General features: G+C 45.3%; 1 protein-coding gene across 1 annotated transcript; it reads right to left on the bottom strand.

Moving 5' to 3' along the window:
• Nucleotides 1-193,788: 193,788 nt before the first annotated feature.
• On the bottom strand, nt 193,789-1,002,747 carry PKD1L1 (polycystin 1 like 1, transient receptor potential channel interacting). The gene is made up of 65 exons (XM_073676922.1): nt 1,002,675-1,002,747; nt 1,001,788-1,001,908; nt 904,486-904,638; nt 904,002-904,183; nt 880,536-880,694; nt 879,951-880,237; nt 869,057-869,110; nt 865,972-866,317; nt 855,518-855,771; nt 849,237-849,340; nt 842,896-843,045; nt 841,785-841,902; nt 827,504-828,042; nt 825,090-825,421; nt 824,455-824,679; nt 824,245-824,364; nt 817,399-817,567; nt 778,077-778,316; nt 731,331-731,463; nt 719,904-720,110; nt 719,554-719,735; nt 707,464-707,685; nt 702,438-702,598; nt 701,696-702,046; nt 685,688-685,780; nt 682,830-682,895; nt 681,177-681,332; nt 678,519-678,596; nt 666,344-666,486; nt 664,824-664,944; nt 662,374-662,497; nt 662,103-662,298; nt 661,137-661,193; nt 656,545-656,760; nt 615,411-615,650; nt 606,830-606,940; nt 604,674-604,831; nt 600,930-601,030; nt 559,429-559,621; nt 557,130-557,213; nt 555,449-555,656; nt 552,563-552,669; nt 552,167-552,383; nt 541,315-541,488; nt 533,689-533,808; nt 533,415-533,487; nt 527,245-527,348; nt 526,099-526,282; nt 523,903-524,035; nt 502,648-502,732; nt 496,175-496,345; nt 493,011-493,129; nt 492,051-492,161; nt 471,160-471,283; nt 440,586-440,669; nt 398,061-398,230; nt 397,714-397,948; nt 389,888-389,992; nt 381,339-381,479; nt 378,089-378,223; nt 288,717-288,956; nt 286,996-287,160; nt 195,245-195,424; nt 194,953-195,020; nt 193,789-194,497 (listed from the first exon to the last, which is right to left on the bottom strand). The coding sequence occupies exons 1-65, from the start codon at nt 1,002,745-1,002,747 to the stop codon at nt 193,789-193,791; spliced, it is 11,181 nt and encodes a 3,726-aa protein (XP_073533023.1).
• Nucleotides 1,002,748-1,153,433: the final 150,686 nt, after the last annotated feature.

Here is a 1,153,433-nt window from a genome sequence, read left to right as displayed (position 1 = left end):
GATCAAAGGTCTAAGGATGTCATTAATAAGATTCTGAAAAAATGCTGGTGCATTGGTAAGACCAAAAGGCATAACCAAATTCTCAAAATGACCCACAGGAGTGTTAAAAGCAGTCTTCCATTCATCACCCTCCTTCATGCGCAACAAATTGTATGCCCCCCGGAGATCAATTTTAGAGAACCAATTGGCCCCCACTAACTGGTTAAACAAATCAGGAATCAATGGCAGTGAGTAGGGATTGCGTACAGTAATTTTATTAATCTCGCGAAAGTCCAAACAAGGACGTAAACTGCCGTCCTTTTTTTTAACAAAAAAAAATCCAACAGCCACAGGTGACTTAGAGGGTCTGATATGACCGGCGGCCAAGCTCGTCTGTATGTATTCCTCCAAAGCCTTTCTCTCGGGAATAGTAAGATTAAATAAACGACTTTTAGGAAGAGTCGCTCCAGGGACAAATTCAATGGTACAATCGTAGTCTCTATGGGGAGGCAAAATTTGCGACTCCTCCTCAGAAAAAACTTTCCAAAAATCCTGAATAGGTACAGGTAATTCCCCTTTATCCACAGCAGCAATGCGCCCGTTGCAACACTTGTCATAACACTTAGGGCTCCAGGACTTAATTTCATTGGTAGACCAATCCAGTACAGGATTGTGCAATTTTAACCAGGGCAACCCCAAAACTACTGGAGAAGGCAAATTATTTAATACCACCAAATCCAAATTTTCTTGGTGAATACCACTAATAGTGAGGGGAAATTCATAAACCTTGTGAGTAACACATTTCAAGGGAGAGCCATCGACAGAAACCACGGCAATAGGGGATGACAAAGGTTTGGGTTTTAAATTAAGTTTTTCCAAGAATCCCCCATCAATTACATTCAGAGTGGAACCACAATCCACAAATACCCGAAATTCAATTAATTCTTCCTGAGCTGCGGTAGTAGCAGAAAGAAATACACCCTTAGTGTTTAAACAGGCTATGCGGGCGTAACTGACCTTTTTTTTTCTTTGTTCATACGAAGCACACAGTTCTTAATGAAATGGTCAGATTTGCCGCAATAAAAGCACAAACCTTCAGAAAACCTGCAGTCTTTTTCCTCAGAGCGGGGTGACATCGCCCCAATCTCCATCGGCTCTCCAGTGTCAGTACAGACCCTCTCAAGACTCGGAGCTGACATGGAAGAGGATTTACTCTCATTAACCCTTGCACGCAGTCTCCTCTCCACCCGTATAGCTAATTGCATTGCCTCCTGCAAGTTTCCAGGTGTAGGATAAGCAATCAGCAGATCTTTAACCCTTTCACCTAGCCCAGCAAGAAACAAACTTTTCAGAGCTGAATCGTTCCACCCCACCTGAGTAGACCACCGACGGAAGTGAGTACAATAATTTTCCACATTACCTGATCCCTGCCTCAAATGTCTCAATTCCGTCTCAGCTGATGAGACACAATCAGGATCATCATACAACAACCCCAAAGCAGAAAAAAAACTATCCAATGATCTAAAGCACGGATCACTAGGTTGGAGAGAAAAGCCCCATCCCTGAGGTTCTTTGCGCAAAAGTGACATTATGAACCTTATGCGCTGCGATTCATCACCAGAGTATCTGGGTCTCAAACGAAAATACAATAAACAAGCATTTTTAAAGGAAAAAAAATCTTGTTGTTCACCAAAAAATAAATCAGGCAATCGTACCTTTGGCTCCACAAAATGCGCTCCAGAACAGCTGCTCACGTGTTGTTGGAGCTCGGCCACCTCCAGAGAGAGTCCCTGCAGGCGTTGAGCCAAATCCTGAACCAACACCATGATGGAAACTGAAGGTCTTTCCTTAGAGAAATTTTTTAGGCTGGACTTACTGTTATGATCTGCTACAAGCACTAAGGAAAGACAGGAGATCTGTCCCTACAATAGAACTAAGCTAGATCCCTACGATGTAACGGGGAACCTGATCCTGCGATCAGACCCGCTAAAGTCCTCAGCTAGTCTGAACGAAGACCTATAGATGTGAGGGAGGGATCCCTACAAGAACTAGGGACTGGGAGAAAGATGGACACCTCCTAGCAGAAATTGTAGCAGTAAAAAGACAAACAACATAGAACAAAGAGGTCAAAAGACCTAGCTAAACTGACTGAGTAAGGTAACAAAGCACCTGGCTAGCTTAAGAGTAGAAATTACAATGAAGTCCAGCAAGGCCAGAAGGGTGGAGCAGGATTAAATAGGCAAAAAAGGTAATGTGACCAGCAAATAGAAAAAACCTAACAGGAGAGTTCTAACACCAGCAATTTTTCATGTTGGAATTTTTAATTATGGATCAAATAAAATGTAACTTTTTAACTTGCAAATTCTCTATGTGCATTTTTCCACGTTTCTATATCCCCCTTTGGGCTGCGCCTTTTTTAGTTATATGTCCAACACATAGGTACATAATCAATTCATATCTAATACATTTAGGTATACGTACCTTAGCCAAAAGCTTCATTTAGGATTTTTTAATACCTGAATAAGATATGTTTCTCTCCCCTCTCTTCCTTAATAGACATCAATGGCTCCTGTAAAGAGTACATGTATAATAAGAAGGTCTGAGAGGGAACATTTCTCCCCGTGGAGAGTGACATACTGATGTGAGGAGTCTTATAGGCCATGCAATGTTTTTCTGAGAAAATAAATCTGCAAATAGCCTCTTCAGAAAGAAAGAGAACTTGAACTGTAATGCCATCTAATGGATGTAGCAATCCTAAAAGTCAATATCGACAATTTAACGAACCTTGAAACATGTCTCCTTATGCTGGCTTTATACTGATGAGGGGCAAACCCCTATTATAAATTTGGATTAAAGAGTAAAAGTTATGACTTTTCTGTCTCATGAAAAATGCAAATACATAAAATTAATGTGGACATGAGCTCATGTGTAATGAATAGACATATTCTTGTACATTCCTTAAAAGAATATGATCTGTAAACATGTTTTCAATGGTACACGCATCTGCTGACACAAGGGGTCATGTAGTCAATCAGAATACATCAGCTGGCTTAACTGTTTTACTTTTCATGAAGTTATTTGGCTCTGCTCCTGCCCTGTCACCCCATTTGGGGAAGTTGAATGATGATGATACTGTGTTTACTTTGTGTACCTTCCCCCAAAGAAAACATCCTCCTTTGTCACTTCCACTTGACAGTGCACTTTGTAAAGCCTACATGAAGAGACAAAGTAAACAGTTGTAAGAGGGCTTGGTATTAACCAAATGTTCATTCATAAAAGCAGAGATTATCTTATTGCAGAGACATAGGGATTGCAAGCAACAAAACAAATTCAATGAAAGGAAAATCACTCTTGCAGCAATGTTAGTCATATAGGAGTTTGCAATACCTGAATGGAGAGACTATGAACTATAATTTATTAGCATTTTTACCAGCACAAACAATACAAGGTCACGACCAATGAGAAACTGTCATATGTCAGAAAAGTAGAAGAGATTCACCATGAGAATGTTACATGTTGATTTTCTGTCCAACATTCATTGTGCTTATGTGCAATCTTTCCAAGACATTTATGGATGAGTACAAGCTCTGCGTGCCGGCAATAGACTGCCCATTCTCTGGGTGATGGGATTTTAGCAATTCAGGCATAGTCTTGACAGTCTGGTAAATAATTCATATATCTGCTATCAAGAAGTGGAAAAAAAAACATTTGTGAATTAACCAACAAGACTATCTGAAGAACTGGAGCATTCGTACTATAAATATCATTGCCTTTTTCTTTATAGTGCAGTAATTATAAGGAATAGCTTTGTTTCTGGTCTAAGAATAATCACTCCCAGAGAGAGTCCAATAGTATATCTTTGTATTAGCATTAATATAAAAACCATTAACAGGTTAAGGGAATTGTCTCGTGACAATAGCAACTCTCTGGGCAGTGGCATATATTAGGAAGCAAGTGAACAGTCAGTTCTTGAAGCTGATGTGTTAAAAGCAGAAACAATAAGAAAGGACAAAATTGTGATGACTAGAGAACTACGTCAGTGCATTACCAAAATGGCTGGTCTTTTCTTACAGCCGGGATATTGTTCATCAACACTTGGGGGAAGAAAGGTTATTGTTATATGGCTCACCTTGTGAGGTGGATCCTCTAAGCTCAGGATCCCGGGCATTGATACAGCAGCATGAATGCATTTGTGGAGCGAGGACTTGAAGCACTAGAAACCGCAAGCAGGCAGGACACAGGCAGGTAAGGAGCAGGTAGTGTCGCACAGTCAAACAAACAGAACTAAGAGACTAATATAGGCCTAGGAAGATACAAAGGGCTGGTTGCTGTGGGCGGGAACTGAGTTCTCTTTGCCCTGGAAGCCTTCTTCCAAACAAGAATCTGACTGTGTGTGATGTGCTGTAGGGTTCATTCTGTACTCACTTGTCATTCGGGAGTCCTTGTTACCTCCCTGTCTATGGGACCAGATACATCTACAGACATAACAGGAGACCTTAGGTCCAGTTCAACAGGTTCAGCTTTACACTGCAATTCAGATACATGCTGTTGCAGCTCACAGAGTGAGACAGAATCTTCTCTGGATGATGTTCCCTTTGTCCAGTGTAGTTTCAGTCCTTGACTCCATTCTGCCCGCCCTGCCCCCACCTCAACATCTTCTGTTGGTCCCAGGAGCTTCCTATTAATCATAACAGCTTCTCTGAGGCCCACCATCTTTACTTCTAAGACCCAACCGGCATCTTCCTCACAGGGGAGATAGAGCCATGGCACTCAATGCCTCTTCTGGGCCATAGGCCCAAGACTGGATCTACACGAAAATTCTGATATGTCCTCATAGTGTTTGAAGACTTGGCGCTGACATGATCACTTCGCTGCTGCTGCATCACTGTCTTGGTACCTGTCAAACACTGTCACTGTCTAGCACTTCCTCTGACTGAACTCCACTAGCACTTGGCTCTGAACTTGACTGAACTCTCCTCGACTGACTAAAGCAGGAAGTGATTCCCTTCTTATTTGATCTAACCCCTCCCAGTGTATAGGGTAATCCCAAGTTGTTAACTATATATTACCCTGAGTGCTGTGCTAACTATATTCCTATGCCTTGTAATTGTAAGTAGTGTTGAGCCACCCCCGTAGTGTTCGGGTTCGGTTCGGTTCGTCGAACACCGGGATGTTCGAGGAACTGTTCGTCGAACTGTTCGTCGAACACCTTAGAACACCGTCGAACACCGTTAAAACCAATGGCAGGCAAACAAAAACACATAGAAACACATAGAAAACACCTTCAAAGGTGTCCAAAAGCTGACAAACTGCTCAGAAGACACTCTCTTTAAAAAAGCCGGCCGGCAAATTCAGCAGCGGCATACACCGGTACCCGACAATTTAGACAAGAAGGAATAGAGCATCACACATAGATTAGATAGATAGAAACATGTCAGTCACACATATAAGAAGCACAGTGACAGTGTTGGTTACTGCACTTGTCATTTAGTGTAAAGGATTTATTAAAAAAAATATTAGTGTTTTCGTGCACCGTCTCTTTAAAAAAGCCGGCCGGCAATTCAGCATCTGTACCCGACAATTTAGAACAGAAAGAATAGAGCTTCACACATAGATTAGATAGATAGAAACATGTAAGTCACATATATAATAAGTACAGTGACAGTGTTGCTTACTGTACTTGTCATTTAGTGTAAAGGATTTATTTAAAAAAATAATAGTGTTTTCATGCACCGTCTCTTTAAAAAAGCCGGCCGGCAATTCAGCAGCGGTACCCGACAATTTAGAACAGAAAGATAGAGCATCACACATAGATTAGATAGATAGAAACATGTCAGTCACATTTATAATAAGTACAGTGACAGTGTTGGTTACTGTACTTGTCATTTAGTGTTAAAATAAAGGATTTATTAAAATAAAAATTGGCGTGGGATCCCCCATAATTTTAGGCTCTAGCGGAGGTTAAGCAGACGGCTGGGGCAGATGTTTGAAGCCTCGGAAAGGGGTAATACCCACGGAGCTTACCAGGCTACTAATATCAGCCCCCAGCTGAATACTTAGCCTTTACTTGCTATTAAAATGGGGGACCCCCCCAAAAAAATGATGTGGGGTCCCCCCTATTTTAATAGCTAGCAAAGGCTAGGCAGACAGCTGGGGGCTGATATTAATAGCTCAGGAAGGGTGCCATGAATATTGGCCCCCTCCCAGGCTAGAAACACCAGCCGTCAGCCGCCCCAGAAATGGCGCATCCATAGGATGCGCCAATTCTGGCACTTAGCCTCGCTCTTCCCACTGCCCTGTAGCGGTGGCAGTGGGGTAATAGGGCTGGGGTTGATGTCAGCTTATAATGCCAGCTGACATCAAGCCCAGGTTAGAAATGGAGAGGCGTCTATAAGACACCTCCATTACTAACCCCATAGTCAAAGTTAAAAAAAACACAAACACCCAGAATAAAGTCCTTTAATTGAAATAAACACACAATTCTTTATTGTTCTAAATTAAACCATACTTACCGTCACGCCCATTCCAGCTGAAGCCAACGATCTCCTGTAATAAAAATAAAATAATAAACCAACATCATCCTTACCTTTCCATGGTTCCCAGGACAGCTCCAGCTCTGCTACATCGAGATGACTGGCTGGACCGCAGCAGAACGCTGCCATCCAGCCTGTCATCCCGCGGACACTGAGAAGCGCAGGCATGCTTGCGCTCCTCACTGTCTCGCTGTGACGGCATCCAGATGAGCCGAGGTCATGTCCAATGAACTCGGCTCACCTCATGCACGTCACTGACAGCGTGGGAAAATTCTCACGCTGAAGCGCTGAGTGCAGGAGAATTTTCCCACGCTGTCAGTGAGGTGCATGAGGTGAGCTGAGTTCATTGGACATGAGCTCACCTCATGCACGTCACTGACAGCGTGGGAGAATTCTCCTGCACTCAGCACTTCAGCGTGAGAATTTTCCCACGCTGTCAGTGACGTGCATGAGGTGAGCCGAGTTCATTGGACATGACCTCGGCTCATCTGGATGCCGTCACAGCGAGACAGTGAGCAGCGCAAGCATGCCTGCGCTTCTCAGTGTCCGCGGGATGACAGGCTGGATGGCAGCGTTCTGCTGCGGTCCAGCCAGTCATCTCGATGTAGCAGAGCTGAAGCTGTCGTGGGAACCATGGAAAGGTAAGGATGAGGTTGGTTTATTATTTTTCTTTTATTGCAGGAGATCGTTGGCTTCAGCTGGAATGGGTGTGATGGTAAGTATGGTTTAATTTAGAACAATAAAGAATTGTGTGTTTATTTCAATTAAAGGACTTTATTCTGGGTGTTGTGTTTTTTTTAAATACTTTACTAGAAATTCATGGCGGTCATGTCTAATACTGGCGTGACCCCATGAATTTTGGGCTTGGGGCCAGCTGATAATACCAAGCTGGCCCTAACCCCTTTATTACCCAGTGAGCCACCGCACCAGGGCCCTGGATGAGTTGGGTACAGCGCCAGAAGATGGCGCTTCTATGAACGCGCCATTTTCCGGGGTGGCTGCGGACTGCAATTTGCAGCGGGGGGGGGCCCAGAAAGCTTGGGCCTCCCTGCGCTGCAGATTCCAGCCCCCAGCTGCCTAGTTGTACCTGGCTGGACACAAAAATAGGGCGAAGCCCCACGTATTTTTTTTTTAATTATTTCATGAAATTCATGAAATAATTAAGAAAAAAAGGCCTTCCCTATATTGTTGTGTCCGGCCAGGTACAAATAGTCAGCTGGTGGTTGGGGGCAGCCCGTTCCTGCCTGCTGTACCTGGCCGGACACAAATATAGTGCGAAGCCCCACTTCAATTTTTTTTAATTATTTCATGAAATTCATGAAATAATTAAGAAAAAAAGGCCTTCCCTATATTGTTGTGTCCGGCCAGGTACAAATAGGCAGCTGGTGGTTGGGGGCAGCCCGTTCCTGCCTGCTGTACCTGGCTGGACACAAATATAGTGCGAAGCCCCACTTCAATTTTTTTTAATTATTTCATGAAATTCATGAAATAATTAAGAAAAAAAGGCCTTCCCTATATTGTTGTGTCCGGCCAGGTACAAATAGGCAGCTGGTGGTTGGGGGCAGCCCGTTCCTGCCTGCTGTACCTGGCTGGACACAAATATAGTGCGAAGCCCCACTTCAATTTTTTTTAATTATTTCATGAAATTCATGAAATAATTAAGAAAAAAAGGCCTTCCCTATATTGTTGTGTCCGGCCAGGTACAAATAGGCAGCTGGTGGTTGGGGGCAGCCCGTTCCTGCCTGCTGTACCTGGCTGGACACAAATATAGTGCGAAGCCCCACTTCAATTTTTTTTAATTATTTCATGAAATTCATGAAATAATTAAGAAAAAAAGGCCTTCCCTATATTGTTGTGTCCGGCCAGGTACAAATAGGCAGCTGGTGGTTGGGGGCAGCCCGTTCCTGCCTGCTGTACCTGGCTGGACACAAATATAGTGCGAAGCGCCACTTCAATTTTTTTTAATTATTTAATGAAATTCATGAAATAATTAAGAAAAAAAGGCCTTCCCTATATTGTTGTGTCCGGCCAGGTACAAATAGGCAGCTGGTGGTTGGGGGCAGCCCGTTCCTGCCTGCTGTACCTGGCTGGACACAAATATAGTGCGAAGCCCCACTTCAATTTTTTTTAATTATTTCATGAAATTCATTTACTATTTTCTCTACAAATTTGCCTATTGTCATGCCTGTCTAAACTGACCCTCTATTAATGGCTTACACCCTGGGAATTGGATTAATTCTATGAGTGCGACATAGAGAGTAGCCTGCGGTACAGCATCGGAGTTTACAAACTTAACAATGTTTTCCTATATTTTCCCAACTAAATCTCCCTCTCCCTTCCCGTAATTTCTTCAGTGAACTCAGAGAAATAGTCTCAACTGCATAGAAAATACCCCAAAAATTACTGTGACGGCTGTTTATCCATGAGTGAAGTCTATCACAGTTAAATAACTGTCCAATGATGTAATGCTCCGCAGAACTTTCTCCTGTAACAGCATGAAGTTCAAGTTTTGATCCGGAGTCCGTTTTGTGCCGTGTCGGCACCTTAGAGTGGATTTGGATTTTTAGTTATTAAACAAACAGAAAACGTGGCAGCAGATCCATAAGTCCTGGATGCTGAGGATACCAATAAACGTATTTTACATCAGTCAATTTGCCTAACTATCTAACTACAGGCTATATCTCAGCCTTAGATATTTTGGCACCAAAATGTTATGTGATGCATGCACAGTTACTCACTGTGGGGCCCCTCCAACCGGTGAGCAGTACCAATGATGCTTGTGGCTTGAGTCCTCAGCGGCGTCCTTCACCTCTCACTGTGGGTCCTGGCCTTTATCATCTTTTAACAGCGTTCCTCCTCAAATCTGGACAGGTTCTGGTCACGAGAAAGTTCAGCTCCAATCTGCCGCTTCTCTGCTGTCTGTGGGATGCTCCCAAATGCAGATGCTGCTGGATCCTTTCCCAGCAGGTCCTTTCACTGTTTAAGACATTTCTAGACTGCACTCAAGATGGCAACACTTCCTCTTCCTGTGTCTCATGAGTCAGACTGTAACCCCTCCTTTGACACTTCTATATGCATTACACAGTCTTTCAACAATACTTAGGCAACAGCGACATCTTGTAGCCTGATAATAACATCACTGTAAAGAAGCAAGATCTATTTACAAGTGCAGTGTTACACTGGTATGAATAAAGGTATACACAACTATATCAACCGGATGGATTAACCCACATCTCACATGATGGTTCCCCTAATATACTGCCCTACCCATTCCCCAGAGATGGCCTTGAGGTAGAACCAGGAAAACTGTGACACAAACTGGCCATAAGGATAAAATGCAAAACTCTAAATCAAAACATGTAACCATAAAACATTCACATTCACTGCTGTTCATATTAACTTTTCTTGACCTGACGTCGTCTTCTTCCCCCCACAGCCCTAGAGTGCCCCTTCCAGATGAGATGTATTAGATGAAACAGAATGCTTTGCACAATATTAGAGGCAGTGAATGTACAGCAGAGTTTCTGTGAAGGTGGTTGAGGTGGAATTCTGAAGCAGTTATGAAAACAAGATCATCCCCACTACTAGCTGTAGCCATGGAAGTCCCAAAGTAGCAAAACCAAAAAATAAATATTCTAAATATGTAGAGTACCAATCCAGAGAGATTTTCATTACCATCAGGTAATGTGGCTTGCAGCATGGACCTGATGGAAATGAAAATCTGGAAATGGTGGATGATAAATCAAAGGTACAAGTCTCATTCATTCAATAAGAATTCAAGTTTATATATCTTGGAGTTGGAAAATATGCATAACAATGATAATATGGTAAAAATACTCAGTTGCCTAATAATTGGTCACACAGTGTTCTTTTGGTAGCGCCGACGTCTCTGCCTCCTGCCCCCTCTTTCCCGGCAAAGACGCCGACCCACTTACTGCCGTGGCCCCTGGCCGGTGTCTTCTGCGCCGCCGGCTGTCACCCACGCTGGTTCTGCCTGGGATGCACGCACCGTTCGTAGATCCTCAGGCACTGTGCTTAGGGTGCGCACGCAAACTCCCTGTCTCTTAAAGGGACCGCACGCAGTCCTAAGATGTCCCAGGCCAATGGTCGGAGGATAGTTACTACTTAAGGGACCTCCCCCAACATGAAGGTGCCTGTGTAATGTTGTAAGTTTGTGTGTAACATGCTTTTCAGCCCTCAGGTCCCAGTGCTGCTTGCCTGCCTGTCTATCAGCCGTGCCCACCAGCCTGCCTACCAGCCGTGCCCGCCTGCCTACCAGCTGTGCCTGTCTATCAGCCGTGCCTGTCTGCCTACCAGCCATGCTCATCTGCCTGCCTATCTGCCGTGCACCTGCCATCAGTCCTGTGGGAGTCGCCTGCTCTCACACGAGGTTGGTCCCGGAGTAGCACCTGGTCCACCTTTCCGGTCCTTCCTTGGTTCACGGAGTGGACTAAGCCATCGTATAGCCAAGTAGAATAGATAGTTAGCGTGCACTCTCGTCAGAAAGAGGGAGGTGCTGATGAATGGACACGTTGTGCCCAATACGTACAGTAAATTATATCATCGCACACTCAGAGGTTCAAATGCAGTGTTCGTTTATTAATGAGGCATAACATCAAACCAAATAGTTGTAGTTGCGACAGTGATTGGCGACTGAAGACGTTTCGGCCTCATCCAGGCCTTATTCAATAAGTCGCGCTACTAAAAAAGGAAATACAGTGTTAAGGATACAGACATATGAAATTAAAACATGATGTAAGTAGGAGTTCCATTGTGAAAAATGTTGATAGACGAAAAAAAGAGGAAAGGGAAAGGTAGAGGGGAGGGTGGGGGTTGTGGGGGTTGTTGGGTGTGGGAAAGGGGGGGAGATGGAGGGTGGGAGGGAGGGAAGGGTATCAGGAGAGAGGAAGAGGGATAGAGGCAGGTGACAGGGATAAGACTTAATAAAATCACAATTATTACATATATACATTATATACAAAAAAAGGGGGGGGGTGCCGAGTATCGTACAGTATTTAGTAGGGTTACCTTATATAGGTTTAGATGCAGGTATGTGCCGACAGAGGTAAAGATATAAATCTTTTTAATGGTGCTGTAATAGCAAGAAATGCATGTTAAGGGAATGCACACAACATGGTCAAATAGTAGATTTTTATAAAAGGATCTATACCCCTTGTATCACGTGTTCCACAATCTATAAGAGATTCATTTGCTGGTGTGGTATGACACATCTGTGTCTTGGTACAGTGCTGGTGTCCCAGATATGGCAGGGAGAGGAGAGGAGGGGCGGTATAGCCATTTCTCTGTATTGTGCACCATGAGAGGCTGGAGTGGAAAGAGCGTCCCAGTTAGTAACCAGTGTACAAGGGGGAAGGGGGAAAAAAGGGGAGACGCGCTCCTAGGAGCTGCATAACTTGTTCCTGTTTGTTGTCTGTGGTGGTGTGGGGCTCCCAGGTATGGCTTGTGGAGGAAGGGCAGCGTGACCGTCTCCCAGCGCTGTGGGTTATGTACTGGGAGCTCTCACTTAAGTATGTGCGCGCCAGGCGTTGGGGCGGAAGTGCGTCACACACGTGGGCGGGAACCCGGAAGTGACGTCGCGCTACTAAGAGACTCATGTGTGGGTGTTTCGGTTGCTATGGTGCATTAGCTAACGCATGCGCAGAGCATAGTGAAGCATGTAGAGCAGAATATAGGGTAATGTGCCACAGGGGAAATGTTCCAAGGCAGCCAGAAGTAAGATTTGGTATTGTGCTTGTGGTGGCATATGTTATTGAGCAGTACATTGTCTATAGGGAGTACATCCAGAGAGATACAGGTATTAAGCACCCCATATGTATATCATATAATACCCGGGGGCAGAGCGTCATGTGCATAACTTGTCATATTGACACCGTGGTGGTAGACTTGTGTATTAGGGGGGAGGTGCTAAAAGGGTACTGTTACATATACATGTAGTGTATCATTAGGTTGGATGGTAACTCACCTATGCATGTATTCAATGGGTCTGTAGGAAAGAAAAGAGCAGTTTAAGGATGAGAATTAATAAATCCAATCAATCTCGTGGTTCAAACCTTTTGGGGACAATGTCTGGAGTGTGTAAATCCAGTAGGATTCCCGTTGTTTCAGTAGCTTAATATGGTTGCCCCCCCTCCTAGGTCTCGTCACCTGTTCGATCACTTGAAATCGGAGTTGGGCCACTGTATGTCTGGCTCTGGTGAAATGATCAGGGAGTGGGAGCCAATTTTTTCCGCAGCGGATAGTGGACTTATGGCTAGAGATGAGCGTTGTTCTACTCGAACTGTTCGCCAATCTCAAATTCGAGCTGTTTTGGGCGGTGTTCGAGCCGGTCGGCGAACACGAACAATTTGAGAAAAATTCGGCTGTTCGAGGTTATGTTCGATAACTGTTCGTGCACCAAAATCATAACTGGATTTTTTCTCAGTAATGATGAAAATTAATGTTAATACGCAGTTTGAGTGTACAGCGGGGCGGGGGGAGGGGCAGGGGATGGATCTCTGCAGGAACAATGAAGATCTCCATTTTTTTTTTCTCTTTCCCGCATTTGCAGTGGGGAGGTGCAATCTGTCAGCCTATCAGCAGCGCACACACGGAGCGAAGTGCTTTTTTTCACACAAGCAAGGGCATGTGTGATTGGCAGTGTATGTCACATGTCCTTGCCCTATAAGACCAAGCCATTTTCCCCGTCGCCACCATTTTCTCACTGCTGCAGCTGCGTGTTAGACGGCACCGCTGTTGCTGTGTGCGCTATACCTTGTTAATTTCAAGCCAATTTTCGCACAAATATACAGATAGCTTGGGAGTAGGGAATAGTTGTGATTGCAGTCCTTTTAAGGACTAGGTTACAGCATTTCCTACGACTTTTATCAAGCAGGTCTGTGCTCTTAAATAGATAGATTGTGGGAGTAAAGACTAATTGTAATTGGAGTCCTTTTCAGGACTAGGTTACATCAGTTCCTATCAGTTTTTGCCAGGCAGGTCTGTGCCAGTGCTGTGCAAGTTTTTTTCACAGCATTTGGCTGAATCTAGCAAAGCTAATCCTTTTTGGCCTATTGCAGAGTGTGTTAGTCAGTGGAGTAGCCTATCTGTGTTGCAAGATATACCACCTGTGTATAGAATACCAATTTTTTTACTGCACCTAGTGAAGTAAAATCTTTTGGGCATAGCATCATTCTATTAGTCCATCTATACTGACCTCCATCAGGTTGCAAACTGAATATAATTTTTTTCTGCATCTAGCTCTGAAAAAATATTTGGGCTTCTAGCAGTGTGTGGGACTTGGTCTATTAGTCCATCTATACTGACCTCCATCAGGTTGCAAATTAAAAATAATTTTTTTCTTCATTTAGCTCTGAAAAAATATTTGGGCTTCTAGCAGTGTGTGGGACTTGTTCTATTAGTCCTTCTATACTGACCTCCAGCAGGTTGCAAATTGAATATAATTTTTTTCTGCATCTAGCTCTGAAAAAATATTTGGGCTTCTAGCGGTGTGTGGGACTTGGTCTATTAGTCCATCTATACTGACCTCCATCAGGTTGCAAATTAAAAATATTTTTTTTCTGCATCTAGCTCTGAAAAAATATTTGGGCTTCTAGCAGTGTGTGGGACTTGGTCTATTAGTCCATCTATACTGACCTCCATCAGGTCGCAAATTAAAAATAATTTTTTTCTTCATTTATCTCTGAAAAAATATTTGGGCTTCTAGCAGCGTGTGGGACTTGTTCTATTAGTCCATCTATACTGACCTCCATCAGGTTGCAAATTAAAAATAATTTTTTTCTGCATCTAGCTCTGAAAAAATATTTGGGCTTCTAGCAGTGTGTGGGACTTGGTCTATTAGTCCATCTATACTGACCTCCATCAGGTTGCAAATTAAAAATAATTTTTTTCTTCATTTAGCTCTGAAAAAATATTTGGGCTTCTAGCAGTGTGTGGGACTTGTTCTATTAGTCCTTCTATACTGACCTCCAGCAGGTTGCAAATTGAATATAATTTTTTTCTGCATCTAGCTCTGAAAAAATATTTGGGCTTCTAGCGGTGTGTGGGACTTGGTCTATTAGTCCATCTATACTGACCTCCATCAGGTTGCAAATTAAAAATATTTTTTTTCTGCATCTAGCTCTGAAAAAATATTTGGGCTTCTAGCAGTGTGTGGGACTTGGTCTATTAGTCCATCTATACTGACCTCCATCAGGTTGCAAATTAAAAATAATTTTTTTCTGCATCTAGCTCTGAAAAAATATTTGGGCTTCTAGCAGTGTGTGGGACTTGGTCTATTAGTCCATCTATACTGACCTCCATCAGGTTGCAAATTGAATAAAAAAATTTTCTGCATCTAGCTCTGAAAAAATATTTGGGCTTCTAGCAGTGTGTGGGACTTGGTCTATTAGTCCATCTATACTGACCTCCATCAGGTTGCAAATTAAAAATAATTTTTTTCTGCATCTAGCTCTGAAAAAATATTTGGGCTTCTAGCAGTGTGTGGGACTTGGTCTATTAGTCCATCTATACTGACCTCCATCAGGTTGCAAATTGAATAAAAAAAATTTCTGCATCTAGCTCTGAAAAAATATTTGGGCTTCTAGCGGTGTGTGGGACTTGGTCTATTAGTCCATCTATACTGACCTCCATCAGGTTGCAAATTAAAAATATTTTTTTTCTGCATCTAACCCAGCCAATAGTTTTGGCCTAATACCACAGTTTGGCCACTCAGCTCTGCTCGGTTACCATCCATTGTTTTTTTGTGCAAACAACTCCAGAGTTGTGAATTAGTTAACCACCAAAATGAGTGGAAAAAGGCCTGCTGCTGGTGGAAAGGGGAATAGGCGTGTTGGGAAGGGGAAAAAAGGTTGTGTCCGTGGGGTAGGTGCAGAAGAAAGACCATCTTCCAGCAAAACTAAAATGTCTACTTCTTTTAGCGGACAATGTGATAAGATCCCTTTCTTACGGCCACGCCAATCGCTACAAATTCCAGATGAGGCACAAAAACAGCAGGTGCTTCAACGGATATCAAGTGCTCCTTTAAGTGGGCTCTCCTCCACATCAACTTCAACATCACAAATACTCCAGTCCTCAAAGGTGTCACCCAAATCGCACTTGCTTCCTCACAGCTCCCAAATCTCCAGCTGCCCGTCTGAGTATGAGGTAGAACAGATGGTTGAGTCTGCAGAGCTGTTTACTCATACTATAGCCTGGGAATCAGAGGTCGACTCCAGCGCTTCTGTGAATCCAGACGAGGAAATGATCTGCACTGATGCCCAGAATCTTTATGAGTCGGATCCAGGACCAGACGCAGAAGGTTCTGACCATAATGTAGACCCTCATTCCCAAACTGTAACTCCTGTTGGTGGAGACAATGAGGAAGACGATGATAAGACTCAAATACCTGATTGGAGCGACAACTTTAGTTTTTTGTCAGGGCAGGAACAGGTTGGCTCTGAGGACGACGGGTGTGATAACGCACAGGGTGATGATGATGAGGTCGGAGATCCCACTTACTGTCAACCCACAGTCAGCCAAGAGATGAGGTCAGCAGAGGAGGTGGAGGAAGATGCTAGTGACGACGAGGTCAGGTTGCGCCTTCCTGGACAGAGACGTAGTACTGGAAGCACGTCAACAACTGCATCCTCAAACACAACTCTGCCTCTCACCACAAGTCGTGGTGGCTCTTCAGGTCGCATGGGTGCTAAGCCTTGCATAGCCTGGGCATTTTTTCAGATCGATAAAGATGACCCAACTCGTGTTATCTGTAACATTTGTCAGCAAAAGCTAAGTAGAGGCCAAAAAATACATAGTTTGAGTACTTCATGCATGAACCGGCACATGGACATGAAGCATAAGTTGCAGTGGGAAGCTCAGTGTGCTACAATGCGGCCTAGCCGGCCGGGCCAACCACCGTCTGCCATATCTTGTGCATCCGCGGCCTCTTCATCCTCTGTGACTGGGGGGACAGCAGTCACACCTGTTTTGGGGCGCAGACCTGCCACCTCTTTACCCGCAACAGCCAGCGTGATTGGCAGGTCATCATTTTCTTTGGAGGTGGTAACACCAGCTGGTCTTGAGCGCTGTCCGACATCGATAGCACCACCTTTGGATCAAGGCAACCTAACATGTCCGCCTGCATCTTCCTCACAGACCGGCAGTTTGCCGGGGACACCCTTATCAACCCCGTCTAAGCACAATAGCCAGCCCTCGGTCCCTCAGATGTGGACAAGTAAAAGACCATTTCCTCCTAGCCATGAGAAAGCTAAGAGGTTGAATTTCACCATCTGCAAGCTCTTGGCTACAGAAATGCTGCCTTTCCGCCTGGTGGACACAGAGGATTTTCGAGACCTTATGTCTGTCGCAGTGCCCCAGTACCAGATGCCCAGTCGGCACTACTTCTCAAAGAAAGGTGTGCCTGCGCTCCACCAGCATGTCGCACACAACATCACTGCTTCTTTGAGAAACTCTATGTGTGACAGGGTGCATTTCACCACAGACACTTGGACGAGTAGGCATGGACAGGGGCGTTACATGTCGCTGACTGGGCACTGGGTAACTATGGTGACAGCAGGACAAGGGGCTGCTGTCCAAGTCTTGCCGTCCCCACGAGTTGTGCGTCAATCCTCTTTATGTCAAAGTTCCTCCACTGCTTCTGCCTCCTCAACCTCCTCTCGGTCTTCCACCTGCACCCAAAGCCTGTCTGGTCATGCCACAAGCTTTCTAACTGCGCAGAAGGGATCCTGCACACCTCCTTACTATGCTGGCAGTAGGGCTCAACGTCATCAGGCGGTTTTTACATTGAAATGTCTGGGAAATGTGAGTCACACAGCTGAGGAGTTGTGGTCAGCTCTGGAGAACCAATTTCATGAATGGTTGTCTCCACTGGACCAGAAACCAGGGAAGGCCGTGTGCGACAATGCTGCAAACCTGGGTGCGGCCCTTCGCCGGGGCAATGTCACACACGTGCCTTGTATGGCTCACGTGTTGAACCTGGTTGTCCAGCAATTTTTAGCCCACTATCCCAGACTAGATGGCCTTCTGCAGAGGGCACGGTCGCTGTGTGCTCACTTCCGCCGTTCGCATCCCGCAGCTCAGCGACTTACATCTCTACAGAAGTCGTTGGGCCTGCCACTTCACCGGCTAAAATGCGATGTGCCTACCTGGTGGAATTCAACTCTGCACATGTTGCAGCGACTGTGGCAGCACCGACAAGCCCTGGTGCAATACGTTCTGACGTATAGCCTGGGCCAACGAGATTCAGAGGTGGGGCAAATCACGCTGGAGGAGTGGTCTCAGATCAGGGACCTATGCACCCTTCTGCACAGTTTTGAAATGGCGACGAAGATGTTTAGTGCTGACGATGCCATTATCAGCATGACTATTCCGGTGATTTACATGCTGGAGCACATGTTAAACAGAATTCAGAGTCAGGTGGTGGCACAAGAGGAGGTGGAGGAAGTAGAGGAGGAGGAGTTGTATGCGGAAGGGCTAACATCTGCAAGGTCCAGACGGTCGGCAGCACCAAGGCGGCAGGCATGTGAGGGTGGGGGAGATGATTTTACCAGGGTGCATGGTAGCAGCCAAACTAGTGAGGAAGGTGCAGGAGCCCAGGAAGAAGTGGAGGACGAACTGATGGAAGACTCATCAGATGAGGGAGACCTTGATCACATTTCTGTTGTGCGAGGTTGGGGGGAGAGGACAGAGGAAGGAAGCATGATTGTTACCTCGCCACCAACACAACAGGGACTTGGTGCTCCTGGATGCGCAACACACATGAGTGCCTTCTTGCTGCACTACCTGCAACATGACCCTCGAATTGTGAGAATTAGAAATAATCCTGACTACTGGGTTGCCACACTGTTAGATCCCCGGTACAAAAGTAAATTTGCAGAAATTATTCCTGCCATAGAAAGGGATGCACGCATGCAGGAGTATCAGCAGAGACTGTTGCAGAATCTTACATGTGCTTTTCCACAAAATACCAGTGGTGCACGTAGTGAATCTCACAGTTCCAACTTGCCAACCGTGGGACCGTCAAGTGTTCAGCACTCAAACCGTAACAGAACCACAGTATCTGCTGGTAACATCAATTTTGCGGAATCATTTCACCACTTTTTTAGCCCATCCTTTGCAAGGCCACAGGAGACAAGAAGTCTGACACATAGTCAACGCCTAGAGACGATGGTACAGGAGTATCTCCAAGTAAACATTGAAGCCACGACTGTGTCACTGGACCCTTGCTCTTTTTGGGCTTCCAATCTGGATAAATGGCCGGAGCTAGCCACTTACGCCTTGGAGATCTTGTCATGCCCCGCAGCCAGCGTTCTGTCTGAACGTGTGTTCAGCGCTGCTGGTGGTGTGCTGACAGATAAGCGCACGCGGCTCTCCACTGATAATGTAGACAGACTCACGTTCATAAAGATGAACAAATCATGTATCCGAAACGACTTTTCTACCCCTGTGTCATCCTGGGGAGAGTAAAAGCTTGATGATTGGTTAAAATCACCCTACCAACCGTTTTAAGCTTTCAAATTACTAATCATGTTTATCTGTATCTTGACTGGAAAATAATTTGGGCTTTGTAGCAGTGTGCAGCACTGATCCTATTAGGCCATCTATAATAAGCTTCACCAGATTTAAAATTAAAAATAATTTTTAGCTGCATCTAGCCCGGAAAATAATTTTGGGGCTCCGAGATGCGCAAGACACATAAGTGCCTTCTTGCTGCACTACCTGCAGCATGACCCTCATATTGTCAGAATTCGAAGTAATCATGACTACTGGGTTGCCACACTCTTAGATCCCCCAAACTTTTCGATCAACCTTTTCATTTTAATAAAGACCAAAAAAATGGTCATTTTTGAAATTATAAGCATTAGCAGGTTGTTAGAAACTGAAATCAAACAGTTTTCAACTCAAAACTTTATTCTAGGTGATGTTACATTTTCACATAGGACCCCTTGTTCGAAAGGAGCTTCTGAACTCTCTCGTCCATTGAATTTGTCAGGTTTTGGATGGTTTCTGCTTCAATTGTTTTGCATGAGGACAGAATACCCTCCCAGAGCTGTTGCTTAGATGTGAACTGCCTCCCGCCATCATAGACACTCCTTTTAATGATGCTCCAAAGGTTCTGAATGGGGTAGAGGTCAGGGGAGCATGGGGGTCACACCATAAGTTTGTCCCCTTTTATGCCCATATCAGCCAGAGATGCAGATGTTTTATGTGCAGCATGAGATGGTGCATTATCATGCAGAAAAATGATCTTGCTGTGAAATACACGGTTCTTCTTCTTGAACCATGGCAGGAAGTGCTGTTTGAGAAAATCCACATACATTATGGAGTTCATCTTTAGCGCCTTCAGGGATCCTAAAGGGGCCGACAATCTCTCTCCCCATGATTCCAGCCCAAAACATTATTCCACCTCCTCCTTGTTGGCGCTGTAGCCGTGTTTGCGTGGGGTGTCCATCAACCAGCCATCCTCCACTCCATTCATCTGGACCATCGAGCGCTGCACGGCACTCATCCGTGAACAAAACAGTTTTGAAATCAGTCTTCATGTAATGTTTGGCCCACTGGAGCCGTTTCTGCTTGTGTGAAGTGGATAGAGGAGGTCAACAGGATGGCGTATGCACAGCTGCAAACCTCTGAAGGACCCTGCATCTTGTTGTTCGGGGGACGTTGGAGGCACAAGCAGCTTCAAAAACTTGTCTGCTGCTATGACAAGGCTTTTTTTGCCGCTGCTCTTTCAACCTGACGTAATTGCCTGTAGGAAAGAGTCCTCAATTTGCCCTTATCAGCACGCACACGTGTGTACTGTGAATCAGCTACATACTTCTTGATTGCCAAGACACTTCATCCTGATCATCGCACAATGTTGATTGTAGTCATGCCTTGACCTAAACACTCCACAATTTGTTGCTTCTCAGCAGCCGACACATCCTTTTTCTTTCCCATTTTGGCAGAAAATGTAGGCTGCTTAATAATGTGAGAGAGCCTTCTTAAGTAGTCTTGCCTTTCATTGGACACACCTGCCAAACTAATTAGCACAGGTGTCTGCAATTGCTTACAGTGATATAAAGAGCCCTGACACACATCACCATCAATGAGTTTAACTGACAAACAAACAAATTCTTCCCTTATCACTCCTAAACACTTTTTGCATAATAATTTGGAACGCGGTGTACATGTGCTTTTCCACAAAACACCAGTGGTTCACGTAGTGAATTTTACAGTTCTAACTTGCCAACCGTGGTCTGTATGGAATTGTTCAATAAAGGGCCCAAAATTAAGATAACATAGATGGGAGAGGTCTCTATGAATAGGAATTCCTAAGTATTTGATACCCTGTGAGGGCCAGGCAAAGGGAAAGTTGGACTGGATGGAATCCTATATGGATTTAGGGAGGGAGACATCGAGGGCCTCAGACTTCGCTGCATTGATTTTAAAATTTGACCATGTAACAAAGTAATCTATTTCAGCCATAACAGCAGGGATGGATATATGTGATTGAGTGATATATACTAGGACATCATCAGCAAATAGAGAGCACTTGTACTCGGTGCCTCCCACCTCAATCCACCTAATATTGGGGTTATGGCGAATTGATGAGAGCAGGTGCTCCGTCACTAGGATGTATAAGAGAGGGGACAGAGGACATCCCTGCCTTGTCCCATTGGTGATTGTGAAAGGTGATGAAAATGTTCTGACGCACCCCCTGGGCCTTGGGACACCCGGAGCCGGACCCTTTTTGGTGGATGCTGGTGGTTGTAGTCTTCGTGGCGGCGATCCGGTTCCGTGGCTCAGGGCGGTCAAACCAGTGGCGGAACTATTTATGTGGTTTTGATGTTTAAATGTCCGACTACGCCACCCGTGGATGGCGGTCAGAGTGAACCGCCGCTACAGGGCAGACCGCTAAGGCTGGTGTTGTGGGTGCAGCAGAGCGTAGCATAACTCCCCACGGGAGGAGTATAGCCTCAGGGCAGTGTATGCGGAGGATGGGGGTGATGGTGCAGGGCAGCAGCAGTAACGACACGGAGTCAGTGATGCAGTTCAGGGCCTTTACTCACAGTTCTTATTATCCAGACCACGTCTGCAGGTAACGGCTGCCCACGTCGTACTGTGCTCACCAGGTGAGGGGCTCAGACAACTCCCAGATAACTTTGGAGCGCTTCACAGGACCCCCTTTGTGTGTCCTTTGTCTGGCCTTTCTTACCAACACTTCTGTCCGGCTGCCTCGGGCCTCCTCTTGGTAAACTTGGCGCCAGTTTCCCTGACCCTATGTGGTGCCTTCCTAGTGGGTGGAGCAAGGGGCTGCGCCACATAAAATGTCAGAGCCTCCGGTTTCTAGCTGAGGGTCGTTTCCTGCCTCCACTAGTTCGGGGACCGGTCTCCCCCTTTGGCCTGACCCCTCCACGCAGGTGGATTCGGGCGTGCGGTGGCGACTCGCCCGTCCGCACCCCTGGGATCCCTTCATTCCTCGTTCCTGGAGCCTTCTCCGCTCCTCTTCCTTCCTTCTCCCTCTTGCAGGCCTGGGCCTCTGTTACTAGGACCGCCTCCGGAGCAGAGCTCATGCAGAGCCCCTGCTCCCTGCCACTTCTGCTCAGACTTCTCTGCACTGAACTAAGATGGTGCCCACCTTTTATACTCCCTTCTCAATGCACCCAGGAACTGCTTCCTCCCTGCTCCTGCACTACAGGGTTCCCCTTCCTCAGTGTTCCCTCCCCCCACTCCAGCCAGGGACAGGGACTGTCGTGCCCATCTCAGGGGCATATTGGTCGCCCTGCCCCACGGCAATGTGGTGTAATGCATGCAGGTGTCGGGTCCTGATCCACACTCCATCCTTACCTGAGAGTGAGATATCACACCTCTGGGTGAGGTGCAATACGTCTGTAGCAACCGAGCCCTCAGGGTGCTACAGTTCCATTTATCTTCAGCCTAGGTGACGTATTGCGATACAGGGCCGTGATTTTGGCTATAAAAGGGTCCCCTAGACCCCTACCCCAAGCTCTTTAAGAGAATCATATATGGCGTGCCAGGAGACTCTATGAAATGCTTTCTCAGCATCCAACGAGAGTATCTAATTACAAATTTTTAACTGCATCTAGCCCAGGAAATACTTTGTGCCTAGTAGCAGTGTCTGCTAGTCAGCGGATTATCCCGGCTGTTAAGCAAGCTACACCACCTGTAGTTTAGACACTTAATTTTTTCAAAGGAAATGCTTCGGGACCATGGGATACTTAGTGAAGAGCATCAGGAGGCACCCCAAGGCATAGGGGCTGGGACTGGCAGTAGGATGCCTTGCGGTGGACAGCCGAGCTCGATCCTTATAAAAGCTTTTTAACTGCAGCAGCTTTAGTGGACGCTACTGGAGCTGGAACTCTTTTTTTTATTTTATATAAAAGTACAAAAACACAAAAACAAAACACAAATATAAACCACAAATACAAACATTATACGAGAAAAACAAAAAACCCCAGCAAGACATAGCCCAAATCCAAAAATTATATAGAGTCCAACAAACTAACACATGACACTTGACACGAAACACAAAACGTCTTCGTTCTTTCCAAAAGACCCCCCAGCAAGGGAAGACCTTCCGTACCTACCAGCCAGGCCACGCCCTTAAGCGCACAAGACCCCTAACATCTGCAACATTCATACCTGCACATTCAAAAAGGAAAACTAAATAACCGGCCCACCGCAAAAAATAAGAGATGGGCCACCTGGCCAAAAACTAACACTCTACACAGAATTTTTTTTTTTTTTCCCCACCACCATTTTTAAACACCCAAGGTCCCACGAAAGTCTGTGGCCTCTTAACACCAACAAGGTCCCACGAAAGTTTGTGGCCATTTACGCGCAAAAAGGGTCCCTTTCCCGCATCCCGCAGGATGTCCATTTTTCTTCTTTTTTTTTTTATAAAAACACCCCTCCCCCCGAAACCCCCCACCCAACCTAAAACTACATCCCCCCACGCACAATACACATATATATACATATAATACACATATACATACAATACACAACATAAAAAGTCTGTTTTAACACTTAGCAGTAACATGATAATTTCAAGCCACAAAGAACCAACCATAAATCAAAAATCAGACCCAAGTTCAGTGCTTGCAAGCCCTATATTCCGATTCCAATACCGCAAAACAAAAAACTACAATGTGAGGGGAGCAGCCCACCACCAGGAAACTGGAGACTACAGAGGCTCTCACCCTAATCTAACACACAACACCCTGTCCCTCCCTATTAAAAAGAAAAAAAAAAAAAAAAAAAAAAAAAAAACAACCTGTCCCTAGCGCCCTACCAATCTTTCCCTACCTGTCCCTACCTGTCCCTCACTGACCCTCACTACCAACCTAATACTAAACTACCTATCCCTGATGACTGTCCCTGTCTGTCCCTCCCTGACCCTACACAACGACCTGACCCTACAAAAAAAAAAAAATAAAGTATAGAAGGAGATTAACTCACCCTATCACAGACATGCATAACCTAACTCTCCCTAGGGCACATTGAATGAGAACCCCCTCCATAGAAGGGAAGCCCTCCCTGCACCCAGCCTCTCATACTCCAGCGAGCGCACTTTTGCCAGGTCACCCAGGATGTTCCTAATCACCTCTTCCCGGGGGAGGGCTTTCTGCTGGGTGGACACTAAGCACCGCGCGTTCCACGTGTAAAACCTAGTCACTAAGCTAACTAAGAAAACAGTGCCCCGATCTCGGCCACCCAGGGACCTGAATGCCCCATAGGCCCACTCCGCATAGGAAAGGCCTGCCAGCCTGGGCCAGCCAATGGAAGCACCCACCCTACTGTAGACCTCTGTATTAAAGGGACACCGAAGCAGGAAGTGCTCCATGCTCTCAAGCATGCCGCCACACTCCTCGCGGGGACAATCCCGGTCATCAGAGTTCCTGTACTTCAGGTTGTCCCTCACATACAGTCTCCCATGGAAGCAGCGCCAAGCCAAGTCCCAAAACTTCAAGGGGATCCGTTTAGAGTTCAATAACCCAAGCCCTACCTCCAGATCCCGGCTTGGGCAATCCTTGAGCGCCAGGGGCTTCTGAAAGTGGGTCAACAGGACCCTATTGTCAAGTAACCTCCTTGACAAGGTCCTGATCTCCCACACTCCCAGACCCCACCGACGGATCACCTTCAGAACCGGGGTAGCATAAGCCGGAAGATGCCCATGAGGCGTTCGAAGGTCCTTCACCTGCCCTCCTGTCTCCCATTCCTGGAAGAAAGGCCGAAACCACCCCCTACAGGAGAATACCCACGGAGGAGCCCTCTCTAACCAGAGGTTGGCGATGTTTGCCTTAATAAAGGTGTTTACTAGGAACACCACTGGGTTGACCATACCCAACCCTCCAAGTCTCCTCGTGCGGTACGTGACCTCCCTCCTGATTAGGTTCAGCCTATTCCCCCATAATAGTTGAAAGAACAGGCTGTAGACCCGTGTCCAAAGAGGCTCTGGCAAGATGCAGACACTGCCCAGGTATATTAGTAAAGGAAGCAAATACCCTTTGGCCAGGCTAACCCTTTCCCTCAGGGTCAAGGACCAGCCCTTCCACTGATCCACCTTCTGGGCGGCAATCTTAAGTCTGCCCTCCCAGTTTTGCTGGGGGTAGTCCCCCGGGCCGAAACTGATGCCTAGTATTTTTGCTGTGGCCTGAGGCCCTGGAAGAGTGTCCGGGAGATCAAAACTAGGATCTCCCCCTCCCAGCCAGAGACTTTCACACTTATCCCGGTTGATCATGGACCCGGATGCCACCGAGTAGCGCTCAACCTCAGACATGACCCAATCTGCCTCCCCTCTCGAGGTTACAAAAAGGGAAACGTCATCGGCGTACGCCACTACCCTCAAGGTGGCATCTGGCTCCACCTGGTCCATCCCGACTCCCACCAACGGTCCACGCTCCACCCTCCTTAGAAGGGGGTCAATCGCAAATACGTATAACAGTGGGCTCAGTGGACAGCCCTGGCGGACACCAGACTTCACCTCAAAAGGGGGTCCGACCCAACCGTTCACAAGTGGAAAAGTCTCTGCCCCATTGTATAAAACTCTCAACCAATCAACAAACCTCCCGGGCAGACCGTACCTCAGAAGGACGGACCAGAGGTACTCGTGGTTAACCCGGTCAAAGGCTTTCGCCTGGTCTAAGGACAGCAAGTACCCCTTCCAGTGACCTGACCTGCTCTGCTCCACTGCCTCTCGGACACCGAGCACAGCACTAAATGTGCTGCGGCCTGGAACAGAGCAGTGCTGGGCCCCCGAAAGGAGCCGGGGCGCAAATTTCACCAACCGATTAAAAAGCACCTTTGCCAGAACCTTTCGGTCCGTATTGAGAAGCGCTATGGGACGCCAATTCTCAATACGTGACGAGTCTTTACCCTTTGACAGAATAATCAGGGCTGACTTCCTCATTGAACTGGGCAGAGCGTCCGAGGAGAGACATTCATTAAACACCTCAGTCAAGAGGGGGACCAAGGAGTCCCTAAAAGTCTTGTAAAACTCGGATGTTAAGCCATCCGGACCAGGCGACTTTTTGGGCCGGAGCCCATCAACCGCCCGTCTCACTTCCTCTTCCCTGATTGCTTCCACCAAAACATGAAGAGAGGGGTCATCCCCTGGCTCAGGGATGGTTTCAGCCAGGAAAGCCGACATCTCATCCCGATCAGGTTCCCTCCCCCCCAAGAGGTGCGAGTAGAAGGATCTGACCACCTCCAGGATCCCTGATTTGGATCTGTTCAGGGACCCCGTACTGTCGATCAGTCCTGTTACCACCTTACAACTCACTGACATCCTGCAGTTCCTGTAAGGGTCGGGCGAGCGGTACCTCCCGAAATCCCTCTCAAAAACCAAGGATGTGTGCCTATCATACTGGCACCCCTTGAGCAAGGCCTTCACCCTAGAGACTTCCTCACGGTCCCCTCCAGTCGAGACGAGCTGCTCGAGTTTCCTCCCCAGATCCCGATACAGGCGGTGCCTGTCCAGGCACCTGAGGCTCGAGAGCTGACGGAAGAACCTTGCAACCCTTCTTTTGAAGATCTCCCACCACTCAGACTTAGTACTACAGAGACCCAAGAGAGGTACCTGGCTCTGAAGAAATTCCTCAAAGGATTGTCTTACATCAGCTTCTTCCAACAGGGACGAATTCAGCTTCCACAGGCCTCTCCCCATCCGGGGGGTCTCTGTAACATTCAAGGAAAAGAAAATGAAACAGTGATCGGAGAATTCCACCTCCACAGCAGACACTGCAGAAGAGACGGCCTCCTCCTTTAAATAAAACCTATCTATCCTAGACCTACTGCTACCCCTATGAAAGGTGAAACCCCCGTGACCTGGGGTGTGCCGGATGTGGACATCCACCAGGCGAGCTTCACTTGCTATGCTATTCAGGGCTATGCTATCATAAGCCAGCCGGTCTCCGGGGCCTCCCCTATCACGGGATCTAGTTACAGTGTTAAAATCCCCACCGAAGACCACCTGCCGGCTTGTAAAAAGATAGGGCTTGACCTTCAGGAAGAGACATTTACGGTCCCACTTAGATTGCGGGCCGTAGATATTAATGAGCCGGAGCTCCTGTCCCCTCATGAAGACGTCAAGAACCAAGCACCTCCCCATTTCTACCTCAATCACCCGTCTGCATTCCACCGAAGCGGCCTTAAAAAGGACCGCTACCCCGCTATACGGCTCGGCCGCAAGAGACCAGTATGAGGGCCCACACCTCCACTCCCTCTTTGCTTTATAAATGGCCCCCATGTCCGTTAGTCTGGTCTCCTGCAAAAATAAAATGTCAGCCTCAACTCGGGTGAAAAAATCAAAGGCCGTAAATCTGGCCGCATCTGACTTTATACTGGCGACATTAATCGACGCCAGAGTCAACGGGGTAGGTTCTGCCATCATGGGTGATTGAGTTAGATGGCCTTCTTTTTCCCCGTACCCCCCTTTTTCCTCTCGCCTTCTGAGGAGGAGCCCGAGTCACCCCTCCTCTTTAGGGATACCGAGGTGTCCATGCCCGCCCCTCCAGCATCGGACACTTCCTTCCTAGCACAGGTTTCCTCGCCTCCAGACCCCGGGGCAGTCCCCCCCCCAGGGGCAGCCGAGTCCCCCGGGGGACAGACCCCGCCGCCCCCTGAAGGCACCCCAGATGTTGTCTCCGGCTCCTTACCCCCAACCTCCGACACAGCAGAGTCATCGAGGGCTTGGAACCGATTGGAGAGGGGGATCAGAGGGGAGCCGGTGAGCCCTTCCGTAGGCACCGTAGTGGTCAAGGGGGGGGGGGGCTTTAGTTTTTTTTACCCTTTTCCTGTTCTTTTTCCTCCGACTACTGGTACTTTTGTCACCTGATTTTTTTGGCTGCTCCACCACCTCCTCATCCAGACTTTCATACTGGGAGGAGTTATCGGAAGCAGCCGCCTCCTCCCTCTCCATCCTCCTGATCTCCTCGCTCACCGCCTTTTCCCCCAGGGCCTCAGAGGCTCCGGCTGCAACCTCCGGGGAGGGGACAGTCATCACCCCAGTCGCCTGGGGCTTATCCTGCCCCCTGTCCCTTCGGCGCCTCACCTGTTGCCACTGGTGGGCAGGTGTATTTGCCTCGCCTTTCCTCCCTGACCCCTCAACTCCCCTCCCGCCCCCACCTCCAGTTCCAGCAGAAGATGAACCACTGGGAACCCCCCCGCGGCCCTCCTCCGCCTGACCAGAGATGGTGTTGGAAAAGGAATGTGGGCAGCGGCTATACGGGTGACCTAGATCACCACACAGGTGACATCTAATGTCACCACAGGCCGCGGCCAGATGACCTACCCCGCCACACAAGGCACATTTCTGCACCTTGCAGCCCGCGCTGAAGTGGCGGGGGTCACCGCACCTGTGGCAGACCTTCGGCTGCCCCTGGTAGAAGATCAGGATCCTGTCCCTCCCCAGGAATGCCGAGGAGGGGATGTGAGTGACAGTACCACCTGAAACCTTCAATTTCATCATGAAGGTCCAGCCCCCTGACCAAATGCCGAACTCGTCCCTGTTCTTCTTTGGGACCTCTGTGACTTCCCCATAACGAGAAAGCCACGTCATAATATCGATCCCTGAGAGTGACTCGTTATTTGTTAGAACGGTCACCCTCTTTACGCCATTTTGGCGAGACACCGCCTGTACGGCAAAGTCTCGCCAGCCGGGCTCCCCCTTCACCAGTTCAAAATTCGACCAGAAAAGCTCTAAGCCCTCCGGCCGAACAAAACTGATGTCAAAGATGGAGGTACCAAAAGGATGGATCAGGGCAAAGATGTCAATTGCCCTGAAGTCCATCTTCAGGAGGAGCTCCACGACCCTCGCTCTAGGCGGGCACGCTTCACTACCCCTCCACCGAAGACGGACTACATTCCTCCTGGCCACCCCCTGCCCGGCTGTCGGGAGGGACCACACTGTTTCCCCCTCCCTTTTATCTTGGAAGGCAGCCTGGCCATGCCTGTCCAGCCAAAAGGCCAGATCCACCTCTCTTTCCTCTACTGTGATCGTCCGTTCTCCCTTCTTGAGGGCCTCCAGAAAACGGTGTCGCAAGTCACCGTCCCTGAGGTCCAGAGGCGAGGAAACCCCCTGAGAGGACCCCGAGGCCCCAGCCACTACCCCCGCAAAACTCCGGGGGCTCGCGGCCGGGGGAGCAGATGGACCAGTCCCCCCCCCCGTGCTCCCCGCTACCAACAGACACTCCATTTACGCACCCTACCGCAGACACCCCACCATTTGCATCCCCAGCCACAGACACATTCGTACCCACACCATCCCCATTTGTGTCTACAATCACCCCACTCGCCCCGCTCCCACTCCCATGTGCACCGGGGTCAATGTTTTTCTTTTTTTGTGTACACTTTCTGGGCACAGTTTCACTACCACCGTCCATATTACTTGTGTTGCCAGTACTGCCGCCTGCTGGTGGCATCTTCCCTGCCAGGGGGTTCACTTTTAATGCTGCTGGCCTATCAAGCACCACACTGCAGGACTTAAGCAGTGCAGCACCACTGCTCCCAGCATACCTGGAGCTTCCTGATTTACTGGCAGGAAGAGAGCCAGGTGTAGCTCCTCCCACTGCACCATCCAGCCCTGCTGCAGCTTTCCTGGATACCCGCAGTGCCGGATCCCCTGCCCCAGGTAAGCCCCCAGACACAGCGGACCCCGGCACACAGGCACCCGCATCAGCTACAGCGGCAGCCCCCACACTGGCACTGGCCGCAGCTGTGGTGTCTGTTGCTCCAGGAGCAGCCACCGGCGCCGGCGCTAAGCCCCGCCCCCGGGCGTGGCCACACCCACATGGGCAGACCCGGCTCGGGAAGCCACGCCCCCAGCGCCCGGCAGCACAGTACTGCTCACTGTGGCCACTCCTACATGGGCGGCCCCCACCTGTGAAGCCACACCCCCTGCACCCGGCAGCACAGTGCGGCCCTCCGTGGCCACTCCCACATGGGTGGGGGACGCCAGGGAGGCCACGCCCCCCAAAAATGGCCGCGACGGGACCCCTAAAACCGGCCCGGAGCCGGGTCTACTCTCGGGGGTCCCTGATCCAGCGGCATCAATTCCCGGAGGCACAGCTCCCCCCACCGTCACTCCCTTAGCCACAAAGAGCTTGGCCACAGCAACTCCGGCGGCCGGCCCCAGGCTAGGCCACTCCCCCTCGGCATCCACCGGCGGCAGAGCCCTCAGCGCCGACCCTTTACTGGGCCCCTGCGCCGGGGGCCCCGACTTCGCCACGGACCCCGCCGGGGGAGCAGGCCCCACCACCTTCCTTTTACGAACCGGCTCTGCCGGAGCTGCAGGCCCCGCACTTTTTGCCCCGCCAGATGCCTTACCGGATGCCTGGGTCCCCAAAAGTGATCCAGATTTAACGGATCCGTGAGTGAGGGACCCAGACACTTTCCCAGCACACGCCGCCGGAGATGCGGCCCCGGCTGCCGGTGTGCCGCCAGCAGAGCAGGTGGCAGCGGCAGTTACGCTCGCCGCCCCCCGCATGCCAGCAGGCACACCAGGTGCCAGGCCAGCCCCCTCTCTCACAGGGGACCCAGCCTGAGCACCACCATGGTTTTTGCCCGCCGCCGGGCCGCCCTCCGTGCCATGCTCCATGTCAGACACATCCGACACACCACCTTCATTACTACAAACAGAGGCGGCGCTCTGCGTACCATGGCCTATAGTCTCCCCGCCCCCTCGCTGCAGACCCACATCAGGGCCCGAGCCGGGGTGGGTGGCGGGTGCCGTACAACGGGACCGGGGGGCCCCAGAGAGGGGGACATACACAAATTTATGTGTTACCGATGTTTTCTTTTTCATAGCTCTCTTCGCTTTCCTCTTCATCCCCCTCCCGGTTGCCTCGTCCTCGCAGATCTCATCCCCGAACGTCAGCTGGTTAAAACGTACCGGGGACTCAATCTGCCTGATCTGTTTCATGACGAGGCAGCCCCCCTCACTAGTACTACCACCATCCTCATCCTCCCCTTCGCTCCCGCTGCCCTCTGAAGGGCTAGAGTCAGACGGGAGAGCCATCTGCTGAGGGGCTATCCCGCTATGCGATGCCTGGAGATCACTTACCAGGCCACCAGATGGCGGGTAGGGTGCAACCTCCTCCTCACAGTCCTCTTCCTCCTCATCCTCCACCGCCACCACCTGGCTGGAGCTCCGTGACCCCTCCAGAGATCCACCGGCCATGGCTCTGAACCGGTCGTCGTTCTCCAACTTTTCTCTGAATGGCCCGCTGCCGGCCAGGATGGTACACCGCCGGTTCTCCACCTCCTGGATGGCCTTCTTAATCCTCCTGACCGCAGCAGATAGCTCAGGCTTCTTGCTGCTAGAGGCCCTGTCGGACCTCTCCTGAGCTACCCTCAACTCCCCCCAGAGGGATTTTAGCTTCCTAGAGGCGTCCTCATACTCGCAGAGGTGCGCATGGATGCGGGAGCCATAGATGACAGTGGACTCCTTCGCCACCTTGGTGCCCCAATCAGGGGGCACCGCTGCAGCACCCCTGCACGTACTCGGCCTACCTCCGGGGGGAGGAGCTGCCGCGGCCGTGGCCTCGGGGGTCCCTCTGGTCTTCATGCCGGACGCCTTGCCTTTTCCGGACCTGGTCATCCCAGCCACGATGGTATTCCTCCTGCCCCCCGCCGGCTTGGACCGGGGGGCAGGAGCTGGGGGCCCAGCCCCGGATGCCAATCCCACAGCAAGCCTCCTTTCCTGGGAAGGGGGCAGACAAAAAGTCCCAGATGGTAAAGGCAAAACCTCCCTTCCCAGGAGCTCTCTCCACACACCAAACACAGCAGCACACGGCAGGCTCCACCTCTTCCTCCTCCTGCAACCGTGGCTGCTGGCATGAGACTTGCCCTCCAATAGATCCTTGTAAATGGATTTAAAGTGTATTCATTCAAATTAGAGAGACAATTTAAATTAAAAAGCTTAGAGCTGCCTCCACCACAGGGGGGCTCGCTCGACCCACCAGCGGACAGGCACCAGTATTGGGAGAGGGGGGCTGGCCGTCAGGGTTCACCGCGGCTCTGGCACAAACCCGGCGACACGGAGGTGGCACGGGCAGGAGCGGACTGGCCGTGTCGGCTTCTCACTTTTTGGATTTTAGAAGGGCATGACATGCCTATATCTGTGTCTCCCCCTCCTTTTACTCCTCCACCTCTTTTATTTTCGCATGACTATATGTACTTGTCACTTTTCCATGTGTTAGTTATGTCTTCTGAGCAGTTTGTCAGCTTTTGGACACCTTTGAAGGTGTTTTCTATGTGTTTCTATGTGTTTTTGTTTGCCTGCCATTGGTTTTAACGGTGTTCGAAGGTGTTCGACGAACAGTTCGACGAACAGTTCGGCGAACACACGGGTGTTCGACGAACCGAACCGAACTCGAACACTACGGGGGTGGCTCAACACTACTTATGGCTTGCTATGTGGTCTCTAATGTGCTGCGTAGTTTCCCCTACATATAGGAGACCACAGGGGCATTTGATGATGTAGATCACAAAGTTTGAGTTGCATGTGAAAAAACCTTTAATGGGATAACTCTTTCCTGTCCTCGGGTGCGTAATAGTGTCGGATTTGATAATGTTGGAACATGCTGCACAGTTGAGACAGGGGAAGGTGCCGTGACGGCGAGTACTGAGTAGGCGTTGGGAGGCAGTTGTGCGGGAAGGTCCTATGTCGGCTCTAATGATCTTATCTTTAATATTAGGGGCTCGCTTGACGTACATGAGTGCAGAGTTGGAAAATGCGGGGATTTTTGGATAGGCTCTGGATAGAAGAGGCCAGTGTTTCCTAATGATTGATTGGACTTTGGGTATTAGTGGATGATAGGTATGTACAAATGGTATCCTCTCTGGACTTGTGGTGGTCAGGTGGGGGGATCTGGGTTCTAGTGCCCGACCTGCCTCCTGTCGTAGGAGTTGGGTAGGGTATTCGCGTTCTTTGAATTTGGTCGTCATATCTTGTAGGCGTTGGAGAAGTGTGTTAGGGTTGGACATGATCCTGGTCACTCTGTGGAATTGGGAACGTGGGAGGCTGTTTTTTATCGATTTGGTATGGCAGCTTGAGAAATGTAAGAGGCTGTTACAGTCGGTGGGTTTTGAGAAGATGTCGGTTATTAGTCTATTGTTGTCATCTCGGATGACCAAGGTATCAAGGAAAGAAATTTGGTTATAGTCATGGGTGATTGTGAACTGTAATTCAAGTCTGATTGAATTAATGTATGTGAAGAAGGAGTTAAGTGTTTCTGGCGGAACCCTTCCATATCATGAAGATGTCATCTATGTATCGATGGTAGGCGGTACAGTGCTGTTTAAATGACTCGTCGGGGTATATGAAGGTCTCCTCAAACTTGTTCATGTAGGCGTTAGCATAAGCTGGAGCTACGTTCGAACCCATCGCGGTGCCCCGTTTTTGCATATAAAAGTCATCACCGAACAGGAAATAGTTCTGGTGTAGGACTAGGGACAGTATTTCCAAGCAGAATTGGATAGAGAGAGGGGAAAGATCGGATATTGAGAGAAGATGTGCTGTAGCTTCTAGACCTAGGTCGTGGGTTATGGAGGTGTATAGACTGTTAACATCTAGTGTAACTAATTGACTGGTCGGTGGAAGATATGGGGTATTTTTGATGATTTCTAAAAAGGCGTTAGTATCAAGTAGGAAGGCCCTGGTTTTCTTTACAAGTGGTGTTAGGATCTTCTCAAGGTAAATTGCTAGGGGGGAGAGAATGGAGTCAGTGGAGGCTACGATAGGTCGTCCTGGAGGATTGGTCAGGGATTTGTGTATCTTGGGGAGTATGTAGAAGACAGGGGTTATTGGGTGGGAGTTAGTTAGGAATGTGACGGTTTTGCTGTCGATTATTTTGGAGTCAAGATATCTTGTGAGGATGGCTTGGATTTGGGAATGGATGTTATGAATGGGGTCATGAGTGATGCGGCCATAGGTTGTGGTATCCGCCAGTTGGCGGTTAACCTCGTTTGTGTAGCTTGTCCGATCCATAATGACCGTTGCGCCCCCTTTGTCTGCTGGTTTAATTATAATATTTTTATTATCACTCAGGCTCTGAAGGGCCCTTTTTTCCTCATTGGATACATTTTGATGTGTGGGGAAAAAGCCCAATCGTTGTTCATGTAGTAAACTATGGATGTCCCTTGTGATCAGGGCAATCGTTGTATCGACTGCATGGTTAGAGTGTGGGGGATTGAATGTGCTCCGTGTTCGTAACCCCAGGTTAGCTATTGATAGCTCCGTAGCAGTGTCACCCCCCAGTGGAGGTGCTCTGCAAATGGAGCTCTCTTTCGACAGTCCGAAGTGAGTTTTTAATCGTAAAGATCGGTAGAAGCGCTGTAGGTCCTTCTCCAACTGGAATGAGTCCCAGTTTGGTGTTGGACAAAAGGATAGACCTTTCTGTAGGACTGCCAGTTCTGTGGGGGAAAGGGTATAGCTGGAGATGTTCTTCACCAGGTTTGGTGTCTTACCTGGTAGCGGGTTGTCATCTTTTCGTTTCCGTGATCTCCTCGTGGGTCTGGATGTTGGCGTCCTCCTTTCTTGTTTTTCCATAAAAAACTCGACTCTTGTTGACCTGTAGATGAATCGCTTCCTGAGCTGAAGGAGTTGTAGTTGCGTTGGCCTGGTTGATGGCGGTGGGTGGAGGGACCAGAGGAGGCGTTCCATCTGTAGACCCGATTATTGCTATAGTCCTCTTGGTCTCTCTGGAATTTCTGGCGCTTACGTTCCTGTAGAGTTTTCTGGAAGTCCGACAGGATTTTGTCAGTCTTGTTTTTTAGTGTGGTCCACTCGGCTGAAGATAAGTTAGCGGTAAGTTGAGTCTCGATGGCGGAGATGGTTTTCTGGCTGTCGTGGATGGCTCTCTGTAAGAAATCTACTGTCAGAGTAATAATGTCAAGAAAACATTTATTAAGTATTTTCTTAAATTTTTCACAATATTGTTCGTTATCCGAGAAAAGAGTGTGACGGAGGTTACTCCTGAGGCCCCTAGGGATTTTTCCTTGTCTATGATACTCGGCTAGAGTTACAGCATGTAAGTCGTAGGAGACAAAATGTCGTCTCTCTTTCTCATAATCTTTACGAGAGACGACGTTTTGTCTCCTACGACTTACATGCTGTAACTCTAGCCGAGTATCATAGACAAGGAAAAATCCCTAGGGGCCTCAGGAGTAACCTCCGTCCCACTCTTTTCTCGGATAACGAACAATATTGTGAAAAATTTAAGAAGATACTTAATAAATGTTCTCTTGACATTATTATTCTGACAGTAGATTTCTTACAGAGAGCCATCCACGACAGCCAGAAAACCATCTCCGCCATCGAGACTCAACTTACCGCTAACTTATCTTCAGCCGAGTGGACCACACTAAAAAGCAAGACTGACAAAATCCTGTCGGACTTCCAGAAAACTCTACAGGAACGTAAGCGCCAGAAATTCCAGAGAGACCAAGGGGACTATAGCAATAATCGGGTCTACAGATGGAACACCTCCTCCGGTCCCTCCACCCACCGCCATCAACCAGGCCAACGCAACTACAACTCCTTCAGCTCAGGAAGCGATTCATCTACAGGTCGACAAGAGTCGAGTTTTTTATGGAAAAACAAGAAAGGAGGACGCCAACATCCAGACCCACGAGGAGATCACGGAAACGAAAGGATGACAACCCGCTCCCAGGTAAGACACCGAACCTGGTGAAGAACATCTCCAGTTATACCCTTTCCCCCACAGAACTGGCAGTCCTACAGAAAGGTCTATCCTTTTGTCCAACACCAACTGGGACTCATTCCAGTTGGAGAAGGACCTACAGCGCTTCTACCGATCTTTACGATTAAAAACTCACTTCGGACTGTCGAAAGAGACCTCCATTTGCAGAGCACCTCCACTGGGGGGTGACACTGCTACGGAGCTTTCAATAGCTAACCTGGGGTTACGAACACGGAGCACATTCAATCCCCCACACTCTAACCATGCAGTCGAGACAACGATTGCCCTGATCACAAGGGACAACCATAGTTTACTACATGAACAACGATTGGGTTTTTTCCCCACACATCAAAATTTATCCAATGAGGAAAAAAGGGCCCTTCAGAGCCTGAGTGATAATAAAATATTATAATTAAACCAGCAGACAAAGGGGGCGCAACGGTCATTATGGACCGGACAAACTACACAAACGAGGTTAACCGCCAACTGGCGGATACCACAACCTATGGCCGCATCACTCATGACCCCATTCATAACATCCATTCCCAAATCCAAGCCATCCTCACAAGATATCTTGACTCCAAAATAATCGACAGCAAAACCGTCACATTCCTAACTAACTCCCACCCAATAACCCCTGTCTTCTACATACTCCCCAAGATACACAAATCCCTGACCAATCCTCCAGGACGACCTATCGTAGCCTCCACTGACTCCATTCTCTCCCCCCTAGCAATTTACCTTGAGAAGATCCTAACACCACTTGTAAAGAAAACCAGGGCCTTCCTACTTGATACTAACGCCTTTTTAGAAATCATCAAAAATACCCCATATCTTACACCGACCAGTCAATTAGCTACACTAGATGTTAACAGTCTATACACCTCCATAACCCACGACCTAGGCCTAGAAGCTACAGCACATCTTCTCTCAATATCCGATCTTTCCCCTCTCTCTATCCAATTCTGCTTGGAAATACTGTCCCTAGTCCTACACCAGAACTATTTCCTGTTCGGTGATGACTTTTATATGCAAAAATGGGGCACCGCGATGGGTTCGAACGTAGCTCCAGCTTATGCTAACGCCTACATGAACAAGTTTGAGGAGACCTTCATATACCCCGACGAGTCATTTAAACAGCACTGTACCGCCTACCATCGATACATAGATGACATCTTCATGATATGGAAGGGTCCGCCAGAAACACTTAACTCCTTCTTCACATACATTAATTCAATCAGACCTGAATTACAGTTCACAATCACCCATGACTATAACCAAATTTCTTTCCTTGATACCTTGGTCATCCGAGATGACAACAATAGACTAATAACCGACATCTTCTCAAAACCCACCGACTGTAACAGCCTCTTACATTTCTCAAGCTGCCATACCAAATCGATAAAAAACAGCCTCCCACGTTCCCAATTCCACAGAGTGATCAGGATCGTGTCCAACCCTAACACACTTCCCCAATGCCTACAAGATATGACGACCAAATTCAAAGAACGCGACTACCCTACCCAACTCCTACGACAGGAGGCAGGTCGGGCACTAGAACCCAGATCCCCCCACCTGACCACCACAAGTCCAGAGAGAATACCATTTGTACATACCTATCATCCACTAATACCCAAAGTCCAATCAATCATTAGGAAACACTGGCCTCTTCTATCCAGAGCCTATCCAGAAATCCCCGCATTTTCCAACTCTGCACTCATGTGCGTCAAGCGAGCCCCTAATATTAAAGATAAGATCATTAGAGCCGACATAGGACCTTCCCGCACAACTGCCTCCCAACGCCTACTCAGTACTCGCCGTCACGGCACCTTCCCCTGTCTCAACTGTGCAGCATGTTCCAACATTATCAAATCCGATGTTATATGATATACATATGGGGTGCTTAATACCTGTATCTCTCTGGATGTACTCCCTATAGACAATGTACTGCTCTATAACATATGCCACCACAAGCACAATACCAAATCTTACTTCTGGCTGCCTTGGAACATTTCCCCTGTGGCACATTACCCTATATTCTGCTCTACATGCTTCACTATGCTCTGCGCATGCGTTAGCTAACGCACCATAGCAACCGAAACACCTACACATGAGTCTCTTAGTAGCGCGACGTCACTTCCGGGTTCCCGCCCACGTGTGTGACGCACTTCCGCCCCAACGCCTGGCGCGCACATACTTAAGTGAGAGCTCCCAGTACATAACCCACAGCGCTGGGAGACAGTCACGCTGCCCTTCCTCCACAAGCCATACCTGGGAGCCCCACACCACCACAGACAACAAACAGGAACAAGGTATGCAGCTCCTAGGAGCGCGCCCCCCCCCTTTTTCCCCCCTTCCCCCTTGTACACTGGTTACTAACTGGGACGCTCTTTCCACTCCAGCCTCCCATGGTGCACAAATAACAATACAGAGAAACGGCTATACCGCCCCTCCTCTCCTCTCCCTGCCATATCTGGGACACCAGCACTGTACCAAGACACAGATGTGTCATACCACACCAGCAAATGAATCTCTTATAGATTGTGGAACACGTTATACAAGAGGTATAGATCCTTTTATAAAAATCTACTATTTGACCATGTTGTGTGCATTCCCTTAACATGCATTTCTTGCTATTACAGCACCATTAAAAAGATTTCTATCTTTACCTCTGTCGGCACATACCTGCATCTAAACCTATATAAGGTAACCCTACTAAATACTGTACGATACTCGGCAACCCCCCCCCCCTTTTTTGTATATAATGTATATATGTAATAATTGTGATTTTATTAAGTCTTATCTCTGTCACCTGCCTCTATCCCTCTTCCTCTCTCCTGATACCCATCCCCCCCCTCCTTTCCCACCCCCATTACCCCCACCCTCCCCTCTACCTTTCCCTTTCCTCTTTTCTTCATCTATCAACATCTTTCACAATGGAACTCCTACTTACATCATGTTTTAATTTCATATGTCTGTATCCTTAACACTGTATTTCCTTTTTTAGCAACGCGACTTAATGAATAAGGCCTGGATGAGGCCGAAACGTCTTCAGTCGCCAATCACTGTCGCAACTACAACTATTTGGTTTGATGTTATGCCTCATTAATAAACGAACACTGCATTTGAACCTCTGAGTGTGCGATGATATAATTTACTGATCGTATAGCCATGGTCGGTTCGGGTTAGGCCCCTAGTTATGCCCCTCCTTGTACCACGGCACAGTGGTTCTACCAAACGACACTGTAACAGTTTGCACAGGTCATGGAATCCTGTGGCATCCAGACTCCCTTGGGCGCTGACCTTTACCAAGAGGTCTCCCGCCAGAAATCTCAACAGGACACCATCCTATCCTTTCTGTGGAATGTGAACTCCCGCCTGGATGCACTGTCTACCCCGTCCATATTGGCCTCTAACCAAGCGGTAACCGCTCCGGTGGCATCTCAATCCAGTGGCGGTTTTGTACCCGGTTTTGGACCCCAACTGTCTGCTCCTCTACGCTTTGGCGGTGATCCTGCTCTATGTCGGGGCTTTGTAAACCAGTGCACGCTGCACTTCTAGCTCTTGGCTCATCAGTTTGCTTCTGATAGGGCAAAAGTGGCCTTCATCATGTCTCATCTCACAGGAGAGGAGTTGACGTGGCTCAATCCCCTATGGGAAAGGGGGGACCCTCTGGTGTCTAATCTCGAGGCTTCCTTGAGACCTTAAGGACGGTTTTCGATGAGCCCGGCCTTGCGTCCTCAACAACCTCATCTCTCCTCCGTCTTCGCCAGGGAAACCTCACAGTGGGCCAGTGTGATGTACATTTCCGCACCCTCTCGTCTGAACTCACCTGGAATAACAAGGCTCTGGTGGCTATCTTATGGAAAGGCCTTTCTGGGCGGATCAAAGACGAAATGGCCGGTCGTGACATACCCTCCTCTTTGGATGACCTAGTGTCTTAGGCCACACAGATTGACATCAGGTTCCAGGAGCGTTCTAAAGAGGTGGTCCATGGGAGAAGACCTTTACGCATTGCACCTACCTTTCAAAAACTGGTCTCACAACAAGCCTCTGCCTCAGCATCCACCCCAGAATCTATGCAAGTAGACCAGGTGACAATGGTCGAAACTTGCCAGGAGGCCCCCCATGCTGAAGGAAGATGCTTTCATTGTGACAATTTGGAGCATATAATCCGCTCCTGTCAAGAAAAAACGGGAAACTCCAGAGCCTAGGATGGCTTGAAGAGGTCATTCTGGGCAAGAATCTTTCCTCTCTGTCCCTGACTCTCTCAGTAGGGATATCCTGTGGCAACATCCATTTTGCTGAGACTGCTTATCTGGTTTGCAGTGCTGCTGGGAATCTCATCTAACAAGCCTTTGTGGAGCCGAATCAGATCCCTATCCAACGAATCCCAGATTTGTTGTTGATACTTTGGCTGATAACTCCGTATTTTGTGTAGAACTTGTCTCCCGGATCCGTTGGCGGTTTCTTTGGTGGATGGGAGGCCCCTTTCCGAGTCCATCTTGTTTGTCACCGAGCCTGTGGTTCTCCAGGTAGGAATGCTACACTCCTGAAAATCTCCTTCTATATGCTGTCCGGCCTCTCTTATCCCTTGTTACTAGGTCTGCCATGGTTACAGTGACACGAGCCGGTCCTGAACTGGAGTTTGGGAGAGGTGCTCCACTGGGGTCAGGAGTAGTGTTGAGCCACCCCCGTAGTGTTCGAGTTCGGTTCGGTTCGTCGAACACCCGTGTGTTCGCCGAACTGTTCGTCGAACTGTTCGTCGAACACCTTCGAACACCGTTAAAACCAATGGCAGGCAAACAAAAACACATAGAAACACATAGAAAACACCTTCAAAGGTGTCCAAAAGCTGACAAACTGCTCAGAAGACACAACTAACACATGGAAAAGTGACAAGTACATATAGTCATGCGAAAATAAAAGAGGTGGAGGAGTAAAAGGAGGGGGAGACACAGATATAGGCATGTCATGCCCTTCTAAAATCCAAAAAGTGAGAAGCCGACACGGCCAGTCCGCTCCTGCCCGTGCCACCTCCGTGTCGCCGGGTTTGTGCCAGAGCCGCGGTGAACCCTGATGGCCAGCCCCCCTCTCCCAATACTGGTGCCTGTCTGCTGGTGGGTCGAGCGAGCCCCCCTGTGGTGGAGGCAGCTCTAAGCTTTTTAATTTAAATTGTCTCTCTAATTTGAATGAATACACTTTAAATCCATTTACAAGGATCTATTGGAGGGCAAGTCTCATGCCAGCAGCCGCGTAATTCCAGCTCCAGTAGCGTCCACTAAAGCTGCTGCAGTTAAAAAGCTTTTATAAGGATCGAGCTCGGCTGTCCACCGCAAGGCATCCTACTGCCAGTCCCAGCCCCTATGCCTTGGGGTGCCTCCTGATGCTCTTCACTGAGTATCCCATGGTCCCGAAGCATTTCCTTTGAAAAAATTAAGTATCTAAACTACAGGTGGTGTAGCTTGCTTAACAGCCGGGATAATCCGCTGACTAGCAGACACTGCTACTAGGCACAAAGTATTTCCTGGGCTAGATGCAGTTAAAAATTTGTAATTAGATACTCTCGTTGGATGCTGAGAAAGCATTCCATAGAGTCTCCTGGCACGCCATATATGATTCTCTTAAAAAGCTTGGGGTAGGGGTCTAGGGGACCCTTTTATAGCCAAAATCACGGCCCTGTATCGCAATACGTCACCTAGGCTGAAGATAAATGGAACTGTAGCACCCTGAGGGCTCGGTTGCTACAGACGTATTGCACCTCACCCAGAGGTGTGATATCTCACTCTCAGGTAAGGATGGAGTGTGGATCAGGACCCGACACCTGCATGCATTACACCACATTGCCGTGGGGCAGGGCGACCAATATGCCCCTGAGATGGGCACGACAGTCCCTGTCCCTGGCTGGAGTGGGGGGAGGGAACACTGAGGAAGGGGAACCCTGTAGTGCAGGAGCATGGAGGAAGCAGTTCCTGGGTGCATTGAGAAGGGAGTATAAAAGGTGGGCACCATCTTAGTTCAGTGCAGAGAAGTCTGAGCAGAAGTGGCAGGGAGCAGGGGCTCTGCATGAGCTCTGCTCCGGAGGCGGGCCTAGTAACAGAGGCCCAGGCCTGGAAGAGGGAGAAGGAAGGAAGAGGAGCGGAGAAGGCTCCAGGAACGAGGAATGAAGGGATCCCAGGGGTGCGGACGGGCGAGTCGCCACCGCACGCCCGAATCCACCTGCGTGGAGGGGTCAGGCCAAAGGGGGAGACCGGTCCCCGAACTAGTGGAGGCAGGAAACGACCCTCAGCTAGAAACCGGAGGCTCTGACATTTTATGTGGCGCAGCCCCTCGCTACACCCGCTAGGAAGGCACCACATAGTGTGAGGGAAACTGGCGCCAAGTTTACCAAGAGGAGGCCCGAGGCAGCCGGACAGAAGTGTTGGTAAGAAAGGCCAGACAAAGGACACACAACTTTGGAGCACTTCACAGGACCCCCTTTATCTGGGAGTTGTCTGAGCCCCTCACCTGGTGAGCACAGTACGACGTGGGCAGCCGTTACCTGCAGACGTGGTCTGGATAATAAGAACTGTGAGTAAAGGCCCTGGACTGCATCACTGACTCCGTGTCGTTACTGCTGCTGCCCTGCACCATCACCCCCATCCTCCGCATACACTGCCCTGAGGCTATACTCCTCCCGTGGGGAGTTATGCTACGCTCTGCTGCACCCACAACACCAGCCTCAGCGGTCTGCCCTGTAGCGGCGGTTCACTCTGACCGCAATCCACGGGTGGCGTAGTCGGACATTTAAACATCAAAACCACATAAATAGTTCCGCCACTGGTTTGACCGCCCTGAGCCACGGAACCGGGTCGCCGCCACGAAGACTACAACCACCAGCATCCACCAAAAAGGGTCCGGCTCCGGGTGTCCCAAGGCCCAGGGGGTGCGTCAGAACATTTTCATCACCTTTCACAATCACCAATGGGACAAGGCAGGGATGTCCTCTGTCCCCTCTCTTATACATCCTAGTGACGGAGCACCTGCTCTCATCAATTCGCCATAACCCCAATATTAGGTGGATTGAGGTGGGAGGCACCGAGTACAAGTGCTCTCTATTTGCTGATGATGTCCTAGTATATATCACTCAATCACATATATCCATCCATGCTGTTATGGCTGAAATAGATCACTTTGTTACATGGTAAAATTTTAAAATCAATGCAGCGAAGTCTGAGGCCCTCGATGTCTCCCTCCCCAAATCCATATAGGATTCCATCCACTCCAACTTTCCCTTTGCCTGGCCCTCACAGGGTATCAAGTACTTAGGAATTCCTATTCATAGAGACCTCTCCCATCTATGTTATCTTAATTTTGGGCCCTTTATTGAACAATTCCATACAGACCACGGTTGGCAAGTTAGAACTGTAAGATTCACTACGTGAACCGCTGGTGTTTTGTGGAAAAGCACATGTACACCGCGTTCCAAATTATTATGCAAAAAGTGTTTAGGAGTGATAAGGGAAGAATTTGTTTGTTTGTCAGTTAAACTCATTGATGGTGATGTGTGTCAGGGCTCTTTATATCACTGTAAGCAATTGCAGACACCTGTGCTAATTAGTTTGGCAGGTGTGTCCAATGAAAGGCAAGACTACTTAAGAAGGCTCTCTCACATTATTAAGCAGCCTACATTTTCTGCCAAAATGGGAAAGAAAAAGGATGTGTCGGCTGCTGAGAAGCAACAAATTGTGGAGTGTTTAGGTCAAGGCATGACTGCAATCAACATTGTGCGATGATCAGGATGAAGTGTCTTGGCAATCAAGAAGTATGTAGCTGATTCACAGTACACACGTGTGCGTGCTGATAAGGGCAAATTGAGGACTCTTTCCTACAGGCAATTACGTCAGGTTGAAAGAGCAGCGGCAAAAAAGCCTTGTCATAGCAGCAGACAAGTTTTTGAAGCTGCTTGTGCCTCCAACGTCCCCCGAACAACAAGATGCAGGGTCCTTCAGAGGTTTGCAGCTGTGCATACGCCATCCTGTCGACCTCCTCTATCCACTTCACACAAGCAGAAACGGCTCCAGTGGGCCAAACATTACATGAAGACTGATTTCAAAACTGTTTTGTTCACGGATGAGTGCCGTGCAGCGCTCGATGGTCCAGATGGATGGAGTGGAGGATGGCTGGTTGATGGACACCCCACGCAAACACGGCTACAGCACCAACAAGGAGGAGGTGGAGTAATGTTTTGGGCTGGAATCATGGGGAGAGAGATTGTCGGCCCCTTTAGGATCCCTGAAGGCGCTAAAGATGAACTCCATAATGTATGTGGATTTTCTCAAACAGCACTTCCTGCCATGGTTCAAGAAGAAGAACCGTGTATTTCACAGCAAGATCATTTTTCTGCATGATAATGCACCATCTCATGCTGCACATAAAACATCTGCATCTCTGGCTGATATGGGCATAAAAGGGGACAAACTTATGGTGTGACCCCCATGCTCCCCTGACCTCTACCCCATTCAGAACCTTTGGAGCATCATTAAAAGGAGTGTCTATGATGGCGGGAGGCAGTTCACATCTAAGCAACAGCTCTGGGAGGGTATTCTGTCCTCATGCAAAACAATTGAAGCAGAAACCATCCAAAACCTGACAAATTCAATGGACGAGAGAGTTCAGAAGCTCCTTTCGAACAAGGGGTCCTATGTGAAAATGTAACATCACCTAGAATAAAGTTTTGAGTTGAAAACTGTTTGATTTCAGTTTCTAACAACCTGCTAATGCTTATAATTTCAAAAATGACCATTTTTTTGGTCTTTATTAAAATGAAAAGGTTGATCGAAAAGTTTGGGGGATCTAAGAGTGTGGCAACCCAGTAGTCATGATTACTTCGAATTCTGACAATATGAGGGTCATGCTGCAGGTAGTGCAGCAAGAAGGCACTTATGTGTCTTGCGCATCTCGGAGCCCCAAAATTATTTTCCGGGCTAGATGCAGCTAAAAATTATTTTTAATTTTAAATCTGGTGGAGCTTATTATAGATGGCCTAATAGGATCAGTGCTGCACACTGCTACAAAGCCCAAATTATTTTCCAGTCAAGATACAGATAAACATGATTAGTAATTTGAAAGCTTAAAACGTTTGGTAGGGTGATTTTAACCAATCATCAAGCTTTTACTCTCCCCAGGATGACACAGGGGTAGAAAAGTCGTTTCGGATCCATGATTTGTTCATCTTTATGAACGTGAGTCTGTCTACATTATCAGTGGAGAGCCGCGTGCGCTTATCTGTCAGCACACCACCAGCAGCGCTGAACACACGTTCAGACAGAACGCTGGCTGCGGGGCATGACAAGATCTCCAAGGCGTTAGTGGCTAGCTCCGGCCATTTATCCAGATTGGAAGCCCAAAAAGAGCAAGGGTCCAGTGACACAGTCGTGGCTTCAATGTTTACTTGGAGATACTCCTGTACCATTGTCTCTAGGCGTTGACTATGTGTCAGACTTCTTGTCTCCTGTGGCCTTACAAAGGATGGGCTAAAAAAGTGGTGAAATGATTCCGCAAAATTGATGTTACCAGCAGATACTGTGGTTCTGTTACGGTTTGAGTGCTGAACACTTGACGGTCCCACGGTTGGCAAGTTGGAACTGTGAGATTCACTACGTGCACCACTGGTATTTTGTGGAAAAGCACATGTAAGATTCTGCAACAGTCTCTGCTGATACTCCTGCATGCGTGCATCCCTTTCTATGGCAGGAATAATTTCTGCAAATTTACTTTTGTACCGGGGATCTAACAGTGTGGCAACCCAGTAGTCAGGATTATTTCTAATTCTCACAATTCGAGGGTCATGTTGCAGGTAGTGCAGCAAGAAGGCACTCATGTGTGTTGCGCATCCAGGAGCACCAAGTCCCTGTTGTGTTGGTGGCGAGGTAACAATCATGCTTCCTTCCTCTGTCCTCTCCCCCCAACCTCGCACAACAGAAATGTGATCAAGGTCTCCCTCATCTGATGAGTCTTCCATCAGTTCGTCCTCCACTTCTTCCTGGGCTCCTGCACCTTCCTCACTAGTTTGGCTGCTACCATGCGCCCTGGTAAAACCATCTCCCCCACCCTCACATGCCTGCCGCCTTGGTGCTGCCGACCTTCTGGACCTTGCAGATGTTAGCCCTTCCGCATACAACTCCTCCTCCTCTACTTCCTCCACCTCCTCTTGTGCCACCACCTGACTCCGAATTCTGTTTAACATGTGCTCCAGCATGTAAATCACCGGAATAGTCATGCTGATAATGGCATCGTCAGCACTAAACATCTTCGTCGCCATTTCAAAACTGTGCAGAAGGGTGCATAGGTCCCTGATCTGAGACCACTCCTCCAGCGTGATTTGCCCCACCTCTGAATCTCGTTGGCCCAGGCTATACGTCAGAACGTATTGCACCAGGGCTTGTCGGTGCTGCCACAGTCGCTGCAACATGTGCAGAGTTGAATTCCACCGGGTAGGCACATCGCATTTTAGCCGGTGAAGTGGCAGGCCCAACGACTTCTGTAGAGATGTAAGTCGCTGAGCTGCGGGATGCGAACGGCGGAAGTGAGCACACAGCGACCGTGCCCTCTGCAGAAGGCCATCTAGTCTGGGATAGTGGGCTAAAAATTGCTGGACAACCAGGTTCAACACGTGAGCCATACAAGGCACGTGTGTGACATTGCCCCGGCGAAGGGCCGCACCCAGGTTTGCAGCATTGTCGCACACGGCCTTCCCTGGTTTCAGGTCCAGTGGAGACAACGATTCATGAAATTGGTTCTCCAGAGCTGACCACAACTCCTCAGCTGTGTGACTCACATTTCCCAGACATTTCAATGTAAAAACCGCCTGATGACGTTGAGCCCTACTGCCAGCATAGTAAGGAGGTGTGCAGGATCCCTTCTGCGCAGTTAGAAAGCTTGTGGCATGACCAGACAGGTTTTGGGTGCAGGTGGAAGACCGAGAGGAGGTTGAGGAGGCAGAAGCAGTGGAGGAACTTTGACATAAAGAGGATTGACGCACAACTCGTGGGGACGGCAAGACTTGGACAGCAGCCCCTTGTCCTGCTGTCACCATAGTTACCCAGTGCCCAGTCAGCGACATGTAACGCCCCTGTCCATGCCTACTCGTCCAAGTGTCTGTGGTGAAATGCACCCTGTCACACACAGAGTTTCTCAAAGAAGCGGTGATGTGTGCGACATGCTGGTGGAGCGCAGGCACACCTTTCTTTGAGAAGTAGTGCCGACTGGGCATCTGGTACTGGGGCACTGCGACGGACATAAGGTCTCGAAAATCCTCTGTGTCCACCAGGCGGAAAGGCAGCATTTCTGTAGCCAAGAGCTTGCAGATGGTGAAATTCAACCTCTTAGCTTTCTCATGGCTAGGAGGAAATGGTCTTTTACTTGTCCACATCTGAGGGACCGAGGGCTGGCTATTGTGCTTAGACGGGGTTGATAAGGGTGTCCCCGGCAAACTGCCGGTCTGTGAGGAAGATGCAGGCGGACATGTTAGGTTGCCTTGATCCAAAGGTGGTGCTATCGATGTCGGACAGCGCTCAACACCAGCTGGTGTTACCACCTCCAAAGAAAATGATGACCTGCCAATCACGCTGGCTGTTGCGGGTAAAGAGGTGGCAGGTCTGCGCCCCAAAACAGGTGTGACTGCTGTCCCCCCAGTCACAGAGGATGAAGAGGCCGCGGATGCACAAGATATGGCAGACGGTGGTTGGCCCGGCCGGCTAGGCCGCATTGTAGCACACTGAGCTTCCCACTGCAACTTATGCTTCATGTCCATGTGCCGGTTCATGCATGAAGTACTCAAACTATGTATTTTTTGGCCTCTACTTAGCTTTTGCTGACAAATGTTACAGATAACACGAGTTGGGTCATCTTTATCTATCTGAAAAAATGCCCAGGCTATGCAAGGCTTAGCACCCATGCGACCTGAAGAGCCACCACGACTTGTGGTGAGAGGCAGAGTTGTGTTTGAGGATGCAGTTGTTGACGTGCTTCCAGTACTACGTCTCTGTCCAGGAAGGCGCAACCTGACCTCGTCGTCACTAGCATCTTCCTCCACCTCCTCTGCTGACCTCATCTCTTGGCTGACTGTGGGTTGACAGTAAGTGGGATCTCCGACCTCATCATCATCACCCTGTGCGTTATCACACCCGTCGTCCTCAGAGCCAACCTGTTCCTGCCCTGACAAAAAACTAAAGTTGTCGCTCCAATCAGGTATTTGAGTCTTATCATCGTCTTCCTCATTGTCTCCACCAACAGGAGTTACAGTTTGGGAATGAGGGTCTACATTATGGTCAGAACCTTCTGCGTCTGGTCCTGGATCCGACTCATAAAGATTCTGGGCATCAGTGCAGATCATTTCCTCGTCTGGATTCACAGAAGCGCTGGAGTCGACCTCTGATTCCCAGGCTATAGTATGAGTAAACAGCTCTGCAGACTCAACCATCTGTTCTACCTCATACTCAGACGGGCAGCTGGAGATTTGGGAGCTGTGAGGAAGCAAGTGCGATTTGGGTGACACCTTTGAGGACTGGAGTATTTGTGATGTTGAAGTTGATGTGGAGGAGAGCCCACTTAAAGGAGCACTTGATATCCGTTGAAGCACCTGCTGTTTTTGTGCCTCATCTGGAATTTGTAGCGATTGGCGTGGCCGTAAGAAAGGGATCTTATCACATTGTCCGCTAAAAGAAGTAGACATTTTAGTTTGGCTGGAAGATGGTCTTTCTTCTGCAGATGTTACTGTTGCTTTAACACCTACCCCACGGACACAACCTTTTTTCCCCTTCCCAACACGCCTATTCCCCTTTCCACCAGCAGCAGGCCTTTTTCCACTCATTTTGGTGGTTAACTAATTCACAACTCTGGAGTTGTTTGCACAAAAAAACAATGGATGGTAACCGAGCAGAGCTGAGTGGCCAAACTGTGGTATTAGGCCAAAACTATTGGCTGGGTTAGATGCAGAAAAAAATTATTTTGAATTTGCAACCTGATGGAGGTCAGTATAGATGGACTAATAGAGAAAGTCCGACACACTACTAGAAGGCCAAATATTTTTTCAGAGGTAGATGCAGAAAAAAATATATTCAGTTTGCAACCTGATGGAGGTCAGTATAGATGGACTAATACAACAAGTCCCGCACACAGCTAGAAGCCCAAATATTTTTTCAGAGGTACTGTAGATGCAGATAAAAATTATTTTTAATTTGCAACCTGATGGAGGTCAGTATAGATGGACTAATAGAGAAAGTACGACACACTACTAGAAGGCCAAATATTTTTTCAGAGGTAGATGCAGAAAAAAATATATTCAGTTTGCAACCTGATGGAGGTCAGTATAAATGGATTAATAGAACAAGACCCACACACAGCTAGAAGCCCAATATTTTTTCAGAGGTAGATGCAGAAAAAAATATATTCAGTTTGCAACCTGATGGAGGTCAGTATAGATGGACTAATAGAACAAGTCCCACACACTGCTAGAAGCCCAAATATTTTTTCAGAGGTACTGTAGATGCAGATAAAAATTAGTTTTAATTTGCAACCTGATGGAGGTCAGTATAGATGGACTAATAGAGAAAGTCCGACACACTACTAGAAGGCCAAATATTTTTTCAGAGGTAGATGCAGAAAAAAATATATTCAGTTTGCAACCTGATGGAGGTCAGTATAGATGGATTAATAGAACAAGACCCACACACAGCTAGAAGCCCAATATTTTTTCAGAGGTAGATGCAGAAAAAAATATATTCAGTTTGCAACCTGATGGAGGTCAGTATAGATGGACTAATAGAACAAGTCCCACACACTGCTAGAAGCCCAAATATTTTTTCAGAGGTACTGTAGATGCAGATAAAAATTAGTTTTAATTTGCAACCTGATGGAGGTCAGTATAGATGGACTAATAGAGAAAGTCCGACACACTACTAGAAGGCCAAATATTTTTTCAGAGCTAGATGCAGAAAAAAATTATATTCAGTTTGCAACCTGATGGAGGTCAGTATAGATGGACTAATAGAGAAAGTCCGACACACTACTAGAAGCCCAAATATTTTTTCAGAGGTACTGTAGATGCAGATAAAAATTAGTTTTAATTTGCAACCTGATGGAGGTCAGTATAGATGGACTAATAGAGAAAGTCCGACACATTACTAGAAGGCCAAATATTTTTTCAGAGGTAGATGCAGAAAAAAATATATTCAGTTTGCAACCTGATGGAGGTCAGTATAGATGGACTAATAGAACAAGTCCCACACACTGCTAGAAGCCCAAATATTTTTTCAGAGGTACTGTAGATGCAGATAAAAATTAGTTTTAATTTGCAACCTGATGGAGGTCAGTATAGATGGACTAATAGAGAAAGTCCGACACACTACTAGAAGGCCAAATATTTTTTCAGAGGTAGATGCAGAAAAAAATATATTCAGTTTGCAACCTGATGGAGGTCAGTATAGATGGACTAATACAACAAGTCCCGCACACAGCTAGAAGCCCAAATATTTTTTCAGAGGTACTGTAGATGCAGATAAAAATTATTTTTAATTTGCAACCTGATGGAGGTCAGTATAGATGGACTAATAGAGAAAGTCCGACACACTACTAGAAGGCCAAATATTTTTTCAGAGGTAGATGCAGAAAAAAATATATTCAGTTTGCAACCTGATGGAGGTCAGTATAGATGGACTAATACAAAAGTCCCACACACAGCTAGAAGCCCAAATATTTTTTCAGAGGTACTGTAGATGCAGATAAAAATTAGTTTTAATTTGCAACCTGATGGAGGTCAGTATAGATGGACTAATAGAGAAAGTCCAACACACTACTAGAAGGCCAAATATTTTTTCAGAGCTAGATGCAGAAAAAAATTATATTCAGTTTGCAACCTGATGGAGGTCAGTATAGATGGATTAATAGAACAAGACCCACACACAGCTAGAAGCCCAATATTTTTTCAGAGGTAGATGCAGAAAAAAATATATTCAGTTTGCAACCTGATGGAGGTCAGTATAGATGGACTAATAGAACAAGTCCCACACACTGCTAGAAGCCCAAATATTTTTTCAGAGGTACTGTAGATGCAGATAAAAATTAGTTTTAATTTGCAACCTGATGGAGGTCAGTATAGATGGACTAATAGAATGATGCTATGCCCAAAAGATTTTACTTCACTAGGTGCAGTAAAAAAATTGGTATTCTATACACAGGTGGTATATCTTGCAACACAGATAGGCTACTCCACTGACTAACACACTCTGCAATAGGCCAAAAAGGATTAGCTTTGCTAGATTCAGCCAAATGCTGTGAAAAAAACTTGCACAGCACTGGCACAGACCTGCCTGGCAAAAACTGATAGGAACTCATGTAACCTAGTCCTGAAAAGGACTCCAATTACAATTAGTCTTTACTCCCACAACCTATCTATTTAAGAGCACAGACCTCCCTGATAAAAGTCGTAGGAAATGCTGTAACCTAGTCCTTAAAAGGACTGCAATCACAACTATTCCCTACTCCCAAGCTATCTGTATATTTGTGCGAAAATTGTCTTGAAATTAACAAGGTATAGCGCACACAGCAACAGCGGTGCCGTCTAACACGCAGCTGCAGCAGTGAGAAAATGGTGGCAACGGGGAAAATGGCTTGGTCTTATAGGGCAAGGACATGTGACATACACTGCCAATGACACATGCCCTTGCTTGTGTGAAAAAAAGCACTTCGCTCCGTGTGTGCGCTGCTGATAGGCTGACAGATTGCACCTCCCCACTGTAAATGCGGGAAAGAGAAGAAAAAATGGAGATCTTCATTGTTCCTGCAGAGATCCATCCCCTGCCCCTCCCCCCACCCCGCTGTACACTCAAACTGCGTATTAACATTAATTTTCATCATTACTGAGAAAAAATCCAGTTATGATTTTGGTGCACGAACAGTTATCGAACATAACCTCGAACAGCCGAATTTTTCTCAAATTGTTCGTGTTCGCCGAACGGCTCGAACACCGCCCAAAACAGATCGAATTTGAGATTGGCGAACAGTTCGAGTAGAACAACGCTCATCTCTAGTCAGGAGTAGAGATGAGCGTTGTTCTACTCGAACTGTTCGCCAATCTCAAATTCGAGCTGTTTTGGGCGGTATTCGAGCCGTTCGGCGAACACGAACAATTTGAGAAAAATTCGGCTGTTCGAGGTTATGTTCGATAACTGTTCGTGCACCAAAATCATAACTGGATTTTTTCTCAGTAATGATGAAAATTAATGTTAATACGCAGTTTGAGTGTACAGCGGGGTGGGGAGAGGGGCAGGGGATGGATCTCTGCAGGAACAATGAAGATCTCCATTTTTTTTTCTCTTTCCCGCATTTACAGTGGGGAGGTGCAATCTGTCAGCCTATCAGCAGTGCACACACGGAGCGAAGTGCTTTTTTTCACACAAGCAAGGGCATGTGTCATTGGCAGTGTATGTCACATGTCCTTGCCCTATAAGACCAAGCCATTTTCCCCGTCGCCACCATTTTCTCACTGCTGCAGCTGCGTGTTAGACGGCACCGCTGTTGCTGTGTGCGCTATACCTTGTTAATTTCAAGCCAATTTTCGCACAAATATACAGATAGCTTGGGAGTAGGGAATAGTTGTGATTGCAGTCCTTTTAAGGACTAGGTTACAGCATTTCCTACGACTTTTATCAGGGAGGTCTGTGCTCTTAAATAGATTGATTGTGGGAGTAAAGACTAATTGTAATTGCAGTCCTTTTCAGGACTAGGTTACATGAGTTCCTATCAGTTTTTGCCAGGCAGGTCTGTGCCAGTGCTGTGCAAGTTTTTTTCACAGCATTTGGCTGAATCTAGCAAAGCTAATCCTTTTTGGCCTATTGCAGAGTGTGTTAGTCAGTGGAGTAGCCTATCTGTGTTGCAAGATATACCACCTGTGTATAGAATACCAATTTTTTTACTGCACCTAGTGAAGTAAAATCTTTTGGGCATAGCATCATTCTATTAGTCCATCTATACTGACCTCCATCAGGTTGCAAATTAAAACTAATTTTTATCTGCATCTACAGTACCTCTGAAAAAATATTTGGGCTTCTAGCAGTGTGTGGGACTTGTTCTATTAGTCCATCTATACTGACCTCCATCAGGTTGCAAACTGAATATATTTTTTTCTGCATCTACCTCTGAAAAAATATTGGGCTTCTAGCTGTGTGTGGGTCTTGTTCTATTAATCCATCTATACTGACCTCCATCAGGTTGCAAACTGAATATATTTTTTTCTGCATCTACCTCTGAAAAAATATTTGGCCCTTTAGTAGTGTGTCGGACTTTCTCTATTAGTCCATCTATACTGACCTCCATCAGGTTGCAAATTAAAACTAATTTTTATCTGCATCAACAGTACCTCTGAAAAAATATTTGGGCTTCTAGCAGTGTGTGGGACTTGTTCTATTAGTCCATCTATACTGACCTCCATCAGGTTGCAAACTGAATATAGTTTTTTCTGCATCTACCTCTGAAAAAATATTGGGCTTCTAGCTGTGTGTGGGTCTTGTTCTATTAATCCATCTATACTGACCTCCATCAGGTTGCAAACTGAATATATTTTTTTCTGCATCTACCTCTGAAAAAATATTTGGCCTTCTAGTAGTGTGTCGGACTTTCTCTATTAGTCCATCTATACTGACCTCCATCAGGTTGCAAATTAAAACTAATTTTTATCTGCATCTACAGTACCTCTGAAAAAATATTTGGGCTTCTAGCAGTGTGTGGGACTTGTTCTATTAGTCCATCTATACTGACCTCCATCAGGTTGCAAACTGAATATATTTTTTTCTGCATCTACCTCTGAAAAAATATTGGGCTTCTAGCTGTGTGTGGGTCTTGTTCTATTAATCCATCTATACTGACCTCCATCAGGTTGCAAACTGAATATATTTTTTTCTGCATCTACCTCTGAAAAAATATTTGGCCTTCTAGTAGTGTGTCGGACTTTCTCTATTAGTCCATCTATACTGACCTCCATCAGGTTGCAAATTAAAACTAATTTTTATCTGCATCTACAGTACCTCTGAAAAAATATTTGGGCTTCTAGCAGTGTGTGGGACTTGTTCTATTAGTCCATCTATACTGACCTCCATCAGGTTGCAAACTGAATATATTTTTTTCTGCATCTACCTCTGAAAAAATATTGGGCTTCTAGCTGTGTGTGGGTCTTGTTCTATTAATCCATCTATACTGACCTCCATCAGGTTGCAAACTGAATATATTTTTTTCTGCATCTACCTCTGAAAAAATATTTGGCCTTCTAGTAGTGTGTCGGACTTTCTCTATTAGTCCATCTATACTGACCTCCATCAGGTTGCAAATTAAAACTAATTTTTATCTGCATCTACAGTACCTCTGAAAAAATATTTGGGCTTCTAGCAGTGTGTGGGACTTGTTCTATTAGTCCATCTATACTGACCTTCATCAGGTTGCAAACTGAATATATTTTTTTCTGCATCTACCTCTGAAAAAATATGGGGCTTCTAGCTGTGTGTGGGTCTTGTTCTATTAATCCATCTATACTGACCTCCATCAGGTTGCAAACTGAATATATTTTTTTCTGCATCTACCTCTGAAAAAATATTTGGCCTTCTAATAGTGTGTCGGACTTTCTCTATTAGTCCATCTATACTGACCTCCATCAGGTTGCAAATTAAAACTAATTTTTATCTGCATCTACAGTACCTCTGAAAAAATATTTGGGCTTCTAGCAGTGTGTGGGACTTGTTCTATTAGTCCATCTATACTGACCTCCATCAGGTTGCAAACTGAATATAGTTTTTTCTGCATCTACCTCTGAAAAAATATTGGGCTTCTAGCTGTGTGTGGGTCTTGTTCTATTAATCCATCTATACTGACCTCCATCAGGTTGCAAACTGAATATATTTTTTTCTGCATCTACCTCTGAAAAAATATTTGGCCTTCTAGTAGTGTGTCGGACTTTCTCTATTAGTCCATCTATACTGACCTCCATCAGGTTGCAAATTAAAACTAATTTTTATCTGCATCTACAGTACCTCTGAAAAAATATTTGGGCTTCTAGCAGTGTGTGGGACTTTTTCTATTAGTCCATCTATACTGACCTCCATCAGGTTGCAAACTGAATATAGTTTTTTCTGCATCTACCTCTGAAAAAATATTGGGCTTCTAGCTGTGTGTGGGTCTTGTTCTATTAATCCATCTATACTGACCTCCATCAGGTTGCAAACTGAATATATTTTTTTCTGCATCTACCTCTGAAAAAATATTTGGCCTTCTAGTAGTGTGTCGGACTTTCTCTATTAGTCCATCTATACTGACCTCCATCAGGTTGCAAATTAAAACTAATTTTTATCTGCATCTACAGTACCTCTGAAAAAATATTTGGGCTTCTAGCAGTGTGTGGGACTTGTTCTATTAGTCCATCTATACTGACCTCCATCAGGTTGCAAACTGAATATATTTTTTTCTGCATCTACCTCTGAAAAAATATTAGGCTTCTAGCTGTGTGTGGGTCTTGTTCTATTAATCCATCTATACTGACCTCCATCAGGTTGCAAACTGAATATATTTTTTTCTGCATCTACCTCTGAAAAAATATTTGGCCTTCTAGTAGTGTGTCGGACTTTCTCTATTAGTCCATCTATACTGACCTCCATCAGGTTGCAAATTAAAACTAATTTTTATCTGCATCTACAGTACCTCTGAAAAAATATTTGGGCTTCTAGCAGTGTGTGGGACTTGTTCTATTAGTCCATCTATACTGACCTCCATCAGGTTGCAAACTGAATATAGTTTTTTCTGCATCTACCTCTGAAAAAATATTGGGCTTCTAGCTGTGTGTGGGTCTTGTTCTATTAATCCATCTATACTGACCTCCATCAGGTTGCAAACTGAATATATTTTTTTCTGCATCTACCTCTGAAAAAATATTTGGCCTTCTAGTAGTGTGTCGGACTTTCTCTATTAGTCCATCTATACTGACCTCCATCAGGTTGCAAATTCAAAATAATTTTTTTCTGCATCTAACCCAGCCAATAGTTTTGGCCTAATACCACAGTTTGGCCACTCAGCTCTGCTCGGTTACCATCCATTGTTTTTTTGTGCAAACAACTCCAGAGTTGTGAATTAGTTAACCACCAAAATGAGTGGAAAAAGGCCTGCTGCTGGTGGAAAGGGGAATAGGCGTGTTGGGAAGGGGAAAAAAGGTTGTGTCCGTGGGGTAGGTGTTAAAGCAACAGTAACATCTGCAGAAGAAAGACCATCTTCCAGCCAAACTAAAATGTTTACTTCTTTTAGCGGACAATGTGATAAGATCCCTTTCTTACGGCCACGCCAATCGCTACAAATTCCAGATGAGGCACAAAAACAGCAGGTGCTTCAACGGATATCAAGTGCTCCTTTAAGTGGGCTCTCCTCCACATCAACTTCAACATCACAAATACTCCAGTCCTCAAAGGTGTCACCCAAATCGCACTTGCTTCCTCACAGCTCCCAAATCTCCAGCTGCCCGTCTGAGTATGAGGTAGAACAGATGGTTGAGTCTGCAGAGCTGTTTACTCATACTATAGCCTGGGAATCAGAGGTCGACTCCAGCGCTTCTGTGAATCCAGACGAGGAAATGATCTGCACTGATGCCCAGAATCTTTATGAGTCGGATCCAGGACCAGACGCAGAAGGTTCTGACCATAATGTAGACCCTCATTCCCAAACTGTAACTCCTGTTGGTGGAGACAATGAGGAAGACGATGATAAGACTCAAATACCTGATTGGAGCGACAACTTTAGTTTTTTGTCAGGGCAGGAACAGGTTGGCTCTGAGGACGACGGGTGTGATAACGCACAGGGTGATGATGATGAGGTCGGAGATCCCACTTACTGTCAACCCACAGTCAGCCAAGAGATGAGGTCAGCAGAGGAGGTGGAGGAAGATGCTAGTGACGACGAGGTCAGGTTGCGCCTTCCTGGACAGAGACGTAGTACTGGAAGCACGTCAACAACTGCATCCTCAAACACAACTCTGCCTCTCACCACAAGTCGTGGTGGCTCTTCAGGTCGCATGGGTGCTAAGCCTTGCATAGCCTGGGCATTTTTTTAGATCGATAAAGATGACCCAACTCGTGTTATCTGTAACATTTGTCAGCAAAAGCTAAGTAGAGGCCAAAAAATACATAGTTTGAGTACTTCATGCATGAACCGGCACATGGACATGAAGCATAAGTTGCAGTGGGAAGCTCAGTGTGCTACAATGCGGCCTAGCCGGCCGGGCCAACCACCGTCTGCCATATCTTGTGCATCCGCGGCCTCTTCATCCTCTGTGACTGGGGGGACAGCAGTCACACCTGTTTTGGGGCGCAGACCTGCCACCTCTTTACCCGCAACAGCCAGCGTGATTGGCAGGTCATCATTTTCTTTGGAGGTGGTAACACCAGCTGGTGTTGAGCGCTGTCCGACATCGATAGCACCACCTTTGGATCAAGGCAACCTAACATGTCCGCCTGCATCTTCCTCACAGACCGGCAGTTTGCCGGGGACACCCTTATCAACCCCGTCTAAGCACAATAGCCAGCCCTCGGTCCCTCAGATGTGGACAAGTAAAAGACCATTTCCTCCTAGCCATGAGAAAGCTAAGAGGTTGAATTTCACCATCTGCAAGCTCTTGGCTACAGAAATGCTGCCTTTCCGCCTGGTGGACACAGAGGATTTTCGAGACCTTATGTCCGTCGCAGTGCCCCAGTACCAGATGCCCAGTCGGCACTACTTCTCAAAGAAAGGTGTGCCTGCGCTCCACCAGCATGTCGCACACAACATCACCGCTTCTTTGAGAAACTCTGTGTGTGACAGGGTGCATTTCACCACAGACACTTGGACGAGTAGGCATGGACAGGGGCGTTACATGTCGCTGACTGGGCACTGGGTAACTATGGTGACAGCAGGACAAGGGGCTGCTGTCCAAGTCTTGCCGTCCCCACGAGTTGTGCGTCAATCCTCTTTATGTCAAAGTTCCTCCACTGCTTCTGCCTCCTCAACCTCCTCTCGGTCTTCCACCTGCACCCAAAGCCTGTCTGGTCATGCCACAAGCTTTCTAACTGCGCAGAAGGGATCCTGCACACCTCCTTACTATGCTGGCAGTAGGGCTCAACGTCATCAGGCGGTTTTTACATTGAAATGTCTGGGAAATGTGAGTCACACAGCTGAGGAGTTGTGGTCAGCTCTGGAGAACCAATTTCATGAATGGTTGTCTCCACTGGACCAGAAACCAGGGAAGGCCGTGTGCGACAATGCTGCAAACCTGGGTGCGGCCCTTCGCCGGGGCAATGTCACACACGTTCCTTGTATGGCTCACGTGTTGAACCTGGTTGTCCAGCAATTTTTAGCCCACTATCCCAGACTAGATGGCCTTCTGCAGAGGGCACGGTCGCTGTGTGCTCACTTCCGCCGTTCGCATCCCGCAGCTCAGCGACTTGCATCTCTACAGAAGTCGTTGGGCCTGCCACTTCACCGGCTAAAATGCGATGTGCCTACCCGGTGGAATTCAACTCTGCACATGTTGCAGCGACTGTGGCAGCACCGACAAGCCCTGGTGCAATACGTTCTGACGTATAGCCTGGGCCAACGAGATTCAGAGGTGGGGCAAATCACGCTGGAGGAGTGGTCTCAGATCAGGGACCTATGCACCCTTCTGCACAGTTTTGAAATGGCGACGAAGATGTTTAGTGCTGACGATGCCATTATCAGCATGACTATTCCGGTGATTTACATGCTGGAGCACATGTTAAACAGAATTCGGAGTCAGGTGGTGGCACAAGAGGAGGTGGAGGAAGTAGAGGAGGAGGAGTTGTATGCGGAAGGGCTAACATCTGCAAGGTCCAGAAGGTCGGCAGCCCCAAGGCAGCAGGCATGTGAGGGTGGGGGAGATGGTTTTACCAGGGCGCATGGTAGCAGCCAAACTAGTGAGGAAGGTGCAGGAGCCCAGGAAGAAGTGGAGGACGAACTGATGGAAGACTCATCAGATGAGGGAGACCTTGATCACATTTCTGTTGTGCGAGGTTGGGGGGAGAGGACAGAGGAAGGAAGCATGATTGTTACCTCGCCACCAACACAACAGGGACTTGGTGCTCCTGGATGCGCAACACACATGAGTGCCTTCTTGCTGCACTACCTGCAACATGACCCTCGAATTGTGAGAATTAGAAATAATCCTGACTACTGGGTTGCCACACTGTTAGATCCCCGGTACAAAAGTAAATTTGCAGAAATTATTCCTGCCATAGAAAGGGATGCACGCATGCAGGATTATCAGCAGAGACTGTTGCAGAATCTTACATGTGCTTTTCCACAAAATACCAGTGGTGCACGTAGTGAATCTCACAGTTCCAACTTGCCAACCGTGGGACCGTCAAGTGTTCAGCACTCAAACCGTAACAGAACCACAGTATCTGCTGGTAACATCAATTTTGCGGAATCATTTCACCACTTTTTTAGCCCATCCTTTGCAAGGCCACAGGAGACAAGAAGTCTGACACATAGTCAACGCCTAGAGACGATGGTACAGGAGTATCTCCAAGTAAACATTGAAGCCACGACTGTGTCACTGGACCCTTGCTCTTTTTGGGCTTCCAATCTGGATAAATGGCCGGAGCTAGCCACTTACGCCTTGGAGATCTTGTCATGCCCCGCAGCCAGCGTTCTGTCTGAACGTGTGTTCAGCGCTGCTGGTGGTGTGCTGACAGATAAGCGCACGCGGCTCTCCACTGATAATGTAGACAGACTCACGTTCATAAAGATGAACAAATCATGTATCCGAAACGACTTTTCTACCCCTGTGTCATCCTGGGGAGAGTAAAAGCTTGATGATTGGTTAAAATCACCCTACCAAACGTTTTAAGCTTTCAAATTACTAATCATGTTTATCTGTATCTTGACTGGAAAATAATTTGGGCTTTGTAGCAGTGTGCAGCACTGATCCTATTAGGCCATCTATAATAAGCTCCACCAGATTTAAAATTAAAAATAATTTTTAGCTGCATCTAGCCCGGAAAATAATTTTGGGGCTCCAAGATGCGCAAGACACATAAGTGCCTTCTTGCTGCACTACCTGCAGCATGACCCTCATATTGTCAGAATTCGAAGTAATCATGACTACTGGGTTGCCACACTCTTAGATCCCCCAAACTTTTCGATCAACCTTTTCATTTTAATAAAGACCAAAAAAATGGTCATTTTTGAAATTATAAGCATTAGCAGGTTGTTAGAAACTGAAATCAAACAGTTTTCAACTCAAAACTTTATTCTAGGTGATGTTACATTTTCACATAGGACCCCTTGTTCGAAAGGAGCTTCTGAACTCTCTCGTCCATTGAATTTGTCAGGTTTTGGATGGTTTCTGCTTCAATTGTTTTGCATGAGGACAGAATACCCTCCCAGAGCTGTTGCTTAGATGTGAACTGCCTCCCGCCATCATAGACACTCCTTTTAATGATGCTCCAAAGGTTCTGAATGGGGTAGAGGTCAGGGGAGCATGGGGGTCACACCATAAGTTTGTCCCCTTTTATGCCCATATCAGCCAGAGATGCAGATGTTTTATGTGCAGCATGAGATGGTGCATTATCATGCAGAAAAATGATCTTGCTGTGAAATACACGGTTCTTCTTCTTGAACCATGGCAGGAAGTGCTGTTTGAGAAAATCCACATACATTATGGAGTTCATCTTTAGCGCCTTCAGGGATCCTAAAGGGGCCGACAATCTCTCTCCCCATGATTCCAGCCCAAAACATTACTCCACCTCCTCCTTGTTGGCGCTGTAGCCGTGTTTGCGTGGGGTGTCCATCAACCAGCCATCCTCCACTCCATCCATCTGGACCATCGAGCGCTGCACGGCACTCATCCGTGAACAAAACAGTTTTGAAATCAGTCTTCATGTAATGTTTGGCCCACTGGAGCCGTTTCTGCTTGTGTGAAGTGGATAGAGGAGGTCGACAGGATGGCGTATGCACAGCTGCAAACCTCTGAACGACCCTGCATCTTGTTGTTCGGGGGACGTTGGAGGCACAAGCAGCTTCAAAAACTTGTCTGCTGCTATGACAAGGCTTTTTTGCCGCTGCTCTTTCAACCTGACGTAATTGCCTGTAGGAAAGAGTCCTCAATTTGCCCTTATCAGCACGCACACGTGTGTACTGTGAATCAGCTACATACTTCTTGATTGCCAAGACACTTCATCCTGATCATCGCACAATGTTGATTGTAGTCATGCCTTGACCTAAACACTCCACAATTTGTTGCTTCTCAGCAGCCGACACATCCTTTTTCTTTCCCATTTTGGCAGAAAATGTAGGCTGCTTAATAATGTGAGAGAGCCTTCTTAAGTAGTCTTGCCTTTCATTGGACACACCTGCCAAACTAATTAGCACAGGTGTCTGCAATTGCTTACAGTGATATAAAGAGCCCTGACACACATCACCATCAATGAGTTTAACTGACAAACAAACAAATTCTTCCCTTATCACTCCTAAACACTTTTTGCATAATAATTTGGAACGCGGTGTACATGTGCTTTTCCACAAAACACCAGCGGTTCACGTAGTGAATCTTACAGTTCTAACTTGCCAACCGTGGTCTGTATGGAATTGTTCAATAAAGGGCCCAAAATTAAGATAACATAGATGGGAGAGGTCTCTATGAATAGGAATTCCTAAGTATTTGATACCCTGTGAGGGCCAGGCAAAGGGAAAGTTGGACTGGATGGAATCCTATATGGATTTGGGGAGGGAGACATCGAGGGCCTCAGACTTCGCTGCATTGATTTTAAAATTTTACCATGTAACAAAGTGATCTATTTCAGCCATAACAGCATGGATGGATATATGTGATTGAGTGATATATACTAGGACATCATCAGCAAATAGAGAGCACTTGTACTCGGTGCCTCCCACCTCAATCCACCTAATATTGGGGTTATGGCGAATTGATGAGAGCAGGTGCTCCGTCACTAGGATGTATAAGAGAGGGGACAGAGGACATCCCTGCCTTGTCCCATTGGTGATTGTGAAAGGTGATGAAAATGTTCTGACGCACCCCCTGGGCCTTGGGACACCCGGAGCCGGACCCTTTTTGGTGGATGCTGGTGGTTGTAGTCTTCGTGGCGGCGACCCGGTTCCGTGGCTCAGGGCGGTCAAACCAGTGGCGGAACTATTTATGTGGTTTTGATGTTTAAATGTCCGACTACGCCACCCGTGGATTGCGGTCAGAGTGAACCGCCGCTACAGGGCAGACCGCTGAGGCTGGTGTTGTGGGTGCAGCAGAGTGTAGCATAACTCCCCACGGGAGGAGTATAGCCTCAGGGCAGTGTATGCGGAGGATGGGGGTGATGGTGCAGGGCAGCAGCAGTAACGACACGGAGTCAGTGATGCAGTCCAGGGCCTTTACTCACAGTTCTTATTATCCAGACCACGTCTGCAGGTAACGGCTGCCCACGTCGTACTGTGCTCACCAGGTGAGGGGCTCAGACAACTCCCAGATAACTTTGGAGCACTTCACAGGACCCCCTTTGTGTGTCCTTTGTCTGGCCTTTCTTACCAACACTTCTGTCCGGCTGCCTCGGGCCTCCTCTTGGTAAACTTGGCGCCAGTTTCCCTCACCCTTTGTGGTGCCTTCCTAGCGGGTGTAGCGAGGGGCTGCGCCACATAAAATGTCAGAGCCTCCGGTTTCTAGCTGAGGGTCGTTTCCTGCCTCCACTAGTTCGGGGACCGGTCTCCCCCTTTGGCCTGACCCCTCCACGCAGGTGGATTCGGGCGTGCGGTGGCGACTCGCCCGTCCGCACCCCTGGGATCCCTTCATTCCTCGTTCCTGGAGCCTTCTCCGCTCCTCTTCTTTCCTTCTCCCTCTTCCAGGCCTGGGCCTCTGTTACTAGGCCCGCCTCCGGAGCAGAGCTCATGCAGAGCCCCTGCTCCCTGCCACTTCTGCTCAGACTTCTCTGCACTGAACTAAGATGGTGCCCACCTTTTATACTCCCTTCTCAATGCACCCAGGAACTGCTTCCTCCCTGCTCCTGCACTACAGGGTTCCCCTTCCTCAGTGTTCCCTCCCCCCACTCCAGCCAGGGACAGGGACTGTCGTGCCCATCTCAGGGGCATATTGGTCGCCCTGCCCCACGGCAATGTGGTGTAATGCATGCAGGTGTCGGGTCCTGATCCACACTCCATCCTTACCTGAGAGTGAGATATCACACCTCTGGGTGAGGTGCAATACGTCTGTAGCAACCGAGCCCTCAGGGTGCTACAGTTCCATTTATCTTCAGCCTAGGTGACGTATTGCGATACAGGGCCGTGATTTTGGCTATAAAAGGGTCCCCTAGACCCCTACCCCAAGCTTTTTAAGAGAATCATATATGGCGTGCCAGGAGACTCTATGGAATGCTTTCTCAGCATCCAACAAGAGTATCTAATTACAAATTTTTAACTGCATCTAGCCCAGGAAATACTTTGTGCCTAGTAGCAGTGTCTGCTAGTCAGCGGATTATCCCGGCTGTTAAGCAAGCTACACCACCTGTAGTTTAGACACTTAATTTTTTCAAAGGAAATGCTTCGGGACCATGGGATACTTAGTGAAGAGCATCAGGAGGCACCCCAAGGCATAGGGGCTGGGACTGGCAGTAGGATGCCTTGCGGTGGACAGCCGAGCTGAATCCTTATAAAAGCTTTTTAACTGCAGCAGCTTTAGTGGACGCTACTGGAGCTGGAATTACGCGGCTGCTGGCATGAGACTTGCCCTCCAATAGATCCTTGTAAATGGATTTAAAGTGTATTCATTCAAATTAGAGAGACAATTTAAATTAAAAAGCTTAGAGCTGCCTCCACCACAGGGGGGCTCGCTCGACCCACCAGCGGACAGGCACCAGTATTGGGAGAGGGGGGCTGGCCATCAGGGTTCACCGCGGCTCTGGCACAAACCCGGCGACACGGAGGTGGCACGGGCAGGAGCGGACTGGCCGTGTCGGCTTCTCACTTTTTGGATTTTAGAAGGGCATGACTAGTGTTGAGCCACCCCCATAGTGTTCGGGTTCGGTTCGGTTCGTCGAACACCGGGATGTTCGAGGAACTGTTCGTCGAACTGTTCGTCGAACACCTTAGAACACCGTCGAACACCGTTAAAACCAATGGCAAGCAAACAAAAACACATAGAAACACATAGAAAACACCTGCAAAGGTGTCCAAAAGCTGACAAACTGCTCAGAAGACACTCTCTTTAAAAAAGCCGGCCGGCAAATTCAGCAGCGGCATACACCGGTACCCGACAATTTAGACAAGAAGGAATAGAGCATCACACATAGATTAGATAGATAGAAACATGTCAGTCACACATATAAGAAGCACAGTGACAGTGTTGGTTACTGCACTTGTCATTTAGTGTAAAGGATTTATTAAAAAAAATATTAGTGTTTTCATGCACCGTCTCTTTAAAAAAGCCGGCCGGCAATTCAGCATCTGTACCCGACAATTTAGAACAGAAAGAATAGAGCTTCACACATAGATTAGATAGATAGAAACATGTCAGTCACATATATAATAAGTACAGTGATAGTGTTGCTTACTGTACTTGTCATTTAGTGTAAAGGATTTATTTAAAAAAATAATAGTGTTTTCATGCACTGTCTCTTTAAAAAAGCCGGCCGGCAATTCAGCAGCGGTACCCGACAATTTAGAACAGAAAGATAGAGCATCACACATAGATTAGATAGATAGAAACATGTCAGTCACATATATATGAAGTACAGTGATAGTGTTGGTTACTGTACTTGTCATTTAGTATTAAAATAAAGGATTTATTATTAAAAAAATTGGCGTGGGGTTCCCCTTAATTTTAGGCTCTAGCGGCGGTTAAGCAGACGGCTGGGGCAGATGTTTGAAGCCTGGGAAGGGGGTAATACCCACGGAGCTTCCCAGGCTACTAATATCAGCCTCCAGCTGAATACATAGCCTTTACTAGCTATTAAAATGGGGGACCCCCCAAAAAAAATGACGTGGGGTCCCCCCTAATTTAATAGCTAGCAAAGGCTAGGCAGACAGCTGGGGGCTGATATTAATAGCCCAGGAAGGGAGCCATGAATATTGGCCCCCTCCCAGGCTAGAAACACCAGCCGTCAGCCGCCCCAGAAATGGCGCATTCATAGGATGCGCCAATTCTGGCACTTAGCCTCGCTCTTCCACGCTGCCCTGGTGCGGTGGCAGGGGGTAATAGGGTTGGGGTTGATGTCAGCTTATAATGCCAGCTGACATCAAGCCCAGGTTAGTAATGGAGAGGCGTCTATAAGACACCCCCATTACTAACCCCATAGTCAAAGTTAAAAAAAACACAAACACCCAGAATAAAGTCCTTTAATTGAAATAAACACACAATTCTTTATTGTTCTAAATTAAACCATACTTACCATCACGCCCATTCCAGCTGAAGCCAACGATCTCCTGCAATAAAAGAAAAATAATAAAGCAACCTCATCCTTACCTTTCCATGGTTCCCACGACAGCTTCAGCTCTGCTACATCGAGATGACAGGCTGGACCGCAGCAGAACGCTGCCATCCAGCCTGTCATCCCGCAGACACTGAGAAGCGCAGGCTTGCTTGCGCTGCTCAGCGTCTCTCTGTGACGACATCCACATGAGCCGAGTTCATGTCCAATGAACTCGGCTCACCTCATGCACGTCACTGACAGCGTGGGAAAATTCTCACGCTGAAGCGCTGATTGCAGGAGAATTTTCCCACGCTGTCAGTGACGTGCAGGAGGTGAGCTGAGTTCATTGGACATGAGCTCACCTCATGCACATCACTGACAGCGTGGGAGTATTCTCCTGCACTCAGCACTTCAGCGTGAGAATTTTCCCACGCTGTCAGTGACGTGCATGAGGTGAGCCGAGTTCATTGGACATGACCTCGGCTCATCTGGATGCCGTCACAGCGAGACAGTGAGGAGCGCAAGCATGCCTGCGCTTCTCAGTGTCTGCGGGATGACAGACTGGATGGTAGCGTTCTGCTGCGGTCCAGCCAGTCATCTCGATGTAGCAGAGCTGAAGCTGTCGTGGGAACCATGGAAAGGTAAGGATGAGGTTGGTTTATTATTTTTCTTTTATTGCAGGAGATCGTTGGCTTCAGCTGGAATGGGTGTGATGGTAAGTATGGTTTAATTTAGAACAATAAAGAATTGTGTCTTTATTTCAATTAAAGGACTTTTTCTGGGTGTTGTGTTTTTTTTAAATACTTTACTAGAAATTCATGGCGGTCATGTCTAATACTGGCGTGACCCCATGAATTTTGGGCTTGGGGCCAGCTGATAATACCAAGCTGGCCCTAACCCCTTTATTACCCAGTGAGCCACCGCACCAGGGCCCTGGATGAGTTGGGTACAGCGCCAGAAGATGGCGCTTCTATGAACGCGCCATTTTCCGGGGTGGCTGCGGACTGCAATTTGTAGCGGGGGGGGGGCCCAGAAAGCTTGGGCCTCCCTGCGCTGCAGATTCCAGCCCCCAGCTGCCTAGTTGTACCTGGCTGGACACAAAAATAGGGCGAAGCCCCACGTACTTTTTTTTTAATTATTTCATGAAATTCATGAAATAATTAAGAAAAAAAGGGCTTCCCTATATTGTTGTGTCCGGCCAGGTACAAATAGGCAGCTGGTGGATGGGGGCAGCCCGTTCCTGCCTGCTGTACCTGGCTGGACACAAATATAGTGCGAAGCCCCACTTCAATTTTTTTTAATTATTTCATGAAATTCATGAAATAATTAAGAAAAAAAGGGCTTCCCTATATTGTTGTGTCCGGCCAGGTACAAATAGGCAGCTGGTGGATGGGGGCAGCCCGTTCCTGCCTGCTGTACCTGGCTGGACACAAATATAGTGCGAAGCCCCACTTCAATTTTTTTAAATTATTTCAGGAAATTCATGAAATAATTTAAAAAAAATTGACGTGGGGCTTCGCACTATATTTGTGTCCAGCCAGGTACAGCAGGCAGGAACGGGCTGCCCCCAACCACCAGCTGCCTATTTGTACCTGGCCGGACACAACAATATAGGGAAGCCCTTTTTTTCTTAATTATTTCATGAAATAATTTAAAGAAAATTGACGTGGGGCTTCGCCCTGTTTTTGTGTCCAGCCAGGTACAACTAGGCAGCTGGGGGCTGGAATCCGCAGCGCAGGGAGGCCCAAGCTTTCTGGGCCACCCCCGCTGCAAATTGCAGTCCGCAGCCACCCCGGAAAATGGCGCGTTCATAGAAGCGCCATCTTCTGGCGCTGTACCCAACTCATCCAGGGCCCTGATGCGGTGGCTCACTGGGTAATAAAGGGGTTAGGGCCAGCTTGGCATTATCAGCTGGCCCTAAGCCCGAAATTCATGGGGTCACGCCAATATTAGACATGACCACCATGAATTTCTAGTAAAGTATTTAAAAAAAACACAACACCCAGAAAAAAGTCCTTTAATTGAAATAAACACACAATTCTTTATTGTTCTAAATTAAACCATACTTACCATCACGCCCATTCCAGCTGAAGCCAACGATCTCCTGAAATAAAAGAAAAATAATAAAGCAACATCATCCTTACCTTTCCATGGTTCCCATGACAGCTTCAGCTCTGCTACATCGAGATGACAGGCTGGACCGCAGCAGAACGCTGCCATCCAGCCTGTCATCCCGCAGACACTGAGAAGCGCAGGCTTGCTTGCGCTCCACAGTGTCTCTCTGTGAGGGCATCCAGATGAGCCGAGTTAATGTCCAATGAACTCGGCTCACCTCATGCACGTCACTGACAGCGTGGGAAAATTCTCCTGCACTCAGCGCTTCAGCGTGGGAGAATTCTCACACTGAAGCGCTGAGTGCAGGAGAATTCTCCCACGCTGTCAGTGACGTGCAGGAGGTGAGCTGAGTTCATTGGACATGAGCTCACCTTATGCACGTCACTGACAGCGTGGGAAAATTCTCCTGCACTCAGCGCTTCAGCGGGAGAATTCTCACGCTGAAGCGCTGAGTGCAGGAGAATTTTCCCACGCTGTCAGTGACGTGCATGAGGTGAGCCGAGTTCATTGGACATGAACTCGGCTCATCTGGATGTCGTCACAGAGAGACGCTGAGCAGCGCAAGTAAGCCTGCGCTTCTCAGTGTCTGCGGGATGAGAGGCTGGATGGCAGCGTTCTGCTGCGGTCCAGCCTGTCATCTCGATGTAGCAGAGCTGAAGCTGTCGTGGGAACCATGGAAAGGTAAGGATGAGGTTGCTTTATTATTTTTCTTTTATTGCAGGAGATCGTTGGCTTCAGCTGGAATGGGCGTGACGGTAAGTATGGTTTAATTTAGAACAATAAAGGATTGTGTCTTTATTTCAATTAAAGGACTTTATTCTGGGTGTTTGTGTTTTTTTTAACTTTGACTATGGGGTTAGTAATGGGGGTGTCTTATAGACGCCTCTCCATTACTAACCTGGGCTTGATGTCAGCTGGCATTATAAGCTGACATCAACCCCAACCCTATTACCCCCTGCCACCGCACCAGGGCAGCGTGGAAGAGCGAGGCTAAGTGCCAGAATTGGCGCATCCTATGAATGCGCCATTTCTGGGGCGGCTGACGGCTGGTGTTTCTAGCCTGGGAGGGGGCCAATATTCATGGCTCCCTTCCTGGGCTATTAATATCAGCCCCCAGCTGTCTGCCTAGCCTTTGCTAGCTATTAAATTAGGGGGGACCCCACGTCATTTTTTTGGGGGGGTCCCCCATTTTAATAGCTAGTAAAGGCTATGTATTCAGCTGGGGGCTGATATTAGTAGCCTGGGAAGCTCCGTGGGTATTACCCCCTTCCCAGGCTTCAAACATCTGCCCCAGCCGTCTGCTTAACCTCCGCTAGAGCCTAAAATTAAGGGGAACCCCACGCCAATTTTTTTAATAATAAATCCTTTATTTTAATACTAAATGACAAGTACAGTAACCAACACTATCACTGTACTTCATATATATGTGACTGACATGTTTCTATCTATCTAATCTATGTGTGAAGCTCTATTCTGTCTGTTATAAATTGTCGGGTACAGATGCTGAATTGCCGGCCGGCTTTTTTAAAGAGACGGTGCATGAAAACACTATTATTTTTTTTGATAAATCCTTTACGCTAAATGACAAGTACAGTAAGCAACACTGTCACTGTACTTCGTATATATGTGGCTGACATGTTTCTATCTATCTAATCTATGTATGATGCTCTATTCTGTCTGTTATAAATTGTCGGGTACCGCTGCTGAATTGCCGGCCGGCTTTTTTAAAGAGACGGTGCATGAAAACACTGTTATTTTTTTTGATAAATCCTTTACGCTAAATGACAAGTACAGTAAGCAGCACTTTCACTGTACTTCGTATATATGTGGCTGACATGTTTATATCTATCTAATCTATGTGTGAAGCTCTATTCTTTCGGTTCTAAATTGTCGGGTACCGGTGTATGCCGCTGCTGAATTGCCGGCTTTTCATGTTTCACTGTTGGCACTGTTCCCATCGATTTGGGCAATCACTGTAATGCCACAACCACCATGGCTGTGGCATTACAGTGAGTGGCAGACAATCCCTGCATGATTGGTGCTCTAAATAGCGCCAGACATGCAGGACACGCTTTTGGTGCACGAACAGTTATCGAACATAACCTCGAACAGCCGAATTTTTTGCAAATCGTTCGGGTTCGTCGAACAACTCGAACACCGCCCAAAACAGCTCAAATTTGAGATTGGCCAACAGTTCTAGTCGAACACCGCTCATCTCTAGGCATGACATGCCTATATCTGTGTCTCCCCCTCCTTTTACTCCTCCACCTCTTTTATTTTCGCATGACTATATGTACTTGTCACTTTTCCATGTGTTAGTTGTGTCTTCTGAGCAGTTTGTCAGCTTTTGGACACCGAACCGAACTCGAACACTACGGGGGTGGCTCAACACTAGTCAGGAGTGTCACAAAACCTGCCTGGTTTCCATTCATCCTGCTTGACCTCCATCCACTCAATCTAATCTACCAGGCTTGCCGACACCTTATTGGTCATACGCCGACGTCTTTGACAAGAAGGAGGCCGAGACACTACCTCCTCATAGGCCGTATGATTGTCCCATCGACCTCATCCCCGGTGCTTCACCTTCCCGTGGTCGAATCTACTTCCTTCGCTGGCCGAAACCCGTGCCATGTCTGAATACATTGAGGAGAATCTTGCTAGGGGATTTATCCAGAAATCCATCTCTACGGCTGGAGCAGGATTCTTCTTTGTCAAGAAGAAGGATGGCTCTCTTTGGCCTTGTATCGACTATAGGGGACTAAATCAAATCACTATTAAGAATAAGTACCCTCCGCCTCTCATCTCCAAGTTGTTTGATCACCTCGAAGGCTCTAAGATCTTCACTAAACTTGATCTTCGTGGAGTATACAACTTGATCTGAATTCGCCAGGGAGACGAATGGAAGACAGGATTCAATACTCGGAATGGCCACTACGAGTACAGTGTGATGCCCTTCAGACTTTGTAACACACCAGCAGTCTTCCAAGAGCTGGTGAATGACATCTTCCAGGATTTCTCTACACATGTGTAGTGGTGTACATGGACAATATCCTGGAGTTCTCTCCAGATCTGCCCTCACATCGGAGAGACGTTCGACAGGTATTACAGAGGCTCAGGAGGGATCATATGTATGCCAAATTCGAAAAATGTGTCTTTGAGCAGACTTCTCTTCCATACCTGGGATACATAATCTCAGAGACCGACCTAAAAATGGATCCCGAAAAGGTGTTTTCCGTTCTAAAGTGGCCCCGAGCGGGGAAGGCTTTGTATCCGGTGGTCATCTACACGGACCATAAGAATCTTGCCTACTTGCAGTGTGCTCAACATCTTAATCCTCCACAGGCCAGGTGGTCTCTGTTCTTTGCCCGCTTCAATTTCACTCTCCACTTCCGGCCGGTGAATAAAAATATCAAGGCAGACGCACTCTCCAGATAATTTCTATCGACCGACCAGGAGGGGGAATCTCAACACATCATTGAGCCCCCCAGAATAATTACGGTCGCCCCGTTTGATCTGTCTCATCTTCCCCTGGTAAGACTTTCGTTGCTGCTCCTGATAGGAGGAGGGTCCAACTCTGGGGTCATTCGTCTAAACTGGCAGGTCATGCCAGACAGAAGAAAACACTTCTGCTCATTTCCTGACATTATTGGGGCTGACCCTGCACAAGGATGTTGCGGATTTTGTCTCTGCCTGCTCTTCCTGTGCCCGAAACAAGACTCCTAGGCAACTTCCGACTGGTCGACTACTTCCTCTACCTGTTCCTTGAGCTCCATGACAGCATATTGCGATGGATTTCATCACGGATCTTCCTGCATCGGCCAGTTGTACCGTCATTTGGGTGTTAGCGGACCGCATCTCTAAGATGGTTCACTTCATTCCCCCGCCTGGTCTTCCCTCTGTGCCAGTGCTGGCTGAAAAATTCATTCTTCCATCTCCATGGCCTGCCTCTTTATATTGTCTCGGATAGAGGGGTCCAGATTACTTCTCGCTTCTGGAGGGCCACGTGCAAGCTTCTGAATGTCGCATTGGATTTCTCATCTGTTTATAGAATACTAGAATACCCAGAGAGGTTGTCAAAATTAGGCCTATTTATGTTGGAAAAGAGAAGGCTTAGGGGAGACCTCATAAACATGTATAAATACATCAGGGGGCAGTACAGAGATCTCTCCCATGACCTGTTTATACCAAGGATGGTGACAAAGACGAGGGGGCACACTATGCGTCTGGAGGAAAGGAGGTTCCTGCACCAGCATAGAAGGGGATTCTTTACGGTCAGAGCCGTGAGACTCTGGAACTCTCTGGGAGAGGAAGTGGTGATGTCCAACTCACTTAATGAGTTCAAGAGAGGCCTGGACGCCTTTCTTAAGAACAATAAAATTACATCTTATGCTTAGTGATAGTTAATTAATCCAGGGATTTAATCTGACTGCCAGATTGGAGTCGGGAAGTGAACTTTTCCTCAATGATGTAAATTGGCCTATACCGCATGGTTTTTTTTTGCCTTCCCCTGGATCAACGCTGCGGAATAGCTGCAGTGCACAAGAAATAGGCTGAACTCGATGGACGCTTGTCTTTTTTCGGCCTTATAAACTATGTAACTATGTAACTATGTAACTTATCATCCACAGTCCAATGGCCAGGTTGAGTGTATCAATCAGATCCTCAAGACCTTCCTCCGGCACTTCGTCAATGCCCACCATAGCAGCTGGGTGGAACTCCTGCCTTGGGCCGAATTTTCCTACAATAACCATGTGAGCAAATCCTCAGCCAAATCTGTGGTATACGGTCAGCATCCCAATATTCCGTTCCCTGTCTCTACTTCTGTCAACAATCCTGCTACGGAGTCTCTCATTAAGAACTTTTCTGAGATCTGGGAGGACACAAAGTCTGCTTTGCTACAGTCCTCCGAGCGAATGAAGAAACATGCAGACAAGAGATGTCTGGATCCGCCTCTATTTCGTCAAGGGGACAAGGTCTGGTTGTCATCCAAGTATGTCCGTCTCAAAATACATTCTTATAAATTGGGCCCGCGTTTCATTGGTCCCTTCGAGGTTCTGAAACAAATGAATTTGGTGTCTTACAAACTGAAACTCCCTGCCTCGTTACGGATCCCCAACTCCTTTCATGTGTTTTTCCTCAAGCCTGTCGTCCTCAACCCTTTTTCTGAAGATCCGGGTACCACTCCTGCTCCAGTCAGCAAGTCAGCACCGGGGACATTTTTGAGGTAGAGAATATTCTGGCTACCAAGAGGGTAAGAGGAAAGACCTTTTTTCTGGTAGATTGGAAGAGGTTTGGTCCTGAGGAGAGGTACTGGGAGCCCAGGGAGAATATCCACGCTCCTCTTCTCCTGGAGAAATTCCTTGCAGGCTTGAAAAAGAGGGGGCTTAAAGGGGGTGGGTACTGTAGCGCCGTCGTTTCTGCCTCCTGCCCCTCTTTCCCGGCAGAGACACCGACCCCCTTACCGCCGCGACCCCCTGCCAGTGTATCCCACGACGCCGGCTGTCACCCACGCTGGTTCTGCCCGGGGTGCGCGCACCATGCGCCGATCGCTGGGCACTGTGCTTAGGGCGTGTACTCCCTGTCTTTTAAATGGGCTGCACGCCATCCTAAGATGTCCCCGGCCAATGGCCGGAGGACAGATACTACTTAAGGTATCTCCCTCAACATGGAGGTGCCTGTGCAATGTTGTAAGTTTGTGTGTAACACACTTGTCAGACCTCAGGTCCCAGTGCTGCCCGCCTGCCTGTCTACCAGCCGTGCCCGCCAGCCTTTCTACCAGCCGTGACCGCCTGCCTGTCTACCAGCCATGCCTGCCAGCCTGTCTATCAGCTGTGCCTGCCTGCCTACCAGCCATGCTCGTCTGCCTGCCATCAGTCCCGTGGGAGTTGCCTGCTCTCACACGAGGTCGGTCCCGGAGTAGCACCTGGTCCACCTTCCCGGTCCTTCCTTGGTTCACAGAGTCGACTAAGCTGCCGTATAGCCGAGGTCGGTCCGGTTTAGGCCCCTAGTTACTCCCCTGCTTTCCTTCCTTGTACCACAGCACAGTGGTTTCAGCACCCGGCACCATAACACTTTTCATGATGGGGCACAGAGTGCATTAGTACTATGACACACAGTGGAGGGCATTATTACTATATAGAGGCACAGTGGAGGGCTGTATTATTATATGAATTCAGAATTGCAATATGGCATTCAAAACTTATTCCAAACAAAATTACGCTTCAAAAATGCCCTTTCCCTTCGGAGCCTTGCCAAGATCCCAAATAGTATTTTCTGACCACATATTGGGCATGGGTATACTCAGAAACTGCTTTACAAATTTAGGGGTCCATATTCTTCTTCTACTCTTGTGAAAAGGAAATATATGGAATATTTGTGAAAATCTGTGTTCTTTCATAAACCAGTATTATAAACTTTCATGAAGAACCTCTGGGTCCAAAAAGGTCACTACATCCCTATAATAATTCCTTGAGCTGTGTAATTTCCAAAATAGGGTTCCTTGTGGGAGTTTTTTTCTGTTTTGGTAACATTATTAAAGTGTGACATGCTGTCCACAATATATTCCAGCCAAAATTGTGCCCCAAAAGTCAAAAGCACTCTGCCCATCTCAGTTTTGCAGCGTGCCTGAACAAAGTTTCAAAACACATATGGGATATTGGCATATGCATGAGAATGCAGCGTCTCCCACTCACGCACCACCTCCTCATCTCGCCCCCTATCTGTCGGTGTCCCCCAAGGTTCAGTTCTAGGACCCCTGCTCTTCTCCATCTACACCTTTGGCCTGGGACAGCTCATAGAGTCTCACGGCTTTCAGTATCACCTCTATGCTGACGACACACAGATCTACCTCTCTGGACCCGATATCTCCTCCCTACTAACCAGAATCCCACAATGTCTGACCGCCATCTCATCCTTCTTCTCCGACAGGTTTCTAAAACTCAACATGGATAAAACAGAGTTCATCATCTTTCCACCCTCTCATTCACATCCCCCATCCGACCTATCCATCAACGTCAATGGCTGTTCACTCTCCCCAGTCCCACAAGCTCGCTGCCTTGGGGTAACCCTGGACTCTGATCTCTCCTTCAAGCCACATATTCAAGCCCTTTCCACCTCCTGCCGACTCCAACTCAAAAACATCTCCCGGATCCGTGCATTCCTCAGCAAAGACTCTGCAAAAACACTAGTGCATGCCCTCATCATATCCCGCCTCGACTACTGCAACCTCCTGCTCCGTGGCATCCCTTCCAACACTCTTGCACCTCTCCAATCTATCCTAAACTCTGCTGCTCGACTAATCCACCTGTCCCCCCGCTATTCCCCGGCCTCTCCTCTCTGTCAATCCCTTCACTGGCTCCCTATTGCCCAGAGAATTCAGTTCAAAACTCTAACCATGGCATACAAAGCCATCCACAACCTGTCTCCCCCATACATCTGTGACCTAGTCTCCCGGTACTTACCTGCACGCAACCTCCGATCCTCACAAGATCTCCTGCTCTACTCCCCTCTTATCTCCTCCTCCCACAATCGTATACAAGATTTCTCCCGTGCTTCCCCCCTACTCTGGAACTCTCTACCCCAACATATCAGACTCTCGCCGACCGTGGAAACCTTCAAAAGGAACCTGAAGACCCACCTCTTCCGACAAGCCTACAACCTGCAGTAAACACCACTGCACGACCAGCTCTACCCTCACCTACTGTATCCTCACCCATCCCTTGTAGACTGTGAGCCCTCGCGGGCAGGGTCCTCGCTCCTCCTGTACCAGTCGCTGACTCGTTTTGTTAAGATTATGTAAATGCTTTTGTTATGTATATCCCTATCACATGTAAAGCGCCATGGAATAAATGGCGCTATAATAATAAATAATAATAATAATAAATAGCTTTACGAATAGTCAGATCCATTTTCCTCTGCTACTCTTGTGAAAAGGAAATATTGGAACTAAAAACAATATTTTGTGAAAATAAGTTAACGTAATTTTTCATTTTCTTGTCCCAAAAGCTATAAAATTTAACTAAATACTGTGGTTTCAAAAAATTTACTACACCCCTAGATAAATTATATGATGGGGCAGTTTCCAAAATGGGGTCACTTGTGGGGGTTTTCTGATGTTTCAGCACCTTAAAGGGAACCTGTCAAGTCATACCTACCCTCTACACTGCCCCATAGCGTTGTTAGTGATGTAGTGTGCATCACTAACAAGCTTTCTTCATTAAAATTGGTGCAGCTATAATGATTTTGTAACCTTTAATATACTTAGATCCTACCTGCTCGTTCAGTCATAGGGGTGTGATTGTCATACTCAGTCATGGGAGGGCGCAGCATTCAGTCACTGCTGGTGCCGCCCATGTATTTGAATATTGCTTCCGGCTAGTGCTATTATTGTGGGGCGCATGTGTAGCGCCCCGAGGGCTCGGTCACTACAGAGGTATTGCACCTCTGCCAGAGGTGTGATATTCCACTCCCGGGTAAGGATGGAGTATGGACCAGGGCTCAGGTAGCAGCATGCAGCACACACACCCCATTTCCGAGGGACAGCTCAACGGTGCTCCCATTAGACAGTAATGCAGGCACGACAGACTATGTCCCTGGCTGGAGTGGGGAGTGGAGAGGAAAACCCGGTGATGTAGGAGCAGGAGGGGACGGTTCCTGAGCGTAGGTAGGAGCTCATTGGTCACTGATTGCGCTGAAGTGACCCGGAGCATATGAACTGTGAGTTAAAGCCATTGGACTGCAGTACGTTGTCTGTGTACTCCTTGCTCCTCCAGCACTAACGGCACTGGGACTCTCTGCACCATCACCCCCACCATCCTCTACACTGCCCTGGGGCTGCACTCTTCCCGTGGGGAGTAACACTACCTCAGCGGCAAACACCATCAGCCTCAGCGGTCTGCCTTGCAGCGGCGGTTCATAATAGCCGCAATCCACGGGTGGCGTAGTCGGACATTACCTACAGCACATCATAGACTACCACTGGCCTGACCACCCTGAGCCACGGGACCGGGTCGCCACTACTACTCCCAGCATTGCCCAGAAGTCCGGTCCCGAGTGCCCCTCGGCCCAGGGGGCGAGTCAGCTTTGTCTAAGTCGGCAGGATCGTTACCAGCCCGCCACAAACGGGTATTGCGCGCCTGAAAAGAGACTGTTTTATTGAATTGACAGTGTTGAAAAATGGCGCCCGCCCCAGCAGAACGGACACCATAATGTGCCCGCCAAAAGACAACCGGAGGCCACCTCCCATCGTGGGCCAGGTCCCAGAATGGCGCCAAAGAAGGAGCCCGCCCTTACCAGCCATGAGTGCGGGTGCGGAGATGTCCATCAACATGGAGGGGCTGCCCCTGAAAGTGATTGTCACCAAGTTGCCCCGGGACCACCCCCAATGGTGGCGGGAAGAGAAGAAAACTGTGGGGCAGGGCGCGGTCTGGATCTGTCTAGACAGACCGCACCCGGGAATGGAGGAAGCATTCAGCAGCACCAATATCTTGACCCGGAGCCTGCTGCAGGCTGAACCGCCATGCAGCCTGGCGGATATCCTGGCGCAGCTCCCCAGAGATCCGGAGCGTGCGCAAGCTGCATTAGAAGACCTGGATCGGAGGATGGTCTGGGCGCAGCGGAATGCGCTTGCCGGGTGGAGAGAAGAACTGGCCCGGCAGGCTGGAACCCGCCAGCGGCAGGCATCACCCGCACCCTGGAGTATGCCTGCCTCTGAGGACGGTGAAGGAGGAGTGAAGGCCGGAGACGACGCCACGGAGGGAGCCACGAGGACTGAGGCAGGTAAAGGGTACGTTACCACCCCAGGCCCAGCAGCTGCAAGCCTGCCCCAGCCTCCCATCGCAGAGCCCGAAGCCCCACTCACCGTACCTGTTGCCGCGCCGTCATTACTCCCGGCTAGGCCTCCAGCGCCAGGAGCCGCAGCCACGCCCTGCCCTGCGCCACGCCCCCCTACCTTGGGCGCGGTGAAGAAGGAGGCATCACCGGCCGAGTCGCAAGGCCTAATGAACCCGGACGCCGTTACCCCACCTCCTGGACTGGGCCGCCACCGGGCACAACCGGAAGACCCCCGGCCTGGTCGCAAGGCCGAGTGCCCCCGAGTGCTGCTCCCAAACCGGGGCCCTCCGCTATACCACCGCTGGGCGCGGACCTGTTTGCCCAGCACACCGGTCCGGATGGACTGCTGTTGGTGTGGCCGGCCGAGTTGGCCAGTGGTCGACCATGGAAGACCCCGCCCCCGCGCGAGCCCCTGATACCTGCTCCGGAGCCCGTAGAAGTCACCCTGCCCACACTAGAGGATGCCCAATTTGAGTTGGACCCCACTGGCGAAAACCTAATGGGGTTCACTCAGGAGACCCGGGCAGACGCAGCCCGTCGTCTGGAGTCCTGTCATCAGCAGCTGATGACCTTTGAGCGGGAACGGCGAGAGAGGCGCGTTAGGGAGGAGCGGCTTCAGGCCCAGAGAGCCGAGCAGAAACGCAAGGCCCGTCAAGACCCCCGAGCCGCCCGCGGTCCCCGAGCCACCGGGACCGTGATAAAGCCATCTGCCAGAGGGACACCGTGGACGTGACCTATACCCTGGTGATGTGATTATCTATACCCGGCACAAGGGCGCCAAAGGACCGTACGCCCTCCATGTCCACTGGCTTACCGAGGAGGAACTGCGGTACTACGGCTACGAGGAAAGTCAAGAGGACCCGGACGGGTCTGAAGACTATCCTGAGGAAGGTGCGCAAGGAGGACACCGCTACTGAAAAGTGGCAGCGCACAAATGTAAATAGTTACCCGTCAGGGTAAAGGAACTGTTATGAGACTGTTACCTGTTTGAAAGTTGCCCCTTATCCCTTATCTGGCTGGGGACTGAGAACAGCCATCCCCCTACCTGGCTGAGGACTGAGAGCAGCCATTCCTCCCCTTCCAACCGGCCAAGGACTGGGAACGGCCAATCCCTTGTAAATAGTTGCGCTTCCTAAAGCGCCCCCTACTGGTTTTATAACAAGACTGCAACGTCTACCTCGGGACGGAGAGTCCCTCACGTTTAAAAGTTTACTGAAGTTTTGCACTTAAAAGAAGATTGAACACCTGGTCACAAGTTGCCCAGCGGCCAGAGTTCAAGAATGTGTTTTGAAAATGTTTTTCTTGCAAATGTTTTATGTAGAAAAAGTTTTATATGCTGCTAAATAATAATATGAAAGTTTTCTATAATGTTTATATGACAAAAGAGTTCCGGAGGCATTAGCAAAATGTTTTAGGCTATATGCCCACGATGCAGAAATGAAGCAGAAAATTTCTGCAACATTTCTGCATCTCCCTGGCAGAGAAAACGCATGCAGATTGTGCATGCGTTTTTCCTGCAGAATACATGCGGATCCACATGCGGATTCACATGCGTTTCCGCATGCAGGTTGACAAGCGCTTTCCAGGCGATAGCATCACTTGGAAAGTGCTTGACAACTAGGTCACACTGTATAAATCCATGCAAACGGCATGGATTTATACAGTGTGAACCGTAAAAGTTAAAACAAATAAAGCTGTACTCACCCCCGAGGCCCCGGTGTGTGCAGCAGCGCTCGTTCCTGTCTGGTTCCCGGCTGCCGGCATATCGCGAGACAGAGCGGTGAAGGGCCTGCGGTCACATGACTGTGACGTCACTGCAGGTCCTCAAGCGATGCCGGCATTCAGAGAAAAGCCTTCGGAAAGGTGAGTATAAACTTTATTTGTTATTTTATTCTTTTTTTACAGGTACAATGGTACCCAGGTCTGGATGAGAGTCTTCTCTCCTCCAGAACTGGGTACCATCCGCACATAGAGACGCATAGAAGCCGCTTGTACAAATGTACAGTCGCGGTTTCTATGCGTTTCAATTCAAGTCAATGGCGGGAGTTCCGCTGCGCTTCCGCAAAATTAAATGACATGCTGCGGATTTTTGTACGCAGCATAAACGCTGCGGAAAAATCCGCAGCATGTGCATAGAACACGCGGAATCCCCTTGGGGACCATGGGGTGCGGATTACCTAGCATTTCACAAGCGTTTCCGCTGCGGAAATTCCGCAGCATAAACGCTTGAAAAACGCTACGTGGGCACTCAGCCTCACAAGAGTGTAACAAGCGAGGAAAGTGTTTCCCATGAAGGGAATTGAACTGTGTCGTCCGTTTTCTAACGTGAAAAGTTTGAAAAAGTGTTGCATGTCCTGTACTTAATTGTTTTTGCTCTGTTCCAGCCCGAGGACGTGCTGTGTTTTACCGGGGGGGAATGTAGCGCCCCGAGGGCTCGGTTGCTACAGAGGTATTGCACCTCTGCCAGAGGTGTGATATTCCACTCTCGGGTAAGGATGGAGTATGGGCCAGGGATCAGGTAGCTGCATGCAGCACACACACCCCATTTCCGAGGGACAGCTCAACGGTGCTCCCATTAGACAGTAATGCAGGCACGACAAACTATGTCCCTGGCTGGAGTGGGGAGTGGGGAGGAAAACCCGGTGATGTAGGAGCAGGAGGGGACGGTTCCTGAGCGTAGGTAGGAGCTCATTGGTTGCTGGTCACCTGGGCTCATGTTCTAGAGGGAGGTATATAAGGTGGGCACCATCTTAGCTCTGGGCGAAGTACAGAGAGAAGAGAAGACAGGGAGCAGAGGCTCTGTAGGAGTTCTGCTCAGAGGCAGGCCTAGAGAAAAGGCCAGGGCCTGAGAGGAGAAGGAACGGAGGAGAAGAGAAGGAACAGGAAAGGGAAAGAAGTCGCCGAGAAACAGAAGGGCTCAGGAACAAGAAGGTGGAAGGGACTCTAAGGACCCACGTGAATCGGGTGACGGGTCAGGCAAGAAGAGGGTACCGGATCCCAATTTGGTGGAAGCTAATAATCTTCAGCCAAGTACCGGAGGTTGCGACCATCACTTGGTGCGACCCCTTGCTAAACCTTGCTAGGAAGGCATACCATATAGGGTAGCGGGAAACGGGGCCCACGTTTGCCCGCATAGACCCGCGGGAGCTGGACAAAAGCTTGGTCACTGGCGGGGCATGAGCCGAAGGAAGGATAGGAAAGAGCTCTGAACCATACTCCTGAAGTGCCTGGGGGTTGACCGAGTCCCTCACCTGGTGGACACCGCACGGCCTGGGTGGTCACTGATTGCGCTGAAGTGACCCGGAGCATATGAACTGTGAGTTAAAGCCATTGGACTGCAGTACGTTGTCTGTGTACTCCTTGCTCCTCCAGCACTAACGGAACTGGGACTCTCTGCACCATCACCCCCACCATCCTCTACACTGCCCTGGGGCTGCACTCTTCCCATGGGGAGTAACACTACCTCAGCTGCAAACACCATCAGCCTCAGCGATCTGCCTTGCAGCGGCGGTTCATAATAGCCGCAATCCACGGGTGGCGTAGTTGGACATTACCTACAGCACATCATAGACTACCACTGGTCTGACCACCCTGAGCCACGGGACCGGGTCACCACTACTACTCCCAGCATTGCCCAGAAGTCCGGTCCCGAGTGCCCCACGGCCCAGGGGGCGAGTCACATGCGCATTTGTCCATGTCAGGCCGCTGGTCCCGTGCTTGCACAGTGAGGCTGTGTGATTACCAGCTTCACTGTGCAGGCGCTATGTTCCCTGTGTGTGCGCAGTTAAGCTGCAAACTACACAGCTTCACTGCGCACACGCGGGAATATAGCGCCTGCACAGTGAAGATGTTAATCACACAGCCTCACTGCGCAGGCATGGGGAACAGGGTGTCATAGCGCATGCGCAGTGAAGCTGCGAACTACACATCTTCATTGAGCACGCGCGGGGAACATAGCGTGTGTGCAGTGAAGCTGGTAATCACACAGCCTCACTGTGCAGGCGCGGGTACGACATGTTCCCATTAGAAAGGAGAGAGTCTGCAGTATAGGGTATGCATTGAGTACAACGGCTGACAAATTTTAGGAAAAACCCCACTAAGAATTTAAAGACACATAGAGCAGGGCCACAGTAACAAGGTACGACATGTTCCCATTAGAAAGGAGAGATAATAAAAAAAATAATAATTTAACCATAGATGAGAAAAAAGCAATCACCAGCTTATCAAAGAGAGATGACCTGGTGATTAAAAAATCAGACAAAGCAGGCTGTATTGTTGTTATGGATAAGAAACTCTATGAAAAATGTGTTTATGATATCCTGGATGATAATGAGACGTATAAAAGGATACAATTTAATCCTACAGAATCATGCGGAAAAATCTTGAGTAAATTGGTTGAAGATGGAGATAAAATGGAGGTGTTTACTGAAAAAATAAGTTATAATATAATACCTGATAATCCGATGACACCAATTTTTCATGGGCTCCCTAAAACCCACAAAGTAGAATTTCCTACACCTTTACGCCCCATCATATCGAGTATTTCTTCTTTGAACGAAAATTTAAGTCGGTGGGTAGAATTTTATCTACAGCCATTAATTCCCAGAACACCGGGTTATTTAAAAGACACGTCATCAGTGATTGATTATATGAAAAATGTAAAATGGTCTGAAAAATCTAAATTTCTGTCTTGTGATGTGGTAAATCTGTTTTCATCTATTCCACATAATCTAGCATTAACTGCTGTGTTCCACCATCTACAAAAATATAGTGGCTATACGGATGAAACAAAAGAAATGATTATCCTGAGTATTGAATATCTTCTGGAGCATAATTTTTTTTATGTTCAATGAAGAATATTATTTCCAAATCAAAGGTTGCCCAATGGGCTCAAGTTTCTCCCCATCCTTAGCCATACTTTTTGTATCATGGTGGGAAGAAAGTACTATTTTTACAGATACAAATCCTTTCAAAAATGACATTGGACTATATGTTAGATATTTGGACGATGTTTTGTTAATATGGGCAGGAGAAGTGGAAAAAATTCCATACTTTTTATCTTATATCAATGCTAATGATGTAAATCTAAAATTTACCTATACTGAACCGCAGGATAAAATTAGCTTTTTGGATTTGTATCTCATGGGGGATGTAAAACAACAAAGGGTTAAATATCGCAACTATAGAAAACCTGTCAGTGGGAACACTACACTTAGAGCAGACAGCTGTCACCCCGCCCATACTGTGAATTCAATCCCCTATGGGGAATTAAATAGAATTTATAGAAATAGCGCTGATGTCACACTATTTAATGAACAAGCAAAGGTAGCAACATCTAGATTAATGGAAAGGGGGTATAAGAAAAAACATATTGATTCAGCATTAAAAAAAGTTCTTGCAAGAAGCACTCATTTAAATAACAGAGATGATGGTATTAATAACAGCCAGAAACTAATAAAAAAAACAAACAAACAATATTGGCAAAAAAAACATCTTCAGTACCCCATATAGCTGCCAATTTCAGGAAATAAAAAATATTGTAAACAGATATGTCCCTATATTATTTCAGGATCGAGAGTTAAACAAAATCCTGGAAAATGGATTAGTACAGTTATATGAAAAAGTTTGGGCACCCCTATTAATCTTAAGCTTAATGTTTTCTTAAAATTGGTGTTTTTGCAACAGCTATTTCAGTTTGATATATGTAATAACTGTTGGACACAGTAATGTTTCTGCCTTGAAATTAGGTTTATTGTACTAACAGAAAATGTGCAATCTGCATTCAAACAAAATTTGACAGGTGCATAAGTATGGGCACCTCACCAGAAAAGTGACATTAATATTTAGTAGATCCTCCTTTTGCAAAAATAACAGCCTCTAGTCACTTCCTGTAGCTTTTAATGAGTTCCTGGATCCTGGATGAAGGTATTTTTGACCATTCCTCTTTACAAAACAATTCCAGTTCAGTTAAGTTTGATGGTCGCCGAGCATGGACAGCCCTCTTCAAATGATCCCACAGATGTTCAAGGATATTCAGGTCTGGGGACTGGGATGGCCATTCCAGAACATTGTAATTGTTCCTCTGCATGAATGCCTGAGTAGATTTGGAGCAGTGTTTTGGATCATTGTCTTGCTGAAAGATCCATCCCTTGTGTAACTTCAACTTTATCACTGATTCTTGAACATTATTGTCAAGAATCTGCTGATACTGAGTGGAATCCATGCGTCCCTCAATTTTAACAAGATTCCCGGTGACGGCATTGGCCATACAGCCCCAAAGCATGATGGAACCACCACCAAATTTTACTGTGGGTAGCAAGTGTTTTTCTTGGAATGCTGTGTTTTTTTGCTGCCATGCATAACGCCTTTTTGTATGACCAAACAACTCAATCTCGGTTTCATCAGTCCACAGGACCTTCTTCCAAAAAGAAATTGGCTTCTCCAAATGTGCTTTTGCATACCTCAGCTGACTCTGTTTGTGGCGTGCTTGCAGAAACGGCTTCTTTCGCATCACTCTCCCACACAGCTTCTCCTTGTGCAAAGTGCGTTGTATAGTTGACCGATGCACAGTGACACCATCTGCAGCAAGTTGATGCTGCAGCTCTCTGGAGGTGGTCTGAGGATTGTCCTTGACTGATCTCACCATTCTTCTTCTCTGCCTTTCTGATGTTTTTCTTGGCCTGCCACTTCTGTCCTTAACAAGAACTGTCCCTGTGTTCTTCCATTTCCTTACTATGTTCCTCACAGTGGAAACTGACAGGTTAAATCTCTGAGACAGCTTTTTGTATCCTTCCCCTGAACAACTATGTTGAATAATCTTTGTTTTCAGATCATTTGACAGTTGTTTTGAGGAGCCCATGATGCCACTCTTCAGAGGAGATTCAAACAGGAGAACAACTTGCAAGTGGCCACTTTAAGTAGCTTTTCTCATGATTGAATACACCTGGCTATGAAGTTCAAAGCTCAATGAGGTTACAAAACCAAAAAAAGTGCTTTAGTAAGTCAGTAAAAAGTAGATAGGAGTATTTAAAACAAGAAAATGATAAGGGTGCCCATACTTATGCACCTGTCAAATTTTGTTTGAATGCAGATTGCACATTTTCTGTTAGTACAATAAACCTCATTTCAATGCAGAAACATTACTGTGTCCAACAGTTATTACATATATCAAACTGAAATAGCTGTTGCAAAAACACCAATTTTAAGAAAACATTAAGCTTAAGATTAATAGGGGTGCCCAAACTTTTTCATATAACTGTATGTGTGCCGAGAAAAGGGAGATCAATAGGTGCTACTCTTTCCCCAAGTCTATACATGACACAAAAAAGTGATAAAAAAATCTGGCTTAGTTGTAAGGGTTTTTTTAAATGTGCATGTTCCAAATGTACGATGTGCCAATATACATTGCAAACTCAAAAAAATGATGCAGCCAATGATATAAAAAGATTTATTAATTGCAATACTAACTATGTTGTGTATTGCATATTTTGCAAAGAATGTAAAATTAAATATATTGGCTGCACAATACACAAATTAAAGAAAAGGATGGCAGAACCTGTCACCAACATCAAAAATAAAAATGCATCCTATTCAGGAGCTTGCAAGCATTTTGTAGAGAGACATAAAGGGGAATTAAATAATTTTTCTTTCTATGGGTTAGAAAAAGTGGATATTCCTATTAGAGGAGGGGATTGGAGGAAAAAACTCCTCCTAAGAGAATTATTTTGGATTATCAAACTGGATACAAAATACCTCAATGGCATGAACTATAGGAATGATACCCTTTATCTATATTAGATCTCAGAGAATTTAATGTCGGGTTTTTTTTTTTTTTTTTTTTTTCCTCTCTCTTTTTCTCTGGCTTTCTTGGATTTAGCCTTGTGATTATGCTGATTATTCTCAAGTGTGATTGATTGCTAACATATGTGTTTATTGATCAACGGTTGGTCACTATTTGTTTTTATACCATGTATCATAAGGAATCTGTATCTCAGTGAATAAGGGCTTTTGCCAGAAACGCGTTGAGATGTATCCCCAACCTGTATGATCTTTTAATTATTTTCTAATAAATTGAGGATTTTAATTATTCTTGGGACTCACCAAATTTATTTTTCTTATAGAAAGGAGAGAGTCTGCTATACAGTTATATGGTATGCAGTGAGTCCAACGGCTGACCAATTTTAGGAAAAACCCCACTAAGAATTTAAAGACACACAGAACAGGGCCACAGTAACGAGTACGACATGTTCCCATTAGAAAGGAGAGTGTCTGCTATACAGTTATAGGGTATGCAGTGAGTCCAACGGCTGACCAATTTTAGGAAAAACCCCACTAAGAATTTAAAGACACATAGAGCAGGGCCACAGTAACGAAAAATTCCTATAAGAGAGGAGAGAGTCTGCTATACAGTTATAGGGTATGCAGTGAGTCCAACGGCTAACCAATTTTAGGAAAAACCCTACTAAGAATTTAAAGACACACAGAGCTGGGCCACAGTAACAAGGTACGACATGTTCCCATTAGAAAGGAGAGAGTCTGCTATACAGTTATAGGGTATGCAGTGAGTCCAACGGTTGACCAATTTTAGGAAAAACCCAACTAAGAATTTAAAGACACATAGAGCAGGGCCACAGTAACAAGTACGACATGTTCCCATTAGAAAGGAGAGAGTCTGCTATACAGTTATAGGGTATGCAGTGAGTCCAACGGCTGACCAATTTTAGGAAAAACCCCACTAAGAATTTAAAGACACATAGAGCAGGGCCACAGTAACGACAAATTCCCATTAGAAAGGAGAGAGTCTCTCATAGTGTTGGCCTATGCAGTGAATACAAGGGCTGCTAAAAATTTGGAGACACTTCAATGCCCCTTGGAAGAAACGTGGAGGAGGGCCTCATAAAAAAATGTTCCCATTAGAAAGGAGCGGGCCTCCTATACTTGTAATGCCCATGCAGTAAGTGTATGGGCTGACAAATATTTACCCCTGGGGGGTATACACGAACATACTGTCTAAAAAATTTTTTTTACGGGCATCATAAGCACCCTTTAAAAAAATTATGTGGGTGTTGCATCACGGACCACGGTCACCCTGGTGATGTGGTGGTGGAGGATGAGGAGAAGGAGGAGGACAAGAGCAAATAGCCAAAATCAGGAAGCATATACCCATGTGTTGGTGTGAAAAGGTGCATGGGAATACACCTCCCAAGAAAAGACACTGGATTTGAGTTTGTTACGCTGCTATCATTCGGTGGTGTTGAAAAGTCTGGCCCAATCCAGCCATTGTTCATTTTTATAAGAGTCAGCCTGTCAGCATTTTCAGTTGACAGGCGGATGCACTTATCAGTTATAATTCCACCAGCAGCACTAAAAACCCACTCTGATAAAATGCTGGTGGCAGGACCTCCAAGGCATAGAGAGCCAGTTCATTCCACGTATCCAGCTTGGATACCCAATAATTATAAGGCACAGCGGAATCACGGAGGATGTTGGTACGGTCAGCAAGGTACTCCCTCAGCATCTTCCCAAACTTTGCACTCCTTGTGAGAGTACCCCGCGCCTCAGGGCCTCTGCGATGGGAGGGTCTGAGAAAACTCTCCCAGAACTTTGACAGTGTTCCCCTGCCTTTGCTGGATTGAAGTTGTGTGTCTCTCTCGCCTGTACTCCTTGGTTGTCCAACGAAGTGTGCCCTCTGCCGCCAGCGTTTTCAGATGGGAATTTTTTTAATTGTTCCGCAACAAGGGCCTTCTGATACAGCCCCATTTTTGTAGACCTGTCCGCCTCAGGAATAAGAGATATAAATTTCTCCTTGTAGCGTGGGTCTAGAAGTGTCACCAACCAGTAATGACTGTCACCCAAAATTTTGACAACGCGAGGATCATGAGAAAGGTAGCGTAACTTAAACTCAGCCATGCGTGTCAGACTACTAACAGGCAAGACTTCCATGTCCTCACCAAGAGGATGACTGACCATGCTCTCCTCCTCCTCCTCTCTGTCCTCTGGCCATCCACGCTGAACAGACGGTATGACAGCTGTGCAAGTAGTACCATCTATAGTGCATGAAACTAGCTCCTGTCCTTCCTCCTCCTCCTCTTCTTCCTCATTGTCACCCAATCCACGTTGGGATGAGATGAGGCTTGGCTGTGTGTAATCACCCTGTATGGTTCCTTGCTCCATCTCATCGTGCTTCGCCTGCAATGCATCCTCTTTGATTGTGAGCAGAGAGCGTTTCAGAAGACAGAGAAGTGGGATGGTGACGCTAATTATGGCATCATCGCCGCTCACCATCTTGGTGGAGTCCTCAAAGTTTTGGAGGATGGTACATATGTCTGATGACGCGCCCCCTGGGACATATTCCTTTTTGAGGGGAATACCCGGCACCGGATCAGATGGGGGGTTGTAGTCTCCGAGCGACTGTGACCCGGCCCGTGCCCAGGGCGTCAAGCTCAGTGTTATGTGGCAGTCCTACAGATGTTATTAAGAGTTCTTTTGTGTCGACTACGCCACCCGTTGTGATGCGGTCACTGTGGCCGCCGCTGCAGCAGGGTCCGCTGAGGCTGATGGTGCAGGTGCAGCTTGTGATGATATAACCCCCAACGGGTGGGGTATAGCCTCAGGGGGGACAGGTGCAGAGGATGGGGGTTGTGGTGGTGCAGTGCAGACGGCAGTGAAGACAGAGTCGGGTTGTGCAGTTAAGGGTGTTTACTTACTGCAGATGTTGTACTGGTCACTCCAGCTTCGAGTGACCACCCGAGCCGTGCTGCGTCCACCAGGTCCTGGATCCAGCCAACCCCCAAACAAGTCCGGAGCGTGGCCCTGAGCTCTCCTTCTGTCCCGTTCTCTGGCCGTCCCCACCAGTGATCCACCTAGGTCCAGCTCCCTCGGGCCTTCTGTTGGGACACCCTTGGCCTTGGGTTCCCTGACCCTTCATGTGGTGTGCCTTCGGGGTGGATATGGTGGGTGACCGTGGCAAACGCTGCCCACGGTCTCCGGTCTCTGGCTGGGGAATGTTTTTACCCCCACCAGCTTGGGTTCCGGTACCCTGTGCCGACTCTTCACCCGGGGATTTAGTTTGGGATCTTAGAGTCCTTTCCTTCTGTGCCTCTGGGTCTCTCTCTCTCCTCTCTCACTCTGGGTCTTTCCTTCTCCTCTGCTCGCTGACTTGTTCTCTGCATCTGACCCTGTTCTTAGTTGGTGCCCACCTTATATACACCCCCTATGTGTGAGCTCAGGTGACCAGCACCCAATGAGCTCCTATCTTTACCCAGGCTGCTCCCCCTATCTGCCCCTACACTACTTGGGATGTACCACCCCCCTCCCACTCCAGCCAGGAACAGACTCGGTCGTACCTGCACATTTCTAAGTGGGAGTACCGTCGGTCTGCTCCTCGGAAATGGGATGTATGTAGTGCATGCAGCCTACCGAGCTCAGATCCACACTCCATCCTTACCCGGGAGTGGAATATCACACCTCTGGGTTGAGGTGCAATACCCCTGTAGCAGCCGAATCCTCAGGGTGCTACATTCCCCCCTGGTAAATCACAGCACGTCCTCGGGCTGTAAGACATAAAACATCACCAAAACATACAAATTTTTCATATGAACATATAAAACATATAAAACATTATATATATATAAAACTTTTCATATAACATTCTCGTCGTCTCTTGTTTCTGGTTCCTCCTCCGGACACTGTGCAACGTGTGTCCGGGAAAAGTGCGACAGTCTCTTAGAAAAACTGGTTTTCCTATAAAACCGGTAGGGGGCGCTTTAGGACGCGCAACTATATACAGGGGAAGTTGGCCGCTCTCAGTCCTCGGCCAGGTAAAGGGAAGGGAATGGCTGCTCACAGTCCTCAGCCTGTGGGATTAAGGGGTTAACGGGTGAACAGTTCACTCAGCTGGTCCCAACGGGGACTATATATATGTAGCAACAGTTTCAGTTTCTTTATACCCCGATCGGGTAACTATTTACATCTACTGCTCTGCCGCACTCAACGGCGTCTTCCTCCTGCTCTTTGCTTGTAGCTGGTGGTAACTTCAGACCCGTCCGGGTCCTCTTGCTCCTCCTCCTCGCACCGCAACTCCTCCTCCGTCAGGCGGTGTACGTGGAGGGCGTAAGGTCCTTTGGCACACTTGTGCCGGGTGAAGGTGACCTCGTCTCCGATGTAGAGGTCACGACCTCTGTGCCCCTCCGGCAGATGGGACTCAACGTCTCTGCGCGTTACAAAAACGTCGCCGGGGGTGTTGTGGTCTCTGATGAAGCCCCACCCATGCTGCTGGTTGAACTTGATCACTGTCCCGATGGTGCGGGGACAATGCGCTGCACGGGGGTCCCTCCTGGCTCGGCTCTTCTGCTCGGCGCTCCGTACTTGGGCCTGTTGCTCCCGGACCCGCCTCTCTCTCCGCTCCCTCGCAAACTCTTCGAGCTGCTGTCGGCAACACTCAGCACGCTCTGCTGCAGCTGCCCTGGTTTCCTGAGTGAACCCCATTAGGTCTTCTCCGGTGGGGTCCCACTCAAATTGGGCTTCTTCCAGAGGAGGCGAGATCCTTATCACGGGCTTCGGAGCCGGGAATCAGGGGTGCACACATGGCCCCAACTCTCCTCTGGTGCTCCAGTTCATAATATTTCTGGGGCCAGATGAAAGGCTGCCCGTCCGGCCACGTGTGCTGGGCAAACAAGTCCTCTCCCAGACGCGGCACCCTTGGTTTTACGGGTGCGGGCGCGGTGGTGGTGGCGCCCGGGTTGCCCAGGCCTTGCGGCCAGGCCTGGGGCACCTGGAAGGTGAAGGGCACCGTTAGGACGGCGGCACCCTGGGCTACCTGGCCTTGCGGCCAGGCCGGAGGCTCCGCGGAGGTAGGGGGCGCTGTTGGTATTGCGGCGCCCGGGGGTACTAGGCCTTGCGACCAGGCTGGTGGTACTTCCTGCTTGGTCACGCTCGGGGTCGAGGCGTGTGACGTCACAGGGGTCGCGGCGGCGGCTTCCGGTTGGGGCCTAGTCTGCGTCGGTGACATGGCGTTTTCGGGCACAGCAGGGGGACTTTCGGGCTCTGCGACGGGGAGCTGGGGCAGGTGGGCGGTGTCCCGGCTTGGGGTGTAGACGTCCCCTTTACCTGCCTCCATGCGTTCGGCTCCCTTCTCGGCGCCGTCTCCGGCCTTTGGTCCTCCCGCGCCATCCTCAGAGGCGGTCTGTCTCCTCATCTTGGCTGGCGTGCTCCGGGTCTTGGTTTCAGCTTGCTGGGCCATCTCCCGGCTCCATTCCGCCAATATCTCGCGCTGTACCCGGGCCATCCTCCGTGCGAGGCCCTCCAAGGCAGTCTGTGCACACTCCCGGTCTCGGGGGAGCTGTGCAAGGACCTCCACTAGGCCTAGTGGGGTCGTGGTGTCTAGCAGGCTCCTGACCAACGGGTCGGTGCTGCTCTGCTCTTCTTCCAGCAGGCTCCTGGCCAGCGGGCCGGTGCTGCTCCGCTCTCTGGACATCTCCGGGTGAGCTTCTCTGCTACTCCTCTCCAGGCTTCTTGCCTCCGGGTGCGCTCGCTCCAGACTGCTCCAGGCGGCACCCATCTTCGTTCTTTTCTTTCGTCTCCTCCCACTTCGAGGGCGGTCCCGGGGCAACTCGGTGACTGTCAGCTCCAGGGGTAGTTCTTTCACGCTGACAGACACCTCCAGCATCACAGTCTCTGTTGGTGGGGGCGGTTTCCACTTTTGGCGCCATTTTCTGTCCCGGCCCACGATGGGAGGCGGCCTCTTGCCCTCCTTTGGCACGCCCATAATGGCGTCCGCTGCTCTTCCAAGGCGGGAAATCTTCGGATTTGGCGGGAAGCGTCGCCCAGTGGCGGGAAACTCTGCAGATGGCGGGAACAAGCTGGAAATGGCGGACAATCGGCGGGAAACGACCTGTGATGGGGTCCGATGGCGTGGACCCTCCGGAACCGGCGGGAGACTTCTTTCTGAGGTAAACTTGCACTTTTCTTCAGGCACGCAGTACCCGGGTGTTGTGGGCACGTAATCCTGCCGACTACGCCAAAGTTGACGCGCCCCCTGGGACATATTCCTTTTTGAGGGGAATACCCGGCACCGGATCAGATGGGGGGTTGTAGTCTCCGAGCGACTGTGACCCGGCCCGTGCCCAGGGCGTCAAGCTCAGTGTTATGTGGCAGTCCTACAGATGTTATTAAGAGTTCTTTTGTGTCGACTACGCCACCCGTTGTGATGCGGTCACTGTGGCCGCCGCTGCAGCAGGGTCCGCTGAGGCTGATGGTGCAGGTGCAGCTTGTGATGATATAACCCCCAACGGGTGGGGTATAGCCTCAGGGGGGACAGGTGCAGAGGATGGGGGTTGTGGTGGTGCAGTGCAGACGGCAGTGAAGACAGAGTCGGGTTGTGCAGTTAAGGGTGTTTACTTACTGCAGATGTTGTACTGGTCACTCCAGCTTCGAGTGACCACCCGAGCCGTGCTGCGTCCACCAGGTCCTGGATCCAGCCAACCCCCAAACAAGTCCGGAGCGTGGCCCTGAGCTCTCCTTCTGTCCCGTTCTCTGGCCGTCCCCACCAGTGATCCACCTAGGTCCAGCTCCCTCGGGCCTTCTGTTGGGACACCCTTGGCCTTGGGTTCCCTGACCCTTCATGTGGTGTGCCTTCGGGGTGGATATGGTGGGTGACCGTGGCAAACGCTGCCCACGGTCTCCGGTCTCTGGCTGGGGAATGTTTTTACCCCCACCAGCTTGGGTTCCGGTACCCTGTGCCGACTCTTCACCCGGGGATTTAGTTTGGGATCTTAGAGTCCTTTCCTTCTGTGCCTCTGGGTCTCTCTCTCTCCTCTCTCACTCTGGGTCTTTCCTTCTCCTCTGCTCGCTGACTTGTTCTCTGCATCTGACCCTGTTCTTAGTTGGTGCCCACCTTATATACACCCCCTATGTGTGAGCTCAGGTGACCAGCACCCAATGAGCTCCTATCTTTACCCAGGCTGCTCCCCCTATCTGCCCCTACACTACTTAGGATGTACCACCCCCCTCCCACTCCAGCCAGGAACAGACTCGGTCGTACCTGCACATTTTTAAGTGGGAGTACCGTCGGTCTGCTCCTCGGAAATGGGATGTATGTAGTGCATGCAGCCTACCGAGCTCAGATCCACACTCCATCCTTACCCGGGAGTGGAATATCACACCTCTGGGTTGAGGTGCAATACCCCTGTAGCAGCCGAATCCTCAGGGTGCTACACTGACATCCATGTCCACTCCTGAGGTCTTATGTGTGGAGTCTGAACTGAATACCGATGGCCTTGTTGGTGCTGGTACTCAACAACTGCCCTCTTCTGCTCACAAATCCTTCCCAACATCTGCAGTGTAGCGTTCCAATGCGTCTGGACATTACACAACAGTCTGTGAGCCGGAAGCTGCAAACACTGCTGAAACACTGCAAGGGCGGCGGAAGCTGTAGCTGACTTTCTAAAATGGGCACACAGGTGGCATACTTTAACAAGCAGATCCGGCAGCTCCAGGTAGGATTTGAGAAACCGCTGAACCACGAGGTTAAGCACATGAGCCAGGCATAGTTCGTGTGTGAGCTCACCTCGCCTCAGAGCAGCCACCAGGTTCCGGCCATTGTCACACACCATGCCTGGCTGTAGTTTCAGCGACTTGAGCCACAGATCTGCCTGCTCTTTCAGTGCTGTCCACAACTCTTCAGCATTGTGCGGTTTTTCACCTAAGCATATTAGCTTCAGCACAGCCTGTTGCCGCTTGGCCGAGGCAGTGCTGCAGTGCTTCCAGCTTGTGACTGATGTGGTCATTTCGGAGATGGAGGCTGAAGAGGAAGAGGACGCTTAGGAGGATGAGGTGCAGGAGCTGTAGACCGTGGGGGCAACTCTGATTGACCTAGGGCCCACAATCCTTGGCATTGGGAGGACGTGTTCCGTCTCAAGGTCCGACTGGGTCCCAGCTTCCACTATGTTAACCCAGTGTTCCGTCAGCGAGATGTACCGTCCCTGCCCACAAGCACTTGTCCACGTGTCCGTGGTTAAGTGGACTTTCCCAGTAACTGCGTTGTTAAGTGCACGGCTAATGTTTTGGGACACGTGCTTGTGTAATGCGGGGAAGGCACACCGGGAGAAATAGTGGCGGCTGGGGACCGAGTACCGAGGGATGGCCGCCACCATCAGGTTGCGGAATGCTTCTGTCTCCACGAGCCTAAAAGGCAACATTTCGAGCGCAAGCAGTCGTGAAATGTGAGAATTTAGTAATGTGGCCTGTGGGGCGTTGGCTGCATTTTTGCGCTTGCGTTCCAAGGACTGGGGTATGGACAACTGAACGCTGCGCTGGGACAAGGACATGGATGTGCTTCCTGATGCTGCTACTTGAGAGTGTGCAACGACAGGTGCAGGGAAGGAGGCATCTTCGCATGCACCATGGACAGGGGATTGGCTTGCATGCACAACAGCGGAAAAAGCAATGGTGCCACCCACAGACACTGTTCCTGGACCCTGGGGTTCGGCCCACAAAGTCGGGTGCTTTGCTGCCATGCGCCTGATCATGCGGGTGGTGGTCAGGCTGGTTGTTTTGCCACCCCTGCTGATGCTGGCCTGGCAGGTGGTGCAAATGGCCTTTTTGGGGTTATCGGCAGTCTTTAAAAAACAACCAGACTCGGGAAGACCTAACAGTTGTACTGGCAACTTCCTTTGTGTTGGTGTTATGGGGAACAAGTTGCCTGCCTTCTGTCTGCGGCCACCACACTGCTTCTTCCTGCCTGTTGGGGTGCCCTGTCTCCCTCCCCCTGTGTGCTGCTGTCCTCGCTCTGCATGTCCTCCGGCCAGGTTGGGTCAGTTACTATATCATCCACCACCTCGTCTTCCACTTCCGCACCCTGATCCTCCTCCTGACTTTCTGGCAATTGTGTCTCATCATCGTCCACCTCTTGTGACACTTTCCCACCGTCGCCTTCGTGTGACGGTGGCTGCTCAAATATTTGGGCATTGCTACACATGATCTCCTCTTGCCCCGCTTCAAGTGGACCGGGCGAGAGGCCCGAATCTATAAATGGAAAAGTGAACAGCTCTTCAGAGTGTCCAAGTGTGGGATCAGTTGTCTCTGGGTCTCGGCATGTTGGGAGGAAGGAGGATCAGGGTGAGGAAAATGCGGTCCAGACTCACTGCTACTGAGACTTGACCGTGTGGAAGACAGGGTGGTGGTGGTGGCTAAGAGACTGGAAGCATTATCCGCTATCCAACCAACAACCTTTTGACACTGATCTGGGTTCAATAGTGGTGTGCTGCGGTCCCCTAGAAATTGGGACAGGAAGGTCAGGTGAGAAGATGTGGGTGTTTGTTGTTGCACAATTTCGGCTTGCCCAAGGCCTTGTCCTCTGCCTCTGTATGCATCATTACCATCACGTCAAGTTCTCCGTCCCTTGCCACGTGCCTTGCCCATTTTAAATGGAGGATAGTATCTTCCACGCTCACTGCAAATGACTGAGTTTGGAGCGAACTTATATGTGATCCGTGTGACGGAGAAAACAGAGTTTTAAATACCTGGCCTGTAGGTAAGTCGTTTCAACAGCAAACTGCTGTGAATTGCTTCACTGACACACTAAAGGAAATTTTTAATTGAGGCCAGAAATGGCAGTATTTTCTGACAACGTATATGTGATCTGTTGGATGGAGAAAACATAGTTTTAAATAGCTGGATTTCTAGCGCTGTAATATGGAAAGGACCTGGCTGTATTCTGCAGTGCCAACAAGCAAATGACACAGAAAAAAGGTGTTCTCTGGATTGCTTTTTAAGCAAATAATGAGGATTAAGATCCAAAGAAAGTATTCCTGGCCCCTGAGACCTGGGCCTTTGTATAGAAATATCTAACAGCAGCAGAAGGCAGAATTGGAATGGTGCCTCTTGTGCTATATGAACTGCAGTCTGCTATATACACTGCCTGCCTATGCACCCTGCCTGCCTGATATCTCTGCAGATGGATTAGTCCTCAGAAGGACTGTTTGTTAAGATGGATATGTGTAATGTGCGGTTTTCTCCTTACACTACCTAATACACAAGCAAATCTCTACCTGACGCAGCAGCAGCTCTCCCTACACTGTCTGATCCGGAGTGACTGTGACGAGCATGGCGGCGCCAGGTCTGATATAGACCTGATGACGCTGTGCGGCCAGCCAATTACTGTAATGCCAACAACCAACATGGCTACGGCATTACAGTGCATGGCAGTCAATCCCTGCATGTTCATTGGCTCTCTAAAGAGCGCCAAACATGCAGGGAGTGGACCCGAGTTCCAGCCTGAGCAACCCGGAAATACTCGGCGAACGACGAGCATCTCGAGCAGTGAGATGCTCGGGCGAGCACCGAGCAGTAGCGAGCATGCTCGCTCATCACTATTTATCACCTCTTTTTTGTGGTATGAGTGATAGCATAAAATATAAAGTTTTGAAAATTATTTTAAGTATAATGCGATAAGAATAATGAGTCATGAAAAAACAATCTCAGAACCATTGGGATATGTATAAACATTTCAAAATTATTACTATATAAAGTGAATCCTGTCAGTTTTGAAAAATGGAGCCTTGTCAACAAGGCTAAAACTGGCAGCATCCTTATCCCGTTAAGAATCGAGCCACTTTGTACGTTAATGATCGGGCCTCATTTTTAAATCTGACCAGTGTCAATTTTTGAGACAATAACTCAGGAACGGTTCAACGGATCCAAGTGATTCTGAAACTATTTTTTCATGACATATTGTATATCTTGATAGTGGTAAAATTTGTTCGATATGACTTGCATTTATTTGTGAAAATATTGGAAATTTGGTAAAAATCTTGAAAATTTCACAATTTTCAAACTTTAAATTCTAATGCTTTTAAACCAGAGAGTTATGCCATAGAAAATAGTTAATAAATAACATTTCCCACATTTCTACTTTACATCAGCACAATTTTTGAAACATAATTTTATTTTATTAGGAAGTTAGAAAGGTTAAAAGTTGATCAGTAATTTCTCATTTAGCCAACAAAATTTACAAAACCATTTTTTTAAGGACCATATCACATTTGAAGTGACTTTTGAAGGCCTATATGACAGAAAATACCCAAATGTGATGCTATTCTAAAAACTGAACACCTCAAAGTTCTAAAAACCACATTCAAGAAGTTTATTAACCCTTCAAATCCTTCACAGGAATTAATGCAATGTGGAAGGAAAAAATGAACATTTTACTTTTTTTCACACAAATTTTACTTTAGTTCCAAATTTTTTATTTTCACAAGGTTAGCAGGAGAAAATGGACACCAAAATGTATTGTGCAATTTCTTCTGAGTACGCTGATACCTCACATGTGGATTAAAAGTACTGTTTGGGCATTTGACACGGCTCGTGTTATGCGCTTCACAGAGGGACCCAGCAAGACCGTCACCAAACCAGCAAAGGTGCAGCCACAGACGCACTTGACACAAGCTGCTCAGCTAGGCGAGCCCTTGAGGGATGGGAATACTCTTCACCCCGTTCCCAGAAAATGGAAGGTGGACTTTGACAGAGCTCTTCCCAGGCCCACTGTTGCCAGACACCTGGCGTCTGGTGACGCGGCTGGTGCCTAGTCGAGGACCAGCTGAGTACCTCTGCAAGAACCCAAGGAAGTGAAACCAGAAGAAAAAAAAATGTCAAAACCCCTGAAAATATAGCAAAACCTAATGCTAGCACCACTCACCACCAAGCAGATATGGAAATGCAATAAACAGCAAAGGACTGAACAGGGAGCAGGGTTAAATAGCTCGTCTAATGATCAGGTGTTGATTACCTCCCTATCATCCCCAGACAGCCTCTCCCTGCTAGCTTCAGCAGCAGACTGAACATAATCCGACCAATGCTTAGTACCAGACACAACAGCGTCCTGTGTTGCCTGGCAACCGGGGAACACAGCGTTCCACCTTCCCCAGGCAGAGAAATCAGTGAGCAACATCCCCCGTCCTCACACATCCCACAACACCAGAACATGATACTTTACAAGATTCGGACCATTTCCCTGCACACGTAGTAAATCTGCCTCCAGGGTCAGGACAAAGGCGGCGCTTGCGACCAGAGTAACTTAGCACCAAACCTGCTCCATTCCCAGGTTGGAGCACAGAACCATGATTCCTAACTGCTCCTAGGTGAAGAAGCACTGTTTGACTTTTTGAACGCAAAAATGGCTGGAATTCAGAGTGGTCGCCATGTCGGTTGGAGAGCCCCTAATGTGCCTAAACAGTGGAAACCCCCATACAAGTGACCCCATTTTGTAAACTAGACCCCTTAAGGAAAGTATCTAGATGTGTGATGGGTACTTTGAACCCCCAGGTGCTTCACAGAAGTTTATAATGTAGGACGGTTAAAATAAAAAATCCCATTATTCCCACAACAATATTCTTTTAGCCCCCAATTTTTTATTTTCACAAGGGTAATAGAACAAAACTGCACCATACAATTTATTGTTTAATTTCTCCTGAATACAAAGATATCCTATGTGTTTGTGAAAACTACTTTTGAGGCACAGTACAAAGTTCAGAATGTAAGAAGCGCCATATTGGAGTTCAAATTTTGCTGGAATGGTTTGTGGGTGCCATGTCACATTGGCAGAGCCCCCGAGGTGCCAGAACAGCAGAAACCCCCAATGAGTAATATCATTTTACAAACTACATTTCTCAATGAATTCTCTAGGGGTGCAGTGAACATGTTGACACAACATGTGCCTCATAGATATTTATACCATTGAGCGGTGAAGAAAAAATAATTACATTTTTACCACAAAAATGTTGTTTTAGCCTCAAATTTTTATTTTTTACAAGGGCTAATAGGAAAAAAATGGACCTCTCAGTTTGTCGTGCAATTTCTCCTGATTGTGCCAATACCATACATGTAGGAGGAAACTACTTTTGAGGCACAGTGCAAAGCTCAGAATGGAAGGAGCAACATATTATAGTGCAGATTTTACTGTTATGGTTTGCGGGTGCCAATGCCCACTGGGAGAGACCCTGAGGTGCCAGAACAGCAGAACCCTCCATAAGTGACTCTATTTTACAAACTGCACCTCTCAATGAATTCATTGAGTCACAGAATTTTATACCATTAGGTAGTGAAAAAAAAATAATTCAATTTTTGCCACAAAAATGTTGTTTTAGCCCCATATTTTACATTTTCACATGGGGAAATAGGAACAAATGGCACCAATTTCAGCAGAATGTGGAAATACCCCATATGTGGCTGAACAGTACTGCTTAGTCACACGGCGAGACTCTGAATGGAAGGAGCGCTATTTGCCTCTCAGAGTGCAGATTTTCCTAGAATAGTTTTCAGACTCCATATACAGAGCCCCTAAGTGCTAGAAGAGCAGAATCCCCCCTTTTGGAAATTATACCCCTGCCAAACATGTGGACGCTAAATGTGGTTTAGGCACACTATGGGGCTCAGAAGGGAGAGGGGCATTTGGATTTGGAAGCGCAGAATTTTCTGGATTTCTTTTGGGGGGTGAGGAGCCATAGTGCTTTTCCAGAGCCTTTGTACTACCAGTAATTTGTGGAAGCCCCCTTTTATTTCCATTGACAGATGACGGACCTGAGTGGAACTTGCTTCCTTTGTGGATTGAGTTAATTTAAAGCTTTTATTGGGAACATTATACATAACATTTGGGGTCACATTTATCCAGCACTCTAAGCTGAGCACTTACATCAGTGTTTCCATCTAAATCTCCAAATGACGTGATTCAGATGAAACCCCCGAGGGATCCATTCACTATAATGAGGCAGCAGAATTACTTTGGACTCCATCTGGCCTCTGTTCAGTGGTATCCTTCTTTTCAGAAGTTCACAAAACTGTGGTAGGCCGCGCTTTTATGCACGCCTAAAAAGAGGGACACTGCTGGATCATAGCCCAAATGGCATCCACAGTGTCTCCATCTGCTTCAATACAAGGAATCTTCCATTGGGGGTTCTGTCTGAATCACGTATTTCAGAGATTTACACGGAAACCCCGATGTAAGCACTCGGCACAGAGTGCAAGATAAATGTGAGCCATACGGCAATGTTTGTGAGGCAGAATGAACAAATCAACAGCAGGTGAAGAATTGGTTTTATTTATTTTTTACGCAGTTCCTTGTGCGGTATAAGTGATTAGATGCCTTTATTCTTCGGGTCTGTGCAATTACAGTGATAACAGATTTATATAGTTTTTTATGTTTGGCAGCTGTTGCACACTAAAAGATGCTTTTTTTTTTTTTGCAAAAACTCATTTTTACATTGCCATATTTTGTTGAGAGCTATAATTTTTCCATATTTCTGCCAACAGAGTCATGTGAGGGCTTGTGTTTGAGGGACGAGAGGACATTTTTATTGATATCATTGTCGGGCACATGACATTTTTTGATCGCTTTCTATTCTGATTTTTGGAAGGAGAATGAAAAAAAACAAGCAATTCAGAAATTGTTTTTTTTTAATTTTTTATGCTGTTTCGCATGTGGTAAAATTGATAAGACAGCTTTATTCCTCTGGTCAGTACGATTACAGAGATACCACATTTATATAATTTTTTTATGTTTTGGCACTTTTACACAATAAAAACTATGTTATAGAGAAAAATATACATTCGTCTTTTTGATCGCATTTTATTCCACTTTTTTTCCAGCAGTTTGATGACAAACCATAGTTTACCATGTTGTTTTTTTTTACGGTGTTCACTGACGGGGTTAACTAGTGTGACAGTTTCTATAGATTGGTACGTTTCCGACATGGCAATACCAAATATGTGTACTTTTTTTTTTAATATATATATAAAAATGTGTATTTATTGGTATAATACTTTTTATTTTTCTATATTATTTTGTCTTTTTTTTTAATATTTTTACAATTTTTTTTAAACTTTTTTATGTAGTTTATGGGACTTTCACTTTTTTTTTACTTTGATCACTGGTATAAAGCATTGCAATGCAGAAGCATTGCAATGCTTTATACCTGTCAGTTCTTCACTGCCCTGAGCATGGTCTAAGATGCTTTCCGTAGCTCGGTGACAGGGGGGTCAACATCACGACCCCGGGTCACCATGGCAATGATCGGTCCTCTGCGATGACGTCGATCTCAAGGAAGAGGGAGCCCCCTCCCTCTCCTTGCTTTCAAAATGCTCTGATAGCTCTCGATCACAGCATTTAGGGGATTAAACAACTAGAGGGCACTTCCCCTGGCTTTTCCTGCAGAAATTTGGCCATTAGCAGCGCCGAGCTCCTGATGTGATCGTTCGGGAGGTGATAATATTTCAACACCTCCTGTGCGATTATGCTGTGATCGGTAAGTCAGATTGACTGCCCGATCACAGTGCCCTGAGGACGTGCCGCTCAGCTGTCAGTGACAACTGGCATCATGGAACTGTCACTGCGGATAGGGCATCAATGTATAAGTAATGGACAACTTCTTTAAATGTCACTTTATGTATAACTACCTCTGGAATGCTTTCACATACACCAGTGATTCTGCGATAATTTTTTTTATGAACATTGTACATTATGATAATGGTACCTTTAGGGAAATACAATTCATGTACACTCCCTGACAGAAGTTATGTCGCTTATCCATGTTATGTAAATAAAAGCTTATAACCTGATGTTAAATTCATCCATTGGTTTTATAAATTACTCTTTTGAAAGCTGAAACCCTCCCAAATTTGGTTAAGGTTAAGAAAATAAATTGGCATCAATGCTGAAATATTGATCATTTAATGAACACAGAATGGTCAGATTTTGGCAAGACAAAAGTTTTGTCGCCCACAGAATGTAATGTGATATTCAAACAAATAATTATCTTAAAATACAAATATATGTTGCATAACATTGGTGAATGAAGTTGTGGTGCTATTAGAGTCATATTTAATATTTTGTGTGACTTCCATGAGCTTGAAGGACTGCATCCATGCGGTTCAACAATGATTCATACAATTTATTAATGAAGTCATCAGGAATAGCAAAGAATGCCGTCTTACATGCCTCCCAGAGTTCATCTAGATTCTTTGGGTTTGTCTTCCAAGCTTCCTCTTTCATCCTACCCCAAACATGCTCAATGATGTTCATGTCTGGCCAGTCCTTGAGCACCTTGATCTTTTTTGCCTGGAGGAACTTTGTTGTAGAGATGCATGTATGAGATGGAGCACCATCCTGCTGCAGAATTTGACCCCTTTTATGATTTGGAATGTAAGAGGTAGCTAATACCTCTTGATATTTTAGACTATTGATATTGCCTCCCACCTTGCAAATGTTTCGCACACCCCCATACTGAATATAACCCCAGACCATGATCTTTCCACCACCAAATTTAACTGTTTCCTGGTTGTATTTTGGATCCATACGGGCTCCAGTAGGTCTCCTGCAGTATTTGCGGCGGCTGTGGTGTAATTCTACTGAAGATTCATCAGAGAAATCCACCTTCTGCCACTTTTCCAGTGTCCATCTGTTTAGCAGGCTGTGGGACTTTGCAAATGCCACACGGTTTTTTATTTGCCTTTTGTTTAGTGCTGGCTTCTGGCACTGATTCGACCATGGAGGCCATTTCGAGACAGAATCCTACAAACTGTTCTAGTTGACACAGGGACTTGAGGTGACCAGGCCTGTTGGAGCTCTGCTGCACTGGAAGAGGGGCTTGCTTTGGATTTTCTAACCAACAAACGTTCCTTCTGAGCAGTTGTCTTGGGGGGTCTGCCAGACCTGGGCTTGTCAAACACATCTCCAGTCTCTTCAAATCTTTTTTTAATTCTTTGTACTTGACGCTGAGACACATTAAAGGTGCCAGCCACCTCTGCAGTGGATCTGGTCTTCAGCCTCTTGATAATCAAGGCTTTAGTCGCAGGGTTGATTTTTGGCATGTTGTCAGAGCTCAAGTTGCAGTTCAAGTGAAGGTCTGGGGTGCTGGGTTTCTTTTTATAAACACCCACTAATTAACGGATCATTTACTGAGCACTGGTGAGGATGTAAACTAGGATTGGGTGCATTATATGACCAGGCGACAAAACTTTTGTCTTGCCAAAATCTGACCATTCTGTGTTCATTAAATGATCAATATTTCAGCATTGATGCCAATCTATTTTCTTTACCTAAACCAAATTTGGGAGGGTTTCAGCTTTCAAAAGAGTAATTTATAAAACCAATGGATGAATTTAACGTCAGGTTATAAGCTTTTATTTACATAACATGGATAAGCGACATAACTTCTGTCAGGGAGTGTATATTTAAAAGGATATCTAAAATTTGCCATTTTTTGTGACACCTTGAATTTTATGCTCAGGGTAAATATAGGTCATTAAAATTTGCATCAATTTATAAAAATATACTGTAAGTATTTTGAAAAAGTTTAGAATAATTTGAAATTTTCAAACGTTAAATTTTTTATGCCCCTAAAACATGTCTTTTTTTCCGTTAGGATATTGGAAGGCAAAAAAATTTAGCTGTAAACTGTTTTTATGAAATATGCAAAAACTTTATTTTTACTTCTTGACAACTCGCATTTAACATTTTTTTGTCAAGGTTGCAAGAATTTTAAACCAGAATTTGGTTAAAGCAGTTTTCTGATGTTCATTTTATTTCACCCCCAGCACGGTATCACTAATGTCTGTTCCTTGCTGTTAACAAAATTTCAACACTGTCTTCTGTCTTCACGGCCCTGCTCGGTCATCTTGTGACTGCAGCTGCTGATTGACCGGATGTCATAGTTAACGGTCAGTAGCTATCATTGTAAGTCTCGGAAACCCTTGATCTGACTCTCATAGACTTATATTTAGAAGTGACTTCCAGTCTGCCTCGGAATCTGGCTAGTCACAACTAGCAGAAGAGGACCAGAGCAGTGCTGATAACGTCAGGAGATGGGGAAGTCCGGTTGCATGGATTCTAAAATCACTTGGAAAAGCGCTTTAGAACCCGCATGCGGAAATGCGCTTCAAAAACGCTTCTACCTGACAGGAAAAACGCATGTAAAATCCGTATGCGTTTTTCCTGCCAGGGAGATGCAGAAAAAATCCGGAGCATTTCTGCTTGGTGGGCACTTAACCTTAAGTTATGGGATTTTCCCTGCTAGGCAAGCACCCTTTGTATTCCTGCTGAGTGTTTGTTTGTCTATCTTCCCAACACCTTTTCCTTTGTCCACAGTTAGGGTTCTGGGAGGTTATTCTTGTTTCATTCATTATTGGTTCTCCTTATCTTGCTCTCCCCCCTTTGTGAACCCGCTTTAAGTTTTCTCACCCTGGGTCTTTTGTCCACCTGCACTCTTTCCTCTCCCATTGTTAGCAGTGTATACTGGCCTCCCTTCTGGTTCTTCGGAAACCCCTCGACAGCCTTTTAGGTCCGAGGTGATGTTTTTAGTTGTGCAGTTAGGGATTGTCTAGTCTGTAAAGGGGCCAGTAACGTGTGGGTGTGGTTTCTCTCTGTAATAGGTCTTCGTTATTCCTGTTACCCATGTGTGAGTGTGTAACATTCACAACAGATATATGATGAGTCCCCCCCAACTGTGAGCTACATCGGTTTCAATGGCCAGACGGCGGTTCTCTGTCTCCTGCTATGTCTACCCTGGATCCTGTTCAATTGACACAACCCCATTCCCAAGAGACTGAGGGCACATAGTTGATTCCACATATCTGACTGTTGTCTTTTTGCTCTTGTAAGCCAAAGCACTGCCAAGCAGTTTTATAGCTTGAATGTCTGAAGCTTGGGGGAGAAAAGCCACATGGCAGAAGGGTTGCTTCTGTGCATCAAGAGGCAATTAGCCTGTTGGCTGTCTCCTCGTAAACTGCAACATGGACTTGTCATGAGCGACAATGCCTGGAACATTTTGGCTGCCTTTTGGTGAGAAAAAATAATTCATGCCCCATGCATGGCCCATGTCCTGAGCCGAAAAGTACAAGATTTTTTCACAAATATATATGCTGGAGGTGGTGGTTATTGCCAGAAATGTTTCAGCATATTTCAGTAGGTTTCATGTGGGAAAGCACATCCTCCTGACTTTAGAAAAAAAAAGGCCTCCGAAGCACCACCTTTTTTTTCAGAGATTCTATGACCAGTGTAAAGAGGTGATGGATTAAATCATGTGTGACACCCCAGGGGTCTGGTTGCCACAGTAATAGAGATATTATGTCTGGGAGCAAGTGGGAGGTTTCTCTGGTCAGGAGCCCTAAGCATGCAACACTGCCCGCCCAGACCTGGGAGGGGAGGAATCTGCCCTTATAAACTGGGTCTGGGGCGGGATTAGGTTAGACAGAGCCTGCAGAACAAGCAGAGGAATCAGAGCCTGGAGAGGGAAAGTGAGAACAGGAGCTCTGTAGGAGCAGCAGCTGAAGGCCAGGGGCTGTGAGCAGAGATATAGCTCGCCCTGGCTGAAGTTACTAAAACCGGACACAGGAGTCCGAGGCTGTGGGGACTGATATATACCCAGCAGCATAAACCAACCGGCAGGGGATTCCAGGTCCTCTGGCCATAGAAGCCCGGAGGCTCAGTCACAAAGAAGGGACCAGCGCCGCCATCCAGGAGCGGAGGCTAACAGAAGGCCCCAAGTCACCAGCCATACGGGTGAGCACCACACGGTATACTCAGGGACGTGGGCTACTTGTAACCGCTTACAGCAAGGTAGCCAGGAAGAGTGCAGATAAACAGGGAGGCCTACAACTCCACCTGGCCAGGGGAACTCCTGCTTGCTCGCAGACTGACCAGGCCCCTTATACTAGCCAGTACTCCCGGGAGGGTCTGCCTTGTACCATCAGTAAAGACCCTGAACTGCACCTCACGTCTCTGTGATTCCTTGCCGCACCAGCACCATTAGCACTGGGACCCTCACACCATTACTCCCATCATCTCTCACATTAGCTGCCTTGAGGCAATACTTCTCCCGTGGGGAGTTATCCCATACTCGGCTGCGCAAACAACATCAGCCTCAGCGGTCGGCAGCGCAGCGGCGGTCCCCACTGACCGCAATCCACGGGTGGCGTAGTCGGACATTTGCTATACATTAAGACTGCCACTGGTTTGACCACCCTGGGCACGGACCGGGTCACCGCCACAGGGAGACTACAACCCCCAGCATTCTACAACAGGCCCGGTTCCGGGTTCCCCTGCACAACACAGGCCCAGGGGGCGCGTCAACTTTTCGTAGTCAGCAGGATTTCGTGCCCGCAACCACCGGGTACTGCGTACCTGAAAAAGACTTTTGAACTTACCTGTGGTGAAGTTTCCCACCATCCGGAGCCGATTCCCGCCATCAGATGCAATCTTGGACCGTTTCCCGCCGTCTTCTGTCTTCTTCCCGCCATCCGCAGCTGCTTCCCGCCTTCGGAAGCCATCTTCAGGACGCCGCACGGTAAGAAGATGGGCGTGGACGCCGAAAGCTCGCAAGATCCGAAGCTCCGCCCCACGCTCCGCCCCACGCTCTGACGCTGCGCAAGGTCCTGGAAGGGAGGAAGAGCGACGCTGACGTCATCGGAGCGTGACGCCAGGTCCTCAACCCCGACAATCGACTGCGGAGCCGCGGCCTACGGAAGAAGAGCATCGCAAGGTAGGCCACGGTCCACTAGGGGGGAGGAGGATGCCGGATACCGAGGGGAGCTCCACTGCCCCAGCCACCGCCAGCGCAACCGCTGCAGCAGTCATGCCATTCACCATGCCCTATATCCCGGGGGCAACCTGGCTACCCCAGTACTCAGGGGAGTCACATACTCTAAATGACTTTAGAGAAAGACTGGATAGCCTCTTCCAGGTGTACCCCCTCACAGAAGAGCAAAAAGTGAGCATCCTGGTGGCCCAATTAATCGGGGCAGCCCAAAGGGAGGTAAAGTCCTGGCCACCTGGGAGGAAGAGGACTGTCAGAGAAATACTAGCCCGGCTGAAAGACACATTTGATACCCGCACCTCAGCCGAAATAAAGCTCAGATTTTACGGGTGTAAACAGCGGGCACATGAGAGTATAAGAGTCTATGCTCTAAACCTACAAGAGGCCCTGAGAGCCATTAAGCAGGCAGACCCTGACAGCGTGGGAAATGAAGATAAGCTGTTGACTGAACAATTTATTGAGGGTCTACTGTGCAATGCCCACCGAACCCAGTTGCAGGCAATGGCCTTACAGGACCCTGACCTGGACTTTGCACAGCTCAAGGACAGAGCCATCCGGGTGCTCCGAGAACTGGCACCAGGTGGCGCTGTGACCCACAGGCGCCCTGCTATCACTTACCACCAGGAGATGGCGCCCTTGTCTGCAGGGCCTGTGGGAGCTGATGCGCAGGCTTTAAACAGTGACCCGGCTACAGACCTGCACCATCAGGTCCAAGAGCTGACTAAGAGCGTTGCCGCGCTAACCAGAACTGTGCAGTCTTTACAGGTCTCTTCTCCAGGAAAGATCCAGCTGGCATCCGGACCGGAGGTCGTCCCGTGGCGCCGACTGAGGAGGACCCCACCGGCCAGAGGAAGACCCAACGACAGATACAACGAGGACGGACGACCCATCTGCCGCCGCTGCAATCAACCCGGACATGTGGCAAGGTACTGTCATTTAAACGGGCACAACCTGGGGTAGAGGTCCAACCCCCAGGCATAAGACCATCAGGCCCATCAAACTGGCGTGATAAATACGTAGGGGGACGTCCAATCTTGCCTGTGGTACTGGATGGCATTCCTATGAGTGCCCTACTAGACACTGGGTCACAGGTGACCACCATCCCGTACGTGCTCTTTAAACAGTACTGGAATGACTCGGACATAACCCGCTACCCAGATGACGACCTGAGTATCATCGCCAGCAATGGTCAGCCCGTGCCGCAGGTGGGATTCAAAGAGGTGACCATTAAGACCGGTAAAGTCGAACTGGCGGCACAAGGACTGATTATAGTGGACATAGACCGTCATGAGAGTCACCCTAGAATAACCTTGGGAACTAATGTGATTGAAAATTGTCTTGCAGAGGTGATTCTCATTTTACAGCAGGTTGCCAAGAACGCCAGTTCCGGCCAGCAGAGTGTGCTCCAAAAAGAGATCCGGGCACTGATGAAGCGGCAACAGGTGGAACTATCTGGTGGTGAGATAGGTAGCGTGAGAATGTGTGACCTGTTCCCTATTGCCATGCCCCCAAAAAGTGAGATGATGATTTGGTGCCGGGCAGCTATTGGTCTAAGAGGTAGAGACTACCAAGCAATGGTAGAACCCGTCTACTCAGACAGTAGGCCCACCATTTTGACGGCACGGGGGGTGGTCGATATACGCCATGGGAGGGTGCCCGTTCGCATCATAAATATCGGGGAGAGAGAAGTATACCTGCCCCGGTATGCCACGCTAGCCAAATTGTTCACCATAAACCAGAATTCTGTACAGGCCGTGGAACCCTTGCCTCCATCTCAACCAGAGGAAGGTAACGGCTCTAAGAAACCAATGGAGGACTGGTGTCAGCAACTGCATTTGGGTACTGACTCCACTCCCTTCCACCAGAAACAGGGAGTCTATCGGGTGGTTCGAGAGTACGAGAGAGTGTTTAGTAAACACCCGCTAGACTTCGGGCGAGTAAAGGGGGTAGAACACCACATCCCCACGGGAGACCATCCTCCCATAAAGGAGAGATACCGACCCGTACCCCCGGCACACTACCAACACGCCAAGGGGATGCTTAGAGACATGAAGGAGGCTGGGGTAATCAGGGATAGCTGTAGCCCCTGGGCAGCTCTACTAGTCTTAGTGAAAAAGAAAGACAACACCATGAGAATGTGTGTAGATTACAGGAAGGTCAACCGTATCACACACAAAGATGCGTACCCGTTACCAAGGATAGAAGAGTCCTTAGCTGCATTAAAATCTGCTAAGTTCTTCTCTACTTTGGATCTCACTAGCGGGTACTGGCAGGTTCCTGTAGCAGAGGCGGACCGGGAGAAGACCGCATTCACCACCCCGATGGGTCTCAGCGAATTTAACTGTATGCCGTTCGGGCTCTGCAACGCACCAGGAACCTTCCAACGGTTGATGGAATGCTGTCTGGGACACCGGAACTTCGAGACGGTCCTGTTATACCTGGACGATGTCATCGTCTATTCCAAGACCTACGAGGACCACCTGAAACACCTGGCAGAAGTGTTCGAAGCTCTGGAAAACTACGGCCTAAAGGTGAAACCCTCCAAGTGTCACCTCCTGAAACCAAAGGTGCAATACCTGGGACACGTGGTGAGTGCTGACGGAGTGGCTCTTGACCCTGATAAGATCACCGTGATTAAGGACTGGCCAAGACCCTCCAGCATAAAGGAAGTGCGGCAGTTCCTCGGGTTGGTAGGCTACTACCGAAGATTCATTCCCGGTTTCACCAAAATGGCAGCCCCTATGCAGGACATCCTGATAGGTTAATCTCGGAAAGCCAAAAACCAGAAGCCGCCCTTTAGGTGGGAAAAGCTGGAAGAGGAGTCCTTCTGCCAGCTGAAGATGGCCCTCACGGGGGATGAAATCCTGGCATATCCAGACTACAGCCAGCCCTTTATCCTCCACACGGACGCAAGCAACATCGGGCTAGGAGCCGTACTGTCCCAGATCCAGCAAGGGAAAGAACGGGTAATCTCTTACGCCAGCCGAAAGCTACGGCCCACGGAGAGGAACCCTGAGAATTATAGCTCATTCAAGCTGGAGTTCCTGGCAGTAGTGTGGGCAGTGACCGAACGTTTGAAGCATTACCTTGCCTCCTCCAAATTCACCGTGTACACGGATAACAACCCGTTGACACACCTGGACACTGCAAGGCATGGTGCCCTGGAACAGAGATGGATGGCCCGCCTGTCCAACTTTGAATTCACCATCAAATACCGGGCAGGACGCTCAAATGCCAACGCGGATGCCCTGTCTAGAATGCCGAACTTACCGGACGTAGGGGAAGATTCAGAAGATCTGGAAGAAGTTGAGCTCCCTGCGTTCCACCGTCATGGGATTACCCTGTATTCCCACCGTGTGAAGGACAGGCGCTCCGTGCCGTTCAATCCCTTGCCCCACTACAACTGGGCGGAGACGCAAGACAGTGATCCAGCAGTCCATTTGGTGAAGGAAATGCTGACCCAGGCTGATGCCCGTCTTGACCCAGATGCTCCGGAGGAGACCAAGCAACTGTGGAAGGAGAAAAGTAAGCTGTTCCTCTACAGGGAGAAGCTGTGCCGGAGAATGGTTAACTCTCGAACACATGAGTTGACCTGGCAGGTAGTGGTCCCAAGACGAGACGCGGCTATGGTTCTGGAGGCATACCACAACGGAGCAGGGCATTTCGGATGGAAGAAGCTGGAGTTCTTGTTGCGTGAACGGTTCTACTGGGTAGGCATGAGAGGAGCCATCGAGAGGTGGTGCAGAGACTGTGGCCCGTGCCACCTGAGAAGAAAAGACCAAGCCAGCCAGAAGACTCCCCTGCAGCCCATCATCACCAGACAGCCACTGGAACTGGTAGCCCTGGACCATGTGAAACTGGCTCCAAGCAGATCTGGGTATGTCTACGCCCTCACAATCGTAGATCATTACTCCCGGTTCCTGGTGGTGGTCCCGGTCAAGGACTTAACGGCTCAAACAACAGCTAGAGCCTTCCAGCAGCACTTCTGCCGTCCACACGGGTACCCGGACCAAGTGTTGACAGACCAAGGACCAGCCTTCGAAGCGGAGGTCTTCCAGGAGTTCTGCAACCTGTATGGCTGCAAGAAGATAAGAGCAACGCCCTATCACCCTCAAACCAATGGACTCTGCGAGAAGATGAACCAGGTGGTGATAGATCTGCTAAAAACGTTGCCCCTGGAAGAACGCAGTCTGTGGCCTGAGAAACTGCCCGATCTGGTGGACCTGTATAACCACATCCCTGTAGGTTCCACCAACTGTACCCTGGCTTACCTAATGAGAGCAAGACCTGGTAAGCTGCCTATTGACCTGGATATGGGAGTCCTAACGCCTGAGGACACCTCGCCAGAGGCAGACTGGGATACAGAACGGCAGCAGCAGTATCGGAAAGTACAGGAGAGCGTCGAGCGAAGTCTGTCTCAAGCTAGAGAAAGGCAAGAGAAGGCTTATAACCAGTATGCTCCCGCTGTTCCCCTGGTACCTGGAGAGCAGGTCTTGAAGAGGAAGAGGCGGCTCCACAAGTTGGATGACCAGTGGGAGAAGGACCCGTACACCGTACTGCCATCAAGCCATGAGAACCTAAAAATCTGCGTAATCAGTAAGGATGGAGGAGAAACCACAGCCATTGTCTCCAGAGACCACCTGAAGAAGTGTCCCGAGCAGCTGCAAAGCCCTGAAGAAGATCAAGGAAACCCTCAACCCGCAGAGGAAAGGGAAGAAATGATCAGTACCGTACTCGGAGACTTCCCCCGGTCTTGGACACAAGTAAACGGCGCTGTCGTGGTACCCGTCCTCACCTTTCTCCAGCCAGCCCCGCAAGTGCCTACAGAGGAACCGGTAGAGCTGGAAGAGCAGCCGGCCCAAGAGGCAGAAGAGTCCACACCAGCAGTACAGGAGGATCAACCCTCTGCTAGTAGTGAGCCTGCCGTGCCCCTAGTGAGCCAAAGAGTGCGCAGACAGCTGCCCAGCTTACCCATAACACCTCCTACACCCTGTAGTGCAGAACCAGTTAGTGAGCTCCGTAGGACCACTAGAGTCACTAGAGGTCAGATGCCCGCTCGCTGGAGAATCTAAACTAATGCACTGTGAATTTAACTGTTAACTGTTTATGGTTTATGTTTGTTGCCTGTATTAATTATGTTTCTCAGTTACCCTGCAGATTTTTATGGACTAACAGGTTATGGACGCTGGATAACCGGAACAGTTTTGTAGATAGTTACACCTTGGTGCCTCTTGCGAAGACGGCCGCGGAAGAGAAAACCTGTCTGGCGTGGCCTCCTTGCGGCCCAAAGTAGTTAGTCTACCCTTGCAGCCACGCCCAAGGCCAACGCAAGGGGTTTGCTTTGGACAGGTCCCCTACTTCGCTTAAAGTTTCACCTTGGGTGACATGGACACCCTCTTGTTTCAAAAACTTCACCTTGGGTGATATGGACACCCGGTTGCGGACACGCCGTGACCTTTAAAGAACTAAAGCTTCTTGTAAATATGTTATCGTATTATTGTTTATACCCTGTTATTATGTTTTAAAAATGTGTTTAGTCCCGGAGTACTAAAATTTACTAGGAGGGAATGTGACACCCCAGGGGTCTGGTTGCCACAGTAATAGAGATATTATGTCTGGGAGCAAGTGGGAGGTTTCTCTGGTCAGGAGCCCTAAGCATGCAACACTGCCCGCCCAGACCTGGGAGGGGAGGAATCTGCCCTTAAAAACTGGGTCTGGGGCGGGATTAGGTTAGACAGTGCCTGCAGAACAAGCAGAGGAGTCAGAGCCTGGAGAGGGAAAGTGAGAACAGGAGCTCTGTAGGAGCAGCAGCTGAAGGCCAGGGGCTGTGAGCAGAGATATAGCTCGCCCTGGCTGAAGTTACTAAAACCGGACACAGGAGTCCGAGGCTGTGGGGACTGATATATACCCAGCAGCAGAAACCAACCGGCAGGGGATTCCAGGTCCTCTGGCCATAGAAGCCCGGAGGCTCAATCACAAAGAAGGGACCAGCGCCGCCATCCAGGAGCGGAGGCTAACAGAAGGCCCCAAGTCACCAGCCATACGGGTGAGCACCACACGGTATACTCAGGGATGTGGGCTACTTGTAACCGCTTACAGCAAGGTAGCCAGGAAGAGTGCAGATAAACGGGGAGGCCTACAACTTCACCTGGCCAGGGGAACTCCTGCTTGCTCGCAGACTGACCAGGCCCCTTATACTAGCCAGTACTCCCGGGAGGGTCTGCCTTGTACCATCAGTAAAGACCCTGAACTGCACCTCACGTCTCTGTGATTCCTTGCCGCACCAGCACCATTAGCACTGGGACCCTCACACCATTACTCCCATCATCTCTCACATTAGCTGCCCTGAGGCAATACTTCTCCCGTGGGGAGTTATCCCATACTCGGCTGCGCAAACAACATCAGCCTCAGTGGTCGGCAGCGCAGCGGCGGTCCCCACTGACCGCAATCCACGGGTGGCGTAGTCGGACATTTGCTATACATTAAGACTGCCACTGGTTTGACCACCCTGGGCACGGACCGGGTCACCGTCACACGGATACTACAACCCCCAGCATTCTACAACAGGCCCGGTTCCGGGTTCCCCTGCACAACACAGGCCCAGGGGGCGCGTCACATGCACCAGTCCCATTGGAGTGTGGGATAGTATTGAAGGATGCTAATGAAGGATGGGTAACTTACTGAAGCCATTTGAACAAGTGACAAAATTTGTCAGTAGAGACAAGTGTGAAATCAGCAATGTAATCCTGCTATTTATCTAGGAAAAACACTCACCAGTATACAAGAAGTGATGGAGGAAAAACACCAATTTGTACTTGTTCAGCTCCATCATGTGTTTGTTGGGGACCATAAAGGTCCATGTCATATGCTGTAGGATTTTGAGGAGGAAGAGGAGAAGGAATAGGAGGAGAAGCAGCAGTAGGTGGAAGTGCAGGAGGAAATAGACTTGGCACAGGCAGGGGATGAGGCACACAGTCAGAGCAAAAATGATGTTGACTGTGATGTTGGCCATGACAATCAACCATCACAGTGTTGTTACGAGAATGAAACAACCCTCAATTGTGCTGGTAAACATGGTAAGCTGTATGCTGCAATGTTTGCGGCAGGACAATTGTATTGCTAACATGAAGCAAAGTGATGAATATATATATTGGCCTCAATTTTAGACCTCTGCTATAAAATCAAAATGGGGATTTTTTTCCAGCCTCCCAAAGGGAGTTTAATTTGGCTTACTTCCAGAATAAGTTCTGTTACTAGTCTGCAAAGCTTGCATTGAGCATACGCCTGCACTTGAACGGCTGACCTGCAGGCATTAGGGATCTAAAAGACAAGGCATCAGCAGAATCACCTACAGTATACTTTTCATGATGGACCAGATGTCTGATTTTCTGCCATTGCAACATCCTGGTGCACTTCAGCAAACATAGCCGCCCCAGTGAACAGCCAGGTTCAGTCGTACATAGACTTTGTTCTTTCTCAGGCAGATGAGCTCAGATCCCATGAATTTCAGTGTCAACAAATTGAATCAGCGACAAGAACGGCCCTATGGGAGTACAGTCGTATCCAGCCTCCTGTGGTTTTGTCACACTAAAGTGGACAAGGTTGTCAGCAACAAGTATGGAAAACATGACATTTGTCAAAATGATCAGTGCGCCGACGTCTGATACCAATTATTAAATCAACCGCACTATCTGACTGGCTGCCGACCATCTATTAACTGTCATCTACACCATTCTGCAGCCGCTATTGCCATTGGACCACATGCTGCACAGCTGTAGTTCTGCTGTTCCCAGCAATTATTTTGCTGGTACTAAATTGCCAAGCATCTCTTTGCCTGCCCTGTCCTAACTCTCTATCATGCTGCTCCTATCACAGCCAATTCACATCCATTCCAGCCCCAAACCTCCTGACTATCCACTGTGTTTTAGAGTGCTAGATTGTACTGCTGCTGCCAGGGCTGCTACTGTTAGCCATAAACTGACATGCATTTTCTTGCCTGCCCCATCTTAACTCTCTACCGTGCTACTCCTGCCCTGCCGCAGCCAATGCACAGACACACCAGTCACACATCTCCTGATAATAATGATGATGGGAAACATACCCTTATGTTTGTGTAGCCCTAAGAAACAGCTCTCACAATAGGGCAAATTTTTGAAAAGGCTTGGTGACAACAAACCATATCTTCTTCACATTTAAAATAATGTAACTGTTTTGTCTCCACCCAGTCTTTCCAGAGAATCGCGGGTGATAGAAGTATATTCCTCTGTTCAGGCCTGGAGTTCTAGCAGTTGGCTAGTTTCTTCTTGGAGTTCCTTTGTGATCGCTATCGTGATCGTTCTGGTGTCTTCTCAAAGCTAAATGTATTGCCTTGTCTGTTTACCTTGTTTGTCTTTAGTTGCAGTGGGGATGACTAGTGCTCACCCCTCCCCCTCCCTACCTAGGGCCTAGCTCCAGGGTCAACCAGGGCTAATGCATCCTGCTTGGTGATAGGTGAGGAACCTATTTAGGGACGATAGGGGAGCCTGGGTGTTGTAAGATCTACCTAGGGGTTTCCATTCTCCCTTTCCCTAGTTGCTGGGCTTCCCCTCCTTTTCCCCTCATTGTGTGCTGGGTCCTTCCCATACCTAGCATGACATTATCACCAGCCGTATAAAAAAATAAATAAATAAACTTGACGCTTTTCTTTTTTGTGTTTTTTTTGTATGTTTTTTTTTTGTTTTGTTGTTTCAGGATTTATGGATCCCGTTTCGGTGCTGACAGAGCAGCTTCAGAGGCTGTCTCTGGAGGTGACTGACCTTTGATTAGAGGTTCAGCTGCAACGGCAGTGGCCACAGACTCCTAATGTTGCGGACTCTGTTGGTAGGCCGGTCTATCTTGAACCCAAAAGTGCCCTCCTAGACAGATTTTCAGGAGGTAGAGAAGCAAGTTTTTTGTCTTTAAAGAAGTTTGTAAGTTATATTTTAAGATTCGACCTTACACCTCTCGAGATGAAGAGCAGTGAGTAGGGATTGTGATCTCACTGTTAAAGGAGATCCTCAATCCTGGATGTTCTCTTTGCCACAAGGTTCTGTTGTCTCCAGTCGGTTGAGTTATTTTTCGGGGCTCTGGCCCTCAGCTATGATGATCCTGACTGAATCTCCTCGGCTGAATCCAGGCTGCGTCGCCTTCAGCAGGGGAATCGGTCAGTGGAGACTTCCGAATTCCGTAGATGGGCAACCGATACTAAATGGAATGACCCGATACTTGTAAGCCAATTTTGTCAGGGCCTTTCAGAAAGGTTGAAGGATGCCTTGGCTGTTTACAAAACTCCGGGGTCCTTGGAGACTGCCACATCATTAGCTATATACGTGGATAAACACCTTCGGGATAGGTGGGTGGGACCATCTTCTCCTGAGCCCTCTTTTCGGGGCAACGCCCCTTTGCCGGGAGGGCGGTCTGGGGGTGAACCTGTGTCCAGAGAGTTGGAAGAACCCATGCTGTTAGGGGGAGCTACTGCGGTGCTTATTTCCCTGAAATTCTCAAGAGAAGAGGGTGGGATTTTTTGTGGTAACAAAGGACATTTTATTGGGGTCTGTCCCTCGATTCCCCAGCTAAAAGAAATTCGATTAACCCTTGGTAGTCTGGAGTTGGATAATCAGTGGGCGTGTTTGTCTTCAACATGCAGTTCTCAGTTTGTCCTGATGGCAGAGGCGGTGATAGAGAGCAGAACTGTAGACAGTGGAGCTGGAGTCAGCATGGTTGATGCTGAGTTTGTGAGAACTCATGGGCTTGCTTGTTGTACATTAACTAAGCCCATTCCTATTTATGCCATCAACTCAGCGCCACTTGCACAGAGAGCTCTGACTCAGATTGTACATAATATAAGACTGAGGGTGGGGTCTTTTCATTATGAGGTAATTCCTTGTTATGTCCTGGAGGGCCTTCCACTCCGATTGTACTGGGTCTACCCTGGTTGGTGAAACATAATCCAAGAGTGGATTGGCAAACCAGGGAAATTGTTGAATGGGGAGATTGCGGTCATGAGAACTGCTTAAACATTTCCCTTTCTGAGGTTTCTATGGAGACCTTGCCTGCATTTCTGTCTGATTTTGAGGACATATTTTCTGAGAAGGAGTGTCAGGACTTGCCTCCTCTTCGTGCATATGACTGTCCTATTAACCTGACTCCCGGAGGTAAGCTACCCAAGTCCACACTATTTAATCTTTCTGGCCCTGAGAGACAAGCCATGAAGGATTTCATTGCTGAGAGTCTGGAGAAGGGACATATCAGACCCTCATCTTCGCCTGTGGCAGCAGAGTTCTTCTTCGTTAAGAAGGAAGATGGGGGTCTCCGTCCCTGTTTAGATTTCTGGGAATTTAATCAAATTACCATCCGAGAGCCGTACCCTCTTCCTCTGATTCCAGATTTATTCAACCAGATTATGGGAGCTAAGGTGTTCTACAAGTTGGATTTAAGGGGAGTCTACATTCTGGTTAGAATCAGCGAGGGGGATGAATGGAAAACGGCATTCAATACCCCTGCAGGGCATTTCGAGAGTCTGGTTATGCCATTTGGTCTGATCAATGCACCTGCGGTGTTCCAGCATTTCATAAACTATATTTTCCATCATTTGGTGGGCAGGTTTGTGGTGGTCTATCTGGAGATATTTTGGTTTACTCACCTGATTTTAAGATGCATCAGGGTCATGTTAAACAGGTACTACAGATATTAAGAGATAACAAACTATATGCCAAACTAGAGAAATGTTTTTGCCGTTCAGGAGGTGCAGTTTTTGGGGTACCTGTTGCCATCATCGTGTTTTCGGATGGATCCAGAGAAGATCCGTACTGTACTTGATTGGGACCATCCCGAGAACCTGAAGGCTTTACAGTGCTTTCTAGCTTTTACTAATTTTTACTGGATATTTATCCAAAATTATTTAGTAATTGTGAAACCACTCACTGACATGACAAGAAAGGGGTCCAATCTTTCTAACTGGTCGAATGCCACCCAGCAGGCTTTTTCCTCCTTAAAGAGATGTTTTGCCACAGCACCTATACTCAGTCAACCCGATGTTTCTCAATCTTTCATTGTAGAAGTTGATATGTCGGAGGTGGGGGTTGGGGCTGTGTTGTCTCAGGGTCCGTCCCCTGGTAAATGGCGTCCATGCGCTTTCTTTTCCAAAAGATTATCTTCGGCTGAGAGAAATTATAACGTGGGTAATATGGAGCTTTTGGCGATTAAATTGGCTTTCGAAAAATTGCGATATTGGTTGGAGGGGGCAGTCCATCCTATTACTGTTATCACAGACCATAAGAACCTGTCATATCTTGAGTCTGCTAAATGCCTCAACAATAGGCAGGAGATGGTCTCTGTATTTTACTAGGTTCAATTTTATTGTCACGTTCCATCCAGGGATTAAAAACATCAAGGCTGATGCTTTATCCCAGAGATTCCCTGGTGGTGGTGACCATGAGAACCCTAGCCCTATTTTGCAGATGGGGGTAGTCATTTCGGCTTTGTACCCTGACCTGGAGGGAGAGGTGTTGGAGGCTCAGGGGGACTTCTCCCGCCTCCTGTCCTTCGGGGAGGTTATTTGTACTATCTAATCTGCACTGTAAAGTAATTAGGGAACATCACAACTCTCTGCTTGCTGGTCATCCAGGTGGTAAGGCAACTGCGGACCTCTTTTTTCTATGTTTTTGGTGGCTGGGGTTGTATCAGGATGTTGTTGAACATATGTCTGCTTGCAGTATTTGCGCGCGTTCCAAAGTATCGCATACCCGTCTGTCTGGTCCTCTTCTGCCGCTGCCTATTCCTAGCAGGCCATGGACAAACTTGTCCATGGATTTTATTACTGATCTACCCGTATCTGCAGGCAAGACTGTGGTCTTGGTGGTTGTAGATAGGTTAAGTAAGATGGTTCATTTTATTGCATTACCGGCACTTCCGAATGCCAAAACTCTTTGTCAGGTATTCATTAATGAGATTATGAAGCTTCATGGGGTTCCTTCCAATGTGGTGTCAGATCAGGGAACCCAATTTGTTTCTAAATTCTGGAAAGCTTTCTGCACTCGACTGGGGGTGCAGTTGTCTTTTTCTTCTGCCTTACATCCTCAGTCGAATGGTCAGACCGAGCGCATTAATCAGAATTTGGAGACTTACCTCAGGTGTTTTGTCTCCGAAAACCAGGAGGATTGGGCATCTTACTTACTGTCGGCCAAGTTTGCTATTAATAATCATGGTCAAGAGTCTACTGGCAGGTCACCTTTATTTGGTGCATACAGTTTTCATCCACAGTTTTGTACCTTTAGTGGGGGAGGGGCTTCGGCAGTTCCTGAAGAAGAAATTTTGCTTTGTCGCTCTCTTCTCTGTGGCGGGGGATTCAGAGTAATTTGAAGATAATGTGAGACAGATACAAACGCATGGCTGACAGAAAACGCTCACCAAGTCGGGACCTAAGTGTAAATGACTTTGTGTGGTTGTCTATCAGGAATATCAAGTTGAAGATTCCTTCCTGGAATTTGGGACCTAGATTTACTGGTCCCTATAAAATAACCGCCATCATTCACCCAGCAGCGTTTTGTCTTGAGTTACCTCCGGCTCTTAAGATATACAATGTAACTATGTAACTGTTTCACAGGTCTCTGCTCAAGAAGTATGTGGTACTTCTTGAGTCCCCCCCCCTGCCACCACCCCTAATCATGGTTGTTGGCAATTTGGAGTTCCAAATTTTGAAGATTATGGATTCTTGTCTTCAACGTTGTTCCCTTTAGTACTTGAGGGGGTTATGGTTCAGAGGAAAGGATGTGGGTTTCAGCATCTGAGGTGAATGCCCCTAGGATGGGCCATTCTTTCCATGCCTCTCATCCAGAGAAACCTGGTCATGAGTGTCCGGAGGCCACTCATAGAAGGGGGGTACTGTCACGGGTGTGTTGGGTGTGACCAACAGTCATTCTGGATCTGTAGAAGGTCGCTGCGCTTGGCCTTGGAGACACTTTCTTGATCCATTCACCATCCTTCTCTCTCTAGGACCCAGCGGTGAGCTCCACTTTCTGTTGCTAATTAACACACCCTTGTTGGACCTTTAAATAACACCCAGTCTCTCCAGAGAATCGTGGGTTATAGAAGTATATTCCTCTGTTCAGGTCTGGAGCTCTAGCAGTCGGCTAGTTTCTTCTTGGAGTTCTTTTGTGATTGTTGTCGTGATCGCTCTGGTGTCTCCTCAAAGTTAAGTGTATTGCCTTGTCTGTTTAACTTGTTTGTCTTTAGTTGCAGTGGGGGTGACTAGTGCTCACTCCTCCCCCTCCCTACCTAGGGCCTAGCTCCAGGATTAGCCAGGGCTAAGGTATCATGCTTGGCGATAGGTGAGGAGCCTATTTAGGGACGATAGGGGAACCAGGGTATTGTAAGATCTACCTAGGGGTCTCCACTCTCCCTTTCCCTAGTTGCTGGGCTTCCCCTCCTTTTCCCCTCGTCATACGCTGGGTCCTTCCCATACCTAGCATGACAATTTGTCCATCCTTCCTTCAATTTTATGAAGTTTGCCAGTACCATATGCTGAAAAACAGCCTCACACCATGATGTTCCCACCTCTAAACTTCACTGTTGGTATGGTGTTTTTGGGGTGATATGCAGTGCATTTTGATGTCCAAGCATGGTGTGTATTATGGCATACAAAGAGTTAAATTTTCGTCTCATTTGACCAGACTATATTTTCCCAATATTTCAAAGGCTTGTCTGAATGTTCTTGAGAAAACTTTAAATGCGCTTGAACATGCTTTTTGTTCAGCAATGGAGTGTTGCGTGGTGAACGTGTATACAGGCCATGGAGATTGAGTGCATTCCTTATTGTTTTCTTTGAAACAATTGGACCTGGTGATTCCAGGTCTTTCTGTAACTCTCCACAGGTGGTCCTTGGCTCTTGGACAACTCTTCTGATAATTCTTTTTAATCCTGTGGCTGAAATCTTGCGGGGAACAACTGGTTGTGGCTGGTTTATTATGAAATTATGTTCATTCCACTTCTGAATTATTGTTCCAATAATGCTCACTGAAACCTTCAGTAATTTAGGAATTCTTCTGTAACCTATGCCATCAATATGTTTTGCAACAATAAGGTTGTGGAGGCCTTGAGACAGCTCACTGGTTTTACCCACCATGAGGTGTTTCTTGTGTGGTACCTTGGTAATGAGACACCATTTTATAGGTCATCAGTTGAACCAGCTGATATTATTTTTCACTAAGTAGCACGATTGCTTTCTAATTACTGATAGATTTCAACTGGTGTCATGACTTTTCATTGCATTTTGCACCTCTAATTTTCCCTGCGTCACTTCTCATTAATACACATAACTTAATTTATGGACATCTATGGTTTGACTTCTTTGCCTGTGTAGATTTGATGGGTTGCTACTGCCTTCTGGTGAGAATTTCATGTCAATAGCACCTTTAGAAATATATTTACTTAGAAAATTGGTGACTTGTACAATACTTATATCACATGTGTATTTCCCAGGCAATTAAAGGATTTTTAATAATGTGATTTGCGCAAATGTATTTTCTCAAATTAAATTGTGTAACGTACTGCTGTAACACTGTGCCACAGGCCAGACTTACCCTGGAGGGGTGTGAATAAGCGACTACCTGGTTTTTGCTGGAGCCTCTGGTGGTGAGGATAGTCTTTGTCCTAGGTAGTTGTAAGGTACCACTCCATGCTAGTCCCCGAGACTGCAGCAGCTGAAAGCCACGTCAGAGACATGGCTACGTAATACAGGAAAGTGACGTGCCCCCAGGGCCGTGGGGTACTCGGCAGCTGGGCCTCCGGTAGCCGGGGGATATCACGGTGGCTGGCCCAGTCCGTGGCCCAGGGCGGTCACTCAAAAGGGGGAATATGGATATATGGGGATTTGGGAAAGTTCTTGACACCACCTGTGGTACCTGGTGATGATCACCAGCACTGCTACAGTCCTCTGAGGCAGATGTTAGGGCAGCTTGTGATGGGACGGCTCCCCACAGGTAGAGCAGGCCTCAGGGCAGTGTGATAGTGGAGAGTGGGTCACGCTGGGCGTTGTAGTGCAGGGGGAACAATAGTGCCGATGAAGAATGGACGGAGGCAGTGCAGTGCAGTCATCCAAGATTTTACTCACAGTTCTTTAGACACTTCACAGGTGCACTTTACAGGTAAAGGCCTCCCTTGTCGCACTGCGTTCACTGGGCAGGGGTTCAATCCTTCCTCAGGCAACTTGGGAATACCTGGCAGAACCCCACTTTCTCGTGTTCCTATTTGGACCATCTTTACTCTGGTCCTTCTCCCTCCTGCTCTGCGCTGCCCACTCTCAATCCCGCTCGGGTGCTCTGAAGTCCTTCCAGTACGTCGGATCCGGGACCCACTTGACCCTCCTGGGGGATTAGAATGCCGCAGCGATCCCTCTGTCTTCTGACAGATGCGGGGCATACGGGTGCCGTCCTGCACGCGCCGTACCCCCTGGGATCCTTGCTTAGAATGGAGCCTACTCCCTGCTCCCCTCCGGGGCCTTCTGACCTGGCCCTAACTGTGGAGCAGATCTCCTAATGAGACTCTGCTCCCGGACTGTTCCTCCGAACAGTCCCGAGCTGTTCTTCTGAACAGCTCCCTAGAACTGAACTAACTCCGATCTACCACCCTAAGATGGCTTCCCTATTTATACTCCTATCAAAGTGCTTCCTCTAACTACTTCCTCAACCCACACCCACTACTGGTTCCCCCTATCTTTGGGTTCCCCCCACTCCAGCCAGGGTCAGGGCTCAGCAGAAACATACATTGCGTCTTGCCCCTCCAGCCGGCCTGGAGTAGTGTAGTGTTGGATGCAGGTGTGTTGGGGTTCCGTGCAGTATTCCCGCCTTACCTGAGAGAAGGGAGACACCACACCTCTGGGTGAGGTGCAGTACCTCTGTAGCGACTGAACCCTCAGGGGCGCCACAAAAGCAAAGACAAAAACGTGGTCAGACAGTCTGAGGTCGAGGCAGGCAGCACAGATTCAGGATACCTAGCTGAGGTCAGGAGCGGAGAGGTCAGACAGGACGGGTAGGCAAGCCAGGTCAGTAACAGAAGAAACAGAAACACACAAGCACAAACAGATCTCTAGCAGGACAAACAGGCTAGGAACCAATGTTCGGGCCAAGAGTGGTGGGAGGAGCTGCCAGATATAGAGCCTGCTGACACAGGATTAGCCGGGGAACCTAATCTCTGAGGGACACAGCAGAGTCCACTAAGGCACAATGGAGACCACCCTAAAATGCAACGGTGCAGCAAGAGGCAAAACTCAGCGAGCCACGTGATGATCACTGTGAGTAGGGCGGCGCTGAGGAGGCATACAGGTTATGGGGGTGACAATTTGTTTGTGAAAATACTGTGAAGCTGGCCAGTTTGAATTTCTAAAGATCCGCTCTTCTCTAGTCACATAGTATTTTTGGATCGCAGTTAAAAAATAGTTGTTGTTTTTCTGCGATGTTCATGCTGCTGTAAAAGTGATAACATTTCTTTATTCTTTGGATAACTAAGATTTTCCTCATATTAGGACAATAATAGGTGACAAAAAAAGCAAACTTGCTTTTTTCATGCTAACTATACCAATTTCATAACTTTAAGAAAATTAGAAAATCAAGGAGACATGTGGTTAAGGCTATGTTCACATATGTGTTTTTTTCTGCAGCTAAATCTGCTGCAAATCTGCTGACAACTATTCTTTGGCAGGAAAACAGCTGCGTCAAAAATGCAGGTTTTCCTGCATTTTTTGATGTATTTTTGCAGCGTTTTTTTCACAGTCCTCCTGTCTCTATTTAAGCATGAACATGAAGTTCTGTGTAAATAAAGAATCCCATTCTATTTTGCCATCAAAAACACTGAAAAAATGCAGGTGCGTTCTTTGGTGTGTTTTTGCAGAGTTTTTTTCACCACCCATTACTTCCTATGTGTGAAAAAAATGCTGAAAAACCGCTGAAAGAAGTGACATGCTCTATTTTCCAAAAACATAACCAAGGCAGAAAATACGCAGCAAACAAAAAGCAACATGTGTGAACAGAGAATTCTGTTTTTTCATAGACTTTGCTGGTACTGGTAGACGTAGCTGAAAATTTGCATAGAAATCTGCTGCAAAATACGCAGCAAAACACAACGTGTGTACAACATAGCCTAAGAGAAGAAATATAACCTTTTTTTTGGAACTTCTAGAGGAATTTAGAGTTTTTTCAATTCACAGAATTCTCAATACTTGTACAGTCATGGCCGAAAGTGTTAGCACCCTTGAAATTATTCCAGAAAATTAAGTATTTCTCTCTGAAAATTATTACAATTACACATGTTTTATTATGCACATTTATTTCCTTTGTGTGTGTTGGAACAGCACACAAAAAATGAGAAAAAAAAGGCAAATTGGATATAATTTCACATATAAGAAAAAAACATGAACTGTATATCCTTTTTTGGGGTGGGAAGGGGCGCATGGGAATACACCTGGAAAAAAGGAACATTTGAATTGGCTTTATATTTCACTGCTGTCATCTGGTGGGAATGAGAAATCTGTGCCAATTCAGGCCTTGGTCATTTTGATGAGTCAGCCTGTCAGCAATTTCAGTTGACAGGCGGATGTGCCTATCAGTTATTATACCCCGCGCATCAGGGTCTGGGTGCTGGGAGGGTCTAATGAAACTGTCCCAGACCTTTCATACTGTTCCCCTGCCTCAGTTAGACCTGGTGTGTCTCCCTTGTCTCTCCTCCTTGGTTGCCCAAGGATCTATGACCTCTGCTTCCAGTGTTGTCAGATGGGATTTTTTTTAATAATTGTCTAGGTCCTTCTGGTAAAGTTCACTTTGTAGCGTGGGTCAAGAAGGGTGAACAAGCAGTAATCCGTGTTGGCTAAAATTGTTATAACGCAAGGGTCACATGAAATGCAGAAGTACATAAAGTCAGCCATATGTGCCAGACTCCCAACAGGCAAGACTTCCCTGTCCCCACCAAGAGGACGACTCTACATTTACTCCTCCTTCTCTTCCTCTTCGGCCCATCTATGCTGAACAGACGGGATGAAGCTGGCATGGGTAGTACCCTCTGTAGCGCAGGCAACCATCTCCTTTTCCTCCTCCTCAGCCTTATCCTCATTATCACCCAATCCATGCTGAGAAGATGACATGAGGCTGGGCTGAGTAGTGTCACTCTATGTACTCTCTTCCTCCATCTCCATGTGATCCACATGCAAAGCTTCCTCTTTAATTGTGAGCAGCAAGCGTTTGGGTATACACAGAAGCAGGATGGTTATGCTGATTATGGCGTCAATCCGGCTCACTATCTTGGTTGATTCCTAAAAGTTTTGTAGAAGCTAACAGATGTCAGACATCCATGCCCATTCGTCAGTTGTTATGTGCTGGAGCTGACCAGAATACCAACAGGCATATTGTAGCTGGTTGTCACGCACAGTGTAGGAAAGACAAAGTACAACATGAAGAGATGAGGGGAAGGGAGCCCTGACACTAAGGACAGAGGGGGTGGAGACCTCCTAAGCTGATCTGATATCACCCTGTCCTTCCCTACCGTCCCTATATTGGTTGCTCACCAATCATCGAGCAGGAACATAAAACCCTATCTCTCCCTAGAGCTATGGTCTGGCTAGGGAACGGGGGGAGATGAGCGCTAGTCAGTCCCCACTAACACTAAAGACAGCAAGAGGAGACAGACACAGGGGAAGTAGCTTAGCTTGAGTCGACTTCAGAGAGATTGCACACACGTCCTCTTAGCACCAGAGAGGAAGTAAGAACTGCACTTGCTCCAAGCCTTCACAAGGGATCATGTGAATATCACCGGCACCTTCCTATTGCAAAGTGAAGGTATTTATACACCCAGGCCAGGGTGTTAATTAGCAAGAAGAAGGTAGCCACTGGGTCCTAGAATGAGACAGATTTAAGAAGGTGCCTGTAATGCCAAACAAAGAGATCTCCTGCAACCAACTGCAGGGCGAATGTCTGTCACATCTGACACACCCGTGATAGTACCCCCTCCTCTACGAGTGGCCTCCGGACACTCAGGACAAGGTTTCTCAGGATAAGAGGTGAGAAATGAACCAACCATCCTGGGAGTGTTTACCTCTGATGCTGAAACCCACATCCTCTCTTCTGGACCATAACCCTTCCAGTGCACCAAGTATTGTAGGGAATGACGTGGGAGACAAGAATCTAAAATACTCAAAATCTGAATATCAAGATTACCATCAACCATTACTGGGGGGCGGCGGTAGATGTGAGGACTCAAGAGGTTCCACATATTTCTTGAGTAAGGACCTATGGAAAACATTGTGCACCTTAAGGACCTGAGGAAGCTCAAGTTGAAATGCTGCTGGGTTAATGATGGCGGTTATTTTATAGGGATCCTAGCTTCCAAGAAGGGACCGTCAACTTGATATTCCTGGTAGACAACCACACAAAGTCATTCACATTCAGGTCCGGACCTGGCAAGCGTTTTCTGTCAGCCATACGTTTATACCTGTCTCCCATGATCTTTAAATTACTCAGGACCCCCCTCCACACCAAGGAGAGCGACAAAGCAAAACCTTCCTCCTCAGGAACTCCCAAAGCTCCTCCCCCACTAAAGGTACCAAATTGTGGGTGGTAACCGTATGTACCAAAGAAAGGTGACCTGCCAGTAGATTCTTAACGATGATTATTAATGGCAAATTCTGCCAGCGGTAAGTAGGATGCCCAATCCTCCTGATTTTTGGAGACGAAACACCTGAGGTAGGTCTCCAAATTCTGATTGACACGCTTGGTCTGTCCATTCAACTGAGGGTGGAAGGCAGGAAAAGGACAGCTGCACCTCCAGTCGAGAACAGAATGCCTTCCAGAACTTGGGAACAAATAGGGTCCCCCGATCTGACACCACATCTGAGCAAGTGTTTTGGCATTTGGAAGTGCAGGTAATGCAACGAAGTGAACCATTTTAATGAACCTATCTACTACCACCAAAACCACCATTTAGCCTGCAGAAACTGTTAGGTCAGTAATAAAATCCATGGACAAGTGTGTCCATGGTCTACTAGGGATAGGTAGCAGAAGAAGAGTACCAGGCGGAAGGATATGTGAAACCTTAGAACGCGATCAAATTGGCGTTCGAAGAATGGCGACATTGGTTGGAGGGGGCTGTCCATTCTATCACTGTTATTACTGACCGTAAGAACCTGTCATATCTCCAGTCAGCAAAATGTCTCAACCTTAGGCAAGCCCAAATACTACAAGCAAATAGGTGTTCAATCACATCCCAATGCAACCCCAGCCACCAAAAATGATGAGAGAGGAGGTCTGCGGTTGCCTTGCCACCTGGATGCCCAGCAAGCACAGAGGTATGATGCTCCTTGATTACTTTGTGGCGCAGATTAGACGGTACAAATAACCTTCCTGAAGGGCAGGAGGCAGGTGCGTCCCCCTGAGCCTTCAACACCTCACCCTCCAGTTCAGGATACAGTGCCGAAATGACTACCCCTTTCTGTAATATCGGGGCAGGGTTCTAATGGTCACAACCACCAGGGAAGCTCTGGGACAAAGCATCAGTCTTGAAATTTTTGACCCCTGGACAAAAAGTGACAACAAAATTGAACCTAGTAAAAAACAGGGACCATCTGGCTTGCCTAAGGTTGAGACGTTTAGCTGACTGGAGATATCACAGGTTCTTACGGTCAGTAATAACAGTAATAGAATGGACAGTCCCTGTAGCATCGGCGTCTCTGCCCTCTGCCAGGCAGAGACGCCGTCCCACTCATCGCCGTGCTCCCTGCCCGGCGTCCTCCAGCGTTCCTCTTCCTGCTTCTGCTGCCGGCGCGCGCAGCTTCCCGGGCACTGTGCTTAGGGCGCGCGCGCGCTCCCTCCTTCTTAAAGGGGCTGCGCGTGCCGCTCTAAGGAGTCCCCGGCCAATTGCCGGAGGTCCTCCCATATTTAAGGCACCTCCTCCAAAATGGAGGTGCCCAAGCATTAGTTGTTGCACAGTGTACTTACCTCTGCTTCAGCCCTCAGGTCCCGCTGCTAGCCTGACTACTAGTCCTGCCCGCCAGCCTGACTATCAGTCCAGTCCGCCAGCCTGACTACTCTCCAGCCCAACAGTCTGTCTTCCGTTCAGTCCGCCAGTCTGTCTATGGGCTTTGCCACCTGCTTACCTGGAAGCACATGCCTGTTACCTGTCAGCCTACCTGGAGGCTCCCGCCTGTCACTTGCCGTGACCACCTGTCTGCCTACCTGGAGGCTCCTGCCTGTCACTTGCCGTGACCACCTGACAGCCTACCTAGAGGCTCCTGCCTGTCACTTGCCATGACCACCTGTCAGCCTACCTGGAGGCTCCTACCTGTCACTTGCCGTGACCACCTGACAGCCTACCTGGAGGCTCCTACCTGTCACTTGCTGTGACCACCTGACAGCCTACCTAGAGGCTCCTGCCTGTCACTTGCCGTGACCACCTGACAGCCTACCTACAGGCTCCCGCCTGTCTCCTGCAGTCTCTGCCTGTTCATCTACTTGGATCTTTTATCAGCCTGCCTGCTGTGCCCATCTGCAGTATCGATCAGTCTCAGCCATCTGACCCCTGGGAGTCACCTGCTCTCTTACAAGGTCATCCCCAGAGTAGCACCTGGTCCCTTTGCTCGGTCCCTCCCTGGTCACGGAGTCGTTAGCCGCCGTACGACCTAGGTCGGTCCGAGTTGATACTTAGTTACGCCCCTCTGGGTCCCTCCTTGCACCGCAGCACAGAGGTTCCACCACCCAGATCCGTAACAGTTTGTTCGGGCCATGGAACCCGGTGGCCCCCAAGCTCCTTCGCTCTCTGACCTGTACCAGGAGGTTTCTCGTCAGAGATCCCAACAGGAAACCATCCTGAACTTCCTGCGGAGTATTAACTCCCGCCTGGACACACTGACTGTTCCACCTGTGTCCGCCTCAAGTCGTGCGACTTCCGCTCCGGCAGCGCCGCTGCCATCAATACTACGGCATCCAACCCAGGTCCCCGGCTTTCTGCACCTCCTCGTTTTGGAGGCGACTCCGCTCTAGCTTGGAGTTTCATAAACCAGTGCACCCTGCACTTTGAACTTTTGGCACATCAGTTTCCCTCCGACCGGGCCAAGGTGGCGTTCATCATGTCTCACCTCACTGGGGAAGCACTGGCATGGCTAAATCCCCTCTGGGAGAGAGGGGATCCCCTGGTGTCCGATCTATCACCTTTCCTCGTTGCTTTCCGGAAAGTCTTCGATGAACCAGGGCGAAAATCCTCTACTGCCTCCTCTCTGCTTCGTATCCGCCAAGGGAGTCTCACTGTGGGCCAATATGCCATACGGTTCCGTACCCTCGCTTCTGAGCTTGCTTGGGACAACAAGGCTCCAAGGCTCTGGTGTCCGTCTTCTGGGAGAGTCTTTCCGGTCGGATTAAGGACGAGTTAGCAGGTCGGGACATTCCTACCACCCTGGATGACTTGGTGTCACTAGCATCCTGGATTGACATTCGTTTCCAAGAATGTACCAAGGAGGTTGCCCGGGAGAGATGTCTTCCTCGTCTTGCTCCTGTTTTTCAGAAACCGGTTTCACAACCAGCAATTCCCCGGGCACGCTCGCCCGAACCTATGCAGATTGACCAGACCAATATGGTCAAGTCTTGCCTAGAAACTCGCCGAACCGAGCGGAGCTGTTTCTACTGTGGTAGTAAGGAGCACCAGATCCGTTCCTGCCCGGTGAAGCTGGGAAACTCCAGAGTCTAGGACTGCTCTGAGAGGTCGTCCTAGGCAAAAGTAAAATCCTCTCCGTCCTTGACTTTATACGTCTCTATCTCCTGGGGAGAGAACCGCTACTTTGAAATTGCTCACCTGGATTCCGGAGCTGCTGGGAACCTCATTTCCCAGTCCCTGGTAGAGAAATATCACATTCCCACCAAACCTCTGGCTGAACCATTGGCAGTCACCTCCATGGATGGAAGACTCCTTCCAGTGACCATCCTGCTCGTCACAGAACCTATAACCCTGCAGGTGGGAATGCTGCACTCTGAGAGGATCTCCTTCCATGTGCTTTCCGGTCTCTCTCACTCCCTATTGCTAGGTCTACCCTGGCTTCAGAGACAAGAACCCGTGCTGAACTGGCAATCCGGTGAAGTTCTCCATTGGGGGCAGGATTGCCATAAGACCTGCCTGGTCCCGGTTCGCCCGGTTCATCCGCCCCTCACCCCGGCTAATCTACCCGGTTTACCAGCATCTTACTGGTCCCATGCAGATGTCTTCGATAAAAAGGAAGCAGAGACACTGCCACCTCATAGGCCTTATGATTGCCCGATCAACCTGGTACCCGTTGCCACTCCACCCCGTGGGCGTATTTACCCGTTGTCGTCGGCCAAAACCCGGGCCATGTCGGAATACATTAAGGAGAATCTGGCTAGGGGATTCATCCGGAAATCTACCTCCCCAGCTGGAGCCGGATTCTTCTTCGTCAAGAAGAAGGATGGTTCACTAAGTCCCTGTATTGACTATCGAGGACTCAACCAAATCACGGTCAAAAACAAATACCCCCTGCCACTCATCTCTGAGTTGTTTGACCGCCTTAAGGGCGCTAGGATCTTTTCCAAGCAGGATCTACGTGGGGCGTATAACCTGGTCCGGATTTGTCAAGGAGAAGAAGTGGAAGACGGCATTCAATACCCGGGACGGTCACTATGAATACCGTGTAATGCCCTTCGGTCTCTGCAATGCTCCCGCCGTCTTCCAAGAATTAGTCAATGACATCTTCCGTGATCTTCTATATTCCTGCGTGGTGGTGTACCTGGACGACATCTTGGTCTTCTCTCCGGACCTTCCCACACACCGGAGGGATGTTCGTCAGGTCCTGCTTAGGCTTAGGCAGAATCACCTCTATGCCAAATTTGAGAAGTGCCTCTTCGAACAGACCTCCCTTCCGTTCCTGGGCTCTATTATCTCCCAGACAGGTCTACGAATGGACCCCGAGAAGCTCTCTGCCGTCTTAAAATGGCCCCGTCCGGAGGGATTGAAGGCGATTCAGCAATTCCTGGGCTTCGCCAACTACTACCGTCTCTTCATTCCGCACTTCTCTTCCTGGACTGCTCCCATCTCTGCGCTCACCCGTAAGGGAACAAATACCAAGGTATGGCTGCCCGAAGCAGAGGAGGCATTCCTTTCCTTAAAGCAAGCCTTCTCCTCTGCCCCAGTGCTGCACCGTCCGGACTGCAACAAACAGTTCTTGATGGAAGTTGATGCTTCCTCCTCCGGAGCCTGAGCGGTGCTCACCCAAAAATCTTCATCTGGGAGAATGGCAACCTGCGGCTTCTTCTCCAAACTCTTCTCCTCGTCGGAGCGCAACTACTCCATAGGAGACCGAGAACTGTTAGCCATCAAATTGGCGCTGGAGGAGTGGCGTTACCTGCTTGAAGGGGCTCTATACCCAGTGATCATCTATACTGATCACAAAAACCTTGCATATCTCCAGAATGCCCAAAGACTCAATCCGCGTCAGGCCCGGTGGTCTTTGTTCTTAGCTCGCTTCGACATTATCCTACATTTCCGTCCGGCGGACAAGAATGTTAAAGCTGACGCCTTGTCCCGATCCTTCCTGTCCTCCGATCTAGAGGAGGAGCCTATGCACATCATCGACCCCTCCAAAGTGATGAGTATGGCCCCCTTAGATCTGACTCGTCTCCCAACCGGTAAGACGTTTGTAGCAGTTCCAGATCGGTAGAAGATTCTTCATTGGGGTCATTCATCTAAACTAGCCGGCCATGCCGGTCAGAAGAAGACCTTCCTGCTCATTACCCGGCATTACTGGTGGCCGACCCTGCGCAAGGATGTGGTAGACTTCGTCTCGGCCTGTTCGTCCTGTGCCCGCAACAAAGTTCCCAGACATCTTCCAGCCGGTCACCTCTTGCCCCTTCCTGTACTTGCTGCCCCGTGGCAGCACATTGCCATGGACTTTATTACAGATCTCCCTGTTTCTGCCGGTTGTACAGTCATTTGGGTGGTCGCCGACCGCTTTTCTAAAATGGCCCACTTCATTCCCCTGCCTGGTCTCCCGTCTGCATCAGAGCTGGCTAAGGACTTCATCCTTCACATCTTCCGTCTCCATGGCCTACCCCTCCACATTGTGTTGGATCGAGGAGTTCAGTTCACCTCACGCTTCTGGAGAGCTACGTGTAAGCTGCTGGATGTCACCCTGGATTTCTCCTCTGCTTACTATCCACAGTCCAATGGCCAAGTGGAGTGTATCAACCAGATCCTTACCAGCTACCTCCGGCACTTTGTTAATGCTCACCATACCGATTGGGTGGACCTCCTACCATGGGCCGAATTCTCCTACAACAACCATGAGAGCGAATCAACTTCCAAGTCCCCGTTCTTTGTAGTCTATGGTCAACATCCCCAGATTCCATTTCCCGTCTCCGCTTCTGTGAACAACCCTGCCGCGGAGTCTCTGGTCAGCGAATTTTCCACCATTTGGGAGAATACTAGGTCCTCACTTCTTCTGTCCTCCGAGCGGATGAAGAGATATGCTGACAAGAGAGGTCTGGATTCACCTCAATTCCGTCCCGGAGACAAGGTTTGGCTCTCCTCCAAACATGTTCGGCTCAAAATACCCTCCTACAAGTTGGGTCCTCGGTTCATCGGTCCATTTGAAGTCCTCAAACAAATCAACCCAGTGGCCTACAAGTTAAAACTCCCGGCCACCTTACGGATTCCCAACTCCTTCCACGTATCTCTCCTCAAACCAGTTGTGTTTAATTCTTTTTCCAACAATCCAGGTACTCCCCCTGCTCCGGTTTCCGCTGAGGACGTTTTTGAGGTAGAGAACATTCTGGCCACCAAGAGGGTAAGAGGAAAAACCTTTTTTCTAGTGGATTGGAAGGGGTTTGGCCCAGAGGAGAGAACTTGGGAACCCAGGGAGAACATTCATGCCCCGCTTCATCTTGAAAAATTTCTTTCTGGCCTAAAAAAGAGGGGGCGTAAAGGGGGGGGGGTGTACTGTAGCATCGGCGGCTCTGCCCTCTGCCAGGCAGAGATGCCGTCCCTCTCACCGCCGCGCTCCCTGCCCAGCGTCCTCCAGCGTTCCTCTTCCTGCTTCTGCTGCTGGCGCGCGCAGCTTCCCGGGCACTGTGCTTAGGGCGCGCGCGCGCTCGCGCTCCCTCCCTCTTAAAGGGGCCGCGCGCGCCACCCTAAGGAGTCCCTGGCCAATTGCCGGAGGTCCTCCCATATATAAGGCACCTCCTCCAAAATGGAGGTGCCCGAGCATTAGTTGTTGCACAGTGTACTTACCTCTGCTTCAGCCCTCAGGTCCCACTGCTAGCCTGACTACTAGTCCTGCCCGCCAGCCTGACTATCAGTCCAGTCCGCCAGCCTGACTACTCTCCAGCCCGACAGTCTGTCTTCCTTTCAGTCCGCCAGTCTGTCTATGGGCTTTGCCGCCAGCTTACCTGGAAGCACCTGTCTGTTACCTGTCAGCCTACCTGGAGGCTCCTGCCTGTCACTTGCCGTGACCACCTGACAGCCTACCTAGAGGCTCCTGCCTGTCACTTGCCGTGACCACCTGTCAGCCTACCTGGAGGCTCCTACCTGTCACTTGCCGTGACCACCTGACAGCCTACCTAGAGGCTCCTGCCTGTCACTTGCTGTGACCACCTGACAGCCTACCTAGAGGCTCCTGCCTGTCACTTGCCATGACCACCTGTCAGCCTACCTGGAGGCTCCAACCTGTCACTTGCCGTGACCACCTGACAGCCTACCTAGAGGCTCCTGCCTGTCACTTGCCATGACCAACTGACAGCCTACCTAGAGGCTCCTGCCTGTCACTTGCCGTGACCACCTGTCAGCCTACCTGGAGGCTCCTACCTGTCACTTGCCGTGACCACCTGACAGCCTACCTAGAGGCTTCTGCCTGTCACTTACCGTGACCACCTGACAGCCTACCTAGAGGCTCCCGCCTGTCTCCTGCTGTCTCTGCCAGTTCATCTACCCGGATCTCTCGTCAGCCTGACTGCTGTGCCCATCTGCAGTATCGGTCAGTCTCAGCCATCTGACCCGTGAGAGTCACCTGCTCTCTTACAAGGTCGTCCCCAGTATAGCACCTGGTCCCTCTGTTCGGTCCCTCCCTGGTCACGGAGTCTTTAGCCGCCGTACGACCTAGGTCGGTCCAAGTTGATACTTAGTTACGCCCCTCTGGGTCCCTCCTTGCACCGCAGCACAGAGGTTCCACCACCCGGATCCGTAACAGTCCCCTCCAACCAATGTCGCCATTCTTCAAACATCAATTTGATCGCCAAAGGTTCCCTATTACCCACGTCATAATATCTCTCAGCCGAAGACAATTTTTTAGAAAAGAAGGCGCATGGACGCCATTTACCAGGGGATGGACCCTGAGACAACACAGCTCCATCATCCACATCCGAAGCATCAGCTTCCACAATAAAGGGTTGGGAAACATTAGGTTGACTGAGTATAGGTGCAGTGGTAAACTTATTCTTTAAGGAAGAAAAAGCCTGGAGTGAGGTACCCGACCATTTGGAAAAATCAGACCCCTTCTTAGTCATGTCAGTAAGGGGCTTCACAATTACTGAGTAATTTTGGATGAATGTCCAGTAAAAATTATTAGTAAAGCCCAGAAAACATTGCAGAGCCTTCAGGTTCTCGGGATGGTCCCAATCAAGGACTGCACAGATCTTCTCCGGATACATCCGAAAACCCGAAGATGACAACATTGTACCTAAAAAACTGCACTTCCTGAACAGCGAAAACACATTTCCCCAGTTTGGCATAAAGTTTGTTATCCTTTAATATCTGGAGCACCTGTTTAACATGCCCCCGATTTGTGTCTCAAAATCACGTGAGTAAACCAAAATATCGTCCAGAGAGACCACCACAAACTTTCCCACCAAATGATGGAAAATATAATTTATGAAATGCTGGAATACAGCAGGTGCATTGGTCAAACCGAAACACTGTTTTCCATTTGTCCTCTTCTCTGATTGTAACCAGATTGTAGGCTCCCCTTAAATACAACTTTGAGAATACATTAACCCCTACAACCTGCTGAACAAATCAGAAATCAGAGGAAGAGGGTATGGATCACGGATGGTAATTTGATTTAATTACCGGAAATCTAAACAGGGAAGTAGACCGCCATCTTTTTTCTTCACAAAGAAGAACCCTGCCACCACAGGCGAAGATGAGCGTCTGATATGTCCCTTCTCCAGACTTTTCGCAATGAAATCTTTCATTGCTTGTTTCTCAGGGCCAGAAAGATTATACAGTCTTGACCTCAGTAGTTTAGCTCCGAGGGTCTGGTTAATAGGACAGTCATATGCAATATGAGGAGGCAAATCCTGACACCCCCTCTCAGAAAAAATGTCTTCAAAATCAGACAGAAAAGCAGGTAATATTTCCGTAGAGACAGTAGCAAGGGAAATATCTAAACAGTTCTAATGGCAGTAATCTCCCCATTCAATAATCCTCCCGGCTTGCCAATCCACCAATGGATTGTAACGCTCACGCCTGGACTGACTGGCGTGAACGTGGTTAGAGATCCCACTGGACCATGAACCGAGGAGTGCATGGAGGGGCGTGACTATCAACTCGGTCCGACCAAGGTCGCACGGCGGCTCAGTCGACTCCGTGAACCAGGGAGGAACCGAGCAGAGGGACCAGGTGCTACTCCAGGTCAGACCCCAGTCACAACTGTTGACCCACACCAGGGAATGCAAGAACAGGCAGGTTAGGCTGGCATACTAACAGGTGGGTACTAGCAGGCACGGCTGGTATGCAGACAGGTGGATACTGGCAGGCATGGCTGGTATGCAGACAGGTGGATACTGGCAGGTAGGAACACAGGCAGGATAGGTACCGGTACAGACTTGGATACAGGAACATTGCCGCAAGTGCGGAAGACAAGCAGAGCGGAGCAAAACCCGCAGATGCGGTAGACGAGCAGAGCAAAACCTGCAGGTGTGGTAAACGAGCAGAGCAAAACGTGCAGGTGCGGTAGACAAGCAGAGCAAAACCCGCAGGTGCGGTAGACGAGCAGAGCAAAACCCGCAGGTGCGGTAGACGAGCAGAGCAAAACCCGCAGGTGCGGTAGACAAGCGGAGCAGAGCAAAACCGCAGGTGTGGTAGACAAGCAGAGCAGAAGAAAACCCACAGGTGCGGTAGACAAGCAGAGCAGAGCAAAACCCACAGGTGCGGTAGACAAGCAGAGCAGAGCAAAACCCACAGGTGCGGTAGACAAGCAGAGCAGAGCAAAACCCGCAGGTCCGGTAGACAAGCAGAGCAGAGCAAAACACGCAGGTGCGGTAGACAAGCAGAGCAGAGCAAAACCCGCAAGTGTGGTAGACAAGCAGAGCAGAGCAAAACCCGCAAGAGCAGTAGACAAGCAGAGCAGAGCAAAACCTGCAAGTGCGGTAGACAAGCAAAGCAGAAAAAAACCCGCAGGTGCAGTAGACAAGCAGAACAGAGCAAAACTCGCAGGTGCGGTAGACAAGCAGAGCAGATACACACAAGGTACTTACAATGAAGTAGCAAGTGGACACCAAACTCACAAACAGAAGTACAGAGACGAGTTTGAGTTAGGTGCAGGTTCAGACCCTGCAAGAAAAGGAAAGATACGAACATAGAGACAAACAAGTAACGGGCTAGGACACTGTTCAGACAGGAACTGAACCAGGAAAAAGATACAGGAACGAGCCTGGGAACTCAGCCCCCAGGGTGGCGAAAACAGACTAGAAGTCACAGATACAGGCAACGGGCCTGGGTATACAGCTCCCAGGGTGGCAGAACAGACTAGAAGTCACAGATACAAGTAACAAGCCTGGGTAGTCAGCCCCCAGGGTGGCGGAAACAGACAAGATACAGAACAGGACCTGGCAACACAGCTGCACAGAACACACTGAAAGAAAGTGTTGCTCGGGCACCTCCTACTGGGTGGAGGGGGTTTAAGTATCCAGTGACTCACAACAATAGGCTGGGGACACATTAGGAGTGCGCACACAGTAACTATAAGAATCAGGCAGTAACCGCGCCGCCGCCCTAAGCAATCAAGCAAGAGACATGCACACAGCAGGTACTGGAGCAAAGTGTGCAGCCTGGACTGATAGGTAAGATGGCGGTCTTGCATGGTGGGAGGTGGTAAACAATTCCAGCACACCGCCAGGGATGTTACATGGATTATGTTTCACCAGCAATGGAAGACCCATCACAATAGATGTGGGAAGACTGTCCAGGACATAGCAAGGGATTATTTCACAATGAACCGACCCCACCCTCACGTTTATAATATGTACAATCTTAGTAAATGCTTTCAGTGTTAGAGGCACCGAGTTGATGGCGAAGATGGAAATAGGTTTAGCTAAAGTACAGCAAGCAAGACCATGAGTTTTCACAAACTCAGCATCAACCATGCTGACTCCGGCTCCACTGTCAACAAACATAGAAATGTTCTCGGTTTTGCTCTCTAGCACCACCTCTGCTGTCAGGACAAAGCGGGAACTGCAGGTTGGCAACAAATGCACCCCTTATTTATCCAGCTCCAGACTACCAAGAGTTAATCGAGTCTCCTTTTGTTAGGAATTAAAGGACAGGTCCCAATAAAATGTCCCTTTTTCCCACAAAAAAATATACACACTTTTTCTTGCGAATCTCCGTGGAAATGTATGATGTCAAGGCACCCCCTAGCTGCATGGTTTCCTTCACCTCCCCCAGTACTGGTTCACCGCCAGACCGCTCCCTTGGCAGAGGCACATAACCCCGACAAGAAGGCCCCGGAGAAGGTTGTCTCACCCGCCTATCCTGAAGATGTCTATCAAGATGCATGGCCAATGACATTGCAGCCTCCAAGGACTGAGGGGTTTCCTATACTGCCAAGGCATCTTTCAACTTTTCAGTAAGACCCTCACAAAATTGATTTCTAAGGGCTGAGTCATTCCATTTAGAATCTGTTGCCAATCTACGAAATTCAGAACTGTCTCCACTGTCCGATTCCCCTGCTGAAGGCGACATAACTTAGACTCAGCAAAGGCAACTCGGTCAGGGTCATCATAGATGAGGGCCAGAGCGCCGAAAAACCCCTCTACAGACTGAAGACAAAATGAATCCTGTGGTAAAGAATATGCCCACGATTGAGGATCTCCCTGCAGTAGAGAGATCACAATTCCAACCCGTTGCTCCTTTCCGGAGGAGTAAGGACGAAGCTTAAAATACAGTTTGCAGGCCTCCTTGAATACAAAAAACTTGTCCCTACATCCTGAAAACCTGTCCGGGAGGGCAATCTTGGATTCAGGCTGGACAGGCCTACCTGCTGAGACCCCCCCCCCACACAGTTATACTTACCTAACACCTAATCCCCGATGCCCTTGTCTCCTGTAAGAAAACAAAAATAAAAAGGAACAATATCCCTCACCTGATACAAAAAAGGAGGACAAAAGAGTAATATGGCAAAAACAGACATCATTTTATTTAATGCAAAACTCCAAAGTGGTAAAAGTGTGCAAAATCACAAAAACAGGGGATAAGGTGCTAAGTGCCAGAAACTGGAGAATCCCTGGGGGGGACAGGGTATAGAGAAATGTAAATTCTTGGGTATATAAATATCGAGGGGCAGATATGAGTATATAAATAGATAAAAAGAAGAATCTTAATATGGGGCAGCTGGGGGGATTTTTATGTTCCCTTGATGTAACATGCAGCTCACCTTCAATAATTAAGTAACTATCATATATAAAACACAAGTCAGATGTGATGGTAGGAGCTGAAAGCAATATTCAATTGGGAGCAATCATAATGCTCCGTATAGACACAAGGGAAGTGTCCACACAGTGTCCCAGAAGAGCTGCCCTACAAATAAACCAAGTAACTCACCCAAGAGTCAAGAATGGAGAAGAGCCCACGAGTCCCAGGGAGACCCCAGAGAGTGCTGATGGTGAAGAACGCGCCCTGACGCGCGTTTCGCCGGGCTTTGTCAAGAGGCGCTACCTTGAGCACCACCAGGACCTGAAGATATACGCCCCCATTGAGTCATGTGATCAAGGCGGCAAAGAAGCTGATTGGGTTGACCTGACGCGTGTGACCGGAGCCACGCCCCCCCGCCGCACGCATCACAGCCGTCAAGTCCCTGACACGCACCCGGGAGCGCGCCGAAGCAACGCCCCCGGAGGCGTGCCAGGGACATCAAGACAGCCGGGCACGAGCGCGGGAGGGCATGGGACCGGAGCACACACGCACCACCCAAGCAGCAGAGAGAACACCATATACCGAAGGAGGAGGGAAAGCAGGCACACATCAGCCCCAACAGTGGGAGGTAATTATAAGTAATCTCTGCCAGATCCTGCAGCCAGATAGGGGAACCTGGGACACTATCCACGGTGGCATAGCATACACCCCCAAAATCATAGATTAACCCCTTAAATCCCCTATGAGATATCCATTACATTATGATTGTACAAACAGCAATCAAACAATAATAAATAAACACCATAAATCAGATCAGTTCCAAAGGGGAGGGGGAGATGGCAGGGGTGTTTTTTCTCTCCAAGAATTCTCCTTCCTGCTGATTAAAAGGTATCTCAAACATGGAGAAGGTCCATTTGGATGGTGCTCAGTGCTTGTTACAGTGGCAACACTATATCTGTAGGATGAGAGGGAGAGTCAAATATTTAAAATCCAAATAAAAACAAGCTAAAACCCAAAAGCACAGACTGGGGAAAATAATTATGGGAGAGCATCAGAAGACAAAAAAGATATGTCATAAGAAGGATGAGAAACCCAGATTTTCATTCAGGCCACGCGGGGCCAGGGTGTCCAGGACAGTTATCCATCTGGCCTCTTTTTGCGCAGGATGAAGTTTGGAATTGGGTTTGAAGTTTGGAAAGTTTGGAATTCCCTCCCCGAGAGCCCAAATGCACCACATCGATACCACGCATGCCACGCAATGGCCACATGGAAACGATCCGACCCTGGGCCCGCGTGACCCGAAAGGGTTAGATGCTGGTGGGACATAGTGACTAGAAGTGATCAGGTCACCCAGATTCTTAGCCCATCTGGCTGTCATAAGGGGATGTTGTCCCACCACATCCCTCAGGGAGGGCTAAGCACGAAGAATCTTCCAGTGTCGAGAGAGAACCCGCCTCATAGTCCCCCACTCATGGTTGTAGGTGGAGATGAAGCGGGTTCTTTCGGGAATCCCGGGAGGGGGTCGCCGAGCAGGGTACAAGAGAAGACTGCGGGGAGTACTGCGTGCCCTGCCATAGCCATGGCCGATGCATCGGTTACTATAACCTCTCTGTCTGAACCGTTCAGTCAGATCTGCAGCCTGCTTCTCAAATTTGGTGTCAGTGGAACAGATACGTCTCACCCTCAGGAACTGTCCAACCGGGACCGCCCTTATTGTTGATGGAGTATGTGCTGAAGCGGCATGTACCAGCGAATTAACCGCTGTGGACTTCCTGTAGACGTCAGTCTGGATGAAGGAGTGTGAGTCCACCTCCAGAGTGACGTCCAGGAAGTCCATGCGTTTGGAATGGTGCATATATGTGAGTTTTATACCCCACGTATTGACATTGAGTTGTCTCCTGAAGTCATCGATCTCCTCCACAGACCCCCGCCAGAATAACAGGATGTCATCGATGTACCTAAGCCATGTCACGATCTGGCTGACGCCCCGCACGCCATCGTCCCCAAATATTTCCTTCTCCCATGTGCCAAGGAAGAGGTTTGCATATGAAGGCGTGCAGGCCGCGCCCATAGCCATGCCACGTCGCTGTAGGTACACCGAATCCTTAAATAGAAAGTAATTATGGCAGAGGATGAAATGGAGGAGCTCGAGGATAAATTCGCGTGAGGGGCCGTCAAGGTCGGAGGTCCCAAGGAAAAGACGGCTTCAACGCGCCCCCGGTTGCGTGTCAGGGACTTGACGGCTGTGATGCGTGCGGCGGGGGGGGCGTGTCTCCGGGCACACGCGCTAGGTCAACCCAATCAGCTTCTTCGCCGCCTTGATCACATGACTCAATGGGGGCATATATCTTTAGGTCCTGGTTGTGCTCAAGGTAGCGCCTATGGAGAAAGACCGGCGAAACGCGAGTCGGTGCGCGTTCTTCACCATCAGCACTTTGTGGGGTCTCCCTGGGACTCATGGGCTCTTCTCCATTCTTGACTCTTGGGTGAGTTACTTGGTTTATTTGTAGGGCAGCTCTTCTGGGACACTGTGTGGACACTTCCCTTGTGTCTATACGGAGCATTATGATTGCTCCCAATTGAATATTGCTTTCAGCTCTCACCATCACATCTGACTTGTGTTTTATATATGATAGTTACTTAATTATTGATGGTCAGCTGCATGTTACATCAAGGGAACATAAAAATCCCCCCAGCTGCCCCATATTAAGATTCTTCTTTTTATCTATTTATATACTCCTATCTGCCCCTCGATATTTATATACCCAAGAATTTACATTTCTCTATGCCCTGTCCCCCCCAGGGATTCTCTGGTTTCTGGCACTTGGCACCTTATCCCCTGTTTTTGTGATTTTGTATACTTTTACCACTTTGGAGCTTTGTATTAAATAAAATGATGTCTGTTTTTGCCATATTACTCTTTTGTCCTCCTTTTTTGTATCAAATTGTGTGAGTAGGCAATACGGACCTGGAGCCTGACACTCTTGTCTTGGCACTATGGTCCATTTGTTATTGTGTAGCTGGCCATTATTTTGAATATCCCTCACCTGTCTGAAGTTCTGTCCAATGCCATGATCCGAGTCTGGGATAAATTGTTTTCACCCTGGACGGTGCCAAGATGCAACCGTCCTGGCTGAAAGCTACTGAGGAATGAGCTGCTTCGAGCTCAGCCTCAGAAACTAGTGGTGACGTCATAGAGTTCACCGCTGGTCATTGAGGCTGCGTTCCCAGCCGCGGCAATGAACTGCGGTGACGTCAGTGAGATCACCTCTAGCGACCCGGCTTTTTTAAATATTTTTAAATGTTAAAGCGTGTGTGTTTTATATCAAGCAAAAGACTTTATTCTGGGTGTTTGTGTTTTATTTAACAATTTTACTATAGGATTAGTAATGGAGAGGCATCTTATAGATGTCTCTACATCACTAACCCATGGGGTTGATGCTACTGGACAATACAAAGGTGACATAAGCCCCACAAATATTACCCCACTTGCCACCACCAGAGGGCAGTGGGTAGAGCAGGGAAAGCACCAGAATTGGCCCATATAATAGATGCACCTTTTCTGTGGCGGCTGCAGGCTGCTATTTTTAGGCTGGGGGTGGCCAATATCCATGGCCCCTTACCAGCCTAAGAGTACCCCCACAGCTGTCTGCTTTAGCTTGGCTGCCTGTCAAAGATAGGGGGGACCCCACGCCGTTTTTAAAAATTATTTCTTTAAATAATTAACAATAAATGGCGTAGGTTCCCCTGTATTCTTGATAACCAGCCTTGCTAAAGCTGACAGCTGAGGGTTGCAGCCCGCAGCTGTCAGTTTTGCCTGGCTGGTTATCAAAAATACAGGGGAACCTAAGCCATTTATTTATTTATTTTATTATTTATAGTGCAGGCTCCGGCAGTTGAAAAATCCCAGCAGTTGTGCCTGCTCTCGCTGTTATCTGTGACAGCAGGCGTAGGCTGATTTGTGTAGTAGTTTCATCTGGTGACGCCTGTGACCGGAGGTAAACTTTTCACTTCCGTTCACATCTGCGGGCTCACACTGTCACCTGACAGCATGGAAACTGCAGCGCTCTGACCAGTGGAATTAATCTTACCGCCGATCAGAGGCAGTGTTTGCCACGCTGTCATGCAGATAACAGCATGGCAAACACCCGATGTTTGGGCCCCCGATTGCAAGGCAGCTTTCTGATCAGCGGTAAGATCATGAACATGACAGCGTGGCAAACACTGGATGTTGGGGCCCCCCATTCATGTGAATGGGGTTCGTGTTCGGGTTTGGGTACTGTTCTGGTACCCAATCCCAAACTTTTAATAAACTGCTCAGCTGAAACTGCCGGACACGAACAGTCAGGAGTAGAGATGAGAGCTGTTTTGGGTGGTGTTCGAGTTGTTCGACGAACCCGAACGATTTGCAAAAAATTCGGCTGTTCGAGGTTATGTTCGATAACTGTTCGTGCACCAAAAGCGTGTCCTGCATGTCTGGCGCTATTTAGAGCACCAATCATGCAGGGATTGTCTGCCACTCACTGTAATGCCACAGCCATGGTGGTTGTGGCATTAGAGTGATTGCCCAAATCGATGGGAACTGTGCTCACAGTGAAACATGAAAAGCCGGCAATTCAGCAGCGGTACACCGGTACCCGACAATTTAGAACCGAAAGAATAGAGCATCACACATAGATTAGATAGATAGAAACATGTCAGTCATATATAAGAAGTACAGTGACAGTGTTGATTACTGTACTTGTCATTTAGTGTAAAGGATTTATAAAAAAAAATATTAGTGTTTTCATGCACCATCTCTTTAAAAAAGCCGGCCGGCAATTCAGCAGCGGTACCCGACAATTTAGAATAGAAGGAATAGAGAATCACACATAGATTAGATAGATAGAAACATGTCAGTCACATATATAAGAAGTACAGTGACAGTGTTGATTACTGTACTTGCCATTTAGTGTAAAGGATTTATTAAAAATAATAATAGTGAAATAATTAAAAAAAAAATACGTGGGGCTTCGCCCTATTTTTGTGTCCAGCCAGGTACAACTTGGCAGCTGGGGGCTGACGGCATCCTATGGATGCGCCATTTCTGGGGCGGCTGACGGCTGGTGTTTCTAGCCTGGGAGGGGGCCAATATTCATGGCACCCTTCCTGAGCTATTAATATCAGCCCCCAGCTGTCTGCCTAGCCTTTGCTAGCTATTAAAATAGGGGGGACCCCACGTCATTTTTATGGGGGGGTCCCCCATTTTAATAGCTAGTAAAGGCTAGGTATTCAGCAGGGGGCTGATATTAGTAGTCTGGGAAGCTCCGTGGGTATTACCCCCTTCCCAGGCTTCAAACATCTGCCCCAGCCGTCTGCTTAACCTCCGCTAGAGCCTAAAATTATGGGGGATCCCAAGCCAATTTTTATTTTAATAAATCCTTTATTTTAACACTAAATGACAAGTACAGTAACCAACACTGTCACTGTACTTATTATAAATGTGACTGACATGTTTCTATCTATCTAATCTATGTGTGATGCTCTATCTTTCTGTTCTAAATTGTCGGGTACCGCTGCTGAATTGCCGGCCGGCTTTTTTAAAGAGACGGTGCATGAAAACACTATTATTTTTTTAAATAAATCCTTTACACTAAATGACAAGTACAGTAAGCAACACTGTCACTGTACTTATTATATATGTGACTGACATGTTTCTATCTATCTAATCTATGTGTGAAGCTCTATTCTTTCTGTTCTAAATTGTCGGGTACAGATGCTGAATTGCCGGCCGGCTTTTTTAAAGAGACGGTGCATGAAAACACTAATATTTTTTTTAATAAATCCTTTACACTAAATGACAAGTGCAGTAACCAACACTGTCACTGTGCTTCTTATATGTGTGACTGACATGTTTCTATCTATCTAATCTATGTGTGATGCTCTATTCCTTCTTGTCTAAATTGTCGGGTACCGGTGTATGCCGCTGCTGAATTTGCCGGCCGGCTTTTTTAAAGAGAGTGTCTTCTGAGCAGTTTGTCAGCTTTTGGACACCTTTGCAGGTGTTTTCTATGTGTTTCTATGTGTTTTTGTTTGCCTGCCATTGGTTTTAACGGTGTTCGACGGTGTTCTAAGGTGTTCGACGAACAGTTCGACGAACAGTTCCTCGAACATCCCGGTGTTCGACGAACTGAACCGAACCCGAACACTACGGGGGTGGCTCAACACTAGTCAGGAGTTCGCCCATCACTAGTCAAGAACTACACGAAACGTCTGACCTCTGTAAGGGTAAAAAAATGTTTCAATACCAAATATTAAGTTCTGTTTTTCTATTGCATCAAATACTTACAGTTGAAACCAGAAGTTTACATACACTATATAAAAAGATACATGTGCATGTTTTTCTCAATATCTGACATAAAATCAGAATAAACCTTTCCCATTTTAGGTCAATTAGGATTACTATAATCTGTATTACTTACTCTAAAGTATTAGTATTTTGTACCATTTAACCTTAAACTGAATGGCTTGGGTCAAATGTTTGGGATATCCTTCCACAAGCTTCTCACAATAGTTGGTCGGAATTTGGGCCCATTCCTCCTGACAAAACTGGTGTAACTGATCCAGGTTTGTAGGTCGCCTTGCTCGCACCTGCCTTTTCAGCTTTGCCCCTAAATTTTCAATAGGATTGATATTTGGGCTTTGTGATGGCCACTCCAAAACATTGACTTTGTTATCCTTAAGCCACTTTGTTACCATTTTGGAAGTATGCCTCGGGTTATTGTCCATTTGGAAGACCCATTTCCGCCCAAGCTTTAACTTCCTGGCTGATGTCTTGAGATGTTGCTTCAGTATTGTCACATAATCTTCTTTTCTCATGATGCCATCTATTTTGTGAAGTGCACCAGTCCCTACTGTGGCAAAACAACCCCACAATATTAATCTGCCTTCTTTATGTTTCTTTTGGAGTAATGGCTTCTTCCTGGCAGAGTGGCCTTTCAGCCCATGTTGATACAGTACTCGTTTTACTGTGGATATTGACACCATCTTACCAGCTTCCGCCATCATCTTCACATGGTCTTTTGCTTTTGTCCTTGGGTTGATATGCACATGTCGAACCAAAGCACGTTCATCTCTTGGACACAAAACCTGTCTCCTTTCTGAGCGGTATGATGGCTGGACATTCCCATCTTGTTTGTACTTGTGAATAATTATTTGTATGGATGAACGAGGCACCTTCAGGTATCTTGAAATTGTACCCAAGGATGAGCCAGACTTGTGCAAGTCCACAATTCTCTTCCTAATATCTTGGCTGATTTCTTTAGACTGTCCCATGATGCTACACAAAGGAGCAGTGTGTTTCAGGTGTGCATCAAAGTACATCCACAGGTGTGTGGATTAACTCAGATGTTGCTAAAAAAGAGAAGCTTCCAAACACATGACATCATCATATGGATAGTCCAGAATTGTTTAAAGGCATAGTATCTTAGTGTATGTAAACTTTTGACTTTGCAGTAAGTAATAGAAATGCCTTAAACATTCTCTCTCTCATTATTCTGGCATTTGGAAATATTAAAATTTATGGTAATCCTAATTGACCTAAAACAGGAAAGGTTTATTCTCATTTCATGTCAGATATTGAGAAAAACATGCATATGTGTCCTTTTATATAGTGTATGTAAACTTCTGGTTTCAACTGTATTTCATGCAATAAAATGCAAATTAATTATGTAAAAATCATACAATGTAATTTTCTGGATTTTTTTTAACATTCTGTCTCTCACAGTCAAAGTGTACCTATGATAAAAATTGCAGACCTTTCCATTCATTGTGTCAGCTGTGTGTGACAGTTGACACCCTGCAGTATAGGCCCCGGCCGATCATGGCCGATTAACCCCTTAAATACAGCTGTCAATCATGACAGCGGTATTGAAATGCTAACCAGGGGGTCGTAAGGCCCCCTTAGTTACCATTGGACCCCCGCAATGAGAATCGTGGGTCCCGAGGGTTACCATGGTATCCTGAGATCATGGGATGATCCCAGGGTACGGTGGCCTGTGAGATCCAGCAAAAAGCTGTATAGTATAGAGGTAATGCAGTGTATGAGATCAGTAATCAAAGTGACAATCACACATGTCCCACAGTGGGACTTGGTGAAAAAGTAAAAAAAGTTAAATAAAATGTGTAAAAAAGTTAAAAAAACACACAAAAGTGCACACAAATCACTAAAATCCGTTTCGCCGCTCAAACCGCAACTTTTGTGATAAAACAAATATAAACGAAAAAACGTACACACAATTGGTATCGCTGCGTTCATAACGACCTGCTTTATAAAACTGTCACGTTATTTAGTAAATTTTTTTCTACATTTTTGCGAATGCCGTAAAAAAAATAAAAAAAGAACACGCCAAAAATTACGCTTTTTCATCATACTGACTCACAAAAAAGTGAATAAAAAGCGATCAAAAAGTCGTATGTAAAAAAAAAAATTAAATAAAAACGCCAAACCGTCTTGCAAAAAACAAGCCATAATATGGCTCATTCGGCAAAAAAATAAAAAAGTTACAGCTCTCAGAATGTGACAATAAAAAATCAAATTCTTTTTTGGAAAATACTGTTTTTAGTCTGTAAAAATAGCAAAGCATAAAAAAATATAAATCTGGTATTGCTGTAATCGTACCGACCCCACGGACAAATCGTTCTTATCACTTTTACCACATGGCGAATGGCGCAAAAAATAAAAAATAAAAACAATAACTGAATTGCTGTTTTTTGTTCATTCTGTGTATGAAAAATGTGAATAAAAAGCGATCAAAAATTACTATGTGCCTCAAAATGGTACCAAAAATATCTGCAACTCGTCCCTCAAAACATAAGCCATCATACAGCTATATTCGCCAAAAATTAAAAAAATTACAGCTCTCAGAATATGTCAACGAAAATAACTACTTTTTATATATATATAGATATACATATATATATATATATATATATATATATATATATATATATATATATATATAAAGCATTTTTACTGTGTGATAGCAGCAAAACCTAAAAAAAACAAACATATAAATCTGGTATTGCTGTAATCTCACCGACCTCACTTTTATCTTGCGCTCTCCGCTGAGTGCTTACGTTGGGGTTTCCGTGAAATTTCACCAAAACAGCAATTCAGAAAAAACCCCAGATGGAGCCACTCACTCATGAAGCTGATGGAGTTCCTTTGGACTTGTCTCTGCTCCAGCGGCGTACCATCATTTTAGGCTTTTTTTTAGCGCAGAAGTGTGGACGACCGCAAATCTGTGTGTGCCTAAAAAGATGGAGACCACCGGAGCAGACGTCAAACGGGCTCCAAAGTTTCTCCATCTGCCTCTTTGTGGTGGGTGGTTTTGTCGGGGGTTTCGTCTGAATCACATTTTTGTGGGATTTACACGGAAACCCCATCGTAAGTGCTCAGCTTAGACTGGCGATCCAGTCTTATTTCGGAAGCAATCAAAAATTATGTACACCAAAATGTTACCAACAAAACCTCTAATTTATTCCACACAAAAACAGCCCCCTCTCACGTCTGTCATCTGTCACTACCACGTTACTGGTAGAACAAAGACTCTCGAAAAGCGACATGGCTCCCGCCCCCTCAAATAAAATCCAGCGAATTCTGTGCTCCCAAATCCAAATGCCCCCTCCTTCTGAGCCCCACCATGCCTAAACCGCAGTAAGTAGCCACATGTTTGGCATTATTGTAGTGGGGAGAGCACTTAATTTACGGGGTGTGTGTCACCAGGAGAAATGTATGGGGGCACACAATGTACAGGCACTAAACTGGCATATTTTGAATTCTCCAGAATAAAGCCTGGCGTGTATGTTACATAATAGTCACTGCAGCAGTAAATGAATTCACTGAGTTGTGTACTTTATACAATGGGGTAATTTAGTTTTTTTTTCTGCTGTTCTTGCACCTTAGGGGCTCCGCAAATGTCGCCCACAAACTATTCTACCAAAATCTATGCTCCAAATGCCAAATAGTGCTCCTTCTTTCTCAGTCCTAACATGTGGCCCCGAAGAAATTTCTGATGACATATGGGGCATCATCGCGTCCGGGAGAAATAGCATAACAAACTATGGGGTCCGTTTTCTTCTATTATCCATTTAAAAAAATTACAAATTTGGGGCTAAAACTACATTTTCGTGAAAAAAATGAAAATTTTCAGTATGACGACCTAATGTTATCAAATTCTGTGTAGTACCTGTGGTTTCAAAATGCTCACTGTACCCCTGGATAAAATACTTGAGGGGTGTAGTTTCCAAAATTGGGTAACTCTTCTGGGTTTTCCACTGTTTAGGCACATCAGGGGCTCTCCAAATGCGACATGACACCCGCAGACCATTTCATCAAAGTCTGCGTTCCAAACGTCACTCCTTCCTTTCCAAGCCCTGCCGTGCGCCCAAACGCATATAAGGTACAGTACAGACCAAAAGTTTGGACACACCTTCTCATTTAAAGATTTTTCTGTATTTTCATGACTTTGAAAATTGTACATTCACACTGAAGGCATCAAAACTATGAATTGACACATGTGGAATTATATACTTAACAAAAAAGTGTGAAACAACTGAAAATATGTCTTATATTCTAGGTTCTTCAAAGTAGCCACCTTTTGCTTTGATGACTGCTTTGCACACTCTTGGCATTCTCTTGATGAGCTTCAAGAGGTAGTCACCGGAAATGGTTTTCACTTCACAGGTGTGCCCTGTCAGGTTTAATAAGTGGGATTTCTTGCCTTATAAATGGGGTTGGGACCATCAGTTGTGTTGTGCAGAAGTCAGGTGGATACACAGCTGATAGTCCTACTGAATAGACTGTTAGAATTTGTATTATGGCAAGAAAAAAGCAGCTAAGTAAAGAAAAACGAGTGGCCATCATTACTTTAAGAAATGAAGGTCAGTCAGTCTGAAAAATTGGGCAAACTTTGAAAGTGTCCCCAAGTGCAGTTGCAAAAAACATCAAGCGCTACAAAGAAACTGGCTCACATGAGGACCGCCCCTGGAAAGGAAGACCAAGAGTCACCTCTGCTTCTGACGATAAGTTTATCCAAGTCACCAGCCTCAGAAATTGCAGGTTAACAGCAGCTCAGATTAGAGACCAGGTCAATGCCACTCAGAGTTCTAGCAGCAGACACATCTCTTCAACAACTGTTAAGAGGAGACTTTGTGCAGCAGGCCTTCAGGGTAAAATAGCTGCTAGGAAACCACTGCTAAGGACAGGCAACAAGCAGAAGAGACTTGTTTGGGTTAAAGAACACAAGGAATGGACATTAGACTAGTGGAAATCTGTGCTTTGGTCTGATGAGTCCAAATTTGAGATCTTTGGTTTGTGTGATGCAGAAAAGGTGAACGGATGGACTCTACATGCCTGGTTCCCACCGTGAAGCATGGAGGAGGAGGTGTGATGGTGTGGGGGTGCTTTGCTGGTGATACTGTTGGGGATTTATTCAAAATTAAAGGCATACTGAACCAGCATGGCTACCACAGCATCTTGCAGCGGCATGCTATTCCATCCGGTTTGCGTTTAGTTGGACCATCATTTATTTTTCAACAGGACAATGACCCCAAACACACCTCCAGGCTGTGTAAGGGCTATTTGACCAAGGAGGAGACTGATGGGGTGCTATGCCAGATGACCTGGTCTCCACAGTCACCAGACCTGAACCCAATCGAGATGGTTTGGGGTGAGCTGGACCGCAAAGTGAAGGCAAAAGGGCCAACAAGTGATAAGCATCTCTGGGAACTCCTTCAAGATTGTTGGAAGACCATTTCCGGTGACTACCTCTTGAAGCTCATCAAGAGAATGCCAAGAGTGTGCAAAGCAGTCATCAAAGCAAAAGGTGACTACTTTGAAGAACCTAGAATATAAGACATATTTTCAGTTGTTTCACACTTTTTTGTTAAGTATATAATTCCACATGTGTTAATTCATAGTTTTGATGACTTTAGTGTAAATGTACAATTTTCATAGTCATGAAAATACAGAAAAATCTTTAAATGAGGTGTGTCCAAACTTTTGGTCTGTACTGTATGTCCATACTCAGGAGCAATTGCATAACAAATTTTGGAGTCCATTTTCTCCTGTTACCCTTGTGAAAATAAAAAGATTGGGGCTAAAAGTACATTTTTGTGGAAAAAAATGTGATTTCTTAATTTCACGGCTCTACGTTATAAACTTCTGTGAAGCACAAGGTGGTTCAAGGTACTCACCACACATCTAGATAAGTTCCCTGAGGGATCTAGTTTCCAAAATGGGGTCACTTGTGGGGGGTTTCCACTGTTTAGGCACATCAGGGGCTCCCTAAACACAACATGGCATCCGCTAATTATTCAAGCAAATTTTACATTCAAAAAATCAAATGGGACTCCTTCCTTTCTGAACCCTGCCGTGTGCCCAAACAGTGGTTTCAACTTTCCATATATTATTGCTATTTATTTATTTACTTACTGCAGAGTATTTGCTCATTTGTTTTTATCCTATGTTCTGTCTATAAATTTGCCACAGTGTGAATTTGCACCTACACATTGCACTTATACCAACATACAGTTGAAACCAGAAGTTTACATACACTATATAAAAAGACACATCTGCATGTTTTTCTCAATATCTGACATAAAATCAGAATAAACATTTCCTGTTTTAGGTCAATTAGGATTACCATAATTTTTAATATTTGCCAAATGCCAGAATAATGAGAGAGAGAGGATGTTTTAAGGCATTTTTATTACTTACTGCAAAGTCAAAAGTTTACATACACTATGATTACTATGCCTTTAAACAATTCTGGACTGCCCATATGATGTTGTCATGTGTTTGGAAGCTTCTGATAACTTTTTTGGCAACATCTGAGTTAATTAGAGACACACCTGTGGATGTATTTTGATGCACACCTGAAACACACTGCTTCTTTCTTTAGCATCATGGGAAAATCTAAAGAAATCAACCAAGATATCAGGAAGAAAATTATGGACTTGCACAAGTCTGGCTCATCCTTGGGTACAATTTCAAGATACCTAAAGGTGCCTCGTTCATCCATACAAATAATTATACGCAAGTACAAACAAGATGGGAATGTCCAGCCATCATACCGCTCAGGAAGGAGACAGGTTCTGCGTACCAGAGATGAACATGCTTTGGTCGGACATGTACATATCAACCCGAGGACAAAAGTAAAAGACCTTGTGAAGCTGGTAAGATTGTGTCAATATCTAGAGTGAAACGAGTACTGTATCAACATGGGCTGAAAGACCACTCTGCCAGGAAGAAGCCATTACTCCAAAAGAAAAATAAAAAAGACAGATTCATGTTTGCAAAGGCACACAGGAACAAAGACCTTAATTTTTGGAGACATGTCCTGTGGTCTGATGAAACTAAAATGGAGCTTTTTGGGAATAATGACCCTTGTTACATTTGGAGGAAAAAGGGAGAAGCTTGGAAGCCTAAGAACACCATCCCAAGTGTGAAACATGGGAGCGGCAGCATCATGTTGTGGGGTTGTTTTGCTGCATGAGGGACTGGTGCACTTCACAAAATAGATGGCGTCATTAGAAAAGAAGATTATGTGGCAATACTAAAGCAACATCTCAAGACATCTGCCAGGAGGTTAAAGCTTGGGCGAAAATGGGTCTTTCAAATGGACAATGACCTGAGGCGTACTGCCAAAATGGTAAGAAATTGGCTTAAGGATAACAAATGTTTTGGAGTGGCCATCACAAAGCCCTGATCTCAATCCTATTGAAAATTTATTGGCAACGCTGAAAAGGCAGGTGCGAGTAAGGCGACCTACAAACCTGGATCAGTTACACCAGTTTGTCATGGAATGGGCCCAAATCCCGACCAACTATTGTGAGAAGCTTGTTGAAGGATATCCCAAATGTTTGACCCAAGTCAGGGAAAATATAAATTTTTGTACCGTGTTAGCCAGTAGATAGAAAAATATTTAGATTTGAGAGTCCTCAGTGGTTGATACCTTTTAATGGCTAACTGAAAAGATGGTAACAAGTTGCAAGCTTTCGAGACTACTCAGGCCTCTTCATCAGGCTAGTATAATGCAAAATCTGAAGAGTCACATATTTATACACAATAGGACACAGAAATAATGCAATGGATGAGACAGGTGAACAGTTCTGGCTATAAATATGTTAGCACTTAATAGTTAAGGAGTGTGAAAGTTTTATTGTCCTGTGACTTGGTCCATGGTTGTGATGACCCCACAAGTCTGATGAGCACATTCCTTAGTTGATGTAGAATGACATAAATCCATGTGACACATTCATTCCTGCTCTGAAGGTGTCAAAGGTAACCATGAGTTTATATTCCGAGACTCTTCTTTCTCCCTGAGATTTGAAGTTACCTTTTAATACCAGTAATTTCATGTCCATGATGCTGTGATCAGGGGAACAAAAATGCTTGGCCACAGGTAGATCTATTTTTTCTTCTTTAAAAAATCATCCTTTGTCCTAAGTTTTTGCCCTGTCTCCCCTACATACAGACCCCCAGATGGACATTTGGTGCATATAATTAAGTACACTACATTAGATGTGATGCAGCTGAAAGTACCTGGGATCTTAGTCTGGGCGTGGGGAGCAGTGAATATCTTGGCAGCTGACCTCAGCATGTGGGGGCACATGGCAGTGATGTAATGTGCTGCTCACATGCTGAGATCAGCAGCTGGCATTAGAACAGGACGCAGCGCTGGAGCAGAGGGAAGGTGAGTAGAATATTTTTTTTTAAGTGTGCAGCATGATGGGGATGGGGTGCCATGCATACCAGGATGGGGATGGGGAAGCCATGCATACCAGGATGGGGATGGGAGTGTCATGCATACCAGGATGGAGATGAGAGTGTCATGCATACCAGGATGGGGATGGGGGTGCCATGCATATCAGGATGGGGGTGCCATGCATACCAGAATGGGGGTGCCATGTATACCAGGATGGTGGTGCCATGCATACCAGGATGAATGTGTGAGTGCCATGCATACCAGGATGAGGGTGCCATGCATACCAGGATGGGGTGGGAGTGCCATGCATACCAGAATGGGAGTGGGAGTGCCATTCATGCCAGGATGGGGGTGCCATGTATACCAGGATGGGGGTGCCATGTATACGAGGATGGGGTTGCCATGCATACCAGGATGGAGATGGGGGTGCCATGCATACCAGGATGGGAATGGGGGAGCCATGCATACCAGGATGGGGATGGCAGTGTCATGCATACCAGGATGGAGATGAGAGTGTCATGCATACCAGGATGGGGATGGAGGTGCCATGCATACCAGGATGGTGGTGCCATGCATACCAGGATGGGGGTGCCATGCATACCAAGATGGGGGTGGGAGTGCCATGCATACCAGAATGGGGGTGGGAGTGCCATGCATGCCAGGATGGGGGTGCCATGTATACCAGGTGACACAAGTGAGTGAGTGATTGGATATAGGGAATAAAGGAAAGTTTTGTATCAAATATGACCCCAAGACAGCAAGTTTGCTGCTTGGGAGTTATGGTTGAACCACTCAAGGAAATTGAAAAGTTGGGTATAAGTAGGTTAGTAAAGGGAAGAAACACAAAAACTTTAATTTTGGAGAGATTCAGTTTCAGATAGAAGGAGGATATGATGTTATAGACAGCAGATAGACAATCCCTGGTATTTTGTATTAAAGTGGGGGTGATGTGAGGTGAAGAGGTGTATAATTGAGTGTCATCAGCATAGAGATGATACTGCAAACCAAAACTACTGATGGTTTGTCCAATAGGGGCAGTATTAAAAGAGAAGAGGAGAAGGCCTAGGACTGACCCTTGAGGAACCCCGATAGTAAGAGGAAAAGTAAAGGAAGATGAGCCAGCAAAAGATACTGTGAAGGATCGGTTAGAGAGATAGGAGGAGAACCAGGAGAGAAAGATGTCCTTGAGGCCGATAGAGCAGAGCATAGTGAGGAGGAGCTGGTGATCCACAGTGTCAAATGCTGCAGAGAGATCCAGGAAAAACAGCAGGGAGTAGCAACCATTGGATTTTGCTGTCAATAGGTCATTAAGGACTTTAGTAAGGGCAGTTCTAGTAGAGTGTGAAGGGCGGAAACCAGATTGTAAAGGGTCAAGAAGAGAGATATCTGAGAAATAGCAGATGAGATGGGAGTGACCAAGCCTTGCAGGAGTTTGGAGGTAAACGAAAGACTAGAGAACGGTCTGTAGTTAGCAGCGCAGTTCTGATCCAGGGATGGCTTTTTAAGTAAAGGGGTTATGATGGTATGTTTGAATGAAGAGAGAAAGATACCCAAAGAAAGAGAGAGGTTAAATGTTTTAGTTAGGTGGGTAGTGACAGCTGGGGAGAGGGACTGAAGGAGATGTGAGGAAATAGGGTCACTGGTGCAACTTGTAGGCCGAGCAGAAGCCGGGTCATTTCTTCTTCTGTGACAGGCTCAAAGATGGAAAGTGAACTTGAATTGAGGGCAAGAAGAAGATCCAGGCTCTGAGGGAATTTTGCAAAAATGTCCTGACGGATATGACTGTTTTTTTTGTAGGAAAAAAAGTGGCCAGATTGTCAGCACTGAGGTTGGCGATAGGGGCCTGTGCTTTAGGGCTCAGGAGGGAGTGAAAGGTTACTAAAAGTCGTTTTGGATTGTTGGCTAGTGATGTGATGAGGGTGGTGAAGTAGACTTGTTTAGCCAGATGGAGTTATACGTTTTGAGCATGGACTTATAGTGGATTAAGTCTTCTGCTGAAAGCTATTTTTAGTTATATTGCATTATATTACAACATAAGCATTTCACGGCATTACACCGAAAGTAAGCCACAATGTTTAGAAATATAAAGTGATTGGGCACATTTTAATTCTTAAGGCAACTAGTTGCACGGATATTCTTAAGGGTGGGTGCTCCAATGTTTGTAAATAACATTTCTAATCAGACCATGTTCTCTTGTATAGAATGTGATTAAATACCATGTGAGAATTATTCTGTAAATTTTCTTTTTGGTCTGTAGTTGCTGGTCCTGCGACTGTCCTCTGTTTTTTGATAGATGTCCCTCACTATATGTTTGGGATAGCCCTTTTCTATAAGCCATTCAAATAAGGTTTTAGATTGGACCTTAAAGGTTCTGATCACTAGCACAATTCCTCCTGATGCTTTTTTACTGACTATATGGCATATTTGCCAGCCACTTCTTAAAATGTTCACTGGAGATGTTGAGGAAGCTATTAACATCTACACTCCTGAAGTATGTAGTATGTAGAAACATAGAAATATAGAACATAATAACATCTGACTAAAAGATCTGAAAATACTGAAGCAGAAAACTTTGTTAGAACCTAAGTTTGTGTCAGTATTAAAAGTTTTGGTCATGACTATATGTTTTCTCTGAAACACCGCAGTTTTTCAGAGAAAAACATACCTGACTGAAATGGTGAAGCTAGTGTCATGCTGCCTTTGGTTCGGGCATCATGAATCAGCTTTCAGATTGTGTTTAAATGTAAAATTATATGTTATACCAATAATATGTTATTTTGGATTTATTATTGGTTTGAGTCTGTGTTGCTTGACTTTTCAGCTCATTTTTCTGGCAGACAGATATTCCTGCTAGACTGAATCAGAAAATGTGAAAATCTGCTTAAGTTGCATTTAATAAAACATTTCATGCTAGCTTTGAGAAACCTTTCAACTTAATGCAGTATAAACAGGAGGGTAATCCATACAGAACATATTTAGCTAATGACAGCTGTGAGCTGATTGATTAGCCAAACTCTAAAAAGGTTTTATTTACTTTACAGCTCCACTTCTCTCCAACCTCAACTTTTTTAACATTCCAAAGACAACTTGAGGTTTGCATTGTCTCACTTCCAAAACTATAAGTCAGTAGCAAAATAAACTCCAGACCAAAAAAAGAACGGCAGTGTTATATAATGTGTCACTTGAATTGACCCTCGAGTAAAAATACCGCAAAGTGAATTGCGATGCAATCTGGCTTTCATTTCTCTGTTTATCAAAATACATATAGAGAAGAGTGTTACGACGAGACAAAGAGAATCAATCATATAAAGAAAATGTCTCAAAATCAAGCGAGTACCACTACAAAATGTGGCTCAGTTTTCAGCACTCTTTACCCCATGTTGTGCAATCTGTAACAAACAAAATGCATATCTTGAAGAAGTTTTCCAGGGCCAGAGAAGCCATCAGAAATTTTTCGGCCCCATACACTTAAAAAAATCAGAGCCCCTGTGGCCATTTCAACATTATCTACCACAAGGAAGCATAAAATGCACTAGTAGCGCTAGAAAATAGCATAATGCAGCGTAAAATAGCCTACTTCCCACAGCAGCATCAATACCACAAAACACCTCATTAATGCTACCAATCAAATACCACAGCACCGTGATGCACAAAATACTCTCCCAATGGAGCCAAACAAATTACACAAAGCTCCATTAAATATTTCCACCCATGAGAGTGAAGCCATGCAGCGTAAAATACACAACAATTTGATTTATAGCAAATAAATGTGCTTGGCTCGCAATACTAGGGGGGGTGGAGGTTAGGTGTAGAGATCCTACTCTGTTGTACATAATACCAGTACAGCAATAATAAAACATATGACTGGAATAAAAAAACGCAGTCTATTTTGAAAAAAAACAAAAATGTTATAGACGGGCACACAGGAGAGGCAAAATTAGCTTCAGAGATAATGACTATATCTCTGAAACATCGTTTCATACTTTCACACCACTTCGGATGAACTTTCCGATTCCTCCCTAAGCTCCATGGTGGATATCCACCAAGGACATTCTAAGAGAAATAACGCTAACAATTTGTCTGGAGCCATTCTAAAAAACGGAGGAGGCGGGAGGACAGAAAGCACAAATCCAAACAGGTATGCTACCTGCAGCAAGAATTGCCACTATTAGACTCTCCAATTTGGAACTTGTCTAGTTCAATTCTTTCAGAACAGCAGATCTCGCTATTAGTTAAAGGTCTCGAGTTTTCACCTACATATGATTTTGATATTTTTAAGACAATCTTGGACATTAATAAATTAGTCTGAAATCTTAACGTAAAATGTCATTTTTCCAAAGAAGAGGAAAGCTCCCAAATAACTAGGGAAGTATCCCTCACTGTAGAACGAGATCCAGTCAGATCATTTATTGAACAGCGCACATTATTACAACTAGAGGCAGAATCTATGGAAACCACAACATCATTGAATCAGGATTTCATAACTGGAATCCCTTTTTCTATCCTTTACAATCAAGACTTGCTATTCTTGACCAGTTTCAAGATTTGGTGGAAAAAGAGTTAATAGAACTGAATAAACGAACCACTGATAATCCCCATACCACTAATTTGACTTCTCCAGAAAGGAAAGCTATAAAGGAATTGCAACACAATAAGGATCTACTTATCCCTGCAGGAGACAAAGGAGGAACAATAGTGATCATGAATGCTGGACTTTATCGAAAGCTAAATCTACAGGACTTGGAAACTGAAGAGAACTACTGTGAATTGCAGAGAAAGACTTTAATTCAATATTGTTTGACCTTGTTCAACAGGGTCTCCATATTGGAGCGCTGGATAAAAAACTAGTTGAATATCTTCACCCTGATCACCCTATAATGCCTATTTATCATTCCCTGCCTAAAGTTCACAAAAATGTGTTTCCACCTCTATTGAGGTGGAAATATTAGGGGCATGGGTGGATCATTATTTACAACCCCTGGTCCAGAATACCCCTAGCTATATCAAAGATACCAAATCTGTCTGTTCAGTATTTGATAAATTCTTCTGGTCTGATAACTACAAATGGTTAACATGTGATCTGGTGGCTCTATATCCATCTATTCCACACCATGTAACCCTATCATGCTTATCTCATCATTTACATCACTACAGTCCTTAGAGTCCAGAAATCAAGGATTTCATGATGTTAGCTGTAGAATTTCTCCTTAAACACAATTATTTTTGCTTTGATAACAGATTTTTTCTACAGAGGAAAGGAGTGAGTATGGGAGCAAAATTCTCCCCTTCCTTGACTAACCTGGTCATGTCCCGACGGGAAGAAATTTATATCTACAACAACAATAATAATTTTAGTGACAAAAAATATGACACGGCCACTATATTGATCTTGTATTGGGGGTAGGGGGTCAGAAATGGGTTCCCTAGAATTTGTTCAGTATATAAACAATAATGATTTCAACTTACAGGTCACTAACTTTTTTCAGGACACGAAAATTAATTTTTTGGATTTACAACTATAGGCTGACATTAGCAAACATAGAGTGAACATAGCACCTTATAGAAATCCGACCACTAGTAACTCCATTTTGATGGCAAAATCTTGTCACCTGGCCCACACTATTAATAATATACTTTTGAGGGTGCTTGTTCATATTAGACGTATTTGTTCAGAGGAGAAAACATTCCAATATGAATCTGCTCAAACTTGTAACAGACTCCACTGCAGAGGATATCCCATTTGGTCTCTAGATAGAGCACAACATACAGTATCCAGAATGGACCATAATAATATACAATATGTATCTGTAGCACCCTGAGGATTCGGCTGCTACAGGGGTATTGCACCTCAACCCAGAGGTGTGATATTCCACTCCCGGGTAAGGATGGAGTGTGGAACTGAGCTAGTAGGCTGCATGCACTACACACATCCCATTTCCGAGGAACAGACCGATGGTACTCCCACTAGAGAAATGTGCAGGTACGACAGTGTCTGTTCCTGGCTGGAGTGGGAGGGGGGTGGAACATCCCAGTAGTGTAGGGGCAGATAGGGGGAGCAGCCTGGGTAAAGCTAGGAGCTCATTGGGTGCTGGTCACCTGAGCTCACACATAGAGGGAGTATATAAGGTGGGCACCATCTTAGAACAGGGTCAGTCAGTGAGAGTCTTTAGCCTGAGGAGCAGAGCAGAGGAGCTCAGCCAGGAGGGCTGACAGGGAGCTGTGGCTCCGGCTGGGCCCAGCTCCAGAGCAAGGCCTGCTGAGAGAGAGAGAGAGAGGAGTCAGAAGGACCCAGAGAGGAAAGAAGAAAGAACCCCAAGACCCCAGAATACAGACAGAAGGGTGAAGGGTTGGCGGACCAGGGTACCGGAACCCAAGCTGGCAGAGGCCAAAGCACACCTTAGCCAGGAACCGGAGGTTGTGGTCAGGATCTGCCACGACCCTCACCAAATCCACTAGAAAGGCACACCGAGTATAGGGTCAGGGAGCCCAGAGGAGGCTTGACCACCAAGAGACCCGAGGGAGCCGGCCAAAAGTGGATCCCTGGTGGGAACGGCCAGAGGAAGGGAGAGTCAGAAAGGAGCTCAGTACCACGCTCCAGAATTGCCTGGGGGTTGGCCGAGTCCAGGACCTGGTGGACGCAGCACGGCTCGGGTGGTCACTCAAGGCCAGAGTGACCAAAAGAACATCCGTAAGTAAAAGCCCTGAACTGCATCTCCTGACTCTGAGGCTCCTTGCTGCACCTTCACAACCACCATCCTCCACGTCTGACCCCCTGAGGCTATACCCCTCCCGTTGGGGGTTATACTACCACAGCTGCACACACACCACCAGCCTCAGCGGACCATCCTGCAGCGGCGGCCTTTTGACCGCAAATCAACGGGTGGCGTAGTCGACACAAAGAACTAATAACATCTGTAGGACTGCCACACACTGAGCTTGACACCCTGGGCACGGACCGGGTCACAGCCACTCGGAGACTACAACCCCCATCTGATCCGGCTCTGGGTATCCCCCAAACAACACTGGCCCAGGGGGCGCGTCAACTTTGGCGTAGTCGGCAGGATCACGTGCCCGCAACAACCGGGTACTGCGTGCCTGAAGAAAAGTTCACCGTTACCTCAAAAAGAAGTCTCCCGCCGGTTCCGGAGGGTCCCCGCCAACGGACCCCATCACAGGTCGTTTCCCGCCGGTTGTCCGCCATTTGCAGCTTTTTCCCGCCATCCATGGAGTTTCCCGCCACTGGGAGACGATTCCCGCCATTTCCAAAGATTTCCCGCCTTGGAAGAGCGGACGCCATTATGGGCGTGCCAGAGGGTGGCAAAAGGCCACCTCCCATCGTGGGCCAGGTCGAAGAATGGCGCCAAAAGCGGAAACCGCGCCCACCAACAGAGACTGTGATGCTGGAAGTGTCCATCAGCGTGAGAGAACTGCCCCTGGAACTGACAATCACAAAGTTGCCCCGGGACCACCCTCGATGTGGGCGGAGACAGAACAAGAGAGCAAAGATGGGTGTCGCCTGGAGCAGTCTGGAGAGAGCGCACCCGGAGACAAGACGTCTGGAGGAGAGTCCAGAGAGAGCGTACCCGGAGATGGAGGGAGAGTCAGGCAGCACCGACCCAGTGGTCAGGAGCCTGTTGCAGGTCGCCACTCCAGAAGGCCTGCTGGAGATCCTAGCACAGCTCCCCCGAGACCGGGAGTGTGCACAGACCGCGTTGGAGGGCCTCGCACGGAGGATGGCCCGGGTGCAGCGAGAGACGTTGGCGGAGTGGAGCCGAGAGATGGCCCAGCAGACCGGCACCCGTCAGCGGAGCACGCCACCTGAGACGAGGAGACAGACCGCCTCTGAGGATGGCGCAGGAGGAATGAAGGCAGGAGACGGCGCCGAGAAGGGAGCTGAATGGACGGAGGCAGGTAAAGGGGACGTCTCTACCCCGAGCCGGGAAACCGCGTGCCTGCCCCAGCTCCCCGTCGCAGAGCCCGAAATTCCCCCTGCCGTGCCCATCGCTGCATCGTCACCGCCGCCGACTAGGCCTCAACCGGAAACCGCGGCCGCGACCCCTGTGACGTCACACGCCTCGACCTCGAGCGTGGCCAAGCAGGAAATACCACCGGCCCGGTCGCAAGGCCTAGTACCCCCGGGCGCCGCTATTCCAACAGCGCCCCCACCGGCCTGGCCGCAGGGCCGAGTAACCACGGAAGCCGCCGTTCTTACGGTGCCCTTTTCCTTTAGCGTGCCCCAAGCCTGGTCACAAGGCCTGGTCAACCCGGGCGCCGCTACCACCACAGCGCCCATAGCACCTAAAGTACCGCACCTGGGTGAGGACCTGTTCGCCCAGCATACGTGCCCGGATGGGCAGCCCTTCATATGGCCACCGGAGTTTCACCATCCCCGACTCCGGAAAGAGAGACCCCTAGATGAACCCCTGATTCCGGTTCCGAAGCCCGCAAGGAGGACCTCGCCCCCGCTGGAGGAGGCACAGTTCGAGTGGGACCCCACTGGAGAAGACCTCATGGGGTTCACTCAGGAGACTCGGGCGGCCGCAGCGGAGCATGCAGAGTGCTGCCGGCAGCAGCTCGAGGTCTTCGAGAGGGAGCGGAGAGAGAGGCGGGTCCGGGAACAGCAAGCGCAGATAAGGAGCGCGGAGCAGAAGAGCCGGACCAGGAGGAATCCCCGTGCAGCTCATGGTCCCCCTTCCACCGGGACTGTGATAAAATTCAACATGCAGCATGGGTGGGGCTTCATTAGAGACCATCAGAACCCCGGCGACGTCTTTGTAACCCGCAGAGACGTAGAAAGCCATCTGCCGGAGGGACACAGAGGTCGTGACCTGTACGTAGGGGACGAGGTCACCTTCACCCGGCACAAGTGTGCCAAAGGACCCTACGCCCTCCATGTGCATCGCCTGACGGAGGAGGAGCTGCGGTGTGAGGAGGAGCAAGAGGACCCGGACGGGTCTGAAGAATCTAAAGAAGGAGCAGGAGGACGCCGTCATTGAAGTACGGTAGAGAGAGACTGTACATAGTTACCCGTCAGGGTATAAGAACTGTTCTAGTTAAAATATAGTCCCCGTTGGGACCAGCAGATTGAACTGAAACCCGTGTGTCCCTATTCCCACTGACCGAGGACTGAGAGCGGTCAATCCTCCCTAATACCTGGCCGAGGACTGAGAGCGGCCATATTTCCCTTGTATATAGTTGCGCTTCCTAAAGCGCCCCCTACCGGTTTTATAGGAAACTGTTTTATTCCAAGAGAGACTGTCGCACTTTACCCGGTCACAAGTTGCACCGTGACCGGAGGAACCAGAAACAAGAATGTTATTTATATGAAAAGTTTATTGCTGATATATATATATGATGTTTTCTATGTTTATGTTTATGAAAAAAAAAAAAAATTGTATGTTTTGGATGTTTATATTTTACAGCCCGAGGACGTGCTGTGATTTACCAGGGGGGAATGTAGCACCCTGAGGATTCGGCTGCTACAGGGGTATTGCACCTCAACCCAGAGGTGTGATATTCCACTCCCGGGTAAGGATGGAGTGTGGAACTGAGCTAGTAGGCTGCATGCACTACACACATCCCATTTCCGAGGAACAGACCGATGGTACTCCCACTAGAGAAATGTGCAGGTACGACAGTGTCTGTTCCTGGCTGGAGTGGGAGGGGGGTGGAACATCCCAGTAGTGTAGGGGCAGATAGGGGGAGCAGCCTGGGTAAAGCTAGGAGCTCATTGGGTGCTGGTCACCTGAGCTCACACATAGAGGGAGTATATAAGGTGGGCACCATCTTAGAACAGGGTCAGTCAGTGAGAGTCTTTAGCCTGAGGAGCAGAGCAGAGGAGCTCAGCCAGGAGGGCTGACAGGGAGCTGTGGCTCTGGCTGGGCCCAGCTCCAGAGCAAGGCCTGCTGAGAGAGAGAGAGAGAGGAGTCAGAAGGACCCAGAGAGGAAAGAAGAAAGAACCCCAAGACCCCAGAATACAGACAGAAGGGTGAAGGGTTGGCGGACCAGGGTACCGGAACCCAAGCTGGCAGAGGCCAAAGCACACCTTAGCCAGGAACCGGAGGTCGTGGTCAGGATCTGCCACGACCCTCACCAAATCCACTAGAAAGGCACACCGAGTATAGGGTCAGGGAGCCCAGAGGAGGCTTGACCACCAAGAGACCCGAGGGAGCCGGCCAAAAGTGGATCCCTGGTGGGAACGGCCAGAGGAAGGGAGAGTCAGAAAGGAGCTCAGGACCACGCTCCAGAATTGCCTGGGGGTTGGCCGAGTCCAGGACCTGGTGGACGCAGCACGGCTCGGGTGGTCACTCAAGGCCAGAGTGACCAAAAGAACATCAGTAAGTAAAAGCCCTGAACTGCATCTCCTGACTCTGAGTCTCCTTGCTGCACCTTCACAACCACCATCCTCCACGTCTGACCCCCTGAGGCTATACCCCTCCCGTTGGGGGTTATACTACCACAGCTGCACACACACCACCAGCCTCAGCGGACCATCCTGCAGCGGCGGCCTTTTGACCACAAATCAACGGGTGGCGTAGTCGACACAAAGAACTAATAACATCTGTAGGACTGCCACACACTGAGCTTGACACCCTGGGCACGGACCGGGTCACAGCCACTCGGAGACTACAACCCCCATCTGATCCGGCTCCGGGTATCCCCCAAACAACACTGGCCCAGGGGGCGCGTCATATCCAAACATTTTGCTCGAACACACAAGGGAGATGTAACAGGCTTCAGGTTTTCAGGCATAGTAAAAGTATATAAGTCACACCATGGAGGGGATCTCAGACGTAAACTGCTGAACAGAGAAACATTCTGGATGTTCATGCTTGAAACTCGTACACCTTTAGGGTTAAATCTAAGACAGGATTTAATTCTGGCAATATTGAATGTGTTTTTGTTTTTTCCCCTTGCTGTTTATGTCACATTATCATTTGATTTGATTGATATGCTCTTTTATCTGTCTATTGGATTTATTTAAATTTACTGCTGACACATGTCTGCTGGCATATCACATGATATTTCAACACACCATTCTAATTTACATCTTTGATGTATATATTTCCTGACAACCAGCAGACAAGACAGACCATGAGTAACACAGAATGTCGAAACGAGTAAGTCCTGTTAACAGTATTTTATACTACATCACCTGTATACTTGCAGTTTTTTATACTTGAATAAATGTTAAGTTTTATTTTTTAAAGAAAGCCTCTATTTCCTCTGGGTCATTTCTCCCTTCATTTTTGCACATGTGCAGCTGCTCTGACTGGATCCGTGAGTGGCTTCTGACAACTCCACTTTTACTACACCCAACTATTTGATGAGCTGATCTACCACTGTTTTTTTCTAATACCAGTCCTGTGCCAAACTGTGTGCCACTTGGATCCGCTGATCTCCAATAAACCAGGGGTGTACTCACCTTAATTGTACAAAGTATCAGTCACAAATAAGTATAAACAAGTGTCCAGCAGACAATTGGCTATATAAGGATATTTCTTAACAAAGAAAAAACCTTCCTATTTCATGCAATCATACCACATGGAAGAGAAGTGTTACAAGACATGAGAAAGAACATAATTTCTTCATACATTAAAGGTGAAGGCAACAAAGGCTATAAGATCAGCATTGCTTATATCAATCAGAATACTGTGGCAAAAGTGATGCAAATATGTAACAAAGAAAGAACTGCAACCACTTCAAAGAGAAGTCCAGGCCGACCACGGAAGGAGCGTCTTCTGATAAGAAAGGTTGAAGAAAATCAAAATGCAAGTTCACTGCAATTTGCTAAAGAAGTTGAAAGCCAAACATGAGTAAGTGTTTCCTGTGACACAATACGGCATACACTGCAGGGGAATGGCCTTCACGGGTGTCATCCACTAAGGAAGCCTCTCCTGAAGGCCATGCACAAAAAATCCCACCTATAATTTGCCGGGTCCCATGCTGAAAAATATGAAGACTAATGGAAGTCTATACTCTAGGAATTATTGTGACAAAGATACAAGTTTTTGGAATTAATGGGTTCAAAACTGGCAAAAATGTAAGAGAGAGTAATACAAAGAAAAATACATGGTGCCTACAGTGAAACATGGTGGCAGCAGTGTCCTTCTGTGGGGCTGCATGAGTGCCACTCGTGTCGGGGAGCTACAGTTCATTGATGGTATCATGAATTCACAGATGCACTGCTCTATATTGAAACAGAAGATGCTACCATCACCCCGTGCCGTTGGTAGACAAGCACTTTTCTAATATGACAATAATTCAAAACAAAAATTTAAGGACTATTGCATTTTCGAAGAAGAACATGATGAAAGTGATTCAGTATGTCTCCTGGTCTGAATCCAATCGAATACCTATGAGGAGTTCTGAAGAGACAGGTTGAGCATCACTCTCCATCCAGCATCCAGGCTCTAAAAGAGGTCGTTCTTGAAGAATGGAAAAAGATAGATGATGAAATATGTCGCCAACTTGTTCATTTCATGCCTAGAAGTCTTGGTGCTGTCCTTAAAAATCATGGAGGTCATACAAAATACTAGATGTAGTTGTTTTTTTTATGTGGAGTGTATTAATTTTCACATTATCTAATTTGAGTAAAACTGAAGTTCTTGTAATGAAAGTTATATTATTAACCTTATGTTCATGGTGTGGGCTAAAATAATCGTATATGAAACTCAGTCCTGTCAAAGTTTTGGAGATTGTTCTTGTGTTCAGAGAGATATTGCTTAAAATATTACTTTTCAAAGGGGGTGTACTCATTTATGCTGAGCACAAACACACACATATTATATGCACACATGCTTATATTATACTAGTAGATAGCCCGTCCCATAGAAAATGCATCCACTTAAAGGGAGTCTGCCAGCACAGTACAGGCAGTGGGTGCACCCTTAGCGTGGCCATACATTTACAATGCCTTGAAAAAGTATTCATATCCAGTGAACTTTTCCATATTTTTTCACATTACCCCCACAAACTTAAATGTATTTTATTGGGATTTTATATGGCATATCAACACAAAGTAGCAAGTATTTGTGACTAGTAAAGGAAATGATAAATATTTTAAAAAATATAAAGCTTAAAATTGTGACATGTATTTGTGTTCAGACCCCCTGAGTCAGTACTTTTTAGGACCACCTTTCACTACAATTACTGCTGTAAGTCTTTTGGAGAATGTCTCTACCAGCTTGGCACATGCAGTGGCTGAAATATTTGCCCATTCTTCTTTGCAGACTAGCTCTAGCTCAGTGAGATTGGATGGTGAACGTCTGTGAGCAACAATTTTCAAGTCTTGTCACAGATTCTCAATGTGATATAGATCTGGACTTTGACTGGGACATTCAAACACATGGATATGCTTTGTTCTAAACCATTACGTTGTAGCTCTGGTAGTACGTTTAGGGTCAGTGTCATGCTGGAACATTAACCTACCCCTCCAGTCTCAAGCATATTGCAGCCTCTAGAAGATTGCCCTATATTTAGCTCCATCTATCTTCCCATCAATTATGACCAGCTTCCCTGTCCATGCTGAGGAAATGCATCCACACATCATGATGCTTCCACTACTATGTTTGATGATGAAGAATGTATTTTCAGGGTGATGTGCAGTGGTAGTTTTCTGCCATACATGGCCAAAAAGTTCTACTTTAGTCTAATCTGACCAGAAAACTTTCTTTCACATGCTATGTCCCCTACATGACTTTTTGCAAACTGCAAATGTGACTTTTTATGGCTTGTTTTCAAAAATGGCTTTCATATTGCCACTCTTCTATAAAAGCCAGATTGGTGGAATACATGAAAAATAATTGTCCTGTGGACAGATTATACCACCTGAGCTCCTCCAGAGTGACCATGGGCATCTTGGTTGCTTCTCTAATTAGTGCTCTCCTTGCTTGGGATGTCAATTTAGGTGAATGGCCATGTCTTGGAAGGTTTGCAATTGTGTCAAACTCCTTCCATTTATAATGATGGATTGAACAATGCTATGTGAGATGTTCAGGGATTGGGCTATTTTTTTTTATAACCTAACCCCGCTTTACTCTTCTCCACATATTTATCCCTGACCTGTCCATTGTGTTCTTGGTTTTCATGATGCTCTTGGATCCCTAACAGTCTCAAACAAACCTCTGAGGCCTTCACAGAAGAGCTGTAGTTGTACTGAGAATAAATTACATGCAAGTGGATTCAATTTAGACTAGAGGGAGCTGAATACAAATGCACGTTACAATTTTCAGATTTATATTTTTAAAATACTTAGAAAACCATGTATCATTTCCTTTACACTTCACAAATACTTGCTACTTTCTGTTGGTATGCCACATAAAATCCCAATAAAATAAGTTTGTGGGTGTAATGTGAAAAATGTGGAAACGTTCACGGGGTATGAATACTTTTACAAGGCACTGTATGTGCAATGCATGTGTGTATCTAAGTACTGTAATTTTCGGACTATAAGACGCACCGGACCATAAGACGCACCTAGGTTTTAGAGGAGGAAAATAGAAAAAAAATTTAAGCAAAAAATGTGGTTACGATACACTGTTATGGGGGATCGGATCTGCTGCTGACACAGGAATAGGGGTAATGTCCCCCAATTCTGATAATATCCCCAATTCTGGTAGATATGCCTCCCCCTTCCTATTATACGTGGCTACCATCCCCATTCTGATATGCATGGCACCCTTCCATCCTGATATGCATGGCACCCCGCATCCTTATCCTGGTATGCATGGCACCCCTCATCCTTATCCTAGTATGCATGGCACCCCTCATCCCTATCCTAGTATGCATGGCACCCGTCATCCCTATCCTGGTATGCATGGCACCCCTCATGCCAATCCTACTATGCATGGCACCCCTCATCCTTATCCTGGTATGCATGGCACTCTTCATCCTTATCCTGGTATGCGTGGCACCCCTCATCCTTATACTGGTATGCACGGCCCCCTCATCCTTATCCTGGTATGCATGGCACCTCTCAGCCTTATTCTGGTATGCATGGCACCTCTCATCCCTATCCTGGTATGCATGGCACCCCTCATCCCTATCCTGGTATGCATGGCACCCCTCATCCCTATCCTGGTATGCATGACACCCCTCATCCCTAACCTGGTATGCATGGCACCCCTCATCCCTATCCTGGTATGCATGGCACCCCTCATCCCTATCCTGGTATGCATAGCACCCCTCATCCCTAACCTGGCATGCATGGCACCCCTCATCCCTATCCTGGTATGCATGGCACCCCTCATCCCTATCCTGGTATGCATAGCACCCCTCATCCTTATCCTGGTATGCATGGCCCCCTCATCCTTATCCTGGTATGCATGGCACCCCTCATCCTCATCCTAGTATGCATGGTCCCTCTAATCCCCATCAGGCTGCACATAAAAAAATAAACACTCCTACTCACCTTTCTTCTCTCCTCCAGCGCTGCATAATGTCTGCCCGCACTGATCTCTATGTGTGAGCCACGCATGATGTCACTGCCATGTGCGGCTCACAAGGAGAGATCAGCTGCCGGAAGTCACTGCTCCCCACACCGGGACTGTGTGCGCGGGGAGCAGTGACTTAATGCTCCTTAATAGCCGGCACACATCATAGCCGCAACGCGGCTCCTGCTGTTGCCGGGCGATCGCGTGTGCCCGCTGTTAAAGGGCATGAATATTCACCCCCTCCCCACACCATGGGCATGGAGAGGGGGTTAATATTCATGCCCTTTAATAGCGGGCACACACGATCGCCCAGCAGCAGCAGGAGCCACGCAGCTGATACACTGTGTGCTGCTATTAAGGAGCATGAATATTCACTGCTCCCCACGCCTCTGGGTGTGGGGAGCAGTGAATATTCATTTTCTTTAGCAGTGGGGACAGTGTAGGCTGCAGCAGTCGGCTGCTGCCTCCTGTGCCCTGATCTTCTGCCGCAACCGCTCCCCCCAGCACAGTATATATATATATATATATATATATATATATATATACACCCCCCCAGCAACATTAGGACTATAGGACGCACCCCCTATTTTCCTCCAAAATTTTGGAGGAAAAAAGTGCGTCTTATAGTCCGAAAAATACGGTCACATGTTTAAAGCATGCATATACACTGTGTGCAGAATTGTTAGGCAAGTTGTATTTTAGAGGATTATTTTTATCATTGATCAACAACTATGTTCTCAATCAACCCAAAAGACTCATAAATATCCAAGCTTAGTATTTTTGGAAGTTGAAGTGGGTTTTTTTTAGATTTGGCTATCTTAGGAGGATATCTGTTTGTGCAGGTAACTATTACTGTGCAGAATTATTAAGCAACTTAATAAAAAACAAATATAATCCCATTTCACTTGTTTATTTTCACCAGGTAAACCAATATCAGTGCAAAATTTAGAAATAAACATTTCTGACATGCAAAAACAAAAACCAAAAAAATTAGTGACCAATATAGCCACCTTTCTTTATTATGACACTCAACAGCCTTCCATCCATAGATTCTGTCAGTTGCTTGATCTGTTTTTGATCAACATTGCATGCAGCAGCCACCACAGCCTCCCAGACACTGTTCCGAGAGGTGTGCTGTTTTCCCTCCCTGTAGATCTCACATTTTATGATGGACCACAGTTTCTCTATGGGCTTCAGATCAGGTGAACAAGTGGGCCATGTCATTATTTTTTCTTCTTTTAGACTTTTACTGGCCAGCCACGCTGTGGAGTAGTTGGATGCATGTGATGGAGCATTGTCCTGCATGAAAATCATGTTTTTCTTGAACGATACCGACTTCTTCCTGTACCACTGCTTGAAGAAGTTGTCTTCCAGAAACTGGCAGCAGGTTTGGGAGTTGAGCTTCACTCCATCCTCAACCCGAAAAGGTCCCACAAGTTTACCTGATGATACCAGCCCATACCAGTACCCCACCTCCACCTTGCTGGCGTCTGAGTCGGAGTGGAGCTCTCTGCCCTTAACAGATCCAGCCTCTGGCCCATCCATCTGGCCCATCAAGAGTCACTCTCATTTTATCAGTCTATAAAACCTTTGAAAAATTAGTCTTAAAATATTTTTTGGCCCATTCTTGACGTTTTATCTTATGTTTTTTGTCCAAAGGTGGTCATTTTTCAGCCTTCCTTACCTTGGCCATGTCCCTGAGTATCGCACACCTTGTGCTTTTTGATACTCCAGTAACGTTGCAGCTCTGAAATATGGCAAAACTGGTGGCGAATGGCATCTTGGCAGCTTCACGCTTGATTTTCCTCAATTCATGGGCAGTTATTTTGCGCCTTTTTTGGCCAACACGCTTTTTGCGACCCTGTTGGCCATTTGCCATGAAATGCTTGATTGTTCGGTGATCACGCTTCAAAAGTTTGGAAATTTCAAGACTGCTGCATCCCTCTGCAAGACATCTCACAATTTTGGACTTTTCAGAGCCCGTCAAATCTCTCTTCTGACCCATTTTGCCAAAGGAAAGGAAGTTGCCTAATAATTAAGCACACCTTATATAGGGTGTTGATGTCATTAGTCAACACCCCTCCAGATTACAGAGATGCACATCACCAGATTTACTTAATTGGTACTTGGCTCTCAAGCCTATGCAGCTTTGAATAGGACAACATGTATAAAAAGTATCATGTGATCAAAATACTAATTTGCCTAATAATTCTGCACATAGTGTATATGTACGAATGTGTGCGCTATGTCCATTTACAGTCATGGCCAAAAGTGTTGGCCCTCTTGAAATTGTTCCAGACAATGAAGTCTATCTCCCAGAAAATTATTGCATTTACACATTTATTTCCTTTGTGTGTATTGGAACAACACAAAAAAACGAGAAAAAAAAGCAATTTGGACATGATTTCACACAAAACCCCAAAAATGGGCCAGACAAAATTGTTGACACCCTCAACTTAATATTTGTTTGCTCACCATTTGAAATAAATAACTGCAATCAGTCGCTTCCTATAACCATCAACAAGCTTCTTACATATTTCAACTGAAATTTTGGACCACTCTTTTATTGCAAACTGCTCCAGGTCTCTCATATTTGGAGGGTGCCTTTTCCAAACAGCAATTTTAAAATCTCTCCACGGGTGTTGAATGGTATGTAGAACTGGACTCATTGCTGGCCATTTCAGAACTCTCCAGTGATTTGTTTCCATCCATCTCTGTGTGCTTCCTGAAGCATGTTTGAGGGTCATTGTCCTGCTGGAAGACCCATGAACTAGGACGCAAACCCAGCTTTCTGACACTGGGCACTACATTGTTATCCAAAAGCCTTTGGTAATCTTCAGATTTCATGATGCTTTGCACACAGTCGAGGCATCCAGTTCTAGAGACAGCAAAACAACTTGAAAAAATCTTTGAACCTCCACCATATTTGACTGTAGGTACTGTGTTCTTATTTTGTGGGCCTCATTCAATTTTTGGCAAAAAGTAGAATGATATACTTTACCAAAAAGCTATATCTTGGTCTCATCTGTCCACAAGATGATTTTCCAGAAGGATTTTGGCTTACTTACATACATTTTGGCAAACTGCAGTCTAGCTTGTTTATATCTATGTGTCAGCAGTGGGGTTCTCCTGCCATAGCGTTTCAATTCACTCAAATATCAACGGATAGTTCATGCTGAAAACTGATGCACCCTGAGCCTGCAGGACAGCTTGAATTTCTTTGAAACTTGATTCCGGCTGGTTGAGTGGGGCTGCTTGTCCACCATCCAGACTATCCAGCATTGCAACCTTTCATCATCATTATTATTATTATTATTTATTATTATAACACCATTTATTTCATGGCGCTTTACATGTGAAAAAGGGGGTATACATAACAAAAACACAATAATCTTAACAAAACAAGTCGGCGACTGGTACAGGAGGAGAGAGGACCCTGCCCGTGAGGGCTCAAAATCTACAAGGGATGGGTGAGGATACAGTAGGTGAGGGTAGAGCTGGTTGCGCAGCGATATAGTAGAGTGGTGGTTACTGCAGGTTGTAGGCTTGTCAGAAGAGGTAGGTCTTCAGGTTTCTTTTGAAGGTTTGATATGTTGGGGTAGAGAGTTCCAGAGTAGGGGGGATGTACAGAAGAAATCTTGTATACGATTGTGGGAAAAGGAGATAAGAGGGGAGTAGAGAAGGAGATCTTGAGAGGATCGGAGGTTGTGTGCAGGTAAGTACCAGGAGACTAGGACACAGATGTATGTGGGAGACAGGTTGTGGATGGCTTTGTATGCCAGGGTTAGGGTTTTGAACTTGAGTCTCTGGGTAATGGGGAGTCAATGAAGGGATTGGCAGAGGGGAGAGGCCGGGGAATAGCGGGGGGGACAGATGGATTAGTCGGGCAGAAGAGTTTAGGATAGATTGGAGGGGCGCAAGAGTGTTAGAAGGGACGTCACAGAGCAGGAGGTTGCAGTAGTCGTGGCGGGAGATGATGAGGGCATGCACTAGTGTTTTTGCAGAGTCTTTGCTGAGGAATGTGCGGATGCGGGAGATATTTTTGAGTTTTTTTCTCTGCCATCCACGTCCAGGGAGATTATCTACAATGCAATGGGTTGTAAACTTCTTGTTTATGTTGCGCACCGTGGACAAAGGAACATCAAGATCTCTGGAGATAGACTTATAACCTTGAGTTTGCTGATATTTTAAACAATTTTGGTTCTCAAGTCCTCAGTCAGTTCACTTCTCCTTTGTGTTCTCCATGCTTAGTGTGGCACACACAGATACATAATGCAAGACTGAGTCAACGTTTCCCCTTTTTATCTGGTTTCTGGTCTGATTTTGATATTGCCCACACCTATTACTTGCAACAGGTGAGTTTGAACGAGCAACACATGCTTGAAACAAAGTTTGTTTTTTGGGATCAAATTTTGGAACAGTGCCAACAATTTTGTCCGACCCATTTTTGGGGTTTTGTGTACAATTATGTCCAATTTGCCTTTTTTTCTGTTTTTTTTTGTGTTGTTCCAATACACACAAAGGAAATAAACACGTGTATAACAAAAATGTGTGATTGTAATAATTTTCTGAGAGAAATACTTCATTTTCTGAAACAATTACAAGGGTGCCAACACTTTCAGCCATGACTGTATCTGCAGACCTTTTAAATTGCCCTCACAGCTGGTCATTAATAAGGCCAAACCAAGGCTGTCTGGAGGAAAGAGTGGGACCTTCTTTTCATTATTAACTTAAGAAAACAATTGTAATACCAAGTGGAAGAAACAATATTATAAAAATAAGTGTTGAAACAATTGTTGATTTTACTCTTCTTGTTATCTCTTTTCACACAGTTATTATATAGTATTATTAAGTAGGTAAAGAAAAAAAGCATAACACATATAGTTTCAAGTTTACACAATAAACGTAATAGTTTGTACACAGTACCCTCTAGTGGCCTCAAAATCAACTGCAAACTGCATATTTTGAAAATCAACTGGGGAGGGAGGCAGGGAAAGAAGGAAGGGAAGAAGGGAAAGAAGGAAAGGAGGGAAAGAAGGGAAGGAGGGATACTATTAGATCTAGCCTCTAGGTCTAATAAGAGGACTAGGAAGGTAGTCTGGGAACCATTGATAGTGCCCTCGCTGCCATGACAACTCATTGGTACCACCACGATTAGATGGACAGAGGGAGCCCTCCCCATCTGTCTAAAGACTTAATTTCTGCTGTCTCTATTGACAATGGCATTTGAGGAGTTAAACTGCAGGAACTGGTGTTCTCACTGCTCCAAGCAATTTTAGAACGTGCTAAGAAGTATATGTTGGCTGAAGCTGATAACATGTGTACATAGGCAGCACCCACCTGATTAGCATGAGATTCAGTACTGTGCAAAGATTTAGGGTATGGGCCCACGATCAGAAGCCACTGCGGGCCCGACACTGCAGAATAGCCGCACCACTTCCGCCCTCATTATACAAATGAGCGGCACAATTTTTTTTTTTCATATGCAGACTTTCCTCATTGATGTTAGTTTATGGGGAAAGTTCACATGCGGACCCGCAAGAGAAACTGACATACTATGGTCCTGAAAGACGCGCCGCATGTCAGTGTCCGCAGGTGATCCGCAGCCTCAGATGCACATATAGTGAACATGGGATTTCTAGAAATATAGATTACGCTATGCTGTAACATATGGATGCTGCGGGTGATGCTGCATAAACATGCAGTGTCAAACCTGGAACATTTCCCGTCCGTGGGCACATAGCCTTAGGCAGATGTAGAAAGGAAAAATGCTTTCAAAATAGAATAGATGCTAATAACCATTTTCATATGAAGGTTGCCAGACAGTCATTAACTGAAAACTTTAACTTTATTGGTATATGGTCTCCCATGCTGGTATGTGCTGCCCCCATCCTGGTATTTGTGCTGCCCCCATCCTGTCCCCACCATCTTATCCTGGTATGTATGGACCCCTCATCCCTATCCTGGTATACATGGCACCCCTCATTCCTATCTTGGTATGCATGGCACCCCTCATCCCCATCCTGATATGCATGGCACCCTTCACCCCCAATCCTGGTATGCATGGCACCTCTCACCACTAATCCTGGTATGCATGGCACCCCATCACCCCCAATCCTGGTATGCATGGCACCCCTCATCCCCAATCCTGGTATGCATGGCACCCCTCATCCTGGTATGCATGGCTCCCTCATACCCAATCCTGGTATGCATGGTACCCCCTCAGCCTTATCCTGGTATGCATGGGCCCCTCACCCCCATCCTGGTATGCATGGCACTCCTCATCCCTGTCCTGGTATGCATGGTACCCCATCCCTCATCCCTATCCTGTTATGTATGGTACCCCTCAACCTGGTATGGATGGTACCCCTCATCCTGGTATGGATGGTACCCCTCATCCCTATCCTGGTATGCATAGTACCCCTCATCCCTATCCTCATCACTATCCTGGTATGCATAGTACCCCTCATCCCTATCCTGGTATACATGGCCGCTCATCCGAATCCTGGTATGCATGCCCCCCCTACATCCCTATCCTGGTATGCATGGCCCCTCATCCGAAACCTGGTATGCATGGCCACCCCACATCCCTATCCTGGTATACATGGTACCCCTCATCCCTATTCTGGTATGCATGGCACCCCTCATCCGCATTGCTGGTATGCATGGTCCCCTCACCCCCCAATCCTGGTATACATGGTCCCCTCACCCTCCAATCGTGGTCAGGTAAGTATGTAATTATGGCGCCGGAGATCGTGGTATGCGTTCAGTGTCTACGCATACCGTGATCTCCGGTGCCATACACACTTCTCTTACCAGTAATGGCTCGATGCATTCTCCTGTCTGGAGCCAGACTGCGCAGGCGTGTCGCGCTTGCGCAGTCTATAAAGGTTTCAGACGGAGACATGCATCTCCGGTTATATTATAGATATATATATATATCCATCTGAACTAACAGTCCTTCTGAGGACTAATCCAGCTGCATATAATCAGGTGTTAGGCAGGCAGGCAGTGTATGTGGCAGACTGCAGTGCATATAGTGCACAAGGGTCCATTGAACGTCCTGTCTGCTGCTGCTGTAATAATTACAGATATTTGTAGCAATAGCTCCAGATATCAGGGGCCAGGGCAAATGTTTTTTTGATCTTAATACTGGTTATTTGATTAAAAATCAATCCAGAGTACACAATTTTTCTGCTTCATTTGCATGTTCTTACTGCAGAATAAAGCCAGATCTGTTCCATATTTCAGCGATAAAAATCCAGAAATTTGAACTGAACGTGGAAAATATTGGCCTCCTTTTCCATTCTGTTGCAGTGTGTCGGTCCAGCTATTCACACTAGGTGTCTGTGAAGAACAGTATTAGTAAATTATAGGCCTGCTATTTAAAACCATGGTTCTCTGTCAGACACATCACCTATAACAGTGTTCCAAAATCAGCGATTTCGGCTTTCCATTTCATTGTAGTATGTTAGTCAAGCAATTCACACTAGGTCTCTGTGTAGAATAATATTAGTAAATTTCAGGCCTCCTATTTAAAACCGTTGTTCTCTGTCAGACATATCACCTATAACAGTGTTCCAAAATCAGCCATTTCTACCTTACATATCATTGCAGTGTGTTGGTCAAGTTATTCACACTAGGTCTCTGTGTAGAATAATACTAGTAAATTACAGACCTGCTATTTAAAAACGTGGTTCTCTGTCAGACATATCACATATAACTGTGTTCCAAAATCAGCCATTTCTCATGAACGTGGAAAATATTGTCCTCCATTTAAAATGGGCAAGGTGTGTGGCAAAGGACGGGGAAGTGGATGTGATGGTGCATGCAGAGGCCGAGGACATGGCTGTGAGCAAGCAGAAAAAGGGCCACAACAAACACCCACATCTTGTTGCTCGACCTTCCTGTCCCAAATAACTAGGGGACCGCAGTACACCACTATTGAACCCAGATCAGTGTCAAAAGGTTGTTGGTTGGACAGCAGATAATGCTTCCAGTCACTTTACCACCACCACCACCCTGTCTTCCACACATTCAAGTCTCTGTAGCTGTGAGTCTGGACCGCATATTCCTCACCCTGATCCTCCTTCGTCCGACCATGCCGAGTGCCCGGAGACAACTGATCCCATACTTGGACACTCAGAAGAGCTGTTCACTTTTCCATTTGTAGATTTGGGCCTTTTGCCCGGCCAGCTTCAAGCGAGTCAAGAGGAGAAAGCGTGTAGCAATGCCCAGATATTGGAGCAGCCACGGTCAAACAAAGGCAACGGTGGGAAAGTACAATTACTGTCACAATAAATGGATGATGATGATGAGACACAATTGCCAGAAAGTCAGGAGGAGGACCTGGGTGCAGAAGTGGAAGACGAGATGATGGATGATATAGTAACTGACCCAACCTGGCAGGGGGACATACAGAGTGACGACAGCAGCACACAGGGGGAGGGAGGCGTAGAACCACAACAGGCAGGAAGAATCAGTGTGGTGGCTGATGACACAAGGCGAGAAAGCATTCCTCGTAACGCCAACACAACAGAAGTTGCCAGTACAACAGTTAGGTCTTCCCGAGTCTGGTTGTTTTTTAAAGACTCTGCACATAACCCAAAAAGGCCATTTGCACCACCTGCCAGGCCAGCATCAGCAGGGGTAGCAAAACTTGCAGCCTGACCACCACCAGCATGATCAGGCACATGGCAGCAAAGCACCCGACTAAGTGGGCCGAATCTCAGGGTTCAGAAACAGTGTCTGCGGGTGACACCACTGCTTCTTCTGCTGTTGTGCGTGCACGCCAATCCCCTGTCCATGGCGCATGTGAAGATGCCTCCCGCTCTGCACGTGTCGTTGCACACTCTCAACTAGCACCATCAGGAATCATGTCCACGTCTTTGTCCCAGCGCAGCGTTCAATTGTCCCTACCCCAGTACATGGAACTCAAGAATAAATAAGCAGCCAACATCCCACAGGCCACACCACTAACTTCACACATTTATCAAATGCTTGTGCTCGAAATGTTACCTTTTAGGCTCGTGGAGACGGAAGCTTTCTGCAACCTGATGGCAGCGGCTGTCCCTCGGTACTCGGTCCCCAGCCATCACTATTTCTCCCGGTGTGCCATCCCCGCATTACACGAGCACGTGTCCCACAACATTAGCTTTGCCCTCAACAACGCAGTTACTGGGAAAGTCCACCTAACCACAGACACGTGAACAAGTGCTTGTGGGCAGAGACGGTACATTTCGCTGACAGCACACTGGGTTAATATAGTGGAAGTCGAGACCCAGTCGGACCTAGGGATGGAACACGTCCTCCCGATGACGAGGATTGTGGGCCTTGGGTCAATCAGGGTTGCCCACACATTCTACAACTCCTGCACATCCTCCTCCTACTCCTCTTCAGCCTCCATCTCAAAAATGACCACATCAGTCAGAAGCTGGAAGCACTGCAGCACTGCCTCGGCCAAGCGGCAACAGACTGTGCTGATGCTGATATGCTTAGGTGACAAACCGCACAATGATGAAGAGTTGCGGACAGCTCTGAAAGAGCAGGCAGATCTGTGGCTGACACCGCTGACCCTACAGTCAGGCATGGCCATGTGTGACAATGGCCGGAACCTGGTGGCGGCTCTGAAGCAAGCTCACACGCGTACCATGCCTGGCCCATGTGCTTAACCTCGTGGTTCAGCGGTTTCTCAAAACCTATCCGGATCTGATGGATCTGCTTGTCAAAGTACGCCGCCTGAGCGCCCATTTTAGAAAGTCAGTTATAGCTTCTGCCACCCTTGCCGTGCTTCAGCAGCGTTTGCAGCTTCCAGCTCATTGACTGATTTGCGATGTCCCCACGTATTGGAACTCTACATTGCAGATGTTGGGAAGGATTTGTGAGCAGAACAGGGCAGTTGTTGACAACCAGCATCAACAAGGCCGTCGATATTCAGTTCAGACTCTACACATAAGACCTCAGGAGTTGACATGGATGTCAAACATATGTACCATCCTCCAACACTTTGAAGACTCCACCAAGATGGTGAGCGGCGATGACGCCATAATTAGCGTCACCATCCCGCTTCTCTGAAATGGAGCAAAGAACCATACAAGGTGATTCCACACAGCCCAGCTTCATGTCATCCCAATGTGGCTTGGGTGACAATGAGGAAGAGGAGGAAGAGGAAGAACAGGAGCTAGTTTCCTGTGCTATAGACGGTACTACCTGCACAATTGTCATACCGTGTGTTTAGCGTGGATGGCCTGAAGACAGGGAGGATGAGGAGGAGAGCATGATCAGTCGTCCTCTTGGTGAGGACACGGAAGTCTTGCGTTCCTCCACATTTTTGGCAGCCGTTGCATTCACTCCATAGGCAAACAGTATGGGAGACCCATTCCTTTTTAATGGGAACATATTATACTTATTACTGTAGCCCAGCTCCATGTGTCTGTAAATTGTTAGTAGGGTTTTTCCCAAATTTTGGCAGCCCTTACAGTCACAGCATGGGCATTACCACTATAGGAGACACACTCCTTTACAATGGGAATATTTTTTTTACTGAGACCCTCCTCTTCAAAGGAGTATTGGGGTGCGTCCAAATTTTTGGCAACCGTTGCATTCACTGCATAAGCAAACAGTGTGGGAGACCCACTTCCTAATAATGGGAACATTGTTTTCAGGAGGCCCTCCGACCTCTACGTCTCTTGCAAGGGACACTTGAGTTCCTCCAAATTTTTGGCAGTCATTGCATTCACTCCATAGGCAAACAGTATGGGAGACCCATTCCTTTTTAATGGGAACTTGTCGTACTTATTACTGTAGCCCAGCTCCATGTGTCTGTAAATTGTTAGTAGGGTTTTTCCTAAATATTGGCAGCAATTGGACTCACTGCAATTCCTATAACTGTATGGCAGACTCTCTCTTTTCTTATGGGAATTTGTCGTTACTGTGGCCCTGCCTGCTCTATGTGTCTTTAAATTCTTAGTGGGGTTTTTCCCAAATTTTGTCAGCCCTTGCAGTCACAGCATGGGCATTACTACTATAGGAGACCCACTGCTTTATAATGGGAACATTTTTTTTATTGAGACCCTCCTCTATGTCTCTTCAAATGGGTATTGGGGTGCGTCCAAATTTTTGGCAACCCTTGCAGCCACTGCATAAGCAATACCAGTATAGGAGACCCACTCTTTAATAATGGGAACAACAAAGCATAGCCGACTGCTGGCCCTTTAAGAATAGTAAAGCTGTAAAAATAATGTTTGTGAATTTCACAATCCCTCCTTCATAAATAAAATAGGATGTGTCTGAAGATGTTTCACACACCACATGGCCAGATAAGTTTGTAAAATGTTAAAATGACATTTCCCGGTGAATGTATATGTCACGGTTGAAAGAAATGCAAAAGTGCAAAAACGCATCAAAAACACTACGTGTGAACATAGCCCAAGGTGTGGAGGCGCATTTTTGTTTTTGGTAATTTATTTTGCCTTATATACAAGTCATTACCCTGGAAAGAATGTTTATTAACATATTTCCCAGGAAAATCCATTTTGGTTTCATTTTTGAATGTTTTATTGTGAGTCCGTAAAAGTGGCGTAATGCCTCTGACAATGTTGTTGACAGCATTGACCTGGGAGTCAGAAATGCTTCCAGGGGTCTTCCCCATGCTGTTCCCATGTCATTTGAGCACTGTTCCCATCAATTTGGGCAATTTTTAGGCCCTGTGCAGACTGCCGGGGGGGCGCCTGAAAAATGATCGAGATTCCCATAGACTTACATTGAGCTCGTTACTCGAACCAAGCACTCGAGCATTCCAATTTGCTTGACTCAAACAACCAGTACCCGAGCATTTTAGTGCTCACTCATCACTAGTGCCAAGTCCTGCTGGAGAATGAAATTTTCATCTCCAAAAAGCTTGTCGGCAAAGGGAAGCATGAAGTGCTCTAAAATTTCCTGGTAGACGGGCTGCGCTGACTTTGGTCTTGATAAAACACAGTGGACCTACACCAGCAGATGACATGGCTCCCCAAACCATCACTGATTATGGAAATTTCACACTAGACCTCAAACAGCTTGGATTGTGTGCCTCTTCATTCTTCCTCCAGACTCTGGGATCTTGATTTCCAAATGAAATGCAAAATTTACTTTCATCTGAAAACAACACATTGGACAACTGAGCAACTGTCACGGGTGTGTCGCCACGAAGATCGTCACGAGTACACAGCCTGACTTCTCGCAGCTGACTTGTTGGTGCTTTGTGTTTTTCGGCAGTGAGGGAGTTAATTCTCTCTCTCTCTGTGCTAGACGAGGTCCAGCCTCGCCCAGCTGCAATCAATACTTCTGTAGTGAGACTCCTTCAAATGCCTGCTGGTCTGTTTGGGAAGTGTCGGTGAAAGCATTTCATTCAGACTTACAGAGCGGATCGTGGTGTTTGGAGTTTCTGAGATAAGTGTACTTGGAGTGTTTTTTCCCTTCCTCGCTTTATCATTTATCTCCTTTCCCGTTGGTGTTCCCTCTGTTGTAGTTGTGTAGTTGTTGTATGCAAGGTGGTTTTGGTTTTTCCCTTGTACTGTCTCGTTCGTCTAAGTACTGTGTGTGGGCATATTATTTCTTGTCCCCTTTTGTTGTGATCGGGGTCCTTCTCAGGACTAGATTACTTAGGTGCAGGGATCCTCAGGAGGTAGGGGTTACGCTGGCGGCCTGGACCTCTGTACCTTTAACAGTACCTCCAGGTTGAGGGATTAGTCAGGGCCCCAGCTTAGGGTCAGCTTAGGCCCCCTACCTCCAGTATACTGAGACAGCGTGACATTTTCACCGACCCACTTAGTTTTTCTCCAGCTACCATGGATCCAGTAGCCGGTCTAGCTCGGCAGTTGCAGAGTTTGTCCATGGAGCTGGCGGACGTTAGGTCCAAGGTTTTGCATCCTCAGGAGCAAGCTGGACCAGAACCTAAAGTAGCTCTCCCTGACAGGTTCACTGGGGGGCGGGACAAGTTTTTTGTTTTCCGGGAGGCATGCAAGTTGTACTTTCGGCTGCGGCCTCGGTCATCGGGGAGTGAAGAACAAAGGGTGGGAATTGTCATCTCGCTCCTACTAGGGGACCCACAATCTTGGGCGTTCTCTCTTCCCCCGGGCTCCCCGGCTCTCCAGTCAGTGGATAGGTTTTTCGCTGCTCTGGGACTCGTATATGATGACCCAGATCGGATCTCCCTTGCTGAGTCTAAGTTACGTAGGATCCAGCAGGGAGATCGTCCGGCGGAGGAATTCTGTTCGGAGTTCCGTAGGTGGGCCACGGACACCCAGTGGAATGACCCGGCTCTTAGGAGCCAGTTTTGTCATGGTTTATCCGACAAATTACAGGATGTGTTGGCACAGTATGACTCTCCCGCGTCACTGGAAGCCGCTATGGCCCTTGCTATTCGCGTTGACAGACGGCTTCGGGAGAGGTGCGGGATAACTCTACCCCCTGTGATGACTCCACCTCCTACAAGGTCCCCTCATATGGTGGTTCCCCTGGTCAGTCCAGAGGAGCCTATGCAATTAGGAGGGACATCATTTCGGGGGAGGGGACCGGTGGTGCGCCATAAGACAGGAAGGTGTTTCTTCTGCGGGAGAAATGGACATTTTATTGGGGGGTGTCCATCCCGTCCCTTGCAGAGTGAAGAGTCGTCGGAAAACTGTTGATCCCAGGTTGTGTGGTGGATGGCAATCTGGGAGTAGGTATTTCGTCCCTAGGTTCGTCTCAGTTTCTCGTACCGGCGGAGGTGGTGGTGGGTACGAGAACTGAGAGGATATCTGTTCTTCTGGATAGTGGGGCCGGGGCTAATCTGGTTGATGCTCGGTTTGCCCGGGTTCAAGGTATGCGATTGAGTGAGTTGGCTAAACCCATCCCCATATTCTCGATCGATGCCAGGCCTCTCGGTCAGGGAAGTTTTTTGCAAGCTGTGCATGACGTAAAACTTCAAGTGGGGGCGATACATAAAGAACTGTTGTCTTGCTACGTGTTGGAGGGTCTTCCCACTCCTATAGTGTTGGGCCTTCCCTGGTTAGCTAAGCATAACCCGGTTATTAATTGGCAAACCAGAGAGATAAGCCAATGGAGTAAATTCTGTAATAAAAACTGCATGAACACGGTCATCGGTGCGATTACTCCTTGGGTCTTACCTCCATTTCTGGCGGACTTTGAGGATGTATTCTCGGAGAAAGGGTGTCAGGAACTACCTCCTCATCGCGAGTATGACTGTTCTGTAAAACTGCTCCCTGAGGCCAAGTTACCTAAAGCTAGGTTGTATAACCTTTCTGGTCCTGAGAGGCAGGCCATGAAGGATTATATTTCAGAAAGTCTGGCTAAGGGGCATATTAGACCTTCATCTTCACCGGTGGCTGCGGGGTTCTTCTTTGTTAAGAAGAAAGATGGAGGCCTACGCCCTTGCCTGGATTTCCGTGAACTTAATCAGATTACGGTCCGAGATCCGTATCCGCTCCCACTTATTCCCGATCTCTTTAATCAGATCGTGGGCGCCAAATGGTTCTCTAAGTTGGATCTCAGGGGGGCGTACAATCTGATTAGGATGAAGGAGGGGGATGAGTGGAAGACGGCGTTTAACACTCCGGAGGGGCATTATGAGAACCTTGTCATGCCATTCGGTCTGACTAATGCCCCGGCGGTGTTCCAACACTTTGTTAATGACATTTTTCGCCGCCTGGTGGGACAGTTTGTTGTCATATATCTGGATGATATCTTAATTTACTCGCCGGATCTGGTGTCTCATCAGGAGCACGTTAGGCAGGTGTTACAGATCTTGCGGGATAATAAACTGTATGCCAAATGGGAAAAGTGTGTGTTCGCCGTACAGGAACTCCAGTTTTTAGGCTTCCTGGTTTCAGCGTCCGGTTTTCGTATGGACCCTGGGAAAGTGCGGGCAGTTCTTGAGTGGGATCGGCCAGAGAATCTTAAGGCACTACAACGTTTCCTTGGGTTTGCTAATTATTACCGGAAGTTCATTCGTAATTTCTCGTCCATGGTTAAGCCTCTCACAGACATGACTAAAAAGGGGACGGATTTTTCTAGGTGGTCTGACAAGGCTTGTCAAGCATTCTCCTCCTTGAAAAAATGTTTTGCCTCGGCACCCATACTCATTCAACCTGATGCGTCACAGCCATTCATTGTAGAGGTAGACGCTTCCGAGGTAGGGATGGGAGCAGTATTGTCACAGGGTTCGTCCCCTGGTAAGTGGCATCCGTGCGCCTTTTTCTCTAAAAAATTGTCGTCCGCTGAGAGGAATTACGATGTCGGCAATAGGGAACTCTTGGCCATTAAGTTAGCTTTTGAGGAGTGGCGCCATTTTTTGGAGGGGGCAGTCCATCCGGTCACCGTCATCACTGATCACAAGAACCTGCTATATCTGGAGTCCGCGAAACGTCTGAATCCCAGACAAGCTAGGTGGTCATTGTTTTTTACCAGGTTTAATTTTGTCGTTACATATCGTCCTGGGTCAAAAAATGTAAAGGCGGATGCCTTATCTCGTAGTTTCCCTGGGGCCGGGAATACGGACGACCCGATTCCTATCCTTCAGGAGGGGGTGGTGGTTTCGGCAGTATGCTCTGAGCTGGAGGAGGAGGTATTGGAGGCTCAGGGGGACGCCCCTGTTGGACCTCCGGGGAGACTGTTTGTTCCAGATCAGTTGCGACAAAAGGTGATCGACGCACACCATAACTCAGTTTTTGCAGGACACCCGGGGAGTAAAGCAACTGTGGATCTCCTCTCGCGTCGGTTTTGGTGGCCTAACTTACATAAGGAGGTGGTAACTTTTGTCGCGTCCTGTGGGGTTTGTGCGCGCTCTAAGACCTCACATACCCGTCCGTCTGGGGCCCTCTTACCTTTGAAGATCCCGGAGCGTCCTTGGACTCATCTGTCTATGGACTTTAATACGGACCTCCCTCCGTCTTCGGGTAAAACGGTCATACTCGTTGTAGTGGACAGGTTCAGCAAGATGGCACATTTTATCGCTCTTCCGGCTTTCGCTAATGCTAAAACTCTTGCGCAGGTGTTCATTGGGGAGATTGTGAGGCTTCACGGGGTACCCTCCGAGGTGGTGTCTGATCGGGGGTCTCAGTTTGTGTCCAAGTTCTGGAAGGCGTTTTGTGCACGGCGGGGGATGCATTTGTCATTCTCATCGGCTTTTCATCCTCAGACCAATGGTCAGACGGAACGTATGAACCAGAGCTTGGAGACATATCTCCGGTGTTTTGTGTCAGAGAACCAGGAGGACTGGGCTTCTTTCTTACCTCTGGCAGAGTTTGCTCTTAATAATAGGCGGAGCGAGTCCACTGGTAAGTCCCCGTTTTTTGGGGCATATGGTTTTCACCCCCAGTTTTGTACTTTCAGTAGGGGGGGCTCTTCGGGGGTTCCTGAGGAGGAACGATTTTCCTCATCACTCGCTTCAGTATGGAGAGGGGTGCTGAAGAATCTGAATACTATGGGGAACCGATACAAACGTATGGCTGATAGGAGGAGAGTGTCTGGTCCGGACCTAAGTGTGAACGATCGGGTATGGTTGTCTACCAGGAATATTAAACTTAAGGTTCCCTCCTGGAAACTGGGTCCCAGGTTCATCGGGCCGTACAGAATCAGTTCTATTATTAATCCGGTGGCAGTCCGTCTTGACCTCCCCCCTACGTTTAAAATTCACAACGTGTTCCACAGATCATTGCTTAAGAGGTATGTGGCGCCGGTGGTACCGTCACCTTTACCTCCCCCTCCAGTGTTGGTCAATGGTAACTTGGAGTTCCAGGTATCGAGGGTCATCGATTCACGCTTTAATCGCCGGTCCCTTCAGTACTTGGTTCATTGGAAAGGGTATGGTCCTGAGGAGAGGATGTGGGTTCCTGCGTCGGATATTAACGCAGACCGATTAGTTCGGGCCTTCCACACGACTCACCCGGATAAACCTGGCCCTGAGGGTCCGGAGGCCCCTCGTAGAAGGGGGGGTACTGTCACGGGTGTGTCGCCACGAAGATCGTCACGAGTACACAGCCTGACTTCTCGCAGCTGACTTGTTGGTGCTTTGTGTTTTTCGGCAGTGAGGGAGTTAATTCTCTCTCTCTCTGTGCTAGACGAGCCAGCTGCAATCAATACTTCTGTAGTGAGACTCCTTCAAATGCCTGCTGGTCTGTTTGGGAAGTGTCGGTGAAAGCATTTCATTCAGACTTACAGAGCGGATCGTGGTGTTTGGAGTTTCTGAGATAAGTGTACTTGGAGTGTTTTTTCCCTTCCTCGCTTTATCATTTATCTCCTTTCCCGTTGGTGTTCCCTCTGTTGTAGTTGTGTAGTTGTTGTATGCAAGGTGGTTTTGGTTTTTCCCTTGTACTGTCTCGTTCGTCTAAGTACTGTGTGTGGGCATATTATTTCTTGTCCCCTTTTGTTGTGATCGGGGTCCTTCTCAGGACTAGATTACTTAGGTGCAGGGATCCTCAGGAGGTAGGGGTTACGCTGGCGGCCTGGACCTCTGTACCTTTAACAGTACCTCCAGGTTGAGGGATTAGTCAGGGCCCCAGCTTAGGGTCAGCTTAGGCCCCCTACCTCCAGTATACTGAGACAGCGTGACAGCAACAGTCCAGGTCTTTTTCTCCTTGGCCCAGGTAAGATGCTTCTGGCATTGTCTATTGGTCATGAGTGGCTTGACACAAGGAATGCGACACTTGTAGCCGATGTCCTGGATACGTCTGTGTGTGGTGGCTCTTGAAGCAATGACTCCAGCAGCAGTCCACTACTTGTGAATCTCCCCCAATTTTTTGAATGGGCTTTTCTTAACAATCCTTTCAAGTCTGTGGTTATCCCAGTTGCTTGTGCATCTTTTTCTACCGCACTTTTTTTCTTCCACTCAACTTTAAATTAATATGCTTGGATACAGCACTCTGTGAACAGCCAGCTTCTTAAGCAATAACCTTTTGTGGCTTACCCTCTTTGTGGAGTGTGTCCATGACTGCCTTCTGGACATCTGTCAAGTCAGTCTTCCCCATGATTGTGGAGCCTACTGAAACAGACTAAGGAACCTTTTGAAACACTTAGGAAACCTTTTGCAGGAGTTTTTTGTTAATTATTCTAATATAATGACTTTTGTGTTTTCATTGGCTGTAAGCCATAATCATCAACATTAACAGAAATAAACACTTGAAATAGATCACTCTGTTTGTAATGACTCTATTTAATATAGGAGTTTCACTTTTTGTATTGAAGAACTGAAATAAATTAACTTTTTGATGATATTCTAATTTTATATATATATATATATATATACAGTACAGACCAAAAGTTTGGACACACCTTCTCATTTAAAGATTTTTCTGTATTTTCATGACTTTGAAAATTGTACATTCACACTGAAGGCATCAAAACTATGAATTAACACATGTGGAATTATATACTTAACAAAAAAGTGTGAAACAACTGAAAATATGTCTTATATTCTAGGTTCTTCAAAGTAGCCACCTTTTGCTTTGATGAGACTGCTTTGCACACTCTTGGCATTCTCTTGATGAGCTTCAAGAGGTAGTCGCAGGCAATGTTCTTCCAACATTCTTGAATGAGTTCCCAGAGATGCTTAGCACTTGTTGGCCCTTTTGTTTTCACTCTGCGGTCCAGCTCACCCCAAACCATCTCGATTGGGTTCAGGTCTGGTGACTGTGGAGGCCAGGTTATCTGGCGTAGCACCCCATCACTCTCCTTCTTGGTCAAATAGCCCTTACACAGCCTGGAGGTGTGTTTGGGTAGCCATGCTGTGGTAGCCATGCTGGATCAGTATGCCTTCAATTTTGAATAAATCCCCAACAGTGTCACCAGCAAAGCACCCCCACACCATCACACCTCCTCCTCCATGCTTCACGGTGGGAACCAGGCATGTAGAGTCCATCCGTTCACCTTTTCTGCGTCGCACAAAGACACGGTGGTTGGAACCAAAGATCTCAAATTTGGACTCCTCAGACCAAAGCACAGATTTCCACTGGTCTAATGTCCATTCCTTGTGTTCTTTAGCCCAAACAAGTCTCTTCTGCTTGTAGCCTGTCCTTAGCAGTGGTTTCCTAGCAGCTATTTTACCATGAAGGCCTGCTGCACAAAGTCTCCTCTTAACAGTTGTTGTAGAGATGTGTCTGCTGCTAGAACTCTGTGTGGCATTGACGTGGTCTCTAATCTGAGCTGCTGTTAACCTGCGATTTCTGAGGCTGGTGACTCGGATAAACTTATCCTCAGAAGCAGAGGTGATTCTTGGTCTTCCTTTCCTGGGGCGGTCCTCATGTGAGCCAGTTTCTTTGTAGCGCTTGATGGTTGTTGCAGCTGCACTTGGGGACACTTTCAAAGTTTTCCCAATTTTTCGGACTGACTGACCTTCATTTCTTAAAGTAATGATGGCCACTCTTTTTTTCTTTACTTAGCTGCTTTTTTCTTGCCATAATACAAATTCTAACAGTCTATTCAGTAGGACTATCAGCTGTATATCCATCTGACTTCTGCACAACACAGCTGATGGTCCAAACCCTATTTATAAGGCAAGAAATCACACTTATTAAACCTGACGGGGCACACCTGTGAAGTGAAAACCATTTCCGGTGACTACCTCTTGAAGCTCATCAAGAGAATGCCAAGAGTGTGCAAAGCAGTCTCATCAAAACAAAAGGTGGCTACTTTGAAGAACCTAGAATATAAGACATATTTTCAGAATTATATACTTTTTTGTTAAGTATATAATTCCACATGTGTTAATTCATAGTTTTGATGCCTTCAGTGTGAATGTACAATTTTCATAGTCAAGAAAATACTGAAAAATCTTTAAATGAGAAGGTGTGTCCAAACTTTTGGTCTGTACTGTACACTGCTCAAAAAAAAAGGGAACACTAAAATACCACATCCTAGATTTCACTGAATGAAATATTCCAGTTGCAAATCTTTATTCGTTACATAGTGGAATGTGTGGAGAACAATAAAACACATAAATGATTATTGTAAATTGAAAGTAATATCCCATGAGCGTTTGGATATGGAATGATACTCAAAATCAACTTCACTGGAAATACCTCAAGACAAGGAAATGATACTTAGTAGTGTGTGTGACCTCAATGTGCTTGTATGACTTCCCTACAACGCATGGGCATGCTCCTAATGAGGTGGAGGATGTTTTCCTGTTGGATATCCTCCCAGACCTGGATTAATGGATCAGTCAACTCCTGCACAGTCTGTAGTGCAACGTGGCATTGGAGGATGGAACGAGACATGATGTCCCAGATGTTCTCAATTGGACTCAGGTCTGGGGAACGGACAGGCCAGTCCAAAGCATCAATGCCTTCATCATGCAAGAACTACTGACACACATCAGCCACATGAAGCCTAGCATTATCATGCATCAGAAGGAACCCAGGGCCCACTGAACCTGCATATGGTCTCACAATGGGTCTGAGGATCTCATCCCAGTACCTAATGGCAGTCAGGGTACCCCTGGCTAGTACATAGAGGGCTGTGCGGCCTTCCAAAGAAATGCCTCCCCACACAATTACTGACCCACTGCCAAACCAGTCATGCTGGAGGATGTTGCAGGCAGCAGAACGTTCTCTGTGGCGTCTCCGGACTCACATGTGCTGAGTCTGAACCTGTTCTTATCTGTGAAGAGCACATGGCACCAATGTTGAATCTGCCAATCTTGGTGTTCTCTGGCAAATGCCAATCGCCCTGCAAGGTGTTGGGCTAGAAACTCAACACCCAATTGTGGACGTCAGGCCAACATACCACACTCATGGAGTCTGTTTCTGACAGTTTGAGCAGACACATGGATGTTAGTGGCCTGCTGGACGTTATTTAGCAGGGCTCTGGCACTGCTCCCCCTGTTCCTCCTTGCATAAAGAAGGATGTAGCGGTCCTGCTGCTGAGTTGTTGCCCTCATACGGCCCCTTCCACATCTCCTGGTGTACTGGCCTGTCTGCTGGTATCAGCTCTATGCTCTGGACACTGTGCTGACAGACACAGCTACCCTTCTTGCCACAGCTCGCATAGATGTGCCATCCTGGATGTGCTGCACTACCTGAGCAACTTATGTGGGTTGTACTGTAGACACTGCCTCATGCTACTTTACCTCTAGGGGTGAGAGCAATGACAAAATGCAAAAGTGACCAAAACAACAGCCAAAAAGGATGAAAACAGTCTGTGGTCACCACCTGCAGAACCACTCCTTTATAGGGGGTGTCTTGCTATCGTGACAGAGTCACTGGTGTTATAAACGAGGAGAGGTATGTGTCACTTCAGCTGCAAGCCTGTGTGAACTGAAACCTACAAACTTTCTGCCAGCCTGTTATAAGCTGGGGGTTAACTCACTTAAAGGGTGTGTTTTTTTGTGAATGGCAAAGAGGGTGGGAAGCCATTCACACTACCTCCGCTCAGGGTGTGGCTGAGAAAGTTTAAATGCTCAGTCCTGGTTTTTTTTCTGTTGTTGGTGTGACTGGAGAGTGAAGTCTCCAGGCTGTGGAGTCTCAGCTCAGGTGGAGCTGAAGTTTTCTGCAAAGTGGTGCAGGCGAACCTGTACACACATGGACTGTGTTATCCTTTGTCTTTCTGTTTTACCTTTATGCCAGCAAGGCTAAGTTTTATTTGGCTGAAGTCTGCAGTGCTTTATGCTGTTAAAATAAACCTGCAGCCGAAAAAGTTCCTGTGTCTACTTCCGACTGCAGTCGAGTGAGTCGTCTTGCCACAGTTGGTGTGAGAGTGCGAGCAAGATTCCAGGAACACGTGTACCTCCCACAGAGAACGGTGGATGTCCTGGGTAAAGGCCGCCAGCCAGCCAGAGATGTCCGGCAGCATGGAGGAGCTCCTCAAGCACTTGCTTCAGAGTCAACAACAGCAACATCAACAGCACTTGCAGAGCCAACAGAACATGCAGCAGCAGCACCAGGAGCCTCCACACCAGCAACGAGAGCAGCAGTTGCAGAGCCGGCAAGCACAGCAAGAGACCAATACACTCCTCATGCAGCAGATCCAACAGAGGCAACGGCAGATGGACCTCCTAGCAGGGGTGATCTGCAGCAGGGAATCCGCCCCTCTCCCAAGTCCAGGTGATGTGTAATTCGTCCGGAAGGCGGTAAGGCATGCGTTGCAAAAGATGACCCCAGGGGATGATGTTGAGGCATTTCTGACTGTGTTTGAAGGGGTAGCAGAGTGGGAAAAACTGCCGCCGGAGCAGTGGGCGGAGGTGCTGGCCCCCTATTTAATGGGTGAACCCCAAAAGGCATACTATAACCTAGCCCTACAGGATGCACAGGAATATGCCAAATTAAAGACAGAGATACTGGCACACTCAGGAGTGACTATATCTGTCAGATCACAAAGGGTCCACCACTGGGTGTATGCTGGTGACAAACACCCTTGCTTGCAGATTTTTGACTTGCTACATCTAGTCCAGAAATGGCTGCAGCCAGAGTCTTCCTCTCCTGCCCAGATGCTTGAACGTGTGGTGATGGACAGGTTCATCCATTCCCTACCCAGGCCGGTGCATACCTGGGTTGCCCAGGGCGACCCAAGGAACACGGACGACCTCGTAGGCGAAAAATCCATTGGGAAACCGGACATAGTCTATTCCCTGTACTTGAGTACCCAAAGAGAGGCAGGCTCACCACGTAAGGGGTCTAAAGTCACAAACAGGGGTCGTCCCAATCCCACTGGGGGCCCTGCAAAGACTGCTGTGAGAGATGCGGTATTTTGGCAGTGTCATAATCCTGGACACATAGCCGCCCAGTACCATATGTCCCCTGAACCAATGGACTGCAACCTATGTCAGTGTTGTTCCTATCATGGCTATGCGGCTTATAGCGTGGATGGTCAACCTGGTGAGGGCCCGCAGGCATGTGCCGTGTCAATCAATGGGGTGATGGTACTTGGACTATTGGACTCAGGGAGTCTGGTGACCCTGATCAGCGCCACCCTTCCCCACCAGCTAATCCCTGCCAAAACTGTGGGTGTTCGCTGCATACATGGGGACGCAAAAAGACTACCCTGCGGCCAGAGTGTCAGCGGGAACAGACTATGGTGCCCAATCCCACGAGGTCGGGGTGGTCAAGGACCTGACACATCCCCTCATATTGGGGCGTGATTTTCCTTTGTTCTGGGACTTGTGGGTGAAGCAACTGGACTGAGTCGTGTGGACAAAATCCAGGTCCCTAGGGAAATACCCCAGTCGACATCTGAAGGGGATGAGTTCCCATTGTGTGCCCATGCCAGACACGACGGAGAGACTGTGACCGATGAGGCCGACCTCCCTGAGTTAGAAGTGCCAGGAGAGAAGTTTGGGTCTGCTCAAGTTCGGACTTGACCTTGAAGGTGGCATGGGACAATTTTACTGTCTGTAATGGGGTTGCTCAAGTGTCGGGGGCAGACACCTGATACAATAACTCCCCCTGAACTGCGAAGTGTGGGCATCGGGTGACCAAACCAAGTGGTGATGAGATAGTGGAGCAGCTGTTAGTTCCAGGGCCATACCGACAGAGGGTATTAGATATAACCCATTCACATGTTCTGGGGAACACATGGGGGTCGAGAAGACTCAGGAGAAGATATTGATGAGGTTTTATTGGCCAGGGTGTTACCGGGAGCTCCTAAACTATTGTAGGTCCTGCCCCACCTGCCAGATAACCGCCCCCTCTTTCCACTTCTGTAGTCATTTATTCCCCCTACCTGAGATAGAAATCCCCTTTGAGAGGATTGCCATGGACCTTGTGGGGCCCTTAGTTAAATCGGCACGGGGCCACCAATTCATCCTGGTGGTCATGGACTATGCGACCCGGTACCCGGAAAAGGTACCACTGAGGAACTCGTCGAGTAGCAGCTTAGCCCGGGAACTTGTCCATATATTTGCCAGGACCGGACTGCCGAAGGAGATACTAATGGACCAAGGAACCTCGTTCATGAGCGAGGTAATGAAGGAGATATGTAAAGTCCTTCAGATTATCCAGCTGCGAACCTCCGTTTACAGACGGCCTGCTGGAGCGCTTTAATAAAACCTTAAAAGCAATGCTCAAAAAGGTCGTAGAGAAGGATGGTTGTGACTAGGACTACCTGCTACTGTTTCTGCTCTTCTCGGTAAGAAAGGTCCCACAAGCCTCTACGGGTTTCTCCCCATTTGAGCTACTGTGGGGACGACATCCAGGAGGGCCCCTGGATATTGTCAAGGAAACCTGGAACGGGAGGTTACGCCCTACAAGAGTATCATAGAACATGTCGCCCAGATGCAGGAGAGAATGGCGAAAGTGATGCCTATCATGAAGGCGCATCTCCTCTAGGCACAAGAGGCCCAGGCAAGGGTCTATAACCGATCAGCGAGGCTGACGCAGTTCTAGCCTGGGGATCGCGTTCTTGTGCTTATTCCCACTCTCGAATTCTTGGCCAAGTGGCAAGGCCCGTATGAGGTGGTGGAGAAACTCAGCGAAGTGAACTACAAAGTTCACCACCCTGGCCGAAGAAAACCGCACCAAGTGTACCATGTGAACTTGTTCAAGCCATGGCGAGATCGGGAAATGTTGGTGGCTCCTTGTCCCAGCCAGTCCCAAAGCCAAAGTCGAGGACGTCACGATAGCAGAGATTCTATCGCCAGCACAGAAGCAACAATGTAGAGAGCTGCTGCAACGGAACCGTGACCTGTTCTCGGCATTGCCAGGGCATAAGCAGGTGGTCGAGCATGACGTGCTGACGGGAGCGCATGTTAGGGTAAACCTTAAACTCTATAGGATTCTTGAAGCCCGCCGTGAGGTAATCTCAACCAAGGTGAAGAGGATGCTGGATCTTGGGGTGATAGAGAAATCAAAGAGCGGATGGTAGAGTCCCATCGTTCTCGTGCCGAAGCACGATGGGTGGTGGAGATTTTGTAACGATGACTGTGAGCTGAATGAGGTATCCAAGTGTGAAGCATACCCGATGCCACGCGTCGATGAACTCATCGAGAGGCTTGGACCTGCGAGATATATTACCACCCTCGACTTGACGAAGGGCTACTGGCAGATCCCCATGTCCCAGAGGGCGAAGGAGAAAACAGCTTTCTCAACACCTGATGGGTGTTTCCAGTACACCTGAATGCCTTTCGGACTGCAGGGCGCCCCAGCCACCTTCCAGAGGGCCATGGATCGAATCCTCGGCCCACATAAGAAGTATGCCGCAGCCTACCTTGATAACATTGTCGTCTTTAGCCCAGACTGGGCTACTCATCTGCCAAAGGTACAGGCGATTCTGGATGCTCTGAGGATGGCGTGGTTTACTATAAGTCGGAAAAAATGTGCTATTGGAAAGGAGGAGGCCAAGTACTTAGGCTATGTCGTAGAGAGAGGTGAAATTAAGCCACAGGTCAATAAAATCGAAGCAATTCAGAACTGGCTGAAACTGCACACCAAGAAGCAGGTGAGAGCGTTTCTTGGAATCGTGGGATATTACCGGTGGTTTATCCCAAATTTTGCCATGATTGCCGCACCACTGACGGACCTTCTGAAAGAAACCAAATCAACGATGGTGAAATAGTCAGTTGAAACTGAGATGGCGTTCCAGCAGCTGAAGCTGGCGCTGTGTAAGCAGCCAGTCCTGGTCGCACCAGACTTTACTAAAGAATTTGTGCTCCAGACAGACGCCTCGGAAGTTGGCATAGAAGCTGTGCTGTCGCAGGAGATAAATGGGGAAGAGCATCCCATCCTGTATATGAGCTGGAAGCTCTCGTACTGCGAGAAAAATTATGCCATTGTGGAGAAAGAATGCTTAGCCATAAAATGGACCATAGACACGCCAATATATTACCTACTTGCCTGAAAGTTTAAATTGGTGTCAGACCATGCCCCTTTGAGATGATTCCAACCATCTTTGAATCCTGAGGAAGCTCAAAAATGATGTTTAGCGTCAAGAGTGTAAAAATGGATATCTGTAAAAAATGTTCTAAACATTTTAAAAACATTTTATATAGTGCACAATACTTTATGAACAATCTATGTGTGAGTATTATATTTTTATATAATTTTCTAAAGACAGATAAATAGATCACCATAATACAAAGAATGAGATTAAAAAATACCAGGAAATCCAAAAGAAGCTTGTTGATACAGTATGTATAGCTCACTTTATGAATTGTATACAGGGTTACATTTCACCTGCATCACAAACAAGATTGAAATACACAAGAAAAAATTCATATTGAAAGTCCTCACACTACCAACATTGTTTTACAGAACAAGGAATCACACTGGCATTTGTTTTAAGAGAAGTTTTAACATCGCTCTGGATCACTGCATTTTTAATCAGATTCTGCAGAGGTGTATGTGAGATTGTTTCCACATGTGTCTGGGTACTTTCCTTCACATTTATGATATCATTAAAACTTTGCTGGAAAATATCGCTCTGTGATTTTTGAGAGTCTTCTTCATTGCGAAGGTCATCTGACGCTTTGTTTTCATGTTCATTTGTTCTCCAGAAAGCCGTAGTGGTGCTTTGCAAAGGTTTAATCACTGTGGTGTGTGAGCGCCTAAGAGGTCTGCGGTTTTTGTTTAGTGTGTTGGCTGAAGTGCAGCGGGTTCTACTGTCTGTTTTACTATATTCAGGGTCAATAGCATTTTCACCTGGGAGCATATACAAAACAGGGGCCAAAATAGCTTTCTCATCACTTGGCAGATACTTTGAAGCATACCCATGTTGACCAACAGCTAAGCAATGTTTGTTGTTTCCAACTGAGAGGCCATATTCATTTTCAGCTTTAAGAATGCATTGTTTATTATCTAATGCATGATTAAAGGTATCTTCGGAATTGCTGGACTTTGACAGAACATTGCCTGGAATACTGTAACCATTCCTGTAGGTGCTCTCCAAGCCTTGTGGATTTTGCAGACAGTTTTGATTTTTAAAAGGTACATCTGAACAAGCACTAAAAGAACAAATATAATACTATTAGCAATGTATCAATCTTCAATGATCCAATATTAACTATACTTGATGTATTTCTAATACAACCAGCCAAGAGATACAAGAAATGCTAATTTGTGTTTGAATGTATTACAACCCACTACATAGCTACATGCGATGCACACAAGATCACAACCTTTCCAGCGATCATGCAACATAGCTGCTCTACAGTAATTTCTGTATGCACAAATTATATAAAAATAAACTAAATAAAATCTATAAACTGATGTATATATCTTCGTCAACTCCATCACAAACAGTGCGATAGGATAGTATATCAGCATTATCCTGTTACATCATTATCTGTGTTTATTATAATCTTATATGACAAGTTAGTATATAATTAGGAATAGCAATGTACATTTTTTATTTTGCAGATAAAGCACTATTATATAAAATAGTAGAGAAATCTTTTACCGATCTAATTCCCTTTGCATTGTAACAGAGTCCACTTTAAGTTTTTCTTCCAGGGTATAATCTTCTGCCTTGAAAAATATAAATGAAAACATTCAATAATAGCTACCTTCATCTTTTAGCTTATTCACTTTTTATGCTACACAAGTCTAAAACTCTCAGAATAATCACTGAGGAACCTTGAACTGGGAACCCCGTATGTTCATTTAAAATTGTTTTTTACAAATGGGGTTTCTAAACCAAACAACCCATTTAAATGGTCAATTGGTAGACTATCTACTTAATTATATTTTACCTCTGTCATTGTTTGCTTAAACGAAAAATCAGAGCTGGAGCTAAGATGATTCATATCTCCCTCTTCTTCTGTGTAACATTGAGACTTTGCTGGAAGGGAGTGATGGAGGCTATTTGATATAGCATTAAGCCGAAACATAAGCTCATCTATCAAGTCCTCAAATTCATCAAGGTAGTAATTCTGTCAGTAGCAGAAAAAAAATAAAGTAAGAGCAATATCATTCTGATTATTATTGTATGAAAACTGTGGAAGCCAATTGAAACACAGGTATAAAAAAGAAATATTTAGTATTGTAAATTATAAAAAAGTAAAGTTAAATGGTAAATCTGTCATATATTTTAGTTTAAATATTATGCTTTGCATGTCTTTACCCAAGGCTACAAGCACAGAATTTATACAATGACGAAGCTAAGCACAAAGATCACAGTAATTGTATGGCACGGGTGAGGGTGCAGGCTCAGAAGCTGTGTATTACTACTCTGTGCTATTACTCTGTGGCTAATTAACAGCTCCCCATAAAGCTACTGAGTAAAAAAGAATAAAAACGGTTTTAGAAATATTATACAATAAAAAGTTCATGAAAAAAAAATTGCCCTTGTTTCCATTATATAGTAAAAATAAACAAAAGCACACTCATACATATGCAAGTGCTTCTCACTAAATTAGAATATCATCAATAAGTTAATTTATTTCAGTTCTTCAATACAAAAAGTGAAACTCACATATTATATAGAGTCATTACAAACAGAGTGATCTATTTCAAGTGTTTATTTCTGTTAATGTTGATTATGGCTTACAGCCAATGAAAACACAAAAGTCATTATATTAGAATAATTAACAAAAAACACCTGCAAAAGGCTTCCTAAGTGTTTCAAAAGGTTCCTTAGTCTGTTTCAGTAGGCTCCACAATCATGGGGAAGACTGACTTGACAGGTGTCCAGAAGGCAGTCATGGACACACTCCACAAAGAAGGTAAGCCACAAAAGGTTATTGCTTAAGAAGCTGGATGTTCACAGAGTGCTGTATCCAAGCATATTAATTTAAAGTTGAGTGGAAGAAAAAAGTGCGGTAGAAAAAGATGCACAAGCAACTGGGATAACCACAGACTTGAAAGGATTGTTAAGAAAAGGCCATTCAAAAAATTGGGGGAGATTCACAAGGAGTGGACTGCTGCTGGAGTCATTGCTTCAAGAGCCACCACACACAGACGTATCCAGGACATCGGCTACAAGTGTCGCATTCCTTGTGTCAAGCCACTCATGACCAACAGACAACGCCAGAAGCGTCTTACCTAGGGCAAGGAGAAAAAGACCTGGACTGTTGCTCAGTGGTCCAAGGTGTTGTTTTCAGATGAAAGTAAATTTTGCATTTCATTTGGAAATCAAGGTCCCAGAGTCTGGAGGAAGAGTGGAGGACACACAATTCAAGCTGCTTGAGGTGTAGTGTGAAAGTTTCACAATCAGTGTAGTTTGGGGAGCCATGTCATCTGCTGGTGTAGGTCCACTGTGTTTTATCAAGACCAAAGTTAGCGCAGCCGTGTACCAGGAAATTTTAGAGCACTTCATGCTTCCCTCTGCCGATAAGCTTTCTGGAGATAGAAATTTTATTCTCCAGCAGGACTTGGCACCTGTCCACACTGCCAAAAGTACCAATACCTGGTTTAAAAACAACAGTATCACTGTGCTTGATTGGCCAGCAAACTTGCCTGACCTTAATCCCATAGAGAATCTATGGGGTATTGTCAAGAGGAAGATGAGAAACACCAGACTGAACAATGAAGATGTGCCGAAGGCTGCTATCAAAGCAACCTGGGCTTCCATAACACCTCAGCAGTGCCACAGGCTGATCGCCTTCATGCCACGTCGCATTGATGCAGTAATTGATACAAGAGGAGCCCCGACCAAGTATTGAGTGCATTTACTGAACATCCATTTCAATAGGCCAACATTTCGGATTTCAAAAACATTTTTCAAGCTGTTGTTATAAAGTATTCTAATTTACTGAGATAATGACTTTTGTGTTTTCATTGGCTGTAAGCCATAATCATCAACATTAACAGAAATAAACACTTGAAATAGATCACTCTGTTGGTTATGACTCTATATAATATGAGTTTCACTTTTTGTATTGAAGAACTGAAATAAATTAGCTTTTTGATGATATTCTAATTTAGTGAGAAGAACTTGTATATAAACAAACACATAATGTCACGCAAGGTGTGGGAAAGACTTAGTGCAACACAAAGGGAAGAGTGAAAGGGAGCCCAGATTCTAGGAAACGAAGGGAAGTGGAGACCTCCTAGGTTGATCTAGTGACGCGCCCCCTGGGCCATATTCTTTAGGGGAATATCCGGAGCCGGATCAGATGGGAGTTGTAGTCTTCCGAGTGGCTATGACCCGGTCCGTGCCCAGGGTGTCAAACTCAGTTGTATGTGGCAGTCCTACAGATGTTATTAAGTTCTTAATGTCGACTACGCCACCCGTTGTATTGCGGTCACTATGGCCGCCGCTGCAGCAGGGTCCGCTGAGGCTGATGGTATTGGTGCAGCTTTTGATAGTATAACCCCCAACGGGTGGGGTATAGCCTCAGGGGGTCAGGTGCAGAGGATGGGGGTTGTGGTGGTGCAGCATAGATGTTAAATGAAGACAGAGTCGGGTTGTGCAGTTTAGGGTATTTACTCACTGCTGATGTTCCGGTCACTCCAGCTTCAAGTGACCACCCGAGCCGTGCTGCGTCCACCAGGTCCTGGATTCAGCCAACCCCCAAACAAGTCCGGAGCGTGACCCTGAGCTCTCCTTCTGTCCTTTCCTCTGGCCGTCCCCACTAGTGATCCACCTAGGTCCAGCTCCCTCGGGCCTTCTGTTGGGACACCCTTGGCCTTGGGTTCCCTGACCCTCCACGTGGTATGCCTTCGGGGTGGATGTAGTGGGTGGCCGTGGCAGACGCTGCCCACGGCCTCCGGTCTCTGGCTAGGGTGTGCTTTTGCCCCCACCAGTTTGGGATCCGGTACCCTATTGCCGACTCTTCACCCGGGGATTGAATTTGGGTTCTCAGAGTCCTCTCTTTGTCTCCTCTGGGTCTTTCCTTCTCTGCTCCACTCTCTCTCTCTCTGGGGCTTGGAGCTGCTCTTCTGCTCTGCTCTGCTCTTCAGGTTACCCTCTGACAGACTGACCCTGTTCTTTGATGGTGCCCACCTTATATACACCCTCTATGTGTGAGCTCAGGCGACCAGCACCCAATGAGCTCCTATCTTTACCCAGGCTGCTCCCCCTATCTGCCCCTACACTACTTGGGATGTACCACCCCCCTCCCACTCCAGCCAGGAACAGACTCGGTCGTACCTGCACATTTCTAAGTGGGAGTACCGTCGGCCTGCTCCTCGGAAATGGGATGTGTGTAGTGCATGCAGCCTACCGAGCTCAGGTCCACACTCCATCCTTACCCGGGAGTGGAATATCACACCTCTGGGTTGAGGTGCAATACCCCTGTAGCAGCCGAATCCTCAGGGTGCTACATTCCCCCCTGGTAAATCACAGCACGTCCTCGGGCTGTAAGAACAAAACACCATAAAACATACAAATTTTTTTCATAAACAACATAATAAAACATATTAAAATATCATATAAAACATTATATATATATATATCAAATAAACTTTTCGTATAAATAACATTCTCGTCGCCTCTGGCTCCTCCTCCGGTCACTGTGCAACGCGTGACCGGGTAAAGTGCGACAGTCTTTTCTTGAAAAAATGGTTTTCCTTCAAAAACCGGTAGGGGGCACTTTAGGACGCGCAACTATTTACAAGGGGTAGTGGCCGCTCTCAGTCCTCGGCCAGGTATTAGGGAGGAATGACCGCTCTCAGTCCTCGGTCAGTGGGATTTAAGGGAAATACGGGTAAACAGTTCACACTTGCTGGTCCCAACGGGGACTATATTAGCAACAGTTACAGTTCACTGTGCCCCGACGGGCAACTATATACAGCTTGTACTCTGCTGTACTTAACGACGGCGTCCTCCTGCTCTTTCTTTATGTTTTCCTTTAGCTTCAGACCCGTCCGGGTCCTCTTGCTCTTCCTCCTCACACCGCAGCTCTTCCTCCATCAGACGATGCACATGGAGGGCGTAGGGTCCTTTGGCACACTTGTGCCGGGTGAAGGTGACCTCGTCTCCGATGTAAAGGTCACGACCTCTGTGTCCCTCCGGTAGGTGGGACTCAACGTCTCTCCTGGTCACGAAGACGTCGCCTAGGGTGCGGTGGTCTCGGATGAAGCCCCACCCATGCTGCATGTTAAACTTTATCACAGTCCCGATGGTGCGGGGACTATGCGCTGCACGAGGGTCTCTCCTGGCCCGGCTCTTCTGCTCCGCGCTCCTTATCTGAGCTTGCTGTTCCCGGACCCGCCTCTCTCTCCGCTCCCTCTCGAAGACCTCGAGTTGTTGGCGGCAGCACTCAGCACGCTCCGCTGCAGCTGCCCGAGTCTCCTGAGTGAACCCCATGAGGTCTTCTCCGGTGGGGTCCCACTCAAACTGGGTCTCTTCTAGCGGGGGCGAGATCCTCTTTACGGGCTTTGGAGCCGGGATCAGGGGTTCATCAAGGGGTCTCTCTTTCCGGAGTCGGGGATGGTGAAACTCCGGTGGCCATATGAAGGGCTGCTCATCCGGGCACGTATGTTGGGCAAACAAGTCCTCTCCCAGATGCGGCACTTTTGGTCTTATGGGCGCGGTGGTGTTAGCGCCCGGGTTGCCCGGGCCTTGCGGCCAGGCCTGGGGTATCTGGAAGGTGAAGGGCACCGTAAGGACGGCGGCGCCCTGGGCTACTTGGCCCTGCGACCAGGCCGGGGGCTCCGCGGAGGTAGGGGGCGCTGTTGGTATTGCGGCGCCCGGGGGTACTAGGCCTTGCGACCAGGCTGGTGGTACTTCCTGCTTGGTCACGCTCGGGGTCGAGGCGTGTGACGTCACAGGGGTCGCGGCTCCCGTTTGAGGCCTAGTCTGCGGTGGTGACGTTGCAGCGACGGGCACGGCAGGATAGACTTCGGGCTCTGCGACGGGGAGCTGGGGCAGGTACGCGGTTTCCCGGTTTGGGGTATAGACGTCCCCTTTACCTGCCTCCACTCGTTCGGCTCCCTTCTCGGCGCCGTCTCCGGCCTTCAGTCCTCCTGCGCCATCCTCAGAGGCGGTCTGTCTCCTCATCTCGGGTGGCGTGCTCCGCTGACGAGTCTCGGTCTTCTGGGCCATCTCTCGGCTCCACTCCGCCAACGTCTCTCGCTGCACCCGGGCCATCCTCCTTGCGAGGCCCTCCAGAGCGGTCTGCGCACACTCCCGGTCTCGGGGAAGCTGTGCTAGGACCTCCACTAGGCCTAGTGGGGTCGTTGTTTCCAGCAGGCTCCTGACCAACGGGTCGGTGCTGCTCTGCTCTCCTTCTGTTGTCTCCAGCAGGCTCCTGGCCAGCGGGCCGGTGCTGCTCTGCTCTCCCTCCTCTGTTACTAGCAGGCTCCTGACCAACGGGCCGGTGCTGCTCTGCTTTCTCGCCATCTCCGGGTAAGCTCCTCCGATACTCTTCTCCAGGCTTCTTGCCTCCGGGTGCGCTCTCTCCAGACTGCTCCAGGCGACACCCATCTTTTCTCTCTTCTTCTCAGTCCTCCCACTTCGAGGGCGGTCCCAGGGCCACTTGGTGATTGTCAGCTCCAGGGGCAGTTCTTTCACGCTGACAGACACCTCTAGCATCACAGTCTCTGTTGGTGGGGGCGGTTTCCACTTTTGGCGCCATTTTCGGTCCTGGCCCACGATGGGAGGTGGCCTCTTGCCATCCTCTGGCACGCCCATAATGGCGTCCGCTCTTCCAAGGCGGGAAACCTTTGGAAATGGCGGGAATCGTCTCCCAGTGGCGGGAAACTCTGCAGATGGCGGGAAAACGCTGTTAATGGCGGACAACCGGCTGGAATCGACCTGTGATGGAGTCCGATGGCGGGGACCCTCCGGAACCGGCAGGAGACTTCTTTTTGAGGTAAACTCGTTCTTTTCTTCAGGCACGCAGTACCCGGTTGTTGTGGGCACGTAATCCTGCCGACTACGCCAAAGTTGACGCGCCCCCTGGGCCATATTCTTTAGGGGAATATCCGGAGCCGGATCAGATGGGAGTTGTAGTCTTCCGAGTGGCTATGACCCGGTCCGTGCCCAGGGTGTCAAACTCAGTTGTATGTGGCAGTCCTACAGATGTTATTAAGTTCTTAATGTCGACTACGCCACCCGTTGTATTGCGGTCATTATGGCCGCCGCTGCAGCAGGGTCCGCTGAGGCTGATGGTATTGGTGCAGCTTTTGATAGTATAACCCCCAACGGGTGGGGTATAGCCTCAGGGGGTCAGGTGCAGAGGATGGGGGTTGTGGTGGTGCAGCATAGATGTTAAATGAAGACAGAGTCGGGTTGTGCAGTTTAGGGTATTTACTCACTGCTGATGTTCCGGTCACTCCAGCTTCAAATGACCACCCGAGCCGTGCTGCGTCCACCAGGTCCTGGATTCAGCCAACCCCCAAACAAGTCCGGAGCGTGACCCTGAGCTCTCCTTCTGTCCTTTCCTCTGGCCGTCCCCACTAGTGATCCACCTAGGTCCAGCTCCCTCGGGCCTTCTGTTGGGACACCCTTGGCCTTGGGTTCCCTGACCCTCAACGTGGTATGCCTTCGGGGTGGATGTAGTGGGTGGCCGTGGCAGACGCTGCCCACGGCCTCCGGTCTCTGGCTAGGGTGTGCTTTTGCCCCCACCAGTTTGGGATCCGGTACCCTATTGCCGACTCTTCACCCGGGGATTGAATTTGGGTTCTCAGAGTCCTCTCTTTGTCTCCTCTGGGTCTTTCCTTCTCTGCTCCACTCTCTCTCTCTCTGGGGCTTGGAGCTGCTCTTCTGCTCTGCTCTGCTCTTCACGTTACCCTCTGACAGACTGACCCTGTTCTTTGATGGTGCCCACCTTATATACACCCTCTATGTGTGAGCTCAGGCGACCAGCACCCAATGAGCTCCTATCTTTACCCAGGCTGCTCCCCCTATCTGCCCCTACACTACTTGGGATGTACCACCCCCCTCCCACTCCAGCCAGGAACAGACTCGGTCGTACCTGCACATTTCTAAGTGGGAGTACCGTCGGCCTGCTCCTCGGAAATGGGATGTGTGTAGTGCATGCAGCCTACCGAGCTCAGATCCACACTCCATCCTTACCCGGGAGTGGAATATCACACCTCTGGGTTGAGGTGCAATACCCCTGTAGCAGCCGAATCCTCAGGGTGCTACACTAGCATCACCCTGTCTCCCCTAACGTCCCTGTATTGACTCTTCATCAATCGCCGCACGTGTGCCTCGCGCTGTCTTTCCCTGGCATATGACTAAGGCCAGGGAAGGGAGGAGATGAGCATTAGTCGATCACCACTAAACACTATAGACAACAGGGGTGGACAAACAGGGGGAAATTGCTTAGCTTTAGACGAACTCCAGACAAACGTGCACACGTCCTCAAGCTCCAGAGAGGACGATTTACTGCTCTTACTAAAGTTTTCACAGGAAGTAATGAATATCGCACCTCCCTCTGAAACACAGCAGGTATTTATACACCCAGGCAGGGTGTTAATTAACCAGAGGTACAGTAGGTAGCCGCTGGGTCCTAGAGACAGCTTCTAAGAAGATGTCTGTAATGCCAAATGTAGAGATCTCCTGCAACCAATTGCAGGCCGACTGTCTGTTACCTCTGACACACCAGTGACACACACATACAACCCCTGGCAAAAATTATGGAATCACCGGGCTTGGAGGATGTTAATCTAAAGTAATTTCAAATGGCAACTTTAGGGCTTTAAGAAACACTACCAGAAATCAAGATTAAAAATGTGTTACTCAGGAAGGGTAATTTTTTTCAGACCAAGCAGAGGGAAAAAATTATGGAATCACTCAATTCTAAGGAAAAAATTATGGAATCACCCTGTAAATTTTCATTTCCAAAACTAACACCTGCATCAAATTAGATCTGCTCTTTAGTCTGCATCTAAAAAGGAGTGATCACACCTTGGAGAACTGTTGCACCAAGTGGACTGACATGAATCATGGCTCCAACAGGAGAGATGTCAATTGAAACAAAGGAGAGGATTATCAAACTATTAAAAGAAGGTAAATCATCACGCAATGTTGCAAAAGATGTTGGTTGTTCACAGTCAGCTGTGTGTAAAATCTGGACCAAATACAAACAACATGGGAAGGTTGTTAAAGGCAAACATACTGGTAGACTAAGGAAGACATCAAAGCGTCAAGACCGGAAACTTAAAGCAATATGTCTCCAAAACAGGAAATGCACAACAAAACAAATGAGGAATGAATGGGAGAAAACTGGAGTCAATGTCTGTGACTGAACTGTAAGAAACCACCTAAAAGGAATGGGATTTACATACAGAAAAGCTAAACATAAGCCATCATTAACACTTAAGCAGAAAAAAACAAGGTTACAATGGGCTAAGGAAAAGCAATCGTGGACTGTGGATGACTGGATGAAAGTCATATTCAGTGATGAATCGCGAATCTACCTTGGGCAAGGTGATGATGCTGGAACTTTTGTTTGGTGCCTTTCCAATGAGATTTATAAAGATGACTGCATGAAGAGAACATGAAAATTTCCACAGTCATTGATGATATGGGGTGGCATGTCAGGTAAAGGCACTGGGGAGATGGCTGTCATTACATCTTCAATAAATGCCCAAGTTTACATTGATATTTTGGACAGTTTTCTTATCCCATCAATTGAAAAGATGTTTGGGGATGATGACATAATTTTTCAAGATGATAATGCATCCTGCCATAGAGCAAAAACTGTGAAAACATTCCTTGGAAGAAGACACATAAGGTCAATGTCATGGCCTGCAAATAGTCCGGATCTCAATCCAATTGAAAATCTTTGGTGGAAGTTGAAGAAAATGGTCCCTGACAAGGCTCCAACCTGCAAAGCTGTTCAGGCAATAGCAATCAGAGAAAGTTGGAGCCAGATTGATGAAGAGTACTGTTTGTCACTCATTAAGTCCATGCCTCAGAGACTGCAAGCAATTATTAAAGCCAGAGGTGGTGCAACAAAATACTAGTGATGTATTGGCGTGTTCTTTTGTGTGTTTGTTTTTCATGATTCCATAATTTTTTCCTCAGAATTGAGTGATTCCATAATTTTTTCCCTCTGCTTGGTCTGAAAAAATTACCCTTACTGAGTACCACATTTTTAATCTTGATTTCTTTTAGTGTTTCTTAAAGCCCTAAAGTTGCCATTTGAAATGACTTTAGTTTTGTGCCATGTCTGTGATCTGCTTTTTTTCAACAACATTAAATAACTGAATTAACATCCTCCGAGCCCGGTGATGCCATCATTTTTGCCAGGGGTTGTACATACATGAGTGGCATTGCAACATCCGTAACAACATGAACTATACAGTTATAACTTTATTTACAGTGAACCACATCAAAAGAGAAACATTGATGCCTAAATTTCTCATCCCAGCCAAAAAAATTAAATATAAATAAAATAAAGCCACACATAACACAAAAGGGTACCACTAGAATACACAGCTCACTCTTCAAAAAAACAAGCCGTCAAACAGTTCCACTGATGCAAAAAAAAACAGCAGACATCCTGTATAAATTTAGGATTGCCATAATTGTAGTAACTCATAAAAAGAGTTGACATAGTGTCATTTACACTGAATGATGAACGCCATAAAACAAAATTCAAAAATATATTGATGAAATTGCTGATTCTTTTCAATACCCCCTCCTCTCCCCCTACTAAAGTAAAGGGAACCTGTCACTTGATTAATCCTGCCCAAAGAGCGTGTGGCATGCCACAAAGATGACATTGTGTCAGCCCAGCTAATCAAAAGCAGCATCGGAGATCCCAGAAAGTAAGAGATACAGTATGTGAGTCTTCCAGAATTTCCTCCCACAAATCCAAATACATTTTTCTCTGAAACACTCATCATTTCAGAGAAAATACACTTTAACCCCCTCACCCCCGAGCCATTTTCCGTTCTTTCTTTTTTCTTCCCCTTTTTCCAAGAGCCATAGCTTTTTTATATGTCTGTCAATATAGCTATATGAAGGTTTGTTTTTTATGCGGGACGAGTTAGCGTTTTCAATGGCACCACTAATTTTACCATATACCGTATTTTACGGATTATAAGATGCACTCCAAATTTTGAGATGGAAAATAGGAGAACATTTTTTAATAATATGGTGTTGCATCTTAAAATTTGCTTTTACAGTAGCTTACCTGGCGGGGAGGCAGCGGTGGAGTGGGGTCCCAGATAGCAGGGTCACTGCTGCAGGAAGCTGGCAGCAGCAGAGGCAGGAGATGCTGCGGGCCCCAGGCTGGTAGGAGGTGGTGATCTGCGGTGCGGGGGCTCAGTCAACATTTTGTGAAAGCCTGGAGCCCCCGCACTTTCCATGCTTTTCAATGCGGTGGACCCCGGGAAAATGACTGCCGGAGGCGGCGCATGCGTAATTAAGATCTTGGGAGACAAGATCTCGGTGACGAGATAGCAATCTGCACATGCCGAACCCCCCCTCCTACCAGCCTGGGACCCGCAGCATCGCCCCACTCCTGCCGCCACCAGAAGCTTCCTTAAGCTACATTCGGATTATAAGACGCACCCCCATTTTCCTCCCAATTTTTTTTTGGTGGGGGAGTAAGGTGCGTCTTATGATCCAAAAAATAAGGTAGTGTACTGGAAAACATGAAAAAAATTCCAAGTGTGGTTAAATTGCAAAGAAAGTGCAATTCCACAATGATTTTTGTTTATTTTTATTTACCATGTTCACTAAATGGTAAAACTGACCTGACTTTTCATTTTTTGGGATCTGGAGCTGGGTGAAAGCTTATTTTTTGCATCCTGAGATGATGTTTGTATTGATAATATTTTGGGTAGATATGATGTCTTGATCGCCTGATATTGCATTTTATTGCAATGTTGTGGCGACCTCTCTTCTTTAAATTCGCCAGTCCTGGGGCGATAAGATTCTTTGTGCCCTTTAATGTTCTTCTGTGGCTGGGTGGATGTCCACAGTTTTCGCGCCCATTCCAGCGTCTCTTGCACTACGCGCTGCCAGAGGAAATCCTGTGTGTATCTCATGGGCAGGACGCCTGTGCTGAATTCTTTAAGGCCTCTCTTGTCAGGAGTACTTAGAACTTCTGGTATCTCATGCGAAAGTTCAACCTCTAGGTCTTATCCATGGGACTCAGTGACCTTCTCACCTGACCACAGTTCACCCTCAAGCCGCAGGCCTCGAGTCTCTCCAGCTTCTCAGCAGTCCAGGAGATGGAGTGGCACCCTCATACATTTCAGCTGCATTAGCGTACCGTCTCCAACACCTGACTGTGCATTAGGTGTGAATCCTACCTCTGTTTCCTCTCTGGGGTTACAATCATCTTTGACTTCTGTGGTGCACACCAGCTCCACCTGAGTCGCTTCCCGGCAGACATCTTCCTGCAGGCAAATGATGCCATCTCCCTCGCCCCTTGGCTTCCTGCACCATGGATCCACCTTACATTGTGTGAGGTTCTCTTCAGCACAGCATCCAGTTTCTTCCAGTCCTCTGCCCATCCTCTGTGGTCACTCTGTGATGGGCGCCCGTCCCTCGCCATTTCGCATTACTCACCATGGACTGACTCTTTCAGGCACAGCACTCCCTCCAGTGGGCGCAACCTTCGGAGGACTGTGTGAATCTTTATGCCCTTTCTCTTTTCTGATGCCCATGATGGGGAGAGCCTTCTCTTTGTGCTGCGCCATTATCATCAGGAATTGTCCTACTTCCTTTAGGACACTCATTCCCAATATCACAATGGGTCCACTTCTGATAGGGCCTTTCACCAGTATGATCCCCTTCTTTCCTAAATTCTTCCTACAAACACGCATCTCCATCCTTACTACCCCAGCTACTGGGATAGGTAACTGGTTGGCAGCCGTCAGTCGGATAATTGGGCCCCCTCTGGTTCGGGCAACGTAGGATTTTGGTCACCTGGGACCCGGTGTCCATTAAGCAATAAATCCTCTGTCCCTTTAACTCAGCCCACGTTGTGGGACTCTCAAAAATAGCGTAATTGAAGCCTTCAGTCCTCTGTCTGGTAGGACCTAGCCCCGTGGTGTGATCTCTGACTGCAGGGCACATTAGTCTAACAGACACCTCCACAGTTGGCTGCCTCGAGTGGGGCAGTCACTTGACATACAGTATGTCCCATACCTCCACAAGTAAAAAATTCAAATCTGCGCTCGTGCTGGGTGCCTAGGCCAATAATGCTGTTCTTTGGGTGGAGGATACCCCCTGCTCTGGTTGCTCTTTATTCTGGGGTGCAGAGTACGGTTCTGGGGTAGCTGTAGGAGTTTTTCTTATGCTCCAAACCTCTCTTCTAATTTCTCACATGTCCTGTCGTAAATCATGGGCCCAGTCCAGTTCGGTATCATGCACCTCCGAGGTAGCCACTTCATGGCTCTGGACCAGACCCGCTATAGTCGAAGCCTCTTGCACCTCACTCCCTAGCTTCTGCTCCGACTTCGAGGAAGCTCAAGTTAGGATTGTAGTGTAAATGTTCTTTCAGGGCCTGCCTCAGAGAAGCGTCTCTCAGGCCTGCAACCAACTGAACTGTCAATACTTCGTCAAGGGAGCCTGGCACTCTATATTTACTGTTGGTTTTCTTAGTAATATGAGCTGTTACTTTCTGATGATCATTCACATATTGGTTTACCGTCAATCCCTTTCTCTGGACCCGACAAAAGAGGTGAATGCGCAAATTACCTAAATCGGTCGTGTCACCGTGCATGTCTTCTAGAATCTTGATCATCTGATCTACAGTATCACGGTCCCGTGGTTGTCTGAACATGACAGTCTGTCGAGCCTCTCTGTCCAAAGTCAGCAGGGCTATCTCCACCTGTAATGGCTCATAGGGTGCATATATGAAACATGCTTTTTAAATGTTCAACCCAGTCCTACATCATTAAATTGTCACCCTAACATTTTAGTATTTTGCTAAGCATAGCTCTGAGGGGAAGGCTGCCCCCTGTGGAATCAGATACGGACTGATCGAGTATTTGTGTGCTTGAGTACTGCATCCTGCCGACTGCGCCAAATTTGAGCAGGTTACTTGGATGCAACAGGGCAGACAATGAGGAGACAGTGGTACTTAACAAACACTTTTCATTTGACTAACAAAGAAAGAAAATCTGTCTATCAGTATATACACAAGTAAGCACTATATTATATTTAACAGTAGCAAGGTCAATACAGTATGTTATGACACTATCAGAACACAACGATGCGACTAGATACAATATCTATGCAATGTTTTACTATATACACTGTTCTTGATGTTCTTATTATCTAGCAGTTAAACGACTATTAATGCATTTATGTCTCAGCTTAACGGGCATCACTCTCAGTACTAGGCTCGTCACCCTAATAATATCTGCAAGCTCCTCTAATCGTTACACTGGCCCTAGCAGGGGTCATCGGTATTTACCATTAGACTGCAAGTCCTAGATATGCTAGTCACTGGGTATACAGTGTGCTTGTCGCACTGGCCATCTACGTTCCCTAAAACACAGCCCCTGCCCATTCACTGTACATCTACGTTGGAAGTAACGGCCCACAGGAACGGTCCTCTAGTACAGCCATTTCGTCTCCCAAGCCTGGTTTGGATCTGGTCATGCTCCTCTACTGATGCTGCTTACGATCTTCTACTGGAGCTGCTTGGATTCTTCTATTGGCGCTGCTTATGGTCTTCTACTGGCGCTGTGTAGCGCCGGCGTCCCCTTGCTCTCGCCGTGCACCCGAGCTCAGTCCCGGTGTAGCACCTGGTCTTGCCCCTCCCAGGCTCTCCTCGGATCGTGGTACCGTGCGTCCGAGGTCAGACTTGGTATGCCACTTAGTTATGCCCCTTCAGGCTCTCCTCGGGTCATGCCACAGTGGTTCCACCACCCAGTCCGTTACAGTTGGCTCAGGCCATGGGATCCCCTAGCTCCCAGTCCTCCTTTATCTCAGACCTGTACTAGAAGGTCTCCCGCCAGAAAAACCAGCAGGATAAATGCTTAGATACGCTGACAATCTCAAGCAAAGTCGCACCTCCCCAAGCTGCGGCAACCACAGCCGCGACCCATCAGCCTGCGAGCTATGTTCCCAGACCTCGTCTGTCTATTCCTCCATGCTATCACAGAGACCCTACCCTATGTCGGGGATTCATCAATCAGTGCACGCTGCACTTCGAACTCTTGGCTCATCAGTTCGACTCGGACCAGGTCAAAATGGCCTTCGTCATGTCCCATCTCACTGAAGAAGCTCTGGTGTGGCTCAATCCCCCATGGGAGAGAGGGGTTCCTCTTATTTTGATCCTTCAGTATTTTCTTGAAGCCTTCAGTACGGCTTTTAATGAGCCTGACCCACGTTGCCTCAGCAGCATGTTCTCTACTCAGACTACGCCAGGGAAACCTGACTGTGGGCCAGTACACTGTCCAATTCTGTACTCTGTTGGTGGAAGCCATCTGGGAGGCCCTTTCCACGAGAATCAAGGACAAGCCGCGATATTCCCACCTCACTAGATGACCTGGTGTCTCTTGCAACTCAGATCAACATCAGGTTTCAGAAGCATTCCAAACAGGTGATCCGCAAGAGAAGACCTACGGACCTGGCTCCTACCTTTCAAAGGCCGATTCTACAGCAACCCTCAGCCTCTGCATCCTCCCGAAAGTCCATGCAAATTGACCAGATGACGATGGCCAAGCATCACCAGGAGGCCCGTTGTGCCGAGGGAATGTGCTTCTATTGTGGCAGTACTACACTAGTATTCAAAATAATAGCAGTGTGTTCAAAAATATGAGTTAAGCACAACATCTTTATACTAGTTTTTATTCCCATGCATTGGGAACATTGCACACTGTTTTCTAATTCAAAACATGAAGAGAAATGCATATAACTTTTAACTACTTTACAGAAAAAAAAATAAAAAATAACATTGGGCAGTTCTAAAAAATAGCAGTGTTTGCATTTGTCTTTACAAACTCACAATATGTACCATATTTTTCGGACTATTAGACGCACTGGACCATAAGACGCACCCCAAATTTTGGGGTGGAAAATGGGAAAAAAAAATTTTTTATAAGATGGGGGTCCGTCTTATAGTCCGAATAGGTCTCTTACCTTGGAGGCGGTGGAGCGGGGGTCACAGGAGACATGGTCCCTCAGGAAGCTGGCGCAAGTGTAGCATTGCAGAGGGCCCTGCGTGAAAGAAGGTGATGCCCAAACAGCAGGGGGTTGCAGTGGTGGTGGAGCGGCATAGCAGAAAGCAGGGTCCCTCCCTGAGGAATCCGGCGGCGGCAGAAGCGGTGACATGCTGTAGGCCCGGTGTCAGCTGTGAAGCAGAGCGCATTGACCTGCTTTTCCGGCGACCATCTTCCAGAAGCCGTGGTCTACAGGTAAATGGCCGTCCAAGCCAGCGCATGTGCAATATGGAATCTCAGTGGCCATTTCCCTGAGGCCCACGGCTTCAGGAAGATGGCCACCAGAGGCAACGCAAGTGCAGTTGAGATCTAGGCTGGGTCGAGTTCCAGGCTGCGCATGCGGCCGCCAGGAAAGCTCTGCCTGACAGCAAATACTGGGCCCACAGCATCGCACAGCTTCGGCTGATTCCGGCTTCCAGATCGAGTGACCCTGCTTTCTTGTGATCCCGCGACACCACCGCAACTCCCCGGTAAGCGTTTATTCGAACCATAAGACGCACCCCCATTTTCCTCCCAAATGTGGGGGAAAAAAGTGCGTCTTATTGTCACGCCAGGTGTAAGGAAGACTAAGTGGAACACAGAGGGAAATGGGAAAGGAAGCCCAGACACTATGGAAAAGGTGGAAGTGGAGACCTCCTAGTCTGGTCTAGCGTCACCCTGTCTCAACTATCGTCCCTATATAGCCTCCTCAGCAATCGCTGCACATGTGCCTAGCCTACTCTCCCTGGCATAAGGCTACGGCTAGGGATGGAAGGAGATGAGCACTAGTCAAGCTCCACTAAGCTCTATAGACAACAAGGGTGGATAAAACAGGGGAAATGGCTTAGCTTTAGATGAACTCCAAATAAGCACACAGCCTCAAGCTCCAGATAGGACGAAGTACTGCTCCTGCTAAGATTCACAAGTAGAAATGGATATAGCAGGCAACTCCCTCTCAGACACACCAGGTATATATATACCCAGGCCAGAGAGCTAATTAGCAAGAGACAGGTAGCCGCTCGGTCCTAAAGACAGCCTCTTATCTAAGAAACTGTCTGCAATGCCAAATGTAGAGCTCTCCTCCAACCCGCTGCAAGGCAACTGTCTGTCACCTCTGACACAACCGTGACACTTATGGTCCCAAAAATACGGTACTCTTTTTTTGAGGATTTAGCATTCCTGTGAATTATTAACACAATATTTAGTTGTATTCCCACAGTTTTTTAGAAGTGCTTCACATCTATGTTGCATAGAGTCAACCAACTTTTGGCACCAGTCAACTATTATTCCAGCCCAGGATGCTTTGACTACATCCCACAATTTTTTGGCATTTGCTGACTTTGCCTCAGAAACGGCATTTTTGATGTCACCCCACTAGTGTTCTATCAGATTAAGGTTGGACAAGAACCAAGATTTTGCTTGTTTACTGATTTGTTTAGGGTCGTTGTCTTGTTGAAACTTCCATTTGAAGGGCATATCCTCTTCAGCGTAAGGCAAAATTACCTCTTCAAGGATTTTAATATATGCAAACTGGTCCATGATCCCTGGTAAGCGGTAAATAGGTCCGGCACCATACTAAGAGAAACATGCCCATATCACGATGCTTGCACCACCATGCTTCACTGTCTTCAGAGTGTACTGTGGCTTGAATGCAGAGTTTGGGGGTCGTCTGACGAACTGTTTCCGGCCCAAAAAGAACAATTTTACTTTCATCAGTCCACAAAATGTTTCTCCATTTCTCTTTAGGCCAGTTGATGTGTTCTTTGGCAAATTGTATCCGCTTCAGTACATGTCTTTTTTTTTAACAGTGGGAATTTGCAGTGACTTCTTGCTAAGAGATTAGCTTCACACAGGCGTCTTCTAACTGTCACAGTACTCACAGGTAACTTGAGACTGTCTCTGATCATCTTGGAGATGATCATTGGCTGAGCCTTTGCCATTCTGGCTATTCTTTGATCCAATAGTAGTCTTCCATTTTCTTCCATGTCTCTCCGGTTTTGCTTTCCATTTTAAAGCATAGGAGAACAGCCTATCATTGTCTGCACTTCTTTATAAGTTTTACCCTCTCTAATCAACTTTTTAATCGAAGTACGCTGTTCTTCTGAACAATGTCTCGAACGGCCTATATTTCTCAGGCTTTCAAGGAGAAATGCATGTACAACATGTTCTGGCTTCACCTTTAAATAAGGGCGACCTGATTCACACCTGTTCCTTCACAGAATGATTGACCTCACTAATTTAACTCCACACAGCTATTATTTTGAACACACCCCCTTTCAATTAATTATTCAAATACACAGACTCAAAAACATGCAGATCATGAATGCTGAGTCTATTGGCATTCTTAGAATCTACTGCACCAACTGGTAAATTGTTTGACACGTTGTAATATACTTTATACCAAAAACCGTTATTAATCTGGTTAGTCATATTGGACTGCTATTATCTTGAACACTACTGTAAGCATGAAATCCGCTCCTGCCCAGAGAAACCATGAAATTCCTGAGCCTAGGGTCTGTTGGAGAGGCCACTCTGGGCGAGAATCACCCCTCTTCATCGCTGACTCTGTCAGTATCCATTTCCTGTGGCAACATCCGTTTTGCTGAGTCAGCCTATCTGGACACTGGTTCCGCAGGTAATTTCATCCAACAGGCCATTGTGGATATAAAATCCCGATACAATGTCTACAGGATCTGTTGATGGTTTCATGGGTGGATGGAAAACATCTTTCCGAGACCATCTTTTTTGTTACCGAGCCTGTGGAACTTCAGGTAGGAATGCTATACTTGGAGAAGATTCCTCTTTATGTGCTGTCAGGTCTGTCTCACCCTCTGTTTCTAGGTCTGACATGGCTGCAAAGGCATGAGCCTGTCTTGGATTGGAAATCCGGAAAAGTACTCCGTTGAGGACAAGAGTGACACGAGAGTTGTCTAGTTCCCATTCATCCTGCTCGACCTCCGGCTTCTTTATCCAATTTATCTGGCTTGCCTCCTGCATATTGGACGTATGCTGTCGTCTTCGACAAAAAGAAGGATGAGACGCTACCACCTCATAGGCCTTATGACTGTCCCATCATTCTTCTTCCAGGCAATTTCCTCCACCTGGTCAAATCTACCCGTCGCAGGCTGAGACCCGAGCCATGTCCGATTATATTAAAGAGAATCTATCCAGGGGTTTTATCTGGAAGTTAGCCTTGCTGGTCAGAATTGGATTCTTCTTTGTGAATAAAAAGGATGGCTCACGTCGACCCTTTACCGATTATAGGGGACTCAAACAAATAATGCTCAAGAATAAATATCCTCTGCCTCTCATCTCTGAGCTGTTTGATGGTCTTAAAGGTTCCAGAGTCTTTTCAAAACTGGACTTGCAGGGGGTGTATAACCTGATTCGAATTCGCCAGGGAGATGAATGGAAGATGGCCTTTAACACCCGCGATGGCCATTAAGAGTATTGTGTCATGCCGTTTGGACTCTGTAATGCCCCAGCAGTCTTCCAATCACTGATGAACGACATCTTCCGGGACCTTCTCTACATGTGTGTGGTAGTTTACCTGGATGACATCTTGGTATTTTCTCCAGATCTCCTACACACAGGAGGGATGTTCACCAGGTTCTACAGAGATTAAGGATGTATGCCAAGTATGAGAAATGCGTCTTCGAGCAGACCTCTCTTCCATTTCTTGGGTATATCATCTCCGAAACCAGCCTGAAAATGGATCCCGAGAAGGTGTCCACTGTCTTGAAGTTGCCTCGCTCTGATGGTTTGAAGGCGATCCATCGCTTCCTCCGGTTTGCTAATTACTAATGCCAGTTCATACCACACTTCTCTTCTCGGACTGCTCCAATTTATACCTTGACCCGCAAAGGGGCCTATCCTAGGCTGTGGACTCCTGAGGCTGATAGCGCCTTTCTCTCCTTAAAGCAGGCCTTCTCCTCTGCCCCGGTGTTGCACTGTCCAGACAACAATAAGAAATTCTTTCTGGAGAAGGATGCTTCTTCCTCCGGTGCCAGAGCTGTCCTCACCCAGAAGTCTCCCTCTGGCTGTATTTTGACCTGTGCTTTTTTTCTCCGACCTTCTCAGCTCCAGAACGTAATTACTCGATAGGCAATAGAGAACTTTTGGCGATAAAACTGGCTTTGGAGAAGTGCCGCTATATATGAGAAGGAGCAGTCCATCCTGTGATTATCTACACAGATCACAATAACTTGGCCTACCTGCAGTCTGCACACACCTAAATCCGAGCCAAGCCAGGTGGTGTTTGTTCTTCACCCAATTTGATTTCATCTTCCACTTTCGGCCCACTGAGAAGAATATCAAAGCAGACGCACTCTCCAGGTCTTTTCTATCTTCTGACCAGGAAGAGGAACCTCAGAGCATCATTGAACCCTCCAAGATGCTTACGGTAACTTCACTAGGACTGTCTTGGGTTCCACGTGGAAAGACTTTCGTCACTGAACCATAGAGGAAGCAGGTTCTTCATTGGGGTCACTCGTCTAAGAAAATGGTTGTCCTCTTTTCATGGTATTATTGGTGATCTGCGCAAGAATATAGAGGTTTTCATTTCTGCCTGCCCCTCTTGTGCACAGAACAAGACTCCAAAGCAGCTCCTGGCTGGTCAACTGCTTTCGTTGCCTGTGCCTTCTGCTCCCTGGCAGAATATCATGATGGATTTCATTACTAATCTTCCAGCATCGTCCGGCAGTTCCATCATCTGGGTGGTTGTGGAATGCTTTTCCAAGATCGCCCATTCCACTCCACTGTCCAGTCTCCCGTGTGCTCCAGTGCTTGCTGAAAAGTTCATTTTACATATTTTGGTTTACCTGTCCATATAGTCTCTGATAGAGGCGTCCAGTTTACATCTCGCTTCTGGAGGGCTACCTGTAAACTGCTGGATGTCACTTTGGATTTCACTTCGACCTACTATCCACAGTCCAATGGCCAGGTAGAACGGGTCAACAAGATCCTAACCATTTCCTGTAGCACTTTGTTAGTGCCCACCATAATGATTGGGCCGAACTCCTACCTTGGACTGAATTTTCATACAATAACATGTAAATGAATCCTCTGCTAAATCTCTTTTTGTGGTCTATGGTCAACATCCCAATATTCCGTTCCGTCTCTACCACTACTGACATTCCTGCTGCTGAGTTCCGCTTTTCTAAAATCTAAAATCAAGACCATATTATTGAAATACTCTGTACGGATGAAAAGGCATGCAGACAATAGACGTCTGGATCTGCCTCTGTTTTATCCAGGGGGTAAGGTTTGGCTTTCATCAAAGTATGTACATCTCAAGCTACCCTCGTATAAATTGGGCCCTTGCTTCATCGGTCCGTTCGAGGTTCTCAAGCAGATTAATCTGGTAGCCTTCAAGCTCAAACTCCTGTCCTCTTTACAGATCCCCAAATCATTTCACGTGTATTCCCAAGCCCCATTGGGGCTCACAATCTAATTTCCCTATCAGTATGTCTTTGGAATGTGGGAGGAAACCGGAGAACCTGGAGGTAACCCACGCAAACACGGGGAGAACATACAAACTCCTTGCAGATGTTGTCCTTGGTGGGATTTGAACCCAGGACCCCAGCGCTGTAAGGCTGCAGTGCTATGCACTGAGCCACCGTGCTGCCCATACAGGTTCCGCCACCCAGTCCATTACAGTTTGCTCAGGCCATGGAATCCGCTGGCTCCTAGGCCTCTTCTATCTCAGACCTGTACCAAGAGGTCTCCCACCAGAAAGACCATCATTGTTACCTTTAACCAGCAGATGGTGGTGTTCGCTTGCAGTTACACAGTTAGGAATTAACTGTACTTGTCTTCTCTCTTGCCCCCCCCCCCTTATATTTGCATCACCACATCTGGGACAAGTTGTGAGGCCTCCTGGACTGTAATCTAGGTCTGTATCCAGCGCCAGGCATCTGTCTTCTCCTACACCTCCTCTGGATTCTGCTCCACTAACATGACCTAATCACCAACAAGCACAGGTCACATCATTGATTCCAAACACTGCCATCATTCTTTTTGCTCATGCAAGGCAAAGTGCTGCCAAGGTGTTTTACAGCTTGAAAGCCTGAGGTGGGGGGGGGGATCACACAGCAGAAGAGTTACTTCTGTGTATCAAGAGCCTGGTTGGCTCCGTGTGAATGCAGCATGGGATTGTCATGAACGACAATGCCTGGAACATTCTGGCTGTCTGTAGGTTCCTGGCGCATGTGCACTGGGGTCCGGATTCTGCGGAACTGAGCACCTAGCTGTGCCTGCGTGTAACACACCAGGACCCGGATGTGTGCATATCTGTAGAGGAGTGCCTGCGCATCACATCTAAAAGACCTTTAGGGTCTGAGAAATCCCTGACATGCGCAGTATGGTACTAGAGGAAATGGAGCCTGTGGAATGAATCCCTGGCCACTGCATCCCTAACATAGGAAGTGATCCACTTTGAGCATTGCGCGAAAGGATATAAGGGGAATAGGATAGACTGAAAGATTATCAGCAGGATATCTAATACTTATGAGTGCAACTTTCTCCTGATGAACCTAGACCACACGGGGAAACACGTCGAGAAAATACTGGGGGGCGATATATCTCCATCATGAGATAAGTAACCAGATTTATTATGACCAATATCATGCTAAGAGTTTATTAATGTTTGTCTTATTGTTAGTGCATTATGGTTACTAGCTTGCATACCCCAGATAGGGATTTACTTGCAAATATTATCTACTATCTTTAATGGACTTGGTCTTTATATTTTCTAACTGATGATGCAGGTTTGTACACTACCCCTGAGTATCTGTGGTTTATTATGTATAGGGATATTGACAATTTAGGGGGTCTATTTTAATATGGTCATTTGAGCAATCTAAGACAATACCCCCATCTATGGTTTACATACGGCCTAATTATGGAGGAGTCTTATTTGATTAGACTGATGGTCCACACTCCTGCTTTATATCCTGTTTGTTGAAATTTTATCTTAGTGGTGACGTATGGCTGTGTTTCTATTGAATATTTAAGATTTATTATGAACATATAACCAGGAAAACAGATTAACATAGATGGTGTTCATTCAGCCTATATATCTCCTGTAATGGCTGCATGATTTATACAGAGTGATTTTTGCTGATCTTGCACTATGTCACTTTAAGTATTTTTGTCTATTTTGTGGTGTATAGCACTATATGTGTTCTAGAGGTCAATATAATAATACCAATTAAAGGTTAATTTTTTGAGGGGTTTTTCTTTGTAAAACGTACTCACATCCCCATGATAGTGATATATTCTTGTCATCTCTCTTACGATCAGGCTAAATAACTCCAAGCATTGCCTATGTCCTTAATTTAATAATGAAAAACTAATTTTGCAAATATACACGTTTGAGAAAAGTGAAGCCTATGGTCAGAAAAATTTCAGCCCATCTTGTCTTTGCAAAAAACCCGCCCAAAAAACAGGCTGCCGGAGCACCACCCTGGTTACAACATTGCAAGCCGTTGGAATTTGACACTGTATATGACGCGCCCCTGGGCCTGCTGTGTCGTGAGGCATCGCGCACACGGGGGCTTACCCGGAGCCGGATCAGATGGGGGTAGTAGTCTCGTGGCGGTGACCCGGTCCGTGCCCAGGGAGTCAAACTGGACGGCAGTCTATTAGCAGTAGATGTTGGATGACTACGCCACCCGTTGAATGCAGCTTTGGAGCTGCCGCTGCACGGCAGACCGCTGAGGCCGGTGGAAGGACGGTGCAGCGGGGATGGTATAACCCCCAATGGGAGGGGTATGGCCTCAGGGCAGCAGGTGTAGATGATGGAGGTTGTGATGGTGCGGTAAGGAGGCACAGAGACGTGGGATGCAGTTTCAGGGTTTTTACTCACTGGTGTTGCTTCGGTCACTTCGGCCGGGAGTGACCACCCGAGCCGTGCTGCGTCCACCAGGTGCGGAACTCGGCCAACCCCCAGGCAATTCCGGAACGTGGTCCTGAGCTCCCCTCTCTCTCTCTCTCTCTGGCCATCCCCACCAGGGATCCACCTTTGTCCGGTTCCCTTGGGCCTCTATATGGTAAAACCTTTTAAGGCTTTCCTGACCCTACTCGTGGTGTACCTTCCTGGTGAATGTGGTGAGGGTCGTGGCAAAACTTGACCACGACCTCCGGTTCCTGATTAAGGATGTTTTGCCTCCGTCAGTTTGGGATCCGGTGCCCTCTTCTGCCAACCCTTCACCCTTTTTAGCTCACTCGTGGGATCTCAGGGTTCCCTCTTGGTCTTATGGCTCTGGGCCTTTCTTCCTCTTCCTCTTTGCTTCAGGCCTGGCCCTGGAGCTGGGCCCAGCCGGAGCCACAGCTCCCTGTCAGCCCTCCTGGCTGAACTCCTCCTCAGAACTCTCCTGACTGACTGACCCTATCTCTAGATTGTGCCCACCATATATACTCCCTCTATGTGTGAGCCCAGGTGACTAGCACCCAATGGGCTCCTACCTCTATGCCCAGAGCCCCTCCCCTATCTGCCCCTACACTACTGGGATGTTCCACCCCCCCTCCCACTCCAGCCAGGGACAGACACTGTCGTACCTGCACATTCACCTAGTGGGAGTACCATTGATCTGTCCCCCGGAAATGGGATGAGTGTAGTGCATGCAGCTAGCTGAGCTCAGTCTCACACTCCATCGTTGCCCGGGAGTGGAATACCACACCTCTGGTTTGAGGTGCAATACCCCTGTAGCAGCCGAGTCCTTAGGGTGCTACATTCCCCCCTGGTAAACCACAGCACGTCCTCGGGCTGTAAAAGAGTAAAACAATATAAAACATACAAAAATTTTAAAGTGCACTTACATATAAAACACATTAACTTTCAATATAAAACTCTTGCATATAAAACATTCTCATATAAAACACGCTCTTGATCTTCTGGCCACAGTGCAATTTATGACCAGGTAAAAGTGCAACAGTCACAAAAACAGTTCCTTATAAAACCGGTAGGGGGCGCCTTAGGAAGCGCAACTATGTACAGGGTATGGCCGCTCTCAGTCCTCGGCCAGGTAGAGGGAAAGAACGACCGCTCTCAGTCCTCGGTCAGTGGGGATAAGGGAATGGCTGCTCACAGTCCTCAGCCTGGTAGGGGGTAGGGACACACAGACAAACAGTTCACACTAGTCCCAACGGGGACCATATTTTAATTAGCAGCAGTCCTTGTACCCTAACGGGTAACTTTATGCAGTACTCTTTACCGTACTTCAGTAACGGCGTCCTCCTGCTCCTTTCTGAGGGTAATCTTCAAACCCGTCCGGGTCCTCTTGATCCTCCTCATACCGCAGCTCTTCCTCCGTCAACCGGGGTACATGAAGGGCATACGGTCCTTTGGCACACTGATGCCGGGTGAAAGTGACCTCGTCACCCAGGTAAAGGTCACGACCACGGTGTCCCTCCGGCAGATGAGACTCGACATCCCTGCGGGTGACAAAGACGTCGCCGGGGGTTTTGTGATCCCTGATAAAGCCCCAACCGTGCTCCAGTTGGAACTTGATTACAGTCCCGGTGGCGCGGGGACCCTGGGCCGCACGGCGGTCTCGTCTGGTCCGGCTTTTCTGCTCCGCACTCTGGACCTGCAGCCGCTCCTCGCGGACCCGCCTCTCTCGCCGTTCTCTGTCGAAGACCTCTAGCTGTTGTCGGCAGCACTCCGCACGCTGGGCTGCGGCCGCCCGGGTCTCCTGGGTGAACCCCATTAGGTTTTCACCGGTGGGGTCCCATTCGAACTGCGCCTCCTCCAACGGGAGAGGGGTGATCTTGGCGGGCGCCGGAGCCGGGATCAGGGGCTCACACAGGGGCCTTTCCTTCCGGAGTCGGGGATTGAGGTACTCCTGTGGCCACTCAAAGGGCTGCCCATCCGGGCAAGTGTGCTGGGCGAACAGGTCTTCACCCAAGGGTAGCACGGTGGAGTTTGAGGGCGCGATGGGGGCAACGGCGCCCGGATTCACCGGGCCTTGCGACCAGGCCGGTGGCAATCTAAAGGTGAAGGGCACTGTGGAGACGGCGGCGCCCGGGGTCACTCGGCCTTGCGACCAGGCCAGCGGCTTGGTAGAGGGCGCTGTTGGAACTGCGGCGCCCGGGGGTACTCGGCCCTGCGACCAGGCCGGTCGCGTTTCCTGCTTGGCCGCGCTCTGAATTGAGGCGCGTGACGTCACAGGGGGCGTTGTCGCGGCTCCTGCCGCTTGAGGCCTAGTTTGGAGCGGTGGCGGTGCAGCAACGGGATCGATCAGTGGGACTTCGGGCTCTGTGACGGGGAACTGGGGCAGGCTTTCGGCTTCTGGGCTTGGGGTAGTGATGTCCCCTTTACCTGCTTCCTCCTCGGCTCCTTCCACTGCGTCGTCTCCGGCCTCCGTCCCTTCTGCATCCTTTTCAGGGGCAGGCGTGCTCCTCGTTGCGGGTGGTGTCCTTTGCTGGCGGGTTCCAGCCTGCAGGGCCATTTCTCTGCTCCACTCGGCCAGTACCTCCCGCTGCACTCGGGCCATCCTCCGAGCCAAGCCCTCCAGCGCAGTCTGTGCATGCTCCCGATCTTTAGGGAGCTGTGCCAGAATCTCCACCAGGCCTTCTGGGGTGGCGGCCTGCAACAGGCTCCTGACCATCGGGTCGGTGCTGCCTGACTCTCCCTCCATCTCCGGGTGCGTTCTCTCCAGACTCCTCCAGGCTGCACCCATCCTCTCTCTTTTGTTCTTGATCCGCCCATACTGAGGGCGGTCCTGGGGCAACTCGGTGATTGTCAGTTTCAGGGGCAGACCCCCCACTCTGATGGACATCTCTATCATTGCAGTCTCTGCTGGTGGGGGCGGTCTTTGCTTTTGGCGCTCTTCTGGGACCAGGCCCACGATGGGAGGTGGCCTCTTGCCACCCTCTGGCACGCCCATAATGGCGTCCGCTCTGCCAGGGCGGGAAATCATCTCAGATGGCGGGAATCGTCTCCTAATGGCGGAAAACTCCATGGATGGCGGGAAAAGGCTGCAGATGGCGGGCAAACGGCGGGAAACGATCCGAGATGGCGTCCGATGGCGGGGACCCTCTGGAATTGGCGGGAGACTTCTTCTTACGGTAACTGTGAACTTTTCTTCAGGCACGCAGTACCCGGTGGTGGCGGGCACGTGATCCTGCCGACTACGCCAAAGTTGACGCACCCCTGGGCCTGCTGTGTCGTGCGGCATCGCGCACACGGGGGCTTACCCGGAGCCGGATCAGATGGGGGTAGTAGTCTCGTGGCGGTGACCCGGTCCGTGCCCAGGGAGTCAAACTGGACGGCAGTCTATTAGCAGTAGATGTTGGATGACTACGCCACCCGTTGAATGCAGCTTTGGAGCTGCCGCTGCACGGCAGACCGCTGAGGCCGGTGGAAGGACGGTGCAGCCGGGATGGTATAACCCCCAACGGGAGGGGTATGGCCTCAGGGCAGCAGGTGTAGATGATGGAGGTTGTGATGGTGCGGTAAGGAGGCACAGAGACGTGGGATGCAGTTTCAGGGTTTTTACTCACTGGTGTTGCTTCGGTCACTTCGGCCGGGAGTGACCACCCGAGCCGTGCTGCGTCCACCAGGTGCGGAACTCGGCCAACCCCCAGGCAATTCCGGAACGTGGTCCTGAGCTCCCCTCTCTCTCTGGCCATCCCCACCAGGGATCCACCTTTGTCCGGTTCCCTTGGGCCTCTATATGGTAAAACCTTTTAAGGCTTTCCTGACCCTACTCGTGGTGTACCTTCCTGGTGAATGTGGTGAGGGTCGTGACAAAACTTGACCACGACCTCCGGTTCCTGATTAAGGATGTTTTGCCTCCGTCAGTTTGGGATCCGGTGCCCTCTTCTGCCAACCCTTCACCCTTTTTAGCTCACTCGTGGGATCTCAGGGTTCCCTCTTGGTCTTATGGCTCTGGGCCTTTCTTCCTCTTCCTCTCTGCTTCAGGCCTGGCCCTGGAGCTGGGCCCAGCCGGAGCCACAGCTCCCTGTCAGCCCTCCTGGCTGAACTCCTCCTCAGAACTCTCCTGACTGACTGACCCTATCTCTAGATGGTGCCCACCATATATACTCCCTCTATGTGTGAGCCCAGGTGACTAGCACCCAATGGGCTCCTACCTCTATGCCCAGAGCCCCTCCCCTATCTGCCCCTACACTACTGGGATGTTCCACCCCCCCTCCCACTCCAGCCAGGGACAGACACTGTCGTACCTGCACATTCACCTAGTGGGAGTACCATTGATCTGTCCCCCGGAAATGGGATGAGTGTAGTGCATGCAGCTAGCTGAGCTCAGTCCCACACTCCATCCTTGCCCGGGAGTGGAATACCACACCTCTGGTTTGAGGTGCAATACCCCTGTAGCAGCCGAGTCCTCAGGGTGCTACATATATATTGCAGTGTTCGTACGAATAGAGTAACAGACCACATTATACAGGTGGAAGATAAGGAGGAGCAGCAGCAGCAGGTGAAAATGGAAGAGGACATAGACTTGGTGCATGCAGGCAGACATTCAGAGCAAAAATGATGACAACTATGATGCTGGCTATGACAATCAACAACTACGACGCTGACTATGACAACCAACCATTGCAATGGAATTATGACAATGAAACAGCAGGTCCCTTGGTCGTGGTGACAGGCATGGCAAGCAGTATGCTGCCATGTTTGTGGGAGTACCAGTGTATTATTAACATGAAGCAATGTGAAAAAGGATTCTCTACAAAGTATTTAAAATTAACATTTTATTTATGGTAAAGTTAATTTGTCCAATTACTTTTGAGCCCCTGAAATGAGGAGCCTTTGTAGAAAAATGGTTGCAATTCCTAAATGTTTCACAGGATATTTTTGTTCACCCTCCTTAATTAAACCTAAAAGCCTATATTTCAATTACATCTCAGTTGTTTTATTTTAAATAAAAAATAGTGGCAAGCAGAGCCCAAATCACAAAGATTCAGTCACTGTCTAAATATTTCTGGATCTAACTGTAAATAATATTTTGTAAAAAGGCCTATATTTATTAAAAAAAAACTCCATATGGGCAAGAGAACCAATAGAAGCCAGAACTACATCACCTAAGAATATATGGAAGTAAAGCATTTGTGTGGGAAGTCTATGCAAAGGAAGAAGGCATGAGAGGTAACAGTGAAATCCAAAGAAGGATATGGAATCCTAAACTCAAAGACCAACAGAGTAACAATCAGCAGAGATGTAGTAATTGATGACAACTTTCATATTTCTTAAATTTTATGAAATTACACCAATAGTTCAACCTGAGGAACAATGTCAGTATCAACCATAAACTCAAGGAAACAGAAAGCTAATGTTTAGTTAGGATTAGTGTTGAGCCACCCCCGTAGTGTTCGAGTTCGGTTCGGTTCGTCGAACACCCGTGTGTTCGCCGAACTGTTCGTCGAACTGTTCGTCGAACACCTTCGAACACCGTTAAAACCAATGGCAGGCAAACAAAAACACATAGAAACACATAGAAAACACCTTCAAAGGTGTCCAAAAGCTGACAAACTGCTCAGAAGACACAACTAACACATGGAAAAGTGACAAGTACATATAGTCATGCGAAAAGAAAAGAGGTGGAGGAGTAAAAGGAGGGGGAGACACAGATATAGGCATGTCATGCCCTTCTAAAATCCAAAAAGTGAGAAGCCGAGACGGCCAGTCCGCTCCTGCCCGTGCCACCTCCGTGTCGCCGGGTTTGTGCCAGAGCCGCGGTGAACCCTGACGGCCAGCCCCCCTCTCCCAATACTGGTGCCTGTCCGCTGGTGGGTCGAGAGAGCCCCCCTGTGGTGGAGGCAGCTCTAAGCTTTTTAATTTAAATTGTCCCTCTAATTTGAATGAATACACTTTAAATCCATTTACAAGGATCTATTGGAGGGCAAGTCTCATGCCAGCAGCCGCGTAATTCCAGCTCCAGTAGCGTCCACTAAAGCTGCTGCAGTTAAAAAGCTTTTATAAGGATCGAGCTCGGCTGTCCACCGCAAGGCATCCTAGTGCCAGTCCCAGCCCCTATGCCTTGGGGTGCCTCCTGATGCTCTTCACTAAGTATCCCGTGGTCCCGAAGCATTTCCTTTGAAAAAATTAAGTGTCCAAACTACAGGTGGTGTAGCTTGCTTAACAGCCGGGATAATCCGCTGACTAGCAGACACTGCTACTAGGCACAAAGTATTTCCTGGGCTAGATGCAGTTAAAAATTTGTAAGTAGATACTCTCGTTGGATGCTGAGAAAGCATTCCATAGAGTCTCCTGGCACGCCATATATGATTCTCTTAAAAAGCTTGGGGTAGGGGTCTAGGGGACCCTTTTATAGCCAAAATCACGGCCCTGTATCACAATACGTCACCTAGGCTGAAGATAAATGGAACTGTAGCACCGAGGGCTCGGTTGCTACAGACGTATTGCACCTCACCCAGAGGTGTGATATCTCACTCTCAGATAAGGATGGAGTGTGGATCAGGACCCGACACCTGCATGCATTACACCACATTGCCGTGGGGCAGGGCGACCAATATGCCCCTGAGATGGGCACGACAGTCCCTGTCCCTGGCTGGAGTGGGGGGAGGGAACACTGAGGAAGGGGAACCCTGCAGTGCAGGAGCAGGGAGGAAGCAGTTCCTGGGTGCATTGAGAAGGGAGTATAAAAGGTGGGCACCATCTTAGTTCAGTGCAGAGAAGTCTGAGCAGAAGTGGCAGGGAGCAGGGGCTCTGCATGAGCTCTGCTCCGGAGGCGGGCCTAGTAACAGAGGCCCAGGCCTGCAAGAGGGAGAAGGAAGGAAGAGGAGCGGAGAAGGCTCCAGGAACGAGGAATGAAGGGATCCCAGGGGTGCGGACGGGCGAGTCGCCACCGCACGCCCGAATCCACCTGCGTGGAGGGGTCAGGCCAAAGGGGGAGACCTGTCCCCGAACTAGTGGAGGCAGGAAACGACCCTCAGCTAGAAACCGGAGGCTCTGACATTTTATGTGGCGCAGCCCCTTGCTCCACCCGCTAGGAAGGCACCACATAGGGTCAGGGAAACTGGCGCCAAGTTTACCAAGAGGAGGCCCGAGGCAGCCGGACAGAAGTGTTGGTAAGAAAGGCCAGACAAAGGACACACAAAGGGGGTCCTGTGAAGCGCTCCAAAGTTATCTGGGAGTTGTCTGAGCCCCTCACCTGGTGAGCACAGTACGACGTGGGCAGCCGTTACCTGGAGACGTGGTCTGGATAATAAGAACTGTGAGTAAAGGCCCTGAACTGCATCACTGACTCCGTGTCGTTACTGCTGCTGCCCTGCACCATCACCCCCATCCTCCGCATACACTGCCCTGAGGCTATACTCCTCCCGTGGGGAGTTATGCTACGCTCTGCTGCACCCACAACACCAGCCTTAGCGGTCTGCCCTGTAGCGGCGGTTCACTCTGACCGCAATCCACGGGTGGCGTAGTCGGACATTTAAACATCAAAACCACATAAATAGTTCCGCCACTGGTTTGACCGCCCTGAGCCACGGAACCGGATCGCCGCCACGAAGACTACAACCACCAGCATCCACCAAAAAGGGTCCGGCTCCGGGTGTCCCAAGGCCCAGGGGGTGCGTCAGAACATTTTCATCACCTTTCACAATCACCAATGGGACAAGGCAGGGATGTCCTCTGTCCCCTCTCTTATACATCCTAGTGACGGAGCACCTGCTCTCATCAATTCGCCATAACCCCAATATTAGGTGGATTGAGGTGGGAGGCACCGAGTACAAGTGCTCTCTATTTGCTGATGATGTCCTAGTATATATCACTCAATCACATATATCCATCCCTGCTGTTATGGCTGAAATAGATCACTTTGTTACATGGTAAAATTTTAAAATCAATGCAGCGAAGTCTGAGGCCCTCGATGTCTCCCTCCCTAAATCCATATAGGATTCCATCCAGTCCAACTTTCCCTTTGCCTGGCCCTCACAGGGTATCAAATACTTAGGAATTAATATTCATAGAGACCTCTCCCATCTATGTTATCTTAATTTTGGGCCCTTTATTGAACAATTCCATACAGACCACGGTTGGCAAGTTAGAACTGTAAGATTCACTACGTGAACCACTGGTGTTTTGTGGAAAAGCACATGTACACCGCGTTCCAAATTATTATGCAAAAAGTGTTTAGGAGTGATAAGGGAAGAATTTGTTTGTTTGTCAGTTAAACTCATTGATGGTGATGTGTGTCAGGGCTCTTTATATCACTGTAAGCAATTGCAGACACCTGTGCTAATTAGTTTGGCAGGTGTGTCCAATGAAAGGCAAGACTACTTAAGAAGGTTCTCTCACATTATTAAGCAGCCTACATTTTCTGCCAAAATGGGAAAGAAAAAGGATGTGTCGGCTGCTGAGAAGCAACAAATTGTGGAGTGTTTAGGTCAAGGCATGACTACAATCAACATTGTGCGATGATCAGGATGAAGTGTCTTGGCAATCAAGAAGTATGTAGCTGATTCACAGTACACACGTGTGCGTGCTGATAAGGGCAAATTGAGGACTCTTTCCTACAGGCAATTACGTCAGGTTGAAAGAGCAGCGGCAAAAAAGCCTTGTCATAGCAGCAGACAAGTTTTTGAAGCTGCTTGTGCCTCCAACGTCCCCCGAACAACAAGATGCAGGGTCCTTCAGAGGTTTGCAGCTGTGCATACGCCATCCTGTCGACCTCCTCTATCCACTTCACACAAGCAGAAACGGCTCCAGTGGGCCAAACATTACATGAAGACTGATTTCAAAACTGTTTTGTTCACGGATGAGTGCCGTGCAGCGCTCGATGGTCCAGATGAATGGAGTGGAGGATGGCTGGTTGATGGACACCCCACGCAAACACGGCTACAGCGCCAACAAGGAGGAGGTGGAGTAATGTTTTGGGCTGGAATCATGGGGAGAGAGATTGTCGGCCCCTTTAGGATCCCTGAAGGCGCTAAAGATGAACTCCATAATGTATGTGGATTTTCTCAAACAGCACTTCCTGCCATGGTTCAAGAAGAAGAACCGTGTATTTCACAGCAAGATCATTTTTCTGCATGATAATGCACCATCTCATGCTGCACATAAAACATCTGCATCTCTGGCTGATATGGGCATAAAAGGGGACAAACTTATGGTGTGACCCCCATGCTCCCCTGACCTCTACCCCATTCAGAACCTTTGGAGCATCATTAAAAGGAGTGTCTATGATGGCGGGAGGCAGTTCACATCTAAGCAACAGCTCTGGGAGGGTATTCTGTCCTCATGCAAAACAATTGAAGCAGAAACCATCCAAAACCTGACAAATTCAATGGACGAGAGAGTTCAGAAGCTCCTTTCGAACAAGGGGTCCTATGTGAAAATGTAACATCACCTAGAATAAAGTTTTGAGTTGAAAACTGTTTGATTTCAGTTTCTAACAACCTGCTAATGCTTATAATTTCAAAAATGACAATTTTTTTGGTCTTTATTAAAATGAAAAGGTTGATCGAAAAGTTTGGGGGATCTAAGAGTGTGGCAACCCAGTAGTCATGATTACTTCGAATTCTGACAATATGAGGGTCATGCTGCAGGTAGTGCAGCAAGAAGGCACTTATGTGTCTTGCGCATCTCGGAGCCCCAAAATTATTTTCCGGGCTAGATGCAGCTAAAAATTATTTTTAATTTTAAATCTGGTGAAGCTTATTATAGATGGCCTAATAGGATCAGTGCTGCACACTGCTACAAAGCCCAAATTATTTTCCAGTCAAGATACAGATAAACATGATTAGTGATTTGAAAGCTTAAAACGGTTGGTAGGGTGATTTTAACCAATCATCAAGCTTTTACTCTCCCCAGGATGACACAGGGGTAGAAAAGTCATTTCGGATCCATGATTTGTTCATCTTTATGAACGTGAGTCTGTCTACATTATCAGTGGAGAGCCGCGTGCGCTTATCTGTCAGCACACCACCAGCAGCGCTGAACACACGTTCAGACAGAACGCTGGCTGTGGGGCATGACAAGATCTCCAAGGCGTAAGTGGCTAGCTCCGGCCATTTATCCAGATTGGAAGCCCAAAAAGAGCAAGGGTCCAGTGACACAGTCGTGGCTTCAATGTTTACTTGGAGATACTCCTGTACCATCGTCTCTAGGCGTTGACTATGTGTCAGACTTCTTGTCTCCTGTGGCCTTGCAAAGGATGGGCTAAAAAAGTGGTGAAATGATTCCGCAAAATTGATGTTACCAGCAGATACTGTGGTTCTGTTACGGTTTGAGTGCTGAACACTTGACGGTCCCACGGTTGGCAAGTTGGAACTGTGAGATTCACTACGTGCACCACTGGTATTTTGTGGAAAAGCACATGTAAGATTCTGCAACAGTCTCTGCTGATACTCCTGCATGCGTGCATCCCTTTCTATGGCAGGAATAATTTCTGCAAATTTACTTTTGTACCGGGGATCTAACAGTGTGGCAACCCAGTAGTCAGGATTATTTCTAATTCTCACAATTCGTGGGTCATGTTGCAGGTAGTGCAGCAAGAAGGCACTCATGTGTGTTGCGCATCCAGGAGCACCAAGTCCCTGTTGTGTTGGTGGCGAGGTAACAATCATGCTTCCTTCCTCTGTCCTCTCCCCCCAACCTCGCACAACAGAAATGTGATCAAGGTCTCCCTCATCTGATGAGTCTTCCATCAGTTCGTCCTCCACTTCTTCCTGGGCTCCTGCACCTTCCTCACTAGTTTGGCTGCTACCATGCGCCCTGGTAAAACCATCTCCCCCACCCTCACATGCCTGCCGCCTTGGTGCTGCCGACCGTCTGGACCTTGCAGATGTTAGCCCTTCCGCATACAACTCCTCCTCCTCTACTTCCTCCACCTCCTCTTGTGCCACCACCTGACTCCGAATTCTGTTTAACATGTGCTCCAGCATGTAAATCACCGGAATAGTCATGCTGATAATGGCATCGTCAGCACTAAACATCTTCGTCGCCATTTCAAAACTGTGCAGAAGGGTGCATAGGTCCCTGATCTGAGACCACTCCTCCAGCGTGATTTGCCCCACCTCTGAATCTCGTTGGCCCAGGCTATAAGTCAGAACGTATTGCACCAGGGCTTGTCGGTGCTGCCACAGTCGCTGCAACATGTGCAGAGTTGAATTCCACCGGGTAGGCACATCGCATTTTAGCCGGTGAAGTGGCAGGCCCAACGACTTCTGTAGAGATGTAAGTCGCTGAGCTGCGGGATGCGAACGGCGGAAGTGAGCACACAGCGACCGTGCCCTCTGCAGAAGGGCATCTAGTCTGGGATAGTGGGCTAAAAATTGCTGGACAACCAGGTTCAACACGTGAGCCATACAAGGCACGTGTGTGACATTGCCCCGGCGAAGGGCCGCACCCAGGTTTGCAGCATTGTCGCACACGGCCTTCCCTGGTTTCAGGTCCAGTGGAGACAACCATTCATGAAATTGGTTCTCCAGAGCTGACCACAACTCCTCAGCTGTGTGACTCACATTTCCCAGACATTTCAATGTAAAAACCGCCTGATGACGTTGAGCCCTACTGCCAGCATAGTAAGGAGGTGTGCAGGATCCCTTCTGCGCAGTTAGAAAGCTTGTGGCATGACCAGACAGGCTTTGGGTGCAGGTGGAAGACCGAGAGGAGGTTGAGGAGGCAGAAGCAGTGGAGGAAAAATGACATAAAGAGGATTGACGCACAACTCGTGGGGACGGCAAGACTTGGACAGCAGCCCCTTGTCCTGCTGTCACCATAGTTACCCAGTGCCCAGTCAGCGACATGTAACGCCCCTGTCCATGCCTACTCGTCCAAGTGTCTGTGGTGAAATGCACCCTGTCACACACAGAGTTTCTCAAAGAAGCGGTGATGTTGTGTGCGACATGCTGGTGGAGCGCAGGCACACCTTTCTTTGAGAAGTAGTGCCGACTGGGCATCTGGTACTGGGGCACTGCGACGGACATAAGGTCTCGAAAATCCTCTGTGTCCACCAGGCGGAAAGGCAGCATTTCTGTAGCCAAGAGCTTGCAGATGGTGAAATTCAACCTCTTAGCTTTCTCATGGCTAGGAGGAAATGGTCTTTTACTTGTCCACATCTGAGGGACCGAGGGCTGGCTATTGTGCTTAGACGGGGTTGATAAGGGTGTCCCCGGCAAACTGCCGGTCTGTGAGAAGATGCAGGCGGACATGTTAGGTTGCCTTGATCCAAAGGTGGTGCTATCGATGTCGGACAGCGCTCAAGACCAGCTGGTGTTACCACCTCCAAAGAAAATGATGACCTGCCAATCACGCTGGCTGTTGCGGGTAAAGAGGTAGCAGGTCTGCGCCCCAAAACAGGTGTGACTGCTGTCCCCCCAGTCACAGAGGATGAAGAGGCCGCGGATGCACAAGATATGGCAGACGGTGGTTGGCCCGGCCGGCTAGACCGCATTGTAGCACACTGAGCTTCCCACTGCAACTTATGCTTCATGTCCATGTGTCGGTTCATGCATGAAGTACTCAAACTATGTATTTTTTGGCCTCTACTTAGCTTTTGCTGACAAATGTTACAGATAACACGAGTTGGGTCATCTTTATCGATCTGAAAAAATGCCCAGGCTATGCAAGGCTTAGCACCCATGTGACCTGAAGAGCCACCACGACTTGTGGTGAGAGGCAGAGTTGTGTTTGAGGATGCAGTTGTTGACGTGCTTCCAGTACTACGTCTCTGTCCAGGAAGGCGCAACCTGACCTCGTCGTCACTAGCATCTTCCTCCACCTCCTCTGCTGACCTCATCTCTTGGCTGACTGTGGGTTGACAGTAAGTGGGATCTCCGACCTCATCATCATCACCCTGTGCGTTATCACACCCGTCGTCCTCAGAGCCAACCTGTTCCTGCCCTGACAAAAAACTAAAGTTGTCGCTCCAATCAGGTATTTGAGTCTTATCATCGTCTTCCTCATTGTCTCCACCAACAGGAGTTACAGTTTGGGAATGAGGGTCTACATTATGGTCAGAACCTTCTGCGTCTGGTCCTGGATCCGACTCATAAAGATTCTGGGCATCAGTGCAGATCATTTGCTCGTCTGGATTCACAGAAGCGCTGGAGTCGACCTCTGATTCCCAGGCTATAGTATGAGTAAACAGCTCTGCAGACTCAACCATCTGTTCTACCTCATACTCAGACGGGCAGCTGGAGATTTGGGAGCTGTGAGGAAGCAAGTGCGATTTGGGTGACACCTTTGAGGACTGGAGTATTTGTGATGTTGAAGTTGATGTGGAGGAGAGCCCACTTAAAGGAGCACTTGATATCCGTTGAAGCACCTGCTGTTTTTGTGCCTCATCTGGAATTTGTAGCGATTGGCGTGGCCGCTAAAAGAAGTAGACATTTTAGTTTGGCTGGAAGATGGTCTTTCTTCTGCACCTACCCCACGGACACAACCTTTTTTCCCCTTCCCAACACGCCTATTCCCCTTTCCACCAGCAGCAGGCCTTTTTCCACTCATTTTGGTGGTTAACTAATTCACAACTCTGGAGTTGTTTGCACAAAAAAACAATGGATGGTAACCGAGCAGAGCTGAGTGGCCAAACTGTGGTATTAGGCCAAAACTATTGGCTGGGTTAGATGCAGAAAAAAATTATTTTTAATTTGCAACCTGATGGAGGTCAGTATAGATGGACTAATAGACCAAGTCCCACACACCGCTAGAAGCCCAAATATTTTTTCAGAGCTAGATGCAGAAAATTTTTTTATTCAATTTGCAACCTGATGGAGGTCAGTATAGATGGACTAATAGACCAAGTCCCACACACTGCTAGAAGCCCAAATATTTTTTCAGAGCTAGATGCAGAAAAAAATTATTTTTAATTTGCAACCTGATGGAGGTCAGTACAGATGGACTAATAGACCAAGTCCCACACACCGCTAGAAGCCCAAATATTTTTTCAGAGCTAGATGCAGAAAAAAATTATTTTTAATTTGCAACCTGATGAAGGTCAGAATAGATGGACTAATAGACCAAGTCCCACACACCGCTAGAAGCCCAAATATTTTTTCAGAGCTAGATGCAGAAAAAAATTATATTCAATTTGCAACCTGCTGGAGGTCAGTATAGAAGGACTAATAGAACAAGTCCCACACACTGCTAGAAGCCCAAATATTTTTTCAGAGCTAAATGAAGAAAAAAATTATTTTTAATTTGCAACCTGATGGAGGTCAGTATAGATAGACTAATAGACCAAGTCCCACACACTGCTAGAAGCCCAAATATTTTTTCAGAGCTAGATGCAGAAAAAAATTATTTTTAATTTGCAACCTGATGGAGGTCAGTATAGATGGACTAATAGACCAAGTCCCACACACTGCTAGAAGCCCAAATATTTTTTCAGAGCTAGATGCAGAAAAAAATTATTTTTAATTTGCAACCTGATGGAGGTCAGTATAGATGGACTAATAGACCAAGTCCCACACACCGCTAGAAGCCCAAATATTTTTTCAGAGCTAGATGCAGAAAAAAATTATATTCAATTTGCAACCTGCTGGACGTCAGTATAGAAGGACTAATAGAACAAGTCCCACACACTGCTAGAAGCCCAAATATTTTTTCAGAGCTAAATGAAGAAAAAAATTATTTTTAATTTGCAACCTGATGGAGGTCAGTATAGATGGACTAATAGACCAAGTCCCACACACTGCTAGAAGCCCAAATATTTTTTCAGAGCTAGATGCAGAAAAAAATTATTTTTAATTTGCAACCTGATGGAGGTCAGTATAGATGGACTAATAGACCAAGTCCCACACACCGCTAGAAGCCCAAATATTTTTTCAGAGCTAGATGCAGAAAATTTTTTTATTCAATTTGCAACCTGATGGAGGTCAGTATAGATGGACTAATAGACCAAGTCCCACACACTGCTAGAAGCCCAAATATTTTTTCAGAGCTAGATGCAGAAAAAAATTATTTTTAATTTGCAACCTGATGGAGGTCAGTATAGATGGACTAATAGACCAAGTCCCACACACTGCTAGAAGCCCAAATATTTTTTCAGAGCTAGATGCAGAAAAAAAATATTTTTAATTTGCAACCTGATGGAGGTCAGTATAGATGGACTAATAGAACAAGTCCCACACGCTGCTAGAAGCCCAAATATTTTTTCAGAGATAAATGAAGAAAAAAATTATTTTTAATTTGCAACCTGATGGAGGTCAGTATAGATGGACTAATAGACCAAGTCCCACACACTGCTAGAAGCCCAAATATTTTTTCAGAGCTAGATGCAGAAAAAAATTATTTTTAATTTGCAACCTGATGGAGGTCAGTATAGATGGACTAATAGACCAAGTCCCACACACCGCTAGAAGCCCAAATATTTTTTCAGAGCTAGATGCAGAAAAAAATTATATTCAATTTGCAACCTGCTGGAGGTCAGTATAGAAGGACTAATAGAACAAGTCCCACACACTGCTAGAAGCCCAAATATTTTTTCAGAGCTAAATGAAGAAAAAAATTATTTTTAATTTGCAACCTGATGGAGGTCAGTATAGATGGACTAATAGACCAAGTCCCACACACTGCTAGAAGCCCAAATATTTTTTCAGAGCTAGATGCAGAAAAAAATTATATTCAGTTTGCAACCTGATGGAGGTCAGTATAGATGGACTAATAGAATGATGCTATGCCCAAAAGATTTTACTTCACTAGGTGCAGTAAAAAAATTGGTATTCTATACACAGGTGGTATATCTTGCAACACAGATAGGCTACTCCACTGACTAACACACTCTGCAATAGGCCAAAAAGGATTAGCTTTGCTAGATTCAGCCAAATGCTGTGAAAAAAACTTGCACAGCACTGGCACAGACCTGCCTGGCAAAAACTGATAGGAACTGATGTAACCTAGTCCTGAAAAGGACTCCAATTACAATTAGTCTTTACTCCCACAATCTATCTATTTAAGAGCACAGACCTGCCTGATAAAAGTCGTAGGAAATGCTGTAACCTAGTCCTTAAAAGGACTGCAATCACAACTATTCCCTACTCCCAAGCTATCTGTATATTTGTGCGAAAATTGGCTTGAAATTAACAAGGTATAGCGCACACAGCAACAGCGGTGCCGTCTAACACGCAGCTGCAGCAGTGAGAAAATGGTGGCGACGGGGAAAATGGCTTGGGCTTATAGGGCAAGGACATGTGACATACACTGCCAATCACACATGCCCTTGCTTGTGTGAAAAAAAGCACTTCGCTCCGTGTGTGCACTGCTGATAGGCTGACAGATTGCACCTCCCCACTGCAAATGCGGGAAAGAGAAAAAAAAATGGAGATCTTCATTGTTCCTGCAGAGATCCATCCCCTGCCCCTCCCCCCGCCCCGCTGTACACTCAAACTGCGTATTAACATTAATTTTCATCATTACTGAGAAAAAATCCAGTTATGATTTTGGTGCACGAACAGTTATCGAACATAACCTCGAAAAGCCGAATTTTTCTCAAATTGTTCGTGTTCGCCGACCGGCTCGAACACCGCCCAAAACAGCTCGAATTTGAGATTGGCGAACAGTTCGAGTAGAACAACGCTCATCTCTAGTTAGGATACAACTTTTGAATCAGAGATACTGTAATAGAACTAGGTAAACCAATAGTCAAGAGATTCACAAGATCTCAAAGATATTCCGGCTAAATTGGTTAGAACGCTTATTGAGTCAGAGCCTCAGTTATGAGAGAAGATTCAACAACGGTCTAACTAATACAAAAAGAACAGCGGGGAATACGGGGAAAGGAATAGTCAGCTCACCAAACGTTGATTAGTAGTCTTCATCTGTTAGGCAGTGCATGGAGCCGTCCCAGTCTCGGACATGGAGACAAATATCAGAAAAACAAGAAAATCCTCTAGCCAAAAATATAAAAAGCGAAGTTTATTGACAACATTAAAAACTGTAATAGCAGGTCACCAAATGAGTATGATTAAGGCGTTAAGCTGGAACTAGTTACTCTGTTTCTCTATTGGATCTCATTTGGTGAAATGCTACTACCATTTTTAATGTGATCAATAAACTTCGCTTTTTATATTTTTGGCTACCGCTGGAGGATTTTCTTGTTTTTCTGCTAACTGTCTAAACAGGGGTGTAATGATCGCGATTGCAGGGGTCGCATCTGCGACCGGGCCCGGCTGGTCAAGGGCCCTCTGACACCAGCAGTAACTTTAACTGGATGTGCGTCCTCGGAGCGAAGAGAAGGTGAGTATTTTTTATTTATTTTTTTTAATCATTGGCCATACTAGTACATGGATAACTATGGGGTGCATCATACTTTATGGATGACTATGCGGGTGCATTATATTTTATGAATGACTATGGGGGCGCATTATACTTTATAGGATGAGCATGGAGGTGCGTTATACTTTATAGTATGACTATGTATGGCTATGGGGTGCATTATACTTTATGGATAACTATGGTGTGCATTATACTTTATGGATGACTATGAGGTGCATTATACTTTATGGATAACTATGGTGTCCATTATACTTTATGGATGACTATGGGGTGCATTATACTTTATGGATGACTATGGGCTTTGCATTATACTTTATGGATGACTATGGGGGTGCATTATACTTTATGGATGACTATGGGGTGCATTATACGCTATGGATGACTATGGGGTGCATTATACTTTATGGATGACTATGGGGGTGCATTATAGTACATTGATGTCTATGGGCTGTGCATGATACTTTATGGATGACTATGGGATGTATTATCTTTTATGGATGACTATGGGGGTGCATTATACTTTATGGATGACTATGGGCTGTGCATTACACTACATGGATGACTATGAGCTGTGCAGTATATTATATGAAGGACTATGGGATGCATTATACTATATAGAGGATTATGGGGGTGCATTACACTTCTGTATGGTGCCCTATGACGCTCCTGATGAGTATAATGGTTTATTTTTTTCTTTATATTAAAGAACAGTGGTAGAATGGGGGATGTATACAAGGATGGGGCCCAGGATAAGGGACATATACCAGAATGGGTGATATATATACCAGGATGGGGCCAGGATGAGGGACCATATACCAGGATGAGAGGATGAGGGGCAAAAATATATCTATCTATATAATTGTCTTATCCCGTCTGTCTGTCTGTCTGTCTGTCTGTCCAGGAAATCCCGCGTCGCTGATTGGTCCGGCCGCGGCCAATCAGCGACGCGGCATTTCACAAAAAGATGGCTGCCGTTAGCGGCTGATCTGCCGCACGGACGTGAGCGGCGATGCAGCCGGGAGATGAAGCCGTCTGCTCGCAGCATACGTCCCCCGACCGGAGGTGCCGCTGACCCCCATGCGGCTACTGTCGGGAGATCAGCGGCTACGGCCGCTTATCTCCGGACGGTAAAAGTGACGCGCCTCCCCTCTCCTCCCCTCCTCTACTCTCTCCTCCCCTCCTCTCCTCCCCTCTCCTCCTGTCCCTCCCCCCGCTCGCTCAGGACCCCGGCACCCGGAGCCATACTTACCCCTCCCCTCTCCTCCTCTCCCCTCCCCTCTCATCCTCTCCCCACCCCTCCCCCCCCCCGCTCGCTCAGGACCCCGGCATCCGGCGCCATACTTACCCCTCCCCGTGCCTGCGCAGCAGCTCCTGTGTCTTCCGCTGCTGCTGTGTGACGTGTCAGGTCAGACAGCGCGGTGACGTCTTTACACCGCGCTCTCTCCTGACCGGTCACAGCGCACAGCGGGAACATGCGGGCTAAGCTGGAGTCCAGAGGAGCAGCTGACAAGTGAGGTGAGTATTGGATTTTTTTTTTTTTATTGTATGGGGCCATAGGGCATTAAATGGTGGGGTGGGGAAGTGTGACATCGTGGAGGGGCCATTATAAGGGAAGGGGGATGTGACATCCTCCATGGGGCACTATGGGGGGGATGTGACATCCTGCATGGGGTATTATATAGGGGGGGATGTGACATCCTGCATGGGGCATTATAAGGGAGGGGGGGGTGTCACATCCTGCATGGGGCACTATGGGGGGGATGTGACATCCTGCATGGGGTATTTTAAGGGAGGGGGGGATGTCACATCCAGCATGGGGCATTATAACGGACGGGGGATGTGACATCCTGCATGGCGCATTATATGGGGGGGGGGAGTCACATCCTGCATGGGGCATATTCTAGAATACCCGATGCGTTAGAATCGGGCAACCATCTAGTATATATATATATATATATATATATATATATATATACAGTACAGACCAAAAGTTTGGACACACCTTCTCATTTAAAGATTTTTCTGTATTTTCATGACTATGAAAATTGTACATTCACACTGAAGGCATCAAAACTATGAATTAACACATGTGGAACTATATACTTAACAAAAAAGTGTGAAACAACTGAAAATATGTCTTATATTCTAGGTTCTTCAAAGTAGCCACCTTTTGCTTTGATGACTGCTTTGCACACTCTTGGCATTCTCCTGATGAGCTTCAAGAGGTAGTCACCGGAAATGGTCTTCCAACAATCTTGAAGGAGTTCCCAGAGATGCTTAGCACTTGTTGGCCCTTTTGCCTTCACTCTGCGGTCCAGCTCACCCCAAACCATCTTGATTGGGTTCAGGTCTGGTGACTGTGGAGGCTAGGTCATCTGGCGTAGTACCCCATCACTCTCCTTCTTGGTCAAATAGCCCTTACACAGTCTGGAGGTGTGTTTGGGGTCATTGTCCTGTTGAAAAATAAATGATGGTGCAACTAAACGCAAACCGGATGGAATAGCATGCCGCTGCAAGATACTGTGGTAGCCATGCTGGTTCAGTATGCCTTCAATTTTGAGTAAATCCACAACAGTGTCACCAGCAAAGCACCCCCACCCCATCACACCTCCTCCTCCATGCTTCACGGTGGGAACCAGGCATGTAGAGTCCATCCGTTCACCTTTTCTGCGTCGCACAAAGACACGGCGGTTGGAACCAAAGATCTCAAATTTGGACTCATCAGATCAAAACACAGATTTCCACTGGTCTATTGTCCATTCCTTGTGTTCTTTAGCCCAAACAAGTCTCTTCTGCTTGTTGCCTGTCCTTAGCAGTGGTTTCCTAGCAGCTATTTTACCATGAAGGCCTACTGCACAAAGTCTCCTCTTAACAGTTGTTGAAGAGATGTGTCTGCTGCTAGAACTCTGTGTGGCATTGACCTGGTCTCTAATCTGAGCTGCTGTTAACCTGCGATTTCTGAGGCTGGTGACTCGGATAAACTTATCCTCAGAAGTAGAGGTGACTCTTGGTCTTCCTTTCCTGGGGCGGTCCTCATGTGAGCCAGTTTCTTTGTAGCACTTGATGGTTTTTGCAACTGCACTTGGGGACACTTTCAAAGTTTTCCCAATTTTTCGCACTGACTGACCTTCATTTCTTAAAGTAATGATGGCCACTCGTTTTTCTTTACTTAGCTGCTTTTTTCTTGCCATAATACAAATTTTAACAGTCTATTCAGTAGGACTATCAGCTGTGTATCCACCAGACTTCTGCACAACACAACTGATGGTCCCAACCCCATTTATAAGGCATGAAATCCCACTTATTAAACCTGACAGTGCACACCTGTGAAGTGAAAACCATTTCCAGTGACTACCTCTTGAAGCTCATCAAGAGAATGCCAAGAGTGTGCAAAGCAGTCATCAAAGCAAAAGGTGGCTACTTTGAAGAACCTAGAATATAAGACATATTTTCAGTTGTTTCACACTTTTTTGTTAAGTATATAATTCCACATGTGTTAATTCATAGTTTTGATGCCTTCAGTGTGAATGTACAATTTTCATAGTCATGAAAATACAGAAAAATCTTTAAATGAGAAGGTGTGTCCAAACTTTTGGTCTGTACTGTATATGCACATATATATATGTCATAACAGTCTAGGGGCGTTGTAGTGCAGACCGTCACATAAACGGAAGCAGTCCATATAAAGGAAAAGTGGGGCTTTTATTTTCAGCCAAAATGCAGCAACCGAAAAACAACAAAGACTGGCCCAGCTAGGCGCTAACTAATACACCATACCTCTGACTCACGGGACCAGGGATGTGAGCAGGGTTTGGCTCTCCAGCAACTCAGCGTTTAGCACATTTAACTGCCGTGCATATCCTTCTCAGAAATACAGCATATCAGTCCAAAAGCTGTCTCTTTCAGAAGCTTTTGCTTCAGCCTTTTCTGTGTCTGTAATGAGGCGACCTCTCTCAGCTGAGCTGATTGAGCCTCCAATACTACCCGTACTGGAACGGAAGTGGGAGTGATGAGTCCCACTGACAAATTCTACTCATCACCCTAATAAAAACTGGCCCGGAACTACCATGAATAAAACGGCTCAGCACCTAAGCTGCTGCACCAACCAGTACTACCCGGCTTTTAACCCTTTTCCGACATGTGCATTATATGTATGGCACATGTCGGGTATCTCCCTTTAGTGCGGGCTCCGGCGATGAGCCCACACCTTTACGGGGACATAACAGTTGATCCGATCAGCTGTCATGTGCCCCTAACAGCCACAGGTGAAATTGCGATCCACTCGCAGCTGTTAACATGTTAAATGCCGCTGTCAATCTCTGACAGCGGCATTTAACATGATTGTGGCAGAAGGACGTCATTAGTCCTGCCCATCGGCACCCGTGTCACATGACCGCGGGTCGCCTATGGGTTGTCATGTAGGAGACCTCTGTGGTTGTCATTGCTGGGAGGCTAAGAGCGCTGTCCAGCGGTCAGCACTCATAGCCAGTGAGCATTTCTGCTACACATAGGCGATCTGATCATCACCTGTGTGTTGCAGGGGAGATCAGACAATCACAACTTCTAGCCTCCCATTGAGACTATTAAAGCATGTGTAAAGTAAAAAAAAATGTTTTTAAAAATATTAAAAAAATAAAAAAAAGTTTAAATCACCCCCTTTCGCCCCATTCAAAATAAAAAAATCACATATACAGTACAGACCAAAAGTTTTGAAACACCTTATTTAAAGATTTTTCTGTATTTTCATGACTATGAAAATTGTAAATTCACACTGAAGGCATCAAAACTATGAATTAACACATGTGGAATTATATACTTAACAAAAAAGTGGGAAACAACTGAAAATATGTTTTATATTCTAGGTTCTTCAAAGTAGCCACCTTTTGCTTTGATGACTGCTTTGCACACTCTTGGCATTCTCTTGATGAGCTTCAAGAGGTAGTCACCGGGAATGGTTTTCACTTCACAGGTGTTCCCTGTCAGGTTTAAGAAGTGGGATTTCTTGCCTTATAAATAGGGTTGGGACCATCAGTTCTATTGTGCAGAAGTCAGGTGGATACACAGCTGATAGTCCTACTGAATAGACTGTTAGAATTTGTATTATGGGAAGAAAAAAGCAACTAAGTAAAGAAAAACGAGTGGCCATGATTACTTTAAGAAATGAAGGTCAGTCCGTCTGAAAAATTTGGAAAACTTTGAAAGTGTCCCCAAGTGCAGTTGCAAAAACCATCAAGCGCTACAAAGAAACTGGCTCACATGAGGACCGCCCCGGGAAAGGAAGACCAAGAGTCACCTCTGCTTCTGAGGATAAGTTTATCCAAGTCACCAGCCTCAGAAATCGCAGGTTAACAGCAGCTCAGATTAGAGACCAGGTCAATGCTGTTACGCTCACGCCCGGACTGACTGGCGTGAGCGTGATTAGTGATCCCACTGTACCATGAACCGAGGAGTGCCTGGAGGGGCGTAACTAAGTATCAACCCAATCCGACCAAGGTCGCACGGTGGCTTAGTCGACTCCGTGGACCAAGAAGGAACCGAGCAGAGGGACCAGGTGCGACTCCAGGTCAGACCCCGGTCACAGTTGTTGACCCACACCGGGGAATGCAGGAACAGGCAGCTTAGACTGGCATACAGGCAGGTGGGTATTGGCAAGTACGGCTGGTATGCAGACAGGTGGGTACTGGCGAGTACGGCTGGTATGCAGACAGGTGGGCACTGGCAAGCATGGCTGGTATGCAGACAGGTGGGCACTGGCAAGCACGGCTGGTATGCAGACAGGTGGGCACTGGCAAGCACGGCTGGAGAGCAGACTGGGAGGTACTAGCAGGTTGGAGCACAGGCTGGATAGGGTCCAGTACAGACTGGGAGACAGGTACAGAGCAGCAGATGCGGTAGACAAGCAGAGTAAAGCGAAACCGCCGGAGCGGAGGACAAGGCAGAGCAGAGCGGAACCGCCGGAGCGGTGGGCAAGGCAGAGCAGAGAGAAGCCGCCGGAGCGGTGGGCAAGTCAGAGCAGAGAGAAACCGCTGGTGCGGTGAGCAAGGCAGAGCAGAGAGAAGCCGCCGGACCGGTGGGCAAGTCAGAGCAGAGGGAAGCCGCCGGAACGGTGGGTAAGGCAGAGCAAAGGGAAGCCGCCGGAGCGGTGGGCAAGTCAGAGCAGAGAGAAACCACCGGAGCGGTGGGTAAGGCAGAGCAGAGGGGAACATCCGGAGTGGTGGGCAAGTCAGAGCAGAGGGAAGCCGCCAGAGCGGTGGGTAAGGCAGAGCAGAGGGAAGCCGCCGGAGCGGTGGGCAAGTCAGAGCAGAGAGAAACCGCCGGAGCGGTGGGTAAGGCAGAGCAGAGGGGAACCGCCGGAGCAATGGGCAAGTCAGAGCAGAGAGAAACCGCCGGAGCAGTGGGCAAGACAGAGCGGAGCGAAACCGCAGGTGCGGTGGACAAGGCAGAGAGGACAGGGCTCTGTTCACATGGAACAGACTGAAAAATACAAGAAGATACGGAGGAAGGAAAAAGGGACAAGCAGAACCAGATACACACAAGGTACTTACTATGAAGTAGCGAGTAGACACAAAACTCACAAACAGAAGTACAGAGACAACGAGTAGGAGTTAGGTGCAGGTTCACATACTGCAGGAAAAGGGAAGGTACGCACATAGAGAAAAACAGGTAACAGGCTAAGATACAGTTCAGACAGGAACTGACACTGAAGCAAGATACAGGAGCATGTCTGGGTATACGGCCCCCAGAGAGGCGGACAAACAGGCTAAGAGATAGTGTTCAGACAGGAACTGACACTGCAACAAGAAACAGGAGCGTGTCTGGGTATACGGCCCCCAGAGAGGCGGACAAACAGGCTAAGAGATAGTTCAGACAGGCCTGGGAATACAGCCCCCAGGTTGGCGGACAGGCAAGAACAGAACGGGACCTGGCACATCAGAGGCAAGGAGCCCTCTGAAGGTAAGAGTTGCTCAGGCACCAGCTTCAGGGTGGAGCTGGTTTAAATATCCAGTGACAGACAGCAATAGGCTGGAGACGCATTAGGGGTGTGCCCACAGCAGCTACAAGAAACAGGAAGTAACCGGGCTGCCGCCCTAAGCAGTCAGGACAGGGACAAGCAGACAGCAAGAACAGAAGCCAGTCTGGCAGACTGGACTGAAAATTAAGTTTGCGATTTTGCATAGTGGGAGATGGTGCACTATGCAAGTACGCCGCCAGGTATGTTACAGTACCCCCCCTTTACGCCCCCTCTTCTTCTAGCCTGCAAGAGTCATCTGAAGGGAATTTGGAGGCCAATCCTTCTCTTCAAGAGGATTACCTCTTCTGTCCATTAGAGGAAACGAAACTGGTCTCATCATCTTGGTAACTAGGATGCTTCCTCCCATCGAGCCATCCTCAGCAACAGATGAAGTGGGTGAAGTACCGGGAACAGCACACAGAAAAGTCTCTCTCCATTTGTTATCAGGTAGCATCCTGGTGGATTCAGGAGACAACTGGAGGTCCTCTGCCTGGTTGGAGGGGTGCAGAGATTCAGGGGTAACCGCCGCTTTGACGTTCACTTTGCCAAGCTTACTGGATGCAGTGGGCGGCGTACCAGGTACCGGGTGTAGGAAAGTCTCTCTCCGTTTAACAGGTAGCACCCCGGGAAATTCAGGAGACAACTGGAGGTCCTCCGCCTGGTTGGAGGGATGCAGAGACTCGGGGGTAATCACTGCTTCAAAGTACATTTTGCCAAGCTTACTGGATGAAGTGGGCGGCATACCAGGTGCCGGGTGTAGGAAAGTCTCTCTCCGTTTAACAGGTAGCACCCCGGGGAATTCAGGAGACAACTGGAGGTCCACCGCCTGGTTGGAGGGGTGCAGAGACTCGGGGGTAATTACTGCCTTGATGGACGTAGGACCAGATTTATTAGAGACGGGGGGTCCTTGCTTTGGGACCATCTTAAGTCTGGTTTTAGAGATGACATGCCTGTGAGGCGGGACGGTACCTGAAGCCAGATCATTGGTACAATCGTCGAGACTGTGTGAGTACATTGCCTCCGCTTCTCTTCCTTCGGAGACTTCAGCGCACAGCGAGTCAGCGACTAGCAGATCTGGTGAAGAAGAAGAAGAAACTGCTGACTGTCCTGAAGATATGGGGACTGGACACCCCTTGTACCTTAGCAGTCCCCCAGGATACACCACAGGGTCTCCAGACCTGAGCGGGCACTAGATCTCTCGGCTCTGGACGACTTGTGGGTAAACCAGTCAGCACCTGGAATGTAAGCTTCTTCATGTGTAATGCTCCAATCTGGAGCTTAATTTGTACAGACATATTTTGACTGTTTCTGAGTAGGGCTCGTCCTTCCGCTGACAATGCCCAAACCGGCTTCTGGAGTTTTCGGACGGGAATCAAACACTGACTCTTCAAGGCTTTAAGCCCGAAACTTCCGGTTAATCCGAGGCTTTTACTTGCCACGGAGACAGTCATGGTCATCTGTGGAGAGGAAACACTAAGGCCAAGGGCAGCCTCTCCTACAGGCCTAATGTCTTGGGATTCTCCAACCCTCTTTGGACCAAGACCGTTAGGGGGTCCCAAACAACCGCAGCGGGACCGCAATCCGATTTTGTGACAGAGTTCCGGCCTCTGCTTCACCTGACGAACATGGTCAACCTTCATGGATTCAGTGCGGGTAGCTGCTTCTGCAGGCTGGGGAACAAGAGGTCTTTGGGAGGACAGAACCTGGCGTGATGGTTTGCCTCTACGCCTTGCACGTCTGGACTGCCTCTTGAGGTTGGGAAGAGAAGTATTCTGCGGAACGTAGTCATCCTGTGTGGATTCGGGGTGGGCAGCAGTCTCTTCGAGCGGGAGAACTGGTGAGCTACCCACACACATTACCCATCGGGGCTGCTCCGGGATACTGGGAAGTGAAGCTTTAGCAGAGGCTTCAGGATTGGGCTCATCGAAGACCATTAGAAAGGCCACCAGGAAAGCCTGCAGGTCAAAGACGATAGGATCCCATGCTTCCCAATGGGGGGGTGATCCATTTCAAGGCATCACCCGCTAGGTAGGACATCATAAATTCCACTTTAAGCCGATCGGTAGGAAAATAGTGAGGATAGAACTTGAAATGCAGCATGCATTGCTCCACAAACGCATGACTTCGTTTTGGATCCCCATAGTACTGTGGTGGATCCGCAGGAACGAGTGCTGATAGCTCCATTTGGACTTGTGCGTACATCGCCTGGACATCAGCTTGCGAAAAAAAATTTTCTTAGTGCACGTATTCGCCAGACAAGGATTCAAATGTCTCTGAGAGCGAAGAGCCGTGGGGCTCAACGGGAACCATGGCCTGAGCAAACTGTTATGCACATGCCCGGGCTGACTGGCGTGTGCGTGATTTAGTGATTCCACTGTGCAATGAACCGGAGAGTGCCAGGAGGGGCATAACTAAGTATCAACCCAATCCGACCAAGGTCGCACGACGGCTAACGACGCCATGCACCAGGGAGGAACCGAGCAGAGGGACCAGGAGCTACTCCAGGCCAGACCCCGGACACGGCTGTTGACCCACACCGGGTAATACAGGAACAGGCAGGTTAGACTGGCACACAGACAGGTGGGTATTGGCAGGCACGGCTGGCATGCAGACAGGTGGGCACTGGCAGGCACGGCTGGAGTGCAGACAGGAGGATACTGGCAGGCACGGCTGGTATGTAGACAGGAGGGTACTGACAAGTATGGCTGGCGTGCAGATGGGGAGGTACTAGCAGGTTGAAGCACAGGCTGGATAGGGTCCAGTACAGACTGGGATTCAGGAACAGAACCGCAGATGCGGTAGACAAGCAGAGCAGAGAGGAACCGCTGGAGCGGTGGGCAAGGCAGAGCAGAGAGGTACCGCCGGAGCGGTGAGCAAGTAGAGCAGGGAGAAACCACCAGAGCGGTGAGCAAGGCAGAGCAGGCAGGAACCGCCGGAGCGGTGAGCAAGGCAGGGCAGGCAGTAACCGCCGGAGCGGTGAGCAAGGCAGAGCAGGCAGGGACCGCCGGAGTGGTGAGCAAGGCAGAGCAGGCAGCAACCGCCGGAGCGGTGCGCAAGGCAGAGCAGGCAGGAACCTCCGGAGCGGTGTGCAAGGCAGAGCAGGCAGGAACCGCCGGAGCGGCGAGCAAGGCAGAGCAGAGAGGAACCGCCGGAGCGGTGAGCAAGGCAGAGCAGAGAGGAACCGCCGGAGCGGTGAGCAAGGCAGAGCAGGAAGGAACCTCCGGAGCGGTGAGCAAGGCATAGCAGGCAGGAACCGCCGGAGCGGTGCGCAAGGCAGAGCAGGCAGGAACCGCCAAAGCGGTGAGCAAGGCAGAGCGGGCAGGAACCGCCAGAACGGTGAGCAAGGCAGAGAGGACAGGGCTCTGTTCACACTGAACAGACTGGAAGGGAAAAGCAGGTAACAGGCTAGGATACAGTTCAGACAGGAACTGACACTGAAACAAGATACAGGAGCGTGTCTGGGTATATGGCCCCCAGAGAGGCGGACAAACAGGCTAAGAGATAGTGTTCAGACAGGAACTGACACTGCAACAAGATACAGGAGAGTGTCTGGGTATACGGCCCCCAGAGAGGCGGACAAACAGGCTAAGAGATAGTTCAGACAGGCCTGGGAATACAGCCCCCAGGTTGGCGGACAGGCAAGAACAGAACCGGACCTGGCACATCAGAGGCAAGGAGCCCTCTGAAGGTAAGAGTAGCTCAGGCACCAGCTTCAGGGTGGAGCAGGTTTAAATATCCAGTGACAGACAGGAATAGGCTGGAGACGCATTAGGGGTGTGCCTACAGCAGCTACAAGAAACAGAAAGTAACCGGGCCGCCGCCCTAAGCAGTCAGGACAGGGACAAGCAGACAGCAAGAGCAGAAGCCAGGCTGGCAGACTGGACTGAAGATTAAGTTTGTGATCTTGCATAGTGGGAGATGGTGCACTATGCAAGTACGCTGCCAGGTATGTTACAAACGCCACACAGAGTTCTAGCAGCAGACACTTATCTTCAACAACTGTTAAGAGGAGACTTTATGCAGCAGGCCTTCATGGTAAAATAGCTGCTAGGAAACCACTGCTAAGGACAGGCAACAAGCAGAAGAGACTTGTTTGGGCTAAAGAACACAAGGAATGGACATTAGACCAGTGGAAATCTGTGCTTTGGTCTGATGAGTCCAAATTTGAGATCTTTGGTTCCAACCACCGTGTCTTTGTACGACGCAGAAAAGGTGAATGGACTTTACATGCCTGATTCCCACCGTGAAGCATGGAGGAGGAGGTGTGATTTTGTGGGGGTGCTTTGCTGGTGACACTGTTGGGGATTTATTCAAAATTGAAGGCATACTGAACCAGCATGGCTACCACAGCATCTTGCAGCGGCATGCTATTCCATCCGGTTTGCGTTTAGTTGGACCATCATTCATTTTTCAATAGGACAATGACCCCAAACACACCTCCAGGCTGTGTAAAGGCTATTTGACCAAGAAGGAGAGTGATGGGGTGCTACGCCAGATAACCTGGCCTCCACAGTCACCAGACCTGAACCCAATCGAGATGGTTTGGGGTAAGCTGGACCACAGAGTGAAGGCAAAAGGGCCAACAAGTGCTAAGCATCTCTGGGAACTCCTTCAAGATTGTTGGGAGACCATTTCCGGTGACTACCTCTTGAAGCTCATTAAGAGAATGCCAAGAGTGTGCACAGCAGTCATCAAAGCAAAAGGTGGCTACTTTGAAGAACCTAGAATATAAGACATATTTTCAGTTGTTTCACACTTTTTCGTTAAGTATATAATTCCACGTGTTAATTCATAGTTTTGATGCCTTCAGTGTGAATGTACAATTTTCATAGTCAAGAAAATACAGAAAAATCTTTAAATGAGAAGGTGTGTCCAAACTTTTGGTCTGTACTGTATATACTGTATATATATATATATATATATATAAATACATATATATGTATATATATATATACATATATATATATATTTCATTCAGGATGGGGGGCCGGTCCAAATCCTGCACGGGGGCCCATCAGGCTCCAGTTACGCCACTGTGTCTAACCATGAAAAATAAAAGCAGATTAAAGCTGCTAACAAAGAGACACAGTCCCACGCTAGCTCTTAACGTGGATTCTTACCAAGTTATCTCAAGGAAAGAAAGCAATTGGATATTAATGCATTTTTAAAACTATGAATGAAGGGAAGGTTCATAGATTTAAGGCAAGATTATTTGCAAATAGATACTTGAAAAAGCTTGGAGAAGATTATAATGCCACATTTTCTACAGTAGATAAACAAGCACATTCTGGACAACCTTTTTAAATGGTGACAAGTCCCAACCTGAAGGTTAAAGCAAAAAGGGAGTAAAGCACTTAGTTTGTAATATGAATAAATCTCCTTATGGCCTAAAGCAATCATTGACGTATGGAACTCTAAGATAAACAAAGTTTTGATGGAAGAAAGATTTAAAAAAAGTTAAGCTGATCAACCTTTATACACAAAATGCGCAGCTGAGAAGAGGATGTACCCTTTTCTCTATAATCTATACTGATTATGTAATTTAGTTTACCAAGAAGAAACAGAAATTACAAGCTTGATAGCGTTCTAAACCAACATTTTATAACAAATCTTGGAAATGTGACATATCTTCTAGGAACTCAGATTTAGAGAGGAAAAGATGAGAGCTTTCTTCTCAGATTGCAAACATCACCACAGTCCTTAACCAGTTTGGAATGTCAGAAGCCAATGGTGCATAAACACCAATGGATTCATATTATTTGGAGTTGGAAAGAGAATCTACTGATCATTTAAGTAAGATGAGAGCTACGAACAAGCAGTGGGGCACTTTTATGAACTGTATAACAGCCACTAGTCGCCCAGACCTCACTGCTCATCTTACATGAATTTCATCATAAACTTGATGTAATGCTGACAATAGTTTGCCTTAAGAAAATAAATCCCGCATAAGCATACACACGAGATTTACAAACGTGAGATTACACTTATAGTGACCAACCCCTCTATCCCTTAGCCCCAATTATTTAAGTAGTATAGAGATATAACAAGCTTATAATGAGAGAACTCAACTATCCCTCAGTGCATGTATCTCAGAAAAATTTACTGCTGGTGTTTCAATCCAAGCAGACAGGACCTTTTCTAATTTGTGGGGACATCTTCTGGACACACAGTTAGGTCCAGAAATATTTGGACAGTGACACAGGTTTTGTCATTTTAGATGATCACCAAAATATATTTAATATTTAACCCCTTTAACCCCAAGGGTGGTTTGCACGTTAATGACCAGGTCAATTTTTACAATTCTGACCACTGTCACTTTATGAGGTAACAACTCTGGAACGCTTCAACGGATCCCACTGATTCTGAGACTGTTTTTTCGTGACATATTGTACTTCATGAAAGTTGTAAAATTTTTTCGATATGACTTGTGTTTATTTGTGAAAAAATCAGAAATTTGGCGAAAATTTTGAACATTTTGCAATGTTCAAAATTTTAATTTTCATGCCCTTAAATCAGAGAGATAGGTCACACAAAATAGTTAATAAATCACATTTCCCAAATATCTACTTTACATCAGCACAATTTTGTAACCAAAATTTATTTTTGTTAGGGAGTTATAAAGATTAAAATTTGACCAGCAATTTCTCATTTTTCCAACAAAATTTACAAAATCATTTTTTTAGGGACCATATCACATTTGAAGTGACTTTGAGGGGCCTTTATGACACAAAATACTCAAGAACTTTATTAACCCTTCAGGTGCTTCACATGAATTTTTGGAATGTGGAAGAAAAATAATTAACATTTAACTTTTTTCACAAAAATTTTAATTTAGACCCCAATATTTTTATTTTTGCAGGGTATCAGGAAAAAATGGGCCCTAAAATTTATTGTGCAATTCCTCCTGAGCATGCAGATACCCCATATGTGGGGGAAAACCACTGATTGGGCGCATGGCAGGGTTCAAAAGGGAAGGAGAGCCATTTGACTTTTTGAATGTAAAATTTGCTTGAATAATTAGCGGATGCCATGTTGCGTTTGGGGAGCCCTGATGTGCCTAAACAGTGGAAACCCCCCACAAGTGACACCATTTTGGAAACTAGACCCCTCAGGCAACTTATCTAGGTATGTGGTGTGCACCTTGAACCTACAGGTGCTTCACAGAAGTTTATAACAGTGAGCAGTAAAAATAAAATTTTCAAATTTTTCACACAAAAATGTTTTTCAGCCCCCAATTTTGCATTTTCATAAGGGTAACAGGAAAAATTGTACCACGCAATTTGTTGTGCAATTTCTCCTGAGTAAATAGATACCCCATATGTGGGGGGAAAACCACTGTTTAGGCGCACAGCGGGGTTCGGAAGGGAAGGAGCGGCATTTGACTTTTTGAATACAAAATTTGCTTGAATAATTAGCAGACACCATGTCGCGTTTGGGGAGCCCCTGAGTGCCTAAACAGTGGAAACTTCCCACAAGTGACCCTATTTTGGAAAATACACCCCTCAATGATTTTATCAAGGGGTATAGTGAACATTCTGAACCCAGAGGTACGACACAGAAATTGATAACATTAGGTCATCTTATTGAATAAGTTGTGATAAGTCATAAGTACTCACGATACTCGGTGCATACCCGAGCACCCGATGCAAACTCAAGTAGCAAGCACTTGTGCTCAACACTAGTCACCATATTGTCATCATGTTTTTTCTTTACTTTTGAAAAAATCCCAACACAACCCCAACCCTAACCCTAGCCCAACCCTAACTCTAACCCTAGCACAACCCTAGCTCAACCCTAACCCTAGCCCAACCCTAACCCTAGCCCAACCCTAACCCATCCTCAACCCTAAGCCTAGCCCAACCCTAACCGTAACACAAATCTAACCCTAGCACAACCCTAGTACAACCCTAACCCTAGCACAACCCTAACAAAACCCTAACCCTAGCACAACCCTAACCCTAGCACAACCCTAACCCAACCCTAACCCTAGCCCAACCCTAACCCTAGCTCAACCCTAACCCTAACCCAATCTCAATGCTAACCCTAGCACAACCCTAACCATAACACAACCCTAGCACAACCCTAACCCTAGCACAATCATAACCCTATCACAACTCTAGAGTTTATTTTTTACAACATTCTTCGTGCGGTAAGAGTGATTAGACAACTTTATTCTTCGGGTCGGTGCGATTACAGCGATACCAGATTCATATCGGGTTTTTATGATTGACAGATGTCACACACTAAAAAACATTTTTTTTTCTATATTTCGGCTGACAGAGTCATATGATGGTTTGCTTTTTGCGGAACAAGTTGTAGTTTTTATTGGTACCATTTTCGGGTACGTGACATTTTTTGATCGCTTTCTATTCCGATTTTTGGGAAGAAGAATAAACAAAAAACAACAATTCCGGAATTGTTTTTTTTTTTTATGCCCTTCCACATGTGGTAAAATTGATAAGGCAGCGTTATTCTTCAGGTCAGAATGTTTACAGCGGTACCACATTTATATCTTTTTTTTTATGTTTTGGTGCTTTTACAGAATGAAAACTATATTATTGAAAAAATATTTTTTTTGTATCGCTTTATTTTGAGAACTATAACTTTTTTATTTTTCGGCTGATGGAGAAGTATGGCGGCTTATCTTTTGCGGGACAAGATGACATTTTCAGCGGCATCAGTTTTATATCCATTCATCTTTTTGATCGCGTTTTACTTAATTTTTTGTTTGGCGGTATGATGATTAAAGCTTTTGCTTCGTTTTATTTATTTTTTTACCATGTTCGCTAAAGGGGTTAACTATTGGGACGGTTTTATAGGTCAGGTCTTTCCGGACGAGGCGATACCAAATATGTGTACTTTTATTGTTTGTTTTTTTTTCATAATAATTTATTTATGGGTACAGTATATTTTTATTTTTTTTTATTATTTTTTTCATATTTTTACAACATTTTTTTTCACTTTCTGGGTCTTTTTTCTAACTTTTACACATTGTCCAACTATGGGACTTTTACTTTTTTAACACTGATCGCTTGCATAGCATAGAAATGCTGCAGCAGCATCTCTATGCTATGCAGGCTGCAGCCCATGAGCGAGATCTACATAATTTCCTGCTGTCTGGTGACCAGGATGTCGTCATGACGACATCAGGTCACCATGACAACCACGGGGACCCGGCACAGACAGCACGGGACGCCGGAGAAGAGGTGAGTAGGCAGTGCTTACCTCCCCTTGCCACCGGGAATGCTGCAATCGACTTCGATGGCAGCATTTCGGGGGTTAATGTGTCAGGAGCGGTGTGGGACCACTCCCAGCACATGGCACCGGGTGTCAGCTGTGACAATCAGCTGACACTCGGCGGCTATCGCCCCACACCGCTTGTGTGCAGGCGCGATCCCATGATGCGTAATAGTACGTAGCTGGTCCATAAGGCCCAGGGCGCAGCTATGTACTATTACTGACGTAGTCGTAAAGGGGTTAAAATACAGTTATATAATCAATGTTAAAGAGCAGACTCTCAGCTTTAATTTGAGGGTATTCTCATCACAATTGGAATAAGGGTTTGGGAATTACAGCTTTTTAATACGTAGCTGCCTCTTTTTAAAGGGACCAAAACAGGGGCGTACATAGAAATCATGGGGGCCCATAGCAGAAGCTCTAATTGCCCCCCCACCAAAATAAATAAATAAATATTTGACACAGAAGAGCAGATCGCACAACTTTCCAGCCTTTACATAGTAATTTTCCTCCTGTTAAAGTCCTAGATCCCTCTTTCATTTCCTCATAAAGTATGATGCCAACAAAAGTGCCCCCCAAACACAGTATGATACCCCCATGGTGCATTCCTCCACATGCACAGTATAATGACCCTACAGTACCCGACTTCAACTCCCAAGGCAAAGTATGGTGACACCAACACAGAATGATCCCCCAACTGTGACCCCCACAGAGCCCTCCATACACTATAATGGGCTTACATACAGTATAATGGCCTGCACTAGCCCTCCAAACAGTATAATGGCCCCCCACATAGCCCTCAAAATATTATAATGGCCCCACATAGACTTCCATATAGTATAATACGCCACTGATAATCCTCCATATAGTATAATGCGCCCCCATAATCCTCCATATAGTGTAATGCGCCCCCCATAATCCTCCATATAGTATAATGAACTTCCCATGGTCCTCCATAGAATATAATTCACTCCCCACAGTCCTCCATATAGTATATTACACACCCCATAAGATAAAATGCAGCCCCCATATAGTATAATGCACCCCACAGTCCAACAGTATTATGGGCACCACATACTCACTGATTTTTTTAAATACCTTATATTTTAAATAAGCCAACCCGAGTATAAGCCGAGGCCCCTAATTTTACTACAAAAAAACTGGAAAAACGTATTGACTCGAGTGTAAGCCTAGGGTGGGAAATGCAGCAGTTAATAGTAAATTTCCCAATCCTGGTACGTATGGCACCCCTCATCCCCCAATCCTGGTACGTATGGCACCCCTCATCCCCCAATCCTGGTATGTGTGGCCTCCTCAATCCTCCAATCCTGGTATGTGTGGCCTCTTCAATCCCCCAATCCTGGTATGTGTGGCCTCCTCAATCCCCCAATCCTGGTATGTGTGGCCTCATCAATCCCCCAATCCTGGAATTTGTGGCCTCCTCAATCCCTCAATCCTAGTATGTGTGGCCTCCTCAATCCCCCAATCCTGGTATGTGTGGCCTCCTCAATCCCCCAATCCTGGTATGTGTAGCCTCCTCAATCCCCCAATCCTGGTATGTGTGGTCTCCTCAATCCCCCAATCCTGGTATGTGTGGCCTCCTCAATCCCCCAATCCTGGTATGTGTGGCCTCCTCAATCCCCCAATCCTGGTATGTGTGGCCACCTCAATCCCCCAATCCTGGTATGTGTGGCCTCCTCAATCCCTCAATCCTGGTATGTGTGGCTTCCTTAATCCCCCAATCCTGGTAAGTGTGGCCTCCTCAATCCCCCAATACCGGTATGTGTGGCCTCCTCAATCACCTAATCCTGGTATGTGTGGTCTCCCCAATCCCCCAATCCTGGTATGTGTGGCCTCCTCAATCCCCCAATCCTGGTATGTGTGACCTCCTCAATCCCCCAATCCTGGTATGTGTGTCTTCCTCAATCCCCCAATCCTGGTATGTGTGGCCTCTCCAATCCCCCAATCCTGGTATGCGTGGCCTCCTCAATCCCCAAATCCTGGTATGCGTGGCTCCCTCAATCCCCCAATCCTGGTATATGTGGTCCCTTCAATTCCCCAATCTTGGTATGTGTGGCCCCCCCAAGCCCCCAATCCTGGTATATATGGCCCCCTCATCCCCCAATCACTACACACACAAAAAAATAAACACTAATACTCACCTTCCTTCCTCACCTCTCCTCCAGCGCTGCGTCCTGTCTGCTGCAGCTCATGTCAGCATCTGAGCAACGAGCATTCTCAGATCCCGAGGTGAGCGGCTGCTGCTGGCATATTCACTCCTCTCCACGCCAGCACTTTGGGCGTGGAGAAGCGTGAATATGCATTCTCTTTAGTAGCAGGCACTGTCAGCAGGAGCTGCGACTCAGCGCTCCTCCGTGACCACTACTAAAGAGAATGAATATTCCCTCTTCTCCACGCCCATGGGAGTGGAGAAGAGGGAATATACATGTCCCTTTAGCAGCGGGCACACGTGACGTGCTCCGCTCCGCCGCAACCTCCCTCCCCCCACCACTATCCACCAATACTCACCTATACAACTCGTCCACACGCTGCTTGTGTCCCCCCACTGCTTGGGGCCCCTCGGCTCACGGGCCCCCCGCGCTCACGGGCCCCATAGCAGTGGCATGGTCTGCCGCCATTGGCGCTACGCCACTGGACCAAAAGTAATTAGACAATTAACTTACCGTCACAAAATCCACCCAAGTGAAGAACACTCTCCAGGGAGTATGTGTCTCAGTATCTAAGTCTACCATAAAGAGAAGACTTCATGAGAGCAACTACAGAGGGTTCACCACAAGGTGCAAACCATTAATCAGCCTTAAAACTGTAAAGGCCAGATTAGACTTTGCCAAAAACAATCTAAAGAATCTAGCCCAGTTCTGGAAAAGCATTATTTGGACAGATGAAACTAAGATCAACCTGTACCAGCATGATAGGAAGGTATGGAGAAGACTTGGAATGGCTCATGATCCAAAGCACACCACATCTTCTGTGAAACATGATGGAGGTAGTGTGATGGCATGGGCATGCATGGTTTCCAATGGCACTGGTCACTAGTGTTTATTGATGATGTGACTGAAGACAGATGCAGCCAGATGAATTCTGAAGTGTATAGGGCTTTCTGCTCAGATTCAACCAAATGCAGCAAAGTTGATTCAATGGTGTACCAAAACATACTGCAAAAGAAACCTAGGAGTTTTTAAGGCAAAGAAGTAGAATATTCTGCAATGATCAAGTTATTTACTAGATCTCAAACCTGTTGAACAGGCTTTTCACATGCCTGTTCACAACCCCTTTACACAACCCCTTTACAACCCAAGGTGGTTTGCACGTTAATGACCAGGCCAATTTTTACAATTCTGACCACTGTCACTTTATGAGGTAATTACTTTGGAACGCTTCAACGGATCCCCCTGATTCTGAGACTGTTTTTTCGTGACATATTGTACTTCATGATTGCGGTAAAATTTCTTCGATATCACTTGCGTTTATTTGTGAAAAAAATGGAAATTTGGCAAAAATTTTGAAAATTTAGCAATTTTCAAAATTGAATTTTTGAATTTTTGAATTTGAATTTTTATGCCCTTAAATCAGAGAGATATGTCACACAAAAGAGTTAATAAATAACATTTCCCACATGTCTATTTTACATCAGCAAAATTTTGGAACCAGGGAGCTATAAGGGTTAAAAGTTGACCAGCGATTTCTCATTTTTCCAACAAAATTTACAAAACCATTTTTTTAGGGACCCCATCATATTTGAAGTCACTTTGAGGGGTCTTTATGACAGAAAATACCAAAAAGTGACACCATTCTAAAAAGTGCACACCTCAAGGTGCTCAAAACCACATTCAAGAACTTTATTAACCCTTCAGGTGCTTCACAGGAATTTTTGGAATGTGGAAGAAAAAAATTAACAATGAACTTTTTTCACAAAAATGTTATTTTAAACCCAATTTTTTTTTATATTTGCAGGGGTAACAGGAAAAAATGGACCCCAAAATTGGTTGTGCAATTTCCCCTAAGCACGTAGATACCCCATATGTGGGGAAAAAACATTGTTTGGGCGCACGGCAGGGTTCGGAAGGGAAGGAGCACCATTTAACTTTTTGATTGTAAAATTTGCTTGAATAATTAGCGGACGCCATGTTGCGTTTGGAGAGCCCCTGAAGTGCCTAAACAGTGAAAAAAACCCACAAGTGACACCATTTTGGAAACTATACCCCTCAGGGAACTTATCTAGATGTGTGTTGAGCACCTTTAACCCCCAGGTGCTTCACAGAAGTTTATAACTAGAGATGAGCGTTGTTCTACTCGAACTGTTCGCCAATCTCAAATTCGAGCTGTTTTGGGCGGTGTTCGAGCCGTTCGGCGAACACGAACAATTTGAGAAAAATTCGGCTGTTCGAGGTTATGTTCGATAACTGTTCGTGCACCAAAATCATAACTGGATTTTTTCTCAGTAATGATGAAAATTAATGTTGATACGCAGTTTGAGTGTACAGCGGGGTGGGGGGAGGGGCAGGGGATGGATCTCTGCAGGAACAATGAAGATCTCCATTTTTTTTTCTCTTTCCCGTATTTGCAGTGGGGAGGTGCAATCTGTCAGCCTATCAGCAGCGCACACACGGAGCGAAGTGCTTTTTTTCACACAAGCAAGGGCATGTGTCATTGGCAGTGTATGTCACATGTCCTTGCCCTATAAGACCAAGCCATTTTCCCCATCGCCACCATTTTCTCACTGCTGCAGCTGCGTGTTAGACGGCACCGCTGTTGCTGTGTGCGCTATACCTTGTTAATTTCAAGCCAATTTTCGCACAAATCTACAGATAGCTTGGGAGTAGGGAATAGTTGTGATTGAAGTCCTTTTAAGGACTAGGTTACAGCATTTCCTACGACTTTTATCAGGCAGGTCTGTGCTCTTAAATAGATAGATTGTGGGAGTAAAGACTAATTGTAATTGGAGTCCTTTTCAGGACTAGGTTACATCAGTTCCTATCAGTTTTGCCAGGCAGGTCTGTGCCAGTGCTGTGCAAGTTTTTTTCACAGCATTTGGCTGAATCTAGCAAAGCTAATCCTTTTTGGCCTATTGCAGAGTGTGTTAGTCAGTGGAGTAGCCTATCTGTGTTGCAAGATATACCACCTGTGTATAGAATACCAATTTTTTTACTGCACCTAGTGAAGTAAAATCTTTTGGGCATAGCATCATTCTATTAGTCCATCTATACTGACCTCCATCAGGTTGCAAATTGAATATAATTTTTTTCTGCATCTAGCTCTGAAAAAATATTGGGCTTCTAGCTGGGTGTGGGACTTGTTCTATTAATCCATCTATACAGACCTCCACCAGGTTGCAAACTGAATATATTTTTTTCTGCATCTACCTCTGAAAAAATATTGGGCTTCTAGCTGTGTGTGGGACTTGTTCTATTAATCCATCTATACAGACCTCCATCAGGTTGCAAACTGAATATATTTTTTTCTGCATCTACCTCTGAAAAAATATTGGGCTTCTAGCTGTGTGTGGGACTTGTTCTATTAATCCATCTATACTGACCTCCATCAGGTTGCAAACTGAATATATTTTTTTCTGCATCTACCTCTGAAAAAATATTGGGCTTCTAGCTGTGTGTGGGACTTGTTCTATTAATCCATCTATACAGACCTCCATCAGGTTGCAAACTGAATATATTTTTTTCTGCATCTACCTCTGAAAAAATATTGGGCTTCTAGCTGTGAGTGGGACTTGTTGTATTAGTCCATCTATACTGACCTCCATCAGGTTGCAAACTGAATATATTTTTTTCTGCATCTACCTCTGAAAAAATATTGGGCTTCTAGCTGTGTGTGGGACTTGTTGTATTAGTCCATCTATACTGACCTCCATCAGGTTGCAAACTGAATATATTTTTTTCTGCATCTACCTCTGAAAAAATATTGGGCTTCTAGCTGTGTGTGGGACTTGTTCTATTAATCCATCTATACAGACCTCCATCAGGTTGCAAACTGAATATATTTTTTTCTGAATCTACCTCTGAAAAAATATTGGGCTTCTAGCTGTGTGTGGGACTTGTTCTATTAATCCATCTATACAGACCTCCATCAGGTTGCAAACTGAATATATTTTTTTCTGCATCTACCTCTGAAAAAATATTGGGCTTCTAGCTGTGTGTGGGACTTGTTGTATTAGTCCATCTATACTGACCTCCATCAGGTTGCAAACTGAATATATTTTTTTCTGCATCTACCTCTGAAAAAATATTGGGCTTCTAGCTGTGTGTGGGACTTGTTCTATTAATCCATCTATACAGACCTCCATCAGGTTGCAAACTGAATATATTTTTTTCTGCATCTACCTCTGAAAAAATATTGGGCTTCTAGCTGTGTGTGGGACTTGTTCTATTAATCCATCTATACAGACCTCCATCAGGTTGCAAACTGAATATATTTTTTTCTGCATCTACCTCTGAAAAAATATTGGGCTTCTAGCTGTGTGTGGGACTTGTTCTATTAATCCATCTATACAGACCTCCATCAGGTTGCAAACTGAATATATTTTTTTCTGCAACTACCTCTGAAAAAATATTGGGCTTCTAGCTGTGTGTGGGACTTGTTCTATTATTCCATCTATACAGACCTCCATCAGGTTGCAAACTGAATATATTTTTTTCTGCATCTACCTCTGAAAAAATATTGGGCTTCTAGCTGTGTGTGGGACTTGTTCTATTAATCCATCTATACAGACCTCCATCAGGTTGCAAACTGAATATATTTTTTTCTGCATCTACCTCTGAAAAAAATATTGGGCTTCTAGCTGTGTGTGGGACTTGTTCTATTAATCCATCTATACAGACCTCCATCAGGTTGCAAACTGAATATATTTTTTTCTGCATCTACCTCTGAAAAAATATTGGGCTTCTAGCTGTGTGTGGGACTTGTTGTATTAGTCCATCTATACTGACCTCCATCAGGTTGCAAACTGAATATATTTTTTTCTGCATCTACCTCTGAAAAAATATTGGGCTTCTAGCTGTGTGTGGGACTTGTTCTATTAATCCATCTATACAGACCTCCATCAGGTTGCAAACTGAATATATTTTTTTCTGAATCTACCTCTGAAAAAATATTGGGCTTCTAGCTGTGTGTGGGACTTGTTCTATTAATCCATCTATACAGACCTCCATCAGGTTGCAAACTGAATATATTTTTTTCTGCATCTACCTCTGAAAAAATATTGGGCTTCTAGCTGTGTGTGGGACTTGTTGTATTAGTCCATCTATACTGACCTCCATCAGGTTGCAAACTGAATATATTTTTTTCTGCATCTACCTCTGAAAAAATATTGGGCTTCTAGCTGTGTGTGGGACTTGTTCTATTAATCCATCTATACAGACCTCCATCAGGTTGCAAACTGAATATATTTTTTTCTGCATCTACCTCTGAAAAAATATTGGGCTTCTAGCTGTGTGTGGGACTTGTTCTATTAATCCATCTATACAGACCTCCATCAGGTTGCAAACTGAATATATTTTTTTCTGCATCTACCTCTGAAAAAATATTGGGCTTCTAGCTGTGTGTGGGACTTGTTCTATTAATCCATCTATACAGACCTCCATCAGGTTGCAAACTGAATATATTTTTTTCTGCAACTACCTCTGAAAAAATATTGGGCTTCTAGCTGTGTGTGGGACTTGTTCTATTATTCCATCTATACAGACCTCCATCAGGTTGCAAACTGAATATATTTTTTTCTGCATCTACCTCTGAAAAAATATTGGGCTTCTAGCTGTGTGTGGGACTTGTTCTATTAATCCATCTATACAGACCTCCATCAGGTTGCAAACTGAATAAATTTTTTTCTGCATCTACCTCTGAAAAAAATATTGGGCTTCTAGCTGTGTGTGGGACTTGTTCTATTAATCCATCTATACAGACCTCCATCAGGTTGCAAACTGAATATATTTTTTTCTGCATCTACCTCTGAAAAAATATTGGGCTTCTAGCTGTGTGTGGGACTTGTTGTATTAGTCCATCTATACTGACCTCCATCAGGTTGCAACCTGAATATATTTTTTTCTGCATCTACCTCTGAAAAAATATTGGGCTTCTAGCTGTGTGTGGGACTTGTTCTATTAATCCATCTATACAGACCTCCATCAGGTTGCAAACTGAATATATTTTTTTCTGCATCTACCTCTGAAAAAATATTGGGCTTCTAGCTGTGTGTGGGACTTGTTGTATTAGTCCATCTATACTGACCTCCATCAGGTTGCAAACTGAATATATTTTTTTCTGCATCTACCTCTGAAAAAATATTGGGCTTCTAGCTGTGTGTGGGACTTGTTGTATTAGTCCATCTATACTGACCTCCATCAGGTTGCAAACTGAATATATTTTTTTCTGCATCTACCTCTGAAAAAATATTGGGCTTCTAGCTGTGTGTGGGACTTGTTCTATTAATCCATCTATACAGACCTCCATCAGGTTGCAAACTGAATATATTTTTTTCTGCATCTACCTCTGAAAAAATATTGGGCTTCTAGCTGTGTGTGGGACTTGTTCTATTAATCCATCTATACAGACCTCCATCAGGTTGCAAACTGAATATATTTTTTTCTGCATCTACCTCTGAAAAAAATATTGGGCTTCTAGCTGTGTGTGGGACTTGTTCTATTAATCCATCTATACAGACCTCCATCAGGTTGCAAACTGAATATATTTTTTTCTGCATCTACCTCTGAAAAAATATTGGGCTTCTAGCTGTGTGTGGGACTTGTTGTATTAGTCCATCTATACTGACCTCCATCAGGTTGCAAACTGAATATATTTTTTTCTGCATCTACATCTGAAAAAATATTGGGCTTCTAGCTGTGTGTGGGACTTGTTCTATTAATCCATCTATACAGACCTCCATCAGGTTGCAAATTGAATATAATTTTTTTCTGCATCTAACCCAGCCAATAGTTTTGGCCTAATACCACAGTTTGGCCACTCAGCTCTGCTCGGTTCCCATCCATTGTTTTTTTGTGCAAACAACTCCAGAGTTGTGAATTAGTTAACCACCAAAATGAGTGGAAAAAGGCCTGCTGCTGGTGGAAAGGGGAATAGGCGTGTTGGGAAGGGGAAAAAAGGTTGTGTCCGTGGGGTAGGTGTTAAAGCAACAGTAACATCTGCAGAAGAAAGACCATCTTCCAGCCAAACTAAAATGTCTACTTTTTTTAGCGGACAATGTGATAAGATCCCTTTCTTACGGCCACGCCAATCGCTACAAATTCCAGATGAGGCACAAAAACAGCAGGTGCTTCAACGGATATCAAGTGCTCCTTTAAGTGGGCTCTCCTCCACATCAACTTCAACATCACAAATACTCCAGTCCTCAAAGGTGTCACCCCAATCGCACTTGCTTCCTCACAGCTCCCAAATCTCCAGCTGCCCGTCTGAGTATGAGGTAGAACAGATGGTTGAGTCTGCAGAGCTGTTTACTCATACTATAGCCTGGGAATCAGAGGTCGACTCCAGCGCTTCTGTGAATCCAGACGAGGAAATGATCTGCACTGATGCCCAGAATCTTTATGAGTCGGATCCAGGACCAGACGCAGAAGGTTCTGACCATAATGTAGACCCTCATTCCCAAACTGTAACTCCTGTTGGTGGAGACAATGAGGAAGACGATGATAAGACTCAAATACCTGATTGGAGCGACAACTTTAGTTTTTTGTCAGGGCAGGAACAGGTTGGCTCTGAGGACGACGGGTGTGATAGCGCACAGGGTGATGATGATGAGGTTGGAGATCCCACTTACTGTCAACCCACAGTCAGCCAAGAGATGAGGTCAGCAGAGGAGGTGGAGGAAGATGCTAGTGACGACGAGGTCAGGTTGCGCCTTCCTGGACAGAGACGTAGTACTGGAAGCACGTCAACAACTGCATCCTCAAACACAACTCTGCCTCTCACCACAAGTCGTGGTGGCTCTTCAGGTCGCATGGGTGCTAAGCCTTGCATAGCCTGGGCATTTTTTCAGATCGATAAAGATGACCCAACTCGTGTTATCTGTAACATTTGTCAGCAAAAGCTAAGTAGAGGCCAAAAAATACATAGTTTGAGTACTTCATGCATGAACCGGCACATGGACATGAAGCATAAGTTGCAGTGGGAAGCTCAGTGTGCTACAATGCGGCCTAACCGGCCGGGCCAACCACCGTCTGCCATATCTTGTGCATCCGCGGCCTCTTCATCCTCTGTGACTGGGGGGACAGCAGTCACACCTGTTTTGGGGCGCAGACCTGCCACCTCTTTACCCGCAACAGCCAGCGTGATTGGCAGGTCATCATTTTCTTTGGAGGTGGTAACACCAGCTGGTGTTGAGCGCTGTCCGACATCGATAGCACCACCTTTGGATCAAGGCAACCTAACATGTCCGCCTGCATCTTCCTCACAGACCGGCAGTTTGCCGGGGACACCCTTATCAACCCCGTCTAAGCACAATAGCCAGCCCTCGGTCCCTCAGATGTGGGCAAGTAAAAGACCATTTCCTCCTAGCCATGAGAAAGCTAAGAGGTTGAATTTCACCATCTGCAAGCTCTTGGCTACAGAAATGCTGCCTTTCCGCCTGGTGGACACAGAGGATTTTCGAGACCTTATGTCCGTCGCAGTGCCCCAGTACCAGATGCCCAGTCGGCACTACTTCTCAAAGAAAGGTGTGCCTGCGCTCCACCAGCATGTCGCACACAACATCACCGCTTCTTTGAGAAACTCTGTGTGTGACAGGGTGCATTTCACCACAGACACTTGGACGAGTAGGCATGGACAGGGGCATTACATGTCGCTGACTGGGCACTGGGTAACTATGGTGACAGCAGGACAAGGGGCTGCTGTCCAAGTCTTGCCGTCCCCACGAGTTGTGCGTCAATCCTCTTTATGTCAAAGTTCCTCCACTGCTTCTGCCTCCTCAACCTCCTCTTGGTCTTCCACCTGCACCCAAAGCCTGTCTGGTCATGCCACAAGCTTTCAAACTGCGCAGAAGGGATCCTGCACACCTCCTTACTATGCTGGCAGTAGGGCTCAACGTCATCAGGCGGTTTTTACATTGAAATGCCTGGGAAATGTGAGTCACACAGCTGAGGAGTTGTGGTCAGCTCTGGAGAACCAATTTCATGAATGGTTGTCTCCACTGGACCTGAAACCAGGGAAGGCCGTGTGCGACAATGCTGCAAACCTGGGTGCGGCCCTTCGCCGGGGCAATGTCACACACGTGCCTTGTATGGCTCACGTGTTGAACCTGGTTGTCCAGCAATTTTTAGCCCACTATCCCAGACTAGATGGCCTTCTGCAGAGGGCACGTTCGCTCTGTGCTCACTTCCGCTGTTCGCATCCCGCAGCTCAGCGACTTACATCTCTACAGAAGTCGTTGGGCCTGCCACTTCACCGGCTAAAATGCGATGTGCCTACCCGGTGGAATTCAACTCTGCACATGTTGCAGCGACTGTGGCAGCACCGACAAGCCCTGGTGCAATACGTTCTGACGTATAGCCTGGGCCAACGAGATTCAGAGGTGGGGCAAATCACGCTGGAGGAGTGGTCTCAGATCAGGGACCTATGCACCCTTCTGCACAGTTTTGAAATGGCGACGAAGATGTTTAGTGCTGACGATGCCATTATCAGCATGACTATTCCGGTGATTTACATGCTGGAGCACATGTTAAACAGAATTCGGAGTCAGGTGGTGGCACAAGAGGAGGTGGAGGAAGTAGAGGAGGAGGAGTTGTATGCGGAAGGGCTAACATCTGCAAGGTCCAGACGGTCGGCAGCACCAAGGCGGCAGGCATGTGAGGGTGGGGGAGATGGTTTTACCAGGGCGCATGGTAGCAGCCAAACTAGTGAGGAAGGTGCAGGAGCCCAGGAAGAAGTGGAGGACGAACTGATGGAAGACTCATCAGATGAGGGAGACCTTGATCACATTTCTGTTGTGCGAGGTTGGGGGGAGAGGACAGAGGAAGGAAGCATAATTGTTACCTCGCCACCAACACAACAGGGACTTGGTGCTCCTGGATGCGCAACACACATGAGTGCCTTCTTGCTGCACTACCTGCAACATGACCCTCGAATTGTGAGAATTAGAAATAATCCTGACTACTGGGTTGCCACACTGTTAGATCCCCGGTACAAAAGTAAATTTGCAGAAATTATTCCTGCCATAGAAAGGGATGCACGCATGCAGGAGTATCAGCAGAGACTGTTGCAGAATCTTACATGTGCTTTTCCACAAAATACCAGTGGTGCACGTAGTGAATCTCACAGTTCCAACTTGCCAACCGTGGGACCGTCAAGTGTTCAGCACTCAAACCGTAACAGAACCACAGTATCTGCTGGTAACATCAATTTTGCGGAATCATTTCACCACTTTTTTAGCCCATCCTTTGCAAGGCCACAGGAGACAAGAAGTCTGACACATAGTCAACGCCTAGAGACGATGGTACAGGAGTATCTCCAAGTAAACATTGAAGCCACGACTGTGTCACTGGACCCTTGCTCTTTTTGGGCTTCCAATCTGGATAAATGGCCGGAGCTAGCCACTTACGCCTTGGAGATCTTGTCATGCCCCGCAGCCAGCGTTCTGTCTGAACGTGTGTTCAGCGCTGCTGGTGGTGTGCTGACAGATAAGCGCACGCGGCTCTCCACTGATAATGTAGACAGACTCACGTTCATAAAGATGAACAAATCATGGATCCGAAACGACTTTTCTACCCCTGTGTCATCCTGGGGAGAGTAAAAGCTTGATGATTGGTTAAAATCACCCTACCAACCGTTTTAAGTTTTCAAATTACTAATCATGTTTATCTGTATCTTGGCTGGAAAATAATTTGGGCTTTGTAGCAGTGTGCAGCACTGATTCTATTAGGCCATCTATAATAAGCTCCACCAGATTTAAAATTACTAATCATGTTTATCTGTATCTTGACTGGAAAATAATTTGGGCTTTGTAGCAGTGTGCAGCACTGATCCTATTAGGCCATCTATACTAAAGCTTCACCAGATTTAAAATTAATAATAATTTTTAGCTGCATCTAGCCCGGAAAATAATTTTGGGGCTCCGAGATGCGCAAGACACATAAGTGCCTTCTTGCTGCACTACCTGCAGCATGACCCTCATATTGTCAGAATTCGAAGTAATCATGACTACTGGGTTGCCACACTCTTAGATCCCCCAAACTTTTCGATCAACCTTTTCATTTTAATAAAGACCAAAAAAATGGTCATTTTTGAAATTATAAGCATTAGCAGGTTGTTAGAAACTGAAATCAAACAGTTTTCAACTCAAAACTTTATTCTAGGCGATGTTACATTTTCACATAGGACCCCTTGTTCGAAAGGAGCTTCTGAACTCTCTCGTCCATTGAATTTGTCAGGTTTTGGATGGTTTCTGCTTCAATTGTTTTGCATGAGGACAGAATACCCTCCCAGAGCTGTTGCTTAGATGTGAACTGCCTCCCGCCATCATAGACACTCCTTTTAATGATGCTCCAAAGTTTCTGAATGGGGTAGAGGTCAGGGGAGCATGGGGGTCACACCATAAGTTTGTCCCCTTTTATGCCCATATCAGCCAGAGATGCAGATGTTTTATGTGCAGCATGAGATGGTGCATTATCATGCAGAAAAATGATCTTGCTGTGAAATACACGGTTCTTCTTCTTGAACCATGGCAGGAAGTGCTGTTTGAGAAAATCCACATACATTATGGAGTTCATCTTTAGCGCCTTCAGGGATCCTAAAGGGGCCGACAATCTCTCTCCCCATGATTCCAGCCCAAAACATTACTCCACCTCCTCCTTGTTGGCGCTGTAGCCGTGTTTGCGTGGGGTGTCCATCAACCAGCCATCCTCCACTCCATCCATCTGGACCATCGAGCGCTGCACGGCACTCATCCGTGAACAAAACAGTTTTGAAATCAGTCTTCATGTAATGTTTGGCCCACTGGAGCCGTTTCTGCTTGTGTGAAGTGGATAGAGGAGGTCGACAGGATGGCGTATGCACAGCTGCAAACCTCTGAAGGACCCTGCATCTTGTTGTTCGGGGGACGTTGGAGGCACAAGCAGCTTCAAAAACTTGTCTGCTGCTATGACAAGGCTTTTTTGCCACTGCTCTTTCAACCTGACGTAATTGCCTGTACGAAAGAGTCCTCAATTTGCCCTTATCAGCACGCACACGTGTGTACTGTGAATCAGCTACATACTTCTTGATTGCCAAGACACTTCATGCTGATCATCGCACAATGTTGATTGTAGTCATGCCTTGACCTAAACACTCCACAATTTGTTGCTTCTCAGCAGCCGACACATCCTTTTTCTTTCCCATTTTGGCAGAAAATGTAGGCTGCTTAATAATGTGAGACAGCCTTCTTAAGTAGTCTTGCCTTTCATTGGACACACCTGCCAAACTAATTTGCACAGGTGTCTGCAATTGCTTACAGTGATATAAAGAGCCCTGACACACATCACCATCAATGAGTTTAACTGACAAACAAACAAATTCTTCCCTTATCACTCCTAAACACTTTTTGCATAATAATTTGGAACGCAGTGTACATGTGCTTTTCCACAAAACACCAGTGGTTCACGTAGTGAATCTTACAGTTCTAACTTGCCAACCGTGGTCTGTATGGAGTTGTTCAATAAAGGGCCCAAAATTAAGATAACATAGATGGGAGAGGTCTCTATGAATAGGAATTCCTAAGTATTTGATACCCTGTGAGGGCCAGGCAAAGGGAAAGTTGGACTGGATGGAATCCTATATGGATTTGGGGAGGGAGCCATCGAGGGCCTCAGACTTCGCTGCATTGATTTTAAAATTTGACCATGTAACAAAGTGATCTATTTCAGCCATAACAGCATGGATGGATATATGTGATTGAGTGATATATACTAGGACATCATCAGCAAATAGAGAGCACTTGTACTCGGTGCCTCCCACCTCAATCCACCTAATATTGGGGTTATGGCGAATTGATGAGAGCAGGTGCTCCGTCACTAGGATGTATAAGAGAGGGGACAGAGGACATCCCTGCCTTGTCCCATTGGTGATTGTGAAAGGTGATGAAAATGGTCTGATGCACCCCCTGGGCCTTGGGACACCCGGAGCCGGACCCTTTTTGGTGGATGCTGGTGGTTGTAGTCTTCGTGGCGGTGACCCGGTTCCGTGGCTCAGGGTGGTCAAACTATTTATGTGGTTTTGATGTTTAAATGTCCGACTACGCCACCCGTGGATTGCGGTCAGAGTGAACCGCCGCTGCAAGGCAGACCGCTGAGGCTGGTGTTGTGGGTGCAGCAGAGCGTAGCATAACTCCCCAGGAGTATAGCCTCAGGGCAGTGTATGCGGAGGATGGGGGTGATGGTGCAGGGCAGCAGCAGTAACGACACAGAGTCAGTGATGCAGTCCAGGGCCTTTACTCACAGTTCTTATTATCCAGACCACGTCTGCAGGTAACGGCTGCCCACGTCGTACTGTGCTCACCAGGTGAGGGGCTCAGACAACTCCCAGATAACTTTGGAGCGCTTCACAGGACCCCCTTTGTGTGTCCTTTGTCTGGCCTTTCTTACCAACCCTTCTGTCCGGCTGCCTCGGGCCTCCTCTTGGTAAACTTGGCGCCAGTTTCCCTGACCCTATGTGGTGCCTTCCTAGCGGGTGTAGCGAGGGGCTGCGCCACATAAAATGTCACAGCCTCCGGTTTCTAGCTGAGGGTCATTTCCTGCCTCCACTAGTTTCGGGGACCGGTCTCCCCCTTTGGCCTGACCCCTCCACGCAGGTGGATTCGGGCGTGCGGTGGCGACTCGCCCGTCCGCACCCCTGGGATCCCTTCATTCCTCGTTCCTGGAGCCTTCTCCGCTCCTCTTCCTTCCTTCTCCCTCTTCCAGGCCTGGGCCTCTGTTACTAGGCCCGCCTCCGGAGCAGAGCTCATGCAGAGCCCCTGCTCCCTGCCACTTCTGCTCAGACTTCTCTGCACTGAACTAAGATGGTGCCCACCTTTTATACTCCCTTCTCAATGCACCCAGGAACTGCTTCCTCCCTGCTCCTGCACTACAGGGTTCCCCTTCCTCAGTGTTCCCTCCCCCCACTCCAGCCAGGGACAGGGACTGTCGTGCCCATCTCAGAGGCATATTGGTCGCCGTGCCCCACGGCAATGTGGTGTAATGCATGCAGGTGTCGGGTCCTGATCCACACTCCATCCTTACCTGAGAGTGAGATATCACACCTCTGGGTGAGGTGCAATACCTCTGTAGCAATCGAGCCCTCAGGGTGCTACAGTTCCATTTATCTTCAGCCTAGGTGACGTATTGTGATACAGGGCCGTGATTTTGGCTATAAAAGGGTCCCCTAGACCCCTACCCCAAGCTTTTTAAGAGAATCATATATGGCGTGCCAGGAGACTCTATGGAATGCTTTCTCAGCATCCAACGAGAGTATCTAATTACAAATTTTTAACTGCATCTAGCCCAGGAAATACTTTGTGCCTAGTAGCAGTGTCTGCTAGTCAGCGGATTATCCCGGCTGTTAAGCAAGCTACACCACCTGTAGTTTAGACACTTAATTTTTTCAAAGGAAATGCTTCGGGACCATGGGATACTCAGTGAAGAGCATCAGGAGGCACCCCAAGGCATAGGGGCTGGGACTGGCAGTAGGATGCCTTGCGGTGGACAGCCGAGCTCGATCCTTATAAAAGCTTTTTAACTGCAGCAGCTTTAGTGGACGCTACTGGAGCTGGAATTACGCGGCTGCTGGCATGAGACTTGCCCTCCAATAGATCCTTGTAAATGGATTTAAAGTGTAATCATGCAAATTAGAGAGACAATTTAAATTAAAAAGCTTAGAGCTGCCTCCACCACAGGGGGGCTCGCTCGACCCACCAGCGGACAGGCACCAGTATTGGGAGAGGGGGGCTGGCCATCAGGGTTCACCGCGGCTCTGGCAAAAACCCGGCGACACGGAGGTGGCACGGGCAGGAGCGGACTGGCCGTGTCGGCTTCTCACTTTTTGGATTTTAGAAGGGCATGACATGCCTATATCTGTGTCTCCCCCTCCTTTTACTCCTCCACCTCTTTTATTTTCGCATGACTATATGTACTTGTCACTTTTCCATGTGTTAGTTATGTCTTCTGAGCAGTTTGTCAGCTTTTGGACACCTTTGAAGGTGTTTTCTATGTGTTTCTATGTGTTTTTGTTTGTCTGCCATTGGTTTTAACGGTGTTCGAAGGTGTTCGACGAACAGTTCGACGAACAGTTCGGCGAACACACGGGTGTTCGACGAACCGAACCGAACTCGAACACTACGGGGGTGGCTCAACACTATTTATAACTAGAGATGAGCGTTGTTCTACTCGAACTGTTCGCAAATCTCAAATTCGAGCTGTTTTGGGCGGTGTTCGAGCCGTTCGGCGAACACGAACAATTTGAGAAAAATTCGGCTGTTCGAGGTTATGTTCGATAACTGTTCGTGCACCAAAATCATAACTGGATTTTTTCTCTGTAATGATGAAAATTAATGTTAATACGCAGTTTGAGTGTACAGCGGGGTGGGGGGAGGGGCAGGGGATGGATCTCTGCAGGAACAATGAAGATCTCTATTTTTTTTTCTCTTTCCCGCATTTGCAGTGGGGAGGTGCAATCTGTCAGCCTATCAGCAGTGCACACACGGAGCGAAGTGCTTTTTTTCACACAAGCAAGGGCATGTGTCATTGGCAGTGTATGTCACATGTCCTTGCCCTATAAGACCAAGCCATTTTCCCCGTCGCCACCATTTTCTCACTGCTGCAGCTGCGTGTTAGACGGCACCGCTGTTGCTGTGTGCGCTATACCTTGTTAATTTCAAGCCAATTTTCGCACAAATCTACAGATAGCTTGGGAGTAGGGAATAGTTGTGATTGCAGTCCTTTTAAGGACTAGGTTACAGCATTTCCTACGACTTTTATCAGGCAGGTCTGTGCTCTTAAATAGATAGATTGTGGGAGTAAAGACTAATTGTAATTGGAGTCCTTTTCAGGACTAGGTTATATCAGTTCCTATCAGTTTTTGCCAGGCAGGTCTGTGCCAGTGCTGTGCAAGTTTTTTTCACAGCATTTGGCTGAATCTAGCAAAGCTAATACTTTTTGGCCTATTGCAGAGTGTGTTAGTCAGTGGAGTAGCCTATCTGTGTTGCAAGATATACCACCTGTGTATAGAATACCAATTTTTTTACTGCACCTAATGAAGTAAAATCTTTTGGGCATAGCATCATTCTATTAGTCCATCTATACTGACCTCCATCAGGTTGCAAATTGAATATAATTTTTTTCTGCATCTAGCTCTGAAAAAATATTGGGCTTCTAGCTGTGTGTGGGACTTCTTCTATTAATCCATCTATACAGACCTCCATCAGGTTGCAAACTGAATATATTTTTTTCTGCATCTACCTCTGAAAAAATATTGGGCTTCTAGCTGTGTGTGGGACTTGTTCTATTAATCCATCTATACAGACCTCCATCAGGTTGCAAACTGAATATATTTTTTTCTGCATCTAGCTCTGAAAAAATATTGGGCTTCTAGCTGAGTGTGGGACTTGTTCTATTAATCCATCTATACAGACCTCCATCAGGTTGCAAACTGAATATATTTTTTTCTGCATCTACCTCTGAAAAAATATTGGGCTTCTAGCTGTGTGTGGGACATGTTCTATTAATCCATCTATACAGACCTCCATCAGGTTGCAAACTGAATATATTTTTTTCTGCATCTACCTCTGAAAAAATATTGGGCTTCTAGCTGTGTGTGGGACTTGTTCCATTAATCTATCTATACAGACCTCCATCAGGTTGCAAACTGAATATATTTTTTTCTGCATCTACCTCTGAAAAAATATTGGGCTCCTAGCTGTGTGTGGGACTTGTTCTATTAATCCATCTATACAGACCTCCATGAGGTTGCAAACTGAATATATTTTTTTCTGCATCTACCTCTGAAAAAATATTGGGCTTCTAGCTGTGTGTGGGACTTGTTCTATTAATCCATCTATACAGACCTCCATCAGGTTGCAAACTGAATATATTTTTTTCTGCATCTACCTCTGAAAAAATATTGGGCTTCTAGCTGTGTGTGGGACTTGTTGTATTAGTCCATCTATACTGACCTCCATCAGGTTGCAAACTGAATATATTTTTTTCTGCATCTACCTCTGAAAAAATATTGGGCTTCTAGCTGTGTGTGGGACTTGTTCTATTAATCCATCTATACAGACCTCCATCAGGTTGCAAATTGAATATAATTTTTTTCTGCATCTAACCCAGCCAATAGTTTTGGCCTAATACCACAGTTTGGCCACTCAGCTCTGCTCGGTTCCCATCCATTGTTTTTTTGTGCAAACAACTCCAGAGTTGTGAATTAGTTAACCACCAAAATGAGTGGAAAAAGGCCTGCTGCTGGTGGAAAGGGGAATAGGCGTGTTGGGAAGGGGAAAAAAGGTTGTGTCCGTGGGGTAGGTGTTAAAGCAACAGTAACATCTGCAGAAGAAAGACCATCTTCCAGCCAAACTAAATTGTCTACTTCTTTTAGCGGACAATGTGATAAGATCCCTTTCTTACGGCCACGCCAATCGCTACAAATTCCAGATGAGGCACAAAAACAGCAGGTGCTTCAACGGATATCAAGTGCTCCTTTAAGTGGGCTCTCCTCCACATCAACTTCAACATCACAAATACTCCAGTCCTCAAAGGTGTCACCCCAATCGCACTTGCTTCCTCACAGCTCCCAAATCTCCAGCTGCCCGTCTGAGTATGAAGTAGAACAGATGGTTGAGTCTGCAGAGCTGTTTACTCATACTATAGCCTGGGAATCAGAGGTCGACTCCAGCGATTCTGTGAATCCAGACGAGGAAATGATCTGCACTGATGCCCAGAATCTTTATGAGTCGGATCCAGGACCAGACGCAGAAGGTTCTGACCATAATGTAGACCCTCATTCCCAAACTGTAACTCCTGTTGGTGGAGACAATGAGGAAGACGATGATAAGACTCAAATACCTGATTGGAGCGACAACTTTAGTTTTTTGTCAGGGCAGGAACAGGTTGGCTCTGAGGACGACGGGTGTGATAACGCACAGGGTGATGATGATGAGGTTGGAGATCCCACTTACTGTCAACCCACAGTCAGCCAAGAGATGAGGTCAGCAGAGGAGGTGGAGGAAGATGCTAGTGACGACGAGGTCAGGTTGCGCCTTCCTGGACAGAGACGTAGTACTGGAAGCACGTCAACAACTGCATCCTCAAACACAACTCTGCCTCTCACCACAAGTCGTGGTGGCTCTTCAGGTCGCATGGGTGCTAAGCCTTGCATAGCCTGGGCATTTTTTAAGATCGATAAAGATGACCCAACTCGTGTTATCTGTAACATTTGTCAGCAAAAGCTAAGTAGAGGCCAAAAAATACATAGTTTGAGTACTTCATGCATGAACCGGCACATGGACATGAAGCATAAGTTGCAGTGGGAAGCTCAGTGTGCTACAATGCGGCCTAGCCGGCCGGGCCAACCACCGTCTGCCATATCTTGTGCATCCGCGGCCTCTTCATCCTCTGTGACTGGGGGGACAGCAGTCACACCTGTTTTGGGGCGCAGACCTGCCACCTCTTTACCCGCAACAGCCAGCGTGATTGGCAGGTCATCATTTTCTTTGGAGGTGGTAACACCAGCTGGTGTTGAGCGCTGTCCGACATCGATAGCACCACCTTTGGATCAAGGCAACCTAACATGTCCGCCTGCATCTTCCTCACAGACCGGCAGTTTGCCGAGGACACCCTTATCAACCCCGTCTAAGCACAATAGCCAGCCCTCGGTCCCTCAGATGTGGACAAGTAAAAGACCATTTCCTCCTAGCCATGAGAAAGCTAAGAGGTTGAATTTCACCATCTGCAAGCTCTTGGCTACAGAAATGCTGCCTTTCCGCCTGGTGGACACAGAGGATTTTCGAGACCTTATGTCCGTCGCAGTGCCCCAGTACCAGATGCCCAGTCGGCACTACTTCTCAAAGAAAGGTGTGCCTGCGCTCCACCACATGTCGCACACAACATCACCGCTTCTTTGAGAAACTCTGTGTGTGACAGGGTGCATTTCACCACAGACACTTGGACGAGTAGGCAAGGACAGGGGCGTTACATGTCGCTGACTGGGCACTGGGTAACTATGGTGACAGCAGGACAAGGGGCTGCTGTCCAAGTCTTGCCGTCCCCACGAGTTGTGCGTCAATCCTCTTTATGTCAAAGTTCCTCCACTGCTTCTGCCTCCTCAACCTCCTCTCGGTCTTCCACCTGCACCCAAAGCCTGTCTGGTCATGCCACAAGCTTTCTAACTGCGCAGAAGGGATCCTGCACACCTCCTTACTATGCTGGCAGTAGGGCTCAACGTCATCAGGCGGTTTTTACATTGAAATGTCTGGGAATTGTGAGTCACACAGCTGAGGAGTTGTGGTCAGCTCTGGAGAACCAATTTCATGAATGGTTGTCTCCACTGGACCTGAAACCAGGGAAGGCCGTGTGCGACAATGCTGCAAACCTGGGTGCGGCCCTTCGCCGGGGCAATGTCACACACGTGCCTTGTATGGCTCACGTGTTGAACCTGGTTGTCCAGCAATTTTTAGCCCACTATCCCAGACTAGATGGCCTTCTGCAGATGGCACGGTCGCTGTGTGCTCACTTCCGCCGTTCGCATCCCGCAGCTCAGTGACTTACATCTCTACAGAAGTCGTTGGGCCTGCCACTTCACCGGCTAAAATGCGATGTGCCTACCCGGTGGAATTCAACTCTGCACATGTTGCAGCGACTGTGGCAGCACCGACAAGCCCTGGTGCAATACGTTCTGACGTATAGCCTGGGCCAACGAGATTCAGAGGTGGAGCAAATCACGCTGGAGGAGTGGTCTCAGATCAGGGACCTATGCACCCTTCTGCACAGTTTTGAAATGGCGACGAAGATGTTTAGTGCTGACGATACCATTATCAGCATGACTATTCCGGTGATTTACATGCTGGAGCACATGTTAAACAGAATTCGGAGTCAGGTGGTGGCACAAGAGGAGGTGGAGGAAGTAGAGGACGAGGAGTTGTATGCGGTAGGGCTAACATCTGCAAGGTCCAGATGGTCGGCAGCACCAAGGCGGCAGGCATGTGAGGGTGGGGGAGATGGTTTTACCAGGGCGCATGGTAGCAGCCAAACTAGTGAGGAAGGTGCAGGAGCCCAGGAAGAAGTGGAGGACGAACTGATGGAAGACTCATCAGATGAGGGAGACCTTGATCACATTTCTGTTGTGCGAGGTTGGGGGGAGAGGACAGAGGAAGGAAGCATGATTGTTACCTCGCCACCAACACAACAGGGACTTGGTGCTCCTGGATGCGCAACACACATGAGTGCCTTCTTGCTGCACTACCTGCAACATGACCCTCGAATTGTGAGAATTAGAAATAATCCTGACTACTGGGTTGCCACACTGTTAGATCCCCGGTACAAAAGTAAATTTGCAGAAATTATTCCTGCCATAGAAAGGGATGCACGCATGCAGGAGTATCAGCAGAGACTGTTGCAGAATCTTACATGTGCTTTTCCACAAAATACCAGTGGTGCACGTAGTGAATCTCACAGTTCCAACTTGCCAACCGTGGGACCGTCAAGTGTTCAGCACTCAAACCGTAACAGAACCACAGTATCTGCTGGTAACATCAATTTTGCGGAATCATTTCACCACTTTTTTAGCCCATCCTTTGCAAGGCCACAGGAGACAAGAAGTCTGACACATAGTCAACGCCTAGAGACGATGGTACAGGAGTATCTCCAAGTAAACATTGAAGCCACGACTGTGTCACTGGACCCTTGCTCTTTTTGGGCTTCCAATCTGGATAAATGGCCGGAGCTAGCCACTTACGCCTTGGAGATCTTGTCATGCCCCGCAGCCAGCGTTCTGTCTGAACGTGTGTTCAGCGCTGCTGGTGGTGTGCTGACAGATAAGCGCACGCGGCTCTCCACTGATAATGTAGACAGACTCACGTGTCATCCTGGGGAGAGTAAAAGCTTGATGATTGGTTAAAATCACCCTACCAACCGTTTTAAGCTTTCAAATTACTAATCATGTTTATCTGTATCTTGGCTGGAAAATAATTTGGGCTTTGTAGCAGTGTGCAGCACTGATCCTATTAGGCCATCTATACTAAAGCTTCACCAGATTTAAAATTAATAATAATTTTTAGCTGCATCTAGCCCGGAAAATAATTTTGGGGCTCCGAGATGCGCAAGACACATAAGTGCCTTCTTGCTGCACTACCTGCAGCATGACCCTCATATTGTCAGAATTCGAAGTAATCATGACTACTGGGTTGCCACACTCTTAGATCCCCCAAACTTTTCGATCAACCTTTTCATTTTAATAAAGACCAAAAAAATGGTCATTTTTGAAATTATAAGCATTAGCAGGTTGTTAGAAACTGAAATCAAACAGTTTTCAACTCAAAACTTTATTCTAGGCGATGTTACATTTTCACATAGGACCCCTTGTTCGAAAGGAGCTTCTGAACTCTCTCGTCCATTGAATTTGTCAGGTTTTGGATGGTTTCTGCTTCAATTGTTTTGCATGAGGACAGAATACCCTCCCAGAGCTGTTGCTTAGATGTGAACTGCCTCCCGCCATCATAGACACTCCTTTTAATGATGCTCCAAAGGTTCTGAATGGGGTAGAGGTCAGGGGAGCATGGGGGTCACACCATAAGTTTGTCCCCTTTTATGCCCATATCAGCCAGAGATGCAGATGTTTTATGTGCAGCATGAGATGGCGCATTATCATGCAGAAAAATGATCTTGCTGTGAAATACACGGTTCTTCTTCTTGAACCATGGCAGGAAGTGCTGTTTGAGAAAATCCACATACATTATGGAGTTCATCTTTAGCGCCTTCAGGGATCCTAAAGGGGCCGACAATCTCTCTCCCCATGATTCCAGCCCAAAACATTACTCCACCTCCTCCTTGTTGGCGCTGTAGCCGTGTTTGCGTGGGGTGTCCATCAACCAGCCATCCTCCACTCCATCCATCTGGACCATCGAGCGCTGCACGGCACTCATCCGTGAACAAAACAGTTTTGAAATCAGTCTTCATGTAATATTTGGCCCACTGGAGCCGTTTCTGCTTGTGTGAAGTGGATAGAGGAGGTCGACAGGATGGCGTATGCACAGCTGCAAACCTCTGAAGGACCCTGCATCTTGTTGTTCGGGGGACGTTGGAGGCACAAGCAGCTTCAAAAACTTGTCTGCTGCTATGACAAGGCTTTTTTGCCGCTGCTCTTTCAACCTGACGTAATTGCCTGTAGGAAAGAGTCCTCAATTTGCCCTTATCAGCACGCACACGTGTGTACTGTGAATCAGCTACATACTTCTTGATTGCCAAGACACTTCATCCTGATCATCGCACAATGTTGATTGTAGTCATGCCTTGACCTAAACACTCCACAATTTGTTGCTTCTCAGCAGCCGACACATCCTTTTTCTTTCCCATTTTGGCAGAAAATGTAGGCTGCTTAATAATGTGAGACAGCCTTCTTAAGTAGTCTTGCCTTTCATTGGACACACCTGCCAAACTTATTAGCACAGGTGTCTGCAATTGCTTACAGTGATATAAAGAGCCCTGACACACATCACCATCAATGACTTTAACTGACAAACAAACAAATTCTTCCCTTATCACTCCTAAACACTTTTTGCATAATAATTTGGAACGCAGTGTACATGTGCTTTTCCACAAAACACCAGTGGTTCACGTAGTGAATCTTACAGTTCTAACTTGCCAACCGTGGTCTGTATGGAGTTGTTCAATAAAGGGCCCAAAATTAAGATAACATAGATGGGAGAGGTCTCTATGAATAGGAATTCCTAAGTATTTGATACCCTGTGAGGGCCAGGCAAAGGGAAAGTTGGACTGGATGGAATCCTATATGGATTTGGGGAGGGAGACATCGAGGGCCTCAGACTTCGCTGCATTGATTTTAAAATTTGACCATGTAACAAAGTGATCTATTTCAGCCATAACAGCATGGATGGATATATGTGATTGAGTGATATATACTAGGACATCATCAGCAAATAGAGAGCACTTGTACTCGGTGCCTCCCACCTCAATCCACCTAATATTGGGGTTATGGCGAATTGATGAGAGCAGGTGCTCCGTCACTAGGATGTATAAGAGAGGGGACAGAGGACATCCCTGCCTTGTCCCATTGGTGATTGTGAAAGGTGATGAAAATGTTCTGATGCACCCCCTGGGCCTTGGGACACCCGGAACCGGACCCTTTTTGGTGGATGCTGGTGGTTGTAGTCTTCGTGGCGGCGACCCAGTTCCGTGGCTCAGGGTGGTCAAACCAGTGGCGGAACTATTTATGTGGTTTTGATGTTTAAATGTCCGACTACGCCACCCGTGGATTGCGGTCAGAGTGAACCGCCGCTGCAGGGCAGACCACTGAGCCTGGTGTTGTGGGTGCAGCAGAGCGTAGCATAACTCCCCACGGGAGGAGTATAGCCTCAGGGCAGTGTATGCGGAGGATGGGGGTGATGGTGCAGTGCAGCAGCAGTAACGACACGGAGTCAGTGATGCAGTCCAGGGCCTTTACTCACAGTTCTTATTATCCAGACCACGTCTGCAGGTAACGGCTGCCCACGTCGTACTGTGCTCACCAGGTGAGGGGCTCAGACAACTCCCAGATAACTTTGGAGCGCTTCACAGGACCCCCTTTGTGTGTCCTTTGTCTGGCCTTTCTTACCAACCCTTCTGTCCGGCTGCCTCGGGCCTCCTCTTGGTAAACTTGGCGCCAGTTTCCCTGACCCTATGTGGTGCCTTCCTAGCGGGTGTAGCGAGGGGCTGCGCCACATAAAATGTCACAGCCTCCGGTTTCTAGCTGAGGGTCGTTTCCTGCCTCCACTAGTTTCGGGGACCGGTCTCCCCCTTTGGCCTGACCCCTCCACGCAGGTGGATTCGGGCGTGCGGTGGCGACTCGCCCGTCCGCACCCCTGGGATCCCTTCATTCCTCGTTCCTGGAGCCTTCTCCGCTCCTCTTCCTTCCTTCTCCCTCTTCCAGGCCTGGGCCTCTGTTACTAGGCCCGCCTCCGGAGCAGAGCTCATGCAGAGCCCCTGCTCCCTGCCACTTCTGCTCAGACTTCTCTGCACTGAACTAAGATGGTGCCCACCTTTTATACTCCCTTCTCAATGCACCCAGGAACTGCTTCCTCCCTGCTCCTGCACTACAGGGTTCCCCTTCCTCAGTGTTCCCTCCCCCCACTCCAGCCAGGGACAGGGACTGTCGTGCCCATCTCAGAGGCATATTGGTCGCCCTGCCCCACGGCAATGTGGTGTAATGCATGCAGGTGTCGCGTCCTGATCCACACTCCATCCTTACCTGAGAGTGAGATATCACACCTCTGGGTGAGGTGCAATACCTCTGTAGCAACCGAGCCCTCAGGGTGCTACAGTTCCATTCATCTTCAGCCTAGGTGACGTATTGTGATACAGGGCCGTGATTTTGGCTATAAAAGGGTCCCCTAGACCCCTACCCCAAGCTTTTTAAGAGAATCATATATGGCGTGCCAGGAGACTCTATGGAATGCTTTCTCAGCATCCAACGAGAGTATCTAATTACAAATTTTTAACTGCATCTAGCCCAGGAAATACTTTGTGCCTAGTAGCAGTGTCTGCTAGTCAGCGGATTATCCCGGCTGTTAAGCAAGCTACACCACCTGTAGTTTAGACACTTAATTTTTTCAAAGGAAATGCTTCGGGACCATGGGATACTCAGTGAAGAGCATCAGGAGGCACCCCAAGGCATAGGGGCTGGGACTGGCAGTAGGATGCCTTGCGGTGGACAGCCGAGCTCGATCCTTATAAAAGCTTTTTAACTGCAGCAGCTTTAGTGGACGCTACTGGAGCTGGAATTACGCGGCTGCTGGCATGAGACTTGCCCTCCAATAGATCCTTGTAAATGGATTTAAAGTGTATTCATTCAAATTAGAGAGACAATTTAAATTAAAAAGCTTAGAGCTGCCTCCACCACAGGGGGGCTCGCTCGACCCACCAGTGGACAGGCACCAGTATTGGGAGAGGGGGGCTGGCCATCAGGGTTCACCGCGGCTCTGACACAAACCCGGCGACACGGAGGTGGCACGGGCAAGAGCGGACTGGCCGTGTCGGCTTCTCACTTTTTGGATATTAGAAGGGCATGACATGCCTATATCTGTGTCTCCCCCTCCTTTTACTCCTCCACCTCTTTTATTTTCGCATGACTATATGTACTTGTCACTTTTCCATGTGTTAGTTATGTCTTCTGAGCAGTTTGTCAGCTTTTGGACACCTTTGAAGGTGTTTTCTATGTGTTTCTATGTGTTTTTGTTTGCCTGCCATTGGTTTTAACGTTGTTCGAAGGTGTTCGACGAACAGTTCGACGAACAGTTCGGCGAACACACGGGTGTTCGACGAACCGAACCGAACTCGAACACTACGGGGGTGGCTCAACACTATTTATAACATTGAGCCAAATAAATAAAATTTTCACATTTTTCCCACAAAAATGTTTTTCAGCCCCCAATTTTGCATTTTCATAACGGTAACAGGAGAAATTGCACCATGCAGTTTGTTGTGCAATTTCTCCTGAGTAAGAAGATACCTCATACGTGGGGGAAAACCACTGTTTGGGCGCACGGCGGGGTTCAGAAGGGAAGGAGCGCCATTTGACTTTTTGATTGTGAAACTTGCTTGAATAATTAGCGGACGCCATGTTGCGTTTGGAGAGCACCTGATGTGCCTAAACAGTAGAAAACCCCCACAAGTGATACCATTTTTGAAACTAGACCCCTCAGGGAACTTATCTAGATGTGTTGTGAGCACCATCAACCCCCAACTCCTTTACAGAAGTTTATAACATGGAGCCGTGAAAATAAAAAAATCTAACTTTTTCCACAAAAATTATGTTTTAGCCCCAATTTTTTTATTTTCACAAGGGTAAAAGGAGAAAATGGACCCCAAAAACGTTTGTGCAATGTCTCCTGTGTACGCCAATACCACATATGTGGGGAAAATACAGTGTTTCGGCGCACGGCAGGGTTCAGGAGTGAAGGAGCACTGTGTGACTTTTTGAACGCAAAATTGTCTGGAATCGAGAGCGGATGCCATGTCGCGTTTGGAGAGCCCCTGATGTGCCTAAATATTGGAAATCCCCCACAAGTGACCCCATTTTGGAAACTACACCCCTAAAAGATTTTATCAAGGGGTATAGTGAACATTTTGAACTCAGAGGTATGACACAGAATTTGATAACATTAGGTCATCATATTGAATAAGTTGTCATTAGCCTTGAGCGCAAGTGCTCGCTACTTGAGTTTGCATCGGGTACTCAGGTATGCACCATGTATCGCGGGTGCTCGAGTGACAAGCTCGAGTCCCCACCCACATGTTTCACGGTTATTAGACACCCAAAAAAAAACATGCGGGGATCGCTCGTGCATGGCAGGCAATCCCCGTGAGGATTTTTTGGCCGCGAAGCATATGGGGCGGAGACTCGAGCACCCACGATACTCAGTGCATACCCAAGTACCCGATGCAAACTCAAGTAGCGAGCACTTGCGCTCAACACTAGTCGCCATATCGTCATCTTTTTTTTTTCTTCTGAAAAAAATTGCAACCCTAACCTAACCCTAACCCCAACCCTAGCACAACCCTAACCCGAGAGTTTATTTTTTACGCCATTCCTCGTGCGGTATAAGTGATTAGACGTCTTTATTCTTCGGGTCGGTGCGATTACAGCGATACCAGAATCACATCGGGTTTTTATGATTGACAGCAGTCAGACACTAAAAGACGCATTTTTTGTAAGCTATAATTTTTCCATATTTTGGCCGACAGAGTCATGTGATGACTTGTTTTTTGCAGGTTGACGTTTTTATTGGTGCCATTTTCAGGCACGTGACATTTTTTGATCGCTTTCTATTCCGATTTTTGGGAGGCAGAATAAACAAAAAACAACAATTCAGGAATTGTTTTTTTTTTTATTTTTTATGCTGTTCCGCGTGTGGTAAAATTTATAAGGTAGCTTTATTCTTCGGATCAGTACGTTTACAGCGGTACCACATTTATATAATTTTTCTGTGTTTTGGCCCTTTTACACAATAAAAGCTATTTTATAGAAAAAAATATTTTTTTGCATCGCTTTATTCTGAGAGCTGTAACTTTTTTATTTTATGGCTGATGGAGCAGTTTGGCGGTTTGTTTTTTGCTGGACAACATGACGTTTTCAGCGGTACCATTTTTATTTATATTCGTCTTTTTGATCGTGTTATTCCATTTTTTGTTTGGTGGTATGGTGATAAAGCATTGTTTTTTGCTTCGTTTTTTATTTATTTTTTTTACCATGTTCACTGAAGGGGCTAACTAGTGGGACAGTTTTATAGGTCAGGTCGTTCCGGATGCGGCGATACCAAATATGTGTACTTTTATTGTTTTGTTTTGTTTTTTTTCATAATAATATTTATTGATGGGTACATTATGTTTTTATTTTTGATGGATTATTTTTTTATATTTTTACAATTTTATTTATTTATTTTTTTTCACTTTCTGATAGTTTTTTTTACTTTTATACTTTGTCCCACTAAGGAAATTTCACTTTTTTTTATTCTGACCGCCTGCATAGCACAGGAATGGAGCACCATCCCTGTGCTATGCAGGCTGTCAGCGCTGCACAGGGAGAAGATCGTTTGGTCATGCACTGCGCATGACCAAACTATCTTACTGCTGTCTGGTGACCCGGATGTTGTCATGACGACATCGGGTCGTCATGGCAACATCCGGGAAGCCGCGGCAGACAGCGCTGGAGGCCGGAAGAGGAGGTGAGCATTGCGATCACCTCCCCTTGCCACCGCAATGCTGCGATTGACTTTGATCACAGCATTGCGGGGGTTAATGTGCCGGGAGCGGTGCGGAACCGCTCCCTGCACATAGTACCGGGTGTCAACTGTGACAGCCTGTGTACGGGCGCGATCGCCATGACGTACTATTCCGTACCTGGCTCTTAAAGCCCAGGGCGCAGGTACGCAATAGTACGTCATGGGCTTTAAAGGGGTTAAAACAAAACTTAAGGCAGACCTACAAACAAGCAACAACTGAAGTCAGCTGCAGTAAAGACCTGGCAAAGCATCAAAAAGGAGGACACCCAGCATTTGGAGTAGGAAACCCAGTGGTAACGTTAATACATTCCAGACTTCAGGCAGTCATTGTCAAACAAATGATTCTCTACAAAGTATTAAAAATAAACATTTTATTTATGGTAAAGTTAATTTCTCCATTTACTTTTGAGCCCCTGACATGAGAGGCTTTTGTAGAAAAATGGTTGCAATTTTTAAATGTTTCACAGGATATTTTTGTTCAACCCCTTTAATTAAACCTGAAAGTTTATATTTCAATTGCTTCTCAGTTGTTTTATTTTAAATACAAAATAGTTGCATGCAGAGCCCAAACTACGAAGATTTGGCCACTGTCCAAATATTTCTGGATCTAACTGTACATAAGATTTTGTAAAAAGGCCTATATTTATTTATAAGGTTAATTCAGTGTAAAAGTGATGGGGTCACAATTTAGATTGTTTTTAAGAACTTTGTACCACTTCATCTATAATGGCCAGCAGGCTTATCTGATGGGTGAAAATCCAGTAAAGTCAAAGTGTGTATGAAAAGCACAACCTCCAATCTAAATGGAACAAGTTTAGAACAAGACTAGACAATGTCCATATGAGACAATGCCACACCTATTGCACTCCTCAAAGATTGAAAACTCAATTTTTTTTAGTCTAACTAGAGTATAATATATTCTATGGTTGAAAGCAATATTGGATTAAAATATCTCTCTAACTGACCACAGTAGGTAGGAATGAGTCTATAACCTCCCCACAATCATCATCCTTGCTATCTGGTAGGTCCTCTATCCATTTATTTAGAATTCCCTCTAAAGTCTTACCAGTAGACGAGTGCAACACTTCATAAATTCAAGTCAAGGGCTTTTGCGATCTTCAATCTTCAACAAGTTTTCAAATTTGGCAAGACAAATGTTAACTTGGATGGAGCCAAACTGCACTGAGGCTACATGGCAAATCCAGAGATTCTTATAAAAGTCAGCATTAGATAACTGAAACTTGTTTCTCAGGGCAACAAATGTTGGAAAGGCTGAAGAATTAGCATGAAAACGGTCTTCGATATTTCAGACCTTTACTTGCCCAGAATGTAGCTGCAGGATGTACACTGTTTCTGCATGTTGGCCTAGTTTTTGTTAAATAAATGATATAGTGTAATTTGTCATGTGTTGTTCATCTGAGGGTTGTAAAACCTTTTAATTATGGCATGTTCTGAAATGTGAAACAATACATTTCAAATAGGAAGTACTTCGTTTTTCTCATGACTATACATACTGTACAATGCAGTACATACACACTCAGACATATGGTTGTACACATACATTCACACTCAAGCATGGCTTTACACGTATATACATTTTCAGACACATGGATATATGCATACATGTACATTCAGACACATGGTTTTACGCATACATGCACATACAGACACATGTTTTTATACATATATAAATATATACACTGATACACACAGATACGTATACTGTACACACACATATATACATGCCTACATCATACATGGACCCTCAGGCTGGTGAATTCTAGAGTTCTGAAGCCACTGTTAGAATTAATTATCTTTCATTATGTAGGAAGGATCAGTTTTTCTTCAAGCTGTTTGAAGCATTGCAGACTCCAAGCTACAAAAAGACTATTTGTTTCCACCACCCTTCCTGCTTCATGATTGAATTAATGAAGGTAGTGGCCAGCTGCTGTTCTCATCACATGGCGCAAACATACTACATGCCAGCAACATCATGCCCCCTCCCTCATGCCATCCTCAAACATAATATAGTATTCCACCAAATGTCAACCCCCTTCTCCAGACCTCCCTCTATAGAAGCTATTACTTAGCAGTGCTTCCTCTGCTGTGACTGTCAAGGTTTCTCACTATGGATGGTGTAGTGCTACACACCTGTTGCTTCTCCATCAATTAGAGCAGTTATATCCACTGTTTCCCTAGCCCTCTCTTTGTCACCTATATGCCTTCCCAGAGGCGTATCTAGGGGAAGGGCAGCCGTGGCATGTGCCCCGGGCGCAGCAGGCAAAGGGGGCGCCGTCGGACCACCTAGTGCTGCGGTCCAAAATGTCTTCCCCGGCGACTGAATTCTGCTGCCCCCCTGGACTTGGATTCGGCACTTTTCTGAGCTGGGTGTCAAGCTGACAACCAGCTCACAGAAGCTGCAGCGTGCCGGCTCCCAGCTCTGACCACTCCACTCTGGGTCAGAGCGACGCAGAGGTTGTATATACTGTGGGGCATATATACTCTCCGTGTATAGGTGGGGTATTTACTGTGGGGGCTATATACTCTGTGGAGGGTATATACTGTTTGTGTGGGGGGTATATACTGTGGCGGTGTATAAACTCTGTGTGAGGGGGTATTTACTGTGTGAGGCTGGGGGAGATTTAGTGTAACGGGGCTGGGGGGAATTTACTGTGTGTGGGGTGGATTTACTGCGTGGAGGAGATTTAGTGTAATGGTGTTGGGGGCATTTAGTGTAACGGGGCTGGGGGAGATTTAGTGTAATGGGGCTCGGGGAGATTTATTGTGGGGGGAATTACTGTGTGGGGGAGATTTAGTGTAAGGGGGGGAAATTTGAGAACACAAGTTTGGGGAGCAAAGAGACACAGTAGGTGCAGACACAGTATGGGGAGAGAGGGTGATAGGATGGGTGAGGACACAGTATGGGGATTTGGGGGGATGTGTGAGGAGGCAGTATGGAAAGTGAGAGGGTAAATGTATTAGGAGGGAGAAGGAAATGTGTTAGGAGACTATTGAGGGTAATAGTGCAAGAAGGCAGTATGGGGAGAAAAGTATGAGTGGGCACAAAATAGAGACTGAGTAGTGGGTGTGGGGTAGTATGGGGGGACAGTGTAAGAGCACAGCCAGGAAGGGATAGTAAGCCAAGGAGGGGGAGTGTGATGAAGGGGCATAGTATAGAAACTGGGCAGTATAGGGGGGACCCAGTGTGAGGGGACAGTGGGAAGAGGGGGCCCAGTATGGAGTGGAGAGCGTAGTGTGTAGAGCATGTACCATAAGAGGGACTGTGTGTGGGTCATATTTTGTGCAGAGAATATAATGAGGGGCAATTATTTATTCAGGGGCTTAGTGTAGGGCAGATATTTTTATTCAGGAGCATTATAATGACACTTCTATCTTTAAGGGCATTGTGCTGCAGAAGACCGGAGAAGATGGAAGTCTGCAGAGACGAGCTGTGGATGAGAAAATATCATAGTGTCTGGAGAAGAAGAAGAAAAGAAAGAACGACTCCAGAGACATCATCATCTATCAGGTACCTGGATGTAAATGTTTTTATGATACTGACTAATTTTCATGTTTTTATTTGTTAGGAGCATTAAAGGGGTTGTCCACGTTTGTGATGAGTCTGCAGTCATTCTATGTGACTGCAGACTACTGAATTCTCACAGTGTGCACTGCAAGCTGTCAAGATTCTCTCGTGCAATTTGCATACATGAGCTCACGTGCCTACTAGACATGCGTGGACTCACTCAATGAACATTAATTGAGCGAGGCCGGACATGTCTAGTCAGAATGTGGCCAGAAGTATGCAAATCTCATACTTCTGCAAGGGAGAATCCTAAAAGTGTGCAATGCATGCACTTTGAGAATTCAGAAGCCTGCAGTCACCTAGAGTGACTACAGGCTTTCATCTCAAACTTGGATAAGCCCTTTAGTTGTAAAATGAAGCCTTGTAGCCAATCCTAACAGCGTGTAATATACTCACTGACAGGATTTAGCTCTGCTTGCTGTTTCCATCATTCACATGCGATTTTCATACTGATAGTCATGTGACAACGAACTTCTCTTCCTGCTTCTCGGTTTTCCACTGAATATTGAGAGAATTAGGGAGAGCAGCTCATCGGCACGTGACTAAGTGTGCAAATTGCATCTGTGCTTGGGGGTGGGTGGGGCACCAAACTGAATTCTTGCCCCGGGTGCCAGAAGACATAGATACACCTCTGTGCCTTCGTCCCATGTAGGAGCCAGTCCAGGGTAAAGCACAGAGAAACTAGTGAAAAAAAAACTTGTCTCTGATGACCTAGGTACACAGCCTCCAGTGCTTAGCATCAAATATGGAGCTGACCAACAGAGACTCTGCATAAATGTAGTTAGGTAGTGTGTATGGAGCAGGCTTTGTTACACAGCCAGTATCTGCCTATATCAGCAGCAGTCAGAGTTTACTCCATCCGCTGATCTTAATCTCTTAAATTCCACAGTCAAACACTGACTGTGACAATTCAGTTGCATGATCCCTGCCTAAATGTGTCTTCCCAGGCGCCACCACCCCCATGATGCTCTAGCAGGGTGTCAATCGGTTGTCATGGCAGCCAGGGTCCTGCTGAAGGCACGTTGTTGCCAATCCTCACAGAAGGACCAAAATGACAGCAATGGGGGTCTTCAGCAGATCTTGGTCTGTCATAGTAACCCACTGGTCCCTCATGATCATGTCGCAGGGGCGAATGGAGCCAGTGCAAGCAAACACCAGTGCTGGTTCCATTTAGTGCCTCTGACAGAATGACAATAGCATTAACAGCCACGGCCGGGAGATTGACTCTAGCTGCGGCTGTTAGAGACTGATTCTGACTATGTAAAAATAGCTTGTATATGCCGCATTAGAAATGGAGTTCTGCTCCTTAGCCCCCTCTACACCTAAGGATCCCTTCACAGCCTTAATACAATGTCCCTTTGAGGGAAGGGGTTAATGAACTTGACACTGTGATGACCCTATCTGGACATGGTTATTCTAGTGACAGATCAGCTTTAAGGGGTAAAAATACACCTTTTTGTGTGGAAGCTACATTCAGTTACTTACACTGCCAGTGACACAAATGCTATCTGTATTCTTTTGTCTTTGTCGACCGACTATTGAAAGCACCAGTCGTCTTGCATGAGATACCAGTTCTGTAAATGTCACAAGATGCTTGCTTCGTTGTGACTTCTTTGAGTATTTGGCAACAGAAGTGAGGATTCCTTTGAGCTATTAAGAAATAACACATTAATCAAAACCATCTCAGTATTTAACCTGTGAGAAATGAAAGCAGAAAACAACATTTCTAATGTTGACACCTATCAGACTGGAAATAGTTTTATTAATAGGATTGGCTGTATTAATCTGACACATGAAAAACCCACAATGGTCACAGAAATAACTTGAATCTGGCAAAAGTAATAATAAATTAAAAACCTATGAAAATGAACATATGAAAGTCAGACATTGCTTTTCAACCCTGCTTCCAAAGAATTTTAAAAAAAAATAAACTCATGAAATAGGCCTGGACAGAAATGATGGTCCCCCTGAAAATAATGTGACAAAAGGGACATGTTAAATCAAGTTGTGTCCACTAATTAGCATCACAGGTTTCTACAATCTTGTAATCAGTCAGTGGGCCTGTATACAGGGCTACAGATACTCCATCAGATAACCATCAAATGTTTTGTTGCAAATAATTAACAGGGTCACAAAAACATATTGAAAAAAATTAAAAAAGATTAAATGTGAAGTGACCAGGAACCCATTATCCTCCAGCGCTGTCAAATTCCAGAATTGCAACCTTCCTGGAGTGTCCAGAAGTACAAGGTGTTCAGTGCTCAGAGACATGGCCAAGGTAAGGACGGCTGAAACCCGACCACCACTGTGCAAGATACCACTCAAGAAATATCTGATTTTTCAAAGTTTTTATGGATTGATGAGATGAGAGCGTCTCTTGACAGACCAAATGGATGGGCCTGTGCCTGGATCAGTAACAAGCTCAGACTTCAATTTAGACTCAGATGCCAGCCAGGTGGAGATGGGGTACTGGTATGGGCTGGTATTATTAAAAAAGAGTTAGTTGGACCTTTTTGGGGTGAAGATGGATTCAAAATCAACTCCCAAACCTACTACCAGTTTTTAGAAGACACTTCCTTCAAGCAGTGATACAGGAAAAGTCTACTTCTTTCAAGAAAACCATGATTTTTATGCAGGACAATGCTCCATCGCAATCATCAAAGTCTCCACTGCTTGGCTAGCCAGTAAATGCCTAAAGATTAAATCCGAAGCCCTATTAAGAACTTGTGGGCACTTCTTAAACCGGAGATTTACAGTAAAGGAAAACATTCACCTCTCTAAACAATGTCTGGGAGGCTGTGGTTGGTGCTGCACAAAAAGTTGATTGTCAACAGTTTATGAAACAGGCAGATTCAATGGATGGAAGGCTGATGATGACTGTTATTGAAAAGAAGGGTGGCTATATTGGTCACTGATATTTTTTTTAAATGTTAGAAATGTATTTTTGAACATTTTTAGTTGTTTGCTTCTTATTCTTACTTTAACAGATAAAAATGAAAAATTGCGATAAGAAAATTTTCATTTTTTATTTAGTTGTATAATATTTCTGCACAGATAAACCAGTATATATGTAATAGTTTGACCACTCTTTTTAACAATTATTCCTCACAATACCATACCTCATAATCAAGATCTCAACATACAGAGACAAGAAATAAAAACCTAACCACTTTCATATAGTTCTGGAGTATAGATATGATGCTTACCATTCCAGTCCATAGAATAGTAAATGCGATGAAGAGTGCTCCATAAAAACATGTTGTTGAAATGTGGATTGATTTCATGTGATTTTGCAAAAATTGGATATGCTTAATACCACGAACCCCTAGTAAATGTATAAAAATAGTTTGGATTGAATTTAGAACGCTGCAAAAAAAGTAGCTTTCCGATGAGAATATGAGGTGTCCTAATGAAGAATAGGCCATGGTGAAGACAAATCCTATGAGCTGCAAGAACAAACATGTAATAGGTCAATAACATGCAAATGCCATTATTTTTAGATGTTACTAAACATACATTTTGTCAAAATCACACATTTACACTTACTGTAAAAGGGTTCTCCAACCACTAGAATGTATTGTTAAAAGGGCTCAGACCAGTTAAAAATAATGACAGAAGTGATACTGATCCTCACAAGTCTCCCAGTGGTTCCCAGTCCTGGCTGGTCAATGCTTCCTAATCACAGCTTTGACATAACAGGAATGGTTGAAAATACCAATTAGTCAATTAATGACTGAGGTTGTTCAACTCGCCATGCGGTGATTGTCTAAGCAAGCATGTCTTTTCACTTCAAGGGTATCAAGGATGGGACCAGGAAGCAAAAAGTAGTAGGGATTTTGAATGATTCATACCTGGACCTGGACTGTGAGAGAGAAACTCCCTATCGCTAATTAATTAAAGGCAGTAACATACTTAAGTCATAATAACATATTAATAACATATTAGTTATTAGTGTCTAAGTACCAACTTAATAGATCACAACAATTGTCAAATATTAAAAAGTTTGTATACATTTGAACTATCGTTTATTCTGCATGAATTTCTTTCTGCCGAAGCCCGTTTTCATCTTCCGACCAGGCCACATTTTTCAAATCTGACCTCTGTCACTTTATGTGGTAATAAAGGTGCTTCTCACACAATTAGAATATCATCAAAACGTTCATTTATTTCAGTTCTTCTATACAAAAAGTGTAACTCATATACAGGATTGGCCATTTATATGGATACACCTAAATTAAATGGGAATGGTTGGTGATATCAACTTCCTGTTTGTGGCACATTAGTATATGGGAGGGGGAAAACGTTTCCAGATGGGTGGTGACCATGGTGGCCATTTTGAAGGCGACCATTTTGGATCCAACTTTATTTTTTTCAATGGGAAGAAGGTCATGTGACACATCAAACTTATTGAGAATTTCATAAGAAAATCAATGGTGTGCTTGGTTTTAACGTACCTTTATTCTTTCATGAGTTTTTTACAAGTTTATGACCACTTATAAAATGTGTTCAAAGTGCTGCCCATTGTGTTAGATTGTCAATGCAACCCTCTTCTCCCACTCTTGACACACTGATAGCAACACCGCAGAAGAAATGCTAGCACAGGCTTCCAGTATCCGTTGTTTCAGATGCTGCACATCTCGTATCTTGACAGCATATACAATTGCCTTCAGATGACCCCAAAGATAAAAGTCTAAGGGAGACAGATCGGGAGACCTTGGTGGCCATTCAGCTGGCCCACGACGACCAATCCACTTTCCAGGAAACTGTTCATGTAGGAATGCTCGGACCTGACACCCGTAATGTGGTGATGAACCATCTTGTTGGAAAAACTCAGGGAACGTGCCATCTTCAGTGCATAAAGAGGGCAACACATCATCATGTAGCAATTTCACATATCCAGTGGCATTGGTGTTTTCATTGAGGAAGAATGGCCCCACTATCTTTGTACCCCATATACCAAACCATATCATCAAGATACGAGATGTGCAGCATCTGAAACAACGGATACTGGAAACCTGTGCTAGCATTTCTTCTGCGGTGTTGCTATTAGGTTTTTCCAGGACAAACCTCTATATCTAAAACTTCCTCCACTGTTTCTGCCTCTGCCCCCTCCTCTAGGGCCTCCACCTGCACTCTCAATCTGTGCCTTAATGAGACATGTGTTCCAACAGTGCAGAGAGAATCCCCCCCACCTTCGTACTGCGCAGCTAGGGTTCACCACAATCAGGCAGTATTAAAATTAATATGCCTTAGAGATCACAGTTACACAGTTCAAGAGTTGTGGACAGTAATCGAGGCCGAGTTTGAGCAATGGCTGTCTCCACTGAACCTGGAGCCAGGGAAGGCCGTGTGCGATAACGGTGTAAACCTGGTGGCGGCCCTACGCCGGGGCAAGCTCAAACACGTGCCTTGCATGGCTCATGTCCTCAACCTGGTGGTACAGCTATTTCTCTGCCACTATCCTGGCCTGAATGCGTTGCTGCAGAAAGCACAGTCGCTGTGTGCTCACTTCCGCCATTCGCACCCCGCGGGTCATCGACTTGCATGGATAAAGAGGTCTTTGACCATAGTGGTTAACTGTTTGATACGCAATGTGCTGACATGGTGGAATTCCACTTTGCACATGTTGCAGAGGCTATGGCAGCAGTGACGAGCCCTGATACAGTATCCCATGTCATATAGCCTGGGACAATGCAGTACGGACGTGGTGCAAATCACGTTTGCGGAGTGGGCACAGATAAAGGACTTCTGCACACTTCTGTACAGTTTCGAAATGGCTACTAAGATGGTCAGCACTGACGATGCCGTCATCAGCATCACTATTCCTGTCATCTACATGCTGGAGAACACTTTAAACAGTCTGCCAGAGGAGTTAGAGGTCCCAGAGGAAGAGGAGGAAGCAGAGGAGAATGCGGAAGGGATAACAAGGTCTATAAGTTCCATACTGTTGTAAAACAGGCGGGTGTCATGGGATTACAGTGATCGAGGTGGGCTCATAGTACCAGATAAACTGTTAGTGAAGGTGCAGGAGCCGAGGAACAAATGGAGGAGGACGAGAAGGAAGAGGTGACGGACGAGCAACAGTCAAAAGATGAAGAGGATAATCATCCCCTCTCTGTTGTCCGTGGTTGGCGGGAGGGGACGGAGGAAGCAAGCATCAGTGTTACCCAGCCACCAACACCTCATGGAAGAGCGCGACACATGAGCGCCTATCTGCAACATGATCCCGTATTGTTAGAATTCGAAATAGTGCTGACTACTGGGTTGGCACTCTGTTAGATCCACATTATAAGAGTAAATTTTGTCAGATGCTTCCCGCCCTGGAAAGGGACCCACGAACGCTGGAGTATCAAAACGCGCTTTTACACAACCTTAAGTTTTCCTCAAGGCAGCAGTGAGGCACACAGTGTGCATCACAGTTCTAGACTTCCAACCCCAGGAACATTAATTCATCAACGTAAAAACATTAGCAGCAGCGTAAGTGTAAAAAGCAATGTCACACATGTAGACCAGCTCGAGCACCAGAAGAACAGAGTACAAGTCTGACAAGTAGTGAAAGACTGGAGAGGATGGTGCAGTAGTATCTCGAGCTCAATATCAATGCCATCAGGAGGGTTTGGACCCTTTTGCATTATGGTCTTCAAAAATGGAAGAGTGGCCTGAGCTCGCCTGTCACGCCTTGGAGCTTTTGTCATGCCAGGCAGCTAGCGTTCTCTCAAAACATGTCTTCAGCGCTGCTCATGGTGTCCTGACGGATAAGTGCATCTGGCTGTCTCTTAAAAGTGTAGTCCGTACAACCTTCATCAAGATGAACAAGTCATGGATCTCCAAGGACTTTTGCACCCCAATTGCAGACTGTGCAGACTAGGCGATGGTGCAGTTTTTAGAGTGCTGCATTGATCTTGCGTTACTGCAGTCTGTGACATCTTTGTCATGGCTTCTGTGACTGCTGTTGCTGATGTTATCAATAATTTTTTGAAATGTGGAGACACCTAGTTGGGTCTCCATTTGGTGGGTTGCCTGTAGTGGAAGGGGTGTCAGTGCCCGATTATACTATTTCTACTCTGGTGAAATTGATGCCACTTTAGTGGTGTGTAGCCAGGGCTGGCGTCAGAACCCGGAAATATATGTGGCCCATTCTCTATGGAGCATAATTTGGTCCCATTCTCTATGGAGCATTATATGGGGTCCATTCTATATGGTGCAATATATGGGGCCCATACTGAATGGAGCTATATATGGGGCCCATTATTCTGTATGGAGAATTATATGGGGTCCATTATTCTATATGGAGCATTATATGGGGTCCATTATTCTGTATGCAGCATTATATGGGGTCCATTATTCTATATGGAGCATTATATAGGGTCCATTATTCTGTATTGAGTATTATATGGAGTCCATTTTTCTGTATGGAGCATTATATGCGATCCATTATTCTGTATGGTGTATTATATGGGGACGATTATTCTGTATGGAGCAATATATGGGGTCCATTAGACTGAATGGAGCACTATGTGGTGCCCATTATACTGTATGGAGGACTATGTGGTGCCCATAATGCTGTATGGAGTACTATGTTGTGCCCATAATAGGACTATACTGTCCGGTCTAAAATGAAAATGTTTAAACGTTTAAATCCCTCCAGGACACGCACTGTGTGATGAGAGGATTCGCCGGTTTCTGAGCTATTGAAGAATTTACAATAGCTATCACTCATGTATTGTAAGAAGTAAGTGAAATCTTTGCCTTATACAATACCTAAATTTCTCTGCAATATCTGTGCATCATGAATCGTGGTATGTGTTAAAGGGGTCCACTGAGGCTCTTTCGCCCGGGGACCACGAAAACCTGGAGCCGGCCCTGTGTGTGGCAATAATTTTTTGAAATGTGTAGACTCCTAGTTGGGTCTCCATCTGGTGGGTTGCCTGTAGTGGAAGGGGTGTGAGAGCGCCATTATACTATTTCTACTCTGGTGAAATGGATGCTACTTTAGTGGTGTGTGTCAATAATTTTTTGAAATGTGGAAACTCCTAGTTGGGTCTCCGTCCTGTGGGTTGACTGTAGTGGAAGGGGTGTCAGTGCCCCATTATACTATTTCTACTCTGGTAAAATTTATGCCACTTTAGTGTTTTATGGCAATACATTTTTGAAATGTAGAGACTCCAAGTTGGGTCTCCTTCATGTGTGTTGCCTGTAGCAGTAGAGCTCCCAGACCGGCAGGCCTGCATTTCCTTTCAGTCAACTACCTGTGTTAGTATCCTTAAATTTTTCTAACAATAGTAGTCTACAAAACTGATATTTGTGCCACCTGAGTGTGGCTGAGCAGAAAAGCAGCTTGAGCTGTTGCTCAGCTACAGACATAGCACACATAGCTCACTCAAAGGCATAAAACACACAGCTCATGTACAAGCATAACACACACAGCTCAGCTGCAGGCATAACACACACACCGTTTAGCTATAGGCATAAAACACAGCTCAGCTGCAGGCATAACATACACACCGTTTAGCTACAGGCATAACACCCGACTCAGCTACTGACAAAACACACACACAGCTCAGCTACAGACATAACATACGGAGCTCAGCAAGAGGCATAAGACACACAGCTCAAGTATAGTAATGAGCGAACGTGCTCGCCACTGCTCGGTGCTCGACAAGCTTGGCGAGTATTTCTGGGTTGCTCGGGCGGGAGATCGGGTCCCCTCCCTGCATGTTTGGCGCTCTTTAGATAGCCAATGAACATGCAGGGATTTCTTGCCACGCATTGTAATGCCGTAGCCATGTTGGCTGTGGGCATTACAGTGATTGGCTGATCGCACAGCGTCATCAGGTCTGTATAAGACAGGGCGCTGCCATGCTCATCACAGTCACTCCGGAATCAGACAGTATAGGGAGAGCTGCTGCTGCGTCAGGGAGAGAATTGCTTGTTTAGAGTTAGTATAGGTATTCCACAACATATATATATATATATATACATATATATATATATATATATATATCCATCTGAACTAACAGTCCTTCTGAGGACTAATCCAGGTGCATATTTTCAGTGGTGAAGGTGATAGCAGGAGCTAGGCAGGGAGGCAGTGTATGTGGCAGACTGTAGTGCATATAGTGCAAGGGGGTCCACTGAACGTTCCTGCTGCAGCTGTTCTTACAGATATTTGTAGACATAGCACCAGATATCAGGGGCCAGGGCCATTTTTTTTTTTTTTATCTTAATCCTAATTATTTGCTTAAAAAGCAATCCAGAGTACACATTTATTCTGCTCTATTTGATTGTCAGCACTGCAGAATACAGCCAGATCTTATCCATATTACAGTGATAAATATCCAGAAATTTGAACGTGGAAAATATTGGCGTACATTTTCATTTTGTTGCAGTGTGTCGGTCAAGCTATTCACACTAAGTCTCTGAGAAGAATAGTATCACTAAACTGCAAGCTTGCTATTTAAAACTGTGGTTCTCTGTCAGATGTATCTCACATATAACTGTGTTCCAAAATCAGCCATTTCTGCCTTCCATTTCGTTATAGTGTGTCGGTCAAGCTATTCACACTAAGTCTCTGTGAAGAATAGTATTAGTAAATTACAGGCCTGCTATTTAAAACCATGGTTCTCTGTCAGACGTATCTTACATATAAGTGTGCTCCAAAATCAGCCATTTCTAGTGAATGTGGAAAATATTGTCTTCCATTTAAAATGGGCAAGGTGCGTGGCAAGGGATGGGGAAGTGGACGTGATGGTGATGGTGCATGCAGAGGCCGATGCCGTGGACAAGCTGAAATTGTGCCACAACAAACACCCACACCTTGTCGCCCGACCTTCCTGTCCTAATTGCTAAAAGATCGTAGCACACCCTTATTGAACCCAGAGCAATGTCAAAAGGTTGTTGGTTGGACAGCAGATAATGCTTCCAGTCACTTTGCCACCACCACTACCACCCTGTCTTCCACATGGTCAAGTCTCAGTAGCCGTGAGTCTAGACCGCATATTCCTCATCCTGATTCCCCTTCCTCCCACCATGCCGAGTGCCCGGAGACAACTGATCCCACACTTGGACACTCAGAAGAGCTGTTCACTTTTCCATTTGTAGATTTGGGACTCTCGCCCGGCCAGCTTCAAGCGAGTCAAGAGGAGAATGCGTGTAGCGATGCTCAAATATTTGAGCAGCCAAGGTCACATGAAGGCAACGGTGGGAAAGTGCAATTACTGTCGCAAGGGGTGGATGATGATGAGACAAAATTGCCAGAAAGTCAGGAGGAGGACCAGGGAGTGGAAGTGGAAGACGAGGTGGTGGATGATATAGTAACTGACCCAACCTGGCGGGGGGACATGCAGAGAAAGGACAGCAGCACACAGGGGGAGGAAGGCATAGCACCACAACAGGCAGTAAGAAGCAGTGTAGTGGCCGCAGACACAAGGCAGGAAAGCGCTCCCCGTAACACCAACACGACGGAAGTTGCCAGTACCACTGTTAGGTCTTCCGAGCCTGGTTATTTTTTAAAGACTCTGCACATAACCCCAAAAAGGCCATTTGCACCACCTACCAGGCCAGCATCAGCAGAGGTAGCAAAACTAGCAGCCTGACCACCACCAGCATGATCAGGCACATGGCAGCAAAGCACCCTACTAAGTGGGCCGAACTCCAGGGTCCGGCAACAGTGTCTGTGGGTGACACCACTTCTTCTTCCGCTGTTGTGCGTGCACACCAATCCCCTGTCCACGGCGCATACAAAGATGTCTCCCGCCCTGCATGTGTCTTTGCACACACTCAACTAGCACCATTAGCAAGCACGTCCACTTCCTTGTCACAGCACAGAGTTCAGTTGTCCTTGGAACGCAAGCGCAAATACGCCGCCAACGTCCCACAGGCCACACTACTAAATTCACACATTTCATGACTGCTTGCGCTTGAAATGTTGCCTTTTAGGCTCGTGGAGATGGAAACTTTCCGCAACCTGATGGCGGCGTCTGTCCCTCGGTACTCGGTCCCCAGCCATCACTATTTCTCCTGGTGTGCCATCCCCGCATTACATGAGCACGTGTACCACAACATTAGCCATGCCCTCAACAACGCAGTTACTGGAAACGTCCACCTAACTACGGACACGTGAACAAGTGGTTGTGGGCAGGGATGATACATCTCGCTGATGGCACACTGGGTTAATATAGTGGAAGCCGAGACCCAGTCGGACCTTGGTACGGAACACGTCCTCCCGACGCAGAGGATTGCGGGCCCTGGGTCAACCAGGGTTGCCCCCAAATTCTACAGCTCCTGCACCTCCTCCTCCTACTCTTCAATCTCCATCTGCGAAATGACCACATCAGTCAGAAGCTGGAAGCACTGCAGCCCTGTCTCGGCCAAGCGACAACAGGCTGTGCTGAAGCTAATATGCTTAGGAGACAAATGGCACACAGCAGAAGATTTGTGGACAGCTCTGAAAAAGCAGGCAGATCTGTGGCTGACACCGCTGAACCTACAGCCAGGCATGGTCGTGTGTGACAATGGCTGGAACCTGATGGCGGCTCTCACACACGTACCATGCCTGGCCATGTGCTTAACCTCGTGGTTTAGTAGTTTCTCAAAACCTACCCAGATCTGTCGCATCTGCTTGTCAAAGTATGCCGCGTGTGTGCCCATTTTAGAATGTCAGCTACAGCTTCCGCCGCCCTTGCTATGCTTCAACAGCGTTTGCAGCTTCCATCTGTACCATCCTCCAAAACTTTGAGGACTCCACCAAGATGGTGAGCGGCGATGACACCATAATTAGCGTCACCATCCCACTTCTTCTGAAACGCTCTCAGCTCACAATTAAAGAGGATGCATTGCAGGCGGAATAATGATGTGATCTCTGCTGATGGGCTCATATTACAATTATAATCTATGCAAGTCTACATATGGGTGGATTCTGGGCATGTGATGAGGTCATTCAGTACCAATCTCTAACCCATTCCCCCTAACTCATGGGCGCCATGGAGGTCGTATGGTCTGCCACTGTCTCTAGGGATAATTTTTAATAAGAAAAGGAAGGCATTAAGCAAATCTAATTCCTAAATTTATGCCTTCTTAATTCTTCCTTGGACTGTTCCAAAAAAATCAAAGAAAGTTATCAAGCAAGTTTGTATCACCAGGCCCATACTTAGCATGCATGCTGCCCTAGGCACTTTAAATGGTTATGACGTACCCCCTGGGCCGTGGGGTACCCGGTGCCGGGCCGGTAGATGCTGGGGGTTGTAGTCACAGTGGCGGTGACCCGGCCCGTGACCCAGGGCGGTCAATACAAGGGGAATTGTATATGGGTTTTATTAAAGAGTCCGACTACACCACCTGTGGAATGCGGCTAAAGGGGGAAGCCGCCGCTGCGGAACAGTCCTCTGAAGCTGGTGGTATTGCAGCAAGGATGTTATGACTCCCCACAGGAAGAGTTAGCTTCAGGGCAGGGTGTGGATGTTGGTGGTTGTGCTGGGCATTGTAGTGCAGGGAGTGTTGGTGCAGCAAGAAACACAGAGACAAGGTGGTGCAGTCCCAGGGTCTTTACTCACGCTTATTGCAGTCCAAGTTACAGAGCTCAATATAACTATACACGTCGTGCCGCGTTTACTCAGTGAGGGGTTCAGTCCACCCCCAGATATCTCTGGAGTACTTAGCAGGACCCCCTTCTGTGTCTTCTCTCTGGCTGTCTCACTGAACCTCATACCAAGTGTCCCAGTCCAGTACCTGCGGGCCATGGCGGTCTGTTCTGTCCCCTGGGTCCTATATAGCTACCTTCCTGGTATGGAATGTTGGCTACAAGACATGAAATACTGCAGTCTCTGGTTTCTAGTTAAGATATGCAATCTTCTGCTAGTTGAGGGATCCGTTACCCTGTATACAGCCTGACCCCTCCACCTCCCGGTAGATGCGGGCGTACGGGTGGCCTTCTGCTCGGTCCGTACCCCTAGGGTCCCTTCTTCCGTTCCTGGAGCCTTTATGCTCCCTCTCCTCTCTTCTCTCCTTCTCCTCTGACTGAACTCAACTCCCTGACCTAACATGGTGTCTGTACTTATATCTTTTTTCTATGTGCTCCCCTTAACTACGTCCTCCACCCACACCCATTACATGGTTCCCCTTCCAGCTAGGTTCCCCCCACTCCAGACAGGAAAGGGGCTCAACAAGTATGAGGGAGGCATCTTGCCCCTCCTGCTGGCCTGGAGTGGTGTGTGTTGGATGCAGGTGTTAGGGTCCTGAGCTGTACTCCTTCTTTACCTGAGAGTGAGATATTACACCTCTGGGTGAGATGCAGTACCTCTGTGGCGACCGAACCATCAGGGGCGCCACAGTTACATCACCTACTGATAAGTCAAACTAAAAGCGACCACACCCTTTAAATAGCAATTGAAACGCCCATATACATTAGACTAACGTAAGCTGAAACTGGCGATATTTTGTGTTCTACCGGCAGTCTAATGTGTATGGGGGCCCCTGACAAATTATGTTGGGGGAGAAAGGATCTGGCATTTCCAATTTCAACCGAAACAGCACTAGAAACACTAACATTACATGGATACATTCTCAGAACCATCATAAGAACATGAATTCAACACCACAACCATCACCAGTACATGAATACAACACTAAATCAACTATCAGTACATGAAATACATCACCAGAACCACCATCAGTATATGAACACAGCACTAAGCTTTGTTCAGCAATCAATTGCAATGTCAGCAAAATTGCAAGAAAAGTGTAATTCTACAATTGTTTGTCTTTTTCATTTACCATGTTCACTATACAATAAAAATGACCTAACAATATGATTCTCTATTTCAGTACAATTACGGAGATACCATAAAGATACCTTTATTTAAGAGGTGAAGAAAAAATTGGAAATTTGTAAAAAGAAAAAATGTGCTTGTGTCGCCATTTTCTAAGACCCGTAACATTTTATATTTTTGGTTAATGGAGCTATGTTAGGGCTTATTTTTCGTGCCCTAAGCTGACGTTTTCATCAACACCACTTAGATGTTTTGGTAGCCTCATAATTAGTGTTGAGCATTCCGATACTGAAATATCGGGTATCGACCGATATTCGCGGTATCGGAGTTCCGATACTGAGTTCCTATACTTTTAGAATATCGAATACCGGAATCGGAAGTTCCCATACTGCCTGCGCTCTGCAGTGTCTCTGAAGGATGACAAGCTGGATGGCTGTGCTCAGCTTACTGTACTTGTCATTTAGTGTTAAAGGATTTATTAAAAAAAATAATAGTGTTTTCATGCACCGTCTCTTTAAAAAAGCCGGCCGGCAATTCAGCATCGGTACTCGACAATTTAGAATAGAAAGAATAGAGCATCACACATAGATTAGATACATAGAAACATGTCAGTCACATACAGTACAGACCTAAAGTTTGGACACACCTTCTCATTTAAAGATTTTTCTGTATTTTCATGACTATAAAAATTGTACATTCACACTGAAGGCATCAAAACTATGAATTAACACATGTGAAATTATATAGTTAACAAAAAAGAAAAGTGTGAAACAACTGAAAATATGTCTTATATTCTAAGTTTTTCAAGGTAGCCACCTTTTGTTTTGATGACTGCTTCGCGCACACTTGGCATTCTCTTGATGAGCTTCAAGAGATAGTCAACGGAAATGGTCTTCCAACAATCTTGAAGGAGTTCCCAGAGATGCTTAGCACTTGTTGGCCCCTTTGCCTTCACTCTGCGATCCAGCTCACCCCAAACCATCTCGATTGGGTTCAGGTCTGCTGACTGTGGAGGCCAGGTCATCTGGCGTAGCACCCCATCACTCTCCTTCTTGGTCAAATAGCCCTTACACAGCCTGGAGGTGTGTTTGGGGTCATTGTCCTGTTGAAAAATAAAAGATGGTCCAACTAAACGCAAACCGGATGGAATAGCATGCCGCTGCAAGATGCTGTGGTACCCATGCTGGTTCAGTATGCCTTCAATTTTGAATAAATCCCCAACAGTGTCACCAGTAAAGCACCCCCACACCATCACACCTCCTCCTCTATGCTTCACAGTGGGAACCAGGCATGTAGAGTCCATCCGTTCACCTTTTCTGCATCGCACAAAGACATGGTGGTTGGAACCAAAGATCTCAAATTTGGACTCATCAGACCAAAGCAGATTTCCACTGGTCTAATGTCCATTCCTTGTGTTCTTTAGCCCAAACAAGTCTCTTCTGCTTGTTGCCTGTCCTTAGCAGTGGTTTCCTAGAAGCTATTTTACCATGAAGGCCTGCTGCACAAAGTCTCCTTTTAACAGTTGTTGAAGAGATGTGTCTGCTGCTAGAACTCTGTGTGGCATTGACCTGGTCTCTAATCTGAGCTGCTGTTAACCTGCGATTTCTGAGGCTGGTGACTCGGATAAACTTATCCTCTGAAGCAGAGGTGACTCTTGGTCTTCCTTTCCTGGGGCGGTCCTCACGTGAGCCAGTTTCTTTGTAGCGCTTGATGGTTTTTGCAACTTCACTTGGGGACACTTTCAAAGATTTCCCAATTTTTCGCACTGGCTGACCTTCATTTCTTAAAGTAATGATGATCACTCGTTTTTCTATACTTAGAATTTGTATTATGGTAAGAAAAAAGCAGCTAACAGTCTATTCAGTAGGACTATCAGCTGTGTTTCCACCAGACTTATGCACAACACAACTGATGGTCCCAACCCTATTTATAAGGCAAGAAATCCCACTTATTAAACCTTACAGGGCACACCTGTGAAGTGAAAACCATTTCCGGTGACTACCTCTTGAAGCTCATCAAGAGAATGCCAAGAGTATGCAAAGCAGTCATCAAAGCAAAAGGTGACTACTTTGAAGAACCTAGAATATAAGACATATTTTCAGTTGTTTCACACTTTTTTGTTAAGTATATAATTCCACATGTGTTAATTCATAGTTTTGATGCCTTCAGTGTGAATGTACAATTTTCATAGTCATGAAAATGCAGAAAAATCTTTAAATGAGAAGGTGTGTCCAAACTTTTGGTCTGTACTGTATATAATAAGTACAGTGACAGTGTTGGTTACTGTACTTTTCATTTAGTGTTAAAATAAAGGATTTAGTGAAAAAAAAATTGGCGTGGGGTTCCCCGTAATTTTAGTCTCTAGCGGAGGTTAAGCAGACGGCTTTGGCAGATGTTTGAAGCCTGGGAAGGGGGTAATACCCACGGAGCTTCCCAGGCTACTAATATCAGCCCCCAGCTGAATACCTCACCTTTACTAGCTATTAAAATGGGGGACCCTGCAAAAAATGACGTTGGTCCCCCCTATTTTAATAGCTAACAAAGGCTAGGCAGACAGCTGGGGGCTGATATTAATAGCCCAGGAAGGGTGCCATGAATATTGGCCCCCTCCCAGGCTAGAAACACCAGTCGTCAGCCGCCCCAGAAATGGCGCATCCGCAGGATGCGCCAATTCTGGCACTTAGCCTCGCTCTTCCCACTGCCCTGTAGCGGTGGCAGTGGGGTAATAGGGCTGGGGTTGATGTCAGCTTATAATGCCAGCTGACATCAAGCCCAGGTTAGTAATGGAGAGGCGTCTATAAGACACCCCCATTACTAACCCCATAGTCAAAGTTAAAAAAAACACAAACACCCAGAATAAAGTCCTTTAATTGAAATAAACACACAATTCTTTATTGTTCTAAATTAAACCATACTTACCATCACGCCCATTCCAGCTGAAGCCAATGTCTTCAGTAATAAAAGTAAAATAATAAAGCAACCTCATCCTTACCTTTCCATGGTTCCCAGGACAGCTTCAGCTCTGCTACATTCACATGACATGCTGGATCGCAGCCGAAAGCTGCCATCCAGCTTGCCATGCCGCAGACACTGAGAAGCGCAGGCATGCTTGCGCTCCTCAGTGTCTGGCTGTGACGGCATAAAGATGAGCCGAGGTCATGTCCAATGAACTCAGCTCACCTCATGCACGTCACTGACAGCGTGGGAAATTCTCCTGCACTCAGCGCTTCAGCATGAGAATTCTCCCACGCTGGGATGGCATTGAGATGACAGGCTGGATCACAGCTGAGCGCTGCCATCCAGCTTTTCATCCCTCAGAGACACTGCAGAGCGCAAGCATGCCTGCACTCTGCAGTGTCTATGAAGGATGGCATGCTGGATGGCAGCGCTCAGCTGCGATCCAGCCTGTCATCTCAATGCCATCCCAGCGTGGGAGAATTTTCCTGCTGAAGCGCTGAGCGCAGGAGAATTCTCCCACGCTGTCAATGACGTGCATGAGGTGAGCTGAATTCATTGGACATGAGCTCACCTCATGCACGTCACTGACAGCGTGGGAGAATTCTCCAGCGCTCACCGCATGCGCAGGAGAATTCTCTCATGCTCACCGCATGCGCAGTAGAATTCTCCCACGCTGTCAGTGACGTGCATGAGGTGAGCCGAGTTCATTGGACAGGAACTCGGCTCATCTGGATGCCGTCACAGCCAGACACTGAGGAGCGCAAGCATGCCTGCGCTTCTCAGTGTCTGCGGCATGGCAAGCTGGATGGCAGCTTTCGGCTGCGATCCAGCCTGTCATGTGAATGTAGCAGAGCTGGAGCTGTCCTTGGAACCATGGAAAGGTAAGGATGATGTTGCTTTATTATTTTACTTTTATTGCAGAAGACATTGGCTTCAGCTGGAATGGGCGTGATTGTAAGTATGGTTTAATTTAGAATATTAAAAAATTGTGTGTTTATTTCAATTAAAGGACTTTATTCTGGGTGTTGTGTTTTTTTAAATGCTTTACTAGAAATTCATGGCGGTCATGTCTAATATTGGCGTGACCCCATGAATTTCGGGCTTAGAGCCAGCTGATAATGCCAAGCTGGCCCTAACCCCTTTATTACCCAGTGAGCCACCGTACCAGGGCCCTGGATGAGTTGGGTACAGCGCCAGAAGATGGAGCTTCTATGAACGCGACATTTTCTAAGGTGGCTGCGGACTGCAATTTGCAGCGGGAGGGGCCCAGAAAGCTTGGGCCTCCCTGCGCTGCGGATTCCAGCCCCCAGCTGCCTAGTTGTACCTGGCTGGACACAAAAATAGGGCCAAGCCCCACGTATTTTTTTTTTAATTATTTCATGAAATTCATGAAATAATTAAAAAAAAAAGGGCTTCCTTATATTGTTGTGTCCGGCCAGGTACAAATAGGCAGCTGGTGGTTGGGGGCAGCCCGTTCCTGCCTGCTGTACCTGGGCTATTAATATCAGCCCCCAGCTGTCTGCCTAGCCTTTGCTAGCTATTAAAATAGGGGGGACCCCACGTCATTTTTTTTGGGGTCCCCCATTTTAATAACTAGTAAAGGCTAGGTATTCAGCTGGGGGCTGATATTAGTAGCCTGGGAAGCTCCATGGGTATTACCCCCTTCCCAGGCTTCAAACATCTGCCCCAGCCATCTGCTTAACCTCCGCTAGAAACTAAAATTACGGGGAACCCCACGCCAATTTTTTTTTTAATAAATCCTTTTTTTTAACACTAAATGACAAGTACAGTAACCAACACTGTCACTGTACTTATTATATATGTGACTGACATGTTTCTATGTATCTAATCTATGTGTGATGCTCTATTCTTTCTATTCTAAATTGTCGGGTACCGATGCTGAATTGCCAGCCGGCTTTTTTAAAGAGACGGTGCATGAAAACACTATTATTTTTTTTAAGAAATCCTTTAACACTAAATGACAAGTACAGTAAGCAACACTGTCACTGTACTTCTTATATATATGACTGACATGTTTCTATCTGTCTAATCTATGTGTGATGCTCTATTCTTTCTATTCTAAATTGTTGGGTACCGGTGTATGCCGCTGCTGAATTTCCGGCTTTTCATGTAATACATTCTACATTATTCTTAGTTGTTTTCCTTCATGTAGAATTAACCTACAAGGAAAGAAGGGGTTTATTTTCATTCTGATATTTGTGTCCCATTGACTAGCATTGGTTTCCGGTATTGGAATCAGTGATATCCGATATTTTTTGGGTATCGGTCCGATCCAATCTGATCCGATATTTCCCGATATCGGAAGGTATCGCTCAACACTGCTCATAACGCATTTTTTTGCAGTGTTGTGATGTCCAAAAAAAAGTTATTCTGGCATTGATTTTATTTTATATTTTGATTGGACTTTTACAAACGTAACGATACCACACGTGTATTTTATTTTAATTTCTTTATTTTTAATGGAGTGAAAAGGGGGTGATTTTTTTAAATATTTTTAGATTTTTTAAATCTTTTTTTACTTTTCATTGTACTTTTGTACTTGCTAGTCTATTTGGGAGACTTGAATCTGCGATCATCTGATGACTTGTGCTATGTACAGTAATACCACAGTACTGCTGTATATGGCAAAAATCATGGTCTCCTATGAACACTAGCCAGAAGCTAGCATTCACAGGAGTACCGTCAGTAAGATGGCCGCCGGACAAATCCTTGAGGGGAGATATGTGTCATCGAGATTCGGTGATGTAAACCCGGGAAGTATGCTCCAGCACACATAGTGCTGAGAGGTTTAACAGGGCGAATCAGGGCCGGTTTTTACAAGCAGTCATAAGAGTTGGGAGGGATTGGCTGCTCACATATCCCCACCCCAGGGCCTGTGTATAAAATGGAGACCAAATGTCTCATTCAGTGTCTGGGACTGGAGGTGTGGAGACCTGCAGCGTGTCTGTGCTACAGGACACTGACTGTGAGCGGGCGAACATGCAGCACCGTATGGACTGTTTTCTTGTTTTGTTACTTTGTGCCAGACAAGGCTGTGTTTTGTTACTTTGTGCTGGACAAGGCTATGTTTCATTTACTTGGAGAGTGCAGTTTATGAAGTCCGAATAAACCCACCTTGGACATTTTAAAGAAACTGACTCCTGTGACTACCTCAAAAGCAGTTGAGTGAGTACCAACCCCTTTACAATTGGTGGAGAATGCGGGCAAGATTTCAGGAAAACGTACCAGCCCCCGAGATCGGTGGATGCCCTAGGTATAGGCAACCAGCCAGCCAGAGATGTCCGGCACCATGGAGGAGCTCCTCAAACACCTGCTCCAAAGCTAACAACAGCAGCACTTGCAGAGCCAGCAGAGCCTGCAACAGCTGGACCGGGAGCAGCAGCAGATGCAGCAAGAGACTAATAAACTCCTGATGCAGCAGATTCAGCAGTAACAATGGAAGATGGAACTTCTAGAGGGGGAAGTTCGCAGCAGAGAGGCCGCCTCACCCCCAACTCCAGGTGATGTTTCGCACATCAGGAAGATGGTAAGAAGAGCATTGCAAAAGATGACTCTGGGTGATGACGTCGAGGCATTCCTGATGGTGGCGGATTGGGAGAGATTGCCTCTGGAGCAGTGGGCGGAGGTGCTGGCGCCATATTTAACAGGCGATCCACAGAAAGCCTATTATGACTAGTGTTGAGCCACCCCCGTAGTGTTCGAGTTCGGTTCGGTTCGTCGAACACCCGTGTGTTCGCCGAACTGTTCGTCGAACTGTTCGTCGAACACCTTCGAACACCGTTAAAACCAATGGCAGGCAAACAAAAACACATAGAAACACATAGAAAACACCTTCAAAGGTGTCCAAAAGCTGACAAACTGCTCAGAAGACACAACTAACACATGGAAAAGTGACAAGTACATATAGTCATGCGAAAAGAAAAGAGGTGGAGGAGTAAAAGGAGGGGGAGACACAGATATAGGCATGTCATGCCCTTCTAAAATCCCAAAAGTGAGAAGCCGACACGTTCAGTCCACTCCTGCCCATGCCACCTCCGTGTCGCCGGGTTTGTGCCAGAGCCGCGGTGAACCCTGACGGCCAGCCCCCCTCTCCCAATACTGGTGCCTGTCCGCTGGTGGGTCGAGCGAGCCCCCCTGTGGTGGAGGCAGCTTTAAGCTTTTTAATTTAAATTGTCCCTCTAATTTGAATGAATACACTTTAAATCCATTTACAAGGATCTATTGGAAGGCAAGTCTCATGCCAGCAGCCGCGTAATTCCAGCTCCAGTAGCGTCCACTAAAGCTGCTGCAGTTAAAAAGCTTTTATAAGGATCGAGCTCGGCTGTCCACCGCAAGGCATCCTACTGCCAGTCCCAGCCCCTATGCCTTGGGGTGCCTCCTGATGCTCTTCACTGAGTATCCCGTGGTCCCGAAGCATTTCCTTTGAAAAAATTAAGTGTCCAAACTACAGGTGGTGTAGCTTGCTTAACAGCCGGGATAATCCGCTGACTAGCAGACACTGCTACTAGGCACAAAGTATTTCCTGGGCTAGATGCAGTTAAAAATTTGTAATTAGATACTCTCGTTGGATGCTGAGAAAGCATTCCATAGAGTCTCCTGGCACGCCATATATGATTCTCTTAAAAAGCTTGGGGTAGGGGTCTAGGGGACCCTTTTATAGCCAAAATCACGGCCCTGTATCACAATACTTCACCTAGGCTGAAGATAAATGGAACTGTAGCACCCTGAGGGCTCAGTTGCTACAGAGGTATTGCACCTCACCCAGAGGTGTGATATCTCACTCTCAGGTAAGGATGGAGTGTGGATCAGGACCCGACACCTGCATGCATTACACCACATTGCCGTGGGGCAGGGCGACCAATATGCCTCTGAGATGGGCACGACAGTCCCTGTCCCTGGCTGGAGTGGGGGGAGGGAACACTGAGGAAGGGGAACCCTGTAGTGCAGGAGCAGGGAGGAAGCAGTTCCTGGGTGCATTGAGAAGGGAGTATAAAAGGTGGGCACCATCTTAGTTCAGTGCAGAGAAGTCTGAGCAGAAGTGGCAGGGAGCAGGGGCTCTGCATGAGCTCTGCTCCAGAGGCGGGCCTAGTAACAGAGGCCCAGGCCTGGAAGAGGGAGAAGGAAGGAAGAGGAGTGGAGAAGGCTCCAGGAACGAGGAATGAAGGGATCCCAGGGGTGCGGACGGGCGAGTCGCCACCGCACGCCCGAATCCACCTGCGTGGAGGGGTCAGGCCAAAGGGGGAGACCGGTCCCCGAAACTAGTGGAGGCAGGAAACGACCCACAGCTAGAAACCGGAGGCTGTGACATTTTATGTGGCGCAGCCCCTCGCTACACCCGCCAGGAAGGCACCACATAGGGTCAGGGAAACTGGCGCCAAGTTTACCAAGAGGAGGCCCGAGGCAGCCGGACAGAAGGGTTGGTAAGAAAGGCCAGACAAAGGACACACAAAGGGGGTCCTGTGAAGCGCTCCAAAGTTATCTGGGAGTTGTCTGAGCCCCTCACCTGGTGAGCACAGTACGACGTGGGCAGCCGTTACCTGCAGACGTGGTCTGGATAATAAGAACTGTGAGTAAAGGCCCTAGACTGCATCACTGACTCCGTGTCGTTACTGCTGCTGCCCTGCACCATCACCCCCATCCTCCGCATACACTGCCCTGAGGCTATACTCCTCCCGTGGGGAGTTATGCTACGCTCTGCTGCACCCACAACACCAGCCTCAGCGGTCTGCCATGCAGCGGCGGTTCACTCTGACCGCAATCCACGGGTGGCGTAGTCGGACATTTAAACATCAAAACCACATAAATAGTTCCGCCACTGGTTTGACCACCTTGAGCCACGGAACCGGGTTGCCGCCACGAAGACTACAACCACCAGCATCCACCAAAAAGGGTCCAGCTCCGGGTGTCCCAAGGCCCAGGGGGTGCATCAGAACATTTTCATCACCTTTCACAATCATCAATGGGACAAGGCAGGGATGTCCTCTGTCCCCTCTCTTATACATCCTAGTGACGGAGCACCTGCTCTCATCAATTCGCCATAACCCCAATATTAGGTGGATTGAGGTGGGAGGCACCGAGTACAAGTGCTCTCTATTTGCTGATGATGTCCTAGTATATATCACTCAATCACATATATCCATCCATGCTGTTATGGCTGAAATAGATCACTTTATTACATGGTCAAATTTTAAAATCAATGCAGCGAAGTCTGAGGCCCTCGATGTCTCCCTCCCCAAATCCATATAGGATTCCATCCAGTCCAACTTTCCCTTTGCCTGGCCCTCACAGGGTATCAAATACTTAGGAATTCCTATTCATAGAGACCTCTCCCATCTATGTTATCTTAATTTTGGGCCCTTTATTGAACAACTCCATACAGACCACGGTTGGCAAGTTAGAACTGTAAGATTCACTACGTGAACCACTGGTGTTTTGTGGAAAAGCACATGTACACTGTGTTCCAAATTATTATGCAAAAAGTGTTTAGGAGTGATAAGGGAAGAATTTGTTTGTTTGTCAGTTAAACTCATTGATGGTGATGTGTGTCAGGGCTCTTTATATCACTGTAAGCAATTGCAGACACCTGTGCTAATTAGTTTGGCAGGTGTGTCCAATGAAAGGCAAGACTACTTAAGAAGGCTGTCTCACATTATTAAGCAGCCTACATTTTCTGCCAAAATGGGAAAGAAAAAGGATGTGTCGGCTGCTGAGAAGCAACAAATTGTGGAGTGTTTAGGTCAAGGCATGACTACAATCAACATTGTGCGATGATCAGGATGAAGTGTCTTGGCAATCAAGAAGTATGTAGCTGATTCACAGTACACACGTGTGCGTGCTGATAAGGGCAAATTGCGGACTCTTTCCTACAGGCAATTACGTCAGGTTAAAAGAGCAGCGGCAAAAAAGCCTTGTCATAGCAGCAGACAAGTTTTTGAAGCTGCTGGTGCCTCCAACGTCCCCCGAACAACAAGATGCAGGGTCCTTCAGAGGTTTGCAGCTGTGCATACGCCATCCTATCGACCTCCTCTATCCACTTCACACAAGCAGAAACGGCTCCAGTGGGCCAAACATTACATGAAGACTGATTTCAAAACTGTTTTGTTCACGGATGAGTGCCGTGCAGCGCTCGATGGTCCAGATGGATGGAGTGGAGGATGGCTGGTTGATGGACACCCCACGCAAACACGGCTACAGCGCCAACAAGGAGGAGGTGGAGTAATGTTTTGGGCTGGAATCATGGGGAGAGATATTGTCGGCCACTTTAGGATCCCTGAAGGCGCTAAAGATGAACTCCATAATGTATGTGGATTTTCTCAAACAGCACTTCCTGCCATGGTTCAAGAAGAAGAACCGTGTATTTCACAGCAAGATCATTTTTTTGCATGATAATGCACCATCTCATGCTGCACATAAAACATCTGCATCTCTGGCTGATATGGGCATAAAAGGGGACAAACTTATGGTGTGACCCCCATGCTCCCCTGACCTCTACCCCATTCAGAACCTCTGGAGCATCATCAAAATGAGTGTCTATGATGGCGGGAGGCAGTTCACATCTAAGCAACAGCTCTGGGAGGGTATTCTGTCCTCATGCAAAACAATTGAAGCAGAAACCATCCAAAACCTGACAAATTCAATGGACGAGAGAGTTCAGAAGCTCCTTTCGAACAAGGGGTCCTATGTGAAAATGTAACATCACCTAGAATAAAGTTTTGAGTTGAAAACTGTTTGATTTCAGTTTCTAATAACCTGCTAATGCTTATAATTTCAAAAATGACCATTTTTTTGGTCTTTATTAAAATGAAAAGGTTGATCGAAAAGTTTGGGGGATCTAAGAGTGTGGCAACCCAGTAGTCATGATTACTTCGAATTCTGACAATATGAGGGTCATGTTGCAGGTAGTGCAGCAAGAAGGCACTTATGTGTCTTGCGCATCTCGGAGCCCCAAAATTATTTTCCGGGCTAGATGCAGCTAAAAATTATTATTAATTTTAAATCTGGTGGAGCTTAGTATAGATGGCCTAATAGGATCAGTGCTGCACACTGCTACAAAGCCCAAATTATTTTCCAGTCAAGATACAGATAAACATGATTAGTAATTTTAAATCTGGTGGAGCTTATTATAGATGGCCTAATAGAATCAGTGCTGCACACTGCTACAAAGCCCAAATTATTTTCCAGCCAAGATACAGATAAACATTATTAGTAATTTGAAAGCTTAAAACGGTTGGTAGGGTGATTTTAACCAATCATCAAGCTTTTACTCTCCCCAGGATGACACAGGGTTAGAAAAGTCGTTTCGGATCCATGATTTGTTCATCTTTATGAACGTGAGTCTGTCTACATTATCAGTGGAGAGCCGCGTGCGCTTATCTGTCAGCACACCACCAGCAGCGCTGAACACACGTTCAGACAGAACGCTGGCTGCGGGGCATGACAAGATCTCCAAGGCGTAAGTGGCTAGCTCCGGCCATTTATCCAGATTGGAAGCCCAAAAAGAGCAAGGGTCCAGTGACACAGTCATGGCTTCAATGTTTACTTGGAGATACTCCTGTACCATCGTCTCTAGGCGTTGACTATGTGTCAGACTTCTTGTCTCCTGTGGCCTTGCAAAGGATGGGCTAAAAAAGTGGTGAAATGATTCCGCAAAATTGATGTTACCAGCAGATACTGTGGTTCTGTTACGGTTTGAGTGCTGAACACTTGACGGTCCCACGGTTGGCAAGTTGGAACTGTGAGATTCACTACGTGCACCACTGGTGTTTTGTGGAAAAGCACATGTAAGATTCTGCAACAGTCTCTGCTGATACTCCTGCATGCGTGCATCCCTTTCTATGGCAGGAATAATTTCTGCAAATTTACTTTTGTACCGGGGATCTAACAGTGTGGCAACCCAGTAGTCAGGATTATTTGTAATACTCACAATTCGAGGGTCATGTTGCAGGTAGTGCAGCAAGAAGGCACTCATGTGTGTTGCGCATCCAGGAGCACCAAGTCCCTGTTGTGTTGGTGGCGAGGTAACAATCATGCTTCCTTCCTCTGTCCTCTCCCCCCAACCTCGCACAACAGAAATGTGATCAAGGTCTCCCTCATCTGATGAGTCTTCCATCAGTTCGTCCTCCACTTCTTCCTGGGCTCCTGCACCTTCCTCACTAGTTTGGCTGCTACCATGCGCCCTGGTAAAACCATCTCCCCCACCCTCACATGCCTGCCGCCTTGGTGCTGCCGACCGTCTGGACCTTGCAGATGTTAGCCCTTCCGCATACAACTCCTCCTCCTCTACTTCCTCCACCTCCTCTTGTGCCACCACCTGACTCCGAATTCTGTTTAACATGTGCTCCAGCATGTAAATCACCGGAATAGTCATGCTGATAATGGCATCGTCAGCACTAAACATCTTCGTCGCCATTTCAAAACTGTGCAGAAGGGTGCATAGGTCCCTGATCTGAGACCACTCCTCCAGCGTGATTTGCCCCACCTCTGGATCTCGTTGGCCCAGGCTATACGTCAGAACGTATTGCACCAGGGCTTGTCGGTGCTGCCACAGTCGCTGCAACATGTGCAGAGTTGAATTCCACCGGGTAGGCACATCGCATTTTAGCCGGTGAAGTGGCAGGCCCAACGACTTCTGTAGAGATGTAAGTCGCTGAGCTGCGGGATGCGAACGGCGGAAGTGAGCACACAGCGACCGTGCCCTTTGCAGAAGACCATCTAGTCTGGGATAGTGGGCTAAAAATTGCTGGACAACCAGGTTCAACACGTGAGCCATACAAGGCACGTGTGTGACATTGCCCGGGCGAAGGGCCGCACCCAGGTTTGCAGCATTGTCGCACACGGCCTTCCCTGGTTTCAGGTCCAGTGGAGACAACCATTCATGAAATTGGTTCTCCAGAGCTGACCACAACTCCTCAGCTGTGTGACTCACATTTCCCAGACATTTCAAAGTAAAAACCGCCTGATGACGTTGAGCCCTACTGCCAGCATAGTAAGGAGGTGTGCAGGATCCCTTCTGCGCAGTTAGAAAGCTTGTGGCATGACCAGACAGGCTTTGGGTGCAGGTGGAAGACCGAGAGGAGGTTGAGGAGGCAGAAGCAGTGGAGGAACTTTGACATAAAGAGGATTGACGCACAACTCGTGGGGACGGCAAGACTTGGACAGCAGCCCCTTGTCCTGCTGTCACCATAGTTACCCAGTGCCCAGTCAGCGACATGTAACGCCCCTGTCCATGCCTACTCGTCCAAGTGTCTGTGGTGAAAAGTACCCTGTCACACACAGAGTTTCTCAAAGAAGCGGTGATGTTGTGTGCGACATGCTGGTGGAGCGCAGGCACACCTTTCTTTGAGAAGTAGTGCCGACTGGGCATCTGGTACTGGGGCACTGCGACGGACATAAGGTCTCGAAAATCCTCTGTGTCCACCAGGCGGAAAGGCAGCATTTCTGTAGCCAAGAGCTTGCAGATGGTGAAATTCAACCTCTTAGCTTTCTCATGGCTAGGAGGAAATGGTCTTTTACTTGTCCACATCTGAGGGACCGAGGGCTGGCTATTGTGCTTAGACGGGGTTGATAAGGGTGTCCCCGGCAAACTGCCGGTCTGTGAGGAAGATGCAGGCGGACATGTTAGGTTGCCTTGATCCAAAGGTGGTGCTATCGATGTTGGACAGCGCTCAACACCAGCTGCTGTTACCACCTCCAAAGAAAATGATGACCTGCCAATCACGCTGGCTGTTGCGGGTAAAGAGGTGGCAGGTCTGCGCCCCAAAACAGGTGTGACTGCTGTCCCCCCAGTCACAGAGGATGAAGAGGCCGCGGATGCACAAGATATGGCAGACGGTGGTTGGCCCGGCCGGCTAGGCCGCATTGTAGCACACTGAGCTTCCCACTGCAACTTATGCTTCATGTCCATGTGCCGGTTCATTCATGAAGTACTCAAACTATGTATTTTTTGGCCTCTACTTAGCTTTTGCTGACAAATGTTACAGATAACACGAGTTGGGTCATCTTTATCGATCTGAAAAAATGCCCAGGCAATGCAAGGCTTAGCACCCATGCGACCTGAAGAGCCACCACGACTTGTGGTGAGAGGCAGAGTTGTGTTTGAGGATGCAGTTGTTGACGTGCTTCCAGTACTACGTCTCTGTCCAGGAAGGCGCAACCTGACCTCGTCGTCACTAGCATCTTCCTCCTCCTCCTCTGCTGACCTCATCTCTTGGCTGACTGTGGGTTGACAGTAAGTGGGATCTCCAACCTCATCATCATCACCCTGTGCGTTATCACACCCGTCGTCCTCAGAGCCAACCTGTTCCTGCCCTGACAAAAAACTAAAGTTGTCGCTCCAATTAGGTATTTGAGTCTCATCATCGTCTTCCTCATTGTCTCCACCAACAGGAGTTACAGTTTGGGAATGAAGGTCTACATTATGGTCAGAACCTTCTGCGTCTGGTCCTGGATCCGACTCATAAAGATTCTGGGCATCAGTGCAGATCATTTCCTCGTCTGGATTCACAGAAGCGCTGGAGTCGACCTCTGATTCCCAGGCTATAGTATGAGTAAACAGCTCTGCAGACTCAACCATCTGTTCTACCTCATACTCAGACAGGCAGCTGGAGATTTGGGAGCTGTGAGGAAGCAAGTGCGATTGGGGTGACACCTTTGAGGACTGGAGTATTTGTGATGTTGAAGTTGATGTGGAGGAGAGCCCACTTAAAGGAGCACTTGATATCCGTTGAAGCACCTGCTGTTTTTGTGCCTCATCTGGAATTTGTAGCGATTGGCGTGGCCGTAAGAAAGGGATCTTATCACATTGTCCGCTAAAAGAAGTAGACATTTTAGTTTGGCTGGAAGATGGTCTTTCTTCTGCAGATGTTACTGTTGCTTTAACACCTACCCCACGGACACAACCTTTTTCCCCTTCCCAACACGCCTATTCCCCTTTCCACCAGCAGCAGGCCTTTTTCCACTCATTTTGGTGGTTAACTAATTCACAACTCTGGAGTTGTTTGCACAAGAAAACAATGGATGGGAACCGAGCAGAGCTGAGTGGCCAAACTGTGGTATTAGGCCAAAACTATTATTGGCTGGGTTAGATGCAGAAAAAAATTATATTCAATTTGCAACCTGATGGAGGTCAGTATAGATGGACTAATAGAACAAGTCCCACACACAGCTAGAAGCCCAAATATTTTTTCAGAGGTAGATGCAGAAAAAAATTGTATTCAGGTTGCAACCTGATGGAGGTCAGTATAGATGGACTAATAGAACAAGTCCTACACACAGCTAGAAGCCCAAATATTTTTTCAGAGGTAGATGAAGAGAAAAATTATATTCAGCTTGCAACCTGATGGAGGTCAGTATAGATGGACTAATAGAACAAGTCCCACACACAGCTAGAAGCCCAAATATTTTTTCAGAGGTAGATGCAGAAAAAAAATATATTCAGTTTGCAACCTGATGGAGGTCAGTAAAGATGGACTAATAGAGAAAGTCCCACACACTGCTAGAAGGCCAAATATTTTTTCAGAGCTAGATGCAGACAAAAAATTATTTTGAATTTGCAACCTGATGGAGGTCAGTATAGGTGGACTAATAGAACAATCTCACACACTGCTAGAAGGCCAAATATTTTTTCAGAGCTAGATGCAGAAAAAAATTATATTCAGTTTGCAACATGATGGAGGTCAGTATAGATGGACTAATAGAACAAGTCCCACACACAGCTAGAAGCCCAAATATTTTTTCAGAGGTAGATGCAGAAAAAAATTATATTCAGTTTGCAACCTGATGGAGGTCTGTATAGATGGATTAATAGAACAAGTTCCACACACAGCTAGAAGCCCAATATTTTTTCAGAGGTAGATGCAGAAAAAAAATATATTCAGTTTGCAACCTGATGGAGGTCAGTATAGATGGACTAATAGAGAAAGTCCCACACACTGCTAGAAGGCCAAATATTTTTTCAGAGCTAGATGCAGACAAAAAATTATTTTTAATTTGCAACCTGATGGAGGTCAGTATAGATGGACTAATAGAGAAAGTCCCACACACTGCTAGAAGGCCAAATATTTTTTCAGAGCTAGATGCAGATATAAATTATTTTTAATTTGCAACCTGATGGAGGTCAGTATAGATGGACTAATAGAGAAAGTCTCACACACTGCTAGAAGGCCAAATATTTTTTCAGAGCTAGATGCAGAAAAAAATTATATTCAGTTTGCAACCTGATGGAGGTCAGTATTAGTGTTGAGCCACCCCCGTAGTGTTCGAGTTCGGTTCGGTTCGTCGAACACCCGTGTGTTCGCCGAACTGTTCGTCGAACTGTTCGTCGAACACCTTCGAACACCGTTAAAACCAATGGCAGGCAAACAAAAACACATAGAAACACATAGAAAACACCTTCAAAGGTGTCCAAAAGCTGACAAACTGCTCAGAAGACACAACTAACACATGGAAAAGTGACAAGTACATATAGTCATGCGAAAAGAAAAGAGGTGGAGGAGTAAAAGGAGGGGGAGACACAGATATAGGCATGTCATGCCCTTCTAAAATCCAAAAAGTGAGAAGCCGAGACGGCCAGTCCGCTCCTGCCCGTGCCACCTCCGTGTCGCCGGGTTTGTGCCAGAGCCGCGGTGAACCCTGACGGCCAGCCCCCCTCTCCCAATACTGGTGCCTGTCCGCTGGTGGGTCGAGAGAGCCCCCCTGTGGTGGAGGCAGCTCTAAGCTTTTTAATTTAAATTGTCCCTCTAATTTGAATGAATACACTTTAAATCCATTTACAAGGATCTATTGGAGGGCAAGTCTCATGCCAGCAGCCGCGTAATTCCAGCTCCAGTAGCGTCCACTAAAGCTGCTGCAGTTAAAAAGCTTTTATAAGGATCGAGCTCGGCTGTCCACCGCAAGGCATCCTAGTGCCAGTCCCAGCCCCTATGCCTTGGGGTGCCTCCTGATGCTCTTCACTAAGTATCCCGTGGTCCAGAAGCATTTCCTTTGAAAAAATTAAGTGTCCAAACTACAGGTGGTGTAGCTTGCTTAACAGCCGGGATAATCCGCTGACTAGCAGACACTGCTACTAGGCACAAAGTATTTCCTGGGCTAGATGCAGTTAAAAATTTGTAAGTAGATACTCTCGTTGGATGCTGAGAAAGCATTCCATAGAGTCTCCTGGCACGCCATATATGATTCTCTTAAAAAGCTTGGGGTAGGGGTCTAGGGGACCCTTTTATAGCCAAAATCACGGCCCTGTATCACAATACGTCACCTAGGCTGAAGATAAATGGAACTGTAGCACCGAGGGCTCGGTTGCTACAGACGTATTGCACCTCACCCAGAGGTGTGATATCTCACTCTCAGATAAGGATGGAGTGTGGATCAGGACCCGACACCTGCATGCATTACACCACATTGCCGTGGGGCAGGGCGACCAATATGCCCCTGAGATGGGCACGACAGTCCCTGTTCCTGGCTGGAGTGGGGGGAGGGAACTTTGAGGAAGGGGAACCCTGCAGTGCAGGAGCAGGGAGGAAGCAGTTCCTGGGTGCATTGAGAAGGGAGTATAAAAGGTGGGCACCATCTTAGTTCAGTGCAGAGAAGTCTGAGCAGAAGTGGCAGGGAGCAGGGGCTCTGCATGAGCTCTGCTGCAGAGGCAGGCCTAGTAACAGAGGCCCAGGCCTGCAAGAGGGAGAAGGAAGGAAGAGGAGCGGAGAAGGCTCCAGGAACGAGGAATGAAGGGATCCCAGGGGTGCGGACGGGCGAGTCGCCACCGCACGCCCGAATCCACCTGCGTGGAGGGGTCAGGCCAAAGGGGGAGACCGGTCCCCGAACTAGTGGAGGCAGGAAACGACCCTCAGCTAGAAACCGGAGGCTCTGACATTTTATGTGGCGCAGCCCCTTGCTCCACCCGCTAGGAAGGCACCACATAGGGTCAGGGAAACTGGCGCCAAGTTTACCAAGAGGAGGCCCGAGGCAGCCGGACAGAAGTGTTGGTAAGAAAGGCCAGACAAAGGACACACAAAGGGGGTCCTGTGAAGCGCTCCAAAGTTATCTGGGAGTTGTCTGAGCCCCTCACCTGGTGAGCACAGTACGACGTGGGCAGCCGTTACCTGCAGACGTGGTCTGGATAATAAGAACTGTGAGTAAAGGCCCTGAACTGCATCACTGACTCCGTGTCATTACTGCTGCTGCCCTGCACCATCACCCCCATCCTCCGCATACACTGCCCTGAGGCTATACTCCTCCCGTGGGGAGTTATGCTACGCTCTGCTGCACCCACAACACCAGCCTCAGCGGTCTGCCCTGTAGCGGCGGTTCACTCTGACCGCAATCCACGGGTGGCGTAGTCGGACATTTAAACATCAAAACCACATAAATAGTTCCGCCACTGGTTTGACCGCCCTGAGCCACGGAACCGGATCGCCGCCACGAAGACTACAACCACCAGCATCCACCAAAAAGGGTCCGGCTCCGGGTGTCCCAAGGCCCAGGGGGTGCGTCAGAACATTTTCATCACCTTTCACAATCACCAATGGGACAAGGCAGGGATGTCCTCTGTCCCCTCTCTTATACATCCTAGTGACGGAGCACCTGCTCTCATCAATTCGCCATAACCCCAATATTAGGTGGATTGAGGTGGGAGGCACCGAGTACAAGTGCTCTCTATTTGCTGATGATGTCCTAGTATATATCACTCAATCACATATATCCATCCCTGCTGTTATGGCTGAAATAGATCACTTTGTTACATGGTAAAATTTTAAAATCAATGCAGCGAAGTCTGAGGCCCTCGATGTCTCCCTCCCTAAATCCATATAGGATTCCATCCAGTCCAACTTTCCCTTTGCCTGGCCCTCACAGGGTATCAAATACTTAGGAATTCCTATTCATAGAGACCTCTCCCATCTATGTTATCTTAATTTTGGGCCCTTTATTGAACAATTCCATACAGACCACGGTTGGCAAGTTAGAACTGTAAGATTCACTACGTGAACCACTGGTGTTTTGTGGAAAAGCACATGTACACCGCGTTCCAAATTATTATGCAAAAAGTGTTTAGGAGTGATAAGGGAAGAATTTGTTTGTTTGTCAGTTAAACTCATTGATGGTGATGTGTGTCAGGGCTCTTTATATCACTGTAAGCAATTGCAGACACCTGTGCTAATTAGTTTGGCAGGTGTGTCCAATGAAAGGCAAGACTACTTAAGAAGGCTCTCTCACATTATTAAGCAGCCTACATTTTCTGCCAAAATGGGAAAGAAAAAGGATGTGTCGGCTGCTGAGAAGCAACAAATTGTGGAGTGTTTAGGTCAAGGCATGACTACAATCAACATTGTGCGATGATCAGGATGAAGTGTCTTGGCAATCAAGAAGTATGTAGCTGATTCACAGTACACACGTGTGCGTGCTGATAAGGGCAAATTGAGGCCTCTTTCCTACAGGCAATTACGTCAGGTTGAAACAGCAGCGGCAAAAAAGCCTTGTCATAGCAGCAGACAAGTTTTTGAAGCTGCTTGTGCCTCCAACGTCCCCCGAACAACAAGATGCAGGGTCCTTCAGAGGTTTGCAGCTGTGCATATGCCATCCTGTCGACCTCCTCTATCCACTTCACACAAGCAGAAACGGCTCCAGTGGGCCAAACATTACATGAAGACTGATTTCAAAACTGTTTTGTTCACGGATGAGTGCCGTGCAGCGCTCGATGGTCCAGATGAATGGAGTGGAGGATGGCTGGTTGATGGACACCCCACGCAAACACGGCTACAGCGCCAACAAGGAGGAGGTGGAGTAATGTTTTGGGCTGGAATCATGGGGAGAGAGATTGTCGGCCCCTTTAGGATCCCTGAAGGCGCTAAAGATGAACTCCATAATGTATGTGGATTTTCTCAAACAGCACTTCCTGCCATGGTTCAAGAAGAAGAACCGTGTATTTCACAGCAAGATCATTTTTCTGCATGATAATGCACCATCTCATGCTGCACATAAAACATCTGCATCTCTGGCTGATATGGGCATAAAAGGGGACAAACTTATGGTGTGACCCCCATGCTCCCCTGACCTCTACCCCATTCAGAACCTTTGGAGCATCATTAAAAGGAGTGTCTATGATGGCGGGAGGCAGTTCACATCTAAGCAACAGCTCTGGGAGGGTATTCTGTCCTCATGCAAAACAATTGAAGCAGAAACCATCCAAAACCTGACAAATTCAATGGACGAGAGAGTTCAGAAGCTCCTTTCGAACAAGGGGTCCTATGTGAAAATGTAACATCACCTAGAATAAAGTTTTGAGTTGAAAACTGTTTGATTTCAGTTTCTAACAACCTGCTAATGCTTATAATTTCAAAAATGACCATTTTTTTGGTCTTTATTAAAATGAAAAGGTTGATCGAAAAGTTTGGGGGATCTAAGAGTGTGGCAACCCAGTAGTCATGATTACTTCGAATTCTGACAATATGAGGGTCATGCTGCAGGTAGTGCAGCAAGAAGGCACTTATGTGTCTTGCGCATCTCGGAGCCCCAAAATTATTTTCCGGGCTAGATGCAGCTAAAAATTATTTTTAATTTTAAATCTGGTGAAGCTTATTATAGATGGCCTAATAGGATCAGTGCTGCACACTGCTACAAAGCCCAAATTATTTTCCAGTCAAGATACAGATAAACATGATTAGTAATTTGAAAGCTTAAAACGGTTGGTAGGGTGATTTTAACCAATCATCAAGCTTTTACTCTCCCCAGGATGACACAGGGGTAGAAAAGTCGTTTCGGATCCATGATTTGTTCATCTTTATGAACGTGAGTCTGTCTACATTATCAGTGGAGAGCCGCGTGCGCTTATCTGTCAGCACACCACCAGCAGCGCTGAACACACGTTCAGACAGAACGCTGGCTGCGGGGCATGACAAGATCTCCAAGGCGTAAGTGGCTAGCTCCGGCCATTTATCCAGATTGGAAGCCCAAAAAGAGCAAGGGTCCAGTGACACAGTCGTGGCTTCAATGTTTACTTGGAGATACTCCTGTACCATCGTCTCTAGGCGTTGACTATGTGTCAGACTTCTTGTCTCCTGTGGCCTTGCAAAGGATGGGCTAAAAAAGTGGTGAAATGATTCCGCAAAATTGATGTTACCAGCAGATACTGTGGTTCTGTTACGGTTTGAGTGCTGAACACTTGACGGTCCCACGGTTGGCAAGTTGGAACTGTGAGATTCACTACGTGCACCACTGGTATTTTGTGGAAAAGCACATGTAAGATTCTGCAACAGTCTCTGCTGATACTCCTGCATGCGTGCATCCCTTTCTATGGCAGGAATAATTTCTGCAAATTTATTTTTGTACCGGGGATCTAACAGTGTGGCAACCCAGTAGTCAGGATTATTTCTAATTCTCACAATTCGAGGGTCATGTTGCAGGTAGTGCAGCAAGAAGGCACTCATGTGTGTTGCGCATCCAGGAGCACCAAGTCCCTGTTGTGTTGGTGGCGAGGTAACAATCATGCTTCCTTCCTCTGTCCTCTCCCCCCAACCTCGCACAACAGAAATGTGATCAAGGTCTCCCTCATCTGATGAGTCTTCCATCAGTTCGTCCTCCACTTCTTCCTGGGCTCCTGCACCTTCCTCACTAGTTTGGCTGCTACCATGCGCCCTGGTAAAACCATCTCCCCCACCCTCACATGCCTGCCGCCTTGGTGCTGCCGACCGTCTGGACCTTGCAGATGTTAGCCCTTCCGCATACAACTCCTCCTCCTCTACTTCCTCCACCTCCTCTTGTGCCACCACCTGACTCTGAATTCTGTTTAACATGTGCTCCAGCATGTAAATCACCGGAATAGTCATGCTGATAATGGCATCGTCAGCACTAAACATCTTCGTCGCCATTTCAAAACTGTGCAGAAGGGTGCATAGGTCCCTGATCTGAGACCACTCCTCCAGCGTGATTTGCCCCACCTCTGAATCTCGTTGGCCCAGGCTATACGTCAGAACGTATTGCACCAGGGCTTGTCGGTGCTGCCACAGTCGCTGCAACATGTGCAGAGTTGAATTCCACCGGGTAGGCACATCGCATTTTAGCCGGTGAAGTGGCAGGCCCAACGACTTCTGTAGAGATGTAAGTCGCTGAGCTGCGGGATGCGAACGGCGGAAGTGAGCACACAGCGACCGTGCCCTCTGCAGAAGGCCATCTAGTCTGGGATAGTGGGCTAAAAATTGCTGGACAACCAGGTTCAACACGTGAGCCATACAAGGCACGTGTGTGACATTGCCCCGGCGAAGGGCCGCACCCAGGTTTGCAGCATTGTCGCACACGGCCTTCCCTGGTTTCAGGTCCAGTGGAGACAACCATTCATGAAATTGGTTCTCCAGAGCTGACCACAACTCCTCAGCTGTGTGACTCACATTTCCCAGACATTTCAATGTAAAAACCGCCTGATGACGTTGAGCCCTACTGCCAGCATAGTAAGGAGGTGTGCAGGATCCCTTCTGCGCAGTTAGAAAGCTTGTGGCATGACCAGACAGGCTTTGGGTGCAGGTGGAAGACCGAGAGGAGGTTGAGGAGGCAGAAGCAGTGGAGGAACTTTGACATAAAGAGGATTGACGCACAACTCGTGGGGACGGCAAGACTTGGACAGCAGCCCCTTGTCCTGCTGTCACCATAGTTACCCAGTGCCCAGTCAGCGACATGTAACGCCCCTGTCCATGCCTACTCGTCCAAGTGTCTGTGGTGAAATGCACCCTGTCACACACAGAGTTTCTCAAAGAAGCGGTGATGTTGTGTGCGACATGCTGGTGGAGCGCAGGCACACCTTTCTTTGAGAAGTAGTGCCGACTGGGCATCTGGTACTGGGGCACTGCGACGGACATAAGGTCTCGAAAATCCTCTGTGTCCACCAGGCGGAAAGGCAGCATTTCTGTAGCCAAGAGCTTGCAGATGGTGAAATTCAACCTCTTAGCTTTCTCATGGCTAGGAGGAAATGGTCTTTTACTTGTCCACATCTGAGGGACCGAGGGCTGGCTATTGTGCTTAGACGGGGTTGATAAGGGTGTCCCCGGCAAACTGCCGGTCTGTGAGGAAGATGCAGGCGGACATGTTAGGTTGCCTTGATCCAAAGGTGGTGCTATCGATGTCGGACAGCGCTCAACACCAGCTGGTGTTACCACCTCCAAAGAAAATGATGACCTGCCAATCACGCTGGCTGTTGCGGGTAAAGAGGTGGCAGGTCTGCGCCCCAAAACAGGTGTGACTGCTGTCCCCCCAGTCACAGAGGATGAAGAGGCCGCGGATGCACAAGATATGGCAGACGGTGATTGGCCCGGCCGGCTAGGCCGCATTGTAGCACACTGAGCTTCCCACTTATGCTTCATGTCCATGTGCCGGTTCATGCATGAAGTACTCAAACTATGTATTTTTTGGCCTCTACTTAGCTTTTGCTGACAAATGTTACAGATAACACGAGTTGGGTCATCTTTATCGATCTGAAAAAATGCCCAGGCTATGCAAGGCTTAGCACCCATGCGACCTGAAGAGCCACCACGACTTGTGGTGAGAGGCAGAGTTGTGTTTGAGGATGCAGTTGTTGACGTGCTTCCAGTACTACGTCTCTGTCCAGGAAGGCGCAACCTGACCTCGTCGTCACTAGCATCTTCCTCCACCTCCTCTGCTGACCTCATCTCTTGGCTGACTGTGGGTTGACAGTAAGTGGGATCTCCGACCTCATCATCATCACCCTGTGCGTTATCACACCCGTCGTCCTCAGAGCCAACCTGTTCCTGCCCTGACAAAAAACTAAAGTAGTCGCTCCAATCAGGTATTTGAGTCTTATCATCGTCTTCCTCATTGTCTCCACCAACAGGAGTTACAGTTTGGGAATGAGGGTCTACATTATGGTCAGAACCTTCTGCGTCTGGTCCTGGATCCGACTCATAAAGATTCTGGGCATCAGTGCAGATCATTTCCTCGTCTGGATTCACACAAGCGCTGGAGTCGACCTCTGATTCACAGGCTATAGTATGAGTAAACAGCTCTGCAGACTCAACCATCTGTTCTACCTCATACTCAGACGGGCAGCTGGAGATTTGGGAGCTGTGAGGAAGCAAGTGCGATTTGGGTGACACCTTTGAGGGCTGGAGTATTTGTGATGTTGAAGTTGATGTGGAGGAGAGCCCACTTAAAGGAGCACTTGATATCCGTTGAAGCACCTGCTGTTTTTGTGCCTCATCTGGAATTTGTAGCGATTGGCGTGGCCGTAAGAAAGGGATCTTATCACATTGTCCGCTAAAAGAAGTAGACATTTTAGTTTGGCTGGAAGATGGTCTTTCTTCTGCCGATGTTACTGTTGCTTTAACACCTACCCCACGGACACAACCTTTTTTCCCCTTCCCAACACGCCTATTCCCCTTTCCACCAGCAGCAGGCCTTTTTCCACTCATTTTGGTGGTTAACTAATTCACAACTCTGGAGTTGTTTGCACAAAAAAACAATGGATGGTAACCGAGCAGAGCTGAGTGGCCAAACTGTGGTATTAGGCCAAAACTATTGGCTGGGTTAGATGCAGAAAAAAATTATTTTGAATTTGCAACCTGATGGAGGTCAGTATAGATGGACTAATACAAATAGTCCCACACACTGCTAGAAGCCCAAATATTTTTTCAGAGGTACTGTAGATGCAGATAAAAATTATTTTTAATTTGCAACCTGATGGAGGTCAGTATAGATGGACTAATAGACCAAGTCCCACACACTGCTAGAAGCCCAAATATTTTTTCAGAGCTAGATGCAGAAAAAAAATATTTTTAATTTGCAACCTGATGGAGGTCAGTATAGATGGACTAATAGACCAAGTCCCACACACCGCTAGAAGCCCAACTATTTTTTCAGAGCTAGATGCAGAAAAAAATTATATTCAATTTGCAACCTGATGGAGGTCAGTATAGATGGACTAATAGACCAAGTCCCACACACTGCTAGAAGCCCAAATATTTTTTCAGAGCTAGATGCAGAAAAAAATTATTTTTAATTTGCAACCTGATGGAGGTCAGTATAGATGGACTAATAGACCAAGTCCCACACACTGCTAGAAGCCCAAATATTTTTTCAGAGCTAGATGCAGAAAAAAATTATTTTTAATTTGCAACCTGATGGAGGTCAGTATAGATGGACTAATAGACCAAGTCCCACACACTGCTAGAAGCCCAAATATTTTTTCAGAGCTAGATGCAGAAAAAAATTATTTTTAATTTGCAACCTGATGGAGGTCAGTATAGATGGACTAATAGACCAAGTCCCACACACCGCTAGAAGCCCAAATATTTTTTCAGAGCTAGATGCAGAAAAAAAATATTTTTAATTTGCAACCTGATGGAGGTCAGTATATATGGACTAATAGACCAAGTCCCACACACTGCTAGAAGCCCAAATATTTTTTCAGAGCTAGATGCAGAAAAAAAATATTTTTAATTTGCAACCTGATGGAGGTCAGTATAGATGGACTAATAGACCAAGTCCCACACACCGCTAGAAGCCCAACTATTTTTTCAGAGCTAGATGCAGAAAAAAATTATATTCAATTTGCAACCTGCTGGAGGTCAGTATAGAAGGACTAATAGAACAAGTCCCACACACTGCTAGAAGCCCAAATATTTTTTCAGAGCTAAATGAAGAAAAAAATTATTTTTAATTTGCAACCTGATGGAGGTCAGTATAGATGGACTAATAGACCAAGTCCCACACACTGCTAGAAGCCCAAATATTTTTTCAGAGCTAGATGCAGAAAAAAATTATATTCAGTTTGCAACCTGATGGAGGTCAGTATAGATGGACTAATAGAATGATGCTATGCCCAAAAGATTTTACTTCACTAGGTGCAGTAAAAAAATTGGTATTCTATACACAGGTGTTATATCTTGCAACACAGATAGGCTACTCCACTGACTAACACACTCTGCAATAGGCCAAAAAGGATTAGCTTTGCTAGATTCAGCCAAATGCTGTGAAAAAAACTTGCACAGCACTGGCACAGACCTGCCTGGCAAAAATTGATAGGAACTCATGTAACCTAGTCCTGAAAAGGACTCCAATTACAATTAGTCTTTACTCCCACAACCTATCTATTTAAGAGCACAGACCTCCCTGATAAAAGTCGTAGGAAATGCTGTAACCTAGTCCTTAAAAGGACTGCAATCACAACTATTCCCTACTCCCAAGCTATCTGTATATTTGTGCGAAAATTGGCTTGAAATTAACAAGGTATAGCGCACACAGCAACAGCGGTGCCGTCTAACACGCAGCTGCAGCAGTGAGAAAATGGTGGCGACGGGGAAAATGGCTTGGTCTTATAGGGCAAGGACATGTGACATACACTGCCAATGACACATGCCCTTGCTTGTGTGAAAAAAAGCACTTCGCTCCGTGTGTGCGCTGCTGATAGGCTGACAGATTGCACCTCCCCACTGCAAATGCGGGAAAGAGAAAAAAAAATGGAGATCTTCATTGTTCCTGCAGAGATCCATCCCCTGCCCATCCCCCCACCCCGCTGTACAATCAAACTGCGTATTAACATTAATTTTCATCATTACTGAGAAAAAATCCAGTTATGATTTTGGTGCACGAACAGTTATCGAACATAACCTCGAACAGCCGAATTTTTCTCAAATTGTTCGTGTTCGCCGTCCGGCTCGAACACCGCCCAAAACAGCTCGAATTTGAGATTGGCGAACAGTTCGAGTAGAACAACGCTCATCTCTAGTCAGTATAGATGGACTAATAGAACAAGTCCCACACACAGCTAGAAGGCCAAATATTTTTTCAGAGGTAGATGCAGATAAAAATTATTTTTAATTTGCAGCCTGATGGAGGTCGGTATAGATGGACTAATAGAGAAAGTCCCACACACTGCTAGAAGGCCAAATATTTTTTCAGAGCTACATGAACAAAAAATTATTTTGAATTTGCAACCTGATGGAGGTCAGTATAGATGGACTAATATAGAAAGTCCCACACACTGCTAGAAGGCCAAATATTTTTTCAGGGCTAGATGCAGACAAAAATTATTTTTAATTTGCAACCTGATGGAGGTCAGTATAGATGGACTAATAGAGAAAGTCCCACACACTGCTAGAAGGCCAAATATTTTTTCAGAGCTAGATGCAGATATATATTATTTTTAATTTGCAACCTGATGGAGGTCAGTATAGATGGACTAATAGAGAAAGTCCCACACACTGCTAGAAGGCCAAATATTTTTTCAGAGCTAGATGCAGAAAAAAATTATATTCAGTTTGCAACCTGATGGAGGTCAGTATAGATGGACTAATAGAACAAGTCCCACACACAGCTAGAATGCCAAATATTTTTTCAGAGGTAGATGCAGATAAAAATTATTTTTAATTTGCAGCCTGATGGAGGTCAGTATAGATGGACTAATAGAGAAAGTCCCACACACTGCTAGAAGGCCAAATATTTTTTCAGAGCTAGATGGAGACAAAAAATTATTTTGAATTTGCAACCTGATGGAGGTCAGTATAGATGGACTAATAGAGAAAGTCCCACACACTGCTAGAAGGCCAAATATTTTTTCAGAGCTAGATGCAGACAAAAAATTATTTTTAATTTGCAACCTGATGGAGGTCAGTATAGATGGACTAATAGAGAAAGTCCCACACACTGCTAGAAGGCCAAATATTTTTTCAGAGCTTGATGCAGAAAAAAATTATATTCAGTTTGCAACCTGATGGAGGTCAGTATAGATGGACTAATAGAACAAGTCCCACACACAGCTAGAAGGCCAAATATTTTTTCAGAGGTAGATGCAGATAAAAATTATTTTTAATTTGCAGCCTGATGGAGGTCAGTATAGATGGACTAATAGAGAAAGTCCCACACACTGCTAGAAGGCCAAATATTTTTTCAGAGCTAGATGCAGACAAAAAATTATTTTGAATTTGCAACCTGATGGAGGTCAGTATAGATGGACTAATAGAGAAAGTCCCACACTCTGCTAGAAGGCCAAATATTTTTTCAGAGCTAGATGCAGACAAAAAATTATTTTTAATTTGCAACCTGATGGAGGTCAGTATAGATGGACTAATAGAGAAAGTCCCACACACTGCTAGAAGGCCAAATATTTTTTCAGAGCTAGATGCAGATAAAAATTATTTTTAATTTGCAACCTGATGGAGGTCAGTATAGATGGACTAATAGAGAAAGTCCCACACACTGCAAGAAGGCCAAATATTTTTTCAGAGCTAGATGCAGAAAAAAATTATATTCAGTTTGCAACCTGATGGAGGTCAGTATAGATGGACTAATAGAACAAGTCCCACACACAGCTAGAAGCCCAAATATTTTTTCAGAGGTAGATGCAGATAAAAATTATTTTTAATTTGCAACCTGATGGAGGTCAGTATAGATGGACTAATAGAGAAAGTCCCACACACTGCTAGAAGGCCAAATATTTTTTCAGAGGTAGATTCAGACAAAAAATTATTTTGAATTTGCAGCGTGATGGAGGTCAGTATAGATGGACTAATAGAACAAGTCCCACACACTGCTAGAAGCCCAAATATTTTTTCAGAGCTAGATGGAGAAAAAAATTATATTCAATTTGCAACCTGATGGAGGTCAGTATAGATGGACTAATAGAGAAAGTCCCACACACTGCTAGAAGGCCAAATATTTTTTCAGAGCTAGATGCAGAAAAAAATTATATTCAGTTTGCAACCTGATGGAGGTCAGTATAGATGGACTAATAGAACAAGTCCCACACACAGCTAGAAGCCCAAATATTTTTTCAGAGGTAGATGCAGATAAAAATTATTTTTAATTTGCAACCTGATGGAGGTCAGTATAGATGGACTAATAGAGAAAGTCCCACACACTGCTAGAAGGCCAAATATTTCTTCAGAGCTAGATTCAGACAAAAAATTATTTTGAATTTGCAGCGTGATGGAGGTCAGTATAGATGGACTAATAGAACAAGTCCCACACACTGCTAGAAGGCCAAATATTTTTTCAGAGCTAGATGCAGAAAAAAATTATATTCAGTTTGCAACCTGATGGAGGTCAGTAAAGATGGACTAATAGAACAAGTCCCACACACTGCTAGAAGCCCAAATATTTTTTCAGAGCTAGATGCAGAAAAAAATTATATTCAATTTGCAACCTGATGGAGGTCAGTATAGATGGACTAATAGAATGATGCTATGCCCAAAAGATTTTACTTCACTAGGTGCAGTAAAAAAATTGATATTCTATACACAGGTGGTATATTTTGCATCACAGATAGGCTACTCCACTGACTAACACACTCTGCAATAGGCCAAAAAGGATTAGCTTTGCTAGATTCAGCCAAATGCTGTGAAAAAAGCTTGCACAGCACTGGCACAGACCTGCCTGGCAAAAACTGATAGGAACTGATGTAACCTATTCCTGAAAAGGACTGCAATTACAATTAGTCTTTACTCCCACAATCTATCTATTTAAGAGCACAGACCTGCCTGATAAAAGTCGCAGGAAATGCTGTAACCTAGTCCTTAAAAGGACTGCAATCACAACTATTCCCTACTCCCAAGCTATCTGTATATTTGTGCGAAAATTGGCTTGAAATTAAAAAGGTATAGCGCACACAGCAACAGCGGTGCCGTCTAACACGCAGCTGCAGCAGTGAGAAAATGGTGGCGACGGGGAAAATGGCTTGGTCTTATAGGGCAAGGACATGTGACATACACTGCCAATGACACATGCCCTTGCTTGTGTGAAAAAAAGCACTTCGCTCCGTGTGTGCGCTGCTGATAGGCTGACAGATTGCACCTCCCCACTGTAAATGCGGGCAAGAGAAAAAAAAATGGAGATCTTCATTATTCCTGCAGAGATCCATCCCCTGCCCCTCCCCCCACCCCGCTGTACACTCAAACTGCATATTAACATTAATTTTCATCATTACTGAGAAAAAATCCAGTTATGATTTTGGTGCACGAACAGTTATCGAACATAACCTCGAACAGCCGAATTTTTCTCAAATCGTTCGTGTTCGCCGAACGGCTCGAACACCGCCCAAAACAGCTCGAATTTGAGATTGGCGAACAGTTCGAGTCGAACAACGCTCATCTCTAATTATGACTTGGCCTTGCAGGATGCAAAAGAGTACGCCAAATTAAAAACAGAGATTTTGGCGTGCTTAGGAATGACCCTGACTGTCAGAGTGCAATGGGTGCACCACTGTGCCTATTGTAGTGACAAACCTCCCTGGTCTCAAATGTTCGACCTCCTACACCTGGTCCAAAAGTGGTTGCAACCTGAATCTACCTCCCCAGCCCAGAAGGTGGAGAAGGTCATCAAGGACAGGTTCATCCACTCCCTTCCGAGGTCGGTACAATCCTGGGTTGCCCAGAAAGATCCCCATAATGCCGATGACCTGGTGGGGTTGGTGGAAAGGTACCAGGCGGTGGAAAGGTCCTTGGGAAAGTCCGGGGTTATAGCGTCTCCATACTGGGGTACCCAAAAGAGGGGAAGTAGAGCCACACCTGGGGGGGACCCTAGAGCCCAGGAGGGGTCTGAGTTGATGCCCAAGGTCCTTTCCCATAATATAGTTTGTTGGAGATGTCACACCCCAGGTCACATAGCCGCCCATTGCCCCATGATGAATGAGCCAATGGACTGCAGCGTGGTACTGCATTGATCATATTTTGCATATCCTGCCTGCAGTGCTGTCCCTCAATCAGGTGAGGGACCGCAGGCATGCCTCGTGTCAGTGAATGGTATGCAAGTGACTGCTTTGTTAGACTCGGGGAGTTTAGTAACCCTAGTGAGGGCCACAGTTCCTCATCGGCTGGTTTTGGGGAAAAAGGTCAGCATCTGTTGTATCCAGGGCCGGCGTCAGCACCAGGCGCACCCGGGCAAATGCCGGGGCCCTGAGCAGGCGGGGGGGCCCTCACCATCGGGCACCCCGCGCACTATGGGATCCGTGAGTGGAGGAGAGCGGTGTCAGCGCCCGCTCCCCCCCGCTTTCTCAGGGCCCCGGCACCCGGCACAATACTTACCTCTCCCCGTGCCTCCGCAGCAGCTCCTGCATCCTCCGCGGCTGCTGCACTGTGACGTCTCAGGTCAGAGGGCGCAGTGACGTCTTTATATCGCGCTCTCTCCTGAGCAGTCACAGCGCAGAGCGGGATGAGGCCGGCGACGCTGGAGTCCGGAGCAGCGGCAGCAGGTGAGACGTGAGGTGAGTATTTGATTTTTTTTTTAATTGGATGGAGGCATGGGGCATTATAAGGTGGGGTGGGGGTGTGTGACATCCTGCATGGGGCATTGTAAGGTGGGGGGGTGACATCCTGCATGGGGCATTATAAGGGAGGGGGAATGTGTGACATCCTGCATGGGGCATTATAAGGGAGGGGGGTGACATCCTGCATGGGGCACTATAAGGGAGGGGGGGTGTGACATCCTGCATGGGGCATTATAAGGGAGGGGGGGTGTGACATCCTGCATGGGGCATAATATGGTGGGGTGGGGGTGTGTGACATCCTGCATGGGGCATTATATGGTGGGGTGTGACATCCTGCATGGGGCATTATAAGGGGGAGGTGACATCCTGCATGGGCATTATAAGGGGGGGGGGGTGACATCCTGAATGGGGCATTATAAGGGAGGGGGGTGTGTGACATCCTGCATAGGGCATTATAAGGGAGGGTGTGTGTGTGACATCCTGCATGGGGCATTATAAGGGAGGGGGGGTGACAACCTGCATGGGGCATTATAAGGGAGGGGGTGTGTGTGATATCCTGTATGGGGCATTATAAGGGAGGGGGTGTGTGACATCCTGCATGGGGCATTATAAGGGAGGGGGGTGTGTGACATCCTTCATGGGGCATTATAAGGAAGTGGGGGGTGTATGTCATCCTGCAAGGGGCATTATAAGGGGGGTGACATCCTATATGGGGGGGAACAGCCTGCATGGGGCATTATGTGGGGGGAACAGTCTGCATGGGGCATTATGTGGGGGGAACAGCCTGCATGGGGCATTATGTGGTGGGAACATACTGCATGGGGCATTATGTGTGGGGAACAGCCTGCATGGAGCGTTATATGGGGGCCAGTATTCTGAATGGAGCATTATATGGGGGCCAGTATCCTGCATGGAGCATTATATGGGGGCCAGTATCCTGCATGGAGCGTTATATGGGGGCCAGTATTCTGTATGGAGCATTATATGGGGGCCAGTATCCTGCATGGAGCGTTATTTGGGGGCCAGTATTCCGAATGGAGCGTTATATGGGGGGCAAGTATCCTGTATGGAGTGTTATATGGGGGCCAGTATTCCGTATGGAGCGTTATATGGGGGCCAATATTGTGTATGGAGCATTTTATGGGGGCCAGTATTCTGTATGGAGCCTTATATGGGGGTCAGTATCCTGTATGGAGCATTATATGTGGGCCAGTATTTTGTATAGAGAGTTATATGGGGGCCAGTATTCTGTATGGAGCATTATATGGGGGCCAGTATCCTGTATGGAGCGTTATATGGGAGCCAGTATTCTGTATGGAGCATTATATGGGGGCCAGTATCCTGTATGGAGCGTTATATGGGAGCCAGTCTCCTGTATGGAGCATTTTATGGGGGCCGGTATACTGTGTGGAGCGATTCGCTGGTTTCTGAGCTATTGTGGAATTTACAATAGATATCACTCATGTAATGTAAGAAGTGAAATCTTTGCATTGCACTATATATATATTTCTCTTCGGTAGCTGTGCAGCATGAATCGTGGTATGTGTTAAAGGGGCCCACTGAGACTCTTTCGCCCGGGGCCCACAAAAACATGGAGTCGGCCCTGGTTGTATCCATGGGGACGCTAAGGACTACCCTGTGGCCCGAGTGGTTATAGACACAAACTGTGGCGCTGAGTCCCATGAGGTTGTAGTCAAGGACCTGTTGCACCCCGATATAACAGGGCGGGACTTTGCCTTGTTTTGGGACTTGTGGGAGAATGGGAGGAAGCCGGGTTGTCCAGGGAACAACCAAGTCGCCCCTGAAGAAACCTCATCGCACGCTGCAGCCGACAAGTTTCCCTTTTATGTGCTGGTTGGGGATGACGATGAGGCAGCATCCCCAGAGGCCCACATTCCTGAACTGGAGGTGTCCGGGGGTCTCTTTGGAATTGCCCAGCTCAGGGACTTAACTCTAAAAGGGGCATTTAATAATATAACTGTTCCTAATGGTGTTGCTCAAGAGCCGGGGGCTAACACCCGATATCCGCACTTTGCCATTTGCCGTAAATGGGGAGTTATTACATCGGGTCACCATGCTCATAGAGGAGGTAATTGAGCAGTGCCAGGGCCGTACAGACGCAGGGTGTTAGATATGGCCCATGCACAAGTCTTGGGTGGTCATCTGGGGGTAGAAAAACCCAGGAAAGGATCCTCCAGAGGTTCTACTGGCCCTGGTGTCACTGAGAGATTGTGAATAATTGTAGGATGTGTCCCACCTCTCAGCTGACCTCCCCGGTGGCTCACTTCCACAGCCCTTTAGCTCATCTGCCTGTCATTGAGATCCCGCTCGAGCGCATCGCCATGGATCTAGTGGGACCCCTGGTCAAGTCCACCAGAGGACAGCAGTACATCTTGGTGGTACTGGACTATGCTACGCGTTATCCGGAGGCCGTGCCACTACGAAAATCCTCTTCCAAGTGTATTGGTCCACATCTTTTCCAGGACGAGGTTGCCTAAAGAGATTCTAACGGACCAAGGGGCTCTGTTTATGTCAAAGGTGATGAGGGAGTTGTGCAGGATCCTGCAAATCACACAACTCAGGACCTCAGTCTACCACCCACAGAGATATGGCTTGGTAGAGCGGTTTAATAAAACCTTGAAAGTCATGTTGAAGAAGGTCGTAGAGAAAGACGTCCGGGACTGGGACTGCCGTACCTTCTGTTCTCCATCAGAGAAGTCCCTCAGGCCTCTACTGGATTCTCCCCTTTTGAGCTGTTGTATGGCCGACACCCCCGTGGACTTCTGGACGTAGCAAAGGAGACCTGGGAGGCTGAGTCTACACCCTACAGGAGTGTGATCGAACATGTGGCACAGATGCAAGAGAGGATTGCCGAAGTAATGCCCATAGTGAAAGAATACCTCCTCAAAAGCACAAGAGGCACAGTTGAGGGTGTACAATAGGTTGGTGAGGGTGAGACACTTCAACCCCGGAGATTGGGCACTGGTGCTGGTACCTACAGTGGAGAGCAAGTTGCTGGTTAAGTGGCAGGGCCCCTATGAAGTAGTTTAAAAGGTTGGCAAAGTCAACTATAAAGTCCACCAACCAGGGAGGAGGAAGTCCTACCAGGTGTACCACATCAACCTGATCAAGCCAAGGCAAGATAGGGAGACCGTGGAAGCTCCGTGTTTGGTGGAAAAGTCTGAAGCCGACGTGGAAGAGGTCAAGGTGGTTGAGTCGCTGTCATGTGCCCAAAAGCAACAGTGCCGAGAGTTGCTGCAACGGAACAGGGACCTGTTCTCCAAACTACCAGGTTGTACCCAGGTCATAGAGCATGAGGTCCTTACAGAGCCTCATGTCAAGGTAAACCTGAAGCCGTATCAGATTCCCAAAGCCCGCTGAGATGTAATCTCAAAAGAAGTGAAGTGGATGCTAAGTCTGGGAGTCATTGAAGAATCCAAGAGTGGCTTGTCCAGTCCCATAGTCTTGCTGCTAAAACTAGATGGAGGATGGTTGTTTTGCAACGACTATAGGAAACAGAATGAGGTCTCCAAGTTCGATTCGTACCCAATGCCCAGGGTAGATGAACTAATTGAAAGGCTAGGGCCGGCCAGGTACATTACCACCCTTGACCTCACAAAAGGGTATTGGAAAATTCCTATGGCCCAAGATGCCAAGGAGAAGACGGCCTTTTTCAACTCCAGATGAGTGTTTCCAGTACACCAAAATGCCATTTGGGTTGCTGGGAGCTCCAGCTACCTTCCAGAGAGCCATCGACCAGATCCTAGCTCCCCACAAGAAGTATGCTGGGGCCTACCTGGATGATATTGTGATCTACAGCCAGGATTGAGGAAGCAATCTGAGCAAAGTCCAGGCAATATTCGATGCTCTGCGGAAGGCGGGGTTTTCCAACAACCCGAAGAAATGTGCCATGGGCATGGAGGAAACGAAATATTTGGGCTATGTCATAGGCAGAGGCGTGATCAAGCCCCAAATAAATAAAATTGACGCGATCCAGGGTTGGCCACAACCTCTCTCAAAAAAACAGGTCAGAGCATTCCTGGGCATCGTGGCCTACTACCGCCGGTTCATCCCCAACTTTGCCATGGTAGCCACCCCTTTGAGAGACCTCCTGAAAAGGGCAAAGTTGGCTATGGCTAAGTGGTCTCCAGAAGCGGAGACGGCTTTCTAGGAACTGAGGCAGGCTCTGTGTAAACAGCCAGTGCTGGTGGCACCGGATTTCTCAATGGAGTTTGTGGTCCACACGGACGCGTCAGATTTCGGACTGGGTGCTGTCCTATCACAAGAGGTGAACGGGGAAGAGCACCCCATAATGTATTTAAGCCGGAAGCTGACATCCTGTGAGAAAAATTACTCCATAGTGGAGAAGGAATGTTTGGCCATCAAGTGGGCATTGGACACTCTAAGGTACTACCTCTTAGGCTGGAAACTCAGGCTGGCATCAGACCATGCCCCACTAAGGTGGATGAGCGAGAAGAAGGGGAACAATGTCCGAGTGACCAGGTGGTTCCTAGCCCTTCAGGATTTTAGCTTCCATATGGAGCATAGGCCCGGGAAATGGCATGGCAATGCTGACGCATTGTCGAGGGTCCACCGTTAAGTAGCGGAAGATGCCAAGCCCCCTGGCTTTGGGAAGAGGGGGGTATGTAGGATGGCCGCCAGGACAGGTCCTTGAGGGGAATATATGTGTCACCAAGGTTGTTAGCTTCGTTGATGTAAACCCGGGAAGTATGCTCCACCACGCATAGTGCTGAGAGGGTTAACAAGGAGTATCAGGGCCATTTTTTACGAGCAGTCATAAGAGTTTGGAGGGATTGGCTGCTCACATATCCCCACTCCAGGGCCTGTGTATAAAATGGAGACCGAGAGCTACAGGACACTGACTGTGAGTGGGCGTACCCGCAGCACTGTATGGACTGTTTTCTTGTTTTGTTACTTTGTGCCAGACAAGGCTGTGTTTTGTTACTTTGTGCTGGACAAGGCTATGTTTCATTTACTTGGAGAGTGCGGTTTATGTAGTCCGAATAAACCCACCTTGGACATTTTAAAGAAACTGACTCATGTGACTACCTCAAAAGCAGTTGAGTGAGTACCAACCCCCTTACAATTGGTGGAGAATGCGGGCAAGATTCCAGGAAAATGTACCTGCCCCCGAGATCGGTGGATGCTCTAGGTATAGGCAACCAGCTAGCCAGAGATGTCTGGCACCATGGAGGAGCTCCTCAAACACCTGCTCCAAAGCCAACAGCAGCACTTGCAGAGCCAGCAGAGCCTGCAACAGCAGGACTGGGAGCAGAAGCAGATGCAGCAAGAGACTAATAAACTCCTGATGCAGCAGATTCATCAGTAACAATGGAAGATGGAACTTCTAGCGGGGGAAGTTCGCAGCAGAGAGGCCGCTCCACCCCCAACTCCAGGTGATGTTTCGCACATCAGGAATATGGTAAGAAGAGAATTGCAAAAGATGACTCCAGGTGATGACGTCGAGGCATTCCTGATGGTCTTTGAGAGGGTGGCGGAGCGGGAGAGATTGCCTCTGGAGCAGTGGGCGGAGGTGCTGGCGCCATATTTAACAGGCGATCCGCAGAAAGCCTATTATGACTTGGCCCTGCAGGATGCAAAAGAGTACGCCAATTAAAAACAGAGATTTTGGCGTGCTTAGGAGTGACCCTGACTGTCAGGGTACAATGGGTGCACCACTGGACCTATTGTAGTGACAAACCTCCCTGGTCTCAAATGTTCGACTTCCTACACCTGGTCCAAAAGTGGTTGCAACCTGAATCTACCTCCCCAGCCCAGATGGTGAAGAAGGTCATCAAGGACAGGTTCATCCACTCCCTTCCGAGGTCGTTACAATCCTGGGTTGCCCAGAAAGATCCCCATAATGCCGATGACCTGGTGGGGTTGGTGGAAAGGTGCCACACGGTGGAAAGGTCCTTGGGAAAGTCTGGAGTTATAGCGTCTCCATACTGGGGTACCCAAAAGAGGGGAACTAGAGCCACACCCACACATATGGCCGCCAGGACAGGTCCTTGAAGGGAATATATGTGTCACCAAGGTTGGTAGCTTCGTTGATGTAAACCCGGGAAGTATGCTCCACCACGCATAATGCTGAGAAGGTTAACAAGGCATATCAGGGCCGTTTTTATGAGCAGTCATAAGAGTTTGGAGGGATTGGCTGCTCACATATCCCCACCCCAGGGCCTGTGTATAGAATGGAGACCGAGTGCTACAGGACACTGACTGAAAGCGGGAGTACCCGCAGCACTGTATGGATTGTTTTCTTGTTTTGTTACTTTGTGCCAGACAAGGCTGTGTTTTGTTACTTTGTGCTGGACAAGGCTATGTTTCATTTACTTGGAGAGTACGGTTTATGAAGTCCGAATAAACCCACCTTGGACATTTTAAAGAAACTGACTCCTGTGACTACCTTAAAAGCAGCTGAGTGAGTACCAACCCCCTTACACGTCATATAGGTGAAGTACTCCAAGCACTCACATATAACATGAATATTGATTCTTTTATTCAGAACCTGTATGAATGTTTCAGCTCCTCACAAGAGTTAAAATCAATTACATGAGTATCGTCATGACAGACACGAGGGTCTTAAATAGAGATGAGCGTTGTTCTACTCGAACTGTTCGCCAATCTCAAATTCGAGCTGTTTTGGGCGGTGTTCGAGCCGTTCGGCGAACACGAACAATTTGAGAAAAATTCGGCTGTTCGAGATTATGTTCGATAACTGTTCGTGCACCAAAATCATAACTGGATTTTTTCTCAGTAATGATGAAAATTAATGTTAATACGCAGTTTGAGTGTACAGCGGGGTGGGGGGAGGGGCAGGGGATGGATCTCTGCAGGAACAATGAAGATCTCCATTTTTTTTTCTCTTTCCCGCATTTGCAGTGGGGAGGTGCAATCTGTCAGCCTATCAGCAGCGCACACACGGAGCGAAGTGCTTTTTTTCACACAAGCAAGGGCATGTGTCATTGGCAGTGTATGTCACATGTCCTTGCCCTATAAGACCAAGCCATTTTCCCCGTCGCCACCATTTTCTCACTGCTGCAGCTGCGTGTTAGACGGCACCGCTGTTGCTGTGTGCGCTATACCTTGTTAATTTCAAGCCAATTTTCGCACAAATCTACAGATAGCTTGGCAGTAGGGAATAGTTGTGATTGAAGTCCTTTTAAGGACTAGGTTACAGCATTTCCTACGACTTTTATCAGGCAGGTCTGTGCTCTTAAATAGATAGATTGTGGGAGTAAAGACTAATTGTAATTGGAGTCCTTTTCAGGACTAGGTTACATCAGTTCCTATCAGTTTTTGCCAGGCAGGTCTGTGCCAGTGCTGTGCAAGTTTTTTTCACAGCATTTGGCTGAATCTAGCAAAGCTAATCCTTTTTGGCCTATTGCAGAGTGTGTTAGTCAGTGGAGTAGCCTATCTGTGTTGCAAGATATACCACCTGTGTATAGAATACCAATTTTTTTACTGCACCTAGTGAAGTAAAATCTTTTGGGCATAGCATCATTCTATTAGTCCATCTATACTGACCTCCATCAGGTTGCAAATTGAATATAATTTTTTTCTGCATCTAGCTCTGAAAAAATATTGGGCTTCTAGCTGTGTGTGGGACTTGTTGTATTAGTCCATCTATACTGACCTCCATCAGGTTGCAAACTGAATATATTTTTTTCTGCATCTACCTCTGAAAAAATATTGGGCTTCTAGCTGTGTGTGGGACTTGTTCTATTAATCCATCTATACAGACCTCCATCAGGTTGCAAACTGAATATATTTTTTTCTGCATCTACCTCTGAAAAAATATTGGGCTTCTAGCTGTGTGTGGGACTTGTTGTATTAGTCCATCTATACTGACCTCCATCAGGTTGCAAATTAAAAATAATTTTTATCTGCATCTACAGTACCTCTGAAAAAATATTTGGGCTTCTAGCTGTGTGTGGGACTTGTTCTATTAGTCCATCTATACTGACCTCCATCAGGTTGCAAATTGAATATAATTTTTATCTGCATCTAGCTCTGAAAAAATATTTGGCCTTCTAGCAGTGTGTGGGACTTTCTCTATTAGTCCATCTATACTGACCTCCATCAGGTTGCAAATTAAAAATAATTTTTATCTGCATCTACCTCTGAAAAAATATTTGGGCTTCTAGCAGTGTGTGGGACTCATTGTATTAGGCCATCTATACCAAGCTCCACCAGCTTTGAAATTAATAATAATTTTAGCTGCATCTAGCCCTGAAAATAATTTTTCCCAATAGTGGTAGCAATAGAAATATGGGGCGCGCGCCTGGCTAACAAAAATATACGCTTCATAACACAAAACACCAGCCTAGCGCACTGCATTAATAAGATGGCATCATCGTCTCTCCCAGTGCTAGGCCTACTACGCAGGCTAGTATTCCTGTGCCTAAAACACAATGTATGGGTCCGCGCTAGCCACTATGCTGAGGGGTATAAAGCTGCTGCTAACGCTTTATAACAATTCAATTGGCAGATTTTCACAGAGCTCTTCCACAACGCCCACCCATCGAGCAACAGTTGCCCACCCTCCCTATGGGTTCTAGTGGCGAATAGTTGATGCCATTAATCAGAGCGTCAGTTGCCCCGTCAACGTGGCAAGCATACGGTAAGGCATGGGAAGAGTGGACACGACTAGTAGCAGGCAGACCGGTTGACCAATGTGAACAAGCCAGATCACAAGTCACCATAGAATTTCTCCACCAGCTAATGATGAGGGGCATATCAGGGGCGTCTGACCGGAGTAGCATTTCACTTCCAACTACTGAATTGGGGAGATGTGACAAAGATTCATCATCAGACAATCCATAAAAGGGTGGAAAAGGGGTCAGCAAAGTCAGGAATGTAGACGTCCCATCCCGTGTCACTAAAACTGATTTCTCACATCTTATCCCTAACACCATTAACATGACACTCACAATTTGAAGCAACACTAATGTCTACTGCATTTGTGATCGCCTTCTTCGGGGCGCTATGTATAAGCGAATTAGTCCCTCAATCCAAAATTACCACCAGTGGACGCTTATTACACCAGGAAGTAGTCATAGCCAATAATGCAATACGTGTACGCATACACCAATCGAAAACGGTTCCAGCGGGCAGGGGTACTTGGGTACTTCTACAACCCACAAACGGTACACTGAGTCGGGTAACAATAGTAAAAACATATCTAACCATCAGATCACAAAGTAATTTCTTCGTATCACACATTGATGGAACGCCATTATCAAGATACCTGTTCCAAGCTATATTTAATAAATGCATAACATCGGCAGGGAACCACCCCAAAGATTACGGGACACACTCATTCCGCATAGGTGCGGCCACGGAAGCAGCAAGAGCAGGACTGTCAGAAACGGAAGTTCAGAGGATAGGGAGATGGCGATCCACGTGTTTGGCGAGATACATAAGACCGGACTTGTTATCCTAACGTGGTTTGTTTCTTTTACAGGTGACGCTAAGCCAACAGTGTGAGTGATAGGCCACTCGTATATATATTGGGCACAAAAAAGGGCGAAAGTCCGCCCAGGCGGGAGGAAATTAGAGTTTCATAACACATATTTCAACTGGAGAGGTATTAGAGGCCTGCTATGGCCACAGGTACTAATGGAGGTAATCAAGGTAGGGAGAGAGGCAAGAGGTCCGGTCATCTTAGTTATACAGGCCGGGGGAAACAACCTAGGTCATCACAAGAGCACATAACTAATGGCAATAATGAAACTAGACACTGAGCGCTTCAGAGAATTTTTCACAAAATTAGCTATAGTATGGTCAGAGATTGTGCCGATAGCGGTATGGCAAGGTGCGCGAGACATCACGGCCATCGAATGGACAAGGCGGGTAATAAATATTCGGATGGCAAAATTTAGAAGAGACAGAGGCGGTGTAGTGATACGACACCGACAACTGGAAGGAGATAAAGCAGGCCTCATATGGCCCGACGGTGTTCACTTAATAGATATTGGACTGGACATATCCCTGTCAGGACTCCAGGACGGAGTGGAACAAGCGTTAAGAGTGATGGGTAGGGGTCAGAGTCCTGCATACGAGTACGCTGGATCCTCCGTGGCCTGGAAATAGAAAGGACATGTTGGAGAGTTACACTTGTTGGCCAACTTGCCGGAGTGGGGACCCAGGGCATGCTGCAACAAGCTGAATTATTTTAGAAATAAAATGCCTTTCTAATGGAATGAGTATAAAGAGTTAATAAAGCTGTGACCGATCCTCACCCATCCAGTTGTAAGAGTTACATTATTGGGTTGTCCATGAAAGGGGGGCGGTAGGGGGGCTGAGCATCTGGGTTTGGTTGGGGGTCCCCACAGTCTGCCTAGGCTAGATTAATTTAAAAATTCTTATTAGATACACAGGCGGTGCAGCTTGCTTCGCAGCTGGGCTACTACGCCCAAAGTATTGCCTAGGCTAGATGCAGTTAAAAATTCTACGCTGACTAGCAGACACTGAAGATTTGGAGCAGACCTCTGAGTAAACAGCTCTTCAGACTCAACCATCTGTGTTACCCCAAGCCATAGTGTATGTAGTTTCTTACAGTTAAAAAGGGGGGGTGCGACCCAACCCACCTGGAATTGACGATGCCAACGTCACGTAAGACACAGCAAGGGGACTCCCAAAATTGTGGCACAGACACCACTTAACCCTAGAACGCATACCTGTGGCCTTGCAGGCCCACCCAGTTAATTGTTTTCTATTTTCTGCAAGATTGCTTTAGTTAGAATTTTGAAACTCTAGGTATTCTTCATGTATATAGTTGTTTGTCATTTGAGTTTGAGTTATTCCATGTTATTTGCACACGGGCCTAAAGGGCCCCAGGTATGTGAAAGTGTAGATTTTTATGGTCATGCGTTCTAGGGTTAAGTGGCATCAATTGCCCCACTGTTGCTTAAAACGGTTGGTGAGGTGATTTTACCAAATCCCCAAGCTTTTAGTCTCCCAAGGATGACACAGGGGTAGAAATGTCCTTGCGAATCCATGATTTGATCATCTTTATGAACGTGAGTCTGTCTACATTCTCAGTGGACAGCCGCGTGCGCTTATCTGTCAGCACACCACCAGCAGCGCTGAACACACGTTCAGAGAGAACGCTGGCTGCATGGCATGACAAGATCTCCAAGGCGTGAGTGGCGAGCTCCGGCGATTTTTCAAGATTGGAATACCAAAATGAGCAAGGGTCCAGTGACACAGTCATGGCTTCGATGTTCATTTGGAGATTCTCCTGTACCATCCTCTCTAGGCATTGACTATGTGTCAGACTTCTTGTCTCCTGTGGCCTTGCAAAGGATGGTCTAAAAAAGTGGTGAAACGATTCCACAAAATTGCTGTTACCAGCAGATACTGTGTTACTGTTACTGTTTGAGTGATGAAGACTCGATAGTCCCACCGTTGGCAAGTTAGAACTGTGAGATTCACTACGTGCACCACTGGTGTTTTGTGGAAAAGCACATGTAAGATTCTGCAACAGATACTCCTGCATTCGTCAATACCTTTTTATGGCAGGAATTATTTCGGCAAATATACTTTTGTACCGGGGATCTAAGAGTGTGGCAACCCAGTAGTCGGGATTACTTCGAATTCTGACAATCCGGGGGTCATGTTGCAGGTAGTGCAGCAAGAAGGCACTCATGTGTCTTGCGCATCCAGAAGGACCAAGTCCTTGTTGTGTTGGTAGCGAGGTAAGAATCATGCTTCCTTCCTCTGCCCTCTCCCTCCAACCTCGCACAACAGAAATGTGATCAAGGTCTCCCTCATCTGATGAGTCTTCCATGCCCATTGCCAGTTCGTCCTCCACTTCTTCCTCGGCTCCTGCACCTTCCTCAACAGTTTGGCTGCTACCATGCGCCCTGGTTAATCCCTCTCCCCCACCCTCCCATGCCTGCCGCCTTGGTGCTGCCAACCGTCTGGACCTTGGAGATGTTATCCCTTCCGCATACGACTCCTCCTCTACTTCCTCCACCTCCTCTTGTCCCACCACCTGACTCCGAATTCTGTTTAACATGTGCTCCAGCATGCAAATCACCGTAATAGTCATGCTGATAATGGCATCGTCAGCATTAAACATCTTCGTCGCCATTTCAAGACTGTGCAGAAGGGTGCATAGGTCCCTGATCTGAGACCACTCCTCCAGCGTGATTTGCCCCACCTCTGGATCTCGTTGGCCCAGGCTATACGTCAGAACGTATTGCACCAGGGCTTGTCGGTGCTGCCACAGTCGCTGCAACATGTGCAGAGTTGAATTCCACCGTGTCGGCACATCGCATTTCAGCCGGTGAACTGGCAGGCCCAACGACTTCTGTAGAGATGTAAGTCGTTGAACTGCGGGATGCGAACGGCGGAAGTGAGCACACAGCGACCGTGCACTCTGCAGAAGGCCATCTAGTCCGGGATAGTGGGCTAAAAATTGCTGGACAACCAGGTTCAACACGTGAGCCATACAAGGCACGTGTGTGACATTGCCCCGGCGAAGTGCCGCACCCAGGTTTGCAGCATTGTCGCACATGGCCTTCCCTGGTTGCAGGTCCAGTGGAGGCAACCTTTCATGAAACTGGGTCTCCAGAGCTGACCAAAACTCCTCAGCTGTGTGACTCACATTTCCCAGACATTTCAAAGTAAACACTGATGCGTTGAGCCCTGCTGCCAGCATAGTAAGGAGGTGTGCAGGATTCCTTCTGCGCAGTTAGAAAGCAGGTGGCATTACCAGACAGGCTTTGGGTGCAGGTGGAGGACCGAGAGGAGGTTGAGGAGGCAGAAGCAGTGGAGGAAGTTCGAGATAAAGAGGATTAACACACAACTCGTGGGGACGGTAAGACTTGGACAGCAGCCCCTTGTCCTGCTGTCACCATAGTTACCCAGTGCCCAGTCAGCGACATGTAACGCCCCTGTCCATGCCTTCTCGTTCAAGTGTCTGTGGTGAAGTGCACCCTGTCACACACAGAGTTTCTCAAAGAAGCGGTGATGTTGTGTGCGACATGCTAGTGGAGCACAGGCACACCTTTCTTTGAGAAGTAGTGCCGACTGGGCATCTGGTACTGGGGCACTGTGATGGACATAAGGTCTTGAAAATCCTCTGTGTCCTCCAGGTGGAAAGGCAGCATTTCTGTAGCCAAAAGCTTGCAGATGGTGAAATTCAACCTCTTAGCTTTCTCATGGCTAGGAGGAAATGGTCTTTTACTTTTCCACATCTGAGGGACCGAGGGCTGGCTGTTGTGCTTAGACGGTGTTGAGTAGGGTGTCCCCGGCAACTGCCGGTCTGTGAGGAAGATGCAGGCGGACATGTTAGGTTGCCTTGATCCAAAGGTGGTGCTCTCGATGTCGGAGAGCGCTCAACACTAGCAGGTGTTTCCACTTCCCAATGAACTGACGACCTGCCAATCACACTGGCTGTTGCGGGTAAAGAGGTGGCAGGTCTGCGTCCAAAAACATGTGTGACTGCTGTCCCCCCAGTCACAGAGGATGAAGAGGCTGCGGATGCACAAGATGGGGCAGACGGTGGTTGGCCCAGCCGGCTAGGCCGCATTGTAGCACAGTGAGCTTCCCACTGTAACTTATGCTTCATATCCATATGACGGTACATGCATGAAGTACTCAAACTATGTATTTTTTGGCCTCTACTTAGCTTTTGCTGACAAATATTACAGATAACACGAGTTGGGTCATCCTTATCGATCTGAATAAATGCCCAGGCTATGCAAGGCTTAGAGCCCATGTGACCTGAAGAGCCACTACGACTTGTGGTCAGAGGCAGAGTTGTGGTTGAGGATGCAGTTGTTGACGTGCTTCCAGTACTCCGTCTCTGTTCAGGAAGGCGCAACCTAACCTCGTCGTCAATAGCATCTGTGATGCCCCGCTGCGCTTGGTATCACAGATCCTACAAGAGTGCATTGATGGAATCCTCCACAAGAGGCCCCCATAAACATTCACACATCTCCACCTTCCACCTCAGACCAGCAGAGGGAGCCCGTTAGGGATATAAATAGGGAAGGTGGAGCTAGGCAGTTCAGTTCCTCTGAAGAGTTCCTGCAGTAGAGAAGCCTAAGAGAGGTCAGTCTGCAGTGGAGCTCAGTCTAGTCTAGAGAACGCAGTTAATAGTTCAGCAGTGGAGCACGAGGCTCCTGCTTGCTAGATTCAGGGAGCCCAGATAGAGCTTAAGGTGTGCCGGTGCCGTAAGATCAGTGAAGCGCGGCAAGCTGCCGTTAGTGTGTATAGCCTAGTGAGGGCCCGAGTAGACCGAAGGCGAGTGGCGAGTTAGTACATAAGGGGCAGAGGAGCTTAACCAGCTCACCCCGAAGCATTTACCGGACACAGGATCCGAGCTTACCGGTATCTCTATGACCCAGTAAGGCATAACCGGAATCCCTGGAGAACTACAAGTCCCAGGATCGCTAAGGTGCTGATATGTAACAGAGCCAGGAGACGCTTAGGCCCCGTATACTGGGAACGTGAACTCCAAGAGAAGGCCCTACCACAAGGTCAGCCAGCGCAGGACAGAGACAAAGTTAGGCCTAGCTCCAGGCAGGTCAGAAACTTACTACGCAGAGGCAAGAAACAGGAGGCCCTACACCCGCTCATTGGGGAGGATCTTGATATGCACCCTTCACCCTACAGTGCTCCGGGATGTGCCTGAATTTCCACCAGTAAAAGGTACTGAAGTGACTACCGTGTCCGTTCCCGTTCTTGCTCTGACCCAGCTCGGTCTCACCTGTCCTGCATTCCCCCCTGCATACGCTGCCCTGAGACCTAGCTCCACCTGTGGGGAGCTATACCATCGAGCTGCCTTATCACCGGCCTCAGTGGACTGCTGCAGCGCTGGTGCTTGTCACCAGATACCACAGGTGGCGTCATGAACTCTTATAAAATTAACAATTATCCACCCTTTTAAAGAGAGACCCCAGGGTACGGGCCAGGGAGCCGACCACCGCGACATCCCCAAGGCCAGGCAAATGCCCGGGTACCGAGTCATCCCCATCCCCAGGGCTAGTCACATCCTCCTCCACCTCCTCTGCTGACCTCATCGACTGTCTGACTGTGGGTTGACAGTAAGTAGGATCTCCAACCTCGTCATCATCACCCTGTGTGTTATCACACCCGTCGCCCTCAGAGCCAACCTCTTCCTGCCCTGACCGAAAAGTCAAGTTGTCGCTCCAATCAGGTATTTGAGTCTCATCATCGTCTTCATCATTGTCTCCACCAACAGGAGTTACAGTTTGGGAACAGGGTCTACATTATGCTCAGAACCTTCTTCATCTGGTCCTGGATCCAACTTATAAAGATTCTGGGCATCGGATCAGATCATTTCCTCATCTGGATTAACAGAAGCTCTGGAGCAGACCTCCGTTTCCCAGGCTATAGTATGAGTAAACAGCTGGGCAGACTCAGCCATCTGTGTTACCCCATACTCAGACGGGCAGCTGGAGACTTGGGAGCTGTGAGGAAGCAAGTGCGATTGGGGTGACACCTCTGAGGACTGGAGTATTTGTGATGTTGAAATTGAGGTGATGGAGAGCCCACTTGAAGGAGCACTTGATATCCGTTGAAGCACCTGCTGTTTTTGTGCCTCATCTAGAATTTGTAGCGATGGGCGTGTCCGTAAGAATGGGATCGTATCACATTGTCCACGAAAAGAAGTCGACATCTTAGTTTGGCTGGAAGATGGTCTTTCTTCTGCAGATGTTACTCCCCCCCCCACCGTGGGGGGCCTCGACCCACCGGCGGACAGGCACCAGTATTGGGATAGGGGGACTGGCCGTCAGGGTCCACCGCGGCTCTGGCACAAACCCGGCGACACAGAGGTGGCACAGGCAGGAACGGACTGGCCGTGTCGGCTTCTCACTTTTTAGATTTTAGAAGGGCATGACATGCCTATATCTGTGTCTCCCCCTCCTTTTACTCCTCCACCTCTTTTCTTTTCGCATGACTATATGTACTTGGCACTTTTCCATGTGTTAGTTGTGTCTTCTGAGCAGTTTGTCAGCTTTTGGACACCTTTGAAGGTGTTTTCTATGTGTTTCTATGTGTTTTTGTTTGCCTGCCATTGGTTTTAACGGTGTTTGAAGGTGTTCGACGAACAGTTCGACGAACAGTTCGGCGAACACACGGGTGTTCGACGAACCGAACCGAACTCGAACACTACGGGGGTGGCTCAACACTAAACAGTAAGTCCAGCCATAAAAAAATAAATAAATAAATAAAAAATAAAGGGAAAGGATTTTCTCTGGGGAATGACCTCCAGTTTTCCATCATGATCTCGGTGCAAGATTTGGCTCAACGCTTGCAGGGACTCTCTCTGGAGGTGACCAAGCTCCAACAACACGTGAGTAGGTGTTCTGGAGCGCATTTTGTGGAACCAAAGGTACGTCTGCCTGATTTATTTTTTGGCGAACAACAAGATTTTTTTTCTTTTAAAAATGCTTGTCTATTATATTTTCGTTTGAGACCCGGATCCTCTGGTGATGAATCACAGCGCATAGGGTTCATAATGTCACTTTTGCGCAAAGATCCTCAGGGATGGGCCTTCTCTCTCCATCCTAGTGATCCGTGCTTTAGTTCAGTGGATAGTTTTTTTTCTGCTTTGGGTTTGTTGTACGATGATCCTGATCGTGTCTCATCTGCTGAGTCTGAATTAAGACGTTTGAGGCAGGGATCAGGTAATGTGGAAAAATATTGTTCTCACTTCCGTCGGTGGTCTGCCCAGGTAGGGTGGAACGATTCAGCTTTGAAAAGCTTGTTTCTTGCAGGCCTAGGTGAAAGGGTTAAAGATTTACTGATTGCTTATCCCACACCTGGAAACTTGCAGGAGGCAATGCAATTAGCTATACGGGTGGACAGGAGACTGCGTGCAAGGGTTAATGAGAGCAAATCCTCTGCTATGTCAGCTTCGAGTCCTGAGAGGTTCTGTGCTGACAATGGAGAGCCGATGGAAATTGGGGCGATGGCACCCCGCTCTCAGGAAAAAGACTGCCGACTTTCTGAAGGCTTGTGCTTCTATTGCGGAAGTTCTGGTCATTTTATTAAGAGCTGTGTGCTTCGTAAGAAGAAAGAAAAAAAATGGTCAGTCATGCTCGTATTGCCTGTTTAAATTCTAAGGGGGTATTCCTATCTGCCACTACTGCTGCTCAGGATGAATTCATTGAATTTCGGGTATTTGTGGATTGTGGATCTACTCTGAATGTGATTGATGGGGGATTCTTGGAAAAACTTAGATTAGAACCTAAAACTTTGTCATCCCCTATTGCAGTGGTTTCTGTCGATGGCTCTCCCTTGAAGAGTGTTACTCACAAGGTCTGTGAATTTCTCCTCACTATTAATGGTATTCATCAAGAGAATTTGGATTTGGTGGTATTGGATAATTTGCCTTCTCCAGTAATATTGGGGTTACCCTGGTTAAAATTGCACAATCCTGTACTGGATTGGTCTACCAATGAAATTAAGTCCTGGAGCCCTAAGTGTTATGACAAGTGTTGTAACGGGCGCATTGCTGCTGTGGATAGAGGGGAATTGCCTGTACCTATTCAGGATTTTTGGAGAGTTTTTTCTGAGGAGGAGTCGCAGGTTTTGCCTCCCCATAGAGACTATGATTGTACCATTGAATTTGTCCCTGGAGCGACTCTTCCTAAGAGTCGTTTATTTAATCTTACTATTCCTGAGAGAAAGGCTTTGGAGGAATACATACAGACAAGCTTGGCCGCTGGTCACATTAGGCCTTCCAAGTCTCCTGTGGCTGTTGGTTTTTTTTTTGTGAAAAAAAAAAGATGGCGGTTTACGTCCTTGTCTGGACTTTCGTGAGATTAATAAAATTGCTGTACGCAATCCTTGCCCACTGCCATTGATTCCCCATTTATTTAACCAGTTAGTGGGGGCCAAGTGGTTCTCTAAAATTGATCTCCGGGGGGCATACAATTTGTTGCGCATGGAGGAGGCTAACAAAAAATCTAAGAGGTACTTTGATAGGAAACGGCAAGAGGTTTTGTTTGCTGTTGGTGACATGGTTTGGTTGTCCTCTAAGAATCTGCGATTGAGGATTCCTTCTAAAAAATTTGGTCCCAAGTTCGTAGGGCCCTTTAAGGTACTTCAGATAGTTAACCAATCTGCTGTTAGGCTGGAGGTTCCTACGTCCTGGAGGATTAATCCGGTGTTTCATGTTTCTCTGTTGAAAAAAGCTGATGTGTCGGATGGTGACGCCTCTGCCACTGTTCCTCCGGTGGTGGAGGACGGGGAATATGAAATTTCCCGCATCCTTAATTCTAGACGGTATAGAGGGAGTTTGCAGTATCTCGTCGCTTGGAAGGGTTTTGGACCTGAGGATAACTCATGGGTGAGGGCGGATGATGTTTCTGTCCCCAGACTTGTCCGAGCGTTTCACAGGAGGTTTCCTGGTAAGCCTGGGCCTAGGGGATCCGGAGGATCCTGTTAGAAGAGGGGGTACTGTTACAACTCTCCTGTTAGGTTTTTTTTAGTTTGCTGGTCACATGACCATTTTGCCTATTTAATCCGGCTCCGCCCTCCTGGCTTTGCTGGACTTCATTTGTATTTACTTCTGTTGAGCTAGCTTGTTACTCTATTGCCGTTCTCTGTTAGTTTTGCTAGGTCTTCTGACCTCTACGCTTTTTGTTGTATGTTTGTCTTTGACTGCTACTATTTCTGCTAGGAGGTGTCCAACTAATCACAGTCCCTAGATCTTGTAGGGATCCCTCCCCCACATCTATAGGTTTGCGTTCAGACTAGCCGAGGACTTTAGCGGGTCTGATCGCAGGATCAGGTTCCCCGTTACATCGTAGGGATCTAGTTTAGTTCTATTGTAGGGACAGATCTCCTGCCTTTCCTTAGTCTCTGTAGCAGATCATAACAGGCGCTTTGTTGTTTGACAGACGCTTTATTGCAGCAACGACTTCGTATTTCAAGATTTTTAGCACTCCAGTCTCAGCTTCTTCCCATATCACGAGTCATGCTTGTAGAGGTGCTCCATCTTCCCTTGATTTGCTCTAGCTCAGTTAGTTTGTTCCTGTTGGCGTCTTTCAACATGCCCACTCTTGGTTGAAACTTTCATCGTATCTCTTTGATCTTTAGGTATGCTTTCCTGGTCTTGCCCCTCAGATGTTCACTTTCTATCTCTATACATATCTTTTGGCAATAAAAGTTCTTTGCCTACTTGAATGACAGTTTTTAGTATTTTACTGATGTTGTCTGCGTCCTGGATTTCCATGTGTAGAGTCTCCGCTTGTGATTTTGAAAGAAGTTGCTCATAATGGATAGTTGATATGTCGTACAAAACTCAATCCAGTCTTGTTTCATTCGTCAAGTCCAAAGTTTCCAATAATGGCTCCATGTTTGCCATAACCCACTTTGGCATTCAAGTCTCTCATGATAATTGTTATGTTCTGCTACCAAAGCTAAGGAAAGAGAGGAGATCTGTCCCTACTATAAGACTCAGCTGAATCCCTACGATGTAACAGGGAACCTGATCCTGCGATCAGACCTGCTAAAGTCCTAATCTAGTCTGTACGGAGACCTATAGATGTGAGGAGGGAATCCCTACAAGTACTAAGGACTGGGAGGAATATGGGACACCTCCTAACAGAAATAGTAGCAGACAGACGAACAAACAAAATAGATAGAACATAGAGGTCCGTAGACCAAGCAAACTAACAGAGTTAGATACAGAGCACAGGCTAGCTAGAAAGTAGATATACAATGAAGTCCAGCAAAGCCAGAAGGGCGGAGCAGGATTAAATAGGCCAACAAGGTCATGTGACCAGCAAAGGAAAAAAAACCTAACAGCAAGGTTCTAACAGTACCCCCCCTTCTAAGAGGATCCTCCGGATCCCCTAGGACCAGGCTTATCAGGAAATCTCCTGTGAAACGCTCTGATAAGTCTGGACGCGGAAACATCATCTGACCTCACCCAAGAGTTATCCTCGGGTCCGAAACCTTTCCAGGCCACAAGATACTGCAAACTACCTCTATACCGTCTAGAGTCAAGGATGCGAGAAATTTCATATTCCCCGTCCTCCACCACCGGAGGAACAGAGGCAGAGGCGTCACCATCCGACACAACAGCTTTTTTTAACAGAGAGACATGAAAGACCGGATTAATTCTCCAGGAGGTAGGAACCTCCAACCTAACAGCAGATTGGTTGACAACCTGAAGCACCTTAAAGGGCCCTACAAACTTGGGACCCAATTTCTTAGAAGGAATCCTCAACCGCAGATTCCTAGAGGACAACCAAACCATGTCACCAACAGCGAACAAAACCTCCTGTCGTTTCCTATCAAAGTAGTCTTTAGATTTTCTGTTGGCCTCCTGAAGATTACCACGCACATCCGTCCAAACTCTTTCCAAATCACCGGAAAAATTCTCCTCCTCAGGCACGGCAGATCCCAACTTGGAGAACGACCCAAACGACGGATGTCTCCCAGAACAACAAAAAAAAGGCGAACAACCAGCAGAAGAAGATGTATGATTGTTCAGAGCAAATTCGGCAAGTGGCAGAAACTCAGACCACCCCTCTTGATTGTCTGCCACAAAACAACGCAAGAACTGCTCAACATCCTGGTTTTTCCTTTCTGTCTGGCCATTAGATTCAGGATGATATCCGGACGAAAACGACAAATGAATTCCCAACCTGTCACAAAAGGCACGCCAAAAACGAGCCACGAACTGAGGACCCCTATCAGAAACAATATCAGTAGGAACGCCATGAAGTCTGACAATTTCCTTGACAAAGGCCTTAGCGAGAGTTTTAGCGCAGGGCAGTTTGACGAAGGGAACCAAGTGACACATCTTGCTAAAACGGTCCACGACCACCCAGATGACAGTAAAACCCTCAGAGGAGGGAAGGTCAGTTATAAAGTCCATAGCCAAATGTGTCCAAGGAGCACTGGGGACCTCCAAAGGACAAAGCAACCCCGCAGCAGGAGTATGTGAGGACTTAGATCTAGCACATATAGTACATTGGCGCACCCACTTAATGACTTCCTTCTGCCATCCAGGCCACCAAAAACTGCGACCCACCAGTCTCTTGGTCTCAGAGATTCCGGGATGACCTGCCAACCGAGATTCGTGACACTCAACAAACAAATCTCTCCTAAAGGTCCCAGGCACAAACAACCTCCCATGAGGAGTGTTAGATGGGGCATTCTCCTGAGCTTTAAGAATCTCATCTTCCAAAACGGAGTCTAAAGCAGCTATCACAACACCTTCTTGTAAAATGTTTTCCTCTTTCTCAGCACCGACTATGGGAGAAAAACTGCGAGACAAGGCATCCGCCTTAACATTCTTAGTACCAGGGATGTAAGTAACGGAGAAATTAAACCGCGAGAAAAACAGTGCCCACCTAGCCTGACGGGCATTCAGGCGCTTGGCAGCATCAAGATATATCAGATTTTTATGATCCGTAAGAACCTGAACGGGAAATTCCGCACCTTCCAAGAAGTGGCGCCAGTGTTCAAATGCGAGTTTAATAGCCAATAATTCCCGATTACCAATATCGTAATTCAGTTCAGTCTCCGAAAATTTTTTTGAAAAAAAGGCACAGGGATGTAATCCATCCCCGTTATCCTGAGACAATACTGCGCCAACCCCCACAGAGGAAGCATCAACCTCAACCAAAAACGGCCTAGTAACATCAGGCTGCATAAGGATGGGAGCAGAGGTGAACCTCTCCTTGAGATACACAAAAGCTTCAATGGCCTCAGAAGACCACTGAACCGCATCAGCACCTTTCCTGGTGAGATCAGTCAGAGGTTTGACAATACTAGAAAAATTTTTTATGAATTTTCTGTAGTAATTGGCGAAACCCAAAAACCTCTGTATCGATTTCAAACCAATAGGCCTAGGCCATTCCTGCACAGCCTGAACCTTAACCGGATCCATCTCAAAACCTTTGCTGGAGATAATGTAGCCCAAAAAACTAATTCTCTGTACAGCGAACTCATATTTCTCCAGCTTAGCAAAAAGCGAATTGTCCATTAATAACTGTAATACCTCACGCACGCTCCGCCAATGAGACTCCAGATCTGGCGAATAAATCAAAATGTCATCCAAATACACAACCACATTTTTACCGATCAAAGGTCTAAGGATGTCATTAATCAGATTCTGAAAAAATGCAGGAGCATTAGTAAGACCAAAAGGCATAACCAGATTCTCAAAATGACCCACAGGAGTGTTAAAAGCAGTCTTCCATTCATCACCCTCCTTCATGCGCAACAGATTGTATGCCCCCTTAAGGTCAATTTTAGAGAACCACTTGGCCCCCAATAACTGGTTAAACAGATCAGGAATCAATGGCAGTGGGTAAGGATTGCGTACCGTAATTTTGTTAATCTCACGAAAATCCAGACAAGGACGTAAACCGCCGTCCTTTTTTTTTACAAAAAAAAATCCAACCGCCACAGGAGACTTAGAGGGCCTAATGTGACCGGCGGCCAAACTTGTCTGTATGTATTCCTCCAAAGCCTTCCTCTCAGGAATGGTAAGGTTAAATAAACGACTTTTAGGAAGAGTCGCTGCAGGGACAAATTCAATAGAACAATCATAGTCTCTATGGGGAGGCAAAACCTGCGATTCCTTCTCAGAAAAAACTCTCCAAAAATCCTGAATAGGAACAGGCAATTCTCCCCTATCCAAAGCTGCAATACGCCCGTTACAACACTTGTCATAACATTTATGGCTCCAGGATTTAATTTCACTGGTAGACCAATCCAGTACAGGATTGTGAAATTTTAACCAGGGCAAACCCAATATTACTGGAGAAGGCAAGTTATTCAACACTACCAAATCCAATTTCTCATGGTGAACACCATTAATAGTGAGAGGAAATTCACTGACCTTGAGAGTAATATTCTTCAAAGGGGAGCCATCCACAGAAACCACAGCAATGGGGGATGATAAAGGTTCAGGTTTTAAATTGAGTTTTTCCACGAATCCCCCATCAATTACATTCAGTGTAGACCCGCAATCAACAAACACCCGAAATTCCATTAATTTTTCCTGAGCAATCGTGGAAGCAGTTAAAAATATACCCTTGGAATTTAAACAGGCAATACGGGCGTGACTGACCATTTTTTTTTCTTTCTTCATACGAAGCTCACAGCCTTTAATCAAATGACCAGATTTTCCGCAATAGAAACACAAGCCTTCTGAAAAACGACGGTCTTTTTCTTGAGAGCGAGGTGCCACCGATCCAATCTCCATCGGTTCACCACTGTTAGTACACACATTATCATAACCAGAAACTGACATAGCAGAGGATTTGCTCTCATTAACCCTAGCACGCAGTCTTCTATCCACCCGTATAGCTAATTGCATAGCCTGTTGCAAATCCTCAGGTGTAGGATAAGCAATTAGCAGGTCTTTAACCCTTTCACTGAGCCCAGCAAGAAATAGACTTTTCAGAGCAGAATCGTTCCACCCTGTTTGAGTGGACCAACGACGAAAATGAGTACAATATTTTTCGACTTTACCTGATCCTTGTTTTAAACGTCTCAACTCAGTCTCAGCTGATGCCACACGGTCAGGATCATCATATAATAGTCCTAAAGCAGAAAAAAAACTATCCACTGATCTGAAGCATGTATCACTAGGTTGCAAAGAAAAGGCCCACTCCTGAGGCTCTTTGCGCAAAAGTGACATTATGAACCCTACGCGCTGGGATTCATCCCCAGAGGACTTGGGTCTCAAACGAAAATACAATAAGCAAGCATATTTAAATGAAAAAAATTCTCGATGTTCACCAAAAAATAAATCCGGTAAACATACCTTAGGCTCCAAGAAATATGCTCCAGGACAGTTACTCACGTGCTGACGGAGCTCGGCCACTTCCAGAGAGAGTCCCTGCAGGTGTTTAGCCAAATCCTGAACCGACACCATGATGGAACAAAAAAAAAAAAAAAAATCTTTCCTTAGAGAATTTGCAGGCTGGACTTACTGTTATGTTCTGCTACCAAAGCTAAGGAAAGAGAGGAGATCTGTCCCTACTATAAGACACAGCTGAATCCCTACGATGTAACAGGGAACCTGATCCTGCGATCAGACCTGCTAAAGTCCTAATCTAGTCTGTACGGAGACCTATAGTTGTGAGGAGGGAATCCCTACAAGTACTAAGGACTGGGAGGAATATGGGACACCTCCTAACAGAAATAGTAGCAGACAGACGAACAAACAAAATAGATAGAACATAGAGGTCCGTAGACCAAGCAAACTAACAGAGTTAGATACAGAGCACAGGCTAGCTAGAAAGTAGATATACAATGAAGTCCAGCAAAGCCAGAAGGGCGGAGCAGGATTAAATAGGCCAACAAGGTCATGTGACCAGCAAAGGAAAAAAAACCTAACAGCAAGGTTCTAACAATAATAAGTAAGTCTTGTTTTGGCATGGTGTCGATTTCTTCTTGAACGTGATTGTAGAATATTTCAAAGTCCTCATTCTCGATATCTGTTGTTGGTGAGTAGAATTGTATAACTGTGACATGGATTGGCACTCCGTGAAGTCGTATCAAGATGACTATCACTTACTGCATTGTACTTCAGGACAGTGCCAGAAAGTCTTCTGTTGACAATAAAAGCGCCACTGTTTCTTCTTTCGTTATTATTGCAAGAATAGTAGACCTAATGTTTGTTTGACTTGAAATGTCTGGATTGAGTCCATCTCAGTTCACTAATTCTGAATAAGTCTGTGAGGAGCTGGCCTTTGACTAAAGACTATTTGACTAATGCACATAGGGTGGATTCCACGGCTCTAAGGGATACAGACCTTTTCTAGCATGAAGCATCGATTATTTCAAACTTATTCTTATGTTTTATTATCGATTTGCTTGCTCGTCAGTCTAAGTGCACTAATTTCACCTGGAAAGTGTCCAATCTCTGGAATCAATGTTTCCATTCAGTGACAGTATCAGAGGAAGACTGCTGGATCTTATGTATACATAAGGCCAGGCAAGAGATTGGTTAAGGTAAAAGCAATCATTTCATCACTCTCCTCAGTGTCTCAGGGGCCTTAATTAAGCCATTGTTCTTGAAACCAGTGGTCCCATTGTGTGGATGAGAATAGTAGACCCAGTGGAGCCGTCACCACAGGGGGTCTCACATGTAGTCCCAAGTCATGGGCTTCACATCAGGAAAATACCTTCCTCCACCTTCCCCCAATGTTGTGGAAGAATGTTATGAATGGGAGCTGTGGGTATACAATCTCTGGCTCCCACTTTAGAAACACTCTGCAGGAACAGCCGAAGGAGCCATGGCTCCATCAGGTGTAATATAGGTCTGCTCCTTTGCCCATCACTGAATCCACAAAGCCGTTTTGGAGATCAGTTGCTGGCTGGAACTTGACAAATGTGCCACGGTCATATCTATCGTCTGGATGTGAGGAACTATCTTAAGGACTGTTGTTGCCAGCTGGAGTGGGAGGCATGTGCAATGATCATGGTATGGAGCATGGACTGTAACTACAGACTAAACTGGAGGGAGAAACAAAAGCTGTGGGCCAACCAAAAGTGGGAGACAGTGGGTATCACCTGGAATGGGGGTAGTGGAACTATCGGCCCTAGGATTGGATCTTGTAGACTGGGGACATTGCATTATGACCCAATTCAACAGGGAGGTAGAAGTGTACTAGCAACAATCTCACAAGATTATTAGTTTTCAGTTCAAAATATCAGCAGTTGTTTCAGATCTTAAATGGTGGTGCATGTGTTAAAGTTTAAACCATGTATATCATTGAGCTGTGAAAAAGCAGGACTCACCAGATTTTGGCTTAAAAGTTGTTGTAACATACCTGGCGGCGTCCTTGCATAGTGGTCCATCTCCCACTGTGCAAGAGCGCGCACTTGATCTCCAGTCCAGTTTGCTAGCCTGGCTTCCCTCCATGCTGTCTGTTTGCCTCTGTGTCTGCTGCTTAAGGGCGGCGCCCGATCACTTCCTGCTTTTTGTACCTGCTGCAGACACACCCCTTGTGCGTCCCCAGCCTATTGCTGTCTGCCATCTGGTATTTAACCCAGCTGCTCCAATGAATCCCTGCCTGAGCATTGTGTTCTGTCAGTTGGCCTTTGGTCACTGATATGCCAGGTCCCGTTTATGTTTCCTGCCTTCGGTATCAGTTCCCGTGTCTGAACTGTGTCCTGTCTGTATTCTCTCCTAGCCTGTTTTGTTTTTCTCTATGTCCGTACTTTCCCTTTTTCTGCAGAGTCTGAACTCGTACCTAACTCCTGCTCGTTGTCACTGTACTTCCATTTGTGAGTTTGTGGTCCACTCACTACTTCTCTGCAAGTACCCTGTGGGTATCTGGTTCTGCCTTTCCCTTCTAGTCTGTTCCGTGTGAACAGAGCTCTGTCCACCGCGTCTGCGGTTTTCGCTTTGCTCAGCTCTGTCCACCGCGTCTGCGGTTTTCGCTTTGCTCAGCTCTGTCCACCGCGTCTGCGGTTTTCGCTTTGCTCAGCTCTGTCCACCGCGTCTGTGGTTTTCGCTTTGCTCAGCTCTGTCCACCGCGTCTGCGGTTTTCGCTTTGCTCAGCCCTGTCCACCGCGTCTGCGGTTTTCGCTTTGCTCAGCTCTGTCCACCGCGTCTGCGGTTTTCGCTTTGCTCAGCTCTGTCCACCGCGTCTGCGGTTTTCGCTATGCTCAGCTCTGTCCACCGCGTCTGCGGTTTTCGCTTTGCTCAGCTCTGTCCACCGCGTCTGCGGTTTTCGCTTTGCTCAGCTCTGTCCACCGCGTCTGCGGTTTTCGCTTTGCTCAGCTCTGTCCACCGCGTCTGCGGTTTTCGCTTTGCTCAGCTCTGTCCACCGCGTCTGCGGTTTTCGCTTTGCTCAGCCCTGTCCACCGCGACTGCGGTTTCGAATTTGTCTCCCAGTCTGTACTGGACCCTACTCAGCCTGTGCTCTAGTCTGCCTGTTCCTGTATTCCCCGGTGTGGGTCAACAGCCGTGTCCGGAGTCTGACCTGGAGTAGACCCTGGTTCCTCTGCTCGGTTCCTCCCTGGTGCACTGGCGTCGTATGCCGTCGTGCGACCTTGGTCGGATCGGGCAGATACTTAGTTATGCCCCTCCAGGCACTCTCCGGTTCATGGCACAGTGGAATCACTACATAAACACGCACACGCCAGTCAGTCCGGGCGTGTGCATTACAGCCGTTTATTCCATCATGTGTGGACAATCTTAGGAGAACATGGGGCATGCAGATAAAAAATGGGAGAATTGGCAGGTGAGAGGGAGACTACTTTGTGACCATCTACCCAGAATTTCTGTAAGACTATGGATATAAGAAATAAAAAATAGCTGCATTGTTAACCTGCCTAGGTGATTATTATAACTCACAACCTCAGATCTTCACAATATCCTGTTCTCTCCATTTTAGCTTTGACAATGTCGAGATTGCCTTGGTTCATGGTTCGTACATCCCAAGTTCCGAACTTTATGATATCTCTGCAACTTTTGATCTTCCCCTTCGACCAAGCGATATCAGCACCAAGATGTGCATGTGGCTTTGATCCTTGAGCATTGGTCATACTCATCGAGCATCGGCTCTTCCTAACTACCTCGTTGAGTGCCTTCCGATGTAGGGGTGCATCTTTTAGTTGTATGCTCCATAAAGTTTTCTTGGCAATATACAGAAGTAGATTGCCAGGCCTTTCTTCCGCACAGTAATGTAGCACCCATATAGGAGCCACACTGAATGAGTGTTGTATGTTGACAAACCGCCTCATCGCACAACGTCGCATGGGCAGCATGCTAAGTTCACCTCAGTTGAAACCTGTCCGCCTGGGGTGTCATAACAGAAAAAACTATTATATTATTAAAATAAATAGAGAGACATTCAAGATTAGTTCTGGGAGAGGAAACAAAGACTCAATGAAAATGGTGCATTCTCTAGATGGACTAAAATCAGCAGTAAGTTACCATAAAGATCTGTGTTAGCACCAATTCTTTTTAATCTCATTATTAATGACCTTGTGGATGGGATCGAGAGTAAAGAGTCAGTCTTTACAGATGACACAAAACTTTGCAAGATAATAAAAACTTAGCTAGACTGTTTAAAATTACAGAATGATCTAGATAAGATGTCTGTGTGGGCAATCACATGCTAGATGAAGTTTAATGTTAATAAATGTGGAGCAATGCACCTAGGCCGCTGTAATGGTATTGCTGCATATACAACCCCCGGCAAAAATTATGGAACCACCGGGCTCGGAGGATGTTCATTCAGTTGTTTAATGTTGTTCAAAAAAAGCAGATCACAGACATGGCACAAATCTAAAGTCATTTCAAATGGCAACTTTAGGGCTTTAAGAAACACTACAAGAAATCAAGATTAAAAATGTGTTACTCAATAAGGGTAATTTTTTTCAGACCAAGCACAGGGAAAAAAATATGGAATCACTCAATTCTGAGGAAAAAATTATGGAATCACCCTGTAAATTTTCATTTCCAAAACTAACACCTGCATCAAATTAGATCTGCTCTTTAGTCTGCATCTAAAAAGGAGTGATGACACCTTTGAGAGCTGTTGCGCAAGTGGACTGACATGAATAATGGCTCCAACAGGAGAGATGTCAATTGAAACAAAGGAGAGGATTATTAAACTCTTAAAAGAAGGTAAATCATCAAGCAATGTTGCAAAAGATGTTGGTTGTTCACAGTCAGCTGTGTGTAAAATCTGGACCAAATACAAACAACATGGGAAGGTTGTTAAAGGCAAACATACTGGTATACCAAGGAAGACATCAAAGTGTCAAAAGACTAGAAACTTAAAGCAATATGTGTCCAAAACAGGAAATGTACAACAAAACAAATGAGGAACGAATCGGAGGAAACTGGAGTCAATGTCTATGACCGAACTGTAAGAAACAGCCTAAAGGAAATGGGATTTACATGCAAAAAAGCTAAACATAAGCCATCATTAACACCTAAACAGAAAAAAACAAGGTTACAATGGGCTAAGGAAAATAAATCGTGAACTGTGGATGACTGGAAGAAAGTCATATTCAGTGATGAATTGCGAATCTGCATTGGGCAAGGTGATGATGCTGGAACTTTTGTTTGGTGCCTTTCCAATGAGATTTATAAAAATGACTGCATGAAGAGAACATGCAAATTTCCACAGTCATTAATGATATGGGGCTGCATGTCAGGTAAAGGCACTGGGGAGATGGCTGTCATTACATCTTCAATAAATGCCCAAGTTTACATTGATATTTTGGACAGTTTTTTTATCCCATCAATTGAAAGGATGTTTGGGGAGAATGACATCATTTTTCAAGATGATAATGCATCCTGCCATAAAGCAAAAACTGTGAAAACATTTCTTGAAAGAAGACACATACGGTCAATGTCATGGCCTGCAAATAGTCCGGATATCAATCCAATTGAAAATCTTTGGTGGAAGTTGAAGAAAATGATCCATGATAAGGCTCCAACCTGCAAAGCTGTTCTGGCAACAGCAATCAGAGAAAGTTGGAGCCAGATTGATGAAGAGTACTGTTTGTCACTCAATAAGTCCATGCCTCAGAGACTGCAAGCTGTTATTAAAGCCAGAGGTGGTGCAACAAAATACTAATGATGTATTGGAGTGTTCTTTTGTGTGTTTGTTTTTCATGATTCCATAATTTTTTTCACAGAATTGAGGGATTCCATATTTTTTTCCCTCTGCTTGGTCTGAAAAAAATTACCCTTACGGAGCACCACATCTTTTATTTTGTTTTCTTTTAGTGTTTCTTAAAGCCCTAAAGTTGCCATTTGAAATGACTTTAGTTTTGTGCCATGTCTGTGATCTGCTCCGAGCCCGGTGATTCCATAATTTTTGGCAGGGGTTGTACATTAAGCAGAAATATACTAGGGACTACAGAATCGGAGGACTTGGGTATTCTGGCTACAAGTAAATTAAGTAGCAGCACTCAATGTAAGACAGCAGCTGCAAAAGCTAACAAGATTTTAGAGTGTATAAAAAAAGATAAGATCCTGTAATTCCAATGTATTATTATTTGTGTTGAGCCATACCTTCCGATATCGGGAAATATCGGATCGGATTAGATCGGACTGATACCCAAAAAATATCGGATATCGCTGATTCCGATACCGGAAATCAATGCAAGTCAATGGGACACAAATATTGGATTGAAAATAAACTCTTTCTTTCCTTGTAGGTTAATTCTACATGAAGGAAAACAACTAATAATAATGTAGAATGTTTACATGAAAAGCCGGCAATTCAGCAGCGGCATACACCGGTACCCGACAATTTAGAACAGAAAGAATAGAGCATCTCACATAGATTAGATAGACATTATACATGTCAGTCACATATATAAGAAGTACAGTGACAGTGTTGCTTACTGTACTTGTCATTTAGTGTTAAAGGATTTAACCCTATTTTTGTGTCCAGCCAGGTACAGCAGGCAGGAATGGGCTGCCCCCAACCACCAGCGGCCTATTTGTACCTGGCCGGACACAACACTATAGGGAAGCCCTTTTTTTTTAATTATTTCATGAATTTCATGAAATAATTAAAAAAAAATACATGGGGCTTCGCCCTATTTTTGTGTCCAGCCAGGTACATCTAGGCAGCTGGGGGCTGGAATCCGCAGCGCAGGGAAGCCCAAGCTTTCTGGGCCCCCAACCCGCTGCAAATTGCAGTCCGCAGCCACCCCAGAAAATGGCACGTTCATAGAAGCGCCATCTTCTGGCGCTGTACCCAACTCATCCAGGGCCCTGGTGCAGTGGCTTACTGGGTAATAAAGGGGTTAGGGCCAGCTTGGCATTATCAGCTGGCCCTAAGCCCGAAATTCATGGGGTCACGCCAATATTAGACATGACCGCCATGAATTTCTAGTAAAGTATTTAAAAAAACACAACACCCAGAATAAAGTCCTTTAAATGAAATAAACACACAATTTTTTAATGCTCTAAATTAAACCATACTTACCATCACGCCCATTCCAGCTGAAGCCAATGTCTTCTGCAATAAAAGTAAAATAATAAAGCAACCTCATCCTTACCTTTCCATGGTTCCCACGACGGCTCCAGCTCTGCTACATTCACATGACAGGCTGGATCGCAGCCGAAAGCTGCCATCCAGCTTGCCATGCCGCAGACACTGAGAAGCGCAGGCATGCTTGCGCTCCTCAGTGTCTGGCTGTGACAGCATCCAGATGAGCCGAGGTCATGTCCAATGAACTCAGCTCACCTCATGCACGTCACTGACAGCGTGGGAAAATTCTCCTGTGCTCAGCGCATGTTCATTGCAGGTATATAGTGTCTCCACATCAGCAGTAACAAAGAGGGTATTGTCATCCACACAGATGCTGTCAAACCTAGTAAGGACGTCCGTCGTGTCCTTGGTGAATGAGGGCAGGGTCTCAACTAAGGGTTTAAGATAAATGCGCCCCTCAGTGTCTGGCTGTGACGGCATAAAGATGAGCTGGGGTCATGTCCAATGAACTCAGCTCACGTCATGCACGTCACTGACAGCGTGGGAGAATTCTCCTGCGCTCAGCGCTTGAGCAGGAGAATTCTCCCACGCTGGGATGGCATTGCGATGACAGGCTGGATCGCAGCTGAGCGCTGCCATCCAGCATGCCATCCTTCATAGACACTGCAGTGCGCAGGCATGCTTGCACTCTGCAGTGTCTCTGAAGGATGACAAGCTGGATGGCAGCGCTCAGCTGCGATCCAGCCTGTCATCGCAATGCCATCCCAGCGTGGGAGAATTCTCCTGCTTAAGCGCTGAGCGCAGGAGAATTCTCCCACGCTGTCAGTGACGTGCATGAGGTAAGCTGAGTTCATTGGACATGACCCCGGCTCATCTTTATGCCGTCACAGCCAGTCACTGAGGAGCGCATTTATCTTAAACCCTTAGTTGAGACCCTGCCCTCATTCACCAAGGACACGACGGACGTCCTTACTAGGTTTGACGGCATCTGTGTGGATGACAATACCCTCTTTGTTACTGCTGATGTGGAGACATTATATACCTGCAATGAACATGAAGATGGTTTGGAGGCTGTCCGCCTCTTCCTGGGTGCCTCCGACCTGGACGGCCCTCTCTGCGGGTTTATTCTCAGGCTGCTGCGCTTCGTGCTCACCCACAATTTTTTTACCTTCAAAGACATGTTTTATCTACAGAAGTGCGGCACGGCCATGGGTGCGGCCTGTGCCCCCTCATAAGCCAATCTCTTCCGTGGCTCCTGGGAGAGACATATTTTTGGCGGCGAGGGCCGCTGACCATGTGCTGTGCTGGTATAGATATATTGATGACATCCTATTCTTGTGGAGAGGTACGGCGCAGCAGCTCGGGAATTTCATGGACAGACTTAATACAAATAATCTAAACATTCGTCTGACCTACAAATATAATCCAACTAATATTGATTTACTGGACGTCAGTCTTGAGGTCGACCCTTGGTCGTCCGTCCAGACTGACGTCTTCAGAAAGACGACAGTAGTCAATGCTCTCATTCACGCTTCTTCTGCCCATGACCCCGCCACTTTGAGAGCCATCCCGGTCGGACAGTTTCTCCGGGTGAGACGGATCTGCTCCTCCAGCTATCTATTTGAGGCACAGGCAAAGGACCTTCAATCTAGGTTTTTACAACGCGGCTATAGCCAACGTTCCATCAAAAGAGGATACATCAGGGCCAAAACTACTCCAAGATCGAAATTGCTATACCAACCAAAAAGAGAGGATACGGGAAATAATAAGATCCGGTTTATTTCCACATATAACAGCGAATGGAGAAATATGCGAGCAGTTCTAGCCAAACACTGGCCCATTCTCAGTGCACAACCTTCACTGGCCATTAGTCTGGGTGAACAACCATCTATGACATCCAGGAGGGCCCGTAATTTAAGTGACCTTATTATCAAAAGTCACTATGTTCCCCCTAACAGTACATTTCTGTCATCATTTAAACCAACATTGGGATGTTATCCTTGTGGCCACTGCCTTGCATGTACTAATGCTCTCCGCTGTAAAACCTTTGACTCTGCTGGAGGTGTCCGGAACTTAAAAATTTAACACCGGATCTCGTGTGGCAGCAGTAATGTCATTTATTATGCCACATGTGGATGTCCCCTTATTTATGTGGGACTCATCTCCAGAGAGTTCAGAGTTAGGATCCGGGAACATGTCAGGGACATCATTGCAGCTAGTAATGTGACCGAGACTTTGGATCTTAAAACGATCCCTCGCCATTTTAAGGACCACCATAATTGTGATCCCCGATCCCTTATGTTTAGAGGCATAGATCTTGTACACTTGGGGTCCAGAGGGGGCAACATCAAAAAGCTTCTTGCACAATGGGAAGCACGTTGGATTGTTACACTTGGCACCATGGCCCCCTCTGGCCTCAATGAGTCACTCAGCTTCGCCTCATTTTTGTAGTGGTTCCCCCATGTGCCTATTGCATTAATCATATTCTGTTATTATAGCCCCTTTTTTAGCGCCTTCTGTGGCTCTTTTTCTCAGTGCTGCCCCTTCCCCCTTCATATATTTTTAAATTCTTCTTTTGTTTTGGTTTCCCACCCGTATTTCCCTTCACTCTCTTCCTTTTTTGTGTACCTTCTATCCCCTTAGGGGGTTTTAAATTTCACTCTTTTATTTTTTTGTTTTCATTTTCGTATGACTGGTGCCAGGTTTCGCTATGGTCGCCCTGTTCTACATATTGCTTTTCTAGTGTTACTAATCTAATTACATTCTATCTAGGATCCTTTTTTGTGTTTACCCTGTGGTTCGTACTAACAACTCAGCAGTCAACATATAATCTTCTCCACCTATGGAAGATTGGTTTTGAGGCTATTATGAATTTTTCCTCTCAAGGGGATCGCATTTGAATTGAATCAAAAGAATACTACTTGAGATGCTATATTTGCTGTATTTTATGCCTCCCCTTGTATATGTGTGTATTTATCCTTTTAAAGGGGTTTGTAACTTGCCCTCCTTTCAAACATAGAAACTTTATATATTTGTATTCATCATCGGTGGTGCTGTGGAGCGCATGCGCCTCCTTGGGTCGTGACACCCTGCCGCTCCCCGGCGTCTCCATGCCCGTGCGCGCGCTCCGTCAGCCGGCTCAGCTGACTGACGGTGGTGCGCGCATTTCCAGGACTTGACTGCCGGGTGTGCGGCGGGGGAGCGTGGCCGGCCGGAAGCGCATGCGCCAGTATACGCAGCGCTATTGGTTGATTTCCGGTCACGTGACATTACACATGACCGGTTGTCAGGGTTACTTAAAGGTCCTTGCAGGGCTTCATTACACCATCCCTTGAGAAAGCAACACATTGTCCACGCGAAACGCGCGTTGGGTAGGTGTCCTTGCACTCTTACATCCCCACTGGGGGGGTTCTCAGCCTTTGGGTGAGTGTTGTACTATTTATGTTCACATTGCACTTCTCAGCATACTTCATTTTTCATGTTCTTTCACCTGTGACCTTCTATCTCTCTGGCTCTGATGTAATGAGGATGTACTATAGCAGTATTGTCTACTTCCCCTTCCTGCTCTATAAGCCTTTATGTGGCCAGGTGTTAAATGTGTTCACTGCTGGTCGTGCCATAAACATTTTTTGCTCTATTCTACAACATTTACCCAGGGCTGACTAATCTCTTTTTGGGTGGTCTGCTCTTTGCTTAACACATCGTCTGTTACTCTTTTTTATGGACTCCCTATGAATTTTATGGTGTATCATGATATTTAATAAATATTTTTCTACTTTCATCAAAAAGCTCCCTCTGTCTCTTGTTTTCAGGAGCGCAAGCATGCCTGCGCTTCTCAGTGTCTGCTGCATGGCAAGCTGGATGGCAGCTTTCGGCTGCGATCCAGCCTGTCATGTGAATGTAGCAGAGCTGGAGCCGTCCTGGGAACCATGGAAAGGTAAGGATGATGTTGGCTTCAGCTGGAATGGGCGTGATGGTAAGTATGGTTTAATTTAGAACCATAAAGAATTGTGTGTTTATTTCAATTAAAGGACTTTATTCTGGGTGTTTGTGTTTTTTTTGAACATTCACTATGGGGTTAGTAATGGGGGTGTCTTATAGACGCCTCTTCATTACTAACCTGGGCTTGATGTCAGCTGGCATTATAAGCTGACATCAACCCCAGCCCTATTACCCCACTGCCACTGCTACAGGGCAGTGGGAAGAGCAAGGCTAAGTGGCAGAATTGGAGCATCCTATGGATGCGCCATTTCTGGGGCGGCTGACGGCTGGTGTTTGTAGCCTGGGAGGGGGCCAATATTCATGGCACCCTTCCTGGGCTATTAATATCAGCCCCCAGCTGTCTGCCTAGCCTTTGCTAGCTATTAAAATAGGGGGGACCCCATGTCATTTTTTTGGGGGTCCCCCATTTTAATAGCTAATAAAGGCTAGGTATTCAGCTGGGGGCTGATATTAGTAGCCTGGGAAGCTCCGTGGGTATTACCCCCTTCCCAGGCTTCAAACATCTGCCCCAGCCGTCTTCTTAACCTCCGCTAGAGACTAAAATTACGGGGATCCCCAAGCCAATTTTTTTTTTAATGAATCCTTTATTTTAACACTAAATGAGAAGTACAGTAATCAACACTATCACTGTACTTCTTATATATGTGACTGACATGTTTCTATGTATCTAATCTATGTGTGATGCTCTATTCTTTCTATTCTAAATTGTCGGGTACCGATGCTGAATTGCCGGCCGGCTTTTTTAAAGAGACGGTGCATGAAAACACTATTATTTTTTTTAATAAATCCTTTAACACTAAATGACAAGTACAGTAACCAACACTATCACTGTACTTCTTATACATGTGACTGACATGTTTCTATGTATCTAATCTATGTGTGATGCTCTATTCTTTCTATTCTAAATTGTCGGGTACCGATGCTGAATTGCCGGCCGGCTTTTTTAAAGAGACGGTGCATGAAAACACTATTATTTTTTTTAATAAATCCTTTAACGCTAAATGACAAGTACAGTAAGCTGAGCGCTGCCATCCAGATTGTCATTCTTCAGAGACACTGCAGAGCGCAGGCATTATGGGAACTTCCGATTCCGGCATTCGATATTCTAAAAGTATCGGAACTCAGTATCGGAACTCCGATACCGCAAATATCGGTCGATACCCGATATTTCAGTATCGGAATGCTCAACACTAATTATTATCCTTAAATCACTTATAAGTAGTGATGAGCGAGCATGCTCGACACTGCTCGGTACTCGCTCGAGCATCTCATAGCTCGACATGCTCAGCGAGTATTTCCGGGTTGCTCGGAGGGGAGCTCGGGTCCCCACCCTGCATGTTTGGAGATCTTTAGTGAGCCAATGAACATGCAGGGATAGCTCGCCACACACTGTAATGCCGTAGCCATGTTGGTTGTGGCATTACAGTAATTAGCAGGCCGCATAGCGTCATCGGATCTATATAAGACCTGGTGACCCTATGCTCGTCACAGTCTAACCCGGAAACAGGCAGAGAACGGAGAGATGCTGCTGAGCTAGGGAAATAATTGGTGGTGTAATAGTTAGATATAGGTACTCCAGGAGTATATAATATATATATATATCCATCTGAATTAACAGTCCTTGTGAGGACTAATCCAGCTGCATATATTCAGTGGTGATAGCAGGAGTTAGGCAGTCAGGGTTTGAGGCAATGTATACAGCACAAGAGGGTCCATTGCACGTTCTGTCTGCTCCTGCTGTTACAGATATTCGTAGACAAAGCCCCAAATATCAGGGGCGAAGGCAAATTTTTTTTTTATCTTACACCTGATTATTTGCTTAAAAAGCAATCCAGAGTACACAATTTTACTGCTACATTTGCATGTTAGCAGAAAACAGCCAGATTTTTTTTACTTTATTCACATTACAGTATTGTGGAAGCTGTTATAATACAGAAATTTTGTGGAGCGTGTCAAATATTACACTCCATTTAAAGTCAGCGAGCTGTGTTTTGTTGAACCAACTGACACTTGGTCGCTGACAAATACCATACTATTAGGCGACTGCGTGAAACCATGGCCATCAAACGTGATCCCATATGACTGTCATAATAGTACAGAAATTTTGTAGAGTGTGCCAAATATTCCACTGAACTTCAAGCTCAAGGAACATCAGTGTCAGATCGCACCATCCGTCGTTGTTTGATCCAAAGTGGACTTCATGGGAGACGACCAAGGAGAACACCATTGATGAAAAAAAATCATAAAAAAGCCAGACTGGAATTTGCCAAACTACATGTTGACAAGCCACAAAGCTTCTGGGAGAATGTCCAATGGAGAGATGAGACAAAAATGGCAGTTGTTGGCAAGGCACATCAGCTCTATGTTCACAAACGGAAAAATGAAGCATATCAAGAAAAGAACACTGTCCCTACTGTGAAACATGGCGGAGGCTCTTTTATGCTTTGCTGCATCTGGCACAGGGTGTCTTGAATCTGTGCAGGGTACAATGAAATCTCAAGACTATCAAGGGTTCTAGATAGAAATGTGCTGCCCAGTGTCAGAAAGCTTGGTCTCAGTCGCAGGTCATGGGTCTTGCAACAGGATAATGACCCAAAACACACAGCTAAAAACACCCAAGAATGGTTAACAGGAAAACATTGGACTATTCTGAAGTGGCTTTCTATAAGCCCTGACCTAAATCCCATTGAGCATCTTTGGAAAGAGCTGAAACATGCCATCTGGAAAAGGCAACCTTCAAACACGAGACAACTGGAGCAGTTTGCTCATGAGGAGTGGGCCAAAATACCTGTCGAGAGGTGCAGAAGGCTCATTGACAGTTACAGGAATCATTTGATTGCAGTGATTGCCTCAAAAGGTTGTTCAACAAAATATTAAGTTAAGAGTACCCTCATTTCTGTCCAGGCCTATTTCATGAGTTTAATTTTTTTTTAAATTCTGTGGAAGCAGGGTTGGTTAAAAAGCAATGTCTGGCTTTCATTTGTTCATTTTCATAGATTTTTAACTTATTATTACTTCTGTCAGATTCAAGTTATTTCTGAGACCATTGGGGGTTTTTCTTTCATTAAACGAGGGGTACCAACAATTTTGACCATGTGTGTACATACGCCACTTTAACGGACTGATAATAAAAAAATACAAAAAACAAGCTAAAATGGAAAAAATGTTAAGAAACATTCTTTCCAGGGTAATGACTTGTATATAAGGCCAAAGAAATAATAATAAAAAAGTTATGGATTGTGGAAGACATTTATGCGACCAGAATGAACCACCTAGCACCTGTCCCAATTGTAAATGCATCTAACAGCGTTATTGATAGGGAATAGCATAGATTTAAAAAAAAATTTGGCAGCACCAGCAGCACGCAGTGTAAGGCAATAATATGTGTCTGGATCGGTGTAATAAGCTATCCATACTGCGATACCTCACCCGTAAACGAATTTTAGATAAGACAGTTAATATTCTAGAATATAGAATCTATTTGAATTGTCCTTCTCATTATTAAGGAGTGGGTCTCCTATACTGTTATTGCATATGCAGCAATTTCAAGGGCTGACAAAAATTAGGACGCACTCCAATACACATTTGAAGAGACGTAAAAAAAAAAATTAAAAACACAGTATTAGTATAAAAACCAGACTCGCCAATGTAACCTCAATGTAATCACATTGTAAAGCTCCTGCACTTCCTCCTCCTCCTGTTCGGCCTCCATCTCCGAAATGACCACATCAGTCACAAGCTGGAAGCACTCCAGCACTGCCTCGGCCAAGCGGCAACAGGCTGTGCTGAAGATAATGTGCTTATGCTTAGGTGACAAACTGCACACCGCTGCAGAGTTGTTGAAAGCTGTAACACAGCAGGCAGATCTGTGGCTCTCACCGCTGAACATATAGCCAGGCATGGTCATGTGTGACAATGTCCAGAACCAGGTGGTGGAGAAATGACAGCTGGAGTAGATAGGGTTTCCCTGTATGCCAGTCCTTTCATCTGACCTAAAGAATATGGCTGTGGTGAAATACAACTCTCTCCGAGAAGCAGCCCTGGCTATGAAAAGTGTGCGTGAAGGTTGCCGGACACTCTATGGCTGCTTTTTTACTGTGGACTCCCTCCAGCAATCTATAATATTGCAATCTATAAGATCCCTTCATTGGCTCCCAATTACCCAGTGCATCCAGTTCAAATTACTAACACTGACATACAAAGTCATCCATAACCTTTCTCCTCCATACATCTCTGAACTAATCTCTCCCGATATATTCCCTTACGTAACCTCCAGTCTAATATGCTGGAGAAACTTGCACCTACTGCCACTCAGTATCTTCAGCTCCTTTGTGAGAAACTAATGTATTTGGCCAGCCACTCAGTCTACCAAATAAAATTCCTGAGAAGGAAATTGTGGATGGCTTCGCTACTGGTACTGAAGGCACTGCTAATACCATGGCGTTGTGCCATAATTCACTGGAAATATTCTAGGCTAGTTGGAGCCAAGCTGATTCCCACACAAAAGTACCAGCTGCAAGCTAAGGAGATGGTGGCCTCTATCATCAGAAATAATTTGCGCGTTGACTAGGAGACTGACTACTGTAAGTGTCTATCTTGTGGATATTGTGTTGAAGCTTGATTGAACCAGGGCCCACAATCCCATGCATCGGGAAGACCTGTTCCATCCCAGAGTCCCACTAGTTCCCAGCTTCCACAATATTAACCCAGTGATGCGTCAGTGAGATGTACCGTCCCTGGCCACATTCACTTGTCCATGTGTCTGTGGTTAGGCGGTCTTTCCCATTAACTGCGCTGGTGAGGGTATGGGTAATGCTCTCGGACCTGTGCTTGTATAAGGTGGGGGCGACACTGGAAGAAATAGTGGCAGCTGGGGACCAAGGGCCAGCCGCAGTCATGAGGTTGCGGAAAGCTTCCGCCTCCATGAACCTAAAACATTTCTAGTGCAAGCAGTTGAGAAATGTGGCAGTTTAATAGTGTGGCCTGTGGGTGGTTATCTGCGTATTTGTGCTTGTGTTCAAAGAACTGCGGTAGGGAGAACTGAATGCTGCTCTGGGACAAGGACGTGGACGTGGTTGCTGATGGTGATGGTTGCAAGTGTGCATCGATAGGTGCAGGGTGGGAGGCATTTTCGCCTGCATCATGGATGGAGGCTTGGCATGCATGTACAACAGGGGAAGAGGCAGTGGTGTCACCCCCAGACACTGTTTCTGGACCCTGGCGTTCGGCCCATCGACGTCATCATCCACCACCTTGTTTTACACTTCCGCACCCTAGTCCTCCTCCTGACTTTCTATCCAGAGTGTCTCATCATCATCCACCTCTTGCGACAGTAATTGCACTTTCCCACTGTCAGCTTCGGGTGACCAAAGCTGTTGAAATATTTGGGCATCGCTACATGCGATCTTCTGTTGCCTTGCTTGAAGCGGGCCAGGCGAGAGGCCCGAATCTATAAATGGAAAAGTGAACAGCTCTTGGGGTAACCCTGGACTCTAATCTCTCCTTCAAACCACATATCCAAGCTCTTTCCACTTCCGAGCGGACCGAGCGAGAGACCTGAATCTATAAATGGAAATATGAACAAAACAGCTCTTCGTAGTATCCAAGTGTGGGATCAGTTGTCTCAGGGCGCTAGGAGTGGTGGGAGGAAGAAAGATCAGGGTGAGGAATATGCCGACTTCAATTAAAAAATATCTTCCGGATCCGCACATTCCTCTATCACTAATCTGCAAAAACACTGGTGCACGCCCTCATCATCTCCCGCCTCGACGTCTGCAACCTCCTGCTCTGTGGCCTCCCTTCCAACACTCTCGCACCCCTCCAATCTATCCTAAACACTGCTGCCTGACTAATCTACCTGCCCTCTCGCTATTCCCCGGCCTCTCCTCTCTGTCAATCCCTTCACTAGCTCCCCATTGCCCAGAGACTCCAGTTCAAAGCCCTAACCATGGCATACAAAGCCATCCACAACCTGTCCCCTCCATATAACCTAGTCTCCCATTACATACCTGCACACAACCTCCGATCCTCACAAGATCTCCTTCTCTATGCCTCTCTTATCTCCTCTTCCCACAATCACATACATTTCTGCCCCCTACTCTGGAACTCTCAACCCCAACATATCAGACTCTCGCCTACTGTTGAAACCTTCAAAAGGCACCTGAAGACCCACATCTTCCGACAAGCATACAACCTGCATTAACCCTCGCACCACCATACTGCGGCATGAGCAGCTCTACCCTCACCTACTGGATCCTCACCCATCCGTTGTAGACTGTGAGCCCTCACGGGCAGGGTCCTCTCCTCTCCAGTACCAGTCACTGTCACATTATGGTTCAAGATTATTGTAATAGTTTTTGCGATCTATTTTTCACATGTAAAGCGCCATGGAATAAATGGCGCTAAAGTAATAATTTGGTCCAGACTCACAGCTACTGAGACTGGACCTTGTGGAAGACAGGGAGGTGGTGGTGGCAAACTGACTGGAAGCATTATCTGCTATCCAACCAACAACCTTTTCACACTGCTCTGGCTTCAATAGCGGTGTTCCGCGGCCCCCTAGAACTAGAACAGGAAGGTAGTTCGACATGATGTGGGTGTTTGTTGTGCTCCCGCAGCAGGCACAGTTTCATCTTGTCCACGGCCTCGGCCTCTGCGTGCACCATCACCATTATGTCCACTTCCCCGTCCATTGCCACACACCTTGCCCATTTTAAATTAAGTTTAATATTTGTCACGTTGCCAAAAATGTCTGTATTATTACAGCAGTAATATAGGATCACATCTGATGACTACAGTTTTAGGCAGTGACCTGGGAGTCATAAACGCTTCCAGGGGTCTTCCCCATGCTATTTACATGTCTTTTCAGCACTGCATGGATATGTCTGATCATGTCTCACACATCACATGGCCAGATAAGGTAGTAAAATGTTAAAATGACATTTACCGGTGAATGTATTTTTCACCGTTGAAAGCAATGCTAAAGTGCAAAAACGCATAAAAAACGCTACGTGTAAACATAGCCAAAGGTGTGGAGGAGCATTTTTACTTTTGGTTATTTATTTTACCTTATATACTAGTCATTACCCTGGAAAGGATGTTTCTTAACATTTTTCCCAGGAAAATCCATTTTGGTTTTGTTTTTTTATGTTTTATTATGAGTCCGTAAAAGTGGCGTAATACTCTGACAACATTGTTCACAGCAGTGACCTGGGAGTCAGAGATGCTTCCAGGGGTCTTCCCCATGCTATTCCCATGTCATTTCAGCACTGTCCCCATCAATTTGGGCAGTTTTTAGGCCCCCTGCAGACCTCCGGGGGAGGTCACCGGAAAAATGCTCGCGTTTCCCGTAGACTTACATTGGGCTCCTTGCTCGGGTCAAGTACTCGAGCATTTCAATTTGTTCAACTCGAGCAACGAGTACCCAAGCATTTTAGTGCTCGCTCATCACTACTTGTAAGGCTACATCTAAAATATGGATCTAGTTTTGGGCTCCACATTTTAAAAAGGATATTGGAAAGCTAGCGTTAGTTCAAAGGAGAGCAACTAGATTATTACATTTTATTATAAGTTATGGAAGGTCTTTCCAGTAATGAGAGAGAAAACTTACGCTTGTTTAGCTTAGAAAAAAGGAGGCAATTTCATGATTTACACTTATTGCTGAAAGTGTTGGCACCCTTGAAATTGTTCCAGAAAATGAAGCATTTCTCCCAGATAATTATTGCAGTTACATATTTTATGTTATACACATGTTTATTTCTTTTGTATGTATTATAACACTAAAAAAACAGATAAAAAAAGGCAAATTGGACATAATTTCACACAAAACTCCATAAATGGGCTGGAGAAAATTGTTGGCACACTCAACTTAATATTTGGTTGCACACCCTTTGGAATAAATAACTGCAATCGATCACTTTCTATAACCATCAACAAGCTTCTTACACCTCATATTTGAAGTGTGAGTTCTCCCAACAGCAATTTTAAGATTTCTCCACAGGTGTTCAATGGGATTTTAATCCGGAATTATTGCTGGCCACATCAGAACTCTCCAGCGATTTGTTTCCATCCATACCTGGGTGCTTTTTGAAGTATGTTTGGGGTCATTGTCCTGCTGGAAGACCCATGACCTAGGACGCAAACCCAGCTTTCTGATAATGGGCAATACATTGCAACTCAAAATCCTTTTGTAATCTTCAGAATTCATGATGCCTAGCACATAGTCAAGGCATCCAGTGCCAGAGCCAGCAAAACAAACCCAAAACATCTTTAAACCTCCACCATATTTCACTGTAGGTACGGTGTTCTTTTCTTTGTATGGCTCATTCCGTTTTCAGTAAACAGTAGAATTATGTGCTTTTAACAAAAAGTTCTATCTTGGTCTCATCTGTTCACAAGATGCTTTCCCAGAAAGATTTTGGCTTACGTACATTTTGGCAAACTGCAGTCTAGCTTTTTAATGTCTCTGTGTCTGCAGTAGGGTCCTCCTGGGTCTCCTGCCATAGTGTTTCATTTCATTCAAATGTTGACGGATAGTTCGCACTGACACTGGTGCACCCTGAGCCTGCAGGACAGCTTGAATTTCTTTGGAACTTGATTGGGGCCGTTTATCCACCATCCGGACTATCCTGCGTTGCAACTTTTCATCAATTTTTCTCTGGTGTCACATCCAGGGAGATTAGGTACAGTGCCATGGATTGTAAACTTCTTGATTATGTTGGGCGTCGTGGACAAAGGAACATCAAGATCTCTGGAGATGGTCCTGTAAACTTGAGATTCTTGAGATTTTTCAACAATTTTGGTTCTCAGGTCCTCAAACAGTTCTCTTCTCCTCTTTCTGTTCTCCATGCTTAGTGTGGCACATACAGACACACAATGCAAAGATTGAGTCAACTTCTCCCCTTTTTACCTGGTTTCATGTGTGATTTTTATATTGCTCACACCTGTTACTTACCACAGGTGAGTTTGAAAGAGCATCACATGCTTGAAACAAATTTGCTCACCCACCATTTTGGAAAGGTGCCAACAATTTTGTCTGGCCCATTTTGGGGGTTTTGTGTGAAATTATGTCCAATTTGCCTTATTTTCTCAGTTTTTTTTGTGTTGCTCCAATACACACAAAGGAAATGAAGATGTATATAACAAAACATGTGTAATTGCAATAATTTTCTAAGAGAAATACTTCATGTTCTGGAACGATTTCAAGGGTGCCAACACTTTCAGCAAAGATTGTATTCCTTCCAAGGACTTTACAATGGACTAAGGTACCATTTATTATGTGTGGATCAAAAGTGATTCCGACAGCTAACTAGGAAAGGGGTCTTGACAGTAAGAGCAGTCAGACTGTTGAATGCCCTACTTCCCAGTTTTCTTACTGTCTGGTTGCTGGCGGGTTGGCCATTCCTGATTAGGTTACAGCTCAGGCCAGCAGCATTGTCACACAGCTGGTCTAAACTGTTTGCGCTCTTGATACAGTTTTTCCTCTGCAGCATTGTAAGTGTAGTGTGGATAAAACTGGCTGGGATTACGAGTTAACAATATACTCCAGCAAATCAGCACAGCTTCATAACACTGCTTACAAGCTGAACTGGAGAGAGCTTGTAAGTATTGCTCATGTTTGGTCTAGCATTGCCAAAAATAACTTTTTGTGTCTTTAATAAAAAATGTATACATACATAACTCGCTTGAAGCTTGAGAAACTTTTACAGATTGTTATGACTGTAATTATCATCATTTTGCATTTCATAGTGAACGCAGCTAATTTTCTCATATCAAAATTATGGGCTGTGGACCTTGTATACATCGTTTTAGAATGTTTAAAAAAAAATACTGAATGTCCATAGTTTTTTGATAAACAGTCCAGAAATGGTGGCAGCACAATGTAGCATTGCAGAGCAGGAGTCCTGGTTTCAAATGCTACCAAAAACAACATCTGCAAGGAGTTTGTTAGTTCTCCCCATGTTTGTGACAGTTTCCTCCTGGTACTCCAGTTTCCTTCCAGACTCCAAGACATACTGATAGGAAATTAAGATTATGAGCCCCAATAAGGACAGTAATGATGTCTATAAAGTGCTGTGGAAATTAATGGCCCCATATAAACAAGCAAAATAAATAAATAGTAAAAAATCGAGTTGGCAACCCTGGTTGCAGATAGAAATAGAAAGTAAATTCAGTAGCAAAACATGCCTAACTTCACTCTGTCTATCGCTTTCTTCCTGTAACACCTATTGCCGGAGCCCCCTCATGGATCCCTTTCTCTGTCCATGCAGGGACGCAGACATACTCCCCACCCCAGCTGCAGCAGCGTCCTCATGCTCCTCTGCCTCCTTCTCATGTGCACGCAACACAGGTTTCCAGTGGCACACCTAGTGTGCACATGTATGCTTTCCTGCTCTTAAAGGGGCAGCGCACGCACCTGCAAAGATGCCCCCAGCGAATAGCTGGGAGGTATCTTGTATAAAAGGCACCCTTCCCAATAGGGAGGTGCCTGAGCAACCCCTATAGTTTTTTTTAGTGGTAGTGTGTGTGCAACTTTATGTTGCCAGGTCCCTCGCCCTCAGTCTATTAAAATTATTTCCTTATCTTGTATCATCCCTGTAGTTTTGTGTAGTGCATACTTGACCCTGAAGCTGCTTCGGTGGTACCTGAACCATTTTCTGAGACCCGTGTGTCTGAACGAGAACCTATTCCGGAATCGCACATTGTCCAGACTGTCGATCAGTCTCCAAATCCTGCCTGTCAGTGACTCTGTTCCCGAGTCCCCGTCCAGTGAACCGACCCCTGGAGTCAGCAGCTGCGGTACCAGGGACTGCCTAGGAGTGGTACCTGGCGGCTACCTGCAGCTCAAGCCTGACTGAACTATCAGGAGTTTTACTGAGAACCAGGTAGCCACTTAGCTACATCCCCCTAGGTATGTCCACTCCATGACACAGTGGGTCCATGAACCATGTGTGCCACCAGCGAGCGTGACAGTTTGCTCAGGCAATGGACCCCGCTGATCCCAAGACTCCTCAGGCATCGGAGCTGTACCAAGAGTTGATCCATCCGCAGGATCAGCAAGAAAAAGTTTTTTCATATCTATACACTGTGAATACCCGGTTGGATGCCCTGACCATGGCTGTTTCTTGCACTCCAGCACAAGTTGCAGCAGTTGCGGCTGAGTCTACTCTGTCGGCAACCTACGCTTCCGGAGTTAATGTTCGTTTATCAGCCCCACCATGCTTCAACAGAGACCCTAAGCAGTGCCGTGGATTCCTGAACCAGTGCACCTTGCACTATGAACTATTGGCCCATCAGTTTCCCTCTGATCTGGCTAAAGTGTGATTCCTGATGTCCCACCTTGCAGGAGAGGCCCTAGCATGGCTCAACCCCTTGTGGGAGAGAGGGGACCCTGTGACCACGAATATATAGGTCTTCCTGGTGGCCTTCTGAAAGATCTTCGATGAGCCTGGTCGTGTAGCCTCTACTGTGTCTTCCCTTCTCAGACTGTGCCAGGGAGATCTGTCAGTAAACCAATATGCCGTCTGGTACCGCACACTGTCTTCCGAACTAGGTTGGAATGAAGAAACATTGGTAGCCACCTTCAGGGAGGGATTATCTGGAAGGATCAAGGACGAATTGGCTGATCGTGACATCCCTGCTACTCTTGATGAATTGATTTCCCTGGAAATCCGGATCGACCTGAGGTTCCAGGAGCGGACCAGAGAAATGATGCACGAGAGGAAACCATTGTGTTTTTTGTTCCGTCTTTCCAGAGACCACTTGTTCCCCAGTTTCCAGAGACTGCTATCTACTCTGAACCTATGTAGATCAATCGTATTAGGCTGGAGGTGCAGCAGCCGGAACGTGGTTGTGCCAAGGGAACGTGCTCAGGCTGCGGTAGCGCGGAACATTTCATTCATTGCTGTCCAGAGAGGTCTGAAAAACTCTGACATTGAAAGTGTACGTGTCCTGTGGAGGTATCCGGTTCATCGACGGCTTATCATTACTCCGATTCAACGGAAAATTTCCTGCAGCAGGCCGTCGTGGATCAATATCAGATTCACGTCCGACGCTTCCACTGAGAGTGTCATCCGTTGAAGGAAAGGGCCTATCCGAAGTCGTTCAAGTTGTCACGGAACAAGCAGAGCTCCAGATTGGAGCATTGCATTCGGTGAAAGTTGCCTTCTATGTGCTATCAGATATATTTTATCCACTTCACTTAGGTCTTCCATGGCTGAGAACTCATGAGCCCATTCTAGAGGTTGGCAGCGGTGGTACCGGGGAATGCCTACGAGTGGTACCTTGCAGCTACATGGAGCTCATGCCTGACTCCACCATCAGGAGCTCCAGTGAACACCAGGTAGCCACTTAGCTACGTGCCCATTAAGCAAGCCCAGGCCCGTGGCAAGTAGATACACGAACTACGTGTGCCACCTGCGAGCATGACACTTCCTAGTATTAGCATGAGACTAAACCTTTAAGGCAACAAATGTTTACCACCATTCATGCCATTTAGAATGAAGATATTCATGTGCAGTAGATAGAGATTTAAATCAGTGAAAAGAATCAGTGACAGCATTGCGCTTTTAAAAAAAATACTATTGTATGTGCATTACACCACCCGCTTACACACAAACCAGTTTGATGCTCCACAAGTTATTATAAAAATGAACTCTTTATTATGAAATAAAAATACTCACCACTGTGAATGCTGAGCTGGAGAAAGAATACTGAAATACCGCCACACAAGGAGCCATTATTTTGTAAAACCGGAGCAGTTTTATAAACTTAATTATTATTAAAAATAAAGTGATCCCATGCAAACAACGAATCCACTAGAAAAGAATAAGAAATAAATGGGACAGTTTTGGTTTAATGGTTCCAAATTTTGTAAAAGTAAATGTTATTAAATTCAGAATGAAAAGTATGTTTTAATAGTAGATGATTAGGTATGAAATAAAACTAAATTAAGTACAATTGCTTGTTTCCTACAGCCAAATGCTGTGGTCAGCTAGATCCATTTAAACTGAGAGAGTTGAGTATTCAGCTTGGAATTGCTGTTTTCTTTTCTTTTGTTTGTTTGTTTTCCTTTAAATTAACCGCTGAAGGATATATTCCTGGACCACGATATTGATGGCCTTTCCTTGGGACAGGTCATCAATATTAGATTCTGAAGGACTGAAACCCAGCAAGCACAGCAATCAGCTGATTGTAAAAAGCAGGGCGCCCTGGGGAGCACGGCATACCCTTCTTTATTTAACAGGCACAGCACTGCAGATTTCGTGTAGACTGTCTAGTATTGCAGCTCAGTCTCATTCACTTTAATGGGGCCAAAATGAAAGGAACTCCAGTAGCAAGATCAAAAACTACAAAATAAGGAGTATTGAGCTGTGCTTGATATACAATGAAAGTGATGCAGCACTACAGAGCACGCTGCCCCTTGAATACACTGATTGCAATCAGCTGATCATGAATATCAATATCCTTCTTTTCAGGGGTTTTTTTCTTTTTAAATTAAGTCAGATGCTTTCTAAAATTCGCTGAAACTTGACCCATAAAAAACATAAATCACCTATTTACAGGATGACAAAAGTAAGATTGTTGGTGGTCTGATAGTTGAGTACCATACTGATACCAAGAACAGGGAACCTAAAGTCTTCCATGTGAAATCTGTGGTAATGAGTATGTGTGAACATTATACCTAAAACACTGATCACACATGCTCACTAATGATACATTCACATGTGTGACTTTGGGTGCCGCAGTTTTGTGATCAGTAGGGCTGTCAGCAGACAAAGCTTCAGAGATCATACATTTATTACCTTTCCTGTGAAGAGATGATATATCTTGTTAATAGGACAACCCTTTTAGCTCAAAGTCTATAGGTGGAAAACACATTGCAACACTGAAATCATGCTGCATTTTGGGAACAAATTGTCACCATAGCCAAAAAACAATCAATCATTCAAACTGTCTAACAGATAAACTAACCTAGTCATCAACCGATTAGAGCTCAACTTCGCTTTTTCTAGTTCAGCATATGACAGTAAAATTAAACTTTGATCAGTTATATGGGAAACAAAGCTAGTTCTCTTATTGACTACCAGGTAACATCCGTACACTGCATTTTAGTAATCAAAAAAACAAGAGAAAAAAACTCTAGTTCTGATTCATCAAACAGTTTACACCACTATTCTGGAAGAAATATCACAAACTGTTAAAGGGAATCTGTCTCCCCCTGAGACTTATCTGACCTCTAATATAGGCATACAGGTGATAGAAATGTACATCTATACCTACCTGTATGCCCCATATTAGAGGTATGTATCATTGTAGAGCAGGAATCTTGTGCCCAGGCATTGGGAAGTCAGAGTGACTTGCTGGCGCCTGTGCACAAGGTCCCTGCTCTACATTGAACATAGATGGCAGGAAGAAGTGCGCCTTCCGTAAAAGGTGAAGTGCACAGACGCAGGATCTGGCCGCGGCAACTGCACGTCACAGGGCACTGTGACGTGCAGGGGAGGGGGGAAACATTATAATTAAAAAAGTAGGCGGGATTACTTGCGGGCCCCGGGACGGGAACAGATCAGAAACCAGAATGAATAAAAAGACATTTCACACCAACAAGACCTCTAAAATGAGGCATTCAGGTAGGTATAGATTTACATTTCTATCACCTGTATGCCCATATTAGAGGTTAGATAAGTCCCAGAGGGTGACAGATTGCCTTTAATGCAACACACAGCTACACAAAAATGTTGCAGTAGGCAGATTTTAGCAGGGCCAGCAATTACATCATAATGTATGCCTCAAAAGTGTGAGAGTATATTTTTTATGCTGACACATGACAGCTAGAAGATGCGCCAAATTCATTTAGGCTATGTGCCCACGATACAGAAATGCTCCGGATTTTTCCTGAGCGTTTCTGCATCTCCCTGGCAGAAAAAACACATGCGGATTGTACATGTGGATTGTACATGCGTTTTTCCTGCCAGGGACAAGCGGAAGTGAAGTCTTTTGATCATGCGATTTCGCATGCGAGTTGTCAAGTGCTTTCGAGGAGATTTTAGCATCACTTGGAAAGTGCTTGACAACTTGGTCACACTATATAAATCCATGCAAACGGCATGGATTTATATAGTATGACCGTAAAGAATGGTAAAAAATAAAAAATAAATATTATACTTACCTTCTGACGGCCCCCGGTGTCCTTATCCGATGCGTCCGGTCTTCCCGGTGTCTCGCGGTTGTGTAAAAGGACCTGCTATGACGTCATCTAGTCATGTGACTGGTCACGCGACCGTCGACGTCAGCGGTCGCGTGACCCGTTACATGACTAAATGACGTCATGGCAGGTCCTTTTAGACCATCGCGAGCTGCCAAGGAGCCAGGACGGATCGCTATGGAGACCGGGGGCCATCAGAAGGTGAGTATAATGTATATTTTTTATTTTAATTCTTTTTTTTTTACAGGTAAAGCTGTGTTCAAGCAAAGTGGATGTGATATACTGAAAAATCCTGTTCAAAGTACAAAAATACTCTGAAACTGTTCTTGGAGTTTTCTCCCTAAATGCTTCTAAAGGGAGCCTGAAAAAAAAGCAGATGTAAAAACACAGTTGTGTTTTAAAGAGCAAAATACTAGCATTTCTGCACTAAAAAAATGACAAAAAAATCGCTGCTTCAAATCTACACCAAAACAAAAAAGAGGTGAAAACTCACTGAAAAAAAATTAAGAAAATACTGCAAAAATGCAATGATAACACCATATTTTTTTGCAGATTTTTGTTAAACACGCCGGCAGACAAAACACAGCGGGTAAAAAAGCGTCTTTTTTGCACATGAATCACGCTATTGGGTGCATTCAATCAGATTTTACACAGTAGTTTTACCACAATGTAGTTTCTCATAAAAGCAATCATATGAACAGTGTTGAAATAATACAAAAAGGTACCTTATCGACAGCTGAAACAATGGAAAAATTTATAAATTCTTTAAAAAATCCTCTTTGAAGATGATCTGTTATATCTACAGTGAGCATGAAAAGGTAGATTTGGCAGCTGTAGTAACACAGACTGAGCACAATTACAGAAGCCTGTAGAACAGAAAATATGAAAATATTACATAACTGACAATTTAAAGAGGATCCGTCATCAGGTCAGAAGTGGCCAGCTGTTGCTCTTATTTTATTCCTCACTGCTTACCTGAGTACTCGGTTTTTTGTTAGTAATAATTTTTATGGCTTTTACCATTTTACATTGAATTTAATGTGTCTGCACTTTAAACAGATACATTTCACAAAGTAGCATTATAGTTACCAAATATCTACTTTATGTGGGTATCATTTTTCAGTCCATTTAATTTTTGGGGGACATTAAAAATAGGGGGGACCCCGCGTCATTTTTTTTTGGGTCCCCCCATTTTTAATAATTAGCAAAGCAAATCAGACAGCTGGGGGCTGGTATTATTCGTCTGGGAAGGTGTATGGATATTGGCCCTTTCCCAGCCTTATAACAGCCTTCAGTCGCCCCAGAAATGGCACATCCATTAGATGCACCAATTATGGCGCTTAGCCAAGGCTCTTCCCAGCTCAAGACCAGCTCACAGCTGTTTGCTTTCCTTTGGCTGGTTATTAAAAATAGGGGGGACCCTACGTCATTTTTTATTATTTCTTTCTTTCTTTTACACTGTCCCTCACTCGAGCAGCGTCCCTACGCTAGTCAGAGCACAATGGCAGCGCCACCTGTGATCTGCCACCTGTGATACAGGCCAGGTCATGTGTTGTGCCAGATAATCATAGCTATGCCAATACTTGGCATTGCTGTGATTGCTCCGGTGTGCCCACAGCCTAAAAGCTTGTTAATTGGCTGTGCTGCAGCCTTTCAACAAACTTTAATTGGCACCGAACCCAAATTGTAAAACGGACTTGCGGGAAAAAGTCCATATTCGGAGTTTGGCACTGGATACTAGGTGCCCTGTAAGAACCCCAAACTTTACAGTTCCGGCTCACTCATCCCTAATTGTAAGTATAGCAGCAACATACACTTTCAGAACCTATTTTATTGTTTTAAAGACCATTTCATTCTCAAGTGGCTTTGAGAGGCCTAAATATTAGAAACCAGCCACAAATCACTTTATTTTATAGAGTATTTAGGAAGTTTTGACTCATTAGCTATTTCACATGCAGTATAGCCATGTGGACGTGAAATGTAAATTTACTATTTTCGTTGCAGATATTCTGTTTTAATCGATTTTTTGTTTACCGTAAGACAGCAGGCCGAGGTAGGAAATTGCAACTGACTATTTATTACTGCGTTTCTACAGTTTCCTGAAATATCCTGTAGATTATGAGTCCTCGCGGGCAGGGTCCTCGTTCCTTCTGTACCAGTCGCCGACTTGTATTGTTCAAATTTATTGCAACTGTTTGTGCTATGTATATCCCTTTCACATGTAAAGCGCCATGGAATGAATGGCGCTATAATAATAATAAATAATAATAATATCCCATAATTGGCCTTAGTGTTCTAATCAAAGGCCTTTGAGAAGAAAGAGCACATTTTGCTGTCTTGAGTTTGCAAAGGCCTTGAGGTGCCAAAGCACAGGAAATATGTCCAAAAAGAACCCATCTGGGAAACTGTGCGCCACTAGAAATTTATCTTGGGAGGCGGTAAGCATTTCAGGGCCAAAATCTAGTGCTCTGGTGCCATTGTGTACAGACAACTCTTTAAATATTATGTTTTTCCTAGTATTAAAAAATATTGTATGTCCATAATCTTTTCACTGGACATTCAAAAGAGTTCCAAAGTGAAAAAAAACTATGAGGAATAGATGCCTAATTTGGGGATTTACAAAGCATTTTCTAACAAATGCTGACGTTTAAAGTAAAAAATAAATAAAAAGAAAACCCTGAGAGGTAACCCTATTTTGGAAGTGATAGCCCTCAAGTAATTTATGAATTTTATCAAGGGGTCAATTTGCAGTAGATGTCTAAAAGTAAAAATGTTATTTCTCCCAAGTTAGTGTTGGGGGTCATAATCTAAATTCCCTATAAATATGTCTTTGGAGTGTGGGAGGAAACCGGAGAACCAGAAGGAAACCCACACAATACAGGGAGAACATATAAACTACTTGCAGATGTTGTCCTTGGTGGGATTTGAACCCAGGACCCCAGTGCTAACTAGAGATGAGCGGTGTTCGACTAGAACTGTTCGCCAATCTCAAATTCGAGCTGTTTTGGGCGGTGTTCGAGTTGTTCGACGAACCCGAACGATTTGCAAAAAATTCGGCTGTTCGAGGTTATGTTCGATAACTGTTCGTGCACCAAAAGCGTGTCCTGCATGTCTGGCGCTATTTAGAGCACCAATCATGCAGGGATTGTCTGCCACTCACTGTAATGCCACAGCCATGGTGGTTGTGGCATTACAGTGATTGCCCAAATCGATGGGAACAGTGCCAACAGTGAAACATGAAAAGCCGGCAATTCAGCAGCGGCATACACCGGTACCCGACAATTTAGAACCGAAAGAATAGAGCTTCACACATAGATTAGATAGATATAAACATGTCAGCCACATATATACGAAGTACAGTGAAAGTGCTGCTTACTGTACTTGTCATTTAGCGTAAAGGATTTATCAAAAAAAATAATAGTGTTTTCATGCACCGTCTCTTTAAAAAAGCCGGCCGGCAATTCAGCAGCGGTACCCGACAATTTAGAATAGAAAGAATAGAGAATCACACATAGATTAGATAGATAGAAACATGTCAGTCACATATATATGAAGTACAGTGACAGTGCTGCTTACTGTACTTGTCATTTAGCGTAAAGGATTTATCAAAAAAAATAATAGTGTTTTCATGCACCGTCTCTTTAAAAAAGCCGGCCGGCAATTCAGCATCTGTACCCGACAATTTATAACAGACAGAATAGAGCTTCACACATAGATTAGATAGATAGAAACATGTCAGTCACATATATATGAAGTACAGTGATAGTGTTGGTTACTGTACTTGTCATTTAGTATTAAAATAAAGGATTTATTATTAAAAAAATTGGCGTGGGGTTCCCCTTAATTTTAGGCTCTAGCGGAGGTTAAGCAGACGGCTGGGGCAGATGTTTGAAGCCTGGGAAGGGGGTAATACCCACGGAGCTTCCCAGGCTACTAATATCAGCCCCCAGCTGAATACATAGCCTTTACTAGCTATTAAAATGGGGGACCCCCCAAAAAAAATGACGTGGGGTCCCCCCTAATTTAATAGCTAGCAAAGGCTAGGCAGACAGCTGGGGGCTGATATTAATAATCCAGGAAGGGAGCCATGAATATTGGCCCCCTCCCAGGCTAGAAACACCAGCCGTCAGCCGCCCCAGAAATGGCGCATTCATAGGATGCGCCAATTCTGGCACTTAGCCTCGCTCTTCCACGCTGCCCTGGTACGGTGGCAGGGGGTAATAGGGTTGGGGTTGATGTCAGCTTATAATGCCAGCTGACATCAAGCCCAGGTTAGTAATGGAGAGGCGTCTATAAGACACCCCCATTACTAACCCCATAGTCAAAGTTAAAAAAAACACAAACACCCAGAATAAAGTCCTTTAATTGAAATAAAGACACAATCCTTTATTGTTCTAAATTAAACCATACTTACCGTCACGCCCATTCCAGCTGAAGCCAACGATCTCCTGCAATAAAAGAAAAATAATAAAGCAACCTCATCCTTACCTTTCCATGGTTCCCACGACAGCTTCAGCTCTGCTACATCGAGATGACAGGCTGGACCGCAGCAGAACGCTGCCATCCAGCCTCTCATCCCGCAGACACTGAGAAGCGCAGGCTTGCTTGCGCTGCTCAGCGTCTCTCTGTGACGACATCCAGATGAGCCGAGTTCATGTCCAATGAACTCGGCTCACCTCATGCACGTCACTGACAGCGTGGGAAAATTCTCACGCTGAAGCGGTGAGTGCAGGAGAATTCTCCCACGCTGTCAGTGACGTGCATAAGGTGAGCTCATGTCCAATGAACTCAGCTCACCTCCTGCACGTCACTGACAGCGTGGGAGAATTCTCCTGCACTCAGCGCTTCAGCGTGAGAATTCTCCCACGCTGAAGCGCTGAGTGCAGGAGAATTTTCCCACGCTGACAGTGACGTGCATAAGGTGAGCTCATGTCCAATGAACTCAGCTCACCTCCTGCACGTCACTGACAGCGTGGGAGAAATCTCCTGCACTCAGCGCTTCAGTGTGAGAATTCTCCCACGCTGAAGCGCTGAGTGCAGGAGAATTTTCCCACGCTGTCAGTGACGTGCATGAGGTGAGCCGAGTTCATTGGACATTAACTCGGCTCATCTGGATGCCCTCACAGAGAGACACTGTGGAGCGCAAGCAAGCCTGCACTTCTCAGTGTCTGCGGGATGACAGGCTGGATGGCAGCGTTCTGCTGCGGTCCAGCCTGTCATCTCGATGTAGCAGAGCTGAAGCTGTCATGGGAACCATGGAAAGGTAAGGATGATGTTGCTTTATTATTTTTCTTTTATTTCAGGAGATCGTTGGCTTCAGCTGGAATGGGCGTGATGGTAAGTATGGTTTAATTTAGAACAATAAAGAATTGTGTGTTTATTTCAATTAAAGGACTTTTTTCTGGGTGTTGTGTTTTTTTTAAATACTTTACTAGAAATTCATGGTGGTCATGTCTAATATTGGCGTGACCCCATGAATTTCGGGCTTAGGGCCAGCTGATAATGCCAAGCTGGCCCTAACCCCTTTATTACCCAGTGAGCCACCGCATCAGGGCCCTGGATGAGTTGGGTACAGCGCCAGAAGATGGCGCTTCTATGAACGCGCCATTTTCCGGGGTGGCTGCGGACTGCAATTTGCAGCGGGGGTGGCCCAGAAAGCTTGGGCCTCCCTGCGCTGCGGATTCCAGCCCCCAGCTGCCTAGTTGTACCTGGCTGGACACAAAAACAGGGCGAAGCCCCACGTCAATTTTCTTTAAATTATTTCATGAAATAATTAAGAAAAAAAGGGCTTCCCTATATTGTTGTGTCCAGCCAGGTACAAATAGGCAGCTGGTGGTTGGGGGCAGCCCGTTCCTGCCTGCTGTACCTGGCTGGACACAAATATAGTGCGAAGCCCCACGTCAATTTTTTTTAAATTATTTCATGAATTTCCTGAAATAATTTAAAAAAATTGAAGTGGGGCTTCGCACTATATTTGTGTCCAGCCAGGTACAGCAGGCAGGAACGGGCTGCCCCCATCCACCAGCTGCCTATTTGTACCTGGCCGGACACAACAATATAGGGAAGCCCTTTTTTTCTTAATTATTTCATGAATTTCATGAAATAATTAAAAAAAATTGAAGTGGGGCTTCGCACAATATTTGTGTCCAGCCAGGTACAGCAGGCAGGAACGGGCTGCCCCCAACCACCAGCTGCCTATTTGTACCTGGCCGGACACAACAATATAGGGAAGGCCTTTTTTTCTTAATTATTTCATGAATTTCATGAAATAATTAAAAAAAAAGTACGCGGGGCTTCGCCCTGTTTTTGTGTCCAGCCAGGTACAACTAGGCAGCTGAGGGCTGGAATCTGCAGCGCAGGGAGGCCCAAGCTTTCTGGGCCCCCCCCCGCTACAAATTGCAGTCCGCAGCCACCCCGGAAAATGGCGCGTTCATAGAAGCGCCATCTTCTGGCGCTGTACCCAACTCATCCAGGGCCCTGGTGCGGTGGCTCACTGGGTAATAAAGGGGTTAGGGCCAGCTTGGTATTATCAGCTGGCCACAAGCCCAAAATTCATGGGGTCACGCCAGTATTAGACATGACCGCCATGAATTTCTAGTAAAGTATTTAAAAAAAACACAACACCCAGAATAAAGTCCTTTAATTGAAATAAAGACACAATTCTTTATTGTTCTAAATTAAACCATACTTACCATCACACCCATTCCAGCTGAAGCCAACGATCTCCTGCAATAAAAGAAAAATAATAAACCAACCTCATCCTTACCTTTCCATGGTTCCCACGACAGCTTCAGCTCTGCTACATCGAGATGACTGGCTGGACCGCAGCAGAACGCTGCCATCCAGTCTGTCATCCCGCAGACACTGAGAAGCGCAGGCATGCTTGCGCTCCTCACTGTCTCGCTGTGACGGCATCCAGATGAGCCGAGGTCATGTCCAATGAACTCGGCTCACCTCATGCACGTCACTGACAGCGTGGGAAAATTCTCACGCTGAAGTGCTGAGTGCAGGAGAATTCTCCCACGCTGTCAGTGATGTGCATGAGGTGAGCTCATGTCCAATGAACTCAGCTCACCTCCTGCACGTCACTGACAGCGTGGGAAAATTCTCCTGCAATCAGCGCTTCAGCGTGAGAATTTTCCCACGCTGTCAGTGACGTGCATGAGGTGAGCCGAGTTCATTGGACATGAACTCGGCTCATCTGGATGTCGTCACAGAGAGACGCTGAGCAGCGCAAGCAAGCCTGCGCTTCTCAGTGTCTGCGGGATGACAGGCTGGATGGCAGCGTTCTGCTGCGGTCCAGCCTGTCATCTCGATGTAGCAGAGCTGAAGCTGTCGTGGGAACCATGGAAAGGTAAGGATGAGGTTGGTTTATTATTTTTCTTTTATTGCAGGAGATCGTTGGCTTCAGCTGGAATGGGTGTGATGGTAAGTATGGTTTAATTTAGAACAATAAAGAATTGTGTCTTTATTTCAATTAAAGGACTTTATTCTGGGTGTTTGTGTTTTTTTTAACTTTGACTATGGGGTTAGTAATGGGGGTGTCTTATAGACGCCTCTCCATTACTAACCTGGGCTTGATGTCAGCTGGCATTATAAGCTGACATCAACCCCAACCCTATTACCCCCTGCCACCGCACCAGGGCAGCGTGGAAGAGCGAGGCTAAGTGCCAGAATTGACGCATCCTATGAATGCGCCATTTCTGGGGCGGCTGACGGCTGGTGTTTCTAGCCTAGGAGGGGGCCAATATTCATGGCTCCCTTCCTGGGCTATTAATATCAGCCCCCAGCTGTCTGCCTAGCCTTTGCTAGCTATTAAATTAGGGGGGACCCCACGTCATTTTTTTTGGGGGGTCCCCCATTTTAATAGCTAGTAAAGGCTATGTATTCAGCTGGGGGCTGATATTAGTAGCCTGGGAAGCTCCGTGGGTATTACCCCCTTCCCAGGCTTCAAACATCTGCCCCAGTCGTCTGCTTAACCTCCGCTAGAGCCTAAAATTAAGGGGAACCCCACGCCAATTTTTTTAATAATAAATCCTTTATTTTAATACTAAATGACAAGTACAGTAACCAACACTATCACTGTACTTCATATATATGTGACTGACATGTTTCTATCTATCTAATCTATGTGTGATGCTCTATCTTTCTGTTCTAAATTGTCGGGTACCGCTGCTGAATTGCCGGCCGGCTTTTTTAAAGAGACAGTGCATGAAAACACTATTATTTTTTTAAATAAATCCTTTACACTAAATGACAAGTACAGTAAGCAACACTATCACTGTACTTATTATATATGTGACTGACATGTTTCTATCTATCTAATCTATGTGTGAAGCTCTATTCTTTCTGTTCTAAATTGTCGGGTACAGATGCTGAATTGCCGGCCGGCTTTTTTAAAGAGAGGGTGCATGAAAACACTAATATTTTTTTTAATAAATCCTTTACACTAAATGACAAGTGCAGTAACCAACACTGTCACTGTGCTTCTTATATGTGTGACTGACATGTTTCTATCTATCTAATCTATGTGTGATGCTCTATTCCTTCTTGTCTAAATTGTCGGGTACCGGTGTATGCCGCTGCTGAATTTGCCGGCCGGCTTTTTTAAAGAGAGTGTCTTCTGAGCAGTTTGTCAGCTTTTGGACACCTTTGCAGGTGTTTTCTATGTGTTTCTATGTGTTTTTGTTTGCCTGCCATTGGTTTTAACGGTGTTCGACGGTGTTCTAAGGTGTTCGACGAACAGTTCGACGAACAGTTCCTCGAACATCCCGGTGTTCGACGAACCGAACCGAACCCGAACACTACGGGGGTGGCTCAACACTAGTGCTAACCACTGAGCCACCGTGCTGCCCCCTATCTTGACTAGACATGGAAGAATTTATTTGAATTGAAGTGAATTCTATTACAATTTTTTCAAAAATGTGTATTCTACAGAATTTGGATGTTTTGTTATTCGCTCTGATCGAATTCAGTAAAATGGCGGCCATTTGATTGGACCCTAAGTAACAAACAGTATTTTTCTATTTCAATACTGCTCATGTTTACAGGAACAGAATCTTGATTTATATTACCTTTTGATTGTTCAGTTTCCTTCATTCTAGTCTAATCTAGTAGTATACATTATCCTGAATTTGAACCAAAGAAATAGATTTTGCTTAATTGACATAGGCTCACCTGATAGAAGTCAAAAACTATTGAACACAGATAACATCTCAAAGTTAGAGATGAAAAAGTAGAATTATTCTCTCAAAAATACTTAAGTTGCCATTACCTCCACCCAATTCCAAGGTTCCTGCCAGTAGTTTCTGACTCCCCTCTGAGTCATAATATTCAGTTGTAAATAAAAATAGATAAGTGCCATTCCGAGGTACATCAGCTGTAAAATAAAAAACAGAATTATTTGCGATTCTTTCATATTAATATAACTCATTTAATCATGCAAAAAATATCCATGTAAAGCAGAAGCTCCAGACCTTTTGGACCTAGATTTATATACAGCAAATGAGGGATTAGCCCCTTCATGACTGGGCAATTTTCTATTTTCTGCTTTTGCTTTTCCCCATCTTATTCCAATAGCCATAACATTATTATTTTTTCATCAACATAGCCATATGACAGGCTCTATTTTGTGGGACAAGTTGTAATTTTAAATGACACCATTCGCTTTACCATGTAACATACTGAAAAAAAATTTCAAGTGGGGTGAAATGGTGAAGAAAAAACACCATCATTCCATCATTGTGCTTTGGGTTATGTTTTTACAGCTTTCATCGTGCGGTTAAAATGACCTCATTATTTACCAGTGGTGTCCATGCAGCGCCCCGAGGGTTCGGTCGCTACAGAGGTATTGCATCTCAACCAGATGTGCGATACCTCACTTCCAGGTAAGGATGGAGTGTGGATCAGGACCCTAACACCTGCATGCATTACACAACATTTCCGGGGGGCAGGGCGACCGATATGCTCCAAGTAGTCCCTGTCCCTTGCTGGAGTGGGGGGAGGGAACACCGAGGAAGGGGGGAACCTGTAGTGCATAGGAGGGAGAGGGCAGTTCCTGGGTGCACTTAGAGGGAGGTATAAAAGGTGGGCACCATCTTAGTTCTGTGTTCAGTCAGAGAGAAGAAGTGACAGAGTAAGGGCCTCTGCATGGGGCTCTGCTCTGGAGGCGGGCCTAGCCGGTGAGGCCCAGCCAGCACTGAAAGAGCAAGGAGAGCGGGTTGAGAGTAAGAGGAGAAGACAGGGAGCAGAGGCTCAGACCGAGCTCTGCTCCGCAGGCAGGCCTGAGAGAGCGGCTGGAGCCTGGAAGGAGAAGGAAGGAAGAGGAGCGGAGGAGGCTCCAGGAACAAGGAACGAAGGGACCCCAGGGGTGTGGACCGGCGAGTTGCCACCACACGCCCGAATCTACCTGCGTATGGGGGTCAGGCCAAAGGGGGAGACCGGTCCCCGAAACTAGTGGAGGCGGGGAACTACCCTCAGCTAGAAACCGGAGGCTGTGACATTTTATGTGGCGCAGCCCCTCGCTACACCCACTAGGAAGGCACCACATAGGGTCAGGGAAACGGCACCAAGGATTACCAGAGAAGGCCCGAGGCAGCCGGACAGAAGCGAGGTCACTGGCGGGGTATGACAGACCAGAGAAAGGACACACAAAGGGGGTCCTGTGAAACGCTCCAAAGTTATCTGGGAGTAGGCTGAGCCCCTCACCTGGTGAACACAGTGCGACGTGGGACGTTATGACCAGCTGTAGTAACGTGGATAAAGAACTGTGAGTAAATACCCGGGACTGCATTTCAGGACTCTGTGTCGTTACTGCTGCTCCCACGCACCATCACCCCCAACATCCACACTTGCTGCCCTGAGGCTATACTCCTCCCGTGGGGAGTTATACTATCCTCTGCTGCACCCACAACACCAGCCTCAGCGGTCTGCCCTGCAGCGGCGGTTCACTCTGACCGCAATCCACGGGTAGCGTAGTCGGACATTCAGCATATAGACTGCCATTTGGTTTGACCGCCCTGAGCCACGGGACCGGGTCACCGCCACGGTGACTACAACCCCCAGCATCCACAAAAGGGCCCGGTTCCGGGTTTCCCACGCAGCCCAGGGGGGCGCGTCATACACTATATGTGAATATATTTATTTATATGTGGAGACATCTTCTGTAAATGTTAAAAGGACCTCATAACTGAATCTCCATATCTGAGTGATTAACTCCTCACCAACATAGGACGTACTGGTACATTATATGCCGGCTCCCTGACTTTGATACAGGCTCGCATGCCAAGCCCGAATCTTTCCCGACACATTGTGCCGCTAACAACTTCAGGTGGAGTAGAGCTACGCCTGCGGCTGTTAATCTGTTAAATCCCACTGTCAATCTCTGACAGTGACATTTAACAGATACCCCGTAATATGAGACTATTACATACAGTAAAAAGTTTAAAAACGTTTTTAAAAATATGAAAAAAATAAAAACACAAAAGTTCAAATCACCCCCCTTTTTGCCCCATTAAAAATAAAACAATTAAAAAAATACACAGATTTTGTATCGCTGAGTTTGTAAAATTCTGATCTATCAAAATATAAAATAAATTAATCCAATCAGTAAACAGCGTAATGAGAAAAAATCAAAATTCCAGAATTGCATTTTTTTTGTCAGTCACAACATTGCAATAAATGGAATAAAAGGCTATCAAAAGGAGGCTCACAAGGAGAGATCAGCTGCCGGAAGTCACCGGATTGTGTGCGCGGGGAGCAGTGACTTCATGCTCCCTCATAGCCGGCACACAGCGTAGCCGCAGCGCGGCTCCTGCCGGGCTATCGCGTGTGCGCGCTTATTAAAGGGCATGAATATTCACCCCCTCCTCACATCCATGGGCGTGGAGAGAGGTTGAATATTCATGTCCTTTAACAGAGGGCACAGGCGATTCCGGCAACAGCAGGAGCAGAGCTGCGGCTACACTGTGTGCCACTATTAAGGAGCATGAATATTCAGTGCTCCCCACGACCCATGGGCGTGGGGAACAGTGAATATTCATTTTCTTTAGCAGCGGGGACAGTGTAGGCTGCAGCGGGCGGCTGCTGCCTCCTGTGCCCCTACCCTCCACCGCTACAGCTCCTCCCACAACCCACATATATATACACACCCCCAACATTCGGACTATAAGACGCATCCCCCATTTTCCTCCAAAATTTTGGAGGAAAAAAGTGCGTCTTAAAGTCAAAAAAATACGGTATGAGGTTTTGATCACTTTTTATAGCACTTTATGAGAGATGTGCAGCACCTGAAAAACTGCAGTTCTGGTGTTTTGATTTTTTTTCAGCGTTTACCAAGCAATATAAATAAGTTAATATTTTTACACATGATATTAGCGCCGATTTTAATGAAAAAAGTGTGTTAGTGTTGCACTGGAATTCACTTTGAACCAGGATGTCAATCAGAGCCACACTTCCACTTTAGACCTAGCAGATATGTCAGTCAAATGGTATATGATACACCATAGCCATAGCATTTTTAAAATCCAATTCACTGCAGTTTAATGTCTCATTTAAACAATATTAGTGATATTAAATAATATTTTTTTTTTATTTCATGTTTTCTAATATTTGGAAAAGTTTTTATGGGACTAAAAAAATATTAAGATTTGAGAGACCTCAGTGGTTGATACATTTTAATGGCTAACTGAAAAGATGGTAACAAATTGCAAGCTTTTGAGACTACTCAGGTCTCTTCATCAGGCATATTATAACATGCAATCTGAAGAGTCACATATTTGTACACAATAGGACACAGAAATAATGCAATAGATGAGACAAGTGAAGTGAAGCAGAACTTTGAGTATGGGAGGGGGATAAACGAATGTGGCCGTAAATATTGGAGCAGTTCATAGATAAGGAGTGTGAAATGTTTATTGTCCTATGATTGAGGTCTGGTCCATGGCATGGCAGTGACCCACAGGTCCCGAGGAGCACATTCCTTAGTTGATGTAGAATGACATAAATCCATGTGACACATTCATTCCTGCATTGAGTGTGTCAAAGGTTGTAATAAGTTCATATTCCAAGACTCTTCTGTCTCTCTGAGATTTGAAATTACCTTTTAATACCAATAATTTCCCATCCATGATGTGATCAGGGAAACAAAAATGTTTTGCCACAGGTAGATCTATTCTTTCTTCTTTTATTGTGTGGCGATGAGAATTCATCCTTGTTCTAAGTTTTTTCCCTGTCTCCCCAACGTACAGACCCCCAGCTGGACATTTGGTACATATAATTAAGTACACCACATTAGATGTGATGCAGCTGAAAGTACCTGGGATCTTGTATTCCTGATGTGAGTTGGGAATCTTTATCTTGTCTGTGGTCATTATAAATGGACAGGTTTTACATTTTTTCTGGTTGCATGGAAAGGTTCCTGTAGCTGATGGAGATGACAGGGAGCTTCTGACAATGATGCTTCTTAAATTTGGGGCTGCCTAAAACACAGAAGTGGGGGGTCTGGAAATATGGATTGTAATCGGGCATCTTTTTGTAGTAAAGGTTGTAGTTTCCGTGCAGCTCTCCTTAGCGCCTCCAGATTTGGATTGTAGGTGACTACTAGAGGCACTCGATTGCTTTCTTGTTTAGTTTTGTAATGTAGGAGGTGATTCCTTGGTATTTTGGTGGCTCTTGTAATCTGGTTCTCAATTGTTCTTGGATGGTAGCCCTGATTTAAAAAGGTATTTCTGAGGCCACCTAATGTGTTTCTCTCTGTATCTATGAACTGCTCCAATATTTACGGACACATTTGTTTATCCCTCTCCCATACTCAAAGTTCTGCTTCACGTCACTTGTCTCATCTATTGCATTATTTCTGTGTCCTATTGTGTATAAATATTAGACTCTTCAGATTTCATGTTATACTATGCCTGATGAAGAGGCCTGAGTAGTCTCGAAAGCTTGCAATTTGTTACCATTTTTTCAGTTAGCCATTAAAAGGTATCAACCACTGAGGATTCTCAAATCTTAATATTTTTCTATCTATTGACTAACACGGTACAAAAATATATATTTTTCCTTTATGGAACTAGAACATTTTCCCAGTAATTACCATTATGACTTATCAATATCATTCTCTATTAAAGAGGACCTTTCAACAAATGTTTCATGTTGAGCTGGACACTCAATGTAATAGTGGCTGCAGAGAGGTATAAAACGTTTTTGTTTGTTTTATTTTATTTCGCCTCTCCATTGCAGAGATATTAGCAATCATATTTGGCATCTAGTGAGTTAACTTCCAAGTGATGTTATTAGATACAATTTACTGGAGTGCATGTACTTCTAGCTCTGTGAATTGCTATCTGATAACACCCACTTTGAAAAAGTTAACACTTTAGGTTTCAAATACTTTGATTGCTTATATAGGTGCTTCTCACAAAATTAGAATATCATCAAAAAGTTAATTTATTTCAGTTCTTCAATACAAAAAGTGAAGCTCATATATTATATAGCGTCATTACAAACAGAGTGATCTATTTCATGTGTTTATTTCTGTTAATGTTGATGATTATGGCTTACAGCCAATGAAAAAACAAAATTCATTATCTCAGTAAATTAGAATACTTTATAACAACAGCTTGAAAAATGTTTTTAAAATCCAAAATGTTGGCCTACTGAAATGTATGTTCAGTAAATGCACTCAATACTTGGTTGGGGCTCCTTTTGCATCAATTACTACATCAATTTGGCGTGGCATGGAGGCGATCAGCCTGTGGCACTGCTGAGGTGTTATGGAAGCCCAGGCTGCTTTGATAGCAGCCTTCAGCTCGTCTGCATTGTTGGGTCTGGTGTCTCTCATCTTACTCTTGACAACACCCCATAGATTCTCTATGGGGTTAAGGTCAGGCGAGTTTGCTGGCCAATCAAGCACAGTGATACTGTTGTTTTTAAACCAGGTATTGGTACTTTTGGCAGTGTGGACAGGTGTCAAGTTCTGCTGGAGAATGAAATTTCCATCTCCAAAAAGCTTGTCGGCAGAGAGAAGCATGAAGTGCTCTAAAATGTCCTGGTAGACGGCTGTTTTGACTTTGCTCTTGATAAAACACAGTGGACCTACACCAGCAGATGACATGGCTCCCCAAACAATCACTGATTGTGGAAACTTCACACTAGACCTCAATCAGCTTGGATTGTGTGCCTCTCCACTCTTCCTCCAGACTCTGGGACCTTGATTTCCAAATGAAATGCAAAATTTCCTTTCATCTGAATACAACACCTTGGACCACTGAGCATAAGTCCAGGTCTTTTTCTCCTTGGCCCAGGTAAGACGCTTCTGGCGTTGTCTATTGGTCATGAGTGGCTTGACACAAGGAATGTGACACTTGTAGCCCATGTCCTGGATACGTCTGTGCGTGGTGGCTCTTGAAGCAATGACTCCAGCAGCAGTCCACTCCTTGTGAATCTCCCCCAAATTTTTTAATGGCCTTTTCTTAACAATCCTTTCAAGTCTTCAGTTATCCCGGTAGCTTGTGCACCTTTTTCTACCACACTTTTTCCTTCCACTCAACTTTACATTAATATGCTTGGATACAGCACTCTGTGAACAGCCAGCTTCTTTAGCAATGACCTTCTGTGGCTTACCCTCCTTGTGGAGTGTGTCAATGACAGCCTTCTGGACATCTGTCAAGTCAGCAGTCTTTCCCATGATTGTGGAGCCTACTGAAACAGACTAAGGGGCCTTTTTAAATGCGTAGGAAGCCTTTGCAGGTGTTTTTTGTTAATTATTCTAATTTACTGAGATAATGACTTTTGTGTTTTCATTAGCTGTAAGCCATAATCATCAACATTAACAGAAATAAACACTTGAAATAATTCACTCTGTTTGTAATAACTCTATATAGTATATGAGTTTCACTTTTTGTATTGAAGAACTGAAGTTAACTAACTTTTTGATGATATTCTAATTTTGTGAGAAGCACCTGTATCTCCACAATGTAGAGGTGAAATTAAAAAAAACACATTTTATTCCATTTTGTAGCCATTATTACATCCTGTGACCAGTTCAAAATGTGGTGAATGGTCCTGTATACTTCCCATTGAGGGTAAAGAGGACCTATCACCAAATTTTTCATTTAGTCTGGACACAGGATGTAATAGTGGCTGCAGAGCGGAATAAAACTTTTTTTTCTAAATTTCGCCTCTCCATTGCAGAGATTTTAAGAAAAATATTTGCCACCTAATAAGTTCACTTTTTTTTAAATTCAAGTGTGTGTTATCAGACATTTTTCACCGGGGGTGTGTACTTCATCTCCCTGTATGATGCTGACCAATCATAAGCAGGCACGAACAATCAAAGGCAAAAAGAACTCACCCCACTATAGCTTAGCTCAGACCTGGGCAAAGTGTGGACCAACCGAGGCAGCTGAGGGGCTGAAAACAGTGGCCCACGGGCCACAATGTGCCCGCCCCTGCGCTGTCACCGCTGTCTCCATCCACGCTGACTGCATTGGTGGATGAGCGGCCTTCGGCCCCTTCCTCCACTGATCAGCGTGTGAAACAGCTGACGCAATGATGTAATTTCACCGCGTCAGCTGTGTACTGCAGAGAGTCAGAGCACCGAAGACAATAGCAGAGGCAGAGCGCCAGGGGAAGCATGGTATGACGTGTTCTTTTTTTTCATGTGTATGGGATGTTTGGCTGGGCATAGTGAGACTATGGGGCTCTCATGCTGGACATGGGGAGGCTATGTGGCTCTCATGCTGGACATGGGGAGGCTATGGGGGTCTCATCCTGGACATGGGGAGGCTATGGGGGTCTCATCCTGGACATGGGGAAGCTATGGGGCTCTAATGCTGGACAAGGGGAGGCCATGGGGCTCTCATCCTGGAAATGGGGAGGCTATGGGAGAAGGAGAGCTCAAGTTCTGAGGAAACGTAGCTCTAACATCTCTGTTCCTGTGGAAACAGATGGAGTTAGAGTGGCTATACTTTCAGTGCGGATGAGATTTTGAAATAAAATACCTGACTGATAACTGTCGTGGCACCCTTTTTATAGTCAATATAATATAATATATAATAAACATACATATATATTGGTAACATGGTGAATTAAATAAATTACCTCAAATGTCATAAGAAAATAATCCATAAGTGTGGTGATTCGGTAAACTCTAACAGAATCTATATGTGGTGAAGTGATAATACCCCCTGAAACAGGTAGCTCTGTGAGCAGTGATACCATAGTAAATAGATTTGTAGGAGGGTTAAAAAGGAGAAATTGTACAGCAAATGCTCTTGTTCTTCTATCTATCCACTGTTGGTTCCTTATGTTCGACAGTGCTAAATGGGCCTCATTCCTATAAGTGCAAAGATAAAAGTAAAAGTGTTAAAAGCAGACATTATTTATTTACATACTAAAGCAAAATAAATATTTTAGTCAGAACTGACCTGAATCGGAATGACATTTACCTTGATTTTCCTAGGTTTATAATTGAGCCTCTTTCTTCATAGCACTGAATTTTACTACACTGGTAAAAATTTTGATCTTGGATCTTCATTGAATTATATTTATCTTTTGCATTATTTGATAGATGTGAAAGAGTACAGTCGGAAAAGTTTGATGTTGAAAATGAAGAAATCTAAAAAATATAAGAACAAAATTTCATTGTAATCATCATCTATTTTTAGCACACAAAGTATATATCCACTCCTGTAATATTTGTATTGCGCCTTAAAATTTGTATTAAAGGGGTTTTTCAACCTTAAAAATATATTTTAATAGGTGTAGTATGGCAAAACGCAAATTAGCCAGTATACATGGATTAGCAAAAATATCCCGAACCCTGCTCTGCAGTACAACAACTTTATCCATGGCCAATGTTTACATCTGGGTGTTTACCTCCTTTCTTTGTCTCTAAAAATATCAAATGTCACTGCGCTTGTCACCCTATGTGCCTTCCCACTTAGATTATGTGACTATCTGTAGCCAATGCAACACTGTCTGAAGCCTAACATACAAACATCTATGGTATTGTCAATGCGCTGTGTGTGGCATAAAGCTATAAGGTTGTGGAAGGCAGCAGAAACTTCATGAACAGATCAAAAAATACAGTGGCCATGGCTCTCGTTTCCAGGGTTGGACTGGAGCAAACAATTTTCCAGTGGGCCTGGGTCCTCGGTGTGCCCCCAAGCAGGACATAGAGTGGGCCCACTGGTTTCAACTGAATATGTGTCCTCGAAAGTCTGTACCGCAATAATGAACAAGGCCGCCGACCTGTCAAACAAGGATATAGGGGCTAGCACAAGGGACATGGGGCCAGCTCAAAGAACATAGGAGCCAGCACAAGGGACACAGGAGCCACCACAAGGGACACAGGAGCCACCACAAGAGACACAGGAGCCACCACAAGGTACACAGGAGCCACCACAAGGGACATAGGGGCCAGAACCAGGGGCATAGAGGCCAGGACATGGGGCCAGGACCAGGAACATGGGGCCAGCACCAGGGACATGGGGGCCAGCACAAGGTACATGGGGGCCAGCACAAGGGACATGGGGGCCAGCACAAGGGACATGGGGGCCAGCACCAGGGAGATACAGGCCAGCACAAGGGAGATAGAGGCCAGCACCAGGGAGATAGAGGCCAGCATCAGGGAGATAGAGGCCAGCATCAGGGAGATAGAGGCCAACATCAGGGAGATAGGTGCCAGCACCAGGGACATAAGGCCAGCACAAGGGACATGGGGCCAGAATAAGGGACATGGGAGCCAGGTTCAGGGACATAGGAGCAAGCACAAGGGACATGGGGCCAGCACACGTGACATGGGGCCAGCACAAGGGACATAGGGGCAAGCACAAGGGACATAGGAGCCAGCACAAGGGACATAGGATACCCGGACCAGGGACAGAGGAGCCAGCACAAGGGACATAGGAGCCAGCACAAGGGACATGGGGCGAGCACAAGGGACATGGGAGCCAGCATAAGGGACATGTGAGCCAGCACAAGGGACATGGGAGCCAGGACCAGGTACATAGGAGCCAGTACCAGGGACATAGGGGCCAGGACCAGGGACATAGTGGCCAGGACCAGGGACATGGGGCCAGGAAATTGGGGCCAGCACCAGGGACATGGGAGCCAGCACAAGGGACATGGGAGTCAGCACAAGGGACATAGAAGCTAGGACCAGGGACATAGGGGCCAGTAGCAGGGACATAGGGGCCAGGACCAGGGACACAGGGGCCAGCAGAAAGGACCAGGGACCATCACCGGGGACATGGGGCCAGCACAAGGGACCTGGGGCAAGCACAAAAGACCAGGGGCCAGCACCAGGGACAAAGGGGCCAGCACAAGGGACATGGGAGCCAGCACAAGGGACATCGGAGCCAGGACCAGGGACATAAGGGCCAGTAGAAGGGACATAGGGTTTAGGACCAGGGACATAGGAGCCAGGAGCAGGGACATGGGGCAAGCACAAAGGACCAGGGGCAAGCACCAGTGACATAGGGGCCAGCACAAGGAACATGGGAGCCAGCACAAGGGACATAGGGGCCATGGACATGGGGCCAGCACCAGGGACATGGGACCTGGAACATTGAGCCAGAACAAGGAATATGGCGCCAGGACCAGGGACATGGGGGTCAGCACCAAAAACATGGGAGGCCAGCACCAAGAGCACAGGGGCCCAAGATGGGGGAACATAGGGGTCCAAGATGAGGGACATTAATTAAAGGGGCCAGGTTGAGAAATTTAGTTACTGTGTGGAGACCAAAATGAGGAACCTACATTATTAGTTTATGGTGGCAAGTGGATGGACATAATAACTGTAAGGACCAATTAGGGGACATTATTACTGCAGTAATATAATTTACTTTTTAGAACACTGTTTTCTATGAGGGGAGCAAAAGGAAGGTCCTGTTTCTGTGCAGGGGGGCACTATGTCACCTTTTTTCTTCATCTGGCATAGTGTATAAGTTGGGGAATAAGTGGTGAATGTGCCCTAAAAGCGATCAGCTATTGATAACTTTGTGTTATTTTCTGCAGAGACGAGTCCTGGCTGGAAGAAGTGATGACGATCTGTGCCAGATGAAGAAGAAAAGATGAAGGACTTCAAATAGAGATGTCATTGGTAAGTCAGTGTGTTACCTGTACACTTACACTATATAAAGAGCTCCTGTGTATAATGTAACTGGTGATCTCTGTATTACCTGTATATTATATACAGACCTCCTGCGTATAATGTCACTGGTGATCTCTGTATTACCTGTATATTATATACAGACCTCCTGCGTATAATGTCACTGGTGATCACTGTATTACCTTTACACTTACACTATACACTGTATACTATATACAGAGCTCCTGTGTATAACGTAACCGGTGGTAATAACAATGTTATTAGTATTGTGGTTTTTATTAATGATCAGTATTGTAATATTTGGTCATTAGGTCGTAATATGTGGTCTGCTCACGGTGTGGCGGTAATTCTCCCTTGTATAGTATGTGGTACTATGTGGTGTTAATATGTGGTCTGGTGTGGTGGTATTTCTCCCTTGAATGTGGTATTATTGGTCTTGGTATAGTGGATTGTGTTGTGTATGGCGGTCAATTGTTCTCTCTGATATTAATTAGGAGAATATTCTTTATTTCCATTAGTGATTAAATACTTGGAACAATATGCACTTACAGGGGTTCTCTGGTGAAAACAAGTAATCACCTCTCCACTGGATAAGTCATAAGTTATTGATTGGTGGGGGTCTGACTGCTGGGGCCAGCACCGATCGACAGAATGTGGAGCTTTTATCCCCATTAGACTGGAGCGGCATGTGTGACTTGACCACTAATCCATTCATTTCCTCACAGGCTGTGAGCACTTTGCTTGTTTTTTTCCGGAAGCCTCAAAGAGAATAAATGAGGCTGCGGTCAGACACCCCATCCGCCGCTGCATTTTAAAATGGGGGTAAAAGTGTCCTGTCACGGATAAAACTTCCCAATTCTTCTGATTGGTGCAGTTTCCAATAGTCGGACGACCAATAAGTTATCACCTATCCTGTGGAGCCCATGGATTGGTGTTTTTTAACCAAAGAACCCCTTTAATGCAAACTACTGAAATTGTACATCCCAGTTATGGTGGCACACAGTAGATGTGCAGGAGCAGCCTGTGTTTTACTGTCAATGTTCCACTATAAAGGGGATCACAGCTAACAGGTTTTTGCATATAGTTGTAGGGGAAGCCCCTAGAGTCAATTCCTCCTGCGGGCCCCAGGCACCCCAGTCCAACGCTGCTTGTCTCTGCTGCTTTCTGTTATTCACTTTACAAGCTGCTGCTGGGTTTGGAGAACCACAATACATTATTTCAACTCATCCTGACTGCAAATATTAGCTTTTACTTATGATTAGTGTTGAGCATTCCGATACTGAAATATCGGGTATCGGCCGATATTCACTGTATCGGAATTCCGATACTTAATTCCGATACTTTTATAATATCGAATACCGGAATCGGAAGTTCCCATAATGCCTGTGACGCGCCCCCTGGGACATATTCCTTTTTGAGGGGAATACCCGGCACCGGATCAGATGGGGGGTTGTAGTCTCCGAGCGGCTGTGACCCGGCCCCGTGCCCAGGGCGTCAAGCTCAGTGTTATGTGGCAGTCCTACAGATGTTATTAAGAGTTCTTTTGTGTCGACTACGCCACCCGTTGTGATGCGGTCACTGTGGCCGCCGCTGCAGCAGGGTCCGCTGAGGCTGATGGTGGGTGCGCAGCTTGGTGGGATAACCCCCAACGGGAGGGGTATAGCCTCAGAGGGGACAGGCGCAGAGGATGGGGGTTGTGGTGGTGTAGTGCAGACGGCAGTGAAGACAGAGTCGGGTTGTGCAGTTAAGGGTGTTTACTTACTGCAGATGTTGTACTGGTCACTCCAGCTGCTAGTGACCACCCGAGCCGTGCTGCGTCCACCAGGTCCTGGATCCAGCCAACCCCCAAACAAGTCCGGAGCGTGGCCCTGAGCTCTCTTTCTGTCCCGTTCTCTGGCCGTCCCCACCAGTAATCCACCTAGGTCCAGCTCCCTCGGGCCTTCTGTTGGGACACCCTTGGCCCTGGGTTCCCTGACCCTTCATGTGGTGTGCCTTCGGGGTGGATGTGATGGGTGACCGTGGCAGACGCTGCCCACGGTCTCCGGTCTCTGGCTGGGGAATGTTTTTACCCCCACCAGCTTGGGTTCCGGTACCCTGATGCCGACTCTTCACCCGGTGCTTTGAGTTGGGATCTCAGAGTCCTTCTCTTCTGTGCTCTGGGTCTCTCTCTTTTCTCCTCTCTCACTCTGGGTCTTTGTCTTTCTTCTCTCCTCTGCTCCTGACTTGTTCTCTGCAGCTGACTGACTCTCTGCATCTGATCCTCTGCATCTGACCCTGATCTTAGTTGGTGCCCACCTTATATACACCCTCTATGTGTGAGCTCAGGTGACCAGCACCCAATGAGCTCCTATCTTTACCCAGGCTGCTCCCCCTATCTGCCCCTACACTACATGGGATGTACCACCCCCCTCCCACTCCAGCCAGGAACAGACTCGGTCGTACCTGCACATTTCTAAGTGGGAGTACCGTCGGCCTGTTCCCCGGAAATGGGATGTGTGTAGTGCATGCAGCCTACCGAGCTCAGTTCCATACTCCATCCTTACCCGGGAGTGGAATATCACACCTCTGGGTTGAGGTGCAATACTCCTGTAGCAGCCGAATCCTCAGGGTGCTACATTCCCCCCTGGTAAATCACAGCACGTCCTCGGGCTGTAAGACATAAATAACACCAAAACATACAATTTTTTTTTTTTTTCATAAAAACATAATAAAACATATAAAACATTATATATATAAAACTTTTCATATAAACATTCTCGTCGTCTCTTGTTTCAGGTTCCTCCTCCGGACACTGTGCAACGTGTGTCCGGGAAAAGTGCGACAGTCTCTTAGAAAAACTGGTTTTCCTATAAAACCGGTAGGGGGCGCTTTAGGAAGCGCAACTATATACAGGGGAAGTTGGCCGCTCTCAGTCCTCGGCCAGGTAGAGGGAAGGGAATGGCTGCTCACAGTCCTCAGCCTGTGGGATTAAGGGGTTAACGGGTAAACAGTTCACTCAGCTGGTCCCAACGGGGACTATATATATATATATCAACAGTTTCTTTGGTACCCGGTCGGGTAACTATTTACATCACTTGCTCTGCCGCACTCAACGGCGTCTTCCTCCTGCTCTTTGCTTACAGCTGGTTGTTACTTCAGACCCGTCCGGGTCCTCTTGCTCCTCCTCCTCGCACCGCAACTCCTCCTCCGTCAGGCGGTGTACGTGGAGGGCATAAGGTCCCTTGGCACACTTGTGCCGGGTAAAGGTGACCTCGTCTCCGATGTAGAGGTCACGACCTCTGTGCCCCTCCGGCAGATGAGACTCCACGTCTCTGCGCGTGACAAAGACGTCGCCGGGGGTGTTGTTGTCTCTAATGAAGCCCCACCCATGCTGCTGGTTGAACTTGATTACAGTCCCGGTGGTACGGGGACTGTGCGCTGCACGGGGGTCCCTCCTGGTCCGGCTCTTTTGCTCGGCGCTCCTTATTTGGGCCTGTTGTTCCGGGACCCGCCTCTCTCTCCGCTCCCTCGCAAACTCCTCGAGCTGTTGGCGGCAGCACTCCGCACGCTCTGCTGCAGCTGCCCTAGTTTCCTGAGTGAACCCCATTAGATCTTCTCCGGTGGGGTCCCACTCAAACTGTGCTTCCGCTAGCGGGGGCGAGATCCTTATTACGGGCTTCGGAGCCGGAATCAGGGGTGCACACATGGCCCCAACCCTCCTCTGGTGCTCCAGTTCGTAATACTTCTGGGGCCAGATGAAAGGCTGCCCGTCCGGCCACGTGTGCTGGGCAAACAAGTCCTCTCCCAGACGCGGCACCCTTGGTTTTACGGGTGCGGGCGCGGTGGTGGTGGCGCCCGGGTTGCCCAGGCCTTGCGGCCAGGCCTGGGGCACCTGGAAGGTGAAGGGCACCGTTAATACGGCGGCGCCCTGGGCTACCTGGCCTTGCGACCAGGCCGGAGGCTCCGCAGAGGTAGGGGGCGCTGTTGGTGTTGCGGCGCCCGGGAATTCTAGGCCCTGCGACCAGGCTGGTGGTACTTCCTGCTTGGTCACGCTCGGGGTCGAGGCGTGTGACGTCACAGGGGTCGCGGCGGCGGCTTCCGGTTGGGGCCTAGTCTGCGTCGGTGACATGGCGTTTTCGGGCACAGCAGGGGGACTTTCGGGCTCTGCGACGGGGAGCTGGGGCAGGTAAGCGGTGTCACGGCTTGGGGTATAGGCGTCCCCTTTACCTGCCTCCATGCGTTCGGCTCCCTCCTCGGCGCCGTCTCCGGCCTTGGGTCCTCCCGCGCCATCCTCAGAGGCGGTCTCCTTCCTCATCTCGGCTGGCGTGCTCCGGGTCTTGGTTTCAGCTTGCGTCTTGGTTTCAGCTTGCTGGGCCATCTCCCGGCTCCATTCCGCCAATATCTCGCGCTGTACCCGGGCCATCCTCCATGCGAGGCCCTCCAGGGCAGTCTGCGCACACTCCCGGTCTCGGGGGAGCTGTGCAAGGACCTCCACTAGGCCTAGTGGGGTCGTGGTGTCCAGCAGGCTCCTGACCAACGGGTCGGTGCTGCTCTGCTCTTCTTCCAGCAGGCTCCTGGCCAGCGGGCCGGTGCTGCTCTGCTCTCTGGACATCTCCGGGTGAGCTTCTCTGCTACTCCTCTCCAGACTTCTTGTCTCCGGGTGCGCTCGCTCCAGACTGCTCCAGGCGGCACCCATCTTTGTTCTCTCCTTTCGTCTCCTCCCACTTCGAGGGCGGTCCCGGGGCAACTCGGTGACTGTCAGCTCCAGGGGTAGTTCTTTCACGCTGACAGACACCTCCAGCATCACAGTCTCTGTTGGTGGGGGCGGTTTCCACTTTTGGCGCCATTTTCTGTCCTGGCCCACGATGGGAGGTGGCCTCTTGCCCTCCTTTGGCACGCCCATAATGGCGTCCGCTGCTCTTCCAAGGCGGGAAATCTGCGGTTTTGGCGGGAAGCGTCGCCCAGTGGCGGGAAACTCTGCAGATGGCGGGAACAAGTTGGAAATGGCGGACAATCGGCGGGAAACGACTGGTGATGGAGTCCGATGGCGTGGACCCTCCGGAACCGGCGGGAGACTTCTTTTTGAGGTAAACTCGTTCTTTTCTTCAGGCACGCAGTACCCGGGTGTTGCGGGCACGTAATCCTGCCGACTACGCCAAAGTTGACGCGCCCCCTGGGACATATTCCTTTTTGAGGGGAATACCCGGCACCGGATCAGATGGGGGGTTGTAGTCTCCGAGCGGCTGTGACCCGGCCCCGTGCCCAGGGCGTCAAGCTCAGTGTTATGTGGCAGTCCTACAGATGTTATTAAGAGTTCTTTTGTGTCGACTACGCCACCCGTTGTGATGCGGTCACTGTGGCCGCCGCTGCAGCAGGGTCCGCTGAGGCTGATGGTGGGTGCGCAGCTTGGTGGGATAACCCCCAACGGGAGGGGTATAGCCTCAGAGGGGACAGGCGCAGAGGATGGGGGTTGTGGTGGTGTAGTGCAGACGGCAGTGAAGACAGAGTCGGGTTGTGCAGTTAAGGGTGTTTACTTACTGCAGATGTTGTACTGGTCACTCCAGCTGCTAGTGACCACCCGAGCCGTGCTGCGTCCACCAGGTCCTGGATCCAGCCAACCCCCAAACAAGTCCGGAGCGTGGCCCTGAGCTCTCTTTCTGTCCCGTTCTCTGGCCGTCCCCACCAGTAATCCACCTAGGTCCAGCTCCCTCGGGCCTTCTGTTGGGACACCCTTGGCCCTGGGTTCCCTGACCCTTCATGTGGTGTGCCTTCGGGGTGGATGTGATGGGTGACCGTGGCAGACGCTGCCCACGGTCTCCGGTCTCTGGCTGGGGAATGTTTTTACCCCCACCAGCTTGGGTTCCGGTACCCTGATGCCGACTCTTCACCCGGTGCTTTGAGTTGGGATCTCAGAGTCCTTCTCTTCTGTGCTCTGGGTCTCTCTCTTTTCTCCTCTCTCACTCTGGGTCTTTGTCTTTCTTCTCTCCTCTGCTCCTGACTTGTTCTCTGCAGCTGACTGACTCTCTGCATCTGATCCTCTGCATCTGACCCTGATCTTAGTTGGTGCCCACCTTATATACACCCTCTATGTGTGAGCTCAGGTGACCAGCACCCAATGAGCTCCTATCTTTACCCAGGCTGCTCCCCCTATCTGCCCCTACACTACATGGGATGTACCACCCCCCTCCCACTCCAGCCAGGAACAGACTCGGTCGTACCTGCACATTTCTAAGTGGGAGTACCGTCGGCCTGTTCCCCGGAAATGGGATGTGTGTAGTGCATGCAGCCTACCGAGCTCAGTTCCACACTCCATCCTTACCCGGGAGTGGAATATCACACCTCTGGGTTGAGGTGCAATACTCCTGTAGCAGCCGAATCCTCAGGGTGCTACACCTGCGCTCTGCAGTGTCTGTGAAGGATGACAAGCTGGATGGCAGCGCTCAGCTGCGATCCAGCTTGTCATCAGAATGCCATCCCAGCGTGGGAGAATTCTCCTGATTGTTTAAAAGCCGGCGGGCGGTAAAAAGCCGCCGGCTTTTAAACAATCACACAGCCCCATACTGCTTCCCCGCAGCCTCCCACCCCGATCCTCCGCTCCCCTCGCCACCTCCAATCCCAATCGTAAATTAGGACCGGACGGGGAGCGCAGCACCAAGGAGCGAAGGACCCGGGCGGGGAAGCCGGCAGTGAAAAGACTTCACCGCCGGCTTTCCCGTTCTGTGCTGCGCTTTCCCGCCGGTTATTTCAAATGAACAGCTGAGGTATCAGGTGATGCCGATCAGCTGTTCATTTGAAGTAGCCGCGGTGCCCTCAGAGGGTTCATGTGAGTTCATGCTTGACTGCATGAACTCACATCAACTTTCCCACGGCCGCACAGGTCAGCCTCACCTCCCAGACCCGTCATGATTAGTGTGTGCGGGGTGTGTGTGCGCGGGGTGTGTGTGTGTGCGGGGTGTGTGTGTGTGTGGGGTGTGTGTGTGTGCGGGGTGTCTGTGCGTGCAGGCAGACATAGGCCGATGTGACACTACTACTCCCATCGGCCTATGTCTGTCCCCCGTCCACTCGTGCCAGCAGGATCAGCTTGATGGGAGCAGTAGTTCCCATCAGACTGATCCTGCTATATAAATTGCCCTACTGTGTCCCCAATAAATGTTAGATACATGTCATTGGTGGCCAGTGGTTACCTAAAAGAAATTAGTTCATACATTACCTGTCCCCGCCGATCGCCACCTAAAATAAAGTAAAAAATAAAAAACTACACCTATACTCACCTAGACACCTAATTCCCCGAAGCCATCGATCTCCTGTAATAAAATATAAAATAATAAACCACAACCTTATCCTTACCCCTCCGTAGCAGTCCACGAGTGTCCCACGAAGATCTCCAGTTCAGAGCAGCCACATAAAATGTGACCGCTCTGAACCGCTGCGGCCGCTAGAATGACGGGGCCGTAAGGGTTCACCGGAGTTCAGGCAGCGCTGCTCCGGTTAGCTCCTTTACGGCACTGCTGTATCGTGAGAAATTCCCACGGTACAGCACTGCCGTAAAGGAGGTCTCCGGAGCTGCGCTGCCTGAATGCACTCCGGTAACCTCAGTCAGTGGCGCCCGCTGCCGGGAGCGGACGTGTTCCCGGCAGCGTGAGCTTACAGCAGCCATGCACAGCTGTCACCATCTCCAGATGTGACAGCTGTGCATGGGAGATCAGCGCAGGAACGTGGACAGGTAACTATTTTTTTTTAGTAAACTAAGAATTAAATAAAATGGTGTTTTATTTCAAATAAATTATTTTTTTCTGGGTGTAGTGTGTTTTTTCTTTTTAACACTTTGTAGGTTAGTAATGGGGGTGTCTTATAGACGCCCATCATTACTAACCTGGGCTTCATGGCAGCTGGCGCTGACATGAACCCCACCACTATTACCCCCTGCCACCGCACCAGGGCAGCGTGAAAGAGCGAGGCTAAGTGCCAGAATTGGCGCATCCTATGGATGCGCCATTTCTGGGGCGGCTGACGGCTGGTGTTTCTAGCCTGGGAGGGGGCCAATATTCATGGCACCCTTCCTGAGCTATTAATATCAGCCCCCAGCTGTCTGCCTAGCCTTTGCTAGCTATTAAAATAGGGGGGACACCACGTCATTTTTTTGGGGGGGGTCCCCCATTTTAATAGCTAGTAAAGGCTAGGTATTCAGCTGGGGGCTGATATTAGTAGCCTGGGAAGCTCCGTGGGTTTTACCCCCTTCCCAGGCTTCAAACATCTGCCCCACCCGTCTGCTTAACCTCCGCTAGAGACTAAAATTATGGGGGATCCCACGCCATTTTTTTTTTAAATAAATCCTTTATTTTAACACTAAATGACATTTGAGGACTTAATAAAGATGCAGTCCCTAAATTATTATTTATTTTTTAATAAATTTTTCCCAAAACTTTTGACGTGGGCTTCGCCATATTTTTGTATGCCAGCCAGGTACAGCATCCAGCTTCTATGAACGCGCCATTTTCCGGGGCGGCCGCGGACTGCAATTTTCAGCGGGGGGGGGGGGCAGAAAGCTTGGGCCTCCCTGCGCTGCAGATTCCATCCCCCAGCTGCCTAGTTGTACCTGGCTGGACACAAAAATAGGGAGAAGCTCCACGTTTTTTTTTTTTTAATTATTTCATGAAATTCATGGAATAATTAAGAAAAAAAGGGCTTCCCTATATTGTTGTGTCTGGCCAGGTACAAATAGGCAGCTGGTGGTTGGGGGCAGCCCGTTCCTGCCTGCTGTACCTGGCTGGACACAAATATAGTGTGAAGCCCCACGTCAATTTTTTTTTAATTATTTCAGGAAATTCATGAAATAATTAAAAAAAAATTATGTGGGGCTTCGCCCTATATTTGTGTCCAGTCAGGTACAGCAGGCAGGAACGGGCTGCCCCCAACCACCAGCTGCCTATTTGTACCTGGCCGGACACAACAATATAGGGAAGCCCTTTTTTTTTTAATTATTTCATGAAATAATTAAAAAAAAATTGACGTGGGGCTTCGCACTATATTTGTGTCCAGCCAGGTACAGCAGGCAGGAACGGGCTGCCCCCAACCACCAGCTGCCTATTTGTACCTAGCCGGACACAACAATATAGGGAAGCCCTTTTTTTCTTAATTATTCCATGAATTTCATGAAATAATTAAAAAAAAAAATGTGTGCCGCTTCGCCCTATTTTTGTGTCCAGCCAGGTACAACTAGGCAGCTGGGGGCTGGAATCTGCAGCGCAGGGAGACCCAAGCTTTCTGGGCCCCACCCGCTGCAAATTGCAGTCCGCAGCCGCCCCGGAAAATGGCGCGTTCATAGAAGCGCCATCTTCTGGCGCTGTACCCAACTCATCCAGGGCCCTGGTGCGGTGGCTCACTGGGTAATAAAGGGGTTAAGGCCAGCTTGGCATTATCAGCTGGCCCTAAGCCCGAAATTCATGGGGTCACGCCAATATTAGACATGACCGCCATGAATTTCTAGTAAAGTATTTAAAAAAAACACAAACACCCAGAAAAAAGTCCTTTAATTGAAATAAAGACACAATTCTTTATTGTTCTAAATTAAACCATACTTACAGTCACGACCATTCCAGCTGAAGCCAACGATCTCCTGCAATAAAAGTAAAATAATAAAGCAACCTCATCCTTACCTTTCCATGGTTCCCAGGACAGCTTCAGCTCTGCTACATCGAGATGACAGGCTGGACCGCAGCAGAACGCTGCCATCCAGCCTGTCATCCCGCAGACACTGAGAAGCGCAGGCATGCTTGCGCTCCTCAGTGTCTCGCTGTGACGGCATCCAGATGAGCCGAGGTCATGTCCAATGAACTCAGCTCACCTCATGCACGTCACTGACAGCGTGGGAAAATTCTCCTGCACTCAGCGCTTCAGCGTGAGAATTCTCCCACGCTGTCAGTGACGTGCATGAGGTGCGCCGAGTTCATTGGACATGACCTCACCTCATGCACGTCACTGACAGCGTGGGAAAATTCTCACGCTGAAGCGCTGAGTGCAGGAGAATTCTCCCACGCTGTCAGTGACGTACATGAGGTGAGCCGAGTTCATTGTCGGCTCATCTGGATGCCGTCACAGCCAGACACTGAGGAGTGGAAGTATGCCTGCGCTTCTCAGTGTCTGCGGGATGACAGGCTGGATGGCAGCGTTCTGCTGCGGTCCAGCCTGTCATCTCGATGTAGCAGAGCTGGAGCCGTCGTGGGAGCCATGGAAAGGTAAGGATGAGGTTGCTTTATTATTTTTCTTTTATTGCAGGAGATCGTTGGCTTCAGCTGGAATGGGCGTGATGGTAAGTATGGTTTAATTTAGAACAATAAAGAATTGTGTGTTTATTTCAATTAAAGGACTTTTTTCTGGGTGTTTGTGTTTTTTTTAAATACTTTACTAGAAATTCATGGTGGTCATGTCTAATATTGGCGTGACCCCATGAATTTCGGGCTTAGGGCCAGCTGATAATGCCAAGCTGGCCTTAACCCCTTTATTACCCAGTGAGCCACCGCACCAGGGCCCTGGATGAGTTGGGTACAGCGCCAGAAGATGGCGCTTCTATGAACGCGCCATTTTCCGGGGCGGCTGCGGACTGCAATTTGCAGCGGGTGGGGCCCAGAAAGCTTGGGCCTCCCTGCGCTGCAGATTCCAGCCCCCAGCTGCCTAGTTGTACCTGGCTGGACACAAAAATAGGGCGAAGCTCCACGTTTTTTTTTTTTAAATTCATGAAATTCATGGAATAATTAAGAAAAAAAGGGCTTCCCTATATTGTTGTGTCCGGCTAGGTACAAATAGGCAGCTGGTGGTTGGGGGCAGCCCGTTCCTGCCTGCTGTACCTGACTGGACACAAATATAGGGCGAAGCCCCACATCAATTTTTTTTAATTATTTCATGAATTTCCTGAAATGATTTAAAAAAAATTGACGTGGGGCTTCGCACTATATTTGTGTCCAGCCAGGTACAGCAGGCAGGAACGGGCTGCCCCCAACCACCAGCTGCCTATTTGTACCTGGTTGGACACAACAATATAGGGAAGCCCTTTTTTTCTTAATTATTTCATGAATTTCATGAAATAATTAAAAAAAAAAAATACGTGAAGCTTCTCCCTATTTTTGTGTCCAGCCAGGTACAACTAGGCAGCTGGGGGATGGAATCTGCAGCGCAGGGAGGCCCAAGCTTTCTGCCCCCCCCCCCCCCGGCTGAAAATTGCAGTCCGCAGCCACCCCGGAAAATGGCGCGTTCATAGAAGCTGGATGCTGTACCTGGCTGGCATACAAAAATATGGCGAAGCCCACGTCAAAAGTTTTGGGAAAAATTAATTAAAAAATAAATAATAATTTAGGGACTGCATCTTTATTAACTCCTCAAATGTCATTTAGTGTTAAAATAAAGGATTTATTTTAAAAAAAATTGACGTGGGGCTTCGCCCTATATTTGTGTCCAACCAGGTACAGCAGGCAGGAACAGGCTGCCCCCAACCACCAGCTGCCTATTTGTACCTGGCCGGACACAACAATATAGGGAAGCCCTTTTTTAAAAAAATTATTTCATGAAATAATTAAAAAAAAATTGACGTGGGGCTTCGCACTATATTTGTGTCCAGCCAGGTACAGCAGGCAGGAATGGGCTGCCCCCAACCACCAGCTGCCTATTTGTACCTGGTTGGACACAACAATATAGGGAAGCCCTTTTTTTCTTAATTATTCCATGAATTTCATGAAATAATTTAAAAAAAAAATGCGTGGGGCTTCGCCCTATTTTTGTGCCCAGCCAGATACAACTAGGCAGCTGGGGGCTGGAATCCGCAGCGCAGGGAGACCCAAGCTTTCTGGGCCACCCCCGCTGCAAATTGCAGTCCGCAGCCGCCCCAGAAAATGGCGCGTTCATTGAAGCGCCATCTTCTGGCGCTGTACCCAACTCATCCAGGGCCCTGGTGCGGTGGCTCACTGGGTAATAAAGGGGTTAAGGCCAGCTTGGCATTATCAGCTGGCCCTAAGCCCAAAATTCATGGGGTCACGCCAATATTAGACATGACCACCATGAATTTCTAGTAAAGTATTTAAAAAAACACAACACCCAGAAAAAAGTCCTTTAATTGAAATAAACACACAATTCTTTATTGTTCTAAATTAAACCATACTTACCGTCACGCCCATTCCAGCTGAAGCCAACGATCTCCTGCAATAAAAGTAAAATAATAAAGCAACATCATCCTTACCTTTCCATGGCTCCCACGACAGCTTCAGCTCTGCTACATCGAGATGACAGGCTGGACCGGAGCAGAACGCTGCCATCCATCCTGTCATCCCGCAGACACTGAGAAGCGCAGGCATACTTCCACTCCTCAGTGTCTGGCTGTGACGGCATCCAGATGAGCCGAGGTCATGTCCAATGAACTCAGCTCACCTCATGTACGTCACTGACAGCGTGGGAAAATTCTCCTGCACTCAGCACTTCAGCGTGAGAATTTTCCCACACTGTCAGTGACGTGCATGAGGTGAGCTGAGTTCATTGGACATGACCTCACCTCATGTATGTCACTGACAGCGTGGGAGAATTCTCACGCTGAAGCGCTGAGTGCAGGAGAATTTTCCCACGCTGTCAGTGACGTGCATGAGGTGAGCTGAGTTCATTGGACATGAACTCGGCTCATCTGGATGACGTCACAGAGAGACACTGAGGAGCGCAAGCATGCCTGCGCTTCTCAGTGTCTGCGGGATGACAGGCTGGATGGCAGCTTTCTGCTGCGGTCCAGCCTGTCATCTCGATGTAGCAGAGCTGGAGCTGTCCTGGGAACCATCGAAAGGTAAAGATGAGGTTGCTTTATTATTTTTCTTTTATTGCAGGAGATCGTTGGCTTCAGCTGGAATGGGCGTGATGGTAAGTATGGTTTAATTTAGAACAATAAAGAATTGTGTCTTTATTTCAATTAAAGGACTTTACTCTGGGTGTTTGTGTTTTCTTTTTACTTTGACTATGGGGTTAGTAATGGGGGTGTCTTATAGACGCCTCTCCATTACTAACCTGGGCTTGATGTCAGCTGGCATTATAAGCTGACATCAACCCCAACCCTATTACCCCCTGCCACCGCACCAGGGCAGTGTGGAAGAGCGAGGCTAAGTGCCAGAATTGGCGCATCCTATGGATGCGCCATTTCTGGGGCGGCTGACGGCTGGTGTTTCTAGCCTGGGAGGGGGCCAATATTCATGGCACCCTTCCTGGGCTATTAATATCAGCCCCCAGCTGTCTGCCTAGCCTGTGCTAGCTATTAAATTAGGGGGGACCCCACGTTATTTTTTTGGGGGGGTTCCCCCATTTTAATAGCTAGTAAAGGCTAGGTATTCAGCTGGGGGCTGATATTAGTAGCCTGGGAAGCTCCGTGGGTATTACCCCCTTCCCAGGCTTCAAACATTTGCCCCAGCTGTCTGCTTAACCTCCGCTAGAGCCTAAAATTAAGGGGAACCCCACGCCAATTTTTTTTAAATAAATCCTTTATTTTAACACTAAATGACAAGTACAGTAATCAACACTGTCACTGTACTTCATATATATGTGACTGACATGTTTCTATCTATCTAATCTATGTGTGATTCTCTATTCTTTCTGTTCTAAATTGTCGGGTACAGATGCTGAATTGCCGGCCGGCTTTCTTAAAGAGACGGTGCATGAAAACACTATTATTTTTTTAAATAAATCCTTTACACTAAATGACAAGTACAGTAAGCAACACTGTCACTGTACTTCATATATATGTGACTGACATGTTTCTATCTATCTAATCTATGTGTGAAGCTCTATTCTTTCTGTTATAAATTGTCGGGTACCGCTGCTGAATTGCCGGCCGGCTTTTTTAAAGAGACGGTGCACGAAAACACTAATATTTTTTTTAATAAATCCTTTACACTAAATGACAAGTACAGTAAGCAACACTGTCACTGTACTTCATATATATGTGACTGACATGTTTCTATCTATCTAATCTATGTGTGAAGCTCTATTCTTTCTGTTGTAAATTGTCGGGTACCGGTGTATGCCGCTGATGAATTGCCGGCTTTTCATGTCATTCTACATTATTCTTAGTTGTTTTACTTCCTGTAGAATTAACCTACAAGGAAAGAAAGGGTTTATTTTCATTCCGATATTTGTGTCCCATTGACTTGCATTGGTTTCCGGTATCGGAATCGGCGATATCCGATACTTTTTGGGTATCGGCCCGATCCAATCCGATACGATATTTCCTGATATCGGAAGGTATCGCTCAACACTACTTATGATTAATTTTTGGTTTAATAAATTATGGGCAAAAATGAAGAACTACCGTACTTCCTTTTGCTTCTGAGCTACATATTGTGTTAGGGTGTCAGTGGGAGATAACCAAGAAAGGTAGAAAGAGAGTATTCCAATTACATGGAGTGAAGAAGGTATTTAGTAGCGGGGAATCTCGGGAGACGTAGTTTCCCCACTTCCATTCAAGTAAATCGCTAATCTTCAGCAGTGATCACTGTAACATGTAAACAAAGGTATTGTTGCCATGATTGTGATCACAGAAAAACAGAAAAAAAGGACAAAGATGGCTTTAGTAACTCATACATGCACTTTCTGATAGCATCACCACAGAAGAAATGCTAGCACAGGCTTTCAGAATCCGTTGTTTCAGATGCTGCACATCTCATATCTTGATGGTATGGTGTGGTATATGGGGTACAAAGATAGTGAGGCCATTCTTCATCAATAGAAACCTCAATGCCACTGGATATCTGAAATTGCTACATGATGATGTGTTTCTCTCTTTATGCACTGAAGATGGCACGTTCCCTGAGTTACGAGATGTGCAGCATATGAAACAACGGATTCTGGAAGCCTGTGCTAGCATTTATTCTGCGGTGTTGCTATCAGTGTGTCAAGAGTGGGAGAAGAGGGTTGCATTGACAATCCAACACAATGGGCAGCACTTTGAACACATTTTATAAGTGGTCATAAACTTGTAAAAAACTCATGAAAGAATAAAGTTACGTTAAAAACAAGCACACCATTGTTTTTCTTTTGAAATTCTCAATAAGTTTGATGTGTCACATGACCCTCTTCCCATTGAAAAAAATAAAGTTGGATCCAAAATGGCAGACTTCAAAATGGCCACCATGGTCACCACCCATCTAGAAAAGTTTTCCCCCTCCCATATACTAATGTGCCACAAACAGGAAGTTGATATCACCAACCATTCCCATTTAATTTAAGTGTATCCATATAAATGGCCCACCATGTATATACAGTAGTGTGAAAAAGTATGTGCCCCCTTCCTGATTTCTTTTTCATGTTTGTCACACTTAAATGTTTCAGATCACAAAACAAATGTAAATATTAGCAAAGATAACACAAGTAAACACAAAATGCAGTTTTTAAATGAAGGGCTTTATTATTAGGGGATAAAGAAATCCAAACCTACAGGGCACTGTGTGAAAAAGTGATTGCCACCTAAACCTAATAACTGGTTGGGCCACCCTTAGCAGCAACAAGGGTTTGTGATAACTGGCAATGAGTCTTTTACAATGCTCTGAGGAATTTTGGCCACTCATCTTTTCAAAATTGTTGTAATTCAGCCACATTGGAGGGTTTCCGAGCATGAACCACCTTTTTAAGGTCATGTCACAGCATCTCAATCAGATTAAAGTCAGGACTTTGACTAGGCCACTCCAAAGTCTTAATTTTGATCTTTTTAAGCCATTCAGAGGTGGACTTGCTGGTGTGTTTTGGATCATTGTCCTGCTGCATAACCCAAGTGCGCTTCAGCTTGAGGTCACAAACAGATGACAGGACATTCTCCTTAATGATATTTTGGTAGACCGCAGAATACATGGTTCCATTTACCACAGCAAGTCTTCCAGGTCTTGAAGCACTGAAACAGCTCCAGACCATCACACTACCACCACCATGTTTTACTGTTGGTACGATGTTCCTTTTCTGAATTGCTGTGTTACTTCTACACCAGATGTAATGGGACGTACAAAAAGTTTCAAAAAGTTCAACTTTTGTTTGATAAGTCCACAGAGTATTCTCCCAAAAGTCTTGGCGATCATCAAGATGTTTTCTGGCAAAACTGAGACGAGCCCTTATGTTCTTTTGGCTCAGCAGTGGTTTTCATCTTGGAACTCTGCCATGAATGCCATTTTTTCCCAGTTTCTTTCTTATGATGGAGTCATGAACACTGACCTTAACTGAGGCAAGTGAGGCCTGCAGTTCTTTGTATGTTGTTGTGGGGTCTTTTGTGACCTTTTGGATGAGTCGTCGCTGCGCTCTTGGGGTAATTTTGGTCGGCCGGCTATTTCTGGGAAGGTTCACCACTTTTCCATGTTTTCGCCATTTGTGGATAATGGCTTTCACTGTTTCTCGCTGGAGTGCCAAAGCTTTAGAAATGACTTTTTAACCTTTTCCAGACTGATAGATCTCAATTACTTTGTTTCTCATTTGTTCTTGAATTTCTTTGGATTGCAGCATGATGTCTAATTTTTGAGGATCTTTTGGTCTACTTCATGTTGTCAGGCATGTCCTATTTAAGTGATTTCTTGATTGAGAACATGTGTGGCAGTAATCAGGCCTGTTTGTGGCTAGAGAAATTTAACTTAGCTTCACAAAGATGTGATAAACCACAGTTAAGTTATGTTTTAAGGAGGGGGCAATCACTTTTTCACATTGGGCCCTGTAGGTTTGGATTTCTTTTTCCCTTAATATTAACCACTTCGCGCCAGAGCCTGTTTTTGCCTTCGTGACCGGGCCAATTTTTTCAATTCTGACAACTGTCACTTTATGAGGTAATTACTCTGGAACGCTTCAACGGATCCCCCTGATTCTGAGACAGTTTTTTGTGACATATTGTACTTTATGATAGTGGTAAAATTTCTTCGATATCACTTGCATTTATTTGTGAAAAAATCGGAAATTTGGCGAAAATTGTGAAAATTTTGCAATTTTCAAACTTTGAATTTTCATGCCCTTTAATCAGAGAGATATGTCACACAAAATAGTTAATAAATAACATTTCCCACATGTCTACTTCACATCAGCACAATTTTGGAACCAAATTTTTTTTTTGTTAGGAAGCTATAAGGGTTAAAAGTTGACCAGCGATTTCTCATTTTTACAACAAAATTTACAAAAACATTTTTTTAGGGACCACATCTTATTTGAAGTGACTTTGAGGAGCCTTTATGACAGAAAATACCCAAAAGTGATACCATTCTAAAAAGTGCACCCCTCAAAGTGCTCAAAACCACATTCAAGAAGTTTATTAACCCTTCAGGTGCTTCACAGGAATTTTTGGAATGTGGAAGAAAACAATGAACATTTAACTTTTTTTCACAAAACTTCTACTTTAACCTCAAATTTTTAATTTTCACAAGGGCAGCCAGAAAAAATGGACCCCAAAATGTGTTGTGCAATTTCTCCTGAGCATGCTGATACCCCATATGTGGTGCAAAGCCACTGTTTGGGAGCACGGCATGGCTTGGAAGGTAAGGAGCGCCATTTGACTTTTGGAATGGAAATTTGACTGGAATTGATAGCAGATGCCATGTTGCATTTGGAGAGCCCCTGAGGTGCCTAAACAGAGGAAACCCCCAACAAGTGACCCCATTTTGGAAACTAGACCCCTTAAGGAACTTATCTAGATGTGTGGTGAGCACCTTGAACCCCCAGGGGCTTCACAGAATTTTATAATGTTGACGTGTGAAAATAAAAAAACAAATTTTTAACACAAAACTGCTACTTTAGCCTCAAATTTGTAATTTTCACAAGGGTAGCCAGAAAAAATGGACCCCAAAATGTGTTGTGCAATTTCTCCTGAGCACGCTGATACCCCATATGTGGTGCAAAGCCACTGTTTGGGCGCACGGCATGGCTTGGAAGGTAAGGAGCGCCATTTGACTTTTGGAATGGAAATTTGACTGGAATCGATAGCGGACGCCATGTTGCATTTGGAGAGCCCCTGAGGTGCCTAAACAGAGGAAACCCCCAACAAGTGACCACATTTTGGAAACTAGACCCCTCAAGGAACTTATCTAGATGTGTGGTGAGCACCTTGAACCCCCAGGGGCTTCACAGAATTTTATAATGTTGAAGTGTGAAAATAAAAAAACACATTTTTAACACAAAACTGCTACTTTAGCCTCAAATTTGTAATTTTCACAAGGGCAGCCAGAAAAAATGGACCCCAAAATGTGTTGTGCAATTTCTCCTGAGCACGCTGATACCCCATATGTGGTGCAAAAACTGTTTGGGCGCACGGCATGGCTCGGAAGGTAAGGAGCGCCATTTGACTTTTGGAATGGAAATTTGACTGGAATCGATAGCGGACGCCATGTTGCATTTGGAGAGCCCCTGAGGTGCCTAAACAGAGGAAACCCCCAACAAGTCACCCCATTTTGGAAACTAGACCCCTCAAGGAACTTATCTAGATGTGTGGTGAGCACCTTGAACCCCCAGGGGCTTCACAGAATTTTATAATGTTGAAGTGTGAAAATAAAAAAACACATTTTTAACACAAAACTGCTACTTTAGCCTCAAATTTTTAATTTTCACAAAGGCAGCCAGAAAAAATGGACCACAAAATGTGTTGTGCAATTTCTCCTGAGCACGCTGATACCCCATATGTGGTGCAAAACCACTGTTTGGGCGCACGGCATGGCTCGGAAGGTAAGGAGCGCCATTTGACTTTTGGAATGGAAATTTGACTGGAATGGATAGCAGACGCCATGTTGCATTTGGAGAGCCCCTGAGGTGCCTAAACAGAGGAAACCCCCAACAAGTCACCCCATTTTGGAAACTAGACCCCTCAAGGAACTTATATAGATGTGTGGTGAGCACATTAAACCCCCAGGGGCTTCACAGAATTTTATAATGTTGAAGTGTGAAAATAAAAAAACACATTTTTAACGCAAAACTGCTACTTTAGCCTCAAATTTTAAATTTTCACAAGGGCAGCCAGAAAAAATGGACCCCAAAATGTGTTGTTCAATTTCTCCTGAGCACGCTGATACCCCATATGTGGTGCAAAGCCACTGTTTGGGCGAACGGCATGGCTCGGAAGGTAAGGAGCGCCATTTGACTTTTGGGATGGAAATTTGACTGGAATGGATAGCGGACGCCATGTTGCATTTGGAGAGCCCCTGAGGTGCCTAAACAGAGGAAACCCGCAACAAGTGACCGAATTTTACAATCTACTCCTCTGTATAAATTAATCTAGTGGTGGGAAAATAAGTAGATAGGTAAATGGTCACTAAACCCATAGATGAATTCCCACAGAGGTGTCATTTCCATAATGGGGTCACTTCAGGGGGGATTATGCTGTTCTGGCACTTTTCAGAGTACCAGAGCTAAAGAATCCCCCCTGAAGTGACCCCATTTTGGAAATGACACTCCTCTGGGAATTCATCTATGGGTTTAGTGACCATTTTAACTCAATGGATGATTTCCAGAAACAAGCACACAATGGAAGGTTTAGATTCTGGAGAACCCCCCCCCTGGGAATTAAGTGAGCTCTACTCGAATGTGTCATTCACTAAATTAAGAAAATGTTTGAATGACAAATTGGGATACATTTTTACAGTTTAAAAACGTGGTTCTGTGTGGAAGATTTTAAAGCAGTCAGTGACGCATAAGGCTGGCAATGATGGGCATTGTGGGCAATAGTAGCGGGTATCACGCCTCATTCCTCTCTTAGTACATACACGACATCTTTTCTGGGGGTTCCTTCTTGTTTCCGTTGCTGGAATAAGTGCAATAAAATGTCGCTCAGTGAGTCTTTTCACATCCTCAGATTCTAATGGATGAGTGGGGCTAACACTTTGAAAGACAAGATTTTCAATTACCTTTTCTTGATAATCAAGAAAAGGATCTGAATTTCCTGTTTTTTTGTACAACACAAAAGAATTGTATGTGGCCACCTGAAACAAATAAATAACCAACTTTTTATACCAGGTATAGGACTTTCTTGATACCTGGTATGGCTGTAGAACCTGGTCTGCAAGGTCCACACCCCCCATGTGTTTGTTGTAGTCAATGACTGACACAGGTTTTTGCTTCGGAGTGGTGGATCCTAGTTCTACAGTGGCCCTCGTGGCATCTGTGTGGATCGAGCTGAGGACAAAAATATCCCTCTTATCCCTATATTTCAGGGCAAGCAGCTCTCCGTTGCGTACAGCCCCTGACTGCCCCTTTTGAAACTTTTGGTTGACCAATGGTTGTGGAAACCCCTGACGGTTTTTACGGATGGTCCCACAAGCCCCGATGTTGTGTTCAACCAGACTTTTAAATAGGGGTATGCTGGTGTAATAATTGTCCACATATAGATTGTAGCCTTTTTGAAAAAATGGACTTATCAGCTCTCAAACAATTTTTCCAGATGTCCCCAGATAAGTAGAGCATCCTGGTGGGTTTAGTTGGCTATCTTTCCCCTCATATATGCGAAAAGCGGATGTGTATCCGGTTGAACTTTCGCACATTTTATAGAGCTTTATTCCAAACCTTGCCCTTTTAGATGGGATAAATTGCTTGAGGTGCAGTCTTCCTTTGAATTTTACAAGGGACTCATCTATAGAAATATTTTGTGTTGGGGTGTAGAGGCTTAAGAATTTTTCTGACAAATTTTCAATGATGGGTCTAATTTTATATGACCTGTCATGTTCAGGGGCATTTCTGGGCAGGCATTGACTATTGTCGTTAAAATGCCAAATCGCATGAGCATTTCATAACGGGTCCTAGGCAGAACGACTGAAAACATAGGGGTGGCTTGAACAGGGTGGTTGGACCAGTAGGATCGAATGCTCAGTTTTTTAACAAGCCCCATGGCAAATGTAAGTCCTAAAAATTTTTTTATTTCCGGGACATTAGTTGGTGTCCATAAATTTGCCCTAGCATAGTAAGATCGGGAATTCTGGTTTATGAATTGGGATGCATATAAATTTGTTTGCACGACAATATGCTCTAGCAAGCTGTCTGTAAAAAACAAATTAAAAAAATTAATTGGTCCAAAATCTTCCACCTCCACATTTATACCAGGAATGGCGTTGAAATCAGGGCTGAATGGAGCAGCCGAATCCGAAGCCTCCCATCTGGGAAATGCTAGATCATGTGGCAAAGCCCCTTGTACACTGGCGTGCGCCAATTCACTAGTAGCAGGGACAGCACTTGTACTGGGCAGTGTTCCCTGATTTGGAGACGTTTCTCCAGTAGCGCTATTTGCCCCTTTTGCTGTACTGGTCCTTGGGCTTGAGGATGGAACAGAATCACTGCTCATTTCTGAGCTCTCAGTGTCGCCGCTATTAAAGCCCTCAAAATCCATATCTCCATCTGAGATTGCACTGTCATCAGTGTCAGAACATAGCAGGGCATACACCTCTTCTGCGGTATAAGTCTGACGGGCCATTTTATTTTTATATTTTTTGACTGGACTGAACGGACCGGACTGAACGGACCGGACTGAAAGGACGGGACCGGACTGGCTGGACTGGACTGATCTGACTGGACTGACCGGACTGATCTGACAGGACTGACTGACCTGACAGGACTGACTGATCTGACTGGACTGACTGACTGATCTGACAGGACTGACTGGACTGATCTGACAGGACTGACTGACTGACAGGACTGACTGATCTGACAGGACTGACTGACTGACAGATCGGACAGGACTGACTGACTGGACTGATCTGACAGGACTGACTGACTGACAGGACTGACTGATCTGACAGGACTGACTGACTGACTAATCTGACAGGACTGACTAACTGACAGATCTGACAGGACTGACTGACTGACAGATCTGACAGGACTGACTGATCTGACAGGACTGACTGATCTGATAGGACTGACTGACAGATCTGACAGGACTGACTGATCTGACAGGACTGACTGACTGACTGATCTGACAGGACTGACTGACTGACAGATCTGACAGGACTGACTAACCCTAACTCTTACTTTCTTTTTTATTTTTTATTTTTTTCACTTTTACTGTGGCAAGGCTGACAGCTCTTGTCATAGTGTTTCTCCTCTGCTCTCTCACTGAGATCGGAGGAGAAACAATGTATTTATCAGGCAGATCGCCCAGGAAAGTTTGTTGCTAAAATAAACTTCCCTGGTGATCTCTCTGATTGGCTGGTGTGACGCTGACATCATCGAGACCTGAGCCAATCAGGTCTCGATGATGTCAGAGGTCACAGCACCGGGATCCCCGCCGCTGGCAGGTATGTGGGGGGTCCCGATCGCCGACCACCGGCTGTCACTATCTTTTAAATGCCGCGATCGCTATGGATCGCGGCATCTAGAAGATAGGAATAGGTTAACATCATGGTGACCTGATCCAATCAGGTCCCCATGATGCCACATGTCAGAGCTATCGCTCTGAACCGGTACCGCAGCGCTAGCAGGACCCTGGGGGTCCGGAGCGCTGCGGGACCACCCACCGTTTTTAAACGTCAGCGCTGCACAGAGCCCAGGCAGCGCCGACGTTTATGTACAGTGGGCGGTCGGGAACCGGTTAAAGACCTTCATTTAAAAACTGCATTTTGTGTTTACCTTTGTTATCTTTGTCTAATATTTTAATTTGTTTTGTGATCTGAAACATTTAAGTGTGACAAACGTGCAAAGAATAAGAAATCCGGAAGGGGGCAAACACTTTTTCACCCCAATGAATATATATACATATATATATTATATATACAGTACAGACCAAAAGTTTGGACACACATTCTCATTTAAAGATTTTTCTGTATTTTCATGACTATGAAAATTGTACATTCACACTGAAGGCATCAAAACTATGAATTACCACATGTGGAATTATATACTTAACAAAAAAGTGTGAAACAACTGAAAATATGTCTTATATTCTAGGTTCTTCAAAGTAGCCACCTTTTGCTTTGATGACTGCTTTGCACACTCTTGGCATTCTCTTGATGAGCTTCAAGAGGTAGTCACCGGAAATGGTTTTCACTTCACAGGTGTGCCCAGTCAGGCTTAATAAGTGGGATTTATTGCCTTATAAATGGGGTTGGGACCATTTATGCGGTGCTCAGCATAAATGAGTACATCCCCTTTGAATCGTACCATTATCAATATCTCACTGAATACAAGAACAGTTACCAAAATTTTGACAAGACTGAGTTTCAAAGGACATTGTTTTTGTCCCATAACATGAAAGTACGGTTAATAATAAAACTTTTATTACAAAAGCTTTAAAAAAGAGTTGAACTCAAATTAACTGATACAAAAAAGAATACATCCCATGTGAAGACATGGGGTCTTCCATGGGCATAATTCTACTCCCGCAACAAAGGGTGAGGGTAAAACATAGCAATACTTTATTGAACCACCAAACAGACAATAAATATATGGAACAGTCCCAGCAAATACCCAAGATGGTGCGAAATTACACAGCATCACTCTTCCGCTGGCCCGCCCGGAATAGAGCAGCTGTGACTTTGGGACTTCCAGGGCCAGCTAACTCAACTAGTGACACCCCGCTTTGGGTGGACACCCACAGAGAGGAGGTAGCGGCAAGCTTAGGAAGCTGATAGTCCATTGAGCTACGTGACCCGAGGGTCCCACCGTGGTTTCTCCGGACATATCCATGGAACCTGGTGACCAGAAGGTCCCAACCTGGCTTTCTCTGAACATATCCAAGGAACCAGTTGACCGGATGGTCCCAACCTGACTTTCTGAGAGAGTATTCATGGGTTCCAGGCAAGCAGTGAGTCCCAAACTGGCTACCCCAAACATCTCTATGGAACCAGGTTTACCGGTGGGTCCTAACCTGGCTTTTTTCCGAATGTATCCATGGGTTCTATGATAGCCAATGGAGCAGATCTGTATCCCTCTGGATGGAGCCATGCTGTCCTGTAGAGCTGTCACTTAGAGTGTTCCTGTCTGTGGTTTTGTAAAATACTCCTGATGCAGAGGCATATCCCCCTTATATAGTTCACAACTGTCCTTCAATACATTATCTACAGGTCAGGGAAGGTGAGATGAGTTTAACTCTTCCTTGTTTGAGCATTTAATTGATCTGCATAGCTTATACTCCTCTGATCTGTGAGTCAACAAGCTACAGGGCCCACATAATGGTTAATCAACATATTTAGCAAACTTTCATTGTTCAAAGACCGGGCGTCCCTGTCCTTTAGAGATAACAGTCAATAAACTGTAGGAGCTGATATAAGATGTAAATAACAGCCATTCATCAATTAACAAATATCAACTTAAGTCATCAACATTCAGGTTTATACAAATAACAGTCTGAAAAGAAAAACACAAATTCAAATGTTAACATAAAGGTGTATGGCTCGGCCTACTGAATGTATGTTTGGATAATTAAGATTAATAGCTGTGCTGTCACACCCCACATCAAAAACTACTGTATCTAGTTTTTCGTATGACCTCCATGATTTTTAAGGACAGCACCAAGTATTCTAGGCATGGAATGAACAAGTTGGTGACTTATTGCAACATCTACCTTTTACCATTCATACAGAACAACCTCTTTTAGAAACTGGATGCTGGACGGAGAAAGATACTTATCTTGTCTCTTCACAATTCTATTGAGTTCATATCAGAAGACATACATGGCCACTGAATCACTTTCACTCAGTTCTTCAGAAATGCAACAGTGTGCTTTGGATCACTGTCATGTTGAAAAAGTGCACATCTACCAAGGGCACAATGAGATGGTAGCATTTTGTGTTTAATGTGAGTTCATGATATGATCAATGAAATGTAGCTCCCAAACACTAGCAGGACTCATGCAGCCCAATATAAGGACACTAACACCTCCATGTTTTATGGTATGCACCATTCTTTATTTTGTATTCTTCACCTTTGCAACAACATACAGTTTTGAAGCCATCAGTTCCAAAAACATTTATCTTGATCTCATCACTCCAGAATATAGAGTCCCGGTATCCTTCATATTTTTCAGCATGAGCCCTGGTAAACTGTAGAAGTGCTTTTTTTTGCATGGGCTTTAGGAGAGGCTTTCTTCATGGACGACACCAATGCATACCATTCCTCCACAGTCTGTGCTGTATTTCTACTTGTTTAGCTAACTGGAGTGAACTTGCATGTCGATTTTCTTCAACCCTCCTCATCAGAGAATGCTCCTGTTCAGGTGTTAACTTTCGTGTACGGCTTGGACATCTCTGTGAGATGATTGCAGTATATATACGCAGTTGTGGCACCCCAGGGGTCTGGTTACCACAGTAATAGAAATATTACATCTGAGAGCAAGTGGGAGGTTTCTCTGGTCAGGAGCCCTAAGCATGCAACACTGCCTGCCCAGACCTGGGAGGGGAGGAATCTGCCCTTATAAACTGGGTCTGGGGCGGGATTGGTGGAGTCAGAGCATGGAGACAGAGTGAAGTCCCAGACAGAGACGCAGTCCAGTCTGGAGGACAGCAGACACAGGGAAAGCAAGAACTAGGAGCTCTGTAGGAGCAGGAGTGAGTGCCAGGGGCTGGAAGCCAGATAGCTCGCCCTGGCTGAAGACACTAAGACCGGACACGGAGTCCGAGGCTGTGGGGACTAGAGATGAGCGTTGTTCTACTCGAACTGTTCGCCAATCTCAAATTCGAGCTGTTTTGGGCGGTGTTCGAGCCGGTCGGCGAACACGAACAATTTGAGAAAAATTCGGCTGTTCGAGGTTATGCTCGATAACTGTTCGTGCACCAAAATCATAACTGGATTTTTTCTCAGTAATGATGAAAATTAATATTAATACGCAGTTTGAGTGTACAGCGGGGCGGGGGGAGGGGCAGGGGATGGATCTCTGCAGGAACAATGAAGATCTCCATTTTTTTTTCTCTTTCCCGCATTTGCAGTGGGGAGGTGCAATCTGTCAGCCTATCAGCAGCGCACACACGGAGCGAAGTGCTTTTTTTCACACAAGCAAGGGCATGTGTGATTGGCAGTGTATGTCACATGTCCTTGCCCTATAAGACCAAGCCATTTTCCCCGTCGCCACCATTTTCTCACTGCTGCAGCTGCGTGTTAGACGGCACCGCTGGTGCTGTGTGCGCTATACCTTGTTAATTTCAAGCCAATTTTCGCACAAATATACAGATAGCTTGGGAGTAGGGAATAGTTGTGATTGCAGTCCTTTTAAGGACTAGGTTACAGCATTTCCTACGACTTTTATCAAGCAGGTCTGTGCTCTTAAATAGATAGATTGTGGGAGTAAAGACTAATTGTAATTGGAGTCCTTTTCAGGACTAGGTTACATCAGTTCCTATCAGTTTTTGCCAGGTAGGTCTGTGCCAGTGCTGTGCAAGTTTTTTTCACAGCATTTGGCTGAATCTAGCAAAGCTAATCCTTTTTGGCCTATTGCAGAGTGTGTTAGTCAGTGGAGTAGCCTATCTGTGTTGCAAGATATACCACCTGTGTATAGAATACCAATTTTTTTACTGCACCTAGTGAAGTAAAATCTTTTGGGCATAGCATCATTCTATTAGTCCATCTATACTGACCTCCATCAGGTTGCAAACTGAATATAATTTTTTTCTGCATCTAGCTCTGAAAAAATATTTGGGCTTCTAGCAGTGTGTGGGACTTGGTCTATTAGTCCATCTATACTGACCTCCATCAGGTTGCAAATTAAAAATAATTTTTTTCTTCATTTAGCTCTGAAAAAATATTTGGGCTTCTAGCAGTGTGTGGGACTTGTTCTATTAGTCCTTCTATACTGACCTCCAGCAGGTTGCAAATTGAATATAATTTTTTTCTGCATCTAGCTCTGAAAAAATATTTGGGCTTCTAGCGGTGTGTGGGACTTGGTCTATTAGTCCATCTATACTGACCTCCATCAGGTTGCAAATTAAAAATAATTTTTTTCTGCATCTAGCTCTGAAAAAATATTTGGGCTTCTAGCAGTGTGTGGGACTTGGTCTATTAGTCCATCTATACTGACCTCCATCAGGTTGCAAATTAAAAATAATTTTTTTCTTCATTTATCTCTGAAAAAATATTTGGGCTTCTAGCAGCGTGTGGGACTTGTTCTATTAGTCCATCTATACTGACCTCCATCAGGTTGCAAATTAAAAATAATTTTTTTCTGCATCTAGCTCTGAAAAAATATTTGGGCTTCTAGCAGTGTGTGGGACTTGGTCTATTAGTCCATCTATACTGACCTCCATCAGGTTGCAAATTAAAAATAATTTTTTTCTGCATCTAGCTCTGAAAAAATATTTGGGCTTCTAGCAGTGTGTGGGACTTGGTCTATTAGTCCATCTATACTGACCTCCATCAGGTTGCAAATTGAATAAAAAAATTTTCTGCATCTAGCTCTGAAAAAATATTTGGGCTTCTAGCGGTGTGTGGGACTTGGTCTATTAGTCCATCTATACTGACCTCCATCAGGTTGCAAATTAAAAATAATTTTTTTCTGCATCTAGCTCTGAAAAAATATTTGGGCTTCTAGCAGTGTGTGGGACTTGGTCTATTAGTCCATCTATACTGACCTCCATCAGGTTGCAAATTAAAAATAATTTTTTTCTTCATTTAGCTCTGAAAAAATATTTGGGCTTCTAGCAGTGTGTGGGACTTGTTCTATTAGTCCTTCTATACTGACCTCCAGCAGGTTGCAAATTGAATATAATTTTTTTCTGCATCTAGCTCTGAAAAAATATTTGGGCTTCTAGCGGTGTGTGGGACTTGGTCTATTAGTCCATCTATACTGACCTCTATCAGGTTGCAAATTAAAAATAATTTTTTTCTGCATCTAGCTCTGAAAAAATATTTGGGCTTCTAGCAGTGTGTGGGACTTGGTCTATTAGTCCATCTATACTGACCTCCATCAGGTTGCAAATTAAAAATAATTTTTTTCTGCATCTAGCTCTGAAAAAATATTTGGGCTTCTAGCAGTGTGTGGGACTTGGTCTATTAGTCCATCTATACTGACCTCCATCAGGTTGCAAATTGAATAAAAAAAATTTCTGCATCTAGCTCTGAAAAAATATTTGGGCTTCTAGCGGTGTGTGGGACTTGGTCTATTAGTCCATCTATACTGACCTCCATCAGGTTGCAAATTAAAAATAATTTTTTTCTGCATCTAACCCAGCCAATAGTTTTGGCCTAATACCACAGTTTGGCCACTCAGCTCTGCTTGGTTACCATCCATTGTTTTTTTGTGCAAACAACTCCAGAGTTGTGAATTAGTTAACCACCAAAATGAGTGGAAAAAGGCCTGCTGCTGGTGGAAAGGGGAATAGGCGTGTTGGGAAGGGGAAAAAAGGTTGTGTCCGTGGGGTAGGTGCAGAAGAAAGACCATCTTCCAGCCAAACTAAAATGTCTACTTCTTTTAGCGGACAATGTGATAAGATCCCTTTCTTACGGCCACGCCAATCGCTACAAATTCCAGATGAGGCACAAAAACAGCAGGTGCTTCAACGGATATCAAGTGCTCCTTTAAGTGGGCTCTCCTCCACATCAACTTCAACATCAAAAATACTCCAGTCCTCAAAGGTGTCACCCAAATCGCACTTGCTTCCTCACAGCTCCCAAATCTCCAGCTGCCCGTCTGAGTATGAGGTAGAACAGATGGTTGAGTCTGCAGAGCTGTTTACTCATACTATAGCCTGGGAATCAGAGGTCGACTCCAGCGCTTCTGTGAATCCAGACGAGGAAATGATCTGCACTGATGCCCAGAATCTTTATGAGTCGGATCCAGGACCAGACGCAGAAGGTTCTGACCATAATGTAGACCCTCATTCCCAAACTGTAACTCCTGTTGGTGGAGACAATGAGGAAGACGATGATAAGACTCAAATACCTGATTGGAGCGACAACTTTAGTTTTTTGTCAGGGCAGGAACAGGTTGGCTCTGAGGACGACGGGTGTGATAACGCACAGGGTGATGATGATGAGGTCGGAGATCCCACTTACTGTCAACCCACAGTCAGCCAAGAGATGAGGTCAGCAGAGGAGGTGGAGGAAGATGCTAGTGACGACGAGGTCAGGTTGCGCCTTCCTGGACAGAGACGTAGTACTGGAAGCACGTCAACAACTGCATCCTCAAACACAACTCTGCCTCTCACCACAAGTCGTGGTGGCTCTTCAGGTCGCATGGGTGCTAAGCCTTGCATAGCCTGGGCATTTTTTCAGATCGATAAAGATGACCCAACTCGTGTTATCTGTAACATTTGTCAGCAAAAGCTAAGTAGAGGCCAAAAAATACATAGTTTGAGTACTTCATGCATGAACCGGCACATGGACATGAAGCATAAGTTGCAGTGGGAAGCTCAGTGTGCTACAATGCGGCCTAGCCGGCCGGGCCAACCACCGTCTGCCATATCTTGTGCATCCGCGGCCTCTTCATCCTCTGTGACTGGGGGGACAGCAGTCACACCTGTTTTGGGGCGCAGACCTGCCACCTCTTTACCCGCAACAGCCAGCGTGATTGGCAGGTCATCATTTTCTTTGGAGGTGGTAACACCAGCTGGTCTTGAGCGCTGTCCGACATCGATAGCACCACCTTTGGATCAAGGCAACCTAACATGTCCGCCTGCATCTTCCTCACAGACCGGCAGTTTGCCGGGGACACCCTTATCAACCCCGTCTAAGCACAATAGCCAGCCCTCGGTCCCTCAGATGTGGACAAGTAAAAGACCATTTCCTCCTAGCCATGAGAAAGCTAAGAGGTTGAATTTCACCATCTGCAAGCTCTTGGCTACAGAAATGCTGCCTTTCCGCCTGGTGGACACAGAGGATTTTCGAGACCTTATGTCCGTCGCAGTGCCCCAGTACCAGATGCCCAGTCGGCACTACTTCTCAAAGAAAGGTGTGCCTGCGCTCCACCAGCATGTCGCACACAACATCACCGCTTCTTTGAGAAACTCTGTGTGTGACAGGGTGCATTTCACCACAGACACTTGGACGAGTAGGCATGGACAGGGGCGTTACATGTCGCTGACTGGGCACTGGGTAACTATGGTGACAGCAGGACAAGGGGCTGCTGTCCAAGTCTTGCCGTCCCCACGAGTTGTGCGTCAATCCTCTTTATGTCAAAGTTCCTCCACTGCTTCTGCCTCCTCAACCTCCTCTCGGTCTTCCACCTGCACCCAAAGCCTGTCTGGTCATGCCACAAGCTTTCTAACTGCGCAGAAGGGATCCTGCACACCTCCTTACTATGCTGGCAGTAGGGCTCAACGTCATCAGGCGGTTTTTACATTGAAATGTCTGGGAAATGTGAGTCACACAGCTGAGGAGTTGTGGTCAGCTCTGGAGAACCAATTTCATGAATGGTTGTCTCCACTGGACCTGAAACCAGGGAAGGCCGTGTGCGACAATGCTGCAAACCTGGGTGCGGCCCTTCGCCGGGGCAATGTCACACACGTGCCTTGTATGGCTCACGTGTTGAACCTGGTTGTCCAGCAATTTTTAGCCCACTATCCCAGACTAGATGGCCTTCTGCAGAGGGCACGGTCGCTGTGTGCTCACTTCCGCCGTTCGCATCCCGCAGCTCAGCGACTTACATCTCTACAGAAGTCGTTGGGCCTGCCACTTCACCGGCTAAAATGCGATGTGCCTACCCGGTGGAATTCAACTCTGCACATGTTGCAGCGACTGTGGCAGCACCGACAAGCCCTGGTGCAATACGTTCTGACGTATAGCCTGGGCCAACGAGATTCAGAGGTGGGGCAAATCACGCTGGAGGAGTGGTCTCAGATCAGGGACCTATGCACCCTTCTGCACAGTTTTGAAATGGCGACGAAGATGTTTAGTGCTGACGATGCCATTATCAGCATGACTATTCAGGTGATTTACATGCTGGAGCACATGTTAAACAGAATTCGGAGTCAGGTGGTGGCACAAGAGGAGGTGGAGGAAGTAGAGGAGGAGGAGTTGTATGCGGAAGGGCTAACATCTGCAAGGTCCAGACGGTCGGCAGCACCAAGGCGGCAGGCATGTGAGGGTGGGGGAGATGATTTTACCAGGGCGCATGGTAGCAGCCAAACTAGTGAGGAAGGTGCAGGAGCCCAGGAAGAAGTGGAGGACGAACTGATGGAAGACTCATCAGATGAGGGAGACCTTGATCACATTTCTGTTGTGCGAGGTTGGGGGGAGAGGACAGAGGAAGGAAGCATGATTGTTACCTCGCCACCAACACAACAGGGACTTGGTGCTCCTGGATGCGCAACACACATGAGTGCCTTCTTGCTGCACTACCTGCAACATGACCCTCGAATTGTGAGAATTAGAAATAATCCTGACTACTGGGTTGCCACACTGTTAGATCCCCGGTACAAAAGTAAATTTGCAGAAATTATTCCTGCCATAGAAAGGGATGCACGCATGCAGGAGTATCAGCAGAGACTGTTGCAGAATCTTACATGTGCTTTTCCACAAAATACCAGTGGTGCACGTAGTGAATCTCACAGTTCCAACTTGCCAACCGTGGGACCGTCAAGTGTTCAGCACTCAAACCGTAACAGAACCACAGTATCTGCTGGTAACATCAATTTTGCGGAATCATTTCACCACTTTTTTAGCCCATCCTTTGCAAGGCCACAGGAGACAAGAAGTCTGACACATAGTCAACGCCTAGAGACGATGGTACAGGAGTATCTCCAAGTAAACATTGAAGCCACGACTGTGTCACTGGACCCTTGCTCTTTTTGGGCTTCCAATCTGGATAAATGGCCGGAGCTAGCCACTTACGCCTTGGAGATCTTGTCATGCCCCGCAGCCAGCGTTCTGTCTGAATGTGTGTTCAGCGCTGCTGGTGGTGTGTTGACAGATAAGCGCACGCGGCTCTCCACTGATAATGTAGACAGACTCACGTTCATAAAGATGAACAAATCATGGATCCGAAACGACTTTTCTACCCCTGTGTCATCCTGGGGAGAGTAAAAGCTTGATGATTGGTTAAAATCACCCTACCAACCGTTTTAAGCTTTCAAATTACTAATCATGTTTATCTGTATCTTGACTGGAAAATAATTTGGGCTTTGTAGCAGTGTGCAGCACTGATCCTATTAGGCCATCTATAATAAGCTTCACCAGATTTAAAATTAAAAATAATTTTTAGCTGCATCTAGCCCGGAAAATAATTTTGGGGCTCCGAGATGCGCAAGACACATAAGTGCCTTCTTGCTGCACTACCTGCAGCATGACCCTCATATTGTCAGAATTCGAAGTAATCATGACTACTGGGTTGCCACACTCTTAGATCCCCCAAACTTTTCGATCAACCTTTTCATTTTAATAAAGACCAAAAAAATGGTCATTTTTGAAATTATAAGCATTAGCAGGTTGTTAGAAACTGAAATCAAACAGTTTTCAACTCAAAACTTTATTCTAGGTGATGTTACATTTTCACATAGGACCCCTTGTTCGAAAGGAGCTTCTGAACTCTCTCGTCCATTGAATTTGTCAGGTTTTGGATGGTTTCTGCTTCAATTGTTTTGCATGAGGACAGAATACCCTCCCAGAGCTGTTGCTTAGATGTGAACTGCCTCCCGCCATCATAGACACTCCTTTTAATGATGCTCCAAAGGTTCTGAATGGGGTAGAGGTCAGGGGAGCATGGGGGTCACACCATAAGTTTGTCCCCTTTTATGCCCATATCAGCCAGAGATGCAGATGTTTTATGTGCAGCATGAGATGGTGCATTATCATGCAGAAAAATGATCTTGCTGTGAAATACACGGTTCTTCTTCTTGAACCATGGCAGGAAGTGCTGTTTGAGAAAATCCACATATCTTTATGGAGTTCATCTTTAGCGCCTTCAGGGATCCTAAAGGGGCCGACAATCTCTCTCCCCATGATTCCAGCCCAAAACATTACTCCACCTCCTCCTTGTTGGCGCTGTAGCCGTGTTTGCGTGGGGTGTCCATCAACCAGCCATCCTCCACTCCATTCATCTGGACCATCGAGCGCTGCACGGCACTCATCCGTGAACAAAACAGTTTTGAAATCAGTCTTCATGTAATGTTTGGCCCACTGGAGCCGTTTCTGCTTGTGTGAAGTGGATAGAGGAGGTCGACAGGATGGCGTATGCACAGCTGCAAACCTCTGAAGGACCCTGCATCTTGTTGTTCGGGGGACGTTGGAGGCACAAGCAGCTTCAAAAACTTGTCTGCTGCTATGACAAGGCTTTTTTGCCGCTGCTCTTTCAACCTGACGTAATTGCCTGTAGGAAAGAGTCCTCAATTTGCCCTTATCAGCACGCACACGTGTGTACTGTGAATCAGCTACATACTTCTTGATTGCCAAGACACTTCATCCTGATCATCGCACAATGTTGATTGTAGTCATGCCTTGACCTAAACACTCCACAATTTGTTGCTTCTCAGCAGCCGACACATCCTTTTTCTTTCCCATTTTGGCAGAAAATGTAGGCTGCTTAATAATGTGAGAGAGCCTTCTTAAGTAGTCTTGCCTTTCATTGGACACACCTGCCAAACTAATTAGCACAGGTGTCTGCAATTGCTTACAGTGATATAAAGAGCCCTGACACACATCACCATCAATGAGTTTAACTGACAAACAAACAAATTCTTCCCTTATCACTCCTAAACACTTTTTGCATAATAATTTGGAACGCGGTGTACATGTGCTTTTCCACAAAACACCAGTGGTTCACGTAGTGAATCTTACAGTTCTAACTTGCCAACCGTGGTCTGTATGGAATTGTTCAATAAAGGGCCCAAAATTAAGATAACATAGATGGGAGAGGTCTCTATGAATAGGAATTCCTAAGTATTTGATACCCTGTGAGGGCCAGGCAAAGGGAAAGTTGGACTGGATGGAATCCTATATGGATTTAGGGAGGGAGACATCGAGGGCCTCAGACTTCTCTGCATTGATTTTAAAATTTTACCATGTAACAAAGTGATCTATTTCAGCCATAACAGCAGGGATGGATATATGTGATTGAGTGATATATACTAGGACATCATCAGCAAATAGAGAGCACTTGTACTCGGTGCCTCCCACCTCAATCCACCTAATATTGGGGTTATGGCGAATTGATGAGAGCAGGTGCTCCGTCACTAGGATGTATAAGAGAGGGGACAGAGGACATCCCTGCCTTGTCCCATTGGTGATTGTGAAAGGTGATGAAAATGTTCTGACGCACCCCCTGGGCCTTGGGACACCCGGAGCCGGACCCTTTTTGGTGGATGCTGGTGATTGTAGTCTTCGTGGCGGCGATCCGGTTCCGTGGCTCAGGGCGGTCAAACCAGTGGCGGAACTATTTATGTGGTTTTGATGTTTAAATGTCCGACTACGCCACCCGTGGATTGCGGTCAGAGTGAACCGCCGCTACAGGGCAGACCGCTAAGGCTGGTGTTGTGGGTGCAGCAGAGCGTAGCATAACTCCCCACGGGAGGAGTATAGCCTCAGGGCAGTGTATGCGGAGGATGGGGGTGATGGTGCAGGGCAGCAGCAGTAACGACACGGAGTCAGTGATGCAGTTCAGGGCCTTTACTCACAGTTCTTATTATCCAGACCACGTCTGCAGGTAACGGCTGCCCACGTCGTACTGTGCTCACCAGGTGAGGGGCTCAGACAACTCCCAGATAACTTTGGAGCGCTTCACAGGACCCCCTTTGTGTGTCCTTTGTCTGGCCTTTCTTACCAACACTTCTGTCCGGCTGCCTCGGGCCTCCTCTTGGTAAACTTGGCGCCAGTTTCCCTGACCCTATGTGGTGCCTTCCTAGCGGGTGGAGCAAGGGGCTGCGCCACATAAAATGTCAGAGCCTCCGGCTTCTAGCTGAGGGTCGTTTCCTGCCTCCACTAGTTCGGGGACCGGTCTCCCCCTTTGGCCTGACCCCTCCACGCAGGTGGATTCAGGCGTGCGGTGGCGACTCGCCCGTCCGCACCCCTGGGATCCCTTCATTCCTCGTTCCTGGAGCCTTCTCCGCTCCTCTTCCTTCCTTCTCCCTCTTGCAGGCCTGGGCCTCTGTTACTAGGCCCGCCTCCGGAGCAGAGCTCATGCAGAGCCCCTGCTCCCTGCCACTTCTGCTCAGACTTCTCTGCACTGAACTAAGATGGTGCCCACCTTTTATACTCCCTTCTCAATGCACCCAGGAACTGCTTCCTCCCTGCTCCTGCACTGCAGGGTTCCCCTTCCTCAGTGTTCCCTCCCCCCACTCCAGCCAGGGACAGGGACTGTCGTGCCCATCTCAGGGGCATATTGGTCGCCCTGCCCCACGGCAATGTGGTGTAATGCATGCAGGTGTCGGGTCCTGATCCACACTCCATCCTTATCTGAGAGTGAGATATCACACCTCTGGGTGAGGTGCAATATGTCTGTAGCAACCGAGCCCTCGATGCTACAGTTCCATTTATCTTCAGCCTAGGTGACGTATTGTGATACAGGGCCGTGATTTTGGCTATAAAAGGGTCCCCTAGACTCCTACCCCAAGCTTTTTAAGAGAATCATATATGGCGTGCCAGGAGACTCTATGGAATGCTTTCTCAGCATCCAACGAGAGTATCTACTTACAAATTTTTAACTGCATCTAGCCCAGGAAATACTTTGTGCCTAGTAGCAGTGTCTGCTAGTCAGCGGATTATCCCGGCTGTTAAGCAAGCTACACCACCTGTAGTTTGGACACTTAATTTTTTCAAAGGAAATGCTTCGGGACCACGGGATACTCAGTGAAGAGCATCAGGAGGCACCCCAAGGCATAGGGGCTGGGACTGGCACTAGGATGCCTTGCGGTGGACAGCCGAGCTCGATCCTTATAAAAGCTTTTTAACTGCAGCAGCTTTAGTGGACGCTACTGGAGCTGGAATTACGCGGCTGCTGGCATGAGACTTGCCCTCCAATAGATCCTTGTAAATGGATTTAAAGTGTATTCATTCAAATTAGAGGGACAATTTAAATTAAAAAGCTTAGAGCTGCCTCCACCACAGGGGGGCTCTCTCGACCCACCAGCGGACAGGCACCAGTATTGGGAGAGGGGGGCTGGCCGTCAGGGTTCACCGCGGCTCTGGCACAAACCCGGCGACACGGAGGTGGCACGGGCAGGAGCGGACTGGCCGTCTCGGCTTCTCACTTTTTGGATTTTAGAAGGGCATGACATGCCTATATCTGTGTCTCCCCCTCCTTTTACTCCTCCACCTCTTTTCTTTTCGCATGACTATATGTACTTGTCACTTTTCCATGTGTTAGTTGTGTCTTCTGAGCAGTTTGTCAGCTTTTGGACACCTTTGAAGGTGTTTTCTATGTGTTTCTATGTGTTTTTGTTTGCCTGCCATTGGTTTTAACGGTGTTCGAAGGTGTTCGACGAACAGTTCGAAGAACAGTTCGGCGAACACACGGGTGTTCGACGAACCGAACCGAACTCGAACACTACGGGGGTGGCTCAACACTAGTGGGGACATCCAGGTCCAGCAGCAGAATCCAACCGGCAGGGGATTCCAGGTCCTCTGGCCATAGAAGCCCGGAGGCACGGTCACAAGCAAGGGACCAGCACCGCCATCGTGGAGCGGAGGCTAACAGAAGGCCCCAAGTCACCGGCCATACGGGTGAGCACCACACGGTACACTCAGGGACGTGGGCTACTTCTACCCGCATACAGCAAGGTAGCCAGGAAGAGTGCAGATAGACGGGGAGGCCTACAACTCCACCTGGCCAGGGGAGATCCTGCTTGCTCACAGACTGACCAGGCCTCTACTGCTAACCAGTACTCCCGGGAGGGTCTGCTTTATAACACCAGTAAAGACCCTAAACTGCACTGCACAGATTCTGAGTTGTTCCTGCTGCGCTCGTGCACCATCACAGCCATCATCCACACCAACTGCCCTGAGGCTATACTTCTCCCGTGGGGAGTCATCCCATTCTTAGCTGCACACACACCGGCCTCAGCGGTCTGCCTTGTAGCGGCGGTCCCCACTGACCGCAATCCACGGGTGGCGTAGTCGGACCATTATCATACTAATAAGACTGCTACTGATTTGACCACCCTGGGCACGGACCGGGTCATCGCCACGGAGACTACAACTCCCAGCGATCCGGCTCCGGGTATTCCCCGCACACACGTGCACGCACAACACAGGCCCAGGGGGCGAGTCACAGTACATATATAAAGTTTACAAAACTCTGTAGAAATGCATTTTTTTTCCCCAAAAAAATACCAAGAAGAAACATTTCAGAACTTTTTCTACGTTTATTGTGACCTATAATTCAATTGAAAAACAAACTAATTTGTTCGGGTGGAAAAAAATGAACAGGTGAATGTGATTGCATAAATTAATATTTTCTTGAAGTACTCTTTGAATTTATATAGCATTCAGTCTTTTGGGTAGGAGTCTATCAGCATGTCGCAAATCTAGAATTGCCAATTTTTCCCTGCTCTTCCTTGCAATAGCACTCCAAATCTGTCAGATTGCGAGGGCATCTCCTGGGTACAGCTTTCTTCAGGTCAATACACAGATTTTCAATTCGATTCAGGTCTGGGCTTTTGTTGGGCCATTCCAAAACTCTGATCTTCTTTTTGCAAAGTCATTACTTTTTCATTTGGACGTATACTTAGGGGTTTTGTCATGCTGGAAGATGAAATTCCTCTTTATTTTCAGCTTTTTAGCAGAGGTCTGAAGGCTTTGTTGAAAAATTGACTGCTATTTGGACCTGATCATAATTTCCTTCAGGTTGACTAAAGCCTCATTTACACCTATTGAAAAACTGTCTCAAAGCTTAATGCTACCTCCACCATGCTTCACTGTGGGTATAGTTTTCTTTTGGTGATGACCAGCGTTGACTTTGCATGAAACATACCTTTTGGAATTATGACCAAGAAGATCACATTTAGTCTGACTGGACCATGACATGTTTTCCCACATGCTTTTGGCAGATTTGATGTAGGTTTTGGCAGAGTTTGGATGTTCTTCTGTTTAAGAAAAGGATAAATTGTTGCTACATTTGGTATTCAACCAGTAGTTGACAGAAAATCCTGCAGCTACTTTTCTGTTGCTGTACGCCTCTTGGCAACCTCCAAGACCAATTTTCTTGTCTTTTCAACAGTTTTGAGGGATGTCCATTTCTAGGTAATGTCACTGTTGTGCCAAATTTAAGCCACTTCTTGATGTCCATCTTCACAATGTTCCATGTATAAAGTATCTAATGCAAGGACTTTTTTTTGTACCCTTCTCATCACTGATAACTTTCAAAAATGAGATCCCTTTGGTGTGTTATAAGCTATATATGAACCATGGCGTTTACTGTGAAATGCAGCTAAAAAAAGGTCAGGAAAATCCTAATTAAAGCAGCTAAACCTTATATGGGGTTAATTAGAAACACTATAAATGATGGCAGCTGTGTAATAACTACTATTTAACATGAGCTTAAATGTGATTGGCTAATTCTGAACACAACCGAATTCCCAATTATAAGAGGGTATCCACTGTCCACACTTACGTAACCATATTATTTTAGCTTTTTAATTTTATATTATGCCTCAAAATTATTTTGGTTCGTTTCTCAATGGATTTGTACAAATTATGGGTTTTAAATGTATGTATGATATATTATATATATTTTAAAACACAACTCACCATTCAGCATAAGTAACATGCCAATTTTTGACACAAGAATACCTGTATTTTTTTCTTTTACATTATTTTAAACACGTAATAAATTTGCAAAAATAAATGTAAATGTTTTTAAGCCTACAAGTAAACTTGATTGCATGGGTAATACAATATACCATATAGAACTTATATAGTACAGAGCATTACCTAGTCTATCCATGTTATAGTGACAAGCACCCTAATAGACCAAGCTTCCTGCATGGTTTATTAGGCTTTGATCTATGGCAGACCTATAGGCCATTGCTATGTCTTTAGTTGCCAAAGCAACTATTGGCACCTCATGATTGTGCTGCAGGGAGCTGATGAAGTGACAGAAGGAGCAATCTTTCTCTGTCACACTCCTTACATACACCGGTCACTATTGATCGCGGAATATAAACTGTTGCAAACGCTGTCAGCGCTCAGTTCACTCTGCTATATCTTTGCTAGCTGAAGAAATTAAAGGAGTATTCCCATCTCCAAGATCCTATCCCAATATGTAGTAGGTGTAATAATAATAATATTAGCAAATACCTCCAATTAGAAATGTAGTATACTTTTTCTGATTAGCTATGTCTCTTTCCTCACGCGCAGAGAATTGCAGGACCTTAGGTATCCATGGTTACGACCACTACCAACTAGCTGTCACTTTATCAGTGGTCGCAACCATGGATACCTAAGATGCTGCAATGCCCTGAAATTAGAAAAGAGACATAGAGAATCAAAAAAACAACTATACTAGATTTCTAATTGGAGGTATTTGCTAATATTATTATTATTACACCTCCTACATATTAGGATAGGATTTTGGAGATGGGAATACCCCTTTAAATGCTGTTAAGCAGCAATAGCTCACTGGATGGATGACATCCGTATGCCGTATGAGCTTAACATTGCAATGGATAGCAGGAGCTTAGCAATTTTTTTTTTATGTACATGAAAATCACTGATGGTTAAAACTGACACTGACCAAACAGTGATGATGCTTGGATCCAAAACACAAATGAAGATAGGACTGTTATTTGCATACACGAAAAATTAGGGACAACTGAATGAGGTCTTAGGTTGGGTATATTTAAATGGGGAGATGCTTACCATTACTACACTGCAAAAAATGTGGAACAGAATGCCATATGAATAAATTGTTATAGACAAGAAAGAGTAATAGAAATGTTGTCAATATTCTAATTAATTAATAAGAGCCAGCAGATACTTCCTAAAGGATCAATAGACAGTTACATAAACATTAGGCCAATGATAAGGTCACATCCTTATTACAAACTAAACTCCAATTATTCAATCCCAAATACATTCTTACCATGCATGCAGAATAATTTGAAGGTTCTAATTTTCTCATTATTGGAGCTCCAATTATATAGAATTTTCCTTGCACTGGTCCAGCCTGCAGATTTACCACACAAATAATTACTATACAGTTAATAAAAAGTGCCTATTTTATTTAATCTAAACAGATCCAATAATTCTGTAGTAACCTACACACACATATCTTCATATATGGTGAGGCTTCTTTTAATGACAAAAAGTTCCAGTTTCTCTGATTGCATTCACAAAGCCATTGTGCTTTGTCCATCATTTTTTTTCTTTTATAAGTGAACAGCACAAAAATATATATTACAGGACCATTCAAATGTCTGTTTTCTTTTTGTGGGCAAAATGGTCCAAGTAATAAGAATCAAGGCAAGTCCTTTTCTGGTCTGTTTTGTAAGTAAGTCGACCATTTAAGTGAATGAGTCTAAAAAAATGTCTAGGGCACAATGTACAATTGGCAGACACAAAACAGATTTACAGTATATATGTGTGAATAAAACCCTAACCCTTTCACTGGTAGGGGTTTTCATGACAAATGTTAGCCAGGACAATTTTCTTCTGACGTATACAAATAAACAAGTAAAACCTAGATTACTAATTAATAAGTTGATATTAATCTCCAATAACTAGATATTTTCTATTGTCAAAATGCCACTCAGCACTTTATGCATGCAGGCACCTTCATACAATATTAGCAAAACATGTGATACAAACAGAAAATTAGACATAGCACAACCTTTAAAATAAAAGTTTAACATGTGCAAAGTCCATACCTACCACTAAGGCCAGGGCCTCTTTTGCCACAAATGAGACAAGAAGAGCCTCTCGCCTCAGGCGGCGGTCCGAACAGCCTTTCAAAGGGTGTTTTTTTTGCTGATACCCACCCAGGAGTGGGATTTGTCTGGTTCTCAGAAGCGGTTGTTAAACCGACAAAAGGCTTGGAGAAGAGGTATATCGCCAGCTATCTGCACTCAGCTGTACTTCAAGGGTCAAGGCAACATGCAGCAAGGTATCATGAAGTCACATTGTCAGGCTGCTGAGGTCACTGCTGCTCTATAGTGGCAGCGAGTCAGAGGGAAGGTATTCACTCCATAGTGGAGCCGAAGATACAAAGGAATTTTATTTTAAATGGAGGGGATTTGCATTAGGGCAAAGCATTTGAGAGGGCACAGTATAATGAGGGGCAGCGAGTGGGGGGGGCAGTGTGAAGGGGACATTGTGAAAAGAGAACACAGTGTAGAGAGTGGCAATGTGTAGGAGGACAGAGTGGAATTAGATGCAGCATGAGGTGTACAGTGTGGGGGACATCATGAACAGGAGGTACAGCAAACATGGGTTGAGTAAAGTATGGGGCTATAGCAAGGAGAGGTGGCAGCGTGAAGGAATACAGTGTGGGGGCAAATTGTGAAGAGGGGACAGCATGAGGGGAAATGTGAAGAGACAGTATAGAAAGGAGGCCTTATGGTGGGGACTCTGAAAATGGGGACAGTGTTGGGGGAAACAGTGGACAGAGGACAAGATGATGTTGGGATGGTGTAGAAGCCATGGTTTATTAGGGAAGACAGTGTAGTGGTTTTAGTTCATAATAGCGAACTGGGTGGAGCCAATGTACCATAAGTGTGGAAGTCATATTTTGTTGAGACAGTAAGAGGCAATTATTTATTCAGATACAGAGCATAGGCAGATAGTTTTATACAGTTAATTTTGAAAGGCACCATGTTAGGATTGGCTGCTGAAAGCTGAAGAAGAGTGAAGTCTGCAGAGATGAGCTATGGATATGAAACATTATCGTGGCATCTGGACCATATGAAAAAGAAAGGGAACAGAATTACTGCAATCAGAAAAAAATCACCTGTAAGGTACCTAGATGTAGTGATTTTTGAGACTGCCTGCATGTAATCAGTACTATGGTCACTGTATTGTCAGCAGTCTGATGGTGGCTGGTAACAACATCTTCAAGCATCTCCTGACCACTGTTACGAACATATTGGGAGTTGTAGATTCATGCAAAACAAGTTAATATGGTGGGAGTTGACCTGACATTGCAGTTGATCACAGTATTAAGCATTGTGCTCTTTTCATGCACTGATGGTGGTTCTAGTGATGTAGTCATGTACTTTTGGTGACTCTAGTGATGTATTGTCAAGCCAGGTGTGGGAAAGACTCAGTGCAACACAAGGGGAAGGGGGAAAGGGGGCTCAGACTCTAGGGAACAGGGGAAGTTGAGACCTCCTAGGCTGAACTGATATCACCCTGTCTACTCTAAATGTCCCTATATTGGTTCCTCACCAATCGCGCACAGGAACCTAAACCCTGTATTACCCTAGCACTGAGCCCTGGATAAGGGATGGGGGGGGGGGTGAGCACTATTTGATACCCACTGACCACTACAGACAACAAAGGGGGGGGGGACAAACAAGTGAAAGTAGCTTAGCTTTAGTCGACTTCAGAGAGATTGCACACACGTCCTCTCAGTATCAGTGAGGAAGTAAGAACTGCACTTGCTCCAAGTCTTCACAAGGGGTCATGTGAATATCACCGGCACCTCCTTCTAGCAACAGCCAGTATTTAAACACCCAGCCTGGGTATCAATTAGCCGGAGGGTGGTAGATGCTGGTTCCTAGAGTGAGACAGCTAAGAAGGTGTCTGTAATGCCAAATGAAGAAATCTTCTGCAGGGCGCCTGTCTGTCACTTCTAACACACCCGTGTTAGTACCCCCCTCTATGAGTGGCCTCTGGACACTCAGGACCAGGTTTGTCAGGATAAGAGGTGTGTAATGAGCGAACCAACCTGGAAGCATTCACCTCTGATGCAGAAACCCACATCCTCTCCTCTGGAACATAACCCTTCCAGTGCACCAAGTATTGTAGAGAATCTACAATCCTCAAAATCTGAAACTCAGGATTACCATCAACCATTACTGGGGGCGGTAGTAGGGGTGAGGGCTCAAGAGGTTTCACATATTTCTTGAGTAAGGACCTGTGGAAAACATTGTGGACCTTAAGGGCTTGAGGAAGCTTAAGACGAAACGCTGTTGGGTTGATGATGGCGGTTATTTTATAGGGACCAATAAACCTAGGTCCCAGCTTCCAAGAAGGGACCTTCAACTTGATATTCCTAATAGACAACCACACAAAGTCATTCAAATTCAGGTCCGGACCTGGCAAGCGTTTTCTGTCAGCCATACATTTATATCTGTCTCCCATGATCTTTAAAATACTCAGGACCCCCCGCCACACCGAGGAGAGCGACAAAGCAAAACTTTCCTCCTCAGGAAATCCCGAAGCTCCTCTCCAGAGGAAAAGGACAGCTGCACCCCCAGTCGAGAACAGAATGCCTTCCAGGACTTGGAAACAAACAGGGTCCCCCGATCGGACACCACATTGGAGGGAACCCCGTGAAGCTTCACAATCTCATTTATGAACACCTGAGCAAGTGTCTTGGCATTTGGATGTGCAGGTAGTGCGATGAAGTGAACCATTTTACTGAATTTATCTATAACCACCAAAACCACCGTTTTGCCTGCAGAAACCGGTAGGTCAGTAATAAAATCCATGGACAAGTGTGTCCATGGCCTACTAGGGATAGGTAGCGGAAGAATAGTACCAGAGAGACGGGTATGCGAAACCTTAGAATGCGCACAAATACTACAGCGGATATGTGTTCAATCGCATCCCGATGAAACCCCGGCCACCAAAAACAAAAACGACGAGAGAGGAGGTCCGCGGTTGCCTTACCACCTGGATGACCAGCAAACACAGAGTTAAGATGTTCCTTAATAACTTTGAGGAGCAGATTAGATGGTACCTTCCTGAAGGGCAGGAGGCAGAGGTGTCTCCCTGAGCCTCCAACACCTCACCCTTCAGTTCAGGATATAATGTCGAAATGACTGCCCCCTTCTGTAGTATCGGGGCAGGGTTTTCATGGTCACCGCCACCAGGGAAGCTCCGGGACAAAGCATCAGCCTTGACATTTTTGACCTTTGGACGAAAAGTGACAACAAAATTGAACCTAGTAAAAAACAGGGACCATCTGGCCTGCCTAGGGTTGAGACGTTTAGCTGATTGGAAATATGCAGGTTCTTATGGTCAGTAAAAACAGTATTAGGATGGACAGCCCCCTCCAACTAATGTCACCATTCTTCGAATGCCAATTTGATCGCCAAAAGTGCCCTATTACCGACATCATAATTTCTCTCAGTCGAAGACAATTTTTTAGAAAAGGAGGCGCATGGACGCCATTTACCAGGGGATGAACCCCTTTAGACAACACAGCCCCAACCCCCACATCCGACGCATCAACTTCCACAATAAAGGGCGGGAAACATCGGGTTAACTGAGTATACGTACAGTGGCAAAATAAGTTTTTAAGGAAGAAAAAGCCTGGAGGGAGGCATCCGATAATTTGGGAAAATCAGACCCCTTTTTAGTAATGTCAGTAAGGGGTTTCACAATCACTGAGTAATTTTGGATGAATTTCCGGTAAAAATTAGTAAAGCCCAGAAAATGTTGTAGAGCCTTCAGGTTCTTGGGATGTCCCCATCAAGGACTGCACTAATCTTCTCCGGATCCATCCGAAAACCCGAAGATGACAACAAGTACCCCAAAAACTGCACCTCCTGAACGGCGAAAACACATTTTTCCAGTTTGGCATAGATTTTGCTATCCCTTATTATCTGGAGCACCTGTTTAACATGCCCCTGATGTGTCTCAAAATCAGGCGAGTAAACCAAAATATCGTCCAGATAGACCACCACAAACCTTCCCACCAAATGATGGAAAATATCACTTATGAAATGCTGGAATACCACAGGTGCATTAGTCAAACCGAAAGGCATAACCAGACTTTTGAAATGCCCTTCAGGGGTATTGAACGCTGTTTTCCATTCGTCCCCTTCTCTGATTCTAACCAGATTGTAGGCTCCCCTTAAATCCAACTTGGAGAATACCTTAGCTCCTACAACCTGGCTGAACAAATCAGGAATCAGAGGGCATAGATCATGGATGGTAATTTGATTTAATTCCAGGAAATCTAAACAGGGACGTAGGCCGCCATCTTTTTTTTTCATAAAGAAGAACCCTGCCACCACAGGCGAAGATAAGGGCCTAATGTGTCCCTTCTCCAGACTTTCCACAATTAAATCCTTCATGGCTTGTCTCTCAGGGCCAGAAAGATTATACAGTCTGGACTTCGGTAGTTTAGCTCCGGGGGTCAGATTAATAGGACAGTCATATGCACGATGAGGAGGCAATTCCTGACACCCCCTCTCAGAAAAAACGTTTTCAAAACCAGACAGAAAAGCAGGTAATATTTCCGTAGAGACAGTAGCAAGGGAAATATATAAACAATTCTCATGGCAGTAATCTCAACATTCAATGATCTTCATGGCTTGCCAATCCACCAATGGATTGTTTCACCAGCCAGGGAAGACCCAAAACAATTGGGGTGCGAAGACTGTCCAGAACATAGCAAGGGATTATTTTACAATGAACTGACCCCACCCTCAGTTTTACATTATGTACAATCTGAGTAAATGCTTTCTGTGCAAGTGGCGCCGAGTCGATGGCAAAGATGGAAATAGGTTTAGCTAAAGTACAGCAAGCAATACCATGAGTTTTCCCAAACTCAGCATCAACCATGCTGACTCTGGCTCCACTGTCAACAAACACAGAAATGTTCTCGGTTTTGCTGTCTAGCACCACCTCTGCTGTCAGGAAAAAACGGGAACTGCAGGTCGGCAACAAATGCACCGCTTGCTTAACCAACTCCAGACCACCAAGAGTTAATCAAGTCTCCTTTTGTTTAGGAATTGAAGGACAGGTCCCAATAAAATGTCCCTTTTTCCCACAAGAAAAACATAAGCCTTTTTTCTTGCAAATCTCCGGGTAAATGTATGATGTAAAGGCACCCCCTAACTGCATGGGTTCCTCCACCTCCCCGAGTACTGGTTCACCGTCACACCGCTTACCCGGCAGAGATACATAACACCGACAAGAAGGACCGGGAAAGGTGGTCTCACCTGTCTATCCCGAAGGTGTCTATCCCGAAGGTGTCTATCAAGACATATGGCCAAAGACATGGCAGCCTCCAAGGACTGAGGGGTTTCATATACTGCCAAGGCATATTTCAACCTTTCAGTAAGACGCTCACAAAATTCACTTCTAAGGGCTGAGTCATTCCATTTAGAATTCGTTGCCCATCTACGGAATTCAGAATTGCATGTCTCCACTGACCGATTCCCCTGCTGAAGGAGACGTAGTCTAGACTCAGCCAAGGCGACTCGGTCAAGGTCGTCTTAGATGAAGGCCAGAGCTCCGAAAAATCCCTCTACAGCCTGGAAACAAACCTAATCCTGTGGTAAAGAAAATGCCCATGATTGAGGATTTCCATGCAGTAGAGAGATAACAAATTCCAACCCGTTGCACCTAATTTCCGGAGGAGTAAAGGCGAAGTTTAAAATACAGTTTGCAGGCCTCCTTGAATCCAAAAAACTTGTCCCTACCTCCTGAAAACCTGTCCGGGAGGGCAACCTTGGGTTCAAGCTGGATAGGCCTACCTGCAGAGACCTCCCCCCCACACACACATTAGTGACCTGCAGCCACTGATGCTGTTGCTGAACCTCACAGCAGAGGTCATTCACCTCCAGAGACAGACTGCGCAGCCGCTCTGCGAGCTCTGCAACTGAAACCATACCAAGGGGGAAAAAAAAACACGCCCGAAAAAAAAACACACAATTAAACCCAAGTATCAGTTTTTGTTTTTTTCTAAATGTGCACAGCTGGTGATAATGTCACGCCAAGTGTGGGAAAGACACAGTGCAACACAAAGGGAAGGGGGAAAGGGGGCCCAGACTCTAGGGAACAGGGAAAGTGGAGACCTCCTAGGCTGAACTGATATCACCCTGTCTCCCCTAAATGTCCCTATATTGGTTCCTCACCAATCACACACAGGAACCTAAACCCTGTATTACCCTAGCACTAAGCCCTGGATAGGGACAGGAAGGGGGTGAGCACTAGTCGATACCCACTGACCACTAAAGACAACAAGGGGGGACAAACAAGGAAAAGTAGCTTAGACTCCAGAGAGATTGCACACACGTCCTCTCAGTATCAGAGAGAAAGTAAAAACTGCACTTGCTTCAAGCCTTCACAAGGGGCCATGTGAATATCACCGGCACCTCCTTCTAGCAACAGCCAGTATTTAAACACCCAGCCTGGGTGTCAATTAGCCAGAAGGAGGTAGCAGCTGGGTCCTAGAGTGAGACAGCTAAGAAGGTGTCCGTAATGACAAACGAACAGATCTTCTGCAACCAACTGCAGGGCAACTGTCTGTCACTTCTAACATACCCTTGACATGTATTCATTCACCAATGGCGGTTCTGGTGATTAATGCATGAGCTGACTGTTGTTCTAATGATATATTCTTGTACTGTTATTGCTTCAGACTGTGTACAAATGTAAACATCCATCTCAAGAACAATTGTCTGTAATCCAGCTCCAAAGGGGATGTGTACAGATGGATCTTCCAAGAAGCCAGAGGAACAGAAGGACTCAGGGCTAATCAGGGCCAGATGCATGAGAACCGCTGAGGAAGAGCCAGACCACAACCAATGTATGTCCCAACGTGCAATACTCTGCATATTCATTGAACCCCATTCAAAACTGTGTGTCTGTTTTATGCTGTTATGTCCTCTTCCTATTCAATTCCCAGCTGTGTTGGTAGCAAACTTCTTATCTCCTGTCTGTTAATTTATCCCATTTGTTAAATTCTTACCTGTCTCCGTGTCTCCTCCCTTCTATTCACACCTGGCTTCTTTCCTGTCTAATTAGTTAAGAGGTATAAATCTAGAGGGCCTGGTCTCTGACCATGGTCTCTGAGCAGTTATCCTAAGTGCAGTTTCCGAAGTGGTTAACGGAAATATTGTGGAAATGTCTCAGAAGTGACCACAAGGGATTATTTACTAAGGTGCTTGCTTTGCTTGTTTTCAGTTTTATTTCACTTGATTTGTGGTTTGTCTGTCCAGTGTGGATGCTTGTATGTCTTGCATAGTAATGCCTGCTGCCGCGTTGCGGTCTCTTACTACTTGCTTGTTCAAGAAGGCAAACTGGTCCTACATCCCAGCACACATTTCCAATATATCCAGATCTGACTTAAAGAAAGCACGTGTGTTGGGGCACTTGTGAAATTGATTCTATGTCCAAAATATTCAAAGTGTCTCGCCAGATAAACATGGAAAGTGGACAGAGCAGGAGACTGGTCAGCTACACCAGATATTCAAACAAACATGCTCCTTGTTCAGTTGCACTACAACATCTAATTTCCATATATCTTTGCATCATATATTTTCTAACTACTATTTCCTTTCATCTCTACCACCCTTTGACATATTCTACAAAGTCTCTCTACATCAGTCTTTCTCTCCTCCCCTCTCCCATGTTCAACACTGAGGCCTTACTGACTTTTCTCAAACACTTCAAACCATCCACAACCACCATACAACGCACAAAACGCTCACACAAATCATTGAACCACCTGCTCTTTCTCTTCTGCCTCCTCCTCCTAGTTGCTAGTGACATCTCTCCCAACCTTGGGCCTTCACACACTAGTATACATAACGCTCATCCAGCTGTACATAGAAGCCCTGCCAATCTTCTAAACATTTGTTCACCTTTTCCTGTCTATTTTAATTGTGCCCATTGGAACTCATGCTCAGCATGCAATCAACTCCTCTAGATCCAAGATTTATCCTTTCAAATTCCCTTAACCTTCTGGCTACCACTGAAACATGGATCCAGCAGTCTGACACAACCGCCGCAGCTCTTGTATGACGGGCTACAATTTTCACATATCCCCAGACCAGAGAGCAGACAAGGTGGAGGTGTTGGTTTGCTCCTTTCACCACAATGTGCTTTCTAGGTCATCCACCTGGTTCCCTCACTTATGTTTCCTTCCTCCGAAGTCCACACCATTAGACTCTTCTCCCTGCGAGTGGCGATGGTGTATCGCCCTCCAGGCTTCTCCCGTCAGTTTCTGGAACACTTTGCCACCAGGCTTCCACACTTCCTATCCTGTGATATTCCCACTCTCATCATGGGGGATTTTAACATACCCATTGATAAGCCGCTCTCCCCATCTGTCTCTCATCTTCTTTCTCTAACCGCCTCATTTGCCCTCTCACAGCTTACTAACTCTCCTACACATGAAGATGGAAATACTCTGGACCTTGTCTTTTCACAACTCTGCTCACTACGACTTTATTAACTCCCCTCTACCACTCTCTGACCACAACCTTCTTTCCTACTCTGCCAAGAACTGTCTCCTCACCAGGGACACCCCCACTTACCATACACACAGAAATCTACATGCCATCAATATCCAGCACTTCATGAACAATCTACAGTCATCTTTAGCTCCCGTCCTCTCCCTCTCCTGTCCAGACTCAGCATTGTCACACTATAACAACACATTGCAGAGTGTCCTGGATGATGCAGCACCTGTTACACGCAGAATGACCCGGCATAAACGGCAGCCCTGGCACACGCTGCAAACACATTTTCTCCAGGGCTGCTCAAGGTGCGCTGAGCGTCTGCGGAGAAAATCACTTTCAGCAGAAGACTTCATCCACTATAAGTTCATGCTCAAAACATATAACTCTGTTCTCCATCTGGCTAAACAAGTCTACTTTATCACCCTCATCACATCTCTAGCCAACAATCCTAAACGACTCTTTGAAACCTTCCACTCCCTCCTGAGCCCTAAAGTACAGACCCCCATCACCAAACTAAGTGCTGACGATTTGGCCACTTATTTCCTACAAAAAAAATCAATCATATCCGTCAAGATATTTTTGCACAATCCCCTCAGAGTCTGGATCCCCTTCCCTCCTGCACCTCAAGTTCACTTTCCATCTTCGAGACTGTCACAGAAGAAGAAGTGACCAGACTCCTTGCTTCTTCTCGACCTACAACCTGACACATTGATTCTATTCCCCCAAATCTCCTTCAGTCCCTTTTCCCAGCTGACAGTACCAACCTAACTAAAATATTTAACCTCTCTCTTTCCCTCTTCATTCAAACATGCCATCATAACCCCTTTACTTAAAAAGCCATCCTTGGACCAGAACTGCGCTGCTAACTATAGACCGGTCTCTAATCTTCCTTTCATCTCTAAACTCCTGGAATGCTTGGTCCACTCCCGTCTCATCCGTTATTTCTCAGATAACACTCTTCTCAAACCTTTACAGTGCGGCTTCCGCTCTTCACACGCTACTGAAACTGCCCTCACTAAAGTCTCTAATTATCTACTAACAGCTAAATCTAATGGTCACTACTCCCTGCTGTTTCTCCTGGATCTCTCTGCCGCATTTGACACTGTGCATCACCAGCTCCTCCTCACTATACTCTGCTCTATAGGCCTCATGGACATCGTTCTCTCCCGGCTCTCCTCCTATCTCGCTGACTGCTCCTTCATAGTATCTTTTTCCGGCTCTTCTTCTTCTAACCTTCCTCTTACTATCGGGGTTCCTCAAGGCTCGGTCCTAGACCCCCTCCTCTTCTCTTTGTATACTGCCCCTATTGGACAAACCATCAGCAGATTTGGTTTCCAGTATCATCTCTATGCTGATGACACCCAACTATACATCTCTTCTCTTGGCATCATACCTACTGTAATACAAAATACCTGTGCTGGTCTTTCTGCTGTCTCTAACATCATGTCCTCCCTCTATCTGAAACTGAATCTCTCCAAAACTGAACTCCTTGTGTTTCCTCCCTCTACTAACCTACCTATACCTGACTTTGCAATTTCCTTGGGTGGTGCACCATAACTCCCAAGCCTGCTGTCTTGGAGTAATATTTGACACACAACTTTCCTTTATTCCATATATACAATCACTCGCTCATGTCACCTGCACCTTAAATGCATCTCCAGAATCCAAACTTTTCTCACCTTTGAAACTGCAAAAACTCTTACTGTCGCTCTTATTCACTCTCATCTGAACTACTGCAACTCTATTCTAATCGGTCTCCCTCTAAACAAACTCTCTCCTCTCCAATCCATCCTGAATGCAGCAGCCAGGGTCGTATTTCTATCAGGTCGCTTCACCGACACCTCTACCCTGTGCCAGTCATTGCACTGGTTACCCATTCACTAAAGAATACAATACAAACTCATCTCTCTCACCCACAAAGCTCTCCATAGTTCTGCACCGCCCTATATCTCATCCCTCATTTCTGTCTATCACCCTTCCCATGCCCTCCGTTCTGCAAATGATCTAAGACTAACATCCTCCTTAATCCAAACCTTACACCTCAGTCTCCAAGACTTCTCTTGGGCTGCGCCAGTTTTATGGAATGCATTACCCCAAATGATTTGACTAATATCTAGCCCCAATGTTTTTAAACGTTCTTTAAAAACACCCTTTTTAGACAAGCCTATCACCTCAACTCACTAACCTATCTCTTCCCTGTTCTTTCTTAAATATTAATCTTAATCTGCTTTTGCGTATTCATCTGTCTCCACATCCTCTATGCACCCAATAGCACACGGTAACTGCACTTAGACAGATACTGGCTGATGATGATTTTCTACCTATTGTGTCCCTCTATTTCCATATAGATTGTAAACTTGGGAGCAGGGCCCTCACTCCTCCTGTAGCTGTTCAAATGTGATACATTGTATTGTTTTTGTTGTCTATACATGTCCCTAATTAATTGTAAAATGCTGCGGAATATGTTGGTGCTATATAAATATAAATTATTATTATATTATTAAATGCAGAAATTGTCTGATGATGTGCTATATAACTATGATAATACATTATTGTGCCATCTAACATTTATGTTAGGAGCATTTGAAGTGCATCGTCACTGCCATTTTGGCTCTCCTGTGCCATAGGCAGAGCTTCATAGGGGACTGAGATTTGTGCTATATGTGCTGCAATTTTGTATATACTGTAGTATTGCAGTATATATGACACATCACAGTCTACTATGTAGTATTGTAGTATATAGTATATGCGATCAGTCAATCTCAGATTTAAAGTCTCCTGAATGGACTAAAAAAATAAAAAAAGGTCTGTAAAAGATTAAAATAAAAAATTCTAATAATTCCCCCTATTCATCCTCCAAAATAAAGAAAATTGAAAAAATAAACATATCTCATATCGCTACATCCATAAACATGTTACCCATCAAAGTTAATTAGCCTGTATTGTAAAGAGAAAAAAAAATCAAAACACCAGAACTGAATTTTTTGTCACCTTATCTCCCTAAAAAAGTGCAACACAAAGCAAGCATTGTATGTACACTAAATTGGTATTATTAAATACTTCAGGACCGCCCATAGACTATAAACATTTGGGTGGTCCCTGTTCTATTCTATTCTAATGTTTTAAAATGTCACTTCATAATACAGCTGCTGCACACCTTGTGCAGCTGTGGGGGCAGAGAGGTGGCTGTCATACACAGCTAGACTCCCTGCAGCTAAGGCAGACATAATTTATTAACATGTCTACCTTCTTGATCGCTGTATACACAGTGATGAACAAGCACTGTGTGTGCAGATTAGGAAGCAGTGACCGTGATTCACCATCTAGACCAGGAGTACACAATATTTTTTGTTCTAAGGGTCGCAATGCCATGCTGCATTAATCCCAAGAGCTGCAAAATATGTAAAGGGGATACTTACATGAATACATCACCAGAACCACCATCAGTACATGAGTAATACATCACCAGAACCAAGTTTTGAATATTTGAGGAGGATTTGAAGAGATTCTGCTGATTTTCGGCTCCAGAAATCAAGTGTGAGCATACACTAACTTGCACTGAGCTTTTGGAACAGAAACTGAGCTGAATCTTGCTAAATCCTCCTCATTAGCTCAAAACTAAGTTTTAACATAGTCATAAAGCACGGTTTGAACTGCTACCTGTAGAAGGTCAAAACCACAATCAGCACATGAATGCAGCACCAGAACCACAGTCAGTACATGAATGCAAAACCAGTCAGTACATGAACAAACACTGTCAGTACATGCATAAATCACCAAGCTTAGTACAGCGATCAATTCCAGTGTCAGGTCAGCCACATGTACAATTGTTTAGCATGAACCTACAACTCCCAGTACATCTTAAACAATGGGAAGGAGATGCTGGGAGTTGTTGATAACAGTCATCCTAAGGCTATGTGCCCACGATGCAGAAATGCTCAGGATTTTTTCCTGAGCGTTTCTGCATCTCCCTGGCAGAAAAAACACATGCGGATTGTACATGCATTTTTCCTGCCAGGGACATGCGGATGTGAAGCGTTCTTCACATGCATTTCTGCATGTGGGATGACAAGCGCTTTCCAAGCGATTTTAGCATCACTTGGAAAGTGCTTGACAACTTGGTCACACTATATAAATCCATGCAACCGGCAAGGATTTATATACTGTGACCTTAAAGAATGGTAAAAAATAAAAAAATAAATCTATACTTACCTTCTGATGGCCCCCGCAGTCTTTATTCGCTCCATCCTGGCGGTACACTACACTGAAGGACCTGCCGTCACATGACTATGACGTCAGCACAGGTCCTTCAGTCCACTGCGATCTGCTGGCAAGCGAAGACAAGGAGACCGGGGGCCATCAGAAGGTAAATATAATATTTATTTTTTATTTTATTCTTTTTTTTACAGGTTCTATGGTACCCGGGTCCGGAGGAGAGTTTCCTGTCCTCCAGACCCGGGTACCATCCGCACATTGAAACGTCTGGATTCCGCTTGTACAGATCCAGTGATGCGGAATCCAAGCGTTCCAATGAAAGTCAATGGCGGCGAAAACGCAGCGGTTCCGCAAAATAAATGGTAGTGCTGCGTTTTTTTCCGCAATGATAACCCGGAGCGGAAATTTCCGCAGCATGTGCACAGCACATGCGGATTATCATTGGGGAACATGGCAGGTGTGGTGCCCCTGAGGGTTCGACCGCCACAGGAATGCTGCACTTCTTCAATGGAATGTGGTGTTCCTCCTCTGAGGTAAGGCCGGTGTGATGGTAGTGACCTAACCTTTTGCATCCAACACCACATTTGCACCAGAGGGAGCTAGTATGCACTAGGTGCTGCTCCCCTGGTTACAGGGAGACTGGGGAACACAAAGTAGTAGTAACCAGTTAGTGGGTGTGGGTGGAGGAACAACTAGTCAGTTACACTTCAGATTTCATATTTAATAGAAAGCCATCTTTGATCTTGGTTCTTCGGCTGTGGTTCGTCTTTTGTTGGTCTCTGGCAGTCTGTCTGTCAAGCGGTCTTGGTTGCTGTCAACTACTGTGTGTAATGTGACTGCCCTCCGGGAGCGCAGATCCTGTGTGGGCCTGCACCGAAAAGGGACACAGCCCTCGTACCCTGGCCATGGGACGAGAGGTAGGTTGTAGACAAGGAATGTCTCAACCTGGCCAAGGACCAGGATCAAGAAGGCCCGGGAGCTTTAGAGTGTGGCTCCCTAGCAAATGGGTCCCGGGGAGGATGCAGACGGAGCGGAGCACGCCACCTGTCCTCGCATACCTGATCTATTCAGAGGGATTCCGGCTGCAAGAGGGGTACCGGCCCCCGACACCCGACCTTGTACTCTACGTCAAGGACGGGAAAGCCCGGTTAGGCCCTGAGGATCCCACCGGGCGTCGGATGGAGAGGAATTGCCACCCGACCCCTACACCTGAGAGGAGCTCAGAGGGAGACCCGGCCTATCTACACACGCACAGACGGGAAAGGGTGAAGTCCGTAGTGCAGGAACACTCTGTTGAAAGGTCGCTACCGAACACCGGACTTCCTCGGAGGTAGTCGGACCCCCGTCCCTGGTGGCCGCAGGACTCCGCAGGGAGCAGGGAGTCGCCTTCCCGCTAACATCTCTGAGTGAGTAAAGCCTTGGAAGTTCACCCCTATGGCCTCCGGACTGTTCATTACGCGCCATACCATGCGACGCGGTGCCCGTACTCCCCGCACTACTACCCCCTCTCTTTCCTGTTTGCCTGCCCTGAGGCCTTGCTCCGCCTGTGGGGAGCAGTAATAACTTGAGCTGCCATGACATCGGGCCTCAGCGGACTGCTAGCGGCGCTGGTGACCCTTCACCAGACACCACAGGTGGCGTGGTATTTAATCAGCCACTCAACCCGGACAAGCCCACACCATCTCTTTCTAATGTGACGGCCCTGAGCACGGCTGCATCCCATCTCTCCAACAGGGCGCGACTCCGAGTCCCCCAATACCCAGGGTAAAACACGGGCTTTCTGAGTAGAGGCGTCACACAGGCCTTCTACCAGAATTTCTGCAACGTTTTTGCCACTGCGGAAACGCTTAAAAAACGCACCGTGGGCACACAGCCTAAGGTGTAGAAGGTCTGCTATGTTCCCCAATGATAATCCGCATGTGCTGTGCACATGCTGCGGAAATTTTCGCTGCGGATTATCATTGCGGAAAAAAACGCAGCACTACCAATTATTTTGCGGAAGTGCTGCGTTTTCGCTGCCATTGACTTGCATTAGATCGCATGGATTACGCATCACTGTATATGTAGATGCGCATTCCATGTGTTCTAATGTGCGGATGGTACCCAGGTCTAGAGGAGAGGAGACTCTCCTCCGGACCTGGGTACCATAGAAAACTGTAAAAAAAAAGAATAAAATAAAAAATAAATATATACTTACCTTCTGGCGGCCCCCGATGCGCTCCTCCTTGCATGCCGGCAGTTCGCGATGGACTGAAGGACCTGCGCTGACGTCATAGTCAAGCGACGGGTCACGCGACGCTGATGTCGACAGGTCTTTCAGTGTACCGCTGCCGGCAAGGGAGAACAGAGTGAAGTAGGACACCGGGGGCCATCAGAGGGTAAGTATAGATTTATTTTTTTTATTTTTTGATATTCTCTCGGGTCACACTATATAAATCCATGCCGTTTGCATGGATTTATATAGTGTGACCAAGTTGACAAGCACTTTCCAAGTGATGCTAAAATCGCTTGGAAAACACTTGTCAACCCACATGCGGAAATGCAAGTGAAGAACGCTTCACTTCCGCATGTCCCTGGCAGGAAAAATGCATGTACAATCCACATGTACAATCCGCATGTACAATCCGCATGCGTTTTTTTCTGCCAGGAAGAAGCAGAACGCTCAGGAAAAAATCCTGAGCATTTCTGCATCGTGGGCACATAGTTTTAGACTGTGGATCTTACAAGAACCACAGCACTGATAAGTCCTAATCAGTATCACAAATAAACATTTACCCACAGGTACCTTATATCTTCTCTGATTGAAGTCGTTCCTATCCCTTTTGTCTCCATGTAACACAGATATCATGATGAGATTTAATGCCCAGAGATAATCTCTGCAGACTTCCCTCTTCTCCGGTCATCTGCAGCACTTTCCAACATGGTGCCCTTAAAAATAAAAGTATCATTATACTGCCCCATAAATAAAAAATGCTGTGCACCATAATAAATAATTGCCCCTTACTGGGCTTCCTGCACAAAATATCGCCCCCACACTGTTCCTCCATAATGTCCCTCCCACAGTGCCCCTCTGCAAAATATTCCCCACACACTGCCCCTTTGCAAAATATCTTCCCACTAACCTTCTCCAAAATATGCCCTCCACACTGTTCTTCTCCAATAGTCCCCCCACACTGTGCTTTTGCAAAATACCCCCCCCCACTGACCTTCTCCAAAATATCCCTCCCTCACACACAGTGCCCCTTTGCAAAATTTCCCCACACTGCCCCTCTGCAAATTATCCCCCACACTGCCCCTCTGAATGAAGTACCCCCCGCACTGCCTCTCGAAAAACTGTGCCCCCTCTCACAATTGTCCACCCATTATGTGCCCTTACAGTAAAATGAACCCCCTACATCCCATTCACAATGATTTGCATTTCATTTTGAGCTTCTTAATAGAGAACTTACAGTTGTTCGAGCCATCTTTGCTCCTCTGCAGTGCTGGTGTGCCAGCAGCAGTGTGATGACTTCAGCAGCATGCTGACCTCATCACGCAGCTGAATGTCAGGCCAGGGATAACGAACGTTCATCTGCTCCAGTCCAGGCGCCAAAGTGTTTAAATGTATTTGCATCTGAAACATGCGAATACGTTTGAATACAGTGAGAAGGAGAGGCGTCTCCCGGATAAGTCAGCGGGCCACACAACATCCTTCAGTGGGCCGCATGTTGTGCAGGCCTAATCTGGGCTCTATGTTGTGCTGGCCTGATCTACACCCAGAAATTATGTGATCTCTGCGTGTAGGGAGAGAACATGAATGGCTGGGTCTTCAGAAACCCAGTCAGCTTTACCTTGCAAAGAAGAGGTAAATCAGCAATAAAACAAATGTGTTGTGTTTAAATATCCCCAAAAATCATTTATGACCTTATGTCTTATGTGTGCAAAATAAATGAAAAAAAACAAATAAGAAGCATGAGGAAATAAATAACATAAAAAAAGACATTGCAAGTCTGAATCACTTTCTAGCCACACCCTTATTGAAAAAAAAAATGTCATATACAGTACAGACCAAAAGTTTGGACATACATTCTCATTTAAAGATTTTTCTCTATTTTCATGACCATGAAAATTGTACATTCACACTGAAGGCATCAAAACTATGAATTAACACATGTGGAATTATATACTTAACAAAAAGTGTGAAACAACTGAAAATATGTCTTATATTCTAGGTTCTTCAAAGTAGCCACCTTTTGCTTTGATGACTGCTTTGCACACTCTTGGCATTCTCTTGATGAGCTTCAAGAGGTAGTCACCGGAAATGGTCTTCCAACAATCTTGAAGGAGTTCCCAGAGATGCTTAGCACTTGTTGGCCCTTTTGCCTTCACTCTGCGGTCCAGCTCACCCCAAACCATCTCGATTGGGTTCAGGTCTGGTAACTGTGGAGGCCAAGTCATCTGGCGTAGCACCCCATCACTCTCCTTCTTGGTCAAATAGCCCTTACACAGCCTGGAGGTGTGTTTGGGGTCATTGTCCTGTTGAAAAATAAATGATGGTCCAACTAAATGCAAACCGGATGGAATAGCATGCCGCTGCAAGATGCTGTGGTAGCCATGCCGGTTCAGTATGCCTTCAATTTTGAAGAAATCCCCAACAGTGTCACCAGCAAAGCAGCCCCACACCATCACATCTCCTCCTCCATGCTTCACGGTGGGAACCAGGAATGTAGAGTCCATCCGTTCACCTTTTCTGCGTCGCACAATGACACGGTGGTTGGAACCAAAGATCTCAAATTTGGACTCATCAGACCAAAGCACAGATTTCCACTGGTCTAATATCAATTCCTTGTGTTCTTTAGCCCAAACAAGTCTCTTCTGCTTGTTGCCTGTCCTTAGCAGTGGTTTCCCAGCAGCTATTTTACCATGAAAGCCTGCAGCACAAAGTCTCCTCTTAACAGTTGTTGAAGAGATGTGTCTGCTGCTAGAACTCTGTGTGGCATTGACCTGGTCTCTAATCTGAGCTGCTGTTAACCTGCGATTTCTGAGGCTGGTGACTTGGATAAACTTATCCTCAGAAGCAGAGGTGACTCTTGGTCTTCCTTTCCTGGGGCGGTCCTCATATGAGTCAGTTTCTTTGTAGCGCTTGAAGGTTTTTGCAACTGCACTTTGGGACACTTTCAAAGTTTGCCCAATTTTTCTGACTGACTGACCTTCATTTCTTAAAGTAATGATGGCCACTCATTTTTCTTTACTTAGCTGTTTTTTTCTTGTCATAATACAAATTCTAACAGTCTATTCAGTAGGACTATCAGCTGTGTATCCACCTGACTTCTGCACAACACAACTGATGGTCCCAGCCCCATTTATAAGGCAAGAAATCCCACTTATTAAACCTGACAGGGCACACCTGTGAAGTGAAAACCATTTCCGGTGACTACCACTTGAAGCTCATCAAGAGAATGCCAAGAGTGTGCAAAGCAGTCATCAAAGCAAAAGGTGGCTACTTTGAAGAACCTAGAATATAAGACATATTTTCAGTTGTTTCACACTTTTTTGTTAAGTATATAATTCCACATATGTTAATTCATAGTTTTGATGCCTTCAGTGTGAATGTCCAATTTTCATAGTCATGAAAATACAGAAAAATCTTTAAATGAGAAGGTGTGTCCAAACTTTTGCTCTGTACTGTAGATAAAAATAATTTCTATGGAAAGAAAAATACAATTTAAAATATTTTTAATAGTCCATTGTGATTTAAAATAAAATTAATTAAAAAATGTGAAAAATGGACATGCATTTATTTTTTTCCTTCATATTTCCCCAGGGTATGAACAAAAACAAACAAACAAGAGAAATAAATATGATGTAAAAAGTAATCCCCATGTATCTTCAAAAAAAGAGGCAAAAATTATTTTAATACCATAATGAGAAAAATGTTTAGAGCCATTAAAAGTACAATAAAACTCATAAATATGCCTGGTCAGGAAAGGGAGGAAAATGGCCTGGTCATGTCCTGGTTAAAAATATCAGCTCACCATGTGAAAAACAAGACCTCACAGAGCTCCATGGATGCTAAAATAGAAATGTTATGGGTCTTAAAAAAGGGCAACACAAACCAAAATAAATCTAAAATAAGTTTTGTATTGCTGTAATCGCATTGACCTGGAGAATTCTGTTAACGGGTCATTTTTACCATACAATTAATTGTGTAAAAGTAAAACCCAAACAACAGTGGGGGAATGACGTTTATTCATTGCAGGATTATATTGCATTGCGGGGAGGGGTTCCATTTCAATATTCGTCAGAGGCAGCAATAAAGCTAGAATTGGCCCTGACTAGGACCTATGTCTACATTTTTCATAGCTTTAGAAAATATTCATAACTGGAGTAACCAAACATCTGGTTTCACACAAATCTTGCATATATCACTTTACGTTGCATTACATTTGGTATGCCTTTACGTACCCCATTGTTTCTGAGACAGTTTTCTCATGACACATCGTGCTATATAGTAATAGGACATTTAGGTTGATATGTTTGGAATTTATAGGCAGTTCCTGGTTTACTAACTAGAGGTTCTGTAACTTTTTTCCATAAAATAAATTTGTATGTAAGATGGAACAGGTATAAGTAAAAAAGAAAAAATAGCCAGTACTCACCTCATCACTCATATCTCTGGACACCATGTTGTCCGCCGCCCGCCATTTGGTCCTCTTCCTTTCACCATCATGTACTGCATCTATAGCCGCTCTACTATTGGACATGACTTTTAGCTGCTTCCAGGCCTTGGAAATCAATATGGCATACGTTTTGATATCGAGGTCTGGTCGTGGCCAGAAGTCCTTGCCTATAGTAAAGAGACCGGAGATGTGGCTTCTGACAGTGAAAAGAAGAGAACTGGACATCAGGCAGTGAGCAGTGGGGCAGCCGGAGAGGTGAGCGATGAGGTGAGTTTTTGTAACTATGAGTTGTACGAAAGTTACAGTATATGTTCTTAACTTTGGATCTGCCTGTATTAAACAAAAATAAGGAAATGTCAAAATATTTGAAAATATCCGTACTTTTCAATCATTGAATGTGTCTGCCCTTTAAACAGTATAGTCACAGCACACACAATAGTTAATAATTTTAATTTGCCTTAGGTTAACTTTATGTTGGCATAATTTTTTATATGGCCATTTATTTTCCTGGGACAACAGACAGCTTTTATAACTTTAGAAATATGAAATCCACTAGGCACATAATAAAGTTAACCCCTTAATGACTGCGCAATTTTTCGCTTTTTCGTATTCGTTTTTCCCTCCTCTTCTTCCAAGAGACATAACTTTTTTATTTTTCCGTCCCCATAGCCGTATGAGGGTTTGTTTTTTGTGGGACAAGTTGTATGTGTGAATGCCACCATTCATTTTATTATGTGATACACTGGAAAGCAGGTAAAAAAATTTAAAGTGTATTGAAATTACAAAAAAAGTGCAATTCTACAATTGTTTTTTTGGGGTTTTTATTTACCATGTTCACTATATGGTAAAACTGACCTAGCAATGTGATTCTCCATGTCAGTACAATTTGGCAGATACCAAACATGTATCTTTTTTTAAGTAAGTGGTGAAAAAAATTCATACATTTATAAAAAAAATAAAATTTTGCCTGTCACCATTTTTCGAGACCCATAATTAGTGTTGAGCATTCCGATACTGAAATATCGGGTATCGACCGATATTCGCGGTATCGGAGTTCCGATACTGAGTTCCGATACTTTTAGAATATCGAATACCGGAATCGGAAGTTCCCATAATGCCTGCGCTCTGCAGTGTCTCTGAAGGATGACAAGCTGGATGGCAGCGCTCAGCTTACTGTGCTTGTCATTTAGTGTAAACGATTTATTAAAAAAAATAATATTGTTTTCATGCACCGTCTCTTTAAAAAAGCCAGCCGGCAATTCAGCAGCGGCATACACCGGTACCCGACAATTTACAACAGAAAGAATACAGCATCACACATAGATTAGATAGATAGAAACATGTCAGTCACATATATAAGAAGTACAGTGACAGTGTTGCTTACTGTACTTGTCATTTAGTGTAAAGGATTTATTAAAAAAAATAATAATGTTTTCATGCACCGTCTCTTTAAAAAAGCCGGCTGGCAATTCAGCAGCAGTACCCGACAATTTAGAATAGAAAGAATAGATTAGATAGATAGAAACATGTCAGTCACATATATAAGAAGTACAGTGACAGTGTTGATTACTGTACTTGTCATTTAGTGTTTAAATAAAGGATTTATTTAAAAAAAAATTGGCGTGGGGTTCCCCGTAATTTTAGTCTCTAGCGGAGGTTAAGCAGACAGCTGGGGCAGATGTTTGAAGCCTGGGAAGGGGGTAATACCCACGGAGCTTCCCAGGCTACTAATATCAGCCCCCAGCTGAATACCTAGCCTTTAATAGCTATTAAAATGGGGGACCCCGCCCCAAAAATGACGTGGGGTCCCCCCTATTTTAATAGCTAGCAAAGGCTAGGCAGACAGCTGGGGGCTGATATTAATAGCCCAGGAAGGGTGCCATGAATATTGGCCCCCTCCCAGGCTAGAAACACCAGCCGTCAGCCGCCCCAGAAATGGCGCATTCATAGGAGGCGCCAATTCTGGCACTTAGCCTCGCTCTTCCCATTGCCCTGTAGCGGTGGCAGTGGGGTAATAGGGCTGGGGTTGATGTCAGCTTATAATGCCAGCTGACATCAAGCCCAGATTAGTAATGGAGAGGCGTCTATAAGACACCCCCATTACTAACCCCATAGTCAAAGTTAAAAAAAAAAAACACAAACACCCAGAATAAAGTCCTTTAATTGAAATAAACACACAATTCTTTATTGCTCTAAATTAAACCATACTTACCATCACGCCCATTCCAGCTGAAGCCAACGATCTCCTGCAATAAAAGTAAAATAATAAAGCAACCTCATCCTTACCTTTCCATGGTTCCCACGACAGCTTCAGCTCTGCTACATTGACATGTCTTCAGCAGACCCCTGACTGTCATGGTAACCGATTGACGCCGCTCTCTTTTCAGGTGCATGTAATAGCACGTGTTAAATACTGCGGTCAGAGATTGACAGCGGCATTTAACAAGTTAACAGCTGCACCACCTATGGCTGTTAGAGGCATTGGTCAAGATGCGGGATAGGCGTACAACCACAACATCAAAGTCAGGGACACGTCATATGACATAGGTGTACGTCATGTTGTGATGGGGTTAAAGTGTAACGTCATTTTGATTCTTATTTCATAAATCAATAGTTCACATGAAAATAAGCATCTTTGTAATATTGTAATATATCTTATCTTATAAGAATAATCTTCTTCTTTCTCCTTCTAGACTAATCATTCATTCTCAAAATTCTTAGTTCACAGGTAAAGTCTATATTCAGTGAAGACAGATTGTTACATTACTGAGATAGGAGATGGCAGTTGGTGCTGATAAGATTCTATGTAGAGGGGAGTGTGAACAAGAGTGAGGAGCTTGAGGCAGATAGATATATTGCAAAGTTGATTATTTTCATACATACTATTGATTTATGAAGTAAAAATTAAAACGACAGTTACTCTTTAAGAGCTAGGCAGACCCACAATGAGGTAAAGGAGCCTTTCTAATGTTTTTGACAGTAACCATTAGCAATGTCAAATAATTATCTTACAACCTGATGTGAGCGTGCATTGTTAACTATGTCCTGGTTCATTTCGTCCTATATATTTTTGGCTTTCTAGCCATTTTTATTATATGATATGCAAAATTAAATCTATACATTTCTAGCTTTAAAAACTCATTTTGTGTTTTTGTTTAGCTTATATGTTTTGCAGCAATTTTTCAATGAACTTTCCAAAGCCTATTTTTTAGTTTTTTTTCAGTTCTCAAATACCCTTGAGGGAGCATATAAATTAAAAACTCACTACAAATTGCACTATTTTAAAAACTGCACCACCTATAGAAGTGTTGCTTAACTCCAGTCCCCAAGACTCACCATAAGATCATATCTCCAGTATTTCCTTAGCATTGTACAGGTGAAATATCACCTGTGCAATACAATGGAAATCCTGAAGACATGATCTGTTGGTGGCTCTTGGGGACTGGAGTTGAGGAGCACTGTCCTATAGTATTCAAACTACTGCATATTATTTTTGTTAACCCTTCAGCTGCTTGGCATGATCTAACGCAAAATGGAATGAATAAATGAAAAATAGCATTTTTCTAATAATATATAGCTTAATTCCCAAATATTTCATTTTCAAAACGAGTAATGGGAGAAAACAAAACCCCAAAAATGTTTATGCAATTTCTTCTGAGTATGGAAAAACAAAGTATTCAATATATTATCATGTACTACTGTAAATCTGCATGGCATGGCTCATTAGAGAAGGAGTGTAATTTGTAGTTCAAATTTTGCTGAAACAGGTTCTTGCGCAATATCAGTCTTTCTTTATTGTTTTTCTTGGAGAGGAGTGGCTTCTTTGCTTCCCTTCTTGATACCAGGCCAGTCTCCAAAACTCTTTGCCTCATTGTGCGTGCAGATGCACCTGCTTTCTACCATTCCTGAGTATGCTCTGCATATGTGTGAACTGAGCCTAGAGTTCATACATGTCAGACTTTGGCCCGAGTGCCAAAACTAGCCCACAGTGTGAGTGTATTGGGCCCCCTCCCCGGCATCACACTTTCAACTGTACTGCCATACTCCTGCCATCATTATCCTTCTGCATCTGACGTATCAGTGCAGCGGGCTCGATGACATCACTACAATGTGCCTGCTGTGCTGAGCCGTGCAGAGGTTCAGTGAGCTCGCTGCTGAGACCAGAGCAGAGGCGGACCGGGGAGAGGCGAGTATTTATTTATTTTTTTAATGTAGGACCATTATACTGTATGGCATACTACTGTATGTGGGGCCCATTATACTGTATGGAAGACTGTGTGGCCCAATTATACTGTATAGAGGACTATGTGGGGCCATTATACTGTAAGGAAGGCAATGACGAGCCCACTATGCTGTATGGAAGGCAATGCAGGGCCATTTATACTGTACAGAGGACTATGTGGGGCCATTATTCTGTATGGAGGACTATGTAGGTACATTATACTCTATGGAAGGCAATGAAGGGTCTATTATACTGTATGAAAGGCAATGCAGGGCTCATTATAATGTATGGAGGACAATGTGGGGCCCATTATACTGTATGGAGGGATATGTGGGGCCCATTATATTGTGTGTAGGAATATGTGTTGCCCATTATACTGCATAGAGGAGTACAGTGCTGGCCAAAAGTATTGGCACCCCTGCAATTCTGTCAGATAATACTCAGTTTCTTCCTGAAAATGATTGAAATCACAAATTCTTTGGTATTATTATCTTCATTTAATTTGCTTGAAAGGAAAAAACACAAAAGAGAATGAAGCAAAAATCAAATCATTGATCATTTCACACAAAACTCCAAAAAAGGGCCGGACAAAATACTTGGTTGCACAACCTTTAGCCAAAATAACTGAGAACAACCGCTTCCGGTTATCATCAATGAGTTTCTTACAATGCTCTGCTGGAATTGTAGACCATTCTTCTTTGGCAAACTGCTCCAGGTCCCTGATATTTAAAGGGTGTCTTCTCCAAACTGCCATTTTGAGATCTCTCCACAGGTGTTCTATGGGATTTAGGTCTGGACTCATTGCTGGCCACCTTAGAAGTCTCCAGTGCTTTCTCTCAAACCATTTTATAGTGCTTTTGTAAGTGTGTTTTGGGTCATTGTCCTGCTGGAAGACCCATGACCTCTGAGGGAGACCCAGCTTTCTCACACTGGGCCCTACATTATGCTGCAAAATTTGTTGGTAGTCTTCAGACTTCATAATGCCATGCACACGGTCAAGCAGTCCAGTGCCAGAGGCAGCAAAGCAACCTCAAAACATCAGGGAACCTCCGCCATGTTTGACTGTAGGGACTGTGCTCTTTTCTTTGAATGCCTCTTTTTTTTTCCTGTACACTCTATGTTGATGCTTTTCCCCAAAAAGCTCTACTTTTGTCTCATCTGACCAGAGAACATTCTTACAAAACGTTTTAGGCTTTCTCAGGTAAGTTTTGGTAAACTCCAGCCTGGCTTTTTTATGTCTGGGGGTAAGAAGTGGGGTCTTCCTGGGTATCCTACCATACAGTCCCTTTTCATTCAGACGTCGACGGATAGTACGGGTTGACACTGTTGTACCCTCGGACTGCAGGGCAGCTTGAACTTGTTTGAATGTTAGTCAAGTTTCTTTATCCACCATCCGCACAATCTTGCGTTGAAATCTCTCGTCAATTTTTCTTTTCCGTCCACATCTAGGGAGGTTAGCCACAGTGCCATGGGCTTTAAACTTCTTGATGACACTGCGCAGGGAAGACACAGGAACATTCAGGTCTTTGGAGATGGACTTGTAGCCTTGAGATTGCTCATGCTTCCTCACAATTTGGTTTCTCAAGTCCTCAGACAGTTCCTTGGTCTTCTTTCTTTTCTCCATGCTCAATGTGGTACACACAAGGACACAGGACAGAGGTTGAGTCAACTTTAATCCATGTTAACTGGCTGCAAGTGTGATTTAGTTATTGCCAACACATGTTAGGTGCCACAGGTAAGTTACAGGTGCTGTTAATTACACGAATTAGAGAAGCATCACATGATTTTTCAAAGGGTGCCAATACTTTTGTCCACCCCCTTTTTTAGGTTTGGTGTGGCATTATATCCAATTTGGCTTTAGGACAATTCTTTTTGTGTTTTTTTCATTGAAGACAAATTAAATGAAGAGAATAATACCAAAGAATTTGTGACTGCAATCATTTTCAGGAAGAAACTGAGTATTACCTGACAGAATTGCAGGGGTGCCAATACTTTTGGCCAGCACTGTATGTGGGGCAATTCTAATGTATGGAGGACTATGTGGGGTCCATTATACTGCATGGAGTACTATGTAGGGCCAATATATGTAGTATCGGCGTCCCTCCCCCCTGACAGGCAGAGACGCCGTCCCTCTTACCGCCGCGCTCCCTGCCCGGCGTCCTCCGGCGCTTCTGCTTCTGCTGCTGCTGGCGCGCGCAGCTTCCCGGGCACTGTGCTTAGGGCACGCGCGCTCCCTCCCTCTTAAAGGGGCCGCGCGCGCCGTCCTAAGGAGTCCCCAGCCAATGGCCGGAGGACCTCTCATATAAAAGGCACCTCCTCCAAGATGGAGGTGCCCGTGCAAGGTTGTAGCTTTGTGTGTTAAACTCAGCTTCAGCCCTCAGGTCCCGCTGCTAGCCTGACTACCAGTCCAACCCGCCAGCCTAACTACAAGTCCAGTCCGCCAGCCTGACTACCAGTCCAGTCCGCCAGCCTGACTACCAGCCCTGTCCGCCAGCTTGTCTACTCTCCAGCCCGACAGTCTGTCTACAGTCCAGTCCGCCAGTCAGTCTATGGGCCCTGCCCGCCTGCTTACCTGGAAGCACCTGTCTGTTACCTGCCATGCCTGCCAGTCTGCTTACCTGGAAGCACCTGCCTGTTACCTGCCATGCCTGCCAGCCCGCTTACCTGGAAGCTCCTGCCTGTTACCTGCCGTGCCTACCAGCCAGCCTACCTGGAGGCTCCTGCTTGTTACCTGTCATGTCAGCCAGTCCGCTTACCCGGATCACCTGTCAGCCGGCCTGCCGTGCCCATCTGCTATACCATTCAGTCCCTGCCTTCTGACCCGGGGGAGTCACCTGCTCTCATACAAGGTCTGGCCCAGAGTAGCACCTGGTCCCTCTGCTCGGTCCTTCCCTGGTCACGGAGTCGATTGAGCCGCCGTACGACCTTGGTCAGTCCAAGCTGATACCTAGTTACGCCCCTTTGGTCCCTCCTTGCACCGCAGCACAGAGGTTCTACCACCCGGATCCGTAACAATATACAGTATGGAAGGCATTGCAGGGACCATTATACTGTATGGAGGACTATGTGGGGCTATTATACTGTATGGAAGGCAATGCAGAGCCCATTATATTGTATGAAAGACTATGTGGGGTCATTATACTGTATGGAAGGTAATGCAGGGCCCATTATACTGTATGAAAGACTATGTGGGGCCATTATACTGTATGGAAGGCAATGCAGGGCCCATTATACTGTATGAAAGACTATGTGGGGCCATTATACTGTATGGAAGGCAATGTAGGGCCCATTATACTGAATGGAAGACTAGGTGGGGCCAGTTATACTGTGTGTGGAGTGCTGAGTGGCAATCACAGATAAGAAATCATACTGTGATGGGGTCAATATACTTTTCCAGTGGTGTTGAGGTGGGTACAGTAGGGTCATCATACCATGCGTGTGGAGAGTACTGTGAGGAATTGCCTGTGGGGGTTTCTTACTGTGTATGGTGAGCACTTTTGTTGGTCTTCATACTTTATTATCTGTATTATTCAAGTTTTTTTATCCTTTGTTATTACATATTTAAATTAAGCCATTGGGCCATATGCTTTTACTGCTCTTACATAACCTATTATATTATTCCAGAAGGCTCCATTTGTCATTATGGGTTTATTTTATTCTAAGATCTATTAATTAAAATGTACATTGATCGTGGGACAACCCCTTTAAGTTGGTTTCCATACGAAAAAGTTCATCGTTATATTTTATGATAAGGAAAAACTTCCTCAATTGTAGACAATTTTATAATAAATATCAAGGTTAGCCCAAGACTTTGTTCAAGTTATTAATTTTAGCCCTCTGTGTATTTGAGTTTGACATCCCTGTAGCTGAATGCTCTTTAGAAGATGTTCCTTACTGAACTTTCATGGGCAACCTGAAGTTTCACAGCAACTGAAAAATGATCTTTGAAGTTCTTGAAGATTTGATTAATGGTTGATTCAGGGGAAATCATATAAACAGCAATGACTTTGCCTTTAAAGCTCTTTTCATGCAAAGCAATGATGACTGCATGTGTTTCTTTGGTGGTACTCATGATTAACAGAAAATGCAATGATTCCAAGCATCAGTCTCCTTTTAAGGGCTAGCACTCATCTGCATAAAAAAAACATTCTGATATCTGGACTGTAAAGTCAGACGAGTGTCATACAAATGTCATGCGATTGTCATGCGAGTACAATGCAATTTTTCTCACCTAGCATCTGAATTACATCCGACTGTCATGCAAATGCGATCCGATTGCAATTCGATTTTAACATGGACTTTTACATAGAGGAATTCTCGATGTCATTCTCACATAGTTTTCCAAGGAACCATTCTTCAATACATTATATATATAATATATATATATATATATATATATATATATATATATATATGTTAGATAGATACATACATACAGAAAGATAGATATAAATATGTAAGGGAGATATATAATCAGTGCTCTGCGTGAGTAGCTTACTGTACATGTAATTTAGTACTAAATAATTAAATTTCTGAAAAAAAAATGGTGTGGGGTCCCACTAAAGTTTATTAACCAGCAGAGGGAAAGCAGACAGCTGTGGGCTGGGAAGGGAGTAATACCCATGGCGCTTCCCAGCTTTAATATCCTTCACTTGTTATTAAAATGGAGGACCCCCAAAAAAATGATGTGGGGCCCCCTATAATTAATAACCAGAAAAGGTTAGGTTGACAGCTGTAGGCTGATATTAATAGTCTAGGAAGGGGACAGAACAACAGAAAAAAACATAAAACTGGAGGTAGCTGCTCCTAGTAAGCACCTGTACAGACCTATTTCTTGTTTTGGAAGTGCCAGTCAGTTTTTTCTGTTTCTATGTATAAGCTTTGACTGAGCACTCCACCTCTAGGCCACAGGTGGTTTTAATTGCAGCAGCATCTTGCTTTCCCATACACAAGCAGGCTTATGTCTCTTAGAGAGGAGTTCACACAGTCAGGTTCCTGGTATGATGAGAAACGCCTTAACATGACTGCCAGGTACACATGTATTAGCCAATTTATGCGCTAAGATTTCTCATTTATTTTTATTTTCTAGAGCAGAAAAAAATGACCAGCATTTCCAAAACAAGAAATAGGTTCATTACTGATCTAGAAAATAGAAATAAATGAGAAATCTTAGCGCATAAATTGGCCAATTCATGTGTACCTGGTAGCTACGTTAAGGTGTTTCTCAAAATACCAGGACCCTATCAATGTGAACTCCTCTCTAAGAGACATAAGTCTGCTTGTGTGTGGGATAATAAGATCCTGCTGTAATTAAAAACTGATCGCGAAAGGTCAGCGGAATTCATATCCAATGAACTCCATTCATCTCAATGACATTAGCACGAGCATTCCCAGGGCAGTTGCGCTGACATCATTGATGTGAACGGAGTTCATTGGCTCAGAACTCAGTTGACCTTTCTGACAGTGCCGTGGGTGTGAGAACTTTCTCATGCTCGCTGTGATGTCAGTGAGGTGAACGGCATTCATTGGATATGAACCCCGCATAATTTTACCGGATTTCATCAGATTGCACTTGTCCGTTTTTCACGCAGATGAGTGTGAGCCCTAAAGCAACTACTCTGCTCTTATAAATCAATCAACATAAGGGCATCTTCACACGTCAGTATTTGGTCAATATTTTGGATCAGTTTTGTATGCCCAAACCAGAAGTTGAACTTACAGAGAAAGACTATATTTGAGAGATTGACACATGTCCTGTGTTTTTGGAGACATTCCTTGTTCTTGGCATACGAATACCAATGAAATATTGATCAAAAATACTGATGTTTGAATAAAGCCTAACAGAGTGATATCAAATGCCTTATCCTAATTAACATTTTCTCTAGATCACTAAAATTAGGTGAGCAGGTCATTTTGCGGCAGTGCTGATCAGTGGAAATTCGTTTTTGGGATTCAGTGATTTTTTCACGATAAAGAATGACTTTTGCAATTTTTTGCAATTTGTATGAAAACGTTTCATAACAATCTAGAGTTAATGCCAATTGTCACTATAAAAACTATAGCAGCAAACTTAGAGAAATTTCAAAATTTTGACTGCACTGTGCATGGGACAAGTGAAGAATTTTCTCCCATAGATGCTAACAACAAACAAGCCAGTTATTTGCTAGGTGGAAGATACTTGCACACATAGATATTTACCTCATTACGTGAAACCTCTGCATCATACCATTTATTCCAGTACAGACCATCAAGTAATACACTGAAGCAATAATTCCACCATTGGTCTTCTGTTTTGATTTCACTAATTGGCTGTTTAGCATTCCTAAAGGGAAAGAATATAAGAAAATGGGCTCTGAAATAAAGAAATAACACATCTAATGGCAAGTCATAAAGCCAGACATTATCATGTTTTATTGTGGCCATACACGTGATAGTTATATGCTAGCTTTTTGTTTATCCAATAATGTTGTGATTCCACCATGCCTGTTTATTTCAAAAGCGAGCGTTAAATTAGCCGCTACTAGACCCTAAAGCTAAATTCATACTTTGCTTAGTGGTACATCTTTTATGCAATTAAACCACAATGATGTTGTTTTTTTGTTTTTCTTTTTAAACGCACATATAATGTAACATATGGGTGGAGTGTTAGGGCTGCAGCTTACCTTGGAGAGTAAAAAAAAAAGGTTCTGTGTATGCTTGGGCGATTCTTTATTATTAGTGATGAGAAAATCGATTTCATGCAAATCTAATTCATAACAAATTTCAGGAAATTCATTGGACCTGGCAAATTCAAACAATTTGTGAATTGCCCAAAAAATGGCAGACACCATTTTACACAAAGAAAAAAGTTGTATCTGCCAGAGAAGGCTGAAATGACCTCAAGGAATGCAGCAGACATTTTAGGGAGAATCTGGATAGTGGGAGGACATTAGAGCTCACATCTCAAAAATAGAAAAAGAGATAGAAAACCATAAAAAATTGGACAGATATTACAGACAGTATGCCTTGTATAACTTAAGCAGTGATGATGAATGTAGTAGTCAATCAGTAGGGCTGGGGTCACACAACCATAGATTTTCTTTTGTGAGAAATTCGGGCCGATTAAAACAAATGACACTCGGCTCAAACTCTGTCCGAGTGTCACCTTAGTGCGATTCGATTCACATGAGAGAATCGCAGCACAGGTGTGGAGAAGACGGAGAGCTTAATTTATCCATCTTCTCCATTGTCTCTGTGCGCGTACATCAAACTGCAGTCCGATGTTTCACATGCACCCATAGGCTTGTATGGATGCATGTGATCGGATTATCGCATGCTGCTATTGTTTTCTCATGCTGAATAGGCAGAAAATAATCACTGATCTGCACTGCCCCATAGCATAACATTGGGCCGAGAGCTAACTGATAAAACATCAGAGAGCACTCAGCCGTGTTATACACCAGTGTGAGTGAGCCGTCATACAGAAATTCAATTGACAGGAGAGAGAAAGGTAAGAGATGTGGCAGCAGCGCCAATTTGATTGGTGTGACAAAGTCACTGGCAAAGTACTAGAGGGGAGATAGGTAGCACTGATGTTGTTAGCTTCAGTAATATAAAGCTAGGAAAAATCATCCAGCACACTAAGTGCTGAGATGGGTTAATCAGTCCTGTTTAGTGCTAGGATGATTGAACAGCTGTAGAGTGAGAGGAGGATAAATACCCAGCCTTCTAGAGAAGTGGGTGTGGGTGGGCCTGGAGGTAAAAGCTCTGGAGCAGTGTTTTCATGTTAAGGACCTTGTGTTGATTGTCCATGAAGGGGGCAGATTCCCGTAGCAACAAGGACTGTAACACATGTGATGTTTTTGTTTTCCTGTTAGGCCAGGAAGGCAAATGTTTGTTTTTGCTAACATTACCCTGGTTTTATGCAATACTTTTAATAAAACCTGTGGAAGATTTAAAGAGATAGTCTTTGTATGTCCAGCTCTATGTGCAGCCAAGTGAGTCAATATACCACAGTTGGTGCTAGAAGTGCAAGATCCCCAGGAAGCAAGTGTGACAGTTGTGGACAGACTGCATGTCCTGGCTGAAGGTGGCTGTAAGGCTGGAACAGCGGTCAGACAAAATGGAAGAGATGATCAAGCACCTGGTTCAAAGCCAGCACCAGCAACAGCTGCAGCAGCAAAAACTGGCAATACAGGACACACGTAAGCTGCTGATGCAACAGCTCCAGCAGCAGCAATAGCTCTAGCAGCAGCACCAGCAGCAGCTTCAACAGCACCAGCAACAGAGCCGACAACAGCAGCAGCAGATTCAGTTTCTTACAGAGGCGATTCGTGGCATAGTGGCAGCTCCAACTCTAATGTCAGCTGATGACCAGAAGGTGGTGAGGAGAGCCTTGCAGAAAATAATGCTGGGTGACGGCATAGAGGCCTTTTTAACCATTTTTAAAAGGGCCGTCGATAAGGAGAAACTCCCGCCAGAGCAGTCGTGGTGCCATACTTAACAGGGAAGCCACAGAAGACCTACTATGATTTGGCCTTACAGGATGCCAAAGAATATGAAAGACTGAAAACAGAAGTTTTGGCGCGCTTGGGGGTGACAAAGTCTGTTCGGGCACAACGGGTCCACCACTGGGCATATTACCATGACAAACCTCCTCGCTCCCAGATGTTTGATCTGCTGCACCTTGTCCAAAAGTGGTTACAGCCGAAGTCCCCTACACAAGCGCAGATGGTGGAGCGAGTTGTAATGGACTGGTTCGTGCACGCCCTTCCGAGCCCAATGCAGACTTGAGTCGCCCAGGGAGATTCCCGGAATGCCGATGACTTGGTTGGACAGGTCGAAAGGTATCAAGGGGTCAACAGGTCCTTGCGTAGGCAATCCACTCCATACTGGGTGATAAAGGTTAAAAAGGGGGTGGGGCATCCAAAATCCAAGGGAGCAGCGGAGGTCATGCTAAGGACCTCATCAGGGGATGTAATTTGCTGGAGATGTCACGGCCCAGATCATATAGCTGCCCATTGTCCCCTGACCACCAAGCAAACGGACTGTAGCATGGGACGCTAGTGTTCATTCTACGCATATCCAACTTGCAGTGTGGACTGTCCACCCAGCAAGGGGCCCCAAGCTTGTCCTGAAAAAGTGAATGGCCTGCAAATGACTGGACTACTAGACTTAATAAGTTTGGTGACCCTCGTGAGGGACACACTCCCTCTCCAATTGATCCCTGGGAAGAAAGTTGGCATCCGCTGCATTCACGGGGATGATAAAGACTATCTGGTGGCCAGAGTGGTCATTGAGATGGCCCGAGGTACTGAGTCCCATGAAGTCAGCGTGGTCCCGAATTTATTGCACCCAATTATCATAGGCCGGGACTTTGTGTTGTTTTGGGACTTATGGGGGAGGGGCGGAGACCTCAATTGTAAGAAATGGGTTGGCCCTAAAAAAGTCTCACCAACCCGAGAGTCTGATGGGTTTCTCTTTTCTGTAATGGAAGAAGAGGAGAAAGTAGTATCTCCAGAAGCAGACATTCCTAAGATAGGGGTGACCAAAGAAAATTTTGGTTTCACCCAACATAGGGACTCATCTTTAAAAGAAGCGTTCAATAATGTAATCGTCATAAACGGCATACCACAGAAGTCAGGGGCTGACACCAGGTTTCCATATTTCATGGTGAGTGGGGAATTATTGTACGGGGTTATTAAGGTGCAATTAGAGGGCACTACTTTCAGATGCTTGATGTGTGTCCATTTCTCTGAGGAGGGTTCTATATTTTCCCTAGTAGGGTATTGACCTACGCATTTACACTTTATTTAATTACCACCTTCCATGGTGACTATATCACCTCTCACTTTGAAACGGACACAGCAACTCAGTGACACAGTTGTCATATTCTGACTCATATGTTTTCTTACTGTGTCACAAATACGTGTTTTGGATATGATATTGGTAAAAATTTTAGAGTGGGATTGAATATTATTGTCATAAAGCTAATACATTATTTTTTTTAAAAAACAGATATTGTGTTAGAGTGATATATTTGATAGTATTTATTCACTTTGGTTCTGTATTTATGCTACTATTATCTTTTCCCATAGATACTATATTGTATTAACTCCTTTGTATACTGTAATTATTGTCTGCACTGTGGCATATACCCACAATGGGATTTTTTTCAGGATATATATCTCTCTGCATATAATTCAGCATATGCATGTATTGTTACCTATCTGTCTAATTGTTTTGCGTATGATACACATATATTACAGATACCTGCTGTTCCATTCTGCAGTTTATATCTTGTTAATCTGTTTTTATATGTTTTGTAATTGCTTAATAAAGATTTACCATTTTACTTATTTTTGCACGGTAGCGTCTTTTTGTAGGTTAATTTCCCTATTTCAAGTTGAGTGGAGACGTATTGTACCGGGTTACTAAGGTGCGGGAGGAGATAGTGGAGCAATTGTTGGTACCAGGATCCTATAGACTAAGGGTGTTGGACATGTGTGACATGTAGAAGTAGTGCTGTTGCTTCCAAAGCATCCAGCAACTATAAGAGTTAACGCAGTCACAAGAGACAGGAAGTGTTGTGCTTCAGAAGCATCCAGCAACTAGAGGGGTTAACACAGTCACAGGAGACAGGGAGTGTTTAGCAGAGCCCCAGGGGGATTGTGGGGAACTTGTTTATTAGTTTGGCTGGAGCCGAAGAGAAAGGTGGAGTGTTATCTGGATCTCACAGAAGGCAAGGGAACAGAATTCAGGTCAGGAGAGAAACTAAATTCAGGTCAGATAAACTCCCTGAACTAATAGTGCAGAGTATTATTGGGCAGGAAGATAAGGACTGGAAGGAATTGTGTCACAGAGATCATCTCTCTCATCAAACCCTCCCCCCTCCATCTCCATGCAGGATAAAGAATGCTGTGTACTATTGTGTCCTTGTGAAGGAAAAGCCTGTGGTTGTGTATGCATAGAAGTGTGCTGCTAAGAGATCTAATCTACGCTGAATTATGCTACTGAAGAGACTGTAATACTGTGCCTGGTGAAGAAACTACTGTATTGTTACTGGAGCCGGTTGCTCAAGAAACTCAGACTGTACTGTAATGAAGATTGTTGCTGTAATATCCCTGAATTGCACTGGCCGTGCTTCAGATTAAATTACACTGTTAAACTGTTGAAAAAGACTCTTGTCAGATGTGTCTGGTCAGCAACTGAATCTATCATTTGCCTGAGAGAAGCTGGGGCCTATGGTCGCCCTGAGTAACGGTTCCTCCAGGATTCCAAAGAATTAATGAAACTCGTCTTGCCCTATCTGAACCTAGCGGCATGCGTGTAACATATGGCCTATTCACATGTCTTAGGAGGCCATCTGGGGGTGGACAAAATTCAAGAACAGGTCATGCAAAGGTTCTATTGGTCCAGATGTCACCAGGAAATCCTAAGGTATTGCAAGTCCCATTCCAACTGCCAATAAACAGCTACCACCTCTCCCTTCCAAAATCTTCTTGTGCCAATACCCATCAAGGCAGGGCAACAGAGGGACCCCGTTGAAACTTCATGTGGGCTGGCAAGCCTGAAGGGGACACTGAGGATGTGAAACAATAGTGCCGAGAACTGCTTTAGTGGAACCGGGACCTGTTTTCGTAGTCACCAGGACATACGCAGGTGGTTGAACATAAAATCCTGATGGAACCACATGTACAGGTGAACCAACAGCCATATAAAATCCTCAAAGCCCGCCACGAGATGATTTAGAAGATAAGAAAAAAGTTGAACCAGGGCCTCATCGGGGAGTCAAAGAAAGTCGGGTTCAGCCTCACTGTCCTTGTGCGGAAGCCTGGGGGAAGAGTTGCACATCTGCAACAACCACAGGAAACTAAATGTGGTGTCAAAATGTGATGCATATCCGATGCTCCGCGTTGATGATCTCATAGAGGAGCTAGGGTCAGCCAGATACATCACCACCTTGGACCTAACGAAAGGTTACTGGCAAATCCTTCTCTTTCAAAGTGCAAAGGAGAAGATGACCTTAGCTACGCCTGACAGTTGCTGCCAGTATACCAGAATTCTATTTTGGGCTGCAAGGAGCCCCAGCTACCTTCTGGAGGGCCATGGACTGGATCTTAGCCCCTCACAAAAAATACGCCGCAGCTTACCTAAACAAAGTAATATTCAGCCCGGATTGCGGACAGCATCTGCAAAAGGTCCAGGCCGTGCTGGATGCGCTGAAGAAGTGGTGGTTTACCATAAACTAAAAGAAGTGTGCCATGGAGAAAAAGAAGGGAAAATACTTGGGTTACATCGTCGGAAGAGGCGAAGTAAAGCCGCAAGTGAATCTAAAATTGTCCGAAACCGGTCTCCAAGAAACAGGTTTGGGCATATCTAGGAATGGTGGGATACTATCAGTGGTGTATCCCGAATTTCGCCATGACAGCTGCACCCCTGACCGACCTTCTTAGGGGCACGAACACGTCAATGGCCAAATGATCTCTTGAAGCAGAGATGGCGTTCTAAGAGTTGAAACTCAGGGCTACAGGACTTCAACTTTCATTTGGAACACAGGCCTGGGAAGCTACATGGCAATGCAGATGCCAAGTCTAGACTTCCCTGTTTGGTGACTAAAGGTGCCAAAACCCCTGGCTTTGGGCAGAGGTGGGGTATATGTGACAAAATCACTGGCAAAATACTAGATATGTAGCACTGAGGTTGTTAGTTTCAGTAATATAAACCTAGGAAAAATCATCCAGCACACTAAGTGCTGAGAGGGGTTAATCAGCCATGTTTAGTGCTAGAATGATTGAACAGCTGTAAAGATGGAGGAGTCCAGAGGATAAATACCCAGCCTTCTAGAGCAGTGGGTGTGGGTGCGCCTGATGTTTTCATGTTAAGGAAAGCTGGACCTTGTGTTGATTGTTCCTGAAGCGAGAGGATTCCCGTAGCGAAAATGACTGTGCCACACGTAATGTCTTTATTTTCCTGTTAAGTCAGGAAGGCCGTGTTTGTTTTTGCTAACGTTGCCCTGATTTTATGCAGTACTTTTAATAAATCCAGTGGAAGATTTAAAGTGACAGTGTTCCTGTGTCTACCTCTATGTGCAGCCGAGTGAGTCGATCTACCGCATTGGTCACACACAGTGATATAGTGTACATACTGTTCTGCTGCATTTGAATTACACATTTTTTTAATTCTTCATGCACAAGACTGCTTCAGAATATTTCTTAAAGAAAAAAATCTAAACTCAGTGTCTGTCAGAGAAAACATATTGAGTTTTTGTATTTCTTGTTCAATCATTTTTGGGAAAGGGTAGTAATTGTGTTAAAAAATACAAAAGAAAGTTACCCAAAATAGAGACATATATTTTGGCTTTTCAGATGTCTACCCAGCATTAATTGATCAAATGCTTTTAGAATGGGAGAATAATTGATAATATGGGTTAAAAAACATCACAGAGAAAAGGTAGCCATATATACACATCAACACCAGGTGACCATTCTAATACACTACAAGATGCAGCAGGTTCTCATGATAAAGAGGAAGGTGGCAAAGGTGCAAAATACTGACGAAACAACCACTTATACACCCATCATTCATGAAGCGGGTAGTTTCTTAGCATTATAAATGCATACAGCTAAAACTTGTATAGGACGCCAGTCTCACAGATATGTGTAGCGCACTGTGTCTAGTTTACAGCCTATTAATAATGTCCATATGACTAGATTAGAAATTCAGAGTACTATGTACAGTTGAAAGCAGAAGTTTACATACACTATATAAAAAGACAAATATGCATGTTTTTTTCAACATCTGAATTGAAATCAGAATAAACCTTTCCCGTTTTAGGTCAATTAGGATTACCATAATTTTTAATATTTGCCAAATGCCAGAATAATGAGAGAGAGAATGTTTTAAGGCATTTTTATTACTTACTGCAAAGTCAAAAGTTTATATACGATAAGATTACTATGCCTTTAAACAATTCTGGACTGCCCATATGATGATGTCATGTGTTTGGAAGCTTCAGATAGTTTTTTTTTGCAACATCAGAGTTAGGCCACGGCCCCACTATCAGTATTTGGTCAGTATTCGGCCAGTATTTTTTCTCAGGAGTGGGAGTCAAAACCAGGTGAGGACCAATCAGACAAAAGGCATAAAAAAAACAAGTGCACCAATTCTGCATTTATCACCCACTCCTGATTTTGGCTCCCACCCCTGAGAAAAAATACTGGCTGAATACTGAACAAATACTGATAGTGGGGCTGTGGCCTTAGAGACATACCTGTGGATGTATTTTAATGCACATCTGAAACACACTGCTTTTATGTGTAGCATCATGGGAAAGTCTAAAGAAATCAGCCAAGATATCAGGAAGAGAATTGTGGACTCGCACACGTCTTGCTCAACCTTCGATACAATTTCAAGATACCTGAAGGTGCCTCGTTCATCTGTAGAAACAATTATACGCAAATACAAACAAGATGGGAATGTCCAGCCATCACACCGCTCAGGAAGGAGACGGGTTCTGTGTCCCAGAGAGGAACGTGCTTTAGTCCGACATGTGCATATCAACCCAAGGACAAAAGCAAAAAACCTTGCGAAGATGATGGCGGAAGCTGGTAAGATTGTGTCAATATCCACAGTGAAACGAATACTGTATAAACATGGGCTGAAAGGCCACTCTGCCAAGAAGAAGCCATTACTCCAAAAGAAACCTAGAAAAAGGCAGATTAATGTTTGCAAATGCACACAGGAACAAAGACCTTAATTTTTGGAGACATGTCCTGTGGTCTGATAAAACTAAAATTGAACTTTTTGGGCATAATGACCATCGTTACATTTGGAGGAAAAAGGGAGAAGCTTGGAAGCTTAAAAATAAATTCAATAGACATATTAATATTATAGTATCTGAGTGACTTGTGCCCTAAACATGCCTTATCGGTGTGCATTTATAAAACTAGGAACCCCCCGCCCACCCATGAATGGCTATATTCATACCCTGTGAACTTTTCCACATTTTTTCATGTCACACCCACAAACTTAAACATTCTTAATAAGGATTTTATGTGGTATACCAACACAAAGTATCAAGTATTTGTGAAGTGTAAAGAAAATGATATATGGTTTTCTAATTATTTTAAAAATATAAATCTGAAAATTGAGGCATGCATTTGTATTCAGCCACCCTGAATCAATAATTTGTAGGACCACCTTTTGCTGCAATTACTATTGCAAGTCTTTTGAGATATGTTTCTACCAGCTTTGCACACCTAGAGGTTGACATTTTTGCACATTCTTCTTTGCAATCTAGTTCTGTATGGAGAGTGTCTGTGAACAACAATTTTCAAGTCTTGCCACAAATTCTGAATGGGATATAGGTCTAGACTGTGACGGGGCCATTTATACACATGAATATGCTTTGAGCTAAACTATTCCATTGTAGCTCAGGCAGTATGGTCATTGTCCTGCTGGAAGGCAATTGGTCACTCAGGATTTTATTTAGGGCTATCAGACTACAGGGTGATGAATACAAATGCACCTCACACATTTCAGATTTATATTTTTAAAATAATTAGAAAACAATGCATCATTTCCTTTGCACTTCACACACACTTGCTACTTTGTGTTGCTATATCACATAAAATTCAAATAAAAAAGATTTAAGTTCGTGGGTGTAACATGAAAAAATCTGGAAAAGCTAATGGGGTATGAATAATTTTTCAAGGCACTGTACATTATCGTAACTCCTTGGGGCTTTCTTTGGGGTGTGGAGGCCAAACAAATTTAACGTTCTTAGAGATTTTATTGCTGCGCTGCATAAAAAATTGGTTTGACACTGCTTAAATATAATCTATTGCGTTGCTTCCATGATTACTTATTTACCATTATCCTAATTTTAATGCATATGAGGATTTTTTGGCTTTCGATTGGTCTGAATTTTACCAGTGCAAAATTGTGTTCCTGTGCAGCCCCGGGCACAAAAGGTGAACAAGTTTTTCTGACAAAAAAATATGGACTTTCATAACTACAATATTTTTTACAAACACTCTCAATTTTTATAACAAGGGGTATCTTCTTGGTTATGACCAAAGTAAATTCCCCAATTACAACCGTGAGCATAATTGTGCCCCTGTATAGGAATAGACCCAAAAGGTGAAAATTAATTTCACACAAAAATTCAAGATGCCCCAAGACTACAATTTTTAAAATAGTCACCATCATTTTTAGTGTATATGGTTGGTTTTTGGCCAATAACTGTAGTGAATTCCCTCATTGGGACCATGCACAAGACTGGATCCCTTTGCAGGACTTGTCACTAGAGATGACTGGATCTTCTGAAATAAGAATGCACCGGCTTCGCTGAATTTCTCAGGATAATTAGATATGTGGCAAAAAAAATTGTGCAAATCTCATAATTCATAAGCCTCTAATTGCCTTGAAAATATGTGTGTTCTGTGAATTGTGATTTTCCCATTAAATCAATGGAACACGTGTTTAGCTTTGTGATGCAAAAACTGCCTTTTTAATGTCCAAATTACTTCAATTTATTTGGCTAGGGGAAAATGAATGGTAAGCAAAGGTAACCAACAGCGTATTTAATAAAGCACTGCTATATAAGACTTTTTTAGGTCACCTATATACTGTGTAAACGATCTAGAAATTATCCATTTTGTTGAGAGTGCAGATTAATGCATTGCTATTTTTTATAGACAGCTGGTGATAACAGAAGAAGCTGTGGCATTTTCACACAGTTAGGTATAAGAATTATCGCTGTTTCAGGATTATAAAGAGCTTTTCACTTTGCTAAATGAAGAAGTGATAGTTTTTTCATCCAAAAATGATCCCTTTAATTATGGAGATAAAACAGGTGTACTGTATTGTTTTGAATGTGAAGTAATGGTCTCCCAACTAGAAGTGAAAAAAAATCATCCATTTTGGGGGCTTTGCAACCAGTTTTCTAATCACCAAATGATTAAAAAATTACAAAGGCTTTTTATCAAGCTGACCAAAAATTATCCTCTTTATTCTGGAGACAAACAAATTGCACTGTTTTGAAAGTGAAAAAATTATGGCTTGTTGTCATCAAGCCTTTTAAAAATTTAAGCCTATTTTCAGAGCTGTTTATTGAAAGTACAAACACATAAAGAGTATATTTTCCAGCATCAGTAGTACTGTACAGCACTATAAAATGAGGTGTATTGTTGGCATTACTGTGCAGCAGCTGAGGCAGGAGCAGCACGGTAGAGTTTATACACAGTAGGCAAGGAGATGCTTGAGAGTTTAGGGCCAGGAATGGCTGCCCCAGCAGCAGCACTACTACAATATAGATGACATAATGAACAAGGAGAAGAAGCCAGGCAGAATATGGTTCATCAGCAATGGCGGCAACATAATGGTTTAGATGACTGTCAACCAACTGTTAGGCAGCAGACAGATGATATGGCCAATTTAATAATTGGCCTCAGCCATCGGTGCATGAAAGTCTGCCCTGGTCCATGCATAATTCATTTTGACAATATTAGGTTGTCCACGCTTGTGGAAGATAACTTGGTCTGCTCTGGTGTGACAAATTCACAAGCCACACCATACAACAGGGTATCAGCCTCAGAAAGAACACAATCTAGGTATGACTGAACCTGGTTCTACAGATGACACATCTGTGTTTGCTGAGGTGTGCCAGGTTGAAGCAATGGCAGAAAAACATCTGGTCCATAACATCATATATACTGTAGGTCAGAGGTGCACAAACTGCAGCCTTGGGGCCACATGTCGCCTGCAATACCATTCTGTGCAGCATTCAACAATATGGACAGAAAAATGCTTATCTAACAGATTAACTATATGTGAACAGCCACACACAGAAGTGGCAAGCAGCTGAGGAGCAGAAACTGGCAAGTACTAATGGTGCATTCTGTATACATTTCTGGATTCCTCATACATCTGGAGAAAGGGGTCTATTAACTGGTTTACACGGGTAGTTTGTGAATTAGATTGAATTAGACAGGTGGCTGTGTCTGAGGCTTGCTCCAGTGTAGTTTATGGGAGTGCTGAATGGCTCTTTACAACATAATCTATTGTAGAGAGCCATGTGCATGTATGACCTCTTCCCCTTTAAGGCCCATTTTTAACGTGGACTTAAAAGCAGATTTTACTATCCGGGAGGAAGTGGGGACCAAACTTCATTGTTGCGCACGCCGGAGGTCACTGGAGCGGAAGTCACAGTGACTCCCGGCGCCTGCGCGCTAGAGCAGATCAGTGAAATAAGGCAAGGAGAAAAAAAAAGCGCCTTAAGCTATAGGCACATTTCGCATGTGCGGAATTTGCAGCCCTAGATTGCAAGTGACGTGCAGGGGGGGCAGGGGAGGCGGGGAATATTTAAATGAAGCATATAGGTAGGCATTTCTTGGCGTCCCCTGGTCGAGGAAAAAGGATTTTATAGAAAGATATTTCTCTGCAATCAGACTGCTAGGGGGTGACAGGGGGTGACAGATTCCCTTTAAAACTACTATAGTGGACTTGTATTGTATCAGTGTAAAAGAGGGTTTCCCAATATTGGAACACCTGTATATTCAGCTACAGATAATCAACTTCTTCTTGTATGCAAATATTTCTCTAGCTAGATCATGGCTGCAGCCCATGCAGCCCACTTAAGAAACTAAAAAGCACACATATATAGCTCCCCCAACCAGTTTCGCCTATACAGGCTTCATCAAGGGGCTAGTATAGCTTATGGGCTGCAGCCATAATCTAACTAGGTAAATATTTGCATACAAAAAGAGGTTGATTATCTGTAGCTGATTATAGCATTGTTCTAATATTGGTAAACCCTCTTGTATACAGATACAATGCAGGTCCACTAAAGTAGTTATATTGTAAAATTATTATTATTCATTATTATTATAGTGCCATTTATTCCATGGCGCTTTACATGTGAAAAGGTGTCACCGACTGGCACAGGAGGAGAGTGGACCCTGCCCACGAGGGCTCACAAACAATCTACAAAGGATGGGTGAGGATACAGTAGGTGAGGGTACAGCTGGTCGTGCAGCGGTATGGTGGAGCAAGGGTTAAAGCAGGTTATACGCTTGCCAGAAGAGGTGGGTCTTCAGGTTCCTTTTGAAGGTTTCCATGGTAGGCGAGTGTCTGAGGTGTTGGGGTAGAGAGTTCCAGAGTAGGGGAGATGCACCGTACAAATCTTGTATGCGATTGTGAGAAGAGGAGATAAGAGGGAAGTAGAGAAGGAGATCTTGTAAGGATCAGAGGTTGCGCACAGGTAAGTACTGGGAGACTAGGTCACAGATGTATGGAGGAGACAGGTTTTGGAAGGCTTTGTATGCCACAGTTAGGGTTTTTAACTGAAGTCTCGGGGCAACAAGGAGCCAGTGCAGGGATTGACAGAGGGGAGAAGCTGGGGAATAGCTGGGTGACATGTGGATGTCAGCCAGAAGAGTTTAGGATAGATTGGAAGGGTGCAAGAATGTTGGAACGGAGGCCACAGAGCAGGAGGTTGCAGTAGTCAAGACGGGAGAACTTGCGTTCTTGCAGATTCATGGATGTGCGAATCCGGGAGATATCCGGCTTTGATCTCAGGTTTGAAGGAGAGATCAGAGTCAAGCTTGTGGGACTGGGGAGAGCGGGCCACCATTGACTTTGATGGACAGGTTAGTTGGGGGGGTTGAATGAGATAGTGGAAAGATGATGAATTTGGTGATACTGATGAGACTCAGATACATGAGATGCACGCGAACTGTACTGTGCTGTCAGGGCAAGAAAAAGAGGAGGGTGACTCTCAGGGAGAGGAGTGGGAGAACAGATAGGATGATGATGAGGTTGTAGATCCCACTTGGTGTGAACCCAGAGGCACGCAGCTGAGTAGCTCAGCAGAGGAGGTGGAGGAGGAAGACGAGTAGGTTACCTTGCGGCTTCCCGCACAGACACAACTGTGGCTGTGGCCAGCAGCGGTCGTGGGTCTGCATTTCGCAGGGGCGGCAAGGGTTACCTAGCCTGGGTCTTTTTGGAGACCGCAAAGGATGACACAATTCATGTTATCTGACAACTTTGTTAAAAATGACAGAGTAGAGGCAATAATTGCAATAATTTGACTACTACATGCATGAACTGGCACATGCGCGATCAACATGTATTAGACTGGGAATCTCACTGCGATAAAATGCAGACTGGCAGGCCTCGCCAAACTCCGGCCGCCCCTTCAACCACAACTGCTGCTTCTTCCTCCTCCATCATTGTGGCAAGTGTTCTCATGCAGGTCTCCAGCCGGGGAACCTCCACTTGTTTACCCGCTAGAGTCGGGGTGAGTGAGAGCCCGTCAGCTGCTACGGAAGTGGACATGCCTGCTGTTTTTGACCGATCTCAGACACCAAGCACACCACATCTTTCTCAGTCCACCATAACATCTCCGCCTGAACCTCTCTCACAGTCCAGCAGTTTGTCATATTCACCCTACTCCACTCTCTCTCAGTAGAGCAGCCAGCCCTCGGTCCCACAGTTGTGGTCACATATAAGATTGTTTCCTCCTACACATGCCAAAGCAAAGAGCTTAAACTTCACAATCACCAATCTGTTGGCCATAGAAATGCTGCCTTTCTGCCTGGTGGATACAGACAGTTTCCAAAAGCTGATGGTCGTCGCAATACTCCAGTTCCAGTTGCCCAGTCACCATTACTTCTCTAAGAAAGATGTGCCTGTGCTACACCAGCATGCTGCAGACAACATCACCCATTCCTTGAAAAAATCTATGTCTGACAGGGTGCATTTCACCAATGACACCTGGACAAGCAAGGATGGCCAGGGGCATTACATCTCGCTGCCTGGGCACTGGGTGACTCTGGTGGCTGTGGGGGTAGGTGGGGTATGGACTTTTCCACAAATCTTGGAATCTCCAAGGCTTGCAGGGCGTTGGAGATGGAGAACTAAACCACTACCCATCAGAATATGGAGAACTAAAGTACTAGACAACAGGGGTTGGAGAACTAAACTACTAAACACCTAAGGTTGAAGAACTAAACCACTACACACCAGGGGATGGAGAACTAAACCACTAGACACCAAGTCTTGGAATGCCACTCTGTTTTATCCATGGTACAAGAGTAAATTTTGTCAGATGCTTCCCCTCCGGAAAGGGACACGCCCATGCTGGAGTATGAAAACATGCTTGAAGACAATCTTAAGAGTGGTTTTCCCCAAGACAGCAGTGAGGCACACAGTGTGTATCGCAGTTATAGACTTCCAACCCCGGGAACGTCGAGTCGTCAACACAAAAACATTTGCAGCAGTAGCAGTGTAAATGGCTGAAGCAATTTCTGTGAGTTGTTTCACACAATTTTTAGACCAGCCCATGCGCCAGCAGAATGCGGAGTAGACCGCATAACTTTCATCAAGATGAACAAGTCATGGATCTCCAATGACTTGTGCACCCAGTCGCAGACTGGGCAGACTAGGCAATGGCGTAGTTTTTAGTGTGCTACATTGATCTTGCGTTATTGCAGTTTGTGACACCTTTGTCGTGGTTTCTGTGCCAGCTGTTGCTACTGCAGCGGATGTTAGAAGCAATTTTTTGAAATGTGGAGACTCAAAGTTGGGTCTCCATCTGGTGGATTGCCTGTAGTGGAAAGGGTGTCAGAGCACCATTATACTATTTCTACTTGTCACGCAAGGTGTGTGAAAGGCTAACTGCAACACAAAGGGAAGTGGGGAAAGGGAGCCCAGGCTCTAGGGAAAGGGGGGAGTAGAGACCTCCTAGGCTGATCTGATATCACCCTGTCAGCACTAACGTCTTCATATTGGTTCCTCACCAATCACCACACGTAAACCTAAATCCTGCATTTCCCTAGCACTTGGCCCTGTATAGGGAAGAGGGGATAAGCACCAGTCGATCCCCACAAACGACTAAAGACAACAAGGGAGACAAACACGGGAGAAAGAAGCTTAGCTTTGGCCGACTTCAGAGAGATAACTCCAAGCATAAGATAAAATGTCAAGAATGGGTCAAGAAATATCTTAAGGCTGATTTTTCAAAGGTTTTATGGACTGATGAAATGAGCGTGACTCTTGATGGGCCAGATGGATGGGCCAGAGGCTGGATCAATAAAGGGCAGAGAGCTCCACTCTGACTCAGATGCCAGCAAGGTGGAGGTGGGGTACTGGTATGGGCTGGTATCATCAAAGATGAACTTGTGGGACCTTTTCGGGTTGAGGATGGAGTGAAGCTCAACTCCCAGACCTACTGCCAGTTTCTGGAAGACAACTTCTTCAAGCAGTGGTACAGAAAGAAGTCGGTATCGTTCAAGAAATACATGCTTTTCATGCAGGACAATGTTCCATCACATGCATCCAACAACTCCACAGCGTGGCTGGCCAGTAAAGGTCTAAAAGAAGAAAAAATAATGACATGGCCCCCTTGTTCACCTGATCTGAACCCCATAGACCTGTGGTCCATCATAAAATGTGAGATCTACAGGGAGGGAAAACAGTACACCTCTCGGAACAGTGTCTGGGAGGCTGTGTTGACTGCTGCACGCAATGTTGAAAACAGATCAAGCAACTGACAGAATCTATGGAAGGAAGGCTGTTGAGTGTCATCATAAAGAAAGGTGGCTATATTGATCACTAATTTTTTGAGTTTTTGTTTTTGCATGTCAGAAATGTTTATTTCTAAATTTTGTGCACTGATATTGGTTTACAAGTGAGATGGGATTATATTTGGTTTTTATTAAGTTGCCTAATAATTCTGCACAGCAATAGTTACCTGCACAAACAAATATCCTCCTAAGATAGCCAAATCTAAAAAAAAAACACTCCAACTTCCAAAAATATTAAGCTTGGATATTTATAAGTCTTTTCGGTTGATTGAGAACATAGTTGTTGATCAATAATAAAAATAATCCTCTAAAATACAACTTGCCTAATAATTCTGCACACAGTGTAGAGTGTTATCTTTCTTCTTTTTGAGATGGGGAACATAATTCTTTGGTTCTTCCCTTAATTTTTTTTTTTGAGATGCTGTGACTATTTTCTGCCATTATCGGAGTTCAATGCGTGAGTTCAATAAATACCATTTGCCATACATACCCATATTCCACTTGCCCACTCTATAATGGTGTGTCAGGGCACCTTTGAATGAAGTTTGGTAGGCTTAGGGACATGCATTGGAATTCTCGGTCTCGTGGATGTGGTATGAGGTGGAGCAGATTATAGTTAACCGCTCAGTATACCCGTTCCTGTGAATACCTCACCAAGAGGCAGGCTTTCACACATCGAGAGCGAGCATGGCCCGGATGTGACATTTGCGGGTCACTGCTGGGATTTGCGCTCCAACCATCGGATGTCATGGAGGCGTTCCCGGAAGTGACAAGACCGCAAATTGAAAGCGTGGTTAGATTTCATTTAAGGCTTTGAGCCACTATTTAGTGTTGCGCAGAGGGCCTCAGGAGTAGGACAGACGACATTGGGTAGCGGGCATGGAGCTATGACTGTCACACCAGCCCCGAGTCTCCCCTGAAGATTTTTATCCAAGAGGAAAAGCGTGGGATTAAGAAGAATTGAGATTAAAAGTTATATTTTAACATTATCTACCACTATCTGTGTTATGATCTGCTACAAGCACTAAGGAAAGACAGGAGATCTGTCCCTACAATAGAACTAAACTGGATCCCTACGATGTAACGGGGAACCTGATCCTGCGATCAGACCCGCTAAAGTCCTCAGCTAGTCTGTACGAAGACCTATAGATGCAAGGGAGGGATCCCTACAAGAACTAGGGACTGGGATAAAGTTGGACACCTCCTAGCAGAAATTGTAGCAGTAAAAGACAAACACACAACATAGAACATAGAGGTCTGAAGACCTAGCAAAACTAACAGAGAAAGGTAACAGAGCACCAAGCTAGCTCAAGAGTAGTAATTACAATGAAGTCCAGCAAGGCCAGGAGGGCGGAGCCGGATTAAATAGGCAAAAAAGGTCATGTGACCAGCAAACTAGAAAAAAACCAACAGGAGAGTTCTAACAGTACCCCCTCTTCTAAGAGGATCCTCCGGATCCCCTAGGCCCAGGCTTATCAGGAAACCTCCTGTGAAACGCTCTGACAAGTCTGGAAGCAGAAACATCATCCGCCCTCACCCATGAGTTATCCTCGGGTCCGAAACCCTTCCAAGCGACGAGATACTGCAAACTCCCTCTATACCGTCTAGAATTTAGGATGCCGGAAATTTCATATTCCCCGTCCTCCACCACCGGAGGAACAGTGGCAGAGGCGTCACCAATCAACACATCAGCTCTTTTCAACAGAGAAACATGAAACACCGGATTAATCTTCCAGGAGGTAGGAACCTCCAACCTAACAGCAGATTGGTTAACTATCTGAAGCACCTTAAAGGGCCCTACAAACTTGGGACCCAATTTTTTAGAAGGAATCCTCAATCGCAGATTCTTAGAGGACAACCAAACCATGTCACCAATAGCAAACAAAACCTCTTGCAGTTTCCTATCAAAGTACCTCTTAGATTTTTTGTTAGCCTCCTGAAGATTATCACGCACATCCGTCCAAACTCTCTCCAAATCACCGGAAAAACTCTCCTCCTCAGGCACAGCCGATACCAATTTGGAGAATGACCCAAAAGACGGATGTCTCGCAGAACAACAAAAAAAAGGCGAACACCCAGCAGAAGAGGATGTATGGTTGTTAAGAGCAAATTCAGCAAGTGGCAGAAACTCAGACCACCCCTATTGATTGTCTGCCACAAAGCAACGCAAGAACTGCTCAACATTCTGGTTCTTTCTTTCTGTCTGGCCATTAGACTCAGGATGATATCCGGATGAAAACGACAAATGAACTCCCAACCTGTCACAAAAGGCACGCCAAAAATGAGCCACGAACTGAGGTCCCCTATCAGAAACAATGCCAGTAGGAACGCCATGTAGTCTGACAATTTCCTTGACAAAGGCCTTAGCGAGTGTCTTAGCGCAAGGCAGTTTGATGAAGGGAACCAAGTGACACATCTTGCTAAAACGGTCCACGACCACCCAGATGACCATGAAACCTTCAGAGGGGGAAGGTCAGTAATAAAGTCCATAGCCAGATGTGTCCAAGGTGCACTAGGAACCTCCAGAAAGCCTGCGGTCTTTTTCCTGAGAGCGGGGTGCCATCGCCCCAATCTCCATCGGCTCTCCTTTGTCAGCACAGACCCTCTCAAGACTCGGAGCTGACATGGCAGAGGATTTACTCTCATTAACCCTTGCACGCAGTCTCCTGTCCACCCGTATAACTAATTGCATTGCCTCCTGCAAGTTTCCAGGTGTGGGATAAGCAATCAGCAAATCCTTAACCCTTTCACCTAGCCCTGCAAGAAACAAACTTTTCAAAGCAGAATCGTTCCACCCCACCTGGGCAGACCACCGACGGAAGTGAGAACAATATTTTTCCACATTACCTGATCCCTGCCTCAGATGTCTCAATTCAGACTCAGCAGATGAGACACGATCAGGATCATCGTACAACAAACCCAAAGCAGAAAAAAAACTATCCACTGATCTAAAGCACGGATCACTAGGTTGGAGAGAAAAGGCCCATCCCTGAGGATCTTTGCGCAAAAGTGACATTATAAACCCTAAGCGCTGTGATTCATCACCAGAGGATCTGGGTCTTAAATGAAAATACAAAAAACAAGCATTTTTAAAAGAAAAAAAATCTTGTTGTTCACCAAAAAATAGATCAGGCCGATGTACCTTTGGCTCCACAAAATGTGCTCCAGAACAGCTACTCACGTGTTGTTGGAGCTCGGCCACCTTCAGAGAGAGTCCCTGCAAGCGTTGAGCTAAATCTTGAACCGAGACCATGATGGAAACTGGAGGTCTTTCCTTAGAGAAATTTTTTTTAGGCTGGACTTACTGTTATGATCTGCTACAAGCACTAAGGAAAGACAGGAGATCTGTCCCTACAATAGAACTAAACTGGATCCCTACGATGTAACGGGGAACCTGATCCTGCGATCAGACCCGCTAAAGTCCTCAGCTAGTCTGTACGAAGACCTATAGATGCAAGGGAGGGATCCCTACAAGAACTAGGGACTGGGATAAAGTTGGACACCTCCTAGCAGAGATTGTAGCAGTAAAAGACAAACACACAACATAGAACATAGAGGTCTGAAGACCTAGCAAAACTAACAGAGAAAGGTAACAGAGCACCAAGCTAGCTCAAGAGTAGTAATTACAATGAAGTCCAGCAAGGCCAGGAGGGCGGAGCCGGAATAAATAGGCAAAAAAGGTCATGTGACCAGCAAACTAGAAAAAAAACAACAGGAGAATTCTAACAATCTGCTAATACAATTCTGTAGTGACAGAGGCTTCAGATGTATAGCTTCATTTGCATATCAATTCAAATGCCGATTTAACAGTAACAGAGTAATGAATTGGCCATGTAAAGGTATTGCTGGACTTGTCTTTGAAAGAACTACATGCACATATAAATAGTTTTGGGAGTTAAATTCTGCTGACAGATTCCCTTTAAAAGACCAAATATATTTTCCTATATTAACAATGGTAATGTGTACATTAAAATCAGATGCTATACAGTTGATCGGTATTGGATCTGACTTTTTTTGTGTGCACAAATACACTTGAAAAGGCGAGTTTCATGTGAAATACGGAAAGCAATAGTACATGATGCAATTTTTTTACGTGGTCATTCGGTTCTTAAAAAAACAGTAATCTTTTCAGCCCAATTGAATAAAATTGGTTCTAGTGATGTCCGTGTGATGTCAAATTTTTCCATGGACAAGACTATGAAAATATGGTTGTGTGAGCATAGCCTTTGACAAAGTATAAAACTGGTTAGCTGAAGTCACAATACCATTTAAATTAATTGGGAATTCTTTATAGTTTTGCTTACACCCATTTCTTTCAACTTGATTTTTTTCCAATTCATTCCATCTTGTTGATAATATTAGTTTAAATTTTTCCTGAAGCTATTTTTTTTACAACAATGCTTTATCACTTTAACGATATCTTCATACCACTAGTTAATACGTCTTATTAGGAAATAAAAAATATAAGATTGATATAAACATTGATGTGACTGAAAATAGCTATCCATTTCTCTTACATACCTTGTAAATTCATTTCTCACTGCTTGGTTTACATAATATTCATTGTCGGAGTATTTCCCAATTATAATGACAATTAAAATGGAGGCCATAAACACATGTACTGCAAGTTCTCTGAAAAAATACAAAATATTTATTACTAATAATTTCTATAAATCATTTTAATACCAAAATCTTGAAAGGCTGATAATCTCAATTGTAAAGTCATTGAAAGCCTTTCTAGCATAAAGCAATAACATTTTCAGCACTTTTTACTTCTATGTGTTCACCTTGATGGTGCTGTTACTTCCATGTCCCCATCTGTAGTTTGTTTAAAAAACTGTGCTTAACACAAACTCCCAACGATGTCACTAACAGCGCTGCAGCCAATAACTGAGCTCAGCGGCTCGGCCTGAGTTACATACACAAGCCGCTAAGAGTCGTTGAGCTTAATTAGTTGCAACACCGTTCAGACAAAATCAGACAAGGAGGGTGCAGCCGCAGAAACTCAGTGGTGGACCCGGGGAGGGGGAGTAAAACAAACTGCAGCTGAGCAACAGGGGTTTTCTGAAACAAAAAAAACTCTTGAATCTATCACCTTGTCTTTCTGTTAGCTGATAATATACTCTCTTCTTGCTTTTCTGCAGGTTGAGACCTCTCAGCTATACTGCCATGTTATAGCAGAAGCTCTGGTTCTTTCCAAGATAAGCATTGCAGAAAGTTATTTCTATTGGCTGTTCTGCAGTGAACAAAGAATAGCTATAGTAACTGGCTATGGAGAGAGGACTAAGCATGCATGTAAAGGATATGACAAAGATTGATTTAATGATCGAATAGCCCCCTTCAGTAGTTAAGAAAACTGTCTGACCACCAAAAAATAGATATGTTTATTGCTGTTCAGAAGTACATTGATGAAACAGCAAATATTGATTTAAAATTTTTAATTAAAGCCTTCTTGGAAAGGATTATGTATATATTTATTACCTAAATATTTTTCCAATAATTGTTTTTCTTCTGTGTTTGTCTTTGGCTACTTTTAATTGAGCAGGTGTTGGTGGACGAGCCAAACGTAAATAACGAGCTCTTTTTCGAGCAGCAAGAATCTGTTGAAAATAAGCAGATAAATAAACAAAAAGCTACAATAAGGCTGCGTGCCCACTATGCATTTTTCAAGCGTTTTTGCTGCGGAATTTCCGCAGGAAAAACGCTTAAAAAACGCTTGGTAATACGTGCCCCATGGTCCCCAATGATAATCCGCTTGTGCGGTGCACATGCTGCGGAAATTTCCGCTGCGGATTATCATTGCAGGAAAATACGCAGCATGTCCATTAATTTTGCTGACACACAGCGTAATTTCCGCCATTGACTTGCATTAAATCGCATAATATCCGCATGGGCACATGTGCCCATGCAGATATCATGCGGTTCAATGCGCGGATGTTACCCTGGTCTGGAGAAGAGGAGACTCTCCTCCAGACACAGGTACCATATTACCTGTTAAAAAAAGAATTTTAAATAAAAAATAAACATTATACTTACCTTCCGATGGCCCCCGGTGTTTTCTCCGCTACGTCCGGTCTGTTGTACGTCTCGCAATGGTCTAAAAGGACCTGCGGTGACATCATTTAATCATGTGACAGGTCACGCGACCGATGACGTAGGCGGTCGCGTGACCTGTCACATGATTAAATGACGTGACCGCAGGTCCTTTTAGACCACCGCGAGATGTACAACAGACCGGACATAGCGGAGAAAATACCGGGGGCCATTGGAAGGTAAGTATAATCTTTATTTTTTTTTAACTATTAAATTGGTCACACTATATAAATCCATGCTGATTGCATGGATTTATATAGTGTGACCAAGTTGTCAAGCACTTTTCCAAGTGATGCTAAAATCACTTGGAAAAGCGCTTGATAACCCGCATGCAGAAATGCATGCAAAAACGCTTGACAAACGCTTCTACCTGGCAGGAAAAACGCATGTAAAATCCGCATGCGTTTTTCCTGCCAGGGAGATGCGGAAAAAATCTGCAGCATTTCTGCATCGTGGGCACTTTGCCATACCATCTTCTGTTTGTATTTAAGGATTTCAGATCCAAACAAAAAAAACACACGTGAACAAAAGTGGTGGTCGTCTGATAAAGTAAGAAAAACCCACAATGGCCACTGAAATAACTTAAAATTGACAAAAGTAATTTTTCAATTTCAATTTAATGAATGAATATAAACTCATGAAAATCAGACATTGCTTTTGATTTGTAGTTCAATTGAAAAAAAAGACAATGGCCTGGACAAAAATGACACTAATGAAAATGGCCTGTGTTGCACGCATGCCGCTAGGTTCAGATAGGGCAAGACGGGTTTCGTGAATTTGTTGGAATCCTGGGAGAACCATCACTCAGGGCAACCATAGGCTGCAGCTTCTCTCAGGCACACAATAGATTCATTTGCTAACCAGACACATCTGACAAGAGACTTTTTTAACAGTCTAACAGTGGAATTTAATCTGAAGCACAGCCAGTGCAATTCAGGAATATTACAGTCACAATCTTCATTACAGTACAGGTTAATAAAGCAGGCACAGTAACGTCAGTCACTTCAGTAGCATAATTCAGCACAGATTAGATCTCTTAGCAGCACACTTCTATGTATATAAAACCACAGGATTTTCCTTCACAAGGACTCAACAGTACACAGAATTCTTTATCCTGCATGGAGATGGAGGGGGGAGGGTTTGATGAGGGAGAAGATCCGTATAACATGATTCCTTCCAGTCCTTATCTTTCTGCCCGATAATACTCCACACTGTTAGCTCAGTGAGTCTATCTGACCTATGTTTAGCTTCCCTCCTGAACTGAAATCTGTTCCCTTGCCTTCTGTGATATACAGATCACACACCACCTTTCTCTTTGTCTCCAGCCAGACAGTAAACAACTTCCCCACAATCCCCCTGGGGCTCTGCTAAAACACTCCCTGTCTCTTGTGACTGTGTTAACCCCTCTAGTTGCTGGATGCTTCTGGAGCACAACACTTCCTGTCTCCTGTGCTTGTGTTACTTCTAATAGTTGCTAGATGCTTTTAAAGCAACAGCACTACTTCTGCATGTCACACCTGGACAAAAATTACGCTAATGACAATGACCTAGACAAAAATGACAGTACCCTTAACTTAATCGTTTATTTCACAAACTATTGAGGCAATGACTGGAAACAATTTTTGTAACTCTTAATGAAGCTTGTGCACCCGTCCACATATATTTTGTCCCACTCCTCGTGAGCAAATTGCTCACGCTGTCTCGGGTTTGAATGGTGACTTCTCCCGACTGCACGTTTTAGCTCCTTCCAAAGATGTTCAATAGGATTTAGATCAGTGCTCATAGAAGCCATTTAAGAATAGTCCAATGCTTTGCTATTTGCCATTGTTGGATGATTTAAGCTGTGTGATTTAGGTCATTATCCTGTTGAAGGCCACATGACCTATGACTTAGACCAAGCTTCCTGACACTGGCAGCACACTTGGTTCCAAAAGGTCTTGATAGTCTTGAGATTTCACAGCAACATTAGGGCTCTCTCCTTAGCTTTCTTTGCTCCATGTTGAGTGTGGTACACCCAATGATACCAAACAGCACGGGGACTACTTATCACCCTTTAAATAGGCAGACTGACTGATAACAAGTTTGTTGACACCTGTGTTGCCAATTTCAGGACACACTTTAGTTTATCATGTCCCTATGGTCAAATTATGTTCAATCTTTTCTAGGGGTACCATCATTTTTGATCAGGCCATTTTCATTAGTTTATCAAAAATTTTCTCTTTAACCACAATTTAAAAGCAATCTCTAATTTTCATTAGTTGATAAAGTCAGCTCAACTATGTTTTTGAAATGAGGGTGGTATTTAGCGATAGGGTGTGGTGCTGAGCACAATGGACAAATTCAACATAATTAATGCTTAAAAATAGGCAAACTACAACAGAAATGTACTCTAGTCATCTTACTCTAGTGCACCTTTCATCAAGACTGGGGTGTAAAATCAGGATCACATTGTACAATGAGGTTACCATCAAAGAATTCTAAGTACAAAATATACAGCAAAAAAAATGGAAAACATCTTTAAACATCCATCCCTGGTACAATTTACAGGATACCTTTTCAAAGTTTGATGTTTCATGACTGCTTTGTCGAGAATGAGCTGTTGAGTTCTCTGAAGACAGAAATGGCTCACCAACAATGTACTTCACATCTTCACTTAACGCTTCCAAAAAGAAGTCAGGCTTGCCTCTTTTATGCCACGCTACAAACAATGCAATGAGTAAAATCTGTAAAAAAAAAACACATAAAAGTATTAATTTACTCCACTGTCAAAAATAAGTTACAACTTTTGACAAGTCATAAAAACGTTTTTATTTATGTCCATTACATAAGCTCTAATCACTCAAATTAGTTCTTGTAACCTGCCATGCCATGGAATCAGGAAAAACACAATTCAATATGCACATGTAATACACATTTAGCAACAAGTGTAGCATGTCTGTAATCAACAAGTTATCACCCATCCAATGGATAGGTGATAACTTGTTTTAAACGATTATATATAGACTGTCAGAAAAAAGATAAAGCATTATTTATACTGCGCAGAAAATTGTGTAAAAAAAAAATTGTGAATTTCTATTTTTTACATTTCCCCCTACTGGTAAAAAAAATCCTAAAAGTTAATCACTAAATTATATGTACCTGAAATGGTGTCAATAAAAGTTACCCAACCCTGCAAGCTAATTTAGCCCTCAGAGAGCTACTTCAACAAAAATTAAAAATATATAATTTTGGGAATTTTTCATAAAGCTTCCTTTTTTCGTGCCAAAGTACTAGAACAAGAAATGTATTCATATTTGGTATTGCCATATATTTGGTGTAGAATAATGTTAACCCATTAGTTACTGAGCCAATTGTGACCTTAGTAACCAGGCCAAACTTTTTAATTCTAACCAGTGTCACTTCCGGTGGTAATAACTCTGGAATGCTTCAAGGCATCCCATCGAGTCTGAGATTGTAAGTTTTGTGACATACTGTATTTTATGTTAGTGGTAAATTTAGGTCGATATTTTTTGTGTTTAATTGTAAAAATATCAGAATTTTGCTGAAAATGTTGAAAAAAATTTAAATTTTCAAACTTTTAATTTTGATATCCTTAAACCAGTTAGTCATGCTGTAAAAATTAAAAAGTTAATAAATTAATTAATTTGCTGAAATGAGCCAAACTGGGGCTTGTTTTCTCATGGAACTATTTGTCATTTTCATTTATACCATTTTTTACATATGACTTTTTGACTGCTTTTAAGAAAAAATTTTTGTGTGTCAGTGTGATGAAAAAGAAACATTTTTTTTTTCGGTGTTTGCCATATAGAATAAATAACATGACAATTTTATAGATCGGGTCATTCTGGATGCGACAATACCAATTATGTGTACTTTTTTTTGTTTATTTTTGTTTGATCACATAGGCTGCGTTTTAGGGGCAAGTCAGTTTTCGTGAGTTTTGTGCTTTATGTAAGTTTTTTTTTACTTTTTCATTAAGTCCCACTTCTTGACACGTATATTTTTTAAATTGATCATTGGTCTCATGCATTGCAGTACTCGTGTAATCAGTCTAGATCGGCTCCAAAACCGGCTGGGGCTGATACCGCAGGTTGTCAGCTGTCACCTGCAGGAATTTCGCCCGCAGGTAGGTTGGGGGGATGGCGCTGTTTACTTATTCCCGATCGCCATTTTAAAATGGCGATGAGGGAATAAGGCTCCTTAACAACCGCTATTTTAAACCCTTTAAAGCCCATGCCGTATTAGTACGCACATTTGCGTACCCCCCGTTCAGTGAGGGCTGCTGCGCTGAGCCCTCACTGAACCGAGCACATGTCAGCTGATTCTTACAGCTGACATGTGCCCGCAACAGCCGCGGGTGGAATCGCGATCCACCCGCGGCTGTTAACATGTTAAATGCCGCTGTCAATCTCCGACAGCGACATTTAACGCGCGCTTCCGGGTTGCGCGTCATAAGCCCCGCCTACCGGCGACCCCGTCACATGATCGCGGGTCACCGATGGGCGTGCATGACAACCCAGGGTCTGCAGCAGACGCCTGTAATTGTCATGATCTCGTCGCTATGAGCGCCACCTAGTGGTCGGCGCTCATAGCACAGGACCATTTCTGCTATATGCAGGGGATCTGCTCGTCCCCTGTATGTAGCAGAGACGATCAGACAACTGCTGCTTCTAGTCTCCTATGGAGACTATTGAAGCATGCAGTAAGTGAAAAAAAAATGTTTTTAAAAATCTAAAAAAAATAAAAAAAATATAAAAGTTTAAATCACCCCCCTTTCGCCCCATTCAAAATAAAATATAAAAAAAAAAACCCACATACACATATTTGGTATCGCCGCGTTCAGAATCGCCCCATCTATCAATATAAAAAAAGAATTAATCTGATCGGTAAACGGTGTAACGAGAAAAAAATTCTAAACGCCAGAATTACGTTTTTTGGTCGCCGCAAAATTGCAATAAAATGCAATAACGGGCGATCAAAACATCGGATCTACCCCAAAATGTTATCAATAAAAACGTCAGCCCGGCACGCAAAACAATAAGCCCTCACCCAGCCCCAGATCCCGAAAAATGGAGACGCTACAGGTCTCGGAAAATGGCGCTTTTTTTTTTAGTTTTTTTTACCAAATTTTGGAATTTTTTTTCACCACTTAAATATAAAATAACCTATACATGTTTGGTGTCTACGAACTCGTAATGACCTGGAGGATAAGCATGGCAAGTCAGTTTTAGCATTCAGTGAACGTGGTAAAAAAAAAAAATAACAAACAACTGTGGTATTGCACTTTTTTTTGAAATTTTACCGCACTTGGATTTTTTTTCCCGTTTTCCCGTACACGATATGGTAAAACTAGTAATGGCGTTGAAAAGTACAACTTGTCCCGCAAAAAATAAGCCCTCACACGGCCATATTGTCCAAAAAATAAAGACGCTATGGCTCAGGGAACAAGGGGAGCAAAAAACGAAAAAGCAAAAACGACAAAACACAAGGTTGCGAAGGGGTTAATGCGTATCACAGGTCATTAATAGGTTAAAGGGAGTCTATAAGCCCAGGCTGACAGTATAAACTAAGCATATCGCCTTGTAGGTTAAATAGCCACAATAAAAATTGAAGATTTACTGTTCTAATTGCTTTCTCTGTTCTATAGAAACTGAAGTTTAATCAAATACTGTATATTAATTAGGGTGTTAGGTGCGCCCTTGGTGTGGCTAAACAGCTCCATACACCATTCCCCACACTGGTTTTGCACACCCTTGCCTTCCTTACTGGCTAATGACAGCACTGTCATTCACCAGTGGGGGATGCAGGGAATCCCCTCAGAGTAGATGACAAGTTTAGAAGGCAGAAGGAAGGGGGTGAAGTGCCTTCAGTGGGGAAAGAAGCAGATTTCTTAGGTTAAGGTTTATTGAAAGGTTTATTATATTTGTCTGCTCTAATGATTTACCAACACTTAAACAGATTAGGCTTTTTTGAAAAGGCTAAAATACATCTTTATTATAAACATATTAAAAACATATTAGAAGATACAACATGTTCTCATGCATGTATGTATATATACACAAGAGTGGGGAAACAAGTACAGGAAAAGAAAGGGTGGGTATACCTGGATAAAAAGTTTAGTATGCTGCACCAGTATATCTATACAAGGTCCTTAATATAACTATAGCAAAATGCATAGGACTAAGTCAGGAGATGAATAGGGGGATGATTTTTGCAGGGAAAAGAGACTTTCTGTTTTTACATAGAGCATAAAGGAGAAGAATTAGCTTGGTAGAAAGGCAAAATGAGCAATTGTTAGTTCACAGTGTTATATTATATGATGATTGCAAAATATTAAGAAGATAAAAACTTTGATGGGAGTGCATCTCTAAGTGGTGAAAAAAACTGGAAATTTGTAAGAAACTATTTTTTTGCTTGTCGACAATTTCCAAGTCTCTTAACGTTTTCATTTTTCGGAATATGGGGCTGTGTGAGGGTATATTTTTTGCGCCCTGAGCTGGTATTTTTACTCATATCTTTTTTGGATGGATACAATATTTTGATCGCCCACTATAGCATTTTATTGCATTGTTGAGGCTGCAAAAAAAACATAATTTTGGCGTTTTGATACTTTTTCGTTACACCATTTACTGGTTGGATTACTTTCCTGTATATTTTGATAGATCTGACTTTCATGAACACAGTGATACCAAATATATGTATTTTTTTATATTTTTAAAAACTATGTAGCAAAGCCAGGTAGGCTAGGGTTCAATCCTAGCTCTACAGGTTCTGATTAGATTACCTGGCTAGCCCTGCATATAACCAGGCTAGCTGTTCTCCTTTCAGTCAGTCAGCTCAGGGAAGCTGACCAGACTTGATGCATCTTGGATCTGGAAAGAGAGACACAGGCCAGAATCCCTCTCTGAGAAGAGTCTGCACAGGCCGTGTGTAGAGAAAGGCAAGTATCAGTGGTCGCTATGGACAATAGCTGTTCTGTTTGACCAAACTGGAGCTAGCTCAGCTTTGTATGAGTAGCTAGACTCTGTTCTGTTTAGTTAGCGCCTGGACAAGGCTAGGGAGTTATGTTTATGAGTTTGTTTTAGTGCTGTGCAACCTGTGAAAAGGAATAAAAAGCGCATTTGTTTTCACCAAAACTGCATTGCCTGTGTGAACACTATCTAGAGCCTAATGACTACCAGAGAGTGTGAATCCCTACAACTTTTTTTCACCTTTTACTGTATTTAATAGTCCCCTTAGGGGACTTGAAGCTGTGATCTGATCGCTTGTGCTATCTATAGCTAAAATCATGATCTCCTAGTAACACTAGCCACGGGCTGGCTTTCACAAGAGGATCGTAATGACAGGCACCCATCGGTGCCTTACGATTATGTCACAGGCGTGTTGATGGGAGTGTTGAACGATGCACCACCTTGAAGGGGCGTATTAAATACTGCTTTCAGTGATTGGCGGCAGGGATTAACAGGTCAACAGCCGTGGCAGAGCTCCGCTCCACCCAGCAGTTAAGGGCACATGATGGCTGATTAAAAGCTGATTAAATCAGCGATCATGTATGTCAAAAGTTGTGAAGGGGTTAAATTATTTTCCATTTTGGTTTCTTATCTTGATATAATAATCATTTCGGCTGAAGACAAGTAAATATAAAAAGTAAAAAGAAAAAGAAAAATAGACATATAATAGCTACCGTATATATACTTTGTAAGTTTAGAACCTTCTAGTGAAAAGCTAACTCTGATGTTTCACATGACTAGTAAAGTAAGTTAGAAAGTCTTAAATTAAAATCTTAATCATTAAAGGGGTATTTCCATCTCCAAGAACCTACCTCCAATTAGAAATGTAGTATAGTTATTCTGATTCACTATGTATCTTTCAAAATGTGCAGGCATTGCAGGACCTTAGGTATCCATGATTACGACCACTGACATAGTGACAGCTAGTTGCTAGTTGTTGTAACCATGGATACCTAAGGCCCTGCAATGGTTTTACACGAGGAAAGAGACATAGTGAATCAGAAAAACTATACTGCATTTCTAATTGGAGGTATTTGCTAATATTATTATTATTACACTTACTATATATTGGGATAGGATCTTGGAGATGGGAATACCCCATTAAATTATATTTCAACTAGATGGTGGCCCGATTCTAACGCATCGGGTATTCTAGAATATGCATGCGGCCGACCGTGTTAGTGAGGACCGGGGAGCGGCGCTGCCTGTGCGGGTCATCTCCCGGCTGCATCGCTGCTGACCTCCATTCGGCTACCTCCCGACAGCAAGTGTGAAGGAAGGACCGGGGAGCAAGGCCGCCGGTCGGGGTACTTCTGCTGCAAGCAGCCGGGAGATGACCGGCTAGCACCGGTCATCTCCCGGCTGTGTCGCCGCTGATCTCCCGACGGTGGCCTGCGTGTTTCAAATCGGGCGCCAATTCGCGGCCGGGCTGCGCCAGTCGCTGATTGGTCGCGGCCGACTGGCCGCGACCAATCAGAGAGGCGGTGTTTTAAATTTCGTGCCAATATCGCTGATTGGTCGCGGCCGGGCGGCCGTGACCAATCAGCAGAGCGATGTTTAAATTTGGCGCCAATATCGCTGATCGGTCGCGGCCGGCAGCTGCGACCAATCAGCAAACCATGTTAGTGAGGATCGGGGATCGGCGCTGCCTGTGCGGGTACTTCCGCGGCGAGCAGCCGGGAGATGACCGGCTAGCGCCGGTCATCTCCAGGCTGCATCGCCGCTGACCTCTGTGCGGCAGATGAGCCGCTAACAGCCGCCATCTTGTTCTGAAATCCGGCGTCGCTGATTGGCCGCGGCCGGACCAATCAGCGACGCGGGATTTCCTGAACGGACAGACAGATGGGATAAGCCGATTATATAGTAGATAATTACTTCATCAATGACACTGGAAATCAGCCTTAAATGACCGTTCAAGAATATAAGCTTTCCTTTTCTTGTTTTCACTGTACTACATTTTAAAACATGTCATATAATTGTAAAATGAGATATAAAGTGATATAAATATATCTTACCAAAGACGGCTGGATGATAAAAATACAGTAGATAAGTGAGAAAAACACTGCATGTAACCACAGCACGCATTTTGTTGGACCAAACCTGTAAGGAGAAAAGCATAGTTATTTATATTTTCATATTGAACCGCAGTAACTGTGGAATGCTTTAAAAAATCCCAATGGTTCTCAAATAGATTTTTTGTGACATATTGTACTTCATGTTAGTAGTAAATTTATATAGGTCGATTGGCAAAACTCAAAACAAACTTTGAATGTGTAAACCTTTAAATCAGATAATCATATCACACATACTAGTTGATACGTAATATCTCAATTATGTGTACTACATATGTCAGTGTAATTTTCAAATGTCCTTTCCATTTTCATTTTTTTTAAGTACATTTACTAAAAAAAATTTAAAGGCATACTTATGTTTGAAGTGAGTTTGAGGGGCCAATATATTGGAAAAGCCCTTAAAGTGATATCATTTTAAAAACTGCACCCCTCAAATTATTCAAAATTGCTGTCAGAAAATGCGTTAACCCTTTAGGTTCTTCACAGGAATTAATGCAAAGGGGAATAAAGAAAATATTTTTTCTACTAAAACATTAATTTTGTCATTTTCATAGGGGATAATAGTAAAAAATGGATTCTACCATTTGTTACGCTATTTCTCCGAAAGGTGGTTAATATCCCATATGTAGTCAAAAACTGCTGTTTGGGTATATACTTGGAAGTGAAGAGGCGCTACACAATTTTTCGAGTGTTAATTTGCCTGGAATAGATTGAAGATGACATATTGCATGTGCAAAGCCCTTGAGGTTCAAAAACTGCAGAAACCCCTCAACAGTTCCTCTTATTTTGAAAACTAGACCCCTCAAAGAATTCTTCTAACGAGGTAGTGAATAGTTTAAGTATTAGAATATTAATACCTTGACCCCCGCGCTATTTTCCGTTTTTGCGCTTTTGTTTTTTGCTCCCCTTCTTCCCAGAGCTATAACTTTTTTATTTTTCAGTCAATATGGCCATGTGGGGGCTTATTTTTTGCAGGACAAGTTGTACTTTTGAATGACATCATTGGTTTTACCATATCATGTACTGGAAAACGGGAAAAAAATTCCAAATGCAGTGAAGTTGCAAAAAAAGTGCAATTTCACAATTAATTTTTTTTACCACGTTCACTATATGGTAAAACTCACTTACCATTATGATTCCCCAGGTCATTAAGAGTTTGTAGATGCCAAACATGTATAGGTTCATTTTTATTTAAGTGGTGAAAAAAATCAAAAGTTTGTTAAAAAAAAAAAGTCGCCATTTTCCGAGATCCGTAGCGTCTTAATTTTTTGTGAACTGGGGTCGGTGAGGGCTTGTTTTTGTCATGCCGATATGACCTTTTTATTCATACCATTTTGGGGTACATATGATGTTTTGATAGCCCGTTATTGTATTTTATTGCAATGTTGCTGCGACCAAAAAAACGTAATTCTGGTGTTTTGATTTTTTTCTCATTATGCCGTTTAATTATTTTTATATATTGATAGATCATGTCATTTTCATGCTGGAAGACCCAGCCACGACCCATCTTCAATGCTCTTACTGAGGGAAGGAGGTTGTTGGCCAAAATCTTGTGATACATGACCCCATCCATCCTCCCTTCAATATAGTGCAGTTGTCATGTCCCCTTTGCAGAAAAGCACCCCAAAGAATGAAGTTTCCTCCACCGTGGTCTTTGGCGAACTTCAAACGTGTCTGGATATGTGCCGGAGTGAGCAGGGGAAACCTGCGTGCCATGTAGGATTTTAATCCATGATGGGGTAGTCTGTTGCTAATGGTAATGTTTGAGACTGTGGTCTTAGCTCTCTTCAGGTCATTGACCAGGTCCTCCTGTGTAGTTCTGGGCTGATTCTTGACCTTTCTCAGAATCATCCTTACCCCATGAGGCAAGATCTTGCATGGAGCCCCAGACCAAGGAAGATTTACAGTCATCTTGTGTTTCTTCTATTTTCATAATAATTGTGCCAACAGTTGTTGCCTTTTCAACAAGCTGCTTACCTATTGTCCTGGAGCTCATGCCAGCCTTGTGTAGGTCTACAGTTTTATCCTTGGTGTCCTTAGACAGCTCTTTGGTCTTGGCCATGGAGGAGAGGTTGGAGTGTGATTGAGTGTGTGGACACGTGTCTTTTATACAGGTAACTAGTGTTGATCGAGCACTAAAATGCTCGGGGGCTCGAAGCTCGGGCCGAGCTCACCGTGATACTCGGGTGCTCGACCCGAGCAACGAGCCCAATGTTAGTCTATGGGAGACCCGAGCATTTTTGCGGCGGCACCCCCGGCAGTCTGTAGAAAGCCTAAAAAGTGCCCAAAACGATAGTGACAGTGCTCAAATGACATAGGGACAGCATGAAGATCACCCCAGGAAGCATTTCTGACCCCCAGGTCACTGCTGTCAACAACGTGGTCAGAGGTATTAAGCCACTTTTAGGGGCTCACAATAAAACGTTCAAAAACTAAACTGAAACTGTTTTCCTGTGAAATATGTTAAGGAACATCCTTTCCAGGGTAAAGACTTGTGTATAAGGTAAAATAAATAAACAAAAACAAAAATACTCCTCCACACCTTGGGCTATGTTCACAAGTAGCATTTTTTATGCGTTTTTGCACTTTTGTATTGCTTTCAACTGTGACAAATGCATTCACCGGGAAATGTAATTTTAACATTTTACAACCTTATCTGGCCATGTGCTGTGTGACACATGCATACAGTGCTGAAAAGACATGGGAACAGCATGGGGAAGACCCCTGGAAGTATCTCTGACACCCAGGTCACTGCCTAAAAGTGTGCCCATCATAAGTGATCCTTGCCGCATCAGAAGATGCAGACTTGCAACTATCCCCGTGCAAGTCCTTGTCCCAGGGCAGTGTTCAATTGTACCTCCCCCATTCCTTGCAATGCAAGCGCAAGTATGCAGCCTGCCACCCACCCACCCCCAGGCTGCAATACCATACTGCTTGCTTGCTTGCACTTGAAATGGGGCCTTTTAGACATGTGGAGGCGGAATCTTACCAACACGTCATGGCTGCGTCGGCGGCCTGGTATCCATACTCAGTCCCCAGCCGCCCGGCGTCCGGGTGTCCACGCTTGGTCCCCAGTCACCAGGAGGCGGCCGGGTGTCCATACTCGGTCCCCAGCCGCCCTGCGACCGGGTGCCCACACAGGTCCCCAGCCGCTTGGGGGCGACCGGGTGTCCATAAACGGTCCCCAGCCGCCCCTATTTGTCCCGATGCGCCTTATACACAAGCGTTCATACCAAAACATTACCTGTGCCCTCCCCAGTGCATTTAGTGGGAAGGACAACCTAACCACAAACACGTGGACAAGTGAATGTGGCCAGGGATGGTCCATCTCACTGACGCCTTCACACTGAGTTAATATTGTGGAAGCTGGGACACAGTTGGACACTGGGATGCAACACGTCCTCCAGACATAGAGGATTGCGGGTCCTGGGTCAATCAGGCTTCAACACAAAGTTCAGAAGGTAGACAGCAGCAGTGGTCGGCCTCCTACACAACGATTAAATTATTCATGATCATGAGGCCATCCATCTCCTTAGCTTTCTGTTCCTTGGAATGCAAGCTCATGTATGTAGTAGCGGCTAGGCCTAAGGTGGTCAGCATTTTGGCGCATATCCTACCTCCTCCAAGGATTGCTGGATGTTTTCCTGCTACTATCCCAGTTCTATGACTCCCGTTAAAACAAAGTTTCAGGTGATGAATGATGGATGAGGTGGTGGCAAAGGAGAAAGAGCAGGAGGAACAGAGACCATTCACATCAATATCAGGCCAGTCAACCACACACGTGTTGTAGGATATGTTTCTGTACCAAAAGGAGCGGTTCGGCTACACAGTTATAGGACATACAGTGAGTGCAATGCCTACCAAAAATTTCGAGGCACTCCAATGCCCCTTGGAAGTGACATGGAGGTCAGAGGGCCTTAACTAAACCGTTTATTCCATTTATAGCAACTGGGTCTCCTGTACACTGTTGGCCTAAGCAGTGAATGGAAGGCTTTCCAAAAATTATGAGAAAATGCAATGCCCCTTGAAACAGGCGTGGATTACAGCATACTAAAACCCTTCTACCCATTAGTGGGGAGTGGGTCTCCCTTAGTGTTCGCCTATGCATTGAAAAGCAAAAGCTTACTAAAATTAGGAGGAAATACAATGCCCGTTGGAAGAGTCGTGAAGGTTAGAGGTAATTAAAAACAACATTTCAATGCCCCTTGGAAGAGCTGTGGAGTTCAGAGTGGGTTAACAAGATGGTTTTAATGCCCCTCGGAAGAGACGTGGAGGCCACAGTAGCCTAACAAGACAATTTTAATGCCCCTTGGAAGAGACGTGGAGTTCAGAGTGGTTTAACAAGACGGTTTTAATGCCCCTTGGAAGAGACGTGGAGGTCCCAGTGGAATAAAAAGACAATATCAATGCCCCTTGGAAGAGTGGTGGAGGTCGCAGTGGAATAAAAATACAATATCAATGCCCCTTAGAAGAGTGGTGGAGGTCACAGTAGAATAAAAAGACAATATCAATGCCACTTGGAAGAGTGGTGGAGGTCCCAGTGGAATAAAAAGACAATATCAATGACCTTTGGAAGAGACGTGGAGGTCACAGTAGCTTAACAAGACAATTTTATTGCCCCTTGGAAGAGACGTGGAATTCAGAGTGGTTTAACAAGACGGTTTTAATGCCCCTTGGAAGAGATGTGGAGGTTCCAGTGGAATAAAAAGACAATATCAATGCCCCTTGGAAGAGTGGTGGAGGTCCCAGTGGAATAAAAAGACAATATCAATGCCCCTTGGAAGAGTGGTGGAGATTACAGTGGAATAAAAAGAGAATATCAATGACCCTTGGAAGAGACGTGGAGGTCACAGTAGCTTAACAAGATGATTTTAATGCCCCTTGGAAGAGACATGGAGTTCAGAGTGGTTTAACAAGATGGTTTTAATGCCCCTTGGAAGAGACTTGGAGGTCCCATTGGAATAAAAAGACAATATCAATGCCCCTTGGAAGAGTGGTGGAGGTCGCAGTGGAATAAAAAGACAATATCAATGCCCCTTGGAACAGTGGTGGAGGTCGCAGTGGAATAAAAAGACAATATCAATGCCCCTTGGAAGAGTGGTGGAGGTTACAGTGGAATAAAAAGAGAATATCAATGACCCTTGGAAGAGAGGTGGAGGTCACAGTAGCTTAACAAGACGATTTTAATGCCCCTTGGAAGAGACGAGGAGTTCAGAGTGGTTTAACAAGACGGTTTTAATGCCCCTTGGAAGAGATGTGGGGGTCACAGTAGCTTAATAAGATGGTTTTAATGCCCCTTGGAAGAGACATGGAGTTCAAAGTGGTTTAACAAGACGGTGTTAATGCCCCTTGGAAGAGACGTGGAGGTCCCAGTGGAATAAAAAGAAAATATCAATGCCCCTTGGAAGAGTGGTGGAGGTACCAGTGGAATAAAAATACAGTATCAATGCCCCTTGGAAGAGTGGTGGAGGTCGCAGTGGAATAAAAAGACAATATCAATGCCCCTTGGAAGAGTGTTGGTGGTCCCAGTGGAATAAAAAGACAATATCAATTATCCTTGGAAGAGACGTGGAGGTCAAAGTAGCTTAACAAGACAATTTTAACGCCCCTTGGAAGAGACGTGGAGTTCAGAGTGGTTTAACAAGACGGTTTTAATGCCCCTTGGAAGAGACATGGAGGTCCCATTGGAATAAAAAGACAATATCAATGCCCCTTAGAAGAGTGGTGGAGGTCCCAGTTGAATAAAAATACAATATCAATGCCCCTTGGAAGAGTGGTGGAGGTCGCAGTGGAATAAAAAGACAATATCAATGCCCCTTGTTAGAGTGGTGGAGGTCCCAGTGGAATAAAAAGACAATATCAATGTCCCTTGGAAGAGTGGTGGAGGTTACAGTGGAATAAAAAGAGAATATCAATGACCCTTGGAAGAGACGTGGAGGTCACAGTAGCTTAACAAGACGATTTTAATGCGCCTTGGAAGAGACGTGGAGTTCAGAGTGGTTTAACAAGACGGTTTTAATGCCCCTTGGAGTAGACGTGGAGGTCACAGAAGCTTAACAAGACGGTTTTAATGCCCCTTGGAAGAGACGTGGAGTTCAGAGTGGTTTAACAAGACGGTTTTAATGCCCCTTGGAAGAGATGTGTGTTAGAACCCTCCTGTTAGTTTTTGCTTTCTTGTGTTTTGCGGTCACGTGACCAGCTGCCTATATATTCCAGCTCCGCCCTTCTGGCTTTGCTGGACTTCAGTGTTTTTTGCCTGTCTCTCTAGCCAGGTGCTTCGGTGCCTATCTCTGTCTAGTTTGCTTGGTCCTCTGGGACCTCTAGTACTTTTTGTCAGTTTGTCTTTTTGCTCTGCAACAACTTCTGTTAGGAGGTGTCCCATTTTTGTCCCAGTCCTTAGTTCTTTTAGGGACCCCTCCCTTTATTCTATAGGTCTCCGTTCAGACTAGCCGAGGATGAAGGCGGGTCTGTTCACAAGGAACAGGCTGCCCGCTACATCGTAGGGATTCAGCTTAGTCTTACTGTAGGGACAGCTTTTCCCATTCTTTCCTTAGTTTATGTTGCAGATCATATCAGTAAGTCCAGCCCAAAAAAAAACTAAAAGGAAAGAAATTCGGGGATCAATATGGTTTCCGTTCAGGAGTTGGCTCAACGCCTGCAGGGATTGTCTCTGGAGGTGGCCGAGCTTCAGCAACAAGTGAGTAGCTGTCCTGGAGCGCATTTTGTGGAACCGAAGGTAGGACTGCCTGATATTTTTTATGGTAAACAGCAAGATTTTTTTTCCTTTAAAAATGCTTGTTTGTTATATTTTCGTTTGAGACCGAGGTCCTCTGGGAATGAATCACAGCGCATTGGTTTTATTATGTCACTTTTGCGCAAAGAACCACAGGGTTGGGCCTTTTCTCTCCAACCTAATGATCCGTGTTTAAGTTCTGTTGAGGAATTTTTTTCTGCTATGGGGCTTTTATATGACGATCCTGATCGAATCTCATCTGCTGAATCAGAACTTACACGTTTGAATCAGGGGTCAGATGATGTTGAAATTTATTGCACACACTTCAGGAGATGGGCTGCAGAAGTTAAGTGGAATGATTCGGCACTGAAAAATTTATTTCTTGCTGGTCTGAGTGAAAGGGTTAAGGATTTGCTAATTGCATTCCCTGCACCTGAGACTCTGCAGGAAGCTATGCAGTTAGCAGTTCGTGTGGACAGGAGAATAAGGTCCAGGGTCAATGATGTAAAAACTCCTGTAACTTCAGGTCCTAGTTTCCAGAAAATCTGCTCTGACAGCGGAGAACCAATGGAGGTTGGGGCGATGTCACTCCGCTCTCAAGAAAGAGATCGGAGATTCGCCGAAGGTTTGTGTTTTTATTGTGGTAAAGCTGATCATTTGATTATGTATTGTGAGCGTCGTTTAAGTAAAGAAAAAAAAAGGTCAGTTACGCCCGTATAGCTTGTTTACGTTCTGCAGGAGTGTTCCTTTCTGGGTGTACTACTCTGCAGGGAGATTTGATTGAATTTCAGGTATTTGTGGATTGTGGTTCAACACTTAATGTGATTGATAAAGGGTTTTTGGAAAAACTTAAATTGAAATCCAAACCTTTGTAATCTCCTATTTCTGTGGTTGCAATTAATAACACTCCTTTGAAATGTATTACTCACAAGACTGCTGCATTTCCCCTCACTATCAATGGTGTTCACCAAGAAATTTTGGACTTGGTTGTTTTGGATAATTTGCCCTCTCCAGTTGTTCTATGATTGACTTGGTTAAAACTGCACAATGCTTTGTTGGACTGGTCTACTAATGTGATTAAGTCTTGGAGTCCAAAGTCCTATGATAAATGTTGTAATGGTCGCATTGCGGCTGTGGAAAAAGGGGAATTACCAGTACCTATTCAAGATTTTTGGAGGGTTTTTTCGGAGGAGGAGTCGCAAGTTTTACCTCCTCATAGAGATTATGATTGCGCCATTGAGTTTGTTCCAGGTGCTACTCTTCCCAAAAGTCGCTTGTTTAATCTTACTATCCCTGAAAGAAAGGCCTTGGAGGAGTACAAAGAGACTAGCCTGGCTGCTGGTCACATTAGACCTTCTAAGTCGCCTGTGGCAGTCGGATTCTTCTTTGTTAAAAAAAAGGACGGCGGTTTACGTCCATGTCTGGATTTTCGTGAAATTAATAAGATTACCGTACGCAATTCCTACCCATTACCGTTAATTCCTGACTTGTTTAACCAGTTAGTGGGAGCCAAGTGGTTCTCAAAAATTGATCTCCGAGGGGCATACAATTTGTTACGTGTGAAGGAGGGTGATGAATGGCAAACTGCTTTTAACACTCCGGTAGGTCATTTTGAGAATCTGGTGATGCCCTTCGGTCTTACCAATGCACCTGCATTTTTTCAGAACCTTATTAATGACATCCTGAGACCTTTGATTGATAAGAATATGGTTGTGTATTTGGATGACATTTTGATTTATTCACCAGATTTAGAGTCCCATTGGCAGAGTGTACATGAAGTTTTGCAGTTATTGAGTGATAATTCACTCTTTGCTAAGCTCGAGAAATGTGAGTTCGCTGTGCAGAAAATTAGTTTTTTGGGCTACATTGCATCCAGCGAGGGCTTTGAGATGGACCCTGTGAAGGTTCAGGCTGTGCAGGAATGGCCTAGGCCTATTGGTTTGAAATCTATACAGAGGTTTTTGGGTTTTGCCAATTATTACAGGAAATTCATTAAGAATTTTTCTGTAATTGTTAAACCTCTAACCGATCTCACCAGGAAAGGTGCGAATACGGCCCAATGGACTACTGAAGCCATTGAAGCGTTTGAGTATCTCAAAGAGAGGTTCAGTTCTGCCCCTATCCTTATACAGCCTGATGAGACCAAACCTTTTTTGGTCGAGGTCGATGCTTCATCGGTGGGGGTCGGAGGAGTTTTGTCTCAGGAGAACAAGGGTGGAGTACATCCTTGTGCCTTCTTTTCGAAAAAATTTTCGGAAACCGAACTGAATTATGATGTTGGAAATTGGGAGTAGCTGGCTATTAAACTTGCGTTTGAACATTGGCGTCATTTTTTGGAAGGCGCTAGATTTCCTATTCAGGTTTTCACAGATCATAAGAATTTGATCTATCTGGATGCTGCCAAGCGCTTGAATGCCCGTCAAGCTAGGAGGGCACTTTTTTTTTCTCGGTTTCATTTTTCTGTTACCTATATCCCTGGTACTAAGAATGTTAAAGCCGATGCTTTATCTCGCAGCTTCTCTCCTACGGTCGGTGCCGAGGAGGAGGAGAGCATTTTGCAGAAAGGAGTTGTGGTGGCGGCATTGGACTCCGATTTGGAGAATGGGATTCTGAATGCTCAAGATGATGCTCCATCTAACACTCCCCATGGGAGGTTGTTCGTGCCTAGAGCCTTTAGGAGAGATTTGTTTGTGGAGAGTCATGAGTCTCGGTTGGCAGGTCATCCAGGAGTTTCGGAGACTAAGAAACTTATCAGTCGCAGTTTTTGGTGGCCTGGATGGCAGAAGGAAGTCATCAAGTGGGTGCGTCAGTGTACTGTGTGTGCTAGGTCAAAGGCTTCACATACTCCTGCTGCGGGGTTGCTTTGCCCTCTGGAAGTTCCTAGTGCGCCTTGGACGCATCTCTCTATGGATTTTATTACTGATCTTCCTGTGTCTGAGGGTTTTACTGTCATCTGGGTGGTCGTAGACCGTTTTACTAAGATGTGTCATTTGGTTTCATTCATTAAGTTGCCCTGACCAAGACACTCGCAAAGGCGTTTGTTAAGGAAATTGTGAAGCTCCATGGCGTTCCCATGGATATTGTTTCTGATAGAGGACCTCAGTTTGTGGCTCGCTTTTGGCGTGCTTTTTGTGACAGGTTGGGAGTCCATTTGTCATTTTCGTCTGGTTATCATCCTGAGTCTAATGGACAGACTGAAAGAAAGAACCAGGATGTTGAACAGTTTTTGCGTTGTTTTGTGGCGGACAATCAAGAGGTATGGTCTGAGTTTCTGCCTCTCGCAGAATTTGCTCTTAACAATCATACAACCTCCTCTGCTGGGTGTTCTCCTTTTTTTTGTTGCACTGGGAGACATCCGTCTTTTGGTTCGTTCTCCAAACTGGGGTCGGCGGTGCCGGAGGAGGAGAATTTTTCCGGTGATTTGGAGAGAGTTTGGAATAATGTACGTTGTAACCTGCAAGAGGCTAACAAGAAGTCCAAGAAGTATTTTGACAGGAAACGTAAAGAGGTTTTGTTTACTGTGGGTGACATGGTTTGGTTGTCCTCGAAGAACTTGCGGTTGAGGATTCCCTCTAAAAAACTGGGTTCTAAGTTTGCAGGTCCATTTAAAGTGCTTCAGGCTGTTAATCCATCTGCTGTCAGGTTGGATGTCCCTACTTCCTGGAAGATTAATTCTGTGTTTCATGTTTCCTTATTGAAAAAGGCTGACGCTTCTAATAGGGACGCCACTGTCACAGTTCCTCCTGTGGTGGAAGACGGTGAATATGAAATTTCTCGTATTTTGAATTCAAGATGGCATAGAGGGATATTACAGTATCTTGTCTCCTGGAAGGGTTTCGGTCCCGAAGACAACTCCTGGGTAAGGACAGATGATGTCTCTGCTCCTAGGCTTGTTAAAGCTTTCCACAGGAGGTTTCCTGATAGGCCTGGGCCTGGAGGATCCTCATAGAAGAGGGGGTACTGTTAGAACCCTCCTGTTAGTTTTTGCTATCTTGTGTTTTGCGGTCACGTGACCAGCTGCCTATATATTCCAGCTCCGCCCTTCTGGCTTTGCTGGACTTCAGTGTTTTTTGCCTGTCTCTCTAACCAGGTGCTTCGGTGCCTATCTCTGTTTAGTTTGCTTGGTCCTCTGGGACCTCTAGTACTTACTGTCAGTTTGTCTTTTTGCTCTGCAACAACTTCTGTTAGGAGGTGTCCCATTTTTGTCCCAGTCCTTAGTTCTTTTAGGGACCCCTCCCTTTATTCTATAGGTCTCCATTCAGACTAGCTGAGGACGAAGGCGGGTCTGTTCACAAGGAACAGGCTGCCCGCTACATCGTAGGGATTCAGCTTAGTCTTATTGTAGGGACAGCTTTTCCCATTCTTTCCTTAGTTTATGCTGCAGATCATAACAACTTGGAGGTCCCAGTGGAATAAAAAGACAATATCAATGCCCCTTGGAAGAGTGGTGGAGGTCGCAGTGGAATAAAAAGACAATATCAATGCCCATTTGAAGAGTGGTGGAGGTCCCAGTGGAATAAAAATACAATATCAATGCCCCTTGGAAGAGTGGTGGAGGTTACAGTGGAATAAAAAGAGAATATCAATGACCCTTGGAAGAGACGTGGAGGTCACAGTAGCTTTTACAAGAGCCATGCAGTACAGCATATTAAAAACATTATTCCCATTATTGGGGAGTGGGTCTCCCATAGTCTTTGCCTATGCCTTCCAAGCAAAAGCTGCCAAAAATTAGGACGGAGGAACTTGCAATGCTGGCAACACGGACCACGTCGAAAGGTACCTGTAGCATCGGCATCTCTGCCCCCTGCAAGGCAGAGACGCCGTCCCTCTCCCCGCCTGGCGTCCTCCAGCGCTCCTCTTCCTGCTTCTGCCGGCGTGCGCAGCTTCCCGGGCACTGTGCTAAGGGCGCGCGCGCGCTCCCTCCCTCTTAAAGGTGCCCCTCTTAAAGGGGAGAACATTCATGCCCCGCTTCTCCTTGAAAAATTTCTTTCTGGCCTAAAAAAGAGGGGTCTTAAAGGGTGGTACTGTAGCATCGGCGTCTCTGCCCCCTGCCAGGCAGAGACGCCGTCCCTCTCCCCGCCTGGCTTCCTCCAGCGCTCCTCTTCCTGCTTCTGCCGGCGTGCGCAGCTTCCCGGGCACTGTGTTTAGGGCGCGAGCGCTCCCTCCCTCTTAAAGGTGCCCCTCTTAAAGGGGAGAACATTCATGCCCCGCTTCTCCTTGAAAAATTTCTTTCTGGCCTAAAAAAGAGGGGGCTTAAAGGGTGGTACTGTAGCATCGGCGTCTCTGCCCCCTGCCAGGCAGAGACGCCGTCCCTCTCACCGCCGCGCTCCCCGCCTGGCGTCCTCCAGCGCTCCTCTTCCTGCTTCTGCCGGCACGCACAGCTTCCCGGGCACTATGCTTAGGGCGCGCTCCCTCCCTCTTAAAGGGGCCGCGCGCGCTGCCCTAAGGAGTCCCCGGCCAATTGCCGGAGGTCCTTCCATATATAAAGCACCTCCTCCAATATGGAGGTGCCCGAGCAATAGTTGATGCACAGTGTACTCACCTCTGCTTCAGCCCTCAGGTCCCGCTGCTAGTCTGACTACTAGTCTTGCCTGCCAGACTGACTACTCTCCAGCCTGACAGTCTGTCTTCCGTTCAGTCCGCCAGTCTGTCTATGGGCTTTGCCCGCCTGCTTACCTGGAAACACCTGCCTGTTACCTATCAGCCTACCTGAAGGCTCCTGCCCGTCACTTGCCGTGACCACCAGTCTGCCTACCTGGAGGCTCCTGCCCGTCACTTGCCGTGACCACCTGACAGCCTACCTAGAGGCTCCCGCCTGTCACTTGCCGTGACCACCTGTCTGCCTACCTGGAGGCTCCTGCCCGTCACTTGCCGTGACCACCTGACAGCCTACCTAGAGGCTCCTGCCTGTCACTTGCCGTGACCACCTGTCAGCCTACCTGGAGGCTCCTTCCCGTCACTTGCCGTGACCACCTGACAGCCTACCTAGAGGCTCCCGCCTGTCGCCTGCTGTCTCTGCCAGTTCATCTACCCGGATCTCTCGTCAGCCTGCCTGCTGTGCCCATCTGCAGTATCGGTCAGTCTTAGCCATCTGACCCATGGGAGTCACCTGCTCTCTTACAAGGTCGTCCCCAGAGTAGCACCTGGTCCCTCTGCTCGGTCCCTCCCTGGTCACGGAGTCGTTAGCCGCCGTACGACCTAGGTCGGTCCGAGTTGATACTTAGTTACGCCCCTCTGGGTCCCTCCTTGCACCGCAACACAGAGGTTCCACCACCCGGATCCGTAACAATTTGCTCGGGCCATGGAACCCGGTGGCCCCCAAGCTCCCTCGCTCTCTGACCTGTACCAGGAGGTTTCTCGTCAGAGATCCCAACAGGAAACCATCCTGAACTTCCTGCGGAGTGTCAACTCCCGCCTGGACACACTAACTGTTCCACCTGTGTCCGCCTCGAGTCGTGTGACTCCCGTTCTGGCAGCGCCGCTGCCCACCAATACCACGGCATCCAACCCAGGTCCCCAGCTTTCCGCACCTCCTCGTTTTGGAGGTGACCCCGCTCTAGCTCGGGGTTTCAGAAACCAGTGCACCCTGCACTTTGAACTTTTGGCACATCAGTTTCCTCCAACTGGGCCAAGGTGGCATTCATCATGTCTCACCTCACAGGGGAAGCACTGGCATGGCTAAATCCCCTGTGGGAGAGAGGGGATCCCCTGGTGTCCGATCTATCGTCTTTCCTCGCTGCTTTCCGGAAAGTCTTCAATGAACCAGGACAAAAATCCTCTACTGCCTCCTCTCTGCTTCGTATCCGCCAAGGGAGTCTCACCGTGGGCCAATATGCCATACGGTTCCGTACCCTCGCTTCTGAGCTTGCCTGGGACAACGAGGCCCTGGTGTCCATCTTCTGGGAGGGCCTTTCCGGCCGGATTAAGGATGAGTTAGCGGGTCGGGACATTCCTACCACCCTGGATGACCTGGTGTCGCTAGCTACCCGGATCGACATCCGCTTCCTGGAATGTGCTAAAGAGACTACTCGGGAACGAAGATTTCCTCGTCTTGCTCCTACTTTCCAGAGACCTGTCTCTCAATTAGCAACCCCCCGGGCACGCTCGCCCAAACCTATGCAGGACGACCAGACCAAGATGGTCAAATCTCGCCAAGAGTCACGCCGAGCCGAGGGGAGCTGTTTCTATTGGGGCAGTAAGGAGCACTTCATCCGTTCCAGCCCGGTGAAGCCAGGAAACGCCAGTACCTAGGACCGCTCGGCGAGGTCGTCCTAGGCAAAAGTAAACCCTCTCCTTCCCTGACTTTGTCTGTCTCCATCTCCTGGGGAGAGAACCGCTACTTTGAAATTGCACACCTTAATTCCGGAGCTGCTGGGAACCTCATTTCCAAGTTCCTGGTAGAGAAATATCATATTCCCACCAAACCTCTGGCTGAACCACTGGCAGTCGCCTCCGTGGATGGAAGACTCCTTCCGGTGACCATCCTGCTCGTCACAGAACCTATAACCCTGCAGGTGGGAATGCTGCACTCTGAGAGGATCTCCTTCCATGTGCTTTCCGGTCTCTCTCACTCCCTATTGCTAGGTCTACCCTGGCTTCAGAGACATGAACCCGTGCTGAACTGGCAATCCGGTGAAGTTCTCCGTTGGGGGCAGGATTGACATAAGACCGGCCTGGTCCCGGTCCGCCCGGTTCGTCCGCCCCTCACCCCGGCTAATCTACCCGGTTTACCGGCACCTTACTGGTCCTATGCAGATGTCTTCGAAAAAAAGGAAGCAGAGACACTGCCACCTCATAGGCCATATGATTGCCCGATCGACCTGGTACCCGGTGCCACTCCACCCCGTGGGCGTATTTACCCGTTGTCGTCGGCCGAAACCCGGGCTATGTCGGAATACATTAAGGAGAATCTGGCTAGGGGATTTATCCGGAAATCTACCTCCCCGGCTGGAGCTGGATTCTTCTTCGTCAAGAAGAAGGATGGTTCAGTACGCCCCTGTATAGACTATCGAGGACTCAACCAAATCACGGTCAAAAACAAATACCCCCTGCCACTCATCTCCGAGTTGTTTGACCGCCTTAAGGGCGCTAGGATCTTTTCCAAGCTGGAAACCTGGTACGGATCCGTCAAGGAGATGAGTGGAAGACGGCATTCAATACCCGGGACGGTCACTATGAATACCGTGTAATGCCCTTCGGTCTCTGCAATGCTCCCGCCGTCTTCCAAGAATTAGTCAATGACATCTTCCGTGATCTTCTATATTCCTGCGGGGTGGTGTACCTGGACGACATCTTGGTCTTCTCTCCGGACCTTCCCACACACCGGAGGGATGTTCGTCAGGTCCTGCTTAGGCTCAGGCAGAATCACCTCTATGCCAAATTTGAGAAGTGAATCTTCGAGCAGACCTCCCTTCCGTTCCTGGGCTATATTATCTCCCAGACAGGTCTACTAATGGACCCCGAGAAGCTCTCTGCCATTTTAAAGTGGCCCCGTCCGGAGGGGTTGAAGGCGATTCAGCGATTCCTGGGCTTCGCCAACTACTACCGTCTCTTCATCCCGCACTTCTCTTCCCGGACTGCTCCCATCTCTGCACTCACCCGTAAGGGAGCAAATCCCAAGGTATGGCCGCCCAAAGCTGAGGAGGCCTTCCTTTCCTTAAAGCAAGCCTTCTCCTCTGCCCCAGTGCTGCACCTTCCGGACTGCAACAAACAGTTCTTCCTGGAGGTTGATGCTTCCTTCTCCGGAGCCGGAGCGCTGCTCACCCAAAAATCTTCATCCGGTAGAATGGTAACCTGCGGCTTCTTCTCCAAACTCTTCTCCTCGTCTGAGCGCAACTACTCCATAGGAGACCGAGAACTGCTAGCCATCAAATTGGCGATGGAGGAGTGGCGTTACCTGTTTGAAGGGGCTCTATACCCAGTGATCATCTATTCTGATCACAAAAAACTTGCATATCTCCAGAATGCCCAAAGACTCAATCCGCGTCAGGCCCGGTGGTCTTTGTTCTTCGCTCGCTTCGACTTTATCCTACATTTCCGCCTGGCGGACAAGAATGTTAAACCTGACGCCTTGACCCGATCCTTCCTGTCCTCCGATCTAGAGGAGGAGCCTATTCACATCATCGACCCCTCCAAAGTGATGAGTATGGCCCCCTTAGACCTGACTCGTCTCCCACCCAGTAAGACGTTTGTAGCGGTTCCAGATCGGGAGAAGATTCTTCACTGGGGTCATTCATCTAAACTAGCCGGCCATGCCGGTCAGAAGAAAACTTTCCTGCTCATTACCCAGCATTACTTGTGGCCCACCCAGCGCAAGGATGTGGTAGACTTAGTCTCGGCCTGTTCGTCTTGTGCCCGCAACAAAGTTCCCAGACATCTTCCAGCCGGTCACCTCCTGCCTATTCCCGTACCGGCTGCCCCTTGGCAACACATTGCTATGGACTTTATTACAGATCTCCCTGTTTCTGCCGGCTGTACAGTCATTTGGGTGGTCGCCAACCACTTTTCTAAAATGGCCCACTTCATCCCTCTGCCTTGTCTCCCATCTGCATCAGAGCTGGCTAAGGACTTCTTCCTTCACATTTTCCGTCTCCATGGCTTACCCCTCCACATTGTGTCAGATCGAGGGGTTCAGTTCACCTCACGCTTCTGGAGAGCTACGTGTAAGCTGCTGGATGTCACCCTGGATTTCTCCTCCGCTTACCATCCACAGTCCAATGGCCAAGTGGAGAATATCAACCAAATCCTTACCAGCTACCTCTGGCACTTGGTTAATGCTCACCATTCCGATTGGGTGGACCTCCTACCATGGGCCGAATTCTCCTACAACAATCATGAGAGCGAATCGACTTCCAAGTCCCCGTTCTTTGTAGTCTATGGTCAACATCCCCGGATCTCGTTTCATGTCTCTGCTTCTGTGGACAACCCTGCCGCAGAGTCTCTGGTCAGCGAATTTTCCACCATTTGGGAAAATACTAGGTCCGCACTTCTTCTGTCCTCCGAGCGGATGAAGAGATATGCTGACAAGAGACGTCTGAATCCGCCTGAGTTCCATCCGGGAAATAAGGTTTGGCTCTCCTCCAAACATGTTCGGCTCAAAATACCCTCCTACAAGTTGGGTCCTCGGTTCATCGGTCCATTTGAAGTCCTCAAACAAATCAACCCAGTGGCCTTCAAGTTAAAACTTACGGATTCCCAACTCCTTCCACGTATCTCTGCTCAAACCAGTTGTGTTTAATTCTTTTCCCAACAATCCAGGTACTCCCCCTGCTCCGTTTTCCGCTGAGGACGTTTTTGAGGTAGAGAACATTCTGGACACCAAGAGGGTAAGAGGAAAAACCTTTTTTCTGGTAGATTGGAAGGGGTTTGGCCCAGAGGAGAGAACTTGGGAACCCAGGGAGAACATTCATGCCCCGCTTCTCCTTGAAAAATTTCTTTCTGGCCTAAAAAAGAGGGGGCGTAAAGGGGGAGTACTGTAGCATCGGTGTCTCTGCCCCCTGACAGGCAGAGACGCCATCCCTCTCACCGCCGCGCTCCCCGCCCGGCGTCCTCCAGCGCTCCTCTTCCTGCTTCTGCTGCTCCCTCCCTCTTAATGGGGCCGCGCGCGCCACCCTAAAGAGTCCCCTGCCAATTGCCGGAGGTCCTCCCATATATAAAGCACCTCCTCCAATATGGAGGTGCCCGAGCAATAGTTGATGCACAGTGTGCTCACCTCTGCTTCAGCCCTCAGGTCCCGCTGCTAGCCTGACTACTAGTCCTGCCCACCAGCCTATCAGTCCAGTCCGCCAGCCTGACTACTCTCCAGCCCGACAGTCTGTCTTCCGTTCAGTCCGCCAGTCTGTCTATGGGCTTTGCCCGCCTGCTTACCTGGAAGCACCTGCCTGTCACTTGCCATGACCACCTGTCTGCCTACCTGGAGGTTCCTGCCCGTCACTTGCCATGACCACCTGACAGCCTACCTAGAGGCTCCCGCCTGTCACTTGCCGTGACCACCTGTCTGGCTACCTGGAGGCTCTTGCCCGTCACTTGCCGTGACCACCTGACAGCCTACCTAGAGGCTCCCGCCTGTCACTTGCCGTGACCACCTGACAGCCTACCTAGAGGCTCCCGTCTGTCACTTGCCGTGACCACCTGACAGCCTACCTAGAGGCTCCTGCCTGTCACTTGCCGTGACCACCTGTCAGCCTACCTGGAGGCTCCTTCCCGTCACTTGCCGTGACCACCTGACAGCCTACCTAGAGGCTCCCGCCTGTCGCCTGCTGACTCTGCCAGTTCATCTACCCGGATCTCTCGTCAACCTGCCTCCTGTGCCCTTCTGCAGTATCGGTCAGTCTCAGCCATCTGACCGGTGGGAGTCACCTGCTCTCTTACAAGGTCGTCCCCAGAGTAGCACCTGGTGCCTCTGCTCGGTCCCTCCCTGGTCACGGAGTCGTTAGCCGCCGTATGACCTAGGTCGGTCCGAGTTGATACTTAGTTACGCCCCTCTGGGTCCCTCCTTGCACCGCAACACAGAGGTTCCACCACCCGAGTCCGTAACAGTACCTCTATAATTGGCAGAGGCACCAAAGGACTCCGAAAGTACGGCTGGTGACTGGTTACCTGGCACACTGGATAGCAATTACAATACCATTTAACTTCTTCATGGACGCCTAGCCAGTAAAACCGCTGCAAAATTCCTTCTAGGGTTTTCTTTTGGCCCAAATGCCCACCCAGTACATGCGCATGTTCTAGGTCCATTACCAGCCTACGATATGCCTGTGGTACCAGTAATTGCTCTACCATTTACCCATGTATTTTCTCGACTTGATACAACAAGTCTCAAAGCGTGGCAACACAGTGGCTGCCCCAGGTTGTTGGGGTTCCCCATTAAAAAACAGCACATTTTCCCTGGCCCCAGCCAAAGCAGGGTCTCGGAGTTGCGCCGTACCAAAATTGTCGCCAGAGACATTTAAGTCTGACAATTCAGGTCCCGGCGGCAAGTCTTCCACGTCTCCGGCCAACACTTCTACGGGAGAATTTTCCCCCTCCTCCACCAAAGTGGAGGTTACCCCTACTGCCAGCACCTCTTCCTCTGGGCCACCAGGCTCATACCCTGGAGGATGTAACCAGGTTGCCACTGGTGTCGGCACTTGTTCACTGGGTGGGACAATTGTTGGTCAAAGTACAGAAAATGAAGGAAAGTCTCTTCCAAGTATGAGTTCATAATGTAGAATCATCACCACCCCTGCTGGCATGTTTATCACCACTAGCGCAGTAGGATAGTCCTTTAAGTCCCCATGTATGCACAACACCACAGTTTTCAGACCAGTGTATTCACTGGTTTGTACTAGGCTGGCTCGTACCAGAGTCATAAGACTCCCCGAATCCAGTAGGGCCACAGCTGGGGTGCCCTCCACATCAACCTTACATATATGTCCATTACTGGGACCCTTGGGGGTACCAGTTGCGCAAATCCGTTCGGCATAATGGGATTGGCGGTACCCAAAGTTTGTGTCCATGGGCTCAGCCAGGTGGGGGCAGTCGGCTCTCATATGGCCTGGCTCCTGGCACCGCCAGCAGACTATGGAGCCCCTTTCTCCCCCAGAAAAGTCTTGAGCGGTCCTACTGGGCTCCACTCGCAGGGAGGAAGTGGGGACTTAGGGGTCCTTCCTGTCACCTTCCGAGGAGTCCCACCCAGGAGCTCTTTGGTAGCCTCATATCGTTCTATAAGGTCCATCATCTGGAGTGCATCAGTAGGGGACACCTGACCAACCCAGGACTGGAGGGAGTGGGGCAAAGCCCTCCAAAATTTGTTGGTCACTATGGGGTCCATCATGGCCTTGGGAGACAGTACCTCGGGCTGCAACAACTTTTGTATTAAATGCAACAAGTCATAATATTGTGACGGAGCCGGCTTGGAGGGGTTAAACTCCCACTGATGTACCGGCTGGGCCCGGACTAACACATCCTAAGTCATGCCGGTATCTCACCCTTGACGATCGTGTAGTCCACCATCTGCTTAGGGGGTAGGTCCTGAAAGGCTTTCATTGATCCTGGGGCCTGAAACGGAGCAATGACTTCTACCCATTGGTCCAGTGGTAGTCTCTCCCTCTCAGCCACTCTTTCGAACACCTCCAGATATGTCTCGACGTCGTCAGATTTCTCCATTTTGGGGATCGCTGCACAAACAGCTTTCCGGACATCATGGATTCCCCGTGGAGACCAACTGGTTGGTTTCCTGCTGCTTTTGATTAAATATCAGCTGCTGTTGCATAGCCAGCTGCTGCTGTTGCATGGCCTCAATAAGCACTTTTAGCATGGCCTCCATTTCTGCAGATTTCCCCAACTGGGTCTGTGCCACTCCTTTCATCCAGGACATAATCTGGAGTCCAGAGCAAAAACAAAAACAGCGCTGGCCTCACTGCATTGCCCGCATTCTCCACCAATTGTAGGCATTTGCTCTGGTAGGAAGCGGCAGGGATGCAGTAACGAGGCAACACACAGGCTTAAAGTCCAAACTTCAGTGTTTTATTCACACTTTTAAAAAAACAGGAGGCAGAAAAGGAGGGAAAAAAACAACAACGGCCGCCAGGTCGCCACTAGCGATGTGGTTATTTGCAGGCCACAGGCGACCGCCAGGTGCCACTCCCAGGGTTGCTTGAATCTTGTCACCGACCTTTAAGCAAGTATCCAGACAACAATACACATTCAGGCTCACTCCAGCCTAGCTCCTCACACACACAGAGATTCTCCACTAACTGGCTTATGGAGGCTTGATTGCTGCAGCTGTGTATGTCAGGTGTTGCGCTGAAAACCCGGAGAACTGGGGAAAATCCAGGCCACATTTTATTTTGCTAGGAGAAATATACCTTCCATCCAGTACTACACCTTTCACTGCACCAAAACGTGGACAATCACAGCATGCTGTGATTTTTTTCCTCAGTCCGATCTGAGCTGAGAAAAAAATCGCAGATGAGCAGGGAATCATTGAATAACAGTCAGAGTGCAATCTGATTTTCTTATCTGATTACGCTCATCCGTTTTTCTCGCAGATGAGTATGAGCCCTTAAGGGCAGAAAGATTACATTTGGATATTCTTTAGAAATAAAAAAACAAAACATATCAACATATCTAACATATAACACATACAGTATATAACATAACATATCATAACATAACATATCAACATATCTAACATATAACACATATATAATATATCTAACATACTCGTACAATACAATTTGTAATGAAATAATAATCTCAGAATTACTTGACTAAATAAAAGAATTCCAAAGTTTTAACTACATAAAGTGACTCACGTCAGATTTGAAAAGTGAAGTCCACCCTGAAGTCCCAAAGAGACTATGTCATTAAAGCATACCTGTCATTTCAGGTAACTTTTCAGTATAAACTGCCATGTATATAGACGAAGAATAACACTATTTCTGGCAATTTATAGTACATATTGAAGTGTAAAAATACGGTACCTGAATCCAAATGCTACAATTACAGCAATACAAAGCAAGCTGAATGTAGCACTCATGGTCCAAGCCACATAGACACACCATGGAGGTAAAACTTTGTTCCCATGGAGAACAGAATTTTCAAACAAGCTGTGACCTAAAAAGACAAAATCCAAAATAGCTTTATTTTAACCATTCTAGGGAGGAATAATAAACATTTTGAAATGTCTGTCCAACAAAACTATTTCCAGTGCTTTTAAGAACTTTTTGATCAACTAATGCTATTTCTCATGGAGAACACACCACCTGAGGATCTCTACCTATAGTTACAAGATTAAAATAATCTGATTATTAATGATAATGGATGATTTATATATTTAAAATCCACCATAAATACTGATTTATTATTTATCTCATTCTTCTAAAACTCTCACAGTCGTTGTAGCAAATGTTTAAAATTAATTATATTTCTTTGTAGATTATTTGGAGCTCAGTATCACAATTATCTCAACAGGGTATATATACATATATTACAGAAGTATATTATCAGCTGTTACACACTGGAGATAAGCAATGCTTAGAGCATACAGCTTCATTCAATGCACAGCAAACACTGCCAGGTACTGCAGAACAACTCTTATTCAGTGTGCTGTGCAGCTCCAATCAATGTTTACTCTGGCTGCCACAGAATCCTATAATAGCTGATCGTGAGGGTGCCGAGGTCTTGTACCACAACTACAGACATTTCTATTCAATATCTTATATGACACATTATCTTTTTGATACTTTTCTGCTGCAAATACAGGACTTAAAGGGTTGATCCACTAATTTTATATTGATGACCTATCCTAAGGTCATCATTATCTTTAGGATAGGTCATATTAATAAGATAGGTCATTAATATCAGATCAGTGTGGTACTAACATCTGGCACCCCCACTGAACAGCTAATCCTGGTGCCGTTGGTGACCGGATGTTAGCAGTTGCATAGCTGAACAGTATATTGTAGAGCCCGGGGGGGGGGAATGGGGAGTACTCGGCGCCCGGGCCTTGTTACGGCCTGACCCTTGGGGATGTCGCGGTGGTCAGCTCCCGGGGCCGTACCCTGGGCCTCTCTTTTAAAAGGGTGGATGATTATGTTACTAAGTTCGTGACGCCACCTGTGGTGTCTGGTGAGGATCACCAGCGCTGCGGCAGACCACTGAGGCCGGTGTTAAGGCAGCTTGCGTGGTATAGCTCCCCACAGGTGGAGCTAGGCCTCAGGGCAGCGGGGATGTAAGGATGCGCCACAATATCACTTCAAATGAATAGGCGTGGATCTATAGTAACCTGCCACAGAAAATGCCCAATTGCTGTACTGTACAGGACCACAACTGCTGACACCTGGGAGCCACTGCCACCATGAAAGGGGTCCCGGGTGTCGGAATTAATATAAAAGTAATTGAACAATTCTTTAAAGTAGCCCTTCTCATTACTCCTAATGAAATACTATAGCACAACAATATGGTGATTTCTGCCAATACCTTCTATTTGATGGACACATATTATTTCACTAACTCTTCATCTGATTAATATTCTTCCTGTTCTCTTGGCCAGTATTCTTGTGTCGAGGTTTGGTGCTTTATTATTTATGATTCTCAATATTAAGTTAAGGACTAGCTTTATTTTTTATCTCAATAGAATTTCACCTGTTGCCATTTATACATTAGAAATTGGCCTGATCAGCTACTGTTTCTGCCATCTTAGATGGGGGTTCTGCTGATACAAATTTATGTTTGTGCTTTAATTCAATTTAATCTGTTTTGTATTTTATATTTTGGTCATGTCATTATTTGAATTTATAGTTAATAAGGTATTGATTTATATTTGGAGCGTTAGTCCATACTTTGCAAACATGTATTTTTTTCTATAAAATAAATCATCAATGAATTGTGATCATACAACCACTTTAAAATGATTAAATAAAATAAAGTTGAGTAATTTTTTTTACACCTAAAAACTACCTAAAACCTATAGGGAGTCAATAAGTGGTTAAATTGCAGAGCGTTTATGATTCTGAAGTGTCTACAGTACCATGCTGTTCATAAATAATATCTAAATACCATAGCCAAGGCAGAATGGCTTATTGGTGCCCCTCCTTGCACCCAGCATAAACATTTTTAACTGTGACACATGAAGCAAAGATTTCCACTTGGCATTAAAGCTGCATCTTGTTTTGTACCTGGTGAATATTGTGAACAAGAGCTATTTTCACAATCCTTGAATTCCGTTTGACCAGGTTTAACACCATTATTTGAACTACAATCTTCAAATCCACTTGAGCTTTGAGTAGAAACTGATGGGCATCGACTCTTGTACCCCCTGCTCCCGTTTCCAAAGTGAATGCTTGAAGTAGAAAAATCTCTCTGCATACAGGAAAACAGAATATGTGAGATTTAAGATCATGTGTGTACTAGAACATCATCAATCAATAAGTACAGAACTGTAAAAGGTGTAACTGCAGAGTATAAATGAACAACATATCAGTGAAATCAAGCTTACACTGCTCAGCATAAATGAGTACACCCCCTTTGAAAAGAAAAGTTTTAATCAATTTCTCACTGAACACAAGAACATTTTCCACAGTATTGTGTCACAGGAAACACTCATCATGGTTTGGTTTTCTATTTCTGTAGCTAACAGCAGTGAACTTGCATGTCAACTTTCTTCAACCCTTCTTATCAGAAGATGCTCTTGTTTAAGTGTTAACCTCTCTGTGAGATGGGTGCAGTTGCATCTTTGTTAAATTTTTGCATCACTTTGGTACAGTATTCTGACGATAAGTGAAGCTTTGCTGATCTTCTACTAGCTGTTACCCATCTTTTTTTACGTAAAGAAATTATTTTCTTTCTCAGGTATTGTCACATTTCTCTTCCATGTGGTGCCATAGCTGACTGCATGAAATGGGAAGGAGTTTTCTTTATTAAGTAACGCCCTTTTATAGTCAACTATCTGCTGGACACCTGTTTAATGAATAATTAAACTTACATGTCGTTGATTTCTTGTTAATTATAAATCTTGTAGTCTAAATTTTAGCCTTGCTTCTAAGACTTCCATTGCCGTGAATTTGCTAGTAAAATTACTTTTGTTGGAGGTGCAAAAAAACAAATCAATGGCCCACATTTGTGGGAGCTTTTTGTAGTGTGGTATCCCATAGAAAATGTTTATTCTAAAAGGAAACTAAAGGTTTTCTGAGAAATCGGTTGGGGTATACTCATTTATGCTTAGCCCATAATGATTCTGAAAAATGCCCAGATTTTAAAACTGAGAAAAGTTCTGAAGTTCAAAATAGGCTGGAGATGAAAGTGTCCTCAATCATCATATATACCTCATATTTCTTTTTCCAAGCATCATATGCCCAATACTGGAAATGTTGCCATGTCAAATTGGATTCGAACATAGTATCAGCTGCTGACACAGAATGCTGATAACCTAAAATTAGCAAAAAAAGGATAAATGGATTACATGGACAAATTCAATTAACAATTGAAGTAAAACATTCTTAACAGAAAAGAAAACTCCCACTGTACAGGACATACTGCAGAACTTAACATTTTATATACTCTGGAATGTTTGTTTTTTGCAGAAAAAATATACACGTAATGTCATGTAAATACTCTGTAGTAACATTGTCTGTCAAAGTCAATGACTAGACCTACAGCCTTGGCCAATAGCTTTGAGACTGACACAATTTTTTTGTTTTCACAAAATCTGTTGGTTCAGTGTTTTTAGATGCTTTAGTCAGATGTTTCTACTGTTACTGAAGTACAATTATACGTATTACATAAATTAAAAATAGATTCCGGGTCAAATCCTGAATTATTGCAACCTATTATCAACTAATTAGTGCTTAGCGTTTATAACAATTTTTGTGTTTTTTTTTAATCGGCTCACTTTTTGAGGATTAACCACACAGTCTCAATGGGACTGAGATCTGGGGAGTTTCCTTGACATGGACCCAAAATTTCAATGTTGTGTTCACTGATCCACTTTTGCCTTGATATCACTTCTGCCTTGTGACATGGTGCTCCATGTTAGAAAAAAACATCGTTCATCACCAATTTGCCCCTGGATCATTGGAAAAAGTTGCTCTTGGAGAATGTTTAGCTACTAATCTTTATTCATGGCAGTGTTCTTAGGAAAAAATGTGAGTGGGCCCACTTTCTTGGATGAAAAGCAACTCCACACATGAATGGTTTCAAGATGTTTTACTTTTGGATTGATACAGGACTCATAGTATCATTCTTCCAGATGTCCCAAACATAATAGTACATGGGTCCTCTGCAGTCCAATCCTTGTAGGGCAGACCGCTGGGGCTGATGGTGTATGCAGCTAAGGTAGTGTGACTCCCCACGGGAAGAGTGCAGCCCCAGGGCAGTGTAGTTGATGGTGGGAGTGATGGTGCGAGCGTCCCAGCACTAGTAGTGCGGGTGCGACGATGAAGCACAGAGATGTGGGGTTGCAGTTCAAATTCTTTACTCACAGTTCTTTATATTCTTAGTCATTCCGCCGGCAATGACTGCCCAAGCCGTGCTGCGTCCACCAGGCAGGGGGCTCGGTCAACCCCCAGGTAATTCCAGAGTGTGGCACAGGACTCCCTTGTATTCCTTTCTCTGGCCGTGCCCCACCAGTGACACTACTTTTGTCCAGCTGCCTCGAGTCTTTTCTTGGGAGGCTGGATGTCCACTTCCCTGACCCTATGTGGTGTGCCTTTCTAGTAGGTGTAGTGAGGGGTCGCACCAAGATGTGATCACGACCGCCGGTCCTTGGCTGAGGATTAGTCGCCTCCACGAACTTGGGATCCGGTACCCTGTTCTGCCAACCCGTCACCCGCAATCTCCTGGGCCTTTGGGGTTCCTTCTGCCCTCGTGTCTCTGGGCCTCTCTGGGTGTTCTGTTCCTTTCGGTTTCTGTTCCTTCCTGTTCCTTTCTTCTGGCTCTGGCCTTCACTCTAGGCCTGCCTCGTGGAGCTGGGCCCAGACTGAGCCACAGCTCCCTGTCAGCCCTCCTGGCTGAACTCCTTCTCTCCTCCTCCTCACTGTCTGAACTCACTTCTTCTACTCCCAGAACTAAGATGGTGCCCACCTTTTATACCTCCCTCTCTGTGTATGAGCCCAGGTGACTTGCAACCAATGGGCTCCTGCCTATGCCAAGAAACCGTCCCCTCCTGCTCCTACATCACTGGGTTTTCCTCCCCCCTCCCCACTCCAGCCAGGGACAGATTCTGTCGTGCCTGCATTACTGTCTAATGGGAGCACCGTTGAGCTGTCCCCCGGAAATGGGTGTGTGTGATGCATGCAGCCTACCGAGCCCTGGTCCACACACCATCCTTACCCGGGAGTGGAATATCACACCTCTGGCAGAGGTGCAATACCCCTGTAGCGGCCGAACCATCGGGGCGCTACATTCCCCCCTGGTAAACCACAGCACGTCCTCGGGCTGGAAAAGAGTAAAGACAATTAATTTACAAGACATGCAAAACTTTTTCAAAACTTTTCAAATAGAAAACGGACGACATTATTTAATTCCCTTTATGGGAAACACTTTCCTCTTTTTCAACATTTTTCTTTCACTAGATATGGTCATTACTACCGGAACTCTTTTGTCATATAAAACACCTTACCAAACATTTGCATTATTACTTTAGCAGCATACAAAACTTTTCATTATAAAACATCTTTAAGTAAACATATTCTTGGGTACTGGCCGCGGTGCAACTTGTGACCAGGTGTTCTTTCTTCTTAAAGGTGCAACAGTCCAGTAAATTTGTCTCGAGGTAGACGTTGCAGTCTTTTTATAAAACCAGTAGGGGGCGCTTTAGGAAGCGCAACTATTTACAGGGATGGTTGCTCTCAGTCCTCGGCCAGGTAGGGAAAGGGATGGCCGTTCTCAGTCCCCAGCCAGGTAACTTAGGGGATGGGGCAACTTTTCAAACCGGTAACAGTCCCACAACAGTTCTGATACTCTGACGGGTAACTATATACAGTCACACTTTACCATTTACTGGTAATGGTGTCCTCCTGATGCTCCTTGCTCCTCCGGGTAGTCTTCAGGCCCGTCCGGACCCTCCTGGCACTCGGTGTCTGAGCGGTACTGCAATTCCTCCTCAGTTAGCCGGTGGACGTGAAGGGCGTACAGTCCTTTGGCGCCCTTGTGCCGGGTGTAGGTGACTACGTCACCAGGGTACAGGTCACGTCCGTGATGTCCCTCTGGCAGGTGGCTCTCGACATCCCTTCTTGTCATGAAGACGTTGTTCGTGGCCTCCGGGTCTCTAATGAAGCTCCAGCCGTGCTCCAGCTGAAACTTTACTATGGTCCCGGTGGCTCGGGGACCGCGGGCGGCTTGGGGATTCTGACGAGCTCTCCGTTTCTGTTCTGCGCTCCGGGCTTGGAGTCGCTCCCCCCTGATACGCCTCTCCCGCCGCTCTCTCTCGAAGGTCGCCAGCTGCTGACGGCAGGACTCCAGGCGACGGGCTGCGTCCGCCCGGGTTTCCTGGGTGAACCCCATTAGGTTTTCGCCAGTGGGGTCCCACTCAAACTGGATGTCCTGTAGTGGGAGCGGGGTGACTTCCACAGGCTCCGGAGCAGGTATCAGGGGCTCGCGCGGGGGTTGAGCTCTCCATGGGTGGCCGCTGGACAGCTCGGCCGGCCACACCAGGGGCAGTCCATCCGGGCCGGTGTGCTGAGCGAATAGATCCGCGCCCAGGGGTGGTATGGCAGGGGACCCCAGTCGGGGAGCAGCGCCCGGGGGCACTCGGGCCTGCGACCAGGCCGATGGATGTCTGCTGGTCGTGCTCGGGGGTGGCGCAGCCAAGGTAGGGGGCGCTGGTGAGGCAGCGGCGCCCGGGTGCACTAGGCCTTGCGTCCCGGCCTGTGATGTCTCTCTCTTTACTGCGCCCGGGGTTAAAGGGCACGGCGCGGAGCGGGGCGTAGCCGCGGCTCTTGCCGCCTGAGGCCTAGCTGGGAGTAGCAGAGGCGTGGTGGCAGGTACGGTTCCCGGCGCTTCGGGTCCCGCAATGGGAGGCGGGGGCAGACTTGCGGCTTCAGGGCTTGGGGTGATGACATCCCCGTTACCTGCCTCGGTCTCTGTGGCCTCCTCTGCGGCGTCGTCTTCGGCCTCCGCTCCACCTTCACCGCCCTCGGAGGCAGGCGTGCTGCTCGGCGGCGGTAGCGCCTCCTGCGGTCGGATCACGGCTTGCCGTGCCAACTCCTCCTTCCACCCGGCGATCACATCCCGCTGTGCCCGGACCATCCTCCGGTCCAGGTCTTCTAGTGCTGCTCGCGCACGCTCCGGGTCTCTGGGGAGCTGTGTCAGCAACTCTGCCAGGCTGCATGGCGGTTTAGCCTGCAACAGGCTACGGGCCAGGGTGTTGGTGGGGTGCGGTGCTCCTTCCATTCCCGGGTGCGGCCTGTCCAGACTGATCCAGACCGCACCCTGCCCCACGGTTTTCTTTCCTGTCCGCCCCCATTGGGGGTGGTCCTGGGGCCATCTGCTGACAATCACCTTCAGGGGCAGCCCCCCCACGTTGATGGACATCTCCACAGCCGCACTCATGGCTGTTGGGGGCGGGCTCCTTCTTTGGCGCCATTCTGGGACCTGGCCCACGATGGGAGGTGGCTTCCTGCTGTCTTTTGGCGCGCACATTATGGCGTCCGTTCTGCTGGGGCGGGCGCCATTTTTCAACACAGTCAATTTCAATTAAACAGTCTCTTTCTCTTCAGGCGCGCAATACCCGTTTGCGGCGGGTTGGCAACGATCCTGCCGACTACGCCAAAGCTGACTCGCCCCCCTGGGCCGAGGGGCACCCGGAACCGGGCTTCTGGGGGTTGTAATATCCGTGGTGGTGACCCGTTCCCATGGCTCAGGGTGGTCAGGCCAATGGCGGTATTTTGTGGGGGTTTTAGGTTAATTGTCCGACTACGCCACCCGTGGATTGCGGTCAGTGCGAACCGCCGCTGCAAGGGCAGACCGCTGGGGCTGATGGTGTATGCAGCTAAGGTAGTGTGACTCCACACGGGAAGAGTGCAGCCCCAGGGCAGTGTAGTTGATGGTGGGAGTGATGGTGCGAGCGTCCCAGCACTAGTAGTGCGGGCGTGACGATGAAGCACAGAGACGTGGGGTTGCAGTTCAAATTCTTTACTCACAGTTCTTTATATTCTTAGTCATTCCGCCGGCAATGACTGCCCAAGCCGTGCTGCGTCCACCAGGCAGGGGGCTCGGTCAACCCCCAGGTAATTCCGGAGTGTGGCACAGGACTCCCTTCTATTCCTTTCTCTGGCCGTGCCCCACCAGTGATACTACTTTTGTCTAGCTGCCTCGAGTCTTCTCTTGGGAGGCTGGATGTCCACTTCCCTGACCCTATGTGGTGTGCCTTTCTAGTAGGTGTAGTGAGAGGTCGCACCAAGATGTGATCACGACAGCCGGTCCTTGGCTGAGGATTAGTCGCCTCCACCAACTTGGGATCCGGTACCCTGTTCTTCCAACCCGTCACCCGCAATCTCCTTGGCCTTTGGGGTTCCTTCTGCCCTCGTGTCTCTGGGCCTCTCTGGGTGTTCTGTCCCTTTCGGTTTCTGTTCCTTCCTGTTCCTTTCTTCTGGCTCTGGCCTTCACTCTAGGCCTGCCTCGTGGAGCTGGGCCCAGACTGAGCCACAGCTCCCTGTCAGCCCTCCTGGCTGAACTCCTTCTCTCCTCCTCCTCACTGTCTGAACTCACTTCTTCTACTCCCAGAACTAAGATGGTGCCCACCTTTTATACCTCCCTCTCTGTGTATGAGCCCAGGTGACTTGCAACCAATGGGCTCCTGCCTATGCCCAGAAACCGTCCCCTCCTGCTCCTACATCACTGGGTTTTCCTCCCCCCTCCCCACTCCAGCCAGGGACAGATTCTGTCGTGCCTGCATTACTGTCTAATGGGAGCACCGTTGAGCTGTCCCCCAGAAATGAGGTGTGTGTGATGCATGCAGCCTACCGAGCCCTGGCCAACACACCATCCTTACCCGGGAGTGGAATATCACACCTCTGGCAGAGGTGCAATACCCCTGTAGCGGCCGAACCCTCGGGGCGCTACACATGTAAAAACGCAATCAAAACACAATGAAAAAATGCAAGTAACTCAATGTAGTAAATTACTGTAAAAATGTGGCTGTGAATCTGCAACATCAAAAACGCATCAAATACTCATTGCTGAAACATAGCCTAATGGTATAAAGTGTTGATGTTTTACACAATGCATAGCTGTCAAACAGTTCCTAAACAAGCAAGATCTCATATGAACAGCTACTAAGCTCTCATTTTATTTTTGCTTATTTAACACTAATTATGACCTATTTTTGTTATATTAATTACATTATTGTTATTATCAATTTCAAATAATATAATCGATTGTCAATGGAACTTTACCTCATTTCTAAATCCCCAGAATACACAGAAGCATCTAAAATGATTATAGATAATGTAGACAAACAGTTATTTTCTAAATCCAACAGATTGTTTTCTTTTACCTTCCATATTGGCTATTGGAGAACCTTTTACAACTTTAAATCGATTGTCTCCGGAGACTTGGGTGAACTTTTTCTTTAAGAAAATGAAAAACAAATATGTAACTGCAATATGTGCCACAAAAGTTTTATATACAAGTATTTTTGATTAACAGGAATACACATTATTTATGTAATTATTTATTATTATTTATAAACACCTATTACAACTGCTAATCCTACTACCAACAATAGCCATCATCGTAATTAAAAGTTGGAATATATATTGTTTACTTACCTGACTTAATCTAAATAGAAGAGATAATAATACTATAACAGGATACACAGCCAGAGAAACTTTCAGTCCACATTTGATAGAAACGGTAGAGATTTCAATAAGGCCGATCTCAACAGTATACTAGTAATTGCACAAAGAAAAACAAAAAAAATAAAATAATCAAAATGACTAATAATTTAGTCAATTAAAATTAATACTTCAAAACAGTCATCCAAATGCATTAATAACTTTATGTGCATTAAAAAAACTCAAAGCAATATCATAAATTAGGATAACTTTTTAATATAATAAACAAAAAAATCAGTGCTTGCAAAATTATTAACACTATGTAATATTTACAGAACAGATCCTCCATCCTCTTATTAGCTGCCTATTATAAAAAATATTTTTCCTTTTATTTATTTTAATTATATTTAATGCCACATATCTGAATTGTATAACACTGTGAACATCTGTGTTATGGCTTTTGTTTTTAGAAATTACAAAACTGACAGCCCATTTTAGCCCAAGGCTCTCTTCTGCCAAATAAGGGCAATGGAAACATCCCAAAAAGTAATTATAAAACTAATATGAATAGAGCCTAGATCACGAACAATAAATGTATTATTAATTTTAGATATTTCAGATCACTCCCCAATACTTTAGAATTCGACTCGCTCACCTACATAAAGCCACAGCTTTAGTTCTGATTTTGAAAACCGTTGTATGGTCAGATTTATTTTTGGAAAAGTGTTTAATTCTTAAAGTGTCTGAATGTACAGTATAGACCAAAAGTTTGGACACACCTTCTCATTTAAAGATTTTTCTGTATTTTCATGTCTATGAAAATTGTACATTCACACTGAAGGCATCAAAACTATGAATTAACACATGTGGAATTATATACTTAACAAAAAAGTGTGAAACAACTGAAAATATGTCTTATATTCTAGATTCTTCAAAGTAGCCACCTTTTGCTTTGATGACTGCTTTGCACACTCTTGGCATTCTCTTGATGAGCTTCAAGAGGTAGTCACCGGAAATGGTCTTCCAACAATCTTGAAGGAGTTCCCAGAGATGCTTAGCACTTGTTGGCCCTTTTGCCTTCACTCTGCGGTCCAGCACACCCCAAACCATCTCGATTGGGTTCAGATCTTGTGACTGTGGAGGCCAGGTCATCTGGCGTAGCACCCCATCACTCTCCTTCTTGGTCAAATAGCCCTTACATAGCCTGGAAGTGTGTTTGGGGTCATTGTCCTGTTGAAAAATAAATGATGGTCCAACTAAACGCAAATCGGATGGAATAGCATGCTGCTGCAAGATGCTGTGGTAGCCATGCTGGTTCAGTATGCCTTCAATTTTAATTAAATCCCCAACAGTGTCACCAGAAAAGCACCCCCACACCATCACACCTTCTCCTCCATGCTTCATGGTGGGAACCAGGCATGTAGAGTCCATCCGTTCACCTTTTCTGCGTCGCACAAAGATACGGTGGTTGGAACCAAAGATCTCAAATTTGGACTCATCAGACCAAAACACAGATTTCCACTGGTCTAATGTCCATTCCTTGTGTTCTTTAGCCCAAACAAGTCTCTTCTGCTTATTGCCTGTCCTTAGCAGTGGTTTCCTAGCAGCTATTTTACCATGAAGGCCTGCTGCACAAAGTCTCCTCTTAACAGTTGTTGAAGAGATGTGTCTGCTGCAAGAACTCTGTGTGGCATTGACCTGGTCTCTAATCTGAGCTGCTGTTAACCTGCGATTTCTGAGGCTGGTGACTCGGATAAACTTATCCTCAGAAGCAGAGGTGACTCTTGGTCTTCCTTTCCTGGGGCGGTCCTCATGTGAGCCAGTTTCTTTGTAGCGCTTGATGGTTTCTGCAACTGCACTTGGGGACACTTTCAACGTTTTCCCAATTTTTCGCACTGACTGACCTTCATTTCTTAAAGTAATGATGGCCACTCGTTTTTCTTTACTTAGCTGCTTTTTTCTTGACATAATACAAATTCTAACAGTCTATTCAGTAGGACTATCAGCTGTGTATCCACCAGACTTCTGCACAACACAACTGATGGTCCCAACCCCATTTATAAGGCAAGAAATCCCACTTATTAAACCTGACAGGGCACACCTGTGAAGTGAAAACCATTTCCGGTGACTACCTCTTGAAGCTCATCAAGAGAATGCCAAGAGTGTGCAAAGCAGTCATCAAAGCAAAAGGTGGCTACTTTGAAGAACCTAGAATATAAGACATATTTTCAGTTGTTTCACACTTTTTTGTTAAGTATATAATTCCACATATGTTAATTCATAGTTTTGATGCCTTCAGTGTGAATGTACAATTTTCATAGTCATGAAAATACAGAAAAATCTTTAAATGAGAAAGTGTGTCCAAACTTTTGGTCTCTACTGTATATGCACAAGTTCCTTTTTGTCCACCTTACAAAGATATTTTAGTGTTTGTTGAGAGGAGAGGAATGTTTTGGAAATACTTCGCCTTACTTACTTGTCAAAGACTAAGAGATACGACCTGCACTACAGCCCAGTGCTGAATCTATAGTATGTGATTGGTATCAGATGCACTACTGAGATTCCCATCAAGAATGAAACTACGCTGTTGCTAGTGTATGACTTCCCTGCCTTTGTAGCATTCAAAAGTTGACACTTTCTTGTATCTCCCAAATGAGATATTAGTAGGCTAACGTGGGAGCACGCTGCCTTCACAGTGGTCACTGGAAGTAATCATTTGTATGTACCTCAAAGCTATACATTAGTTTGGCTTTCAGCCACCATTCATGTGCCAACATTAACAACTATATACTGTGGTCTCATGGATTTGAACATTTTGCTGTTGTGATTCTGCTCTGCCTGTTGCCACATTTAATACTTATAGCACTTGCTGTGTATATTTTTTGACCATGGCACTTCTGAGCATTCCTTCACAGCAATCCGTGTGATCTTGGCGCCACTGCCTTGTTACATGGTGTTATTGAGTGGAACTTTTTTCCTTTTTGCAATGTTCTCCTATGTCTCATGATATAATTGTGAATATAATTCTGTCTGAATAAGACCCACATAGTCAATATTTATTTCTTGGATATTATTTTTTCTCCACATGGGTCGTTAATGTTTTTGAGACATGCAATATATATGTTACCTTTATTTATATTCTTCAATATTCTACATGCCATCATCGTCTTTTTTCTATTCACCTCGCATCTCCGTAGTATGACTCCCCCCCCCTTTTTAATTGGTTTTATTAATTTATTGCGTATTCTGTTTCTGTATTACAATAAAGATTGATTTTTGTATATATTCAAATATCATTTTTTGGCTATACTAGATGTAATAACTGCAGGGCATAATGCGGAAGCCCGCACAGGCATGAAAAAAGAAATGTAGCTAGCAATGTGGGAAATGGTGCCGGGTGAGGTTTTTTATTTCTTTTGCAAACCACAAATCAAATCTTAAAGTGTTTGAATTGAAATTAAACCACGAATTTCAGAAAATTCGACTCAATCTCGATCCTCCGTGGATCAATCTGCTCATCTCTAGTGAAAAGTTATTTGGTAGACTACAATGTACCACTGAAGACGCATTAATCAACTCCAAGTTCTAGGATGTACAATTATTCATATTGGTATACAGGGTGGGCCATTTATATGGATACATCTAAATTAAATGGGAATGGTTGGTGATATCAACTTCCTGTTTGTGGCACATTAGTATATGGGAGGGGGAAAACTTTTCCAGATGGGTGGTGACCATGGCAGCCATTTTGAAGTTGGGCATTTTGGATCCAACAAGCAGAGTGGAGCGAAACTGCAGGTACGGTGAATTAGCAGAGCAGAGCAGAACCGCAGATGCGATGAACTAGCAGAGCAGAGCTGATCCACAGGTGTGGTGAACAAGCAGAGCAGGGCGGAACCGCAGGTGCGGTGAGCAAGCAGAGCAGAGCGGAACCGCAGGTGCGGTGAACAAGCAGAGCAGAGCGGAACCGCAGGTGCGGTGAACAAGCAGAGCAGAGCGGAACCGCAGGTGCGGTGAACAAGCAGAGCAGAGCGGAACCGCAGGTGCGGTGAACAAGCAGAACAGAGCGGAACCGCAGGTGCGGTGAACAAGCAGAGCAGAGCGGAACCACAGGTGTGGTGAACAAGCAGAGCAGAGCGGAACCGCAGGTGCGGTGAACTAGCAGAGCAGAGCGGAACCGCAGGTGCGGTGAACTAGCAGAGCAGAGCGGAACTGCAGGTGCAGTGAACAAGCAGAGCGGAGCGGAACCGCAGGTGCGGTGAACAAGCAGAGCAGAGCGGAACCACAGGTGCGGTGAACAAGCAGAGCAGAGCGGAAGCGCAGGTGCGGTGAACAAGCAGAGCAGAGCAAAACCGCAGGTGCGGTGAACAAGCAGAGCAGAGCAAAACTGCAGGTGCGGTGAACTAGCAGAGCGGAGCAAAACCACAGGTGCGGTGAACTAGCATAGCAGAGCGGAACCGCAGGTGCGGTGAACTAGCAGAGCAGAGCGGAACTGCAGGTGCGGTGAACAAGCAGAGCGGAGCGGAACCACAGGTGCGGTGAACAAGCAGAGCAGAGCAAAACCGCAGGTGCGGTGAACTAGCAGAGCAGAGCGGAACCGCAGGTGCGGTGAACTAGCAGAGCGGAACCGCAGGTGCGGTGAACAAGCAGAGCAGGGCGGAACCACAGGTGCGGTGAACAAGCAGAGCAGAGCGGAACCGCAGGTGCGGTGAACAAGCAGAGCAGAGCGGAACCGCAGGTGCGGTGAACAAGCAGAACAGAGCGGAACCGCAGGTGCGGTGAACAAGCAGAGCAGAGCGGAACCACAGGTGCGGTGAACAAGCAGAGCAGAGCGGAACCGCAGGTGCGGTGAATTAGCAGAGCAGAGCGGAACCGCAGGTGCGGTGAACTAGCAGAGCAGAGCGGAACTGCAGGTGCAGTGAACAAGCAGAGCGGAGCGGAACCGCAGGTGCGGTGAACAAGCAGAGCAGAGCGGAACCACAGGTGCGGTGAACAAGCAGAGCAGAGCGGAAGCGCAGGTGCGGTGAACAAGCAGAGCAGAGCAAAACCGCAGGTGCGGTGAACAAGCAGAGCAGAGCAAAACTGCAGGTGCGGTGAACTAGCAGAGCGGAGCAAAACCACAGGTGCGGTGAACTAGCATAGCAGAGTGGAACCGCAGGTGCGGTGAACTAGCAGAGCAGAGCGGAACTGCAGGTGCGGTGAACAAGCAGAGCGGAGCGGAACCACAGGTGCGGTGAACAAGCAGAGCAGAGCAAAACCGCAGGTGCGGTGAACTAGCAGAGCGGAACCGCAGGTGCGGTGAACTAGCAGAGCGGAACCGCAGGTGCGGTGAACAAGCAGAGCAGGGCGGAACCACAGGTGCGGTGAACAAGCAGAGCGGAACCGCAGGTGCGGTGAACAAGCAGAGCAGAGCGGAACCGCAGGTGCGGTGAACAAGCAGAGCAGAACCGCAGGTGCGCTGAACAAGCAGAGCAGAGCGGAACCGCAGGTGCGGTGAACAAGCAGAGCAGAACAAAACCCGCAGGTGTGGTGAACAAGCGGAGCAAAACATAGCAGAAGGTGCAGGCAGACAGGACAGGGCTCTGTTCACATGGAACAGACTGGAAAATACAGGAAGATAGTTAGAACACAGGAGGTAGATACGGAGGCAGGGAAAAGGGACAAGCAGAACCAGATACACACAAGGTACTTACAATGAAGTAGCGAGTGGACACAAAACTCACAAACAGAAGTACAGAGACAATGAGTTGGAGTTAGGTGCAGGTTCAGACACTGCAGGAAAAGGGAAGGTTCGGACATAGAGACAAACAGGAAACGGGTTAGGACACTGTTCAGACAGGAACTGAACCAGGAACAAGATACAGGAACGAGCATGGGAACTCGTGGCGGAAACAGACTAAGAGTCACAGATACAGGCAACAGGCCTGGGTATACAGCCCCCAGGGTAGTGGAACAGACAAGATACAGGACAGGACCTTGCAACTCAGTTGCACAGAACACACTGAATGAAAGTGTTGCTCAGGCACCCCCTACTGGTTGGAGGGGGTTTAAGTATCCAGTGACTCACAGCAATAGGCTGGGGAGGCATTAGGAGTGCGCACACAGTAACTATAAGAATCAGGCAGTAGCCGCGCCGCCACCCTAAGCAATCAGACAAGAGACACAGCAGGTACTGGAGCAAAGTGTGCAGCCTCGATTGATAGGTAAGATGGCGGTCTTGCATGGTGGGAGGTGGTAAGCCATGCCAGCACGCCGCCAGGAATATTACAGCTGCCCATTGTGTTGGATTGTCAATACAACCCTCTTCTCCCACTCTTGACACACTGATAGCAACACTGCAGAAGAAATGCTAGCCCAGCCTTCCAGTATCCGTTGTTTCAGATGCTGCACATCTCATATCTTCAGCATAGAAAATTGCCTTCAGATGACCCCAAAGATAAAAGTCTAAGGGGGTCAGATCGGGAGACCTTGGTGGCCATTCAACTGGCGCACAACGACCAATCCACTTTCCAGGAAACTGTTCATGTAGGAATGCTCGGACCTGACACCCATAATGTGGTGGTGCACTATCTTGGGGGAAAAACTCAGGGAACGTGCCATCTTCAGTGCATAAAGAGGAAAACACATCATCATGTAGCAATTTCAGATATCCAGTGGCATTGAGGTTTCCATTGATAAAGAATGGCCCCACTATCTTTGTACCCCATATACCACACCATACCATCAAGATACGAGATGTGCAGAATCTGAAACAACGGATACTGGAAGCCTGTGCTAGCATTTCTTCTGCGGTGTTGCTATCAGTGTGTCAAGAGTGGGAGAAGAGGGTTGCATTGACAATCCAACACAATGGGCAGCACTTTGAACACATTTTATATGTGGTCATAAACTTGTAAAAAACTCATGAAAAAAATAAAGTTACGTTAAAACCAAGCACACTATTGTTTTTCTTATGAAATTCTCAATAAGTTTGATGTGTCACATGACCCTCTTCCCATTGAAAAAAATAAAGTTGGATCCAAAATGGCCGACATCAAAATGGCTGCCATGGTCACCACCCATCTGGAAAAGTTTTCCCTCTCCCATATACTAATGTGCCACAAACAGGAAGTTGATACCACCAACCATTCCCATTTAATTTAGGTGTATCCATATAAATGGCCCACCCTGTAGAGTAAGTGAAAACAACCCCTTCTTTCTCAGTGACAATTATACCCAATTTTCCTTTCCTGCATTGGGAATGTATAACATGTATGTTATATAATCTAAAAACAATCCTATATGTAATGTTGAAACAGTATTCTGTAAAGTGTGTAGTTCAAGGGAACCTTCACATGATGATCTTCTTCGATTGACTGCTCTTGGATTGTCCCTGGAAATTCGATTTGCAGAGAAGTTATTCTCCACAAATTTAATGTTTCTTATTATGCTCTGTTGACTATCTCCACAATTCAGCCACTTTACTGAATCCAAGCGGAAGCGAATTACAATAAAATATGCGTTTGGCGAATGTGGATTAATAAACAAGCAGAATTTAATTCCACTCAAATATATTCACATATCTCTAGTCATTATATATATATATATATATATATAAAACAGAAAAAAGCAGAAATATACCTGTTCTTCTTTCCAGTGAATAAGTAACACGTTCAAGCACATGTATCCCAATAACAAGGCAAAACATGCCGTTATTCGTTGAGTATGTGAAAACCAACTGTAAGAAGGCTGGCTAAAGACCGAGCCCCAGAAATGGAAATCCTCCAGATATTCAGTAAATTTGCAGTAGAAAAGCTGGAACACAAGAGATATAGTATATACCAGTTGTACATGATAAACCACTTAAGCTCATTTTTCACACTGATCACATTCAAATTTCTTTATATTTTACTGATGGGTTTCCAAAACACTTTTATGAATAAATCCAACATATAACATTTTAGAAGGTACATGTTTTTACAAAAGCATAATTGTGTAACTCACTTTCTGCATCTTATATTTTGGAAAAGAGGTCACTTATTCTTCAATTGCTCAATTTTACAGCTGGGTTAAAGAGCACTACTTGTATAAGACGACTCACATAACCCGGTGTCCCTTACCTCACATGTCATTGTGGAGTACTTTTTTAAATGTATAAATATTTATTTTCAAGGTCTCAATCAATTAGGTTTTACAATCCAATTAGTTCACTGTATTATTGCATAAGCTGTACGTACATTGTGGTACATGGCAATACAATAGAATTTAACGTTCAGTATAATTCAATGAACAATAAAATTCATTTCTGTGATTTATCAATCAGTCGAATAATATGAAAAATGTGCGATTGAGGAAACTGGACATAGTTTATATTTTTCTTATTTTTATTCTAATATTTAAGCAGATATGTGACTGAAAGATATATGTCTTAAATAGTGATGAGCGAGCACTAAAATGCTCGGGTGCTCGAAGCTCGGGTCGAGCACATTGGAATACTCGGGTGTTCGACCCGAACAATGAGCCCAATGTAAGTCTATGGGAAACTCGAGAATTTTTCTGGGGGTCCCCCTGGTGGTCTGCAGAAGGTCAAAAATTGCCCAAATCGATGGGAATAGTGCTCAATTAAACGTCAGGCAGGCAGAATATATAGGCAGACAGGCAGGCAGGGTATATACGAGGGTGCATGAAAAACATAGCAGGGCACTGGGAACACACTAGTGCCCTCCGATTTTCATGCACCCCTCTCTTTAAAAAAGCCGGCCAGCAATTCATCAGCGGCATACACCGGTCCCCGACAATTTAGAACAGAAAGAATAGAGCATCACACATAGATTAGATAGATAGAATCATGAATCAACATGTTAGGCTATGGGTTGAACTAGATGGACTTAGTCTTCCTTCAACCTTAAAAACTATGTTACTATGTCAGTCACATATATAATAAGTACAGTGACAGTGTTGGTTACTGTACTTGTTATTTAGTGTTAAAATAAAGGATTTATTAAAAAAAAAATAATAGTGTTTTTGTCTCTTTAAAAAAGCCGGCCGGCAATTCATCAGCGGCATACATCGGTACCCGACAATTTAGAACAGAAAGAATAGAGCATCACACATAGATTAGATAGATAGAAACATGTCAGTCACATATATAATAAGTACAGTGACAGTGTTGGTTACTGTACTTGTCATTTAGTGTTAAAATAAAGGATTTATTAAAAAAAAAATTTGTGTGGGGTTCCCCGTAATTTTAGTCTCTAGCGGAGGTTAAGCAGACGGCTGGGGCAGATGTTTGAAGCCTGGGAAGGGGGTAATACCCACGGAGCTTACCAGGCTACTAATATCAGCCCCCAGATGAATACCTAGCCTTTACTAGCTATTAAAATGGGGGACCCAAAAAAAAATGACGTGGGGTCCCCCCTATTTTAATAGCTAGTAAAGGCTAGGCAGACAGCTGGGGGCTAATATTAATAGCCCAGGAAGGGTGCCATGAATATTGGCCCCCTCCCAGGCTAGAAACACCAGCCGTCAGCCGCCCCAGAAATGACGCATCCATAGGATGCGCCAATTCTGGCACTTAGCCTCGCTCTTCCCACTGCCCTGTAGCGGTGGCAATGGGGTAATAGGGTTGGGGTTGATGTCAGCTTATAATGCCAGCTGACATTAAGCCCAGGTTAGTAATGGAGAGGCATCTATAAGACACCCCTATTACTAACCCCATAGTGAAAGTTAAAAAAAAACACAAACACCCAGAATAAAGTCCTTCAATTGAAATAAAGACACAATTCTTAAATGTTCTAAATTAAACTCTACTTACCGTCACGCCCATTCCAGCTGAAGCCAACGATCTCCTGCAATAAAAATAAAATAATAAACCAACCTCATCCTTACCTTTCCATGGTTCCCAGGACGGCTTCAGCTCTGCTACATTGACATGACAGGCTGGAGCGCAGCAGAACGGTGCCATCCAGCTTGCCATGCCGCAGACACTGAGAAGCTCCTCAGTGAAGCTCCTCAGTGTCTGGCTGTGACGGCATCCAGATGAGCCGAGTTCATGTCCAATGAACTCAGCTCACCTCATGCACGTCACTGACAGCGTGGGAGAATTCTCCTGCGCATGCGGTGCCGGCAAATGACGTCACTGCTTGAGCAGGAGAATTCTCCCATGCTGGGACGGCATTGAAATGGCAGGCTGGATGGTAGCAGAACGCTGCCATCCAGCTTGCCATCCTTCAGAGACACTGAAGAGCGCGAGCATGCCTGCGCTCCTCAGTGTCTCTGAAGGATGGCATGCTGGATGGCAGCGTTCTGCTACCATCCAGCCTGCCATCAAAATGCCGTCCCAGCATGGGAGAATTCTCCTGCTCAAGCGGTGACGTCATTTGCCGGCACCGCATGTGCAGGAGAATTCTCCCACGCTGTCAGTGATGTGCATGAGGTGAGCTGAGTTCATTAGACATGAACTTGGCTCATCTGGATGCCGTCACAGTCAGACACTGAGGAGCTTCACTGAGGAGCTTCTCAGTGTCTGCGGCATGGCAAGCTGGATGGCAGCGTTCTGCTGCGATCCAGCATGTCATGTCAATGTAGCAGAGCTGAAGCAATTCTGGGAACCATGGAAAGGTAAGGATGAGGTTGGTTCATTATTTTAGTTTTATTGCAGGAGATCGTTGGCTTCAGCTGGAATGGGCATGACGGTAAGTAGAGTTTAATTTAGAACATTAAAGAACTGTGTCTTTATTTCAATTAAAGGACTTTATTCTGGGTGTTTGTGTTTTTTTTTTAACTTTCAGTTAGTAATGGGGGTGTCTTATAGACGCCTCTCCATTACTAACCTGGGCTTGATGTCAGCTGGCATTATAAGCTGACATCAACCCCAACCCTATTACCCCACTGCCACCGCTACAGGGCAGTGGGAAGAGCGAGGTTAAGTGACAGAATTGGCGCATCCTATGGATGCACCATTTCTGGGGCGGCTGACGGCTGGTGCTTCTAGCCTGGGAGGGGGCCAATATTCATGGAACCCTTCCTGGGCTATTAATATTAGGCCCCAGCTGTCTGCCTAGCCTTTGCTAGCTATTAAAATAGGGCGGACCCCACGTCATTTTTTTTTGGGTCCCCCATTTTAATAGCTAGTAAAGGCTAGGTATTCAGCTGGGGGCTGATATTAGTAGCCTGGGAAGCTCAGTGGGTATTACCCCCTTCCCAGGCTTCAAACATCTGCCCCAGCCATCTGCTTAACCTCCGCTAGAGACTAAAATTACGGGGAACCCCACACCAATTTTTTTTTTAATAAATCTTTTATTTTAACACTAAATGACAAGTACAGTAACCAACACTGTCACTGTACTTATTATATATGTCACTGACATGTTTCTATCTAATCTATGTGTGATGCTCTATTCTTTCTGTTCTAAATTGTTGGGTACCGGTGTATGCCACTGCTGCATTGCCGGCTTTTCATGTTTCACTGTGAGCACTGTTCCCATCGATTTGGGCAATCACTGTAATGCCACAACCATCATGGCTGTGACATTACAGTGAGTGGCAGACAATCCCTGCATGATTGGTGCTCTAAATAGCGCCAAACATGCAGGACGGGGACCTGAGCTCCAGCCCGAGCATCTCGAACGTACTCGGCGAGCTCCGAGCATCTTGAGTACTGAGATGCTCGGGCGAGTACCAAGCAGTGGCGAGCATGCTCGCTCATCACTAGTCTTAAAGGGAACCTATCAGTTGGCTCATGCTGCCCATACCATGGTCAACATGAATAACAGTTTGACTGCACAACTGCAGTCAGTAATGTTTTTCTCTCAAATTCTCCGGCGTTTCAGATTAATCACAATTTAACCCCTTCAAGACATCCGCCGCAAGTTCCGGTCACCGCACTAAATCGTGAGGTGACCGAGGCAAGATGGCTGTTGTCTCTGACAGTGACATCCCTGCACATCGTCACTTGGGGCTGTACGCCCTTTACCCCCCCTCCATTTCTTCGATCGCTGTGAGTGGCCGGTCAATTCTTTAACAATAAAGTAAAAAAAAAAAATCTATGTGGCATGCTATCATTGGTGCTGTCTGTGACAGCACCAATCAGCAGTAAAAATTGATGGGGTCATTGCGGCGTCACCTCAGTTTATTAACCCTTTTGTCACTAATTGGCTGATCAGTAGTCACTAACCAATTGGCGCCAAAAGGGTTCACTTAAAAGCAACAGCAGCAGTTCCCAATCCATGTTCTCTTTTGCAGAAAAAAAAAAAAATAGTTAGTACCTAGGTGCTTTATAGGTAGCACATTAGGGGAGCGGATGTCACAGTGTTAGTGACTTCCATTTTTGTTTGACAGAAAAAAAATAATAGTACCGAGTAGCTTTGTAGGTGGTGCATTAGGGGAGTGGACGTCGCAGTGTTACTGATGTCCGTTTTTTTTTTTGCAGAAAAGAATAGTTAATACAGAGTAGCTTTATTGGTAGGGCATTAGTGTAGTGAACGTCACTGTAATTTTTTATACAAAGTATTTTTTTTACTTCTACTGATTTTTCTGTTCATTTTTTTCTTCACATTTTTTTCTTCTAAGTGTTTCTTCCAAATTTTTCCTTTTTTACTTCTTTTTCTCTATTTACTTTTTCTCTACATTTCTAGTAAATTTAATAAATTGTACCCTTTATACACACCCCACACAATAAAAGTAAAAGCACCACATACACATACATCCCCACTGTTTAGAAGACTAAAATAAAAATGGCCCAGTCGTCAAGAAGACGCTATTCAGCAGAGGATGCATACGCTTTCCTTGCCGCTGACACAGATTCAAGCAGATAGGAAGATCCCGCATTCCTCTATGTGATGAGGGACCCCCAGCAAGGTGCCCTAGGACCGAGACAACCCCTTCAGCAATTGATCCTATATGGACTCTACCCTCTGAAAACTATAAGCCTCTTTTTCCAGATTTCATAGGCAGCTCAGGAATCCAATTTGACACTACATGCCTCACTGAAATTGACTATTTCAAATTCTTCAGTGAGGATATAATAAATCTTATGGTGGCCCAGACAAATTTATATGCGCATCACTTTTTCACCCAGAATCCAACGTCTTTAAATGCCAGACCCCTGTAAATGCAACAGAAATTATAAAATTTTGGGGCATTGTGCTTCATTTGGGCACAGTGAAAAAAACAGATTCAGCAATACTGGAGTACTGATATACTCTACAGCACACCGGTATTCCGTATGGCCTTGACAAGGACACATTTTAAAGCAATCCAAATTTTCTGGCATTATAATGATAATGTGCAGTGTCCTCCCTGAGATGATCCCAGCTTTGATTGTCTATACAAAATTTGACGAGTAGTTGAGAACATTTCAGAAGAAAATTTGCTGAGGCGTACATCCCCCAGAGGGCCATCTGTATAAATGAATCTCTGGTTCATTTCAAAGGGAGGCTAAAATTCTGACAATGCCTGCCCAGTAAGAGGCCAAGGGATGGAATTAAACTGTACAAGAGTACCTCAGGGTACATCCACAAATTTAGGGTTTACGACGAGAGGGACACCCGGATTGACCCTTCTGAATGCCTCCTGTCTTGGAATGTGTGGGAATTGCTGAACCCACTGCTGGATAAGGGTTTTCACCTCTACAAAGATAACTTTAACACCAGGATCTCACTGTTTAAGACCCTCTCTGCCAGAGGTACAGTTGTATGCGGCACATGAAAAAAAATCAGAGAGACCTCCCTAAGCTCCTAATTGGGCAACTGCTCAGAAAGGGCAAAAGCAGAGTCCAATGTAGTGACAATATGCTGGTGGTGAAGTATAAGGTTAATAAGAATGTCTTTATCTTGACCACAATACACGATGACAACAGCGCCCCTGTCACTGTCCAAGGTACCACAACAGAAGTCCCAAAGCCAGATTGTATTGGGGAGTGTAGATCTCTCAGATCAGGTCCTCAAACCAAACAGTGCCATGCAAAAAGCAAACGTATGGTACAAAACGTTGGCCGTGCACATTGTACAGATAGCACTGTACAATGGTTTTGTGCTGTTTCGATATGCAGGCAATACGGGGACCTTCCTTCAGTTTCAGGAGGTAGTCATCAAGGCCCTAAGGTTGGCAGTCAGGGTTCCAGTACTTTTGAAACTGATGGTGCCTGTATTGTTCCTAGTGAGGTTCCCCAAAGTGAGGGGAAGGGAAGAAGACAGAAAAGGTGCAGAGTATGCTCCAATACGGGAATAAGAAAGGACACAAATTACCATTGTGAATCCTACCCTGAGAAACCTGTCCTTTTCAATAAGGATTGGTTTAAAGCATACCACACATCCATAAATTAAAATTTGGTTTTACCCTGTTAACCCAACACCCTTTTATAGTCTGATGTACTCTGCACAACTTACACATACCACAACATTATTAATTCGTGCACCAGTAAAACCAAAAGCATTATTATCATTACTTCATTACTATAACTATGCCTCTAGATAATTCCTTGAGGGGAGTAGTTTCCAAAATAAGGTCACTTGTGGGGAATTGTGTTTAGGCACATCAGGGGCTCTACAAACGCGACATGGCATTTGCAGACTAATTCATCAAGTCTGCGCTCCAAAACGTCACTCCTTCCTTTTGGAGCTCAGCAGTGTGTCTAAACAGTAGTTTCCCACCACAAATGGGGTATCAGTGTACTCAGGAAAAATTGCAAAACGCATTTTGGGGTCCATTGTCTTTTTGTGGGAAAATGTGCTTTTTTATTTTCACTACTCAATGTAATGAAATTCAGTAAAGCATCTGGGGGGTCCAAGGTGCTCACCACACATCTAGATAAATTCCTTGAGGGGTGTAGTTTCTAAAATGAGGTCACTTGTGGGGGGTTTCCACTGTTTAGGCACATTAGGGGCCCTGCAAACATGACATACCATCCACTATGGATACCAGACAATTTTGCATTCCAAAAGTCCAATGTTGCTCCTTCCCTTCCGAGCCCTGCCATGCGCCCAAATAGCAGTAGTTTTCCACCACACATGAGATATCGGTATACTCAGGATAAATTGCACAACAAATTGTATGGTCCATTTTTTCCATTTTACCCTTTTGAAAATAAAAAAAATTGGGACTAAAGCAACATTTTTGTGGGAAAAATTTAATTTTTTATTTTCACGGCTCAATGTTATAAAATTCTGTGAAGCACCTGAAGGTTGAAGGTGCTCACTACACATCTAGATTCCTTGAGGGACCTGCAGACCATTCTATCAAAGTCTGTGCTCCAAAACGTCACTCATTCTTTTGGAGCTTAGCAGTGTGTCCAAACAGTAGATTCCCGCTATATACTGTATGTGGTATCGGAGTACTCAGGAGAAAGTGCACAACAAATTTTGGGGTCCGTTTTCTCTTGTTATCCTTGATAAAATACAACATTTTTGTGGGAAAAAGTTACATTTTCATTTTTTCCTTCCATATTACTTTAATTCCTGGGAAGCACCTGAAGGGTTAATAAACTTCTTGAATGTGGTTTTGAGCACCTTGAGGGGTGCAGTTTTTAGAATGGTGTCACGTTTGGGTATTTTTTTGCCATATAAACCCCACAAAGTCACTTCAAATGTGATGTGGTCCCTAAAATAATTGGTTTGGTAAACTTTGTTCAAAAAATGAGAAATTGCTGATTAGTTTTAACCCTTCTATCTTCCTAACAAAAAAAATAGTTTAAAAAATGATGCAAAAGTAAACATGTGGTAAATGTTATTTATTAACTATTTTTTATGATGTAACTACCTGGTTTAAGGGTATAAAAAGTTTGAAAATTGTAAAATTTTCTAAATTTTGCCAAAATTCCAATATTATCACAAATAGACACAAAAAATATCTACCTAAATTTACCAATAAGATAAAGTACATGTGTCACAAAAAATAATCTCAGAATCACTGGGATACGTTGAAGCGTTCTAGAGTTATTACCACATAAAGTGACACTGGTCAATATTGTAAAATTTGGCCTGGTCAGGAAGATGAAAACAGGCTTCGGGGGTTCGACCTACGAAGTATAGGTATGTCATAGATCATGTCCCGGCATTTGATGTGGGCTCCGGCGCTGAGCCTGCATCTTTTCCGGTACATGACAGTTGATTTGATCAGCTGTCATGTGCCCCTAACAGCCTAGGGTGGAATCGCGATCCACCTGTGGCTGTTAGCATGTTAAATGCCGCTGTCAATCTCTGACAGCGGCGTTTAACGCATGCTTACAGGAAGTGCATCACAACCTCTACTCATCGGCGCCCTTGTCACCTGATTGCTGTGCTCCGATGGGTTGGCATGACAACCGGGGCACGGCAAAGGACCCCTTGCTTCTCATTGCAGATGTTGATGATTTTTGCTATACATAGCAGGCCCTGCTACATGTAGCACAAGCGATCGGAAGATCGCAGCTTCAAGTCTTCTAAGGAGACAATTGAATCAAGTAAAAGGTCGAACAAACATGTTTTTAAAAATACGAAAAAAAGAAAAAAAATATAAAAAGTTCAAATCACCCCCCTTTTGCCCCATTCAAAATAAAATAATAAAAATAAAAAATACACATATTTGGTATTGTTGCGTCCAGAAATGCCCGATCTATTAAAATATAAAAACAATTAATCCGATTGGTAAACGGCGTAAATAGAAAAAAATAAAAACGCCATAATTACAGTTTATTGGTTGCCGCAAAAGTGCAATAAAATGCAACAACAGGTGATCAAAACATTGTATCTACCCCAACATGGAATCAATAAAAACTTCAGCTCGACGCACAAAAAATAAGCCCTCACCCAGCCCCAGATCCCGAAAAATGGAGACCTACAGGTCTCAGAAAATGGCGCCTCTTTTTTCTTTTTTTTTTTTACAAACTTTTTTTCCAACACTTAAATAAAAAAGAACCTATACATGTTTGGTATCTGCGAACTCATAATGACCTGAAGAATAGTAACGGCAGGTCAGTTTTAGCATTAGCGAACATGGTAATAAAAACAGCAAAAAACAATAATGGAATTGCACTCTTTTTGCATTTCGGCTACACTATATGATGAAATCAATGGTGGCGTTCAAAAATACAACTCATCCCACAAAAAACAAACTCTCACATGGCCAAATTGACGTAAGAATAAAAAGTTATGGCTCTGAGAAGAAGAGGAGCAAAAAACAACAATGCAATAACAGAAAATCCCAAGGTCGTCAAGGGGTTAAAGATCTGACCAGGAGCCATAGCTAGTGATGAGACTAGTCACAGGGAGAGACCTGTCAATCACAAGGAGCGGTGAAGAAAGAAACCGGCTGGGGGTCACACTGGACTAATCTTGTCTCTGCCTATGTTCTCAGTAGTGATGATCGAGAATGCTCGTTGCTCGAGATTTATGAGCATGCTCGGGCGAGCACCTATTATCTTCAGCGTGCTCGGGCTTTAAGTATTCGTCGCTCCGTGAACATGATTTGCGACTGTTTGACAGCTTTAATACATGTGAGAAGCGCTGGAAAAACAGGCATTCCTCACATGTATTAAAGCTGTCAAACAGTGGCAAATCATGTTCAGGGAGCGACGAAAACTTAACGCCCAAGCACGCTGAAGATAATAGGTGCTCGCCTGAGCATGCTCATAAATCTCGAGCAACGAGCATGCTTGATCATCACTACTGGCCAGTTCTTCAAACTGTAGCATTTCAGAGAATTACAGAACAAACATACATAGCTGTAATCATGCAGTCTTTCATGCTATGCTACCTGCGGTTTTAGCAGCATGCATGAATTGACTGACAAGTTCCATTTAATATCCTGTAGGGAGTAGAGTATAAATGTAAATGTTATGTAGAAACTGGGTTATGAGAAGACTTATAATACAGGTAAAATTGTTAAGTCAGAGACTTCATTCAATTGAATATTATTTACCTTAAGTTGGATCACTAATTTTCAATGAGGGCAAGTTTTCCACTTTAGAATTAATTGTATAGAATGCCATTCCAGCTAAACTGTACATTTATCCAGCCCATCACTATTTTGATAATTGCAAACCATCTGTAAAAGGTAGGCATGTCTTCCAAGTCACGAGCAGTTTGGCGTCCTTACAAAAAGTCGACCACATTGCCTCACATGGATATGACCCATTTCAGCTCAGAAACTACATATTATTTTTAAGGCACTTTCTCTGATAAACAGTGACGTACACTAGAGGCAGAAGGCTACCTCATAAAAAATGTAAAAAGAAAAAACTATAAACATTTTATTATAATGTTTCCCCCTTAGTTCTTCTTTATAATACCACTATATGTTATCTGCAGGTGACTTGAGACATTATTTGCACATGTCCATATTACTTGGTGTAACTTTTAACTACAACCATTTGTTGCATATTTTCATAACCCAAAGTCATAACCAATGCTAAATACTCATCTTACTCATATACATGGAGCTCATCTGTTTTGTTTGAAAAACAGTGGCCTAAGAGAAGGACCTCTTATTTGTATTTCTGAATGACTACAGTGCTTACCCTTCTGAAACCTAATCCATGTCCTACAGATGTCAATTCACGCTCAACTTTTCCATCTCCCTCATCAATGGCCAGCCAACATTCCGCATAGAAAAACCAACTGGTTCCACTTTGCAGGTCTTTGACAATCACATGGCTAAGGTACAAGCTTGGGGAATTACCACTGTTGTTATGCCAAATGTGAATCTTCCACAGCGGCCCAAGACTTTCTGGTACACTGGGAAAAAATAAACATTACTTGCTAGTAAAAAACTATACAGTTTACTGTAAATGCATATTCAATTCTTCTGCTAATTAACAGTAATAAAATGAATACGATTTTTTTTCTATGTAGCAATCCATTTGTAGTAGGTACCAGATTGCAGTAATGGTAAATGATTCTACATATTAATTTACCTCATTATAAATGTGTGTCGTGAATTTCTTTCAAACAGAGGCTTGTGTGGACAATACAGCTCTCGTGTTTCAGAAACACCATCCTCCCCATGTAGAATAATGTGTACCTATAAAAAGATTATTGATTAGGCATTCCTAACTATATGTTAATTCAGAGGTATAATATAAAATAAAGAACAAGTCAAATATGTGTGAAATAATTGCATACTATATTGTTATCCTGCAATGTATAATACATTATATATATGAGCAAATATATTAGAGTGCCATTGAATTCTACTCGAATTTTACAAATATCTGCATTCGCCAATACATGTATTTTTTGCAATTCACTTCTGTGTGGATTCAGCAAAATAGCTGCATTTTTCTGAACCATAAAAAAATCTAAAGGCTAAAAAATATAACAAAAATTGTCATATTCACCTTACTGCTCACCTCTCCGGCCCCTCCGCTCTTCACCATCACCCGACTGGTCCTCATTGTATCTTCTGATCACTGCCACGAGTACTTTGATAAGGCCTGGGATATTTTGTGCAGAAGCACGCAAGGTCGGGGCATACATCAAGACGTCACGACATTGTGCCTTTTGGAAACTTGTGCAGAGCAAGGGAATTGGGACGGGGATCAGAAGATGCGATGAGGACCAGACGAATAATGGTGAGGAGCAGAGGGTCCAGAGAGATGAGCAGTAAGGTGAGTATAAGGATTTTTTTTAGTTTGTACATACTATGGCTTTTTATGCACTTGGGTCTGGAGACACTCCACAGCATAATAGCATACTAACAGACATTAAACAGACATTAAATACATTAAATTTGCAGAAAATAACTTTTCCGCAAATCAAAGTTCCTGGAAAATTTGCACGAACAGGGGAATTTGGATTTTGCCTGATCTGCTGAGCGCTATTATTACATACAGTGGGGAAATAAGTGTTTGATACTTTGATGATTGACTATTTTGCAAGTTTTCCCACCTACAAAGAATGGAGAGGTCTGTAATTTTTATCATAGGTACACTTCAACTGTGCGAGACAGAAACTTAAAATAAAAAACAGAAAATCACATTGTATGATTTTTAAATAATTAAACAGCATTTTATTGCATGAAATAAATATTTGATCACCTACCAACCAGCTGTATTAATTTCACCTGTTTGAACTCGTTACCTGTATAAAAGACACCTGTCCACACACTCAATCAATCACACTTCAACATCTCCAACAAGGACACCAGGGACAAAATTGTAGACCTGCACAAGGCTGGGATGGGCTACAGGACAATAGCCAAACAGCTTGTTGAGAAGGCAATAATTGTATGCGCAATTATCAAAAAATGGAAGAAGCACAAGATGACTGTCAATCTATCTTCCTCGGTCTGGGGTTCCATGCAACAGCTCGCCTCGTGGGGAAAGGATCATTCTGAGAAAGGTCAGGGATCAGCTCATAACTACATGGGAGCACCAGGTCAATGACCTGAAGAGAGCTGGGACCACGGTCTCAAACATTACTGTTAGTAACATACTACGCCATCATGAATTAATAACCTACAGGGCACGCAAGGTCCCCCTGCTCATGCCAGCACATGTCCAGGCCCGTTTGAAGTTCACCAATGACCATCTGAATGATCCAGTGGAGGCATAGGAGAAGGTCATGTGGTCCGATGAGACCAAAATAGAAATTTTTGGTATCAACTCCACTCACCGTGTTTGGAGGAAGAAGAAGGATGAGTACAACCCCAAGAACAACATCCAAACCATGCAGCATAGTGGGGGGAAACATCATTCTTTGGCAGTGCTTTTCTGAAAAGGGGACAGGGGACAGGATGACTGCACTGTATTGAAGGGAGGATGGATTGGGTCATGTATCGTGAGATTTTGGCCAACAACCTCCTTCTTTCAAAAAGAAAATTGAAGATGGGTTATGGCTGATTCTTCCAGCATGACAATGACCCGAAACACACAGCCAGGGCTACTAAGGAGTGGCTCCATAAGAAGCATTTCATTGTTCTGGAGTGGCCTAGCCAGTCTCCAGACCTGAACCCAATAGAAAATCTTTCGAGATAGCTGAAACTTAATTTTGCCCAGCGACAGCCCTGAAAACCTGAAAGATCTGGAGAAGATCTGTATGGAGGAGAGGGCCAAAATCCCTGCTGCTCCCCTGAGCAAACTTGGTTAAGAAATACAGGAAACAGCTGACCACTGTAATTGCAAACAAAAGTTTCTGTACAAAATATTAAGTTCTGTTTTTCTACTGTATCAAATACTTTTTTGATTCAATAAAATGCAAATTAATTATGTAAAAATCATACAATGTGATTTTCTGGATTTTTTTTAGATTTCGTCTTTTACAGTTGAAGTGTACCTATGATAAAAAATTACAGACCTCTCCATTCTTTGTAGGTGGGAAAATTTGCAAAATTGGCAGTATGTCAAATACTTATTTTCCCCACTGTAGAAACACATTTGCATTATACAGTTGAAAAATAACACATGTCCATCCAGTCCAACTGGGGGTTGGGAAAGGATAAATGGAGAGGGGTACAGGTACAATCATAATGCATGAACCAAATTTCTCTAAAAGAGCACATTTTTCCCTCCTGAAGAATTTTATGCATTTACATAATCATTTATATTATTTTCCTCTAATAAAGCATCTAAGTTGTTTTTTAAACCATTGACTCTTCCCACTGTGTCCATTGACTAATAGTGTTCAAGGTTTGTTTTTTTAACAATTACAACTCTGACAACAGTCACAAAGGTAAGTTGGTAAATGTGTTTATGTCCCCTAAAATGGTATTGTGATTGGTTTAATAGGCCAAAAGCATCTTATACTCTCCCTTTAATTATACATACTAATACTGTAGTACTTTAGTTTCAATATCGTGTTACCTTAGCTGTGGTTTTTGGTCTTGATCGGAAACCCACATCAACCATAATAGCATATTGTTGTTGGTCTTTTGGAGAATTATCCTGAAGAAACACAATGCCATCTTTTTGGTCTTCATGTTGGTCCTTCATTTTACCAAAAAACATTAGCAAAATGTAGAGCAGAGTGCAAATTACAACAATGATGGGTGGGACTAGATTTGTCGTTGTGCTACAATAAAGGAAATACAAGTATTAATTCCTATTCATGCATTTTTTCCAGCATGTGAAGTCTTTATTTTTCTATCACTGTGTCTTTATATATTTGCTGCACTTTGGCGGAGATTTAGTATACATATACACAAGCATATATAAAATAGGCACATACATACTGTATAACATGTATATACAAAAAGACATTTTTTTGTGATGCACATGATTAGGCAATCAGATGATTTTCTAGTTCAATCATTCATAGTTGTAACAGCTCAATTTTTTTTTCATATACCGTAAGTTTTACTATATGAGATCTTGTTTTCTTTGTGCATGAGCCAGGCTGTATTTTTTCTAAAGTGCCATTATTCTATACAATTAAATACATATGTAGGAAATATATATGTATTAACTTTGTTATGGGTTTAAGGAGTAACCGCCGTTTTAATTTTTATTTCATTATTCAATAGTACAAGTGAAAATAAGCAACTTTTGTAGCATAACCTATCAGAGAAATCCACTTCTTTCTCCTCTAGGACTGATTATGTGACCCCAAGTATGTGATTTGCATACTTCCGGCCACATTCCAACTAGACATTTCCAGCCTCGCTCAATTTACTTGCACGTCTAGTTGGTACGTGACCGCATGTATGGAAATCGCATACTTGAGGTCACGTGCCTGCCTGCTCCTAGCACCAGCACTGTAGAATTCACAAGTCTGCATTCACATAGGTTGACTGCAGACTTTATCCACAACCCTAGACAACCCCTTTAACATAATTAACAAGCACTCTGCCTTAGTCTGATCAGGACCAACAAACTGAAAAGGTTATTCTCATCATCTTCAATGGGAAAAATTGGAAAGTGCTTATAAAAATGAGCAACTTGCAATTTATCTATTTACTCCTTACAGCCAAAGGCAGTTTTCTCCTTTGTGACAAGGCCATATTTTTCAAATCTCACATGTGTTACTCTAAGTGGTAATAACTCTGTAATGTAAATATTGGATATTTGATGAAAAATTAACATTTTTCTAAATTTTGGTTTTTATACCCCTAAAGCAAATAGTCATAGCACACAAAATAGTTTAACATAATTTCAAATGTGTCTACTTTATGTCACTTTCCCTTTCAAGTATTTTTTTAGGATGTTAAAAAGGTTAAAAGTTTAACAGCCATTTTTAAATGTGTCAACAAAATTTACAAAAACCTATCTTTTTTTTAGAAACAACTTCACTTTTAAAGTCACCCCCAAATGAGACCCTATTTTAAAAAATGCACCCTCAAAGTATTCAAAACTACATTAAGGGAGTTTGATAACATTTCAGGTGCGTTACATAATTAATGCAAACTGGAATATGCACACTCTACGTCTCTGTAAGAGGCTACTACAAATGATCCTCCATCTTGGGTGTTCTATTTTCCTTTAAAAGGAAATAAAAATAAGCTTACAGTTTGTGAAAAGTTTCAATGAATTTTAAATACATATTTACCTTAAAAACTGTGAGATATCTTCAATGAGAAGGTGAGATAAAACTTGCCTGTTTGCAGTGGTGTACAAACCTAGATGTGTACAGCTAAAAATATAAAAGAATAGTCATTTCATTGTAATCTAGCACAATTTGAAAGCAGTAAATTTGCACATTTTTAGCTTATCATATGTATAACCCCAAACAAATATTCTCTAAATCTAACAATATCACTTTTTAGTTTTGTAGTAAAATCCAAGTCAATGTTTCAATATAATGTTACAACATATATAGTAAAATAATATAATACTTGACATTTACAGAGTTTCCAAATGGATAATCTTAGCTAAAATGGAAAATTTAGATCCTGGCCACCATAGGCAGGGTTATGAAAATAGCAAAGAGCAGCTGCATTACATTGTATAACTCCCAGAGAAAGAAAGAAATGATACAGAAACAGCAATGCACAGCAAAGAGAGCTGATGGCATAACATCCATTCATTTCTATGGATTTTAAATAAACAGCATAGGGCAGTTTATCTGGTTGTTTTTATATCGCAGCTTTGATCGCCAAGACCTAGAACTTATTCCCACAAAAGGCAGAGATGGGAATAACAACTTAACAAGTATTTACATGCTTTCTATATACAGTCATGGCCAAAAGTATTGAGAGTGAGACAAATAGTAATTTTTCCAAAGTTTACTGCTTCATTTTTTGTAATGGCAATTTGCATATACTCCTGAATGTCAAAGAGTGATCAGCTTAACAGCAATTACTGTACTTGCAAAGTCAATATTTGCCCAGAAAATGAACTTTAACCCCCAAAACACATTTCAACATCATTGCAGTCCTGCCTTTAAAGGAGCAGCTAACATCGTTTTAGTGATTGATCCATTAACACAGGTGTGAGTGTTGATGAGGACAGGGCTGGCGATCAATCAGTCATGATTAAGTAAGAATGACATCACTGGACACTTTAAAAGGAGGCTGGTTCTTGGTATCATTGTTTCTCTTCAGTTAACCATGGTTATCTCTAAAGAAACACGTGCAGCCATCATTGCACTGTACAAAAATGGCCTAACAGGGAAGAGTATCGCAGCTACAAAGATTGCACCTCAGTCAACAATCTATCGCATCATCAAGAACTTCAAGGAGAGAGCTTCCATTGTTGTCAAAAAGGCTCCAGGGCGCCCAAGAAAGACCAGCAAGCGCCAGGACCGTATCTTAAAACTGTTTCAGCTGTGGGATCGGACTGCCAGCAGTGCCGAGCTTGCTCAGGAATGGCAGCAGGCTGGTGTGAGTGCTTCTGCACGCACTGTGAGGCGGAGACTCTTTGAGCAAGGGCTGGTTTCAAGGAGGGCAGCAAAGAAGCCACTTCTCTCCAGAAAAAACATCAGGGACCGACTGATATTCTGCAAAAGGTACAGGGAGTGGACTGCTGAGGACTGGGGAAAAGTCATTGTCTCTGATGAATCCCCTTTTCGATTGTTTGGGACATCTGGAAAACAGCTTATTCGGAGAAGAAGAGGTGAGCGCTACCACCAGTCTTGTCTCATGCCAACTGTAAAGCATCCTGAAACCATTCATGTGTGGGGTTGCTTCTCAGCCAAGGGAATAGGCTCACTCACAGTCTTGTCTAAAAATACAGCCATGAATAAAGAATGGTACCAGAATGTCCTCCAAGAGCAACGTCTCCCAACCATCCAAGAGCAGTTTGGCGCCCAACAATGCCTTTTCCAGCATGATGGAGCACCTTGCCATAAAGAAAAGGTGATAACTAAATGGCTCACGGAACAAAACATAGAGATTTTGGGTCCATGGCCTGGAAACTCCCCAGATCTTAATCCCATTGAGAACTTGTGGTCAATCATCAAGAGACGGGTGGACAAACAAAAACCAACAAATTCTGGCAAAATGCAAGCATTGATTATGCAAGAATGGACTGCTATCAGTCAGGATTTGGTCCAAAAGTTGATTGAGAGCATGCCAGGGAGAATTACAGAGGTCTTGAAGAAGAAGGGGCAACACTGCAAATATTGACTTGCTGCATTAACTCATTCTGTCAATATAACCTATTGGTACTCATAATATGATTGCAATTATATTTCTGTATGTGATATAAACATCAGACAAACACTAATAAAAACCAGAGGCCAGCAGATCATGTGAAAATATAATTTTGGTGTCATTCTCAAAACTTTTGGCCATGACTGTAGTGCTATCTAATTTAAAGTGATCCCCTAATAAAATGATCAAGTTTCCAAAGAAAATGCCAATAAATGTTACAATATGTAAAGTAGAGCAGCAAGGGTTTTCACAAACCTGCAAGTAAACGCAGTGGCTGTGGTTCCTTTTTGAGGAGTGCAATCTTTTGAGTTCCAGTGTTTATTATGCCAATAGAGGCACTGTGTCCACTGTACATCCACTGTATAATTTATCATACTGGAAATATATTTATTTTTTGGGTGCCTTCTATAATCTGCATCCATCAAAGCCATGTAACTGTATTCTGCATCTATATTGGATAAACAGTAAAACAATATAAATGCATAAATATTGAAGTATCACACATAAACCTTTTTTAACACGGTTGTTGAACACGTCAGACATAATACTGTAAACGTTAAATCCATGTACAAGGATTTCCCCCAGAGGTAGATCTAAATGACAAAAAATACTACAGGATGTGCAGGGTGTCCTCCCAGTCTCCCAAAGTGTGATCTCCAGTAGAAACCAGAGTAAAGGCTCTCCAGGGCAACAGGAGTTGAGGAACTGCAACTCCACCAGGAGATCTAGCAATGCATCTGTTACGCCCAATGGTGGCGTAAGTGGATTAGTGGACCCACTGTGCCACAGGTTCAAGCCTAAATAGGTAGGGGTTAGAACTAGTGTTGAGCCACCCCCGTAGTGTTCAAGTTTGGTACGGTTCGTCGAACACCGGGATGTTCGAGGAACTGTTCGTCGAACTGTTCGTCGAACACCTTAGAACACCGTCGAACACCGTTAAAACCAATGGCAGGCAAACAAAAACACATAGAAACACATAGAAAACACCTTCAAAGGTGTCCAAAAGCTGACAAACTGCTCAGAAGACGCTTTCTTTAAAAAAGTCGGCCGGCAATTCAGCAGCGGCATACACCGGTACCCGACAATTTAGACAAGAAGGAATAGAGCCTCACACATAGATTAGATAGATAGAAACATGTCAGTCACATATATATGAAGTACAGTGACAGTGTTGCTTACTGTACTTGTCATTTAGTGTAAAGGATTTATTAAAAAATATAATAGTGTTTTCATGCACTGTCTCTTTAAAAAAGCCGGCCGGCAATTCAGCATCTGTACCCGACAATTTATAACAGACAGAATAGAGCTTCACACATAGATTAGATAGATAGAAACATGTCAGTCACATATATATGAAGTACAGTGACAATGTTGCTTACTGTACTTGTCATTTAGTGTAAAGGATTTATTAAAAAAAATAATAGTGTTTTCATGCACCGTCTCTTTAAAAAAGCCGGCCGGCAATTCAGCATCTGTACCCGACAATTTATAACAGACAGAATAGAGCTTCACACATAGATTAGATAGAGAGAAACATGTCAGTCACATATATATGAAGTACAGTGATAGTGTTGGTTACTGTACTTGTCATTTAGCATTAAAATAAAGGATTTATTATTAAAAAAAATTGGCGTGGGGTTCCCCTTAACTTTAGTCTCTAGCGGAGGTTAAGCAGACAGCTGGGGCAGATGTTTGAAGCCTGGGAAGGGGTAATACCCACGGAGCTTCCCAGGCTACAATACCCACGGAGCTTCCCAGGCTACTAATATGAGCCCCCAGCTGAATACATAGCCTTTACTAGCTATTAAAATGGGGGACCCCCCCAAAAAAAATGACGTGGGGTCCCCCCTAATTTAATAGCTAGCAAAGGCTAGGCAGACAGCTGGGGGCTGATATTAATAGCCCAGGAAGGGAGCCATGAATATTGGCCCCCTCCCAGGCTAGAAACACCAGCCGTCAGCCGCCCCAGAAATGGCGCATTCATAGGATGCGCCAATTCTGGCACTTAGCCTCGCTCTTCCACGCTGCCCTGTAGCGGTGGCAGGGGGTAATAGGGCTGGGGTTGATGTCAGCTTATAATGCTAGCTGACATCAAGCCCAGGTTAGTAATGGAGAGGCGTCTATAAGACACCCCCATTACTAACCCCATAGTCAAAGTTAAAAGAAAACACAAACACCTAGAATAAAGTCCTTTAATTGAAATAAAGACACAATCCTTTATTGTTCTAAATTAAACCAAACTTACCATCACGCCCATTCCAGCTGAAGCCAACGATCTCCTGCAATAAAAGAAAAATAATAAAGCAACATCATCCTTACCTTTCCATGGTTCCCACGACAGCTTCAGCTCTGCTACATCGAGATGACAGGCTGGACCGCAGCAGAACGCTGCCATCCAGCCTGTCATCCCGCAGACACTGAGAAGCGCAGGCATGCTTGCGCTCTGCAGTGTCTGGCTGTGACGGCATAAAGATGAGACGAGTTCATGTCCAATGAACTCGGCGCACCTCATGCACGTCACTGACAGCGTGGGAAAATTCTCACGCTGAAGCGCTGAGTGCAGGAGAATTCTCCCACGCTGTCAGTGACGTGCATAAGGTGAGCTCATGTCCAATGAACTCAGCTCACCTCCTGCACGTCACTGACAGCGTGGGAGAATTCTCCTGCACTCAGCGCTTCAGCGTGAGAATTCTCCCACGCTGAAGCGCTGAGTGCAGGAGAATTTTCCCACGCTGTCAGTGACGTGCATAAGGTGAGCTCCTGTCCAATGAACTCAGCTCCCCTCCTGCACGTCACTGACAGCGTGGGAGAATTCTCCTGCACTCAGCGCTTCAGTGTGAGAATTCTCCCACGCTGAAGCGCTGAGTGCAGGAGAATTTTCCCACGCTGTCAGTGACGTGCATGAGGTGAGCCGAGTTCATTGGACATTAACTCGGCTCATCTGGATGCCCTCACAGAGAGACACTGTGGAGCGCAAGCAAGCCTGCGCTTCTCAGTGTCTGCGGGATGACAGGCTGGATGGCAGCGTTCTGCTGCGGTCCAGCCTGTCATCTCGATGTAGCAGAGCTGAAGCTGTCATGGGAACCATGGAAAGGTAAGGATGATGTTGCTTTATTATTTTTCTTTTATTTCAGGAGATCGTTGGCTTCAGCTGGAATGGGCGTGACGGTAAGTATGGTTTAATTTAGAACAATAAAGAATTGTGTGTTTATTTCAATTAAAGGACTTTTTTCTGGGTGTTGTGTTTTTTTTAAATACTTTACTAGAAATTCATGGTGGTCATGTCTAATATTGGCGTGACCCCATGAATTTTGGGCTTAGGGCCAGCTGATAATGCCAAGCTGGCCCTAACCCCTTTATTACCCAGTGAGCCACCGCATCAGGGCCCTGGATGAGTTGGGTACAGCGCCATCGCTTCTATGAACGCGCCATTTTCCGGGGTGGCTGCGGACTGCAATTTGCAGCGGGGGTGGCCCAGAAAGCTTGGGCCTCCCTGCGCTGCGGATTCCAGCCCCCAGCTGCCTAGTTGTACCTGACTGGACACAAATATAGTGCGAAGCCCCACGTCAATTTTTTTTTAATTATTTCATGAATTTCCTGAAATAATTTAAAAAAATTGAAGTCTGGCTTCGCACTATATTTGTGTCCAGCCAGGTACAGCAGGCAGGAATGGGCTGCCCCCAACCACCAGCTGCCTATTTGTACCTGGCCGGACACAACAATATAGGGAAGCCCTTTTTTTCTTAATTATTTCATGAATTTCATGAAATAATTAAAAAAAATTGAAGTGGGGCTTCGCACTATATTTGTGTCCAGCCAGGTACAGCAGGCAGGAACGGGCTGCCCCCAACCACCAGCTGCCTATTTGTACCTGGCCGGACACAACAATATAGGGAAGGCCTTTTTTTCTTAATTATTTCATGAATTTCATGAAATAATTAAAAAAAAAATACGTGGGGCTTCGCCCTATTTTTGTGTCCAGCCAGGTACAACTAGGCAGCTGGGGGCTGGAATCTGCAGCGCAGGGAGGCCCAAGCTTTCTGCCCCCCCCCCCCCCCCGCTGCAAATTGCAGTCCGCAGCCACCCCGGAAAATGGCGCGTTCATAGAAGCGCCATCTTCTGGCGCTGTACCCAACTCATCCAGGGCCCTGGTGCGGTGGCTCACTGGGTAATAAAGGGGTTAGGGCCAGCTTGGTATTATCAGCTGGCCACAAGTCCAAAATTCATGGGGTCACGCCAGTATTAGACATGACCGCCATGAATTTCTAGTAAAGTATTTAAAAAAAACACAACACCCAGAATAAAGTCCTTTAATTGAAATAAACACACAATTCTTTATTGTTCTAAATTAAACTATACTTACCATCACGCCCATTCCAGCTGAAGCCAACGATCTCCTGCAATAAAAGAAAAATAATAAACCAACCTCATCCTTACCTTTCCATGGTTCCCACGACAGCTTCAGCTCTGCTACATCGAGATAACAGGCTGGGCCGCAGCAGAACGCTGCCATCCAGCCTGTCATCCCGCAGACACTGAGAAGCGCAGGCTTGCTTGCGCTCCTCAGTGTCTCGCTGTGACGGCATCCAGATGAGCCGAGGTCATGTCCAATGAACTCGGCTCACCTCATGCACGTCACTGACAGCGTGGGAAAATTCTCACGCTGAAGTGCTGAGTGCAGGAGAATTCTCTCACGCTGTCAGTGACGTGCATGAGGTGAGCTCATGTCCAATGAACTCAGCTCACCTCATGCACCTCACTGACAGCGTGGGAAAATTCTCCTGCACTCAGCGCTTCAGCGTGAGAATTCTCCCACGCTGTAAGTGACGTGCATGAGGTGAGCCGAGTTCATTGGACATGACCTCGGCTCATCTTTATGCCGTCACAGAGAGACAATGTGGAGCGCAAGCAAGCCTGCTCTTCTCAGTGTCTGCGGGATGACAGGCTGGATGGCGGCGTTCTGCTGCGGTCCAGCCTGTCATCTCGATGTAGCAGAGCTGAAGCTGTCGTGGGAACCATGGAAAGGTAAGGATGAGGTTGCTTTATTATTTTATTTTTATTACAGGAGATCGTTGGCTTCAGCTGGAATGGGCGTGATGGTATGGTTTAATTTAGAACAATAAAGAATTGTGTCTTTATTTCAATTAAAGGACTTTATTCTGGGTGTTTGTGTTTTTTTTAACTTTGACTATGGGGTTAGTAGTGTTGAGCATTCCGATACTGTAATATCGGGTATCGGCCGATATTCGCGGTATCGGAATTCCGATACTTAATTCCGATACTTTTACAATATCGGATACCGGAATCGGAAGTTCCCATAATGCCTGCGCTCTGCAGTGTCTGTGAAGGATGACAAGTTGGATGGCAGCGCGATCCAGCCTGTCATCAGAATGCCATCCCAGCGGGGGAGAATTCTCCTGATTGTTTAAAAGCCGGCGGGCGGTATAAAGCCGCCGGCTTTTAAACAATCACACAGCCCCATACTGCTTCCCCGCAGCCTCCCACCCCGATCCTCCGCTCCCCTCGCCACCTCCAATCCCAATCGTAAATTAGGACCGGGCGGGGAGCGCAGCACCAAGGAGCGAAGGACCCGTGCGGGGAAGCCAGCAGTGAAAAGACTTCACCGCCGGCTTTCCCGCCGGTTATTTCAAAAGAACAGCTGAGATATCAGGTGATGCCGATCAGCTGTTCATTTGAAGTAGCCGCGTTGCCCTCAGAGGGTTCATGTGAGTTCATGCTTGACTGCATGAACTCACATGAACTTTCCCACGGCCGCACAGGTCAGCCTCACCTCCCAGACCGGTCATGATTAGTGTGTGTGCGGGATGTGTGTGCGGGGTGTGTGTGCGGGGTGTGTGTGCGGGGTGTGTGTGCGGGGTGTCTGTGCGATGTTTGTGCGGGTGTGTGCGGTGTCTGTGCGATGTGTGCGGGGTGTGTGTGCGGGGTGTCTGTGCGATGTGTGCGGGGTGTCTGTGCGGGTTGTCTGTGCGATGTTTGTGCGGGTGTGCGCGGTGTCTGTGCGTGCAGGCAGACATAGGCCGATGTGACACTACTACTCCCATCGGCCTATGTCTGTCCCCCGTCCACTCCTGCCAGCAGGATCAGCTCGATGGGAGCAGTAGTTCCCATCAGCCTGATCCTGCTATTTAAATTGCCCTACTGTGTCCCCAATAAATGTTAAATACATGTCATTGGTGGCCAGTGGTTACCTACAATAAATTAGTTCATACATTACCTGTCCCCGCCGATCGCCACCTAAAATAAAGTAAAAAATAAAAAACTACACCTATACTCACCTAGACACCTAATTCCCCGAAGCCATCGATCTCCTGTAATAAAATATAAAATAATTAACCACAACCTTATCCTTACCCCTCCGTAGTAGTCCACGAGTGTCCCACGAAGATCTCCAGTTCAGAGCAGCCACATAGAATGTGACCGCTCTGAACCGCTGCCGCCGCTAGAATGACGGGGCCGTAAGCGTTCACCGGAGTTCAGGCAGCGCTGCTCCGGTTAGCTCCTTTACGGCCCTGCTGTATCGTGAGAAATTCCCACGGTACAGCACTGCCGTAAAGGAGGTCTCCGGAGCTGCGCTGCCTGAATGCACTCCGGTAACCTCAGTCAGTGGCTCCCGCTGCCGGGAGCGGACGTGTTCCCGGCAGCGTGAGCTTACAGCAGCCATGACAGCTGTCACCATCTCCAGATGTGACAGCTGTGCATGGGAGATCAGATCAGGAACGTGGACAGGTAACTATTATTTTTAGTAAACTAAGAATTAAATAAAATTGTGTGTTTTATTTCAAATAAATTATTTTTTTCTGGGTGTAGTGTGTGTTTTTTCTTTTTAACACTTTGTAGGTTAGTAATGGGGGTGTATTATAGACGCCCATCATTACTAACCTGGGCTTCATGGCAGCTGGCGCTGACATGAACCCCACCACTATTACCCCCTGCCACCGCACCAGGGCAGCGTGGAAGAGCAAGGCTAAGTGCCAGAATTGGCGCATCCTATGGATGCGCCATTTCTGGGGCGGCTGACGGCTGGTGTTTCTAGCCTGGGAGGCGGCCATTATTCATGGCACCCTTCCTGGGCTATTAATATCAGCCCCCAGCTGTCTGCCTAGCCTTTGCTAGCTATTAAAATAGGGGGGACCCCACGTCATTTTTTTGGGGGGGGTCCCCCATTTTAATAGCTAGTAAAGGCTAGGTATTCAGCTGGGGGCTGATATTAGTAGCCTGGGAAGCTCCGTGGGTTTTACCCCCTTCCCAGGCTTCAAACATCTGCCCCAGCCGTCTGCTTAACCTCCGCTAGAGACTAAAATTATGGGGGATCCCACGCCATTTTTTTTTTAAATAAATCCTTTATTTTAACACTAAATGACATTTGAGGAGTTAATAAAGATGCAGTCCCTAAATTATTATTTATTTTTTAATTAATTTTTCCCAAAACTTTTGACGTGGGCTTCGCCATATTTTTGTATGCCAGCCAGGTACAGCATCCAGCTTCTATGAACGCGCCATTTTCCGGGGCGGCTGCAGACTGCAATTTTCAGCGGGGGGGCAGAAAGCTTGGGCCTCCCTGCGCTGCAGATTCCATCCCCCAGCTGTCTAGTTGTACCTGGCTGGACACAAAAATAGGGAGAAGCTCCACGTTTTGTTTTTTTTAATTATTTCATGAAATTCATGGAATAATTAAGAAAAAAAGGGCTTCCCTATATTGTTGTGTCCAACCAGGTACAAATAGGCAGCTGGTGGTTGGGGGCAGCCCGTTCCTGCCTGCTGTACCTGGCTGGACCCAAATATAGTGCAAAGCCCCACGTCAATTTTTTTTTAATTATTTCAGGAAATTCATGAAATAATTAAAAAAAATTATGTGGGGCTTCGCCCTATATTTGTGTCCAGTCAGGTACAGCAGGCAGGAACGGGCTGCCCCCAACCACCAGCTGCCTATTTGTACCTAGCCGGACACAACAATATAGGGAAGCCCTTTTTTTCTTAATTATTCCATGAATTTCATGAAATAATTTAAAAAAAAAATGCGTGGGGCTTCGCCCTATTTTTGTGCCCAGCCAGATACAACTAGGCAGCTGGGGGCTGGAATCCGCAACGCAGGGAGACCCAAGCTTTCTGGGCCACCCCCGCTGCAAATTGCAGTCCGCAGCCGCCCCAGAAAATGGCGCGTTCATAGAAGCGCCATCTTCTGGCGCTGTACCCAACTCATCCAGGGCCCTGGTGCGGTGGCTCACTGGGTAATAAAGGGGTTAAGGCCAGCTTGGCATTATCAGCTGGCCCTAAGCCCGAAATTCATGGGGTCACGCCAATATTAGACATGACCACCATGAATTTCTAGTAAAGTATTTAAAAAAACACAACACCCAGAATAAAGTCCTTTAATTGAAATAAACACACAATTCTTTATTGTTCTAAATTAAACCATACTTACCATCACGCCCATTCCAGCTGAAGCCAACGATCTCCTGCAATAAAAGTAAAATAATAAAGCAACATCATCCTTACCTTTCCATGGCTCCCACGACAGCTTCAGCTCTGCTACATCGAGATGACAGGCTGGACCGCAGCAGAACGCTGCCATCCATCCTGTCATCCCGCAGACACTGAGAAGCGCAGGCATACTTCCACTCCTCAGTGTCTGGCTGTGACGGCATCCAGATGAGCCGAGGTCATGTCCAATGAACTCAGCTCACCTCATGTACGTCACTGACAGCGTGGGAAAATTCTCCTGCACTCAGCACTTCAGCGTGAGAATTTTCCCACGCTGTCAGTGACGTGCATGAGGTGACCTGAGTTCATTGGACATGACCTCACCTCATGTATGTCACTGACAGCGTGGGAGAATTCTCACGCTGAAGCGCTGAGTGCAGGAGAATTTTCCCACGCTGTCAGTGACGTGCATGAGGTGAGCTGAGTTCATTGGACATGAACTCGGCTCATCTGGATGACGTCACAGAGAGACACTGAGGAGCGCAAGCATGCCTGCGCTTCTCAGTGTGTGCGGGATGACAGGCTGGATGGCAGCGTTCTGCTGCGGTCCAGCCTGTCATCTCGATGTAGCAGAGCTGAAGCTGTCCTGGGAACCATGGAAAGGTAAGGATGAGGTTGCTTTATTATTTTTCTTTTATTGCAGGAGATCGTTGGCTTCAGCTGGAATGGGCGTGATGGTAAGTATGGTTTAATTTAGAACAATAAAGAATTGTGTGTTTATTTCAATTAAAGGACTTTATTCTGGGTGTTTGTGTTTTTCTTTAACTTTGACTATGGGGTTAGTAATGGGGGTGTCTTGTAGACGCCTCTCCATTACTAACCTGGGCTTGATGTCATCTGGCATTATAAGCTGACATCAACCCCAGCCCTATTACCCCACTGCCACCGCTACAGGGCAGTGGGAAGAGCGAGGCTAAGTGCCAGAATTGGCGCATCCTATGGATGCGCCATTTCTGGGGCGGCTGACGGCTGGTGTTTCTAGCCTGGGAGGGGGCCAATATTCATGGCACCCTTCCTGGGCTATTAATATCAGCCCCCAGCTGTCTGCCTAGCCTGTGCTAGCTATTAAATTAGGGGGGACCCCACGTTATTTTTTTGGGGGGGTTCCCCCATTTTGATAGCTAGTAAAGGCTAGGTATTCAGCTGGGGGCTGATATTAGTAGCCTGGGAAGCTCCGTGGGTATTACCCCCTTCCCAGGCTTCAAACATTTGCCCCAGCTGTCTGCTTAACCTCCGCTAGAGCCTAAAATTAAGGGGAACCCCACGCCATTTTTTTTTTAAATAAATCCTTTATTTTAACACTAAATGACAAGTACAGTAATCAACACTATTACTGTACTTCATATATATGTGACTGACATGTTTCTATCTATCTAATCTATGTGTGAAGCTCTATTCTGTCTGTTATAAATTGTCGGGTACCGCTGCTGAATTGCCGGCCGGCTTTCTTAAAGAGACGGTGCATGAAAACACTAATATTTTTTTAAATAAATCCTTTACACTAAATGACAAGTACAGTAAGCAACACTGTCACAGTACTTCATATATATGTGACTGACATGGTTCTATCTACCTAATCTATGTGTGAAGCTCTATTCTTTCTGTTGTAAATTGTCGGGTACCGGTGAATGCCGCTGATGAATTGCCGGCTTTTCATGTCATTCTACATTATTCTTAGTTGTTTTACTTCATGTAGAATTAACCTACAAGGAAAGAAAGGGTTTATTTTCATTCCGATATTTGTGTCCCATTGACTTGCATTGGTTTCCGGTATCGGAATCGGCGATATCCGATACTTTTTGGGTATCGGCCCGATCCAATCCGATATGATATTTCCTGATATCGGAAGGTATCGCTCAACACTAGGGGTTAGTAATGGGGGTGTCTTATAGACGCCTCTCCATTACTAACCTGGGCTTGATGTCAGCTGGCATTATAAGCTGACATCAACCCCAGCCCTATTACCCCCTGCCACCGCACCAGGGCAGCGTGGAAGAGCTTGGCTAAGTGCCAGAATTGGCGCATCCTTTGAATGCGCCATTTCTGGGGCGGCTGACGGCTGGTGTTTCTAGCCTGGGAGGGGGCCAATATTCATGGCTCCCTTCCTGGGCTATTAATATCAGCCCCCAGCTGTCTGCCTAGCCTTTGCTAGCTATTAAATTAGGGGGGACCCCACGTCATTTTTTTGGGGGGGTCCCCCATTTTAATAGCTAGTAAAGGCTATGTATTCAGCTGGGGGCTGATATTAGTAGCCTGGGAAGCTCCGTGGGTATTACCCCCTTCCCAGGCTTCAAACATCTGCCCCAGCCGTCTGCTTAACCTCCGCTAGAGCCTAAAATTAAGGGGAACCCCACGCCAATTTTTTTAATAATAAATCCTTTATTTTAATACTAAATGACAAGTACAGTAACCAACACTATCACTGTACTTCATATATATGTGACTGACATGTTTCTATCTATCTAATCTATGTGTGAAGCTCTATTCTGTCTGTTATAAATTGTCGGGTACAGATGCTGAATTGCCGGCCGGCTTTCTTAAAGAGACGGTGCATGAAAACACTATTATTTTTTTTGATAAATCCTTTACACTAAATGACAAGTACAGTAATCAACACTGTCACTGTATTTCATATATATGTGACTGACATGTTTCTATCTATCTAATCTATGTGTGATTCTCTATTCCTTCTATTCTAAATTGTCGGGTACCGCTGCTGAATTGCCGGCCGGCTTTTTTAAAGAGACGGTGCATGAAAACACTATTATTTTTTTTGATAAATCCTTTACGCTAAATGACAAGTACAGTAAGCAGCACTTTCACTGTACTTCATATATATGTGGCTGACATGTTTATATCTATCTAATCTATGTGTGAAGCTCTATTCTTTCGGTTCTAAATTGTCGGGTACCGGTATACGCCGCTGCTGAATTGCCGGCTTTTCATGTTTCACTGTTGGCACTGTTCCCATCGATTTGGGCAATCACTGTAATGCCACAACCACCATGGCTGTGGCATTACAGTGAGTGGCAGACAATCCCTGCATGATTGGTGCTCTAAATAGCGCCAGACATGCAGGACACACTTTTGGTGCACGAACAGTTATCGAACATAACCTCGAACAGCCGAATTTTTTGCAAATCGTTCGGGTTCGTCGAACAACTCGAACACCGCCCAAAACAGCTCGAATTTGAGATTGGCGAACAGTTCTAGTCGAACACCGCTCATCTCTAGTTAGAACCACAAGTCTCAGAAACATATTCAGTGGACAGACCTCTACAAAAAATTGCAGATGGGTTTCACTGAAACAACCACTTCAAACGCATAGAATAGAAAAAAGGGAAATGAAGTCCTAACGGTTGGTACAAAAATATAACAACTTTATTGATACAAAAAATACACATTTAAAAGTCTGCAAGTGCAAGGGATGTGTGTACAAAAGAATGGAAATACCGAAAAGCAGCAGGGACACATAGAGGTAGAGAATCGATCAATCAATCCTGCGTTTATCAGAATGCATGGGACTCGATAGGGATAGATGGAGAGGAGCAGTAGTATATCACAAGAGATAAATATATAAACAATATTGTAAAGCTTAGTGCTCTATCTCCTGCATGATATAGTGCAATCATATAGGCAGTAATGCTTGTCTCCTAGAGCCCACAGCTCAATGATATAGCTGTGCCTTATCATAATCTGCTTGTTGCCTGTCCTTAGCAGTGGTTTCCTAGCAGCTATTTTACCGTGAAGGCCTGCTGAACAAAGTCTCCTCTTAACAGTTGTTGTAGAGATGTGTCTGCTGCTAGAACTCTGTGCACCATTGACCTGGTCTCTAATCTGAGCTGCTGTTAACCTGCGATTTCTGAGGCTGGTGACTCGGATAAACTTATCCTCAGAAGCAGAGGTGACTCTTGGTCTTCCTTTCCTGGGGCGGTCCTCATGTGAGCCAGTTTCTTTGTAGCACTTGATGGTTTTTGCAACTGCACTTGGGGACACTTTCAAAGTTTTCCCAATTTTTTGTACTGACTGACCTTCATTTCTTAAAGTAATGATGGCCACTCGTTTTTCTTTACTTAGCTGATTTTTTCTAGCCATAATACAAATTCTAACAGTCTATTCAGTAGGACTATCTACTGTGTATCCACCAGACTTCTGCACAACACAACTGATGGTCCCAACCCCATTTATAAAGTAAGAAATCCCACTTATTAAACCTGACAGGGCACACCTGTGAAGTGAGAACCATTTCCGGTGACTACCTCTTGAAGCTCATCAAGAGAATGCCAAGAGTGTGCAAAGCAGTCATCAAAGCAAAACGTGGCTACTTTGAAGAACCTGGTATATAAGACATATTTTCAGTTGTTTCACACTTTTTTTGTTAAGTATTTAATTCCATATGTGTTAATTCATAGTTTTGATGCCTTCAGTGTGAATGTACAATTTCCATAGTCAAGAAAATACAGAAAAATCTTTAAATGAGAAGGTGTGTCCAAACTTTTGGTCTATACTGTATATATATTCATTCTCTCAAGTAGACATTAGGTAGCATTCACACAGGCAATGCAGTTTGGTCCAAACAAGTGCAGTTTTATTGCATAAAAACTCCAAGGGATTCAAAATCTCCTGGGCACAAAGGTATTAAAGCAAATTAGCACTTCATTTAGCAGGGCACATGTGTTAGTGAGGGTTCATCCGAATAGATTACAGTAATTTATCCCAGAGCAAACTTCATAAACAGAAGAGGCATGAATCTACCAGACTTGGGATCTTCAGCCTGAGCTCCAGCAGCTTCCAGGGAGAAAAAGAAGTACCGTATTTTTCGGACTATAAGACGCACCCCCTCCAAATTTGGGGGAAAAAAGGATGTGGCTGTTATAATGCTTACTCTGGTGTGGTGAGGTGGCAGCAGCAAGTGATCTGGACCGGAGACCGTACACTTCCTCCTGTCAGTGTCTAATGTGGCTTTTGTGAATTCATGGCGGCACCGCTGATCCCTTCTGTGTGACCGTGCTCCATCGCTGTGTGATCTCTCTTCCTGCCGCTCCATCGCTGTGTGATCTCACTTCCTGCTGCTCCATCGCTGTGTGATTTCTCTTCCTGCCGCTCCATCGCTGCCGCCTCCCCACACCACAGTAAGCATTTTAACAGCTACATACCCTGTAGTTTAAGTTAAAAAAAGCACATATGGTAAAACACTATACCACCGTGGTGAACTATAACTCCCAGCATGCCATAGGAGCTGCAGGACATGCTAGGAGTTATAGTTCTCCTCGGAGCAACCACATGACATTAATGGTACCTATGGGATCTTAAAGACGACATACTGTACGTGGCTGAAGTCATACAGCCAGAACCTGATGCACATGCTCGGGCAGCATGTATTAGTTACTGGCTGTATGACTTCAGCCACGTATGTTTTTCGGATTTCAAAGAAAAACATACAGTACAGTACTTTAAAAGCCACAGGGACCGAGCCGCACTGGAGACTAGTCAGACGGGTGGGTCCACAATGGCTTCTCCACATCTGCTTCCATTGAGTTACAATTTTCTTCCTGCGTGCATGTACAGGAAGAGACTTGTCAGTCATTGACAGGAGGAGAGGAGAAGCCAAATTACGGTATGTTTTCCCCTACCCCAGCATTTCAGAGGGAAACATACCGTATCTGCCTTAGGTCGTACATCCAGTGTCTGATACATGTTGCTCGTGGATCAGGCATAATGTATCAGTTGTCACATTCTCTATAAAGTGTTTGTTCAGTGCTGTTTACGGTACCTCCGCATTGGGAGGTGAGCAGTGTTGAGGACATCACTTCTACAGATACCTGGCAGGACAGATGCATGATTGGTAGCGATCATGCAGGTGTCTTGGTAGGCTTGCTGGCAGGATAACAGCACCACTCATTTTCCAATCCGGAAGCAAATGGTGCCAGACAAACATTTTCACTCATCAAAAATATTTTACCACATTTTTTGCTTCAAAAAGTTTTTTCCCTATTTTCCACCTATAAAACTTGGGTGTGTCTTATGGTCCGGTGCGTCTTATAGTCTGAAAAATAAGGTATTCAACTACAGACACAGTTCACACTGAACAGGTTGCAGCTTCCAAATGGTTCTATGCAGCTCCCAAAAGCAGACTGCTCAGCTTTACAAGTTGACCTGTGCAGTCTTCATTCAGACAGCGACTCTGGCTTGTCTCTCTCTCAGCTGCAGCTCACATTTTGGCTGGACACTCACCAGCATCACACTCTATTCTGCTCCATCCAGCAGACTGACACTCCTAACGAGCACAGGCCCTGATTATTAGTAAAAAGCTAGGCAGTTGCATCTAATCAAGATCTGCAGTCATAGGCGAATCATAATAAGGGCAATCTGGCTACCACCCGGGGCCCGAGGCTCCAGGGGGCCCAATGAATTGCCCCCAGTATAATTTGCAATTACATGTGTTTGCCACTGCCGCAGCCGCATGTTTAAATTGTCACCGCCGCGGCCCATGGCCGCAGGCTGTTTAAGTGATGCTGAGCCTGCCCTGTGACATGACGTCAGCCAGAGCAGGACCCAGTAGACACAGCACGGGCACATCTGTTCAAAAGCTGAAGTGACTCACGCGCATAGCAATGATGTCACGCTCCTGTCGCATGCTGATTCCTGCTGGCTTTACAAGGAAGCACTCAGCGTGGCAGCAAAGGAATGGTGAGTATTTATTTATTTATTGAAATATGGGGTGCATTATACTACTGTGGATGTCTATGGGGTGCATTATACTACTATGGAAGACTATAGGGGTGCATTATACTACTATGGATGTCTAAGGGGTGCATTACACTACTGTGGATGTCTATAGGGTGCATTACATTACTGTGGATGTCTATGAGGTGCATTACACTACTGTGGATGTCTATGGGGTGGATTATACTACTCTGGATGTCTATGGGGTGCATTATACTACTGTGGATGTCTATGGGATGCATTATACTACTGTGGATGTCTATGGGGTGCATTATACTACTCTGGATGTCTATGGGGTGCATTATGCTAGTATCGATGTTTATTGGGTGCTTTAAACTACTGTCTATGGAATGCATTATACTACTGTGGATATCGATGGTGTGCATAATACTACTATGGACGTCTATGGGGTGCATTATACTACTCTGGCTGTCTATGGGATGCATTATAGTACTGTGGATGTCTATGGGGTGCATTATACTACTATGCATGTCAATGAGATGCATTATACTAATATGGATGTTTATGGGGGGCTTTAAACTACTGTCTATGGGGTGTATTATACTATTGTGGATGTCTATGGGATGCATTATACTACTGTGGATATCTATGGTGTGAATAATACTACTGTGGATGTCTATGGGGTGCATTATACTTCTCTGGATGTCTATGGGATGCATTATACTACTGTGGATGTCTATGGGGGTGCATTATACTACTGTGGATGTCTATGGGGTGCATTATACTACTGTGGATGTCTATGGGGTGAATTATACTACTGTGGATGTCTATGGGGGTGCATTATACTGCTATGGATGACTATGGGAGTGTATTTTACTACTGTGGATGACTATGGGGTGCATTATACTACTGTGGATGACTATGAGGATCCATTATACTACTATGGATGTTTATGGGGTGCATTATACTACTATGGATGTCTATGGGATGCAATATGGTCTCCTTTTCTTGTCCTGATTGAAGGAATTCCCTGATAAACCCCCGAATGACCAAAAGAGGTGGGAAACTAGTCAGAAGAAGATGCCATTAAGCTAAATACCCAACTGTTCAGGTCCTATAGGGTGTATGTGTGTATATATATATGTATATATATATATACATACACACACTACTGTTCAAAAGTTTGCGGTCACCCAGAAAATTTTGAGTTGCAAAATGATTAGAAAATATAGTCCAGACATTGACAAGGTTAGAAATAATGATTTTTATTAGAAAGAATAATTTTCTCCTTCAAACTTTGCTTTTGTCAAAGAATTCTCCCTTTGCAGCAATTACAGCACTGCAGACCTTTGGCGTTCTAGCTGTTAATTTGCTGAGGTAATCTTCAGAAATGTCACCCTATGCTTCCTGAGGCCCCTCTCACAAGTTGGATTAGTTTGATGGCCACTTTTTGCGTACCGTACGGTCAAGCTGCTCCCACAATAGCTCAATGGGGTTGAGATCTGGTTGCTGGGCTGGCCACTCCATTACAGATAGAATACCAGCTGCCTGCTTCTTCCCTAAATAGTTCATGCATAATTTGGAGGTGTGCTTTGGGTCATTGTCCTGTTGTAGGATGAAATTGGCTCCAATCAAGCGCAGTCCACAGGGTATGGCATGGCGTTGCAAAATGGAGTGATAGCCTTCCTTATTCAAAATCCAATTTACCATGTACAAATCTCCCACTTTACCAGCACCAAAGCAACCCCAGACCATCACATTACCTCCACCATGCTTGACAGATGGCATCAGGCACTCTTCCAGCATCTTTTCAGTTGTTCTGCATCTCACAAATGTTCTTCTGTGTGATCCAAACACTTCAAACTTGGATTCGCCTGTCCATAAAACTTTTTTCCAATCTTCCTCTGTCCAATGTCTGTGTTCTTTTGCCCATATTAATCTTTTCCTTTTATTAGCCAGTCTCAGATATGGCTTTTTCTTTTCCACTTTGCCCTGAAGGCCAGCATCCCAGAGTTGCCTCTTCACTGAAGACGTTGACACTGGCATTTTGAGCGTACTATTTAATGAAGCTGCCAGTTGAGAAGCTGTGAGGCGTCGATTTCTCAAACTAGAGACTCTAATGTACTTGTCTTGTTGCACAGTTGTGCAGCGGGGCCTCCCACTTCTCTTTCTACTCTGGTTAGAGCCTGTTTGTGCACACCTTTGAAGGAAATCTTCAGTTTCTTGGCAAGTTCTCGCATGGAATAGCCTTCATTTCTAAAAACAAGAATAGACTGTCCAGTTTCACATGAAAGTTCTCTTTTTCTGGCCATTTTGAGCGTTTCATAGAACAAACAAATGTAATGCTCCAGGTTCGCAACTAGCTCAAAGGAAGGTCAATTTTATAGCTTCTCAAATCAGCCAAACCGTTTTCAGCTGAGCTAACATACTTGTGCAAGAGTTTTCTAGGGTTTTCTAAACATCCATTAGCCTTCTTACACAGTTAGCAAACACAATGTACCATTAAAACACTGGAGTGGTGGTTGTTGGAAATGGGCCTCTATACACCTATGTAGATATTGCAATAAAAACAAGACGTTTGCAGCTAGAATAGTCATTTACCACATTAACAATGTATAGAGTGTATTTCTGATTCATTTAATGTTAGGTTCATTGAAAGAAAATGTGCCTTTCTTTCAAAAATAATGACATTTCTAAATGACCCCAAACTTTTGAACGGTAGTGTATATATTATATATATTGTAGGGTGTTACTCACTTAGCTATGGTTGAGGGACCGCAGGGACTGCCTCCTTGAGAAAGCGTGCCGTCAGATCACGAAAAGTAAGTAGGGGCGCAGCACTCTCGGCCTCCACACTCCGGGCCAGGCTCTCCCTGCTAATATGGGTAAGGACCATTTACTTTGAGCCTCATTGTCACGCCAGGTGTGGGAAAGACTTAGTGCAACACAGAGGGAAAAGGGAAAGGGAGCCCAGACTCTAGGGAAAGGAGGAAGGAGAGAACTCCTAGTCTGGAGTGTCACCCTGTTTCAACTACCGTCCCTATATTGGCTCTTCACCAATCGTCGCACGCGTGCCTCGCCCTGGCTTTCCCTGGCGTATGGCTAAGACTAGGGACAGGAGGAGATGAGCACTATAAACAACAAGGGTAGACAAACAGGGGGATTGCTTAGCTTTAGATGACTCTAGACAAATGCGCACATGGCCTCAAGCTCCAGAGAGGACGAAGTACAGCTCTTGCTAAAGCCTCACAAGAAGTAATGAATATCGCCGGCACCTCCCTCTCAGACACACCACGTATTTAAACACCCAGGCCAGGGAGCTAATTGGCCAGAGGGAGGTAGCCGCCGGGTCTTAGAGACAGCCAGCCTCTAAGAAGATGTCTGTAATGCCAAAAGTAGAGATCTCCTGCAACCACCTGCTGGGCAACTGTCTGTCACCTCTAACACACCCGTGACACTCATAGTGTGTTTTTAGGGTGCAATCTGTACCTACCGATACTGGGCAAAAACTGACCAATATATATATCTTTTGCACTCTTTGCCCACTCGGTCAACATTGTACCCTCCTTGCTTACTGACCATATTGATGGGTCTCTTGGCTTGTACCCGGATTGTTTGTGTTACCACTTTGTTCATCCTATGTCCACTATTTTGGTTTTAAATTGTATATAATAAATTTTATAAATTTTTAAACTACTCCTGCAGTTTTTCCTGATTATATACATTTCCCCTGGAGAATTTATGTAGACATTACATGCACTTATGATCTATAATGATTTAATTTGGAGTAACCAATGATGCCTATGGGATTTTTTCTAATCATATTATATATATTGTAGGGTTTCTCTCACTTAGCTGCATTTGAGGTAGGGGCCGGAAGCGATTTCATAAAAATGGTCAGGCTGGTTTATTCAGACTTCATAAACCGCTCAGCATAAGCAAACAAAAAGACAGCCTTTTCTGGCACAGAGTGAAAACAGAAAATAAACAGTCCATACAATACACAGTTTGCCCGCTATGGTCAAGTGTCTTTTAGCAAAACACACTGTAGGTCTCCACACCTTCAGCCACAGACCCTGAGGCACGTAGTCTCCATTTTATTTATCAAACCATATGGGGATATGTGAGTAGCTACTCCCACCCATCTATTATGACTGCTCGTAAAACCCGGCCCTGATAAGCCCTCTTAGCCCTCTCAGCACTGTGCGTGCTGGAGCATGCTTTCGCAGGCTTACATCACCAAAGCTACCAACCTCGATGATACATGTCTACCCTCAAGGACCTATCCGACGGCCATCTTACAATATATATGGGATAGCCCATGTCAATGTCAATAAAAATGTGACTATGAGGTATATCGATGTTTTGTGGTTTTAACTGTACTGCCACTTGACCGGCCATTTATGATCTGAAGGGTTATTCTTTGTTTGACAAGGACATCATATATGTTTCTTCTTGGACTTTGCTAGGATTTTTTCTTGGGTCAGATTGTTGAATAACATTTCTGATGTGTATATATATATATATATATATATATATATATATATATCTATAATATAAGACGGCATGCGTGTCTCTGTCTGAAGCCTCGATAGACTGCGCATGCGTGACGCGCAGTTTGGCTCCAGAGAGAAGCACGCATCCAGCCGTTACAGGTAAGAGGAGGTGTATGGCACCGGAGATCGCGGGATGCGTAGACACTGAACGCATACCGCGATCTCCGGCGCCATACTTAGATACTTACCTGACCGGGAGGAGCGTTGTCGCGGCGCCTCTCTTCGCTGGAGACCGGGGGCGGAGTGAAGGTGTCGGACCGGCACGTGCGCATTGCGCTATCCGGCGCCATTTTACTGAAGACACATTTACAGTGTGTCTTCAGCAAAATGGCGCCAGACAGCGCGGTGCTCCAGCTCCGCACTCCTCCCCCGGCCACCGGCAGAAGAGGACGCAGCAGCGCTGGAGTACAGAGAAGAAAGGTGAGTATGACTGTTTGTTTTTTTAGTATGTGTGTACAGTGTCAAAGGGATGAGGGGGCCACACATAACAGGATTGTGGGATGAGGGGACCATGCATATATCAGGATTGGGGGGTGAGGGGTACCACACATGCCAGGATTGGGGGGTAGGGGTACCACACATGCCAGGATTGGGGGGTGAGGGGTACCACACATGACAGGATTGGGGGCGAGGGGTACCACACATACCAGGATTGGGGGTGAGGGGTACCACGCATACCGGGATTAGGGATGAGGGGTGCCACGCATACTGGGATGAGGGGTGCCACGCATACCGGGATTGGGGGATGAGGGTTGCCACGCATACCGGGATTGGGGATGAGGGGTGCCACGCATACTGGGATTAGGGTGTGAGTGGTGCCACGCATACCGGAATTGGGGGGTGAGGGGTGCCACGCATACCGGGATTGGGGATGAGGGGTGCCACACATACCGGGATTGGGGATCAGGGGTGCCACGCATACCGGGATTGGGGATGAGGGGTGCCATGCATACCGGGATTGGGGATGAGGGGTGCCATGCAAACCAGGATTGGGGATGAGGGGTGCCACGCATAACAGGATTGGGGATGAGGGGTGCCACGCATACCGGGATTGGGGATGAGGAGTGCCATACATACCAGGATTGGGGGATGAGGGGTGCCACGCATACCAGGATTGGGGGGTGCCACGCATACCAGGATTGGGGAGTGAGGGGTGCCACGCATACCTGGATTTGGGGGTGAGAGGACCATGCATACCAGGATTGAGGGTGAGGGGTGCCACGCATACCGGGATTGGGGATGAGGGGTGCCACGCATGCCAGGATTGGGGATGAGGGGTGCCAAGCATGCCGGGATTGGGGATGAGGGTTGCCACGCATGCCGGGATTGGGGATGAGGGGTGCCACGCATGCCGGGATTGGGGATGAGGGGTGCCACGCATGCCGGGATTGGGGATGAGGGGTGCCACGCATGCCAGGATTGGGGATGAGGGGTGCCACGCATACCGGGATTGGGGATGAGGGATGGAGTGCCATGCATACCGGGATGAGGGATGGGGTACCATGCATACCAGGAAGAGGGATACCATACACACCAGGATAGTGATGAGGGGTGCCATATATACCAGGATAGGGATGAGGGGTGCCACGCATACCAGGATAGGGATGAGGGGTGCCACGTATACCAGGATTGGGGGTGAGGGGTGCCACATATACCAGGATTGGGGGTGAGGGGTGCCACGCATACCAGGATTGGGGGTGAGGGGTACCACGCATACCAGGATTGGATGGTGGGGACATGATGGGGGCAGCACAAATACAAGGAGGGGGGCAGCACATACCAGCATGGGAGACCATATACCAATAAAAATGCTCGCCACCCGGGTGTAGAACGGGTTCAATAGCTAGTGTATATACAGTACAGACCAAAAGTTTGGACACACCTTCTCATTTAAAGATTTTTCTGTATTTTCATTACTATGAAAATTGTACATTCACACTGAAGGCATCAAAACTATGAATTAACACATGTGGAATTATATACTTAATAAAAAAGTGTGAAATATCTTATATTCTAGGTTCTTCAAAGTAGTCACCTTTTGCTTTGATGACTGCTTTGCACACTCTTGGCATTCTCTTGATGAGCTTCAAGAGGTAGTCACCGGAAATGGTCTTCCAACAATCTTGAAGGAGTTCCCAGAGATGCTTAGCACTTGTTGGCCCTTTTGCCTTCACTCTGCGGTCCAGCTCACCCCAAACCATCTCGATTGGGTTCTGGTCTGGTGACTGTGGAGGCCAGGTCATCTGGCGTAGCACCCCATCACTCTCCTTCTTGGTCAAATAGCCCTTACACAGCCTGGAGGTGTGTTTGGGGTCACTGTCTTGTTGAAAAATAATTGATGGTCCAACTAAACGCAAACCGGATGGAATAGCATGCTGCTGCAAGATGCTGTGGTAGCCATGCTGGTTCAGTATGCCTTCAATTTTGAATAAATCCCCAACAGTGTCACCAGCAAAGCACCCCCACACAATCACACCTCCTCCTCCATGCTTCACGGTGGGAACCAGGCATGTAGAGTCCATCCGTTCACCTTTTCTGCGTCGCACAAAGACACGGTGGTTGGAACCAAAGATCTCAAATTTGGACTCATCAGACCAAAGCACAGATTTCCACTGGTCTAATGTCCATTCCTTGTGTTCTTTAGCCCAAACAAGTCTCTTCTGCTTATTGCCTGTCCTTAGCAGTGGTTTCCTAGTAGCTATTTTACCTTGAAGGCCTGCTGCACAAAGTCTCCTCTTAACAGTTGTTGTAGAGATATGTCTGCTGCTAGAACTCTGTGTGGCATTGACCTGGTCTCTAATCTGAGCTGCTGTTAACCTGCAATTTCTGAGGCTGGTGACTCGGATAAACTTATCCTCAGAAGCAGAGGTGACTCTTGGTCTTCCTTTCCTGTGGCGGTCCTCATGTGAGCCAGTTTCTTTGTAGCGTTCGATGGTTTTTGCAACCGCACTTGGGGACACTTTCAAAGTTTTCCCAATTTTTCAGACTGACTGACCTTAATTTCTTAAAGTAATGATGGCCACTCGTTTTTCTTTATTTAGCTGCTTTTTTCTTGCCATAATACAAATTCTAACAGTCTATTCAGTAGGATTATCAGCTGTGTATCCACCAGACTTTTGCACAACACAACTGATGGTCCCAACCCCATTTATAAGGTAAGAAATCCCACTTATTAAACCAGACAGGGCACACCTGTGAAGTGAAAACCATTTCCGGTGACTACCTCTTGAAGCTCATCCAAAAAGATTGGACACACTTTCTCATTTAAAGATTTTTCTGTATTTTCACGACTATGAAAATTGTACATTCACACTGAAGGCATCAAAACTATGAATTAACACATGTGGAATTATCTACTTAACAAAAAAGTGTGAAACAACTGAAAATATGTCCTATATTCTAGGTTCTTCAAAGTAGCCACCTTTTGCTTTGATGACTGCTTTGCACACTCTTGGCATTCTCTAGATGAGCTTCACCTTCTCATTTCAAAAATCTTGAAATGAGAAGGTGTGTCCAAACTTTTGGTCTGTACTGTATATCGTATTTTTCGGACCATAAGATGCATTTTTTTCCTCCAAAATTTTGGAGGAAAGTGGGGGGTGCGTCTTATAGTCAGAATACTATCTCCCTGTATATACTGCGGCTCTGTGTGGTAGGAGGTGTGGGGGAGCAGAGGGGCACAGGAGGCAGCAGCCGACTGCTGCAGCCTGCGCCGTGCCCGCTACTAAAGAAAATGAATGTTCCCTACAACCCACTCCCATGGGTTGTAGTGAATGTCCATGATCTTTAATAGCGGGCACACTTACCGCAGAATGGCAACAGGGGCCGCGCTGCGGTACAGTGTGCGCACTCTCACACTGAGTGAGGGCACATGGCAGGGACGCCATGCGTGCCCTGCCATGCGCCGCTCACACACTGAGAGTGTCAGCAGCAGAGCGGGACAGCGCTGGAGGAGAGAGGAGGTGAGTATGATTGTTTATTTTTTTTGTGGGCAGCAGGATGGGGGCTCAAGGGGTGCCAAGCATGCCAGGATGGGGGCTCAAGGGGTGCCAAGCATACCAGGATGGGGGCTCAAGGGGTGCCAAGCATACCAGGATGGGGGTTCAAGGGATGCCAAGCATACCAGGATGGGGGCTCAAGGGGTGCCATGCATACCAGGATGGGTGATCAAGGGGTGCCATGAATACCAGGATGGGGGAATCAAGGGGTGCCATGAATACCAGTATGGGGGATAAAGGGGTGCCATGCATACCAGGATGGGTGATCAAGGGGTGCCATGCATACCAGGATGGGGGCTCAAGGGGTGCCATGCATACCAGGATTGGGGCTCAAGGGGTGCTATGCATGGCAGGATGGGGGCTTAAGGGGTGCCAAGCATACCAGGATGGGGGCTCAAGGGGTGCCATACATACCAGGATGGGGGTTCAAGGGGTGCCAAGCATACCAGAATGGGGGCTCAAGGGGTGCAATGAATACCAGGATGGGGGAATCAAGGGGTGCCATGAATACCAGGATGGGGGATAAAGGGGTGCCATGCATACCAGGATGGGGGCTCAATGGGTGCCATGCATACCAGGATGGGGGCTCAAGGGGTGCCATGCATACCAGGATGGGGGCTCAAGGGGTGCCAAGCATACCATGATGGGGGCTCAACGGGTGCCATACATACCAGGATGGGGGCTCAAGGGGTGCCATACATACCAGGATGGATGATCAAGGGGTGCCATGCATACCAGGATGGGAGCTCAAGGGGTGCCATACATACCAGGATGGGTGATCAAGGGGTGCCATACATACCAGGATGTGGATCAGGGGGGTGCCATGCATACCATGATGGGGTATCAAGGGGTGCCATGCATACCAGGATGGTGGTATCAAGGGGTGCCATGCATACCAGGATGGGGATGAGGGGGGCCATATATACCAGGATGTGTGATCAAGGGGTGCCTTGCATATCTGGATGGGGGCTCAAGGGGTGCCATACATACCTGAATGGGGGATCAAGGGGTGCCATGCATACCAGGATGGATGATCAAGGGGTGCCACGCATACCAGGATGGGGGATCAAGGGGTGCTATGCATACCAGGATGGGTGATCAAGGGGTGCCATGAAAACTAGGATGGGGATCAGGGGGTGCCATGCATACCAGGATGGTAGATCAAAGGGGTGCCATGAATACCAGGATGGGGGATCAAGGGGTGCCATGTATTCCAGGATGGGGATGAGGGCCACGTATACCAAGATGGGATGGGGGCCACGAATACCAGGAAGGAGGGGCCATACATACCAGGATGGAGGATATTATCAGAATTGGGGGACATTACCCCAATACCAGTGTCAGCAGCAGACTCCCTCCCCTATAACAGGGCATCATGGCCTCATTTTTTGCTTAAATATTTTTTTTCCTATTTTCCTCCTCTAAAACCTAGGTGCGTCTTATGGTCCGGTGCGTCTTATAGTCCGAAAAATACGGTATATATATATACACATCCCTCAGCCAACTACTATCTATATTGTATATATTTATATATATTCATTACATATTATCTGATCACCTATTGAGGATGCCTGGTCAGTTAGAGTAGTGGTAGTGCTACATAGGGGCAGTCGGCAAGGAGCAGGGGGGCCAAACTTTTTCAACTTAGGGTGCCAACCTCCGCTGTGAAGAAGGGCATTGTGAAGGACAAAACTAGTCCCTATCTCCCCTCATTTCTGCTTTATTTTAATCACTGTTTTTCAGTGCAAATGCTTGTGCATTTATGTCTTCATGTATTGTGTTTTTAAACTAACTAATTAAAGGGAGAATTTTTCAAAGTTTTTTTGTTATGGTTTACATGTATAAGGGCCCCATAGGTTGATCGCTATGGTTATTGATTGAGGGAGCTATTAGGGGGCTATGTGGGGGCTCATACTGTATATAGGGTGATGTCAGCATACTTAATTCTGCTCAATATTAAGTGATACAATTAATATAAAAAACATATTATTAATATGAATATTGAGTAGAATTAATTTCAGCCTATTGGTTTGGCCTCCACAACAGTCACTGTCTCGCATGGGGCCCCTCGTGAAAATTAATGAAGTTGTCCACTACTATTAGCAATGCCCCCATCTATTTATATTGTTGAAACAAGTCTTTTGTAAATACCTTGCGTGGTCATTGTTGCCTGTGAGCGGCGCTATTGCTGACCGCTCACCAGGCATCACGTGACCTGGCTGCAGCTGGCTCCAACATCCAATAATGTCACGTCAAGTTCCGGGCGAGGTTTCACCGCACGTCACAGCCCAGCATCCACCGAGCACTTTCCCTCTCCTGCATTCATTGGGAAAGCATGAGGTGGATGCATAATAGACCCCTGCTCTATCATGTATAGTGCTATGTTACGTACAGTGCTGTACATAAGAGAAAAATTTGTGTGCCGCTAACTCTGCCGTTTTCCATCTATAGATCTGCACCAGAACACCTGTGTGTTACTCACATGACCCTCACATGATCTATCAAAGGGGATCATGTGACATGTCACGTGATACATTGGGTACCTGAGGGGGCCCACACCTTAGAAACTGCCTGGGGCCCTGACTACTCTTAATCCACCCTTGACTGCAGTGCTAGGATTTAACCCTGTCCTACCTGGTCCTGCTAATCTATCTATATACCGTATATATACAGTGAAAAAAACAAAAAGACAGGAAACGGCACAAAGAAGATAGTCAGGTGCAAAAGCCCCCCAGGTACATACCAGTCCTTGAAATATCCAAAAAAGTTAGAGGCAGCTCACAAAATAGAATGAAGTGATGTAGTTTATTAGCCCAGATAGCAACGTTTCGGTCCAATATTGTGGACCTTTCTCAAGCATAGGTAAAGTGCATGTGCAGAGTATTTAAGGCAATCTAATCACAAGAGTAATCAGCTGCAATTATACAAAAGTGCATGATATACATGATTATTAGATACATAATGATATAAAAAATCATAGTGCAAAACCAGTGTAAAGTGACAAAGTGCATAGGATATAGAATATACAGGCTTATAGCCATAAATTGATCATAAGCGACAGCTGTGTTTACAAAATAGAAAGCATGACTCACCCCAGATTATATTTACATATAGCGCCAAAATCTCGGCGTCCCTAAGGCTATAACTAGTGTTGAGCCACCCCCGTAGTGTTCGGGTTCGGTTCGGTTCGTCGAACACCGGGATGTTCGAGGAACTGTTCGTCGAACTGTTCGTCGAACACCTTAGAACACCGTCGAACACCGTTAAAACCAATGGCAGGCAAACAAAAACACATAGAAACACATAGAAAACACCTGCAAAGGTGTCCAAAAGCTGACAAACTGCTCAGAAGACACTCTCTTTAAAAAAGCCGGCCGGCAAATTCAGCAGCGGCATACACCGGTACCCGACAATTTAGACAAGAAGGAATAGAGCATCACACATAGATTAGATAGCTAGAAACATGTCAGTCACACATATAAGAAGCACAGTGACAGTGTTGGTTACTGCACTTGTCATTTAGTGTAAAGGATTTATTAAAAAGAATATTAGTGTTTTCATGCACCGTCTCTTTAAAAAAGCCGGCCGGCAATTCAGCATCTGTACCCGACAATTTAGAACAGAAAGAATAGAGCTTCACACATAGATTAGATAGATAGAAACATGTCAGTCACATATATAATAAGTACAGTGACAGTGTTGCTTACTGTACTTGTCATTTAGTGTAAAGGATTTATTTAAAAAAATAATAGTGTTTTCATGCACTGTCTCTTTAAAAAAGCCGGCCGGCAATTCAGCAGCGGTACCCGACAATTTAGAACAGAAAGATAGAGCATCACACATAGATTAGATAGATAGAAACATGTCAGTCACATATATATGAAGTACAGTGATAGTGTTCGTTACTGTACTTGTCATTTAGTATTAAAATAAAGGATTTATTATTAAAAAAATTGGCGTGGGGTTCCCCTTAATTTTAGGCTCTAGCGGAGGTTAAGCAGACGGCTGGGGCAGATGTTTGAAGCCTGGGAAGGGGGTAATACCCACGGAGCTTCCCAGGCTACTAATATCAGCCCCCAGCTGAATACATAGCCTTTACTAGCTATTAAAATGGGGGACCCCCCCAAAAAAATGACGTGGGGTCCCCCCTAATTTAATAGCTAGCAAAGGCTAGGCAGACAGCTGGGGGCTGATATTAATAGCCCAGGAAGGGAGCCATGAATATTGGCCCCCTCCCAGGCTAGAAACACCAGCCGTCAGCCGCCCCAGAAATGGCGCATTCATAGGATGCGCCAATTCTGGCACTTAGCCTCGCTCTTCCACGCTGCCCTGGTGCGGTGGCAGGGGGTAATAGGGTTGGGGTTGATGTCAGCTTATAATGCCAGCTGACATCAAGCCCAGGTTAGTAATGGAGAGGCGTCTATAAGACACCCCCATTACTAACCCCATAGTCAAAGTTAAAAAAAACACAAACACCCAGAATAAAGTCCTTTAATTGAAATAAAGACACAGTCCTTTATTGTTCTAAATTAAACCATACTTACCGTCACGCCCATTCCAGCTGAAGCCAACGATCTCCTGCAATAAAAGAAAAATAATAAAGCAACCTCATCCTTACCTTTCCATGGTTCCCACGACAGCTTCAGCTCTGCTACATCGAGATGACAGGCTGGACCGCAGCAGAACGCTGCCATCCAGCCTGTCATCCCGCAGACACTGAGAAGCGCAGGCTTGCTTGCGCTGCTCAGCGTCTCTCTGTGACGACATCCAGATGAGCCGAGTTCATGTCCAATGAACTCGGCTCACCTCATTCACGTCACTGACAGCGTGGGAAAATTCTCACGCTGAAGCGCTGATTGCAGGAGAATTTTCCCACGCTGTCAGTGACGTGCAGGAGGTGAGCTGAGTTCATTGGACATGAGCTCACCTCATGCACATCACTGACAGCGTGGGAGAATTCTCCTGCACTCAGCACTTCAGCGTGAGAATTTTCCCACGCTGTCAGTGACGTGCATGAGGTGAGCCGAGTTCATTGGACATGACCTCGGCTCATCTGGATGCCGTCACAGCGAGACAGTGAGGAGCGCAAGCATGCCTGCGCTTCTCAGTGTCTGCGGGATGACAGACTGGATGGCAGCGTTCTGCTGCGGTCCAGCCAGTCATCTCGATGTAGCAGAGCTGAAGCTGTCGTGGGAACCATGGAAAGGTAAGGATGAGGTTGGTTTATTATTTTTCTTTTATTGCAGGAGATCGTTGGCTTCAGCTGGAATGGGTGTGATGGTAAGTATGGTTTAATTTAGAACAATAAAGAATTGTGTCTTTATTTCAATTAAAGGACTTTATTCTGGGTGTTGTGTTTTTTTTAAATACTTTACTAGAAATTCATGGCGGTCATGTCTAATACTGGCGTGACCCCATGAATTTTGGGCTTGGGGCCAGCTGATAATACCAAGCTGGCCCTAACCCCTTTATTACCCAGTGAGCCACCGCACCAGGGCCCTGGATGAGTTGGGTACAGCGCCAGAAGATGGCGCTTCTATGAACGCGCCATTTTCCGGGGTGGCTGCGGACTGCAATTTGTAGCGGGGGGGGCCCAGAAAGCTTGGGCCTCCCTGCTCTGCAGATTCCAGCCCCCAGCTGCCTAGTTGTACCTGGCTGGACACAAAAATAGGGCGAAGCCCCACGTACTTTTTTTTTAATTATTTCATGAAATTCATGAAATAATTAAGAAAAAAAGGCCTTCCCTATATTGTTGTGTCCGGCCAGGTACAAATAGGCAGCTGGTGGTTGGGGGCAGCCCGTTCCTGCCTGCTGTACCTGGCTGGACACAAATATTGTGCGAAGCCCCACTTCAATTTTTTTTAATTATTTCATGAAATAATTAAGAAAAAAAGGGCTTCCCTATATTGTTGTGTCCGGCCAGGTACAAATAGGCAGCTGGTGGTTGGGGGCAGCCCGTTCCTGCCTGCTGTACCTGGCTGGACACAAATATTGTGCGAAGCCCCACTTCAATTTTTTTTAATTATTTCATGAAATTCATGAAATAATTAAGAAAAAAAGGGCTTCCCTATATTGTTGTGTCCGGCCAGGTACAAATAGGCAGCTGGTGGATGGGGGCAGCCCGTTCCTGCCTGCTGTACCTGGCTGGACACAAATATTGTGCGAAGCCCCACTTCAATTTTTTTTAATTATTTCATGAAATTCATGAAATAATTAAGAAAAAAAGGGCTTCCCTATATTGTTGTGTCCGGCCAGGTACAAATAGGCAGCTGGTGGTTGGGGGCAGCCCGTTCCTGCCTGCTGTACCTGGCTGGACACAAATATTGTGCGAAGCCCCACTTCAATTTTTTTTAATTATTTCATGAAATTCATGAAATAATTAAGAAAAAAAGGGCTTCCCTATATTGTTGTGTCCGGCCAGGTACAAATAGGAGCTGGTGGATGGGGGCAGCCCGTTCCTGCCTGCTGTACCTGGCTGGACACAAATATAGTGCGAAGCCCCACTTAAATTTTTTTAAATTATTTCAGGAAATTCATGAAATAATTTTAAAAAAATTGATGTGGGGCTTCGCACTATATTTGTGTCCAGCCAGGTACAGCAGGCAGGAACGGGCTGCCCCCAACCACCAGCTGCCTATTTGTACCTGGCCGGACACAACAATATAGGGAAGCCCTTTTTTCTTAATTATTTCATGAAATAATTTAAAGAAAATTGACGTGGGGCTTCGCCCTGTTTTTGTGTCCAGCCAGGTACAACTAGGCAGCTGGGGGCTGGAATCCGCAGCGCAGGGAGGCCCAAGCTTTCTGGGCCACCCCCGCTGCAAATTGCAGTCCGCAGCCACCCCGGAAAATGGCGCGTTCATAGAAGCGCCATCTTCTGGCGCTGTACCCAACTCATCCAGGGCCCTGGTGCGGTGGCTCACTGGGTAATAAAGGGGTTAGGGCCAGCTTGGCATTATCAGCTGGCCCTAAGCCCGAAATTCATGGGGTCACGCCAATATTAGACATGACCACCATGAATTTCTAGTAAAGTAATTAAAAAAAACACAAACACCCAGAATAAAGTCCTTTAATTGAAATAAAGACACAATTTTTTAATGTTCTAAATTAAACCATACTTACCATCACGCCCATTCCAGCTGAAGCCAACGATCTCCTGAAATAAAAGAAAAATAATAAAGCAACATCATCCTTACCTTTCCATGGTTCCCATGACAGCTTCAGCTCTGCTACATCGAGATGACAGGCTGGACCGCAGCAGAACGCTGCCATCCAGTCTGTCATCCCGCAGACACTGAGAAGCGCAGGCTTGCTTGCGCTCCACAGTGTCTCTCTGTGAGGGCATCCAGATGAGCCGAGTTAATGTCCAATGAACTCGGCTCACCTCATGCACGTCACTGACAGCGTGGGAAAATTCTCCTGCACTCAGCGCTTCAGCGTGGGAGAATTCTCACACTGAAGCGCTGAGTGCAGGAGAATTCTCCCACGCTGTCAGTGACGTGCAGGAGGTGAGCTGAGTTCATTGGACATGAGCTCACCTTATGCACGTCACTGACAGCGTGGGAAAATTCTCCTGCACTCAGCGCTTCAGCTTGAGAATTTTCCCACGCTGTCAGTGACGTGCATGAGGTGAGCCGAGTTCATTGGACATGAACTCGGCTCATCTGGATGTCGTCACAGAGAGACGCTGAGCAGCGCAAGCAAGCCTGCGCTTCTCAGTGTCTGCGGGATGAGAGGCTGGATGGCAGCGTTCTGCTGCGGTCCAGCCTGTCATCTCGATGTAGCAGAGCTGAAGCTGTCGTGGGAACCATGGAAAGGTAAGGATGAGGTTGCTTTATTATTTTTCTTTTATTGCAGGAGATCGTTGGCTTCAGCTGGAATGGGCGTGACGGTAAGTATGGTTTAATTTAGAACAATAAAGGACTGTGTCTTTATTTCAATTAAAGGACTTTATTCTGGGTGTTTGTGTTTTTTTTAACTTTGACTATGGGGTTAGTAATGGGGGTGTCTTATAGACGCCTCTCCATTACTAACCTGGGCTTGATGTCAGCTGGCATTATAAGCTGACATCAACCCTAACCCTATTACCCCCTGCCACCGCACCAGGGCAGCGTGGAAGAGCGAGGCTAAGTGCCAGAATTGGCGCATCCTATGAATGCGCCCTTTCTGGGGCGGCTGACGGCTGGTGTTTCTAGCCTGGGAGGGGGCCAATATTCATGGCTCCCTTCCTGGGCTATTAATATCAGCCCCCAGCTGTCTGCCTAGCCTTTGCTAGCTATTAAATTAGGGGGGACCCCACGTCATTTTTTTTGGGGGGTCCCCCATTTTAATAGCTAGTAAAGGCTATGTATTCAGCTGGGGGCTGATATTAGTAGCCTGGGAAGCTCCGTGGGTATTACCCCCTTCCCAGGCTTCAAACATCTGCCCCAGCTGTCTGCTTAACCTCCGCTAGAGCCTAAAATTAAGGGGAACCCCACGCCAATTTTTTTAATAATAAATCCTTTATTTTAATACTAAATGACAAGTACAGTAACCAACACTATCACTGTACTTCTTATATATGTGACTGACATGTTTCTATCTATCTAATCTATGTGTGAAGCTCTATTCTGTCTGTTATAAATTGTCGGGTACCGCTGCTGAATTGCCGGCCGGCTTTTTTAAAGAGACGGTGCATGAAAACACTATTATTTTTTTTGATAAATCCTTTACGCTAAATGACAAGTACAGTAAGCAGCACTTTCACTGTACTTCGTATATATGTGGCTGACATGTTTATATCTATCTAATCTATGTGTGAAGCTCTATTCTTTCGGTTCTAAATTGTCGGGTACAGGTGTATGCCGCTGCTGAATTGCCGGCTTTTCATGTTTCACTGTTGGCACTGTTCCCATCGATTTGGGCAATCACTGTAATGCCACAACCACCATGGCTGTGGCATTACAGTGAGTGGCAGACAATCCATGCAGGACACGCTTTTGGTGTACGAACAGTTATCGAACATAACCTCGAACAGCCGAATTTTTTGCAAATCGTTCGGGTTCGTCGAACAACTCGAACACCGCCCAAAACAGCTCGAATTTGAGATTGGCGAACAGTTCTAGTCGAACACCGCTCATCTCTAGCTATAACCGCGCATGTCAGAAAGGAATGAACGGACTTCCGCATCTGCGCATTAGTAACCGGATAAACCAGCGTCATCTTGGATAAGGGCATGTTGCCCAAAGAGAACGCGTCACTAGATGAGCGTCACTATCCCAAGCTCCGGGAAATAGCATTACATGCCGGTGTCATCTAGGACAAGGGCATAATGCCCAAACAAGACGTGTCACATGACCTCAAAAAGGGGCGTCACTCAGCTCAACCGAAGAGCAGTCATAGAAAGGTTATCCACCATTTAGAAAGAGGGAAACTCGCCCATCTGTTCATCAAAGGACAAATACGGAGAGCCATGTTTAAATTATGACACTAAGGATCACAATCCAATAAGTAGTGAAATAATACAGAAGCCTAAGTGGCATAGGAACGCTCCCCATTCGCTGGAGAAGCAACCCAGAGACCAAAAGGTGCAGGGGAGACATGAACCTAAAAGGAACATCTCTTAACCCTTTACCAAAGGAAGGCCGATGTATCGCTTATATACTATGTGTCATTAAATTGCCAAATCCAAGATAATAATATTTAGGGAAAAGATTCCGTATTCCTAATCCAACATCATGCATTATAAGCAAAAAAAATTTTTATCAACTAAGAAATATATAATAACAAAATACATATAAATAAATAGCCTCAAACCCAATCGAGCATCTCTGGAGAGACCTGAAAATGGCTGTCCACCAACGTTCACCATCCAACCTGACGGAACTGGAGAGGATCTGCAAGGAAGAATGGCAGAGGATCCCCAAATCCTGGTGTGAAAAACTTGTTGCATCATTCCCAAGAAGACTCATGGCTATACTAGCTCAAAGGGTGCTTCTACTCAATACTGAGCAAAGGGTCTGAATACTTAGGACCATGTGATATTTCAGTTTTTCTTTTTTAATAAATTTGCAAAAAATTCTACATTTCAGTTTTTTTCAGTCAAGATGAGGTGCAGAGTGTACTTTAATGAGAAAAAAATGAACTTTTTAAAGTTTACCAAATGGCTGCAATGAAACAAAGAGTGAAAAATTTAAAGGGGTCTGAATACTTTCCGTACCCACTGTATATATACAGAGAGAGAGATGTTGTGAATAGCAAACTAAAAAGACTTTATTTATGTATAAGAGAAAAGAACAAGACGCATTTATAAGCAAAGAATTAAATAGTAGTTTTGGAATCTTTACCTCACAGAACATGAGAGCCTGATACCAAACAGCTGGCAATATAAGTAAAAAAGCACAAACACAAAGCCCAATTAATCAAGACCGGTGTTGTTCATGCCAGTCTGGATGAGGGGCTGTGCTGGATTCAGACGCTGCTGATGCATGAGGAGGTGCACATGACCAGTCAGACACTGAAGTGTGATTTCTGCAGCTTGTCATGAATTTAATGAGCTGTGGCATTCAGCTCTCCCTCCCTCCTGTCCTGCCCCAGCTACAACCATTTTGTTGGGGCTGGATGAAATTGGCGTGAAAACACCAAAACTTGCAAAGTGTAGGCACAACTCCAATTTGTGTCTAAATTTTGTTACTTTTCAAAGCTTTTACCACATAATTGTGACGTGAAAGCTTTGAATCTGGACCATTGTGTGTCTATGTGCAAACTCAGCCAATTTAGAGGCATGGAAGCCAGAAATGTTGACCCTATTACATTTCAAGAAATCATTAATTTCCAAAGTAACAAAGCAGCAGTAAAAAATGCAATATGCCACATTATGGTGTTGTTCGAAGTCAAGACAAAAGATGAAACATGTTTTAGGATCTTTCCCATCATGAGTGGCCATGCTACGATTTAGGAATCATACAATTGATGGTAATATCTTATTATTTAATTGCAGTCCCACATTAAGTGAACAACAAAGCCATAAATCCTATTGCATTTTGGACAGGGTTATGGTAAACCAAGTTGGAATATATGTAATAATGTAGATATTCTTCCAATAGGAAACAGTGCTCACCAGTCAAAACTCTTCCATCTCCCTTACATTAAAGAAGCACTCCTCCCATAAAAGTTTTTATCTTCTTAATATTTTGCAGTTATCATATTATATAGCATTGTGTACTTACAATTGCTCATTTTGCCTTTCTACCCAGGTAATTCTTCTCTTTTCCATTAGGTCTATGACATCACGACTAAAAACTGACTAGCAGAATCCTTCTAAGCTCTATGTAGAAACAGAATCTATTTTTCCCCTGCAGGAGTCATCCTCCTCTTCAACTCTTAATTCCTAACTCACACTGAGCGGCGCCGCGATCACATGCGGGTGTCAGCTCTGTGTGAGAGCTGACACCCCGCAGCACCACCCACGATCGGTGCTAGCACCGATCGCGGGCATTTAACCCCTCTGAAGCCGCTGTCAGTAATGACACCGACACCGCAGGGCATTGCAGAGGGAGTGGGCTCCCTCTGTGATCCCATCAACACAACGCGATGTGATCGCGTTGCGTTGATGGTCTCCATGGTGAACCCCGGTCCCAAGATGGTCACAGGCTCCTTCAGGAAAGTGGCCTGTCAGCGCCTGCTCTGAGAGCAAACGCTGACACGCCTCCTTCCCGCCTGTCAGAGGCTGCTCTGATGCTCTGCAGTCCAGATGCATTGCAGAGCATCAGATCAGCGAACTGAACGTTTGATAATGATGTCCCACCCTGGGACAATGTAAAAAAGTAATAAAACATTTAATAAAAATTCTAAAAATATTTTATAAAAAAATCACAAAATAAAGAAAAAAAAAGAAAAAAATATTAATTTAATAAATATATTTATCTGTGCAAAAAAAAACAAAAAAACAATAAAATTACATATATTTGGTATCACTGCGTCCGTAACGACCCGACTTAGAAAACTGTTCCACTAGTAAACCCCTTCAGTGAGCACCGTAAAAAAAAAAGTAAAAAACAAGGCAAAAAACGATGCTTTATCATCATGCCGCCAAACAAAAAGTGGAATAAAACGCGATCAAAAAGATGCCTATAAATAAATATGGTACCACTGAAAACATCATCTTGTCCCGCAAAAAAACAAGCCGCCATACAGCTCCGTCAGAAAAATAAAAAAGTTACAGTTTTCAGAATAAAGCGATGCCAAAATAATTATTTTTTTCTATAAAATAGTTTTTAGTGTGTAAAAGCGCCAAAACATAAAAAAAGATATAAATGTGGTATCGCTGTAATCGCACCGATACGAAGAATAAATCTGCCTTATCAATTTTACCACACGCGGAATGGCATAAAAAAATCTCCAAAAAACAATTCCTGAATTGCTAGATTTTGTTCATTCTGCCTCCCAAAAAACGGAATAGAAAGTGATCAAAAAATGTCACAAATAAATAAGTCAACTCGTCACGCAAAAAACAAGCCCTTACATGACTCTGTCGGCCAAAATATAGAAAAATTATAGCTCTCAAAATATGGCGATGCAAAAACTTGTTTTCACAATAAAAAGCGTCTTTTAGTGTGTGACAGCAGTCAATCATAAAAACCCGATATAAATCTGGTATCGCTGTAATCGCACCGACCTGAAGAATAAAGTCGTCAAATCACTTATACTGCACGAGGAAAGGCGTAAAAAAATATATAAAACCAATTCTTCACATGCTGTTGATTGGTTCTTTGTGCCTCCCAAAGATCGCAGTAAGGCTCGGATCACATTTATCCGGCTCTCTGCGCTGAGCGCTTGCCCCGGAGTTTCCGTGTAAATCTCTGAAATATGTGATTCAGACGGGACCCCCGGTGAAAGATTCCATGTGATGAGGCAGATGGAGGTACCGTGGACGCCGTCTGGCCTATGATTCCACGGTGTCCATCTTTTTATTAGGCATGCATAAAAGTGCTGTCGGCCACAGTTCTGTGCACTTCTGAAAAGAAGGACGACGCTGAACAGAGTCCAGACTGAGTCCAGACTAACTCTGTTGCCTCATTATAGTGAATGGATCCCTTGGGGATTTCATCTAAATCACATCACTCGGAGATTTAGATGGAAATCCCGATATAAGTGCTCAGCGTAGAGCGCAGGAAAAACGTGATCCAAAATGTTATGTAAAATGTTCCCAATAAAAGTTTCAACTCCATTCACAAAAAAGCCCCCACTCAGGTCTGTCATCTGTTAACAACAATAAAGGGGATTCTACATTACTGGTAGCACAAAGGCTCTGGAAAAACTAAATGGCTCCTCGCCCTCCAAAAGAAATCCAGCGAATTCTGCACTCCCAAATCCAAATGTCCCACTCTATTCTACGCTTCAGTGTGTGTCTAAACCGCAGTTAATGTACACATGTTTGGCATTCCTGTAGCAATGAGAGCCTGCCTAATTTATGGGTGCATGTCTCCAGAAGAATGAGCTGGGCATAGTGTACTGGTCACTAAAACGTACTGGTCACTACAGCGTACTGGTCATTACAACGGCAGTTTGCAATCTTCACTTAGCAACATCCACTGCTGCTTGTTTGTGGAAAACACCGATGGAGTCAAAATCGTCACTACACCTGTAGATAAATTCATAAAGGGGTATAATTTCCAAAATGGGGTCACTTGAGGGGGATTCTGCTCTTCTAGCACATAGGGTCTCTGTATATGGAGTCCGCAAACTATTCTAGGAAAATCTGCACTCCAGGAGACAAAAAGTGCTCAGTCTCTCCCAAGTCTCACCATGTGGCTAAGCAGTACTGTGCAGCCACGTATGGGGTATTTCTACATTCAGCAGAAATTGTGGGACACATTTTGGTGCCATGTTTACCCATTTCCCAGTGAGAAAATGTAAAATCTGGGGTTAAAACAAATTTTTTGTGGTAAAAATGTAATTATTTTTTCTTCACTGCCCAATGGTATAAAATTATGTGACACACCTGTGGTGTCAATATGATCACTGCACCCCTAGATGAATTCATTGAAAGGTGTAGTTTGTAAAATGAGGTCACTTATGGGGGGGGTTCAGCTGATCTGGCACCTCAGGGGCTCTACCAATGTGACATGGCACCCTCAAACCAGTCCAATAAAATGTGAACTCCAATATGGTGCTTCTTCCCTTCTGAGCTTTGTACTATGCCTTAAAAATAGTCTTTTACCTCATACGCGGTATCTGCATACTCAAGAGAAATTGCACAACAAATTTTGGGGTCCATTTCTCCTGTTGCCCTTGTGAAAATGCAAAATTTTGTGCTAAAAAACATTCTTGCGGGAATTTTTTTATTTTTTATTTTCACAGCTCAATGTTGTAAACTTCTGTGAAGCACTCAGGGGTTCAAAGTGCTCACCACACTTCTAGATAAGTTCCCTGAGGTATCTAGCTTCCAAAATGGGGTCACTTGTGGGGGGTTTCCACTGTTTAGGCACATCAGGGGCTCTCCAAATGCAACATAGCGTCCACTAATTATTTCAGCAAATTTTATATTCAAAAAGTCAAATGGCACTCCTTTCCTTCCAAGCACTGCTGTACTCCCAAACAGTGTTTTTTTCCCCACATATGGGGTATCAGCTTACTCAGGAGAAATTGCAAAACAAATGGTATGGGGAAATTTCTCCTGTTACTCTTATGAAAATGCAAAATTGGGGGCTGAAAAACATTTTTGTGGGAAAAATGTGAAAATGTTATTTTTACGGCTCAATGTTATAAACTTCTGTGAAGCACCTGGGGGTTCAAGGTTCTCAACACACATCTAGATAAGTTCCCTTAGGGGTCTAGTTTCCAAAATGGTGTCACATGTGGGAGGTTTACACTGTTTAGGCATATAAGGGGCTCTCCAAATGCAGCATATCATCCGCTAATTATTCCAGCAAATTTTACATTCAAAAAGTCAAATGGCGCTATTTTAGTTCCAAGCCCTTCTGTGCGCCCAAAGAGTAGTCTTCCTCCACATATTGGGTATCTGCGTATTCAGGAGAAATTGCACAACAAATTGTATAGTGCAATTTTTCCTGTTACCCTAGTGAAAACGCAAAATTTGGGGCTAAAAAAACATTTTTGTGGTGTGGAAAAATTTGATTTCTTTATTTTCACGGCTAAACATTATAAGGGTATGTGCCCACGTAGCGTTTTTCAAGCGTATATGCTGCGGAATTTCGGCAGCGTAAACGCTTGTGAAACGCTATGTAATCCGCCCCCCATGGTCCCCAAGGGGATTCCGCAAGTTTAATGCCCATGCTGCAGATTTTTCTGCAGCGTTTATGATGCGGGGAAAAAACCGCAGCATGTCAATTAATTTTGCGCTTCCGCAAGCGGAATTGCCTTTGCAATGCAAGAAAAAATGCAAGGCAATTCCGCATGTGGAAATCGCGCGATAAACGCACGATAAATGCGTGCGGAATTCCGCATGCGTTTATCCGGGAGAGGACATGCAGAAATGAAGCAGAAATTTTCTGCTTCATTTCTGCAGCGTGGGCACATAGCCTGAACTTCTGTGAAGCACCTAGGGGTTCAAAGTGCTCACCACTCATCTAGATAAGTTCCCTGAGGGGTCTAGTTTCCAAAATGGTGTCACTTGTGGGGGGTTTCCACTGTTTAGGCACATCAGCGGCCCTCCAAACAAGACATGGCGTCCGTTAATTATGTCAGCAAATTTTACATTCAAAAAGTCAAATGACGCTCATTCCCTTCCGAACCCTGCCGCACGCCCAAACAGTGTTTTTTCCCCACATATTGGGTACTGGTGTGTTCAAGAGAAACTGCACAACAAATTTTTGTCCATTTTCTCCAGTTAATCTTGTGAAAGTAAAAAAAAAATGGGTCTAAAGGAACATTTAAAAAAAAAAAAAAAAAAGTTAAATGTTCATTGTTTTCTTCCACATTCTAAAAATTCCTGTGAAGCACCTGAAGGGTTAATAAAGTTCTTGAATGTGATTTTGAGCACCTTGAGGGGTGCAGTTTTTAGAATGGTGTAACTTTCGGGTATTTTCTGTCATATTGACCCCTCAAAGTCACTTCAAATGTGATGTGGTCCCTAAAAAAATGGTTTTGTAAATTTTGTTGGAAAAATTAAAAATCGCTGGTCAACTTTTAACCCTTATAACTTCCTAACGAAAAAAAATTTTGGTTCCAAAATTGTGCTGATGTAAAGTAGACATGTGGGAAATGTTATATATCAACTATTTTGCGTGACATATCTCTCTGATTTAAGGACATAATGATTAAAATTTTGAAATTTGCAAAATTTTCGCCAAATTTCCAATTTTTTCACAAATAAACACAAGTAATATTGAAGAAATTTTACCACTATCATGAAGTACAATATGTCATGAAAAAACAGTCTCAGAATCGCCGGGATCTGTTGAAGTGTTCCAGAGTTATTACTTCATAAAGTGACAGTGGTCAGAATTCAAAAAACTGGCCTGGTCAGGAAGGTGAAAACAGGCTTTGGGGTGAAGTAATTACCCCATCCATGTATTGTTATGTTATGAGTAGTGTTGAGCGAGTATGTTCTGTCCGAGTATGCTTGGGCCGAGCTCCGAGTATTTACAGCTGCTCGGTGATACGGTTGAATCGCTCCCGTGTGCATGATTTGCAACTGTTTGGCAGCTTTATTACATGTGAGGAATGTGTAAGAAATAGACATTCCTCCCATGTAATAAAGCTGTCAAACAAAGAAAAAGGAATTAATCCGATCTGTAAACGGCGTAATGAGAAAAAAATTCAAACGCCAGAATTAGGTTTTTTTTGGTCGCCGCAACAGTGCAATAAAATGCAATAACGGGCGATCAAAACATCAGATCTACCCCAAAATGGTATCAATAAAAACGTCAGCTCAGCTTGCAAAAAATAAGCCCTCACCCAGCCCCAGATCATGAAAAATGGAGATGCTACAGGTCTTGAAAAATGGCGACTTTTTTTTTTAGCAAACTTTGGATTTTTTTTTCACCACTTAAATAAAAAAGAACCTATACATGTTTGGTGTCTATGAACTCATAATGACCTGGAGAATAATAATGACAGGTCAGTTTTAGCATTCAGTGAACGTGGTAAAAAAAAAAAACAACAACTGTGGTATTGCATTTTGTTTGCAATTTCACCACATTTGGAATTTTTTTCTCGTCTTCCAGTACACGATATGGTAAAACCAGTGATGTCGTTCAAAAATACAAGTTGTCATGCAAAAATAAGCTCTCATCTTTTAGATAACCATTTAAATAAGAACAAACATTGCTCGTATATAAGGCCAACTTAATACCTTTGAAGCAATAACTAGTTGCAGAACAGGTTGAAACATATTGTTCAACATCATGGTGATCTAAGTGTTGTACAGGAGAAGAGCAGATTCAGATGCATAATTGAGATGCTAAAATATGGCTATATAACATCACAGCTCTAGATGGAGCTAAGACACACACAGTAGAGCAATAAAAAATAATAAATCAATAAAAAATGTAGAAATCCAAAAATATCAACAAAGACAAAGGAGACAATTTATCGAGACTAGCGTTCCGGACATCTTGCTACACCAGTCTTCCTGGAGTACATGGAGCCGAATTAATTAAGATGCATACAACACTTAATGAATGTGACTGGCGTGCGCGGCACCAGAAATGCTAGTCAGACACTGGAGCAGCATTTCTGTTGTACAAAATGTTGCCATTGTCGATGAATTGGTCGGCCATGTTCAAGTTCTATTCTGCTCTGATTCCTCCCCAGCTCCACCCAAATCGGCGGAGCTCATTCAAACTGGCATGAAAAATCCAAAAGTCGCACAAATTTTGTGACTTTTCAGAGCTTTGATCCATCAACCATATAACGTATCTCAAATGGTATGAACACTTTAGACAATAATAATGTGTGACATGCTACCAACCTACCGTACATCTCTCACAGTAAGAGGATTAATATCTAATATCTATTAATAATATTAATAATACAATAATATTAATATCTAAAATGATAAATAACTTACCTCTTAAGGAATCCACTGGAATAAGTATGTGAGTTGAAAGTTCTTCTAAAGAGTGAATTTGCTTTATGTTAAAGCTAGATGGAGAGGGTTTCTTGGAATGCCTATACACATTAACACAGAAGGGGAATCAATTACTAATGAGATTTATCTTTCACGCATCTCTTATATTCTATTTCACTCATTTGAAGGATTTTATTGTTAACATTTTTTTCAATGACCATAGGCTTGTGGTGGGGAAAAATATTACAATTTGATTTAATCACTGTTCGCAGGTATAACAATGCCTCTTTGCCTCTGACTCAGTCCATTGTTGACAGCCTGCAGCAGTGATCTCATGACCACAGTGCACATAAGTGCTGCAGCCGATCAACTTTATAAAAGTTAACTTAGTTTAGCCTACAGAGCAGTACAAGTAAAAACAATATAGAAAACATGATCACACAAGCTTAAATCACATTTTCTTTGGCCTATTTGTTTTTTGAGACGTTTTCAAGTCAATATCTATATTGAAAAAAAAAAGACTTGAAAATGTAGCAGTTTTCACTCTTGATAATAAGCTGCCATTTTTTCTGTAGAGATTACTTTTTAACAGTGATCTCAGGCATGATAGAATACAAAGAATCACACACTTCCCAATGATTAGAGATCAGTGGATGGATTTGGGGGACTCCGGTCCAGCATTCAGGTCAGTGGTACTAATCAAAAGCGATGCTGGAATGTAAGAGATTTGCAGGCCTCCCACCTAGACATTGGATACCACTAACCTGGACGCTAGACCATGTCCTGCAAATTGATCCACTCATCACTAGTGATGGTGACAGCTCCCCTCCTTGCACAAGTTTCCAATGCACAGGTCATCAAGCATGCCTAGAAAACTCTCCCTTAGAGGTCAATAACATCTCCAGACTATTGTTTTCAGTGGTTTCTGTGGCTGATATAAAGCATATCTCTGAATACATTCCCTTATAATACATTCCCTTTAAAACACTTGGAGCATAAATAGATGAAACTTCTTAAACATATTTGTATTTGCTACTCCAGAGCACTATAGAAAGAACTGAAAGACGTTAAAAATATGCAGTAAAACAATTCTATCAGAGGTATTCTTGTACCACTTTTAATTCAGTGCATGTAACTAGTTTTCCTTGAGTAAATGTATTTTTGGTGTCCATGTAATTTCTGTGTTAAGGATTATATCACCACTAAATCCTTAAAGTGTTTGTCCTAAGTTATCTGCTCAGGATCGCACTGCTCCTCAGCCAAGCCTCAGTTTGGCCATTGGCACTGATGATGACAGGGATCAGGAGCTAACAAGTTCCTCCAGTGATCCAGCTTCAGTGCAGTGCTTTCAAACTCTATAGGAAAATACTTGTAAGCACTGTCTGTGTTCAGCCAAAAATGTTATATTACAGCAGTGACCAGAGTCCTAGGCAATGAGCTATAAACAATAAAATTACAAGTTTTAATTATAGGGAGAATGAAGGGAAGTTTTAATAAATAGTAAAATATAAAAGTGCCAAAGAAGATGGGAATAACCCTTTAAAGGCTATATTTCTGGCAACAATCTGTGTTCTCTAAACAAAAATATCTGCTGTCATTGCCAGGAGGAAACTTTGAAGCATTACATGGTGTCCAATTGTGGTCTGCCTGAGTTTCTCTATTCTGACAGTAGACCACCCCCAAAAAGGCATATGAGAATGGCTTGTGTTCATAAGGTAACCTCACAGAAACTCACCTACAGTGGTGGCCAAAAGTATTGGCACCCCTGCAATGCTGTCAGATAATACTCAGTTTCTTCCTGAAAATGATTGCAATCACAAATTCTTTGGTATTATTATCTTCATTTAATTTGTCTTCAATGAAAAAACACAAAAAGAATTGTCCTAAAGCCAAATTGGATATAATTCCACACCAAACCTAAAAAAGGGGGTGGACAAAAGTATTGGCACTGTTTGAAAAATGTGATGCTTGTGATGCTTCTCTAATTCGTGTAATTAACAGCACCTGTAACTTACCTGTGGCACCTAACAGGTGTTGGCAATAACTAAACCACACTTGCAGCCAGTTAACATGGATTAAAGCTGACTCAACCTCTGTCCTGTGTCCTTGTGTGTACCACATTGAGCATGGAGAAAAGAAAGAAGACCAAAGAACTGTCTGAGGATTTGAGAAACCAAATTGTGAGGAAGCATGAGCAATCTCAAGGCTACAAGTCCATCTCCAAAGACCTGAATGTTCCTGTGTCTTCCGTGCGCAGTGTCATCAAGAAGTTTAAAGCCCATGGCACTGTGGCTAACCTCCCTAGATGTGGACGGAAAAGAAAAATTGACGAGAGATTTCAACGCAAGATTGTGCGGATGGTGGATAAAGAACCTCGACTAACATCCAAACAAGTTCAACCTGCCCTGCAGTCCAAGGGTACAACAGTGTCAATCCGTACTATCCGTCGGCGTCTGAATGAAAAGGGACTGTATGGTAGGATACCCAGGAAGACCCCACTTCTTACCCCGAGACATAAAAAAGCCAGGCTAGAGTTTGCCAAAACTTACCTGAGAAAGCCTAAAACGTTTTGGAAGAATGTTCTCTGGTCAGATGAGACAAAAGTAGAGCTTTTTGGAAAAAAGCATCAACATAGAGTGTACAGGAAAAAAAAAGAGGCATTCAAAGAAAAGAACACGGTCCCTACAGTCAAACATAGCGGAGGTTCCCTGATGTTTTGGGGTTGCTTTGCTGCCTCTGGCACTGGACTGCTTGACCGTGTGCATGGCATTATGAAGTCTGAAGACTACCAACAAATTTTTCAGCATAATGTAGGGCCCAGTGTGAGAAAGCTGGGTCTCCTTCAGAGGTCATGGGTCTTCCAGCAGGACAGTGACCCAAAACACACTTCCAAAAGCACTATAAAATGGTTTGAGAGAAAGCACTGGAGACTTCTAAGATGGCCAGCAATGAGTCCAGACCTGAATCCCATAGAACACCTGTGGAGAGATCTCAAAATGGCAGTTTGGAGAAGGCACCCTTCAAATATCAGGGACCTGGAGCAGTTTGCCAAAGAAGAATGGTCTACAATTCCAGCAGAGCATTGTAAGAAACTCATTGATGGTTACCGGAAGCGGTTGTTCGCAGTTATTTTGGCTAAAGGTTGTGCAACCAAGTATTAGGCTGAGGGTGCCAATACTTTTGTCTGGCCCATTTTTGGAGTTTTGTGTGAAATGATCAATGATTTGATTTTTGCTTCATTCTCTTTTGTGTTTTTTCCTTGCAAGCAAATTAAATGAAGATAATAATACCAAAGAATTTGTGATTGCAATCATTTTCAGGAAGAAACTGAGTATTATCTGACAGAATTGCAGGGGTGCCAATACTTTTGGCCAACACTGTAAATTAAAAGAACAAGGATCTTATGCAACACCATATGCACATTTGTTAGCAATGCCCATCCAATATTTTATAGTACTCTGTAGAAGTAAACATAGATACTTATTATTTTTTCAATACACAGTTAAAAGTAATATAACCACTATTTTTCATCAGCCAGTAAGAAAAGAGAATAAGCTGAACTGTCAGTCACTTTGGGTTATTGGGGGTCTATGGATACACTTGATGTATGTGTTGGGAGTTTTTCCAGTACATATGACAAACAGACAATACAAAATGCAGTGTGAAATCAGCCTTCCATAACAGCTGTAAAACTGTCATCGCTGGTGGTACAGTGATAACTCATTTGAAAAAGTATTTACATACCTAGTTAAAAGCAGTATAGGAAAAGTCCTAGTCTTAGGCTTAGTAAAACGAATAGATATCTTCAGCGCTGATTGTTTGTTCTTAGGAATCATATTAAACTGGTGGAAATTTATTTTGTCCCGAAATAAAATATACTGTGTTTTATTATAATTTTCATTCTGTAAAATAATAAATATGTTCATGCTGATAAAATACATATGGCAATAGGAATTTATATAATAAAATGTATTTTCATTTTTGCATGTCAATGATTTCACTATTGCAAATACTGGTATCATCATTACTAAATATTGGCATCACATTTATCTAGAACTATAAACCAGTCATCCCCAACCTTTTTTACTTTGAGAGACACATTCAGTTCTAAGAATCAGTTGAGAGCCACATCCAAAGCGCCCTCCTTCCCCCAATGTAGTGTCATCAGTGTCCCCCATTATCCAATGGGCCAAAGCTTCCCCACAGAAAGCACATTGTGCTATATAGGCAGTATACCGTATTTTGCGGATTATAAGACGCAACTGACTATAAGACAAACACCAAATTTTAGGGAGGAAAATAGGAAAAAAAATATTTTAAATAAAATGGTGGTGCGTCTTATAATCTGTTTTAATGGTAGCTTACCAGGGAGGGAGTCGGCAGCGGTGGAGCAGGGTCAAAGGAGGCAGGGTCTCTGCTTTAGGAGGCCAGCAGTGGCAAGAGTGTGATGATGCTGTGGTGTCTGGGCGCTCATTAGAGGTCAGCGCCAGTGAGCGTAGTCCCCTTTCCCATTTAGTTCCCTGCAGTGGGCTTCAGGAAAATGGTCGCCGGAGGTGGAGCATACGCAGATTGAGATCTCAGGAACTGAGATCTCGTCTTCTGAGATCTCGTCTTCCGAGATCTCAATATATGACCCCGTGCCACCGCCGCCAACCCCCGGTAAGTGCACTTCAGATTATAAAATGTACCCCATTTTCCTCCCAAATTTGGAGGAAAAAAGTGCGTCATATAATCCGAGGTCTAAGGGGTAAAGTTTTTCCTTGTGGAGAGTGACATACTGGCTCTGGCATGTCAAGGTAAGGAGGCTTATTCGTGGTGCAATGCTCCTCTGGGAAAAGTAATATGCAAGTTGCCTCGTCAGAGAAAAAGAGGACTTGAACTCTATAGCGCCACCTATTGGAAGCAGCAATCCTACAAGTCACTATCAACCCTTTTAACAAATCGTGCAATATGACTTAGGATAAAAGCCAAATCAGATTCTTAATTTGCAGATATGGTGTTTCGGGCTGTTGGCCCTCATCAGTGCAAAGTATGAGAACTGATTTAGCTAGATGAGAGGTGCTGGACTGAGGTCTAAGGGGTAATGTTTTTCTTTGTGAAGAGTGACATACCGACTCTGGCATGTCAAGAGGAGTCCCAGAGGAGCACTGCATGGCGAATAAGCCTCCTTACCTTGACATGCCAGAGCCGGTATGTCACTCTCCACAAGGAGAAACGTTACACCTTAGACCTCAGTCCAGAGCCTCTTATCTAGCCAAATCAGTTCTCATACTTTGCACTGACGAGGGCCAACAGCCCGAAACACCGTGTCTGCAAATTGAGATTCTGATTTGGCTTTATCCTAAGCCATATTGCATGACTCGTTAAAGGGTTGATTTTGACTTGTAGGATTGCTGCTTCCAATAGGTGGCGCTATAGAGTTCAAGTCCTCTTTTTCTCTGAAGAGGCAATTTGCATATAATCCGAAAAACACGGTACTTACAGTCAGAGATTCCCACTTTACCCCTATTTGCAATTCTCGCATGAAGCACTCCCACCAAACTACTGCATATAGCTTCAACACCCCTCTAACTACCAGTATCATACTTTGTTCAGCTTACCATATTTATTCCCCTGATCGCTAGTATATGCACATCCAGAACTGCTATTCTGTTAGGGGCAACTTTCAAAAGTTACAATCTGGAGACTTTCTCTTTATAGCTGTTGGCTAGACCTTGTGCTAATGCAACAAGCTGGCAGACAGCTACGAGCCACATAATAATAGGCCCACGAGTCATATGTGGTACCAGAGCCACAGGTTGGGGGCCTATGCTTTAAACACTATTTTTAAAACTTCACATCATTAGCACATTTTTGCAAAACTGAAGTTCAATTATAGGTTAAGACGAGAAATATTTTACCTGATTTTTGTTATCAATTTCCATGGTGACTGGTGTTACAATATCTCGATCACTCAGCTTATTTCTAGTAGAGCAGTCAAAAAGACTAAGGCTCGTAAAATCACCATTAACCTAAGTGAGTGTAAACAGTAACAGCTATTAATTCCATTTGCAACCATTCTCAATATGTAATAAAGTGCAGTGATGAAAGTACTCTGCATGCTAAAATGTCTGTTTCATATAATTATTTTCAAACATGTTGGATTTAGGCAGTGTAGAGTGGTATGCCTTCATGATAGGCTAGTTTCATACATCAAAAAATGGATTGGCCACGGGTTTCTGAACCCAAACTCAACAATCTCCTATATACCTAAGAGGCAGGGGAGCTTGCAAAATATGGATATGTGAAAATGGCACTGTGTGGAGCTGGCCTTGGACTAAAGACTTTTGGATCAATGCACAATGAGTGGGATCAATGCACAATGAGTGGAATCCATGGCTCTACGGTATGCAGACTTTTTCCAGCAAGGAGCACCGGTTATGTTGATCTTATTGCTGTGTTTTATTAGAGATTTACTTGCTCATCATTTTGAGGTGCACAAATCTCTCCTGAAAAGTGTTCAGCCTTCGGAATCAATGTTTCCATTCAGTGACAGTAAGCAGAGGAAGACATGCAAGCTGGATCTCATGTATACATGAGGTCTACATTAGCATTTCTGTCCTGCATCAGGTGGGGTCATGTGTGCCTATGTTTCTCTCTGCTGGGGGCCTCCCCAATACACAACCCTGCAAACAGGCTGGAGACTGGCTTCTGAAATATTCTTTATCGTTTGAGCTAAATGTAGCAAATTTTTAAGGGGAAGGGTATGAACACTTCTGCCCATCCAGAGGGCTGATAGCAGGAGAGGGAGAACAATAAGCCACATATTGAGTTGAGTTGATGCGATGAAGTCTAGGGGCAAGGATCTGTTACTGAGGTCTTGGTGCCCATTTATGGATGGCCTATGGAGACCGGAGATTGGTTGCCAGATGGAGCTTGACATGCGTGCTATGGTCATGATGTTTATCGTCTGGATGTGAGGAACTATCTTAAGGACTAAAAGAGGAATGATTTCTCCAGCACTGATATCAGGTATATAACTTTGCATTGATTATTTATCTCTTATAAAAAGAGTTTGACTGGCATACACACGATAACCCCAGGGGTCATTCATGTGAACCATTGGGTTAGGACCTTATGGCAAGAACCTATTGATCCTTATTAGATTCAAATATGTAGAAGATAAACCTGGGCAGCTAATAATAATGTATCCCTTCTTCTTCTATTCTAGACTATTTATAAGGCACCTTGTGCCTGATCTTTGTGCATATTTATGTTTCTGATTATTAGATAATTGTATTAGACTAGTTAAAGGAAACCTTTCATATGGAAAAAAAGCTATAGAGTAAGTCTGCAGGTAAATAGCCGTAACATTTTGCCTAGTGGCCTTATTAGAGTAACAGCTAATGACCGAAAATGAACTTATATCCTCCCTGTAGCCACTTGTTTTGAATCAAAGAGGTAGTGCAGGGAGCAGTTAAGGTCACCCCTCACTATACAGTGAGTGCTGTTGTAATCACTCCTTGGTACATTTAATGTGACAGCCTGCTCTACATGCAAATGTCTCATGCACATGCTGCAGTGCAAGGTGCAAATCAAACAGTGAGTGATATCAGCACGCTAACTGCGCAGTGATCGGTGACTGTAACCGCTCCCTGCACAGCCCCATGACTGAAAGTGAGTGCTTCCTGTGAAGATATATGTTTTCTCCCTGTAGCCGCTGTTCCAGTAAAGCAAACAGGCATGGTATTAGTTCTATTTACCTGCAGATTAACTATGCCTGCAGGTTAAATAGCATTTTTTGGATATGAGAAGTTCCATTACAATAGTATTTAACAGTTTGCATATAGCATTAATCTACATAAAAGGTTAAGTAGCAGCCTGATTTATAATGTACTGATTATAAAACCAGTGCAGCTCCCCTCCTGTGATACATTGTTTCTGAAACTACCATTCATTTCTAGTGAAGTTACAGAAACAGTGTAACTCAGCCGCACTTGGCTGTTTTCATAACTCATGTTAATGAAGTTTAGTCTTTAGGCTGCGTGCCCACTATGCGTTTTTCAAGCGTTTTTGCCGCGGAATTTCTGCAGCGAAAACGCTTAAAAAAACGCTTGGTAATACGTGCCCCATGGTCCCCAATGATAATCCGCATGTGCTGTGCACATGCTGCGGAAATTTCCGCTGCGGATTATCATTGCGGAAAAATAGGCAGCATGTCCATTAATTTTGCAGACACGCAGCATAATCACCGCCGTTTACTTGCATTCGACATCCGCATCACTGCATCTGCACAAGCGGATATCACAATGTGCGGATGGTACCCAGGTCTGGTGGAGAGGAGACTCTCATCCAGACCTGGGTACCATAGAAACTGTAAAAAAAAGAATTTAAAATAAAAAATAAAGATTATACTTACCTTCCGATGTCCATGCAAAAACGCTTGACAAACGCTTCTACCTGGTGGGAAAAACGCATGTAAAAACCTCATGCGTTTTTCCTGCCAGGGAGAAGCGGAAAAAATATGCAGCATTTCTGCATCGTGGGCACATAGCCTAAAGCTCGTTTTGTCATCTAACATGTAAGAATGATACAGAATTAACCCTACAATGTTTGAACAGAGCTTGCATTGGTGATTTGCATCCTGGGAAGTATAGTCTTTACAAGTGCTCTCTATAGTAATGGAATGTAGTAAATGCTATATCTAGCACATTAAAGAATACCAGCTTAACTGTTAAGGCTCTATATCATGTATATATGTATACGTATATATGTACAGTTAGGTCCATATATATTTGGACAGAGACAACATTTTTCTAATTTTGGTTCTAGACATTACCACAATGAATTTTAACCCCTTTACGACCAAGGGCGTATTAGTACTTATCTGTGCCCTGGGCCTTATGGACCTCATACGTATTAGTACGCCCTGGCGATTTCGCCCGCACACAGGCTGTGCGGGCGCGATCGCCGCCGGGTGTCAGCTGATTGTCACAGCTGACACCCGGTGCTATGTGCAGGGAGCGGTCCTGCACCGATCCCAGCACAATAACCCCTGCAATGCAGTCGATCGCAGCATTGCGGTGGCAAGGGGAGGTGATCGCCGATACTCACCTCCTCTTCCGGCCTCCAGCGATGTCTGCCGCGGCTTCCAGGATGTTGCATTGACGACCCGATGTCGTCATGACAACATCCGGGTCACCAGACAGCAGGAAGATTATTTGGACATGCGCAGTGCATCTCCAAACAATCTTCTCCCTGTCCAGCGCTGACAGCCTGCATGGCACAGGGATGGTGCTGCATTCCTGTGCCACGCAGGCGATCAGAGAAAAAAAAAGTGAAAGTCCCATAGTGGGACAAAGTAATAAAGTATAAAAACTATCAGAAAGTGAAAAAAAAAAATAGAAAATAAAATAAATATTAAAAAAAAATAAAAAATATAATCCACCAAAAATAAAAATATAATGTACCCATCAATAAATATTATTCTAAAAAAAACAAAAAACAAAATAATAAAAGTACACATATTTGGTATCGCCGCGTCCGGAACAACCTGACCTATAAAACTGTCCCACTAGTTAACCCCTTCAGTGAACACGGTAAAAAAAAAAAAAAAAAAAAACGAAGCAAAAAACAATGCTTTATCACCATACCGCCAAACAAAAAATTGAATAACACGCGATCAAAAAGACAAATATAAATAAAAATGGTACAGCTGAAAACGTCATCTCGTCCCGCAAAAAACAAGCTGCCATACAGCTCCATAAGCCGAAAAATAAAAAAGTTATAGCTCTCAGAATAAAGCTATGCTAAAAAATATTTTTTTCTATAAAATTGCTTTTATTATGTAAAAGTGCAAAACATAGAAAACCGATATAAATGTGGTACCGCTGTAAACGTACTGACCCGAAGAATAAAGCTGCCTTATCAATTTTACCACACGCGGAACAGAATAAAAAAAACAAAAAAAACAATTCCTGAATTGTTGGTTTTTGTTTATTCTGCCTCCCAAAAATCGGAATAGAAAGCGATCAAAAAATGTCACGTGCCTGAAAATGGCACCAATAACAACATCAACTCATTCCGCAAAAAACGAGCCGTCACATGACTGTCTGCCAAAATCTGGAAAAATTATAGCTCTCAAAATATGGCGATGAAAAAACTAGATTTTACAAAAAATGCATCTTTTAGTATGTGACAGCTGTCAGTCTTAAAAACCCCATATGATTCTGGTATTGCTGTAATCACACCGACCCGAAGAATAAAGTTGTCTAATCACTTATACCGCATGAGGAACGGCGTAAAAAATAAACTCTCAGGTTAGGGTTGGGCTAGGGTTAGGGCTGGGTTTGGGGTTAGGGTTGTGATGGGGTTGGGATTTTTTTCAAAAGTAAGAAAAAAAGATGACGATATGGCGACTAGTGTTGAGCGCAAGTGCTCGCTACTTGAGTTTGCATCGGGTGCTCTGGTATGCATTGAGTATCGTGGGTATTTGAGTGACATGCTCGAGTCTCCGCCCCATATGCTTCGCGGCCAAAAAAACTTTGCGGGGATTGCCTGCCATGCACGAGCGATCCCCGCATGTTTTCTTTTGGGTGTCTAATAACCGTGAAACATGCGGAGCAGGGACTCGAGCATGTCACTCGAGCACACGCTGTACATGGTGCATACCTGAGTACCCGATGCAAACTCAAGCACTTGCGCTCAAGACTAGTGACAACTTATTCAATATGATGACCTAATGTTATCAAATTCTGTGTCGTACCTCTGGGTTCAAAATGTTCACTATACACCTTAATAAAATCCTTGAGGGGTATAGTTTCCAAAATGGGGTCACTTGTGGGGGAGCTCCACTGTTTGGGCACACAGGGGCTCTCCAAACGCAACATGGTGTCCGCTAACAATTTGAGCCGACAATTTGTTAGCGGATACCATGTTGCATTTGAAGAGTCCCTGTGTGCCCAAACATTGGAGCTCCCCCACAAGTGACCCCATTTTGGAAACTCGACCCCCCAAGGCACCTATCTAGATGCATAGTGAGCACTTGGAACCCACAGGTGCTTCACAAATTGATTCGTAAAAATGAAAAAGTATTTTTTTTTTCACTTTTTACGAATCAATTTGTAAAGCACCTGGGGGTTCCAAGTGCTCGCTATGCATCTAGATAGGTGCCTTGGGGGGTCTAGTTTCCAAAATGGGGTCACTTGTGGGGGAGCTCCAATGTTTGGGCACACAAGGACTCTCCAAACGCAACATGGTGTCCGCTAACAATTTGAGCCGACAAATTTGTTAGCGGATACCATGTTGCATTTGAAGAGTCCCTGTGTGCCCAAACATTGGAGCTCCCCCACAAGTGACCCCACTTTGGAAACTAGACCCCCCAAGGCACCTATCTAGATGCATAGTGAACACTTGGAACCCCCAGGTGCTTCACAAATTGATTCATAAAAATGGAAAAGTGTTTTTTTTTCACTTTTTCATTTTTACAAATCAATTTGTGAAGCACCTGGGGATTCCAAGTGCTCACTATGCATCTAGATAGGTGCCTTGGGGGGCCTAGTTTCCAACATGGGGTCACTTGTGGGGGAGCTCCAATGTTTGGGCACACAGGGGCTCTCCAAACGCAACATGGTGTCCGCTAACAATTTGAGCCGACAATTTGTTGCATTTGAAGAGTCCCTGTGTGCCCAAACATTGGAGCTCCCCCACAAGTGACCCCACTTTGGAAACTAGACCCCCCAAGGCACCTATCTAGATGCAGAGTGAGCACTTGGAACCCCCAGGTGCTTCACAAATTGATTCATAAAAATGAAAAAGTGTTTTTTTTTTCACTTTTTCATTTTTACGAATCAATTTGTGAAGCACCTGGGGGTTCCAAGTGCTCACAATGCATCTAGATAGGTGCCTTTGGGGGTCTAGTTTCCAAAATGGGGTCACTTGTGGGGGAGCTCCAATGTTTGGGCACATCAGGGGCTCTCCAAACGCAACATGGCGTCCGCTAATTATTCAAGCAAATTTTACAATCAAAAAGTCAAATGGCGCTCCTTCCCTTCCGAGCCCTGCCGTGCGCCCAAACAGTGTTTTTTCCCCACATATGGGGTATCTGCGTGCCCAGGGGAAATTGCACAACAAATTTTGGGGTCCATTTTTTCTTGTTACCCCTGTGAAAATAAAAAAATTGAGTCTAAATTAACATTTTTGTGAAAAAAGTTAAATGTTCATTTTTTTCCTCCACATTCCAAAAATTCCTGTGAAGCACCTGAAGGGTTAATAAAGTTCTTGAATGTGGTTTTGAGCACCTTGAGGGGTGCAGTTTTTAGAATGGTGTCACTTTTGGGTATTTTCAGTCATAAAGACCTCTCAAAGTGACTTCAAATGTGATGTGGTCCCTAAAAAAATGGTTTTGTAAATTTTGTTGGAAAAATGAGAAATCGCTGGTCAACTTTTAACCCTTATAGCTCCCTAACCAAAAAAAAATTTGGTTCCAAAATTGTGCTGATGTAAAGTAGACATGTGGGAAATGTTATTTATTAACTCTTTTGTGTGACATATCTCTCTGATTTAAGGGCATAAAAATTCAAACTTTGAAAATTGCTAATTTTCACCAAATTTCTGTTTTTTTCACAAATAAACGCAAGTGATATCGAAGAAATTTTACCAAAATCATGAAGTACAATATGTCAAGAAAAAACAATCTCAGAATCAGGGGGATCTGTTGAAGCGTTCCAAAGTAATTACCTCATAAAGTGACAGTGGTCAGAATTGTAAAAATTGGCCTGGTCATTAACGTGCAAACCACCCTCGGGGGTAAAGGGGTTAAACAAAACAATTCAGATGCAGTTGAAGTTCAGACTTTCAGCTTTCATTTGAGGGTATCCACATTAAAATTGGATGAAGGGTTTAGGAGTTTCAGCTCCTTAACATGTGCCACCCTGTTTTTAAAGGAACCAAAAGTAATTGGACAATTGACTCCAAGGCTATTTCATGGACAGGTGTGGGCAATCCCTTCGTTATGTCATTCTCAATTAAGCAGATAAAAGGCCTGGAGTTGATTTGAGGTGTGGTGCTTGCATTTGGAAGGTTTTGCTGTGAAGTAAACATGCGGTCAAAGGAGCTCTCCATGCTGGTGAAACAAGCCATCCTTAAGCTGCAAAAACAGAAAAAACCCATCTGAGAAATTGCTACAATATTAGGAGTGGCAAAATCTACAGTTTGGTACATCCTGAGAAAGAAAGAAAGCACTGATGAACTCATCAATGCAAAAAGACCTCGGCGCCCACAGAAGACAACAGTGGTGGATGATCGCAGAATAATTTCCATGGTGAAGAGAAACCCCTTCACAACAGCCAACCAAGTGAACAACACTCTCCAGGAGGTAGGCGTATCAATATCCAAATCTATCATAAAGAGAAGACTGCATGAAAGTAAATACAGAGGGTTCACTGCACGGTGCAAGCCACTCATAAGCATCAAGAATAAAAAGGCTAGACTGGACTTTGCTAAAAAAACATCTAAAAAAGCCAGCACAGTTCTGGAAGAACATTCTTTGGACAGATGAAACCAACATCAACCTCTATCAGAATGATGGAAAGAGAAAAGTATGGCGAAGGCGTGGTACAGCTCATGATCCAAAGCATACCACATCATCAGTAAAACACGGCGGAGGCAGTGTGATGGCTTGGGCATGCATGGCTGCCAGTGACACTGGGTCACTAGTGTTTATTGATGATGTGACACAGGACAGAAGCAGCCGAATGAATTCTGATGTATTCAGAGCCATACTGTGTACTCAGATCCAGCCAAATGCAGCCAAGCTGATTGGTTGTCGTTTCATACTACAGATGGACAATGACCCAAAACAGAAAGCCAAAGCAACCCAGGAGTTTATTAAAGCAAAGAAGTGGAATATTCTTGAATGGCCAAGTCAGTCACCTGATCTCAACCCAATTGAGCATGCATTTCACTTGTTAAAGACTAAACTTCAGACAGAAAGGCCCACAAACAAATAGCAACTGAAAACCACCGCAGTGAAGGCCTGGCAGAGCATCAAAAAGGAGGAAACACAGCGTCTGGTGATGTCCATGAGTTCAAGACTTCAGGCAGTCATAGCCAACAAAGGGTTTTTCAACCAAGTACTAGAAATAAACATTTTATTTACAATTATTTAATCTGTCCAATTACTTTTGGTCCCTTTAAAAACAGCGTGGCACATGTTAAGGAGCTGAAACTCCTAAACCCTTCATCCAATTTTAACGTGGATACCCTCAAATGAAAACTGAAAGTCTGAACTTCAACTGCATCTGAATGGTTTTGTTTAAAATTCATTGTGGTAATATCTAGAACCAAAATTAGAAAAATGTTGTCTCTGTCCAAATATATATGGACCTAACTGTATATCATGTATATCATCATATGTATGTCAGAAAACGTATTCACTGTTTTCACAAGCAACCAGCAGAATTTTAAAGCAAGTGAGATGAGTGAGTAAGCATACATTGTTACCTCAGATGGCCATTTGTCCCAAAAGTAGGGTTTTCTCTTAAAAGATTTCAGCAGGCTTATGTAACATTTCATACTGGAATTTTGTCTTCTGTTCAGACTATCCAATATTTTTGGTAAATAAAATGTTACGTTTCCAATCTTTAGGATGTTATTATGTACATTTTCATGCACACTGATCTTAAGTTCGAACATGTTTGTGCTAACTGTAAATTGATTTTGCTTATTTAGCATAATGAATTTCTGAGGACAAAATGAAAGAAAATTTATACTTGTAATACTGTGGTATAGTAATAGTTTAACAATAATAATAATAATAATAATAATAAAAACTGCAGAATGAAAATACATAAAACATTCAAAGTTTTGAAAAGAAGTCGGTGAAATCATAAATGTTGTTCATATTTTATTTAGCTGCAGTCATGAATAAATAAAAACAGAAAAAAAAACTAGTTTTGATCTTTGTGTTTTATGGTTGTCCATTTCTCTACATATGGAGCACATTAATTCTCTACTGCAAATGCAGATTCAAAGTATTACTTTGTTTAATGGAAACCACAAACAAGCGCATAAATGTTTAAATTCACAATGCAGGCAGCAGACAATAACTTTACTATGCTCTTCATAGGTAGAGTGATGTTTAAAAATATAATGTAGTTTATCATTCATGAGAGAATTGCAAGGTAATACCTAATTTCAGTGTGTAAAAAATATTTTTGTTCAGGGCATTTTGCTAAAGATCAAGTACATCAAACTATTTAAAGAAGCCCTCCTATGAAGTTTTTTTTAACTAAATCTGTGTATACATACAGTGGGGAAAATAAGTACACTGCTCAAAAAAATAAAGGGAACAGTCAAATAACACATCCTAGTTCTGAATGAATGAAATATTGTCATTGAATACTTTGTTCTGTACAAAGTTGAATGTGCTGACAACAAAATCACACAAAAATCATCAATGGAAATCAAATTTATTAACCAATGGAGGCCTGGATTTGGAGTCACCCCCAAAATTAAAGTGGAAAAACACACTACAGGCTGATCCAACTTTGATGTAATGTCCTTAAAACAAGTCAAAATGAGGCTTAGTATTGTGTGTGGCATCCACGTGCCAGTATGACCTCCCTACAACATCTGGGCATGCTCCTGATGAGGTTGTGGATGGTCTCCTGTGGGATCTCCTCCCAGACCTGGACTAAAACATCCGCCAACTCCTGGACAGTCTGTGGTGCAACGTGACGTTGGTGGATGGAGCGAGACATGATGTCCCAGATGTGCTCAATCGGATTCAGGTTTGGGGAACGGGCGGGCCAGTCCATATCTTCAATGCCTTCATCTTGCAGGAACTGCTGACACACTCCAGCCACATGAGGTCTGGCATTGTCCTGCATTAGGAGGAACCCAGGGCCAACCGCACCAGCATATGGTCTCACAAGGGGTCTGAGGATCACATCTCGGTATCTAATGGCAGTCAGGCTACCTCTAGCGAGCACATGGAGAGCTGTGCAGCCCTCTAAAGAAATGCAACCTCACACCATTACTGACCCACTGCCAAACCGATCATGCTGAATGATGTTGAAGGCAGCAGATCGCTCTCCACGGCATCTCCAGACTCTGTCATGTCTGTCACATGTGCTCAGTGTGAACCTGCTTTCATCTGTGAAGAGCCCAGGGCGCCAGTGGCGACTTTGCAAATCCTGGTGTTCTGTGGCAAATGCCAAGCGTCCTGCACGGTGTTGGGCTATGAGTACAACCCCCATCTGTGGACGTCGGGCCCTCATACCACCCTCATCTGACCGTTTGTGCAGACACATGCACATTTGTGACAAGCTGGAGGTCATTTTGCAGGGCTTTGACAGTGCTCCTCCTGTACCTACTTGCACAAAGGCGGAGGTAGCGGTCCTGCAGCTGGGTTGTTGCCCTCTTACGGTCCCCTCCTTGTCTCCTGGTGTACTGGCCTGTCTCCTGATAGTGCCTCCTGCCTCTGGATACTTTGCTGACAGACACAGCAAACCTTCTTGCTACAGCTCGCATTGATGTGCCATCCTGGATGAGCTGCACTAACTGAGCAACTTCTGTGGGTTGTAGAGTCCGTCTCATGCTACCACGAGTGTGAAAGCACAACCAACGTTCAAAAGTGACCAAAACATCAGCAAGAAAGCATTGGTACTGAGATGTGGTCTGTGGTCCCCACCTGCAGAAACACTCCTTTATTGAGGGCGTCTTGATAATTGCCAATAATATCCATCTATTGTCTATTCCATTTGCACAACAGCATGTGAAATTGATTGTCAATCAGTGTTGCTTCCTAAGTGGACAGTTTGATTTCACAGAAGTTTGATTTACTTGGAGTTATATTCTGTTGTTTAAGTGTTCCCTTTATTTTTTTGAGCAGTGTATTTGATATATTGCAGATTTTGCAAGTTTTCCCACCTACAAAGAACGGAGAGGTCTGTAATTTTTTATCGTAGGTACACTTCAACTGTGGGAGACAGAGTCTAAAAAAAAAAATCTGAAATCACAATGTATGATTTTTACATAATTCATTTGCATTTTATTGCATGAAAAAAGTATTTGGAACAATAGAAAAACAGAACTTAATATGTGGTACAGAAACCTTTGTTTACAATTACAGAGGTCAGATGTTTCCTTTAGTTCTTGATCAAGTTTGCACACTTTGCAGTAGGGCTTTTGGCCCACTCCTCTATACATACTGTATCTTCTCCAGGTCTTTCAGTTTTCGGGGTTGTGTCCCTCCAAAGATTTTCTATTGGGTTCAGTTCAGGAGACTGGCTTGGCCACTCCAGGACCTTGAAATGCTTCATATGTAGCCACTCCTTAGTTGCTCTGGCTGTGTGTTTCTGTTTATTGTCATGCTGGAACACCCAGCAACGACCCATCTTCAATGCTCTAACTGAGGGAAGGAGGTTGTTGGAAAAATCTCACGATACATGGCCCCATCAATCCTCCCTTCAAAACGTTGCAGTCGTTCTGTCCCCCAAAGTATGATGTTTCCCCCACCATGCTTCATGGTTGGGACGGTTGGGGTTGTACTCATCCTTCCTCTTCCTCCAAACACGGCGAGAGGAGTTGATACCAAAAATTTCTATTTTGGTCTCATCTGGCCACATGACCTTCCCTCATGCCTCCTCTCGATCATTCAGATGGTCATTGGTGAACTTTAAAGGGCCCCGACATGTGCTGGTGTGAGCAGGGGAACCTTGCGTGTCCTGTAGGATTTTAATTAATGGTAGCGTAGTGTGTTACTAACAGTAATGTTTGAGACTGTGGTCTCAGTTCTCTTCAGGTCATTGACCAGGCCCTCCCGTATAGTTATGAGCTGATTCCTGACCTTTCTCAGAATCATCCTTACCTCACAAGGCAAGATCTTGCATGGAGCCCAAGACCAAGGAAAGTTGAAAGTGTTTTTCTGTTTCTTCCATTTTCTAATATTTGCACCAACAGTTGTCGCGTTCTCAACAAGCTGCTAGCCTATTATCCTGTAGCCCATCCCAGCATTGTGCAGGTCTACAATTTTGTCCCTGGTGTCCTTAGCTCTTTGGTGTTGGCCATGGTTGAGAGATTGGAGCATGAATGAGTGTGTGGACAAGTGTCTTTTATAATACACGTAACAAGTTCAAACAGGTGCAATTAATACAGGTAATGAGTGCAGAATAGGAGGGCTTCTTAAAGGAAAACTAACAGGTCTGTGAGATGGTAGGTGGTTTAATACTTATTTCATGCAATAAGCTGCAATTTAATTATTTAAAAATCATACAATGTGATTTTCTGGATTTTTTTTTAGATTCTGTCTCTCGCAGTTGAAGTGTACCTACAATAAAAATTACAGACCTCTACATTCTTTGTAGGTGGGAAAACATGCAAAATTGGCAGTGTATCCAATACTTCTCTTCCCCACTGTACATGAAGTGTAGTGTGTATGAATTAATATACTCACCTACCGCCTCCTTCTCCTTCTCCTCCTTCCAGGACCGTTTTGCTCCTCTTCTCAGTGACATCACCACTCTGCAGACTTCCCGGGTCACGCTTTGCTCTGTTGACCCGGCTGTGGCTTTCTCAATGTAAGCTTATGGAGCCTCAGGATGAGGCTCCATAGATTTACATTGTAAAAGAGACTTCCGGCTCACACAGAGAGAATATAATGAGCTGGATAGTATGAAGTGCGGCGATGTCACTGAGAAGAGGAGCAGAACAGTGCTGGATACATACACATATACACAGATTTATTTAAAAAAAAATCTTCATGGGAATGGTTCTTTAACCCACCTAAAGTAAAATAATTTTTTAAAGGTGTATTTCAACCATGGATGTAGATAACACATTCATTTATATCCACATAAATAATAAAATTACATGTCTGTGATCCTCAACTACTAAGAGATTAGATGTCAATTATCCCCAAAAAATGACACATGTATACGTATAACCAGCTGGCAATTTGTGATGGCTGCTGGCTGTCGTCTATTGCAAAACGAGGGTACTGTGACATCTGGTCTTCTGTCAATATGCAAAACATATTTCTAGGGATGCCATAATGACAAAATTTAGGGGTAAATAAAATTAATAAGTATTGAACACATGAAGTAAAGGGAAAAAGTATTGAACACATGAAGAAAGGTGCAAAAAAATATGGAAAGTCATGACACCAGCTGAAATCTATCAGTAAATAGAAAGCAATTCTGCCACTTAGCGAAAAATAATATCAGATGGTTCAACTGATGACCTATAAAAAGATGTCTCATTACCAAGGTACCACACAAGAAACATCTCTTGATGGGGAAAACCAGTGAGCTGTCTCAAGACCTTCACAACCTTACTGTTGCAATACTGATGGCATTGGTTAAAGAAAACTACTGAAAGTAATATGTCATAAAAAAACTTAAAATGTCAATTTTTTTAGATATGCATTAAAAGAAAACAATACAAACAAAAAAAGTATTTTTTGATAATAAGGCAAAAATATGACACCCTATATAGCCCTACTTGATTGTGTCTACCTGACCACAGAGGTTGACACCCTAGATAATACAACAAATGGCGCCCCCGCTCCACGATGGCTGTTCCTGTGTGTCCTTATATGACTCTATATAAGTGGGTGATGAATGGACAAATGTACCGAGACATTCTTGAAAAAATCTGCTGCCCTCTACCAGGATGATGAAGATGAAACGAGGGCGGACATTTTAGCAAGGTAATAAACCCAAACAGACAGCGAAGGAAACTCTCAATTAGTTTCAGTGAAAGAAAATAAAGCTGCTAGAATGGCCCAGCCAATCACCTGACCTGAATCCAATAGAAAATTTATGGAAGGACCTAAAGCTCAGCGCTCATAGAAGGTGTCCACAGAACCTTCAGGATTTGAAGAGTGTTTGAATGAAAGAATGGGCCATAATCATACCTGAGCAATGCATGCAACTACTTTCTCCATACAGGACGCGTCTTGAAGCTGTCATCACCAACAATGGCTTTTGTACGAATTATTAAATAAGTTTCAGCAAACGTGTTCAATGCTTTCTCCCTGTGTCATTTTTCATCATTACTTAATTTATAGACATCTATGGTTTGATTGCTTTGCCTGTGTGTTGTTAGCGATATTTGGTGAGAGTTTCATGTCAGAAATACATTTACTTAGAAAATTAGTGACGTGTCCAAATCTTATTTCACCTGCTGTATACTATATGTGAAGGCAAGGTGGAACTTGGTTCTATATATACACTATATGTGGGGGGGAGAGGGCACTGATCTCTACACATACTATATGTGTGGTGGAGGGGAGCTTGCCTTTATATACTATGTGTGTGTTGGAGTAGGGCTTCCCTCCATTTATTCTATATGTGTTGGGAGGTGGGCTTGTGATGATTAAACAAGGCTACAGAGCCCAAAAAAGTTATATTTTTTTCAGGCTTTTCCTGAGGGTTACCTGTTAATCCAAGTTTGGAAATTTTTTCAAAATTGGGGTTTGTCGCAAATTTTGACACGTCTGTGAAAATCAGTAAGGAAATCTACAATAAAATCCACAACCCTAACCAGCATAAATGCAATGGATTTAAAGTGAATCTGTCATTAGAGTCATGCTGCCCAAACCACTTTTAACACAAATTAGAGCCTGGCTGTGTGATTGGTTGCTCCAATATTTCAGAGAATACGTAGTGTAAGGATTCTGTTGTCCTTCTGCAGATTGACCACTAGTGGCTGCTATTATTTACTTTGTGATGCAATTCTACTCCTTGCCACTAGAGGCTTTTATTGTGTTTCTGCAATCGCTCTTTTCCAATATGGCCAATACTGAACCTGTGAAAGCCATCTTATTTCCTGTTTAGGTCTGCTTAAAGTCACATCTCCACCTTCTGAACTGTCTTATCCAGACAGCTGTTATTCATTTCCAGATTGTGTCTACAATTCCCTTTGCTATGTCCAAAAACTTCTACCACTGCTCGTGCTCCTCCGACCAACGGATTCCAGCTTTTCCACCAGTATCATAACCAGATACTCAAGCCTTACTATGGAGGGAACAAGTGTGATGGTTCGTTTAAGCAAAAAAACTTTTTGCTTACTAACATCTATGCAGACATACAAAAATTGAAGACAAAATACGCGGCATTTCAAACACAGACATCCCATAGTGTTCAAGTCTTTAGACAAGCTGTAAATGATCTGCAGAATGTTGTTGCTCAGGAAGCAAAGCAGATCCTCAAATTAAAAAATCAAGGTACATCTTCAACCCCTCCTCCCACCCTTCCACTCCCACTTTTCAGGTTCAGTGGAGACCGTGCCAAATATCGTGGATTTATCAACCAATCCAGATTATACTTCAGTGCACACCTGGCTCACTACCCTACTGACAGATAGAAAGTGATGTGTATCATTATGCTAATGAAACATAAAGCTTTAGCCTGGGACATCCCCTTATTGAAACTCACAATGCTAAGCTTGGAAGCCTTCCTAGCCATGAGCCAGGTGTTTGATAATCCTAATACTTGTGCAACAGCTTCAGCTACATTGATGGCGCTACGTCAGGGTAAGCGACCCGCAGAGGAATACGCCACAGAATTCAGACAGTGGGTAATTGATACTGAATGGAATAATGCTGCAAAATTATCTTTTTTTAAGAACAGACTCCCCAGCGCACTTAAAGATGAACTAGCCCAACTGGATGCTCACACAAATCTTGAGGACTTTATTCACCCTTGTATTTAAATTGATACCAGACTATCAGAAGATTAGAGAAATGGAATTTAACCTGGGTCCGTAACAGTAACCGTTATTTATCTGCTCCAACCATTAGTCACAGACACTTTGAAATAAAGAACCCTCACATATCTGAAGCTGAACCCATATAGGTTGACAGCCTATTAACATGTGAAAGTGCCAAGAGGAAAGTAAGGAAACTTTGGGAAAATCAGTCTCTCTATTTTGGCAAGTCTGACGACTTTCTCATCAATTGTCCCTCTTGTCTTCATAAAGTGACAGCAGTAGAGCATCCCAACTTTTCTGATGAAGAATCAGTCTCGTCTGAACCAGCGTCTACAGTGAATGCTGTCATCCATTCAATTTCTTCTTTTGCAGGAAACATTAAAAAAAACAAGCATTGTCATTGCTTCATTCCTATCGAGTTTCAAGTAGATTCTCAATGGATTTTCACACTTGCCATAATTGATTTAGGAGCAAACACAAATTTTATGGACATTTATTTTGCTAAAAAACATGCAATATAAATTCAAAACAGACTTTCATCTATTATTATGGAAACTGTTAATGGATCAACACTGAGCTCATGACCAGTTAATCAAGAGACTGAACCTTTGAGATAGTTATGGAACCTAATCACCATGAGGTTTTATCCTTCTTGTTAATCTTATCTCCACATTTTCCAATCATGCTGGGATTGCCATGGCTGCAAACTCAAAATTCAACAATTAACTGGGAAACCAAAGAAGTGTCTTTTCCATCCACTGTGCACTCCCCACAGACTTCACCAAATGAAGAGGTTGTAGAGGATCTTGAATAATCTTCCAAATTACTACCTGCATAAAAATTTTTTACTGATGAATGTGATAAGAAAAATGCTGACAAACTTCCTCCTCATCGGCCATATAATTGTCCAATTGATCTTTTGCTTGGAGCAGCTATACCCTTTGGAAGCATTTACCCACTTGTAGAGCAGGAATTAACAGCTCTCAAAGAATACATTGATGAAAATTTAGCTAAAGGATTTATTCGTCCATCCTCCTCACCAGCAGGTACCTATAGTTTTTGTCAAAAAGAAACATCGCTCCTTGAGACCTTGCACTGATTACAAAGAATTAAAAGGTATTCGACCTACTAACTGCCAAATCCAAGCAACACTACTCTGTCCTCCTCCTCCTACACCTGTCATCTGTCTTCGACACAGTGGACCATTCCCTCTTAATACAGACTCTCATCTCTCGGCATGACAGACTTGGCCCTATCTTGGATGTCTTCATACCTGATAGACAGGACATTCAGTGTCTCCCACTCACACACTACCTCCTCATCTCGCCCCCTATCTGTTGGTGTCCCCCAAGATTCAGTTCTAGGACCCCTGCTCTTCTCCATCTACACCTTTGGCCTGGGAAAGCTCAGAGTTTCACGGCTTTCAGTATCCCCTCTATGCTGATAACACACAGATCTACTTCTCCGGACCTGACATCACCTCCTTACTAACCAAAATCCCACAATGTCTGTTCGCTATCTCATTCTTCTTCTCTCTTCCTAAAACTTAACATGGATAATACTGAATTCATCATGTTTCCACCATCTCATTCATCCCCCCATCTGACCTATCTATCAATGTTAATGGCTGTTCACTCTCCCCAGTCCAGCTTGCTGCCTTGGGGTAACCCTGGACTCTGATCTCTTCTTCAAACCACATATCCAAGCCCTTTCCACTTCCTGCCGACTCCAACTCAAAAATATCTCCCGGATCTGCACATTCCTCAACCACGAATCTGCAAAAATACTAGTGCACGCCCCCTTCATCTCCCGCCTCAACTACTGCAACCTCCTGCTCTGTGGCCTCCCTTTCAACTGCATGAACAGCTCTACCCTCCCCTACTGTATCCTCACCCATCCCTTGTAGACTGTGAGCCCTCGTGGGCAGGGTCCTCGCTCCTCCTGTACCAGTCGCCGTCACGTTTTGTTCAAAATTATTGTAATTGTTTTTGTATATATACCCCTTTTTCACATGTAAAGTGCCATAGAATAAATGGCACTATAAAAATAAATAATAATAATTACTGTAAAAATATTGTTACCCTCTGCGCTTGATCCTTGAGTTGCTGGACAGAGTTTATCATGCAAAGACGTTCACAAAACTGGTTCTTCGAAGGGCATACAACTTGGTTAGTGTTAGACCAGGTGATGAATGTAAAACAGCATTTCGATAACTTTATGGACATTATGAGTATTTAGTCATGTCATTTTAACTTTGCAATGCTCATGCAACATTTCAGCATTTCATTAATGACATTTTCAGAGACTTGCTTAGTCAATTATCTGCATGATATACTAATCTTTTCTAATTCAGCAGAAGAATATCAGGATGATGTGAAAACTGTGTTGGAGTGTCATAGAACCCACCATCTGTATATCAACCTGGAGAAAAGTTAATTCCATCAATCAAATCCAGTTCTGGGGCTATATAATCTCTACTCAAGGGTTACAAGAAGACTCTAGCAAGACTCAAGCTATCATTGACTGGCCAACCCCAAAAATCATGACATTTTTACAGATGTTTTATTTAAAAAATATTCAGGTATAATTGCACCAATCACCCAATTAACAAAAAAGGCATACCATTTGTTTGATCTCCTCAAGCACAAGATGATTTTTCTTGCCTGAAGATGAAGTTCATTGCAGCTCCTATACTGATTCATCCCAATTCTGAACATGCCTTTACTGTAGAAGTGGATGCTTCAGACGGTGCAGATGGGGCCATTCTATCGCAAAGAATGGGAATAAAAGACGTTGCATCCTTGTTCTTTTTTTTTCCCAAAATTTGACCAACTATGATATGGGGAACAAGGAGCTCCTAGCGATCATTCCTGCTTTCAAGGAATGGGGACATCATCTAGAAAGAGCAGCTCAACAAAATGTTGTTCTGACAATTGCAATCTTGAATTTGTCAGATCTACCAAGTGTTTGTCCCCTCGCCAAGCATGATGGAGTCTTGTTCTTAATTTATTTAACTTTATCGCTTACAGACCTGGTTCCCGTAATGTCTGATGCGTTATCTAGGATGTTCTCCAAAGATTCCTCTCCAACAGCACCTCTAACAACTATTCTGTCTGAGTCCAACTTCCTAGGGGTGATCCATAACAAAGACTTGCTTGAAGATATATGAGAAGCATACGATACAGACCCAATTCTTCTGAACCCGTCAGATGATATATCTCAAGATAAAGTAATCACTGCATCTACATTCCTGAAACTGTGAGACTAAAGGTAATAAAACTGATCCATGACTCCAAGTTAGCAAGGCACAAGGGAATTCAGAAAACACAAGAATTTTTGTCTTGCTTCTTTTGGTGGCCCAATTACCAGAAATATGTTACAAATGTTTCTTCCTGTAGTACCTGTGCCATGTATAAAACTCCCCGCACATCACCAATGGGATTACTGCGGCCTCTATCAATTCCGTCTCACCCCGGGTGTTAGAATCTATGTTGTTTTACTATCGGCCATTTTGTTGTGGTTTGCTTGCTTCTAGTCTTTTCCTCTGGTGCTGGGTTTCTTGGTCACGTGATCTCTACACTCTTTACTACCCTGCACCTGGCCGCCATTCCCTGTTGGACATCAGTGTTGTATCGCTCGTGCTCTGGCTAAGTAGCCTTGTTTAGTTCTTCTTGCTTTTGACTATAGTTATCCTGGGACTTCTAGTTCCACCAGTTTTGTTTTCTTTAATTTTCGTTTCTGCAACTAGCTTTTCTATTAGGAGGTCTCCTGCTTTGGCTCCCTGTCCTTAGATCTTTTAGGGACCCCTTTTTCCCTTTCCTACAGGTCTTCATTTGAGTTCAGTGCAGGTGTTTCGGTGGGGCTATTCATAAGGAATAGAGCACCCAACCCAGCGTAGGGTTAAGCTGAGTCTCAGTGCAGGGACAGCTATTCCCTCCTATTCCTTAGTTCTAAGTTGCAGTACATAACAGTATGTCCAGACACATTTAAAAAAAAAAAAGAGAAGTTTTTTTTTTTGTTTGTTTGTTTTTTTCTCCTCTCCTCTCCTCATTTCCTGGATTTTCTTCAGTATGGTTTCAGTCCAGGAACTTGCTCAACGCCTGCAAGGGTTAACTTTGGAGGTTGCCAATCTTCAGCAGTACATGAGTAAATACCCTGCAGAACGCTATGAAGAACCTAAGGTAGGATTACCTGAGTGTTTCTCGGGGAAACGACAGGATTTTTTTTCATTTAAAAATACTTGTTTGTTGTATTTTCGGCTCAGACCTAAATCTTCTGGTAATGAACTACAGTGTGTAGGAATTATATCTCTATTGCATAAGGAACCTCAAATCTGGGCATTTTCCTTGTCTCCTGATGATCATTGTCTGAGGTCTGTGGAAGCATTTTTTAATGCCATGGGTTTGCTGTATGATGATCATGATCGGGTTGCATCAGCTAAGGCAGAGCTCAGACGTCTCAAACAGGGTTCACTTGATGCTGAGAGTTATTGCACCCTGTTCAGATGATGGTCTGCAGAGGTCAGGTGGAATGACCCTGCACTCAAGTTTCAGTTTCTGGCAGGCTTGAGTGAAAGGGTTAAAGATTTGCTCATTGCATTCCCTGCACCTGATACTCTGCAAGTTGCCGTGCAGTTAGCTATCCGTGTGGATAGAAGGTTGAGGGCTAGACAGAATGAGGAGAAGTTGCCTGTATTGCTGGATTCTGTTTCTCACAATATTCCTGCCGATACTGGGGACCCTATGCAGGTCGGGGCAATGTCATCCCGTTCCAGGGAGAGGGACAGGAGATTCTCTGAGGGACTTTGTATTACGGTAAGGTCATTAGTGATGAGCGAGCACTAAAATGCTCGGGTACTCGTTGCTCGGGTCGAGCAAATTGGAATACTCGGGTGCTCGACCCGAGCAACGAGCCCAATGTAAGTCTATGGGAAACTCGAGCATTTTTCAGACGGCTCCCCCCAGCGGTCTGCAGATGGCCTAAAAATTGCCCAAATCGATGGGAACAGTGCTAAAATGACATGGGGAAGACCCCTGGAAGCATCTCTGACTCCCAGATCACTGCTGTCAACAACATGGTCAGAGTATTACGCCACTTTTATGGACTCACAATAAAACATACCAAAACGAAACCAAAATGGATTTTCCTGGGAAATATGTTAAGGAACATCCTTTTCAGGGTAATGACTTTTATATAAGGCAAAATAACCAAAAACAAAAATACTCCTCCACTACTTGGGCTATGTTCACATGTAGCGTTTTTGATGCGTTTTTGGACTTTTGCATTGCTTTCAACCAAGACAAACACATTCACCAGGAAATGTCATTTTAACATTTTACAACCTTATCTGGCCATGTGGTGTGTGACACATCATCAAACACATGCATACAGTGCTGAAAAGACATGGAACAGCATGGGGAAGACCTCTGGAAGCATTTCTGACTCCCAGGTCACTGCCTAAAAGTGTGCCCATTATAAGTGATCCTTGGCGCATGCGAAGATGCCTCCTGCCATGCACCTGTCGTTGCAGACTTGCAACAATCACCGTCCACGTCCTTGTCCCACTGCAGCGTTCAGTTGTCCCTACCCCATTCCTTAGAATTCAAGCGCAAGTATGCAGGCAGCCACCCACCCACAGGCTGCAATTCTATACTGCCAAATTTTTGATAGCTGCTTGCACTTAAAATGTGGCCTTTTAGGCTCGTGGAGGTTGAAGCTTTTCATAACATCATGCCGGCGGCGGCCGGGTGTCCATACTCGGTCCCCAGCCACCACTATATTTCCAGGTATCACCTCCGCCTTCCACAAGCACACGTCCCACAACATTACACGTGCCCTCCCCAGTGCACTTACTGGGAAGGACCGCCTAACCACAAACACGTGGACAGGTGAATGTGGCCAGGGATGGTATGGAGCCAGTCCACAACTTTTTTTGCTGAGAGTTGTATTTAGCTCGGTGAAAGGACTGGCATAGAGGGAAACCGTATCTAGTCTGCGTGTCATTTCTCCCAGGAAGTCCTGTAATTGAGCTTGTTGCAGAAGCAATGGCAGCCCGTCCAACATCAACTCGCACTTGTCGGTGGTGCTTAGACACACACACATCTTTCTTTGCGCATTTAATTTCTTGAATACAGAGTTGGACAATGGTCTGATCTGTAATGCGTTTTGAGAAATAACATGCATAAGCATGGCCGATCCACATTAAAAAGCAGCCATGGAGTGTACGGGAACCTTTCCCCACACTTTTCTTAGCTAGGGCTGCTTTTCGGCAGGGTTGGACGGGCCCACCAGAGAACCGGAGACTCCTCCGGCGAGCCCTGGCTTCTCCTTCAGGAGAGTTCATAGTGCCGAGGTGAGGCCATGATGATGATAGAGGCCACCATCTGCTTAGTTTTCTGTCACTTGGAATGCAAGTGCAAGTATGCAGCCAGCCACCCACCCACAGGCCACAACACTAAACTGCCAGATTTCTGGGCAGCTCTTTGCACTTAAAATATGGCCTTTTAAGCTCGTGGAAGTTGAAGCTTTTCACAACCTCATGCCGGCGGCGGCCGGGTGTCCATACTCGGTCCCCAGCCGCCACTATATTTCCCGGTATCACCTCCGCCTTCCACAAGCACGGGTCCCACAACATTACCTGTGCTCTCCCCAGTGCACTTATTGGGAAGGACCGCCTAACCACAAACACGTGGACAGGTGATTTTGGCCAGGGATGGTAAGCAGCCAGTCCACAACTTTTTTTGCTGAGAGTTGTATTTAGCTCGGTGAAAGGACTGGCATAGAGGGAAACCGTATCTACCCTGCGTGTCATTTCTCCCAGGAAGTCCTCTAAAGCTGCTTGCACTTGAAATGTGGCCTTAACATTACTGCTGATACTTTTCTGTGGGAATTTGCTTGCCTCCTACCAGCCTGGAATATTTCCAGCAAACTATTGTACGACGCCATGGTATTAGCACTGCCCCCAGTACCAGTAGCAAAGCCATCCCCAATTTCCTTCTCAGGAATTTTATTTGGTAGACTGAGTGGCTGCCCAAATACATTTTCTCACAAAGGAGCTGAAGATAAAGTGGCAGTAGGTGCAAGTTTCTCCAGCCTGTTAGATATTAGAGGGTGAATGGCAGCACATTGGATCAGTGGTTAGCACTGAAGCCTTGCAGCGCTGGTATCCTGGGTTCAAATCCCAGCAAGGACATCTGCAAGGACTTTGTATGTTCTCCCCGTGTTTGCGTGTGTTTCCTCCTCAGTAAAAATAGAGTGTCCGGGAACCTTCCCACACACTTTTCTTAGCAAGGACTGCTTCTCGGCAGGGTTGAACGGTCCCACCAGAGAATCCTCTGGTGTGCCTTGGCTTCTACCTCAGGAGAGTTCATGATAGCGCTAACTTTGCAGCTGCTATGGGGCTCTTGAGTGGGTGAGAAAGGTTATCCCTCAGAATCAAATCCTCTGGCGGGCACAATCTTTTTCAATCTGAAACAGCTTCTCAGTGGGAGTTGTATTTCACCACAGCCATATTCTTTAGCTCGGTGAAAGGACTGGCATAGAGGGAAACCGTATCTACCCCGGCTGTCGTTTCTCTGTCACCAGGTTCCGCCCATTGTCACACACGACCATGTCTGGCTGTATGTTCAGCGGTGAGAACCACAGATCAGACTGCTGTGTTACAGCTTTCAACAACTCTGCAGCGCTGGGCGGTTTGTCAATTAAGTATTAAGCATGTTATCTTCAGCACAGCCTGTTGCCGCTTGGCCAAGGCAGTGCTGCAGTGCTGTCAGCTTGTGACTGATGTAGTCATTTCGGAGATGGAGGAGGAGGTGCATGAGCTGAACAATGTGATTACATTGAGGTTAAATTGGTGATGCTGCTTTTTATACTAAAGAAAGATCCTATTGTCTTGTTTTTTTTACGTTATTTTTAAGACAGATGCATTCACCGGGAAATGTCATTTTAACATTTTACAACCTTATCTGGCAATGTGGTGTGTAACACATCATCAGACACATCCTGTTTTATTTATGATGGAGGGACTCTGAAAGTCATAAAGCCTATTTTTATAGGGCCATCAGACGGCCCTTACTATTCTTAAAAGGCCAGCAGTCGGCCCTCGCTATTGTTAGAGAGCCATCAGCCGGCTATGCTTTGTTGTTCTTATTATTAACAAGTGGGTCTCCTATACTGTTATTGCGTATCCAGTGACTGCAATGGCTGCCAAAAATTTGGACGCAACCCAATACCCCTTTGAAGAGACATAGAGGAGGATCTCAGTAAAAAAAATGTTCCCATTATAAAGGAGTGGGTCTCCTATAGTGGTAATGCCCATGCTGTGACTGCAAGGGCTGCTAAAATTTGGGATAAACCCCACTAAGAATTTAAAGACACATAGAGCAGGGCCACAGTCACGACAAATTCCATTTAGAAAGGAGAGAGTCTGCTATACAGTTATAGGGTATGCAGTGAGTCCAACGGCTGACCAATTTTAGGAAAAATCCCAGTAAGAATTTAAAGACACACATAGCGGGGCCACAGTAACAAGTACGACATGTTCCTATTAGAAAGGGGAGGGTCTGCTATACAGTTATAGGGTATGCAGTGAGTCCAACGGCTGACCAAATTTAGGAAAAACCCCACTAAGAAATTAAAGACACATAGAGCAGGGCCACAGTAACGACAAATTCTTATTAGAAAGGAGAGAGTCTGCTATACAGTTATAGGGTATGCAGTGAGTCCAACGGCTGACTAATTTTAGGAAAAACCCCATAAAGAATTTAAAAACACACAGAGCAGGGCCACAGTAACAAGGTACGACATGTTCCCATTACACTGTGTTCCAAATTATTATGCAAATAATATTTTCTCAGATTTTACCAAATTACCTATATGAATTGCAGTCATTGTAATTTTCCAGTCAAATAACTATTAGAGTACAATTGAAAGGTTTCTGTACAAACTGCCTATGATAACAGTATATTTTTAAAAAAATAAAACACTCAAACTGCACTCAAAATGCATGTTCCAAATTATTATGCCCAGCAGAGTTTTCAACCTTTTCATTTTAATAAAGAACAAAAAAAATGGTCATTTTTGAAATTATAAGCATTAGCAGGTTATTACAAACTGAAATCAAACAGTTTTCAACTCAAAACTTTATTCTAGGTGATGTAACATTTGCACATAGGACCCCTTGTTCGGAAGGAGCTTCTAAACTCTCTCATTCATTGAATTTGTCAGGTTTTGGATGGTTTCTGCTTCAATTCTTTTGCATGAGGACAGAATACCTTCCCAGAGCTGTTGCTTAGATGTGAACTGCCTCCCGCCATCATAGACACTCCTTTTGATGATGCTCCAGAGGTTCTCAATGGGGTTGAGGTCAGGGGAGCATGGGGGCCACACCATAAGTTTGTCCCCTTTTATGCCCACAGCAGCCAGAGACGCAGATGTGTTATGTGCAGCATGAGACGGTGCATTATCATGCATGAAAATGATCTTGCTGCGGAATGCACGGTTCTTCTTCTTGAACCATGGCAGGAAGTGTTGTTTGAGAAACTCAACATACATTATGGAGTTCATCTTTACCCCTTCAGGGATCCTAAAAGGGCCGACAATCTCTCTCCCATGATTCCAGCCCAAAACATTACTCCACCTCCTCCTTGTTGGTGCCGTAGCCGTGTTTGCATGGGGTGTCCATCAACCAGCCATCCTCCACTCCATCCATCTGGACCATCGAGATCATTTCATGCATGATAATGCCCCGTCTCATGCAGCACATAACACATCTGCATCTCTGGCAGCTGTGGGCATAAAAGTGGCCCCTATGCTCCCCTGACCTCAACCCCATTGAGAACCTCTGGAGCATCATCAAAAGGAGTGTCTATGATGGCGGGAGGCAGTTCACATCTAAGCAACAGCTCTGGGAGGGTATTCTGTCCTCATGAAAAACAATTGAAGCAGAAACCATCCAAAACCTGACAAATTCAATGCATGAGAGAGTTCAGAAGCTCCTTTCGAACAAGGGGTCCTATGCGCAAATGTTACATCATCTAGAATAAAGTTTTGAGTTGAAAACTGTTTGATTTCAGTTTGTAATAACCTGCTAATGCTTATAATTTCAAAAATGACCATTTTTTTGTTCTTTATTAAAATGAAAAGGTTGAAAACTCTGCTGTGCATAATAATTTGGAACATGCATTTTGAGTGCTTTATTTTTTTAAAAATATACTGTTATCATAGGCAGTTTGTACAAAAACCTTTCAATTGTACTCTAATAGTTATTTGACTGGAAAATTACAATGACTGCAATTCATATAGGTAATTTGGGAAAATCTGAGAAAATATTATTTGCATAATAATTTGGAACACAGTGTAGAAAGGAGAGAGTCTGCTATACAGTTATAGGGTATGCAGTGAGTCCAACGGCTGACAATTTTAGGAAAAACCCCACTAAGAATTTAAAGACACATAGAGCAGGGCCACAGTAACGACAAATTTCCAATAGAAAAGAGAGAGTCTCCCATAGTGTTGGCCAATGCAGTGAATGCAAGGGCTGCGAAAAATTTGGAGGCACTTCAATGACCCTTGGAAGAGACTTGGAGGAGGGCCTCATAAAAAAATGTTCCCATTAGAAAGGAGCGGGCCTCCTATACTTATAATGCCCATGCACTAAGTGTATGGGCTGACAAACATTTACCCCTAGGGGTATACATGAACATACTGTATAAAACAATATTTTAAGGGCATCATAAACACCCATTAAAAAAATGATGTGGGTGTTGCATCACGGACCATGGTCACCCTGGTGATATGGTGGTGGAAGATGAGGAGAAGGAGGAGGACAAGAGCAAATAGCCAAAATTAGGAAGCGTATACCCATGTGTGGGTGTGAAAAGCTGCATGAGAATACACCTCCCAAGCAAAGACACTGGATTTGAGTTTATGTTACGCTGCTATCATTCGGTGGTGTTGAGAAGTCTGGCCCAATCCAGGCCTTGTTCATTTTTATAAGAGTCAGCCTGTCAGCATTTTCAGTTGACAGGCGGATGCGCTTATCAGTTATAATTCCATTAGCGGCACTAAAAACCTGCTCTGATAAAACGCTGGCGGCAGGCCAGGACCTCCAAGGCATAGAGAGACAGTTCATTCCACGTATCCAGCTTGGATATCCAATAATTATAAGGTACAGAGGAATCACGGAGGACGTTGGTACGGTCTGCAAGGTACTCCCTCAGCATCTTCCCAAACTTTGCACTCCTTGTGAGAGTACCCCGCACCTCAGGGCCTGTGCGATGGGAGGGTCGGAGAAAACTCTCCCAGAACTTTGACAGTGTTCCCCTGCCTCTGCTGGATTGAAGTTGTGTCTCTCTCGCCTGTACTCCTTGGTTGTCCAACGAAGTGTGCCCTCTGCCGCCAGCGTTTTCAGATGGGAATTTTTTTAATAGTTCCCCAACAAGGGCCTTCTGGTACAGCCCCATCCCTTGCACCTCTCCCATTCCCCACCCCCTGACGAAGGCAATCCCAGCCGAAACGCGCGTAGGGCAGAGCAGGAGTAAGCGGTGTGGCTCTCCCAGTTGCTGTAAGTAAGTGATCCCTTCTGATCACAATATCCATACTTATGATGCACAACTCCTTCATTATTTTTCACAGTGACTGGGAATATATATGAGTCTAGGTATTCTCCGCAATCATGCATCACTAGGGACACATATGGTGCAATCATGATATTTCTATATATAGAGTACTACTGTGGGGATTAATTTAAGGCAATTAAATGTCTAAAATGTGGAAATTCTTGCAATACTAGCTGTTGCCTTGTAGTATTAACATTGAGCAGTCATATATGGGACATGATATTCAATAAGTCCTAGAATCTAATTGATATCCCAGTATAGACATATACATTGTCCCCTATGACCTACTTTATTTGTGCCTCCATTGTATTTACATTTGATTCACCTCTATGAAGATAACACCACTCTTATCTCCAAGCTCTTTTTCTATTGTTTTTATATAACTGTGTGTGATCCATATATGTCTCCTCCTATTTCTATATTTTGCTAAATAAAAGTTTACATTTTTTCTAATTGGGAGGTTTTCCAAAGTCTCTCTTCTGTTGTCTAACCTTTAGTATATATATACTTCGGTAGTCCTTTTTTATTGATAAACAAGTCATAGTATGGGGTTGTATTTATTTTCACGACTGAATTACCCCAAATGTTCCATATTGTTCACTATTGGAATTTTTTGCTGTGTTTTGCACAGGTTTGCCATTGGAATAATGGACTTTAAGGCCAGTGAACAGGTCTGGCTTGGTAAAATTGACCAAATTTTTGGAAACGATGGATCCACAATACATAGTGAAGGCGATCGGGGATTTGGCACATTAGCTGACTACATTAAACCACTCTTACTTAAGAGAACGAGAATATGGTGGAATAAAACATTCTTGCACAATTATTTACGTAAGAATTTAATTCCTAGAGGCCTGCGGATTAAAGTTATGCCATCATTCCCTATCAGTGATGAAATATTCACTAACGCATGGGAAGAAACATGTAACCAGGCCTCTAGAAAATTTATGGAACTTTTAATTGGACTTAACACAAACACATTAACTGACCTTGACAAGCAATTAGAGGAACTGTATGTGAAGGCTAGATCTACGCTAACTGCTGAGGACCTCCAAATTCTGAATAGGGATATGGAGAAACAGGTGGAAACACTTGTTAAAACTATCCAAGATAATCATCTAGTAAAATTCAGTAGAGACCTGAAGGATTTGCAGACGAAGACAGTCTATAGATGGAAGAGACCTTTCTCCCATGTAAGATTGAATAGGACTTTATCTATCTCATCCATGGCATCCAATAGTGAGGGATCTATGTCATCAGTTTCATCTGTACAATCGGGATATGGGGGGCGATCAAGACATAACTACTCTACACGCCAACACCCCTATAATCGGAGCCTTGATCATTCTCCAGATACAGCCAAAAGGAATCCCAAGGTAATTAACCTTAGCACCCATTTCCTCTCTGATGCAGACCTCAGTGTATTATCAAAGGGATTGACATTTGCACCATGTGCGACCTTTGATACCTTCACTGCTATCAAAGATTTGAATATTTTCGCACATAAACTCCAGTTTAAAAATTATTTTCATGATAAAACCTTACATGATATATTTCCCACAGAAACAGAACGCAAAGCACTGAGGGATCTGGAAGATCTGGAGGAAGAGAGTGAAATGGGTGAAGGTAATATAATTCCCTCTTCAATTACACCGAAATCTAAGAAATTCCCACCCTTGTCTGCCTGCTCTAATATTGATTTATTCATACAGATAGTCTCTAAAGATCTAGAAAAAGTGCCAAAAAATTTTTCGCACAATAATCTCACTAGAAAAGAAAGAGAATCCTTGAAGAAATTAAAGTCATTAAAGGATGTGGAGATTAAGCAGGCAGATAAGGGTGGCAATGTAGTGATTTGGCCTAAATCCAGCTATGAAAAAGAGGCGTTTAAACAGCTAAACAATGAGATCACCTATAAAAAACGTACCTTTAATCCGCTGACTAATTTTTACAAAAAATATGATAAACTTTTACAGAGGGTAAAAGAGGATGGGATAATTTCACAAAAATTATGCTCTGCATTGAAAGTGTTGAAACCAACCATTCCAACACTTTATTTATTACCCAAAATTCATAAAGATAGCAAATGTCCACCAGGGAGACCAATATTATCTGGGTGTGGCAACTATCTTGAAAATGCAGGAAAATTTATTGATACTAAATTAAAACCACTTGTGGAATGTCTCCCATCGTTCATCAAAGACACTGGGGAGTTCCTTAAGAAAATTGATGAACTGTACATAGGGCTGGATACACTATTGGTAACATGCGACGTGGAATCGCTGTACACGAATATACGTCATGCAGATGGAATTAAAGCAACCCGGTTCTTTTTACAGACAGCTAATCACTCTGAGAGCATGATTTCTTTCATCCTGGAATTACTTGAATTTAGTCTTTCCCACAATTTTTTTGTTTTTAAAGGGTCATATTTCCTACAGCTCCAGGGAACAGCAATGGGGGCTCCCTTCACCCCGTCCCATGCTAACCTGTTCCTGGGGCTGTGGGAAAGAGACCTTTTTCAGTCAGATCGGCTGACATCGATGGACCGCGTCCTTTTTTGGACGCGGTACATCGATGACATCTTTCTGATCAGGCAGGGCTCTTTGGAAACTTTACAGTCCTTTATGAGTGAATTAAATGACAATAACTGTAATATTCATTTAACCTATCAAGCTAGCACCTCAAGTGTCGATTTCCTAGATGTGAAAGTCATGCGTGATGAGAGCGACACACTTCAAAGTACCATTTTACCGCAAACCATCTGCGGTGAATTCGCTCCTACACGCATCATCGGCACACCCGAGACACATGATCAACGCAATTCCCATAGGACAATTCCTTAGATTAAGAAGGCTCTGCTCCTCTGAAACTGAATTTATGACACAGTCACAAAATCTTATGACTAGATTTAAAGAAAGAGGCTACAGCCATCGGGCCTTAAAAAAGGCTTACCATCGAACCAAGTATACTAAGCGTCATGACTCCTTATATACTACTAAACCAGCTAAAGATAGTAATATCATACGCTTTATTACTACATACAACTCAGGAGCATCAGGAGTCCGGCAGGCCCTCACTAAATCCTGGCCAATTTTATTGGCGGATCCTGTTTTGTCCAAGTATTTACCGTCCAAACCACAAATTACCTTTAAAAAGGCCAAAAATCTTCGTGAACACTTGACAAGAAGTCACTATCAACACATTGCCCCCCATAACTTTCTGAGTAAGTCCATGCCAGCCCATGGTTGTTCACCATGTGGTAAATGCTTGGCATGTGCAAATGTTGAATGCTCGGATTCTTTTACTAACTCAGAAGGAACCAAAATCTATTCCATCACTAAATCAATCACCTGTGTCTCTAAGGCAGTAATCTACTATGCCACATGTCCATGCCCAAAAATCTATATTGGATTGACCACCCGATTTTTAAAAATAAGAGTACGGGAACACGTACTGGGCATAGAGGCTGCTGTCTTGGAGACTGATATTACTGTACTTAAAACAATAACGAAACATTTCAAATTATATCATGGCTGTGACGCATCCAAATTTAAGGTCCGTGGCATAGACATGATTATTAGCAATATTAGGGGTGGCAATGTCAGTCAAAGATTGGCCCAAAAGGAAAGCTGATGGATCTGGCTACTTAAGACCTTGCAACTATCAGGCCTAAATGAAAACATCAGCTATGTGCTATTTCTCTGATCGCCCTCTCACTATTTTTATTATGTTTTAAGTGGTGTCTGGTTTTTTATTTACATGTATTTTTTTGTTCTAGTTTTCCGTGTGAATTATTCTTTTCCATCCATTGTGGACGCTAAGGGAGGACATGTCCTAATTTGAGTGTCGAGATCATCATGTACCTTTCTGCTGATCAATATATGTGTATGCGCGTTAATCTTCTTAACATTTATGTCGTGTGATTTCTGTCATGTGGAAGATGTTTGTCATATTGTAAATGAATTTTTGTGCTGTGTTATTTAACATGTCATGTTTATGACTAATATATCATTTTTCAAGACTTACTTTTGCTGATTTAAAAGACAAATGATGTGAGTGCTTTGTGGCTAAAGACCTTAATGCCTGCTAGAAATTAAATTATCAAGTCATATATATATATATATATATATACAGTATATATATATATATATTGTTATTGCTATTATGCAAGGTCAATCATACCATATAGCTTTATATATATTCCTTTTAAATGTATCTTTATATTACAGCAATTTAACTAGTCGATTTTAGTTTATGAGACATGAAAATTGTCACACATAAAAATCATTGTGTATTTAATTATATTCCATCCCCTCTTCCAGCGATGATTATGTGCTTCACATTGTATGATATCAGCCTGACTATTCATTTTGACATGAATATCCCACCTCCGTTATGATGGATTACCCCCTGGTGTCCATTCAGTGCGGAGTGAGCGGCACGCATGTCCCCGCTGCCTGCCGCCGCTTCTTCGCTGGCCGTATCTGTATGTGGTCCTCGGATGCACGGTCACGTGTTCACCTCACGTGGCTGTGTTGCCGGGGATCACATGACGCGGTTGCTGTGGTTGCGGCGGTGGGGCGGTGACGGACATGTGTCACACCACGCCCACTCCATGCTGATTGGTTATTCACTTACACACCCTCTTATTTCATTGGCTGCTGTTTCCTTTTAATCCCTTGCACCTCTCCCATTCCCCACCCCCTGACGAAGGCAATCCCAGCTGAAACGCGCGTAGGGCAGAGCAGGAGTAAGCGGTGTGGCTCTCCCAGTTGCTGTAAGTAAGTGATCCCTTTTGATCATACTATGCATACTTATGATGCACAACTCCTTCATTATTTTTCACAGTGACTGGGAATATATATGAGTCTAGGTATCCTCAGCAATCATACATCACTAGGGACACATATGGTGCAATCATGATATCTCTATATATAGAGTACTACTGTGGGGATTAATTTAAGGCAATTAAATGTCTAAAATGTGGAAATTCTTGCAATACTCGCTGTTGCCTTGTAGTATTAACATTGAGCAGTCATATATGGGACATGATATTCAATAAGTCCTAGAATCTAATTGATATCCCAGTATAGACATATACATTGTCCCCTATGACCTACTTTATTTGTGCCTCCATTGTATTTACATTTGATTCACCTCTATGAAGATAACACCACTCTTATCTCCAAGCTCTTTTTCTATTGTTTTTATATAACTGTGTGTGATCCATATATGTCTCCTCCTATTTCTATATTTTGCTAAATAAAAGTTTACATTTTTTCTAATTGGGACATTTTCTGAAGTCTCTCTTCTGTTGTCTAACCTTTAGTATATATATACTTCGGTAGTCCTTTTTTATTGATAAACAAGTCATAGTATCGGGTTGTATTTATTTTCACGACTGAATTACCCCAAATGTTCCATATTGTTCACTACAGCCCCATTTTTGTAGACCTGTCCGCCTCAGGAATAAGAGATATAAAGTTCTCCTTGTAGCGTGGGTCTGGAAGTGTCACCAACCAGTGAGGACTGTCACCCAAAATTTTGACAACACGAGGGTCATGGGAAAGGCAGCGTAACATAAACTCAGCCATGCGTGCCAGACTACTGGCAAGACTTCCGTGTCCTCACCAAGAGGATGACTGACCATGCTCTCCTCCTCCTCCTCCTCTCTGTCCTCTGGCCATCCACGCTGAACAGACGGTATGACAGCTGTGCAGGTAGTACTGTCTATAGTGCATGAAACTAGCTCCTGTCCTTCCTCCTCCTCCTCTTCCTCATTTTCACCCAATCCACGTTGGGGTTAGATGAGGCTTGGCTGTGTGTAATCACCCTGTATGGTTCCTTGCTCCATCTCATCGTGGTCCGCCTGCAATGCATCCTCTTTGATTGTGAGCAGAGAGCGTTTCAGAAGACAGAGAAGCGGGATGGTGATGCTAATTATGGTGTCATCGCCGCTCACCATCTTCATGGAGTCCTCAAAGTTTTGGAGGATGGCACATATGTCTGACATCCATGTCCACTCCTGAGGTCTTATGTGTGGAGGCAGAACTGAATACCGACGGCCTTGTTGATGCTGGCATTCAACAACTGCCCTCTTCTGCTCACAAATCCTTCCCTACATCTGCAGTGTAGAGTTCCAACGCGTGGGGACATCACACACCAGTCTGTGAGCCGGAAGTTGCAAACGCTGCTGAAATACTTCAAGGGCGGCGGAAGTTGTTGCTGACTTTCTAAAATGGTCACACAGGCGGCGTACTTTAACAAGTAGATCCGGCAGCTCCGGGTAGGATTTGAGAAACCGCTGAACCACGAGGTTAAGCACATGGGCCAGGCATGGTACGTGTGTGTGGATCTCATGGTACGTTTGGCCTTTAGTTTCACTGATGGCCCATTATTATTAGTGGATCGATACACACATATACAAGCATCTGCTATTGTTAATATTGGAGGTAACAACATTTTCACTCCAGTCCACATCCCATACCGTGAAACTGGGTTTATGGTGGCCACAGGATACGGTCTTATATAGTCAATTTGGGGAGAGATACTTACAATAAGTGATCACCATATCCATTTACATGCTACCCAATTTTTCCACTTGGAAAGATACATATGCTTCGCCTGTGATTGTCATACACTTTTCTTGTGTCATTATCGTACAACTTATAGCATGTACTATTTTCTGAATTTTGATGAAGATTTTTAATGTTTATGTATCAATAAAAACATATATATTTTTTAATCAAACAATTTTGACAATGCTTCTTTACATCGTGGGATGTTTGGCTCCAGTTTTCTATTTGTTTGCAAGGTGTATTATCTATAGGAGTTTTCCCTAACTAATCCTTACTCTTATGGCACCAGTAAAATTATTAATGGTACGTGTGTGAGCTCACCTCACCTCAGAGTCGCCACCAGGTTCCGGCCATTGTCACACACGACCATGCCTGGCTGTAGGTTCAGCGGTGTGAGCCACAGATCTGCCTGCTCTTTCAGAGCTATCCACAACATTGTGCGGTTTTTCACTTAAGCATATTAGCTTCCACACAGCCTGTTGCCGCTTGGCCGAGGCAGTGCTGCAGTGCTTCCAGCTTGTGACTGATGTGGTCATTTCGGAGATGGAGGCTGAAGAGGAGGAGGAGGCTGAGGAGGATGAGGTGCAGGAGCTGTAGATAGTGGGGGCAACCCTGAATGACCTAGGGACCGAAATTCTTGGCGTCGGGAGGACGTGTTCCGTCCCAAGGTCCGACTGGGTCCCGGCTTCCACTATGTTAACCCAGTGTGCCGTCAGCGAGATGTACCGTCACTGCCCACAAGCACTTGTCCACGTGTCCGTGGTTAGGTGGACTTTACCGGTAACTGCGTTGTTGAGAGCACGGCTAATGTTTTGGGACACGTGCTTGTGTAATGCGGGGACAGCACACCGGGAGAAATAGAGGCACATGGGGACTGAGTACTAAGCGACGGCTGCCGCCATCAGGTTGCGGAATGCTTCCGTCTCCACGAGCCTAAAAGGCAACATTTCGAGCGCAAGCAGTCGTGAAATGTGAGAATTTAGTAGTGTGGCCTGTGGGGCATTGGCTGCATATTTGCGCTTTCGTTCCAAGGACTGGGGTATGGACAACGAAACGCTGCGCTGGGACAAGGACATGGACGTGCTTCCTGATGCTGCTACTTGAGAGTGTGCAACGACAGGTGCAGGGCAGGAGGCGTCTTCGCACGCACCATGGACAGGGGATTGGCTTGCATGCACAACAGCGGAAGAAGCAATGGTGCCACCCGCAGACACTGTTCCTGGACCGTGGGGCTCGGCCCACAAAGTCAGGTGCTTTGCTGCCATGTGCCTGATAATGCTGGTGGTGGTCAGGCTGGTCGTTTTGCCACCCCTGCTAATGCTGGCCTGGCAGGTGGTGCAAATGTCCTTTTTGGGGTTATTGGCAGAGTCTTTAAAAAACAACCAGACTCGGGAAGACGTAACAGTTGTACTGGCAACTTCCTTCGTGTTGGTGTTATGAGGAGCGGTTGCCTGCCTTCTGTCTGCGGCCACCACACTGCTTCTTCCTGCCTGTTGGGATGCTCTGCCTCCCTCCCCCTGTGTGCTGCTGTTCTCGCTCTGCATGTCCTCCTGCCAGGTTGGGTCAGTTACTATATTTTCCACTTCTGCACCCTGGTCCTCCTCCTGACTTTCTGGCAATTGTGTCTCATTATTGTCCACCTCTTGTGACACTTTCCCACCGTCGCCTTCGTGTGACCGTGGCTGCTCAAATATTTGGGCATCGCTACACGCAATCTCCTCTTGCCCCGCTTCAAGTGGACCGGGCGAGAGGCCCGAATCTATAAATGGAAAAGTGAACAGCTCTTCAGAGTGTCCAAGTGTGGGATCAGTTGTCTCTGGGTACTCGGTATGGTGGGAGGAAGGAGGATCAGGGTGAGGAATATGCGGTCCAGACTCATGGCTACTGAGACTTGACCGTGTGGAAGACAGGGTGGTGGTGGCTAAGTGACTGGAAGCATTATCCGCTATCCAACCAACAACCTTTTGACACTGCTCTGGGTTCAATAGTGGTGTGCTGAGGTCCCCTAGAAATTGGGACAGGAAGGTCAGGCGAGAAGATGTGGGTGTTTGTTGTGGCACAATTTCGGCTTGCCCACGGCCTTGTCATCAGCCTCTGCGTGCACCATTACCATCAAGTCCAGTTCCCCGTCCCTTACCGTGAGCCTTGCCCATTTTAAATGGAGGACAGTATACAGTTATATGAAAAAGTTTGGGCACCCATATTCATCTTAAGCTTAATGTTTTATAAAAATTGGTGTTTTTGCAACAGCTATTTCAGTTTGATATATGTAATAACTGTTGGACACAGTAATGTTTCTGCCTTGAAATGAGGTTTATTGTACTAACAGAAAATGTGCAATCTGCATTCAAACAAAATTTGACAGGTGCATAAGTATGGGCACCCTTATCATTTTCTTGTTTTAAATACTCCTACCTTCTTTTTACTGACTTACTAAAGGACTTTTTTGGTTTTGTAACCTCATTGAGCTTTGAACTTCATAGCCAGGTGTATGCAATCATGAGAAAAGCTACTTAAAGTGGCCACTTGCAAGTTGTTCTCCTGGTTGAATCTCCTCTGAAGAGTGGCATCATGGGCTCCTCAAAACAACTGTCAAATGATCTGAAAACAAAAATTATTCAACATAGTTGTTCAGGGGAAGGATACAAAAAGCTGTCTCAGAGATTTAACCTGTCAGTTTCCACAGTGAGGAACATAGTAAGGAAATGGAAGAACACAGGGACAGTTCTTGTTAAGGCCAGAAGTGGCAGGTCAAGAAAAACATCAGAAAGGCAGAGAAGAAGAATGGTGAGATCAGTCAAGGACAATACTCAGACCACCTCCAGAGAGCTGCAGCATCAACTTGCTGCAGATGGTGTCACTGTGCATCGGTCAACTATACAACGCACTTTGCACAAGGGGAAGCTGTATGGGAGAGTGATGCGAAAGAAGCCGTTTCTGCAAGCACGCCACAAACAGAGTCGGCTGAGGTATGCAAAAGCACATTTGGAGAAGCCAATTTCTTTTTGGAAGAAGGTCCTGTGGACTGATGAAACCAATATTGAGTTGTTTGGTCATACAAAAAGGCGTTAGGCATGGCGGCAAAAAAACACAGCATTCCAAGAAAAACACTTGCTACCCACAGTAAAATTTGGTGGAGGTTCCATCATGCTTTGGGGCTGTGTGGCCAATGCCGGCACCGGGAATCTTGTTAAAGTTGAGGGACGCATGGATTCCACTCAGTATCAGCAGATTCTTGACAATAATGTTCAAGAATCAGTGACAAAGTTGAAGTTACGCAGTGGATGGATCTTTCAGCAAGACAATGATCCAAAACACCGCTCCAAATCTACTCAGGCATTCATGCAGAGGAACAATTACAATGTTCTGGAATGGCCATCCCAGACCCCAGACCTGAATATCATTGAACATCTGTGGGATCATTTGAAGAGGGCTGTCCATGCTCGGCGACCATCAAACTTAACTGAACTGGAATTGTTTTGTAAAGAGGAATGGTCAAAAATACCTTCATCCAGGATCCAGGAAATCATTAAAAGCTACAGGAAGCGACTAGAGGCTGTTATTTTTGCAAAAGGAGGGTCTACTAAATATTAATGTCACTTTTCTGGTGAGGTGCCCATACTTATGCACCTGTCAAATTTTGTTTGAATGCAGATTGCACATTTTCTGTTAGTACAATAAACCTCATTTCAAGGCAGAAACATTACTGTGTCCAACAGTTATTACATATATCAAACTGAAATAGCTGTTGCAAAAACACCAATTTTTATAAAACATTAAGCTTAAGATTAATAGGGGTACCCAAACTTTTTCATATAGCTGTATTTCACGCTCACTACAAATGACTGATTTTGGAGCGAACTTATATGTGATCCGTGTGATGGAGAAAACAGAGTTTTAAATACCTGGCCTGTAGGTAAGTAGTTTGAACAGCAAACGGCTGTGAATTGCTTCACTGACACACTAAAGGAAATTTTTAATGGAGGCTAGAAATGGCAGTATTTTCTGACAAAGTATATGTGATCCGTTTGATGGAGAAAACACAGTTTTAAATACCTGGCCTGTAGGTAAGTAGTTTGAACAGCAAACTGCTGTGAATTGCTTTACTGACACACTAAAGGAAATTTTTAATGGAGGCCAGAAATGGCAGTATTTTCTGACAACGTATATGTGATCCGTTTGATGGAGAAAACACAGTTTTAAATAGCTGGATTTTTAGAGCTCTAAAATGGAAAGGACCTAGCTGTATTCTCCAGTGCCAAGAAGCAAATGGCGCAGAAAAAATGGTGTTCTCTGGATTGCTTTTTAAGCAAATAATGAGGATTAAGATCAAAAGAAAAGTATTCCTGGCCCCTGAGACCTGGGCCTTTGTATAGAAATATCTAACAGCAGCAGAAGGCAGAATTGGAATGGAGCCTCTTGTGCTATATGCACTGCAGTCTGCTATATACACTGCCTGCCTAAACACCCTGCCTGCCTGATATCTCTGCAGATGGATTAGTCCTCAGAAGGACTGTTTGTTAAGATGGATATGTGTAATCACAGTAATGCCCAAAACCAACATGGCTACGGCATTACAGTGCATGGCAGGCAATCTGTGCATGTTCATTGGCTCTTTAAAGAGCGCCAAACATGCAGGGAGGGGACCAAAAAAAATAGAATTTTATATCTTTATGTTTGAAGCCAGAAATGTGGCAAAAGGTAGAAAAGTTCAAGGGGGCCAAATACTTTCACAAGGCACTGTAGATACAGAGAGAGAGAGATTGCATGATAGCCCTTCAATGCAAATATATATATCTGTATAATCCCCGCCACATGAATTCCCCTCCAATGATATAATTCCTCACTGATGGCTATTTATCGATCAGAAGCCCTCTCCTCCATCATGTGGTCTAAATTGCCTTAAGACAATGGAAGATTCAGCCATGTGCTGAAAACAGGTCCAACTAGAAATGAACCTTAGCTAGTGGGCGGGGAATAATACAATAGACTAACATCATTTCCTGTCACCTGAAAATGGACACTTCTTCTGCAGCTGGATTTAAAAGACTGAGACACATGTGCCCTCTCTCTCTCTCTTATTCCATCGGCAGTATGAAGAAGACATGTGCTCCCTCTTACTCGAAGGACACCATGACAAGCACACTTGGCTAAGTATCACTGTTATTAACCCCCTAGATATTTATATCCTTAACCCCTTGTTGTATATTTAGTTATATCTATATACAGTAAAGACCAAAAGTTTGGACACACCTTCTCATTTAAAGATTTTTCTATATTTTCATGGCTATGAAAATTATACATTCACACTGAAGGCATCAAAACTATGAATTAACACATGTGGAATTATATACTTAACAAAAAAGTGTGAAACAACTGAAAATATGTCTTATATTCTAGGTTCTTCAAAGTAGCCAGCTTTTGCTTTGATGACTGCTTTGCACACTCTTGGCATTCTCTTGATGACCTTCAAGTGGTAGTCACTGGAAATGGTTTTCACTTCACAGGTGTGCCCTGTCAGGTTTAATAAGTGGGATTTCTTGCCTTATAAATGGGGTTGGGACCATCAGTTGTGTTGTGCAGAAGTCAGGTGGATACACAGCTGATAGTCCTACTGAATAGACTGTTAGAATTTGTATTATGGCAAGAAAAAAGCAGCTAAGTAAAGAAAAAGGAGTGGCCATCATTACTTTAAGAAATGAAGGTCAGTCAGTGCGAAAAATTGGGAAAACTTTGAAAGTATCCCCAAGTGCAATTGCAAAAACCATCAAGCGCTACAAAGAAACTGGCTCACATGAGGACCGCCCCAGGAAAGGAAGACCAAGAGTCACCTCTGCTTTTGAGGATAAGTTTATCCGAGTCACCAGCCTCAGAATTCTCAGGTTAACAGCAGCTCAGATTAGAGACCAGGTCAATGCCACACAGAGTTCTAGCAGCAGACACATCTCTTCAACAACTGTTTAGAGGAGACTTTGTGCAGCAGGCCTTCATGGTAAAATAGCTGCTAGGAAACCACTGCTAAGGACAGGCAACAAGCAGAAGAGACTTGTTTGGGCTAAAGAACACAAGGAATGGACATTAGACCAGTGCAAATCTGTGTTTTGGTCTGATGAGTCCAAATTTGAGATCTTTGGTTCCAACCACCGTGTCTTTGTGCGCCGCAGAAAAGGTGAACGGATGGACTCTACATGCCTGGTTCCCACCGTGAAGCATGGAGGAGGAGGTGTGATGGTGTGTGGGTGCTTTGCTGGTGACACTGTTGGGGATTTATTCAAAATTGAAGGCATACTAAACCAGCATGGCTACCACAGCATCTTGCAGCGGCATGCTATTCCATCCGGTTTGCGTTTAGTTGGATCATCATTTATTTTTCAACAGGACAATGACCCCAAACACACCTCCAGGCTGTGTAAGGGCTATTTGACCAAGAAGAAGAGTGATGGGGTGCTACGCCAGATGACCTGGACTCCACAGTCACCAGACCTGAACCCAAACGAGATGGTTTGGGGTCAGCTGGACCACAGAGTGAAGGCAAAAGGGCCAACAAGCGCTAAGCATCTCTGGGAACTCCTTCAAGATTGTTGGAAGACCATTTCCGGTGACTACCACTTGAAGCTCATCAAGAGAATGCCAAGAGTGTGCAAAGCAGTCATCAAAGCAAAAAGTGGCTACTTTGAAGAACCTAGAATATAAGACATATTTTCAGTTGTTTCACACTTTTTTGTTAAGTATATAATTCCACATGTGTTAATTCATAGTTTTGATGCCTTCAGTGTGAATGTACAATTTTCATAGTCATGAAAATACAGAAAAATCTTTAAATGAGAAGGTGTGTCCAAACTTTTGGTCTGTCCTGTATATGGGGAAAGTTAGTTAGGCGGGTAGGCCGATTTTGCTTCCATGTTTGGGTAATTTGGGTACATATTACTAGGTAATTTTGGGTTGAATGTGTAGTATTGTTGTGATATCACTGTATTAGTGTTGTAGCATCAATACATGTGTATATATATATTTATAGTCGCTAGCTTGGGTATAAATATACAGTACAGACCAAAAGTTTGGACACACCTTCTCATTTAAAGATTTTTCTGTATTTTCATGACTTTGAAAATTGTACATTCACACTGAAGGCATCAAAACTATGAATTAACACATGTGGAATTATATACTTAACAAAAAAGTGTGAAACGACTGAAAATATGTCTTATATTCTAGGTTCTTCAAAGTAGCCACCTTTTGCTTTGATGACTGTTTTGCACACTTGGCATTCTCTTGATGAGCTTCAAGAGGTAGTCACCCTTTAACAACTAGTATTTTTGGCAGGAAACTAGTCCTTTACAGCTTTCTATCAAGAATCTGAAACTTCATATACTTTCTCCAAAACTGGGTCAAAAATGTATTGGTCTTTTCAAAATTATTGGATAAATTAGCTCAGTGGCTTTCCATCTTCAACTTCCCAGTACATCCAGTGTTCCATGTTTCCTTACTGAAGCCATTTGATCCATTACTTTTCCCAGTACATCACGTACCTCCTCCTCATCCTGTTGAAGTGGATGGACAAGAACACTATACAGTGAAAAAGATCCTGAACTCCAGAATATGCATAAACAGGTTGCAGTACTTAATAAAAAAAAAAAGCAGGTGTACGGCCCTGAAGATAATTGCTGGAAACCCGTATAAAATATAAATAAGAATGAATATATTAAAATATGAATATGACTGCTTAAGGAGTGTCATCAGAGATATCCAGATAAACCAGGTCAAGCAGCATCCAGAGGCTGCTGTTGAAAGGGGGAGTAATGTCAGGATTCTGTTGTCCTTCTGCGGATTGACGACTAGTGGCTGCTATTATTCTCTTTGTGCTGCAATTCCACTCCTTACCACTGGAGGCTGCTATTGTGTTTCTCCTTTTCAAATATGGCCGATATTGAACCTGTGAAAGCTATTTCTCACTGCATGAGTATTGTGTCTAGCAGCAGTCTACTTCCAGTCTCCAGCTCCTGAATTGTCTTACCAAGACTGTTGACATTCATCTCCGGATTGTGTCTACAGCTCCCATTGCTATGTCTAAGAACTTCTACCAACACTTGCTTTACCCTGCTTGTGCTGCTCCAGCCATCGGATTTTAGCTGTTCCTCCAGTATTGTAACACGTAGTTTGAAAAGCCAGCCACAGACTATAGAGAGAGACATAAATAACTAGTCTGACGCCGCTCTTGGCTGGCTTCTTCCTGAACTAATCTAGTGATATCTATTTACAAACAAGAGATAATTGATCCGGCTATAAATGTCTTAATTAAGAGATAAATTGGTTCTTTTGTATCCCTTGTGTTTATCAGAAACACTGGATTAACATTGTATAATTATTGTGCAATATTTTGATTATATCTAGTGATGAGTGAGCACTAAAATACTCGGGTACTCATTTCTCGAGTCGAGCAAATTGGAATGCTGGAATGCCCGACCTGAGCAACGAGCCCAATGTAAGTCTATGGGAAACTCAAGCATTTTTCCGGCGCCCCCCTCCGGAGGTCTGCATGGAGCCTATAAATTGCCAAAATCGATGGAAACAGAGCTGAAATGACATAGGAACAGCATGTGGAAGACCCCTGGAAGCATTTCTGACTCCCAGGTCACTGCTGTCAGCAACGTTGTCAGAGTATTACGCGACTTTTTTACGGGCTCACAATAGAACATACAACATTCAGTTATAATTCCCACAGCAGCACTAAAAACCCGCTCTGACAAAACGCTAGTGGCAGGGCAGACCAGGACCTCCAAGGCGCAGAGAGCCTGTTCATGCCACGTGTCCAGCGTGGATATCCAATAATTATAAGGCACAGAGGAATCACAGAGGATGTTGGTACGGTTGGCAAGGTACTATTTCAGCATCTTCATAAAATAATCCCTCCTTGTGAGAGTACCCCGCGCATCAGGGCCTGAGCGATGGAAGGGTCTGAGAAAACTCTCCCAGACCTTTGACAGTGTTCCCCTGCTTCAGCTGGATCGTATTTGTGTCTCTCTCGCCTGTACTGCTTGGTTGTCCAAGGAACTGTGATCTCTGCCGGCATAGGAATTTTTTAAATAACTCCACAACAAGTGCCTTCTGGTACTGCCCCATTTTATTAGACCTATCCGCCGCGGGAATGAGAAATAGAAAGTTCTCCTTGTAGCATGGGTCTAGAAGGGTCACCAACCCGTAATGACTATCACCCAAATTTGGAAAGGCAATGTAACAAACTCAGCCATGTGTGCCAGACTGCTAACAGGCAAGAATTTCGTGTCCTCACCAAGAGGACGGTTGACCATGCTCTCCTCCTTATCCTCCTCCCTCTCCTCAAGCCATCCACACTGAACAGACTGTACGACAGTTGTGGGAGTAGTACCTTCTATAGCGCAGGAAACTAGCCCCTGTTCTTCCTCCTCCTCTTCCTCAGTGTCACCCAATCCATGTTGGGATGAGATGAAACAGGGCTGTGTGGAATCACCCTGTATGGTTCCTTGCTCCATCTCATGTGCTCTGCCTGCAATGCATCTTCTTTAATTGTGAGCAGCGATCGTTTCAGAAGACAGAGAAGCAGGATGGTGACGCTAATTCGCTAATTATGGCGTCATTGCCGCTCACCATCTTGATGGAGTCGACAAAGTTTTGAAGGACAGCTCAGATGTCTGGCATCCATGCCCACTCTTGAGGTCTTATGTGCGGAGGCTGACCTGAATACCGATGGATGTTTTGAAGCTGGTACTCAACAACTGCCCTGTGCTGCTCACAAATCCTTCCCAACATATACATTGTGCTCCAGCACGTGGGGACATCGCACATCAGTCGGTGAGCTGAAACCTGCAAACGCTGCTGAAGCACGGCAAGGGCGGCAGAAGCTGTAGCTGACTTTCTAATACAGGCACACACGAGACGTACTTTGACAAGCAGATCCAGGTAGGTTTTGAGAAACCGCTGAACCATGAGGTTGAGCACATGGGCCAGGCATGGTACAAGTGTGAGCTCGCCTCGCTTCAGAGCCACCACCAGGTTCCAGCCAATGTCACACATGACCATGCCTAGCTGTAGGTTCAGCGGTGACAGCCACAGATCTGCCTGCTCTGTCAGAGCTGTCCACAACTCTTCAGCGGTTTGTCACCTAAGCATACTGTATTAGCTTCAGCATAGCCTGTTGCCGCTAGGCCAAGGCAGTGCTGCAGTGCTTACAGCTGAAGAGGAGGAGGTGCAGGAGCTGTAGAATGTGGGGGCAACCCTGATTGACCCAGGGCCCACAATCCTCGGCGTCGGGTGAATGTCTTCCGTCCCAAGGTCCGACTGGGTCCCAGCTTCCACTATATTAACCCAGTGTGCTATCAGCAAGATGTACTGTCCCTGCCCATAAGTACTTGTCCACGTGTCCGCGATTAGGTGGACCTTCCCAGTAACTTGAGTGTTCAGGGCATGGCTAATGTTTTGGGACACCGGACGAAATAGTGGCAGCTGGGGACCGAGTACTGAGGGATGGCCGCTGCCATCAGGTTGCGGAAAGTTTCCACCTCCACGAGCCTAAAAGGCAACATTTCGAGTGCAAGCATTTGCGAAATCTGTGAGTTTAGTAGTGTGGCCTGTGGGGTGTTAGATGTGTATTTGCGCTTGCGCTCTAAGGACTGGGGTAGGGACAACTGAACACTACGCTGGAACAAGGACGTGAACGTGGACACTGATGGTGGTATTTGCAAGTGTGCAACAACAGGTGCAGGGCGGGAGGCATCTTCACATGCACCATGGACAGGGGATTGGCATAACGCACAACAGCAGAACAAGCAGTGGTGTCACCTGCAGACACTGTTTCTGGACCCTGGCGTTCGGCCCACCTAGTCGGGTGTTTTGCTATCATGTGCCTGAGCATGCCGGTGGTGGTCAGGCTGCTAGTTTTGCTACCCCTGCTAATGCTGGCCTGGCAAATGGCCTTTTGGGGTTATCTGCAGAGTCTTTAAAAAACAACCAGACTTGGGAAGACCTAACAGTTGCACTGGCAACTTCCGTCGTGTTGGTGTTCTGGGGAATGGTTGCCCGCCTTGTGTCTGTGGCCATCACACTGCTTGTTCCTGCCTGTTGTGGTGCTACGCCTCCCTCCCCCTGTGTGCTGCTGTCCTCGCTCTGCATTTCACCTTGCCACGTTGGGTCAGTGACTTCATCATCCACCACCTCGTTTTCCACTTCTGCATCCCGGTCCTCCTCCTGACTTTCTGGCAATTGCACCTCATCATCCACCTCTTGTAACAGTAATTGCACTTTCCCACCGTTGCCTTCATGTGACCATGGCTGCTCAAATATTTTGACATCGTTACATGCAATCTCCTCTTGCCCCGCTTGAAGCTGGCCAGGCGAGAGACCAGAATCTATAAATGGAAAAGTGAACAGCTCTTCTGAGTGTCCAAGTGTGGGATCAGTTGTCTCCGGGCACTCGGCATGGTGGGAGGAAGGAGGATCAGGGTGAGGAATATGCGGTCCAGACTCATGGCTACTGATAATTGACCATGTTGAAGACAGGGTGGTGGTGGCAAAGTGACCGGAAGCATTATCTGCTATCCAACCAACAACCTTTTGACACTGGTCTGGGTTCAATAGTGGTGTGCTGCGGTCCCCTACTAATTGGGACAGGAAGGTCGAGCAACAAGATGTGGGTGTTTGTTGTGGCACAATTTCAGCTTGCCCACGGCCTCGGCCTCTGTATTCACCATCACCATCACATCCACTTCCCCGTCCCTTGGCACACGACTTGTCCATTTTAAATGGAGGACAATATTTTGCACAGTTGCTACAAATGGCTGGATTTGTACCATAGTTATATGTGATACGTCTGACGGACGCCCATTGTTTTAAATAGCGGGTATGTAGTTTCCTATTATTCACAGTGACCACGTGTGAATAGCTTCACTGACACACTACTACAAATTGTAAATGGAAGACGATATTTTCCACGGTCGCTACAAATGGCTGGATATGTACCGCAGTTATATGTGATATGTCTGACGGACGCCCACAGTTTTAAATATCGGGATTGTAGTTTCCTATTATTCAGTGACCACGTGTGAATAGCTTCACTGACACACTGCTACAAACTGTAAATGGAGGATAATATTTTCCACGGTCGCTACCCTGGATGCAGATACAGTTGAAAGCAATGATGGAACAAGGAACCGTCAGCTCCCTCTTCTATCATTCTCCCTTTGCGTCTGAGCTCTCATGTCTCAGCTTCAGACGACACCTTGCAGAGAACAGATCAGTGGGAGAATGGCGAGAGGTGAGAATTTTTTTTTAATCAATCAGTACATTGGGAGGGCAATTATATTGTCTGAAGGGCTATGTGGGGTGGCAATACACTTTATGGGGGGGGGCATTATACTGTTTGAAGGGCTATGTGGGTGCCATTATACCATTTGGAGCGCTATGTGGGGTGCCATTTTACTGTGTGCAGGCCATTATACAGTGTGAAGGGTTGTTTGGAGCATTTTAGTCAGCTGCATCTATGGTTACTGAAGTACAGTTATAAGCATTTGGTAAGTTTTTATATTTTTATTGACAAATAAATCATGTTTATGTGAAGACTCCACATTTACAGTGTCGATCTTTATTTTTAAAACTTCTGCAAGTCACCCTGGAATGCTAGATATCAGTTCCTGGGCCAAATTCTGACTGATGGCAACCTGTGCCTTGCCAATCTGTGCTTGGACTTTATCACATTTTCTGTGTTTTGCTTCTCCACCTAATTTTTGAGGACTGACTACAGATTTTCGTTGGGATCTGGTCAGCTTCCTGGACTTGGACTCAAAATTTCAATGTTTTGTTCATCGAACTACTTCGTTTTTTATCACTTTTGCCTTGTAACATGCTGATCCACCATGCAGGATCACCAAATTGCTCTTGGATCCTTGGGAGAAATTGCTCTTAGGACTGCTTAGAGATCATTTTTTAATTCATGGGAGTGTTCTTAGAAAAATTGTGAGTGAATCCATTCCCTTGTATGAAAAGCACCTTCACACAACAATGGTCCCAGGATACTTTACTGTTGGAATGACACAGGAGTCATGGTAGCACTCATCTTTTCTCCTTCGGGCAACCATTTTTCAGATGACTCGGTCTGAAGGGGGCTTCATTTGAGAAAATACCTTTGCCTTAGTCCTATGCAGTCCAGTACGTGTATTTCCTGCAGAATGTTAGTCTGTCCTGTCTGTCCTGATGCTTTTCTTCAAGAGAAGTGCCTTTTTTGTTGTTCTCCTTGATGTCAGGCTTGCCTCCAAAATCCTTCGCCTCACTTTGCATGCAAATGCACCGATACTTGCCTGCTGCCTTTCCTAGGCAAGTTCTGCACTGGTTTTCAACCAATTCCATAGCTAAATCCCCTTTAGGAGACAGTCCTGGCATTTGCTGAACTTTCTGAAGTAGTGAGCTTATGAGTGGGCTTAGATTCCTATGGGCCCCATTGCAAAATTCAGATGTGTTGGTCAATGGTACGGACCTCTGTAACAATGTCCTCTGTCCTGGCGACTATGTTGTGACAATGTACCCTGTCCCCTATTAATGTTGCCCATCCTGTAATAATGTCCCCCTTCCTGACTCATATACTGTAATAATGCCCACCATCCTGTAATAATGTCCCCCAATATGGCCCCCATCCTGTAATAATTTCTCCCATCCTGGCCCCAATCCTGTAATAATGTCTCCTGTTCTCTGTCCAGATATATGGGCCTCTACAACAATGTCCTCTGTCCTGGCGACTATCATGTAACAATGTGTCCTGTTCTTTAGTAATGTTGCCCATCCTGTAATAATGTTCTCCACCCTGTAATTATGTCCCCCATCCTGTAATTATGTCCCCCTTCCTGTAATAATGCAACCCTCCCCTCCGTCCTGGCCCCCATCCAGTAATAATGTCCCCCTTCCTTCAAAAAAACCTCCCATTCTGAAATAATGCCCCTCATCCTTTAATATTGCCCCCCATCCTGAAATAATGTCCCTAATCTTGGCCCCCATTCTATAATAACGCCCCACGTCCCGACCACTATCCTGAATTAATGTCCCTCATTCTGGCCCCTCGATGTATTAATGTCCCCCCATCCTAGTCTCTTTCTGTAATACATGTCCCTTATCATGGTACCTTCCTTTAATAATGTCCCTTATGGCCCCTTCCTGTAATAATGTCCCCAGTCCTAGCCCTTTCCTTTAGTAATACTACCCATCCTGGCACCCAGCTGTAATAATGTCCCCCATCCTGGTCCCTTCCTGTAAAAATTACCTTCATCCTGGTGCTCTTCTTTAACACAGAAAAAAAAGATTCTTATTACTTCTCCCTCCTCCCACAGCTTGCAACATCCTCTTCTTTCTTCATAGCCAGCTAGCAGGTGCAGAGGGGCTGGCAGCACAAGGCAGTGATGTCATGTGCCACCCGAGATGTACCTGAAGATGTCAGCTGCCGGACTCTGATTGGACGGCGGCCTGTATAGTGACTGAAGTGCTGGAATCTGGTGGCTCTCTTTGTAGCAATAGATTTCAGCTGAATGTGCGTCTGAGAACACATATCCAGTTGAAAATGGTGCTGGTATCAGCTGGCCCCCTAACTCCACAGGTCCAGTCGCAATGGTAACGCCTCTGCTCTGAAGGCTTCTTCACAGCAATTGAACTTCTCTTTCTGAAGTTCTTGATGATCTAATAAAAGGTTGCTTTATGGGTAATGTTATAAGCAGCAATGTCCTTGCATGTAAATCCCTTTTGATGCAAAACAATGATAACTGCACATGTTTTATTGAAGGTAACTATGATTAACAGAAGACAATGATAACGAGCACTGGCTACTTTTTAATGCAACAAGCCAGCTCTTATAATAATTCAATCACCATGACAAAGTGATATATGAAGCCTTGTGATCCATAACACCTTCTTCTGAGCTAAGAATAAGATCACTGAAATGATGTAAGCAGGCCATTTTGTGGCAGAGCTGAAATTCAGTGGATTTGGGATTTTTGTGATTAAAGAGGTTTTCCACTACTGATTTAACTCCCTTTCATTTGCTCAAACGCATCCTAACTAACACTTTTCTAATACAGGAGCAGGGCAGGAAATAAAAGTGTAAGCTCATCTCTCTGTGGGTCATATATCCTTCTGTTTTGAATCTGGCTCTGCTACTTCCAATCTAGGAACCAGAATCGGATGACCAAAACAGGGCATGTCACTGGTGGGGGCGGGACTACGTCTCGGTAACTGACAGTAATCTGACAAAGCATGTTCAGATCAGATTTCTCTCTTCTCTGCCTGCATGCTGCTTTGAAGTGCCGAGTCTTCAGCTGACAAGCCCTGTGATATACTTTCTAATGATCAGCACATCGCAGCTCTTGTCAACTGAACAGACGGCATTTCAAAGCAGCATCAAAGCAGAGAGGAGAGTTAATTCTGATCTGAACGTGCGTGTCAGACTGCTGTCACTCACCTAGACGTAGCCCTGCCCCCACCAGTGACATGCTCTGATTTGTTCGTCTGATTCCAGTCCCCAGATAGGAAGAAGCAGAGCAACTCGAAATAATCACCCTTGGCCGGCAGTGCCACCAAGAGAATAAAAATCCTGTAACAAAAGCAAATATATATATTTTTTCTGTTAAGATATTATCAAGAACAAATTTTCAAAGATGCAGATGTCCATAGAGATTAGGGGCAAAGAAATAAATATGTCTGTTTAATGAAACTTACCAGCATAATAGCACTCATACATTCCATTCCATCGTTAAATAAAGTTGTCAAGTTAGGCCATCTGGAATATACCTCAATAGAACTAGATACTAGCAAAATTATATTTTCAACTAGTTTCTTCTCTATTACATTTCTTCCATTCTCTGTGTACTCAAAGTTCTCTTTGACTATTGATCGGGTATAATTAATAATGAGCAGGGCACTCTCCGCTGTAACCTATTAAGCATGGAATAAATTTATTTTAATTTTTAATTTAAAAAAATGAAAGTCACTTATTCTGCATATACACTCTGAGGCAGAAGTTAAAGTTTATATCAATATCTGCCATCTTCCTATGTACTGACGTCAGACAATTTCATAATTTTGTAATGTATGTAAATACTTTTATTCCTAAAAAAGACAAAAGTTATCTAGGAGTGATACTCTATATGTCTATTGCTGGCATAAATGTATATACCAGTACATAGATTTTTCTGGTTATATAATATAATTTTTTTTATTTTACATCACAGATTTATAAAGAAATTCATAAATATTTGATAGTTACAGCACTAATTATGAAATTCTAGTCTACAAAATTCTTACAGTACAAATGGTATAAAACATTTTGATGAATATACTTTAGACTATAACTTTGTATTCTTTTAAACAGAACCTGACCACTGATACATGCTGCCCTATACATGGATGCAGGGAGAGACCTGTCAATCTAGGGTAGAGAGCGGGGAGAAGATGCCAGGAACCTGCCTTTCCAACTAGTCACCTGTGCAGCTTAGTCCTCAAAGACTTTTAAAGTATGTTTTTCTCTGCGTTTCAGAGTCATACATACCAGGCTGAGATCATTCAGCCCAGTGTCTGACAAATGCTACCCGTGGATCGTGCAGCATGTATCTGCTGTCCAGTTCTCTTTAAATTATTTGTTATACTAATGAAATGTATTTTTTTGTTTTCCTGAGTAATTTTGCTTACTCACTGTACTTAACCTAACACTGATGTGGATTAGTCTGAGACTGTATGGCGACATCTATTGTGTAACAACAAGTATCTCACAAGTTGAATGACCAGAAACATTTATGAAAATATTCTGTGACTTGCTGTGGAGCACTAAAATGTCCAAAAACAACAGCCAAGTCAAAGACATGTCACATGAGTGTTTCGGTCACACACAACTTACATTAAGGTCTGAATGCAACAGATTTAGATTTTTGTGCAGGATGCGTCATGGTTGTATTAAACTGCTTCCTGCAATGTACCCCTTTGATATTTTTCATGTTGCCGGATGTAGCCCCAGAACTTAATGGTATGTCTTAGCATGTCCTAACAATTTATTCTGATGTGTATTTACATATCAGAAATCTGTGGCCAACCAAGATTCTGGTCAAAGATTTGCATTTTGAATGTCGGCAGATCCTCACAAGGATTAGTCGGAATATAATTTAAGCTTGGTTTTTCCTCGCTGAATCAACCCAAATAAGTAAAATTCAACTTATTTTTATGCCAGACTTTTCTATGTAGTGGTGTCAAAAATCGGAATGGAAAATTCCATCCACATGCATGGGATGTCAATTGTTTTCAAGAATGATATGAATTTCGATGTAGAATCTGTTGCAAGACCAGTGGCAAACCTGACCTTTGTGAACATTTCTTCATACATGAATAGTTTTCTGTCTGCATGGTTGAAAATGCAAAATAAATGCAAATGCTTCTACTATGTATTGTTTTTTTGTTGTGATATATATATTTTACATTTTTCACCTGCAAAATCTTCATGGCTGAAAGTTAAATAGCAGAATGATGACAATTTATGGTAAAACTGCCTACAGTTTTTGATCACCCAGTCAAAAAGTCTTATTGTGCATGTATCCTAATATTATACTGCTTGAATAGCGATATAATTGAATAAATTGAGTGTCTCTGCACTGCATTTCTTAAAGGGGACCGTGGTACCTTCTGATGGCATTTCAGAGTATTAGATGAATTTTGCTACATATATACATTATAAACCTATAAAGAATTAAGTTCAAGGGTGCTTAAGTGAGAAAATACGTTTTTTTATTAGATAAACAATACATTTAAAATTAAAGATACGGGAGTTTAAAAACAGAACCACAATGGGCAAAAAACGACATGGTAGGGATGATGAATTCAGGCAAAATAGTACAATATGTACTATGCAGTACTAATGTTTTACAGGAATGGGACATAAGAGCGCAATGATGTAACTGCAAGATATGATATAAGTACATGCTGACACTATTGCAGTGATACAGGAAAGTTCTGTTATGGGTCCATTTTTGCATTTTATAAAATCGTTTTTTTTATTTAGAACCATGTTAAAGAGGTTGTCCACTACTTTTACACTGATAGCCTATCCTTAGGATAGGTCATGAATGACTGATCGGCCGGGGTCCGACACTCTACACCCCCCGCCGATCAGCTGTTATCGGTGGCACCACCGACCTGGACCCTGACTGATCAAACATTGTTGGCCTATCCTAAGGATAGGCCATCAATATAAAAGTAGTGGACAAGCTCTTTAACCCCTTTACCACCTTGGGTTTTTCCGTTTTTACATTTTCGTTTTTTGGTCTCCTTCTTCCCAGAGCCATAACTTTTTTATTTTTCCGTCAATATAGCCATGTGAGGGCTTATTTTTGTTGAACTTTTGGACGACACTATTGGTTTTACCATATCGTGTACTGGAAAACGGGAAAAAAATTCCAAGTGCTGTGAAATTGCAAAAAAAACATGTATACTAAATGCTAAAACTGGCCTGCTATTCTGATTCTCCAGGTCATTACGAGTTCATAGATACCAAACATGTATGGGTTCTTTTTTATTTAAGTGGTGAAAAAAAAATTCAAAGTTTGTATATATAAAAAAAAAAAAATTTGAGACCCGTAGTGTCTCCATTTTTCGGGATCTAGGGCCAGGTGAGAGCTTCTTTTTTGCACGCTGAGCGGACATTTTTATTGATCCCATTTTGTGGTAGATATGATGTTTTTATCGCCTGTTATTGCATTTTAATGCAATATTGCGGCGACCAAAAAAACATAATTCTGGCGTTTTGATTTTTTCTCTTGTTACGCCATTTACAGATCAAATTAATTCTTTTTTTGATATTCATAGATCGGGCAAATCTGAATGCAGAAATACCAAACGTGTATTTTTGATCGTTTTATTTTGAATGGGGCAAAAGGGGGATGATTTGAACTTTTATATTTTTTTAAAAAACATTTTTTTTTACTTACTTTTCACTTGCTTCAATAATCTCCATGGGAGACTAGAAGATGCGATCTTATGATAGCCTGTGTTACACATAGCAGGGTTTGATGCTATGTGTAACAAACGTGCTCATCTGCTATGAGCGCCGACTGCTGGGTGGCACTCACAGCAGACCGGCTATGACAACCACAGAGATCTCCTCCAAACCCTGGGTTGTCATACCAATCCATCGGCGAACTGCAATCATGGGACGGGCACGCCGATGGGTGATTCTTATGACGAACTTCCGGCGGGTGCATGTTAAATACCGCTGTCAGAGATTGACAGCGGCGTTTAACATCTTAACAGCCGCGGGTGGATCGCGATTCCACTCGCGGCTGTTAGGGGCACATGACAGCTGACCAGATTAGCGGTCATGTCATTGACAGAGGCCACGCCAAAGAAGAGGATGCAGCCTTGTACGTACTCATAAATCCAAGGTCGTAAAGGGGTTAATGTTATATGGCACTAGACACCTTTTTTTTTCCTCAGAAATGCAGTGGATCAATATTATAGCTATGCACTTTGCATCTTATACCCTGATCCAGATGTTTCTATCCAAGTAATATATATACATGTTACACTGACACTTACTAATTTACCATAACATTTGGTGTATTATGAATATGCATGTACTTATATCTTGCAATTACATCACTGTTCATTTATGTCCCATTCCTGTAAAATATTAGCACTGCATATTACATATTGTACAATTTTGCCTGTATTTATCATCCATACCATCTTGTCTTTTTAGCCATTGTGGTTCTGCTTTTAAACTCCAGTATCTTTAAGTTTAAACATATCGTTTATCTAATAAAAACTTATGCTCTCATTTAAGCGCTCTTGAAGTTAATTCTTTATAGGTTAATATTATTGTTCCAAATTTGCACTCATTATCATAGATTCCATCTTCACAATTTCAGCATTTGTGTTTACTGTTGTTATTATAGATACTATTGTTGCTATTTTTACATAATTATCCTAGTTTGGCATTAAGAGGGGCTGATTTACCACTATATGTACTGTATGTCCTTGTCCAGTAGCAAGGATAACCATTCCACTATATATTTTATGAGTCTACTGTACTATTTGCTATGATGACTACTTCACATATGTACAACCATACATTTGAGCGAATGTACCTGGTTCTGTACTTTGTCACCATTGCTAATTCTATTCAGCCTTTATGTGGTGTATAGCTGAATGTGAATTACAGTATGTGTGTATGTACTAATGTACTACACATAGAAAGATTTATTTATTTATAAATTATCTCTTTGGAGCCGCATTCTTCAATCATTATTATTTTGTACCATCAGACACACCTGGTTTGTTGCATTACAGAGATCTTTCAACATCGACATAATATCACTCAGTTCATCCTGCAATAGAAATTTTGAACAAAAAAATTAAGACATTTAGTTTGAAATAAAACTGTTACAATATAGTAACACTCACTATGAATATGATGTTTTATGGATATATCTGTTTATTCCAATACAATTCCAATACATTTTTAAATGAAAAAATGAAGCTTCTTTTTCATAGTTTCTTATACTATGTCTAAAGCAACATTAGTTTTACTAAGTGTAGTGTGGCAGTGTTCACACTGTGCAGTAATGAGGCAGTGACCCAAGGAAAGTCCAACTCATACGGCTTTATTTGGCAAAACTCACAACTCAAAAGCAAAAGCTGTCCTCCGGATAGCAGCCGGGATATCCACACAGTCCATGTAAACCTGTTGCCGTGGGAGACAGCCGCACCGTGTCACTTAGGGTGCGTCAGATACTCTGCCTTCACAGGCCTGTGTTCAGCTTCACACAAGCTTGCAGAGCTTCTTGCTAAGCTCCTAGCAGTCCCAACACTGACCCACCCAAACCCTTGCTACAGGTTTTTAAAAAGGAATCTGTGGCTATAAGGCACTTATAAGACCTGGCTGGAGGGAGTGGCCCGCCCCACTACCATCCTGTAGTCCACTCCAAGAATAAAAGCTCATGCCAGGTTTTCTTAAATCCAACTTAGACAAATGGCTTGACTAAATTCAAACTTTACTTTTACTCTACACTGCAATCACAGCTGTGTCTGTGATAGCAATGCATTCCAGTGGGTTCAAAATGCTTCTATGCGCATCCTGGGGGATACATATCGTCCCTCGCATATGATCCCTCTCACTGCCTCATATAAGGTATTGGAATAATAATGAACTGCTAGATTAACTATTACTCTAGACCTCCACAGGCTCTTTTATGATATATACAAGTACAGTATATGTATGAGTTACAATAATTTACCTGGTTACTAAAAGATAAGCCTTGAACAATGAAAATGAGTTTGTTTCTAATTTCTGATTGTAGTTCAAAAGCCATTTTACTCTCCTCTGTATAAAGTCGATTAAGGACTGTAGTTAACAGGACAACATAATTGCGAATCTCAATATGATTTCCCATTAACTCAAGTGTAGAAAGATTTTTCAAGCTCTCTTGAAATCTACAGAAAGAAAAAATATGTTAATGCAGCAAATCCAACTTTGACAGCTCTGCTTACAACTCTTCAAAGACTTACAGTTCTAGTTGAGGGAGCGGGTTACTAGATGCATCACGAAAGACAATGGGTAGCACAGTCACATTTACTGGACATGGCTGTGTTTGTGATCCATATCTATTTGTTATTTGTGTGAAAACAGTAACTGAAAAACAAGACAACTTGTCAGCGATCTATGAAAAAAGTCTAGTATGGAAGATAATGGGCATCATCTATAAAACAATAACATTTTGTTATTCTGGTCTCATGTTTTTGACATAAAACTATTACTTTACAATTCCATGACACCTGAGGACCTTTTAATATTTTGTATTATGGCATCTCATTTTTAGAAGGCTGTGCAACTGGCCAATGATTGACACTAAGCTATTATAATTCAAAGTAAAAGAGCTAACTTACTTGGACTATTGTTGTTTGTATATTTTTATCGATGAGACACTTCCTTGATGGCAATATATATATATATATATATATATATATATATATATATACAGTGCCTACAAGTAGTATTCAACCCCCTGCAGATTTAGCTGGTTTGATAAGATGCAAATAAGTTAGAGCCTTCAAACTGCAAACGAGAGTAGGTTTTATGAACAGAAGCATAAATCTTACAAACCAAAAAGTTATGTTGCTCAGTTGAATTTTATTAAATTTTAAACATAAAAGTGTGGGTCAATTATTATACAACCCCTATGTTTAATATTTTGTGGAATAACCGTTGTTTGCAATTATTGCTAATAATCGTCTTTTATAAGACCTGATCAGGCCGGCACAGGTCTGTGGAGTTATCTTGGCACACTCCTCCATGCAGATCTTCTCCAAGTTATCTAGGTTCTTTGGGTGTCTCATGTGGACTTTATTCTTGAGCTCCTTCCACAAGTTTTCAATTGGGTTAAGGTCAGGAGACTGACTAGGCCACTCCAACACCTTGACTTTTTCCCTCTTGAACCAGGCCTTGGTTTTCTTGGCTGTGTGCTTTGGGTCGTTGTCTTGTTGGAAGATGAAATTACGACCCATCTTAAGATCCTTGATGGAGGAGCGGAGGTTCTTGGCCAAAATCTCCAGGTAGGCCGTGCTATCCATCTTCCCATGGATGCGGACCAGATGGCCAGGCCCCTTGGCAGAGAAACAGCCCCACAGCATGATGCTGCCACCACCATGCTTGACTGTAGGGATGGTATTCTTGGGGTCGTATGCAGTGCCATCCAGTCTCCAAACGTCACGTGTGTGGTTGGCACCAAAGATCTCGATCTTGGTCTCATCAGACCATAGAACCTTGAACCAGTCTGTCTCAGAGTCCTCCAAGTGATCATGAGCAAACTGTAGACGAGCCTTGACATGACGCTTTGATAGTAAAGGTACCTTACGGGCTCGTCTGGAACGGAGACCATTGCGGTGGAGTACGTCACTTATGGTATTGACTGAAACCAATGTCCCCACTGCCATGAGATCTTCCCGGAGCTCCTTCATTGTTGTCCTTTGTTGTCCTTGGGTTAGCCTTGACTCTTCGGACAAGCCTGGCCTCGGCACGGGAGGACACTTTCAAAGGCTGTCCTGGCCGTGGAAGGCTAACAGTAGTTCCATAAGCCTTCCACTTACGGATGATGCTCCCAACAGTGGAGGCAGGTAGGCCCAACTCCTTGGAAAGGGTTTTGTACCCCTTGCCAGCCTTGTGACCCTCCACGATCTTGTGTCTGATGGCCTTGGAATGCTCCTTTGTCTTTCCCATGTTGACCATGTCTGAGTGCTGTTCACAAGTTTGGGGAGGGTCTTAAATAGTCAGAAAAGGCTGGCAAAAGAGATCTTTAATCCACACATGTGAAGCTCATTATTCTTGGTGCCTGAACTACTTCTTAATACTTTTGGGGGACCAAACAGAATTCTTGTGGTTTGAGGGGTTGAATAATAAATGACACTCTGAATTAACTTTTAACGTTTAAAAAAAAAAAAAAAAATTTGCTGCAGTGCATTTCCCACTTCCAGGCTGATGTACAGTACAAATGTCACAATGCCAAGTTAAATCTGCAGGGGGTTGAATACTACTTGTAGGCACTGTATATATATATATATATTACATATATTATTATATATTAAAACCCCTCGTTATTGAAGTACCATTGTACAGCTTTTCTCAGGAGCTATTATCCAGTAATGATGAATAACACAACCGGTACAAAGAAATCTTTCCTTCCAATAATTCTTTGCTTCATTATAATAAACTTCAGTTCTCAGTATACATTTTCTTCAATGTAAACATAGAATGGAAAATCAATCACCACTCTTACCAGGGTGAAATATGTCCATGAAGATATGAGGTATAAACAGCTCCATGTCAGCCCTATCCGCAGAGACACTGTACCAGTGGCAAAACGTCCACGCCTCATCCACACCTTACTTGGACAGTGACGTTTTGCGCAGAAGTAAAAATCCGAGCCTCAATGGGAATTAGTTTGAGTTATGAAAATATTTACCTTGATATCCATTAAATGGATCACCAGAAGGCAAATTAAAATAGTACTGAATGTCTCTTCCTTTATATAGAGTCTTTCTTGAAAACCGCTTTACTTGGTAACTGAATTCATAATTAAGGTCCTGTATAGAAGTAGCAAGAAGAGTCTCGTCATGCACCTCGGTTAAATCATTTTTATGGAGATTATCTCAATGTATAATCAGCACTGTGAACTTTTTACTACTCAAAGTCTCATAGCTATACATGGCTGCAGTTATACAGGCATTCCAGAACAAGTACGGTCTTGTTTAACAGCTGAATAAATGCAACAATAATATTTATTAGTAACAACCAAAAAAAAAGCTTGAAGTACCGTATTTTTCGGACTACAAAACGCACTGGACCATAAGATGCACCTAGGTTTTAGTGGAGGAAAAAAAAAATTGAAGCAAAAAATGTGGTCATGCTGCATTGTTATGGGAGAGGGGGTCTGCTGCTGACACTGTTATAGGGCTAATTCTATACTAATAACCCCCATCCTGGTATATATAGCCCCACTTTCCTATTATACGTGGCCGCCATCCCCATCCTGGTATACATGGCACCCCATGTCATCCTGGTATGCATGACACCCTATCCTGGTATGCATGGCACCCCTCATCCCCATCCTGGTATGCATGGCACCCCTCATACCCATCCTGGTATGCATGGCACCCCCATCCTGGTATGCATGGCACCCCCATCCCCATCATCACGCTGCACACAAAAATTAAACGATTCTACTCACCTTCCTTCCCTCTGCTCCAGCAATGCGTCCTGTTCTGCTGCCAGCAGCTGATCTCGCAGTGTGAGAAGCGCATGACACCACTGCCTTGTGCCACACGCTGAGATGAGCTGCTGGAATAATCACTGCACTCCACACTGGGACTATGGGTGTGGAGAGTAGTAACTATTTGTTCTCCTTAACAGTGCGCAAAGTGTCAGCCGCTGCTCCTGCAGCAGCTGGGTAATCGCATGTGCCCGCTGTTAAAGAACATGAATATTCACTGCACTCCATACCCATGGGAGTGGGGAGTAGTGAATATTCATGCTCTTTAATAGCGGGCGCACATAGCCGAACCGCTGCAGGAAGCCGGCGGCTCCTGCTAAAACTGTGCACGCTATTAAGGACAATGAATATTCAGTGCTTTCCACTCCATTGGGCGTGGGGAGCAGTGGATATTCATTTTCTTTAACAGCGGGGACAGTGTTGACTGCAGCAGGCGGATCCTGTCTCCTGTGCCCCGCTCCTCTGCCGCTGCCACTCCCTCCCATCCACAGACACAGCAATACCATTCGGACCATATACATTCGGACTAAAAGATGCACCCCCCACTTTCCTCCAAAAATTTTGAGGAAAAGTGTCTTATAATTCAAAAAATATGGTAGGTTGTGCAGTAAATGTTCCAAATGAGAGCACAAAATCTCCTTTTATTAGGACAAAGTATTGTAAAGCCACATATCCAACATAAAACTATTGTGTACCAACAAAATATCATGTACCTCTTTTCCTGATGTGCAGAAGATGCTAAAAATAGTGAAGATCTCAATACCACTGTTGGGCTGAACCTGACAGGTCATTTTATATGACATTTCATTTACTGTAAAGTATAGTTGTGACCTTCCAATCCTGTATCCACGTGAATCTAGAAAAAAGTAGAAAAACAAGTATTGTGTAAATGGATAAAAAGATTTCCTGGCTGGGAAGCATGACAAACTGTACCTATCAAAAATATCTAGCGTTATTAAAAAAATAAAAAAAATGTGTGTTTACACGTCACTGACTGCGCTCTGCAGTGTCTATGAAGGATGGCATGCTGGATGGCAGCGCTCAGCTGTGATCCAGCCTGTCATCTCAATGCCATCCCAGCGTGGGAGAATTCTCCTGCTGAAGCGCTGAGCGCAGGAGAATTTTCCCACACTGTCAGTGACGTGCATGAGGTGAGCCGAGTTCATTGGACATGACCTCGGCTTATCTGGATGCCGTCACAGCCAGACACTGCAGAGTGCAAGCATGCCTGTGCTTCTCAGTGTCTGTGCCGTGGCAAGCTGGATGGCAGCTTTCAGCTGCGATCCAGCCTGTCATGTCAATGTAGCAGAGCTGAAGCTGTCATGGGAACCATGGAAAGGTAAGGATGAGGTTGCTTTATTATTTTACTTTTATAGCAGGAGATCATTGGCTTTAGCTGGAATGGGCGTGATGGTAAGTATGGTTTAATTTAGAACATTAAAGAATTGTGTGTTTATTTAAATTAAAGGACTTTATTCTGGGTGTTGTGTTTTTTTAAATACTTTACTAGAAATTCATGGCGGTCATGTCTAATATTGGCATGACCCCATGAATTTTGGGCTTAGGGCCAGCTGATAATGCCAAGCTGGCCCTAACCCCTTTATTACCCAGTGAGCCACCGCACCAGGGCCCTGGATGAGTTGGGTACAGCGCCAGAAGATGGCACTTCTATGAACGCGCCATTTTCTGGGGTGGCTGCGGACTGCAATTTGCAGCGGGGGGCAAAAAGCTTGGGCCTCCCTGCGTTGCGGATTCCAGCCCCCAGCTGCCTATATGTACCTGGCTGGACACAAAAATAGGGCGAAGCCCCACGTATTTTTTTTTTTTAATTATTTCATGAAATTCATGAAATAATTTAAAAAAAAGGGCTTCCCTATGTTGTTGTGTCCGGCCAGGTACAAATAGGCAGCTGGTGGTTGGGGGCAGCCCGTTCCTGCCTGCTGTACCCGGCTGGACACAAAAATAGGGCGAAGCCCTACGGCAATTTTTTTAAAATTATTTCATGAAATTCATGAAATAATTAAAAAAAGGGCTTCCCTGTATTTTTGTTTCCAGCCAGGTACAAATAGGCATCTGGGGGTTGGGGGCAGCCCGTTCCTGCCTGCTGTACCTGGCTGGACACAAAAATAGGACGAAGTCCCACGTATTTTTTTTTTTAATTATTTCATGAAATTCATGAAATAATAAAAAAAAAAAAAAGGGTTACCTATATTGTTGTGTCCGGCCAGGTACAAATAGGCATCTGGTGGTTGGGGGCAGCCCGTTCCTGGATGCTGTACCTGGCTGGCATACAAAAATATGGCGAAGCCCACGTCAAAATTTTTGGGAAAAATTAATTGAAAAATAATAAAAAAATAATAATAATTTAGGTACTGCATCTTTATTAACCCCTCACGTGGAGGGGTTAATAAAGATGCAGTCCCTAAATGTGTTTTTTCTTTAATTTTTTATTGAATTTTTCACCAAAAATTTGACGTGGCCTTCGCCATATTTTTGTGTCCAGCCAGGTATAGCAGGCAGGAACGGGCTGCCCCCAACCCCCAGATGCCTATTTGTACCTGGCTGGAAACAAAAATACAGGGAAGCCCTTTTTTTAATTATTTCATGAATTTCATGAAATTATTTTAAAAAAATTGCCGTGGGGCTTCGCCCTATTTTTGTGTCCAGCCAGGTACAGCAGGCAGGAACGGACTGCCCCAACCACCAGCTGCCTATTTGTACCTGGCCGGACACAACAATATAGGGAAGCCCTTTTTTTTTTAATTATTTAATGAATTTCATGAAATAATTTAAAAAAAAAATACGTGGGGCTTCGCCCTATTTTTGTGTCCAGCCAGGTACATCTAGGCAGCTGGGGGCTGGAATCCACAACGCAGGGAGGCCCAAGCTTTTTGCCCCCCCCCCCCGCTGCAAATTGCAGTCCGCAGCCACCCCAGAAAATGGCGCGTTCATAGAAGTGCCATCTTCTGGCGCTGTGCCCAACTCATCCAGGGCCCTGGTGCGGTGGCTCACTGGGTAATAAAGGGGCTAGGGCCAGCTTGGCATTATCAGCTGGCCCTAAGCCGTAAATTCATGGGGTCATGCCAATATTAGACATGACCGCCAAGAATTTCTAGTAAAGTATTTAAAAAAACACAACACCCAGAATAAAGTCCTTTAATTGAAATAAACACACAATTATTTAATGTTCTAAATTAAACCATACTTACCATCACGCCCATTCCAGCTAAAGCCAACAATCTCCTGCTATAAAAGTAAAATAATAAAGCAACCTCATCCTTACCTTTCCATGGTTCCTACGACAGCTTCAGCTCTGCTACATTGACATGACAGGCTGGATCGCAGCTGAAAGCTGTCATCCAGCTTGCCATGCCGCAGACACTGAGAAGCGCAGGCATGCTTGCACTCCTCAGTGTCTGGCTGTGACGGCATCCAGATGAGCCGAGGTCATATCCAATGAACTCGGCTCACCTCATGCACGTCACTGACAGCGTGGGAAAATTCTCCTGCGCTCAGCGCTTCAGCAGGAGAATTCTCCCACGCTGGGGTGGCATTGAGATGACAGGCTGCATGGCAGCTGAGCGCTGCCATCCAGCATGCCATCCTTCATAGACACTGCAGAGCGCAGGCATGCTTGCGCTCTGCAGTGTCTCTGAAGGATGACAAGCTGGATGGCAGCGCTCAGCTGTGATCCAGCCTGTCATCTCAATGCCATCCCAGCGTGGGAGAATTCTCCTGCTCAAGCGCTGAGCGCAGGAGAATTCTCCCACGCTGTCAGTGACGTGCATGAGGTGAGCTGAGTTCATTGGATATGAGCTCACCTCATGCACGGCACTGACAGCGTGAGAAAATTCTCCTGCGCTCAGCGCTTCAGCAGGAGAATTCTCTCACGCTGACTGCTAGCGCAGGAGAATTTTCCCACGCTGTCAGTGACGTGCATGAGGTGAGCCGAGTTCATTGGACATGACCTCGGCTCATCTTTATGCCGTCACAGCGAGACACTGAGGAGCGCAAGCATGCCTGCGCTTCTCAGTGTCTGCGGCATGGCAAGCTGGATGGCAACTTTCGGCTGCGATCCAGCCTGTCATGTGAATGTAGCAGAGCTGGAGCAGTCGTGGGAACCATGGAAAGGTAAGGATGAGGTTGCTTTATTATTTTACTTTTATTGCAGGAGATCGTTGGCTTCAGCTGGAATGGGCGTGATGGTAAGTATGGTTTAATTTAGAACATTAAAGAATTGTGTGTTTATTTCAATTAAAGCATTTTATTCTGGGTGTTTGTGTTTTTTTTTAACTTTGACTATGGGGTTAGTAATGGGGGAGTCTTATAGACGCCTCTCCATTACTAACCTGGGCTTGATGTCAGCTGGCATTATAAGCTGACATCAACCCCAGCCCTATTACCCCACTGCCACCGCTACAGGGCAGTGGGAAGAGCGAGGCTAAGTGCCAGAATTGGCGCATCCTATGGATGCGCCATTTTTGGGGCGGCTGACGGCTGGTGTTTCTAGCCTGGGAGGGAGCCAAAATTCATGGCACCCTTCCTGGGCTATTAATATCAGCCCCCAGCTGTCTGCCTAGCTTTTGCTAGCTATTAAAATAGGGGGTACCCCACGTCATTTTTTTTTGCGGGGTCCCCCATTTTAATAGCTAGTAAAGGCTAGGTATTCAGCTGGGGGCTGATATTAGTAGCCTGGGAAGCTCCATGGGTATTACCCCCTTCCCAGGCTTCAAACATCTGCCCCAGCCGTCTGCTTAACCTCCGCTAGAGACTAAAATTACGGGGAACTCCACGCCAATTTTTTTTTTCAATAAATCCTTTATTTTAACACTAAATGACAAGTACAGTAATCAACACTATCACTGTACTTCTTATATATGTGACTGACATGTTGCTATGTATCTAATCTATGTGTGATGCTCTATTCTTTCTATTCTAAATTGTCGGGTGCCGATGCTGAATTGCCGGCCGGCTTTTTTAAAGAGACGGTGCATGAAAACACTATTATTTTTTTTAATAAATCTTTTAACACTAAATGACAAGTACAGTAAGCAACACTGTCACTGTACTTCTTATATATGTGATTGACATGTTTCTATCTATCTAATCTATGTGTGATGCTCTATTCTTTCTGTTCTAAATTGTCGGGTACCGGTGTATGCCGCTGCTGAATTGCCGGCCGGCTTTTTTAAAGAGACGGTGCATGAAAACACTATTATTTTTTTTAATAAATCCTTTAACACTAAATGACAAGTACAGTAAGCTGAGCGCTGCCATTCAGCTTGTAATCCTTCAGAGACACTGCAGAGCGCAGGCATTATGGGAACTTCCGATTACGGTATTCGATATTCTAAAAGTATCGGAACTCAGTATGGGAACTCCGATACCGCGAATATCGGTTGATACCCGATATTTTAGTATAGGAATGCTCAACACTACTCGTAAGTTATTGTGGGATCTCTGCTTAGTGGAGAGAGAAGCCAGGAACGGTCACAAGACCATAGGCACTGCTTCAGGTAAATCTCTCTTTTCTGTTCTATACAGCCCATCCTGCAGTTCATAGCTCATTTTAGTTACCAGTACTCCAAAACACCGCTGCTAAAGGGCTTGGCTCTTTCTGTGGCATTGTCCCTAAGGGTAGAAGCTCTGTTCTGGACACTGCACAGCTATGCAGGAAGGATACCAGCTGAGAGTCACTATAATGTGCAGGACAGCCCCTGGAACTACAGGATAGTTCCCATGGCTACTGAAGGGTAAACAGAGACTGGTGGGGCATCCCTTCGTGGGTGATGTGCAAAATAAGGCATATTTAAAAATAGGTTATATTGGCACAAATGAATTAATAAATGCAGACATTATATACAGCAATACATCAGTATTGCTGCATAGAGTAAGAAATCACAATTTCAGCCACAGGTTGAGTTTCAACAGAGCGCTGTGATGGCAGGCAAAAGGGTCTTCAGCAGACTCCTGGCTGCGATAGCAGCCCATGGGCATTGGGCACGTGGAACAGCACCCCTCCATGCTAGAGCGTTGTAAATGCCACTTTTTGTTGTAGACAGATCCTGGCTGTGTGTAACAATATGGTGTGCGTTCAACCTTTGAGCCTCCCAATTTGTCCCATACATGTGTAAGTAGATGGACATATTGCCCACGTTCCTCCTTGAAGAACAATATGTTGTGTAATGTGAACTGTGATGTACGTTAAAAGCTGTTAGTATTGTGAATTGCTTGACAGTAGGGATAGCAGGAGTTAATGGCTGGGACGAGTCCAGAGAGGGAAGGGCTAAACTGAAGGGAAAGAAAGTGACAGTTTCCTGTTGAGGCATCAGATAGGGCCCGGAGTGCACAGAAATGAGACCTAAGGTCTGATGTAAGCAGTGCCGTATATCTTGCATGTCTCTAGCTATGAGAGGAGACTGGAAGAAAGATTGTGTGATCCGTAGCAGAAACGAGGTAGAGTGTCCAACAGACACAGTGATATACCGGACAAGGGTCCTGGGAGCGGATGCCTGGCAGTACAGTCTAGAGTTTATAATTCCTAAAGGTAATGGGCCCAGACAGGACTGAGTACGCAAGATGAAGAGAGTGCCCCACGTGGAAGTTCCAGAGCATCAGTAGAAGAGAAGATAATTACCGGCCATACTGACAACGTAGCTCTTCTACGGGGAAAGAAGACTCGGAACTGCGGGTTGCGTAAAGGACACTTGCTAGGTGAACTGTAGTGTCGAGCTGGGTTGTGGTGAAGTAGTGAGGAAAAATGAAGAGAAAGAACACAAAGAGAGAAAAGAGAAAGGGATTCAATTAGTGAGAGGAAAATGTTAACATCAATGAAAGAGAAACATCAGCCATATTTTCTATACCATGTCAAGACACTAATGGTGTGAATGACACCCTATGCAGACCTGTATGCAATTAGAATATTAGGCAGCCACCCCATGGATGTTTGATGGGTTAATAAGTGGTTGTTTTTAGTACTTTGCACCTGTGCTGCCCCCGCCTTTATCAAGGGGGACCTGCTGCATCCTGTTTGTGTCTGGACATAGTATTGCAAGTATGGCTGCTTTTTCTTTTTCAGTGATGTTTTTACTGATTTTTAGTCCTTTTTTCAGTGAATTGTTGAGAAAAATGTTAAGCATTATCAAGGAAACGTTTGAGAAGATATGTACCCGCTATCTACTGTATATAACCCTCACCAAGTAAAAAGTTTATTTTGAACAGGTGGGTTCCCTCCTTGAACTGTTAACTATCTGGTCTTGGCCAACCAGCAACATCAGTTAGATGCGGACTACACGGGCATAGCACCCTCACAGCACAAGTCCACACACCCAACCAGGACCCCCACCTTCTTGTAACGTGGCGAGGCGCAAGAGACGAGTACCTCACACATGGCTACCACCCTGAGCCATGTGTCACTGCACGGTTGGTTGGTGAGCAGGGAACAGGGGCTCCTACCCTGTCCCTAACACTAGGGGAGCCCTAGCTCACCATATTCTTCGGGATACCTCTGAAGGTGAGGATGCCGGGGCCTCCGCCCTCGCCCTAACTCCTAAGTTAGCCCTCCATCTGTTCTCCTCCCCCAACCAGGGAAGGGGGCGCTACTGTGCACCGTAGAACACCCACCCAACAAACAAGGCTACACAGACAGGGGTAAACAGAAAACTCCAGGCACATGAAATATTCACTTACATAAAACAGAGGGAAGCACCAGGGTGTGAAGGTAGGGGAATAAACCAAAATGAAGAAGGATAAGGAATTACCATGAGTACACACCAAACAACAGTCTCTGATAATCCCTCCAACACTCCTTCTCATAATAACTCCTCTCCCTCCGTTAGCCATGCAGCAAAAGCTAGCTCTGACTAAGACTAAAATCAGAGCCGAGATTATAAAGTGAAAAGGACTGGCTAACCGAGCTCAGATGTGAGCACCAAGATTTCCAACATGGCCATTTAACCCCTGTTCTGGCAGAAGAAATAAAACATGTCTTAAAATGAAGGAGAAGTGCTTCTTCTTAGAGCCGGAGTAGGAGCCCTCAGACTCTGCGGTCTTCTGGCTCCACACCATTGCGGTAACCTCGTGACACCATGTTACACTTGGTGTAGTTGGCAGGATCGAGTCTCGCACCAGGAAGAACGAAGGGATGCGGGGAAGACTCGAGTTACGTGTAGGATGGCGACCGTTAAGCAGTCATAGATGGCACAGAACATGGATTTCGTAATGGCAGTTAATGGCGCAGAACAATGAGCAGATGTCATCGTGGACATAGAAAGAACGAAGAGGAGTCCAGCCATCCAGATCTTACGCCTACCACAGGGAGTGTTGCAACTGGAAGTAACAGAGCCTACAGCTTTTAGTGGCTGATGCAGTAAGACGAAGTGGAAGGAAAAAGCCCGTCCAGTAAGGTGTGACTTAAGAAATAGGGGAGGAGATAGAGAAAAGGGAATGGGGAGCCAAAGAAAACCCCACCTAGTGAAAGGCGGAGCCATGATGCACATCAAGAGTTAGAAGAGACAGCGCTATTTGTGGGTTGGAAGTCTGAGAAGGGCAGTATAATGATGGCAGAGTAAGAGTTGTTGGTGAAAGGAGGTCAGGCGCAGAGCGAGTGGAGAGGGGGAAGGATCGGGCAAGGATGGTTGCGCAAGGTGAGGCCAGGCTGTCTGATGGATGAGATGTAGGCTAGATATGAGCAGGAAGCTGAGTCTCTTGACTGTGGCCTTGTTCATGGCTCGTGGAAGGGCCAAGCGCATGGAGGCCCTATTGACCCAGATGCCAGTGGGTTGCCCGCCAACTCCAGATGAGGTTCGCATTCTCTGAACGAGCACCCCGTGTCACCAAGGAGCAGTGGATTGCCAGCGTAGTCCGGGATAAGAAGAGATGGGAGGAGTGAGTAATGGCCCAACTAGCTGGCCCTGGAAGCAAGGACCTGGTTCGGCAGATAACATGAGGGATGGTCCTGTACTTCAACTGTGAGAAGGGGTACATTTTTTTTGGAAGAAGAGCATACCAACCACACAGTATACGTCAATGCCCGATCTGTGTGGCGAGGTTGTGGTCCTCTCTATTCGCAGAGCCTGCAACCTGAAGAGTGGGTGCAATTCTTAAAAGAGGATGGTCCAAGGGGGTGGTATGTGGTGGCCATCTCCAGGGTGAGGACAAAGCCCAAGACCAAGAGACAGTCTGCGGCAGTCCCACCCCATGTTGAGGTGCCCATCTTGAGGCTCTTGAACCCACCATGTCTGGGGGTTTGTGTAAAAAAGGGGACCAGAGCAGCGGTCCCAAGTTCCTGCGGCTCCATGGAAGAACTGGGAGCTGGAAGTGAGGTGACTGCAGGGCAGAGACAGCAAACCCAACTGTCGTGCATGTGGCGCAAGGTGCACACTCGGCTGTCTATTTACTGGAGGCTGGGTCCAGGATGAAGACATGGGTCTAAAGACAAGTAAGAAACACTTCTTTTCATGGAGAAGGAGCTAGAAAAGGTCTGTGTTGATCCTGTTGCACCATTGTATTTGGAACACTTCCCGATTTCTGTAAGGTCAAAGTTTCAAAGGGTCTGTGACCCGCAGATATCCGGGACTCCCTTATGTTAATGGCCACGGATGGCCAAAGTAGGTTTTCCCCGCACATCCCACTGTTGGATTAAGAGACATTGCAGACGCTGGAGGGTCCTACACCCACAGCCAAGGACTGAGTCTGATCCAGAGTGGATGTCGTCCCTAAGGGACTGTGTGTGTTCCTGCCTTGTAGACGGATGTGGAGTGAAAGGACTGTGTCCCCATCCTTCGGACTGATGGGGAACAATGGATTATGCACTTAACGTGAAGGAGGGTATAACACTGGTGGGTATGAACCCAGTGCGCCAGGGGCCAGGCTTACCTTGGAGGGGCATAACTAAGTGACTACCGGGTATTCACCAGACCCTCTGATGCTGAGGATAGTCTTAGCCGCTAGCAGTCCTCGAGTCTGCAGCAGCTGACCGGAAGGTCTGAGGTTCGGGTACAAGGCATAGAGGGGAGAGTCAGAGGTGTAGTTAAAAGGTCCGAAGTTGAGGCTGGCAGCACAGCATCAGTAAACGTAGCTGAGGTCTGGAGCAGAGAGGTCAGGCAGGATGGGTAAACAGGCCGGGTCGTTAACGGAATGCGAAATACAGAGGAGGGCATAAACATGTTTTAACAGAGTACGAACCAACGTTTAGATGGGGAGTGGTAGGAGGAGCTACCTAATAAAGGCCCTGCCAGCACAGGATAGGCTGGGGAAGCTAATCTTTGCAGAACACAGCAGGGTTAAATCCATGCAGAAACCGGTCACGCCCCCTAAGGCAAAATGAATGCCATAGCAAAAGCAGCAGTGCTGCAAGAAGCAGACTCAGCGAGATGACCTGAAGCAGGGAGAAACAACACGGTGAGCAAAAGGGCGCTGAGGAGGCATGTGGGTTACTGCCGTGACAGATGGACTGTGCCATGTTGCTGGCTTGAGGGCCCTTGCTAAGAAGGGCCAGATTGACCCAGAGGACGGATTCCGTTTCAAAGGACTTCGTCAGTTGTGGTTCCGGGGTGCTCACCAAGGAGGACCGGCCAGCGCTGCTCTCTGACTAGGAAAGGGCTCTACATTGTTCTGGTGTTTCTTGTGTGAAGACGAGTTTGAAGACAGGTTTCAGATGGCCAAGGATGGCCTTTGTGAAAAAAGGAGGAAATGTAAGGAGATGGATATATTGTCCACGTTCCCCTTTGAAAATCAAGTATAATGTTATGTTGTGTAATGTGAACTGTGACGTATGTTAAGGTGTTAGTATTGTGAATTGCTTGCCAGTACGGATAGCAGGAGTTAATGGCTGGGACTAGCCCAGAGAGGGAGAAGCTAAGCTCAAGGGAAAGAGACAGGTTCCTGTTGAGGCGTCAGCTAGGGCCCAGAGTGATAGAGAAGAGACCTAAGGTCTGGTGTGAGCAGTGCCGCATTTCTTGGGTGTCCCTAGCTGTGAATGGAGACTGGAAGAAAAGTAGCATGATCCTGAGCAGAAATGTGGAAGAGTGACCGAGGGACAGAGTGATTTACCGGTGATGAGTACTGGGAGAGGACGCCTCTTAGTATGGCCCAGAGTTCATAATTCCTAACGGTAACAGGCCCAGACAGGACGCAGTATGAGAGACGAAGAGAGTGCCCCGGACGGGAGTTTAAGAGCGTTACCCTCCCCAAGTTAATGTTGAGTAAAAATTTTATTTTGAACTGGTGGTCTCCCTCCTTGAACTGTCAAACATCTGATCCTGGCCAACCAGCCACATCGGTTACATGTGGCCTGCACTGACGTAGAGTCCTCAAAGCGCAAGTCCACACACCCAGCCAGAACCCCCACCTTCATGTTACATACCGAAGCGCAAGAGACGAGTACCTCACCTGCGGTTACCGCCCCATGCCATGTTACACATGTACTGCGAATGCTGAGAAGGGGTTAAGCCTCCCATTTAAATTTTGCTGCATTATATTATAATGGTGGTGGGCTTCTAATAAATTGCAGCATTGTCCCTGGAAGCTGCGCATATATGGTAATACTTCCTCTTATCTCTTTTCCCTAAACAGAGAGGACTTAAGGTACCGTCACACTTAGTAACGCTACAGCGATCCCGACAACGATACGACCTGGCAGGGATCGTTGCTGAGTCGCTGTGTGGTCGCTGGTGAGATGTCAAACAATATAACTTTTAATGATTATATGATAAAAATGGCCAATGGCTCAATAAAAATAGACAAAAGACATGATAAACCAACAAACGACACACATAGACATTTAGTCACAAACCACGGGGGCGAGGGTGAGTTTACCCAATATTACAACCCCCCAGCAATAAGGCAGTGACATGTAAGTAAATGAGAAAGGAACACTCTCACCGATAGTTGGAGTATAGCCTTACTCAAAGCACAAGAGGATCCCCACTTGGCTGGTTACTTCATCCAGAGAGGTACAATCCACAGAAGAGATACAAACAAATGGGGGGGGGGGGGACGACTACCCACACATTACCCATAAAGCGATATCTCATGTATATCATTGGAAATGGGAAACTTTTTGGGACATGTGCAACAGATCCCCGGCTCACCTATTTATCATTTAACTTATGCCATCGAGGCTCCACTGGAGGAAAATCTCTTTGCTTGCCAGGTTGGCTACAGTGAACCCTCAATTCATTAATCAGAACTAGCGTTGTGCCTCAGTTAGCACAACTGAACAAGGTGATTATTTGCATTTTTCCTTACCGGTTTCTATTTTACAACTCATTCATTTTTATTTAAAGAGACATTAAAGGGGTTATTTTCTTTCACATAATATTTAGACCCAGCTGCAGTTTGTTAAAAAATAAAATATTGACTTTCTGGATCCCCCAGCAAGTCTTCGCTACTGCTTCTGGTGTCCAGCATTGGCTGTGGCACTGACGTCACGTCAACAGTGCAGCAGGAAATCCGTTAGCTCAGAGGCTCTGCCAGTGTATACGGAATGCCCCGTTCAACTCACTGATAGACTGTCGCACTGCTGACATAACGTCAGCACGACACCAGTGCCAAACACAGGGCGCAATGGCAGAGATTCACTGGCACGCCCAGGGAAGGAAAAGTACAGCAAGGTTTGTTATATTTCACCAAACTGCAGCCGGTGCTGAACATTATCTGAAATAGAATGACCACTGTAAGCAACCAAAATACGTGGTAAATGTTTTTGGCTATAGGTGATTCCACAGACCACCCCGCTGTCTAGATTGTCATATCATGAGGTTTGTCTTGCTGTGCAATATTCAATATATTTGCTCTCTTTACTGGTACATTTTGCCATTCAAGCTTCAAGAAGAAAAGTAATAACTAATTGTTTAATTTCTCTTTATTCTTGAGGAAAATACTCACCCAAAGTAACATCCAGCATATACATCTTGCTAGGCTTCAAAAGAAAGGGTCTGAGTGTAATGTTCTCAGAAGAAATACCTGATAATAAAAATAATTAGTTACTACCTCAGTAAGTGTGGTCTGTGTATTAATTACATCTTGTAGTAAACATTTAGAATACAGAGTCAGTCTAGCATTTTTGTTGCTTAAGGAGGTGAAAAGTGAAATATTGACTCATATCCATATACTGAAGTTAGGAGAGTTCAGTGATGGATATGCAGACTACTTACCCCCGAGGGGACAAATTCTCACATCTCATAGCACACTTCTAATGCTACATATATTTTTCTACTTTACATAAATACCGTATAATTGCAATATTATTTAGATTAGGTTGCAACATCAATAGATCGTATATTTTTCATGAGAAAGACAAATTTCCAGCATCAGGTTCTTCCATAAAAAGCCATAGTTTATTCTATACAATAACAATTCCAGAAATGACAATTCCATTACCACACCGATAATAAAAACTTATAAAATCAGAAGTAAATTCGTTTCAGACGCATGTCTTTAGTCATTGCATGTATAAAAAAGAAAAAATACGGCGTATCAGATAGTATCCTGTTGGGACACATAACTATGGTAAGCCAATCACATCAATCCCAAAACTATGAGGATATAATTAAGAACAGATGGCTAAGTTTAAACACCACATTATCATTCATAGTGATAAGTCAAATCCTGTCTAATGTTAATTTCCAGAGGAAATCTGGTCTGCAAGGTATACATCTACTATGTTTCATGGTTCATTAACTTACATTTGTAGTCCCCTCCTCACTGGCTAGTTAACCTATGTTCTATGCATGTCACTTGAAATGAAGAAACACTGCCGTTGTGTTTCTCTGCAAAATGTCTCGAGACTGCTGAGCATTTAAACAGAAGCTTGCTCACGACATCAGATAAATGCCTCCTAAATGGACCTTCAGTGGACCTGTTGTGCAGCTAACATATTGGAGATTACAAGCAGTTCAGGTGATGAGGTAGATGACATTAACACTATTACAGTTAATATAAGTATTGATATTGTATGAATTTCCAGTAACTGTAAAAATAAACGTTTTAGTATTGTTCATGTGCTTACAGCAAGTATATATGGTATGACAGCATTTAAAAGACCGCTTAGGTAACAGCCATGTTTTGGCAATTGATGAGGTTTTATTAAGGTATAAACTAGGTGAAAGAATGTCGCCAATACTTGGTGCTCTTTTGGCTACAAATCTTATTGGTTGCATTAATATTTGTTTTAATTTCTTATCTTGAAACAATAGAGGGATGTGTTGTTTTGTAACAATGCTGATGGCTGTAAACTGCAGACTGTAAGTTGAGATAAAAGTAAGTTGATTATTATGATCCTTAGTATTAGTTTTTGTATCTATTAGCATATGTTCCCATTTTTTTATCTTGAACAATCGCCTGTGCTCTCTCTAGTACCCATTTGCAATTCTGTTCTTGCAACCTAGTGTTCATATTATGCGCCTCTAATCGATTTTAACGTAGAATTACTTTCAGACCTGAATAATTCTGCTTCAGGGATATTTTAATGACATTTTTTGAGTGACACGATGTGGCAAATAAAGTAGTATTTTGTAGCTGTATCTTTCCTGAATGGGGAAATTATAACACCTTCCATTGTTTCCAAGGTTAGTGCAATATTCAAAGAAGCTAATTTGTTTGCCCAGGATATAAGAAGTAAATATTTTTATGTCTTACTGGGAGTAGTTGTTCATTTTTTCCAATGCCAGTCCCTCTGCCCATATCAGGTGGTATGGTCGTTGCATTGATGACCTGCTCTTGATATGGTATGGGATGGACCTAGGAAATTGGCATCAGATTTTTCAGATTACATTAATCATAATGATATGAACTTGAGGTTTACTTCTCATATCCAGGACATCTTAATTTCAAGTGAGAGGCAAAAAAGAAGGTTAAATAGCTGATCAGAGGAGGGGACTACATTTTGCCACATTTCTGGCTTCAAACATTGCATGCCCCACTTTTCAGTTTTTAGTTTGTTAAACAAGTTTAAAATATCCAATAATTTTCGTTCCACTTCACGATTGTGTCCCACTTGTTGATTCTTCCCCAAAAAATTAGAATTTTATATCTTTATGTTTAAAGTCAGAAATGTGGCAAAAGGTAGAAGGGGGCCAAATACTTCCACAATGCACTGTAATTGTTTATTTTCTTCTATGCAGTAACAGCGGCAGAACAGGGGGACATATACCAGGATGGGGGATATATATACCAGGATGGGGCCCAGGATAAGGGACATAAATACGAGGATGGGGCCCAGGATAAGGGACAAATATTCTAGGATGGGAGATATGTATATCAGGATGGGGCCCAAGATAAGGGACATAAATACCAAGATGAGGAATATACACCAGGATGGGGGATATATGTATGAGGATGGGGCCAGGAAAGGGAACATATATACTGTACAAGGGTGGAGGACATATACACCAGGATGGTGGGCATATATATATATATATATATATACACACACACACACGAGGGATATTTACCAGGATGGAGTGCAGATATATATACTGTATATATATATTCTGATGTATGACAGAGCAAAAATGTACATTTCAAGTAGCTAAAGAGCCATACCTGAGGTTGTATAACTCCTGAAAATTTCACGACCAATCGGCAGTTTTACCCAGTGAACCATAGGTACAATATTTGGCGCTATAACTAACAGATCCACAAAGTTATCACCAGTAAATATAACAGTATCTTCAGACCCATATGAGAAGTCAGGATCACCTTGAAAAAGAAATAAAAAAATTTAGCTTCTATGCCATAGAAAACATTAAAATCCATAACACAACTCCAGTGAGGGGGCGCTCACCCCCCTCCTCCTCTCTCACACAGAATTGCAATAGGAGAAAGATTACAATCTATAAACCTCTCTTGGTAATAGGACCACATGTTTAACATATGGGAAGAGAGTAAATTACGTATAGCTAGGGGGTAAGGAAACCAATTAAGATAGGAAGAGTTAACCATTCAAGTTCCCTTTGAAGCCAAGACTCCATACAAAGTACAGGTAATTAAACAAGAAATATATTTTCCGAGGTCCAGATAACAAAAGGGACATGTGTTTACGCATAGATGGGAAGTGGAAAAATCTCCTTTGTCCCCAGGAAGCACATCCTGAGTTGAAAGGAAACCTTACATTTGCAGCCAAACGATTCGGTATGGTTGGGAAGTTAGGAATATTGGTGTTTGTATAGATCCAATAATAATGGGACATACATTTTCAACTTAAGGACTAATTTGGAAAGGATATGCATATTTTTTCATAACAGTGACACATGCATATAAGCCCCAAATCAATCAGATCGCTGACACCCAAATCAATCAGATCGCTGACACTAGCCATGTCATGTTTCCTATCTCTGGAAAGGTAAAAAAAAGAATAAAAAAATATGATGGCGATATCGAACGTCTGTACTCTTCAGAGAAGATATCTCATAACTTGAGAATTTCATAAAATCCTGAAGGGTTGCGAACATCCCTCAAGGCTTCCCACGTGAGGTCATCAAGAGGGGAGTGTGTGGGTGTAATTTAGGTGCTGATAAAAAGACAAGGCACCTTATAATCTGGGTTCCTGCAGAGAGATACATATCAGTGTATGCATGATTCCTTTCCACTGAACGTTTCCAATTGAAGTACTCTCCTTCGCTAGCTGAGCCATCTCTGTGCCCAGAGTAGTAATTTTCTTTTGTTTCTCCTTTTATTTTATTTAGTTGCATATTATGCTGTATTGTTTTGTCCCCTTTGTAAAATATTTTGCATATTTTTATAAACACTGCCTATCTTTCTGGATTAAATCTAAAATGTAATAGTTCTATTCCTCTTGTTTTGTAAACCACACCCTGGAACCATATGCTACAAGAACCCAAGCATCCAATCGGGCTTTATAAACAACTGGTAGTGGCAGCGAGTTGTTATTGGGTTATTGTGGCGTTAGGAGTGACCAAAAGGGGGTATATATATATATTCCATGCGTTGGAATCGGAGGGTATATACCATACGCTCACCATTAGTTTCCCAATAACCGGCCTATTAGTGGAAACAGCCAGCCGCCTCTTCCGTTAATCATCAGTCAATCGCGTAATTGTTCGAATGAAGGGGGCAGCAGAAAGCTGTTTGTGACAAAAAGATAACAGCGGGTGGATCTGCATGACCTCCCAGGCTGTGATCCTTTGACATTCTATATGACCTAAAACTGCAGAATTGGAAAATCAGTGAACTTACTTTCAGTCCTTGCTCCAGAGCCTCCAATGCCTTCCACAATATTACCATAGAAATGAGTGTCAAAATCTGTTAAATGTAGAAATGTAATATAATTTACTTGATCGGAAAAACACAAGTAAAAACAGTAGTTAAAGGAGTTGTCCATTATTGAACAATTCCTTTGGAATGCCTTCAGTTTGCTTACCTTGTTAGATTGTTTATGTCAATAGAGTGCTGCAGACTTGGGCAAGTGAAACTGAAAAGACAGCAGCCCATCAGTGGCCGCTGATAGGCTGCACTGCCCATTAACAAACGTTATGAAATCACAAGAAGACACAGTGCTTGGATTGGAGGTGTGTCACAGGTCTGGACAGGGGTAAGTATATTTTATTCTTATTTTATTCAGCAAACTGAGGTGTTATTCAGTGGTGGACAATCTCAATACTAAAAATACACAACTAACAGCCCAAATGTGACTGTAAAAAGTGGTTTGTTATGGATTTAGGTATGGATTAGGTCAATCAAAATCTGGTATCCCAAGACCCTTGGCAGCTTATCCTCTGTATTTATAAAAGTTAAATTAGCGAGTAGCTGACAGTTTCTGGAAGAGCAAACTGATTGTGTACATCCTTGTTAGCAAAGTGGTGCCAATCAATACAAATGGAGGTAATTGCCCTTAAGCTAGACTGAACATCTCCAATTCAGTCCTCATGTGGTACAAATGGAAATGCAATATTTTTCCATTTCATTTCTTTAACATTCAATGTCAAAACTATCCCTAGATATATATGACACGCCCCCCTGGAGCCGTGGGGTACTCAGAAGCCGGGCCGGTCGGTTCTATTGGGGTAGTCACGGCGGCGTGACCCGGTCCGTGGCCCCAGGCGGTCAATAAATAAAGAAAAGAGGGGAATAAAGTTTTGGGGATAAAGTTTCGTGATGCCACCCGTGGTATGGGCTATAGGTGGCCGCCGCTGCTGTTCAGATCCACTGGGGCCATGGGTGACGCAGAAGAGTTGGTTCAGCTCTCCACGGGTAGAGCTAGGCCCCAGGGCAGTTAAATAGGAGATTTCAGATGTTGTTGGTGTAGTGCAAGGCAGGTGATGCAGCAATTAAGTAAAGGACACAGCGGGGTGCATTCTTCAAGTTTTTACTCACAGTTTTTACGGTGCTCCAGGTTACAACTGCTAGCTATGCTATAACAGCTCACCGAGTCCTGTGTCCTCCGGGGAAGTGATCCAGCAACTCTCAGATAACTTGGGTGCACTTGATCGGGACCCCATTCTTGTGTACCTTCCCGGGTCGTCTCTCTGCACTGGCTCTTGCCCTCCTGCTCTGCGCCTCACACACAGTGCCCCAAGCCAGTGGCCGCGGGCCTTGTCGGGCGACATCCTCTCTGTCCCCTTGGTCCTATATGGCCACCTTTTCAGTGAATGTGTGTGGTTTTGGCTATGGCACTTAGAGATACCGCAGCCTCCGGTTTGCTAGCTGAGTCTTGCAGTCCTCCACTAGTCTGGGCCCAATCCCCTACTGCGACCTGATCCCTTCACGGTCGGCGTGAACTCGGGCGCACGGGTGGACTCCACACGTCCCGTGCCCCTAAGATCCTTTCTCTGCCTCTGGAACCCTTCTAACTGCTCCGGTCTTCTCTCTTCACTCCCTGTGACAGACTCCTGTCACCAACTGCTCTGACTAACTCCTCTCGTTCTTTCTCGTGCTGGGCCCCTCTGATTAGACCCCACTCCTCAACGGTCCTCTCTCACTGCGCTCTTGCTCCTAGGACCCCTTCCAGATGTTTCTACCTTTCTTTTTATACTACCTGTCATGTGACCCACGTCACCAACTGTCACTCTACGTGGTCCTCTCTACCTTCAGTGCTCCCCTAAACTACTTCCTCCACCCACCTCCTCTACCTAATTCCTCCCTCCAGACAGGAAAGGGACTGTGCTCTCCCTCAGGAGCAATTTCGCCCTTCCCTACTGGAGTGATGTGGTGTTGGATGTGGGTGTGTGGGTCCCAGGTAGTGCTCCCTCCTTACCCAAGAGTGGGGTACCACACCCCTGGTTGAGATGCAGTACCTCTGTGGCGACTGGACCCGCAGGGGCACCACATATACATCTGTGTTCAGAGAATCTAATTGCTTCTGTGACTACAAACGCAATCTTTTAAAAGGTGGAAAACCAAAGAAATACAATACTACCCCAAAGTATGGATATATAATAGTCATGTTTGGTAAAAATGTGCTTGAAAAGATGTCGGTCATAATACCTCTTGGTTATTCCCAGGAGACACAACGTGCATTATAGATCTGTCCAAATTTCTCTGGTGATCTCCTTTGCCAGAAGGTCTCACAGCTTCCATTGGTAAGACTTTCCTGTAGTAAACTTTTTATTTTTATACTGTTTTTGCCTTGTGTATATGTCTTTTTATTATTTCACCTTTTTGTCATTTTTGTAAGAATTGCACTTTTTCTCATAATGAAAACTAAAATGTAACATGTTTATTCCTTGCTGCTGTAGACATATTATCAACCTTGAGGAGAGAAAGTATAGCCTGGTTGTGTTACTCTGTGTATGCTAGAGTGCAAGAAGAGTACATATCAAGTGCGTGGGAAAGCTGGGTGGTGTGTGTACTAGTGTGTCACCTAGGATTGGTATCTCCATGGCCTATGAAAACAGCGAGGGGTGGCAGGAAGAAGTGCGATGTGGATGTTACAACTAGTAATGGGGTGTGCTTAACTTATTATTAGCTTATTGTTATAGGACAAGTGAGTGTGAGAAGCGATATAAAAAAATTCTATGAAGAAGGTGAAAACATTTTTTCTAGATGTAGAAGCCCACTATTTTTAATGGTTTGCCAAATGTGCATCATTAACTCACCGTTAGGAGTCTGACTTTCGGTAGCATTCCATAAGAGACTTCCTCCTTCACCATGCCCACTTATAAAGCCACTCATCTCAAAAGTATGCAGTTCTTGTTTTCAAGAAAAAAAATGCGCATTTATTTATAATGATATTGAAGTAGCAATTGCATAATGTAATGCAAAGTATAAAATCATGATACTGTTGACAAAAGACATACAAGCAAAGAGTGATATGATGTTCCAACACTTTTGCCATTGCAGGACAGAGTGCACGAATAGCCTGCACTGGTCTAAACATGTGGATTCCTTATTCCTCGGATCATTCTCTAGAGACATTTCTGATGGCACTCTTAAACCTGAAGCTATTTTTTGGTTGTGATAAAATAAACCATGCTCTAGGTTATTAGCGATCTTTATGTGAGGCCTGATTCAAAAGTCAGCTTTTCTCGAATGAGTGCTATCTGAGATTTTCACAGATAGCACTCATACCTGTGATAGACGATGGGACCATTCATACGTCCGTTATTTTGTGCGGACAGCGGAAAATCGCAGAGACATGTCCGATATTGATCCTACAGTAGGATCATAATCAACAATGCAAGTCTTTGAGTCGGTGAAAAAGATCGGATGACATCAGTGATTGATGTCATGACATGATTTTCACGAACTGTCAGCAAGGAGGTATCAACAACTGAGGACTCTCAATTTCACTTTTCTATCTACTGGCTAACACAATACAAAGATATTGTTTTTCTGAAACATAGATTTTTTTTAGCATTGGGCTACAAAAATCAGTCATTATAGTCTTTCAAAAATATTTTGTTTTACTTTTTTGTACATTCCCAGAAGGTTATAAAAGAAAATGTACTCCAAAATTTGTTCTGCAATTTCTACCTATTATGCTATATCCTGTATGTGGTCATATATTACTGTTTTGGTACAAGGCAGGGGTCAGATGAGGCTGAGAAGAGGAGCGCCATATGTATTTGAAGCGCAAATTTTACTGTAATGTTTTGCAGTTGCCAAGTGCATTTGCATTGCCGCTGAAGTTCCAGAACAGTGTAAACCCCCAGAAAGTGACCCAATTTTGAAAGCTAGACCCCTTCAGGTGGAGGGTAAACATTTTTTTTATTTTGCAATATTGAGCCACCATTTTAATTTTCAAGCCAATTGGGTTCTATTAGGGATTTATTTTTGCTGGATATGATCTCGTTTTAACTGTCAACATTTTAGGGTGTATGTGACTTTTTGGCCCCATTTTATTCCAATTTTCAGGAGGCAGGTGACTAAAAAACAGCAATTCTGGCAGGATATACAGTGGGGAAAATAAGTACAGTATTTGATACACTGCCGATTTTGCAAGTTTTCACACCTACACAGAATGGAGAGGTCTGTCATTTTTATTGTAGGTACACTTCAACTGTAAGAGACAGAATCTTAAAAAAATCCAGAAAATCACATAGTATGATTTTTACATAATTAATTTGCATTTAATTGCATAAAATAAGTATTTTATACAATAGAAAAACAAGACTTAATATTTGGTACAGAAATCTTTATTTGCAATTACAGAGGTCAGACGTTTCCTGTAGTTCTTGACCAAGTTTGCACATACTGCAGCAGGGATTTTGTCCCACTCCTCCATACAGATCTTCTCCAGATCTTTCAGGTTTCGGGCTGTCAATGGGCAACATTTAGTTTCAGCTCAATCCAAAGATTTTCTATTGGTTTCAGGTCTGGAGACTGGCTAGGTCAGTCGGAACAGCAGCCGTTGATGGACAGCGTCCTTTCCAGGAAGTGGTACATCAATGTTATCCTGATCTGGCAGGGATCAATACCATTATTACAGGAATTTATGTTGAGTTTGAATGTCAATGATTGTAACATTCATATTACCCATCATTATGATCCTAATAAGGTGGAATTTCTGGAAGTATTGGTAAGTAGAGACAGTGTTAATGCAATGCAAACAGATATTTCAGAAAGTTTACATCCACTAATATGTTGCTCCACACCTCCTCCTCACACCCAAGACATATGGTACAATCTGTCCCTATGGGACAGTTTCTCCATCTCCGCAGGATATGTTCCACTGATCTTGACTTTGAGAAGCAGGCTCAAGACTTAAAAATATAAGTTCCGTATATGAGGGAAGCCTTTTGTAAATCTTGGCCTATCCTCAAAGCGGACCCCATAATTTCTAAATTCATACCGGACAAACATGCCATTACATTCCGTTGCTCTAAAAATCTCTGTGACCATCTGGTCTGGAGTCACAACGTCGGTGAATAAAAATTAAAAAATACATTACATGCTTGTCTAAAAACTTAATTAATCACGCTACGTACCCTTGCTGGTTAATCTATGTTGGCATGACCACACGTCAGCTCAAAGTTCAGGTGAGGGAGCATATACTTGGCATACTTGCCACAGCGGACCACACGGACACATCCACACTGAAAACACTACAACGCCACTTTAAATTGTATGACCAATGTAATGGTGATCTTCTCAGGGTCAGGGTTTTGATTCTATTGACGTAAATATTCGAGATGGGAGGATATCCCAGCATCTTCCCCAATTAGAGTCCAGGTGGATCAAGACTCTCTTTACATCCTGATGGATTAAACAAAAATATAAGTTTTGTCCCATTTGTGTGATCGCCTGTTTGCTGTGTGATACTTATTATCATCTGCCCACAAACATATTTGATTTTAGTGTGTTGCGTTTTGTATGTTTTTACTAATTGTTGTTTTTATTTATTTAAGACTCCGGGCTTGGTTATTTTTACTATAGGACTCACCCAAAGGTAGTCGTATCCTTATCATCCAGATGATATACTTCCATCAACATTATGATGATTTCAGGGTTAGTTACCCTCAACATTGGATAATAATATTACCATCAAAAGTAGTATTTTTCCATCAAAGTGACGTATATATCATTTAATATATTCCTAAGTCATGTTTGGCATTTTCATTGTATCCAATGATGTTCTATGTTTCATATCTCCCATACATAATTACACATATATGCTTTCACACAAACATTTTTGGTACTTATGGCATTAGTTGCCACATTTAGTTTTATAATAATTTGTGATTTTGTTATGTATTTTATACACAACTTATGTGAGATGCATATATGGATATATAGATACTAATGTTGTATTGTATACTTTGCTGTCGAATATGAAACAGGTGATATACAGTTATATGAAAAAGTTTGGGCACCCCTATTAATCTTAAGCTTAATGTTTTATAAAAATTGGTGTTTTTGCAACAGCTATTTCAGTTTGATATATGTAATAACTGTTGGACACAGTAATGTTTCTGCCTTGAAATGAGGTTTATTGTACTAACAGAAAATGTGCAATCTGCATTCAAACAAAATTTGACAGGTGAATAAGTATGGGCACCTCACCAGAAAAGTGACATTAATATTTAGTAGATCCTCCTTTTGCAAAAATAACAGCCTCTAGTAGCTTCCTGTAGCTTTTAATGATTTCCTGGATCCTGGATGAAGGTATTTTTGACCATTCCTCTTTACAAAACAATTCCAGTTCAGTTAAGTTTGATGGTCGCCGAGCATGGACAGCCCTCTTCAAATGATCCCACAGATGTTCAATGATATTCAGGTCTGGGGACTGGGATGGCCATTCCAGAACATTGTAATTGTTCCTCTGAATGCCTGAGTAAATTTGGAGCGGTGTTCTATTCACCTGTCATCTGATTGTAAATGTATCCAACTGACATGCTATTTCATAGTTCACATCGCGTTACTCACTTTGGACCTGTACGCATGAGCGCCCTGTCCCCACTGGCTCTCTGCATCTCTATGTGGTTCCCGACGTCAGCTCACATGCTTCCCATGTGATTCTGATGTCGCAGATCACATGATGCCGACACGGTTTCCGCGGTGATGCATGCGTCACATCTGGTCCGCGGTGATACTTCTGGTCTGCGGCAATTTGTCATTTGCCTGCCCACTTTCCCTTTTTAAACACTGCACAATCACAGTAGTGATGCCCCCCGATGAAGGCTGGTCTGAAAAGAGCATCGGGGTGGACGCACAGGTACTTTGGAGCACCTGCATTGATTTGCATTCATTTAAGGTATATACTAGTTTCTATCTGTCATATGTTGCTATATGCTGTATAACTTCTGCCTATGTCCACATGGCCTTTTGATGCCTACCACTTGGTCTTTATTGCAGGGTTATCTCTAATGAGTATAATACATACCATGATCATATATGATTATATATCTTCTATCATTGCCTTCCATGCACACTTGTTCCAACTGCATGCGTGTTTTGTATTTTCCCAGCCTGTTTATATAATTTTAATTAATAAAGGTTATTATATTTCTAATATCTTATGGACTTCATTGATCGTCGGTCCCCCCTCGCCTACAGCATGTCTATAACGATCTGACCTGATCAGTCCTAACAACAAGAAGTAGTATGCACATGGTGTAGTTCCTTGCACATTTATATATACACTGCTCAAAAAAATAAAGGGAACACTTAAACAACAGAATATAACTCCAAGTCAATCAAACTTCTGTGAAATCAAACTGTCCACTTAGTGAGCAACACTGATTGACAATCAATTTCACATGCTGTTGTGCAAATGGAATAGACAATAGATGGAAATTATTGGCAATTATCAAGACACCCTCAATAAAGAAGTGGTTCTGCAGGTGGGGACCACAGACCACATCTCAGTACCAATGCTTTCTGGCTGATGTTTTGGTCACTTTTGAATGTTGGTTGCGCTTTCACAGTGGTAGCATGAGATGGACTCTACAACCCACAGAAGTTGCCCAGGTAGTGCAGCTCATCCAGGATGGCACATCAATGCGAGCTGTGGCAAGAAGGTGAGCTGTGTATGTCAGGGTAGTGTCCAGAGGCTGGAGGCGCTACCATGAGACAGGCCAGTACACCAGGAGACGTGGAGGTGGGCCATAGGAGGGCAACAACCCAGCAGCAAGACCGCTACCTCCACCTTTGTGCAAGGAGGAACAGGAGGAGCACTGCCTGAGCCCTGCAAAATGACCTCCAGCAGGCCACAAATGTGCATGTGTCTGCACAAACTGTTAGAAACTGACTCCATGAGGGTGGTCTGAGGGTCCGCAGTCCACAGATGGGGGTTGTGCTTACAGCCCAACACTGTGCAGGACGCTTGGCATTTGCCACAGAACACCAGGATTGGCAACGTCACCACTGGCGCCCTGTGATCTTCACAAATGAAAGCAGGTTCACACTGAGCACATGTGACAGACGTGACAGAGTCTAGAGAGGCCGTGGAGAGCGATCTGCTGCCTGCAACATCCTTCAGCATGAGTGGTTTGGCAGTGGGTCAGTAATGGTGTGGGGTGGCATTTCTTTGGAGGGCCGCACAGCCCTCCATGTGCTTGCCAGAGGTATCCTGACTGCCATTAGGTACCGAGATGACATCCTCAGACCCCTTGTGAGACCATATGCTGGTGCGGTTGGCCCTGGGTTCCTCATAATGCAGGACAATGCCAGACCTCATGTCGCTGGAGTGTGTCAGCAGTTCCTGCACGATGAAGGCATTGAAGCTATGGACTGGCCCGCCCGTTCCCCAGACCTGAATCTGATTGAGCACATCTGGGACATCATGTCTCTCTCCATCCACCAACGTCACGGTGCACCACAGACTGTCCAGGAGTTGGCGGATGCTTTAGTCCAGGTCTGGGAGGAGATCCCACAGGAGACCATCCGCAACCTCATCAGGAGCATGCCCAAGTGTTGTAGGGACGTCATACAGTCACGTGGAGGCCACACACAATACTGAGCCTCATTTTGACTTGTTTTAAGGACATTACATCAAAGTTGGATCAGCCTGTAATGTGTTTTTCCACTTTAATTTTGGGGGTATCTCCAAATCCAGGCCTCTATTGGTTAATAAATTTGATTTCCATTGATGATTTTTGTGTGATTTTGTTGTCAGCACATTCAACTTTGTACAGAACAAAGTATTCAATGAGAATATTTTATTCATTCAGATCTAGGATGTGTTATTTGAGTGTTCCCTTTATTTTTTTGAGCAGTGTATTTTTATATTGATCATGTTTGTGATGAACCTGTAGCCGCCATCTTGGTAATGATAAATCATATCCAGGGATGGCCACACTTCAGCAGCCCCCACCCTTGGGACCTTCTGTTAAAACGTCAACTAGATAGTTTCCCCCCATCCAGGCTCCTGTAAGATAAGAAGCCCCGGGGCCTACTTAACACTTGAATGCTAGGAGCTTCAAAGACTTCGAGAGGAAACACAGCCAGCAGGGGGGGGTGCTTCGTCTATCTGTACCTGACCATTTGTCCCATAGGACTAGTTTCTTTGTCTGTCACAAGCATGGAGGCATAAGATATAGAAACATGAAAAGTACACGCATGTTGCATGGGATGGGCCAATAAAAAAATATCACGGCGTCCCGGAGCCATTGCGCACACAAGCCTCCGCGGTAGACGTTTGTACGTGCTCTGGAAGCCAAGATATAGCGCGGAGCCATTCCTGAGGACCGTATGGTATCATAATTGATATCAAAGGGTCGGTTACGGCGGCCCGAATCCATGGGAACCCCTGGGGGTATCATGAGACCATCCCAGAAGAAGTTATTGGGTTCCATAGAATTTGGGCTTCTGATCGAAGTTAGACCTGAGGGTGGAGACTGAGCCAGCTGACCTCACCAGCAGTGGGCGGGACGGGGCAGGTAAGATAGCAGGACAGACAAGAGATAAGTCAGTCTTGACCCAAGAGTGGGGTGCTGAACATCTGAGCACCAGCTGAGGCCAACAAGGGGAGGAGCAGTTTGACCATGCGGTGGTAGGCCTCAGCCTGTAACAAAGAACCGTGCCTGCGACCGCAGAATCCTCTCCCTGCGTCACAAGAAAATCAAGAAACCGGTAACTGATATGCTGTGGTGATTCTGTGTGTTGTATTCCATTGTTGTATAGTTTAGCCTGACCTTATACCTGTGTATATTTAGTTGTATATCGTGTATCTAGTGTATTATTATAATCAATTACCTCAAGTAATTGTGGGCCTGCCTTTTATTCTGCATAACGAACGCACGTCCGTGTGAGCTCGGCTCAAGCCAAAACGCTACCCAGGGTTGGTTCCTGACCCGATATAGGCCCATTCACGGACTGGGCGTATATCTAAAATAGGGACTGGTGGCAGCATACCAACTGGGGATTGGGGAAGGCTGGTAGTGACGGTCGGAGGTTCAGATATATATATTCCTGGCGCGGCCAAGGAAGATATATATACCGCCCTCACTACAGAGGGCCCCGATACCCAGTAGGTTACAGGACAGTCTCCCTGGCGACCGCTTATCCTAGGTGCAGTTCCTTGACTGACCTGAGGCTAAGAGGGCGCTAGCGAGTTGTGCTGTGTAGTGACGTTACGGTTTAGTGACGTTGAAGGGATAACACACTACCGTGTTCCCTGCGCGGGTTGCAGCTACCTGGCACTACTTTCTCTAGGTGCAGTACCTTGACTGACCTGAGAGGTAAGGGGGCGCCAGAGAGCTGCACCCACCGGCCGGCTTTCATCACATTGGTGGCAGAGCGGTGGGATTGCAGAATAATAGTGTTGTGGGACCCCTACTCCCAGGCACTAAAGACTGCCAGTGGTAACTTCCACTGCTGGAGTCTTAAGGTCAGCCCAACGTTAGACGGTCAGGCTAAAAGTATAACAAGGTGTGTGCAAACTCAGGGTTGCAGCGGTGTCGGTTACCAAGATGGCAGACGGCACCAGGAGCAAGACCCTGCAGGAGGCTAATGCTACGGTCCGTGTGGCAGGAGGGGAGGACATTGTTACTCATGGCGAGGAGGAGTCCAGCCCGGGCACCTCAGGGAGCCAGTCCCCAGTATACGGTCCCGCAGTGGGCTGCCCACCACCTACCCAGCCCTGCCTGTCCAGATCACAAGCCCTTTTACAAGCGGCTATGGCAAGTCTCCAGTCTCATGGCGATGCCGTCTACAAAACCCTCCTGGCAGCATCAGAGAAGGCAGCGGAGGAGGAGCGCGAAGCTGCGGAGCGCCGGGAGGCTGCGGAGCGTGCAGAGCGGGCTGCAGAGCGCCGGGAGGCTGCGGAGCGTGAAGCTGCAGAGCGCCGGGAGGCTGCGGAGCGTGCAGAGCGAGCTGCGGAGCGCCAGCACCAACTGGACCTGGCCCAGCGGGGGCTTCCGCTAGAGCAACCAACCCATCAGGAGACCAAGTCGTCCAAAGTCCGAGCTGAGGACTTCCCTCTACTGGAGAAGGATGGGGACCTGGACTCCTTTCTGGTGGCATTTGAACGGACCTGTCTTCAGCACCATCTGGCCCGGGATCAGTGGGCCAGATACCTGACCCCCCGTTTGAGGGGTAAGTCCCTGGATGCCTTGGGGGACTTACCTGCCGGGGAGGTACAGAACTACGACTGCATCAAGCGGGCCCTGATCCGGCAGTACAACCTCACTCCCGAGTCGTACCGCCAGAAGTTCCGGAGCCTGCTGCGTGGCCCCAAGGACACCTGGACCGATCATATGCGGGCGCTGTTGAGAGCCGCAGAGCACTGGACCTCGGGTCTAGCGCTTACTACCCGCCAGGAGGTCCAGGAACTGTTCGTCACGGAGCAGTTCTTGTGGAACTGCCCAGAGGACCTCCGACAGTTCCTCCGTGACCGAAAACCAACAGGGGCTTCTGCTACAGCCGCCCTGGCAGACGAGTATGCCAATAACAGGGCGCCTGAGCTGAAGAAGTCTGCCAGCAGCACCTGGAGAGGGGGTAAGCCCAGTCATGCCCCTGTTTCCCCGGCCCCTAGAACACAAGGGGTGTATCCCCCTGTTGCCCTCTCCAGGCAAGGACCAGACGTAAGACGTTGTCATCTATGCAACAAACCAGGACACTTTAGGGCTGAGTGTCCCCAGCGCCAAAAGACCCCATCCCAGTCCCAGAGAGCGCCCAATGTTTTGTGTGTGGGAGGGGGTGGTGGTAGGTCCCTGGACAACATCCAACCCGTCACCATAGGCCGTTCTGCGGTCATGGGACTGCGGGACACGGGCGCTGAACGAACACTGGTACGGCCTGAGGTGGTGTCCCCCCAGGACTTGGTACCAGGAAAGACTCTTTCCGTCTCCGGGGTTGGAGGCGTGGAGCCGGCACTTCCCGTTGCCATGGTGTATTTGGACTGGGGTGCCGGAAGGGGGATGCGGGAGGTGGGAGTAACGCCAAATATTCCCGCAAATGTTTTATTAGGGACCGACTTGGGGCGTCTAGTATCGCAGTATGTACCCTCTGAACCCCCAAGTTCGGCCCCCCAGGAGTGTATTGATTTGTCTGCTGCTAATGCCAACCATGTTGTATGTAGTGTGTGTCCTGCTGAGGAGGAGGGAGTGAAACCTGAGGGTAACACCTGCACAGACACAACACAAACAGGGTTAGTGAAAGCAGGTGGGGAGTGTGGGGATGCCCGCAGAGGTGCTCAGCCGGCGTGCCGTGACCTCTTGTCCTCCGGTGAGGGAGGGGGCGGGCAGGATTCTGTAGAGGGAAGCTCAGGGATGGAGAGGGGGGCAGCTACCGGCAGTGTAGGGCTCCCAGGGGTATCCAGGCTGCTGAGTATAGGCCCACTGCAGGGGGAGGAACAGGCCATGGGAGGTGGGGGTGTCCCAAGAGAGGAGCCGCCAGGTAAGACCCCAGGGCAGGAGTTCCCCACATCCGAGATGTCCAAAGGCCTAGGAAGCCTGCCTGATCGGGCGGCTTGGTCAGAAACAGAGGGGAAGCAGGCACTACCCACGGTCACAGCGGTCATAGCCGCTGTCACCAGGAGTGGGAGCGCCGGAGCCCAAGGAGCCTTGCAGAGGTCCGACGGCTTCCCCACTTCTGACCAAGTGTCTGCCGGGTCAGACAGCGGCCAGGTGACATGCCCGGAGGGGCTGACGGAGGATGTGGCAGTTTCGTCGATTCTGGCCACATCAAGTCAGGAATTTCAGGCTGCGTTGGAAGCAGACGACAGCCTGAAAGCTCTCAAGGAACAGGCGGCACAGCCTCCCATGGAGTCAGACTGCGAGCGTGTGGTCTGGGACCAGGGACGGCTGTACCGGGTAACGGTCCAGCAGGGTTCACCGGAGGCGTGGCCCAGGGACCGACAGTTAGTGGTACCCTATCCGTTCAGGGCGGAATTGTTGCGGATCGCACACGAGATTCCGATGGCCGGACACCTAGGGATCGCTAAAACCAAGGCCAGGATAGCTCAGCATTTCTACTGGCCTGGGATGGGAGCCGCGGTGGGTGCCTACTGCCGTTCGTGTGACACCTGTCAGAGGGTGGGGAAGGCGGGGCCGCGCCCCAAAGCCCCACTGGTAACTCTGCCAATCATCGAAGAGCCTTTCTCGAGGGTCGCTGTGGATCTTATTGGACCTCTGTCCACTCCCAGCCACTCCGGGAAATGCTTCATACTCACGGTAGTGGACTATGCCACCCGGTACCCGGAAGCGGTAGCTTTGTCGTCCATTCGGGCCGACAAGGTGGCTACCGCCTTACTGGAGATCTTCTCCAGAGTGGGTTTCCCCCAAGAAATGCTCACCGACCGAGGGACCCAGTTCATGTCGCGGCTGATGGAGTCCCTCTGTAAGCAAATGCAGGTGCAACATCTGGTGGCCAGCCCGTATCACCCACAGACTAATGGCCTGTGTGAGCGGTTCAATGGCACCTTAAAGCAGATGCTTAAGATGTTGGTCGACTCCCACGGGAGAGACTGGGAGCGTTACCTCCCACACCTCCTATTTGCTTACCGGGAGGTTCCGCAGGCCTCAACGGGGTTCTCCCCCTTTGAGCTCCTGTACGGGCGACGGGTACGGGGCCCCCTGGCTCTGGTGAAGGAAGCATGGGAAGGGGATTTGGCCACCCCCGAGGTGTCGGTCATCGAGTATGTCGTGCGCCACCGGGACAGGATGATGGCCTTGGCAAAGCTGGTGCAGGACAATATGGCCCAGGCCCAGGCCGACCAGAAGCGGTGGTACGACCAGAATGCTTGTGAGAGGACCTACCAGGTGGGTCAAAAGGTGTGGGTACTGGTCCCCGTACCACAGAACAAGCTTCAGGCAGCCTGGGAAGGTCCCTACTTCGTGCACCAGAAACTCAATGCCGTCACCTATCTGGTCACCCTGGATCACGCCCGTGGAAGGAGGAAGGCCTTCCACGTGAACATGATGAAGGCTCATCATGAGCGGGAAGCGACTGCCCACCCAGTGTGCAACCTTCCCGAGGAAGGAGAGGTAGAAACCCTCCTGGATCTGCTCACCCAAGCCAAGGCGGGTGGGTCCATCGAGGATGTGGGGGTTGGCCACCAGCTCACGGAGGACCAACGGTCCCAGCTGGGGACCACCCTGCACCCCTTCCGGGGGCTGTTCAGCAGCCTGCCCGGAAGGACTGAGATGGCTGTCCACGACGTGGACACTGGCGATCACCCGCCGATCCGGCGTTCAGCATATCGGGTCTCTTTCGAGGTGCAGGGAAACATGCGCCAAGAGATAGACGAGATGCTGAAGCTGGGGGTGATCCAGGCATCCAGCAGCGCGTGGGCCTCGCCTGTAGTCCTCGTACCAAAGAAGGACCGAACTACACGGTTCCGCGTGGACTACCGGGGGCTCAACGCTGTAACGGCCACCGATGCGTTCCCCATACCACGCATCGATGACCTGCTCGATCGGATGGCCGGGGCTAAGTACCTGACCATCATGGATCTGAGCCGGGGGTACTGGCAGATTCCTCTGACCCCCGCGGCAAGGGAACGCTCTGCCTTTATCACCCCTTTTGGACTGTACGAGTCCACAGTGATGCCATTCGGCATGAAGAATGCCCCTGCCACTTTTCAGCGGATGGTCAATACGCTGCTTGAGGGACTTGAAGGGTACGCGGCTGCGTACTTGGACGATATTGCAGTCTTCAGTCCCACTTGGGAGGATCACCTAGAGCACCTGCGGCAGGTGCTCGGTCGGATCCACCGGGCAGGCTTGACCATCAAGCCGGAAAAGTGCCAGCTGGGCATGAGTGAGGTCCTCTACCTGGGTCACCGGGTAGGCGGGGGGGTTCTGAAGCCAGAACCGGGGAAAGTGGATGCCATCGCATCCTGGCCCACTCCTAGGACCAAAAAGCAGGTGATGTCCTTCTTGGGGACCGCCGGGTACTATAGGAGGTTCGTCCCACACTATAGCACCCTGGCCAAGCCCCTGACGGACCTCACCAAGAAGAAGCTGCCCGTCGCAGTCGACTGGACAGTCGCCTGCGAGACAGCTTTCGGGGCACTCAAGGCCGCCCTAAGTAGCTCCCCTGTACTGCAAGCTGCCGACTTCGACCGGCCGTTTGTGGTACAGACCGACGCCAGTGACTTTGGCCTCGGTGCTGTGCTAAGTCAGGTCAACACGACAGGCCAGGAACATCCTGTCTTGTACCTGAGCAGGAAGCTACTGCCCCGGGAGGTGGCTTACTCCACGGTGGAAAAAGAATGCCTGGCAATTGTATGGGCCCTGCAGCGTCTGCAGCCCTACTTGTACGGGAGCCATTTCACCGTGGAGACGGACCACAACCCCCTCAGCTGGTTACACACGGTCTCTGGGTCGAATGGCAGGTTGCTACGCTGGAGCCTCGCTCTCCAGCAGTACCACTTCCCCATTCGCCACAGAAGAGGCCGTGACCACGGTAACGCTGACGGGTTATCCCGGCAAGGGGAGGGTGCAGAAGGACGCACGGGGGAACACAGGAATGTGCTACCCCCTCGCGCCCTCGTATAGGGGGAGGTGTGATGAACCTGTAGCCGCCATCTTGGTAATGATAAATCATATCCAGGGATGGCCACACTTCAGCAGCCCCCACCCTTGGGACCTTCTGTTAAAACGTCAACTAGATAGTTTCCCCCCATCCAGGCTCCTGTAAGATAAGAAGCCCCGGGGCCTACTTAACACTTGAATGCTAGGAGCTTCAAAGACTTCGAGAGGAAACACAGCCAGCAGGGGGGGGTGCTTCGTCTATCTGTACCTGACCATTTGTCCCATAGGACTAGTTTCTTTGTCTGTCACAAGCATGGAGGCATAAGATATAGAAACATGAAAAGTACACGCATGTTGCATGGGATGGGCCAATAAAAAAATATCACGGCGTCCCGGAGCCATTGCGCACACAAGCCTCCGCGGTAGACGTTTGTACGTGCTCTGGAAGCCAAGATATAGCGCGGAGCCATTCCTGAGGACCGTATGGTATCATAATTGATATCAAAGGGTCGGTTACGGCGGCCCGAATCCATGGGAACCCCTGGGGGTATCATGAGACCATCCCAGAAGAAGTTATTGGGTTCCATAGAATTTGGGCTTCTGATCGAAGTTAGACCTGAGGGTGGAGACTGAGCCAGCTGACCTCACCAGCAGTGGGCGGGACGGGGCAGGTAAGATAGCAGGACAGACAAGAGATAAGTCAGTCTTGACCCAAGAGTGGGGTGCTGAACATCTGAGCACCAGCTGAGGCCACCAAGGGGAGGAGCAGTTTGACCATGCGGTGGTAGGCCTCAGCCTGTAACAAAGAACCGTGCCTGCGACCGCAGAATCCTCTCCCTGCGTCACAAGAAAATCAAGAAACCGGTAACTGATATGCTGTGGTGATTCTGTGTGTTGTATTCCATTGTTGTATAGTTTAGCCTGACCTTATACCTGTGTATATTTAGTTGTATATCGTGTATCTAGTGTATTATTATAATCAATTACCTCAAGTAATTGTGGGCCTGCCTTTTATTCTGCATAACGAACGCACGTCCGTGTGAGCTCGGCTCAAGCCAAAACGCTACCCAGGGTTGGTTCCTGACCCGATATAGGCCCATTCACGGACTGGGCGTATATCTAAAATAGGGACTGGTGGCAGCATACCAACTGGGGATTGGGGAAGGCTGGTAGTGACGGTCGGAGGTTCAGATATATATATTCCTGGCGCGGCCAAGGAAGATATATATACCGCCCTCACTACAGAGGGCCCCGATACCCAGTAGGTTACAGGACAGTCTCCCTGGCGACCGCTTATCCTAGGTGCAGTTCCTTGACTGACCTGAGGCTAAGAGGGCGCTAGCGAGTTGTGCTGTGTAGTGACGTTACGGTTTAGTGACGTTGAAGGGATAACACACTACCGTGTTCCCTGCGCGGGTTGCAGCTACCTGGCACTACTTTCTCTAGGTGCAGTACCTTGACTGACCTGAGAGGTAAGGGGGCGCCAGAGAGCTGCACCCACCGGCCGGCTTTCATCACAATGTTGCTTTTTTCTGTGAGCAAGTTTCACTCCAGGACCTTGAAATGCTTCTTAAGGAGCCACTCCTTAGTTGCCCTGGCTGTGTGTTTCGGGTCACTGTCATGCTGGAAGACCCAGCCATGACCTATCTTCAATGCTCTTACTGAGGGAAGGAGGTTGTTGGCAAAAATCTTGTGATACATGACCCCATCCATCCTCCCTTCAATACAGTGCAGTCGTCCTTTTCCCTTTGCAGAAAAGCACCCCAAAGTATGATGTTTCCTCCACCATGCTCCACGATTGGGACGGTGTTCTTAGGGCTGTACTCATCCTTCTTCCTCCAAACACAGTGAGTGGAGTTGATACCAAAAAAGTTCTATTTTGGTCTCATCTGACCACATGACCTTCCCCCATGCCTCTTCTGGATCATCCAAATGGTCAATGGCGAACTTCAAAAGGGCCTGGACATATACTGACGTGAGAAGGGGGACCTTGCGTGCCCTGCAGCATTTTAATCCATGACGGCGTAGTGTGTTACTAATGGTAATGTTTGAGACTGTGGTCCCAGCTCTCTTCAGGTCACTGACCAGGTCATCCCATTTAGTTCTGGGCTGATTCCTGACCTTTCTTAGAATCATCCTTTCTCCACGAGGTGACATCTTGCAAGGAGCCCCAGACAGAGGAAGATAGTCATCTTATGTTCTTCCCATTTTGTAACAATTGTGCCAACAGTTTTTGCCTTCTGTCCAAGCTGCTTGCCTATCGTCCTGTAGCCCATCCCAGCCTTGTGCAGGTCTACAATTGTCCCTGGTGTCCTTAGACAGCTCTTTGGTCTTGGCCATGGAGGAGAGTTTGGAGTGTGATTGATTGAGTGTGTGGAAAGTCTTTTATACAGGTAACAAGTTAAAACAGGTGCAATTCATAGTTAATGAGTGCAGAGTAGGAGTGCTTCTTAAAGAAAAACTAACAGGTCTGTGAGAGCCAGAATTCTTCCTGGTCGGTAGGTGGTCAAACACTTATTTTATGCAATCAAGTGCAGTTTAATTATGTAAAAATCATACAATGTGATTTTCTGTTTTTTTTTTTCTTTTGAGATTCTGTCTCTTACAGGTGAAATCTACCTATGATAAAAATTACACATCTCTCCATTCTTTGTAGGTGGGAAAACTTGCAAAATAGTAAGTGTATCAAATTCTTATTTTCCGCACAGTATGACTTGCTAATTTTCTAGCTCCTGTTGTTATAAAAGTGGTCATACCAAATATATATATATTTTTTATTATTTTATTTTTTATTTTTTCAATAATAATGGATTTTACATATAAAGGAAAACACTGGTTTAGGGGTTTCAATTATCAGAATTGGTATTAGCCATTACAGACTCTAACACCAGCTGTAGATACCATGAACTCAACTTCGGAGTCCACACCATTGGCATGCTGTAAGAGTATGCCATAATGCGTTATTACTGTACCTCATAAAGTGGGAAGGGTCTAAGTAGATCTCTTAGGCATTATGAGGTTTTGAAAGTTTTAACTTAATTTTTGATATTTTTAATATTTGGATTATACGGCCAATGTGACAAGAATTTCAATGTAAGTACATATGCCTCATCAGGTCTGTTTAAAATATGTATTTAATAAAATATATGTTATATATTGTAAAATCTGTAAGATATACATAGAAATTAATGACTTAAAAATAATAACTACAGTGTATACTTTTCAAGTAACAATTTAGTAAATTACCTTTGTAATTCTGATCTGAATCACTTGACCTAACCATTGTTGATCTACGATTCTTGACACCTCTTCCACCCGTGGACCCTTCGTCTAGAAGATCTGGGTGTAGTTCAGATAACCCCATCATGTACAAATCATGTACTGATTCCGTTCTTTCAGTATTACCATGATTCATTTTTGGTAAGTTACTTGTTTCAAGCAAATCTTCTATAGCTTGCTTTTCTGAAGAAGGTGATGTTGGGTAAATTTTACTCGTAATCTGTGCAGTCGGGACTTTTGTAGAAATTCCATTCTGGAGAAGGTTTTCACTAAGTGCACTTGGAGCTCCCATGCTGTCTTTTAATCGACAAAATGGAACTGTAAAAAATGTTACATTTTTATTATATTGCAACACAGTACTTTATATTTGAGCTTATGTGTATTACATTATACATCTATACAGGTATATAAACACTCATATTTTCTTCAACCTTTCCTCTTTGTCTTTCTTCTTCTCAAGTCTTTTTCCTTTCTTAATATCGTCACAATGTCTTACATTATTCCTTTTGTATATCTGATTAGTTAGCAAACATTCAATGAGTATGATTTAAACATATTAGAAGACACTGTTTTCCTTGTTTCTAAAAATTTGAGTTGTGAGAACTAAAAAACAATGCTATTAGAATGAGCAATCATTATGTCACATCACATTTGGTAGGTTACGCTAATTTTTGCATGGTACAATTAGTGGCTGAAAAATCAATCATACCTTCAGGTGTGCTGGTTTCTGTTGCATTAATCCAGTATAGATTCCATTGATACAATATATCATTTGTGTTGCTGCAGTTTGCACAAACAGCCTGCACTGAAAATTGTTGGTTCCAGTTAATCGAAAGCCCTTTACATTCAATACATGTCATTTCAACAGTCCTAAAACAAAAAAAAAACTTTTATAACAATCTATTCCATGAGAATCTTTACTTAAGGAAAATGGTATATATCACTGCAATATGCAGTGCCAGCTAAGTAGGGTATATGGGAGAATATTTCACATGTATCATCAAATATGCATAAAAAGTAGTAACTCAGTGACTAAAAAGATGATTACCAAATGAATAACAATTCTATAATATGTTCCCTCTGACAATGACTATGCTGTAGAGTTTCTGTTAAATTTCTGTTCCACATCACGTTTATATTACAAGTGTTAAAAAACAGTAATAGAACCTTTTGGTAAAAATTTTGAAAATTTTGCAATTTTCAAACTTTATGCTCATAAAGTTATAATCACATAAAATTAATAGTAAATAATATTTCCCACATGTCTACTTTACATCAGCATAATTTTTTAAACATTATTTTTTTGTTATGAAGTTAGAAGGGTTAAAAGTTTATCAGCAATTTCTCATTTTTCCAACTAAATTTACAAAACCAATTTTATTTTAGGGACCACATCAGATTTGAAGTAACTTTGAGGGCCCTCTGTGACAGAAAATACCCAAAAGTGACACCATTTTAAACCTACACCCCTTAAAGTCCTCAAAACCAACCACATTCATGTTTTTTTATTCTCAGGTGCTTCACAGGAATTAAATCAATATGGAACGAAAAAATGAAAATTGTACTTTTGCCCACCAAAATGTTACTTTAGCCCAAAATTTTGCATTTTCACAAGGGTAACAGAAGAAAGTGGACCACACAATTAGTTGTGCAACTTCTCCTGAGTACACCGATACCCCATATGTGGTCGAAGGAGTCCCATTTGACTTTTGTAATGCAAAATTGGTTGGAATAGATAGCGATGCCATGTCATGTTTGCAGAGCCCCAGGTGTGCCTTAACAGTGGAAACCCCCCCACAAGTGATCTCATGTTGGAAACTACATCCCTCAAGGAATTCATCTAGATGTGTGGGGAGCACATTGAACCACAGGTGCTTCACAGAATTTTATAACGTTGAGCCGTGAAAGTAAAAAGAATCACATTTTTCCTATAAATATGTTGTTTTAGCCCCAAATTTTTTATTTTCACAACAATAACAGGAGAAAATGGACCATACAAATTGTTGTGCAGTTTATCCTGAGTACTCCGATACCCCACATGTGATTAAAAACTATTGTTTGGGCGCATGGCACGGCTCGGAAGGGAAGGGACGCCATTTTGGCTGGAATAGGTTGTGGACGAAATGTCACAAATGAAAAGCCCCTGACATGCCAGCAGAAACCCCCCCAAGTGACCCCATTTTTGAAACTGCACCTCTAGAAGAATTCATCTAGGGGACTAGTGAGTATTTTTTAACCCTCAGATGATTCACAGAATTGTATAACGTTGGGCTGAGTAAATGAAATATTACCATTTATTCCACTAAAATGTTGCTTTGGCCCCAAGTTTGTGATTTTCAAAATGGGTAATAGGAGACAAAGAATAGTACAATTTGTTATGAAATTTCGCCTGAGCACGCAAATACCCTATAAGTGGTCAAAAACTTCTTTTGAGGCACAGTGCAAATCTCAGAGGAGAAGGAGCGCCATATTGGACTTCAGATTTAGCTGTTATGGTTTGCAGGTGCCATGTCCCATTGGAAGAGCACCTGGGGTCCCAGAACAGCAGAACCCCCCCATATGTGACCCCATTTTACAAACTATGCCTCTCAATCAATTCATCAAGGGATGCAGTGCTCATATTGACACCAGAGGTGTGTCACAGAATTTTATACCATTGAGCGGTGTAGAAAAAATAATTACATTTTTAACACAAAAAAATTGTGTTAGCCCCAGATTTTACATTGCCACATGGGGAAATGGGTAAAAATGGCACTAAAATTTGTCACACAATTTCAGATGGGGTATATAAGGAGGGCACCTCTGACCTGCACATCATACGGCATCAGCTACCGATACTACTATCCTGTAAAGTCAAATAAAGGGTCATTGTGCGCATGACCGGAAGCCAACTGCGTTCCACTGCGCTCCATGTCTCCCTTTGCATTCCAGCATGCGCATGACCGGAAGTCACCGCATACGGCTGGCGCACACACCGTCTAATCCTCCACACTAGGTACGCCATATATGGGGTATGTAAAGAGGTTACCTCTGACCTGCACATCATACGGCATCATCTACTCTCTCCTGTAAGCACCCCCACACCTACAGGTATGTCTATGCTTTGGGGCCCTCTCCCTCATTTACCTATGTTCTTCCCTGTTTCCATATCCTTATATACCTAATCGATAGGGGGATTCCTCCATATTTTTGGTTTCTCTTTTTCTTTTACTTTACTATGTTACATTGCATATTATTCATAAGTTGTTGCCTATGCCACATCTGATTTTTATGAGACCCTCCGCTTCTATTACAGAGCATTAGTGACCTAGCTTTGCTACCATGTCTCTAGTCACCGTGGTCAATGTAGCTATATTTACCAGCCACTATTATATGCTGGTTTAATCAAGCTTCTTACCCCAGTATTTTTTTCTATATAGATTTTGACTTATATCTCTGTATTGATATTTGCTTTACATTTAAATATCATATACAGTACAGACCAAAAGTTTGGACACACCTTCTCATTTAAAGATTTTTCTGTATTTTCTTGACTATGGAAATTGTACATTCACATTGAAGGCATCAAAACTATGAATTAACACATGTGGAATTATATATTATATTCTAGGTTCTTCAAAGTAGCCACCTTTTGCTTTGATGACTGCTTTGCACACTCTTGGCATTCTCTTGATGAGCTTCAAGAGGTAGTCACTGGAAATGGTCTTCCAACAGTCTTGAAGGAGTTCCCAGAGATGCTTAGCACTTGTTGGCCCTTTTGCCTTCACTCTGCGGTCCAGCTCACCCCAAACCATCTCGATTGGGTTCAGGTCTGGTGACTGTGGAGGCCACGTCATCTGGCGTAGCACCCCATCACTCTCCTTCTTGGTCAAATAGCCCTTACACAGCCTGGAGGTGTGTTTGGGGTCATTGTCCTGTTGAAAAATAAATAACGGACCAACTAAACGCAAACCGGATGGAATAGCATGCCGCTGCAAGATGCTGTGGTAGCCATGCTGGTTCAGTATGCCTTCAATTTTGAATAAATCCCCAACAGTGACACCAGCAAAGCACCCCCACACCATCACACCTCCTCCTCCATGCTTCACGGTGGGAACCAGACATGTAGAGTCCATCCGTTCACCTTTTCTGCGTCGCACAAAGACAAGGTGGAACCAAAGATCTCAAATTTGGACTCATCAGACCAAAGCACAGATTTCCACTGGTCTAATGTCCATTCCTTGTGTTCTTTAGCCCAAACAAGTCTCTTCTGCTTGTTGCTTGTCCTTAGCAGTGGTTTCCTAGCAGCTATTTTACCATGAAGGCCTGCTGCACAAAGTCTCCTCTTAACAGTTGTTGAAGAGATGTGTCTGCTGCTAGAACTCTGTGTGGCATTGACCTGGTCTCTAATCTGAGCTGCTGTTAACCTGAGAATTCTGAGGCTGGTGACTCGGATAAACTTATCCTCAGAAGCAGAGGTGACTCTTAGTCTTCCTTTCCTGGGGCGGTCCTCATGTGAGCCAGTTTCTTTGTAGCGCTTGATAGTTTTTGCAACTGCACTTGGGGACACTTTCAAAGTTTTCCCAATTTTTCGGACTGACTGACCTTCATTTCTTAAAGTAATGATGGCCACTTGTTTTTCTTTACTTATCTGCTTTTTTCTTGCCATAATACAAATTCTAACAGTCTATTCTATAGTACTATCAGCTGTGTATCCACCAGACTTCTGCACAACACAACTAATGGTCCCAACCCCATTTATAAGGCAAGAAATTCCACTTATTAAACCTGACAGGGCACACCTGTGAAGTGAAAACCATTTCCGGTGACTACCTCTTGAAGCTCATCAAGAGAATGCCAAAAGTGTGCAAAGCAGTCATCAAAGCAAAAGATGGCTACTTTGAAGAACCTAGAATATAAGACATATTTTCAGTTGTTTCACACTTTTTTGTTAAGTATATAATTCCACATGTGTTAATTCATAGTTTTGATGCCTTCAGTGTGAATGTACAATTTTCATAGTCATGAAAATACAGAAAAATCTTTAAATGAGAAGGCGTGTCCAAACTTTTGGTCTTTACTGTACATGTGGTTCATATGTTGTACGATTTATTCTCTGTATTTTATGTTTTTGTTTATCTCTAGTAAAGGCCCTGACAAAGATCATAAAAGGTCGAAACGTTGGCCTACTTTTCCTATACGGGGTTATTCGAAATAAATATTCTCTGCATCAATATTAGAGTGCCGGAGATTCTCTTCGTACTATATTTGCAATTAATTACTTCAGAGCACCCACCACCAGAATGAGCGACCCCTCATTTGACTTTACAATTTCAGATGAACTTGGCAATATTCCACATGTTGCTGTACCACATTGCATAGCCATATCGCGAGACTCGGAAGGGACAGAGCTCTATTTGCCTCCTGGAGCACAGATTTTCCTACAATAGTTTGCGGACTCCATCAACAGAGTCCCTAAGTGCCAGTAGAGCAGTATCCCCCCTCAAGTGACCCCATTTTGGAAATTCCACACCCCTGGGAATTTATCTACAGGTTTCATGTCTTTTAGCCAGTTTTCACCCTTCTGAATATAGTTTCCCCCAGTCCCTGCATCTGGAGCTTCAGTATGACAGATGAACATAAACTACTGCGGAGTACTGAAATCCATGTATACCCATCTACCCTAGGTACAAGAGAAACAAACAAACATTAATGAAAAATACAGTACACATGTTTTGTATTGCTTCCTTACTTACCTAAAGTTGGTGTTGTGACTGATAGATAGAAATGTTTCAGCATTTGACGATTTGCGATCTCCATTAGACACAAATAAGGTAAAATGAAACTGATCACATCTGTCATTAAGCAGAGCAGTTGGGAAAGTGATGATATCATCCATTCTATGGAGGGGGTTTGGCACACTTGAGTTAAAGCATAAATGTTCGTGTGTAGACACTGTGGCACAGCTCCAATGGAATCTTAAAACATGAAAATTATTATTATTATATTATCATATAGTAAAATGATAAGAATTATATAAGGCTTGTGTCATACCTCTCATTAGGGCTGGTTTTAGACGAATGATGTCCCTGGGTGAAATTCAATGTGGGACCCAACTCAGAAGTACATATATATATATGCACATAAACACTATCTACTGTGTGGTGTGTGTATCTATATATATATATATGGCTTGAGAAAGGTTCTGTGAACCGAAACGTTGCCATTTGGGCTTAATAAAGTCCATTTTTTTCTAAGAATTTAATTTATCTGGAGTGCTGCCTCAATATATTTTTTCTATTAAGATGCAATTTGGACAGGTTGCTTGGAGGCCTGGCACCCACTGTGAGTATATGTGAAATGGTTCTGTTTCAACATATCTTTTATATATATATATATATATATATATATATATATATATATATATACTTATATATATATATATATATAATCGTCTTATCCCGTCTGTCTCTCTGTCTGTCTTTCTGTCTGTCTGTCCAGGAAATCCCGCATCGCTCATTGGTCCGGCTGCGGCCAATCAGCGCCGCGGGATTGATGGCGTCCGTTAGCGGCTCATCTGCGGGACGGAGCTCAGCAGCGATGCAGCCGGGAGATGACCGGCGCGAGGCGCTCATCTCCCGGCCGGTAGCAGCGGAAGGACCGCAGGCGTCGCTGACCTCCATGCGGAAGAGAGGACCGGGGAGCACCGCTGCGGGTCGGGATACTTCTGCTGCGAGCGCCCGCGCATGTCCCGGGTTCTCGCAGCGGAAGTACCCGCACAGGCAGCGCCGCTCCCCGTTGCTCACCAAGATGATTCGATGATTGGTCGCGGTCTTCGGACAAGACCAATCACTGATCTTAGCGCAAAAGTTAAACACCGCTGCGCTGATTGGTCGCGGACGCTGCCCGCGACCAATCACCAATTTGGGCGCCACATTTAAATATCGGCCGCGACCAATCAGCACAGCGGTGTTTAAATGTGGAGCCAAGATCGGTGATTGGTCGTGGCCGATATTTGAATTTGGCGCCCAAATCGGTGATTGGTCGCGGGCAGTGTCCGCGACCAATCAGCACAGTAGTGTTTAACTTTGGCAGCAAGATCAGTGATTGGTCGCGGACCAAGACGGCGACCAATCACCGATTTGTGCGGCACATTTAAATAGCGGCCGCGACTGATTGGATGTCAGCGCCGCTCCCCGGTCCTCCCTTCACACCCTAGCCGCAAGGATGTCAGCGGCGCTGCCTGTGCGGATAGTTCCGCTGCGAGAACCCGGGACATGAGCGGGCGCTAGCAGCAGAAGTATCCCGACCCGCAGCGCCGCTCCCCGGTCCTCCCTTCACACTCTAGCCGCTGATGTCCCCACAGTATCCGCATGGTGTTACAAAGGTCCGGACATTTGTGTTAAAAATCGCTGATTGGTCGCTGGCGCTGCCCGCGACCAATCACCGATTTGGGCGCCAAATTTAAATATCGTCCGCGACCAATCACCGATCTTGGCTCCAAATTTAACACCGCTGTACTGATTGGTCGCGGACGCTATTTAAATGTGGCGCCAAAATCGGTGATTGGTCGCGCCCAGCATCGGCGACCAATCAGCACAGCGGTGTTTAAATGTGGAGCCAATATCGGTGATTGGTCGCGGCCGATATTTAAATTTGGCGCCCAAATCGGTGATTGGTCGCGGGCAGCGCCAGCGACCAGTCAGCGATTTTTAACACAAATGTCCGGACCTTTGTAACACCATGCAGATACTGTGGGGACATCAGCGGCTAGGGTGTGAACGGAGGACCGGGGAGCGGCGCTGCGGGTCGGGATACTTCTGCTGCGAGCAGTCACTCATGTCCCGGCTTCTCGCAGCGGAAGTAGCGGTACAGGCAGCGGCGCTCCCCGGTCCTCACTAATACGATTCCGCTCCCCGCTCCTCACCAATACGATTCGCTGATTGGTCGCGCTCTCCGCACGCGACCAATCAATGATCTTGGCGCTAAAGTTAAACACCGCTCTGCTGATTGGTCGCGGCCGCTGCCCGCGACCAATCACTGATTTGGGCGCCACATTTAAATAGCGGCCGTGACCAATCGCTAATTTTGACGCCACATTTAAACACTGCTGTGCTAAATGCGCCAAATTTAAACAACGCTCTGCTGATTGGTCGCGGACGCCAGACGCGTCCAATCTGCGAGATTGGCGCCAAATTTAAACAACGCTATGCTGATTGGTCGCGGTGGCCGGCCGCGACCAATGAACGAGATGGGCGGCAAATATAAACGCCGCTCTGCTGATTGGTCGCGGCCGGCTACCGCGACCAATCACCGAGATGGGCGGCAAATTTAAACGCCGCTCTGCTGATTGGTCGCAGCTGGCCACCGCGACCAATCAGCGAGATGGCCAGCAAATTTAAACGCCGCTCTGCTGATTGGTCGCGGTGGCCGGCCGCGACCAATGAGCGAGATGGATGGCAAATTTAAACGCCGCTCTGCTGATTAATCGTGGCCGGCCACCGCGACCAATCAGCGAGATTGGCGGCAAATTTAAACACCGCTGTGCTGATTGGTCGCGGTGGCCGGCCGCGACCAATCAGCGAGATGGGCGGCAAATTTAAACGCCGCTCGGCTGATTGGTCGCGGTGGCCGGCCGCGACCAATCAGCGAGAAGGACGGAAAATTTAAACGCCGCTCTGCTAATTGGTCGCGGTGGCCGGCCGCGACCCATCAGCGAGATGTCCGGCAAATTTAAATGCCGCTCTGCTGATTAATTGCGGCCGGCCACCGCGACCAATCAGCGATATCGCCGGCAAATTTAAACGCCGCTCTGCTGATTGGTCACGGTGGCCGACCGCGACTAATCAGCGAGATGGGCGGCAAATTTAAACGCCGCTCTGCTGATTGGTCGCGGTGGCCGGCCGCGACCAATCAGCGAGATAGCCGGCAAATTTAAACGCCGCTCTGCTCATTGGTCACGGTGGCTGGCCGCGACCAATCAGCGAGATGGGCGGCACATTTAAACGCAGCTCTGCTGATTGGTCGCGGTGGCCGGTCGCGACCAATCAGCGATATAGACTGCAAATTTAAACGCTGCTCTGCTGATTGGTCGCGGCCGCCGGCCGACCGCGACCAATCAGCGAGATTGGCGCCAAATGTAAACACCGCTGTGCTGATTGGTCGTGGCCGCCAGCGACCGCTACCAATCAGCGATTTTGGCGCCAAATTTAAACACCGCTCTGCTCATTGGTCCCGGCCGCCGGCCAGCCGAGACCAATCAACGACATTGCCGCCAAATTTAAACAACGCTCTGCTGATTGGTCGATTTTATCGCCAAATTTAAACAAGCTCTCAGGTCCTCACTAACACAGTTCGCTGATTGGTCGCGGCCGCCACCCGTGACCAATCACCGATATTGCCGCCAAATTTAAACACCGTTTTGCTGATTGCGCCCGGTCAGCCGCATACATATTCTAGAATACCCGATGCATTAGAATCGGGCCACCATCTAGTACTATATAATCGGCTTATCCCGTCTGTCTGTCTGTCCAGGAAATCCCGCGTCGCTGATTGGTCCGGCAGCGGCCAATCAGCAACGCGGTATTTCAGAACAAGATGGCGACCGTTAGCGGCTCATCTGCCGCACGGAGGTCAGCGGCGATGCAACCGGGAGATGACCGGCGCTAATACATACAACACACACAAATACAAGTGTTTCTCACTAAATTAGAATATCATCAAAAATTTTATTTATTTCAGTTCTTCAATACAAAAGGTTACAATTATACAGTCATGGCTGAAAGTTTTGGCACCCTTGAAATTGTTACAGAAAATGAAGTATTTCTCCAAGAAATAATATTGCAATTACACATATTTTGTTATACACGTTTATTTCCATTGTGTGTACTGGAACAACGCAAAAAAAGAGAAAAAAAAGAAAAATTGGACATAATCTCACACTAAACCCCAAAAATGGGCCGGACAAAATTGTTGGCACCCTCAACTTAATATTTGGTTGCACACTCTTTGGAATAAATAACTGAAATCAATTGCCTCCTATAACCATCACCAAGCTTCTTATACCTCTCAACTGGAACTTTGGACCACTCTTCTTTTGAAAACTGCTCCAGGTCTATCATATTTGAAGGGTGCATTCTCCCACCAGCAATTTTAAGATCTATCCACAGGTGTTCAATGGGATTTAGATCTGGACTCATTGCTGGCCACTTCACAACTTACCAAAGCTTTTTGTCCATTCATTTCTGGGTGATTCTTGAAGTATGTTTAGGGTCATTGTCCTGTTGGAAGGCACATGATGCCTTGCACACAGTCAAGGAATCCAGTGCCAGAGGCAGAAAAACAACCCCAAAACATCTTTGAACCTCCACCATATTTGACGGTAGGTACTGTGTTCTTTTCTTTGTAGGTCTCATTCCGTTTTCGGTAAACAGAAGAATGATGTGCTTTACCACAAAGTTCTATATTGGTATCATCTATCCACAAGACGATTTCCCAGAAGGATTTTGGCTTACTCACGTACATTTTGACAAACTGCAGTCTAGCTTTTTTATGTCTCTGTGTCAGCAGTGGTTTCCTGCCATAACATTTTATTTAATTCAAATGTCGATGGATAGTTCGCACTTACACTGATGACCCCTGAGCCTGCAGTACAGCTTGAATTTCTTTGGAACTTGATTTGGGCTGCTTAGCCACCATCCAGACTATCCTGCGTTGCAACCTGTCATCAATTTTTCTCTGCCGTCCACGTCCAGGGAGACTAGCTACAGTGCTATGGGTTGTAAACTTTTTGATTATATTGTGCACCGTGGACAAAGGAATATCAAGATCTCTGGAGATGGACTTATAACTTTGAGGTTGTTGGTATTTTTCAACAATTTGGGTTCTCAAGTCCTCAGGCAGTCCTCTTTTCCTTTTTCTGTTCTCCATGATTAGTGTGGCACACACAGACACCCAATGCAAACATTGAGTCAACTTCTCCCCTTTTCATCTAGTTTCAGGTGTCATTTTTAAATTGCCCACACCTGCTACCGTATTTAGAGGAGGAAAATAGGAAAAAAAATTGAAGAAAAAAAAGGGGTCTTGATGGACTATTATGGGGGAGGGGGGTCTGCTGCTGACTCGGTTATAGGGGTAATATCTCCCAATTCTGCACTAATATCCCCCATCTTGGAACATATGGCCCCCCCTTCCTGTTATATGTTGCCCCATCCTGGTATGCATGGCACCCCTCATCCTCACCCTGGTATGCATGGTACCAATCATCCCCATCCTGGTATGCATAGCACCCCAATCCCCATCCTGGTATGCAGGCACCCAATCCCCCATCCTGGTATGCATTGCACCCCTCATCCCCATCCTGGTATGCATGGCACCCCTCACCCCTTATTCTGATATACATGGCACCCCTCATCTTGGTATGCATGGCACCCCTCATCCTGGTATGCATGGTAACCCTCATCCCTTATCATGGTATGCATGGCACTCCTCATCCTGGTATGCATGGCACCCCCATCCTGGTATGCATGGCATCCCTATCCCCATCACGCTGCACACAAAAAAATAAACGATTCTACTTACCGTCCATCCCTCTGCTCCAGCGCTGAGTCCTGTTCTGCTGCCAGCAGCTGATCTCACCATGAGAGAAGCGCATGACGTCACTGCCATGCACTCTCACATGGTGAGATGAGCTGCGGGAATAGTCACTGCTCCCCACTCTGGGACTCTGGACATAGGGAGTAGTGACTATTCATTCTCCTTAATAGCGGGCACACGTGACCACCGAGCTGCTACAGGAGTTGGCGGCTGGGCTGACACTGTGCGCCCGCTATTAAGGAGAATGAATATTCAGTGCTCCACACACCCATGAGCATGGCGATCAGTGAATATTCATTTTCTTTGGTAGCAAGCATAGTGCTGACTGCAGCAGGCGGCTACTGCCTCCTGTGATCCGCTACTCCGCCGCTGGCACTCCCCCCACGCCACCCACCATCGACAGCAACAGTATAGTACATTCGGACTATAAGACGCACCCCCCACTTTCCTCCAAAAGTCTTATAATTCCAAAAATACGGTACCTGCCAAAGATCAGTTTAAATGAGAATCACATGCTTGAAACAAAGTTGTTTACCCACAATTTTGGAAATGTGCCAACAATTTTGCCAGGCCCATTTTTCGGGTTTTGTTTAAAATCAAGTCCAATTTGGCTTTTTTTCTGTTCCAGTACACAGAAAGGACATAAACATGTGTATAACAAAACATGTGCAATTGCAATAATTTTCTGGAAGAAATACTTCATTTTCTGGAACATTTTAACATAGAAAGGTAGAGTTGGAAGGCACCTCCACGGTCATCGTGTCCAACCCCCTGCTCAATGCAGGATTCACTAAACCATCTCAGACAGATATCTGTCCAGCCTTTGTTTGAAAACTTCCATTGGAGGAGAACTCACCACCTCTCATGGAAGCCTGTTCCACTCACTGATCACTCTCACTGTTCAAAAATTTTTTCTAATAGAAACATTGAACAACATTTTCAAGGGTGCCAATACTTTCAAGTGCCAAGTGGCTTGAGAAAGTATTCATCCCCTTGGCATTTTTCCTGTTTTGCCAACTCACAATCTGGAATTTCACTTGTTTTTTGAGGGTTTGCATCAGTTAATGTAAAGAACATGCCTACAACTGTGAACATTTGTTGTTTTTATTGTGAAGCAAACAACAAATAGGACAAAATAACTGCAAATTTCAGTGTGCATAACTATTCACCCCCCTAAAGTAAGTAATTTGTAAAGCCTCCTTTTGCAGCAAGTTGTTTTGGACAAGTCTTGCCACTGGGATCTTTGTCCATTCCTCAAGGAAAAACTGCTCCAACTTCTTCAAATTAGATGGTTTTCTCTGGTGAACAGCAATCTAAAGGCCACCTCTATGGAGTGTATGGTGGCTTATTGCAGTAGTATGGACAGATACTCCAGTCTCTGCTTGGAAACTCTGCAGCACCTTCAGGGTTACCTTTTGATCTCTGTTCTGCACTCTTTACCCGGGCTGAGAGTTTTGGTAGGCAGCCCTCTCTTGGCAGGTTTGTTGTGGTACACTGTTCTTTATATTTGATGATAATGGATTTGATGGTGCTCCGGGGGATCATCAGAGATTGGTATATTTTTTTATAACCCAACCCTGACTTGTATTTCACTACAACTTTGTCCTTACCTTGGCTTTCATCCCCCTTGGCTTTTACAAAATAGGTAAAAAGCCAAGGGGGGGGGGGGGGGGGGGGTGAATACTTTTGCAAGTCACTATATGTATATATATAGAGCGGGTGAAACAAGTATTGATTGAACACATCAATAGTTTTCTAAGTAAATATTTTTCTACAGGTGCTCTTGACATGGCCATAAATTAAGTTATGTGTAATAATGAGAAATGACACAGGGAAAAGATATTGAACATGCTTATTGAAATTTATTTAATACTTTGTACAAAAGCCTTTGTTGGTGATAGTTTCAAGACGCCTCCGGTATGGAGAAACTAGTCGCATGCATTGCTCAGGTGTGATTTTGGCCCATTCTTCCACACAAACACTATTCAAATTCTGAAGGTCCCATGGGGTTCTTCTATGAGAATTAGCTCCTTCCATAAATTTTTTATACTATGATTTAGCCTTACAGGACGCCAAAGAATATGAAAAATTGAAAACAGAAATTTTGACGCGCTTGGGGGTGACAATGTCAAAAGACACAACGGATACATCACTGGGCATATCACCATGACAAACCTCTTTGCTCCAAAATGTTTGATCCACTGCACCTCATCCAAAAGTGGTTACAGCTGGAGTCCTTTACACCAGTGCAGATGGTGGAGTGAGTTGTAATGGACCGGTTTGTGCACTCCCTTCCAAGCCTGATGCAGACTTGGGTTTCCCAGGGAGACTGGTCGAAAGGTATCAGGGGTCGACGGGTCCATGGGGAGGCAACCCATTTCATACTGGGGGGCGGAGGTTAAAAATGGGGTGGGGCATCCAGAGTCCAAGGGGGCGGCAGAAGTCATGCCAAGGCTGGCATCTGGTGCATTTACGGGGATGCTAGAGACTATCCGGTGGCCCGAGTGGTCATTGAGACTACCCGAGGTACCATGAGGTTGGCGTGGTCCAGGATTTATTTTACCCAATTATCCTAGGTCAGGTCTTTGTGTTGTTTTAGGACTTGTGGGGGAGGGCCGGAGACCTTGATTGCTCGGGTAAGAAACGGGTTGGCCCTAAAAAAAAGTCTCACCAACCCCAGAGCCTGACGAGTTTCCCTTCTGTGTAGTGGGTGAAGAGGAGAAGATAGTATCCTCATATGAGGCAGACATTCCTGGGATAGGGGTGACCAGAGAAAATTTGGGGTTCACCCAACTTAGGGATCTCTCTGTAAAAGAAGCATTCAATAAGGTTAACGTCATGAATGGCATAGCACAGAAGTTGGGGGCTGACACCAGGTTTCCCTATTTCATGTTGAGTGGGGACTTATTGTACCGGGTTACTAAGGTGAGGGAGAAGATTGTGGAGCAATTGTTCGTACCAGAACCCTATAGACAAAGGGTGTTGGACAGGGTGCATTCAAATGTCTTGGGTGGCCATCTGGGGACAGACAAAACTCAAGAACGGGTTATGAGAGGTACTATTGGCCCAGATATTACCGTGAAATCCTAAGGTATTTCAAGTCCTGTCCCACCTGCCTGTCAACCGCTAACACCTCTCCCTTCCAAAATCCTCTTCTGCCACTATCCATCAAAGCAGGGCTACAGAGAAACCAAGCTGAAGCTCCATGTTGGCTGGACAGACCAAAAGGGGACACCATAGCAGAGACACTGTCACCAGCCCAGAAACAACAGTGCCGAGAACTGCTTCTGCAGAACTGAGACCTGTTTTCGGAGTTGCCAAGACGTATGCAGGTTGGTGAACATGGAATCCTAACGAAACCACATGTGCAGGTGGACCAAAAGCCAGGAGGGGGCTAAATTTGATGCGTATCCGATACCCCGCGACAATGAACTCATAGAGAAGCTAGGGTCAACCAGATCTACCACCTCCCTGGACCTAAGGAAAGGTTACTGGCAAATTTTCCTCTCAAAGTGCCAAGAAGAAGACGGCCTCTTTTATACCTGACGGTTGTTTTCAGTATACCAGAGGCCAAATCGGGCTGCAAACCAAAGAAGCGTGCTATCGGGAAAAAGAAGGGAAAATACCTGGGCTACACCGTCGGAAGAAGGAAAGTAAAGCCACAAGTGAATAAGGGGAGGCAGTCCAAAATTATCCGAAATTGGTCTCTAAGGAACAGGTACGGGCATTTCTGGGAATAGTGAGATACTATCAGCGTTGTATCCTGAATTTTGCAATGATAGCCACATCCCTGACCAACCTTCTTAATGGCATGAATAAGTCAATGGCCAAATTGCCTCTTAAAGCAGAGATGGCGTTCCAAGAGTTGAAATTCAGGGCTACAGATTTTCATCTTTTATGAGAAACACAGGCCTGGGAAGCTGCACGTTAACGCAGATGCCCTGTTTAAACTTCCCTGTTTGGTGACTGAAGGAGCCAAAACTTACAGCTTAGGGGGGGGGGGGATATGTGACAAAGTCACTGGCAAAGTACTAGAGGGAAGATGTGTAGCACTGAGATTGTTAGCTCCAGTAATATAAACATAGAAAAAATGTTCCAGCACACAAAGTGATGAGAGGGGTTAATCAGCTATGTTTAGTGCTAGGGTGGTTAAACACCTGTAGAGACCCGGGGTCTTCCGTGGGCGTAATACTACTCAGACAACATAGGGTGAGGGTAAAACAGTGTGGCAATACTTTATTGAACCACCAAATGGACAATAAACACATAGAACAGTCCCAGCTAATACCAAAGATGATACAACATTACACAGTCCTCATCCTTCCGCCGGCCCACCTGGGATAGAACAGCTGCGACTTTGGGACTTCCAGGGCCAACTACCTCAACCAGTGGTCCCCCGCTTCTGGCGGGCCCCCGCAGAGAGAAGGTAGTTGCAAGTTTAGGAAGCTAGCATTCCATTGAGGTACAAGGCCAGGAGACCCGAGGGTCCAACCCTGGCCTCTCCGAAAGTTTCCATGGGGCCAGATGACCGACTGGTCCCAATCTGGCTTCTCCGAATGTCTCCATGGGTTCCAGGTGATCAGAGGGTCCCACCTGGTATCCGCAAACAACATATCTATGGGGCCAGGTGACTTCATCGTCCCAACCTGGTCTCCCCAAAATGTATCCATGGGCTCTCTGATGGTCAATGGAGCAGATCTGTATCTTTCCAGTCACAGCCATATACCCTTAGGCCGGAATCATGTAGAATCCAAATCTATGTCTCGTTGGTTAAAGCCATGCTACCAAGCTGATGGTCTCAGAGAGTCTGAACCTTGAATCTCCCTGAAAAGTCTCTTTCCAATTTCTGTTTCAAGTCTCCTGCTACAGAAGCATATCTCCTTTTTAGGTACACATCCACAGGTCAAGGGGTTAGGGAGGGCATTACTCACAGGTCTCAGGTCTCATTGTTTGAGCTAATCAATTTACATAGTTGGTATTGCAGGGGCTCTTGTAAATAAACATCATTATTTCAGAATCAAAGAGAAGACAACATTTAGGGTTATACAAATACTGGTCTGTCCTTCTTGACCAGCCACTGAAATACACATACATTTACAAGTTAACTCAAAGAAATAGTGTATTTCTGTTGACTTAACAAACCTAATCATCTGGTTGATTAAGATTATAAGCTGTATCATCACAAGAGGGATGAGTTCAGAGGATAAATTCACAGCCTTTTAGAGCATTTGGTGTGGGGTGGGTCTGAAGGCACAATTTATGGAGCTATATTGCCATGTGAAGGAAAGCTAAACCTTGGGTTGTTTGTTCATGATGTGGGCAGTTACCCCTGGCAACAAGGATTGTGCCGTACATTATGTTTTGTTTTTCCTGTTAGGCTGGGAAGGCCGTGTTTGTTATGCTAACATTGCTGTGGTTTATGCAGTATTCAATAAACCATCGGAAGATTTAAAGAGACAGTGTTCCTGTGTCTACCTCTATGTGCAGCCGAGTGAACCGATCTACCACAATACATACACTAATACGTACAACTAACCTACTAACCTACTTTTCAGACCTGTCACTCCTCACTTGCCAGGTGCATATTCATTCCCTCTGATCCCAGGACAGGAAGGGGTAAAACTACATGAAGAGCAGGAGGATACAACACAGACAAGACTGAAGGCTTCTTCTTGTCCTGTCTACACACTGCAGTGCTATGAGCCCAATCACTTCCCCTCCCTTATGGCTTCTGACCTCATGTCTTTTCGGGACTACAGTGGATGCACAGCATAAAGTGAAGGTAATGCTGTGCATCCTCTGTTCATTTCATGTAGAGGGGCTGAGGTAGTGGGACCAGAGCAAGTGCCCAGTTTTCTCTCTCCTAACACCGGCTTGCCTCTAATGACTTAGTTTGGTGGAAAGACATGGATTTGTGTACAAATATTATGATATGGATAAATTTAGCTTCAGTTCATTTACCTATTTGATTTTTTGCTACAATTGCATCTTTCATTCTTTATATTTTTTATTCGGCTATTTGGGGTAGAACTAAAGCATTAATTACAGATGATATATGTTTTCTGCAATTCAGTACATAAAGGCTTATCTGGATGATGAAATCATAGTTATGGTATAGAGAATAAAGCTCAAATCATTTCAGACAAGTTTGACTGAGATAAAAATGAAATTAAAAGCTATGTGTAAACATAATGTGGAGATTAAAACTGAAGTGTCCAAACATTTTCCATATATAGAAATTAATTATTTACCTTAAATGAGCTCCAGGATTATCTGGGTCAAAGGATGGTGTCCCATTTAGCGAGAAATATTTAATAGTGATTTTATCGATAAAAAAATGATGCCCATTTGCAATCATGCTCACTGGATCACTGGGTTGAACTTCCACTGGCACGGTATAATTGCTGTACACCACATTTCCAACTATTTGAACCTGAAAAAGTAAACCGCAATTAGTATGCTTGATAAAAATGTGTCCTGTCTGCATAATAAGGTTCTTATTTATGCATTATATACTTAGTGCTCCATTGCTTTGTTTAGTCAGCCAGAAAGAAGTAACAAGTCACTAGTGGACTATTAAGTAGTTATATAGAGTGCATACCCGCGTTAACGCTGTATAGCTTCCATAATTTAGGGAGAATGCTGGCAATGTAATTGTTTGCTTTTTATTGTCAATATGGGGTGGTAAGGGAATAACAGTGCCATCGATTTTCACAAAAGACCAGTTGTAATTAAGCCCTTGAGAAATATTGCATAGTATTGCTGCTTCAAATGTCACTCCGAGATGTAGTTCTTCATATCTTCTAATCTAAAACAGTATAATAAATAATCATTTAGCACAGTATTCATATTTTGCATATTAATTCAATGTTTGGATTATATGAGGGCAAAAATGCAATTGTTTTTTCTTTATCATTTATTATAATTTTTCAAAAGCTATCGAATTCACTAATTATCATAACTAATGTTGTAAATCATTGTACATATTGTTGCGGTGATGAGAGATAAATATGCTTACATTATTATATATATGCTAGTATATTACCTCATGTATTGCTGAATACATAAGTAGTTGTTAAAGGTCCACTTAACTTCCATAGCTCAAACTAAAGAGTAGAAGTGCCCCACTTAAGCGCAAGCAGTGCTCTTTATACAGTGGCATGTAAAAGTTTGGGCACCCCTGGTCAAAGTTAGTGTTATTGTGAACAGTTAAGCAAGTTGAAGATGAAATGATCTCTAAAAGGCCTGAAGTTAAAGATAACAGATTTCCTTTGTATTTTAGGCAAAAAATATATATATATTAATCTTTTTACATTTTAAAAATGACGAAAAAGGAAAATGGACCAATGCAAAAGTTTGGGCATCCTGCATGGTTAGTACCTAGTAGCACACCCTTTTGAAAGTATCACAGCTTGTAAAAGCTTTTTGTAGCAAGACAAGAGTCTTTCAATTCTTGTTTGAGGGATTTTCATCCATTCTTTCTTGGAAAATCCTTCCAGTTCTGTGAGATTCCTTGGTCATCTTGCATGCACTGCTATTTTGAGGTCTAGCCACAGATTTTCATTGATGTTCAGAAGAGGGGACAGTGAGGGCCATTGTAAAACCGTCAGCTTGCACCTTTTGAGGTAGCCTATTGTGGATTTTGATGTTTGTTTAGGATCATTAACCATTTGTAGAAGCCATCCTCTTTTCAACTTCAGCTTTTTTACAGATGGTGTTATGTTTGCATCAAGAATTTGTTGAAATTTCATTGAATCCATTGTTCCCTCTACCCGTGAAATGTCCCCTGTACCATCGGCTGCAACACAAACCCAAAGCATGACTGATCCACCCCCATGCTTAATAGTTGGCGAGATGTTATTTTCCTGAAATTTGGTGGCCCTTTTTCTCCACACATACCTTTGATCTGTAACATACCTGGCGGCGTCCTTGCATGGTGGTCCATCTCCCACTGTGCAAGAGGGCGCACTTGATCTCCTGTCCGGAGTGTCTCTCTGGCTTCCCTCCATGCTGTCTGTTTGTGTCTGTTTCTGCTGCTTAAGGGCGGCGCCCGATCACTTCCTGCCTTTTGTACCTGCTGTGGGTCACACCCCTTGTGCGTCCTCAGCCTATTGCTGTCTGTCACTTGGTATATAGCTCAGCAGCTCCCTTCTATCCCTGCCTGAGCATAGTGTTTCCTTCAGTGTGTGCTTGCACTCTGAAGGTGCCAGGTCCCGTCTCTTGTCTCCTGCTTTTTGTATCAGTTCCCGTGTCTGAACTTAGTCCTGTATGTCTCCTGCTTTGCGGTATCAGCTCCCGTGTCTGAACTGAGTCCTGTATGTCTCCTGCTTTGCGGTATCAGCTCCCGTGTCTGAACTGACTCCTTTCTGTGTTCTCTTGTCTGTCCTGTCTGAACACGCTCCTAGCCTGTTCCTCTCGCCTTCTAGTGGCCGATTTCCTAGACCCGCTCCTGTGTCTGGTCTGTCCTGTCTGAACACGCTCCTTGCCTGTTCGTTCCGCCTCTCTGGGGGCCGTATTCCCAGACCCGCTCCTGTATCCCTCTGCAGTGTCGGTCTCCTCCGTACACTCAGTTCCAGTCTGAACTCTCTCCTGTCCTTTACCTGTTTTGCCTCTATGTCCGTTCCCTTCCTTTTTCTGCAGAGTCTGAACTCGTAGCTAACTCCTGCTTGTTGTCTCTGCAAGTACTGTGTGAGTATCTGGCTCTGTCTTTCCCTTCCTGTCTGTTCCGTGTGAACAGAGCCCTGTCCTCCCTGCTCAGCCTTGTCTGCACTCTAGCTGTGCTTGCCTGTAACCCTCTGCCTGTATTCTTCCTGAGTCCCGGTGTGTACTGGGTCCTATCCCGCCTGTGTTCCTACCTGCTAGTGCCTCCCTGTCTGCACTCTAGCTGTGCTTGCCTTTACCCCCCTGCCTGCATACCCGCCTGCCTGCATACCAGTCGTGCCTGCCTATACCCTCCAGTCTGTGTGCCAGCCTACCAGCCTGTTCCTGTATTTCCCTGTGTGGGTCAACAGCCGTGTCCGGGGTCTGTCCTGGAGTAGCACCTGGTCCCTCTGCTCGGTTCCTCCTTGGTGCACTGGCGTCGTATGCCGTCGTGCGACCCTGGTCGGATCGGGTGAATACTTAGTCACGCCCCTCCAGGCATTCACTCTCCGGCACGGTCCAGTGGAATCACTACCAATCACACGCACACGCCGCTTAGCCCGGGCGTGTGCATAACAGCATGCTCAGGCCATGGTTCCCGTTGAGCCCCACGGCCTTCGCTCTTTGAGAAGTTTTTCCAGCGAATACATGCATTAAAATAAAATAAATAAATTTTTTTTTCCCCCTTTAGCTGAGTTCCAGGCGAATTACGCACCCGTCCAGATGGATCTATCAGCCCTCGTTCCTGCGGATCCTCCACGTTACTATGGGGATCCAAGACAGTGTCGTGCATTTGTGGAGCAATGCATGCTACACTTTAAGGCCTATCCTCTCTATTTTCCTTCCGATTGGGCTAAAGTGGCCTTTATGATTGACTACCTAGCGGGTGATGCCTTGAAATGGGTCACCCCCCTATGGAAAGCATGGGATCCTGTCATCCTTGACCTGCAGGCCTTCCTGGTGGCCTTTCGTATGGTCTTCGAGGACCCTAACTCTGAAGCCCCTGCTGAAGCTTCACTTCCCAATATCCCGGAGCAGCCCCGACGGGTAATGTGTGTGGGTAGCGCAATAGTCCTCCAGCCCAATGAGACTACTGCCCACCCAGAATCCTCACAGGGTGACTACACTTTCCGGAATACTTCTCTCAACCTCAAGAGGCAGTCCAGACGTGCTAGACTTAGAGGCAAGCCGTCACGCCAGGGTCTGTCCTCCCTGAGACCTCCTGACCCCAGCCTTGGAGTCCCTACTGAAGCTTCATCTCCCTGTATCCCGGAGAAACCCCAATGGGTAATGTGCGTGGGTAGTGCACCAGTTCTCCTGGCCGAAGAGACTTCTGCCCATCCAGACTCCACACAGGAGAACTTCCTGCACCCGGCATCAGATGCTTCTTTCTCTTTAACCGGTGTGCATGTCCAAGGATGCTCCAAAGCTGTGGTTACCTCAGAGTCTGTGCACCTCTACTACCTGGCGGAGGATCCCCTGTTGCCTCCTGAACCCTCCGGGATACCACTCGATGACAAATGGAGAGAGACTTCTCTACACCCGGTACTCAATACTTTGTCCGCTTCGTCCTGTGAGCCTGACAATGGGTACCCCAAAGTGGTAGTTACCTCCGAGTCTCTACACCCCTCCGACCAGGCGGAGGATCTCCAGTTGTCTCCTGAACCCTTCGGGGTGCTACCTGGTAGCGAAAGGACAGAGACTCTCCTATACTCTGTACCTGATACCTCGCTCGCTTCGTCCAGTGAGTCCAACTTAGTGTACTCCGAAGCAGAGGTTACTCCTGAGTCTCTACACCCCTCCGACCAGGCGGAGGACCTACAGTTGTGTTCAGAATCCTTCGGGGTGCCACCTGGTGGTGAATGGACAGAGACTTTCCTATATCCTGGATCTGATACCTCGCTTGCTTCGTCCAGTGAGTCCGACCTAGTGTACTCTGAAGCAGAGGTTACCCGTGAGTCTCTACACCCCTCTGACCAGGCGGAGGACCGCCAGCTGTCTCCAGAACCCTTCGGGGTGCCACCTGGTGGTGAATGGACAGAGACTTTCCTATACTCGGTACCCGATACCTCGCCTGCTTCCTCCAGTGAGTCCGACCTAGTGTACTCTGAAGCAGAGGTTACCCGTGAGTCTCTACACCCCTCTGACCAGGCGGAGGACCGCCAGCTGTCTCCAGAACCCTTTGGGGTGCCACCTGGTGGTGAATGGACAGAGACTTTCCTATACTCGGTACCCGATACCTCGCCTGCTTCCTCCAGTGAGTCCGACCTAGTGTACTCTGAAGCAGTTGTTTTCTCTGAGCCTCTGCACTCTTCTGACCCGGCGGAGGACCTCCAGTTGTTTCCTGAATCCTCCGGGATACCACCAGATAACAAAGAGACAGTGACTTTTCCTCATTATGTACGTGATAACCCGTCTATTTCTTCCTGTGAGCTTGACAAGATGTACCTCGAAGCAGAGATTACCCTTAAGTCTCTGTCCCCCTCCAACCCAGTGAACGACTGGCCCTCGAATTCCCTGCGGAAGATTCTGGCAGGCCTGAAGAAGAGGGGGCGTAAGGGGGGAGGTACTGTAACATACCTGGCGGCGTCCTTGCATGGTGGTCCATCTCCCACTGTGCAAGAGGGCGCACTTGATCTCCTGTCCGGAGTGTCTCTCTGGCTTCCCTCCATGCTGTCTGTTTGTGTCTGTTTCTGCTGCTTAAGGGCGGCGCCCGATCACTTCCTGCCTTTTGTACCTGCTGTGGGTCACACCCCTTGTGCGTCCTCAGCCTATTGCTGTCTGTCACTTGGTATATAGCTCAGCAGCTCCCTTCTATCCCTGCCTGAGCATAGTGTTTCCTTCAGTGTGTGCTTGCACTCTGAAGGTGCCAGGTCCCGTCTCTTGTCTCCTGCTTTTTGTATCAGTTCCCGTGTCTGAACTGAGTCCTGTATGTCTCCTGCTTTGCGGTATCAGCTCCCGTGTCTGAACTGAGTCCTGTATGTCTCCTGCTTTGCGGTATCAGCTCCCGTGTCTGAACTGACTCCTTTCTGTGTTCTCTTGTCTGTCCTGTCTGAACACGCTCCTAGCCTGTTCCTCTCGCCTTCTAGTGGCCGATTTCCTAGACCCGCTCCTGTGTCTGGTCTGTCCTGTCTGAACACGCTCCTTGCCTGTTCGTTCCGCCTCTCTGGGGGCCGTATTCCCAGACCCGCTCCTGTATCCCTCTGCAGTGTCGGTCTCCTCCGTACACTCAGTTCCAGTCTGAACTCTCTCCTGTCCTTTACCTGTTTTGCCTCTATGTCCGTTCCCTTCCTTTTTCTGCAGAGTCTGAACTCGTACCTAACTCCTGCTTGTTGTCTCTGCAAGTACTGTGTGAGTATCTGGCTCTGTCTTTCCCTTCCTGTCTGTTCCGTGTGAACAGAGCCCTGTCCTCCCTGCTCAGCCTTGTCTGCACTCTAGCTGTGCTTGCCTGTAACCCTCTGCCTGTATTCTTCCTGAGTCCCGGTGTGTACTGGGTCCTATCCCGCCTGTGTTCCTACCTGCTAGTGCCTCCCTGTCTGCACTCTAGCTGTGCTTGCCTTTACCCCCCTGCCTGCATACCCGCCTGCCTGCATACCAGTCGTGCCTGCCTATACCCTCCAGTCTGTGTGCCAGCCTACCAGCCTGTTCCTGTATTTCCCTGTGTGGGTCAACAGCCGTGTCCGGGGTCTGTCCTGGAGTAGCACCTGGTCCCTCTGCTCGGTTCCTCCTTGGTGCACTGGCGTCGTATGCCGTCGTGCGACCCTGGTCGGATCGGGTGAATACTTAGTCACGCCCCTCCAGGCATTCACTCTCCGGCACGGTCCAGTGGAATCACTACCAATCACACGCACACGCCGCTTAGCCCGGGCGTGTGCATAACATGATCATTGTGGCCAAAGACTTCTATTTTAACCTTTTCGGTCGACAGAACTTGTTTCCAAAATGTATCAGTCTTGTTTAGATGTTCTTTTGCATACTTCTGATGCTGAATTTTATGGTGAGGCTGCAGGAGAGGTTTTCTTCTGATGATTCTTCCATGAAGGTCATATTTGTGCAGGTGTCTTTGAACAGTAGAACAATGAACCACAAAGCTAGAGTCTGCTAAATCTTTCTGTAGGTCTTTTGAGGTCAAGCGGGGGTTCTGATTTGCCTCTCTAGCAATCGTACGAACAGTTCTCACTGAAATTTTCCTTGGTCTTCCGGACCTTATCTTGACCTTCACTGTTCCTGTTAAATGCCATTTCTTAATTACATTTCAAACTGAGGAAAGGGCAACTTGAAAACACTTTGCTATCTTCTTATAGCCTTCTCCTGCTTTATGGGCCTCCACCATTTTCATTTTCAGAGTGCTAGGCAGCTGCTTAGAAGAACCCATGGCTGCTGTTTTTTTGGTATAAAGTTAGAGGAGGCTTGGTTTTTACAAAGCTGGGAAATTTTCATCACCTGGCATTTCCTAACGATGGTAGTGAACAAGCCATAACCCTAACAGGCTAATTAAGGTCTGAAACCTTATCAAAGCACACAAATCTCCAAGGGTGCCCAAACTTTTGCATAGGCCCATTTCCCTTATTGTAATTTTTTTAAATGAAAAAAAAGACAATATATATATTTATTTGCCTAAAATACAACTGAAATATGTCATCTTTAACAATATGCCTTTTAGAGATTATTTCATCTTCAACTTGCTTAACTGTTCACAATAACAGTGATTTTGACCAGGGGTGCCCAAACTTTTACATGCCACTGTATAACTAGGTTCAAGAGAAAGTCAATTCATCAAAGGTTTTACACCAGTATTTTAGCGTAAAAAGCTTTGAAAAGTCGCATAAGTTTGGTACAACTTGAGGCTATTCTAAAATGTTAATACTTTTGGCATTCTACATCATTTTTGTCTATCAATGGCAACGTGTGTGACATGAGCCAGCACGGGGGCATGGCGACCGTCGCTTGTCAAATTCATGATGAGCGGAGGCATTTGCTATTCTGCAAATCTTACTCCAGCAGGGACTGGAGAAGGATTTGTGGTGAGATCCACACTGAGGTGTACGCTACTAATCTGAGGCTCCTGATTCATGAAGACACATCTGAATCCAGCACATTCATCAAGACTTGGGTGAACAATGCTGGTCTTGATGAATTGGCCCCTATGGGTTTATAAACTTGCTCAAAAATAAACTAAGCACTTCTTTCCTTCCCTTTGAGCCTTTTCTCTGACACAGACCCCCACCAAAACCCTAGGTCCATTTTCAAATTAAATGAAATCTAGACTAGTTTTACTTAAAAATGGTAACTAATTTTTCAACAGACTTATTTATGCTCCTTAGATTGCCAATGTCAACTGTATCAAAAGTGTAGCATGCTATCATTGCCAAACTTGTATATATATCAAAAATTGCTCTAAGGTCATGGCCACCAGCTGTCTCCCTTCTGAGCAACTTGCTGTCAACAGCCTGTTGTCAAGATTGATCCATCTATAAAGACTTCTTGCAATAGCAGTACAATAAAGTAGATTTTTTCAGTGCTTCAGTGAGATTATTTGTTCCGTCAGTGAATTACCAGATCGTGTTCCAACAATTCAACCTTGTTGTTTTTTATCAAGGAATGTATAGAAAGTCAGATTATGTTAAGAGTAGTATAGCGAGTCTATCATCATGCATCATGCACAGCTAGCGGCATAACGCCACTATTCTCCTATTCACGTATACTTCTATTCTATACAGATTATACTTCATAAAAACTAACAAGGTTGAAGCGTTAGACTATGACTTTTTAGTTCACATTTGGAACAAATAAACAACTGTAGCATTGAAAAAATCTTGTATCCACTTTATTGTACTGGGTTTTTAAGTATGTATAAACCCCCAAACTAAGTGCATGTTTTTATTAATTTACTGTGATCAGTCTATAATTGCAAAGAAGCAGGATGGAATACAGGAAGAGCATGTGCGTCCTTACAGCCTGATGGTGTTCCTTATGCAGAGAGAGTGTTACAGGACCTTCATGCTGCGCACAGCCTCAGCACACCATGCAGTAGGAAAGCTTCTAGATTTTTATCAAGCCTGAATCGGTCTACAAGTTAATTTGTTATGTTCAATCGCCTGCTAATTTTTCATAGCAGATTAGCAGTGCAGTTCGAACATCCTGTCCTCCTTCAGGCTTGTTTCCAATGTCCACTTTTTAAGTCCACACATTTATTCATTTTGCCTCCCTATATTCTCCCCTTTTCTCCTTCATTTGTGTGCAGTGGTAAAGCAGTATTACAGTTGTGTGTATTACATATATACAGTTATATGAAAAAGTTTGGGCACCCCTATTAATCTTAAGCTTAATGTTTTCTTAAAATCTGTGTTTTTGCAACAGCTATTTCAGTTTGATATATGTAATAACTGTTGGACACAGTAATGTTTCTGCCTTGAAATGAGGTTTATTGTACTAACAGAAAATGTGCAATCTGCATTCAAACAAAACTTGACAGGTGCATAAGTATGGGCACCCTTATCATTTTCTTGTTTTAAATACTCCTACCTTCTTTTTACTGACTTACTAAAGCACTTTTTTTGGTTTTGTAACCTCATTGAGCTTTGAACTTCATAGCCAGGTGTATGCAATCATGAGAAAAGCTACTTAAAGTGGCCACTTGCAAGTTGTTCTCCTGTTTGAATCTCCTCTGAAGAGTGGCATCATGGGCTCCTCAAAACAATTGTCAAATGATCTGAAAACAAAGATTATTCAACATAGTTGTTCAGGGGAAGGATACAAAAAGCTGTCTCAGAGATTTAACCTGTCAGTTTCCACTGTGAGGAACATAGTAAGGAAATGGAAGAACACAGGCACAGTTCTTGTTAAGGTCAGAAGTGGCAGGCCAAGAAAAACATCAGAAAGGCAGAGAAGAAGAATGGTGAGATCAGTCAAGGACAATCCTCAGACCACCTCCAGAGAGCTGCAGCATCAACTTGCTGCAGATGGTGTCACTGTGCATTGGTCAACTATACAACGCACTTTGCACAAGGAGAAGCTGTATGGGAGAGTGATGCGAAAGAAGCCGTTTCTGCAAGCACGCCACAAACAGAGTCGGCTGAGGTATGCAAAAGCACATTTGGAGAAGCCAATTTCTTTTTGGAAGAAGGTCCTGTGGACTGATGAAACCAAGATTGAGTTGTGTGGTCATACAAAAAGGCGTTATGCATGGCGGCAAAAAAACACAGCATTCCAAGAAAAACATTTGCTACCCACAGTAAAATTTGGTGGAGGTTCCATCATACTTTGGGCCATGCCGGCACCGGGAATCTTGTTAAAGTTGAGGGACGCATGGATTCCACTCAGTATCAGCAGATTCTTGACAATAATGTTCAAGAATCAGTGATAAAGTTGAAGTTACGCAGGGGATGGATCTTTCAGCAAGACAATGATCCAAAACACCGCTCCAAATCTACTCAGGCATTCATGCAGAGGAACAATTACAATGTTCTGGAATGGCCATCCCAGTCCCCAGACCTGAATATCATTGAACATCTGTGGGATCATTTGAAGAGGGCTGTCCATGCTCGGCGACCATCAAACTTAACTGAACTGGAATTGTTTTGTAAAGAGGAATGGTCAAAAATACCTTCATCCAGGATCCAGGAACTCATTAAAAGCTACAGGAAGCGACTAGAGGCTGTTATTTTTGCAAAAGGAGGATCTACTAAATATTAATGTCACTTTTCTGGTGAGGTGCCCATACTTATTCACCTGTCAAATTTTGTTTGAATGCAGATTGCACATTTTCTGTTAGTACAATAAACCTCATTTCAAGGCAGAAACTTTACTGTGTCCAACAGTTATTACATATATTAAACTGAAATAGCTGTTGCAAAAACACCAATTTTAAGAAAACATTAAGCTTAAGATTAATAGGGATGCCCAAACTTTTTCATATAACTGTAATGTAATGCATTGTGTGAACGGGATGGAAGTCAGGAGTGATTAGTGCTGACAACTCAGCCAGTACAGTACAGCCTGCTGCTGTTCGGAGATATGAAAGAAGTGCATCCTTCCTGGCTGGGGGAAGCAGAATAACTGAAAGGATCAAAAAGTGGACAAATGGCAGTGGTATCAGTGCTATACAAACATAAGCATGTTTTATCGCATAGTGCTAGTACTAATGTTATTCTATGGGACAGTGCTGCTCAGCGAATTTTTTCTCATACTGATTCGTCATGAGAAAAAAACTGCAGTATGTTGCAATTTGCTGCATAAAATGGATGGCACGCACCCATTCAATCATCGAGTTGCACTCGGATGACTTCTGAGAGCAGTCTGATTTCCACTGACTCACACAGTGAAGAAGATGGAAACATTTTGTTCTCCATTTTTTCCTCACCTGTACTAAGATTCTCCTCATGAGACAATTGGATCACACTAAGCTGGCACGGTGATCAAACTCGGATCAGAGTTTGATTGAAGTGTCATTACCATAATAGAACCGATTCTCTCGGACGAGAGACTATACACTTGTGTGACCCTAGCCTAATATTTCATTCATCTGACAGCTACACTTTAATGTAGTTTTTTTATACACATGTATTATTGCATTAATAAAGATGTACATAATGTTGCTGCCAAAGACATCAGCATTGCCATTTCTCAGAGAAAAAAAATGGATCAAAGCCGCAGAATAGTTAAAGCGCACCTGTCAGCAGGATTGTTCTTAGTAAACTACATACACTGTCACGTGGGTGTCATTACACTGAGTAAAATGATACCTTTGATGATGAAATCCATCCAGTGGTTCTTTTATAATCTTTAGTTTCAGTTCTGCCATAATGATATGCATGTGCTCTCATTATGTATTCATGTATTCCTATCTCTGCCTTCTGACAGGTCACTGTGCTTTCAGTGACCTGTCTACTATTTTAAATATTGCCTGTGCAATTTCTTAAAATGGACGTCCGCGCATGAGCAGTAGCATTTTTCGGTTGCCGAGAGATGCTACTGTGCATGCGCGGTGCCATTTTGCTTTTGGAAAAAGAATGTGGGTGCAGCAATATGGTGCCGCGCATGAGCAGTAGTATCTCGTCAATTGAGAAATGCTACTGCGCAAGCGCGGGCGGCGGGAGCCATATTGCTACAGACAAGTTTAGTTTTCCTGAAGAAAAATGTCACCCGCGCGTGCGCAGTAGCATCTCTCGGCAACCAAAAGATGCTACTGTGCATGCATGGGCATCAGGCAGCCATTTTAAGATATGTAAATTTCACATGGGCAGAGAAATTTCATCATCAAAGGTATCATTTTACTCAGTATAAAGGCGCCTACCTGACAAGTGTATGTAGTTTACTAAGCACAATCCTGCTGACAGGTGCGCTTTAAACGTAAATAATTAAAAACAAAGACCTTTGTTCCTACTACCTGTATTTTCAGTGGTCCCATATTTTTTACTGGTGGAGGTTGACAATGTTCCATCACTACAAATATTTGCTTGGTTAAGAATGCAGCGCTGACATTGTTAACGATTGAAACATTCACTGTGTATTCTCCTTCTCTAAAATAAAACACATGAGTTACAGAAGTTTTCAAAAATTTAAAATATAAATCAAAATTGTGCACGCATGTGCTCGAAATGATAATGATTCAGAACGTTATGTAAATGTTATCGCTTAATCTCCAAATCTCTGATTTGGCTATTATCCTAAGTCATATTGCAAGACTCATTAAAGGGTCGATTGTGACTTGTAGGATTGATGCTTCCAATAGGTGGAGCTATAGAGTACAAGTCCTCTTTCTCTCTGAAGAGGCAATTAGCATATTAAATTTCCCAGAGGAGTATTGCACGGTGAATAAGCCTCCTTACTAGTGTTGAGCGAGTATGTTCTATTAACCCTTTCGGCGAGTATGCGGGGGGCCGAGCTCCGAGTATTTACAGCTGCTCGGTGATGCGTTCGAATCGCTCCCGTGTGCATGATTTGCAACTGTTTGACAGCTTTATTACATGTGAGGAATGTCTATTTCTTACACATTCCTCTCATGTAATAAAACTGTCAAACAGTCGCAAATCATGCACACGGGAGCGATTCAACCATATCAACGAGCAGCTATAAATACTCGGACAGAACATACTCGCTCAACCCTACTCCTTACCTTGGCATGCCAGAGCCGGTATGTCACTCACCAAACGTTACCCCTTAAACATCTCTCAATCTCAGCACTAACATTTTCTATAACCACAATTTTGTCTAGAAGCAGCTAAGATTTGGGAGTCTGTAACTAGGCATGATTGAAACTTTTGAAATTTAAATTCGCTAGTCTGTGATTTAGGCCACGGTCCCACTATCAGTATTTGGTCAGTATTCGGTCAGTATTTTTTCTCAGGAGTGGGAGCCAAAACCAGGAGTGGGAATGGGTGATAAATGCAGAATTGGTGACTTGTTTCTATTATACCTTTTCTCTGATAAAGTAATTTCTCCATCTCGTCCATGGACTGACTCTGTGTATGTCGGACGGCACTGGGCTGACATCCAAGTGCAGTCCGATGTTTCACACGCACCAATAGACTTGTATGCGTGCGAGTGAGCTGAATCTCGCTGCAAATCGCAGCATGCTGAGATTGTTCTCTCATGCCGAATCGGCATGAGAAAATGGTAGCTGATCTGAGCTGCCCCATAGAATAACACTGGTCCGAGTGCTATGCAATGCTTTATCGCATAACACTTGGCCGTGTTGTACTGTAGTGTGACTCTGGCCTTAAGCAATCTTCTGCAATGTGTAAAATTGTGATGTCCGTTTTTTGTGAATTCAATAGCTTGTTGTTTGTATTCATCGGGTCCTGCGGATTTCAGGAAATTTGACACAAATTTGATTTGCATCAAATTGATTTGATCATCTCTAGCTGTAACCTTAGAAACTATATGTGAAAATCAGTCAGTCCTGGAAATGGTGCGAGAGCTCCATGACACCAGATAAAAATTATGGTATTCCAGCACTGGTGTTGCATACATATACATAATCACTAGAAAACCCTGAATGCATGAATGATATGTGAATAGAACAAATAAGGTATGTACTGCATAAATATACCTGAAAACAAGAAATGCAAATAAAGCAGAAACCCAGTTACCAGCTAATATAATTAGCAGAAGACACTGGGAAGTTAGAATGATGACATTTAATAGATGTGCTGAATACTGATAATGTAAGTAAATAGCAATAAAGAAACAGCCAATTAAAAAAATATAGACATAAATGGCATGAGTCAATGTAGAAATTACAATACTAACTAAAATTTGCAGCTTGGGACTATAACTCTATGGAAAAATAGTAGTTGTTATGAAGCCCCCAGAATAGCCATAGTACAGTATATAGGAGAAAGTTAAGCTGAACCCCTTCACAACATATGACATACATTTACGTCATATGTCGGGTCCCTGACTTTGATGCGGGCTCACAATCCTAGCACACATCTTTCCTAGTTGATGATGGCTGATTTAATCAGCCATCATCTCCCTCTAAAGATTGTGGGTAGAGCAGAGCTCCGACCACAGCTGTTAACCTGTTACCACTGCCAATCTCTGACAGCAAGACTTAACAAGCGCCAACAGCGGGGCGTGTCATTCCACGGGTCCATCGGCGCACGTGTGACAAACAGTCCTGCTCATTGTTATTAGCAACTGAGTCGGTCGACAGGGGTAGGGGTAGTCGGATACCGGGATGGATGGGTTACTTCTGTGGGGATCACGGTTGGTCGATTCCCAGTTCCGTGCTCTGGACCGTCAGTAAAGGGATGGGGGTCATAATGATGGGAGTATTGTGTCCTGACGCCTCCTGTGGTAACTGGTAAAATCAGTTACCAGCGCTGTGTATGGTTGCTGAGGTGATCGGCATATGGCTTGAACGAACGCTATAGGCAGTAATGTCAAAGTAGGCACACACACACATTAAGTCTTTGTTTCAGTACCTTTCTTTTACTGATGTTCGGCAACAGGTACAGTTCAGGAGGGTAACCAGGTTTTCGGTGCAGGTAGAGATATTCACTCTAGAGATTTGTGAGGCCTCCTCTAACACTGTGTGCGTTGTTTGGGATCAGTCCTGCCTTAAGCTGAATCTGCCACCTTCACTTTCTTTGGGGTCCTTCTCCACAATTGACAATGATGACCTTTCCTTGGGGCTACCAATTCTCTTTCTGGGCCCCTGGTCCTATACTTGGTCAAGTTTGGCACCTCTTTCCCCTTCTTCTTCAGGGGGAGTAGATCCCCCTGATCTGTAGAGATGAGCGTTGTTCTACTCGAACTGTTCGCCAATCTCAAATTCGAGCTGTTTTGGGCGGTGTTCGAGCCGTTCGGCGAACACGAACAATTTGAGAAAAATTTGGCTGTTCGAGGTTATGTTCGATAACTGTTCGTGCACCAAAATCATAACTGGATTTTTTCTCAGTAATGATGAAAATTAATGTTAATACGCAGTTTGAGTGTACAGCGGGGTGGGGGGAGGGGCAGGGGATGGATCTCTGCAGGAACAATGAAGATCTCCATTTTTTTTTCTCTTTCCCGCATTTACAGTGGGGAGGTGCAATCTGTCAGCCTATCAGCAGCGCACACACGGAGCGAAGTGCTTTTTTTCACACAAGCAAGGGCATGTGTCATTGGCAGTGTATGTCACATGTCCTTGCCCTATAAGACCAAGCCATTTTCCCCGTCGCCACCATTTTCTCACTGCTGCAGCTGTGTGTTAGACGGCACCGCTGTTGCTGTGTGCGCTATACCTTGTTAATTTCAAGCCAATTTTCGCACAAATATACAGATAGCTTGGGAGTAGGGAATAGTTGTGATTGCAGTCCTTTTAAGGACTAGGTTACAGCATTTCCTACGACTTTTATCAGGGAGGTCTGTGCTCTTAAATAGATCGGTTGTGGGAGTAAAGACTAATTGTAATTGCAGTCCTTTTCAGGACTAGGTTACATGAGTTCCTATCAGTTTTTGCCAGGCAGGTCTGTGCCAGTGCTGTGCAAGTTTTTTTCACAGCATTTGGCTGAATCTAGCAAAGCTAATCCTTTTTGGCCTATTGCAGAGTGTGTTAGTCAGTGGAGTAGCCTATCTGTGTTGCAAGATATACCACCTGTGTATAGAATACCAATTTTTTTACTGCACCTAGTGAAGTAAAATCTTTTGGGCATAGCATCATTCTATTAGTCCATCTATACTGACCTCCATCAGGTTGCAAATTAAAACTAATTTTTATCTGCATCTACAGTACCTCTGAAAAAATATTTGGGCTTCTAGCAGTGTGTGGGACTTGTTCTATTAGTCCATCTATACTGACCTCCATCAGGTTGCAAACTGAATATATTTTTTTCTGCATCTACCTCTGAAAAAATATTGGGCTTCTAGCTGTGTGTGGGTCTTGTTCTATTAATCCATCTATACTGACCTCCATCAGGTTGCAAACTGAATATATTTTTTTCTGCATCTACCTCTGAAAAAATATTTGGCCTTCTAGTAGTGTGTCGGACTTTCTCTATTAGTCCATCTATACTGACCTCCATCAGGTTGCAAATTAAAACTAATTTTTATCTGCATCTACAGTACCTCTGAAAAAATATGTGGGCTTCTAGCTGTGTGTGGGACTTGTTCTATTAGTCCATCTATACTGAACTCCATCAGGTTGCAAACTTAATATATTTTTTTCTGCATCTACCTCTGAAAAAATATTGGGCTTCTAGCTGTGTGTGGGTCTTGTTCTATTAATCCATCTATACTGACCTCCATCAGGTTGCAAACTGAATATATTTTTTTCTGCATCTACCTCTGAAAAAATATTTGGCCTTCTAGTAGTGTGTCGGACTTTCTCTATTAGTCCATCTATACTGACCTCCATCAGGTTGCAAATTAAAACTAATTTTTATCTGCATCTACAGTACCTCTGAAAAAATATTTGGGCTTCTAGCAGTGTGTGGGACTTGTTCTATTAGTCCATCTATACTGACCTCCATCAGGTTGCAAACTGAATATAGTTTTTTCTGCATCTACCTCTGAAAAAATATTGGGCTTCTAGCTGTGTGTGGGTCTTGTTCTATTAATCCATCTATACTGACCTCCATCAGGTTGCAAACTGAATATATTTTTTTCTGCATCTACCTCTGAAAAAATATTTGGCCTTCTAGTAGTGTGTCGGACTTTCTCTATTAGTCCATCTATACTGACCTCCATCAGGTTGCAAACTGAATATAATTTTTTTCTGCATCTAGCTCTGAAAAAATATTTGGCCTTCTAGTAGTGTGTCGGACTTTCTCTATTAGTCCATCTATACTGACCTCCATCAGGTTGCAAATTAAAACTAATTTTTATCTGCATCTACAGTACCTCTGAAAAAATATTTGGGCTTCTAGCAGTGTGTGGGACTTGTTCTATTAGTCCATCTATACTGACCTCCATCAGGTTGCAAACTGAATATATTTTTTTCTGCATCTACCTCTGAAAAAATATTGGGCTTCTAGCTGTGTGTGGGTCTTGTTCTATTAATCCATCTATACTGACCTCCATCAGGTTGCAAACTGAATATAATTTTTTTCTGCATCTAGCTCTGAAAAAATATTTGGCCTTCTAGTAGTGTGTCGGACTTTCTCTATTAGTCCATCTATACTGACCTCCATCAGGTTGCAAATTAAAACTAATTTTTATCTGCATCTACAGTACCTCTGAAAAAATATTTGGGCTTCTAGCTGTGTGTGGGACTTGTTGTATTAGTCCATCTATACTGACCTCCATCAGGTTGCAAACTGAATATATTTTTTTCTGCATCTACCTCTGAAAAAATATTTGGCCTTCTAGTAGTGTGTCGGACTTTCTCTATTAGTCCATCTATACTGACCTCCATCAGGTTGCAAATTAAAAATAATTTTTATCTGCATCTACAGTACCTCTGAAAAAATATTTGGGCTTCTAGCTGTGTGCGGGACTTGTTGTATTAGTCCATCTATACTGACCTCCATCAGGTTGCAAACTGAATATATATTTTTCTGCATCTACCTCTGAAAAAATATTTGGCCTTCTAGTAGTGTGTCGGACTTTCTCTATTAGTCCATCTATACTGACCTCCATCAGGTTGCAAATTAAAAATAATTTTTATCTGCATCTACAGTACCTCTGAAAAAATATTTGGGCTTCTAGCTGTGTGCGGGACTTGTTGTATTAGTCCATCTATACTGACCTCCATCAGGTTGCAAACTGAATATATTTTTTTCTGCATCTACCTCTGAAAAAATATTTGGCCTTCTAGTAGTGTGTCGGACTTTCTCTATTAGTCCATCTATACTGACCTCCATCAGGTTGCAAATTCAAAATAATTTTTTTCTGCATCTAACCCAGCCAATAGTTTTGGCCTAATACCACAGTTTGGCCACTCAGCTCTGCTCGGTTACCATCCATTGTTTTTTTGTGCAAACAACTCCAGAGTTGTGAATTAGTTAACCACCAAAATGAGTGGAAAAAGGCCTGCTGCTGGTGGAAAGGGGAATAGGCGTGTTGGGAAGGGGAAAAAAGGTTGTGTCCGTGGGGTAGGTGTTAAAGCAACAGTAACATCTGCAGAAGAAAGACCATCTTCCAGCCAAACTAAAATGTCTACTTCTTTTAGCGGACAATGTGATAAAATCCCTTTCTTACGGCCACGCCAATCGCTACAAATTCCAGATGAGGCACAAAAACAGCAGGTGCTTCAACGGATATCAAGTGCTCCTTTAAGTGGGCTCTCCTCCACATCAACTTCAACATCACAAATACTCCAGTCCTCAAAGGTGTCACCCAAATCGCACTTGCTTCCTCACAGCTCCCAAATCTCCAGCTGCCCGTCTGAGTATGAGGTAGAACAGATGGTTGAGTCTGCAGAGCTGTTTACTCATACTATAGCCTGGGAATCAGAGGTCGACTCCAGCGCTTCTGTGAATCCAGACGAGGAAATGATCTGCACTGATGCCCAGAATCTTTATGAGTCAGATCCAGGACCAGACGCAGAAGGTTCTGACCATAATGTAGACCCTCATTCCCAAACTGTAACTCCTGTTGGTGGAGACAATGAGGAAGACGATGATAAGACTCAAATACCTGATTGGAGCGACAACTTTAGTTTTTTGTCAGGGCAGGAACAGGTTGGCTCTGAGGACGACGGGTGTGATAACGCACAGGGTGATGATGATGAGGTCGGAGATCCCACTTACTGTCAACCCACAGTCAGCCAAGAGATGAGGTCAGCAGAGGAGGTGGAGGAAGATGCTAGTGACGACGAGGTCAGGTTGCGCCTTCCTGGACAGAGACGTAGTACTGGAAGCACGTCAACAACTGCATCCTCAAACACAACTCTGCCTCTCACCACAAGTCGTGGTGGCTCTTCAGGTCGCATGGGTGCTAAGCCTTGCATAGCCTGGGCATTTTTTCAGATCGATAAAGATGACCCAACTCGTGTTATCTGTAACATTTGTCAGCAAAAGCTAAGTAGAGGCCAAAAAATACATAGTTTGAGTACTTCATGCATGAACCGGCACATGGACATGAAGCATAAGTTGCAGTGGGAAGCTCAGTGTGCTACAATGCGGCCTAGCCGGCCGGGCCAACCACCGTCTGCCATATCTTGTGCATCCGCGGCCTCTTCATCCTCTGTGACTGGGGGGACAGCAGTCACACCTGTTTTGGGGCGCAGACCTGCCACCTCTTTACCCGCAACAGCCAGCGTGATTGGCAGGTCATCATTTTCTTTGGAGGTGGTAACACCAGCTGGTGTTGAGCGCTGTCCGACATCGATAGCACCACCTTTGGATGAAGGCAACCTAACATGTCCGCCTGCATCTTCCTCACAGACCGGCAGTTTGCCGGGGACACCCTTATAAACCCCGTCTAAGCACAATAGCCAGCCCTCGGTCCCTCAGATGTGGACAAGTAAAAGACCATTTCCTCCTAGCCATGAGAAAGCTAAGAGGTTGAATTTCACCATCTGCAAGCTCTTGGCTACAGAAATGCTGCCTTTCCGCCTGGTGGACACAGAGGATTTTCGAGACCTTATGTCCGTCGCAGTGCCCCAGTACCAGATGCCCAGTCGGCACTACTTCTCAAAGAAAGGTGTGCCTGCGCTCCACCAGCATGTCGCACACAACATCACCGCTTCTTTGAGAAACTCTGTGTGTGACAGGGTGCATTTCACCACAGACACTTGGACGAGTAGGCATGGACAGGGGCGTTACATGTCGCTGACTGGGCACTGGGTAACTATGGTGACAGCAGGACAAGGGGCTGCTGTCCAAGTCTTGCCGTCCCCACGAGTTGTGCGTCAATCCTCTTTATGTCAAAGTTCCTCCACTGCTTCTGCCTCCTCAACCTCCTCTCGGTCTTCCACCTGCACCCAAAGCCTGTCTGGTCATGCCACAAGCTTTCTAACTGCGCAGAAGGGATCCTGCACACCTCCTTACTATGCTGGCAGTAGGGCTCAACGTCATCAGGCGGTTTTTACATTGAAATGTCTGGGAAATGTGAGTCACACAGCTGAGGAGTTGTGGTCAGCTCTGGAGAACCAATTTCATGAATGGTTGTCTCCACTGGACCTGAAACCAGGGAAGGCCGTGTGCGACAATGCTGCAAACCTGGGTGCGGCCCTTCGCCGGGGCAATGTCACACACGTGCCTTGTATGGCTCACATGTTGAACCTGGTTGTCCAGCAATTTTTAGCCCACTATCCCAGACTAGATGGCCTTCTGCAGAGGGCACGGTCGCTGTGTGCTCACTTCCGCCGTTCGCATCCCGCAGCTCAGCGACTTACATCTCTACAGAAGTCGTTGGGCCTGCCACTTCACCGGCTAAAATGCGATGTGCCTACCCGGTGGAATTCAACTCTGCACATGTTGCAGCGACTGTGGCATCACCGACAAGCCCTGGTGCAATACGTTCTGACGTATAGCCTGGGCCAACGAGATTCAGAGGTGGGGCAAATCACGCTGGAGGAGTGGTCTCAGATCAGGGACCTATGCAGCCTTCTGCACAGTTTTGAAATGGCGACGAAGATGTTTAGTGCTGACGATGCCATTATCAGCATGACTATTCCGGTGATTTACATGCTGGAGCACATGTTAAACAGAATTCGGAGTCAGGTGGTGGCACAAGAGGAGGTGGAGGAAGTAGAGGAGTAGGAGTTGTATGCGGAAGGGCTAACATCTGCAAGGTCCAGAAGGTCGGCAGCACCAAGGCGGCAGGCATGTGAGGGTGGGGGAGATGGTTTTACCAGGGCGCATGGTAGCAGCCAAACTAGTGAGGAAGGTGCAGGAGCCCAGGAAGAAGTGGAGGACGAACTGATGGAAGACTCATCAGATGAGGGAGACCTTGATCACATTTCTGTTGTGCGAGGTTGGGGGGAGAGGACAGAGGAAGGAAGCATGATTGTTACCTCGCCACCAACACAACAGGGACTTGGTGCTCCTGGATGCGCAACACACATGAGTGCCTTCTTGCTGCACTACCTGCAACATGACCCTCGAATTGTGAGAATTAGAAATAATCCTGACTACTGGGTTGCCACACTGTTAGATCCCCGGTACAAAAGTAAATTTGCAGAAATTATTCCTGCCATAGAAAGGGATGCACGCATGCAGGAGTATCAGCAGAGACTGTTGCAGAATCTTACATGTGCTTTTCCACAAAATACCAGTGGTGCACGTAGTGAATCTCACAGTTCCAACTTGCCAACCGTGGGACCGTCAAGTGTTCAGCACTCAAACCGTAACAGAACCACAGTATCTGCTGGTAACATCAATTTTGCGGAATCATTTCACCACTTTTTTAGCCCATCCTTTGCAAGGCCACAGGAGACAAGAAGTCTGACACATAGTCAACGCCTAGAGACGATGGTACAGGAGTATCTCCAAGTAAACATTGAAGCCACGACTGTGTCACTGGACCCTTGCTCTTTTTGGGCTTCCAATCTGGATAAATGGCCGGAGCTAGCCACTTACGCCTTGGAGATCTTGTCATGCCCCGCAGCCAGCGTTCTGTCTGAACGTGTGTTCAGCGCTGCTGGTGGTGTGCTGACAGATAAGCGCACGCGGCTCTCCACTGATAATGTAGACAGACTCACGTTCATAAAGATGAACAAATCATGGATCCGAAACGACTTTTCTACCCCTGTGTCATCCTGGGGAGAGTAAAAGCTTGATGATTGGTTAAAATCACCCTACCAAACGTTTTAAGCTTTCAAATTACTAATCATGTTTATCTGTATCTTGACTGGAAAATAATTTGGGCTTTGTAGCAGTGTGCAGCACTGATCCTATTAGGCCATCTATAATAAGCTCCACCAGATTTAAAATTAAAAATAATTTTTAGCTGCATCTAGCCCGGAAAATAATTTTGGGGCTCCGAGATGCGCAAGACACATAAGTGCCTTCTTGCTGCACTACCTGCAGCATGACCCTCATATTGTCAGAATTCGAAGTAATCATGACTACTGGGTTGCCACACTCTTAGATCCCCCAAACTTTTCGATCAACCTTTTCATTTTAATAAAGACCAAAAAAATGGTCATTTTTGAAATTATAAGCATTAGCAGGTTGTTAGAAACTGAAATCAAACAGTTTTCAACTCAAAACTTTATTCTAGGTGATGTTACATTTTCACATAGGACCCCTTGTTCGAAAGGAGCTTCTGAACTCTCTCGTCCATTGAATTTGTCAGGTTTTGGATGGTTTCTGCTTCAATTGTTTTGCATGAGGACAGAATACCCTCCCAGAGCTGTTGCTTAGATGTGAACTGCCTCCCGCCATCATAGACACTCCTTTTAATGATGCTCCAAAGGTTCTGAATGGGGTAGAGGTCAGGGGAGCATGGGGGTCACACCATAAGTTTGTCCCCTTTTATGCCCATATCAGCCAGAGATGCAGATGTTTTATGTGCAGCATGAGATGGTGCATTATCATGCAGAAAAATGATCTTGCTGTGAAATACACGGTTCTTCTTCTTGAACCATGGCAGGAAGTGCTGTTTGAGAAAATCCACATACATTATGGAGTTCATCTTTAGCGCCTTCAGGGATCCTAAAGGGGCCGACAATCTCTCTCCCCATGATTCCAGCCCAAAACATTACTCCACCTCCTCCTTGTTGGCACTGTAGCCGTGTTTGCGTGGGGTGTCCATCAACCAGCCATCCTCCACTCCATCCATCTGGACCATCGAGCGCTGCACGGCACTCATCCGTGAACAAAACAGTTTTGAAATCAGTCTTCATGTAATGTTTGGCCCACTGGAGCCGTTTCTGCTTGTGTGAAGTGGATAGAGGAGGTCGACAGGATGGCGTATGCACAGCTGCAAACCTCTGAAGGACCCTGCATCTTGTTGTTCGGGGGACGTTGGAGGCACAAGCAGCTTCAAAAACTTGTCTGCTGCTATGACAAGGCTTTTTTGCCGCTGCTCTTTCAACCTGACGTAATTGCCTGTAGGAAAGAGTCCTCAATTTGCCCTTATCAGCACGCACACGTGTGTACTGTGAATCAGCTACATACTTCTTGATTGCCAAGACACTTCATCCTGATCATCGCACAATGTTGATTGTAGTCATGCCTTGACCTAAACACTCCACAATTTGTTGCTTCTCAGCAGCCGACACATCCTTTTTCTTTCCCATTTTGGCAGAAAATGTAGGCTGCTTAATAATGTGAGAGAGCCTTCTTAAGTAGTCTTGCCTTTCATTGGACACACCTGCCAAACTAATTAGCACAGGTGTCTGCAATTGCTTACAGTGATATAAAGAGCCCTGACACACATCACCATCAATGAGTTTAACTGACAAACAAACAAATTCTTCCCTTATCACTCCTAAACACTTTTTGCATAATAATTTGGAACGCGGTGTACATGTGCTTTTCCACAAAACACCAGCGGTTCACGTAGTGAATCTTACAGTTCTAACTTGCCAACCGTGGTCTGTATGGAATTGTTCAATAAAGGGCCCAAAATTAAGATAACATAGATGGGAGAGGTCTCTATGAATAGGAATTCCTAAGTATTTGATACCCTGTGAGGGCCAGGCAAAGGGAAAGTTGGACTGGATGGAATCCTATATGGATTTGGGGAGGGAGACATCGAGGGCCTCAGACTTCGCTGCATTGATTTTAAAATTTGACCATGTAACAAAGTGATCTATTTCAGCCATAACAGCATGGATGGATATATGTGATTGAGTGATATATACTAGGACATCATCAGCAAATAGAGAGCACTTGTACTCGGTGCCTCCCACCTCAATCCACCTAATATTGGGGTTATGGCGAATTGATGAGAGCAGGTGCTCCGTCACTAGGATGTATAAGAGAGGGGACAGAGGACATCCCTGCCTTGTCCCATTGGTGATTGTGAAAGGTGATGAAAATGTTCTGACGCACCCCCTGGGCCTTGGGACACCCGGAGCCGGACCCTTTTTGGTGGATGCTGGTGGTTGTAGTCTTCGTGGCGGCGACCCGGTTCCGTGGCTCAGGGCGGTCAAACCAGTGGCGGAACTATTTATGTGGTTTTGATGTTTAAATGTCCGACTACGCCACCCGTGGATTGCGGTCAGAGTGAACCGCCGCTACAGGGCAGACCGCTGAGGCTGGTGTTGTGGGTGCAGCAGAGCGTAGCATAACTCCCCACGGGAGGAGTATAGCCTCAGGGCAGTGTATGCGGAGGATGGGGGTGATGGTGCAGGGCAGCAGCAGTAACGACACGGAGTCAGTGATGCAGTCCAGGGCCTTTACTCACAGTTCTTATTATCCAGACCACGTCTGCAGGTAACGGCTGCCCACGTCGTACTGTGCTCACCAGGTGAGGGGCTCAGACAACTCCCAGATAACTTTGGAGCACTTCACAGGACCCCCTTTGTGTGTCCTTTGTCTGGCCTTTCTTACCAACACTTCTGTCCGGCTGCCTCGGGCCTCCTCTTGGTAAACTTGGCGCCAGTTTCCCTGACCCTATGTGGTGCCTTCCTAGCGGGTGTAGCGAGGGGCTGCGCCACATAAAATGTCAGAGCCTCCGGTTTCTAGCTGAGGGTCGTTTCCTGCCTCCACTAGTTCGGGGACCGGTCTCCCCCTTTGGCCTGACCCCTCCACGCAGGTGGATTCGGGCGTGCGGTGGCGACTCGCCCGTCCGCACCCCTGGGATCCCTTCATTCCTCGTTCCTGGAGCCTTCTCCGCTCCTCTTCCTTCCTTCTCCCTCTTCCAGGCCTGGGCCTCTGTTACTAGGCCCGCCTCCGGAGCAGAGCTCATGCAGAGCCCCTGCTCCCTGCCACTTCTGCTCAGACTTCTCTGCACTGAACTAAGATGGTGCCCACCTTTTATATTCCCTTCTCAATGCACCCAGGAACTGCTTCCTCCCTGCTCCTGCACTACAGGGTTCCCCTTCCTCAGTGTTCCCTCCCCCCACTCCAGCCAGGGACAGGGACTGTCGTGCCCATCTCAGGGGCATATTGGTCGCCCTGCCCCACGGCAATGTGGTGTAATGCATGCAGGTGTCGGGTCCTGATCCACACTCCATCCTTACCTGAGAGTGAGATATCACACCTCTGGGTGAGGTGCAATACGTCTGTAGCAACCGAGCCCTCAGGGTGCTACAGTTCCATTTATCTTCAGCCTAGGTGACGTATTGCGATACAGGGCCGTGATTTTGGCTATAAAAGGGTCCCCTAGACCCCTACCCCAAGCTTTTTAAGAGAATCATATATGGCGTGCCAGGAGACTCTATGGAATGTTTCTCAGCATCCAACGAGAGTATCTAATTACAAATTTTTAACTGCATCTAGCCCAGGAAATACTTTGTGCCTAGTAGCAGTGTCTGCTAGTCAGCGGATTATCCCGGCTGTTAAGCAAGCTACACCACCTGTAGTTTAGACACTTAATTTTTTCAAAGGAAATGCTTCGGGACCATGGGATACTCAGTGAAGAGCATCAGGAGGCACCCCAAGGCATAGGGGCTGGGACTGGCAGTAGGATGCCTTGCGGTGGACAGCCGAGCTCGATCCTTATAAAAGCTTTTTAACTGCAGCAGCTTTAGTGGACGCTACTGGAGCTGGAATTACGCGGCTGCTGGCATGAGACTTGCCCTCCAATAGATCCTTGTAAATGGATTTAAAGTGTATTCATTCAAATTAGAGAGACAATTTAAATTAAAAAGCTTAGAGCTGCCTCCACCACAGGGGGGCTCGCTCGACCCACCAGCGGACAGGCACCAGTATTGGGAGAGGGGGGCTGGCCATCAGGGTTCACCGCGGCTCTGGCACAAACCCGGCGACACGGAGGTGGCACGGGCAGGAGCGGACTGGCCGTGTCGGCTTCTCACTTTTTGGATTTTAGAAGGGCATGACATGCCTATATCTGTGTCTCCCCCTCCTTTTACTCCTCCACCTCTTTTATTTTCGCATGACTATATGTACTTGTCACTTTTCCATGTGTTAGTTGTGTCTTCTGAGCAGTTTGTCAGCTTTTGGACACCTTTGAAGGTGTTTTCTATGTGTTTCTATGTGTTTTTGTTTGCCTGCCATTGGTTTTAACGGTGTTCGAAGGTGTTCGACGAACAGTTCGACGAACAGTTCGGCGAACACACGGGTGTTCGACGAACCGAACTCGAACACTACGGGGGTGGCTCAACACTACTGATCTGTCCGAGTTTTCTATGCTATTCCTGAATTAATAGCAATCTCGGACTCCGGTGTCCGGGTGAGCTAAAGGGATCATAGTTTTATCTCTTTCTTTCTCCTTCTAGCCTCCGTCCCTCTCTCTAGGGCGCTTCACAACACAGACCTGTTTCCTAGTTCAGAGCTTAACTGGTCCCCAGCCAACAGGTCTCTTCGTCTCTCTCCTCCTTCACCCGTCTCTAGACCAACTGCCGCTTTGCTGTCTCCCTGGAAACTGACTCCTCCCCTCAGACCTGGGGTGGAAGGTGTTGTGTGTGCCCAAGTGTACATCTCTCCCTGCACCTATGGATCCTGTGGTAATCCGCCGCAGGGGTGCCACACACCCATGAAGTTTAAGTACATAACGTGGAATATCTACTGAAAAAATTAGCGAAACAGTTTTTTGTATAGAGCACTCGTGTTACATATAAAAGAGAAAATGATAAACAATAATTTAAAACAAAAAAACAATGGGAGGGAAAAATAGAAAAATCTAAAGCTTGCTGTGACACTAGTATTGGCACCCTTTACATTAATTTAGTATGGAAACACATTTTGACTTGCCTGTGATTAATTGTTGGTGCCCATGTGACATGAATTAGCCAATGAATGATGACTTTAGTTTTTTAAAAAGTCACATGGTAGGCCCTGTTCCTTTGTTACAATGGTGAAGACAAAGGAGCTTTCTGAAGACATCAGAACTGCTATTATTAGCAAATACAAAACTTCCAAAGGGTATAAGGATATCTAGAAAAGACCTTGGTATCCCAGTTTCAACAGTGTGCAAGCATGGAACCGTCAACAACCTCCCTGGACGTGGAAGAAAGAGGAAAATTGACAAGAGATGTCTTCGAAGGTTGGTGTGAATGGTGGTAAAAACACCACGTAAAAACATCCAAAGACCTGAAGGCCAACCTGGAACAGTCTGGGGTCATGGTTTCAACAAGTACCATATGCCGCACACTAAACCAAGCAGAGCTTTATGGGCAAAGGCCAAGGAAGAAACCATTGATGAAGAAAAGCCATAAAAAGGAATGACTGATCTTCGCAAAGAGTACCTTGACAAACCACAATCCTTCTGGGAAAATGTTCTGTGGACAGATGAAACAAAAATAGAGCTTTTTAGCAATGCAAAGCAACAGTAGGATCCATAATGCTGTGGGGTAGCTTTGCTGCGTCTGGTACTGGAGGCCTTGACCGTATCACAGGAATCATGTTCATGGATTATCAAGAGATTTTAAAGCGAAATGTCTTATCCAGTGTTATCCACTGGCTGCACCCTGGAATAAAAAGCGCATTTTTATTCCAGAGTGCAGCCAGGCCCATCAGTGTTGGCATTGCAAACCAGGGTGTTTGTCCAAATGGGGTGCACTTACATAGTACTGGGCAGCCTGCTTAATCTAATAGTATGGGAATCACTAATAGGCTGTGAGCCTGATGCTGTGCACTACCCATGTGTGAACAGCGCGCTATACAAGCCATCTTTGTGTGCAATTTTAATGCTAAGCAATCACCCAGTTCTTCAGACCTAATGCACTACCAGGATGCAGAAAACCCATAAAACAAAGATGGTGGCTATACAGGTGCAAAATGCTGATATATGGGTTATATGGGTTTTCTGCATCCTGGTAGTGCATTATGTCTGAAGAACTGAGCAGGTAAATACTACTGCTTTTTTTTGTTGTGCTTTTTTTCTTGAATCTTAGGGGAATTTTAATTCTTCTTAGTGTGGCTTTGCTTTTTGTGTTTAGCGTAGGGACTCGTAAGCATGAGGACCCTTGACGTGGGTTACGAGCTTGCGTATTGTGGCCAAAATATCGACCAATACCTCATATATTATATATGCATTTTTGCACTTTTTTATTCCAGGGTGCAGCCAGGCCCATCAGTGCGGGCATTGTAAACTAGGGTGTCTTTTCTCATGGGGTGCACTTAGATAGTACCGGACAGCCCACCTAATCTAATAGTAGTGGCGTAACTAATAGGCTGTAAGACGGATACGGTGCACTACCCAGGTGTGCACAGCGCCCTATACAAGCCACTTTGTGTGCAATTCTAATATTAAGCAATCACCCCCTCCATGAAATGGTAGGTTGTGAATGATTGTTCATCAGTATTTTGCACATGTATAGCCGCCATCTTTGTTATATTGGTTTTCTGCATTCTGGTAGTGCATTAGGTATGAAGAACTGAGCAGGCAAATACTACTGCTTTTTTTTGCTGTGTTTTTTTTCTTGAATCTTGGGGGAATTTTAATTCTTCTTATTGTAACTTTGCTATTTATGTTAAGCATTCACCCCCTCCATGAAATGGGTTGGTTGTGAGTGATTGTCTCATCAGTATTTTGCACCTGTGTTGCCGCCATCTTTGTTATATGGGTTTTCTGCATCCTGAGTGCATTAGTTCTTAAATCTGGGCAGGTAAACACTGTTGCCCTTTTTTGGAGTGTTTTTTCTTGAATTTTGGGGGAATTTTTATTCTTCTTATCGTGGCTTTGCATGATGATTCTCCTAGCAAAGCCAGCATTTATCTGGTGCTCAAAGGAGATTGTGATTTTTGCTATGTATAGTACAAGCAATCAAATGATCACAGCTTCAAGTCACCTAAGGGCACTAACAAATACCGGTAAAAGTGGAAAAAAAAATGTAAATCTGGAAAAAAAAAAAAAATCACAAAAGTTCAAATCACCTCCCTTTTGCCCAATTAAAAATATCAATAAACAATAAAAAATGAAAAATACACATATTTGATATAGCTGCATTCATAAAAGTCCAATCTATCAAAATATTAAATAAATGTATCCGATTGGTAGACTGCGTAATGAAAAAAAAAATCAAAACGCCAGAATTATGTTTTTATGGCCGCCACAACCATGCAATAAAATGCAATAAGAGGCGATCAAAGCATTTTGTATTAGATTTCCAATTTTTTTACCACTTAAATAAAAAAAAACTATACATGTTTGGTTTTTGCGTAATCATACTGCCTTAGAAAATCATGTCGATAGGTCAGTTTTACCATATAGTGAAAATGGTAAATAAAAAAATATAAAAAAAACATTGTAGAATTACACTTTTGTTTTGCAATTTCAACACACTTCGCGCTCTCGAAGTAGATCCTCCTCGGGAGGAAAGCTGGCAGAGACCCGCAGCGAGTCAAAGCGTTCATCACGTCACACTGTCAGAGTAGTACAAATAGCTGATTGGACCAAAAATCCTACACGTTTCAGAAAACGAGAGTTTCCTTCTTCAGAAGGAAGGATTTACTTCAAGAGCGCAAGCCAATGACGGGGCACCGCTCAAACACTTTGAAACTACACGCTGAACTTACTCTACCGGACTACAGACAAGCAGCATGAGGCATTGCTCATATTCACCGCTCTGCAAGCAAAATTAACGCTTTGTGAGGTATAATTCAACAGTGTGTGCTACCACCAATTACCACTTTTGCATGCACCTATCTTTTATAACATCTACTTAGTGTCCTCTGAGGATCCACTACTGATTCGCTAACTCTATACACATTAAGGGAGACAGTTTCATATTTATTCATATTTATGCATATTGGCACAACTAGATATAACTAAACGACTCCTTAGTCGCCCGCAGAGCAGCTGGCCCCATTAAGCGCAAATCATATGTATTTATATTTGTCGGTGTTAAGTAGTGGTTTTCCTTTAATTGGGCGCACATGGCAATCTTAATAATCACAGGTGTCAGATTGATTTTAGGGATCCAAAGAGCCTTGCAACATACTATGTAGCACCCCGAGGGCTCGGCTGCTACAGGGGTATTGCACCTCAAACCAGAGATGTGATATCCCACTCCCGGGTAAGGATGGAGTATGGATCAAGGCTCAGTAGGCTGCATACAGCACACTCACCCCATTTCCGAGGGACAGCTCAACGGTGCTCCCACTAGACAGAAGTGCAGGCACGACAGCATCTGTCCCTGGCTGGAGTGGGGAGGGGGGTGGAATACCCAGTGCTGTAGGGGCAGATAGGGGTTGGTTCCTGAGCATAGGAGGGAGCCCATTGGTTGCTAGTCACCTGGGCTCATGGTCAGAGGGAGGTATAAAAGGTGGGCACCATCTTAGCTCTGGAAGAAAGAAGAAGTTCAGTCTGTGAGGAGAAGTGGAGAAGTCAAGGAGATGGTCTATTCTCATCAGATCTATATCCACAGGTGTACACCGCCAAAATAGTCATATTAGATAGGGGAAAGGGGAAGTAGGAGAAGTGTGGATATATAGAAATTTTTTAAAATTCATAACCTTTATTAATTTATTAAATCTTAAAATGCAAAATATCTAATGCATCTATAGATGCATATAAGGTAACCATCTATTAAAGTATAGAGATGGTACCCACTAATAAGTCTGGCCAGATGAAGTGTAGGGCAAATTAGGGACACCTCTGTCCAATCCCTCTAATATAGGACCGAGGTTATATGTAAATGATATCCCCATATATTGGAATAGCCTCAGTACTAATATCAGGTGGAGCAGTTATACAAATCCAAGAAATAGGAAAATTAATTGTTATTATAGCAAATCATATCACTATCATGTGTAAATCTGCCTTGGAACACAACTGTGCACCCCCTGATTATCCCATAATAATGGGATGACATTAGTCTAGCGGTTTGTAATGTAATAGCAGTGATAGATGTCAGCTAATATCACTAACTCTGCCCATTACCGCAATTTACTTAAGTGCTCTGTGTGTGCATTGATGCTTGTAATGACTGAGCCGGCACCGCTTGAAATCTTAGGAGGGAGGAAAACCTCACTGCCAAGCGATCATAAATATTGTGACACTGAGGAGTGGCCCGCTGTGCCGAGCGACCCCTCACATGTCAGGTACTAAGGATCACACTACTGTTCTGCGTGCCTGGCTGAACAGCTAATCACTGGGGTGAGAGGCAATCTCGTCCCCTGTCTCACTCCCCGCACATGTGCTCAGCGTCCCGGCTTCAAACAGCTGATCGCTGCAGTGAGGAGCGATACACTGTCTCCTTGCTCTCTCACTGCACACGTGCGTCGCGTGCCGGCTACATCAGCTGATCGCTGCGGACCTGGACCATGTGTTGTCCGCTGCAGCTTGGAGTACCGATACAGCTCTCCCCGATCAGAGCACCGCAATTGTGTGCATATTCCTAGGGCCTAATCTCATTCCCCCCTACACTACCAAATAGCTCAGATACAATCCCTGACGCGCGTTTCGCCGGTATACCGGCTTTTTCTAAGGGCCGGTATACCGGCGAAACGCGCGTCAGGGATTGTATCTGAGCTATTTGGTAGTGTAGGGGGGAATGAGATTAGGCCCTAGGAATATGCACACAATTGCGGTGCTCTGATCGGGGAGAGCTGTATCGGTACTCCAAGCTGCAGCGGACAACACATGGTCCAGGTCCGCAGCGATCAGCTGATGTAGCCGGCACGCGACGCACGTGTGCAGTGAGAGAGCAAGGAGACAGTGTATCGCTCCTCACTGCAGCGATCAGCTGTTTGAAGCCGGGACGCTGAGCACATGTGCGGGGAGTGAGACAGGGGACGAGATTGCCCCTCACCCCAGTGATTAGCTGTTCAGCCAGGCACGCAGAACAGTAGTGTGATCCTTAGTACCTGACATGTGAGGGGTCGCTCGGCACAGCGGGCCACTCCTCAGTGTCACAATATTTATGATCACTTGGCAGTGAGGTTTTCCTCCCGCCTAAGATTTCAAGCGGTGCCGGCTCAGTCATTACAAGCATCAATGCACACACAGAGCACTTAAGTAAATTGCGGTAATGGGCAGAGTTAGTGATATTAGCTGACATCTATCACTGCTATTACATTACAAACCGCTAGACTAATGTCATCCCATTATTATGGGATAATCAGGGGGTGCACAGTTGTGTTCCAAGGCAGATTTACACATGATAGTGATATGATTTGCTATAATAACAATTAATTTTCCTATTTCTTGGATTTGTATAACTGCTCCACCTGATATTAGTACTGAGGCTATTCCAATATATGGGGATATCATTTACATATAACCTCGGTCCTATATTAGAGGGATTGGACAGAGGTGTCCCTAATTTGCCCTACACTTCATCTGGCCAGACTTATTAGTGGGTACCATCTCTATACTTTAATAGATGGTTACCTTATATGCATCTATAGATGCATTAGATATTTTGCATTTTAAGATTTAATAAATTAATAAAGGTTATGAATTTTAAAAAATTTCTATATATCCACACTTCTCCTACTTCCCCTTTCCCCTATCTAATGAGAAGTGGAGAAGGCAGGGAGCAGGGCTGCCGCATGGGCTCTGTTCCCTGGGCAGGCCTAGCACAGAGGCCGGGGCCAGAGAGAGAGAGAGAGGAGAAGGAACAGTGGAAAAGAAAAGGGAACAAGACCAGAACAGAAGTAACAAGTGAAACAGAAAGGCTCAGGAACGAGAAGGAAGAGAGAACCCTAAGGACCCAGGAGATTGCGGGTGACAGGTTGGCAGAACAGGGTACCGGATCCCAAATTGGTGGAAGCAAATCATCTTCAGCCAAGAACCGGAGGTCGTGACCAGCCCTTGGTGCGACCCCTCGCTACACCTTGCTCGGAAGGCATACCATAGAGGGTCAGGGACGTGGGCACGTAGCCCTCCCAAGAGAAGGCCCGCGGGAGCTGGACATAAGCTTGGTCACTGGTGGGGCACGAGCCAGAGAAAGGACGGAAGGGAGCTTTGAGACATACTCCAGAAAGACCTGGGTGTTGACCGAGTCCCTTGCCTGGTGGACGCAGCACGGCTTGGGTGGTCACTGCTTCGCGAGAGTGACCTGGAGAATACAAACTGTGAGTAAAGGACATTGGATTGCAACACGTTGTCTGTAACTTCTTGCTCCTCCGGCACTATTGGTATTGGGACTATCTCCACCATCACTCCCATCATCCACGCTAACTGCCCTGAGGCTGTACTCCTCCCGTGGGGAGTCATCCCATTCTTAGCTGCACACATAACACGGGCCTCAGCGGTCTGCCTTGCAGCGGCGGTCCCCATTGACCGCAATCCACGGGTGGCGTAGTCGGACCGTCATCATACCAATAACCCTGCCACTGATTTGACCACCCTGGGCACGGACCGGGTCATCGCCACGGAGACTACAACCCCCAGCGATCCGGCTCCGGGTATTCCATGCACAACACAGGCCCAGGGGGCGCGTCAACTACAACCCATAAGTTTATTTGGAAAACAAAAAATTACATCTTTAAGACACTTAAGTCCAATTTGCATAATATTTTGGTATTCAGTGTATGTACTATTTGTGTATCATATGTGAAATGAATGTGTTCATGTGACATGTTTAATGCAATGCATGTGTGTATATCTGTTTGTGTCATGTGCAATGCCTCTGTATATTTATTTTACTTATAAAGCCCCATCATATTCCACAGAGCTTTAGAGACATCATCATCACTGTCCTCATTGGGGTTCACAATCTAACTTTCCTATCAGTATGCCTTTGGAGTGTGGGAGGAAACCAGAGTTTTGGGAGAGAACTAACACAAACACTGGGAGATCATACAAACTCTTTACAGATGTTGTCCTTGGTGGGATTTAATCCCAGAATCTCAGCGCTGCAAAGCTAACGACTAAGCCACTATTATGGCCAATAATGAGAAATGACACAGGGAAAAAGTATTGAACGCTCTTCCTGAAATATAATACTTTGTACAAAAGCCTTTGTTTTATTATGACAGCTTCAAGACGCCTCCAGTAAGGAGAAACCAGTCGCATGCATTGCTCAGGTGTGATTTTGGCCCATTCTTCCACACAAACACTATTCAAATCCTTAAGGTTCTGTGGGCTCCTTCTATGAACTCTGAGCTTTAGTCACTTCCATAAATTTTCTATTGGATTCAGGTCAGATGATTGGCTGGACCAGTCTAACAGATTTATTTTCTCTCTCAGAAACCAATTGAGAGTTTCCTTGGCTGTGTGTTTGGGATCATTGTCTTGCCAAAATGTCCACACTTGTTTCATTTTCATCATTCTGGAAAGTAGCAGCAGATTTTTATCAAGAATGTTTCGGTACCTTGCCTTGTATACGGCTACAGGATGGACTGGTGCCTTTCTTCATCCAGATTGAATGGATGGATTAACCCCTTCATGACCAGAGCATTTTCCGTTTTTGCGTTTTCGTTTTTTGCTCCCCTTATTTCCAGAGCCAGAATTTTTTTATTTTTTGTTCAATATGGCCATGTGAGGGCTTATTCCACACTTTTTTTTTTTTACCACGTTCACTGAATGCTAAAACTGACCTGCCATTATTATTCTCCAGGTCATTACGAGTTCGTAGACACAAAACATGTATAGGTCTTTTTTATTTAAGTGGTGAAAAAAAAATTCCAAAGTTTGCTAGAAAAAAAAAAAATGGCCCCATATTCCGAGACCCGTAGCGTCTCTATTTTTCAGGATCTGGAGCTGGATGAGGGCTTATTTTTTGCGCGCCAAGATGACGTTTTCATTGATACCATTTTGGGGTAGATCCGATGTTTTGATTGCCCGTCATTGCATTTTATTCCAATGTTGCGGCGACCAAAAAATGTAATTCTGGCGTTTGGAATTTTTTTCTCGTTATGCCGTTTACCAATCGGATTAATTATTTTTCTATATTGATAGATCGGGCAATTCTGAATGCGTCGATACCAAATATGTGTATGTGGGGTTTATTTTTTATTCTTTTATTTTGAATGGGGCAAAAGAGGGTGATTTAAACTTTTATATTTTTTTTATATTTTTTAAAACATTTTTTTTACACTTTTTGCTTGCTTCAATAGTCTCCATAGGAGACTAGAAGCAGCAGTGGTCCGATTGCCTCTGCTACATAGAGGTGATGAGTAGTGTTGAGCCACCCCCGTAGTGTTCGAGTTCGGTTCGGTTCGTCGAACACCCGTGTGTTCGCCGAACTGTTCGTCGAACTGTTCGTCGAACACCTTCGAACACCGTTAAAACCAATGGCAGGCAAACAAAAACACATAGAAACACATAGAAAACACCTTCAAAGGTGTCCAAAAGCTGACAAACTGCTCAGAAGACACAACTAACACATGGAAAAGTGACAAGTACATATAGTCATGCGAAAAGAAAAGAGGTGGAGGAGTAAAAGGAGGGGGAGACACAGATATAGGCATGTCATGCCCTTCTAAAATCCAAAAAGTGAGAAGCCGACACGGCCAGTCCGCTCCTGCCCGTGCCACCTCCGTGTCGCCGGGTTTGTGCCAGAGCCGCGGTGAACCCTGACGGCCAGCCCCCCTCTCCCAATACTGGTGCCTGTCCGCTGGTGGGTCGAGAGAGCCCCCCTGTGGTGGAGGCAGCTCTAAGCTTTTTAATTTAAATTGTCCCTCTAATTTGAATGAATACACTTTAAATCCATTTACAAGGATCTATTGGAGGGCAAGTCTCATGCCAGCAGCCGCGTAATTCCAGCTCCAGTAGCGTCCACTAAAGCTGCTGCAGTTAAAAAGCTTTCATAAGGATCGAGCTCGGCTGTCCACCGCAAGGCATCCTAGTGCCAGTCCCAGCCCCTATGCCTTGGGGTGCCTCCTGATGCTCTTCACTAAGTATCCCGTGGTCCCGAAGCATTTCCTTTGAAAAAATTAAGTGTCCAAACTACAGGTGGTGTAGCTTGCTTAACAGCCGGAATAATCCGCTGACTAGCAGACACTGCTACTAGGCACAAAGTATTTCCTGGGCTAGATGCAGTTAAAAATTTGTAAGTAGATACTCTCGTTGGATGCTGAGAAAGCATTCCATAGAGTCTCCTGGCACGCCATATATGATTCTCTTAAAAAGCTTGGGGTAGGGGTCTAGGGGACCCTTTTATAGCCAAAATCACGGCCCTGTATCACAATACGTCACCTAGGCTGAAGATAAATGGAACTGTAGCACCGAGGGCTCGGTTGCTACAGACGTATTGCACCTCACCCAGAGGTGTGATATCTCACTCTCAGATAAGGATGGAGTGTGGATCAGGACCCGACACCTGCATGCATTACACCACATTGCCGTGGGGCAGGGCGACCAATATGCCCCTGAGATGGGCACGACAGTCCCTGTCCCTGGCTGGAGTGGGGGGAGGGAACACTGAGGAAGGGGAACCCTGCAGTGCAGGAGCAGGGAGGAAGCAGTTCCTGGGTGCATTGAGAAGGGAGTATAAAAGGTGGGCACCATCTTAGTTCAGTGCAGAGAAGTCTGAGCAGAAGTGGCAGGGAGCAGGGGCTCTGCATGAGCTCTGCTCCGGAGGCGGGCCTAGTAACAGAGGCCCAGGCCTGCAAGAGGGAGAAGGAAGGAAGAGGAGCGGAGAAGGCTCCAGGAACGAGGAATGAAGGGATCCCAGGGGTGCGGACGGGCGAGTCGCCACCGCACGCCCGAATCCACCTGCGTGGAGGGGTCAGGCCAAAGGGGGAGACCGGTCCCCGAACTAGTGGAGGCAGGAAACGACCCTCAGCTAGAAACCGGAGGCTCTGACATTTTATGTGGCGCAGCCCCTTGCTCCACCCGCTAGGAAGGCACCACATAGGGTCAGGGAAACTGGCGCCAAGTTTACCAAGAGGAGGCCCGAGGCAGCCGGACAGAAGTGTTGGTAAGAAAGGCCAGACAAAGGACACAGAAAGGGGGTCCTGTGAAGCGCTCCAAAGTTATCTGGGAGTTGTCTGAGCCCCTCACCTGGTGAGCACAGTACGACGTGGGCAGCCGTTACCTGCAGACGTGGTCTGGATAATAAGAACTGTGAGTAAAGGCCCTGAACTGCATCACTGACTCCGTGTCGTTACTGCTGCTGCCCTGCACCATCACCCCCATCCTCCGCATACACTGCCCTGAGGCTATACTCCTCCCGTGGGGAGTTATGCTACGCTCTGCTGCACCCACAACACCAGCCTTAGCGGTCTGCCCTGTAGCGGCGGTTCACTCTGACCGCAATCCACGGGTGGCGTAGTCGGACATTTAAACATCAAAACCACATAAATAGTTCCGCCACTGGTTTGACCGCCCTGAGCCACGGAACCGGATCGCCGCCACGAAGACTACAACCACCAGCATCCACCAAAAAGGGTCCGGCTCCGGGTGTCCCAAGGCCCAGGGGGTGCGTCAGAACATTTTCATCACCTTTCACAATCACCAATGGGACAAGGCAGGGATGTCCTCTGTCCCCTCTCTTATACATCCTAGTGACGGAGCACCTGCTCTCATCAATTCGCCATAACCCCAATATTAGGTGGATTGAGGTGGGAGGCACCGAGTACAAGTGCTCTCTATTTGCTGATGATGTCCTAGTATATATCACTCAATCACATATATCCATCCCTGCTGTTATGGCTGAAATAGATCACTTTGTTACATGGTAAAATTTTAAAATCAATGCAGTGAAGTCTGAGGCCCTCGATGTCTCCCTCCCTAAATCCATATAGGATTCCATCCAGTCCAACTTTCCCTTTGCCTGGCCCTCACAGGGTATCAAATACTTAGGAATTCCTATTCATAGAGACCTCTCCCATCTATGTTATCTTAATTTTGGGCCCTTTATTGAACAATTCCATACAGACCACGGTTGGCAAGTTAGAACTGTAAGATTCACTACGTGAACCACTGGTGTTTTGTGGAAAAGCACATGTACACCGCGTTCCAAATTATTATGCAAAAAGTGTTTAGGAGTGATAAGGGAAGAATTTGTTTGTTTGTCAGTTAAACTCATTGATGGTGATGTGTGTCAGGGCTCTTTATATCACTGTAAGCAATTGCAGACACCTGTGCTAATTAGTTTGGCAGGTGTGTCCAATGAAAGGCAAGACTACTTAAGAAGGCTCCCTCACATTATTAAGCAGCCTACATTTTCTGCCAAAATGGGAAAGAAAAAGGATGTGTCGGCTGCTGAGAAGCAACAAATTGTGGAGTGTTTAGGTCAAGGCATGACTACAATCAACATTGTGCGATGATCAGGATGAAGTGTCTTGGCAATCAAGAAGTATGTAGCTGATTCACAGTACACACGTGTGCGTGCTGATAAGGGCAAATTGAGGACTCTTTCCTACAGGCAATTACGTCAGGTTGAAAGAGCAGCGGCAAAAAAGCCTTGTCATAGCAGCAGACAAGTTTTTGAAGCTGCTTGTGCCTCCAACGTCCCCCGAACAACAAGATGCAGGGTCCTTCAGAGGTTTGCAGCTGTGCATACGCCATCCTGTCGACCTCCTCTATCCACTTCACACAAGCAGAAACGGCTCCAGTGGGCCAAACATTACATGAAGACTGATTTCAAAACTGTTTTGTTCACGGATGAGTGCCGTGCAGCGCTCGATGGTCCAGATGAATGGAGTGGAGGATGGCTGGTTGATGGACACCCCACGCAAACACGGCTACAGCGCCAACAAGGAGGAGGTGGAGTAATGTTTTGGGCTGGAATCATGGGGAGAGAGATTGTCAGCCCCTTTAGGATCCCTGAAGGCGCTAAAGATGAACTCCATAATGTATGTGGATTTTCTCAAACAGCACTTCCTGCCATGGTTCAAGAAGAAGAACCGTGTATTTCACAGCAAGATCATTTTTCTGCATGATAATGCACCGTCTCATGCTGCACATAAAACATCTGCATCTCTGGCTGATATGGGCATAAAAGGGGACAAACTTATGGTGTGACCCCCATGCTCCCCTGACCTCTACCCCATTCAGAACCTTTGGAGCATCATTAAAAGGAGTGTCTATGATGGCGGGAGGCAGTTCACATCTAAGCAACAGCTCTGGGAGGGTATTCTGTCCTCATGCAAAACAATTGAAGCAGAAACCATCCAAAACCTGACAAATTCAATGGACGAGAGAGTTCAGAAGCTCCTTTCGAACAAGGGGTCCTATGTGAAAATGTAACATCACCTAGAATAAAGTTTTGAGTTGAAAACTGTTTGATTTCAGTTTCTAACAACCTGCTAATGCTTATAATTTCAAAAATTACCATTTTTTTGGTCTTTATTAAAATGAAAAGGTTGATCGAAAAGTTTGGGGGATCTAAGAGTGTGGCAACCCAGTAGTCATGATTACTTCGAATTCTGACAATATGAGGGTCATGCTGCAGGTAGTGCAGCAAGAAGGCACTTATGTGTCTTGCGCATCTCGGAGCCCCAAAATTATTTTCCGGGCTAGATGCAGCTAAAAATTATTTTTAATTTTAAATCTGGTGAAGCTTATTATAGATGGCCTAATAGGATCAGTGCTGCACACTGCTACAAAGCCCAAATTATTTTCCAGTCAAGATACAGATAAACATGATTAGTAATTTGAAAGCTTAAAACGGTTGGTAGGGTGATTTTAACCAATCATCAAGCTTTTACTCTCCCCAGGATGACACAGGGGTAGAAAAGTCGTTTCGGATCCATGATTTGTTCATCTTTATGAACGTGAGTCTGTCTACATTATCAGTGGAGAGCCGCGTGCGCTTATCTGTCAGCACACCACCAGCAGCGCTGAACACACGTTCAGACAGAACGCTGGCTGCGGGGCATGACAAGATCTCCAAGGCGTAAGTGGCTAGCTCCGGCCATTTATCCAGATTGGAAGCCCAAAAAGAGCAAGGGTCCAGTGACACAGTCGTGGCTTCAATGTTTACTTGGAGATACTCCTGTACCATCGTCTCTAGGCGTTGACTATGTGTCAGACTTCTTGTCTCCTGTGGCCTTGCAAAGGATGGGCTAAAAAAGTGGTGAAATGATTCCGCAAAATTGATGTTACCAGCAGATACTGTGGTTCTGTTACGGTTTGAGTGCTGAACACTTGACGGTCCCACGGTTGGCAAGTTGGAACTGTGAGATTCACTACGTGCACCACTGGTATTTTGTGGAAAAGCACATGTAAGATTCTGCAACAGTCTCTGCTGATACTCCTGCATGCGTGCATCCCTTTCTATGGCAGGAATAATTTCTGCAAATTTACTTTTGTACCGGGGATCTAACAGTGTGGCAACCCAGTAGTCAGGATTATTTCTAATTCTCACAATTCGAGGGTCATGTTGCAGGTAGTGCAGCAAGAAGGCACTCATGTGTGTTGCGCATCCAGGAGCACCAAGTCCCTGTTGTGTTGGTGGCGAGGTAACAATCATGCTTCCTTCCTCTGTCCTCTCCCCCCAACCTCGCACAACAGAAATGTGATCAAGGTCTCCCTCATCTGATGAGTCTTCCATCAGTTCGTCCTCCACTTCTTCCTGGGCTCCTGCACCTTCCTCACTAGTTTGGCTGCTACCATGCGCCCTGGTAAAATCATCTCCCCCACCCTCACATGCCTGCCGCCCTGGTGCTGCCGACCGTCTGGACCTTGCAGATGTTAGCCCTTCCGCATACAACTCCTCCACCTCTACTTCCTCCACCTCCTCTTGTGCCACCACCTGACTCCGAATTCTGTTTAACATGTGCTCCAGCATGTAAATCACCGGAATAGTCATGCTGATAATGGCATCGTCAGCACTAAACATCTTCGTCGCCATTTCAAAACTGTGCAGAAGGGTGCATAGGTCCCTGATCTGAGACCACTCCTCCAGCGTGATTTGCCCCACCTCTGAATCTCGTTGGCCCAGGCTATACGTCAGAACGTATTGCACCAGGGCTTGTCGGTGCTGCCACAGTCGCTGCAACATGTGCAGAGTTGAATTCCACCGGGTAGGCACATCGCATTTTAGCCGGTGAAGTGGCAGGCCCAACGACTTCTGTAGAGATGTAAGTCGCTGAGCTGCGGGATGCGAACGGCGGAAGTGAGCACACAGCGACCGTGCCCTCTGCAGAAGGCCATCTAGTCTGGGATAGTGGGCTAAAAATTGCTGGACAACCAGGTTCAACACGTGAGCCATACAAGGCACGTGTGTGACATTGCCCCGGCGAAGGGCCGCACCCAGGTTTGCAGCATTGTCGCACACGGCCTTCCCTGGTTTCAGGTCCAGTGGAGACAACCATTCATGAAATTGGTTCTCCAGAGCTGACCACAACTCCTCAGCTGTGTGACTCACATTTCCCAGACATTTCAATGTAAAAACCGCCTGATGACGTTGAGCCCTACTGCCAGCATAGTAAGGAGGTGTGCAGGATCCCTTCTGCGCAGTTAGAAAGCTTGTGGCATGACCAGACAGGCTTTGGGTGCAGGTGGAAGACCGAGAGGAGGTTGAGGAGGCAGAAGCAGTGGAGGAAAAATGACATAAAGAGGATTGACGCACAACTCGTGGGGACGGCAAGACTTGGACAGCAGCCCCTTGTCCTGCTGTCACCATAGTTACCCAGTGCCCAGTCAGCGACATGTAACGCCCCTGTCCATGCCTACTCGTCCAAGTGTCTGTGGTGAAATGCACCCTGTCACACACAGAGTTTCTCAAAGAAGCGGTGATGTTGTGTGCGACATGCTGGTGGAGCACAGGCACACCTTTCTTTGAGAAGTAGTGCCGACTGGGCATCTGGTACTGGGGCACTGCGACGGACATAAGGTCTCGAAAATCCTCTGTGTCCACCAGGCGGAAAGGCAGCATTTCTGTAGCCAAGAGCTTGCAGATGGTGAAATTCAACCTCTTAGCTTTCTCATGGCTAGGAGGAAATGGTCTTTTACTTGTCCACATCTGAGGGACCGAGGGCTGGCTATTGTGCTTAGACGGGGTTGATAAGGGTGTCCCCGGCAAACTGCCGGTCTGTGAGGAAGATGCAGGCGGACATGTTAGGTTGCCTTGATCCAAAGGTGGTGCTATCGATGTCGGACAGCGCTCAAGACCAGCTGGTGTTACCACCTCCAAAGAAAATGATGACCTGCCAATCACGCTGGCTGTTGCGGGTAAAGAGGTGGCAGGTCTGCGCCCCAAAACAGGTGTGACTGCTGTCCCCCCAGTCACAGAGGATGAAGAGGCCGCGGATGCACAAGATATGGCAGACGGTGGTTGGCCCGGCCGGCTAGACCGCATTGTAGCACACTGAGCTTCCCACTGCAACTTATGCTTCATGTCCATGTGCCGGTTCATGCATGAAGTACTCAAACTATGTATTTTTTGGCCTCTACTTAGCTTTTGCTGACAAATGTTACAGATAACACGAGTTGGGTCATCTTTATCGATCTGAAAAAATGCCCAGGCTATGCAAGGCTTAGCACCCATGCGACCTGAAGAGCCACCACGACTTGTGGTGAGAGGCAGAGTTGTGTTTGAGGATGCAGTTGTTGACGTGCTTCCAGTACTACGTCTCTGTCCAGGAAGGCGCAACCTGACCTCGTCGTCACTAGCATCTTCCTCCACCTCCTCTGCTGACCTCATCTCTTGGCTGACTGTGGGTTGACAGTAAGTGGGATCTCCGACCTCATCATCATCACCCTGTGCGTTATCACACCCGTCGTCCTCAGAGCCAACCTGTTCCTGCCCTGACAAAAAACTAAAGTTGTCGCTCCAATCAGGTATTTGAGTCTTATCATCGTCTTCCTCATTGTCTCCACCAACAGGAGTTACAGTTTGGGAATGAGGGTCTACATTATGGTCAGAACCTTCTGCGTCTGGTCCTGGATCCGACTCATAAAGATTCTGGGCATCAGTGCAGATCATTTCCTCGTCTGGATTCACAGAAGCGCTGGAGTCGACCTCTGATTCCCAGGCTATAGTATGAGTAAACAGCTCTGCAGACTCAACCATCTGTTCTACCTCATACTCAGACGGGCAGCTGGAGATTTGGGAGCTGTCAGTATAGATGGACTAATAGACCAAGTCCCACACACCTCTAGAAGCCCAAATATTTTTTCAGAGCTAGATGCAGAAAATTTTTTTATTCAATTTGCAACCTGATGGAGGTCAGTATAGATGGACTAATAGACCAAGTCCCACACACTGCTAGAAGCCCAAATATTTTTTCAGAGCTAGATGCAGAAAAAAATTATTTTTAATTTGCAACCTGATGGAGGTCAGTATAGATGGACTAATAGACCAAGTCCCACACACCGCTAGAAGCCCAAATATTTTTTCAGAGCTAGATGCAGAAAAAAATTATTTTAATTTGCAACCTGATGGAGGTCAGTATAGATGGACTAATAGACCAAGTCCCACACACCGCTAGAAGCCCAAATATTTTTTCAGAGCTAGATGCAGAAAAAAATTATATTCAATTTGCAACCTGCTGGAGGTCAGTATAGAAGGACTAATAGAACAAGTCCCACACACTGCTAGAAGCCCAAATATTTTTTCAGAGCTAAATGAAGAAAAAAATTATTTTTAATTTGCAACCTGATGGAGGTCAGTATAGATAGACTAATAGACCAAGTCCCACACACTGCTAGAAGCCCAAATATTTTTTCAGAGCTAGATGCAGAAAAAAATTATTTTTAATTTGCAACCTGATGGAGGTCAGTATAGATGGACTAATAGACCAAGTCCCACACACTGCTAGAAGCCCAAAAATTTTTTCAGAGCTAGATGCAGAAAAAAATTATTTTTAATTTGCAACCTGATGGAGGTCAGTATAGATGGACTAATAGACCAAGTCCCACACACCGCTAGAAGCCCAAATATTTTTTCAGAGCTAGATGCAGAAAAAAATTATATTCAATTTGCAACCTGCTGGACGTCAGTATAGAAGGACTAATAGAACAAGTCCCACACACTGCTAGAAGCCCAAATATTTTTTCAGAGCTAAATGAAGAAAAAAATTATTTTTAATTTGCAACCTGATGGAGGTCAGTATAGATGGACTAATAGACCAAGTCCCACACACTGCTAGAAGCCCAAATATTTTTTCAGAGCTAGATGCAGAAAAAAAATATTTTTAATTTGCAACCTGATGGAGGTCAGTATAGATGGACTAATAGACCAAGTCCCACACACCGCTAGAAGCCCAAATATTTTTTCAGAGCTAGATGCAGAAAATTTTTTTATTCAATTTGCAACCTGATGGAGGTCAGTATAGATGGACTAATAGACCAAGTCCCACACACTGCTAGAAGCCCAAATATTTTTTCAGAGCTAGATGCAGAAAAAAATTATTTTTAATTTGCAACCTGATGGAGGTCAGTATAGATGGACTAATAGACCAAGTCCCACACACTGCTAGAAGCCCAAATATTTTTTCAGAGCTAGATGCAGAAAAAAATTATTTTTAATTTGCAACCTGATGGAGGTCAGTATAGATGGACTAATAGAACAAGTCCCACACGCTGCTAGAAGCCCAAATATTTTTTCAGAGATAAATGAAGAAAAAAATTATTTTTAATTTGCAACCTGATGGAGGTCAGTATAGATGGACTAATAGACCAAGTCCCACACACTGCTAGAAGCCCAAATATTTTTTCAGAGCTAGATGCAGAAAAAAATTATTTTTAATTTGCAACCTGATGGAGGTCAGTATAGATGGACTAATAGACCAAGTCCCACACACCGCTAGAAGCCCAAATATTTTTTCAGAGCTAGATGCAGAAAAAAATTATATTCAATTTGCAACCTGCTGGAGGTCAGTATAGAAGGACTAATAGAACAAGTCCCACACACTGCTAGAAGCCCAAATATTTTTTCAGAGCTAAATGAAGAAAAAAATTATTTTTAATTTGCAACCTGATGGAGGTCAGTATAGATGGACTAATAGATCAAGTCCCACACACTGCTAGAAGCCCAAATATTTTTTCAGAGCTAGATGCAGAAAAAAATTATATTCAGTTTGCAACCTGATGGAGGTCAGTATAGATGGACTAATAGAATGATGCTATGCCCAAAAGATTTTACTTCACTAGGTGCAGTAAAAAAATTGGTATTCTATACATAGGTGGTATATCTTGCAACACAGATAGGCTACTCCACTGACTAACACACTCTGCAATAGGCCAAAAAGGATTAGCTTTGCTAGATTCAGCCAAATGCTGTGAAAAAAACTTGCACAGCACTGGCACAGACCTGCCTGGCAAAAACTGATAGGAACTGATGTAACCTAGTCCTGAAAAGGACTCCAATTACAATTAGTCTTTACTCCCACAATCTATCTATTTAAGAGCACAGACCTGCCTGATAAAAGTCGTAGGAAATGCTGTAACCTAGTCCTTAAAAGGACTGCAATCACAACTATTCCCTACTCCCAAGCTATCTGTATATTTGTGCGAAAATTGGCTTGAAATTAACAAGGTATAGCGCACACAGCAACAGCGGTGCCGTCTAACACGCAGCTGCAGCAGTGAGAAAATGGTGGCGACGGGGAAAATGGCTTGGTCTTATAGGGCAAGGACATGTGACATACACTGCCAATCACACATGCCCTTGCTTGTGTGAAAAAAAGCACTTCGCTCCGTGTGTGCGCTGCTGATAGGCTGACAGATTGCACCTCCCCACTGTAAATGCGGGAAAGAGAAAAAAAAAATGGAGATCTTCATTGTTCCTGCAGAGATCCATCCCCTGCCCCTCCCCCCGCCCCGCTGTACACTCAAACTGCGTATTAACATTAATTTTCATCATTACTGAGAAAAAATCCAGTTATGATTTTGGTGCACGAACAGTTATCGAACATAACCTCGAACAGCCGAATTTTTCTCAAATTGTTCGTGTTCGCCGACCGGCTCGAACACCGCCCAAAACAGCTCGAATTTGAGATTGGCGAACAGTTCGAGTAGAACAACGCTCATCTCTAGTGATGAGCAGATCGCCTCTATGTAGTAGACATGCCCATGTGCTATGACTATGAGCGCCAACCACTAGGTGGCTCTCATATCAATCTTTACATGACAATCACAGGGGTCTGCTGCAGACCCCGGGTTGTCATGCCCACACATCGGTGACCCGCGATCACGTGACGATGTCACCGATGGGTGGGGCTAATGACGCACATCCGGTGCACCAATGTTAAATGCCGCTGTCAGAGATTGACAGCGGCATTTATAACAGCTGCAGGTTAATGTTTACTTGTTTAAATGTGTTTGTGGGGTTTTTGTTTCTATAACTTGTTGTCTGGTTCTGCATATACTAGTGGTCAAGCCGACAAAGTGGAAATACTGTAAAAAGTGTTATAAAAGGAAGGAGAAAGGCGAGATACCGTGCAAGTCACCTGTATTTTTCAATCCCTATATAACTAAATATAATGGCTGATAAAGTAAAATTCCTTTCATGGAATGTCAGAGGTCTGGGGGACTCCTTAAAGAGAGCGGCGGTCATGGAACATATCCGGGATCACCTGCCTGCAGTGGTGTGTCTGCAGGAAACGCACTTTGAGAAAAACAGTGTTATGGGCATGAAATATTCATGGATAGGCCACAGCTTCCATTGTACCTTCTCCACATATTCTAGGAGGGTTAGCATCTTAGTACATGAGACTATCCCTTTTGAATTAATTGATTCCAAGATAGATGGAGAAGGCAGATGTGTGAGCATCCACTGTAAAATATTCACAAAATAAATTATACTTGTGGCAGTCTATGTTCATCCTCCATATAACAACATTACTCTGAAAAATATTGCTTCACTAATGACTAAGATACCAGGAGTTCCAGACCTTTGCATGGGAGATTTCAATAATGTTGTTCATCCCTTTTGGGATACATATAAATCAGACACTGCTACAAAAACTGCCTCCATAACTAAGTTTGTAGAAATATTATCAGAACTGTCATTAGTGGATATATGGCGTCTCAAATATCCTAACACTAGATAATATTCTTGCTATTCTAAGACACATAAAACATTATCGCGAATTGATATAGCATTGGGCACAGAACATATTTCCCCCTTGGTAAGAACAGTGGAATATTTGCCCAGAGCGCTATCAGATCATTCACCATTGCTGACTACTTTGTATTTTACCCAGGCCGATGGATTCTCTGACTATGTGAGCCATGAATCCCTTCTGGTTTCAAGTTATAGATATTACACTGATCACATCTACCTTAGAACATTATTTTATGGAAAACGACAAACGAGTGTCGTAAAACACATTATGGGATGCCATGAAAGCGTGCTTGCGAGGAGTCTTAATACAGGCCATTAATAGATCCAAAACTAAGACAAAACAGTTTGGGGAGTTTTTACGGGATAGAGTTAGATCTACAGAAGAGAAATTTGTATTAACTGGTGTAAAACAGGACCTGATGTAGTGGGGAGAGGCACAAGAAGCGTAGACCACACATATCAAGAAAAAAGCTAAAAACAAAAGCATGTTTGCACAGACACACTTCTTTTAGGAGGGGGAGAAGGCGGGACACTTACTGGCCCTCATTGCAAGAGCCCAGATGGGGAGTTCTTTTATTGGTGCTTTGAAGGACAGGGAAGGAGTGGTAGTAAACCAGACTGACCAGATCTCAAACACTCTGCTAGAATTTTATAAAGATTTATATACATCCAAACTGCAATTTAATAGGGAACAGATCTTATCCTACTTGAGGGAAATCAAACTACCGACATTCAGCGGTAAAGATCAATAATTTTTAAATAGACAACTACAGCTGGAGGAGTTACAAATGGCAGTAGCCTCTATGGCTAATAACAAATCGCCAGGACTAGACGGACTTCCCACAGAAATATATAACAAATTTGGAAATATTTTACTTCCCCACTTATTGGCCACCTTCGAGGAGGCGGTGAGGGGGGGGGGGAACCCCACCTCATTCAAGGCAAGAGGCGGTGATAGTAGTCATACCTAAGCCAGGTAAAGACCCTTTAATCCCTGACTCATATAGGCCCATATCTTTATTGTCAACTGATGTTAAAACTGTTGCAAAGGTTCTGGCGTCTAGATTGAATCCAGTAATTTCTACAGTTATCCAAACTGACCAGTCAGGCTTCATGTCTGCTAGATCCACAGCTGTTAATATCCGGCGATTGTTTCTTAATCTTCAATTGCCGGTGGATAGTGATGGGAATAGAGCTGTATGTTCTCTGGACGCCGCTAAGGCATTTGATTCTGTTGAGTGGGAATATTTATGGGCGGTGTTGGAAAAGTTTGGTATAGGACCAAGTTTTATTTCATGGGTTAAATTGCTGTATGATAAGCCGATGGCTAGAGTACGGGTAAATGGACACCACTCCCAGCTTCTGGACTGAGTAGAGGTACGAGGCAGGGGTGCCCGTTGTCCCCCCTCCTCTTTGCACTGGCCATTGAACCTCTGGCATCGGTTATCAGGGAGCATCCAGGAATAGTTGGGTTTCGTTGAGGGAATAGTGAAGAGAAGGTCCTTTATATGCTGACGATACTTAATTATTTCTAGCTAAAACTTCTGAGTACCTTCCTGTAGAAATGGAAAAGATAGAAACATTTGGAAAGTACTCTGGTCTGAAGATAAACTGGAGCAAATCAGTTATACTTCCATTGGATAATACAGATGAGAATGCTTCCCACTGCATTAACTCGGGTTTACAAGTGGTATCGGAGTTTAAATATTTAATCATCAATATATCAGCAAAATGAAATGATTATGAAACAAGAGGGGATTGTAGGGAGAGAAAATAGGAAGCGCAAGCTTCTAAGTGTAGTAGTTAGATTCCAAGGGTATATACTCAGTATAAATCCACTCACCTATTTGGTATCTTGAGGTAAAGCATGTAAATCCAATCAGTGGATCACTCCATTCCTCTTTCCATTCAGTTTGCTGCAGAAATCTGGGAGCTGATGAGAGCACTGGACAGAGCTTTCATAGGCAATACCACTTTGTAAATGTTTTTTCCCAGCAATATGCGCTCCTGAAGGATGATGATGGAACTTGATATTCGGATTCAAAGAATTTTTATTTCAAACTAAAATACAACCAGTTTCGACTTCTTTGAGTCTTCCTCAGGTATAACATCATGCATATAAACAGATCTATCTACACACATTTTATAGCAGATATCCTTGCTTGTCATTTTGGGTGGAGACTGAAAGATCTGTGTCTGAAAAACAGATCTTTCAGTCTCCACCCAAAATGACAAGCAAGGATATCTGCTATAAAATGTGTGTAGATAGATCTGTTTATATGCATGATGTTATACCTGAGGAAGACTCAAAGAAGTCGAAACCGGTTGTATTTTAGTTTGAAATAAAAATTCTTTGAATCCGAATATCAAGTTCCATCATCATCCTTCAGGAGCGCATATTGCTGGGAAAAAACATTTACAAAATGAAATGATTATGAGAAGTTGAATCTTGATCCAGTCTTAATTCAATTTAGAGGTAAACTAGGTGCCTGGTCTACGTTACCGTTTTCGGTTGTCGGCCGTGCTAACCTGGTCAAAATAATCTGGATGCTACAATTGCTGTATGTTCTACACAACTCCCCAATATGGATAAACCGGAGGTTTTTCTTTAAAGTCAGTCAGGAGTTTAGAAAATTAATATGGGGCAAACAGACTCCTAGAATTAAACTGGAAACATTACAAAGAAGCAAAACAATGGCAGGGCTTGCGGTTCCTAACCCATGGGTATATTATGTGGCATCTCAGCTTCAACATATTCAGGGATGGGACGACCCTGGGGGAGGGGGAGCTCACCGTATGTTGCTACAGCATTATTACCAATAAGATAAACTCTATGAGGTATTGGAGGCACATAAGTTTGGGACACTTAGAGGCAAAATACCGACTATGCTGTTATGTCACAAACTTTGGGGGACGGTGAAAAAATGACAAGGTATAGAAGGTGTTTCGCAATTTACTTCATTATGGAACACTCCATGGCTTCCAAATCTATATCAACTGCGTGGGATTTGGCTCCTGGAGCGCCAAGGGTTTAAACAGACTTAATCAAGTGCTGATAGGTGATGTGAGTAACAAATTCTGACAGTTGCAAAACAAATATGGGTTACCTCCCTCTGAATTCTATAAATACTTACAATTTAGGCACGCATATCAGGCGGAAGGCATTGTTCTGGAAGGAGGGGTACCCCAAAACTCAATAATACAGAGAATAGCTAATCTACACAGTTCTCGTGGACTGATCTCATTACTTTAAAACATTCTCTTAGACATTATATTGACAAACCAGCTGATGCGATCAAAAGAGAAATGGGAGAGTGTAATGGGACCCATAGAGGAAAATCACTGGTCAGATATACTGGAAAGAGTTCCACAACTGTCTTTAAGTGAATCCCATAGACTGTTCCATATATATGTGATACACCATGTATACAGGACGCCTCAATTCTTATTTAACATAGGATTTTGTTCAAGTCCCCACTGTCCTAGATGGTAAAACTAACATAGCAGATATGCTTCATATGATGTGGAACTGTCCTAACTTGGTGTCCTTTTGGAAGAGTGTTGTAGCAATGATTAACAGGGTTTATTCAATTGATGTAGAGCTTTCACCTTTGGTATGTATACTGGGATATGTTGAAGATCTGACTATTGATGAGTACGGCAAAATTGTGGGGGCACGTATGTTATCTATGGCAAGAAAATTGATAGCCCAAAAATGGATAGCAGATCAGGAGTCTATGATATCAGAATTTATTGATAAAGTTAACTGGCTAGTAAATTTGGAAAAAGGCATATACCTAAAAAGAGATGCTATCTCTAAATTTGACAAGATATGGGGTCTATGGCTTGATGGCTCTGGTTTGACATCTAGGGAGCTGAGGAGATTTCGCCTCTGTTTGCTTTGAGTTACGTTTATATGATGCCTCAAATTAAACTTCTTTGAAAATTAATAAAAATGTTATTAGTACTTTCACAAGTTATATGTAATTAAATTGACTATTATAACTATGTCCATTTTATGATCTGCAACATAGGCTAAGGAAAGAAGGGGAGAGCTGTCCCTACAGTAAGACTAAGCTGAGCCCCTACGTTGTAGCGGGCTACCTGTTCCTTGTGAACAGACCCACCTTCGTCCTAGGCTAGTCTGAACGGAGACCTATAGAGAAAGGGAGGGGTCCCTAAAGGAACTAAGGACTGGGACAAAAATGGGACACCTCCTAACAGAAGTTGTTGCAGAGCAAAAGATAAACTGACAAAAAGTACTAGTGGTCCCAGAGGACCAAGCAAACTAGAGATAGATAGGCACAAAAGCACTTGGCTAGAGAGACAGTCAAAACAACACTGAAGTCCAGCAAAGGCAGAAGGGCAGAGCTGTAATATATAGGAAGATGGTCACGTGACCGCAAAACACAAGAAAGAAACAAAAACAAACAGGAGGGTTCTAACAGTACCCCCTCTTTTATGAGGATCCTCCGGATCCTCCAGGCCCAGGCCTATCCAGAAATCTCCTGTGGAAAGCTCTGACAAGTCTAGGGGCAGAGACATCATCCGCCCTTACCCAGGAGTTATCCTCGGGACTGAAACCTTTCCAAGCGATGAGATACTGCAATCTCCCTCTATGCCCTCTGGAATTCAGGATACGAGAAATTTCATATTCGCCGTCTTCCACCACCGGAGGAACTGTGACAGTGGCATCCCTATAAGATACATCAGCCTTTTTCAACAAGGAAACATGAAACACAGGATTAATCTTCCAGGAGGTGGGAACCTCCAACCTAACAGCAGACTGGTTAACCACCTGAAGCACCTTTAATGGCCCCACAAACTTCGGACCCAATATTTTAGAGGAAATCCTTCTTCGAGGACAACCAAACCATGTCACCCACAGTAAACAAAACTTCTTTACGCTTCCTGTTAAAATACTTCTTGGACTTTTTGTTAGCCTCTTGAAGGTTACAACGTACATTAGTCCAAACTCTCTCCAAATCACCGGAAAAATTCTCCTCCTCCGGCACCGCCGACCCCAATTTGGAGAATGAACCAAAAGACGGATGTCTCCCAGTGCAACAAAAAAAAGGAGAACACCCAGCAGAGGAGGATGTATGGTTGTTAAGAGCAAATTCTGCGAGTGGCAGAAACTCAGACCTCCGCTCTTGATTGTCTGCCACAAAACAACGCAAAAACTGTTCAACATCCTGGTTCTTTCTTTATGTCTGTCCATTAGACTCAGGATGGTACCCAGACGAAAATGACAAATGGACTCCCAACCTGTCACAAAAAGAACGCCAAAAGCGAGCCACAAACTGAGGTCCCCTATCAGAAACAATGTCGGTGGGAACGCCATGGAGTCTGACAATTTCCTTAACAAACGCCTTAGCGAGTGTCTTAGCGCAGGGTAGCTTAATGAATGGAACCAAATGACACATCTTGCTAAAACGGTCCACGACCACCCAGATGACAGTGAAACCCTCGGACACAGGAAGGTCAGTAATAAAATCCATTGCCAGATGCGTCCAAGGCGTACTAGGAACCTCCAGAGGGCAAAGCAACCCCGCAGCAGGGATATGTGAAGCCTTTGACCTAGCACATACCGTACATTGACGCACCCACTTGATGACTTCCTTCTGCCACCCAGGCCACCAAAAACTGCGACTGATACTGTAAGTCACTTAGTCTCAGAAATTCCTGGATGACCTGCCAACCGAGACTCATGATACTCCACAAATAAATTTCTCCTAAAGGTTCTCGGCACAAACAACCTCCCATGGGGAGTGTTAGATGGGGCATCCTCTTGGGCTTTCAGAATCCCATCTTCCAAAACGAAGTCCAATGCTGCTACCACAACTCCTTCCTGTAAAATGCTCTCCTCCTCCTCGGTACCAACCATGGGAGAAAAGCTGCGAGATAAAGCATCGGCTTTAACATTCTTAGTACCAGGGATATAAGTAACAGAACAATTAAACCGAGAAAAAAAAAAGTGCCCACCTAGCTTGACGGGAATTCAAGCGTTTGGCAGCATCCAGATAGATCAAATTCTTATGATCTGTGAAAACCTGAATAGGAAATTTAGCACCTTCCAAGAAATGACGCCAATGTTCAAACGCGAGTTTAATAGCCAGCAATTCCCGATTACCAACATCGTAATTAAGTTCGGTTTCTGAAAATTTTTTCGAAAAAAAGGCACAGGGATGTACTCCATCCTTGTTCTCCTGAGACAAAACTGCACCGACCCCCACCGAAGAAGCATCAACCTCGACCAAAAAAGGCTTGGTCTCATCAGGCAGCATAAGGATTTGGGCAGAACTGAACCTCTCCTTGAGATACACAAAAGCTTCAATGGCCTCAGTAGTCCACTGGACCATATTCGCACCTTCCCTGGTGAGATCGGTCAGCGGCTTAACAATTATAGAAAAATTCTTAATGAATTTCCTGTAATAATTGGCGAAACCCAAAAATCTCTGTATCGATTTCAAACCAATAGGCCTAGGCCATTCCTGCACAGCCTGAACCTTCACCGGGTCCATCTCAAAGCCCTCGCTGGAGATAATGTAGCCCAAAAAACTAATTCTCTGCACAGCGAACTCACATTTCTCCAGCTTAGCAAAAAGTGAATTATCACTCAATAACTGCCACACCTCACGTACACTCTGCCAATGGGACTCCAGATCTGGTGAATAAATCAGAATGTCATCCAAATACACAACCACATTCTTACCATTCAAAGGTCTCAGGATGTCATTAATAAGGTTCTGAAAAAACGCAGGTTCATTAGTAAGACCAAAAGGCATCACCAGATTCTCAAAATGACCTACCGGAGTGTTAAAAGCAGTTTTCCATTCATCATCCTCCTTTATTCGTAACAAATTGTATGCCTCCCGGAGATCAATTTTAGAGAACCACTTGGCCCCCACTAACTGGTTAAACAAGTCAGGAATTAATGGCAATGGGAAGGAATTGCGTACGGTAATCTTATTAATTTCACGAATGTCCAGACATGGATGTAAGCCCCCGTCCTTTTTTTTGACAAAGAAAATTCCAACAGCCACAGGCGACTTAGAAGGTCTAATGTGATCAGCAGCCAAGCTCGTCTGTATGTATTCCTCCAAGGCCTTTCTCTCAGGGATAGTCAGATTAAATAAGTGACTCTTGGGAAGAGTAGCTCCAGGAACAAACTCAATGGTGCAATCATAGTCCCTATGAGGAGGTAAAACTTGCGACTCCTCCTCTGAAAAAAACTTCCAAAAATCCTGAATAGGTACAGGTAATTCCCCTTTTTCCACAGCCGCAATGCGACCATTACAACATTTATCATAGCACTTAGGACTCCAAGACTTAATCTCATTAGTAGACCAGTCCAGTAAAGGATTGTGCAGTTTTAACCACGGCAAACCTAAAACGACTGGAGAGGGTAAATTATTTAATACCACCAAGTCCAAAATTTCTTGGTGAATACTATTGATAGTGAGGGGAAATGCCGCAACCTTGTGAGTAATACATTTCAAAGGAGTGTTATCAATTGCAATCACAGAAATAGGTGATGACAAAGGTTTGGATTCCAATTTAAGTTTTTCCAAAAACCCCTTATCAATCACATTAAGTGTTGAACCACAATCCACAAATACCCGAAATTCAATCAAATCTTCCTGCAATGAGGTACTCCCTTAAAGAAATACTCCCTTAGAGCTCAAACAAGCAATACGGCCGTAACTGACCTTTTTTTTTTCTTTACTTAAATGAAGCTCACAGTTCTTAATCAAATGGTCAGGTTTACCACAATAAAAACACAATCCCTTGGAAAACCTGCGGTCTCTTTCCTGAGAGCGGAGTGACATCGCCCCAACCTCCATCGGTTCTCTGCCGTCCGAGCAGACCCTCTGGGGACTAGGAGCTGCCATTGCTGGAATTTTTTCATCATTATCCCTGGCACGCAGTCTCCTGTCCACACGTATAGCTAATTGCATGGCTTCCTGCAAGGTCTCAGGTGCAGAGAATGCAGTAAGCAGATCCTTAACCCTTTCACTTAGACCAGCAAGAAAAAAACATTTTAACGCCGAATCATTCCATTTCACTTCTGAGGACCACCTTCTGAAGTGTGTACAATAATTTTCAACATCACCTGACCCCTGATTCAAACGCCTCAGTTCTGTCTCAGCAGATGAGACTCGATCAGGATCGTCATACAATAGCCCCATAGCAGAAAAAAAATCCTCCACTGACCTAAAACACGGATCATTAGGTTGGAGAGAAAAGGCCCACCCCTGTGGTTCCTTGTGCAAAAGTGACATGATAAACCCAATGCGCTGTGATTTATTCCCAGAGGACCTTGGTCTCAAATGAAGATATAATAAACAAGCATTTTTAAAGGAAAAAAAAATCTTGTTGTTTACCATAAAAAAATATCAGGCAGTCCTACCTTGGGTTCGACAAAATGCGCTCCAGAACAGCTACTCACGTGTTGCCGGAGCTCGGACACCTCCAGAGACAATCCCTGCAGTCGTTGAGCCAAATCTTGAACAGAAACCATACTGATCCCCGGAATTCTTTCCTTAAAGTTTTTGTTTGGGCTGGACTTACTGTTATGATCTGCAACATAGGCTAAGGAAAGAAGGGGAGAGCTGTCCCTACAGTAAGACTAAGCTGAGCCCCTACGTTGTAGCGGGCTACCTGTTCCTTGTGAACAGACCCGCCTTCGTCCTAGACTAGTCTGAACGGAGACCTATAGAGAAAGGGAGGGGTCCCTAAAGGAACTAAGGACTGGGACAAAAATGGGACACCTCCTAACAGAAGTTGTTGCAGAGGAAAAGATAAACTGACAAAAAGTACTAGTGGTCCCAGAGGCCAAGATGTATAAATAACTCATGTTTAATGCTTCTAAAGGTTGGAGGGTGGAGAACTGTGTTTCTCCAATGTTTGTCTAGTTGTTGTTTTTTTTGTTTTTTTTTACCTTTGTGAAAATCTTTATAAAAATGAAAAAAAACCATTTGATTTAAAAAAAAAAAAAAAAGAAAGTTTCCGTACATTTGTCCATTCATCCTTCCTTCAATTATATGAAGTTTGCAAATGCCATATGCTGAAAACAGCCCCACGCTATGATGTTCCCATCTGCAAATGTCACTGTTGGTATGGTGTTTTTGGGGCGATATGCAGTGCCTTCTCACATTCAAACATTGTGTGTATCAATGCATCCAAAGAGTTTTATTATTTTGGTCTCATCTGACCAGACTATATTCTCCCAGTATTTAGCAGGCTTGTCTAAATGTTGTTTAGCAAACTTTAAACATGCTTGAACATGCTTTTTGATCAGCAATGGAGTCTTGTGTGGTGAGAGTGCATACAGCCCATGGAGGTTGAGTGCATTACTTCTTGTTTTCTTTGAAACAATTGTACCTGCTGATTCCAGGTCTTTTTGTAGCTCTCCATAGGTAGTCCTTGGCTCTTAGACAACTCTTCTGATAATTTTTGTCACTCCTCTATCTGAAATCTAGCAGGGAGCACCTGGTCGTGGCTGGTTTATGGTGAAATGATGATTTTTTTCACTTCTGGATGATCGCCCCAACAGTGATCACTGGATCCTTCAGTAGTTTAGAAATTCTTCTATAACCATTGGTATGTTTTGCAACAATAAGGTTGCAAAGGTCTTGAAACAGCTCACTGGTTTTACCCATCATGAGATGTTTCTTGCATGGCACCTTGGTAATGAGACACCATTTTATATGCCATCAGTTGAACCAGTTGATATTATTTCTCACTAAGTGGCAGGATTGCTTTCTAATTACTGACAGATATCAGCTGGTGTCATGACTTTCCATGGCTTTTTGCATCTCTCCTTCATGTGTTCAATGTTTTTTTCCCTGTGTCATTACTTATTATTACTCATAACTAAATTTATGGACATCTATAGGTTAATTTCTTTACCTGTGTGGATTGGATGGTTTGTTAGCAACATTTGGTGAGAATTTCATGTCAATAGCTCCTTTAGAAATATATTTACTTACAAAATTGGTGACGTGTTCAATATTTATTCTCCCATTTTATATGTGTGATATGTGAATGTGGCAAACTAATTATCATAGGTGTTTGAGATTTCAGTAATCTAAAGATCTCTGAGACACAATATCATCCATGACTTTAATAGAAAAACAAAAAAATACCGTATTTTTTGGACAAGTGCTTCTCACTAAATTAGAATATCATTAAAAAGTTAATTTATTTCAGTTCTTCCATACAAAAAGTGAAACTCATATTATATAGAGTCATTACAAACAGAGTGATCTATTTCAAGTGTTTATTTCTGTTAATGTTGTCCAGGAAAATGTTGGCGGTGTGAGGCAGGAGCCGAGTCTCCACTGCGCTCATTGATTTCCCGGTGGTGGGCTTCAGGAAAATGGTGCCGAAGTCCTGCAGTGGCGGCCCCGCCTGCTGTGACCCTGCTCCACCACCTCCTCCCCGGGTAAGCTACATTCGGACTATAAGACGCACCCCCATTTTCCTCCCAAATTTGGGGAAAAAAGTGTGTCTTATAGTCCGAAAAATGCGGTGCATCTTTATGACATTTTTATCCAATCTGCATAATAATTTGGAAGGCAGTATATTCCTTCAATCAGCAGTAATTACCCAGCAAAAATTGGTGCATATTTTGCCACCTTGCATATATGTCCCATGACAATGAACTCTAAGGCTATGTTCATATATTTCATTTTAGCAACTTTTTTCTGTGAAAAAAACTAGTTTACAGTGCCAGCAAAGTAAATGAGATTTCTAAAATGTCATCCACAGTTGGGTTTCTTAGTTGTCTTTGAGCTGCTGAGTGTTTTTGTAAACATTTTTGCAGTGTTTATTCCCTATTCAAATGAATGGAAAAAAAACGCAAGTAAAAACGAATGAGTGTGAACAAATCCTAAAGGGATTTTCTGAGAATGTAAAATAAATTAGCATAGAAATAATAAATCAGCAGTGGCTCCAGCACCAATGCTCTGGTTGCATCAGATAGTCTTGGCACTTGACTGCAATGATCTTGTGGTTGTTTCTTATGTAACATAGTAACATAGGATGAATAAAGACCTAGATCTATTAAGTTCAACCTTCCTCCCCCAATTGTACTCCCTAACAGATGCAAAGTAAATAATGACCAGAAGGGACCACCTGAGCATCAGCACTGAAGCCATGCTTTTTATTCTGTTTGTGAGGTACAATGTCCAAAAAACAGCAATTCTGCCAATGTTTTCTATTCTTTGGCTGTTATAGTGTTGGTGGGGGAATATTTCAGGATTGGGGGCCCAGCTTTAAATTTGTCCCAGAGCCACAATTTGTCTAAAACCACCCGGAAAGGCTGATGTACCGATCTGGCCACATGTGTCCCCCCATTTCCTTGCAGAATGTAAGCTTGCAAGCAGGGACCTCACTCCTAATGTAACTGTTTAAACTGTCTCACCTTGTATTGAATTTATTGTATGTACATGTCCCCGCTTAATTGTAAAGTGCTGCGGAATATGTTGGCGCTATATAAATAAAAAATATTATTATTATTATATTCTCCTCCTTCAGCAGCCATTTTTGTGGATTTGAGAGCTGTGCAGTCTGTGAGTAAGGCTGCACTAACAAGTGCAGGAAGAGAACCTACAATGCTTGAATATTAGTAACTTCCACAACAAAATCACGATCCAACACATTTCATTAAAAAATATACAGTATATATAGTCATCCCCTTTAAGGGAGCACTACATGCATTAGGCTACAATTTGGCAGTGATTCTAAAAACAGTATTAGAACATTGATCCACATTTAAGAAACAGAAGAATAACATTTATAGATAATAGCCAAGCTGAAGCTTACCTTGTATACACATGTGTATCATTATTATTTCCAAATCTCTCTACGCCATCTCCAAAATTCCAAAAATAACTAACATTTGTTCCAGAATTTATTCTGCAGTTAAAACTCACACTGGAGTTAATCAGGACAGAGGGACTGGCAACAAGACGATTCGGAATCACTTTTCTCTGGACAAATATAGTATGCGTATCGGATGTAAAAGAGGCCAGTAGATTTGATGCATTGACTGTAACATCATATCTGGTTAAAGAAAAAAAAACTATTACATATTATCTGCAGTTAGGTCCTGAAATATTTGGACAGTGACCAAATGTTCATGATTCAGGCTTTGCTTGCCCCTATTTTTTGTATAAAACTAAGCAAATGAGATTCAATTGAAGTGTAGAATTTCAGGTTTAATTAAAGAGGTTGAACAAAAATATCCTGTGAAATGTTTAGGAATTGCAACCATTTTTCTACTAAGCCTCCTCATTTCAGGGATCAAAAGTATATGGATCAGGAAGCAATGGACGTCACCAAATGCTGGGTTTCCAACTTTGTGATGCTTTGCCAGGCCTATATTGCAGCTAACTTCAGTTGTTGCTTGTTTGTTGGTCTTTTCTGCCTTAAGTTTTGTCTTAAGCATGTGAAATGCCTGCTCAATGGGGGTTGAGATCTGGTGATAGACACTGCCTTTGCAGAATCTTCCACTTCTTTGCATGACAGAGTCTTTGTTACTCTTGATCTCTGTAAGCGCTGCACGTCAGCCCCTTTTCGTCACTCTCCGATTTGCGTTCTACAGGTACAGGTGTTGTGTATGTACTTTTAAGATGTAGCAGAGCTAGCAGCTATCTTATTATGTGTGCACAAGGTTTACATTTCCTTTGCATATAATTTACCATAGAATTCAGTATATACAAGTGGTTTAAATATGAATAAACTGATGTACATATTATGTTCTGCTATCAGGAGATGACTAAAGAGGTAACAATTCAGCCCTGCTTTCCATATGTAGCAATAAGGTCACATGGTTAGCCCACATGACCGGATCCTGGGCTTAGCACCCTCAGGCTATGTGCCCACGATGCAGAAATGCTGCATATTTTTTCCGCTTCTCCCTGGCAGGAAAAACGTATGCGGATTTTACATGCGTTTTTCCTGCCAGGTAGAAGAGTTTGTCAAGCGTTTTTGCATGCATTTCCACATGCGGGTTGACAAGCGCTTTCCAAGCGATTTTAGCATCACTTGTAAAAGTGCTTGACAACTTGTTCACACTATATAAATCCATGCAAACAGCATGAATTTATAGTAGTGTGACCAAGTTAGTTAAAAAAAAAAGAATAAGAATGGTAAAAAATAAAGATTATACTTACCTTCCGATGTCCTCCCAGTGTTTTCTCTGCTCCATCCGGTGTCTTGGGCGGCGCGGGGTGTTGTGAAGGACCTGCGGTGACGTTATTCAGTCATGTGTCAAGTCACATGAGTCAATTACGTCATGGCAGGTCCTTCACAACATCGCGATCCATAAAGCAGACCAGACGGAGCAGAGAAAACACCGGGAGGACATCGGAAGGTAAGTATAATCTTTATTTTTTATTTAAAAATTTTTTTTTACAGGTACCATGGTACCCAGGTCTGGATGAGAGCCTCTGACATCCGCATGTGCAGCAGCAGTGATGCGGATGTCACGCGGTCCAATGCAAGTCAATGGCGGCAATTACGCTGCGTGTCCGCAAAATTAATAGACATGCTGCGTATTTTTCCGCAATGATAATCCGCAGCGGAAATTTCCACAGCATGTGCACAGCACATGCGGATTATCATTGGGGATCATGGGGCACGTATTACCAAGCGTTTTTTAAGCGTTTTCGCTGTGGAAATTCCGCCGCAAAAACGCTTGAAAAACGCATAGTGGGCACGCAGCCTGAGAGGAGACATTTAGTGTGTTGTCTTTGCTTGTGAAAGCTGTAGGAGCAGGTAGGGAAACTCAAAGCTCCTAGAGATAAGAGACCACAGCCTCAGCTGCAGGCAGCTGTGTGATAGACTGTGCATATAAGCAGAAGCTAGTGCTCAGGAATCACAGCACCATTTATGTATCTGCATTACTATACTGGAAAATAACTGTGCTTGCAGCATTGGAATTGAATCTCTGCTGAATCATCGTTTGTCTGGATTTACCTGTGTTTGTATGCAACAAGTAAAGCTTATCAATAGCCTATTGGCTTCTCTGTTTTTCTGGACAATCGGGTGCACTACATATCATCACACTACCATGCACCTGGACATCTAATGAGTTTTTTGGCGCTAGATAGTTATATACTTAAGCATGAGCGCTATAGTTCTTATAAAAAGGAGCAGAGATATTGGGGCCAACTGTAGAGAGGTTGACTTTGTGCAGAATTATGTTCCCAAGGACCAGACAGTATTCCACACTCCCCTAATGAATCGCTTGTTATGAAAAGCGTCAAAGAATGTTTTGGACCTTGGGTTATTGCGGGCTGATGGACATCATACCCCCGTACATGAGGGACCCGTTATTAACAACTATGGATGCCTTCACACATTTCCGGTGAGATATTTCCTTTTTGACTTTGCATTTTCATATGAACCTCTAGGTATTAACCATTCCTGTTTATTTTTGCATGGACCCAAAGGATATACCAACTGCGCACATTATGTTGGGGTGCAGCATAACAGGGTGCTTATACATGTTTATTGCGCTCATTAAACATTAACATTGGTGTGTTTGCTGTTACATTGTTTGTTAATGTTGATTTTTGTTGTCAATTGTGTCGGTTTGGGTCTTTGACCAGAATGCTTATTTTAAGTGACCTTCTAAAGTTTATGTTTTAATATTCCTACAATTTACTATTTACTCATTTACTCCTAATTCATTGATGGGATATCTGTACATCATATCTACTTGCTATATACTGCAAAGATCATGCAGTAGCAGATAGTCGACAGGGTTAAGATCAGAGTTCACACAGGGACCAGGCGAAATAGAGGAGATAAACACAGGCACATTTGGCAATCAAATATATTGTCTATACTAAATAGGGAGTGCCTACCTGGGAATTAAGAAATGATCACTCTAAGTTTAAATAGAGATGTCTCCAGAGTTCAATCCAGCCCACACCCATAAGGAACTGACTAAATTGGGAGTATCATCCAGCGAGACCAACAGTGAATAAAACCTGTTAAGTGCCCGATGCATAATTTGATTAAAATTACCCATGCAGAGAACATATGAGGGGTATTACTGAGCAAAGCTAATCGCTGCATGAAAAACATAGGCTCTAGCATACAAAGGATTTTATATGCATAGAAGTAATAAAGTAACCCCATCCTCGGCCCCTTCTAGTGATCATGTTCCCCATTCTTTGCTCCTTTCAGTAATAATATCCCTGATCTTGGGCCCCTTCTTGTAATAATGCCCCCCCCCCATCCTAGGCCCCTTCCAGTAATAAAATCCTCTATCCTGGGCCCCTTCTTGTAGTAACTTCCCCTGTTCTGCAGCTCTTTTCAAACACATTTAAAAAAAAAAGATTCTTCTTATTTTCCTCTGCTCCCATGATGTGCAATGTCCTCTTCCACAGCATAACAAGCATGCTGTCAGCTACCGACCTGAGATTGGCTAGCAGTTTTTATTATTGCACTGCAGGGAGCTGATGGGTCTCTGCACTGGAATACACTTCAGCTGATTGTATGTTCTCGGACGCACATTCAGCTCAAATAGGCACTGGCATCTATGGGTCCCCTTCCTGCACCCCCTGGGCATTAGTATTAATCTGTGCATGGATAAATATAACGCACCCCTCTATGTCTAGCAGAATTCACACAGGGTTCTTGGAGATTTAGGAATTAATGGCGAGATGTCTCTGGATCAAGCGGTATGATATGAGTAACCAACCCATTGAGTACAGATCTTAGTCAGATACCCTGATTTCTCAATAGTAGGGGTGTTTTCTGGAGACAGACAATATGTGAGCTGGATAGCCATACATGAGAGAACACCACTGACCTCTTATGGGGAGTACTGAGACCTTTTACATTCCAAAATAAACATTTGATAGAATCAAACATGAACATAAATAATGAGATACATGGCAGGAGAATAAAAAAGGGAACAACTATATGCACAGCCCCTTGGCAGGTGTAGACAGCTAAATAGGTCAAACATCATAGAGTGTGATATTGCAGAACAGAAAATAGAACTGGTTATAAAAAAAAACATCATGCAACCAGGTAACATTAACAGAGACATTCACAAGTCTGCTGGAAGCCGAGAATGCGGGATAGAAACAGCATGAGGAATATCTGGGTTCTTAAAGGATATGAGACCTAGACAAAGGGAGAAAAAAAGTGGTGTACGGAATTGGGAGGGGGGGGATTGGTCAAAGAGGCAAATCAAAGCTCCACCAGCTTCAAAAGAGACAGAAGTGCCAGATAAGGAGGAGCTTCAGCTGGATAATGAGTAAAAGGTCACTTCAGAGCTTGTGATGGTGGCTTCAATTTGAACTTCTGAGGGAAACTTGAAGAAAAGAGATTTAATATCAGCCATAATCCACAGACAAGCTTGACATACCATGGAGTATTGGATGCCTCACTGCTTTTGTACCTCCACTGAGAAATCATGAAAAATGGAAATTGAACTGATGTTGTAGAATATTGGACCCTTCACGCTCTCAGTGCAGCTTCCCAATCATTGCAGTTAAGTAAAAAATGCGAAGTACAGCCGAGAAGGGGCCTCTGGCAGAGTCGGCTTATTTGGGTCCTGATGTGCCTGCTCTACCATCAAGGTACCAGATAATATGGATTTGCCAAGAATAGACCCCAGCTACTGTTGAATAAAAGATTCAGGATGTTGGCCCTCTGTTTTTTTTTCAGGTAAGCCGATAATGCAGACATTGTTGCGCCTTAACCGATTTTAGAGGTCAACTGTTGTTGTTGCTAGGTCTCTATTTTCCTAGAGGAGCCAGTCAGTCTGGCAGGTAAAAGATATAAAGGATCTTCTGTACAAAAGACCTTGTTCTCCAATTCACCGTTCCTGGCTTTTAAGCTGTGCATGTCTTTACGAATAAGGCTCACATCAATCTTGACCTCTCAAATTTTCTTTGTGAGGCAGGTCTTACAGGCATCTAAACATGCAAGCAAGTTGCGTGGAGACCTGATTCAGGATAGCTTCCTCCTCTGGCTTTAAATTGCTGTCCATGGTTGGAAGAAGGAGATCTCCCTTGTGTTTAGGAGCATAATGTTTTGAGAAGCACAACGTAGCATGGCCTTCCTGCGGATCTGTACGAGCAAATTCCTTGAGCCTCAGAGTCACTCCCTGCCTCTTAGAATGTCTCACCATGCAGGAGAGGAAACAATATCAAATTGTAAGCAGGCAATAAACAAAGCAAGGTGTCCAGGAAAGGAAGGTATTTGGTCCAAGTGACAGGAGATACAGCAGGATGATGAGCCTGCAGGTAAGTGTAAAATACATCTGTGTAAAGGATGTGCTGGGTGAGTACTGATGCACCAGTGGTGCTTTAATAATTTTCAGTCAAGATGCGCTACTGTTATACGTCTAGTATGTGGCAGCAAAATACAGAATCTGGATATAAAGGCACTGTAAAAGATATAGATTCCCAGGGAGGATTAAAGCGAACCTGTCATGCGATTCATATTGCCACAATTAGGGCCAGCATGAAACAGAGCCTGGCTACACAAATGCAGCCAGGTATATATTACTCTGAAATGCTCCAGTGTATCAGAGAAAATATATTTAAATATTCAGCCGAGGACCCTAGCGAGAAACAAAAGTAGTCCAGCTCTGCCACTGGCCAGCTTCTCATAGTTATGATAGAGATGATTGACAGTACACTGCTGGCGAAGGTGCAGAGTACATGTAAGATCTACCTAATTCATTAAGTAGAATGTGTCTCTTAATGAATTAGGAGCATTTTACACCAACATGCCCCTTCATTAAGACTGGCATGAATACACACTATTCTTAATGAACAAATATGTATGGGCTGCTAATTTTGGGCCACTGATTTATGCTTATCCCACAGGACAAAATTTTCCATCCTGACCCTCTTCCCGGAATTCACTGTTCAAAGCCTTCAGATTAGAGATGAGCGTTGTTCTACTCGAACTGTTCGCCAATCTCAAATTCGAGCTGTTTTGGGCGGTGTTCGAGCCGTTCGGCGAACACGAACAATTTGAGAAAAATTCGGCTGTTCGAGGTTATGTTCGATAACTGTTCGTGCACCAAAATCATAACTGGATTTTTTCTCAGTAATGATGAAAATTAATGTTAATACGCAGTTTGAGTGTACAGCGGGGTGGGGGGAGGGGCAGGGGATGGATCTCTGCAGGAACAATGAAGATCTCCATTTTTTTTTCTCTTTCCCGCATTTACAGTGGGGAGGTGCAATCTGTCAGCCTATCAGCAGCGCACACACGGAGCGAAGTGCTTTTTTTCACACAAGCAAGGGCATGTGTCATTGGCAGTGTATGTCACATGTCCTTGCCCTATAAGACCAAGCCATTTTCCCCGTCGCCACCATTTTCTCACTGCTGCAGCTGCGTGTTAGACGGCACCGCTGTTGCTGTGTGCGCTATACCTTGTTAATTTCAAGCCAATTTTCGCACAAATCTACAGATAGCTTGGGAGTAGGGAATAGTTGTGATTGCAGTCCTTTTAAGAACTAGGTTACAGCATTTCCTACGACTTTTATCAGGGAGGTCTGTGCTCTTAAATAGATAGGTTGTGGGAGTAAAGACTAATTGTAATTGGAGTCCTTTTCAGGACTAGGTTACATGAGTTCCTATCAGTTTTTGCCAGGCAGGTCTGTGCCAGTGCTGTGCAAGTTTTTTTCACAGCATTTGGCTGAATCTAGCAAAGCTAATCCTTTTTGGCCTATTGCAGAGTGTGTTAGTCAGTGGAGTAGCCTATCTGTGTTGCAAGATATACCACCTGTGTATAGAATACCAATTTTTTTACTGCACCTAGTGAAGTAAAATCTTTTGGGCATAGCATCATTCTATTAGTCCATCTATACTGACCTCCATCAGGTTGCAAATTAAAACTAATTTTTATCTGCATCTACAGTACCTCTGAAAAAATATTTGGGCTTCTAGCAGTGTGTGGGACTTGTTCTATTAGTCCATCTATACTGACCTCCATCAGGTTGCAAACTGAATATATTTTTTTCTGCATCTACCTCTGAAAAAATATTGGGCTTCTAGCTGTGTGTGGGTCTTGTTCTATTAATCCATCTATACTGACCTCCATCAGGTTGCAAACTGAATATAATTTTTTTCTGCATCTAGCTCTGAAAAAATATTTGGCCTTCTAGTAGTGTGTCGGACTTTCTCTATTAGTCCATCTATACTGACCTCCATCAGGTTGCAAATTAAAACTAATTTTTATCTGCATCTACAGTACCTCTGAAAAAATATTTGGGCTTCTAGCTGTGTGTGGGACTTGTTGTATTAGTCCATCTATACTGACCTCCATCAGGTTGCAAACTGAATATATTTTTTTCTGCATCTACCTCTGAAAAAATATTTGGCCTTCTAGTAGTGTGTCGGACTTTCTCTATTAGTCCATCTATACTGACCTCCATCAGGTTGCAAATTAAAAATAATTTTTATCTGCATCTACAGTACCTCTGAAAAAATATTTGGGCTTCTAGCTGTGTGCGGGACTTGTTGTATTAGTCCATCTATACTGACCTCCATCAGGTTGCAAACTGAATATATTTTTTTCTGCATCTACCTCTGAAAAAATATTTGGCCTTCTAGTAGTGTGTCGGACTTTCTCTATTAGTCCATCTATACTGACCTCCATCAGGTTGCAAATTAAAACTAATTTTTATCTGCATCTACAGTACCTCTGAAAAAATATTTGGGCTTCTAGCAGTGTGTGGGACTTGTTCTATTAGTCCATCTATACTGACCTCCATCAGGTTGCAAACTGAATATATTTTTTCTGCATCTACCTCTGAAAAAATATTTGGCCTTCTAGTAGTGTGTCGGACTTTCTCTATTAGTCCATCTATACTGACCTCCATCAGGTTGCAAATTAAAACTAATTTTTATCTGCATCTACAGTACCTCTGAAAAAATATTTGGGCTTCTAGCAGTGTGTGGGACTTGTTCTATTAGTCCATCTATACTGACCTCCATCAGGTTGCAAACTGAATATATTTTTTTCTGCATCTACCTCTGAAAAAATATTGGGCTTCTAGCTGTGTGTGGGTCTTGTTCTATTAATCCATCTATACTGACCTCCATCAGGTTGCAAACTGAATATATTTTTTTCTGCATCTACCTCTGAAAAAATATTTGGCCTTCTAGTAGTGTGTCGGACTTTCTCTATTAGTCCATCTATACTGACCTCCATCAGGTTGCAAATTAAAACTAATTTTTATCTGCATCTACAGTACCTCTGAAAAAATATTTGGGCTTCTAGCAGTGTGTGGGACTTGTTCTATTAGTCCATCTATACTGACCTCCATCAGGTTGCAAACTGAATATATTTTTTTCTGCATCTACCTCTGAAAAAATATTGGGCTTCTAGCTGTGTGTGGGTCTTGTTCTATTAATCCATCCATACTGACCTCCATCAGGTTGCAAACTGAATATATTTTTTTCTGCATCTACCTCTGAAAAAATATTTGGCCTTCTAGTAGTGTGTCGGACTTTCTCTATTAGTCCATCTATACTGACCTACATCAGGTTGCAAATTAAAACTAATTTTTATCTGCATCTACAGTACCTCTGAAAAAATATTTGGGCTTCTAGCAGTGTGTGGGACTTGTTCTATTAGTCCATCTATACTGACCTCCATCAGGTTGCAAACTGAATTTATTTTTTTCTGCATCTACCTCTGAAAAAATATTGGGCTTCTAGCTGTGTGTGGGTCTTGTTCTATTAATCCATCTATACTGACCTCCATCAGGTTGCAAACTGAATATATTTTTTTCTGCATCTACCTCTGAAAAAATATTTGGCCTTCTAGTAGTGTGTCGGACTTTCTCTATTAGTCCATCTATACTGACCTCCATCAGGTTGCAAATTAAAACTAATTTTTATCTGCATCTACAGTACCTCTGAAAAAATATTTGGGCTTATAGCAGTGTGTGGGACTTGTTCTATTAGTCCATCTATACTGACCTCCATCAGGTTGCAAACTGAATATATTTTTTTCTGCATCTACCTCTGAAAAAATATTGGGCTTCTAGCTGTGTGTGGGTCTTGTTCTATTAATCCATCTATACTGACCTCCATCAGGTTGCAAACTGAATATATTTTTTTCTGCATCTACCTCTGAAAAAATATTTGGCCTTCTAGTAGTGTGTCGGACTTTCTCTATTAGTCCATCTATACTGACCTCCATCAGGTTGCAAATTAAAACTAATTTTTATCTGCATCTACAGTACCTCTGAAAAAATATTTTGGCTTCTAGCAGTGTGTGGGACTTGTTCTATTAGTCCATCTATACTGACCTCCATCAGGTTGCAAACTGAATATAGTTTTTTCTGCATCTACCTCTGAAAAAATATTGGGCTTCTAGCTGTGTGTGGGTTTTGTTCTATTAATCCATCTATACTGACCTCCATCAGGTTGCAAACTGAATATATTTTTTTCTGCATCTACCTCTGAAAAAATATTTGGCCTTCTAGTAGTGTGTCGGACTTTCTCTATTAGTCCATCTATACTGACCTCCATCAGGTTGCAAACTGAATATAATTTTTTTCTGCATCTAGCTCTGAAAAAATATTTGGCCTTCTAGTAGTGTGTCGGACTTTCTCTATTAGTCCATCTATACTGACCTCCATCAGGTTGCAAATTAAAACTAATTTTTATCTGCATCTACAGTACCTCTGAAAAAATATTTGGGCTTCTAGCAGTGTGTGGGACTTGTTCTATTAGTCCATCTATACTGACCTCCATCAGGTTGCAAACTGAATATATTTTTTTCTGCATCTACCTCTGAAAAAATATTGGGCTTCTAGCTGTGTGTGGGTCTTGTTCTATTAATCCATCTATACTGACCTCCATCAGGTTGCAAACTGAATATATTTTTTTCTGCATCTACCTCTGAAAAAATATTTGGCCTTCTAGTAGTGTGTCGGACTTTCTCTATTAGTCCATCTATACTGACCTCCATCAGGTTGCAAATTAAAACTAATTTTTATCTGCATCTACAGTACCTCTGAAAAAATATTTGAGCTTCTAGCAGTGTGTGGGACTTGTTCTATTAGTCCATCTATACTGACCTCCATCAGGTTGCAAACTGAATATAGTTTTTTCTGCATCAACCTCTGAAAAAATATTGGGCTTCTAGCTGTGTGTGGGTCTTGTTCTATTAATCCATCTATACTGACCTCCATCAGGTTGCAAACTGAATATATTTTTTTCTGCATCTACCTCTGAAAAAATATTTGGCCTTCTAGTAGTGTGTCGGACTTTCTCTATTAGTCCATCTATACTGACCTCCATCAGGTTGCAAACTGAATATAATTTTTTTCTGCATCTAGCTCTGAAAAAATATTTGGCCTTCTAGTAGTGTGTCGGACTTTCTCTATTAGTCCATCTATACTGACCTCCATCAGGTTGCAAATTAAAACTAATTTTTATCTGCATCTACAGTACCTCTGAAAAAATATTTGGGCTTCTAGCAGTGTGTGGGACTTGTTCTATTAGTCCATCTATACTGACCTCCATCAGGTTGCAAACTGAATATAGTTTTTTCTGCATCTACCTCTGAAAAAATATTGGGCTTCTAGCTGTGTGTGGGTCTTGTTCTATTAATCCATCTATACTGACCTCCATCAGGTTGCAAACTGAATATATTTTTTTCTGCATCTACCTCTGAAAAAATATTTGGCCTTCTAGTAGTGTGTCGGACTTTCTCTATTAGTCCATCTATACTGACCTCCATCAGGTTGCAAACTGAATATAATTTTTTTCTGCATCTAGCTCTGAAAAAATATTTGGCCTTCTAGTAGTGTGTCGGACTTTCTCTATTAGTCCATCTATACTGACCTCCATCAGGTTGAAAATTAAAACTAATTTTTATCTGCATCTACAGTACCTCTGAAAAAATATTTGGGCTTCTAGCAGTGTGTGGGACTTGTTCTATTAGTCCATCTATACTGACCTCCATCAGGTTGCAAACTGAATATTTTTTTTTCTGCATCTACCTCTGAAAAAATATTGGGCTTCTAGCTGTGTGTGGGTCTTGTTCTATTAATCCATCTATACTGACCTCCATCAGGTTGCAAACTGAATATAATTTTTTTCTGCATCTAGCTCTGAAAAAATATTTGGCCTTCTAGTAGTGTGTCGGACTTTCTTTATTAGTCCATCTATACTGACCTCCATCAGGTTGCAAATTAAAACTAATTTTTATCTGCATCTACAGTACCTCTGAAAAAATATTTGGGCTTCTAGCTGTGTGTGGGACTTGTTGTATTAGTCCATCTATACTGACCTCCATCAGGTTGCAAACTGAATATATTTTTTTCTGCATCTACCTCTGAAAAAATATTTGGCCTTCTAGTAGTGTGTCGGACTTTCTCTATTAGTCCATCTATACTGACCTCCATCAGGTTGCAAATTAAAAATAATTTTTATCTGCATCTACAGTACCTCTGAAAAAATATTTGGGCTTCTAGCTGTGTGCGGGACTTGTTGTATTAGTCCATCTATACTGACCTCCATCAGGTTGCAAACTGAATATATTTTTTTCTGCATCTACCTCTGAAAAAATATTTGGCCTTCTAGTAGTGTGTCGGACTTTCTCTATTAGTCCATCTATACTGACCTCCATCAGGTTGCAAATTAAAACTAATTTTTATCTGCATCTACAGTACCTCTGAAAAAATATTTGGGCTTCTAGCAGTGTGTGGGACTTGTTCTATTAGTCCATCTATACTGACCTCCATCAGGTTGCAAACTGAATATATTTTTTCTGCATCTACCTCTGAAAAAATATTTGGCCTTCTAGTAGTGTGTCGGACTTTCTCTATTAGTCCATCTATACTGACCTCCATCAGGTTGCAAATTAAAACTAATTTTTATCTGCATCTACAGTACCTCTGAAAAAATATTTGGGCTTCTAGCAGTGTGTGGGACTTGTTCTATTAGTCCATCTATACTGACCTCCATCAGGTTGCAAACTGAATATATTTTTTTCTGCATCTACCTCTGAAAAAATATTGGGCTTCTAGCTGTGTGTGGGTCTTGTTCTATTAATCCATCTATACTGACCTCCATCAGGTTGCAAACTGAATATATTTTTTTCTGCATCTACCTCTGAAAAAATATTTGGCCTTCTAGTAGTGTGTCGGACTTTCTCTATTAGTCCATCTATACTGGCCTCCATCAGGTTGCAAATTAAAACTAATTTTTATCTGCATCTACAGTACCTCTGAAAAAATATTTGGGCTTCTAGCAGTGTGTGGGACTTGTTCTATTAGTCCATCTATACTGACCTCCATCAGGTTGCAAACTGAATATATTTTTTTCTGCATCTACCTCTGAAAAAATATTGGGCTTCTAGCTGTGTGTGGGTCTTGTTCTATTAATCCATCTATACTGACCTCCATCAGGTTGCAAACTGAATATATTTTTTTCTGCATCTACCTCTGAAAAAATATTTGGCCTTCTAGTAGTGTGTCGGACTTTCTCTATTAGTCCATCTATACTGACCTCCATCAGGTTGCAAATTAAAACTAATTTTTATCTGCATCTACAGTACCTCTGAAAAAATATTTGGGCTTCTAGCAGTGTGTGGGACTTGTTCTATTAGTCCATCTATACTGACCTCCATCAGGTTGCAAACTGAATTTATTTTTTTCTGCATCTACCTCTGAAAAAATATTGGGCTTCTAGCTGTGTGTGGGTCTTGTTCTATTAATCCATCTATACTGACCTCCATCAGGTTGCAAACTGAATATATTTTTTTCTGCATCTACCTCTGAAAAAATATTTGGCCTTCTAGTAGTGTGTCGGACTTTCTCTATTAGTCCATCTATACTGACCTCCATCAGGTTGCAAATTAAAACTAATTTTTATCTGCATCTACAGTACCTCTGAAAAAATATTTGGGCTTATAGCAGTGTGTGGGACTTGTTCTATTAGTCCATCTATACTGACCTCCATCAGGTTGCAAACTGAATATATTTTTTTCTGCATCTACCTCTGAAAAAATATTGGGCTTCTAGCTGTGTGTGGGTCTTGTTCTATTAATCCATCTATACTGACCTCCATCAGGTTGCAAACTGAATATATTTTTTTCTGCATCTACCTCTGAAAAAATATTTGGCCTTCTAGTAGTGTGTCGGACTTTCTCTATTAGTCCATCTATACTGACCTCCATCAGGTTGCAAATTAAAACTAATTTTTATCTGCATCTACAGTACCTCTGAAAAAATATTTCGGCTTCTAGCAGTGTGTGGGACTTGTTCTATTAGTCCATCTATGCTGACCTCCATCAGGTTGCAAACTGAATATAGTTTTTTCTGCATCTACCTCTGAAAAAATATTGGGCTTCTAGCTGTGTGTGGGTCTTGTTCTATTAATCCATCTATACTGACCTCCATCAGGTTGCAAACTGAATATATTTTTTTCTGCATCTACCTCTGAAAAAATATTTGGCCTTCTAGTAGTGTGTCGGACTTTCTCTATTAGTCCATCTATACTGACCTCCATCAGGTTGCAAATTAAAAATAATTTTTATCTGCATCTACAGTACCTCTGAAAAAATATTTGGGCTTCTAGCTGTGTGTGGGACTTGTTGTATTAGTCCATCTATACTGACCTCCATCAGGTTGCAAACTGAATATATTTTTTTCTGCATCTACCTCTGAAAAAATATTTGGCCTTCTAGTAGTGTGTCGGACTTTCTCTATTAGTCCATCTATACTGACCTCCATCAGGTTGCAAATTAAAAATAATTTTTATCTGCATCTACAGTACCTCTGAAAAAATATTTGGGCTTCTAGCTGTGTGCGGGACTTGTTGTATTAGTCCATCTATACTGACCTCCATCAGGTTGCAAACTGAATATATTTTTTTCTGCATCTACCTCTGAAAAAATATTTGGCCTTCTAGTAGTGTGTCGGACTTTCTCTATTAGTCCATCTATACTGACCTCCATCAGGTTGCAAATTCAAAATAATTTTTTTCTGCATCTAACCCAGCCAATAGTTTTGGCCTAATACCACAGTTTGGCCACTCAGCTCTGCTCGGTTACCATCCATTGTTTTTTTGTGCAAACAACTCCAGAGTTGTGAATTAGTTAACCACCAAAATGAGTGGAAAAAGGCCTGCTGCTGGTGGAAAGGGGAATAGGCGTGTTGGGAAGGGGAAAAAAGGTTGTGTCCGTGGGGTAGGTGTTAAAGCAACAGTAACATCTGCAGAAGAAAGACCATCTTCCAGCCAAACTAAAATGTCTACTTCTTTTAGCGGACAATGTGATAAGATCCCTTTCTTACGGCCACGCCAATCGCTACAAATTCCAGATGAGGCACAAAAACAGCAGGTGCTTCAACGGATATCAAGTGCTCCTTTAAGTGGGCTCTCCTCCACATCAACTTCAACATCACAAATACTCCAGTCCTCAAAGGTGTCACCCAAATCGCACTTGCTTCCTCACAGCTCCCAAATCTCCAGCTGCCCGTCTGAGTATGAGGTAGAACAGATGGTTGAGTCTGCAGAGCTGTTTACTCATACTATAGCCTGGGAATCAGAGGTCGACTCCAGCGCTTCTGTGAATCCAGACGAGGAAATGATCTGCACTGATGCCCAGAATCTTTATGAGTCAGATCCAGGACCAGACGCAGAAGGTTCTGACCATAATGTAGACCCTCATTCCCAAACTGTAACTCCTGTTGGTGGAGACAATGAGGAAGACGATGATAAGACTCAAATACCTGATTGGAGCGACAACTTTAGTTTTTTGTCAGGGCAGGAACAGGTTGGCTCTGAGGACGACGGGTGTGATAACGCACAGGGTGATGATGATGAGGTCGGAGATCCCACTTACTGTCAACCCACAGTCAGCCAAGAGATGAGGTCAGCAGAGGAGGTGGAGGAAGATGCTAGTGACGACGAGGTCAGGTTGCGCCTTCCTGGACAGAGACGTAGTATTGGAAGCACGTCAACAACTGCATCCTCAAACACAACTCTGCCTCTCACCACAAGTCGTGGTGGCTCTTCAGGTCGCATGGGTGCTAAGCCTTGCATAGCCTGGGCATTTTTTCAGATCGATAAAGATGACCCAACTCGTGTTATCTGTAACATTTGTCAGCAAAAGCTAAGTAGAGGCCAAAAAATACATAGTTTGAGTACTTCATGCATGAACCGGCACATGGACATGAAGCATAAGTTGCAGTGGGAAGCTCAGTGTGCTACAATGCGGCCTAGCCGGCCGGGCCAACCACCGTCTGCCATATCTTGTGCATCCGCGGCCTCTTCATCCTCTGTGACTGGGGGGACAGCAGTTACACCTGTTTTGGGGCGCAGACCTGCCACCTCTTTACCCGCAACAGCCAGCGTGATTGGCAGGTCATCATTTTCTTTGGAGGTGGTAACACCAGCTGGTGTTGAGCGCTGTCCGACATCGATAGCACCACCTTTGGATGAAGGCAACCTAACATGTCCGCCTGCATCTTCCTCACAGACCGGCAGTTTGCCGGGGACACCCTTATCAACCCCGTCTAAGCACAATAGCCAGCCCTCGGTCCCTCAGATGTGGACTACAGAAATGCTGCCTTTCCGCCTGGTGGACACAGAGGATTTTCGAGACCTTATGTCCGTCGCAGTGCCCCAGTACCAGATGCCCAGTTGGCACTACTTCTCAAAGAAAGGTGTGCCTGCGCTCCACCAGCATGTCGCACACAACATCACCGCTTCTTTGAGAATCTCTGTGTGTGACAGGGTGCATTTCACCACAGACACTTGGACGAGTAGGCATGGACAGGGGCGTTACATGTCGCTGACTGGGCACTGGGTAACTATGGTGACAGCAGGACAAGGGGCTGCTGTCCAAGTCTTGCCGTCCCCACGAGTTGTGCGTCAATCCTCTTTATGTCAAAGTTCCTCCACTGCTTCTGCCTCCTCAACCTCCTCTCGGTCTTCCACCTGCACCCAAAGCCTGTCTGGTCATGCCACAAGCTTTCTAACTGCGCAGAAGGGATCCTGCACACCTCCTTACTATGCTGGCAGTAGGGCTCAACGTCATCAGGCGGTTTTTACATTGAAATGTCTGGGAAATGTGAGTCACACAGCTGAGGAGTTGTGGTCAGCTCTGGAGAACCAATTTCATGAATGGTTGTCTCCACTGGACCTGAAACCAGGGAAGGCCGTGTGCGACAATGCTGCAAACCTGGGTGCGGCCCTTCGCCGGGGCAATGTCACACACGTGCCTTGTATGGCTCACGTGTTGAACCTGGTTGTCCAGCAATTTTTAGCCCACTATCCCAGACTAGATGGCCTTCTGCAGAGGGCACGGTCGCTGTGTGCTCACTTCCGCCGTTCGCATCCCGCAGCTCAGCGACTTACATCTCTACAGAAGTCGTTGGGCCTGCCACTTCACCGGCTAAAATGCGATGTGCCTACCCGGTGGAATTCAACTCTGCACATGTTGCAGCGACTGTGGCAGCACCGACAAGCCCTGGTGCAATACGTTCTGACGTATAGCCTGGGCCAACGAGATTCAGAGGTGGGGCAAATCACGCTGGAGGAGTGGTCTCAGATCAGGGACCTATGCACCCTTCTGCACAGTTTTGAAATGGCGACGAAGATGTTTAGTGCTGACGATGCCATTATCAGCATGACTATTCCGGTGATTTACATGCTGGAGCACATGTTAAACAGAATTCGGAGTCAGGTGGTGGCACAAGAGGAGGTGGAGGAAGTAGAGGAGGAGGAGTTGTATGCGGAAGGGCTAACATCTGCAAGGTCCAGAAGGTCGGCAGCACCAAGGCGGCAGGCATGTGAGGGTGGGGGAGATGGTTTTACCAGGGCGCATGGTAGCAGCCAAACTAGTGAGGAAGGTGCAGGAGCCCAGGAAGAAGTGGAGGACGAACTGATGGAAGACTCATCAGATGAGGGAGACCTTGATCACATTTCTGTTGTGCGAGGTTGGGGGGAGAGGACAGAGGAAGGAAGCATGATTGTTACCTCGCCACCAACACAACAGGGACTTGGTGCTCCTGGATGCGCAACACACATGAGTGCCTTCTTGCTGCACTACCTGCAACATGACCCTCGAATTGTGAGAATTAGAAATAATCCTGACTACTGGGTTGCCACACTGTTAGATCCCCGGTACAAAAGTAAATTTGCAGAAATTATTCCTGCCATAGAAAGGGATGTACGCATGCAGGAGTATCAGCAGAGACTGTTGCAGAATCTTACATGTGCTTTTCCACAAAATACCAGTGGTGCACGTAGTGAATCTCACAGTTCCAACTTGCCAACCGTGGGACCGTCAAGTGTTCAGCACTCAAACCGTAACAGAACCACAGTATCTGCTGGTAACATCAATTTTGCGGAATCATTTCACCACTTTTTTAGCCCATCCTTTGCAAGGCCACAGGAGACAAGAAGTCTGACACATAGTCAACGCCTAGAGACGATGGTACAGGAGTATCTCCAAGTAAACATTGAAGCCACGACTGTGTCACTGGACCCTTGCTCTTTTTGGGCTTCCAATCTGGATAAATGGCCGGAGCTAGCCACTTACGCCTTGGAGATCTTGTCATGCCCCGCAGCCAGCGTTCTGTCTGAACGTGTGTTCAGCGCTGCTGGTGGTGTGCTGACAGATAAGCGCACGCGGCTCTCCACTGATAATGTAGACAGACTCACGTTCATAAAGATGAACAAATCATGGATCCGAAACGACTTTTCTACCCCTGTGTCATCCTGGGGAGAGTAAAAGCTTGATGATTGGTTAAAATCACCCTACCAAACGTTTTAAGCTTTCAAATTACTAATCATGTTTATCTGTATCTTGACTGGAAAATAATTTGGGCTTTGTAGCAGTGTGCAGCACTGATCCTATTAGGTCATCTATAATAAGCTCCACCAGATTTAAAATTAAAAATAATTTTTAGCTGCATCTAGCCCGGAAAATAATTTTGGGGCTCCGAGATGCGCAAGACACATAAGTGCCTTCTTGCTGCACTACCTGCAGCATGACCCTCATATTGTCAGAATTCGAAGTAATCATGACTACTGGGTTGCCACACTCTTAGATCCCCCAAACTTTTCGATCAACCTTTTCATTTTAATAAAGACCAAAAAAATGGTCATTTTTGAAATTATAAGCATTAGCAGGTTGTTAGAAACTGAAATCAAACAGTTTTCAACTCAAAACTTTATTCTAGGTGATGTTACATTTTCACATAGGACCCCTTGTTCGAAAGGAGCTTCTGAACTCTCTCGTCCATTGAATTTGTCAGGTTTTGGATGGTTTCTGCTTCAATTGTTTTGCATGAGGACAGAATACCCTCCCAGAGCTGTTGCTTAGATGTGAACTGCCTCCCGCCATCATAGACACTCCTTTTAATGATGCTCCAAAGGTTCTGAATGGGGTAGAGGTCAGGGGAGCATGGGGGTCACACCATAAGTTTGTCCCCTTTTATGCCCATATCAGCCAGAGATGCAGATGTTTTATGTGCAGCATGAGATGGTGCATTATCATGCAGAAAAATGATCTTGCTGTGAAATACACGGTTCTTCTTCTTGAACCATGGCAGGAAGTGCTGTTTGAGAAAATCCACATACATTATGGAGTTCATCTTTAGCGCCTTCAGGGATCCTAAAGGGGCCGACAATCTCTCTCCCCATGATTCCAACCCAAAACATTACTCCACCTCCTCCTTGTTGGCGCTGTAGCCGTGTTTGCGTGGGGTGTCCATCAACCAGCCATCCTCCACTCCATCCATCTGGACCATCGAGCGCTGCACGGCACTCATCCGTGAACAAAACAGTTTTGAAATCAGTCTTCATGTAATGTTTGGCCCACTGGAGCCGTTTCTGCTTGTGTGAAGTGGATAGAGGAGGTCGACAGGATGGCGTATGCACAGCTGCAAACCTCTGAAGGACCCTGCATCTTGTTGTTCGGGGGACGTTGGAGGCACAAGCAGCTTCAAAAACTTGTCTGCTGCTATGACAAGGCTTTTTTGCCGCTGCTCTTTCAACCTGACGTAATTGCCTGTAGGAAAGAGTCCTCAATTTGCCCTTATCAGCACGCACACGTGTGTACTGTGAATCAGCTACATACTTCTTGATTGCCAAGACACTTCATCCTGATCATCGCACAATGTTGATTGTAGTCATGCCTTGACCTAAACACTCCACAATTTGTTGCTTCTCAGCAGCCGACACATCCTTTTTCTTTCCCATTTTGGCAGAAAATGTAGGCTGCTTAATAATGTGAGAGAGCCTTCTTAAGTAGTCTTGCCTTTCATTGGACACACCTGCCAAACTAATTAGCACAGGTGTCTGCAATTGCTTACAGTGATATAAAGAGCCCTGACACACATCACCATCAATGAGTTTAACTGACAAACAAACAAATTCTTCCCTTATCACTCCTAAACACTTTTTGCATAATAATTTGGAACGCGGTGTACATGTGCTTTTCCACAAAACACCAGCGGTTCACGTAGTGAATCTTACAGTTCTAACTTGCCAACCGTGGTCTGTATGGAATTGTTCAATAAAGGGCCCAAAATTAAGATAACATAGATGGGAGAGGTCTCTATGAATAGGAATTCCTAAGTATTTGATACCCTGTGAGGGCCAGGCAAAGGGAAAGTTGGACTGGATGGAATCCTATATGGAATTGGGGAGGGAGACATCGAGGGCCTCAGACTTCGCTGCATTGATTTTAAAATTTGACCATGTAACAAAGTGATCTATTTCAGCCATAACAGCATGGATGGATATATGTGATTGAGTGATATATACTAGGACATCATCAGCAAATAGAGAGCACTTGTACTCGGTGCCTCCCACCTCAATCCACCTAATATTGGGGTTATGGCGAATTGATGAGAGCAGGTGCTCCGTCACTAGGATGTATAAGAGAGGGGACAGAGGACATCCCTGCTTTGTCCCATTGGTGATTGTGAAAGGTGATGAAAATGTTCTGACGCACCCCCTGGGCCTTGGGACACCCGGAGCCGGACCCTTTTTGGTGGATGCTGGTGGTTGTAGTCTTCGTGGCGGCGACCCGGTTCCGTGGCTCAGGGCGTTCAAACCAGTGGCGGAACTATTTATGTGGTTTTGATGTTTAAATGTCCGACTACGCCACCCGTGGATTGCGGTCAGAGTGAACCGCCGCTACAGGGCAGACCGCTGAGGCTGGTGTTGTGGGTGCAGCAGAGCGTAGCATAACTCCCCACGGGAGGAGTATAGCCTCAGGGCAGTGTATGCGAAGGATGGGGGTGATGGTGCAGGGCAGCAGCAGTAACAACACGGAGTCAGTGATGCAGTCCAGGGCCTTTACTCACAGTTCTTATTATCCAGACCACGTCTGCAGGTAACGGCTGCCCACGTCGTACTGTGCTCACCAGGTGAGGGGCTCAGACAACTCCCAGATAACTTTGGAGCACTTCACAGGACCCCCTTTGTGTGTCCTTTGTCTGGCCTTTCTAACCAACACTTCTGTCCGGCTGCCTCAGGCCTCCTCTTGGTAAACTTGGCGCCAGTTTCCCTGACCCTATGTGGTGCCTTCCTAGCGGGTGTAGCGAGGGGCTGCGCCACATAAAATGTCAGAGCCTCCGGTTTCTAGCTGAGGGTCGTTTCCTGCCTCCACTAGTTCGGGGACCGGTCTCCCCCTTTGGCCTGACCCCTCCACGCAGGTGGATTCGGGCGTGCGGTGGCGACTCGCCCGTCCGCACCCCTGGGATCCCTTCATTCCTCGTTCCTGGAGCCTTCTCCGCTCCTCTTCCTTCCTTCTCCCTCTTCCAGGCCTGGGCCTCTGTTACTAGGCCCGCCTCCGGAGCAGAGCTCATGCAGAGCCCCTGCTCCCTGCCACTTCTGCTCAGACTTCTCTGCACTGAACTAAGATGGTGCCCACCTTTTATACTCCCTTCTCAATGCACCCAGGAACTGCTTCCTCCCTGCTCCTGTACTACAGGGTTCCCCTTCCTCGGTGTCCCCCCCCCCACTCCAGCCAGGGACAGGGACTGTCGTGCCCATCTCAGGGGCATATTGGTCGCCCTGCCCCACGGCAATGTGGTGTAATGCATGCAGGTGTCGGGTCCTGATCCACACTCCATCCTTACCTGAGAGTGAGATATCACACCTCTGGGTGAGGTGCAATACGTCTGTAGCAACCGAGCCCTCAGGGTGCTACAGTTCCATTTATCTTCAGCCTAGGTGACGTATTGCGATACAGGGCCGTGATTTTGGCTATAAAAGGGTCCCCTAGACCCCTACCCCAAGCTTTTTAAGAGAATCATATATGGCGTGCCAGGAGACTCTATGGAATGCTTTCTCAGCATCCAACGAGAGTATCTAATTACAAATTTTTAACTGCATCTAGCCCAGGAAATACTTTGTGCCTAGTAGCAGTGTCTGCTAGTCAGCGGATTATCCCGGCTGTTAAGCAAGCTACACCACCTGTAGTTTAGACACTTAATTTTTTCAAAGGAAATGCTTCGGGACCATGGGATACTCAGTGAAGAGCATCAGGAGGCACCCCAAGGCATAGGGGCTGGGACTGGCAGTAGGATGCCTTGCGGTGGACAGCCGAGCTCGATCCTTATAAAAGCTTTTTAACTGCAGCAGCTTTAGTGGACGCTACTGGAGCTGGAATTACGCGGCTGCTGGCATGAGACTTGCCCTCCAATAGATCCTTGTAAATGGATTTAAAGTGTATTCATTCAAATTAGAGAGACAATTTAAATTAAAAAGCTTAGAGCTGCCTCCACCACAGGGGGGCTCGCTCGACCCACCAGCGGACAGGCACCAGTATTGGGAGAGGGGGGCTGGCCATCAGGGTTCACCGCGGCTCTGGCACAAACCCGGCGACACGGAGGTGGCACGGGCAGGAGCGGACTGGCCGTGTCGGCTTCTCACTTTTTGGATTTTAGAAGGGCATGACATGCCTATATCTGTGTCTCCCCCTCCTTTTACTCCTCCACCTCTTTTATTTTCGCATGACTATATGTACTTGTCACTTTTCCATGTGTTAGTTGTGTCTTCTGAGCAGTTTGTCAGCTTTTGGACACCTTTGAAGGTGTTTTCTATGTGTTTCTATGTGTTTTTGTTTGCCTGCCATTGGTTTTAACGGTGTTCAAAGGTGTTCGACGAACAGTTCGACGAACAGTTCGGCGAACACACGGGTGTTCGACGAACCGAACCGAACTCGAACACTACGGGGGTGGCTCAACACTACTTCAGATCTGACACTCAGGAAACCCATACAGCGTAGATAGCTGTGGTAAGTGATCACAGCACGAGGTTTGAGAGGCGCAAGGATAGGATTTTCAGTGTATTGAGAAACACACTATAGGCCATGGTCTGCTGGGCTGGACTGTAACAGAAAATATGCTTGGATCTGTCCAGGATAGGGCTCAAAATAGACTGCGTGGAGGTCAGATGCCAGCATCCCTAGCAGTATTTCACCATAAAGGGCAAGGATTGCTGTTGATAATGAGCAGGGAGAGCAGAGCTCTCCAAGATGTGTCCTCTCAGCTGAACTTCCGATCCCTTTGCCCTATGGAGCAAATGTATTTAAGGGGTCCTTTGTGGTTGTAAAAAAAAAAATGAAAAACACTTTTATTCTTTTTTTGCTCTTCAATATCAGAAACAAAAAATGATATGAAAATAACATAATAGACTGCTCAAAAAAATAAAGGGAACACTCAAATAACACATCCTAGATCTGAATGAATGATATATTCTCATTGAATACTTTGTTCTGTACAAAGTTGAATGCGCTGACAACAAAATCACATAAAAATCATCAATGGAAATCAAATTTATTAACCAATGGAGGCCTGGATTTGGAGTCACCCCCAAAATTAAAGTGGAAAAACTACAGGCTGATCCAACTTTGATGTAATGTCATTAAAACAAGTCAAAATGAGGCTCAGTATTGTGTGTGGCCTCCACGTGCCTGTATGACCTCCCTACAACGCCTGGGCATGCTCCTGATGAGGTTGCGGATGGTCTCCTGTGGGATCTCCTCCTAGACCTGGACTAAAGCATCTGCCAACTCCTGGACAGTCTGTGGTACAATGTGACGTTGGTGGATGAAGCGAGACATGATGTCCCAGATGTGCTCAAACGGATTCAGGTCTGGGGAACGGGCGGGCCACTCCATAGCTTCAATGCCTTCATCTTGCAGGAACTGCTGACACACTCCAACCACATGAGGTCTGGCATTGTCCTGCATTAGGAGGAACCCAGGGCCAACCGCACCAGCATATGGTCTCACAAGGGGTCTGAGGATCCCATCTTGGTACCTAATGGCAGTCAGGCTACCTCTGGCGAGCACATGGAGGGCTGTGCGGCCCTCCAAAGAAATGCCACCCCACACCATTACTGACCCACTGCCAAACCAGTCATGCTGAAGGATGTTGCAGCAGCAGATTGCTCTCCACGGCGTCTCCAGACTCTGTCACGTCTGTCACATGTGCTCAGTGTGAACCTGCTTTCATCTGTGAAGAGCCCAGGGCGCCAGTGGCGACTTTGCCAATCCTGGTGTTCTGTGGCAAATGCCAAGCGTCCTGCACGGTGTTGGGCTGTGAGCACAACCCCCATCTGTGGACGTCGGGCCCTCATACCACCCTCATGGAGTCGGTTTCTAACCGTTTGTGCAGACACATGCACATTTGTGGCATGCTGGAGGTCATTTTGCAGCGCTGTGGCAGAGCTCCTCCTGTTCTTCCTTGCACAAAGGCGGAGGTAACGGTCCTGCTGCTGGGTTGTTGCCCTCCTACGGCCCCCCCCCCACACGTCTCCTGGTGTACTGGCCTGTCTCCTGGTAGTGCCTCCAGCCTCTGGACACTACCCTGACAGACACAGCAAACCTTCTTGCCACAGCTCGCATTGATGTGCCATCCTGGATGAGCTGCACTACCTGGGCAACTTCTGTGGGTTGTAGAGTCCGTCTCATGCTACCACGAGTGTGAAAACACAACCAACATTGAAAAGTGACCAAAACATCAGCCAGAAAGCATTGGTACTGAGATGTGGTCTGTGGTCCCCACCAGCAGAAACACTCCTTTATTGAGGGTGTCTTGATAATTACCAATAATTTCCATCTATTGTCTATTCCATTTGCACAACAGCATTTGAAATTGATTGTCAATCAGTGCTGCTTCCTAAGTGGACAGTTTGATTTCACAGAAGTTTGATTTACTTGGAGTTATATTCTGTTGTTTAAGTGTTCCCTTTATTTTTTTGAGCAGTGTAAATAGGCCCATATATAATGAAAAAAAAGGCAAAAATGATATGAAAATCCAAACAAGAGAATTTTTTAGAACTCAAAACCGCATGTACAAAAAAGAAAAAAACAATATGCCTGGTCCGAAATGGAGGAAAATGTCCCACTCTTCAGCTCATAAAAGGGATCAACCCTCCCAAGCCATCTATATGTACACACAGGTCATAAAAAGTTCAATAAAATGATACCTTGATATCTGCGATCTGATGCTTAATTCCAGAGAAATCCACGTTTTTCTTATATGTAAATAAGCTGTTCAGAACTATGGGCTGGACACTGAGCTGTATGAGAATCTGTCTCCAGAGATTATTATACATAAAATTGGGCGTTACCAGTGTGATGTGTTATACCCACTCTCTGCTCTCCTGATCTCACTGCAGATTATAAGGCCACGGCCCCACTATCAGTATTTGGTCAGTATTGGGTCAGTATTTTTTCTCAGCAATAGGAGCCAAAACCAGATGAGGAACAATCAGAGAAAAGGTATAAGGCTGTGTGCCCACGATGCGTTTTTTAAGTGTTTCCGCAGCGGCAAAAACGCTGCAGAAACGCTTAAAAAACGCATGGTAGAAGCCCTGCCATGTCCCCCAATGATAATCCGCATGTGCTCTGCACATGCTGCGGAAATTTCCGCTGCGGATTATCATTGCGGAAAAAAACGCAGCACTACCAATTATTTTGCGGAAGTGCTGCGTTTTCGCCGCCATTGACTTGCATTAGAACGCGCCAATTAAGCAAGACTGCAACTGTACTTGCGTAATTGGCGCGTTCTAATGTGCGGATGGTACCTGGGTGTGGAGGACAGGAGACTCTCCTCCACACCCAGGTACCCTAAAAGCTGTAAAAAAAAAGAATAAAATAAAAAATAAAGATTATATTCACCTTCTGACGGCCCCCGGACTCCTTCTCTGTGCTTGCCTACAGATCGCGCAGGACTGAAGGACCTGCGGTGGCGTCACAGTCATGTGACGGCAGGTCCTTCAGTACAGCGTACCGCGATCTGCCGGCAGCCAGCACAGAAGCGCAGCAAGACAGCGCGGGTCATCGGAAGGTAAGTATAGTTTTATTTTTAATTTTTTGACACTCTCTCGGGTCACACTATATAAATCCATGCTGTTTGCATGGATTTATATAGTGTGACCGAGTTGTCAAGCACTTTCCAAGTGATGCTAAAATCGCTTGGAAAGCGCTTGACACCCAAATTTCAACCCTATGAAATGACTTTTTGTAATGGAGGGAAAATTTTGAAACTTAGGTCAAAAGGTGGTGTAAGCCTCCTCTCCATACCCACAAAACCCCATTACTGTACGAAAGAAGAAACCACCCCTTTCAACTCGCAAAACCCCCGGGGATAAACATTATGATTTCTTGACAAGCTTCCAGACATTTTTGGGCACCTTTGTAAGCCTACTGATTCAACCAAGGTTATCATCATTGCCCCATTTCCAACCCTTTGGGGAGGATTTCAGTTTAGGGGTGCACCGGAGGGGTAGTTTTTATCGTAGGTAGTTGTACTTGACAGGATCACAAATGATAGGCAATTGACCATCACTGACGAGATTTTCAATCTAATCCATTTTACAGTTTCAGAGAAAAGTCGACTTCTTTGGAATTGCTCTAGCCACTTTCCAGTTTGGGGTGTTTAGCCCCTAGAATTGATTTGAAAACAGCAAAACAATTTCTGTATCATGAAATTCAGGGTCTGGTCTACAGCAGTGCAACATTTTGTTTCAATCTGACCAATGTTTCCATTTCAAAATGAATTTGGAAATATTGATGCTTTAATTTTTCACATGAGTATATTAAAAAGGAACAATAATATAAACAATAGAATTATTCCATATAATTAGATTTTTATCAACCCCTTAATGACCAGAGCATTTTCCATTTTCGCTTTTTGCTCCCCTTGTTCCCAGAGCCATAACATTTTTATTTTTCAGTCAATATGGCCATGAGAGGGCTTATTTTTTGCGGGACGAGTTGTACTTTTGAACGACATCACTGGTTTTACCATATCGTGTACTGGAAAACTGCAAAAAAATTGCAATATCACAGTTGTTTTGTTGTTGTTTTTTCACCACATTCACTGAATGCTAAAACTGACCTGCCATTATTATTCTCCAGGTCATTACGAGCTTGTAGACACCAAACATATGTAGTTTTTTTTTTATTTAAGTGGTGAGAAAAAAAAACAAAGTTCGCTCTTAAAAAAAACGTCGCCACATTCCGAGACCTGTAGCGTAAGGGCTTATTTTTTGTGCGCCGAGCTGACATTTTTATTGATACCATTTTGGGGTAGATCCGATGTTTTGATCGCCCGTTATTGCATTTCATTGCAATGTTGCGGCTACCAAAAAAAAGGAATTCTGGCATTTAGAATTTTTTTCTCGTTACGCCGTTTACCGATAGAATTAATTCTTTTTTTATATTGATAGATCGGGTGATACTGAATGCAGCGATACCAAATATGTGTATGTGTTTTTTTTTTAATTGTTTTATTTTGAATGGGGCGAAAGGGGGGTGATTTCAACTTTTATATATTTTTTTTTTTTTTAATATTTCTAAAAACATTTTTTTACACTTTTTGCTTGCTTCAATAGTCTCCATGGGAGACTAGAAGCAGCAGTTATCTGATCCCCTCTGCTATATATACAGGCGATGAGCAGATCGCCTGTATGTAGCAGAAATGCTCACTTGCTATGAGCGCCGACCACTGGGAGGCGCTCATAGCAATCTAGACATGACAACCACAGGGGTCTCCTGCAGATCCCAGGTTGTCATGCCAAGTCATCAGTGACCCGCGATCACGTGACGGGGTCACCGATGGGCGGAGTCAGTGATGGATGAACAAGTTAAATGCCACTGTCAGAGATTGACAGCGGCATTTAACTGGTTAACAGCCGAAAGTGGATGGCGATTCCACCCGCGGCTGTTGCGGGCACATGTCAGCTGTATAAATCTGCTGACATGTGCCCGATTCAGTGCGGGCTCAGCGCCGGAGCCCACGCTCCACAGGGGGTACCGACGTGATGCGTACTAATACGCACCATGTTGGAAAGGGGTTAAAGGACACCAAAATATGACAAGAACAAGACAAGATAAAATAGACTAAAATTAATTAAAAACAGGAAATATAATATATTAATAAAGTGCAATGTGTGGTAGGGTGGAGTAATATTTAAACAACCATAACATAGTAACGTATGTTGAATAAAGACCTAGATCCATCAAGTTCAACCTTTCTCCCCTAATTGTACTCCCTACACTAACACTACACTAACTTACTGGGACGAGGCCTCACAAATGTATTATTACAATTTTTATTATTTATAACGATAGTGGGTATATATGGAAATATATAAAGTGCAGTGCACAGAGATAATTTAACTGTATTATAAATTGCAGTGCATTAAGAGTAATAACCCATATATATCACAAAGAATAATGACAAATTACAAGTGAAAAACAACCATAATAAGTAATTATAAATCAGTTACAGTATAAAACTCCATATTGCGGAAGCAAAGAAGGTTACCAACCTAGGTTCATGCTGCGAATGCCGCCACTGCCACCTCACACTCCAACGCGCGTTTCACACGTTGCTTCCTCAGGGAATGATGAGGTAGGAGGGACAGATGGCGTTTATATATGCAGTTGATAGTTAATAGACCAATGTCTAGACTAACTAGGTGCTTAATTTCCAGGCGCATGCACAAGACGCGCCTCCATCGCACGTCTTGTGGTGACGTCACGAGAGGGCGCGATCGCGCCATCCGTGATGTCACAGGCGAGGCGCGCAACAGGAAGCGAGCACACAGTGGGAAGGATGTCATGCGCACAACACCTGGATGGCCATGACAGAAGTGGGCAACAGAAAGGGCAAAAGTATAAATCATGCCAGATTTGTCAAATCGCAACTGCAACATAGCGATAATGGATGATGGAGCAGTACATAAGAGTTACTAAGGAGAAAGGAATTAGATGAGTAAGGGAGGAAGTGAACGAACAAAAATAAAGTGAGGAATGAATGTGAGAAACGGGGGACTGTGAATAAAATTAAAATGTGTATGTAGATAAGTATGTGACTAAAAACATATCAATAAATACACTGCTCAAAAAAATATAAACACTTAAAAAAAATAAACACTTAAACAACACAATGTAACTCCAAGTCAATAACACTTCTGTGAAATCTACCTGTCCAGTTATGAAGCAACACTGATTGTGAATCAGTTTCTCCTGCTGTTGTGCAACTGGAACAGACAACCGGTTGAAATGATAGGCAATTAGCAAGATACCCCCTATAAAGGAGTGGTTCCGCAGGTGGTGACCACAGACCATTTCTCTGTTCTCATCCTTTTTGGCTGTTGTTTTGGCCACTTTTTCATTTTGCCATTGCTCTCACCCCTAGAGGTACAGTAGCATGAGGCGGTGTCTACAGTACAACCCACAGAAGTTGCTCAGGTAGTGCAGTTCATCCAGGATGGCACATCAGTGCGAGCTGTGGCAAGAAGGGTAGCTGTGTCTGTCCACGTAGTGTCCAGAGCATGGAGCAGATACCAGGAGATGTGGAGGGAGCCATAGGAGGGCAAAAACCCAACAGCAGGTCCATTACCTCCTCCTTTGTGCAAGGAGGAACAGGGGGAGCACTGCCAGAGCCCTGCAAAATGACCTCCAGCAGGCCACAAATGTGCATGTGTCTGCACAAACGGTTAGAAACCGACTCCATGACGGTGGTATTTGAGCCCGATGTCCACGGATGGGGATTGTGTTCACAGCCCAACACCGTGCAGGACACTTGGCATTTGCCACAGAACACCAGGATTAGCAAAGTCACCACTGGCCTTGTGCTCATCACAGATGAAAGCAGGTTCACATTGAGCACATGTGACAGATGTGACAGAGTCTAGAGACGCCGTGGAGAGCGATCTGCTGCCTGCAACATCCTTCACCATGACCGGTTTGGCAGTGGGTCAGTAATGGTGTGGGGTGACATTTCTTTTGAGGTCCGCACAGCTCTCTATGTGCTCGCCAGAGGTAGCCTGACTGCCATTAGGTACCGAGAAGAGATCCTCAGACCCCTTGTGAGACCATATGCTGGTGCGGTTGGCCCTGGGTTCCTCCTAATGCAGGACAATGCCAGACCTCATGTGGCTGGAGTGTCAGCAGTTCCTGCAAGATGAAGGCACTGAAGCTATGGACTGGCCCGTCCATTCCCCAGACCTGAATCCGATTGAGCACATCTGGGACATCATGTCTCGCTCCATCCACCAACGTCACGTTGCACGACAGACTGTCCAGGAGTTGGCGGATGCTTTAGTCCAGGTCTGGGAGGAGATCCCACAGGAGACCATCCGCAACCTCATCAGGAACATGCCCAGGCATTGTAGGGAGGTCATACAGGCACGTGGAGACCACACACAATACTGAACCTCATTTAGACTTGTTTTAAGGACATTACATCAAAGTTGGATCAGCCTCTAGTGTGTTTTTCCACTTTAATTTTGGGGGTGACTCCAAATCCAGGCCTCCAATGGTTAATAAATTTGATTTCCATTGATGATTTTTGTCTGATTTTGTTGTCAGCACATTCAACTTTGTATAGAACAAAGTATTCAATGAAAATATTTCATTCATTCAGATCTAGGATGTGTTATTTGAGTGTTCCCTTTATTTTTTTGAGCAGTGTATATATACTAATGTGAAGTAAATATGAATATATGTGTGTGTTAGAAAATGTTTTAAAATTGTTCATGCTATTGTGTCACCCTAGGCCTGGATGCCACAAATATTAAAGGCTGTGTCTGAGAGCAGGAGGGAGGTCCCCTGGTCAGGGACCATTAGCATGCAGCACCTCCTGTCCCAGGCCAGTAGGGGGAGCAGGCTGCCCCTATAAAAGCTGGAACTGAGGGCAGGGTTAGGGAGACCAGGACCCACTTCTGAAGCATCCAGAAGGGTTCCCAGAGGGAAGGGACAGGTCAGCAGCAGCTGAGGAGTCCGGGAGGCAGAGGAGGAACAGCAAGCCAGGGACAGAGGCGACGAGAGCCTGTCCTGGCTGAGAGAGAACTACACAACAGGACACTGGGGTCCGAGGCTGTCAGGGTTGCAAGCCCGGCAGCAGATAACCAACCCGCAAGGGATTTCAGGTTCCTTGGCCTAAGAAGCCTGGAGGCTCCGCCACACAGAGGGACCAGTACAGCAATGAGAAGCAAAAGGTACCTAAGGCCCGAGTCGCAAGCCATACAGGCATAGTACACGGCCAGCTCAGGGACGTGGGCTATCACACCACGAAAAGGGGGATAGTCAGCAAGGGCAGAGAGAGAACAGTAGGCCTACCCACTCACCCTGACCAGTGGGGCTTGCCCGAATGCTCTCAGACACCCAGGCCCATTCCTACCTTGTACTCCTGTTGGGTCATTAGTACTAACTACAATAAAGACCCTGGACTGTTTGAAGCAGACTCTGAACCCTTATTGCTGCGCCTGCACCATCACCCCCAGCATCCTATTACACTGCCCTGAGGCTACACTCTTCCCATGGGGAGTTATCCTATCCGAGTGCTGCATACCAACGTCAGCCTCAGTGGTCTGCCTTGCAGCGGCGGTCGTCCCTGACCGCAATCCATGGGTGGCGTAGTTGGACATTCAAAAACCCTACAAATAGACTGCCACAGCATTTGGTCTGACCACCCTGAGCCACGGGATCGGGTTGCCACTACTACCCCCAACATTGCACTGAAGCCCGGTTCCGGGTGCCCCATGGCCCAGGGGGCGAGTCAGCTTTTGGCATAGTCGGCAGGATTGTGACCAACCCGCCACAAACGGGTATTGCGTGCCTGAAAAAGACTTCATACTTACCTGAAAAAGAGGTTTCCCGCCATCCGGAGCCGTCTCCCGCCATCTTCAGCCGTTTCACGCCATCCTCAGCCGTGTTCCCGCCATTGGGCGCCATCTTCGGGACGCCGCGCGGGAAGAAGAGGGGCGTGGACGTCCAAACCGCGCGAGACCTGAAGCCCCGCCCTACGCACCAACGCTGCGCAAGGTCCTGGAAGGAGTGAGAGTGACGCTGACGTCACCAGGACGCGACGCAAGGTCCTCGCCCGGAGCAGCACCAGCGGAGCCGCGGCCTACGGAAGAGGATCAACGGAAGGTAGGCCACACTTAACTAGGGGGGAGGAAGATGACGGACGCGGAGGGACCTTCTACCACCAGCGTGGGTGCAGCAGCGGTGATGCCGTTCTCCATGCCCTACATCCCCGGAGCGGCCTGGCTGCCCCAATACTCAGGGGAATCCCATACGTTAACTGACTTTAAGGAAAGACTGCACAGTTTATTTAAAGTTTATCCCCTGACAGAAGAACAGAAAGTGAGCATTCTGAAGGGGCAACTAACCGGTGCAGCCCAGCGGGAAGTGAAATCATGGTCAGATGAGGAGAAAAGGACTGTAAAGGACATTCTGACCCGGCTGCGGGGTACCTTTGACACCTGTACTTCAGCAGAAATCAAAATGCGGTTCTATGGCTGTAAGCAGCGAGCCCAAGATAGTATCAGAGACTATGCCTTGAACCTGCAAGAAGCTTTGGGAGCAATCAAGCAAGCTGACCCTGGCAGCGTGCAGGACACCGATAAACTGTTGACTGACCAGTTCATAGAAGGTCTGCTGTCTAGCGCCCACAGGACCCAGCTGCGCCTCATGGCCCTACAGAACCCCGATTTGACTTTTGCGCAGTTCAAAGATAGGGCCATCCGGGTGCTCCGAGAACCCGCACCAGGTGGCGCTGTAGCTTCCCGGCGCCCTGCCATCACTTACCACCAGGGGGCAGCGCCCTACCCCGCAGACCTTGTGGGGGCTGATGCACAGGCCCTAAATCCATCCCAGCCTGCAAACCCGCACCATCAGGTCCAGGAGCTAACAAAGAGTGTGGCTGCACTGACCAGGACCGTACAGTCGTTGCAGGTGGAACCGTCAAGACCAATCAAGCTGGCTTCCAGTCCGGAGGATGTCCCGTGGCGTCGACAGAGGAGGATCCCGTCGTTCAGAGGGAGGCCCGCCGACCGTTACACTGAGGATGGACAGCTGATTTGCCGCCGTTGCAGTCATCCAGGACACATAGCAAGGTACTGTACTTTAAATGGGTCCGACCTGAGGCAGAGGGCCAACCCCCAGGCATAAGGTCATCAGGCCCGTCTAATTGGCATGATAAGTACGTGGGGGGACGCCCGGTCTTACCCGTAGTGCTGGACGGTATCCCCATGAGTGCACTGCTGGACACCGGGTCCCAAGTGACTACCATCCCCTACGTACTTTTCAAGCGGTACTGGAGTGACGCGGATATAACCCGTTATCCAGACAGTGACTTGAGCATCATCGCCAGCAATGGCCAGCCCGTGCCGCAGGTGGGGTTCAGAGAGATGACCATCAAGATTGGTAAGGTGAAACTGCCGGCACAGGGAGTGATCATTGTGGACATTGACCGTCGTGAAAGTCACCCTAAAATAACCTTGGGTACTAATGTGATTGAAAACTGTCTTTCAGAAGTAATTGTGATTTTGCAGCAGGTGGCGATGAATGCGAGCTCCAGCCAACAGAGGGTCCTCCAGAAAGAGATAAGAGCCCTGATGAGACGGCAACAGGTAGAACTGTCTGGTGGTGAGATCGGTAGCGTGAGGATGAGCGACCCGTTCCCCATTGCCATGTCTCCCAAAAGCGAAATGATGATCTGGTGTCGGACTGCAATCGGGTTAAGAGGGAGAGACTACCAAGCCATGGTAGAACCCGTGTACTCAGACAGCAGGCCCACCATTTTGACAGCCCGGGGGGTGGTTGATTTCCGCCATGGAAGGGTGCCCGCCCGGATCTTAAACATTGGGGAAAGGGAAGTACACTTGCCCCGGTACGCTACACTAGCCAAATTGTTTGTCGTCGAACACAATGCTATCAGGGTCGTGGAACCCTTGCCTCCATCTCCCCCGGTGGAGGGTAATGGCTCCCAGAAACACAAGGAGGACTGGTACCAGGAACTCCACGTGGGTGCTGACTCCACTCCCTCGCACCAAAAACAAGGAGTCTACCGGGTAGTTCAGGAGTATGAGAGAATCTTTAGTAAGCACCCGCTTGACTTCGGCAGGGTGAAAGGGGTAGAACACCACATCCCCACGGGGAGCCACCCACCAATAAAAGAGAGACACAGACCTGTACCCCCTGCACATTGTCAGAATGCAAAGGGCATGCTGAGAGAAATGAAAGAAGCGGGGGTCATTAGAGATAGTTGTAGCCCCTGGGCAGCCCCCTTGGTTCTGGTAAAAAAGAAAGACGGTACCATGAGAATGTGCGTGGACTATAGACAAATCAATCGTATCACCCATAAAGACGCGTACCCGTTACCTAGGATAGAGGAGTCTTTAGCAGCCCTAAAATCAGCTAACTTCTTCTCTACTTTGGACCTTACTAGCGGGTACTGGCAGGTTCCTGTGGCAGAGGCTGACAAGGAGAAGACCGCCTTCACCACCCCGATGGGATTGAGCGAATTCAACTGTATGCCCTTCGGGCTCTGCAACGCACCAGGGACCTTCCAGAGGCTGATGGAATGCTGTCTAGGGCACCAAAACTTCGAGACGGTCCTACTTTACCTGGACGACGTGATCGTCTATTCGAAGACCTACGAGGACCATCTAAAACACCTGGCAGAGGTGTTCGAAGCCCTGGCAGGCTATGGCCTGAAGGTGAAACCATCAAAGTGTCACCTGTTGAAACCGAAGGTCCAGTACCTAGGGCACGTGGTGAGTGCAGAAGGAGTAGTCCCCGACCCCAACAAGGTCACAGTAATCAAGAGCTGGCCAAGCCCCTCAAACATCAAAGAAGTGAGGCAGTTCCTCGGGTTGGTAGGCTACTACCGAAGGTTCATCCCCGGGTTCACTAAGATGGCAGCTCCAATGCAGGACCTCCTGATAGGTCAATCCAAATCCAGAAGTCAAAAGCCACCCTTCAAGTGGGACAAGCCGGAAGAGGCGTCCTTCCGCCAGTTGAAGATGGCCCTCATGGGGGATGAGATCCTGGCCTACCCCGATTATAGCCAGCCTTTTATCCTCCACACAGACGCCAGTAATGTGGGGCTAGGAGCCGTACTGTCCCAAAACCAACAGGGCAGAGAAAGGGTGATCGCGTACGCCAGCCGGAAGCTGAGGCCCACTGAAAGAAACCCGGAGAATTACAGCTCCTTCAAGCTAGAATTCTTGGCAGTGGTGTGGGCCGTCACAGAACGGTTTAAGCATTACCTGGCCACCGCAAAGTTCACTGTGTACACGGACAACAACCCGCTGACACACCTGGACAATGCAAGACTAGGTGCCCTAGAACAGTGGTGGATGGCCCGGCTATCCAATTACGACTTCACCATCAAATACCGGGCAGGTAGAACCAACGCAGACGCCCTAACAAGAATGCCTCACCTACCTGAAGGAGAAGAAGACTCGGAAGAGCTGGAGGAGGTAGAGCTCCCTGTGTTCCACCGGTATGGGGCCACTCAGTATTCTCACCGGGTAAGAGACAAAGACCTAACCACCGTCATGTTCAACCCCTTACCTCACCACGGCTGGGCTGAAACGCAAGATAGCGACCCTGCAGTTCGCCTGGTGAAAGACCTGTTAACCCAGGCAGACGCTAGCCCTGGCCCGGACGCTCCAGAGGAAGCCAAGCAGTTATGGAAGGAGAAAAGCAGGCTATTCCTCTACGAGGGCAAGCTGTGCAGAAGGCTTGTCAACCACCGGACGCACGAGCTGACCTGGCAGATAGTGGTCCCAAGGCGAGATGCAGCAATGGTCCTGGAGGCCTACCATGACAGAGCAGGACACTTCGGGTGGAAGAAACTGGAGTTCCTACTGAGAGAGCGGTTCTACTGGATCGGTATGAGAGGGGCCATAGAGAAGTGGAGCAGGGACTGCGGCCCATGCCACCTCAGAAGGAAGGACCGTGCCAGCCAGTAGACACCCTTGAGGCCCATCGTCACCAGGCAGCCTCTTGAGCTAGTAGCTCTGGACCATGTGAAGTTGGCTCCAAGCCGGTCCGGCTACGTCTATGCCCTCACGATTGTGGACCATTACTCCCGGTTCCTGGTGGTGGATCCTGTTAAAGACCTGACAGCCCAAACAGCGGCCAGAGCCTTCCAGCAACACTTCTGCCATCCACACGGGTATCCGGAACAGGTCTTGACAGATCAAGGTCCAGCGTTTGAGGCGGAAGTCTTCCAGTCTTCCAGGAGTTCTGCAACCTATACGGCTGTAGGAAGATTCGGACAACGCCTTACCACCCACAAACCAACGGGCTGTGTGAGAAAATGAACAATATTGTCATTGATCTCCTCAAGACGTTGCCACTGGAAGAACACAGCCTGTGGCCGGAGAAGCTGCCAGACCTGATTGACTTGTACAACCATATCCCAGTGAATGCTACCAATTGCACCCCGGCTTACCTGATGCGAGCAAGACCAGGTAAGCTGCCTATAGACCTGGAGATGGGAGTCCTGACACCCGAGGACACCTCCCCAGATGCGGACTGGGATACGGAATGGCGGCTACAGTACAAGAAGGTACAGGAGAGTGTGGAGAGGAGTCTGGCTCAAGCGAGAGAAAAACAAGAGAGGCTCTTCAACCAACACGCCCCTGCTGGTCCCCTGGAACCTGGTGAGCAGGTCCTGAAGAGGAAGAGAAGGCTTCACAAGCTGGACGACCAGTGGGAGAGAGACCCGTACACAGTACTGCAGTCCGACCACAACAACCCGAAGGTATGTGTGATTACAAAGGATGGAGGAGAAACCACTAGCACCGTCTCCAGAGACCACCTAAAATGGTGCCCCGAGCAGCTACAGAGTCCAAGTGAAGATCAAGATGACCTTGAACCTGCAGAGGACAAGGCAGAAATGATCAGCACAGTTCTCAGAGAGTTCCCCCGCACCTGGACTCGAATAAACAATGCAATAGTGGTAACCGTCCTACACTTCCTTCAGCCTACCCAGCAGGAGCCTACAGAAGAACAAGAAGAACAAGCAGCCCCAGAGGCAGAAGAACCCATGCCAGCAGCCCAGGAGAGTCAACCCTCTGCTGACAGTGAGCCTGCCATGCCTGCGGTAAACCAAAGAACCCGCAGACAGCTGCCTACCTTGCCTGTGAACCCAGCAAGTAGCTGTACCCTTAATACTAGTGGGGAAAGCCAGGTTAGACCACCACCAGACAGTGGGCTACGGAGGTCAACCCGGAGCACCAGGGGTCAAATACCAGCTCGCTGGAAGATCTAAATGTATAATGTATATATTTAATGTGTTATGTTTGTACCCTGGTTACTAATAATGTTTCTCCCAGTTTTTCTAGATACATGGATTAACAGGTTATGGACAGTGAATAAAAGGAACTACCATGTAGATAGTTGCACTTGGTGCCCTCTTGTGAAGTTGGCCACAGAAGAAAAACCTGTCCAGCGTGGCCTCCTTGTGGTCCAAAGTAGGTAGCTCAGCCTTGCCGCCACGCCCAAGGCAAGGAACTTGGGGTTTAAAGTGACAGGTCCCCACATCGCTCAAAAACTTCGCCTTATGGGGTGAAATGGACACCCGGTCACGGATCATACTGTGACCCTCTCCTTGTGTTGGTGATATGGACACCCGGTCACAGACCACACTGTGACCTAAAGAACTCAATATGCGGTGTTGTTTGTTATTTCTTTCCCTGTTGGTCATGCATTTATACCCTGTATTTGTGTTTCTTGTTTAGTCCCGGAGTACTAAAATTTACTAGGGGGGAATGTGTCACCCTAGGCCTGGATGCCACAAATATTAAAGGCTGTGTCTGAGAGCAGGAGGGAGGTCCCCTGGTCAGGGACCATTAGCATGCAGCACCTCCTGTCCCAGGCCAGTAGGGGGAGCAGGCTGCCCCTATAAAAGCTGGAACTGAGGGCAGGGTTAGGGAGACCAGGACCCACTTCTGAAGCATCCAGAAGGGTTCCCAGAGGAAAGGGACAGGTCAGCAGCAGCTGAGGAGTCCGGGAGGCAGAGGAGGAACAGCAAGCCAGGGACAGAGGCGACGAGAGCCTGTCCTGGCTGAGAGAGAACTACACAACCGGACACTGGGGTCCGAGGCTGTCAGGGTTGCAAGCCCGGCAGCAGATAACCAACCCGCAAGGGATTTCAGGTTCCTTGGCCTAAGAAGCCTGGAGGCTCCGCCACACAGAGGGACCAGTACAGCAAGGAGAAGCAAAAGGTACCTAAGGCCCGAGTCGCAAGCCATACAGGCATAGTACACGGCCAGCTCAGGGATGTGGGCTATCACACCACGAAAAGGGGGATAGTCAGCAAGGGCAGAGAGAGAACGGTAGGCCTACCCACTCACCCTGACCAGTGGGGCTTGCCCGAATGCTCTCAGACACCCAGGCCCATTCCTACCTTGTACTCCTGTTGGGTCATTAGTACTAACTACAATAAAGATCCTGGACTGTTTGAAGCAGACTCTGAACCCTTATTGCTGCGCCTGCACCATCACCCCCAGCATCCTATTACACTGCCCTGAGGCTACACTCTTCCCATGGGGAGTTATCCTATCCCTGTGCTGCATACCAACATCAGCCTCAGCGGTCTGCCTTGCAGCGGCAGTCGTCCCTGACCGCAATCCACGGGTGGCGTAGTCGGACATTCAAAAACCCTACAAATAGACTGCCACAGCATTTGGTCTGACCACCCTGAGCCATGGGATCGGGTTGCCACTACTACCCCCAACATTGCACTGAAGCCCGGTTCCGGGTGCCCCACGGCCCAGGGGGCGAGTCACTATAAACTGCAATACAACATCTGTCATTTATTACCTGACCTGTCCCTGTGGCCTCATTTAGATCGGTCTTACATCAAGATAACTGCGTGTCCGCATTTAGGAACATGTGAGGGACATAAAGGCAGCTAGACTTATTACTTCAGATGAGACACACAGGGAAGAAATTGCCAAACTGAAGACTCTGCCCTCCTACTACCGTGAATTTCACCTATCTTGAATAATTGATCTGAAAGTCAGAGGTATTGATGTTGTTCATTTAGGCACACGTGGTGGCCATCTTATGAATAAACTAGCTGAAAGAGAATGCCGCTGGATTGCTACCCTTAAACTATGAAACCACATGGTTTGAATGATCAGCTTTTTATAATTGTGCTATACTTTTAATAAGTTCCAGTGTAGTAAGTCCCTATAGTCAATAAGGATTATCATAATTTTTAATATTTGCCAAATGCCAGCATAATGAGAGAGAGAATGTTTTAAGGCGTTTTTATTACTTACTGCAAAGTCAAAAGTTTACGTACACTAAGATTACTATGCCTTGAAACCATTCTGGACTGCCCATATGATGATGGCATGTACAGCCAAGTAATGTTTTCTTCTTTAGTTTTTTTCTCTAACATTTCTTAAGTCTAAGTTAAATTTCTTAAAGACTCAGACAATCCCTTTTTCATTCCTAAATAGTGCCTGGTTAGTGTATGCACGAGTTCAGTGAGCATGTATGGAGGTTTGTTGGAAAACATTCATTTTATTAATTGAAATTCTCAGTGTTTGCATGCATATGAGGGCAGTGGGCGGTGCTACTTGTATGACTGTGCATGCAAAAACAGCTGTCAATCTCTGCAGGACCGCCCACTGGACTCTTATACATAAAACACTAAGAAGTTCAATCATTAAAATGCAAGTTATACTGAATATTTTCCAACAAACCTACATACATTCTGCCCAGCTTCTCCTACTTCATATCATGTTTTCCACAGATTGTACAAAATGACAGGTTCCCCTTAAATAAGAAGACTATGCTATTAATATATAATATATATTTCAATGTGTTGCATGCCTGTTTGGTACGGTGAATCTTTTAACCAACCGTCTTCGGATTGTTTTTTCAGGCGGCCTGTCTCCAAACTGCCAGATAAACTCCAAAGGTCCAGACTCATCAGTCACTGCAGTAAAGTGAATGTATGTGTCCGTTGAGAAAAAGGTCCCATTGGTATAAATATATATGGCTGAAAGAAAAAGAAAAGTTGCAAAGATTTAGTTAATAAAAAAAACTATAACTGTCTTTCTTAAAATATGTAAATATCTATTGTAAAATATCACTATGTATGAAGTTTATTTTGGCCACGATGTTCATAACTTGAAAATGAGACAAAGACATAAGTCTTGGCTACCTATTAGGGTATATGCACACAACGTCTTTGTCAGATGAGTATGCTCTGTAACATACCTGAAAAATCACTAAAGAAATGTTAAAAGAAATGAACATATGTACTTGTAGTGTACATGTTAAGAATGATAAGCTTTTTTAACCATTTCACATTTCCAAAATCGCAAAGTGGTTGAAGGTAATCTGTCTGCAGGATTTTGCTATGTAATGAGAGAATCATGATGTAGGGGCAGAGACTCTGATTCCAGCAAAGTGTCACTTACTGAGCTGTGTTTCACTATTTCAATAAAATCAATATTTTATCAGCTATCATCAGGAGATTATCACTAAAGGTCAAGGAGTCTAGTGCCTCTTGGTCTAACCACAGTCCCATGAGTGATCAGCAGCTTTCTGTCAATATCAATTATGCACGGTACACGGAAAGCTGCCGATCAGTGGGTGGGCAGGGTTACACACAGCTCAGCGGACAGAGAACTGGTACATCAGCAGCAGAGAAAACTGATTCTTTCACAACTGCTGCACCCAGTAAACTAAATGATATATCACTGGAATCAGGGTCTCTGTCCTTACTTCATGCTGTTGCTAGATTAAATAGCAAAAACCTGACATATTACCTTTAAAAAAGTGACATGTCTATCTGCTTTGAAGCTGCTTTCTATTTTGTATATGCAAGTAAAAAAAAGCGTCAAAAAGCAGCTATTAAGGCACCAAAAAAGACGCTTCAGGAAGAACGCAGCTAGAGTTTTCTTGAAGAATCTTCTGCTTGCAAAGCTTGGAGTCTAAAAGACATTCTGTGCACATACCTTAGCTGTTCATTTATTTTTGTCAGATGACTTTGGATTGCATAGGCAGCTACTGTGTATCAGCATGACAAAGAAATGAAAGTGGTGGTCACGAAATCCCCCTCTTTAACCACTTACCAACAGATGATGTACTATTATGTCATATTTTAGCTCCCTTACTTTGCAGGCAGATGATGACTGTATTATGTAGCCATCATCTGCCACTAACAGCCATGAGTGGAGAGTACGGAGCTCCGATTTACAGCACACGGGCTGGGCAAGGGTTAACTCTCTATCATGCAAAGAGACATTGCTATCTTCTCTACACCCAAGCTCATTTAAAGTGAACTGAGGCAAAATGGAAAACTGCTTTGTGGTCAGATAAATCAAAATTTGAAACTTTTTATGGTTTCCACAGAAGCCGTCTCCTGCGGACTCCAAAGAGGAGGGACCATCAAGCTTATTATCAGCACACAGTTCCAACGCCTGCATCTCTGATGGTACGGAGTTGGATTAGTGGCTATAACATGGGCAGCTTACGCATCCTGAATGGCACTATCAATGCTGAGCATTATAAAGCGGTTTGAAACAACATGTGCTCCTATCCAGACAATATCTATTTCAGGGAAGACCTTGTATATTTTAGCAAGGCAATATTAAACCCCATACTGTATCCAACACAACAGCACAGCAGAATAAGAGTTTAGGTGATGAACGCCCGCAGTCTAGAAAACATTTGGTGCATTATGAAATGAAAAATCTGGAAAAGAAGACTCAGGACTGTTGAGCAGCTAGAATCCTACATGGGACAAGAATGGGACAGGATTCTTATCCCAGCAAAAGACTGTTGGAAAAATGTGGATGTCACACAATAATGGACATGGACCTGTCCCAAATTTTTTTAAATGTGATGCGTCCATCAATTTCTAAATGACTTAATTTTTTCAAATGAAATTGAAAATGTCTAACTTGCACCTTCTGCTATGTGCTCCATGTTCTGTTGTGAATAAAATATGACTATTAGAGATTTTCATTCTTGTTCTTTTTCATTTTACATAGCACCACAACGTTTTTGGAATTTGAGTTGTAAGTACTGGCTTGTGTTTCTCTGGTTTAGCGTGTCACAGAAAAAAAAATAATTCACTTTATCACTATGTTGAAGAGCTTCATACGGAACAAGTCACACTCGCAACTAGCAGACATGACCGGTGGAGTTTTAATACTTTGTGTTTGAACCTGGGCTGCAGAGTGCTGATAGTTTGTAATAGACTCACTGTCAGCATTTTGTACCATAGCCTAGATACCAAACATCAGTATGTGACCATCCTCATTCCTGATTATGGAGGAGCTGGACTGGCGTCTAGTTGTCACGTCACAACTGATCTTTGCACCCAGTCTCCAGCAGACTCTGCTATCTCTATCTTTGTGAATGCTGATTGGACTGAGCTGTCCAATTAGCTGTAAGGAGGATGGACATCTCAAGCATATTCACAGCAAGCACTGTGAATATACAGAGACGTCTCTCCTATCAGCTGTTTGAGCGCTGGCATTCCCATCAGAGGAGCTAGGACAGAGACAGGAGCCTCCATCCCTGCTGTTGTAGACAAAAATCCCTGTTGTAGACAAAAATGTTTAAAAAAGGCACAGTGAGTATACATTAGAGGCAGCACAAAACAGCAGGAGGGGATGAAGTAGATACAATGAATAAAGCAGCACAAATATACAGAATAAATAGTTGATAGAGTAAAATGTCCATCAGACCATACGTGTAATATGGGGCTGCAAAGTATAATGACAGAGCAAACATGCGCTCTGCTGTGCACTTTTTTCGGGAGTGTACACCCACAGGAGGCGGACACTCAGACGTAGGCTGCTGCATCTGAGAAAAAACACGTTAACCGGGTATCTCCACCTTCAGGGGTAACCAATGGGTTAGGGATAGACTAGGGCCACTCCTAGATTAAGGGACAGTAAAGGGTCTCTCCTCCCCCTCTTTTCTACGGTCACAGCGTGACATTATTGCTCGCCCCATATATACACGTTAATAAGGTTAGAGATCCCATGATGATGGAAGAGAGAAGAGACGGCGATCCAGACTTTTGAGGAAATACTAAACGATGAACCTCCACACCAGTCATTACATCCACCCTTCTCGTCCCTGAAACCTAAAGTAAGAACACTCCTTCCTTCTCACAATACCATAATATTGAGACCTTTGTCAGTATGGTGGAAAATGATCTTAAGAAAATAAAATCTAATAAGAATAAAATAAATAACAGCAGTAAAGCAGAACAGAAGCCCTAACAGGTCTAATATCGATGAATGAATTAACAATTAAAGCTTCTGACAATGGAGGCAATATAGTCCTTATGGATACAACTATATATGGATGGTGAAGAATTTGCTTGGAGATATGAGAATATACACTATAATGAGGGAAAATCCTACTGAGGTTTACCTTAGGGAATTGGAGATCATTCTGAAAAAAGCTCTGAATGATGAACTTATTTCAAAAATTGAATAAAGATTCTGTTCAATACCCAACCTACTATAGCGACATTCTACGCACTACCTAAAGTTCATAAAAATGAAACACCCATACCAGGACGACCAATAGTGTCTGGAAATGACAACTTATCGGAGGGAGCCAGTAGATATCTGGATGAAGTTCTGGCTCCATTTGTACATACTCTGACCTCATTTATTCGCGACACCAAAGATTTTGTGTCTAAATTGAGAGGGATAACAGTTTCAGACACCACTATTTTGGCCAGTCTAGATGTGGAGACCCTAAATAGCAATATTGATCACAAATTGGGGATCGCAGCCACGGCGCACTTTTTGAACACCAAAAGTAGACAGTATGTTACACATAATTCCTTTGTTTGTCACTGCTAAGATTTGTTTTAACACATAATTTTTTCACATTTGATAACATTTTATTTTCTAAAGAAGGGAACTGCAATGGGCACAACATATGCACACACTTTCGCTAATTTATTTTTAGGTTGGTGGGAAGATCAGCACGTATTTAATGAAGATCTAGCCTTTTACACAAGTCACATTTTGTTTTGAGGTAGGTTTATTGATGATATTTTAATTTTATGGGATGGTGACACTAATATTTTTATGGATTTTGCTTATATCTTCAATCATAATCAAATAGGGATGTATTTCACAAGTGAAGTAAACCATAAAAAGATAAATTTTTTGGAACTTACTATCTATATTGATGCCGTAGAGTCCGTACATACAGATATTTACAGAAGCCCACATCCACCAACAATCTCTTTTATTGGAATAGTTGGCATCCACCTGCCCTGAAAGCTGGGATACCAGTGGGCCAGTATCTTCGCGCCAGATGCAATTGCTCCGGTCATACCGCTTTTATTAAAGAACGTAGAAATCTAATTGTAATATTTTCAACAAGCGTTACCCAAAAAGGACATTATACAAAAACTTTAACAGGGCCAAGACCGCTAATAGTGAATCACTTATTAGCACAAATAAAATAACATCTGAGGCTAAAGTAACTAGATGTATCGGAACCTATGACGATCAGGCGAGTGAAGTTTCTAAAATCATGTGACTGTAGAATTTCATGAAAAATCTGGACAACCTTTTTAAAGTAAAATGCATATGTGTAAATACAGGGTGGGAATGGTTGGTGATATCAACTTCCTGTTTGTAACACATTAGTATATGGGAGGGGGGAAACTTTTCCAGATGGGTGGTGACCATGGCGGCCATTTTGAAGTCGGACATTTTGGATCCAACTTTATTTTTTTCAATGGGAAGAGGGTCATGTAACACATCAAACTTATTGAGAATTTCAAAAGAAAAACAATGGTGTGCTTGGTTTTAACGTAACTTTATTCTTTCATGAGTTTTTTACAAATTTATGTGTTCAAATTTGTGTTCAAAGTGCTGCCGATTGTGTTGGATTGTCCACTCTGGACACACTGATAGCAACACCGCAGAAGAAATGCTAGCACAGGCTTCCAGTATCCGTTGTTTCAGATGCTGCACATCTCGTATCTTGATGGTATGGTGTGGTCTATGGGGTACAAAGATAGTGGGGCCATTCTTCATCAATGGAAACCTCAATGCCACTGGATATCTGAAATTGCTACATGATGATGTGTTACCCTCTTTATGCACTGAAGATGGCACGTTCCCTGAGTTTTTCCAACAAAATGGTGCACCACCACATTATGGGTGTCAGGTCCAATCATTCCTACATGAACAGTTTCCTGGAAAGTGGATTGGTCGTCGTGGGCCAGCTGAATGGCCACCAAGGTCTGCCCATCTGACCCACTTAGACTTTTATCTTTCGGGTCATCTGAAGGCAATTGTCTATGCTGTGAAGATACGAGATGTGCAGCATCTGAAACAACGGATACTGGAAGCCTGTGCTAGCATTTCTTCTGCGGTGTTGCTATCAGTGTTTCAAGAGTGGGAGAAAAGGGTTGCATTGACAATCCAACACAATGGGCAGCACTTTGAACACATTTTATAAGTCATCATAAACTTGTAAAAACTCATGAAAGAGTAAAGTTACATTAAAACCAAGCACACCATTGTTTTTCTTATGAAATTCTCAATAAGTTTGATTTGTCACATGACCCTCTTCCCATTGAAAAAAAATAAAGTTGGATCCAAAATGGCTGACTTCAAAATGGCCGCCATGGTCACCACCCATCTGGAAAAGTTTTCCCCCTCCCATATACTAATGTGCCACAAACAGGAAGTTGATATCACCAACCATTCCCATTTAATTTAGGTGTATCCATATAAATGGCCCACCCTGTATATATACAGTATTGATCACATCACCAATTTTCTAAGTAAATATAATTCTAAAGTAGCTCTTGACATGAGCATTCTCACCAGCTGTCAGTAACAACCCAACCAATCCACAAAAATAAATCAAACCATAAATGTCCATAAATTAAAGGGGTTTTCCCAAGAACAAAAGTTAATTTTAATTAATAGATCTTGAAATGATAATAAGCTTCACAATTGGATGTGTTTAACAAAAATGTTCCTGTGCTGAGATAATCTTATAAATGTTCCCCTGTGTAATGTCTGTCTGAACGTGCTGGCACATGGTCTGATCATACCACATCTCCTGGGCAGGGGGTAAAAGGAAAAGAGTATACAGACATTAGAGCAGGGAATCGCAGCTGATTCTTTCTTTGAAGTAAAACATTGTATAAAAACAGGCAGTGAAGTGTTTTACCTCACAAAAAGATTCAGCTGTGATCCCCTGCTGTGATGTCTGTATTGTCTTTTGCTTCCTCCCCCGCCCAGGAGATGTGGTATGATCAGACCTTGTCCCTGTACGGTCAGACACAGCCATTACACAGTACACAGCAGGGGCACATTTATAAGATTATCTCAGCACAAGGACATTTATTTAAACACATCCAATTGTGGAAGTTATTCTTATTCCAAGATCTATTGATTAAAATTAAACTTTCGTTCATGGGAAAAAGCCTTTAACCTATATGAAGTAATAAGAACTGACACGGAATCAAACATATTTACTTAGAAAATTGGAAGATTGATGACGTGTTTAATACTTATTTCACCAGCTGTGTATATGTATGTGTATGTATATATATATATATATATATATATATATATATATATATATATGTGTATCTATATTCTCTTACAGCTAATTATTATTTTTTATTGAAATTTATAGAAAAGAAAATATGATACATACATTTCTTCCTAGGCAAAACTTCAACAACTTTCCAGACTTTTTGCATTCCAACTTTATTCCAAGCAGTGACAGTTAAATTATAAGATGCTGCACTGGAAAATGTGACATTTATCTCTGGTCCTGGAGAAAATAAGAAAAGATATGGTCTTTGAATTCTGAAGTAAATGAACAAAATAATTTACGGTATATGATTGAGATGTGGAAACTTACCTATTTTATTGTAGGCTGTTCGATCACCTATATTCCACAAGTATGTCATGTTTGTGCCCCTACTGAAGGTAGCTCTGAATAATATGATATCATCTTTATATACACTACTGGAATTTGTCACAATGGACAAACCTTCTGGAGGAGCCTGTACACAGTATGCACCAATCTCTTCTGTGGCAGTAAATAGCTCATTATATGCCAAAACTTTAATAAAGTAGTCACCAGCTAAAAAATAGATGGTAAGAATATATTACACACTAGGCTTTTCAAAGTAGCTTCCGGTAGATTAAAATTACCCAATTAAATATAACATAATTCCTAGTGGGGATTACAAAAGTAGTCCATAATATCATTCTTTAGTAAAATGAGGAATTTTCTCCCCTATGTGGTACAAATAGTATCATTATGCCAATCAATTATCGCCCACTACTACTTCTGAATAAGCCTCTTCACATTTTCAGTAGATCTTGCTATAATAGGGGAGGTCTAAAGACTAGTCTCAAAATGATTTGTTTTGTATTTACGCCCACTAGCAGTTTCACCAACAAGACTTTATATCATCAGAATACCCATTCACTATAGAGCTGACTCTCTCGGTCACATGCATTTAGTATTCTTATCGACGCTGACATTACCTTTACTGTATCTGTGAAATGCAGATGCACCAAATCCAGTAATCTGTACACTCCCATTAACAGGCACACTGGGGGTTCCATCACCAAAATCAAATATGAAATTGGCCTCAACATCAGTAAGTGCCTTAAACTGTATAAGTTCAGTTGAGTAAGACCCGTCCGCATTCTTTACTATATCAGAATGATCAATTCCAGTTGCAATAAGGAGTGTAACATTGTCTATAGCGTCTAAGACTGTAATACGTTTTACACGAGACTGGATCTGCGGGTTACTATATTTTGATGCAATAATGTAATACATCCCAGAAACATTTGTAATTACATTTAGAGAACTGAAAAACAAAGCAAAACATGGTTAAATAAATATACATGAATATTAATTCAAAATTAATTACATGCAAATATCAAGAGTCAATATTTTTAATGTTTTTTATTGCAGTAATAATAATTCTAAAACATTCTAAATGCAGAACAATAACAAGTGACAAAAAAGCTTAGACTGGCTCTGACACCAGATTTCAGAACATAAACTATACACATTGATAGCTTTCTTAGACTTGATGAGGCTGATGTATTTACTTTGAAAATCCATGTCAAAATGACTGTTTCATCCTGCTGTTAGGATAAGTATTTTATGAGTCTAGCTATAAAGTGAAATAGCCCATGAGACTAAATATATTTAATCTCCATCCACCCAGTCAGTCTCTCTGTCAGAAGCATCAGCTTGTAGTCATCAGTGTGAGATCTCAGCAGCAATAGAGACACTGAGGAGAAATCAGGCTAGGTGTGTACAGAGTAAAACTTTCATATAGGATTATCCAGCCATACATGAATTCTCAAGGTAAATACACCCGCTTTATCAAATTTAAGACATTTTTTTCAGTAATTTAAGAAGCTGGTATTGTGAAATCTGGTGACAGAACCACTTAAAGGAATTTTTTTTATTTAAACCATTTGTCGTTATTCTGCTGCCTTGCTGTCCAAACTGTGCAATGCATAAAGTTGACGATACACATTTAATACATGTAGCCTGAAACAACTACGTTCAGTGAGATTAGCAAACTGTCTCAGGTGTTTATAAAAACTGCACTGGAAAATGTTGGGGAAAAGGGATCGAACATGTAGGATTTCAATATGTCAGCACTACTGTTCCCATGGGGGATTTGGCTGCAGCTTATTGTTCTTCCACTTAATAAGTGGAACAAATACCGTAGATGATGCCCGACACATCATGTCCATGATAAAATCATGATGGAATATAGGTAAATATTTGCAATGTCCTCAATACATTACATACTAGAATACCATCCAACCTCCTGTTTAATTGTAGGCCAGTGCTTTCTTTACAATTTACTCGGATTCCAGTGATATGTCACTTACTGGGCTACTTAGTGTAGTTTTTATAAAATCATTCTTTTATCAACAGGAGATTATCTCCAGAGGACTAGTAAAAAAATTTTGACAGGTCATTCAAGCCCACCCCACCACTGACTGGCGGCTTTCTGCCTAAGCACAGTGTACACAGAAAGCGGCTAATCAGTGGTGTGGGCGCAGCTATACAGAGTTAGCATTCAGAGAACTAGTAGATTTGCAGCAGATAAAACAGTTTTTAATCAAAATTGCAATAACCAGCAAAGTAAGTGATCAGGGTCTCTGCCCCTACAGCATGCTGCTCTCAGGTGACAAAAACCTTGTCACAGATTCCCTTTAATGTAGTTAATTTTCATGCAGTGCAAATTATTATACATTCTTTTTAGAAATAAAAAGAACATGAAATTAAAAAATAAAAAGTTAAAGGAGTTGTTGGGTCTCAGAAGAAAAGTCTGCAGTAACTTTATTATTGCCTAATGGTGACAGTGTGCGATTCTCCTGTATTTCCTGTGGCGGTGAGCGGTCACGTGACTACATGTATGTGATTTGCATACTTTCAGTCGTGTGCAAATTAGTCTCGCCCGGTTTCTCTCAGTAGAAGAGAATTAGGCCACGGCCCCATTATCAGTATTTGGTCAGTATTTGGTCAGTATTTTTTCTCAGGAGTGGAAGACAAATCCAGGCGTGGGTGATAAATGCAGAATTGGTGACTTGTTTCTGTTATACCTTTTCTCTGATTGTTCCACTCCTGGTTTTGGCTCCCACTCCTAAGAAAAAATACTGACCGAATACTGATAGTGGGGCCGTGGCCTAAGGAGTCTAGTCGGCTGCCCTCCTGTACTGGGAACACAGGGGAATTGTGACAGTGTGCATATTGAATAGTCTGTTGTCACACTGACTGCGGACTTTTTCCTCTGTGAGCAGACAACCACTTTAAAATTGATGGCATTTATCTAAATGTTGCCATGGGTACATATAATACTGTACATTTGTCACTATTTTACATATTCGTGGGCACTTTTTTAGTGTATTTATGACCTTACCTTCTGAGAAGAGAATGGTTACTGAATGGACTATAGACGGTCCATAAATATGAAACGACTGAACCAGACGTCTGAGATAAAGTAGCGCTGATGAAGTCACCTACTTTTATTATAGGTGGTGTAAGTAATGTAACCTCAATAGCTTCTTCTACTATAGCTACTGCCATCTTCCTTGCTGTGCTGACTAAATTTGAAACTTCCACTGAAACATTGTAGCGAGCAACACGACTATATCTATGGAGGTGTGTAAAAACAGAGCAGAAATATTTCTCACGCAAACAGCCCTTGGCGAATTCTTGTGATTGGATTTGGTTGCTTCTACTGTCTCCATAATTCATCAACACTGCATACTGTTGGTAGGGCTTCACAATAACAATGAATTTGGTAAAATGGCCTACAGTTGTTTCCTGCGTAATCAATTTAACATCAGATATGGGATACTGGACAATAGTTTTCATGCTTGCGGAAAGGCGTCCTGCTTGGTTTTCAACTTCAATATTAATAGTCAAATAACAAGGAGCTTCAATATCTAAATTAAACTGAAATAAAAATATATAAATATTAACAATTTTAAATTAGTTATACATGAGTGAAATATCAGCTTTGATTTCATGGGTTCTCTCTCTTTTCCTTCTGAAAAGTATCAAGAAAATGCTTAAATTCTAAAATGTATACATTAAACAAAAAAGTTAACAAATAACAAAAAACACAACATTTAGGTCCAGAAATATTTGGACAGTGACACAAGTTTTGGCATTTAAACTATTTATACAACTGTATCTTGAACATGTTTTGGTAATCAATATGGGCTAAAAGTGCAGACTCTCAGCTTTAATTTGAGGGTATTCACATCTTAATTGAAGTAATGTTTTAGGAATTACAGCTGTTTAATAAGTAGCTGCCTGTTTTTCAAGGAATCCAAAAGGTAATTGGCAATTATCTCAAAAGTTATTTAATGGGCTGCATGGGCTATTCCCTTGTTAATCCATCATCAATTAAGCTGGTAAAAGGTCTGGAGGCTATTCCAGGTGTGGCATTTGTATTTGGAAGCTGTTGCTGTGAACTCACAATATGTGGTCAATGGAAGTGAAACAGACCATCATTAGGCTGAAAAAAAAGAAAAAATCCATCAGACCGATAGGAGAAATGTTAGTTGTGGCCCAATCAACAGTTTGGTACATTCTGCACAAAAAATAAGAGCGCACTGGTGAGCTTGTAAGCTCAAAAAGGCCTGGACATCCACGGAAGACAATAATGGTGGATGATCAGAGAATCCTTCCTATGGTGAAGAAAAACACCTTCACAACATCCACTCTAGTGAAGAAAACTCTCCAGGAAGTAGATGTTTTAATATCTAAGTTTACCATAAAGAGAAGACTTCATGAGAGCAAATACGGAGGGTTCACCACAAGGAGCAAACCAGTAATCAGTCTTAAAAATAGAAAGGCCAGATTAGTCTTTAACCCCTTAATAACATCTGACGTACTAATACGCGTCTGTGCCCTGGGACTTAAGAGCCAGACCCGTATTAGTACGTCATCGCGATCGCGCGCGCACACAGGCTGTGCGGGTGCGATCGCCGCCGGGTGTCAGCTGAATGTCACAGCTGACACCCGGTCCTGCACCGCTCCCAGCACATTAACCCCTGCGATGCTGCGATCGCAGCCGATCGCAGCATTGCGGGGGCAAGGGGAGGTGATCGCAGATACTCACCTCCTCTTCCGGCTTCCAGCGCTGTCAGCAAAGGCTTCCCGGGTGTTGCCATGACGACCCGATGTCGTCATGACAACATCCGGGTCACCAGACAGCAGGAAGATTGTTTGGACATGCGCAGTGCATCTCCAAACAATCTTCTCACTGTGCAGCGCTGATAGCCTGTAAGACACAGGGATGGTGCTGCATTCCTGTGCCATGCAGGCGATCAGAGAAAAAAAAGTGAAAGTCCCATAGTGGGACAAAGTAATAAAGTATAAAAACTGTCAGTAAGTGAAAAAAAAAAAAAAAAAAATTGCAAAAATATAAAAAATAAATAAATAAAATAATCCACCAAAAATAAAAATATAATGTACCCATCGATAAATATTATTCTAAAAAAAAACAAAAAAAAACAATAAAAGTACACATATTTGGTATCGCCGCGTCCGGAACAACCTGACCTATAAAACTGTCCCACTAGTTAACCCCTTCAGTGAACACGGTAAAAAAAAAAAAAAAAAAACGAAGCAAAAAACAATGTTTTATCAATATACCGCCAAATAAAAAATGGAATAACACACGATCAAAAAGACGAATATAAATAAAAATGGTACTGCTGAAAACGTCATCTCGTCCCGCAAAAAACAAGCTGACACACAGCTCCATCAGCCGAAAAATAAAAAAGTTATAGCTCTCAGAATAAAGCTATGCTAAAAAATATTTTTTTCTATAAAATTGCTTTTATTATGTAAAAGTGCAAAACATAGAAAAACGATATAAATGTGGTACCGCTGTAAACGTACTGACCCGAAGAATAAAGCTGCCTTATCACTTTTACCACACGCGGAACAGAATAAAAAAAAAGGCGTTTATTCCACCTCCCAAAAATCGGAATAGAAAGCGATCAAAAAATGTCACGTGCCTGAAAATGGCACCAATAACAACGTCAACTCATCCCGCAAAAAACGAGCCGTCACATGACTGTCTGCCAAAATCTGGAAAAATTATAGCTCTCAAAATATGGCGATGCAAAAACTAGATTTTACAAAAAATGCGTCTTTTTGTGTGTGACAGCTGTCAGTCATAAAAACCCCATATGATTCTGGTATTGCTGTAATCACACCGACCCGAAGAATAAAGTCGTCTAATCACTTATACCGCACGAGGAACGGCGCCAAAAATAAACTCTTGGGTTAGGATTGGGCTAGGGTTAGGGCTGGATTTGGGGTTAGGGTTGTGCTAGGGTTAGGGTTGTGCTAGGGTTAGGGTTGTGCTACGGTTAGGGTTGTGCTACGGTTAGGGCTGGGGTTGGGGTTAGGGTTGGGGTTAGGGTTGTGATGGGGTTTGGATTTTTTTCAAAAGTAAGAAAAAAGATGACGATATGGTGACTAGTGTTGAGCGCAAGTGCTCGCTACTTGAGTTTGCATCGGGTGCTCTGGTATGCATTGAGTATCGTGGGTATTTGAGTGACATGCTCGAGTCTCTGCCCCATATGCTTCGCGGCCAAAAAAACTTTACGGGGATTGCCTGCCATGCACGAGCGATCCACGCATGTTTTTTTTTGGGTGTCTAATAACCGTGAAACATGCGGAGCAGGGACTCGAGCATGTCACTCGAGCACACGCTGTACATGGTGCATACCTGAGTACCCGATGCAAACTCAAGTAGCGAGCACTTGCGCTCAAGACTAATGACAACTTATTCAATATGATGACCTAATGTAAACAAATTCTGTGTCGTACCTCTGGGTTCAAAATGTTCACTATACACCTTAATAAAATCCTTGAGGGGTATAGCTTCCAAAATGGGGTCACTTGTGGGGGAGCTCCACTGTTTAGGCACATCACGGGCTCTCCAAACGCGACATGGTGTCCGCTAACAAATTGAATGGAAAATCGGCTCAAATTGTTAGCGGACATCATATTGCGTTTGGAGAGCCCCTGTGTGCCCAAACATTGGAGCTCCCCCACAAGTGACCCCATTTTGGAAACTAGACCCCCAAAGGCACCTATCTAGATGCATAGTGAGCACTTGGAACCCCCAGGTGTTTCACAAATTGATTCATAAATATGAAAAAGTTTTTTTTTTTCACTTTTTCATTTTTACGAATCAATTTGTGAAGCACCTGGGGGTTCCAAGTGCTCACTATGCATCTAGATAGGTGCCTTTGGGGTTCTAGTTTCCAAAATGGGGTCACTTGTGGGGGAGCTCCAAAGTTTGGGCACACAGGGGCTCTCCAAACGCAACTTGGTGTCCGCTAACAATTTGAGCAGATTTTCCATTCAATTTGTTAGCGGATACCATGTTGCATTTGGAGAGTCCCTGTGTGCCCAAACATTGGAGCTCTCCCACAAGTGACCCCATTTTGGAAACTAGACCCCCCAAGGCACCTATCTAGATGCATAGTGAGCACTTGGAACCCCCAGGTGCTTCACAAATTGATTCATAAAAATGAAAAAGTGATTTTTTTTTCACTTTTTCATTTTTACGAATCAATTTGTGAAGCACCTGGGGGGTCCAAGTGCTTACTATGCATCTAGATAGGTGCCTTGGGGGGTCTAGTTTCCAAAATGGGGTCACTTGTGGGGGAGCTCCAATGTTTGGGCACACAGGGGCTCTCCAAACACAACATGGCATCCGCTAATTATTCAAGCAAATTTTACAATCAAAAAGTGAAATGGCGCTTCTTCCCTTCCGAGCCCTGCCGTGCGCCCAAACAGTGTTTTTTCCCCACATATTGGGTATCTGCGTGCCCAGGGGAAATTGCACAACAAATTTTGGGGTCCATTTTTTCTTGTTACCTCTGTGAAAATAAAAAAAATTGGGTCTAAAGTAACATTTTTGTGAAAAAAGTTAAATGTTCATTTTTTTCTTCCACATTCAAAAAATTCCTGTGAAGCACCTGAAGGGTTAATAAAGTTCTTGAATGTGGTTTTGAGCACCTTGAGGGGTGCAGTTTTTAGAATGGTGTCACTTTTGGGTATTTTCTGTCATAAAGACCTCTCAAAGTGACTTCAAATGTGATGTGGTCCCTAAAAAAATGGTTTTGTAAATTTTGTTGGAAAAATGAGAAATCGCTGGTCAACTTTTAACCCTTATAGCTCCCTAACAAAAAAAAATTTTGGTTCCAAAATTGTGCTGATGTAAAGTAGACATGTGGGAAATGTTATTTATTAACTCTTTTGTGTGACATATCTCTCTGATTTAAGGGCATAAAAATTCAAATTTTGAAAATTGCTAAATTTTCAAAATTTTCGCCAAATTTCCATTTTTTTCACAAATAAACGCAAGTGATATCGAAGAAATTTTACCACAATCATGAAGTACAATATGTCACGAAAAAACAGTCTCAGAATCAGGGGGATCCGTTGAAGCGTTCCAGAGTAATTACCTCATAAATTGACAGTGGTCAGAATTGTAAAAATTGGCCTGGTCATTAACGTGCAAACCACCCTCGGGGCTTAAGGGGTTAACAAAAAAGCCAGCTCAGTTTTGGAAAACCATTATTTGGACAGACAAAACTAAGATCAAACTGTACCAAAATGATGGGAACACGAAAGTATAAAGAAGATATGTAACGGCTCATGATCCAAAGCACGCCACATCTTCTGTAAAACATGGTGTGGGCAGCGTCATGGCATGGGCATGCATGGCTTCTAATGGCATGGGGTCACTAGTGTTTAGTGATGATGTGACTGAAGACTGAAGCAGCCGGATGAATTCTGAAATGTACAGGTCTATAAGCTCTGCTCAGATTCATCCAAATGCAGCAAAGTTGGTTGGTCAGCGCTTCACAATGCAGATGGACAATGACCCAAAACATACTGCGAAAGCAATCCAGGAGTTTTTTTAAAGGCAAAGAAGTGAAATATTCTGCAAAGGCAGTGTCAATAACCAGATCTGAAACCCATCAAGCAGGCATTTCACATGCTTAAGACAAAATTTAACTCCTTAATGACTGGGCCATTTTCCGTTTTTGCGTTTTCGTTTTTTGCTTCGCTTCTTCCCAGAGCCATAACAGTTTTATTTTTTGATCAATAAGGCCGTGTGAGGGCTTATTTTTTGCAGGACAAGTTGTACTTTTGAACGGCATCACTGGTTTTACCATATCGTGTACTGGAAAATAGGAAAAGAATCCAAGTGCGGTGAAATTGCAAAAAAAAGTGCAATACCGCAGTTGTTTTTTTGCTTTTTTTTCTACCATGTTCACTGAATGCTAAAACTGACCTGCTATTATTATTCTCCAGGTCATTACAAGTTTGTAGATACCAAACATGTATACAGTGCCTACAAGTAGTATTCAACCCCCTGCAGATTTAGCTGGTTTGATAAGATGCAAATAAGTTAGAGCCTTCAAACTGAAAACGAGAGTAGGTTTTATGAACAGAAGCATAAATCTTACAAACCAAAAAGTTATGTTGCTCAGTTGAATTTTATTAAATTTTAAACATAAAAGTGTGGGTCAATTATTATACAACCCCTATGTTTAATATTTTGTGGAATAACCCTTGTTTGCAATTACAGCTAATAATCGTCTTTTATAAGACCTGATCAGGCCGGCACAGGTCTGTGGAGTTATCTTGGCCCACTCCTATATGCAGATCTTCTCCAAGTTATCTAGGTTCTTTGGGTGTCTCATGTGGACTTTATTCTTGAGCTCCTTCCACAAGTTTTCAATTGGGTTAAGGTCAGGAGACTGACTAGGCCACTCCAACACCTTGACTTTTTCCCTATTGAACCAGGCCTTGGTTTTCTTGGCTGTGTGCTTTGGGTCGTTGTCTTGTTGGAAGATGAAATTACGACCCATTACGATCCTTGATGGAGGAGCGGAGGTTCTTGGCCAAAATCTCCAGGTAGGCCGTGCTATCCATTTTCCCATGGATGCGGACCAGATGGCCAGGCCCCTTGGCAGAGAAACAGCCCCACAGCATGATGCTGCCACCACCATGCTTGACTGTAGGGATGGTATTCTTGGGGTCGTATGCAGTGCCATCCAGTCTCCAAACGTCACGTGTGTGGTTGGCACCAAAGATCTCGATCCTGGTCTCATCAGACCATAGAACCTTGAACCAGTCTGTCTCAGAGTCCTCCAAGTGATCATGAGCAAACTGTAGACGAGCCTTGACATGACGCTTTGAAAGTAAAGGTACCTTACGGGCTCGTCTGGAACGGAGACCATTGAGGTGGAGTACGTTACTTATGGTATTGACTGAAACCAATGTCCCCACTGCCATGAGATCTTCCCGGAGCTCCTTCCTTGTTGTCCTTGGGTTAGCCTTGACTCTTCGGACAAGCCTGGCCTCGGCATGGGAGGACACTTTCAAAGGCTGTCCTGGCCGTGGAAGGCTAACAGTAGTTCCATAAGCCTTCCACTTACGGATGATGCTCCCAACAGTGGAGACAGGTAGGCCCAACTCCTTGGAAAGGGTTTTGTATCCCTTGCCAGCCTTGTGACCCTCCACGATCTTGTCTCTGATGGCCTTGGAATGCTCCTTTGTCTTTCCCATGTTGACCATGTCTGAGTGCTGTTCACAAGTTTGGGGAGGGTCTTAAATAGTCAGAAAAGGCTGGCAAAAGAGATCTTTAATCAACACATGTGAAGCTCATTATTCTTGGTGCCTGAACTACTTCTTAATACTTTAGGGGGACCAAACAGAATTCTTGTGGTTTGAGGGGTTGAATAATAAATGACACTCTGAATTAACTTTTTACGTTTTAAAAAAAAAAAAAAAAAAATTTGCTGCAGTGCATTTCCCACTTCCAGGCTGATCTACAGTACAAATGTCACAATGCCAAGTTAATTCCGCATGTGTCAACCAGCTAAAACTGCAGGGGGTTGAATACTACTTGTAGGCACTGTAGGTTCTTTTTATTTAAAGAGGTTGTTCACAACTATATAAAATGCCCCAATGTATTTAAATGGTGGAAATAAGTGTTTTTGCAATTACCATCTGTTGTGCGTCTTGCCTGTGAGCGGACTATCGCTGACCGCTCACAGGCATCAAGTGACCCTTGGCTGCAGCCTCCTCCAGCATCCGCTGATGTCACATCAAGTCGGGTGTGACCCAGTGACGCACTCCGCTGATGGATGGGCTGTGGGTGCAGTTTCCCCATGCATCACAGCCCAGCATCCACCACACGCTTTCCCAATGAATGCAGGAGAGGGAAAGTGTGCGGTGAATGCTGGGCTGTGACGCGCAGGGAAACCCTGCCCACAGCCTATGAATCAGTGGGGAGGGGGTCACTGAGTCACACCTGACTTGACGTGACATCAGCTGATGTCAGAGGAGGCTGCAGCCGGGGGTCACGTGATGCCTGTGAGCGGTCAGCAATAGCGCCGCTCATAGACAAGACGCACAACAGATGGTAATTACAAAAACACTTATTTCCACCATTTAAATACATTGGGGCATTTTATATGCCCCAATGCCAATGCAGCTCTTCAAGGAAGCGCGAGTTACATGCCGCTGTCAGAGAATGACAGTGGCATTTAACTAGTAAACAGCCGCTGGTGGATCGTGATTTCACCCCCGGCTGTTGCGGGCCCATTCTCAGCTGTATAGATCAGCTGACATGTGCCCGGAAAGGTGCGGGCTCAGCGCCGGAGCCTGCACCAAACAGGGGGATATGACGTGTGTCGTTCTAGTATGCCACACGTCATAAAGGGGTTAATTAAGGCAGAACCCACAAACAAGCAACAACTGAAGTCAGCTGCAGTAAAGGCCTGGCAAAGCATCACAAAGAAGGAAATCCAGCGTTTGGTGACATCCATGGCCTCCAGACTTCAAGCAGCCATTGCCTGCAAAGGATTCTCTACAAAGTATTAACAATGAATATTTTATTTATGGTGAAGTTAATTTGTCTAATTACTTTTGAGCCCCAGAAATCGGAAATGAGGAGGCTTTGTAGAAAACCGGTTGCAATTCCTAAACATTTCAAAGAATATTTTTGTTGAATTTCTTTAAATAAACTTAAAAGTCTACACTTTAATTGCATTTCAGTTGTTTCATTTGAAATCCAAAATAATGGCATGCAGAGCCCAAATCATGAAGATTCGGTCACTGACCAAATATTTCTGGAACCTAACTGTATATCAGGCAGTCTTCTTTAAATAAACGTAAGTGGTTTGTGAAATATAGAATTGGAAGTAAACTTTTTCGCAGACTGCACTTATTCTGCACAGACGCAGAGGTATAGTTTGAACCTTCTAAATTGTGAATTCAAAGGTTAAAAAAAAGTTTACTAAGAAAAATGTGTCAGAATTAGTGTTGAGCGATACCTTCCGATATCAGGAAATATCGTATCGGATTGGATCGGACCGATACTCAAAAAGTATCGGATATCGCCGATTCCGATACCGGAAACCAATGCAAGTCAATGGGACAGAAATATCGGAATGAAAATAAACCCTTTCTTTCCTTGTAGGTTAATTCTACATGAAGTAAAACAACTAAGAATAATGTAGAATGTATTATGCGAAAAGCCGGCAATTCATCAGCGCATACACCGGTACCCGACAATTTACAACAGAAAGAATAGAGCTTCACACATAGATTAGATAGATAGAAACATGTCAGTCACATATATATGAAGTACAGTCACAGTGTTGCTTAATGTACTTGTCATTTAGTGCAAAGGATTTATTAAAAAAAATATTAGTGTTTTCATGCACCGTCTCTTTAAAAAAGTCGGCCGGCAATTCAGCAGCGGTACCCGACAATTTATAACAGACAGAATAGAGCTTCACACATAGATTAGATAGATAGAAACATGTCAGTCACATATATATGAAGTACAGTGACAGTGTTGCTTACTGTACTTGTCATTTAGTGTAAAGGATTTATTTAAAAAAATAATAGTGTTTTAATGCACAGTCTCTTTAAGAAAGCCGGCCGGCAATTCAGCATCTGTACCCGACAATTTAGAATAGAAGGAATAGAAAATCATACATAGATTAGATAGATAGAAACATGTCAGTCACATATATAAGAAGTACAGTGACAGTGTTGCTTACTGTACTTGTCATTTAGTGTTAAAATAAAGGATTTATTTAAAAAAAAATTGGCGTGGGGTTCCCCTTAATTTTAGTCTCTAGCGGAGGTTAAGCAGACGGCTGGGGCAGATGTTTGAAGCCTGGGAAGGGGGTAATACCCACGGAGCTTCCCAGGCTGCTAATATCAGCCCCCAGCGGAATACTTAGCCTTTACTAGCTATTAAATTATTTCCTGAAATAATTTAAAAAAAATTGACGTGGGGCTTCGCACTATATTTGTGTCCAGCCAGGTACAGCAGGCAGGAACGGGCTGCCCCCAACCACCAGCTGCCTATTTGTACCTGGCCGGACACAACAATATCGGGAAGCCCTTTTTTAAAAAAAATATTTCATTAAATAATTTAAAAAAAAAATACGTGGGGCTTCTCCCTATTTTTGTGTCCAGCCAGGTACAACTAGGCAGCTGGGGGATGGAATCTGCAGCGCAGGGAGACCCAAGCTTTCTGGGCCCCCCCCCACTGCAAATTGCAGTCCGCAGCCCCCCCAGAAAATGGCGCATTCATAGAAGCTGGATGCTGTACCTGGCTGGCATACAAAAATATGGCAAAGCCCACGTCAAAATTTTTGGGAAAAATTAATTAAAAAATAAATAATAATTTAGGGACTGCATCTTTATTAACTCCTCAAATGTCATTTAGTGTTAAAATAAAGGATTTATTTAAAAAAAAAATTGGCGTGGGATGCCCCATAATTTTAGTCTCTAGCGGAGGTTAAGCAGACGGCTGGGGCAGATGTTTGAAGCCTGGGAAGGGGGTAATACCCACGGAGCTTCCCAGACTACTAATATCAGCCCCCAGCTGAATACCTGGCCTTTACTAGCTATTAAAATGGGGGACCACCCAAAAAAAATGACGTGGGGTCCCCCCTATTTTAATAGCTAGCAAAGGCTAGGCAGACAGCTGGGGGCTGATATTAATAGCCCAGGAAGGGTGCCATGAATATTGGCCCCCTCCCAGGCTAGAAACACCAGCCGTCAGCCGCCCCAGAAATGGCGCATCCATAGGATGCGCCAATTCTGGCACTTAGCCTCGCTCTTCCACGCTGCCCTGGTGCGGTGGCAGGGGGTAATGGGGCTGGGGTTCATGTCAGCGCCAGCTGCCATGAAGCCCAGGTTAGTAATGATGGGCGTCTATAAGACACCCCCATTACTAACCTACAAAGTGTTAAAAAGAAAACACACACTACACCCAGAAAAAAATAATTTATTTGAAATAAAACACACCATTTTATTTAATTCTTAGTTTACTAAAAAAAAATAGTTACCTGTCCACGTTCCTGCGCTGATCTCCCATGCACAGCTGTCACATCTGGAGATGTGACAGCTGTGCATGGCTGCTGTAAGCTCACGCTGCCGGGAACACGTCCGCTCCCGGCAGAGGGAGCCACTGACTGAGGTCACCGGAGTGCATTCAGGCAGCGCAGCTCCGGAGACCTCCTTTACGGCACTGCTGTACCGTGGGAATTTCTCACGATACAGCAGGGCCGTAAAGGAGCTGACCGGAGCAGCGCTGCCTGAACTCCGGCGAACCCGCTTATGCAATGACGGGGCTGCTTTACGGCCCCATCATTCTAGCGGCGGCAGCGGTTCAGAGCGGTCACATTCTATGTGGCTGCTCTGAACTGGAGATCATCGTGGGACACTCGTGGACTACTACTGAGGGGTAAGGATAAGGTTGTGGTTTATTATTTTATATTTTATTACAGGAGATCGATGGCTTCGGGGAATTAGGTGTCTAGGTGAGTATAGGTGTAGTTTTTTATTTTTTACTTTATTTTAGGTGGCGATCGGCGGGGACAGGTAATGTATGAACTAATTTATTGTAGGTAACCACTGGTCACCAATGACATGTATTTAAAATTTATTGGGGACACAGTAGGGCAATTTAAATAGCAGGATCAGGCTGATGGGAACTACTGCTCCCATCGAGCTGATCCTGCTGGCACGAGTGGACGGGGGACAGACATAGGCCGATGGGAGTAGTAGTGTCACATCGGCCTATGTCTGCCTGCACGCACACGCTCCCAGACATCGCACAGACACCGCACACACCCGCAGACATCGCGCAGACATCGCACAGACACCGCACACACTCGCAGACATCGCACAGACACCGCACAGACACCGCACACACCGCACAGACACCGCACACACCCGCAGACACCGCACAGACACCCCACACACCGCGCACACCCGCACAGACACCCACACACACCAATCATGACCGGTCTGGGAGGTGTGGCTGACCTGTGCGACCGTGGGAAATTTCATTTCAGTTCATGCAGTCAAGCATGAACTCACATGAATCCTCTGAGGGCACCGCGGCGACTTCAAATGAACAGCTGATCGGCATCACCTGATACCTCAGCTGTTCATTTGAAATAACCGGTGGGAAAGCGCAGCACAGAACGGGAAAGCCGGCGGTGAAGTCTTTTCACTGCCGGCTTCCCCGCCCGGGTCCTTCGCTCCCCGCTCCTTGGTGCTGCGCTCCCCGCCCGGTCCTAACTTACGATCGGGATGGGAGGTGGCGAGTGGAGCGGAGGATCGGGGTGGGAGGCTGCGGGGAAGCAGTATGGGGCTGTGTGATTGTTTAAAAGCCGGCGGCTTTTTACCGCGCGCCGGCTTTTAAACAATCAGGAGAATTCTCCCATGCTGGGATGGCATTCTGATGACAGGCTGGATCTCAGCTGAGCGCTGCCATCCAGCTTGTCATCCTTCAGAGACACTGCAGAGCGCAGGCATTATGGGAACTTCCGATTCCGGTATTCGATATTGTAAAAGTATCGGAATTAAGTATCGGAATTCCGATACCGCGAATATCGGCCGATACCCGATATTTCAGTATCGGAATGCTCAACACTAGTCAGAATTATTCCAGGCCACTTTTTTAAGACTCACTGGACAGTTTGAAGTGTCCAGTAAAATAGAGCTGTAGCTTTAGAGCAGAATATCAGATTTAGGCCACGGCACCACTATCAGTATTTGGTCAGTATTCGGTCAGTATTTTTTCTCAGGAGTGGGAGACAAAACCAGGAGTGGGTGATAAATGCAGAATTGGTGACTTGTTTCTATTATCATTGCTTTGATTGTTCTTCACCTGGTTTTGGCTCCCACTCCTGAGAAAAAATACTGACCGAATACTGACCAGATACTGATAGTGGGGCCGCGGCCTTAGTAACAGTATTTCTTGAAGCAAAATTCTGGTGTAGAGTATGTCAGTCAAAAGAAGGGATAAATCAGAGAAAGCATCTAACTTGACGAGCTAGTTGTGCCAAATTCATCATACACCATGCACCATTCTAACATATTTTGTGTAGACAGCATATATAAAAGACTGTCTCAGTATGTTTAAAGCTATCAAAACTTCCCATTTATGTACACAAGGATTCAAACTTGTACTGGTAATTGGAGAAAATCTACAACTCGGGGAAGAGTTGGAATTTTTGGATGTGAAACTTAATTATTAGTTACCATTTCAATTCACTTATGGAAAATCTGACCAACCCTAAATACATTTTTGACATTGACCTGGCCTACGCAGAATGAATTTATTGAAAGTAGAGGTGATCAAATATTTTGAAATTTGAATTCCCAAAATTTTGATTCACAGCAAAACAATTTGACACAAATCACACTACTGCAAAGCCCCTAATTGCCTGAAAACGCCCTGAGGTCTTCCAGCAGCGGCAGACATATCACCTGTGCAGTCAGTACAGCTGCACCGAGGCCCAAAGGTGGGGGGGGCGCCAGCAACAACGACTATCTCAGCTGGCTGTGCGTCCGAGGCCGGTCACCAACCTTGGCGTGCTCGTGATTGACAGCGCATGGCAGTGACGTCATGCGCTATGACGTGCTTGCCGAAGTCAGTTGCCGGCTCCTGTGCCAGCTATAAAAGAGGACGCCGCGTGGCGTGGCGTGGGAGCGAAGGAGGATAAGAATAATCATTTATTTTGGTTGTGTGTTGGAGAAGATGAAAGCCTTATACTAAGAAGGGGCCCAGGATGGAGCACATTATACGATCCAAGGGCGCAGAATGGGAGGACATTATAAGATGAATGGGCCCAGTATGGGAAACATTATATGCTCAGGGGGCCGAGAATGGAGACATTATACCAAGAAGGGTACCAGGATGGGCCACATTATATCATGAAGGGGTCCAGGATGGGGCACATTATATCAGGAAAGGGACAAGGATGAGGCATATGAAACCAGCATCACTGATGACACTTTGTTTCAGGGAGAAGGCAGAGGCTGTGACAGTGATCGCAGCCTCTGCCTCCTGCTCTGATGGCACTTCATTTGAGTATCCCAGCATGAACTAGGGTTCTCAAATGAAGCATCATCCCACATGAAGTAGAGAAAAAAAAGTACAATAGCTGTTAGATAGTGTAGTTAGGAAACAGTGGGAAATTTTTAATGCACACATATTAGAAATTAGTTTAGGTTACGGAATCAAATAGATAGGGATATAGACTAAAAAATTTTTGACCTCCGGAAAACCCCTATAAATTGATATTGTAGACAAATTAGATTACCTTGGGTTTACCAATTATTGTTTTATTGGCTTTACCATCTGAGAAGAACCAACGATACACGGATTTGGAACCACTGTTAGTTGTAGCAATATAGGTTAAAAGTGATGGAGTATCAAGGCTTAAGAAAAAAAGAAAAACAAACAGAAAAAATTATACAGTTTATACTGAATTAAGTAATTTTATAATTTATTAAAACAATACATTGACAACACTGTCGCAAAGATTAATTGTAGAAATTTGTAGCATATCCCATCTTATAATTGATCTAATATTCATTAATTTAATGTCTCTTATAAGATAACCCTGTACTACAGAAAATAAATAGGGCCTGAACCCAGAACCTAGAGTATACATAAAAGGTAGTACTTGATACTTGTGATAAAAGTTATACCTATGGATATGAACCATGAGATTATAATATTTTATTACAGGAAAAAAAAAAAAAATATATATATATATATATATATATATATATATATTTTGTACCGTGTTAGCCAGTAGATAGAAAAATATTTAGATTTGAGAGTCCTCAGTGGTTGATACATTTTAATGGCTAACTGAAGAGATGGTAACAGGCTGCAAGCAGTGATGAGCGAGTATGTTCTGTTAACCCTTTCGGCGAGTATTCTCGGGCCGAGCACCGAGTAGTTACAGCTGCTCGGTGTTATGTTTGAATCATTCCCATGTGCATGATTTGCGACTGTTTGACAACTTTAATACATGTGAGGAATGTGTAAGAAATAGACATTCCTTACATGTACTAAAGCTATCAAACAGTTGCAAATCATGCACACGGGAGTGATTCAAACATAACACCGAGCAGCTGTAACTACTCGGTGCTCGGACCGAGCATACTCGGCAAAAGGGTTAACAGAACATACTCGCTCATCACTAGTTGCAAGCTTTCGAGACTACTCAGGCCTCTTGAAGACTATCTACTAGCCTCAGACTACTAGCCTGATGAAGAGGTCTGAGTAGTCTCAAAAGTTTGCAATCTGTTACCATCTTTTCAGTTAGCCATTAAAAGGTATCAACCACTGAGGACTCTCAAATCTAAATATTTTAGTATTTTCTTAAATTTTTTACTATACTTCTTTCTTATTATACATACCTTAAAGAATGTACAGCAGGTCCATAGAGTATTAAATGTTGTAGGGGTTGTTGAATCAGTATAAGTGAAGAGAATTCCATAGCGGTTTTCTCCATAATTAAGGTAGGCTTGTAGAGACCAGCTTTTTTATAGCTATGTGTTAAATTCATCCTAATGCAGAAATCCATATTGAATAGGTTAACAGCAGAAAAAAATGTATATTTCGGGATAACTAAAATTTACATTTTCCCTTTGATGAGTAAAACCTTTTTGTAAATGTTGTATTCTTTATACATTTGTATTCATACATTTAGGAAATTATGACAACAGTCAACAGTTACACATTAATGAAAAAATATTTCCTGAAGTCCAAATCAAACTATGTAGTTTACATAAATGGATAAAATCTACAGCCCCAATTTCAAGCATAAAACAAGAATGCAATGATTTGGAAATCTGTTATAGCCATATTCTACTGACAACAGATCATAGAACACATATCAGAAGTCCTGGTCAGTAATAGTACCACAAAGTCGGAAAAGCTGGTTCAGCGGGGGGCTCCGGCGCTGAGCCCACACTGAACCGGGCACATGTTAGCTGATTTATACAGCTGACATGTGCCCACAACAGCCGCGGGTGGAATTGCGATCCACCCGCGGCTGTTAACATGTTAAATGCCGCTGTCAACCTCTGACAGCGGCATTTAACAGCGCCGCGCCGGAAGTGCGTCACTTACCCCGCCCATCGGTGACCCCGTCACGTGATCGTGGGTCACCGATGGGTGGTCATGGCAACCCTGGGTCTGCAGCAGACCCCAGTGATTGTCATGTGCTGATCGCTATGAGCGCCACCTAGTGGTCGGCGCTCATAGCACAGGAGCATTTCTGCTACATAGAGGTGATCTACTGATCACCTCTATGTAGCAGAGGCGATCGGACAGTTGCTGCTTCTAGTCTCCTATGGCGACTATTGAAGCATGCAAAAAGTGTAAAAAAAAATGTTTTTCAAAATATTAAAAAAATAAAAAAAATATAAAAGTTTAAATCACCCCCCTTTTGCCCCATTCAAAATAAAATAATAAAAAATAAACCCCACATACACAAATTTGGTATCGCTGATTTCAAAATCGCCCGATCTATCAATATAAAAAAATAATTAATCCGATTGGTAAACGACGTAACGAGAAAAAAATTCCAAACACCAGAATTCGATTTTTTTTATGGTCGCCGCAACTTTGCAATAAAATGCAATAACGGGCGATCAAAACATCAGATTTACCACAAAATGGTATCAATAAAAATGTCAGCCCAGCGCGCAAAAAATAAGCTCTCACCTAGCCCCAGATCCCAAAAAATGGATCTGCTACGAGTCTTGGAAAATGGTGCCTTTTTTTTTTTTTTTTTAGCAAACTTTGGAATTTTTTTTCACAACTTAACTAAAAAAGAACCTATACATGTTTGGTATCTACAAACTCGTAATGACCTGGAGAATAATAATGTCAGGTCAGTTTTAGCATTCAGTGAATGTGAAAGAATAAAAACCAAAAATCAACTGCATTTTTTTTTGCAATTTCACCGCACTTGGAATTTTTTCCAGTTTTTCAGTACACGATATGGTACAACTAGTAATGGCGTTTAAAAGTACAACTTGTCCCGCAAAAAGTAAGCTCTCACATGGCCATATTGACCGAAAAATAAAAAGGCTATGGCTCTGAGAAGAAGGGGAGCAAAAGACAAAAACTCAAAAACTCAATTTTATTTGAAAAAAGTTAACTAATTTAAAAAATTGATGACAGCAACACGTCTTAAAAAAGTTGGGGCAGTTTTAACAAAAGGCAAGAAAAGTAAGTGGTACTATTGAAAAGCAACTGGAGGGTCAATTTTCAACTAAGTCACATGACTGTGCATAAAAACAGCATGTTAGAAAGGCAGTGTCTCTCAGAAGCAAAGATGGTAAGAGGTTAACCAATCTGTGAACAGCTGAGTCTAAAACTTGTGTAATAATTTCAGAAAAATGTACCTCAACATAAAATTGCAAAGACTTTGAATATCCCACCATTTACAGTACATAGCATCATCAAAAGATTCAGAGATTCTGGAGAAATCCATGTGCAAAAGTGACAAGGTCAATGGTCAATATTGGATACCTCTGATCTACGGGCCCTCATCTCCTCATCCCTACCCACACGCGATAACACCTGCAATTACGTACATGGACGTGATATTGTTTTCAGGAGTTAAACATGGAATCTGAGTTTGAGTGCTATTTGCAGTAGTGTATAGTTCACATTATTTAGGGTTTGGTATGCAATTTTTATGAATCTAGTGGCAGAAGTTTTGGTGTGTTGTGTAGCATTGGACACCAACAATTGGATAGAGGTAACTGTTCTGTATTATGTTATTGATTTTAAATTTGTAAATATTAGAATTGAAGGGTTTAACTGTGGCTCTTGACTTTGAGCGTTTTATGTAGAAGGTCACAGTTCACAGCATTGAGGGCTTGGTAAGCGTTAAGTCCCTACGATGAGTGTTAGGTGAGTTTTTGACTTTGCGTCTTTTCGCTGCACAAAAAAATGCAGCATCTTATAAAGTGGATGGGATTTATAGAAATCCCATGCCCACTATGCATTCCTGTGCTCCTGCAGCTTACCCGCGGAGACGGACATGCGGTGCGTCTTCACAGACCGCAGCATGTCTATTTCTCTTGTGGAAACCCTAGTCTCCGCAAGAGAAATTCTGCCAGTGCAATGGATAGAATGCGGCTTCACCTGCGTGCAGCGCTTTGATGCTGTGTTCAAAGTGCTACCATTCCTGACAGTGTGGAAGCTGCGTATTGCTTAGGAGCTGACACCCATCCAAGGTAGTTTTAATGGATACATCTATCTTATGAGACCCGTGAACAGACAATAAGAACAACTGACTTTAGTTTTGTGTAGATACTGAATGTGTATTCCATTCTGTTTTGAGCGTCTAAGCATTATATTTATGTTGATTTTCATCTAGTAATGAGTGCAGACCTGCTATATACAAGTCAGTGATTGCTCATTTACTGGCCAGTTTAGCCAAGCCAATGAGAAATGATGGGAACTCAATAATTGTCAATGAGATCGTTCTGTTCATGAGCAGAACATCCTTAGTTTACACTAGGTGATGTACTGCTGATAATACTGATTTTATTTGCTGATATAAACAATCCAGTCACACAAAAAATGAACGTTTTACTTCTTCAGCTTCTCGTGACAAGTGGCATGTTTATATTGGCTGATAATCAACAACAACCATTTGTGATTATCGGCTCATTTCAATGTGCTATTACATTTATCTTGCTTACAACATTGGTCAGACTCTGCTACAATGCAGAAAGAATTCATAGCCTAATGTTCAAAAAAACTGCATCAATCACCAGAACAATGGATAATCCATCAGGATCCTGGAGCTTGTGAAAATATATAAAGATATTCCTAACCATCAAAAAGATCTTCTGTGTGCTAAAGGCCATCACCGGTGCAAGGGTCAGAGGTTGCAGCAGTCTTTATTTACGTGCTTGCAGGTGTAAATTATCTCAGAAGTAATAGGGTCAGAGGTCACCACTATTTTCCCTTGCAGGTGTGAATGGGTTTCAGCACAGAACAGGAGCCTTCATCAGGCAGTATCTCAATGAGGTAACCATACATCTACCTATTGCACACCTTCTTTTCTAGCAGTGCCCAGAGGTTTCTTGTTTTTCTTTCACACCCTACTTCACTAAATATGGTTGCCATTGTACATAATTGGCACAAAAAGAAGTAACAGCTGCTCTACTCTTTACAAGCTTTCAGATAGACTTGTGACTTATACAGTGGCTTGTGAAAGTATTCACCCCCTTGCAATTTTTTGTGTTTTGCTAAATCCCAACCTGGAATTTCACAGTTTTTTGAGGGTTTGCATCAGTTCATGTAAAAAGCATGCCAACAACTGTGAACATTTGGTTTTATTTTTATTGTGAAACAAATAACAAATAGGACAAGATAACTGAAAACTTCAGTGTGCATAACTATTCACCCCCCTAAAGTCAGTACTTTGTAGAGTCTCCTTGTGAGGCAATTACAGCTGCAAGTCACTTTGGATAAATTGCCAATTCCTCAATGCAAAACTGCTCCAGCTCTTCAAGTCAGATGGTTTCCTCTGGTGAACAGCAATCTTCAAGTCTGGCCTCAGATTCTCAATTGGGTTAATCTCTAGGCTTTGACTAGGCCACTCCAAAACATTAACACGTTTCCCCTTAAACCACTCGAGTGTTGCTTTAGTAGTATGCTTTGGGCCATTGTCTTTTTGGAAGGTGAACCACCGTTCTAGTCTCTAATCAGACACAGGCAAACAGGTTTTGCTCCAGAATATCCCTGTATTTCACACCATCCATCTTCCACTCAACTCAGACCATTTTACCTGTCCCTGTGGCCTAGTCAAAGTCATGACCTTAATCCAATTGAGATGCTGTGGCATGCCCTTAAACAGGCGGTTCATGCTCGGAAACCCTCCAATGTGGCTGAATTACAATTTTGCAAAGATGAGTGGCCAAAATTCCTCCAGAGCGTTGTAACAGACTCATTGCCAGTTATCGCAAACACTTGATTGCTGTTGTTGCTGCTAAGTGTGGCCCAACTAGTTATTAGGTTTAGGGGGCAATCACTTTTTCAAACAGGACCCTGTAGGTTTGGATTTCTATTTCCCTTAATAATAAAGACCTTCATTTAAAAACTGCATTTTGTGTTTGTGTTATCTGCCTAAAATTTTAAATTTGTTTTGTGATCTGAAGCATTTAACTGTGACAAACATGCAAAAGAATAAGAAATCAGGAAGAGGAGCAAACACTTTTTCACACCACTGTTGGTGAAAATCCTGAAAGTGGAAAACCCTTTTAATGCTTGGAGCCATTTTCCCTGCATATATCAGGAGGTTTTTTAATATTAAGCTGTGTACAAAAAACTTGACTGACTGCAAATTACATACTCCTCCTTGATTAAAAATACTCCTCAAAATTGCAAAAAGGTGTATATTTACTCTGCTTAAAAATATGTAGTGCAAAACATCTGTCCACAGATATTAGTTATTTTGCAATAGGTTGTATTTAAAGAGAACCTATTTCCCAATATAAAGTATGGCAACCACCTTTAAGGCCTGTGTAACAATAATGCCAGAGCCCCTACATGTTCATCCTCCCTCCTCCCGATAGGGACGCCGACATTCTAACTGCCCCAGCCACTCGGCGGTGTCTCCCCTGCCTGCACAGCTTCCTGGTTCCCTGGGCCTGTGTATGTTGTGCAGGTGTCCCAGCGGCGCACGCGCTCCCCAATTCTTAAAGAGGCCGCAAGCGCACTTTGGAAATGCCCCTACCCAATAACTGGGAGGCATCAGGTATTTAAAGCTCGCTCCTCTTTAGAGAGGTGCCTGTACAATGCCCTCTTTAGTGTTAGCTTGAGTTTCATCCTGCTAGTTAGTTGTCAGGTCCCTGAACCTATCCCTGAACTTATTCTGTTAGATCCTGATCTTGTTGTACATCCCGCTTAGTCTGAACGTGAACCTGTCCCTGAGACCCGTGTTGTCTAATGCTGAACCTGCTCCTGTTGCCTGTTTTACCTGAACCTGAATCCACTCCGGTGGTACCTGAACCTGAAGCTGCTCCGGCGGTACTTGAGCCTGAAGACACTCTGGCGATACCTGAAACTGAAGCAGCTCCGGCACTGAACGTCCTTTAAAGTGCTCTGGGATCCACACTGTCTGAACTTGCACCAGTGTCCATCCTGTCTAGGGTTCCAGGATCCAAAACTGTCTGAACTTGCACCAGTTTTTGTCCTATCAAGTGTTACAGGATCCATGCTGTCTGAACCTACATTAGTATCCGGTCTCGCCTTGAGCTCCAAGTCTATGTCTGTGATCCAGACCCTTGGGGTCAGCTGCCGCAGTATCGGGGACTGCACTTGGAGTGGTACCTGGCAGCCACCTGCAGCTCAAGCCTAACTCCACCATCAGGAGCTCTAGCGAAACCCCTCCATAGTCCAGATCGTGGCGCAGTGGGTCCACAATCCACGTGCGTGACAGCCTCTTTTACAGTATTCTAGGTACCGAAACAAGTCCATCAGATCAAACAGCAATGTATAGGGAGGATAATAAAAGGTATTTTTTGTGCTATGCCGAGGAGATTGGGGACATGCTGTATAAACAGCTTACTAGAATACTGTAAAAGAGGCCTTAGAGGTGGTGGCCATAATTTATATTGGGAAAACCTGGTAACAGGATCCTTTTAACTACAAGTGGTAAAATCAATATTTCATATGACAAGTGCTTAGTTGACAACTCATACTTAATTTTTTATTTCATACATACCTGTACTTTTCAAAATAAGATCCAGTCAAGTGGATACTTGTATTATCACCAAAATTAAATGTTATCCTTTCATCTTTTGGTAAGAGTAATTTGCTAAGTGGAGTCTAATAAAAGATAGAAGATACAGAGTAAATGCTTGGAATTCTGTCAGTAGGATCATCTCTCCTAAGCCGTCTATATGGGCACGTAGGTCATAGGATAGAATGGTACCTTGATATCTGTGATCCAATGTCTTATTGTAGAGAAATCTACATTTTTCTGATAGGTAAATGAGCTGTTCAGGGCTATGAGTCGGACACTGATCTGCAGGAGAATCTGTCTTTAGAGCTTATTTTAAATAAAAGTGGGCATTACCAGTGTGAGACATGTAACACAGAACAGTAGAAATAAACTTTGTGTTCTTGCAAAACATTTTTGCAGCTCTCTGAGCCCTGCTGTATTGCAACAATATTACAACTCTGTCTCCCTGTGAGATGGAAGCTGAAGCTGAGAGGAACCTGCAGATGTGTCAGGTATAATCACACACAGCTCTGCAGTGAGATCAGGAGAGCAGAAAGCGGCCATTACACATCACACTGGTAACTCCCCCTTCATGTAAAATAATCTCTGGAGGCAGATTCTCATGCAGATCAGTGTCCGGCCCATTGCCTGGAACAGTTCATTTAGATATAAGAAAAATGTAGATTTGCCTGGATTAAGACATTCAGTTTCCTATGACCTGCACGCCCATATAGACGGCTCAGGAGGGTGGATCCTACGGACAGATTCCCTTTAAGATTTGGTTTCACTCATAATCCCTACATAGCAAAAGTCAAGTTTATCTGTCATACAGTGTACAAAGAATGGCTGTGTATGTACAGTGACATGTAAAAGTTGGGCACCCCTATTACTGAATGAATAGTTAAGCAAGCCGAAGATGAAATGACCTCTAGAAGGCCTTAAGTTAAAGATGACACATCTCCGTTGTATTTTAGGCAAAAAAAATAATAAATAAAAAAGAATTATATATATATATAATTTATTCATCTTTAACATTTTAAAAATTACAAAAAGGAAAATGGGCACCCTTGGAGATTTGTGTACTCAGATAACTTTGACCAAGCTTTCAGACCTTAATTAGCCTGTTAGGGGTATGGCTTATTTACTATCATCGTTAGGAAAGGCCGTTAGGTGATGCAATTTTCCCAGCTTTATAAAAACCCAGCCTCCCCTAACCTTGTTCCAAAACACAGCAGCCATGGGTTTTTCTAAGCAGCTGTCTAGCTCTCCGAAAAATGAAAATGGTGGAGGCCCACATTGCAGGAAAAGGCTATAAGAAGATAGCAAGCATTTTCAAGTTGCCTTTTCCTCAGTTTGAAATGTAATTAAGAAAGGGCAGTTAACAGGAACAGTGGAGGTCAAGATAAGGTCTGGAAGACCAAGCAAAATTTCAGTAAGAGCTGCTCATAGGATTGCTAGACAGGCAAACCAGAACTTCCGCTTGACTACAAAGACCTGAAGGACTCTGGAGTTGTGGTACATTATTCTACTGTTCAGGGACACCAGTACAAGTATGGCCTTCATGGAAGAGTCATCAGAAGAAAACCTATCCTACATCCTCACCATAAAATCTAAACAAGCCTGATGCATTTTGGAAACAAGTCCTGTGGACAGATGAGGTTAAAATAGAACTCTTTGGCCACAATGATCAACGGTATGTGTGGAGAAATTAGGAAATGGAAAGGGAAAAGAAAAAAAAACAGCTCACCTCCATGAACCAGCTGGGTGTCTCCGGGATCCGTGATCAGCGCTGCTGCTTGCGATCAGTGGACAGGTAATAGGAAAGATGATGATCCACCTCCAAAGACTCCAACAATAAAAACAAATGTCTTTTATTTAGAATTTTTTAAAAATATCCAGATAGCAATAATGTAACTCCAGCTGGTGGAAGAACAATAATAGAAGGGAAAACACAGGGGCACCAAGGAGAGGTGCGCTACCAGACGCGTTTCGAGCGAAGACAGCTCTTAAACTTGGTAGGAATAAGTGTCAGACATAAGGGGAGGAACCCTTCTTATGCTGGCACTAATCAAGAAAGGTGCTGCAGGTGTGTAACAACCCAAGATTGCAAAGAAAAAAAAAATAATTGTAAAATTTATTGATGATATTTTAATGGTTTGGGGGGGGGGCAACATGGATGACATTCCAGAATTTATATCGTATTTGAATAATAATGAATTTAATTTACGATCTACAGACACCACCAACTGTAACTCTATTACTTTTTTGGATTTACAACTAAATGGCCAAAATAATGAACTAATCACTTCTAAAACATTCACGAAACCCACATCAGGGAATACAATTTTGCATGCGCACAGTTTTCACCCACCCCATGTCCTAAAAGCCATTCCAGTAGGAGAAATTACTAGAGTTAGGAGGAATTGTAGTGACTCCATTTCTTTTTCAAAAGACTGTACCACCATTAATTCTAGACTATCATGTAGAAATTATCCAAAATGGACCTTAGATAGAACAAGAAAAATAGTAGATAGTAAATCTAGAAGCAATCTCATTACTAAAAGGAACCACCACAACAACACCAGCTCTAATATTCCAACATTAGTTCTCACCTATAACACTCATTTTTCTGCAATATCTAATATAGTAAAACGCAACATAGATATTCTGAAAGAGGATTCAGTCATGGATGCAATATTAAAGGACGGAATTAGGGTAGTTCCACATAGAGCACCAACAATAGGCAACAAAATCTCTCCAAGTTTATACAGAGGAAAGCCCATCAAAACGACTGGTAACTGGCTATGAACTAGTGGCTACCATAAGTGTGGTTTCACAAACTGCAAATCATGTCTGGTTTCATAAAAAAAATTAACATTTACGGATGAAAATAATTCCCAGGTACAGTACAGACCAAAAGTTTGGACACACCTTCTCATTTAAAGATTTTTCTGTATTTTCATGACTATGAAAATTGTACATTCACACCGAAGGCATCAAAACTATGAATTAACACATGTGGAATTATATACTTAACAAAAAAGTGTGAAACAACTGAAAATATGTCTTATATTCTAGGTTCTTCAAAGTAGCCACCTTTTGCTTTGATGACTGCTTTGCACACTCTTGGCATTCTCTTGATGAGCTTCAAGAGGTAGTCAACGGAAATGGTTTTCACTTCACAGGTGTGCCCTGTCAGGTTTATTAAGTGGGATTTCTTGCCTTATAAATGGGGTTGGGACCATCAGTTGTGTTGTGCAGAAGTCTGGTGGATTCACAGCTGATAGTCCTACTGAATAAACTGTTAGAATTTGTATTATGGCAAGAAAAAAGCAGCTAAGTAAATAAAAACGAGTGGCCATCATTAATTTAAGAAATGAAGGTCAGTCAGTGCGAAAAATTGGGAAAACTTTGAAAGTGTCCCCAAGTGCAGTTGCAAAAACCATCAAGTGCTACAAAGAAACTGGCTCACATGAGGACCGCCCCAGGAAAGGAAGACCAAGAGTCACCTCTGCTTCTGAGGATAAGTTTATCCGAGTCACCAGCCTCAGAAATCGCAGGTTAACAGCAGCTCAGATTAGAGACCAGGTCAATGCCACACAGAGTTCTAGCAGCAGACACATCTCTTCAACAACTGTTAAGAGGAGACTTTGTGCAGCAGGCCTTCATGGTAAAATAGCTGCTAGGAAACCACTGCTAAGGACAGGCAACAAGCAGAAGAGACTAGTTTTGGCTAAAAAAACCCCGCAAGGAATGGACATTAGAGCAGTGGAAATCTGTGCTTTGGTCTGATGAGTCCAAATTTGAGATCTTTGGTTCCAACCACCGTGTCTTTGTGCGACGCAGAAAAGTTGAACGGATGGACTCTACATGCCTGGTTCCCACCATGAAGCATGGAGGAGGAGGTGTGATGGTGTGGGGGTGCTTTGCTGGTGACACTGTTGGAGATTTATTAAAAATTGAAGACATACTGAAAGACCATGGCTACCACAGCATCTTGCAGCGGCATGCAATTCCATCCGGTTTGCGTTTAGTTGGACCATCATTTATTTTTCAACAGGACAATGACCCCAAACACACCTCCAGACTGTGTAAGGGCTATTTGACCAAGAAGGAGAGTGATGGGGTGCTACGCCAGATGACCTGGCCTCCACAGTCACCAGACCTGAACCCAATCTAGATGGTTTGGGGCGAGCTGTACCGCAGAGTGAAGGCAAAAGGGCCAACAAGTGCTAAGCATCTCTGGGAACTCCTTCAAGATTGTTGGAAGACCATTTCCGGTGACTACCTCTTGAAGCTCATCAAGAGAATGCCAAGAGTGTGCAAAGCGGTCATCAAAGCAAAAGGTGGCTACTTTGAAGAACCTAGAATATAAGACATATTTTCAGTTGTTTCACACTTTTTTGTTAAGTATATAATTCCACATGTGTTAATTCATAGTTTTGATGCCTTCAGTGTGAATGTACAATTTTTATAGTCATGAAAATACAGAAAAATCTTTAAATGAGAAGGTGTGTCCAAACTTTTGGTCTGTACTGTATATCAATAAAAGGGTTTCTGAATTGTAACACTGATTATGTTATTTACATGACTGAGTGCACAATTTGTAATCTAAAATATATCGGATCAACTACTAGGAAATTCAAAGTACGCCTGAGGGAACATTTATATGATATTTCCCATCAATCTAATCGTAGTATGTCTGGTGCTTCCAGACATTTTATCAATTGTCATAATAAATGCACTAAAGGCCTATTAGCTTATGCTATAGAACATGTTCCCCGCCACATCCGTAGCGGAGACAGACAAAATACTCTCAGAAATAGGGAGGCGTTTTGGATTTTTGTATTGGATACTAGAATTCCCTCAGGCTTAAATTATAGAAAAGAGTTCATGCTACATTACTGACTTGGTGTCTCATTCTCGTTTTTAAAAATTCCCTTTGCTTTTTACTTCTCCACTCTTACAAAAAATTGTATTTCTTTTTTCTTTGCAATCTTGGGTTGTTACACACCTGCAGCACCTTTCTTGATTAGTGCCAGCATAAGAAGGCTCCCTCCCCTTATGTCTGACACTTATTCATACCAAGTTTAAGAGCGGTCTTCGCTCGAAAAGCGTCTGATAGCACACCCCTCCTTGGTGCCCCTCTGTTTTCCCTTCTATTATTGTTTTTCCACCAGCTGGAGTTACATTATCGCTATCTGGATATTTTTAAAAAATTCTAAATAAAAGACATTTGTTTTTATTATTGGAGTCTGTGGAGGTGGATCATCGTCTTTCCTATTACCTGGAGAAATTAGGGCACAGAATTTCAGGAAAAGAACATCTCGCCAACCATTAAGCATAGGGGTAGATCAATTATGGTTTGGGGTTGTGTGGCAGCCAATGGCACAGGGAACATTTCAAGGATAGAGGGAAGAATAGATTCAATGAAATTACAACAAATTCTTGGTGCAAACATAACAATATCTGTAAAAAAGCAGTAGCTGAAAAGAGGATGGCTTCTAGAAATGGATAATGATCCTAAATACAAGTCAAAATCCACAATAGACTACCTCAAAAGGCAAACTGAAGGTTTTACAATATCACTATGCCGGGTGCCCAAACTTTTGCATTGGCCCATGTTTCTTTCTGTCATTTTTAAAATGTAAAAGATGAAATTATATATATTTTATATATATATATAAATTACATATAGTCTAAAATACAAAGGAAATGTGTCATCTTTAACTTTTGGCCTTTTAGAGATCATTTCATCTTCAACTTGCTTAACTGCTTACAATAACAATAATTTTGACCGGGGGTGCCCAAACTTTTACATGCCACTGTATATAACAAAATAAATGTAGTAGAAACAATAGGGAGATTTATGTTCCAGCTTTAAGACATAAAAAAGTAGCAAATTGGGTAGCATGCCCAATTAGCTGTAACATTTGCAAGTTTTTCCTCTTGACATTTTTCATAATTGATAAGAAAATTAGTGAGGTTAAGCAGGAGGTGATAGGGCTACTAAAGGTCCACTAGATGCATTAGTACATTATTTTCACCAGAAATTGGCACTGATTGTAATGAAAATCTCTGCCTGCTCATACCAGATGTAGATTTACATGCTTGGCACATGGTCTACTAAAGGCGTGACAAATTTATTAATACATATGGTGCATTTTACCTCAGCTTAAAACAGTTTAAGATTGATGTACGAAACGTCAGCCTACGTAAGTCTCCCCCTATGATAAAACTGAAATGCATTAACATGTTTTCCTTATAAGAGGTTAACTTACCTTAAATAAGAACACAACAGGTTCCTGAAGCTGAGCATTTGGAGGGTGACTAAACCTTTGAGCAATTTCATGCTTTACAACATTATACTCCATATAACACTTTATAGTTGATACATAATTAGTTACAGTAAGCCTGACTGATTGTATTCCTAACTTTGTACAAGTAACATTTATCAGGGGACTTCCAGACGAATATGATACATTGCTCGCAAAAGTCCAAGTGTAGACATAATCTTTATCCCAAGCAACCTGGTCTGAAAATGAAGAAAGGTTTATTAAAAAAAATGTTTTGACTGGTTCTGTAGATATTTATAGAATAGAGATATATCCGTAACTTGTAAAAAATTACCAAGGTTTACAGTTCAGTTAGCGTTTAAGTTGTAAATCAAACTGGAAAGACAAAAAGCGCAAATAGGGTCTTATCTGATAACCAAGTGGTATAAAATATTACAGGTACGCTCACCTGATAGGGATGTGACAGTCACAACTCCTATAGAAGCATGTAAAGGCTGCTGCAGGACCACCAAGAAGATCTGTTGCAATAAATGAGGAATACGGTGGTAAAGAGTCCGCGATGCCCAATGGTTCAAATATACGATCACACATGAAGGTGAAGCATGAATGTGGTTTATTTTGTCAACGCGTTTCAAGGTTTTCAAACCTCTTCATCAGGACAAAACCACAATGATAAGATACGACTCAAAAAGTGCGGGAATATATAGACAATGTATTATAAAAAACGCAACGAACCTTTGCGGTAATATGATACCACATCATTGTAGCAGATACAAAGATTACAAGTAGAATAAAACAAAATATATAATAGTAAAAATAAAAAAAGAAATGCATGAATGTACTTGATAAAATAATAAATAAAAAAAATTTAAATATGTTTGTACCAGTTTTCAGAATTAAATGTTGATATGTGTAAAAGAAAGGGGACTGAACTCGTTCTTGAAAAATTGGAATGTTTGGTCTGTATACCAAGTGCACTAATGGTGTGAGCTACTGGAGAAAGCAGTGCAAGATAAGGGGAGAGGGAGAGGGGCAAACAGATTGGTACAAGAGTGAAGACAGAAGAATACAGGTTTAGAGCAAAAAAAAAAGTGAGGGAGGAAAGAGAAAAAATAACGATATGTGTGTATAATGTAATAATGCCAAAATGGCACAAAAAGTATACATATGTGTAGTAGTGAACTGGCAGATTTGTCAGTGTGCGTAAAAACTGTGCTGACAGGACTGGGGAAAAAAACATTGAGTGAGGTCACCGTAAGTTTTGTGCCGTCTGATTACCAAAGCAGCGGCTCACAGAGCTGTGCTGGTTCGGAGAAAGGGCTGACGAAAAACATGTCTCTGGTGGGGGTATGGCGATGGACTAATTACCATAGGAAGTGAATAGGTAGGGCAGCGGGTTGGAAAGTGATTATGGTTAGAGAAGAAACAGATGAAAAGGAGACATGTGAATGGATTTATTGTGGAGCAGTAAGACAGTGGCTAACAAGGCAGCGCTGGACAGAGGAGAAGACAGCTGATGTGGAAGAAAGCAGGAGCAGATCAGTACTGGGTTCGAGGAACTATAAAAGAATAGAAAACAGGTAAAAAACATTGTATCGTTTACTTGAGGAAAAGTAAACTAAAATGTAAAGCCCCCAGTCAATATGAAAAGGGGGCTCATGGGAATATTGGACTTAATTACCGTATTTTCCGGAATATAAGACGACTGGGTGTATAAGACAAGCCCCAACTTTTCCAGTAGAAATATAGAGTTTGGGATATACTCGCCATATAAGACTACCCCTCTTCTAACGCACATACGGTAAAAATAAAAAAAAAAATCTGATTTGTTTTCAATATGGTAATTTTAAAGTGATGAACCTTACCGGCGATTGGCTGGTTGTTGTATACAAATCCTGCTAGGATTGGTCAGCTCTCCCTGCCTGCCCAGCTCTCCCTGTCTCCAAGACTATTAGAGTGGTAGCACATCCCTCTGGCCCGCCCTTATATCCTATTACTGGTACCTCCTTCTCCGCCTCTCTGATCTCGCTCCTGATGACTGCAGTGGCGCCTCACCGGGAAAGTGTAAGTAGAGCAAGCAGCAGGCGTCCCGGACGCCTGGGGTATGGAAAAAAGAGAAAGAGCGGTGCTGTGCCCAAAAAAACACGCCTCTTTTACTCATCTGGCCCACCCTTGTGTTACCTCCTTCTCTGCCTCTCAGATCTCGAACATGCGCGCCTGCACTGCTTCATTGCAGTCCTCAGGAGCGAGATCTGAGAGGCAGAGAAAAAGGTAATACAGGGGCGAGCCAGACGAGGGAAAGAGGCTTGTTTTTCTGGGCACAGCACCGCTCTTTCTCTTTTTCCCTTACCCCGGGCGTCCCGGACGCCTGCAGCTTGCTTCCCTTACACCGTCCCGGTGAGGTGCCCCCTCACCTCGTCACTGCAGTCCTCAGGAGCGAGATCTGAGAGGCAGAGAAGGAGATAATACAAGGGTGGGCCAGACGAGTGAAAGAGGCGTGTTTTTCTGGGCACAGCGCCACTCTTTCTCTTTTTTCCTATGAGGAAAGAATTACATTCATTCAGTTATGTTGTGAACCGCAAAAATGATTTGGTGTGTATATTATATTGCAAGTGAGTAGGAATATGGAGATAATTAAAATAGAAGTGATCATAGAACTTATTTGTACACATAGAAGGTTTATATAGTGTGGAGAATATACTATTTGTTCCAAGTTGGTATAAGTGTAGGTGTGGCAAAATGAGGGTAATTATATATAAAAGGAATAAACATATAAAATACAGGAGATTGTGAAAATAAATGTAAAATGCGGGTCAGGTAAAGAAAAATAATACGAACTAATAAAATTGTTATGTCAGTTCTTTGTCTAGTACTGTGGGAAAAAGGAACGAAGGAAGTCTGGCTGTGGTTGGAGAAAATATATGTTACAATTTTGGATGTGACTAACTGTGGATGTTGGTATAGAATGCATATACAGGATTATATTTTGATGTATCATTGAGAAAATGTATTTATTTATTTATTTTTCTGAGCATATATAGATAAATAAATAGCCAGTAATATCTATGAAAAAACATGAATAATGCAACCTTGGAGGTGTAAACAGTAGAGTTGTAAACTTACAGGCATACATGAATAAATAGGTAACAGAATATATAAAATTTTAATTATACATAAAATTAAAAATATTTTTACAAAGAGGCAATAAAAAACAAAAAAAAAATATATATATACATACATACACACACACACACACACATTTTTAATTATAGTAAGAAATTGTTTATTAAAACTAATAAAAAATGTCTGTAAGCCCATACAACCCATGTGGCTTTAGTGAATTGATCCTACAAATCCAGAACACTTCTTTTCCATTAAGGTGTTCCTGACGATTAGGTACATTAAGAGGGATGTGTTCAATCGGAGTGATTTTCAAGAAGTTGAAACATCTATTATGATTCATAGCATAATGTCTAGATAATCAATGAAACATTAATCCTTTTAAAACATTGGACCTACAGTCCTGCTCATCGTTATTGGCACCCATGAAGTTTAAGTACATAATGTGGAATATCTCCTGAAAAAAATGAATTAAGTGAACAGTTTTTTGTATAGAGCACTTGTGTTAAATACAAAAGAGCAAATGATAAACAATAATTTAAAACAAAAAACAATGGGAGGGAAAAATAGAAAAACCTAAAGCTTGCTGTAACGGATATTGGCACCCTTTATCATTTATTTATTTAGCATGGAAACACATTTTAACTCGCCTGTCGTAAATCACAAAAGAGATTCACCTGTGATTAATTGTCTGTGTCCATGTGACAGGAATTAGCCAATGAATGATGACTTTAGTGTTTTAAAAAGACATGTGGTAGGCCCTGTTCCTTTGTCACAATGGTGAAGACAAAGGAGCTGTCTGGGGACATCAGAACTGCTATTATAAGAAAACACAAGGCTTCCAAAAGGGTGTAAGGCCTTCTCCAAAGACCTTGGTATCCCAGTTTCAACAGTGAGCAATGTTATTAAGAAGTTTGCCAAGCATGAAATCGTCAAGAACCTCCCTGGACATGAGGGGGGGTAAGGGGAAGCTGGAAAATTGACAAGAGATGTCTTAGAAGGTTGGTGAGAAGCAAATGGTGGAAAAATCACCACTTCAAACATCCAAAGAAACCATTGCTGAAGAAAAGACATAAAAAGGAACGACTGATCTTTGCCAAAGAGTACCATAATCCTTCTGGGAAAATGTTCTGTGGACAGATGAAACAACAATAGAGCTCTTTGGAAATGCAGAGCAACAGTTTGTACAGAGGGCACAATGAAGCTTATAAAGGAAAAGAACACCTTACCAATAGTTAAGTATGTTGGTGAATTCATAATGCTGTGGGGTTGCTTTGCTGCGTCTGGTACTGGAGGCCTTGACCATATCTCATTGTTCATGAAATCAGACAATTATCTGGAGATTTTAGAGAACGAAATGTTCTACCCAGTTTAAGAAAACTTAGTTTGAGTCGAAGATCATGGGTCTTTCAACAAGACAATGACCCAAAGCACACAACAAAAAGTACACAGGAATGGTTGAAAAACAAAAAATTGACTGTTTTAAAATGGCCAGCAATGAGTCCTGACCTCAATCCCATTGAAAATCTTTGGGGTGAGCTGAAATCTGCCATTGGGAAAAAGAACCCTGCAAACATTCAAGAGCTTGAACAAACTGCAAAAAGGAAGAGTGGGAGAAAATTCCAGCTGAGAAGTGCAAGAAGCTTATACAACCCCTGGCAAAAATTATGGAATCACCGGGTAGGAGGAAGTTCATTCAGTTGTTTAATGTTGTTGAAAAAAAACAGATCACAGACATGGCACAAAACTAAAGTCATTTCAAATGGCAACTTAAGGGCTTTAAGAAACACTTAAAGAAATCAAGATTAAAAATGTGGTACTCAGTAAGGGTAATTTTTTCTGATCAAGCAAAGGGAAAAAATTATGGAATCACTCAATTCTGAGGAAAAAATTATGGAATCACCCTGTAAATTTTCATTTCCAAAACTAACACCTGCATCAAATTAGGTCTGCATCTAAAAGGAGTGATCACACCTTGGAGAGCTGTTGCACCAAGTGGCCTGACATGAATCATGGCTCCAACACGAGAGATGTCAATTGAAACAAAGGAGAGGATTATCAAACTCTTAAAAGAAGGTAAATCATCACGCAATGTTGCAAAAGATGTTGGTTGTTCACAGTCTGTGTCTAAAATCTGGACCAAATACAAACAACATGGGAAGGTTGTTAAAGGCAAACATACTGGTAGACCAAGGAAGACATCAAAGCGTCAAGACCGGAAACTTAAAGCAATATGTCTCCAAAACAGGAAATGCACAACAAAACAAATGAGAAACGAATGGGAGGAAACTGGAGTCAATGTCTGTGTCCGAACTGAAATAAACCGCCTAAAGGAAATGGGATTTACATACAGAAAAGCTAAACATAAGCCATCATTAACACCTAAACAGAAAAAAACAAGGTTACAATGGGCTAAGGAAAAGCAATCATGAACTGTGGATGACTGGATGAAAGTCATATTAAGTGATGAATCGCAAATCTGCATTGGGCAAGGTGATGATGCTGGAACTTTTGTTTGGTGCCGTTCCAATGAGATTTATAAAGATAACTGCATGAAGAGAACATGCAAATTTCCTCAGTCATTGATGATATGGGGCTGCATGTCAGGTAAAGGCACTGGGGAGATGGCTGTCATTACATCTTCAATAAATGCCCAAGTTTACATTGATATTTTGGACACTTTTCTTATCCCATCAATTGAAAGGATGTTTAGGGATGATGACATTTTTCAAGATGATAATGTATCCTGCCATAGAGCAAAAACTGTGAAAATATTCCTTGAAAGAAGACACATAAGGTCAATGTCATGGCCTGCAAATAGTCCGGATCTCGATCTAATGGAAAATCTTTGGTGGAAGTTGAAGAAAATGGTCCATGACAAGGCTCCAACCTGCAAAGCTGATCTGGCAACAACAATCACAGAAAGTTGGAGCCAGATTGATGGAGAGTACTGTTTGTCACTCATTAAGTCCATGCCTCAGAGACTGCAAGCTGTTATTAAAGCCAGAGGTGGTGCAACAAAATACTAGTGATGTATTGGAGTGTTCTTTTGTGTGTTTGTTTTTCATGATTCCATAATTTTTTTCCTCAGAATTAAGCGATTCCATAATTTTTTCCCTCTGCTTGGTCTGAAAATAATTACCCTTACTGAGTACCACATTTTTGATCTTGATTTCTTTTAGTGTTTCTTAAAGCCCTGAAGTTGCCATTTGAAATTACTTTAGTTTTGTGCCATGTCTGTGATCTGCTTTTTTTTCAACAACATTAAACAACTGAATGAACATCCTCTGAGCCTGGTGATTCTATAATTTTTGCCAGGGGTTGTAGAAGGCTACAAGAAATGTATTGGGCTGTCAGCAATGCCAAAGGGTGCGCAACCAAGTATTAATTAGGGGTGGATGTATTGCTGCACATGCTGTCTATTCTGTTTTCTTTGAAATTGCAACATGGAAATTTAAAAAACAATGTTTTATTGTTGTATTACTTTGGACCACTAATTAAAAAACTTTGGAACATTTGCATTTATTTCTGAAAATATTGTACAGTCTATGAAAAAAATGAAAGGGTGCCAATAATGGTGAGCAGCACTGTATGTGTATTTATTTTTTTGTGCAGGGGTTGCATAGATAGAAATTATATCAAATAAATCACAAAGCTAGAGTGGCAATTCAGAAAACTTTTTTATGGCAAAGGTTTCTGTGCCATCTGGGTTAGAAAAATTAGTTGCAACATAAACATTTAGGTACAGTACAGACCAAAAGTTTGGACACACCTTCTCATTTAAAGATTTTTCTGTATTTTCATGACTTTGAAAATTGCACATTCACACTGAAAGCATCAAAACTATGAATTAACACATGTGGAATTATATACTTAACAAAAAAGTGTGAAACAACTGAAAATATCAAGAGAATGCCAAGAGTGTGCAAAGCAGTCATCAAAGCAAAAGGAGGCTACTTTGAAGAACCTAGAATATAAGACATATTATCAGTTGTTTCACACTTTTTTGTTAAGTATATAATTCCACATGTGTTAATTCATAGTTTTGATGCCTTCAGAGTGAATGTACAATTTTCAAAGTCATGAAAATACAGAAAAATCTTTAAATGAGAAGGTGTGTCCAAATTTTTGGTCTGCACTGTACATTGCATCTGAAAGCACCCTTTAAATGTTCAGACTGTGTGAGGAAGATTGTTTGAGGTTTTACTTATCCTTTAGTAAACTGGGAACATGAGGCTAAGTGCCCACGATGCAGAAATGCTGCAGATTTTTTTCCCCATCTCCCTGGCAGGAAAAACGTATGCGGATTTTACATGCATTTTTCCTGCCAGGTAAAAGCGTTTGTCAAGCGTTTTTGCATGCATTGCTGCATGCAGGTTATCAAGCGCTTTTCCAAGCGATTTTAGCATCACTTGGAAAAGTGCTTGACAACTTGGTCACACTATATAAATCCATGCAACCGGCATGGATTTATATAGTGTGACCAAGTAATAGTTAAAAAAAAAGAATAAAAATGGTAAAAAATAAAAAATAAACATTATACTTACCTTCCGATGGCCCCCAGTGTTTTCTCCGGTGCGTCCGGTCTGTGGTACGTCTCGCGATGGTCTAAAAGGACCTACGGTGACATCATTTAGTCATGTGACAGGTCACGCGACCGCCGACGTCAGCGACGTCATGTGCTCATGCGGATATTATGTGATTCAATGCAAGTCAATGGTGGCAATTACGCTGCGTGTCCGCAAAATTTATGGACATGCTGCGTATTTTTCCGCAATGATAATGCGCAGTGGAAATTTCCGCAGCATGTGCATAGCACATGCGGATTATCATTGGGGACCATGGGGCACGTATTACCAAGCATTTTTTAAGCGTTTTCGCTGCTAAAATTCCGCGGCAAAAATGCTTGAAAAACGCATACAGGGCACACAGCCTGAATGTTTCTGATTGTTGGTACACTTCTTTAGGTATTAATGGATTTCAAGGGAGATGTTTGCCAAGAATTCTGTCTTTCAAAAGAATATGCCAGTGTTCAGTTAAAATCTTGCGAATTAGGTGATTTTATAAGCAGAAGGTAGTAATAAAATTGGTCTCAAATGTATTTTGAGTAGAAGAATTTATTTTTTGGGGTATTTGATTGGATTGCCCTGTGCAATTCACAGCATAATCTGCTCGCTTTATAAGGTTTTTAGGATAACCTCATTTGGAAAACCTATTCTTGAGGATTTTTATGTTCTGAAGTCCAAATCTAAAAAACAATTTTTTCGGATCCTCTTATATTGATTGAATGGTATATTGGTTAACCATTTCTGGTAATGACTGCTCTCAAAGTGGACAGAGCCATTAGCGTACACTTTTTTGAAGAATGCTCTGGTAGAGATTCGGTTTTCATGGTGGAAGACAGTGAGGTCGAGGAACTCTATGTTGGAATTGCTTATGCAAGGGGCAAAACTGAGACCCCAGTTATTGGAATTAATCCAAGAAATGAAGTTATGGATATCATTATCAAGGTTGTTCCATGTAAATAAGAGATCATCTCTTCTTTATATGGAATGATCTCTTCTTTACATGGAACAACATTTTGGTTAACTTTTCCTCAAGTAAATGATACAATGTTTTTTTACCTGTTTTCTATTCTTTTATAGTTCCTCGAACCCAGTACTGATCTGCTCCTGCTTTCTTCCACATCAGCTGTGTTCTCCTCTGTCCAGCGCTGCCTTGTTAGCCACTGTCTTACTGCTCCACAATAAATCCATCCACATGTCTCCTTTTCATCTGTTTCTTCTCTAACCAACATCACTTTCCAACCCGCTGCCCTACCTATTCACTTCCTATGGTAATTAGTCCATCGCCATACCCCCACCAGAGACATGTTTTTCGTCAGCCCTTTCTCCGAACCAGCACAGCTCTGTGAGCCGCAGCTTTGGTAATCAGTTGGCACAAAACTTACGGTGACCTCACTCAATGTTTTCTTCCACAGTCCTTTCATTACAGTTTTTACGCACACTGACAAATCTGCCAGTTCACTACTACACATATGTATACTTTTTGTGCCATTTTGGCATTATTACATTATACACACATATCATTATTTTTTCTCTTTCCTCCCTCACTTTTTTTTGCTCTAAACCTGTATTCTTCTGTCTTCACTCTTGTACCAATCTGTTTGCCCCTCTCCCTCTCCCCTTATCTTGCACTGCTTTCTCCAGTAGCTCACACCATTAGTGCACTTGGTATACAGATCAAACATTCCAACTTTTCAAGAACAAGTTCAATCCCCCTTCTTTTACACATGTCAACATTTAATTCTGAAAACTGGTACAAAGATATTTTTTTTATCCTTATACATTTGTCACATTTTATCAAGTACATTCATACATTTCTTTTTTATTTTTACAATTATATATTTTGTTCTATATCTGCTACAATGATGTGGTATGATATGACAATAAAGGTTCGCTGCTGCGTGCCTATATTTTCCTGCACTTTTTGAGTCGTATCTTATGGTGGTTTGGTCCTGATGAAGAGGTTTGAAAACCTTGAAACGCATTGACAAAATACACCGTATTCACGCTTCACCTTCATGTGTGATCGTATATTTGAAAACATTGGGCAGCACGGACTCTGAACCACCATATTCCTCATTTATTGCGAAGCATTTAAGTTGTAACATTGATGCGGCCACCCCTGTATGGTGTCCCTTTCTCTCCCCTATGCAGAGATACCGGCTTACTCACCGGCCCAGCCCTCGGCGTGGTTCCTGGCGCGCTCTCTGTCCTCTGTTCCTGTGTGTGCGCCCCAGCTCCCGGTGGCGCCAGTGTCTGAACATTGTCCCCAGATCCTGGTGCGGTCAGTCCTGCTCTCAAAGTCACCTGATCCCGGTAAGGCCAGTATCTGAACATTCCCCTATCTAAGTCTCCATGTCAGTGATCCTGGACTGTATCTACTGAGTCTGAACGAAGCACTAATTAGTGTCAGCTAATCTGACCCCAGGGGGTCAGCAGCTACTGCCAGACACCGCCCTGGAGTGATACCTGGCAGCTACCTGCCGCACAAGCCTGACCTCACCACTAGAGGCTCCAGTGAACACCAAGGTAACTGCTTAGTCATGCCCTCCAGGGTTCAATTTGTGGCACAATGGGTCCACAAATCCACTTGCACCACCGTTGGGGGTAGTATAAGTTGTATTTTATGAAACAAAGTCAATATAAATAAAAAAAAACTATAAATTCCTTTGATATACACTAAAAATTGTAAATGTTTGAGTATAAATATTACTAAATAAAAGTAGTATAAACATCTTTTACCTCTTGTCTTACCATTTATTCTAGCAACTAATAAAACCTCTTCTCCAAGCACGGGTTGGTGTAATATATTTATGGAAGCAACATTCAGGTCATCAATATCAGTTGTGTATAACTGGAAAGATGGTTCAGACTCCTCCAGTGAAATTACTATGGGTGCTACAAGGCTTCTAGTCAGAGTAAGGTTATGTGCATTTACAGCACTACCAGGGAAACACACTAAGTTATGAACAGTTATTTTGTCGTTGATGACCATTTCCATGTACATGGTATTTCCAGATTCAAGAGTAAGTTTAATGGGAATGATAAGATTAGTAGAGTTAATGTCTGCCAATTCAACGGTGATTTGTCCAATAGTAGTCTATACATAGAAAAAAACAAAAACAAAAACAAATTAGGTTTGAAAGCCATCAATAATTTGTGATCTGTACAAATCCAAAATTAATTTAAGGATGTGTTTACATTATGTCTGTAGCCCAGTTCATAATTCTGTTGGGGGCTCTCATCAAAATCCTGTTTTTTTTGGACAAAGTAGCCTAGCATTGTTTAAAAAGGTGGACACCACAGCAAAGGAGGCAAAACAGAGTCCAACGTTTTATATCTTGGACTATATTTGCCTCATGAAGTCAGTGGCACTGGTGGTGGTATGTCTTCTGTGGATCCAAATGGAAGCCAACAACAGAGTCATAAGCGGGACACCAAATGTGGTGTGAATTTAGCCTTACTTAGTATGTTCAGAGCGTAATTAATATATTTAAATAGGTGTACCATATAATAAACAATCATAAGTTTATATATAGATAGTTATATAACTGAAGTCATTAATCGTAATAAACAAAGCACTCACTGGAGGCATCTGATTGTATATTAATATGCTCATTTTCTATGGTATGTATTCAGAACCAAACACTACTGTAAGTTACAAGGTTTGCTTACAGATAGCTACTTTTGGGAGACAACAATCTTGAAACCATAAATCCTCCAAATATAGCGCACAGAATGACTGGAGTTTCATGGATACATTGGCTAAATCAGTCTTAAATCCTTGAATGAAATTAGGGCAAATTGTCCCAGTATGCTATGTGGCTTATTTACTAATATGTAATAGTTAGACAACATAATCCCACACAGAACCTGCTATATTAGTATTAAAAAAAATATTCATACCTTGTGAACTTTTCCACATTTTTTCATGTTACAGCCACAAACTTACATGTATTTTTTGGGGATTTTATGTGATATACCAACACTAAGTAGCAAGTATTTGTAAAGTGTAAAGGAAATGATACATGTTTTTCTAAATATTTTAAAAATATAATTCTGAAAATTGTGACATGCATTTCTATTGAGCCCCCTGAGTTAATACTTTGAAGGACCATCTTTCGCTGCAATTACTGCTGCAAGTTTTTTGAGGTATGACTCTACCAGATTTGCACATCTAGAGGCTTAACTTTTTGCCAATTCTTCTTTGTAAACTAGCTCTAGCTCAGTGAGATTGGATGGTGAATGGCTATGAACAGCAATTTTCAAGTCTTGTCACAGATTCTCAATGGGATTTAGGTTTGGACTTTGGGCCATTCACACACAAGAATATGCTTTGATCTAAACCATTGTATTGTGGCTCTAGCAGTATGCTTGGGCTTGTTGTCCTGCTAGAAGATGAACCTACCCATCCAGTCTCAAGACTCTTGCAGCCTCTAACAGGCTCCTCCAGGATTGCCATGTACGTATGTAGCTCCATCCATCATCACATCCCATCATCTCTCACCAGTTTACCTGTCCCTGCTGAAGAAATGCAACCCCACAGCATGATGCTGCCACTATCATGTTGGATGTTGGGGATGATGTTCAGAGCTTGGGCTATTTTTTTTTTATAAGCTAATCCTGCTTTAATCTTCTTCACAACTTTATCCCTGACCTGTCTGGTGTGTTCCTCGGTTTTCATGATGCGGTTTGATCCCTAATCTCCTCAAACAAACCTCTGAGTAGTGATGAGCGAGCATGCTCGGGTGTTTTCCGAGTATCTTCGGCGTGCTCGAATGTTATGTTAAAGTCACTGTGTGTGCATGATTTGCGACTGACAGCTTTAACACATGTGAGGAATGCCTAATAAACAGTCACAAATCATGCATACACAGTGACTCTAACATAACATTCGAGCACGCCGCAAATACTCGGCAAGCACTCGAGCATGCTCGCTGAAAGAGTTAACACAACACGCTCCCTCATCACTACCTTTGAGACATTCACAGAACAGCTACAGTTATACTGAGATTAAATTACAAACAGGTGAACTTAAGTTACAATTTTCCAATTTATATTTTTTAAATAATTTTCTAATTATGTATCATTTCCTTTACACTTCACAAATACTTGCTATTTTGTGTTGGTATATCACATAAAATCCCAATAAAATATATTTACGTTTGTGGGTGTAATGTGAAAATATGTGGAAAAGATCACAAGGTATGAATATTTTTTCAAGGTGCTGTAATTTTAAAATTATACTTTTCAAATTTTACCCATTAAAACATGCTGAACATGGCCACTTCATAAATATTTTCATATGATAATCCAGATTTAAAGAAGCACTCCCATCAAAGTTTTTATCCTTTTAATATATTGCAATCATCATTATATAGCATTGTGCACTTACAATTGCTCATTTTGCCTTTCTACCCAGTTAATTATTCTCCTTTCTCTACTCAATGTAGAAACAGGAGTCTCTTTTTTTCCCTGAATAAGTCATCCCCCTCTTCAACTTCTGACCCAGCTGCTCCGTCCCCCCCCCTCCTCAGGCACGGACTTTTGAACTCATGACTTATACAGGGAAAAGAGAATTCCTGTTAGTACATAGAGCTTAGAAGAATTCAGCTAGTCTGTTTTTAATCATGTGATGTCATAGATCTAATGGAAAAGAGAAGAATTAGCTGGCCTGGTCATTGCAAAATGAGCAATTGTAAGTACAGAGTGCTATATAATATGATGATTACAATATTGTGGAGGCTAAAAAATTTAATGGGAGTGCTGAATAGACACATGTTTGACATTTGAAATTGAAAGTAAAAAGATTTTAAATATATTTAAAATATCTGCTTACAAAAGAAACATTTGTGTTTCCTTCATGTTCTCCTTCATTCGCACAAGTGTGATTCTGTAAAAAAAAAAAAGTAGTTTTACATATTACAAACATTTACAAATAAAGATTTAAATTTATTAATTGACCCACAAGTTTAGTGACATATTTAAAGGGTAATGTATCAATACACATTAGGAATTTAATAGTTACCCCATCAGCTATAACCAAAAAAATAACTTTCAAATGAGAGTGCAGTCCTACAAAAATCAGGCAGCTTGAATTGTAGCAATTCCATCAAAAATAAGGTTAATACATAGACATAGTAGTCATACAGGCATAAAGGCCTGTCCATACATCAGAAAAATGTCAGAAGGCCAGTGATGTCAACTCCGAATCTCCTTGTGGCCAATCTGCGGCCATTAATAAGCTTCAGCGCTCATGATTCACCGAATGTCTGAGTGAAGAGAGGCAGCCCATCAGCAGCCGCAGCCCATCAGCGCACTCAAGTGGCATAATAGAGTCAAGGAACATAGCTGAAACAGTGCCAGTAAGAGAGCTGAGTATATATGTTTACTTTTTCATTTTAATTATTGGTTGTGGAATTTTACTTTATACTGTAATAGTAAGTGCTGCTTTATTTTAACTTAAGGGGGTCTACAAGTCTAGAGGATCGGAAGAATCAGTTTATTAATTTTTTTCATATTTTTCATGTATTTAGTGTGGACAATATATCTGCAAAATGATTTATCCCGATTAGCAATATTAAATAATTTATATCTTCTTATAGGGAGCGATCTCCGCCATTCGATAGGATCGCGCGGTACACCGTGGAGCATTCCATAAGCCTTGTGCGTGTATGCTTTCTTAGATTTTTAATTAACTTTCCAAATAGATGGTCGTCTTTTGGGCAACATTTTAAAAAATAGTTCTTAGTATTATGACACTTAGTAATCGCCTCACACGGATCAGAAATTTAAACAGGATGATTTGCTGAAATGCAAAACAACAACGAATCGATCAACTCATTTATTTGGACTTGCTCTGAAACATCTTCATTCAGGTGCAAAGATTGTGAATATAGCTACGTTTTTGGCAATAATTATCTTTAACGAGGGATTTATGCCAATTCTTAAAGTATTGGGCATGATTAGAATGACTATTGGACAGCAAGCCAAGATGTATGTGCACACCACTCGGGACGAGGCTCGTTTAAGTCGCTTGGAGCGGCGTTCATCAGTTCAAGACGACAGATCTCATTGCAGATAAATATATTCCCGCCCACCATTCCTAGGAGTAAGCAGCACAGATCATGAGCTCCTGAACTTTCATCACTTTATACCTTGTAATGAGTAAATTGTAAGACGTAACCTGGAAAAATTCAACTCCGCGGATGAGAAAAGCGAGCCGGACTGAGCTGGACTAAAGATTTTTATGGAAAAGGAGAAATTAGAAGATTTAAAGGAATAAACAAGAATCTTCTGGAGGACAGACAGCAAACAGGCAGCACCAGGTCTGACATCCAGAGGACTGAGAATCCACAGGTAGGACCATCCTCCAGCCCCACCACAATCCATAGTCTTTCTAGAACTTACACCTCGCAGAAATAAGAATTAGAATTATTACAGAAATGGAAAAGTTAAATTTAGTACAAGACATTCAGAAGAAAGTAAATTATGTTTGCACTGATCTAGAGACACAAGCCGGCAGGGGGTCAGAGATCCTAGAGACCACATTCTCTGAAGGGCAGAAGAGCAATAAAACCATAAAACATGCCATTAGAGATAACCCAGAGACCCTTTATGCTGACTTTACTTCTAAGGAAGAAGTAAGAAGAAAAAGCAATGTGCTATTCTTCACATACCACCCAATGGCCTGGCACACCGCCCTATGCAAGTAATAAAAATTTATAACCAAGTCTGATAACAGTAAGGGTCGGCAGATCAGAATTAGAGACCATGAAGATGACGAGTGCCACTCACTTACCATCAGCTTGTACAACACCGGCACCGTCCTGGAACAAGGGACTGAGGACAATTTATAGCAATTTCAAGACAGTTTCCCTCATATTAAACTCCAGGCCCAAACTCATAAGGAACAACAAGCCCCAGCCACCTCTGATATCCACCCCCCTACAGAGACATCCAGGAACACCACTGCTGCCCCCAATGCTTCACAACTCTCACCCCAGACCCTCAGAGACCTTCTAGCTCAACTAGAAAGAGACTTTGTACAATTTAAGCAAGAGCTTCAAAGAAACCCTGGTGACAGAAATGCAAATGAACAAGTAATCAATGAGATAAACAAACTGAAATGTGAACACAGGTATGAACTGCAGGAAATAAGAATAGCAATGTGTGAACTGAAGCAAGAAAATGCCAGGCTGAGACAGGAGGTGGAAAAGCTAAAATTAAAACCACAGATACCTGGACATCTGAACCAAGAGGGGGCCACGGGAACAAGAATGGGTGCTGACAACTTGACCTCCACTGACTAGGAGACAGAGATGCCAAATAACCCCAACAATACGAACAAACCTGAAACTAATTAAAGTGAACCAGAAACCAGATCCATAGAAGAGAGAAGAGAAACTGCCACCAGCATAGTCTCCAGCACACCCCTCCATCAGCAGTCACATAACCCACCCGTGACATTACAAAGTCCTGATATCGTCCTAATAAAGGACTCAAATGGGAAGTACCTAAACACACGGCGTCTATTCCCAGGAAGAAGAATCTATAAAATCCGCTGTGCAACCATTGAACAGGTGACAACAGTCATCAATAATCCACGATTTAACAACCCAAATCATATTATAATACACAGAGGCATAAACAACCTGCCAGACCAGCACCAACAGATCGCAGGACAATTGGCCCAACTAGCAAGGACAACACAACTAAAATTCCTGGAAAGCAAAATCATTCTGTCATCTCTGCTCCCAAGAACGGATATAACCAGCCAAACTGTAGCGCCGGCGTCCCTGCCCTCTGCTAGGCAGGGACGCTGTTCCCCTCACCCCTCTGCTCCGAGCCCGGCGTCCTCCTCCCGCTCTGCTGGCAGCGCGCGCTCCTTCCCGGCCACTGTGCTTAGGGCGCGCGCGCGCTCCCTCCCTCTTAAAGGGGCCGCGCGCGCCGTCCTAAGGAGTCCCCGGCCAATGGCCGGAGGACTTCACCATATATAAGGCACCTCCTCCAAAATGGAGGTGCCCGAGCAATGTTGTTGCACTGTTCACTACTCTGCTTCAGCCTTCAGGTCCCGTTGCCAGTTACCTGCCAGTTTGCTGTCTGATTCCTGCCTGTTATTCTGATTACCTGCCTGCTAGCCCGAGGTCCGACGGTCTGCCTACCGACTCCTGTCAGTCTGTCTAAGGACCAGCTTGCCCGCTCACCTGGGAGCGCACACCTGTTACCTGCCTGCTAGCCTGAGGTCCGACGGTCTGCCCTCCAACTCCTGTCAGTCTGTCTATGGACCAGCTTGCCCGCTCACCTGGGAGCGCACACCTGTTACCTGCCTGCTAGCCTACCTGGAGGCTCCGCCGTCACGTGCTGTGACCACCTGCCATTCCAGAGACTCCTGCCCGCTCACCTGGGAGCACACACCTGTTACCTGCCTGCTAGCCTACCTGGAGGCTCCGCCGTCACGTGCTGTGACCACCTGCCATTCCAGAGACTCCTGCCCGCTCACCTGGGAGCACACACCTGTTACCTGCCTGCTAGCCTACCTGGAGGCTCCGCCGTCACGTGCTGTGACCACCTGCCATTCCAGAGACTCCTGCCCGCTCACCTGGGAGCGCACACCTGTTACCTGCCTGCTAGCCTACCTCGAGGCTCCGCCGTCACGTGCTGTGACCACCTGCCATTCCAGAGATTCTCGCTTGCTCACCTGGGAGCACACATCAACCATCTGCCTGCTAGCCTACCTGGAGGCTCTGCCATCACAGGTCGTACCTACCCTTTACCCAGAGACTGCCCCGGTCACTTGCCGTAACCTCCTGCTCATTCATCCAGAGACTGCCCCGGTCACTTGCCGTGACCTCCTGCCCGTTCATCCAGAGACTGCCCCGGTCACTTGCCGTGATCTCCTGCCCGTTCATCCAGAGACTACCCCGGTCACTTGCCGTGACCTCCTGCCCGTTCACTCAGAGACTGTCCCGGTCACCTGCTGTGACCGCCTGCCCGTCTTCCCTGGTCGCCACCCGCTCCCTTACAAGGACCGCCCCTTTGTATAGTAGCTCAGAGGTTCCGCCTCCCAGACCCGTTACACAAACTATCCAGGACATCAACATGGACCTAACGACTAGAATGAAATCTGGCACAACACCCCACCATAAATCACCATCACCTGTATGACAGCAAGCACCTCAACAAACAAGGGGTCAGCCTCCTAGCCAAGGAGCTGAAGAACATCATACTAAACAGAGACACTTGGCCTGGACCTAAAACCAGCCAAAATTCTGTGAAAAGACCCCCGGCAATGAAAAGACAGGAAACCACAATTATCTCACAAAAAACTGGAAACAAACACCCTCACTCAAAACTGGACTATCAGAGAATACCACCACGAAGGAGACCACCAACCTCACACAGAGCTATACGAATCAGAGACATCCAGAAAAGACAAATGCAGAGCAGAGACATGAAGGAGATAAAGACCCTGCTCAGCACGTTGTGCAAAAAACTAATGTGACTGGATGAAACGAACGTCATTAATAAACCAGTCAGAAATCCGGTGTGTCCTACACAACCAGACTCATTACAAGGTATATGCACACAAGTTATATAGAAAAAATGACCTCACTTAGTATTAGCAGTTGGAACATCCAAGGCCTGAACACCTCGGCCTTTGGACGTAAAACAAATGACCCCGACTTTACACAAAGACTGAAAAATATAGACATCCAGATCCTCCTGGAAACATGGACCAGAGCTAAAAACGAATCCCTGGTGCCCATTTGATTGAGGAAAATCTCCATCCCTGCCCTGAAAAATAAAAACATCAAACAGGGCCGCTGCTCTGGAGGAATATCGGTCTGGTATAAAGAGGAATTCCAACTGTACATCAAACCGATCAAGAGAGGAGACAGCCACATATGTATCAAAATCAGCAGTCCATCCTCACCTCTCAGTCTGATGTCTACCTCTGCGCTACCTACATACCCCCGCCAGAGTCACCCTACTTCAATCCACACAGCTTCAAGACCTTACAAAAAGAAGCTGCCAATTATCAGGTCCTGGGCAAAGTTCTCATCAATGCCAGAACAGGGAGAGAAAAAGACTTTCTGACCAAGGACGGAAACATCTACATATTTGGAGCAGAATCTATCGTCCATAGGTCAGTACACACAGAGAGAAACAGCTATGACAGTACAGTCAACAAAAGTGGCAAAAAGCACCTGAACCTATGCAGAAGTTTAGGACTTCATATACTCAATGGCCATACTAAAGGAGACTCTCTAGGAAGATTTACATTAAACTCACATGTAGGAAGGAGTGTTGTTGACTATGCCATTACAGACATGGACCCCGCAAATATCAGCGCCTTTATTGTCACCCCACAATTGCACCTGACAGATCACAGCCAACTTCTTCTATACATGAAATCTTTAAAAAACTCATCAACAGAAAAGCCCCAGCTGAACAGCCTCCTCATCCTGCCTCCATCCTATAAATGGTCCAAGGCGTCGGCAACAAAATACAAAAAGGTTCCAAGCAACCCCGAAATACAGGAGATGCTCCACCACTTCTACAACTACGAGTACAAGTCAAACCCAGAAGGTGTGAATTAAGCTGCTAAAGATCTCATAGATATACTCTACACCATGGCCGAATTGTCTGACCTTAAAAAAGTCAACTACAAGAGACCAAAAGAAAAACAGATCTACAGTTGGTTTGACAGAGAATGTAAAGCCGTTCGGAAGAGCCTGAGAACAGCCTTAAACAAGAAATACAGAGACCCCAACCACCCGGACCTCAGAGATGCCTACGACACCATACAAAGGCAATACAAAACCATTCTCAGGAGGAAGAAGCAGAGTTACATCTCCACTAAACTTAACCAACTCCAAGACACCCTCCAAGACAACTCATTCTGGGAACTATGGAATCACATGGGCACAAAAAGCAAGAAAAGCAACATACATATCCAAAATGGCAACATCTGGTTCCAGTACTTCAGTGAACTATACAAAGACATCTCGAAGGAAGGACTAAGCCAAAGACATGAAAATATGATTGCGAAACTAAAGGCAATGGAGGAAAAAGTAAAAGATTCCAAAACCCTCTGGATACACCAGTCACATTACAGGAAGTTTCAGAGACAATGTCTTCCACAAGGTGTAGAAAAGCCAGCTGCCTGGATGGAATCCCGCCGGAAATGCTGAAATACAGCCCACCAGAAATAAAAGCTGCAATAGCTAAACTGTTCAACATCGTGCTGAGCGCTGGCTACTTCCCTCACACCTGGAACCAAGGCCTCATCTCACCCATTCACAAGAGTGACAGGTATGACCCTGCCAACTACAGAGGCATATGTGTCAGCAGCAACCTGGGAAAACTGTTCACCAGTATCCTAAACAAGAGGATCCTCTGTTTCCTCACCGAGCACAAAGTTCTCAGCAAAAGTCAAGCAGGGTTCATCCCAAAACACCGCACCACCGACCACATCTATACCCTGCACAACCTGATTCAGAGTCACGTACACAATACAAAGCATGGGAAGATATACGCTTGTTTTGTAGACTTTAAAAAAGCCTTTGACTCAATATGGCACCCGGGCCTGTTTCTGAAACTGCTGGAGAGCGGAATAGGAGGAAAGCCCTATGATGTCATCAAAAGCCCCTACACTGAAAACCGCTGCAGTGTGAGGGTGAACGGGAAAATTTCCAGCAGTGCCCAGGAGTCAGACAGGGCTGCAGCCTAAGTCCAATGCTCTTCAATATCTACATCAATGAGCTGGCCACTGCCCTAGAATCCTCTGAGTAACCAGGTCTCATACTCCATGACGTCCAGGTTAAATTCCTTCTGTATGCAGATGAACTACTGCTGCTATCACTAACCGAGAAGAGTCTCCAAGACCATCTGAAAACCTTGGAGAAATTCAGCTCCACATGGGCATTACCCATTAACCCAAACAAAACCAACATCATGGTGTTCCAGAAGAGAAAAACAAGATTGGACCAGCACCCTTCATATTTGCTAAATAACTGCGCTCTTACAGAAACGGACAAGTACACCTACTTGGGCCTGGAAATTCATCGGTCAAGGGTTTTCAAACACGCCATAGAGACCCTGAAGGACAAGGCCTGCAAAACCTTCTATGACATCCGTAGGAAACTCTACCAACTGAAACCACAAGTGAGGGTCTGGCTAATAATCTTCGATGCCATCATCACCCCAATCCTCCTGTATGGCAGCGAAGTCTGGGGTCCTCACACATACCCTGACTGGTCAAGGTGGGATTCCAGCCCAACAGAAATATTCCACCTGGAATTCTGTAAGCACCTTCTCCAGGTCCATCGGAGCACCACCAACAGTGTATGTCGGGCTGAGCTAGGCAGATTCCCACTGCACCTAGCAGCCCTGAAGAGGATGCGGTCCTTCCAGGCTCACCTACATAGTAGCAATCCAAGCTCCCATCACTATAAAGCCCTGCTACATGTAAGGGGGTCAAACAAACCAGGACCCACGGAATAGCTCACCCAAACCCAACCTGACCAAAAGAACAACCACAGCAGCCTGACAAATGCCAGAATCAGGAAGATGGTAGATGAGGCCCAGGAGAGATACGTCAGTGACTGGAAGAACGATATCAACGCCTCACAGAAACTGACCATGTACCGAAGCCTACAGAGAGAATACAGACTGGCTCCTTATCTGAAGAAACTCCCGGACCCCAGAGACCGCCAGATCCTGAGCCGCTATAGACTCAGCGCCTACAATCTGGCCATCGAGATTGGCCAGCACAGGCAGAGCTACAAGCCCAGAGAGGACAGACTGTGCCCACACTATGACCTGGAGGCCCTGGAGGATGAGACCCACTTCCTGCTACACTGCACCAAATACTCAGCAGTGAGGGACACTCACTTCAGGAGATTCACAAATCTCTTCCCAAACTTCATACCCATGAAGGAGGAAGAGAAAACATATATCCTGCTGGGGGAAGAAGAGCGTGCGGTAGAGATAGCAGCGCAGTACGTGAATGCATGCCATAGGCTGCGAGAAAGAGAACTGTGATATGCCATGGACTTCCATAGCCCCCACCCTGAATATGTCCCTACCCATTGTTCCCACAGTCCCCATCCACCATCCCCACAGTCCAAATCCCTATCCCCTACTGTACACTTGCTTTGGCAAGACTAATGTGTATTTGGTCCTGTCAACAAAGTTTCTTTGTATTGTATTGCATTGTAAATGAGCAGCTCTGCAGGAATTTTATGAGCACAAGGCAAAATCACTCTATGGTCCTGGAATAGTTTATTGATCATAAGTAAATGTGTCTCTGTGTAATCAGCATGAAAAACTTTAAAGCGTTTTTCTCGAAACCACTTTTTTCAAATCGGTGGCCATGATATCTCTAGAACCATTTGGTCAATTAAGTCGGGCTTGTGCACACATTTCACAATATACAGTACAGACCAAAAGTTTGGACACACCTTCTCATTTAAAGATTTTTCTGTAGTTTCATGACTATGAAAACTGTACATTCACACTGAAGGCATCAAAACTATGAATTAACACATGTGGAATTATATACTTAACAAAAAAGTGTGAAACAATTGAAAATATGTCTTATATTCTAGGTTCTTCAAAGTAGCCACCTTTTGCTTTGATGACTGCTTTGCACACTCTTGGCATTCTCTTGATGAGCTTCAAGAGGTAGTCACCGGAAATGGTTTTCACTTCACAGGTGTGCCCTGTCAGGTTTAATAAGTGTGATTTCTTGCCTTATAAATGGGGTTGGGACCATCAGTTGTGCTGTGCAGAAGTTTGGTGGATACACAGCTGATAGTCCTACTGAATAGACTGTTAGAATTTGTATTATGGCAAGAAAAAAGCAGCTAAGTAAAGAAAAAAGAGTGCCCATCATTACTTTAAGAAATGAAGGTCAGTCAGTACGAAAAATTGGGAAATCTTTGAAAGTGTCCCCAAGTGCAGTTGCAAAAACCATCAAGCGCTACAAAGAAACTGGCTCACATGAGGACCGCCCCAGGAAAGGAAGACCAAGAGTCACCTCTGCTTCTGAGGATAAGTTTATCCGAGTCACCAGCCTCAGAAATCGCAGGTTAACAGCAGCTCAGATTAGAGAGCAGGTCAATGCCACACAGAGTTCTAGCAGCAAACACATCTCTTCAACAACTGTTAAGAGGAGACTTTGTGCAGCAGGCCTTCATAGTAAAATAGCTGCTAGGAAACCACGGCTAAGGACAGGCAACAAGCAGAAGAGACTGATCTGGGCTAAAGAACCCAAGGAATGGACATTAGACCAGTGGAAATCTGTGCTTTGGTCTGATGAGTCCAAATTTGAGATCTTTGGTTCCAACCACCGTGTCTTTGTGCGACTCAGAAAAGGTGAACGGATGGACTCTACATGCCTGGTTCCCACCGTGAAGCATGGAGGAGGAGGTGTGATGGTGTGCGAGTGCTTTGCTGATGACACTGTTGGGGATTTATTCAAAATTGAAGGCATACTGAATCAGCATGGTTACCACAGCATCTTGCGGCGGCATGCTATTCCATCCGGTTTGCGTTTACTTGGACCATCATTTATTTTTCAACAGGACAATGACCCCAAACACACCTCCAGGCTGTGTAAGGGCTATTTGACCAAGAAGGAGAGTGATGGGGTGCTACGCCAGATGACCTGGCCTCCACAGTCACCAGACCTGAACCCAATCGAGATGGTTTGGGGTGAGCTGGACCGCAGAGTGAAGGCAAAAGAGCCAACAAGTGCTATGCATCTCTGGGAACTCCTTCAAGATTGTTGGAAGACCATTTCCGGTGACTACCTCTTGAAGCTCATCAAGAGAATGCCAAGAGTGTGCAAAGCAGTCATCAAAGCAAAAGGTGGCTACTTTGAAGAACCTAGAATATAAGACATATTTTCAGTTTTTTCACACTTTTTTGTTAAGTATATAATTCCACATGTGTTAATTCATAGCTTTGATGCTTTCAGTGTGAATGTACAATTTTCATAGTCCTGAAAATACAGAAAAATCTTTAAATGAGAAGGTGTGTCCAAACTTTTGGTCTGTACTGTAAGTGCCTATATCCAGTACCAGAATCAAGTCAAAATCTTTTTTTTTTTTCGTAATTTTGACAGGACTCCAACTGTGCCAAAAATCGATACTCAATTTTCAGCATGGTGCCATTTTTTAATTTTCAATTTTTTTTTTTACTTCTGCTACCGAAGATAGCGACAATCATAGCAATTAAGAATCTCTTTGCTTTTTTTGTTTCAGACAAGTACAACAGCAGGGATCATGGCCACCGTTCACCACCGTATTGTTTTCCTTGCCCACTTCACTGCATTTTTACAGTACTTATTTATACTCTTTTCATGATATAAAAATTTGTAAGCATACTTCAAACATGTGTAAATATATTGTAAAAAACCCTGTCCCAAAAATCCTTATACTTTTTCCACAAAAACAAATAAAATCAAAATAGCATAAAAATCGGGTGTCTAGACTAGAAGACCCTTAATACTGTAAGAGTTATGCTTTACACTGCAGCATAGTAGAGTGGTGTTTTATTTTTACCTTAAACAGTAATAGAATAGAATGGTAGGGTTTTTTTGCCTTATACTGTAGCAGAGTAGAGTGCTGCTTAATTGTAGCTTTATACTGTAACAGAATAGAGTGTGGCTTTATTTTTGCAGAACATTATAGCATAGTAAAATTGTGTTTTAAATCACTTACCACAAGATAAGATAGTTCATTCTGATTTTGTGTGGAAGTATAATTGTTATCGATAAAATACCAAGGAAAATTCAGATGTATTCCATGCAACAGAAAGGCATGAAACTGGTGGGGTATATTTTGAAATGCAATCAGAATAGACTTCATTGGTACTAATTCATTAGAAATACAAGAAATTGGGGTTTGTTTCTCCATATAATGGATTTGTAAAGACCATGGCTCCTTGTTAAGTGTCTTTATCTTCATTTCACATTCTTTTTCTGAGATAATATTTTTGATGTGTGCTTCTGCAACATAAAAGTGAAAAGTAAGTTATATCTGTTCAAAATGTTATTAAAGAATGATGTAGCACGATTTTGAAGGTAACGCCTAAGTTTTACACCAAAAATCGTGCAGCCATTGGCCACTGCAGGTGGGGACAATTTTGCCACATGCATCTGTTGGCCTATTTGTACCGTGAACTGTACTTATTAGAAATTTGGATAATGAATAAACATTATGCATCAATAAAGTAGCCCAGCTGTTAATTACAGATGCAAGTGTATTGAGGACTAAAGAAGTTTGTATGAAATAGAGGATACTTACTAATTGAATAATTTCCGGGATCTGAAAAAAACAGACTGAAAGAAGTAGCAAAACATCCATTCAGACCAACATGTGCAACAGAGGAGATCGCACTACGTTCAGACCAATTCACTGTCACCGTAACTGTTGTGAGATTTTCCATTCTCAAGCTGTGAACACCTAGAAATAAAGCAGGCAATAGATGTAGAAATCAATTTCTGATCTGTTCATAAGATTAATTTAGTGTAGTGATATACCTTTCAGAAGACAAGGGGCTTATAAGTGGAGAAAGAAGGCGATTTATCTGAAAAGAAAGTCTCTGATATTCGCCTTTGGTATTGACTTATGCAAAGTATGTTAAAACTATTGGGACATTTTAAGCTAGTCTGTATGCCTATGGTCAAATACCATTAAAAAAATAAAAACATCAGTTGATATATATTCCTAACTGCATAAAAATGAATGATAACTCCGCAGCTATCACCTTCCTGTTATTCCACATATTACAATGTTTTATTAACCCCTTTACCCCGAAGTTTGTTTGCACGTTAATGACCGGGCCAATTTTTACAATTCTGACCACTGTCACTTTATGAGGTAATTACTCTGGAACGCTTCAACGGATCCTCCTGATTCTGAGATGTTTTTTCATGACATATTGTATTTCATGACAGTGGTAAAATTTATTTGATATGACTTGAGTTTATTTGTGAAAAAAATTGGAAACTTGGCAAAAATTATGAAAATTTCATACTTTTCAATCTTTGAATTTTCATTAAATAACATTTCCCACATGTCTACTTTACATCAGCACAATTTTGGAACCAACATTTTTTTTGTTAGAAACTTATAAAGGGTTAAAAGTTGACCAGCGATTTCTAATTTTTCCAACAAAATTTTCAATTTTTTTTATTTTATTTTTTTTGGAACCACATCACATTTGAAGGGAGGTTGAGGTGCCTTTTTGACAGAAAATACCCAAAAGTGACACTATTCTAAAAACCGCACCCCTCAAGGTGCTCAAAAACACATTCAATAACTTTATTAACCCTTCAGGTGCGTCAGAGGAATTTTTTGGAATGTTGAAAAAACTATGATCATAAACTTTTTTTCACAAAAAATTTACTTTAGACCCAATTTTTTTTTTCGCAAGGGTAACAGGAAAAAATGGACCCCAAAATTTGTTGTGCAATTTCTCCTGAGCACGCCGATACCCCATATGTGGGGGAAAACCACTGTTTGGGCACACAGCAGGGTTTGGAAGGGAAGGAGCGCCATTTGACTTTATGAATGTAAAATTTGATTGAATAATTAGCCAACACCATGTTGCGCCTGGGGAGCCCCTGATGTGCCTAAACAGTGGAAACCCCCACAAATGACCCCATTTTGGAAACTAGACCCCTCAAAGAACTTATCTAGATGTGTGGTGAGCGCCTTGAACCCCCAGGTGCTTCACAGAAGTTTATAACGTAGAATAAAAAAAATCTAACTTTTTCCACAAAAATTATCTTTTAGCCCAAATTTTTTTATTTTCACAAGGGTCAGAGGAGAAAATGGACCCAAGAAATTGTTACGCAATTTCTCTTGATTGCGCCGATATCCTATATGTTGGGAAAAAACACTGTTTGGGCGCACGGCAGGGTTCAGAAGGGAAGGAGCACGGTGTGACTTTTTGAGCGCAAAATTGGCTGGAATCGAGAGTGGATGCCGTGTCGCGTTTGGAGTGCCCCTGATGTGCCTAAACAGTGGAAACCCTCACAAGTGACCTCATTTTGGAAACTAGACCCCTCAAGTATTTTATCAAGGGGTATAGTGAACATTTTGAACCCAGAGGTACGACACAGAATTTGATCACATTAGGTCATCATATTAAATATGTTGTCATTAGTCTTGAGCGCAAGTGCTCGCTACTTGAGTTTGCATCGGGTATTCGGGTATGCAACAAGTATCGCGGGTGTTCGAGTGACATGCTTGAGTCCCCGCCCTGCATGTTTCGCGGCTGTTGTACAGCCAAAAAAACACGCGGGATTGTATGCCATACACGAGCAATCCCCGCATGATTTTTTTGGGTGTCTAACAACCGTGAAACATGTCATTCGAGCACCCGCGATACTTGGTGCATACCAGAGCTCCCAATGCAAACTCAAGTAGCGAGCACTTACGGTCAACACTAGTCGCCATATTGTCATCATTTTTTTTTCTTTACTTTAGAAAAAATTCCAACCCTAACACTAACACAACCCCAACGCAACCATAACCCTACCCCGAGGGATCCATTCACTATAATGAGGCAGCAGAGTTACTCTGGACTCCATCTAGCCTCTGTTTAGAGGTGTCCTTTTTTTTCAGAGGTTCACAAAACTGTGGCCGACGGCACTCTTATGTATGCCTAATAAAAAGACGAACACTGTGGGATCACAAGCCAGACGGCGTCCACAGTGACTCCATCTGTATCATTACAGGGAATCTTCCGCCGGGGGTTCTGTTTGAATCACGCATTTCAGAGATTTACACGGAAACCCTGGTGTAAGCGCTCAGGGCAGAATAGATGCGAGCCGAGCCATACTGCGATGGGAGGCAAAATGAATAAATCAGCAGCAGGTGAAAAATTGGTTTTATTTATTTTTTACCCTGTTCCTCGTGCGGTATAAGTGATTAGATAACTTTATTCTTCGGGTCGGTGCGATTACAGAGATACCAGATTTATATCGGGCTTTTTTTTATGTTTGGCAGCTGTCACACACTAAAAACGCTTTTTTTTTTTGCAAAGACTAGTTTTTGCATCAGCATATTTTGAGAGCTATAATTTTTCCATATTCCGGCCGACAAAGTCATGTAAGGGCTTGTTTTTTTGCGGGACAAGTTGACATTTTTATTGGTACCATTTTTTGGCATGTGACATTTTTTGATCGCTTTTTATTCCAATTTTTGGGAGGCAGAATAAACAAAAACCAACAATTTAGGAAATGTTTTTTGGGGTTTATTTTTAATACTGTTTCGCGTGTGGTAAAATTGATAAGGCAGTTTTAGTCTTCGGGTCAGTACGTTTACAGCGGTACTACATTTATATCTTATTTTATGTTTTGGCGCTTTTACACAATAAATACTATTTTATAGAAAACATTATTTTTTTGCATCGCGTTATTCTGAGACCTATAACTTTTTAATTTTTGGCTGATGGAGCTGCGTGGCAGTTTGTTCATTACAGGACGAGGTGACGTTTTCAGTGGTACCATTTTTATTTACATTCGTCTTTTTGCTTGCGTTTTATTGCGCTTTATATTTGGCGGTATGATGATAAAGCATTGTTTTTGCTTCATTTTTTTTTTTTTTTTACCGTGTTCACTAAAAAGGTTAACTAGTATGACAGTTTTATAGGTCAGGTCGTTCCAGATACAGACGCAGCGATACCAAATATGTGTACTTTTATTTATTTTTCATAATAATATTTATTTATGGGTACTAATATGTATACATACACACACACGTGCTTCTCACTAAATTAGAATATCATCAAAAAGTTAATTTATTTTAGTTCTTCAATACAAAAAGTGAAACTCATATATTATATAGAGTCATTACAAACAGAGTCATCTATTTCAAGTGTTTATTTCTGTTAATGTTGATGATTATGGCTTACAGCCAATGAAAAGATAAAAGTTATTAACTCAGTAAATTAGAATAATTAACAAAAAACACCTGCAAAGGCTTCCTAAGCATTTAATAAGGTACCTTAGTCTGTTTCAGTAGGCTCCACAATCATGGGGAAGACTGCTGCCTCGACAGATGTCCAGAAGGCAGTCACTGACACTAAGTATATGCAAAGTAAATTTTGCATTTCATTTGGAAATCAAGGTCCCAGAGTCTGGAGGAAGAGTGAAGAGGCACACAATCCAAGCTGCTTGAGATCTAGTATGAAGTTTCCACAATCAGTGATGGTTTGGGGAGCCATGTCATCTGCTGGTGTAGGTCCACTGTGTTTTATCAAGACCAAAGTCAGCGCAGCTGTCTACCAGGAAATTTTAGAGCACTTCATGCTTCCCTCTGTCGACAAGCTTTTTTGGAGATGGAAATTTCATTCTCCAGCAGCACTTGGCACCTGTCCACACTGCCAAAGTTACCAATACCTGGTTTAAAGACAACAGTATCACTGTGCTTGATTGGCCAGCAAACTCGCCTGACCTTAACCCCATAGAGAATCTATAGGGTATTGTCAAGAGGAAGATGAGAGACAACAGAACCAACAATGCAGATGAGCTGAAGGCTGCTATCAAAGCAACCTGGGCTTCCATAACACCTCAGCAGTGCCACAGGCTGATCGCCTCCATGCCATATTGATGCAGTAATTGATGCAAAAGAAGCCCCGACCAAGGACTGAGTGCATTTACTGAACATACATATCAGTAGGCCAACATTTCGGATTTTAAAAACATTTTTCAAGCTGTTGTTATAAAGTATTCTAATTTACTGAGATAATGACTTCATTGGCTGTAAGCCATAATCATCAACATTAACAGAAATAAACACTTGAAATAGATCACTCTGTTTGTAATGACTTTATATATATAATATATGAGTTTCACTTTTGTATTGAAGAACTGAAATAAATTAACTTTTTGATGATATTCTGATCTTGTGAGACGCACCTGTATATACAGTACAGACCAAAAGTTTGGACACACCTTCTCATTTAAAGATTTTTCTGTATTTTCATGACTTTGAAAATTGTACATTCACACTGAAGGCATCAAAACAATGAATTAACACATGTGGAATTATATACTTAACAAAAAAGTGTGAAACAACTGAAAATATGTCTTATATTCTAGGTTCTTCAAAGTAGCCACCTTTTGCTTTGATGACTGCTTTGCACAATCTTGGCATTCTCTTGATGAGCTTCAAGAGGTAGTCACCGGAAATGGTTTTCACTTCACAGGTGTAACCTGTCAGGTTTAATAAGTGGGATTTCTTGCCTTATAAATGGGGTTGGGACCATCAGTTGTGTTGTGCCGAAGTCTGGTGGATACACAGCTGATAGTCCTACTGGATAGACTGTTAGAATTTGTATTATGGCAAGAAAAAAACAGCTAAGTAAAGAAAAACGAGTGGCCATCATTACTTTAAGAAATGAAGGTCAGTCAGTCTGAAAAATTGGGCAAGCTTTGAAAGTGTCCCCAAGTGCAGTTGCAAAAACCATCAAGCGCTACAAAGAAACAGGCTCACATGAGGACAGCCCCAGGAAAGGAAGACCAAGAGTCACCTCTGCTTCTGAGGATAAGTTTATCTGAGTCACCAGCCTCAGAAATCGCAGGTTAACAGCAGCTCAGATTAGAGAGCAGGTCAATGCCACACAGAGTTCTAGCAGCAGACACATCTCTTCAACAACTGTTAAGAGGAGACTTTGTGCAAGCAGGCCTTCATGGTAAAATAGCTGCTAGGAAACCACTGCTAAGGACAGGCAACAAGCAGAAGAGACTTGTTTGGGCTAAAGAACACAAGGAATGGACATTAGACCAGTGGAAATCTGTGCTTTGGTCTGATGAGTCCAAATTTGAGATCTTTGGTTCCAACCACCGTGTCTTTGTGCGACGCAGAAAAGGTGAACGGATGGACTCTACATGCCTGGTTCCCACCGTGAAGCATGGAGGAGGAGGTGTGATCATGTGGGGGTGCTTTGCTGGTGACACTGTTGGGGATTTATTCAAAATTGAAGGCATACTGAATCAGCATGGCTACCACAGCATCTTGCAGCGGCATGCTATTCCATCCGGTTTGCGTTTAGTTGGACCATCATTTAGTTTTCAACAGGACAATGACCCCAAACACACCTCCAGGCTGTGTAAGGCCTATTTGACCAAGAAGGAGAGTGATGGGGTGCTACGCCAGATGACCTGGCCTCCACAGTCACCAGACCTGAACCCAATCGAGATGGTTTGGGGTGAGCTGGACCGCAGAGTGAAGGCAAAAGGGCCAACAAGTACTAAGCATCTCTGGGAACTCCTTCAAGATTGTTGGAAGACCATTTCCGGTGACTACCTCTTGAAGCTCATCAAGAGAATGCCAAGAGTGTGCAAAGCAGTCATCAAAGCAAAAGGTGGCTACTTTGAAGAACCTAGAATATAAGACATATTTTCAGTTGTTTCACACTTTTTTTGTTAAGTATATAATTCCACATGTGTTAATTCATAGTTCTGATGCCTTCAGTGTGAATGTACAATTTTCATAGTCATGAAAATACAGAAAAATCTTTAAATGAGAAGGTGTGTCCAAACTTTTGGTCTGTACTGTATATATATATATATATATATATATATATATATATGTATATATATATATATATATATATATATATATATATATATATATATATAGTGACAGAGTCACTGGTGATATATGTGAGGGAAAATATGTTTCACTGTTGCTACTAGCTGAACTAAACCTACAAACTTCCTTTGTTATGTTATGTGCTGGGGCTTAAACCACCATTTTAAAAGGGGGTGTTTTTTTGTGAATGACATTGAGAAGAGTGGGAAGTAATTCACCAGGGTGTGGCTTGGCAAGTTAAGTGCTTAGTCACTGTCTTTTTTTCTCTAGTGTGGTCAGGAGAAGGAAGTATCCAGACTATGAGTGTGGAAGCCAGAGAGCTCCACAGAAGGACTTGGTGGTGAAACCTTAATGTGCTTCCCAGAGCGGGTGAAACCCCGCTCCCCTATGGACTGTACTATACTTTATCTTTTTGTTTTTCGTTATTCTGGAGAGGACGTGTTTATTTTGTGGAACTCTGCCGAGGTTTATGTCATAAATCAATAAACCTGCAGGAAGTTAACCTGAGATGTGTTTCCTGTGTCTGCCTCTGTGAGAGCCGAGCAAGTTGCTTTACCACAATATATTATATATTTTTTTAATTTTTTTTTTTTTTTAATATTTTTACAACTTTTTTTTTACTTTTTTACTTAGTCCCACTATGGAACTTTCACTTTCTGCACTCTGATCGCCGTTATAATGTATAGCAGTGAAGGATCACTGCTATACATTTTAAATTGTCAACGCTGCAGACACAAGTTACTTTAATCATGCACTGCACATGAGCAAACTAACTTGCTAGTGCCTGGTGACCCAACATCGAGTCATCATGGCAATGATCTGCACCCCACGCTGACGGCGTGGGGTCTCCAATCCAAGAGCAGAGAGGTTTCTGTCCCTCTGCTCGCTCGCTAAATGCTGCGATCGCAGCATTTAGTGGGTTAAAATTCCGGGAGCGGTGTGGGCCCGTGTGCAGGCGCGGTTGCCGTGTCGTAATAATACGTTCCTGGTCCATAATGTCCAGGGCACAGGGACCTATTATTATGCACAATGTCAGAAAGGGGTTAAAGTTTAAAAAGATTGTCAAAAGAAAAAAATAGGTAAGTTGTTATGCTCGGGGTCTAACTGCTAAGAACTGCATCAGTTGGCAGAATGGGGTATGCTTTTCCCTGTGAGAATGCAGAGTCATTCTTTCTGGGGTTGCTGGAAAAAACTTCATGAGTAAGAAGCACTAAAAATTCAAAACCGCAGCAATGTGTATATATATGTATATATATATATATAATATATGTATTACAGTGGGTAAAATAAGCATTTGATACATTGACGATTTTGCTAATTTTTCTACCTACAAAGAATGGAGAGGTCTGTAATTTTTATTGTAGGAACACTTCAACTGTGAGACAAAGAATCGAAAAAAAAAAAAAAATCCAGAAAATCACATTGTATGATTTTTACTTAATTCATTTGCATTTTATCGCATGAAAAAAGTATTTGATACAATAGAAAAACAGAACTTAATATTTGGTACACAAACCTTTGTTTGCAAATACAGAGGTTAGATGTTTCCTGTAGTTCTTGACTAAGTTGGCACACACTGGAGGAGGAATTTTGGCCCACTCCTCCATAAAGATCTTCTCCAGATCTTTCAGGTTTCGGGGCTGTCGCTGGGCAACATTGAGTCTTAGCTCCCTCCAAAGATTTTTTATTGGGTTCAGGTCTGGAGACTGGCTAGGTCACTGCAGGACCTTGAAATGCTTCTTACGGAGCCACTCCTTAGTTGCCCTGGCTGTATGTTTTAGGTCATTGTCATGCTGGAAGACCCAGCCACGACCCATCTTCATGCTCTTACTGAATGAAGGAGGTTGTTGGCCAAAATCTCGAGATACATGACCCTTTTTTGCAGAAAAGCACCCTCAAAGTATGATGTTCCCACCCAACATGGTTCACGGTTGGGACGATGTTCTTGGGGTTGTACTCACTCTTCTTCTTCCTCCAAACACGGGGAGTAGAGTTGATACCAAAAAGTTCTATTTTGGTCTCATCTGACTACATGACTTTCTCCCATGCCTCCTTTGGATCATCCAAATGGTCATTGGTGAACTTCAAATGGGCTTGGACATGTGCTGGCGTGAGCAGGGGGACCTTGCATACCCTGCAGGATTTTAATTCATGACGGCGTAGTGTGTTACTAACGGTAAGGTTTGAGACTGTGGCCCCAGCTCTCTTCAGGTCATTGACCAGGTCCTTCCATGTAGTTATGGGCTCATTCCTGACCTTTCATAGATACATCCTTACCCCACGAGGTGAGAGCTTGCATGGAGCCCAAGACAAGAGGAAGATTGATACTTACATTTTTTAATAATTGTGCCAATAGTTGTTTCCTTCTCACCAAGCTGCTTGCCTATTGTCCTGTAGCCCATCCAGCCTTGTGCAGGTCTACAATTTTGTCCCTGGTGTCCTTAAACAGCTCTTTGGTCTTGGCCATGGTGGAGAGGTTGGAGTGTGATTGAGTGTGTGGACAGGTGTCTTTTATACAGGTAATAAGTGCAGAGTAGGAGGGTTTCTTAAAGGAAACCTGTCACCATGAAAATGCAGTATAAACTGCATGCATCATGTTATAAAGTAGGGGGAGCTCAGCAGATTGATGCATAGTGTTGTGAGAAAAGACTAGATACAACCAGTATTTTCATAATTTAATCCTCTGCTCTTTCTGTCATTTTTGGTCCAGTGAGGGGGGCTATTAATAACTGACAGCTATCTTTATATAAGTGTGCATACAGAAATAACGGTCACTGATAGGACTGCCCACTGGACCAGAAATCCTTCTCTAAAACATGATGCCCACAGATCGCATTGCATTTTCTTGGTGACAGGTTCACTTTAAATAAAAACTAACAGGTCTGTGAGAGCCAGAATTCTTGCTGGTTGGTAGGTGATCAAATGCTTATTTCATGCAATAAAATGCAATTTAATTATTTAAAAATCATACAATGTGATTTTCTGGATTTTATTTTTAGGTTCAGGCTCTCATAGGTGAAGTGTACCTACGATAAAAATTAGAGGTAGAAAAACTTGCAAAATCGGCAGTGTGTCAAATACTTATTTTCCCCACTGTATATCCAAACAATACAACAATCCAAAGGTTCGCTCACATTAGCACTTAAAATCGATGAGTGCAATGCAAGAAAAAAAAAATTGCAATGGGTGCAAAAAAAAAAAAAACTGACGGCACAAGGACCATGCATATGCCGTCTGTTTTTTTTCTTGTACACATATCAAAGGAACAAGAAATTTCAGAAGCCAAGTACAGTAAATTCACAGCCAGAACCCTCAGGATGGATAGATAGATAATCGGGGTAATGGTGCTTAGGTTTGATGTCAGCTGTGATTTGTTAAAAATTCATATCATACTTTTAAATGGAATCTGCCACCAGGTTTATACCACCACATCTGACAGCAGCATAATGTAGAGACAGAGACCCCGATTCCAGCTAGGTAATTTATTGGGCTGCTTGCTGTAGTTTTGATAATCTCCTGCTGACAAAACAGTGATTCTATCACTAGAGGACTAGAGATTAGAGATGAGCGTTGTTCTACTCGAACTGTTCGCCAATCTCAAATTCGAGCTGTTTTGGGCGGTGTTCGAGCCGTTCGGCGAACACGAACGATTTGAGAAAAATTCGGCTGTTCGAGGTTATGTTCGATAACTGTTCGTGCACCAAAATCATAACTGGATTTTTTCTCAGTAATGATGAAAATTAATGTTAATACGCAGTTTGAGTGTACAGCGGGGTGGGGGGAGGGGCAGGGGATGGATCTCTGCAGGAATAATGAAGATCTCCATTTTTTTTTCTCTTTCCCGCATTTGCAGTGGGGAGGTGCAGTCTGTCAGCCTATCAGCAGCGCACACACGGAGCGAACTGCTGTTTTTCACACAAGCAAGGGCATGTGTCATTGGCAGTGTATGTCACATGTCCTTGCCCTATAAGACCAAGCCATTTTCCCCGTCGCCACCATTTTCTCACTGCTGCAGCTGCGTGTTAGACGGCACCGCTGTTGCTGTGTGCGCTATACCTTGTTAATTTCAAGCCAATTTTCGCACAAATCTACAGATAGCTTGGGAGTAGGGAATAGTTGTGATTGCAGTCCTTTTAAGGACTAGGTTACAGCATTTCCTACGACTTTTATCAGGCAGGTCTGTGCTCTTAAATAGATAGATTGTGGGAGTAAAGACTAATTGTAATTGCAGTCCTTTTCAGGACTAGGTTACATCAGTTCCTATCAGTTTTTGCCAGGCAGGTCTGTGCCAATGCTGTGCAAGTTTTTTTCACAGCATTTGGCTGAATCTAGCAAAGCTAATCTTTTTTGGCCTATTGCAGAGTGTGTTAGTCAGTGGAGTAGCCTATCTGTGTTGCAAGATATACCACCTGTGTATAGAATACCAATTTTTTTACTGCACCTAGTGAAGTAAAATCTTTTGGGCATAGCATCATTCTATTAGTCCATCTATACTGACCTCCATCAGGTTGCAAATTGAATATAATTTTTTTCTGCATCTAGCTCTGAAAAAATATTTGGGCTTCTAGCAGTGTGTGGGACTTGTTCTATTAGTCCATCTATACTGACCTCCATCAGGTTGCAAACTGAATATAATTTTTTTCTGCATCTAGCTCTGAAAAAATATTTGGCCTTCTAGCAGTGTGTGGGACTTTCTCTATTAGTCCATCTATACTGACCTCCATCAGGTTGCAAATTAAAAATAATTTTTATCTGCATCTACCTCTGAAAAAATATTTGGGCTTCTAGCTGTGTGTGTGACTTTCTCTATTAGTCCATCTATACTGACCTCCATCAGGTTGCAAACTGAATATAATTTTTTTCTGCATCTAGCTCTGAAAAAATATTTGGCCTTCTAGCAGTGTGTGGGACTTTCTCTATTAGTCCATCTATACTGACCTCCATCAGGTTGCAAATTAAAAATAATTTTTATCTGCATCTAGCTCTGAAAAAATATTTGGCCTTCTAGCAGTGTGTGGGACTTTCTCTATTAGTCCATCTATACTGACCTCCATCAGGTTGCAAATTAAAAATAATTTTTATCTGCATCTACCTCTGAAAAAATATTTGGGCTTCTAGCTGTGTGTGGGACTTGTTCTATTAGTCCATCTATACTGACCTCCATCAGGTTGCAAACTGAATATAATTTTTTTCTGCATCTAGCTCTGAAAAAATATTTGGCCTTCTAGCAGTGTGTGGGACTTTCTCTATTAGTCCATCTATACTGACCTCCATCAGGTTGCAAACTGAATATATTTTTTTTCTGCATCTACCTCTGAAAAAATATTGGGCTTCTAGCTGTGTGTGGGACTTGTTCTATTAATCCATCTATACAGACCTCCATCAGGTTGCAAACTGAATATATTTTTTTTCTGCATCTACCTCTGAAAAAATATTGGGCTTCTAGCTGTGTGTGGGACTTGTTCTATTAACCCATCTATACAGACCTCCATCAGGTTGCAAACTGAATATAAGTTTTTTCTGCATCTAGCTCTGAAAAAATATTTGGCCTTCTAGCAGTGTTTGGGACTTTCTCTATTAGTCCATCTATACTGACCTCCATCAGGTTGCAAATTAAAAATAATTTTTATCTGCATCTAGCTCTGAAAAAATATTTGTCCTTCTAGCAGTGTGTGGGACTTTCTCTATTAGTCCATCTATACTGACCTCCATCAGGTTGCAAATTAAAAACAATTTTTATCTGCATCTACCTCTGAAAAAATATTTGGGCTTCTAGCTGTGTGTGGGACTTGTTCTATTAGTCCATCTATACTGACCTCCATCAGGTTGCAAACTGAATATAATTTTTTTCTGCATCTAGCTCTGAAAAAATATTTGGCCTTCTAGTAGTGTGTGGGACTTTCTCTATTAGTCCATCTATACTGACCTCCATCAGGTTGCAAATTAAAAATAATTTTTATCTGCATCTAGCTCTGAAAAAATATTTGGCCTTCTAGCAGTGTGTGGGACTTTCTCTATTAGTCCATCTATACTGACCTCCATCAGGTTGCAAATTAAAAATAATTTTTATCTGCATCTACCTCTGAAAAAATATTTGGGCTTCTAGCTGTGTGTGGGACTTGTTCTATTAGTCCATCTATACTGACCTCCATCAGGTTGCAAACTGAATATAATTTTTTTCTGCATCTAGCTCTGAAAAAATATTTGGCCTTCTAGTAGTGTGTGGGACTTTCTCTATTAGTCCATCTATACTGACCTCCATCAGGTTGCAAATTAAAAATAATTTTTATCTGCATCTAGCTCTGAAAAAATATTTGGCCTTCTAGCAGTGTGTGGGACTTTCTCTATTGGTCCATCTATACTGAACTCCATCAGGTTGCAAATTAAAAATATTTTTTTGTCTGCATCTAGCTCTGAAAAAATATTTGGCCTTCTAGCAGTGTGTGGGACTTTCTCTATTAGTCCATCTATACTGACCTCCATCAGGTTGCAAACTGAATATATTTTTTTTCTGCATCTACCTCTGAAAAAATATTGGGCTTCTAGCTGTGTGTGGGACTTGTTCTATTAATCCATCTATACAGACCTCCATCAGGTTACAAACTGAATATAATTTTTTTCTGCATCTACCTCTGAAAAAATATTTGGGCTTCTAGCTGTGTGTGGGACTTGTTCTATTAGTCCATCTATGCTGACCTCCATCAGGTTGCAAACTGAATATAACTTTTTTCTGCATCTAGCTCTGAAAAAATATTTGGCCTTCTAGCAGTGTGTGGGACTTTCTCTATTAGTCCATCTATACTGACCTCCATCAGGTTGCAAATTAAAAATAATTTTTATCTGCATCTAGCTCTGAAAAAATATTTGGCCTTCTAGCAGTGTGTGGGACTTTCTCTATTAGTCCATCTATACTGACCTCCATCAGGTTGCAAACTGAATATATTTTTTTTCTGCATCTACCTCTGAAAAAATATTTGGGCTTCTAGCTGTGTGTGGGACTTGTTCTATTAGTCCATCTATACTGACCTCCATCAGGTTGCAAATCGAATATAATTTTTTTCTGCATCTAACCCAGCCAATAGTTTTGGCCTAATACCACAGTTTGGCCACTCAGCTCTGCTCGGTTCCCATCCATTGTTTTTTTGTGCAAACAACTCCAGAGTTGTGAATTAGTTAACCACCAAAATGAGTGGAAAAAGGCCTGCTGCTGGTGGAAAGGGGAATAGGCGTGTTGGGAAGGGGAAAAAAGGTTGTGTCCGTGGGGTAGGTGTTAAAGCAACAGTAACATCTGCAGAAGAAAGACCATCTTCCAGCCAAACTAAAATGTCTACTTCTTTTAGCGGACAATGTGATAAGATCCCTTTCTTACGGCCACGTCAATCGCTACAAATTCCAGATGAGGCACAAAAACAGCAGGTGCTTCAACGGATATCAAGTGCTCCTTTAAGTGGGCTCTCCTCCACATCAACTTCAACATCACAAATACTCCAGTCCTCAAAGGTGTCACCCCAATCGCACTTGCTTCCTCACAGCTCCCAAATCTCCAGCTGCCCGTCTGAGTATGAGGTAGAACAGATGGTTGAGTCTGCAGAGCTGTTTACTCATACTATAGCCTGGGAATCAGAGGTCGACTCCAGCGCTTCTGTGAATCCAGACGAGGAAATGATCTGCACTGATGCCCAGAATCTTTATGAGTCGGATCCAGGACCAGACGCAGAAGGTTCTGACCATAATGTAGACCCTCATTCCCAAACTGTAACTCCTGTTGGTGGAGACAATGAGGAAGACGATGATGAGACTCAAATACCTGATTGGAGCGACAACTTTAGTTTTTTGTCAGGGCAGGAACAGGTTGGCTCTGAGGACGACGGGTGTGATAACGCACAGGGTGATGATGATGAGGTTGGAGATCCCACTTACTGTCAAGCCACAGTCAGCCAAGAGATGAGGTCAGCAGAGGAGGTGGAGGAAGATGCTAGTGACGACGAGGTCAGGTTGCGCCTTCCTGGACAGAGACGTAGTACTGGAAGCACGTCAACAACTGCATCCTCAAACACAACTCTGCCTCTCACCACAAGTCGTGGTGGCTCTTCAGGTCGCATGGGTGCTAAGCCTTGCATAGCCTGGGCATTTTTTCAGATCGATAAAGATGACCCAACTCGTGTTATCTGTAACATTTGTCAGCAAAAGCTAAGTAGAGGCCAAAAAATACATAGTTTGAGTACTTCATGTATGAACCGGCACATGGACATGAAGCATAAGTTGCAGTGGGAAGCTCAGTGTGCTACAATGCGGCCTAGCCGGCCGGGCCAACCACCGTCTGCCATATCTTGTGCATCCGCGGCCTCTTCATCCTCTGTGACTGGGGGGACAGCAGTCACACCTGTTTTGGGGCGCAGACCTGCCACCTCTTTACCCGCAACAGCCAGCGTGATTGGCAGGTCATCATTTTCTTTGGAGGTGGTAACACCAGCTGGTGTTGAGCGCTGTCCAACATCGATAGCACCACCTTTGGATGAAGGCAACCTAACATGTCCGACTGCATCTTCCTCACAGACCGGCAGTTTGCCGGGGACACCCTTATCAACCCCGTCTAAGCACAATAGTCAGCCCTCGGTCCCTCAGATGTGGACAAGTAAAAGACCATTTCCTCCTAGCCATGAGAAAGCTAAGAGGTTGAATTTCACCATCTGCAAGCTCTTGGCTACAGAAATGCTGCCTTTCCGCCTGGTGGACACAGAGGATTTTCGAGACCTTATGTCCGTCGCAGTGCCCCAGTACCAGATGCCCAGTCGGCACTACTTCTCAAAGAAAGGTGTGCCTGCGCTCCACCAGCATGTCGCACACAACATCACCGCTTCTTTGAGAAACTCTGTGTGTGACAGGGTGCATTTCACCACAGACACTTGGACGAGTAGGCATGGACAGGGGCGTTACATGTCGCTGACTGGGCACTGGGTAACTATGGTGACAGCAGGACAAGGGGCTGCTGTCCAAGTCTTGCCGTCCCCACGAGTTGTGCGTCAATCCTCTTTATGTCAAAGTTCCTCCACTGCTTCTGCCTCCTCAACCTCCTCTCGGTCTTCCACCTGCACCCAAAGCCTGTCTGGTCATGCCACAAGCTTTCTAACTGCGCAGAAGGGATCCTGCACACCTCCTTACTATGCTGGCAGTAGGGCTCAACGTCATCAGGCGGTTTTTACTTTGAAATGTCTGGGAAATGTGAGTCACACAGCTGAGGAGTTGTGGTCAGCTCTGGAGAACCAATTTCATGAATGGTTGTCTCCACTGGACCTGAAACCAGGGAAGGCCGTGTGCGACAATGCTGCAAACCTGGGTGCGGCCCTTCGCCGGGGCAATGTCACACACGTGCCTTGTATGGCTCACGTGTTGAACCTGGTTGTCCAGCAATTTTTAGCCCACTATCCCAGACTAGATGGCCTTCTGCAGAGGGCACGGTCACTGTGTGCTCACTTCCGCCGTTCGCATCCCGCAGCTCAGCGACTTACATCTCTACAGAAGTCGTTGGGCCTGCCACTTCACCGGCTAAAATGCGATGTGCCTACCCGGTGGAATTCAACTCTGCACATGTTGCAGCGACTGTGGCAGCACCGACAAGCCCTGGTGCAATACGTTCTGACGTATAGCCTGGGCCAACGAGATCCAGAGGTGGGGCAAATCACGCTGGAGGAGTGGTCTCAGATCAGGGACCTATGCACCCTTCTGCACAGTTTTGAAATGGCGACGAAGATGTTTAGTGCTGACGATGCCATTATCAGCATGACTATTCCGGTGATTTACATGCTGGAGCACATGTTAAACAGAATTCGGAGTCAGGTGGTGGCACAAGAGGAGGTGGAGGAAGTAGAGGAGGAGGAGTTGTATGCGGAAGGGCTAACATCTGCAAGGTCCAGACGGTCGGCAGCACCAAGGCGGCAGGCATGTGAGGGTGGGGGAGATGGTTTTACCAGGGCGCATGGTAGCAGCCAAACTAGTGAGGAAGGTGCAGGAGCCCAGGAAGAAGTGGAGGACGAACTGATGGAAGACTCATCAGATGAGGGAGACCTTGATCACATTTCTGTTGTGCGAGGTTGGGGGGAGAGGACAGAGGAAGGAAGCATGATTGTTACCTCGCCACCAACACAACAGGGACTTGGTGCTCCTGGATGCGCAACACACATGAGTGCCTTCTTGCTACACTACCTGCAACATGACCCTCGAATTGTGAGAATTAGAAATAATCCTGACTACTGGGTTGCCACACTGTTAGATCCCCGGTACAAAAGTAAATTTGCCGAAATTATTCCTGCCATAGAAAGGGATGCACGCATGCAGGAGTATCAGCAGAGACTGTTGCAGAATCTTACATGTGCTTTTCCACAAAACACCAGTGGTGCACGTAGTGAATCTCACAGTTCCAACTTGCCAACCGTGGGACCGTCAAGTGTTCAGCACTCAAACCGTAACAGAACCACAGTATCTGCTGGTAACATCAATTTTGCGGAATCATTTCACCACTTTTTTAGCCCATCCTTTGCAAGGCCACAGGAGACAAGAAGTCTGACACATAGTCAACGCCTAGAGACGATGGTACAGGAGTATCTCCAAGTAAACATTGAAGCCATGACTGTGTCACTGGACCCTTGCTCTTTTTGGGCTTCCAATCTGGATAAATGGCCGGAGCTAGCCACTTACGCCTTGGAGATCTTGTCATGCCCCGCAGCCAGCGTTGTCTGAACGTGTGTTCAGCGCTGCTGGTGGTGTGCTGACAGATAAGCGCACGCGGCTCTCCACTGATAATGTAGACAGACTCACGTTCATAAAGATGAACAAATCATGGATCCGAAACGACTTTTCTACCCCTGTGTCATCCTGGGGAGAGTAAAAGCTTGATGATTGGTTAAAATCACCCTACCAACCGTTTTAAGCTTTCAAATTACTAATCATGTTTATCTGTATCTTGGCTGGAAAATAATTTGGGCTTTGTAGCAGTGTGCAGCACTGATTCTATTAGGCCATCTATAATAAGCTCCACCAGATTTAAAATTACTAATCATGTTTATCTGTATCTTGGCTGGAAAATAATTTGGGCTTTGTAGCAGTGTGCAGCACTGATCCTATTAGGCCATCTATACTAAGCTCCACCAGATTTAAAATTAATAATAATTTTTAGCTGCATCTAGCCCGGAAAATAATTTTGGGGCTCCGAGATGCGCAAGACACATAAGTGCCTTCTTGCTGCACTACCTGCAACATGACCCTCATATAGTCAGAATTCGAAGTAATCATGACTACTGGGTTGCCACACTCTTAGATCCCCCAAACTTTTCGATCAACCTTTTCATTTTAATAAAGACCAAAAAAATTGTCATTTTTGAAATTATAAGCATTAGCAGGTTATTAGAAACTGAAATCAAACAGTTTTCAACTCAAAACTTTATTCTAGGTGATGTTACATTATCACATAGGACCCCTTGTTCGAAAGGAGCTTCTGAACTCTCTCGTCCATTGAATTTGTCAGGTTTTGGATGGTTTCTGCTTCAATTGTTTTGCATGAGGACAGAATACCCTCCCAGAGCAGTTGCTTAGATGTGAACTGCCTCCCGCCATCATAGACACTCCTTTTGATGATGCTCCAGAGGTTCTGAATGGGGTAGAGGTCAGGGGAGCATGGGGGTCACACCATAAGTTTGTCCCCTTTTATGCCCATATCAGCCAGAGATGCAGATGTTTTATGTGCAGCATGAGATGGTGCATTATCATGCAAAAAAATGATCTTGCTGTGAAATACACGGTTCTTCTTCTTGAACCATGGCAGGAAGTGCTGTTTGAGAAAATCCACATACATTATGGAGTTCATCTTTAGCGCCTTCAGGGATCCTAAAGGGGCCGACAATCTCTCTCCCCATGATTCCAGCCCAAAACATTACTCCACCTCCTCCTTGTTGGCGCTGTAGCCGTGTTTGCGTGGGGTGTCCATCAACCAGCCATCCTCCACTCCATCCATCTGGACCATCGAGCGCTGCACGGCACTCATCCGTGAACAAAACAGTTTTGAAATCAGTCTTCATGTAATGTTTAGCCCACTGGAGCCGTTTCTGCTTGTGTGAAGTGGATAGAGGAGGTCGACAGGATGGCGTATGCACAGCTGCAAACCTCTGAAGGACCCTGCATCTTGTTGTTCGGGGGACGTTGGAGGCACCAGCAGCTTCAAAAACTTGTCTGCTGCTATGACAAGGCTTTTTTGCCGCTGCTCTTTTAACCTGACGTAATTGCCTGTAGGAAAGAGTCCTCAATTTGCCCTTATCAGCACGCACACGTGTGTACTGTGAATCAGCTACATACTTCTTGATTGCCAAGACACTTCATCCTGATCATCGCACAATGTTGATTGTAGTCATACCTTGACCTAAACACTCCACAATTTGTTGCTTCTCAGCAGCCGACACATCCTTTTTCTTTCCTATTTTGGCAGAAAATGTAGGCTGCTTAATAATGTGAGACAGCCTTCTTAAGTAGTCTTGCCTTTCATTGGACACACCTGCCAAACTAATTAGCACAGGTGTCTGCAATTGCTTACAGTGATATAAAGAGCCCTGACACACATCACCATCAATGAGTTTAACTGACAAACAAATTCTTCCCTTATCACTCCTAAACACTTTTTGCATAATAATTTGGAACACAGTGTACATGTGCTTTTCCACAAAACACCAGTGGTTCACGTAGTGAATCTTACAGTTCTAACTTGCCAACCGTGGTCTGTATGGAGTTGTTCAATAAAGGGCCCAAAATTAAGATAACATAGATGGGAGAGGTCTCTATGAATAGGAATTCCTAAGTATTTGATACCCTGTGAGGGCCAGGCAAAGGGAAAGTTGGACTGGATAGAATCCTATATGGATTTGGGGAGGGAGACATTGAGGGCCTCAGACTTCGCTGCATTGATTTTAAAATTTGACCATGTAACAAAGTGATCTATTTCAGCCATAACAGCATGGATGGATATATGTGATTGAGTGATATATACTAGGACATCATCAGCAAATAGAGAGCACTTGTACTCGGTGCCTCCCACCTCAATCCACCTAATATTGGGGTTATGGCGAATTGATAAGAGCAGGTGCTCCGTCACTAGGATGTATAAGAGAGGGGACAGAGGACATCCCTGCCTTGTCCCATTGGTGATTGTGAAAGGTGATGAAAATGTTCTGATGCACCCCCTGGGCCTTGGGACACCCGGAGCCGGACCCTTTTTGGTGGATGCTGGTGGTTGTAGTCTTCGTGGCGGCGACCCGGTTCCGTGGCTCAGGGTGGTCAAACCAGTGGCAGAACTATTTATGTGGTTTTGATGTTTAAATGTCCGACTACGCCACCCGTGGATTGCGGTCAGAGTGAACCGCCGCTGCAGGGCAGACCGCTGAGGCTGGTGTTGTGGGTGCAGCAGAGCGTAGCATAACTCCCCACGGGAGGAGTATAGCCTCAGGGCAGTGTATGCGGAGGATGGGGGTGATGGTGCAGGGCAGCAGCAGTAACGACACAGAGTCAGTGATGCAGTCCAGGGCCTTTACTCACAGTTCTTATTATCCAGACCACATCTGCAGGTAACGGCTGCCCACGTCGTACTGTGCTCACCAGGTGAGGGGCTCAGACAACTCCCAGATAACTTTGGAGCGCTTCACAGGACCCCCTTTGTGTGTCCTTTGTCTGGCCTTTCTTACCAACCCTTCTGTCCGGCTGCCTCGGGCCTCCTCTTGGTAAACTTGGCGCCAGTTTCCCTGACCCTATGTGGTGCCTTCCTAGCGGGTGTAGCGAGGGGCTGCGCCACATAAAATGTCACAGCCTCCGGTTTCTAGCTGAGGGTCGTTTCCTGCCTCCACTAGTTTCGGGGACCGGTCTCCCCCTTTGGCCTGACCCCTCCACGCAGGTGGATTTGGGCGTGCGGTGGCGACTCGCCCGTCCGCACCCCTGGGATCCCTTCATTCCTCGTTCCTGGAGCCTTCTCCGCTCCTCTTCCTTCCTTCTCCCTCTTCCAGGCCTGGGCCTCTGTTACTAGGCCCGCCTCCGGAGCAGAGCTCATGCAGAGCCCCTGCTCCCTGCCACTTCTGCTCAGACTTCTCTGCACTGAACTAAGATGGTGCCCACCTTTTATACTCCCTTCTCAATGCACCCAGGAACTGCTTCCTCCCTGCTCCTGCACTACAGGGTTCCCCTTCCTCAGTGTTCCCTCCCCCCACTCCAGCCAGGGACAGGGACTGTCGTGCCCGTCTCAGAGGCATATTGGTCGCCCTGCCCCACGGCAATGTGGTGTAATGCATGCAGGTGTCGGGTCCTGATCCACACTCCATCCTTACCTGAGAGTGAGATATCACACCTCTGGGTGAGGTGCAATACCTCTGTAGCAACCGAGCCCTTAGGGTGCTACAGTTCCATTTATCTTCAGCCTAGGTGACGTATTGTGATACAGGGCCGTGATTTTGGCTATAAAAGGGTCCCCTAGACCCCTACCCCAAGCTTTTTAAGAGAATCATATATGGCGTGCCAGGAGACTCTATGGAATGCTTTCTCAGCATCCAACGAGAGTATCTAATTACAAATTTTTAACTGCATCTAGCCCAGGAAATACTTTGTGCCTAGTAGCAGTGTCTGCTAGTCAGCGGATTATCCCGGCTGTTAAGCAAGCTACACCACCTGTAGTTTGGACACTTAATGTTTTCAAAGGAAATGCTTCGGGACCACGGGATACTCAGTGAAGAGCATCAGGAGGCACCCCAAGGCATAGGGGCTGGGACTGGCAGTAGGATGCCTTGCGGTGGACAGCCGAGCTCGATCCTTATAAAAGCTTTTTAACTGCAGCAGCTTTAGCGGACACTACTGGAGCTGGAATTACGCGGCTGCTGGCATGAGACTTGCCCTCCAATAGATCCTTGTAAATGGATTTATAGTGTATTCATTCAAATTAGAGAGACAATTTAAATTAAAAAGCTTAGAGCTGCCTCCACCACAGGGGGGCTCGCTCGACCCACCAGCGGACAGGCACCAGTATTGGGAGAGGGGGGCTGGCCGTCAGGGTTCAGCGCGGCTCTGGCACAAACCCGGCGACACGGAGGTGGCACGGGCAGGAGCGGACTGAACGTGTCGGCTTCTCACTTTTTGGATTTTAGAAGGGCATGACATGCCTATATCTGTGTCTCCCCCTCCTTTTACTCCTCCACCTCTTTTCTTTTCGCATGACTATATGTACTTGTCACTTTTCCATGTGTTAGTTGTGTCTTCTGAGCAGTTTGTCAGCTTTTGGACACCTTTGAAGGTGTTTTCTATGTGTTTCTATGTGTTTTTGTTTGCCTGCCATTGGTTTTAACGGTGTTCGAAGGTGTTCGACGAACAGTTCGGCGAACACACGGGTGTTTGACGAACCGAACCGAACTCGAACACTACGGGGGTGGCTCAACACTATAGAGGACTAGTAAACCTGGTGCCAGGCAGTCCTCCATATTAATGAGCTCTGTATAACCCTACCTCCAACCAGGTGCCTATGCCTAGTGTAAAGCAGAAAGCTACCAATCAGTGGTGTGGGTGGGGTTATACAGAGATCAGGATTAGAGAACTGCTAGATCTGCAGCAGATAAAACAGATTTTTAAAAAAAATAAAATACCCAGCTCATTTAGTGATACAGAATTGGAATCAGGGTCTCTGTCTCTACATCATGCTGCTCTCAGATGGAGTAGTAAAAACCTGATGACAGATTCTATTGCAGAATTATTTTTCTTTTAACCCCTTTACGACATAGGGCGTATTAGTATGCCCTGTGTCATCACCCCCGGTTCAGTGAGGGCTCCGGCGGTGAGCCCGCACTGAACCGAGCACACGTCAGCTGATTCTTACAGCTGACATGTGCCTGCAACAGCCGTGGGTGGAGTCGTGATCCACCCGCGGCTGTTAACATGTTAAATGCCGCTGTCAATCTCCGACAGCGGCATTTAACGCGCGCTTCCTGGAAGCGCGTCCTAAGCCCCGCCCATCGGCGACCCCATCACGTGATCGCGGGTCACCGATGGGTGGGCATGACAACCCAGGGTCTGCAGCAGACGCCTGTGGTTGTCATGAGCTGGTCCCTTTGAGCGCCACCTAGTGGTCGGCGCTCATAGCACAGGACCATTTCTGCTGCATGCAGGGGATCTGCTCGTCCCCTGTATTTAGCAGAGGCGATCGGACAGTTGCTGCTTCTAGTCTCCCATGGAGACTATAGAAGCAAGCAAAAAGTGAAAAAAAATGTTTTAAAAAATATTAAAAAAATTAAAAAAATATAAAAGTTTAAATCACCCCCCTTTCGCCCCATTCAAAATAAAATAATAAAAAAAAAAAAAACACATACACATATTTGGTATCGCCGCGTTCAGAATCGCCCGATCTATCAATATAAAAAAAGAATTAATCCGGTCGGTAAACAGCGTAACGAGAAAAAAATTCTAAACGCCAGAATTACGTTTTTTGGTCGCCGCAAAATTGCAATAAAATGCAATAACGGGCGATCAAAACATCAGATCTACCCCAAAATGGCATCAATAAAACTTCAGCTCAGTACACAAAAAATAAGCCCTCATCTGGCCCCATATCCCAAAAAATGGAGATGGTCTCGGAAAATGGCACCATTTTTTTTTTTTTACCAAACTTTGGAATTTTTTTTCACTACTTAAATAAAAAAGAACCTATACATGTTTGGTGTCTACGAACTCGTAATGACCTGGAGAATAATAATGGCAGGTCAGTTTTAGCATTCAGTGAACGTGGTAAAAAAAATAAAAAAAAAACATCTGTGGTATTGCACTTTTTTTGCAATTTCTCCGCGCTTGGAAATTTTTTCCCGTTTTCACGTAAACGATATGGTAAAACTAGTAATGGCGTTGAAAAGTACAACTCATCCCGCAAAAATAAGCCCTCACACGACCATATTGACCAAAAAATAAAAACGCTATGGCTCTGGGAACAAGGGGAGCAAAAAAGAAAACTCAAAAACGGAAAATGGCCCGGGGGTGAAAGGGTTAAACAATCTTAAGTTGAAGTACCAACTTGAACAATGGTTAAAAGGAACAAACATTACAAAGATTAAAAAATTGTATTTTAGCCATTGTTATTAGTGGAGTTTCACTTTGTGAATTTACCTTTTGTTCTCTCCAATAAAGATGCCAAAGATCCAGAAATCGCTAAATTGAAAACCTTCCCTGTTTGCATATGGTCATTGTGAAGAATCATGTGAACATCGTTTATATAAGGACCAGCACTGGTGAAAATGGCTAGCATTCCTCGTCCATCACCATATGGCAAGCACACAGGTTCTTTGCACCTAAATAAATATATACTGTGTACTAGTTAAAGGATGGATTACATAGAATTATAAATTTTACCTGTACATTGTATTTAAGCTTTATCATCTATTACATAAAATGTATTAATACAAAAATTAACAATAGGCTGGTATATTATATGTGACAATGTTACCTCTCACAATTACATTTTTAAGAATGACATGCAATGGACAAGACTATATTAGGACAGTACATATTGAAATACACAAAACATTACAGAGGTAATCTGTTCACATTCACACTTCACCGTTCTATACACTCAAGAATAATAGGTACATACCCAGTTTCACATTTACTTTCTGCATTTATCCATGTTTCATTCATTTTTGCAGCATTAATAATGGAACTAACTGAGCCATAGTTGGATCCCTCAAAAATACTCAAGTTAGCACACTGGCAATTTCTTTCATCAATTCGGATGGTAAATTGAAAGCTAAAATAGAATAGGATAGAATAGTAAATGAATTGCTAAACAACACCACATTTACTTGTAAGTATATAAGTAGTATAAGCATAGACTATTCATTAAAAGGAGACTTACATGCATATTTACAATAGAAATAGGAGATTGAACACAACAGTGCAAAAATTAAAATGGCAGAAAAGAAATATCCACTGTGCTCCAAGGCAACATGTTTCAGACCTGCATGGTCCTTTGTCAAGCCTGACTAAACACAGACGAACAGCAGATGATATGCACGGCTGACTTGATTAAAGAATAGTCTTGATCGAGCACTAAAATGCTCGGGCGCTCGAAGCTCGGGCCGAGCTCACCGTGATACTCGGGTGTTCGACCCGAGCAACGAGCCCAATGTTAGTCTATGGGAGACCCAAGCATTTTTGCGGCGGTACCCCCGGCAGTCTGTAGAAAGCGTAAAAAGTGCCCAAAACGATAGTGACAGTGCTCAAAAGACATGGGGACAGCATGAGCATCGCCCCAGGAAGCATTTCTGAACCCCATGTCACTGCTGTCAACAACGTGGTCAGAGGTATTAAGCCACTTTTACGGGCTCACAATAAAACGTTCAAAAACGAAACTGAAACTGTTTTCCTGTGAAATATGTTAAGGAACATCCATTCCAGGGTAAAGACTTGTGTACAAGGTAAAATAAATAACCAAAAACAAAAATACTCCTCCACACCTTGGGCTATGTTCACAAGTAGAATTTTTTATGCGTTTTTGCACTTTGCATTGCTTTCAACCGTGACAAATGCATTCACCGGGAAATGTCATTTTAACATTTTACAATCTTATCTGGCCATGTGCTGTGTGACACATGCATACAGTGCTGAAAAGACATGGGAACAGCATGGGGAAGACCCCTGGAAGCATCTCTGACACCCAGGATCAAAAGATGCAGACCTGCAACTATCCCCGTGCAAGTCCTTGTCCCAGGGCAGTGTTCAATTGTACCTCCCCCATTCCTTGCAATGCAAGTGTAGCACCCTGAGGATTCGGCTGCTACAGGGGTATTGCACCTCAACCCAGAGGTGTGATATTCCACTCCCGGGTAAGGAAGGAGTGTGGAACTGAGTTCAGATAGACTGCATGCACTACATACATCCCATTCCAGAGGAGCAGGCCGACGGTACTCCCACTTAGAAATGTGCAGGTACAACCGAGCCTGTTCCTGGCTGGAGTGGGAGGGGGGTGGTACATCCCATGTAGTGTAGGGGCAGATAGGGGGAGCAGTCTGGGTAGTGATAGGAGCTCATTGGGTGCTGGTCACCTGAGCTCACACATAGAGGGATATATAAGGAGGGCACCAACTTAGATCAGGGTCAGACGCTGAGAACAAGTCAGTTGGAGAGGAGAGAGAAGGAAACAGCAGCCCTGGAGAGAGAGAGAGTGGAGCAGAGAAAGACCCAGAGGGGGAAGACTGAAGGGACCCAAGAACCCAAATTAGAGCACCGGGTGAGGAGTCAGCAAGAGGGTACCGGAACCCAAGCTGGTGGGGGCAAAGACATTCCCCAGCCAGAGACCGGAGACCGTGGGCAGTGTCTGTCACGGTCACCCACCACATTCACCCCGAAGGCACACCACATGAAGGGTCAGGGAACCCAGGGCCAAGGGTGTCCCAAAAGAAGGCCCGAGGGAGCTGGACCTAGGTGAATCACTGGTGGGGACGGCTGAAGAAAGGACAGAGGGAGAGCTCAGGGCCACGCTCTGGACTTGTTTGGGGGTTGGCCGGATCCAGGACCTGGTGGACGCAGCACGGCTCGGGTGGTCACTAGCAGCTGGAGTGACCAGTACAACATCAGCAGTAAGTAAACACCCTTAACTGCACAACCCGAGTCTGTCTTCATTGCCGGCTGCATCGCACCACCACAACCCCCATCCTCTGCGCCTGTCCCCTCTGAGGCTATACCCCTCCCGTTGGGGGTTATCTCACCAAGCTGCGCACCCACCATCAGCCTCAGCGGACCCTGCAGCAGCGGCGGCCACAGTGACCGCATCACAACGGGTGGCGTAGTCGACACAAAAGAACTTTAATAACATCTGTAGGACTGCCACATAACACTTAGCTTGACGCCCTGGGCACGGGACCGGGTCACAGCCGCTCGGAGACTACAACCCCCCATCTGATCCGGTGCCGGGTATTCCCCTCAAAAAGGAATATGTCCCAGGGGGCGCGTCAACTTTGGCGTAGTCGGCAGGATTACGTGCCCACAACAACCGGGTACTGCGTGCCTGAAGAAAAGTGCAAGTTTACCTCAGAAAGAAGACTCCTGCCGGTTCCGGAGGGTCCACGCCATCGGACTCCATCACCAGTCGTTTCCCGCCGATTGTCCGCCATTTCCAGCTTGTTCCCGCCATCTGCAGAGTTTCCCGCCACTGGGCGACGCTTCCCGCCAAAACCGCAGATTTCCCGCCTTGGAAGAGCAGCGGACGCCATTATGGGCGTGCCAAAGGAGGGCAGGAGGCCGCCTCCCATCGTGGGCCGGGACAGAAAATGGCGCCAAAAGTGGAAACCACCCCCACCAACAGAGACTGTGATGCTGGAGGTGTCTGTCAGCGTGAAAGAACTACCCCTGGAGCTGACAGTCACCGAGTTGCCCCGGGACCGCCCTCGAAGTGGGAGGAGACGAAAGAGAAGAGAAAAGATGGGTGTCGCTTGGAGCAGTCTGGAGCGAGCGCACCCGGAGGCAAGAGGTCTAACGAGGAGTAGCGAAGGAGCTCACCCGGAGATGGAAAGAAAGCAGAACAGCACCGGCCCGCTGGCCAGGAGTCTGCTAGAGACCGAGGAAGGAGGGCAGAGCAGCACCGGCCCGCTGGCCAGGAGCCTGCCGAGAGCAGAGCAGAGCAGCACCGACCCGATGGTCAGGAGCCTGCTAGAGTCCACAACCCCGCTAGGTCTAGCGGAGATCCTAGCGCAGCTCCCCCGAGACCGGGAGTGTGCACAAACTGCCCTGGAGGGCCTCGCACGGAGGATGGCCCGGGTACAGCGCGAGATACTGGCGGAGTGGAGCCGGGAGATGGCCCAGCAAGCAGAGACCAGTCAACGTAGCACGCTACCCTGGAAGAGGAAGCAGACCGCCTCTGAGGATGGCGCGGGAGGACCCAAGGCCGGAGACGGCGCCGAGGAGGGAGCCGAACGCATGGAGGCAGGTAAAGGGGACGCCTATACCCCAAGCCGTGACACCGCTTACCTGCCCCAGCTCCCCGTCGCAGAGCCCGAAAGTCCCCCTGCTGTGCCCGTAGCCGCCAGGTCACCGCCATGGACTAGGCCCCGACCGGAAGCCGCCGCCGCGACCCCTGTGACGTCACACGCACCGACCCGGAGCGTGACAAAGCAGGAAGTACCACCAGCTTGGTCGCAAGGCCTAGTACCCCCGGGCGCCGCATCACCAACAGCGCCCCCTACCTCCGCGGAGCCTCCGGCCTGGCCGCAAGGCCAGGTAACCCAGGGCGCCGCCGTCCTAACGGTGCCCTTCACCTTCCAGGTGCCCCAGGCCTGGCCGCAAGGCCTGGGCAACCCGGGCGCCACCACCACCGCGCCCGCGCCCGCAATACCTAGGGTGCCACACCTGGGGGAGGACCTCTTCGGCCAGCTCACATGGCCGGACGGGCGGCCCTTCATCTGGCCCGAAGGGTACCCTGAGCTGGAGCGGCAGCAAAGACTAGGGCCCTTGTGTGAGCCCCTAATCCCGGCTCCGAAGCCCGTGGCTCGGGTCTCGCCTCCTCTAGCAGAAGCCCAATTCGTGTGGGACCCCACGGGAGAAGATTTGATGGGGTTCACCGGAGAAACTCGGGCAGCCGCAGCTGAACGTACAGAGTGTTGCCGTCAACAGCTGGCAGAGTTTAAGAGAGAACGGGAGGAGAGGCGGGTCAGAGAACAACAGGCCCAAATCCAGAGCGCGGAGCAGAAGAGCCGGACTAGGAGGAACCCCCGTGCAGCGCATTGTCCCCGCACCATCGGGACAGTGATAAAGTTCAACCCGCAGCATGGGTGGGGCTTTATTCGGGACCGTAACAACCGCGGTGACGTTTTTGTGACCCGCAGAGACGTCGAGTCCCACCTGCCGGAAGGTCACAAAGGCCGTGACCTCTACGTCGGAGACGAGGTCACTTTCACCCGGCACAAGTGTGCCAAAGGACCTTACGCCCTCCACGTGCACCGCTTGACGGAGGAGGAGTTGCGGTACGGGGAGGAGGAGCCAGAGGACCCGGACGGGTCTGAAGAAACATCATATCAAGAAAGAGCAGGAGGAAGACGCCGTTGAGTGCGGCAGAGCAGGAGTTGTAAATAGTTACCCAATCGGGGTATAAAGGAACTGAAACTGGAACTGTTGCTGCTGCTAAAATAGTCCCCGTTGGGACCAGTGAACTGTTTTACCCGTTAACCCCTTCATCCTACAGGCTGAGGACTGTGAGCAGCCATTCCCTTCCCTCTACCTGGCCGAGGACTGAGAGCGGCCAACTTCCAACTTCCCTGTATATAGTTGCGCGTCCTAAAGCGCCCCCTACCGGTTTTATAAGAAAACCAGATTTTCTAAGAGACTGTCGCACTTTTCCCGGACACACGTTGCACAGTGTCCGGAGGAGGAACCAGAGACAAGAGAAGTCTACGAGAATGTTTATATAAAAAGTTTTATATATATATAATGTTTATATGTTTTATATGTTCATATAAAAATTTTGTATGTTTTGGTGTTTTATGTCTTACAGCCCGAGGACGTGCTGTGATTTACCAGGGGGGAATGTAGCACCCTGAGGATTCGGCTGCTACAGGGGTATTGCACCTCAACCCAGAGGTGTGATATTCCACTCCCGGGTAAGGAAGGAGTGTGGAACTGAGCTCAGATAGACTGCATGCACTACATACATCCCATTCCAGAGGAGCAGGCCGACGGTACTCCCACTTAGAAATGTGCAGGTACAACCGAGCCTGTTCCTGGCTGGAGTGGGAGGGGGGTGGTACATCCCATGTAGTGTAGGGGCAGATAGGGGGAGCAGTCTGGGTAGTGATAGGAGCTCATTGGGTGCTGGTCACCTGAGCTCACACATAGAGGGATATATAAGGAGGGCACCAACTTAGATCAGGGTCAGACGCTGAGAACAAGTCAGTTGGAGAGGAGAGAGAAGGAAACAGCAGCCCTGGAGAGAGAGAGAGTGGAGCAGAGAAAGACCCAGAGGGGGAAGACTGAAGGGACCCAAGAACCCAAATTAGAGCACCGGGTGAGGAGTCAGCAAGAGGGTACCGGAACCCAAGCTGGTGGGGGCAAAGACATTCCCCAGCCAGAGACCGGAGACCGTGGGCAGTGTCTGTCACGGTCACCCACCACATTCACCCCGAAGGCACACCACATGAAGGGTCAGGGAACCCAGGGCCAAGGGTGTCCCAAAAGAAGGCCCGAGGGAGCTGGACCTAGGTGAATCACTGGTGGGGACGGCTGAAGAAAGGACAGAGGGAGAGCTCAGGGCCACGCTCTGGACTTGTTTGGGGGTTGGCCGGATCCAGGACCTGGTGGACGCAGCACGGCTCGGGTGGTCACTAGCAGCTGGAGTGACCAGTACAACATCAGCAGTAAGTAAACACCCTTAACTGCACAACCCGAGTCTGTCTTCATTGCCGGCTGCATCGCACCACCACAACCCCCATCCTCTGCGCCTGTCCCCTCTGAGGCTATACCCCTCCCGTTGGGGGTTATCTCACCAAGCTGCGCACCCACCATCAGCCTCAGCGGACCCTGCAGCAGCGGCGGCCACAGTGACCGCATCACAACGGGTGGCGTAGTCGACACAAAAGAACTTTAATAACATCTGTAGGACTGCCACATAACACTTAGCTTGACGCCCTGGGCACGGGACCGGGTCACAGCCGCTCGGAGACTACAACCCCCCATCTGATCCGGTGCCGGGTATTCCCCTCAAAAAGGAATATGTCCCAGGGGGCGCGTCACAAGCGCAAGTATGCAGCCTGCCACCCACCCACCCCCACGCTGCAATACCATCCTGCTAGCTTGCTTGCACTTGAAATTGGGCCTTTTAGGCATGTGAAGGCGGAATCTGGCCAATACATCATGGCTGCGTCGGCGGCCTGGTATCCATACTCAGTCCCCAGCCGCCTCATGGACGGGTGCCCACACACGGTCCCCTGGGGGCGGCTGAGTGTCCATAAACAGTCCCCAGCAGCCCCTATTTGTCCCGGTGCGACTTATACACAAGCGCGCAAACCAAAACATTACCTGTGCCCTCCCCAGTGCATTTAGCCTAACCACAAACACGTGGACAAGTGAATGTGGCCAGGGATGGTCCATCTCACTAACGCCTTCACACTGGGTTAATATTGTGGAAGCCGGGACACAGTTGGACACTGGGATGCAACACGTCCTCCAGACATAGAGGATTGCGGGTCCTGGGTCAATCAGGCTTCAACACAAAGTTCAGAAGGTAGACACCAGCAGTGGTCGGCCTCCTACACAACGAGTAAACTATTCATGATCATGAGGCCATCCATCTCCTTAGCTTTCTGTTCCTTGGAATGCAAGCGCATGTACGTAGTAGCGGCTAGGTCTGAGGTGGTCAGCCAGTCAACCACACATGTCTTGTAGGATATGTTTCTGTACCAAAAGGAGCGGTTCGGCTACACAGTTATAGGGCATACAGTGAGTGCAATGCCTACCAAAAATTTCGAGGAACTCCAATGCCCCTTGGAAGTGACATGGAGGTCAGAGGGCCTTAACTAAACCGTTTTTTCCATTTATAGCAACTGGGTCTCCTGTACACTGTTGGCCTAAGCAGTGAATGGAAGGCTTTCCAAAAATTATGAGGAACTGCAATGCCCCTTGAAACAGACGTGGATTATAGCGTACTAAAAAACTTCTACCCATTATTGGGGAGTGGGTCTCCCTTAGTGTTCGACTATGCATTGAAAAGCAAAAGCTGACTAAAATTAGAAACAAAAGCAATGCCCGTTGGAAGAGTCGTGGAGGTTAGAGGCAATTAAAAACATTTCAATGCCCGTTGGAAGAGCTGTGGAGTTCAGAGTGGTTTAATAAGACGGTTTTAATGCCCCTTGGAAGAGACGTGGAGGTCAAGGTAGCTTAACAAGACGGTTTCAATGCCCCTTAGAAGAGACGTCGAGTTCAGAGTGGTTTAACAAGACGGTTTTAATGCCCCTTGGTAGAGAAGTGGAGTTCAGAGTGGTTTAACAAGACGGTCTTAATGCCCCTTGGTAGAGACGTGGAGGTCACAGTGTAGCGTCGGCGTCCCTGCCTCCTGCTACGCAGGGACGCTGTTCCCCTCACCTCTCCACTCCGTGCCCGGCGTCCTCCTCCTGCTCTGCTGGCAGCGCGCGCTGCTTCCCGGCCACTGTGCTTAGGGCGCGCGCGCGCACTCCCCCTCTCTTAAAGGGGCCGCGCGCGCCGTCCTAAGGAGTCCCTGGCCAATGGCCGGAGGACCTCACCATATATAAGGCACCTCCTCCAAAATGGAGGTGCCCGAGCAATGTTGTTGCAAAGCCATCACTCTGCTTCAGCCCTCAGGTCCCGTTACCAGTTACCTGCCAGTCACCTGCCAGATTCTTGCTTGATACCTGCCTGATATCCATTTACCTGCTTGCAAGCCTGCGGTCCGACGGTCTGCCCTCCGACACCTGTCAGTCTGTCTATGGACCAGCCTGCCCGCTCACCTGGGAGCGCTCGCCTGCTACCTGTCTGCTAGCCTACCTGGAGGCTCCGCCGTCACTTGCCGTGACCACCTGCCTGCCCAGAGACTCTTGCCTGCTCACCTGGGAGCGCTCACCTGCTACCTGTCTGCTAGCCTACCTGAAGGCTCTGCCGTCACTTGCCGCGACCACCTGCCTGTCTAGAGACTCTTGCCTGCTCACCTGGGAGCGCTCACCTGCTACCTGTCTGCTAGCCTACCTGGAGGCTCCGCCGTCACTTGCCGTGACCACCTGCCTGTCCAGAGACTCTTGCCTGCTCACCTGGGAGCGCTCACCTGCTACCTGTCTGCTAGCCTACCTGGAGGCTCTGCCGTCACTTGCCGTGACCACCTGCCTGTCCAGAGACTCTTGCCTGCTCACCTGGGAGCGCTCACCTGCTACCTGTCTGCTAGCCTACCTGGAGGCTCTGCCGTCACTTGCCGTGACCACCTGCCTGTCCAAAGACTCTCGTCCGCTCACCTGGGAGCGCTCACCAGCCACCTGCCTGCTGTCCTTCTACCCAGAGACTGTCCCTCTCACTTGCCGTGAGAACCCGTCCTTCTACCCAGAGACTGTCCCCGTCACTTGCCGTGACTACCTGCCCGTCTTCCCTGGGAGCCACCCGCTTCCTTACAAGGACCGCCCCCTTGTATAGTTGCTCAGAGGTTCCACCTCCCAGACCCGTTACAGTTTGCTCGGGCCATGGAACCCGGTGGCACCCAAGCTCCCTCGCTCTCGGACCTATGTCATGAACTGTCCCGTCAGAGGTCCCAACAGGAGTCCATCCTGAGTCTTCTGCGGAATGTCAACTCTCGCCTGGACACTCTGACTGCTCCACCAGCAACCACCGCTAGTGTCATGACTCGCAGCCCGGCAGTGCCGCTGCCCACCAATACCATGGCTTCCTGCCCCGGACCCCGGCTTTCTGCGCCTCCACGCTTCGGAGGCAACCCCGCTCAAGCTCGGGGCTTCATAAACCAGTGCACCCTGCACTTTGAACTCCTGTCACACCAGTTTATCTCCTACCGGGCCAAAGTAGCCTTCATCATGTCCCATCTCACGGGGGAGGCACTGGCTTGGCTAAATCCTCTATGGGAGAGAGGAGACACCCTGGTGTCCAACCTGCCAGCCTTTCTCACGACTTTCCGGAAAGTCTTCGACGAACCCGGACGGAAGACCTCTTCCGCATCATGTCTGCTACGCCTCCATCTAGGAAATCTCACCGTGGGCAATATGCCATACGGTTCCGTACCCTTGCTTCGGAGCTGGCCTGGGATAACGACGCCCTGGTGTCTGTCTTTTGGGAGGGTCTGTCCGGCCGTATTAAAGATGAACTCGCCGGTCGAGACATACCTACTACTCTCGACGACTTAATAACTCTTGCCACCCGGATTGACATCCGGTTCCAGGAACGCGCCAAAGAGGTCACCCGTGAGAGGAGGTTTCCACGTCTAGCCTCTACCTTTCAGAAACCTGTCACTTCTCCCGCTACTCCCCAGGCGCACTCACCCGAGCCTATGCAGGTCGACCAGACCAAGATGGTCAAAACCCGTCAAGAGCTACGCCGTGCCGAGGGGAGCTGCTTCTACTGTGGCAGTAAGGAGCACCGGATCCGTTCCTGCCCGGAGAGGTCGGGAAACGCCTGTGTCTAGGATCGCTCAGAGAGGTCGTCCTAGACAAGAGTAAACCCTCTCCATCTCTGTTGCTGTTCGTCTCTATCATCTGTGGGGAGAACCGTTATTTTGAACTAGCCCAACTTGACTCTGGAGCTGCCGGAAATCTCATTTCTCAGTCTCTGGTAGAGAAATACCACATTCCCACCAAACCTCTAGCTGTACCCTTATCTGTCGCTGCCGTTGATGGGGGCCTCTTACCACATCCCATCCAACTCATCACCGAATCCATAACCCTGCAGGTGGGAATGCTGCACTCTGAGAGCATCTTCTTTCATGTTCTGCCTGGACTCTCTCACGCTCTCTTACTAGGCCTACCTTGGCTTCAGAGACATGCATCCGTGCTTGATTGGCAGACCGGAGAAGTCCTTCACTGGGGACAGGACTGCCATAAGACTTGTTTAGTTCCCGTCCATCCTGTCCGTCCTTCTTCTACTCCAGCCAATCTACCTGGTCTTCCGGGTCCTTATTGGTCGTATGCGGACGTCTTTAATAAAAAGGAGGCAGAGACATTACCCCCTCATAGACCATACGACTGCCCAATCGACCTGATGCCCAGCGCTACTCCTCCCCGTGGGCGCATTTACCCTTTGTCCGCTGCTGAGACCCGATCCATGTCAGAATATATTGAGGAGAATCTGGCCCGGTGATTCATCCGGAAATCTACTTCCCCGGCGGAAGCAGGCTTCTTCTTCATCAAAAAGAAGGATGGCTCACTCCGTCCCTGTATAGACTATAGAGGCCTTAACCAGATCACGGTGAAGAATAAATACCCCCTTCCGCTCATTCCGGAATTATTTGACCATCTGAGGGGGGCTAGAATCTTCACCAAGCTGGACCTCCGTGGGGCGTATAACCTGGTCCGTATCCGTCAGGGGGATGAATGGAAGACGGCATTCAACACCCGGGACGGCCACTATGAATACCTGGTAATGCCCTTCGGTCTCTGTAACGCTCCCGCCGTCTTTCAAGAGTTGGTCAATGACATCTTCCGGGACCTTCTCTACTCCTGCGTAGTGGTGTACCTGGACGACATCTTGGTCTTCTCTCCGGATCTCCCCACACACCGGAGGGATGTTCGTCAGGTTCTGCTCAGCCTCAGGCAGAACCACCTCTACGCTAAATATGAGAAGTGCCTCTTTGAGCAGACCACGCTTCCGTTTTTGGGCTACATAATTTCTCAGACTGGCCTACGAATGAATCCTGAGAAACTGTCTGCCATCGAGAAGTGGCCTCGACCAGAGGGGTTGAAGGCTATTCAGCGGTTCCTGGGCTTCGCCAACTACTACCGCCTCTTCATACCGCACTTCTCTTCCCGGAATGCCCCAATCTCTGCGCTCACCCGTAAGGGCACTAATCCCAGAGAATGGCCGCCCGAAGCTGAGGAAGCCTTTCTTTCCTTAAAACAGGCTTTCTCTTCCGCCCCGGTGCTGCATCGCCCGGATGGCAACAAGCAATTCTTCCTGGAAGTTGACGCCTCCTCCTCTGGAGCCGGAGCGGTACTTACGAAAAAATCGTCTTCCGGGAGAATGGTAACTTGCGGCTTCTTCTCCAAACTCTTCTCCTCTTCCGAGCGCAACTATTCTATAGGAGACCGAGAGTTATTGGCCATTAAGCTGGCATTGGAGGAGTGGCGTTACCTGCTCGAGGGGGCTCTTCACCCGGTAATAATTTACACGGACCACAAGAACTTGGCTTACCTCCAGAGTGCCCAGAGACTTAACCCGCGCCAAGCCCGGTGGTCCTTGTTTTTTGCTCGCTTTGATTTTGTTCTTCATTTTCGCCCGGCTGACAAAAACATCAAAGCTGACGCCTTGTCCCGATCCTTCCTGGTGTCTGATCTTGAGGAGGAACCTAAACACATCATCGATCCTGCCAGAGTAATGCAGGTGGCCCCCGTGAGTCTAAATCGTCTCCCTCCCGGTAAGACGTTCGTAACGGTACCTGAGGAGAAGATCCTACACTGCCGTCACTCGTCTAAGCTTGCTGGCCATGCCGGTCAGAAAAAGACCCTCCAGCTTATCACCCGGCACTACTGGTGGCCTACCCTGCACAAGGACGTAATAGACTTTGTTTCTGCCTGTGTGTCCTGTGCCCGCAACAAGGTTCCAAGACACCTGCCAGCCGGTCGCCTCCTTCCTCTTCCAGTAACTGCTGCTCCCTGACAGCATATAGCTATGGACTTCATAACAGATCTCCCTGTCTCTGCCGGTTGTACGGTCATTTGGGTGGTCGCTGACCGCTTTTCCAAAATGGCTCATTTCATTCCCCTGCCAGGCCTCCCGTCTGCACCCGAGCTGGCTAAAGACTTTATCCGCCACATCTTCCGTCTCCATGGCCTGCCCCTCCACATCGTGTCGGATCGTGGGGTTCAGTTCACCTCACGCTTCTTTAGAGCCACATGTAAGCTGCTAGACGTCACCCTGGACTTCTCCTCCGCATACCATCCACAGTCCAATGGTCAAGTGGAGCGGATCAATCAGATCCTGACCAGTTACCTCCGGCACTTCGTTAATGCCCACCATTCAGACTGGGTGGATCTCCTGCCATGGGCCGAATTCTCTTACAATAATCACGAGAGCGAATCTTCCTCCAAATCCCCGTTTTTTGTAGTCTTCGGTCAGCATCCTCGGATCCCATTTCCCGTCTCCACCTCGGTGGACAATCCGGCTGCGGAATCTCTCGTTAGCAAATTTTCCTCCATTTGAGAGAGTACCCGATCCGCACTCCTTCAGTCGTCCGAGCGGATGAAAAAACACGCTGACAAAAAACACCTGGATCCTCCACAATTCCGTCCTGGAGATAAAGTCTGGCTCTCGTCCAAGTATGTCCGGCTCAAGATTCCTTCCTACAAGTTAGGGCCTCGGTTCATCGGCCCACTAGAAGTTATCAAACAAATCAACCCAGTGGCCTATAAATTGAAACTCCCGGCCAACTTGCGGATCCCTAACTCCTTCCATGTATCTCTCCTCAAACCCGTGGTACTTAACTATTTTTCCAAGTCTACAGGTACGCCTCCTGCTCCGGTTTCCGCTGAAAACAAGTTTGAGGTAGAGAACATTCTGGCCACCAAAAGGGTAAAAGGAAAAACCTTTTTTCTGGTAGATTGGAAGGGGTTTGGTCCTGAGGAGAGAACGTGGGAGCCCCGGGAGAACATCCATGCCCCTCTCATCCTTGATAAATTTCTGTCTGGCCTAAAAAAGGGGGGGCCTAAAGGGGGGGTACTGTAGCGTCGGCGTCCCTGCCTCCTGCTAGGCAGGGACGCTGTTCCCCTCACCTCTCCACTCCGTGCCCGGCGTCCTCCTCCCGCTCTGCTGGCAGCGCGCGCTGCTTCCCGGCCACTGTGCTTAGGGCGCGCGCACGCTCCCCCTCTCTTAAAGGGGCCGCGCGCGCCGTCCTAAGGAGTCCTCGGCCAATGGCCGGAGGACCTCACCATATATAAGGCACCTCCTCCAAAATGGAGGTGCCCGAGCAATGTTGTTGCAAAGCCTTCACTCTGCTTCAGCCCTCAGGTCCCGTTACCAGTTACCTGCCAGTCACCTGCCAGATTCCTGCTTGATACCTGCCTGATATCCGTTTACCTGCTTGCAAGCCTGCGGTCCGACGGTCTGCCTTCCGACACCTGTCAGTCTGTCTATGGACCAGCCTGCCCGCTCACCTGGGAGCGCACGCCTGCTACCTGTCTGCTAGCCTACCTGGAGGCTCCGCCGTCACTTGTCGTGACCACCTGCCTGCCCAGAGACTCTTGCCTGCTCACCTGGGAGCGCTCACCTGCTACCTGTCTGCTAGCCTACCTGGAGGCTCCGCCGTCACTTGCCGTGACCACCTGCCTGTCCAGAGACTCTTGCCTGCTCACCTGGGAGCGCTCACCTGCTACCTGTCTGCTAGCCTACCTGGAGGCTCTGCCGTGACCACCTGCCTGTCCAGAGACTCTTGCCTGCTCACCTGGGAGCGCTCACCTGCTACCTGTCTGCTAGCCTACCTGGAGGCTCTGCCGTCACTTGCCGTGACCACCTGCCTGTCCAAAGACTCTCGCCCGCTCACCTGGGAGCGCTCACCAGCCACCTGCCTGCTGTCCTTCTACCCAGAGACTGTCCCTGTCACTTGCCGTGAGAACCCGTCCTTCTACCCAGAGACTGTCCCTGTCACTTGCCGTGACTACCTGCCCGTCTACCCTGGGAGCCACCCGCTTCCTTACAAGGACCGCCCCCTTGTATAGTTGCTCAGAGGTTCCGCCTCCCAGACCCGTTACACACAGTAGCTTAACAAGAAGGTTTCAATGCTCCTTGGAAGACACGTGGAGTTCAGAGTGTTTTAACAAGACGGTTTTAATGCCCCTTGGAAGATACATGGAGGTCACAGTAGCTTAACAACACGGTTTTAATGCCCCATGGAAGAGACGTGGAGTTCAGAGTGGTTTAACAAGACAGTTTTAATGCCCCTTGGAAGAGACGTGAAGGTCACAGTAGCTTAACAAGACGGTTTTGATGCCCCATGGAAGAGACGTGGAGTTCAGAGTGGTTTAACAAGACGGTTTTTATGCCCCTTGGAAGAGACGTGGAGTTCAGAGTGGGTTAACAAGACAGTTTTAATGCCCCTTGGAAGAGACGTGGAGTTCAGAGTGGTTTAACAAGACGGTTTTAATGCCCCTTGGTAGAGACGTGGAGGTCACAGTAGCTTAACAAGAAGGTTTTAATGCCCCTTGGAAGACACGTGGAGTTCAGAGTGGTTTAACAAGACGGTTTAAATGCCCCTTGGAGGAGACGTGGAGGTCACAGTAGCTTAACAAGATGGTTTTAATGCCCCTTGGAAGAGACGTGGAGTTCAGAGTGGTTTAACAAGATGGTTTTAATGCCACTTGAAAGAGACGTGGAGTTCAGAGTGGTTCAACAAGACGGTTTTAATGCCCCTTGAAAGAGACGTGGAGTTCAGTGTGGGTTAACAAGACGGTGTTAATGCCCCTTGGAAGAGACGTGGAGTTCAGAGTGTTTTAACAAGACAGGTATAATGCCCCTTGAAAGAGACATGGTGTTCAGAGTGGTTTAACAAGACGGTTTTAATGTCCCTTGGAAGAGACGTGGAGGTCAGAGTGGTTTAATAAGACGGTTTTAATGCCCCTTGGAAGAGATGTGGAATTCAGAGTGGTTTAACAAGACGGTTTTAATGCCCCTTGGAAGAGACGTGGAGGTCACAGTAGCTTAACAAGACGGTTTTAATGCCCCTTGGAAGAGATGTGGAGTTCAGAGTGGTTTAACAAGACGGTTTTAATGTCCCTTGGAAGAGACGTGGAGGTCACAGTAGCTTAACAAGATGGTTTTAATGCCCCTTGGAAGAGACGTGGAGTTCAGAGTGGTTTAACAAGACAGTTTTAATGCCCCTTGGAAGACACGTGGCGATCAGAGGGGTTTAACATGACGGTTTTAATGCCCCTTTGAGAGACGTGGAGTTCAGAGTGGTTTAACAAGACGGTTTTAATGCCCCTTGGTAGAGACGTGGAGTTCAGAGTGGTTTAAGAAGATGTTTTTAATGCACCTTGTAAGAGGTGTGGAGGTCACAGTAGCTTAACAAGACGGTTTTAATGATCCTTGGAAGAGACGTGGTGTTCAGAGGGGTTTAACAAGACGGTTCTGATGCCCCTTGGAAGAGACGTGGAGTTCAGAGTGGTTTAACAAGATGGTTCTAATGCCCCTTGGAAGAGATGTGGAATTCAGAGTGGTTTAACAAGACAGTTTTAATGCCCCTTGGAAGAGACGTGGAGGTCACAGTAGCTTAACAAGACGGTTTTAATGTCCCTTGGAAGAGACGTGGATTTCAGAGTGGTTTAACAAGACGGTTTTAATGCCCCTTGGAAGAGACGTGGAGGTCACAGTAGCTTAACAAGATGGTTTTAATGCCCCTTAGAAGAGACGAGGAGTTCAGAGTGGATTAACAAGACGGTTTTATTGCCCTTTGGAAGAGATGTGGAGGTCACAGCAGCTTAACAAGACGGTTTTAATGCCCCTTGGAAAAAACGTAGAGTTAAGAGTGTTTTAACAAGACGGTTTTAATGCCCCTTGGAAGAGACGTGGAGTTCAGAGTAGTTTAACAAGACGGTTTTAATGCCCCTTCGAAGAGACGTGGAGTTCAAAGTGGTTTAACAAGACGGTTTTAATGATCCTTGGAAGAGTCGTGGAGTTCAGAGTGGTTTAACAAGACGCTTTTAATGCCCCCTTGGAAGAGACGTGGAGTTCAGAGTGGTTTAACAAGACGGTTTGAATGCACCTTGGAAGAGACATGGAGGTCACAGTAGCTTAACAAGATGCTTTTAATGCCCCTTGGAAGAGACGTGGAGTTCAGAGTGGTTTAACAAGACGCTTTTAATGCCCCTTGGAAGAGACGTGGAGATCAGAGTTGTTTAACAAGACGGATTTAATGCCCCTTGGAAGAGACGTGGAGTTCAGAGTGGTTTAACAAGACGGTTTTAATGCCCCTTGGAAAAGACGTGGAGGTCACAGTAGCTTAACAAGACGGATTTAATGCCCCTTGGTAGAAACGTGGAGTTCAGAGTGGTTTAACAAGACGGTTTTAATGCCTCTTGGAAGAGACGTGGAGTTCAGAGTGGTTTAACAAGACGGTTTTAATACCCCTTGGAAGAGACTTGGAGGTCCCAGTGGAATAAAAAGACAATATCAATGCCCCTTGGAAGAGTGGTGGAGGTCGCAGTTGAATAAAAAGACAATATCAATGCCCCTTGGAAGAGACGTGGAGTTCAGAGTGGTTTAACAAGACGGTTTTAATGCCCCTTGGACAAGACGTGGAGGTCACAGTAGCTTAACAAGACGGTTTTAATGTCCCTTGGAAGAGAAGTGGAGTTCAGAGTGGATTAACAAGACGGTTTTATTGCCCTTTGGAAGGGATGTGGAGGTCACAGCAGCTTAACAAGACGGTTTTAATGCCCCTTGGAAGAGACGTGGAGTTCAGAGTGGTTTAACAAGACGGTTTTAATGCTCCTTGGAAGAGACATGGAGTTCGGAGTGGTTTAACAAGACTGTTAAAATGCCCCTTGGAAGAGACGTGGAGGTCACAGTAGCTTAACAAGACGTTTTTAGTGCCTCTTGGAAGAGACATGGAATTCAGAGTGGTTTAACAAGACGGTTTTAATGCACCTTGGAAGAGACGTGGAGGTCACAGTAGCTTAACAAGACGGTTTTAATGTACCTTGGAAGAGACGTGGATTTCAAAGTGGTTTAACAAGACGGTTTTAATGCCCCTTGGAAGAGACGTGGAGGTCACAGTAGCTTAACAAGACGGTTTTAATGCCCCTTGGAAGAGACGTGGAGTTCAGAGTGGTTTAACAAGACGGTTTTAATGCCCCTTGGAAGAGTCGTGGAGTTCAGAGTGGTTTAACAAGATGGTTTTAATGCCCCTTGGCAGAGACGTGCAGTTCACAGTAGCATAACAAGACGGTTTTAATGCCCCTTGGAAGAGTCGTGGAGTTCAGAGTGGATAAACAAGACGGTTTATTGCCCCTTGGAAGAGATGTGGAGGTCACAGCAGCTTAACAAGATGGTTTTAATGCCCCTTGGAAGAGATGTGGAGTTCAGAGCAGTTTAACAAGACGGTTTTAATGCTCCTTTGAAGAGACGTGGAGTTCAGAGTGGTTTAACAAGACGGTTTTAAAGCCCCTTGGAAGAGAGGTGGAGTTCAGAGTGGTTTAACAAGACGGTTTTAATGCCCCTTGGAAGAGACGTGGAGGTCACAGTAGCTTAACAAGATGGTTTTAATGCCCCTTGGAAGAGACGTGGCGTTCAGAGTGGTTTAACAAGACGGTTTTAATGCTCCTTGGAAGAGACATGGAGGTCACAGTAGCTTAACAAGATGGTTTTAATGCCCCTTGGAAGAGACGTGGAGTTCAGAGTGGTTTAACAAGACGGTTTTAATGCCCCTTGGAAGGGACGTGGAGTTAAGAGTGGATTAACAAGACGGTTTTAATGCCCCTTGGAAGAGACTTGGAGGTCACAGTAGCTTAACAAGATGGTTTAAATGCCCCTTGGAAGAGACGTGGAGTTCAGAGTGGTTTAACAAGACGGTTTTAATGCCCCTTGGAAGAGACATGGAGTTCAGAGTGGTTTAACAAGACGGTTTTAATGCCCCTTGGAAGAGACGTGGAGGTCACAGTAGCTTAACAAGATGGTTTTAATGCCCGTTGGAAGAGAGGTGGAGTTCAGAGTGGTTTAACAAGACGGTTTTAATTCCCCTTGGAAGAGACATGGAGTTCAGAGTGGTTTAAGAAGACGGTTTTAATACCCCTTGGAAGAGACTTGGAGGTCCCAGTGGAATAAAAAGACAATATCAATGCCCCTTGGAAGAGATGTGGAGGTCACAGCAGCTTAAAAAGACAGTTTTAATGCCCCTTGGAAGAGACGTGGAGTTCAGAGTGGTTTAACAAGACGGTTTTAATGCTCCTTGGAAGAGACATGGAGTTTGGAGTGGTTTAACAAGACTGTTAAAATGCCCCTTGGAAGAGACGTGGAGGTCACAGTAGCTTAACAAGACGGTTTTAATGCCCCTTGGAAGAGACTTGGAGGTCACAGTAGCTTAACAAGATGGTTTAAATGCCCCTTGGAAGAGACGTGGAGTTCAGAGTGGTTTAACAAGACGGTTTTAATGCCCCTTGGAAGAGACATGGAGTTCAGAGTGGTTTAACAAGACGGTTTTAATGCCCCTTGGAAGAGACGTGGAGGTCACAGTAGCTTAACAAGATGGTTTTAATGCCCGTTGGAAGAGAGGTGGAGTTCAGAGTGGTTTAACAAGACGGTTTTAATTCCCCTTGGAAGAGACATGGAGTTCAGAGTGGTTTAAGAAGACGGTTTTAATACCCCTTGGAAGAGACTTGGAGGTCCCAGTGGAATAAAAAGACAATATCAATGCCCCTTGGAAGAGATGTGGAGGTCACAGCAGCTTAAAAAGACAGTTTTAATGCCCCTTGGAAGAGACGTGGAGTTCAGAGTGGTTTAACAAGACGGTTTTAATGCTCCTTGGAAGAGACATGGAGTTTGGAGTGGTTTAACAAGACTGTTAAAATGCCCCTTGGAAGAGACGTGGAGGTCACAGTAGCTTAACAAGACGGTTTTAATGCCCCTTGGAAGAGACGTGGATTTCAAAGTGGTTTAACAAGACGGTTTTAATGCCCCTTGGAAGAGACGTGGAGTTCAGAGTGGTTAAACAAGGCGGTTTTAATGCCGCTTGGAAGAGACGTGGAGGTCCCAGTGGAATAAAAAGACAATATCAATGCCCCTTGGAAGAGTGGTGGAGGTCCCAGAGGAATAAAAAGACAATATCAATGCCCCTTGGAAGAGATGTGGAGTTCAGAGTGGTTTAACAAGATGGTTTTAATGCCTCTTGGAAGAGACATGGAGTTCAGAGTGGTTTAACAAGACGGTTTTATTGCCCCTTGGAAGAGACGTGGAGGTCACAGTAACTTAACAAGACGGTTTTAATGCCCCTTGCAAGAGACATGGAGTTCAGAGTGGTTTAACAAGACGGTTTTAATGTCCCTTGGAAGAGAAATGGAGGTCAAAGTAGCTTAAGAAGACGGTTTTAATGCCCCTTGGAAGAGACGTGGAGTTCAGAGTGGTTTAACAAGACAGTTTTAATGCCCCTTGGAAGAGACGTGGAGGTCACAGTAGCTTAACACGGCGGTTTTAATGCCCCTTGGAAGAGATGTGGGGTTCAGAGTGGTTTAACAAGGTGGTTTTAATGCCCCTTGGAAGAGACGTGGAGTTCAGAGTGGTTTAACAAGACGGTTTTAATGCCCCTTGGAAGAGACGTGGAGGTCCCAGTGGAATAAAAAGACAATATCAATGCCCCTTGGAAGAGTGGTGGAGGTCGCAGTGGAATAAAAAGACAATATCAATGCCCCTTGGAAGAGTGGTGGAGGTCGCAGTGGAATAAAAAGACAATATCAATGCCCCTTGGAAGAGTGGTGGAGGTCCCAGTGGAATAAAAAGACAATATCAATGCCCCTTGGAAGAGTGGTGGAGGTCCCAGTGGAGTAAAAAGATAATATCAATGACCCTTGGAAGAGACGTGGAGGTCACAGTAGCTTAACAAGATGATTTTAATGCCCCTTACAAGAGCCATGAAGTACAGCATATTAAAAACATTAGTCCCATTATTTTGGAGTGAGTCTCCCATAGTCTTTGCCTATGCCTTCCAAGCAAAAGCTGCCAAAAATTAGGACGGAGGAACTTGCAATGCCCCTTACAAGAGCCATGCAGTACAGCATATTAAAAACATTATTCCCATTATTGGGGAGTGGGTCTCCCATAGTCTTTGCCTATGCCTTCCAAGCAAAAGCTGCCAAAAATTAGGACAGAGGAACTTGCAATGCCCCTTACAAGAGCCATGCAGTACAGCATATTAAAAACATTATTCCCATTATTGGGAAGTGGGTCTCCCACAGTCTTTGCCTATGCCTTCCAAGCAAAAGCTGCCAAAAATTAGGACGGAGGAACTTGCAATGCCCCTTACAAGAGCCATGCAGTACAGCACATTAACCGCTTCCTGACCGCCCCCTGTATATAAACATCTGTGCTGCCTGGGCTCTGTGCAGCGCCGACGTTTATAAATGGTCGGCGGTCCCGCAGCGCTCAGGACCCCCAGGGTCCTGCAGGCGCTGCGGTTGCGGTTCAGATCAGTAGCAGTGACAGAGGACATCATCGGGACCTGATTGGATCAGGTCCCAATGATGTTAACCCTTTGCTATCTTGTAGATGATGCGATCTATAGCGATCGCGGCATTTAGAAGATAGTGAGAGGAGAGGGGGTCGTCCACTTACCTCTCCGACGGCCCCTGATGTCTGAGAGGACCTGCCGTTGTCATGGCAGCCGGAGGTCACATGAGCACCTCCGGGTCTGCCATGTACGGTGTCCTGCTAGACTCAGCCTGCAGCTGAAGTCTAGCAGGAGATATGACAGTGTGAAACTGTCAGCAACGCTCTCATGCAATCCAATACATGTCTATTGCATTGCATGAGAACAGTGATTAGAAAAATAAAAATTAATGTCCCATACAGGGACTAATTAAAAATGTAAAAAAAAGTATAAAAAATGTTTTCAAACTGTTTAAAAAAAAATCACAAAATAAAAATAAATAAATAAAATATTAAACCAATAAATCCGTATATTTATGCAAAAACAAAAAAAGTACACATATTTGGTATCGCCCGATCTATAAAACTGTCACACTAATTAACTCCTTCTGTGCACACCGTAATAAAAATAAATAAAAAACGGAGCAAAAAACTATGCTTTTTCATCATATCGCCAAACAAAAAGTGGAAAAAAATGTGACCAAAAAGCAAAATGGAAATAAAAATGGTACCACTGAAAAGGTCATCTTGTTCCGCAAAAAAAAAAAGCTGCCATACAGCTCCATCAGCCAAAAAATAAAAAAGTTATAGCTCTCAGAATAAAGTGATGCAAAAAAAATATTTTTTCTATAAAATTGTTTCATTGTGTAAAAGCGCCAAAACATAAAAAAAATACAGTAAGTGTAGTATCGCTGTAAATGTACTGACCCGAAGAATAATGCTGCCTTATCACTTTTACCACACGTAGAACGGCATAAAAAAACCCTCAAAAAACAATTCCTGAATTGTTGTTTTTTGTTAATTTTACCTCCCAAAAAACGGAATAGAAAGCGATCAAAAAATGTCACGTACCCAAAAATGGTACCAATAAAAATGTCAACTCGTCCCGCAAAAAAGAAGCCGTCACATGACTCTGTCGGCCGAAATATGGAAAAATTATAGCTCTCAAAATATGGCGATGCAAAAATTTGATTTTGCAAAAAAAACGTCTTTTAGTGCGTGACAGCTGTCAGTCATAAAAACCCGATATAAATCTGGTATCTCTGTAATCGCACCGACCCAAAGAATAAAGTAACCTCATCACTTATACCGCACGAGGAACGGCGTAAAAAATAAATGAAAACAATTCTTCACCTGCTACTGATTTGTTTATTATGTCTCCCAAAGATCGCAGTAAGGCTGTGCTCACATTTATCCTGCGCTCTGCGCTGAGAACTTCCATCAGAGTTTCCGTGTAAATCTCTGAAATACGTGATTCAGACGGAACCCATGACGGAAGATTCCCTGTAATGAGGCAGATATAGGCCACTGTGGATGCCGTCTGGCCTGTGATCACACGGTGTCAGTTTTTTTAGGCGTGCATAAAAGTGCGGTTGGCCACAGTTTTGTGCACTTTTGAAAATAAGGACACCGCTAAACAGAGGCCAGACGGAGTCCAGAGTAACTCTGCTGCCTCATTACAGTGAATGGATCCCGCAGGGGTTTCATCTGACTTACATCACTTGGAAATTTAGATGGAAACCACGATGTAAGTGCTCAGCATAGAGCGCCGGATAAACAATATGTAAAATGTTCCCATTAAAAGCTTCAACTCAGTCCTCAAAAAAAGCTAGTCCCACTCAGGTCCATTATCTGTTAAAAATATAAGGGACTTCCAAATTACTGGTAGCAGAAAGGCTCTGGAAAAGTGAAACGGCCATTGCCCCCCAAAAGAAATTCAGGAAATTTTGTGCTCACAAATTCAAATGCCTATTCTACAATAATTTGTTCTCCAATTGTCAAATAGCGCTCCGTCCCTCCCAGATCTCACCGTATGGCTAAGCGGTACGGTACAGCCACATATGGAGTATTGCCACTTTTAGAAGAAATTGTGTGACACATTTCGGCACCATTTTGACCCATTGCCCTGTGTGAAAATGTAAAATCTGAGGGTAAAACATTTTTTTGTGGTAAAAATAATATTATGTTTTCTTCAGTGCCCAATGGTATAAATGTAAAAATTAAAAAAGACTCACTACTTCCCTAGATGAATTCCTTGAGAGCTGTAGTTTACAAAATGGGGTCACTTGTGGAGGTTTCTGCTGTTTCGGCATGTCAGCGACTCTTCAAATGTGACATGGTGTCTGCAACCTATCCCAGCCAACATAGCGCTCCTTTCTCTTCCGAACCCTGCCGTACACCAAAGCAGTGGTTTTCCCCCACATATGGGGTATCGGCGTACTCAGGAGAAATTGCACAACAAATTTCATGGTGCAGTTCCTCCTGTTATCCTTATGATAATGCAAAATTAGGGGATGAAAAACATTTTTTGTGGGAAAAATGTGAAAATTTTATTTTTACAGCTCAATATTATAAACTTCTGTGAAGCACCTGGTCGCACGACGGCATACGACGCCAGTGCACCAGGGAGGAACCGAGCAGAGGAACCAGGGTCTACTCCAGGTCAGACTCCGGACACGGCTGTTGACCCACACCGGGGAATACAGGAACAGGCAGACTAGAGCACAGGCTGGGTAGGGTCCAGTACAGACTGGGAGACAAATTCGAAACCGCAGACGCGGTAGACAGGGCCGAGCAAAGCGAAAACCGCAGACGCGGCGGACAGAGCTGAGCAAAGAGAAAACCGCAGACGCGGCGGACAGAGCTGAGCAAAGCGAAAACCGCAGACGCGGCGGACAGAGCTGAGTAAAGCGAAAACCGCAGACGCGCCGGACAGAGCTGAGCAAAGCGAAAACCGCAGACGCGGCGGACAGAGCTGAGAAAAGCGAAAACCGCAGACGCGGCGGACAGAGCAAAGCGAAAACCGCAGACGCGGCGGACAGAGCAAAGCGAAAACCGCAGACGCGGCGGACAGAGCTGAGCAAAGCGAAAACCGCAGACGCGGCGGACAGAGCTGAGCAAAGCGAAAACCGCAGACGCGGCGGACAGAGCTGAGCAAAGCGAAAACCGCAGACGCGGCGGACAGAGCTGAGCAAAGCGAAAACCGCAGACGCGGCGGACAGAGCTGAGCAAAGCGAAAACCGCAGACGCGGCGGACAGAGCTGAGCAAAGCGAAAACCGCAGACGCGGCGGACAGAGCTGAGCAAAGCGAAAACCGCAGACGCGGCGGACAGAGCTGAGCAAAGCGAAAACCGCAGACGCGGCGGACAGAGCTGAGAAAAGCGAAAACCGCAGACGCGGCGGACAGAGCTGAGCAAAGCGAAAACCGCAGACGCGGCGGACAGAGCTGAGCAAAGCGAAAACCGCAGACGCGGCGGACAGAGCTGAGCAAAGCGAAAACCGCAGACGCGGTGGGAACAGTGCTCTGTTCACACGGAACAGACTAGAAGGGAAAGGCAGAACCAGATACCCACAGGGTACTTGCAGAGAAGTAGCGAGTGGACCACAAACTCACAAACGGAAGTACAGTGACAACGAGCAGGAGTTAGGTACGAGTTCAGACTCTGCAGAAAAAGGAAAGGAACGGACATAGAGAAAAAACAGGTAAAAGATAGGAGAGAGTTCAGACTGGAACTGAGTGTACGGAGGAGACCGACACTGCAGCGGGATACAGGAGCGGGTCTGGGAATACGGCCCCCAGAGAGGCGGGACAAACAGGCAAGCAGCGTGTTCAGACTGGCCTGGAAATACAGCCTCCAGGATAGGCAGACAAGAGAACACAGACAGGACTCAGTTCAGACACGGGAACTGATACCGCAAGGCAGGAGACATAGACAGGACTCAGTTCAGACACGGGAACTGATACCGCAAGGCAGGAGACATAGACAGGACTCAGTTCAGACACGGGAACTGATACCGCAAGGCAGGAGACAAAGAACGGGACCTGGCACCTTCAGAGTGCAAGCACACACTGAATGAAACACTATGCTCAGGCAGGGATAGATGGGAGCAGCTGAGCTATATACCAGGTGACAGACAGCAATAGGCTGAGGACGCACAAGGGGTGTGACCCACAGCAGGTACAAAAAGCAGGAAGTGATCGGGCGCCGCCCTTAAGCAGCAGAAACAGACAAACAGACAGCAAGGAGGGAAGCCAGAGAGACATTCTGGACTGGAGATCAAGTGCGCGCTCTTGCACAGTGGGAGATGGACCACCATGCAAGGACGCCGCCAGGTATGTTACAGTACCCCCCCCCTTACGCCCCCTCATCTTCAGGCCTGCCAGAATCTTCCGCAGGGAATTCGAGGACCAGTCGTTCACTTCAAGGAGATCACTTCCACAGTGCACAGGAAAAATTGATCTCATCTGGTTAGCTAGGATGCTACCTCCTATCCAGCCATCCTTGGCAACAGACGAAACGGGTGGAGTACCAGGAACAGCACACAAGGAAGTCTCTCTCCACATATTTTCAGGTGGCACCCCAGAGGGTACAGGAGACAACTGGAAGTCCTTCACCGGGTTGGAGGGGGACAGAGACTTGGGGGTAATCTCTGCTTCGAGGTACATCTTGTCAAGCTCACAGGAAGAAATAGACGGGCTATCAGGTACATAATGAGGAAAAGTCACTGTCTCTTTGTTATCTGGTGGTACCCCGGAGAATTCAGGAAACAACTGGAGGTCCTCCGCCGGGTCAGAAGAGTGCAGAGGCTCAGAGAAAACATCTGCTTCAGAGTACACTAGGTCGGACTCACTGGAGGAAGCAGGCGAGGTATCGGGTACCGAGTATAGGAAAGTCTATGTCCATTCACCACCAGGTGGCACCCCAAAGGGTTCTGGAGACAACTGGGGGTACTCCGCCTGGTCAGAGGAGTGTAGAGACTCATGGGTAACCTCTGCTTCAGAGTACACAAGGTCGAACTCACTGAACGAAGCAGGCGAGGTATCAGATCCAGGATATAGGAAAGTCTCTGTCCATTCACCACCAGGTGGCACCCCGAAGGGTTCTGGAGACAACTGGAGGTCCTCTGCCTGGTCGGAGGGGTGTAGAGACTCGGGAGTGACCTCTGCTTCGGAGTACACTAGGTTGGACTCACTGGACGAAGCGAGCGAGCTATCAGGTACAGAGTATAGGAGAGTCTCTGTCCTTTCGCTACCAGGTAGCACCCCGTAGGATTCTGGAGACGACTGGAGGTCCTCCGCCTGGTCGGAGGGGTGTAGAGACTCGGGAGTAACCTCTGCTTCGGAGTACACTAGGTTGGACTCACTGGACGAAGCGAGCGAGGTATCAGGTACAAAGTATAGGAGAGTCTCTGTCCTTTCGCTACCAGGTAGCACCCCGAAGGGTTCTGGAGACAACTGGAGGTCCTCCGCCTGGTCGGAGGGGTGTAGAGACTCGGGGGTAACTACCACTTTGGGGTACCCATTGTCAGTCTCACAGGACGAAGCGGACAAAGTATCGAGTACCGAGTGTAGAGAAGTCTCTCTCCATTTGTCATCGAGTGGTATCCCGGAGGATTCAGGAGGCAACAGGGGGTCCTCCGCCAGGTAGTAGAGGTGCACAGACTCAGAGGTAACCACAGCTTTGGAGCATCCTTGGACATGCACACCGGTTAAAGTGGGTGAAGCATCTGATGCGGGGTGCAGGAAGTTCTCCTGTGTGGAGTCTGGATGGGCAGAAGTCTCTTCGGGCAGGAGAACCGGTGCACTACCCACGCACATTAACCGTTGGGGCTTCTGCGGGATACAGGGAGATGAAGCTTCAGTAGGGACTTCAAGGTTGGGGTCAGGAGGTCTCAGGGAGGACAGACCCTGGCGTGACGGCTTGCCTCTACGTCTAGCACATCTGGACTGCCTCTTGAGGTTGGGAGAAGTCTTCCGGGAAGCGTAGTCACCCTGTGAGGATTCTGGGTGGGCAGTAGTCTCATTGGGCTGGAGGACTATTGCGCTACCCACACATATTACCCATCGGGGCTGCTCCGGGATATTGGGAGGTGAAGCTTCAGCAGGAGCCTCCGGGTTAGGATCATCGAAGACCATTAGAAAGGCCACCAGGAAGGCCATTAGGTCCAAGAGGATCGGATCCTGTGTTTCACATAGGGGGTTGATCCATTCCAAGGCATCACCCGCCAGGTAAGACATAATGAAAGCCACCTTAACCCGATTGGTGGGAAAACATAGAGGGTAGAACTTGAAGTGTAGCATGCATTGCTCCACAAATGCACGACTTTGTCTTGGATCCCCATAGTAACATGGCGGATCCGCAGGAACGAGAGCAGATAGATCCATCTGGACGGGTGCGTAATTCGCCTGGAACCCAGGTGAGAAAAAAAAAATTATTTATTTATTTTTAATGCATGTATTCGCTGGAAAACTTCTCAGAGAGCGAAGGCCGTGGGGCTCAACGGGAACCATGGCCTGAGCATGCTGTTATGCACACGCCCGGACTGACTGGCGTGTGCGTGTTTATGTAGTGATTCCACTGTGCCATGAACCGGAGAGTGCGTGGAGGGGCGTAACTAAGTATCTGCCCGATCCGACCAAGGTCGCACGACGGCATACGACGCCAGTGCACCAGGGAGGAACCGAGCAGAGGAACCAGGGTCTACTCCAGGTGAGACTCCGGACACGGCTGTTGACCCACACCGGGGAATACAGGAACAGGCAGACTAGAGCACAGGCTGGGTAGGGTCCAGTACAGACTGGGAGACAAATTCGAAACCGCAGACGCGGTAGACAGGGCCGAGCAAAGCGAAAACCGCAGACGCGGCGGACAGAGCTGAGCAAAGAGAAAACCGCAGACGCGGCGGACAGAGCTGAGCAAAGCGAAAACCGCAGATGCGGCGGACAGAGCTGAGTAAAGCGAAAACCGCAGACGCGGCGGACAGAGCTGAGCAAAGCGAAAACCGCAGACGCGGCGGACAGAGCTGAGCAAAGCGAAAACCGCAGACGCGGCGGACAGAGCAAAGCGAAAACCGCAGACGCGGCGGACAGAGCAAAGCGAAAACCGCAGACGCGGCGGACAGAGCAAAGCGAAAACCGCAGACGCGGCGGACAGAGCTGAGCAAAGCGAAAACCGCAGACGCGGCGGACAGAGCTGAGCAAAGCGAAAACCGCAGACGCGGCGGACAGAGCTGAGCAAAGCGAAAACCGCAGACGCGGCGGACAGAGCTGAGCAAAGCGAAAACCGCAGACGCGGCGGACAGAGCTGAGCAAAGCGAAAACCGCAGACGCAGCGGACAGAGCTGAGCAAAGCGAAAACCGCAGACGCGGCGGACAGAGCTGAGCAAAGCGAAAACCGCAGACGCGGCGGACAGAGCTGAGCAAAGCGAAAACCGCAGACGCGGCGGACAGAGCTGAGCAAAGCGAAAACCGCAGACGCGGCGGACAGAGCTGAGAAAAGCGAAAACCGCAGACGCGGCGGACAAAGCTGAGCAAAGCGAAAACCGCAGACGCGGCGGACAGAGCTGAGCAAAGCGAAAACCGCAGACGCGGCGGACAGAGCTGAGCAAAGCGAAAACCGCAGACGCGGTGGGAACAGGGCTCTGTTCACACGGAACAGACTAGAAGGGAAAGGCAGAACCAGATACCCACAGGGTACTTGCAGAGAACTAGTGAGTGGACCACAAACTCACAAACGGAAGTACAGTGACAACGAGCAGGAGTTAGGTACGAGTTCAGACTCTGCAGAAAAAGGAAAGGAACGGACATAGAGAAAAAACAGGTAAAAGATAGGAGAGAGTTCAGACTGGAACTGAGTGTACGGAGGAGACCGACACTGCAGCGGGATACAGGAGCGGGTCTGGGAATACGGCCCCCAGAGAGGCGGGACAAACAGGCAAGGAGCGTGTTCAGACTGGCCTGGAAATACAGCCTCCAGGATAGGCAGACAAGAGAACACAGACAGGACTCAGTTCAGACACGGGAACTGATACCGCAAGGCAGGAGACATAGACAGGACTCAGTTCAGACACGGGAACTGATACCGCAAGGCAGGAGACATAGACAGGACTCAGTTCAGACACGGGAACTGATACCGCAAGGCAGGAGACAAAGAAAGGGACCTGGCACCTTCAGAGTGCAAGCACACACTGAATGAAACACTATGCTCAGGCAGGGATAGATGGGAGCAGCTGAGCTATATACCAGGTGACAGACAGCAATAGGCTGAGGACGCACAAGGGGTGTGACCCACAGCAGGTACAAAAAGCAGGAAGTGATCGGGCGCCGCCCTTAAGCAGCAGAAACAGACAAACAGACAGCAAGGAGGGAAGCCAGAGAGACATTCTGGACTGGAGATCAAGTGCGCGCTCTTGCACAGTGGGAGATGGACCACCATGCAAGGACGCCGCCAGGTATGTTACACTCTGGCTGCAATGCCTCCTCTTTAATTCTCTGCAGAGAGCGTTGCAAAAGACAGACAAGTGGGATGCTGACGCTAATGATGGCGTCATCGCCACTTACCATCTTGGTGGACTCCTCAAAGTTTGTCAGGATGGTACATATGTCAGACATCCAGGTCGACTCCTGAGGTCTTATGTGTGGAGTCTGACCTGAATATCGACGGCCTTGTTGCAGCTGGTACTCCACAACTGCTCTCTTCTGCTCACAAATCCTTTGCAACATTGGAGGGTAGAGTTCCAAAGTGTGGGGACATCACACACCAGTCGGTGTGCCGGAAGCTGCAAACGCTGCTGCAACACAGCAAGGGCGGCAGAAGCTGTAGCCGACTTCCGAAAATGAGCTGATAGGCGACGAACTTTGAGGAGCAGATCTGGCAACTCGGGGTATGATTTAAGAAACCGCTGAACCACGAGGTTAAGCACATGAGCCAGGCATGGTACGTGTGTGATCTCGCCTCGCCTCAGAGCCGCCACCAGGTTACGGCCATTGTCACACACAACCATGCCTGGATGTAGGTTCAGCGGTCTCAACCACAGATCTGCCTGCTCTTTCACAGCTGTCCACAACTCACAAGCAGTGTGAGGTTTATCACCTAAGCTTATGAGTTTCAGCACAGCCTGTTGCCGCTTGGCTGAGGCAGTACTGCAGTGCTTCCAGCTTGCAACTGATGTGGTGATATCCGAGATGGAGGCTGAACATGAGGAGGAGGAGGATGATGCGCAGGAGCTGTACACTGTGGGGGCAACTCTGACTGAAATAGGGCCCTTAATCCTCGGTGTGGGGAGGATGTGTTCCGTCTCAAGGTCCGACTGGGTCCCGGCTTCCACTATGTTTACCCAGTGTGCCGTCAGGGAGATGTACCGTCCCGGGCCACAAGCACTTGTCCGCGTGTCCGTTGTCAGGTGGACTCTCCCAGTAACTGCGTTGTTCAGGGCACGGCAGATGTTTTGGGACAAGTGCTTGTGTAGTGCGGGAATGGCACACCGGGCAAAATAGTGTCGGCTGGGGACCGAGTACCGAGGGACGGCCACCGCCATAAAGTTGCGGAAGGATTCCGTCTCCACCAGCCTAAAAGGCAGCATTTCCAACGCAGTCATGAAATGTGTGAATTTAGGACTGTGGCCTGTGGGGCGTTGTCTGCGAATTTGCGCTTTCGTTCAAAGGTCTGGGATATGGACAATTGAACACTGCGGTGGGACGTGGACGTTGATGCTGTTTCTTGAGAAACTGCCATAACAATTGAAGACTGAGAGGAGGGGGCATCTTTGCATGCAGTACAGACAGGGGATTGACTTGCACGCACAACAGGAGGTTCTCTTACACGCACAACAGTGGAAGAAGCAGAGGTGACACCCGCTGACACTGGTCGTGGACCCTGGGGTTCGCCCCACAAAGTCGAGTGCTTTGCTGACATGTGCCTGATCATGCTGGTGGTGGTCAGGCTGGAAGTTTTGTCACCCCTGCTGATGCTGGCCTGGCAGGTGGTACAAATGGCCTTTTTGGGGTTATCAGCAGAGTCTTTACAAAAATTCCAGACTCTGGAAGACCTACAGGTTGTACTGGCAACGTCCCTCGTGTTAGTGTTACAGGGAACGGTTGCCCGCCTTCTGTCTGCGGCCACCACACTGCTTCTTCCTGCCTGTTGGGGTACTTGACCGTGTGAAAGACAGACCGGAGGTGGTGGTGCCCAGGTGACTGGAAGTATTATCTGCTATCCAATTAGTAACCTGTTCACACTGATAAGTTCGCAATACTGGTGTTGTTGTGTGCTTCCCTAGTAATTTGGTCAAGAACTGGGAGCGAGAAGATGTGGCTTTTGGTTGTGGCACATTTTCACCTTGGCCACGGCCCCGTTCTCTTCACGCACCATCACCAGAACGTCCAGTTCCACGTCCCTTGCCATGAGCCTTGCCCATTGTAAATGAAGTCAAAAAGCTTACACTCGCACTATCAATGGCAAAAGAGTAATAAAAAGGAGACTTGAACCGTGGAAGAGGAAAATCACAGTTCTATTTCTCTGGCCTACACCAGAATCTTTTAAACAGATATATTTGTGTCTAAACAGTTAGCGAGACACTCAAACTGTTTTTTTTAATGCAAAAAGGTGGATTACACCCAGATTTGAACCATGGAAGAGGAAAACCACAGTTCTAGTTCTCTGGCCTACACCAGAATCTTTTAAACAGATATATTTGTGTCTGAACAGTCAGTGAGACACTGAAACTGTTTTTTTTTACGCAAAAAGGTGGATCACACCCAGATTTGAACCGTGGAAGAGGAAAACCACAGTTCTAGTTTTCTGGCCTACACCAGAATCTTTTAAACAGATATATTTGTGTCTGAACAGTCAGCGAGACACTCAATTTTCTTTTTTGGGGGAAAACAATACCAAAAGGTTAATAAGACGGGTATTTGTACAGTCTGACTGAGGAAAAAAAACAGAAAAGAGGATTTAGATGAAAAAAAAAGGATTTTTCCTGGCCCCTGAGACCTGTGGCTAAGTCTAGCAATTTGACAAGCAGCACACAGGACTGTAATGCAGTGATTGTTGGTATAACCACTGCGTCTCCTATACAGGCTGCCTGCCTGCATGATATCTGGAATGGATATTAGTCCTGAGAAGGACTGTTTGTTTGATTTTGCAGGCTTTAGCGACCCTACACTACCTATTTCGCAGTATAAATCTCTCCCTAGCTCAGCAGCACTCTCCCTACACCATCTGATCCGGAGCGACTGTGTCCAAGATGGCGGCGCCCAGTTTTAAATACTCGAGGTGACGCTGTGCAGCCAGCGAATCACTGTAATGCCCACAACCAACATGGCTGCAGCATTACAGTGACTGGCTGGCAATCCCTGCATGTTCATTGGCTCTGTAAAGAGCGCCAAACGTGCAGGACGGAGACCCGAGCTCCCGCCCGAGTAACCCGGAAATGCTCGGTGCTCGTCAAACATCCCGAGTAGTGAGATGCTCGGGCGAGTACCGAGCAGTGTCGAGCATGCTCGCTCAACACTATTAAAGAAACTCCAGCACCGAGCAGCATGCTGCTAGTGCATTTCTAATGGTGTACATAATTTGCCAGCATACCATGCACATAAGTTTACTTTATGCATATTGCTGAGCAATTATCTTCAGGAGGTTTTTCATTCACTAATGAACTTCCTGTTCTTTGTTGTCTCCACCCTATTTTCTCTTTTGTTTTCAGTCCATATGTATAGATATGTCTTTTAACTATAGCAATGTAACCTATGATTAAGAACCCCCGTTTGGTTCAAAACGCGTAAGGTCTGCCTTACATATGGCACTTTTTTAATGGAACTACTAAAATGGACGTTTTAACTTTACATCTCTTGTGATGGATACGGAGAAGGTGCTGGAGTTTTTCTAATCTACTTCTTACTGCTTCTCATCCCTGGATTTGCGACCAAGGATTTCCGTGCACCAGTGGACCCTTATGGCATATGCATGGCAGGCTGAAATTTTCCCTTTTTTTTTCCTTATATGACTTGATTAAAACCATGTTCAGGTGAATAGAAGAATAGCATGAAACTAAGTAAATACTGACACAGAGAAAATCATCTGTTAAATATACATTAATAAAACAGATACATATATCTTCAAACATCAAAAATGTAGATAACATGTTGATTAATAGTGAAGACTCAAATCAGAGAGATATGTCACAAAAAATAGTTAATAAATAACTTTTACCACATTTCTACTTTACATCAGCACAATTTTGGAAACAAAATTTTTTTTTGTTACGAAGTTAGAAGGGTTAAAAGTTGACCAGCGATTTCTCATTTTTACAACAAAATTTCAAAACCATTTGATTAGGAACCACATCACATTTGAAGTGACTTTGATGGGTCTATACGACAGAAAATACTCAAAAGTGACACCATTCTAAAAATTGCAACCCTCAAGATACTCAAATCCACATTCAAAAAGTTTATTAACCCTTCAGGTGCTTCACAGGAATTAATGGAATGTGAAAAGAAAAAATAAACATTTAACTTTTTTTCACAAAAATGTTAATTTAGACGCAATTTATTTTACTTTCACAGGGGTAAGAGGAGAAAATGGACCCCAAAATTTGTTGTGAAATTTCTCCTGAGCATACCAATACCCAATATTGGGGGAAAATCACTGTTTGGGCGCACGGCAGGGCTCTGAAGGGAAGAAGCACCATTTGACTTTTTGACTGCAAAATTTGCTGGAATAATTAGCAGACGCCATGTTGCGCTTGGGGAGCCCCTAATGTGCCTAAACAGTGGAAACCCCAACAAGTGATACTATTTTGGAAACTAGACCCCTCAGGGAACTTATCTGGAAGTGTGGTGAGCACCTTGAACCCCAACGTGCTTCACAGAAGTTTATAATGGGGAGCCGTGAAAATAAAGAAATTACATTTTTCCACAAAACTTTTTTTTTTAGCCCCATATTTTGCATTTTCACTAGGGTAACAGAAGAAATTGCACCATGCAAATTGTTGTGCAATTTTTCCTGAGTACGCAGATACCCAATATGTGGTTGAAAACTACTTTTGAGGCACAGTACAAAGCTCAGAAGGGAAGAAGCGTCATATTGGAGTTCAGTTTGCTAGACTGGTGTGAAGTTGCCATGTCACATTGGTAGAGCCCCTGAGGTGCCAGATCAGCTGAACCACCCAAACAAGTGACCCCATTTTACACACTACACCTCTTAATAAATTCATCTAGGGGTACAGTGATCATATTGATACCACAGGTGAGTCACAGCATTTTATACCATTGGGCATTGAAGAAAAAATAATTACATTTTTACCACCAAAATGGTGTTTTAGCCCCAGGTTTTACAATTTCACACTGGGAAATGGGTAAAAATGGCACCAAAATTTGTCCCACAATTTCTGCTGAATGTAGAAATACCCCATACGTGGCTGTACAATACTGCTTAGCCACACGGCGAGACTCAGAAAGGATGGAGCGCTTTTTGTCTTCCTATAATAGTTTGCGCACTCCATATACAGAGCCCCTACGTGATAGAAGAGCAGAATCCCCCTCAAGTGACCTCATTTTGGAAACGATACCCCTTTGTGAATTTATCTACAGGTGTAGTGACAATTTTGACTCCATGGGTGTTTTCCAGAAACAAGCAGCAGTGGATGTTGCTGAGAGAAAATTGCAAACTGTAATTGTAGTGCCCAGTACGTTGTAGTGACCAGTACGTTGCAGTGACCAATATTTTGTGCTCATCTCGTGCTTCTGGAGACATGCACCTGTAAATTAGGCGGGGTCTCATTGCTACAGAAATGCCACACATGTGGATACTAACTGTGGTTATGGCAGGATGCTAGTAGCTTTTTTTCTGGTATGAAAGGAATCATGGTGTATAGAAATAAATTGATGGGTGTAACGGGTCTGGGAGGCGGAACCTCTGAGCTACTATACAAGGGGGCGGTCCTTGTAAGGGAGCGGGTGGCGACCAGGCAGGCAGTCACAGCAGGTGACCGGGACAGTCTCTGGAAGAACGGGCAGGAGATCACGGCAAGTGACTGGGGCAGTCTCTGGATGAACGGGCAGATGGTCACGGCAAGTGACCGGGGCAGTCTCTGGATGAACGGGCAGATGGTCACGGCAAGTGACCGGGGCAGTCTCTGGGTAAAGGGTTGGTACGACCTGTGGCGGCTGATGGTAGACGTGAGCTCCCAGGTGAGCAGGCGAGAGTCTCTGGATAAACGGGTGGTCACAGCATGTGACGGCGGAGCCTCCAGGAAGACCAACAGACAGGCGGCAGATGAGCGCTCCCAGGTGAGCGGGCAGAAGTCTCTGGACAGGCGGGTGGTCACAGCACGTGACGGCAGAGCCTCCAGGTAGGCTAGCAGACAGGCAGCAGATGAGCGCTCCCAGGTGAGCGGGCAGGAGTCACTGGACAGGCAGGTGGTCACAGCACGTGACGGCGGAGCCTCCAGGTAGGCTAGCAGGCAGGTAGCAGATGTGCGCTCCCAGGTGAGCGGGCAAGCTGGTCCATAGACAGACTGACAGGAGTTGGAAGGCAGACCGTCAGACCTCAGGCAAGCAGGCAGGTAGCTGATGTGCGCTCCCAGGTGAGCGGGCAAGCTGGTCCTTAGACAGACTGACAGGAGTTGTAAGACAGACCGTCGGACCTCAGGCTAGCAGGCAGGTAGCAGAATATCAGGCAGGAATAAGACAGCAAGCTGGCAGGAATCTGGCAGGTAACTGGCAACGGGACCTGAGGGCTGAAGCAGAGTAGTGAACAGTGCAACAACATTGCTCGGGCACCTCCATTTTGGAGGAGGTGCCTTATATATGGTGAAGTCCTCCGGCCATTGGCCGGGGACTCCTTAGGACGGCGCGCGCGGCCCCTTTAAGAGGGAGGGAGAGCGCGCGCGCCCTAAGCACAGTGGCCGGGAAGGAGCACGCGCTGAAGCAGAGCGGGAGGAGGACGCCGGGCACGGAGCAGAGAGGTGAGGGGAACAGCGTCCCTGCCTAGCAGAGGGCAGGGACGCCGGCGCTACAATGGGCATACAAATTGGCTGGTTCAAGCATTAAATTTAGTACGTCTTCAGAAAAGAAGAACAAAATCCATGTTATTATCATCTCCCAATATCAATATTATTTCCTGACACAAAAGAAAAATCAGGAATTCTGGGGGGTATACATGGTGGTGAACAATCAGGGTCAATAAAACATGAGCTAGACAGATTTCATTCAGCCTGCTGGGGTGTGTCGCTGTAGCTGGATGGTGAGGACAGCAACAGGAATTCCTCAACATCACTTGCAGTGTCTGTGTCAGAACAGTTCATCGCTTAGGCTTCCTCAGCAATGAACATATGCTGAGTCATTATATTGTATGTACTATATATATTATATATATATGTGTGTGTATGTATATATATATATATATATATATATATATATTACAGTTGAAACCAGGAGTTTGCATACACTATATAAAAAGACACATATGCATGTTTTTCTCAATATCTGACATAAAATCATAATAAACCTTTCCTGTTTTAGGTCAACTAGGATTACCATAATTTTTAATATTTGCCAAATGCCAGAATAATGAGAGATAGAGAATGTTTTAAGGCAATTTATTACTTACTGCAAAGTCAAAAGTTTACATACACTAAGATTACTCTGCCTTTAAACAATTCTGGACTGCCCATTTGATATTGGCATGTGTTTGGAAGCTTGATAGTTTTTTTGGCAACATCTGAGTTATTTAGAGACACACTTGTGGATGTATTTAATGCACACCTGAAACACACTGCTTCTTTGTGTAGCATCATGGGAAAGTCTAAAGAAATCAGTCAAGATATCAGGAAGAGAATTGTGGACTTGCACAAGTCTGGCTCATCCATGGGTACAATTTCAAGATACCTGAAGGTGCCTCGTTTATCCGTACAAACAATTATATGCAAGTACAAACAAGATGGGAATGTCCAGCCATCATACCACTCAGGAAGGAGATGAGTTCTGTGTCCCAGAGATGAACGTGCTTTGGTCCAACATGTGCATATCAACCCAAGGACAAAAGCAAAAGACCTTGTGCAGATGATAGCGGAATCTGGTAAGATTGTGTCAATAACCACAGTGAAAGGAGTACTGTATCAACATGGGCAGAAAAGCCACTCTGCCAGGAAGAAGACATTACTCCAAAAGAAACCTAAAAAAGCCAGATTAATGTTTGCAAATGTACACAGGAACACAGACCTTAATTTTTGGAGACATGTCCTGTGGTCTGATGAAACTAAAATTGAACTTTTTTGGGCATAATGACCATCGTTACGTTTGGAGGAAAAAGGGAGAAGCTTGGAAGCCTAAGAACACTATCCCAACTGTGAAACTCGAGGGTGGCAGCATCATGTTGTGGGGTTGTTTTGCTGCAGGAGAGACTGGTGCACTTCACAAAATAGATGGCATCATGAGAAAAGAAGATTATATGGCAATACTGAAGCAACATCTCAAGACATCAGCCAGGAAGTTAAAGCTCGGGCGGAAATGGGTCTTCCAAATGGACAATAATCCAAAGCATACTGCCAAAATGGTAACAAAGTGGAGATATGGTGAGTAGGAGTCCTGCCCATCTCACACCGACTCACAAAGAACCCGACCCAAAATGGCTGATTAACCTCTTCAGTACCTAAAATGCTGAAGAAAACTTCCAGGTTCAGTTCACTGAAGCTAACAGCCACAGTGAAACATATCTCCCCTCACATACATCGCCAGTGACCCCGTCACAGCATCAAGAATTTGATATGTTCCCCATGCCATTGGCTGCAACACAATCACAAAGCATGACTGATCACCCCCATCTTAACGGCTGGTGAGATGTTTTTTTCCTGAAATTCTGTGCCCTTTTTTCTCTATACATACCTTTGATCATTGTTGCCAAAGGGTTCTATTTTAACCTCATTGGTCCACAGGACTTGTTTCCAAAATATGTCAGGCTTGTTTAGATGTTTTTTGCATACTTCTGATGCTGAATTTTTTGGTGAGGACGCAGGAGAGGTTTTCTTCTGATGACTCTTCCATGAAGGCCATATATGTGCAGGTGTCTCTGAACAGTAGAACAATGTACCACAACTCCAGAGTCTGCCTAAATCTTTCTGAAGATCTTTTGCAGTCAAGCGGGAATTCTGATTTGCCTCTCTAGCAATCCTACAAGCAGCTCTCACTGAATTTTTGCTTGGTCTTCCAGACTTTATCTTTACTTCTACTGTTCCTGTTAACTGTCATTTCTTAATTACATTTCAAACTGAGGAAAGGACAACTTGAAAACGCTTTGCTATCTTCTTATAGCCGTCTCCTGCATTGTGGGCCTCCACCATTTTCATTTTCAGAGTGCTAGGCAGCTGCTTAGAAGAACCCATGGCTGCTGTTTTTTGACACAAGGTTAGAGGAGGCTAGGTTTTTTTAAAGCTGAGAAATTTGCATTACCTGGCCTTTTCTAACGATGATAGTGAACAAATCATAACCCTAACAAGTTAATTAAAGTCTGAGAACGTGGTCAAAGTTATCTAAGCACACAAATCTCCAGGGGTGCCCAAACTTTGCATTGGCTCATCTTCCTTTTTGTAATTTTAAAATGTAAAAAATAACACATTTTATATATATATGCTAGCTATTGAAACCGTTCTACGCCCGGGTGGCGAGCATTTTTATTGGTATATGGTCTCCCATGCTGGTATGTGCTGCCCCCCTCCTGGTATTTGTGCTGCCCCCATCCAGTCCCCACCATCCTATCCTGGTATGCATGGCACCCCTCATCCCTATCCTGGTATGCATGGCACCCCTCATCCCCAATCCTGGTATTCATGGCACCCCTCATCCCCAATCCTGGTATGCATGGCACCCCTCATCCCCAATCCTGGTATGCATGGCACCCCTCACCCCCCATTCCTGGTATGCATGGTCCCCTCACCTCCCAATCCTGGTATGCATGGTCCCCTCACCCCCCAATCCTGGTATGCATGATACCCCTCATCCTAGTATGCATGGTCCCCTCACCCCACAATCCTGGTATGTGTGGTACCCCTCACTCCCCAATCCTAGTATGCATGGTCCCCTCACCCCCCAAACCTGGTATGCATGGTCCTCTCACCCCCCAATCCTGGTATGTGTGGTACCCCTCATCCCACAATCCTGGTATTTGTGGCCTCCTCATCCCTTTCACGCTGTACACACATACAAAAAAATAAACACTTATACTCACCTTTCTTCCCTGAGCCCCAGCGCTGCGGTGTCCTGTTCTGCGGGAGGCTGGGGGAGGAGTGTGGCGCCGGATTGCGGAGCACCCCGCTGTCCGGCGCCATTTTGCTGAAGACACACTGCAAATGTGTCTTCAGTAAAATGGCGCCGGATAGTGCTATGCGCATGCACCGATCCGACGCCTCACTCCTGCCCCGGTCTCCGGCGAAGAGAGTCTACGCATACCGCGATCTCCGGTGCCATACACTCCTCTTACCTGTAACGGTTGGATGCGTGCTTCTGTCTGGAGCCAGACTGCGCATCGCGGCATTCCCGGTTATATTGCAGTGCCTTGAAAAAGTATTCTTTTCCCGTGAATTTCTCCACATTTTTTTCACATTACACCCACAAACTTAAACTTATTTTATTGAGATTTTATGTGATATACCAACACAAGATAGCAAGTATTTGTGAAGTCTAAAGGAAATGATACATTGTTTTCTAATTATTTAGAAAATCTGAAACTGAAAATTATGACGTGCATTTGTATTCAGCACCCAAGTCAAAACTTTATAGGACCTCCTGTCATTGCAATTACTGCTTCATGTCCTTTGGGGTATGTCTGTACCAACTTTGCACATCTAGAGGCTGAAATTTTTGCCTATTCTTCTTTGAAAACTAGCTCTAGCTAAGAGAGATTGGATGGGAGAATCTGTGAACAGCAATTTTCAAGCCTCAGGTTCTCAATGGGATTTAGATCTGAGCTTTAACTGGACTATTCAAACACTTGAATATGCCTACCATTCCATTTGTAACACTGGCCGTATGTTTAGGGTCATTGTCCTGCTGGAAAGTGAACGTATACGCCACAGTCTGAAGTCTTTTGCAGCCTAACAGGTTTTCCTCCAGGATCGCCCTGTATTTAGCTCCATCCATCTGCCCATTAACTCTGAGCAGCTTCCCTGTCCCTGCTGAAGAAAAGTATATCCACAGCATGATGTTGCCACCGCTATGTTTGATGGTGAAGATGATGTTTTAGGGTAATGTGTAGTGTTAGTTTTCCATTACACATTGCATTTTGCATTTAGCCCCAAAAGTTCTACTTTGGTCTGATCTGACCAGAACACCTTCTTCCACATGCTAGGTGTGTCCCCTACATGGCTTTTTCAAACTGCAAACGGAACTTGTTATGCTTGCTTTCAAAAATGGCTTTCTTCTTGTCATTCTTCAGTAAAGGCCAGATTTGTGGACAATACAACTAATAGTTGTCATGTGGACAGATTCTCCCACCTGGGCTGTGGATTTCTGTAGCTCCTCCAGAGTGACCATGGGCCTCTTAGCTACTTCTATAATTAAGCAAAAAGGATTGTTACCGTAGGCAGATTAACTTTTCCACAAGCACCAAATGGATAAGAGAACCGAAAAAAGGAAATATACTGGGACAAAATTCAATACAAATAGTGGAAATCTTTATTGATGAGATTGATTAAAAAAGGGAGTAAATATTAAACATAGCAAGCACAGATATACAAAATTGGGTGTGAGCACCAGAGAAGTTAATTAATAATGATAATAATCATCCTGACAACTCAAATATTTAGGAATAGTAATACTATTTGTATTTAATTTTGTCCCAACAAGCACATTACCTTGTTAATTTGGTTCTCTATTTCTCTAATAAGTGCTCTCCTTGCTTTGTATGTCAGTTTAGGTGGACAGCCATGATGTCACGCTGTAAAACGGCAAAACCAGGCAATGGTTGAGTGTTGGGACCCGCACCTGTCCCTGCCACACTAGGGGGGCCCTGAATTTCCCTTATCTCAGGGGTACCTCTGATGGTGAGAAGGCCTGAGCTGTCAGCATCTTCTTATCTCCTGCGCAGGCCCCGACAGTGACCCCCTCTCCTCCCCAGGGAGGAAGACAGTACAAAATAATGATACTGTGACAAGACAGGAAAATACAGACAGGGTAAACAGAAATAGCAGTCACACAAAATGCTCACTCAACCACAGAGGAAACACAAGGGCGTTAAGGAGGGGCAAACAAAAAGGAGAGAATGCAAGTAAACACGCAGCAAAACAGCAAGATAGCTAAGTAAACCTGCAAGCAACTATACACAAAGCTCCTCCTTCACTCTCCAAGTCAGGCAGAAGAACTGATCACTGACACTCCAGTAAGTCAGAGCTGAGTCTATATAGAAGGGAAGAGTAGCTAATCTAAATCAGCTGAGAGACCAGAATCTCAGGAAAACCCAGCAACCCAGATTAACTCCCGCACTGCTGGCAAAAAGCAATAAATTAATAAAACTGGAGAGGAGCTTCGGCCCAGTGTGTGTGAACTATGCCTAAGAACACTACAGTTCTCTGGAACCTCTCTGTCGCGGTAACCCCGTGACACATGACTTGTTAGGTCTACAGTTGTGCCATACTCCTTGAATTGTTGGATGATGGTTTAAACAGTGTTCTGTGAGATATTCAGAGCCTGGGCTATTTTTTTTAAGAACCTAATCCTGCTTTACTATTCTCCACAACTTTATCTCTGACGTGTGTTACTTGGTTTTCAGGATGCTGTTTGATCCCTAATGTTCTCAAACAATCCTCTGACGCCTTCACAGAACAGCTGTATTTATAATGAGAATAAATTACACACTGGTAGACTCAATTTATTAATTATGTGACTTCTTGAGGCAATTGGTCACTCAGGATTTTATTTAGGGTTATCAGACTACAGGGGGCTGAATACAAATGCACGTTACAATTTTCAGATTTATATCTTTAAAGTATGTAGAAAACCAATTATCATTTCTTTTACACTTCACAAATACTTGCGATATCACATAAAAGCCCAATAAAATACATATGAGTTTGTAGGTGTAACATGAGAAAATGTAGAAAAGTTAACAGGGTAAGGAAACTTTTTCACGGTACCTTATTGAGAGGATGATAGGAGTTACACTTCACCCAAGACTACGATGTAAGACACAGATGAAGTTATTCTTCCCTTATCTGGACATTTGGACTGACGCCCAGAAACTAGATTGTAACTTGTTTTAGCTGTCTCAGCAACCTTCTACTAATTATCACTTTTCTGTTTATGAAACTTTCTTATCAACATTCCACTGTTATGAATCATCACTTCACTGCTTGTGAAACAAAGGCATTTTACTGCGCATGTCTGACAAAAAAAAAAAAAAAAAAAATGAAATGATTATTAGTATAAATAAAGGGACAGCACCCATAGAGGGAGACGCGCTCAGGGGCTTCCCAGTACTTGATTATACACTACGTGTCTGTGTATTTCTTGTTACGGGGATACCCCGACTCCAACAAGGACCCTCCATGGCTGAATGATCCTAACAATTCCTGGCGCCCGAAACAGGGACCCGAGGTCTGCGTATTCCTTCAAGTTCATCGACCGGCACGAGTAACCGCTGAGATTGGGACATCGGAACAGCAGATGACAAACCTGGCCAGGTAAGAGACACTGTTAGTTCTCTTACATCTGCTCTGCGATAGTCCGTAAATTTCATGCATATCTTGTGTTGGGATTGAGGAACTAGTAGAGAAGGATACCTATAGCTCGGGTCATTCATGTATATACTGTAGGATCTGCCGAAGGAGAGGTCAGAGAAGGTTATGGAACGGATGGTATGAAAGAGATGTGGATGTCGGGAATAGCCTCATAAGCCGCACTAAGGTAGATGACATAAGTATTACGGAGATTGCCTAACTGAGTCATAAGGTTGTGTCCTTTCGGGGAAACCTTCGCTCACGCTTAACTCCCGAACCTTTGTCCTCCTTTTTGACGGATAAGAGATTGACAGAATGAGCCCATGGAAGTAATGATAATACTCCAGGGACACGATATATAATGGAGACTGTATGGTTCATTTTATGTATTGTTGGTCTTGCCCTTGTTGCCATATATATGTGTGTTAGAATTACTCTACACTTCAGACAAAACGGTCCAGAGAAACCGTTTCAGATACTGGCTCCTTAGGACAGAATAGGTAACGAGGAAAGGTAGAATATAGAATATATTTTATCTAACCCAAAAAGCCTCCTAAGGTAAGAATAGTCAGGAAAAATGGGCAACAAACAGACTAAGACCACAAATGATGAACAAGATGTCTATACAATCGTGAAAGAAAGGTGTGGTGTAGAAGCAACTAAGAATTTAGGGAAAGTTTGCAAAACTTTTCAGGTAGCAAGGCATGACAGGTTTAACAGGAAACTATGGGAGGACATTCGGGTTAGAAAAGCAGGAGTGATAAGAGACAAAGGATGGCAGGAACAAGTAGAGGCCATGGTCGAACTATCAAAAACAGCAGAGACAGACCATTGGACTTTTAATAAATACAATGGATTATGGAGAACTCCAGTCAGACAGGGTCCCATTGTACAAACAGAAAACAGTAAACAAATGAACCCATTGGCACCACCATATCAGCCCAGGTCAGAACCCACACTGTATCCTAATTTTCGGGGTCCGGGTGGATGGACATGTACAAACTGTGGACTCCAGAATCCAGACTGGAGAGACACATGTGCAGGATGTGGAGCACCACGACCACATGATATGTTGGCACCAGTGCGTATCCTCAGTCGACCATACAGAGAAGAAGATGGTGGCAATCCACCGCGTAGAGTAACTAGATACCATCAGACTAGACAATATTTTCCATGGACCCCCGCTGAGGGAATGTCCCTACTTCAGAATGCACCAGATCCAATACAATGCCCACTAAGATTTGCTACGTACATACAGCAGATAATACACACCCATAATGGAACATGGTCAGATGGGACAGAATTATGTAGAATGAAAATGACACCAGGGTTGTATCAGGAATTGATGACAGTTATAGAACCTCATAGACCTCAACCAGTAGATGGTGAGGATCCAAATACCGCACTGTCAGGACAGAATTTTATGATCAGACTTATGGAGTTTATGAGAACTAAACAACGAATGAGAGGGACTTCAGGAACTGTCTCCCAGAAGTCAGGACAGCCTGTAGATGAATACTACTTAGCGGTAGAAAACAGTTACAGAGACGAGGGAATGGACCTTACCAATGAAGGAGTCATTCGACTGATGACAAAAACTTTTATAGAGAATCTTAACCCAAAACTTAGGGAAAAGTTCAAGGCTGCAACTCCTGATTGGAGAACCCTAGATGATCCCCAGATAGTCAGACAAAAACTATTAGGGATAGAAATGGATATGCGTGAGGCAGCATCCAAACCCATCAGAGTAGCAGCAAATAATAGTCTGGTCAATAAAAACAACAGATCAAATCAGACCTATGACAAAGGGAATTTGGATAAGAAAACTAATCCATGTCACTACTGTAAGAAACCAGGACATTGGATTAGAGAATGCAGGAAAAAAGCCAGGGATATAGAAGATGGTACCTATGTCCCAAGAGAATCACAAGAAAAGACAGTACAGGCTTCTGCTCCTGCAGCAAGCGAGTGACTAGACGTGATGCAAACCACTTTGACTGGAAGGCGCCCAATAATTCAGGTAAAAGTAGCAGGAAAACAATGCCCTTTTCTAATAGATACCGGAGCAACTTCCTCCGTCCTCAATGAAGACGCCTTACCAAATGCTGATTGTTTATCAGATGATGTAACCTATACCGAAGGGTATGATGGAGGAATCAGGCCACTCCCATATAGTATTCCCCTTGAAACAAAGATAGGATCTAAAATATTTTTATCTAAATTTCTTTTTGTCAAAGGGGCACCTACTTGTCTTCTAGGTACAGACCTATTAAAGCAGACAGAAATGAATATCCAATTTTTGGAGGATGGTAGAGTCCAAATTTTGGTGCCTGATGACCAAGAGTCTCTAGAAAACATTGTAAAAGTCCAAGCCTTAGAGGATGAGAAAGATCCTGCCCCTACCCAAATTATTTTAGATCTTTCTGAGGTACCAGAAAAATTATGGGCACAACATGACACCGATGTAGGACTAATGCCAATAGCTCCAGTAAAAGTCACTCCTGTTCCAGGTGTGACACTACCCCAATTGAGACAGTATCCTATTAGTGCCCAACAAGAACACGCCATAGGAGAACAGATAAAAGATTATCTAAAAACTGGAGTACTGATAGAAGTAAAGTCACCAGCCAATACACCGTTGTACCCCGTAAAAAAGAAATCTACTGAGGGGTCAGCTGCTAGATACCGGATGGTACATGATTTAAGAGAGATAAATAAAATTTTGGAACCTATTACTCCTGTTGTGCCAAATCCACACACGTTGCTATCACAGATCCCAGCAACAGCACGAGTATTTTCTGTCATAGACTTATCAAATGCATTTTTTTCAGTACCATTACACCCAGACTGTTACAAACTGTTTGCATTTACATTTAAGAATAGACAATTAGCATGGACAAGATTACCACAGGGTATGATACATTCACCTACCTTGTACTCAGAAGCTATGAGATCAGTTCTTCAAAATTTCAAACCTACGGATGAGGTTGTAATTCTTCAATATGTTGATGACCTATTGTTATGTGCCCCTGCTCAAGAGTCCGCAAACAGCAACACAATAAGGTTGTTAATATTTCTAGCAGACATGGGCTGTAAAGTTAACAAGAAAAAAGTACAACTTTGTATGACTACGGTAGTATTTCTAGGTCACTGCATTTCACAAGGTATTCGGCACCTCACCGCCGACAGACTAAAAATCATTAGAGATCTTGTTCCTCCCAAGAACTACAAAACATTAAGAGCATTTTTGGGAATAGTATCACACTGCAGACAATGGGTTATACATGCTAGTCAGCTTATGCAACCTCTATATGATTGTTTAAAAATCGAGCCTTTTCAGTTAACTGAATCAGCGCTCATAGCCTTTCAAGACCTCAAGAAAGGTCTCATGTCAGCCCCGGCCTTGGGAATCCCAGACTACGCCAAACCATTCCAATTAATGGCTGCGGAAATGTCTAATCATGCTACAGGAGTACTAACACAGAAACATGAAAATAAACAAAGACCTGTCGCATACTATTCTGCTCAATTAGATAATGTTACCAAAGCTGCACCATCATGTGTCAGAGTAGTAGCAGCTGTCTCTCTTTTGGTAGAAAAAGCCTCAGAAATAGTACTAGACCATGCCCTAATAGTACAAACTACACATGATGTACATGGCATACTGAATCAGGTATTGCCAAAACACATTTCAATGGCTAGACATCTTAGATTACAATGCTCCTTACTAATGCCACCAAACCTCACTTTTCGCCGCATATTGTCTCTAAATTTAGCCACTCTGTTACCACTAGAGACAAAGGGGGGAGTGGAAGGAGGTCAGGAAGACGAAGATGAAAATTTTTTACAATACCACGAACAAGACAATATAATACATGATTGCTTACAGTGTATAGAACAAGAAACACAAGGGCTACCTAATGTACAGGACACCCCTCTTGACAATCCAGACCTACATATGTATATAGATGGTAGTAGGTATGCAGATGAAACTGGTAACTTTCACACAGGTTATGCCATTGTATCAGATTATGATGTTATTGAAGCTGAGCCAATGCAGGCCAGCTGTTCAGCCCAGGAAGCTGAACTATTAGCTCTAATACGAGCATTACAGTTAGCAAAAGAAAAAACCGCTAATATTTTTACCGATTCTAGATATGCATATGGTATTGTACATGATTTTGGATGTATATGGAGAGCTAGAGGTTACATGACAGCTTCAGGTCAACCAGTAAAACATGGACAAATGATTAGACAAATCCTAGAATCAGCTGCCTCAACCAAACAAGTAGCAGTAATAAAAGTACCTGCACATGTAAGACTCGACACCGAGATAGCTAGGGGTAATGACCGAGCCGACAAGGCTGCTAAGCGAGCTGCAGTAAAACCTCTGACAACTGACCACACTATTAGTGCAGTATCAGAATTTGACTTAATTACACGGCTCAAAGAAGCCCACCAGCAGGTGAGTAGAGAAGAAAAAGAAGAGTGGCAGAAACAGGGGGCAGAAGAAAAAGAAGGACTATGGAGAAAAGGAGATGAGCTTTGTCTCCCCCGAGCGTGGTACCCTGTTGTGGTCAGTGAAGCCCACGGACCTACACATGTGTCTGCAAACGGTATGATACAGAGGGTCAGACAGAAGTGGTTAGCCCCAGGGTTCGGCCAGGTAGCTCGAGCAAAATGTGGTTCTTGTGAAATCTGTTTAGCCCACAATCCAGGACAGACTGTTAAGATCCCCCAGAAGCACCATGTAAGACCACTATATCCGTTCCAGAGACTTCAGATCGATTACATCCAGATGCCTAAGCATGGACACTATGAGTATGTACTGGTATGTGTGGACATGTTTTCGGGGTGGCCAGAGGCTTATCCAGTTCATACAGCCACGGCTAAAGTCACTGCAGTAAAAATAGCACATGAACTGGAACCCCGTTATGGTATCCCAGAAGTGATCGAGTCGGATAGAGGTACACATTTTACTGGAGAGATCTTTCAGAATGTAATGAAAATGTTGTGTATAAAAAGTGAACTACACACCCCTTACCACCCACAGAGTTCTGGTAAGGTTGAGAGAATGAATGGAACACTTAAGTTAAAAATACAGAAAGCCATGGCAGAAACACAGAAACCATGGACTGAGTGTCTCCCAATAGCATTGTATTCAGTCAGAAACACCCCCCAGGGAAAGAGCAAACTCACCCCCCATGAAATATTGTTTGGTAGAGTTGCCAATACAGGATTGTATTTCCCACAGACTTTAATGTTAGAAACTGAAAGCTTAACTGCTTATGTACAAAATTTATGTAAGCATGTGTCTAAAATATACTCTTTAGTGTTCTCTTCCATTCCATTGAGGGAACGCACAAGCTGCAACCAGGAGACGAAGTTTACGTAAAAAGACATAACAGAAGAACGCTAGAACCCAGATTTGAGGGTCCATATCAGGTGTTATTGACAACTCCAACTGCAGTAAAATTGGAAGGAAAATCAGCATGGGTACATGCAAGCCATTGCAAAAAGAAATAGTGGTGATTGTACTTGTGTTAGCTATAACGATAGATCAGGGAGACTTGTGGGATAAACTAAGTTCCCCAAAACCTACAGATAATAAATTTATAAAACATCATGAGATATTGGTAAACGGGCTGCTCGATGGCGGACAGAAAATAGCAGACTGTTGGATTTGTACGCATTCTCCAATATCAGCCACGAGCATACCCTTCCTGGCCGTACCCATGACCCCTGAGGAAGTGTTTACATGGACTAATTGCTCAGACAAATTAGCAAATAACCAAACCGTTAATTCTAGATTATGGAACACCACTGTTGCCATCCCAGTTGTGGGGTGGGTGGGATTTCCCTGGTGGCAAGGTAATATGACCGGAAAAATAAACAACTTACAATATTTAGCGTTTAAAGGAGGTGTATGGGTTCCTAGAAATAAGACGGGACTAACAGACTTAGGGTTAATTCCTACAGAAAATATACAACTCAGTTTTAGTAGCACAGTATCTTCTTCTCAACCTTTTAAACCTGATATAGTAGAAAAATACATACACAATAATGGTTGGAAATATTCACAATTATTCCCCGATGGAAACAATGATACATGTTCAAAGATACCAGGTAATATATTATGTAATGAGTCAAGTGCATATGACCCAGGTACACCGACTTGTGAAAATCCAGATGCAGGATACTGTAGTCCATTAGGTCAAAAACCCCCTTGGTGTATACTTCAGAATGTATCTAAATTTTTAGATTTGGTACATAGGTTGGTGCTCCAACACTCTGCAATATGGGATCTGCCTGAAGGAACTTTCTGGATTTGTGGAAATGGAGCATACAAATGGCTCCCAGTAGGAATAAAAGGTGCATGTACTCTAGGACGCTTAACACCGGCCACATTTATAGTTCAGAATCAGCAGGTAGATATGCAAGCAGTACCTAAACACACACTATACAAAAGAGCAGCCGACAACTCGCCTAGACCTTCAGGTAGGCCACATGTGGTCCAAATGGGAATTCCTAATAAAATATTCAGCACTTTCTTTGTGTATCCAATGTTGATGCAGATGTGGGATAAATTAGTTCAGGCCACCGACTATCTAGATGATCAGATATGGGATATTATGGATATACTTAATACTAGTATAGCTGTCCAAAATCAACTTATAATTGTTACTAATCAACATACTGTAGTGTTAGACTACCTAACTGCGGCCCAGGGAGGAATGTGTCAAATTATTGGTCCAACCTGTTGTCATTACATAGATCCAAACAGTACAATGAGTATGAGGTTCAAGCTGGCAGATATACAACGATTACGGGATGAATATGACAGACACAATGACCAAAATAAAGATAGCTGGTGGTCAGACACCTTCTCCTTTCTCAACCCAAAGAACTGGTTTAAGGGTATTGGAGGTTGGGTGGCTGGAATTCTGCAAGGTATATTACAGATTGTGCTAATTATAGTAGTCATATATGTAGTGTTTAAAATAGGATTAAAAATTATTTTAATATGCATAAATAAGCTTTGTAACACGGACTCAAGAATATGAAAGAAAAGAACTCCCGGACCAGGTCTTCTACCAAAAGTCCATAAGGAAGAATCAAAGGGGGGACTGAGAGGATGATAGGAGTTACACTTCACCCAAGACTACGATGTAAGACACAGATGAAGTTATTCTTCCCTTATCTGGACATTTGGACTGACGCCCAGAAACTAGATTGTAACTTGTTTTAGCTGTCTCAGCAACCTTCTACTAATTATCACTTTTCTGTTTATGAAACTTTCTTATCAACATTCCACTGTTATGAATCATCACTTCACTGCTTGTGAAACAAAGGCATTTTACTGCGCATGTCTGACAAAAAAAAAAAAAATGAATTGATTATTAGTATAAATAAAGGGACAGCACCCATAGAGGGAGACGCGCTCAGGGGCTTCCCAGTACTTGATTATACACTACGTGTCTGTGTATTTCTTGTTACGGGGATACCCCGACTCCAACAAGGACCCTCCATGGCTGAATGATCCTAACATTATATATAGAAAACTTGCAAGAAAAAATGTACGACGTATAATCCCACAATATAAAAATATAAATCTTTATTAAATATATATGAATAAAAATCCATGAAATTACATACAGAGTATGAAGACACAAGGAGTCATGTGCACAATTGAAAAAACAAGGGACACCACAAAAATCCCCAATAGGTATAACCCAACAACAATTGAGTAGAAGTACTAGATGAGATCATGTGACAAAGTCATCATTTTATATAATTATTTATATCAGAAAGGGACAATTCCCAAAACATGATCATCAATTAATATATAATTTATTATGGCTGATAATTGAATTACCAAGGGAAACTAACGCAGGCAAGAAATAAACCTAGGGCTAGTTTAGACAAGGCTCAGGATCATATAAGTTGTACTGAAAAAGTGCTAAGTACAACAATAAATGCGAAGTCTATTTAGTCAGAGCACATGTTCCTGTGCGGTAGGGGCTACACAATCTAGGCAGCATATATAAGAAAGGTTATATTAACACACATCGATACCTTGGTATACAGTACCACCAGAGGGCCAGAGGATAGGTGCCGCCCCTTGCTGTTAACCCACTGAACACTGTGATCGAGTGCGATCGCAGTGTTCAGGAGGCACACAGAGGGACGGGAACTCCCTCTGCCTTCAGGTCGGCGCCCCCCGTGACTTCATCGCCGGGGGCCCGACCGTTGCCATGGTGAACTGGGGTCGTCATGACGACCGCCGGGTCACCAAGCTACGGAAAGCTCCTGAGACCAATGCACAGCATGGTCTCAGGAGCTTTCATTATAGGTATAATGTACTGCAATGCTAGTGCATTGCAGTACATTATACCTATGAAAAAAGTGTAAAAAGTGAAAGTCCCATTGTGGGACAAAGTAAAAAAGTTTAAAAAAATAAAAAATTGTAAAAATCTAAAAAAAAAAATCTAAAAAAAAAATAAAATATATTACACTAATAAATACAGATTTTTAGGTAAAATAAACTAAAAACAAAAATAAACAAAAGTACACATATTAGGTATCGCTGCGTCCGGAATCACCCAATCTATAAACATGTCACACTAGTTAACCCTTACAGTGAACAGCGTAAAAAAAAAAAACACATGAGAAACTATAACTTTTTATCATATCGCTGGAAAAAAGTGGAATAAAATGCGATCAAAAAGATAGATGTAAATAAAAATGGTACCGCTGAAAACGTCATCTTGAACCGCAAAAATCAAGCCGCCATACAGCTCCATCAACCGAAAAATTAAAAAGTTACAGCACTCAGAATAAAGCGATGCAAAGATAATTATTTTTTCTATAAAGGTTTTTATTATGTAAAAGCGCAAAAACATATAAAAATTACATAAATGTAGTATCGCTGTAAACATACTGACGCGAAGAATAAAGCTGCCTTATCAATTTTACCAGACAACTAACAAAAAAAAATCTTAAAATTGTTGGTTTTTGGTCATTCTGCCACCCAAAAATCAGAATAGAAAGTGATCAAAAAATGTAATTTTCCCGAAAATGGTACCAATAAAAACGTCAACTTCTCCCGCAAAAAAAAAGCCGTCACATGACTCTGTCGGCTGAAATATGGAGAAATTATAGGTCTCTAAATATGGCGATGCAAAAAAATGAGTTTTTGCAAAAAAAAGTGTCTTTTAGTGTGTGACAGCAGCCAATCATAAAAACCCGATATGAATCTGGCATCGCTGTACTGATCCGAAGAATAAAGTCGCCTAATCACTTTTATACTGCACGAGGAACGGAGTAAAAAAATAAATAAAACCAATTCTTCACATGCTGCTGATTTGTTTATTCTGCCTCACAAAGATCGCAGTATTGCTCCGCTCACATTTAACCAGTGCTCTGCGCTGAGCGCTTACACCGGGGTTTCCATGTAAATCTCTGAAATAAGTGATTCAGATGGAAACCCAGGCGGAAGATTCCCTGTAATGAAGCAGATGGAGGCACTGTGAACGCCGTCTGACCTATAATTCGGCGGAGTCCATATTTTTAGGCGTAGATAAAAGCGCGGTCAGCCACAGTTTTGTGCACCTCTGAAAAGAAGTACAACGCTGAACAGAGGCCATACAGAGTCCAGAGTAACTCTGCTGCCTCATCTCATTATAGTGAATGGATCCCTCAGGGGTTTCATCTGAATCATGTCATTCAGAGATTTAGATGGAAACCCCAAAGTAAGTGATCAGCGTAGAGCGCTGGATAAATGTGATCTAAAATGTTATGTAAAATGTTCCCAATAAAAGTTTCACATAAAAGCCCCCAGCCAGGTCTGTCATGTGTTAATGGAAATATAGGGGGCCTCCACGTTACGGGTAGTACAAAAGCCTTAGAAAACCTAAATGGCTCCTCGCCCCCCAAAAGAAATTCAGCAAATTCTGCACTCCCAAATCCAAATCCCCCCTCCCTTCTGAGTACCACAGTGTGTCTAAACCACATTTAGTGTTCACATGTTTGGCAGGGGTATAATTTCAAAAATGTCCGCAAACTATTCTAGGAAAATTTGTGCTCCAGGAGGCAAATAGCGCCCTGTCCCTCCCGAGTGTCGCCGTTGGGCTAAGCAGAACTGTGCAACCACATGTGAGGTATTGCCACATTCAGCAGAAATTATGGGACACATTTTGGTGCCATTTTTATCCATTATCCCAGAGTGAAAATATAAAATCTGGGGCTAAAACAAAATTTTTGCGGTAAAAATGTAATTATTTTTTCCTCACTGCCCAATGGTATAAAATTCTGTGACACACTCTTGGTGTCAGTATGATCACTGCACTCCTAGATGAATTCATTGAGAGGTGTAGTTTGCAAAATGGGGTAATTTATGGGGGACTCTGCTGTTCTGGCACCTCAGGGGATCTCCTAGTGGGTCATGGCACTCTCAAACCATAACAGTAAAATCTGCACTATAATATGGTGCTCCTTGCCTTCTGACCTTTGCACTGTGCCTCAAAAGTAGTTCCCAATTACAAGTAGGGTATTGGCGTACTCAGGAGAAATTGCACAACAAAATGAGAGGTCAATTTTCTCTTGTTACCCTGGTGAAAATAAAAAAATTTGGGGCTAAAAGAAAATTTTTGTGATTTTTTTATTTTCACGGCTCTGCGTTCTGTGAAACTTCTGTGAAGCACCTGGGGGTTCAAAGTGCTCACCACACATCTAGATAAGTTCATTGAGGGGTTTAGTTTCCAAAATGGGGCCATTTGTGGGGGGTTTCCGCTGTTTAGGCACATCAGGGGCTCTAAATTCCAGCCAATTTTGCGTTCAGAAAGTCAAATGGTGCTTCTTCCCTTCCGAACCCTGCCGTGCGCTCTAACAGTGGTTTTCATAGGGTATTGGCGTGCTCAGGAGAAATTGTACAACGACTTTTGGCATCCAATTTCTCCTGTTACCCTTGTGAAAATAAAAAAATTAAGGCTAAAAGAATTTTTTTGTGTTTTTTATTTTCACGGCTCTACGTTACAAACTTCTGTGAAGCACCTGGGGGGTCAAAGTGCTCACCACACATCTAGATAAGTTTATTGAGGGGTCTAGTTTCCAAAATGGGGTCACTTGTGGGGGGTTTCCACTGTTTAGGCATATCAGGGGCTCTCCAAGTGCGACATGGCGTCCGCTAATTATTGCAGCAAATTTTTAATTCAAAAAGTCAAATGGCACTCCAAGCCCTGCCGTGTGCCCAAACAGTGGTTTTCCGCCACATAATGGGTATCAGCATGCTCAGGAGAAATTGCACAATACATTTTGAGGTTCATTTTTATCTGTTACTCTTAAAAAAAAAAAAAAATTGATCTAAATTTAATTTTTTGTTTGCTCAGGAGAAATTGCACAATACATTTTGAGGTTAATTTTTATCTGTTACTCTTATAAAAGTAAAAAAAAATTGATCTAAATTTAATTTTTTGAGAAAAAAAAGTTAAATATTTTTTTTCTTCCTCATTGCGTCAGTGCCTGTGAAGCACCTGAAGGGTTAATAAACTTCTTGAATCTGGTTTTGAGCTCCTTGAGGGGTGCAGTCTTTGGAATGGTGTCACTTTTCAGTATTTTCTGTCATATAGACACCTCAAAGTCACTTCAAATGTGATGCAATCCCTAAAAAAAAATGGTTTTGTAAATTTTGTTGGAAAAATGAGAAATCGCTGGTCAACTTTTAACCCTTATAACTTCCTAACAATTTTTTTTTTTTTTTAAATTGCAATGATATAAAGTAGACATGTGGGAAATGTTATTTATTAACTATTTTGTGTGACATATCTCTCTGATTTCATTGCATAACAATTCAAAGTTTGAAATTGACAAAATTTTAAATTTTTTGGCCAAATTTTTGTTTATTTTACAAATAAACGCAAGTGATATCAAAGAAATTTTAACACTATCATGAAGTACAATATGTCATGAAAAAAACAATTGCAGAATCAGGGGGATCCGTTGAAGTGTTCCAGAGTTCTTACCTCATAAAGTGACAATGGTCAGAATTGAAAAAATTGGCCCGGTAATTAACCGACAAAGTGGCTCGGTCCTTAAGGGGTTAAGGAACATTTCTTAACTCCAAACATGAAAGTAAGGTTAATAATATAACTTTCATTACAAAATCTTCAATATCACTCATATTAGTTGATGCAAAAAAATGAAACGAATATACCCAACATCAAAAACTACTAGATAGAGTATTCTAAGAAACTAGGGAGAACAGGAGTATCATGGCATAAGAATAAATTTTAATAAACATCAATGATGTTAAAATACATAAGTTTAAGAGAACATGGTATAAATAGGACATAAAGTGCAATGGATCAGGCACTGCGACGCCATACAGTGTGAGAGAGACCCAAATATATATCCCAGATGTGTGGGAAATGGTGAGGAGAAGGGGTAACTATTGGTGTTGAGCGAACATGCTCGACACTGCACGGTACTCGCCCGAGCATCACGCTACTCGGGATGTTCGGCGAGCACAGAGCATTTCCGGGTTACTCGGGCGGGAGCTCGGGTCTCCGCCCTGCATGTTTGGCGCTCTTTACAGAGCCAATGAACATGCAGGGATTGCCAGCCAGTCACTGTAATGCCGCAGCCATGTTGTTTGTGGGCATTACAGTGATTGGCTGGCCGCACAGCATCACCTCGAGTATTTAAAACGGGGCGCTGCCATCTTGGACACAGTCGCTCCGGATCAGACAGTGTAGGGACAGCGCTGCTGATTTAGGGAGAGATATATCCTGCGAAATAGTTAGTGTAGGGTCTGTAAAGGCTGCCAGATCAAACAAACAGTACTTCTCAGGACTAAAATCCATCCCAGATATCAGGCAGGCAGGCTGTATAGGAGACGCAGTGGTTATACCAGCAAACGCTGCATTACATTCCTGTGTGCTCCTGTTGCTGAAATTGCTGGACTTAGCGCCAGGTCTCGGGGGCCAGGAAAAATCCTTTTTTGTTCATCTAAATCCTCTTTTTTTTTTTCCTCCTTCACACTGTACAAATACCCGTCTTATTAACCTTTTGGTGTCCACCCCCCCCCCCCCCCCCCAAAAAAAAGTGTGTCTCTGATTTTTCAGACACAAATATATCTGTTGAAAATAGTCTGGTGTAGGCTAGAGAAACAGAAGTGAGGTTTTGCAGTTCCACGGTTCAAACCTCTGTATTATCCACTTTTGGGCCATTTGTATCTAAAAAAAACAGTTTGAGTGTGTCGCTCACTGTTCAGCCGCAAATATATATATTTAAAAAAGTCTGGTATACACTAGTAAATTCTAACTGTGGTTTTGCTGTTCCATGGTAAAAAATCTCTATTATCCTGCTTTTGGCATTTTTTGCCATAAAAACAAAACTAATAGTGTCTCCCTGATTTTTCAGACACAAATATATCTGTTGAAAATAGTCTGGTGTAGGCCAGATTACTAGAACTGTGGTTTTGCAGTTCCACGTGTCAAATCTCTGTATTATTCTTTTTTTGGCATTTTTTGCCGTAAAGAAAAACAGTAGTGTCTCCAGATTGTTCAGACACAAATACATCTGTTGAAAATAGTGTGGTGTAGGCCCGAGAAATACAAGTGTGGTTTTGCAGTTCCACAGATGAAATCTCTGTATTATCCTGCTTCTTTGCATTTTTTGCTGTAAAGAAAAACAGTAGTGTCTCCTGATTGTTCAGACACAAACATTTCTGTTGAAAATAGTCTGGTGTAGGCCCGAGAAATACAAGTGTGGTTTTGCAGTTCCACGGGTCAAACCTCTGTATTATCCACTTTCGGGCCGTTTGTATCTAAAAAAAAACAGTTTGAGGGTGTCGCTCACTGTGCAGCCGCAAATATATATATTTAAAAAAGTCTGGTATACACCAGTAAATTATAACTGTGGTTTTGCCTTTCCACGGTAAAAAATCTCTATTATCCAGCTTTTGTTATTTTTTCCGTAAAGAAAAACAGTAATAGTTTCTCCCTGATTGCTCAGACTGTTTAAAAGAGTCGGGTGTAGGCCAGAGAAAAAGAACTGTGGTTTTCCTCTTCCACGGTTCAAATCTACTTTCTATTACCCTTTTTCCATTGATAGTGCGAGTGTAAGCTATTTTACTTCCTTTACAATGGGCAAGGAGCGTGGCAAGGGACGTGGAACTGGACGTTCTGGTGATGGTGCGTGCAGAGGACGGGGCCGTGGCCAAGGTGAAAATGTTCCACAACCAACAGCCACATCTTCTCGCTCCCACTTCTTGACCGAATTACTAGGGAAGCACAGAACAACACCAGTGTTGTGGATAACACTTCCAGTTACCTGGGCACCACCACCTCCGGTCTGTCTTCCACACGGTCAACTCTTAGTAGCCGTGAGTCTCGACAGCATATTACTCCGCACCCTGATGCTCCTTCCTCCCACCATGCCCAGTGTCGTCAGACAGCAACTGATCCCACACTTGGACACTCTGAAGAGCTGTTCACTGGTCCATTTCCAGATTTGTTCCCCTCGCCTGCTCCGCTCAAAGTGGTGGAAGAGGAGGTCCCATGTAGCGATGCCCAAATATTTGAACAGCCACAGCAACAGGAAATCGACGCTGGCAATTTGTCACAAGAGGTGGACGATGACGAGACACAATTGCCAGGAAGTGAGGAGAAGGATCGTGGTACGGAAGTGGAAGAGGAGGAAGTGGTGGATGATCTAGTAACTGACCCAACGTGGCAGGAGGACATGCAGAGCGAGGCCAGCAGGACACAGGGTGAGGTAGGCAGAGTACCCCAAGAGGCAGGAAGAAGCAGTGTGGTGGCCGCACACAGAAGGCGGGCAACAGTTCCCCGTAACACCAACACGAGGGACGTTGCCAGTACAACCTGTAGGTCTTCCAGAGTCTGGAATTTTTTTAAAGACTCTGCTGATAACCCCAAAAAGGCCATTTGTACCACCTGCCATGCCAGCATCAGCAGGGGTGACAAAACTACCAGCCTGTCCACCACCAGCATGATCAGGCACATGGCAGCAAAGTGTTAGAACCCTCCTGTTAGTTTTTGCTATCTTGTGTTTTGCGGTCACGTGACCAGCTGCCTATATATTCCAGCTCCTCCCTTCTGGCTTTGCTGGACTTCAGTGTTTTTTGCCTGTCTCTCTAGCCAGGTGCTTCGGTGCCCATCTCTGTCTAGTTCGCTTGGTCCTCTGGGACCTCTAGTACTTTTTGTCTGTTTGTCTTTTGCCCTGCAACAACTTCTGTTAGGAGGTGTCCCATTTTTATCCCAGTCCTTAGTTCTTTTAGGGACCCCTCCCTTTATTTTATAGGTCTCCGTTCAGACTAGCCGAGGACGAAGGTGGGTCTGTTCACAAGGAACAGGCTGCCCGCTACATCGTAGGGATTCAGCTTAGTCTTACTGTAGGGACAGCCTTCCCCTTTCTTTCCTTAGTTTACGTTGCAGATCATAATAGTAAGTCCAGCCCAAAAAAAACCTAAAAGGAAAGAAATTCGGGGATCAGTATGGTTTCCGTCCAGGATTTGGCTCAACGCCTGCAGGGACTGTCTCTGGAGGTGGCCGAGCTTCAGCAACACGTGAGTAGCTGTCCTGGAGCGCATTTTGTCGAACCAAAGGTAGGACTGCCTGATGTTTTTTATGGTAAACAGCAAGATTTTTTTTCCTTTAAAAATGCTTGTTTGTTATATTTTTGTTTGAGACCAATGTCCTCTGGGAATGAATCACAGCGCATTGGTTTTATTATGTCACTTTTGCGCAATGAACCACAGGGGTGGGCCTTTTCTCTCCAACCTAATGATCCGTGTTTAAGTTCTGTTGAGGAATTTTTTTCTGCTATGGGGCTATTATATGACGATCCTGATCGAATCTCATCTGCTGAATCAGAACTTAGACGTTTGAATCAGGGGTCAGATGATGTTGAAATTTATTGCACACACTTCAGGAGATGGGCCTCAGAAGTTAAATGGAATGATTCGGCATTGAAATGTTTATTTCTTGCTGGTCTGAGTGAAAGGGTTAAGGATTTGCTAATTGCATTCCTTGCACCAGAGACTCTGCAGGAAGCTATGCGTGTGGACAGGAGAATAAGGTCCAGGGTCAATGATATAAAAACTCCTGTAACTTCAGGTTCTAGTTTCCAGAAAATCTGCTCTGACAGCGGAGAACCAATGGAGGTTGGGGCGATGTCACTCCACTCTCAATAAAGAGATCGGAGATTCGCCGAAGGTTTGTGTCTTTATTTTGGTAAAGCTGATCATTTGATTAAGTATTGTGAGAGTCGTTTAAGTAAAGAAAAAAAAAAGGTCAGTTACGCCCGTAGAGCTTGTTTAAGCTCTGCAGGAGTATTCCTTTCTGGGAGTACTGCTCTGCAGGGAGATTTGATTGAATTTCAGGTGTTTGTGGATTGTGGTTCAACACTTAATGTGATTGATAAAGGGTTTTTGGAAAAACTTAAATTGAAATCCAAACCTTTGTCATCTCCTATTTCTGTGGTTGCAATTGATAACCCTCCTTTGAAATGTATAACTCACAAGACTGCTGCATTTCCTCTCACTATCAATGGTGTTCACCAAGAAATTTTAGACTTGCTTTTTTTTTGATAATTTGCCCTCTCCAGTTGTTCTAGGATTGCCTTGGTTAAAACTGCACAATCCTTTATTGGACTGGTCTACTAATGTGATTAAGTCTTGGAGTCCGAAGTGCTATGATAAATGTTGCAATGGTCGCATTGCGGCTGTGGAAAAAGGGGAATTACCAGTACCTATTGAAGATTTTTGGAGGTTTTTTTCGGAGGAGGAGTCGCAAGTTTTACCTCCTCATAGGGATTATGATTGCGCCATTGAGTTTGTTTCGAGTGCTACTCTTCCCAAAAGTCGCTTGTTTAATCTGACTATCCCTAAAAGAAAGGCCTTGGAGGAGTACATAGAGACTAGCCTGGCTGCTGGTCACATTAGACCTTCTAAGTCGCCTGTGGCAGTCGGATTCTTCTTTGTTAAAAAAAAGGATGGCGGTTTACGTCCATGTCTGGATTTTCGTGAAATTAATAAGATTACTGTACGCAATTCCTACCCATTGCCGTTAATTCCTGACTTGGTTAATCAGTTAGTGGGAGTCAAGTGGTTCTCAAAAATTGATCTCCGAGGGGCATACAATTTGTTACGTGTGAAGGAGGGTGATGAATGGAAAACTGCTTTTAACACTCCGGTAGGTCATTTTGAGAATCTGGTGATGCCTTTCGGTCTTACCAATGCACCTGCATTTTTTCAGAACCTTATTAATGACATCCTGAGACCTTTAATTGGTAAGAATGTGGTTGTGTATTTGGATGACATTTTGATTTATTCACCAGATCTAGAGTCCCATTGGCAGAGTGTATGTGAAGTTTTGCAGTTATTGAGTGATAATTCACTCTTTGCTAAGCTGGAGAAATGTGAGTTCGCTGTGCAGAAAATTAGTTTTTTGGGCTACATTGTCTCCAGCGAGGGCTTTGAGATGGACCCGGTGAAGGTTCAGGCTGTGCAGGAATGGCCTAGGCCTATTGGTTTGAAATCTATACAGAGATTTTTGGGTTTTGCCAATTATTACAGGAAATTCATTAAGAATTTTTCTATAATTGTTAAGCCGCTGACCGATCTCACCCGGAAAGGTGCGAAAACGGTCCAGTGGACTACTGAAGCCTTTGAAGCTTTTGTGTATCTCAAGGAGAGGTTCAGTTCTGCCCCCATCCTTATGCAGCCTGATGAGACCAAGCCTTTTTTGGTCGAGGTTGATGCTTCATCAGTGGGGGTCGGAGCAGTTTTGTCTCAAGAGAACGAGGGTGGAGCACATCCTTGTGCCTTCTTTTCGAAAAAAAATTCGGAAACCGAACTGAATTATGATGTTGGAAATCGGGAGTTGCTGGCTATTAAACTTGCGTTTGAACACTGGCGTCATTTTTTGGAAGGCGCTAGATTTCCTATTCAGGTTTTCACAGATCATAAGAATTTGATCTATCTGGATGCTGCCAAGCGCTTGAATGCCCGTCAAGCTAGGTGGGCAATTTTTTTTTCTCGGTTTCATTTTTCTGTTACCTATATCCCTGGTACTAAGAATGTTAAAGCCGATGCTTTATCTCGCAGCTTCTCTCCTACGGTCGGTGCCGAGGAGGAGGAGAGCATTTTGCAGAAAGGAGTTGTGGTGGCGGCATTGGACTCCCTTTTGGAGAATGGGATTCTGAATGCTCAAGATGATGCTCCATCTAACACTCCCCATGGGAGGTTGTTCGTGCCTAGAGCCTTTAGGAGAGATTTGTTTGTGGAGTGTCATGAGTCTTGGTTGGCAGGTCATCCAGGAGTTTCGGAGACTAAGAGACTTATCAGTCGCAGTTTTTGGTGGCCTGGATGGCAGAAGGAAGTCATCAAGTGGGTGCGTCAGTGTACTGTGTGTGCTAGATCAAAGGCTTCACATACTCCTGCTGCGGGGTGGCTTTGCCCTCTGGAGGTTCCTAGTGCGCCTTGGATGCAACTCACTATGGATTTTATTACTGATCTTCCTGTGTCTGAGGGTTTTACTGTCATCTGGGTGGTCGTAGACCGTTTTAGTAAGATGTGACATTTGGTTCCATTCATTAAGTTGCCCTGCGCCAAGACACTCGCTAAGGCGTTTGTTAAGGAGGTTGTCAAGCTCCATGGTGTCCCCACGGATATTGTTTCTGATAGAGGACCTCAGTTTGTGGCTCGCTTTTGGCGTGCTTTTTGTGACAGGTTGGGAGTCCATTTGTCATTTTCGTCTGGTTATCATCCTGAGTCTAATGGACAGACTGAAAGAAAGAACCAGGATGTTGAACAGTTTTTGCGTTGCTTTGTGGCAGACAATCAAGAGGTGTGGTCTGAGTTTCTGCCTCTCGCAGAATTTGCTCTTAACAATCATACATCCTCCTCTGCTGGGTGTTCACCTTTTTTTGTTGTACTGGGAGACATCTGTCTTTTGGTTCGTTCTCCAAATTGGGGTCGGCGGTGCCGGAGGAGGAGAATTTTTCCGGTGATTTGGAGAGAGTTTAGACTAATGTATGTTGTAACCTGCAAGAGGCTAACAAGAAGTCGAGAAGTATTTTGACTGGAAACGTAAAGAGGTTTTGTTTACTGTGGGTGACATGGTTTGGTTGTCCTCGAAGAACCTGCGGTTGAGGATTCCCTCTAAAAAACTGGGTCCTAAGATTGTGGGTCCATTTAAAGTGCTTCAGGTTGTTAACCCATCTGCTGTCAGGTTGGATGTCCCTACTTCCAGGGAAGATTAATCCTGTGTTTCATGTTTCCTTGTTGAAAAAGGCTGACGTTTCTAATAGGGACGCCACTGTCACAGTTCCTCCTGTGGTGGAAGAGGTGAATATGAAATTTCTCGTATTTTGAATTCAAGAAGGCATATAGGGAAATTACAGTATCTTGTCTCCTGGAAGGGTTTCGGTCCCGAAGACAACTCCTGGGTAAGGACGGATGATGTCTCTGCTCCTAGGCTTGTTAAAGCTTTCCAGAGGAGGTTTCCTGATAGGCCTGGGCCTGGAGGATCTGGAGGATCCTCGTAGAAGAGGGGGTACTGTTAGAACCCTCCTGTTAGTTTTTGCTATCTTGTGTTTTGCGGTCACGTGACCAGCTGCCTATATATTCCAGCTCCTCCCTTCTGGCTTTGCTGGACTTCAGTGTTTTTTGCCTGTCTCTCTAGCCAGGTGCTTCGGTGCCCATCTCTGTCTAGTTCGCTTGGTCCTCTGGGACCTCTAGTACGTTTTGGCTGTTTGTCTTTTGCTCTGCAACAACTTCTGTTAGGAGGTGTCCCATTTTTATCCCAGTCCTTAGTTCTTTTAGGGACCCCTCCCTTTATTCTATAGGTCTCCGTTCAGACTAGCCGAGGACGAAGGCAGGTCTGTTCACAAGGAACAGGCTGCCCGCTACATCGTATGGATTCAGCTTAGTCTTACTGTAGGGACAGCCTTCCCCTTTCTTTCCTTAGTTTATGTTTCAGATCAAAACACAAAGCACCCGACTTTGTGGGGCGAACCCCAGGGTCCACGACCAGTGTCAGCGGGTGTCACCACTGCTTCTTCCGCTGTTGTGCGTGCAATAGAACCCCCTGTTGTGTGTGCAAGGCAATGCCCTGTCCATACTGCATGCAAAGATGCCCCCTCCTCTCAGTCTTCACTTGTTATGGCAGTTTCTCAAGAAACAGCATCAAAGTCCACATCCACGTCCCACCGCAGCAGTCAATTGTCCATATCCCAGACCTTTGAACGAAAGCGGAAATTCGCAGCTAAAAACCAAAAAGGCCACAGTCCTAAATTCGCACATTTCACGACTGCTTGCATTGGAAATGCTGCCTTTTAGGCTGGTGGAAACTGAATCCTTCCGCAACCTTAAGGTGGTGGCCATCCCACGGTACTCGGTCCCCGCCGACACTATTTTGCCCGGTGTGCCATCCCCGCACTACACAAGCACGTGTCCCAAAACATCTGCCGTGCCCTAAACAATGCAGTTACTGGGAGAGTCCACCTGACAATGGACACGTAGACAAGTGCTTGTGGCCAGGGACGCTACATCTCCCTGACGGCACACTGGGTAAACATAGTGGAAGCCGGGACCAGTCAGACCTTGAGACGGAACACATCCTCCCCACACCGAGGATTGCGGGCCCTATGTCAGTCAGAGTTGCCCCCACAGTGTACAGCTCCTGCGCATCATCCTCCTCCTCCTCCTCCTCATGTTCAGCCTTCATCTCAGATATCACCACATCAGTTACAAGCTGGAAGCACTGCAGTACTGCCTCCACCAAGCGGCAACAGGCTGTGCTGAAACTCATAAGCTTAGGTGGGAAACCTCACACTGCTTGTGAGTTGTGGACAGCTGTGAAAGAGCAGGCAGATCTGTGGCTGAGACCGCTGAACCTACATCCAGGCATGGTTGTGTGTGACAATGGCCGTAACCTGGTGGCGGCTCTGAGGCGAGGCGAGATCACACACGTACCATGCCTGGCTCATGTGCTTAACCTCGTGGTTCAGCGGTTTCTTAAATCGTACCCCGAGTTGCCAGATATGCTCGTCAAAGTACGCCGCCTGTCAGCTCATTTTCGCAAGTCAGCTACAGCTTCCGCCGCCCTTGCTGTGTTGCAGCAGCGTTTGCAGCTTCCGTCACACCGACTGGTGTGTGATGTCCCCACACGTTGGAACTCTACCCTCCACATGTTGCAAAGGATTTGTGAGCAGAAGAGAGCAGTTGTGGAGTACCAGCTGCAACAAGGCTGTCGATATTCAGGTCAGACTCCACACATAAGACCTCAGGAGTGGACCTGGATGTCTGACATATGTACCATCTTGACAAACTTTGAGGAGTCCACCAAGATGGTGAGTGGCGATGATGCCATCATTAGCGTCAGTATCCCACTAGTATGTCTTTTGCAACGCTCTCAAACAGAGAATTAAAGAGGAGACATTGCAGCCAGAGTATGATGAGATGGATCAAGAAGCCGTAGCGGTCGATTACACACAGCCCAGCCTCATCTCATCCCAACGTACATTGGGGGACAATGAGGGAGAGGAGGAGGAGGAGGAGGAAGAACAGGAAGAACAGGAAATTGTATCATGCGCTGTAGACGGTAGTACCTGTACAACTGTCATACCGTCGGTTCAGCTTGGGTGGCCTGAGGACAGGTGGGAGGAGGAGAAGGAGGAGGAGAGCATGGTCAGTCGTCATCTTGGTGAGGACACGGAAGTCTTGCTCGTTACCAGTCTGGCACGCATGGCTGACTTTATGTTACGCTGCCATAACCGTGACCCTCGCGTTGTCATTACTGGTTGGTGACACTTTTAGACCCCCGCTACAAGGAGAACTTTCACTCTCTTATTCCTGAGGTGGAGAGGTCTACAAAAATGGGGCAGTACCAGAAGGCCCTTGCTGCAGAACTGTTAAAAAAATTCCCATCTGAACACGCTAGCGGCAGAGGTCACAGTTCGCTGCCCAACCAAGGTGTATATGTGAGAGAGACGGAACTCCAATCCAGCAGAGGCAGGGGAACACTGTCAACGTTCTGGGACAGTTTTCTCAGACCCTCCCTTCAGACAGACTCTGAGGCGCGGGGTACTCTCACAAGGAGTGGAAAGTTTCAAAGATGGTGAGGAAGTACCTTGCCGACCGTACCAGTGTCCTCCGTGATTCCTCTGTGCCTTTTAATTATTGGGTATCCAAGCTGGACACTTGAAATGAACTCGCTCTGTACGCCTTGGAGGTCCTGGCCTGCCGCTAGCGTGTTATCGGAGCGTGTTTTTAGTGCCGCTGGGGGAATTATAACTGATAAGCACACTCGCCTGTCAACTGAAAATGCTGACAAGCTGACCCTTATCAAAATGAACAAGGGCTGGATTGGGCCAGACTTCTCATCACCACCAAATGACAGCAGAGTAACATAAAGTCAAACCCACTGTGTTATTTCGGGAGGTGTATTCACATGCACCACTTCACACCCACACATGGGTATACGCTTCCTCATTTCGGCTGTTTCATGTTCTTCTCCTTATCCTCAGCCTCCACCACCACTATACCACCAGGGTGACCGTGGTCCATGTTGCCATTATTGAAAGTTCCTCCGTCCTTATTTTTGTCAGCTTTTCTTGGAAGGCATAAGCAAATACTATGGGAGACCCACTCCCCAATAATGGGAATAATGTTTGTAATATGCTGTACTGCATGGCTCTTGTAAGGGGCATTGCAAGTTCCTCCATCCTAATTTTTGGCAGCTTTTGCTTTGGAAGGCATAAGCAAATACTATGGGAGACCCACTCCCCAATAATGGGAATAATGTTTGTAATATGCTGTACTGCATGGCTCTTGTAAGGGGCATTTCAAGTTCCTCCGTCCTAATTTTTGGCAGCTTTTGCTTGGAAGGCATAAGCAAATACTATGGGAGACCCACTCCCCAATAATCGGAATAATGTTTGTAATATGCTGTACTGCATGGCTCTTGTAAGGGGCATTGCAAGTCCCTCCGTCCTAATTTTTGGCAGCTTTTGATTGGAAGGCATAAGCAAATACTATGGGAGACCCACTCCCCAATAATGGGAATAATGTTTGTAATATGCTGTACTGCATGGCTCTTGTAAGGGGCATTGCAAGTTCCTCCGTCCTAATTTTTGGCAGCTTTTGCTCGGAAGGCATAAGCAAATACTATGGGAGACCCACTCCCCAATAATGGGAATAATGTTTGAATTATGCTGTACTGCATGGCTCTTGTAAGGGGCATTGCAAGTTCCTCCGTCCTAATTTTTGGCAGCTTTTGCTCGGAAGGCATAAGCAAATACTATGGGAGACCCACTCCCCAATAATGGGAATAATATTTGTAATATGCTGTACTGCATGGCTCTTGTAAGGGCATTGGAAGTTCCTCCATTTGCTTCGAAGGCATAAGCAAATACTATGAGAGACCCACTCACCAATAATGGGAATAATGTTTGTAATATGCTGTACTGCATGGCTCTTGTAAGGGGCATTGCAAGTCCCTCCGTCCTAATTTTTGGCAGCTTTTGCTTGGAAGGCATAAGCAAAGACTATGGGAGACACACTCCCCAATAATGGGAATAATGTTTGTAATATGCTGTACTGCATGGCTCTTGTAAGGGGCATTGCAAGTCCCTCCGTCCTAATTTTTGGCAGCTTTTGCTTGGAAGGCATAAGCAAATACTATGGGAGACCCAATCCCCAATAATGGGAATAATGTTTGTAATATGCTGTACTGCATGGCTCTTGTAAGGGGCATTGCAAGTTCCTCCGTCCTAATTTTTGGCAGCTTTTGCTCGGAAGGCATAAGCAAATACTATGGGAGACCCACTCCCCAATAATGGGAATAATGTTTGTAATATGCTGTACTGCATGGCTCTTGTAAGGGGTATTGCAAGTTCCTCCATCCTCATTTTTGGCAGCTTTTGCTCGGAAGGCATAAGAAAATACTATGGGAGACCCACTCCCCAATAATGGGAATAATGTTTGTAATATGCTGTACTGCATGGCTCTTGCAAGGGGCATTGCAAGTTCCTCCGTCCTAATTTTTGGCAGCTTTTGCTCGGAAGGCATAAGAAAATACTATGGGAGACCCACTCCCCAATAATGGGAATAATGTTTGTAATATGCTGTACTTCATGTCTCTTATAAGGGGCATTGCAAGTTCCTCCTTCCTAATTTTTGGCACCTTTTGCTCGGAAGGCATAAGCAAATACTATGGGTGACCCACTCCCCAATAATGGGAATAATGTTTGTAATATGCTGTACTGCATGGCTCTTGTAAGGGGCATTGCAAGTTCCCCTGTCCTAATTTTTGGCAGCTTTTGCTTGGAAGGCATAGGCAAAGACTATGGGAGACCCACTCCCCAATAATGGGAATAATGTTTGTAATATGCTGTACTGCATGGCTCTTGTAAGGGCATTGCAAGTTCCTCCGTTTGCTTCAAAGGCATAAGCAAATACTATGGGAGACCCACTCCCCAATAATGGGAATAATGTTTGTAATATGCTGTACTGCATGGCTCTTGTAAGGGGCATTGCAAGTTCCTCCGTCCTAATTTTTGGCAGCTTTTGCTTGGAAGGGATAAGCAAATACTATGGGAGACCCACTCCCCAATAATGGGAATAATGTTTGTAATATGCTGTACTGCATGGCTCTTGTAAGGGGCATTGCAAGTTCCTCCGTCTTAATTTTTGGCAGCTTTGCTTAGAAGGCATAAGCAAAGACTATGGGAGACCCACTCCCCAATAATGGGAATAATGTTTTTAAGATGCTGTACTATATGGCTCTTGTAAGGGGCATTAAAACCGTCTTGTTAAGCTACTGCGACCTCCACCACTTTTCCGAGGGGCATTAAAACCGTCTTGTTAAGCTACTGTGACTTCCACGTCTCTTCCAAGGGGCATTCAAACCGTCTTGTTAAGCTACTGGGACCTCCACCACTTTTCCAAGGGGCATTAAAACCATCTTGTTAAGCTACTGGGACCTCCACGTCTCTTCTGAGGAGCATTCAAACCGTCTTGTTAAGCTACTGGGACCTCCACCACTTTTCCAAGGGGCATTAAAACCATCTTGTTAAGCTACTGGGACCTCCACGTCTCTTCTGAGGGGCATTAAAACTGTCTTGTTAAGCTACTGAGACCTCAACCACTTTTCCGAGGGGCATGAAAACCATCTTGTTAAGCTACTGTGACTTCCATGTCTCTTCCAAGGGGCATTCAGACTGTCTTATTAAGCTACTGGGACCTCCATCACTTTTCCAAGGGGTATTAAAACCGTCTTGTTAAGCTACTGTGACTTCCACGTCTCTTCCAAGGGGCATTCAAACCATCTTGTTAAACTACTGGGACTTCCACCACTTTTCCAAGGGGCATTAAAACCGTCTTGTTAAACTACTCTGAACTCCACAGCTCTTCCAAGGGGCATTGAAATGTTGTTTTTAATTACGTCTAACCGCCACGACTCTTCCAATGGGCATTGCATTTCCTCCTAATTTTAGTAAGCTTTTGCTTTTCAATGCAAAGGCGAAAACTAAGGGAGACCCACTCCCCAATAATGGGTAGAAGGTTTTTAGTATGCTGTAATCCACGTCTGTTTCAAGGGGCATTGCAGTTCCTCATAATTTTTGGAAAGCTTTCCATTCACTGCTTAGGCCAACAGTGTACAGGAGACCCAGTTGCTATAAATGGAAAAAACAGTTTAGTTAAGGCCCTCTGACCTCCATGTCATTTCCAAGGGGCATTGGAGTGCCTCAAAATTTTTGGTAGGCATTGCACTCACTGTATGCCATATAACTGTGTAGCCGAACCGCTCCTTTTGTTACAGAAACATATCCTACAAGACATATGTGGTTGACTAGCCTGATATTGATGTGAATGGTCCCTGTTCCTCCTGCTCTTTCTCCTTTACCACTACCTCATCCATCATTTATCACCTGAAGCTTTGTTTTAACGGGAGTCATAGAACTGGGATAGTAGCAGGAAAACATCCAGCAATCCTCGGAGGAGGTAGGATATGCGCCAAAATGCTGACCACCTCAGGCCTAGCCGCTACTACATACATGCGCTTGCATTCCAAGAAAACAAAGTAGATGCTAACTTCTATCATCATCATCATGCTCCTTACCTTGGCACTCTCAACTCCCCTGATGGAGAAGCCAGGGCCCACCGGAGGAGTCTCGTTCTCTGGTGGGCTCGTCCAATGCTGCCCTAAAGCAGGCCGGGCTAAGAAAAGTGTGTGTGGGGAAGTTGACAGGAGAAATAGGGGGTGGCTGGGGACCGTTTATGGACACCTGGCTGCTCCCAGGCGGCTGGGGACTGAGTATGGATACCAGGCCGCCAACGCAGCCATGACATGGTGGCCAGATTCCGCCTCCACATGCCTAAAAGGCCCAATTTAAAGTGCAAGCAAGCAGTATGGCATTGCAGCCTGGGGGTGGGTGGGTGGCAGGCTGCACACTTACGCTTGCATTCCAAGAAAACAAAGCAGATGCTAACTTCTATCATCATAATCATGCTCCTCACCTTGGCACTCTCAACTCCCCTGATGGAGAAGCCAGGGCCTACAGGAGGAGTCTGGTTCTCTGGTGGGCTCGTCCAATGCTGCCCTAAAGCAGGCCAGGCTAAGAAAAGTGTGTGGGGGGAAGTTGACAGGAGAAATAGGGGCAGCTGGGGACCGTTTATGGATACCCGGCGGCCCCCAGGCGGCTGGGGACCGTGTGTGGACACTCGGCCGCGGGGCGGGGACAGAGTATGGACACCCGGCCGCCCCCTGGCGGCAGGGGACCAAGTGTGGACACCCTGCCACCGGGCGGCTGGGGACTGAGTATGGATACCAGGCCGCCAACGCAGCCATGACATGGTGCCCAGATTCCGCCTCCACATGCCTAAAAGGCCCAATTTCAAATGGAAGCAAGCAGTATGGTATTGCAGCCTGGGGGTGGGTGGGTGGTTGGCTGCATATTTGCGCTTGCATTGCAAGGAATGGGGAGGTACAATTGAACACTGCCCTGGGACAAGAACTTGCACGGGGATAGTTGCAAGTCTGCATCTTCTGATGCGGCAAGGATGACTTCTGATGGGCACACTTTTAGGCAGTGACCTGGGTGTCAGAGATGCTTCCAGGGGTCTTCCCTATGGTGTTCCGATGTCTTTTCGGCACTGTATGCATGTGTCACACAGCACATGGCCAGATAAGGTTGTAAAATGTTAAAATGACATTTCCCGGTGAATGCATTTGTCACGGTTGAAAGCAATACAAAAGTGCAAAAACGCATAAAAAATGCTATTTGTGAACATAGCCCAAGGTGTGGAGGAGTATTTTTTTTTTTGTTATTTATTTTACCTTATACAAGTCTTTACCCTGGAAAGGAACTTCCTTAACATATTTCACAGGAAAGCAGTTTCGTTTTTGAACATTTTATTGTGAGCCCGTAAAAGTGGCTTAATACCTCTGACCACGTTGTTGACAGCAGTGACCTGGGGGTCAGAAATGCTTCCTGGGGCGATCCCCATGCTGTCCCCATGTCATTTGAGCACTGTCACTATCGTTTTGGGCACTTGTTAGGCTTTTAAAAGATTGCCGGGGGTGCCGCCGCAAAAATGCTCGGGTCTCCCATAGACTAACATTGGGCTCGTTACTCGGGTCGAGCACCCGAGTATCACGGCGAGCTCGGCCCGAGCTTCGAGCACCCGAGCATTTTAGTGCTCGCTCAACACTAGTAACTATAACACAATCAGTTAATTGACACAAGTCAGAAACAAATAGCGCTCAAGGCTCAACATAAGCCATGTCATGAGTATCAGACGTAACAGTATCCCATATGCTCACCAGATAGGGGGATCACCAATCAGCCCAAGGCGTCGCAGAGGTGGTGCGGTGGTCCAGGCGCACCTCTGCGACGATCCTATCCCAATAACTCAGACATCGGCATTTAACATGGCCGCGCCAGAAGCGCGTCATACGATCTGCCCATCACATGATAGCGGGCCACCAATGGGCTGGGCATAACAACCCGGGGTCTGCAGGAGACCCTTGTGGTTGTCATAGCCGATCTGCTATGAGCGTTGCCCAGCAGTCGGCATTTATAGCACATGAGCTTTCTGGAGAATTGCAAATATGGCAGTTTAGTGCCCATACATGGTGCCCTCATAAAGTGTAGAGCCCCGATATATTGTAATTCCCCCATACATTGTGCACAGCTTGTGCTTCTGGCGACAAACACCCCGTAAATTGTAAAGTGCTCACTACAATATTGCCAAACATGTGGCCGCTTACTGCGGTTTAGGCATAGTGGAGCTCAGAAGGAGGGGGCATTTGGATTTGGGAACGCAGAATTCACAGCATTTTATTTGAGGCAGAGGGAGCCATGTCACTTTTCCAGAGTCTTTGCTCAACTACTAATGTGGAGACCCCTATAGTTCCAGTAACAGATGACAAGCCTGAGTGGGGGCTGGTTTTGTACGGGATAAATGAGGGTTTTTATTGGTAACATTTTGGGGTACATAATATTTTTTGATCGCTTCCAGAATAAGGCTAGATTGCCTTCTTGTATTCTACGCTGTGCACTTACGTGGGGGTTTCCGTGTATATCCCACAAAAATGTGATTTAGAAGAAACCCCTGACTGAACCACCCACCATAATGAGGCAGATGGAGACATGTTTGGCTCTGTTTGATGCCTGCTCCAGTGGAATCCATCTTTTTAGGCGAGCACAGATCTGTGGTCGTCCACACTTATGCGCTAAAAAGACGCCTAAAATAATGGGACACCGCCAGAACAGAGACCAGTCTAAAATGACTCCATCTGCCTTATAAGTGAGTGGTTCCATTCAGTTTTTTGTCTGAATCGCAATTTTGGAGAATTTACACGGAAACCCTGATGTAAGCGCTCAGCGGAGAACGCAGGATAAATGTGAGCTGAGCCTTGTTTTGATTTTTGGGGGACGAGTTGCAGATTTATTTGCTACCATTTTAGGTATATAGTATTTTTTGATTGCTTTTTATTCAGATTTTTCAGACACAGAATGAACAAAAACCAGCAATTTAGTTATTGTTTTTATTTTTTTGAGCCATTCACCGTGCGATAAAAGTGTTAAGACTGATTTGTTCATTAGGTTGTTACAATAACAGTTATAGCAAATCATAAAAAAGCCAATATAAATCAGATATTTTTACAGAGTAAAAACAATATTTTACAAAAATGTATTTGTTTTTGCATCATCATATTCTGAGAGCTGTAACTTTTTTAAATTTTTTTGCCAAATGAGCCATATTAGGGCTAGTTTTTTGCGCTGTGGTTTTGAATTTTCATTTATACAATTTTTTTTACATTTGACTTTTTAATCGTTTTTATTCACTTTTTTGTGAGTTAGTATGATGAAATAGTGACATTTTTGGGGTGTTTTTTATTAAATAGCATAATAAATAGCATGGCAGTTTTATACAGCATGTCGTTCCGGACGCGGCGATACCAATTATGTGTACTTTTTTAGTTTAATTTTGTTTTATCGCAAATGCTGAGTTTTGAGTGGCGAAACGGAATTAAGTGATTTGTGAGCACTTTGTGTTTTTTTTTAAACTTTTTTACATATTTTATTTTACTTTTTTTTTTTACGTTTTCACTAAGTCCCACTGTGGGACATGTATAATTTTCACTTTGATCACTGGTTTAGAGTTTAGTGATTTTGGACTTTTGTCCTGTAATAGTGATCATTCATGTAGTTGTACAAGCGTAATAGCACTCTGGTATAAATGATCATTTTCCAGCTTTACACAATGAATAAACATTTTCAAAAATTGTTTTGGAGTCAACATATTTTGAGAGCCATAACATTTTTATTTTTCCAATGACAGAGCTGTGAATTTTTTTTTCTAGTGGATTAAGCTGACGTTTTCATTAGTACTATTCTGGAGTATGTACTACTTTTTGATCACTTTTTATTTCCTAGGTCAGTTATATACCATGATAATTTGTAGTTTGGTTTAGTGAATTACACCTATGAGTTTTACACTGAGGGGTAGCTTATTAGACAATGCCTCTGGTATAACCTAATAAGCTTAGTAATGTACATGGCAGACCTGGAGGCCACTGTTAGGCCTGGCAGCCATATCCACCAGTCAGCATTGTACAACTCTCTGTCTAACCACTTAGATGGATCTAAAAGGAACCCGGCTATGTATCAATCACATTCCAGTTGCTGATGTCGTAGGAACAGCAGCAGTACCCATGGGATCAGTAAGAACTACATACTGTATAATCATAAAATAGCCCTCTTTCCTATCGTTACTGCAGTTTTGCTGGAGTTGTATGCATTATTTAGAGATTTGAGGTCCTTGTGTATGGGACAATTATGGGACGATTCCTGTTATAATGCAGTCATCTTTTACTGTGCATGATTGTATGGGGTGATGTCCTTCTGTATAATATGCCTGATGAAGAGACCTAAGTTGTCTCGAAGGCTTGCCTTGTAACATCATTTATTTTATTTTTGCTAGCCATTAAAAGGTATCATAACTACAAGATTATCTTGTTTTTCCCACGGAGAGCAATCGTTCTTCTGTATGGGATGCTTGCTTATGTCATATCTTGATTACTTCACTATCTGCATTATTCTGTCACACCTATCAAGCATACAGTCTAGATCACGTGAAGTCATTATCGGTCTTTACTCCTCTTTGGTCAGACCTCATCTGGAATACTGTGTACAGTTTTGGGCACCACATTTTAAAAAAGACATAGACAAACTGGAACAAGTTCAGAGAAGAGCGACCAGAATGGTGACTGGTCTGCAAACCATGTCCTATGAGGAACGGTTGCAGGATTTGGGAATGTTTAGCTTGCAAAAAAGAAGACTGAGAGGAGACTTAATAGCTGTCTACAAATATGTCAAGGGCTGTCACATTGTAGAAGGATCATCTTTATTCTCATTTGCACAAGGAAAGACTAGAAGCAATGGGATGAAACTAAATGGGAGGAGACACAGATTAGATATTAGAAAAAACTTTTTGACAGTTAGGGTGATTAATGAGTGGAACAGGCTGCCACGAGAGGTGGTGAGTTCCCCTTCAATGGACGTCTTCAAACAGAGGCTGGACAGACATCTGTCTGAGATGATCTAGTGAATCCTGCTTTGAGCAGGGGGTTGGACCAGATGACCCAGGAGGTCCCTTCCAACTCTACCATTCTATGATTCTATGATTCTATGATTCTATTGGTTTACCCCTATAGATTGTTATGGTATCCTTGACCAGGTAGACTTCCACTAGTTTTTCTGTTTGTTTTTTGTTTTTAAATCACGTATGTGTAGTTTTATTATGTTCAGTAACTTGTAACTTGTTTTTTATTTTAAGGTCTAAGTCAGGGGTCTCAAACTCGGCTGGGTATATGGGCCGCACATGGAAAAAAATTTAATTCGGGGGGCAGCATTCTTTGCAGGACAAAGTGACATTTTTATTGATACCATTTTTTTTGTATACACCTTTTGAACATTTTTGCAGAGTTTATTTTATTTTTTTTACAGCTTGGGTCGTAATGGATGTAGCGATAATAAACGTGCACTTTTTTTGTGTTTACTTTAGTTTATATATAAAACAGCATTTTTAGTGCCAAAATATTTTTCACGCTTTATTTATTTTTTTTACTTTTACAATTTTGTTTCCCCCAATTGGCCACATACATTAATATTGTCTTACAATTAGCACCATATAGTAATTCTGGCAAACATCTTGCAGTAATGCTCCCCATCCTGTGGCTATGTCCCCCATCCAGGTCCCCATATTGTGGCTATGTCTCCCATCCAGGTCCCCATGTTGTGGCTATGTCTCCCATCCAGGTCCCCATGTTGTGGCTATGTCTCCCCTCCAGGTCCCCATGTTGTGGCTATGTCTCCCATCCAGGTCCCCATGTTGTGGCTATGACTCCCCTCCAGGTCCCCATGTTGTGGCTATGTCTCCCATCCAGGTCCCCATGTTGTGGCTATGTCCCCTATTGTGCTGTTCTTCACACACACAAAAGAAAAAGATGATTCTCACCTGTCCTCTGTTCCATCGGCATCCTTTCTGCACATGTGGCCCGAAGGCACCACAGAGTCAGACCCCTTGATGATCCCGACCTGGTCCAGGAGGAGCCGCCGACAGCAACACTGCATTGCCGCGCAGAGACAGTCTCCCAGCACAGCATTACCAATGCCAGCCGCCGGCCAGTCAGAGGCCAGCAGCTGATATCTGCGCATGGCAGTGATGTCATACGCCGCTGCGCCGGCATGCAACTGTCAGCTGCTGGCCTCTGGTAATGCTGTGCTGGGAGACTGTCTCTGCGCGGCAATGCAGTGTTGCTGTCGGCGGCTCCTCCTGGACCAGGTTGGAATCATCAAGGTGTCTGACTCTGTGGTGCCGCGTGTTTGAGACCTCTGGTTCAAGTTAACAAAGATTTATGGAGTTTTTATGCAATTTGGTTCTAAAGTGTTTGCTCTCATGTAGGTGACTTAATTAAGTGATATGGCTGTATTACTAGCTTAATTATGTGTTATTTTCAAATTCAATTTCGTTTTCTGTAAACCTCCAGTCCTAAGCTTTTGTTTTTTTATTTGTAAAGTAATCAGTGAATATCAGAGTCATGTTAAAAAAAACACTGTCTCCTAAAAGTGAAAAACATCAATATTTTTATGTTTGACTCTGTCTACAAGAATAAGCATAACAGCAACACATTTTCTAAAACTATTGCTAGAATACACCTGTTTGAGATTTTCAGGACACAATATAGCTTACAGCACATGATATGACATCTTTATTAGCAGAAGGCACCTTCTTCCAGACCTCTTAAAATGCCACTGGAGTTCATAGAAGATTGTGTATAACAACAGGCCATCTTAATTACATGGAAAACCAAGTTCAAAGAGTAATGTTATCGTAATTCCAACATGGTTTAAGTTGCAAAGGGGTAAAAGCAATAACAAAATCCTTGCTCCTTGAACAGTCTACAAGAAGAGATGCCTTGTTTCACAGCATTTTCTGAATGCTTTTTTGTGTTGGTATTACACGGATATGTACATAATCTGTGTGCTACATTAAAACATTTAACAATGATATAATTAAAAATGTCTGACTCATAAAAGGTATTATTCAACACATTTAACCCCTTATGCTTTTATTTTACTTCCCCTTGTTCCAAGAGGCAACTTTTTTAGTTTTTTGTCGTAGAGAAAAATTGTAAAATTCATAAAGACATCTCCTGAGAGGGGACATATCAACCTCACATTGAACATATATGGTATTAATTATAACTGGGGATGTTTAAAAAGAGTAGACACTTCAACCTTCATTGAAGTAGGACTTCCTGCAGTGAACACATAGTTACAACAAGAAATCTGCTGAGAACAAGCCACCAAGTCTAGGATTCATATACTCAGAGGCAGAGAAGTATAGCGGCTTCCTCTGTTCAAGAGAGAGAATTATCTCAGGCACTCTAGAGCTAGTGGTCAGTGATGAGTACTGGGGTTGCATTGATCCAATTAACATAACACATTCAATCACATCACCGTAAGGCCGGCAGAACACCTCCAATTTATTATCGGATGGATGATGCTATCCATGCCATGTTTCATCTCTATAGAAAAATAACATCGTGATAGGAAACATGACAACAATATCTCCCGCCTGGGACCTCCATGGGCGAAGATATCCTGAAAGTTGGGGATATCATAATCTTCTAAAGACCTACTACATCCCATGACCAGCCCCCCATATGAGCTCACCAAGGGAATGTATGTGGATGTAACCTTGATCTAATAAAAATCAGACTTTGGGCTTTGTCATTTGTGAGTTCTGGAAGACACAGTACTCTGTAATTCTGTCCATTGCTCAAAGTAGTTGTTCTAAGCAGTGCTTCCTTCCGCTAAGCTCTGAGCCATTGCCGTAACACAGGTTTGTTACTTTTTCTTGTGTTATCCCTTTTATTCAATGTGATTGTATATACAATATTGTTTTGTTCCCATTTTCGAAGATCTTTGGATATGTTTTATAAACACTGCCTACTTTTCAGATTAAATATATAAAATTTGAGAGCTCCATTCCTATTGCTGTGACCTGTAACAGGTATCCAATTGGCCTGTATAAACAATTGGTGGTGGCAGTGGTGGCAGCTAGTTCCTTTTGTTATTGTGGAGTTGGCAATGACCGTACCAGGGTATATATTCCATGCATTGGAATTGGAGGTGTATATAGAATACACTCACTGAGAGTTCCCTAATAACTAGCCTAGCAGGAAAAATAGCTGCCGTCCCATCCATCACTCGTCAATCAATTGGTTCTCAATTGCTTGGTAATAACATGAATTAAAAGCAGCTGTCAAAAATTTACAGTGGCATCTAAATGATTAACAACAGTGATTGCAGCTCAGCTCCAGACTCTATGACAGATGCTTGGGATGCTGGCATCTATTGTGTATAGAGAAAGCTCAGCTCCAGAGCTTTCTCCACACACACTATCCCACTCCATGCAGCATCTCTGAGTTTTTAGGTGGGGTTCTCAAGGCATTTTGCATGCCCCAGAGAGACACATCAGAACGCCCCCTAAGCCAAGATACTCATCTCGCTTCATGGTGGAAAAGGTTCTGAAAGCAGTACAGTATGAGAGAATCAATGTGTCAGATGGATGTGTGGCACCCCAGGGATCCGGTTGCCACAGTGGCTTTGCCTCCCTATAAAGAGGTAATGCCATGCCTGGAAGCAAGCAGGGATCCCCTAGTCAGGGATACTAAACATGCAACACTTTCCTGGCTCCAGACCAGCAAGGGGAGCTCCTCCCCTTGGCAACTGGGATCTGGGGGCGGGGTTAGTTAGTCTTAGTGTGAGGAGTTGAGTTTAGGACGTGAAGGAGACAAGAGCTAGGGACTGGAGTTGAGGTAGCTCGTCCTAGCTAGAGAAACACAGAGGACCAGACACCGGAGTCCGAGGCTGTGGGGCACTGAAGGCCCAGCAGCAGATACCGTAGGGCAGGAGATTGAAGGTCTCCTGGCCCCATCAGACGCCTGGAGGCTCAGCAGTACAGAGGGACCAGCACCGCTATGAGGGAGCAACGCATGAGTAAGGCCCGAGCTGCAAGCCATACGGGTGAGCACAGAACGTTACACTCAGGGACGTGGGCTATAGCACAGCTACAAGCAGCAAAGCCAAAGAGTATAGTGAGAAGGGGAGGCCTACAACTTCACCTGACAAGGAGGACTCAATGTTTGCTTCCAGGCTGACCGGACTCTTACTTCTAGCCAGTACTCCAGTCCAGGCTTGTCTAATTGTCATCAGTAAAGACCCTGGGACTGCACTATACTGACTCTGTAGTTATTACTGACAACCTGCACAACCACCATCATCCACACACTGCCCTGAAGCTAACTCTTCCTGTGGGGAGTTATACCACCCTTGCTGCAAAACCACCAGCTTCAGAGGACTGTTCCGCAGCGGCGATCTCCATTGGCCGCATTCCACAGGTGGCGTAGTCGGACATTAACACCTATACATATAAATTCCCCTTGGATTGACCGCCCTGGGTCACGGACCGGGTCACTGCCACAGTGACTACAACCCCCAGCATCTACCGGCCCGGCACCGGTTACCCCACGGCCCAGGGGGCGCGTCAGATGCACTATGTGCTATTCCAATATTGCCTTTTCTCTAAACAAGGGGTCAGTAAACGTAGCCATTGTGAAGTTACAACTTAAAGCATTCCCTGATAGGCACAGGCTGTAAGGTAGCTATCAGAGCACATTGGGAGCTGTGGTTTTACACCAGCTGGGGTGCTGCGGTTTGTTGATCCCTGTGATAGGGTTAAAGCAAGGAATGTTAGGAATGAGCGAACCCGAACACAGACTTCTTACTGTATGTCCATGTTAATGTTCAGGTTCGGCAGACTAATAAAGCTTGTTGAAAGGCTGCAGTACAGCCAATCAACAAGCTTTAAGGCTGTGGGCTCTTCCGACCCCATCACAGCCATGCCAAGTAAAGACATGGCTGTGATTGGCCAGCGCACCACATAATACAAACTGTTACTGTAAAAAAAAAAAAAAATTAAAAACACGATATGTGGTCTACCCTATTTTTAATAACCAGCCAAGGAAAAGTAGACAGCTGTGAGCTGGTCTAATTATGCTAGGAAGGGGCTTTGCCTTAGCTGATCATTAAAAATGGGGGGACCCAAAAAAAAATGACGTAGAGTCCCTCCTATTTTTAATAACCAGCAAAGGTAAAGCAGACATGTGGGGGCTGATATTAATAGGCTGGGAAGGGCCATAGATATTGTCCCCTTCTCAGCCTAATAAGACCAGCCCTCAGCCACCCCAGAAATGGCACATCCATTAGAAATGCCAAGGCGCTTAGCCTTGGTTCTTCCCGATTGCCCTGGTGCAGTGCCAATCGGGGTTGATGTCGGCTTTGCAATGTCAGCTGGCATCAATCCCAGAGGTTAGTAGTGGAGAGGTGTCTATTAGTCATACCCATTACTAACACTGTAGTCAAAAGAAATAAATACACACACAAAAGTAATTTATTTGTCATTGCATTTTCCTTAGCTGTTTATTAAAAGTAGGGGGGGCCTATGTCATTTTTTTGGGTCCCACCATTTATAATAACCAGCAAAGGCAAAGCAGACAGCTGGGGACTGATATTAATAGGCTGAAAAAGAGAATGGACAGCACCTCCAAAAACATACATTGATCTAATGCGGCTCGGCAAAAATATATAAAACTGAACATGAGGTTCTTAGTTTAACATTCTGATCAGACTGTATGAAGCCCACTGCCACGTCACAGTGGTGTTGGTGCAGTGTGTCGGCCATTGTTGCTGTGGTTTTGTGCTTGTGGGGCGGTGTGGCCTCGAGTCATGGGGACTTGGTCTTGCAGCATGGGTGCTGTGAGGCACCAGGTCGCCCGCCTTGCTGGTGCATTGTCGCTACGGTGGTGGTTGGCGCACGGCTCCAGTCCCATTCAGGCAGGAAATGTTAGGACCCACTATGAGGTTTGCTGTGACGTGGCAGTGGGCTTCATACAGTCTGATCAGAATGTTAAACTAAAAACCTCATGTTCAGTTTTATATATTTCTGTCGAGAGGCATTAGTTCAATGTATGTTTTTGGAGGTGCTGTCCACTCTTTTTCAGCTTAATGCATGATCTGTCCTTTTTTTTCAGATGTGCACTCCTCCCATTTGGCACAGGCAATTTTAATTAGCAGGAGACTGCAAAGAGGGTCTAGCTTATTTTTGCTCTCACTTGAGAGCTTGAGGAAGGTGAGTCACAATGCTCATTTCATGTGGTGTTGGTGCAGTGTGTTGGCCATTGTTTCTGTGGTTTTGTGCTTGTGGGGCGGTGCGGCCTGGAATCATGGGGACTCGGTCTTGCAGCATGGGTGCTGTGAGGCACCAGGCCGCCCGCCCTGCTGGTGCATTGTAACTGCGGCGGTGGTTGGCGCACGGCTCTACTCCCGTTCAGGCAGGAAATGTTAGGACCCATTATGAGGTTTGCCGTGACGTGGCAGTGGGCTTCATACAGTCTGATCAGAATGTTAAACTATGAACCTCATGTTCAGTTTTATATATTTCTGCCGAGAGGCATTAGATCAACGTATGTTTTTGGAGGTGCTGTCCATTCTTTTTCAGCTTAATGACTGATTTTAATAGGCTGGCATGGCCCATGAATATTGGCCCCTTCCCAGCATAAGACCAGCTCACAGCTGTCTGCTTTGCCTTGGTTGGCTATTAAAAATAGGGGAACATCACGTTGCTTTTTTCATATATTTATTAACAAGTACAGTACACTTTACACGCAATGAACTGGTCTACTCCTCCACTTGGATCTCCGTCTCCTGGTTCAAGATTGTTTGCAGGGCAATTGTCCTACTCTTACCCCCATTTTGCTTCCTTTATCAACCCTCTAGCCTTTACTATGATCATTTTACAGCACCAAAGTTTGGGTCCCCATTGACTTATATGGGGTTCGGGGTCAGGTTCGGGTTAAGTTCTGGTACCTGAACCAAACTTTGGATTAAAGTTTGACCAGAACTGTCGATCCCGAACTTCCACTGGTCTGCTCATCACTAGCAGTGACGATTTTAACTCCATGGGTGTTTTCCAGAAACAAGCAGAAGTGGATGATGCCGTGTGAAAATTGCAAATCTGCCATTTTAGTGCCCAGTATATTGTAGTGCCTATATATATTATGCTCAAGTCGTGCTTCTGGAGACATGCACCCATAAATTAAGCGGACTCTCATCGCTACAGAAATATCAAACAAGTGGGTTTAGGCACACTGTGGGGCTTAAAAGTAAGAGGGGTCCTTGCATTTTTGGGAGAGCAGAATAAGCTGTGTTTCTTTTAAAGGTGCAAGCAGCCATAACGCTTTTCCAGAGCCTTTGTACTACCAGTAACGTGGAAGCCCTCTATATTTCCATTGACAGATGATGGATCTGAGTGGGGACTTGTTTTTTGGGGGGATTTAGCTGAAACCATTATTGGGAACATTTTATATAACATTTTCGATCACATTTATCCTGTGCTCTATACTGAGCACTTACATTGGGGTTTTTATCTAAATCTCCGAATGACGGGATTCGGATGAAACCCCCGAGGGATCCATTCACTACAATGAGGCAGCAGAGTTACTCTGGACTCCTTCAGGCCTCTGAGCAGTGGTGTCCTGCTTTTCAGAGATGCACAAAACTATGTCTGATCGCGCGTTTATGTAGGCTTAAAAATTCGGTGTGGAGAAATGGGGTCTCCCGTGGGCGTAATACTACTCAGACAACACAGGGTGAAGGTTAAACAGTGTGGCAATACTTTATTGAACCACCAAACAGAAAAAAACATATAGAACAGTCCCAGCAAATAACCAAGATGGTGCAAAATTACACAGTCTCACCCTTTCGCTGGCCAGTCCGAGAATAGAGCAACTGTGACTTTGGGACTTCCAGGGCCAACTATCTCAACCAGTGCCCCCCGCTTTTTGCAGGCACCCACAGAAAAGAGGTAGCGGCAAGCTTAGGAAGCTGACAGTCCATTGAGGTACTGTACGTGGTCAGGAGATCGAAGATCCCACCCTTGCTTTCTCTGAACATATCCATGGATCCAGGTGACCGGATGGTTCCAACCTGGATTTTTTTGAGTGCATCCATGAGTTCCAAGTGGCCGAATGGTCCCAAACTGGCTAACCCAAACATATCCATGGGACCAGGTGACTGAAGGGTCACAATCCTAGCTTTCCCCAAACGTCTCCATGGGACCAGGTGACCAGATGGTCCCAGCCTGGTGTCTCAGAACATATCCATGGGACCAGGTGACTGGAGGGTCACAATCCTGGTTTCCCCAAACATCTTCATAGGGTCTGTGATGGCTAATGGAGCAGATCTGTATCCTTCCAGCCAGGGCAGTGTTCCCTTAGGCTGGCATCCTGTAGAATCCAATATCGGTGTCCCTCAGGATGAAGCCATGCTACCAAGCTGCTGTCCTGAAGAGTCTCTCTGATTCTCTTTTCAGCACGATAGAAATCTCTGTTTATATGTACATCTGTGGCTCAGGTAATCATTCACAGGTTAGGGGGGAAGGTGCAGTGCTCATGTCTCATTGTTTGAGCATTTACTCAATTTGCATAGTTTGCATCCCCCTGCTCTGTAAATGAACAAACTAGCTGGCCTAGTACAATATGTAATTAGCATATTAACAAAGATCATTGTTCCCCAACCCTGAGTCGCTGTCCTTCATACAATAAGTTTCAGTAAATATCAACTCAAATGTCAACATTCAGGTTTATACAAATACTAGTCTGTCCTTCTTGACCCACAAAATAAAAACACAAATTCAAAAGTCAACACAAAGATAATAGTGTACTTCTCCAGGCTTAACAAATCTAGATGTCTGGATAATTAAGATTAGAAGCTGTGTCGTCACAGACGGACACTGCTGGATCATGGGCCAGACGAAGTCCACAGTGTCTCTATCTGCCTTATTATTGGGCAGATAGAGACACTCTATCTGCCCAAACCATTTGAATCACATATTTCAGAGATTTACATGGAAACCCCGGTATAAGCGTTAAGCGTAGAGCACAGGATATATGTGAACTGAGCCTTACTGTGATCTTTGGGAGGCAGAATGAACAAATCAACAGCAGGTCAAGAATTTGTTTTATTTATTTTTTACGCCATTCCTCGTGCGGTATAAGTGATTCTACGGATTTATGCTTCGGGTTGGTGCAATTTCAGCGATACCAGATTTTTATCAGTTTTATATGCTTGGCTACTATCATACACTAAAAAACATTTTTTTTTTCAAAAAGTTTTTGCATCGCCATATTTTGAGAGTAATAATTTTTCTAGATTTCTTCCGACAGTCATCTGTGGGCTTGTTTTTTGCTGGACGAGTTGACATTTTTATTGGTATCTTTTTCTGGCACATAACATTTTGTGATCGCTTCCTAATCTCACTGCCCAAAAATGGTAGCAATAAAACTCCAACTTATCCCGCAAAAAACAAGCCCTCATATGACTGTCAGCAGAAATACACTGTGTGCAGAATTATTAGGCAAGTTGTATTTTAGAGGATTATTTTTATTATTGATCAACAACTATGTTCTCAATCAACCCAAAAGACTCATAAATATCCAAGATTAATATTTTTGGAAGTTGGAGTGGTTTTTTTTTTTAGATTTGGCTATCTTAGGAGGATATCTGTTTGTGCAGGTAACTATTAGAGATGAGCAGTGTTCGACTAGAACTGTTCGCCAATCTCAAATTCGAGCTGTTTTGGGTGGTGTTCGAGTTGTTCGACGAACCCGAACGATTTGCAAAAAATTCGGCTGTTCGAGGTTATGTTCGATAACTGTTCGTGCACCAAAAGCGTGTCCTGCATGTCTGGCGCTATTTAGAGCACCAATCATGCAGGGATTGTCTGCCACTCACTGTAATGCCACAGCCATGGTGGTTGTGGCATTAGAGTGATTGCCCAAATCGATGGGAACTGTGCTCACAGTGAAACATGAAAAGCCGGCAATTCAGCAGCGGCGTACACCGGTACCCGACAAATTAGAACCGAAAGAATAGAGCTTCACACATAGATTAGATAGATAGAAACATGTCAGTCACATATATAAGAAGTACAGTGACAGTGTTGATTACTGTACTTGTCATTTAGTGTAAAGGATTTATTAAAAAAATATATTAGTGTTTTCATGCACCGTCTCTTTAAAAAAGCAGGCCGGCAATTCAGCAGCGGTACCCGACAATTTAGAATGGAAGGAATAGAGAATCACACATAGATTAGATAGATAGAAACATGTCAGTCACATATATAAGAAGTACAGTGACAGTGTTGATTACTGTACTTGCCATTTAGTGTAAAGGATTTATTAAAAAAAATATTACTGTTTTCATGCACCGTCTCTTTAAAAAAGCCGGCCGGCAATTCAGCAGCAGTACCCGACAATTTAGAATGGAAGGAATAGAGCATCACACATAGATTAGATAGATAGAAACATGTCAGTCACATATATATGAAGTACAGTGACAGTGTTGATTACTGTACTTGTCATTTAGTGTTAAAATAAAGGATTTATTTAAAAAAAAATTGGCGTGGGGTTCCCCGTAATTTTAGGCTCTAGCGGAGGTTAAGCAGACAGCTGGGGCAGATGTTTGAAGCCTGGGAAGGGATAATACCCACGGAGCTTCCCAGGCTACTAATATCAGCTCCCAGCTGAATGCCTAGCCTTTACTAGCTATTAAAATGGGGGACCCCCCAAAAATTGACGTGGGGTCCCCCCTATTTTAATAGCTAGCAAAGGCCAGGCAGACAGCTGGGGGCTGATATTAATAGCCCAGGAAGGGTGCCATGAATATTGGCCCCCTCCCAGGCTAGAAACACCAGCCGTCAGCCGCCCCAGAAATGGCGCATCCATAGGATGCGCCAATTATGGCACTTAGCCTCGCTCTTCCCACTGCCCTGTAGCGGTGGCAGTGGGGTAATAGGGCTGGGGTTGATGTCAGCTTATAATGCCAGCTGACATCAAGCCCAGGTTAGTAATGGAGAGGCGTCTATAAGACACCCCCATTACTAACCCCATAGTCAAAGTTAAAAAAAAACACAAACACCCAGAATAAAGTCCTTTAATTGAAATAAAGACACAATTCTTTATTGTTCTAAATTAAACCATACTTACAATCACGCCCATTCCAGCTGAAGCCAACGATCCCCTGCAATAAAAGAAAAATAATAAAGCAACATAATCCTTACCTTTCCATGGTTCCCACGACAGCTTCAGCTCTGCTACATCGAGATGACAGGCTGGACCGCAGCAGAAAGCTGCCATCCAGCCTGTCATCCTGCAGACACTGAGAAGCGCAGGCTTGCTTGCGCTCCTCAGCGTCTCTCTGTGACGGCATCCAGATGAGCCGAGTTCATGTCCAATGAACTCGACTCACCTCATGCACGTCACTGACAACGTGGGAAAATTCTCACGTTGAAGCGCTGAGTGCAGGAGAATTCTCCCACGCTGTCAGTGACGTGCATGAGGTGAGCTCATGTCCAATGAACTCAGCTCACCTCATGCACGTCACTGACAGCGTGGGAAATTTCTCCTGCACTCAGCGCTTCAGCGTGAGAATTCTCCCACGCTGTCAATGACGTGCATGAGGTGAGCTGAGATCATTGGACATGAACTCACCTCATGCACGTCACTGACAGCATCCTATGGATGCGCCATTTCTGGGGCGGCTGACGGCTGGTGTTTCTAGCCTGGGAGGGGGCCAATATTCATGGCACCCTTCCTGAGCTATTAATATCAGCCCCCAGCTGTCTGCCTAGCCTTTGCTAGCTATTAAAATAGGGGGGACCGCACGTCATTTTTTGGGGGTTCCCCCATTTTAATAGCTAGTATAGGCTAGGTATTCAGCTGGGGGCTGATATGGGTAGCTCCGTGGGTATTACCCCCTTCCTAGGCTTCAAACATCTGCCCCAGCTGTCTGCTTAACCTCCGCTAGAGACTAAAATTACGGGGAACCCCACGCTAATATTTTTTTTTAATAAATCCTTTATTTTAACACTAAATGACAAGTACAGTAACCAACACTGTCACTGTACTTCATATATACAGTATGTGACTGACATGTTTCTATCTATCTAATCTATGTGTGATGCTCTATCTTTCTGTTCTAAATTGTCGGGTACAGATGCTGAATTGCCGGCCGGCTTTTTTAAAGAGACGGTGCATGAAAACACTATTATTTTTTTAAATAAATCCTTTACACTAAATGACAAGTACAGTAAGCAACACTGTCACTGTACTTCTTATATATGTGACTGACATGTTTCTATCTATCTAATCTATGTGTGAAGCTCTATTCTTTCTGTTCTAAATTGTCGGGTACCGCTGCTGAATTGCCGGCCGGCTTTTTTAAAGAGACGGTGCATGAAAACACTAATATTTTTTTTAATAAATCCTTTACACTAAATGACAAGTGCAGTAATCAACACTGTCACTGTGCTTCTTATATGTGTGACTGACATGTTTCTATCTATCTAATCTATGTGTGATGCTCTATTCCTTCTTGTCTAAATTGTCGGGTACCGGTGTATGCCGCTGCTGAATTTGCCGGCCGGCTTTTTTAAAGAGAGTGTCTTCTGAGCAGTTTGTCAGCTTTTGGACACCTTTCAAGTTGTTTTCTATGTGTTTTTGTTTGCTTGCCATTGGTTTTAACGGTGTTCGACGGTGTTCTAAGGTGTTCCACAAACAGTTCGACGAACAGTTCCTCGAACATCCCGGTGTTCGACGAACCGAACCGAACCCGAACACTACGGAGGTGGCTCAACACTAGTAACTATTACTGTGCAGAATTATTAGGCAACTTAATAAAAACCAAATATAATCCCATCTCACTTGTTTATTTTCACCAGATAAACCAATATCAGTGCACAAAATTTAGAAATAAACATTTCTGACATGCAAAAACAAAAACCAAAAAAATTAGTGATCAATATAGCCACCTTTCTTTATGATGACACTCAACAGCCTTCCATCCATAGATTCTGTCAGTTTCTTGATCGGTTTTCGATCAACATTGCGTGCAGCAGCCACCACAGCCTCCCAGACACTGTTCCGAGAGGTGTACTGTTTTCCCTCCCTGTAGATCTCACATTTTATGATGGACCACAGATTCTCTATGGGGTTCAGATCAGGTGAACAAGGGGGCCATGTCATTATTTTTTCTTCTTTTAAACCTTTACTGGATGCATGTGATGGAGCATTGTCCTGCATGAAAATCATGTTTTTCTTGAACGATACCGACTTCTTCCTGTACCACTGCTTGAAGACGTTGTCTTCCAGAAACTGGCAGTAGGTCTGGGAGTTGAGCTTCACTCCATCCTCAACCCGAAAAAGTCCCACAAGTTCATCTTTGATGATACCAGCCCATACCAGTACCCCACCTCCACCTTTCTGGCGTCTGAGTCGGAGTGGAGCTCTCTGCCCTTTACTGATCCAGCCTTTGGCCCATCCATCTGGCCCATCAAGAGTCACTCTCATTTCATCAGTCCATAAAACCTTTGAAAAATCAGTCTTAAGATATTTCTTGGCCCATTCTTGATGTTTTATCTTATGTTTCTTGTTCAAAGGTGGTCGTTTTTCAGCCTTTCTTACCTTGGCCATGTCCCTGAGTATCGCACACCTTGTGCTTTTTGATACTCCAGTAACGTTGCAGCTCTGAAATATTGCAAAACTGGTGGCGAATGGCATCTTGGCAGCTTCGTGCTTGATTTTCCTCAATTCATGGGCAATTATTTTGCGACTTTTCTGGCCAACACGCTTCTTGCGACCCTGTTGGCTATTTGCCATGAAACGCTTGATTCTTCGCTGATCACGCTTCAAAAGTTTGGAAATTTCAAGACTGCTGCATCCCTCTGCAAGACATCTCACAATTTTGGACTTTTCAGATCCTGTCAAATCTCTCTTCTGACCCATTTTGCCAAAGGAAAGCAAGTTGCCTAATAATTATGCACACCTTATATATGTTGTTGATGTCATTAGTCAACACCCCTCCTCATTACAGAGAGGCACATCACCAGATTTACTTAATTGGTAGTTGGCTCTCAAGCCTATGCAGCTTGGAGTAGGACAACATGTATAAAAAGTATCATGTGATCAAAATACTCATTTGCCTAATAATTCTGCACACAGTGTATACAGAAAATTATAGTACTTAAAATATGTTTTTTTTAATGTGTGGTATCTGGTATCGCTGTAATCGCATCGACCAGAAGAATAAACTTGTCTAATCATTTATACCACATGAGGAACAGCGCAAAAAATAATTAAAACCAATTCTTCACCTGCTGTTGATTTGTTTATTCTGGCTCCCAAAGATGGAAGTAAGGCTCAGCTCACATTTATCTTATGCTCTACACTGAGCGCTTACGCCGGGGATTCTGTGTAAAGCTCTGAAATAAATGAGTCAAATGGAACCCTTGGCGGAAGATTTTCTATAATGAGGCAGATGGAGACACTGTGGACTCTGTCTGGCCTATGATCTGGCCATGTCCTTCCTTTTAGGAGTGCATAAAAGTGCGTTCAGCCACAATTTTGTGCGCCTCTTAAAAGTAGGATACCGCAGAACTGAAGCCACATAGCGTACAGAGTATCTCAGCTGCCTCATTAGTGAATGGATACCTCGGGGGTTTCATCCAAATCATGTATTTTGTAGATTTAGATGAAAATCCTGATGTAAGTACTCAGCATAGAGCGCAGGATAAATGTGAACTGATCCAAAATATTCTGTACCCCAAAATGGCACCAATAAAAGCTTCTACTCAACCTACAAAAAACAAATTCACCATTTAGGTTCGTCATCTGTTTAGCACTGGCGTTTCAGCCTTCTGCCTCTCTCCCTCGGCAGAGACGCCGACCCCCTTATCGCCGCGGCCCGGGTCCTGTATGCGCCGCTCCTCTTCCTGCTTCCCATACTGTTGGGCCCACCCGGGGAGCATGCATCGCGCGCAGATCCCTGGGCACTGTGCGTAGGGCGCGCACGTGCGCTCCCTGTTTCTTAAGGGGGCCGCACGCGCCAATAGCCGGAGGACATCAACTACTTAAGGTACCTCCCCCAAGATGGAGGTACCTGAGCAATGTTGTCTGTTAGTGTCTAACACTCCTGTCAGCCCTCAGGTCCCAGTGATGCCCGCCAGCCTGTCTGTCAGACGTGCCCGCCTGCCTGCCTGTCTACCAGCCGTGCTTGCCTACCAGCCATGCCAGCCTACTAACCGTGCCTATCTGCCATGCCAGTCAGCACCCGTCATCAGTCCTGTGAGAGTCGCCTGCTCTCACACAAGGTAGGTCGCGGAGTAGCACCTGGTCCACCTTCTCAGTTCTTCCTTGGTTCACGGAGTCAACTAAGCCGCCATACAGCCAAGGTTGGTCCGGGTGAGGCCCTAATTACGCACCTCCGGTCCCTCCTTGTACCACGGCACAGTGGTTCCACCACCCGGCACCGTAACAGTTTGTTTAGGCCATGGAATCCGGTGGCTCCCAGGCTCCCTCGGTTTCGGACCTGTACCAAGAGGTCTCCCACCAGAAATCTCAACAGGATACAATCCTGTCCTTTCTGCGGACTGTAAACTCTTGCTTGGATGCACTGTCCACCCCGGCTGTGTCTGCCTCTAACCAAGCAGTGTCCGCTCCGACAGCACCTCAATCCAGTGGTGGTGTGGCACCCAACTTTGGACCCTGACTGTCTGCTCCTTCATACTTTGGCGGTGATCCCACTCTATGTCGGGGTTTCGTCAATCAGTGCCCAGTGCACGGTGCACTTCGAACTCCTGGCTCATCAGTTTGCTTCAGACCGGGCTAAATTGGAATTCATCATGTCTCATCTCATTGGAGAGGTGTTGGAGTGGCTCAATCCCCTATCCGAGAGAGGGGATCCTCTGGTGTCCAACCTCCAGGCTTTCCTTGAGGCCTTCCAGAGGGTTTTCGATGAGCACAGCCGCAAATCCTCGACAGCCTCCTCTCTTCTTTGTATACGCCAGGGGAACCTCACAGTGGGCCAGTACGCTGTGCGTTTCCGCACCCTTGTGTCTAAACTCGCCCGGAATAATGAGGCTCTGGTGGCTACCTTTTGGGAGGGACTTTCTGGGCGGATCAAGGACAAACTGACGGTCATGACATAACCACCTCTCTGGACGATCTAGTGTCTCTGGCCACACGGATCAACATCAGGTTCCAGGAGCATTTTAAGGAAGTGATCCGTGAGAAAAGATCTCTATACCTTGCACCCACCTTCCAAAGGCTGGTCTCGCAACAAGTCTCTGCTTCGGCATCCACCCCTGAATCTATGCAGGCAGACCAGGTGACGTTGGCCAAGACTCGCCAGGAGGTCCGCCGCGCTGAGGTAAGATGCTTTTATTGTGGTAGTTCGGAGCATGTAATCCGCTCCTGTCCAGAGAGACCGGGAGACTTCAGTGCCTAGGATCGCTTGGAGAAGTCATCCTGGGCAAGAATTCTTCCTCTCCATCCCTGACTCTGTCTGTATCGGTTTCCTGTGGCAACATCCGTTTTTTCGAGACTGCTTATCTCTATTCCGGTGCTGCTGGGAATCTCATCCAACAAGCCATTGTGGAGCAGAATCAGATTCCTATCCAACGTCTCCCGGATCTATTGGCGGTTTCCTTGGTGGGTGGGAGGCCCCTCTCCAAGTCCATCTTGTTCATCACCAAGCCCGTAGTTCTCCAGACTGGAATGCTACACTCGGAGAAAATCTCCTTCTATGTGCTGTCTGGCTGTCTGGCCTCTTTCATCCCTTGCTGCTAGGACTGCCTTGGCTACAGAGACACGAGCAAGTCTTGAATTGGAGTCCGGGAGAAGTGCTCCACTGGGGTCAGGAGTGTTACAAACCCTGCCTGGTTTCTGTTCATCCTGCTCTGTCCACCCCAGCTAATCTACTCGACTTGCCGGCACCCTACTGGTCATTCACTAACATCTTTGACAAGAAAGAGGCTGAGACACTACCTCCTCATAGGCCGTATGATTGTCCCATCGACCTCATTCCTGGTGCCTCACCTCCCTGTTCTCTTCGCCTATAGGGGATTAAATCACATCACAATAAAAAATAAGTATCCTCTGCCTCTCATCTCTGAGTTGTCTGATCGCCTCAAAGGCGCAAAACTCTTCACTAAGCTCGATCTCCGTGGCGCATACAATCTTATCTGCATTCACCAGGGTGAAGAGTGGAAGACGGCATTCAACACTCAGGATGGCCACTACGAGTACCACGTGATGCCCGTTGGTCTCTGCAACGCACCAGCAGTCTTTCAAGAGTTGGTGAATGACATCTTCCGAGATCTTCTCTACACATGCGTGGTGGTGTACCTGGACGATATACTAGTGTTCTCTCCTGATCTTCCTTCACATCGGAGAGACATTTGACAGGTATTGCGGAGGCTCAGGAAGAATCTTCTGTATGCCAAATTCGAAAAATGCATTTTTAAGCAGACTTCTCTTCCATTCCTGGGGTACATAATCTCGGAGACCAGCCTAAAACTGGATCCCGAAAAAGTGTCTGCTGTTCTAAAGTGGCCCCGACCTGAGGGGCTGAAGGCTATTCAGCGGATTCTTGGATTCGTAAATTATTATCGCCTGTTCATTCCTCCCACCTCAGCCCTGGATCAATCCCAAGGAATGGACTCCTGAGGCAGAAAGCGTCTTCGTATCTCTGAAACAGGCCTTTTCTTCAGCTCCGGAGCTGCATCATCCTGAAGGTAACAAGCAGTTTTTCCTGGAGGTGGATGCTTCTTCCTCAGGCGCAGTTCTCACCCAGACATCCTATTCCGGTCGAATGGTGACTTGCGGCTTCTTTTCCAAGCTCTTCTCTCCCCCAGCGCTCAATTACTCAATTGGAGATTGGGAACTACTTGCCATCAAACTAGCGCTGAAAGAATGGTGATTCTTTCTAGAGGGGCCTTGCATCCAGTGGTCATCAACACGGACCATAAGAATCTTGTCTATTTGCAGTCTGCTCAACAGCTTAACCCTCTACAGGCCAGATGGTCTCTGTTCTTCGCCCGCTTCAATTTCACTTTCCGCTTCCGGCCGGCGGATAAAAATATCAAGGCAGACGCACTCTCCAGATCTTTTCTGTCGACCAATCAAGAGGAGGAGCGTCAACACATCATTGAACCCTCCAGAATAATTACGGTTGCCCCATTTGATCTGTGTTGTCTTCCCTCTGGTAGGAATTTTGTTGGGGCTCCGGATAGGAAGAGGGTCCTACTCTCGGTTCATTCATCTAAACTGGCAGGTCATGCCGGACAGAAGAAAACAGTTATTGGTGGCCGACCCTAGGCAAGGATGTTGCAGATTTCATCTTAGCCTGCTCTTCCCGTGCCCGAAACAAGACTTCTAAGCAACTTCCGACGGGTTGACTACTTCCTTTATCTGTGCCTACCGCTCCGTGGCAGCATATTGCGATGGATTTCATCACTGATCTTCCTGTATCAGCTGGCTGTACTGCTATTTTTCTGGTAGCTGACCGCTTCTCCAAAATGGCCCACTTCATTCCTCTGCCTGGGCTATTCTCTGTGCCAGTGCTGGCTAAAGAATTCATCCATCACATCTTCTGTCTCCACGGTCTACCTCTTCATATTGTTTCGGATAGAGGGGTCCAGTTTGCTTCACGCTTCTGGAGAGCCACGTGCAAGCTTCTGAATGTCGCATTGGATTTCTCATTGGCTTATCCACAATGTAATGGTCAGGTTGAGCGGATCAATCAGATCCTCACTAGCTTTCTTTGGCACTTCGTCAACGCCTACCATAACAACTGGGTGGATCTCCTGCCTTGCCGAATTTTCCTACAATAATCATGTGTGCGAGTCCTCAGCCAAATCTCAGTTTTTTGTGGTATACGGTCAGCATCCCAATATTTTGGTTCCTATTTCTACTTCTGTGGGCAATCCTGCTGTGGAGTCTCTTGTTAAGAACTTTTCTGAGATCTGGGAGGACACAAAGTCTGCGTTGCTGCAGTTCTCTGAGCGGATGAAGAAACATGCAGACAAGAGACATCTGGATCCGCCTCTATTCCGTCCGGGGGACAAAGTCTGGCTATCATCCAAGTAAGTTTGTCTCAAAATACCTTCATACAAGTTGCGTCAGCGGTACATTGGCCCCTTCGAGATTCTGAGACAAATTAATTGTGTGGCGTACAGACTGAAACTCCCTGCCTCGTTATGGATCCCCAATTCCTTTCATGTGTCTCTCCTCAAGCCTGTCGTCCTCAACCCTTTCTCTGATGATCCGTGTTCCACTCCAGCTCCAGTCTACGCCGATGATGTTTTTGAGGTAGAGAACAATCTGGCTACCAAGAGGGTAAAAGGAAAAACCTTTTTTATTGTGGATTGGAAGGGGTTTGGTCCTGAGGAGAGGTCCTGGGAACCCAGGGAGAACAGCCACGCTCCTCTTCTCCTAGAGAAATTCCTTGCGGGCTAGAAGAAGGGGGGCGTAAAGGTGGGGGTACTGTAGCACCGGTGCCTCTGCCTTCTGCCTCTCTCCCCCGGCAGAGACGCTGACCCCATTACCGCCACTGCCTGGGTCCTGTATGCGCGACTCCTCTTCCTGCTTCCCACGCTGCTGGGCTCACTCGGGGTGCGTGCACCATGCACAGATCCCGGCGCACTGTGCTTAGGGCGCGCGCTCCCTGTTTCTTAAAGCGGACGAGCGCGCCGCCCTAAGATGTCCACTGCTAATAGCTGGAGGACATCCACAATTTAAGGCACCTCCCCCGAGATGGAGGTGCCTGAGAAATGTTGTCTATTAGTGTCGCACACTCCTGTCAGCCCTCAGTGCTGCCCGCCAGCCTGTCTATCAACCGTGCCCACCAGCCTGTCTACCAGTCGTGCGCGCCAGCCTGTCTATCAGCTGTGCCCGCCAGCCTGTCTACCAGCCGTGCCCGCCAGCCTGTCTACCAGCCGTGCCCGCCAGCCTGTCTACCAGCCGTGCCCGCCAGCCTGTCTACCAGTCATGCCCGCCTGCCTATTTACCAGTTGTGCCCGCCAGCCTGCCTGCCAGCCGTGCATGCCTACCTACCAGCCGTGTTTGCCTACCAGCCGTGCCTACCTACTAATCATGCCTATCTGCTGTGCCAGTCAGCGCCTGTCATCAGTCCCGTGGAAGTCGCCTGCTCTCACACGAGGTCGGTCCCGGAGTAGCACCTGGTCCACGGAGTAGACTAAGCCGCCATATAGCCAAGGTCGTTCGGGTGAGGCCCTAGTTACGCCCCTCCGGTCCCTCCTTGTATCACAGCACAGTGGTTCCACCACCCGGTACCGTAACAATCTGTTGACAGAAATATAGGCTTCCACCTAAAGAAATCCAGTGAAATCTGCCCTCTCAAATCCAAATGCCCCCTCCTCCTGAGCCCGACAGTGTGCCTAAACCACAGCTAGCATCCACATGTTTGGCATTACAGTAGCAATGAGAGCCCACTTAATTTACGGGTGCGTGTTTCCAGAAGCGCGAGCTGGACATAATGTACGGGCACTAAAATTTATGGGAACTACAATGGCATATTTGCATTTTCACTTTGCATTGTCCATTACTCCTTGTTTCTGGAAAACACCCATGGAGTAAAAATCATCACTATAACCATAGATTAATTCCCAGAGAGGTGAAATTTCCAAATTGGGGTCAATTTAGGGAGGTTTCTGCTCTTCTGGCACTTAGGTGCTCTGTATATGGAGTTGGCAAACTATTCTACGAAAATATCCGCGTGTGGCCAAACAGTACTGTACAGCCACATAAGGGGTATAGCCACGTTGACAAGAAATTGTGTAACAAATTATGTGGTGATTTTTACCTATTTCCCCTTTTGAAAATGTAAAATCTGGGGCTAAAATAACATTATAGTGGTAAAAATTTTATTTCTTTTGTTCACCACTCAATGGTATAAAATTTAGTAAAACTAGCTCGCTGCACCATTAGATGATTTTATTAAAGGGAACTTGTCACCAGAAAAAACGCTATTAACCTGCAGATATGGGGTTAATCTGTAGTTTTAGGCTATGTACCCACGTAGCAGATTTGATGCAGAGCGTTTTTGCCTCTCTCTGGCAGAAAAAAACGCATGCAGATTTACATGCATTTTTTCAGCCAGAGAGAAGCGTTTTTTCAGCGTTTTCGCATGCGTTTTTTCAAGCAGTTTTCCAAGCGATTTTGAGCATCACTTGGAAAGTGCTTGACAAGTTAGTCACACTATATAAATCCATGCAACCGGCATGGATTTATATAGTGTGACCAAGTAATAGTTAAAAAAAAGAATAAGAATGGTAAAAAATAAAAAAAAAAGTTTATACTCACCTTCCGGTGTCCTCCCGGTGTTTTCTCTGCCGCGTCCGGTCTCTTGCACTGCTCGCGGTGGTGTGAAGGACCTGCTGTGATGTCATTCAGTCATGTGACAGGCCACATGACTCAGTGAAGTCATGGCAGGTCCTTCACAACAGCGCGAGCATTGCAAGAGACCGGACGGAGTGGACAAAACACCGGGAGGACATCGGAAGGTGAGTATAAACTTTATTTTTTATTTTAAATTCTTTTTTTTACAGATTCTATGGTACCCAGGTCTGGATGAGAGTCTCCTCTCCTCCAGACTTGGGTACCATCCGCACATTAGAACGCGCCAATTACGCAAATACAGATGCAGTCTTGCGGAATTGGCGCGTTCTAATGCAAGTCAATGGCGGCGATGTCCACAAAATTAATGGACATGCGTATTTTTGAGCGCAGCATAAACGCTGCGGAAAAATACGCAGCATGGGCATTGAAAGTGCGGAATTGCATTGGAGGCCTTGGGGGAAGGTTTACCAAGCGTTTCCCAAGCGTTTACGCTGCGGAAATTCCGCAGCGTAAACGCTTGAAAAACGCATCGTGGGCACACAGCCTAATAGTGTTATTATTAAACGAGAGAAAATTAACTTTATTCCCCCCTGCAGCGTTCCCGTTTCAGTGATGGGAGCAACGCCAGCAATGATCCAGTCACTACTCTGTATATAAAGCGACGGCTGTAACAGTGTCCCCGGACCTGACTGACAGCCGCCCCAATGCAGAGCCAGTGTTAGTTAGAGCCGAGGGTGCAGTTGCAGCCACCGGCGTGGACCCCCTTGACTCAAAGCTGAATGCTGTCAGGAAGAAAAAAGTTCATTTTGTCCCGCTTTGTTTGGCTAAGTGCAGGCGCCTGGTAGTTTAATAACACTATTAACCTGCAGATTGACATGTGACATGGCACCCGAAAACCATTCGAGGCAAATCTGCACTCCAATATGGCGCTCCTTCCTTTCTGCGCTTTGCACTGTGCCTAAAGTAGTTTTTGACCACATATGGGGTATTGCCATACTCAGGAGACATTAACAATAACAAATTTTGTGGTTCATTTTCTCATATTAGCCATTTTGAAAATTAAAAACTTGGGGCTAAAACAACATTTTAGTGGAAAAAAAGTAACTTTCCATTTTCACATGTTGTACAATTATTTCATTTTCACATGTTATACAATGTTATACAATTCTGTGAAATAACTGTGGGTTTAAAATGCTTACTACACCCCTATAGGAATTCTCCAAGAGGTGGTAGTTTTCAAAATGGGGTCACTTGTGGGTGTTTCTGCTGTTTTGGAACTTTGGCGGCTCTCTATTCCAGACAATTTTCAACTCCAAAAATCAAATACCACTCCTTCCATTCCGAGCCCTGCCGTGTACCCAAACAAGAGTTTCTATCCACATATGAAGGAAGTATACCTGTACTCAGGAGAAATTGCACAACAAATTATGTGGCATATTTTCTCTTTTTCTCCTTTTACCCTGGCGAAAATGAAAAATTTGGGTCTAAAACAACATTTTTGGGGAAATAATGTAATTTTTAATTTTCACAGTTCAATGTTTTAAAATTCCATGAAGCACCTGTGGGTTCAAAATGCTCACCACACCTCTATATAAATTCCTTAAAGGGTGTAGTTTCAAAATGTGATTACTTGGGGGGATGTTTCCACTGTTTTGGCACATCAGGGGCTCTGCAAATGCAACATAACGTCTGCTATCTATTCCAGCCAATTTTGCGCTCAAATGGTACTCCTAACCTTCTGGGCACTACTGTGTGTCCAAACAATAGTTTTCCATCACATATGGGGTATCAATGTACTCAGGAGAAATTGCACAACAAATTGCACAGTCCATTTTCTCCTGTTACCCTTGTGAAAATGAAAAAAATTGGGGCTCAAGCAACATTTTTATGGGAAAAATGTATTTTTCCTTTTTTACGGCTCAACGTTATACAATTCTGTGAGGCAACTGTGGGTTCAAGGTGCTCACCACACATCTATAGTAAATTCCTTGAGTGGTATAGTTTTCAAAATGGGGTCACTTGTGGAGGGTTTGCAATGTTTAGGAACGCAACATGGCGTCCGCTAGCTATTCCAGACAATTTTGTCCTCCAAAAGTCAAATGGTGCTCCTTTCCTTCCGAGCCCTGCTGTGCACCCAAACAGTAGTTTTATACCACATAAGGGGTATTGGTGTACTCAAAAGACATTGCACACCAAATTGTATGTTCCATTTTCTCTTGTTACCCTTGTGAAATTGAAAAATTTGGGGCTAATGCAACATTTTCGTGGAAAAAAAAATGTCATTTTCATTTTTTCTGTCCACATTGTTTTAATTCCTGTGATGCACCTTAAGAGTAAATATGCTTCTTGAATGTGATTTTGAGCACCTTGAGAGGTGAAGGTTTTAAAATGGTGTCACTGTTGGGTATTTTCTGTCATATAGCCACTCAATGTCAATTCAAATGTGCTGTGGTCCCTAAAAAATTGGTTTTGTAAATTTTGTTGGAAAAATGAATAATTGCTGATAAACTTTTAACCCTTCTAATTTCCTAACAAAGAAAAAAATATTTTTCAAAAATAATGTAACTGTAAAGTAGACATATGGGAAATGTTATTTATTAACTATTTTACATGGTAAAATCTGATTTAAGGGCATAAAAATTCAAAATTGCTAAATTATCGATTTTTTTGTAAAATTTTCGATATTTTCAGAAATAAACGCAAATCATATCAACCAAAATTTACCACTCATATGAGGTACAGCATAGTACAAATAAACAGTCTCAGCATCACTGGGATATGTTGAAGCATTCCAGAGTTATTACCTCAAAGTGACACTTGCCAGATATTAAAAATGAGGCTCGGTCATTGACATACAAAATGGCTCGGTTCTTAAGTGCTTTGGAGTTGTTAAGAAAACGTTAACAATAAAGTTTTGGGACATAAAAATGTCAGCATGAAAAACTTGTTGTTTTTGACAGCTGGAAAAAAATGTACACTAAATGCCCAAGATAACTTACTTTTTCTGAAGACACAATCTGGAACAGGCTGGTAAATCTCCAACATGAGCATACAAAGACTTGTATCCATCTTCTTGAAAATTGAGCAAGCTATGATTGTAGCATCCTACATACCAGAGATCTAAAAAAGGATGAAATCATAGAAATATAAAATTATTAAGCTATACAGTGTGTATATCTATCTATATATATAACCAGTAAATACACTGTAAATGTGTGTATACAGTGGAGTAACTAGAATCTGATGGGCACCGGTGCAAGATTTGGAATGGGGCCCCCACCCCATCCTGATTATATATATATAGTGACGAGCAAAAGGGTAAAAATGTTTTGACCTTTTGACTTTCAGGCTCCATATCTCGCCATCCACTACTTCGACTACCATTAAATTATAGATAATCATCTTGGCTAACTCATACATAAATTTGACATGCAACTATTTAGCAAATGATTAGTTATGCAGATTCTTGGTCATATCACTGCATTGTTACTGTTTTGCTCCTAAAAATCTAAATTGTAATTTTTATTATTCTGTTAGTATTTTGTAAATCCACCTTTGGCTTTCAACACTGCCTGAATCCTTCTGGACATGCTCTCGATCAGAATCAAGAATGTATCGACCGAAATCTGATCCCATGTCCTTTCTACATGTTTTTAAAGTTGGTGCATACTGGTTGACTCACTTGGGTATGTATACAGCTTTTTCCTCAACTCTACCCACAAGTGTTCGATTGGGCCAATCCAGCACCTCTACTTCATTGTCATTGAACAATTTCTTTGCTAATCTCGATGTTTGCTTTGCGTCGTTGTCCTGCTGGAACACTGTCATCCTTTTCAAAACCATAGCGCTCGAGTGTACGAAGTAACTCGTCTTGAAAGATACTAACATTGAGACCAGCATCGATCCTGGTCAAGTATCCAACGCCTTTGGCTATGAAACATCCCCATATCATCATGCATCTTTCAATTTCTTGATCCGTTAACCCATTTTTCCCTTGTTTCTTCCAGACCCATTTGCATCCTTCAGAGCCTAGTCTATTGACTTTTGTCTCATCGCTCCAAATCACCTGTTTCCAATTCTTCTGTCACTTTTTGTATTTTTTTGTAAACTCGAGCCAATGCTTCTTATGACTATATTGAAGTCGAGGCTTCTTCACCTTTTTTTAGGGCCATCATTCCAGATTTGTGTAACGTGTGACGCACGGTACTTGCATGGACGTCTGTGATCTCACTATTACAAAGCATTCGAGCCACCTCCACTGCCGTATTTGTTGCACCAGAACTGATAGACCTTGTGATGAGCCAACTTGTTGACTCCAATATTTTGCCTGCACGTCCACCACTTGGCTTTTGAATGGATGGATGGACGGAACAGAAGTATTTGCTGGCATCGACGGATCTCACCCGCCGAGCCCGATTGCAGTGGCGACCACTTCGACAGTGGTAGTTAAGCCCCTGTGTGTATTTAAATATATTTATATTTTGTTATTGTATATTCATATATATATTGATTAACTATTTTAATTTGCATTAGCCATACTTAGTTATGAATTTATAAGTTCTCCTCGGATACACAGGATGAATAGAACCCATGCATGATTCTTCAAGGAGGCATGACAACTGCTGATGGGAGTCATAAGCTCTGTGCCATCCACAGCAGGAGCGACTGTCACACATAGTGAGGCTCCTGCTGCAAGTTCTGAAACAGTGTAGATCTCAACACTTTAACCTCTCATGCCCCTCGTTAACCCGTCATAGGCATGTGAGTAATATGACAAAGGCAGATCATTTCCTTTCTCAGCCCATCAGTACCTCCGCAGTGCAATAGCAGGGTGTCGCAGGGTGTCGAGGAGCCTACCAATGGCCTCCCTGTCTGCATTATCCCTCAGTCAATCAGATCTCACTGGGGGTGGAGAACAATAGTCTTTGACAGTTTGCCAGACATTAGAGATAATGCACTATAGTACGTGCTACAGTGTATTATTAGTGCGATTAAAGCATTGCAGGTCCAAGTCCCTTCATAGTATAGTAAATACTGTCAAAAAATGTTTTGAAGTGTTACAAAAAATGTAAAAATAAAACTCATAAAATCACAGTTTTTTCATAATAAAAAATGGTCTACCTGTTAGAAAAAAAAACAACAAAAATGTCACATATTTGGTAGCTATCATTTGTAATGACACTATACTTTAAAACCGTATCATGTTTCATCCTATATGGTGAATGTCGTAAAAAAAAAAAGAGAAAAACTATGCCATAATTGTCATTTTTATTCATAATGGTTAAAAAAAATTAAATAAGGCTATGTGCCCACAATGCAGAAATGCTCTGGATTTTTTTCTAAGCATTTCTGCATCTCCCTGGCGGAAAAAAACGCATGTGGATTGTACATGAGTTTTTCCTGCCAGGGACATGTGGATGTGAAGCGTTCTTCACATGCATTTCCGCATGCGGGTTGACAAGCGCTTTCCAAGCGATTTTAGCATCACTTGGAAAGTGCTTGACAACTTGGTCACACTATATAAATCAATGCAACCGGCATGGATTGATATAGTGTGACCTTAACGAATGGTAAAAAATAAAAAAATAAATCTATACTTACCTTCTGATGGCCCCCGGAGTCTTTTTTCGATCTGTCCTGGCTTGCCGGCAGCTCGAGGTACACTCAAGGACCTGCCGTCACATGACTAAATGACGTCAGCGCAGGTCCTTCAGTCCACCAAGATCTGCCGGCAAGCGAAGACAAGGAGACCGCGGACCATCAGAAGGTAAATATAATATTTATTTTTATTTTATTCTTTTTTTTACAGGTTCTATGGTACCCGGGTCCGGAGGAGAGTCTCCTCTCCTCCACACCCGGGTACCATCCGCACACTGAAACGCATGGAATTCACATCTACAGATGCAGTGATGCGTAATCCATGCATTCCAATGCAAGTCAATGGCGGCGAAAGCGCCGTGTTTTCGCAAAATAATTGGTAGTGCTGCGGATTTTTCCGCAATGATAATCCGCAGCAGAAATTTCCGCAGCATGTGCACAGCAGATGCGGATTATCATTGGGAAACATGGCAGACCAAGTGTAGCATCGGAGTCTCTGCCCCTTGCTAGGCAGAGACGCCGTCCCTCTAACCTCCCCGCTCCTGGCGCGGCGTCCTCTAGTGCTTCTCTCCCCGCTGCTTCCGGCACGCGCTCCTTCCCCGGCTGTGTGTTTAGGGCGCGCGCGCGCTCCCCCTCTCTTAAAGGGACCGCGCGCGCCATCCTAAGGAGTCCAGGGCCAATTGCCGGAGGACCTCCCATATATAAGGCACCTCCTCCAAAATGGAGGTGCCCGAGCAAAGTTATTTGCACTGTATCTGATCTGTGCTTCAGCCCTCAGGTCCCGCTGCTAGCCTGACTTCTCGTCCCGCCTGCCAGCCTATTATCTGCCCGTTACCTGCCAGCCTGCTCACCTGGAGAGCTCACCTGTTACCTGCCGGTTACCTGCCTTGGCTATCTGTCCGCTCACCTGGGAGCATCCGCCTGCCTTGTCTGTCAGACCGCTCACCTGGGAGCGCCCACCAGTCACCTGCCAGTTACCTGCCTCGTCTGTCTGGCCGCTCACCTGGGAGCACCCGCCTGTTACCTGCCTCGTCTGTCTGCCCGCTCACCTGGGAGCGCCCACCTGTTACCTGCCAATTACCTGCCTCGTCAGTCTGCCCGCTCACCTGGGAGCGCCCACCTGTTACCTGCCAGTTACCTGCCTCGTCTGTCTGCCGGCTCACCTGGGAGCACCCACCAGTTACCTGCCAGTTACCCGCCTCGTCTGTCTGCCCGCTCACCTGGGAACATCTGCCTGTTTCCTGCCAGCCTACCTGGAGACCCTGCCGTCACTTGCTGTGACCACCTTCCTGGTAAAACTAAAGACTGCTACTTGCCCTGCTTTCTCGAACTGTGACCACCTGTCTGCTACCAGAGACTTCCACCTGCTTGCCGTGTCCATCCACCATACCGGTCAGTCCCAGCTATCTGACCCGTGGGAGCCACCTGCTCTCTTACAAGGTCGTCCCCAGAGTAGCACCTGGTCCCTCAGCCCGGATCCTCCCTGGTCACGGTGTCGTTAGCTGCCGTACGACCAGGGTCGGTTCGGGTGGATACTTAGTCACGCCCCTCTGGGTCCCTCCTAGCACCTCGGCACAGAGGTTCCACCACCCGGACCCGTAACACCAAGCGTTTTTTAAGCGTTTCTGCAGCGGAATTGCCACTGCAGAAACACTTGAAAAACGCATAGTGGGCACACAGCCTAAAAAGTGATCAAAAGCCTTATGTATTCCAAAATAACATCAAGAAAAACTACAGCTTGTTATGCGAAAAACAAGCCCTAATACAGACCAATAAACAGAAAAATGAAAGAGTTAGTGTTCTTACAATGTGAGGGGTGCAGTTTTTAAAATGGTATTACTTTTGGAGGTTTTATTAGGCACCATAAAGGCACTTCATTACTGAATAGTAACGAAGAACTTGCCACTCAAAAGATGTGATTCAAGGTATTTTATTTATACAAATGCAAATAACAAGGATGAGTTATCTCCTGGTGCCACACTTTGAGCGATGTACCGCTACACATAGGGCGCTGTTCTTACTTAGAACTTATATACTCCTTCCTTAAGGAAATCTGTGCATCTGAGGAAGTACAGCGATCTGCATTTACTGTGGATTGCATTTGAATAAATAAAATACGTTGAATCACATATTTTGAGTGCCGAGTTCGTCAACATTTTCTGAACAATGGTTGGGACCCTACTTGTGCACCAACTTTCACAGGAGTGCCTCGCTCTGCTATGTTCATTACTGAATAGATCTGCAAAACAATCGATTTTGTAAATTGCTGAAAATATGAAAATTGCTACTAAACTTTTAAGCCTTTTAACATCCTAACAAAATAAACGGTAGTTTAAAAAATGATGCTGATTTAAAGTAGACATATGGGAAATGTTATTTATGAAGTATTTTGTGTGGTATGACTTTCTGTTAAAATTGCAAATTTTACTACATTTTTGCCAAATTTCTGTTATTTTCATAAGCAAACTTTATCGGCCTAAATTCATCACTATCATTAAGTACAATGTGTCTAGACAAAATATTCTCCAAATCACTGGGATATGAAAAACTATTCCAAATTGTCACCATATAAATTGATATGTCAGGATTGAAATATAGGGCTCTATCAAGAAGTTGAAAACAGGCTTCAGCATTTAGGGGCTAAAATTCCAAAGTGCAGCAAAAGAATAAAAAAAATATATAAAAACAAATTACAAATATGAAAAAAGGAATGACTGACAAGCATTAAAAATCCATAAAGCAATATGGCAGACAAAAGAGGATGCTAGTCACGGCTGGTTGAACTGTGTCACCACTAACCAAAATGAGACAGTCTTGATTGCTTTTTGTATATTACTGGAGTAGCTGTACTTGTAGATGACACATTATTATTTTACATATCTACTGGTTTACTCTGTACAAACAAATATTTTTACTGTATAATAAAGCATGTCAGCATTTTCTAATCTAGAATCCCCCTGCTTAACAGAGTCATGTTATGAAGGTCATCCCCACTCCTTGGTGGCTCTACCTGGATACAGATCTAGAAAGCCTGACGTACTTCCCTCTTCTCAATAATGGTATCACTAGGTGATATGGTGAAATATGGTCAGACACAAGCTCAATTGCCAAGATATAAAAGCTCCGCATCTGTACAGACAATGACACCATGGATCCCGATTCCCGAAGCCAGCTCATTTACAATGCTGGTTGGTCTTTTTTTTACATTTGTATTTGTTTATCTCTTTTTCTTCTAGTGCTGAATTTCAGGCTTGGAGATGGCTTTAAAAAAGCATTTTTTACGTAGGGGGCTAACAAATTTCTAGACACCTGTTACGGCTCCATAAAAATTGAACTGTAATGTGGCCATGTGAGTGAGATATTAGAAGTTCATCTTAACTGGACACACTCGGTATCTCAGCAATAAGTAGTAGATAGAGATATTTTTTTTATTTTTTCTCGTTTTATCTGAACCATAACATTTATATAACATTTTAGCACTACTCATATATTTAGTTAAAGAAAGAGCAAAGTTAATTATCCATATCAGTCTTATTAAAGTGATGTAACCTCAGTAATAATCTCTAATTTACCTCCCCCAACACCTGGACTCTCTTTAACCTTGTGTTCTGCTTAACAATCAGTTTCTCATTAAAGTTTGGGAATGCATCTCCTAGGAGAGCGGTCAACCTAACAAAGTGCTGTCAGTGCTGCTTACATGATCACATAAGATCTGGGTTAAGAAAACATGTTACAACATGTATTCTGGTCATCTGTCATACAGACAGATGATTGTTGATAAGATAACTAGTGATGTGCATCTTAAGAAGAGTCATGTCACTACAATGATGCATGGTTCCAATGAATACAATTATTGTGTACAATTGAGTATATCATTGGTACTTGATACACCATTTAGGTATTTAAAGGGATCAGAATATTGATAGAACCATAATATTGCTGGCCTATACTTAGTATAGCCATTAAAATCATATCAGTGCGGGTCTGACTCGATAACTTCTGTAAATAAATAAAGTTGTTTATTCCCTTCCCGACATCTGCTGTACAAGTATGCAAGTATGACACAAGTCGGATGTGGATGTATGAAGCAGGCTTAGGAGCTGAGCCCACACCATACCAGGCAGAGGTCTATAACAAACACACCCTGTGCTAGCTAGAAGGCCTCTATGCCTGACTTGTTAGTATGCCTGTGAAGTTCAGCCTTAGAACTCATTCAGATGTCCGTTTTTCGCATAGGAGTTCTATCCGTGTAGAACTTGTACCTAGTAAAGTCTATGGAACTGTTCATATGTCCAATTTCTTGTTTGTGGACTGTGCAAGAACACAGACATGATTGATATTGATCCAAGTGTCGGATCAAAATTGGCAATGCAAGTCTACGGGTCCATGAAAAAATCAGTGATGCCACCTGAGTGCTGTCTGTTTTTCTCAGACTGCTAGATAGGGCAAGGTAGAGAAACTTTTTTTTCCACATCTGAGAAAAAAACTGATGAAACTCGGATCAAACTGATGAAACTCTGGTGAAAATCTAATGAAACTCTGACAAAAATCATGAAAGTAGGACAAGTTTCTCGTACACAAAAAAACGGACGTCTGAATTAGTCTTTAGGCTGGGCTTCATAGCAGACCATAAATTTAGCTAGATACTGCAATACAATGATTTTGCAGTATGCAGAACAAGCGATCTCACAATCTTAAGTTCAAATCCCCAATGAGACTTGCCATGTAAAAAATAAGCTCTCACACGGCTCCAGTGATCAGGGGCGCCATTTGCAGCTTATCACAGGGTGCCAACCTCTCCAGAAATGCATGGACCACATACTGAACGTGTGAACGTGGCCTAACAGTTCCCAATGAACATCATATCACATACATAGCCAGCAGCTTTTGCTTTGGCCAAAAGATTTTTTAAGCCGCCACCATGACAAGGAGACTCTTCTGGCCGGGCCTTACTCTATTCTAACTTATTAAACATTTCTTATAATACCCAATATTCTTTAGGCATATTTTTATTAGAGAATGTGTCACATACATTTCTTAAAATGACCAATAATATCACATACAAGAGCGAAATAGCATCACACCATGGCCGGAACACATATTACCATCACATAGTGACCTAATGATACCACATACAAGGAAAAAATACTGTCCAGCAGCCTCCACTCAGTAGCCTGCCATCAGCAGCCTCCTCACACTTTTCAGCAGCCTCAACTCAGCAGTCTTTCCACCTCAGCCTGCCGTCCGCAGCCTCCTTACACTGTCCAGCAGCCTCCCCTCCTCAGCCTGCCCTCAGCAGCCTCCCCACATTGTCTAGCAGCCTCCACTCAGCAGACTCCCCATAATGTCCAGCAGCCTCCCCTCAGCAGCCTCCCTACACTGTCCAGCAGCCTACCCTCAGCAGCCTCCCCACACTGTCCAGCAGCCTCCCATCCTCAACCTGCCCTCAGCAGCCTCCCCGTTATCCAGTAGCCTCCACTCAGCAGTCTCCACACACTGTCCAGCAGCCTCCACTGAGTAGGCTCCACACACTGTCCAGCATCCTTCACACACAGTGCAGCAGCATCCCCTCCTCAGCCTGCCCTCAGCAGCCTCCCCACACTGTCCAGCAGCCTGCCCCCTCAGCCTCCCCACACTGTGCAGCAGCCTCCCCTCTTCAGCCTCCCCACACTGTCCAGCAGCCTCCCCTCCCCACACTGTCCATCAGCCTCCCCTCCTCAGCAGCCTCCCCACACTGTGCAGCAGCCTATCTTCCTCAGCCTGCCCTCAGAAGCCTCCCCACACTGTCCAGCAGCTTCCCCTCCTCAGCCTGCCCTCAGCAGCCCCCCCACACTGTGCAGCAGCCTCCCCTCCTCAGGCTGCACTCAGCAGCCTCCCCACACTGTGCAGCAGCCTCCCCTCCTCAGCCCGCCCTCAGCAGCCTCCCCACACTGTGCTGCAGCCTCCCCTCCTCAGCCTGCCCTCAGCAGCCTCCCCACACTGTACAGCAGCCTCCCATTCTCAGCCTGCCCTCGGCAGCCTCTCCACACTGTCCAGCAGCCTCCACAACCACCCCACACGTTGCTTCCTCACATTGTCCACCAGCCTCCCCACACGGCCAGCCCACCCACATCTTCCTCACACTGCTCACCTTAGTCTGCCTGCCCGCTGCTGCCGCAGCCTCCATTGATGCCTGTCTACCACCCTGCTCAGGATTCAAGATAAGAGCCACGCGGGTGTCACATGAGCGTGCTATGTCAGTACCATGATGCACCCGGGCCCGGCTGTGGTTTAAAGGTACATCACCCAATTCCTGCTGCCGGGTGCATTAACAACACTATATCTGTGATTTAACTATACAGTGTTGTTATGCACTGTTGCCTCTGGGGCTCAGTGAGCGGAAGCAAAGAGAAGGGGCCCCAGGCTCCCAGAGTGTCCGGGCCCCCCCTTTTTGCTTCAGTTCACCGTGCCCCATACACTAGTAAGGGCAGTAATGCCCTGATGGCGGCCCTGAGCGTGTGCATATTAATGTATCTGCTAATGAAAATAATTGTTCCATTGCTTTGAAAATGAGGGTCATGCCAAGCAGGTGGAAAGTTAAAAAAAACTGGAGCATGAATGCTAAAACTGACATGAGTATAAAACCTGCAACCCGTCTTTGCTCAGTTTGTTGATCAAAAGACACATTCCGCAGAAAATGGTCCAGCACTAATCTTACAAACTAAAACTGTAGAATTGGTACAAAGCAGGCACATGGCTTAACATTACAGAACCAAGTTTAGCAGACATTCTTACCACCATTAATATTGACAACTTCCAATTGATTGACTTCAGGCAATAGGTAGGCGGTATAAAGTGTGATATGCACTCATGAGGGATGACATGAGGAAAATCAGAAAAGGGGGACCGAGTGCAAAAAGAAAAATTAGTGATAATAAACACAAGACTTCTGATCTTAGTGCAATAAACTGGGACGATATCCTGAGACATAAAGCTACACAAAGCAAATGGGAGACATTTATTAACATCCTTAATAGGACCTGAGCACAATATATACCCTATGGGAATAAACATGCTAGAAATAAGAGGAAACCACTATGGCTAAATAGAGCTGTAAGGGGCGCAATAAGTAACAAAAAGAAAGCGTTTAGAGAACTAAAGCAAGTAGGTAGTGATGAGGCATTAAATAAATATAGAAAAGTAAATAAATTATGTAAAAAACAAATCAAGGCAGCAAAGATTGAGGCAGAGAGAATCATTGCCAGAGAAAGTAAAAATAACCCCAAAATATTCTTTAACTACATAAATAGTAAAAAACTAAAAAATTATAGTGTTGGCCCCCTTAAAAATAGTCTGGGTGAAATGGTGGATGAGGATGAGGAAAAAGACAATATGCTAAATGATTTTTTTTCAACCGTATTTACACAAGAAAATTGCATGACAGAAAACATGATTAGTGATAACAAAAATTCTCCATTAAATGTCACTTGCTTAACCCAGCAGGAAGTATGGCAGCGTCTAAAAATCACTAAAGTTGACAAATCCCTGGGCCCGGATGGGATACACCCACGAGTACTGCAGGAATTAAGTAAAGTCATAGATAGACCATCATTTTTAATCTTTAAAGATTCCATAATAACAGGGTCTGTACCACAAGACTGGCGTATAGCAAATGTGGTGCCAATATTCAAAAAGGGGACAAAAACAGAACTTGGAAATTATAGGCCAGTAAACTTAACCTCTACTGTGGGTAAAATCCTGGAGGGTTTCCTAAGAGATGCTATAATAGAGTATCTGAAGAAGAATAACCTCATGACCCAATATCAACATGGGTTTACGAGGGACCGTTCCTGTCAAACTAATCTGATCAGTTTTTATAAGGAGGCAAGTTCTGGACTGGACCAAGGAAATGCAGTGGATGTTGTGTATATGGACTTTTCAAAAGCTTTTGATACGGTTCCACACAAAAGGTTGATACATAAAATGAGAACAATGGGGATAGGGGAAAATATATGTATGTGGGTTAAGAATTGGCTCAGTGATAGGAAATTAAGGGTGGTTATTAATGGAAAACACTCAGACTGGGTCTCAGTTAACAGTGGGGTACCATAGGTGTCAGTTTTGGGCCCCCTTCTTTTTAACATATTTATTAATGACCTTGTAGGGGGCATACAGAGTAATATTTCAATATTTGCAGATGACACTAAACTCTGCAGGGTAATCAATACAGAGGAGGACAATTTTATATTACAGGAGGATCTATGTAAACTAGAAGCTTGGGCTGATAATTGGCAAATGAGCTTTAATGGGGATAAATGTAAGGTAATGCACTTGGGCAGAGGAAATAAAATGTATAATTATACACTTAATTGTAAAACACTGGGCAAAACTGTAACTGAAAAAGACCTGGGTGTATTGGTGGACGACAAGCTCACGTTTAGTGGCCAGTGTCAGGCAGCTGCTGCAAAGGCAAATAAAATAATGGGACACATTAAAAGAAGCATAGATGCTCATGAGGAGAACATAATTTTACCTCTATACAAGTCATTAGTGCGACCACACTTAGAATACTGTGTACAGTTTTGGTCTCCGGTGTATAAGAAAGACATAGTTGAACTAGAGAGGGTGCAGAGAAGAGCGACCAAGGTTATTAGAGGACTGGGGGGGTCTGCAATACCAAGACAGGTTATTACACTTGGGGTTATTTACTGTGGAAAAAAGAAGGCTTAGGGGTGATCTTATTACTATGTACAAGTATATGAGGGGACAGTACAAAGACCTTTTTACTGATCTTTTTACTCTGAGGCCAGAGACGGGGACAAGGGGACATCTTCTACGTCTGGAGGAAAGAAGGTTTTAATCATAATCACAGACGCGGATTCTTTACTGTAAGAGAAGTGAGACTATGGAACTCTCTGCCGCATGATGTTGTAATGAGTGATTCACTATTAAAATTTAAGAAGGGCATGGATGCCTTTCTTGAAAAATATAATATTACAGGTTATATATACTAGATTCCTTGATAGGGCGTTGATCCAGGGAACTACTGTAGTCTGATTGTCGTATGGAGTCGGGAAGGAATTTTTTTCCCCAATGTGGAGCTTAGTGTTTGCCACATGTTTTTTTTTGCCTTCCTCTGGATCAACATGTTAGGCTATGGGTTGAACTAGATGGACTTAGTCTTCCTTCAACCTTAAAAACTATGTTACTATGGTACAGAGGGACACAGTAGTCACACAGAGCTTTGTAGCGGCCACAGAGGGACAAAAGTCACACAGAGCTTTATAGTGGCCACAGAGGAACACAGTAGTCACACAGAGCTTTGTAGTGACCACAGAGGGACACAGCAGCCACACAGAGGACTGTAGTGGTCACAGATGAACACAGTAGTCACACAGAGCTTTGTAGTGGCCACAGAGGGACAGTAGTCACACAGGGCTTTGTAGTGGCCACAGAGGGACACAGTAGTCACACAGAGCTTTGTAGTGGCCACAGAGGAACACAGTAATCACACAGACCTTTGTAGTGGCCAGAGGGACATAGTAGTCACACAGAGCTTTGTAGTGACCAGAGGGACACAGTAGTCACACAGAGCTTTGTAGTGACCACAGAGGGGCACAGCATTCACATAGAGCTTTGTAGTGGCCAGAGGGACATAGTAGTCACACAGAGCGCTTTGTAGTGGCCACAGAGGGACACAGAACTTTGTAGCGGCCACAGAGGGACACAGTAGTCACACAGAGCTTTGCAGTGGCCACAGAGGGTTACAGTAGTCACACAGAGGTTTGAAGTGGCCAGAGGGACACAGTAATCACACAGAGCTTTGTAGTGGCCAGAGGGACATAGTAGTCACACAGAGCTTTGTAGTGACTAGAGGGACAAAGTAGTCACACAGAGCTTTGTAGTGGCCACAGAGGGGCACAGCATTCACATAGAGCTTTGTAGTGGCCAGAGGGACATAGTAGTCACACAGAGTGCTTTGTAGTGGCCACAGAGGGACACAGAGCTTTGTAGTGGCCACAGAGGGACACAATAGTCACACAGAGCTTTGTAGTGGCCAGAGAGACACAGTAGTCACACAGAGCTTTGTAGTGGCCACAGAGGGACACAGTAGTCACACAGAGCTTTGCAGTGGCCACATAGGGATACAGTATTCACACAGAGCTTTGAAGTGGCCAGAGGGACACAGTAGTCACACAGAGCTTTATAGTGGCCAGAGGGACACAGTAGTCACACAGATCTTTGTAGTGGCCACAGAGGGCACAGTAGTCACACAGAGCTTTGCAGTGGCCACAGAGGGACACAGAGCTTTGTAGTGGCCACAGAGGGACACAGTAGTCACACAGAGCTTTGTAGTGGCCACAGAGGGACACAGTAGTCACACAGAGCTTTGTAATGGCCACAGAGGGACATAGTAGTCACACAGAGCTTTGTAGTGGCCACAGAGGGACAGTAGTCACACAGAGCTTTGTAGTGGCCACAGAGGGACACAGTAGTCACACAGAGCTTTGTAGTGGCCAGAGGGACACAGTAGTCACACAGAGCTTTGTAGTGGCCACAGAGGGACACAGTAGTCACACAGAGCTTTGTAGCGGCCACAGAGGGATACAGTAGTCACACAGAGCTTTGAAGTGGCCAGAGGGACACAGTAGTCACACAGAGCTTTATAGTGGCCAGAGGGACACAGTAGTCACACAGATCTTTGTAGTGGCCACAGAGGGCACAGTAGTCACACAGAGCTTTGCAGTGGCCACAGAGGGACACAGAGCTTTGTAGTGGCCACAGAGGGACACAGTAGTCACACAGAGCTTTGTAGTGGCCACAGAGGGACACAGTAGTCACACAGAGCTTTGTAATGGCCACAGAGGGACACAGTAGTCACACAGAGCTTTGTAGTGGCCACAGAGGGACAGTAGTCACACAGAGCTTTGTAGTGGCCACAGAGGGACACAGTAGTCACACAGAGCTTTGTAGTGGCCACAGAGGGACACAGTAGTCACACAGAGCTTTGAAGTGGCCAGAGGGACACAGTAGTCACACAGAGCTTTGTAGTGGCCACAGAGGGACACAGTAGTCACACAGAGCTTTGTAGCGGCCACAGAGGGATACAGTAGTCACACAGAGCTTTGAAGTGGCCAGAGGGACACAGTAGTCACACAGAGCTTTGCAGTGGCAAGAGGGACACAGTAGTCACACAGATCTTTGAAGTGGCCACAGAGGGCACAGTAGTCACACAGAGCTTTGTAGTGGCCACAGAGGGACACAGTAGTCACACAGAGCTTTGAAGTGGCCAGAGGGACACAGTAGTAACACAGAGCTTTGCAGTGGCAAGAGGGACACAGTAGTCACACAGATCTTTGTAGTGGCCACAGAGGGCACAGTAGTCACACAGAGCTTTGTTGTGGCCAGAGGGACACAGTAGTCACACAGAGCTTTGTAGTGGCCACAGAGGGACACAGTAGTCACACAGAGCTTTGTAGTGGCCACAGAGGGACACAGTAGTCACACAGAGCTTTGTAGTGGTCACAGAGGGATACAGTAGTCACACAAAGCTTTGAAGTGGCCAGAGGGACACAGTAGTCACACAGATCTTGGTAGTGGCCACAGAGGGCACAGTAGTCAGACAGAGCTTTATAATGGCCACAGAGGGACACAGAGCTTTGTAGTGGCCACAGAGGGACAGTAGTCACACAGAGCTTTGTAGTGGCCACCGAGGAACACAGCAGTCACACAGAGCTTTGTAGTGGCCAGAGGGACATAGTAGTCACACAGAGTGCTTTGTAGTGGCCACACAGAGCGCTTTTTAGTGGCCACAGAGGAACACAGTAGTCACACAGAGCTTTGTAGTGGCCACAGAGGGACACAGTAGTCACACAGAGCTTTGTAGTGGCCAGAGGGACACAGTAGTCACACAGAGATTTGTAGTGGCCACAGAGGGACACAGTAGTCACACAGAGCTTAGTAGCGGCCACAGAGGGATACAGTAGTCACACAGAGCTTTGAAGTGGCCAGAGGGACACAGTAGTCACACAGAGCTTTGCAGTGGCAAGAGGGACACAGTAGTCACACAGATCTCTGAAGTGGCCACAGAGGGCACAGTAGTCACACAGAGCTTTGTAGTGGCCACAGAGGGACACAGTAGTCACACAGAGCTTTGAAGTGGCCAGAGGGACACAGTAGTCACACAGAGCTTTGCAGTGGCAAGAGGGACACAGTAGTCACACAGATCTTTGTAGTGGCCACAGAGGGCACAGTAGTCACACAGAGCTTTGTAGTGGCCACAGAGGGACACAGTAGTCACACAGAGCTTTGTAGTGGCCACAGAGGGACATAGTAGTCACACAGAGCTTTGTTGTGGCCAGAGGGACACAGTAGTCACACAGAGCTTTGTAGTGGCCACAGAGGGACACAGTAGTCACACAGATCTTTGTAGTGGCCACAGAGGGACACAGTAGTCACACAGAGCTTTGTAGTGGTCACAGAGGGATACAGTAGTCACACAAAGCTTTGAAGTGGCCAGAGGGACACAGTAGTCACACAGATCTTGGTAGTGGCCACAGAGGGCACAGTAGTCAGACAGAGCTTTATAATGGCCACAGAGGGACACAGAGCTTTGTAGTGGCCACAGAGGGACAGTAGTCACACAGAGCTTTGTAGTGGCCACAGAGGGACACAGTAGTCACACAGAGCTTTGTAGTGGCCACAGAGGGACACAGTAGTCACACAGAGCTTTGCAGTGGTCACAGAGGGATACAGTAGTCACACAAAGCTTTGAAGTGGCCAGAGGGACACAGTAGTCACACAGATCTTGGTAGTGGCCACAGAGGGCACAGTAGTCACACAGAGCTTTGTAGTGGCCACAGAAGGATACAGCAGTCATATCGAGCTTTGCAGTGGCCACAGAGGGACACAGTAGTCACACAGAGCTTTATAATGGCCAGAGGGACACAGAGCTTTGTAGTGGCCACAGAGTGACAGTAGTCACACTGAGCTTTATACTGGCCACAGAGGGACACAGTAGTCACACAGAGCTTTGTAGTGGCCACAGAGGGACACAGTAGTCACACAGAGCTTTGTAGTGGCCACAGAGGGACACAGCAGTCACACAGAGGATTGTAGTGGTCACAGATGAACACAGTAGTCACACAGAGCTTTGTAATGGCCACAGAGTCACACAGAGCTTTGTAGTGGCCACAGAGGAACATAGTAGTCACACAGAGCTTTGTAGTGGCCACAGAGGGACACGGCAGTCACACGGAGCATTGTAGTGGTCACAGAGGGACAGTAGTCACACAGAGCTTTGTAATGGCCACAGAGGGACACAGTAGTCACACAGAGCTTTGTAGTGGTGACAGAGGGACACAGTAGTCACACAGAGCTTTGTAGTGACCAGAGGGACACAGTAGTCACACAGAGCTTTGTAGTGACCAGAGGGACACAGTAGTCACACAGAGCTTTGTAGTGGCCACAGAGGGGCACAGCATTCATACGGAGCATTGTAGTGGTCACAGAGGGACAAAGTAGTCACAAAGAACTTTGTAGTGGCCAGAGGGACATAGTAGTCACACAGAGCTTTGAAGTGGCCATAGAGGGACACAGTAGTCACACAGAGCTTTGTAGTGGCCACAGAGGGGCACAGCAGTCACACAGAGCTTTGTAGTGGCCAGAGGGACATAGTAGTCACACAGAGCTTTGAAGTGGCCATAGAGGGACACAGTAGTCACACAGAGCTTTGTAGTGGCCACAGAGGGGCACAGCAGTCACACAGAGCTTTGTAGTGGCCAGAGGGACATAGTAGTCACAGAGAGCTTTGAAGTGGCCATAGAGGGACACAGTAGTCACACAGAGCTTTGTAGTGGCCACAGAGGGGCACAGCAGTCACACAGAGCTTTGTAGTGGTCAGAGGGACACAGTAGTCACACAGAGCTTTGAAGTGGCCATAGAGGGACACAGTAGTCTCACAGAGCTTTATCATGGCCACTGAGGGACATAGTAGTCACACAGAGGGACACAATAGTCACACAGAGCTTTGTAGAGGCCACAAAGTGGACAGTAGCCCCCTCCTAGTTTCACCTCACACCTCCTGCTGCCGGGTCACACATCACAATAGAAAGCACAAGTCATAGTATCAGTGGTGGTGAAGGGAATTACGGGGATGTGCTCCGCTATCTCCCGGCTGCAGCGCACACACCACAGGCTGCAGCGCACACACACCACAAGCTGCAGCGCACACATACCACAGGCTGCAGTGCACACACATACCACAGGCTGCAGCGCACACACACACCACAGGCTGCAGCGCACACACACACCACAGGCTGCACATAGATTTCATCTACTACATAGAGCAGATACTGCACAGCCGGCTCATGGAAAGTACACAGACACCACAGACTCACCCGACGGGAAGCTCCATGGAAAGCCATAGTGAGGGAGGAGGAAGAGTGCGAACATACAGAGGGAGATGCTTCTCTCCTGCCGGACGTCCCGCTGGAAGAGCGCTGCAGCCATCTCTGTGCGGAGCCTGAGCAAGGACTCGCGCACACTGATACCAGGATGCAGGGACAGGTGAGACCACCAGGTGGAGCTCCGCCTCTTTGTGTCACCTGTGGGAGGAGCTTTCTGATTCGTCACCTGTCCTGGCAGAGGGATCAGTAGGTGGGTGATATTGTCACTCTCTGGTCCCCCAGCGCCTGCGCAGTGGGTGACCCCAGTGGTCACATTATTTGTTCTAGCTGCAAATATGTTTATATTTTTAGTTCTTAAGTTAAGAATCTTAACTTGTAATGACGGGAATGGGGAGGATTTTTAACCCCTTTTTTTAACTTGGTTTCTTGTTCTCCTTGGGGTGATCTGATATGGATCTGTAATCCCCTGTAGAGTCTGCAGAGCATCTGTGTATAGCTGCCCAGCTACTGTTATCTGTAGTACTACTGCTCCCATTGAGCCACATCCTTTTTTGAGTAAACTGTTCCCCTCAAAAGACCACTAACATGTTGTGGCGACCTGCGGAGAGCTCTGCCAGGCTGACCCTGAAAAGAGAAAAAGCACAAAGAGGTGCAAAAGAATCCTGGATGGGAAGGTTTCACCACTAGAAACGCAGCTTTTTGTGTAAAAACAAAAGTATAAAAAAAAATCAAACACATAATTGTTATATCCGTGTCGGGAACATCCCGAGCTACAAAACTGTCACAATATTTATTCCATATGGCAAACACCATAAAAAACTAAAATAACATCAGTGCCGTAACTATAAACTCCGGGGCCCGGGGCGAAACTTCACAGTGGGGCCCCTCAACATTTCAATCACTAGAGGTTGTGCGGAACGTGATGAAGCCTGCTACGCATTGTTGTATACAACACACAGGCTTCACCACGTTCCTCAAGACCTTTAATAGATTTTGTTGTTTATGATGCAAGTTTTAGAAGTTAAATATTCAGTGAATATGTTTGGAAAATTAATAAGGTGAATAATTCCAAATATTGCACAATTTTCAAATAACTGTATATGTTTATTAAATAGCAGGGCTTCTCACAGTTTGTCACAGAGATATTTGTGTCTGCTGAGACTGTCTCCTCTCAATGATGCTGAGAGTTTGTTACAGTCAGTGTGCACTGTGCCTGCCTTGCCAACTCTCTGTGATCTCCAGACTAACATATTGTTACAAATCTTGTGCTATGAGACTCTCCAGGCCAGTGCAGGTTTCCATTCATTGACAGCTGGCAGAGCTCCTGGAAATTATTGAAATGATAGTCTCTCCTGTCCTCCGGGTGACATTGTCTTTCAGGAATATAGGAGCTGGGTATTTTATGAGAAATTAAAGTATTAAAATACAATTTTTTACCATCAGTTTGGGGCCCCTTGGGTGGTTGGGGTCCCGGGGCAGTCACTTTTTTGTCATGTTACGGCCCTGAATAACATGACAAAAAAAGTGTGCAAAATAAAAATAATAGTAATACTAAATCTAGAATCTCTATAATTGCACAACCTGAAGAATAACTCTGTTTTATCACTTTTACCACAAGGTAAACAAAATAAAAACATAAATACATAAAAGCAATAACTCAATTGCTGTTTTTTTATTCATTCTGTGTCCAAAAAATCGGAAGGAAAAGCGATGAAAAATTGTCATGCACCTCTAAATGGTCCCAATAAAAACCTCAACATGTCTTTTGAATAATAAGCCCTCATACAACTCTGTTGACCATAAAAAAAAGGTTATAGCTCTTAGAATATGGCAACATAAACAATTTTCCTTTATAAAAAGCATTTTAGGTGTAAAATTAGCAAAACATATAAAAGTAATTCTGGTAATGCTATAAAACGACCTGAAAAATGTAGGATTACATGTAATTCCCTTTTGTATTTTGTTTTTGGGAATCCTATCATGCTGTGCTTATACAGCGGTCCCCTATTTCCTCACTATCCCCTGATGAGTGACTAACGAAACACGTAGGGAATGGGAAACTTTTTGGGACATGTGCAATAGATCCCCGGCTCACCTATTTATACATGAGATATCGCTTTATGGGTAATGGGTGGGTAGTCGTCCCCCCCCCCCCATTTGTTTGTATCTCTTCTGTGGATTGTACCTCCCTGGATGAAGTAACCAGCCAAGTGGGGATCCTCTTGTGCTTTGAGTAAGGCTATACTCCAACTATCGGTGAGAGTGTTCCTTTCTCATTTACTTACATGTCACTGCCTTATTGCTGGGGAGTTGTAATATGGGGTAATTCCACCCTCGCCCCCGTGGGTTTGTGACTAAATGTCTATGTGTATTGTTTGTTGGTTTATCGTGTCTATTGTCTATTTTTATTGAGCCATTGGCCATTTTTATCATATAATCATTAAAAGTTATATTTTAATATACCTTCTACCATGCTATAAAACGACCTGACCCAAAGGAAAAAGCTATCTTATAAATCGTCCCGGATTCAGCTGGACTGTACCGATTTGAGGGCTCAGTCCCGCCACGTCAGTGGTATTGTCCCAGCTTCTAAGGCTGTGAGCCCACGATCAAGAAATAGCAGCTTTGGAAGCAGCGTATATTTGCTGCGTCCAAAACGCTGCATTCTAATACGCTGCATTCTAATCACACAGGTAAATTCGCATATGTTCAGTGAACCATGTGGAGTTACTGCATCCAATACATTCTATTGTGGAAATTTCTGTTGCGGAGTTTACGCTGCATCAAATAGAAGCAAAATGGGCATGAGATTTCTATAATGTAGAACGCAGCAGGTTGGACACAGCGCAGGTGAGCTGTGTCCAAACCACTGCGATTCCTGATTGTGGGCACGCAACCTTATACTCACCTCTCACTGACATCTTCATAACTCTATTGCTCCTCCTCCTCAGGGGGCGGTGCTGCATTTCTTTGCTGTCACATAAATTAAATCATAACATTCATCCATCTCCTGTGATTGTGTCTCCCAGGGACTCAAACACACATTTCAATGTTGACAAGACTGCAGCACTACCTATGAGCCACAACCCACAATGATGCATATAGGAGAATTTGGTAATCCTTACCTGTATTGCAGGCAGTGAACCCAGAAGACGATTAAACATGTCCATAGAGATACATTGTATATAACAATGTATTTCTATAAATCCTCTATACTAGAGGTGAAGAAAAAGTTAGATTTTTTTGTTCCAATAAAACAACTAAAAATAATAAAAAGCAATTACAAAAATGTCATTTTTTATGAGTATCAATAGTATTTGAACCCATTAGCTTCAACATCACAGGGAGGAGATAATGCTTTTGAGCCACAGGCTCTGGAGATGTAACAGAGAGAATTTTGTGTACTTAATCTGTATTGCAGGCTCTGACTCCACAGACAGATTGTACACAACAGTGTATTTCTATGTATTTGTATTCTAGAGGAAGAATAAAAGATTTTTTTTTTCATTCTATAAAATTACTAAAAAATAATGAAAAATACTTGATAGTGAAAAAAATCTAGTCATTTTAATGAGTTTTTTTTTAAATAATAAACATCACAAATCATCAGCAAATTACAAGGACATCAAATATGTCTGCTATCATAATGACCCGCACAACACAGCGATCAGATTACTTACAGGGGTTTGGTAAATTACGTAAAAAAATGGAGTGATTGGTATTTTTTTTCTATTAAACCCATAAAAAATGTAATGCTGAGACCATGATGAGGCATAAATGCTGCTTTCTTTCTACAGCTTTTTTTCTGCAGGTGTCCTCACCACACAACGCAATAACAACCTTCTCTGAATATTGCATGTTCGCCTCGTTTCTTCTATGCATTTTCCCCCTTAATGGTTCCATTTTTGGTGCAGATATGAAGCAGACTTTTTAACCCTTTTTTAATAATACAGAGAAGCTTTGATTCTGCACTTAAAATGCAACAGCATTTTTTTCACACGTTTTTTACAGAAGAAGCCTGCAAAGCAGTCATCAAAGCAAAAGGTCGCTACTTTGAAGAACCTAGAATATAAGACATATTTTCAGTTGTTTCACACTTTTTTGTTAACTATATAATTCCACGTGTTAATTCATAGTTTTGATGCCTTCAGTGTGAATGTACAATTTTCAAAGTCATGAAAATACAGAAAAATCTTTGAGAAGGTGTGTCCAAACTTTTGGTCTGTACTGTATATACATGGACTGGGGGGAGCATATATACATGGACTGGGGGAGGGAGCATATATACATGTACTGGGGGAGGGAGCATATATACAAGGATGGGGGAGGGAGCATATATACAAGGATAGGGGCATATACCAAGATGAGGGTGAGCACATTCTTTATTTCTGCAGTCTCATACCCCTGCTCCTTTCTGTGGCTGCTCTATGCTACCCTTGTCTGCTCTCTGTATGAGTTATTTTTTCTAAACTAAAACCTCAGTTTTCAGCTTAAATTGCTGTGTTGGCACTTGGCGATAAATAAGTGGGTTTTGGGTTGCAGTTTGGGCACTCGGTCTGTAAAAGGTTTGCCATCACTGGCCTAGGCCAATTCATACCCCCTGATGCCAGATTATACCCCCCTTGATATCAGCAGCAATGAGTGATATACACAAGAATTACTTCACTTTACATCTTAATGGTGTTCAGGTTTGTCAGGTAAGTTATTGAGAAGATAACTGACTTAAATTTGAAAGTTCTAAACACATAGACGTGGAACTACAAAAACTGAGTCATGGTCACACAATACCCACTTAAACTAAATAAATACACCAAACTAAATTTCATGGAATATAATGGCCGTGGTGTTTATTTTTGGGTTACCTTGAAAATAATTTTATTCACTCATAAATAATATTTAATATAAAGTCCATAAACTAAAATTCATCATAACCAACATATCCAATCCACCCTGCAGAACCGGGCGATTTTCACAACCGCCAGGCCTTATCTTTCTGATAACTTGGCACACTGCAATTTGCTCATCCATGTATCTCTTGGCCTCAGTAACGCCTTAGGAATTCTGATGGGAGGGGTGAAGTCGTCTCTCAGTGCCATCTTTGCCAACTCGACATGAATCTCTCTGTTATCAGCCATGCACATGCATACGTCATTCCCAGGAAATCATTTAGTTGTTCATGCCTACAGTAAGAACAGAAACTGTTAGTTATATATTCATTAACTATTAACATAATTCATGTGCATATACACATTTGCATACATACATACACATAGATTATTCCATCATCTCTATATTAATTCACACTGATTAGGTAATTTATTAATGGAAACTAATTGATTTTCTATAATATATATATTTTACCTGGACAGACCCCCCTAAAATCAATTATTTGCTTTTAATATCCATATGCTAAAAATCAGAGGGGGAGAAGGAATGACCCTATGTTAAGACTATTCTGGAACCCTACGATGTGTCGGGCACCCCGTCCCGTTTAGACGGACCCACTGACGTTTCCTAAATCTAACTCAAACGGAGACCTACAGGAAAGGGATGAAGACCCTAAAAGATCTAGTGACTGGGTAATCGAGGGCCACCCCTAACACAGAAATATGGATATTAACTTTACAAACCCATTTACTTCCGGTAATCTCTGTGGTACAACACCTTTATTCTAAGGGGAACTGTTTGTTCATAGGTCTCTTCATTAGATTCTTCGGACAAGACACTGACAGGTACTGCTGCATCTACTGTTTTGGCAATTAACCTCTTGACACAGGGAATCACACAGATCAGCAATACACTAATTAGAATTATCACACTTAGTAAAATAATTCCCCCTTGGATTAACCAACTCTTCCAATCTCTCATCCAAGAAAAATATTTATCCCAGGGATCAGTCACACCTGAATTCCTTTCCAGTTCTTCACTTAAATCTGTCAATTTTTTGAGAGCCTAAGTAACTTTCCTTGTGGGGCCGGTATTGTCTGTGATATAAGTACAACAATGCTCACGTATCATTTCACATACCCCTCCTTTGTCTGCAAGTAACATATCCAGAGCTATTCTGTTTTGGAAGGCCATGGTAGATGTGGGTGCTAGTTGGTCAGCTATCCCTTGTAAGGCATCTTTGGTGTAATTGAATATGCAAATTGCCTCTTCAGAGAAAAAGAGGACTCTATAGCGCCACCTATTGGAAGCAGCAATCCTACAAGCTTATTAAAGGTTGATTGTGACTTGTAGGATTGCTGCTTCCAATAGGTGGCGCTATAGAGTACAAGTCCTCTTTTTCTCTGAAGAGGCAATTTGCATATTCAATTTCCCAGAGGAGCATTGCTCTGCGAATAAGCCTCCTTACCTTGATGTGCCAGAGCTGGTGTGTCACTCTCCCTAAGGAGAAATGTTACCCCTTAGACCTCAGTCAAGAGCCTCTCACCTAGCCAAATCAGTTCTCATACTTTGCAATGACGAGGGCCAACAGCCCGAAACACCATGTCTGCAAATTGAGATTCTGATTTGGCTTTTATCCTAAGTCATATTGCACGACTCGTTAAAGGATTGATTGTGAATTGTAGGATTGCTGCTTCCAATAGGTGGTGCTATAGAGTGCAAGTCATCTTTTTCTCTGAAGAGGCAATTTGCATATTCAGTTACGCCAAAGATGCCTTACAAGGGATAGCTGACCAACTAGCACCCGAGGGCCAAAAGCTCGAAACACCGTGTCTGCAAATTGAGATTCTGATTTGGCTTTTATCCTAAGTCATATTGCATGACTCGTTAAAGGGTTGATTGTGACTTGTAGGATTGCTGCTTCCAATAGGTGGCACTATAGAGTACAAGTCCTCTTTTTCTCTGAAGAGGCAATTTGCATATTAAATTTCCCAGAGGAGCATTGCTCTGCGAATAAGCCTCCTTACCTTGACGTGCCAGACCTGGTGCAATTGACAAATCTTTGTTGGTTATAATATATGTAATTTATCCAATCTACGTTCTTGTTAACGGTTATTATGGGTATTATGGACTCAAATCCCGACTTCACTTGGTCACGGGCCTTGTATTCGTCTGCCACCCCTCTAGGCATTCCGAGAACATCAATATATATGTGGGTCAAAACTGCCTTTGGGGTTCACTTCTCTCTTGGCCCTGTATGTACCTGCAAACGCAGCCTTTATTTCCTATTTTGATTCCTGGGACTCAGATATAAGGTGAACAGACATTATTGCTTTAGTTAAGGCACATTCCCCAGTCCATTTGCCCTCCAGTCTAGTTCTAATCTTCATGTGATCACAAATCCAGTACACGTCACTCAGAGATTGTTTTTGGTCCTGGGCCTCTGTACCCTCTATAGTACTGTAATTCCCACAGTAACCTTGTGTAAAATTCCCAAAGAAATTCCCACTCCCCCGGGTATTTTGCAAACAAGTGTAATTTCTTGAAGCTCATCAAGAGAATGCCAAGAGTGTGCAAAGCAGTCATCAAAGCAAAAGGTGGCTACTTTGAAGAACCTAGACTATAAGACATATTTTCAGTTGTTTCACACTTTTTTGTTAAGTATATAATTCCACATGTGTCAATTCATAGTTTTGATGCCTTCAGTGTGAATGTACAATTTTCATAGTCATGATAATACAGAAAAATCTTTAAATGAGAAGGTGTGTCCAAACTTTTGATCTATAGTGTATATATTTCTCCATCTTGCTCTGTAGGGTTCTCTATAGTGATAGTCAACCCATTAAATGTACCTATAAACCTACACCCAGGTTTAAATGGTCTTTTTAGTAGTTTGAAACGGTCAAGCAAAGATTTCCAGTTATTATCCTTTTTGTCCTTAGCCGATTGTGGTTTGTATCCTCAGTCGTAGTCACCTGTGTTCCACCCAACAGCATCCCAGTAATCACATTTTTGTCCCCAGTAATTGTCAGTGACACAGATATATTGGTCAGCGTCTACCCACAAAGCTCTTAACCAGTCACTATTCAATCTCTCATACCCCCTACAAGATACTATCCCACAGTAATCAAATTGGAAAGTCACCACATTCAAGGAAGTGTTGTACCAGAAAACTGGAATATCATTCTCTTTAGTAATAATTGCTTGGAATGCACGTGTTACCGTAACAAAGGCTTCCTCCATAGCTACCGTCATCAGAAAAAGGAACATCAGGGTTGTGGGTCTGAGATCGCCTTCTTGCAATGGGATGCGTGGACCCATGATGTTTGGCCTTCGACCTTCACAGCCGTAGGTGATGTAAGCTACACTTGGTAGGGCCCTTCAAATCTAGCATCCAGTGTGCCTCGCCCTCGCACGTGATTCTTTATCCAGACAAAATCTCCAGGCTGAATGCTGTGAGTACCTGGTTCAAGATCTGAGTCTGGAATAGAAGAGTATACTGTATCATGTGTTAGTTTTAACTCTTTAGCAAGTCCGACAACAAAATTCACAAGCTTATCATTCCCTGAACTAAGCTGCTGTGGCTAATATCGAGCCATTCTAGGTGGCCCCCTAAACAAGATCTCATATGGTGTGAGCCCTGTGGTTTGTCTCGGGTATTTGGGACCGAGTATAGGGCAATAGGCAGCACCTCCGGCCATGGAAGTTACAATTCTTTACTGGCTTTAAGAATTTTGTTTTTCAAAATGCCATTCATCCTTTCAACTTTGGCGCTACTTTGAGGATGATAATTAATATGCTGGCCCAAATCCGCCCCAATCATCTCCCAGATTGATTTGGTAACTTCTGCAGTGAAGGCGGGTCCTTGATCACTTTCAATCACTTGTGGAATTCCGAATCTGCAGATAAGTTCTGCCAGAAGACTTTTCACTGTAGTTCTAGCAGTCATGTTGGCCACTGGGTATGCTTCTGTCCAGCCGGAAAACATATCCACCACAACAGAACATATTCATATCGTCCACTCTTGGGTAATTGCATATGATCAATTTGGATTCTCTGGAAAGGATACTGTGACTTTGCCAGTTTCTTCTTTGGCACATGTTCTGTTCTTCCGGGATTACAAGTGTTACAAATCTCACAGCTCCTAGTATAGTTTGTAGCAAGAACTGAGATCTCGGGTGCAATATAGAGTTTATTGATAGCTGAAATCATCTGATTCTTCCCTCTATGTACCTTTCCATGAGCCCACTGAACCACTGCAGGATACAGTGCTCTTGGCAGACATATTCTTCTTCCCGCTCTCCAGATTCCATCATTACAAAACGTTCCTCCCCGTCCGATCCATCCTTGTTTTTCTTCTTCTGTTACCGCATTCTGCCGGTCCTCTAAAAAAGTCCTGTGTGCCGGATTCTCTTCCAGTCTTTGCTCCTCATCTTCCTCCTCTTCTTTTTCCAACCCCAAATTTCTCATTCTCGTTTCTTCCTCATCCCCTCGTTGTCTCTGACTTCTGGTGAGCACAAACACCTCCGTACCCCCTGACACCTCTGCTTCCTCTGGAAATATTGGTTCCATAGCTGCTGCTTTTGCTGTAATGTCAGCCAGATGATTACCCTTGGCTTCCTCCAAATTCAGTTTCCCATGAGCCTTAATTTTGATCACAGCCACTTGCCTAAGTAACTTCAGAGCTTCTAGCAGACTTCTCACTGCGGCTGCATTCTGGATTGGAGCTCCACTGGCTTTCTTGAAGCCCCTCAGGGCCCATATCAGGCCAAAGTCGTGGGAAATCCCGAGTCCGTACCTCGAGTCCGTGTAGTTATTGGCCACTCGACTCTCTGCGCACTTGCAGGCTTCGGTCAGAGCATACAGTTTGGCCTCTTGAGCTGACATATAAGATGGCAGTGGTCCAGCAGAAACAACCGTTGGTGGGGACACCACCGCATATCCGGTATGGTAAATTCCATATTCATCTGCGTATCTGGACCCCTCAGTATACAGTATCAGATCCACTTCAGGCAGTGGCTGTTCAGAGACAGTAGGTAGGTGAGAGGTTTCTGCCTTCATGACCTCAAGGCAATCATGGTCACTCGAATCAGGGTATTCATGGTCTTCTGAGGTCCCCCTATGTCTTCAGAGCAGTCCCCCCTTGACAGAGGAAGCAGAGTGGAGGGGTTCAAGAAAGTACATCGCCGAAGAGCTATATTTTCTGGTAAAAGGAGCTCACATTGGATTCTGACACGACGTTGCATAGATAGATGGCTGTGCTGGGTTTGTGCAAGGATAGCTTTCAAATCATGAGGGGCCAGTATAGTTGTAGGATGGCCAAGTACAACATCTGCTGTTCTATGCCAGCACTGCTTTGAGACATGTTGGAGCTGTTTGCGACACTGGATCCAATTTACTGGAATAATATCCGATGGGTCTCATGTGGCCTCCATGTTTTTGTGCCAGAACTCCTGAGGCATGGCCACACACTTCAGAGACAAATAGAAAGAATGGAAATTCATAGTTGGGAATCCCCAGTGCAGGGGCTGAAATGATGAGTTCTTTCAACTTGTCCATTGCATCCTCAGCTTCTTGGTCAAAATGCAGGTCAAGCTCAGAAGAGTGGACCCGATCATATAGAGGTTGCATGAGAACTGACGCGTTAGGGATCCATTGCCTGCAGTATGAGACCATTCCCAGGAAAGCTTTGAGTTGTTCGACAGTTCTCGGGTACGGGATGTCACGGATGTCAGTTTTCCGCTCTTCAGTGAGATGCTTGGTACCTTGGGATATGCAATGGCCCAAAAACACAATTTTGGTACAACACCATTGTAGCTTTCGCAGAGTAACTTTGCATCCGATGGTGGCCAGAAATCGAAGCAAAGAATAGCTGAACCTGTGGCAAGTTTGGTCATCGGGACAACAGAGGAGTAGATCATCAACATATTGTATCACTGGGACTTTGAGGGGAGTTCTGAGCTCCTTGAGGCATAACGGTCCAGGTGTACTGTACTCCTCTGTGTGTAAAAGCAAAAACATACTGACAGTCTGGATGCAGAGGCACACTGAAGAAGGCGTTTGCCAAGTCGATTACTGTAAAATGCGTTGCCTCAGGGGGAATTTCACTGAGTAATGTATGTGGATTTGGCACCACTGGGGTCTCCAGGATTGTAACTGCATTCACAGCTCTCAGATCTTGCACCATCCTAAATTTATCCGGTTATCCTCTTGCAGTTTTCTTTTTCACTGGAAATAATGGAGTATTAGCAAGAGAAACACAGGGAATTAATGCTCCTTTCTTGAGTAATTCTTGGATCTGGGCATCTAATGACACTTCTTTGGCTGCTTTCAGTGGGTACTGTGGGAGTCTGGGAATCCGTGCACCTTCTTTCAGAAAAACTTGGACTGGCGGGACAGGCACCCGGCCTATATCATCAGGACCTTGAAACCAGAGTTCAGGTGGTATGCAGTCAAGATAATGCTGTGGTATGGCGGTTATTGCAAATTGGATGACACACAATGGGAGGTCATGTACCTTTGTTTGTTCCTCTAATGATAACGGAGTAGAGACATATAGATGCATTCCTTTCTCATCATATGATATCTGAGCATTTAACTTCTGGAGTAGATCTGCTCCCAATTAAGCGGGCAGGTGTCTGAAATGAGCAATCTGGCCAGAAGTTTCTGTTCTTTCCCAATAGGCAATGGAAATGTTAGTCGGGATGAGTGTGGTTTTCCATCCACTCCCACACATGAAAGGAAATCATCAGATATAAGTGTAGCGCCCCGAGGGTTCGGCCGCTACAGGGGTATTGCACCTCTGCCAGAGGTGTGATATTCCACTCCCGGGTAAGGATGGAGTATGGACCAGGGCTCAGTTAGCTGCATACAGCACACACACCCCATTTCCGAGGGACAGCTCAACGGTGCTCCCACTAGACAGAAGTGCAGGCACGACCGACTATGTCCCTGTCTGGAGTGGGGAGGGGGGTGGAACACCCAGTGCTGTAGGGGCAGATAGGGGTTGGTTCCTGAGCGTAGGAAGGAGCCCATTGGTTGCTGGTCACCTGGACTCATGGCTAGAGGGTGGTATAAAAGGTGGGCACCATCTTAGGACAGTCAGTTCGGTCCAGAGAGGAGAAGACAGGGAGTAGAGGCTCTGTAGGAGCTCTACTCCAGGAGGGCCTAGTGAGAGGCCGAGGAGGAGGTGAAGGGGAGCTGTGGTGTCACCTCAGCCCAGCTCCACGAGAAGGGAGGAGAAGAAGGAACAGGAAAGAAGGAGACGAGACAGAGAAACAGAAGGGCTCAGGAACAAGAAGGTAGAAGGGACCCTAAGAACCCACGAGAATACAGGGTGAAGGGTCAGGTAGATTAAGGGTGCCGGATCCCAAGTTGGTGGAGGAGAAACTACCCTCAGCCAAAGACCGGACGTCGTGATCATTCATTGGTGCGACACCTCATCAAACCTGCTAGGAAGGCACCATATAGGACAGCGGAGGACGGGGCCCACGTTTAACCGCATAAGTCCGCGGTAGCTGGACAAAAGTGGGTCACTGGTGAGGCAGGCCAGAGGAAGGATTGAAGGGGGTCCTGAGCCATACTCCTGAGCTGCCTGGGAGTTGACCGAGCCCCTCACCTGGTGGACGCAGCACGGCTCGGGCAGTCATTGCCAGCTGAAGTGACTTGGATATTAACTGTGAGTAAAGACCCTGGACTGCAGTACGTTGTCTGTGTGCTTTTTCGCTCCTCCGGCACTACTGGTACTGGGATTCTCACCACCATCACTACCACCATCCACTACACTGCCCTGGGGCCGCACTCTTCCCGTGGGGAGTCACACCATCCCAGCTGCATACATCATCGGCCCCAGCGGTCTGCCCTGCAGCGGCGGTTCCTAATAACCGCAATCCACGGGTGGCGTAGTCGGACATTATCTAAAACATCTAAAAGACTGCCACTGGTCTGACCACCCTGAGCCACGGGACCGGGTCGCCACTACTACCCCCATCGTCTCCCTATTGCCCGGTTCCGAGTGCCCCACGGCCCAGGGGGTGAGTCATAAGCGATTCATAGGGTAAATCTCTTGACCATATTACTGATCTGGCTGCACCCGTGTCTACTAGAAAGGTAAAGTTCTGTCCCCTACATCTATTTTGACAGTAGAAATCAGTCCAGATTTAGTGGGAACATTTTCCACTGAGGTCAAGGTGAGCACAGGTTTGCCACTGTCCTTTGCGGGGTAATTCTGGTCTTCCCCCACAAACCGGTGTGGTGGGTCCCTGTTATTTTGGTACATCTGTTGCGGTGACTGGTCTCTCTAATTCTGCACAGGTTCTCTTGGCATTGTCTCATACTCTTTCTGTGCTGGCTGCCATGATGGCTGTCTATACTCTTGGCGAGAGTACCGTGCATTCCCTTGGTAGCGTGGAGAATCTCTTCTTTCAAATTGCGGGTTGTAGGAGAGTGGCATCGAGCCATAGAAAGTATCCCCTCTATTCTCTGGACATCCTCTTCTGAAATGAACTGGTTGGTTACAACGGTGACAGATTGGTTCCCTTAGTCTTAAACTCGGTCCTCTGTACATTTGTAGAGGATCCATCCATTGTGGGGGTGAGCGGTATAGTTGTTGTAGGTATCCTGGGGGATATGGCAACTGTTCTTGTTGATTATTTGCAGGTTGATAGACTGCTAGAGCAGCTAGAGCAGGAGCAGGAACAGGAGTCGTTGTAGGTGCTGGAGTAGGCTCTGGAGCAGGCCTTGGAGCAGGCCTTGGTACAGCATTCAATTGTTTCTCTATAACTTTAGCAATGAGGAGTACCTTTCGCGGGGACATGTCCACATATTCTGGTCTGGAGTCTGTAAGCTTCGCTGAGATTTCCTCTCTGAGTCCCCTAACAAATGAAGTGACTAGCAGATTCTGTTGGATCCTCTGACCTTCATCGAACCCTTGATCCTTGAACAGAGTATAGATTCTGGTGTAAAATTTTTCGATATTCTCCCTTGATTCTTGAGTACAGTCCGATACACTGGTAGATGAGTCTGTGAGACGCTCCTTGGCCCATTGCTGAAGTTGTTGACAAAAAGCTCCTCCTGATTGGTAAGTCTCCTTGTCTGTCACTTGGCTGTCATTCAGAGCTACTTGAATTACTGGCCAGAAGGCATCTCCCGCTCTAATGGTAGTGATTTCATGAAGATCTTTCCAAGTGGCTGAATAAGTTTGTTGAATTTGTCTGATTCTTCTGTAGAACGCCATAGGGTGTCTGTCTGGGTCAGGTAGTTGACTAATCACTTGATTAACTTGTGAGGGTATGAATGCCACATATCTATTATGGTAATCTGACTGCCAGATTGGTGTCGGGAAGTGAATTTTTCCTCAATGATGTAAATTGGCCTATACCGCATGTTTTTTTTTTTTTTTGCCTTCCCCTGGATCAACGCTGCGGAATAGCTGCAGTGCACAAGAAATAGGCTGAACTGGATGGACGCTTGTCTTTTTTCGGCCTTATAAACTATGTAACTATGTAACTATGTAACTATCTGGCACTGGAGATTCTGACTGAGAAAATGTTGGGGGAGATACCAGCAACACAGCAACAGGAGGTGGGCTTGTCTAGAAAATAGTTCATTTGGGTTATCTTCTGAGGTCATCTGGTGGCTGAGTGGGTCTGATCTAGCTGTGGCACTTTCCACAGCTCAGGTGAGAATTTGAGATTTATGATAGTCATTGCTGATTAGTCTTATCTCCTCCAACATAGTTAGTCCTCTATACTCCCGTATAGCTTGGCCTATTGCTTGGGCACAGGCTTGTGTTACGGATCCGGGTGGTGGAACCTCTGTGCTGCGGTGCAAGGAGGGACCAGAGGGGCATAACTAGGTATCAACTTGGACTGACCAAGGTCGCACGGCGGCTCAATCTACTCCGTGAACCAGGGAAGGACAGAGCAGAGGGACCAGGTGCTACTCTGGGCCAGTCCTTGTATGAGAACAGGTGACTCCCACGGGTCAGAAGGCAGGGACTGACCGGTACAGCAGATGAGCACGGCAGGCAGGCTGATGGGTGATCCGGGTAGACGGACTGGCAGACACCACGGGTAACTGGCAGGAGCCTCCAGGTAGGCAGGCTAGTAGGCACGGCAGGTAACAAGCAGGAGCCTCCAGGTAGGCTGGCTGGTAGGCACGGCAGGTAACTGGAACGTTCTCCGGGCAGGCAAGCTAGCCTGGCCCATAGACAGACTGGCGGGTTTGGACCGTAGGCAGACCGTCGGGCTGGAGTGGTAGTCAAGCTGGCGGACAGGACTGGGGGTGGTGCTGCCGCCTCTTCATCCCACAGCTCCTCCGGTTCAATAGTATTTCTCCTTCGGTTAAGGGCCTGCCGGAACTCTGGAGTGGTAGTCAAGCTGGCGGACAGGACTGGTAGTCAGGCTGGCGGACAGGACTGGTAGTCAGGCTGACGGACTGGACTGGTAGTCAGGCTGGCGGACTGGACTGGTAGGCTAGCAGCGGGACCTGAGGGCTGAAGCAGAGGTAAGTACACAGAGCTACAACCTTGCACGGGCACCTCCATTTTGGAGGAGGTGCTTTTTATATGGGAAGTCCTCAGGCCATTGGCCGGGGACTCCTTAGGACGGCGCGCGCGGCCCCTTTAAGAGGGAGGGAGCACTCGCACCCTAAGCAGAGTGCCCGGCAAGCTGCGCGTGCCGGCAGCCACAGCAGCAGGAGAGCAGGAAGACGCCGGGCCAGGAGCGTGGCAGTAAGGGGGACGGCGTCTCTGCCTGTCAGGGGGCAGAGACGCCGATGCTACAGCTTGCATAGGAAATCCATACATTCCAGAACTTATAGCAGGAAGGGCAATAGAAGTAAGGTTCCTTGTTCCAGCATAGTTCAGAATATTGTTAATTGTAGCTCTAAGTTGTGACACACACTGATCATGATGATCTTCATCATACACTGGACCTACTGCATGAATGATAAGTCTGCATGGTAATCTCCCTGGTCTGGTGGCTACCAGGTCTGTTGCCTTGACCGGTCCTGAAAAATGTACAATGCTGATACAGTCTTCCTGAATAGCATTACCTCTGGCTTGCACAATAGTCTTAGCCACTCCTCCCCTATGTTGTAATATAGGGTTTGCTGCATTAACTATAGCATCCACCCGCTGTGTTACCAGATCCCCCAGACCTGCTGTAAGTACCATTGATGACTTCCAAATCATTCTTTCTGCCCCTGGTTTCTACACCTGTGGGTATTCTTCATCTGAAAGGGTGGCACGGGAATCCTCCCGATCCGGAGAGAATTCTGATATTGGTGTACGAAATGTCACATAACCCCGTTTATCTTCTCCATCGCTTATTGGTGTGGACGCTGATGGTGGTGGTGGTGGTGCTGCCGCCTCTTCATCCCACGGCTCCTCCGGTTCAATAGTATTTCTCCTTCGGTTAAGGGCCTGCCGGAACTCCGGACTATTAAATAGAGTTTCGGCACTAGAAAAATGAGGATAGAGAGGGACATAGTCTTTTGGGACATAGTACGTACCATCCAGAGTGACAACCGGACACACTGGTATAGGAGTAAATGTTGCGGTTGATGTTCCGGGTGTAGTGTGTATTGCGGCCTGTACTCCGGGTGCGCCAAGATGGCCACCACCAGAAGGAAGCACACTACAGGAAGGGTGCGTGCCACTGGGAAGGAGCACACCCACTGATATCTGGTCAGAGGCCGGAGGTGATGCAATGGGTGTAGTAACATGGCCGCTGCAGGAAGGGTTGGAACTTTGGGCGGACATAGGTATAACGGATGAGGATGGGGCACTAGGAGTGGCTTGGATAGTAGCGAGGGGTGAGCCTCCTGCACGGGGTGCGAGACATGCAACACAATAATCTGCTGACAATAGATTCTGCTGGCCACAATTGGAACACACCCAACAATTCGTACTGTAATCTACCCCCCGGGTACAACCCACACAATGACATTACTTTTTTGGTTTTCTCTACATATTTCCTTCCTTCTCTTCTAGCAACTATATCTTTGGGGTCCTGTCGCTACTGATCGAGCGACCCCGGTGACACAAACAATATGATTAGTTTTTCCATGATTTTGGCTCCAGGCATCCCATCCCTTTAGACTTATGATCAGACCAGGCAGCTGATACACAAGTAGAATTGTAACAGGTCCCTACACTCCCTACTAAGCACTGAATTGATTCTTTTACGACTTAATGAAGCACTGAACACCCCGCACACCCGCGTTCTAGTGACGTCTTAATATCTGGCGTAACGATGCAGTTGGCTCCCCGCGTATTCCACATCTTAATAGAGGATTGATTGACCCCGCATTCCCGCGCCCTAATGGCGTCTCAATACACAACTTATCAGCAACGTCACTCCCCACGTGCCCGCGTTATAAACAAAGAAATTTTCCTAAATTCTCAAGTGTATACTTGTACGCCCCTGCGTACAAAGATCGTTCTAATGGGACCGAACACCTCAGAAACCACAGAGCAGCAGTTAGCCAGGAGCGACTACACACCAGAGTTCTTGGAATCACACAGCGGGGACCCGCCCAGTCGCACGAGGCTGTCCCTAAGGGCCAATCTAGACACCACAAACTCACCAGAGACCGCTCAAAATACGAATAAGCACTACGGATTCATTAAATCTGCAGACTTACCGTATTTAGTGATGAGAGTTGATCAGGCTCTCGCTTTGAGCAGTCCCGGCTCGTCCGTAGGTGGTCCATTGATGGGCACCCCAAGACCTAGAGTCCCCTTGAATGTGATCTGAGTCATGGCACCATTTGTGGAGGTTTCACCAATTTAAGATACACTGGGTAACTGCTCTCCTCCAAATTAAAGATGTCTGAGTGCATGCAAAGAAGCTAATCAACCAAATTTTCTAATCTGGTCGAAAAACTTCACTCAGAGACTAAACCATGCAAAATGGCATACTTAATTATGTAGACATGTAGTATTCTACTTCTAGGTGGGATTAGTAAAATTCATTGCTCTTTCTGATAACTTGGCACACTGCAATTTGCTCATCCATGTATCTCTTGGCCTCAGTAACGCCTTATGAATTCTGATGGGAGGGGTGAAGTCGTCTCTCAGCGTCATCTTTGTCAACTCGACATGAATCTCTCTGTTATCAGCCATGCACATGCATATGTCATTCCCAGGAAATCATTTAGGTGTTCATGCCTACAATAAGAACAGAAACTGTTAGTTATATATTCATTAACTATTAACATAATCCATGTGCATATACACATTTGCATACATACATACACATAGATTATTCCATCATCTCTATATTAATTCACACTGATTAGGACATTTATTAAAAGAAACAAATTGATTTTCTATAATATATATATTTAACTTTGACTTACACACACAGGGGGCGCGATGAAATCATTACATTCCCCCACCTCTGCAGGCCAGTTATAGAAGTCAGAAGAGAAGATGGAGGCTGCGGTGCCGGTAATCAGGATTATGTGACTATAATCTTGTTTTTTTATATGATCAGGCAGTGGGTCCATTATATTTTATATAGAGGGGCTGAGGGCCATCAAACTATATATATATAGGGGTTGTGGTGACATCATACTTTATATATGGGTCTGTGGGGGACATAAAGCAGTATATAAGGGACTGTGGGGCCATAATAATATATATAGGAAGTTGTGAGGGCCATAATACAGTATATTAGGGGCTTTGGGGGCCATAATAATATATATGGGGAGCTGTGAAGGCTGTAATAAAGTGTTTAAGGAGCTGTGGGGACAATAAGGCTGTATATTAGGGGCTATGGGGGCCATAATACTGTATATTGGGAGCTGAGGAGGCATAATACAGTATTGAATTGGCTGTGGGGGCCATAACACAGTGTATAAGTGGTGGTGAGGGGCATAATACAGTGTATAAAGGGCTGTGGGGGCCATATTACTGTATATAGTTAGATGTGAGGGCCATCATATACTATACAGGGGGCTGTGGGGGCCATCATATACTATACAATGGGCTGTGGGAGCCATTATACAGTTTATAAGGGGATATAGGACCATAATACAATATATGGAGCTGTAGGAGCACTCAGGACATTATTTGTTTTAAAAGAGGGAATTATTAGTTTTGATTGGGGCTCTCCGGGGGCATTATTACATTTTTGGAGGCGTTACTTTAAGGGGACATACAGTACAGACCAAAAGTTTGGACACACCTTCTCATTTAAATATTTTTCTGTATTTTCATGACTTTGAAAACTGTACATTCACACTGAAGGCATCAAAACTATGAATTAACACATGTGGAATTATATACTTAACAAAAAAGTGTGAAACAACTGAAAATATGTCTCATATTCTAGGTTCTTCAAAGTAGCGATCTTTTGCTTTGATGACTGCTTTGCACACTCTTGGCATTCTCTTGATGCGCTTCAAGAGGTAGTCACCGGAAATGGTTTTCACTTCACTGGTGTGCCCTGTCAGGTTTAATAAGTGGGATTTCTTGCCTTATAAATGGGGTTGGGACCATCAGTTGTGTTGTGCAGAAGTCTGGTGGATACACAGCTGATAGTCCTACAGAATAGACTGTTAGAATTTGTATTATGGCAAGAAAAAAGCAGCTAAGTAAAGAAAAACGAGTGGCCATCATTACTTTAAGAAATGAAGGTCAGTCAGTGCGAAAAATTGGGAAAACTTTGAAAGTGTCCCCAAGTGCAGTTGCAAAAACCATCAAGTGCTACAAAGAAACTGGCTCACATGAGGAACGCCCCAGGAAAGGAAGACCAAGAGTCACCTCTGCTTCTGAGGATAAGTTTATCCGAGTCACCAGCCTCAGAAATCGCAGGTTAACAGCAGCTCAGATTAGAGACCAGGTCAATGCCACACAGAGTTCTAGCAGCAGACACATCGCTTCAACAACTGTTAAGAGGAGACTTTGTGCAGCAGGCCTTCATGGTAAAATAGCTGCTAGGAAACCACTGCTAAGGACAGGCAACAAGCAGAAGAGACTTGTTTGGGCTAAAGAACACAAGGAATGGACATTATACCAGTGGAAATCTGTGCTTTGGTCTGATGAGTCCAAATTTGAGATCTTTGGTTCCAACCACCTTGTCTTTGTGCAATGCAGAAAAGGTGAACGGATGGACTCTACATGCCTGGTTCCCACCGGGAAGCATGGAGGAGGAGGTGTGATGGTGTGGGGGTGCTTTGCTGGTGACACTGTTGGGGATTTATTCAAAATTGAAGGCATACTGAACCAGCATGGCTACCACAGCATCTTGCAGCGGCATGCTATTCCACCCGGTTTGCGTTTAGTTAGACCATCATTTAGTTTTCAACAGGACAATGACCCCAAACACACCTCCAGGCTGTGTAAGGGCTATTTGACCAAGAAGGAGAGTGATGGGATGCTACGCCAGATGACCTGGCCTCCACAGTCACCAGACCTGAACCCAATCGAGATGGTTTGGGGTGAGCTGGACCGCAGAGTGAAGGCAAAAGGGCCAAGAATTGCTAGGCATCTCTGGGAACTCCTTCAAGATTGTTGGAAGACCATTTCCGGAGACTACCTCTTGAAGCTCATCAAGAGAATGCCAAGAGTGTGCAAAGCAGTCATCAAAGCAAAAGGTGGCTGTTAGAACCTTGTTCTTAGTTTTTTTCCTTTGCTGGTCACATGACCTTGTTGGCCTATTTAATCCTGCTCCGCCCTTCTGGCTTTGCTGGACTTCATTGTTTAACTACTTTCTAGCTAGCCTGTGCCTTTTTTTCAAAAAAATTTTCGGAGACTGAACTGAATTACGATATTGGTAATCGGGAATTATTGGCTATTAAACTCGCATTTGAACACTGGCGCCACTTCTTGGAAGGTGCGGAATTTCCCGTTCAGGTTCTTACGGATCATAAAAATCTGATATATCTTGATGCTGCCAAGCGCCTGAATGCCCGTCAGGCTAGGTGGGCACTGTTTTTCTCGCTGTTTAATTTCTCCGTTACTTACATCCCTGGTACTAAGAATGTTAAGGCGGATGCCTTGTCTCGCAGTTTTTCTCCCATAGTCGGTGCTGAGAAAGAGGAGAACATTTTACAAGAAGGTGTTGTGATAGCTGCTTTGGACTCCGTTTTGGAAGATGAGATTCTTAAAGCACAGGAGAATGCCCCATCTAACACTCCTCATGGGAGGTTGTTTGTGCCTGGGACCTTTAGGAGAGATTTGTTTGTTGAGTGTCACGAATCTCGGTTGGCAGGTCATCCCGGAATCTCTGAGACCAAGAGACTGGTGGGTCGCAGTTTTTGGTGGCCTGGATGGCAGAAGGAAGTCATTAAGTGGGTGCGCCAATGTACTATTTGTGCTAGATCTAAGTCCTCACATACTCCTGCTGCGGGGTTGCTTTGTCCTTTGGAGGTTCCCAGTGCTCCTTGGACACATTTGGCTATGGACTTTATAACTGACCTTCCCCCCTCTGAGGGTTTTACTGTCATCTGGGTGGTCGTGGACCGTTTTAGCAAGATGTGTCACTTGGTTCCCTTCGTCAAACTGCCCTGCGCTAAAACTCTCGCTAAGGCCTTTGTCAAGGAAATTGTCAGACTTCATGGCGTTCCTACTGACATTGTTTCTGATAGAGGTCCTCAGTTCGTGGCTCGTTTTTGGCGTGCCTTTTGTGACAGGTTGGGAGTTCATTTGTCGTTCTCGTCCGGATATCATCCTGAATCTAATGGCCAGACAGAAAGGAAAAACCAGGATGTTGAGCAGTTCTTGCGTTGTTTTGTAGCAGACAATCAAGAGGGGTGGTCTGAGTTTCTGCCACTTGCTGAATTTGCTCTGAACAATCATACATCTTCTTCTGCTGGTTGTTCGCCTTTTTTTTGTTGTTCTGGGAGACATCCGTCGTTTGGGTCGTTCTCCAAGTTGGGATCTGCCGTGCCTGAGGAGGAGAATTTTTCCGGTGATTTGGAGAGAGTTTGGACGGATGTGCGTGGTAATCTTCAGGAGGCCAACAGAAAATCTAAAGACTACTTTGATAGGAAACGACAGGAGGTTTTGTTCGCTGTTGGTGACATGGTTTGGTTGTCCTCTAGGAATCTGCGGTTGAGGATTCCTTCTAAGAAATTGGGTCCCAAGTTTGTAGGGCCCTTTAAGGTGCTTCAGGTTGTCAACCAATCTGCTGTTAGGTTGGAGGTTCCTACCTCCTGGAGAATTAATCCGGTATTTCATGTCTCTCTGTTGAAAAAAGCTGTTGTATCGGATTGTGACGCCTCTGCCTCTGTTCCTCCAGTGGTGGAGGACGGGGAATATGAAATTTCTCGCATCCTTAACTCTAGACAGTATAGAGGTAGTTTGCAGTATCTTGTGGCCTGGAAAGGTTTCGGACCCGAGGATAACTCTTGGGTGAGGTCGGATGATGTTTCCGCGTCCAGACTTATCAGAGCATTTCACAGGAGATTTCCTGATAAGCCTGGTCCTAGGGGATCCGGAGGATCCTCTTAGAAGGGGGGGTACTGTTAGAACCTTGTTCTTAGTTTTTTTCCTTTGCTGGTCACATGACCTTGTTGGCCTATTTAATCCTGCTCCGCCCTTCTGGCTTTGCTGGACTTCATTGTTTAACTACTTTCTAGCTAGCCTGTGCCCTGTATCTTACTCTGTTAGTTTGCTTGGTCTACGGACCTCTATGTTCTATATATTTTGTTTGTTCGTCTGTCTGCTACTATTTCTGTTAGGAGGTGTCCCATTTTCCTCCCAGTCCTTAGTACTTGTAGGGATTCCTTCCCCACATCTATAGGTCTCCGTACAGACTAGCTTAGGACTTTAGCAGGTCTGATCGCAGGATCAGGTCCCCTGTTACATCGTAGGGATTAAGCTGAGTTCTATCGTAGGGACAGATCTCCTCTCTTTCCTTAGCTCTGGTAGCAGAACATAACAGTGGCTAGTTTGAAGAACCTAAAATATAAGACATATTTTCAGTTGTTTCACACTTTTTTGTTAAGTATATAATTCCACATGTGTATTCCCACTTTTAGGAAACACTTATTGATTCATATTTAATCTACGGCCATCTTAAGTTCAAGGTCTTTGATTGTGGTCTTCTGTTAGGGTCCAGCAAGAGTCTGCAGCTGACTGAAGATACACGGTCCTCGTACTCTGGCCTTGAGACGAGGAGCGGGTCAGAGTTAACCACTGTCTCTACCCGGTCAGGGTCCTGATCTAAGAAGGCCTTGGAGGGGAGCAGAGGAGATAGGCTCCACAGGCAAAAGGATCCCAGGGGGATACGGACGGAGCGGAGTCGCCACCTGTATTCTTTATTCTGGCCTAGACGGAGGGATTCCTGCTGCAAGAGGGGTGACCGGCCACCGATATCTGACTTTGTCACTTCAAGTCTCAGTCAGAAAAGCCCGGAGGCTTAGTGGATCCCAGGGGGATACGGATGGAGCGGAGTCACCACCTGTATCTCTCACACTGAGTTTATCCAGTGGGACCCGGCCTTACACTACGTTCATACCACACACAGTGAGGAGAAGACTTAGTGAAAGAACTTACCAAGGAGAGGAACACACACCAGAGGGGTCTCGACAGGTGCTCCTGATCTACCTGGGAAGTGCTGAACCCCCTTCCCGGTGGCCGCAGTACGCCGTGTGTAGCAGACAGAAGCTTTGCGGCTGAAAGTGAGTAAAGACCCCGATGACTTCACACACCGCCTCAGCCTGTTATTTCCTGCGCGGCACTGCACCCACCATTCCTTCACACACTGCCCTGAGGCCTGCTCCGCTTGTGGGGAGCCGTCCCATCTCAGCTGCCCATAACACCAGCCTCAGTGGACTGTTGCAGCGCTGGTGTCCATCACCAGAAACCACAGGTGGCATAGTCGGAATACCACTCATCCTTAAAAGAAGCCCATTATTTTTACTGTGACAGCCCTGGGCACGGAACGGGTCCAGGCCACGACTGCATCCCCGCGACACCTACACTGACCCGGCTCCGAGTAACCCCATTTCCCAGGGAGGGCTAGAGCGTCACAGAATTGGCGTAGTCGGCAGGATTGCGTGCCCGCAGTGACGGAAAAAGATAATCCCCATTGCTGATGGGTACTGTGCGCCTTTTCACAAAAAGACTGTAGTTACACACTTAAAGTGGCGCCGCCCAAGAAGAACGGACGCCATTATGTGCAAAAACAACAGCAACCAAAGTCCTCCCATTGTGGGCCTGGTCCCCAATGAAGCCAAAAGTGCAGACCGCCCCCTCCAGCAGAGACAGTTCGCATAGCAGTGTCCGTCAAGACGGATGGGACGTCCCAAGGAGTGCCCGTCAGCCAGCCGCCCTGGAGCTGCCCCAAAACAAGGAAGAGAAACAGACCGCACCCAGCAGCAAAGATGGAAGCAGCAAAGGAGAAGTCCTCCATCGCAGGCCCACCTGCTGCTACCTTCCTCACTATGGAGGGAATCCACTTGACCACGGAGGAGGCCGAGTTCCTCCGTGGTGAAACGCAGGAATTGAACCGGAGGGTCGAAGAGGCCCAGCGACTGGCCACCGCAGAGTGGAGAGAGGAGGTGTTGTGGAGGATCAGGGACCACCGCCAGAGCTCGTCGCGCCTGACAAGTGAGGCTCCCGGCCAGGCGGAGGAAGCCCAGTAGGCCCTGTGCAGCCCAATTGCGGGTAAGGCTGAAACCCCTATCCCGGGCGCGGGACGCACTGAAGCCCTCCTAAGTATCCTGCCGGCACCCCTATCCCCGGGCGCCGTCGTATGGGAGCAGCTCCTGGCTCCAGAGGCCGAGGCCCAAGCCACCGCCACAGTCAGGGACCTGCTATGCCTCCCGACCCACGATCCAGAAACGCCTGCACTAACCTGGGTGTCCACCTGCCCCAACCCGGACTGGTCGCACCAGTAGAGGGTCCGCAGCAGCCCCCGCTATTGCCGCTCTCTGCACCTCCGGTCACCTGCCTGGCGGCAGAGGAATATGCCTGGGATAACCAGGGGGGGGACCTGATGGGCTTCCCCCGGGAGACCCGGTCCGAAGCGCAGAGGCGGGAGGAGTTCTGTAGAAAGGAGCTCCTCCAGCTCGACAAGGAGCGGCGAGGGAGGAGGATCTGTTGCGAGCGCCTGGAGGTGCGCACCAAGGCTGCCAAGTCGCAGGCCCGTCGGGTGGAGGCCACCCGTCCAAGCCCCCGGGAGGAAGGCCTTATTGTGCGCTTCCACCAGGAGGAAGGATGGGGCTTCATTCGGAGCCCACAGTTCAGCCGGGACGTCTTTGTCAACCGGCGAGACGTCGAGCCACGGCTGGAGCAGGGCCACCCAAGCCGGAACCTCTACCCCGGCGATTTGGTGTCCTACACCCGTCACCATGGGGAGCGTGGGTGGTACGCCCTGGATGTCCACATGGTGTTCAAGGAGGATGCCCCCACGCACCTAGTTATGGAGGACCAGTCAGGCTCTGTTGGGAAGAATGAGCCTTTTCCCCGGTGGGGATACCACTTTTAAGCAGCCCCAGAGGATGCACCTTCTTGTTGTTTGCACTTTTGTTTTACATGTTCCTTTTTCCTTCACCCGGATTCATTTAAAAGAGACATTTGTCCCTGCGGACGCTAAGCAGTAGACAGACTCACTTTGTATATAGTTTTGCACCTATTTAGGTGCTTCCTATTGGTTTTATGCAAAACCCACTTCTGCCTCAGATCTCAGAAGCAAAACCTGTCTAGAGTGGCTCTCCTGGAGGTCCAACTCGGGATCTCCATGCCCTGCAGCCACCCCAGGGCTTACGTTGATGGTTTGGGACAGGTCCCTCATGCTGCTGAACTGACACTTTCTACCGTATTTTCTACAGTACTGTCTACATGCATAATGTCTCTTTAATGATTTCCATACATGCATAATGTCTCTTTGATGTTTTTCTATATTTATATTATATATATATATATATATATATATTTATATATATATATTATGCAACGTTAAAAGTACCCAAACCTCCCATAAAGGGAAGTGTCAGGCAAAATGTATTTTTGTCCGAGTTTTAAAAATGAGAGATGTCCTAAATTTCCACCCCCCTGTCCATTTGTAAGACATAGGACTCACTGTAGCTTCCCCCAACCCAGGAATTTTTATGACGCCATAAAACCTCAGCCCAGAGCAAGTATACTGGTATACCCTGGATTTTTCCCTCCAATTCTATTGTTTAGCTTTACAAATGTTTAATGTCGATTTTAATAATGCACATGACGGTCACAAACACAGGGACCACATTTTTGGAATGCTCACCTTTTTCCCATTATAATAGTATATCTTGCATAACTGAGAAACGACCGAGAACTGGGGAAATGGATTCTGAGCTTCTGAGCATTATAGAGATTTCATATTTGATATCCATCTTCATGAATAGTGGTGACGGCAAACATGATGTCTCCATCTTGGATGTGGGACCCCCCCACACCAAGATATGGAATATGAAGGATGATTAGGTCTTCTGCAGCAGGGCGGGCTCACAAAGTCGAGCCCCCCTTGTGAGGTAAATAATGGATGTCTCCCAGAGTTTTGGCTGCTTTCCTAAAAACCAGAACGGTCATAAAACTGGCATTCTTGCCAGGGACGTCAGACACATGCCCTACACGCTGCGTGGAAGAATTATATCTAATTTCCGGGGATCCGTCCCCCCCACAGAATCTGAGACCATCACCACGTGGCACAGGTTTTGCTATCACTTATCCCTTTTATATTAATAACTGTTTTATGCATATATGTACATTGTCTCTTTTATAATATCTTGTATATCTTTTGTAAACACTGCCCACTTTCGGGAGTAAATCATTATTACTTACCAGCTTTGTCCTTTTGTCCTATGTCGAGCAAACACGTTCCTCACCCGTTAATTCACGTTACCTAACGGGTACCCGATCCACCTGTTAAGCGATCGGTGGTGGCGGTATACCAGTATTTATGTGATATTGTGGTTTGAGGGTGGCTGGTCGGAGGTATATATACGTTCCTGGAAGGAACTGGTGGTATATATATGTCCTGTCACATCACGTGCCGCAATAGTCGACATAAATTAGAGCAGCTGCGCCCGTGCTTATCCTCGGTCAATACCGTGTTTGACCAGCAGGATAAGGGGGCGCCAGAGAGCTGCAAGGTCTGACCCAATAATGGGTGTTTTCGTGACAAATTGGTGGCAGCGGTGGGATCATAGGGCATTAGTGATCTGGTTTGAGCAATCATTCCTCTCACTAAAAACTTGCACAAAAGTTTTGGAAGATCGAACTCAGTGTTTATTAGATCTGAGACATTACTGTATGTGTAGCAGTTGCCCCTACCCTTCTCTTGTTTTTCTATCGTATCTTTTATTTGGCAATAATGGCTACACGTGGAGAGCCCTGGTATCACCAGCAGACGAAGGACACTATCACTGCTCTCTGTGAGCTGAGGCAGATTGATTCCACGGGCAAAACCAAGGCCCAAATGATTGCTGAACTGTTACAAGGTGCTGCAAAGCCCGTCCGACAGCAGAGCCCTGATGATGGGGCGGCCAGCCAAGGCCCGGATGGCACTGCTGCAGGGGTCCCACCTGTGATTGCCAGCCATACCCGCAACCAGGGTAGTGTGGACCCCCACCTGCAGAAGGCCTTGGAGCAGCTCGCCGCAGACGATCGTGATGGACGACTGCAGCTGATCCTGAGATTCCAGGAGCGAGCAGAGCAACAGGCCCAAGCGGAGCGACAAGCCCACGCTGACCGAGAGGTTGCTGAGCGACAAGCTGACCGACAACACCAACTGGAGCTAGCCCGGATTCAGAAGGAGTCGCCCTCTACGCAGACCCGTGAGTCCAACAGTGCCAGCTGCTTTAAACCTCGTCCTGAGCACTTCCCTGTGATGGAAAAGGATGGGGACTTGGACACATTTCTGCGAGGCTTTGAAAAGGCCTGCAGGCAGCATCAGCTGCCAACAGACGAGTGGGCAAAATATTTAACCCCAGGACTCCGAGGAAAAGCTTTGGAGGTGTTTGCTTCTCTCCCTCGAGAGCAAGATGGAGACTATGAGGCCGTCAAGCAGGCCCTGATAAAAAAGTATCAGCTGACTCCGGAGGTTTACCGGAAAAAGTTCAGAGCCCTCCAACGTGGACCACATGACACCTACAGCGATGTGGTAGACGGGCTCCAAACCAACTTTGAGCAGTGGATCCAAGGACTGTCAGCGACTACCTTTGAGCAGGTAAAGGACCTGATGGTGAAAGACCAGTTCCTGCATCTGTGTCCGACTGAGGTACGGCAGTTCGTGATTGATCGGGAGCCACCAGATGCCAATAAAGCAGCGCAGATCACAGACACCTACGAGGCTAACCGGAGACCGGAGGTGCGGAAGCCGGTCGTCACCAGCTGGAAAGGGGGTAAGCCGTCAACCACCATCCCTGCCCTTGCCAGCCGACCTTCCGGAGGCCTTTTCCCCGTTACCAAGGCCCTGCCTGCATCTGATGCAGGTGTTATTTCTGCAACCAGACTGGTCATCTCAGCGCCACTTGCCCAGAGAAGCAGAGGAAGAACCCCCCCATCCAAGGCCCCAGGGCCTAAGGCATCAGTTCATCAGTTCTTTTGGTGGGTGGGCCAGTTGGGAGGGCCTGTGAAAACTTGCAGTCTGTCAGGGTGGGGAACACTCTCACTATAGGCCTCAAGGACACTGGGGCCGAACGAACCCTCATCCGACCCGAACTGGTGTCCACTGAAGAACTTATTCCAGGAAAGACCCTGACTGTCACTGGGATTGGGGGCGTCCGATACCCCTTGCCCATGGCCCGGGTTTTTATTGATTGGGGTGCGGGGAGTGGGGTAAAGGAAGTGGGAGTATCTGACAACCTACCTGAAAATGTTTTGTTGGGAACTGATTTGGGGAGGATGTTTGCTTATTACAGTACAGACCAAAAGTTTGGACACACCTTCTCATTTGAAGATTTTTCTGTATTTTCACGACTATGAAAATTGTACATTCACACTGAAGGCAACAAAGCCATGAATTAACACATGTGGAATTATATACTTAACAAAAAAGTGTGAAACAACTGAAAATATGTCTTATATTCTAGGTTCTTCAAAGTAGCCACCTTTTGCTTTGATGACTGCTTTGCACACTTTTGGCATTCTCTTGATGAGCTTCAAGAGGTAGTCACCGGAAATGGTCTTCCAACAATCTTGAAGGAGTTCCCAGAGATGCTTAGCACTTGTTGGCCCTTTTGCCTTTACTCTGCGGTCCAGCTCACCCCAAACCATCTCGATTGGGTTCAGGTCTGGTGACTGTGGAGGCCAGGTCTCCTTCTTGGTCAAATAACCCTTACACAGCCTGGAGGTGTGTTTGGGGTCATTGTCCTGTTGAAAAATAAATTATGGTCCAACTAAACGCAAACTGGATGCAATACCATGCCGCTGCAAGATGCTGTGGTAGCCATGCTGGTTCAGTATGCCTTCAATTTTGAATAAATCCCCAACAGTGTAACCAGCAAAGCACTCCCACACCATCACACCTCCTCCTCCATGCTTCACGGTGGGAACCAGGCATGTAGAGTCCATCCGTTCTCCTTTTCTGCGTTGCACAAAGAAACGGTGGTTGGAACCAAAGATCTCAAATTTGGACTCATCAGACCAAAGCACAGATTTCCACTGGTCTAATGTCCATTCCTTGTGTTCTTTAGCCCAAGCAAATCTCTTCTGCTTGTTGCCTGTCCTTAGCAGTGGTTTCCTAGCAACTATTTTACCATGAAGGCCTGCTGCACAAAGTCTCCTCTTAACAGTTGTGGAAGAGATGTGTCTGCTGCTAGAATTCTGTGTGGCATTGACCTGGTCTCTAATCTGAGCTGCTGTTAAACTGCGATTTCTGAGGCTGGTGACTCAGATAAACTTATCCTCAGATGCAGAGGTGACTCTTGGTCTTCCTTTCCTCATGTGAGCCAGTTTCTTCGTAGTGCTTGATGGTTTTTGCAACTGCACTTGGGGACACTTTCAAAGTTTTCCCAATTTTTCGGACTGACTGACCTTCATTTCTTAAAGTAATGATGGCCACTCGTTTTTCTTTACATAGCTGCTTTTTTCTTGCCATAATACAAATTCTAACAGTCTATTCAGTAGGAGTATCAGCTGTGTATCCACCAGACTTCTGCACAACACAACTGATGGTCCCAAGCCCATTTATAAAGCAAGAAATCCCACTTATTAAACCTGACAGGGTACACCTGTGAAGTGAAAACCATTTCCTGTGACTACCTCTTGAAGCTCATCAAGAGAATGCCAAGAGTGTGCAAAGCAGTCATCAAAGCAAAAGGTGACTACTTTGAAGAACCTAGAATATAAGACATATTTTCAGTTGTTTCACACTTTTTTGTTAAGTATATAATTCTACATGTGTTAATTTATAGCTTTGATGCTTTCAGTGTGAATGTACAATTTTCATAGTCATGAAAATGCTAAAAAATCTTTAAATGAGAAGGTGTGTCCAAACTTTTGGTCTGTACTGTATGTCCCTGACACCCCTCCCCGATCTGATACGGTTGGTAAGGTTAATACTGATAATGGGAATGTCAATGCTTTACCTGATGATGATGATGATGATGATGATGTTGTCTTGGAAGGTGCAGGAGAACTCAGCCATGTCACTCTGCGGGGAGATGTTGCTGAGGATCCCCTAGCAGGAGCAAATGTCAGTGCCAAGGGTAATGGGGAGAGGCACGAGGACCATGAAGCAGGTGGTGCTGTGCCAGTGACCAGTGTCACAACAGATGGTGACCTGGCTGATGGTGGCTGCCCCATACGTGGCACTGTGCCTGAGGTAATGGGGGAGGATGGGGAAGTAGTACTCATAGCCGCACAGCCAGATGGGACGGTGTTATTCCCCGGGGAGACGGCCTATATAGCCGCTGTTACCCGTAGTCAGAGTGTCCAGAACGCAAGTAACGCCCTGCCTTCTGGACCCTCCTCGGACAGAGGAATAACAGGATCAGGTATGGACCCAGAGCCGGTCCCAGAGGGTCCCAGTGAGGACGTGGCCTTAACCTCACTTCTGGCTTCCTCCAGCCAGGAGTTTCGGGCAGCTCTGCACTCAGATGCTAGCCTGGAGACGTTAAGGAGCCTCGCTGAGAAACCCACCTCCGAGTCTGATAAGGAGAGGGTATTCTGGGACCAAGGGAGGTTGTACCGGGAGACAGTTCCCTGTACACCCCAACAGGAGTGGCTGAAGGAAAGACAGCTGGTCATCCCCTACCAATTCAGGGAGGAGTTGTTGCGGATCGCCCATGAAATTCCACTCGCTGGACACTTGGGGGTCAGCAAAACCAAGGCCCGGCTGTCTTACCACTTTTATTGGCCCAAAATGAGGACGGATGTGGTGAACTACTGTCGCTCCTGTACCACATGTCAAAGAGTGGGAAAGTCAGGGCCGGCTCCCAAAGCCCCCCTGATCTCTTTGCCAGTGATAGAGGAGCCTTTCCAGAGGATTGCTGTGGACATTGTGGGACTACTGGCCATACCCAGCAGCTCTAGAAAACGTTTCATCCTTACTTTAGACTATGCTACCCGGTATCCGGAGGCAGTAGCCCTGTCCTCAATTAGGGCGGATAAGGTGGCGGACGCTCTCTTGGCCATCTTTTCGCGAGTAGGATTTCCCAGGGAGATGCTTACCGACCAGGGCACCCAGTTCATGTCACGCTTAATGGAGGCCCTATGTAAGAAAATGCAGGTGCAGCATTTGGTATCGAGCGTATATCACCCACAGACCAATGGTTTGTGTGAGCGATTCAACGGTACCCTCAAACAGATGTTAAAAATGCTGGTTGAAACCCAGGGTCGCGACTGGGAGTGTTACCTCCCACACCTGCTATTTGCTTACAGGGAGGTTCCACAGGCCTCGACGGGGTTCTCCCCCTTTGAGCACCTGTATGGCAGGCGTGTCCGAGGACCCCTTGGGTTGATAAGGGAATTCTGGGAAGAAGAGCCGAGCTCCCCAGGAGTGTCCATCGTGGAGTATGTCATGCGCTTCCGTGACAAGATGCAGACCTTGACGCAGTTGGTGCATGACAACATGGCGCAAGCCCAGGCTGACCAGAAGCATTGGTACGACCAGAACGCCCGAGAACGGACCTACCAGGTGGGTCAGAAGGTGTGGGTGCTGGTCCCCGTACCAAAGGACAAGCTTCAGGCGGCCTGGGAAGGCCCGTACGTCATTCACCAACAGCTCAACCCGGTCACCTAAGTGATCACTCTTGACCACGAGCGGGGTAGGCGGAAGGCGTTTCACGTTAATATGATGAAGGCTCATCAAGAACGTGGAACCTGCGTCCTACCGGTCGGCAACCTGCCCAAGGATGGGGAGGATGACCCCCTCTTGGACATGCTCGCCCAAGCGAAGGCCAGCGGGTCCCTAGAGGATGTAGAGATAAGCGACTTGCTATCCGCAGACCAGAGGTCACAGATGCGAGCAGTGCTGAAACCCTTCCAAGCAGTGTTCACCAACCTGCCTGGCAGGACTGAAGTGGCGGTCCATGAAGTGGACACCGGGAATCATGCCCCACTCCGGCGGACAGCCTATCGAATCTCCGACGAGGTGCAGCATGTCATGCGCCAGGAGGTCGAGGAGATGCTGAAGTTGGGGGTGATTAAGCGGTCCAAGAGCGCGTGGGCCTCACCTGTAGTCCTGGTGCCAAAGAAGGACCGGACCACCCGGTTCTGTGTGGACTACAGGGGGCTCAACGCTATCACAGCCTCTGATGCACAACCAATGCCACGCATTGAGGAGCTGCTGGAGCAATTAGTCAGTGCGAGCTATCTCTCCATTATGGATTTGAGTCGGGGATATTGGCAGATTCCCTTGAGCCCCGGGGCCCAGGAGAAGTCCGCTTTCATCACCCCCTTCGGATTGTATGAATCCACTGTCATGCCTTAAGGCATGAAAAATGCCCCTGCCACTTTCCAGCGAATGGTCAACCACCTGCTCCAGGGACTGGAGAGGTACGCAGTGGCATACCTGGATGACATTGCCATCTTCAGTCCCACCTGGGAGGATCACCTCGAGCATCTGCAGCAGGTGCTCGGGTGCATTCACCATGCGGGCTTGACCATCAAGCCGGGAAAGTGCCAGATGGGCATGAACGAGGTCCACTACCTGGGGCACCGGGTAGGTGGGGGTACTCTGAAGCCAGAGCCTGGAAAGGTGGACGCTATCGTGTCCTGGCCCACCCCCAGGACCAAGAAGCAGGTGCAGTCCTTCTTGGGCACCGCAGGGTACTATAGACGCTTTGTACAAAACTATAGTAGCCTTGCGAAGCCCTTGACAGATCTCACCAGGAGGAGCCTACCCCATTCAGTCAAGTGGACAGATGAATGCGAGGTGGCCTTTCGGGCTTTGAAGACTGCCTTGAGCAGATCTCCTGTGCTAAAGGCGGTCGACGGCACACGGCCCCTCTTCGTACAGACCGACGCCAGTGAGTTTGGCCTCGGTGCTGTACTCAGCCAGGTCGACTCGGGGAACCAAGAACACCCCGTGTTGTACCTAAGTCGGAAACTGCTGCCGAGGGAAGTGGCCTATTCCACCATAGAGAAGGAGTGCCTGGCCATTGTATGGGCCCTCAACCGTTTACAGCCTTACTTGTACGGGCGCCCCTTCACTGTCGTGACTGACCACAACCCCCTGAGTTGGCTGCACACCATGTCCGGTGCCAACGGAAGGTTGTTACGCTGGAGCCTCACCCTCCAGCAGTACGACTTTGCCGTTCAACTCCGCAAAGGCAGCGAGCATGGCAATGCCGATGGGTTGTCCCGGCGAGGGGAGCCTCCAGAGATACGCTTGGAGGAGTACAAGAAGGTCCTACCTCCATAGCGCAGTCTAAAAGGGGGAGGTGTCAGGCAAAATGTATTTTTGTCCGAGTTTTAAAAATGAGAGATGTCCTAAATTTCCACCCCCCTGTCCATTTGTAAAACATAGGACTCACTGTAGCTTCCCCTAACCCAGGAATTTTTATGACGCCATAAAACCTCAGCCCAGAGCAAGTATACTGGTATACCCTGGATTTTTCCCTCCAATTCTATTGTTTAGCTTTACAAACGTTTAATGTCGATTTTAATAATGCACATGACGGTCACAAACACAGGGACCACATTTTTGGAATGCTCACCTTTTTCCCATTATAATAGTATATCTTGCATAACTGAGAAACGACCGAGAACTGGGGAAATGGATTCTGAGCTTCTGAGCATTATAGAGATTTCATATTTGATATCCATCTTCATGAATAGTGGTGACGGCAAACATGATGTCTCCATCTTGGATGTGGGACCCCCCCACACCAAGATATGGAATATGAAGGATGATTAGGTCTTGTGCAGCAGGGCGGGCTCACAAAGTCTAGCCCCCCTTGTGAGGTAAATAATGGGTGTCTCCCAAAGTTTTGGCTGCTTTCCTAAAAACCAGAACGGTCATAAAACTGGCATTCTTGCCAGGGACGTCAGACACATGCCCTACATGCTGCGTGGAAGAATCACATCTAATTTCCGGGGAGCCGTCCCCCCCACAGAATCTGAGACCATCACCACGTGGCACAGGTTTTGCTATCACTTATCCCTTTTATTTTAATAACTGTTTTATGCATATATGTACATTGTCTCTTTTATAATATCTTGTATATCTTTTGTAAACACTGCCCACTTTCGGGAGTAAATCATTATTATTTACCAGCTTTGTTCTTCTTGTCCTATGTCGAGCAAACACGTTCCTCACCCGCTAATTCACGTTACCTAACGGGTACCCGATCCACCTGTTAAGCGATCGGTGGTGGCAGTATACCAGTATTTATGTCATATTGTGGTTTGAGGGTGGCTGGTCGGAGGTATATATACGTTTCTGGAAGGAACTGGTGGTATATATACGTTCTGTCACATCACGTGCCGCAATAGTCGACATAAATTAGAGCAGCTGCGCCCGTGCTTATCCTCGGTCAATACCGTGTTTGACCAGCAGGATAAGGGGGCGCCAGAGAGCTGCAAGGTCTGACCCAAAAGTGGGTGTTTTCGTGACAGGAAGATTGTTTTCATGTTTACAAAAGAATTTAAAATTTGAATGTTTGTACCAACTCTTTACTCTATTGCAGCCCGCGGACGTGCTGTGTTTCACCAGGGGGGAATGTGGCGCCCCTGAGGGTTCAGTCGCCACAGGGGTACTGCACCTCAGCTCGAGGTGTGGTATCTCCTCTTCCAGGTAAGGATGGAGCATCTCTCAGGACCCCACTTTACCACTCAACACTACACCACTCCTGTCCTGTAGGGGGCCTAAGTGCACCAGGGTGCTGCCCCAGCCCGGGATAGAGGAGATGGGGGGAACCAAAGATAGGGAGAACCATGTAGTGGGTGAGGGTGGAGGACACACTTTTAGGAAACACTTATTGATTCATATTTAATCTACGGCCATCTTAAGTTCAAGGACTTTGATTGTGGTCTTCTGTCAGGGTCCAGCAAGAGTCTGCAGCTGACTGAAGATACACGGTCCTCGTACTCTGGCCTTGAGACGAGGAGCGGGTCAGAGTTAACCACTGTCTCTACCCGGTCAGGGTCCTGATCTAAGAAGGCCTTGGAGGGGAGCAGAGGAGATAGGCTCCACAGGCAAAAGGATCCCAGGGGGATACGGTCGGAGCGGAGTCGCCACCTGTATTCTTTATTCTGGCCTAGTCGGAGGGATTCCTGCTGCAAGAGGGGTGACCGGCTCCCGATATCTGATTTTGTCACTTCAAGTCTCAGTCAGAAAAGCCCGGAGGCTTAGTGGATCCCAGGGGGATAGGAACGGAGCGGAGTCGCCACCTATATCTCTCACACTGGGTTTATCCAGTGGGACCCGGCCTTACACTACGTTCATACCACACACAGTCAGGAGAAGACTTAGTGGGAGAATTTACCAAGGAGAGGAACACACACCAAAGGGTCTCGACAGGTGCTCCTGATCTACCTGGGGAGTGCTGAACCCCCTTCCCGGTGGCCACAGTTTGCCGTGTGTAGCAGAGAGAAGCTTTGCGGCTGAAAGTTCATCTGAAAGTGAGTAAAGACCCGGGTGACTTCACACACCGCCTCAGCCTGTTATTTCCTGCGCTGCACTGCATCCACCATTCCTTCACACACTGCCCTGAGGCCTGCTCCGCCTGTGTGGAGCCATCCCATCTTAGCTGCCCATAACACCAGCCTCAGTGGACTGTTGCAGCGCTGGTGTCCATCACCGGAAACCACAGGTGGCGCAATCGGAATACCACTCATCCTTAAATGAAGCCCATTATTTTTACTGTGACAGCCCTGGGCACGGAACGGGTCCAGGCCACGAGTGCATCCCCGCGACACCTACAGTGACCTGGCTCCAAGTAACCCCATTTCCCAGGGAGGGCTAGAGCGTTACAGGGGCATTAATACTTTCTATGGGACACTATTGTTTCAGAGGCATCCTTCATTTGGCAAACAGCCTCTGTAGCATTTTTTGGTAAAGGGGTAATCAGAGCAATGACAAATTTTTTTCATTTTTGGATTAATCTGCAGGATAATAGAGTTCTAAAGTTGCTTGGCCACAGCACTGAAAGCGCAGCTACTGGGAGGAAATAAAGTTTATTTCTCACAGCAGCTTCGGGCTTTGTCATGAAGATGTTATAGCGCGCTTTTAGCTCTCTATTGTTATTTATAGTACTGTGCTTTACATAGCGTATTCTCGTTTTTTTTGTTATTCAAAGAAACCTCTCTTTATTACATATAATTATAAAACAGCCTCCTCCATTAGAAAAGAAGCTTTGCCATATTCCATCAGCAGTCATTTCATTTTATATCAAAGAGAGAACGCTCTGAAATAAAGACAGGGTACTATAAATAACAAAAATAACTAGATAAGCCGATATTTAAATGACGGTGCTGTACATAACAAGAGAGGGAATTATGTAATAAGGGATGATAATACACTTAATATACTTAATCAAAGGAGACTTTGCTATATATAATATATACGTATAATATATGTGGTAGATCGGTTCACTCGGCTGCTTAACGAGGTAGTCACAGGAATGCTTCTTGTTTAACCGCTTAATGACGGAGCTGATTTTGACGTTAATTACCTAGTCAAACTTTACAATTCTAAAGAGTGTCACTTTATGAGGTAATAACTCTTCAACCGATCCCACTGATTCTGAGACTGTTTTTTCGTGACATATTGTACTTCATGATAGTGGTAAAATTTGGTTGATATTGTTTACGTTTATTTATGAAAATATTGAAAATTTTACAAAAAATTAGAAAATTTTGCAATTTTAAAACTTTTCATTTTTATGCCCTTAAAAAAGAGAGTTATGTCACATAAAATAGTAAATAAATAACATTTCCTACATGTCTACTTTACATCAGCACAATTTTTTAAACAGATTTTTTTTGTTAGGAAGTTATAAGGGTTAAAAATTGACCAGCCATTTCTAATTTTTCCAAAAAATATACAAAACCATTTTTTTAGGGACCACATCCTGTCACGGGTGTATCAGAGGTGACAGACAGTCGCCCTACAGTTGGTTGCAGGAGATTTCTACGTTTGGCATTACAAACATCTTAGATGAGAGGCTGTCTCTAGGGCCTAGCGGCTATCTCCCTCTGGTAATTAGCTCCCTAGCCTTGGTGTATATATACCTGGTGTGTCTGAGAGGGAGGTGCCGGCTATATCCATTTCTGCTTGTGAAGGCTTAGCAAGAGCAGTACTTCGTCCTCTCTGGAGCTTGAGGCCGAGTTCGTATTTGTCTGGAGTCGTCTAATGCTAAGCATTCTCCCCCTGTTTGTCTACTCTTGTTGTCTATAGAGTTTAGTGGAGATCGACTAGTGCTCATCTCCTCCCATCCCTAGCCTTAGCCATATGCCAGGGAAAGACAAGGTGAGGCACGCGTGCGGCAATTGCTGAAGAGGCAATATAAGGAATGTAGTTGAGACAGGGTGACACTAGACCAGACTAGGAGGTCTCCACTTCCGCCTTTCCCTAGTGTCTGGGCTCCCTTTCCCTCTTCCCTTTGTGTCGCACTAAGTCTTTCCCACACCAATGTGTGTTTTTGGGTGTGCACCTTTATTTTTCCTTTCTCACTTGGTATGGGTTCAGTTGCAGAGCAGCTGCACAGGCTGTTTCTGGAGGTGAATGACCTCCGCGATGAGGTACAGCAGCAGCATCAGCGGTTACAGGTCGCCAATGTGGGGGTCTTAGCAGGTAGGCCTGTCCAGCCTGAACCCAAGGTTGCCCTCCCGGACAGGTTTTCAGGAGGTAGGGGCAAGCTTTTTGTATTTAAGGAGGCATGCAAATTGTATTTCAAACTTCGTCCTTACTCCGTGGGTAATGAGGAGCAACAGGTTGGTATTGTGATATCTCTATTGCAGGGAGATCCTCAGTCATGGGCGTTTTCGTTACCGCAGGACTCAGTTTGTCTCCAGTCTGTGGAGGGTTTTTTCGGAGCTCTGGTCCTCATCTATGATGACCCTGACCGAGTCACCTTGGCTGAGTCTAGGCTACGTCATCTTTAGCAGGGGAATTGGTCAGTGGAAACATACAGTTCGGAATTCCGTAGATGGGCGACGGATTCCAAATGGAATGACTCAGCCCTTAGAAGTCAATTTTGTGTGGGGCTTACTGAAAGGTTGAAAGATGCCTTGGCAGTATATGAAACCCCTCAGTCCTTGGAGGCTGCAATGTCTTTGGCCATATGTCTTGATAGACACCTTCGGGACAGACGGGTAAGACCACCTTCTCCGGGGCCTTCTTGTCAGGGTTGTGTACCTCTGCCAGGGGAGCGGTCTGGGGGTGAAAAAGTAGTGGGGGAGGTGGAGGAACCCATGCAGTTAGGGGATGTCTCTACATCATACATCTCCAAGGAGATTCGCAAGAAAAAAGGCGGGGTTTTTTTGTGGGAAAAGGGACATTTTGTTGAGACCTGTCCTTCAATTCCTAAACAAAAGGAGACACAATTAATTCTTGGTAGTCTAGAGTTGGATAAACAAAGGGTGCATTTGTGGCCAAACTGCAGTTCACGCTTTGTCCTGACAGCTGAGGTGGTGCTAGAGAGCAAAACTGAGAACATTACTGTGTTTGTTGACAATGGAGCTGGAGTCAGCATGGTTGATGTTGAGTTTGTGAAAGCTCATGGTCTTGCTTACTGTGCTTTAGCTGCAACTATTTCCATCTTTGCCATTGACGTGGCGCCACTTGCACAGAAAGCATTTACTCAGACTGTACATAATGTGAAACTGAGGGTGGGGTCAGTTCATTGTGAAATAATCCCTTGCTATGTTCTAGACAATCTTCCCACACCGATTGTCTTGGGTATACCTTGGCTTGTTAAACATAATCCGCTGGTGGATTGGCAAGCCGGAGAGAATATTGAAAGAGGAGATTACTACCATGAGAACTGTTTAGAAATTTCCCTTGCTACTGTCTCTATGGAAATTTTACCTGTTTTTCTGTCTGGTTTTTAGGACGTTTTTTCTAAGAGGTGGTGTCAAGATTTGCCTCCTCATCGTGCTTATGACTGTCCTATTAACCTGACCCCCAGAGCTAAACTACCGAACTCCAGACTGTATAATCTTTCTGGCCCAGAGAGACAAGCCATGAAGGATTTCATTGCGGGAAGTCTGGAGAAAGGACATATCAGACCCTCATCTTCGTCCATGGCAGCAGGGTTCTTCTTTGTGAAGAAAAAAGATGGCGATCTACGTCCCTGTTTAGATTTCTGGGAATTAAATCAAATTACCATCCGTGATCCATACCCTCTTCCTCTGATTCTTGATTTGTTCAGCCATGTTGTTGGAGCTAAGGTATTCTCCAAGTTGGATTTAAGGGGAGCCTACAACCTGGTTAGAATCAGAGAAGGGGATGAATGGAAAACAGCGTTCAATACCCCGGAAAGACATTTCGAGAGTCTGGTTATGCCTTTTGGTTTGACCAATGCACCTGCCGTATTCCATTTCATAAATTATATTTTCCATCATTTGGTGGGGAGGTTTGTGGTGGTGTATCTGGACGATATTTTGGTTTACTCACCTGATTTTGAGACTCATCGGGTGCCTGTTGAGCAGGTGCTCCAGATATTAAGGAATAACAAACTTTATGCCAAACAAGAAAAATGTGTTTTCGCTGTTCAGGAGGTGCAGTTTTTGGGGTACTTGTTGTCATCTTCGTGTTTTCGGATGGATCCGGAGAAGATCCGTGCAGTCCTTGACTGGGAACGTCCCGAGAACCTGAAGGCTCTACAACGTTTTCTGGACTTCACTAATTTTTATCGGAAATTCATTGAAAATTACTCTGTTATTGTGAAATCCCTTACTAACATGACTAAGAAAGGGTCTGATTTTTCCAAATGGTCGGATTCTTCCTTAAAGAATCATTTTGCCACTGCACCTATACTCTGTCAACCCAATGTTTCTCAACCCTTTATTGTGGAGATTGATGCGTCAGATGTCGGGGTTGGGGCTGTGTTGTCTCAGGGTTCGTCCCCTGGTAAATGGCGTCCATGCGCCTTCTTTTCTAAAACATTGTCTTCGGCTGAGAGAAATTATGACTTGGGTAATAGAGAACTTTTGGCGATCAAATTGGCATTCAAGGAATGGCGCATTGGTTGGAGAGGGCTGTCCATCCTATTACTGTTATTACGGACCATAAGAATCTGTCATATCTCCAGTCAGCTAAACGTCTCAACCCTAGGCGAGCCAGATGGTCCCTGTTTTTTACTAGGTTCAATTTTGTTGTCACTTTTCGTCCAGGGGTCAAAAATGTCAAGGCTGATGCTTTGTCCCGGAGTATCCCTGGTGGTAGTGACCATGAGAACACTGCCCCGATATTACAGAAATATTTTGGGTTGTTAGACACCCACAAAAAAATGCGAGGATTGCCATTGTATGGAAGGCAATTTCTGCCTGTTTTTGGTTGTCTAACAGCCGCAAAACATGCGGGGCAAAGACTCGAGCTCCCGCGATACTCGGCTCATAATCGAGCACCTGATGCAAACTTGAGTAGAGAGCACTCGTCATATCGTCATCTTTTTTTTTTACTTTTGAAAAAACCCTAAGCCTAAACCCTTAGCCCAACCCTAATCCTAAACCAAACCCTAAGTCTAACCTTAACCCTAAGCCCAACATTAACTCCAACCCTAACCCTATGCCCAACCCTAACCTTTAGCCCAACCCTAACACTAACCCTTAGCCCAAACCTAACACTAACCTTAACCCTTAACCCAACCCTAACTGCAAAAAATGAAAGAAATAAAAATTCTATAATAAAAAAAAATAATATGACTAAGGGGATGACACAGGGGAAGTGACATACTAATTTTTGGCTTATGATCACTGATAGGATAAAATTAACCAATGGGAAAAAAAAACGTCTGCTGTTGCCGGATACTGGCTGGCAAATCTCGGCGAGTGCACTGCGCATGTGCCTGCCATTTTTTTTTCAGGAAGATGACACGGTGAGCCAGGGGGAAAGGGGGCAGATGAGAAGGTCCATGGGATGGCGGAGGTACTGGGAGGGACTCCGGGGACATAATTTCTCTCTCCTCTGACATGTATATCATGTCATAAGAAATAGAAATGTGAGTATAGCAGCGGGCACTGTTGTTTTTTTTTGGTGAGCGCCGTTATTCCCTGAAAATTTTTTTTCAGAAAATCCGGCCCTGATCATGTTCTCTAGGGTCTCAGTTACTTCTGGCTGAGTTCCGGAGATTTTCAGGGGGGGGGGGGGGTGTTATGATCTGCAACATGTACTAAGGAAAGAAATGGGAAAGCTGTCCCTACAGTAAGACTAAGCTGCATCCCTAGGATGTAGCGGGCTGATTTTCCTTGCGCACAGACCCGCCTTAGTCCTTGGCTAGTCTGAACAAAGACCTATAGCATAAGGGGAGGGGTCCCTAAAAGAACTAAGGACTGGAACAAAAATGGGTCACCTCCTAAACAGAGAAGTTGTTGCAGAACACAAAAGGATAAACTGACAAAAAGATACTAGAGGTCCCAGAAGGACCAAGCGAACTGACAGAGAAAGGCACCGAAGCACCTGGCTAGCAAAACAGTCAAAAACACTGAAGTCCAGCACAGCCAAAAGGGCGGAGCTGGAATATAAAGGCAGATGGTCAAGTGACCGCAAAACACAAGATGGAAAAAACAAACAGGAGGGTTCTAACAGTACCCCCTCTTTTATGAGGATCCTCCGGATCCTCCAGGCCCAGGCCTATCTGGAAGCCTCCTGTGGAAAGCTCTAACAAGCCTAGTAGCAGAGACATCATCCGCCCTTACCCAGGAGTTATCTTCAGGACCGAAACCCTTCCAGGAGACAAGATACTGTAATCTCCCTCTATGCCAATTCGAATTCAAGATATGAGAAATTTCATATTCGCCGTCTTCCACCACAGGAGGAACTGTGACAGTGGCATCCCTATCTGATACATCAGCTTTTTTCAACAAGGAAACATGAAACACAGGATTAATCTTCCAGGAAGTAGGGACAGCCAACCTAACCGCAGACAGGTTAACAACCTGAAGCACTTTTAATGGACCCACAAACTTAGGACCCAGTTTTTTAGAGGGAATCCTCAACCGCAGGTTCCTTGAGGACAACCAAACCATGTCACCTACAGTAAACAAAACCTCCTTACGTTTCCTGTCAAAATACTTCTTGGAGTTTTTGTTAGCCTCTTGAAGGTTGCAACGAACATTAGTCCGAACTCTCTCCAAATCACCGGAAAAATTCTCCTACTCCGGCACCGCCGACCCCAATTTGGAGAACGAACCAAAAGACGGATGTCTTCCAGTACAACAAAAAAAGGAGAACACCCAGCAGAGGAGGATGTATGATTGTTAAGAGCAAATTCGGAGAGAGGCAGAAACTCAGACCACACCTCTTGATTGTCCGCCACAAAACAACGCAAAAACTGTTCTACATCCTGGTTCTTTCTTTCAGTCTGTCCATTAGACTCAGGACGATACCCAGACGAAAATGACAATTGGACTCCCAACCTGTCACAAAAAGCATGCCATAAGCGAGCCACATACTGAGGTCCTCTATCAGAAACAATATCCGTGGGAACACCATGAAGCTTGACAATCTCCTTAACAAACGCCTTAGCGAGTGTCTTGGCGCAGGGCAACTTAATGCATGGAACCAAATGATACATCTTACTAAAACGGTCCACGACCACCCAGATGACAGTAAAACCCTCGGACACAGGCAGATCAGTAATAAAATCCATTGTGAGATGCGTCCAAGGTGCACTAGGAACCTCCAGAGGGCAAAGCAACCTCGCAGCAGGAGTATGTGAAGCCTTTGACCTAGCACACACAGTACATTGACGCACCCACTTGATGACTTCTTTCTGCCATCCAGGCCACCAAAAACGGCGACTGATAAGTCTCTTAGTCTCAGAAATTCCTGGATGACCTGCCAACCGAGACTCATGACACTCCACAAACAAATCTCTCCTGAAGATTCTAGGCACAAACAACCTCCCATGGGGATTGTTAGACGAAGCATCATCTTGAGCTTTCAGAATCTCATTCTCCAAAACAGAGTCCAATGCCGCCACCACAACTCCTTTCTGTAAAATGTTCTCCTCCTCCTCGGCACCGACCGCAGGAGTGAAGCTGCGAGATAAAGCATCGGCTTTAACATTCTTAGTACCAGGGATATAGGTAACAGAAAAATAAAACCGGGAAAAAAAAGTGCCCACCTAGCTTGACAGGCATTCAAGCGCTTGGCAGCATCCAGATAGATCAAATTCTTATGATCTGTGAAAACCTGAATAGGAAATCTAGCGCCTTCCAAAAAATGACGCCAATGTTCAAACGCAAGTTTAATAGCCAGCATCTCCCGATTTCCAACATCATAATTCAGTTCGGTTTCCGAAATTTTTTTCGAAAAGAAGGCACAAGGATGTACTCCATCCCTGTTTTCCTGAGACAAAACTGCTCCGACCCCCACCGATGAAGCATCGACCTCGACCAACAAAGGCTTGGTCTGATCAGGCTGTATAAGGATAGGGGCAGAACTGAACCTCTCTTTAAGATACTTAAACGCGTGAATGGCCTCAGTAGTCCACTGGACCGAATTCGCACCTTTCCTGGTGAGATCAGTTAGAGGCTTAACAATTACAGAAAAATTCTTAATGAATTTCCTGTAATAGTTGGCAAAACCCAAAAATCTCTGTATAGATTTCAAACCAATAGGCCTAGGCCATTCCTGCACAGCCTGAACCTTCACCGGGTCCATCTCAAAGCCCTCGCTGGAGACAATGTAGCCCAAAAAACTAATTTTCTGCACAGCAAACTCGCATTTCTCCAGCTTAGCAAAGATTCAATAACTGCAAAACTTCACGTACACTCTGCCAATGGGACTCCAGATCTGGCGAATAAATCAAAATGTCATCTAAATACACAACCACATTCTTACCAATCAGAGGTCTCAGGATGCCATTAATAAGGTTCTGAAAAAATGCAGGTGCATTGGTAAGACCAAAAGGCATCACCAGATTCTCAAAATGACCTACCGGAGTGTTAAAAGCAGTTTTCCATTCATCACCCTCCTTCACTCGTAACAAATTGTATGACCTCCGGAGATCAATTTTAGAGAACCACTTGGCCCCCACTAACTGGTTAAACAAGTCAGGAATTAACGGCAATGGGTAGGAATTGCATACGGTAATCTTATTAATTTCACGAAAATCCAGACATGGACGTAAACCCCCGTCCTTTTTTTTAACAAAGAAAAATCCAACTGCCACATGCGACTTAGAAGGTCTACTGTGACCAGCAGCCAGGCTAGTCTGTATGTACTCCTCCAAGGCCTTTCTTTCAGGGATAGTCAGATTAAACAAGCGACTCTTGGGAAGAGTAGCTCCCGGAACAAACTCAATGGCGCAATCATAATCCCTATGAGGAGGTAAAACTTGTGACTCCTCCTCCGAAAAAAAACTCCAAAAATCTTGAATAGGTACCGGTAACTCCCCTTTTTCCACAGCCGCAATGCGACTATTACAACATTTATCATAGCACTTCGGACTCCAAGACTTAATCATATTAGTAGACCAGTCCAGTAAAGGATTGTGCAGTTTTAACCAAGGCAATCCTAGAACGACCGGAGAGGGTAAATTATCTAATACAACCAAGTCCAAAATTTCTTGAAGTCCATTGATAGTGAGAGGAAATGCAGCAACCTTGTGAGTAATACATTTCAAGGGAGTGTTATCAATAGCAATCACAGAAATAGGTGATGACAAAGGTTTGGATTTCAATTTAAGTTTTTCCAAAAACCCTTTATCAATCACATTAAGTGTTGAACCACAATCCACAAATACCTGAAATTCAATCAAATTTTCCTGCAAAGTAGTACTCCCTGGAAGAAATACTCCTGCAGAGCGTAAACAAGCAATAGGGGCTCTACCTGACCTTTTTTTTTCTTTACTTAAACGAATCTCACAATACTTAATCAAATGGTCAGCTTTACCACAATAAAGACACAATCCCTCGGCGAACCTCCGGTCTCTTTCCTGAGAGCGGAGTGACATCGCCCCAACCTCCATCGGTTCTCCGCCGTCTGAGCAGATTTTCTGGGGACTAGTACCTGGCATTACAGGAGTCTTTACCTCATCCTGCCTGGACCTCAGCCTCCTATCCACACGGACAGCTAACTGCATGGCATCCTGCAGAGTCTCAGGTGTGGGGAATGCAATTAGCAAATCCTTAACCCTTTCACTTAGACCAGCAAGAAATAGACATTTCAGAGCAGGATCATTCCATTTAACTTCAGAAGCCCATCTTCTAAAGTGTGTGCAATAATTTTCAACATCACCTGACCCTTGAATCAAACGCCTGAGTTTTGCCTCAGTAGATGAGATTTGATCAGGATTGTCATATAATAGCCCCATAGCAGAAAAAAATTCTTCTACCGACCTTAAGCATGAATCATTAGGTTGGAGAGAAAAGGCCCACCCCTGTGGTTCATTGCGCAAAAGTGACATAATAAAACCAATGCGCTGTGATTCATTCCCAGAGGACCTTGGTGTCAAATGAAAATATAACAAACAAGCATTTTTAAAGGAAAAAAAATCTTGCTGTTTACCATAAAAAACATCAGGCAGTCCTACCTTGGGTTCCACAAAATGCACTCCAGAACAGCTACTCATGTGTTGCTGGAGCTCGGCCACCTCCAGAGACAATCCCTGCAAGCGTTGAGCCAAATCCTGGACGGAAACCATACTGATCCCCGAATTTCTTTCCTTTTAGTTTTTCGGCCTGGACTTACTGTTATGATCTGCAACATGTACTAAAGAAAGAAATGGGAAACTGTCCCTACAGTAAGACTAAGCTGAATCCCTATGATGTAGCGGGCTGCCTGTTCCTTGTGAACAGAACCGCCTTAGTCCTCGGCTAGTCTGAACGAAGACCTATAGCATAAGGGGAGGGGTCCCTAAAAGAACTTAGGACTGGAACAAAAATGGGACACCTCCTAAACAGAGAAGTTGTTGCAGAACACAAAAGGATAAACTGACAAAAAGGTACTAGAGGTCCCAGAAGGACCAAGCGAACTGACAGAGAAAGGCACTGAAGCACCTGGCTAGAGAAACAGTCAAACACTGAAGTCCAGCACAGCCAAAAGGGCGGAGCTGGAATATAAAGGCAGATGGTCACGTGACCGCAAAACACAAGATGGAAAAAACAAACAGGAGGGTTCTAACAGCGGGTGCTATACCCTTATTCCCTATCGCCGTTTTAAAATGTTTTAATGCATATCGGCAGTCATTAAGGGATTACATTTTCAACTGGTTTATTAAAGCAGGCCTCATAAACCAGTCCAAACAAAAGAAATAGACATATTCAGTCTTCTTGACACAAACAAAACATCACTCACTATAGTCCTTTTAACTGCAGGGTTCACCCGCTTAGGAACCAGGATTCAACTCTGTTTTCCAAGAGCCCAGCTCTGGTGGTCAGCTCCCCTCCAGAGTACATAGAACAATCATTAAGTCCAAAGGCTTCACTTGTACCCCCTGGACTATTCCCTAGGGTGGAGATATTGTGAACAGCTGTCACGCCAAACTCATTAGCTGTTCATAATAGACCTGGCCCTGTCATGGCTGATTAACCCCTCTCAGCACATAAGATGCTGGAGCAAAACTTCCAGGTTTACATCACTGAATCTAATAACCTCAGCGAAACATATCTCCCCTCCAGCACATTACCAGTGACCCTCTTACAGCATATGCTGTACATAATATGTTGTCTGTAATCTGGCAAGTTTACTTTGAAACAGGAAATATAAACTAATATTAATAATATTAAATATTCTTTACAAATAAGTAAATTGGAGAGAGTTTCATATAGTGGTGGGGCCCTTATTGCTTCTCTGTTTTAAAACTTCCCAAATCCTATTTTAATGGCTATTTAGTGTTCAAGGGCTGACATTGAACCACCTGTTAAACGCAACCAAAAGGAAGAATTTTTGAAAGCCTATTACAGATCATTATCTGTAACAATTACAGGGGGTGAGACTGTGAATAAAACTAATTTTCATCTCTTCTAGGGAATGCATTATCACCCTAATATACAGTTATATGAAAAAGTTTGGGCACCCCTATTAATCTTAAGCTTAACGTTTTATAAAAATTGGTGTTTTTGCAACAGCTATTTCAGTTTGATATATGTAATAACTGTTGGACACAGTAATGTTTCTGCCTTGAAATGAGGTTTATTGTACTAACAGAAAATGTGCAATCTGCATTCAAACAAAATTTGACAGGTGCATAAGTATGGGCACCCTTATCATTTTCTTGTTTTAAATACTCCTACCTACTTTTTACTGACTTACTAAAGCACTTTTTTTGGTTTTGTAACCTCATTGAGCTTTGAACTTCATAGCCAGGTGTATGCAATCATGAGAAAAACTACTTAAAGTGGCCACTTGCAAGTTGTTCTCCTGTTTGAATCTCCTCTGAAGAGTGGCATCATGGGCTCCTCAAAACAACTGTCAAATGATCTGAAAACAAAGATTATTCAACATAGTTGTTCAGGGGAAGGATACAAAAAGCTGTCTCAGAGATTTAACCTGTCAGTTTCCACTGTGAGGAACATAGTAAGGAAATGAAAGGACAGTTCTTGTTAAGGCCAGAAGTGGCAGGCCAAGAAAAACATCAGAAAGGCAGAGAAGAAGAATGGTGAGATCAGTCAAGGACAATCCTCAGACCACCTCCAGAGAGCTGCAGCATCAACATGCTGCAGATGGTGTCACTGTGCATCGATCAACTATACAACGCACTTTGCACAAGGAGAAGCTGTATGGGAGAGTGATGCAAAAGAAGCCGTTTCTGCAAGCACAACACAAACAGAGTCGGCTGAGGTATGTAAAAGCACATTTGGAGAAGCCAATTTCTTTTTGGAAGAAGGTCCTGTGGACTGATGAAACCAAAATTGAGTTGTTTGGTCATACAAAAAGGCGTTAAGCATGGCGGCAAAAAAACACAGCATTCCAAGAAAAACACTTGCTACCCACAGTAAAATTTGGTGGAGATTCCATCATGCTTTGAGGCTGTGTGGCCAATGCCGGCACCGGGAATCCTGTTAAAGTTGAGGGACGCATGGATTCCACTCAGTATCAGCAGATTCTTGACAATAATGTTCAAGAATCAGTGATAAAGTTGAAGATACGCAGGGGATGGATCTTACAGCAAGACAATGATCCAAAACACCGCTCCAAATCTACTCAGGCATTCATGCAGAGGAACAATTACAATGTTCTGGAATGGCCATCCCAGTCCCCAGACCTGAATATCATTGAACATCTGTGGGATCATTTGAAGAGGGCTGTCCATGCTCGGCGACCATCAAACTTAACTGAACTGGAATTGTTTTGTAAAGCGGAATGGTCAAAAATACCTTCATCCAGGATCCAGGAACTCATTAAAAGCTACAGGAAGCGACTAGAGGCTGTTATTTTTGCAAAAGGAGGATCTACTAAATATTAATGTCACTTTTCTGGTGAGGTGCCCATACTTATGCACCTGTCAAATTTTGTTTGAATGCAGATTGCACATTTTCTGTTAGTACAATAAACCTCATTTCAAGGCAGAAACACTACTGTGTCCAACAGTTATTACATATATCAAACTGAAAAAGCTGTTGCAAAAACACCAATTTTTATAAAACATTACGCTTAAGATTAACAGGGGTGCCCAAACTTTTTCATATAACTGTATATATGTATATATATACAGTACAGACCAAAAGTTTGGACACACCTTCTCATTTAAAGATTTTTCTGTATTTTCATGACTTTGAAAATTGTACATTCACACTGAAGGCATCAAAACTATGAATTAACACATGTGGAATTATATACTTAGCAAAAAAGTGTGAAACAACTGAAAATATGTCTTATATTCTAGGTTCTTTAAAGTAGCCACCTTTTGCTTTGATGACTGCTTTGCACACTTTTGGCATTCTCTTGATGAGCTTCAAGAGGTGGTCACCGGAAATGGTCCTCCAACAATCTTGAAGGAGTTCCCAGAGATGCTTAGCACTTGTTGGCCCTTTTGCCTTCACTCTGCGGTCCAGCTCACCCCACACCATCTCGATTGGGTTCAGGTCTGGTGACTGTGGAGGCCAGGTCATCTGGCGTAGCACCCCATCACTCTCCTTCTTGGTCAAATTGCCCTTACACAGCCTGGAGGTGTGTTTGGGGTCATTGTCCTGTTGAAAAATAAATGATGGTCCAACTAAACGCAAACCGGATGGAATAGCATGACGCAGCAAGATGCTGTGGTAGCCATGCTGGTTCAGTATGCCTTCAATTTTGAATAATCCCCAACAGTGTCACCAGCAAAGCACCCCCACACCATCACACCTCCTCCTCCATGCTTCACGGTGGGAACCAGGCATGTAGAGTCCATCCGATCACCTTTTCTGCGTCGCACAAAGACACGGTGGTTGGAACCAAAGATCTCAAATTTGGACTCATCAGACCAAAGCACAGATTTCCACTGGTCTAATGTCCATTCCTTGTGTTCTTTAGCCAAAACAAGTCTCTTCTGCTTGTTGCCTGTCCTTAGCAGTGGTTTCCTAGCAGCTATTTTACCATGAAGGCCTGCTGCACAAAGTCTCCTCTTAACAGTTGTTGAAGAGATGTGTCTGCTGCTAGAACTCTGTGTGGCATTGACCTGGTCTCTAATCTGAGCTGCTATTAACCTGTGATTTCTGAGGCTGGTGACTCGGATAAACTTATCCTCAGATGCAGAGGTGACTCTTGGTCTTCCTTTCCTGGGGCGGTCCTCATGTGAGCCAGTTTCTTTGTAGCGCTTGATGGTTTTTGCAACTGCACTTGGGGACACTTTCAAAGTTTGCCCAATTTTTCGGACTGACTGACCTTCATTTCTTAAAGTAATGATGGCCACTCGTTTTTCTTTACTTCGCTGCTTTTTTCTTGCCATAATACAAATTCTAACAGTCTATTCAGTAGGACTATCAGCTGTGTATCCACCTGACTTCTGCACAACACAACTGATGGTCCCAACCCCATTTATAAGGTAAGAAATCCCACTTACTAAACCTGACAGGGCACACCTGTGAAGTGAAAACCATTTCCGGTGACTACCTCTTGAAGCTCATCAAGAGAATGCCAAGAGTGTGCAAAGCAGTCATCAAAGCAAAAGGTGACTACTTTGAAGAACCTAGAATATAAGACATATTTTCAGATGTTTCACACTTTTTTATTAAGGATATAATTCCACATGTGTTAATTCATAGTTTTGATGCCTTCAGTGTGAATGTACAATTTTCAAAGTCATGAAAATACAGAAAAATCTTTAAATGAGAAGGTGTGTCCAAACTTTTGGTCTGTACTGTATATATATATATATATATATATATATATATATATATATATATATACACTGCTCAAAAAAATAAAGGGAACACTTACACAACAGAATATAACTTCAAGTAAATCAAACTTCTGTGAAATCAAACTGTCAACTTAGGAAGCAACACTGGTTGACAATCAATTTCACATGCTGTTGTGCAAATGGAATAGACAATAGATGGAAATTATTGGCAATTATCAAGATTCAATAAAGGAGTGCTTCTGCAGGTGGGGACCACAGACCACATCTCAGTACCAATGCTTTCTGGCTGATGTTTTGGTCACTTTTGAATGTTGGTTGTGCTTTCACACTTGTGGTAGCATGAGACGGACTCTACAACCCACAGAAGTTGCTCAGGTAGTGCAGCTCATCCAGGATGGCACATCAATGCGAGCTGTGGCAAGAAGGTTTGCTGTGTCTGTCAGCGTAGTGTCCAGAGGCTGGAGGCGCTACCAGGAGACAGGCCAGTACACCAGGAGAGGTGGAGGGGGCTGTAGGAGGGCAACAACCCAGCAGCAGGACCGCTACCTCCGCCTTTGTGCAAGGAGGAACAGGAGGAGCACTGCCTACAAAATGACCTCCAGCAGGCCACAAATGTGCATGTGTCTGCACAAACGGTTAGAAACCAACTCCATGAGGGTGGTATGAGGGCCTGACGTCCACAGATGAGGGTTGTGCTCACAGCCCAACACTGTGCAGGACGCTTGGCATTTGCCACAGAACACCAGGATTGTCAAAGTCACTACTGGTGCCCTGTGCTCTTCACACATGAAAGCAGGTTCACACTGAGCACATATGTCAGACGTGACATAGTCTGGAGACACCGTGCAGAGCGATCTGCCTGCAACATCCTTCATCATGACCGGTTTGGCAGTGGGTCAGTAATGGTGTGAGGTGGCATTTCTTTGAAGGGCCGCACAGCCCTCCATGTGCTCGCCAGAGGTAGCCTGACTGCCATTAGGTACCGAGATGAGATCCTCAGACCCCTTGTGAGACCATATGTTGGTGCGGTTGGCCCTGGGTTCCTCCTAATACAGGACAATGCCAGACCTCATGTGGCTGGAGTGTGTCAGCAGTTCCTGTAAGATGAATGCATTGAAGCTATGGACTGGTCCGCCCGTTCCCCAGACCTGGGGAGCACATCTGGGATATCATGTCTCGCTCCATCCACCAACGTCACGTTGCACCACAGACTGTCCTGGTGTTGGTGGATGCTTTAGTCCAGGTCTGGGAGGAGATCCCACAGGAGACCATCCGCAACCTCATCAGGAGCATGCCCAGGCGTTGTAGGGAGGTCATAGAGGCATGTGGAGGCCACACACAATATTGAACCTCATTTTGACTTGTTTTAAGGACATTATATCAAAGTTGGATCAGCCTGTAGTGTGTTTTTCCACTTTAATTTTGGGGGTGACTCCAAATCCAGGTTAATAAATTTGATTTCCATTGATGATTATTGTGTGATTTTGTTGTCAGCACATTATTATTATATTATATATATATACACTGCTCAAAAAAAATAAAGGGAACACTCAAATAACACATCCTAGATCTGAATGAATGAAATATTCTCATTGAATACTTTGTTCTGTACAAAGTTGAATGTGCTGACAACAACCCCTGTTCTACAATGAATAATTACCTTGGGATTTCCATGTACATCCATCAAAAATATGATTATTATTATTATTTATTTTTAGCGCACCATTGATTTAATTGATCCCCTTGAGAGGGGGTTTCATACAAAATATAAATATAAATTACAGTGAACAAACTAACAATGACAGACTGGTGTAAAGGGGAGAGGGCTCTGCAGGGGCGTACATAGAAATCATGGGACCCCATAGCAGAAGCTCTAATTGGGATCCCAACAAAATAAATAAATAAATATTTGTCTGTGTCACAGAAGAGCAGATCTCACATCTTTCCAGCCTTTACATAGTAATTTTCCTCCTGCTAAAGTCCTAGATCCCTCTTTCATTTCCCCATAAAGTATGATGCCAACAAAAGTGCCCCCCAAGCACAGTATGATATCCCCATGGTGCATTCCTCCACATTAGCCTCCACATGCACAGTATAATGACCCTACAGTACCCCACTTCAACTCCCAAGGCAAAGTATTGTGACACCAACACAGTATGATCCCCTAACTGTGACCCCCACAGAGCCCTCCATACAGTATAATGGGCTTACATACAGTATAATGGCCTGCACTAGCCCTCCAAACAGTATAATGGCCCTCCACATAGCCCTCAAAATATTATAATGGCTCCACATAGCCTTCCATATAGTATAATACGCCACTGATAATCCTCCATATAGTATAATGCGCCCCCATAATCCTCCATATAGTATAATGCGCCCCCCATAATCCCACATATAGTATAATGAACTTCCCTTGGTCCTCCATAGAATATAATTCACCCCCCAGAGTCCTCCATACTGTATATTACACACCCCATAGGGTAAAATGCAGCCCCCATATAGTATAATGCACCCCAAAAGTCCTGCAGTATTATGGGCACCACGTACTCACTGAATTTTAAAGTACCGTATATTTTAAATAAGCCAACCCGAGTATAAGCCGAGGCCCCTAATTTTACTACAAAAAAGCTGGAAAACGTATTGACTCGAGTGTAAGTCCCAATCCCGGTATGTATGTCACCCCTCATCCCCCAATCCTGGTACGTATGGCACCCCTCATCCCCCAATCCTGGTATGTGTGGCCTCCTCAATCCCTCAATCCTGGTATGTGTGGCCTCCTCAATCCCTCAATCCTGGTATGTGTGGTCTCCTCAATCCCCCAATCCTGGTATGTGTGGTCTCCTCAATCCCCCAGTCCTGGTATGTGTGGCCTCCTCAATCCCCCAATCCTGGTATGTGTGGCCTCCTCAATCCCCCAATCGTGGTATGTGTAGCCTCCTCAATCCCCCAATACTGGTATGTGTGGCCTCCTCAATTCCCCAATTCTGGTATGCGTGGCCCCCTCAATCCCCTAATCCTGGTATATGTGGTCCCCTCAATTCCCCCAATCTTAGTATGTGTGCCCCCCCCAAACTCCCAATCCTGGTATATATGGCCCCTCATCCCCCAATCACTGCACACACAAAAAAATAAACACTAATACTCACCTTCCTTCCTCACCTCTCCTCCAGCACTGCATCCTGTCTGCTGCAGCTCATGTCGGCATCTGAGCAACGTGCATTCTCAGATCCCGAGGTGAGCTGCTGCTGCCGGCATATTCACTCCTCTCCACGCCAGGACTATGGGCGTGGAGAAGCGTGAATATGCATTCTCTTTAGTAGCAGGCACTGTCAGCAGGAGCTGCGACTCAGCGCTCCTCCGTGCCCACTACTAAAGAGAATGAATATTCCCTCTTCTCCACGCCCATGGGAGTGGAGAAGATGGAATATTCATGTCCCTTTAGCAGCGGGCACACGTTATAGCTGCTTCAGCGGCTACTGTGTGTGCTCTGCTCCGCTGCAACCTCCCTCCCCCCACCACTATTCACCAATACTCACCTATACAACTCGTCCCAACGCTGCTTGGGTCCCCCTGCTGCCTGGGGACCCTTGGCTCACGGGCCCCCCGTGGTCACGGGCCCCATAGCAGTGGCGTGGTCTGCCGCCATTGGCGGTACGCCACTGGGGCTCTGCCCTTGCGGGCTTATATTCTACCAAATAATGAGGAGCAAGACAAGGTGGGGGAGCTGTGGCAGCTTCGATGGTGGTGAGATGGCACCAGGGTTATTGCAAGCTGCAAGCTTTCTTGAAATGACGCATTTTCAAGTTCCGTCTTAACCCCTTAAGGACGGAGCCAATTATGTACTTAATGACCGAGCCAAATTTTACAATTCTGACCACTGTCACTTTATGAGGTAATTACTCTGGAACGCTTTAATGGATCCCATTGATTCCAAGATTGTGTTTTTTGTGACATATTGTACTTTATGAGTGGTAAAATTTCTATATGACTTGTGTTTATTTGTGAAAAAAACAGAAATTTGATGAAAATTTTGCAGTTTTCAAAGTTTTAATTTTTATGCCCTTAAAATCAGAGAGATATGTCACACAAAATACTTAATAAATAACATTTCCCACATGTCTACTTTACATCAGCACAATTTTGGAACCAAAATTTATTTTGTTAGGAAGTTATAAGGGTTAAAAGTTGACCAGCGATTTCTCATTTTTACAGCAAAATTTACAAAAACATTTTTTAGGGACCACATCACATTTAAAGTGACTTTGAGGGGTCTACATGACAGAATATACCCAAAAGTGACACCATTCTAAAAAGTGCACCCCTCAAGGTGCTCAAAAACACATTCAAGAAGTTTATTAACCCTTCACGTGCTTCACAGGAACTGAAGCAACGTGGAAGGAAAAAGTGAACATTTCATTTTTTTCACACAAATTTTACTTCAGGCCCCAAATTTTTAATTTTCTCAAAGGTGACAATAGAAAATTGGCCACAAAATTTGTTGTTCAATTTCTCCTGAGTACGCCGATACCCCATATGTGGGGGTAAACCACTGTTTGGGCGCACGGCAGGGTTCGGAAGGGAAGGAGAGCCATTTGACTTTTTGAATGTAAAATTTGCTTGAATAATTAGCGGATGCAATGCTGCATTTGGGGAGCATTTGGGGAGCCCCTGATGTGCCTAAACAGTGGAAACCCCCCACAAGTGACACCATTTTGAATACTAAACCCCTCAGGGAACTTATCTAGATGTGTAGTGAGCACATTGAACCCCCAGGTGCTTCACAGAAGTTTATAACATTGAGCAGTAAAAATAAAATTTTCACATTTTTTACACAAAAATGTTTTTCAGCTCCCAATTTTGCTTTTTCAGAATGGTAACAGCAGAAATGCCATGTCGCTTTGGAGAGCCCCTGATGTGCCTAAACCGTGGAAACCCCCCACAAGTGACCCCATTTTGGAAACTACACCCCTCAAGGATTTTATCAAGGGGTATAGTGAACATTTTGAACCCAGAGGTACGACACAGAATTTGATAACTTTAGGTCATCATATTAAATAAGTTGTCACTAGTCTTGAGCGCAAGTGCTCGCTACCTGAGTTGGCATCAGGTGCTCTGGTATGCACCCAGTATTGCAGGTGCTCCAGTCACATGCTCAAGTCCCCACCCCACACGTTTCACGGTTATTAGACACCCAAAAAAACATACGGGGATCGCTTGAGTATGGCAGGCAGTCTTTTTTTTGGTTGTATAACAACCGCGAAATATGCGGGTCGAGGACTCGAGCATCTCACTTAAGCACCCGCGATACTGGGTGCATACCCGAGCACCCGATGCAAACTCAAGCAGCGAGCACTTGCGCTCAACACTAGTCGCCATATAGTCATAATTTGTTTTTCTTTACTTTTGAAAAAATCCCAACCCTAGCACAAACCTTGCCCTAATCGTAACCGTAACCCTAACCCTGGGTTAACCCTAACTCTGGGCTAACCCTAATCCTGAGCTAACCCTAACCCTAACCCTGGGCTAACCCTATCCCTGGTTTAACCCTAACCCTGGGCTAACCCTAACCCTAAACCTGGCCTAATCCTAACCAAAAATATATATTTTTTATTTTATAATTTTTATTTACCTAAGGGGGGTACAAGAGGGGGTTTGATTTATTTATTTTTTTACTTTTATCACTGTGATAGGGTTTATCACAGTGATGAAAATGAACCAATAGGGAAAATTCCTTGTTGTTGCTGGGCAGATCTCAGCGGGCGCACCCCGCATGCGCCTGCCTTTTTTTTTTTTTTTTTTTACAGGAAGATGCCGGGGATCCGGGGGACCATCAGGGGGAGATCAGAGGACGGCGAAGGTACCGGGGAGCTCGGGAGAGCTTCATTTCTCACTCCTCTGACATGTATATCATGTCAGAGGAGAGAGAAATGATTGAAAACCGTGGGCACACATTTTTTTTTGTGATCGCCGTTATTCGGTGAATAACGGCGATCACGTGACAGGGAACCACAAAAACTGGCCCTGATCATATTCTCCAGGGTCTCAGCTACCCCCTGTAGCTGAGACCCCAGAGAATTTCCGAATCTGGGGGGCGCTACAGCCTTATTCCTCAGCGTCGCATTTTCACGGCGCTGAGGAATAAGTACCCTTAACTGCCGCCTTGAAAATACGTTATGGTGGTCGTTAAGGGGTTAAAGGTGTGAAACTGGCAGATAATCTAACGTGTTGAGGCACAGAATTACAGAATATAGGGAATGCTCGAGAAAAGTCTTGGAGGCGATTGAGTGAGTAATACAGTAGTGTTCAAAATAATAACAATGTGTTCAAAAACATGATTTAAGCACAAAATCTTTATACTAGTTTTTATTTCCATGCATTGGGAACATTGCACACTGTTTTCTAATTCAAAACATGAAGCGAAATGTATATAATTTTTAACTACATTACAAAAAATAACAAAAAATGAACATTGGGCTGTTTTAAAAAATAGCGGTGTCTGCATTTGTCTTTACAAACTCACAATATGTACTTTTTTTTGAGGATTTAGCATTTCTGTGAATCACTAACCTAATATTTAGTTGTATACCCACAGTTTTTTAGAACTGCTTCATATCTATGTTGCAGAGAGTCAACCAACTTCTGGCACCTGTCAACTGTTATTCCAGCCCAGGATGCTTTGACTACAGTCATGGCCAAAAGTTTTGAGAATGACACCAAAATTATATTTTCACATGATCTGCTGGCCTTTGGTTTTTATTAGTGTTTGTCTGATGTTTATATCACATACAGAAATATAATTGCAATCATATTATGAGTAGCAATAGGTTATATTGACAGTTAGAATGAGTTAATGCAGCAAGTCAATATTTGCAGTGTTGCCCCTTCTTCTTCAAGACCTCTGTAATTCTCCCTGGCATGCTCTCAATCAACTTTTGGACCAAATCCTGACTGATAGCAGTCCATTCTTGCATAATCAATGCTTGCATTTTGCCAGAATTTGTTGGTTTTTGTTTGTCCACCCGTCTCTTGATGATTGACCACAAGTTCTCAATGGGATTAAGATCTGGGGAGTTTCCAGGCCATGGACCCAAAATCTCTATGTTTTGTTCCATGAGCCATTTAGTTATCTCCTTTGCTTTATGGCAAGGTGCTCCATCATGCTGGAAAAGGCATTTTTGGGCGCCAAACTGCTCTTGGACGGTTGGGAGAAGTTGCTCTTGGAGGACATTCTGGTACCATTCTTTATTCATGGCTGTGTTTTTAGGCAAGACTGTGAGTGAGCCGATTCCCTAGGCTGAGAAGCAACCCCACACATGAATGGTTTCAGGATGCTTTACAGTTGGCATGAGACAAGACTGGTGGTAGCGCTCACCTCATCTTCTCCGAATAAGCTGTTTTCCAGATGTCCCACACAATCGAAAAGGGGATTCATCAGAGAAAATGACTTTGCCCCAGTCCTCAGCAGTCCACTCCCTGTACCTTTTGCAGAATATCAGTCGGTCCCTGATGTTTTTTCTGGAGAGAAGTGGCTTGTTTGCTGCCCTCCTTGAAACCAGCCCTTGCTCAAAGAGTCTCCGCCTCACAGTGCGTGCAGAAGCACTCACACCAGCCTGCTGCCATTCCTGAGCAAGCTCGGCACTGCTGGTAGTCCGATCCCGCAGCTGAAACAGTTTTAAGATACGGTCCTGGCGCTTGCTGGTCTTTCTTGGGCGCCCTGGAGCCTTTTTGACAACAATGGAAGCTCTCTCCTTGAAGTTCTTGATGATGCGATAGATTGTTGACTGAGGTGCAATCTTTGTAGCTGCGATACTCTTCCCTGTTAGGCCATTTTTGTGCAGTGCAATGATGGCTGCACGTGTTTCTTTAGAGATAACCATGGTTACCTGAAGAGAAACAATGATACCAAGAACCAGCCTCCTTTTAAAGTGTCCAGTGATGTCATTCTTACTTAATCATGACTGATTGATCGCCAGCCCTGTCCTCATCAACACCCACACCTGTGTTAATGGATCAATCACTAAAATGATGTTAGCTGCTCCTTTTAAGGCAGGACTGCAATGATGTTGAAATGTGTTTTGGGGGTTAAAGTTCATTTTCTGGGCAAATATTGACTTTGCAAGTACAGTAATTGCTGTTAAGCTCATACCTCTTTGACATTCAGGAGTATATGCAAATTGCCATTACAAAAAATGAAGCAGTAAACTTTGGAAAAATTACTATTTATCTCATTCTCAATACTTTTGGCCATGACTGTACATCCCCTTTTTTGCCATTTGCTGGCTTTGCCTCAGAAACGGCAATTTTGATGTCTCCCCACAAGTGTTCTATAGGATTAAGGTCTGGGGATGGGGCTGGCCACTCCATAATCTCAATTTTGTTGGACTGGAACGAAGATTTTGCTCGTTTACTGGTGTGTTTAGGGTCGTTGTCTTGTTGAAACACCCATTTCAAGGGCATATCCTCTTCAGCTTAAGGCAATATGACCTCTTCAAGTATTTTAATATATGCAAACTGGTCCATGATCCCTGGTATGTGGTAAATAGGTCTGGCACCATAGTAAGAGAAACAAGCCCATATCATGATGCTTGCAACACCATGCCTCACTGTCTTCAGAGTATACTGTGGCTTGAATGCAGCGTTTGGAGGTCTTCTGATGAACTGTCTGCGGCCCTTGAACCCAAAAAGAACAATTTTAACTTTCATCAGTCCACAAAAGGTTTCTCCATTTCTCTTTAGGCCAGTTGATGTGTTCTTTTGCAAATTGTATCCGCTTCATTACATGTCTTGGGACTTTGCAGGGACTTCTTGTTAAGAGATTAGCTTTCCACAGGTGTCTTCTAACTGTCACAGGAAATTTGAGACTGTCTTTGATCATCCTGGAGCTGATCATTGGCTGAGCCTTTGCCATTCTGGCTATTCTTCAATCGATTCGAATGGTAGTGTCACAAATAATTTTTGGATTCGTGGCAGCTCTGGGTATACTGTAATTTAAAAGTAGTTTTTTTCGTTTTTGTACAGTAAGGGTTAATCTTAGTTTCTTGCTGGCAGCCTTTTGAGGACGGTCAGCTGATGTTGGTTGGTGCCACTCCCACCTCCCTTTATATAGCCACATGATCCATCAGCTGACCGCCGGTTACAGTTCATTCTATGTTGACTTCTTTGAAGGAGTCAGTCTCTGGAGAAGCTGTGGTGTTCGTTGCAGTTGCAGCTGTGAAGTTTCCTGTTGGAAAGCTAAGTGTATTTTGAGTTGTTATCTTCCCATTGCTTGTCTTACTTTCCTCATGTTGTCCTATTGTAGTGGTGAGACTAGTGTCTCACTGGCCTGCTCACTAGCCAGGTTAAGTCCAGGACCAGCAAGGGCTTAGGCATGTGATCGCGCATCGGGGGATGGACCCATCTAGGGACGATAGGGGAGCTTAGGGACAGACACAGGTTGGTGTCAGGAGGTGTTCCTTCCCTCATTCCCTACTGCTAGGGCCCTTCTCTTCCCTTTATCATACCTTTTCATCCGTGTGTTGTGCCGTCCGCCAGACATCTCCTTGCCGTTCCGTGACAGATAGTCTTCCGTTTTCTTCCACGTCTCTCTGGTTTTGCTTTCCATTTTATAGCATTGGAGATCATTTTAGCTGAACAGCCTATCATTGTCTGCACTTCTTTATATGTTTTACCCTCTCCAATCAACTTATTTATCAAAGTACACTGTTCTTCTGAACAATGTCTCGAATATTTCTCAGACTTTCAAGGAGAAATGCATGTACAACATGTGCTGGCTTCACCCTTAAATAAGGGACACCTGATTCACACCTGTTTCTTCACAGAATGATTGCCCTCACTCATTGAACTCCACACTGCTATTATTTTGAATTAATTATTCAAATACACAGACTCAAAAACATGCAGATCATGAATGCCAAGTCTGTTGGTTTTCTTAGAAACTACTGCACAAATTGGCTTGTTTGACATGTGATAATATAATTTATACCAAAATTCAGTGATTAATCTGGTTAGCCATATTGGACTGCATTATTTTGAACACTACTGTATAAGTCTGGAGGAGAGAAGGACTTCTTGAGAGAACCGGAGATTACATGTTGGAAGGTAATGGGATATTAGTACGGGGATGCAGGTGCATCTCACTAAATTAGAATATTATCAAAAAGTTAATTTATTTCAGTTATTCAATGCAAAAAGTGAAACTCATATTATATAGTCATTACAAACAGAGTGATCTATTTCAAGTGTTTATTTCTGTTAATGTTGATGATTATGACTTACAGCCAATGAAAACACAAAAGTCATTATTTCAGTGAATTAGAATACTTTAGAACAACAACTTGAAAAATGTTTTTAAAATACACTGTGTTCCAAATTATTATGCAAATAATATTTTCTCAGATTTTCCCAAATTACCTATATGAATTGCAGTCATTGTAATTTTCCAGTCAAATAACTATTAGAGTACAATTGAAAGGTTTTTGTACAAACTGCCTATGATAACAGCATATTTTTTAAAAAATAAAAAACTCAAACTGCACTCAAAATGCATGTTCCAAATTATTATGCACAGCAGAGTTTTCAACCTTTTCATTTTAATAAAGAACAAAAAAATGATCATTTTTGAAATTATAAGCATTAGCAGGTTATTACAAACGGAAATCAAACAGTTTTCAACTCAAAACTTTATTCTAGGTGATGTTACATTTGCACATAGGACCGCTTGTTCGAAAGGAGCTTCTGAACTCTCTCATTGAATTTGTCAGGTTTTGGATGGTTTCTGCTTCAATTGTTTGGCATGAGGACAGAATACCCTCCCAGAGCTGTTGCTTAGATGTGAACTGCTTAGACACTCCTTTTGATGATGCTCCAGAGGTTCTCAATGGGGTTGAGGTCAGGGGAGCATGGGTGCCACACCATAAGTTTGTCCCCTTTTATGCCCATCGCAGCCAGAGATGCAGATGTGTTATGTGCAGCATGAGACGGGGCATTATCATGCTTGAAAATGATCTTGCTGCGGAATGCACGGTTCTTTTTCTTGAACCATGGAAGGAAGTGCTGTTTGAGAAACTCAACATACATTATGGAGTTCACCTTTACCCCTTCAGGGATCCTAAAAGGGCCGACAATCTCTCTCCCCATGATTCCAGCCCAAAACATTACTCCACCTCCTCCTTGTTAGCGCCGTTGCTTAGACACTCCTTTTGATGATGCTCCAGAGGTTCTTAGTGGGGTTGAGGTCAGGGGAGCATGGGTGCCACACCATAAGTTTGTCCCCTTTTATGCCCATCACAGCCAGAGATGCAGATGTGTTATGTGCAGCATGAGACGGGGCATTATCATGCATGAAAATGATCTTGCTGCGGAATGCACGGTTCTTTTTCTTGAACCATGGAAGGAAGTGCTGTTTGAGAAACTCAACATACATTATGGAGTTCACCTTTACCCCTTCAGGGATCCTAAAAGGGCCGACAATCTCTCTCCCCATGATTCCAGCCCAAAACATTACTCCACCTCCTCCTTGTTAGCGCCGTAGCCGTGTTTGCATGGGGTGTCCATCAACCAGCCATCCTCCACTCCATCCATCTGGACCATCGAGATCATTTCATGCATGATAATGCCCCGTCTCATGCTGCACATAACACATCTGCATCTCTGGCTGCTATGGGCATAAAAGGGGACAAACTTATGGTGTGGCACCCATGCTCCCCTGACCTCAACCCCATTGAGAACCTCTGGAGCATCATCAAAAGGAGTGTCTATGATGGCGGGAGGCAGTTCACATCTAAGCAACAGCTCTGGGAGGGTATTCTGTCCTCATGCAAAACAATTAAAGCAGAAACCATCCAAAACCTGACAAATTCAATGGACTAGAGAGTTCTGAAGCTCCTTTCGAACAAGGGGTCCTATGTGCAAATGTAACATCACCTAGAATAAAGTTTTGAGTTGAAAACTGTTTGATTTCAGTTTGTAATAACCTGCTAATGCTTATAATTTCAAAAATGACCATTTTTTTGTTCTTTATTAAAATGAAAAGGTTGAAAACTCTGCTGTGCATAATAATTTGGAACATGCATTTTGAGTGCAGTTTGAGTTTTTTATTTTTTAAAAAATATGCTGTTATCATAGGCAGTTTGTACAAAAACCTTTCAATTGTACTCTAATAGTTATTTGACTGGAAAATTACAATGACTGCAATTCATATAGGTAATTTGGGAAAATCTGAGAAAATATTATTTGCATAATAATTTGGAACACAGTGTACTAAATGTTGGCCTACTGAAATGTATGTTCAGTAAATGCACTCAATACTTGGTGGGGACTCCTTTTGCATCAATTACTGCATCAATGTGGCGTGGCATGGAAGCGATCAGCCTGTGGCACTGCTGAGGTGTTATGGAAGCCCAGGTTGCTTTGATAGCAGCCTTCAGCTCATCTGCATTGTTGGGTCCAGTGTCTCTCATCTTCCTCTTGACAATACCCCATAGATTCTCTATGGGGTTAAGGTCAGGTGAGTTTGCTGGCAAATCAAGCACAGTGACACTGTTGTTTTTAAACCAGGTATTGGTACTTTTGGCAGTGTGGACAGGTGCCAAGTCCTGCTGGAGAATGAAATTTCCATCTCCAAAAAGTTTGTCGGCAGAGGGAAGCATGAAGTGTTCTAAAATTTCCTGGTAGACGGCTGCGCTGACTTTGGTCTTGATAAAACACAGTGGACCTACACCAGCAGATGACATGGCTCCCCAAACCATCACTGATTGTGGAAACTTCACACTAGACCTCAAGCAGCTTGGATTGTGTGCCTCTCCACTCTTCCTCCAGACTCTTGGACCTTGATTTCCAAATGAAAATTGAAACTCTGGGACCTTGTGGAGTGTGTCAATGACTGCCTTCTGGACATCTGCCAAGTCAGCAGTCTTCCCCATGATTGTGGAGCCTACTGAAACAGACTAAGGGACCTTTTTAAATGCTTAGGAAACCTTTACAGGTGTTTTTTGTTAATTATTTTAATTTACTGAGATAATGACTTTTGTGTTTTCATTGGCTGTAAGCAATAATCATCAACATTAACAGAAATAAATAGTTGAAATATATCACTCTGTAATGAATATAATATATGAGTTTCTCTTTTTGTATTGAAGAAATAAATAAAATAAATTAACTTTTTGATGATATTCTAATTTAGTGAGATGCACCTGTATATGGAGGAGATTGATTATGGATGGCTCTATATGTCAATGTCAATATTTTTAAGTGGATTTGTTGGGGAATTGGGAACCAAGGAAGCCATTTGGAGAGGGGAGAAGCAGAGGAATAGCGAGGCGAGAGGTGGATTAGTCTTGCAGCAGAGTTAAGGACGGACTGGAGAGGTGAGAGAGTGTTAGCAGGGAGGTCACAGAGGAGAATATTGCAGTAGTTGAGGACGGAGATGATAAGGGCATGCACTAACATTTTAGTAGATTCATGGTTGAGCTAAGAACGGATTCTGAAAATATTTTTGAGTTGGAGGCGGCAAGAGGTTGAAAGAACTTGGATGTGTGGCTTGAAGTACAGGACAGAGTCGAGGGCTACTCCGAGACAGCGGACTTGCAGTACAAGGGAAAGCGTGATATCATTAATTATGATAGATAGATCAGGTAGGGAAGTTAGATGAGATGGAAGAACGTTTATGAATTCGATTTTGTCGACATTGAGCTTTAAGAAGCGTGAAGAGAAGAAAGAGGTTATTGCTGATAGACACTCTGGGATTCTGTACAGCAGAGAGGTAAAGTCTGGGCTAGAGAGGTAGATCTGAGTATCATTAGCGTAAAGATGGTACTGGAAGCCATGGAACATTATGAGCTGTCCCAAGCCAAAAGGTATAGATTGAGAAGAGTAGGGGTCCCAGAACAGAGCCGTGAGGGACACTCAGGGCCGTATTTGGCATTCATGCTGCCCTAGGCACTTTAAGTGGTTGCTCTCCCTGGTAAGTCAAACTAAGGGTATGAGCACACAATTTCTTTTTCAGGTGATTATGCTCTGCAAATCATTTGGGAAAAAATGCCAAATAAGAGCTAAGAAGAATGAATATATTCCCTACAGTGTGAAAATAACTTGCTGTGCATATGTTCAGTCTTTTGAGCTTCTTCTCTCTTTGAAGGGGATGTCTTGTCCAAATGGATAAGTCTGCAGTCAGTGTATGCACTGTGTATTCACTTTGCGCCGCGGGGATATACCGGTTTCTGAGCCGAGACCGGCAGTTATGTATGCGTTTTACATACTCCCGGCCAGAGCCTTCCAGTGGGCGCAGCCTCACGCCATAGGCTTGTCCATACTCCTAGTCGGGGCATGGCCTCATTCAATACAAGTGTATGGACAGAGGCCACACCCACTAGTCAGACTCTGGTATGTATAATGCATATATACCCACCGGTCCCCGCTAAGAAACCGGTGATTCCCTGCTGGGGGGATTCATAAGTCTGAAGTCACACAGAGTGACTGCAGACTTATCGATTTGGACCGGACAACCCCTTTAAGTTTCTAGAGAAAATAAGCTTTTAAAAGAATTTGTGGTCTATACTTAAGTTTATTGACTACAATTTAAATTAAAAAAACTGGCCAACAGATGATGAAAAAATTACAGAAAAACTCGCTTCGGGACAAAAGGCACTAGGGTATTCTGAAGAGTCTTCCGCCTGTATAATTGTTGGCTTTGCAGACGTCTAAACACATCATCTTTACATAGTAATTAAGGCACCCATACATATTAAGTTAAAGGGGTGTACCAAAATGCTAATTAATTTTCATGCTAAATGTTTATTAAATCTATTTAATGCCATAATCGAATTTATTTTCTAATACACTTTCATTAAAAATTCCCTATCCTTCCCTAACTAAATCAGTGATCTCAAACTTGGATGGGTATTTAGGCCGCGCAGGGAAAAAAATTTAATTTGGGGGGCCGCATTCTTTCAAATTGACATTTTTAGTGATACCATACACCTTTTGAACATTTTTGACGTGTTTATTTTATTTTTTTTTATAGCTTGGGTTGTTACAGATGTGGCGATAATAAATGTGCACTTATTTTGTTTACTTTAATTTATATATAAAACAGCATTTTTAGTGGCATCCTGGTCCCCATCTTGCAGTAATGTGCCCCATTCTGGTCCCTATCTTCCTGGTCCTCATGTTGTTGTAATGTCCCCCATCCTGGTCCCCAGAAAGGACAAGGCCATACATAAGGTAAGAGTTCAATATATCAAATGCAAAACCCAAGGAAAAATGAACTACCCAATATATTAAAAATATATATCTTTATTTATACATAATTTTAAAATAACAAACACATGAGAAAAGGGAAATATGCACAAGGAATAATTTGTGGTATCTTTAGTTTACATGTCCGAATAATATTTCCAGTTCCTGGGTTACACAAGAAGACTCAATAGTACAGGACAGATACAAAGCAAATATCACATAAACTATTTTAAAACTATACTGGTATTTTTTGTTTTTCCCACTAGAGGGTACTGGTGCTCTAGATGGTGTTCAAAATTCATCTGCATTCAATGTTACTAAATTTATCACAGAGTATATAAACCAAAAGGATACAGAGTAATTTTCTGATCAATTTTTTGTGATATTTGCTTTGTATCTGTCCTGTACTATTGAGTCTTCTTGTGTAAGCTGGGAGCTGGAAATATTATTCGGATATGTAAACTAAAGATACCACTAATTATTTCTTGTGCATATTTCCCTTTTCTCATGTGTTTGTTATTTTAAAATTATGAATAAATAAGGATATATACTGGTCCCCATCTTGTTGTAATGTTCCCCATCCAAGTCATCATATTGTAGGTAGGGCCCCATCCTGATCCTCATCTTGTAGTAATGTGCCCCATCCTGGTCCTCATCTTGTAGGTATGTCCCCATCCAGGTCCCCATATTGTAGATATGTCCCCTGTGCCGTTCTTCACATACATGTAAAAGAGAGAAAAAAAAAAAGATTCTTCTCATCTGTCCCCCGTTCCCTCGGCGTCCTTTCTGCACATGCCGCCCGCAGACACCATAGACCCCTTGACTATCCCGGCCCGGTCCAGGAGCCGCGAACGTCAGAGCTTTATTTCAGTTCAATGTGCGTCCTTGGACGCACATTCTATTGAAGTGTATTGCCGCACAGAGACCAGCTCTCTGCACAGCAATACCAATGCTAGCCGCCGGTCTATCAGAGGCTAGCAGCTGACATCTGTGCATGGTGGTGACATCATACGCCGCTGCGCTGGGACGCGGATGCTAGCCTCTAATGGGCCGGCGGTTGGCATTGGTATTGCTGTGCAAGGAGATTGTCTCTGCGCAGCAATACACTTCAATTGAATGTGCATCCAAGGACGCACATTCATGTAAAGTGAAGCACTGCTGTCTGCGGCTCCTGGATCGGGCTGGGATCGTCAAGGGGTCTGTGGTGCCTGCAGGCCGCATAAAGCAGGCTGAGGGGCCGCATGCGGCTCACGGGCTGCGTGTTTGAGACCCCTGATCTAAATGCTTTACTTTTTTTTTACTACTTCCTTTTTGATTATGCTTCATTTGAGGATCCAAGTGCATCAGGTGGCTGAGTCAGCAGTCACTGCTGCAGCCTCTGGCTCCTCCATGAAATGAAGTGTCAGTAACATTTGTTTCAGGGGCTAGACTAGTCCCTGCGCAATGTTCACTGTGTGATGTGCACATTACTTCTGATCTGAGCCGGCCAGAGAGTGCATTGTCATTGTGCACATCGCACAAAAACAGAGCAGGGACTGAAAGAAAGGTCTGGACCACCCCTTTAAAATTGGCCCAACCAGCTGAAATCGACGTGATAAGTTGACAGTAATATGTATTAATAGCTTTGACTAATGATTGTCAGAGGAGATAAGGATCTTGCCCAGCATTGGACTGGGGTACCTTGAGCCCACCAGAGAAAAATCATTCTTGGGGCCCTCCATGCAGTTATGTAAAAATACCACACAGGATAGATCCTATATACTACACCACAAAGGAGATCTGCCAGATCCTCTATATACTACACCACACAGGAGAGCTGACAGATCCTCTATATACTACACCACACAGGAGAGCTGACAGATCCTCCATATACTACACCACACAGGGGAGCTGACAGATCCTCTATATACAACCCCTGGCAAAAATTATGGAATCACCAGGCTCGGAGGATGTTCATTCAGTTGTTTAATATTGTTGAAAAAAAGCAGATCACAGACATGGCACAAAACTAAAGTCATTTCAAATGGCAACTTTAGGGCTTTAAGAAACACTAAAAGAAATCAAGATTTAAAATGTGGTACTCAGTAAGAGTAATTTTTTTCAGAAGAAGCAGAGGGAAAAAAATTTGAAATCACTCAATTCTGAGGAAAAAATTATAAAATCATGAAAAACAAACACACAAAAGAACACTCCAATATATCACTAGTATTTTGTTGCACCACCTCTGGCTTTAATAACAGTTTGCAGTCTCTGAGGCATGGACTTAATGAGTGACAAACAGTACTCTTCATCAATCTGGCTCCAACTTTCTCTGATTGCTGTTGCCAGATCAGCTTTGCAGGTTGGTGTCTTGTCATGGACCATTTTCTTCAACTTCCATCAAAGATTTTCAATTGGATTGAGATCCGGACTATTTGCAGGCCATGACATTGACCTTATGGGTCTTCTTTCAAGGAATGTTTTCATAGTTTTTGCTCTATGGCTGGATGCATTATCATCTTGAAAAATGATGTCATCATCTCTAAACATCCTTTCAATTGATGGGATAAGAAAACTGTCCAAAATATCAATGTAAACTTGGGCATTTATTGAAGATGTAATGACAGCCATCTCCCCAGTGCCTTTACCTGACATGCAGCCTCATATCATCAATGACTGTGGAAATTTGCATGTTCTCTTCATGCAGTCATCTTTATAAATCTCATTGGAACGGCACCAAACAAAAGTTCCAGCATCATCACTCTGCCCAATGCAGATTCGCGATTCATCACTGAATATGACTTTTATTCAGTCATCCACAGTCCACGATTGCTTTTCCTTAGCCCATTGTAACCTTGTTTTTTTCTGTTTAGGTGTTAATGATGGCTTATGTTTAGCTTTTCTGTATGTAAATCCCATTTCCTTCAGGCGGTTTCTTACAGTTCGGTCACAGACATTGACTCCAGTTTCCTCCCATTCGTTCCTCATTTGTTTTGTTGTGCATTTCCTGTTTTGGAGACATATAGCTTTAAGTTTCCGGTCTTGACGCTTTGATGTCTTCCTTGGTCTACCAGTATGTTTGCCTTTAACAACCTTGCCATGTTGTTTGTATTTGGTCCAGATTTTACACACAGCTGACTGTGAACAACCAACATCTTTTGCAACATTGCGTGATGATTTACCTTCTTTTAAGAGTTTGATAATCCTCTCCTTTGTTTCAATTGACATCTCTCATGTTGGAGCCATGATTCATGTCAGTCCACTTGGTGCAACAGCTCTCGAAGGTGTGATAACTCCTTTTCAGATGCAGACTAACGAGCAGATCTAATTTGATGCAGGTGTTAGTTTTGGAAATGAAAATTTACAGGGTGATTCCATAATTTTTTCCTCAGAATTGAGTACCACATTTTTACTCTTGATTTCTTTTAGTGTTTCTTAAAGCCCTAAAGTTGCCATTTGAAATGACTTTAGTTTTGTGCCATGTCTGTAATCTACTTTTTTTCAACAACATTAAACAACTGAATGAACATCCTCCAAGCCCAGTGATTCCATAATATTTGCCAGGAGTTGTACTACACCATACAGGAGAGCTGACAGATCCTCTACTCTACACTACATTTAACTGTATCAGAGTGCAATAGGAAATAATTAATGTGAATTAACCTTTTCATGATGAGGAAATTTTTCAGTTTTGAGCTCACTTTTTACTTCCCTTCTTTCAAGAGCCATCATTTTTTATTTTTATGTCCATATAGCCATGTGAGTGCTTGTTTTTTGTGGAACAATGTATAGAACTGAGGGCACTACCTTAGTGTGGACGGGGATCAGCCAGAAGCACACCAAAAAATCATATAGACAAGAAGAGGCAAAGTGGTGTGCATAAAAACTGAGATCACCACAAAATATAATGACGTGATTTCATTAGACAAAAGATAAACAAGAACAATTAAAAACATTTAAAAAGCGAGATATGCTGTATTAATTTCATTGCAACAAGTGAGTCTATAATAGGAAGAGACACCTCTCCTCCAAAAACACCACAGACCATACAGCATTACATAAAGGCTGACCATTGGCTGTCAACGCCATATCATAAAAAAAAGATTAGATAGTTACATCTCACAATAGGCGTATATCAGGACTCTCTATAATAGTTCAACGTCATATTATAAATATACACAAAGAAATGATTGACGTATCAAGAACATTTAAAAGTATAAATTTTATTGAAACAGTAAAAAACACATAGATACTATACTAACTAGCTGCAGGAATTTGACAGTGGAAACCAAAAAGCACCACTAGATGGCACCAACACACTTCAGTAAATAAATAGACTCACAAGTAGGCGCAAAACAACTCAAGAAAGGGCCACAATAAAGTGAATACATAGGTACAATGACTATACATAAATAGATATCATATCTATCAAACATATTAAAGTGCATTGTGCATGTAAACAGTCAAATTGTCCATAGATTTTATCCATATATGGCCCCCCTTAAGGGGATTAATGAACCATAATTAGTGTTACAAATGGAGTACTTACTAGTGAGTGCCAAACAGTAGTGCCAGTCCCTACGCGCATTTCGGCGTGCGTGCCTTCTTCCAGGGGCGTGGCATCATAGGTAGTGTGTGTCCAATAAGTATAGATAAGGTATTAATAGCAGCAACCGTAAGGTATTAAAATATTCATGATGAATGAGTCGGTGCTATGGATAGAAAGACCTCGCGCCGACGTCATTGCCACTACACCGCCTCCCAAGTGTATCTGGATGAGCATGCAGCCAAACGCCACGCCCACGAAAGTAACATGAGCTGAGAAGCAGTCACTAGGCTGGCACGCCCCCCATAATCGTCCAAAAATGACCTGTATGGTAAATGACTTATCTTAGCGAAGAAAGCCAGGCAAAACAGAAACAAAAAGATACCCAAAATGGAGATTCAATGGTAGAACAAATCCGTCTAATTCTAAGAAACTGACTAATTGGAACTGATCTAACCACATGTCTTGGATGTGAGAAAGAGGCGTTCAAAACAGCATTAACGGCTGTCTCTTTCCGTTAGACATCAGACTGTAAGAAGCCAGATTCATCCCTTTTAATAGTCATATCCAATAAATCAATCTTTTGGTAATCAAATTTATACATTAGTCTGATATTAAGTTCGTTAGAATTTAGTTATTGGAAAAAAAACAGCATAATTCTTCAGCTGTACCTCGCCAGATCAAAAAATCATCATCAATGTACCGGGTCCAAAATATGACCCGGTCCATTGATGAGCATCGATCTGACGAGAAGAGCTCCCTCTCCCACAGCCCCAGGAACTGGTTTGCATAGGAGGGCGCACAAGCTGCCCCCATTGCTGTCCCCTGGAGCTGCAGGAAGAAGGACCCATTAAAGACAAAAAACTTTTTGGTAAGTACAAACTCCAACGGTTTTAGAAGGAAGTCTCTCTCCTCAGAGGTAAATTGAGTCATGGAAAGGAACTGGGTAACGGCTCTCAGTCCATCACCATGGTGGATACTCGTATATAATGACTCCACATCACAAGTGACGAGAAGCATATCATCGTCAATGTGAGTGGAGTAAATTTTTTGTAGAAAATCAGATGTATCGCGTAGATAAGAGGGAATTGTTTCCAGGTTTAAGAAAAGAATCCACATACTTACTGATATTCTCCGTGAGGCCTCCAACACCTGCAATTATGGGTCTACCCAGAGGTATCTTCATATCTTTATGGCCCTTTGGCAATAAATACAACGTTGGAACAGATGGATCCTTCACCAAAAGTATATCATACAGTTCCCAGGTGATAATGCATTTCTCTATCCCAGCTAAAAGAATTTTATTGAGTTGATCTTTAAAAGATAATAAGGGATTGAACGTCAGATTTTTGTAACACTGTTGGTCTTTAAGCATTTTATTTGCCTCTGCCTCATACATTTTAGTTGGCCGCACCACAACGTTGCCATCCTTGTCAGCTGGCTTAAATATGACGTCTGTAATTGATTTAAGACGTTTCAAACAATTGTGTTCAGACAATGTAAGGTTATCATTGTGTATACTGGTAGGTATACTTTTTAAATCCTCAGAAACCAGCTGAACAAAGATGTCAACGTTGGGGCATAGTGACAATGGTGGAAACTTTTTTGATTTGGGTCGTATGGATATTGGAACCTTACCTAAAGATGGTATGTTGTGTTCAGCCGCCAATCCCTCCAGAACTCTCAAGTCCTCCTGTTCCTCTGGCATTGGAAAGTGCTTCTGTATATCTTCATTATGGAACCATTTTTTAAAAAGCAGAGTTCTGGCAAAAATGTGTAGATCTTTCAAAGCTGTAAATTGATCAAATCTCATGCTCGGTGAGAATGTCAGACCCTTAGATAGCAATGCTAATTCAGTATTTGAAAACACATGATGGGATAGATTAATTACCTTAGGTGTTTTGCTTGCTTCTTACGGTACCCTCTTATTGGTTGAGGGTTTCTGGTCCCATTTCAGTTTTCCATGGTTTCCAAATCTTGTTTTAACTGAATATCCAAAACTATGGGAAATATCAGAAGCCTCACCTGTTGATGAGGATGATGATATAGACATTGATCGTTGTACACGTGACTGCACTGGGGCTTGTTTCCATCCATACACCTGACCCTGCTGGCAGTCTGTATTGTCCCTACATAATTTCTTAGCATGAATATCTTTAATTTGTGCTTAACATTCTCCAGAGCATTTTTCCATTGCCAGGTTAAATTCTGATATTGCCTCAGTTGAGGAGTTGGCTTTTTTCGGCATCATGTTTTTTTTTAAAAAAATTTTAATTGTGTTTGTTGCTATAATTCTAATGGTGTTCCATTTATTACATTCTAGTATATAATTACCGTAACTTGATGTTGGTTCTTGCCTCTATCCATGTTGAAGAACATGTGGACGTCTCCTAGTATCGCTTTGAAGAGGAGAAACAAGGGAAAGGATGAGAAGGCATTACTAAACATGATGTAGACAATAAGGGCTCAACAGCTTGTATCTATAATATAACGGGAGATGCGTGTCTCTGTCTGAAGCCTCTATAGACTGCGCATGCGTGACGCTCAGTCTGGCTCCAGACAGAAGAACGCATGGAGCCGTTTCAGGTAAGAGGAGTGTATGGCGCCAGAGAACGCTGTATGCGTAGACACTGAACGCATACCGAGATCTCCAGCGCCATACTTACATACTTACCTGACCAGGAGGAGCGTTGCTGCGGCGCCTCTCTTCGCCGGATATCGGGGCAGGAGTGAAGTGTTGGATCGGCGCATGCGCATAGCGCTAACCGGCGTCATTTTACTGAAGACACATTTGCAGTATGTCTTCAGTAAAATGGCGCCGGACAGCACGGTATGGGCACGCGCGTACTCCGGCGCCACACTCCTCCCTCGGCCTCTGGCAGAACAGGACGCAGCAGCACTGAAGCACAGCGAAGAAAGGTGAGTATAAGTGTTTATTTTTTTGTGTGTACAGCGTGAAAGGGGTGAGGGGGCCCCCACGCATTCCAGGATTGGAGGGTGAGGTGGGCCACCGTGCTTTCCAGATTTGGGGGTGAGGGGGCCCCCGCGCATTCCAGGATTGGGGGGTGAGGGGGCCCCCACGCATTCCAGGATTGGGGGGTGAGGGGGCCCCCATTCAGAACAGGATTGGGGGGTGAGGGGCACCACGCATACCAGGATTGGGGGGTGAGGGGTACCATGTATACTGTTAGCCAGTCAGTCCGGGCGTGAGCATGGTTAGTGGTCCCACTGGGCCACGAACCGAGGAGTGCCTGGAGGGGCGTGACTAGGGGCCTCGCCAGATCCGACCACGAACACACGGCGGCTTAATCGACTCCGTGGTCCGAGGAGGGAGGTGGCCCAGGTGCTACTCCAGGTCAGACCCCGGTCACAGCTGTTGACCCACACCGGGTAATGCAGGTACTGGCAGACATGGCTGGTATGCATACAGGCGGGTACTGGCAGGTAGGAAAGCAGGCTGGATAGGGACCAGTACAGACTGGGATGCAGAGCAGAGCGGAACCGCAGGCGCGGAGGACAAGTGGAGCGGAACGGAACCGCAGGCTCGGAGGACAAGCGGAGCGGAACCGCAGGCGCGGAGGACAAGCGGAGCAGAGCAGAACCGCAGGCACAGAGGACAAGCGGAGCTGAACCGCAGGCGCGGAGCGGAACTGCAGGCACAGAGAACAAGCGGAGCAGAACCGCAGGCGCAGAGGACAAGCGGAGCGGAACCGCAGGTGCAGAGGACAAGCAGAGTAGAACCGCAGGCGTAGAGGACAAGCGGAGCGGAACCGCAGGTGCAGAGGACAAGCGGAGCGGAACCTCAGGCGCAGAGGACAAGCGGAGCGGAACCGCAGGCGCGGAGGACAAGCGGAGCGGAACCGCAGGCGCGGAGAACAAGCGGAGTGGAACCGCAGGCATGGAAGACAAGCGGAGCGGAACCGCAGGCACAGAGGACAAGTGGAGCGGAACCGCAGGCGCGGAGGACAAGCGGAGCATAACCGCAGGCGCGGAGGACAAGCGGAGCGGAACCGCAGGCGCGGAGGCAGTCTTGCATGGTGGGAGATGGTAAGCCATGCCAGCACGCCGCCAGGGATGTTACATATACCAGATTGGGGATGAGGGAGCCATGCATACCAAGATTGGGGATGAGGGGTACCATGTATACCAGGATTGGGGATGAGGGAGCCATGCATACCAGGATTGGGAGGTGAGGGGGCCCGCATGCATACCAGGATTTGGGGTTGAGGGGGCCCCCACACATACCAGGATTGGGGGGTGAGGGGTACCATGTATACTGCTACACTCATGCCCGGATTGACTGGCGTGTGTGTGGTTAGTGGTCCCACTGGGCAACGAACCAAGGAGTGCCTGGAGGGGCGTGACTAGGGGCCTCGCCAGATCCGAGCACGGACACACGGCGGCTTAATCGACTCCGTGGTCCGAGGAGGGATGTGGGAGGTGGCCCAGGTGCTACTCCAGATCGGACCCCGGTCACAGCTGTTGACCCACATCGGGGAATGCAGGTACTGGCAAGCACAGCTGGTATGCAGACTGGCGGGTACTGGCAGGTACGAAAGCAGGCTGGATAGGGACCAGTACAGACTGGGATGCAGAGCAGAGCGGAAGCACAGGCACGAAGGACAAGCGGAGCGGAACCGCAGGCTCGGAGGACAAGCGGAACGGAACCGCAGGCGTGGAGGACAAGCGGAGCAGAACCGCAGACGCGGAGGACAAGCGGAGCGGAACCGCAGGCGCGGAGGACATGACAGGGCTCTGTTCACATGGAACAGACTGGGAAACACAGGAGGATAGCTAGAACACAGGAGGTAGATACGGAGGCAGGGAAACGGGACAAGCAGAACCAGATACACACAAGGTACTTGCAATGAAGTAGCGAGTGGACACAAAACTCACAAACAGAAGTACAGAGACAACGAGTAGGAGTTAGGTGCAGGTTCAGACACTGCAGGAAAAGTAAAGGATCGGACATAGAGACAAACAGGTAACGGGCTAGAACACAGTTCAGACAGGAACTGAACCTGGAACAAGATACAGGAACGGGCCTGGGTACTCAGCCCCCAGGGTGGCGGAAACGGACCGGACGGGACCTGACAACTCAGTTGCACAGAACACACTGAAAGAAAGCATTGCTCAGGCACCTCCTACTGGGTGGAGGGGGTTTAAGTATCCAGTGACTCACAGCAATAAGCTGGGGACGCATTAGGACTGCGCACACTGTAACTTTAAGAATCAGGAAGTATCAGTGCCGCCGCCCTAAGCAATCAGACAAGAGACATGCACACAGCAAGTAATGGAGCAAAGTGTGCAGCCTGGACTGATAGGTAAGTTGGCAGTCTTGCATGGTGGGAGATGGTAAGCCATGCCAGCACACCGCCAGGGATGTTACATATACCAGATTGGGGATGAGGGAGCTATGCATACCAGGATTGGGGATGAGGGAGCCATGCATACCAGGATTGGAAATGAGTGAGTCATGCATACCAGGATTGGGGATGAGGGGTGCCATGCATACCAGGATTGGGGATGAGGGGTGCCATGCATACCAGAATTGCCGATGAGGGAGCCATGCATACCTGGACTGGGGATGAGGGAGCCATGCATAACAAGATTGGGGATGAGGGAGCCATGCATACCAGGATTGGGGATGAGGGAGGCATGCATGCCAGGATTGGGGATGAGGGAGGCATGCATACCAGGATTGGGGATGAGGGGTGCCATGCATACCATGATGTGGGTGAGGGGTCCATGCATACCAGGATGAGGGATACCATACATACCAGGATAGGGATGAGGGATGGGGTACCATGCATAGCAGGATAGGGATGAGGAGTACCACACATACCAGGATTGGGGATGAGGGAGCCATGCATACCAGGATTGGGGATGAGGGAGCCATGCATACCAGGATTGGGGATGAGGGAGGCATGCATACCAGGATTGGGGATGAGGGGTGCCATGCATACCAGGATTGGGGATGAGGGGTGCCATGCATACCAGGATTGGGGATGAGGGGTGCCATGCATACCAGGATTGGGGATGAGGGGTACCATGCATACCGGGATTGGGGATGAGGGGTGCCATGCATACCAGGATTCGGATGACGGGCCATGCATACCAGGATGGGGGTGAGGGGTGCCATGCATACCATGATGTGGGTGAGGGGTCCATGCATACCAGGATGAGGGATACCATACATACCAGGATAGGGATGAGGGATGGGGTACCATGCATAGCAGGATAGGGGATGAGGGAGCCATGCATACCAGGATTGGGGATGAGGGAGCCATGCATACCAGGATTGGGGATGAGGGAGCCATGCATACCAGGATTGGGGATGAGGGGTGCCATGCCTTCCAGGATTGGGATTGAGGGGTGCCATGCATACCAGGATTGGGGGTGAGGGGTGTCATGCATACCAGGATTGGGGGTGAGGGGTGCCATGCATACCAGGATTGGGGGTGAGGGGTGCCATGCATACCAGGATTGGGGGTGAGGGGTGCCATTGTTAGAACCTTGCTGTTAGGTTTTTTTTCCTTTGCTGGTCACATGACCTTGTTGGCCTATTTAATCCTGCTCCGCCCTTCTGGCTTTGCTGGACTTCATTGTATATCTACTTTCTAGCTAGCCTGTGCTCTGTATCTATCTCTGTTAGTTTGCTTGGTCTACGGACCTCTATGTTCTATCTATTTTGTTTGTTCGTCTGTCTGCTACTATTTCTGTTAGGAGGTGTCCCATATTCCTCCCAGTCCTTAGTACTTGTAGGGATTCCCTCCCCACATCTATAGGTCTCCGTACAGACTAGATTAGGACTTTAGCAGGTCTGATCGCAGGATCAGGTTCCCTGTTACATCGTAGGGATTCAGCTGAGTCCTATAGTAGGGACAGATCTCCTCTCTTTCCTTAGCTTTGGTAGCAGAACATAACAGTAAGTCCAGCCTGCAAATTCTCTAAGGAAAGATTTTTTTTTTGTTCCATCATGGTGTCGGTTCAGGATTTGGCTAAACACCTGCAGGGACTCTCTCTGGAAGTGGCCGAGCTCCGTCAGCACGTGAGTAACTGTCCTGGAGCATATTTCTTGGAGCCTAAGGTATGTTTGCCGGATTTATTTTTTGGTGAACATCGAGAATTTTTTTCATTTAAAAATGCTTGCTTATTGTATTTTCGTTTGAGACCCAAGTCCTCTGGGAATGAATCCCAGCGCGTAGGGTTCATAATGTCACTTTTGCGCAAAGAGCCTCAGGAGTGGGCCTTTTCTTTGCAACCTAGTGATACATGCTTCAGATCAGTGGATAGTTTTTTTTCTGCTTTAGGACTATTATATGATGATCCTGACCGTGTGGCATCAGCTGAGACTGAGTTGAGACGTTTAAAACAAGGATCAGGTAATGTCGAAAAATATTGTACTAATTTTCGTCGTTGGTCCACTCAAACAGGGTGGAACGATTCTGCTCTGAAAAGTCTATTTCTTGCTGGGCTCAGTGAAAGGGTTAAAGACCTGCTAATTGCTTATTCTACACCTGAGGATTTGCAACAGGCTATGCAATTAGCTATACGGGTGGATAGAAGACTGCGTGCTAGGGTTAATGAGAGCAAATCCTCTGCTATGTCAGTTTCTGGTTATGATAATGTGTGTACTAACAGTGGTGAACCGATGGAGATTGGATCGGTGGCACCTCGCTCTCAAGAAAAAGACCGTCGTTTTTCGGAAGGCTTGTGTTTCTATTGCGGAAAATCTGGTCATTTGATTAAAGGCTGTGAGCTTCGTATGAAGAAAGAAAAAAAAATGGTCAGTCACGCCCGTATTGCCTGTTTAAATTCCAAGGGTATATTTTTAGCTGCTTCCACGATTGCTCAGGAAAAATTAATGGAATTTCGGGTGTTTGTTGATTGCGGGTCTACACTGAATGTAATTGATGGGGGATTCGTGGAAAAACTCAATTTAAAACCTGAACCTTTATCATCCCCCATTGCTGTGGTTTCTGTGGATGGCTCCCCTTTGAAGAATATTACTCTCAAGGTCAGTGAATTTCCTCTCACTATTAATGGTGTTCACCATGAGAAATTGGATTTGGTAGTGTTGAATAACTTGCCTTCTCCAGTAATATTGGGTTTGCCCTGGTTAAAATTTCACAATCCTGTACTGGATTGGTCTACCAGTGAAATTAAATCCTGGAGCCATAAATGTTATGACAAGTGTTGTAACGGGCGTATTGCAGCTTTGGATAGGGGAGAATTGCCTGTTCCTATTCAGGATTTTTGGAGAGTTTTTTCTGAGAAGGAATCGCAGGTTTTGCCTCCCCATAGAGACTATGATTGTTCTATTGAATTTGTCCCTGGAGCGACTCTTCCTAAAAGTTGTTTATTTAACCTTACTATTCCTGAGAGGAAGGCTTTGGAGGAATACATACAGACAAGTTTGGCCGCCGGTCACATTAGGCCCTCTAAGTCTCCTGTGGCGGTTGGATTTTTTTTTGTAAAAAAAAAGGACGGCGGTTTACGTCCTTGTCTGGATTTTCGTGAGATTAACAAAATTACGGTACGCAATCCTTACCCACTGCCATTGATTCCTGATCTGTTTAACCAGTTATTGGGGGCCAAGTGGTTCTCTAAAATTGACCTTAAGGGGGCATACAATCTGTTGCGCATGAAGGAGGGTGATGAATGGAAGACTGCTTTTAACACTCCTGTGGGTCATTTTGAGAATCTGGTTATGCCTTTTGGTCTTACTAATGCTCCTGCATTTTTTCAGAATCTGATTAATGACATCCTTAGACCTTTGATCGGTAAAAATGTGGTTGTGTATTTGGATGACATTTTGATTTATTCGCCAGATCTGGAGTCTCATTGGCGGAGCGTGCGTGAGGTATTACAGTTATTAATGGACAATTCGCTTTTTGCTAAGCTGGAGAAATGTGAGTTCGCTGTACAGAGAATTAGTTTTTTGGGCTACATTATCTCCAGCAAAGGTTTTGAGATGGATCCGGTTAAGGTTCAGGCTGTGCAGGAATGGCCTAGGCCTATTGGTTTGAAATCGATACAGAGGTTTTTGGGTTTCGCCAATTACTACAGAAAATTCATAAAAAAATTTTCTAGTATTGTCAAACCTCTGACTGATCTCACCAGGAAAGGTGCTGATGCGGTTCAGTGGTCTTCTGAGGCCATTGAAGCTTTTGTGTATCTCAAGGAGAGGTTCACCTCTGCTCCCATCCTTATGCAGCCTGATGTTACTAGGCCGTTTTTGGTTGAGGTTGATGCTTCCTCTGTGGGGGTTGGCGCAGTATTGTCTCAGGATAACGGGGATGGATTACATCCCTGTGCCTTTTTTTCAAAAAAATTTTCGGAGACTGAACTGAATTACGATATTGGTAATCGGAAATTATTGGCTATTAAACTCGCATTTGAACACTGGCGCCACTTCTTGGAAGGTGCGGAATTTCCCGTTCAGGTTCTTACGGATCATAAAAATCTGATATATCTTGATGCTGCCAAGCGCCTGAATGCCCGTCAGGCTAGGTGGGCACTGTTTTTCTCGCGGTTTAATTTCTCCGTTACTTACATCCCTGGTACTAAGAATGTTAAGGCGGATGCCTTGTCTCGCAGTTTTTCTCCCATAGTCGGTGCTGAGAAAGAGGAAAACATTTTACAAGAAGGTGTTGTGATAGCTGCTTTAGACTCCGTTTTGGAAGATGAGATTCTTAAAGCTCAGGAGAATGCCCCATCTAACACTCCTCATGGGAGGTTGTTTGTGCCTGGGACCTTTAGGAGAGATTTGTTTGTTGAGTGTCACGAATCTCGGTTGGCAGGTCATCCCGGAATCTCTGAGACCAAGAGACTGGTGGGTCGCAGTTTTTGGTGGCCTGGATGGCAGAAGGAAGTCATTAAGTGGGTGCGCCAATGTACTATATGTGCTAGATCTAAGTCCTCACATACTCCTGCTGCGGGGTTGCTTTGTCCTTTGGAGGTCCCCAGTGCTCCTTGGACACATTTGGCTATGGACTTTATAACTGACCTTCCCCCCTCTGAGGGTTTTACTGTCATCTGTGTGGTCGTGGACCGTTTTAGCAAGATGTGTCACTTGATTCCCTTCGTCAAACTGCCCTGCGCTAAAACTCTCGCTAAGGCCTTTGTCAAGGAAATTGTCAGACTTCATGGCGTTCCTACTGACATTGTTTCTGATAGGGGTCCTCAGTTCGTGGCTCGTTTTTGGCGTGCCTTTTGTGACAGGTTGGGAATTCATTTGTCGTTTTCGTCCGGATATCATCCTGAATCTAATGGCCAGACAGAAAGGAAAAACCAGGATGTTGAGCAGTTCTTGCGTTGTTTTGTGGCAGACAATCAAGAGGGGTGGTCTGAGTTTCTGCCACTTGCCGAATTTGCTCTGAACAATCATACATCTTCTTCTGCTGGTTGTTCGCCTTTTTTTTGTTGTTCTGGGAGACATCCGTCGTTTGGGTCGTTCTCCAAGTTGGGATCTGCCGTGCCTGAGGAGGAGAATTTTTCCGGTGATTTGGAAAGAGTTTGGACGGATGTGCGTGGTAATCTTCAGGAGGCCAACAGAAAATCTAAAGACTACTTTGATAGGAAACGACAGGAGGTTTTGTTCGCTGTTGGTGACATGGTTTGGTTGTCCTCTAGGAATCTGCGGTTGAGGATTCCTTCTAAGAAATTGGGTCCCAAGTTTGTAGGGCCCTTTAAGGTGCTTCAGGTTGTCAACCAATCTGCTGTTAGGTTGGAGGTTCCTACCTCCTGGAGAATTAATCCGGTCTTTCATGTCTCTCTGTTAAAAAAAGCTGTTGTGTCGGATGGTGACGCCTCTGCCTCTGTTCCTCCGGTGGTGGAGGACGGGGAATATGAAATTTCTCGCATCCTTGACTCTAGACGGTATAGAGGTAGTTTGCAGTATCTTGTGGCCTGGAAAGGTTTCGGACCCGAGGATAACTCTTGGGTGAGGTCAGATGATGTTTCCGCGTCCAGACTTATCAGAGCGTTTCACAGGAGATTTCCTGATAAGCCTGGTCCTAGGGGATCCGGAGGATCCTCTTAGAAGGGGGGGTACTGTTAGAACCTTGCTGTTAGTTTTTTTTTCCTTTGCTGGTCACATGACCTTGTTGGCCTATTTAATCCTGCTCCGCCCTTCTGGCTTTGCTGGACTTCATTGTATATCTACTTTCTAGCTAGCCTGTGCTCTGTATCTATCTCTGTTAGTTTGCTTGGTCTACGGACCTCTATGTTCTATCTATTTTGTTTGTTCGTCTGTCTGCTACTATTTCTGTTAGGAGGTGTCCCATATTCCTCCCAGTCCTTAGTACTTGTAGGGATTCCCTCCCCACATCTATAGGTCTCCGTACAGACTAGATTAGGACTTTAGCAGGTCTGATCGCAGGATCAGGTTCCCTGTTACATCGTAGGGATTCAGCTGAGTCCTATAGTAGGGACAGATCTCCTCTCTTTCCTTAGCTTTGGTAGCAGAACATAACAGCCATGCACACCAGGATTGGGGGTTGAGGGGCGCCATGCATACCAAGATTGGGGGTTGAGGGGCACCATGCATACCAGGTTTGGGGGTTGAGGGGCCCTATGCATACCAGGATTAGGGGTGAGGGGTGTCATGCATACTAGGATTGGGGATGAGGGGTGCCATGCATACCAGGATTGGGGATGAGGGGTGCCATGTATACCAGGAATGGATGGTGGGGACAGGATGGGGGCAGCACCTACCAGCATGGGAGACCATATCCTAATAAAAGTCTCGCCACCCGGGCGTAGAAAGGGTTCAATATCTAGTTTATTATATCCAGACATCATTTTGGTTCAGGTGGACATTTAATATGTTCATACCATATGCATATAGCTAATGTTATCTGACTTGTTGAATCTCTGTCTTGATAAGTGACCTGCAAGTTTATCCCGATGTATCTCTCTCAGCTTTATCCATATTTTTAATAGTTTCTGGATTTGGGTATTTATCATAATGTCTTTTCTTCTTTTTTTCTGGAGCATTTTTCTTGGTTATCTTCAGTTGGTGCACCTCCATGACATCAGGATATGGCTCATGTCACTGGCATCATTGGTACCATGCTGCCAGCTGTGATGACTTCATGTCCTTGGTGACCCAGGGGGTGCCCAATCTCCATTTTGGGTATCTTTTTTTGTTTCTGTTTTGCCTGTCTTTCCCTGCTAAGATAGCATAAAACCTTTCTTTTTGGTCCTTTACCATATAGGTCATTTTTGGACATATATGTATCTCATTGATGCCCGGGCTTTAAATCCTTTTCTGTCTTACCTAGATTTCTATATATTCCTCATGTCTGGTATGAGTCTGGCAAAGTTAATATTAGCTAGAGCCCTTTTGCACTAGTTGTCTAGGGTTGCCTTTCCCTGGGTTGTTTTCTAATTTTCGTGACAGGTGCTCGTTTACCTAACTGTGGTTGTCCTTCTATGCGCGCACGTCTCTTCCTTTCTTTCTCCTCCAACACCACTATTGTGGTTATGGGGGGACTATCAGCCTAGTGACTGCTTCTCCGCTCATGTGACTTACGTGGGCGTGGCGTTTGGCTGCACACTCATCCAGATACACTTGGGAAGTGGTGTAGTAGCAATGACTTCGGCGCGGGGTCTTCCTATCCATAGCGCCGACTCATTCATCATAAATATTTTAATACATTACGGTTGCTCCTATTGGTACCTTATATATACTTATGAGACACACAATACCTATGATGCCACACCCCCGGAAGAAGGCACGCAAGCCGACACACTCGTAGGGGCTGGCAATATTGTTTGGCACTCACTAGTAAGTACTGTATTTTTCGGACTATAAGACGCACCGGACCATAAGACGCACCTAGGTTTTAGAGGAGGAAAATAGAGAAAAAAAATGTAAGCAAAAAATGTGGTCACGATGCGCTGTCATTGGTATAGGGGTAATGTCCTCCAATTCTGATAATATCCCCCATCCTGGTAGATATGCCCCGCCTTCCTATTATACGTGGCCCCCATCCCCATCCTGGTACAGATGACCTCCTCATCCTTATCCTGGTATGCATGGCACCTCTCCATCCTTATCCTGGTATGTATGGCACCCCTCATCCCTATCCTGGTATGAATGGCACAACAATCCCCTTCCTGGTATGAATGGCACCCCTCCATCCTTATCCTGGTACGCATGGCACCCCTCATCCCTATCCTGGTATGCATGGCACCCTTCCATCCTTGTATGCATGACTTCCTCATCCCTATTCTGGTATGCATGGCACCCCTCCATCCTTATCCTGGTATGCATGGCACCCCTCATCCCCATCCTAGTATGCATGGCACCCCTCATCCCCATGCTAGTATGGACGGCCATGGGCGTGGAGAGGGGGTGAATATTTATGCCCTGTAATACCGAGCACACGTGATCACCTGGCAGTAGCAGGAGTCGCACTGCGGATGCACTGTGTGCCGCTATTAAGGAGCATGAATATTCAGTGCTCATAGGCACTGGGGAGCAGTGCATATTCATTTTCTTTAGCAGCGGGGACAGTGTAGGCTGCAGCAGGCGGCTGCTGCCTCCTGTGCTCCGCTCTTCCGCCGCATCTGACGCGCCCCCGTGTGTGTGTGGGGAAACCCTGAGCCGGACCTCTTGTGGATGCCGGGGGTTGTAGTCTCCGTGGCGGCGATCCGGTCCGTGCCCAGGGCGGTCCAACCAAATGGCAGTCTATTTGCTGAATGTCTGACTACGCCACCCGTGGATTGCGGTCAGAGTGAACCGCCGCTGCAGAGCAGACCGCTGAGGCTGGTGTTGTGGGTGCAGCAGAGGATAGTATAACTCCCCACGGGTGGAGTATAGCCTCAGGGCAGCAAGTGTGGATGTTGGGGGTGATGGCGCTCGGGAGCAGCAGTAACGTCATAGAGTCCTGAAATGCAGTCCAGGGAATTTACTCACAATTCTTTATCCACGTTACTACAGCTGGTCATAACGTCCCACGTCGCACTGTGTTCACCAGGTGAGGGCTCGGCCTACTCCCAGATAACTTTGGAGCGTTTCACAGGACCCCCTTTGTGTGTCCTTTCTCTGGCCTGTCATACCCCGCCAGTGACCTCGCTTCTGTCCGGCTGCCTCGGGCCTTCTCTGGTAAACCTTGGCGCCAGTTTCCCTGACTCTATGTGGTGCCTTCCTAGGGGGTATAGCGAGGGGCTGCGCCACATGAAATGTCACAGCCTCCGGTTTCTAGCTGAGGGGAGTTCCCCGCCTCCACTAGTTTCGGGGACCAGACTCCCCCTTTTGGCCTGACCCTTCTACGCAGGTAGATTCGGGCGTGCGGTGGCGACTCGCCGGTCCACACCCCTGGGGTCTCTTCATTCCTGGAGCCTCCCCCGCTCCTCTTCCTTCCTTCTCCTTTCTCCAGGCTCCGGCCTCTCCCACGCCTGCCTGCGGAGCAGAGCTCGGTCTGAGCCTCTGCTCCCTGTCCTCTCCCAACTACTCAACTGACTGACTTAACACAGAACTAAGATGGTGCCCACCTTTTATACCTCCCTCTAGGTGCACCCAGGAACTTCCCTCTCCATCCTATGCACTACAGGGTCCCCCCTTCCTCGGTGTTCCCTCCCCCCACTCCAGCCTGGAACAGGGACTGTCGTACTCTACTTGGAGCATATCGGTTCCCCTGCCCCCCAGAAATGTGGTGTAATGCATGCAGGTGTCGGGGTCCTGATCCACACTCCATCCTTATCTGGAAGTGAGATATCGCACATCTGGTTGAGACGCAATACCTCTGTAGCGACCGAACCCTCGGGGCGCTACATTCCCCCCTGGTAAATCACAGCACATCCGCGGGCTGGAACAGAGCAAAAGACAATGCAAATTAGGACATGCAAAAAAATTTTTTTTTTTTTTTTTCTGCCAACTGCACACAACTTCCCTTTATGGGAAACATTTTCTCTTTTCACCATCATATAAAACATTCTTTTCAGTAGCAAACATATCATAGAATCATAGAATGGTAGAGTTGGAAGGGACCTCCTGGATCATCTGGTCCAACCCCCTGCTCAAAGCAGGATTCACTAGATCATCTCAGACAGATGTCTGTCCAGCCTCTGTTTGAAGACGTCCATTGAAGGGGAACTCACCACCTCTCGTGGCAGCCTGTTCCACTCATTAATCACCCTAACTGTCAAAAAGTTTTTTCTAATATCTAATCTGTCTCCTCCCATTTAGTTTCATCCCATTGCTTCTAGTCTTTCCTTGTGCAAATGAGAATAAAGATGATCCTTCTACAATGTGACAGCCCTTGACAAATTTGTAGACAGCTATTAAGTCTCCTCTCAGTCTTCTTTTTTGCAAGCTAAACATTCCCAAATCCTGCAACCGTTCCTCATAGGACATGGTTTGCAGACCAGTCACCATTCTGGTCGCTCTTCTCTGAACTTGCTCCAGTTTGTCTATGTCTTTTTTAAAATATGGTGCCCAAAACTGTACACAGTATTCCAGATGAGGTCTGACCAAAGAGGAGTAAAGACCGATAATGACTTCACGTGATCTAGACTGTATGCTTCTGTTAATACATCCCAGAATTGTATTTGCCTTTTTTGCTGCTGCATCACACTGTTGACTCATGTTCAGTCTATGATCTATTAGTATACCTAAGTCTTTTTCACATGTACTGTTGCTTAGCTCTATTCCTCCCATTCTGTATATGCTTTTTTCATTTTTATTGCCCAGATGTAGTACTTTGCATTTTTCCCTGTTAAAAACCATTCTGTTGGTTGCTGCCCACTGCTCCAGTTTATTTAGGTCTTTTTGAATCCTCTCTCTCTCTTCTCTAGTATTAGCTATCCCTCCTAGCTTTGTGTCATCAGCAAATTTAATCAGTTTACCCTCAATTCCTTCATCTAAATCATTGATAAAGATGTTGAACAATACAGGTCCCAGGACGGAGCCCTGTGGTACCCCACTTAAGACATTCATCCAGCTGGATGTGAAGCCATTTACAACCACCCTTTGAGTCCGATCACTAAGCCAGTTATGAATCCACCTAACAGTTGCCTGGTCCATTGCATACTTGGTCATTTTTTCAATAAGGATGGTGTGAGATACTTTGTCAAATGCTTTGCTGAAGTCAAGATATACTATATCTACAGCATTTCCCTGATCCACCCAGTCAGTGATTCTGTCATAGAAGGAAATTAAGTTAGTCTGACATGACTTGTTAGTTACAAACCCATGCTGACTCTGGTTAATCACTTCATTCTTATCCATGTACTTACATACATGTTGTTTAATAATTTGTTCAAAGATCTTTCCTGGTATAGAAGTCAGACTCACCGGCCTATAGTTCCCTGGGTCCACCTTCTTCCCCTTTTTGAAGATAGGAACAACATTTGCTCTTCTCCAGTCTTCTGGGACTTCTCCTGTTCTCCAAGAATTTTCAAAGATTATGGAGAGTGGTTCTAAAATTTCTTCTACGATCTCCTTCAGTACTCTGGGGTGTAATTCATCTGGACCTGGAGACTTGAACTCATTTATGTTAGCTAAATATTCCCTCACAATCTTTCTGTTTACAGATAACTTGGATTCCTCTATTCCTTTAAAAGGACAGTGAAGATCAGTTGATGTTACATTTTCTTTCTGAGAGAAAACAGATGCAAAATAGGAATTAAAAAGTTCGGCCTTCTCAACATCCTCTCTTACCATTTCTCCATTTTCATCCTGTAAAAATCCTATAGCATCTTTGACTTTTCTTTTACTTTTGACATACCCCCACAATCCTTTTTTATTGCTTTTGACATCTCTTGCAAGCCTTAATTCATTGTCAGCTTTAGCTAACCTGATACGTGCCCTGCAGGATCTGCAGACTGCATTATAATCTTCTTTAGATATGCCTCCCTCTTTCCATTTAATAAACATTTCTTTCTTTCTTTTTAGCATGTGTTTAAGTTCTGTGTTCATCCATCCTGGTTTCCTTAAATGCTTCCCATTCTTCCTACTTTTCGGGATTGTTAACGATTGTGCTTTGAGAATCTCATTTTTAAAAATTTCCCATCCTTCCTGGACATTTTTGTCCTTAAGGACATCCAGCCATTGGATCCCTCCTATTCTCTTTCTGAGTCTCTTAAAATCTGCCTTTCTAAAATCTAACCTTGAAGTTTGAGTCTTCACATGTCTTCCTCCTCTAGTTATCCAAAATTCTATAATAGCATGATCGCTGCCTCCTAGGGTCCCAGCCACCTTTACCTCCTCAACCATTTCCTCCCTGTTTATAAGGATTAGATCCAAAGTAGCAGATCCCCTTGTTTTCTCCCCTACCTTTTGGAAGATAAAGTTGTCAGCAAGAGAGGATAAGAATTTGCTTGACCTGTTAGTTTTACTTGAGAGAGATTCCCAACAAATGTCTGGATAGTTGAAATCTCCCATGACCACTACGTCATAGAATCATATAGAATCATAGAATGGTAGAGTTGGAAGGGACCTCCTGGGTCATCTGGTCCAACCCCCTGCTCAAAGCAGGATTCACTAGATCATCTCAGACAGATGTCTGTCCAGCCTCTGTTTGAAGACGTCCATTGAAGGGGAACTCACCACCTCTCGTGGCAGCCTGTTCCACTCATTAATCACCCTAACTGTCAAAAAGTTTTTTCTAATATCTAATCTGTGTCTCCTCCCATTTAGTTTCATCCCATTGCTTCTAGTCTTTCCTTGTGCAAATGAGAATAAAGATGATCCTTCTACAATGTGACAGCCCTTGACATATTTGTAGACAGCTATTAAGTCTCCTCTCAGTCTTCTTTTTTCCAAGCTAAACATTCCCAAATCCTGCAACCGTTCCTCATAGGACATGGTTTGCAGACCAGTCACCATTCTGGTCGCTCTTCTCTGAACTTGCTCCAGTTTGTCTATGTCTTTTTTAAAATGTGGTGCCCAAAACTGTACACAGTATTCCAGATGAGGTCTGACCAAAGAGGAGTAAAGACCGATAATGACTTCACGTGATCTAGACTGTATGCTTCTGTTAATACATCCCAGAATTGTATTTGCCTTTTTTGCTGCTGCATCACACTGTTGACTCATGTTCAGTCTATGATCTATTAGTATACCTAAGTCTTTTTCACATGTACTGTTGCTTAGCTCTATTCCTCCCATTCTGTATATGCTTTTTTCATTTTTATTGCCCAGATGTAGTACTTTGCATTTTTCCCTGTTAAAAACCATTCTGTTGGTTGCTGCCCACTGCTCCAGTTTATTTAGGTCTTTTTGAATCCTCTCTCTCTCTTCTCTAGTATTAGCTATCCCTCCTAGCTTTGTGTCATCAGCAAATTTAATCAGTTTACCCTCAATTCCTTCATCTAAATCATTGATAAAGATGTTGAACAATACAGGTCCCAGGACGGAGCCCTGTGGTACCCCACTTGAGACATTCATCCAGCTGGATGTGAAGCCATTTACAACCACCCTTTGAGTCCGATCACTAAGCCAGTTATGAATCCACCTAACAGTTGCCTGGTCCATTGCATACTTGGTCATTTTTTCAATAAGGATGATGTGAGATACTTTGTCAAATGCTTTGCTGAAGTCAAGATATACTATATCTACAGCATTTCCCTGATCCACCCAGTCAGTGATTCTGTCATAGAAGGAAATTAAGTTAGTCTGACATGACTTGTTAGTTACAAACCCATGCTGACTCTGGTTAATCACTTCATTCTTATCCATGTACTTACATACATGTTGTTTAATAATTTGTTCAAAGATCTTTCCTGGTATAGAAGTCAGACTCACCGGCCTATAGTTCCCTGGGTCCACCTTCTTCCCCTTTTTGAAGATAGGAACAACATTTGCTCTTCTCCAGTCTTCTGGGACTTCTCCTGTTCTCCAAGAATTTTCAAAGATTATGGAGAGTGGTTCTAAAATTTCTTCTACAATCTCCTTCAGTACTCTGGGGTGTAATTCATCTGGACCTGGAGACTTGAACTCATTTATGTTAGCTAAATATTCCCTCACAATCTTTCTGTTTACTGATAACTTGGATTCCTCTATTCCTTTAAAAGGACAGTGAAGATCAGCTGATGTTACATTTTCTTTCTGAGAGAAAACAGATGCAAAATAGGAATTAAAAAGTTCGGCCTTCTCAACATCCTCTCTTACCATTTCTCCATTTTCATCCTGTAAAAATCCTATAGCATCTTTGACTTTTCTTTTACTTTTGACATACCCCCAAAATCCTTTTTTATTGCTTTTGACATCTCTTGCAAGCCTTAATTCATTGTCAGCTTTAGCTAACCTGATACGTGCCCTGCAGGATCTGCAGACTGCATTATAATCTTCTTTAGATATGCCTCCCTCTTTCCATTTAATAAACATTTCTTTCTTTCTTTTTAGCATGTGTTTAAGTTCTGTGTTCATCCATCCTGGTTTCCTTAAATGCTTCCCATTCTTCCTACTTTTCGGGATTGTTAACGATTGTGCTTTGAGAATCTCATTTTTAAAAATTTCCCATCCCTCCTGGACATTTTTGTCCTTAAGGACATCCAGCCATTGGATCCCTCCTATTCTCTTTCTGAGTCTCTTAAAATCTGCCTTTCTAAAATCTAACCTTGAAGTTTGAGTCTTCACATGTCTTCCTCCTCTAGTTATCCAAAATTCTATAATAGCATGATCGCTGCCTCCTAGGGTCCCAGCCACCTTTACCTCCTCAACCATTTCCTCCCTGTTTATAAGGATTAGATCCAAAGTAGCAGATCCCCTTGTTTTCTCCCCTACCTTTTGGAAGATAAAGTTGTCAGCAAGAGAGGATAAGAATTTGCTTGACCTGTTAGTTTTACTTGAGAGAGATTCCCAACAAATGTCTGGATAGTTGAAATCTCCCATGACCACTACGTCATATTTTTTGGAGAACTTGGTCATTTGATACATAAAGAGTTCATCCATATCTTCAGCTTGCCCAGGTGGCCTGTAGTAAATGCCTACAATGGTGTCCTTTCTGTTGTTCTCTCCTTGTATTCTTACCCAAACAGTTTCCACAGAACTCCCAGTCTCTGAAGCTTCAATCTCTGTGCAGATATACGCTTTTCTAACATACAATGCAACACCTCCTCCTCGTTTATCAAGTCTGTTTCTTGCAAATAAGTTGTATCCTTTTAGCCTTTTATTCCAATCATGTGTATCGTCCCACCAAGTTTCAGTGATTCCAATGACATCATATTCCTTTTCCTGCATTAGTAGTTCCAATTCTCCTTGTTTGTTGCCCATGCTTTGTGCATTTGTATAAAAACATTTTAGTTTGTGATTGGTTTCTCTTCCTCCCATATTTTTATTATTTAGATTTTTTTGTCTTTGTTCTTCTTTTCCACTTCCAGTAGCAGAGATCTCAATAGTATTTGTCAGCTGTATGGCTTTTTCTGGCCTTTTGCTTCCCTTCCCACATTGTTCTAGTTTAAAGCTCTTCTGATGAGTGTAGCAAGGCGACTTCCAAATACATGTTTTCCAGTCTTCGTAAGGTGCACCCCATCTCTAGCAAGTAGTCCATCGTATAGGTAATTCATTCCGTGATCCAGAAATCCAAATCCTTGTTGACGGCACCATCGACGTAGCCAGTTGTTCACCTGTAGAATCTTATTCCACCTCATTGTTCCATGGCATTCCACTGGGAGGATGGATGAGAAGACCACCTGCGCTCCCAATTCTTTCACTTTCTTGCCTAAGTCTTCAAAGTCACTGCAGATGGTTTCCAGGTCCTTTCTTGCGGTGTCATTTGTCCCCACATGTATTAGCAGGAATGGGTAGTGATCTGTAGGTCTGAAGAGTCTTGATATCCTGTCAGACACATCTTTAATTTTTGCTCCTGGAAGACAGCACATATTTTTTGGAGAACTTGGTCATTTGATACATAAAGAGTTCATCCATATCTTCAGCTTGCCCAGGTGGCCTGTAGTAAATGCCTACAATGGTGTCCTTTCCGTTGTTCTCTTCTTGTATTCTTACCCAAACAGTTTCCACAGAACTCCCAGTCTCTGAAGCTTCAATCTCTGTGCAGATATACGCTTTTCTAACATACAATGCAACACCTCCTCCTCGTTTATCAAGTCTGTTTCTTGCAAATAAGTTGTATCCTTTTAGCCTTTTATTCCAATCATGTGTATCGTCCCACCAAGTTTCAGTGATTCCAATGACATCATATTCCTTTTCCTGCATTAGTAGTTCCAATTCTCCTTGTTTGTTGCCCATGCTTTGTGCATTTGTATAAAAACATTTTAGTTTGTGATTGGTTTCTCTTCCTCCCATATTTTTATTATTTAAATTGTTTTGTCTTTGTTCTTCCTATATAAAACATCATCAGCAGCATATCAACGGCGAAGTCTCTTTTCAACAGGTCACAGTTCTTTCCGCGACCAGGTGTCCATTCTTAAGGTGCAAACTTGGCAAAACTTTTGAACATGAGGGACCCGTTCGCAAACCCTCAACGTAGGCCCTGGGCGTGGCTGCAGGGCATAGGTGATCCGGCTATTGGACCACGTCTTCCGCCACACCAAACGGGTTTTTGTTCTGAGGTCTGTTGTTGCAATATTTATAAAACCAATAGAGGGCACTTTAGGAAGTGCAACTATCTACATGAATTGGCTGCTCCCAGTCCTCAGCCGGATAGTTCACACAAAGTTGGCTGCTCCCAGTCCTCAGCCGGATTTTACTGACCTGTCTCCCGTTAACTTTAACCAAGCAAATAAACAACAACCCTTAACCGGGCAAACTTCTCATAATCCGGAAAAAGGCGTGTAGCTCTTCACCCTGGCGGGTAACTATTTACAGTTAGGCTGTCGCTCATTAATAGCGATGTCCTTCTTGTTGACTCTCCTCCTCCTCACTGTACTCTTCACACCCGTCCGGGTCTTCTGGGTAGTAGCGTTCAAGGTAGTGCTCTTCCTCTACCCGCTTGACATTGAGGGCGTACCACCCTCGCAGGCCTCGATGTCGGGTGTAGGACACCAAGTCCCCCGGATACAGATCCCGTCCCCGGTGACCCTCAGGCAGATGGCTCTCCACGTCCCTCCTATTGACAAAGAGGTCCGTGTCTGTAGTAGGGTCCCGAATGAACCCCCATCCCTTCTCCTGATGGAACTTTACCACGGTCCCAGTAATTTTAGGACCGCGTGCAGCTTGGGGGTTTCGGCGGATCCGCGTCTTATCCTCTGCGCTCCGGGCCTGCAGCTGCTCCCTCTTCTGGCGCCGCGCCCGCTCCTCCTTCTCTAGCTGCCTGATTCCCCGCTGGCAGAACTCCCGCCTGCGAGCTGCGGCCGCCCGCGTCTCCTGCGAAAACCCCATTAGGTCCTCCCCGGTCTGGTCCCACTCGATCTGGACCTCTTCCTCCGGGAGCTGGGGAATGGTGACTGGCTGTGGAGCGGGCAAGAGCGGAGCAAGCGGGGCCTCGGCCTCTGCGGACAGGTTCTTCCGCTGACGAGGGTGAACCCATCCTTCTGGTAGGGGGGCCGGCTCTCCATTGGGTCCAGCGAGCTGGCTGTACAGGTCGGTCCCTAGGGGTGGCAGTGTCGGGACCGGGGGCGCATGCTGCTGGAAGGCACCTGGGGAGGTCAGGCCTTGCGACCTGGGCCTGGAGCGGGCCGCTTCCGACCGCACCCGGGGTCAGGGGGCACGGCCTGGGGCTTGATCCGGCGATGGTGCTCACGGCTTGGGGCCTGTGTGCTGGCGGCAAGAGCGGGGGAGGCGCAGCAACACCCGGGACGTCTGGCTCCACGACGGGGTCCAGCGGTAGGTCTGCAGCATCAGGGCTGGTGGCAGGGGTGTCCCCCTTACCTGCTTCCAGGACTGCGCTGCTTTCAGCTTCCGGCCTCCGCTACTCGTCCTCAGGGGCTGGCTCGTTGGCCTGTGCTGGCGGCGTCCCGTGCTGCTGGGCCGCGACCCACCGGGCCATCTCTTCCCTCCATTCCGCTACAACTTCCCACTGCGCCTGGACCATCCTCCGGTCCAGATCCTCCAGCGCAGTTCGAAGGAACTCCGGGTCTTCTCCAGGGAGCTGAGCCACCAGCTCCTTGAGGCTGTACGGGGCCGCGATGGCCTGCAGCAAGCCACCCGTCAGGGTGCTGGAGTCGGTGCTGCTCGCCTTCTCCGGGTGTGGTCTGCCGAGACTGATCCAAACCACACCCTGCCCCCCGGTTTTCTTCTCCTTCCGCCCCTGTTGGGGGTGGTCCCAGGGCAACCAGCTGACAATCACTCTCAGGGGCAGCCCCCCCACCTTGATGGACATCTCTACAGCCGCACTCAAGGCTGTTGGGGGTGGGCTCCTTCTTTGGCGCCATTCTGGGACCTGGCCCACGATGGGAGGTGGCTTCTTGTTGTCTTTTGGCGCGTACATTATGGCGTCCGTTCTGCTGGGGCGGGCGCCATATTCAATACAGTAAATCAGTCTCTTTTCAGGCACGCAGTACCCAGTGGTTGCGGGCACGAGATCCTGCCGACTATGCCAACGTTGACGCGTCCCCTGGACCGTGTGTGTGGGGATACCCGGAACTGGACCACTTGTGGATGCCGGGGGTTGTAGTCTCCGTGGCAGCGATCCGGTCCGTGCCCAGGGCGGTCAAACCAAATGGCAGTCTATTTGCTGAATGTCCGACTACGCCACCTGTGGATTGCGGTCAGAGTGAACCGCCACTGCAGGGCAGACCGCTGAGGCTGGTGTTGTGGGTGCAGCAGAGGATGGTATAACTCCCCACGGGAGGAGTATAGCCTCAGGGCAGCAAGTGTGGATGTTGGGGGTGATGGTGAGCGGGAGCAGCAGTAACGACATAGAGTCCTGAAATGCAGTCCAGGGTATTTACTCACAGTTCTTTATCCACGTTACTACAGCTGGTCATAACGTCCCACGTCGCACTGTGTTCACCAGGTGAGGGGCTCGGCCTACTCCCAGATAACTTTGGAGCGTTTCACAGGACCCCCTTTGTGTGTCCTTTCTCTGGCCTGTCATACCCCGCCAGTGACCTCGCTTCTGTCCGGCTGCCTCGGGCCTTCTCTGGTAAACCTTGGCGCCAGTTTCCCTGACCCTATGTGGTGCCTTCCTAGCGGGTGTAGCGAGGGGCTGTGCCACATGAAATGTCACAGCCTCCGGTTTCTAGCTGAGGGTAGTTCCCCGCCTCCACTAGTTTCGGGGACCGGTCTCCCCCTTTTGGCCTGACCTTTCTACGCAGGTAGATTCGGGCGTGCGGTGGCGACTCGCCGGTCCACACCCCTGGGGTCCCTTCGTTCCTTGTTCCTGGAGCCTCCCCCACTCCTCTTCCTTCCTTCTCCTTTCTCCAGGCTCCGGCCTCTCCCAGGCCTGCCTGCAGAGCAGAGCTCAGTCTGAGCCTCTGCTCCCTGTCCTCTCCCAACTACTCAACTGACTGACTTCACACAGAACTAAGATGGTGCCCATCATTTATACCTCCCTCTAGGTGCACCCAGGAACTGCCCTCTCCCTCCTATGCACTACAGGGTCCCCCCTTCCTCGGTGTTCCCTCCCCCCACTCCAGCCAGGGACCGGGACTGTCGTGCTCTTCTTGGAGCATATTGGTCGCCCTGCCCCCCGGAAATGTGGTGTAATGCATGCAGGTGTCGGGGTCCTGATCCACATTCCATCCTTACCTGGAAGTGAGATATCGCACATCTGGTTGAGATGCAATACCTCTGTAGCGACCGAACCCTCGGGGCGCTACACATCCACTCCCCTCACACCCCACACAGTATGTATATATACCCCCCCAACATTCTGACTATATGATGCACCCCCCATTTTCCTGTGCATGTATGTATTGGGGGGGGGGGTTGCACTGGGCAATTTTTTGGCCTGTGTGCATAATTTGGCCACATCATGCGTGCGCTTTGACATCTTTGTGTGGGGGTGGCCTTAGTTATGTCCGGTAATCATCATCACGTTACTAGTACTTTGCTGTTTGCTACAGCTCATGCGCCACATTTATCTGTATGATCTGGTTCCTTGCGATATCTTTTGCTACGCCACACATGATTGGCCTTTGGCCATGGCGCCTGCGCAATGCACACCGATTCGTCGACACTGCCTGGTAACTTCCACCTGATAGGCATGTCCCGCCGCGCAAGAGTACTGGTATCATTAGGGCTGTCTAATACTCTGCACAGCTTTATTTCCACACCATTTGTCACACTGTTTATGATTGGCCCTTTGTTACAGAGCATGCGCAGTGCTTACTTTCTTGTCTATCATGTTTGTCAAGTTCCCCTTGATAGGCCGGTTCTGTGGCTCAGGAGCACTGACACCATCAAGGCTGCTGCTTACTTCCTATGACGCTGTCCCTATGCTTCACCCTTGCATGCGGTAACCTTACCTAATTAATTACATATGTGTAGTATTTTATCATATAAATGATGAATTGTGAACCTTCTTTTGTATCTCCTTCCCCCTGATGAAGCCACATTAGAGGTGGCGATACGCGTGGGGTTTCCAGCTCCTCCACAGCTATTGACCTCACTTTATTTCAGGTATTTATCCTGGCAGCATTTGCTTCTTCCACCATATCTATGTGACCTCACTTATAGATTGCAGATCTTCTTGCATCATTGCGTGTTCCTAATTTATATGACTTGCTTTTGATACTATTCATGCTGTATGGTCTGTGGTGTTTTGGAGGAGAGGTGTCTCGTTCTATTATAGACTCACCTGTTGGAATGAAATTAATACAGCCTGTCTCACTTTTTAATTGTTCTTGTTCCTCTTTTTTTTTCTAATAAAATCATGTCATTATATTTTGTGGTGATCCCAGAATTTATGCACACCGCTTTGCCTTTTGAATGACACCATTAATTTTTCCACATAGTGTATTGGAAAAGAGGAAACTAATTCCAAGTGCGGTGAAATGGTGAAAAAAAAAGCAATTGTGACATTGTTTTTTTTTTTTAATTTTTACTCTGTACATTTTGTGGTAAAAATTACCTCTCAATGTGGTTCTGCTCATCAATATGATTACGATGATACCCAACATATCCATTTTTTTTTATTATTTTAGTAGCGAATTAAAAAATAGAAGTTTGCAAAAAAAAATTGGGGGGGATTGAGTCACCATTTTCCAAGGCCCGATAACCATTTTATTTTTAGCCGACGGAGCTGTGTGATAGCTTATTTCTTGAGGGGCTAAACAACGTTTTTATTAGTACCATTTTATGGTATATATGACTTTTTATTGCTTGTTACAGCTTTTTTTGTGGAATTGTGGTGACCAGAAAAAAAGGAAATTTGGCATTCTTGATTTCTTTCTGTTTACGGTGTTTACTGATCGGGTTAATTATTTTTAGATTTTGATAGATTGGACTTTTTTAAATAACTTTATTTTCAATGGGATAAAAGAGGGGTGATTTGAACTTTTAGGGGTTTTTTTTTTCATTTTTTTATTTTATTTTACTTTTCACTGTTGTTAGCCCCCTTAGGAGACTTGAAGATGCGATCGTCTGATCACTTATGCCATATACAGCGATGCCACAGCATCGCTGCATATAGTAGAATTCACGGTCTCCTTCGAAGCTCGGCAACAAGAATGGTTTCAAAGAAGCTCCGTAATGACAGGCACAGGGGTCATCAGAAGACCCCAGGCTGTCTTGACCACCCATTGGCGATCACGTCACAGGTGAGCCGATGAGCGAGAGAATGATGCGCACGTATGTCGGCGCGTGTTAAATGCCGCTGTCAGAGATTGACAGGGGCATTTAACATGCACCATACATGTAAGGTGGATGTTGTGGGGTTAAATACCTGAGGGCCCCCTTTCCCACCGTGCTACCGCTAATTTCCTGAGGGCCCTCTTCCGATTGTGCCACCTCTAATTTCCTGAGGGTCCCCTCTCCCACTGTGTCACCTCTAATTTCCTGTGGGCCCCCTCCCCCACTGTCATCTCTGATTTTTCTGCAAGTCTGCTCAGACGGCTAAGGGAAACCACAGTAAAATAGAGGTGATTGACACAATGGGGTAGGGGGCCCAAAGGAAATTAGAGGTTAAACAGTGGGGGAGGGGGCTGAAAGGAAATTAGAAATGTACTGTGGGCCCCCTCTTCTGTGTCACCTTTAGATTGTATGAGAGCCCCCTCCCCTAATTCCCTCAGTGGCTGGAGCACTAGTCAGGCTGCAGGCATCATTATTTACTTACAGTCAGACACACACCGCAGCCATCAGACTCCCTCTGCTCTTCTACAATACATGGCTGTGCTGCTTGGGTAGGATCTTGACCAATCACAGCACAGATCCTTGTCAGAGCTGTGCTGTAAGGTTACACAAAGAAAATGAATGCTGATTGGCTGCATTGCAGCCAATCAGCGTTAGACCACTGCTGTTCAGGATTTTGTAAAAGAGGAGCTGGAGACTCAGCAGCAGGAAACAGGTGACTGCCTGCCAGCTGTTGTGGTGTGTATGTGTGACAGTGCTGGATGAAATGAGGGTCTGCACACACGTACCGCTTTCTTGACAAGTCTGTGCAGCCTGCCCGCACTGCCAACTATCAAATAATGTGCGCACCGCTCTGTGCACATTATTAGCTTGCAGGGCAGGACAGGAACTAATAAAGGAGGCAGGAGCTGGGGCTGGAGGGCAGGCCCACAGGAGGATTCTCTGGTGTCCCAGTGCTCCAGTCCAACCCTGATCTTGCGTATCTGATTTTTTACTGTTGATCCTTTTGTTCTCTAACAGATAAGCGGCAGCCAGAGATGTCTGGCAGAAGCTCTCTCATAGAGAGCATAGGACCTCTCAGCATCTATATATGGCAGAATCAGGCAAGATCAGACAGCTGTCTAAAATAGATGGGGCTTTAGTCAAACACTTGATTGACTGATATATATCGCATCATTCAGTCTGACATACTGACTAGTGTTAAGCGAGCACTAAAATGCTCGGGTGCTCGAAGCTCGGGCCGAGCTTACCGTGATACTCGGGTGCTCGACCCGAGCAACGAGCCCAATGTTAGTCTATGGGAGACCCGAGCATTTTTGCGGCGGCACCCACGGCAGTCTGTAGAAAGCGTAAAAAGTGCCCAAAATAATAGTGACAGTGCTCAAAAGACATGGGGACAGCATGGGGATCGCCCCAGGAAGCATTTCTGACCCCCAGGTCACTGCTGTCAACAACGTGGTCAGAGGTATTAAGCCACTTTAACGGGATCACAATAAAACGTTCAAAAACTAAACTGAAACGGTTTTCCTGTGAAATATGTTAAGGAACTTCCTTTCCAGGGTAAAGACTTGTGTATAAGGTAAAATAAATAACCAAAAACAAAAATACTCCTCCACACCTTGGACTATGTTCACAAGTAGCATTTTTTAGGCGTTTTTGCACTTTTGTATTGCTTTCAACCGTGACTAATGCATTCACCTGGAAATGTCATTTTAACATTTTACAATCTTATCTGGCCATGTGCTGTGTGACACATGCATACAGTATACAGTGCTGAAAATACATGGGAACAGCATGGGGAAGACCCCTGGGAGCATCTCTGACACCCAGGTCACTGCTTAAAAGTGTGCCCATCAGAAGTGATCCTTGCCGCATCAGAAGATGCAGACTTGCAACTATCCCCGTGCAAGTCCTTGTCCCAGGGCAGTGTTCAATTGTACCTCCCCCATTCCTTGCAATGCAAGCACAAGTATGCAGCCTGCCACCCACCCACCCCCAGGCTGCAATACCATACTGCTAGCTTGCACTTGAAATGGGGCCTTTTAGTTTGGAGGTGGCCGAAGCTGGCCACTACCTCATGGCTGCTTTGGCAGCGAGGTATCCATACTCAGTCCCCAGCCACCCAGCGGCCGGGTGTCCACGCTCGGTCCCCATCCGCCCCGCGGCCGGGTGTCCACACACGGTCCCCAGCCGCCTGGGGGCGGCCGGGTGTCCATAAACGGTCCCCAGCCACCCCTATTTCTCCTTGGAACTTCCCCCCACACTTTTCTTAGCCCAGCCTGCTTTAGGGCAGCATTGGACGAGCCCACCAGAGAACCAGACTCCTCCTGTGGGCCCTGGCTTCTCCATCAGGAGAGTTGAGAGTGCCAAGGTGAGGAGCATGATGATGATGATGATAGAAGTTAGCATCTGCTTTGTTTTCTTGGAATGCAAGCGTAAGTGTGCAACCTGCCAACCCCCCCCCCAGGCTGCAATACCATACTGCTAGCTTGCTTGCAATTGAAATGGCCTTTTAGGCATGTGAAGGCAGACGCCGGCCACCATGTCATGGCTGCCTGGTCTCCATACTCAGTCCCGAGCCGCCCGGCGGCCGGGTGTCCACGCTCGGTCCCCAGCCACCAGGGGGCGGCCGGGTGTCCATTCTCGGTCCCCAGCCGCCCCGCGGCCGGGTATCCACACACGGTCCCCAGCTGCCTGGGGGCAGCCGGCCCTATTTCTCCTTGGAACTTCCCCCACACTTTTCTTAGCCCGGCCTGCTTTAGGGCAGCATTGGACGAGCCCACCAGAGAACCAGACTCCTCCGGTGGGCCCTGGCTTCTCCATCAGGGGAGTTGAGAGTGCCAAGGTGAGGAGCATGATGATGATGATAGAAGTTAGCATCTGCTTTGTTTTCTTGGAATGCAAGCGCATGTTTGTAGTAGCGGCTAGGCCTGAGGAGGTCAGCGATTTGGCGCATATCCTACCTCCTCCGAGGATTGCTAGATGTTTTCCTGCTACTATCCCAGTTCTATGACTCCCGTTAAAACAAAGCTTCAGGTGATGAATGATGGATGAGGTGGTGGCAAAGGAGAAAGAGCAGAAGGAACAGGGACCATTCACATCAATATCAGGCCAGTCAACCACACATGTCTTGTAGGATATGTTTCTGTACCAAAAGGAGCGGTTCGGCTTCACAGTTATAGGACATGCAGTGAGTGCAATGCCTACCAAAAATTTTGAGGCACTCCAATGCCCCTTGGAAGTGACATGGAGGTCAGAGGGCCGTAACTAAACCGTTTTTTCCATTTATTGCAACTGGGTCTCCTGTGCACTGTTGGCCTAAGCAGTGAATGGAAGACTTTCCAAAAATTATGAGGAACTGCAATGCCCTTTGAAACAGACGTGGATTACAGCATACTAAAAACCTTCTACCCATTATTGGGGAGTGGGTCTCTCTTAGTGTTCGCCTATGCATTGAAAAGGAAAAGCTGACTAAAATTAGGAGGAAATACAATGCCCGTTGGAAGAATGGTGGAGTTCGCAGTGGAATGAAAAGACAATATCAAGGCCCCTTGAAAAAGTGGTTGAGGTTGCAGTAGCTTAACAAGACGGTTTTAATGCCCCTGGGAAAAGTGGTGGAGGTCGCAGTAGCTTAACAAGATGGTTTTAATGCCCCTTGGAAGAGACGTGGAGGTCGCAGTGGAATAAAAAGACAATATCAATGCCCCTGGGAAAAGTGGTGGAGGTCGCAGTAGCTTAACAAAACGATTTTAATGCCCCTTGGATGAGACGTGGAGGTCGCAGTGGAATAAAAAGATAATATCAATACCCATGGGAAAAGTGGTGGAGGTCGCAGTAGCTTAACAAGACGGTTTTAATGCCCCTTGGAAGAGGCGTGAAGGTCTCAGTAGCTTAGCAAGACGGTTTTAATGCACCTTGGAAGAGACGTGGAGGTCGCAGTAGCTTAACAAGACGGTTTTAATGCCCCTGGGAAAAGTGGTGGAGGTTGCAGTAGCTTAACAAGATGGTTTTAATGCCCCTTGGAAGAGACGTGGAGGTCGCAGTGGAATAAAAAGACAATATCGATGCCCCTGGGAAAAGTGGTGGAGGTCGCAGTAGCTTAACAAGACGGTTTTAATGCCCCTTGGAAGAGACGTGGAGGTCGCAGTGGAATAAAAAGACAATATCAATGCCCCTGGGAAAAGTGGTGGAGGTCGCAGTAGCTTAACAAGACGGTTTTAATGCCCCTTGGAAGAGACGTGAAGTTCGCAGTAGCTTAACAAGACGGTTTTAATGCACCTTGGAAGAGACGTGGATGTCGCAGTAGCTTAACAAGATGGTTTTAATGCACCTTGGAAAAGTGGTGGAGGTTGCAGTAGCTTAACAAGACGGTTTTAATACCCCTTGGAAGAATGGTGGAGTTCGCAGTGGAATAAAAAGACAATATCAATGCCCCTTGAAAAAGTGGTGGAGGTCGCAGTAACATAGTAACATAGTAGCATAGTTTTTAAGGTTGAAGGAAGACTAAGTCCATCTAGTTCAACCCATAGCATAACATGTTGATCCAGATGAAGGCAAAAAAAAACATGTGGCAACACTAAGCTCCACATTGGGGAAAAAAATTCCTTCCCGATTCCATACGACAATTAGACTAGTTCCCTGGATCAACGACCTATCAAGGAATCTAGTATATATAACCTGTAATATTATACTTTTCAAGAAAGGCATCCATGCCCTTCTTAAATTTTAATAGTGAATCACTCATTACAACATCATGCGGCAGAGAGTTCCATAGTCTCACTGCTCTTACAGTAAAGAATCCCCGTCTGTGATTATGATTAAACCTTCTTTCCTCCAGACGTAGAAGATGCCCCCTTGTCCCCGTCTCTGGCCTCAGAGTAAAAAGATCAGTAGACAGGTCTTTGTACTGTCCCCTCATATACTTGTACATAGTAATAAGATCACCCCTAAGCCTTCTTGTTTCCACAGTAAATAACCCCAAGTGTAATAACCTTTCGTGGTATTGCAGACCCCCCAGTCCTCTAATAACCTTGGTCGCTCTTCTCTGCACCCACTCTAGTTCAGCTATGTCTTTCTTATACACCGGAGACCAAAACTGTACACAGTATTCTAAGTGTGGTCGCACTAATGACTTGTATAAAGGTAAAATTATGTTCTCCTCATGAGCATCTACGTATGCCTCTTTTAATGCATCCCATTATTTTATTTGCCTTAGCAGCAGCTGCCTGACACTGGCCACTAAACGTGAGCTTGTCGTCCACCAATACACCCAGGTCTTTTTCAGTTACAGTTTTGCCCAGTGTTTTACAATTAAGCATATAATTATACATTTTATTTCCTCTGCCCAAGTGCATTACCTTACATTTATCACCATTAAAGCTCATTTGCCATTTATCAGCCCAAGCTTCTAGTTTACATAGATCCTCCTGTAATATTAACTTGTCCTCTTCTGTATTGATTGCCCTGCAGAGTTTAGTATCACCTGCAAATATTGAAATATTACTCTGTATGCCCCCTACAATGTCATTAATAAATATGTTAAAAAGAAGGGGGCCCAATACTGATCCCTGTGGTACCCCACTGTTAACTGAGACCCAGTCTGAGTGCTTTCCATTAATAACCACCCTTTGTTTCCTATCACTGAGCCAATTCTTAACCCACATACATATATTTTCCCCTATACCCATTGTTCTCATTTTATGTATCAACCTTTTGTGTGGAACCGTATCGAAAGCTTTTGAAAAGTCCATATACACAACATCCACTGCATTTCCTTGGTCCAGTCCGGAACTTACCTCTTCATAAAAACTGATCAGATTTGTTTGACAGGAGCGGTCCCTCGTAAACCCATGTTGATATTGGGTCATGAGGTTATTCTTCTTCAGATACTCTAGTATAGCATCTCTTAGGAAACCCTCCAGGATTTTACCCACAGTAGAGGTTAAGCTTACTGGTCTATAATTGCCAAGTTCAGTTTTTGTCCCCTTTTTGAATATTGGCACCACATTTGCTATACTCCAGTCGTGTGGTACAGACCCTGTTATTATTGAATCTTTAAAGATTAAAAATAATGGTCTATCTATGACGTTACTTAATTCCTGCAGTACTCGCGGGTGTATCCCATCGGGGCCCAGGGATTTGTCAACATTAGTGATATTTAGACGCCGCCGTACTTCCTGCTGGGTTAAGCAAGTGACATTTAATGGAGAATTTTTGTTATCACTGATCATGTTTTCTGTCATGCGATTTTCTTGTGTAAATACTGTTGAAAAAAAATCATTTAGCATATTGGCTTTTTCCTCATCCTCATCCACAATTTCACCCAGACTATTTTTAAGGGGGCCAACACTATCATTTTTTAGTTTTTTACTATCTATGTAGTTAAAGAATATTTTGGGGTTATTTTTACTTTCTCTGGCAGTAGCTTAACAAGACGGTTTTAATGCCCCTTGGAAGAGACGTGGAGGTCGCAGTGGAATAAAAAGACAATATCAATGCCCCTGGGAAAAGTGGTGGAGGTCGCCGTAGCTTAACAAGACAGTTTTAATGCCCCTGGGAAAAGTGGTGGAGGTTGCAGTAGTTTAACAAGACGGTTTTAATGCCCCTTGGAAGAGACGTGGAGGTCGCAGTGGAATAAAAAGACAATATCAATGCCCATGGGAAAAGTGGTGGAGGTCGCAGTAGCTTAACAAGACGGTTTTAATGCCCCTTGGAAGAGACGAGGGGGTCGCAGTGGAATAAAAAGACAATATCAATGCCCCTGGGAAAAGTGGTGGAGGTCGCAGTAGCTTAACAAGACGGTTTTAATGCCCCTGGGGAAAGTGTTGGAGGTTGCAGTAGCTTAACAAGATGGTTTTAATGCCCCTTCGAAGAGACGTGGAGGTCGCAGTGAAATAAAAAGACAATATCAATGCCCCTGGGAAAAGTGGTGGAGGTCGCAGTAGCTTAACAAGACGGTTTTAATGCCCCTTGGAAGAGACGTGGACGTAGCAGTAGCTTAACAAGACAGTTTTAATGCCCCTTGGAAGAGACATGGAGGTCGCAGTAGCTTAACAAGATGGTTTTAATGCCCCTTGGAAGAGACGTGGACGTAGCAGTAGCTTAACAAGACAGTTTTAATGCCCCTTGGAAGAGACATGGAGGTCGCAGTAGCTTAACAAGACGGTTTTAATGCCCCTTGGAAGAAGGGTGGAGGTCGCAGTAGCTTAACAAGACGGTTTTAATGCCCCTGGGAAAAGTGGTGGAGGTCGCAGTGGAATAAAGAGACAATATCAATGCCCCTGGGAAAAGTGGTAGAGGTCGCAGTAGCTTAACAAGACGGTTTTCAGGCCCCTTGGAAGAATGGTGGAGTTTCCAGTGTAATAAAAAGACAATATCAATGGCCATTAAAAAAGTGGTGGAGGTAGCAGTAGCTTAGCAAGACGGTTTTAATGCCCCTTGGAAGAGACGTGGAGGTGGCAGTGGCTTAACAAGATGGGTTTAATGCCCCTTGGAAAAGTGGTGGAGGTTGCAGTAGCTTAACAAGACGGTTTTAATGTCCCTTGGAAGAATGGTGGAGTTTGCAGTGGAATAAAAAGACAATATCAATGCCCTGGGAAAAGTGGTGGAGGTCGCAGTAGCTTAACAAGACGGTTTTAATGTCCCTGGGAAAAGTGATGGAGGTCGCAGTAGCTTAACAAGACGGTTTTAATGCCCCTTGGAAGAGACGTAAAGGTCGCAGTGGAATAAAAAGACAATATCAATGCCCTTGGGAAAAATGGTAGAGGTCGCAGTAGCTTAAAAAGACGGTTTTAATGCCCCTGGGAAAAGTGGTGGAGGTCGCAGTAGCTTAACAAGATGGTTTTAATGCCACTTGGAAGAGACGTGGAGGTCGCAGTGGAATAAAAAGACAATATCAATGCCCCTGGGAAAAGTGGTGGAGGTCGCAGTAGCTTAACAAGACGGTTTTAATGCCCTTGGAAGAGACGTGGAGGTTGCAGTAGCTTAACAAGATGGTTTTAATGCCCCTTGGAAGAGACGTAGAGGTCGCAGTAGCTTAACAAGATGGTTTTAAGGCCCCTGGGAAAAGTGGTGGAGGTCGCAGTAGAATAAAAAGACAATATCAATGCCCCTTGAAAAAGTGGTGGAGGTCGCAGTAGCTTAACATGATGGTTTCAATGCCCCTTGGAAGAGACGTGGAGGTCGCAGTGGAATAAAAAGACAATATCAATGCCCCTGGGAAAAGTGGTGGAGGTCGCAGTAGCTTAACAAGACGGTTTTAATGCCCCAGGAAAAGTGGTGGAGGTCGCAGTATCTTAACAAGACGGTTTTAATGCCCCTTGGAAGAGACGTGGAGGTTGCAGTGGAATAAAAAGACAATATCAATGCCCCTGGGAAAAGTGTTGGAGGTCGCAGTAGCTTAACAAGACAGTTTTAATGCCCCTTGGAAGAGACGTGGAGGTAGCAGTAGCTTAAGAAGACGGTTTTAATGCCCCTTGGAAGAGACATGGAGGTCGCAGTAGCTTAACAAGACGGTTTTAATGCCCCTTGAAAGAATGGTGGATGTTGCAGTAGCTTAACAAGACGGTTTCAATGCCCCTGGGAAAAGTGGTGGAGGTTGCAGTGGAATGAATAGACAATATCAATGCCCCTGGGAAAAGTGTTAGAGGTCGCAGTAGCTTAACAAGACGGTTTTCAGGCCCCTTGGAAGAATGGTGGAGTTTGCAGTGTAATAAAAAGACAATATCAATGGCCCTTAAAAAAGTGGTGGAGGTAGCAGTAGCTTAGCAAGACGGTTTTAATGCCCCTTGGAAGAGACGTGGAGGTCGCAGTGGCTTAACAAGATGGTTTTAATGCCCCTTGGAAAAGTGGTGGAGGTTGCAGTAGCTTAGCAAGACGGTTTTAATGTCCCTGGGGAAAGTGGTGGAGGTCGCAGTAGCTTAACAAGACGGTTTTAATGCCCCTTGGAAGAGACGTGGAGGTCGCAGTGGAATAAAAAGACAATATCAATGCCCCTGGGAAAAGTGGTGGAGGTCGCAGTAGCTTAACAAGACGGTTTTAATGTCCCTGGGGAAAGTGGTGAAGGTCGCAGTAGCTTAACAAGACGGTTTTAATGCCCCTTGGAAGAGACGTGGAGGTCGCAGTGGAATAAAAAGACAATATCAATGCCCCTGGGAAAAGTGGTGGAGGTCGCAGTAGCTTAACAATACGGTTTTCATGACCCTTGGAAGAATGGTGGAGTTCACAGTGAAATAAAAAGTCAATATCAATGCCCCTTGAAAACGTGGTGGAGGTCGCAGTAGCTTAACAAGATGGTTTTAATGCCCCTTGGAAGAGATGTGGAGGTCGCAGTGGAATAAAAAGACAATATCAATGCCCCTGGGAAAAGTGGTGGAGGTCGCAGTAGCTTAACAAGACGGTTTTAATGCCCTTTGGAAGAGACGTGGAGGTCACTGTAGCTAAACAAGACGGTTTTAATGCCCCTTGGAAGAGACGTGGAGGTCACAGTAGCTTAACAAGACGGTTTTAATGCCCCTTGAAATAATGGTGGAGGTCGCAGTAGCTTAACAAGACGGTTTTAATGCCCCTGGGAAAAGTGGTGGAGGTCGCAGTGGAATGAAAAGACACTATCAATGCCCCTGGGAAAAGTATTGGAGGTTGCAGTAGCTTAACAAGATGGTTTTAATGCCCCTTGGAAGAGACGTGGAGGTCGCAGTGGAATAAAAATATAATATCAATGCCCCTGGGAAAAGTGGTGGAGGTCGCAGTGGAATAACAAGACGGTTTTAATGCCCCTTGGAAGAATGGTGGAGTTCACAGTGGAATAAAAAGACAATATCAATGCCCCTTGAAAAAATGTTGGAGTTCGCAGTAGCTTAACAAGACGGTTTTAATGCCCCTTGGAAGAGACGTGTAGGTCGCAGTGGAATAAAAAGACAATATCAATGCCCCTGGGAAAAGTGGTGGAGGTCGCAATAGCTTAACAAGACGGTTTTAATGCCCCTGAGAAAAGCGGTGGAGGTCGCAGTAACTTAACAAGACCGTTTTAATGCCCCTTGGAAGAATGGTGGAGTTTGCAGTGGAATAAAAAGACAATATCAATGCCCCTTAAAAAAGTGGTGGAGGTCGCAGTAGCTTAGCAAGACGGATTTAATGCCCCTTGGAAGAGATGTGGAGGTCGCAGTAGCTTAACAAGACGGTTTTAATGCCCCTTGAAATAATGGTGGAGGTCGCAGTAGCTTATCAAGACGGTTTTAATGCCCTTGCGAAAAGTGGTGGAGGTCGCAGTGGAATAAAAAGACAATATCAATGCCCCTGGGAAAAGTAGTGAAGGTTGCAGTAGCTTAACAAGACCGTTTTAATGCCCCTTGGAAGAGACGTGGAGGTCACAGTGGAATAAAAAGACAATATCAATGCCTCTAGGAAAAGTGGTGGAGGTTGCAGTAGCTTAACAAGACGGTTTTAATGCCCCTTGGAAGAGATGTAAAGGTCGCAGTGGAATAAAAAGACAATATCAATGCCCCTGGGAAAAATGGTGGAGGTCGCAGTAGCTTAACAAGACGGTTTTAATGCCCCTGGGAAAAGTGGTGGAGGTCGCAGTAGCTTAACAAGACGGTTTTAATGCCCTTGGAAGAGACGTGGAGGTTGCAGTAGCTTAACAAGATGGTTTTAATGCCCCTTGGAAGAGACGTAGAGGTCGCAGTAGCTTAACAAGATGGTTTTAAGGCCCCTGGGAAAAGTGGTGGAGGTCGCAGTGGAATAAAAAGACAATATCAATGCCCCTGGGAAAAGTGGTGGAGGTCGCAGTAGCTTAACAAGACGGTTTTCATGCCCCTTGGAAGAATGGTGGAGTTCACAGTGAAATAAAAAGTCAATATCAATGCCCCTTGAAAACGGGGTGGAGGTCGCAGTAGCTTAACACAACGGTTTTAATGCCCCTTGGAAGAGATGTGGAGGTCGCAGTGGAATAAAAAGACAATATCAATGCCCCTGGGAAAAGTGGTGGAGGTCGCAGTAGCTTAACAAGACGGTTTTAATGCCCTTTGGAAGAGACGTGGAGGTCACTGTAGCTTAACAAGACGGCTTTAATGCCCCTTGGAAGAGACGTGGAGGTCGCAGTAGCTTAACAAGATGGTTTTAATGCCCCTTGAAATAATGGTGGAGGTCGCAGTAGCTTAGCAAGACGGTTTTAATGCCCCTGGGAAAAGTGGTGGAGGTCGCAGTGGAATGAAAAGACACTATCAATGCCCCTGGGAAAAGTATTGGAGGTTGCAGTAGCTTAACAAGATGGTTTTAATGCCCCTTGGAAGAGACGTGGAGGTCGCAGTGGAATAAAAATACAATATCAATGCCCCTGGGAAAAGTGGTGGAGGTCACAGTGGAATATCAAGACGGTTTTAATGCCCCTTGGAAGAATGGTGGAGTTCACAGTGGAATAAAAAGACAATATCAATGCCCCTTGAAAAAGTGGTGGAGCTCGCAGTAGCTTAACAAGACGGTTTTAATGCCCCTAGGAAGAGACGTGGAGGTCACAGTGGAATAAAAAGACAATATCAATGCCCCTGGGAAAAGTGGTGGAGGTCGCAATAGCTTAACAAGACGGTTTTAATGCCCCTGGGAAAAGTGGTGGAGGTCGCAGTAGCTTAACAAGACGGTTTTAATGCCCCTTGGAAGAGACGTGGAGGTCGCAGTAGCTTAATAAGACGGTTTTAATGCCCCTTGGAAAAGTGGTGGAGGTCGCAGTAGCTTAACAAGACAGTTTTAATGCCCCTAGGAACACTGGTGGAGTTCGCAGTGGAATAAAAAGACAATATCAATGCCCCTTGAAAAAGTGGTGGAGGTCGCAGTAGCTTAACAAGATGGTTTCAATGCCCCTTGGAAGAGACGTGGAGGTCGCAGTGGAATAAAAAGACAATATCAATGCCCCTGGGAAAAGTGGTGGAGGTCGCAGTAGCTTAACAAGACGGTTTTAATGCCCCTAGGAGAAGTGGTGGAGGTCGCAGTATCTTAACAAGACGGTTTTAATGCCCCTTGGAAGAGACGTGGAGGTTGCAGTGGAATAAAAAGACAATATCAATGCCCCTGGGAAAAGTGGTGAAGGTCGCAGTAGCTTAACAAGACGGTTTTAATGCCCCTTGGAAGAGATGTGGAGGTCACTGTAGCTTAACAAGACGGTTTTAATGCCCCTTGGAAGAGACATGGAGGTCGCAGTAGCTTAACAAGACGGTTTTAATGCCCCTTGGAAGAATGGTGGATGTCGCAGTAGCTTAACAAGACGGTTTTAATGCCCCTTGGAAGAGACGTAAAGGTCGCAGTGGAATAAAAAGACAATATCAATGCCCCTGGGAAAAATGGTGGAGGTCGCAGTAGCTTAACAAGACGGTTTTAATGCCCTTGGAAGAGACGTGGAGGTTGCAGTAGCTTAACAAGATGGTTTTAATGCCCCTTGGAAGAGACGTAGAGGTCGCAGTAGCTTAACAAGATGGTTTTAAGGCCCCTGGGAAAAGTGGTGGAGGTCGCAGTAGCTTAACAAGACGTTTTTCATGCCCCTTGGAAGAATGGTGGAGTTCGCAGTGAAATAAAAAGTCAATATCAATGCCCCTTGAAAACCGGGTGGAGGTCGCAGTAGCTTAACACGACGGTTTTAATGCCCCTTGGAAGAGATGTGGAGGTCGCAGTGGAATAAAAAGACAATATCAATGCCCCTGGGTAAAGTGGTGGAGGTCGCAGTAGCTTAACAAGACGGTTTTAATGCCCTTTGGAAGAGACGTGGAGGTCACTGTAGCTTAACAAGACGGTTTTAATGCCCCTTGGAAGAGACGTGGAGGTCGCAGTAGCTTAACAAGATGGTTTTAATGCCCCTTGAAATAATGGTGGAGGTCGCAGTAGCTTAGCAAGACGGTTTTAATGCCCCTGGGAAAAGTGGTGGAGGTCGCAGTGGAATGAAAAGACACTATCAATACCCCTGGGAAAAGTTTTGGAGGTTGCAGTAGCTTAACAAGATGGTTTTAATGCCCCTTGGAAGAGACGTGGAGGTCGCAGTGGAATAAAAATACCATATCAATGCCCCTGGGAAAAGTGGTGGAGGTCGCAATAGCTTAACAAGACGGTTTTAATGCCCCTGGGAAAAGTGGTGGAGGTCGCAGTAGCTTAACAAGACGGTTTTAATGCGCCTTGGAGGAGACGTGGAGGTCGCAGTAGCTTAACAAGATGGTTTTAATGCCCCTTGGAAAAGTGGTGGAGGTCACTGTAGCTTAACAAGACGGTTTTAATGCCCCTTGGAAGAGACGTGGAGGTCGCAGCAGCTTAACAAGATGGTTTTAATGCCCCTTGAAATAATGGTGGAGGTCACAGTGGAATAACAAGACGGTTTTAATGCCCCTTGGAAGAATGGTGGAGTTCACAGTGGAATAAAAAGACAATATCAATGCCCCTTGAAAAAGTGGTGGAGCTCGCAGTAGCTTAACAAGACGGTTTTAATGCCCCTTGGAAGAGACATGGAGGTCGCAGTGGAATAAAAAGACAATATCAATACCCCTGGGAAAAGTGGTGGAGGTCGCAATAGCTTAACAAGACGGTTTTAATGCCCCTGGGAAAAGTGGTGGAGGTCGCAGTAGCTTAACAAGACGGTTTTAATGCGCCTTGGAGGAGACGTGGAGGTCGCAGTAGCTTAACAAGATGGTTTTAATGCCCCTTGGAAAAGTGGTGGAGGTCGCAGTAGCTTAACAAGACGGTTTTAATGCCCCTAGGAACACTGGTGGAGTTCGCAGTGGAATAAAAAGACAATATCAATGCCCCTTGAAAAAGTGGTAGAGGTTGCAGTAGCTTAACAAGATGGTTTTAATGCCCCTTGGAAGAGACGTGGAGGTCGCAGTGGAATAAAAATACAATATCAATGCCCCTGGGAAAAGTGGTGGAGGTCGCAGTAGCTTAACAAGACGGTTTTAATGCCCCTGGGAAAGGTGGTGGAGGTCGCAGTATCTTAACAAGACGGTTTTAATGCCCCTTGGAAGAGACGTGGAGGTTGCAGTGGAATGAAAAGACAATATCAATGCCCCTGGGAAAAGTGGTGGAGGTCGCAGTCGCTTAGCAAGACGGTTATAATACCCCTTGGAAGAGAAGTGGAGGTAGCAGTAGCTTAACAAGACGTTTTTAATGCCCCTTGGAAGAGACATGGAGGTCGCAGTAGCTTAACAAGACGGTTTTAATGCCCCTTGGAAGAATGGTGGATGTCGCAGTAGCTTAACAAGACGGTTTTAATGCCCCTGGGAAAAGTGGTGGAGGTCGTAGTGGAATAAAGAGACAATATCAATGCCCCTGGGAAAAGTGGTAGAGGTCGCAGTAGCTTAACAAGACGGTTTTCAGGCCCCTTGGAAGAATGGTGGAGTTTGCAGTGTAATAAAAAGACAATATCAATGGCCCTTAAAAAAGTGGTGGAGGTAGCAGTAGCTTAGCAAGATGGTTTTAATGCCCCTTGGAAGAGACGTGGAGGTAGCAGTGGCTTAACAAGATGGTTTTAATGCCCCTCGGAAAAGTGGTGGAGGTTGCAGTAGCTTAACAAGACGGTTTTAATGCCCCTTGGAAGAATGGTGGAGTTCGCAGTGGAATAAAAAGACAATATCAATGCCCCTTGAAAAAGTGGTAGAAGTCGCAGTAGCTTAACAATCAAGAAAGAAGGAATTCTGCGGTGTTAGTGAAGCGCTAGAACAACTAGACATTGGATTAGGTTATAACACACAAACCTTTTATTGTTTAGTACGCTCTCTAACGCCATGACGCGTTTCGATAGCAGACGCTATCTTCCTCAGGTAGATTAACAAGTAGCTTAACAAGACTGTTTTAATGCCCCTTGGAAGAGACGTGGAGGTCGCAGTGGCTTAAAAAGATGGTTTTAATGCCCCTTGGAAAAGTGTTGGAGGTTGCAGTAGCTTAACAAGACGGTTTTAATGCCCCTTGGAAGAATGGTGGAGTTTGCAGTGGAATAAAAAGACAATATCAATGCCCCTTGAAAAAGTGGTGGAAGTCGCAGTAGCTTAACAATCAAGAAAGAAGGAATTCTGCGGTGTTAGTGAAGCGCTAGAACAACTAGACATTGGATTAGGTTATAACACACAAACCTTTTATTGTTTAGTACGCTCTCTAACGCCATGACGCGTTTCGATAGCAGACGCTATCTTCCTCAGGTAGATTAACAAGTAGCTTAACAAGACTGTTTTAATGCCCCTTGGAAGAGACGTGGAGGTCGCAGTGGAATAAAAAGACAATATCAATGCCCTGGGAAAAGTGGTGGAGGTCGCAGTAGATTAACAAGACGGTTTTAATGTCCCTGGGAAAAGTGGTGGAGGTCGCAGAAGCTTAACAAGACGGTTTTAATGCCCTTGGAAGAGACGTGGAGGTTGCAGTAGCTTAACAAGATGGTTTTAATGCCCCTTGGAAGAGACGTAGAGGTCGCAGTAGCTTAACAAGATGGTTTTAAGGCCCCTGGGAAAAGTGGTGGAGGTCGCAGTGGAATAAAAAGACAATATCAATGCCCCTGGGAAAAGTGGTGGAGGTCGCAATAGCTTAACAAGACGGTTTTCATGCTGTTAGAACTCTCCTGATAGGTTTTTTTTAGTTTGCTGGTCACATGACCATTTTTGCCTATTTAATCCGGCTCCGCCCTCCTGGCCTTGCTGGACTTCATTGTATTTACTACTCTTGAGCTAGCTTGGTGCTCTGTTGCCGTTCTCTGTTAGTTTTGCTAGGTCTTCTGACCTCTATGCTTTTTGTTGTGTGTTTGTCTTTGATTGCTACTATTTCTGCTAGGAGGTGTCCAACTTATCAGAGTCCCTAGTTCTTGTAGGGATCCCTCCCTCACTTCTATAGGTCTTCGTACAGACTACCCGAGGACTTTAGCGGGTCTGATCGCAGGATCAGGTTCCCCGTTACATCGTAGGGATCTAGTTTAGTTCTGTTGTAGGGACAGATTTCCTGTCTTTCCTTAGTCCCTGTAGCAGATCATAACAATAAGTCCAGCCCTAAAAGAAAAAAAAAAAAAATTTCTCTAAGGGAAGACCTCCAGTTTTCCATCATGGTCTCGGTTCAAGATTTGGCTCAACGCTTGCAGGGACTCTCTCTGGAGGTGGCCAAGCTCCAACAACACGTGAGTAGCTGTTCTGGAGCACATTTTGTGGAACCAAAGGTACGTCTGCCTGATTTATTTTTTGGCGAACAACAAGATTTTTTTTCTTTTAAAAATGCTTGTTTATTGTATTTTCGTTTGAGACCCGGATCCTCTGGTGATGAATCACAGCGCATAGGGTTCATAATGTCACTTTTGCACAAAGATCCTCAGGGATGGGCCTTCTCTCTCCAACCTAGTGATCCGTGCTTTAGATCAGTTGATAGTTTTTTTTCTGCTTTGGGTTTGTTGTACGATGATCCTGATCGTGTCTCATCTGCTGAGTCTGAATTGAGACGTTTGAGGCAGGGATCAGGTAATGTGGAAAAATATTGTTCTCACTTCCGTCGGTGGTCTGCCCAGGGGGGGTGGAACGATTCAGCTTTGAAAAGCTTGTTTCTTGCAGGGCTAGGTGAAAGGGTTAAGGATTTACTGATTGCTTATCCCACACCTGGAAACTTGCAGGAGGCAATGCAATTAGCTATACGGGTGGACAGGAGACTGCGTGCAAGGGTTAATGAGAGCAAATCCTCTGCTATGTCAGCTCCGAGTCCTGAGAGGGTCTGTGCTGACAATGGAGAGCCGATGGAGATTGGGGCGATGGAACCCCGCTCTCAGGAAAAAGACCACAGGCTTTCTGAAGGCTTGTGCTTCTATTGCGGAAATTCTGGTCATTTTATTAAGAACTGTGTGCTTCGTATGAAGAAAGAAAAAAAAATGGTCAGTCATGCACGTATTGCCTGTTTAAATTCTAAGGGAGTATTCCTATCTGCTACTACCGCTGCTCAGGATGAATTAATTGAATTTCGGGTATTTGTGGATTGTGGTTCTACTCTGAATGTGATTGATGGGGGATTCTTGGAAAAACTTAGATTAGAACCTAAACCTTTGTCATCCCCTATTGCTGTGGTTTCTGTTGATGGCTCTCCCTTGAAGAGTGTTACTCACAAGGTCTGTGAATTTCCCCTCACTATTAATGGTATTCATCAAGAGAATTTGGATTTGGTGGTATTGGATAATTTGCCTTCTCCAGTAATATTGGGGTTACCCTGGTTAAAATTGCACAATCCTGTACTGGATTGGTCTACCAATGAAATTAAGTCCTGGAGCCCTAAGTGTTATGACAAGTGTTGTAACGGACGTATTGCTGCGGTGGAAAAAGGGGAATTACCTGTACCTATTCAGGATTTTTGGAGAGTTTTTTCTGAGGAGGAGTCACAAATTTTGCCTCCCCATAGAGACTATGATTGTACCATTGAATTTGTCCCTGGAGCGACTCTTCCTAAAAGTTGTTTATTTAATCTTACTATTCCTGAGAGAAAGGCTTTGGAGGAATACATACAGACAAGCTTGGCCGCCGGTCACATTAGGCCTTCCAAGTCTCCTGTGGCTGTTGGATTTTTTTTTGTAAAAAAAAAAGATGGGGGTTTACTTCCTTGTCTGGACTTTCGTGAGATTAATAAAATTACTGTACGCAATCCTTACCCACTGCCATTGATTCCTGATTTATTTAACCAGTTAGTGGGGGCCAAGTGGTTCTCTAAAATTGATCTCCGGGGGGCATACAATTTGTTGCGCATGAAGGAGGGTGATGAATGGAAGACTGCTTTTAACACTCCTGTGGGTCATTTTGAGAATCTGGTGATGCCTTTTGGTCTTACCAATGCTCCAGCATTTTTTCAGAATCTTATTAATGACATCCTTAGACCTTTAATCGGCAAAAATGTGGTTGTGTATTTGGATGACATTCTGATTTATTCGCCTGATCTGGAGTCTCATTGGCGGAGCGTACGTGAGGTATTACAGTTATTAATGGACAATTCGCTTTTTGCTAAGCTGGAGAAATGTGAGTTCGCTGTACAGAGAATTAGTTTTTTGGGCTACATTATCTCCAGTGAAGGTTTCAAGATGGACCCGGTTAAAGTTCAAGCTGTGCAGGAATGGCCTAGGCCTATTGGTTTGAAATCGATACAGAGGTTTTTGGGTTTCGCCAATTATTACAGAAAATTCATAAAAAAAATTTCTATTATTGTCAAACCGCTGACCGATCTCACCAGGAAAGGTGCTAATGCGGTTCAGTGGACTTCTGAGGCCATTGAAGCTTTTGTTTTTCTAAAGGAGAGGTTCACCTCTGCTCCCATCCTTATGCAGCCTGATGTGACTAAGCCGTTTTTGATTGAGGTTGATGCTTCTTCGGTGGGGGTCGGTGCGGTGTTGTCTCAGGAAAACAAGGATGGAGTACATCCCTGTGCCTTTTTTTCAAAAAAATTTTCTGAGACTGAACTTAATTACGTTATTGGTAATCGGGAATTGCTGGCGATTAAACTCGCATTTGAACACTGGCGTCACCTCTTGGAAGGTGCTGAATTTCCCATTCAGGTTTTCACTGATCATAAAAATCTGATCTATCTTGATGCTGCCAAGCGCTTGAATGCCCGTCAGGCTAGGTGGGCACTTTTTTTCTCGCGGTTTAATTTTTCCGTTACTTACATCCCGGGTACCAAGAATGTTAAAGCGGATGCTTTGTCTCGCAGCTTTTCTCCCATGGTCGGTGTTGAGGAGGAAGAGGAGAGCATTTTACAAGAAGGTGTTGTGATTGCTGCTTTGGACTCCGTTTTGGAGGATGAGATTCTTAAAGCTCAGGAGAATGCCCCATCTAACACTCCCCATGGGAGGTTGTTTGTGCCTAGGACCTTTAGGAGAGATTAGTTTGTTGAGTGTCATGAGTCTCGGTTGGCAGGTCATCCAGGAATTTCTGAGACCAAGAGACTTGTGGGTCGCAGTTTTTGGTGGCCTGGATGGCAGAAGGAAGTCATTAAGTGGGTGTGCCAATGTACTGTGTGTGCTAGATCCAAGTCTTCGCATGCTCCTGCTGCGGGGTTGCTTTGCCCTCTGGAGGTTCCTAGTGCACTTTGGACACATCTGGCTATGGACTTTATTACTGACCTTCCCCCCTCTGAAGGTTTCACGGTCATCTGGGTGGTCGTGGACCGTTTTAGCAAGATGTGTCACTTGGTTCCCTTCATCAAACTGCCTTGCGCTAAGACACTCGCTAAGGCCTTTGTCAAGGAAATTGTCAGACTACATGGTGTTCCTACTGACATTGTTTCTGATAGGGGACCTCAGTTCGTGGCTCGTTTTTGGCGTGCCTTTTGTGACAGGTTGGGAGTTCATTTGTCGTTTTAATCCGGATATCATCCTGAGTCTAATGGCCAGACAGAAAGGAAGAACCAGGATGTTGAGCAGTTCTTGCGTTGTTTTGTGGCAGACAATCAAGAGGGGTGGTCTGAGTTTCTGCCACTTGCTGAATTCGCTCTTAACAACCATACATCCTCTTCTGCTGGGTGTTCGCCTTTTTTTGTTGTTCTGGGAGACATCCGTCTTTTGGGTCATTCTCCAAATTGGTTTCGGCTGTGCCTGAGGAGGAGAGTTTTTCCGGTGATTTGGAGAGAGTTTGGACGGATGTGCGTGGTAATCTTCAGGAGGCTAACAAAAAATCTAAGAGGTACTTTGATAGGAAACGGCAAGAGGTTTTGTTTGCTGTTGGTGACATGGTTTGGTTGTCCTCTAAGAATCTGCGATTGAGGATTCATTCTAAAAAATTGGGTCCCAAGTTCGTAGGGCCCTTTAAGGTGCTTCAGATAGTTAACCAATCTGCTGTTAGGTTGGAGGTTCCTACGTCCTGGAAGATTAACCCGGTGTTTCATGTTTCTCTGCTGAAAAAAGCTGATGTGTCGGATGGTGACGCCTCTGCCACTGTTCCCCCGGTGGTGGAGGATGGGGAATATGAAATTTCCCGCATCCTAAATTCTAGACGGTATAGAGGGAGTTTGCAGTATCTCGTCGCTTGGAAGGGTTTCGGACCTGAGGATAACTCATGGGTGAGGGCGGATGATGTTTCTGCTTCCAGACTTGTCAGAGCTTTTCACAGGAGGTTTCCAGGTAAGCCTGGGCCTAGGGGATCCAGAGGATCCTCTTAGAAGAGGGGGTACTGTTAGAACTCTCCTGTTAGTTTTTTTTTAGTTTGCTGGTCACATGACCATTTTTGCCTATTTAATCCGGCTCCGCCCTCCTGGCCTTGCTGGACTTCATTGTATTTACTACTCTTGAGCTAGCTTGGTGCTCTGTTGCCGTTCTCTGTTAGTTTTGCTAGGTCTTCTGACCTCTATGCTTTTTGTTGTGTGCTTGTCTTTGACTGCTACTATTTCTGCTAGGAGGTGTCCAACTTATCCCAGTCCCTAGTTCTTGTAGGGATCCCTCCCTCACTTCTATAGGTCTTCGTAAAGACTAGCCGAGGACTTTAGCGGGTCTGATCGCAGGATCAGGTTCCCCGTTACATCGTAGGGATCAAGTTTAGTTCTATTGTAGGGACAGATCTCCTGTCTTTCCTTAGTCCCAGTAGCAGATCATAACACATGCCCCTTGGAAGAATGGTGGAGTTCGCAGTGAAATAAAAAGTCAATATCAATGCCCCTTGAAAACATGGTGGAGGTCGCAGTAGCTTAACAAGACGGTTTTAATGCCCCTTGGAAGAGATGTGGAAGTCGCAGTGGAATAAAAAGACAATATCAATGCCCCTGGGAAAAGTGGTGGAGGTCGCAGTAGCTTAACAAGACGGTTTTAATGCCCTTTGGAAGAGACGTGGAGGTCACTGTAGCTTAACAAGACGGTTTTAATGCCCCTTGGAAGAGACGTGGAGGTCGCAGTAGCTTAACAAGACGGTTTTAATGCCCCTGGGAAAAGTGGTGGAGGTCGCAGTGGAATGAAAAGACACTATCAATGCCCCTGGGAAAAGTAGTGGAGGTTGCAGTAGCTTAACAAGACAGTTTTAATGCCCCTTGGAAGAGACGTGGAGGTCGCAGTGGAATAAAAATACAATATCAATGCCCCTGGGAAAAGTGGTGGAGGTCGCAGTAGCTTAACAAGACAGTTTTAATGCCCCTTGGAAGAGACGTGGAGATCGCAGTAGCTTAACAAGATGGTTTTAATGCCTTTTGGAAGAGACGTGGAGGTCGCAGTAGCTTAACAAGACCGTTTTAATGCCCCTTGGAAAATGGTGGAGGTTGCAGTAGCTTAACAAGACGGTTTTAATGCCCTTTGGAAGAATGGTGGAGTTCACAATGGAATAAAAAGACAATATCAATGCCCCTGAGAAAAGTGGTGGAGGTCGAAGTAACTTAACAAGACGGTTTTAATGCCCCTTGGAAGAATGGTGGAGTTTGCAGTGGAATAAAAAGACAATATCAATGCCCCTTAAAAAAGTGGTGGAGGTCGCAGTAGCTTAGCAAGACGGTTTTAATGCCCCTTGGAAGAGATGTGGAGGTCGCAGTAGCTTAACAAGACTGTTTTAATGCCCCTTGAAATAATGGTGGAGGTCGCAGTAGCTTATCAAGACGGTTTTAATGCCCCTGCGAAAAGTGGTGGAGGTCGCATTGAAATAAAAAGACAATATCAATGCCCCTGTGAAAAGTAGTGGAGGTTGCAGTAGCTTAACAAGACCGTTTTAATGCCACTTGGAAGAGACGTGGAGGTCGCAGTGGAATAAAAAGACAATATCAATGCCTCTGGGAAAAGTGGTGGAGGTCGCAGTAGCTTAACAAGACGGTTTTAATGTCCCTTGGAAGAGACGTAAAGGTCGCAGTGGAATAAAAAGACAATATCAATGCCCCTGGGAAAAATGGTGGAGGTCGCAGTAGCTTAACAAGACGGTTTTAATGCCCCTGGTAAAAGTGGTGGAGGTCGCAGTAGCTTAACAAGCCGGTTTTAATGCCCCTTGGAAGAGACTTGGAGGTCGCAGTGGAATAAAAAGACAATATCAATGCCCCTGGGAAAAGTGGTGGAGGTCGCAGTAGCTTAACAAGACGGTTTTAATGCCCTTGGAAGAGACGTGGAGGTTGCAGTAGCTTAACAAGATGGTTTTAATGCCCCTTGGAAGAGACGTAGAGGTCGCAGTAGCTTAACAAGATGGTTTTAAGGCCCCTGGGAAAAGTGGTGGAGATCGCAGTGGAATAAAAAGACAATATCAATGCCCCTGGGAAAAGTGGTGGAGGTCGCAGTAGCTTAACAAGACGGTTTTAATGCCCCTAGGAACACTGGTGGAGTTCGCAGTGGAATAAAAAGACAATATCAATGCCCCTTGAAAAAGTGGTGGAGGTCGCAGTAGCTTAACAAGATGGTTTTAATGCCCCTTGGAAGAGACGTGGAGGTCACAGTGGAATAAAAAGACAATATCAATGCCCCTGGGAAAAGTGGTGGAGGTCGCAGTAGCTTAACAAGACGGTTTTAATGCCCCTGGGAAAAGTGGTGGAGGTCGCAGTAGCTTAACAAGACGGTTTTAATGCCCCTTGGAAGAGACGTGGAGGTCGCAGTGGAATAAAAAGACAATATCAATGCCCCTGGGAAAAGTGGTGGAGGTCGCAGTAGCTTAACAAGACGGTTTTAATGCCCTTGGAAGAGACGTGGAGGTTGCAGTAGCTTAACAAGATGGTTTTAATGCCCCTTGGAAGAGACGTAGAGGTCGCAGTAGCTTAACAAGATGGTTTTAAGGCCCCTGGGAAAAGTGGTGGAGGTCGCAGTGGAATAAAAAGACCATATCAATGTCCCTGGGAAAGTGGTGGAGGTCGCAGTAGCTTAACAAGACGGTTTTCATGCCCCTTGGAAGAATGGTGGAGTTCGCAGTGAAATAAAAAGTCAATATCAATGCTCCTTGAAACGGGGTGCAGGTCACAGTAGCTTAACAAGACGGTTTTAATGCCCCTTGGAGGAGATGTGGAGGTCGCAGTGGAATAAAAAGACAATATCAATGCCCCTGGGAAAAGTGGTGGAAGTCGCAGTAGCTTAACAAGACGGTTTTAATGCCCTTTGGAAGAGACGTGGAGGTCACTGTAGCTTAACAAGACGGTTTTAATGCCCCTTGGAAGAGACGTGGAGGTCGCAGTAGCTTAACAAGACGGTTTTAATGCCCCTTGAAATAATGGTGGAGGTCGCAGTAGCTTAACAAGACGGTTTTAATGCCCCTGGGAAAAGTGGTGGAGGTCGCAGTGGAATGAAAAGACACTATCAATGCCCCTGGGAAAAGTATTGGAGGTTGCAGTAGCTTAACAAGATGGTTTTAATGCCCTTTGGAAGAGACGTGGAGGTCGCAGTGGAATAAAAATACAATATCAATGCCCCTGGGAAAAGTGGTGGAGGTCACAGTGGAATAACAAGACGGTTTTAATGCCCCTTGGAAGAATGGTGGAGTTCACAGTGGAATAAAAAGACAATATCAATGCCCCTTGAAAAAGTGGTGGAGCTCGCAGTAGCTTAACAAGACGGTTTTAATGCCCCTTGGAAGAGACGTGGAGGTCACAGTGGAATAAAAAGACAATATCAATGCCCCTGGGAAAAGTGGTGGAGGTCGCAATAGCTTAACAAGACAGTTTTAATGCCCCTGGGAAAAGTGGTGGAGGTCTCAGTAGCTTAACAAGACGGTTTTAATGCCCTTTGGAAGAGACGTGGAGGTCGCAGTAGCTTAATAAGACGGTTTTAATGCCCCTTGGAAAAGTGGTGGAGGTCGCAGTAGCTTAACAAGACAGTTTTAATGCCCATAGGAACACTGGTGGAGTTCGCAGTGGAATAAAAAGACAATATCAATGCCCCTGGGAAAAGTGGTGGAGGTCGCAGTAGCTTAACAAGACGGTTTTAATGCCCCTAGGAAAAGTGGTGGAGGTCGCAGTATCTTAACAAGACGGTTTTAATGCCCCTTGGAAGAGACGTGGAGGTTGCAGTGGAATAAAAAGACAATATCAATGCCCCTGGGAAAAGTGGTGGAGGTCGCAGTAGCTTAACAAGACGGTTTTAATGCCCCTTGGAAGAGACGTGGAGGTAGCAGTAGCTTAACAAGACGGATTTAATGCCCCTTGGAAGAGACATGAAGGTAGGAGTAGCTTAACAAGACGGTTTTAATGCCCCTTGGAAGAATGGTGGATGTCGCAGTAGCTTAACAAGACGGTTTTAATGCCCCTGGGAAAAGTGGTGGAGGTCGCAGTGGAATAAAGAGACAATATCAATGCCCCTGGGAAAAGTCGTAGAGGTCGCAGTAGCTTAACAAGACGGTTTTCAAGCTCCTTGGAAGAATGGTGGAGTTTGCAGTGTAATAAAAAGACAATATCAATGGCCCTTAAAAAAGTGGTGGAAGTAGCAGTAGCTTAGCAAGACAGTTTTAATGCCCCTTGGAAGAGACGTGGAGGTCGGAGTGGCTTAACAAGATGGTTTTAATGCCCCTTGGAAAAGTGGTGGAGGTTGCAGTAGCTTAACAAGACGGTTTTAATGCCCCTTGGAAGAATGGTGGAGTTTGCAGTGGAATAAAAAGACAATATCAATGCCCCTTGAAAAAGTGGTGGAAGTCGCAGTAGCTTAACAAGACGGTTTTAATGCCCCTTGGAAGAGACGTGGAGGTCGCAGTGGAATAAAAAGACAATATCAATGCCCTGGGAAAAGTGGTGGAGGTCGCAGTAGCTTAACAAGACGGTTTTAATGTCCCTGGGAAAAGTGGTGGAGGTCGCAGTAGCTTAAAAAGACGGTTTTAATGCCCCTTGGAAGAGACGTGGAGGTCGCAATGTGGAATAAAAAGACAATATCAATGCCCCTGGGAAAAATGGTGGAGGTCGCAGTAGCTTAACAAGACGGTTTTAATGCCCTTGGAAGAGACGTGGAGGTTGCAGTAGCTTAACAAGATGGTTTTAATGCCCCTTGGAAGAGACGTAGAGGTCGTAGTAGCTTAACAAGATGGTTTTAAGGCCCCTGGGAAAAGTGGTGGAGGTCGCAGTGGAATAAAAAGACAATATCAATGCCCCTGGGAAAAGTGGTGGAGGTCGCAGTAGCTTAACAAGACCGTTTTGATGCCCCTTGGAAGAATGGTGGAGTTCGCAGTGAAATAAAAAGTCAATATCAATGCCCCTTGAAAGCGTGGTGGAGGTCGCAGTAGCTTAACAAGACGGTTTTAATGCCCCTTGGAAGAGATGTGGAGGTCGCAGTGGAATAAAAAGACAATATCAATGCCCCTGGGAAAAGTGGTGGAGGTCGCAGTAGCTTAACAAGACGGTTTTAATGCCCTTTGGAAGAGACGTGGAGGTCACTGTAGCTTAACAAGACGGTTTTAATGCCCCTTGGAAGAGACGTGGAGGTCGCAGTAGCTTAACAAGACGGTTTTAATGCCCCTTGAAATAATGGTGGAGGTCGCAGTAGCTTAACAAGACGGTTTTAATGCCCCTGGGAAAAGTGGTGGAGGTCGCAGTGCAATGAAAAGACACTATCAATGCCCCTGGGAAAAGTATTGGAGGTTGCAGTAGCTTAACAAGATGGTTTTAATGCCCCTTGGACGAGACGTGGAGGTCCTAGTGGAATAAAAATACAATATCAATGATCCTGGGAAAAGTGGTGGAGGTCGCAGTGGAATAACAAGACGGTTTTAATGCCCCTTGGAGGAATGGTGGAGTTCACAGTGGAATAAAAAGACAATATGAATGCTCCTTGAAAAAGTGGTGGAGCTCTCAGTAGCTTAACAAGACGGTTTTACTGATTCTTGCAAGAGACGTGGAGGTCGCAGTGGAATAAAAAGACAATATCAATGCCCCTGGGAAAAGTGGTGGAGGTCGCAATAGCTTAACAAGACGGTTTTAATGCCCCTGGGAAAAGTGGTGGAGGTCGCAATAGCTTAACAATACGGTTTTAATGCCCCTTGGAAGAGACGTGGAGGTCGCAGTAGCTTAATAAGACGGTTTTAATGCCCCTTGGAAAAGTGGTGGAGGTCGCAGTAGCTTAACAAGACAGTTTTAATGCCCCTAGGAACACTGGTGGAGTTCGCAGTGGAATAAAAAGACAATATCAATGCCCCTGGGAAAAGTGGTGGAGGTCGCAGTAGCTTAACAAGACGGTTTTAATGCCCCTAGGAAAAGTGGTGGAGGTCGCAGTATCTTAACAAGACGGTTTTAATGCCCCTTGGAAGAGACGTGGAGGTTGCAGTGGAATAAAAAGACAATATCAATGCCCCTGGGAAAAGTGGTGGAGGTCGCAGTAGCTTAACAAGACGGTTTTAATGCCCCTTGGAAGAGACGTGGAGGTAGCAGTAGCTTAACAAGACGGATTTAATGCCCCTTGGAAGAGACATGAAGGTAGGAGTAGCTTAACAAGACGGTTTTAATGCCCCTTGGAAGAATGGTGGATGTCGCAGTAGCTTAACAAGACGGTTTTAATGCCCCTGGGAAAAGTGGTGGAGGTCGCAGTGGAATAAAGAGACAATATCAATGCCCCTGGGAAAAGTCGTAGAGGTCGCAGTAGCTTAACAAGACGGTTTTCAAGCTCCTTGGAAGAATGGTGGAGTTTGCAGTGTAATAAAAAGACAATATCAATGGCCCTTAAAAAAGTGGTGGAGGTAGCAGTAGCTTAGCAAGACAGTTTTAATGCCCCTTGGAAGAGACGTGGAGGTCGGAGTGGCTTAACAAGATGGTTTTAATGCCCCTTGGAAAAGTGGTGGAGGTTGCAGTAGCTTAACAAGACGGTTTTAATGCCCCTTGGAAGAATGGTGGAGTTTGCAGTGGAATAATAAGACAATATCAATGTCCCTGGGAAAAGTGGTGGAGGTCGCAGTAGCTTAAAAAGACGGTTTTAATGCCCCTTGGAAGAGACGTGGAGGTCGCAATGTGGAATAAAAAGACAATATCAATGCCCCTGGGAAAAATGGTGGAGGTCGCAGTAGCTTAACAAGACGGTTTTAATGCCCTTGGAAGAGACGTGGAGGTTGCAGTAGCTTAACAAGATGGTTTTAATGCCCCTTGGAAGAGACGTAGAGGTCGTAGTAGCTTAACAAGATGGTTTTAAGGCCCCTGGGAAAAGTGGTGGAGGTCGCAGTGAAATAAAAAGACAATATCAATGCCCCTGGGAAAAGTGGTGGAGGTCGCAGTAGCTTAACAATACTGTTTTGATGCCCCTTGGAAGAATGGTGGAGTTCGCAGTGAAATAAAAAGTCAATATCAATGCCCCTTGAAAGCGTGGTGGAGGTCGCAGTAGCTTAACAAGACGGTTTTAATGCCCCTTGGAAGAGATGTGGAGGTCGCAGTGGAATAAAAAGACAATATCAATGCCCCTGGGAAAAGTGGTGGAGGTCGCAGTAGCTTAACAAGACGGTTTTAATGCCCTTTGGAAGAGACGTGGAGGTCACTGTAGCTTAACAAGACGGTTTTAATGCCCCTTGGAAGAGACGTGGAGGTCGCAGTAGCTTAACAAGACGGTTTTAATGCCCCTTGAAATAATGGTGGAGGTCGCAGTAGCTTAACAAGACGGTTTTAATGCCCCTGGGAAAAGTGGTGGAGGTCGCAGTGCAATGAAAAGACACTATCAATGCCCCTGGGAAAAGTATTGGAGGTTGCAGTAGCTTAATAAGATGGTTTTAATGCCCCTTGGACGAGACGTGGAGGTCCTAGTGGAATTAAAATACAATATCAATGATCCTGGGAAAAGTGGTGGAGGTCGCAGTGGAATAACAAGACGGTTTTAATGCCCCTTGGAGGAATGGTGGAGTTCACAGTGGAATAAAAAGACAATATGAATGCTCCTTGAAAAAGTGGTGGAGCTCTCAGTAGCTTAACAAGACGGTTTTACTGATTCTTGCAAGAGACGTGGAGGTCGCAGTGGAATAAAAAGACAATATCAATGCCCCTGGGAAAAGTGGTGGAGGTCGCAATAGCTTAACAAGACGGTTTTAATGCCCCTGGGAAAAGTGGTGGAGGTCGCAGTAGCTTAACAATACGGTTTTAATGCCCCTTGGAAGAGACGTGGAGGTCGCAGTAGCTTAACAAGACGGTTTTAATGCCCCTTGAAATAATGGTGGAGGTCACAGTAGCTTAACAAGACAGTTTTAATGCCCCTGGGAAAAGTGGTGGAGGTCGCAGTGGAATGAAAAGACACTATCAATGCCCCTGGGAAAAGTATTGGAGGTTGCAGTAGCTTAACAAGATGGTTTTAATGCCCCTTGGAAGAGACGTGGAGGTCCTAGTGGAATAAAAATACAATATCAATGCCCCTGGGAAAAGTGGTGGAGGTCGCAGTGGAATAACAAGATGGTTTTAATGCCCCTTGGAAGAATGGTGGAGTTCACAGTGGAATAAAAAGACAATATGAATGCCCCTTGAAAAAGTGGTGGAGCTCGCAGTAGCTTAACAAGACGGTTTTCAAGCTCCTTGGAAGAATGGTGGAGTTTGCAGTGTAATAAAAAGACAATATCAATGGCCCTTAAAAAAGTGGTGGAGGTAGCAGTAGCTTAGCAAGACAGTTTTAATGCCCCTTGGAAGAGACGTGGAGGTCGCAGTGGCTTAACAAGATGGTTTTAATGCCCCTTGGAAAAGTGGTGGAGGTTGCAGTAGCTTAACAAGACGGTTTTAATGCCCCTTGGAAGAATGGTGGAGTTTGCAGTGGAATAAAAAGACAATATCAATGCCCCTTGAAAAAGTGGTGGAAGTCGCAGAAGCTTAACAAGACGGTTTTAATGCCCCTTGGAAGAGACGTGGAGGTCGCAGTGGAATAAAAAGACAATATCAATGCCCTGGGAAAAGTGGTGGAGATCGCAGTAGCTTAACAAGACGGTTTTAATGTCCCTGGGAAAAGTGGTGGAGGTCGCAGTAGCTTAACAAGACGGTTTTAATGCCCCTTGGAAGAGACGTGGAGGTCGCAATGTGGAATAAAAAGACAATATCAATGCCCCTGGGAAAAATGGTGGAGGTCGCAGTAGCTTAACAAGACGGTTTTAATGCCCTTGGAAGAGACGTGGAGGTTGCAGTAGCTTAACAAGATGGTTTTAATGCCCCTTGGAAGAGACGTAGAGGTCGCAGTAGCTTAACAAGATGGTTTTAAGGCCCCTGGGAAAAGTGGTGGAGGTCGCAGTGGAATAAAAGACAATATCAATGCCCCTGGGAAAAGTGGTGGAGGTCGCAGTAGCTTAACAAGACCGTTTTGATGCCCCTTGGAAGAATGGTGGAGTTCGCAGTGAAATAAAAAGTCAATATCAATGCCCCTTGAAAGCGTGGTGGAGGTCACAGTAGCTTAAAAAGACGGTTTTAATGCCCCTTGGAAGAGATGTGGAGGTCGTAGTGGAATAAAAAGACAATATCAATGCCCCTGGGAAAAGTGGTGGAGGTCGCAGTAGCTTAACAAGACGGTTTTAATGCCCTTTGGAAGAGACGTGGAGGTCACTGTAGCTTAACAAGATGGTTTTAATGCCCCTTGGAAGAGACGTGGAGGTCGCAGTAGCTTAACAAGACGGTTTTAATGCCCCTTGAAATAATGGTGGAGGTCGCAGTAGCTTAACAAGACGGTTTTAATGCCCCTGGGAAAAGTGGTGGAGGTCGCAGTGGAATGAAAAGACACTATCAATGCCCCTGGGAAAAGTATTGGAGGTTGCAGTAGCTTAACAAGATGGTTTTAATGCCCCTTGGAAGAGACGTGGAGGTCCTAGTGGAATAAAAATACAATATCAATGCTCCTGGGAAAAGTGGTGGAGGTCGCAGTGGAATAACAAGATGGTTTTAATGCCCCTTGGAAGAATGGTGGAGTTCACAGTGGAATAAAAAGACAATATGAATGCCCCTTGAAAAAGTGGTGGAGCTCGCAGTAGCTTAACAAGACGGTTTTCAAGCTCCTTGGAAGAATGGTGGAGTTTGCAGTGTAATAAAAAGACAATATCAATGGCCCTTAAAAAAGTGGTGGAGGTAGCAGTAGCTTAGCAAGACAGTTTTAATGCCCCTTGGAAGAGACGTGGAGGTCGCAGTGGCTTAACAAGATGGTTTTAATGCCCCTTGGAAAAGTGGTGGAGGTTGCAGTAGCTTAACAAGACGGTTTTAATGCCCCTTGGAAGAATGGTGGAGTTTGCAGTGGAATAAAAAGACAATATCAATGCCCCTTGAAAAAGTGGTGGAAGTCGCAGAAGCTTAACAAGACGGTTTTAATGCCCCTTGGAAGAGACGTGGAGGTCGCAGTGGAATAAATAGACAATATCAATGCCCTGCGAAAAGTGGTGGAGATCGCAGTAGCTTAACAAGACGGTTTTAATGTCCCTGGGAAAAGTGGTGGAGGTCGCAGTAGCTTAACAAGACGGTTTTAATGCCCCTTGGAAGAGACGTGGAGGTCGCAATGTGGAATAAAAAGACAATATCAATGCCCCTGGGAAAAATGGTGGAGGTCGCAGTAGCTTAACAAGACGGTTTTAATGCCCTTGGAAGAGACGTGGAGGTTGCAGTAGCTTAACAAGATGGTTTTAATGCCCCTTGGAAGAGACGTAGAGGTCGCAGTAGCTTAACAAGATGGTTTTAAGGCCCCTGGGAAAAGTGGTGGAGGTCGCAGTGGAATAAAAAGACAATATCAATGCCCCTGGGAAAAGTGGTGGAGGTCGCAGTAGCTTAACAAGACCGTTTTGATGCCCGTTGGAAGAATGGTGGAGTTCGCAGTGAAATAAAAAGTCAATATCAATGCCCCTTGAAAGCGTGGTGGAGGTCGCAGTAGCTTAAAAAGACGGTTTTAATGCCCCTTGGAAGAGATGTGGAGGTCGTAGTGGAATAAAAAGACAATATCAATGCCCCTGGGAAAAGTGGTGGAGGTCGCAGTACCTTAACAAGACGGTTTTAATGCCCTTTGGAAGAGACGTGGAGGTCACTGTAGCTTAACAAGATGGTTTTAATGCCCCTTGGAAGAGACGTGGAGGTCGCAGTAGCTTAACAAGACGGTTTTAATGCCCCTTGAAATAATGGTGGAGGTCGCAGTAGCTTAACAAGACGGTTTTAATGCCCCTGGGAAAAGTGGTGGAGGTCGCAGTGGAATGAAAAGACACTATCAATGCCCCTGGGAAAAGTATTGGAGGTTGCAGTAGCTTAACAAGATGGTTTTAATGCCCCTTGGAAGAGACGTGGAGGTCCTAGTGGAATAAAAATACAATATCAATGATCCTGGGAAAAGTGTTGGAGGTCGCAGTGGAATAACAAGACGGTTTTAATGCCCCTTGGAGGAATGGTGGAGTTCACAGTGGTATAAAAAGACAATATGAATGCTCCTTGAAAAAGTGGTGGAGCTCGCAGTAGCTTAACAAGACGGTTTTACTGATTCTTGCAAGAGACGTGGAGGTCGCAGTGGAATAAAAAGACAATATCAATGCCTCTGGGAAAAGTGCTGGAGGTCGCAATAGCTTAACAAGACGGTTTTAATGCCCCTGGGAAAAGTGGTGGAGGTCGCAGTAGCTTAACAATACGGTTTTAATGCCCCTTGGAAGAGACGTGGAGGTCGCAGTAGCTTAACAAGACGGTTTTAATGCCCCTTGAAATAATGGTGGAGGTCGCAGTAGCTTAACAAGACGGTTTTAATGCCCCTGGGAAAAGTGGTGGAGGTCGCAGTGGAATGAAAAGACACTATCAATGCCCCTGGGAAAAGTATTGGAGGTTGCAGTAGCTTAACAAGATGGTTTTAATGCCCCTTGGAAGAGACGTGGAGGTCCTAGTGGAATAAAAATATAATATCAATGCTCCTGGGAAAAGTGGTGGAGGTCGCAGTGGAATAACAAGACGGTTTTAATGCCCCTTGGAAGAATGGTGGAGTTCACAGTGGAATAAAAAGACAATATGAATGCCCCTTGAAAAAGTGGTGGAGCTCGCAGTAGCTTAACAAGACGGTTTTACTGATTCTTGCAAGAGACGTGGAGGTCTAAGTGGAATAAAAAGACAATATCAATGCCCCTGGGAAAAGTGGTGGAGGTCGCAATAGCTTAACAAGACGGTTTTAATGCCCCTGGGAAATGTGGTGGAGGTCGCAGTAGCTTAAGAAGACGGTTTTAATGCCCCTTGGAAGAGACGTGGAGGTCGCAGTAACTTAATAAGACGGTTTTAATGCCCCTTGGAAAAGTGGTGGAGGTCGCAGTAGCTTAACAAGACGGTTTTAATGCCCCTAGGAACACTGGTGGAGTTCGCAGTGGAATAAAAAGACAATATCAATGCCCCTTGAAAAAGTGTTGGAGGTCGCAGTAGCTTAACAAGATGGTTTTAATGCCCCTTGGAAGAGATGTGGAGGTCACAGTGGAATAAAAAGACAATATCAATGCCCCTGGGAAAAGTGGTGGAGGTCGCAGTAGCTTAACAAGACGGTTTTAATGCCCCTGGGAAAAGTGGTGGAGGTCGCAGTAGCTTAACAAGACGGTTTTAATGCCCCTTGGAAGAGACGTGGAGGTCGCAGTGGAATAAAAAGACAATATCAATGCCCCTGGGAAAAGTGGTGGAGGTCGCAGTAGCTTAACAAGACGGTTTTAATGCCCTTGGAAGAGACGTGGAGGTGGCAGTAGCTTAACAAGATGGTTTTAATGTCCCTTGGAAGAGACGTAGAGGTCGCAGTAGCTTAACAAGATGGTTTTAAGGCCCATGGGAAAAGTGGTGGAGGTCGCAGTGGAATAAAAAGACAATATCAATGTCCCTGGGAAAGTGGTGGAGGTCGCAGTAGCTTAACAAGACGGTTTTCATGCCCCTTGGAAGAATGGTGGAGTTCGCAGTGAAATAAAAAGTCAATATCAATGCCCCTTGAAAACGGGGTGGAGGTCACAGTAGCTTAACAAGACGGTTTTAATGCCCCTTGGAAGAGATGTGGAGGTCGCAGTGGAATAAAAAGACAATATCAATGCCCCTGGGAAAAGTGGTGGAGGTCGCAGTAGCTTAACAAGACGGTTTTAATGCCCTTTGGAAGAGACGTGGAGGTCACTGTAGCTTAACAAGACGGTTTTAATGCCCCTTGGAAGAGACGTGGAGGTCGCAGTAGCTTAACAAGACGGTTTTAATGCCCCTTGAAATAATGGTGGAGGTCGCAGTAGCTTAACAAGACGGTTTTAATGCCCCTGGGAAAAGTGGTGGAGGTCGCAGTGGAATGAAAAGACACTATCAATGCCCCTGGGAAAAGTATTGGAGGTTGCAGTAGCTTAACAAGATGGTTTTAATGCCCTTTGGAAGAGACGTGGAGGTCGCAGTGGAATAAAAATACAATATCAATGCCCCTGGGAAAAGTGGTGGAGGTCACAGTGGAATAACAAGATGGTTTTAATGCCCCTTGGAAGAATGGTGGAGTTCACAGTGGAATAAAAAGACAATATCAATGCCCCTTCAAAAAGTGGTGGAGCTCGCAGTAGCTTAACAAGACGGTTTTAATGTCCCTTGGAAGAGACGTGGAGGTCACAGTGGAATAAAAAGACAATATCAATGCCCCTGGGAAAAGTGGTGGAGGTCGCAATAGCTTAACAAGACAGTTTTAATGCCCCTGGGAAAAGTGGTGGAGGTCGCAGTAGCTTAACAAGACGGTTTTAATGCCCTTTGGAAGAGACATGGAGGTCGCAGTAGCTTAATAAGACGGTTTTAATGCCCCTTGGAAAAGTGGTGGAGGTCGCCGTAGCTTAACAAGACAGTTTTAATGCCCCTAGGAACACTGGTGGAGTTCGCAGTGGAATAAAAAGACAATGTCAATGCCCCTTGAAAAAGTGGTGGAGGTCGCAGTAGCTTAACAAGATGGTTTCAATGCCCCTTGGAAGAGACGTGGAGGTCGCAGTGGAATAAAAAGACAATATCAATGCCCCTGGGAAAAGTGGTGGAGGTTGCAGTAGCTTAACAAGACGGTTTTAATGCCCCTAGGAAAAGTGGTGGAGGTCGCAGTATCTTAACAAGACGGTTTTAATGCCCCTTGGAAGAGACGTGGAGGTTGCAGTGGAATAAAAAGACAATATCAATGCCCCTGGGAAAAGTGGTGGATGTCGCAGTAGCTTAACAAGACGGTTTTAATGCCCCTTGGAAGAGACGTGGAGGTAGCAGTAGCTTAACAAGATGGATTTAATGCCCCTTGGAAGAGACATGGAGGTCGCAGTAGCTTAACAAGACGGTTTTAATGCCCCTTGGAAGAATGGTGGATGGCTCAGTGGCTTAACAAGACGGTTTTAATGCCCCTGGGAAAAGTGGTGGAGGTCGCAGTGGAATAAAGAGACAATATCAATGCCCCTGGGAAAAGTGGTAGAGTTCGCAGTAGCTTAACAAGACGGTTTTCAAGCTCCTTGGAAGAATGGTGGAGTTTGCAGTGTAATAAAAAGACAATATCAATGGCCCTTAAAAAAGTGGTGGAGGTAGCAGTAGCTTAGCAAGACAGTTTTAATGCCCCTTGGAAGAGACGTGGAGGTCGCAGTGGCTTAACAAGATGGTTTTAATGCCCCTTGGAAAAGTGGTGGAGGTTGCAGTAGCTTAACAAGACGGTTTTAATGCCCCTTGGAAGAATGGTGGAGTTTGCAGTGGAATAAAAAGACAATATCAATGCCCCTTGAAAAAGTGGTGGAAGTCACAGTAGCTTAACAAGACGGTTTTAATGCCCCTTGGAAGAGACGTGGAGGTCGCAGTGGAATAAAAAGACAATATCAATGCCCTGGGAAAAGTGGTGGAGGTCGCAGTAGCTTAACAAGACGGTTTTAATGTCTCTGGGAAAAGTGGTGGAGGTCGCAGTAGCTTAACAAGACGGTTTTAATGCCCCTTGGAAGAGACGTGGAGGTCGCAATGTGGAATAAAAAGACAATATCAATGCCCCTGGGAAAAATGGTGGAGGTCGCAGTAGCTTAACAAGACGGTTTTAATGCCCTTGGAAGAGACGTGGAGGTTGCAGTAGCTTAACAAGATGGTTTTAATGCCCCTTGGAAGAAACGTAGAGGTCACAGTAGCTTAACAAGATGGTTTTAAGGCCCCTGGGAAAAGTGGTGGAGGTCGCAGTGGAATAAAAAGACAATATCAATGCCCCTGGGAAAAGTGGTGGAGGTCGCAGTAGCTTAACAAGACCGTTTTGATGCCCCATGGAAGAATGGTGGAGTTCGCAGTGAAATAAAAAGTCAATATCAATGCACCTTGAAAGCGTGGTGGAAGTCGCAGTAGCTTAAGACGGTTTTAATGCCCCTTGAAAGAGATGTGGAGGTCGCAGTGGAATGAAAAGACAATATCAATGCCCCTGTGAAAAGTGGTGGAGGTCGCAGTGGCTTAACAAGACGGTTTTAATGCCCTTTGGAAGAGACGTGGAGGTCACTGTAGCTTAACAAGACGGTTTTAATGCTCCTTGGAAGAGACGTGGAGGTCGCAGTAGCTTAACAAGACGGTTTTAATGCGACTTGAAATAATGGTGGAGGTCGCAGTAGCTTAACAAGACGGTTTTAATGCCCCTGGGAAAAGTGGTGGAGGTCGCAGTGGAATGAAAAGACACTATCAATGCCCCTGGGAAAAGTATTGGAGGTTGCAGTAGCTTAAGAAGATGGTTTTAATGCCCCTTGGAAGAGACGTGGAGGTCGCAGTGGAATAAAAATACAATATCAATGCTCCTGGGAAAAGTGGTGGAGGTCGCACTAGAATAACAAGACGGTTTTAATGCCCCTTGGAAGAATGGTGGAGTTCACAGTGGAATAAAAAGACAATATGAATGCCCCTTGAAAAAGTGGTGGAGCTCACAGTAGCTTAACAAGACGGTTTTACTGACCCTTGGAAGAGACGTGGAGGTCGCAGTGGAATAAAAAGACAATATCAATGTCCCTGGGAAAAGTGGTGGAGGTCGCAATAGCTTAACAAGACGGTTTTAATGCCCCTGGGAAAAGTGGTGGAGGTCGCAGTAGCTTAACAAGACGGTTTTAATGCCCCTTGGAAGAGACGTGGAGGTCGCAGTAGCTTAATAAGACGGTTTTAATGCCCCTTGGAAAAGTGGTGGAGGTCGCAGTAGCTTAACAAGACGGTTTTAATGCCCCTAGGAACACTGGTGGAGTTCGCAGTGGAATAAAAAGACAATATCAATGCCCCTTGAAAAAGTGGTGGAGGTCGCAGTAGCTTAACAAGATGGTTTTAATGCCCCTTGGAAGAGACGTGGAGGTCACAGTGGAATAAAAAGACAATATCAATGCCCCTGGGAAAAGTGGTGGAGGTCGCAGTAGCTTAACAAGACGGTTTTAATGCCCCTGGGAAAAGTGGTGGAGGTCGCAGTAGCTTAACAAGACGGTTTTAATGCCCCTTAGAAGAGACGTGGAGGTTGCAGTGGAATAAAAAGACAATATCAATGCCCCTTGGAAAAGTGGTGGAGGTAGCAGTAGCTTAACAAGACGGTTTTAATGCCCCTTGGAAGAGACATGGAGGTCGCAGTAGCTTAACAAGACGGTTTTAATGCCCCTTCCAAGAATGGTGGATGTCGCAGTAGCTTAACAAGACGGTTTTAATGCCCCTGGGAAAAGTGGTAGAGGTCGCAGTAGCTTAACAAGACGGTTTTCAGGCCCCTTGGAAGAATGGTGGAGTTTGCAGTGTAATAAAAAGACAATATCAATGGCCCTTAAAAAAGTGGTGGAAGTAGCAGTAGCTTAGCAAGACGGTTTTAATGCCCCTTCGAAGAGACGTGGAGGTCACAGTGGCTTAACAAGATGGTTTTAATGCCCCTTGGAAAAGTGGTGGAGGTTGCAGTAGATTAACAAGATGGTTTTAATGCCCCTTGGAAGAATGGTGGAGTTTGCAGTGGAATAAAAAGACAATATCAATGCCCCTTGAAAAAGTGGTGGAAGTCGCAGTAGCTTAACAAGACGGTTTTAATGCCCCTTGGAAGAGACGTGGAGGTCGCAGTGGAATAAAAAGACAATATCAATGCCCTGAGAAAAGTGGTGGAGGTCGCAGTCGCTTAACAAGACGGTTTTAATGTCCCTGGGAAAAGTGGTGGAGTTCGCAGTGAAATAAAAGTCAATATCAATGCCCCTTGAAAATATGGTGGAGGTCGCAGTAGCTTAACAAGATGGTTTTAATGCCCCTTGGAAGAGATGTGGAGGTCGCAGTGGAATAAAAAGACAATATCAATGCCCCTGGGAAAAGTGGTGGAGGTCGCAGTAGCTTAACAAGACGGTTTTAATGCCTTTTGGAAGAGACGTGGAGGACGCAGTAGCTTAACAAGACGGTTTTAATGCCCCTTGGAAGAATGATGGAGGTCGCAGTGGAATAAAAAGACAATATCAATGCCCCTGGTAAAAGTGGTAGAGGTCGCAGTAGCTTAACAAGACGGTTTTCATGTCCCTTGTGTAACGGGTCTGGGAGGCGGAACCTCTGAGCTACTATACAAGGGGGCGGTCCTTGTAAGGGAGCGGGTGGCGACCAGGCAGACAGTCACAGCAGATGACCGGGACAGTCTCTGGAAGAACGGGCAGGAGGTCACGGCAAGTGACCGGGGCAGTCTCTGGATGAACGGGCAGATGGTCACGGCAAGTGACCGGGGCAGTCTCTGGATGAACGGGCAGATGGTCACGGCAAGTGACCGGGGCAGTCTCTGGATGAACGGGCAGATGGTCACGGCAAGTG

The sequence above is a fragment of the Phyllobates terribilis genome, unplaced genomic scaffold (assembly GCF_046119375.1).
Source record: "Phyllobates terribilis strain yellow unplaced genomic scaffold, ASM4611937v1 Scaffold_4__5_contigs__length_816908805, whole genome shotgun sequence".
Lineage (NCBI taxonomy): Eukaryota > Metazoa > Chordata > Amphibia > Anura > Dendrobatidae > Phyllobates > Phyllobates terribilis.
This window is presented reverse-complemented; position numbering and strand designations above follow the sequence as displayed.

Bases quoted from the DNA above. Each gene is read 5' to 3' on its own strand.
- PKD1L1 (XM_073676922.1), bottom strand. From the start codon at position 1,002,747: ATGCATGATGATATGGGGATGTTTCATAGCCAAAGGCGTTGGATACTT. The intron at 849,341-855,517 runs GTAAGTTAACCT...ATCTTTTATTAG, and splicing joins CTGTTGTGTTCTTATTTAAG to ACTCCACTTAGCAAATTACT. The intron at 398,231-440,585 runs GTAAGAATGTAT...TATATTTTTTAG, and splicing joins CAAATTATTCTGCATGCATG to ATTTCTTCATTTTCAACATC.